A 1,153,433-nucleotide genomic window follows, 5' to 3' on the forward strand; every position below is an offset into this window, starting at 1 on the left:
AAAGACTATTTGCCCGGCACTCCCAAGGACAGGCCCTGGACAACAAACTTTTGTCTCTACGACAGGGTAACCAGGACCTTCTACCCTACATCGCGACCTTTAATAGGTTGATATTGGAAACTGGATGGCCTGAGGTAAAACGAATCACGTTATTTCATCGAAGGCTTTGAGGAGAACTCAAGGATGTCTTGGCTCAAGTCGTGAACCCACCTCAAGACTGCGCTGAATATATAGACTTAGTGGTCCAGTTAGATCACCGACTTCAGAACAGAAAGGCTGATCGAGCCAAATTTGAGAATCGGGTGTTGGTCAAAACCCACGCTAACCCAAAAGGAGCAGATGCTTCAGAACCCATGCAAATCGGAGGGGTTAAAGGACCCTTAACCCAGAAGGAAAGAGAAAGGAGACGGCAAATGCAATTGTGTCTATATTGTGAAACTTCTGGGCATTTTCTACGGGATTGCCCTGTAAAACCACCCAAGAAGGTGGTAGGAGCTGCTGATAAAAGCCATATGGAGTCAGACTCGGGAAATGACCACGCCCGACAAGCGTAGAGGTCCGCTTGCCGAGCTTGAAGAAGGATACTCAGACCTCGCATTTCATCATACCAATGGTCTTCGTAGATCCAGGGCAGCCATCGCGTATGCACGCAGTAATGGCATACATTGATAGCGGGGCCATAGGAAACTATGTGGACTATGAATTGGCTTCCAGGATGAATCTACCTCTCTGCCGAAAAACCACCTCAGATGTCATCACCACAGTCGATGGAACTGAAATTGCCTCTGGGCCTGTAACTCATTCCACCGCAGAGATGACACTATTGGGTCAGGATGGGCATCGAGAGACTATTGTGTTTGATCTAATCAAAGCCCCACAGTTCCAAATAATACTGGGGATACCTTGGTTGGAAACACATAATCCTTGTATTGATTGGCGAGAGAAGAGAATACCCTTCCCGGATTGTGCACAAACCTGTTACCCAAAGAAAAATCAGAACGCAGGCCTGGCCACAGTAACCACAGCAGTCATGCAACTACCTCCAGAATACCAAGAATTCCAGGATGTCTTCCAAAAGGAACAGGCAAACACCTTACCTCCTCACAGATCGTACGATTGTCAAATCGATCTCATACCCGGTGCACAACCCCCTTGTAGCAGGATCTATGACCTTACGGAACCTGAGAACCTTCACCTACGACAATACTTAGACCAGTATCTTGCCAATGGCTTTATTCGCCCATCCAAGTCCCCTGCATCTTCAGCTTTGTTCTTCATGCCCAAAAAGGAAGGTGGCCTCAGAACGTGCATAGACTACTGCGCATTGAACCAGATATCTGTTAAGAACCGATACCCATTGCCTCTGATCCCTGAACGGTGTCCAGTCAACTGGTCGAAAAAAAACTGGTCGACTGCAATTTGGTCGACGCAATTTGGTCGAAAACCAAATGGTTGAATTTTTTTTTATTTATATATTTATTTTTCGGGTTTTTGTTTAGTATAACAAGGGGTTTTTAGAGAAAAAAAGGGGGTTGGGGGGGGCCCCCCCCCAAAAAAAAGGGTTAAAATAAAAAAAATAAAAAAATTCGACCATTTGGTTTTCGATCAAATTGGTTCGACCATTTGTCTGGTCGACCAATTTTTTTCGGCCAAATGTCTGGCAACCCCCTGAACTACTAGACCAAGTGAAGGACGCTTGTATATACACTAAATTAGATCTCCGGGGGACATACCATCTGGTACGTGTAAAAGAGGGCGACGAATGGAAGACTGCTTTCCGCACTAAGTATGGGTTATTCGAATACCAGGTGATGCCTTTTGGGTTGTGCAATGCACCAGCAGCCTTCCAATACTTCATGAGCGATGTCCTTCGTGAACTCATTGACGTTTGTGTTGTCCTGTATATCGATGATATTCTAGTACACTCCTCTTCAGAATCTGACCATGTGAAGCACGTCCGAGCAGTCCTTGAGAAATTGCGCCAGCACAAACTATATGCAAAACTAGAAAAATGTGTTTTTCATGCCACAGAAGTTGAATTCCTTGGGTTTATCCTGACCCCAAAGGGAGTCCGAATGGACTCACGAAAGGTGGACGCAATCCTTAAGTGGCCATCACCAAGTTCAGTTAAAGGAGTACAAAGCATGCTCAGCTTTGCCAATTTCTACCGCAGATTCATCCCAGATTTTTCACATGTCGTACATCCCATCACAGCATTCTTGCGAAAAATAAACGCTTTATGTGGACTGAAGAAGCTGAAAAAGCCTTCCAAGAGCTGAAAGCGAAATTCACGTCTGTACCTGTGTTAAAGCACCCATGTCCTGAACTTCCATACATAGTGGAAACTGATGCATCCAGTCTAGCCATGGGAGCTGTCCTGTCTCAAAAGGACCCTGAAACTGGCCACCTTCACCCAGTAGCATTTTGGTCCAGAAAGTTCTCGGCACCCGAGTTAAACTATGCGGTTACCGACAAGGCGTTATAAGACATTAAATCCGCCTTCAAGGCTTGGCGGCACTATCTTCTCGGAGCCAGGCATACCATTACTGTGATCACCGATCACCGGAACTTACAGTATTTAAAAACAGCCAAGGCCCAATCGTCACGTCAACTCCGATGAGCATTGTTCTTTGCTGAGTTCGATTTCGTGATAACCTATCGACCAGGTTGTAAGAATGGTAAAGCAGACGCCTTATCCCGAATAGGGATGGGAGAGGCAGAAGTGAACCCAGAACCAGTACCTATAATTTCCGAACAAAGGATTCTTGGCATGACTACTCTACAGACACTAGAGGACATTCAGGTAAAGATCCAGCAACTCTTTGATCCTACACCCTGCAGGACTGGGTAAAGAAAGGCCCGGACTACTCTGTCACCAATGATCTGCCTTATTACCAAGGGCGGCTATTTCTGCCACACAAGGAACTACAAGAGCTAGTCATTTCCCATTATCATGATACCCTAATGGAGGGGCACCCAGGTATTGCAAAAACTGAAGCTAAAATTAAAAGACAATTCTGGTGGCCCACCTGGCGAAAGGATATTAAATCATTTGTGATGTCTTGTGGCATTTGCGCCCAAAACAAAAGTCACAAGAAAAAACCAGCTGGACTCTTACAACCTTTAGACATTCCGCCTACACCATGGCACACCTTATCGTTAGACTTTATTACCGATCTACCTCCTTGTAATGGGTTTAACACCATTCTAGTTATTGTGGATCTTTTTTCCAAGATGGCCCACTTTATTCTTATAAAAGGATTTCCTTCAGCCTCAATCCTGGCCAAAGAATTCCTCGAAAACATTGTTTGCATACATGGATTTCCGTCCTTGTTGGTCTCTGACCGGGGCAGTCAATTCATTTCACATTTTTTGAAGAAATGTTGTTAATTGGCGCAAATCGACATGAGATTATCGACCAGTCACCACCCCCAGACCGATGGTCAAACGGAGAGGACCAACCAGACTCTTGAACAATACCTGCGTTGTATGTTACATCAGACTGAGAGAAATTGGAAGGACATTCTTTGGATCGCCGAATATGCATACAATAATTCAGTACATTCTGGAACTGGACAAAGCCCCTTTTATACCCTATATGGGCACCACCCTCGAACCTCAGACCTTGACTCACCCCAACACTTAGAAATGCCCGCAGTGGACCATCTACACGCTACGATTACACAAGCCTTTAAGGAGGCAACTGCACATTTAAAACTGGCAAAGGAGAAATATAAGAAAGATGCTGATCGGCATAGAAGTGATACTCCACAGTACCAGACAGGGGACCAAGTATCGTTGGCCACAAAACACATACCTCTCAAGGGAACGCGGACCTTTAACCCTAGATATTTGGGACCTTACTCTATTAAGGCCATTATCAACTCGGTGGCCATCAAGTTAGACTTACCTGCTAATATGCGAATTCACCCCGTCTTTCATGTGTCACTTTTGAACCCAGTGCAACCAGGGACAAGACTAACCAAGCCACCAGACCCCATCCTCATAGACGGGGAACCCAAATTTGAAGTTAAGAACATCCTGGACTCCAAGATGGTGAAGACAAAACTTTTTTATTTAATCGACTGGAAAGGTTACGGACCACAGGAAAGGTCTTGGGAACCTAGTGACCACGTGCATGCACCTCGATTGGTGAAAAGATTCCACCGAAATTTCCCAGACAAACCAAAACCACTGGGAAGAATGACTTTAGGAGGGGCCTTGGGGGGGAGTGCTGTCATGATGCCTACCCCCGGGGAACCAGACCAGGTCCAGCAACCCCGGGAGCAGTTATCAAGTTATTTTGAGCAAGCCCAAAAACCGCTGCTAGGGGCTGTTTGGGTGCGGTCCTGGCGCCTATGGCGCCAGGCTCATAGAGTAGAACTTACCTGATGCAGACCATGCTGCAAGCTTACCTGATGCAGACCATGCTGCAGAGCTCCAAGCCAAATGTGGCTTGGAAGGGACTATTTTACCTAGGGACTATTTTTTACTCGGGTGTGGCTGGGGAGGAATACCTACCTGGGACTACTTTGGAGGCTATTTAACCCACGCCCGAAGAGCAGCATACGCTTTGCGTTATTCTGCATCCAGCAGCGTAACGCTCACCGTGCCTGCAAGCCTGCATCCAGTCTTCTGCCACGCCCGCCTCGAGTCTGCAGCTCCTAGAAAAAGGGAGGAACAGAAGGAGAAGAGGTTAGAATAAGAGCAAAACCTTCGATCCTTACCTGAATTCCAGATCCACCGCGCCTCTGAGCTGTAAGAAAGAAGCATTTTACACGCGCCGCCTCGCCTGCTGCTGCGCCGCGGCGAAACTCACCGGCCTTCACAGCATCATCATGATCCAACACATCCTTCTGCACGTTCCAGCCGCACTCTGGCACCTAGGGGGAACACAAGAACAGCAAAGGTGAGTCAAGGGAATAAACAGAGGCAATAGTAACTACCCCATAGACTTACCTGATTACCACCGGGGGTACTATTCCTCTTCACAGGTCGGCGCAGTCTCCATTGCATCCTCGCCGTACCCCGGCCACTAAGGGGATCAAAAGGGACAACAAGGTGAGACAAAGGGACAAACAAGAGGAACTCTTCTCACCACAATAGACTTACCTAATTTTACCGCCAGAGTCATTATTCCCCGAACTTCATATTTTCTCTCCACACCTGAATAAGGGAGCAAGCAACAGGTTACATTCTGGCCTTACTTTATTGAACTGTGTAGGATAAGCCAAATCCTTACCTGAACTTCGTCAGCTGCCACAAGGAACTCTTCGCTGGGGTCAAGCTGCAAATTGCAACGAATCGGACAAGAGTGAAAGTCAGACATACAAACTCTTACGAACTACATACTTTTCGGAGTCAATATTGTTCTGGAACTCACCAATTCCTTCGAGCCAGTGAAGCAACTGGTTATCAACGCGCCCCTGCGCTCAATGTAGGATGGAGAGCTCTTCTTTTCAAACCATCAGGTGAGACTATAAGAGGGGACATCAAAGGTGATCTGGGGGGAGAACAGCGGGGGTGGGGGGATTCACGCTCAACTCCACGGGTGGTTAATCCCCTTTCTCCATTTGCAGAAGAATATTCCTACGGGCCAAGCAAACAAAGCTAGGTGGGCCAGGCATGTCCAATCCGTCATCTCGGCCCTACGCGTCACATTGGTGGAGACCGCAGCTGTCCAGTTCAGATCGACGCCTCTGTGGGAGCCAGGTGAGCGTAACAGTATCTGGTGATGTTATTATCTCATACCTGTCCGGTATACCCTGGAAGTCTCTCAGTTTGTCATGTCGTGAAGAGCGGAATACTCCTTTCTGTGAAGGCATCATGAAGTAAGACACAGAAAATAGACTTTAAGTTCAAAATAAGATAATTGGATGGTAGAAGGCCTAACTTGCCCTATGCTAAGGTGGGATTTCCCTACCTGAACAAAACTAAGGACAGTCTTAGTCAGAGTTAAAATGAAAAACACTGTCTGTGTCCAAAATGTATCCTTTCCCTCAAAACTATAACTAAGCAATGTGTAGGGATGTCAATACTGAAAGAACTAGTGTTCTACATAAAGTTCTGAGCTTGGTCCAGCTCTTAGCTTCTTCTTCAACTTTCCTTCCCCAAGTTCAAGAATGTTCATAAAAGTCTTAACATTACCTTTTCCAAGCTCAATGTAATGCGGTCCTACACCATCCTTGGGGCTCTGTGATAAACCTCAAGGGGTCTCACCCGCTAGTCCCCGGGGATCTGTCAACCAGGTGGCCAGGACACGGCCATCACTTTTGGATCCAGTTCCTGGGGGTGGATCAGTGCGGGAGGTATCCCATTCCTTGTAACACCTTGTCCCCAGCCTACCAGGTAGGATACCTAGGAACTCAATTCTCCCCCCGCCCCATTTTCCTGACACAAACACTTTTTCACGGACAGCTCACTGTGAGAGAAAATGGACTAACACCCAAGCCATATACCTGACATGTCACAACACAAGGGTCAGGCCGAGTCAGGCAATCGCTGATAATTACGCACACCTGACTTCCATCACACTTCCCCACATGGATAAAAGGCAGAGCAGGAAAGCACACTCTGAGCAAGGTAAAACACACGAGAAAGCAGCAGTTCCGAGGTGGCAGTTTAACACGAGGAGAAATGCGGCAAGACCAGAAAGGGTTGCAAGGAGGGAATTGCCCTTGACCTTTTCAGAGGAAGAAAACCGCTACTTTCACGAGCCCTCGAGAATAAGAAACATAAGACTGGGAATTAAAGCTGACGAAAGGTGCATTGTGTGTCGAAGGTACCCGGGGCTCTCCCGCATTGATAGCCGAGGCGGGGAGGAGCGACTGCCGCTGTGGTACTGTCATTGGCTCCTACAACAAAGCCGCTCCAGTAAAGTTAGCACAGCCGATGAGTCGGGGAGACTGATAGCAGACCGGTCTGTGTTAGAACCAAGGTTGCAAGTGGCAACATTGTATGAAGAAATCTGCAAAGAACATAGTTTAAGGCATATGTGATGAGCGATGCGAATGTAATTGATTATTCAAGGAGTGACTGAACTTTTGAAACTAAAGTAGATGCCATATACAGAGTGGTCCGGCGCCACGTCGATGCTCATTTGAAGCTCTCTGTTAGGCATCCAACTGAGAGTGTAAAATTGTGAACTCTGAAATCAAAGTGGTCCTGCAACGGGTCAAGACAAACTCTGTGCACATTCAAAAGTCTTCGATAGCTAATACGAACTGTAATTGGTCCGAGCCTGGCTGAGGGAGACTCGTTGTGTAAAATGGATCTGAGCCTGGCTGAGGGGGATCCGAGGTGAACCGTGAGTCACCTAAGAAAAGATATTCTATAAGGATTGGAGAAGAGGCTCTGAGCCTGGAAAAGGGGGATCCAAACTGTGTATTGTGGTCAAAAAGGGATCTGAGCCTGGCTGAGAGGGATCCAAGGTGAAGAGTGAATCGCCTAACTTGAATATATGTAAAGGAACTTTTTGTTGTTTTGGTACATTAGGCCCTCTGAATCCAGAGACTTTGATAACTTGAGAGACCTGGGCACAGAAGGCTCTGATGTTGGTAATGGAACGTTGTCCTCATGCCGAAGAAGCCCAAGAGTGTGCCATGCTCGAGTGAAGCGCCTTGTCCTGTGCTGAAAACGTGAGGAAGGGGGAGTAAATTAGCTGTAAGGATTGGAAATAGGTTTTTTTAGTATAGGCCCTTTTATTTTGATGAGAATCCATTAGGACTGCATTATTATTATTTGATGGTCGTAGCTTGCTCCCATCTTTAGATTTAGGTTTAGATAGGCCTTCATGACACCCTTGATAAAGTTCAATAAACTCCCTCAAACTGTGGTCACTTGTGTCTGTCTTACTTTGATACCATGCCTTCCTTACAGCTCCCTTCCCAATTCTCAAGCAACACAGTTCAAACGCAAAGGGTTCTTGAGGTTCCATCCTCAAGACAGCACTTGTAGTCTATCAAGTCTCAGGGTTCCCTTACCCAATACTTCAACACAGTATCCTCTGGTTAGCCTCACCAGTCTGGTTACAGAGCTTCTCTTTGGTTTCTTTTACAATGTTTTTTAGTTTTCCTCTTTTAGGGCTTACTGGTCTAGGCGCAGTTGTCAGACCACACGGTGCACCCATCAAATGGTTGCGCAACCAGTGAATCCCAAGCTCTCCATTTCACACAATTTAATCAGCACTTGTTCCTGTGTACAGATTCACATTAATTTACCAAGCCTCAACTCGTTGACTTTAGGGGCAGCTTCACGCTTTCCTGGTTTCTCCCAGTTAGCCTCTTCACCAGGCGTGCTCGAATTGAAGGCGCTGTGCATACCTACCAGCAGCTAGCTTCTACACGCAGCGCTACTCACCCACAAAGATACCAGCAAACAAAGACAATACGGACATTTTGGACACTCAACATTCTCCGCGCAACGTTCACTTGTGGGAAGGACTTTCTAGCCAGTGAAGAAACTGGCACTTTGAACACTTGGCCTCGCTGTGAAGGCATAAAACAGCGTGTGGCATCTGAACTCAGCCCACAGACATTGGCATTAATCACATCAGTGAATCGTGCCCCTGCGAATGCAGGATGGAGTGCACACCCTACTAAAGATCAAGGTAAGCCCTTAGGGGAAATCACAGCACACAGTAAAGAGAAGGGAAGGGCCCAGGGGAATCAGGTGAATTCAGGTCTGAGTGTACACCTTGTATTTGACAGGTGTCTCTCCGGGTGAAACAGGGGAAGTGAGAACTCGGGGTCAAGGGAGGCTCATCCATCGCTCCTGCAGAGACACAGGTGAGTGTGACAATCAGTCCCCTGCTGACATCTTCCACACAGGCCTCCCTGCCTCTCCTCATGTTGTTTCACTGGCTTCTCTTTACACACCTGTAACCCTTCAACAGGTAGCAGGTGTGGGTTCACCATCAGACTTTCCTGGCTATAGTTAAAGGGACATGCCTGACCCTTACAGTTTTTTGCAGGCACCTTCCTCGTCCCAGTACCAAAGTACTGAAAAGGTGTAGTGTTCATTACTCTCAGTCTGCTCTTCTTCGTCTCAGTACTTTCAAATGTCAAATGTGTGGAAATGATGGGAGCTGTTCTACAGTAGCCTACAAAGGCTGGAGAGGGCTAGGTTTTTTCTCAACAGGGAAAGGTGGGTACCATGTCTCACCCAAGGGCACCCCACTCCCAAACCTGAAGGACCCTCCACCCAGGTCATCCTCCCTCGCTTCTCCATCCCCAGAGTCAGAATCCAAAAGTGATGGCCTTTCCTTGGTCACCTGAGAAGAGGATACAGGGGGAGTAGGAGTGAGAATTGCATTAGGTTTCTCACATACCCTTCCCCAATGTAGGTTGGCCCGGGGTGCTTCACAGGGAGACTGGGCGAGGAGGTCTACGTTATCTTGCTCTCTGCCTTTCAGGTGTTCCAATGTGAAGCAACATGGCTGAAGGTCCGGAAACCAGCACATTACATTGAGGGTTGGATTCCTTCCACTGATTGATGCAAACTAGGGGGGAGTGGTCTTTTAATAGGCGAAACCTACGACCCAGGAGATAATACTTCAGATGAATCACTGCCCATTTAATTGCCAATGTCTCAATGACTGAATTGTTTTTCTCTCTGGGAAAGAGATTTCTGCTGATGTATGGAATGGGGTGTTCAAAACCATCATAGCTTTGTGACAGAAGGGCTCCTAATCCCATTAAGGAAGCATCAGTGAGTAGAATGAACTCTTTGGAGAAATCTGCAACTCTAGAAATGGGACTTTGGCATAGAGCGTGTTTTAAGGACGTATAACAGATTTAGTCTTCCACTTCCCATCTGATCTGTTGGGGCTCAGCATTTTTCTATCTGTCTGTCAGTCTGGATGTTTTGCTAGAGTAATTTGGAATACATCTGCAGTAGTATATGATTAGTCCCAAAAGGCCATTGAATGATGGAGGGACACACGTCAGATCTGAATGACATGGTGAATATGTGTCACACTTATTGCAAGGCACTGTATGCTAGGAGCGATACAGAATTCCCTATGGAACTCAAAGCATAACTAGGCGATATTCCAACGCTCAAGCCAAATCAGAGCACCTATACTCCTAAATTCCCAAATCATGGCAAACGATATAATGAATGCCATTGCAGCGCTTCCCAACTCAAAAGCCCCGGTTTTGGATGGTCCAACGGCTGCATTTAAAGAATTTGGTCCTGAAGTGGCCCTGCAATTGTTGAAAGTGTGGCAAAAAGCTTTACAGCAAGGCTCCCTCCATACTACTATGGTGAAGCCATGATTATTCTAATCCTGAAGCCCAGGAAAGACCCCACTAAGTGTGCCTTGTATAGACCCATACCGCTATTACCTACGTGTGGTGGCACATATCTAGTTGGCCGATATTAACTCTTGTCAAGAAGTTCTGTGGATAAGGGGGGCAGAGAGAAAAAGGGGGAGGGCGGGTGAACAGGCATAGAGTGCAAGCTTTAATCGTCCACTGAGTAACTACTGTATGCTTTTTATGTTGAAGGGAAAGTGTGAAGGGGAATTGTGTTTTTGCAAGCAGTTAGTTGACAAGTTGTCCCACTGAGCTTGATCATAACCCAAGGGTCCGGCTTCCTCTGATGGTTTGACAGCAGAGACCTAGGTCTGTCTCACATCACAGTCTTCAGCTACAACCGACACAGACTCGTTTTGGGACACTGAGAATGCTAGGATCACTCGCTGATTGTTTCAATGTGTTCCTTTTTAGCACACGAGTGAAGCTGCTGCATCTTCCATGCACAGCCACCACTAGCTCACACACATAGTAGAGCAGCGTCTTTTGGAACAGGTCTCTGAAGTACAGACAAGTCCCAGCTCAGTCCAGATGCTTGCAGCAGGCCACCGCAGCAAGCTCTACCCCAGGAGGCAGATGAGCGGCTGTGCTGTAAGCCTGGTCTGCCGCAGGTTGTCCCTCTGTATCTGGTGGGTGATAGGACACTGCTGCCACGCCAGCTCAGGGAAGCCTTTCAAAGGCTACCCCTTGCTGGTGTAGCAGCAACACCAAATTTAAATTAAAATTTCCAAGTTGCTGTGTTGGAGCGTGGAGTTCATCACTTAAATAGCACACTGCTGCCACACCAGCACGGGGCAACCTTTCAAAGGCTGTCCCATTTTGGTGTAGTAGCAGCGCCCTATTTAATGAAAAATGCCCCGCTCCCATGCTGGAGCACGAGAGCTGGTGTTTTCCATTTAAATAGAGTGCCTTCACCCTGCCAGCTTGGCGGATCCCTTGAAACGCTCCCCAGAGCTGGCGTGGTAACCGTGCCCTTTAAATGTCTACTCCACCACGCTGGGAAGCAGCAGCGCCCAACTTAAGTGACAAGTCCTCCCAGGTGGGAGGACCTTTTCACTTAAGTTGGACGCTGTTGCTACCCAGCACAGCTGAGCCTTTTATTTTACATGAGGTGCATCGGCCTCTGCCACGCCAGCACAAACAAGCTTTTTAAAGGATCCTCCATGCTGGTGTTACAGAGGCTAGGGTGCCCATGTAAATTATGTTAATGTGGCACCCTGTGAAACCGCCCAGGTTGCCTATGTCTAAGGCCGGCCCTTCCGTAATAACCGGAAGGCCAGACACATACATATTATCCGATTTTTTTTACATGTTAACAGCAAAATAGGTTCATCAGAGTGCTGCTAGAAAGAACCACCTTTTTTGTTGAAACGAGCTACACGCCTTTCTAAGAAGAGACGCTTGTTTTTTATGAGGAGCAAATCGTAAACATTTTTCTGTTTTTCAGGGGTGGGCTGCAGTGGCCACAGCTCTTCCATTGTTTAAAATGGTAGGTATGCACAGTGCATTTTACAGACAAATCAGAGCAGGCATATTAACACTTTGTGCCATTTAATAGGGAATTTGAAATTCCGAACCGTCGGATACAAGTATATCCCTGCAACAGAGACATTAACACCCGTGGCTATATTACAGGGACTCAAACATACTTTTATGTCTTATTAGATTCATTTTTTATTTGACTTTTTATTTTAGTAGAATTTTGTGAATACTGATTAAATAATAACTTTTAAAGTTTTGACTCCATGAGGTGGTGGTTTAGCTCCCTTTTACGTGTGAGTCAAAATGAATGCCCTAAATGAGGGCCAGGAGATAAGGGTTGGCAGACGCAGATATAGAGTCTGGCTTTTGTTTGGCTTAACTGTCTTTTGTCTCGTTCAGCTGCAGTTAAAAGTTTTGCATTTGGTACTATTCATATTAGCAAACGTTTTTTAGGATCAGACAGCAGGCGACCATTGCCAAACACAGTCGGCCATTGCTGACTTTCGCCAACCTCCAAAACAACCACAATCCCCAAGCCAACCATTGCCAACCGTTGCCAACTATGGCCCACCATCCCCAATCATTGCCAACCATTGGCAAGCATCACCAATCATGGTCAAGTCTTGGCGATCATGGTTAGCGATTGCAGACTTTGGGCCTCATTACACGGTAGGCGGTAAGGGTTCACCGGTACCGGTATTTTACCGGTACCGGTAAACCCTTACCGCCTTACTACGAGGTCCCTTTGCGGGTTGGTACATTAACGCCTGCTTTTAGCAGGCGTTAAAAAACGAACCCGCAAAGGGACCGGGGTGCTAATTACGGTACTGCAATTTGCGGTACCGTAATTAGCGCCTTCCCCATTCCCATTATGCCCTATGGGGCCAAAATGGGAATGGGGAAGGGCAATGGAGGAAGGAGGAATTACCACCTTCCCAACCTTGGAATAGGGCGGTAATTCCGCTTTCCTCCAAGGCGGTACCGGTAAATTACCGTCATGAACCATGGCGCTAATAGCGCCATGCTTTACCACCTACCGTGTAATGAGGCTGTCAGACTATAGCCTTGCAGGCTTCCTCCTCAGTCTGCCTTGGACCTGAGAAGAGGCCTGCATGACAGAAGCAGTTCACATTAGAAAATTGTTTGGCTTTTCCAAAGCCTGTTTATAAAGTGTTCCCCCTTTTATGCCAGGTATAGTTTGTATAAATAGATAAATAATTTGACCTCAAGTATTAGGCCATTCCTATACGTGGGCCACAGCTTTTTGAAAGGTTTATTGGTTACTTGCGCTCCTTTTTCAGCCACACACCAGATACTTCTCTGGTCCTGCCCATGCACATTGTTTTGTGATTCATTAGGACCACCCCTTGCTTTCTTATTGCAATTATAGCACTAGTAGCTATTTACTAGAGACAATTTCACACCTTTAAACCAGTACTTTCCTGCATAACAAAAGCCAATGTAGAGCAGTAATGTTGCTCCCTGGGTTGAGTCCCCACCACATAAATCTGTGAATTCCCTCTAGACTGAGCCTTTTATACTTTCAGGGTCTACCTGAGACCTTGGAATTATATGAGGTTAATGGTCAAGGTGTATGATTGAAGTGGCAAGTGTAAATTTGGTTTATGGGGGGTGTTTTGACAAAACGTATGTGAGAGACAAGTAGAAAGAGATAAAGACAAACACTTACCATTCCAGCAACCAATATGGTATCTTCATCATGGAAGGGATAGCCAGATGTCAAAAGTATAATCTCCACCTCTCCTCTGGACCACCACCAATCAATGGGGCTTCCTTGCATGGCATTGATATGCATGCCAATGAATCTGTTTTTACATACTACCTGCGGCTGCTGCATGCCTCCCCTTCTCAACTCATGTATGATATACACAGCCTATTAGATAGCTAGACTGGTAATATTGCTGTGGAGAGGATTAATACGCTTGCTACAGTGATCTGAGTGTGCGCAGGAGTAGGAAACAATTTGATTTTATTTATTTCAAATATTTTCATGGTGAAACATACTCTAATGAGGCCTCACAGCGTTGGAAACATTGACAGCTTCCACGGCCATGCGGTTGATAAACTAGGAATAGTTCATTTTCTTAGAGTATCATCTGGTATGGCAGACTTTGTTACATCCGGGGATTACACCAAGTACTGCAGTAGAAGCAGCTAACATGCTTTAATGAGCTTGTGGCAGTGGGGCTTCAAAGGGGAGGCTGTATCAATCCTTCTCACTGACAAAAAACCCAGCAGGGCTTCTGTATTGAGCTGTACAGAATATGAATACATCATTACAGTACTCCAGTCATGCACATTTTCTGAATTTCGGACGTGAGACCAAAGGACATTCAGGAGAGAAGAGGGGGCACATTGCAGCAACACATCTTACTTATCTCCTGATTCAGGGTCTGTGAACCCAAGCCATTGTAAAAGCGAGGCAACATATTGCATGGCTGCTGCACCCAGGCAACAAAACAGTATCCCATTGTGTTCTGAATTAATGGCTTGTTACCTGAATATGTTGTAAGGAGCGAGAAGCACAACATGTATGCCTGCTGTGCAGGGTCGGACTAGGGCATAAAATTGTCTCGAGCTCCAATGAAAAAGTGGCCCACAGTTGCAAATGGCAATCTTTTCCTTTTGTGACAGACTGTTTGAATAGTGCCCAAGGTGGAGTTGTTTTATAAAATGTCATGCAAATTATGCATTTTAAAGATATTTATTCTGCAACACTGATCAAAACTACTAGCCGCATAGGGTAGTAACTCATGAAACTGGCCCACATTAGCCAAACAAGTGGACTAGTGTGACCCAAAAAACTGTCCCTCACCAGCATTTAGCAGGTTTTGGTTTGGGCATTGCCCTAAAGGCCAGTCCGAAACTGCTGCTGTGTCCATGTTTCTGCACAGCATACTGTATTGCGGCACTCTGTGTCGCCTGCATCGCTCCATCCCTCGCCACGAGGGCACGCCGCCCAGAGTGGGGGGAGGAGTGTGGGGATGTTACACGGTGCAACACAGAAATAGTGGAGAAGCAAGCAGAGAGGTTGTTCCCATGGGGCTCTCCTGCTTGTGGAGCGAACTACACTATGCATTCCAGCCGGGTGTCATAGCAGCATAGATACTTTATGAAGAATAATACAGTATCTTGTTAATAATACCAAGACTATGTGCTTTATTTAAGGAAGTCACCTTTATGTATACAAATTGTGAAAAACCAGAGGGTGTTTCACAACCTAGTCCCCAGGGACCCTGTACTCAGGTGGCCAGGGAAAGGCAGTCGCTTTTGGACCCCGACCCTGGGGGTGGACAAGCGAGGGAGGATCTCCTGGGTAGGGGATCCTCAGGGAGTGGGGGAGAAGCACCTGATGGTGAGACATGGTATCCACCTTTTTCCGCAACCCATCTAAACCCTATCCCTACTTATTTCATGGGAAACTACAGCTCCCATAATTCCTCCTCACTTTACATAGACAACACTACTGAGCTGAGGAAGATGAGGCACAAGGCCAGAAAGATTACCTCTACTGACTGGCAATGGCTCTTCCCCTGTAATGAGGTCAGTCAGAGTCAGGCACGTAATCCTAACTATACACACCTGCCACTTGTTAACACGCCCTGTCAGGATAAAAGGTGGTGTGCACAGACACACTCTGAACGGGATCTATATGATTTGCTCGTGGTACGAAGACAATTTTGCTGTGGCCAGATCAGGCCAAATTTAAACTGCCCCACTGCCCCAAAACACTCCCCACACACTCCCTACTTACCTTTTTCACATCTGCTTTGTTTCTGACCTTGCGGCGTTTGCGTGTGCTGATAAAATGCATAATGGAAAGGACAATTGCTGAATTGTAAAAGGAATGGATACAAAGTAACAGAGTGGTTCTGCGAGGCCAAATCGCACATTCGAAAATCTCTGTGAAATTAACTGTGTGAACAGGTACTAAAGGAGAGAAAGTAACCGCGATCCTGAAAGAAAGTTGAATGAGTGAAAAGCAAAGTTTGTGAACTCTGAATTTGCTAAGAGCACAAAGTATATGAACTTTGAAAGAAGCAAAGAGGGCAAACCAAAAAGAATAAGAAACTACAAGTACCAAGAGGCACTGGTGTTGCAAGATGAGGAAGATTGTGGATTGTAGAATTGTGTAACGAGAGGTCAAAGTGGTCATGCAGAGGTCTATGTAAAATCCTTGGAAATATGAAAGTCTTAGACAGTGAAAGGGCACCTAAGACAAAACGTGGCAAAGGGAACCCCCACAAACAGGAAGACAGGCACAAGCACGCCAGCAGGCAAGCCTGTGCAGAACTGTCTGATAAAGTGAAACAGTGAATAGACAGGCTCGAGCCCCGGCAGAGGAAAGCCTGTGCAGAAATAAGATAAATTGAAAAAGTGAATGTGAAAAGAGAGGCAGACTCGAGCCCTGACGGAGGGAAGCCTGTGTTCTATTGTGGGAAAGTAAAGGTCATAAGTGGAACTGTGTATTTGTGACAAGGGGGACTAAGCTTAAGGAACTGATTGGACTACCAGAAGCATGAAGCCTAAGCCTGAACTGTTTAATTGTACCAGTAAGCCAAAGTGTGCGAGAATGATAGAACTGTGCCATCCACCTATTTTTTTTAGGAAACTCTCTAAACCCTGTGGTGCTGAACGTGGGCAAGGGAGTTATTATTTAAGCCTTTCTGACATTTCTTTTGGGACACTATTTTCCTTTTGTATTCCCTTAACACATTTGTCATTTTAGAAGGAGGGCAAGGTTAGGTTTTCTTTACTATAGGCCTTATTATTTTGACTAGACTGACTTGGACTTGTTTGGTATTTGTTTAATGGTCGGGACTACTGCCATTCTAGAGTTAGGGCCAGTTAGAAATTCCACTAACCCAACCAAAATACCAAATAAAGGTTTTCGAAACCTGTATCCATTGTGTCTGTGTCTACTATTGGTACCATGCCTTCCTTACAAAATGCACATTTCTACCCATACCTCTCAGGCACATTACTTCCAGGTCCCTCTTCCTTGTCCCAGTACTTACTTTTAAGGTACCAGCCCCTGTAACAGGAACCCTTTAGGTGTCGGCATACGAGGAGGGACATACAGTTTATAGATGTTGTTTGGCACACAGCTTGTAGATGTTGTTTGGCTGTTTGCCCACCTATTGACTGCCCATGGCCATGCTAATCCGTATTGCCATTCTCACCCAGTTTCTACCCCTTCCCAACCAAAACTCCTCCTCATGGGAGCTCTTTGAGCTGGCTTTAACCAAGCCTTACCATTAAACTGTGTATGGCAGTGCCTGTCAGCGATATTTCAAAGCAGTTTTACGAGACTCAATGACTTAATTGATGCTGTAAACATACTTCTGGTGTAATCAAAATGCCATAGCCAGGTCTGCATTCAGCCTGTTGATTTATAAGCACTCTGTTTCTTTCACTGAAGTTCTGTTAAAAACAAGCATTGGCAAAGCCAACTGTTGTGCCTTGTGTACAATTGTAGGCTATTTCGGGGCGCTGCTTGATGCGCAGGTACTCGCAGCATTTTGCACTTGCAGCTATCAATGGCCAGTTAATACCAATACGACTGTGCCTGGCCAGTGCCTTTCTCATGCCTACACAAAAGCCCAAACTGTTGGCATTGCTAATGGTTGTTGTATCAGTGTGCTCCGTTTTGTCGATGTTCATGTTGCTGTCTGTCACAGACACACCTTGTACCCACTGATTTTCCTTATGTATTGCTCTTTGTGGTTCTTTCTATTTGTGCTTCTTTGATGGAAAATTGTATTTTAAAGGTTGCATTTCTTGATTTATGTAAGATATCTGTGGCTGTATATGATGAGGGTTTATCACTGTTGAAATTACAGAGTGTGCTCTTTCTTGACTATAACATTTTGACAAAAAAAGTGTAGAACCCAATGGTGCAAGTCTTATGTGCTGTGCTAATGCCCCTCAATCAGGAAAATGGTTGAGATGCACAAGGGTGGTACATAAACTCATAAATGCGAAAGCATGGTGTGGGGAGTAGCCTTGCGAGATCACAGCACCGCAGAGATCTCGCAAGACTGTATTTGGCATGCGCAAACCTTTGGGAAAGCACGCCATACAGAGAGTGGACCTGGAGACAAGTGGATGCTCTCCGGCGCTCCACGTGCACATAAGCATGCGGCCTGGGAGCAGACCAGACATTTAGAGTATTGAAGACAGTAATATCTTACCCACCAGCTACAGCTGTGATGTAACTGCTGTGTAGGACTGACTTTATTTACCCCTTTTAATTGCATTAACATTTTATGAACTGCTATTAAAGCCCTCAACCCCCAATATGCTGTCAATTCATCAATACACCACTACAGTGGGACTGTGACGCTTCATATCTTCACCCATAGCTCTCAACGTTTTGTCATCCCATGATGGGTGACAACAGCCGATTTTCCTTTTGGCGTGTGATACCCCATTCATTAACATGGAAGGGTAGAGAGATTGCCGGGTGCGAGAGCTGGTGTCAGGACGGGTGACACCCGCCAAAAGCGTGTGTTGAGAGGTATGCTTCACCTGCTGGCATGGCTCTCAACTCACCAGCTTTTTTTTTAACTTTTATTTTAAATTTTACAACGAAACCATAAAATCACATATAACCAAATACACTCCATAAGACATTAAACTTCCCAAAATTATTAAAACTATTGCAAAATAACTTCGTACAATGCCAAAGATAACCCCCAAATAAACTTATCAACATCACCCAGTCATCTCCTCACCTCCTATTTACACCATTATAACACCAAGTCTAGTACAGCTGAAGAATGGACCCCAGATTTTCTCAAATAAACTCAATTTCCCTTCTCTTCTATAAATTGTCCTTTGCATAGCCGCCAACTCATGCATTTCAGTCAACCACTCCTCAATATTCAGAGTTATTGCAGACTTCCAATTTCGCAAAACAATTGTCTTTCCGATCATTGCCCCTCGAAACAACCATTTCTTCTGATTCAGAGTAAGATCCTCCAGAGACCCATCATCCCCCAATATCATCAGTTTGAAGTCCAAAGCAGGTAAATCCTCAATCACTTCACCACACACCCTACCAACTTCACCCCAGAACAACCTCACCAACCTGCAGTCCCATAGCATGTGCTCCAATGAACCTGCCACATGTATACACCTCCAACAATCCAAACTCTCCAACATCCCCCTACTCACCATTCTCTCTGGAGTCCAAAAAACCCGATTAAGGATCTTTATCTGCCTTGACCTCTCCATGAGCCCCAATGAACACAACTTTACATTCTCACACATCCGGCGCCACATGTCTTCAGATATATCTGAACCAATTCTCCTACCCCACTCCATTCTCAACAAGTCATTACCCTTGCAATGCGACACAATCTCCTTATACACACGACTGGCCAGTCCACCTTCGCTCCCATTTGGCTTTCTAGTAAACAAACTCAAATCAATTCTCCAATCAAAGTCCACCACCCCAATAGCCCGTTTCAGCTTCACATAATCTGAGGTCCTAAAATTCTCTATGTCAAATTGCAATTGCATTTCCCCTGCTGTCAACCAATTCCTGTCTTCAAAAAGATCCGCCACCCACCTCACTCCACTTAAAAACCAATCTGCCCAAAAAACCACCTCACCATCAGTCACCCGCAAAAGGCATCCACACACCCGCCCACCTGCCAGCTCATCTGTTTCACCCGCCTTGGAGCCACAGACTCTGGTGCATACCTCACACAGGCTCAGTCTTACTAAATGAGCCAGCGCAGCGGGCTGTGGGCACACAAGAAAGCCAAACGGAAATGTAGAGAACAGCCACACAGACTCAAGTCTACAGAGTCAGCACTGATAATTCAAATTTCTATGTTGTGTTTATTTAGCCTCATGTGAGACTGTATGTTTTAGTTTATAAATATAATAAGAGATTCATTTGTAACAAAAACGTCACCCTCCTTACAATCAGCTGTCTCACTTGCCAAGCCCCCTATACGCTCATTCACTTCAATGGGCTCTCACCCCACCCCAAAGAAAATCGGGTGTTTTCACCCACCTTGATGTCAAAAAAGGTTGAGAGCTATACCTGCTGGACAACAGGATATTCTTCAGCACTAGGACAGAATCTATACACAGCCTTATGAAACATTTCATAAACTGTAACATATCATTAACACAACAGAGCGCAGTTCGACATTTCATAAACTGTAATGTGTCATTAATGGCTTCGTCAAACGAAGCCTCGTTTTTAAATGACGAGTTACAGTTTAGGAAATGTCAAGCTGCATTCCGTTGTGGCTATAGATAATACACTGTTTATTATTCTGGGAGAAAACTTTACATCAACGGCTTCCTTAATGGCAGCCTCGTATTTTAATACTAAGCTTTCGCTCAGAATAAATTGTGCTTGAAGCAACTCTGCAGCTCGGTACTCTGCTGCTTTTGTCTGTGACAGCTCGGCTGATTGGCCGGTTCTCAGGCTCATGGGGCGGTCCTGAGGCTTAATGCAGCCAGTGATGAAAAGGCGTGGCCCCCGAACACAGCCGAAGACCGGGGAATACCGAAAGAGATGGGGTACTAAATATTGCATAACACCGGTCCTTGTGTATGCACTGTTGGTGTGGAGATGGCAGCGCACGCAGCTCGAATCCTAGCCACGCCCCCAGCTACTGTGATTGGCTGAGGCTGAGCACCTGTACAGTGATTGGTTGTGAAGGTGATGGCTCGGTAGAGATGCTCTAGAGCCCGGAGCAGAGCAGAACGGAGCAGATGAGAACATAACAGAACATAGAAACGGGACATTACTGGCGGGACCGGGAGCACCGGCAGGACGCTCGCATCGTGACTGGACGCGCATTCTTGCGTATGCGCAATACAAAACAGGCGTGGGGACTGACATGCGTGCAGCCAGCATCATCATTCCAGCAAAACCCTGCACACCTGGTCTAAGGCTTTGCTCCCGCTGTACAAAGGCTCCGGAACCTGAAAACAGACATAAAGATCCACACACCCATTGAGGTACCCTGACTCCGCCCTTCCCAAATCCCCGTGTGAACAACCAATAGGAGCATCCGAACCCATTGTAGCCAACCCCGGAGCCTACACCAGAAACATTGCATCTCTCGTGCACCCGCTGGAGGCCCCCATTTACTCAGTACCGGCCCAAGACGTTCCATCTCATCACAACGAAAAAGCCTCAACGGAACCCCTTTTAGTGTCTTCTAAGCAACCCAACACCCCCGTTCATTTAAAAGTACAACTAGTGCCGACAACAAGGTTTCTTGCCCTCCCCTCAGACATCCCCAGTGCCCACTCAGAGGAGCCCAAACAATTGAGTCACCCACATGAACCCTAAACAATTCTACCCAGACTACCCTTATCCACAGGTGTCACCCCAGCATTTACTACCCTGAGGAGACCCTCAAATAAACCCTCATTGTTGACCTATCCTGGCTGTCAGCCGATCCCACCTCTGAATCCCTTCCAATATACTCGTGGCTTCCTTTTCTCTGCATCTTAAAGGGTCAGCTCTTGCGCTTTCTCGAGTCCTCATTGCTTAGTCCATTGGCACAGGTGTGGACATGTAGCCCTTTTCAGTAGGATACTTTCAAATGTGAGAGTACCCCTATGCTCCTTGATTTTTTTACCTTTGCCATTCTACCCCATGTCCTCTCTCTCCCTACACCGTACGCCACCACTGATTTCCCCTTCCTTCCACCTCTGTCTTTCATGTACCACTTCCTTCCTAGTAAACGCGATTGGCCGCCTGTGCCCCCGCCGCTTCTGAGATTCCCCTTTTCCCTTTCTACCACCTCTGAATGCCCCTTGTGTGGCTTGGGAATCGCTTATTTTCTGCTCTGTCCTCTATGGTGCGCCTGAGTTCCACTTTCTTTCCCCACTACCACCCTTCAGCACCTCCTTCCATCTACTCTGTGAGCCCTGCGCTCCTCTTCCCATCTCCCTTTGGAGGCAGCCTTCCAGCTTCCCTGCTACCTCTCTTCCCTCAATTCTACCTCTCTGCCGAAGCGTGGCCTTGCAGGTGATCAAAGACGCCAAAGCCTGTTTACTGCCCTGTGGAGAAACGGGTGGTGCACACCCAAGAAAAGGGGCTCTGAGATGGAAATGCAATCAGACTATGGAGACTGGGCCATGGCTCTCTGACTGAGCGGATGCTGGGTGCCTACCTCTGTTTATTGGACCAAAGTTTCCCTTTTCGCAGCAACATGGCTGAAATGTGTTGATCTTTACTCTTATTTTCTCATCACTCACCCTTTCCTGCCTCTTCTATTTTTCTCCATCTGCCCTTTTCCTGTGAACTTCAGGGTGTTCAGCTCAACCTACAATCTTTTGACCCCATTCCTGTAACCATTGGAAGTTCCCACCTACTCTGTAGGGTACCGCTCCCTGTCCAACACGAAAACTCTGCCACTCACGGCTGGCCCGTCAACTGAGCGGTTTGGTTATGGTGCCTCCAAGATGCTGTGGTTCCCGGTGAAGAAGATCCGCAAGCAGTTCCGCCTGCTGCTGCTTCTGGTGCTGCTCACGTTCGCCGTCTGGTTTACCTACCTGCACATCAGTCTGGTTCGCCAGGGCAAAGCGATACGGCTACACTTTGGCTATGGAAAAGGTAAATGCACTCCAATTGTTTCCTGTGGTATGCAAAGGCATACATGACATGGGGTGGATGTGTCAGCCGGGGGATTGGGAGAGCTCCCTGTGGGACTTTGGGATGGCCAATCACTTGTCAGGCTTGCATCTAAAAGGCCAATGGGGCTAACTGTGCCTCTACTATATTGGCCTTCCAGGTGCATTGGCATGTTGAGGAATTCTATTGAGTTGCTTAAATATTTTGTAAATGTCCAACGTGCCACCTTCTGATCACTTCTGTAGCCCACTCTGCCACTGACAGGAGGGTACATGCTATGAGTTTACTGCTGGCCAATTATTTGAATTTCTAAAAAGACTGACATTTGGAAGGGATGAGGGTGGGCAGAAATTGGGATAATCAATGGAAAGATTAACTGGGTGGCTTATGCCCAGTCCCCATAACAGTTACTTGTCTGTTTTAATATCTGGGTGTTTTCTCGAGAATTTTCTTTATTCCTTGTGTTTGTGTCGCTGAACATCCATTGGTAGGTTCTGTACACTGTGAAATACCACTCCTTGCTGGACAAGGTTTTAGGACAATGTGTCCAACAATTCCCAAAAGCTTGAAGGGGAAAGTCTCCTTTGCCTGGACCAAAGATTCCATGACGTGCACCTCCAAGGACTGTCAATAGGCTGCTGACCCCATTTTCCCTAATCTGTCTGGGGGTTTGAGCGGTCCAGGAAAGAGATGAGGCTACCTAGGCGGCATTTTTTCATACTGGATGATATTCTGGAATGTCCATAGGGACCCTGAATCTATCAATTCCGCCTCAGTGCGTGGATTAAGTGCCATGGTGCCCCAATATGAGAAGTGTTTTGTTGTTGCATGGAGAGGTTGTAGTCTTTGTCCAAACATACTGTATTAGTTTCTTGCAACACAATTGAAGGTGCATGGCTGTTTCACTGTGTTCTTTGAGTCTGGTTGAAAGATCGCGGCAGATTAAGATTCTACATAGAACTTATTGGACACCAGAGCGTTTGATGGAAAGAGGAATGAGTGATAACTCTGATTGTTGGGCGTGTGTTCAGGAGAGGGGCACCTTTGAACATATGTTGTGGGAATGTCCAAGAGTGAGGGGTATGTGGTTCGAATTTGATCAGATTTGTGAGAGAGTTCTCGAAGAGAGAATCCACTTAGATTTTAAGACCATTGTGCTGGGCAGCACTGATGTGCTGGAAGATTTGAGCACCTCCCAGAGAAAGTGGATCTTTCGGGGAGCAATGGTGGGAAAGAAATTGATATTGAGAAACTGGAAAACATCTACTCCTGTTACAATTGAAATGTGGATTGCAGAGATGCATATTTTGGCTGATATCGAAAGAGTGCTATACCTGAGGGAGAAAAAGAGTGCATTGTTCAATAAGATATGGAATAAATTTCTCTTATTGTATTAGGCCTGATTTTAGATCTGATTTGACTCTGGGGGGTTTGTATATAGTGGAATATGTAGATTAGTGAATGTAGGTTTTTGTTGTAATCATCTAATATGTTTTTGTTCATCTTATTGTAATTTTGAAAATTAAAATAAAAATTTCAAAAAAAAAAAAAAAGAAAAAAACACTCAAAAAAAAAAAAAAAAAAAGAAGGTGCATGGCTGTACACAGCACAGTATGTTGTGTGGGGGGCCGGCAGGGTCGGACTGGAGCATAACATTGCCTTGTGCACCAATGGAAAGGTGGCCCACAGTTGCAAATGTCTATTCATTCCTTTTTGTGACAGACTGTTTGCATAGTAACGAAGGGGGAGTGTTTTGATGAAATGTGATGCAAATTGTGCAATTTAAAGAATATGTATTCAGCAATAATCGAAACTAGCCACAGTGAAGTAACTCATCAAGCTGGCTCACATTGTTCAAAAAAGTGGCACAGTTTGACCCCAAAAACTGGGCCACACTAGCATTTTGCTTTTTTGGCCTGGGCATTGCCCTATAGGTCAATCCAAGTCTGGGGGTCAGCCTAAGACTAGACTACAATAACCAGGGTGTGGTGGAAACGGTATCCAGTCAAAATATCTGAAACACAACAGAGTGGTACATATCAGAGTGAAGAAAAACATAGCAACCATTAATTAAATAAAGGGAGTGGGGTAAAGGGGTTTAAATGGGTCGGGATGGTGTTTTAAGGGTTAAAAATACGGGGGCTTGGGAACCAATTTCTTTTAAAAAACTTGTTTTTCGGTATTTTTTCCACAATGAAATGTACCACTCTGTAATTGTGGTCGGTAAGATCACATATAACCGGTGGAAACATGCTACACTGGCTCCCAGTGGCTTCGAGGATTAAGTTCAAAACCCTCTGCATTGTCCACAAGGCCTTCTGGGGCCTTGGGCAAAATACCTTCAACTCTCTCTTCCTAAATATCTTCCTTCTCGAGCTCTTCGCTCATCCACCTCCAACTACCTCAGGGTCAGCCGCTTCTCCAAGCAAAGAGCTGGGGGTAGATCTCTCTCCGCAGCCTTCCTTCCTCCCTGAAACTTGAGGAGAACCATCTCGGGTTCCAGAAGCACCTCAAAACCTTCCTCTTTGCCTCCGCTTTCTCTCCCTCTCTCCCCTGCTAAAATCACTGAACCTGCACTGAATCTGCAACTGGGCCACTCGCCGATCTCGGTCCTTGGCCCAGCCACTCTTCCCTGCACTGCCTACCTGCACTACGGGACTGTCTCTGTATCCTACAGCCCCTTCTCCCGGCACTTACCTTGCACTTGCCACCAGCTGGCCCTATTATTTATCTTGTATTCTACTAACCATGTACTGCACTTTTCCCAGTCCCCCTACCCTTGCACTTGCGCGATCTGAATGACACCTGGCCTAGTAGGATCGTTATCTGTCTCCCCTTGTCCCCCCCCCCCGTGCCTCGTCGCGCCTTGCAACACTTGCGTATAGGCGCGTTACAAATGCCATATCATATCATGTACATGGGATTTATGCTGTTTTCATTACACATACTTTACAATGTGAGGTATACTGAGATAGAGGTTGGGCAGGATCACACTGTTTGTTTGGGTGGGGACTCAAGTTGTAATTAGAAGCTGGGTCTGCAGGTGCCAATGTAAGCATCTTGGCTGGACCGTACTAGGCGCTCCACGAAGCCTCACTCAAATGCCAGTGTCGCGGCCTTCTGGTTAGAAAAATACATTTATCCTGAGTTAGTAGTGTTTTACTGTGCTGAGAGGAGAGGGCGTTGGCAAGAAAGTGGTCTGCGTGGCTGTGAAATTAGCCACAGCAGCCGTGGGTCGTCTGCCAGTTTCCAGCCCTGCTCGGTGCCCCCACCTTCAGAAACGTGCTGTCATAGAGGACCTTCCAGCCAACGTAAATAAGGGCATGCGAAGCACGGCTCCTCCACCCCCACACACCATGTGTCGGGTATTGTGGCGTTATCCATGATGGTGATGGCCACGTTAACCGAAAGTTGCCGCCTCTCTCGCCTGACAACTGCAACACAGCCCAAAGCAGGGCAAAGGTCGAGGTTGGGCACTCTGCTAAATGTAAGCGGGAAGCCTCCCGCTCAGGAGGAGGATGGGGCGGCCACCCATTGAAGAATGGCGGGGTGTAGAAGGGAATCTCGAGCACAGGGTCTCATGCTGGGCATCTACCGCCCTCGCGGTTTTGGGGGTCGGTGTCTATGCTTTGCGCTCGTTTCATAATGCAAAAGTGTGACATAGCTTGTGGATCGTCGTCCTTCTCGTGTGACGCATCCTTGACTATCTCGAGGAGTGATAACGTCGGGTCGTTAGGGACGGGATAGGCCACAGGCAAAACACAATGCTACACTGTCCCCCACTTGTCTGCTCACTTTTTGCTGTATACAGCAACAATACTCAATGCAAATATTCTTTTCAAAGTTGCATTACTCCACTATGCCTGCTGGTTTGACATACCAAAAGCTTTTTTTTTTTTTTTTGGTCGAACTGCAAATTAAATGTGATCGTTTACTAATAACAGGGTTCTGGAATAGGTCCCGGGGCCTGTAGCAACAGCTCTGTTGAAGTGTGCCTTTTACATGTGAAAGTAGTCGTAGAGCGTACAGGACTCGCGTTTGGCCCCTGCAAGGTGTCCGCCGTTCGGCTGGTCCTTGTGCTTGAGGTTACACCCCATTGCATTTTGGTACCAGTACTCCTACATTATTGGCGGGAAATAACTTCACTTATCTATTAAACCAATACAAACTGTGAGAGCCAGGTCCTGCAGAACAGCATGTGCAGGCTTTGTTGCTGTACATTTCTTATTAAAAATGATGGGCTGGTAGGTTAGCTTTGGGGGACACGCAGGGGTGTTGCTCGGTCTGGAAAGATCTGGGGCTACGCTAATGTAGTGACTGTCAAGACTCGGGGATCGCTATCCCGGGCTACAAACAAAAGGCCCAGGGCTATAGCCCCCAAAGCACCCCCACCCCTATCAACGTCGACACATTTGTCTTGGAAGCAAGACAACGCAGAGCAACACAGGTTCTAATCCCGCCCCTGCTGTGAGACTGGTTTCCTGTATTAGGTGCGTAATAAAAGATTTAATTATCAGGGGGTGAGATGGGTTGGCCACAGTTTTCCAGCATTACAATGTTTCCGCATTCCCTCTCAGCATTTCCTTTCCATGTGTATTACCATTGTAGGCAGAAGAGAAAACATGTTCTACTGCCAGTGCAGGGGAATTCTCCCATCACAGGGGGTTGGGTACCAGGGGCGGAGCCAGCCTCAACATTTTGGGAGGGGGGGCAGGAGGGCAGTTTTGAAAACTGTTAGTGAGACAGGACATTAAACCAATTGCGCTACTGATCGCCACTAGCCCCCGCCTGTCCTACCACCCCCCCCCTCCCCAAGCCCAGGAGGCTGAGTAGATACTACGCTTTCCTCTGGCCCATTAGATCCATCTTTCACCCCCAACTCCCCAGATAGCCAGGATTGTGTAACACGTAGGGCCCACACTAAGAAGAGCCCGCAGAAGGAAGGGCACTTGTTCTGCCCCCAGCCAAATGCATAGGAGTGACAGAGAGTAGTGAGGGAGGGCAAACCAATCAAGGTGGGGCTTGTCCCCTTGAGAAGGGTTTTTAAATAATGGGCTACAATAGGGCACTTTACAGTACACTTTCTGTGATAAATTGGGTAAAAAGCCATCCAGTTTACAATCGGTTTTGCAGGGTAAGACATAAAAAGTACGTTTAGATGCCAAGCTACCAACAATGCACAGGATCATTTTCAAACACATTTTCATAATGCCTCTGCCCACTGTATGCCAGTACTCAAGTGTAAAAAAAAGGATTTTCATATTGATTGTGCTCACACATGTCCATTCTGGTGCACCTATACATGCCACTATTCCCACATAGGACAATACTCATGTTTGCTTTGTCCATAATGCCAGTAACAATACTATAACAAAGCATGTTTATGCTGGCTGTGCCAATTCATGCCAATATCCCCATGTAAGAACATACTCCTGTTGGCTTTGCCTTAATGCCAGTGAAAAAAAAGCATAGCCACAGTAAGAAAATAAATCCTTATGGGCTACACAAATCCCCCACTGCCCACATAAGAACTCTCATCATGTTGTATTTGCTCCCTAACCGCAGAAAAACATTTCCTTCCACAGTAAAAAAAAAAACTTGCCTTACAGGCTGCACAAATGCCCCCAGCCCAATGTAAGAATACTTTGTTTTGCCTTTGCCCTTCACACCAGTAATCCAATGCAATGCCACAATAAGAAAACCTGCTCTTACTGGCTAGCGGGCAAGATGGTTCCGTGGGCTGAGTACATGCTGTTATAATCCGAGTGTGATTTGCAGGTTCAAATCCTGACAAGGCCAACTCAGCCTTTCATACTTCAAAGTGACCTCCCTGATCTTTACCCTGCTCTACGGACCTTGTACTATTATGTTGCTTTTGCACCTTGTTTTGTTACCTCTCTCTTACTCGGTACTGTACTGTGTTTTCCCTGCTCACCAAGTTGTAACAGCGCTGTGATACTTATGGGTTTGGGCGCTGTCAATAAATGCAATAAATAAATAAAGCTCATTAAATGAGTGCAAACTTCGGCTGGGCGATACATTTTATGTAAATATGTTCTCTGTACAACGCTCTGGCGAAAGCGCTGTATAAATGGCATATCATTACACAAATCCCCCCCATATAAGAACACTTATGGTGCACGCATCATGTTATATTTCCCCCTTGTAAGAATATTGATGTTGCCTTTGATGTTAACACCAGTAAAATAAAAAGCCAAGTCAATAAGAGGAAACATGCCCTCCCCATGTAAGAACACTCATGTTGGCTTTGACCTTAATGCAAGTACAACAGTCCATGCCACAGTAAGACCCAGCCAGGCCAGCCCCGCTGTAGTATTCCTTTCACCCCCACTCCAACCCCACCATCACATACAAACACTCAAGATGGCAGTTAAACATGCCATGCTCTTGTCAACAAATGTTCATGCTCAATTGCCCCTCCCCAGGCCGCAGCTTGCATACACAGAGATGTAGACACATTAACCCACCAGTCACACAGGAGCACCCACAACATTTAGACTGTGCGCTCATTAACACGTGCAGTCACACCCATGTAAACCATTCACACTGCATTCATTCATAGGTGTGCACTTGCAGGCACCTCCTAGCATACAAACATACAACCACTTACTCCCTTGCATGCATGATGCACGCACGCATACATTCATAAATGCATTCATACATGCAATCCCTGCATGCACACAAATATACCTTTTTAGCTAATGGTAATTATTGAAAGCATGGGCCATGTAACAGCTGAGCCAGCAGTTAAGCCTTTAGCTGCAACATGGGGATGCGGGGTCCGGTCTACTGATATCCCCTGGGAATGCTTTTGACCTCTGCCTCTATGTTTACTTCAATGGCTGTTTTTGACCTCTGTCTCTATGTTCACTTCAATGGCTGTTTTCTCACCTCGGAGAGCAGTGTATTTGCTTAAGTAAATACACTGCTCTCGGAAGTGAGAAATGAGACCGGTTCTCGCTATCTGAGCGTGGGCTGAGCGTCGCAGCAGAGTGATGCCTGCTGTGTCAGGCGCCCGTGCCTGGCGTTGCCCCTGTCGGGTACACACCACTGGGATGTGGCATTGCCTTGCTGTGATTTCACATCGTCCGACCCATATTTTTGCACATTCCGTATGCAAAGTAGTCTCTCCAATCTCCCCAGTTTATCCTGGTCCATTGGGAACTTCCACATTGAATTGTTACGCGCAGCTGTAGAAATAGGTGCAGAGGAATGAACAAAGCTTTGTTACTTCAGGCCGCACTCTGAACCGGAGGCTAGGGAGAGGGCTATTTTTATCTGACTGGGGCATTGCATCACATGTTATGTTGATTAATACCGTGCACCTCTACCACCCAGGGGCAGTCTCCAGATGCTCACGTGGCTCTGCAAGAGAAGACGGTGGAATGTGTTAGGGAGGACAGGATGATAGGATAGGTTCAGAACCAGGAGGAACTGGCATCTGTGTGCCTGGTTTTGCGTGTGGGATTTGGTAGCGGCCCGGCTTGTTGTAACTGTAGGGTTAGGAATCAGTGCCTCGGATCTGTGCTAGTGTTTATGTTGGGTGTGTAGGCGTATGCGGTTGGGGGGGGTAGTACGGTCATGCGCACTGGTCAGTTGTATCCGTAAAGGGGGTGTCCAGTGTCACAGGTGTCTGTTGTGTTGGTGTGCTTTTGTTTAGTGTGGGTGCATTTGCGGATAATGTGCATTGGCATGTTCAACATGGATAGGTCCTTGTTGATGTTTGCAGCAGCCTTCAAACAGAGCTAGGGATTCCAGGATTCCAAGTGACTTTTTAATTCCAGAATACAAAAAAGTTTTATTTTCAATCCCCCTCCATCCTTATTGAATTTATGTCCCACCGCGTGGCTGCCCAGGTTGCGTGGTATACTCTTGTGTTGAAATGTGGAAACTGGGGTCTCTAAGCCCCCCTAATTACTTTTCAGACTGTGGAACCTGGTTGATACTATTTGGCTCTCTACTCTATACAGGGACATGCCTGGGATCCAGTGTCCCGTTGTAAAATGTTACCATTACTACCTGAAGCGCTAAGGGAGTATGTAGGAAATCACTGTAAACTCCACCCACTCCTGGAAAAATTGCAGCTGCATTGTGCAAAATTGATTGAAACAAATGCCACGGGTGTTATTGAATACTAGTTCAATAACAAAGTTTGCCAAGTGTTCTCACACTCAATATTGACTGTTTTACACCTGCCATTGTTACGCAAGGCATTCGACGGGGTACAAACCAGCTCTTGGTAACGACGTAATCAGAGCTGTTGTTGGACAGAGCACAAATCCCAACTTCTCCTTGGCCAGTGTCCTTAGGCAGGAATCGCCACCCACAGTGTGTCTCCAGATCCCTTATTTCTCAGCCCAAGATGGCTGCCCATCCAACCCTTTCCACCCTGTTCCTCATGCAACATTCCCAGTACTGTTGACTTGTCAGATGGACTGGGCAGGGCTCTTCCTCTCTTCCTCTCTTCCTCTCTTTCTCTTCCTCTTCCACCACCTGCCCTTTTCTGCTACAAAGCCAACTGCGGTGCCGTACATATCACAGTGGCCTCAACCTTTGGCTCTTCAGATGTTTTTGGGTGTGACGCTCATGATCCCATCGCCGGTGTCTATGCTAAAAATAGCAGTGCATTGACATTGGCAGTGATCCTGTTACCAAAAATAGTAAAGGTACTGTTAGGGAGAATTCTCATAAATGTGCTAATTCTTCTCTACCTTAGAGACCCCCAGCTCATTTGCTGAACTTTGTGACTCTGTACTTTTCATTCTGTTTGTTTTCTCTGTTTTATTTCTTTTTGATATGGAGTTTTAGACAACTCAATAGGCATCATCTTTTTCATGTGTCACACAGCACCTTCAGTTCGGTGACACAGTGATGCCTTTTGGGTGTCTCCAGGTTTAAATACCTTCTCTGGGATAAACTACTGTTTCCCAGAGAATGTAAAGTTAAATTGACTTTACTAGTCTTTTTAAATTCCTAGACCCACCACACACTATCTTACAATAGAGTGCTGGAGGGGTTACTTGGTATCCTGTATGTCTAGAAACTCATGTAGCAGTCAAATGCTACCCTTTCCTCTCGAAATGGCTGGTGGCAGTGGTTTTACAACAAACTACCATGATTTTTCCTGACCGTGAACACCAGTAGCTAAAAATCGTGGGATCCATGTTTTTCAAACAGGTCCTGGTCTTCTTTTTTCACCATTTCATTTTGGAAAGGTCCTTCTAGAGTTTGTCTCTGCACGCCAAACTAGGTTTGGTCCCTTTGTTCCTATGCCTTTGGCGGGCTTCAGGACTGAAGACCACCTCTGGTGCCCGAGTGTCTGGGGTGGACAGGAAGTGCGGGAGGTGCCCGAAACTCCCTATGCCTAGTCTCCTAGGAGACCCAAATGCACTCTAATAACTCTGACGTGATTGGCTGGCTGACTGTCCAGCAAGGACAGCCACCCTGCTGGGGGAGTGGCAGCTAGGCTGGAATGAATGGGAGAAAACTGTTTAAAAGGCAAAGGCGAGTCTCTTGGTTTGTTAGGCAGAGTCGAACCGAAGACAAGTTGCAAGAGACGGCTGCTGTAACTCCTGGACCGTTGGTTTGCTTGGTGAAGCCCTGCTGCAGGTCCGAATTGCCAAGTTCATCTTGACAGAGAAGCCCTTCAAGGACTTCTTCCTTTGAGTTGGTAGGACCAATCAACTTGTAAGCCACCTGGACACCATTCTCAGAGCTGGTTGTATTTTCCTCAGAGTGCAGCAGGAAACCGAATAGCCAGGGAGAAGGACACCAGTTTGTGCGCTAAAACAGCTACCAGAATCGAAGATTTGCCAGTTTGCCAGCTTTGTGACCAGTCCCCGTGCAGTGCAGGTGTCCCCCAACGTCCTCCTTCTTGTCCCCACGACTGAGGCTCAGGAACCGCGAGATCGGCAGGAACTGCCAGGAACAGAAGTCTTCAGCTGCATCTTTTTCTTCTATACAAGTTACTGTGAAAACCTGACCGAGAGAATTGACCTCTCACTGCGAAGTGCGTACAACTTTGGCAACTTGCAGGTCTAGCCAGTTTGTGACCCGACATATGAACTTTTCTTCGGTGAACTACTTCCGAGACCCGTGGCAAAGTCTTTTCCGTTTAAATACCAGAACCATTTTTACCTATACAAGACACTAGTCCATTGACTTTGGCCTACCTATTGCATTGAATCAACTCCTCTGGAGAACTCAAACTATTTGCACTGTTTAAGAGTAACACTATTATTCATTTTATTGACTTATGCCTTTTTGCTCCTACTTCAAATGCTCTGAGTGCCATTTTGCTCCTATTTCAAAGTAATTTAAATGTCTCAGAACCTGATAGTGTAAAGTACTGTAGTATATTTCTGTGTGATATTGATTGCCTCCTACTAGTGAATGTTTTCTAACTGACTGTGTAAGAAGTGTTTTGCCAAGAAACCTTGAGTATAAGTGTCTATCTGAATACTTGTAATTATAGACTTCTGTGTAACACCCTTACAAGCTCACATTCCCTCTTGAGATAAGCCTGGCTGCTCAGCTCGCTACCAAAAACTGTGTGGTACAGACTTATACCAAAGGTTGGTTTTGCTTACACCTGTAGTCCTAGTTGTGTGTAGTGGTCCTAGTGGGTACTGCATGCAAACATTTCCGAACAGGTACAGGACCCCTTAACCTGCCAACGCTGGGGTCTAGCATAACAGAAAACTGTAAAGAAGGTGTGTCAAGTGGTAGGAATGAACCCTATTAAGAAAGAGCAATTACCAATGACCGGGAAGATCATGTGCAACTTTTCCCAACATTGAAATAAAGACCATTGCAAAAGATGGAAAAATATCTATTTTTTATTTGATCAAGTTTTAATATTCTCATAGATGTGTGAAAAACAGTTAATATAAATATGTGAAATCATTTCATGACATTCTAAGTCACTAACTCAGAGAAAAATGTTTTTCTCACAAAACACAAACCAAAAAGCGACACCAATGAAGTCCATTAAAGATCCAATATACCAATATGCATGAAAAGAAATCTGACTTGGAAAAGAAATTTGGTAAGGTCGAATAGTAAGGATGGAAAGCTGTTTATGGGGGCTTACATTGCTATGTCTACTTCAGCGCTGTAACCTGTTTTCGACATAGCGTCCTGTGATGAAGGGACTGTCATCTTCAGGACCATCTACCACAGCTATCTTGTTCGCCATTAGCCTTCCAAAATGTCTGACTTTTCACATCACTTTTCCAAAGGAAATGTTGACATTTTTCTTCTTCAATATACATTTTAGCCTCAAAATTCACCATTGCTCTTAGGTATCGGAATTCATCTATTCATCGTAAAGCTTTTTGTTTTTGCTTTACCACCTAACTCTAAATGAGGCCATGGACTTTTTATAGGTAACTTGCTTTTAAAAAAAATATATATATATTGATTGGAGAGTCATTGCTAGTGGCCCTGTATTTATGGTTAAGATGTGCTCAACATAGGGAGGGTTTGCACTGTGCTAAGGGGTGCCTGGAGCTTTGCCAAAGGCTGTACCCCAGCAAAGTGCCCACCGGGTATGTCCTTTGTTTGATGTCAAGGCCAACACCAAAAAAAGAAATCCAAAACTTGAAGATTCGATTTCCTCGGTAACCAGCACAAAGTGAGACAGCATGAGCAGCACATGGGCGCGGTATGGTTGGTTCGGAAACCACAACTGGTGAATGTTCAGGTTTGGTTGTTTTGCTTTGCACGCATAATGCCCCTATAAAGTTTTTTTTTTTTACAGAACATCTCTATTTTTTAAAGGGACACTTACCCATAACATCCCTTCAACCCAACGTCTTTTCACTAATACATATACATGCTGACAACTCCCTACTTTTAACATGAACATTAACCAGAAAAATCAGGTCTTGGTTGGTTCCTTTTTATTTCCGAGCATAGGAGTGCCATTGATGGCTTGCAAGAATGGCAGGAATTGCTTCTGGCTTGTGAAAATGGTTGTGGAGCATTGTAACTCCTACCAATTGCAATGGCGGTTGTTGGGTTGTGGGAGCAGCAGGACTTGTCATTGGCTGGTGAGAGCGCCACTATCGTCGTCATTGTCTTGTGTAAGTGATCTGGATCCTCGCTGGCTTTTTATACTGTCAGGGACTGTCTTTCTTAACATGTTGGGAATGGCGGGAATTGACATGCTTTTCTCTTGCCAGGATATTCATTCTCTTGAGAGAGTGGCTAGAATACTAGTCTCTCCCTTTTGGAAACGACTTGGCTTGCAGACTTTCACATGGCATTGTTTCGGTTCCTTTCTGCAAGTGTGTTTTCAGCTGAGCCGTGTGTATGTTGCAAGGTGTATGCACCTTAATGTGGTGCACTTGATTTCCAGTCTGTGCTTGTGACTAAAAATAGCAGCTAGAAATGAATTCTGGTTATAAATACAATTCCACTAAATATGACCTTTGTGCTCCAACTGCATTGCATTGAAGTCATTAGAGATGTAGGATTCGTGTGTCTGTGGCCTTCTGTTTGGTGGAGTATGGGGTGGGAGTTTGGTGCTTCCCTCCCTCTGAACCCCTCCTTTCCAGAGATATGAGGTGGGTTCGAGGGGATGGATTTGGTGCTTAGAGAGTTCTTATATTTACTTGTATATGTGGTGGGTGTTAACTGGGTGATGACGTGGGTGCTTAGTGAGATCTCCTTCTCTCTGTGGCAGAATGAGGGTGATCCACGATAGCTTGGCTGCTTGGTTAGCCTTTCTGTTCTCTAGGATATGGCTGGATGTTTAGGGATGACTTGGGAGCTTTATGAACCCTTTTGCTCTGGGTTAAGGAGTATCCACTCCACCCCTGGGTTCACGTGAGTGCTTGCTGAGACTTTCTGTTCTTTACTTAAATAAGTGGAAACTTGGGGATAGCTTGGCTGCTCGGTGAGCCCTTTTGTTCTGTGATCTAATGAGCGACTGCTTGGCGGTGCCTTGAGGGCTATATGAGCCAACATGCTCTCCAGTGTAAGGCGTGGGAGCTTGGTGATGGCTTGGATGCTTGCAGAGCCCTTCTGTCATTGGGTGTAAAGGGTGGGTGCTCAGGATGACCTGATGAGACCTTTTGTTATTGGGTGTAAAATGTGGAAGCTCTAGGCTGGCTTGGGTGCTTGATGACCTTTCTCTTTTGTTCCCTGGTGTATCGAGAGGGGGGGGGGATGCTTGGGGATAGCTTGGTAACTGGTGAGCTGTCCCGTTCTATGACTTTGCAGAGGAATGCCCCCAGGCCTTGGTAATGGTAAGGCCTTCCCATCTCTTAGCTTTGGTTAGGATGAAGATATCTATGCAAGGATGACAGATGATCACAGTCATCTGTATTTTATCACTGCTTCAAGTTATAGGCCTCATTACGAGTTTGGCAGTATTCTGGCTGTAAATCTGCCTAAATTCCACCAAACTCAATTACTGTTACCGTCACTTGGTCCTGTGGATTTACTGCACAATGACAAGCAGTGGTAATTCCCAATTTTTTTGAGTCTATTGGACTCCTTGGGGATTTTTGGCTGATTTACTGCCGGTGGAATTACCGTGCGGTAAATCCACCAAGTTTGGTAAAGGTTAAGCAGAAGATTTAATACAGGAACAAGCTTGAGTTGAATCTCCCACTTTTCCTCCTAAAATCAGCAGATTTACCATGCAGTAAATCCGCCTGTGGTAACTCCACCAAAAATGATAATTTGTTGGTGCAAGAAAAGTGGCAGTAAACGGAATTACTGCCACTTTTTTCCTGCACCGCCCAAACTTGTACTGAAGCAGTTTGGGAAAAAATGTGGTTGGGAGAAAGTTGACCTGTGGAGTGATGGTGGTAAGTGGGTGCATGCAGGCCTCAATGTTTCCACTTACCAATATCCATTTACAAGTGATTGTTGGCTAGTAAGACATAGTGTACTGTATGTAAGTAGATAATCGAGGGGGTGAGTGACTTTTTATATCTGGCTAGTGGTCTGCAACTTAAACATTGTACTCCTAGTGGGTGGCACGGACGACATGAAGTGAGCTCTGTTTTAAGACAAGACAAATGAATATCACCTCTAAGACATGGGCTTGCTGCTGTCTTAAAGGATAGTTCCGGGACTTTTTTTTTATTGTCCCTACGGGTCGGCCATGTGTTTGTAAGCATAAATCGGTAGATCGTAGGAAACTTTCCTATGGACCTTACCCGACTTTTCGCCCATTATCGCACTCGAAATCAGCCTCCATTTTGTGATAATCCTATCATTCCGCCGCATCGACCTGGCTCACCTGCCTTTGCGGCACTAAATCAAATCCCCCGCCCCTGAGCCTGACATCAGCAGACGCGTACTGCCCATTTCAAGCACGTCTCGTGTCAACAATCGCTGCGCCTCAGCTATTGACGTGTTGCCATGGAAATGGCAGGACGCCTCTTTCCCCAATAAGTATAAACAGACCGTTTCACAACACACAGCAGCAGATTTTCGATTCCATTCCTCTCTCTGTGTTACTTTGAGTATTCTGTGACTCGTTTCAGTGCTCTGGTCAGCTACCTTCGCCGCTTGTAGCCCGTGTGAACACCTGTACCATCTCTGTAAATTATTTTACTATCTTTACCGCACAATGGCCACAATAATGCCGTATATGTACGAGCCCGAGTACACCGAGGAAGAACTACTGGAAAGTCAAGCACGCGAAAACGATGGGGATTCGGACGGCAGTTGGGAGGACCAGTCAACGGATGAAGAGCCTGGACCATGTCGCATGGACGGCGTCTCCACCTGGTGCACGTGCAATCGGTGCGAGCTAATGCCAACTGAGGAGGAGAACTGCTGCTGCCGTGAAAATTCCGGGTGCTTGGCCTACATTTCGGAAAGCGAGCAAAGTCTGCAGGAAGGCGAGCAAAGTCCGCAATGCATCACCGAGCTGCCAGAGTTCAGGGAAGCCTGCCTCTCACGGACCGTGTTGAGGATGATGATGGTGCTTATGCACGAACTTCGCGGCACTGTTCGTCCGCGTAATCCGAGTAACGAGTAAGTATACTCTGTTTGTGATGTCAGTGATGCCACCACTATTTCATGGTCGTCTCCCACATATAAAATTACATTTACATATCATTCGAACGCATGTAAATTTGTTCCATATAGTGCATTTTCTAGATATAATTTTTTTCTAAGAAAAATGACATGTGTTACCTGAATCGACATTGATAAGAAAGTTTGGTCAGTTTAATACAGTTTGCATCTTTTTTTTTCACAGGTGGTACAGGCTGGTGGCCTATCGTTGCTTCACTTGGTGGCTTCACGGGAGGCTCGGACACCGCGTTCGGAGAGTAATACCTGCCTGTGCGGTACTTGCCATTAGACAACATTTCCCCAGTGACAGTGGACAATACCGCGGATTTTCCCTCGATGTGCTGCAACCTCAACTTTACAATGTGTAATGTTTATTATTTATGTTTAATTAAAATCTAAAATAAAGCCCAACATATATTTTAACAATGGTTGTTTTGATTTTTTAAATGAATCTAGTGTATATTCTCCTGGGAGGGTGAGGTATTTATAAACTCACCCCCCTGCATTCCATGTAGTAGATCCTGCAGCCATCCTCTTACATTCAGTTAGATGGCCTCTCCTTGGTGAGGCCCTGCGGCAAACGGGTCTTGTCTGCACGACCACCGCCCCGATCCACCCCCCGCCCTATCAAAGGCAGTTCGCACCGGGGTACTTGTGCTGGCAAGTGGAGCTGTCAGGGAGCGATAAAGGCCAAGAGGTGCCAAAGACCATGTACACTTCAAAGTGGTCTATAGAGCATGGGTTGTTGTTCCCATGTCTACCTCCAGACCCCGTGTCTCCTGCCAAGCATCCCCGCTCACGCTGGACGGCCCCCTGCAGACCGCATAATGCCACGACATATACACGTCATTCATTCACAAACACACCCCTGTTTCGAATTCTTTATAACCCACTTCATATTTCTAATGAGAACTTCTTTGCGCTTTGCTAGTCAACCCGTGAAGGTGCTGGATATCTGCTCTTCGTCTCTGTGAACTTCCGTGACCACTTTGAGCAAACTCGTCAGTTTGCAACCTGTGAACTGCTCCCTGTTCTACGACAAGAAACTACTCTGATCCCTGCATCTAACTGTTTGTTCGTCAAGGTAAGTCCATGTACCATAATCATTTTGCGTCCAATTTTTTAATTTATATCTATTTGCTAGTAGTCATCAAATTGCATCCATGTTTTCTTTTCGTTCACGACAGTACATGCAAGGAACTAGTCACATGTTCTGAGTTTAGTCAAATTACTTTTTCTATTTTTTGAAAGTTATTGAAATACTTATCCGCATGTGAATAACGTGTATAGTTCCAAGAACCAAAACGGACCTTGCATTGAACCTTTTATGTGTCATTTAATGTTTTAACACATTGGTATTCATAGAGAATTGTTGATCTTTACTTTTCAGAACTTTCCATAATGCCTGCCTGTTCCATTGGCGGTTGCCCTTCGAAGACCCATAACAAATCTGAAGGTACTATAATGCATGTTTTCCCTAAGACAATAGATCAGATAAGAGAATGGGTCCGATATTGCGGATATCCAGCCTCTGAGATAGAAAGTAGAGTCCTAGAAGTCTTTGCGGACAAGAGGGGTGATCGATACCGCATCTGCAGCAGGCACTTTAGCCCAGACATGTACTCCACATCATTGCTAATAAGGACGAAAACACCGCGAGCGAGGCGAAAATTGCTCTCAACCGCTATTCCCACTCTATTCGTCCACATCCCTCCACTGGTGAGTCAAGTTTACGTATTTATCTCTCGGCATTGCGGTAGTGTGTAGCATTAGCTAACAATAATTTCCCCATTTATGTATCCACTCAATATGAAGGCTGAAGATTCTCCATCCGTGTCGTTATTGCAGTCATCAGCCACTTCAAGCGCCTATCGGGTAATCTTACTTAGCTATTCTGACACTGACTTGTTTTAGGCATGTAAATCAATAGTTTTAATTGATCGTGTAATTATTTTACCTAATGGTACACCACAGTACTCGTCCTCTAGTCTTTGTTTTCAGTTATAATTATTGTTATCCAAAATAATGCAAGTACTGTCTTTCAGGGAGATGCTGAGGAGTCCAACGCATTGACGACAACCGTAGATGTCACTCAGATGCTCGAGGTACGTTTCCGGACAGTTCCATCGATGGAGATCATCAGATCTTGCATTCTTGTAGCGTGATTGTTACACACAATGTTTCTTTCGTTTTTAGCCATTGGTATGTCCTTCTGTCGTCGCCCTCCTATGTGTCTTCTTTTTTCAATATTGTGTTCATTACTAATGAAAGTCCTATGTTTCAGGGAGTCGATGGAGCATTAGTCCAAGAGGAAGGGGGAGCATGCAGTTACGGGTCGGCGCAACAGCTTGCAGAAGTGTGCACCGCAGTTACAGCGTCCCTTGATGTTCTTATGCATTTCGAGGTATGGATACTGACAGATCAATCATGCGAGATCAAATGACGTGATTACATCCGCTATACTTCCTTCTTTATTAACGCAAGTACTATGTTTCAGGGAGCTGACGGAGCTTCTTCAACAAGAACATCACCCCTAGTAGTTGATGCAGATCTCTGGGTGGTGACACTTCCAACGATGGAGCAAATCGAATCATATTTAGATATCCATTATTTATTTTAGACAACTGATCATTTGTGCAGGTCTATTTAGATGAGCCGTTGACGCCTGCAGAAAGTTTATGTTCTTTTAAACAAAATAGAAAACCATACTAATGCAATTACTGTGTTTCAGGGAGTTGCTGAAGCGTCATCTTCAATAATATCATCAATGGAAGTCTATGCGGAGCCCGAGGTATGGATCTTGACAGTTCAATCTAACTAGATCAACAATGCGTGAACTATTGTCGTTTGAATGTTCTACACAATGCGTTCATTCGTGTTTTGCTATTGAGATGTACGTATGGGTATTGGTCCCCAAGTACATTTTGTGTTTTCAATATTATTATACATACTAATGAAAGTTCTATGTTTCAGCAAGTCGATGGAGCCTCAGTGAGTGATGGATGTGCTTATCATGAAAGTATAGTCGTTGCAGCGCGAGAGGAAGTGGAGACATGCACACACGAGTCGGAGCAACAGCGTCCAGATGTTGAAGTTCGAGGAAAGAAAGTTTCAAAGAAAAGAAAGCAAAAGAAGGTTAGTGTCCTGTTCACTATATTATGTTGTCTTTCACTGTCAATAGTTCAATACTGTAAGTTGTGTTTAAACTGAACATCCCTTTTCTAATCTGTCCTCTAGTTGCGAGTGGGTGTAAGAACTAGATCTACACAGACAGTGAAGCGAACGAGAGATGTTGCTTGTCAAACCTTTTGGCAGGGACTTGAGACTGGAGATGCATCGTGCCAATGGGAAGAATATGAAGTGATTGACAACGGAGCTATACCACCACCAGCCATTGATAGTGAATGTCCTCCTGGTAGTTTGGATGCAGTCGTAGATCAATTCACAGAATCCACACCCGCAAAAAATAAGAGCGCGCGAAAGTTGAAGACATTGTTTTTTTCTCCCATCTCCGGACAAGGAACAGATGTTGCAATGGAAGAGAATGAAGTGGACGACAATGAAACTCCATCAATATCACTCAGCATAGCGGAAGACGATATCAGAGATTGTACCTTTCATGCGAGTGACATGTCCTCAATGTTACAGGCCGAACCAGCTGGGATGCAGAGTGACAGTATAAGGAAAGAGGCCAAATTCATTGTATTCGATAGCTGTTTGATGGATATTATTATGATGATGAAATGTGGGCATTGGGTTGGTGGGGAAGTATGTGGGGAGCCATTGATTAATGTGACTCGTGCAATTCGAGGCACTAACCTTAAAATACATGCCACCTGTACACAATATCATCCGTTCGCATGGTCTGCACAACCCATGCTGGGGCAACTGCCAGCAGGCAATCTACTTTGTGCAGCGGCCGCACTTTTTAGTGGTTCAAGTTTTAAAAAGTTACAGTATTTCTTTCAGTTTGTGGGAATCCATTTCATTGCGAAAAGTCAGTTCTACAAATACCAAACCGATTATCTATTTCCAGCCATCAGCGAAGCTTGGAGAATGGAAAAAATGTCAATGGAAAGTACATTCGCGGGCAAACGCTTCAGGCTAGCCGGTGATGGACAGTGCGACAGTCCAGGATTTTCAGCCAAGTACTGCACCTACCACTTTCGGGACATGGAAAGTAAGAAAATTGTGAGTTCGGTGGTCGTGCAGGTGTCACAAAGTACATCCTCAGTGGCCATGGAGAAAGTTGGCTTTGTAGCATCATTGCAAGAACTACAATCGCGGGGAATGTTGATCGACCTGATAGCCACGGACAGACACGTTTCAATTGCCAAGACAATAAGAGAACAGTACAAAAATATAAATCACCAATTTGACGTTTGGCATCTTGCAAAATCAATCAATAAAAAATTGTCGGCTGCAGGAAAAAAAAAAGATATGCAAGGTATTTCACAGTGGTCCAAGTCAATCAGCAACCATCTTTGGTGGAGCTCAAAAACATGTGAAGGGTCGTTGGAAATTCTACTGGAAAAATGGCGGTCAGTAATGTTGCACTGTAGCAACGTACATCGATGGTCGACAAATGAGCATTTCCACAAATGTGAACATGGCCATTTGTCCACAGAGGAGGCACGGAAGAAGAAGTGGTTGATTCCTTCATCACCCACTCACAAGGCCATTGAAAAGATTGTATTTGATAAAACTATAACAAGAGATTTGAGGGGACTCACGGAATTCTGCCACACAGGAGATTTGGAGGTGTTCCACAATATGTGCCTAAAGTACAGGCCCAAAAGATTGCATTTTGGCATGGAAGGCATGATAAATCGGACTCTTCTAGCGGTCTTGGCACATAACCATAATGTTGGCCGTCAACAAAGTAGGACGACCGGAACTTTAGGGACGCTTCGCTACAATAAGGCCTTCACTAAAAGAAGTAAACAATGGGTGATCAAACCAGTGTTTGAGGATATGCAATATGAGTTTATTGAGAGACTTATCGTAGATGTCCTCGATAGGCACATACATGGAGTGGTGAACGAACCTATGCAGGGGACAACTGCATTGCCACCCAACATTGCCTCTGTTCCATGTCCACCTAAAGCAGAGCTCATTGAGAAATACACATCACGGTTTAAATGATTGTAATTCCATTGTCTGTTCTCTCGAGTCTCCACATGTTGCAGGCCCATTGCAATTAAACCAAACAGTAATATAAATCATTTTTACAAAAATTATAGAATGTTTCCGTATTACAAACACATGGCCGACCCATAGGGACAATAAAAAAAAAGGCACGCAGACAAGATGCCCTTACACTAACTGGAGCTAACTAGAAATGTGTGCTCGCTCAAAGTGAAGGTCAGCTGCTTTGATGTTTTGCTCGGGTGGCGGAACGGCCCACGACCCAATATAAGGTTCTATTGTGATTTGACCTTGACAGGCCGGGACCATCCTGAAAGACTAAGAAAAGATAATGAATAAAATTTCAGAAACGAAACGATGAGCCACGTTCATTAGAAGAAGTAACGTCGGCAAAGAAGGAGTGGTGTTTCGGGTCTGCCCTACACAGAGACACAATGGAAAATGCAAATATAATGTAAGTAACTTTTGATGAGTTTATACCGCAATTTCATTACTATACAGTGGCTTTAAAGACGGGTTCAGTTGTACTTGTTCGTTCTATGTGGCATAGTGTTTTCTACCGCGCACTATCTGGAGGAGAAACATCTGCTTTTACTGAAGCACCTCAAAACCTTCCTCTTTGCTTCTGCTTTCTCTCTCCCTCTCCCCTGCTACAACTGGTCCACTGTCTGCGACCTCGGTCCTGGGCCCTTCCACTCTCCACCTGCACTGCCTCCCTGTCAACCCCTGCACTGGGGGACTGTCTCAGTATCCTACAGCCCCCCCTTCCCAGCACTTGTTCTGCACTTACCTTGCACTTGCCACCAGCTGGCCCTATTTATTTATTATTTTATGCTACTTACCTTGTACTCCACTCCCCCCCCCCTCCATGCCTCGCCACGCCTTTAAACACTTGTGTACACCCAGTAGCGCTGTCCTCGCTATGAAATGAATAATTTTAATAAGGATCTGATGGTGAGACTAATTTCATTTTTTATGTTTTTAGGTACATCATTCACTACTGTCTGTGTCACGAGTACCGGACACCGGCGGACGGCTTCTACAGCCGCCAGTTGCTTCTCCGCGTGAACAACGTTACCACCCTGACCATTTTATGGGACGATCGCCAAGTACAAGTATGCCCTTATGCGGTACTAACGGTTAGATGCAACATACCTACCATTGTGGTGGCCTAGTGCCTCGTTGTTGTAACAGCCATGCGATTATCAGTGCGACAGAAGAGCTTATTTTTATCGTAAACCAACACCCTGTGTACTGCACACGAACATCGCTTCCCTCAAGACGAACTAATTTGGATCGAGAGCAAAGAAAAATGCAAATCGCTGAATATTCTCTAAACATTTGATGTCCAATAAAGGTACTTTGCCAAATGTACAATCTTGCCGTTTGCTTTTAAACCACGGTTTCACATTCCGAATTGTGGTGCTGTATTGTGAGATGCTCTAAGACCCTGTGTACAGCAAAGGACCATCGCGTTCCTCAATACGAACTTTTTGGAACATGAGCAAATAAAAATGCAAATCGCTGAATATTCTCTAAACATTTGATGTCAAATAAATGTACTTTACCACATTTACAATCTTGCGGTTTGATTTCAAAGTACAGTTTCATATTCCGAATTGTGGTGCGCTGTATTGTGAGCTGATCTGTGTTGATTTCCGGGGTCTGTGTGGAGTCGCGTAGAAGACGCCTGGGCGCGTTTGCCTACGCAGCTCAGTCACGTCACGGATAGAGGCGGGGAATATGAATGTTTTGATAAAGTCTGTTTCAGGGGCGGGGGATTTGATTTAGTGCCGCAAAGGCAGGTGAGCCAGGTCGATGCGGCGGAATGATAGGATTATCACAAAATGGAGGCTGATTTCGAGTGCGATAATGGGCGAAAAGTCGGGTAAGGTCCATAGGAAAGTTTCCTACGATCTACCGATTTATGCTTACAAACACATGGCCGACCCGTAGGGACAATAAAAAAAAAGTCCCGGAACTATCCTTTAACCAAATCCATTTCCTCGTGCTCATTGCCTCCCCTCTTTAGCATAAAAGGTTAGCCTTGTTTTATATCTACACCCATGTGTCCTGCATCACCTCTATGATTCTTCCCTAGGAGCACCTCTGGTTCATTAACTGGGTTTGTGCAAAGCCAGTTTTACACATTAAGCCTAGTACAGGTCATCCATATTGGCAAGAGTTGCTAAACCAACCCAGCTTTTAGAAAATGCAGTTTTTTTTAAATTGTGACTTTCATAAAGCAGTAGTGCTGCGCAGAGGGCCTCCGAGCACATGAACACGTTCAAGGGGTGGAAGTGAAAAAGAGGTCATACGGTTTTTGCGAACAGTATAGGAAGATTAGGAAAGAAAAGGGATATCTTGGGAGGCAGCATCGTTGAATTAGTTGTGGGGGAAAGCGGTACGTTTTGGAGCTTCTATGGAAGTTGGTGATGGAGGATGCAGTACGTATGTGGGCTGGGATGTTGTTCCAGGCTTGGGGTGCCCACTGGGTGAAGGCATGTTTTTGAGTGCAGGGTAGCTTGCAGAGTGTAACGTGCAGGGGACTTTGGTTGCCTTGTCTGCTGTTTGTGTGGATGATGGGTTTCAATATGTAGTTAAAGAAGGCTGGGGTTTTGAGGTGGATGGCCTTGTATATATGACGCAGAGTCCTTTGAAACCAAATCTCTGAGGTATGAGAAGCCAATGGAGCTCAGAGAGTGTTGGGCTGACGTGTGGGTGTTTGAGTAGGTGTGGAATGAGTCTTGCTGCTGTGCTCTGTAGGGCTTTTATGTGCACTAGGGTGTTGGTGGGAACACCAGTGAGGTTTGCGTCTCGGTTCAGCTTGGAGAGAACTAGTGCCTGGACTGCCATAAGGAAGTCGTCCAGTCGAACAAGGTGTCATATCATTTGGAAGAGATGTACCAGTAGGTTGCATGTTTCGGTGACAGCAGCTATGAGGCCCATGAAGGAAAGCTGGTAGTTGACTGATATGTGTGGGTTATCAGTGCTGATGAAAATCTGGCGCATGAGGCATCCTAAAGGGCTCTTGACCCCTGTCTCTGCATGTCTGTCTTGGAACGGGGTCATAATACTTACCCTGCCCTCTGCCGGATGCAAAAATAGGCAGGAGGCGGGATGAAGGGCATCTCCTGACCCTTGACCCTTTTCCCCAACATGATGACATCTGGACAAAGAAGGAAGCCCAAGAGAAGAACACTGCTGCGGCCCAGGTAAGCTTTTAAAGTAATGTTGTGTGCCCGTGTTTTGTGAGTGTATGTGTTTGTGTGAGAGAGTTTAGTTGTCAAAGGTGCGTGCGTATGAGTGACAGAGTGTATGTGTGCGAGTAAGTGGTCTGGTGGGTGCAGAGTGAATTTCTGAAAGATGATGTATGGGGTTGTGACTGCTTGTGTGAATGGTGTGTATGCGTACATGAGGGCCTGATTTTAAGCTACATGTCAAATAAGAAAAGTGCCATTCCATAATGGAAATACACTTTTCTTGCAATCAAGCCCTGAATGTGTGTGTCTGTGTGAGTAAGTGTTCCGATCGGTGCTGTTTGAATGACTGAAATAAGCTGTGGGAGTGAGTGAGTGAGTGTATATGAATGTGTGTGTGCATATGAATGGTATGAATGTGTGTATCTGAATGCTAATGTGTATATAAATGCATGCATCCGAATGTGTACATGAATGTGTGTATCTGGGTAAGTGCTCTGGTCGCTGCTGCGTGAATGATTGCGAGATATGTGTGTGTCTGTAAAGGCTAGCGTTTCGAGGGGGCATTGGCATAGGGCAATATCAAGGTAAGAAAACCTGTTCTTGCTGCCTGTAGGCAGCAAGAACATGTTTTCTTATTATGGCGTGATATTTCTTTCTGGATAGCTACTGTTATTACATGGCTAGACTGGCCTATGTTGCTGCAGCTAGTCTTGCTATGATTTCCTACTGTGGCATGGCCTTTTATGCTGGTCATCAATGCTAAAGCAAGCTTGGTAAGTGTTATTACGTCCCTAGACTAGCTTACTGGCGTGCAGAACTTTAGACTTTTTTTAAATTTTGACATTGCATTTTTAATGGCAAAGTCAACAGTAGTATGTTCTTCTGTGGGGATACTGGCATTATGTGCAAAGCAAACATGAACATGTTCTTATATGGGATTTCTGGCCAACATTGGTGCTCCCTACATGGAAATATATGGACACAGCCAGGGTGAAAATGTTTTTATACTGGCATATATTGTGGGGCGATATGAAAATGCATTCAGAAATGCTCCTGGGCACTGCTGGTGACTTTGATTGAAATCTGTCTGGATTTGTACTCTATTTTGCACAGAAAATGTGCTTTATAATGTACTATTTTACCTCATTATTTAAACATTTTTTGGGGGGAGGGGAGATATTCCCCCCCCACCCCCCAAAGCCCCATTGGTTGGTCCAGGCTCCCTCTCTATGTTCGTTCGCTCTTGCAGATTGGTGGGAAATAGTTACACCCCCCAATTTAAAAAAATCCACCAGTTGCCCCTGTTGTGGACGTCATCCAGGAAGTGAAGATGTCCATTGCCGGTCTGCGGTTGTGACAGGAATCTTATTGAAAGGGGTTGAAGAGGTAGTTTGTGGTGATCTGCTGTTGGAGTTGGCATTGTGTCAAGAGGTCCATGATAATGGCAGGGTATGTCAGGATTGTGATGGAACAATAGATTTCAAGGCGTGCAGGTTGAGGTATGGTTTCTGGAACAATGGTTATTTGTCCAGTTATGGAGGGGATGATGCCATGTGAGAGAAAGAAGTTGATATTAATTGAGGGAGTTTAGAGCCAAGGGGGCATGCAGTTGGTTACATCCAGCTTGAGGTGGGCATGCATCGTCCAGAAAGTGGTCTGCTTTTGTTTTGGCTATGAGGGTATCTTTGTCGATGGGGTGGAATGTCTCCCATGTGTTGGTGGTATTGGGATTTGGGGGTGGAGGAGGCACTGTGGAGGGTAGGGTTTGGCTGATGTGTATTTTGTAGTTGAAGTAGTCCACGAGAGAGTTGCATACAGAGGTGGATGGGGGTGAGGTAGTGAGCAGATTTGGCACGATGTATGGCCATCTTGTATTTGGATCTGCAAAACGTTGAGGGGTAGTACTGCTGGATGGGCATGGGTTCTTTTGCAAGGCTCTTTTTAGGCCTCAGGGCTTGTTCTTTGGTGCTATATAAGTATTAAATAATAATAATAAATATGCTTATAGATTCATGTTTATTGTTAAAGAAGTATAGCAGAATTCTTGAAATGCAAAGTGTCTCACATTGTTTGATTATTTCTGTCTAATAGGTTTCTGCTGGCATTTATTCAAGCCATGGGTGTTGAAATTGACAACCTAGGTCCCTGGTGTGCATGTGATCTAGAGCAAGTCCACAAAGGACCCCTGCAGCACTGCCTGCCTGTTAGGGATGCATCAGGGACCATAGCAATGTTGGGGTTTCAATATTTGTGGTTAGGTGTTGGCTAAACCAAATGTTCCCTGGAATTTTCGGTAAACTAGATGTCTGCCCCTGCTCTTTATACATCATATGCATTATGTGAGAATATATTAAAAACGGTGTCAAATCCACAAACTTCCAGTTGCATCCACTCGGAGAAGCTCAACAAATCCCCTTCTTCCTACTGCTGACTTTATTCTTTCCCGGTATAGATGCCCCAGCGCTGTCCTCATCCGCATTCACCAATCACTGCTAGCTGCTCTCAAGGCTGTTTACAGCTCAGCTGGAGGCCTGCCAATACCATATCATACCACCCCATTACTCCAGTGCTCAAGAGCACACTAGCTCCTATTTGGATGATAGAATAAAGCCAAAGGTTGGTGGTCTACTTTTCAAAGCTCTTCAGGTCCAGACCCATCTCATTGATTTCTGACCTTTGGACAATCTCTGGAGATATCCTACGTTTCTGAAGCCAATGGTTCGTCTGATCACACACCGAGAAAGTAAAAAAAGGATGCACCGCATTTGTTATTTCTTTTATATCTCAGCACCATCTTTTGGTATCTCCTGTAGCAATGCACAGGGAGTTGACCCACTCTTCCTGCCTTTTCATCATAGTTTTGGGCAGCCGCTTCATGTTCCTCCTTGTGGCTATTGGTCACCACAGGGCTCTTATTTCTTTATTTCTCTCTCTCCTGCCCCCATCTCCCACCTGCTGATAGTACATGCTGCCCTTCCCGCCCACCTGTTTTTTTCAGATCTTTAAAATGTTGTTTTCTGTTTTCTTGTTCCCAATTATAAGGGAATAAAGTCCATCTCGCTGTGTGCGTTGTGCACCTCCATTCGCCTTCCTCTGATGTTTGTTCTCAGCTCTGTAGGTATAGCACAGCATCAACCACAGCTTGTCAAAAATTAAATTGCTTTGCCTTTATAACAATAATACATATATCTCTGGGTCGGCACAGAGATTGCAAATAGGCTGAGTACAAATTTCAATTTACAAGTTACTGGCCCAGTTTAAAAGGTTAATCGACCCACTCAGTACTCCATGTGCACACGGACATCATTACAAGTTTGGCAGTCCGGAAATCAGGGTGCCCGTAGCAATGCAACATCCTTTCCATACCGCCAAACTGCGAGTTTGCCAGTAGGGGCGCGAAACTCCCGGCAGGCCTGACCTGCTGGGGGTCAGGCCTCCACCAGCAGTATTTTCACTGAAGTACCATTAGCAACGGTGCCTGTGCTTCAGTGACCCCATTCACGTGTATTCCTATAGGACTCCACGGGAATATGGATTTACCGTTCCGCCGCCTGCCATGATATCCCGGGATGTCAGGTGGCGGAAACAGTGTTACGGGGTTGGCGGTAGCCTGCACATATCGGCGGGTTCTACCGCCAACCACGTAATGAGGGCTATACTCACTAAGGGCCTGATTTACAAATGCGCTTTTAAATGGGGAAACCCCTACAAAAAAACTCAAATCAGCCCCCAAAAGTCCATTATCACACGATAATGGCTAGTGGTGAGCGCACATTTTGAGCCTTGTGTGGCAGTTATCTCCAAGCCAAACACATGAAACAAAGTCTTCCTCTCTGGCCAGGAGAGCTAGGCCCACTTATATCACTGTGTGCTGTTTGCCTGAATTTACTTGGTTTGCGTTGGTGTTTAATGTTGCGCCAACAAGTTTATGGTCTCTTCAATGCTCTGTGCAGCACTATAAGTGCACAAGAACTGCAAAACCCACCAGAATTCCAAAAGCGCAAACATCTACATTTAAAAGAGGTAGGCCTCTAAGGGTGTCAGCATTGCATATATACTGGTATACTGTTTGTGGTAGTGTTTCTGATTTAACCAAGAGTCGCATAAAGCAAAGTTTGGAAAAGATCATAAAAATACTTCTCCCATAACACCCTCTGTTGCAATAGCTGCAGATCCTATATCATGTCTAGCTTTGCACCCATCTGTCACTGCTCTCTCTTAGTGGGACAGTAATTGTAATTCTGTTCTTTTTTGTTCCCTTTACTCTGGTACATGCAGTCAGTCCTATTTGCGAGTAACAATCCTTAAGTAACAGTAGCCGGATCATTCTGCCCTCACTAGCTGTTTATGTTGAGTGTTTTTTTTTATAGAATACAACTTTTTCCATTATCTTGGCCCCTTGGTGCTTTTAATGGTCTCTGTGGGTGAAACATAGACCTTTCAAGGGTATCACACCCAGAGACCATTAGCAGTGCCCTAGAGCCAAGACAATGGAGAAAGTTGGACAGGGTTGAGCCATTGTGGAAGTTTTCCTTTGTGGGGGTATATTGTTTCCTGGTATGTGGCACAGTGCGGTGCAGCTTTGGGTCTTCTGTGACTTCTGTGTAAGTTAGTTGAGGTAAGGTGACCTTATGGAGGGTCATACCGAGGTGTTTATTTTATTGGGGTATATGACACAGGTGGCCTGCTTTTGATCAGTGTTGTTGTGACAATGTTCCTGTCTGCATTAGTTTGAGGTGGTATGATCTCAAAGAGGCTTCTCTCTTGAAGTGTTTATGACGTTCAGGTGTTGGCTACTGGTGGTTCAACTTTGGGCCTTTCATGACTCTCTTGCCAGTGTGTTTGTGAGCTTGTCCATTGGGTGGTTCGTCATGGGTCTTCCATTACTCTGTGGTGAAAGTGGGACTGGAGCAGAACTTGGCACTGCTAGGCAGGTCTGGCCCGAGCTTGACCCTGAGGGGGCAGAACTGGGCATTGAGGGGTAAACTGGTTGCAGGAACTGGCACATGGCGGCATGTTTGGGCAGAAGTTGGACAGGGAGAGTTACCTGGGAAGTGTGAGGGAAACGAGCAGCATTGGGCTGGGAGGATGGCTCTGGGGTAAACACGCTCTCCTTGGGAACAAAACGCCAAACTTGGGTTCAAAACACGGCCGTGCCTAGAGGCTGGAATCTGGCATGAAACATGATACAACTATACAATGGGCCTCATTACGAGGTTGGAGGTAGCAATGCCGTTTTTACCGGCATCGCTACCACTAAACTCTGTTCCGGCTCTGGGTCCCGCGAAAGGGAAATTACCTGGCCATTCCGACTTCTGCAGGCTCGGTAATTCCCCTTGCGCGGGAGCCGGAACGTCCCCATTCCCATTTTTGTGGGTGCCGCTCTGCACGCCTTGTCTGACCAGGCGTGCAGATTGGCACCCGTGAGCAAAACTCGAAACATCGTGGTATGGTAACAACGGTGCCGGTAGCACTACCGGCGCCGTTGTTGCCTTACCGTAGCAATGCTGGCAAATATGTTTTCATTTCTTTGGCTACAATCAGTGTGAAAATGTGTTTTACTCTGGCAATACAGACACATATTGTTGTCACAGGACTCCAGATTTTGATTTTCTTTGGTCACATCCAGCATGTGTTGCAAGCTACTGGGCAGGCCTAAAAATGTGCACTTGCCACTGCCTACAAACAGTTAAGTCTGGCAAGAACGTGGTGTAAATAATCAAGTACAAATTGGCGAGTGAAAATTGACTCATGGTGCGTAAGAATTGGTGTGCTCTGTGGATGTGTGGAATTGACGGGATGTTTGACTTTTTAAGCCTGGCTAGTAGCTTGTGAGTTCAATTTTACATCTAGCATCTGTTGAACAATTTCATAAGCTCCCCATGTAACTTCTATGGCTTTTAACCTAACATTTTTTAAATTTGTGTGGTAAAATGCCCCATGTTCACACATTAGTTAAAAAATTAATGGGAAAGTACCACCCTGCCCCCCCCACCCCCCCCACCCCACTTTTCCTGGCTAGCCCCCAAGCTCAGCTGAGTGGTTTTGCAGAAACTCGCTGTGCTCTCTCTCACCCCTGCCGGGAATCCATATACATTCCACGACTCTAAAACATTACTATTTGCCACTGGATCCTCATATTTGTATAACACAACAGAAAACACAGTCTAGCTCACTGATTGGACTGCCACTGTATATAAACACATTTGCTATGTGCGGTGATTATCCTCTCTACAATAACATCCCCTGTTGACAATGCTTATTTTATGACTCTCTGTGTGTCACTCTGTCTCTCTCGCTCTCTCACACACTCTCTCTCTATCCAGTGAATGCTATAAAACTAAGATAAGCATTCTGGCTGGGAATTATGTGCACATTGAAGGTACGCTTATAGCTTTCAACCTTTAAAAGCTTTGTGTTTTGCCTGATGTTAAGATTTTGGCCCAATATCAAACAAAGTGAGAAACCTTAAACTGATTGAACATTTTGGGGTCGTTGCAGAATACTGTTAATTCGATGATGAAAAAAGGTCCGATCCCCACGAATTGCGCCGAAGCAACTGCCAGGCCAGTCGGATGACGTTGACTAGAGAGGGAAGGCAATGTCCTTTTGCTTGCAGTGCACTTGCTCTTCAAATGGCTCTGTATGCTCCAGCTAAACTACCTAGCAGTCTTAGCCAATATCACGTTGCCCCAGGAGGGTGGATTCTATCGGGCACACTGGTCAGACTTCGGCGTGGAGCCTTTTCATGTTTGTTAATGGCCAAAGCCCCTTGTAGCGAGGGAGCAAGAGAGGGTGTGTGTGGGAGAGGGTGTGTGTGGGAGAGGGTGTGTGTGGGAGAGGTTGTGTGTGTGTGTGTGTGTGTGAGGGTGTGTGTGTGTGTGTGTGTGTGTGTGTGGGAGAGGGGGTGTGTGTGGGAGAGGGTGTGTGTGTGTGTGTGTGTGTGTGTGTGGGGGTGTGTGTGTGTGTGGGAGAGAGGGGGGTGTGGGAGAGGGTGTGTGTGTGTGTGCGCGCGCGCGCGAGGGGATATGTGTATGTGTGTGTGTGTGTGTGTGTGTGCGCGCAAGAGAGAGGGGGGTGTGTGTGTGTGTGTGTGTGTGTGTGTGGGTGTGTGCGTGCGAGTGTGAAACAGAGCATGAACGCAGTTATACACTCAACTTCTTCATGCAACCCTTCCACTCTGATATGAGAAGTAAGACCAGCAGTTAGATTTTGACAAGACAGCAGAAGCTGGCAAGTTTTCACAGTGCACCTCCTCTACGCAGCCCATTCTCCAGCAAATGGTAACTGGTAAGAGCTGCTGATTCGGGGAGAGGGCTATGTGAAAGCAGATCTCCTGTATGCATAGAGATGGCATGCTGCATAGAGGCAGCGCTCCTCTGGTGTCTGTTGTCTGCAAATGAAACTTACAGTGGCACTGTCCATGGTTTGCCAGCTCTGTCTCTGGGTGGAGCTTGTCCTGGCTCTGACTAGATTGTAGCTGTACCAATTCAGCAGTGTAAGGGAAGCTTTCAGGGGCCCGTTTGTGCTACACATGTATCCATTTATGAGACTCGTTTGCACATGCCCTTGCAAACAGTTACGCTGCCAATGCTGTTTTTGTGCACGCTTTTAATTGAAACTTCCATTGCTTTTTGTACAAGTACATGTTTGCATGGGACTTGCACTGGCCCGGCACATGTGGTGCCGGTTTGTGAGGGAAGCCTGACCCAGCCCTACCCTTGCTGTCCATGTACCAATTTGCTAGGGAAATATGTAATCGTTTTGGCCATGCTGTACTTGAGCCCGCTTGTGAAGAAAACATGCACTGACCCTGTCCATTCTATAGCTGTACCTGCTTGTGAGGGAAGCTTGCTTCAAAAATGTTGTGAAGAAACTTCCACTTGCCCATACTCGACTGTCTGTGAGGGAAGCTTGCTCTTGTCCTACTGATGCTATATCTGTTTGAGAGAGAATATTGCACCAGACCTATCCATGCTCTCTGTGCACTTTGTAGTTAGAGGACCTTTTGCTGACCCATGCACATACTGCATCTGTTTGTGAGGAAAGCTTCCTCTGACCCTGCCGATTCAGTACTTGATAGATATTTGAGGGAGGATTGCCCTGGCCAGTGAAGGTTTCATCTGTTTGAAGAATGCTTCCTCTGGCCCTACTTATGCATTTCCTGTACCTGCTACATTTGTGAGGGAAGCCTAGCTGGTTATGCCAATGTACTCTCTGCACATGCTGTATTTGCGAGGAAAGCTCATACATTTGGAAAATGTGCAACACTGGGGTTTACCTAGGCTATGATTGTTTTGGGTGCTGTGAGAAACCTGAGGGTACTCTCACATCTACTCCCCCGGGATCCTCTGTTGAGGTGGCCAGGTAAGGACCATCGCTTTTGGATCCCGAACCTTGGTGGTGGAGAAGTGTTGGAGGACTACCTGAGTGGAGGGTCCTTGGGAATTGGAGAGAGGTTACCTAATGGCGAGACATGCAATCCCCTTTTTCCTGACGATAGTCTACCCTCCGCCCCTTTATCCTCTATCCTCTATTGTCAGTCTTATTCACTTGACCCTTACAAAAAACACTTTAGTACTAAGAAGAGAGCGAGGAGGAAGCCATGGGAACCTGATGGAAGGTAATAGGAGTGTCGGAGAAACACTTTAAAGGTCCGGAAACCATTAACAAACTTCAGTGATTTACGAACTGTAATGCAATACTAATAAAACATGTATGAAATGCTGCTGTGAATGTAAACAATGTATTGAACGAAAGAACACTGAATGAGCATTTATTTAATATTGAACTTAACGGAAGCAGTACATTGAAAGTAACATGGCAACATTTGAATAATGAGCCACTATTTAAAAACCTGAATAATGAATAGTCTGAGGCTTTGATTTTAAGGTTAAATGTGGCAAATACATTGGCAAGAAGGAACACCTCAAGAAATATTTGAACTTGTAAACCATTGAACACCAGCTGGGGAAAACCTATGGTTGCGTAACCGGAGATGGGTGAATCTTGCGGTCCGACAACTGCACCTAGACCTTTGTGTTTTCATGTGTCAACTCTGTTAAAATCAAGCATCAAGTTACACTCAAGGCAATTGGCTTCTGGTTGCGTGACCTGTGATGGGTGGAACGTGCGGTTTGACAACTGCACCTATACGACAAAAGGATTGACAAGCAGTGAGAGGTGTGAAGTTTTGGTGATCCTATCCAAAGCAAGGGTCAAATGGACCCTATATTTTTTTCTGAGAACTTCTAGAGCAACTATTATGAGAATGGCTCTTTGGGAAGGGCACCCTGAGAGGTAATTGGTGATAGCAACCAAAGGAGGGGTCACACAGACCCTATGTTTTTACTGAGAACTTGTGAAGCAACTATTATGAGAGTGACTCTTGGGGAAAGGAACCCTGAGGTAAAGTCTGGAGAATCTGTGTCTTGGGGCAGGGAGTCCTGAGACAACATAATTGTATGAACTTTTCTATTGTATTTGAATTTGGGTAAGGGAAACCCCTTAATCTTCATTTTGAAGGGAACTGTGACATTTATGAGTCTACAAAAAGGCAGTCCTGGTTGATCAGAAGCCATATTGGAACTGTTAAACGTTAATTGGAAAACCTTTTTAAACATTTTGTTTTGGAACACTGATTTTGGTTGAGAACATTTCCCCACTAGTTTTGTTATAGTTCTGAGGACAGCATAGGGTTTTGACACAGACAGACCTATTATCGGGTTATTTTGGCATTGCACCATTCTGAATCTTAATAAAGTTGTTGAAACTACAGTTACGTTGTCTGTGTCCTCTCTTGTTTTTTTCAATTCGATCGGGTAACCCCAAACAGAGAACGGTGTGAAGACAAAGCCTACTATCAGGGTAGTTATACAATGTAAACAAAAAGGCAATAGTCATCCAAAGCCTACTCGAACATTATTGTGCACAAAACCCCCAAAATTCTTTTTCATTACCATACAAAAATATATACAGACAGGAATATCAGAATTCCATAAAACATTCTGCACGTTCACATGCATAATTACACATTTTTAGAAGTGTCCAAAATTCCAAATCACCTATGTAAAAAGAAGATCCTACAATCTCTAAAACATTGAACGTTCCACTGATGGTAAGTACAGCTGTCTAGAATAAACTCAAAATCAGGAGTACACATGAGCTATGCGTCTCGATTCCCACAAACCAGATCCTATTTCTTTTTTTTTCTTTTTCTTTTTTTATTTGTATATGGTTACCAAAAACTTTAAAAAAGAGAAAAAAAAAAGTAATTTACAAAATCAATTCAATTTTAAGCTTCACTAAACCTTACAAAAATAGATACAATCAAGATATAAAATGTCCTTGCAGTGTAAAAACATTAAGAAATATTATTAGCAGGCACACGTAGAAATGAAAAATTGAAAATAAAAATAGAAAATAAAAAAATAGCAGAGAAAACAGTAAATTCCAGTAGAACCCCTAAAAAATACATAGCGGAGGAGAATCTAGATTCAAAAAGGCAACTGTAAAAGGGTAGTGCACTCACATATTATTACTTCTTTGCAACACCTGTGTCACCTTAATTGTCAATAGTGTCTCAAACCCAGAAATCAATCCATCCCAAAACATGTCCAATAGTATTCCATCACTATTGTCCACAAATCGTTGGAACATAGCCACTCTTGTGAGCCAGGTTCCCTCACAATCCATCAGAAGATGTTTTAGAGTTTGTTTCTCCGGTGATTTGCATATCGCACATAGTTTGAGGGCGGTCTCACCCTGCCCCCATCTGACCAAGACTTCTCCAGCATGAACCAAGTTCAAACCGTTTTCTAAGGAAGTTGTTCCTAACCATCCGGTCCTAAATGTCCAGTCCGGAAATTTCATAAGATATCTTGGTAGACTTCCCAATTTCTTGTCGACCACTAAAAAGAATTTGGAGATGCTGGACTGCGCGTGTCTTTGTTTCAATCCAGTCCATCTGCAAACCAGATCCTATTTCAGTTTTAACCCAACATGTTTCCGTCTTATCCAATAAATGTCAGACATTCTTCAGGGATAAATACACATGATTTTCTCTCCTACTCGTTGGTCACGCTTCTAATGGGAAGCCAATGCTGTGAAGTATAATTCTTCGATTGTTCTTAGCCAACTCTCTGGACACATGTGGATCACAATATCTCAATCAGGACTGCATCAGCCCGGAACTTCTTAGTGTAAATCCTTCAAAACTGATGGATGGTCACAACATAATGAATATGCTGACACTCTCAATGTAGCTACTTCAAAGGCATCTGGGTTACTTCAGTGTACCTTTCTCTTACATCAAACTGCTATTTACACCCGGCTGTAGAACTCCTGTGTGTGTAAATAATAACCAACTCCACCCTGTCTGTCTCAAAGTGCCAATAAGGGAATTTCACGCTGCTGCTTCCAGCACTGTGCAGGTTTGGTGAGGAGGGATTCTATTTTGGATGGGCTGAATTTGAGGAAGTGGCTGGCCATCCAAGCGGTGATGGTGGAGGGAAAGCTATTGAGGGTCTGGAGTTGTGAGGGGGAGGAGATTTGGAAGTATATTGCGTGTCGCCATCAAATTGGTGAGAGTTGATGTTATGGTTGCTAAGAGTCTTTCTGATTTATTCAGCAAATAGGCTGAAGAGGATAGTAAATGGGGAGGTTCCTTTCAGTACCCTGTATGTCAATGTACCTATGAGGTACCTGTTCAGTGCACAAGGGAAGTTTTGAGTGCTTTTCACTGGCATATGCCCATTTTCTCTGTGGTGGCCACATGCTCTGCTGTTGCCTGTATTGCATCATTCCTGTATGCCAGGAAAATATTACTTCTGCTGCCTGCTCCTGCCAGTAACAGTGTGGCCCACATTCACTAAGCACAACTAATGACTTTACACAACAAACCGAGTAGTACCAGTGGGGGCTTTTTGGGAAGTTTGTGGGGAATGGTACATTTCAAAGAACATTAGGGCAGTAAAATTGCAGCTTGGAGTTTTAACCAAAGTGCACTAAAGCACCTGTTTAGGAAATTTGGTGGAAGCAGAGCTTCTGCCATATCTCCACTCCACCTCTCGGTGGCCAGGATGGGAAACTGAGCCACAACCCTATTTTTCTATCTGGCGCTGACAGCGGCCCATTGCAGAGGCAGTTCCACTCTATTCTCCCAGATCTATGAGAGGTCAAAGGAATTCCTTCCCCTCAGCCGTGAATGCACAGCTGAGCAAAGGGTACTTCTTTGCCATTTCTGATGCTTGGAGGGAGGATGCACACAACAGCTACCGACATCTTGAGCTAGAAGTGGCAGTAGTAAAGCCACTGGCAGCCACACACACACCATCTTACATTAATTGATTCGAGCAGCAGTTTCTGCCACTCACTTGCAGAGGTAGAGATATGGCATGCAAAGCCAACAGTAGCCCCACCTCCGATTCGGCGGTTTTATGGAGAGGCCGCAGGGATGGTGGAAGGAAGTGATAGCCTCCCTTGAACAACCTTTAAATAGATAGTTGGGAATGCAGGGACTGTGGAATCCCTCATGGTTCTTCTTTCTAATTAGACATGATATCATAGATTCTTCCTAATCTTGACTGATTTGGTCATTGTTTCTTATCCTACTTGTATGTTATATATTGTGTGGTAAAATATATTGATTTAATGTCACCTTTTATGAAATTAATTTCTAAAACATGATGGTAAAAGGGCAGCTTGTGAATGTGGTGGGCAAGACATGCATGTGAAAAAGTGAGGACACATCTGGCATAGGGATATGGTATAGTCCGGACAGACTGGGTTGTCATTGGGGGGGCGGTAAAATTAACCTTTGCCCATGGTGGTAAAAATCCTTGCACCGGCTCTGAACTCCACCTCCCACCAAACCGACACACACTTCAAAAGTAACCCATTGTAAGGGAAAGCTCCTACTCTGTTGAACTGGTTACACGTGGTTGGCTTCGCAAAGCGGATGAAAAGGGGACACCAAGGGCACATTTAAATACCGGTTTAAACCTCCCTTTTTTTTTTACTCGGGTGTGTATTATCACTAACAGGAATCCGTTGTTCGAACTTACTTTTCTACTTGATCTTAAAGCAGGCCCAAGTAATTTAATTAAGAGCTGGCAGAAGGCTGCCATGTCAGGGCACCATTTGCAGACTTTCATGTAAACATAGGCCCAGCAGATCCTAGTTTGGGCTACTGTTGCTGGGAGGCCAAGCGTTCCCGGTGCAGAGAGAGAAATTGTGTTTGTACAACATTACTAGCCCACGTTTCATAGAAAGATGGGCGGTGTAGTGTTCTATAACCCGAAGTGCAGAGAAGGCAGTTTTTTAGTGTGTGCCACATGTATTGCTCCAGGTTCCGGGGCACTTGGGTGGGGTCTTTGCAGCTTTCTTGGCTCGAGGTACAGAGACAGATTCGGAACCTGTAGAACATTGGTAGGGTCGGGTGCAGAGAGATAATGGGGTATGAAGCATTCATAGCTCCAAGTGAAGGGTGACATGGAGGGATGTTAGGAGGCATTGAGGGATGTTAGGAGGCATGGATGGATGGATGGGTGGATAGTGGAGGAGGACGGAGAGGAGAGGAGGGGCGAGGGGAGGCAGAGGAAGAGGTAAAGGGAGGGAAGGATTGTAGATCTATGGGGATGTATGGGATGTATACTGCATTGATAGCACACGATATCGTGTGAGATTGGGTACATACCCACAAGGAGGGAGAGAGAGAGAGAGAGAAACAGAGGTGAAGAGACTGGGGTTTGGGGGGAGATAAACGGGTGGGAGAGACAGGCGACTGGGAGGGAGAGGGACCAGGCGGACGAGGGAGAGGGACCAGGCGGACGAGGGTGGGAGAGAGAGGAGAGAGAGAGAGAGAGGGACTGTGGAGAGAGAGAGAGAGGGAGAGAGACAAGGGGAGAATGGGAGGAGGAGAGAAAGAGGAGAGGCTGGGTGTGTGCAGCATTCACAACGCCTGTTGTAGAGGGAAATTGAATGTTTGCAGTATTCATAGCCCCAGGTGTTGGAGATAGCTGGTTGCATGTTCAGCATTAATAGCTCAACGTATATATATAGAGAGAGAGATGATGTGTGCAGCATTCAAAGCTCCGCATGACGAGAGATGGGAAGTGTGTGTGTGTGTTTGTGTGTCAGGGAGGGCATTCTTGGCTCCATTTGCAGAGTGGTGCTGTGATTGGGAATATCTAGCACTGATAGCTCCAGAAGTAGAGAATAAAAGACTATCTGTACAACATGTATATTTCCATTTGAACGTGTGTCTTCTTACTTGAATAATGGACAAAACAAACTTTTAAATATCCTTGAATAATGGACAAAGCAAACTTTAAAACATTCTTGGGTGGGAATGCTGATATATTTTAGTATGGACATGTCTTCTTACAGTGGGGTTGTCGGCAAGGCAAACATGAGCATGTTCTTATGTGGGCACTTTGGCATATCTAGGCACAGACAGCAAGGATCGGTTTTCCTACAGTAATGTTGCTGGTATAATGGGGAAAGCCAACATGAGCGTATTTTTACATGGCAACACTGGCACATATGGCACAGCTTGACTGGATCTGTCTTCTTACGGTCTCATGCCTGGCAGTGTGGTCTGAGCCAAATGTGTTTTTTCTTCTTCTATTATGTTATGTTGATTTATACTGTGCACTGATGCCACCCATTGGCAGTCTTCAGGCGCTCTTGTGGCTGTGCAAGAAAGAGGACCGGGTTGGCTAGTGAGGGTAGAGTGATAGGATAGGTGCAGAACCAGGAGAAACTGGTGTCTGTGTGTGTTGGCTTGCGGATGGTAGGTTGCATGCACTGGCTTGTTGTATCTGTACGGGTAATGTCCAATGCCTGAGATGTTTTCTGTGTGGCTGTTTGTTGTATTGGGGTGTGTCTGCATGTTTTAAGGGTAGATTGCTGGTATTTTAGGGTTGTGCACACTGGCTTGTTGTGTCTGTACGGGTAAGGTCCAGTGCCCTGGTTTGTTTGTTGTAAGTGCGTGTTGCTTGTGTTGGGTGTAGTTTGGCTAGCCCAATGGGCGTGTATAGTGTTTGGGCGGTTTGTTTGAGGAAGTAGAAGCCGGTGGTTAGTGCTTGGGCTACTCGCTAAATTCTTCTATGTGGCTAATCTACACAGCCCTATCTGTTCTGACAAATGACTAATCTCCACAATTCTATCTAAGTGTAATGCATGGTTAACCTTCACAGCTCTATCTAGAAGTGATGCATGGTAGAACTGCATAATTATATCTGAATGGGACACGTGGCTAAACTTCACAATTCTCTTTGAGTGTGGGATTATTAGCATTATTGGCCACTATAAAAAATGTCTCGGTATACTGGAAAATATAGTGGGCAAATGGGTAATTAAATGCATTGCGAAATTCTCCTGTGTACTGTTGATAACCTGACATCTATTGGACTTTTTATGTGTTACCCTACACAACCGAGTGTACATTTTAAGGCTTTTTTGCCATTTGTTCTCAGCGTGCTGTACAACGCACTTTTCTTTTATTCATTAATGAAAAAAATTGGACAGGTGACGCTACATGGGTTAGCTCGGACTCCCATTTTATGCTGGGTCCCTCATGGACGTTTGTTTGAAATATTTATGCTTCCACCCTATAAACAAAATCGACCAGTCACCACTGCATATCTTATTTCAGCTGTTCAAAGAAATGGTACAAGAGATGCAGTGTGCTGCATTCATTGTGTAGCAAGGGGATCGTTTTTGTGCATGCTAACCAGACGGGCAAGGCGATACATTGGGCCTCATTATAAGCTTGTTGGTCCGGTAACAACGGTACTGGTAAGCTTGCCGGTACCGTTGTTACCGGACCGGCAAACTACGAGTTCTGCTCGAGGTGGCCTTACCGCCTGCCAGGTCTGACCTGGCGGGCGGACCGGCACCCGCGAGCAGACCATGTCGGATGCACCGCCACCATTCATGAAAGGAATGATGCCAGTGCATCCGGCCTCCCCATTCCCATTGAGTCCAATAGGACTCAATGGGAATGGGGAGTAATTATTACCGGAGCCCGGCAATGGGGATTTACCAGGTCCGCCGGGGCTGGCATGCCCCGGTAAGTCCCCATTGCTGGGTGCCGGTAATTTCATGACTCCGGCGGCAGCTGTGCCGGTATTTACCGGCATGGCTACCGCCGGAGTCATAATGAGGCCCATGCTGTTTTCGTCAGAGCGCTCCATGGCAGCAGAGTTCTTTGCTGGCGAGTTTTTACATTTTTGTAATAATAAACCTTGTCCTCCTTGCAAGAGGTGTGCTGGGCCTTTTTTTCCTAGTGGGTTGTATTTTGTCTGGCACGAGCGTTGAGAGGTTTCTCTACAACCACCACTGGCACTGGACTGCACCTGACATACAATGCCAAGGACAGCAAACCACCTGAGGGGTTCCCTGCTGATGCTGAGTTTTCCGGGATACCCCCCCCCCCCAAAGGGCCCAGCCACCTGATAGCCAGCACCAAGAGTCAACTCAGAAGGACAGCAACCAGGCAGCCTTGACCAGGCACCCTGCAACAAGTAAAGACAAGTTGCTTTAAACATGCCTTTGTCTATTAAAAGTGTACTTTATAGACTGTATATATATTTTTAAATGACTCTATTTGTGTTTTGTGCAACTGCTTCGTTAGTGAGGGTTTCAAGATCTTTGTGTGATGCTCACACCTTTTATTAAAAAACTCTGGAGTACTGGGACGGTTTTGCCCCCTTGCATCTATGGCATTGCCGGAGGCTGTGTGGGATTATTAAAAATACTAAAAGAAATAGTAAAGCAGTGGCGTCCTAGGGTCTTTGTGTCATCTTCCAAGTTGCATGATCATGTGTTAGTGTGTTAATATAATGTTTGTTTCGCTTTATTGAGGGCTCTGGGACCATATCCTTGCTTCTTGCTTTTCTGAAACCCTGTCTACCTGCTCCTACCTACCTTCACAACAATGCCACCCAAACGATTGGTGATCCTCAGACTGCAGGGCGATCAGGGGCGCATGAAACAGTTAAGAGTTGGGGCAAGGGTGTTGTCAAGTAGTAAATAAGTATAGTAGAAGCATCAGGTTATAAATAAGGACATACAGCATCATCAGTGATGTCATTTACATGGGTTACAAATCCAAGTAGCTGGTTGGTGAGACCTTATACATATATGACCTGCTCCATAAGGGATGCCAGGCCATTGGTCCCAGCTTCCCATGTCCATCTACTTCTACTTCCACTTGTGCTTCTTCTTCGCACGTCACGGGGCATCGATCAACGTTCATTGGCCATTATGGATACAAATAAATTGCATTCTCTAGCTGTAACCTAACGTGCACCAGGTACCACAGACATGGGCACGAAGGATACTATCGAGGTCACTATGACTTGCAAACCCAGCTTGATCCCAGATGCGTTGGTGCCCTTCCAAGTCTTCCCACGATGGTTTTAGGTTTGTTGCTTTTCCCTCCCAGGACCTTGCAGCACAAATCACATGACCCGATGATGATGATGGCGGGTCGGAGGGGGGGAGGGTGGGTAGAGCCTGACACTGTTCTCTGATCGATTGGTGATCTAACAGCTTTATGGTTGGTGGTCTAGGGCTGGATGGTACCTTGGAATGCTGGGGTCTTGGGACAGGGGCATCTACACGCTATCACTTTGAGTTAGGGCTAGGGGAGGTCAGAGGCATGTGCCCTCCTTCTCATGGGATAACTCTTTGCTGGGAGCTCTCCGCCTCCCCGTGGCCTTGCAGGGCATATTCTTTTTGGGATACAAATGTTGGCAGTATGTAACAATGAAAGGTTTATGAAACTCTGTAGCTCTGGCTATTCTCACTGCTTGCCCATGTTACAACCTATTCCCGCATGCACACACTTAATTCGATATTCATGGCCTGAGCCTAAGGCCCTGGCTGCAGCACAGCGTTATGCCTCGATTTCAACATGGCAGCTTTTTCTAAAATGGCGTTCCACTCCCAGGCAACTTATACTTACACATGCACTGACCCACCCATAATAAGGCTTCTAGCGACACCCCCTTTCCCCCTATAACTTCCCCAAGCATCTGAAACACACTTTGAGACCTCTGCTTCACCCTGAACCGCATGGGACAATGGCCCCCACTTCCCAACATGGTCCAAGCTATTCCAGCAGGCTGCGGGAGCTGGCCAATCCCTGGGCTGCATACCCCGAGCAACCTGGGGTTTGTAGATGAGCCACTTACAGGAAGAGGCGGCACAGTGAAGAATTTCCATGGCCAACAATGTGCGCCGCAGCAATGCAGAAACGCCCAAACCTGTGGCAGTGGTTGTTATTGGGGCACTCCCCAGCTAATGGAGTACTGCACAGAACATGCCACAGTGTCTGGGCTGCAGCAGTGATAGTGGTGCCCCTCCTTATTATGGGGCATCACGCTATTACAACTCGGCAGGATCAACCAGATATTTTGTTGTTGGCAGCAGTGGGCCACGTATTGGGAGGGTTGGCTCTTAACACATTTACCGGCTCTCCATTCCGGTGCCTTTTGATCACATTGGTGAACCACGGGGGAATCCTGGGCGGTACCACTATTATTTAACTCATGCCGTACAAGTGAAAATACACCTTTTAAGGATCTGAGGGGTTACAAATGCCCCAGATCTAATGAGAAGTGACACGTGCACCGTTCACAGACAATGAATTAGAGAGATATGATTTGTGCAGGGAGGTAATTATCATAGGCACCCTGTGAGGGGGCGCTGGCCAATCGGGATGCTCGGATCGCAGCCTTTATTGTATGATAGAAGCCTGCATTCTGAGCAGCCTGGGTAACCAGTGCCCCTTCCCTTACCCAGTCCCTTACCCCCTCACCTCTTTGAACTCCCGTAGTTTCCTACGTAGGTGCTAAGAGTGTGTTTTTAAAAAGAAAAAAGAAATGTACCTTTGCTGCGTGGCCCAGCACCGTGCAGTGCTGTTGTCCCCGAAGTTCTTTTTCAATGCTGTCAACATTGAAAATGTACTTCGGGGGCGACAGCACAGCGCGGCCCGACCCAAAGGAATGTATCTTTAAAAAAAAGACACCATTACCACCTGTGTAGATAACTATACGGTTGCTCAAGGCGACATTACAGTCTGACCCTGCCGGTAACGGTACTGCTGCCTGCATTAAGGGAACATTGTTTCGCTCTGGCCCTTAACTCGGGTGATGGGCAATTACCGACCGGGTCGGCCCACTGCCTTGGATAATATCGCCGCATTGGTGCAATGAATACAACTACACTGGGGTACTGCCCCAGTCACTCAGCAAATGCTCATGGCACTGCAAGGTTATTTTTATATGTACCCTCTCGGGCTCCTTCGCTTGCAGCACCATATTCAGCCCAAAGTAAACGGCAGACCTCAGCTGGCACCTCCCACATTGTAACTTTATTGTTGTTGCTGCAGTTTTTCTTCATTGAGCTTCTGAGACTGAGGGGAGCCACAACTATGTACCTAGTGAAGAAGTAATCGTGTCAGGCCTACGAAGGTATTATTTCCCTTCCAGCAGCCACACAGCTAGGGCAGCAGGTCCTGGTTGCCCAGTTGCTGTACTGAGCGCCATAAACAGGTAGACATAACTCCGAGGACCAAGTCTGTTGGCCTGACAACTTTCAAGGGGTATTACATTTTCAGTTTTAATTGACAAAACGGGCTATATTGACAATTGTTTAACTTAACTTCTGCTCTCTGCCGGTTGCCGCTCCAGCTCTGACCTGTTCCTTTTTAGCAGACATTTGTTAGAATGACTTTAAGATCCAGCGGCATCTGACACTGATTTACAGTTCTTCCAGTTATCAGATGGTACTTTTCAGCACACGTGCTCCACAATGTGTCCCTTTCTAGTTTTAAAAGGAAACTCTTTTTCTACAATAGACAAAACGTTTCAGTGACGTCTAACTTGTAGATCCCACTGAATGATGTATTGTTTTAGGACGAGTTAATTTCTTTATATTGAATTCGGACACATCTGTCTCAGAATTTCTACCCTTTGAAAAATCAAACCCTTCATCCTTCAATAGGACTTCTGGACCATAGTGCAGGCCCATGTGGTTTCACACATCGATGGGGGAAGTGCTCTCCTGACAGGGCTCCCAGCTGCTCATGTGGCTCCCCCAAAATCAGTTCACCACCACCACCACGATGCAATACGTCTTATTACAGAAGCACAGAAATTTGACCAAATTACCCCCATCCTATGTGAATTACATTGGCTTCCACTCCAAGCCAGGATACTGTTCAAGACTGCATGTATCGCCTACAGAGCAGTTACAAGTAGCACACCAACGTACCTGGCAGCTAAGCTCCACATATCTGGTGGCACAATATCCACGTGCAGGAAATCGACGAACCGGCTTGAATCTCATCTTGTCTGCAAAGAGGAACCGCAAACAATCCTTCTATTGTCATTCACCCACCCTCTGGAACTCGATTCTTGTATTGGCTCGGAATGGCCCCACAATTCTCCAAATTTGCAAATCTCTCAAAACATGGCTCTTTCAAAAACACCTGACTGAGGACTAATTGCAATGCACACACATACCGACGCACAAACCTCACAGTACTGCGCTACTGTTAAAAGATGGCAGCACACATGCCAGCTACCCACAATCTGCACAGCGCTATGCTGCTCTCGAGCTATGTCCACGCTTTAAACAATAAAAATAAATATCTGACTGCCCTACCCTTCCCTATATGATGGAGACTATAATTAAAGTAGTTTTTATGTTTACATTACCTTTAACCCTAATGCTTGGACAGGTTTTCTCATGTGTCACATGTTTTTGCTTTGCTCAACACTGGAACACTTTTTAATGTGTGCGGTTAAATGTATTTAGAATTATTGTGTTTAGCAATGTTGCCAATTTGTATATTGTATTGCTTATTATTGAAGTCTATACAGTAAAACATTTTGATGTGACCTATTATGCCCTCGAATATTCGTTCATTCATTACACGAGACTCAACATCCGGGCCGTAACAGTATTTAAATTATGTTTTTGTTCAAGCTACTGGGTCATGTTGCGCCATTGCTAACCCATGGTGGCTTCGTCAAGTACATAGCTATGCTGTTTGCTCAGATAAAGACATCACTTCGGTGCCTGAGATATTGTGGCACAGGGGTCTGCAACCCGTGGCTCACCAGATGCTCTGGACTACGACTCCCATGATTCCCCCATCCCCCCCATGATTCCTTGCCATTAGCTGGGCTGAGTGTTGCTAATGGGACCTGTATGCTAAAACATGTGGAGAGCCAAAAGTTGCAGAGCGCTGTTGTAGAGAATGAGTGCTCTGTTTTGTCAGGTGGAATCTGTATCTGAGCAATGGCCACCTTCTCAAAACCCCAGTTTCTTTCTTTCTGTCATCAATCTCAGATTTACCTTTTGTATACAGAGCATGTAATGACGGATGACGCCAGGTCACTAGGACTCTTCTCCTGCCCAGTGCTTTGATTTAACAAACCATTCCATTCTGGGAGCTGTAGTCTTGGTTTGCTTCGAATGAAGCAGTGGGACGTAACACATGTGATGACAATGATTGGTAAAAAGGAGGCCTAGGTTTGGAAAAAGTGTACCCTGGTGACATGGAGTCCTTTTGGTAAATCGGAAGTTTGAGCCAATGGAGAAAATCCCCTCCAGCCAATGAGTGCGTTATATTTCCCTGTAGAAAGTGGGTGTATGAAACCTACTGAAAATGCAACCGAATGTAGTTTTAATTCAATCGAAAATGCATCGTGTTGACCAGAATAGGCCACCAGTGCCCAGGTTGGCGTGTGCGGACACACTAAGCACTATGTATAATTTTCTTTTCTAGTGCATCACATTTTTTAGGGAAATTTGACACAAGTTGATAGCCAGGTGTCCGCTGGCTATGTTCAAGTCAACCCTCTGACTTGCAGATTAAAGAACCTCGACCTCTTGCTACGGCTATGGCTACGGTGTGCGTTAGAGATGGAGTTCACCACCTCCCTTGCCCCGGTGTCTGACACAAATTAAATAGTCCCGGGGTGTGGAGGTGGGTGATTTGGTTAGCATCTGCGGGTTCGGGGGGCATTTTCATTGCTGGTACTAAGGGGGGGAAGTGTGTGTGTGTCTGTGTCTGTGTCATTTTCAGCTGCCGCTGCATTTGTCGGTCTAGGGCGAGTTGGGAAGATGCTTTCTGTGCAGCTTTCATCGCTCAAGCTGTAGGGAGATATGCTGTGTACAGCATGTATAGCCCCAGCCGTAGGGAAATATGGTTTGCGAGGCATTGATGGCACCAGCTGTAGGGACAGTTGATGTGTGCCACATTCATAGCTCCAGGTGTGGAGAGAGAGGATATTTGCAGCATGCCTGGCTCCAGGTGCAAAGAGAGTTTGGGTATGTGCAAAGTGCATGTTACCCAGGTGCAAATAGATTTGAGGCGTGTTTGTGATGCTAGGCCGTTCTCTCCTAGCACTGAGCTCGCGCAACCCTGCGTTATCTGCACGACCCCGCGCTGAATGCCACCTCCCGCTCTTCCCTCCTGTGACAGGAAGCAGCCCTGGTGAGAGATTAATTTCTGAGCAGTAGATGAGTCTGTTTTTTGCCGGTGCCATGGTAACAGTGTTGGCTGCTGTCCTTTCCATTAGACTTTCATGTCGGGTTTAGCTTGTGTCTCGGTGATGAGTGACACGGCTGTGAGATTAGTTCTTGCTTTGTTTTCTCTCTTGGATGCACACAGCCTCCCCTTCTTTTATAGGTCCCTTTTTAAAAAAAAATCAATTTACTGTGTTATGAGTGAATTTTAGCACCTTTATGATTTTAGACTACCTATAGAATGGGAGAGTCCCTGGTCTCATATGAGGGATTTTGGGCAATGGCTGTTTGCAGGTGTGCGTGTGGGACAGCAAGCAGGCATGTGTTGGACATGGGCCTTTGAGCTGCAATAATGGATTCTTAGCTGGGCAATGGGTCGCAGATCTGATTCGAAGAGTTTAAAACACTAGAATATGCATGTCTGTATAGAGAAGTCACACCCTTGATTGTATTCAGGGGTCCTGTGATGCCGGATGGTTGCAGGCCTGTTCCGATATGTCATACAATCATTCTCACTCCCCGATCCTCTGTGCTGTCAGGTGACCTTGCGTGGCATACAGCGCTATACAGAACTCTGGCATCGCTTGCTTTATATCTAGGGCCAAAATTATGCCCATCTTGCTGCCCTGCTTATGTTGCCAACAACATTCTCCTCTCACAAGTTCCACTCTTGACTTAGGCCTCCTTTTGAGGGGGTTGTTGTTATTCAGGAGTGTAACTGTGGTACACAAAATAGACATGGCAGATATGTAAAGCCTACATATCTACCAGAATTGCCCGAGCATGCTCTCGAGCCCCTCATGCACCCAGCACTACTCTTTCTCTATCTTATCAGTATTGCCCGAGCCTCTCATCCACTGAGCCCTACTCAATCTCGATCTAAAATATTGCCTGAGCATGCGCTCGATCCCCGCATGCGGCCAGCACTATTTGATCTCCATCTCACCAGTATTGCCTGAGCATGCTGTCAAGCCCCTCATGCACTGAGCACTACTCGATCTCTATCTTACCAGTATTGCCCGAGTATACTCTCGAACCCCTCTTACGCCCAGAACTATTCGGTCTCTATTTTACCAGTATTGCACGAGCATGCTCGCGAGCCCTTCATGCACTGAGCACTACTCACTCTTACCAGTATTGCCCGAGCATGCGCTCAAGGCCCTCATATGCCCAGCACTATTCGGTCTCTATTTTACCAGTATTGCACGAGCATGCTCTTGAGCCCCTCATGCACGCAGCACTACTCACTCTTACCAGTATTGCCCGAGCATGCGCTCAAGGCCCTCATATGCCCAGCACTATTCGGTCTCTATTTTACCAGTATTGCACGAGCATGCTCTTGAGCCCCTCATGCACGCAGCACTACTCTATCTCTAACTTCTAATACTCCAAAACTGCCATTGAATCCCGGTGCGTATAATAACTCCACACAAACTTTTCTTTGTCATCGCTATATAGATGACAAACCATTTATAATGTATTAACGTGCATTCATTTCAATATAATAATAATAATTTCGCATTTACATAGCGCTACGAACCCTCAGGTATCTGAGCGCTGCTTATTATTACCCACGGTGTGTGGTGCTCATTTATCGACCTCGGAAGGATGAAAGGTTGAGTTTGGCCCTGCTGGGATTCGAACCTGCGTTAGCAGACTCTGCACGGATGTCAAAGCAAACGCTGTACTCGCTGTGCCACTTGACCGGCATTCAGCCTTGCCGAAGTTCCTCCCTGCGCTTGCAAACTCCTTTCCCTCTCTTACTCCTGCCTTCTTTATGATATCCTTCCCAGCAGGCCACGGTCTGGTTACCCTGGGCAGGGGCACAATATGTCTCGGTCAAGGACTCAGTGCTTTGAAACTACCATGGTGGTGATTCTGTACAGTGCAAAAGCAGTTACATTGATAACATAACACAAAAGGACCGGTCCCTGCAATGGGTAGACGTGCGGAACCCCATTGAGGGATTCCCGTCAGTGGAAGGATCACAAGACTATGGGATTGCACCTCTGGTGCGTACTGAGGATATCAGTCGGTCTTGGTAGGTTAGGGGTTCTGATGTGCACCGTGCAGTTCTGAGCAGTCTGATAATGGCATGTGTGTGCATTAAGGAATATTCGGGGTAATGTGGTATTGTGCATGTGTCTGTTGGATGTGGGGGGGATCTGATCTATAATGAGGGGTCCTGCATGGTGAGATCATCTCCCTTCTGCTTGTGAGGGAGGGGGGTCTCGCATTGAACAATGTTTTAGTGTGCATGGGGGGCCCGGGTTTCCCCAGCCAGACTGAGTTATGGTTCTGTTGCATTGTCCTGTTGTCGCAACCAGTAGAAGGGATGGCAGTACCCGGCAGATAGACCTTCAGAGCTGCACCGATGGATTGAAGGTACAAGTGAATATCTGCCAAATGGGCACAAAAATAAGAACACGAGCATCCGCCCGCCCCCCTCAATTTCTTTTCCATAGAGTGCAACATAATTAGTGACTGTGAACCAACAAACATTTCTATTTATGTGGGTTTTTTATGGGGGAAAGGTTGTGTGGGTTGATCGGCAGGGAGTGAGGCAATTTCTTCTGTGAGCGGCATGTTCAAGGTGCGTACACACGCATGAGGGCAGAGCGTGCCTTCACTCCCCTGAAATCTCCAGAGCAAAAGAACACTCCCAAGGACAAGTTCAAAGCCTTAATTGACAGCAGACCACTGAGGTGATGATAGATGAATATGCTAATTGGTGGTATGCTATGGTTAAGACTAGCTCACCAGCACCTGGAAGACCATCCTGCGTGCTGCTAACGTAAGTGGAAAAGTACTGACAGAGGTTAGAGTGGCAACCAATTGTAGGGGGACGCGTGATTAAGGGTCCTATAGTTTGTGTAGCCAATGGGATGTTGTGTATTTAGTGACGTTCCTAGTGACCTGTTTAAGGTGGAGGGCTTAGTTGTCCCACCTGATAAGAAACCTATCACTTTTCTTCACTCTCTTAGACGAGTATGGATCGTATGCTTAGATGTTCCTTAAGAACCTTTCACAATAGCCACTAGGTTTTTGTAGTTTGCCATGTCATCAATGACGATTTCTGCTACAAAAGAATGCTTTTTTAAAATGCATTGAGAGACCTTACGCTGAGATGTCCGTTGATGTCCGCTGTACTCCCTGTTTAAGATAATGGATATTAAAACCGCTACCTTTTTGCCAACTACTAGAGTCGTTTTGATTATTGATGTTTTAGTAACTTCTGCATCCCCATCCATCTCAAGGGTATTGCTACCTCGTCTTAAAGGGCTGGGGTCCACCAGTTCACTGCAACTGCAGAAAATGCAGAAATGTAGCAAAGACAATCCCCTACTGCAGGATTCAGTCCCACCAGGGATGATGGCATCTACACCCCTGGATATAAGGGAAAACTCATCAATTCCCTGCAGGACAAGCGATTCGCAGCAATCGGTTTTTTCGACCCATCTATATCATTCAATACTGCAGATCAAAGGACAGTGCTTCTCCCCCTCTCTACCATGAAATGGAGTGCGGAAAGGGAGAAAGGGGACCCTCAGATATAGTTCAAATCCTTCCGACAGCACAGGTCGAGGCACGGCTCTCTGCTGTTTTTCAGTGTCTGCAAACCTTTGCAGTCCGCATCCAAACCTTTCCCCCACTTTTGCACTTCTGTGGAGGCAATGTCCAGATCCCAATTTAGGAAACCAGAGTGACAAGCTCATATCACTTACTCGCTGCATTTCCAAAAATCCAAGAATGGATGGACGCTACAAGGCACTACCTGAACCACAGAAAAATCCAAAGCAGTGCACTCTAGATTATTCTACTAAATATCCCACCTTTCTTGTGGCCAGGCCCACTAGGGCACCCACCAGTTCCAGCAAACACATCTGGATTTTAAACCTTTGCTTCAGATGTTTCCTTCATCTCGCAGGCAAACCGTGATATGGCAAGTACACACTTTACAGTGCTGATGCGCGACAAGATCTGCCACAAGGTCGAGCTAGTAGGAGCCTCTGAGCTCACAGGCCTGAGCTACCGCAGTGGCCTCTTCCCAGGTTTACAGAAAAAGTGATGAAACCATTACAATTTCTACAGAGCTGCACAGCACAAATATATTTATTTATGAATTCCCAACTCGCAGGGCTGTCGCTCCAAAGTTCCTCAGAAACAAAAACGGGACATTGAGTTCAACACTAAGGTGTGACGTATATCTAAGGAATAGGAAGCGTAGGATGAGGCTACGCACCCATATAGTAAGCTTGGATACAGTCAGTATCAGAGATCTGAGGTGACAGTTGGGTTACATTGCGTAGTTGAGGCTTTTGTTAAGGCATAACTAGTTACAGAAATTCTGGTGCTTGCAGATTATTTATATTACAAAGCCTATAAAGGACATAGGAACAAGTCAGATAACCTGTCACATGACCAACGCAGGCCAGAGAATATTCGAGAATATCCGATTGTGGCTAAACGTGGCTGTGGGGGTGAAAGTGCTAGTCATAAGGTATATATGTGTTTAAGTCAAATATAATTCTTTGGGGGATGGAAGGTTTGTTGGTTAATGTATGCAGCGTATGTGACATATCACAGAGCAATGTTTTCACTTCATTTTTAACCCCCTTGAGAGTATATTTGGTTTTCAAGGTTGCTGGAAGGTTGTTCCAGAATTTCGGACCTTCTTTTATTTTGAGGGATCTCTCCGGGTGTATCGGTCTTTTCAACCTGAATGTAGTTGGGTTGTAAACCTGTTATGATCTTAACAGTCTAGGTACATATTTGTTTATGTAAGCATTCAAGTATTTCATCTCAATGTTCTAGAGTATTTGAAAAGTAATGCATTTGATTTTGCGTGTTGTCTTCTTTGCAACTGGAAGCCAGGAGAGGTTTTTCAGCCCTGGTGTTACATGTTTCCAGGACTTGAGTCCCAAAATAAGTCTAGCTGCTTTATTTTGGATAAATTGCGCTCGGTTTGGTTGGCTTTTATTTAGCCCTAGATGGAGACTATTACAATGATTTAGGTGAGCGAGGACAATGGATCTGGCCACCCAATGTTCGGTGTCATTTCCAAGTAGTGGACTATTTTCCCAAATAGCTGGGACCTCAAGTAGGTGATTTGTCGGCTAGTACATTTATTTGTGGTTGTAGTGAGAGTTGAGTTTTGCAAATGATTCCTAGAGTTTTTCTACCTGGTCCGACAGGGTGGGTGCCATGCCTATGTGGTGGGGGTGCCATACCTATGCGGAGTGGACATTTTAAAAGGTTGTGTTGCTGGGGTTGTTTTCCCGAAGATCGCCTCTGTCTCGGAGGAGTTAAAGCAGACATCAATATATATGGTCCAATGCTGGATTTTCTGGAGGAGTTCAGTTTCATCTTGATTGTTGTTATCAAGTTCAAGGTTCAATAGTGCCTGAGAATCATGCACGTAGAATTGTACATATTTCAAGAATAGTTCAACAATCTCTGCTAGGCGTTTAATGTAAACATTAAAAAGTCATGGTGATAAGATGGAACCTTCGAGGGCACCACTAAGGGGAAAATTGTTGCGTTCAAGGTAGTTGGTGATCCACTTCAAGAGAGTGAAACCACTTGATTTCCAGGCGGTGTGCACATGATCACTGCTCCTTTGGAACATCACACACGAAAGAAGATGACTCTTCCAAAATAAGCAAACGCCAAATACTAGGGAAATTGTGTTCTGGCTCTGGCTCTGGAATGTAACTATGTCTATCTAAGAGTGGTGCTTTACTTTTTGTTCCACCGTCATATTTGGTTCGGGCATTGCCCTATTGACCTATAGGCCAGTCAGAGTCTGGCGAGGAGCAATTCTTGAAGCTGCTTCGAGGACCCAGATTAGGTGAGAGAGAGCACAATGCACCACACTGGCGGCACTATGGATTAGAATACAAGATAAAATCAGCATGCAGTGCTCAGGATACGTCTTCACTTGGCATCGCTGTGGCATTGCATTTTTTTTTTAAAAAGGATGTTATGGCAAAATGAGTCTGACATAAAAATGTGGACAATTGAGCAGAAGTAGCAAATTATAGCAAGCATACAGGAAATAAAATGAACATGCCGAATTTAATACTACCACCCAGTTTTCTGGTCGCATCCGTAGAACTGCTAAATCCCTGGCAGCACTGGAAGTATATAAACAGGACAGTTTTCTGGTCACATCAGTGGAACTGACTAATCCGTGGAAGCACTGCAAGTATATCTGCCACCCAGCTTTCTGGTCACATTAGTAGAACTGCCAAATCTCTGGCAGCACTGGAAGTAGATAGACCACCTAGTTTATATCAACACCCAGTTTTCTGGTCACATCAGTAGAACTGCCAAATCCCTGACAGCACTGCAAGTATATCTGTATATACTGTGTCGCTTGTGGTGGACGGAAGCAAACTATAGTTTTACATTATTTGGGGAGGTGAGGTGTGCAGGTCTTAGATCGAGGGGGGCTCAAGAGGGGCGTGGGGAAGGGATATAGAAGTAGGCATGGGGAGGCACCGCTGAGGCAGGCCCAGACACTTAGCAGTGCAATGGGGAAGGTCATAATGTGCGAGACTCAAAGAAATACAGATTCAGTGACCGCACAGCTGCAGATGCAATCAAGGCTGGCTATGCTGTTCCCTCCCTAACTTGATCCATCACCCTGTGACCCCCTCAGTCCCCTTTCTGCATATCCGTCCAACTATACCTGTGATATTCTAGCCTTATGTGCATTATTGCACCCTAGTGCTGTGCGTCACTCCACTGATTCACAGCAATGGTTACGCTATATGCAACCCAGCGGACATGCACGCGCGCACACATGCACGCGCGCACAGGCACTCACACTGAATACAGATGAGAAACCAATGAAGACGCTTTGGAATGTAGTCCTAGAGAAAATACATTCTTTTCAAGAGCACGCGGTCAAAATGCACCTGTTGTCAATTAGATCCCAGATTGCAGGGCGTTGTTGGCACCCTGCGGTTTACTGGCGTGGACTAAGTGTATTCGGGAGAGCCATTAATGTTGAGATCTCGTCAATCAAAAATAGAGTAAAGATTGTAGCGGGTAAACATCCAATGTCACAGGAAGCCCTGAGATTAGCAGGAGGGGTAGAGTTAAAGGCCAAATGTGTTCAATTTGCACAACTGAGAAAAAAAAAATAATTGAAAGGGAAGTGAAGGGTGTGGCCAAAGAATAACAGTGCGGGTACTGGTCATGGGAGGAATGCCTGCTACAGATGTTGGCTATTAGGTCATTCAGCTGCAGCAAAAGGATGCCCGCCTGTGAGTGCTGGGTGTGGGTAGTGCAGTAGGGAGCCCATCAACACTCGAAGGCAGGCAAGGAGCCATTTTCATAGTTGAAACTCTTATTTTATCTGTTTGAATAATAGATATATAGCAGCTGCTCGCCAACTACAATTCTAACTTCCACAAACCGCCGGGCTCGGGGTGTATGTGCAGTACTATTGTGCATGTCGCTTGTGATGCTGTATACATTTAAAAGCTTGGTTTGTGAAGGCCCTTTTTTTCTTATGTGTATCTCCTCAACCCCCATCCTTATCCCCAAGCTGCAACTTCTTGAATGTCCTTATTGGTTCCTCTTCCACTCTGGCCCCGTGCTTCTTGAATGTCCTTATTGGTTCCTCTTCCACTCTGGCCCCGTGCTTCTTGAATGTCCTTATCGGCTCCTCTTCCACTCTGGCCCCGTGCTTCTTGAATGTCCTTATCGGCTCCTCTTCCACTCTGGCCCCGTGCTTCTTGAATGTCCTTATTGGCTCCTCTTCCACTCTGGCCCGTGCTTCTTGAATGTCCTTATTGGCTCCTCTTCCACTCTGGCCCCGTGCTTCTTGAATGTCCTTATTGGCTCCTCTTCCACTCTGGCCCCGTGCTTCTTGAATGTCCTTATTGGCTCCTCTTCCACTCTGGCCCCGTGCTTCTTGAATGTCCTTATTGGCTCCTCTTCCACTCTGGCCCCGTGCTTCTTGAATGTCCTTATTGGTTCCTCTTCCACTCTGGCCCCGTGCTTATGAGTCGAACATTTATTAACGGCACAATGTGCACATGACTTTGGTATTATTCCACGTTGAGGGAGCTGGTAGAAAATAGCTGCCAATCGTGCCCCAACAAATACATGTTTCTCTCCAGTATTTTTCAACCAGATGAAAGGATTAGTAGTGCCACAGCATTGGGTTCCATTTGCAATTGCATCTAGGCATTTGCTGGAGTCATGCAGCACATTTGTAGGCCTGGTTAGAGTGCACTTGCTCTCTTGCAGACCTAGTGCATAGCAATCCCACATGAACTCTCATGTCAGTCAGAGGAATGACGAAGCATAAAATCCATCTGATTGGTCCACTGCACAGAGGCGTAGCCAGGATTGTCTAACGAGTGGGGTCATGAACTAATGTAGTTGGGCACACCACAGTGCCATTAACATCTGTAAATGCCCACACAGCGCTGCTGAGTGGGCATTTACAGATTTTGGGTGGGCTTGCCCGCTCAAGCCCTACCCTTGTCTACCACTCTGACACTGCATCTCCGCATTGTGTTCCGTCTGGAGTGAGGACTTTACACAGTGTGTTCTTCGTCAAGCTCAAAGCGTACTTCCGGTGAGGCAGACCAACCAAGTGTAAGAACTTTAGCCAAGGACTGGATCAGAACCAGAGCCCTCTGATCAAAAGACTCACTGCCACCACTGCAAACCCCTTCGACTGCTACCCGCGGCCCATCACTGCGAAGATCCTGTGAATCCAGCACTACTGCGACAAGACCTCACAGACCAAGAAGAACCCTCACCCACGACTATATACTCAACCCGAGAAGATGGAGTAATGAGGCTTAAACCTCGGTATCCAAAAATCACTGCGGATGGATTAAATCTAACAGCAAGAAGAAGACAGCCAGGAGTCGGGTGGAGAGTTCCTACAGCCGCAGTGTCAGCCCTGTTAAGAGGTGCCCTTTTTACTACCAGATCTTAATAATGGAGCCAGTGTAGGACTGGATTTCCATGCAACGAGAAACCAGTGAAAATGGTCTCCCCAGATCAGTGCTTTAAGTGGGATTAGAAATCAGGGGGTGGGAGGGTGCTCTCGTTAGGGGTGGGTGGCCTAAGTACAGGTGTGCTTAAGCCACGGCCCCCCATCGAGAGCACCCCCCTCCCCTAAGGGCGTTGCTAAAAGAAGTAGAGCTGGGGCGCACTGGCATTATTACCTTTTGACTATTACCTTTTGATGCTCTCAGCCCCTCCTTTCAAACAAAAGACTGGGCTGTGCGCACCAAAGGTGTGACACCAGTGTGCCCCACACCCAGCAGGCAGCCTTTTCATTCAAGGAGCCACGTGGTGCAATGCTTTACCACAGGCTCCTTGAATGAAAGTGCTGCCTGCTGCTGATGGCTCTGTACTCTGAAACAGGAGGAGGGCTAGACTGCCCAGCTCTCCTTTTGTTTCCGAGTAAATGGCAACCAGCCAGTGCGAGGAGCCCAGGGGCTTCATGCTGTGTGATGGCTATTTACTCGGAAACAAAAGGAGGGCTGGGCTGTCCAGCTCTGCTCCTGTTTCAGAGTACAGAGACCTCGGACAGCCCGCACTGCAGGGTTACACCTGCTGATTGCAGGTGTCCGCACATGGGTTTTAAAAAAAAGTAAAGGCGATGCCTTTTCTTCTAATCTGAAGTGCTGACACCTGCAGGCTGCTTGTGTAACCGCACAGCCGCTACACGGGCTGCCTCAAGTGTCAGCATGTGCCCCGGCAGGGCCCCAGCTTGGGAGACTTTTTTGGAGACTGCTGGGGCTTGGCCCCGGCTAGCTTCGGCCCAATTAAAGCACTGCCCCTGATCCATGCCTGTGCCACCATAAAACACAGCACCTGCATTGATCAGCTGTGAGGTATGTGGGCCAACACAAGCGGATTGCCCGGGTGCAGATTTAGATGTTTCAGATTGCTCTGGCTCGTCTTTTTATTTTTTACATTTAAGCACAGAAACGAAACCGGGCGGCACAGGGGCCTTGCTAGCACTGGGTCCTCAAGTTTCATTTTTAAACTTTTCTTTGTTTCAGCAGAACTTATCTAGACACAGAGTGAATGGGTAATTGGGAGTGACCATGGTCTTTAGAGGTGCATATAGATGCCTGTTCGTTGATTAGAAGAGGGAGGGGTGCATGAAGCTTCATCCTGTGTGAATCCATGTTTACCAACAGGTGGCCGTGTCCGGCTTTTCCTTTCACTGTGTCCTTAAGTCTTCATACTATGGTTTCAAAACCAAGAGAAGGGTTTTTTCAGGTTCACATTACTTTGCGTGCTTGTGCTTGAAGGTTGAAAATAAAGCTACCATCCTACTTTTTTTAGTATGTGGCCCTCAACATGGTACTATAATTCTCCCGCTTTCCTCTTCTCTGCTGCCCTTTTCTAATTCCTTTGCAGGCCAAGGTCTGACTACTCCTGATGGGGGCACACTGTGCCCTCTCTGGACATGCCTCTGTGAGACCATTACGCTGGCAACTGCGGCAGTCCAGAAAAACTCTTAACATAACATAGTGATTTATTCATAAGGCTCCCAGTTGTACGCTATTTATTTTTGAGGACATTTCACTCCGTATCCATAATTATTTTGTGGTAATTTTATCTGTGTGTATCCACAATGATAATTTGCTCTATAAAAATATAATGTGCAACCAGTATTTTTCTGCATATATTCAATGTACACTGGTGATGGATAGTGCCATGGAGATAGTCACAGAGACTGGTCTTGGCGCATCTTAAAACATTGGCTTCTCCTGTTATTGCTTCTGCTGGCTTGAGTCACAGCGCTGAGCAAATCAAACAACTGCAAACGAAAATAAAACGCTTCCTTTATTTTTTTCACTATTTCTGTTTGTTAATTATATAATTTGTACATGTTTTAAGTCGTCTCCATAAAAGCCCTATGTTTACTAAACTTTTTACAATTGCAAGCCTGCCATGACTCCACACCACACCTAGCCTAGACTTTCAGCCACACCCCACCGCTCTGACCACTACTACCCACCCCCAGAGGAACTGGGTTTCCCCAAGTACATTTTTTGTATTTTCGCCACTGACGATGCTTACTACTTGCCGTTATCTGTGCCCTATTTCAGAAGTTATGACATCTCTTGAGACCCCACTTGACTGAAAGGGCATTCAAGGTCACCATGTTCTCCAGGCACAGCGAGGCTACTGATGCATTGTACCATTCGTGGAATCCATATAAATAGGTGTAGTTTTCCTTTGAATATATTAATAGCTCAATAAACACATCTTTGTACAATTCACAGAATGTTGCTGGATTTCTCTAATGCTGTCTCGGCCCAAATGTGAGCAACAGATGTTGGAGGAAGCTCGGCAGGTTAGCATTCACAAATGGATGAGAGGAGGGTTGTGCGTCTGTGTCCGACCCGGTTTGTGTCCCTTAGTGTCTACGTATGTTTACACACTGCATGGCACTGGAACACTGTACACAAAAGCACTGCATGGAAGTGACAAGGGGTACACATATTGCTGCGGGAAGGCGTCGAAATTATTGGGGGCTGGGATCTCTTTGGCTCCTGGTCGTAGCATAGAAGGCCCTGGTTGGCGTAGCCCAGACTATACTACCTGGAGCTACTTTTGACTCCAAGACAACTGGTGCCATAAACATCACCCCAGTGTTGGTTGGTTTGGATACCCTTAAATCTTCATCTTACGCATGTATGCTTGTAGGTTTCCTGTTAGACATAGTTCTGCCTGATTTTTTGAACTTCTAATTGTTCAAAGTCAGGTTTTGAACACAGGTGCGTTACTGAGCAGATACCGGCGTGTTCAGTGTTTTATAGCATGCATAATTTACCTGGATTAGAAAGGTTTACCTTTATTTAGCCCTTTTAGAGTGTACTCAAAACAGACTATTTAATGAACTTTGCTGTTCTACTTCATTGCTTGAATTCAATGTGGAAGTTGGATTTGCTGCACTCTTCACACCTTACTAGCTCCTTAGTCTCCTGTACACTGGATAATTCCCTGTGCCCAGGGTCTAGAATCTGCTCTTATTGATCAACACTTAATTTCATCCTGGAGCTCGCATGGGGGGGGGGGGGCACTGCTGGAGGAGGCACACATCGACACATACGGCCAGGGGTTCTCGCAGTAGCACCCTCTATTATGCTTCCAAGGAGTCCACAGAGGCAGATTTACACCGCCCAAACGCCAACCCCTCAGTGGCAAAATTGCAGCTAGAAAAGTGGTCAGCAAACTGGTGAGCGGAGGCTTGGGAATGCATGCCAGCCCCAAGGCTGTAAGGGAAATACACAGAATGTATTTAGAGGTAAACACATCTAGTTGCAATTACTAGCAAGCATAAAAAGTCCCTTGCCCCCTCAGTTATCCTAATATTAACCGCACACCATTCCGTTTTTGCCAAGGGTCAATTATCACTAGCCAATGGCTACTAGGGAGTCTGATGGTATCACAAGACGCGACGGCAACATGGTATAAAATAAAGTGGGCGTTCCCAGGCTCGGCAGTGCGCGCCGGGAGCCCAGTGAGTGAAGTCCTGAGTCCAGTGTCACATTGCAGGTACGGTGGGCTAGGCCTTGCCACAGGTGTTCTGGGGGCTATCAACATCACAGGGAGTGTAGATTTGGAGGCCTGATTTATTTATTGTGATTTGTAAATCTATGTCACACGCAAGGTTGTTTGCTAAAGAGAACTTAGTTCTATTGTTAGACAGGTGCAGACATGTGAGTCGAACATACTCCAACCCAGTTAAACATAACTGGGGGATAGAGTCCACTGGAGTGGAGAGGCCCTCTCCAGGGTGTCTAGCGTGTGATAGTGTAATCATTGCTAGTGGGATGTGCAGGGGCGAAAGAGAGGCTGGAAATCCTAAATCTGGGTATCGCTGACCACTTCTTTTTAGGACTCTTCCAGTGTTGGACACATGGTCATTCTCTTCCACACCCCATGTTTGTGGGTTACCATGGATTTACCAGGAAGTTTTTTTCAGGAAAGTGGTTTCTAGTTTCTGGGAGCTTAGGGATCTCTGGGTCTTATCTGGGATGTAATTTGTGAAATGATTCCAGAGGATTGTGGGCGCATTTCCCAGTAGCCTATGTGGGACGATGGACCGATCGATATGAGGGTAATTCTCTTCTCAACTGGGAGCTAGAAGAGAGATTTTAAGGTTGGTAAGACATGATCAAACTTGTTGAGGTCATAGATTAGTTTTGTGTCTCAGTTTTGAAATAGGAGGTTCTTTGGAAGTCACAACTAAACGACATTACAATACTCCTCATGTGCCCCTGGATAGAGATTTCACTAAACCCGCGTTATGATCTGCAGAGATGAGAGGGAGGTTTTTTGTTATTAGTGTGTAGCTGTAGAGGGTAGCTTTTAGTTAGTGTGTTAACTTGTCTATGAATCACAAAGTGTAATCAAATAATATCCCCTGATATTTAGGTGTATCCTTCAGGTACAGAAAAGGGCCCAATAAGATTCGAAATGGGGGACGGGGGGAGGGGTATGTCTTTCTGTTAGGAGCGTTTTTGTTTTCCACATTAAAACAGAGTTGTTGCCGTCCATGCTTGGATTGATGATCGGGATTTTGCGATTTCTGTCATTTCTGGCTTTGTCCGGTTCAGTTTCCTAAACTCATAGAGCTGGACATTCAAATTCTTAAAAATCTCACTAGACCTTCAGGGCAAGTTCCTTAGTTTACATACTTGACCTAAGAAATGCACTTGCGCACTGGTGACGGTGACAACATATTTACCAAAGATTTCTGTAAAATGATGAATGTCACTTTAAGCACACTTCATATTTGGTGCAATGCAGCCACCCAAAGTCCAGCAATGCACAGTGAAACTTTTGTTTTCCATTTACCACAAACAAAGCTTGTTTGCAGTAAATGTCAAATAAACGTTTCAAACACCCCCATGATCACCAGAAAGGTCGAGTACCATGCAAATGGTACTACCATTTAAAAAATCTCATGACCAATGCAAGCAGGCTAGTCGATATTGCGGGCCTGGTATTATGTCTACTACTGTATGCATGTAAGTTTGAATAGCTGGAGGAATATTGAGGAGCCTTGCAGTGCTCCACAAACTAAGGCTGAGAGGAGTGCTTTGAAGTCTTTTATTTGTATCTGTCTAGTCATGTGTCCAAGGAAATATCGGAGCCATTGTCTTACTTTGTTCATGATAGCTTGTTACTTTTAGTATTTTCTCCAAAAGTATATTGTGGTTGACTGTGCCATACACAGCCGATATGTCTAGATGGATGAGAACTGCATTCTCTTTCTTATCCAATATTTTAAGGATGGATTCTTTCTTGAATATTAGTGTGTTTCATGCACTCTGGTTAAGCCGAAAGCCTGACTGTCTGTCATGGAAGTGGATTTTTATTAAACTATGGTCTTGAAGTTAGGCCGTGGTCAGTCATTCCTAGATTTTGGCCTTAAGGATTATGTTATTGATGGATCTGTAGTTTGAGAACACCCCTGGGTCAACTATGCTCTTTTTAAAAATAGCTCTGATGGTAATAATAACAATCATGCATCATTTATTTAGTACTACTTTCACCAAAATTCTGTACATACAAAATGTTTATATAAAATTATTATTACTCAACTGTAGGCAGGGTCCTCCTTTATTGACTTCTGAGTGATAAAAGGCTAAGTTGGCCTCCTTTTGGATTTAAACCTGTGACCTGCAGACAAAACCCATATCTCGGGAGCGGTACCTATACCCACTGAGCTATCCTACCAAACTAAGTAGTTTAAAGGCATTTGGGACGATCGCTGTTTGGAGGAAAGGGTTTCATAATATGTCTAGATAGGGGACAATCATGTAGATCTGGTTGGAAATCACTGAGGAAAGGCAGGGGTCATAGTGTGGTCGGAAACCTGATTTTGCTGACCATTTGCCCCAACTTCCAGTGCTATGTGGATGACACCCAGCTCATTTTCAGGCTACCCTCGGCCATCTCTTCTCCCTCTCTCATCTCAGACTGTCTGTCCGCCATCCAGGAGTGGTGTGCCACCAATGATCTCTGCCTTGATGCCAGTAAGACCGAGATTCTCCTCATCGGCACACCCACTCCCTCCTTTCCTGTCACTCTCTGGACAGCCTCTCTTGGCCCTCTCCCTGCTCCCACCTGTGAGGCTAAAAACCTCGGGGTCATCTTCGATTCCACACTCTCCTTCTCTCCTCAAATCTCTGATGTCTCTAAGAAGTCAGACTACCAGCTGCACCTCCTCGGAGGTATTCTTCCTTTCCTCTCCTTCCCCCAGAAGCTCACTGTCTCCAGAGCTCTGGTTCGCTCTAGGCTTGACTATTGCAACAGCCTCTTTCTAAATCTGCCTGCTTCTACTCTCTGCCCTCTGCAACTCATCCAAAACATGACTGCGAGACTTGTCCTTGGCCTCAAGCCCAGGGATCGCATCTCTCCAGGACTGAAATCTCTGCACTGGCTCCCAGTGGCTGCGAGGATAAAGTTCAAAACCCCCTGCATTGCCCACAAGGACTTCTGGGGCCTGGGGCCTCAATACCTTCAACTCTCTCTTCCTAAATATCTTCCTTCTAGAGCTCTTCGCTCATCCGCCTCCAACTCCCTCAGGGTCAGTCACTTCTCCAAGCAACGTGTTGGTGGTAGAGCTCTTTCTTTCGGCTGGGGCCCTCCCTCTGGAACAGCCCCCCTTCCTCCCTGAAACTTGAGGAGAATCATCGCCGGTTCCGGAAGCACCTCAAAACATTTCTCTTTGCTTCTGCTTTTTCTCCTCCTCTTCCCATGCTGACTTCCTGGCTGAAACTGAATCTGCACTGGTTACCTGGCCACCCTCTGTTCTCGGGCCCAAGTACCCTCCCCGCCAGTTGCACGCCTGCACTGCCTTCCACTTGGGACTGTTTCTGTATCCCTACAGTCCTAATAGCAGCACTTACACCTGATGTCTGCACTTACCCTTGCACTCTCCACCAGCTGGCTGTACCTTACTTACTTATTTATTCTATTATCCTATGTACTGCACTGTCCCTTCCCCCTTCCCATGCACTTGCTCCATCTGAATGACACCTGGCCTAGTAGGATCGTTGTCTGTCTTCCCTCTGTTCCCCCTCCCTTGCCTCGTCGCACCTTGAAACACTTGTGTATAGGCGCATTATAAATGCCATATCATATGGTATATCATTTGTATTAAGATCTCTTTCCGTAATAGCCTGACATTCAATTACGATTGGTTGTGTGGTCCCTCCGTTACTGGGAGTTCTGAGAACTTCTGATTTTCACTATTTTGCCAGAAAAAAAACCTGTTGTTATTGACGAATTTTTGAGTAGGGGTCGGGGTTGGAAAGTTCTTTTTTTTTATAGCGTTCTCTCGTCTTGTGAATCCTTTAATGTCTTCTTGGCTCTTTTTGATTCTTGGTTTTTGCCCTCTGGTTAGTCTTTGGCAGGCCTTTTTGTCTTCATTCCTGTTGGAAGTTGTTCATTTTCTTTCTCATCTTGTCGCTTCTCTCTTGTGGGTGGCAAGTTTCAGGTTGTGCCACTTGTTGCTCTGTGTAGGCTTCTTCCATGATGCGCGTGCTCATAACTCCAGAGGGTCATGTAACCCTGATTCAATGGCTTGGAGATTTCTTTCTGGGCCACCGTATTCAAGAAGTGAAGGGGAGAGGGCGGCAGACCATTTGGACATTTGCTATATTAACGTGCCTCCGAGGTCTCACAATGGATCTTTTTGGCCTTACCGGCCCATTAGTAGAGGCAATGCCATCTAGGCACAGTGTATGTAGATGCTGAGTAATACTAATACTAATACCTAAAATGGGGAAGTGACACACTTTCAAAAAGAAAAGAACAATCACAGTACAGTGTGAAGGAACATGTGGATGAAAAGAGAGTAGAAGTGCAAAAGGAAAAGGCTATACACAAAAAGATTAAATAAACAACGTCCATACAAATGTTCCAGGTAGCTTCAAGAGGGAAAGAAACATTAAATAAACATAGCAATCAGAATAAACCAAAACACATGTCAGAGTAACATTCAGTGTTCATAGTTGCACAAAGCTAGACAGTGCCTGCTAGAGCAGCTAGCCTTCCCCAAAGAAGACTGGAAGGAGGCTACAGCTTGGAAGACGAGCATCTTGTGGCTCCAGCGTCTGTACCAAGCTAGACAGTGCCTACTAGAGTATCTAGCCTTCCCCACAGAAGACTGGAAGGAGGCTACAGCTTGGAAGATGAGCATCTTGTGGCTCCAGCGTCTGTACCAAGCTAGACAGTGCCTACTAGAGTATCTAGCCTTCCCCACAGAAGACTGGAAGGCGGCTACAGCTTGGAAGACGAGCATCTTGTGGCTCTAGCGTCTGTACCAAGCTAGACAGTCCCTACTAGAGTATCTAGCCTTCCCCACAGAAGACTGGAAGGCGGCTACAGCTTGGAAGACGAGCAGAAGGAGGCTGCAACTTGGAAGAAAAGCACCTTATGGCTCAAGCTTCTGCACGAAATTAGACAGTGCCTACTAGAGTAGCTAGTCTTCCCCACAGAAGACCGGAAGGAGGCTACAGCTGCAAAGAAAGCCCAGTTTCAAGCCACAGGTATGTATAAGCGCACCACTCGGGTGAACATCGCCACAGGCATGGCTCTACATCCACGCACTCTAGAATGCAGCTACAACTACGTCATTTGCAGCCTAGCTGGGCACATAATTTATGCACTGAAACATCAGACTTGCCTCAACACCCTTCCACTAGAATATAGCGACAACCTACTACAGCAAAATTCGGTCTAACTGGAACACATCGGATCTCAAACACTAGCACTCTGTCACTTCCTGCAGCACCCAAACCACATACTTGACCGCGTGGGATGCTTATCAGAGGCTAGCGAGCTCGCACAAGTCCCACTTCTTAGCAAAATGCACACAAGCATCTTAAACATCCCCTTAGAATGTTCTTACCATCTGGGTTCCGGCCTCCAAGGGCGTTCCAACCACAACACGCTTTGAGGCCATACAAATGGGGAAATGGTGCTATATAAATGACAACTACAATAGTGCAAGGAGACTCATAATGCTTACACATCAGGTGGATGAGGGAACACTTGGTTAAGGCATTTCTATTACACCAGTGGCCCATGTACAGCTTCAATTCAGCTATTAACTATCAGAAGTCTGTTTTGGTATAACGCTGGCAGGCACTTCGAGCGCAAAGTTTGATGTTGCTGCTTTAGGGAGCTAGCTCAGAGATCCCAGGAGGATGTGTTTTTGGCGGTGAGGGGGAAGGGCGTATATGGGAATGGCCGTAGGGATTAGCATGGCAATGGGCAGTGAATGTGTGGATTAGCCAAACACCCTCACGCTGTGTGCGTCCCTCTTCATATCCCATCTCCCTCCTACATGTGCTCCAATTACATAGTTTCAGCTTATAGGTGGTGCTTTAGCTTCACCTAATAGCCAAAACTAAAAAATAGAGGGAGAATCTGAAGCAACTCAAAACAGGAAAAGGGTCCGTTTTAGCAGGCAGAATCAGAAGCCAACCGATGCATACATCTAGCACTGTGATGAAAAACCACTAGTGTTTTCTGGGGTGTTCTTGATTACTTAATTTGCAGCCATGCAAACAGCGAATGGTGTTCCACAAGGCCTGAACGCCACCACAGCACTGGGGACTTGAGCTCTTTCAGGTAAAGCAGGCCAAGCCACCGGATTTCAAGGGGGCATCTGGCCACACACACTCTCCCACTTCTGGATTGACCGTGTGTTAGCTTTACGTCATGTCAACTTTGTAATAGACTGTCCTTGCCAAAGACATCTGAGAATACAAGCACACCTTAAATTTGACTTCTGTCATGCCACCTTGCTGTCCTTGGCTATTCGCATATAAAAGGTTGGACACTCAGTACCCCACCTTCCCTTCTGCTTTGAACTCCAAAATCTCAGCACCCTCTCCTTACATTTAGCAATACCTTGGGGGTGTAGGGATTCTGGTCTGTAATGAAGGGGTGTGGACACAGGGGGACATGGGTTACATGCAGCAGCTCCTGTGGGTCGTGGTCAGAGGGATATGGGCAGACCTGTCTGATATGAGGGCCTTTATCTGCATGCAGTATTCAGGGCAGTCGGGTACTAGCAGATCTGACGGAAGTGGATGGGAGTGTTGGATAGACAGATTTTTATCAGCCGGTATCTAGCTTTAGGTCTGCTGGGCAGTGCCTCACTTGAGTCCTCGTGGCCATTTGAAAGTCCAGTGAAATTCAAACAATGGAGCTCGAAAGCAAAAAGCTTTCATAGATTGCAGCGTTTAAAATAGGACTTCCAGTTGTAGAGCCTCACACGTGTTCTTAGACATATTCATGGCTTTTTTACTTCTCTTCAAAGCCCCCTCGGAGTCCCTTCCTCTATTCCCCGAGTCCAGGTTGAGACCTTTACAAAGCCATTTGTTGCATTCTGTCTCAGGAATGAACACCATAAGGCAACCTAGTTCTCCTCGACCCTTTTCTTTCTTTTTTTTACCTATCCTATGTCTATTTGAGTCCTTGGTATCACAAACACCCCGAATTGTAAGCATGGGTGTATGTTGGCTTCCCGAAAAATGCAATCACATCTTTAGGCTTGGATTCCTGGGATTTCCTCTCCCAAAAAGTAAAGTGAAGTACTGGATGGGGGCAGTATTGTGTGATGCAAGGTTCTTGTCAGTGTGATAACGTCTGGTCTGTACCATGGGGCTGTGATCTGTAAAGGGCCATTCTGGTGAGGGGGAAGCCCAATGTGGTATGATTGTAGCATGGTGCATGATGCAAGGCTCTAGTCCGTGACAAGGGATTCTAGGCCAGGGATCTGCAACTTATGGCTCTCCAGATGAACCCTGACCAGTGAGTATGCTGGCAAGTGCTTATGGGAGATGTAGTCCAAAACATCTGGAGAGTCCAAGGCCCCTGTTCTAGGCAGTTCAATAATGGCAGATCTGTGTCAGATGGTGTGACTGATCTTTCGTGGTAGGCTTTGGGCACCTAGAAAAAAAGCTGATGTTTATGGAATGGTTGCTCCACTATGAAATAAGATGTTTGGGACATGGGATAATAAACCCCAGTTCTCACAGAGCAATAGGACTGCCTTCTCAACAGCCGCCTTACCTTCCTGCCCCTGCATCTTTGCAGTTATCTTGGTAGGAGGAGCCTGTGAATTATAAGACACTTAGTCGACAGAACAAACTTCACAGGAGAAAAATCCTTATACCTTACACCGTACCGTGCACCAACCAAAGCACCTAGATACTCAAAGGACACCAACACTACTAGATGGATAAATAAAACACCAGAACACCAGAACAAGAGAAAAAAGGACCAGAGAAGAGAATGGGAGGACGCCAACCCCCTTACTCCCTACATCACATGAAAAGCTGGGCACTATCGATACCCACATCAAATGACAAGAGATGAAGAAACAATAGAAGTCAGCGACCCAATTATCAATCTCAGACTGATTCAACAACAAAGCTGCCTTCACGTTACACCCTAACGCTCAGAGGCAGCATAAATCCACCCCGACTGAACACCCACAAAACAAAACCGGGAACAAAAATATAAACCAAATGACACCAAAAAGATCCACTGCAATCCAATCAATGTCCAAACACGCCACCGAAATCTACGACCTCCTAAGTGTAACAGAAACATGGCTAGATGACAACTACAAGATCACCCTCAATAGCTGCCTGCACGATACCTTCAATTGCATCCAAGTAAACAGGAAAACCAAAAGAGGTGGTGGACTAGCAATCATCCATAAGGAACACCTGGAAATGAAAGCGGAAGACCCATTAAACATCAACAAATGTGAATCCCTAATCATAAGTCTATCAACTGATCCCAAACAAACCTAAAATTCATACTGATATACAGACCACCAACGTACGATGCAGCCTTCATATATAACTTCATAGAAGCAATCACCAACCTGGCCATCGAGCGTAACCAACTGATTATCCTCAGAGACTTCAACATCTGGTTCGATGAAGAAACCACAACCTCACCAAAATAACTTACCGGCCAACAACCAACAATGGAACTACATCAGCTGGTCAAAGGAGCAACCCACACAGCAGGACATACACTAGACGCAATCTTCGCCAACAGAAAACTAATTACCACAGCACCACCAATTCAGATCCTCTGGAGCGACCACCTCATCATCCCATTCACAATCACATTGCCCTCCCAAATTACCAAGGAACAAGAAAAACTACCAACCATCATGAAAAGATACTGGAGAACCATAAAAAACTCCAACTTAATGGAGTGATTGGAGATCACCAAACCACAAACAATGTCCATGAGCGAAGCTGACCTAGATACTAAAATAGATATACTTCATAACTGGATCATCACAACAATCGACGAGATCACAAAAGCAAAACCCTTCAATCCATTTTGCAAAAGAGCAAAAGAAAAATGGTTCACCCAACTACTAGGCGACATGAAAAGGAAAAAACGAAAACTAGAACTAGAATGGAGGATCAATAAAGACTGTGGAAAAAACTCAAACTTCTACAACACACCCGTTCATACAAAAAGGAATTACAAAAAGGAAAAAAGAAAATATTACGATAAGAGAATCCTCCAAACTCTCAAAAAGAACTGTTTAAAATCATAAACGAAATAAATGAACCACCCAGCTGCAACAACACTTCAATACCATCGAAGAAATTATGCAATGACCTTGCAGACAACTTCAAAAATAAAATCATGACCATCCAACAGACCATACAAAACAGATCATGCAACCACTACACTGAAGACACTGAACGATGCAAGGAACGCCAGAACAAACTCAGAAACTTCCCACACATCAGTGGAGACTTTCATCAAACTCGTAAACCAAAGCAACAAATCTGACTCCCCCCGCAGATCCCTGCCCCCTTGACATCTACAAATCAATCCTTGCACAAGGAACACCAATGGAATACTACAGGAACGTCCTCAACCAATCAATCTCAACAGGAAGAGTGCCTCAAGCCTTCAAATCAGCATACATCAAACCACTTCTCAAGGACACAACAGGAAACGTAGACCTCATCAACTACAGCCCCTCTCCAACATCCCCTATCCAGCTAAACTCCTGGAAACGCACATATACAGAACAACCCAAGACTTCATAGAAGAACATCACCTATTAAACCAGGCACAAGTAGGCTTCAGACCAATGAGAGGAACCGAAACTACACTTATTTCAATCTGGGATGACCTAAAGGTGAACGCAGACACAAACAGCACCGCTCCGATACTTCTAGACCTTTCTGCAGCATTTGACACAGTCAACCACAACATCCTTATCATGAGACTGGAAGAATTCGGAATCGCTGACAACGCCTTACTTTGGGTCAGATCCTTTCTAACGAATAGAACGGAAACGATATGGATGAAACCTTACAAATCAAGCCCTCGCGAATCATCATGCGGATTCCCACAAGGATCATCCTTCTCGCCACTTCTATTCAACATCTACCTGTCACAGCTAATTAACATCATCAAAAGACATGGCCTCACCTGCTACAACCACGCTGATGACACACATATAATCTACAAAATACAAGACTTACAAGAAGACAAGGCAACACTAGAGAACTGCCTTTGTGAAATATACAACTGGATGAACTTAAACTACCTCAAACTCAACCCAGGCAAAATTGAAATAATGATCATCACAACAAACGGAGAAGACAACCTCTACATCCCATGGCCAACTGAACTTGGTGTAGCCCCAACCCCATCACCAACTGTAAAAAACCTGGGAGTCCTGATGGACAACAAACTCACTCTAGAGTCACAATTAAACGCCCTAATCAAGAAATCCTTCTTTCTCCTGCGATCAGTCCATTCCTCTCGTTCACCAACAAAACAACTGCTGTCATCGCCCTCATCATGTCCAGACTAGACTACGCCAACAGCCTATGTCTAGGCCTGCTTGAACGACTCCTCAATAAACTCCAACGCATACAAAATGCGGCAGCCAGACTACTCCTTAAACTACCTCGAAGAGAATACATAACACCAGCACTGAAAACGCTACACTGGCTACCTAATGAAAAAGCAAATGAAGTTCAAATCAATGTGCATAACCCACAGAGCAATCCACAACCAAGGTGTAGAGTTCATCAAAAGAAAACTAAACATACATCACACTGCAAGGCCACTCGGGTCCAGCAACGACATACGTTTGGAACCCAAATCATACAACAAGAGAAAACTCAGAGAATCCTCCTTTTCTCACCTCGCCCCAAAAACCTGGAACGAACTACCAAAGATCATAAGGAACACGAGAGATCACCTACAATTCAGGAAACTCCTCAAATCATGGCTCTTCACCCAAACCAGAAAGATTGCCCATAAGAACATACACTGAGGAACTAGGGTGAGAGGAAAGTCTACCCTGACTTCCTAAATCTACCCTTATTAATAAGGATATATGGACATGTAACATATCTACTTATCAATTAATAACAATCCTCACCAATTATAACTGGAACACCAACCGTTCAATTGGCAGGAAGAGCAAGGTATCACCAACAATGGCACCTAGCATACTCGGGGGCACAGGCAGCAATGGAACATAGACAGCAATGCATAGGAAAGAATGGGGAGAGGTAATATAACTCCACCCACTAAGCAGGATTTATGCCCGCACCATGGGTGTACGAAGCTCAACAGTTTAGCTGGAGGCCAACCTCTTCCCCGGCCCTGAAACTACACAGTCAGGAAAGGGAAGAGAAGCTTTATACCACCCATGGACTACGGAAAGTAAATAGATAGAAGGAGGGTATGATAATAAAACCCCACTGTCGTTTTAGGGACTATGCTCACCAAACCTGGGGTACTTTGCCAATTTATCTGCTGAAATAGCCACAGTATCACCACAGAAACTAGACAATCATTATACCTAGAGAGAGAATATGCCCACCCACTTTGACTACCTGATCCACAAACTAAACTAAAAGAATTATGAGACATACAACCCACTAACCAAAACCTCTAATTTCTGCTTACTTAACACAAAACCAACACAACCATCTCTCACAGCAAATTGCATGGACTTCACCACACCGCAACAACAAAATACCAACACAGAGATCGCAACAACAGCACACGAGGTCCTGCTTCGATCCTTTTTGCACACCCAAGTGCAGCGCACGTTGAAAATCGAACTGAAGCTGCCAACAGTACACCATCTCTCACTTTCCTACGCCCTCTTCCACCACTAACCCACCCCGTCCACCTTTCTTTACCGATCCGCCCGAGCACCTGGAGACCAACTCCATTGGTGATGGTGCGCTATATAAATACCTTTAACATTAACTCATGAAATGACCGCTTCCTGTGGGCCGGAATTAACTTGGTCGCTCTTATGCGTGAATAGTAGGACTGACTATTATCCCCCCCCCCACATTATTCCCCCAAATGCAGTGACGCGGGTGCCCTTTATTCCATTGGAAAAATTTATTTTGTCCTCCAACGCCCCTCCTCCCCTAAACTGTAACCGCGGTTTATGTAAGGGTGCAGATTGCTTGGAGAGACCTATCTGGGTGAAGGCATGGACCAGCCAGGTTCCTTACAAATGAGTGTCTCCACAAAAATGTGTGCTGAATGAAAAAGGGGTAACCCGATAACCGTTTGTGAGTTCAAATCCAAATGTGCAGCGGGGACCTCTACTGTGTGAACACCTAGAGGAGAGGTAGAAGGGGTCTGGGGGCCTTGGTGCACAATCTGTGATACAATGGGCAATGAAGAACCTGTGCAAAATGAAATGTATTAAATGAAACCCATTCTCAATGAATTGAGCTAATGGAAGACTTCATGTGCAGACAAATTTTTTTAAAAAAAACTTTTTATTGAACATTTAACAAACAATACAAACCATAATTGCAGTGGATATAATAACTTTTCGCATATACATTATCCTGCCGTGTTCACTGCTGCCCTCTTCCCACTCCCCGTTCCGAGCCTACAACTTCTAGTGTTCAGTTTCTGCATCTTGTGGTGAGGTTTCCCCTTCCGTTCTATCCAAGGGGTCTGAATTGATCCAAATAGTTCTGCTATAAGCAGCCTCCAGGCCATCAGAGTCTCTGTCCCCCCCCCCCAGCGCTACTTGCTTCCTGCCATACCATGGTTTCAGCCTCCGCCCACTTCTGCAGGTCTTTCCACCACAACTCCAATCGTGGTTTGTGGCACACCTTCCAGCCCATAGCTATCCTCCACTTTGCAAGCGCATATGCCAGATCTTTCAATTTGCCTACATGCCTGAGTTTCTGTGGCCTAGGGAACCCTCCTAACAGGCAGGCCCACATGGTGTCCACCATGAGCCGATACCCCTTGCTTCCAGTTTACGTGCAACCTCTCCCCAAAAGCACTCGATAACTGGGCATGACCAGAACATATGTACCATGCCCGCATTCTCTTCATCGCACTTGGGGCATGCCTGCCGTCCCATGTTCTTAAACTTGCGAATCTTTTGGGGTGTCAAGTACGCCCTGTGCGTAATATACAATTGCATCTGTTGAAGCCTTGCGTTTCTCGACACTTTCTTGTGATACCCCTGAATCGTACCCACATCCCATCTTCCATCGGAGTACCCACTTCCTCCTCCCATTCCAGTCTCAATTGCACCAGCTCGTTTCCCACACTGGACATCATCATCATCTCATAAATCCTAGATATTTCATGTCCCCCTTCTGCTATGTCATATATTATGTCCATAGTAACATCTGGCTCTTCCTCAAGCACCATTTCAGACCACGTTCTCTTGAGCCTCCGCACCAGTCTATGATACGTGATGTACTGACCGGTGTGCAACCCAGTTTCTGCCCCCAGCACCTCAAAATCTGTTATGGCCCCTTCTTGCCAGATGTCTCCCAATGTCACTGTCCCAGCCGGCTCCCAGTGATTTCTAAGTGTCATCCTTAGTTGCTCATCCCCGCACGCCAGTGCAACCAGTGGTGCCTGAGGGGAGCACGGGCATGGGTTCCCCATCAATTGACACGCCCTACGCCACATTTTCCACCCTAGCATCAACATCTCGGGGCGCCCATCCATAGCAGCCTGGGGCAACCACATTATTTCTCTTAGGTAAAATGGGGCACAGTCCCATTGGAATAGCCTAGTTTCGGTGGTCGCATCCTCTGAGAGCCATTTAGCCACATATTGCAGCTGACTGGCAACATAGTAGATTTGATAGTTGGGCAATTTTATACCCCCTTTCTCGTAAGAATTCTGCAGCTTCCAGAGCACCACTCGGTTACGTGTACCCTGCCACAGGAAGTCTCGACACATGCTGGCCAATCTACTAAAAAACTTCTTTGGTATGAAATACGGGATGTTCCCGAAGTAGTGCAGAAGCCTAGGTAGCACCATCATCTTCAACATTGCGCTACGTCCCATCATTGCAAGGGGCAGTTTCACCCAGAACCGCATACAGTTTTCAATTTTCGTGATAGCCACTTCTGTGTTGCATTTATGTTCTTCCTCCGCCTCGTGGTAGATATCTATTCCTAGATAACGAAATGTACTGGGGGCCCACGGTACCTGTAGCACCGGTAGATGCTCTAGGGTGATTCCTTTATACCTACCCAGGGGGAATATACTGGACTTCTGGGGGTTCACCGCTATGCCAGACATTCTCGCATACCTTCCCATCACTTCCAGAACATTTTGAAGGTTCTCCTCCGGGTACCGCAGATACAGTAGTATGTCATCTGCGTACAATGATATCAGGTGGCGTTTATCGCCCAAAGGGATGCCTATCGTGTCATACTGTTGCCTTAAATAAATCACCAGGGGTTCTAGAGCCAATATGTAGAGCATAGGGGACCATGTGCAGCCCTGTCTGGTTCCTCTGCGGAGTTCCCACCTATCTGATATCACCGACCCTGTTTTATCCCCGGCCAGCGGTTCGCTATATAACATTTTGGCCCATCGTAGGTATCCCGGACCCATCCCATAGCTCGCTAGGGCCGCCATCAGCCACTGCCATTTGACCGAGTCACAGGCCTTTATTGCATCCTGCGACGCCACCGCCAGTTCCTCTTCACTCTCATTTCCATATTTCATAACTTTGTGGAGCCTTCTAAGATTATGAGATATGTTCCTATTAGGAACATAGCCCGTCTGATCCGGGTGTATCAGTTTACCTATAACTTTCCTCAATCTATTTGCCAGGATAGCAGTCAAAATTTTACTATCTTGATTCAACATCGACAGGGGTCTATAAGAACTACAACAATGCCCTGGCTTATTAGGCTTGGGGAGAGGAATTATAATCGCTTCTCTAAGTGACTCTGGCAGTCTGCCTCGCTCATGCGCCTCGTTCAGCATATCTAACAGCGGGGGAAGCACCTCATCTTTAAATGCTTTATAGAACTTGCTCGGGAGTCCATCCGCCCCCGGGGTCTTACTAGTCGGCAGCTGCCTTACCACCTCTCCCAGCTCCTCCAATGTGATCGGTGCATCCATCTCCTCCCTTTCTTCTACACTAATCTCCGGCAATCCTATATCCTCCAGTGTTTCTTCTATCATTTCGCGATCGTGCACCCCTTTGTCTCCTTACAACAGCCCATAATATTTTGCAAACTCCCGATTCACTCCCTCCTGGGTGTCCATCACCTCCCCATCTTCACTTTCTATCAATCTAATTGGGGGTCTAGGGGTTTCGCTCTTATATAGCCATGCCAGAAGCCTTCCCGGTTTATCGCCTCCCGCATGTTGCCTCTCTATATATTTCTTGTAGTTAAGGTTACACAATCTTTCCCAATGTCCTGCGCACTTTTGCTGCAGTTTCAGTATTAGATCACTATCTTGGTCGTCATTGTTCTCTCCCCTCAGTGCCTCTTCCAATTCTCCTTCAGCTTCCTGTAGGTCTGCTAGGATCCCTCCCTGCAATCCTTTAGATTTCGCTATGGCCATTCCTCTCATCACAACTTTAAAGGGCTTCCACAACGTACCCGCTGAATTTACACTGCCCGTATTAGTCTCAAAGTAACTAACTATTTCTTCCCTCATATCCTCCCTGAACAGGGGGTCTCTGAGTGCCTCTGCCCTGAGGCGCCACGTCGGAATTCTCGCCCTCGGGGGACAACATTGCCAGCGAAGGACCAGGGGCGAGTGGTCCGAGAGGACCCTTGCTTTATATTCAATTTGCGTGACTTCGGTCATTATCTCTGGAGTGGCAAAGACCTAGTCCAGCCTCGTGTGAAGTTGCCGCGGGGTAGAGTAATGCGAATACTGTCTTCCCTGTGGATGGTGCACCCTCCATACATCCACCAACCCGAAATCATTCAACAGCGTCTGTAACGTCTTAGCCGATGGGACAGGCTTATCCAACTTCCCGTCTGACCTATCCATCTTAGGGTTTAATATACAATTAAAGTCCCCTCCCCAAATCACCGCACCCCCTGCACACATGCTCAGATTACAACATAGCTTTTTAAAATATGCCGCAGTATTTTGGTTCGGGGCATAGGTATTTACCACACTTATTTCCCTGTTTTCCACCAATCCCTTCACCACAACCATCCTCCCGTCAGTCTCCACCAGCGTCTGTAGTAGCTTAAAAGGAATGTGTGGCGCTACCCAGGTGATCACGCCCCTGGCATAAGCCGAATATGGAGAACCCACCATCGTCCCCTTCCATTTATTCTTAATCATTTCCAACTTATCTCGTGTCAGGTGGGTCTCTTGCAGTAAAGCAATATCTATTTTCTGCCTTCGTAAATATAGCATCACCTTATTCCTCTTTAGATAACTGTTAAGCCCTCTAACGTTCTGAGTAATTATTCTAAGGTCCCCCATGGTTTGACAGTGTCCCTCTCCTCCCCCCACCCGTGCAGGCCAAATACAACCACTCAACTCTTCTGTGTAGGCTCGTTTCCCAACTTAAATTTCCCTTAACTAACAACACGTCAACAACCCCAACCGCTCCCCTTCCTCCCAGCGTTCCTCGCCCCAACTCACACTGAAATGCCCCCCCCCCTTCCTCCCCTCCCAACTGTTGCCCAGCTCCATCCCTGGATCTCAGGCACTCCCACATCTGGCCTTTTCTGGTACTACCCATACTTGGGACCCTGTGGGGAGATGTCTCCCTATCGGCGCACCTAATACTTCCACTAATAGGGATACAGCGCAAGTGTCCTGTGGCTCCGATATATTAATATAACACAGCGCTATGCATCACAGTCTCCAATGATCAACACTATATTCCAGTCCAGTGTCCATTGGCGAGCAAACATGACAGGGGGCTTCTGCTCTATTATTATTCAGTTTATGTTAACACTCCCGCCCCTTACCCTCATACAGTGTCGCTCCCATGTCCTCTACCCCCATGTCGCCGGCTCAATTATCCTCTCCTCTTCGGTCCTGGTCCTTCTCCGGCTCTGGACATCCATGAGCGTCCAGCCAGCACACCGCTTCTTCCGGGGTCTCAAAAAAGTGGTCTTTACCCTTGTGCAGGACTTTAAGCTTAGCTGGATAGAGTAACATGTATTTCACCAGCATTGTATAATCCGGGTAGGCTGTGATCATTGCTGCCGCTCTTGTTACAGTACTGCCTTTTCGGAAAGATTCCAAGATCTTTTCACGGTCTCTATAATTCAAGATTTTCGCGATGATAGCCCTAGGCGGCGCCCCTGGCTGTGGCCTCCTCGTCTGGGCCCGATGCGCTCGCTCTACCGCAAATCCCTGGGAAAGTTTACCAGCTCCCACCGTCTGCAGTAGCATGGTCTCGACGTAGTCCGTGAGGTCCGCTCCTTCTTCCCCTTCCGACCGCCGGCCGTCCCACCACCTGTATGTTGCCTCGCCTGGCCTGCCCTTCAGCCTCCTCCGCTCGATTCTCCAAGTTGGCCACTTCTTGCTTCAGTTCGTGGACCTCTTTTGCATTCGTGGAGCTAAGGTCTTCGTTTTTCTTTACAGCACTCTCCAGGCTACTGGTTCAGGCGGCCAGCGCTCTCACATCCTGCCGCAGCAGGTTAACATCTATTCCCACTGTGATCTCTTTTCCAGCGCTTCTCTGAGCTCAGCCATCGCCACTCTCCATGAGGATTTCAGTTCTGTAATAGCTTCCAGTATCTGTTGGCGGTCTCCCATCGCACCCTCAGTCTCTTGCGCTTTCATCCCAGACTGCGCTGGGGGAGTGGTGGGTTGCTGCGCTTTGGTAAATATATCCAGGGTCGGCTGCTTCACTTTGCTCTTGAGTCCCTTTTGCGCCATATTGCGGGCACCTACTTGTGCTCCTTCTGTGCAACTTTCCAGGACCTTGCGTACTGCCGGGGTCCGTGTGTAGGTTTTTTCCGGCCGCAGTAGTTAGTGATACTCCTAGGGGCAAGCCGCTCTTTCGTGCCTCCTAGGCCGCCCCGCGGGTGAAGTCGCTCCACCGTGATGTCTAGGCGATCTCCTGCAGGCAGGTGACGTTTCTATGTGTGCCCACAGTCTTACCCAAGTCGTGGAGAGTCCAGCTTATCCTGTCCCTGGCTCCCACTGCACTGCACCTCCCTGTCTGGCTTCAGCCCTGTGCCAAGGTGTGGATCTCTGACTACCTCTAGTGCAGCTGGTCCGCCATCTTTCTTTTGTTATGACACACCTCATATATCCAGTCCTGTATATTCATAGGCCGGTAGTACTGCTTTGTTGTGCCTGGTTGCCTCCCCCGGACCTCAGAGCTATACTAATATGAGCCGTGGCATGCCTGCAGTTTCTCTTCATGTCAGCTCATCTGCGTGCGTGTGATGGGACACTTCCCCGCATGGAGGGGGACCTATGAATCTGCTTCCTCTCGTGCAGTCTGCTCTGTGTATAGGTCCGTTTGCAGCTGGCTCATACACCTTTAAATGCCAGTGCAGCAGTCCCCAGTCACGCTCCTTCGGCTCTACGACGCTCGGAGCGGCCCGCTCCGCGTTATGCAGGCCCAGTGATCATCCACGCCGCATATGCATTTCAGACCGCAACGGGTCCCTCAAGCAACGATTCACTGTTTGTTTCTGCCACCGGCTCCCATCTCATTCTGTGGCCTCAGTAAGCACTTGCATTACCCTGCCTTCAGGCACCATTTGCCAGAGGCCTCTTCATTCGCCTTCCGCATTACATCCACCAGCCTCCGTTCACTGTGGCAACACTGTAGCGTTGTCACAGTCTTGTGAGACTGTTTCTACCAGCCCGCTGCAGCGTTTATTATCGGGCGCTCTGGCGCTGAATCCGTGTCGTCTTGCTACCTTGTATCCCGTTATCCCGGGCACACCGGTACGACGCCTGTCACGTGTTAGCTTCGCTCACTTCATTATTTCGTTCGCCAATAAGTTGGGGGAAGAGCAGCCTTTACATTGTCCGATGCCCGCTGTGGACCAGTCCCCCAGCCTCTGCGCGTGATCTCCTCCGTCCGCCTTCCGGGCACTGCAGATCCCTCGATCGTGCGGCTTCTCACCACAAAACCTTGTTATATCCGCTCTGTCCAGCCTGCCGGGGTATTACACTTCCGATCCACCACAGAGCTCTCGCATCCATGCAGGACCGCTCCAAGCGCCTTCGTGTGGATCGGTCAGTCTCATTGTCTCATCTGCGAGCTCCGGTCCTTTGTTCGCAGTAGTCCGCTATTTTGGATCTTTCGTCCACGCACAGATTCTGATTTCTTCAGGCTTAATGCTTGCAAGCCACGGTGTCCTCCGGTTCCGGAACGCCTTCCAGTCTCGCCACGCAGTTTCGGAGACATGCACCTTCAATTCCAGTTATCATAAACCTCTCTGTGTGCTGTTATTATTCGGATCATTTCAGGATCGGATGGAGCTCCTCCAGGAACACAACTGCTTACATGGCCTTGTAGCCACGCCCCCCCCTCATGTGCAGACAAGAATGACTGCAGACCCAAGGCAATGATCACCGACACCGGTATGCTGGTCAGAAGTTAGTTTTAGTAAAAAATTAATTGGAAGAATACAATGCAAGCTAAATGCAAATCTGTTCTACTGCCTGGCAGAATGAAATGCAAGGTGAACGCAGCTGATCCATAACCATGCAGAATAATGTGCAAGGCAACTGACGATCATATATAACAAGGTAGCATAATAGCAGCTTACTCTGACATGGGTGAGAGGGTGGTAAGTAGTATTTACACAGTGAAATGAGGAGAAGTTTAAATTGGTCTTAATTTTACACAAGTGGATTAAATGCAGAAAGTTCAAAAGACGCAGGGGATATTCTGGATACAAATTGTAAATTAGTATCCAGAATATATGTTAAAAAAAATGGTACGATCTATATTATGTAAAGGCAGCATTTAGAAGATGTATTGAAGTATGCATTTTTTGAATATGTATTCTGTTTTTGCCCTGTTTTATTTGTTGTCAACAGAGAAATGGTATCACCTTTCTTTGATAACTCCACACCAGATTAACTCCTTCCTCTTCCAAAAAAAAGCACAGAACTCCTAAAATTCCCCCCAACCCCTGTCACCTCAGTAGCTTCTATTATTCACTTTCAAATGGAAAATTGACACTCCCCTGCTCGGTCTTATTTGCAATAACTTCAATTATTGACAGTGTCCTTTGGGCAAGGGCTAAGGTACTCTGGGCAAGTCTGGCCAAGGGTTACCTTAGGAGGTGTACGGCAGGCGGGAGCAGAGCTCTACCACCAGTCCTTCCCACAAAGTGGGTAAGGAGCATACTGCGCCCCCATTGATCACAAGACCCTTACTTTCTCCTCTGATCTTTGGACACTGCAGCTGGCAAGGTGTGGCAACCTTGCTTCTCCTTACAGTGAAGAAGCTGTTCCGCAACACTGTGGTTGCAGCTGCCAGTCTTGTGAACCAGAGCTCTCCAGCCAAGGTAACCGAGCAGCGTCTTTCCTCCTCTATTTTCTCGGGATTTTGGACCATCATTCCGAGGTGGTCTGGGGCGCAGAAGGAAAATTAACCTAACGGGGACCCAGAATCTAAGAGCCATGCACATAGAAGAAATACAACTGATCTTCCCGGAGTTGATTCCTGCCTCTGTCATTCTTATGCAGACCTACTTCTCGTTCGAATGCCTTGTCTGCAGGCTTTCTCTCTCTTCAGGCCACTCTCTTACTGTGGCTACTATCTATCGGCCAACTGGTCAGATCACATCCTTTCTCTGAGTGGGTGGACCTCTCCTCCTCCCTCTTGGCCAAAACCACTCAACTCTTACTTCTTGGAGACCTCAATATCCATCTCGATACTCCCTGCTCCTCCTCTTGACTCTTTCATGAGCTCTGCGATTCTCTCCCTCTCTCTATTCTCCCCTCTGGCCCGACTGACTCTGCAGGACACATGCTTGATGTTTTGATCTCCTCTGACCTCCCCCTCTCGATCCCTCTGACCACTCCTCTCTCCTGGAGTGATCACTCCCTCCTTTCCTCCCATCTCTCCCTCTCTACCCCTGAGGCCAAGCCAACTTCAACACTGCCACCTACCTTCTTGGTCATCCGACCCATGAAGCGTGTGTCAGTTAAGGCTTTCGCCGCCACTTTCTCTTCCCCACCCTTCTCCTCTTGCTGACTCTCCCCCTGACACTGCTCTATCCATGCTCTATTCTTCCATCTCTGATACTCTGGATATTCTTGCCCCTGCCAGGAGTATCTGCTTAAAGGCCAAAGCCAAGTGCAACTCCTGGTACGACTCCGACCTCGCTACCCTTAAACGCAAGTGTAGGGTTGCTGAGAGGAAATGGCAGGCTTCCTGTGCATCCTCTGACAAACTGGCCTACCGGCTCCTTATCCATACTAAGACGAGAGCCCACATCCAAGCCTACGTCTCTGTGGCATCTTACAACTTGGCCAAACTTTTTAAAATCTGCAAGAAGCTGGCCAACCCTGCTGCAGTCTCTAACTCACCTGTTGCCTCTCAGGCCCTCTGCAATGCCCTTGCCTCCCACTTCATCTCTAAAACCCAGGACATCCTGTCCACAATCTCGTCCTCTCCACCTCCTCTCCCTTCTGTCTCTGCAAACTCTGACCCTACTGCAGCCACCCCCTCCCTCTTTCCCTTCCTTTCCTTAATTCTCCCCTGACGAGGTTTCTAGACAAGTCGGATCTATGAAAGTCTCGTCAAAACAGTTTCTTCCCTGTTCATCAAAAACCATCAAAGACCACATTGACACCCTTGCTCCTGCCCTGGCCGATTTTTGCAACCACTCCTTCGCCTCAGGAGCCTTCCCCTTCCCCCTGAAGCACTCCCTTGTGCACCCTCTTCTGAAGAAACCCACAGCCGACCCCTCATGCCCGGCTAATTATCGCCCGGTCTCCAACACTCCTTTCCTGGGCAAACTCCTGGATAAGCTGGCCATCTCCCAGTTTTATCTTCACACTGACTCTGTTGGTTGTCTCCATGACCATCATTCTGGCTTTAGAGCAGCTAGAAGTGCGGAAACCGCACTTCTGAACATCCGTGAAGACCTGCTCTCCAAACTTGATTCTAACATCCCGGCCAACCGTGCCATCCTGCTCAACCGTCTGTGATAACCTGGGTATCACCGGTCAGGCCCTGTCTTGGCTGACCCCTTTCCTCTCTGATCGACGCTCCCGGGTCCAACTTGGGTCCTTCCTTTTCTTTATCTCACTTTCTACCTGTGGTGTTCCTGAGGGGTCTAACCTCTCTCCCTGACTGTTCAACCAATACCTGGCACTCCTCTCTCACCGCATTGCGGCTCTCTGTTCCAACTTTCAGTGCTATGCGGATGACACCCAGCTCGTTTTCAGGCTTCCCTCTGCTACCTCTTCTCCTTCTCTCATCGCTGACTGTCTTTCTGCTATCCAGGAGTGGTGTGCCTCCAATGATCTCTGCCTTAATGCCATTAAGGCAGAGATTCTCCTCATCGGCACACCTGCTCCCTCCTTCCCTGTCACTCTGGCCAGCCTCCTTTGGCCCTCTTCCTGCGCCCACCTGTGAAGCTAAGAATCTTGGAGTCACCTTCGACTCCACACTTTCCTTTTCTCCTCACATCTCTGACGTCTCTAAGAAGTCAAACTACCAACTGCACCTCCTCAGAGGTATTCTTCCTTTCCTCTCCTTCCCCCTGAAGCTTACTGTTTCTAGAGCTATGGTTCTCTCGACTGGCCTACTGCAACAGCCTCGTTCTAAATCTGCCTGCTTCTACTCTCCACCATTTGCAACTGCGAGACTTGTCCTTGGCCTCAAGCCCTGGGATCGTATATCTCCAGCCCTAAAATGTCTTCATTGGCTCCCAGTGGCTGCAAGGATTAAATTCAAGACCCTTTGCATTATCCACAGGGCTTTCTGTGGCCTGGGTCCAATATACCTTCAACTTACCCTCTGTAAATACCTTCCTACTCGAGCTCTTCGCTCCCCCACATGCCCACCCTCAGGGTCAGTCGCTTCTCCAAGCAACGAGTTGGTGGTAGATCTCTTTCCTCGGCAGGGGCCTCCCTCTGGAAAAGCCTCCCTGTCACTCTGAAACTTGAGGCGAACCATCTCCGGTTCCAGAAGCACCTCAATACCTTCCTCTTTGCTTCTGCCTTCGCCCTCCTTCTCCCCTGCTGATCTGCTCTGCTTCGGCTGCGTGCACCTGGTTACGCTCTGATTTCTGGCCCAGGTCCATTCCCACCCAGCCACTCGCCTGCACTACCCCAGGCAACCCGTGCACTTGGGTCTGTATCTGTTAGCCTACGGTCCCCTTACCTGCACTTACCAGACACCCCTGTTTGCGCTCATAACCTGCACTTGCCACCTTGCTGGCTGCACTAACTTTTTTGTTTTATCCCGTGCTCCGCACTTTCCATTTCTCACCTCTCCTCTGCACTTGCGCGTTCTCAATGCCCCTGGGCCTAGTAAGATCATTGTTTTGTCCTCCCTTGTTCCCCTCCCTTGCCTTGTTGTGCTCTGAAACACTTGTGTATGAGTGCGATACAAATAAAATATCATATAATTTCATAGTGAACTGTTCTTCAAACTGTGAGGCAAGCCCCCCTGGTGGGCATGGCACCATGCCTTGGGGGTGCAAATCCTACAGCTTGAAAAACAACTAACTGCCAAAAAGTCTTCATCGGCTGTGTTGCAGCAAGGAATGCCTTTTGCCTTTCAGTTAGGTGCTGCTGCAAGAAATAAACACAGCATGGAAGAGTACATATGTGGTGTTTGTTTTCTTTATCTGCTGCACACTCCTGAAAGGGAGGCAGGCCACTCTCAACACTGCCCTCCCCTGCACGATGCTTAAGTAGGCCTGCTGGTTCAGAGAGGAAAAGAAACTGCAGGTTCAGGAGGAAGTCACGCTTTGAAGACAACAAGCCGGACACAGAATTGGGTAAATTGGACCAAGTCAGCAGGACAACGACAGGGGGGGCTAGGAGCAGAGGTCCATTTTTTTTTTAAGTGGGGCGGACACATTAACATACCAATTGAATGTGGCGTCACCAGAAATTAGCATATCCAGGTGCCCTCTGAAAATATGGGGGGACTCCTGAAACAAGTGGGGGGACTGTCCACCAGCATTTACCCTTGACTTGAGCCCTGGCAACGAGGTAGAGAGAAAGAGGTGCGGAATAGAGGGGATATAGAAGAAGAAATGCAAGGCAAAACAAGGATGCTTTTTTTCTTTTTTTTTTTTAATGTGTGTTTTAAGGGGTAAAAAAACGGGACCCCCATTCAATTTTTTTTAAATTTTTTTTTTTTAAATGCATTTTTTTCCGATGGTTTTGCAATCAATGTTTTTGCATTTGATACAATCCCTAGGAACCGCTGAGAAGATATAGAGCCGGAGGAAAAACCAGGGTGTTCGAGAGCAATAGAGAGACACACAGAACGTCTGGATAAGAGCGAGAAAGAGAGGAGGCGGAGAGAGAAGTGAGAAAGGAAACAAGAATGGTCCGGGGATGAGTGGGGAGCTGAAACAGTAGAGGAACAGACAATAGGAGGGACCGGATCGGTGTTAGAGACGGAATAAGATGGATAGTTAAAAGAGGAGGCAGCGAGCAAGATACACTAGGAGGGTGAGGTATAGACGGAATACTATGGAGAGAGTATAACAATTGCAAGCGAGGCAGTGAGACAGACAATAGAGGGTTGGCGTGAGAGAATCTGAGAGAAATCGACCCAATGGGAGGGGGAGAGTGAGACAAAATGGAAGGGAGCGAGCGAGCTAGTGCCAGAATGGCAAAGGAAAGGATACAGATTGAGAGGGAGAGAGTGAGGAGGACACTGAGAGAAAGAAAGATCGAGAGAATGGAAGGATAACTTAAAGGGGGCTAAAGAATAGAAGACACAAAACTGAAATAAGAGGGGCAGTATGGGAGAGAAACTTGAAGTGATGGGAAGGCAGTGAAAATGAGAACGAATTGGAGGAGAGTAGATATGGAGCAAAAAGAATGAGAGGGAGAAAGAGAAGACACAAATCATGAATGATGGAGAGCCAACAGACCAAATTGGGCAGGACAAGACCAACAAGTGGCAGAACTGGAGGATGAATGGAGAGAGGGAAGTGGGTAAAGAGGAAAGGGAAGAGACTGAATTTGAGGGGATTCGAAGGAAAAGATATGGCGAGAGGTACGTTGAGTGAACAAGAGAATGGCAGTCTTGCCCAGAGAGGAAGAAGGGAGACCGAACAAGTGCAGTAAAGAAGGAAAAGAGAGAACAGCAGAGAGTTTAAGATAGGAGAGACTGCGTGAGGAAGAAGGGTGATTAACTAGCAAGGAACTTAAAAAAGTGATAAATATGTGAGGTTGTTAATTACTGTGGATGGGATTTACATAGTACAACTCAGCAACAAACTATGCTGCCGGACGTATGTTCACCTCCTATGCGTCTCTAATGATGCTTCTGCATCACCCCTCCACGCCACATAAGCAAACTTCTGAACGTTCCCTCATTTGTGTAGTGGAACTCTTATTGAACCCCACCAACAAAACAAATGCCTGATGTTGAAATCCTAGTACCCCCCACCCCCCATTTTACTCCCGTTGGAAACTCCTGCGTTTAAGAGGTAAGTGTGAGCACGTGGTCGCTTGGTGCGTTTCCTGCTCAGAGCTACCCCCGACCATGGATACGAGGTCTCTGCAAAGCTTTGTCGACCTCCCATCTGGCGACCCCAATGACCCAGGGGGGCCGACTTCAACAATTTTGTCTTTAAAGGGGTCTTGGAATAAAAAGTTTGAAGACCATGGTCGTAGTAGAACCTGGTTTGCCTTGCACAACACAAGTGGCAGAGGCATTACTAGAGGGGCTGGAGGGCAATAGCACCATGTCTTTTAGTTGTAGTCCCGGATATTAGCTCAGGGGCTGCAACCAAATGCCTAGCTAGCATCGAGTCGCGCGCGTGCCGCATATACACCGTCGGGGTTAGAGGTGAGTGGGACACGTCAGCATAAAAGAAGGTAAATGAAGAAAGTCTTCTGGGACCTGGCACCAGGGTCGGACTGGGAAATAAAATTGTCTCGGGCACCAATGAAAAAGTGTCGCATAGTGAAGTAACTCACCAAACTGGCCCAGATTGGCCAAAAAAGTGTGCCACCCAAAAAAACTGGGCCGCACCAGCATTTTGTGTTTTGTGTATTTGATTCGGCCCTGGGCCTATTGCTCTGTAGCCCAGGCCGAGCCTGCCTGGCACATATAAACCGAGGCCTAGAATCCTCTGTGCACCACCTCGTAATGCATAGTTATTTTAAAACACATTTACTGTGGCTGTGTTAATGTAGTCCATGTTCCTCCCTGGGGTGAGAGGCCATGGACCATTCCTTCCATCTTAACCCCTCCCTAACAGCGAGCGTCGTAATGCCAATGCTGGGGCGGTCTGTTTTGTACTTGACAAGATTTCAACCTACCTACCTACCTACCTACCTCCCTCCCTCTTTAAACTATGAGTGTAAGGCAGTTGGTCGGGCAATGTAGGTCCGGTGAGGTCCGTAGTGTGATGCTAAACACTGCGTCTCACAGGTAGGCGAAGACTAGGGAAACGTCACAAGCCACAGATCGGCACGCGGGACACCTGCGCGTGCTTGTGGATGTTCCAATGTTATGTAGCGGTGAGGGGTGCGCAGAGGTTAAACGCAGCCTATCCTAGAAGGTGTTGGTATGCGCGACAGTAAGGGAACAGGCAGCTGAGAATAAGGGCTTATTAGTATTCTCCCTCTTCCCTGCAGTACCACTGCGAGATTTTGCCTGTCTCTTGGGTACAGGCTGAGTGAGGCAGGCCGTTCCTCACGAAGGTAAACACGCCAGCGTTGATAAATGGTGTTTGGAGTCACGGGATCCCGCCCCCTTTTAGAACAGCACCCGTCTTCCAGTAGTGACCAAAGGAACGGAAGTTGACTGGCTGCAGTTAATCCTCGCGAGAAGCACGCCCTGCCTCTTGGGGAGTCTGGCCGCATGGCAGAAAAATCGCCGCCAGTCTGAAGTTAGATTGCATTTTTAGGTGGCTGTCCGCACTTCCTCACGAATCGCCCCCACCCAATCCCACCCAACGATACTCCGGTGTTCTTTCCTACCAGGGCCAACTGGAAGGATTTTTGCTCCTGACGCCCATGCAAATTTGCACTCCCTCCAAGACATGAAGGGATCTAAGAATCTCTGGTCCCCCACTCCTACTGAATTGCAATCACAACACGTATCCTGACAGACGTCCTTTGCAGCATCAAAATAAGCTCCCTTTCATTCATCCTGAAATCCGAATAATAAACGAGTGGCATTTCAAGGGCAAGATTAGCATCCAGGATGAGGGTGCTTGCGTTCTAGCCTGGGTGCAAGACATAGGCCCTCATTCGGACTCCGGCATGCACCATGGTGCGATTAGCACCATGGTCCATGCCGGAGTCTGCCATGGAGAAAGGGGAAATTACCACCCCATTCCAAGGTTGGCGGGGCGGTAATTCCCCCTTTCTCCATGGCCCTTCCCCATTTTTGCCCCATAGGGCTCAATGGGGAAGGTGGCAATTACGGTACCGCAAATTGCGGTACCGTAATTGCCATCAAGGTCCCTTTGCGGGTCCATACTTTAACGGCTGGTCCAGACCAGCCGTTCAGGTCGGGACCCGCAAAGGGACCTCGTAGTAAGGCACTAAGGGGTTAACGGCGCTGCAGCCTTTTACGGCGCCGTTAACCCCTTAGCGCCAGGGTCGTAATGATCCCTATAGTTTACAATCGCAGTGTCTAGGGAGGCATGCGTGCTGTAATATAGATACAGGAACCAGGTTAGAAGCCATATGGAAAAGGTACACATACCCTCCCCCTAACATAGACGCAGAGCTCAAAGAAGAAGCCTCACAGAATGCACACGTGCTCCAGCGTGGGTACAGGAGACTCACTGGAAGCCACGCGGAATGTACACGCACCATATACCATAGCACTGCCTTGCCATGGATGGAGACCGCTGACTAGAGGCTGCCAGGAAGCTGCACAGCTCCAAACGGAGACTGATATTAGAAGCGGGACATGGTTTTTAAGCATTGTTGCATTGAGTGGACTAAGAAAGAAATGGTCACTATTACTATATGAAGCAACTCTCGCGCCTGCTAAAATACGAGTCTGGCTTTTTTTATGTAGAGCATACTAAACTAAAATCATAGGGACTGATAATGTGTATATGTTGGACACTAAGGCCCTCATTACAACCTTGGCGGAGGACCATGGTGCTATTAGCACCATGGTCCATGCCGCTAAGGATACGATTTCGCCATGGTGGATGGCAAAATTACCGCCCCATTACAAGGTGAGTGGGGCGGTAATTCCCCATTCACCAATGGCCCCTTCCCCATTCCCATTTTTGCCCCATGGGGCATAATGGGAATGGGGAAGGCGATAATTACGGCACCGTAAATTACAGTTGCCGTAATTATCGCCAAGGTCCCTTAGCAGGTTGGTTTTTAACGCCTGCAAAAAGCAGGCGTTAAAGTCACCATCCCGCTAAGGGACCTTGTAATCAGGCGGTAAGTGTTTAACGACGCCGACGCTCTTTATGGCGCCGTTAAACACTTACCGCCTGGGTTGTAATGAGGGCATAAGAGTTAAATGAGATGCACAGTATCATGGCCATTAGTAAAGTGGCACGGTGGACTTTGAGCCCAGTCTGCAATGTTGGCACTTGACCACATTTCTTTTTCGCATTTATTACCATACAGCACAGTGCAATTATTTGTCAATTCTTTACAGTCATGAACTAAACCAGAATAGTATTTGATGCGAGCCTAAATGATCGAATTTGGGTTTTTTGTGTAGTTTATCAAAGGTTCAAGTAAAACGGACACAACCAACAAAGCCATGCAGCAAGGGCACCTATGAAAGTCATCGTCTCTCTTACAGACACATGCGCGCTATTTGTTATTCATGATGTCAAGAAGAACATTTGAAATTGTAGAAAGAAGTTACCATTTTTGTGTGAAATGAGCAGACCTGAAAATAACCTCCCCATAGGTGTGACATTTGGTTGGCTCCATCAAGTCTAGGAACCGTTCGACTCAAATGGCCTACATGAATAGATCGAGCTAGCAATGGGCAAAGCAATGCCATCAGAATGTGAGCGGGCAAACCATTTAGCCTAAGAAAGCACAGTACTTTACACTGAGATAAGATTATCTAATTTGGAATGCTGTTGTGAACCAAATACCTAATTAAGGATCATTACATCTTAATAATTTATGTCTAACTAGAAGAAATGTGTTGACCATTTTTGCTGAAGTAGCGAAAGTAAAACTGATTTCATCCCGGGACATAGACCGAGTTGTGTTCTGTAATCTCTCGAGAACCAATGTATGCATTTTGCACATAGGCTCTCTTTTAATACACGATATGATGAGTTTTCTGAACTGAGGCTCTGAGTTGAAAGAGTGTATTGACAGTGGGGATTCTTCTAACAGATTGCATAACCGTTTTGAAGGTAAAGAAATCTTGGGTCTCTGTGAATAGCAATGTTGGGTCTCGCAGACGAGTTGAATTCTCACAACTCGTAAGCTCCAAGAAAAACACTGAGGAAGATTGGACATGACTGGCGCGAGCTATTCAGGGTCCAATAAATGTGCAGGGTACAACAAGGAACCTGTAGTAGCCCTTCCAGCCTCAGTGTTTCTTGGACTACAAGAGGCCATATTCATTTATTTAACAAATACTGAGGTAGTGCAATCGTTGAAATTGCATAACTGGATTTTTTTACAGGAGACCTAGCTCGTTGAATGCCCAACATTATAGATATATCTTGTATTTGTTAAATTTGCCTTCAAAGGTGTTTCTGCCCGCCGATTGAGAGGTCTTTTGGTTGGCATTAAACATTGTCAGGGATTGGCAGCTAGACACATTTTCTCCACCTTGTTGAGGGTCCTAATAGTTGAAATAGTCCTTTGTTGAAATGGTCGCCAGTTCAAGTTCTCCTGTTTAAACATCTATTGGAACAAAGGTGTTTGTGAGCTGGACATATTGCTTGTTGGCCTGGTGGAAACTGTAAATGAGAGAAAATCTGTTTACACTAAGGGATTAGTTCTCTTGGTGGGGGATCTAAACTTGTGTTGCCCTTTAATTGAGACTGATGATGAACCAAGCGCATGACCTATGTCGCAAGCACATGTTATCCTGCCCTCTGTTCCCTTCCCCCGTCTCTGGTTTTTTGTTGTCTGTCTTGTGAGTGCCCTGAGGCCTTTGGGCGAGTGGCGCGATACAAAAATTATATAGATAGAATGCTTGAAAGGGTGTGCAGTGATTATATCGAATATAAAATAATGAATGAAATTACAACGAATACAAAAACAATGTTAATGAAAATAAATTTGGGAAAAAGCTAGAAAAAGGGTTGGTAGTGGGAAAAATGGTTTTGGGAGTGGGGGAAAAGTATTAGTTTAAAAAAAAAAAAGACAACGAAAAAGAAATTTGTTATTTTGGTATTAGTTTTGTATTCGTTGACATTTCATTTGTTGTTTTGGAATTCAATGAAATCACATGTATCCATTGAAAGCCCTCGGAGGGTCCGAAGTATGGGAAAGGTTAGGTGGTACTAGTATGCATTTGTGCATAATAGCCAATTAAGGTAATGAGGACTTGGTCGAGTCCCTGCTAGCCACCCATATCTAATTGGCATGTGTATGGGATGAGAGATGTACACTAGGGAAATAAGCTGGAGGGTAAGTGTAAGAGGATAGTCAATTGTGTGTAGCTACAGTTTGAATTTTTGTCGTGAATGGTAGCTACATTCTTATGGCAGAAATATTGTGCAAAGTGTCATTCGAGTTGTATGTGAAAGCAGATGCACGCAGAAGTGTGGCAGCGCCTTTATTTCCAAAAGCATGGAGTGCGAGAGGAAAAATGCATTGGTTATAATCAAATGAAAGCCTAGAATTGGTACATTCGGCAAATTCTAATGCATCTGGATGGATTCATTATGGTGGATATACTCTGCGTGCTTCCAGCTATCCTTGAGTGAAAACATGCAAGACCCCACTTCACAGTAAAGGCAGCATTCTGCCAACACCTGGATTCCCTGAAGTGGAACACATTCTGCAAACGCCTAGAAACCATAGCATGGTCGCCCTCATGGATTCGACTAAGTGCAGCACCCTTGTCAACTGCCAAACTCATCAAAGTGCTATACAATGGCTATCACAAGAGCTCCTCTGGTGCAAGGGCTACAACATGTGCAAGTAAGAAATGGTGTGCTGTGTATGTGTAGAATTGAGGTGCAAAGTGACTTTTTATGGATGGTTAATAGTTTGCAACTTGAAATGTTTACCCCTGCGTCTGAGCATACCCTCTCTTACTTAAGGAAACCAGCTAAAACCAAAACCTACACCTACCGGATGGAAGGTTTGAATTCATAATAATTGCTGGTATTGGTTCAGGCAAACTTCCACAGTACAATTGTTTAGACTGCTATATAGCAAAAAGGTACCTGCCATATTGCCCCCCCCCCCACCAATGGTAGCAGCCCAGACAGAACTACTAGAGCACGTACCCTCTAAATAACACAAGCAACCTCAGATCTCGGCTTTGTGAGGCGCCATTATTTACTTCCAGCTTGGTTCCCTATGGTGAAGCAAGCAAGGGACACATATCAGTCCAAAACAAAAAGTGATGGACATAAGGGGGGTCATTACGACCCGGGCGCAAAGGGATACAGGGCAACGGTAATGACACCTGTGCCGGTAATCCCTTTGCGCCCTATTCCGAGGTCCCTTTGCGGGTCCTTCCTTAACGCCTGGTTTTAGCAGGCGTTAAGGACGGGACCCGCAAAGGGACTTCAGAGCTAATAACGGTACCGTAATTTACGGTACCGTTATTAGCACCCTCCCCATTCCCATTGAGCCCTATGGGGGCTCAAATGGGAATGGGGATTGACATTTTCAATGTGGAGTTACCGGTCCCGCTAAGGTCGGACTAGACCGGTAAATCCCCATTGAACTAGGGCGGACACGGTACTGGTAATGGTGCTAGTCATGGCGCTAATGGCGCTATGACTAGCACCAACGTCGGAATGAGGCCCAAGGTGTTTAAATTAAACATAACCACTGGCATTGTCGATTATAGTCTTTCATACTATCATTTGTTATCCCATGTGCCTCTGGTGTTTGTGTCATCTGATCCCGTGTGTGAAATTTGTGGATTTATGGCAATATATCACCAGCTCCAGCTTTTTTGTGCAACCGTATACAGCTCTGTGGGTCTGCAAGTTAATACGTATCCTAACCATATTAATTTCTGTGATTTTAGTTCTTTACAACCTCCTCAATACGAATAAAAAAAACACACAACAAGCAAGCTGTTTGGGTACATTGCTTTCCGGGCACATATCCTGACCACATCCTGCTGTACACTGAAAAACAGCCTCTCAACCCGGCTTAAGAAGGTGCACCGCGCAGGCTGCCAGAGATCACATAACGGTGGGATGCAGACAGGGCGTGCCTGTGAGAATAAACGCAGAACCTGAGAGCACAAAGAGGCAAGGAAAAAGATCCAGAGGAGAGCGAAAAGAGATTAAATTAGGGGGAATTGGGAATTGCATAAGAGAATACAGAAATACAGGGGACTTGAGAGAGACGGAGGGAGAGATTGTGAACGAGGGTGGATTGAGGGAGGCAGGACTGGAGTTCTGGACGCAACATGAGGAATTTTTGAGGAAGGATGAGGAGGTGGAATGAGTAGTGTGATGGGGAGGAGCACTAGTAGGAAGAGGGGGCACAGGGTATTCATTAGCTCCGTTCTGCGTAAGCATCCTGTTCCTCACAACCAACCTGCCCCATCCGAACCTCACACTCTGCCTTAAAGACATGGATGCTTATGTTTCAAAATGGACACGTACACCATGCCTTGCTTTCTAGATCCCAATATACTCCTGTTTTATCGTAGGCGTTTCATGGTTATTGAACATTTAAAAAAAAGGCTGCAGTAATCCAACCATAGTTGAAATGATTGGAAAATATTAGACTTTTTATTTAAAAAACTGCTAAGAACCTGACTGGAGAGGCCTCACCGACAAAAAAGCTGTTTCTATCTGGGTAGAAAGGAAGAATAGAAAAGCGGCTCTGGAGTGACAAAAAGCAGCGAGGTGTGATACTAGCAGAAGGTACAGCACTTTTATTGCTGCTTTAGTGTATCTCCTCTGATGAAGTAGTCTGTGTGGCCGGGTGAGATGAGGCAGCTGCAGGCAGATACATGGGACAGGCTATGGGAGCCACAGTGGAACCAGGCGTGGCCAATCGGTTTGAAGAAAAGCTAGAGGAGAGTTAGATTTACTCGGATCAGAACCCATATAAAAGGAACACCAGACCATGGACACGTTATATTGATGATAGCCTAGTAGTCTGCACAGGGGACAACAAAGCTATTTCATTTGTCGACTGGCGTAATGACCAAGACAGACATTTACAGTGAACTACAGCAATACAGAAATGGATTTCTTAGATATTAGAATAAGGCCGGATCAAGTTATCCACTCATTAGTAGTGAAACCAAGCCACAAATCTACATAGAAATTTATTACCATCGTACACCCGTTTTTACCCCGAACATGTATGTGATAACCTCCCTTTCGGAAAGTCCATTGGGCTAAAAGAGGAACAGCTCAGAGAAACAATTCTTTCTTGATGAAGCGATAAAATTGAGTACTAAACTGGAGGCAGGAGGATACCCGAGAAGCCTCCTACACATCACTTAAGAGAGCTACAAACAATAGAGCTGCTCTAGTAGAATATACAATGAGACGAAGAGTTCGGACCCAGAAAATCTAATGGTTGTGAGCACTTTTTCTGATCTGTCTAACTGGATCAAGAATCTTATAAAGAAGAATTGGTGAATATTAGAAGGGAGCAAGTACTCCCAGGAGAGGCCTTTTCTCCTACAGAAGAAGCAAGAATTTAAAAGAACAAATCACAAAGATTGACATAAGGGCAGGTGAACAACAACAATTAAGATTTACAGAAACATGGGGTCTAAACAAAGACTGACCACGCTCCATGCAGTAAATGCAAGTGCTGTAGCCAAACCTGCAGAAGCACAGAGGTGAATTTAGGGTTAGGAAATCTATGGCGCCAAACAGCCTTTTCTAATTGTAATTCATTGAGGTCCGTTTATGCCATTGATTTCCATGTATACCTGATGCATATTGGTAAAACAGAAAGGACGGTCAAAACCAGGATAATCGACCATAAAATCTGCATTTCAAACAAAATCAGAGCACCCCTGATGGAACACTATGTAAACAAACAGTGTTCCCCATCAGATATAAAATGGACAATCCTGTATTTAGTCAAAAAAGGTCAAGATGTAACAAATGATGGGAGATGCCTAGTGAAGAAGGAACAAGAACGTATCTTTATGACCCAAAGTGATGAGAGGTCTGAATGAGTGCATCGAATGGCACAAACTGTAATAATACGTGTAGAGAGACAAGTGCTTGCTAGTCAGTTCAAGTCAGCATATTTAAAACACAGTAACTAGATTATAGGACGAGAGTGAGCATACACATATGGGTATTTGGATACAATATTTTGACAAGTTAGGAGCCAAAGACGACGTGAATTACATGCTTTCCCAACATAACACTTGCAGAAAAGGACCTTAATGCATACCCCCACTTGACGTTTTCAGGTGCTTCTAAAAGCAGAGACCGAGAACCGGTCAAGGGAGCCTTTAGAGCAGTGGTGAGGACCTTACACGCCAGCAGCTTTATGATCTGCAGCACAGCTCCAATCACTAAGGTAAAGAACGAGCGTTGCAGAAGACAATTTTTTGTGAAATAGGCTAGGTAGTTGTGGCCTTTAAAGCAAGTAAACTAATTGTCAGCATTGTAGCGCTATATAAATGCCAAATTATTATTATTATTATTATTATTAATTATTATTGTATTATTGTAGAACTTGACCCAAGAGTGATTGGCACATATAAGAAAACTAGGAAACAAATTCACAACAAGGAAAAAATGTGCTGCACTCCTGATCAAAAAGATCAAATAGAACAATATTGCAAAAAGGCTAAGAAACCGCAGCCACACGTAAAGCAAGACTGTCTGATATATCATTTCAGAAAATGAAACATGAGAGTTCAGTTAATAAGAAAAATCAGTGCACCATAGGGAAGAAACAAAAGCGAGTAATAACGAGCAACATTGATGGGCTTGTTATGGTGGGAGAATACAACCGGGTGAATGTGATAAGATTACTGGACGTTTATGCCTATGTCGTTCTAGGAATGTTTCTAAATTAAATGGAACTATGAATAAAATAAAGACATACTGATCACAACCAATGTGAGTAAAGCATAAGAATGAGTATTTATAACTCACCTTTGTACATTACTAAATAGACATGGGCAGGAATTACTAATATATCTGTGACTCCAGAGGTGGCGTGTTTGAGCAATATAGGTCCTCTTTATGAAGATGTTGAAGAGAGACATCACATTAAGTCTTGGGGAGGAAGGATAGCTCAGGGGAAATGTGTTGTCTTGGAAGCAACCCAACCTGGTACAGCATGGGATGTGCAACACAGGTTCGAATCTCGATCCCGTGCTTAGAAACCACTCACTGGTATTAAGCGCTTTATAAATTAACAATACATTTTTTTTTAACTCAACAACCAGAGAATTATGCCAATAATCTGGCTGGCAGGAATGGCCAATTGAATAAACTGAGATTTGTTTAGAGATGCACTACAGAAGTATTTTAGGGCAAAGGATTAGCCATTGAGCACATTGATTGTGAAATAATGAAACCCTTTAGTCCACTTTCCCCTGATGAAGTTCCTGATAAAAATGATGCTTTAAGGAACGAAACCTGTTATGTTAAATGCGCTGATCATTGCTATTGAAAAGCAGATGACAATCTTGCAAACAATTTGAGAAACATAAATCATGATCTACTAATGTTGTATGATATTACATGCTGATGTGCAAATTAAAGCCAATTCATGTTGACACAAATAGAATGTGCTAGTTGGATGCATCGGTGAGTACATGATGTGGAAGTGAATGAAGAACAAATGAGAATTGTGTAGGTAAAAATTAGAATGCCTATATTTCTGTAGAGATGCATAGTAGGAGTACTATTCAACTATACATATATATTTGTCTATAAATGGCCTATTCTAATCTCACATTCCAGGTAGAAGGTGTGTGTCTTGTTTTTGTGAGCCCTCCATAAGATTGATAGACCTTGGGGAGCACCTGACAGACCTGGAAATGGAGTGTGAACTTTTGCTCCTTCATGAGACTGTCATGCTGAATACATTGCACCCAGAAACTGCATCTCCCAAAAAGCACAGTGCCGAGCTACTGGAAGACCGTGAAACATTATGTGCAACTTTCCTGGTGTTGTGAAGCTGGATACAATGGTACCAGGAACTACATCTTCTGAGGTGTTATGTGCTGAGCTGCTGGAAAATCAACACCTGAAATCTGTACTTTTCATCCTTGCTAAATCTGCCATATGTAATACAATGCAGCCAGAAACTACATCTCCCAAAATACATTGTGTCTCGGGCTACTGGAAGACACAGAACCAGACCGTGTACTTTAAGCCTTCCTACTGTTGTGCTGCTGGATACCATTCAGCAAGAAACTACACCTCTCCCTTTTACTGTAACCAACTACTGGAAGACATAATACTGGCATTTGCACGTTTCAGGCTTCCTGATGCTGGTAACCTGAAGCCAGAAACTACATCCAGATGTTAACAGGCATCTGTGGAGCTCAGGCTAGCCCTTCCAAGAATGTCCACAGCTAAGCTAAGGCGGGGTCCACTGAAATCGGGACTGAAGGTGGGCCTTGCAGCATCTAGGAAGTTAATGATGTTAAAAGAAACTCTCTAAAAGCTTTTCATGCTTTTTTAACTTTAATATTCTGATTGACCTGACTACAGTAAACGAGTGAATGCGCTGTGCCTGCCATCCAGCACGACTCACTTGAGGGCGAGGCCCGTCGGCAGGCCATTGCATTCAATGCACATATGTGTGTCTTGCTCTGGCGCAGAACAACATGCACCTCCAGGGCTCCGTTTCCGTTAAGCATGCTTCCTCTCTGCAGCTTGCATAGCATTGTTGAGCACATCAAACATCTCAACTCACATGCTTTTGGTGGGTATGACCCGCGGTGGAGTCGTTAACTCACATGGCAAGCCCATTTCCTGTCCATAGACTTCAATGGGATCTCGATCAACAAAAACTCTAGTTTCACTTATAATTAGCAGTCTCCCCATTCACCCACCCACCCCATTCCAATCACTCCCTGGCATGCAAGTACTAGCCCTGCATCACGATTTCAATTGCCTAAAAATGTATCCATATCAACGCAGCTGCTAACAATGAAATGCTTTAGGTTAGTAATTGCAGGGCCTTTGCTAACAGGGAAGCACAGGCACCGTTTAATGGCTGTGTCCTGTTCTGTCCGCCACGTCTTAGTAGGTCAGTTGGGTCGAGTCCACATCAGGGTCGGACTGGGGCATACAATTGTCTGGGGCACCAATGAAAAAGTGGCCCACAGATGCAAATGGCAATTCATTATTTTTGTGACAAACTGTTTGAGTAGTACCCAAGGGGGAGATTTTTAATAATTGTGCATTTTAAAGATTATTCATTTAGTAAGACTGGCCAAAATTATTAGCCGCATGGTGGAGTAACTTAACAAACTGGTTGTATACTAATTGACCTTTTCAAAATTGACCTCGGGAGAATTTACCTAATTTAGAAGGTCAATTAGGACATATATGCGGAGGGAAAGCCCCTGCAACCCCCCACCCAATCCCCTTATATTATTTATAATCCAAAACCAACCCAATACATATATAAAATAACTAAAATAATATAAAGGTCAATTAGGACCACTATAATTAGGTCAATTGTGGAAAAGGTCAATTGTAAAAGGTAAATTTGGGTAATACCAACAAATTGGCCCAAATGGGCCAAAAAAGTGTCCCATTTAAAAAAAAAAAACTTGTCTTTATTAATTTTGACATATCAACATATCAATTAAACAGTAGCAACTCCCCCCTCCCCTTGGGGGCATGTGTGTCCGTCTTTCGAGGATCTCATTATGCACTGAATATATCCGTTTAATATTTTGGGGGCACCACTTTACCATATAGTCTGTCTGGAGATACTCCAGGACCCCTGCCCATTCCTTTGTAAACATGTCCCTCGTTCCTTGGATTGTGTGGGTGACCTTCTCCATCGCCATTTGGGACCATACTTTTTGTAGCCATGTGAATGTCAGTGGGGTGTCGTTCTTTTTCCAATTCTGGGCAATTGTCGACCATGCTGCTATGAGAAGTCCCATGAAGCTTCTCCATTGTGTCTTTTTGTACTTTCTGGCTTTTTCATCTTATTCCACACAGCCATACCCCCTCTCCCATTTGTCCCACATCTGGAAACATTTTCCCCATCTCTCCCTTCACCTCTCCCCAAAAAGTTTTAATTCCTTTACAGTCCCACCAGATATGTTTCCATGTTCCCACCTCTTCACATCCTCTCCAGCATTGATTTGAAGTTTTGGGGAACATTGTATGTAGCCTTTCTGGGGTATAATGCCATTGTGTTACTATTTTGATCCACGTTTCCCTTGTCTGTGCTGATCTCGTCGTCTTGGAGATCAGTGCCCATAGGTCCACAAACTGTTTTTTTGTTGGTTCCTCCCCCAATGTCCTGCCCCACTTTATCATGTATGACCACTTGATTTCTTCCTTCTGGGAGTTTATAAAGGAGTAGAGTGTCGATACCCATTTCTTCTCCCCTGTGTTGGAAATTACATATTTCTCAAACGGTGTGAGGTTTCCCGTTGCTGCTTTGGTTATTTCCGGAGATTTTAGCCAGTGTTTGAGTTGTTCGTATCTATATTTATCACATTTGGAGAGTGATGTCCGTGAGTAGCAGGACTCGTGACCTGATTTCGTTGCCTATGAACATTTCCTCGATTTTCATAATTCCTGCCTCCTCCCATCTTTCATATGCCCCTTGCTCCATCCCTGGTGGAAATTGGGGATTCCGACATATGGGTGTGAATGGGCCAATCCTAGTGGTCATTATACCTTTCCGTGTTTGACTGTCCCACGCCTCCATTGTGCTCTTCATTATTTCACTTATCCCTATGTTGGGGTGTCTGTGGTGTCTCTGTTTCCAGAGTAGTTACACTAGAGTTCTCGCTACTGCCCTGTCTTGCTTTGCCCATATCGGCTGCGGGTTGTCCCCCATCCATTCCCGAAGGACCTTTTAGTTGCACCGCATGATAGTATTTCTGGAAATGGGGAAGCGCCAACCCCCCCTCCCTGGTTGGTGCGGTGAGGATCGCCCTGGCCATTCTCTGGGTTTTCCTTTTCCATACAAAGCATGATATAATCTTCGATAGTGTTTTAAAGAATGTGCTAGGGACCATCACCGGCAGAGCCTGGAAGTAGTATAGTAGCTTTGGGAGGATGGTCATCTTGACCGATTGTATTCTGCCCCACCAAGATATCATCAGAGGGTTCCATCTTTCCAAGTCTCTGCGTATGCTTGCTATAAGCTGCGGGTAGTTTTTCCCATATAGGTGTCCTACCTTGTGTGTTGGTGTTATTTTTATACCTTCCTCTACTATCTTAAGGTCCAGTTGTTTTCCTTCCCTTTCTATTCTTTCCCGATCTCCCGCCAGTATTAGGATTTCTGATTTATTCTTATTAATCTTTAGGCCTGAGATTGCCCTGAAGACTTCTAGCTCCCTAACCACTGCCGCTAATGATCTCCCCGGATCTTCTAAGGCTATTAGAATGTCATCTGCGTATGCTATTGCCTTGTGTTGCATTCCTGCCATTTTGATCCCTTTAATGTGAGTGGACTCCCTTATTTTTATTAGCAGGGTTTCTAAAAAAATAGCGGGGAGAGCGGGCAGCCTTGCTTTGTGTCCCGTGATATCATTACCCTTTCTGTTACCTCCCTTTTGATAGCTACTCTACTGGTCGGGGAGTTATAGTTCGCTCTAATTCTTGCAATATATTGCTCCCCGATTCCCGTGCATTTTAAGACTTTAAAGACCATTGACCATTCCACCGGGTCGAAAGCCTTCTCGGCATCTACAGAGAGTAGTATCACCGGGGTGTGTGTCATGCCTATTTTTTCCACTAGATGAATGAGCCTCCTGAGGTTGTCATGCGTTTGTCTACCCGGGATGAAGCCGATTGGTCTAGGTTGATTAGTTTTGGGAGAAGCGGGGTTAGCCTTGCTGCTAGGATCTTTGTATATATTTTTGCGTCTATGTTTATCAGGGAAACAGGTCTATATGATGCTGGGTATGTCGGATCTTTCCCTGTTTTATGAACGACTAGGACCTTTGCCTCATTCATTGTGGTGGTCACATTACCGCTATCCTTGAATGCGTTGAGAAGCCTGGTTAGGACTGGGATTAGCAAGTCCGCATACTTTTTATAGAAAGGGGCTGTGAAGCCATCTGGGCCGGGAGCCTTGTTTACTGGGAGTTCAATTATTGCTTTTTTAACTTCTTCTTCCCTTATTGGGTTCTCCAGGGCCTGTCTATCTTCTTCTGATATTTGTGGAATGGGGAGGAATTCTAGATATGTGTCTTGTGCTTCTACATCCGGGTGATCTGTGGAGTAAAGTTTTTGGTAGTATTCCCTAAATGCCTCCCCCATGTCTTGTGTGTGCGTCAGTAGTTCCCCTTTCGTGATTCTTATGCTCTTAATTGTGGTTTCTTTTTGTATTCCGTGAAGTTGTCTTGCTAGGAGCCTGTCTGCTTTGTTTGCTTTTATATAATATCTTTGATTTAGGTAGAGCAGATTCCTTTCTGCCCCTTTTGTGCACAGCATCTCTAATTGGCCCTGCGTGTGTTTCAGCGATTTCTTTAATGCCCTACTGGGGTGGTTCAAGATGTTCTCTTGTAGGTCTGCTATTGATGCTTCCAGTTCCTTTTCCCACCTATAACTCTGTTTCTCCTTTGTAATCTTCATCGCCCTCATCTTACCACGGATAACTGCTTTGAACGCCTCCCAGACTGTACCCATTGGGACTTCTCCTGTGTTGTTTTGCATGAAGTATTCTTCTATCATTCCCCTTATTGAGTCCCCTGTTATCGGGTCCTGGATTAGGTCCAAGGGTAGCCTCCACCGCCAAGGCCCATTTGTCTTCCCCGGGAGATTCATCTCCAGCCACAACGATGCAATGGCTCCCAGCTCCAGCCCTTGTATCCTACCCATGAGCCCCACTGATGCCCAGAAGTAATCTATTTTTGACATGGAATTATGAACGTGTGAGAAATAAGTATACCCCCTTTGTTCCCCCTTCAGTTCTCTCCACACATCGTTTAGGGCCATCTGGTCCATCTGTTGTTTGAGGCGTTTTGAAGGTGCCCCTTGGCCGTGCATACTCCCAGCACTTCTATCTAATTGAGGGTTTCTTGCCATATTGAGATCACCTCCCAGGATCACCTCCCCCTTGAAAATCCTTCCAATTTCCCCAGGACCTCTCTAAGAAAACCATCCTGCCCCGTATTGAGCGCATAAACTGACGCAAGGATGACTCTCTCCTCCTCCTCTCCTCTCCCCTCTTCCTCTCCTGTAGCTACTTCTCTTCTCTTGCAACCAAGAAATGATTTCAATGTATGTACAACTAGTCATCTTCATATCTTCTGTTTTCTTCTCTTGCAACTAAGTAATGACTTCAATGTATGTAAAACAAGTCATTTTCATTTCTGTAACAAGCGCCACGATGCCCATTGGGCTGCCTGTGCGCTAAACAAATGCGAATAAATAAATACTATGTCCTTCTATAACCACATTGGCAAACGCGTATCTCCCTTCTTTATCAGTGAGTATGTCCTCCAGTTTGGAATCCCTCCCTTCCCTTATCGCAATGAGCCCCCCGCTCTTTTTTCAGATAAATTTGCTTGTGTCCATATTTTATACCCCCTAATGCGGGTTTTCTGTTTGTCCCTCGTTCTGATATGTGTGTCTTGGAGCAGTAGGATATCCGCACCTTCCCTTTTGAGCTGCTTCTCCGATTTTACCTGTTTCATTGGATGGTTCTTGCCCCTGATGTTGTATGTTACAATGCGTATCTTCCCCATTTTGTAAAGTTTGTGTATCTTGTCTTTGGATCTCCTTCCTTAACGGATTCTCCTGTGTTCCTGCCCCCGCCTCCCTCTCCCCTTCCCATAAACATTCCCCCCCAACAAATAACCGTGAACCAAACAACTTGCCCCCGAGTAAGGCGAGGATTCCTATTGATGCTAGGGCGTTGCGCCCGTCGCTCCCTGCCCTCCTTGCTCTCGGAGGATATTTTTGTAGGGGTTCCTAAACCCCACATTTCTGTCTATCCTTACCGGATTCCAAGCTGGCGGGTCTTTCCCGGGCCGCCGCCTCAGTGCGTTTTGTAGCAGTTCATTCCACTCCACCCGTCTCCTGCGGGATCCTTGTTTGGTTACCGCCTCGCATTTGCCATCGTCGATCCTTATCTCTTGATCTTTTCATGGCAGCTTCTTGCAGCTCTCCCTTCATGTGTTTGTCCTCCTTTGTTTGATCATTTCCCAGCCTCTCGGTTTTCTAATTTTTCTCCCCTAGATTTCCGCTCATTTGTTTCCTCTTCATCTTCTTGGAGACCCATTATGTTTAGGCCTTCTTCCCAAGTGGTCACTCTTCTCTGCTTCCCCTCCCATGTGAACAAAGCCCAAATGGGAAGGTCCATTTGTAGCGGCTTTGTTTCGCCATCAACGCCTTGACTAGTGGGGCCATCGCTCTTCTTTTTTGCAGCTTTGCCAGAGCTAAGTCTTGATATAACTGTATTTCTTGACCGTTCATTGTGATATGTTCCATTTCTCTTGCCCTCTTCAGGATCTGCTCTTTTTGTGGGTATGAGGAGAGAGCGACTGGGACATCCCGTGGTCTTTCTCCCGGTACTCCTGATCTCTTCGGTCCAACCCTGTGGAATCTGTCCACCCCGATGGTTTCTGTCTCTTGAGCATCTAGGATATCTCTGAACACTTCCTTCACTACCATTTTCAGGTCATTGTCACGGACTGATTCCGCCATGTTTTTAATGCGAATGTTGGACCGTCTGGAGCGGTTCTCCAGATCTTCGCATTGGATTTCCCGGTTGTGGGTGAGTCTCACCAGTTGTTCTTGTGTTTCTCTAATCTGTTGCGAGTTCTCTTCGACACTCTGTATTGATCTTTCAGTTGCCTGTTCTCTCCTCCAATTTGGCTATATTGAGTTTAATGTCCTGAACTACTTGCTTCATGTCATTTTTCATAATTGTAAATTGTTCCTGTACCCTAGACATTAATTTTTCTTGTAGGTCCTGGAACCATGATTGCATGTCCTCTCTCTCTCTCGAGGGCAGTTGTTGGTGATGGGTGGGGGTGTCGCCCTCCGTTCGGGGGTCTTCCTGGTTCTTCCCTCTTGGTTGCGATACATTGTCCGTCGACCACATTTGCAGGATATTTGCATCTTGTTTTGAGGGCTGTGATGTGTTTTGGATGGCGTTTCCTTTTCCTTTGGCTCTCAACATATTCTATTGCTTCTCCTGAGGGGCCGTTGGGCTCTTTAATGCTTTCCTGAGGTCCTGGAGTTGTCTGGTTGTCTGTCCACCATTTGTTCTCTTAAGTTACATGTGGGAACGTGTCCGGGGATGGATTTGGGCTAATGTGTTTGTTACCTTGCGCACCCCTCGCCGTATCCACTGTCTTGTGAGCTATAGTATCAGGGCTGCTCCGTGTCTCCTTTTCCCGCTTTTCCTAGGCTGGGTTCCCCCTCTAAAGTGTTCCTCCCGAACTCCCTTTCCCGTGTTTCGGGAATCCTCTTTAAGTGCTTCTGCTGCGTAGAGGGGGCCCTCTTATCTTGTTGCCGCTTTTAAGTTGTCGGGTTGATAGGGTAACTGATTGCCTACTGCGGTATAGTGGCCGGGGGGGGTACCCTCTTTTTCTCCTTATCGCTTGTGTGTTGAATTTTCTTACCGTCCCTCAGTTGTGGGTCCTGATTCACAGTACCCCGCTTCTTATGGGTCCACTTGGGGTGTGTCCGGGGGGGGGGGGGAGTGGTGGTCCAGCCCCTCTTCTCCCAAAAAATGTTTGCGCGCTGTCTCTTCACCCTCCTTCTTATGGCCGCTTACCTGGGTGGGCCTCGCGCGCCGGATACATTTCCCCTGGGACGTCTCCCCACGGGGCAGTGCGGGAGCACTCCCGGGGTCCCCCTCCGTCCATGCAGGCCGCTCCTCTCCCCCGCTATCTGAGTCTCGGGGTCTTGCCTTGTGCCCTTCCCTCGGCGGGTCTCGCCTCCAATGGTGCGCCAGCTTGCGGAACCATCTGTCGGAACGGTCCGCCCGTGTCCCCGCTGTCCGCTCAGGTGTCTCTCTGTAGCCTCTCTTCCCCGCTGGGGTGCTTGTGCGTGGTGTCGGCGGGTTAGCTCCACGACGGTTCCTTGGATTACTCCCGCCGTCTGCCTTTGCCCGGGGCCGTCCCCTCACCCGGCGTGGTCTGGAGCGGCGCCGTGGGGGGGAAGGGCAGCTCCCCTCAGCCCACTCCTCCACAGCCCCGAGGATTGGGGATTTGCTGCTCCACGTTCGGTGAAGTGGGGCCACGCGCCCTCCTCGGTCTGCTGCTGGGCCCTTTCTCCTCTGGTGGCCGCTTCGCTCGGCTCAGCTCCCGGACAATTTCTCGATCCCTCACGATGGGGGAGGGGTGGTCCGTCCCTCGATCTCGTCTGGCAGCGTTCGGTAGCCCGGGGCTGTGATGATCTCGCCGGGGGGGGTTGAAGGGTGCAGGGATGGTGTTCCGACTGTTCTGCTCTCTTCTGCTGTCTACGTTGTGCTCATTTTCGGCAGCCCGGGCGGAGAGCGGCTTAGACGCGTCTCATCGCCCCGGGGGCCATCTTGGAATCCATCAAAAAGTGTCCATTTCGACCCAAAAATCCGGCTCACAGTTGGATTTTGTGTTTTTGGTTTGGGCATTGCCCTATTGTTCTATAGGCCAGTCTGAGCCAGGTCAACATAGCCCAGCATTTCGTGGGGGGGGCGCGGGGTTGCGCCACTTCCATGCAGGCCTGGCTGCTTGCTTGTCCCCTGGCTGCATCTTCCACAGCCGGGCAAAGGAACTCTGATTCTGTCTGCCTTGCACTGGCTGCGCAGCTCTTGGGCTAGATAGCCGCCTTTGCCTGCCGTCTGCTGGATTCCCGTGTTTGTTTGCGCGTGTGCCAGTGGAGGGTGTGGTGTGCGGGTGAGTGAAGAGTGGGGATTGCTCTATTTGTACACCTGTCTCTGCGCATTTTAGTCTTTCTGTCATGTCGGTCTGCAGTCTCCTGCCGTTCTCTCATCTCCATGGACACCTTAAAGGAGCAGTGTAGATTGAATGCTGTGCCTTTATTTTCGCCAGTTGTGGCTGCTGTGTACTGCAAAGTGAGCAACCCCACTGTCCAAAAGCTTCAAACTATGCCTTTCTAATGCTAGATGTATTTGGAGTTGGTCAGAAGCCAAGTGTACGTACTGTCCAGAGGCCTCGTGCTTTATGGCTGATATGTGCTGCACTTGGGTGGCTGGGCCATTCTGCCTGCAGCTCGCTGGCACCCCAGTTCTGCTCCTGGGCAGGGGAGGAATTGGGCCAGAAAAAGACAGAGCTGCGCTCTGACAACAAAGGCCCACAGAACCCCATGTGGACATAGGCGTCCCTAGAGGGGGGCATAGGGGGAAATTGCCCCCCTTATTGGCTGCTTTGCCCCACTAATTGGTGGCCTGCCTCCCCCCTCTGGCAAATAACTCTTTCCAGGAGCCTTAAATGTGCTCCTTATCTCAGCTGTAACTTGCACATTTGCATTTGCGTGCTCCTTTTTGCTTAGCCTGAGTTCTTTCTTCTGGCCTCTAAGGGACACCATGCAAATCAATGGGCCACGAATATCGCTGGGGTGGTAGCCATCGCTCTTAAAAGCAGGCTACCTACATGCTGGACACACTATTGTTTTCCAAATGTGCATCTTACACTTATCTAGAAAAAAACATAAAAGACTTATCCAAACTGAAACATGCTCTTAAACTTACATTCACTAGTTTTCTTTAAAAAAGTGTTTATATTTTTTTCGGGCTACCACACTAATACCCTGTGATTTTTGTGCCCCTTTCAATTCTACTGGGGCAAAGTGAGATTCCTGAAACCATTGCGAAAGAACCAAGGGAGCAGTTTCCTCCTTTACCACTCTACGTTGCGCCTTTGTGATATTTCATCTTTCACAACCGACTGTCCTTGACTATGATTTGAAACTGAGGTATGTGGGATATCACTTCTGTTAAACTATTTTTGACTAGCTATTACTGAAAGGTGAGCTGGAAGTGCTAAATGCCATCTTGAGCTACACATTATTTGAAGCTGTGTCTGGAGTGATGTCTGCTTGGAGTAAAAGAATGAAGTCTCTTGGGGACTGCAGGGGCATTTTTGCAACTGTTGAACAAACTTTTTAGGATGTATATGTACTTGATGCAAAACATGTATTGCATTAAACCTACTCTGAACATGCTTAATGGCACTTTTTTTTTAACCTGATTGGTAAAATATAGGTATACTTAACCAGTTTGGGCTGTTGAACCTAATTTGGTGTGCCACCACCCCACCATGTTCTATTTTTTCCCCCCGGTTTGCCCCCCTAATACTGATTTCTAGTGACGCCACTGCACGTGGATGAAGCTCTCTGCCCCTTACTGAAATTTCATCCTGTGCACTCTTTTACGTTTGGATGCACGCTGCAGCAAAGGTAACTGATTTTCACGCTGCATTGTAAATTTGTCCCTTTCTCACCAGGGCAGCACAAGCGTGCATGGCGAACTGGTCCAAAGGTTTGTGTTTCGCAGACATTTTACTATTTGGGTGAGAGGCTTGTCAAGCCAGTGGTCATTCTAGGGTTCCCAAAATGCACTTTGATTTTACGGAAAGCCGCCAGCATCTTACATTCAGAGCATCCCACATTATTTTAGACCTAGCTGGAGCAGTTCCCACAGTACATTGTGCCCATGTCCAGCACTGCTGATGAGTCGGGTGTAAGCGAAAGCCAGATGGCGGGAAAGGAGGATTGTTGCAACCGTGCATCTTTCTGTGCATGCCTGATGTTGAGTCTTTAAGCTTGTTCTGTTGCCTGTGGGAGGAAAGCTCACCGATCCTCTGGTCATGCATTGCTAATTCGCTGGCGGTGCCTGTTCCGTTTGTGTGAGGGAAGCCTGCACTGATTTCTGGCATGCCGTGCCCTTTCTCTGCATGGGAGGCTCATGTACTGTAGCTGCCCGCATTGTACCTGTTCAGTGTCTCTTGGGGGCACTTCTCCCGTTGTATGTTATCACATCTTGTGCTTCCTGGCCATGGCTCTGAAGTTGTCCCGCATTTCATGCGAGTAGTTTAATCAGCCCTGTTCTAGTTTTTTGGGTAGGTGGACTTGTCATTTTTTCCTTGCAAATGCAGGGTCTTTAATTGAATGAAGATTAAGATAACGGGAGCCCATTTTAGCAACCCTTGAGCTCTGGTGATCTTTTTTCAAGAGAGGTGCCTAAATAGTTCCGCCTAAGGAGCGCATGTGACCGGGCAAAGAGGGTTTGGAGAGGTTTTCCCCTGGATACTTTTTAAAATGAGTTGAAATGGTGTATTCCACAGCTCACTTGTTGCTAAAAAGCCATGCAATTTACAATTGTTTCTGAGGTAACACATACGAATGCAACAGTTGCCAGGTCACCAACAGTACACAGGAACATTTGCTAACATGTGCTTTTGATGCCTTTACCTGGAACCTTATTGCAAGGAAACTCTCCCTGTAGACCAAAAAGAACACGGAGACCACAAAATGACATATTGACTCGAACACATAAAATATTTGTAAATGAAATAATGAAATATGGCGCATCGGCCTTCTCGAACAATACAACAAAACTCTGGGACTCGCTTCCCAAGGAAATGGGCACAATAGAGGAACACCTGACCTGCACTAAAAACATGACTCTTAAATTTGCCGACTTAAAAAGCCTAGCCAGAGTCTGTGAGAAGCACGCAGCTTCAATACAAAGATATACACCACAACGTTCTAGGTCCTGCTTGGAACTCCAAGCTCACGTTAACTAAGCAGTTTAGCCTACAGCTCAACATTGTTTACCACCATGCAATGGATTTCAGCTTAAACATCAAACAAGCTACACAACAGTGGTACAAGGATTACCGCTTTCTTCCCACTAACCCTACTGAAACTCTCCATACTCCTGCTCACACACCACAAACCAACCAAATATGACACCCGAACACTGATCTAACTACCGCACCAACAACAAACAGCACAACTCCACATCTCCATCAAAATTCATTATAATACTCTGTCAAACACTCTATATCCATAGACACGCAAGACATCTCATATGGACTCCAGCGCTCAATACACACTGACCCATGCTACGTAGATGCAGACCCACACAAAGTGACCATTTTTTCCGAACTGAAACTACAAACAGTACAACAAAGCACTCTTGCACTCTCCCTCTCCTCCCACTTACAAACCCAACCCTCCTCCTTCCTTTCAGATCAGTCTGAGCGCCTGGAGATCATGAAAATGGCAGCGGTGCACAGTATAAATCACATTAACAGAACATAGGCTTGTCACTGTAAAACACAGTTTGTGATGTCTGTGCTAACAATATATGCCAGTGTAAGAAGACATTGTCATGCTGGCTGTGCCAATATATGTCAGCATTGCTACTGTAAGAGCAGTCATGCTTGCTGCTCCTAAAATCAGGGTATTGCCACTGTAATATCTCACCAATTGCTGATCGCTACACTCGGCCCAAATTCTACCCCTCTGAAGCCCCCCCATATACTGCTTCTCCTATCCATCACAACTCCTCTCCTTCCAGCACACCCTTGCTTGTGACTCCATTGGCACATCCCCTGTGCATAGCGTTCTGTTGCTTCTCAGCTAGATGTGTGCTTTTTAAATCCCATACAGATGTACAAACCTGTAAGCACACAGGTTTGGTTGTAGCCAATATTATCACTGTAAGCAGACATACATGCATGCTGTGCCTAATGCGTTAGCATTAGGATTTTACCACTGCACATAGGCCCCCTACACCAACATGGGACTGCAACACCTAACGCTGCATGCCCAAAGGGCCCTGCAAAGGCGGGGATGCAAAATGTCTCATGTCTTGCAACAACTATTGGGAATGCGCTGGCAGTGGCACCTGATACAAAGGGAAACTATGTTTCTCCCACACGGGCTGGCGCAGGAGTGCTTTCTCAGCTGCTTGCAGCATACAAGCACACATGTTTCACCGGGCCCGCCCTCTGGCTATTCTGTAATGGAAGTAAAGGAGCCACTCTGTCCCTCATTATGGATGAGTCGGCAATGCTCGTGTTGGAATTGGGGAATAAACGAAATCAGCTTTGGGTAGCACTTTGCTAGCAGGTTCGACAATTATCTTACTGACCTCATTAAATGGATCTGGATGTCGACATCAGTGAGGTTTCAGGTTCTCCTTCTGCTTCTTCCTGGCTCCACCCTATGACTCCCTGATCCATGCAGAAATGTCATCGGATCGCCTGGCCACTGCCTTTCCCCTCACCTCCACACTGTACCTGGGCTGAAGACCAAAACATGGAACATAAATGTGAAATGATCAGCTTTGTCAATATACATGGTTCTGATGTATTGCCATAAGGCGTGGCAGGGTCCATGGAGGTAGATTTAGATATCGTGTTAGATTTACATGGAAGCCCTGCAGAATCTCAAGTGAACCATTCCATGCCTCCTGTAGAAGCCTTTCCTGTAGCTTCTCTCCTTTGATGGCCCAATATCTGCCCAAGTCTCCCATTATAAACTGCTTTCTCTGCGTGCTGTATTTTTATGCTTCACTTCTGGTGGCCAATATAGCATATTGCATAGTACATTGATTATTCTTAAATGTGTTACTAAGCACTGCACTGCCCTGGCAACCATAAAGGCTTGCTTAAGCCGCACAGTCTTAAAGTCGGTACATCTTGATGCCCCCTCTGTGGCTTTTGTGTGTCCCGAGAACTCCTTAAAACGTGTTTGTGTTCCCCAATCTGAAAGGTATAGAGATGAATCCACCTCAAGCTGCTGTTGGGATAGGCTAGGAACACACAGGCTGCTGGGAGACAATAGAAAGAGCGAGGCAGTGGTGCACACAGGCTGCTGGGAGACAATAGAAAGAGCGAGGCAGTGGTGCACACAGGCTGCTGGGAGACAATAGAAAGAGCGAGGCAGTGGTGCACACAGGCTGCTGGGAGACAATAGAAAGAGCGAGGCAGTGATGTACACAGGTTGTTGGGAGACAATGGAAAGAGAGGCTGGAAAGGACACAGGCTGTTGGGACTCGATAGAGAAAGGTTGGGTAGGACACAGGCTGTTGGGACTCGATAGAGAAAGGTTGGGTAGGACACATGCTGTTGGGAGACCATAGAAAGAGGCTGGGTGGGACACAGGCTGTCCGGCATCAATGGAAAGAGAGGCTTGGAAGGACACAGGTTGTTCACAATCGATAGAAAGGGTGAGGTAGGGCTGGACACTGGCTGTTGGGAGTCAATAGCAAGAGCAAGGCTTCCAAGGATGCAGGCTGTTGGGAGCCAATAGAATTAGCACAACAGTAATGAATGCAGGCTGTTGGGAGTCCATAGAAAGGGAAACGCGGGGATGCTCACAGGTTGTCAATAGCAAGAGAAACGCTGGGAAGAACACACTGTTGGGATTCAATAGAAAGACAAAGGCTGGGATGGACATGGGCTGTTGGGGGTCCATTAGAAAGAGAAAGACAGGGAAGGACGCAGGCTGTTGGGCTGTGCAGAGTAAGAAATTGAGCGCTAGCAAGAGAGAGAGAGACTGTGATGGAGACAAGTCGTTTATGGTCAAAGGAGGGACAGAAACTGCGACAGGCGCAGATTGCTGGGGTTTGTAGGGTATTTGAGGGTCACAGATTGTTGAATTGTTTTGAGCGAGTGAGAGGGAGGGTGTGAGGGACAGCTATTTTTGGGGTGTGGAGAGAAAGAGGCAGAGGGGCACAAATCGCAGGTGTTTGTAGAGTGAGTGAGAGGGGGCAATCGGTGCTGTAGATAAGGTTTTGAACCAGGAGTATATTATTGCTTATTTTTAAAGTTGGGAGTTAAATAATTTTTAGGGAGTAAAAAAGGCCTATTGTCAGTGAGAGTATTTTTATAAGTGAGCAAAAATGTTTTAACTGTAAAACAGAAATGTTATCGTAATAAATGTATTTCTTCGCATGTCATTCGTCCATGTTAAAAGAGGCATGTTTACCAGTTCGTATCAGGCAGTAGTAATGGCAATGTTATCCTCCCATGACACTACCTGTACTACTGGTCCAAAGGAACCCGTGGAACTTTGTGAGTGAAAGGCGAAAGCATGTCACTTTTCGATTTTTGTTGGAAGTATTTTTACTCCCCGCTTTTCTTTTTGGGGAGTATTAGACAATTTTTTGGGAGTAAAGGTGGCAGATACACCCCTTATCTGAAGGGCCGGGGGCAATATGGACTTATTGTTGGGGTATGTAGAGCGAGAGAGCCAACTGACGCAGAGTGTGTCCTCAGTCACCCTACACACCACAGCAGAGTGTTGGGTGTGTGTGGAGCAAGGGAGAGTGGGGGACACAGGCTGTTGGGGTCTGTAGGCAGAAAATGAGACAGCCAATGGTTGGGGGCCAAAAGATGGAGAAAGGAAACCTGCTTTGGGTGGGGGTCCCTACCGAGAGAGAGGTAAGCAGACAGAACAAGCGGCCGCTAGACTGGTATTGAAGTTACGATGCGGAAAGCGTGGCTTTGCAGGCAGGGCAGGTTGGTCCATCTCTCCCATCCACATGCTGGAGGCCCCTGGATCCGCATTCACTGGCCTTTCTGTGTGCTGGTCCTTATGCTGTGTGCTTAAGCGTCCGTGGGGGTTGGACTGAGGGCCGGGAGGGTGAGAAAATAGCCGGGAAGGAAAGATACCGGTTTCTCAGCCATTCATGGAAATGCAAACAAACCAACCAGCGCAATGAATAGACCCTTTCAGAAAGCTTCGGCTCAGGCCTGGGTTGGATCCAGCTCTCGCCGTAGACTAGGCGGCGGTGCCCGTTTGCGAGTTGAGAGCGTGTCAGACCTGGCTCGGTGCAGGGTGGCCGGGCCAGCGGCGTGTGTGTGCGGTGCGCGCACAACCGTGGCGACCTTGCTCTGGTGTGCGATGCAGGAGAGAAGGTGTCAGGCCTGATGTACTGTGTGTAAGTGTGACTTTCTGCGAGGGGCAGTCTGCCCTTTTGCGTCTGTATTGGCACTGGGAGGAGGTTTGCTTGTTCCACTGTGCCTGTGTGAGGGCGGGTATGTGCACTTAAGATTAGGTGTGGCATACAGGCCTGCCTCTGTTGGTGGAGGTGGCAGGGAGAAGAAGGAAGGCAGTAGACCTGCTCATGTAGTCCCATGTACCAAGAGGCTGGCGACAGACATCTTTTGGGTGCTCGAGGGGCAGTCCACCTGCCCTAATCTACTGTTTCCACTTGTGAGCACTGCCGACCTCCTCCTAATTTCCCAGCAGTAAATAAAGTCCATGAAAAGTTGATGAGTAATAATACTGCTGTTCCCCATTAGATGTCACTATCAGCCATGTTTGGAATCACTCAGAAGTCACAGGCTTTAAAGTGTGATTATTTGCCTACTGCCACTCTGAAGGGAAACATAATATAGTAAATACATACTTGTTTCCAGCATATTGGAGTCTTGTAATTTAGAATGACCAAATACAATGAATGCATAAGTATCATGGATCGCCTTCAAAAGAGCTGACAAATTGAAATGACCTCTAGCACTTACCCCTTCCCTTGTCTCCTTGTAACAGCCCCTTTACTAAACCTACCTGTCTCTTCCCTCCGCCCACTGCAACTTATCCAGAACAGAACTGCAAGACTTGTCCTTGGCCTCAAGCCCTGGGATCGTATCTCTCCAGCTCTGAAATCTCTCCATTGGCTCCCAGTGGATGCAGGGATTAAATTCAAAACCCTCCATGATGGCACACCATTGCTTCTCACAGCAATGCCCAGTCATGATGGCACACCACCGCTTCTCGCAGCAACAGCACCACCATGGTGGCACACCCTCACAGCAACGGCCAGTCGTTATGGCACACCATTGCTACTCGCAGTGACGTCGCTCCATGATGGCACACCATTGCGTCTCACAGCAACGGCCAGTCGTGTTGGCACACCAGTTCTTCTCCCAGTGATAGGCCTACCATGATGGCACACCATTGCTTCTCACAGCAACAGCCAGTTGTGATGCCAAACCACTGCTTCTCGCAGTGACGGCCCCTGGTGATAACATAGCATTGCATCATTATTGTAGTTCAAGTGTATATTCTTGTTTAAGTACATGCCACTTAGGAAAAAAAAAAGACCTTGCACTCTTTTCTGGCAGAAAAGGGCAGAAGCAGCACCAGAATTCTCTGGGGCTTGAAAACACATCCTTACAAAGGAGGCCCCTCATCTATTTATTAGTGTAGTATTTATGTTATGTTATGGGGATTTATACCCTGCACCACTGATATATGTATCGTCTCCAAGCGCTCTGGCAGAGAGTGTGGTAGTTTTGCTTAGCGGAGGAGTGGGGGGAAATGCAAGATAGCTGTGCTGTTGTGTGGGTGCCTGCAGTAGCATGAACCCTGCATACAGCCGAGTTTCTAGATGTTCATAGTCAGGAGCATTGAGGCTTTTGCAGAAAGCAACCTGTGTGCCCACGGTGTTGTAATGCTTTGGCTGGGGTTGCGGTATGCAAGTTGGGCGTTGAGGTGTAGCATTGTGTTGTTTGAAGTCTGTTGTGAGGGGTGTTAAAAAGCTGTGTGTGAGGTCTTCACTTGGGGCGCGTCTATACTATGCAAAGAAGTTTAAATGTTAGTGGGTTAGGTAAAGTCATTTCTCTCTTTCGATCTGCCAATTGCCACTGCTTCTGTCCTACCTCTGTTTCAATGTCCCTTTCACCCCGACCCTGTCCTCGAGTGACCTCGTTGTCTTTTTCAGTAGCTCACCTCCAAATCTGGCCTCATACATCTACCTCTTTCAGGGTTTTATTGCCTCCCTTCTGTTCGCCACTCCATCATTTCGAGTTTACCTCCTGACTCTTCCTACTCAAATTCACACTCTCATCCATTGCTCATTCTCTCGCAAGTATTTCTCCCAGTCACACTGTCATTTCTGCCTCTTTTACGCTCATCTAATTCTCCACTACTCTTACCCGGTCCTCTTTCCATGTCAGTGCCCCATCACATTTTCTGCACTAATTCCATCATCTCAGTATCTACAAAATTCTCTCTGACCGGCATCTGATATTCTCTCCCCTCCATCGCTCCCAGCTTCCGTCTGACCCTCCTTACATTTCCAATGGCCACCCCAACTCCTTGTTCTATCATCCACCCTATTCCTAATCTTACTCTCCCACCGCTTCTCCTCCTCACCTCTTTCTCCCTCTGCTTCCATCTGTCCTCTGTCTTACGGTGTCAGTGTCAAATACACCTCAGCTTTCTTCCATTTCCACCATTCCTAATCTTACACTCACCCCTTCCCCTCTCTGAACTCCATCTCCCATGCTTCTTGGCTCTGGCAACTCTTGTTCTCACCCCTCCACCTCGCTCAATTCCCTGTTTCTTCCCCTCATTAAGGTACTCTGTTTTTCTATGCATTGCATTTCTCACATCCATTACCCAGTTCTCATCTTTACCCTATCTTCTGGTTTGCCACATCCCTTGCTGCCTTCTTTCACCCCATCTCTCTGCTCTTCTTATCCTGAAGTCTGCAGTATCAACTCCCTGACCGCAAATCTCCTACAACCAACCACTCCCCCTCTTTCCATGTCTAGTCTTGTACTCAATTGTCCTTTTTTCTCCAACATTTACATCTCTTTTGTTGCTCTTTTATTTAACCCTCTCTACCTTTCTTTACTTGTATTTAATTTGTCTCTTTATATTTGTTGCTTTAACATTCTCATCCATATTTTCTCATAAACTCGACTCTTCATAATATATTCAGTTCTCTCTATTTTTCACATCAGTTGTCTCTCACTCCATTTACCCTTTTCACCTTTAATTGTCTCCCATGCACTCTCCGGTTTCTATTTTATTCCTTTTCTGTTCCCAAACACATTTTTGTATTTTCTTCTCTTTTTCTTCCTTTTGTCATTATTTACCATTTGTGTTGTTCTTTCACTAGCCCCGTTTCCATTTTTCTTCTACCCTTTTATGTGCATCTTTATTTGTTGCACTTTCACTCTTGCACCCTTCTTTCCTTTCCTGTGCCTTGTCTTTCCTCATTTCTCTCCTTCCTTAGTCTTGGCCTTTTTTTCCTTTCCAGGATTTAACATATTTATCTTCTTTCACTATTTTGTTCTTTCCTCTTTTTTTTCTCTCTTCTACTATAACTCTTTTTTTTTGTTTTCATTTGCCATACATTTTTTATTACTTGTTTTTTATTATAACTTTTTTCTCTTTGCTTTCTCTGTTCTTAACCACAATCGCCAGTCCCTCTTTGAGTTTTGTTATATTCATATTGTAGGGCTATGATGCTGAGGTGCAGATCGATGGCACATGAAGAAAGTTGCTTTCCGACCAGCAGCAGGCCGGGTCTGCTGACTGTCTCCGTCTTGCTCAAGGAGATCACACAATCTTTTATATACTCGTATTGACCTGGTGTTCAACTGGGAGCAGCTATTATCCTAGTACTATGATGGGGCTGGAAAACCAGACATTAGAGACCTTCAAGCCTAATTATCCAAGCCTGATTGCCCCGTTCACATCAGCATATGCCTTCAAGGTCCATCCAAGGTTGTTGAGCCTAGTTTTTCAGAAATCTCCTACTCATTTGCCCCCCACTTCAAAAATATCCCACCTAGCTCCTATTTCTGGCAATGCCCGCTACCAAACGTTTCAAGTAAACCCATTCCGTTGACTGCAACACTGTGTTTAATGTGCATAAAACATGCGCTGTAGAGCAGAGATGTAGCTTAACGCCTGAATTGCCTACATGACTGGCTTCGTGACTGTGGTGCCCGCACCTGCAGCCCAGACCTCCTACCTTTGAATAGGAGTGGGGAGCTGGGGCTGGTTCTGAACCCTTTTTGGTTTAGAATGGAATTGAAATTTTGGTGGACTAGTGTGGGTTCTTAACCTACAGGAATCTTGTTCTGTGGCATATCTGGATCCAGCTTAAGTGGAGGATGACCATTGGAGATGTGACCTCTGTGGGAGTAGTGTTCCACCCCTATGGTTCCCATCTGTAAATTCGTGCAGATGAATAACTGGAAGATGACGTGGGACAATGGGTGAAAGATCACCATTGGTCTAACCTTCCCTTATTTATTTCTTAAACTATCATGTGACTTCGAGGCTGTGATCTCAGTGCACTGCCTCTCTATTTATGCAGGTTATGGCTGGCCATCCATTGACCTGCACATTGGTTGCTTGTCCCTCATGTTGTCCACTTCGTTTTTGACTTTACTCACTTTTTCTTCGTCTTGAACGTTGGAATGATTTATGGCTCGGTGTTTGCAGCAATCTAATATTCTGATTGTAATGGGACTAATCCTGAGTGATACCCATGCGCCGATAATAACATTGTTGTATTTCAAAAAGTACAATGTGTAAATAGTACAAAATATCATCAAACATAGTCTATGGTTTCCATATGTATGGGGTCACTAGAGATCCCAAAGCTACAAACATCCAATCTAAATATCGTTATTCAATTATATCAACAATTCATTGTGACTTAAATAATGCAGCCAAAATCCAACTTTTTATCTGGCCTTAGGCCAACACATGTTTCACATAGAAGTGTATAATGTTCCTTCACTAATCGTGCCTCTTCAGGGCCTTGGCGAATAGTGTAAGGTTGTCTTTAGTCTTATTTAAACTTAATGGGTGTATTGTAGTGTATTAAAGCTCTGAAAACGTGGCTTTTCTTGAGCTCGTGAAAGGAATTGGGGCCAAGAACCCAGCGCCGGAGGCACAGAAGTAACTATGCTTGACTGGACTCTCCAGAGAATCATGCGATAACCCAGGAACTACCAATCCTACCGCTTTAAACTACCACCAGGGACCTGGAAAATGGGCCCTCTCAGTCCTACTACAGAGCGTCTGGAAAAGGACCATCTGACCGAGCTTAAACAACATACCCTCACCGGCCAGAGTATCTCCCTCAGAAATACACTACCACGAACCGCCAGGACAGGCAGGGCTGGTGCATTGAGCTCCGAAAGCAACCGGGTACAGGGGCCTACTACCGGTAACCAGACACTCATTCATGCCAATATGCTCCCTCTCCACTTTACATCACCAAACAATAGAATGCAGTTACACCCCTCGATCAATTTGGCCTAGCTGCACACATACCTACATTGCTCCTAGAACACCTCAACAGCCTGGTCAAACGCAGTTCTACCCCATGAAACAAATCGGCCCAGCTGCACACATAATCTTTTACACAGGCCCCACGGCAGCCAGAATGCAGACTCTGAAACCACCATCCTTGCTGCACACGTTACACTGATCTCTCACATCCACTGCACCACACCTAGCATTAGAATGCAGCCAACCCCACGCAAAACACTCTGACTGCACACAGACCAAGTGCACCCAAGCACTATATGCTACACTACACTCTCCACTGACATGGACCATGATCCATAAGGGCGTTCAAAACACAGCCTTTTTAGATCATACCAATGGTACATAAGGCGCTATACAAATGCACCATACCATAAAATAACATATTGTATTTGTTATTTATGATAATGATAATGTGTTATTTTATATAGCGCCTTAATCCAAAGCGCTTTACAGAGCACATATTTACATACAATATCACCCAACCGAAATTGGTACTCCTTTATCGACCTTGGAAGGATGAAAGGCTGAATTGGCCTTGCCGAGTCCATGTGTGGGAGATTCTAAGAGTTTATTTATAAGATGTGTTTGTGCATTTTGCCAGTTTAGGACTTGTGTGGGCTGGCTAAGCTCTAGTAAGCAACCCAGAGGTCAAGCACGTGGACGGGTGCTGTTGGTGGTTTAGGAGAGAGTACTAGTGCCAGAGATTTGATGTGTGCCCACCTAGACCATCATTTCTCATAGGTTTGTCGCTGTATGCTAATAGTAGAGGTGTTGAGGTACGTCAGGGGTTTCAGTGTGGACGGCTATGCAAGCTGCTAGATGGGAATTGCACAGCCACAGCTGCATTCTAAACTGCATGGATGTGTGACCATAACTGCGGCCTGTGTCCACAGATGCGGTGCAAGGTATACATACCTTACACTTTGATGGAGTTAATCTTCTATGTCGTCTTTCTAGGTCCAACGTGATTGGCCACTCTTGCAAGTTGTGGTCACTCTAGATTGGGCCCCCCGCCCACTGCTCAGGCTGCCAAAGGGACCCGGGAGTGATGTATGATCGTCTGTGAGTGAGGCAAATGTATCACCTAGATTTGGGATACATGGATAGAGGGATAAATACCTAAAATGGGGGCACAACAGTAAATGCAGAAACACCTAGATTTGGGATACCTGGTGTGAGAAACTTGAGGGTGTTCTCACTCCTATTCCCCATGGATCCACTGCGCAGGTGGCCAGGGAAAGGCCATCACTCTTGGATCTCGACCCTGGGGGTGGACAAGTGAGGGAGGATCACCTGGGCAGAGGGTCCTGGGGGTTGGGAATGAGATGTTCTCAGGCGAGGCGCAGTATTCAACGTTTCCCTTCAAGGAAGAACCCTCTATTCCCAGGGCACTTATGGGATACTGTTATTCATATCCCCTTAACCAGGAAAAACATAGGAGATGCTCTCAATCAGAACATACCAGGAAAAAGGCAAAAAGGGGCACAATATAAAAGGGGTAGAGGATGTGTGGGGCCTGGGAGTGGGATGCCTTAGGCGAGACATGGTATCCCCGTTTCTCTTATACCGACCAAGCCAACCCATCTCCTGTTTTTCTGGGGCATTATAAAACACCTCCCATAGACTATTCATACATGACCACTAAAAGTACTGAGATGAGGAAGAACCAACTGAGACCACTGAAGACTAGTGGCTTTCCCCACTTAGGCACTGGGACGAAGAAGAGGCCTGATGAGAGTAGTAAAAGTCAGGCATGTTCGTTTAATGGTGGTCAGGCAGGGCTAATTGTGAAATCACACCTGCAACCTGTTACAGGGCTGCATGTGTATAAAAGGCCCCACCCAACTTGTATAGGAGAAGGAGAATAAATGGTGACAGAAGCAGCTGCAGGAATTTTGCAGCAGCAGAGAGGTCAAGAAGTACAGCGAGGTGCTGTTCATGTGCGATCCGCTTATGGTTCATGGAACAGTGGCCTGCAAGCAGGGGCTCTGTGGAACCAACGGAAGCATGAAAGGGGAGCGGTGCAGGAAGGCTGCATCTTTGTCGACTATTCAAGGTGCTTGTTCTCCTGGGGTCAAAAGTCGACCCACAGTGCTTGAGGCGCAGGAGGTAGAGCCCTGAAGGGAAGGCGAGAAGGCCGGAAGAACTGCGCTGCCGGCATCAAAGCAACCAGTGAGTTTCTAGATGGACAGAAACCCGTTATGCGATTGTTTGATGCTGCACGTAATGATACTTTGTTATGGAGGGGTCACATGGATTGAAAGACACGTTGCCGGATGTATCTGCATAGAATCCTTATGAACTACTGAACATTTAAACTTTTTAACTCATGAAAGCAGAATTAATACTTTGTTACGCATGTGAAAGAAAGCCTGTTATGAATGATGAGAGCAATTTAAAGGCACACAGGAGTTACAATACCTAACGAACTGTACGATAATATTAAAATCATAAAATCTATATCAATTTTTGATGCCGCATTGAAAAACAAATCGCATGAAAGTAATCGAGTTACTTTAAAATCTGTGCATACTAAGGAGATGCCGAACAGCAGAGAACCTTTAAATTATAAAACTTTACCTTTTTGAATACTGCACTAAAAGAAATCTTTTACTTAAGGAAGCTCTCTCGGGACAATTATTTATACCAGATTATAATTCCAAAAGTAAAAGAAACTCTACACTGCAAACAACTTTCAACTATGCAATTTCTATAAGTCATTTGTAAATAAATATAAAGTAAATAAATATAAAGAGGCCAAAGAATGAACTGCAAGTGAATACAAAGACCTGCAAACCCAATGGTTATTTCTTGCCAAAGTGAAAAACGTTTGGAAATTAACTTTACAGAGGTGAATTTAAATGATTTCTCAATTGCAACTAAAACCTTTTTTGTGATACAAAGACCAGCCATATACAGAGAGTTCCAGTTTGTCACGGAGCATTAAAGAAATTGGGAAACACCCCCAAGTGAATACATCACTGGAGTTGGAATTGTTTATTTGTCTTTAGGATGGAGCCTCAGGATATTTTGGGTTTTGAATTTTACTTTGGAACTTGGGGAAGGGAACCCTGAGTATTGCTCACACTTGTATTATTCTGGAACTCAAGGCAATTTTAAGACTTGTTGTAAGAACTGCTCTATAGTTGGGCAAGGGAGCTGAAATAACATTACAAGCTGAATCAAGCCTTGAACTTTATGCTGAATTCTATTCTATTGGTTGCTGACATCCTTACATGTTGTATAAGATTAGTTGTGAGGGCAAGCATAGGTTTTGGACACAGACAATTCCTAAGTTGAATTTATTGACTTTCCTTAGTTTTGGTTTGGTAGGGAAATCCCACCATAGTATAGGGAACAATATGCATTTTTCCATCCTGGCATTTCATTTAATAAAAGAGTTTGTTCTGAACTTTGAATCTGTTGTCTGTGTCTTACTCCAAGATGACCTCACACTGGACAGAGGGAGAATCGCCTAAAGTGGGGGTACAATAGTGAATGCAGAAACACCTAGATTTGCGATAGCTCGGTAGAGGGAGAAACACCTAAAATGGGGGCACAACAATAAAAGCAGAAACACCTAGATTTGTGAAGGGTAACTAAGATGGGGACCCAAGAGTTAATGAAATGGTACTTAAAGCTTGGAGTGCAGCAGTGATAGGACTATGACTTACTATCTAGCAAATCTTGTTAATATATGTTATGAAGCTGAGAGGGGCGGTAGGGCTTTCCGAAATACAGTGATTGCTGTAATCCCCACCCAGACTGCTCTTACCTTGTCAGTTGCTGCTGGTTGACGATGGCAGGCTTCACAGGTGAACACGGATTGGAGTTGCTTCTTGGGAGCTGCCCTTTGCCTTTGGGCCCTTAGCTGAGGCTGCCCAGGCAGGGCTGCCCTGATAGGTCATCTTAAATGAGATATGCAGCCCAATCAGCGGTCGGGTAGGTCCAGGGGCCAGGCAGGGAGGACCAGGTAGGGAAGGCCAGGGGAACATGCACACTAGCGCTGAGATCACTAAAATAAACTGGAAGCACTCGCCTGCTCAGGCTGTGACCTAAAGATGCTCGGCAGGCTGCGTGCTGCAAGGGCAAGGCCCTTGAGGTGTCCCATGATGGGCTCATGGCCCAATCAGAAGTTGGAGTGTGGGGACTGTGAGCAGGGGGCCAGGAAAGAGCTGGGAGCCCGACAGGGGAGGCAGGGGGAATGCACACATTAGCGCTGAGATAGAAAGTAAAAGCGCTGGAATCGCTAAAATGATTACATTAAATGGAGCTGAAGCTCCAGTGCAAACAACCGGGGCGGTAAGCACTCACCTGCTCAGGCTGTGACCTAAAGATGCCTGGCAGGCTGCGGGCAGTGATGGCAAGGCCCTCAAGGTGTTCCATGATGGGCTCAAGGGCCAATCAGCGGTTGGGGAGTTGCTTGGTAGCAGGGGTCTGGGGGCAGGGGGCCAGGAAAGAGGAGGAAGGAAGACAGGGGAAACACTCACACTAGCGCTGAGATAGAAAGTAAAAGTGCTGGAATCACAAAAATAATTGGTGAAATCCTCTCCGGCAAGCTGAAATTGTTACAGGTTATAGGTTATCTTTACCTTTTCTCGGATGGCACATACTTGTAATTGGTTTGTTCTTCTTGAAAGATAGTTACCAATTTTATTTCTTACTCTCAGCTCGTTTGTTGAAAATTTCATAATGGATTTGTTAATCTTTTTGAGACGACTTTTAGCCTAGGATGTTTGTGAGTAGCGCAGTATGGTTGCTGCGCGCCTTTGGTCCTTTGGTGTACATGTGCTCTATTTGTTTGTCCCTCATGCTTTCCACTTCATTCTAACTTGGCTCACTTACCATTACTTTTGTTGGGGACCTGGGATACTTTATGGGTTAGTGTTTAGGGTAGACTGATATTTAGGTTACTTTTTGCTAGCCAAGTTCCCCGGTCTAGGTATTATGCTGATGCTACTTTTGCGTTCCCGCCCTGCTGGACTGGTTATATGCTAAACCTTAGGCTCAGCTGGACTAATACGTAGCCTTATTTGCTGCAGGCCAGGTTGGGGTAGTGGATTTTGCCTCTGTATTACTAGGGGATTGTTTCTCAGGTAAGAATGATGTTATGATCGGCTGGACTAGTACTGTTCTGTTCTATTACAGTCCTTGATCTGTCCTGGTTTTCACACCCATATTACATGGGGTTTTGTTAGAAAAGACTGGCCTGCATGTTCAGTTCTGTTTCACTGAGGCCACCTCTGCTCCCTCCATCACCTCATTGTCACGCAACCAAATGTCCCCACTTACCTGCAGCCCCTTTGTGTGAGGGGCAATTTCCTTTATGCAAGTAGCCTGTTGATCCCTGACACTCCATATTTTTAACAGTTTCCTGTTCTCACTCTTTCCTTTACACTCTGTTTCCTTTAACCCTGATCTGCACCCTTTAGTTTTCTGTGCTCTGCAGGTCCTATTGCAGATACATCTTTTGCCCTAGATTCAATTGAGGCCTTGTTTACCCTTCAAGCACCTGCATGCTTTTGTGTATAACCTCACACTAAGAGGGTCAGACCTTTTTCCAAGGCCGGCCAGCTCTCATCTGCATCACTACCCTCTCCCATCTGGCACTATCTTCTCCGGCCCCTATCATTCAACCAACCAGTAGCCTAGCATCTTCAAGGCGCTATCTTCACTGCTCTTTCCTTTATTGTTCACTCTTTTTTCCTTGGGATGGATGAGTGGGTCACCCACAAGCCGGATTATCTATGGTCTTTCCAACACTTCCGTTTCCTGTCTTCACATGCACATTTCCACTTTCTCACATCTTTGCCGCAATGCAGCCTCAATATGCATGGGTCACCGGGATTTAACGACCCAATCCTGCCTAGTGCCTCACTTTCTCAGCCCAGTCTCTCTATCTCTGGAGCCTACATTCTCAATCCATATTCCTCATTGAGGACTCCACCAGACGAGGCAACTCTGTCTGTTTTGGGAATTAAATTAAATCCCATTAGGAATAAATAGCTAACGCTAACATTTTGACTTTTAAGACGCCAGGCATTCAACATTTGATTCAGTCAATCAGACCATGCTAATCCCCCTCCCCCTTTAACCACCAACGTTCATGTTTTGCACAATCTTTTCTTCACTAGCCCACACTCAGCCTTAGGCTTCGGAGTCCCAGAATAAATGATCCGGGGCCTGCCCTGCTTAAAATGTAAATGCATGTCCTGTTTAATAAGCCAGCAAACTTGAAGGGTTTTCCTGAGCACACCACAAGCCCCTCATGCAACCAAACATTATATGGTGTACTAACCGGTCCTCCAAATCTACCTTGAACACAGGCCAGTTGATCCCAAACACTTTAAGATACACCTGTCCTTTCTGTTTTACAGATCTGTGGTTCACCTAACAGGACTGAGATGGTCATCTTGGCCAGTTGGGCGGGCATCCCTGGAGCATAATTCTTCCATTTGTGACCCTCATAGTCTCAGAAAGATGTTTTTCTCCAATTCAGAAATGGTCAATTTCAACGGGTGCAATTCACTCCCGGCATTCACTCTAGAAGTCTGAGTTTGAGGCACTGTCGGCAAGGAGGGAGAAATGGGGCTCGGTGGATGCAATAAGAGCTTCATGCACAGCAAGAGCAATCTGATCCCTTGCTTCCCGTGGCGCATTGGCGGGTTGCCCAGCCACCAGTCCCTCAACATCGTGGTACAATGCTGGTTCTGCCTGGGCACTTTACAACCCTGGGCAGGAGCAGCAAGATTCATCTACCATATAAAAAGGTATCCACATTCATACCAGACAGGCCGATATGAAGTACAGTCCAAGTAGAAGATCAGCTTTCTAGTGTCACCCTGGAAGTTTCCCAAAGGGCTTCTAAACACTACAGTTTCTTGCATCATCTATCTACAGATCTTCCAGGAATTCCTATGCACACTTATCTCAGCTGTGCAAAACCCCAAATGCTTTCTACTGTGTGCCACTAGCCGTACGTTTACACCAGCTGTCATTTACCTCTAAGCTCTGTTAAGGGTGGGGAGCCCAGAGAGGAGAGGAGGCCCTCCAAGTACAGGCGACCCATGCATATTCAGGTTGATTTGCTGCAAGCTGGTGAGCAAGTGGAAATGTACATGTGAAGACTGGAAGTGATGGGCCCACCCAGCCATCCCTAGGAAAAGAGTGAAGAACTGGGGAATGGGAGGAGAATTGAAAGCTAACTTCACAGGGATCATGGCTCCTGACGGAGGATAAGAGAATCTGGCAAAAGGCTTTTTACCACCGTTTTGGGGGTTGGGGTGTTCTGTCGAGTGGACACGCATTCATTTGTGCGAGTGGGGCTCTGCTCTTGAGCGAAGCCAGCCAGTGGTAATAGGGCGCCTTCCTGTGCTCCATGTAGCACACATGCACAGACACACTGTACTGGCAGTGGTGTGAGGGGTGGCAAGCTATGGCATGGTGCTGTGCCCAAGCCTAAGGCCAGTCTCCTCAACCCACAGGAAGCCTTCCAACTTTCAACAGAAGCTGTCAGTGGCACCAGGGAGTGAAGCAAGAAAGGCAGATTGGTCCTCAGAGGCTGAGTCCAGACATACGAACCAGTTGGGCCGCTGAACATACATTTCCTTATACTATTTTTTTTTTTAATGTGTTTATTTTTTAACAAGGCAGGATAGTAGCAGTACAAAAATGTTAACATTTTAATGTATAGGCTTCACTTTAGTCCTGTGTGCCGTCAGCAGCAGATGGCTGATCAGCTGGTCAAGTCTTTATATAGAATCAGCCTGATTCTTGGATGATTTCTGGAGGCAACGCTTTGTTTGATGCCTTGTTGGAGGTTGTTGGAGAGCCATGCGATGTTGAATTGAGGCATGTGAAACTGTTTCTTGCATATGATGATGGTGGTGGTGGTAGGAAGGCATGTTAGATGATACCTGGGCATCTGAAGCCTTTCCTAGCCCATGGCGGTTACGTGGGCTTGAGAGGGTAAGCCTGGGCATATGAAGTTACGTGGGCTTGTGAGGGTAAGCCTAGGCATATGAAGTTACGTGGGCTTGTGAGGGTAAGCCTAGGCATATGAAGTTACGTGGGCTTGTGAGGGTAAGCCTAGGCATATGAAGTTACGTGGGCTTGTGAGGTCAAGCCTAGGCATATGAAGTTACGTGGGCTTGAGAGGGTAAGCCTAGGCATATGAAGTTACGTGGGCTTGTGTGGGTAAGCCTAGGCATATGAAGTTACGTGGGCTTGTGTGGGTAAGCCTAGGCATATGAAGTTACGTGGGCTTGTGAGGGTAAGCCTAGGCATATGAAGTTACGTGGGCTTGTGAGGGTAAGCCTAGGCATATGAAGTTACGTGGGCTTGTGAGGGTAAGCCTGGGCATATGAAGTTACGTGGGCTTGTGAGGGTAAGCCTAGGCATATGAAGTTACGTGGGCTTGTGAGGGTAATATGAAGTTACGTGGGCTTGTGAGGTCAAGCTTAGGCATATGAAGTTGTCCTGGCATTGGATTGGGGTCTGTTAGCATGCAAAGCTGAATCCTACATAGGAAACTCTCTCTGGACACATGAGGGTGGTGCTTGGGTATGAGTTTGTTAAAGAGAGTGTGAGGTCCTCTCTGATTATGAGTGACAGAAGTACCCAAGTACTAAGTGTAAATGGCAGGCTGTTCTTTGAGGATGAAGTGATTGCATTTACCAAACTAAAATGCCTGCATTTGCCTACAGAATGTTTTTCTTTACTCAAAATGACGCTGATTTTTGGGCAGCATTCACTTTGGAGGTAGAACCCAATAGACTGCCCTGAGAATGGGAAAGGCTCACACACATTGTGATATTTAATGAGGGCAATTTTAGAGTAGAGCTACCTTTTTTAAAACGTGTGCTTTTTTAGTACATTTCTTTCGTAAATTGTGCTGGAAAATACACCATCGATGTTGGCGCAGGAAATGGTGTCACTCCCTTGCTCAGTGCAAACCAGTGTTGAAAGCCTACTAGTGTTAAAGTTCACCAGCCACCACCTTAGAGGTTTACCTGCCACTGATTTGTAGTCTTGTGATAAGGTGAATGTTTGTATTGTACAGATAAATTGCGGGCCCGAGATCCAGGGTTCAATTTCTCTTTCACCCTAAGTTCATGTTTCTCTCCTTCCGTGCGAAAGTCCTCATTCAGTCCCTCCGAGTTTAGATGCCCATAGCTAAGGTTTCGTTTTCCACCTGGTCCAAAAACATTTGCTGACGTTTGGGCGTACAAAAAGCAAGTGGACGCTTTTGGGCGTATAATTAAGACACACCTCCTCACTTGGCTCTGTAAGTGGGACGGGCTGCCCTCATCTGATCTATGGGGTTACAAACGTGGCCATTCTGCACTGTACTTTGAGTCAATAGAACACACCCGCTCTATAGGGCTTGTTACATATGGCGCCTATCTCCTTGGAACGGTCCAGGGGCCAAGTGTTTAAAAAAAGTGAGGGACTCATTAACATACGCTATGTGACGTCACCAGATATTAACATTTTATTATAATTGGTTATTAATGAGGTTTCTAAGCGCGGACCGGGATTAAAATCTATATTGCTCTGTGTCATCTTGCTTCCAAGAGGAGCATGTTGCCACTGAGCTATACTACCAAAGTGACATATGCAAATAGCATTCATTTGGCTTTGCATAACCATATCAATTGCACAGGAGAAATGGGAATTTGCCTTTTATAAAAACAACGTACACAAAAAACCAAGAGAAGATATTTTCTTCTAAAAATGCGCATATTTGAAACCCCAAGAGTCCGTGCTATTTTCCCTGGAGAGTCGGTCGCGAAATGTGACATTTCACCTTTGTTTTGTTATTTTCCCTGTGTCCCTGGCGACCATGGTTCTAAACCCAAAGTAGCGTTTAAAATCGGAATTTCCAAAAAGACAGTTGAAGTGTCTTATTTTACACAAGGCCTTTAAAATACCTTGGGTGGGGGACGGCGTCCGCCCTCTGGAGAAAAAAAAAAGTGGGGGATGCTGTCCACCCGCACGTACCCTCGACTTGAGCCCAGGTCTCTACAAGGAATACTGCTGTAATGTGGGATGTATTAGTAGGGTAAACATGCTCTTTGTTAGTAAATGGGGAACCACTGCTTTCCAGAGTCAAATCTGGCACACAGCAGCTCGCTTGAGTCTCGGTAGAGTGCATTTGCTCTCTGGACTATAAGAACATGACAAAGCCTGGGTTTATGAATGATGTACTCCTACTCTCTTGCAGTCTACCCTGCCCCTGGGCCATGCTCTTCACCTCATGAAGACCTTGTACTGTGGAGTTCACAGGCACTCTCTTGCCCCTTTAGTATGAGCTAGTTACTAAGATTTAAATATGAGCATGAGCAATTCATTTCAACTTTGCAGGACTGTCCACTCTAGGCCGCGAAGGCCGGAAACATGTCAGATTTTCAGGACATGCCTCCTTAATTTTCAGGAGATAAATTGTGCCTAGATTCTGAATGTATGCAAATGTATCTCGAAATATTAATGTGGTATATACTGAAATCCTGTCAGGTTTGCGGCTTTCGAGGCCTAGAGTTTGACGCCATACATTTTGCAATCAGAATTCTGCACAGAAAGAGGAGCGAAAAAAGAAGAAAAGGTTTATTCAATGAATATTGTTCACAGATGTCTTAAAAGATTTTTTTGTAAAACAAACTAAGAGGACCTTTCATATAAAGAAATGACGCGAGGCATTCATGTATCACGCATACACGGCATTCATTCAAAAACACAAGCAAAGCATGCATGACAAACCTTGTTCAAGAGAAATGCATGTGGTTTAGCCAAAGGTTACGCTAGTGTATCCCGAAGTATGGCGGCTTCTTGAACAAATCCGCCTATCCTTTAAATCCAGCAATTTCTTAAGTCGACATTCAAAACTATCCACATGTTGCGACTCGTATGTTGCCCGGGTTATTTTCATGTAACAAAGTCGTCCCCAGGATCTGTAATATTTTCCGAGGACTAGTCAAGAAAAGAAGTGAAAGGAAACCCAAACAAGGCCTGGGATGTGGAGCATATGTGCTCTGCCAGTCTGCCAGCCTGCCTTTAAGATTTGTCCAAAGAGGCCGAGATCTTACACTATAAAACCATATGCGGTAGTCTTTGGACTAATGGTTTACTGACATGTAAATTAGTGACGCCAATGTTTCACTCTTTCTACAATGGATTAATCAAATCTTAGAATATATATATATTTTCTACTTTTGTAAACATGTTCTAGAGTTTCGTAGGCCATTGTGGACAATATGACTATAGCACATTCAATAGACCTATTGGATTATTCTATGGACTGACCCTCGAAAGTGTTAAAGGTCCCGACAGAGTATTGTAGTTTATATTCTCGTGTTAAAGAATATTTAACAAAAAGTTTGTTCCTAATGAATCTGGATGGACTCATCTCATTTTGTTGTGAAAGTGTCTTTCCTATAGGCCAAACACATAACATGAGCAGGGGTGGCAGTAGGTCCATCACCTATGGGACCAAGTATGTGCTGAGCACATGTTGAAGATAGATTTATTTGTGAGCACAAGGGAACTATCTCCACGGTAGGGGCACCCTGTCCTTTAAGCTCATAATGGGGCAGCTGAAATCCGTGGAGGGTTGGCTTTTTTCCCCCTCCATGATATGCTTGGTTGTCTTTGTGCATTCATGATGGGTTTCACAGTCTTGGGCTACGTGCTGTGATAGATTGTCTTTGGCAGTCGATCTGTGGTGGGATGCTGTCTTTGTATCCATGGATAGGCCAACTATCCTGGCTATTGAGTAATGGTGGGGCTCCCTCACAATTGTGCTCTCTGGTGGTTGGGTCAATTATCATTTTTAGGGAAAGTTGGTAGGTCGTTGCCATTTTTCTATAGTGGTTCCAGCTGTCATTGCCTCTGGATTCATGGTTATTTAAGCTGTCGCTGGCTTTGTATCCATAGGAGGTGTTTAGGTGTCTGTGGAGGTGGTTGCCTGATGTGAACATCAGTCTTTGCCTGTTGATCCTTGGTGTGGTCAGCTACCTATGAATGTGCATCTATGTTGTGGTGCGCTGTCGTTCGCTGTGTGTTCATAGTGTGGCTAGCTGTCTGTTGCAGTGATCCGTAGTGGTGTCGGCTGTCTTTAGCTGCGGATCCTTGGTGGGGTCGGATCCCTTTTGCTGTGGATGTATGAGGAACATAGCTTTTGTTCCATCTTGTTATCGTCTGGCTTTGGGTCCACGGTGAGGTAGGATATCTTTGCTTGTTAATCTACGCTATAGTCGACTGCCTTTGGATCAGTGGTGGGTTCGCTTGTGATTGGATCAAAGGTGCTGCTCCCTGTCTTATATCTTTTATGCAGTTTGGTTCTCTTTGATGGCAGATGTAGTAGACATAAGCTCTCTACGTTCTCATTGTCCTGGCCTGATGTTTATCTTTGGTCTGAGCGCTTCCTCGTTGTAGAGCAGTGCCACGTCTGTCAGTACCATTTCTTCCTGTTCTTTCATCCGGAGAATTCCCTAATTGAGCTGCGTATAGTTTACAAATTTCATTTTAATTTTACGGCTCCTTTATCGGCCTGGCTTTTCATTTTGATTGGGAAGCTTTATGCGTCTAATTATGCAATTAGAGGTGTTTATTACTCATTTTGGAAATGATAAGTCCTACTTTGACAAGTCTGCCAGATGAATAGCCCAGACCTTTCTCTGGCTCCTTCAAGCTGTCATTGCATGTGCCTCCGGGGATCTGTGGACATTCCCTGCCGGAAAGGCCTCAGCGATGATGAATCTGAGAGGACTCGACTCCCCTGTGTTTTGCCCTCCATTCTTGGTCTGCCTTTCACAGTCTGGTTTCTGAAATGGCTGCTGTTTTTGAAAAATGTAGTGCATCTCCCATCTGAGAGCCGTTTTGCCAGCTGTTTCCCCCCCTACTCTGCCAGCTGTTTCTCCCCCTCTTCTTGTTGTCTGTTGATGCCCTTGGTTCTTTTCCCATATGCTTTCCCTCTTAATGATGCCCTTGGTCCAGGTTTATAGCAAACCGTTTCTACTCCCTCTGTTTTTTTGCTCTACTCTTCTCTCTTGTGGGTTTCCTTATTGCCCCCCCCCCATCATTTCTTGCACTCTCTGCTTACATATACAGCATTCCATAGTTACATGGGGAGGGACTGGAGTGTTTTGCTAATAAATCTGGAGGTGCATGTGCAACCCTGCATGTGCATTCCTTCTTCCCACATGATCTCCATCTCAGGCAGGTCCTTCCCTCTGCTCCAAAGGGACCCAACTTGAGTTTCTGCAATACTTGTCTCTGGGCTGACATGTGCTGTCATCCTTATATGTTTGTGTTTGAATGGTTAATCTGTCTTGTGAGCAAGACACTCCTCCTTCTTGGATACTTTAACATCCACCTGGATGCTTCCTGTCCTTCCAATGGACTCTTTTGTGACCTCTGCGACTATCTCACTCTCTATTCTCCCCTCTGGCCGACTCACTCTGCAGGGCACACTCTGGATGTTCTGATTTCCTCAGATCTTCCCCTTTCGAAGGGATTGTGTCCTCCGACGTATTCCTTATCTTTGATATACGTTTCCAGCTTGCTGGCCTCGGACATTTTTTCTCTGTAGAGGGCGCTGCGTGTCGACGTCCGCCGAGTCGATGTCCCTCGACGGCCACCGTATCAGCGTCGACGTCACCATGCCCATAAATAGACACGCGCTGCGTCCATTGCTCAGTTCCGTTTTTCTGCGCTTCGTGGGGCCTTTGAACTGAGCAACGACGTTCCATCAGTTTATCTAAATCTAATTCGACGAATATTCCTTATCGTTCTCGATGGCTTCTTCATCAGAACCGACGACGCTGCAATCCGGCTTCAAGAAATGTCGAGACTGCGGTAAAAAAATGTCAATAACGGATCCACACAGGGTCTGTTTATGGTGCTTTGGGTCCGAGTACCATTGTTCGGAGTGTGAGGACTGTATGTCCATTACGGCGAAAGCCCTGAAGGAGCGAAAGGGGAACCTTGAGAGAGGTAAGTCAGCCAAAACCTCCTCGAAGGTTTCGTCGGTCGAGGCATTCGTCTCCTCGCCGTCGAAAACACTCCCATTCTAGATCTCGAAGCAGCTCCCACCATTCGTCGAGATCTAGACACTCAAAAAAGAGACGTCGAAGGTCCCATTCCTTGTCGTCTTCGGTGTCCCTAGAAAGAGTTTCCTGTCCCACCAAACGCAGTTCTCAAACCAAGTGGGAGGAATTCAGTAAGAAAATGTTAAGCGTCTTCGAGAACGTGGCCTCGACCCCCTCGAAGACAGCTGAGGGTGATACCCTGGGTGAAAAACCCAAAAAATCAAAACGCTGCGAGTCGCAGCACCCGGCGAAACATTCTACCCGAGAGCGCCATGAGCCATCGGGTAAGAAGGCACCGTCTTCGTCGTCGAGGGTTCCTTCGACGCCGTCGTCGAAGATTCCCTCGACGCACGGGTCGGCGCCATTGACGCCGTTGTCGAAGGATTCCTCGCCGCATCGGTTGATCGACTCGACGCCATCGTCGACGCTGACGTCGATGAAAGAGAGGACCAAGGCTCCACAGCCAACAGTGTTTTCAAGGGCCTCTGGCACGACGCCGAGACCGTCGTCGATGCCCTCGAGTAGGATCCGATCCTCTCGAATTCTTTGAGGCCCCTTCCAGTTTTTTCGACACCATTTTCGGCGCCTTCGAGGCCGGTTACATTGGCGTCAACATTTTCTCGTCCGATAACGACGAGTTTGGCCCCTTCAGCCCTAGAGATGGGCTTTACTCCATTTCAGAGAGAATACCCTGGTCTTTCTTCAATTTATGAAGAAAGAGAAGACTCTGACCAAGAAACTTTTGGTTTACAGAGATCCTCACTGCCTGCTGCAGAGGATTTCACCTCTGAAGAAAGGAGGCTGAAGGAACTACAGGACTCGCTTCATGAGGCCAGTGGACTTGACACTTCCCCAGAAGTGGAATTTGTAAAGCCAGACCCAGGGGAACATGCAGAAACACCATATAGAACCCTGATGGCAAGAATAATTGAGTTTATGGGTTGGTCTGCGCCTTCACCTGTTTTCCAACAGGATGATCTAACGGATATATTGGACAAAGGCCCACAGGAGGACCCGGTGGTCCCCTTCCATGCAGCCCTACAAAGAAAAATTGCTTCCAATTGGGAGACTCCCGAAGTCATCCCAGCAGTCAATAAAAGACTGTCGACAAAGTATAGGGTAGCGGCTGCTGACCCTGAATACCTGTCAAAACACCCGACCCCAGAGAGCCTGGTGGTTCAAGCGGCAACTTCATCCAGCAGTAGGACTGTTTACCCTACTGTCCCACAGGACAGGGATGACAAGAGGTACGACTCTATGGCAAAGAAAGTCTTCTCTTCCTGTAGTATGCCGTTGAAGTCCATCAACGCCACCTGTACGCTCGCCAGGTTCAGTCACACATTATGGGAGTGTGCTTCATCAGCGGCTGACTGCATACCCGATGGAGAGGAGAAGGAAGCCTTCCTTAACATCATTCAAGATGGCAAAGATGCCATGTGCGAGTCTCTTCAAACTGGCATCGATTCCGCTGACAGTATCAGCAGGGCCATGGCGGCTAGTACAACAATCCGCAGGCATGCGTGGTTGCGAAAGTCTGGCTTTGCTCCAGATGTACAGGCTAGACTTTTGAATATGCCCTTTGACGACTCTTCGTTATTCGGAAAAAAGGCTGATGACAGTCTGGAAAAGTTACAGACTTCTAAAGCAGCAGCAAAATCCTTAGGAGCTGCTATCCGCCAAACTCCTTTTCGCCCCTCAGGAACCTCTGGGAGAGGAAAGACCTTTCGCTATTATTCTGCATTCGGAAAAGGCAGAGGACAGCAGTCTCAAAGGGGCCAAAGAAGATCCACCCGAGGTGGACGGGTCAAAGGTACTAAGACCGCAGCAGCAGCAGGTGCCTCTTTACCCTCGGCATCTGCAACAACCGCCCCCAAACCACTCTGAGGCCTTTTCACACAAGAAACCTGTAGGGGGCAGGTTAACTCACCATCTGACGGAATGGCAGGCTATAACGTCAGATGCTTGGGCGTTGGAGACAGTTGCCCAAGGTTACTGCCTACCCTTTCTACACATCCCTCAGAGTAATCCACCAGGGAACAGCTCCAGAAAAGTTCCAGATCCGCTCCTCTTGCAGGAAATTATGGACCTGCTAGAGAAAGGTGCCATAGAACCGGTACCTGTAACGGACAGGAACAAGGGCTGGTACTCCCCCTACTTTCTCATACCAAAGAAGGACGGAGGACTGAGACCCATCCTGGACTTAAGAGAATTGAACAAGTTCCTCAGGAAGGACAAGTTCAAGATGGTAACTCTCTCTCAGATCCTTCAGGCCCTCCAGCTCCAGGACTGGCTGGTATCTCTGGACCTTCAGGATGCTTATTTCCATGTGCCAATCCATCTGAAGCACAGGAAATACCGGAGGTTCGCAATTGGCAACTCTCGTTATCAATTTCGAGTTCTGCCATTTGGGCTGACCTCCGCCCCGAGGGTCTTCACCAAGCTGATGTCAGTAGTGGCGGCGAGTCTAAGGAGGGAAGGGATCCACGTCTATCCCTACCTGGACGATTGGCTGATCAGGGCTGTATCTTCGGAACAGGCCCGGACCCAGCTAGATTATGTCTGCCTCTTCCTTCACAGACTGGGCTTCTCTCTCAATTTAAAGAAGTCACAGATGATACCATCTCAGAGACTCCAGTTCATTGGAGTGGTCCTGGACACTTCCCTGGGAAAATCCTCGCCACCAGAGGTGAGGGCTCAAGATATTCTACAGATGGTCACCAAGTTTCAAAATGCCCAACGTCTCCCAGCCTTCGACTTTTTGAGGTTGCTAGGCCTCATGGCATCCTGCATCTTCCTTGTGCCAGAGGCTCGCCTGAGAATGAGATCTCTTCAGTGGGCACTGAGAAGTCAGTGGTCACAATTCTCAGGGAGAATGTCAGACCACCTCCGGATTCCGGACAAGGTAGCCCACGACCTTCAGTGGTGGGCCTATTCAGAGAACATCTTGAAAGGAGAACTGTTTTGGCAACCATGGCCGGAGATAACAGTAGTCAGACGCCTCGCTCACAGGGTGGTGAGCCCATACCAACGACTTGACCATCAGCGGTCGTTGGTCTCCATCGGAGTCCAGACTACATATCAACCTATTAGAGCTGAGAGCGATCAAACTAGCGCTGAAAGCTTTCCTGCCATCAGTACAGGGGAGAAATGTCCTGATAATGATGGACAACAAGGTGGCCATGCACTACCTCAACAAAAGAGGAGGCGTAGGTTCACTACCACTGTGCAGAGAGGCAATGCAGCTCTGGTTTTGTGCAATTCGGGAAGGAATCTCTCTATCGGCAGTCCATCTAGCTGGAGAGAATAATTTGACAGCGGACGCTCTGAGCAGGCAGAGCACAGTCTCCCACGAATGGGAGTTAGCTCAGGAAGTCCTTCAAGAGATCTTCGCCCTTTGGGGAACCCCTCAGGTGGATCTGTTCGCCACAAGCACCAACAGGAAGTGCGATCTGTTCTGTTCAAGGGAATTTCCCCCGAGAGGAGCTCTGGGAGATGCGTTCGTAGTGGACTGGGAGTTTCCACTCCTCTACGCGTTTCCACCAGTCCCTGTTATTCCTCAAATGATCAGGAGGTTGAGAAGATTCCGGAAAACCATGATCCTAATTGCCCCGGACTGGGCCAGGAGAACGTGGTACCCGGACCTTCTAGATATGTCCATCTGTCCTCCAATCCGTCTTCCACTCAAAGAGAATCTTCTCTCGCAGAAGGGGGGTCAGGTTCTCCATCCAGACATCAGAACCCTCAACCTTCACGCTTGACTTCTGAAAGGTTGAGGTACAAGGATTGGGATCTCTCTGATGACGTCATGGAGGTGTTGCTTTCGGCCAGAAGACCAGCAACAAAGTATTTATACCGCTGCCGTTGGAACAAGTTTTGCAGCTGGTGTAGGGAAGAGAATATCGACCCTTTTTCATGCGGTACACCAATGGTGCTATAATTTCTACTCTACTTGGCAAACTGAGGACTTCAAGTTGGCACTGTAAAAGGCTATCTCGCAGCGCTTTCTATCTTCAAGCGCACTGCGGAGGAACCATCGTATTTCAAAATTCCTCTAGTGGTACAATTTCTCAAGGGTCTGACTAATGTTTACCCTCCAAAACCATTCCAGGTTCCATTATGGGACTTAAATTTAGTCTTAAACTCCTTAATGGGCACTCCATTCGAGCCACTTCACTCTTGCGCATTAAGATTTCTCACACTTAAAACTGTCCTACTTGTAGCACTAACATCGGCTAGAAGGGTGAGTGAGCTTCAAGCTCTCTCCTCTAAACCCCCACGTACAATCTTCCACAAGGACAAGGTTGTCCTCCAGGTGAAGCCTAATTTTCTCCCAAAGGTAGTTTCTGAATTCCATATTACTCAGAAAATTACCTTGCCTTCATTCTACCCTCCTCCCCATCCGGGGAAAGGGGAGGAAAGGCTACACAGGCTGGACCCTAGGCGAGTTCTCAGCTTTTACATCAGCAGAATGGCTAGAATCAGGCAAGCAGACCAGCTGTTTGTAGGATACTCAGGTCACAAGTTGGGACTACCCATAACAAAACAAACCATCTCCAGGTGGATTATCTTGGCAATCCTGGAATGTTATAGAGTAGCAGGGAAAGAGCCACCCCAAAACCTCAGGGCTCATTCAACCAGGGGTATCGCAGCTTTTTCGGCTCTCCAGAGAGGGGTACCGGTCCGGGACATATGTGTGGATGCCACATGGTCATCCGCACATACATTCACAAAATTTTACAACCTGGATTCCTCCACTGCTCAAGAGACCAGATTTGGCAAAGACATATTACACTCGGTGCATCCCTAAAGGGATATATAACACTATCACTCCCTCCTCCAATTACATACCACTGCTATGGGAGTCTATCAAAGATAAGGAATACGTCGGAGGACACAATCCCTTCGAAGAACAAGTTACTTTCTTACCTGGTAACGTTCTTTCGATGGGATGTTCCTCCGACGTATTCCTTATCGCCCCTCCCATCCATCCCCGGAGTGATAACTTCCCTTGTGGTTGCAGCTTTCGCTCCTTCAAGCTTACTAACCAATTCAGGCATGTCTTTCTTACACTACAAAACGGAACTGAGCAACGGACGCAGTGCGTGTCTATTTATGGGCATGGTGACGTCGGCGCCGATACAGTGGCTGTCGAGGGACATCGACTCGGCGGACGTCGATGCGCAGCGCCCTCTACAGAGAAAAAATTTCCGAGGCCAGCAAGCTGGAAACGTATATCAAAGATAAGGAATATGTCGGAGGAACATCCCGTCGAAAGAACGTTACCAGGTAAGAAAGTAACTTGGTCTTCTATCTCCCTCACCACTCCTTTCTCCTTTCCTCCCAGCTCACCCTCTCTTCCCCCAGGCTAAGCCAATTCCAGCACTGCCACCCACCTTCTCGGTTTTCCGACCCATGAAGCATGTGTCAATTGAGGCTTTCACTGCCACTTTCTCACCTCCTCCTCCCCCTCTGGCTGACTCACACTCTGACACAGCCCCTTCCATGCTCCACTCTGCTATATCTGATACTCTTGATGTTCTTGACCCTGTCATGAGGATCCCTGGTACGACTCGGACCTCGCCACCCTCAAATGCAAGTGTAGGGTGGCTGAGCGGAAATGGCGTGCTTCTGGTATATTTTCTGACAAACTGGCCTGCCACCTGCTCCAAAGGCAATACCGGCTCTCTATTTGCACTTAGAAGAGTGCTCACACCCAAGCCCGCATCTCTGCGGCATCTACCCACTCGGCCAAACTCTTTAAAATCTGCAAGGAACTGGCCAATCCTGCGGCAGTCTCTACCTCTCCTGTCCCTTCCCAGGCCCCCTGCACAGCTCTGGCTTCTCATTTCATCTCTAAAATTCAGGACATCCTGTCCTCTCGATCTTCCTCTTCCCCTACCCCCCTCTGCTCCCTGCTCTTCCTTTGGCCCTTCTTCGGCCACCTCTCCTCCCTCCTTCTCTGCCTTTACCCTGTTCTCCCCAGACAAGGTTTCTAGACAAGTCTGATCTTTGAAAGTCTCATCAAAACAGGTTCACCCCCGTTCCTCCAAATCCATCAAGGGCCACATTGACTCCACAGCTCCTGCTCTGGCTGACTTCTGCAACCACTACTCTTCCCACCTCCCCTGAAGCACTCCCATGTGCACCCTCTTCTTAGCCGACCCGTCCTGCCCGGCTATCTATCACCCAATCTCCATCACTTCCTTCCTGGGTAAACTCCTGGAAAAGCTGACCATCTCCCACCTTAATCTTCACACTGAATATGTTGATTGTTTTCATGACCATCAGTCTGGCTTCAGAGCTGCCAGAAGCATGGAAACTGCTCTCCTGAACACCTTTGAAGACCTGCTCTCAAGCCTTGATTCCAACACCCCATCTGTCCTCATCTTACGTGATCTCTCTTCTGCCTTTGACATAGTCAACCGTGCCATCCTGCACAACCGTCTCCGTGATAACCTGGGTATCACCGGTCAGGCCCTGGGGTGGCTGACTTCTTTCCACTCTGATCGACCATCCGATGTCCAACTTGTGACTTTCTTCTCCTCTATCTATATCTCTTCCTGTGGTGTCCACCAGGGGTCTAACTTCTCTCCCTGGCTGTTCAACCAATACCTGGCACTTCTTGCCACTGCATTGCCGCTCTCTGCCCAAACTTTCAGTGCTATGCGGATGACACTCAGCTAATTTTCTGTCTCTCATCTCTGACTGTGTCTGCTATTCAGGAGTGGTGTGCCACCAATAATCTCTGCCTTAATGCCAGTAAGACTAAGATTCTCCTCATCTACACACCCGCTCGCTCCATTCCTGTCACTCTGTGGCTGGCCTCTCTTGGTCCTCTTCCTGCTGCCACCTGCGAGGCTAGAAATCTCGGGGTCATCTTCGACTCCACACTCTCCTTCTCTCCTCACATCTCAGACGTCTCTAAGAAGTCACACTACCAGCTGCAGCTCCTCAGGGATATTCTTCCTTTCCTCGCCTTCCCCCAGAAACTCACTGTCTCCAGAGCCCTGGTTCTCTCTAGGCTCGAATATTGCAACAGCCTCTTTCTAAATCTGCCTGCTTCTACTCTCTGCCCTCTGCAACGCATCCAGAACAGGAATGCGAGACTTGTCCTTGGCCTCAAGCGCATGGATCGTATCTCTCCAGGACTGAAATCGCTGAACTGGCTCCCAGTGGCTGCAACTATTAAGTTCAAAACACTCTACATTGTCCACAAGGCCTTCTGGGGCCTGGGGCCTCAATACCTTCAACTCTCTTCCTAAATATTTTCCTTCTCGAAACTCTTTGCTCATCCGCCTCCAACTCCCTCAGGGTCAGTCACTTCTCCAAGCAAAGAGTTGGTGATAGATCTTTCTTCGGCTGGGGCCTCCATCTGGAACAGCCTCCCTGCCTCCCTGAAACTTGGGGGGAACCATCTCCAGTTCCGGAAGCACCTCAAAACCTTCCTCTTTGCTCCTGCTTTCTCTCGTCCTCTCCCCTGCTGAATTCCCGGCTGAAACTGGACTGGATACCAGGCTGCCCTCTGATCGCGGGCCCAGGTGCCCCCCGGCCCCACCTGCCAGTTACACACCTGCAGTGCCTCCCTGGCAACCCCCACACTTAAGGACTGTGTTCTGTATTCCTACAGTCCCCCACCAGCACTTGACACCTGATGTCTGCACTTACCCTTGCACTGGTCACCAGCTGGCCCTACTTCTCTTATTGTTTTATTTATTCTATTGCCCCATGCACTGCACTGTGAACCACCCCCCTCCCACTCTGCACTTTTCCTCTTCCCCTGCACTTGCACGATCTGAATGACACTTGGACCAGTAGGATTGCTGCCTGTCTTCCCTCTGTTCCCCACCCTTACTGCGTCGCACCTTGAAACACTTGTATATAGGCACGTTATAAATTCCATATCATATCAAATATCATATCATATAGACCTGTACATTTGTTTAGGTTAATTTCGGATCAGGGAAAGGATATTATGGATTTTTGGTTCCAGTTTCTCATGATGCTCTAATGCCTGGACTGGTAGACCATGGACGAATCCGAAGTATTAATGTTTTCCGTTGCATCCAGAATGTCTGAGCAATAACACTGGGATCTGCCCATATCCACATCTTTTGCACCTATGTAGATGGATCTCTCATAAACGTGGGGGAGACGAAGGCGAGCTTCCTTGTGCTCAAGATGTTGCTACCTTTGACCAGCAGGAAGAGAACCTTGCTAGATATTGGGTGATCAAGTAATGCGCCATCTACTCTTAACCCTTGTGCCATCTGACTAGGATATATTTGCTTTGAGAACCGACCAGGATCATGCATCTGATCACCCCACACCTTCTGTATGTTAAAGCATGCCAGTGATGCCTAGTGCACTGCTGAGGCCAGTTAGGTGTGTGGTGATCCCATCATTGAAGGGGAGTAACGCATCCACATACTTCCTGAAATGGCATGCCACAACATGGGTAGCTGTCTGCCTGAGGACTGTGTAGGTTGGACCTCTACAAGCTGCAGGAAATTCCTGGCGGCACTCTGCGGAGAACTGGGGAAAGGTTTGCAACGAGCAGCAAGCTTTGGTCCCCTCTCTTGCCTCGACCCGATGTGGGCCTCCCTGCTGTGGAAATGGGAGGTGGATCGCCTCACTCTGTAATTGCAGCAGTCTCAGTCGGCGCTGGCAAAGGAAGCTGCATTGAAGGAGTCTTATTCCCTGCGGCACCAACTGGATTTGAGAGCCGAGTAATGGTCCCGTCACCAGAGGTGACCAGGAGAGACGTCATCGCTGATTAGGCCCATGGGTGCTGGGCCTCACAAAACCTGTTACCCTCGCCAAGTCCTGGATCTAAGTGACCCAGGTGAGGAGGGGGTGACCTTAGGAAGCGTGGTTCCTGTGCACATGGTGATCTGGGTGACAACCTGAAGTGGGTGCATCGGGGAAGGTAACAAGGGTGTGTGGATAGCTTCAGGCTCCCTCGACCATACAGAAGCACCTGCCCACCCTTGCCTCCCCAAATCCTGGCCCCATAATTGCAAATAGTATTTTCAGCAGACGGCACTCCATGACAAAGTCAGCAAATGCGAAGAAGTCAGCCTTCTTTATTAGAGACTTGTTACAGCTGGTGAAATCTGCTACGTTGACAGCAGCAGTACTGAAGCAAGTACCTCGGGACGTGGATCTCCAACCAGCAACCGAGGAACATGGATCTGTAAATCTGCATATGCCCACTCACCATCTTGGCTCAGTTCCACTCATCGCAGCCCCTTGAGCTTCAAGTAATTCGCCATAATAAAGCAATCACACAAAGTGCCTTCTGGCTGGTGTTTTTAAGGCTTTCCTCGTATTCCGGAGAAGTGCTTATCCCTCCTTAGTCGCTTTCCTCCCTCCTCTGCTGCTGGAGCAGCGAAATACCCCGTTCGCTGACCTGTGTGATGTGATGCACCCGATTCGTCTCCGCCTGTCTTGCTGCTAGTCTGCATGGTGAGTTCATTGTGCATAGTGCCCCTCTCTCTGCCCTCTCTCTCCGTGGTGCTCTCCATCTCCCCTATTTACTCTAACTGCTACTGTCACCTAACTTGCCTCTCTTTCGAAGTCTAGAAGGAAACATTTCAAGAAAGATCTCCTGGTCTCCAACCCAAGCCTGCCCATCTCTGACACCTACGTCAACTCTTCTTCCAGGCAGACAGAGACTGGCATTCTCTTTGTCGCTCCTTCTCCGGACCTGTGGACTCTCCAATGGTCTCAGTCCTCTTCCCTTTCTCTTCTTTGCTAATTAATGGTGGTACCAGATGAGAAGTACTCTTAGCACAATTCCCATCCTCTAGGTGCATCATGAATATATACCAGAATGGCAATGTCATGGCACAGAGCTCTCAGCCCTACCTCCTCCTTTGTGATAGGCATCTTCCATCTTTCATCAACTTCCTCCCTTCTCCTCCTTCTGCCACCCCGCCTGGTCCCTTCACCACCAACGCCGGGTGCACCACATCCCTGTACCCCTCCCCAGAAGAACTTCAAAGGTGGCAACCAGTTTATTTGGCTACCCTCCACTCTCACTATGCCATTAAACACTCCTCTGACATCTGTCACCTCCTTGAAGACTTTGACCTTGATGTCCTCGTTCTCACTGAGACATGGTTCACTGCCAGCTCCGTCACTGTTTTTGACACACTGTTCCCTGAGGGCTACACAAACCTCTCTAAGACCAGGCCTAACCGGATTGGAGGTGTGGTGGGCCTGATCTTCCCTGAATGGGTCCCTGCTACTATCGTACCCACTCAGTCCTACTCTTCTTTTGAATACCTCCTCTGCAGTCTTGGTGTCGCTCCTATCCTCTTGCTGACTCTCGCCACCATCTACAGGACCCCTGTTCCAGTCCCCACTTAATTATGGAATGGTCTGACCTCGCCTCTCCTCGCCTCGCCCTCCAAGTTTCTCCTCCTTAGAGACTTCAATATTTAACTTGACTCTTCTGATGCTGCCACTGGACTCTTACGCAGCCTCTACGACTCTTTCCCTCACCATTCTACCCTCTGGTCCCACCCATTCAGCCAGACACACATTGGATGCTCTCATCTCAGCAGACATCCCCATGTCCAACCCTCTCATTACACCTCTCTCCTGGTCTGAACATGCTCTCCTGTCCTCTCATCTGGATCTCTTGTGCCCCTCGGCTAAGCCTCTGCCCACACTGCCAGTCTCCTTCTCCATCATTTGACCGATGAAACGAGTGTCAGTTACTGCCTTTACCACCACTTTCATTCTCCCTCCCCCTCCCACACGAGCCACTGACTCTCACACTGACACACCTTGTTAACCTTCACCTCTCCATTTCAAACACCCTGGACATCCTTCCCCTGTCATGAGGATCCACGTGAAGCCTGCCTCCAAGCTCAACTCCTGGTATGATTCCGACCTGGCCTCTCTGAAACGCAAATGCAGAGTTGCTGAATGGAAGTGGCCGGCTTTAAGCACATCCACTGACAAACTGGCCTGCTGCCTGCTCCAAAGGGAATACAGACTCTCCATCCACATAAAGAAGAGGGCCCATATCCAAGCCCGTATCTCCAGCGTCGCCAACAACACGGCTGAACTGTTCAAAATTTTCAAGAAACTCACCAAAACTACTGCTGTCTCCACTTCTCCTGTGCCATCACAGGCTCTCTGCACTGCAATGGCCTCCCTCTTCACTACCAAAACCCAGGACATCCTGTCCTCACTCTCCTCTCCTTCCTCCTCCCTCACCCACTCTCAGGCCTCACTTGGCCCCCCTCTCCCCTTCCCTCCTACTCTCCGCCTTCACTCCCATAGTACCAGATGAGGTCTCTAACCAAGTCCTCTCTATGAAAGTCTCCTCCAAACAGGTGCTCCCCTGCTCCTCCAGAACTATCAAGGACAACTTTGCCTCCCTTGCTCCAGCCTTGGCTGATTTCTGAAATCAGTGCTTTGCCACTGGCTCCTTCCCTTTACCCCTCAAGCACTCAGTGTTGCACCCTCTCCTTAAAAAGCTTTCTGCTGCCCTTCCTTCCTGCCTGACTAACTACCACCCTAAATCCATTACCCCCTTCCTGGGCAAACTCTTGGAGAAGTTGGTCATCTCCCAACTGATCCACCATACTGAATCTGTTGGTTGGCGCCACAACTACCAGTCTGGCTTCGGAGCAGCCAGAAAAAGGAAACTGCTGTCCTGAACACCCTTTAAGACTTGCTCTCAAATCTCGATTCCAACTCTTCCTCCGTTATGATCCTTCTCGATCTTTCCACTGCCTTTGACATGGTCAATCATACCACCCTTATAAATTGGCTCTGTGATACCCTTGTGAAAGGGACAGTGAGCTAAAGACTTGGTTGAGACTCTCCCGGGGGCCATCCACCTAAGAACAGGTCAATGGGGCGTGATCGTGCCAGTAGAGAGACTCCCAGAACCCTCTTTGTTATGCATATTAAGTAACTTTGGGTCTCATCCTAAGTTACCAGGGGAATACAGATGTGGACCCCTTGCTCACTGGTCTTAGAGAGGCACAGCTCCACCTCACTGATGAGGACCGTCTAGGCCGAAACAAGTGTCTGGGGTTGCTTTTGTTACTCTTGTTCAGAGGAGAATTGCCTAGCATTTCGGGGCTGGACAGCCCCTGGGCAGGACTAAGACTGATATGCAGGGATATTTCTCATGTGTGAAAGGGACAGTGAGCTAAAGACTTGGTTGAGACTCTCCCGGGGACCATCCACCCAAGAACAGGTCAATGGACTGTGTTTGTGCCGGCAGAGAGACTCCCAGAACCCTCCTTGTTATGATTTTTAAGTATCTACTTGCCCCACTTAAGCACACATAGCACCATGCCCCACAAGGGCATTTTTATTGCATTTACGTTGTTGACCTGCAACTCAATCCTGATGTATGGTAAAACACTACCTAACATTTGGCTCTTTACATTTTCTCTTCTTTACACTTTCTCCTCAGGGGGTCACCATAAAAATTCCACCCTTTTGGTCCTGAGGAAGGCGGACACATCACTTAACCGCCAAAACCTAATTACCCTTGCGTCCTGATTGGCACACGCAAGAAAAGTGCGCTACATTGGATTTGCACAAGTGTCCTACGTAGACCCCTGATTTACCTAACCAACAATAAACTTTATACACACAATTGCTTTGGTTGTCCTGTGTGTAGTACTCAAAGTATAATATGATAAAGGCCTATATTTCAAGTCTTGATGGGCAACTGATTGTGTGTACTATGCTACTGACATGATCTAATAACGTGATTCATGCTGGTCTTGCATGTGGTTATGGTTAATGCACAGCTCATAGGATGTGATGTCAAATCTTTTTTCATGTACTGTTGTTTAAATATTCAAACCTGTAAGTCAGTGTGTTTCTTTTGACACATCGGCATGCTTTTTTCCTTTTTCATTTATGGGTGCAGTAGTTCCTGATATGTTTTTTTGTCTACTTTAAATTTTACTCAATAAATGTGAAGTCTAAACACATCTTTGAGGATTTAGTGCAGTGTGTTTTTGCTCTAACCAAATAGAGAACAAATATAAGGACTTACAATATGTGCAAAATAATAAAAACATAGTACTCAGTTTTCTTTTACACACACAGAGACTTAACCCACTGTTAGCAACTTCGTGGTTTTCCTGTTGGGACTCTTTTCTGTTAAATTCCCCTTAGCACTTGCCTTTGCCCCAGGGGACCTCTTCCCCTCTTCCTCCGCTCTCCCTCCACCCTTGCACTTCTTGTTAATGCACATGCACGATCCTGATGACACAAGGCCTAGTAGGACCATTATTGTTGTTTTCTCCCCTATTACCACCCCCCTTTTTTGTCTTGTGGCGCCTTGAAACACCGTTTGATGTATAGGTGCCTTTATAAATGCCCAATAAATAAATGAATACAAATTCTTGTGAAGTGTCAAGTGGATAGCTAGGTCTTGCCCGAGAAAACATCAACAACTTTATGGTAGTCAGGAAACTATCAATTTTAACTCAGCTAGGGAGGGAAATCCATTTGGTCGAGGGCGGCCTCTGGGAGAGTGATGCAATATGTTTTCCTTATTTCCTACACCACGTGTTTACATGTGTTCCTTCTTTGTCCGTTCAGGTATTCAGGGTGATGCGTGCAGGTCCCCCTAGCACCACATTTCGAAACCGCAGCACCTCTGACACAAATAATGTTTTGTTCCAACATCTGCTTTGAAATATCCCATTTCATGGGCTCCTATGTTTACCATCTTAGATACTAAGCCACACCCACATTTAGACTCAAACGCTGTTCTTCTACTGTCTGCTCATACATCTTTTGGACAGAAGTCTTTCTCTGATGTGAAAATAGTCGCACATAAAATGGCTTTTCTTCTTCCTTCTTTTTGAACTAGTGATTTAAGTGAGCTTCCTGTGTTCTCATTTGAAGAGCATGATACATCATTTCATAGAAATGATGTGTTGAGCGTGGGCGGATGCGGGCGCACGCGGACAGACAGACACACACAGACACAGACACACACCCCTTCCGTTCAGTATTACTATTTTATTTTCATATCAATTAGAAAATGCTCCTCCCTCCCTTCACATTTTGCATGGTGCACAATAGTAACTTCACTCCTCAAATATTGACTGTTAATGACCTATAGGTGACCCAACTCGCGGAAGGAGGATCTCAAGGCCTCTCTGGGCCAGCAGGTAATGTATTGTATTTTAAAACTCTCTGCTGTGCTGAGTCACCACCTCCCACCACTGAGATGATGAATGCTCATGCTATTGGGGACGAATGTGCCGTTGGCGGACTAATGAATGTAGTCTGCATAGTAGCTACAAGGGCTGCGCACTGTAGGTGGACTCTAGCATGGATCCTCAGTTCAACTCAGATCATGTCTAGACTGGACGCTCTTTGGCTTGTTCTATGCACCAACCGAGGGTGTTGCGGCATCCCTTATCCCAAGTAATTTCTCGATCTTCTCAAATTGAATGGAGGAAGATGCTGATGTCACCGTTCGAACAAGGCAGTCACCGTAGTGCTGGACCTGGAAATGGGATCGGGCTGTGGATGGGCTCGGGCTTTCCCTTATGCGCGGACACCCATTGCCACGCCTACACGGGCAGAGCGGCGGAAAGACAAACCTTTTGTGATTTGGTTTATTCATTATTGCTCATGACCTTTTAGAGGGACTCTGTATTCTGAATGCGTGACCTCATGCCCCCGGATCATAGTGCAACGCTCGCTTAATTTGAGTTTATTTTAAACGCTGGAAAAATTGGGGTTCCAGAATTAAAATCTATAGGTTGACAAAAGATATATCCCAAAAGAATATCGAATGAGTTACTGGAAGAATTTCTGATGGACCCTTTGCAGACAGCTGCCAATGCAGGAGGGTCCTTTTCCGCTTCAGGGAGCACTGCCTTCTGCCTGTCACTCAAAGGGTCCTTCTTCAAGGATGGCCTATATCATTACATCACCCCTGAAAGCAGAGAGAGGCATAGCTTCATGTTCACTCTGGGGACATGTGCTTTGCATCATAAAAGATGGTTCTTCAGGCATTCATCTGTCAAACATCCATTCTTCAGTTTTGCAGGAGCGGGGAGGAAGATGCTTTTGTGAAGAACGAGACCAGCATGCATTTGGGTGACACACAAAAGTGTTGCATCTGCCTGTTAGCTTGCTATGTGCCCCTTGCTTAGATGACGAGCTATCATTTTTTACTGACAAAGAAATATTGAATTATTTTCGCAATGCATTTGGGATATGGGTGCAAAAAAAGTTGTGTGTGTGTGTATATATATATATATGTGTGTGTGTATATGTGTGTATATATATATATATATATATATATATATATATATATATATATCCACAGTCCTCCGCACCGTCTGCACGGTGCAGTTTTGAGCCGCACTCCCAGAGTGGTGTGCTAAAATTGGAGTCAATCCTTACGTTATCCCAGAAAACTCACTGTAGCCAAATGCAGGTTAAAATTCTTCTTTAATGATACAAAAATTAAAAATCCATGTGGAAACCTCCAGCCCTCGCCCAGTAGCACAGAGGAAAAACCTCGACGATGGTGTGTATATATATATATATATATATATATATATATATATATATATAATTTTTTTTTTTTTTTTGTGCAAACAAAAAGGGGTGAGGGGCGTATTAGGGTTCTCGGCTAATTCACCCCCCTTTGTTTGCAGAAATATTTGACAGCTCTGGACGCCTGAGGGGCAGCACCGGGGTGACTCATTCCCCACTTTGACAAGCCACACTGTTAGTTTTCCCCCCATGGCCCCCAATGTGGGATTTACATTGTTCAATGGGAGGGATAGTTGGTTCCTGGCTCACTTCATGGACTGCAGCTACCAGAATTCCCTGAAGGTACAAACTTGTACCAAACAGCAAAACCTGAACAGACTGCTCCCCTGTTGAGTGCCAGAGGCACGAAAGAGCTTGGAGGAGAACATCATCTGGACTGTGGGAGGCTGAATGAGCTAGGAACCAAAGTGCGCTCCCCACCCCCCTTTGTTTGCAAACATATATATTCATATTATATTATAGTGCAGCACTCGCTGGACTACAGTTAAACTCAGCATTGAGATACATAGATAATTTAACAAATGGACCAGGTACAAAACAACTTGACTCGATTTCCAGGGGCCCTGGGGTTATTGTGTTTAAAGTCGTTTTTTAGATATTGGATCGAGGTGCCCCCTTCTCCCAAAATTATAGGTATATCTCCCATGGTGCATTGCAGCAGAATATCTTTTCAGAAATGCAAAAACCACAATTTCTTTGGGACTGATGAGAGAGACATTTGTGAATATTCAGGGCAATATTCGAGGTTATCTAAACAAAAGTTGAAAAAATGCTATTTGGAGGAGGAAAAAGGACGAAATGGCATCAGGCTAGAGGTGGGGTGGGGAAAAGGGGACACCATGTGAAATTGGGGAGTTTGGGAGCAGCTGGGGACCGGGTTCAGAGCTCAACTGTTTTCGCGTATTCAAGGTTATTTTCCATATTCAGGGTTATTCTTTTATGAGATTAATACAAAAACATGGACTTTACAGTGAGGTGTGGGGTAACCTATTGTGTCAACATGTGAAGGGGTGCAATATGGCCCTGACCCGTGAGCATGAAGGCTGTGCTTACTGGCTAGGGCTTGAAAGACATGTACAGTTTGCGCGTGGCCACCTAGTGAGCCCAAAAGAAACATGTTGGGGGAACATGTACATGGCTAGTGGCCCGGTAGTATTTTAAAATATACAGTGGGCATGGCTGAAGGCCCTGGATGATGGGCCCGAAAGACATGTATAGTGGCCTCGGCCGAAGACGGTGTCCACCTATTTGGTCCAAAAAAAGCAGACTGGCAGAACATGTACAGTGTAAACAAACTTTGGCTATAGCCACTGGCCATGGCCGGGCGCACTGAGTTAAGCTGGTCATGACTTCCCTAATGCACTGAATTTCAGGGGATTTGTTGTGTTAAATCAGCATCTTTGGCTTTCACTAACCCCGCTTCTCAAATCTTTTTCTCCTTTCCGTCTTTTTACCGTGGCCATCTTAGAGTGCATTACCAGGTCCAATGGAATCCGTTCCACCCCTTTTTAATTTTGGCCAATAGGTGACCTCTTAAGAGCCACCGAAGAGCCAAAACTATTGTACTGGAGTACAGCAGGAAGGGGGAGATGACATGTAAAGAGGAACACACAGGTTGTGGTTGTTTGGTTATTCACTCCCCTATTGACTGTCCAGGGGCTTGCTAATCTCTTTGGCCATTCCAACCCACTACCTGTTCCTCTCTGTCCAAAGCACGTCCTTCTGGGATCTCTTGATATAGCTTGAACTAGCTGTGCGCTAAAGTCCTATCAAAAACAAGCATTGGTATGGCCAACAGCTTGGGCTTGTTTATAGGTTCAATATAGACATTTGCCAGTCACTGCTTTTTATATGGCCAGGTTTTTCCTAGACCAGCTGTTTCCATATTATGGCTACTTGGAACCATTGTGGCAGTGCCTGTTAAATGCGTACCACATACCTGGCCAAGACCCCAAACCAATGGCTTTGCCAAAGCTGGTTAAAACAATATTTAAGTTGTCATTTTATTTTTAATGAGGGTTTGGGGGCAGAGCCAGCTTTGCATTGAGGTGGAATGCTCCCCCAGGGCTCTAGGTCCAGTGCCGGAGACAGGATTCAAAACAATGAAAAAATAATTTGGCTTCTTATATCACGCTTCATGCCGGACTCCATCCTTTAAGTGCAGGTCTGAGCCTGGGTGTTAAATCCGTGCTGCTCAGTGTAGTCTTGTTTCCAAGACGAGCACATTGTCCGTGATTTATCCTCTCACCCATGATAGACCTGAGCGAGGTACATTTGTGTTTTGGACACAGGCGTCGCATGCTTTGCCTCCCTCAGCAAGTCAAGTGTGAATTAGGGCAAACGCAAAGCCCCTCCCTCCCTTTTCCAGAAAAGGACAATGTGGCAAAGATATTGCTAATGACTATTAGAGGGCCTGGCCATGAGGTCTGGTAAGCTAGCTAACACAATCACCCAAAATTACTCCAGGAGTTCACATTGTGAATTGAGTCGCACACCATGGGTCGCACGTGGTTGGGTCTGGATCCCTCCTAGGATGCCAAGTGGCGGCTCACGGGGTGAGAGGTCATTGCTCCCGATTGCTCGTGAATTATGTCAAAAGGGAAGGAGCAAAACCCACAGGGCAGTCACCAAGGGTAACATTTTATATTCACTGTGGCGTTTTTTCAAGGTTGATCTGAAGAACATCATTATAACAGGGATTGTAAGGATGCTTATGCTTGTTCTAGATTAGTTTGTTGGCTGATCTTGCCACTGCTTAGTTCACCCTGCTGCTGGCAGGGCCTATGGAGGAGTCTGTAGTTACCTTTGACTGCAATTCTGAGCTAATACCATACTGAATCCTACAACGATTGGATGCCACTCCAGCAAAAGGGAACCTGGCAACCATTATCAAAAACATCCACCACGCATGCGCCTACTACCTCAGATACTATCCCACATGTACGCTTTCCTTCCTCCATTCCCCTTACCCATATGTCTAACTCCCAACTAACCAACGATCCTCTAAAATGCACCTTTCCTCCGCTCTCAACACCGCCAGCTGACGGCGAACACAAGTCTAGTCTATATCAGAGGAAGACTACCCAGCTATAGCTTATGCTCCTCTGTTGAGCTATGTCACACTCCCCCCAAGTCAATGCCGCCTGAAGCATTGTTAACACTTTTCAGGCGCTGGGCTCCCCCTTGGGATAGCATACCCAGAAACGACCATGTTAATACCACAAATGCACACCTACATGCAGGAAGCGGACACTTCCAACCTGCATCCATCAAGACCACGGATTTCGCATCTGCCTCTTGGCTACCCCACAACCCCCTTCCCTTAAAGATCCATGCGCAGTGAGGCAAACTAAAATGGCAGTAGCACGCTATACAGGGCAATTTATTATTATTATTGTTGTACAATGTCTTACTCTGTCATTGTTCCACTGCAATTCACAGGATGCACAATGTCCTACTCGGTGCCTCCGCGGCTCTCACCACTATGTCCTCAATGCACGTTTTCTGACTTACTCTCAGCATCCCTCAAGTTGCTACTTAGCCATTTCAGTGAGTTTTTTTTTTTTGTCATGGCATTCAGAACTTTTAATAAGTTCCCCTCTAGGGTTTTTTCGGCTTTGAGCCGAAGGCGTTCAGATTTACTAGAGCATCTCTTCTTCCGAGTAGGGTCCAGCAGTGTGACGAGGCAGCATTAAAACTTGCCACCATTTCTCTTAACCTCTTTCCTACTGGTATCACAAGCTGCACTTGCCAACGCGACAGCTGAACTTATTTATTTAGTTGTATAGCGCTCCCAGCTCGTGGGCATCTGGGCGCATTTCTTTTTTTAACACTTTATTTAACAAATGGCGATCGCATACAAGGGGTACATTAGGTTTACAGTACATTCAGTGTTCTTTCCATACATGTCATTCATCTGCTTATTATACATTTACATCACAATATGGTTTTCCTAAGCAGTGGTGTTCAACAATCACACCATTCCAGCCTTGCCTCTGCGTTCCGGAGGCTTTTTCCATGTATGTTCGGTATGGGGACCATATGTCTTTAGGCCGTGTGGTGACCACCATAGTCTGCACGTAGCCCTCCTCCCTACCATTCACGCATGCCATTTCGGAAAACCATTTATTCAGTGTTGGAGCCTCTTTTGCCTTCCACTTTAATAGTATACACTTTTTTGCAACTATGCACCCCAGATTAAAGAGCCTACGGATCTTGATTTCTGCCTTGCCAATGTCTCCCAGGAGATATTTAAGTGGTAGGAGCGTAGGTGGTATACCGATCATTTCATGCAGTGTGCATGCAATATGGTGCCAGTATTCCACGATCAGGGGGCAGTACCAGAGCATGTGTATAGTATCTGCATTGTCAGAGTCACATTTTGGGCAGCACAAAGTCTCTTGAGGGTTGAATCTGTTAATGTGTTTGGGGGTGTAGTGGAGTCTATTTATCACTTTGTATTGCATCAGGCGCAATCGTGCGTTGAGCGAGACCGCCTTAGTTAGATTACAAATTTTCTGCCATTTATGTTTGCCTATAGTAGATACTGTCTCCCCCTCCCATTTCACTCTCGCTGTGGGGACAAAACCTGTTGTATCTTAGAATATAGTCTTGCCATCAGTTTCCTCTTGTTGTCGTCTGGTATTATAATTTTCATGTATTCATTGGAGTTCGGTTCCGCCGGGTAAGCCAGCCCTATTCGCTTGACTGCTGCTCGCATATGATAGTATTGTAGTATTTTCAGTGGGTTATTGCCTAATTATCTTTGAATACATCCAGCGTAACAAACCTTTCCTCTGGGAAAAGGTCCCCTAGTTTGATTGTCCTGCCTGGGTCCCAGGCCATTTGAACATCAGTGTCCATAGTGGGAGGAAGGTCTGAGGTATGCCATATTGGAATGTTTTTATTATATATCGTTCGTGATTCCCAATCTAGTCATGATTCGCTTCCAGGCGTCTAGTGTGGTGCGTAGCGGGTCGAACAAACGGGGGTCAACCTTGTAATCGCAAATCAGGGTAGTTCCTATGGCGTTTAGTGCAGCAGATTGCTTCTCTACGTCAATGTGGGAGAATTTATTGTTTGGGCTATACCATAGTCCTGCACATTGGGCTTGGGCAGTTAGATAATATAGTTCAAAGTCGGGAGCTGCTAGGCCCCCTTCTGGGCGCATTTCTTGCATAAAGGCTGCAGAAGGTACAGTGACAAATATAAAGTAACACACATTAGAGTCCATTTTACGTGAAGAAAAAGAGCAGAAATATTCAGAATTTACATAATTACAGGGGTACATTTCTTAAACATTGCAAAAAGAACATTTGACTGTGGTCAGACATTTACGGAGTTACAGGCAAATCGGAAGTCAGAAGGGTATCTAGGGTTCTTGAGCAAGGAGCCAGGTTTTGGCGCTCCCTCTGGAAGGGTGGTTGGCCTGTTCAGTAACGGTAGAGTGTTCCATAATTTGGCTGCAAGGACAGAGAAGCTACTCCCTCCTGCCTTTTTGTAGCTTGAAGCCAGGTACTTTAAGGCAATGTGCCTGCGCTGATCTCATAGGGCAGTCTGAGGTATTGCTTGTGAAGCTCTTGGTCAGATAACTAGGTGCTCTGTTAGCGAGACATTTGTGGGTAAGTGAGAGGGTTTTGAAGGCAATCCTTTGCTTAACCGAAAGCCAATTCAGGTTGCGTTTTACCTCGGAAATATGTTGAGATCTGGGAATATTCAGTGCTGCCCTGATGCCATTATTTTGCAGAACTTGCATCTTTCTTAAGTTCTGTTGACTGGTTCCAAACTTGCAACAGTTTCCCTGAAGCCACTTCTTATGAACATGCTCCAGGCTCCTACGGTATCAAAATCACATACTTAATAGCGTGACATTTGAACTTGCAAGAATTTCCTTTTTTATATGAATGTTAATTCCTTCCTCGACAGATTAACAGCACTGAGAGTTTGTTGACAGTATCACCTTGCAACAGTTTCTCCTCAATCTGATTGGAAACGTTCCTCTCTTGGCTTTGTCTCGCGGGATCTCCCCGCCTTTTCCCGTTCTCTTCCTCAGGGCTTGTTTCGACTCTGGGTCCAGGTTTTCCAGGTTTTATAGGTTTTCTGGCCTGTGGCCTCAGTGTGGATGCCAGGGATCGTGACTCCTTCTTCCTATTGTTGGACTGTCTAGTCTGTCACCTCTGCTCCAGTTCAGGTGAACTCGTTAAGGCTCTCTATGTTCTTTTGCTCCCAGTGCTTCTTTATGCATCATAATGCAGGTTGCTGTGCTTCCTCTCTTTTCAGAGCTGGACATGTAAAAATGTACTGGGGGGGAATGCTCTCATCCTTGGAGGGGTGGGGCTTTGGGGAGGAGTGGGTGGGGCCTGGGGGCTTTGTAGCAATACACTATCTCTACATAGGGCCCAGTCCTAGCGATTTGCATGCAAGCAAAGAGCATTATGGTTACACAGTGTCCACAATTTTAAATTTGAAACATGTCTAACAATGGAAGTTTGGTTCTGCAGTTATTTATTGGTCACGCCCTACGAAAAAAATGTCTGTACATTGCAGGACTTATATACTGGTTTGGACAGTGGCAACAAGTATATGAGGCTTTTGCGGTTTCCTGTGCCGAGACTACTGAAAGTGTCTGCTTGCTGAAACTTGGGTTGCTCGTGCATGTAATATATGTAATAACTCGGCTTTAGGACAGATCTCTCTGAGAGTTTCCTGTTTTTAAGCCAAGTTATCCCAACTACTTGCGCTTCAATGAGCAGGTGGCTTTCAGAAGACAAGGCAGTGCTGCCCTCTTCTGAAAGCCGCCTGCTCGTTGAAGCGCAGGGGACAGTCCAGCGCTCTGGCGAGCATTTCTTTGCTGCAGCGCCGCTCTGTCTTGTTCCGGCCCATTTTCTACACTTTTATGCTCCAAAAAATATTAGGGGGGTCATTCTGAGATTGGAGGCAGCCATGGTGGCCTCCAATACCGGGTCCGGGTCTGGTCTGGCTGAATGGGGGTTACCGGGTCATTCCGACCCTGGAGGACCCGTTAAGTCCCCATTCAACCAACCATTCCCCATTCCCATTTGAGCCCATACGGCTCAATGGGAATGGGGAAGGCGCTAATTACGGGCCTGCAAATAGCAGGCCCGTAATTGGCGCCCTGGTCCCTTAGCGGGACCCGCTAAGGACGTGTGGTTTGACCACAAGTCCTTTGCGGTTCCCGCTAAGGGACCTCGGAATTGGGCGGTAAGGGTTTACCGGCACCGGTCTCCTTACCGGTGCCCGGTAACCCTTACCGCCCAACTCGGAATGACCCCCTAGGTCTCATTAGACTTCCAGTTGGAGGCACACACAAGTGTTTGTTCATCATCGCTACTTCCCACAGGATCTCTGTCGGACATTTCCAAACCGACCCACGATCTTCGTCTGTGTGCCACCCCTCTTTCTGGTTACCAGCTATTTATGGACCCTCATAGCAACTTCTCTTTTACATTCACTTGAACATGCGTTTTCAAACGCTGTGGCCCTATGATGATATTAACGTCACCAGAACCATTAAAGACCAGTTGACTTCCGGAGTTTCCCCTATTCCCTCCTCTGCACGCCACATGCTGCTGTTAAGGTTAAGCAGCACATGAGTGTGAACCGACCACACCCAGCGTTGCCAGTACTTAATTTGATGATAAACCCATTGAAGCGGGCGGTATCTGCAGGCAACACCACGAGCGGAGCCAGGGCCCTACCAAGGGCTGTGAAATGTTACCTGCCAGTAAGCCATTCTTGTCCCTCCTTCCCTGGCACCACCGTACTAACGGTGGCTGGAAAATTCTTTTTTTTCTCAGGTGAGAATTTATTGGTGAGCAAGTCAAGAGACTTCTCAAAAATGATAAGCTAGCCCCTACACTGTTGGCCATCGTGGATAAAAAGGAAAAGGGAACTCGAGCCCCTTTTATAATTCCATGGCAGCTTAGAGAGAGGGGGAGGTGGTGCACAGGACACAGCATGGCAAGTAAGTGGATACAGGTTTTTTGTGGGTAAAAAATAAAGTGAAGTGGAGAGTGAGGGGTGGGCTGAATTAGGTTGGTTTGGGGAGGGATTGCAGAGCAAGAGAATTGCTGGTGCTGGCTAGCTTTGAGTCGGTTTGGAATGCAAGTTCTTGGATCATCGGTGGAAGACTGCGATCCAAGTGCCATCCACGTCCCAAATGGGTCCCTTCTTGGTATGGGGTTGAAGAGCGTAATAGAGCACATTTAGCTGGTGTAAGGGATAGGATAGAATATAAAACACAGACTCGGTGGAGGGTTTTAGGCAATTCTTTATTAAAGTGAATGTGTTTGATAGTATTGACTTAACTGCCTGTACTACGTTTCCCCATCATGGGGGACATATGGGACCTTTGAACTGGGGACAAAGGGCAGGACTCCTCTACCAACAGGGGTGTTGGTAGGTGTGGAAAAGATCCGGGGCTACGCTAATGTAGGGACTGTCGGGACTCTGGGCATAGCTAGCCTTTTGGTTGTAACTGCTGAACTTCTATCCAGGGCTACAACAAAAAAACCCTGGGCTATAGCCCCCTCAGCCACCTCCTAGCAACGCCTCTGCCTACCAACAAGAATGAACTTGCCTGGATGGATTCCATGGAGAGGTTGAAAAGAAAGACCAATGAAAATGGAGAGTTGGAAGACAATGCACGGTTTGTCTAGGCTCTGCCCAGGTGGGCGTGACCTGGGTGTTGCCCACACGGACTGCTCTCGCTTGGGGGGAATGCGCCACCATAGAGGAAATGTGTTTAAAGCTGCTTCCACTGAGGAAAGCTGGGTCGAATTTGCCTTCAAAGAAACCTGTCAGCAGATCACCAGTGAAGGAATTCTAGGGTGTCCAAGCCCCATCAATAATGATGCCCCCTGCACAGGCGAGGAAGAGTAGGATGCTAAGCCTGTGACTGCCACCCATGGCAGAGCCGGTGTTAAAGGTTGGACTGACAAGAGTTAACCTTAGAGTTTCAACGAAGGCAGACTGCAACTGCTCATGTTATTTGAATTAATGAAAAAGAAAGTGGGGTGGGAGAGAGGGGGTTGGGGGGAGACATGGCCATGAAATTGGGGCAGGGCATGGGGAAGAAGTGTTTAGTGAACCTGCTGAATATTTATACAGTGACGGGGTTTGTTTTAGATGGGTATCCTTTACCCTCAGTAATCAGAGAAACAGAGGGAAAGCAGAAGGAACCGACAAGTGAAATGCAGAATGCTAAAGTGTTATTTTGTGTTTTACAATATGAGTGCGCGCACGGGCTAACTCCTCCACCCCCCAGTGTACTGTGCGTTATTTACTATCTGGCCCATTTTCTGTACCCCTTAAGTTCCAGGCTATTATGCAAGTCTATGCAAAAAGGACGAGCATACTCGTCCTTGGCACTTAAGGTTAATATCGTTAATTGCAGGTTGCTCAGCACCAGGCCTCGTCAGCTGTTTGGGATGGTGGGGAGGTTCCAGTATGGGCCATTGTTGGCCTGGAGTAACTCAAATGTGTGCATTCACCCGGGCCAGAAAATCAGGGGCTACACAAGCATTTCTTTGGCCTTTGGCACATAACCGGGGTGCTTCTAAATAAACCAGCAACGTGGGAAGGATGGGATGGGAGAATATCTAAAGGTTGGAAAAGGGGTAACCAAGAGAAGAGGCTGTTGGCTTTCGCAGATCTTCATACAATGAACAGAATCCCAGTTATAAAGATAGAAAGGTTGAGTCTTATCTCCCGGGTCTAAAGAAAGGAAATCTATAATTGATGGTGACCATTGGGGTACTTCATCTAGACGCAATTGAAGGCTAGGCCATCACTCGAATATGCAACTTGGAGCCTCCAAATACCACAGTAGGTGTATTGATAGGGTTATATTCAATTGACGATGAGTGGACCTCTGAGTGAGTAATGTTTCAATTCAAAATAAGGCTATACCAAAGCTCTCCAGGTGACAGGATGATCCAGAACATGGACAACGGCCTCATTTATTGATGTGCTATTGTGCTGAATGGCCTTGAGACAGAGATACAAGCAGTCTCAAAAATCCAGTACCGCACCAACACTGTAGTGCTGTTATCGGCGATGTGAGGACTGCTCTCCCAATTCTCCCCTATTTACACCTCTGCTATTGACTGTGCGTTGTCTGACTAGGATGATACTTCGATGACCCGCTGTCTCTCGGTGATGTGTCAGGGGATGGCTCTCTGCGGCCTGATGCTGATTTGTTTAAAGATGGAAGTCTCTTTCTACTGTTGTCCAATGCCATCCCTTCCCTCCCTTCTACTTTCCACTTGACCCTCTTGTTTCATCACCAAAGGTTCGCAATCTTGGGGTCCTCCTCGACATTGACTTGCGACTGAAACACTTTATCATCAACAGCGTCCGCTGCCCATGTTAATCTACCACGCTGCAAACACTCTTATCTTCACCCTCCTATTCAGCAAACTCGTCTACTGTCGAGTCTGCTTCTTCCTCTTCACTCCTTTGCTCTTGACAAAGGTCTCAACTCTGCCACATGTGCTCTCTATGGCATACAGAGATCCTCCCTCTCTCCCATGTCCCATCACAAGGCTCGATGGCTTTCCAGGCACAACCACTCTCTCTTTAAATTCCTCCTCCTAGTTTACAAAGTATTAACAGCCAGCTCGCACTGTTCATGGCCTCCTTCCCTCTACTCCTCCTCATCACTTAACCTCGCTGTCTCTCACACTCCCCTCTTGTGGTTCCTCTCACTTATACTCCTTCTCCCTACTCGCCCTCCTCCACTGGAGCTCGCTGCCTACCCCTATTAAAGTCAGCTCATTTGTGGCACTTTTTAAAGCTTGGCTTAAGCTTCACCTATTGGTATTAAAAGGAGCTTCCCCTAACCTACTCACCTGACCGACCTTCACTTTTTCCCCTACAGCTGCGCATTAGTGTACATTTGTATCCTTGTACACGTTTCCTTGTCTGCTTTTGACACTAGGCCTCGTTATTAAAGTTATCACAGTAAGTTACCTGTTTTTTTGTCCCTGGTCTGTGCCACACTCCGCTCACACCTCCATAACCTGGCTCAACTATCTGTTATCATCGCTGTGTTAATGCACAGGCACACTTCTTGGGGCTGCCTCCCCAACTCCTTTGTGCTAACGTAAGTCAATTCTACCATAAATTGACAAACCATGGTTCTGATAATTAAGGTAAAAAAGAAACCCTTCTTATATCTGCAGCTCATCTGTCTGGAACCCCCAGCATGTCAAGCTCTCCTATCTCCATTGCTGAGCAGAATTCTTCTCTCTGTGTAGGCAGAGTCTTTGCAATGAGAGAATTTGGAGTTGTGGACCCTCTTGCAAAGTATTCAGTGTTGCGGCGGGCAAGGAAGCCCTCCAATATTAAAACGCGTACAGCTTTCTTTGCCAGATCCATATACCCTAGATTTTTGTGGGATTGCTTATTGATTATATTTTAGCACTTAGTCGGGATTTAGGGTCGCCGCTGCTCAGGGAGGGCAATGTGCAATCTTTAGGTAGAAATAAAAGGTTTTAAGGAATATGTTTCCGATAATTAAAAATGTGAGCTGCAATGAAGAGCAGTTGTGCCCTCTCAGTGGAACCTGAACCCTGTTTTGTGGGCCCTCATGGTGTGTCCCTTTTGAGCATATTGTTGTCTTTCGATAGGTTTGACTTATCATGCTGCTTTTGCTGTGGCGGCCACTTCTGTATGGAGGGCCCAGGAGAGATTCTAGCTTTCTCATCATGTGCTTGTTCGTTTTTGTGCAGCTAATCCAAGGGACAGATCTCATGTTTGCCAAAGATGGCATCCAGGAGAGTGCATATTGAATGTGGTTGTCTGTCTGCTTTTTCTCCCTTTAACTTTAAGAACATAATGTTCCTTCTAAGAATACTAACTGTAGCTTGTGTGTCTCTTTAGCTAGGACTGTTTCCGTCCACTTCTCACCTCCAAATAGTTTCTCTTCTTTCTATATTTACCCTTTCCATTCTTAGGGGCAGTGTGTATACATGGGCCGGAGTAAACGTGCCCCTTGACATCACTTCCGGGACACATGTGTTCCTAGCCCAGTCCTAGAACCCTGATTAAGCAAGCCCAGTCAGATCACTACCTGATACTGTATGAGTGGCAGCCACTTCATGCCACTGGCCGCCAGTGGCATAAAAGACCACGAGCTAGATAGAGGTTGATTAGGCCTGTTTGCATCTTCACGCAATGCACTCGGCCGCAAACCCCAAAGCCCCCTAACCGCTACAATCCCCAAGCAGGTTGCAGACCCCTGGTCTAGAGCATGTCTTATATTTTTAGATAATGTATTTGTTCGACAAAATAGTGCCTAATACGTTTCATCAATATAAAATGCCCTGTATAAACAATCCAAATTTAAGGACACAAAATGCCAATATGATATAAGCTGTTTTGATAAAAGAAAAAGCAATAAATAGGACAATATGACCTCTACAACTTGATTAGTCCCAATTCATGTGATGAAGAACATCTGCAGTAACCACTTCCAGTGATAGCAGTATATACCATTTGGAATGTGTCTCCCGTTGTTTCCACGACAGTAATTACTTCGAAAATACTTCAAGTAATACATGTAGTTGTGGGTTAAGGGGTTGGGGATGGGCACGGACGGACATGCATGGGGGATACCCAGAAATAAAATAAAAAATATAATAATAATTTGTGAAATTTCGAAGTAATTACTTCGAAGTAATGGCTGTCATGGATATAACATGGAATCTTGGAACGGAATGGCTTTTTGTTTCTTCGGTGTCATTAGAAATGTGTTTCTATGTGTGATACATGTTGACCCATTTTCTCTTCCAGTAGACTAATAATGCAATATTAAAACGCGAGCCTAATCCCTAGAGCATCTGCTGTAATGACATGTGTGTGGTTGTGTGTACAGCATGCTCTATTATTGGGCATGCTGTAGATATTTAAATCCAACACTTTAGAGTTTGCAATCCTTCTCTTAATGTACAGATTTGACAAACTAGTCCAATCTGGAATATTTCTTTCGCACTTACTTGCCTAGGACCCAAAATTCTTCTCCATTTTTTAAGTCTTCATTGTGGACACCCTACTAAGGCCCTGATTCACAGAGCCGTTTTCAATGGGGGTTTGCCATTATAAAACGCTTCTGTGAATTAGGCCCTTAGAGTTCTAGTTGTGCCATTCTGTCAGGATGTTCGGGTTATACAGCCATGTGAATATAGATGAGCATTGCCTTTTGATTAAGGGGTTATCCCCACATCTTGATGTTCGATGTACCCAAACCTCTGCTACAGGGTCTGCTACATGGTTGCTCGGCAACACCACACTCCATCCACAAGCTTCTTTCATGTTTCTTTTCATTATGTAACTTTTCCCTGCTGGGTCCTTGGACTTATCACCCTACCTGTTCTCGGCTTGTGTTGTTTTTAATGCACTTGTGTATAGGCGTGTTATAAATGTCATATCATATCATTTGCGAATCTGTATAACATTATTTTCCTCTTTTCTGTAAGCACTTGAATGTAATTTTCTTGCAATTGAGCCTGGATGACGTCACCAGTACCACAGAAGGCATTGGCTAATTCCCCATACATCATGTTAAGGACCACAAAATGTGCACTGGTTGCAACTAACCATTGGCATTCTCACTTGGCAAGTAGGCTATATCTTGCAGCGTAAATATGTTAATGTTAAAGGATATTTGTACCGTGCACTATCACCACCGGATTGGTCCCCTGTCGCTCTGGCGGCTCTGAAAAGGGAAGGGTGGGGGTTGAGTTAGTGAGAATAAGCTTGAAAAGTGCAAGAGAGCAGTAATGTGCTGTTGGCGGCCTCGGGGTGTTTTACGGTCGGTAGTCGTCGTGTGCTGTTGTGCAAGTCTGTGTGTTTTGTTGTTGCAGTGTAGTGAAGTTTGTGCGGATTGTTGTGTTGTAGGCTTGTGGTTGTGTTTGGTTAGAGTTTCAGAGGTGTATGTAGAGGGGTGAAATTGTTAGTGGATTGGTTAATTGGCATTGCTGTGTGGAAGTGAGGTGCTAAATTTCCGTATTCTCTCCAGGTGGAGTGCGGGAGCATCTATACGTCTCCGTCCTGATCTGGGGCCGTCCGATACTCCGTGCCATTCACACATGGCATCCACTCACATTCATAACCATGTCCAAGTTAGACCCGGCCACCTCCATGACACCTGTCTGTATGCGGGGCGGGCATCGTTTGTGTGTCCCTTGAAATCTGGCCCGGAGAGCATTCCCAATCCAGTCGGTGCGTGGCATCGGCTAGCCGGGGCTACTCCATCCATATGTGGCGGCTGGGTGGCATTCATTATATTATTCAGTTGCTCATGCAAGTTATTGCTCCCAGCCTTTCGAAACGTGGCGCATGCCAACGCTTGCAATTACGTCCAGGGGCGGCACCTGCCTTCATTCACAACTCCATCTGGTCAATGCTCACAACTTAGTTCAAGTGTGGCAAGTGCTAACATTCACACAACTCTATACAAGTATGATACATGGTAGCAATTATGGAGCGGGTGAGGTTGGTGGCTGGAGTTGGCTATGGATGCTGATTTCTGTCCTCATGGGTGTCGCTTGTGTCCTATTCGATTTAACATCGTCTTCTTCTTCTTAATTATCAGATGCATGGGCGGACCCACGCAGGCGCTTCCCCATCCTAAAGGATGATGTGCACCAGATTGAGATAACATCGTCTCTCTTGTTGTAGTAGGAGTTTCTCTAGTCGGTTCTGGGTGTTGTCAGTGTCATCCTAAATTTTGTCATCCTTTTCTTTGTGTTTCCCGTTCGGTTGTTTCGGTTTTTCAGTTTGAATCTGTGATGTTGAAGAGCCAAGTTTTTAGTAATTTTCTGAATTTTAGGTGGTCTTTGGTGTTTCTCATATCTTTCGGGATGATGATCCAGGTTTTTGCAGATACTAGACTTTTATGGAAAACTAGCATTCCTGCCAGGGGCTCAGCGGCTTGTGTACATGGCTAGTAGTTTGCAACTTAAAACAGTTTGCCCCTGAAAGCAATTGCTTTGGATAATATATCAACTTGAACTAATACTTACAAAAAGAATGGAGGTGATATCGGCATGGCCTGACTCCTATCAAAGCCAAGCACGACCTTCAAAATCTTTCACCCTGCTTTTAAATCACTCCCTTGAAGTTGTCTTTCTCACAGGTTGACTGGTGCAACACTCAAGGGGCTACCATGGCATTATGAGCACTGATCAATGGCTATATGATTACTCGGAAACTGTGTGGCTAAAACAGTGTGGGTCATGTCTTTGCATAGAGGTCTACACAATTGACTGTGCGGTGGTGGCACATTGAACGCTAGGGCAGAATCATTCATTAGCATGACCCATGCACCACACTCACTTCCCCAGCCATAGCTTTTAATCAAGAATGTTCAGAATCCCTGAAGAAAAGGCAGAGAGTCTGTGCTCTTCTAGAAGGTCCGCGGGGGGTTTGCGGGATCACAGGGAATTCCTTCTACTTCTCTGAACTCTAGTGACACTGGATCAGACTTTGCTGTGTTCTTCTAGATTACTTCATTTTTTCCTGTGCTTTGTGGTGCCAGTATATACTGCGCCTTTTTCAAATCCGGGCCTTTTTATGAAGTTGCGATTCCCCCGGAAACCCGACGCTTGAAGCGAGAGCAATAGAATTTGCAGGTAGGATTGAACCCAGGAATTTAAAGCTACTAGATAAGACCAGAAATATATTTACCAATGGGGGAATCGCAACTTCATAAAAAGGCCCAGATTTGAAAAAGGCGCATTATATACGCCAAAACACGTGTCATCCGAGAGGGGCTAAAAACAAATAAACCAAACAAATAACATTTCTACTTGAGATACAACGGCTGTTTCAAATTTGTTATCTACCTATTTTGGCGCAAAGGAGTGCAGGCACAGGTGTACTTTTCTCACAGTTTACAGACAGAGTAGAGAAACTCAGTGTCTCCGTTTTGGCCTTCACTCATGCGACAAACAACTGACTAATACAAAAAGAAGTATAAATACACACAGAAAGTACGGTAATCATAAGGAGCGAACAAAAAATAAGTCACGCAGGTACAAACACAGGATATCTTCAAAAAAGTTCCTCAAGGTCAGAGAATTATTCATTAGTTCTAGTCTGTTGTTGAATTGGACAGGCAGTTTTGTAAAGAATTTGCCCATTAGGATTGCCACCGGAAACACAGGTTCCATTTTATGTGAAGTGCAAGACAGTTGGATTCATTATATCTGATCTCCCACCTTCCATGATTGAGCAGTTGTGTGTGGGCGCAGTTGTGACTGGCCTGAGTGGTTGGCTGTCCTCTTCTATGATTGTTTCTGATGGACCATTAGGCTGGATCTCGGGTAGCTGTTGGTTGAGATTGGTCCTGGTGCTTAGATTTAGTGCAGTGTGAAGGTAGTTGTGCTAGTGTGGCAATTGCAGTCTTGTAAATAACCAGGATTTGAGGGTTTGTTGAAGACTAGGTGAATTGCATCAGGATTGCATGGCTGATAGCAGGGTGCACAATTTGCATCGGCCAATAGCCGTTGGTTAGTGATATTTGACTCTTGGTAACAAAGAAATGGTGTCCTGTGTGCATGTATAGAATTGACTTTTTTATGGCTGGCTAGTCGCCTGCACCTTGAATTATTGCCCCGTGCTGATAGTAATGAACGCAGCTCAGACACCGAGGAGGAAAAGTGTACTGCATGAGCATAAGCATTGGTTTTTGGCGTGTCCCATATTGAGGGGAGTAGACATTTCTTTCCCCCTCATCAGTCGGAATCCATCAAGGTGGTTGTTTTCCACATGCCTGCGTTTTGATGGTAGTGCTATTGCGATAAAGGGTGTATATGCACATCTGCCACTTTCACTAAAAGTTGACACATTCCAGAGGAGGTACATCTACTGCAGTCTGCTTGGCTAAAGGCCGGTGATGGCTCATCTTCTAGTGATGGTCTTCCACCCCATCCTGATTTTAGAGGTAGGATTGGCTTCTCTGGTCATGGACATCACAACCTGAGGAAACACATTGCCTGCCCACTTACCCTTCTAATAAGAAGAATGTATTGATCTATTTGGGGCACTTCACATTGGTGTCGGCCGTCTCGCCATTATTACCCACTCGTGGTACACAGTTTATGAACCCTGTCAGCATGTTGGTCAGAGTTGGCCTGACCGGAGTATCTAACCCATGTTGCATGGCGGCATCTCTGCATACACGCCTTGGACAAGAAGTGTTGTCTCGTGGAACTCCTTAGAAGTGGCATCCTGTGGAGCGTCCTCGGGAAGAGCGAGCCTGAAAACGTCCCCTCTGTCCAGAGGGCTATCCTGCGGTGTGATGGCACTACACCGTTGTAGGGATGCAGGGTCTCTTTGTAGCGTGTTGATGTTCTCACTCTGGGCTTTCTTTAAAGTATGGTTTTGTGGGACCCAACCACAATGGACTCTTCCCTTTTGGAGAAGAGCGCTCTATTTTCTGGAAACCATCCAGCATATGGAAATGCCATCCCAGCTCACCTAAAAGCCCTACCCATAACCATGTAGCGGCAACCCATACCGTTGTCCTTTAACTGTTAGGTTATTCAGTTGTGGAACTGTGACCTCAGAACACACTTGCATCCTTGTGCACATACCCTCATTTGGTGCAAATTGTTTTAGGTCTATTGACTAAAGTGTTGCATTACCACTGCGACGTCCCACAAAGGCTCAGAGAAGATGGCACTTCCGTTGTTTTTTTCACTGTGTAGATTTGTAGCTCCTAAACTGTCAGTGTGCTCTATCTTGGCACTATGCCATGCCCATAACTGAACCTGGGCAGCTCTGAGAGTTCCGAGTCTCCAGTTTATCTGCAGGCTTGTCCATAAGACACGTCAAGGGAAGGCTCTTGAGCAATGTTGCTTCAGCGGAACGCAGGAATGAAATGCTCCTCAGCTTGCTATTCTAAATATGTATTTACTATTGTTTTAGGACCGGAGACGGCTTCTCTGAGGCCTCTCAGCTTTGCTGAAGCATATTTGTGTGATATTTCATATACATAAAAGGTCATATTTCAAAGCGACCTTCTAAGACCCAATGGGTTTACAGATGTCACATCTGAGTGAGGTGCAGTAATCTGAGCGCGCCTATCCACCTTTCGCGGAGTGCAGCCTGACCACTCGGCCTCCCTACCAAAACATGAACTGTCTGTTCTTGCCAGTCCCGTTGTGGTCTCATAGTAACAGTGGTGTATCTACCTTTCCAGGGAGATTAAGGAAGACCACATTTGGATCTAAAAAAAACGTCAAAGAAATGGGAAATAAACCAAAATCTATGTGCTAAAGGCTAGGATTTTGTAAGTAGGGATGTCACAGAGGAGGGAAAATTAAAGACGTTTCCCTGACGTCTTTTTGGTATACTAAAAAACCCAAAACAACTCGGTTCCTGGCAGCGCGTTCTCTAAACAAATATTTTATTGTAAACTGGTTTATAATGAAATTCTAATTTGGTCTACTGAGGGATACATAGTTAAATATGACGTGTTCGCATCATTATTGTTTATTTTTGTATTGGTGAAGCCAACACGGTTTCGAGCTTTGCTCTTCTTCAGAGCGCATAAACATTTCCTCATAATTGCGTTAACAATAGTTTTCATTCAAATGACATGCAATTATGATAAGGCACCATGTGTAGTTAGTATCCGTAACGTCCAACTGTACGTTAATGCATCCATAGTTCAAATCAACAAAGTAAACAAAAATAATCGTAAATGGACTTGTTAAATAGTATAATCAAGTACAATCAAAAATAGCACAAAACAAATAATGAACAGAGAGAACCAAAAATAAGCAATCTTGCAATGATCGTTGCCTCCCCTCTTATATGAACTAAATTAATTCCAGAAGTGACATGCTTATTGAATCAAAAAGAGAAACGAACACTTCTGAACAGCATGCTCCCTCTGTTCCAGTTCCCAAGAACAGCACCTTGACGTCGGGTGGTCACAAACATCACTCTGAGTCCTTATTGGTAATTAAAATGAAAGGCATCATGTCTACTAGGTAGATGGCTTTCCTAAACAACAACAGTGACTGGCGTCAATGCGTCTGGGATGCACAGGTGCACTGAAATTAAGGTTATTCGTGCCAGACACTGTCTTATTTCTTATTCATTACTCACAGCAATGTAATTGAATATTCTCTCTTGGCATTGTCATTAGACATCCCCTCTAATATCTGATATAGCAAGGGGCCTCGGGTAAGGACCGTGACATATTAAGTAGGCGATTCTGTGTGTACTTTTGGATCTCCCCACGCACTGCAGAGGTTTACACAATAACTTGGCAAGTTATTTGAGGGTGCTCAGTGCAGTGAGACACCACTCCATTGTGAAGGGTGTTCTTGTTGTCTTCAGCTCTAGAGGAGCAGGCCAGCCAGGCTGTAAACAAAAGGATACCATTTCATTTCGCTTCACGTGGCTGTAATACACACACAATGAAACCTTTATATAACTAAAGAAATGTGAGCCCTGACCATCTAAATAAAGATCCCTTTTCGTGACCTGTTTGCGCTCCCTTTCAATATTGACGTAACTGTTGGGCGTGCAATTTAAGGATGAAAAGGCTTTTGATTGATTCTTCTTTGAATGCATATGTTTGCTCATAGGATAAGTGGGAGTCTTGTGAAATGCGTGTCCCTTTTCAATACTCTGGAGTGGTACAGGTTTAAAGGCACCCTTGCCATCCAGGTCATCTGCAGAGCGGTGCTGCTCCTATGACCCGAAGCAGGAAAGTGCACACGATCACCCAGCATCTGCAGGTGGTTTCTCACTTTACTTAAAAAATATATAATGTCGTAGCTCACCGTGAGGCTAGGGTAGATCCATGCGCAGGGCATTGATAGAGATTTGCACTTGTATCTAAAAAGGACAACGCCACTGAAGTCAACAAAGCAATTGTCTTGCGCTTTTGATGACCGGAGCCAAGGTGATAGGGCTAGGTAGATCTCCCTCTCACTTGTCTTTTTGCTAAGTGTACACAAGAGTCTACTTCCTTTATCTAGCATGGTGAAAGCTGCAGTCACTATTTGTCAGGGACCTGCGTTTTATTAAACGTGAAAGGCTGATGCATGAGTTTCTGCGCTGGCCTTTACCAACTGCTGAAGCAGGTCAAATGCAGCAGAGTGCTGTAGAATCATGCATTCCAAATCTCCTGATAGATGGAGCAAAGGATATGAAGGTTTTACACTTGAATCCCGGTGATTTAAGAGGGCAGCTGCCCTTCCCTCCATTGCAATAGCTAGAATAGCAGGCGGTCTGATTGCTGGATCCTGAACACTGGAACCATTGCAGTTGGATGATTGAGACTTTGAGCCAATGCACGAGGGCCAGAGGGCATGCCTTTCTAAATCACATTGTGGCAACCCAAGTGTCTGTTGGGCAGGCAGGGGGAAGGTGCTTCACGTTCAAAGAATCCTGGAGTGCTATGTTCCACGGTTCACCCGAAACGTGGACTGTGGAACAGCTTTTTCTAAGGAGCGTTAAGGGCACATAAAGCCCTCTCCAAACAATAACGTAACGTTTTCCAACAGCTTCCCTTGGTACCATAGTGGGTCTATATTTGTTACTTTTTAGGTGACCGCGGTGCGACCGGCCTCCAAGCCCCATAACAAGTTAACTGTCTAGGTAAGTTCCCCATCATGCTGCTCACTAAGTGGGGCTGAAGGGAGCTCTTTGAAAGGCTCTATACTGTGTACACTCTGCATTTCTACTTGGAAACCCAGTTCCTCTAACTGCCAAGTTTATAGCGTTAGATTTCACTTTGTTTTTATTGTGCCCATTTTGAGCTATTGCCAAAGCACTGAATAAAATAAGTTGGTACAAAATCATTAAGATAACAGTAATTACAGTAATCCAGAGGTCTAAGTGGGGAGACATGCTTCTTAAATCATGAGTGGAAAATAGAAAAAGAAGATTAACCAACTTTTGCTTTCTATTAAATGTTTGAGTACTTAAAAGCCAAGACCCTGAAAGAAAAGAAACACAGTGGACCCAAGAGGGCTTGGAAATGGCAAGAACGAAATGAGATTGCGTTCAAAGTGAGTAGGCTAGCCTGCATATGGAAATGAGAGTGGAAAGATATGGAGGGGCTTGAGGAAATGACCGGACCTTGATTTTAGAAGGATTCGGATGGAGTGCCTCCCTGGTCATCCAGGACTGAATGGACAAGAAACTAGCAGAAAAAGGTGGAATGAAGAGAATCAGAAAGAAAAGAAAATGAAAAGAACATTTGAAAATCAGCAGCACAAAAGTGATATAGAAGATAAAAGAAGATAAAAGAAGAAATGATGCTATCGGGTAATAAATCAGGTAATATTGTCCCCATACATAATGTCACCGGGAAAAGCCATTGGCGACATTATATATGGTGACATTATGTATGAGGACGGGTTGCTGGGATGTCCCCTGCTCCCATTAAAAAAAAAATAATAAAAAAATAAAAAACAGGGGTTGTGGGGGTGTCCCCCGCATGCTCAATGTAGTAATGTCTCTGCAAAAAAAGCGCCTTTTTGTCGGGGGACATTTTTTCAGGGACATTATTACATGGAACCGAAATGATGGCAGTGTGAGTAATGTTACAGAGGGGAAAAAGGAGCCTAAGGATGGAACCTTGAGGGGTAGCATACTAGAGAGGAAGGAAAAAAAGAAATTCGACACCACCACACAACAAAGTAGCTTCATTCAGAGACAGAAGAATGAAACAATCAAAGTACAGAACCCGAGAACCCTAGAGAAGAGTGAGTGGAAGAAAGGATAGTGTAGTCGACAGTATCAAATCCATCAAAGAGATCAAGCAAGACAAGGATCGTGGAAGACTTAGTAACGTGCAGAGAGTAGGCATGTGTGGCTTAAAGTTAATCTGTTTTAGGAGAGTGGAAATGATGGAAGCAAGATTTATGAAAAGGTAGAAGGGAATTATGATCCATTTAACTGGAACATAAACTTTGCGTTCAAGGACTTTGAAGAGGAAAGGAAGAAGAGAGACAGGACATAAATTAGAAGAAGCATAGTCCAGAAGAGGCTTCTTATGAATAAGGATCTTTGTGGAATGCTTACATTCAGAAGGAACAGTTTCCGTTTATAGAGAAATATTGCAAAGCAGAGTCAGGTATATAAGCAGCAAGGGATAGATATTGGGAATGAGGTTATGGTAAAGGGTCAGAAGAAGAGGCAGTAGGATGGGAGAAGCCAACAAGCTGGCAGTATCAGAATCAGAGAGGGGAGAAAAAGTAGATGGAGGCGCAGATACCAAAGGAAAATGGGAAAGAGAGTAAATCTTAATGAGTACCAGAAGATGAAAAGGAGGAATGAAGAAGGGAAACCTTAGTAGTGAAGCAAGTAGCGCAATCAGTAGAAGAGATGGAAGAGCAAAGGAAAGAATCGGGGGTTGGAACGAGCTTAATTTCATTAAATAACCCAAATGAACGAGTAGGATGAGGAGAAAGCGTGAGAAAGATCAGCAAAGTACGGTTTGAAGGCCAAGAATAAGGAAGTGCCATTTGGAGTAGGAAGTGAAGATAGAGTCAGGATTGTCCAGGCCTTTAGTCTTCCTCCAGCCCCACTCAGCATGGCAAAGAGAGTAGTGAAGGGAACAAAGTGGAGGAGTAAGCCAGGGCGGAGGAGTCTTCATCAAAAAAGGTCTAGCTGGGTGAGCAGAACAGAGGACAGAGGTAAGAGTAGAAGTAGCTGGGTCATCAGTGAGTATGGCAAAGACTTCGGGTGAGGGAAGAGAAAAAGTAACAAATGAGAGGAAGATGTGTCAAAGCGATATAGGTCACCACGATAGAAAGGTAGATGGGAGAACCAGAAATACTAGAAGTTGGACCTGCAGTCGAGAATGAACGAGAGCAGAAAAGGATTGGAGGAATACATGGGGTGAACAGAAACTGTAGAAACAGACTGAAGAGTAGAAAACCTGAGCACAAATGACGATTTAGAGACATGAGTTGGGTTTTGATGAAAGTAATGAGTCAAGCACCGAAACAAAAGAGAATGAAGTAAGAACCATCTGAAGATAAAGATTGAAGACCTGAAAGAAACATAGGACTGTGAAGGAATAAGAGAAGAGAATCTATGTCAATTCTATGCTAACATCAAAGATCATCATCATCATCGACTAGCCATGTGGCACCTCGCCATCCCTGTGCTTACTCTTGCTTCCGCTCTTTCTCACTTCCTCTGCTCCAACACTACTTCCATCATGGTCACATCCCTAAGATAGCTGGCGATACCGGTTACCAGCACTTAATGATGTCTAATGCTGATTGTCCTTAATCTGTGCAAGTCCACCCCTGGATTATCCCTTAAGACTGCTCCATTTATTCCTCTTCACAACCTGGTCTGAATGTCACTCAAGCTCACTGCTTCCCATCAAATCTAATATCTTATCTGTTGTATGTTCTTTTACGATCAAACGAGCATTGTTCTTCCCGGTATATAAATAAATAAATTAAAAACTAGAGGAATTAGAAATTATACATTAAAAACCAACCATGAGCTGGAACCCTATGGCAAAAATGCAACTACCTGCATGGAGTTATGTAAATCAATAGAGAGGGAAGATGGGCAGGCCAGGAAACTCATCCCTGTATTCATCAGTGTGTTATGTTTCCTAATTAGCTCACATTCTATGCGTCCAGGATGCCTGGAGCTAAATTAAATTAGAGACCAGTGGGAATAATGAGTATGCGTGTCCGCTGTGCATTCATGATATGGAATGTTTGTTGGCTTTAGTAAAGCAATGCTGAAATTATTCACTGTGGTGTAATGCACACTCTAACGAGCTGTACATTGTTGAAACTTGTGATAGCGGGCATTAGGATTTTCCAGACTCATTATAAGTCGAAGAGGGTAGCTATGTTTTGCCCACCAATCTAAGATTGCCATTTTTGTGTAATCGCCTCGTGATCTTCCCGTGAGAACTGTAAACCATGGGCATACATTGTTTTGACATGTAGTATTCCACAAAGAAGACAAGTAAATGCATAATACATGTAAGTGGCACTTAGCACATGAAAAGGTCCATAACGCACAAAGTAGGCCTGCAAATCGGCGCTGATGAGCAGAGAATACAGTACTGTCCGACCTAAGTTCACCATCCCTCTATGCCCCAATGGTCCTATTTCAACAGGTAACTGCTGCCCTGGTTAAAAAAAAAACACGTAGAGTGCTGGATTGTGCAGATGAATTTGTAGAAGAGCCCAACCTCCTCCAAGAGGAATCCATCCTCCCACACTGATCTGGTAGAAGTGCGCGTATAAATCAACATAACCTAACGTAAAATAAGCATCTCATTTAAGCCCCTAGCAGCTTTAAGAACTTTCAGGTAACCAGATGTGCTGGGGCCCCCACTTGCTTATAATGGAAAGCAGTCTGTGCCCCCCCCCCCCGTGGGGGGCATACATTTATAATGGGGATAAAGATATTTATAATGGGGATAAAGATGAGGTCAATAGGTGCCAATTATCACGAGAGTGTGAGCCAGCAGGGAGCTGAAACACGGAATGCCCACTGTATAGCAATGATTCCTTCTTTGTAAGCAAGTGGCTCAACCAGTGTTTAAAGGCAACGAGGTGCTAACACTTCTGTTTTCCCCAATGGAAGTGACGGCCGGACGGGCTCCAGTAAACGCAGCTTGTCCAGCGAGCGCTGCAAAGCACACACTGTAATCCCCAGAACAGAAGTAATATATAAAGGAATATATTGCCGTGTTATTAGACTGCTGACTGGCAAAATGTGGGCAGTTGCTGAGGGCCCTCCTGAGGCTCAGGGGCCCTTTCATTTGAAAGTGTTGAAAGACACTGATGCCGTCCCTGGGCAATACAGTCAGAGAAACAGTTCAAAGCCCGTCCTCAGTTAAGAGTTCCCCATAGTTCCTCCCCACTCTCCTAACTAGAACTTTTTACTCTCCTGTTCTCCTTTGGATTTCTTTCACATAGCCACACTAACCATGATACTTGCACTAGTCTTCACAGTACAATTGCATTTGTTCTGGGGGGGTAATTCCAAGTTCTAACAATGGAGGTGTTGTTATATATAAATATGTTCAGGGGCAAATATGTGAGGGGGGGACAATACATTTGTCTTGGAAGCAAGACGACACAGCACAACACAGGTTTGAATCCTGATCCCGCGCTTTGAAACCAATCTCTGGTATGATATGGTAAGTCTACTTATATAGCGGCTATATACAATGTGTTTCAAAGTGCTTCAAGGCAGGGAAAAAGGAAAAATACAATTACATTCTTACAGACCACGGACAGTAAGGATGTGAAATTAACCAGCGTTACTCGCCTGACAACATTTCAGATAGTGCAAGAGCTAAGACATGGATAAGGAAGGGAGGGGGAGAGTGGGATGGAAATGGAAACAGAGAGGCGACTACCATATTAGGCCTGACAACATTTCTGGTAGAGTCGGAGAAAAACAAAGGGTGAGGGAGGGGAGGAACTAAAACAAGCGACTATCGTACTAGGCCTGATGACATTTCAGATAGTGCTGGGGGGGGGAGATAAGAAAGGGGAGGTGGGAGGAGACAGACGAGGTTGCTATCATACCAGGTCCAGGGACAATTCTGATAGAGTAAGTGCATAGAAGAAAGTAAGGGGAGGAGGGGACGAGATATGAAAAAAGGAGAAAGGGAGAGGAATAGAGAACAGAGAGTAAGCAGTCAACAAGAGGGGAGAGCGAATACAATTGCAGAGGCCAGTAGTAACACATAATGTTGCACGCCAGGATACAAGATAAAGATGGGAACAGCATGATTCAGGGCCACCATGAGTACAAGATGCAAAGGAAGTCCAGCATGAGAGTTGAGAAAGGGTGACGCACTGTGAATCAATGAAGTCCATAAAAGTCAAATCCAGCATTGGCCACAAGACAGTGATGGTGAAACCAGATTGTATCGGGACAGACTCCTGCAGAAGTAGGCCGGAGACGGTATGGGGGAGAGGGAGCAGGGTAGAAGATTCAAGCAAAATAGGCACACCTGTGTGCAAGAAGGGAGGGGGCACAAGGGAACAACACAGGGGGACAAGAGGGGGTCGGGATGGCCTGTGTGTACAGAGGGAGTAAACAATGTTGGTTCATGCGTACCCTCTGTCTGAGCAGGGGGTCGGGCCCCGAGTAGTACTGGACCGAACAGGTCCAATCAGGAATTGCCCTTTTCTTCATCGGCCCTTTTGCTTCGGACGCACGGGCGAGAGACGCCCTTGATCTAAGAGTTAAGAGCAGGAAAGAAGAGGCCGGGCTAAGAAGGTGGTTGGTGCTTAGGCCAGGTGACTTAGATTCACGGGCACCTGCTCCCCATCTGCAAAGGAAAAGAGGCTGGAGGGCTCCTTAAGTAGGGTAAAAGAGAGGCAACCTGGAAGGCGCCAGGTGGGTGGGGCTTAGGCCAGGTAACCTAGATCCACTTGCACGTGCTCCCTCATCTGCGGTATTAAGCGCATTATAAAAGAACAATAAAAAACATATATATATATATATATACAGTTCAGTTTGCTTGTAGTGTGTTAGCCAAGGGTTGAAAAGAATGTTGATCCAGAAGAAAACAACACGTCGATACTTTAATTAGGCAGTCATTTATTTTGCATATTTTTTAGCTTTCTTGGAATGTCTCCACTTCCTCGGGCAGAGATGAAATGCAGCATTTGAAAAACATCACAGCATTGCAGCTTACATCCTGATACCCCGTTATCTGTGCCTGTCTGTACCTGATTTGTAGTTCTGCTCAAAAAGGCATATATATACATACATATATATATATATATCGGCCGTGTAGTTATGGTTAATTTGCTAAACTCATAGGAAGAGCACTTTTTCGGCAGCTTTTAACTTTGCTCCCCCTGGAGGAATCCTCACCAAACTTTGCAAAAGAATTATATGGCCGGCTATGATTTTTTTCGCCAAGTTGGGTGAGGTTTCGTATAGGGGGTGGGGGGATCCCAAAACATTTTCTTTTTCATAGACTGAATGGGCAAGAACTTTGCGCACGGCTACGGCCCGAACGGCTGGATGGATTTTCACCAAATTTGTGGCAGGAGCGGGGGTTTGGGTCAGAAAGCGTGCCTTTGTGTGTTTGGTTGAAATCCGACCAGTATTTTTGTTGCAAAGAACTGAAATGTACGTCCCAAAAAATTAGTGATATCTGGGTCTGCTCCGCTGACCCATTTCCCTGTCCGCTCTGCAGACCGAAGTCTCATTGGTCTGCGGTATGCTGTGCTGTCGGCGAACATTGGACACAGCTGGTGGTTGGCTGGAGGGAAGCGTGCTGTGCACCAACGTTTTTGGGAAACGCTCCCATGGTGTATCGGAGCACAGTGTTGTGGTGTGTGTGCAAAGCCCCTAATGCATTGTGTTCATGGCTGGGCCTCTTGTATGTAACTGTGTGGTCACTAAAAGTAGTCGTATCTGCCTCCGCTCTGGCGTCCCTTTTCCCTGTTCAGCACGCAGTCAAAAATGTGATTGCACTGCAGTGTACGGTGACGTGTTGTGCGTGAATAGTTTTCGATAACGCCGGCATGTTGTTTCCGAGGGCACTGGGGTGGCGAAAGGGCCTGGAAAACATGATTTACGGCATCTGGTGGTGGCAAGAAGAGATGGAAAGGGTTGGGGAGTGAGAAGTGCTGCAAGTGATCCATCTCATTAGAAGAAGACGGTGGTGTGCCTGCGGTATCCGTGCATACAACGCCAATTTGCGGTTACCTTAACAGGCAACAATCTTGTATGGTCATTGCAGGCAGCCTTCATTATGGCATGCCAGCTGCGGCAGCAATGTCTTTCTGTGATAAGCGGTGGCAAGCACATTTGCAGATGGGGAGTGCACTGCACAAGACATGCACATTTACAGATAGGGTGTACTATGGTTTGCTGTGTGTGTCAAGTCTGTAGCCCCTTTAATGCCTGGCTGCAGCCCTTGCACAGAAAGCTATGTCCACTGGTTGAAAGTCGGTGCCACATTGTCACTGTGTGTGTGGTTTGGCTGCATTGCACACATTGTTGGTTGCATGGGTGTGGTGATTGGTAGAACATTGTACAGTTGTCGGTGTATGGGTAGAGATGCTGCAGTGACCAGTCGTGGACTGTGTCCACTGGGTGCAATAGTGTAAATATGGAAGAGGTTTATGGTGCAACTGGTTCTTACATGTGCTTGTGTAGTGTGCATTGCGCAAATTAGTAAGTGTTGCAGTGCACTATGCAGTACTGCTTGTGTGCACGTAGTGCAGTGTGGAGAGCAGGACCAATGTTGTGACGATTGTGTTTGGTTGGCATTATAGTGTTTGCCGGTCAAGTGGCACAGCGAGTAGAGCGCTTGCTTTGACATCGGTGCAGAGCTTGCCAACGCAGGTTCGAATCCCGGCAGGGCCAAACTCAGCCTTTCATCCTTCCGAGGTCGATAAATGAGCACCACACACCGTGGGTAATAATAAGCAGCGCTCGGATACCTGAGGGTTTGTAGCGCTATATAAATGCCAAATTATTATTATTAAATTATTATTATTACAATGGTTTCTGAATGGAAGTGGGTAGCGGTGCCAAATCCTGTGGTATGTTTGTGCATTACGGTAAGTGGAACATCTGTGCATGCATTCTTGCTTTAGGGCGCGGAGGTTGGGTAGAAGTGCTGGTGCCTATGTTGCCTTTCTGAATAGTGGCACATGCCTACATGTTCACCTGTATGGCTTTGTTATGTTGTGGTGGGTGTGGGCAAGGCCTAGACTGTTGGGTGCATGGCCGAAGGGCGTAGGCCATGCACCCAGCAGGTTAGACCTTCATCACAGCCACCGCAATGTAATGCAGTCATGCACTTGTCAGTCTGCATCCATGTCCGGTTGGTGACTTTTACGCAATGGTTATGGAGGACATTGGAGACTTGGTAGAGAAGCAGAAGTGAGCTGCTATGGGTACATTAGGATACGGTGCACATCATTGCCCCTGTTTCACAATAGGGAGGCACATGTCACCATTTGCGTTTGCTATGGTTAGGCCCTTAAAAGACCCTTGCTTTAGGAGGTGCTGTAAAATATGGCAGCATGAAAGGACATGCTCAGCAGCACACATGTAAAACATGGCCAGTGCACATATCCTCCTACATACCGTTCACCACAGCTGCACCCAACAGCCTAGACCTTCAGAACAGCCACCACAACATATTGCAGCCATGCAGTTGTCACTCTGCATGCATTTGAAGTTGGTGACTTTTACACAATGGTTGTTCAGGACATTGTACACTTGGTAGACCAGCGGAAGAGAGCTGCGATGCCTAAATTAGCATATGGTGTACATCATTGCCCCTGTTGCACAATAGGGCGCCACATGCCACCATGTGCATTTCATATGGTTTGCACCTTATAAACCCGTAGCTTTATGGAGTGCTTTAAAATATTGCAGCATGAAAGGAAGCGTTAAGCAGCACAGATTTAACCTATGGGTAATATACATGGCCTCCTACATACCGTTCAGCACACCCAACAGACTGTTATGCAGCCATGGATGCAAATATGTGCCCTGGGTGAAAGCTGGCAGGCTCAATTGAAGATGCGGAGTGCAGTCCACATGACCTGAGCATTTAACCATAGCCTGTACTATGGTGTGTTTTCTGTGGGGAGGGCCTAGCTCCTTGCATGCATGGCTGGAGCAGAAAGGGGAAAAAGGAGGAGTCCTGCATTATTGGGTTGCGGCCCTCCCGGTACTTGGGGAAAGGCACGTGCCACATTCTGCGCTTGTCACCAGGCTGGCCAATGGAAATGGGAATATAGCCTTAGGTCAATCAGGTGTTCAGGGTGTGCGACACAGGAAAGGGCAGCAATCATTGTTTCCATTAGTTTGTGTAGTGCGGCTGGTAAACATGCCAAGACGCACAGTTTTCGTCGTGGGTGATGCCTTTGTGGAATATCTGTTTGTGTATGCCCTCCAAGAAGGCTTTTGTGGCACCTTCGGTTTGGAGGGAGTGGAGGCTTTGTGGTGCAGTGTTGAAGCGTGCTGTTTCGGCGGAGAGCTTGTAGAATGTTGACGCATGGCCACTTCAGCAACTGTACATGTTGTGGTTGTGCACTTTGGAGCCTTCTTCTTGGGTCCATGCCTTGTTCCCGTGTGTACCATCAACTGAAGATGATGAAAGCAGTGCAGCGCATTTCTCCCACTGCCAAGGTGCTTTTCTCATGTGTATCCCCGAGAATAGTGTGAACTATTGCAATGATTCCTGTCGCCAGCCAGAGGTCAGAAGGGGTCTCATCAACAGAAGCATGTGTGACTTCTTGAGTTCTGCTGGGATGTTCTCCTGTGATAATGAGAACATTGGTACTCAATATATAAACCTTTTCAAAGTAAATTGTATGCCTTTGTCGACCAGTGGCAATGACATTTTGTTTCGCAATCTACAGGCTGCACTGAAGACCCTATTGTAAAAATGTGAGCGGACGTAGAAAACACAAAAATACTTATAAAAACCACAAAAAAGAAAAAAAGGCTCTTTGAAGAGCCGCCACAACTACCAACGTCCCCTACCCTGGTTGAAAGTTATTCCCCCAGTCCCGCGCCCGCACAGCACGAAAAGTCGGCGAATATCGCGATAGTTGCAGGGTGGCACTTGTTAGATATGCCCCTTTTGCAGATGAAGGTCATAGAAATGGGCGTGTAGCGGCTACGGGATAGGTCAATAAGGTTTTTGGGTGTGGTGTGTACACACAGACTGTGGTACACAGTTTATTTGTCGACAGAAATGCAGAGGGTGCAGTTATGGTTGTGTGTTTCACAAGCCACAGCGTGCGTGTTTCAGGGGAGTTCGAAATACATTGATTGAAAGTGAATGGAAAACACTGTGCAGTGGCTGCTCATTTTGGAATCTATCATGTGGGTGTGTAGTGCTATGGAGTACCTACAATGAAGTGACTGATTTAGGTTGGTGACACACACTCATGCCGACATTATTGTTCATTGTGGAGGGAAAATTGCACAGCATGTTACACGAGTTTCAGTGCCGTTTGCAATGAAGGAGGCACTTGCCCAGGTCATGCATTTTTTTCAGATCTCTTGCATAACTTTCTATCGCATTATGCAGACACTGATGTGGTTGCTTCATTTTTTATTTGGTCTGCAAATGGAGAAAGCGCGGTACATTGCGAAGAAGTGTATTTGTGCCTTTGTACAACATGTGCAAATGGCGTACTTATCACATGGGAATATGACGTTTCACAGCACAAACAGTTTTCCCCAGCTATAACGTTCATCTTACTATGCCTGCCATCCCGATTTCTGCACACCCCATCAAAATTGCCTTGGTGCCCGTCTTGAAAGTAGTGTAAAAAATGTTGTAGTAAGTGTTGCGCACTGACACTCTTCAAAACGCTGTGCAACACGTAAAGAAACCTTTCTAAAGCGAGCCTCTTTCTAACTGATTCAACTACTGTGTTTTGCACAGTGCCACGCCTCCAGCCCTGCATCCGCTCATTGGCAATTCCATTGTTCATCTCTGAAAGGTGCTTTCTTTATTTCCCATTTTTCCTTTCCCAGTTCATTTTCATTTATTATGGTTTTCTGACACGCACCAAGGAAGGAATGGCAGGAAAAGCCTGGTAAAGAAGGGCAGCACCTGCATGGATACCATAAGGAGTGTGCCGAGAGACAGAATGATTCTGTGGCCCTTACCTACATAGGCAGCAGTCATTGTCATGCTCCCAGACGGACCCTTCCCATGCACTTCCAAGTAACTTCCCTCTGTAGAGTAGTGCATTGCAGTACATGCACAATACTCTAGCGCGGCATATGGTCTGCAAGGATGTTTTAGAGCTCCGCTGCCCTACAGGAGTGCCCCACTTGTTGCACGCAGCAGATGTGGCAAATGCTGAACATGAAATTACCCTACGTAATTGTTGGAAGGGCGTTAGACTGCCCACTGGTCTCTTGTGCTTTCATTTCAGTTTTCGTCACATGCAGTACAAACACTTCATGCTTCACAATTAGTCTAGGAGTAGCATTCACCGAGATGCATACATTCTGGAATACAAGAATGTTTAGAACAACGCGAAACACAGCTTCATTTCAGGAAGGTATTTATTCTGTGCGACCCATGAAGCTACAGTACTTTTCTAACCACCACTAACATTGTTTGCACTCTGAACTTTCTGCTGTTTACTTACTTGCCTTTACATGCACTAGTATGTGCATGACCAAGCCGCACCAGCTTTGCCATTTTGCAGACTCACTACAAACTGTCCCACCTGCAGTTACATGTTTTTTTTCAACTGTACGACACGCAGGCAACCTCTTGACACTTTCCATCACACTGCTCAGTGCAGACACAATGTGTCTGTTTCATGGGCCATGGAAAGGCAAGCAGCACATCAATCAAATTAATGCAACATTTAACACACCCATGTTGCACTGCAGGTTGCTGTTCCTTGTTTACCAGTAGACGTCATACAGCCAGGCGTGCTTCAGCCACACATTGGTAGGTTTGCAGAGCCACCCACGTAGTCGGCAGGAGTACTTGAAATGCGGTAGCCTACCGTATCAATCCGTAGGGCTGGTGACAGGGGCGGTGCTACCAGCACACAGTGGATGACCTATGCATGGGTATAGGTGTGGAACGGATACACGTGCGCTTCCACAACTATTTAATAGTGCATTCGAAGATGCGGACATGCAGCCACTAATGGAGTCCTATGGATACTTGGAGTGTAATTGCACATACGCCGGCCAGGTGCAATCTCCCTAGGAAACGTCCATATTTCTCAGCTGTAGTCATCTCGGCCAGTACTGTGCGGCACAGATTCACCATGCAATGTTAACACAAAAAGAGAAACTACTCAAACACTCACCAACATTTACCATGTACATCTGTAATTGCTACGATACAACAACACTATTCGGAAAAGGAAGGGGTAGCACAAATGGATACATACACCAGACAACACAGATAAATGTTTATCATGAGGGCAGCCAAGGAATCGGTAACAAACAGTTGTCAACGGGATGTTATGGTTCCGTTGCAGTATCAAACACTATCATCTTTACAGAAAACACTTTCCTAAAGCACCATTCTGGTTACAGTTCCCCACTAAAAACCTATGAAATTCACTAACAAAAACATTGTTAAAGGGACGTTCTGGTTAAGATGCGCCACTAAAAACCTATCACCTTTACTGAAAAAACTATGCTAAAGGAACATTCTGGTTACAGTGCCCTACTAAAAAGTTATGAAATTCACTGACAAAAACGTTGTTAACGGGACGTTATGGTTAAGTTGCACTAGTAAAAACCTATGCAATTCAATTGACAAACGTTGTTACAGGGACGTTATGGTTTCAGATAAAACTGAAAAACCCCAAAAATTCACCAGTTATGGTAAGCTAAGCAACTATAACTCACTGCACCACGGTGCACTGCAAGAACTAACACCCATGACATCACAAATGTCACTCCTTGACCATGGCTGTTTAGACACTTTGGTAATGATTTGGTACAGTATAAAAGAGTTTTTACATAATATAGGGGTTGAGTTAAAGAATCCAGCTAGTTGTACACCGTTGGGGCTTACATTTCTTTCTCCTATCTCGATTGCCTGCTCTGTTATTTCTCGAACTGATAATGGATTCTAGTTTCATCATCTAATAAACCTATAATCTGTCCATACAGAACAGTATGATTTTAGTGTTTTCTTTGTATACGTTGTATGAATGTTTCTTACAATGAGTACCCGATACCATTTGGAAAAGCTCTTGGAAACCGAGTTGGGAACCGATGCATTGCTAGATAGGTAATCCACTTTAAATTAAACCGATATCCCTTTCATCCTTTTTGTCTCGAGATGAAAATGTTGTCCGCGTCCCATATCATCTGTTGAGTTGTTGATTTGATTTGATGTGTTGTATGGTGTTGTTGTGGAAGCTTTAAAAGGTCATGAAGACTGCCAGCTTCAGCCAGTAACTATCTTTTATTAGTAGCCGGCAGAGGTGTGGCAGCCTCTCATCAAATGTGGAGGCTCGGAATGCGGGCGCTACCAGACAGTAATCCTGCCGCTCCAAGCCTCCTCACGGCTAGAGGCTGTCATCTTCCCCTTGCCAGGGAACCAGGTAAGTTGTCCTGCTCTCCTCACCCACCCACCCCTCTATCCCCAGAATTCCCTCCCCAAACCCTGCCCCACTTACCTTCTTTTCAGTCCATTTCACGAGCAGACACGCTGGGAACACTTCTGTCCACAGCGCGTCCGTTCCCGATCTGTGACCGGCCATCATGGAAAGGAAGGAAGGGATTACACGTAGTCCCTTCTCTCCTTTTCATAGCAGACATTTTTTTTGCTTTGTTTCGTTTTTGTATTGGCCACCATGGAAAGAGAGTTGGGACTAGATGTAGTTTCTGCTCCCGTTTCCATGGCAGCCATTTTTTCATTTACTTTTTTCTATTTTTTTCAATGGCCACCATGGAAAGGGAAAAGTGACTTTGTTTTCCCTTCCCCTGGCAGCCATTTAAAAAAAAAAAAAAGTTTTCTGTTCCGAAACGCCTGAGTGTTTCGGAACAGAAAAAAAAATGCTTTTAGTACCCCAGTCTTATGGGCCGGGGTACTAATAGCAATAAGTTCCTTGCAGAGGGTGCATTACCTGAAGTGCTAATGCATCCCCTGCTTGGGCTTATTGCTTTAGTAGTAGGAACCAGGAGCCAGGTTACACACAGGTCTCCCTTCTGATCCCTTAGGCCCAGGGGAAGCTGTTGGACTATTCCTTTGATGGGAGGATGCATTTATGGGCAACCAGCTGACTAAGCACAAGTAGAGAGTCCCATTAGGAAAGTCTTTCCTCGTGATCTCTACAAAGCCTTTTAGTGTATTGTCTCTGTACATCTTCCACCATAGTTTTTTTTTAAATTTCTTTATTATTTTCGTTTAACAACAACAAAACACATAACATGCAAACAACTTTAACATAAATGGCTTATTGGCACTTCGTACGGATCTTGTCCTTCCATTGTAGTTTCATAGTTTCCCCAGCGACCTTATCAGTTCAGTCTGGACCTCCCGTGGGGTCGAGCACCAGGTCTGGTACGCATAATGTTCTATTATAGGGCCTCGTGCTTGGCCTTACTATTTCAACTATGGATCCGCTATTTCCGAGGGATCTTCGGAGTTTCCTTCCCCCCGGGTGGCCAAAGAGGTCTTGTATTAGTGTGTTCCATGTAGTCAACTTGTGCGCAGTTTTGCCTTCCCCTCTTATCACTGCTCTTGTCCACACCACTGTCTCTGCCTGCGCCCACTTCTGAAGGTCTGACCACCATGCCTCCACACGCGGGCCCTCCTTTGACTTCCATGTCATTGCTATCCTTCTCTTGGCCAGTATACTTATCAAATCTTTAATCTTCGCCAGATGCGATTCATGCTTACCCCCTCTCGAGAAGAGGCCCAGTAGGTACTTTTCGGGATGTTCCGCCTGAATAGCTGATAGCTTCCCGCTATCTTGAGTATGATCCCGTTCCCAGATCTCTTGGCTCACTGGGCAGGACCAGAACATGTGTACCAGGTCCGATTCTTCCGACGAGCAGTGGGGGCACCCGCTCTGGGCCCCTGTGTGGACTTTATTCATCCTCTTGGGTGTGAGATAAGCTCTGTGCGTTACATATAGCTGCGCCTGCCTAAATCTTGCATTTCTGGATACCTTTTCTGGGTATCGTAGGGCCCTAGTCCATTCTTTTTTTTTTAATAACATATTTTATTGGTTTTAAACATACATACAATACATCTACCTTACCCCCCCCCCCTCCACCCTCCCTTCAACATTCCGGTTGGTACACCCCTTGATTCCAGTCATTGCTCTTCCGCACCATTGTTTCCGAGGCTTGTGTTTCTTTTCATGTCTCGTATGCGGAATGTGTCCATCTTCTTACCCCTCCACTTCACCGGCAATTTCTACCACACACAGTCCTCCCATTTCCCCCAGATCTTGTGCGCCTTTGCCGGGCATCCCCGTGCTGTGTATATTCTATGCTCCTGTGCTGCGCAAATGTCCATTTCATTCGACCATTGATTCACGGATGGGCTTTCCGGGGCTCCCCATTTTTGTGCTATATCCCGTTTTATTAAACCCATTGCATTGGAAAGAAAGATACCCTCCCACCTGTTCGAGATGCTCTCGTCTGGGGCCCCCAATATCATTATAGCAGGTTCTGGGGTTATCGTGCGCCCCAGGGCTTTTGTGAGTTGTTGACAGCATTGCTCCCAGAAAGTCTTAATTTCAGAGCATCCCCAGAGGAGGTGGATGAAAGTGCCCTCCTCCCTTCCACATTTCAGGCAGTTGGGGTCCTCTGCTCTTCCCCAGCTAAATAGGGCCTTTCGCGGGTAGTACACCCTATGTAGTATTTTTAGTTGTACCAGTCTGATCCTGGAATTAATTGCTATTTCGCGTGGGTGCATAAGTATTTGGATCCAGTTCTCTGGTTCAATAGGCCCCACGTCACGCTCCCATTTGTTCTTAAGGCTAGTCAGCTCCGGGGTGGCAAAGGCATTAATCGCCTTATACAGGGTAGTGGTGACTTTTGCAGGAATGTGTTGTACCAGGAGGTTACGTTCCAGGGGTGTGTAGTCTGCTAGCTCGTCAAGCTCTAGCCTATGTGCACCAATGGCGTGTGTTAATTGCAAATAGTGGTAATTTTCTGTTTCTGGCAATCCATATGTTTGCTGCAGGGTTTCGAATGGGAGGATTGAGCCATCCGTAACGATGTCTCCTATTGTGGATATCCCAGCCTCCACCCACCTGGACCATGCATTCAGCTTCCTCACCTCCTTCAACCTATGGTTGTGCCAGAGTGGTTGTGCCATGGTAACTTGTTTTCCCCAACCTATGTGGGTATGTGCCTGCCTCCATACCGTCGCGATATGGGTGGACATTGTTTGTGCGGGGGGCCTGGCTAGGGTCTGGTATAGTATTTCCAGTGGCGGGCTGCCCCGGGTAATGGGTTCCTCCGCTCTTATATGTGGTTGTCCGGGATCTCCGTGGAGGAGGTCGTTGACTACGTTTAGTTGAGAGGCCCAGTAGTAGGATCTTAGATGTGGGAGACCTATACCCCCCTCCCAGATGGATCGTTGTAGTGTGGTTAATGCAATTCGGGGCTGCCCGCCCTTCCATATCAGTTTTCCAACCAGGCGTTCTATTTGAGTGAACTCTGAGTTTGGTATGGTCAGTGGGGCGTTCTGTAGCACATAAAGAAAGCGCGGGAGCGCCATCATTTTAAAGAGGGCCGATCTGCCCATGAGCGTAAGAGGGAGGAGCATCCAATGTCTTACGTCCTCTGCGAAACGATCTACTAGTGGGTGCAGGTTGTGGGTCACATATTCCGAGAGGATCCCGGAGATCCATATGCCCAGATAACGGAAGCCCTCCCTTTCTACTCGGTATGGGATGCCTCGGGGAATTGCCATGTCCCCCCCCCTCACCGGGAACAGGACCGATTTATCCCAGTTGACCCTTAGTCCACTGAACTCCCCAAAAGTCGTCAGCATTTGGGTTATGGTTGGGCATGCGTGCTCTGGATCGCTGAGGTAAAGTAGTAGATCGTCAGCGTAAAGGGACACTTTGTCCTCTCTTCCATCCGGCCATCGGAATCCAGACCATGTGGTGACTTGTCTGAGCCATTGGGCCAGTGGTTCGATCGCCAGGGCAAATAGGAGGGGGGAAAGAGGGCATCCCTGTCGGGTGCCTCTGCCCAATGGGAAGGCTTTCGAGGTCCAGCCATTTACCCTAACCGTCGCCATTGGGGCTTCGTATAGGAGCCGTATCCAACCGAGAAAAGCCTCACCTATGTTCATGCGTCTCATCACCGCCCATAAGCTTTCCCACACTACCGAGTCGAAAGCCTTCTCAAAATCAATAGCTAGGAGAGCTAGTGGCGCTTCTATGCTCGGGGCTTTTTCCAAGAGTAAATGTAGCCTGCGTAGATTCATTCTAGTGGATCTCTGCGGCATAAAGCCGCATTGATCCGGGTGGACCAATGTGGGTATGGCCTGTTGGAGTCTATTGGCCAGCGCCTTGGCAAGGATCTTCGCCTCACTATTAATAAGCGATATGGGTCGATATGACGTGCATTGGTCAGGGGGTTTACCCTGTTTCGGAATAACCACAATATTTGCTGTTCGTAGGTCCCTCGGGAGGGTGCCCAGGTCTTTGGCTGCTAGGAATAGTTCTCGAAGGGGGGTCGCCATTTTGTTACTGCCTAGTTTTTTCCAGGTCTCGGCCGGAAAGCCGTTAGGACCTGGTGTCTTCCCAGATTGTAACTGGGACATGGCCTCTGCGATCTCTACTTCGTCCAGTTCTCTGTCTAGATGTGTTTTTTGCTGTTCCGAGAGGCGTGGGATTGCGATCTCATCCAGCAGGGACGGATCCATTGGTAATGTCGGGGCAGCGTAAAGTGTGGCATAGAAGTTGGCGAATGCCTCCGCTATTTCTGGGTCTGTTTTGGCGGGGGTGTTGGGGTTCTCCGTTATCTGTCTGACATGCCGGTGCCCTTCCTCACGGCGTTCCAGCCAGGCCAGTAGTTTGCCGGCTTTGTCACCATACTCATAAACTCTGGTCCTGGTCTCTCTGTGTGCCTGTTTTGCATTATCTAACGCTGCGTTATGAAGAGTTGCTCTGGCTTTCATAAGGGAGCGGTGGACCTCGGGGCTGGGACTGGTGACATATCTAGTTTCCCATTCCTTTGCGGCTACCTCCGCCTCCGTGATTTTTTTGTTTTGTTCTTTCCTTTTATTACACGTCCATGCCATTATTTCCCCTCTAAGTACCGCCTTATGGGATTCCCATAGCGTCACCGGGCTTTCTACAGAGCCTGTGTTTATTTCGAAGAATTCGTCGGATTTTTCCGTGATGTGTTTCACGAACTCTGGCAGACCCAGGTAATAACTATTTAACCGCCAGGTCTTGGGGGGCAGTGGTTTATCCACCTGGAGCATTAATTCCAGGGGAGAATGGTCAGAGATACCGCGGGGAAGGAGTTCCGCTGTCTTAACCCTATATGCTTCGGGGGTCGGGAGGAAGAAGTGATCCAATCTGGACAGGGATCCATGAGCCCCTGAGTGGAAGGAGAACCCCTGATCTAAGGGGTGGAGGTCTCTCCATACGTCACTCAGCCCCAGAGCTGTTGCAAAGGTCGCTAATCGGGTGGGTTTATTTGGGTCTCGATTTCGTATATGAGTTCGGTCCCGTGTATTGCACATCACATCATTGAAGTCCCCTCCCAGGATCCATAAGTCTGGCTGTTGTTGTACTATCAGTGCCGTGACATCCCCTAGGAGAGTATCCCCCAGTCCCGGCGGGGAGTATATTGCCAGGATGGCCACCTTCTCCTCCCATAGGGTGCCTTCAACCAGCACAAAACGGCCCCCGGGGTCTAGTTTCACTTCCGACAGTGTAAAGGGGAGCCTCTTATGTAAAAGAATCAGGACTCCTCGGGAACCCATCGTGTACCCTGCGTGATGCGCCTGGCGATAGTTCGTTCTGCGGAAAAATTGGCAGGTCGTGCCCGCCAGGTGCGTCTCTGTAAGGAGAGCTATGTCAGGAGAACGCCTGTTAAGGAATTGCATTATAAGTCGGCGTTTTATGCTTGAGCCCATGCCATTCACATTCCATGTGAGGAGTTTTAAGGCTCTGTGCCGAGTATTAAGTTCCCTTGGGGCATGTGTTTCTTCATCTGAGCCGCCGTTATGTTGTTGTGTGGCCATTCCTGTCTACAGGTCTAGATTGTTGTATCAGATATGTATGTGATGTATGCGGGTGTAAGGATGCGGTGGGCATGCCCTTCGGGTGCGTGGATATTGGGTGTGAGGTGCATCTTAGCTTCTCGGTGGGAATTGGTTTGGTGTCGTGTCCCGGATAAATTTTAACATATAACAACTCCCTGTCCCCCCTCCCCATACTCCTCCCCAACATGAAGTATCTGTCGCCCGAACTTTACTGGCGCTAGAGAAAACTATGCGGCCAGATTAACTTAAACTTAAACTGTTATTTCTTTCCCTCTGGCCCACTACTCCTTACTGATTCAAGTGTCCGGAGCCTTGGGTCGGGGGCGTGGTGGTCGCCGGTGGTCTGTTGTGTTGCTTCTGATTAAGTACGTTGCGTTTGATCCTTCGTGCAGCGGCGGCTATGACCTCACTCTAGTGACTGTTCAAATAAGGAGGATGTCGCCATGGCCCACCTACTGGGCCGTTGGTTGATGCGTTCTATCCCGGTTTCCATCTGTTCTTTGGTTTTGCGATTGACTCTGTTAACTTCTTTCTGGGTCAGGGATCCCCATTTGGTTCGTCGTGGTTTCCCTGCGCGGGGTATTGAGCAGGTCCATTCTCCCTTGGTCTTGGTCTCGGTCTTTCCCCCCGGTTTCTCTCAGTCCTGGTCCAGTCTCCCACGATGTGGGTTTCGGCCCATCTCCATGCCTCCTGTGGGTCAGTGAAGTGGATTGTCTTGCCTTCGTGTTGGATTTTCAACTGTGCCGGGAACAACAGTCCGTATTTCACGTTCATCGAGTGCAGCTTCCTTTTCAGATGTTCAAAGGACTGTCTGGCCCTCTGGACTTCTCGGGTGTAATCCGGAAAAAAGGCGATCCTGGAGCCATTATATGTTACTGTCCCTTGTGTCCTGGCCATCTGTAAAATGGCATCTCTATCGCGGTAATTGAGAATTTTTGCAATAACCGTTCTTGGGGGAGCTCCTGGAGTTGGTCGACCGGTGGGTACCCGGTGCGCACGTTCCACCGAGAAGAAATTCGAGAAGGTCTTTGGGGCGAACAGGTCCGCTAGCCATTGCTCCAAAAAGAGTTCCATACTGGGGCCTTCTGTGCGCTCCGGCAGGCCCAAAATGCGGATGTTATTGCGTCGTGACCTGCCCTCTCCCTCCTCCACTCGGGCTTCTAAGGTTTTCAGGCGGGTTAGTGATTGCGTGAGTTGTTGGTGCACACCCCCCATGTCGTCCTCCACATTGGATATTCGCTGCTCTGCTTCTCCTGTTCTAGAAGACAATTTTTGGAGGTCTTGGCGAAGAAATGAGACCTCGGTGGAGATAGCGTCCACTTTTTGTTCCACCGAAGAGCGTGAGTTGGCGATTGCCGCCATGACGTCTTTTAGTGAGAGGGTCTCTTCCATCGGGGGGGTGGTGTTTGTTTCAATGTTCTCCGCGGTTTGTGCCGGTTGTGAGTTTGTTGCATACTGATCCATGGTGCTCTGCGTTGCGTTCTTCTTGAATCTTTCCTTCCCCATGATGTGGGAGATCCTCAGGGTTATGGACGTGAGGGGTAAAGCGTCTTATCCTCCCACGGCGTCGTCAGGGCCTTCTCGCGTTACCCTGCCGCCCCTGCCTCACACCCGTTGTGTTGTTACTTGGTCGATTGTATCTTCGTCTTCCCCGGGGTCTCAAGAGTTTGTGGATTATGCTCGAAGCCCGACGTGTGGGGAGCGCCTACTTGCTGTGGGTCGTCCCTTTTGTTGGCTTGTTAGTAGGGCAAAGGCACCGGGAGATACCACCGGCCAGCATCGGCGTTCGATGGCACGTCCGTTTCAGCGTATCAATACGCTCCCACTAGAGTCTCTCGTTGCGGGTCTGCCTGCAGCTGTGGTCCGGTGAGGGCGTCGGCTTACCAAAGAAATACACGGTACCCTCCCGTTATTCTCTCCTTGTCCTCGAGCTTGCAATTGCACCGGACGCGCCGGACGTGGCCCAGGTTGTCCGCCCGGTTTGTTTGTGTGCGCGGTTGTGTCCGCGGTGACTCCGTTCTAGTCGGTCCGTCGCTTCTCGGGCCCTTGTCGAGGGAGTGGCGCAGGGTGGGTGGGGGTTATTCTCCCCCCCTCGGGTTCCTTCAGTGGATCGGACTCGGGGCCTTCGCTGTGTCTCTAGCCACTCTCCGACGCGGCGGCCATCTTGCTTTGCCGGCGGGGTTTCCCTTCGTTTCTTCAATGCAGATATTTCGTTCACCGCGCCTCGTTTTTGGTCTAAACCTTGGTCATTTGCTGTCGCCAGGTTCCGCTGCACAAAAATGTCTTTATTTCATCTGAACGAGTTCCTGAAGCAAAGGATTTTCCAGGATATTTCGGGCGGCCATGAGAGCGCTCTGGGATCACGTCTCCATCCCGCGCTCGCAGGCCACGCCCCCGCCCTAGTCCATTCTTGATCGGTGAGGGACCTCCCCAACTCCTCCTCCCAATGCTGCCTCGTGTGTTGTTTCTGTGGGTTTTTGGCCTTCAGTAGCTGTTCATACAACCTGGAGGTTGTGTGCGTTCCCTCTGCAATGTCATACCAATGCGTCTAATGCCGTTTCCTCATCTTGGTCTTCCCAATCTGGCCATCTTCTCGTGATGTTTCTCAGCATGCCGGTATATAGGATGAATTGACCCATATGTATTTCATATTCATCTACCATTTCGTGGAAGTCCGCCCACCTTCCCTCCCTTCTCAGGTCTCCAATTTGTGCTACCTCTTTAGCCTCCCAGTGTGCTCGATATGTTGCTAGTGTATTTGTGTTCCCTCCGAGGAGACCTGCTAGAGGGATTTGCGTTGGCTGCGGATCCTTCACCCTTTGGAGTTTCCACGCTCTTTTCCATAAGTCCACTGCAATATTAAGCATGTTCGGCAGGGTTCTGAGCCGGGGTCTGTCGAGCCATAGTATTTCCCTTAGGTAATACTGCTTCAGTGCAGGTTGGAAAATGCGATTGTCTATTGTTTCGTCTTCCCCAGCCATTTTACTGCAAATTGCAGCTGCCCCGCTAAATAGTACTTCTCGAAGTCAGGCAGTCTGATGCCCCCATCTTCGTAGTCCTTCTGCAGGGTCCTTATTGCGATCCTATTTCTCCCCCCCCCCCCATAGGAATGAACGCATTATTGTATTTAGTTTAGTGAAAAAGGCCCTGGGTATGCTGTATGGGATGTTCGTGAGGAAGTATAATAGGCGGGGCAGCACCACCATTTTCAGGAGGGCTGCTCTTCCCATCATTCCCAGTGGTAGTGTCCCCCAGAAAGTCATTGACCGCTGTGTTCTTTCTAAAGCGACGAGCGTGTTGGATGCATGGGTATGAGCGGTATCATGATGTATCCCTATACCCAAATATTTGAAGGTGTGGGGCGCCCATGTCAGACCCAGATCTGGCAGACAATGTGGGGGGACGTGTTTCAGACCTGCCAAGGGGAAGAGGAGGGACTTCTCTTTATTAATCACTATGCCCGAAAGCCTAGTGTACGCCCCGATCGCTTCTAGCAGGCAGGGTAGGTTAGTGGTTGGCTCGCTTACGAATAGGAGCATATCATCCGCGTATAGTGAGATTTGGTGGAGCACCCCATCTATGTGCAGTCCGGTGTCTCTATATTCTGCTCTAAGGAATACCGCAAATGGCTCTAGAGCCAGGATATATAACATTGGCGATAGCGGGCACCCCTGCTTGGTTCCCCTATGTATCTTCCACTCCTCAGAAATGAATCGCCCAGTTTTCACCCTTGCTCTGGGTTCCTTGTATAGTAACCTGATCCATCGGAGGTACCCCTTCCCGATACCAAAGTGGGCGAGTACACCCATCAGCCATTCCCAACGTACGAGTCGAAAGCTTTGACAGCGTCCAGAGACACTATTACGCTCTCGTCTTGCGATCGATTTGTCTCAACTATCACATGGTGAAGTCTGCGGAGGTTCCAGGATGTGTTCCTTCCCGGAACATAGCCCGTTTGGTCCGGGTGGATCAGCAAGGGTATTACCTGTTTTAAGCGGTTGGCTAGGACTTCCGTTAGTATTTTGGCGTCCTGATTAATAAGGGATATTGGCCTATAGGAGGCGCATTTCTTAGGGGGCTTCCCTGGTTTAAGAATCGGGACAATTATTGATTCCGACAGGCTTGTCGGGAGACGCATGGTCACATATGCGTCTTGGAATGTCTCAAGCAGTTTCGGGGCAATGGCGCTCTTGTACGTCTTGTAGAACTCCCCCGGAAGCCCATCCGGGCCCAGGGTTTTGCCGGTGGGAAGTTCTGAGATCACCATCTCCATTTCTTCCACCGTAAGGGGTGCGTCCAATAGCTGAGCCTGTTCTTCCTCTAGCCTCGGCAACCCTATTTCTACCAGTGCATCTGTTATGTCCTCTGGGTCTATTTCCGGATTCGGGGCGTACAGTTGCTCATAGAAACGCACAAACATTGCGTTAATGTGCCCTTGGTCCCTGATCTCTGTCCCGGTGTGATCTTCCAACACCGTTATGGGATCTTTTTTATTCTCTTGCCTGGTAAGCCAGGAGCCTGCTAGGTTTATCCCCTTCCGCCTGTAACCGCTGTAGGTACCTCCCATAGTTTAGCCTCCCTAGCTTTTCCCAGAGCAACATACATTTAGTCTGCAGCTCTATCAGCTCTCCAGGTTCCTCCTCCTCTAGTCCCGTTCGTTGTTCTTTCAATTCGATCACCCTCTCGAGTTCATTCAATTCCCTCATGGCCGCTCCCGTCAATCCTTCTGTTCTGCCTATTGCCGCTCCCCTTATTACCACCTTGAATGCGTCCCATAATACGGTGCCACTCTCAACACTGCCCTCGTTTTGCTCAAAATAATCCTCGATCACCTCCTGGAGGTGTTCCTCAAACTCACCCTCTCTCAGGGCCTCTGCTCGAAGTCACCACGTTAGGATAGGGGCTTTCCTATTGGTGTGTGCCCATGTCGCCACTACTGGGGCATGATCAGAGAGTGTGCGTGCTTTAATGGTGATTCCCGTGATATCTTGTAGTGATTCCCTGCCCGCGAATATATAGTCTATACGTGTGAATGTTCCATGTGGTGCGCTGTAGTGTGTATAACCCCTCCCCTCCCCATGTACCTGCCTCCATACATCTGCTAGCTGTAGCTGCTCCAGGATCCTATGCAGTTCTTTGGCTGGGGGCGCTGGCTTCTTGTATTTATTATCAGATCTGTCGAAGAGGCGATTCAAGGTGTAGTTGAAGTCGCCGGCCCAGATGAACATGACCTCCCTATATTGCGCTAACTTGGGCGCTAGCTTTTTGAAGAAGTCCGTTGCATCAGTATTCGGTGCGTAGGTGTTGACCAGGCATACCTCCTTGTTTTTTAGCATGCTGTGCACCAATACCAGCCGTCCCTCTGTGTCGGTCTCCTGCTTGAGTAGCTGGAAGAGGCCCCCCGGGGCAATCCATATTAGTATACCTCGTGCGTAATTTGAATATGTGGTGCTGTAAATCTGTTCTCCCCATTTCTTGTCTTCCTTGGCCTGCATGTCTCTTGTGAGGGGTGTCTCCTGTAACATCGCTATCTTGATTTTCATCCGGTTTAGCCAGGCATAGACCCTAAGTCTCTTGACATACGCATTGAGTCCTCTCACATTCCAAGTAGCTATCGTCAGTTCATCTGGTCCCATGATCTTCTTTGTTTGCTTGGCTTCATCATCCCACTGCCATGTCCTTGCACACTGCCCTTTAGTCTCCTCGTGCCCATCTCCCTCGGTGTCCTGATCCTGGATCTATGCCTCTTGATACAGCCACTGCTGCTGTCACATGGTTCCTGTCCCATGTTACTCCGGTTGCTTATTGTCTGTATTATTTCAGTGTCCTTTACAGTAGTCCTTCCGTAGTTTGTGCCTTGTACTGCCCATTCACTCCATTCAACGTCCTTAACTTCAACAAAAACTGAAAAACTAACGCCCAGCCACCCTCCTCCTGCTCGGGCTCTGCTGCTTCTCTCGTCATGCTCCTGTGAGGGGGGCAGACTCGCCACAGCGTGATGCCTTAAAACTGACATCCAAACTAGTAGTTCTTTCTTCCCGGGGGCGCCGCTTCTCTCAGCCAATACTGATCTTGGAAGAGTTCTTGATGATTCCCCCCCCCCCCTCCTTGAGAACGCTAGTATTTTCTCCCTGTCTTTGCAGTTCATGATCCTAGCAATCATCGCTCTCGGGGGGGGGGGGGAGGGGATGGGGGGGGGTTCACCCGGCTGGGGTCTTCCGGTCAGGGCTCTGTGTGCCCTCTCTACCACGAAGCCCTGGGATAGTACACCTACTCCGACCTCCTGGAGGAGCATGTTTTCGACATACTCAGTGGGGTCTTTGCCCTCCTCACCTTCCGGAATTCCAATTATGCGGATGTTGTTCCTCCGCGCTCTCCCCTCTGCGTCTTCCGCTCTCCTTTCCAGGACCTTCATTCTCTGCAGTACCTCCGACATCTGTGTCTGCGTTACCGCAACCCGCGCTGTATTTTGTTGTACCTGCTGTTCCGTCGCCGTCATTCTCTCTGTTAGGTTCCTCACGTCCTGGCGGAGAAGGCCCACATCTACCATTACTGTGTCCAGTTTATTTTCTAGAGATGCTTTCAGGGACCCAATTGCTGTGTCTTTTTTGTTTTCGAGCGATGCTTTCATGGAGGCGATTGCTTCCAGTATCGTGCCTTCGTTAGCGGCTTCCGCTGGGCGCGAGGTGTCATCCGCGGCTGCTGCCTTGTCCGCTGACGGCGACAGTTTGTGTCTGGACGCCATCGTAAAAGTCTCCATGCTTACTTGCTTGGTTTTCGCCTCTGCCTTCTTGTTCGGCATCGCGGGGGAACCGTCCTCTGCCTGCGTCGCCGGTACCAGTCTTGGCTGTGCTCTACGTGCCGTAGCCCCTGCTTCTTCCGCCACCCTGCTCCCCGGTGTTTACGGGTCTCTCCTTATATTAGGATTATTACACTCTTCCGGCGGGTATATATGTTAGGCCCTCGTTGCTCCCGGCTCTTTTTGCAGTCGGATGTCTCCTGTCGTGCGTCACTTCGGGCTCAGGCCTTTCCCGTGCCTGCTGCGTATGTCGCCTCACCATGTTAGAGGCCTTCCCGCCTCCGCATCCTACTTCCACCGGTCGCGCCGATCCCACGTCATGGGGTTGATCAGGATTGACTCAGGCTCCGGTCTGCGCGGGATGTGTCTCTCTCGCCGATCGTATAGATCGTGTAGATTCACCTGTTCATTCTGTATTACGCGGCTGGGGTCCTCCCACAGCTCGCACGTCCGCCATTTTGATTTCCCAGGACGATTCCCCTCCGGTGGTCTATCTTCTTTTCCACCGCCCGGTTTCCTCCGGGGGCGTCACCGGGTGGGCAGCAGGTGTTCCGGTCTATGTGGAGAGACTTTGGCGGTCTTCTGGAACCAATTTATGCTAGTTTTTTTCGGATTTCGTCCGGATCGCTCCGGAGCTCCTCAGCAGCACGTCTCACTACATCGGCCGCCAAGCCATGCCCCCATCTTCCACCATAGTTATTTGTTGGTGGCATCTACGAAGATACAGAAGAGTCCCATTTGTGAGACTATTTTGAAGAATATGGCAAAATAGAATTCATTGAGATCATGGCAGTGGCAAAAAAGAGGTTTTGCTTTTGCCACCTTTGATATGACTCCATAGACAAGATTGTCAGGAAGTAGTTGGATATCCCCCACCCCAAAAAAGCAGGTCGGGGTATAGTTACTACTGCTACATCTCTGTGCCCCAAATCTTTTGCCAATGCCCGGACTCTTGATTTTTTGTTATTTTCTAATTGTGTCATGAAAATGCTGGGGGTGCAAGGCCAGTGAAAATTTAGCCATGGTAGTTTGTTTCTTGTTCTTTGAGCACCTTTGGTATGAGTGAGAAATTTGCTTTGGCTGCAACTGCGACCTACATTTTTATTTAGAGAAGTAGGTTTTTAATTATTCAGCACTCTTCAGCATCCATTCCTCACCTCTGCACACCTGCCTGCCTGTTTCCTGGTCCGTGGTGATCCCTGCCTCCCATACCGCCCACCCCCCCTTGTGATTGGGACTCCTGACCCAGTGTTTGTTGACACGAAGACCTAGAGCCCTTGGTACTGCTTTTGAACCACTCGGCTGCAAAGCACCTTGGGGTGAGTGAGAAAGTGCTTTGGCTGCACGCACAACCTAAATTTGTATTTGGAAAAGTATTTTCTTTTCAATATTTAGCGCTCCATGTCGCCCATTCGTCACGCCTGCCCACTCGTTTCCTGGTCTGTGTTGGTCCCCGCCTCCCATCCCGCCCACCCTCCTCATGATTTGACCTCTGAAACCCTTTTAAGACAGTCACCAAGGATAGCCCCTGCACGGGCAACCACTGGCTAAGGGCCCAAGGCAAAGGGTAGCTCCCGAAGAAGCAGCCGTGTTTGCCTGGGAAGTCTGCTGCAGTCAACCAGCAGTTACTGATACAGTAAGTGTGGTCTGGGTGGGGGAGTACAGCAATTACTGTATTACAGTAAAGCCCTACCAATCTTATTACCTTACATAGCATAGCACACCTATGTTAGCCAGTTAGTAATTTGTTTTCATTCACGGCTGTATCTAAAATTAAGGCGTTTTCCTATGTAATGTTGAATCTCAAACATAAGCGTTCTCTCCCACTGTTCAAGTATCCCAAATTAAGACATTTCTCCATGTATTGTTAAATCTCAAATGTAGGCGTTTTGTCCCACTGCTCAAGTATCCCAAATGTAGGTGTTTGTCCATGTACTGGTGAATCTCTAATGTAGGCACTCTCTCCCACTACTAAAGTATACCAAAAGTAGGCATTTCTCCCTGCACGGTTGAGTCTGAAATTTAGGCATTTCTCCATGTACTGTTGAATCTCAAATGTAGGCGTCTTCGCCCACTGCTGAAGTATGCCAAATGTAGGTGTTTGACTCATGAGCGGGCACCCTAACGACAAAGTGCCATCAATGATGGCAAGGTACGTATAATACACCACTCCACTGGCTGCAGGCATGGCTATCCACACACATCAGTATACAGCAAGTATTACGACAAAATGTGGTTGTGCTATTCACATAACTTTCCTCATACTTACACAGGACTATGCCTCAACACCTCTGACAGCCGAATGCAGCACAGACCTATGACAAATTCAGGCATGCTGAACACATAGCGAGTCTCTAGCTCTGACGCCACCCCTACTCCTCGCAGCACTCATTTACATGCCTGACCGCATTGGTTGCTCTCTACCGGAGCCTAGCCAGCCCTGCTAAGACTTTATGGCCAAATACGCACACGCATCCTAATGGTGCTCCATGACCTCCAACACTCTGGACTTCGGTAGCCAAGGGCATTCCCACTAACAGCGCATTGAGACTATAACAATGGTAAAATTGGCGCTATGCATATGACGAGTACAATACAATAAAATACTGGCTGGTATCTCTGCCAGATTTTGATTGTTTTCCTTAACAGCTGAAATGGACAGAACAGATCTTACAGTGCCAAAGAGGAACCAGCAGAAACTCTGCTGTGTCTTCTCTGCTGCTGAGGCTTCTTCTGAGCAGATTAAGCAGAAGTGCTCTCCCCCACTGGTAATAAGGAAGCATGCAAGCTTAGTGAGGGCAGTGTTTCCATCTGTGTGCCTGGGAGCCAACACAGGGAAACCGGAGTGTTGTGACACGATTGTCTGGCTCCTTTGCCCTTACTCTTCCTCCTAATCCCACATTCCCCAACTCTCTCCCACTCATTGGAGCTTCTTATGGAGGTCCACTCGACTCAATAGAGCTAGGTCTCTCTGATACTTACAATCTGTGTTTCTATTCCATATCTCACTATTGAGAAAATAAACTAGCTCCAAGTAACATCCTGGACCTCCAACTCCTCAATATTGTTTCCCATGAATGCTTAAAGATGGTCACACTCAGGCTCAAACACTCAGGTGGCACTTGATTTCTTTGCTACATAAATATAGATTTGTATGTGCTCTGCTTCAGGGGATGCATACTTTGTTCAGTGCTTTATGGCAAATGTAGTGCAATACCAACACAGAGCACCCACTGCCCCCTCCCCATGTGGTGCGAGCTCCACACCTTGTATCTTTGGCAGCCAGTGTTATGGCCTCTGTGGCAGTCAGTGCCTCCCATCCAAATACTTTGGGATGCACCCATCTACTCTTGTTTATGAAGTTATGCTCCACCGTTTTGGCCAAGGATTCTCAACATTGTGTTGGAACTGGCCCCTTCAGTAAATATCCATAAATACTGTCTGGTCCAAAACTCTCCACACTGCCCCTCCCCCATTGGAACCATTCTGGGACTAGGATTTTCATTCTCCAGAAAGTGTTCTGTCTTTTTAACAAGTCACAGACATTTGAGTCACCACACTTCGATCAACAGGTTGTTTTCCTTAGCTTTGGTTTGGTGGTCCTATGGCATCTTCAGCAAGCCTGGGGAAATGCAAGTCACAGATACACTTCTATTCTGAATTGAAGCTAGGAAATTAGTCTGCCTAGATGGTTACAAAAGGCTCCACTCTGTACACAGAAACACTCTCAACACCTGCCATGTAGACATGTACCCACACATTCCAGGGGTACTTCCCTTCCAAACTGCACACACCAACTCAACTGCAAAGCTATTCTACGTGTTTCCTCTCTCCCATGAACGAAGCCTACCAAAGTGCCAAGACATGTAAGGAAGGCATGCTATCAACAGTAAGACAGACACAAGCGACCATAGTTCAAGGATGTTTATTGAACTTCAATTGAGTTTGCAAATCTCCTATCTAATCCTAAATCTAGAGATGGGAGCAAGCTACGACCATCAACTAATAACGCAATCCTAGTGGTGTCTTGTCAAAATATAAGGGCATATACTAATAAACCTATTGCCATTCCTTATTTCTAAATAGAAATAGTGTGGGAAACAATGTTATGCAAAAGGAATGTGTTCAAGAAATGATATGTCAGGATATTCAAGCCGTTGGCTTCTCTTCCCCACATTTTCAGCCAGGGACAAGGCGGCACACTCGAGCTTAGCACACTCTCTGGCTTCTCTAGTACGAGGGTGCAGTTGAAAGCTTCAACATCAGGGCCTTCTGTGCCACAGTCTCTTTCCCATCCAAAGTCTCTTCTTTCAGAGGGCCTGATGCAACAAAAAAACAAGTTCCTTTCCTCTTAGTGTTTCACGTACACATCATTTTCATAGGTTATTTACTATTCACCTTGGATCCCCCTTTGCTGGGCTCAGATAGACTTTAACACAATGTTCTCAGGATTTTCACATATCCAATTTCTCGGGTGATTCACTGTTCACCCCGGATCCCCCCTCTGCCGGGTTTTCACCAATTTATTTTTCTTAACACAAACTTGCTTTACCACAAAGCTTTTCATTTGATCTCCCTCTGCCGGGCTCACACCAACTCTATCTACTTTGTCATCAACTTTCTTTACTGTATCAACATCAAAGACTTTGGATTGTGCACAGGATTTAGCTTGACCCGTCGCAGGACCACTTCAATTCACAATTATTTGCCTCTCTTTCACCTTTGCCACCTCTCGGCTGGATACCTTAGAATGCGCACACATGCGGTGCCAGACCACTCTGTCAAAGATATTGTATCTTGGTTTCAAAGTTCAATCACTCATCTGCAGCTCAACTTTACTCGTGTTGGTTATCGCAGGCATTTCATAGAATATTTATCCCAGAGCTCGCCATACCATTTTGCAGATTGCAACCTTGACTTCAACAAAGACCGGTCTTGTATTGGTCTCCCCAACACACTGGCTGTGTTGATTTCACTGACTCTGCTTTGTTGTTGGAGCCAAGGACTGTACCACAGCAGATGGCAATTCTCCCTGCCTTGGTTATTGACGCGGGAGCACCCCGTGTGCTTCTGACACAATGTAGGTTTCATCAGCATGGTTTCCTGGTCTTACGCTTTCTATTCTCGAGGTTTCATGAAAGTAAAAGTTCCTTTTCCAAAAGGTCAAGGGAACTTCCTTGCTTGCGATCCCCTTCTGTTTTGCCATTTTTCTTCTCTTGTTAAACTGCCATCTTGGAGCTGCTGTTTTCATGTGCTTTGCCTCACTCAGTGTGCTCTGGTGCTCTGCCTTTTATTAGTGTGGGGAAGTATAATGGAAGTCAGGTGTATGTGATGGTCAGTAATTGCCTGACCTTGCCTGACAATTGTATTGGGACACGTCAGGTATACAGCTTGGGTGTTAGTCCATTTTCTCTCATAGCAGGCCGTCTGGGAGAAAGTGTGCTGTAAAAGGGGGAGGGTTGAGTTCCTAAATATCCTACCTGGTAGGATGGGGTAAAGGTGTTGCAGGGAAAGGAATACTGCGTCTCACCATCCAGTGTCCCACTCCCACTCCCCGAAGACTCCTCACCCAGGCGATTCTCCCACACTGGTCCACCCCCAGGAACTGGATCCAAAAGCGATGGCTGTGTCCTGGCCACCTGGATGACAGATCCTCAGGGACTAGTGGTAGAGACACTGTCTGTTTTCTTGCAGACACCATAACAAATGGCAGCTGAGCACTGTGTAAAAACCAATAACGCAGGAATACATGGCTGTCTGCAAAGTATTTTGGATTATCCTATGTCTAGTTTTCCTCATAACTAGTCTTCACTTTCTACCCTTGACGCTTGGACCACCTTAACCACTGACTATTCGCAGTATGGGAGGCGTGCCACTCTAGGCCCCATGATTTGTGGTTTGCTCAGGGCAGGCTCCTCCACTGGAGTGGAAGGCCCTTTTTCATGCAGTCCGAGTTTACCCAGAATACACTACTTCAATGTATTTTTTTAAACATGTATTTATTTATTTGTGTTTATGGTTTATATGTAAACCTTATACAATATAAAACAAACATACAGTACAATAAATCGATGTAAATGTTCATATTAAATTCATTAAAATAATACTCAACCTCATCCAGTATTCCAAAAGTGCAAATGCAGAACAATCCTTTACAAATACTTCTTTATATACATGTCGGATTTGTCCTATCCAAAAACTGTATTAATGAATTTAAAAGTGCAATTGAGTGTGCGCTGTACATTCTTTCCCAGAGGGGTAGCCAAGGAGTAAGAGTCGCATTTCTTATAATACTTATCAAAACAAAGAATTCTTAGGTTTGTAAGGGGCTCACATGCCAAGACCAGATGTTTAAGTTTTTCTATTTCTTTTGAGCAGTACCGGCACAGTGGGTTTATACTATCTGAACGTCCCCATAGGCTTTTATTCTCTCTCGTTTGCAGAAGATTCAAGCGAAACCTCATAATAGAGGATCTAAATGATGATGATAGACATTGAATTGAATATGGTGCCGTCTGCCCTAATTTCTTATGTAAGGGAGCCAGATCTGACATGCGTTTACATTTCTATGGGCCTCATTACACGGAAGGCGGTAACCATGGCGCTGTTAGCGCCATGGTTGCCGCCAGTATTTTACCGAGTCCGCCATGGTGAATGGCGGAATTACTGCCTCATTCCAAGGTGTGTGGGGGCGGTAATTCCCCATTCACCATGGCACTTCCCCATTCCCATTTTTTCCCCCATAGGGCTCAATGGGAATGGGGAAGGTGGTAATTACGGTACCGCAAATTGCGGTACCGTAATTACCTCCAAAGTCCCTTTGCGGGTCCCGTCCTTACCGGCTGGTAAAACCAGCCGTTAAGGTAGGGACCCGCGAAGGGACCTCTTAGTAAGGCGTTAAGGGATTACCGGTACCCTTACCGGTACCGGTAATCCCTTACCCCCATCCGTGTAATGAGGCCCTATATATCTTGGCACGTTGCACACCAATCCTGCAACCACAATGTTTTCTTATGTAAATCAAGATTTGCCATGACCACATTCTGATCAAATACTCTATTTGAGAGGGCATGGCTAGCTGGCATGCCGTGAGGATGCTATGGATGGAGACTCCGGATAAGATCCTATACATAGATTTAGATATGGTGTGCTATTGATGCTCTGTGCGGCAGAGACGGGGCTCTGATAAGTGATCAGCTGTATGACCCGCAGCTCTCACAGCAAAGCGGAAAGCTGCTAAATGGTGGAGATTATGGACGGTGTGCCTAAACCAAGTTGACGCCCATACCCTCAGAGTGCAACGAGATGGTGGTGGGGATGGTCATACCATAGCCTGGATGCCTATGGTAGCAGAGAGCTGCCCAGACATACAATGGAGACTGTCCCAGTGGAGCAATTGACACGGCAGACGGATCAGTACCACTGCGCATGGTGCTGCAAAGCCTTGGCCAAACCGGGACACTGGTGCTGTGGGGCGTGAGGGTGGCCTCACCTGCACGACGTAGGGGCGTACTGTGCTGTTAAGGCTGGTGGTACACTTTGGCCTGAAAGTTCGGCGGAGGGCGTGATGTATATTGTTTGATTTATGGTCGGTGTTGAGATTATACTCTGCCGCGAGGCCAAGCCCAATTCTACCTGGACTTTGGTGTATATGTAGCTGGAGCGGGTCCACCAAAGTCGAGAGCTAAGAAGTTGGCCAGCCCAGTTGGTGACCTTAACAGCCCGACTGGAGGTATCAGCATAGTGTTAGGAATCCCAACTCCCCCAGGCCTCGCAAGCCCAAGGTCCTACATAATAGCCCCGTGAAGACTTCATGTAAAGTGAAAGATTCACAATGTAAAGCCTCTCTGCTTTGTCCCTCTGTTAAATGTTTTCCTCGTACTCCTAGACCGCTCCATCTCCAGCCATGGAGGTTGCCATGGCGACGTTGGATGCCTCTGCATACACTTAGTCGTGCAGCAATGTGTATGGCACCCAATAGGAAGATCAGCCTCTGTGCTCACATGGTACGGAATGTTATGTGACTCTGGAAATAAGTAACGTCTTTGTCACCTATACGGTGCTTCTGATTAGAGTTTGTTCCGTGACTCTATGTTTGCTTGTTTTCTGCTGAACTTTTGTTACCGACCTGATTGGCTGTCTTCTGGACTTTCCTCTGCCTAACCCCTCTATCTTGCAGGCCCTGGTGTTTAACTCGACTTGGAATTGCCTTACGGACTGCCTTGGCACCCCCGCCCCCTCCTCCCAACCCCCCCGTCTCACGCCGCCAGACCAACGCTGACTTCTGCTTCATCCCTGGACTGCTTTTGCCTAATGTTTGTCCTGAACTTTAACCTGCCCGCTGCAAAACCTGTTTCTGTCTTCGGATTCCACGCCGCTACTGAACCACCACAACCTACACAAGAGATGCTTTGCTGAACCTTCCATCTCCACGGGATTGTTTTTTGCACTTACTAAGTGTTTGCGCGTGTGTTTACAGTGCATGAACTAATGATGCTTGCTGTGCCACACCAACCCGTTCGCATAGGCGTCCTCGTTCCATCGGGATAGCATCCACTTCCCATTCCCTCACCGGCATACCTTCTGACCAGGGTTGCATTACTGGAGTGACTCTGCTCTCAGTTCTTCACAGCTGCTCATACTTGGTAAGACATATTCCCTGTATGCTTATTATCTGCCTATCTTTCTTTCATCATTCGGTTTTCTTAACTGAGGTTCTGTACTTCCAAACATCCTTTGGGCGCATTGGGGAACTCCCAGAAACCTATCACCTCTTCCAACATGCATACCTGGTTCTAGTTGGCACACCAGTACCTATCACAGAGGTCAGTCCCGTTCTTCCTTTTCTGCTAACCTAGATAAAGGGCAAGAGGTGTGGGAAGGTGTTTGTTATTAACAGCGCTGTCTTTCTGTGTTTCAGCCGGTGGTGTTCGTGTGGCACTTTCCTGTATCTTCCGATTAATACGTTCCTCTGATTGTGAATTCTTAACAGTGGGACACATTGATGGGAAGAACTCATCCTCTACTTGCGAAGTACGTCCATCCGACTTCTGGCATTTGGAGGCTTATAGTGCACAGGGTACCACTAGGCGGTGAGTCACAACACATAGGTACTGGCGAGTAACGGTACCCTATATATGCTGCACCCCAAATTCAAAGGAGGGTAAAAACAGACAAAAATGGACTCCTTTGCATCCAAAGGTGCACATAAAGGGTCTCTCTTGGACCAGCCACGGCAAAAGGAAGCAGACCAAGGTCAGCAGGAACATTTTGGGGGTGGGGAGAGGCCGACAATATGGTCCTTTAAGCCCTTGCAGCACTATCAACCTTGGTTGAATCCAAGCTCGAAGAGGTGAAGATTGATGTTAAATTACTGAGGCAGGACGTTAGATCATTGACTGATGAGAGTTGCAACTACTGAAGCTATACTCTCAGAAACTGCAGAAGTCATGTAGATGCTAAAGATCACAGGGGGGGGTCCTTAAGGCGAAGAATAAGATCCTTAAATATAAAGTGAAGGATGCTGATAGGAGGTCAAGTAATATCCAAATTATGGGGCTTCCTGAAGGAGAGGAGGGACGTCACCCGACTAACCACACAGAAAACGTATTACTACAGGAAATTGCCCCGGGCAAGCTATCACAGGGGTTCACGATAGATGGGGCACACCGTTCCCTCATGAGAAGACCTCCACCAGGTGCACCTCTGAGACCTATCATAGCACGAGTCCTGAAATTAAAGGACAGGGAACAGATTCTTAAGTTTTCAAGAGATGGTGGCAGTATACGAAGAGGTTCCTCCACACTGGTGGTTTGTCTAGACTACACCTCTCGGGTACAGAAGAAACACAACATGTGTGTTCCTACTAAAGGGAGATTACACCAACTGGTACTTAAATATATGGTAAAATACCCAGAGAAGCTGAAGCTGCTTCCCAGGGGGAAGGCCGCCTTCTTTGAAACCCCGGAGGAAGCAAACAAATAGATGGACAATTCTGGGATGAAGGTGCGCATCTCACTGCCAGCGATGGGTGATGGAGGTGATGAGTAGTAGCCTGGCTTCTGAAGATACATTGGTTGAGATATACCAATGCAATTAGGAACTGTGTGTACATGGTTGCAGAAAGTTGCACACTGCATTATACTGCAAGCTCCCTCAAACTCTCTGCCAGTATTTACATGCTGAATTTGATCAGGCATAGACTTAAGGAAGAGACTGGCTGTACCCAGACATTTTTGTATTTTTGTGTGATGCCTGTTTTTTGAGTACCTTGTTGTCTGTTAGGGTTCTGTTCAGGAATGAGCAGAAATGGCAGGCTGGCTTAAATGGTGCTATACTGTTGCGCCTTTTGGTTAACTTTGAGTTATGGTTCCTTTTTGTTTGTATGGCTTGTCTAGATACACATAGATGTGTTTAATGTTAGGAGTACTAGTTCTACGTTCATTGAGATTAATGTAGGAACTTTTGAGAGTTGGGCAACACTATGGGAGGCATTTAAGGTGATGGTGATGGTGAGGGGTGAGACAGTCGCCAATCCAGGGTGTTGGGGGGGATTAGAACATCTCTGAAAAAAGAGTTGGAAGGGATGCTATTTTATTAACTCAAAAGGGCTTGACAAATGCCTCACTGTCCCTACCCTATTGAGGATTTCCCTTCCTAGCAAAATAAACGAATGGAAACACTCTAGCAAAAGGAATCTCTCCCTCATTCTTATACATACAAACTTAGCAAGGTAATATATGGCAAATTAAAGATAACCGAAATAACAGTTATGTTCAATATAACCCTGATAACGTTCTCCTTGTAACCTAGGTGAGACACCCTTCCCCAGATCCAAACAGGACTTTCAATCAACAGTTAAAAATAGGAAGGTTTTGCCAACAAAGTTCAAAAGGCAATGTTCTTCTTGCTCCAAAAAGTGTCTCCCTTGGATTTTGACCAACAGTTCAAAATATTCAAGAACTCCTTATCCCTCCACTTGTTGCAGGGAGTTCAACACAACTTCTTGTAAGAAAAACCAGAATACTTCCACAGTTCATCTGTATCAACAATAATGCTTTTGTTTAGGATGATTCCACAACAGTTCATAATATACTCTAGTGATCTTGCCACTTCTTCTTCACAGTCTTTAACCACAACACAGTACTTCAATTACTTCTTCCTGGTCCACTCACCCGCTAGGACTACTACTACTACTACAAAGTCATTTGCCCTGGTATACTGTGTCACTCCATTACTGGGACCATTTTACTGCGACCACCTAAAATATTGATTTCTTTTTTTATTTGTACCTCCTTTACAGCCCATATATGTGGGGGGTTGGCTATAGTATAAAATGGATGTAGGATGGGATTGCGGGGGCCTCCCCCTGCATATATATGGGGTGAAAAGGGGTTCAAAATAAACAGTCTGCATTTTAGGAGGCCGCAGTAATCATATCCTGGTATACTTGCCTGCCAGGACCCTAGCAGTACTACAAGTACTTCTGTGGTAAAGTTTTCTTCAAACAGCTTAGCAAAGTCTTTTGACTTTCCACAATATCAGCTTTGACTACTTCCTCGGGGAAGACAAGAAACACATTGGGGCTGTTTGTTCCACACTTGTGATTGCTATATTCAATGCAGGTTATGCTCTTCTCCTCCTGAATACTTCCTATCAGGAGGGCTGCTCTCCTGCCACTTTTGCTTCCTCACTCTTATATTAACCAAGTGTTGATAATGGCTTTTTCTCACACTTGCTCTTCTTGGGCTTGGACAATGCTTGTTCAGGTCATTTTCAACTATTGCTTCTTTCTAACTGTGGAAATAGGGTTTACAATCAACTTGCTTCTTAATTGCTCTCTTGGCTTGGGCAATGTTGGTCCTTAGTAACTTGCTTTGCTGTTGCCCTCCCTTGGCCCTGGCAATAATAGTTCTTATTAACTTCTTGTAATATTACTCCTTCTTGGCTTTGGGCATTTCTTTGACCTTCATAAGTAGAATTATACCGTTCTGGTCGGTTGCCAAAGTTCTTATTCTTCCACTTTAGCTTCTTTGTATCAGTTGATTGTTTAAAATGATTATTATTCTGCCACTTCAATTTCTTTACATCAGTTTGGTATTCAGAACAATTGGAGCTGTCCAGCGGGCCATTATGGAGCGTTCCAGGGTCACACAATGCTAGTGAACTCACTGGGTATCGCATATGCACCCGGTCGTTCTGCCGCCTCCGGGTCTTCTGCTTCCTCTGCTTTGCTCTGCCCAGCAAACTGCTTTTCTTTGTTTCCCGTGGCCCATGCCAGTCAGGAAAGGAGCACCCCTCGCTACAAGGACACTCCGGTGCTTGCCTGCCACCAGAGCCCAACTCATGATGGGGGAAACTTTTCAAATGAATGGTTCCCGCCGAGGAACCTCAGCATACACAGTCCTCAGGGGGAACGCTTTCCAAAGCCTCGCTTCCCGCTGTGCTACCTGTGTGTATAAGGTCTTTGAAGGCAGAGACCATCTCAGAGCCAGCATCCGAGCTGCAAACGGAAGTGGGCCCCACGTCTCTACTTTCCTTCAACTTCTGCTCCAACTGCAATGTGGAGTTACTGCAATCACTCCACCCCCATTACTACTCTCTATGGCCTTCACCCGAGGGGGGCTTTTATACCTCCCATTCCCACTCAGGTGTTGGTCATTTATACTACATGACTGCAACTTGCAGTCCACTGCTTCTGCATCCCTCTTTTTCCCAGTAAAAAAGTCCCCTTTTCCAGGGACTTGCAGTCCCCAATGTTCAGATTCCTTAATTGCATCTACTAGTTTTATAAGGACTTAATGAGTGGTACTGATTTACAGGGAAATCAGAGTTTTCAGAATCTAAGATGTTTGTTTTGAGATTCACATTTAACATTTCCCTGTTGAGCAAAGGCTTTCACCATCATACATTTGGATGACTTTCTGAGGGGGGTTTCACTCCCAACAAATTAATAATTATGACAGTTTTCACCATCATCAAGATCATTATCTTTGGGAAAGAAAACCTCCCTTCGACACCAAGCAATTACATATTCTGCCATTGCACATCACTACCATTGATAATCTGCACATTACTGCAATTTTGTTCCTTTGAGGAAGACAAATACTGCATCTATCCCAGTGGAGTTCTCCCGTTCCCCTGGAGTACTTCTCCCAGGTGATCCTACCGGCTAATACCACCCCCAGGGGCTGCATCAGATAGCGGCTGATTTCCCCTGGCCACCTGGGAGGAGACTTTAGGTAGGGTTCATCACACTCTGTCGTAAGGAGAATCCTGGCAATGTGATTTCTTTTTATTGAAGACAAATGTGGCAAATGCTGAAAGTCCCAGTTTGTGATGAACTAAATGTTTAGCAGATACTATTATTCACTATATGGAGACAGAGGGAGACCAGGAGCAGAGATATTGATTTTACGCTATCCCAAATTGGGCTGCCCAGGTTGTCACTGTAACCGGCAGAAGTGTTAGGTGCATCCTTGACTGAGGCGGACCTGAGAACAGTAATTACCTCTCTAAAGACTGGCAAAACACCGGAAGGGGGGATGGCGAGTTGCCGCTGAATTTCATAAGGCCTATGGTGATATGTTAGCGCAGACGCTGCTGAGAGTGTTTGAGTCACTATACAAAGAGGTGCGCCTGCCTGTCAGTATGCAGGAATCTGTGATTGTGCCAATTCTCAAGACTGGGAAATGACAGCAGTAATGTGAATCATAAAGACACTTATCAATGTTGAATCAGGATGTGAAAATTATGACGGCCCTCCTAGCTGGATGGTTGAGGCAGGTGACTGGATCCATTATCCATCGGGATTAGACCGGTTTTGTGCCTGGCAGCACTACCTCCTTGAAGTGCTCCATTGTGCCATAGATAGGACCCAATTCTATGATGTTCCTTATGCAGCAGCTTCCCTAGATACTATTAAAGCCTTTGATTCTGTGTATTTATTGGGTCTGGATGTATGCTACCTTGAGTACGTTTGGGGTTGGGGTGGGGTTAATAAGATGGATACAATTGATATACACTAAACCTATGGCAAGGGTAGAAACTGGTAGGTGCACATCGGCATCGTGGGAGTTAAGGAGAGGGATGAGTCAGGACTGTCCACTGTTGCTAATGCTGTTCATTGTGGCGTTGGAACAACTGGCGGTGTATTTGCAGAGAGAGTTTGATGAGGCCAGGATAATGGTGGAGGGAGAGAGAGACATCTTTTTTTTATATGCAGACAAATCTGCTTTTACATGGTACTGAAACAGCTTTATTGGACTTAAAGTCTAATATTACCAGTATTGTGGAGAGTGGTCATCCTGCGCTGCTGATGCTATTGGACCTCTCAGCAGCATTTGACCACGTGGACCATACACTGTTGGTGAGTAGCCAAGGAAACCACACGCTGCTCTGTGATTGCTGCCCAGTGGATTCAATCTTTCTTGGGCCCAAGATCTTCCAGAGTAGCTGTTGACAGTGCACAAAAATCTCCCATTATTACCACCTTCTGAGTCCCACAGGGCTCCTGTTTGTCGCCAACTCTATTTAATATTTACATCAGACCCTTATTCGATCTCTTTGTGGACGTACAGTACACCAACTATGCTGATGATAAAAAGATTCTTTTTCAGTTGTTGGGTAATTACATACAAGACACTGTGGCTCTGAATGGAGTTTATGTTGTGATTCGATCTTGGATGGCACTTAACTCTTTAGCCCTCAATGATGAAAAAACAAAGCTCCTTGTTATGACATCTGGTCCATGGTTGAAAAAACTAGACTCTCACTTTACAAATGTTTTTCGATCATGGACTCTCATCTTCCTTCTTCCTCTTGCTATGTTACTAAGCTTTTGCATCTAATGAGGGCTTACTTGTCCATCGAAAATAGGTCCTTTCTTGCATCGGCTCTTGTCAACACAAGATTGGATTACTGTAACCGTCTCTTGATCGGAACATCTCAAGCTAATCTACACTCTCTCCAGGTTGCTCAAAATGGAGCCGTTAGGGCCATCTATGGTTTACCTAAACGTGGCCATGTGACATTTTCGAGACGGCCCTGGTTTGGCTCCCAGTGGAGCACAGGATTACTCACAAATTGCTCTAACTGACATGGATGAAAGCGCTATATAAACTAAATAAATACGAAAACAAATGTATATGGCAGACGACTTCAGCGCCTCAATATCGAATGAACCGTCTAGCAGTTGCTCAGCCTATGCTCAGCCTGTGGTGCAGTGATGATCATAAACTGTTGCAACCACCGTTTCAAGCTGATGAGATTTGGTGCTTCGAGCTTCAGTGCACAAACACCCAAGGAATGGAACGCTCTTGCCCTCTCCCTGCGGATGTTTTCTTCCTTCCTTGCCTTAAAAATGCCCATCAAAACACGTCTATTTAACCTGAATCCTGGTTGAGTACAACTGATGGTGCCTTCTACTTTCTTTCATCTATCCTGATTGTCTGTTTTTGTCTTATGTGCGATCTGAGGCTTATGGGCACGTAGCACGGAATAAGAATTTAATAACAATATACTTGCAGGAACCGGAAGATAAATTATCACTTGTTTTGGAGGTGATAGATAACTTGGCTAAACTTTCGGCATCTCGGTATGCAGGAATAAGCCCTGCATTTTTCCACTGGCTGCACTCTCCATGAAAAGTGGAGGAATTACCCACAGTGGGAATTAGATGGGTCACAGATTCTTTTAGGTATTTGGGAATTAATGTATGTCATTGCATTGAGAATTCACATGAGCACAACATGGCTAAGGTGCTTGATGGTGTGGTAAATTATATAGGCTTCTGGAAGAAACTTCCACTGTCAGTGAGGTGTCGAGTGGCGAGGGTTAAGCTAGCTGTTTTACCTCTATTATATTTCGTAAATGTTACGGTTCATGTCCTCGAGTTCTTTTTCAAATCACTGGACTCATTGATTAGAGGATTTCTATGGAGAACTGGGAGACACAGGATTTCGTTAACTACTTTATAGTTGACCTACTGCTTGGCAGCCCAGTTACAGTACCTGGTTGGGTGGTTGTTGGATGAGGCCTCACTGGATATGGATTTGATGCAGACAGCCATTAGACTGGATATGTTGAAGGAGGCCTTCTGGATCCAAAGAAGTGTCTGCCATGTAGGCTTTCTCTTTTATTGCTTGGCAGATGGACGTGGATTGTGGACCAGAATGTTGGAGTTGCTCAAGATAGGAGACCCATATTTGCTGCATAATTCCGTTATTGTCGCTTATATGAAGGAGTAGAGGAGAGTTTAGGATTTAGGTGGTGGGAGAACTTGGTACTCCCCGCTTGGGGGGATGTCTTTAAAGCTGGGAAATTGATTGGTTTCTCCGAAGTGGAGTATGAATATGGATTGCACTCGGGACAATTTTTGATGTACGTGAGGTTGGTGGAAACCCGTAAGGGGCGGTGGCCGGAATGGTCTGCGGCACCAAAGAGCGATGACACACTTGCATTGATGTATGAGCTGGCAGATGGGTGGAGGCTAATGTCAAGACTATGTGGGAGATTTTTGTCTGGTAGGTGTGTCGAGTCGCTTCCGAATAAGCAGAAATGGGAGACAGATCTAGGTTGGAATATAGAGGATGAAGACTGGGACAGGGCCTTTATATATGTGAAACAGGTCTGTAGAAATGCCCGACATAGATTAGTGGAGCTGAATGTTCTCCATAGGACGTACATAGGACCGCACAGAGTAGTGAGATTCAATATGCAGGCATCTCCTAACTTCCCTTACTGTGGTACTGATATAGCAGACCTCATACATAGGTTGGGAAAGTGCCCGGGGATTCAAGCTGATTGGGGATTGATCAGACAGGCTTCACAGAAGCCAGGCGTGTCCAGGTTCCATTGGAGTCCTGAAGTATGCCTACTGGGTATATAGCCCCGCCTGAAAAAATACAAACATTTGGTGAAGCTAATAGACCTGGTCTTTATATTGGCAAAACAAAGAATAGCGATATCATGTAAAAAGATGGCTGGCCCGGATTTGCAGTATGGTGGGAGGATATGAAACAGTGGTCTGTGGCAGAGACTGCCGAATGATAAAGGGAATTAAGAAAGGGTTTTTTGTGAGACCACTGTTAATATGGAGTCCTGGAATTCCCTAGTACAGGCCTTGTTTTGCCCCTCGGATGATAGACATTCTTGAATGAGCAAGGATTAATGGATGGGATTGCTATAACCAATCACTGTCTTTAGTAAATGAGGGAACGGGATGGACATATTTGAATGATGTTGCAAGGATAAAAACTGGGGGATTGGCAAGATGGGAGGAAGTACTTCATCGGCGTTGGGGTTTTCATCTGCATAAGCTGGATTCAATATATGCATACCAGCAAAGAATAAGACGGGCTGCTGTTTTTGTATTCTGTCAATTGGGTTGTTGTTCGGAAATTTTGATTGTGTCGGAATGCACATCATTTCGACCAGTGAAATGGATGATGATGTTTGAAAAGCAATAAAAAGATGTTTTAAATCCTCTAGTTTGAAGTTGTTCTTGGCATTTTGTCACAGAAAACAATACCCCCAACCCCAAAGTTGCTATATTTAAAATCTTCATATAATGAATTCTATGAAGGTTTAATAAACGTTTTGCATGACAAATGGTGTTTACATAGCACTCTCATACTTAATGAGACTATGCCCAGTCCGAATCATATTAGTCATCGGAGTACTCTTTCGTAAAGATAAAATGCCTTTCCAAAGTAAGCTTTCTGAGATGGAGAGATTCAGCTCAAACAGCAAATGATAGCTTTCCAGGCCATAGATCAGGGATGGAACAACCTTCCCTTCATAACATTTGAAAACTGGCAGTATAGAAAATGTCCCATACCGGTTATTATAATGCTGCATTTGCAGAAGCAGATGTGAAGCTTTTTTCCTCACATGACTAATCAAGGCATTTTTATTATGCTGCATATACATTTTAAAATAACATATTTTGATTAATTTGCCATCTCTAGTTTCTGGACAGATAACCACCAATTGTGCTTGACCTTTTTCCTTCTATGCGTAAAATTAAGGACCTTCGTTTTTCAGATGTTAATGACAAGGCCATTCTCAGCCGTATATTTTTTTCATTGGTCAATCTGTCTTTCCCGGGTACGAATATATCGTCAATGTCAAAATTCAGAGACCATGCTTCATCCGTTTCCAGCAAGAGTGTCAAGTTTGAAGGAGCAGCATATAAATCGGTATAGTATGAGATCCAATCTAATTCCATAATTGGATTCTCTTGGCAAGATAATTGAAAGTTCCCAAGGGAATTGACCATTTTCTAATTATTGGCATCTGATTTCTTAGTAATTGAAATCAACATATGTTTCCACCTTTTACTGATACGTATTTTGGTGGAACACTTTAATCTTATTTTGGTAGTTATGTCTTTTTATCAATCCACTCAACACTGCTCTTAATAATTTCTTTAATACCCACTTTTAGATCTCTCTTGAGCATTTGAATCTCCATATTAAAGTCCCAAGGACGTTCTACTTGTTTGCTAGGGGAGATCGATTTATAAATTAGGGTATTGCAGATGAAAGTAGGGAAACTGAAAGGGGGTACAGATTTCAGATTTATCTTCTGTGGGAATTTGGTCTACCTGCAGCCTCAGCTTAATGTTGAATCGGCTTACATTAAAGGGAGACCATACAAGCCTATTGTTCCTCTTGTTGACCTAAACAGGTGGTATTCAGCCCTTTCAATGAACTGAGGCCATCCTGTAAACAAGGCACATAATATCAGATGGTCACTAGGGGCAACTTCTTTAACTAACACGTCTTAAACAAGGTTTCAGATATGAAAATAAAATCAATGCAAGACTGTTGACTACGTTGGTGCCATGTATTCGTCCCCATTTTCTCACCCTCAGCATTGCCATGCAATAGATGGAGGTTCCAATCATTAAAGAAATTAGCCCAATTTTTACACAATTACACATTTCTTGTTGCCTAAACTGATGATCCCCATAATTCTTTTTAGAAAATGATTAAGTAACTCGATTACCCAAAAAGTCTGTGTTAAAATCCCCAGCTATCGCGCACAATGAAATCATTGTGGAAAATGTAAGGCTGCATCTTTAGTTTCAGGAATGTTAACTCTTCATATAATAACCAAGTCATCCAGAATGGTAGTTTCAAAGCCCAGAAAGAGATCACGCAGCAGCTAAACCTCCCTGGGGCCTACCCTTCAAGCCACACTTTGCTAACTGTACAAATGTTTGAAATCCATCAAGTGTAGCCTCATCCTGTAGAAGGGTTCCTTTTAATAGTAAAATATCAAACTTCTGTAGTTTTAAAGTGCCAGGAAGAAATACAAAATATTGAGCCGTCGCTAAAAACCGGGTCGCTTTACCGATCCCTGTGTGTTGAGAGCCATGAGTGAGCTGGCCAACCACGTCCAATCCTCGCTTGACCAGACCTGTTGTAAAGCAGATTCAGATTTTACAACATTTCTACAAGATGCCTGCCTAAAGTACAAGAGATTGTCATATGCTGATGTACTGAATGCATTGGCTTACTTCCATTCGATTGAAAGGTTGGTGGCGTTGCTCGCCACAGGTCCAAACCTCTTTGTCTAGGTTCGTCCATCGCAGCCAAAATAAAATTCCTAACTAACTGCAACGGTACGTTTATGGCTACTATATCGGTCTTGAGGTTGTGAGCAAATTCCGCTAAGTCAATGGGGCTCATTATAACCTTGCCGGTATCCTGGCAGTAAATCTGTAAATACCCATTTCATTTTGCTGGTATTAGCAGCAAACTTGTAGTTGGCCCGTGCGGAAACATGCCAGTATACGTTAATACCGGCATAATAGCACATTCATTCTGCACCAGCCAATTCATAATGAGCCCCAATGTCCCTTTACATTATCATCTGTTGTGAGAAACCAGAAGTTGTCTCACCCACTAGTCCCAAGGGATCTGTCATCCAGGTGGCTAGGACACAGCCATCGCTTTTGGATCCAGTTCCTGGGGGTGGACCAGTCTGGGAGGATAACCTGCATGAGGGGACTGGGACACCGGATGGTGAGATGCAGTATCATCTTCCCTGTAACATCTTTAACCCATCCTACCAGGTAGGATATTTAGGAACTCTAGCCCCCCCACCCTTTGACAACATGAACACTTTCACACGGACAGCCTGCTACGAGAGAAAACAGACTAACAGAGCAGTATACCTGACGTGTCCGAATACAATCGTCAGGCAATTACTGACCATTACACACATACAGACACCTGACTTCATTAAGCTTCCCCTCACAGATAAAAGGCGAAGCAGGAGAGCACACTCTGAGCGAGGCAAAGCACACGAGGAAACAGCAGTTTCAAGACGGCAGCTGAACGAGGGAAGAATGCGGAAAAACAGAAGGGGATCGCAAGGTGGGATGTTCCCTTGACCTCTTCAACAAGGAACCGTTACTTTCCTGAAATCTCGAGAATAGAAAGCGTAAGTCCAGGAAACCAGGCTGAAGAATCCTGCATTGTGTGTCGGAGATACCTGGGGCCCTTCTGTGTCAATAATCAAGGCAGGGAGAAGCACTAGCCGCCGTGGTACCACCTTGGCTCCAAGAACAAATCAGCATCAGTGCAATCAACACAGGCATGAGTTCGGGAAAACGATACAAGACCGGTCTGTGTTCACGCCAAGATTGCAAGCAGCAACATTGTATGGCGAGCGCTTGAACAAACATTGTTGAAACGCGTGTTATAAGAGCCGCAAGTAAAGTTGAACTGCTGATGAGTGATTGAACTTTAAAAGCAAGATACAATACCTTTTGACAGAGTGATCCAGCACTGCGTGGGTGCTCAATTGAAGGTCTCTGTAAGGTATCCAGCTGATAAGTGGCAAAAGCAAAAGTGAGAAAAAGGTTATATTAAGAAGAGAATGAGTAATTGTGATTCGAAGTGGTCCTGTGACAGGTCAAGCAAAATCCTACGCGCAGTCTGAAATCGATTTTGAAGAAGTAGAGAAAGTTTGGAAAAGTAGATGAATTTGGTCCGAGCCTGGTGGAGGGAGACCAATTGAAGGTTTTGTGTTAAAGTGGGTCTGAGTGACCCATGGTGAAAAATAAATCACCTGAGAAGTTGTATATTTGAAATCCTAAGAAGAAAGGAACTTTAATGTTTGACATGTTGCATCAGGCCCTCTGGAATAAGACTTTGAATGGAAAAGAGACTTTGACACAGAAGGACCTGATGTGGAGGTTTTGAACTGCATCCTCATGCTAGAGAAGCCAGAGAGTGTGCTAAGCTCGAGTGTGCCCCCTTGTCCCATGCTGGAAACATGTGGAAGGGAATCCAACGGCTTGACTATCCTGACATATATCCTTTCTTGAACACTTTTCTTTTGCATAATATTGTTTCCCACACAATTTGTATTTAGAAGTAAGGATTGGCAATAGGTTTATTAGTATAGGCCCTTTTATTTTGACGGACTCGACTAGGTCTGCGTTATTATTATTTGATGGTCGTAGCTTGCTCCAATCTTTAGATTTAGGAATAAATAGGCATTTTCCCAACTCAATTGAAGTTCAATAAACATCCTTGAACTGTGATCACTTGTGTCTGTCTTACTGTTTGATACCATGCCTTCCTTACACCGTAAAGACGGATTGTCATGCAAGAATACCAAAATATTTTTGTGATTTAAGGTTACTGTATGGTCCCCTCGGAAAACAGATTCCATTATTAAATGGGGGCTTTGTATTTGGTTACTTTGCAGGGTCTGGACGTTCAATTAATTCCTTTTAATAGTAGGAACAACTTCCCCATTATCCGTAAAAAGGAACTTCCTTGACAAAGATCCAAGAGAGACTGTGTACACTCTCACCCGGAAGAGGTCCCCTGGACAGTTTGCATCTTGTGTGTCAAGGTTTACCTTCTGAGAGCAAGCCTCTACATAGTTTCCCACAGGGGCATCTGCATCCAAAACCAAAGTTTTGCAGGTGTTTCTTCCTACCTTTTTTTTAGATGTTTTTTTCAAAGATCATGAGGTTCTGCTGAAAACCGGTGCCAGCCTGGGGCTCGATGAAATTGTGGAACAAGTTCACCCTGAGGAACTTGGTTCTTCATTATCCTGATGGGAAGGGCCCATAGAAATTTCAATGAGGAACTTTTGTTTTTTGTTTTTTTAGATTTCGTAAGCTGAGGACCTTTGTTGTTTTATTTTTCTTGCTCACTGGACAACTGGAGTCTTGTATGTGTATACGAGATGATGAAAGGGGATATCATCCTCTTCATAAGGAAGAGGACTCGATCTCTCAGATTCTTTCAGAAGCTCATTAGAAGGAGTATCCGGGTTAATCTCCAAAAGATCCACGGATGACTGTTGCTCCGAAGTTCTATCATAGGACACGTCCTTATTAAGCGCTGTTTGCTTTTCGAAGTGGGTTACACAAACCACAGGTTTTTCCTGAATCCAGGTTAGCTGAACTGTGTTCATCTTTACTCCCTGTTTTATCAGGTCATAAACTTTGACCAATTAATTGAAGACCAAATTGAATGCAGCCAGAGACGAATCACTTAAGTCTTTGACGGGTTCTGGCTGCTTTGAGTGATCATAGGCACAAGTTGAAACTGATGATTCCATGGAAGAATCGAGAGATTCAGGAGCTTTAGTTGCAATTAGGGTAGGAGTATCGGACAAGGAAACCAGCAAACGCATAATTCTAACAAGGATACTAGCACTTTCACTTGTGGAGGAGCAATGATTCTTTGGGAATCTACCCTATGTGAGGGGTCAGAAATGTGAGGCAGACCACTTTGTGAAGGTTTTTCAAAAGATTGCATTTTATTAACTTAAGTTTGGATAAACGCCTCACCATCCCTACCCTGATGAGGATTTCCCTGCCTAAAATAAGCTAAAGGAAACACTCTAACAAAAGGTTTCTGTCCCTCACACTTATATACACAATAAAGCAATAAGGAATATATGGCAGTTTAACAACAACAGATAGAACAGAATAATTAACACCATCATAGTTGCTTCTTCTAATAACCTGGGCAAACTCCCCTTCCCCAGATTCCAGCAGGCTTTTCTTTCTTTAAATGTTCACAAAGGATAGGGAAATCCTGTCCACTTCAGTTCTCTTTCTAATTCAACTTGACAACACAAAGTTCCAATTTGGTTTTCAAAGGTAATTCACAAGTATTAACAAAGCTTTCCTCCTTCTGCTTATATTCCACGTCTTGAGACAGCTTCTTGTCATTAACAATGAAAACTTCAACAAAGATCTTGAAACGGTTTCTTGCCATTTTTATTCTACACAGAATATTTCAGAACTTCATTAGTTTCAAAACAAATGTCTTTGTCCAGATCATTTTGGTACCACTTTAGCTTCAGTACTACTTCACCAAAACACTTCAGCGATTCTCCAATTGTTTTGTCATAAGCTTTAACCCATCACAGTACCTCATGAGTTGTCACCTGTGTTACTCCCATGCCAGGTTTACTACTACTACTACTACATTCTGCTCCAGCATACTCCTGCCAGAACAAACCCAATGGTTACAAAAGCTAGGTCTGGTGTGCTCTCCTGCTAGCCAAGACAAACTACTTCAGTTCTCTGTTTGGATATACTCCCCTGCCTGATAGAACCAATTGATACAACGATCCAGGACCTGGTATACTCCCTTGCCAGGCCACTCTACCAACTCTTAATACCTCTGTGGTATGGTCAAATTCATGTCTTCTGCTTCACAACGTTGGCAATGTGGGTGAAGACATTATCTACACCTGGGCAATATTCTTCACATAGTCTGTTATACTTAGTTGTCTTAGTTAGGTTTAGGAAACCTTGGTTGTTTATCAATTGCCTTAGTGTGTCCACCTTTTGGCTTTGGCAATAGTCGTTTGGGTTCCCTTCTCGATATATTGCCCCTTCGTGTGGTTGGCTGTTATTACCCACTATATAGTAATCACCTCCTTCAAGTCAGATCTTTAAAATATCTATATGCCAACTGCTTTGGTTTATATCAGTTTGGTATTCATCACAATCATCAATTTGTTTTGCATCAGTTTGATATTCAAAAGGGAGTCTGGATTCAAGCAACGGGTATTCAGAGTGCTCCGGGTTCACAATTGAATAGTGAACTCACCGGGTTTGGCGTGCACGTCTGTATACCACACTGCTTCCAGTTTGTCTGCTTCAGTTCTCCTACACGGCCCAGAAGTCTCTCCTGCATGGCTTCCCGTGTCTTGCGTCTGCAACCTTGAGAGCCCTCGCTGCTATCCCAATGATCTGGTGCTCGCCTGACACCGCTGAATGCTCCACAATGGGGAAAGTCATAGAAAGGTGCACTTTGTGCTGCACGGCCCCTGCAGCTGAAATCTCGAGCCCACACAACCTTCTCAGGAACAGCATTAATTTCTCTCGCCTCTCTGGTCCTGGCGTCCTTGCTCTTACTCGATTTCTTCCTCTGCTGCTTTGTGGGGATTTCAAAACCTCTCTACATACTAGTACTACTGCTCTCCTGCTGCTACTGCTTCAGCTTCCTCACCTTGTTCCAGCTGGATCTCATGGCCAGAACCTGAGGAAGCCTTTTATGCCTCTCAGCCACCCTCGGGTGTGGATCATCAACCTTAATTTGCTGCACTCTGCACCCTTGTCCTTCTGCAGCCCTCTTCTTCATCCCAATACTCTGGGATTTCTGGGACTTGAAGCCCCAACACAAAAGTTTGTTTTGTCAATATTTTTCACGCCAAGTTCTTTTCTTTCCTTAAACATATTCCTTAAAGGAGCATCATAAGGATTAAAAGATAGATTTGGTTTTACAGAAGTTTGAGGTTTTTCCCAATTTTTTTATTTGTTTTTTTCTAAAGAAAACTCTGCATGCTTTTCCTGGGACTTATAGGGTTGCTTATTCTGAATACATGACCGGTTATAATTGTCTTTACTCATACTATTACAATTAACTTTAGGAAGTAACCGTTCTCTTTGACAACATGCCATTATATGGGCTGGCATAAATGATATTCCCTTTCTTGAGGTAGACAAGTACTGCGTCTCATCCCATGAAGTCCTCCTGTTTCCCGGGAGCCCTTCTCCTCCCAGGTGATCCTCCCGGCTAACACCACCCCCAGGGTCAGGATCAGGAAGCGTCTTTCCCTGGCCACGAGAGGAGAATTTAGGCAGGGCTTTCGTGAGGACTTCATAGAATTCATCGCACCTGTGATTATGCTCACTTCTACTATGCACTGGCACTTAGTTTTCTAAAGAAATCCGTACTCTTCCTTTTTAAATTGGTCGATGAAAGTATAAAATCATGGTTTCTGCAATGAGCAGCATCAGCATTGATGGGCGATGATGACTCCCTTCAAGAGATGGGGAAAGAAAAACTTAGTTCGAAGCGGGAGGGGCGAGGGCAGGGGAAGAAGACATAACTAAAGCCCCCTCGGCAGCAGCCCCATCAATAGAGGGTTTACTTCTCAAAAAATACATTATTCTGCTGCGTTCCAAATGAAGTTCAGCTGCATACCCACCACCACCAGTTCTGAGAAGACTAGGGCTTCGCAGTTGCCTCGCTCCTCCGCCTCCAACTGCCAGCAACACCGCTTATATGCGATTCGCTCACTGGATTCTCGGCTGGCGTCTTGTAGGCAACGCCCCCTTTTGCTCCGTACTCCTCGTACCAGAAGAACCCTTTCAGACAGCCAGACTAAAACGATGACGGTAGGGGCCACAGATCCCTGGCAGGCCTGACTTGCTGGGTTTTCAGGCCCCTACCGGCATGGTTGTCACGGAAGCACCGGCATTGTTAGCAAAGGTGCTTCCGTGTCCCCATTAAGTCAGGCGGTGGAAACAGTGTTACGGGGTTGCCAGTAAACTATGGGCTACTGGCAGGTTTTCCGGCAACTCTGTAATGAGGCCCTATGTCTCTATCCCAGAGCTGCTAAGAGTGCAGATCCACAGCATCTTCTGCTTTTCTGTGTAAGTACTACAGGGACTGTAAGTGCACAATCACAGTTCCTGCAGCTGTGCAATTCTCTGTGTTGCAGCAGCAGCTGCAAGTGTACATCTGCAGATCCTATAGCTGCTCAGGTCTTTTTTATAAAATGACTGCGGAAAGTATATTGCCATCTGCTCCTGCAGCTGCCCTATTCTTCAACTGCTGGAGGTGCACCTCCACCACTCCTGCGGCTGTGCATGTCTCTGTTCAGCAGCTTCTGTGAGTGCACATCTGCAGCTCCTAAAGCTGCCCATGTATTTGTTGCACAGGTGCTGCAAGTGTACATACAGTTTCTGAAACTGCCCAGGTCTATGTTCTGCAATGACTGCAAGTACCCCTTCATCGGCTGCCCCTGCAGCTGAATATTTCTCTATTCTGCAGCGACTGTGAGTGCACAGACTTAGGTGCTGCAGCTGACCATGGGCCTCATTACGACCCTGGCGCTCACGGAATGAAGGGAGCCGGTACGGGACCGTCCCCCTTCATTCCGTCAGAGCCGATTACGAGGTTCCCTTTGCGGGACCCGGAACAGACGCCTTGTAAAACCAGGAGTCCTTTCCGGGTCCCGCGAGGGGTAGAGGGAAGTAATAACGGGCCAGATGTAATCTGCCCGTTATTACCTCCCTCCCCATTCCCATCGAGCCCTATAGGGGCTTAAACGGGAATGGGGAATGGTTCCTGCAAGGAGGAATTACCGGGTCCTCCTATGTCGGAATGACCCGGTAAGTCCCCATTGCAGGAACCCGGTAATGGAGCCCAGTTTGGCTACCTCCAAACTCGTAATGAGGGCCCATGTCTTCATTCTGCAGGTGTGAGGGCTACACATCCACAGCTGTGGAGCTGCAAGGATATCCCTTTCCTGCAGCCACTGCAAATGCACATCTACAGCCTATTCAGCTGCCCATGCCTATGTTCCACAGCAGCTGCGTGTGCACGTGCACAACACCTGAAGCTGTCCATGCTTCTGCTCTGCAGCTTCTGTAAGTGCACATCCAGAGATCCTGCATCTGCCCATGTCATTGTTCTGCAATGACTGTGAGGTCTCTGCAACTGGTGTTGCAGTTACCTGTATCTCTGTTCTGCAGCTGCTGCAAATGTACCTCTACCACTCCTGCAAATGTGCATATCTCTGTTCGGCAGCTACTGAAAGATTGCATCCACTGCCTCTGCACCTGCCCACGTCTTTGTTCAATAGGTACTGCTGTGCACATCCACACCACCTGGTGCTGCATAGGTCTAGGACCCACAGCGGCTGCGAGAGCACCTCCACAGCTTCCCATTTCTATGTTCTGCACTGTCTGTGAGTGTGCATCCACAGCTCCTGCAGCTAACTAATTCTGTGTTCTGCCGTGGCTGGAAATGTCTAGTCGCAGCTCCTGCTGCTGCAAATGTCTCTGTGCTGCAGCTGCTGCGAGTGCAGATCCACAGCTCTTGCAGCTGCCTATGCCTTAGTTTCACAGGTGCTGCAAATGCACATCCACAGCTCCTGCTGCTGCTATAAGTTCGCCTCCACCAAATCTGCAGTTGTGCATATCTTTAAGTCGATTCTGCTAGTGAACACCCACCGCTCCTGCCCATGTTGTTGTTCCATTTGTGCTACGAGGCCACATCGACAGCTCCTGCAGCTGCCCAACTCCCGGGTCCGCATCTGCTGCTAGTGTACATACACAGCTTCTTCAGCTTCCTAATTCTGTGTTCTGCAGTGGCTTGAAATATCTCGTCACAGCTCCTGCTGTTGCAAATGTATGCAGCTGCTGCGTGTGCACATCCGCAGATCTTGCAGCTCCGCTGGTCTTTGTTCTGCAATGACACTGCCATAGCTCTTGCAGCTGCCCAGGTCCCTGTGCTGCAGCTGTTGTGAATGCATTTCCCCCTCTCCTGCAGCTGTGCATGTCCCTCTTTAGCAACTGCTGCGAGTGAAGATCCACAGCTCTTGCAGCTGCCCATGCTTTTGTTCCACAGGTGCTCCAAGTGCACATCCACAGCTCCTGCCACTGCCCATCTCTCTATTCTGTAGGCACATTAAAGTGCACACCCACAGCTCCTGCAGCTGCTGTGAGTTCGCCTCCACCAATCCTGCAGTTGTGCATGCCTTTCTTCAGTCACTTCTGCTAGTGAACACCCACCGCTCCTGCCCATGTTCTTGTTCCATTTGTGCTACGAGGCCACATCCGACCACAGCTCCTGCAGCTGGCCAACTCCCGGGTCCGCAGCTGCTGCTAGTGCACATGCGCAGTTTCTGCAGTTGCCCGGGCCTTTGTTGTGCAGCTGCAGTTGCCCAGGCCTCTGTTGTGCAGCTGCTGCAAATGGACACCTACAGCTCCTGCAGATGCACATGTTTGTTCTTGGGCTGCAGCTACCCTTGATATGCACTATTGCACCTCAGTACCCTGCCCTTCCATAATTCCTATAAAGGAAGCTTGTTCATTTTCTTCTAAATTCTCAGAGTTTTACCATTTTACTAGTCCTAGTCACTTGGCCTAGGACACGCTGATCTGTGTTGTTTACGCGACACTGGAGTGTCGGTAAGAGTTTTAGGATATCAAGAAGTATTTATTTTACAAGCATTCAAGTTGTAAACCTGCAATATTTAAAATGATTAGTTGATGGACTCCACGTGTTTATCTAGAAAAAGCAAAGGCACTTGGCTTCACAAAGCAATTATCAGTGGTCCTCTGGGTGAGCATTACGGTGTGTTAGAAATCTCTTAAAACGTGCCAAATAGCCACCATCAACGTCTCAAGTGCTAAGGATTGCCTGGAAGTTGGTGTATTGTGCCCCCGGCTCGGGTATCCAGACCCTGCTCTGTTGGGGTGGGGGGAAAGGGGGCGAATAGGGTACAGATACGTTCAAAAGGAAATGGGGCAAGTTAAAGGAAGAAGGATAATGCACACTATAGGTATGGCACATATTGATCCAGCCACAGTAGATCACAGATCAGGATTGCAGACATAAGGAGGGTAAATTCTCAGGTGTCTGTAAGAGGGGGAGAATATTTACGTGAGGGCAGGTTCAGAGAGAGAAATAGATATTACTTAAACTAGAGAGTCACTTTAGCCAACGCAACCTGCAGCTGGTTCGTTCAGTGTGCTTTGCGCTCTATAAATGTTTACACACACTGACTCACTAATGAAAGCATCCGGATAGATTTCCTCCTTGTTTGTTTTTTACTATGAGGCTGTAAAGGGGTCTGGCTAAATAGCTCGCCACTTGCACTGCTACGGCCTATGCAACGTCCATTGATACCACCCTGCACGTTGTTTTTGTAGATGTGGAAGATCGCTTGTGACTAATCAACTTCCGGGACACAAGTGGTCCAGGGATGAATATCGGTTTCTGAACCATCAATCGGCCCCACACATCTAGCACACCAGAAGGAATCCAAACAGATTGGAAACACAAGTCAATTTTCAAACCTCCTTGTCCAATTTTTGGTAACGTGGACAGAAGGGCAGGCTTATCTCAGAAAGGTTGTGGATCGTTGGTTAGTTGCAACACAGCGAAAATACAATTATTACCCACTGATAAAAGGGACTGCCCAGTCAAGGTTGTATAAAAAGATCTACTTTATTATTATCACAACGGACAGTTCTAGCACACTACAAAATACAACCCACCCTGTGAACTAATGCAGAGGACAGACGGTTTTAAAGAAGGAAAAGGGATGCACTCTGGATACTGACAGGAGGGTAGTGGGTATAGTAATTAACCGCAATAGTTCAAGTATGCTTGCTTCCAACACAAAGGGAGCAATGGGTCGTAAAATGACACTAGGGACCTTCAACGAACGCCCACGGGCACAGAACCACAATGTACCTTGTGCTGCAGATGTTTTTGGTGCTAGACAGTCGGTTTCATGGCACTTTGCAGCTCCTGCGACAGAGTTCATGACAGGAGACAGTTGCGGATATCAAGCAGCAGGCAGTTCAGCCAGCGAGGTTGGATGGACGGCTGCAGGCTGGCCTACACGGCAACTCAAGGTCAGGAATTTTCTCAGTGCTGGTCAGCGGTTCTGAAGCACTGGCCGAGGCGTCTCAAGACCGCATAAGCGACTGTGGCATAACAGTCGGCTGTGCAGTCGGTTAGAGCTTGAGGGGCTCGACAGGCTTGAAAAAATGTCCATTAAGGCGGATGGCTGTATATGCTTGTCGATGCGCTCCTCCTAGCTTCTTCACTGGGCTTGTGTCGTCCTTTAAGGTGGACGTCTCAAAGCTGAGGAGAGTGTAGCAGGCAGCTGCCTTGTCCTTGGTTTGGTTCAGAGACTTTCTGGCGCTTTCCACCTAGGAAGCTTGCTCCAGATCCTAGCAGGGCATGCTGTGTGCTGGCTGGGTACTGGAGCTTCTGGAGGGTTCTCTGGATTTGCCATCTCCCTCTGTTCACTGGGAGATGTTCAGAGGAGGAATATTGCTTCCCTCTTGGAGGTCCTGGCCTTCCTTAACTGGCAGAAGATGTAAGGCAGACTGTACCTTCAGCCAGGGTCAAATGCTGAGTTCTTCTTGCTCCTCCTTGCAAAGTCTTCAGATGATCTGCCCAAAAGAGGGGCTCAGACTTCTTTTAAAGCCAAATGGGCTACAGTGATTGGTGTAGGCTAAATACACCCTAGTGAAGCAATCCTGGGTCCTCGCCAACAATTTCCTGTATGCATGAGGCCATAATCAGAGTGCTTTGCAACAGAAAAGATAAAGGGGTGAAACCATGTAATACAATGTCCCACCCATCTTCCTGTCTGTTGTGGATCAAAGGGTCTCTCTAGTTAATGGAGCTCTCTGTGGTTCCTGATTAAAGTGGCGGGTCTCCCTTGAAGCTGTGGCAGGAACAGGATGTCTTTTTCTGTCAATCCACATACTTGTACCTTATGAATGGGTTACCCCTCCAGGGATGACGACTGTAAACCTGATATGATATGGCATTTATAACACACCTATACAAAAGTGTTTCAAGGTGCAACGAGGCTGTGGAGGGGGGGAAAGGGTAAGTGTGGAGGGGGAGGGGGCAGTACAATACATATGATTAACAGTAAAGAATAAATAAAATAAATAAAACGATAGGTAAATGTGGCCAGCTTGTGGCAAGTGCAGGGATAAGTGCAGACATCAAGTGTCAAGAGCTGGGGAGGCTGTAGGGATACAGAAACCGCCCCCAAGTGCAGCGTTTGCCCGGGAGGCAGTCCACTTGTGAAGCTGGTGGGGGAGGGGACCTGGGCCCGAGATCAGAGGGTAGCCAGGTGACCAGTGCAGTTTCAGTCAGGAGATTAGCATGGTAGAGGAGGAAAGAAAGCAGAAACAAAGAGGAAGGTCTTGAGGTGCTTCTGGAGCCGAAGATGGTTCACCTCAAGTTTCAGGGCGGTATGGAGGCTGTTCCAGAGGGAGGCCCCAGCTGAAGAAAGAGATCCGCCCCAACACATTGCTTGCGGAAGCGACTGACCCTGAGGGAGTTGGAGGCTGATGAGCAAAGAACTCGAGAAGGAAGATATTTAGGAAGAGAGAGTTGGAGGTATTGAGGTCCCATGCCCCCGAAGGCCTTGTGTACAATGCAGAGGGTTTTGTACTTAATCCTTGCAGCCACTGGGCATGCAGTCCCAGACATGACCTTTCACTGTACATTGATACCAAGGGCGGGAGCTGGCTTCTGGTTGACAGTGCATATCAAAGGTTGCTGGGGTTTCCTGTCTCCTTTGTTAACCTCTGCAGCCAGGCCCCATGTGGGCCTGTTTGAAGTATACTCTATTAGTATCTTAATTGCTGCCACCATCTGACAGGGGGACTGCACCTGTAGGCTGTGTCCACCCAGAGTACACAGGTCTATGTGCATGTCGAGTGGTGAGCATAGGAAAATGTGTGCGGATTAGCCCCACAATTTTCCTCATTCAATTTCTTTTAAAGTTTAAAAATAATCAGGCGAGCACACACCCACTGTGCGGATGGTCGAATTCCACACACAGCTGGCTTCAGGTCACACCTACGGTAAGCTTTCCTGTGCAGAGTCTGGGACTCATTACGAGGTTGCCTCCAAAACCTTACTGACTCCACCCTGGTGAATGGAGCTATTACCAGCCCATTCCAAGTTTGGCGGGACCGGTAATTCCCCATTCACCAGGGCCCTTCCCCATTCACATTTGAGCCCCCATAGGGCTCAATGCGAATGGGGAAGACGCTAAAAACGGTACCACAAATTGCGGTATCGTTATTAGTTCAAGAGTCCCTTTGCGGGTCCCGACCTTAACGCCTGGAAAAACCAGGCGTTCAGGGAGGACCCGCAAAGGGAACTCGTAGTAGGGCGGTAAGGGATTACCGGCACCGGTGCCCTTACCGGTGTCGGTAATCCCTTACCACCCACCTCGTAATGAGGCCCTCTGACACCATAAGGAGCAGGAGTGGAATGAAAAATATTTCCATGCGCTTTTTTTTGGTTACCAAAGTGGCCCCATATTACCAAGCCCAATCCCTTTCCTATAAGAAAATGTGGAACCAATATGGGTAACCACACAAGAGTTCCCTGTAGGCCAGTCTACCCCCGGAAAAGTGTCTTCAAATCTTGCCTTTATTCCCTGCGTCCGTGTTGGCCACTTCTTTAGTACTGATTTATGAAAGCTCGACATTAAAACGGAGTGGCACCCACCCTCCCACGCCTTGCTTGGGTAGAATAAAGCAAGTCTCTGTTGCTAGATGCTGGCTGTTTATTTGTTTTATTGTTTTCTTAGAGGGGTTTTACTCAAAGCGCTTTACAATTATTAATGAAGTGGTACAGTAGTGATAACAGAAAATCATAGAGAAACAGAACAGAAAGAGCAAGAATGATAGAAAACCAAACAGGAAGAGAAATGGCAAGATGATCCAGAAAAAACAGAATGAAGTGCAAGACCACCACAATGAAAGACACCCCACAACCTGGAAAACCAACAGAGCCTCGGGCCAAAGACTAAAAGAATAAAAAAGTGAACTGTCAAACAGAGAAGCTGGACTGCCTAGATGATTCAGGCAGGAAGGCGCCAGAACAAATCCACCATCCACCAGAGCAGCAGACACCCAGGCCACCCCAAACGCCTCATCGACACAACATTCCAGGTGAAGCCCCATCTTGTCAAATTCAGCATCCATAACACCCTGTACAATTCTCCATGCTGAACTGCAAGAGGGTGCCATTTACTGGGCCGCGACTCTGGAAATCTGCATGATCACCACCTAACCCTGCATCTTTAGGGCTTTATATGCTTGCAGGAACCTGGAGGCCCCCCTGGATGCTTTCTGAAGAGAACCAACACCTCCCTCTGGGCGTGCTCAAGGGCTCAAATAGCACACCCACCAAAAAGCACTTCAAACGCTTATCAGGTGCTCTTATCAGGTGCACTTAAACCTGGGCGTTATCTCACTGGAGGCGGAAGCTGTGGCGGGATAGTGGGGTCCTGTAACAAGTTTCCCACACGCCTAATGCTCACCCTCGACTACTAATATTGTAACACAGTGGTGGTCCTCTTGTGGTGGTTCCGAGAGGGACTGTCCCACATGGCCCACTGCTGTGTCGATGTTGACGTTTTGCCTGGAAACTCAGTTCCTCTTTCTGGTAAATTTGAATATTTCTGCAAAGTGTGGTTGATGCGCTGTCTCGTAGCAGAGTTGTGGATGCGTCATCCCATGCTTCGTGCCTAGCCCTCTGTTGTGACTGTGTCTCTGTGCTGCCGATGCTTCTGTTGCCCAGTGACTGCCAGTATGCGTGCTGCAGCTCATGCATGTCTGTTGTATGTCCGAGCTGCTGCTGCCACCGGTATCTGTTATCTAATCTTATTTCATTTATTCATTTAAAGTTGATTTATAAAGTTCCTTCTGTGAAATGCAGTCACTTCGTGGCACCAAACGTGGAAGAGGGGAGGGCGACCGCCAGATCAGATTGGTACAGGGGGTACGGTCAAGGGAAAGCGCGTTAATAGTACACGCAGGGACCCACAGTACATCAGCACGAGGAAACCAGCCTGTACATAGAGCAGGATCCCGTAGAGCAAACCTAACGGAAGGAAGGACCACAGTAAGTGCAGTGAGTGGCAGGCCAGGGCAAAAAGGGTTGAGCATAGACGTCTCTAGAAACAGATGAGGGACAAACATGATAGTACGCCTGGCAAGTAGGGCACAGTCAGAGGCTCAGCAAAAGTAAGTGTGAGCCGCACTGGGGGAACCTATCGAAAGACAAGTAAGGGGGCATGGGCTGTAGGAAAAGCCTAAGATGTCTCATGCTCCCTCCACCTCCCTTAAAATAGCCCCGAAGGACAGCCAGGGACTTGCTAATTGGGGAGGGCTTGGCAGGGTAGAAGAATCCTAAGGGTCAAACAAAACATTCCTTAAAGAGACCAGTCTTCCACTAAGGGTCCTGCCTCTGAACCTTTTCTCTTCGACCACCAGACGAGAGAGACCTGGCAGGAGCTGATCTTAAGGGCCTGGTAGGCCAGTACTTTATCACCTTAAGCTGGAGGTATCGAGGCCCAATCCCCAGTAGGGCCTGTGGATAATGCACAAAGCTTTGAAGGAGATCCTTTCCTCAACTGGGAGTTTGTGAAGGGACGGCCTGGCTGTGGTGATGCAGTCACTGGTTCGGAGACCAAGGATGAGTCTAGCTTCTTTTGTTATAGATGGCCTGTAGCCGGTGGGGTAAGGACTTGGGATGGCCATGGTAGAGGCTACTACCATAGTCCACACTGGAGAGGACCAGTGCCTGGTCACTTCCAAGATATGAGGGAGACTAAGAAAAGAAAGGTTAAGTTCAAAGTGCAGTTGGACATGAGATTGCTTAGATAGCTCAAGGATCTGCAAAGTGAAGTAGAGTGAGCAATCGAAGATTACCCTAGTTTCCTGGCAGAAGGAACCACGGTAGCTAGGTGCCCATATAAGAGGAGCAGGGAAAGCGAAAGTAGGGAGGGATGGGAGAATACAGACAGATGATTTCAGATTTAGCCACATTGAGAGACGCATTGTTTTCAAAACATTCAGGCATGAGCACGAGAGATGATGAAATTACGCTATGAGCATGCAGAGTCCCTTTCCAACTTGAAGGCAACTGCATGTCTTCATCGTAAGACTGAAATAGAAAGAGAGAGAGGATATGAGATCAACAAGAGGGTACAAGTAGGTATTAGAGAACCCAGGGAAAAGGATGGAGCCAATGGGTACCCTGCAGTGAGATAGTGGGCTGTGAGAGGAAGGGACTAAACCTGACCTCAATTACTCTGTCCAGGAGGAAGGATGAGATCCACCTCCGGGCTTTGATGGAATTTTATAGGCAGTTTGGCAGAATTTCATGGTTGGCAGTGTCAAAAGCAATGGTAAGTCAAGACGAATGAGTATGACAGGACAGTTCCTATCAAGGGACGGAAGGAGTTTGACGATCATAAAGTTGAGCACTGACTCGTTCCTCTCGCGAGCCGGACCCCTGACTGGTGGTTGTGAAGCAGGCTATTATTTTAACAGAAGGACAGAAGTAAGTTGACATCCATCTTCTCTAGGTCTTTTCCAATAAATAACCTGATGGCAATAGGGCGGTAATTAGTCAGGACTGCAGGGTCGTCGGAATGCTTTCTAAAAAGAGGATGTATGCATGTCTTATTTTAGCTCTTGGGGAGAGGCACCAGTGTAAAAAGAGCTGTTGCACAGGGCAGCCAAAGTGGGAGCTTGGGTGGCAAGATTGACTTCTATAGTTCTGGCTGGGCAAGGGAAAACATGTTCAGCTGATGTCCATCGGTGAGACCAATTGGAACAACATAATGAATGAAGTAAGGTAGCCCTATGGCACTGGAAGGGGAGGGGAAGTTGTGGCTACCACTTAGACACAATGGTTGGCTGACCTGCTTTGAGCTTATTACTGAAGGAGGACGAGCAATACGCTAGGGATTTCACTGCATTCGGAAAGGCAGGACAGACCTCAAGAGCCCTCGCTGCCCTATAGATTATGGATACTTTCGCTGATTGGTTGATAGCCAGGTAGGTGCGCCTGTCCAGGAAGGCCTTTTTCTTGTCCTGGATGGTAGCATAGTGGCCTCTCAGGTGGCATACGCGATGCAGCATATCCTTCCTCCTCTTAGATTTGCACCACTGATGCTCAAGAACTCTGTTCTTCCTTTTTATGATGACAAGGTCGGAACCAAATCAGCTGTTACATTTCGGGGTTGGAGGGCAATGGTTCTGCTTCCTGACAATTTGCAGAAGAACATAAAGTGTGTTACACAAAGAACTGTGGTTGCTGGCATGTAGGATGTCCGGGGCTGGGGCAACTGGGTCAAGGTCCAAACCAGTACACGTGAAGGTGGAAGTAAAGGCATCTGAAAGCAATTTTTTCATTAGCCCAAGTGAAAGGAACCTCAGGTTAGCAGGAGAAGCATGAAACTACATCCATGTAGATTCGACCATGGGCTTCGAGAGGAGAGAGAATTCCGACCAAGGCAAGTCGGTGGTGGAGAGGTTTGTGATCAAAAGTTTAGTAGGAATGAGGTCGTCCAAGGATGGCCCCCTACGTGCATGGGGGGGGCAGTCTCTGAACGCAAGTGTATCAATGGAGTCAGAGAAAAGTGCAGTGGGTTTGCTAGGAGTGTGACGCATGTTATTGAAGTCCCCAGAACTAGACTTTTGGGGACCGATTGGATAGTCGCAAGAAATCTGGCCATTATTTAACCAATAGGGCAAGGTCTCCTGGTGGCCTGTCAGTTGTTATGATACTGAGCAAGACGTTGGCATCCTGTAGATATTTGCATTCCAGGCTCTCAAAGCAAGGAACGTGGATGATATAATGGTGGGGATGGTGGTAGGAATGATAAGGGCAACACTCCACCGACCCCATGTATATTTTGAATGGTGATCATGCAGCCATCATGAAGGAGGATGTCCTAAATTGTGAATTGGGCCTTCTTGAGGCCAAGGAAATTAATATCATGCTCCTCGAGCAAATCATGAATGCTTGAGCCATGCGTGTTCGCAGACCGAGAGTTGAGGTTGCTGACCAAGAAATAGTTCCTGGCCTCTAGTGTTGTGTACTGGAAGGACACGGTTAATCAAGATGGTGATCCATGCTCTGCGAATGGGAAGCAATGCGCACTCTCATTCAGTTTGTACTGTGCTCGGCAGTTCGCCAGCGTAAGGGATTCAAGCAGGCAGCACCAGATACCATCTCTGTTTTCTTTTCCCGTGCCCTTTTCTCAACTGCTGAGGTGGCATGCTGTGCCATCCCTTGACCCAGAGTGAAGCCTGTGTCTTTCCGGAACACGAAAATGGCGACGAGGATGGGATTCATTGTCCCACAACACCTCTCATGAAGCTGCAGTCAGGTCAGAGTGAGAAAACACCTAGAGCGTGAAATCGCTGTATACCCCTACTGGGGCCAAACCTCCTACTGACATTCACGCTCATACACATCACCAAATAAACCAAAAAGAAAATGTCAGACACTGAACAAACGGAAGAAGATGCACCCAGTCCAGCTGCTTTCCGTAGGCCAGTACCCGTTCATATGTGAGAAACCAGAAGGTGTCTCACCCACTAGTCCCCAGAGATCTGTCATCCATGTTGTCAGGACACAGCCATCACTTTTGGATCTTGTTCCTGGGGGTGGACCAGTGCGGGAGGATCACCTGAGTGAGGGGTCTTCGGGCAGTGTGAGTGGGACACCAGATGGTGAGACGTGGTATCCCCTTCCTTCTAACACCTTTACCTCATCCTACCCAGTGGGATATTTTGGAACTACCCCCCCCCACCTCCTTCAACATGAACACATGAACACTTTCTCACTGACAGCCTGCTCGAAAGGAAAACAGACTAACATCCGAGCCATGTAACTGAAGTGTCCCAATACAATGGTCAGGAAGTTACTGATCATCACACACACACCTGAATTCCATTGCACTTCTCCACACGGATAAAAGGCGGAGCACGAGAGCACACTCTGAGCAAGGCAAAGCACATGAGGAAACGGCAGTTCCAATATGGCAGTTTAACGAGCGGAGAAAGATAGACTAGGGAGGGAGCCATGACGGACCCATTGCTACGCACGTGGCTTTGCAGCAGGGGTGCGTGGTGGCCCCCACCATGTTCAACCTCTATCTGGCTGACTTACATTGTGCCTGGGAGGGAGGTACCACTAATCCTGCCAAGCTGGGCTCTGTGTCACTGGATTGCACTGTCTTTGCAGATGATGTGGTCCTCTTTGACTTGACACCGCTGGGGCTTCAGAGGAAACTGTCTTTGTTCTTTGAATGTACAGTTGAGAACAATCTTGGAGTCAATAATCAGAAGTCGAAGGTCATCCTCTTTGCTAATAAGAGACACCTTAAAACTGGATTGTTGGAGGCAATCCTCTCGAAAGGGTGGAATCTATCGGGTACCTTGGCTGGTTGTATACTAATTGACCTTTTCACAATTGTCCTCGGGAGAATTGACCTAATTTAGAAGGTCAATTAGGACATATATGCGGGGGGAAACCCCCCACCCAATCCAAAACACCCCGCAATCCCCCACCCAATCCCCTTATATTATTTATAATCCAAAACCAACCCAATACATATATAAAAATAACTAAAATAATATAAAGGGCAATTGTGCAGAAGGTCAATTAGGACCACTACAAGTAGGTCAATTGTGCAAAAGGTCAATTGTAAAAGGTCAATTTGGGTAATACCACCTTGGCTACCATGTTAATAACACATATTCCAAGGAGAACTGGAAACTTTGCAATAGGAGGAAGTGCCTGAGTTTGTTAGCAAAAATGAAGAGGGTTTACTCGCAATTATGCCACTTATCGCTTAATCCTCTGCTCCAATATTATGTTTCTAGTGTGGTTGTGGACCTATCCCATGAAGGTCATTGAGGAATTGTAGCCACCAAGCGTCAAATCAGAGACACAATGTGGTTCCCTGGAATAGATGCAATGGTGGAAAACACGATCAAGACATGCCATCTGTGCCAGAGTACATCCAAAGGAGTTTCTGGGTTATTTGTATTTTGTAAAAAGAATACAAAATACAAATAACCCAGAACCTCTCAGATTGTCTGACATGCTGTAGTCACCCTGCACTCATTTAGCCGCCAATTTCTTCAGACTCTTTGGTGACGGCAAATACTGGATGGTTGTCATGGATGAGTACTCTCAATTACCTCTAGTACAAATGATTTCTTCCACAGCAGCCGGCACAGTGTACTGCTCTCCCCCGAAAAGTGCACAAAACAACCATAAATCATCAATGCAATAATGGAGCAAGTACTTTGAACCACAAAAACAGACAGACACAATACCTCACAACCACGCACTCTTAGAAGATAAATCAGCTCTTTACGACTATTTATTCAAAGCTTACAAGTACATAGAAATAACTCATAAAAATAACATGGACATAGTTCACAGAAGAAATAAAGAAGTCAAAAGGAAATACATCACCGTGAGCGTAATTGAAGTCCTCATCTCGTCCAGAAGCGGCTGGAAGACTCCGGGGACTGCCAGGCCGAGAGTACCACAGCTCACAGGAAGGCCAGACGGAGCGTCCTTCTCTGGCTGAAGTCTCACCTGACCCCCTCCGTGCCTTCACATATATACACACTCCACAAAGGGGAGTTAATTCCCGGACATTCTGGAAATTGCACTTGCGCAGTTGAGGAACAGCCGTCGATTGCCAGCTGGGTTATTCGAGAGCTCCCCTCAAGGAACGCAGGGCGTCCCTGCTCTAAAAACACGCTCCACGGAGAACAGTAGCAAGCCATAACAACGTTAGCTTTCCCAGCAGAAATGGCCTTGACTGCATACCAAGTTTGAAAAAGCATGTTTGTCTCAGCACTGTGAATCTAACACTTCAGCAAAATGTGTGCAGCCTTTCACTGCGAAGTGAAGTAAATATCCAACATGGCTCTGAGCGCTCCCAGAATGCATTGCGCGCCCGCGCCATTTTGAACCAAGCATAAATCAAGCATAACACACAGTCATCCCTGAATTGGACAAGATGTTTTCAACAGCCCACCATTCAGCAGTGTGGAATTCACTTCATGCAGTATATGGCAATACATCACAGAAAGATTACCCCATATGACCTCAGGCCAACGGCATGGTGGAGAAGTTCATGGGCAGCCTGAAGAACGTGCTTCAGCAAAACAAGCTGTGCCCATTGTCTTTGAATCAGGCGGTGTCTAACATACTTTGTGACTACAGAAATTCACTGCATGGAAAAACAGGGAGATGTCCCTCTGAACTGCTTTTCAGGTGAAAGGTGAAGACAAGACTTCCCCACATTTTGAGTCTTCCAGACAAGGCTGGGGTCGCCGCCAAGAAACAAAATATGAAAAGGTACACCAACACAATTACGAATGCCAAGAGCTCTATTTCAAACAGGAAACAAAGTTCTCGTGTGCAAGAGACAGGAAAGGAAGTCTGACTACAAGTTTGATCCCGATAACATGGTTGGGTCTCATGTAAAAGGTTGATGGTGACTGCCCGCTCCCCTGGATGGGTTATTAGTCTGAACATTTCTCATTTCAAATTGTATTAGGGAAGAGAAGAAAATGAAGAAACTGGTTGTGAGAGTGTTCCAAGGAGTGAAAACTCAGAAGTAGTCACTAAGCCTCTGAGACCAACATGATGCATCAGGAGATCAGTGAAGTTGACTGAGGAAATCTGAAGGAGAGAGCTGTGAGTAAAATAATCTTTTCCCAACTGGGAGATGTCCTGGAAAGGACACAGTTAATCAAGATGACGAGCCACACTCGTCATACGAACAGGCTGCCAACGGGGAGCAGCGCGTACTTGCGCATGCGCTTTCAATTTGTACAGCGCTCAGCAGTTCGCCAGTGCGAGGGATTAAAGCAGATTTCACCTGATACTGTCTCGGTTTTCTTTTCCTGCTCCCTTTTCCCAACTGCTCAGTCAGCGTGCTGTGCCTTCCCTCGACCAAGAGTCCACCCCAGTGTCTTCCTGGAACACAAAATGTAGAACTTTCCTAGGTGGTGGGCAAGCAAAAGGCAGCTGCACGACCTTTTGCACCCTGGGGCCCAGGCTAATGCCATCAGTTGGTCTCTCGTGAAGGTGGTGCAGATGGGTAGAATGGTGCACAAACCCAGAGGTGTTGCCATCAGGGATTCTACCAGTCGTGGGTATAGGGCTGTGGGACTGAAGAGGACAGGTTGTAGGTCATAAAAGGCAAGAAAGTTCATATACATACTCAAGGCCATTATAGTACCGTTCTTGTAGACATTAAGGACCACTTTGGTGCTAGGGGCAGAACCCAGCTGAATGTCCCATCTAGTGCCACCATCTATCTGAATGGACACATAGGAGGAGAGTTTGGGCAACAGGAAGGCTTGCCCGACACACGGATCATAGATGAAAATCATAATATTCACCACACGTGTCCACAATCGGAATCCCAGGGTTACCTTTGAGGGTAGCCGTTCCCTATGTTTTATGGCCAGTTTGGAAGTGAAGGCCGGAGCTAGTGGGTAGATAATGGTATAGTAGTTCATGAAAATGTGGTGAGATTGTGGTGGCCTTGGTGGACAGGCAGTGCGTGTAGAAGCCACACAAGGATATGAAGATCAAGGGTACAGTATCAGCGATTTGGTTTATGTCATACAGGAAAAGTACACCAGGCTCCTTTTTAGGGCACCAGTGGCATTGATAAGATTAGCTTTTTAGACACACAGGACCAGTAGAATCAATAGATGTTTTTAAATTGAAAGGTACACATTGGCTTGCTAGATTTTAAATCCGATTGCTCTTGAGTGCATGGGTAAAACAGACTGCACTTTAAAAGCACAAGTAAAATACGTCCAATTGCGTTTTAACACACTGGTAAAATGAACCAGACTTCTCTAAAATGCACTAGAAGAATAGGTCTGAATGGTTTTTAAACGCAGCGTTAGAACACACAGACCTGTAGGCACCTCTTTTGTGATCACCTTTGCACTTTTTCATTAAGGATTCATTTAGTTTGTTCAACAGTTTCAGGCCGCCGAGGCAAGCAAATCTCATCAATAATGAGTAGCAAGACAGGATTTTCCAATTAGTATCACCTGTCAAGTTTGTAATAAATGCAACTTGCTTACGAGCATACATTAAAGACTTTGGACGGACATTGTTGGTCACAACACAGAGCACATCTATTTGCATTTCCCCTACATAGTGCTAGGACATGGAGGAATGCTCCAAACGCTGCCCCAAATTCTTCTCCCAAGCAAGCCTGCATCTGGATTACACACCACATGCCTCACGCGTTTCAGTTTAGCCCAACTACTTTCAGACGCATTGCAAAAGAGCTCTGTTGAAACTGTGCTGGAGCACTGCAATGAATCGCAAATCCCAGCAAGATGTGCCTTTCTTATCTTGGCTTGTGTTCTGCAGAGGTATTCAACCTGCAGTTTTCCAAATGTTTTGGACTAGACCTCCAGTGAACCCTTAAATTGACCATGCTTGCCTATCTCTGATGGGAGTTGCAATCCAAAACATCTGGAGAGCCAGAGCAGACCCCTCGTGTAGGACATATCTATTAAGATGAAGAAAATGAAAATAAACATATGTCTACACATTTTGTTAGTCTTATGGCACAGGTTTTAAAGCTCAGTGGCAACTCTTGGGTCCGTGCTTAGAAACCGGTTATAAAAACAATTATAAAATGATCAATTTAAAGCAATGTTGCATCTAAGCTGTGCGCATTTGTGCTTGCCCAGCTTCTTCCTGGGTGCCGCTCAGAAGAGCTCTAGCAGCGCACACTGACAATTGCCTCCTTCTCAAGAACTGAACAGGCACACGCCATCACAGTTTTATGCTGGTTGTAGTATGAATAACGTTCATGTACCAGGGTTTCCATAGTCAATGATGCCTTAGAAAAAGGGTTACCTACACTATGTAACTCGACTCTCTGATCAAATATCGGATACTGAGTGTAATTAAGCAGGGTACTTGGTTGTGTAACAACCTATTACCATGATTCCTATTTTATGTACATATGTCACACAGGCTCTTTCAAGGGCTACCTTTTGTAATTTAATGAATGGTAAAACTGAAATATTAATTTGCCCTGTTAGGATTTTGACTAGGCAAATATCGTGGTCCGCCTCTTCTACATTAGCATAGTTAATGTTACAAGTGGAGAGCAACATTACAATATCATCTACTTGGTCTACAAGTGGTTATGGGTATGGAATATGCCTTGCACTACTCATGCATTGCATTAGGGCAATGAATATTCAAACCTCTGCATTTCTTTTCACACATCCTGTATGCTTTCCATGTTTTCTGAGTTATACTGGGCACTCAAATGCTATGGTAATTCTCTGCTATACGAAAATGATTTCACTGAGCACTTATATAATCCTAACCGACAGTATTAGGGGTGTTGCAAACAATCTGGTTTGCACTGCAAAATAATTGTGTGAATGTATGTGCAGGTCATTTTCTTAAACTGCCCATAATAGCAGGTGAGGCTTTAAATATGTTTTCTTCCATAGTCTTGTGTGTATGCAAATATCCCATAGTGTTTGTATTGCCATAGTCCCTCACTTTTTAAAGAGATCTGTCAACTAGTATTTGAGGCCAGCACATGATCTGGAGGTGAGAAGAGAGGGCTACAGGAGGACACTGCTGGGGAGGGGGCAGGCAGCAAAGAACAAATCAGCAACTTTCTAAAACTCCCAGTTCTGTTTCAGCAGTACAGTACATTGAAGGAAATGTGCTGTTTATTTTCTTAAGGATAGTAAACTCTAATAACAGTGTAGGAAACTGCACCTTCTATTTCTTTCTATGTTCGGCTGCTTAGGGCTTTTTAATATAATCATGTTTTCAGTGCCTGTAGCATCCTCATGCATCTTGTTTAACTGATGACGGTGAATTGCAGAAAAGGGGCCCCCAGTTACTAGAGAAGGCACTCCATCTGTTGTACCTTTATGTATTGCTGCTATAAAGTTAAGTCACATGTATGTGATTTTCTTCAAAAGGGCGTCTAGGCTGGGGGCTAGGAAGGGTGGGGTAAACAAGGATCAGCTGTATTATGTGCCCAGTCATTTCACCTTTTTATGCAAGGTTTACAAGCAGGAATCTGATCAGATTGTACTCTTTACTTGGAATCAAATAATATTTTAAGGAGAAAAAAAGTATTTAGCTTTGCCGTAAGGGATACTAAAAGAGTTTCTTTCCCCTTCAAATTTCTCTTAAGATGAGGCAGTAATATTATTGGAGCTCCTTTCTATGCTGGGGCCCTGCTGGCCACTGATTCAAAAATATCAGTGGAACATTGTGTGTAGAAGCAGGGGATAGGCTCTGATTTGTTCATGGTTTCCCATTTCTTTGTGGGTCTTATGTTCACTCTATATTTTTGGGGAGTACAGTTGGGTGGGTGGTATGTATGCCTCTTGTATATAGGGCTGGTTTTGAGTAAGTGTTGTCACTATTGTGTTCCCAGGACAATATAATGTTGATGGTAAGCAGAAACACAGGAATTGTGATAATTATTCTCTGTGGTGTAGTTATTCTGATGCAGTTTACCTTCCTGACACATTTTGAGAAGCGTGTTCTCCTGGCTCGTGAATTACTTAATTAAAATGGCACATTAACTCTTATTGGCCTGTTTTCAGGCACACTTCTTTCAGCTGCCATGGTTTCATCTTACAAATAATGTATCATCTCTGTCTGTTTTGACATCCACTTCAGTTGTGATAAGCAATATTTGTTTTTTTGCAATACATAAATGTTTCTTTCCCCAGTGGGTTAAAACATGTTCTGTATTGTCTTTGAGCAGTGTGTACAAATTAATAGCCACAGCTAAAAAATGAAATTGCTTATACTGAGCATACAATATCTTTTCTTTCCATGTATACACAGATTTTTCTGTGCATAAGAGTACTTAGCAGATCTTAAAGTCTTGGATTGGTTGATAAGCTCTCTTTATAATCACATATTAAAAATAAAGTAAGCCTAGATCTTTGGAAAATGTTCTGTAAGATGCACCTTTTACACTGATTTGTAAAGAATTACAGAGGTTCGGGAGGGGGAAATTCTCCTTCAAACTCTCTACAGAGATGATAACTCACTAATTACCCATACTCTCAAAATACCCTGCTTCGTTATTCAGTTGCACACATGGAAAATAATGCCAAGCAAAGCCAACCACATCTGCACTTCGAGAAAAATAATTAGAGGGAACATTGATTATGAGTCATGATTATTCGATAAATGGTGAAAAGACGATTTGATAAGAAGGGAAACAAATCTGTCAATTGATAATACATCACAATGTGCCGTATAATTGTATGACTAGGAAGCAAACAGAAGAAACATTACAGGAAAGCGTAGTGATAGGTTTTGGGAAAACCTGTAGCAAGTAAGGCTTGCGCGTCAGATGGCCACCATTGTACATTGAACAGTAAGAAAGGACTAGCATAAATAGTGCAAAAATAACAAAGAACAAAAATTGTAACATGACGCACAACGATGGGTAGTGCCAACAGGTTTGGCTTTTGTGAAGGCATGGGCTAGGCATGTGCCAGGCACTTTCTTGATTGACCTAACTGGCTATTAATGGTAGCAGCAGCGACGTTGTGGTAGTACCTGGAGTATAATAATAGTGCCTGGCAAATACCGGTCTAATACTCATTCACACGCCAACACTGTTGGCTTTGTGAATGCTTGTGTTTAAGAGGACTGCAGTGCAGGACACTCATACTGCTTATAAGGCAAGTGATATAAGGCACACATGTTTAAGACATCTCTATTACATGAGTAGCACATTCACAGCTCTAATTTAGCCATTAACTTTTAAAAGACTGCTTTCAGACACTTTGAGCACAAAGCTTTGTTAATGCTTGATAAAGCTAGCTCAATGAGATCCCAGGATGATGCGTTTTCGGCAGCGAGGGTCAGGAAGAGAGTGGGACTGGACATAGGGATTAGCATGCCCACGGGCAGTCACTAGATGGGTAAATAACCAAACACCTACAAGCTTGTATCCCTCCTCGTAATCCCATCTCCCACCTAGCTGTACTCCAATTAAATAGTTTCGGCTTAAAGGTGGCACTTTAACACCACATACTAGCAAAACCAAAAACCAGACAAAGTCAACAAAGTGAAAGGAAAAATTAAATGATCAGTCATTATTGGAAAAATAATTATTGGTCCAGTTTGCATGGCATTTACTTACACATTTGTGGGAGCATAAAGCAATTGTAGCATAGAAAATACGGCTGCTATATCTTTGCTACTCTTTTTTTGAGCTTTAATAATGCGCAAATCACCTTGGGAGAGGTCTCAAAGTGCCTATCCTGGCACAAGCTTTATGGCGTATTGTGTTGCAGCAGACCTTCGCCTGATTGAGGAAAAGGAAAGTAAGGCAAGTAAGATGGAAGAGAAAGGATAGCCACGTAAATGAGGAAACGAGACATGGAAGGAAGCTTGAAATGTGTGTACACGTGAATGGAAAGGATGTGAACAATGACATGTGGATATTTTGTATAGATAAAAGAGAGGCCTTGGAGGCGCTAAGGCTATCCTAAGCATAATGAAAGGCATGATTGCCAAGGTCACCACATGGGTAGAATGTGTCCTCTAAAGCTCTCCAGATGTTATCGCCAATGCCGAGAACAAAATAGTCACTAATGTATACAAGCTTTGGAGAAACTCTGAAAAAAGGATTTAGAGGAGGAAAACGATTTCAGGAATTAATCCCACTATGTAATGTTTAGGATTGCGAGGTATTCGGCAAACGATCAGTCATGTTTGAGCGTTAATGACAGTGACTATGATATGATGTGGCATTTATAATGTGGCTGTACACAAGTGTTTCTAGGTGTGACAAGACAAGGAGGGGGAAACAAGGGAGAACAAAATAACGATCTTTCTAGGTCTTCTATCATTCAGACTGCGCAAGTGTGGGGAAGAGGAAAGGGGAGAAGTGCTAGGGGGGAGGGGAAGGTGGAAGTGCAATTAACTCACAAGTGCAGCCATCGGGTGGCTCATAAGTGCAGAGAGAAGGGACTGTATGGTTGCAGATACAGACCCTTAAGTGCTGGCGAGCCCAGAGGCATTGCAAGGGCAACTGGACATGCAGGAACCTGGGCCCGAGTTCAGATGGTGACCAGGTGACCAGTGCACGGGTGCGTCAGCACTATGTGTTCTAGTTTGAGATTTGTGGTTAATCTGGTGCAGTTTGAGTCTGAATCTTTAATAAGCCAAAATAAAACGAATATGTCTAATGGATTTTCAGACCAAGTTCACCAAATTCTCACATTCTAATCTTCCACCATATCACAGAATGTAACATCTCAAACATCTTTTGCAATTTAGCTCCATATTAAGCAGGCCTATCCTGCCCCTGGAAGCCTGATAGATGGTCTGTTGTTCTCTTCCTCGATAGGTGGCCTACCACCAACCACCTGCTTTGCAGCCATTTCTTAAACAGCAGCCTTTATACATTAATTTTTCGAGGCAAACTTATGGAAGGCTGCTTCGGCAACTATAAAGTCCCCTGCTTTGGACCACGGTCAGTACTCTAGGAGGGCAACTGTCCATTACAAGGCCTGTATGCAAAGGCCATCTGGCATTACAAGCACAGGTTTGGAGGTTTAGAGGCATTCCTGTGCTTGCTATGTGTACTCAAGCATGCCCAATGGCTCCGAAGAGCACACATACTTCCACTCCTTCCCACATTACATTTATGTCACACATGGGTCCGCCCTGTGGGCCCAGTTCAGCTGGGCCCACATTAACCTGTTCAGGAAGCTGAACCAGTTCAGGAACCTTCTATATTGTTTTGTCAGCTGTGAAAGGGTTATGTGTATTCGTACCAGACTAGGCTCCCCCTGCCCACTGGCACGACTGTGGCCTTGGGGGATTGCCTCTCTTCGTTCCTTTGTAAGGGCAGGTAAAAGCCTTTCCCCAGGGACAGACACTCCACAGGAAGCTGGCCTGGGAACAGGAATCAAAGGGCACACCCATTCACAATGGGCTGGGGTTCACACCAGGGTGCTGCATTTCCAAAGGCCTTTGATTATATTGAGAAGGGAAAGGGCAGGGATATTGTAACCAGGGAAACATCTGTACAGTGGAGGAAGACTTCCACCATCTTGTTTCTCTCTGCCTCTCTCTCCACTTCATGTAGCACAAAGCACTTTGTGTGTGCTGTCGGAAGGCCAAAGTCCACTTATTTAAGAGCAGGGATTGGACCACTAATTCATTTTACCTTGAAAAGAAGGGTTCTCCCACCACTGCTTTGAATCAACTCTGGAATCCAACCCTGGAAGATTCAACTGGACCCTGCTGTGAGAGCAGTCCCCCAGTTGTGAGGTGAAGGCGGGTTTTCCAAGGCAGAGGCAAGCTCTGGCCCCTAATCATTCTCGGGGACCATTGGGGGTGAACTTGGCTGCTGGACCAAGGTCCACATCTTTGACAGCCACCCCGTTTCCTAGGACCTCACTGGGTTACAGGATCCCTGAAGGTGTATGCAGGCCTCCCCTGTGTTTGAGAACCCAAAAAAAGGACTAACCTTGGCCCTTGAAATCCTGGAGTGGGACTCGCAGCTCCTGAAAACCTGAACATCCAAGATCCCTGTGTTTTCGATGCTGACACGCTGCTAGCCATCATTCAAGCATGTTCGACCCCTAACGAACCTCCAGGACCCTTCCAAGATGTCTTTGGTGTTCATTGTTCTTTGAACCGCCATTTGCTGATTGGCTCTGTTCGCTGCTGCACCACGCTAGCTGAAGTACGTTGTTGCCTTGGCTCGCACCAACAAAGTACTGCTTCCCTGCATTGCCTGAGTCACAGTTCGAAGCACCGGCTTCTTCATCGGTGCTCCTGTAAGTCAATCGACTCGTCTGTGCTGTACCTCAAACAGCAACCTCCGAGCCTCTGCATCGAATTGACTTGTCTGTGCATCCAGCCAGCTCACTCCTCGTTGAACTTTAGCCGTCGAGCGAACCTGGTAAACACCTGAACTGCACATCTTGAGCAGACTTTTGAAGACTCTAGCTACCTTCCGTTTGATCCTGAGTCAGCGCCAGCTTGCCACTGAACTATTGTGACTGTGACATTTTCTCAAACTGAAAAGAACCCGTGAACAATGTTGAGAAGCCAGGTTCAAGGCCGTCAAACCGCCAAGACATTTGCAAAGATATTACTGCCCTTCTAGTCCATTTTTGGACCCCAGAGACAGGATTGATCATTTGAATCCCTTTTGCATCCTCAAGAAATATCCTTTTTGATTGTTGTGGTCTTGTAATTGCCTTTTCTCGCCCTGCCTTATTACCCAGAGTGCTGCATCTTTTCTATCTTTGGTGTTCTTTCCTTAGGGGTGTTTTTTACTGTGTTTGGGGTATTATTGTAAATGGTCTGTTTGGTTAAAATATATATTTTAATAGAACCTTGATTGGACATTCCTTTATTTTGGACAGTTATACTTCACTGTTTGGGTTGCTACTGAACCACATTCACACCACTCTCGAGAGTATAGCCTTCCATCGTCCCATGTTACCACAAAAGATGAAGGAGGTAAATCTCATAACTGTGACTGTTTTACCTTTATGATTGTGTTGGCTCTTGATTTGCAGAAGTGTGAGGGCTGAGTAGGTGTGTTAGCCTCTACTTATTCTTGCACACCTGCAGGGCAGAGGTCAATTTGTTACAACCACGCTGGTCCTTTGCACCGATTGAGTGACCATTTTGTAGACCTAAGTCCTTCTTAGAAGAATGCAACATTAGGTATTTCAACTTTCATTTCTATTCAAAGCGTGGCACCTATACATAACCACAATCCGGGGCCCACAATCCTCTCTATACTGAGGCTCCAGTGCACACAAATGTAAGAAAAGACCCGTTAAAAATATTCCATTTATACGTTTTTCCTTCAACATGGGTTCTTACCATTCTCGTTGGGGTTTGGGGGGGGATCAACCTCTGCATGACATGTCCTCTTCTGCAGAATTTCTGTTTCTAAATCACTAATCTGTCGATATTTGCTTGAGCTTGTGGGCCCCACAGAAGAGCGAGGCCCAGCTCTCCATGCCTGTGGCAGAATCCTTATGCATCTCAAACTAGACCTTTTTCATTCATTCAAGACTTTGGGACTCGTTACGAATTTGGAGGTAAATCTTCCAAATTACTACCAAACCCAATTACTGTTACCGCCACCTTGTCCCGTGGGTTTACCATGGGATTATAAGTGGTGGTAATGTTACATTTTTGGAGTCCATATGGCCCCATGAGGATATTTGGCGGATTCACCGCAGGCAGATTTACTGTGTGGTAAATCTGCCGATTTTTGGAAGTAAAGTGGCAAATTTAACGCCAGCTTGTTGTTGGAGGTGAATCCTCTACTTTACCTCCAAATGTATAGTTCAGCAGGTGCAGGAAAAACCGTTGTTATCCGCTAGCCTCCAAAACAAATGTGGGCAACTGAATTACCGCCACTTGTTTTCCTGCACTGCCAAACATATAATGAGGCCCCTCCTCTTAATAAAATCTTCATAGACTGGCAGTAGTGATTATGATAGTGTGATTAATCAGTTTAACCACACAGGAAGCGCAAACTGTTTTATATCCTGGCAGGCAATCTCCGGAAGCTACTACAGAAAGCAACAAGGCTGACAATGCTTAATTTGGAAATGTGCGACTACTGCGCCAATCCACATATTACTACATTTATCAGGTTGTACTAAACTGAAGGAATCCTGTATCTTTTATGGAGAGGTGAGAATATATGTGAAGAGGAAGCAATTTGCAGTAGACGGTAGGGGTCTCATGAGGCCTGAGGCAAAAAATATTGTAATGGAATTCTCTGAATGGGCAGATGCTAGAAGAAATACAGAAGCATGGCAGTAAATTGAGAATCATTGTAGTGGGTGATATGAACACAGAATTTGAGCCCCGCGAAGAACTATTTGAATATATGGTGGAAGAGGATATTCTCTGGGGAATACCAGAACTCACTGCCTCTACAAAGAATCCTGCATATTAATTTGCCTTACAAACAGCAGAACTATTTTTAGGGCAGCTCTGCGGGCCTGTAATGGTCGGGTTCTACCGGATGTGCTCCCCACCACCTGCAACATTTATCAGTGGTGACAAGACTAGACACATTGATTATGTTTTGGCAAACGTAGGCACATGGGACCTAGTCAAATCCTTTGCGGTGCACGAGAGAAGGGACAGCAATCATAATTTGCTAGTCCCGACCCTCTTTTTGTTCAGTCACCAGATCTGGCAGCATCCAATGTCGTCCAGGAAATTCATATATCTAATAACAGACGTAGATTGAGATGGGGTGAAGCTGTGTTTGCCAACAGCTTGAGTAAGGCACATCAACGGGCGATGCCAGAAATGGTTGGGGCTGCGGGGCCAGAGAACGATAATGTTATCTTGGAGTTGGCCAATAGAATTTTGTCAATTTTTTGTAAATGGATCACGAAACGGGTGAAGGACATCAGAGACCTCCAATTGCAAAAAGACGGGCTGTATGACCAGCAATGCAGGGCTGCTAAAAACAAGTTATTGGGGGCATTGAAAAATAGAGACCATGGGACTGGTAATGATATATATACACCCAGAAAGGTTTACAAAGGAATCTTCGCTAAGAAAAAAGGCTAAACCTTTAGCCTTTGGAGTTCGCAAAAAAACTCTCTAGCAAATAAAGATGTAAGGGAATTTTGGATAATTGTAACTATGGGTGTTGGTGTACAGCAAACCCCTGTACAAGCTGCAATATCAGAAGGGACCTGGTTTGACCACTTATCGGGACTATACCAGGCACAATGTTAGAACATCTGAAACACATGATAGTGTCAGTCTTAGATGTGTAGATATTACACTGCTTGTGAGGAGCCTTAATGAAGTGGGCCAGGCTATGGGACGCAAGGTTGCAGGGAAAGCCTCTGGCCATGTTTACGTGCCGGCAGATCTATATACAAGTGAACCGGAGGTTTGGGTGCCTTATTTCTATAAGCTGTTTTAATGCAGTTTTGTGGACTGGCCTTAAACCCGTGGTTTGGGGTCTTGCTGAAATTGTGCCCATATTTAAGAGGGTGGAGTGCTCAGACCCCAATAACTATAGGCCAATTCTTTCACTGTGTGCCAATAGTAAAATCTTTGGAAACATTTTACAAACTAAATTGGAAGACTGGGCTATGGAGCAGGGTGCAATGAACTACTTACAAGTGGGCTTTGTAAAGGGCTTGAATACGCTAGACCAAATACTAAGGTTGAGCCTAATTCATGACAAGTGTGTAAAGCTAAATAAGGGTAGCCTCCATCATTTATTTGTCGATCTCAGGGCTGCCTGTGACAACATCCTTAGGCTACCTCTGTGGGATGCCCTATGTGATGAAGTGGTCCAGCTGGGTCTTTTGAAAGCAATAATTGATCTATATGCGAACTCTTCAGCCACAGTAATATGGGTTTAGGGGTGAAACTACTAGTTCCTTTGGGGTTAAAAGGGGAGCTAGGCAAGGATGTATGGTGGACCCCCCTACTTTTTAATGTATTCTACGAGGGAGTGCCAGAGGATTTACCAGTGGGTATATCAGATGTTCCGATGGTAGCTGGTGAGAAACTTGGTATATTATTCTTTGCTGATGGTATGGTACTTCTTTCACGCACACCCATGGGACTAAAAAAACAGATTACCCACTTTGTAAAGGAGGTGAACGCCACCAAAACGAAATGCATGAAGTGTGGTAGAAATCCAGGGCGCTGGTCCAACACAATCCCCGATATTAATGGTGTGCAGAATGAAGATGTGTGCACCTTTTTGACTATTTTGGAGTTAAGATCTCTAATGATAGGAAATGGAACAACCACGTGGTGAAGGTTGACATGAATTTGGGGATAAAATGCAATGGCACCTTGGCCTTTGACGATAGACCAAAGTGCAATTCTGTGGCTCCAGCTGTGGAAAACTACAGATCTCAGGTCATGGCTGGTGCCCTTCATGGAGCAGAACTTTGGTATTCAAATAAGGCTAATGCTCTTGCCGTAACAGAAAATAACTTCTTGAAAAGGTATTGCGGCTACTCAGTAGTTACCCCAACTTACCCTTGCACATGGAACTAGGTTTTGTTTGCATTTTAGATTTGATTGCTGTTAAACCGACTCTATTGTGGGTGCGCATCTGGTCAGTTGAGAGCCTTTGGGGAATTCAACCATCTGCACGATGGGTATGCACTTGCCTGGGCTTTTTGAAAACATTTTTAATGAAATTGAATGATGGTAGATCAACCTCCGGAAATGTTTGGGGCTAACCCGCACATATTTTCCTATGCTTACCGCAGAACATGTGCTTAGAGCCGTGTACTCTGGTTGGACACAGCCTACAGGCGCAGTCCCCCTTGTCATATTAAATTGGGATCTGACAAGTGTAGTACACAATACATCTCCAGAAGGGGGAGGACCATACCTTGCCCCTGCCATGTCCAGTCTAACTATCAAATGCTTCATGGATCCACCCTGTCCTTTTCATGGGCCCTGATGCTGGTGCCAGCAATTCACATACTAATCAGAAAGTAATTCAAACAGGCCCACATGGGGCCTGGCTAGAGAGGATAACAAAGGAGACAGGAAACCACAACAATCTTGAATATGCAACTGTGTCAACCTGATGCCAGTTCCCGGCCTCATTATCGATTGATGGTGAAATGTCAATTCTTAGAATACGTGTTTACAGTAGTCATCACCGCACTGGGACCCCATTCAGAAGGTACGAGTATGTGGTTTGAATGAGCCAGAAAGTCTGGTCTCACCGCAGCTTCAAGGGAGACCTGCCGCTTTAATCAGGAATCCTAGAGAGCTCCATTAACCAGAGAGAACCTTTGATCCACAACAAACAGGAAGGTGGGTGGGACTTAGTATTGCATGTTTTCACCCCTTTACCTTTTCTGTTTCAAAGCACGCTGGTTATGACCTCACGCATACAGGAGATAGTTGGTGGGGAACCAGGATTGGTTCATTAAGGTAGGCTTAGCCTGCACCAATCCCTGTGGTCCATTTGGCTTTAATAGAGGGCAGAACCCCTATTTTGGAAGATCATTTGAAGGCTTCACCAGAAGCAGAAGGAAGAACTCATCATTGGACCTTGGCTGAAGGTACGGTCTGCCTTACATGTTCCGCAAGTGAAGGAAGGTCAGGACATCCAAAAAGGGAAGCAGGATCCCTCCCCTAAACATCACCCAGGGAACAGGGGGAGATGGCCAATCCAGGGGACCCTTCAGCAGCTCCAGAATTGGTTCCCACCAGCACACAGCAGGCCCTGCTAGGCTCTGCAGCAGGCTTCCTAGGTGGGATGTGCCAGAAGGTCTCTGAACCTGAAACCAAGGACAAAGCAGCTTTGGGTCATCCACCTTAAAGGATGATACAAGCCCAGTGAAGAAGCTAGGAGAAGTGCTTCGAAAAGCATCTACGGATGTCTGCCTTGCAGGACATTTTCGAGCCAGTTGAGTCCCTCGAGCTGCAACCGACTGCAATGCTGACCGTTGGTACGCTGCAGTCGCTTAAAGACATTTGCGACATCTCGACCAGTGCTTCAGAACCGCCAACTAGCACCGAGACGATTCCTGACCCTGAGCCGCCATGTAGGCCTGCCTGCAGTCGTCCATCTGGGCTCGCTCGCCGAACTGGTTGCCGCCTGATACCCGCAGCTATCTCCCATCTTGGACTATGTCGCAGAAGCCTGCAAAGCACACTGGAGCTGACTCGACCATGTCAAGTACCAAGAACATCTACAAGCACAAGGTACATTGTGGGTCTGTTCCCCTGGTGCTTCTCTCAAGGCCTCTAGAGACCTTTTAAGACTCATTGCTCCCTTTGTGCTGAAGCCAAGTATCCGTAAACTGTATTGGTTATTAACCATACCGACTACCCTCCAGTCAGTATCCAGAGTGCATCCCTTTTCCTTCTTTGAAATTGTCTCTCCTCTGCATTCCTTTACAGGGTGTGTTATATTTCGTAGTGTTGCTAGAACTGTCTGTTGTGATATAAATAAAGTAGATATTTTTGATACAACCTTGACTGGACAGTCGCTTTTTATCATTCAGTAATAATTAATTTTTATTTTTTATTGTGATATAAACCAAATTTGGTTTTTTCACAAGTACAAAAATAAACATTTCCATGCAATAAAATTTACAAGTTTACATTTCATCTTCAAAACAAAAATAAAAGGGAAAAGAAAAATAGCACATTTCCCAGTTTCTTGTCTCCAGCTGTCTCTATGTAGAGTAGTAATTTCACATTTACAGTTTCAAATAAAACCTGTCTGTTGTAGGACTCTAACCACATTTATCGTCGAAGCCGTTTCGTGGCCAGATGTCATTCTAACCCAAAAGTCCGCAGATGACAACCAGTCACTCGAATTAACAAAATGTCCCAAATATTTCTTCCGCACATCCCCTGTCCCTTCACAGAATCTTAATAGATGCTCCAATGACTGGTCTTTTGGGTCTTGACATTGTGGACATAAGAATCTACTCCTTTCTCCCCAACAAGCAAGGACCGATCCTGTGCGAGTTAGTCCCTAACGAACTCTGAGGAAATTTTGCCTCCCTTTTGCATCCGGGAATTTCGTCAGATAGTTTGCTAAATGACGGAGTCTCTTGTCCGTTGGAGAAAGCCAGGGTGCCATAATGGAGCATCGTAATTGTCTTTATCCAATCTGATAATAGTAGCGCCCTCTTTATCTTCATGGGGTTTGTAGTTAATGTGTCCATGTCATTGTTCCATCTAAGAAGAATTTCTTGGGCTACTTTTTTTTAAGTCATACAGTGCCCCCCCACCCCCCTGAAAGCACAACTCAGATGGACTTGTAGATCTTCATATAGAGTGTTAGGCCGTGGGTTTATTATCAAATTAAAAAGTGACAGTACTTTACAGTCCGCCTGCGACCTGAGTGATGAGAGACCCAACTCAAATCGCAGGCTGGCCATTGGCAAACTATTTGGCAGGCATAGTGCTTTTTTCTAAATCCTGCCCTCTATTATCTGCCAGTCGATATTCCAGACCAATGCCTTTGCCTCTAAGCCATATAGAAGTACTGGAATTGTCTTTGCTCAAAAGAAACGGATTGCGGGTAGGAGGGAAAACGTACAATATTGCTTAATCATTTTCTGCAGTTGTGCCGTCAATTGGGTACATTTTTGTAATATCTCTGGCCAAAAATGACAGGTTCTTGGTGTCGCGTACAAAGTATAGCCCAAATAAATGACCTCCTCAGACACTGATATGCGTTTGCCCCCCACTGTCCAACAATATCTTCCTCCACTACCACCTTTCTTTCCAAAAATCCCGGCTTTCGATTTTTCTGGGTTTACCTTCAGATCATTGTCTTTCATATATTGATCCAAAGCGTTTAACAGCCTCTGAAGGCCCACTGGAGTTTTGTCCAGGAGGACGATATCATCCGCGTACATGAGCCACTTTATTGAATTTGTGCCTATCTTGGCGCTGCCCAGTGCTGCGATCTCGACCTCCTGTCCAAAGTCCGCTAAATAAAAATTAAACAACAAGGGAGCAACCATACACCCCTGTCTCACCCCACTATTCACTGGGATGTGTGTTGATAAGAACCCATCTAAATTTAATTTCACTTGCACCGTATTACCTTCGTGCAAGGCAACTAGTATATCAATCAGTGAGGCTGGAGCGCCCCTGTGTTTTAATTTAGACCATAGTCTATCCCTATTCACCAAATCGAAGGCGCTTGATAAATCTATAAATGCGCCATATAGTCGTGAAGTTTCCCCCCCTTTCTTAATGTTGCAGAGGGTGGAAAGTACTATACCGTTGAGGGATGTGGAATGCCCCTTCCGAAAGCCTGTCTGCTGTTTCGGAAGGATGTTGTTTGACTCAGCCCAACATTCCAAGTCTCTCAACAATAGGCTAGCAAACAATTTGCTTTCCACATCGAGGAGAGTAATTGGTCTGTAGTTTAGAGGGTCCCTTTGGTTCCCCTTTTTAAATATTGGAACGATAATTCCTGATTTCCAAGATGACGGGATCTTTTTATACCTTAGTATCCCATGAAACAATGTATTCAAGAGACTGGCCCACCTTTTAGGATTTCCCTTTAGGACTTGATCGGTTAGGCCACTAGGGCCTGCAGCCCTTGAAGCCGAAGATTTCATTATTAGGGCGTAAATGTCCTCTTCCGTTATGTCCAAAGTCCACTGGACACCAATGGTGGTGAAAATTGGTTCCCCTTTCGACTTAACATATTTTTTCGATAAGAAGTTTACCCATTCCAGTTCAGTGACCATGTTTGACAAAGCACCAACTTGGTCAATAGATTGCTGATTGATCAAGGACCTGAAATTTCGTGAGTTCTTATTTAAAACCGCCTGAAGCATAGTTTCGCCATCTTCTTGGGCACGAGTCATTCATTGTTGTTTCGACCATTGTTTATATTTACTTTTAATTGCCTTTATATTTGCCTCTCCGATAGACTTAACAATTTCCTCCCTTTTGGTAGCCCTTATTAACCACTGCATCTCACGTTTCTTTTCCCAAGTGTGTTTGTCAAATATATGTTTGTGGGCTTTTCTCGTTTGTCCTGTCATCACTCGGGGTGCCTCAACTGACGACAAAAAATCATGGAAAACGTAAGGATTACAGATGTCTTCTAATTCTCTATCACTTAACTCATGGTTATGCTTATCCAGGGCTTTATTCAATTTCTCTCCTTCCCTTTTGTATTTGACTAACCGTTTTTTTTAATTATTTACAACTATACCCTCCACCTGCCTCTTTATGTTGTTTACATAGTGCCACTTAACTGACCTTTCTAGTCGTTTGTGATCGCTAGTACCTCCCTCTCTTACCCCAATGTTTTCACATTGATCAAACATACTTGGTTACATGAACATATAATCCAAAATAGATTCTGAAGGTCCACGGTACCATGTACAAGCCGGGGGGGGATGTCCCCTTCCAGGGATCCATTCCCCATTTTCAGATCCCATTCTTTGAAAAAAGATCTCCAAACATTCCCATTAGGGGAGATAACCTTATGTTTGGGTGCTCCTCTCCCTTTACCACTTTCCACACATTGTGAGTTTAAATCCCCCGCCACCAAAATATATGCATCAGGATAGCTCAGTTTTATTTGTCAGCACACGAGACAAGGCATTCAAGAAAACGGCAAGCTTTGAACTCGCGGGGTTCCAGTATAAATTTACTGCTGTTATTATCTTCATCCCTTGAGATGTTAATGCCACAGATTTTATTGCCAAGATCCCTTCTTGTTTATCTGAAATTACTGCCACCGCTTTAAAGAGTGGCATTGCAGGCAAATAATAGACCTCCATTCAGTAATAATTGTATTTTTGCTGTGTTGCAACTAACCAACGATCCACAACCTTTTGGTGATAAGCCTGTCGTTCCATCCATGTTACCAAATTTGGACAAGGAGGTTTATAATTTGCTTGTGTTTGCAATCTGTTCGAATCCCTTCTGGTGTAATAGAGGTGTGGGGCTGATTCATGGTTTAGAAACCGGTATTCACCCCTGGTGCCCCGGAAGTTGATTTGTCACAGTGCCATGCAAAGTTCATAATGCATTGAAAGATGTGCTGTCTCACATAAAGCAATTGTTATAGACACCTAATCCCAGTTTATATGGGTCGAATATGTAACAAAGTGTCTAAACCTCTCCATGGGCTACGAGTACTTGATGTGTTTGGGGTGGAGCAGTATCTACGTCTTATTGATGATCCCTTAGAATGCACCCAATTTATTATGATGCGCCTTAGAAACTTACCTCTCACTACAGTTAAAGCAAAATGAGATGGTAACCTTTCGCCTATGTGCCCCTTTTGTGAGGGAAACTGCAGCATTTTCTTTTTTACCTGCCCACACTATGTTGTCATAAAAAGAAGAAACCTAAAAACCATGTGTGTACAACAGGGATGTGACAACGTTGATTGAAGCAGAATTTGTATGTGAAAGTGCAAAATTTGTGGACGTTATCTTTGCTGTCGCTTATATATTTAAGTGCATGCAAGAAAAGAGATTTTCTGATGAGAATAGTGCATTATCAAATTGAGTTCTAAGTGTAATTCTGTATTAATTTTACTTTATGTTTTAAAAATCTTTAAATGCTTGATTTGTTATTATATTGTGTGCTATATAACGTTCATGGACATTTATTTCCGAATAATGTTGTTGTGATAATGATAATGGAATCATCTTAAAATGTCATGCATTCACTCTGTATGTCTTAAGCATGCAAATTGCATGTCAACTTAATTACACTGTTATTGCTGCCACACCACAAAACTGGTAAAGTTATATTGATTTGATTACCATATTTATAAAGCAGCAGCATCGCAAACTATTTCTTCTGGGAACTTATATGAAGACCAAGACAGCTTATCAATCGAGGGAAGCAAACTTGTAGGAAATTATAATAGTTTTAATGCTCTGGTTCTGAAGGTCTTCGGATCTGCATTGCTTTGGCTATCTAGAGATTCCCGCAAGAGGAATGGACCCTGTACTAAATACCTTCCTTCAACTCTACCCTCAGACTTGGAAAAAGATGGGGACCGTGACAGTTGGTTAGAGAAGCAAACAATTCTTGGCGGGAAGGCACTCACTCTTGTTAGATGAGGTAGGGGGAGTTCTTGTACACACATTTTAAATTACATATCTTAACGGGGATCTCGATTGGAAACAATGAAGAGAGTGACACATATTCGAGCTGATAGTGTAGTTATTCTTTTTAAACCAAAAGTAAGACATGCTGCGAAGTTAAGTGTTTTTTTAATACTGCACCAGTCACCATCACGTGGGTCTAACAGCACCAAGACTTGTCTGGAGAGTGACTTGTTGTGCTGCCGCTAAGGGCATCCCGACCTTGGTCTGCGAAAGAATACAAAAGGGCAGCTGAAGAGGGGGAGAAGGGGGGTTCAGTTGAATGCACATGAAAGATTTGTACAGGTAAGCTAGAGAATAAGGAGCAGGGATGGAGTTTGTGATGGTTTGCTTACCTGTAGAGTCAGTATGGAATGACTGGAGCATAGAAAATGCTTCATGCTCCCAGGAACAGGCGTGTACCGGAGGGGGCAGTTTCCAATACAGGGAAATTAGTGAAGCATTGAGGCTTATTGTCCATTAGGTATTACCTAGCCCGACGGTCCCCGGAGAGATACAGCCGGGCTTGCCTGACTGTCGGAGATGACAGAGCCCAGACTGTGCGCTACAAACTAAGGCTATGGCACGCGTGTTTCTTGTATATCAATTTATGCCACAGTAAAGCCACCTATAATCAAAAATAGGCGTCCCCAACACCATGAACCCAGGGGAGAACCAAAGTAAGACAGACCCACCAGAGGGGAAAAAAGGAAGTTCATGGGAATAGAACCATAGAATCAATCAATGGAATAAGCTGCCCACTGAGAGGGAGCTGAATATGGGGACAGATCAGGTCAAGGAATCATAGAGATATATTCAATCAATCTTTAATAAACACATATACAATTACCATACAATTAAAAACAGCTTAAAAACACAATTGATACTAAACATATCTAGTTAAAGTGCATATTATTTTACTAAACATCCTAGGATGTAAGCAAAAGTGCAATGTGCCTAGCTTAGTTCAAAAGTGCATAAATTCCGTAGACAGTAAAGAGCCTCAATTGAACCCCAAATTGTATTTAGCCAGGGGGATATATTATAACTAATCTCTGTATATATGTAAGAGTTAGTTAGTGAGGCTTAAAGAGTTATGTAGGACACCAAAGTCACGCAGATCAACAATAAACAATATTTTTTGCGAGATGAAAAGGGTTGTACCTTAGTCCAGCCCAACATTTCTTTATAGAGAACAAACAGCAACCTGTGCTTGTCTCCAATCTGACCAAAATAGTCACGTAGTACAGATAGTGTCTTTTGAATTTATTCCATATATCCAATCTTCTTCAGTTGGTTCTTCCTTAATGCACCCAGGTGTTCAATAAATTCCCTTTTGTTGATGTTCGGAAGTAAGGGTTGCATTGAAGATGGATATATAAAAGACCAAGGGAGAGAAAAGAAAAAGGGAAAAGCAAATGTAAGGCAACACATAAATCAAGAAGTGTGTATACAAAAATTTTATTTTGATTAATTGTATGGTAATTGTATATGTGTTTATTAAAGATTGATTGAATATATCTCTATGATTCCTTGACCTGATCTGTCCCCATATTCAGCTCCCTCTCAGTGCGCAGCTTATTCCATTGATTGATTCTATGGTTCTATTCCCATGAACTTCCTTTTTTCCCCTCTGGTGGGTCTGTCTTACAGTAAAGCCACCTTTCAGCACTGAGGGTAAGGAGCGGGGAGGGTGTCTTTGAGGCTGCAGGCCAACAATGTAAGCACCAGCGCATTCTAAGGTCTTCACTGGGGGTCCTTGGGGTCCCAGAAACAGCCATAAATGGCCAGCTTGATAGTAGGGACAAGTGAATGACCCTGAAGACACTTCCATATTAGAGTGGCATTCCCTGCTGAGGTTACAACCCTACGGCTGCTGCTCAAACAGGTAGTGCGCCCTGCCTACAAACTTCTAGGTATTTCCTGGTAGGGTGTTTTGGAGACTAGGCCCCTCTTAGCAGTTGCAGGGCTCCTATGCAAATATTCCACCCCTTACCAAACCCTTCCTTCAGCTGCACTTTCCCACGTAGGTTAACAGTTGGCATTGGGGTGAACCAAGAACTCTTGGAGGGAAAACAGCTCAGTTTATCAGTCTGCTGTTTTACATTACTGAACTGTACCAAAACAATTGTAAGAGGGTGAGAGAAGAAGATGGAAGGGAAAGTATGAGGAGATGGACTGAACCCTAAATACACATGCCAAAGTCACTTTGGTCACCATCGTAAAATAGTTAGATTCTTGGGAGTGGTTTTGATATGTTCCTCCGAACCTCTGAAAAGTGAAAAGGTTGGGATTTCGGAATGGGCAGGAAATGGGTGAGACGCTGGACAGTCATGCCGCAAGTGGAGAAAATAGGATTGAAAAGCAAATTAATTTGCTCCAAAACGTGCTCGCATGCAAGACAAATGGTGTTTGGGGAAGCTGATACTTAGAAACCCTTTAAATGCACTGGCTTGAAGAAGGCCGTGCACTCAAATGAGCAATGTAACAATTGTAAACATTTAGAACATATTTTTCTTGAGCGTTGTGAGCCATGTACGATTGAGTCAAACTGTCAGAAATAAAATGAGTACAACATTTCTACAGAGTTGAGAACTGTGCACTTGAAAACTTTTTTCTTCTACTTTTTACAGTTCTAACCTAGATTTTGAATCCGCGTCAATCTTGCTAATTACAGTGTGTGTTCCACCCTCCCTTCCCAAAACTTTAATTTACCCTCATTAGCGAAATAATTGTCTAGAGAGTTGGGTCTTCTAGACATTTTGTACCAGATTTGTGTCGGTGAAAAAAATCTCATTAATCTTGGTCCTCTTGGAGGGGGATAAGGGAGGACTGGAAGCTCGCACTGTAGGTTGCTGCGGGGACCGGTGGCAGCAGGCAGACAGCCCTGCAGATGATCAATACTCATCCATTTAGCACCGAAGCAGAGCATCCTGAAGCCCAGGCTATGATCAGAGGAAGAGATTTCAGCTCAGTCTTTCTGAATCTGGGGTTCCCTGCGTAAAATAAGGAAGGTCCTGCCTGTAGAGCAATTGGGGTACTGTGGGTGGCTCCACTAGGTTTGGGGCACAGAATACGAGACATCTGATGATGTTGCAAGAGGGGTTGTGCTTCATCAGGTGACTAGCAAAAATATCAAGCTGTTCAAAATAAGGAGGGCACAAACTATGACAATCCAGAATTTAATGAGACCGTGAGTGCTTGGCGCACGGCAGAGGGGAGATTTCCTTCGGGCGAGGAGTCTGATGGTGGAGGGTTCTCCGCATTAATGCTGCTTTTTAGTTTTATTTTAACAATTCTGTGAAACTGATATTTTGATTTGTGTGTATAGTTGACAGGAGGCTGATGTTTCTGCATTCTTTATTTGTAAGTCTATAGTTTGGTCATCTTAAAAGATGTTTTAACACACAGATCTCTTCACCCAGAGGATAAAACCATACGCACGCACACACGCGCACACACACATATACAAAAACACACACATATACAAAACATATACATATACAAAAACACACACATAAACACACCTAGGAATATAAAGTGGCATCAGATTACACCATGGGAGAAAGTTAAGCCCCTCTAAGCAGAGCTTGGGGTTCTTTGTCCAATAACGTTTTTTTTTTAAAATCACTCCAAATAGGAGTTTTAAAGAACATTTGTCCCACTATAAGCATGAAAAGGTAGTTAAACATACCAAAAAAAGATATAAAACATTTGTTAATATTGACAAAACAAAAAACCATACTGAAAGGTTTAAATCCAATTCTTTCCTTGAATGTCATGGGGGGTGAGGTGTTTGGTGAATGGGAGAGAGGTAAAGAGCAGAAAACCAGGGCACTCACAAAATAGGCCCCTGGGGTAGAGGCCCACTGGAAAATCTTTAGAACATAGGGACACACAAGCACACACCCCAATTCACCTTCTCTACCTAGGATATGAGCCTGTGGCATCTACCTTGGATCCCACTGGTTTTCCACCTCCCCGTGGGGTGCGAGCCCTCCTTGCCCACACTTCCCAGGTCTGTGCTCAGCTGCCCTGTTTCACACGCCCGGTGGTGGCACTCGCATTCATTTTAAACATCCCTTGTTCCCAAAATCAAGGATTCCATAAATCAATTACAAAACCCAGATTCTTGCAACTGTCTTACCCACAAAAGGCAACCAGACATCTGTGTATTGCGCCATGTGTCTTAACATCATAGAATTGTTCCACACAAGCATCTTGTGACTAAAATGTGCATGCATTATTACCACACTGTTTTCATGTCAACAAATTAGACACATCACAGCTCGACAATGGCCCCTTCCCACTGAGCTGTGACTTGTCAGAGAAAGGGGCCAGTAGCACTCTCCATTTCACAGCTGTGTCTGCCCCAGCCCAGTAATAAAAGATAAGGCTTTAAAGAAACGGACCTGGGGAATGTCCTGGGGCCTGTGAAGCCCTGCTATGAATTCGGCATCACAATATGTAAAAGCCCTTGATAGGTGCCAGCTTGCGTATACAAAAAAGCAGCCCTTTTCCTTGTTTTCAGGGACGAGCTTGTGTACCACACAGCAATGTAAGTGCAGCCACTGGGTTCACACGCCCAGTTCTCGGCTTGTGCCTGGGCAGGGCCGGGTGTCCCTGACAAGCGAGGACTGCTCTCCAGAATAACCATCTCCACTTAGCTGCGGGAAGAGAGCGCGCTGATTTGTGGTGCTTGCTGCACCTTTGTTTTATGTCCCCGAGCAGCCCGGGCAGCCCCGGGCAGCGTTCTTTACTGGAAGAGAAGCGATTGCAGTGGCCCCTGCTTGACCCTGTGAGTGGCGTGCTTTATTAGCTGCTCCGGCGGTGGTCCATATACAGCTTTGCTATGGCTGATGCGGATTTGCGCGGGCCGCTCCCCCCTTTCTCGGTGCGTGCAGAGCTTCTTGCAGCTCGGCGCAGGCCTCTCTGCTCTTATGCAACGGGTGCTCATGCGGGGTGATTACTGTATTTGCATAGCGCGCATTTGCCATGGGTATGGCCTCATAGCACTATTGCTTGCGCATGGGAACATTACAGGGTGGTTCTCGGGCCCTGGCCTGTGGTGTGAGTGCATGCATGGTGGAAGAGTATCACGTTTTTTATGTCATTGGAATGTGGCAGGGACGTCATTTCACCAAAATGCCAGGGGTAGCGGAAGTGACATTACATGACCCTTGACTTCTGATGACATCGTAGGAAGTGATGTCATTTGACCCCACCCTGAAGTGACCTAACAGGAAGTGATGGAACATAACCTTTCACCCCTTAACAAAACAGACATCACATAGCATTGTTCCAAAGTACACTACGATAAATATGGTTACAATATCACTGTAATGTGATCTACATTTCATACAAGCATGAATCGCCATATGTATCTTTAATATCACTGTGTACCCATGTTTACCAAACTACTGTGAATGCAAGCAGACGTCCAAGGCCAAATGATAATGATGTGCTATTGGATAGCACTTACACTTAAGTGCTTTACATAGAACAAACATACATACAATATCACGCAGCCTGTGTCGGAACTCATTTATGGACCTCCGAAGGATGAAAGGCTGAGTTGGCATTGCTGGGATTCAAAACTGCAACCTGCAGATCAGACACATTGCAGCAGCGAGCGCTCAACCCACTGAGCTATCTTACCAGCTATAGCTATCTTACCAACTATAGTAAAATGAGCAATTACATGTCTAAATGTTCTCAAAGTCAGAAAGCAAATTGCATTCTGTAGTGGATACCAATAAACTGGTATCTGAGATGCAACAGCAGGCCTGGTGCAAACTTGGCCACATGTCAAGCCTGTGTGGATCTACCTTTCAGGCTTCAGAGGTTGGCAAAATACATACCAATGGGAGGGTTCATAACTGTGAATTAAAGAATTTAAAGTAGCACAGGGAAAGCAGTGCACTCACACAGCATCCCATACTCTGGGTACGCGTTACCTCATACATGCAAACAAACATCCCGAACAGCAGGCCTGGGAGATAGGAAGGATAGACGTATTACTACAAAGCATTAATTGTGGCACAATGAAATCAAGGGCCACTGTATCTGCTATGGTCAAACATTTCTACACTGTTTCATAAGCTGTTAGGCACAAGGATTTTGTCAAGTGACTGAGGACACGGAGATGGAATGTCTTGAGATGATCATAGCAGAGACAACAGCAGAAAAAACATGCTATAACTACAACTTGCGATAAGCACAAAAAGAAACCTTTAATTTTTTTATTTCTTTATTTTGCATTTATAAAGCGTACTGGCAGCCCAGGGGCATTGAGGCGCTGTTACATGAAGGTGTCCTAGTTACAGGTACATACTTTGTTTACAGGTTACAATCAGTGTGGCACAGTTGAGATGAATGGGTACAACGTACAGTGGTTACAGGTAATTTAGTTAAAAGATACAGTTTCAGTCATGGCATTGGAGTACGGTGGATGGTGCACCGATGGGTAGGAGTGTAAGGCTTAGACGAATAGCATCGTTTTTATTGCCTTGCGGAAGGCTAGGTGGGATGCTATACCTCTGAGGTGGGGTGGCAGGGAGTTCCATTGGGTAGCAGCAATGAAGGGGAAGCTGGAGCCTCCTGCCCGTGCTCTCAGAATCTTATGCAGAGTGATTTGGTTAAGGAGTCTAGCAATTATTATATAGAATTCCAGAAAGACTATTTGTTATTCCTATTCTTTCTTATTTAGGGTCACTTCTCCAAGTGTTAGACTTGCGGAACGCAGTTGCAAACCCAAATGACGTCCCTGGAACGTGGGGTGATCTGTTTTGCGCAAGTCCCCAAGTTCTGCTTCTGATGTATAGTGCTGCTCAGTACCGGCCCCAGGCCTGCCAGCGCCTTGTACGAGATTTGTAGGTGCACCTCACCCACGCCCCTCATTCCCCAACATTCTGACAGCACCCATCGGGGCCTCACTGAACCCTGCCCGAGACTCTTCTCCGACGATAAGATGTGTTTGGTTGGCACCTAAACAAACGGGCTGGCAATTAACGTTGTTAAACCTATCTCTGTCCTCAGCAGCCAGTTTTTACAAATGTATAGTCAATTAGAACTGCGATGGGACATTTACAAATGATAGCCCCACGCAGCCCCAGTTACCTCCCAAATATGTGCCTCAAATGCCTATCGAGAACAAGTATCAGCCGAACAACTGAACTGATCCCCCTGCTGTTCTTGTAAAGAGTGGTTAAAGGTTAAAGTGGCGTGATTCTGTAATAGGCGCTGGGCCAGACCCATACTTAGGTTTACCTGACACTGGGCTGGAGGCAAGGCACCCTTTATTTGCTGCGCCGGGGGCGTGGGGGTTTGTGCTGCTGCACCCCCTGTGTGCACCTTGAGCTGGCACTGGTGCTGCTTTTTTCTGGCCGTCATTTATAAAGTGCCCATCTGCCATTGGCATGGCGTTGGCTCGTAGCACTGCAGGTGGTCTCGTGGTGCAGACTGGCACTGGTCTTGGCCTTCCAGAGTACTTAACATTGCTTCACAAATGGCTTTTCATGATGCACGCCTTAACAATGTTGCGCTTGGATTACACCGGCATCAACAAAACATTTCGTGATCATGTTCACAATACAGCAGTGGCGTGGAAGTCTTCCCTTCCTCTGTTGGCAAAGCAGTGCTGCATGGTGTGTGCTTGCAGAGTGGTGTTCTGGTCGACTGCCAATTGATAGTTCTGGATGCGTGTGCCGCTGAGCAAGGATGTGACTTGTCCATGTGTGTTGACACTGATGGTTGTCAGGCCCAGAATCAGTTCAATACAACTCTAGGGCAAACAGGCACACAGCCCGACGAATTGTATCACTTCTAGGGCCAGTTTACATAAAGCATGCACCGATGCACGTGCAAAGTTGCACGGTATTAGCACTAGGGCAAAGTTTTTCCAAGTGCCAACAGCAGTGTGGGCATAATAGAAAACCATTGCACCATGACAAGTGCAACTTTGCATGGTGTCAGCACTAGGGCAGTTTGCCCTGGGGCAAAGAAAATGGTCTTTCAATGCATTTATGCACCAGGGTAAAGTTTTGTAATCTGGCCCTTGGTGGCAATGCACAGGTGTTTTACGTGTGTGTTTGTAGCGGCAGAATGTGCCCGTCCATACAATGCAAATGGCGTTTTTTCAAAGTGCTCGGAGATTTGTAAGAACAGCAAGTCATGATGGGTGTGCAGGGATTCACCAGGACTTCTCCTCATAATCAGTATGCTGGGGCAGCTTCTATGGCAAGGCAATTCCTCGCTCTTTCCAAGGCCCCGCGCGGGAATAGCAGGGGCGGGCTTGCCTTGCAAACTACAAATGTGGCCTCGTTGAATTAGACATCAGTACTGCCCTTGCCTTTGGTGGCATGGATGAGGATTCATTGAGACTGCCGCTCGAACAGAGCCTGGGTATGGATTCATAAGGTCTGCATCTTGTGGTAGTTATGCACAGAACCAGGGATGCAGAAAAGGAATTCTAGGTGGCTCTGGAGTGAGGCACCAGCAGGGTGCATCACGTTATGCCATTTGTTCAAATTTGGCCCCATTCTTTTTTTAAATAAATAAATAATTGATTTCATTTTTACAATACAAAATCAACCAAATGCACTTCTAATAAGCAACTAACATAACAAAACTATGAATTAATCATTTACACCTTCAGTTCAGTTTACTATTAGCGACCCACTTCTATATAGTTTAGTAATTATATAATCATTGGAGGATAAGAAGAAAGGGGTGGGGGCTCTGGAGCACAAAAGCAAACTTGCAATTGTCCTCCATATAATTCATTTTTAAAAAACCTAGCTGGTCCCAGTCTAAGTGAGGAGGCAGTTATTGTAAGCCATTAACAACTGCATGCCTTATTGTTAGTGTTTGAGGTTCTCCACCAAATGTAGCTTGCGTTGGATGTACCTGTGAATTTCTCAAAACTGCAGTGCTGGCGTCAGTGCCAGAATAAACCCTATGGATGCCCTTAAGCAGTCGATTTCTCGTGCCCCCCTTGCAAATTATCTCCTAGTACGTTTTTAATTTTCTGCATGGCTTTGGTACCTCTTCTTTTCGGGCACCGACATTATGGGCCTACCAAAGAGCGACGACAAACAATATTTACGCTTTGTTCAAGAAAATAAAATAATTCTTAAATTTCCGCCAAAAATTAGCAACAGTGCCTTAACAAGATAGATTTGTTCTGTTACTGTAGAAATTAGACAGTGAAGTTAATCAAACTTCATTAGAACTCAGAAAAGCTCATTTATTAACGCAGGCGTTGGGAACCATATATTTTCTCGAAGCTTCTACTCGTGAATATTCTACTTGGGTCTGGAGTTGGCGGGAACTCACATCACATTAACTCACAGAAAGCTTTGTTTCTGGCCGTTTCTCGTGCCCGAATGCATGCCACATGCTCTAGTGGGATAACATTGAACTAAGTAGTGTGCTTATCGACCGCTAGATGGAGATGACCATCACTACTGCACACTACACATACGTAGTTTGCACCAGATTGTTTTACAAATTGACAACTGTCAGAAGATGAGCGTTTTAGAGATAAACTATTATGTGAATCTGAGGTCTCTGGTTTAAGTTGTTAATGGTTATATTACATTAATACAGTATTTTCTCTATAGATTCTAGAATGTAAAGTTCTCATTCGTTTCTTTGAGTTGATTCATAGTTTTTCTATCTTTGAAAACAATTTAAGAAAGCTTGATTGTAATTTTATTTCAAGATCATATCAATTTTATTTTGATCTGTTGTCGCATGGCCCCTAAAAGGAGTGGGGCCCATAGGCCGGTGCCTACTTTGCCTGTTTGGTAATCCGGCACTGCCTGGTATGTACACAAGCTCACAAGCAATGCTGCTCAAGCTGGACATTTTGTAATCACGAACCTCATAGGTTATCATGCCATGTTCTTTCTGGAGAGGAGCACCTGCTAACTTATTTGGAAATATTTGCCAATAACCTCATAGTCTGTGATGGACCCCGTTCCCACCCCAATGAACTGGAAAAATTGTGCTTTTTCTGGCTGGACTCTTGATGGGCCCCGCAATGGAATGCATCAGCCTAGGACGTATGCAGGAAATTGCAATGACTGTTGCTGGTGTTGGGCGTATACCGACTTTTACAAGAACTGCATCTTGATCTGGGGGTATGTGAGGATTTACAAGGATGCCTGCTCTGCCTTATGAAGGCATGAGGACCTTGAGGTGGGGGTTCTTCATAGTGGCATTGGCTGCTTTTTTGGGTAGATTCAAAGGTATCGTCGCTTGTGCAGCACTGTAGCTTGTCCTGGGCTAGAGCTTGGCAGGCCCAGCAAAACTTTGGCTAGCCAGGGCCAAACGGTGGCTGTAGCCCGACCCTCATTTTGGTGCCAGTGAAAACCAAAACCAGGGGTTATACCATGTGCTCCAGAATGCTGTCCACCAGCTTCTGTCCACAACAAGCACTTGCAGGTAAAGTTTAACAAAATAAATAAAAGGTGCTGGGACACGGCCGGATGTGGCCCTGCCCCACAGGCGGGTGCACGTGCTGTCTGACTTCCTGCCCCACCCCTCTTCCTTTCACAGAACTCATTGATTGGCTGGGGCAGGATAGGGAGTCAGAGGTGAGGTGCGGCGTGGAGCAGCGCGGATTTGCAAGCGGTCTGGTGACTTGGGAACATTTTTGTACAAGCCATCAGCCGGGTAATTGCGCTGTCCATTGAAACTCCTGTCCAAGTGCCACACCCCCACCCCTTCAGCCTACCCCGTTCTACTATTCGACCTTAGTCCCCGAGCACAATCCCTTTCCCTCATCTGCGTCCCCCGCCACTATCCTGTGCTGGTACCTTTGTAGACACACCCATGTTTCCACCTACCACCCCACACTCGGCTTCACCATTTGGTGCACCTCTCTCATTGTACCACCATGGTTTTTATCCCCACACCTCATCCACTCCTAGAGCAGTGAGCAACATCCCCACATGTTATCCCCCTTTACTTCACCTAGAAAACTTCCCCTACACTACCCTTCTCCAGACATTTACTTTTTGAGACGTTTACTTCATGCTTTTACTTCGCCTGCATCGTCAGACTGTGAAGGTGGCAGTGCATTTGGAGGTGCCCCCTGTATTAATGGAGTGAATGCTAGGGAAGTAAAGGGACAGGAGAAGTGAATGCTGGGGAAGTGAATGCTGGGGAAGTGAAGGACAGGAGGAGTAAATGCGACTAAGTGAATGCAGGGTAAGTGAATGCAGGGGATGTTAATACTAGGGAAGTGAAGGACAGGAGAAGTGAATGCAGGGGAAGTGAATGTGACTAAGTGAATGCAGGGGAAGTGAAGAGCAGGAGAAGTAAATGCGACCAAGTGAATGCAGGGGAAGTGAATGCAGGGGACGTGAATGCAGGGGATCTGAGTGCAGGGGATGTTAATACTAGGGAAGTGAAGGACAGGAGAAGTGAATGCAGGGTAAGTGAATGCAGGGTAAGTGTGTGCAGGGGATGTGAGTGCAGTGGATATGAATCAGGGGAAGTGAAGGGACAGGATATGATATGATATGATATGATATTTGTAACGCGCCTATACACAAGTGTTTCAAGGCGCGACGAGGCAGGGAGGGAGGGAAACAAGGGGAAGACAGACAAACGATCCTACTAGGCCAGGTGTCATTCAGATCGCGCAAGTGCAGAGGTAAGGGGAAAAGGAGAAAGTGCAGGGGGAGGAGGTGGGGGGGAAGTGCGGTACAAGGTAAGTAGCGTAAAAATAAATAAATAATAAATAATAAATAAAAGGGCCAGCTGGTGGCAAAGTGCGAGGTAAGTGCAGAGCAAGTGCTGGGAAGGGGGCTGTAGGGATGCAGTGACAGTCCCACAGTGCAGGGGGAGCCAGGGAGGCAGTGCAAGTGGAGAGTGGCTGGGACCTGGACCGAGGTCGCTGAGAGTGGCTCAGATGCAGGTTTAGTGCAGAATTCAGTGGGGAGTTAAGCAGGTTTAGCAGGGGAGAGGGAGAGAGAAGGCAGAAGCGAAGAGGAAGGTTTTGAGGTGCTTCCGGAACCGGAGATGGTTCTCCTCAAGTTTCAGGGAGGCAGGAAGGCTGTTCCAGAGGGAGGCCCCTGCTGCGGAGAGAGATCTACCCCCAGCTCGTTGCTTCGAGAAGCGGCTGACCATGAGGGAGTTGGAGAAGGATGAGCGAAGGGCTCGTGAAGGAAGATATTTAGGAAGAGAGAGTTGAAGGTATTTAGGCCCCAGGCCCCAGAAGGCCTTGTGGACAATGCAGAGGGTTTTGAACTTAATCCTCGCAGCCACTGGGAGCCAGTGAAGAGATTTCAGTCCTGGAGAGATACGGTCCCTGGGCTTGAGGCCAAGGACAAGTCTCGCAGTTCTGTTCTGGATAAGTTGCAGAGGGCGGAGAGTGGAGGCAGGCAGATTAAGATAGAGGCTGTTACAGTAGTCCAGCCTTGAGAGAACCAGGGCTCGGGAGACAGTGAGCTTCTGGGGGAAGGAGAGGAAGGGAAGAATACCTCTGAGGAGGTGCAGCTGGTAGTGTGACTTCTTAGAGACGTCAGATATATGAGGAGAGAAGGAGAGTGTGGAGTCGAAGATGACCCCAAGGTTTTTAGCCTTGCAGGTAGGGGCAGGAAGGGGGCCAAGGGAGGCCGGCCAGAGAGCTGCAGGGAAGGAGGGAGTGGGTGTGCCGATGAGTAGAATCTCAGTCTTACTGGCGTTAAGGCAGAGGTCATTGGCGGCACACCATTCCTGGATAGCAGACAGACAGTCGGAGATGAGGGAAGGAGAGGAGGAGGCCGAGGGTAGCCTGAAAATGAGCTGGGTATCGTCCGCATAGCACTGGAAGTAGGGGCAGAGAGCGGCGATGCGGTGGGCAAGGAGTGCCAGATACTGGTTGAAAAGCCAGGGAGAGAGGTTGGATCCCTGGGGGACACCACAGGTGGAGAAAAAGATGTCAGAGAGGAAGGAGCCCATTTGGACCTGGGAGGGTCGACCGGAAAGGAAAGAGGTCAGCCATGCCAGAGCCTGACCAGTGATACCCAGGTTATCACGGAGACGGTTGAGCAGGATGGCATGGTTGACAGTGTCAAAGGCAGAGGAGAGATCGAGCAGAATGAGAACACAGGGAGTGTTGGAATCGAGGTTCAGGAGCAGGTCCTCACGGATGTTCAGGAGAGCAGTTTCCGTGCTTCGGGCCGCTCTGAAGCCGGATTGATGGTCATGAAGATTACCAACAGATTCAGCATGGAGGTTAAGCTGGGAGATGGCCAGTTTCTCCAGGAGCTTGCCCAGGAAGGGAGTGATGGAGATTGGGCGATAGTTGGCCGGGCAGGAGGGGTCGGAGGAGGGTTTCTTGAGGAGGGGGTGCACAAGGGAGTGCTTGAGGGGGGATGGGAAGACTCCAGAGGCGAATGAGTGGTTGCAAAAGGCAGCCAAGGCAGGAGCCAGGGAGTCGATGTGGTCCTTGATGGTTTTGGAGGAACAGGGGTGAACCTGTTTAGACGAGGCTTTCATAGATCGGACTTGTCTGGAAACCTCATCAGCAGAAAAAGGTGGAAAAGCAGAGAAGGAGGGCGGAGGGGAGGAGAAGTGAATGCTGGGGAAGTGAATGCTGGGGAAGTGAAGGACAGGAGAAGTAAATGCGACTAAGTGAATGCAGGGCAAGTGAATTCAGGGGATGTTAATACTAGGGAAGTGAAGGACAGGAGAAGTGAATGCAGGGTAAATGAATGCAGGGTAAATGAATGCAGGGTAAGTGAGTGCAGGAGATGTGAGTGCAGGGGATGTGAGTGCAGGGGATGTGAGTGCAGGGGAAGCGAATGACAGGAGAAGCGAATGACAGGAGAAGCGAATGACAGGAGAAGCGAATGACAGGAGAAGCGAATGACGGGAGAAAGTGAGTGCAGGGGAAAGTGAGTGCAGGGGAAAGTGAGTGCAGGGGAAAGTGAGTGCAGGGGAAAGTGAATGCAGGGGAAAGTGAAGGACAGGAGAAGTAAAGACATACAAGCCACCTACGCTACCATTCAAAGAGGGCTTTCGCAGTCCCATCCCGGAGAGTCATCTCTGCTTCTCGCCCCACACAGATAGTGCCCCGCCCTCCCAGGTGTGTGACCTACAAGAAGTTGCCATGAGAAAGTCAAGGATCAAAGCAACTTTTTGGTGGGGAATATAAGAATGATGACTATTACATGTGGGAAGCGCAACACTACAGTCTAGTAAAACATGAGAGACTTTTCTTAAAGCTGCAAGCTAAATCGCCTCTTCATTTCAGCAGATAAGATGGTTGGTTTCAAATAATTTGACATGGATGACACACTTTGGTTAAAGTGGCCCCGGTGTGCAAGCCCATACTGCGATTCAGAAACTTTATCACATACGTTTGCAGCACGCGGTCTAGTTTGTACATGTGATGGGCAACGTATTCCATTCCATATTTTATGGCGTCCTTTTCCGGGCTCAGCTCGCTCTTCACCCTTAGAGGCAGGCCGCACCCCCATGCTCAGAGCTTCCCATGAATTTCCGGGATCCTCTAGCTCTATCCTGGACTATATTGAAGGTAATTCATTTGTACAATGGTTCTGTGCGATTCTCAGAGACTGTAGCTTTGTGGTGGGGATATATGGGAAAACATACACATTGCAGGTTGTGCTGCCGGCGGCTCCGGGGCGTTGCTAGGTCTGCAAAAGGTCCGAGGCAGCGCTAGTGCCGGGACTGTCAGGGCTCGGGGCTAGATAGCGTATTGGTTGTAGTCCCTGCGTTTTTTCCCGGGGGCTACAGCCAAAAGACCTGGGGCTACAGCCCCGTACCCCCTCTACCCCCCCCCCCCCAGTCACGCCTCTGGCTGCGGCTGTGTGGGTATTCTCATGTTAAGGAGGTTTTACTCTAGCTTAGTGGTGTTTCACAAGAACTGCCATTAGTGGAGGCATGGGCGTAATTTTAGGGGTGGGCAGGGGTGTTTGTCCCCCCCAACATTTGTGACCCATCCTTTTGTCCCACTCATTGGCAGGGCCCCCTTTCATTTAGGGGTCATGCCGTCCCCCCAACATTTTCGGCAACGTTACTTCACTGTCTGTAGGTCTGAAAGAAGGCCGTTTGGACACTGCCCCCTGCTTCAGCGCTCCTGAATCCCCCTGCATCTGCGCCACACATTCAGGCACCTCACCGCCACCCCCCCCAGGCTCCCTAGCACGCGCTCCCTCCCTACCCCTCCCCCCCCCCCACACTATCTCCCCCTCGCTCCGACCGGCTCTCATTGAAAGCGATGGCAACTTGATCTGTACGTTCACGGAATGAGAAAGCAAGCATCCAGTGTCTTTTGTCCCCAGTGTGGAATCGAACAGCACGATAAACCTCCGATGGACCATTCCCTGCCACTTCTAATTAAAGGCCATGATTTAAAGTGCCTGGGACAGACCGTGCAGATGATAAACCTACAGGCAGGCCTGCTTTCACGTCAACCCCCCGTAACCAGACCAGGGGCACTGGAACGATTCCAGCCACCGTCCAAGTCGAGGTATGCACGAGTGCATGTAAAGCTTTTAAGGGTCCTGAACAAGGAAGACCGAGGCTGAAAGTGCATTTTAAAAAACCCCACACATTTCTAGCATGAGCTGCTGTTACCTCGTGAACCCCCCACCCCACGTCCCCCACCCGCATTCCCACTACAAGCTAGCATACGTATGATTCCCCACACATCTCCAACGAAAGCTGCCATCCCTTTGAATCACTACACAGCCACACCACTGGCTGATGTCCTTGTGACCCCTGTACACTCCCACTACCAGCTGCAGTACTTGTTAACCCTCTCATAGCTCCAGCAAAAGCTGCTGTCCTTGGGAATCCCTGGCTACTGCCATTGCAAGCTGCAGTACTTTTGAATCTCCACACAGCCAGAGCCCTAGCTTCTGTCCTACAAATTATTGTCCTTGTGAATCACTACAGAGCCCCAGCACTGGCTGATGTACTTGTCAATCTCTGTACACTCCCACTATAAGGTGCAGTACTTGTGAATCTTCACACAGTTCCAGCAAATGCTTCAGTCCTTGAGAATCACTATACAGCCACAGCACTCGCTGCTGTCCTTGTGAATCCCTGTACACTCAAACAAAGCACCAAACAAGTTCCGTTGAAACCCGAAGCCCTGGACAAAGACTGGGTGCTAGCGGAAAGCGTTGGTGAAAAGCCAGGGCTTCAGGTTTCAATGGAACTTGTTTGGTGCTTTGATTTCATTATTTTTGCACCCAGCCTTGAGTGGCTTTTGGGCTTCACAGTCTGTCTTTTGCCAGGTTACCAAACCGTCACGACAGCTATTGCCGGGTGCTGCCCTTGGCAGGGACACCCACCAAGCACTGGATCCAACGAAAAGGGGGCGGTTGCTGGGGTTTGCCCCTGCCCGTAGGGAGGGGGGAGCTACGTCACAGGAGGCCGACGAACAGGCCAGCTGGGCCAAAAAGCAGCCTATATAAGCAAAGGGTGCACCCTCTTTGGTCCTGCTCCCACAGCAAGAAGACATCCACCTGCCCTTCCCCTTGTTGGTCTTGTCGGTAACATTGTAATGATCTGTTTTCTCTTCCAGACTTGCCCAGCGAATGTTACATGGTATATCCCTATAGAACGCACTGCCAGATACTACAAGGGGACTGTGCAGCCGCTAGCTTAGAAAGAACGGCACCCGAGAGTACCAGACTCGGGGGAGGCCCAGGGAAAGGGGAGGTGTAGGGGGTTTGGAAGTCCTTCCAACTCCAACAACATGGGACGTGGGTGGGAAGATCATGAGAAGGGGAATGGAAGCAAATGGGGAATTTAAAATAATTGGGAAGGGAGGGGAGGAACTGGGGAATGGGAAGAATTGGTGAACAGGATGAATTGGGGAACAGGAAGAATTGAGGAATGGAAAGTATAGGGAAAATTGAAGGTGTTGGGGAATGGATAAGAATTGGGTTATAGAAGGAATTGGGAAAGGGAAGGAACTGGGGAAATGACAGAGTAGGGGTATTGGAAGAGTAGTGGTATGGGAAGAGTAGGGGTATGGGAAGAGTAGGGGTATGGGAAGAGTAGGGGTATGGGAAGCATTGGGGAATGTGAAGCATTGGGGATTGGAATAGAAGTGGGGGGGAAGCAAGGAGTTTGGGACTGGAATGAATTGAGGGGGTCTAATAGATTTGAGGAATTGGGGCCTTGAAAGATTTGGAGAATGAAGGTTGGGGCGGGAATGAATAGTGACAGGAGTTTGGACAGGTATAGCATTGGTTAATAAAATAAGTGGTGCATGAAAAGATTTGGGGAGGGAAGGCTAGGTATTGGGGAATGAGAAGAATTTGGGAAGGGACTAGTAGGGGGAATGGACAGAATGGGGTAAGAAATCATTGGGGGATTGAGAAGACTTGGGGAAATGAAAGACTCGGGGAATGGACATAATCAGGGATTGAAAAGAAGGGGGAAGGGTCAAGAATTGGGGAATGAAAGAAATTGGGGAAAATGAAACACAAATGACAGATAAACAAAGAAAACATAAAGAAACAAAAATGGCCATGGGTAGTGGGGGAATGGCTAAGTATGGAAGGGGTCTACCCTACAGAGTTCTATTGGACGCTGATGGGGGGGGGACACCCAGCGCAGAATCCTGAGGTGTGGTGGAGAAACGGATCACCTGTCAGCTAACTCCTGGATTGATGTTCAATAAAGTTTGCTGCAGCAATGTTAACTTCCACCTTAACAACTGGTCTTGCCTCTTCATTCATGGGAACTGCAAGGGGGTCTTGGGGGGGGGGGGGGTGGGATAAAGGGAGTGTGGATACGAGCTTGGTTTGGTGTCTGGCATGACCGGTAAGGGGGGACAGAGCACGGGGGTGCAAGTGTGGGCTGTCCATGCTAAGATGTGGGAACGTACAATGTGACCCTGGCGCAGGATTTTGACAATCTCATACAACATACTTCGCTTATAGGTAAAATAAACGGACATCTAGTGGGCATTTGTGATGCTGGAAATGCATCGGAGTGACAGGGCCTCCTTATCTTTGTCCTTTACTGCTTTTTATCGTGTGTTCTGTCGTGTTTTCCACGCAGGAGTTCATGAGGGACTCCTGGCGATGCAGCTCTCTTGGTTTGGTGAATAGACCCATGGGATACCCATATGGCACCCATGGGTAGGGATACAACCCTGTGCCCCTAGTGTATGTTTTTGGGCACCTGTGTGTGACCCACAGAGCAGGGTACGGGCTGGTGGCAGCTTTGTGCCCTGAGCGTCCTCCATTTTGGGATGCCCAGGCGGTGTCATTGGAATCGGTAGATTCCTGATGGAGGCAAAATGGCCCCTGGCCTCTTGCCTTCCATCACCTGTTACCCTGATCTTCCTGAAGTCCCGGGAAGCCCTGCCTCTGTCCCTTTCCCCTGACTGGCTGTTGGGTGGAAGTTCCGTATATGGTAGTGTGGGGAAGTGCCGACCAGACTGGCTGGAGCCTTCTCAACGACTGTATGTTGTGGGTACGTCTGTGGGTGGGACCTGGGTGAATGGAGTGTGTGACGAATATACATTCTATGTTGTGACTGTCTAGCATCTGGTGTTTGACACAATGGTTCAGACAGCCCTTCCCGAAACTGGTATGAATGCAGCTTGGAGTGTTGAATGGCTCGGTACTTGTCCCAATACACATAACTTGTTGTGAGTGTCTGGTGAGGAGTGAATGGCCTGAATACCTTGTGTGCCTGATTGGCTGCCTGCCTGCATGAATGTCTGTAGTCGTGATTGGATGCTTGAGTATGACCCAGCGGAATGAATAGGAGATAAGTGTATCTGGGGACCTCTCACTGCTAGGAATCGTGTTCAGAAGCCCACTACGACGAGTAACTGGAGTGAAGCTTAACCTTGAGCCCTGCTGGACGAGGGGAATTGCTGTTGCTCTAATTTGCAATCTGAAAGCTGCGGTGCTTCAAGAACTGACCCAGGGAGGACCTGGTAAGGTGCCCTCTTCCCGAGCTACGAGGGACCATCGTGCACAACTGATCTTTGCCTAAGCTCCCTGGTAGACAGACCTTTGACAGGCTGCCGACCCGATACGGGGACTGCTGCGGAACTCCAAGGAGAAGCGCCCGGACTGTTGTCCGTCACTGTCGTCGATCGCTGTTGCCGACTGGAGCTGCCATGCTCCCGTTGCCTAAGAAACTTCATTGATCCAAGGACGTTCTCGTCTGCATTGTCGCCGCTGTATCCTGTTGGAGAAGGCCTGATCGTTGATGCGCCGAGGAGCATCCACCAGTGTGTTTCCCGCCACCCAAAGACCACAGAGATGCCGACGACTCGACGCCCTTGCTGGGCCACAGTTCTTCGACTCTTTGCAGTCCAGAACTATCGACACCGAGATGCCCCGCATGCCTCTTCCTTGCAGGACGTTTACGCTTCACCGTCAATGAGCACCGCTACAAACGACGCGGCCACTTCAACATCATAGCTCGACCTGTTCTCCGTCAGACATTCGACGACCCGTGACTCCTGCCTGAAAGGGAGGACACTCGAGAAGAGTTGGCGATTTTCCCTGACGCAGAACACTACAACACCAAGGTACTTTGGGGTTGCAGAACTATTGGGAAGTCTAAGGGTGATCAAATATATATGGACTGGGCTTGTATCTTTCTTCTACAGGTTGCCCAGGTGGGGGGGGGGAATCTCCACACAGAACTGTGTCTAGGCAACAGGACCAGTATTCTGCCTATTGATCAACCATCTTGCTTTCCTTTCTCTCTCTATTGCTGGTTTACCTCTTTATTTTGATCTGTGTGTCATTCTGACCGTATGCACTTGAATAAGATCTAATAACGTTAGTGGTACCACTTTAGAATTGAACATATTTACCATTGTTGATTTTCGGAGTAGAAAGTGAGTTATCGTGATTGTGTATATGACCTTAAATATTAATTATATAAAGACTATGTTTTAACCGATACAGTGTGTGGACATTCCTTCGTGGGTGTTCGGGGACTACACTGTACTTAAGAACCAGCTCGCATCACCTCCCGAGAAGATAGGCCTTGATTGCTCGTCCATTGCTACCGTAATAGAGAATCTTGGCTGGGGTCTCTGTTCCTCTCCTCTACCATATAGAGAGCGGAAGTGCAGACCCCCCTCCGGTTTTTACAGCTTTTCACGCAGTCGGTCCGTCCTCGAAGAGAGTAGTCTGCAATAGTGCAACAGCTCTATGTGTTATAAGCTAAACCAGTCTGCTGTTTCATGACATACAGACAGTGCTGGAAATGGAAATTATTAACTGTGGGATCCCACCAGCTGGGTTGGGGTGATAGTTAGGGGGTGGGGAACCCTGTCCACCCCCCAATAAGGAAATATTTGTATTTCAGGATATTAATTAAGAAATTATGAACAACTGAAAAATAACCCAAAAAAGGATGAGCGTTTCCAATAATGTTGCAAGCAAAGTATTAATGGTGCACATCTTTTAAATCTAAAAAGCTGTACCTAAATGTTTTATTCAGAGTACAAGCCTAACAAGCGTATTCACAAGGTCCCTCAACAAGTGTTCCAGTGGTCTAGTGGGTAAGTCTGTCGACTTTGGTTCTTACAACCTGGGTTTGAATCTCAGCCACAAAAGCAAATGGATGACCTTTAATAAACCAAATGAAAGGTGTATATGGATTTCCAGGATCTGAGATTCGTGCCAGATCCTGGAAAATCTGGCCCAATGGCCAGTGCTGCAATGACCTGATCAATGCCTGCTCCCTGTGCGCTCATGCCACCCACATTCATGACCTTATTGTTGAATACTACCTTGATCTCCTAGCAGTCATCAAACCTTGGCTCCACAGGGCAGCATTACCGGCCCTCTCATTCGCCATTCCACCAGGCTATTCCATCTTCAGAACTCGTTGATCTGGCAAACCAGGAGGTGGTGTGGCTCTGATCGCTAGAACCGCTCTTGCTGTTAGAGAGGTTCTCACCACCCACAGCCAGGTTACGAATTGCTACTTACTAAAGTACGTCTTAACCCACAAACAACCATTAATGTCCTACTCATTTACTGCCAACCCAACTATGAGAACTGCCCTGAGCTGGACATCCCCTTATTCTTCTCCCCCTTCATTAAACCGGCTACCAAGTTAATATTTTCAGGCGATTTCAACGTAGGCTTTAATGACGCCTCAGACTCTAGAACAAAGGATCTCACCAATACGCTCACTGCGATGAACTTTGGCAAACATATCTCTACGCCAACCCATTCAAAAGGACGCATACTAGACTGGCTCCTCATGCTCAACCCTACAGTCAGTCACTGCTATTGGCCCTGTCCCCTGGTCCGACCACTCTTATGGAGTTCAGATTGTCTCACTCCCAGTCTACAGCAAACCCTGTGACCCCACCATCCCCCTTCCTCTCTGGTAACACTCGCAGGTTTACTGAAAAAGTTCTCACCCTACCCTACTCAAGCTCTTCTCCCACCATATACCTACTCCGAACGACCCGCAGGCACATGCCTCACTGATTTTCTATGCCTTCACATGCACCATTGACCAACTTGGCCCTTTGAAGTCTAAAATTCCCAAACAAGGCATGCGGGCGAACACCTGAGTCACTGAAGAACTGATCTCACTCCAATGACTGGGAACACACCTGGAGAAAAGCCCCCACACCATCAAATCTAGACACCACCTGCTCTGCATCTAAAACCTTTAAAAACACATTAATAACTATCAAATTTAATTCTTTCAACACCAGGATCGCCGATGCCAGCTCTAGCGCCCTCCTCAAAGAGTTGGGGGAAAAAAAACTCCCTACCACCTCCCTGGTCCACATTGACAAATCTTGGTGTTCGACCATCCAATCAGCCCTCTCCAGCAAAATTAACATCTCAGACACAACATTTCAGTTAAAAAAAATTCAAGCTCTTGACCAAATTTACCACCTCAAGATTGCCACCCCTCATGCCCAATATCCCTCTCCTCCCCAGTTCAAATGATCCCCAGCCACTACGCAAGACATCTTCAAAACTATCCAACATCTCAAATCTTCAAACTGTAAAGGAGATGCTCGCCCAGCCCATATTGCACCTACCATAACTGACTTTGTTAAAGCCTCCTTTGCCTCCAACACTGTCCCAACCTGTCCCAAAGCAGCCTGGGTTTCACTACTCATTAAGAAACCCTCTCTGGATCCCTCGCTCCCCACCAACTACTGGCCCATTACTACATTGCCATTCCTCCTTAAAACCTTGGACCACATAACCTCCTCCCAGATCCAAACCTACCTCGAATAACACCAGTTACTCGGCTCCAGACAATCTGGTTTCTTCCCCAAGCACAACACAGAAACCGCCCTCCTTGATCTCAACATCCAAGTTGACAGCTTCTGCGATTCAGGCAACATCACCATCCTGCTCCTTCAGACCTCTCAGTAGCTTTTGACCTTGTTGATCACAATATCCTCTGCCAACACCTCGTATCAAACTTCCATTTCTTCCGGGAGGCAGCACTATGGATCAAATCCTTTTCGAACCGACGCCCCGACGCTGTTGCAGATCCTATCCCTGCCCCGTTCCGAGTCCCTCAGGGTTTATGCATCTCCACTGCCCTCTAACACCTACACCAATCCCCTTTTTGACCACCTTGATGACCTTGGCATACCTTACACCAACTTTGCCGCCGATACCCAAATCCTGCTTCCTATCACAGGGAACTACCCCCAGGATGTTGAACTATCAATCAGACCTTCAGCATTATTCAGAATTGGATGGCTGTTCACAACCTCTGCCTCAATGACCAGAAATCCAAACTGTTAATTGTGGGCTTCCCACGATGCTTGAGCTCCCGGGACTCCTCCTAATCCTATTTCCCCGTTGATGGCACCATCATCCAGGTTTCCCGGTTTGTTAAGATGCTCAGCGTCTTTATCGACTCTGAACCAGAATTGAGAGGATGCACAAGGGGAGCATGGGACAGTGAAGTTGAGTGCAGAGTAGGAGTGGAGGGGCCCAGATGCTGAATCAACAGAGATACACTCAGTCAAGTACTGAGGAGCAAGACCATTGATAGCTTTGTAGACTAGGAGAAGAAACTTGAAAATGGAGTGGTTGTGCATGGAGAGCCCGCCAGCATGGTGTCGGTAGGTAGAAGTAGGTGGTAGAGAGTGCTGGTAGTGAGGTTGAGGATTTTGTCTAGAGGGAGAAAGGGATAGAGGGGAAGGCCAAGGTGTAGGTATCAACAGTATTCCAGTTTGCTGAGCCTGGAGATTAGAGTTTTTTGAGTGGTAAGAAAGAAATTGCCACATTTTCTGATTGTTGAGAAGGTTAATCGGAGCAGCAGAGGTGGTGGTATTGATGGTTTGTTTTAGTTGGTTGTGGCTTCCTAAGGGGAACCCATGGTTGTGAGCCTTGGGCGAGGGAGCAAGGTAGTCGTTGGGAAGGAGATGGGAGAGGTGCGGGTAAAGTGTGAATTGGAAGCTGGGAGAAAGAGGACTTCCATTATTTGACGGGTTCAGTATGAGGCAGAAGAGAGCCATCCAGTGATGCATTACAGTGAGACAGTCATTAATTCTGAGATGGGTGAGGTGAAGGAGGTAAATCAAGATTGGGATGATCCTATTTCGGGGAGCACCACCTTCAGGGATCAGAGTTGGGAGAAAAAAAGACACAAGGAGGGTGGTGACCCTGTCTCTTAGTTCTGCAATCTAATGGTAGAGGTATCTATTATTGGGAGAGGTCATATACTTAGAGAACACAGATGCTAGGGGATTCAGTGTTCATCAAGCTGCAAGTTAACAAAGTACATTTCGATTAATAAACCTCATCAATGCTGAGACCAACCAAGTCTTAACCACAAAACTATAATTTGTATTATCAATAAAACATGTGTAGAAAAATAACCTAAGAGGCTTAAATGGAAATATAGCAAATAAACAGGCTGGCGATTATATACAAACATAAAAGTATGGTGGGGTTAGTATGTGCGTTTGTGTCTTGTTTATGTTACTATTTGATGCAGACACAAAGGTAGAGCACTCTTATTGAGGGAGTACAACTCTTATCATGAAAAAGAGCCTATAAGAAACCTTAGGCTTTTTGTGATGGTCGACATATGTTTCGGCTAATGGCGACAGGAAGAATCAGACAGTTACACAACGTGTCTGTTGCAGATGTAGCCGTCCTCAGGACAGAAAAAATACTTTGTTGGAAAGTCTTTTGTTGTGGTGAGTACTTCTCGTTAATCGAACTTGTTACAAATTGTGACCCACTGATGCATTTGATGTTTGCATCCACAGTCTTGATAGATTCTAGTGATGCTGGTAGTTTTCAAGAATCTGATGCATATATATTTTGCATGTGCAGTCTTTTTTTGACACTGCGGGTAAAGGTGCTGCTATCCCGAATATTGCAATGGCGTAGGATTCCAGGTATTGGGTATCTGCGGTGTCATGAAAGGAGGGGGTAGCAGACGTAGTCCGCCTCTGTTTCCTTTCTTGATTGGCAGTAGCAGGTTCAATTGCTGGGCACTTGCGTGTTGCAGGACCGGCATCACGGGAGTAGCCGCGTCTGAGTCGCTATCTTTTGCGATCTGTGTGTCCGGAAAGGTCGCAAGTTCCGGGATATCGTTGTAGTTGCGGTTGGATGGAAAGGTGAAGGAGGGCAAGGTGCTATGTCCTGCCCTTAAGCGAAACAATTGAGAAGTTAATTTGCACTGCAACGGTGAGGGTGCTGAACTGTCCAATAGCCCTGAGGCTGGCTAGTTGAGCATGCTAAGGGCAGGGGTAGGAAGGCCTCCCCTGAGGCGGGAAAAGGAAGCACATGCTCTTAGGTGTTTACTTGTATATCCAAATATGTTTCTTAGGATGTCTCACTACACTAAATGAGACTGGAGGGGAGGGTTTAGAGACTCCAGAAAAAGTGAATGCCAAAGGTGTTCTGTACATGAGTTTAGGTTAAGCAGTGTTTTATTTAAATGTATTCATTTTATACTGCGCCATTCACCACGACAGTGATCTAAGAGTGCCGCTGCTTGTCCAGAGACTGGTTACTGGTGCCTTCAGGGGTATCCAAACACTGTAATATGAGGCTGAAAAGCTGGGAGGTTAGATCGTGCCCAGTCAAGCATACACCATGAAAAGGGAGAATGTAGTTTATTTATTTGTAAAGCGCAGACTTGCACAATAAGTCATCTTGGCGCTAGGAAAACTGAAAGGACAGCAAAGCAAATAATTAACCTAAAACAAATACGTTTCAGGGAACGCCGGAAAACAGATGATTTTCCAAGGCCCGAAGTGAGCTTGTTGCATAATGTAGCTGCGGCCAGCCAGAAAGCACGACCCCCAATCTTCGATCGTTTGGAGCAGGGGACTGAACAAGCAGCGCTTCTTTAGTGCGGAGAGCGTGAGAAGCGACATACTGGCGAAATGTGGCTTCAACGTACTCTGCGCCTGTGCCATAAAACGCCCGATGAACACACACAAATTTAACATCAATGCAACTAGGTACGGGAAGCCAATGAAAACGTCAAAACTGGGGAAATATGAACCCGATACAAGGACTGCGTAACAACTCTAGCAGCAGAGTTTGGCAAAATTTGCAGGCGCAGAATCAAATACGCTGGCCGCACCAAATAGAGAGAGTTGCAATTGTCCCAAGTGCCGAAAACAGAAGATGCTACAATGGGAGCACACAACTGGGCTGGCAGAGAAGGAAAGTGAGAACTTTCTGGAGGATCTTTATGTCCTAGCGACCAGATTGGCATACAGCGGTGACTTGCAGCAGACAACAAGGCTAGGATCTAACAGCCATAGATCCTTTACCACAGGAGCAGGAATAGGAAAGGGGCTAAGAGAGCGTGGCCAAAAAGCGTTGGAAACCAAAAGGGTGGGAGCGGCTGCTATGCGTCCTTGGAAGGCATTCTAGGCTGTGCTGCAAGCCTAGCACTCAGAAAGAGGGGGGAAACGCGGTACTCTGACAATATGTCGTTGAGTATGTGGAAACCACTTTAATAACAGCAGGAAAGATTAGTGATTTTTCTCTTCTTTGACTTCCAACTCCCATGCATCCTTGTGCCCCTGTCCATTTCCTGATCCTCTCTTTGCTCCTTCCTTGTCCTTTTTATTTATTTTTTATCTTTCTTTGCTTTCCTTGATCAGCTATACAGATCTATTTTCGGTGTGGAAAGCCATCAGAGTATTTTTTGTTGTGTAGTGTAGTGTTCTTAAAGCTCCTATTCTTGCCATGTAAAGGTGTATTGTGACCACGCCCAGGGTGGCAGCCAGACTGTTGCCTGCTGGGTGAAAAAGGAAATGGGACCAACAAGAGCAGGAAAAAGGAAAAAGAAGACAGAGTCAAGGAGACAAAAACATACACACTTAACTCACGACTTGTAGGGAAATAAAAGCATAACAGTGAGTAATTTTATGTTACGTTGTATTCTGCGCTGTTGAGTGACAGGTCCTTTGGCAGAGTGCAGTCTGAACAGATCTGAAATAAAAAGAACATTACTTTGCCTGCAAATAGTATTTATTATTTCAAGCGACTGTTCATTTATTAGCAGATATGACAATAATTGCTGTGTTATGTTATGTTATGTTTAATAGCATTTGTACTGTGCCAAATCACCACTGTGGTGGTCTCCAGGTGCGTAGGCTTGTTCAAGAGTTAGTGTATTCTTTCCCCGTCAGGGTTTTCATGTTTGATCTCTGAAAAAGAGGAAATTATAATTGATTTTTTTTTTTGTATCAAGGATAAGCTTTACCAAACTATTCCCAACTAAAAATGGTGCGTTGGGTGCACGTGATGTAGGAGAGCAGAGCTAGGGCACACAGCATTCTGCTTTCCGGCTTGGAGAACAGTGCCCGCAGCACCACAGGTCTGCTCTAAACGGAGTGAGTGCAGTTCAGCAGTGCCTTTCGTTAATGAATGATTGAGTGGGGTGGAGGGGTGTTTGATTGTGTGTTTATGGGTGTCTATATGTGTCTGTGTGTTTGTGTCTCTATTGGGTACCCGAGTCCGACAACTTAATAACCCGTTCAAAAGGGTTTTATTTAAATTAAAGGAAGCCTCAAAAGGGGTGGCTCTCCTGGGGAGAAGGGACGAATTGTTCAGATTTGTACCAGTACTCATGCTTCATGTGAGGGTCAAAATATGTGTGCACAAATGCCCGTGAGCGCTAACATTGATGAGTGTGTGAGGTGCTGCAGGTCAGCATTTTGGCGTGCGTGCAGTATTGGTTTGGACCTACAGCTCATTTCCTTGCATGCTGAGAGTTAAGTCTGTGGATTATTTATTTATTTATTTTTGTCTCCTTGACTTTTCCCACTCTTCTCCTTTCCTGCTTTCCTTGATGTGGTTTTCTTTTCACCCCAAAGTCCATTTTCTGGCTGCCACCCTGGGGGAGGTCACAGGTCACCTATACTGTTTTGAACACCTGCTTATCCCCTTTATTTTCAATCTCTACATGACATAATTGATGGCATAGGTGCAGCACAGTATGGGCACCCTGTGCCTGGTCTTGCTCTGGCCCCTCAATACAAAGACTTTGGATATTTGGGTCCGTTTAGCAAGGCATAGACTCCGGCCCGTCATCCTGCAGCCTTTCCATAGAGAAGGTTGTACATATGATCTGGGCACAGCCTTAGCCCACCCCACAGCTTTATCAGTAACACACGGCCCTTCCAGATTGTTTGCGGTGTAACAAGAAACCCATTGATCTACCTCTCGCTTCTCCTTTCTGCGGGAGGATAATCGCTGCCTGTGCGTGATTGACAGGCCTTTTCGGAAATCATTAAAGAATGAGAAGCGAGCTGGGAGGGCTGCTGTTAAAGGGCGTCCAGTGCCTGCGGGAGCGGAACAGAGCTGCCGTGAAGGTCCTTCACGAGAGAGGAGAGAGAACAAGCACTTTGTCTTCTGCTGTAGGTGTACTTGGCTCTATAATGCATAGGCTTCACTTCCCCAATTGCAAGAAACCTAGCTATCTAAGAAACGCCATGTGCAGTAGTGCAGTGGTCCTGTGTGTTTACCCACACACAAAGCCTGATGGGTTTCATTTAGGGGTTCTGTGCTTAATTCCAACATACACCTGTTGGGATAGTGGAGTTTAGGTGTCCTGTACTTGTGCCCTTGGAACTATCGTGAGGTTACATGGGACCATAACGAAGTGAGTGGAGCATGCGTTCTGCCTCTGTGCCGACTGTGCTAAACAAGACTCTTTCAGGGCCCAGGTTTGGATCCTAAATTCTCGGGGATCAGTGCTAAACTTCCTACTTACAGCGTAATAGTGGTTGACAGTGTGCCCCCTGGGAGTGTTATGTTACTGGCATTTCTATTTGCATGGTCTCCAGGTGCTCTAGTGGATCTGGAACAGAGGAGGATGGGTTAGGTAAATCGGAGGCGAGGGGAAAATGCAAGATAGCTTTGCTGTTGTGTAGATGTGTGCAGACCGGGTGTACTCTGAGGTCTGCATGCAGGTCTGTTTCTAGGTGTTATTTGTCTTGAATACAGACTTGTTTTGTTTCAAGAGGCTAGCCTTGTCTGTCTGTGGTGCTATGGTGTATTGTCTGGGCATGTGTAAAAATTAAGTTGGTAGTTGAGGTGTAGTATTGTGGTGTTTGGAGTCTGATGGGAGGGATCTTTAAATTGCCATGCGCCAGTGATATATCTGGTTTGCGTTCAGTGTGTTTGAGCGGAAGCGTTGATGTTAGTGCAGGTGTTTAGTGGTAGGCCACTAGGTAGTTTAGAGCGTGGGTCTGATGGTTCCATAGCAAAGTATCTGTGGAAGTGCCCTGCTGGTGTGGAACTTGTGGGAGAAATCCTGTGCCATCCCTGAGTGGAAGCTCATTGAGCGTGTTTATATTTAAGCACCAGAGAGCATAAACATTAAATAGCACAACAGCTGTATTTGTTTATAGCGCCCAGATACCCTTTGGGGTGAACTTGCACTAGACATACAACAGATGCGTATTGCTACCCAACTCGATGGTACTCATTTTATCGACCTTGAAAGGATGAAGGATGAAGAGCTTACTGGACCTGACAGGATTTGAACCTGTGACCATGAGGTCAAACACAGATCCCTGTAGTGGATGGATTGATCAAGGAGTCACAGACCCAGCTTATGCAGCAGGCTCTGTTAGGCTGGGCCTACTATCGGCCTTTGGTGTGAAACTCAGTATGTGATTGCTGGGATGGTAACTTTGCTAATTAGATATACACACTCTTACCAACATTAATAAAAGTTAACAGTTTGTAGATAGTCAAAAAAAGTTATCTTTAATACACATTATACATTAATGGTTTTTAATGATCAGTCCTTAGTGTTTTGTCATCATATATCCAAATTCTAGTGTTATAAAATGTACTTCTGTGTCCAGGTTTGCTAAATATGGGCCAAAACGTGTTTCACTCCAATTAGGAGCTTCCTCAGGGCCTTTAAATATTTATGTTCATGTACATTAGTCATTTTAAATTGACATATGTTTCATGGAATACTCTGTAGAGAGAGGGTCTGATTTACAAAGCGTTTTTCAGTGGGACAGTGGGATTTTAGGCCCATAGTGTCTGACATTCAATACCATATTACAAATCGCAGGCGTTAAAACATAAAGGAGGAATACAGAAAAAGAGACAAAAGTAAAGGAGCAATAGAAATAAACAGTACATTGTAAGAAACTGATCTTTTCTCACCTGATTATGATAGAAAAATATACACTCCATTATCAAATGAAAAACGCTTCATGTGAGATGAGACGCTTAGAGATTTTTTTGATAACACAATCCTCCACTACCCTTGTTCTACGAAGTCCATTTTAAATGCTGTAAATAGGATTGATCATATGACACATGACAAATTCAATTATTGTCGTAAATTATGACTTTGCCAATTGGTTATGTAATGAAAAGCCAGCTCTTTAAAGTTTCCCTGAAGGTAAGGTAATCCCAGATTGTGCAAGTTTCCTTTGGCAGGGTGTTCCAGGGTTTTGCTCTGACGTGAAGCCCATCTCTGCGTCTCTTTCTTGTGCGACAGGTTGTCGCCTTAATTCTCAGTGCTAATTTGTAGGTATCCACCCCATTCACAGAAATGAACTAAATTAAAGGCACTTTGATGGGTGCACCCAAATTGGATAGGCCAAGAAAGAGACTTGCAAGTATTTTTTGTAAAATAAAGCTATTTAATTATTTTACAGAAACAAGAGTGGTGAATGAAAGTGACGAGGCCACCAGACTCTGAAGTGGTGAATTATTCCTTAGCCTGATTCCATAACAACAAGATACAAGTGTTGAAAATGCACGATGCACACGGCTGCTGAGTACTTTGTGACCGACGGAGCACAGCCGAGAGTTTGACATCTTGATCAACTCTTGCTACGGCTGTGTTCAGTAATTATTGTTATTATTATTTGGGTATTTATTGAGGGCAGGTCCTAGCTTCAGGAAGCAATGCTTTACAATCATAGGGGGGAGAACACAGTGAGGTAAACAGAGAAAAAGGGAGTGGGAGCTAACAGGGGAGGGCGGGCAATTGGCATCAGGGAATCTACAAGAAAGCAGGCGAGGACACTGTGAGGATCAGATAACCCAGTCTCAGGTAGGGCGGGGAGTGCAGGGTGTGTGGACCTAGATGTTGGGGAGGAGCCACTCCTTGAAGAGGTGGGTCTTAAGCTCCTTTCTGGACTGTAGAAGCGAGGAGGCGAGTTTATTTTAACGGGGATGAGGTTCCACAGTGTTGTGGCGTAGACAGAGAAGGCCTGTCTTCTGGTTCCTTCAACGCCCGAGTTCAAGTATGCACATGTAAGCGATGTATGGACTTGTAGCTTCCGAGTGGTTTTATACCCCAGGGTAGGCTAAAAAAATAAATAAATATCCATGCCACTAGTGCCCCAAGGGTTCGCCTCCTCTTAAGTTTGTGCTAGGGTGAAGACTGTTCCTCTGCATGTGTTGCGCTAACATTGCTTCTTATACAATACGATCACACAAAATAATGGAGACACCAAATGCATGACACTGAGACACGCCTAGTTTGGCTTTAAAAAAGGGCCACAACCTGTGCACTGCTGAAAGTTAGGTGAAAAAAAGAAAAGAATGAAGTCGTTTGGGAGACAGAACACCTTCCATTGCGCCAAACTCCGCTAGCGGTGTAGTCTGCGGTGGATCACTAGGTACTGCTATTTCTCTGAGGTAGTCGGCCATACCACCAGTCATGCACTCTGGTGGCAATGCTAGGGCCAGCCAGGGACAATCACCTCATGAACCGTGTAGGGGGGTCGGGGGGGCTTAACCTTTTGGTTTTAACCTTCTCTTGGTCATACTGGCGTAGATGCCTGTGCCCCGAGGATGCACTGCGAGTGTGGTACTCCCCCAAACCCCAAGGTGCAGATGGCCTTTCTAAAGGCCCCAGAGGCAAGATTGGGGGGGGGGGGGGCACCGTTTCCTAACATTTGGAGTCTGTATCACAGTACCCTCAGCTTTTCCGCCACAGGCCATCCCATAAAGTCTCTATAGTGACCCCTGTGCCTAGCCCAAATCTGATGCACCCTGCATCTCTCATCCAAGGCTTTAGGGCTAATGACAGAGGACGAGTGCCATCAGCCGAATCCAACCCCTCCGTGTTAACCCCTGGCAGCCCCACAAACTCCTATTGAAAGCTGACGAAGTAGGCCAGTACATGGATACCAGCCCTTCCTGACCTTTAAGATGGTAGTAAGGACTCCTTTTTCGTGAAGGCAGCATCAATTATCCGCTGAGAACATGGCCTGGCACAGCCTGCTGGGGCGTGGCCCTCCCACTGGCAGGCAGAAGCACTGGTTGCAGGCTCTTATCCACTGAGAACATGGCCTGGCACAGCCTGCCGGGGCGAGCCCGCCCACTGGCAGGCAGAAGCACTGGTTGCAGGCTCTTATCCACTGAGAACATGGCCTGGCACAGCCTGCCGGGGCGTGGCCCTCCCACTGGCAGGCAGAGGCACTGGTTCTCCAGCATGGGGTCTGGCATGGATTCACATGCTCATGAATATTACCCGTCGTCAGGCCGGGAATCCTCGGTATAAAAAAAGAAAATCAGTATCAGTTTCGTTTCTGATCTGTCTTTCTTAGTAATAACCAATCACTGGTCTCTGGGTCATACTGCCCCCAGCCAATGACTGCCCTCTCCCTAAGCCCCGCCCCTGGCAGCCATCCTCAGATTTTTACCACACGTTCAAGTGTTCTAGCTCTCAAGCTTTTGCTGCGTTTTTGTGCTTTTTCAGGAGATTTTTTTCATTTTTTGGTTAAATAGAGCCTCAAGCTCCACCGTTTCTACATCCGATCAACGGGGATCCGTTTCGGAGTTTTCTATGCCCCTCAAGGGTGAAGTTTTCGTCGAGTTACGCTTTTGGAGGATTCCAGAAGTTCCGAGGCCTACCCTGGACATGGCCCAGGAGAAAGGAACCTCGACGCCCGGGAAGCTGTTCAGGACCTGCCCTGGATGCCAGCTTCAGAATGTTTTCAAGGAGGACGAGCATTCGTTATGCCTCTACTGTCTCCATGAGGACAAGACGCACACGGAGAAGGACTGTGCGTTTTGTGGGAACATGTCGGAGCGGACCATGAAGGATCGCCACCTCCGTCTCGCCAACTGGCTGGAATAAGAAAAAGAAGTCAGAGCGGTCTTCTAAGTCCTGTGAGGGCGCCCCGGCGACGGGGGCCCAACAAAAGGCTAGGCACCGCGAGTCCGTGGGCACCGGGAGCGTCGAATGGTCGGCCTCCTTGGCTGCCAGGCAGGGCGCATCCTCCCCGGCGCCATCAACCACGAGCCAACGCTGGAGGAAGTCCGAGAACCCGGCGAAGCTTCTGGAGAGGCCCCGGTCGATCTCGAAGATTCCGGCAGAGGGGGAGCGAGGATTGGACCCTCCCCCCAAGGTGAAGGCCCCAGGCGTCCAGAAGGTGACGATGGCCTTAATTCACCCTGCTAAGACCTTGATTGAGGATGTCGCCGCGGCCCTGGCTCAGCCTGTGGAGGCTACACCAGTGGAGTCGCCCTCAGAACACAGAGTCTCCCTGCCACCACGGAGGGAGTCGTCTTTCAGGCCCATTGAGAAGATCCCCACGAAGTCCTCGTTGGAAAAGGTGGGGGAGGGGCTGGTGGCCATCGTGGATACGGACACAACCTCTGAAGAAGAGCTCATCGAAGTCGTGGAAGAGGCCCAGCCCATCGGGAGGGATCCCGACGAGGGCGACGACGAGAGCGGCGGTGTCGCCGACAAGTCTCCTCAAGAGCCCTCGCGCCCGTCGTTTCCGGCGCCACAGGACACTTCGGCGGCCATTTTGTCAGCGATTCAGTCCTTATGCTCGGAGATAAGGACAAGGTTGCCCCTTCCCCCGACGGAGGTACCTGAGCCAGACCCGTCGGGGGAACCGGAGCCAGGACCTTCGGAAAGCCCACCGCATAAGAGGAGGAGGACGCATCCTACGCCACCTCTCCCACCTCTGCGGCCTGCTCTGCCTTCCCCCCGGTCTACTACCCACGGGGATGATACAGGCACGGATACGGCTACGACAGGTACAGATGACGACGGAGGCGACGACGGGACGTGTCCCCCGTCATCCGCTGCTCGGGGCGTCACCGCCCGACGAGATTGGATCCTTTCATGCCATGATTTCCAGGGCATCCGAGCTTTTCCAGCTCTGCCCAGAAGAGAAGAAGAAAGAAGGGTTCCTTTACCAACGGCGCGAGGCTAAAAGGAAGACGGTCCTCGCCGTACCGCTTCTTGATGACATCTCCTCAAGAACCCTGCCACGGCGCCGGCAAAGAGGGACCGGTACGAGAAGAAGTACCGGGTCCCCGACGCTGCCCCCTTGTGCCTTCGGGCACAACCTACCCCGGATTCGGTCGTCTCGGCGGCGGCAAAGATGAAAGCTGGGGGGGGCATCGGCCTCTACATCAACTTCCCCGCCGGACGGCGAGGGCAGGAAGTTGGACACGATGGGACGACAGATCACCTCATCCGCAGCGACGACTATTAAGGCGGCCAACGCCCTGGCTATCGTAGCCCGCTACGACAAGGAGTTGTGGTTCAAAATCGTCCCTCTGTTAGACTTCCTTCCGGACGCCAAAAGGGCTGAGGCCCTTGAAATCCTACAGGAGGGTGAGATTGCTTCGGATCACGGTGGCAACGGACATCGCCGACACCGTTTTCCGTCAGTTGGGCAACGGCGTTTGCTTGAGACGACGAGGATGGCTCAAGGCCACGGATTTCTGCCAGGACGTACAAACCAAGGTTTTCAACATGCCCTTCGACGGGAACAACCTGTTTGGGAAGGCGGTTGATGAGTCCCTTCAGGCCATCAAGACAGACACAGAGACTGCCCGGGCACTGGGAGTGCTCCAACAACGACGGCCGTCCTTTCGGAGCTCCGGAGGCAGACAAGGTGCCTTCAAGAGATCCGGCAGTGGCTCCTCCACATACCGCCAAGCGGCAAGATCTTCGTCCCAGGAAGCCTACAGGGGACGCGGCAAGTCAGGTGGTGCCCGTCGTCGTCGGCAGGGAGGTCAAGGAAGCAAGGCGGCCTCCAAACAAGATTGAACCGACCGTGGGGTCTGGCCCCCGCCGAAGCACCCCGGTGGGAGGCCGGCTGGTGAGGTTCGTCAGCGTGTGGGAGTCCATCTCCACTGACCGTTGGGTGCTGGACGCCCTGGCCCAAGGGCACGCCCTCGAGTTTCAGAAGAAGTGCCCTTGCGTTCCACCCGTGGCCAGGAAGGAAAATCACATCCCTCAACTACTGTTGGAAGTAATGGCGATGCTCAAGAAGGGTGCCATCGAGCTCGTCCCAAAAAGGCTTCGGGGCTCCAGAGTTTACTCAAGGTACTTCCTCGTAAAAAAGAAGACAGGAGGATGGCGCCCCATCCTGGACCTACGACGACTGAACAAGTACATCAAGGCACAGAAGTTCCGTATGGTCACCCTCCAGCACGTGCTGGGACAGCTGGAGGAGGGCGATTTCCTGTCGTCGTTGGACTTGGAGGATGCATACTTCCACATCCCCATTCTAAAAAGACACCGAAAGTTCCTCAGGTTCGTGGTCCAAGGGCGGCACTACCAGTTTAAGGCCCTCCCGTTCGGATTGAAGTCGGCACCCAGGGTGTTCACCAAGTGCCTCGCACCGGTGGCGGCGCGGCTGCGCCTACAGGGATCCACATCTACCCCTACCTGGACGACTGGCTCATCCGGGCAAGGACGAGGGAGCTCGCCGCGGAGCACACTGCGAAGACCGTCCAGCTGCTCACGGACCTGGGATTCTCCATCAACTTTCCAAAACCCCACCTGGTTCTGTCGCAAGTCGCCCTGTTTCTGGGAGCCAAGCTTGACACAGTGGCGTGGCTGGCCTCGCCGTTGGAGGAAAGGACCAGGACCATTCTGGGCAAGGTGCAGCATCTGCTGGCCACGGACATGGCCAGGGTAAGATCTATCAAGTCCCTCCTCGGGATGATGTCCTCCTGCATTTATCTGGTGCGCCTTTGCAGGCTTCGGATGCGCCCCTTACAAAAGTTCCTCGACGCCCGCTGGGTCCAGTCGACGGGCAGCTTCGAGGACAGGATCCCTCTCAACGAGACGTTCCGTCAGGCGATCCGGTGGTGGGGTACCCGCTCCCATCTGTCGGCGGGCACAGACTTTCAGATCCCAGCTCACCAGGTGACAGTGACGACGGACGCCTCCCTGGAAGGTTGGGGAGCGCACTCCGGAGATCTTCACGCGAGTGGCCTTTGGCTCCCGGAGGAGAAGTCACTCCACATCAACATTTTGGAGCTCCGCGCAGTGTTCTGGGCCCTCAGGTCCTTTCTTCCGTCCCTCAAGGGCAAGGTGGTGAGGATCTTCACCGACAACACCACCACAATGTTCTACATCCGGAAGCAGGGCGGAACCAGGTACCCGGCCCTATCCAAGGAAGCCCAGGATCTGTGGCATTGGGCCGTCGCCCAACGGATGTTTCTGGTGCCTCTTCATCTGGCAGGAATAAAAAACACAATTGCCGACTCACTCAGCAGGGAGCTGCGCTCGTGCCACAAGTGGGAACTACGCCAGGATCAAGTGGATCGACTCTTCCGACGATGGGGCGAACCCCAAATTGATCTCTTCGCGACGGCGATGAATTCCAAGTGCCGGAGGTTCGCCAGCAGGTTCCCCCAGCCGAGGAGCATGGGCGATGCTTTCTCGTTCCCCTGGGACGGCCTATTTCTTTATGCATTCCCTCCGCTGCTGTTGCTGCTCCGGCTCATCAACCAGCTCAAGAGGTCCCGGTGCAGGATGATCCTCGTCGCACCGGCGTGGCCGAGACAGATCTGGTTCCCGGACCTTCTGGACTTGTCAACGTCCACACCAGTCAAGCTGCCGACGGACGCAGACCTTCTCTCCAGAGAAGGAGGCGCCATTCTTCACCACAACCCGGAGTCGCTGAACTTTCAGGCCTGGCTCCTGCAGCACTAGAGTTTGGAGGGTACGACATCCCGGCCGACTGCAGAGAGGTTCTTGCAAAGGCCAGGGCGTCCTCAACTCTCAAGTGCTACGGACATAAATGGAAGAGGTTCTCTGTCTGGTGCCGTGCACAGAAGATTAACCCTCTGCGGATTACGCCCCCTCAAGTACTGCCGTACCTACTGCAATCTCCCGATATACCAGGACTACGGGATGGGCGTCCTTCTGGTCTCATCGCCTGGTGAAAGAATTCATGAAGGGACTATTCCGATCATTCCCGCCGGTGAAGGCTCCTGCCCCGGCGTGGGAGCTTAATGTGGTGCTGACCAGGCTCATGGCGGCCCCATTCGAGCCTATGCATTCGGCGCCTCTGAAGTTTCTGTCATGGAAGACAGCTTTCCTCGTGGCCATCACCTCCGCACGACGAGTGGGAGAGATCCATGCCCTATCTTGCAAGCCTCCATACTTGACTTTTCATGACAAGAGGGTGGTGCTGAGGACGCACCCCTCCTTTATGCCCAAGGTGCCGTCGGACTTCCACCTCAACGAGCCCTTGGTGTTGCCAGTTTTCTTCCCGTCGCCTTCGTCGCCGGCCGAGAGGACTTTGCACTCGCTGGATATAGCTAGAGCGCTGAAGTTCTACGTGGACCGCACAAAGAGTTTTCGGAAGACGTCACAGCTGTTTGTGAACTTTGGGACTGTGAATCAAGGGAAGGCTCTCTCGAAGACTTCCATTTCCAGATGGCTCTCCGGCTGCATCATGCACTGTCACCGGTTGGCAAACCGACCGCTGCCCGGCCGTCCGAGAGCCCATTCGACCAGAGCGATTGCTGCTACCAAGGCGTTCCTGTCTGGTGTGCCCCTGCTAGACATCTGCAGGGCTGCGACGTGTAGGTCGACGCACACCTTCACAAGATTCTACTGCGTCGATCGGGACTCCAGGGAGGAGTCCAGGGTCGGCCAAGCAGTGCTGCGCAACCGGTTCGCCTAAGGTGAGCCTGATGAGGAGGTAAGAGATGCTTAATGTTGAGTTGTTGTATTGCTTAATGTTGAGCCTGTTGCCACCTCCCGTGGTTGTGCATGTGTGTACTGCTATGTATTCTCTTATTCATGAGCATGTGAATCCATGCCAGACCCCATGCTGGAGAAGGAACAAGTTACTTACCTGTAACTGTTGTTCTCCACATGGGTCTGGCATGGATTCACATGCGAACCCTCCCGCCTACCCCTCTGCGGCTCTTCACTTGGTCATACTGCCACTTTACGTGCTACCAAATCTGAGGATGGCTGCCAGAGGCGGGGCTTAGGGAGAGGGCAGTTATTGGCTGGGGGCAGTATGACCCAGAGACCAGTGATTGGTTACTACTAAGAAAGACAGATCAGAAACGAAACTGATACTGATTTTTCTTTTTTCTATACCGAGGATTCCCGGCCTGATGACGGGGAATATTCATGAGCATGTGAATCCATGCCAGACCCATGCTGGAGAACAACAGTTACAGGTAAGTAACTTGTTCCTTGCAGGCTCTTATCCACTGAGAACATGGCCTGGCACAGCCTGCTGGGGCGTGGCCCTTCCACTGGCAGGCAGAAGCACTGGTTGCAGGCTCTCTTCCACCAGTCAAGGGCCATATTATACAGAAATGGCCAATAAATCTATCACTCCATCGAGTGAAAGAGCTGTCTGCTTATGGAGTCCCAAGGAACCGCTTGACGCCGCTGGCAGTGGCAGGCTGGTTGTGAATTAGCCAGACCGCTGATTTGCGCCATGCCGTCGCTAGCAATCTCTCCGAGCAGCGGGTGTGGGACTCGCAGGCGCTGCTGTCGGCAGGAGGCTGATTTCCACGTCTGCGCGCACCGTTGGGCCTCATTCTGGGCTCAGCCCTCCACCCTAGGCCTGAAAGAAACGGAATCACGCAGCAAGGTGCGAGAGGGAGATGTTGGCAGACATTGGAGGCGTCGCGGGAATTCCACAGTCAGTGGATTTAAATGTCAGGCCGCCTCAATAGAAATGGTTTCTGCTTTAGCCGCTTGTGGGCCTGCTGAGTAATTAGAAGTGGCGTTCCATAGAGGCAGACGCGTACAGCACTGGCACTCTTCATTATGGATTTTCTGCTTCTCTAAAATCAAGCCATAGCTCCATTGAAGTAGTCTTCTCACCCCACAGCTCTGAATTGTGCCCTCAGCAACCGCTTACGTCTTCTGTATGTAGTTTTTGTTTTGTTAGGTGCCGCGGTTGACGCCTTTGGGAGCCTTCATAGTTATAGAATGCTAACTTTGCAAGGGTTTCATTTTTTTTGGCACCCGAAAGTCATATTTTGTTGGGATGAAAATGACAATTTCCAAGTTAAGGTGACACAGGAGTCCGGGTCATTTACAAGGAAAGTGGGCAGACTGGCTAGTGCTCTCAGTAAGTCATAATCTCTCTGGAAAAGGACTGGGGATAGGTCAATGTCAAGACTATTGTGACTTGGGGCTCCTGAGCTTTTAGCTGGGGCTACAAGCAAACGCCTCTGGCTGGAGCAGGGGCATATGAGGGCTGAGCGACATTTTTTTGTAGGTGGGCTGGACCTCTGCCAACCTAGGCTTTGTAATCTGTTGACTGACTAAAGATATCAAGGCAGCAGATAAATGGGCAGTCATATTCAAATTTAAGTCTAGTCTTAAATCTAGTTCCATTGCTTTGCATGCAGAGTTGCAGTAGTCAAGTGGTGAAAGAATTCGAGCTCTGGTGATTTCCATTCTGTGATCAGTCTGGGGTGGTTGGGGACACTTTTCTGACCAGGATCAGCTGGATATTGTTATTATTTTTTTATTAACACCTTATATCTGCTGAAAAAGCTAGAGATAGTGTCGAACCAGATTCCCAGATTGTGTACTGTCACCAAGGTGTCGGCGCTGCTCCCAAGGCTTGCTGTCAGATGAAAGGGTGTGGAGTTCAATTGTCCCACAATTCCTAGAACAAGTCAATGTAAAACGCTTGTTGGCAAAGACCGATCATGGATTATGGTTACAAGGGCTGGTTTTATGAAAATGTAACATTTACAAACAAGATAGGCAGTCCAGGACTCTTGAAAGAAACAAGAAGATTATGAGTGCCACAAAGTCGTGCAAATGGCTGAGGTGCACTTTACAAATCCCACTTAACAGAACATACGATAACAGAAAGTTAGTGTAAGTCACTTCAAAGCAAAAAATAAGGAAATGCAATAAAGGTGTAGTGTTCTGCTGGAATTCTACAGTAAATACCTCAATTAGTGCAGCAAAGGAACTGCGTTCATTTGCTGTTACTTATGTATGTCTGTAAACCATTGACCTGTACAGAATGTTCACCCTCAGGCCGTACCAGGTGTTAGATAGTCCCATAAAAGGTGTTAAATGCCCTCACTGTGCTCAAGACTTTAACCCATTCATCAGGGCCTGTGTCGCCTGGTAGGGCCCTCTGACCAGGATCAAGCACATGGATTCCATTGTAGACTTCCTCTCAGCCAATGTGAAATCCTATATTGCAGTCTATAATCGCTGGTTTAAACTTAATTCCAAACATTCTTAGTTGAACAGCAGCTCAAAATCATTCACTTTATTTATTTATTTATTTGTACTGCGCCGGAGCCCGCAGGCATCAGGGCGCACAGGTGTACATGAGGCAGGATTATGTTCTAAGCTATTATTATTTAGGAATTCTATAATAAGAATATTGGTTGAATAATTTTATTTTGTGTTGGTTTTGGCACATGGAAATTATTTATTGTAAATAAAGCGTGCCCTCCATTCACTCATTTATTCATTCATTCTAAATGTGAGTTGAACTACTTCATATGCTAATAGCCTTACAGGCCCTGAGAGTGGTCAGGCTCGCATGAGATAAGTGATTCTTAACCAACATCTAACCCAATGCTTGGCCGCGAGCAATGCCTTGGGGCATTATCCAGCGATGATGAACCCGCCCTCAGTCTATAAGGCAGAAATATGAGGCAGTGACCAGATATGTTCGAGTCAAAGACCCTCAATGCTCTACGCTCTTTATAGGATCCGCGGAACTAGGTGAGTCACCTGACTTGACCCCTCTTTCCCCAGAACTCACCGTTACAGATTTTGGGTGGGCCTTGCCCACTCATGCCCTACCCTATCTACGCTGCCCTGTCATATTTTAGACGCAGGTGGCACGTCATTTCTCATGGGGCCAGCAAGTCTCTGTCCTGCCCGTGCGGTCGGCAGGAATGCTGTACTGTGATGTCACCAGAGGTCTGCCCCATTTAATATTGGTCTACCTCTCGCGAGAGGCACGGTGTCCCGGTGCACTGGGCGCCATCTTTTGCGCCCAAATGTGGCGTGACGCGTCCGCACTCTTAGCAAATTATTCATGAACAAGCGAACGGATGGAGGAGAACTTACCACATCCTTAGAATGAGGTGCAATCGATATGTGCGCTGTGCGCTGATGCCTTGATGATACCTCGGGGCACGCACATAATTACAAAAGAGCTTCTCAAGGTAGAGGGAGCTGGCAATTACCTTAAACTGATTGTTTACGGGCCCACGTGCCGGCAGCCTGGCTCCGTGCCTCGTGCCAGGCTTCATGCAGATGCGGTGCCATGAATTATTCATGGCCGGGAGTCTAATGGGCTCGTTTATCACGGCCACGAGACGCAATGGCAGCTTGGATACAGGTGCACTCTCTCTCTCTCTGCCAGGATGTGCAGTAGCGCGTGCGGCTCCCCTTCCTCCGGCTCTCTTCCTCCAGTCCATTCATGAAGGTGGCCCGGGAGGATGTTGGCTGTTGGAAGGTGGTGCGGGCAATGATTTAAGTGGGATGAGAAATCGAGGCTCGACTTCGAGAAAATGTTAGGGGCACCTAAGGAATGTCTGGCACAGGCTAGGAAGAGCGGGGTGCGGCCTATGCCACTAAAGAAGTGGCCCAACAGACACGGTGCAGTGTTCAATCTAACACGAAATGACATGAAAGGCAGAAAAGGCTCCTTTGAAAAGCGCGTTAAATACAATATGATCAATCAATAATTAAAAGTATACTAAGATAAAAAAATATTGAAAAAAACAAAATAAATTCAAAATAGATCAATGCAGAAGTAGTTGGTGCAAAAGGCCCACAGATGTATTTTGCCTTCATTTTAGCTCACTTTATTCCGAGGCATGCTTAATCTTACATCAAAGGCATTATCTGATGCATTGCAGTCCACCCTCGTTTTGACCCGACACAATATCTGCAAGTATACCGCTCCCAATGCTGAAATGAACCAGAACATGTTTGTTGAGCTCCAGGCCCTCCCTACTGGCCATTCATTAACCATTGAACCGCCCACGTTCCCGATAGGCTACCAACCTCTTTAAAATCTCCAAGAGTATCCAATGACAAGAGACACCCAGATTCCCAGCCCATCCCTATTTAACCATCAAATCCAAGGTGTTCTTCATACCAAGAGCTCCTTACTTTGGCAATCCACTGGACTTGGAAAGACCCTAACTAGATGGTGCTTTTCTGTCATTGGTGTCTTTAAGTGCCAAGGACGAGTATACTCGTCCTTTTTACATAGACTTCAATAATAGCCTGGCACTTTACAGTTCTGCATTACCACCATCCGTGCCATCAAATAGAGCTCTCTTCTTAGAAACAAACAGATGTACCCTGTTTCGTGGAAACATGATGTTTTACCCAGCCTATTAATTCCTGCTTGCAAAACCATGTGATTTACCTGCTGGCTTACTTTCAGGACTTGTATTGCCTCTGGCTTCTTGGACGTCCTAGGGCAGCTGTCCACCCTTGCTTGCTAAGAGCTAGCTCAAGTGGACATCACAGACAAATAAGCATGAATGCCGTGTATACACATAACACACCTATGTTTTTTTCTTCTAACTATCGGTTGCCATGACTACAATTGAAAGTCCTATCTAGAGGGGACTAGTCTCTGGGTAGCTAAAGGGCCCCATAGTTGGACAATTTAGCTGTAAACATCTAGGTTCCCAGTACATGGTGCCATACAATGTATTAGCCAATGAGTGTGTGCCTGATATTAGGATGCTAACACAATGCGTATGTGTAAAATTACATTTTATACGCTCTTCTTCTGCGTCCTGATGCATGCGGGGTCTGGCGCGATATAAACGGACAAATAAATAAATAAATGAATTTACAAAATAATAGATACCATTAAAATGTGGTGCTCTCCAAGGGAATAATGTCATATGCATCTTGTATGCCTTTAAGACAGCCCTTTGATTAAATCCTATCGCCCTCGGAACATGAGCAAAGCTACTGGCTTATTGACCAAATCTTTGCTCTCTGAGGAACCTCTGACATTTACTCATTTACAGGCAAATCCAATGTGTAGCAGAAGCTAGATGCTTTTGACATGAATCCATCACGACGGTTGATATAGTCCACCATCATGACAAGAGGGATGGGTGTTCGATATGGTGAGGTCAATGTACGTGTGAATACCTAGGACATCCATAGAGTTGTTGAAGAGAGTGGTATCCTGCCTCCCAATTCTTTTTAGCTTATAGTTGGATGAGCTCTGCTTCTATTCTGGATTTCGCACATCTTCCTCAAAGGATAAGAGCAGACTAATATCCTAAAATGAGATCACTGTTATTTTGGCTCAGATCTCACTTATTCTTCAGCATTGGGTACATGTTGCACCCCAGTACACCACGTCCAACAGAATTCTGAGCAATGCCTGGGGAAAAACATTTGCTTTTGGGAGATTGAGTGTAATTGGATGGTGGACTGGGTCTGAATTTGTCCGGTTGAGCAATATAGGAACGTGAACATAACCTTCATACCCCAACAATCCAAACTATAATAACAGATATTGGAATCACTGGAAGAATCTATATATATAATAGATGTAGGTATGTTTCTGTACTCGGCTGATGCAATGTATCAGTGTTCGGTTGCCCTCTGCTGTCCAAATGGCAAAGTGCACCCACCTCAACAACAGCGATCATTTCAACATACAAATACAATTTATCAGTGTTAGGTTGCCCTCTGCTGTCCAAATGGCAAAGTGCACCCACTTCAACAACATAACCATTTCAACAAAAAGCGTGTCTTGCTGAAGGCCTCCTCACAAACTGACGAATGCCGCCACACAAACTAAAATGGAAAGTAGGCGCTGTAATTATGCTACTATGCAATTTTAGGCCATCACAGGGACTCTGCAGTGGAACAAGGTTGACAAATACACGTCTACAAAGACACATCATAGAGGTCTGTGTGATTGATGGAAGTTAGATACTGTTCTTGTACCATGCATACCTCTTATACCATCTGATATGTTTAGCCTTTTCAGTGACCATTAATAAGTCACAGGGACTTACGCCCCCTTCCTGGAAGTGATCAGTGGTAATTCTGATATTTAAGAAGGGGGACAGAAGTGACCCTATCATATTACAGACCGAAATCGATTGACCTTCAAGATATGCTAGAAGGGCGTATGTTACACTGGGAACTGCCAGTAGTGTGTGAATTCTCCCAGTACTTCTGCTAAAGTTGGTACTAGGCATGAGTGGTAAGCAAGGACGAAGTAGCAGGGTTGTGTGGTGGGCATTAGGATACTAGTGGGAATTAGTCCCTGGTTTATGCTTACTTCGTTGCACTACTTAATTTCCTACTAATAGCCACTGATAGCCTTTGATCATGAATATCTGGTTGATAATGAGATCCTGTCAGCCTAGTTCACTAATCTGGTTAATGTTCTCTGAATATGTATAATCTTTAATGACCTGTAATTGTAACAAGTATTGTTTTGAAGGGTTAGGTGGCCCCCCAAGGGTTCCAAGAAACACATACGTTTCAGGAGGACAGGCTGGCTTCTTAAGTATTGAAATTACCAGTACTTGCATCTTCCATTTACCTGGACTGGACTACGAAACAATATATGCAAGACAATACGTGTTAAAATGGAAAAGATCATGGCCTCAAATGGCAAAATAAATCTGTATGGCAGGTGTCTGCAAATTGTGGTTCTGCAGATGTTTTGAACTATGACTCACATGATTCCTCACCATTGTGCCAGCTGGGGCTGCTGGTAGTTGTAGCCCAAAACATCCGGAGAGCCGAAAACTGTATACCCCTGCTCTCTAGGCAATAGGCCTTTTGAAAATGATGTTGAGGCCATTTTTACTTATCTTCTGCAGTTGGCTATTACTGGACTACAAAACAGCACCACCGTGGCCCTTTTAAAGCAATTGATACTTCAGGTAAGTTAAGTTGTCTAATTGTTTGGAAAGAGTATAGATGAGTATGATTAATTAGCCTCAATTAACATATCCTTTTCGTTCTTGTGGCCCTAATGTTGTCTTTGCTATATAAAAAAAATATTTTTCGAAGAAATGGAGCAGGGGAAGCTATGTTCAATTCTATGTTCTCACCTGGTAATAAGCTGTTATATTGAAATGTGGTACTTGTATATGCTATGACTTATACGTGAAGGTTTACTAAACCAATAGTGCACTGTGCCTGAATTTGTTTTTAAAGAGATGGGGCACGTTTAAGTCAGATGTTGGAACAACATGGCAGTGTTGTAAACGAACAGAAGAGGGACAGAGGGGAAAACCCAAAATGATATAGCGAAAAGTAAATATGAAATCATTGAGAATGATCAAGTTTGCATTCTGAATATTGTAGTCACGAGGCAATATCACATCACTGAGAAATAAATAGAGTTGCAATTTGGATATTCTAGTGAAAACCAACTACAGAAACATTGAGAAATCTAGAGAATTGCATGTTGGAATCTGCAGTGGAAAACTACTGTACCATTGAGAAGTCTAGAGCATTGCATGCTGAACCTAGTGAAAACCAACTACAGACATATTGAGAAGTACAGAGAATTGCATGCTAGACACTGCAGTAGAAAACTGCAGTAACATTGAGATGTCTAGAGAATTGCATGCTAGACACTGCAGTAGAAAACTGCAGTAACATTGAGAGGTCTAGAGAATTGCATGCTAGATAGACACTGCAGTAGAAAACTGCAGTAACATTGAGATGTCTAGAGAATTGCATGTTGGACACTATTGGAAAAACTGCAGTAACATTGAGAAGTCTAGAGAATTACATGCTGGACCCTAGTGAAAAATGGTTGCTGATTCTTCAAAGAAGTGGGGTAACTTCACACCCTTTAGGTCCCATCAACCCCGAGCTCTGCTTGGGACAAGCAGAAACTCTTAGGGCCTGCTGTGCTGTGACTTGATTGGAATGTGTGGTATGTCCAAGTACCAGCTCCTGCAATCATTTAGTCTTCAGATCACTGGTGGCTGCCTTATTTGCATTTCTTTATGTCAAGTGCCGGTAAAACCTTTCTTATCATAAGCATGAGAAGTTGGCAGTAAATGGGGGGAGGTGTTGGTCAAAGATGACTCCCAGGTTATGGACTTTGAGTAATGGGAGGCGGGAAGGGAAAAATCTAGCGGATAATGGTCTGGAGTGTCTGGGGCTTCTATAGGGTCACACAAGAGGATTTATTTTTCACCCTAGTGTCCAGCATGCAATTCTCTATACCTCTCCGTGGTTTGGTTGTTTTTCCCTATATTATCCAGCATGTCATTCTCCATATTACGGTAGTTTTTCAATGCAGATTCCATAATGCCATTCTTTGTGCTTCTCAATATGTCCGTAGTTGTGTCCTTACCTTTTGTGGGCTGAGAAACATTTCCGGGTGGCAGGAAAAGCGCGTGTTTGTTTTTCTTGCTGCCCCCTTATTGGGGATTCGAACGTCACATCCTGTTGAGCTAGCTTACAGACGTAGGTTTGATGCTCTCCATTTCCGTAGCCTGCGTGGGACATGGAGCCCTTTCCTGACCCCTCTCTCATAACCCCTCTCTCATAACCCTCCTCCCGCAGTGATCAGCGTTTGTCTTATGCATTTTAGCAACCGATTAACGTGACATTTTTGCAGGCACAGATGTGTGTGTGTGTGTGTGTGTGTGTAGGAAATGGGTGGGTGGGGCACGTGGCATTAGTCTTTGGAATGTCCCTTAAGAAGTGTGTGTGGTGTGTGACTAAAAAGGGGATGACGTAGGAAGCTGTACTCTGTGGGGGGCAGTGTCTGAATGTAATGGTGGTCTTTCAAGAGGCATTTTCTTTCACGGTGTTTCTTTCAATCTGTGTAGCTCAGTTGCGAAACCTGGTGGTGGGGCGTGGAGTGACAGAAAGGCAAGGACCAAGTATGTGGTGTACATTGTTAGTGGCGGTGGGGAGGGGGAGGGAGCGGGAGGAAGTGGGGGCGGGCCAGCTGAGTACATCGTTCCACTACATTTTTTGTACACTTCAGCCCATGGTTCTAAGTTCATTTCGAACCTGTGCAAAATGCATTCTCCCCAGAGACATTTCCATTGAAGTTCAACTAAAGACTCATCTGTACAACTTATAGAGGGAAAAGAACCAGAATAAAAAGACTGGCAGCCGCTGCCTCTGCACTCAGGCACCGTCACTAAAATTAGAACCAAGGCACCGGACATTCAGGGGAGGCTTTAAAGCCCTAATTTTCAAGAAAGCCTACCTGCCGGCTCAGAGGACCCAAACCCTCCACTGCACTTCACTTGTAACCCCGGGACTGCTGACGCTTTACCTCAAGATGGGAATTTTACTGCCAAACGGAGCATTTCATGTTTTGTTAGTTTGGGCTTTTCAGTGGCAGTGTCACCTATGAGCCAATACTTATTGCATTGGAGTACATATAGGGAGCAATGGCATATGAGGAGGAACAAGGTGTTGCTTGGTTATTTGCCCACCCATTGATTGCCCATGGCCATGCTAATCCCTATGGCCAGTCCCTCCCAATTCCTGCACCTTCCTGACCAAAACACCTCATGGGAATTCATTGAGCTCATTGATCAAGCCTTACCATCAAACTTTGCACTCAAATTGCCTGCCAGTGGTTTCTCAAAGCAGTCTTTTGAGAGTTAATGACTTAATTGGCACTGTAAACATGATATTGGTGTAATGAAAATCTCTTAAGCAGGTCTGCCTTCAGTCACTCGATTCATAAGGACTATGTGTGTCCTTCACTGAAGTCCTGGTTCAAACAAGCATTGGCAAAGCCAACGGTTTTGGCTTTTTAAGTATTAGGCAATGTGGTGTGGGTGCGCAGTACAACCATTACTGTACTCCATTACAATCCCACCACCATTACCTATTATAAATATAGCCTATCCGTCTAAGGCATTCATATTTTGCATTTTTCCTAATTGTGTAGGGTAGCCTCACCTTGCTTACAGCCCGTCTGTGTTCGTCAGCCATATCTCACATTTACCCTATTTTGTGTAAAACCTCACCTCTTCTATTAACTAATATCATATGCCTACATGCGGTTAGTCCAACAGCGCCAGTTGGACAAATTGTGCTTTTAGTCTAATTGTGACCGGTAGCAATTCTCTGCTGTTAGCCCAGCTGTGCTATGTAGCCACACTCTGCATTTAGCAATTGCAAGTACCACTCACGTGTCTCACTTAGATAGAATTGTGAAGATTAGCCATTGGCGCGCCTTGCAACACTTGTTTGCGCCTTGAAACACTTGTGGCGACTTGAAACACTTTTTTGTGCCTTGAATCACTTGTTGCACCTTGAAACACTTGTATAGGCACGTTATAAATGCCATATCATATCATATGCAGCATTTTTTGATACATTTGTTGAAGATTAGCCATGCGTCACACTTAGACTGTGAAATTAACCATGCATATCACGATATAGATGTGTGTATATTAGCTACATAGAAGAACTTGGAGAGTAGCCAATATACTAACCACCCCACTCCTGCTTCCTCCAACACACCACCAAACACTATACGCGCCCACTGGGCTAGCCAACCTATACACTAACACACACCCATCACAAGCTCACAACCACAAACCTGGACACTGGACCTTGCCCATATGGATACAAGCCGGTGCACACAACCTGAAATGCCATCCAACCGACACATAAAACACACAGACCCACTCCTACATAACAAATGGTCACATAGAAACAACCCAGGCATTGGACATTACCCGTACGGATACAATAAGCCATTGTACGCAACCAACCATCCGCAAGCCAACACATACGCCAGTTTCTCCTGGTTCTGGACCTATCGTATCACTCTACCCTCACTAACCAACCCCGTCCTCTTTCTTGCAGAGCCATGTCAGCGCCTGGAGACTGCCCTTGGGTGGTAGCGGAGCGCGGTATAAATCAACAGAACATAACAATTGTCAAGCACTGCTATTAGATGCCCAGGTACTCGCACCATTTTGCAGCTGCTACCATCAATGGCCAGTTAATACCACTATGGCAGTGCCTGGCAAGTGCTTCTCCCATGCCTGCATAAAAGCCTAAACTGTTGGCATTACCAATGAAGGGATGCTGGGTAAGAACTCAGTCGCACTTGTATGATTACACAGAAGTTGAGCAAGTTCCTCACACGCAATTGCTATCCAGTCACCATCTATTCTCACATTTAGGAGAAGCAATGATAGGGTCTGTGAAGAGAGCACTATATAAGGAAACCGGAGGACAACACTCATGAAGGCAAGAAAGGCTGTAACAACAAACCGGGGGCAGCATAATACACAATGGCGCCCAACATGGAGGGAGTAGTGCTTACATGAGGAAAAGAGGGATGGTACAGATGCAGGAAAGCAAATGAGAGACCACACTACCCCAAATAACGAGATGAAGGGAGAAAGGCAGGAGAAAAACTGGAAAAAGCCTCAAACCTCCCAGGGAAGGAAAGGAGCTGAAACTAGAACTATAAGCAGCAAAGTGGGAAGTCTATGGGAATAGAGGTAACTGCAGAGCTAAGCAAGGTCAAAGAAGTGTAGAACAAAGTCGAAGTGTACGCTTCAAGAACAAGGAAATACTGGAAAAGTGCTGACTCCAGGACAAAAGCATTTCTAAAAAGAATAACCCAGGGAGCAGTAAAATACTGCCGAGGTTAGCACAATCGAAATTCAGGAATACAGTAACACAGGAAGATTGGAAGGCAGGAAGAAGAAACGGGAAAAGTAAGACAGCACGAACACTGCAACAATGAACAGCACTGGACTGAAGCACAACGATGCCCCTGAAGCTAATGATCACATGCCTCGGCCATGGCCACCTGCTAGCACCTGCCAGCCAAGGGTGTTCTCCATCCTCTGCCTATCTGTCTGCTGCAAGGGTGGAGCTGATGCAGGGCAAGGGGCAATGGGGTAAACATATTCTTGTGAATCAAAACGGCACATTGGCTGCATCAGTCCTGAAATGGATCTGGCGGGCAAGTGCATTCTGACATAAGATTCCAGTGCTCCCGGATCGTACCACAAGTTTTGGGATTAAAGTCCTGTACTGGATGCAGAGGCGTAGACCGGGGTAGGGCCTGAGCAGCCAAGGCCCACCCAAAATCTATAAATGCCCACTCAGCAGAGCTATGTGGGCATTTGCAGCGTTAATGTCACTGTGGTGGGCTCAACTACATTAGCTTCAGGCCGCACTTGCAAGACGATCCTGGCGTCGCCTCTGACTGGATGGGCCCCCAAAACATATCCCTCATGGATGGGGCAACAATGAAGGGTTTGTATTGTGACAATTGTGCTACTTCTATGATATTACTCCTGGAAAGAGATTGCCTGTGTTGGGTCTGGTGCTCTTTAGTGCCCGTGTGAGGTGCATAAGGCCTTTAAGAAGATGCAAGCAGTGACTTGTACCCCATGAAGCACATCTGGGGCTGGTGGGATGTTTTCCCCCGTGGGCCAGATCTAGAAGTGGTCAGGCAGCTGCATTTTTAGACACACCATATTTTGCATAGCATGTTTTAAAGGGTGTTTCAACAAAGGCTGTTGGCATAGTTAAGGTAAAAGAATGCTGTGGTGGCTTGCATTCAGTGGGGGAAGCCCAAGAAGGGGAAAGTACACTCTAGGAGCATCAGAAACTGATCACAGAATTGATGTAAGGTGCAAAGGAGAGATCAGGCAACAAGTGGAGAGTGTCCCAGTGAGGGAGGCGGCTGCAACATGTCATAGGTTCTGTCTTGCATTCATTTAGATTCAGGTGGTTGAAGGTCTCTTTACGGTTATCTTCAAGTAGACATTGGCCTGTATCGCCCTGGGTGCATCTCCTATATACAGCACTCAGCTGCTTCCCACCTAGGTTTACACTATATAAATCCCATACATCCACACAAACATACATTGGCCGAGATTGCTGGTGCTTTAGTATGGAAGGTTATGGAGTTTGATGATGCTTTTGATGTCACTGGCATAGTTGTAGCAGATGAGGCTAAATGAGTACATCAGAAGAGGACTTAGGCAAAGACTGAACAGGAGTGGAGAGAGAGAGAAGAGTACCCAGGGGTACCTCCAAGGGGGTTGTGTAAGGAGTGGCATGAACAGAAGCAAGAGATATTATCTGGAAATAGTCTGAGAGGAACAAGGAGATCCCTCTCCGTGCTTGGCCCTGGATACATCCGTACCAGGTTTTCTTCCACTCTTCTTATATTTCACCATTTCCCGCTCAATGCATCCTTAGCAGACTAAGGTCCTGCTGTAACTCGGGCAAGGTTTACACCCTTTGAGACTGGTACGGTGGTGAGGTGCAGTATAGACCAACCTAATTATTATTATTATAAATAGTAGTATTTTCTTTCTTCATGTTTGCATTTATAAATGGCACCCTTAGGCATGTAGGCGCTGGTTGCAAGGGAAAGTACCAAACAGAGAGAGTAAGATAGAGTAGGTCAGACAGGTGCATTAGGAGAAGAGCAATGTTTTAAAGTGTTTTCTGAAGGTCCAGTAGGAAGGTTCTACTGGGCGTGAAGGGGGAGGGCGTGCATGTTTGTCGGTGGTAACTGGGAAGCTTGAGCCCCCTGCTCGGGATCATTTTAATTTGGGGACTGTAAGAAGGTGAGCATTCATTGAGTTGGTAAGTTGTTGTGACACCGGTTTCTCAAGTCTTTGTGCCAGGTATGCCGGAGCTGAGTTGGTGAGGCAGCAGTGGACAATAGATAGTGTTCTGAACATGATGCGTTCTCGTATCTGAAATGTGGTCATTTTTTGAGAGGTCAATGGCAGAGCAGAGGGCGTTGTTTTGAATTGGTTGTAGTTTGCATAGGTTTGGCTATGTGGTACCTGCTAGTAAGGAGTTGCAGTAATCGAGTCTGGTCTCGATGATGGTTCTGGCGATGGTGAGGTGGTTGTCTAAGGCGAGGAAGAGTCTGCTGGCATCGGGGAGCTTCATGGTGTTGGCAGCTGAGGATGCAATGGTGTTAACCTGTCAGCTCATATCTATGGTAACGCCTAGGTAGATTCCCAGGGTTTTGACGGATGAAGAGATGAGGACCTTGTTGCCATCTATGATTAAGGCTCTGTAAGGTATGTCCATTTGTTAAGTGTGGCTGACCAGGAGGATTTCTGCCTTCTCATAATTTAAGGACAAGAGATGAGTTGCCATCCAGTCTTGAATGATCTCCTAGATGCAGTTGAGAGTTGAGATGTCCTGAGAGTGGTTGCAGGATAGGCAGAGGATTTGCGTGCCATCTGCACAATTTGTGTACGATATGCCTAGGGCTGCATGCTCACTGGCAAAGACGTAGGTGGTTTTATTGGTGAGAAAGGATGAGACCCATTTGGTGGCTGATGGCGAGATGTTTGCTGTCGCTGATAAGTGTTGGCAGAGGGTGCAGGCAGCAGAGCGGTCTAGCAGGAGGAGAAGGGCTAACTTGCCAGAGTCTCTGGTGTCATTGTGTCTAGTAGCAATGTTGAAGTACAGAAGGTGAAGTTGGCTGTTCTCTCAATGTTTGCCAGATTCTTGTATTCTTGAGGTTATGCCAAATGGAGGTGCATGTTGGTTCTGTGGATCGGTATGAGTGGGAGCATGCCTAGGCTTTAATTGTAAAGAAGGTTGTTGGATTTTGAGACTTCCACTAGCTCTGATTAAACTGCTTTGGTGGGGATGTGGTTGCCTATTCTTTTAGCAGTAAAGTGATGAAGAAGGTTTATAATTCCTCTGGAAGAGTTCCTGATTGGAATGAGGTGTTGAGTGTAAGTGACAGATTTGCTGTCAGGGTGGATTGGTGGATTTCCTTGAAAGGGGCCAAAGGGCACGACTGCCTGCTCATGGCGAGTAGGTCCTGGAAACGCATGGGAAAGTGGGGGGAGAAAGTGCTTATAACAGATGTAGGGGCGAGAGCAGCTTGGTTGCATATTGCCCATCGAGGTCTTCAAATGACTTTTTTAAAATTGATTTGCCAACGAGGCAGACAGAGAAGAAGGGAGGGGGTGTTGTCAGTGGCAAATGTTGTAGGGTTCCTGAACTCGGAGGAGAGTCCCAAAGCTAGTCAGCTGGATATTGTGCAGTGGCAAGGCAGTTGAAGTAGTGCTCTTTCTTTGCTTTCTGGATGGCTGAGCCAAAGTACCTGTGTTGGCACTGGTAAGCTAGCTCTTCAGCTGTGTCCAAGCTGATATACCATTTATATTCTAGGGCACTTTTGGAGGTTTTACAGGTATTAGTCTTTTATTTGGTCTACTTGGATAATTTCTGTTTCCAGGGTAGAGCAAGGTATTAGAGAGGCCTGGGTGTCAACGCTGTGGGTGAGACAGCGATCAAAGGGATCAATTTGGCCAGTCAAAGAGGAAACGGCAGGTGGTCTCCCAAGTAGCAGCAAGAACAGGCCCCATTTGCCTACAGGCCTGTGACTAGATAGGAGAAAGAGTACTGTTAGGCTTAATGGCCTGAAAGTTCATGGTCTTGCTGGATACCGAATGATGGACGACCACCTGGAGATGAAGGATCCACTTCATTGGGTGCCCAAATGAATGGTTGGCACCCCTGTCAATTGGTGCAGAAGAAAGTTGTCTGTGTTTGCGATGAGGCCTCTGGTGACAGGACAGTTACGTTAGTTGAACCCAACATTGAAATCTCTGAAGAGGGTCATTCTAGGATTATTGAGAATGGTTTTGGTGCTGGAGTCACAGAAGGCATCAGTAAAGGTCCGGTTGTTGAGAAGGGTGTGGGGAACCAGTAGATTGGTAGGAAAAAGTGGGTGATGTTTGGTGGGGGTTGCACCTCTGTGGAAGACCTTCACGGTGCATCGTAGTATATGTAGGGGCTTTTGAAAGATAATGGTTTACTTTCTTGTTGCAATAATCCTTATTAGATCTCTACACTCACTCTTTCAATGGGGATCTTACAGCCACATAAAATGAGATCTGGCACACCTGGAAGCCCTTGTAGTTAAATTGTCATTGCTCATCTCCACTTACACAGATCGATAACTATGTCCGAATGGTAATGTTAATGTAATTTCACAACTGTGATTGTGCTTATGAAAACGTCTCTCAATTAAAAACCAAGAAACTCATGCTTCATCAAGCTTTTTTCTCACTGAAATGAATACAGAACTGTAATTCTAATGCACAGAGTCATCAATATTCACGTTAAAATAAAAAAACTGCACATTAATTCCAATACACAAGCAGTGAATCATCAAACTCTTTTCACATTAACATGTGAGCACAATGCCGAAACTCATAGAAAATAATCGAATGCATATTTGTGTGTTTTCCAAGGCAATTTCCCCTAAGAGTTGAATTTAATCTACCACATGCGGCTTGGAGTCACTGTGTCACATGCACGTTCTTGCCTCTAGAAACGGTGTCGTATGCCTCTACAAATAATTAAACCGTGAAGAAAAAGAACTACTTGTTTTGCAGACTTCATGCAGTCTAATCTCTCTGTTGTGTTCTCTGTGATTTAAAATGTGTCCTTTCTTTTCTTAGATAGTAGTAAAACGTTTACTTAACTCGTAAGTACCGAATTAAATACTTGGATACTTTTAAGCTGCCTGCACAAGGTTGCCTGCAGATAGCCTTGGCCAGACTGCAGTCAGAAGTGTCTAAAATCTTGACTGTGCTCACTCCCGTGATCCCTCTCTCTTTTTTGGTTCGATGGAAGCCAGCATTACTCTTGAAGCTTGTCCTGGGTTGGACCCAGAATGTCCTTTTGATTTGCAAATATTCAGAAAACACAAACCAGCTTACATTTTCATGTCACACACGCGTGGGGCTCTCTGCCCAGGAAAATGTCACCCTCCCCAGCCAGCTCATGATGCAGGTAGAACATCTAAGAAAGAACCTCCTCTAATATGAAGTCAACTTTTTCTGTAGTTTCTTAATTTCCTGCATACACTTTCCATGGACATATATGAGTTCATATGATCAGAAACTCCTTTCTCCTAAAATGCTAATCCGCTTCTAATGTGACATTGCTGTCGCCCATCCCCAGGTGTCACCGTGACGTAGTGTTGCGTGATGGATGATCCATTTTTGAACACGCTAGACCTTAGCGAAACCAAGGCCAAGCACATTCATTTCCGTGCCGATCGGATAGACACTATGTTCGGTCCCTTCCTTCCTTCGCTGAACCTGTGCTGCAACCAGTGGCGGCGCCAGGAATAAAATTTAGGAGGGGCCCGAGGGGGCCAAAGACAAAAGTAGGGGGGGGGGACAGACAAGAGTAAGGTTAGAACATGATCACTGCTCGTCTTAGGTAGGGGGGCACAGGGTATCAAGCAGGGGGGGCGTCCCCCCCACCCCCTAGCATCGCCACTGGCTGTAACACATCTTGTCGTTGAATCTGTTTGACGGCTTCTCGCAGCAATGCCAGTGGCTTTGTGTACCTGCTCATGCGTTGTTGTTTTTTTCTCTTTACACAGCGATAACATAGCTTTGCTTATTCCATATTTAATTTCCCATTTCTTGTTTAATTCAAACTGAACCCTCTGTGGCTTTTTACAAGCACCGTTCTTTAGGTTCAGGATTTTAGCAAAATGAGGCACTGACTTTCACAGTAGTTAGAAAAAGGCATCTTTTGAGCAATGCAACCTTCCCAGTAGAGCGTATCAAGCGTTAATGCGTTAATAGGATGTTAATGGCACCAATGCATTTTTCATTATTTGGTTATGTTTACACATCAGAGTGTTCATACTACTAAATGCCACACATTCATGTGAATACGCACCCTTACATTTCTCACCCATGTTACAGTGGTCCTTTCATATGTTCCCTTTTGTCCTGACAGTTTGAGCTTCTGTAAAAGTGACTCACAGCACATGGCTGTGAAGGAGTGCAGGGGTGGATGTATGCTATGATTTGATTGGTTATTTATAACGCGCTTAATACCCAGAGGTTTCTAAGCGCGGACCTGGGGATCGAGTTGTGTGGCTCTGTGTCGTCTTGCTTCCAAGGCAAGCACTTTGCAGCTGAGAGAGTGAATGGAAGGAGTGGGGGGTAGGGGGGAGAGGATGCGTGGGGGACAAGGAATGTGTGGGGCAGGGAGGCAAGTGACCGTGCCCAACAGAGGGGCCCAGTGGCAGTGGGGGTGGCCTTCGGCAGGGCTTGCAGGGGCGCCCCCACATTTTGTGTTGTGCCAGTGAATGTGATGTGGATTGAATGGAGAGGGAAGTGTAGTGGGTGAGGGTCAGGAGGGCCCGGTGAGGAGTAGAATTTTGAGGAGGAGGGTGAGCGGGCAATTGGAGGATGCGGTTGATGTAGGCAGACAGAGCTGTGCGTTCCTGAAGAGCATTGTGGTCTTTGCTTCATTGATGACTGAGCGGGATTGTGAGTGCTTGGGTAACCGACACTGTGGTATGTCGTGTTGGTATAGGGGAAGACTGTGGTTTCCCAGTGTGGGCTGGTTCAGGCCTCTGTACTCTTCTGTGAGTAGTACTCTGATGCAAATGCACCAAGGCACATGATAGCATTTTGACTTTGTGTAGTGTAAAGAACACATTGAAATTGAATAGACTACACAAGATTCAACTGCAGCTAAAACCAAAACCGTGTTCATTTAATGACAATGCTTGCAGTGGAATTAGGAGAGAGCACTTACCCTTGTCTTGAGAAGGGACGTTTTAGGGATGTCTGAGGAACTAGACTGGCCTTCCCAAGACATAACCACCCAAAAAAGGTAGCACCGATTGTCAGTGTTTGGCGGGGGAAGGCTGAGCTGGACTTCAAGTAAAAGCATGAGCTGTCCGGTTACGTGACGTAAGACGGCCAATCGGAGTCCTTCAGGAGGCCAATGAAGAGATGACAGCCAACGTAAACAGCCATTTAATAACAAAACTCTCTAGAGCAGAGGGAAATTAGGCCAAAATATAACAAAGAAAGGGCTCATCCCACTAGTGAAAATCAAAGTAAGACCAAGAGGTAAATACAGGGTTACAAATCACTCTTCCTTGGGTCACCTGACCACTGCAGCCAATCACATGCTCCAAGGAGGGATAACTGCCCTCCACTAATACGTTATAGCTGCCTATGAAATACTAATTGCACTTAAATATGGCTCAATGCACAAAAACCTTTAAAGAGCATCCATTACTGACACACACCTTTCAGGGGAGAGTCCCATTTACTAAGAGACCCCAGGCCTGGAGCTGCCTCGCATGGCTCAGCTAAGGGTGCACAGGGCATGGGTTTTCAGAGAAAGGCAGTACAGTTTGGCATATGGAGAGCATATTTTCGGATGAGCATTGCTAATGCTGGGTATCATGACAGCGTTTCTGGGTGTGTCAACAAAAATGGACCAGTTACAAACTTGTTTTTTTTATAGCAAGTATGGATGTATTTATTAGTCAAATTCGATCAAACGAGCCTCCTAGAACATTGGTTTCAAAATATGATAATTATGAATTTCCCATCGATCCAAATCCCGATCGCGATTATCTTAATTGGTCCCTATAACAGCAGCCCGAAGACTAATGAGCAACCCCAGTCGATGCACTTCTTCCCATGCGTGTACATCAGCAGCACTACGTATAACAACAATCCTACCAATCGTACTGTAAATCTTATATGTCGGCAAGTGAATTAAAGTATTATACAATTAAATTCTGAAAGCCTACGATCACCTCATTCCCATACATCCTGCACACATATTAGTTGCATGCTTGGTAGAGAATAGCACGACCAATGAAACCTGCAGAAGAACGAGTTAAGTTGGAATCCCCTACTAGCCAACAGTATGTTAAAAAAGACATAAAAAGGAAGAGTACTAGTCCTGACCATTCCACATACAGCCTATTGGCTAACTACGTCGCTTCTATCATGATATCACTAGCCGCACAATATTCACGTTGTCTCAGACGACGTATGACCCCAAATGTAGGAGCGATCATGTGTCTTGGATGTTATATTTCTCGAATAAATGAAAATTAAATGTTAAACAAAACATGTGCGGACACTAATCTAACTCATAACACCTTGTCCCTCAGCAATCGCTTGCCCAATGAATCGATAATCGTTCAGGGGGACTTCCAATGATTGCTGTCATCCTGAACACCCAGTGTTAAACACATGTCCTGTGAGCTGTTGTGCCCATGCGAAAACAGACTAGCATCCATCGCGGGATTGTCACACAAACGCGACCCTATGGCATTCGATCCTTTTTGGATTCAAAACTTTAACTGGACACCGTTTCAAGCAGACCAATGGTCACCTATCAAAAAGGGATTCGGTAGTAACAATGAATGTAACTGTTAGGCAGCAACCTGTGCAGTTCCCTCTGGGACCACTGCAAAAGATTTAGGACTACAGGTGTTTGGCAGTAAACCCACTTGGTAGCAGTCTGTACCACACAGATTCACTTGGTAGCTGTGGCTGAGCAGTCAGACTTCCCTCAAGAAGAGTTAGGCAGTATACAGAGTATTCACAATAGGTCAAGAGAACACAATAGAACAAGTAAACACTGACCAGGGCTTGGTGTAAAAGAGATATAATTATTTATTTAAAACCACTCTAGAAAAACACACAGGCACTAATAGTAAGCAATTCAAAAACACGGTCACTAAAAGATATACACTCCCTTAGAAAAATATTAGACAAGTCTTAAGTAAAGCCCCACTTATTTTCAGACAGCGGTGAGGAAGGCAAAGTAAAACCGTGAAGTTAGAGTTTAATAGGCTGGATCCACTTTAAGAGGATCAAACGAAATGTGTCCAAGGTCACACGGTTGCAGTGCACAAAAGTCTTGAAAAGGGTCAAAAAGGAGTTGGACCAAAGAAAGGGACCAGTTAGAAGGTCAAGGCGGCCAGCCCAGTCCAGAAGGTTAAGGGGTTATTATTACCTTGTTGCAATCTTTAGAAAGGGAGGCCTGGCGGACACTGTACCTTAAAGTGGTGAGAATACTCCAGCAGGGGCAGTTCCTGGCAGCGGATGCAAGTTGGTGCTTCGTCCGGGGGAAGAGAAGATCTCGTCGGGGAGGAAGACAGGAGTCCGTTGCACTGCCAGGGAAGAAAGCAGCCGCAGAGTTTCTCAGGTAAAAGAAGCGGTCCGTTGATTCGCGGTCCAGTGGTAAGTGGCTATCCGGTTGCCGGGGTGCTTGGCACGGGCAATTCGACCACAAACCGGTCTGGGGTGCGAAGAAAGAAGGTAAAACTGGTTGTGCCCACCAGTCAGGGGAAGAAGCCTCTCCAGTCGGGAGATCTTCTCTGTCGTCGGGAAGTGGTGAGTCGGTTCCGCAGGGCTCCACCGGTGGTGTCGTCGTGGTAGGTCGGCTCAGCTTCTCCCTCATCGGATTCTCAGGTCCTGTGACGACTTCTGAAGTTCCAGTCCCCAAAGCCCTGCTTTTATGCAGAATTACCCCCATTCACTCAGCCTAGCTGTCAATCAAACATGCTAAGTGGTGAGCCGGCCGGCTCACCACTTGGGCCAATCACACAAGAGTGCGACTTGAGTTACCAATGTAACTCAGTCCAGGGTGCCTAAACCCCCTCCCTCACCCCCTGTGGTACCCAGCCAGAGTAGCACCACTTTTGGAGGCTTCTGTGGAGAAGCCCGCCAAAAAGTGGAACAAAGGGCTCGACTTGGGTTGGAGTCACAGAAGAGAACACAAACGCCAATTTAGAATCGAGTCCTGGCAAAAAATACCAACCGGCGAATTAATATTAATTAAATAAACCGGCGGTATGTTCGAGGCTATGAGAATTAAATAATGAAAGTTGGTAGCCTCGAACAATGGGAAAATCCCTTAGGGATACATTCGCGGTCGAATATAAAAAGTAGTATCCACTGCCATCAGCCAAAACTTGATCAGGGGGGGACAGAGACGTGCCCCCTCGACTAACAGACCCCGGGGCAATCGAATTGCCCCGACCAGTACGTCCACAATATGATGGTTTGTACTGGTTTCTGTTAATAATTTGGGACTAGTAAAGCCAATGGTGACTTTACATGCCCTGGGAGACAGTAGTCAGTCCCAGGGTATGGAGTCTACGGTGGGGTGTCACTATGACACCCCTGTGTCACTGCACGGGGGTGCTGTGTAACACACATAGTAAAAACACATGAGACCCTATGGAGTAAAGTACCCCATAGCCCATTAAACACTTTAACAGTCAAAGGAACACCATAAATCATTTCCAAGAGTGGGAGAAAGAGTCTCACTCTTGGCAGGGGAAACCAAACTCCAGAAATCCAGCAAAGCTGCTGGGGGACTCTCTAGGTTAGGAAATTCAGCCCAAAGAGAGAATTCTCCCTAACAGTAACCTCCAACAAGTTCATAACTGATGCACCCAACACATATAGGCCTTGATCATGACTTTGGCGGTAACTCTTAAAACTGGCGGTAGCGCTATTACTGCCGGATTTAAGGGTCCGCCAAATCAGGACTTCAGCGGATTTCGCCCCAGCTCTGAGCTGGGGGGAAATCTGCCGAAAAATTCACGCTATTATCGCCAGCGGGAAATCCACCGGCGGTAAGAGAGTGAATTTTCCCCATTGAGCCCAATGGGGAATGGGGCATTCCCGAATGGGCTCAATGGGGAATGGGGAATTACATAACCGCCGAACTCGTGATCCGGCGCTATTAGCGCCGGGGATTTCGGCAGTAGGGCTAATACCGTTGGCGGTATTACCACCGGCGTTACCACCAAAGTAGTGATAAGGCCCTCTAACATTTGCCAAACACATGATGGGAATAAAGTAATCTTCTCCGAGAGGAGATGGACTGTTTATCAAGTGTCGCACAGCTGAATGGAGGGCTAACTCTTCAGTAGCTCTGGTTTTGTTTGGGGTCTGAGCCACTGGCGTGGCCATTGCCACTGGGACTACTACGCTCTCCTGCCCATAGACCAGCTGCAAAAAAGGGCTGGTAGGCAACCTGCAAGCTAAAAAGATGTTCACCCCCTACTCTGCATACAGGATATGGGCTATCCCCGGAGTTCCTTACCATACTGTTTACTGACGTTACCTTTCACTAATGACATCAGGGTGGGTTGTATAGGCCCCACTGGGACCCTCTTTTTTTAATCAACATAAACAATTCTTTTACAACTTCAACATTACTAACCTATTGACACTCACTTAGTATTTCTCCTTACAAACCCCTACCCCCGCTTGGGGTTCTGCTCCATCAAACCAACCTCTATTAAGGGGTTATGGGGGCACCCCCTGGATTGAACCAGTGGGCATTCCCCCTTTTCCTGACTGATGCCACCTACCCACAGGAGGGGCCAGCGGATAGCACTGTTGGGTGGCCCCTCTCACCAGACCGGCCTCTATTGGTCTGCCATCTAACCTTACCATCCCACGCCCGGGCTGCTACCTCATAATCCTTTTATACTCACCTTTCTAATAGCTATGACTGACCCCTCTCACTCAGATACAAGCATGTATAAATACATAACAGTAATAATATACCTATATAAATAATAACAAAAATAAATATATCCATTGAATAAGGGGCGTATCTTCTTCACCTGTGCTGCCCTGAGTACACAGCTCAGCAACTCTTTCTATGCCGGCCTGATCTCGGGCGGGCCAGGAGCTCCGGTAGCACTCTTCTGGCTCCCCGGCTGCTCCTGGCATACATGGCCCAGGAGCAGGGACCTTCGAGCCCCCCCCCCCCTTACCAAGAAGCACTAATGCAGGGTGCCGGTCCCAACGCCGTGCCACCCGCTCCGGGTCACCCAGGACATGTGGCCCAGGACTTCCTGCTTCTGGTCCCTCTCAGCCTGCCCCCAGCAGGCGACACACCATCAGGCGCGTAGCCTGGGGATTACAATTCATGCCTTGCCACTCCTGGCATACGCAGCCCAGCATATAAAGACCACCTAGCCCCCTAGAGGACAGGCGCTCAAGGCAACTGCCCCCAGGGAGATCTTCACACTTTTTTAATGGTTCTTCTTTTTAAAAGTTCTCTTCCTTGCCCAGTCCATTCCTTGGACAGGGCCGTCCACGCCCTTGCTTTTCTTCCCCATGGTTGCATCCAGCACCCAGGGTGGTGCTCGATTGCCGAGTCCATGGTCCTTGGAGAAATAAGGTAAATCCTACAGTAACACATTAACACACTAAATAAAATACTTTTATTTCCTCCCCAGTGTCTGAGTCTTTATTTCCCAGGGAGTTGAGCAATATCACCCTAACTAGCCAGGCCGTAAATGCGCTACTGACTACACAGCACATAAGGAGTTAAAAAAAAAAAAAGGATGCCTGAAATCCAGGCCACAAAGTCTTTTCCCATGAAGGTGATCCCTCAGGGGAGGAAAAAGTGCACAAACGACTGTTTTTTTTACACCAATAATGCATTATGTCATAGAACAATGAAAAATGACTGATATCCCACAGGCTAAGAACCAAGAGCAACAAGGAGAATGGTCACAAAAGCTTTGCGGCAACATCACTAACGAGGGCAGTCACAAAGGCCATAGGAGCAGCATCCGCAAAGGAGAGAGGATGAACAGGGCTACAGGACAAGTCGATAACAAAAGGGGAGGGAGAGAATACCCTGCAATGATCTGATTCAGACGCTGTATTCACCAAGTACAAAGACCAAAACAAAGCCTTGCCACAGATCAGCCGAAATACTGCATGTAGGCCATCACGACAGTCGAAGATCCTATGCGGAAGTGTATTTGAGGCAAACGTTTTTTCCAATCAGTTTTGCTGGTACAGGCATCGGGTAAACCCTACGAGGGACTTAGGGGCTCATTCATTTTGGTGAATTTGCCGGTGTTAAATCCACCAAATGGAATTACCATTACCCCAGCGTTACCACCTTAGAACTGGAGGTAAATCCTCTATATTCCGAGGTGGTGTTATTCCCCATTTTGGAGTGTCATAGGACCGCTCAGGTTTGGTGGAATTTCTACCAGTGGTAAATTCTACTGACAGTAATTGTACCATTTTTGGAGGTAAACTGGAGGAAAGACCTCCAGCAGTTGGCTGGAGGTATTTCCACCAAAGTCGGAATTTGGCATTGTGTTAAAGGTGGTGATAATGCCATTACCACCACTTTTGACCACACTGCCCAACTGAGCCCCATTGTGTTTTAGGATGGTTTCTTTAAAGATAGGGGCCAATAGCATATTACAAAACTCTGGGCAGTTAAATGTAATTCAGTATGAAAATTCCAAATTATTGAGAATGACGATGGAAGGTCATGACTCATTAAAGGAGGCAGAGGGAGAATATGGGAAGAGAAGAAGAATGGAGGTTATTGTGTAGAGTAGCAACTTTACAGTGCCAGACTCTGGCAAAGTCTGTGAATACAATCCTAAGAGGCTTCTGGGGAGGAAAGCTTTGGAGACTACTTGCTGCAAGTTACCAAAAGTGGAAAGCCTATGTCAATAAAGGCCTCCTTGGCTGATACGAGGGATTGTTTATGCACCGAGGTTTTCCAGGAGGCTTAAGCTTCAACAGGCAGTTTCTTTCATGGATTTGGAGGAGATTTGGCACTTGATCCAGGGACATCCGGGTATGTAAAAGAGGGCAAGAGCTTAAAGGTGTCATATGAATAGTGTTGACTTTCTCAGAAGAGCCCAAATAATGCACGGTTCTTCTCATCGGGAGAGTGTTGCTTGTGAGTATTATAATGCGCTAACATGCAGGGGTGCTCCTTCAAAGCAGATGATGGGGATGTACCCACATGAAACTGACATTGAAGAGTAGGGGAGATCTTGTGGGGTAGCAGTGGCAAGCACAAGGGAGGAAAGACGCAATACATCATTTTTTTCTGGAAGCCAATCAGCTACATTTAATGTGATAACATGAAACATTTACAGAGAGGCATTTTAGAGAAATTGACGATAGAAAATCAAAATGTTCTCATCTAATTTGAAATTAATTTAAAAATTGTATGCACTAAAACCCTGTGGAAACATGGCATTGTATAATTGCAGTTTTGATGGATGTGGGAGGAGGGTGCATGCATGCCCGTCTCAGTCCTGAGAATTGTCGAGGGCAATTGAGATGCCCCCCCTGAACTGCCAAACCCACTCATCCATTTCCAGCGGCCCTCTGCACCCAGTGAATCAGCAGCGATTGAGGAGGGCCTCTGTGGCAACTTCACCAGCCCACACTGAACTTGGCCTCACACCAAGGAACAGAAAAATCACACTGCAAATTTCCCAAATTCTTTGTAGTCCAGCATGTAATGCTCTGAAAGTTTAATAACACTGCCATAGTGAGTTTAACTCCTTCTGGTTAGGGGCACTCCCTCAACCCCCAAGTGATCATGCCTGGCACACACCATGAAATCCTGCTCTCAAAAATGTCTGTTTCACAAATTGTGAAAATCTCATTTATAAGTATGTCTCTTTATCCATCCTAGGCAATAGTGCTCCATCCCTTGGCACACCTTGTGCCCTCTAATCAGTTCATCAGCAGCAATCCTTAAGCTCCTGTAACTCAGTGTCAACTCTGACATTTCCTTGTTGAGGTTTCATGCTGACCGGTTTAATGGGCTGACCAGTACTTCCTTCACCCAGCCTCTCTATGTGAATATGAGATCATGTCGCAATCACTTCTGGGCACACCGTGACACCCAGGCCAGTTCTATCAGGTTCCCACATTGATGCTGCCGCTCTAGCAATCTCAAACCGGTACACCCCAGATGCGCAATGACCAGATCTGGTACTGGTAGCCACCTTTCTACACAATCCTCCAATACTGCCACCAGCAGTTGGTAAGGCCACTTTCCTACACAAACCGTCCAAAAGAGGGCAATGCCTCAGACTCTCCTTTTGCATATCCCCACAGCTTTGCATATTATATTGTATGTTGCTCACTTTATGAAGGAAGACCCAATCATCCATATCACACATCAGTGTGCCCTCGTCTAAAAGCAGTAACATAAACATGTTAAAACCATCACTCAACCTGTGCACAATCTCCAAATTGTTGTCCTCACTTCATCTGCGCTACCTCAGACCTTGTGAAATTCTGATAACAGTTTGATCTCCATCAACCTATGTTCTTTGTGCTCCGTCTCTGATTCTATACTCACGGCAGATGTGGCCACCCCAACTAAAATACATGTGATCAGAAACCTCTCCATCGTAAACTAGCAGCCTTTAGCGACATAATAGGGACCCTGTTCAATTGGAAGCGCGACCGTGATTAATCATCCTGGTGTACCATCAATGGTGCCGCGATAGTTCTCAGTCTTATCGCTACACATTCTGTTACAGCCACGTATGGACAAATCAGCCAGCCGGCAGCCTGATGTAATCTAATCAATACCTTCTTTACTTACAGATACGTTCTTGATTTGCGCCATATGATCTCAAACATCCCCCATTGCGCGTGTGCATCCTGCCCTAATAGACCCTCCCTCTTATTAATCATCCTTACAACCAATTTCCCATTCCTGAATGCCCCCTACTACGCTGAAGAGAATGCTGCCCCAAACCAGAGGAACTCCAACCTATCATGAAAGATGTTGACAAGGGTGTCTGCTATTCCAGGCAATTTTTGAGCATCCAAGCATCTCTGGTTATATGGATGCACCATGCTTACGTTTCACCACACACTGGGTGCCCTCCTTACAAAGGAATGGCTATTCAATGGCGCACTCAACCTAGCAAAGAAAGATACCACAGCCAAATTGGTTGTAGCGAAGGACAGTGTCTTCCTGGTACTGTGTGAATGACCAATGTACTCCAAACTGGCCTTTAAAGGAAACTAGGGATATCCCCTCTTCATAAAAGACATCAAATGCCCTGAACGATGTCTCATAAGACAGGGGGCCTAATTCACACACAGAAGCGTTTGATAATGGCAAATCCCCATTGGAAAACGCTCTGTGAATTAGGATCCAGAATGTCTTTCAGGGAAGCAATGGCACAATTAAATGTGGGTGGGCTGGCCACTAAGCTGCCACCAAAGGCATGGAAATTACAAGAATGCCACATTCCTCCCTACGCCAATCGTGTACCATTCACCCGCCATAGCTGCATAAACCACTTGTACTCCGGTTTTGATCTAAAACTGCCACTACCTTCTGCATACGTGTACTGGCGTAACCCTCTATTGAATCTGGATGGAGCTGACCAAACCAATGTCCTATGGAAGTCTGCATGGAAATCAGGCCAAATGCGGAGATCCCTCTCTACGTCAGCTGACCAGGCACATCCTATGGTGCTTGTCTTACAACCTGTTATGGATTGTGCCTCGACCCGACTCGACCTTGAGAAGGGGCGTTCCATTGGTACATTAGCACCCTGGGTGGCGCCTGGAGGCAATGAAAATTCTCAGAGCGCGGGCTATACTCACAAAGGTAAGCCTGCGTTCTGAGCACTTTAAGGGTCGGGTGCTTCCCTTGCCTTCCCCGCTACCCCTTCCCACTCACCTTAGCACCAGTGTAGGTTCGTACACGGGTGCTAATGGTGACTTGTTTTCCCATTAAATAAAAAAAAAAACACGTAACGTACCTTTCCTGCGCAGCACTGGGCCCCGCATTGTTGTTGTTGTTCCACAGTCCGTAGTCATCAACATGAAAACGGACTGCGGCTTTCAGTAGTATTGTGCGGCCCGGTCGTGGCTACAGGAAAGGTACGTTTCTTTTTTTTAAAATGATTTGAAAAAAAAATACTTCAGCACTGGTATAGAAAGCTACATGGGTGCTAATGGCAATATGTCCCTGGCAGCGGCGGGCCGACCCTTTTGGTAATGGCACCGCTGCCCTCATTAAGGGACTCTTGCTGCACTCAGGCCCTTAACTTGGGTGGCGGCCCGTTACCTTCAGGGTCGGCCTGCTGCCTCAGGGCATATTCCCTCAATACAAACATTCCGCTGACCTCCCAACACCAGCAAGTGATGCACATGTCAGATAAGGTCCCAAATGCTTGCACTCTATCCTCCCATTAGTCTGCTAACCGCTTCCACAGAATCTAGCTCTATTCCCAGGGACGTTAGCCTCGTTTCTAGCCCTGCCTTCTTGTTGTGTGCAGGGTAACTCCTAACTCGCTTACTGATTGCACAAATTGGTGATACATTGGTTAACACTTGTCTGAATTTGGTGTTCAAGGTAATGCAATACCTGTTTTGGCTCAGATACCTTCCTTATTAACTGTGCACAATACACAGAGCAACCCATTGACACGTGTATGTCCTAATATTAATGCCCTTCCAAGTGAAAATCCAACAAACAAAACCTCGGTGAATCTTTAATAGTGTACAAGCTGCCTCTACATCTGCCATTGCCATCAGTGCCCAAAGCCCTATGGCCATAATCTTCACTATGGCATGTTCTAATGAGGCATATTTCCTGGCTGATGGCATCATTCCCCAAAGAGCCATTGTGAAGGAGGCAGTATTGCCCACACTCTTGCTTCGGCAATAAACCCAGTGGTGAGTGTGGTATCCCGATCGGATTATATACATTGCATATCCTTGTTATCATTCTAGTGCCCCATGCAGCCATTTCTCAACACGAGGAATTAGAAGTTACTTCAGCAATGGCAGCAGTTTCATACATGCAGGGGCAGAGGTTCCACCCACAGGATTCTTATCAATTGGTAATGCTGTGCTCCTGGTCCACATGGCCCCAACCCCTGCTAATGAGAAGAGGTGCCTGTGTGGGACAGGATTCAGTTGTTCAAGATTGACTGGGAGGAGGTTACTCTGGGCAAGATAATTGCATCTGGGTAATTCCTCCCATTCCTGGAATGACCATCCTTCCAGTTTTCTATTAACTTTCTCTCACCCATCCACTCAGGGGCACATTTTGTCCTAGGAGGTTGCAGAACTTCTCTGCAAAGGCCCCATTGAGTTGGTTTCAACTCCGAAGTTCGGGAAGGACTGATTTCCAAGGTACTTTCTAGACACCTAGAAGAGGAGTGGTCTGCAGCATATACTATGCCTTTGCAAGCTGAATGAATTCAAGAAAAAGGAAAAGTAAGTTCAAGTTGTTGATATTGGCTCGGATTCTTCAAGCTCTATCAGAAAGTTACTGGTTCGAGATGCTATGTATACCCGTCCATGTAAGGCACATTCACTGTGGGAGGAACATTCCGCCAGTTTACCTCGCGGTTTACCATGTGGCTTAATATCGGCTCTACAAGTCTTCACAAAGATTGCAAAAGTAGTGGCGACCTAACTGATGAAGAAAGCATGCATGTCTTTCCATAAAGTTAAATGAAGTTGTTGTTTTATAACATGCTTCATGCTGGACTCCAGCCTCTAATTGCAGGACCAGGATATCGAACCCATGCTGCTCGGTGCTTTGCATGGAACCCCAGAGCTATCCTCACGGCCCACCTTGATAACTTGATCAAAGCGATATCATCAGAGATGGTTATTTTATACCTCAGAATGACGTCTGTGTTTCACCACTGATTAAAGTTCTCTGTGATATTCAAAAAGTCAAATTTTGGTAGATGAGGCCAGTCTTGTTAATGTTCTTGCCGGGATGCACTGAGATCTATTCTAGTGTGTCTCTCAGTCCAATCTACATTGCAGGGAACCAATTTGTCAGCAATTGCATCCTCGTCGTCAGTGAAGTGGTGGGGTTCGTTACAAACGAGAATTGTTTTGAACTAAGCCCTCCAGCTCTGTATGTTCTGCACATATGCCTGACTAACTTAGCACAGATTTGTTAACTTGATTTGAGTTAGTTCAGACAGGTTAGGCTAGCCTGTTGATTTTTTTCCCTGTGTATTTCTTGTATGTTTTGCTCTCTGATGCCTGCAGGCTTTCAGCACAGTATACATATATAAATAAATAAATAAAATTGCTCAAGTGACTCTGGTGATTGATGCCTCTGCTTTCAGCATAGAAGCCCACCTGTGTGACATTTTAGTCAGTAGCCACTGAAATGATCATGAGGGAGATGTCCACATCAACTCTTTGAGCTAAGGTTTTACAAATTCACTCTTGCTACTTTTTCCATTACAATACCGCTGAGATGCATTACCTTAACTAGAGCAGCTGTGTGACCTCCCTCTTCCTGTGGAGACATGCCATGTCTATCTTGCTCTGGAGAACATCCTCACACATGCCCAGAGGGGACAGGGGTCTTCCAATCAGTTTGGGTTGCATCAGGGAGCAGCAGAGACCATAGCTGCAACATGGGGGCATCCTCTTGTCAACGTGTACATATCAAATCAGGACTAGCCGTGTCTCCTGTTCTGTACACTGAGAGGGTCTCTCAGGGATGCTCTGGTTTTAGGCGGGCACTTGGACCTTGAGTATGTAATCCTGCATGTTCCTTTAATTTCTCTTGTCCTGTGTAAGGTGCAATGGTACAGGTTGACCATGATCCTTGTAGCTTTTGACTGGGTGAAAAGGACATGTTGCGACCTATAAGGAGAGACCTGTTTCAGAAACTGGGGGCCATAGTCTTCAAGCCTGGCTGAGACTCTGAGGCAATTTATTCTTTTAGGTGGAAAAACATTTCCAGTTGGTTCTTTGCTAAGAGTCTCAAACTATCCTTGTGCCCAAAGCCATTTTTTCGGGTTCTTTGTCATCTTCTGCCATAAGTGGCACACATAAGTCCAATGCTATGTGCTATTCGTGCTACTTACCTAAAATATAACGAGGATCCTGGAACCAGGGTCTTACCCTCTGATTCGGACTGACAGGTTGTTTCTGAAAGTTATTGTATCTCCTTTGCTTTGAAGCTGTTGAGTACTCTGTGTTGATGACTACTTTTGAGCCTATGCATTGTTGGCCTGTTTGGTTCATAACAATCAAAATCATTTTACTGACAGCAATGACTTTTGCACTCTGTGCGAGTGAACTTCAGGGACTCTGCGCAGAACCTACTTTTCTGGTGCCCTCAAATGACAAGGAAACTCAGACTGACATGAGCCGGCTTTCTCCAAATGGGGGTCTCTGAGATTCAGGTCTCTCGGGATAATACTTCTTTTGAAGGCTTCCCATCCGCCACCTGCTTCAGACAGAAAACAGATAGTTCTTTACCTCTAGCCTTTACGTCCCTCAGCACAGAGAGTACCAAGTTCAGAATCAGCTGTTTGTTGAATTTGCTGGCCCTCGGTAAGGCCATTATCAAAAACATTGCCTACTGCTGCATTCTCACGTACATCAATACGTGAAATGAGCTGGCAAACAAAGAGCATCCGGAAGGCCTGGGGCCCATTCAATCAGGTTCCAGTTGGCTACTTCAGCCTTGCAGATGGATGCTACCTAGCTGGCCATCTGTCCAGCTGACGCTTGGCTGTCTCTGCATACTTTTGCCAAGTGCTACTGCTTGGCCTAGTTTGAGGCAGCATGCCTGTTTTGGACAGTCAATTTTACAGCAATGTATAATGTATGGTTTTGGTTTCCCAGTCTGTCATCCTGAATATGGTACTGCATTGTGGATGTTTCAAAAGATGATGCATCTGTGGGAGGAAGGTATCCATGATGAGAACAAATTTCTTACCTTTGGTAATAATCTTTATGTGGGATACAGGCTTATGCATGTGGATTCCTCATCACCTGCCACTTATCAACAATTTGAAATTATAGGATTTCTCTCAACCTTTGTTGTTCGCTTTCCCTCTATGTTCCCTTTAGCCTCAGTGGAGGATGGGAAATTGCATTTAATTGACGGATGTGGCACAAGCTGGTCCATACATATACCAGCTAAGTCATACCTGGAGTTATGAAGAAAAGGAACCTATAGTTGGGAGATAATGTCCAACGGAAAGGACATTAGTCAAGAAAAGTAATTTCTTCTTTCCCTCAGGGTTGGGTTGAAGCAAGTCCGTATTGGTTAAAATGGTATGAAATGACCGCTCTCTCTTAGTGTTGAAATGATAAACAGCAAAGTTCTTCCAAATCCACGCATTGAAGTACAGAGAAACTCATGCACATTCTTTTCCTCATAGGTCCGCCTATGTTTGTTTGTTTATTTATTTATATAGCGCACCGAGCCCTGGGGCATCTGGGCACATTACTTACAGGTATAGATGCTAGAAGACGCAATACTTACATATACATATGATGCATTTATTATAGTTAGATTATTGCAGCCAAACGGAGCAGAGGTAAAATTAGTGAGTATAGTCATGTGATTCTTAGGCTTCTTGCGAGAGAAGCCATGTTTTAGAGTTTTTTCTGAATAGATGGAAGGAGGGTTCAGTTCTTAAGGTATGTGGTAGGGTGTTCCACATTTTAGCGGCTAACACTGGGAAGCTACTCCCTCCAACTTTCTGGTGCTTAAACCTGGGGATCTTTAAGCAGTGAGCTTGGGTAGATCTCGTGAGACGTGCTGTAGTGTTTCAGGTGAAGTTGTCTGCCAGATAGCTAGGCGACAGGTTAGCATGGCACTTATGTGTAAGTGATAGCGTTTTGTACTCTATCCTTTGGTTGACAGAAAGCCACTGGGTGTTCCGTCTTATATCCGAAATATGTTGAGACCTTGGGAGGTTTAATGCTGATCTGAGGGCACAGTTTTGGATTACTTGCAGCTTGTTAAGGTAGAGTGCATTACAATAGTCAATTTTTCAGCGAACTAGGGCTCTGGAAGTACAGTTAGGTGTGGAGAGAACTGGTGTACATGCGTTAATTAACTTACAGGTGTAGGCAGTGGAGGAGGCTATTGCTTTGATTTGTTTGGTCATGGTAAGCAAGGAGTCTAGGTAAATACCTAGAGTTTTGACATCCTTGGATACCATTATGTTATTGCCGTCAATGTTGAAAGTCGAGTATTGTCCGTCAAGTTTGTTGAGTCTGGATTGGGAGCCTAATAAGAGTAGCTCTGTCTAGTTGTCGTTGAGGCATAGTCCATGTTTAGCCATCCAGGCTTGTATAATGAGTTAGATGTCATATAGGACTTTAGTGTCTTTGATGTAGTCACTGGTGATAGGGATGAGTATTTGGGTATCATCTGCAAAGTTAGTGTAGATGACACCCAAATGCTCAAGGTCGTCGAACAGAGGTTTTGTAAACATGTTATATAGTGTTGGTGAAACACAGGATCCCTGGGGGACTCCGCATGTGACTGGAGCTGGATCGGCTGAGGCTGATGGTGAAAAGATCCTCATGGATCTATTATTTAGAAAGGATTGAATCCAGGTGTTTGCTTTGTTGGAGAAGAGGGCTGCTGATGAGAGGTGGTTACATAAGACTTTGTGATTAACCAAGTCAAATGCAGCCGAGAGATCCAATAGTTGTAAGAGGGTGAGTTTGCCATTGTCCAATAAATTGTCCATTTGAGTCTTCAGGCCAATCAGGGCTGTTTCCGTACTGTGTTTTGGTCAGAAAACTGATTACCTGTGGCCCAGGAGTTTGTGATTTTCTAGATGGTTCTGGATCTGCAGGTGGGCTGCTCGGTCCGAGATTTTTAAAATAAATGGCACTGTTGTAATAGGCCTGTAGTTAGTAGGGATGTTTGGGTCTAACGTGATTTTTTTTAATTTTTTTTTTAGGAGGGGCAGAACCCAAGCGTCTTTTTTTTTTTTTTTTAAATGTATTTTATTTTATAACGACCACACAGTGCAACAGAACATAAATAGAACACATCAAGCCACAACAAAGGCCAAACAACAAATATGAAAAAGAAAAGAAAGAAAAAACAGAACAGAATTAACTTAACAATCCCCTTCCCTCCCCCCTATGAGCCTGTAGGGTGTCCACCATCATTGTCCGTTCCGTGTGGTGGGGTTCCGTCGCTCTCAGATCCAGCCGAGGTCGACCCCGTACTAAACAGTTCAGCCAATAGCACCTTCCATGCCGTGAGGGAGCTCACCTCTTCCTCCCCTCCCGCCCTGCTGGCCTCCCACCATGCTGTCGTCTCGGCGGCAGCCCATTTCTGGAGGTCACGCCACCATGCCTCCACCCGTGGCCTCTGACAATTCTTCCATCCCATGGCTATTCTGCGTTTGGCAAGTACATAAGCCAAATCTTTAAGCTTCTCCACGTGCCGAAGCTTGCGCGCCCTGGGGTACCCTCCAAGCAAACAGGCCCAGGCCGAATCTATCTTAAGTACAATGCCCCTCCCTGCCAGCTTCTGCGCCACTTCACTCCAGTAGGTTGCAATCACAGGGCAGGCCCAGAACATGTGAATCATATCAGCGTTCTCTGTGTTACACTTGGGACACGCCTGGCGCCCAGCGCCTCGAAATTTGGAAATTCTCAGGGGGGTCATGTATGCCCTATGCGTGATATATAGTTGTATCTGTTTAAACCTGGCATTCCTCGATACTTTTTTGTGGTACCCCAGGGCGCGCTCCCACTGCCCATCCGCCATCGGGGCCCCCATCTCTGTTTCCCATTCCAACCTCAGGTACCCCAAATCCTTCCCACCCTTTGCCATCAGCATCTCGTACAGCCTGGAGACCTCATGCCCGCCCTCGGATGCGTCGTACATAATCTCCAGCGTCGCATCCGGCTCGTCAGCCAATACGGTCTCGGGCCAAGTGCTCCGGACCTCCCTGACCACTCTGTGGAACGTCATGTATTGCCCCGCATGCAGCCCCGCCCCCGCCTCTAGATCTGCGAACTCCGCCAAGGCCCCATCCTGCCAAATGTCACCCAAAGTGACCAGCCCCACTGACTCCCAGTATGTTCGCAGGATGGCCCTAAACTGTCCGTCTTCCCTTGCCAAGGCCACCAGCGGCAGCTGCGGCATGCACGGCAGTGGATCCCCCATCATCCGGCAGGCTCTTCGCCACATGTTCCTGCCCAACGCTAGCATCTTAGGACGCCCCCTCATCCACGTGCCGGTTACCCAAATAATCTCTCGCAGGTAGAAGGGGGAGCAGTCCTTTCCCAACAGTCTATGTTCCAGGGTTTCGTCGTCCGAAAGCCACTTGGCCACGTACTGCAGCTGCGCTGCCACGTAGTAGGCCTCAAAGTTCGGCAGCCTCACGCCGCCTTTCTCATAAGCCTTCTGCAATTTCCACAATGCGACCCTGTTACGCGTGCCCTGCCACAAGAAATCTCTACATACCCTATGTAGTCTAGCAAAAAACCCCTTGGGTATCATGTATGGAATATTATTGAAATAATGCAGCAGCCTAGGTAGCACGACCATCTTAAGCATAGCACCCCGGCCCATCATCGCTAAGGGTAATTTCTCCCAAAACCTCATGCACTTCTCGATCCTCCCCACTGCCAATTCAGTATTGTGCCTGTGTTCCTCCCCGGTCGTGTGGTATACGTCTATGCCAAGGTACCGAAAGGTGCTTGTCGCCCATGGGATTCGCAATACTGGCAACCTCTCAGCCGGTATCCCCACATAGCCGCCCAGCGGGAACAGAGTGGATTTACGAGGGTTGACCGCTATGCCAGAAAGCCAAGCAAACCTCTCCATCACCTCCAAGACATATTGCAAGTTCTCTTCAGGGTATTGGAGGTACAACAGCATATCGTCGGCATACAGGGATATCAGATGGCTCTCCCCCCCCCACCCCTATGCCCACCGGGTCATACTGTTGCCGGAGGTAAATTGCCAAGGGCTCAAGGGCCAGGATGTACAACATTGGGGACCAAGGACATCCCTGCCTGGTGCCTCTACCTAACTGCCACCTATCCGACACTACTGCCCCCGTACGAACTCTGGCTAGAGGCGCGCTATATAATAATTCGGCCCACCTCCTGTACCCTGGCCCCATTCCGAAGTGATCCAGTGCCGCCAACAGCCACGGCCAATGAACAGAGTCGAACGCCTTGACCACATCCAGCGCCACTATCGCCATTTCACCGTCTTTGCTACATCCCCATTCGACCACTCTGTGTAGGCGTCTATGGTTGTGGGTAATGTTCCTGTCCGGGACATAGCCCGTCTGGTCAGGGTGAATCAGCTTGCCTATCACTCTCCTCATTCTAGCCGCCAAGACAGCTGTTAGAATCTTGCTGTCCTGGTTCAGCATCGACAAGGGTCGATAGGAGCCGCAACCGTGTCCCGGTGTATTGTGCTTGGGGAGTGGCACTATGACCGCTTCCCTGAGTGATTCTGGTAGCTGTCCCAGCTCAAACGCCTCATTAAACATGTCCAGCATGGGTGGGAGTACCTCCTCCCCATACGCCTTATAAAACTCGCTGGGGAACCCGTCCGCCCCCAGGGCCTTGCAAGTGGGCAGCTGTCGCACTATCTCTCTGAGCTCTTCCAGAGTGATCGGAGCATCCATCTCCTCTCGCTCTTCATCGCTGATTCTAGGCAGGCCTATATCCCCGAGTACTTCATCTATCTCCTCTCGGCTCCCCCCTTCTCGATCTTCATACAATGTTTGATAGTATTCTGCGAATGCCCCATTCACCCCTTCTTGCGTATCGATCTCCGCACCCCCTTCGGTGATGACCGATCGGATCGGAGCCCTAGGGGTTTCGCTCTTATATAGCCAAGCGAGGAGCCTGCCTGTCTTGTCCCCACCCGCATGCAACCTCTCAATGTACTTCGTATAATTCAGGTTACAAAGTCTGTCCCAATGCCCAGAGCACCGCTGCTGCAGCTCAGTAACTACTTCCATACCGATCCCACCCTTCTCCAATTCTTTTTCCAGCTCGATCTCGGCCTCTCGCAGGTCGGTCAGGATTCCGCCCATTAATCCCTTGGACTTCGCGATAGCAACTCCCCTCATCACCACCTTAAAAGCCTCCCACAAAGTACCAGCCGACTTGACACTCCCTGTGTTCGACTCAAAGTACGCGACTATCTCCTCCCTCATGTCCTCCTTGAATACCGGATCCCGTAGCGCTTCCGCCCGAAGGCGCCATGTTGGAATCCGTGCACGTGGGGGGCACAGCCGCCAATGCATGATTAGGGGCGAGTGGTCCGAGAGGACCCTCGCCCTGTAGTCAATCTGTTCACACTCCGTAAGAATGTCTGGAGTGGCAAAAAAGTAGTCGAGCCTCGTGTGCAGTTGGTGCGGAGCCGAATAGTGCGAATACTGCCTCCCACCCGGGTGTCTCGCTCTCCACACGTCTACCAGGCCTAGATCCGTTAGCAGCGACTGCAACACCTTGGCCGCTGGGCTGGGCCTAACCATTTTGTCATCCGACCTGTCCTCCCTGGGGTTAAGCACACAATTAAAGTCTCCACCCCAGATTACTGCGCTCCCCATCCCTTCACCGAGTCTCGCGCACAGTGTCTTAAAGTAAGTCGCTGTGTCCTGGTTGGGCGCATAAGTGTTTATGATACTGACACATCTACCTTCCACAATCCCCCGAACCATGGCCAGCCGCCCGTCCGACTCCACAACCTCCCCCAAGAGCTTGAACGGGACATGTGGTGCAACCCAAACCAGCACACCCCTGGCATACGCAGAGAATGTGGATCCAACCACTGTCCCCCTCCATTTTCTCCGCACCATTTCAAGTTTATCCCGTGTCAAATGCGTCTCCTGTAACAGGGCCACGTCTATCCTCTGCCTCTTCAAATACAACATGACCTTATTACGCTTCAGGTAGCTATTCAACCCTCTAACATTCCATGTCAATACCTTAAGGTCTCCCATGATTTATCCGTAGCTCCCGCTTCCCCCTCTGGTCTGATCGCCTCCCCCCAGTCCCGACTACATCCCTTCTCAGTTTCTTCCCCAGGCTCACATAACAACTAACACCCCCCACCCCCCTAACCCAACCAACTGCCCAGCTCCATCCCTGGATCTCAGGCATCCCCGTGTTCGGTTCTCTTCGGAAGCCCGTGTAGAGAACCCGACAGGGTGTCACACCCCACACAGTGACTAACCTAACCACACACTGGGGTACGAATAAAACGGCCCTCGGATGCCCCCTACACATTTATATCCGCGCTCGCGGACCATGTTCGAAACAGTTAAAAAGTGCATCCCCATCACAAAGTGGCAAAGACTATATTCCAGTCCAAATGTTCAAAGTCCGCCGGGCCCACTATTTCACTTAACTCTCCCTGCTCCGTCCGCCATCTGCTCGTCAGGCTCCTGAGGGCAGTTCTGCGCATCGAGCCATTCCATGGCCTCCTCAGGGGTGTCGAAAAACAGCGTCTTGGCCTTGAAGAAGACCTTAAGTTTGGCTGGGTAGAGTAACATATACTTGAAACCGGCCGTCCGCAGGTGCCTTTTGACCGCCCCAAAGTTCATCCGACTGCGCTGCACTTGTAGAGTGTAGTCGGGGTAAGCAGTGATGGTTGCCTCCCCTCGCCGTATGGTGCCCCCTTTACGAAAATGTTCCAGAATCTTCTCCCGGTCTTTGTAGTTGAGGATCTTGGCGATCACGGGCCTGGGCGGATTACCCGGCGGTGGCCTCCTGATCAGGGCCCTATGTGCCCTCTCCACTGCAAATCCCTGCGTTAGGGCACCTCCGGTGATCTCCTGCAGCAGCAAAGTCTCAATAAAATCTGTGGGATTCTGGCCCTCAGCTCCCTCCGGTAGGCCCACAATCCGGATGTTGTTTCTGCGGGCCCGACCTTCTGCCTCTTCAGCCCTGCTTTCCAGGTTGCCTACCCTCTGCACCAGGGCATGGATCTCTCGTTTGTGCGCGGTGCCTTCCGCCACAGTCGGGCCCATCTCCTTCTCCAGGGTCTCTGTGCGCTCGGCCAGGGTTCGCACATCTTGCCTCAGGAGGTTCACGTCCTCCTGTACCGCCCCGACCTGAAGTTCCATCGCAGTTTTCAGTTCGGCCACCGCAAGTTGGAGTTTGGTCTCCCATGTCGCCTTCAGATCTGCGATCGCCGCCAGGACCTCCTGGTTCGTTCCTCCTGCGGCCATCTCCTTGGGCTGGGCCTTCTCTTTGCTCCTGGTCCCCTCGGTGCCAGGCGATGTCTTGGCAAATTCGTCGAGCGTGGGCTGTTTATTCTTCGCCCTCAGGAGCTTGCTCGACATATCTTCGATCAGGAGCGTCCCTTCGATCTCGCTTAGGCCCCAGGCCTGGGGGCACTATGTCCCCCCGTCGCCACACAGTTTCGGCTACCTCCAGTCAGGCTTGCTCTCGCTGGATCGCGCTGAACGCGAACTGAGGGAATCGCCTCCAGAATCCCGGTCCCCGATCCTTTGTCCCAACATCAAGCGACGGCAGCCATTTTGTCTGTCGGCGAAGCTCCGGCCCCAAATCTTCACACGGCTCCCGAGTACACAAGCGCTGCACGATCCCGTATGAGAATGCATCCACATGTGCAGCCGAGCTTCGCATTTACAGTCATCACCGTCTATGCCACATCGTAGCGGCCGTTGCGCGGATTCGGCCGGATAATGTTCGGATCAACGGGAGCTCCCGTTCAGGCACGTCCTTTCACATGGCGTCCAAGCCACGCCCCCTAACCCAAGCGTCTTTCAAATTGATTGGAACTATACTTGATTCAAATGAGCCATTAATAAGCATTGTGATAAAGGGTGCCAGGTGCTTCGCTGCATCCTTGATGATGGGTGACGGGCAAATGTCTCCCTGGCAGCTTGACGGTTTCAGCTTTGAGATTATGCCCTCAACCTCTTTAATGGAGAGGGGTTAGAAGTTGAACATTTCATACGTGTTGGGCGTTTTACTTGGTGGTAGAGGCTGAGCTGTGTCGGGGAGGAGACTGAGTTTTTTGTCCTTTATTTTAGTTTGTAACATTGATATTTTGTGGAGTGAGGCCTGCTGAATGTTAGTACATCATGTGGTGTCTTTAATACAGGTGTCTGGTAAAGCAGAGGGGGGTTCTAGCTCTCTTAGAATATTAAAAAGCTCTTTCATACTAGATTTAGCTTTGCTGATACGTTCATTATAGGTGTTTTTTTTTTTGTCTGGACAATAGCTTCTTTATAGTTATTGGATGCTATTAAAAATGTGTTCTTGTTAGTGGCTGAAGGGGAGTTTTTCCAAGAAGATTCTGCATTTCTCTTGTTCTTGCGTAGGGTTTTTAGTTCAGGGGTAAACCATGAATTTAGATGCGCACAGGGTATGGATTTGCGCATTTTGAGTGGTGCTATGGTATTGCTAGCATTGAGCAGGGTACGGTACGGTTATATAGGTCTACTAGGCCGTGGGGTCAGAGTTGGTAGGCGTGACTTCAATGATCCGCTGTAGTAAAGGAAGTCATTTCTCCACTGTTATGTTTTGATTGTTTCTCGTGCATGTTGGTGGAGCAATGGGCATTTGCTGGTCAAGCAGGTTGTCTTTTTTGATGGTAAATGTGATAAGGTGGTGGTCCATCCATGCGCAGGGTGTGTTGGAAAGGATATACTGCCACCTTTCCCTCCTTCTCTGTCAAGTCGATTTATGGAAAATACATCTGGAATGGCATGAGCAAGGGCTGGCCTGAGGCGACATGGAGCCAGGTTTCCGTTATGGCCAGAAAGTCCAATTCGTTGGAGGTTATGGTATCCGCTATATCTAAAGCGTGGGCTGAAATGTATATAGAGTTTACGCACACCAGAAATTCATTCTACCCATCCTACAGAGGCATTTTTTTTTCAATTGGGTAATATAAGGTAAAGTCTTCTTGTATAGCGCTCTTATGCCATTTGCGTTGGCCTCGCTGTGGAAGGCTCTTAAAGAAGAGGGATGTGGGTTGTTAGTGAGATAGCAGGAGAGCCAGACGCACATCCTGTTGTGTTGATGAGTACCCAGGTCCTGTGTGGTGGTATGGGTCTATAGGTTTGGCACAGATACTTGAGAATATGTTATCTGAATGGGAGGACACAAGATCGCAGGCTAAACAGCTTTGGGTATATTTATTCCCTAATGTGGGAAAGTGCGATAAGAATGAAGAGGACAGCAGAGTCATCACTCCATTATTGTTTGAGTGGGATTGACCAGACCAGACCAGCGGCAGCTGTCTGTGGGAGATTTGTATGTGTAGTGGCCGGTGGTAGATTTTAAAGGAGAGTAGGTTTGTCTGGAGTCAAGGAGAGGGTATAATAGGGAGTAGGAGTAGTGGGGGAGAAGAGAAGATGTTGACTGCCCTCTGGGGCTAAGGCAGAAAACTCCACCTTGGACGACTTTGGTTTTGAGTCATCCTCCTCTTGAACCACTGAGGCACTTGGCAGGGAGCACGCAAGTCAAAGGGCACTGCTATTACATAGACCACATTAGCTTGTTCCAAAAAAATCCCCTCTAACGTCCAGGACATTCAGGACTTTAGTTGGAGACTTCTAGGCACTTTGAAGCAAGGGGAATCCACACAGTAGACAAGAGGTCTCACTTCATTGTCCCTAGAAATAGGAGCTTACCAGCTATGGCAGGCAGTATGTGCCTATTACATCCAGGGTAAAGCTATTTCCAGGTTGCTTTATCTTGGTGGGTGTGAGTGTGATCCTGGATAGGTAATTGAGGCCAGAGGTTTGGTTAGTTTCAAGTGCCCCTTATCTACAACCCTCACAGCTAGCGCTAGCCCTCCTTATTACTCGACAATGGAAAGTCTGAAAATGTTGGGGTTGGTTGTTTCTAGTAAGGCAATAACTTGCCACACTTCTACTGAATGCAACATAGATGAAAAGGTTGTGTATCTATGCATGGTTCTGCTCCCCTCCAATTTAAAAGGTCCTTTGTGGGCCCAGTAGGCTGGGCTCGGTCACACTGCGCTGACAGCACGGAAAGCAGGCAGGGCATCTTTACTTTAAGAACCATAGCACAGGTTGTTCAGAAGAGCTCGTTTCTTGTCAGAGTTGATGGGTGCAGCTCTGACCAGGGGAGGATCCTTGAATATCATTAGGCCAGGTACCTTGCAATAGTATGTGAGGGACGCTGGCTGATCATAGGACAGTCTTCATAGCTCCATAATTTTAAAGTGTGTATTCTAAAATTAAAAAAATTATAATTCACAGCAGCCCATGAGTTAAAAAATACATCCCATTGCATTGAATTATACTTTTAATCAGTGACGCTGCGGGGATGGAGGTTTTCAGGCCAGACCTGCAAAATAAAGGAGGGTGGTGGGGGTGAGGCCCCTTTGAATATGGCAATCTATGGATCGAGAAGCACCGGCATGCAAAACTTCTTAAGATAAAATGTTCTTTGCTTCCTCTGGCCTGTTGGCTGAGAGCAGACAAAGGCAGAGTCATCAGCTGTGTTGGTCATTGCCTTCCCACCTGCTGTCACACAGTGTTACTTCAAGTAGAACTCATATTTCTACTTCTCTAAAGAAATGGAAGCTTCTTAAGGTGGCTCGTGCTTGAATGTACTGTCCCTAAAGTTTCTTTTGTGATGGGGCAGTGGGGGTTATTGCCAGGACCAGTGTGCAAAGCCTGATGATTTAATGTGTGGCATGGAAACACACAGGGCATATTTAGTGCAACCTGCAGCATTTAGAAGCTCACAGAATAACAATTTTCTATATTTTGAAATACATCTTTGTTTACCAGTGAAACATATTTGGCAGAGCAAAGTGTGCCCTGATTTGAGGTTTTATGGATTAGCGGCATCTTTATTTGGACAAAGGTTTGTGGTGGAATTAAGTGTCCATTTTTGTGGTCAGTTGGTTGAATCTGTGCAGAACACAAATGCACACAATTGCAACTCCTGTAAAGGAATAGACTGTTAATAAGTAAAACAATATTCTCGAACTGAAAACCACCAATTGATTTCTTTTTTTTACTGTATGTCTAGCTTTTTCTGGGAAAATGTAACTTGTTTTCACATCATCCATATCAATAAGACAGTGTGACAAAACACATCTGCTGCTGCTATTTCAAAGTTTGAAATGCCACCAGCAGATGGTTTTGTCACACATACATATTAAAAACATCTAATTTTGGCCCATGTCAGGTGTTCTGTGAGTCTAGGCTTTTAGGCTCCCACCGGATTGCATTCTGGTACATGCAGGTTCTGTATTTTGTACTGGGAAAGGAAAACGATCAATGCTCCACAATACAGGATGATGTGCGCCACAAAGGCCAAAATTGCCTACCAGCCATCCGTTACCAAGGATAATTAATACTGCAACAGGAAAATGTGCAGACTGAAGCACACAGATTTGCAAACCCTGCAAACATAAAATCTGGGCTTGCAACAAGTCTTCTCTGTTCGACTGAGCCATGTGATCCTGCCAAAATTGTATTCACACAGTGATCTGCCAATTGTGAACTATGCAAAAAGCCTCACTTTACATGGGGTAATATGTTTTGTTCGAAGTATGTTGTAAGTTTATACTGCACCAATTCCGATCAATATCGTAGGGGTGTGATGTTTATTATTTGTATAAAGAGCAACTGATGGCTCGATCATTGGTCATTACACCATCACTTGTGAACTATGGTACCCTCCTAACATAACAGAAAAGTTAATGTAATACTACAATGTTTGGTTGGTGGGGTGGGGGGCATTCCTTGTCTTTCACTGTGCAAGGAGTCTGCCAGCATGGTTAATTCGTGGCACCAACCATCAGAGTAGGGCAGTGACCATGGGGTCTCCATCTGATAGTTTGTTAGTGGGGTGTTGAGGAGGAAGAAGAGAAGAAAAGAGGTTCATGCATGGGTCTGCTGAACCATCTCAGCCTTGTTACCTTCCACACATTGATTTACTGTTTCTACCAGCTGCCCACCATCCAGGACATGCAGGAGCTGCCTACTGCCTGTTGGGGGACGGGAGAAATATCCAGTTGGGCACAAGACCATAGAAGCTCCGTTTGCTGCTTGACTGTGCCTTCCCAGGCAGGAGCTCATGAGCCAACTCAATGATGCTGATTGGATCGGCCTCAGAAGGATTAGTTAGTTTGCGGCACATGCACGGTACAACGTTGTGACCCATGGGTTTCACACAGTTTTCTGTTGCAGGTGCATCAATCAACTGAGGTACCTTGCACATTATATTCAAATTATTTATTCTGTGGATTTGCCTTTTTTAGGATAGGTGTAAAAATAGGGTTGATAAGTAATTTAGGAGTGAAGAGCAGAGTTATATCAAAATGCAATATAACGGATTTGGATGGATTTATTAATGTTACAGGTTTTTTTTAATGAACAGGATCATGTAACATGTATTTGTTCTTGATTTCTATGTTCTTTTTTAAGCCAATAAAACATTTTAATAAAAAAATAAAATAACCCGGCGTTATACAGCACGCCTTCTTCCATATGGTTGACCTTTTTGCACTGTGAAAGTGATGGATGAAAAGCTTTGAATAATCCTCACCACTATATTTGCTCTTGGCAGCCTTCCATGCCATCATTTTTGTAGCTTCTGCCCCATTACAGAACGGGGCTGGCCAGTTGCAAACTAGTCTTGGTAATGCCACCAAAGAGTGGTATATAAGGTTGCCCAGAGAAATGCTAGTGATTGTGAGTCGATTAAAACCGGCAATCCATCATGTTTTTATAGGGTGACCCGATGTCCTGGTTTTGCCTGGACTGACCCAGATTTAGGGCCGCTGTCCCCCATCCCAAGAGTTAAAAAAAAAACCCTGCCCTGGATTTGGGCCAAGGGAGTGTAACAACACTTATAAACTTAATTAATATCACAACACTATCAGAATTGTGACATCCTAGAATGGGCTAATAACTCCAGCTTTTCAGGGATGAGCCACCCCACTAACGGATTTAGCCAGAGAGATTGGCTTGAGAATTATTTAACAGCAAGCCCTGTAATATCAATCAGAGAAAAAGCTTGTTTTTTTTAGTTAACATGTTAACATTCACAGCCAAAACTGTATGTAGAGGAGCAGAGCTGAAAATAGTGCTGAAGGGGCTTCTGACGGGGGTATGGCGGGGTAACGGGTGGCCCAGGTGGGGTAACGGGTGGGCCATGAGACAGCAGTCCTTATATGTTTGGATATAAGGACTGCTTCGTCCCGGTTTTTCCTCTTGGGAATCTGGTCCCCCTAGACTGCTATTTAAAAAAATAATAATCGGGGCCTAGCCAGAGCGTCACCCACAGGCATGTACGTCTCTGTGGTGCCACTTCCTGTGATGTTGTTTATCATCTCCTCACCTGTGTGCCATAAGGTTTAGTTAGTACTGGGAATGGGCCAGAACAAGACGGAGCAGCGCTCTGGCAAAAAATATCTTGCTGGAGCCCCGCTCCATCCCCCAGACCCAGCAGGTCTCTCTCCCAGATCCTGTGCCTCAACGAGCAGACCGCTTTCAGGAGACTCGGCACAGAGCGCTGTGTGCTACTCGTTCCTGCTCACATAGAAATCTACCAAGCTGATCGGAGGCTTCATTATCGCTCGCACATGTGACCAGCTCTTCAACAAGCTTTCAGAAGTCTTGGCACTAGAAACTGCCACAACCTCCCAAACCGCGCTGCAGGTATCCAAAATGATAAATATGTCCTACAATTTACAGACATCTCTTTATTACAGTGAATTTTGTGACCAATCAAAACAGAAGAGTCCATTATTCACTTAAAAGGGCTTCTTAGTCAATCAATATAAGACATATTTAACATTTAAAATTGTGATGTTCCCACAATGCTCGTTGCTTTTTGCAAATTGCTAGGTTTGGGTTTGATAAAGAGATACTGTGTTGCGCAGGGGGACATGCCGTTTGGTCCTGCCCCCACCTTCCCACAGCCCCGCCCCACCAGAGGTGACGGTTCCCCCCAAAAATTGTTTCCAATAGTACTGAGGTAAGATAGCTCAGCGGGTTGAGCGCTCGCTGCTGCGATCTGAGCGTGATCTGCAGGTCGCAGGTTCGAATCCCGGCAAGGCCAACTCAGCCTTTCATCCTTCCAAGGTTGATAAATGGGTACCAATTTCGGTTGGATGATATTGTATGTAAATATGTGCTCTGTAAAGCGATTTGGATAAAGGCGCTATATATAAATAACACATCATTATCATTAAATGTAAAACGCGGCACTGTGGTGCTGCCCCGTGAGGGGATACGCACGCGGCGGCGTGACGTTGCACGTCGCCGCGTGCGCCTTAAATAAACGGGGCGTTCCCGGCCGCGTCAGAGCGACCGGGGAGCCCGAAGCGTACAGACGTGTTGGTGTCCAGTCTGTGCGTGCATGGGCTCGCGGGCACGCAGCGGGGGCTCACGGAGACCCCCAACAGTGGCGACGAGTGTCGGATGCCCGGGCCCGGCGGTGAGCGCGATCCCGGACAGAATTTTTCATTTCAAGTGAAGCATCCGTGGATGTTTCGCACCGCGCCGAGGCCGCGGACCACACGCGGCTGGCGGCCATTTTACCCACGAGGTGGAGGATCTTCCAACAGCTCCGGTTTGGAGCAGGAAGGCCATCCAAGCCTAATTTTTGGAGTAACTGACTGCGGGCAGTACAACCCGCAGGCCCATGCCAGAATTTTGTCATTTTGGTGAATTTTCAGGCGGTGACGTCGTGTTGTAGCTGGAAGATGGACTGAGGTGGCTGGGCCTTCTCAGCCCATTCCTTTTGAAGCTCAATTTTTGGACACTCTCATCCACGGATCCTTGTCAGGAACCTCTTCAACCCCTTCATCATCATCACGTGGGGGATGACGCTCCAGCTTCTGCGGCCCACGTGGACATAAGGCGTCTTGAGGTACTCTCCGTCAACCCTTTCATCATCACGCGGGTGGTGGCAGTGTGGGGAGTGGTGCAAGTTGCGGCCCTCAGAACTGGAACAAGGGTGCCTGTGCGCTTGCGCCTATGAGTGATCCTGGTGCTCTGGAGGGTGCGACTGCCACGGCTTCGGAGGATTCGCTGGATGAAGATCTAACAGACCTGTTCCAGCAGAACCCCCCACGCCCGACGACGTCTGGACTGCCTGCACAACCGGTGGGTGCCGCCCCCCCTCCGATCCAACCACCACCCCTGGCCATGGCCCAAGCCAGAGCGCAAGCGGCCCTACAGCCAATTCCGGAGTTTGATGCTACGGGCCCCCCATCCAGCCTGGGGCCCCGATGGAGGAGATGGATTGGAAGGCTAGACATGTACTTTCGGGCCGCCCAGGTCACGGACGATGACAGCATGGTGGCCACGATGCTCTACTCCGCAGGAGTGACTGTGCAAGAGATCTTTGAATCGTTGACTCCAGCGGGTAACTCATATGATCAGGCCAAAGCAGCCCTCCTGGCACATTTCATCCCCCTCGCCAATGTCGACTTTGAAAGATTCGTCATGCTGTCGGCCAAACAGAAGGAAGAGGAGACGCTTGACACCTTCTATGGCCGCCTGCGCCGCCTGTCACAAGGGTGTGCATGGGGGGATGCGGAGGACATGATAAGGACCATGCTGATCCAGGCATGCTCGTCAGGCAAGCTGAGGCGACAAGTCCTAAGAGAGCCCGGACTCACGCTGGCCAGGATCCTGGAGCTCGGGAGGTGTCATGAGGTGGCGGAGGCTCGAGCCAACAAAATGGAGGCCGGTTCCCGCACTGTGAAACCGGAGGAGGTGTGCGCCGTCTGGCGGGGCGGCAGAGGGGTGCGAAAACCCGGTATACCTCCCAGAGACAGAGCGGGGAAGCCGGTAGAGTCGTGCCAGAAATGCGGTTATGATCTCCCCCACTCATCGGAGTGCATGGCCAAAGGAAAGGTTTGTGGACGCTGTGGGGTGCCTGATCACTTCTCGAGGGTGTGCAGGGCGACTCTGCCTGTACTTATCCCGAGAGGACAGCCCCGTCTATGGGCCCCGCGGCAGTACCGCCCGCCGAAGGTAGCTCAGGTGGAACAGGTGGAACCAGAGGAGGCCCTGGCGGAAGAAGTGGAGGAGGAGGAGGACGAGGAGAACATCTTCTTCGTCTCCAGCATGGAGGTCCTCAAGGGAAGGAGCAGAAGACAGCCGAGGTGTGTCGTGGAGGTAAACTGCTCGCCAGTCCCAGTGCTAGTCGACACGGGAGCCTCTGTCAATGTCATGGCGAGAGGACATTATGCTGCGCTCAACCCAGCCCCGAGGCTCGCGACGCCAAAGGCCCGTATCTTCGCATTTGGTGGGCGGGAGCCCTTGCCACTCGATGGGGTATTCGTTGCCAAGGTGGAACACGACGGGTCGAAAATCAGAGCCCGCTTCTATGTGACTCCAGTGAGCAGCAACACCCTGCTCAGCTGTGCGGCAGCGGAGGCCCTGGGAATAGTCAGCTTCGCCTATTCAGTATACTTGGAGGACATCAACGACCTGCTAGACAAGTATGCTGACATCTTCAAAGGGATCGGGAGGATGAACGGCGACCCCGTGAGGCTCCACATCGACGAGTCGGTACAGCCCATAGCCCTGAAGCACAGGCGAATCCCATTTCATCTAAGGGACCAGGTGGACAGGGAACTCGATAACCTGGTGAACCTGGACGTAATTGAAAAGGTGGAGGGCCCCACACCCTGGGTATCCCCCATTGTCGTGGCGAGGAAACCGAAACAACCGGACTCCGTCCGAATCTGTGTGGACATGCGGTTGCCCAACAAGGCCATCAGGAGAGAACGACACCTGACCCCGACGATTGATGACATCATTGCGGAAGTGCAAGGGGCCCGTTTCTTCTCGAAGTTGGACTTACGGGCTGGGTATCACCAAGTTGTTCTCCACCCAGAGTCCCGTTATATAACGACTTTCACCACCCACAGGGGACTCTACAGGTACAAGCGTCTGAGCTTTGGAGTGTCGTCTGCAGCTGAGGTATTTCAGAACTTGATCCGAGGCGCTCTCGCAGACCTGGAGGGCGTCCTGAACATTAGCGACGACATTCTGGTCTTTGCGAGGACTGAACCAGACCACCTGAAACGCCTAGCTAGGACTCTCGAGAGGCTACAATCGCTGGGGCTCACCCTCCACAAGGACAAGTGTGAGTTCCTCCGCCCGACCATTGAGTTTTTTGGTTTCATCTTCAAGGAGGGCGGGGTGTCTCCTGACCCCAAGAAGGTCCAAGACATCAAGGCGGCACGACCCCCGGAGTCCGCATCAGAGGTGCGGAGCTTCCTCGGAATGGTGACGTACTGCGGGCGTTTCATCAAGAATCTCGCCTCGAGGTCGGAACCTCTGAGGGCCCTGACGAAAAAGGACACCGTCTGGCAGTGGGGCCCGTTAGAACAAGCGGCATTCGAGGACATTAAAGGTACCCTAACAGCAGAGGACACCGTGGCTTTCTTTGACCCCGCCTTGGAGTCGGAGATTGTTGTGGACGCCAGCCCATTTGGCCTCGGGGCAGTCCTCACCCAGGTGAGCAGAGATGGGGGAATGAGGCCCGTGGCCTATGCGAGCAAGGCCCTCTCCGAGACCGAGCAGAGGTACTCACAGATTGAGCGAGAGGCCCTGGCGGTTCTGTGGGGGTGCCGGCATTTTCGGCTATATGTGCTGGGGAGACCCGTGACAGTGGTAACGGACCACAAACCACTGATTCCAATCATGGCTGGATCCTCCTCCAAACCACCAGCCAGGATCGAGCGATGGATGCTGGCCCTCCTGGAATATGGCGTCAACCTCATCTATAGGCCAGGGGCCAACAATGCGGCGGACTACCTGTCCAGGCATCCGGTGGGCAGGGATGGGCCCGCACAAGAGTCGTGTGCCGAGGAGGCCGATGATCACGTGAGCATGGTGGTCGAGAGTGCCACCCCCAATGCAATGCCGCTGCCCGAACTGGAGAGCGCAGCAGCCAATGACGAATGCTTCCGCATCCTGAGAAGCTCGATGCAATCGGGGTCCTGGAAGGCCGTGCTGGAGTTGGTGGCCGGGCGCACTCAAGAGGCCAAGGTGACCCTCGAGCAACTCTGGAAGGTGAGGGATGAACTGTCCTTCACGGAGTCGGGTCTGCTGCTGCGGGGTGATCGCCTGGTGGTGCCGGGCTCCAAGGTCCACGAAGTCATCAACCTGGCACACCAGGGACACCAAGGGGCCGCCAAAACGAAGGCGAGGTTGAGGCTGAAGGTGTGGTTCCCCGAGCTGGAGAGGAAGGTGGACGACTTCGTAGCGGCCTGCGTATGGTGCCAGGCGGCTTCCCCTGTACAACGGGAGCCCGAGATCGAGGTAATGCCACGGGGGACCCGCCCGTGGGAAGTCGTGCATGCGGACTTCGGATCCACAGCCGTGGGTACTCACTTCCTAGCCATCGTCGATGAGTACTCGCGATACCCGGAGGTGGAATTCGTTGAGTCGGTGGCGTTTGAGCACGTGGTGGGCGCTGTGGAGAAAATCTTTGCCACCCATGGGTTCCCCGTGACACTGTGCTCGGACAATGGATCCCCATTCCAGAGCGCGAGGTTCTCGGAATTTCTCGAAAGCTGTGGAGTGGCCCACCGAAAGGTGTCCCCATTGTGGCCCCGCGCGAACGGGGACGCAGAAAGGCTGATGAGGACATTAAACAAGACTTTCCGGATAGCTCAGGGACAAGGCCAGCCTCTCCAGCGGGCGCTATACCAGTTCCTGAGAGTATACCGCACTACCCCACATGCTTCAACTGGGGTGGCCCCGGCTGAGGCTCTATTTCGCAGGTGCCCCCGAGGTCTCCTCCCGGAGGTGCAGGAGAAGGTACCCGGTGTAATAGACGACCAAAGGGTGGAAGCGGAGCGACTGGCAAGGACCCATCAGGAAAACCTACGGAGGGGTCTTCGTCCGCAGCGGCTGGAACCGGGCGACGAAGTGTTGATTAGGAATCGGCATCCCCATGGGAAACTCTCGCCTCCATATGAACCCGAGCCGCTGGACGTAGTGGCAGTGAAGGGGTCGATGGTGACGGCATCGGATGGGAAGTCGGCCGTCACCCGAAATGTGAGTTTCTTCAAGAAACTGGGGGACTCTCGGACTGAACTCCCGCCTGACCCGGATGAGACGGTCCTCCCGGACGATGACACCCCCCGGGGGGAATGCGTGGGGTCACCAGCACGAGACACTGGAGCAGCCGGGAGTCCGGCGACGGAGGTAGGTGGGAGGTACCCCCAGAGGGCTGGGCGAGGGAGACCTGCCTACCTCGGAGACTACGTGCTGGGGCCGATTGACTGTGTTCCGGAGTGAAGGGGATCCGGGAGGCTGTTAATAAAAGGGGGCCTGGGGTTTTTGTGAGTTCACAACTGACAGTGTGTGCAGTGACATGTTTGATGTGTTTGTTGTTGTTGTTCCTCCCGGGAAAAAGGAGGAGTGTGGTGCTGCCCCGTGAGGGGATACGCACGCGGCGGCGTGACGTTGCACGTCGCCGCGTGCGCCTTAAATAAACGGGGCGTTCCCGGCCGCGTCAGAGCGACCGGGGAGCCCGAAGCGTACAGACGTGTTGGTGTCCAGTCTGTGCGTGCATGGGCTCGCGGGCACGCAGCGGGGGCTCACGGAGACCCCCAACAGGCACCCTGCTTGAAATACATCTTTTGCATTTTCCATTACAATTGTAAGAAGGCGATGCAGTAAATATGGGGACATTACATTATCACTAGTGACAACGTATGCCTCGGAAACGGAGAGCGCCTGTGCAAGGAGGCGACTCCCACTGGGCAGGTGGGAAAGAGAGCAGATATGTGTCTACATCACAGAAGAGAATAGTGGCAGGGCGCCAAAGGAAGAAGAGCGCTGTCTGGATAGTTACTGGAGCATTGAACTGGCGTCCCAGAGGTGCCGGCTTGACCATTGTAGCAGACGTTTGCAGTCCTTCACCGAACGTCTCTCCACCTGCACCTTTGCGTGGCGTCCTCGACGCTGGGAGATAGCTGCCGAGAGCCTCGCAGCGCCGCGGTCCGGGCCTTGAATGACCGGGCATTTGCATGTGCTTGGTGTAGAGCTGGGATGGACGCAGGCGTGAAATAAAGAGGCCACGGCGCTGGATGTCTAGGAGGGAAGGGGGTTCAAAGCGAGCACGCTGACCCGGCGCTGAGCGGGGGGAGGGCTGGGGATCGATTAGCATTCTGCGCGCAAGCCGGTCCTCCCATCTCCAAGGAGACGCCGAGCGAGATCTCCCCTCACCAAGGCCGGGATCCACGCAACAGGAAATTAACTTCTGAAAGTCGCTGGCTGTGCCCGTGCCTTCATTAGCGAGACTTTAACGAGACACGGGGCTGTCTGGGGTGCACCCGCCAGCCTCATTTAAACTACCTTTTATCGCATCTCTTGTCTGATCCAGATACTCGGCCTCCAGTTTAAGAGAAAAAAGGTGAATGCGTAATAGAGGCCCTTTGTTTTTGCACGGTAGTCGCACTGCTACCAACGAAGCATTCTCTTCTGCACCCTGGAATCTCGCTCAAGCATGTCTTGTATTTTTTTCAGTGTGCTTATCAGGTGGGTCAGGTTATAGAAACGTTGCACGCGTGCAAGAGCAAAATTGCACAGTATTAGCACTAGGGCATAGTAGTGTGGAAAACATTGGGCCATATTCGAAAACAAATGCCATGTCCCAAAGATGGGCCAAGGCCAACATATATGGGCATTCAATGCATTTTTGCAGCAGGGCTAGATTGCACTAGTGCTAATACAGAATGGTATTAGCTGGTGCAAATATACATTGGCAGTGCATATTTATTTCAATAGTGAGTATACCATAAACGTGGCACTTGTCACAGTCAAAATGTTTTCAAATACGGCCCCAACGTTTTTTGCACTTTTGCAAACTTTGCCCTAGTGCTAATAAGGTGCAACTTTGCTACGTGCAAAGTTTATATAATTTGGCCCCAAGCATTCAGTTATGCCGCATTTTAGCAGTACGTTTTTAGTGGCCACAGATATAAAAGTCAGGATTTGTGCCCATCCTGATTCGTTTATACTGGGGGGTATTAATGTTACTCCTGGCACAAATGGAGCCTGCCCATGTAGGGAATGCAACTGGTAGAAGAACTAATCGGCATGAATTAGGAAAAAAATATGCACACCATTGGTTCTTTAAACAAAAAAATACAGGTTACTTGTAAGAGTATGTGCATGTTCTATTGTGGTTCTGGCGTAATGCAGCAGGCTGTTTCATAAGCAGGGGAGCGTTTGGAATGCTCGGTGAGGGGACAATAGAATGGTTCACCCCCAGACTGGCCGGAATGGTGACGACCGGAAGGTGGAGAGGTAGAAAAGAAAATGGTTGACAAGAAGCCATTGCAGGGAAAAGGGACGAGCACCGAAGAAGAGTCGATTCCTGGAGAGCCACAGCCTCGAAAGCCCCAGCGCATGAAGGAGGGTTGACTCCATGAGGAGTGAGACACCCAGGAGATGTCGGGGCCTGGGATGACCTTGTGACTTAGAGGCTAGACCATATTCTACCTTCTCATGGACTGATGAGGGTCGCCGGTGTGAAATCCGTGGAGTTCACCCGGGTCAGGATGGCCGTGACGCAGCCTGGGAGGTGGCACAGCCCAAGCCTTGTGAATGGAGCAGCGAGGGGAGATCCAGAGCAGGCAGGACATCCTGTCCAAGTTCTGGGCTGCCAGAGAAGATGAGTTGGCCAAGCTGAAGGCATGATGCGAGTCACTAGAAGAAGATTGACTGCCACCATGGGAAGCAGAGCGACGAGAGGGGCAGGGCTGCTGGTGCTGACGACAGCAGGTGGGGAAGTCGGAGCTTGTCCGCGGCTGGCATGATGGGGGCGAGACACACTGCATGCTTTCCGCTATTACTTGGACTTGTGAGGGACTCGGCCACTATCTACTCATCAAACACCTGTGGTGGAGAGGAATCAATGAGGCTGGAGACCAGATGACCTGGAAGCAGTGCATTGCTTTACTTTAATGCAAATAGTTAATATACCCAAGTGCATCCTAACCTTGTGTTAAGGATACCAAGATAACTCTGATACAGACTGCAGCGGTCACAGTTTAATTATAACTTTTCGGGTATGTTGCTAATTATGTGCATGAGTGGCACCCTCGGGGTGCAAAGAATTTCCACTTGTGGGGCTTAGGAAGCCCTGGGACAGAGACGTTGGTGGGGGGGGGTGGGGGCTGAGCGGGTTATAGCCCCGGGTCTGTTGGTTGTAGTCCCGAATAGAAGCTCAGGTGCTACAACCAAAATACTAGCTAGCCGCGCGTCCCCCCAGTCCCACCATTAGCTTAGCCCCTGATCTTTTCGAGACCTATCAACACCCCTGGCTGTTGATGTAATTGATTTTGATTCAGACAGTGTCTTTCTTAGAGGGTACGCCCTGCGTATGGATTTGGATCATGGTAAACTGTGAAATGAAATGAGTAGTGAAGTTAATGTACTTACTGATTACTGTGGGGCTGTAATAAGCAGGCTACCTGTTCATCTATATGTAAAGTATTACTTAGTCAATCGGCCTGTTTGCCTCAGTGCTATGTTATGCCCACACAGCATTCTTGTAGATTCTATACCTGTTTGAGTTAAGAATAGACATCCCTTCTAGGGTGTAAAAAGAATCCACATTTGTGCTTTTTTAAATTTTATTTCCAGGCCAGAGGTATAGGCTCTGTTGCTCAGGGCCATATTGGGCCTTAGATGCACGAAATTTAGGATAATTACACTACTCCCGTTAGCACATCAGTTCAAGAGGGGTGGTATGTCGCATGTCCCCCACCTTTGGTCTGGTGGTAAGGCTACTACCCCCATCAGGCCAGAGTGAAAATACCTGGGGTACAGGAACACTTGCTGAGTAACCTCTTGAAGGTTTTGGTGAACAAATGAATGTGGCTATCAGAAATGTGTTGGGGGTGGTGCACCAGCAGCCTTGCTGCTCCCCAAGTCAATATACATGCTCTGACTGTTATGGTAAAGGGATTTATGCTGCATGCCGCTGCCATTCGCATGGTCTCTAGGCGCTCTGAGGGATCTGAAAGCGAGGGGTATCGGTTAGTTTAGTGGCGAGAGGGGGGATGCTGCACAACAGCTGTGCTGGTATTTTGATGCATGCAGACTGTAAGTACTCAGAGCTATGTGTGAGGGTATGTGTCTAGGTGTCCTGTCTCAAGCACAGAGAGGCATTTTTGTCCAGGGGGGGGATGCGTCCTCTCAGTGCTAGGATCCATTTCCTGGAGTTGTGATATGCGCGTTGACTGCACATGGGTAGCTTTCGATTGTTTGGTGTTTGTTGGGAGGTTTAAGCAGTTGTAGTGGCTTAGATGGTATGTGTCTAGTGTGTTTGAGCATAGTGGTTGAGAAGGTTTGTGCAGATAGTTTGTGGAGGTCCTGATGGACACCTTGGAGCATCCACCTGGTGCGGCCATGGCAATATCTTTTTTAGTGGGTCCCTAGTTTTGAGGAGATGTCTTGCATGCACCCTGAATTGCTTTGATGAACCCTTTTGTTTTGCCGTGCAGGTTTTGGCTGCTTTGCCAGGTTTTTACTAGTGGGTGTAAAATGCAAAGGCAGCTTCATCCTTCCTTTGTGTGCCTGATATGTTTGAACCCTCTGCCTCACTCATGTGAAACCTGCATTTCCGTTCTGTTCTACACTGAGTATTTCTTGCCCTGCTTGCCTGACTGATTCCCTCTTTACACGGCTGAGGTCTGCAAGCAGAGTAGTAAGTCCACTGCGTGCTCAGGGCCTCTTCTTAACGCCCCCTTCCCTCTATCACAATTGGCTGCAGGATGCCACACCATTTTTGATGAAAGGAACATTTCCTGAGTGGTGGTGTGCTGCCAGGTCAAGTGTGCTTCTGTCACTGTACACTTTGCCCACCTTCTCATGCGTGCTCTGTAGTGCTGGCTGCTGTTTTGATCAGTATTCCTAGGTCATGCTATGCTTCGGTAGCCTTGTCTTGCGCCACGCCAAAGAGCAGGTCTTCATACGTTGATGATACATTTGCTTGATGAGGAGTCACACTCCCACCCGCCGCGTTTGGGTGAACCAAGGCTGAGGTCTGCTCCATATACTCTTTATTGCATGAGATTCTCTCAGCACCTTCTCATTCCTCTACTTCCATGAGTTTGAAAGATATCCTACTTCATGTGCAACCATCTACATAGTTGACATTGGGATTTTAAGCTTCTTCCACCTCCTAGGACTTCTCGAATGATGTGAGTGAAGTGTACACAAAAAGGGGCTTGAATCGGCTGTGAAAACAAACCACGTGTGGGAGGTCTGTTCACTTTGTTTTGTGTATGGCCTCCTATTTACCTACTCTACAAATCTTCATGTTTATATTGGTGCATGGCAGTTATTTTCAGTGTAGAGGGTAGATGCAGCATGTTACTGCTGTGGCTCGAACTCCATGCGGGTGTGTCATACAGTGAACTGAAACAGAGGCATAGCTAGGATTATCTAACAAGTGGGGCCTGAATCCAATGTAGTTGGGCCCACCACAGTGACATTAACATCTGTAAATGCCCACACAGCAATGCTTGGTGGGCATTTACACATTTTGGATGGGCCTTGCCCACTCAGGCCCTACCCAGTCTATGCCTCTGGACTGAAGCATTCTTACAAGGCACACAATGACTTCAGGCAGTTTTCTGACTGATGCACAACTCCAGGAAGGGGTCTCATGCAGGAGCTACAGGTGTTTTTCAGGCTTGATCCCATGTTGAAAACTCTGTTCAGAGTTCCTGTGCCATGTACAGATTACTTTCCTTGTGGGACCATGTCTCAGTGAGAATGTTTCGGGGTGGAGCAATGCATTTGTTTGGGAGTGGCAGAACAGACGTTTCCTGGAAGTTTCTGATCAAGCCCATGGCCACTTTAGCATATCCTTCAACTGACCTTGTCATACCTTTATGACCAGGTGTGTTGAAAGCTGTTTTGTGGCCGGCCAATATTCTAGTTCTTTTCGATGCTCATAAAGATTTAGACAAATTATTTGGTAACCCATGTTGGTAGAGGACAATGGCTCACATCCATGCTACCTGCTGTTTTGAAGGCATGCTTGCTTTGCATAACCCCTTGCTTGATATATAATTACGCAGCCACGGTAGTGGCTGTGTAGTAATGGTTAAGTTGCTAATCCCATAGGAAGAGCACCTTTTGGGCGGTTTATAACTTCGCTCCCCCTGGATGAATCCTCACCAAACTTTGCAAAAAGAGTATATGGCCCACTCTGAATATTTTTTGCAAAGCTTGGTGAGGTTTGGTCCAGGGGGGGGGCAAAATTATAGGGAGGGTCCCAAAACTTCTGTTTTTCCCATAGGCATAATGGGGAAAAAACTTTGCTCACGCCTACAGCCCAAACCGCTGGACGGATTTTCACCAAATTTACGGCAGGAGCAGCGGCTTGGTCTGGAAAGCGTGCTTTTGTTAATTTGGTGTAAATCCGTCCAGTAGTTTTTTTTAAAATAACCAAAAGGTAAGGCAAAAAAATGAGTGATATCTATGTCCGCTCCGCGGACACACTTCTCTGTTCGCTCCGCGGACAGGACACGGATTGGCCAAGCGGCTTGCGTCATGTCCGCAGACATGTGACATGCTCTCTGATTGGCTGGGGTGAAGCGTGAAGTGCGTCAGATTTCTGGAGACGCCCGCCATCTTGGATTCGCGTCCTGTGTCCGCGGACATCGGACATTGCGGTAAAACATATAAAAAAAACACAACATTGCACTCGTCAAATTTATCAAATGATCTTTGGGGAGGTGAGGGTTGATGAGGATGGGATGGAATATGGCTGCAAGAAGTAAAAAAAAGTGTTAAGTAAAAAACATCCAAACACGAAGAAAGCACGTAGCGGTGTAGACCGCGATCACGCATAGAAGAGTTCACATGGTAAAGCGCACGCGCACAACTACTTCACCCACTCTCGACATATACTGCGCCAGTCAAAATGCGCAGACACTTTCTTTTTCAAACTCGCACGCGCGCCTCATCCGAACACGGACACACGTTGAAGAAAACACACAGAAATGACTGCGCACAGGAGTTAATGGAAAACAGGTAGCAGTGAAGACCGCACACATGCGCTGTGGAAAACATGTAGCTGCGAAGACTGCACACACACCCTGTAGATAACATGTAGCTGCAAAATCACGCACACGCGTTGTAGAAAAAACGTAGCTGCGAAGACCGCACACACGCGTTGAAGGAACCACGTAGCAGTGCACCGTTTTCAAACTTGAACGTATGCTCTTAACAGATGAATCCGAGCTCACACGCGCTTTATCAGAACACACACATGCGCTGTAGAAAAACGAGCAGAAATGAGATGAATCTGCGCTCACACGCGCCTCATCCGAACACGCACTCGCGCTATAGATAACGCGTAGTTGCGAAGAGCACGCACAGCTATTGTAGAAAACACGTAGCTGCGAAGACCACACACGCGTTGTAGAAAACACGTAGCTGCGAAGACTACACACGCGCGTTGTAGCAAACACGTTGCTGCGAAGACCACGCACACACGCTGTACATAACATGTAGCTGCGAAGACCACACACATGCGTTGTAGAAAACACGTAGCTGCGAAGACCGCGCACTCGCGTTGAATGAAGCACGTATCGGTGTATCTTTTTCAAACTCGTACGCATGCTCTTAACGGATGAATCCGAGCTCACACGCACATGCGTTGAAGAAAAACACGCAGAAATGATGACCGTGCACAGGCATTAACGGAAAACATGTAGTAGTGAAAACTGCGCACACGTGCTGTGGAAAACACGTAGCTGCAAAGACCGCGCCCATGCGCTGTAGAAAAAACGTAGCTGTGAAGACCGTGCGCATGTACTATAGAGAACACGTAGCTGCGAAGACCACGCACACGCATTGTGGAAAGCACGTAGTTGCGAACACCACGCACACGTGTTAAAGGAAGCACGTAGCGGTGTAGACCACGCTTACACGTAGAAGAGTTCACGTTGCAAAGCGCACGCGCATAGGAGATTTCACGCAGCAGAGAAGTCTGTGCACACGCGTTGGAAGAAGCACATATCAGTGAAGACCGCAGCAGAGTTAGTGACACGAGAAAACAAAAATCGCGCACGCGCGCAACTACTTCACCCGCTCTTGGGAAAGTTTGGTGGGATTCTGTCAAGAGGGGCAAAACTAGAGGGGGGGGTCCCAAAATTATGTAAAAGCTTATAAATGATGTGCCATTTGACGAATCTACACTTAATTTGGGAAACTGATAATATCTATAGATATAAATGATTTTGGAAGTTTGGTGGGATATTGTCAAGAGGGGAAAAATTAGAGGGGGATCCCAAAATATAGTAAATCCTTATTAATGTGGTGCCTTTTGACAAATCTACACAAAGGTTTGCAAAAAGATTATAGCTCTAGATATAAATGTTTTTATAAAGTCTGAATGGATTTTGTCAAGTGGGGGCTAGGTTATATGACGATTGTTTGTGCATATATTTGACACTTTTGAAAAAATAAAACATGGTTGGATTTCCAGCAAACTTGTGTAAGGAGCATTGAGAAGGACCTGAAAGCATGGTTTTGCAAATGTGCCCGTGTTTTATTTTTTGACCAGTGTCATAATGCAGGTACAAAAAATGGTGATATACCTTTGGTGACGAGGTGTAGCCTGTGGCCATGGGCAGTGGCCACATTGTCCGAGTCATATAATAAGGTAATGATCTGGACAATTTGGCTACTGGCCATGACCATGAGGGACAAAACATGGGGTTAAAGTGGCCATGTCCTCCTGGGACTGGCTTTGTGGTAAAGTTATTCGAAATTGGTATATATTTCAAAAGGAAGAAAAAGGTGCTTGAGGTAATATGGTCATAGAGTTCTCTTTTTGCCTTCTGTAGGCTGCCATGGAAAGCCAAGAGGGGCCCTGTATGGAACCCTGCCTTCCCTTTCCATGGTGGCCATCTTGGTAAAGGATTTTGGGGAGAAGAAAAATCTTTTTTTTAGCACCCCGGGTTCCCACTTTGGGAACCTAGGGTGCTAATGGCCTTCATCCATTTAAAGGGATGTTATGGTTAAGTTGCACTAATAAAAACCTATGAAATTTAGTAAAAAAACTTTGTTAAAGGGACGTTATGGTTCCAAGTAAAACCGAAAACCCCCTGAAATTCTCCAGTTATGGTAAACTAAGCAACCATAACTCGCGCCACCACTGTGCACTGCTAAGACTAACACCCAGGACATCAAAGATGACATCACAAATGTCATTGATGACATCACTGATGACATCACATGTCTGGCTCCACCTTTTTTCCTTTACTGACATATCTAGGACACATGGTTTTCTTCAGTAACAGTCAGGAACTAAAAATTGAAAATGTACTATATTTGTAGACTTATCCTTCAAGTATGTTCTGACAGTAATTCCCTTAGGGCCCAGTCACATCATATGAAACCTATACATAGGGGAAGACACAGGCTTGAAAGACAGCAATCCTTTCTGCGCATGAAGATGATCAGAAGGGTTATGAGCACTTTCTGATCTTTTTTTTTTATTACTGTACTTTCCCTGTATATGGTCATATTTGTATACATTTTACTCACACTACTTTCCTTAGGGTCCAGTCACATCAGGTGATACATAGACATAGGGTAAGTAGCAGTTTTGAAACAGAGCAATCATTTCTCTGCATAAAGATAGTCAGTTAGGTTATGAACACTTTCTGCTACTACTGCTGCTTTTTTGCTTATTTCACTTTCCCTGTATATACTCATATTTGTATGTGTTGTTTTCTCTTTGTGTTTTGTCTGTAATAATGCAATTATGTAGTAAGTGGGTTTTATTAGCTACTTATTACCTGTTTCACATTACGCAAAACTCTAATAAGAAAGCAGTTATCATTTCACTATTCAACATGGCAAGATTATGAATATTGCACCTCCATCATGTATGCTGCACACAATGCCTATGTTTCTACATGAGTAGCTTAGTATACTGGATAGAACTTCATAATAGAATGCTATGTATATCAATTCATTGCTTAATGCACTAATTAGCTCATGATATTTATTCCAATGATCCTTGACACTTTTTTGTCAACATTATAACACGAATCCCTTGTACAGACTTTTCATGAAAAGTAAATGCACATGTGATGTCATCATTGATGTCATCAATGACATTTGTGATGTCATCTTTGATGTCCTGGGTGTTAGTCTTAGCAGTGCACGGTGGTGGCGCGAGTTATGGTTGCTTAGCTTACCATAATTGGTGAATTTCAGGGGTTTTTCAGTTTTTCTTGGAACCATAACGTCCCTTTAACAAAGTTTTTTTTTTTTTTTTTGCTGAATTTCATAGGTTTTTAGTAGCCCAACTTAACCATAATGTCCCTTTATCCCTTTAACAAAGTTTCTTTGCTGAATACAAATATATTTCTGAGGCTTGTGGAATCTGCTTAGATCACATGCTGTGCATAGGCCAGCATCTAGTGGAAGCTGCAGAGTATTACAGTTTGTTTTTCGAAACTCGAAAAGGGCGTCGACACAGGGCGTGCCAGTAATACTATCCCTAGTGTGACGTCCACTGTACCCATGATCCCTCACGCGTCTAGAACCCTTAGATTGTTTTTTTCCGCCATACGGGTCGGAAGCATTTCGCGGAGTTCCCTGGCCTTAGCCATACTTTTGCTAAATATTGCTAAATTTACCCATTTCTCCACCCCAACGTCGAGTCACCGAACTTCAACACTCGACGTCGGCCCGGAGAAGAATTCGACCGTCGACAGCTGCACTACAGATTTGGGCCTCGGAAGGCCTCTGGCCTGCAAGTAGGGAGAGTGGGGGGTGGACATACTCTACACTCTTTTGGTATATAGGTAAATTCTTCTATATTCCTACACTTATAAGCCTGCTGCCACAAGGTGCGTATGGAGGGTACCCCTTTCCAATTCTGCCCCAAGTGCAACTGCACTGCCCCAAGTGCAACCGCAAGTACCCTTGGGTAGACAGGCACGCCACATACAATCTCTGCTTGCCGAGGGACCACCCCGAGGCGAAGTGCAGAGCGTGTAGTAGATTTAAACCCAAAACACTTGAGGACCGTTCGATAAAGCATTGGGCCCAAGCCAGGCGTCAAGAGGCCATGGCAGCGGAGGGCGCCTTCAGCGATGGCAGCGACGCCGTGCTTTCGGACGGCGAGGGCATTATGGTGTCGAAAGACAGCTGAGCGCAAGTCCCCGACCTTGGAAGGTCGTCCGGCAGGGCGGGTATGGGGAAGACCCCCGGCGACACAAGCGCTTCCCACAACACTTCCACAAAACACATGAAGTCCAACCGGGACTCGACGCGCACGTTGAGTTCTCGGAAAGAGGCACATAGAGAACGGTCCGAACCGGCGTCCTCCGGGCGTTCTCGATCAAGATCGCCGCATGACTCCAGGCAATCATCCACTGTTGCCAAGAGTGCCTCGCTCCCCAAGGTAACGGAAGTTCGATCGTCGGAGGACGAATCCGACTTCCATCCCCAGACCGCACTCCAGGAGTCGGCGCCTGCGGACCGCGTTACGGCGGCTCCCGAGCCCCTACCTCCACGCTCGAAGGATAGGGACACTACCCCCGAACCTCGACGCCAGGCGTTGAAAGGCTCCGAAGGGGCGAAAAAACAGGGAAAACTCTTCCACTCACGGGGAGGGGGAAAAACAACAAAGGAAGTAGCCTCTGCCTACTTCCACACCTGTAAAACACTCCACTCCTCATAAACAGACAGACAAGTCCAAGTCTTCTGCTATCACAAAGACCCCTGCTCAGACCTCCAAGTCTAGTCAGGATAAGTCAGAGAAACTTCCAGAAAGAGTCATTCCCAGTTCTAGAGAATGGTCTAGTGATGACATAGACAGGGTCATGTCAAGGATGTCATCATTGGCAGATTTTTACGCAAAAAACCCTGAACACTTTCTCTCTTATACTACCGACGGGTCTGCACCCTCAGTCTCTAAGGATCATATACCTCCAAGTAAAAAGTCCCGGTTTGAAACACCAACACGGTCTTCGGACCCTTTCTATGTACAGCCCTACTCTCAGTATCAAGGAGAGACATCCTTTTGTGAGGATCTAGATTTGGGCATGTTGGAAGAACAAACTGGTACGGGCTACTATGGGGATGATGAGGACCAAGAAGAGGATGAGGATGACCCAGAAACCTTCAGAGTAGATTCCCCGGTAGAGAAGGAACCCCCGGTTACTGACTCCCCTGTCGACAACCAACCTCTCCTGAATGAAGTTCTGTCTCGGGCAGCTGAACACTTCCACATTGACACCCAGGGTGCTCAAGAGGAGAGGGACTTCGCCGAGGAGTTAGTGGGAGAAAGGAGGCCTGTTGCTCAGGCCATCCTTATCCTGAAGTCTATTCAAAGAAGAATAGACCCTTCACTCGTAAATCCTAACCTCACCAGGGCAGTGAACCCCAGGGTTGAGAAACTTTTCAGGCAGCCCAATCAGACCCACTGTATATAAGGGGGCATCTGAAGCCGGACTCCTTGGTTGTTACAAACACCCGTAAGAGGGCTGGAACACCCTTGTAATCGTCCAAAGCTCCTCCCGACAAGGAGAGCAAGAAACTGTATGGTTTGGGCAGGAAAGTAGCCTCCACTTCCGCCTACCAGGCAAGGATTGCCAACTCCACCACCCTGTTGGCCAGCTACAACTGCCATCAGTGGGAAGAAGCCGCAGCAATCATAGACTCCGCCCCAGAACCCTTAAAGAGCCAGCTGGCACGAGTTTCGGCGGAGGGAAGAGCCATGTCCGGTTGCATTTTAAAAGCAACCTTCGATGCCGGGGATAACGCCGGCAGGTTGATAGCAGAAGGAACTGTTGTGAAGAGACACGCTTGGTTACGGCAGTCTGGATTCAAAGCTGAAACCCAAGCATCATTGTTAGATAAACCGGTGGAGCCGGATCTGTTGTTTGGTAAGGCGGTCGAGGACGCTCTGAAAAATGCCAAGGACGAGTATGAGACACTCAAATCCCTAGGCCAACTATCTAATAAACCCCCTAATCAGAGAGGGAATGGCAATTTTCGTCGCCCATGCGGCCAAAATTCCCAGAGAGGATCTAACTATTCCCAGGGGCAGGGTACACCGTGGAACAATAATAACCAACAGTCTACCCAGGGTTACGGGAGGGGTAATAAAAGAGGACGTGGTAAGGGTAGAGGCAGTCCCAGTAAAGGAGGCGGCACGCCTCCACTAAAACAGTGATGCTCCGTTCAGGGTCCCTTCTCACGCAACCCCAGTAGGGGGACGCATTTCCAACTTCACCCAAGTTTGGGAAGGGATCACATCAGACAGATGGGTGCTGTCCACAGTATCCGCAGGGTACTGCATAGAACTGTTAGAGCGTCCCCGGAACCATCCTCCACGACAAAGAATACATTCTTTGGAACTCCAGAAGATCCTTCTCGAGGAGATCGTCAATCTAGCAAAGGACGCGATAGAACTCGTCCCGGGACACCAGGTGTAAACAAGGGTATTTATTCAACTTACTTCCTTGTGCCAAAAAAAGATTTGACAATGCGCCCAATATTGGACTTACGGCCTGCAAACAAGTATGTCAAGCCCCAAAAATTTCGCATGACTACTCTCCAAGAGGTAATCCCCCTCCTAAAAAAGGGGGATTACATGGCAACATTGGACATGAAAGATGCCTATTTTCATATTTCCATGTTCCCAGCGCACAGAAAGTACTTGCGCTTCAAGGTTGACAGTCGGCACTACCAGTTCAAGGTACTGCCCTTTGGGATAGCTTCGGCTCCAAGGGTATTCACCAAGGTACTGGCGGTGGCGGCAGCACACCTACGCAGGGAGGCAATCCCGGTGTACCCTTACCTGGACGACTGGCTCATCACGGTGGAGACCCCAGTAATTTGCAGAACAAACATTCAAAGGACAATCAACCTCCTTCGAATTGGGTTTCTCAATAAACGAGAAAAAGTCAAGTCTGGTGCCAAGCACCTCCAAACAGTTCCTAGGAGCTATCCTAGACTCTCAAGCGGGGTTGACCTTTCCTTCAGAGGAAAGAATTCGGAATATACTGCTGCAAATTCCGCAATATCAGTCCGGTAGCCAGATAACGGTACGCAAAGCAATGCGGTTGCTGGGCATGATGGCATCATGTATTTACCTGGTCCCCCACGCGCGCCTGCGCATGCGTCCCATGCAGGAATGGTTGGCGAAACAGTGGTCTCAGGCAAGTAGTCAGTGGGACGATCTAGTGGTCGTTTCGCCAACACTTGTACAAAGCCTAAACTGGTGGACAAGAGAAAATCTGTCCAAGGGGAAACCCTTTTACGATCCCGAGATACAGGCGGTTGTCACAACCGATGCATGCCTGACAGGGTGGGGAGGTCACCATCTCCACCACACAGCTCAGGGTCTCTGGTCTCACTCAGTGGCCAAGAATCACATCAACCTGCTAGAGCTTCTGGCAGTGTTCAGAGCGCTTCAAGCGTTCGAGCCCTACCTGCTAAATCTGTCGGTGCAAATCCGGACAGACAGCACTACTGCCATGTTTTACCTGAACAAGCAAGGAGGGACTCGTTCGCCAAATCTGTCCAAGCTTGCCCAGAAAATTTGGAAATGGGCACTCAGACGGAACATCTTCCTGTCATCGCAACATGTTTCAGGGGATCTCAATTCTCTAGCGGATGCTCTAAGCAGAGACCCCCTCCCAGAAGAACACGAATGGTGTCTACACAGAAGTCGTAGAAGAGATCTTCTCTCAGTGGGGGTTCCCCACTGTAGACCTATTCGCCACAAGCGAAAACAGACAATGTCCAGGATTTGCATCCAGGTTCCCCCAACCAGACTCCCAGAGGAACGCCCTGTGGATGAACTGGTCAGGAATGTTTGCGTACGCTTTTCCACCAACTCCTCATCAGGAAGGTGGTCAACAAGATGAACAGAGTCGATGATGCTCGTCCTGGTTGCTCCCATGTGGGCGAGACAACCGTGGTTCCCACACTTACGCAGATTAGCCATGTGTGAACCGATCAAACTTCCGGCCTGGTACAACCTACTGTCCCAGCACCAAGGCCAAGCAGTGCATCCTCAACCCAACTCATTGAACCTGGCAGCATGGCTCCTGAGGTCATAGAGTTCGGACATCTCAATTTACCACAGAGGTGTATGGACATCCTAAAAGAATCTAGGAAGCCAAACACAAGGCACTGCTACTTTGACAAATGGAAGAGATTCGTTATCTGGTGCCAGAATAAACAAATCAACCCAGTTGATTGCACTCCTTCCACTATTGTTACATACATGCTCCACCTGCTGGATGCAGGACTGGTTTTTAACTCACTGAAGGTACACCTGGCAGCTCTGTTGGCATACACCACTTCCCATAACAAGGTGTCGTGATGGAAAGTACCAGTAGTTAAAGCCTTCATGGAAGGAGTAAAGAGACTTCACCCCCTATTTCAAACCCACCACCAGGATGGGACCTTAACGTGGTGCTATCTAAGCTCATGGGCCCCCCATTCGAGCCCATGCACAAAAGCAGTCTCAAACACCTGACTTACAAAACGGCCTTTTTAGTAGCAATAACATCTATAAGAAGAGTCAGTGAAATTCAGGCTCTGTCAGTGCAAGATCCCTTCTTTACTGTCCATAAAGATAAACTGTTTTTACGCACACACCCTAGGTTCTCACCTAAATTTATTTCAAAATTCCACGTGAACCAGTCCATCGAGCTTCAGGCTTTCTTCCAAGACCCACGAAGCTCGGCTGAGGTGAAACTACACACACTAGATGTGCGTAGGGGCGGTCCTCTACTATGTAAACAAGACCAGACCGCTAACGAAAACAGATCAGCTGTTTGTCTCCGTAGCTACAGGCAGAGAGGGGGATCGTGTCTCTAAAGGTGCCATCTCTAAGTGGATTATTAACTGTATCCAACTGTGTTACTCACTTTCTGAAAAAACTCTGCCTTTCACGCTTAGGGCCCACTCTACAAGAGGCATTGGGGCCACTCTAGCTTTCATTGCAAATGTACCCCTTGACACCATTTGCAAAGCAGCTACCTGGAGCTCTATTCACACTTTTACTCAGCACTACTGCATTGACACTCATTCCAAGACAGATACACAAGTGGGACAAGCGGTTCTAAGACATTTATTTGCTCATGACCCTTCACATCCCACCTCCGTCTTCAGGTACTGCTCGCTAATCTATGCACAGCATGTGATCTAAGCAGATTCCACAAGCCTCAGAAGGGATACATTACTCACCGTAATCGTATTTCTGATGCTTGTATCTGCTTAGATTCACATGCAACCCACCCTTCCTCCCCTCTGAGAGAAGGCGAATGGATGCTTGTAGTCTTACCTTTCTATCTATCTGCTTGGATTATCTGTACTCGCGCTACTCCTCATGCTACCTCATGTCAGAAAAAAATACAATCTGAGGGTCCTAGACGCGTGAGGGATCATGGGTACAGTGGCCGTCACACTAGGGGTAGTATTACTGGCACGCCCTGTGTCGACGCCCTTTTCGAGTTTCGAAAAACAAACTGTAATACTCCGCAGCTTCCACTATATGTCGGCCTATGCACAGCATGTGAATCTAAGCAGATACAAGCATCAGAAATACGATTACGGTGAGTAATGTATCATATATATATATATATATATATATATATATATATATATATATATATATATATATATATATATATACTCTCTCTCTCTCTCTCTCTCTCCCCCTTCCTCCTCCTCCTCCTGTGTGGGGTTACTGAATGGTTTCTTCTAGCCACCTGTGCTGATTGTGGCCCCTACTGGTATTTGGTGAGACCCGTTTTCTTAAGACAAGATTGTGTTATAGTTTTTCCTTTCACCTCCCTTTTTGACAACTGAGATGGCCCCTCTTTGGTCACAGTAGAGCATGACTGTTGATGATAAGAGGTCTCCTCGGCTTGGGAAGGACTTCATGATTATTCACTGGTGCGTAGTGCAGAACGGTGGGGGGTAGATGGACCTGGGAAATTGAGACGACGCGATCAGCCACATGCTCCCAATGTCGCAGCTCTATACGACCTATAAGAAGCACTGACACTTTTTCCCCTGCTCACAGATCCCTACTAAATTGCCTTCAATGGTGACCACCACACTTTGGCATTATCATTGCATGTATTGATGAAGCTCATTTGAGAAACGACGCAAAGGAACTCGGCCACCGTTGCCAAGCACTCAAAAGCTGTGCTAATGGTGGGCCTTACGGTTTGGAATGGCCAAATGCACTCAAGCGGTTTTCATGATACCCCAAACAGTCACCCATGGTGAGATTTACTGATATCTGTACGATCTGAATTTAAATCCATAACAAAGCATTTTATTCATTAAAAATGGTTTGGACACTTCCAGATAAGACCCCATGCTGGATTGACAAAACGACCTGTGATTTGCGATTCTAGCGAAATGACCTTGCTCAAGATAGTACATATCTAGAGCTGCCTCTTTCCGAATGTGCTAAAGAAATGCCTACCAGCTCATCTTTGTACACATTTAGACTATGAGAAGCTGGCTTTGTTCAAAGGGCTTCCAAGGTTGAATTACGCCAAATGGGTGCTATGCATAATTTAACAACAAGGCTATGTGCACAGGAAAGCTACACCATAAGCAATTCCCCAGGCATAATGGCCGCTAACGTCATTAGCAGTGCACAGTGGGCCACGAGATGTGAACGCGTTAACTAAAGCAAATTTCATTTAATTGATATTTCATTATCACCATAATACCCGTTTAACTGCATTTTTTCAGGGAATATATATGGATGTTGTGACTTACAGAGCCAGCCATAGCAACTATTTAGTAATAATTAGGTTTTTATTTTATTTTAAATATGCATTTTAAAAGGTTATAACTTTGCAAGCCTTTAACTTTGGCCCCCACAGACCAATATTCACAAAACATTCCTAAAATCAGGGATCAAGTCCTAAAAAGTGGGGGAACTCATTAACATATCATCAATTGGATGGGGTGTCAATAGAAATTAGCATATCAAGGTGCCCTCTGAAAAAAGTGGGGGAACTCCGTCCACCTGCGAGTACCCTCGACTTGAGTCCTGCCTAAAATGTTATAGCCCAATCTGATATATATATTTTTTTGGCACCATTTTGTAACGTTCCACTAAGGGAGGTGGAATTTATATGGGGGCGAGGGATGGTCTTAAAAACACCAAATCACTTTCATACTCACCACTTGGTGGATCAACATCAAACTTGGACTATCAACTGGCACGTAGTCCATCTTGACATCCTTTTCACTGTTTTAAATCAATCCAGTAGTTTTAAGAAAATACATATTTTTGCACATATTTGTTTTTTTTATGTATATTTTTTCCATTGGGTTGAGACACCGTGAAAGGTTTCTGAATCTGAGGGTACTAATGCAGGCCAAGACCAACATTCTGCACCCAGGACCCATCCTGGGTCTGCTTTCCAGTAGGGCACTTAGCAGGTTCATTTTTTAAATTAAACATTGAGAAACCTGCTTGAAACTCCAACATCACAATGATAAGATCTAATGATTTGAACCCCACTCACTGCAAGTTTGCTATTTTTGGAAGCTCCTATGATCCCTTTCAGGTCTCCTGCAGGGGCACTCCTGGCAAATTACTAGTTAGACGTATGCCACTTTCCACCATTCGCTGACCAGTTGTCTCATCGTAGGGTTGCTTCCACCAGCAGATAATGACTAGCCAGCTATTTCCTTTTTATGTAGTAACCCCAGCAAAATTAAGCAAGCAGGAACAATCCAACTCGGTTGTGCACTTTGGTCATGACTGATGTAGTGAAACTACCTGCAGTGCCCATTGGCCATGCATGACCTGGCCATATCTCAGACACTGTAATTGCAGTGGCCACTCGGCATGGCATGCTGTCATAACCCAGACCCAGATCTGACATGAAGTGCTACCTGTGTACGGTCTGTGGCCATTCACAGGGCTACTGTGCAGGCACGTTTACCCGTCTTTCACTGTCTTCTGGTCATGGACTGCGGAGATGTCTATTGGGCACTGTGCCTGGGCCAGGGATTTTAGCAATTCCCTGGGCATTTTGTCTTTTTTCTACCCTCCATGCAGGACTCTTTCTTACCAATGGGGGGCGTTGACCATGCCTCGTGTACAGCAAATACAACCCAGCGGCCACTGTGCATGGCCAGCAGCAATGCCCAGTGAACACTGTGCCCAGTATCCCCAGGCACAACGTGCACTTAGACACTTCCCACTGGACATCAACACTCCCACAGTGCCCACTTCCTGCATTGAGCTTCAGGCACAATGTCAGTGTCTGTACTGTGGATCCAGGCATTGGTCTGTTGAGCAAAGTCTGCAGATCCAGATCTGAGTTCATGCATCTCATAACGTTCATGACTTTGCCTTCCCTACCCAGGACCATATTCCTCATTTATCTGTCTTCTGTTGGATAAAACTATATCCTTCAGAGACATTTTCAGTTGGGGCTATTACTGGCGCTTTCGTCCTTTTTTATAAGCCAAAACTATTGCATTAGAGTTCAGATGGGGAGAAAAAGCATATGAGGAGGGACACAAAGCTTGTAGGCGTTTGGTTATTTGCCCCCCCATCAACTGTCCATACCCATGCTAATCCCTATGGCCTTTCCCACTCAGATCCTGCCCCTTCCAACCCTAAGTACCTGGGAACTCTTTCAGCTTGCTTTATTACAGTCTTACCATCAAACTTTACACTCAAAGTGCTGGCCAGGGTATTTTCAAAGCAGTCTTCTGAGAGTTAATGACTTAATTGGAGGTGTAAATGCGCCACTGGTATATTAGTACCCTCAGTGGGTATGTCAACCAATCGGGTTGCTCAAAGGCCAGGCTGAATCTAACAAAGACTAGGTTCTGAGAAACCCGAGCAGAGGAGGCACCCGCCATCTTCCTTCCCGCTCCTCACTCCCTGTCACCATCGCAGTCAGCCCCCATCCTGATACTGCCATCCCCCACTTACCTGTTGTGGCCCTGCCTCCACTGATGGCCCCCGTGGAAATGGAAGAGGGGCTCTGCGTGGTAGTCCCGATTTCGAGTTCCATGCCGGCTATATTAGGTGAGAAATGTGTATGAATCAAAGGGTCGTGCGCTCGCTGTGAACCATAAATTCACACAAATGTATTCCTGTTGGGTGCAATAAACACCCATTTTGGGGGCTTCACCAGGTGGTAACGATGCCGGGGGCCAGTGTTAAGTCCTTTGCTTCGCTCAGGCTTATAACTTGGAACGACAGGCCATTATCATCCAGTGAAGCTCCCAGAACAGGTGCTTATTGCTATAATAAAAATGTTTTAGCCATGTCTGCCTTCAGCCACTCAATTTAAAAGTACTATGCGTGTCCTTCACTGAGGTCCTGTTAAGAACATGCATTGGCAAACCCAACAGTTTTGGCCTGTGTATTAGTATTAGGTATTTGCTAGGCCCTGCTATTAGTTGCCCAGGTACTTGCACCATTTTTCACCTGCTTCCATTAATGACCAGTTAATACCACTACGGCAGTGCCTGGCAAGTGCCTTGCCCTTCGCTACACAAAAGCCCAAACGGTTAGCATTGCAAATGTTTGTTTCTCCCTATCACTGATTCTGTGACATTCAATGCAAAAGACAGCATTTTTGGGTTAGAAATAACCTGACTCTATCGCTCTAAAACAGATTTTAACCCTCCTAGGTTTTTTATGTATGCCCTAAAAGGTTGCTATATCACCCATTTCCGTGTTTTTCAGCATGACCACTGCATCATGGACCAAGATGGTGGTTTCCACAGGCATTTTCTGTCCAACTGTAACCAATCGAGATGCATGTCTCCTCTTAGCCAATCAAGTTCTTGTGTTATCTGACTCCGCAGGACTATTCTGTGGAACTGCAGTAACAAGTACATTCCCTCATTAGTGCCATGCGGGTCACCATATTAGTACGTTGACTCGCAATATCTTTACATCTTTTTGCCATTTTTAACCCCAATTTTTCAGTCTTTTTTAAAATGACAACTGGATGGACATTCCCCAAAACAAGTGAAGATCAAGAGTTTGTCCAGGTGCTAGTTTCTTATGCTAGATTGTTGCAAATCTCCCCAGCAGTTTTCGCTACACTGGATAATAAACATTACCTATGGGAGCTTGTACAGCAAACAAAACGAATAGGAAAACACAACTTTTACCCTCCAGGACGGAACTTCATAAAGCTTTACAAAAATAAATTCAAAGCTGGATGTATATTTGCATTGGACTGGTTAGTGAAGTTTCGTTAATTGGCTTCAAAATGATAAGCATGTGAACGTGTCTTTTTTTTCTTTCTGTGGGACCCTGCATCCTGGGCGGGACCTACTTGCTTGCCCCAGACAACAGCACCCATACTCCCTCTACCTACTAGGAATGTTACATGTGGACATGCCATATAGGGGTTGCACCCCCCAAACATAATACTTGTACCCTCTTTTCAAACAGAGCATGCACACATTGCTGATGTCATATGTAATGTCCTGTGTCATGCTAGGAGCAGTGCATTCGGGCGTGTTATGGTTTCATTGATAACCAGAACTGGAGAATTTCCCTGTTTGCTATGTTTTGCATTGTAACCATAAAGTTCCTGCAAAGGAAGTGTTTTTAATGTCTGGATATCTGTAAGGGTTTTTTTCATAGTATAATTGATCATATGGAAACCATACATTTGCTTAAAGTTTGTGTGAATTTGAATTTTCTTTTTTATGAAGGCACACTTTCTGCAGTGCTTTTAGGGCATGGTCATGCTGGGCACACTGATTCTATCTCTAGTGCCCTGAGTACATTCTTTGGGCATGCCCAGGGCACACTCTCCCTGCTTTCAGTGCCCGCCGGGTATGGTCTTGCCCGCCGGGTATGGTCTGCAGCCATGCCCTAGGAACAGGCTTGCTCTAGGAACAGTGAACTGACGTGAAGTGACCCCGTGTTTGTGGCCTTGCCCACGAACTGGAAGCCATTGAAGTTGTCTGAGATTGGATTGTGGGGAGGGAGATAGGAGGATATCTAGGGAACTAGAGGGGAGGGAGATAGGAGGATATCTAGGGAGCTAGAAAACATCTGCTGCACCCAGTTGTGAAAAAGAGTCTAGCAGGAGCCACTACCATAGCAAATTATTCTCTGAATAAAGCTTCAAGGCACTCCAGCCAGGCGCGCGCACTTTCCTGGATGCTCTGAGGAAGCAATAGCACCATTTTAGCAACAGAAAAATAGGGCGTGGTGAAGACAGCGCTGTGTCGAAATAAGTAAGCAGGCTTTTAGTGGAAGGTGACAAGTTAAAGTATTGAGGAACATGAACATGGCAGAGTCGGAGAACATGTGACAAGAAATAAGTGTCTGGCGGGGGGTAGCGAGAAAAAAATGATCTTCGTCTTGGAAAAGTTTACACATGGAGGAAGACTACACCCACCACTCCACAGTGGAAAGAAAAGAGCGCAGGCGCGTAGGAATTCCCTATCTCCCTGTACAAATGGAAATAAGACTCCAAGGAAGAAATGAGGGGCCACTAGAGGGGCCACATAAGACTTACCAAATGAGCGCTTAGGCTAGAGCTCTGAGAGACATTATCAGATATGGCCAAGGCCCAGAAGACGAGATGTGTAAGTTACTGCCACTCGCCTCTGGTTTTCCCTACATCTTGTATAGCTACTCTCATGCAACCTTTACTCCAAGGAGTTAGAAACCTTAACAGAATAACCCCAAAGGTCTGGTCATGCATCGGGGTTTCTATGCAAATATACCCTGTGCAATATATGAAAATGTAGATTAGTTACAATTAGGCTAGAAAGGGACACTGTACACATTTGCACATGAGCTTGCATATTTTCTAAAACCAAAAACACATAGTTAATACAAACACAGGATACAGAGACCCTCTTCTGATGCTGCGGGGCAGGCCTCTATCCTGGGCACACCCCTTCTCAGGAAGAAACACAGCGCTCTGTACACTCAGTGGACTATCCAATAGGGTCTATACCTGAGAGGCACCCACACGCCATACAAGCCTAGGTAAGAACAGCTACAATGTAATCTCTGACTTGCCCCTATTCTGTGCCTATCAAAGACATGAGTTCAGGTCACCTGACCTGGGGTGAGGATACTAAGCCAGAATCCATGAGGTTCTCCTCTCCCTCAGGACAATCAGCTTTCGTGTTTGGGGGCACATAGCGGAGGCACAAGGGCTCGACTGTCCTCAAAGGAGCCAGGGCCGAATCCTGCAGCAGTGCCTTGTGCAGTGATGTGCATCGCTGTCTGTATCCTGCAGCAATGCATTGTACAGTGCATAAGCCTGAGGCAGGATTTTACAGAGGTGCATTAAACAGTGATTGGTGTCACTGGCTGTATGCTTTGTACATGGACTCTGTCCTGCAGCAGCTCCTTGCACAGTGATGGGCATCACTGTCTGTATCCTGCAGCGATGCATTGCATAGGGATGCGAGCAGAGGCTGCTGCAAAGGTGGACTTGCAAAGGTGCACTAAACAGTGATCAGTGGCACATTGTGTATGCATTGTACGTTAAAGGAGCCCAGTGCTAGGCCATGCACCAGTGCATCTGGTCTGTATATTGCAGAAGCGCATTGTGCAGCGTGGGTGGCTTCATAGTGAATCCTGTTTTCTATTTTAACACTACCGGATTATGCTGTGGTATCAGATTTCTCTTTTTTAGTTTAGCCATATTTAATTAACAGGTATATGCTGTCTCTATTTGTATTAAACCCCTAACCTCATAGCGTGTTGCAGCTGTGATTGATGACTCCGTAGCCAACACAATTTTCTTCCCGGCTTTCTGTGGGATTCGGCTGCTGTTCTCATTGAACAAAAACATTTGTTGGCCATGATGCCCATCCATCTGTAGCCAATTTGCTGTTCTGATACCATCCTCCTCCGCAAGAGCGCACACAAATAAATGATAGCAGCCAATCATAGAAGATGTGTTTCAAGTGCAGGATGAAGAGAAGAACCTCACAATGCGCCTGAGACGCAACAGGCAGGGATATCCCTCGGCCCCCACCCCCTGGCTTTTTCTCTGACTATGGAGCTGGTGGTGGAGTTACTCTGAATAGATCAGACCATTTCCCCCAATTTTGGCACAAGAGCTGGCAAATCAAACTTAAATTATACACCTATGATGTAATCATACACTCAGCATCTGCATCGGGCCGTTTGACAGAAAGAAATACATATTAGCAAATTTCTCGTGCAGCTCATGAAACAGATTAAGAAGAGGAATGATGCAGTGGAACCTCAATACAAATTTCCCATTAGACAAGTATACAATCCATCATCTTTCAGTATCAATATCTAAAACTCCTGAGAACACGAAAAAGGAAAACTTGGCCGAACTAAATAAAACAACAAAGGCAGACATTAGGTATTTTAATTACCTGCCCTAACACTGATTGGTAGAATAAATGTACTTACAAATAGTCCTTTTGTCAAGATTGAGCTTTCTATATACCACCACCATTATGTGTATATACCACCGCCCTCATGCTCGAAAATTCAGGGAAACATCTTAACTTTTAAATGCTCATGCAAATAACCCCGGATAACCTGCAGGAAATGTATGATTAAATTAAAGAAGGGGGTGGGTTGGGTAGGATTATCAGTTGTATCGCTGGTCAAATAGGATAGCAGGATGAGACAGAACTATTGGAGTCGATGGTAAGTCCAAACAGGTAGATGGATAAATATAAGAATGTCATCACCCAAAATCTTTTCAGAGACATTGGACTCAAGAGACCCTAGCGACATGTGCCACATATGGTTGGACACCAGTAGAAAGATAACGTTGCCTGTCATGTCAATAAATCCTCCAATTTGTAGCTCACATGTGATAACAGATATTTGAAGACGGATTTGCATATACCCAAAAGTCGACAGTCTTCATGCCAATCCGTTGGACCACTCCCAAACCAAAAACTGCTCTCGGAATCAGAAATCTATTAAAGGTGTGTTCCTATAAAGTTAAAAATACACAGCTACAAGGCCTCGAATTAAATATTCACCATTGGTAATGGTCCGGGGTGCATACTCAATTAGAAGGCGCATATATTGCTCTTGAAATTAAAAAGAAGCATATCGGCGTACTATTTAAGCAATATGCCCTGAGCAGCGGGGGCATTATCAAGTCGGGTAATGCCCCGGGGCCCGTTGTTATAGGCCAGAGTGAAACGAGGGCCTTAACGAAGGCCCCGGGGCATTACCCGACTCGGTAATGCCCCCGCTGTGAGGGGCATATTGCTATTAGTACCCTGCCCGCAAGACCGAGGTACTAATAGAATTCTTTTCTTTTACGAAATGCTGCAGCGTTTCGGAACAGAAAAGAAAAAAGAAAAAATGTCCAAGGAAATGGCAGCCAGGAAAGGGAAAACGGAGTCCGTTTCCCCTTTCCATGGCAGCCATCGGGAGCGGACGCGCTGGGAGTAGAAGTGTTCCCAGCGCATTTGCTCCCGAAAAAGAAGAAATCCGAAGGCAAGTGGGGTTGGGAGGGTAGGGGGGAGGGACCAACCAAAAAAAGTACCAGAATCACCAGCGGGGGACGAAGGCAGCCTCCAGCCGTGTGGAGGCTCGGAGCGGGGATGGCCCGCTTCGAGCCTCCTCATAGGCTGAGGGGCTGCCACGCCCCCTGTCGGAAACAAAGGCGTGGAATCCTGGCCGAGGGATTCCCAGCCGGGTAATGCCCCGGCGAGGGCTAATCAGAATGCTTGTTACATTCTGGTTGACCCTCGCCGGGTACTAATACTGGTTAATCACTTTTAGGGGTGGACCCCCAGGCAGGTTGAGCCGTGCTAGGAGTCCGCTGGTGCAAACTCGTGGAAGGGCTAACTCCTTCCCTTGCCCAAACCAAAAATGCCAGGTATACACAAGAAGCAAGATACGACTGAGGTTTATTACAGCCAGCAAACCACAGGGATCACATGCGTGGAGGAAAGTCCATGCATCTCTTAGCAATCTCTGGCTCACAGGTCAGTTTTGATGAAATGTGACGTCACAATTGGTGTCACTCTCTAGGACTGTCTCCACTCGGGATAGGTTGCTGAGTGGTAGGTCCCATAAAGATGCCTATAGAGAAGTGGTTTTATTGGACAAGGCTGTGTCGGGTGTTATGCTTGGGCCATCCCCGAAAACTGTTACTTCGGAATTGTTACATTGAGCCAGCCCCGTGATTGGTCAGTGACCCCCACTATCCACTTTTAGGGTCCTTGCTTTTGGTTGGCTGACCCACGAGCCCCCAAGCCTGGGACAAAATCTGTTTCCAGCCAGTAGGTCACCTGTGAACGGTGCATATGCAATTATGTGTCTGCAAGGTGCAGCTAACTATGTGCTAGCATCATAATCTTGTGTAACCCATAGCTGCCATGAGATCACTCCGTTTCCCATCGCAGAACTGTAGCATGAATGTAACAACTTTGTTGCAACCATTGTCTGGATGGTGAGACAGGTTGCTCTTCTCAGCCACCAAATCTTGGCAGTTCCTCAGCTCGGACAGATCACGTGCTTGGAGACCACGTTTGGCAGCACAGGAGTTCTGAATTATTCTGTCAGCGAGTGCACCTGTCCTGCAGCCGGTGTTACTTTGGTTCAGACTGAGGAATGTAATTTGCAACATTGCCACCTTGGCAGTGGCTTCATTCCTGCCACAGTGGTTCTGCTTGCACAGCATTCTGTGAGGCTTGGGAGTCAATTGTGGCCTACTAGATTCCCTAAGCCATGGTCTGGCTTCTACTATGAGTCTTCCATTGCATCCATAGGTTAGTGCATCATGGCTGTTGGATCCCTTGAGTGCTTCTGCCACACCATGGGGTTATTTGCATGTAAGCATCTGCACATATCACTGTCCTCTAACTCATAGAGCTGTAGACCTGTGATCTTCATGTAGTTGGGTGTGTGAATGTCTCGAGTGTGCAGATAGCACGTGTGCTTCATGTCTAACGTAACTGTGTCGTCATGATGTCTTTAACTACTCGCGGCATGGCTCCTCTGTGCTTTAGTTGATTCTGTCCATGTAGCTGTCTCCAGCTCCTTCGTTTGTGTCTTCGCCCACTCTGGGTAGGGTTTGTACTGCTGCAGGGATGTAGGGCCTACTGGGAGAGTATCTTTCGTGATAGATGTCCATCGCAGTGGGAATTGACGTGAGCTCATATGAACGGTGGCCATATTGTCTTTGGTGCTTCTTGTGGTTGGAAGGTGTTTCGGGACGCAAGGGATATTCTGACCTTCCCTCTTCAACACAGTATATGAAACTAGTGTTGGTGAAATAAGGGGAAACATGTGAAAGGAACATGCAGACCGAAATCGGTCTAGATGGAAATTTAGCATCTCTACAAAAAAGCAGAAATTAGCAAACCACACAAAAATCTATATTATGTTTTGTACGGACTATGTCTGACACCAGACAGGATGTAAAAAATAAAAAACCCATGCAGATGCTGCCCAAAATGTCATCTAAAGGATATGACTCGATCACCTATGCTATGACATGTCGTGAACAGGAGAGCTTTTTAGGGAGATATCAAAAACAAAATAGTAAACTTTTCTCCCTTATTAGTCGTAACTGGGCTGGAGATGGAACACCAAACAAATTAGTAACTATTTTTGTATGTGATAATTGCAAGAATGAAGATTATCAGGCTCTGGATCAATAAAGATGCACCTGTCATGAATGGATGTCCCAGGCGAACTTATACCTTTCTCCCCATGGACCAGTCAGAGAGCCTGAACACACTCCCTAGCAGGCTAATGAGGACAAAGGTGAAACCGGAGCAGGTCCGCCAGGCCCTCGGCAGCTGTAGGGGAAATAGTGAAGCAAAGAACAATGAATACACAAGCACTGGCTTAAAACAGTAAACCCACCCTTCGTACATGTGACATACCTGATACGGGCATAGGTAAGGAGAAAAGTAGACTTTGTGGTCCGCTAGCACAAGGATGCCAAAAAAGGGATCAGAGGCATGAGGGCGCAATCTAAGATTGGTGAGATAATTTGCTGGCGGGGAAGCCATAAGAGTTACTAAAAGGTCCAATGAGAATCCAGGCATGTCAAATGCAGGCAAAGCAAAGTCCCAGAAATCCAAGTCAGCAAAAAGAGAAGTGTAATCCAAAAGAACCAAGAGCACAAAAAACAGTTCACCGAAATCCAAGGAAGAGTTCAAAACCAATCCAATAATACAGGAGCGAAGGTCTTGAGATGCAAAAACAGGAAACACATGAAACTAGTAAAGCCACACGCCACAACAGCTGAGGAGCACTGAGAACTGTAAGTAGTATGGTACTCCGACTCTGCTTCCTGGCTGCAGCATACTCTCATCACACGGGGGAGCCATAGTCATGTGACCACCCCGTCCTGTGCTACACTCAGCTTTGTGTAATATGTTTGAATTATTCAAGCTAAGCTCCACCTTCTACCTTTTCTGCTCCTTATTTCATTGTGAACAACCCCTGGCATGGTTGCAGCGTCACTCTGAAACTCCAGTTCTGGTGCGGCCTCAACATCTCGCAAGTTGTGCTCAGTGAGGCCAGGGGAATTTAGTTTTGGCCTGTGGCTGTGTGCATTGCATGAGAGTAGTTTAAGGTTTTCAGGAGACAGCAGGGCAGACCTCTCAAAGAAACAAGCAGAGATTCTAGCCTCTATCCCATCCAACGGAACACCTTTACACCTGCCTCAAAGAGTGATGCCGTGATGTACAAAAGTCTCAGTAGGACACTGTGAACAGCACTTGAGCATTTTAGAATAAGGTTTGAGGCATCTCTCAGCCTGCCAAGTAGCACACTATGGATAGTGAAATTGGCCAACTGACCTCGAATTTCAAGCAAATCCATCTCTGAAAGAAAAGTTCTTGCCTCCCATAAGCCTCAGCATGTTCCCATGGTAATGAGTGCCGTTTCCTGACTTACCCCTCTCCTTCATATACACATTTGGAGATTCATGTTTTGTTATACATGGGGTACAATGTATCTATTTGAGAGAGAGAAATAAGGAGAGAGAGGAGACTGAGGGAAAGAAAGTAGAGGGTGTGAGAGAAATTGGCAGTGTGAGATAGTACAATGGGGCCCGGCTGCAAGAGGCAAGTGGTAGAAGTGCATTGTTGCCAGTTTTGCCTTTTTGAAGCTCATTCTCCCTGTTCCCAACTAACTGTCTCCCTTTAAGATCTCATACCAACTTACACTACACACTTGCACGCATACGCATACACACACACACACACCCCTCCTCCACATAAAGCTGCTACAGACCTAGCGGTTAATATATCAACACTACTCGAGTCACGACTAAGCTCTCCTCTTTAGTCCTTTCACACGCTTCCACAACAGAGCTAACCAGACCCAAACTGCGGTAATCTATCAAATATTGGGCACATTCCCATGCATAACATACTCCCAAGTCTCTCTGCCAAACACATAGAAAGCAGATCGGCACACAGGAACTGGGGACTTCCTGCCTGCACCCGCCATCACTACAGGTTTTACAACTTCCTCTCCCACTGAAAGAGGGGTTGATGACCAAAAAGTAATCACCCCAACCCACAACAAAGGAAGGACTCTGAATTGGGTGACTACCCTGAATAGTGATACTGCAATCACCAAAATTACCCCTCAACACTAGACAGCCCACTTCCTCATCAACTTTACCTTAACTCTGACTATACAAACCAAAGAGAAAATTATGGCACCCCCTCTAGCCAGAAGAGCCAAACAAAAAACATAACTCCAGACAATCTCCTACCAATGCTACTACCCACTATCAATGCTCTACCAAACAATCAGCATCCCGAGCTCCTAGTAGAAAGCTACAATAACACTATGAAAATGGCATTAGACACCCTTGCTCCTTTAAAACTCCAAAAAAGTAAACAACAAGCCCATCTAAACGCTTGGTTCACCCCACAGCTAAAAGAATTAAGAATGCAAAAAAGGAAACTAGAATCTAAATGGCGGAACACCCCATCTGAAGAAAATAAACTACAACTCGGACTTTTCGCCAATAAATACAAAAAACAAATCCTACTCGCAAAACAAAATTGCTTTAATGAAAGAATTTGCAACGCAAGCTCCAACACCAGAGAACTATTTACCATCCATAGGGAACTGGAATCACCATTACCATCACCTGACAACATTGCCAAAGACAAAAAATGGTGCACCAGCATCCAAAATGCCCTAGAAAATAAAATGAAGACACTCCAAACTAAAATTGTCTTTAAAAAAAGGCTCCCTAACGCCCAATGAAACATCACCTATCACCATCCCCACGACTACTAACTCACCCGGCATCCACCCCTTCAAATTAAAAAAAATATCCATCCTGGAAACTGAAAAGATCATTGCCTCCCTCAAACCATCCAACTGCAAGGGAGACAGTCGCCCAGCCCAGCTAATTAAGGACGCCGCAAGAGACCTAGCCCCCTTTATAGCCAAACTGATCAATGCCTCCTTCTCCTCCAGCACCATCCCAAGTAACCTAAAAGAGTCCTGGGTCCTGCCCCTCCTCAAAAAGCAAACCCTAGACCCCGCCATTCCCACTAACTATAGACCCATCACCACAGTACCATTCCTCCTCAAGATAATAGACAGAGGAGCATACCTGCAAATCCAGCACTACCTTGAAACTAACCAACTCCTAGGCACCCGTCAATCAGGATTAAGACCGCAGAACGGCACAGAAACTGCCTTAATTGATCTTAAATTACAGATTGACAAACTCAATGACAAGGGAAACACTGCCATGCTACTCCTCCTTGATCGGACGGCGGCCTTTGACCTGGTGGATCATGCAGTGTTACGCAATCACCTTGCATCGGCAACCCACTTTTCAAATGAGGCTATAGCCTGGATCCAATCATTTTTGGACAACCGCACAATGAGTCTTCTCTAGATTGGCATCTGCAGACCCTATCATAATAACCTGTGGTGTACCCCAGGGTTCTTGCGTTTCGCCAACTCTATATAATATCTTTACCAAGCCCTTATTTGACAAATTGGACAGGCTGGGTGTCACCTACACTAATTATGCAGATTACACCCAGATCCTCATACCCCTTTTGGGCAATTTCGACATGGATACAGCCTCGGTAAACAAAATATATCTCATCATTCAGGCATGGATGGCCACACATGGACTATGCCTGAATGATGGTAAAACTGAAATCCTACTCCTCGGATCCACTGCCAACCTAAAAAAACGCAGCCCTGACTATTCAGTATTTAACATTGATGACAATATAATTACAGTCTCCAAAACAGTAAAAACACTAGGCTTTCACCTTGACTCAACCCTAGTTTACACCTGCAAGCTTATCGGGGCAAGTAGAGCCTTCCTCACCCAAGCCAGCTGCATCATCATTGCCAATGCCCTAATACTTTCCAAACTTGACTATTGTAATGCTCTGTATTTGGGAGCTAACAAATACATCATTGAGAAAATTCAAACATTACAAAATAACGCTCTTAGAACTGCCCTCAATCTACCATCTAAAGAACACATTTCTAACACTAGAAGAAAACACAAATGGCTCAAAATCTGTGACAGAATCTCACTTAAGACCGCATCACTCACCTTCAAATGTCTTAATAATGCAGCCCCCCTTGCCTAGCAGCAAGAATTGCGAGAAAAACTTCTACCCACCCCACCAGAACTGCCAACTCCTACTGCCTTCAGATACCTAAATTTAGATTAAAGAAAACACGCGGCAGTAGTTTCCCAGTTCAAGCCGCCCAATATTGGAATGCCCTCCCACTTGACATCAGAACAGACCAATCCTACTGTCGCTTTAGACGGAATATACTTGCATGGCTACATTCCAATGACCCCCCAGGCCTAACCATGGACGAATCCATACCTACCAACCTGTCTGTATATATGTTTATTCTTCAGTTGAGTTATTGTTATTGTGATGTCTAATGTATGCTTTTACTTGATGCTGGCATGTAACTGATGTAATGTATATAATGTATTTCCAATATATGACTATACTGTGCCTGCAACTAAGCTTTTAAGTAATCTTGTTTTCCTGTTCTCTGTAGTGCCCTGGTATCTTTGGGTTTGGCACGCCATATAAAATCAATAAGCAAACAAACAAACTGTCTCAATAACGATGCGTTCCCCTTTTCTTAAAGAGCCATGCACATCGAGGACACCACTAGTACCAGAAGGGGGCTTTACAAGACCTCTTACATTACATTGCGTTAGACGGCATTGCATAAAAGCCGTAGACGAGGATAAACAAGAAATGGCATCACAATTTTTGGCCAGTCTCTAACGAGCAGCATAAAGGCAAGGAAGACAGATCTCACTTTTTGTCATCGTTATTTTCTTTATTTCTTGTATTTTTATTTTGCTTTTCTATTATTTGAATATTTTGAGAGGCAGTCGGGACTGGGGGATGATAGTTCGGGCTCTCAAAAAGTTAAACAGATGCGTGCTCTGATGGGAAAAAATGAGAAAGGAAAAAGGAGAAAAAAACAGAAGATGAACGTGTCCTGTGTCCCGCACCAACATTTGGAAATGATTTGAAACGAGACAAGCGATAGTTACCATCTGCTGTCCAAGATGCTCTCGCTTGGAGACTGGAATACACTTGAATGCCCCAGATTGCTGGCGGCGCTGCCACGATGAACCCTCAATAATAGAATGAAAGTCCTAAAGGAGAACCAGTATCCCTGCAGGAGTGTTAGGCGGTCTGATGGACCCCTTCTGGTTCTGGAGGCCGGGGCAGTGGGCCATTCTAGGGCTGACTCCAACGTAAGAATGGTCTCCCTGCTCCTATTTTATTTCAGACCTGACTACTTTAAATAAAACTTGAATTGCCTCCAGGATCACAGTGTTTTTTCCTATTGGATTTCATGTCTTCCAGTTTTTCTCTGACTGTTGGCTGTTGCTTACATTAACTTTTTCTCACTGTTATGCAATGCCAGGTTTTGAACGTTCTCTCTCTATAGGTGCCGTCTTTACATATTCTGCCTGGTGTGGGCTTTCCTCTATACCAGTGGTCTTCAAACTTTTTTGGCCAGGGCCCCCCTGAGCAAAATTTGGGCAGGTCGGGACCCCCCAGAAATGCCAAATGGACAGTATATATTGCGCGCCGTCACCTGCTCCCATCAAAGTCACTGGGCTCCCTCATCCCACTCCTACCCAGTCGCTGGTCTCTCCCCACCCCATCACACACCCAGGGCTCTCCCCACTCTGCTCCCATCACTATCCCATGGTTCCCGCCCATTGTGCTCCCACCATAGTCCCTCGGTTCCCCCATCCCGTTCCCAACACAGTCTGAGGGCCAGTGGCGGCTGGTGAATCTTTTTTAAGTGGAGGGGCATTAAGGGGAGGTTCGGGGGGGGTTTCCCCCTGTGAATTTTTATTTAAATAATAGGTTAAAATGTTGCATTGTAGAGCATACTTTTAACAAAAAATGGGTAAATAGCCAAACAGTTTGCAATTGTTGCTGGGAGTCCAGGGGGCAGGCATTGATATTTTATTTCTATCGCGCTCGTACACAAGTGTTTCAGAGCGTGACAAGGCAAGGGAGGGGAGCAGAGGAGAATAAAACAGCGATCTTACTAGGCCCAGTGACATTGAGAACGCGCAAGTGTGAGGGGAAAAGTGCATGGAAGGGGGGAGAAGTGGAAAGTGCGAAGCAGAGGAGAAACAGATAAATAACAATAAATAAATAATAAAGGCAACAAACAGTGGTAGTGCAGCCAGCAATTTGCAAGTGCTACGTTTAAGACAGCAGACAGGGTAGGTCTGATAAGTGCAGGAAGAAAGATGGTTCTCCTCAAGTTTTAGAGTGGCAGGGCGCTGTTCCAGAGGGAGGCCCCAGCCGAAGACGGAGATCTACCCCCAGCTCGTTTCTTTGATAAACGACTGACCCTGAGGGAGTTGGAGGTAGAGGAGTGAAGAGCTCGAGAGGGGAGGTATTTGCGGAGGAATAGCTGAAGGTATTTTGGACCCAGGCCCCAGAAAGTTAGTGGACAAGGCAGAGGGTTTTTAATGATAGATGTCCGGTAAAAAGATACCATCCCTGTCCCCTGGGCCCCACTGGTCCTAACACAATGAACATGATTATGTGTATATGCAAGGCGCTGCACATTCATACAGCAATCACTCTATCATTCACATGAGCATCCATCACCATACACTCACTCATAACGCATCCATACACATGTTTAAATAAAAACAATGAACATAAACGTACCTTCTGCATTGGCCTGTGTGTGGGTGCTGAAACGGCCTGCTCCAGCTGCTCTGTCCGTATGTGCGAGGAGGCGCAGGAGCTCCCCCTCGGACATACAGACATGCAGTGCCCCAGCCAGCATTTCCAATGAGCTATGCAATGCTGGCGAAGCAAAACGCCCCAGCACTTGCATGGCTCAGTGAGCATGTGCGGCTGGGGAACTAAACTGAACTGTCAAAGGGAAACAGTGTTTCCCTTTGACAGTTCAGCCAGCCCAGGAGCACTCCATTAGCTGGATAAAGCAGCTGAGGGAGTGCTCACTGTTTCACTGGGCTGGCTCCTTAGCTCCTCCATAATGGGTGAGGGGCCACTGGGTGGGCGCCTCTTGCCATTATGGATGAGCCGCCAGGCTCGGACAGGCCTATAGGGCAATGCCTGTACCAAAAATGTAAAATGCTTGTTTGGGCCAATCAAAATGGGCCACCATTTTGGCCAATGTGGACCATTTTGATGAGTTACTTAACTATGCAGTTAGTAATGTTGACCATTGTTGCTGAATATATCACAATTTACTTACATTTTAACACAAAGCACCCCTTTGGGTACTATTGAAACAGTGGGCTTCATAACTACTCTGGCGGTAGCTGTGCCGGTAAAACCGGCACGGCTGCCACTGGAGTTGCATCCGGGTCTGGCACCCGCGAATGGGCAATTACTAGGTCATGCCGAGTTAGGCGGACATGATAATTGCCCTTTCGAAGGTGCCGGTAGATCCCCATTCCCATTTGAGCCCCCATATGGCTCAAATGGGAATGGGGAGCTCGGATGCACCGGCACCGTTAATAACGGTGCCGGTGCATCCGACGAGCTGAGGTCAGACCTGGCGGGGGCTGTCAAGCACCCACGAGCACAACTCTTACTATGGCGGAACGGTAGCAACGGTGCCGGTAGCTTACCAGCACCGTTGTTACTGGTCCGCCATAGTAGTAATGAGGCCCAGTCTGTGACTAAAGGAATGAATATCCATTTACAACTGTGGGCCACTTTTTCATTGTTGCCTGAGACAGTTTCATGCTTCAGCCCGCCCATGTGGGCCACCCCTGCCCATTTCTTCCAATCTAAAAAAAATAAATAAATAAATAAAAAAAAAAAAATCTTTTTTCATGCTGAGCTCTCAGGGCCCCCCTGGGATGCACCCGCGGACCCCTCGGGGGTCGCGACCCACAGTTTGAATACCACTGCTCTATACACTGAGATGCGCCTGTGAGTCTCTGAGTGAGAAGTGATGCTGTAGTTTTAGATGATTGGTTGCCTTTGAATTAAAGATTGTTTCTGCTCATTAACATGCATGCCTTGAGGGCTGTTTATTGTCGGTCTTTGAGAGTTAAGGAGTGAGGTTAGCTCACGGATGGAACTGCAGGGCTACGAAGGGTAGAGGGGACTGCACATGGAGCCACTGGCATGCCGTGAGAACTGACTTTGAGAGCTCTGTCCAATGAAATACCTGCATGCTACAGGAAGTAACTGTCTGTGAGAGTGGGGGAGGTCTGCCCATCGAGACACCGGGTAGCATCAGAAAGGAACTGACTTTGAGCAAGAGAGGTCTGCCCCTCGAGACACCTGCAGGCATCAGAAAGTAACTGAGTCTGAGAGCTTGAGAGCTCTGCCCATTGAGATACCTGAATGCATTCTGGAAGGAACTGACTGTGAGTTTGAGAGGTCGGCCCATCAAGACACCTGCTGGCTTCCGAGAGTAATTTGACTGGGAGAGCTGGAGAGGTCTGCCCCTCGAGACCCCTCCATGCCTCAGGAAGTAACGGACTGAGAGCTACAGAGGTCTGCACATAGTCACTAGCATGCCTTGTGATGTAATTGTCAGTGCGTGAGAGAGAGAGAGAGGTTGGCACATGTTGCTAAACGTGTAAAAGGTCTGCATATCGAGACATCCACATACCTCAAGAAGTGATCACCTGTGAGTGATCAAGAGGTCTGCACATGGAGATACTTGCATGCTTCAGAAAGTAACTGACTGAAAGCTCGAGAGGCCTGCCCATCGAGACACCTGCTTGCTTCAGGAAGTAACTGACTGAGAGCTCGAAAGGCCTGCCTAGTGAGAGACCTAAATGCTTCAGGAAGTACCAGAGAGCTCGAGATGCCTGCCCATCGAGACACCTGCTTGCTTCAGGAAGTAACTGACTGAGAGCTCGTAAGGCCTGCCCATCGAGACACCTAAATGCTTCAGGAAGTACCTGAGAGCTCAAAAGGCCTGCCCATCGGGACACCTAAATGCTTCAGGAAGTAACTGGCTGAGTGATCGAGAGGCCTGGCCATCGAAGGAGAACTCGAGAGACCTGCACATTGAGACACCTGAATGCTTCAGGAAGTAACTGTGAGTTTGAGAGGTCGGCCCATCGGGACACCTGAGCTTCAAAAAGTAACTGACTGAGAGCTTCAAGGCCTGCCCACCGAGCAGGGGAGTTGCTAGGTCTGGAAAAGACCCAGGGCTACGCTGATGTCGGTACTGTTGGGACTGGGGGCTAGCTAGTCTTTTGGCTGTAGCTCCTGAGATTCTATCCGGGGCTACAACCAAAAGATCAGGGGCTATAGCCCATTTAGCCCCCCCCTAGCAATGCCCCTGCCACCGAGGCACCAGATTGCTTCAGGAAGTAACGGGCAAATGAGCGAGGTCTGCCCATTGGGACACCAGCATGCCTCGAAGTGGCACATTGCTTTACACTCGGCGTGTAACTCTGGCGGTATGACTTTGATGTCTGCCTGTAAGGCGCACTCATGGGTGTAATTATAGGCGAGGACAGGCATACAAGTCCCCCCCAACTTTGGTGGCATGCCTTTTTGTCCCCCCCATCTTTTGGTGGGAGGGCTGGGGGGCTGCATTGTGGCCGCTGCATTAATTGATCATGTAATTGGACAGTGCAAGCCTGGCTGAGGTGCCCAGCCAGGCTTGCGCTGTCTCATTACATAATGCCGAACTGAGCTCAGCTGCATGTATGTTGGAAGGATGGGCTGCGGGCTGACCCTAGTGAGGGGTCACTTTTGGACAATCACATTTAGGGTCAGGGGAGTATCCAGCATTGAAAAAGTGGGGGTGGGGTGAGCCACAAAATGCAGTGCGTGTAATAGTCTCATTCACACACCCAAACTGCCCACCCCTGCCCCAATCTACTTTTTTGGTAACATTAGAAGCAGATAGCATTTTTACACATGAAAAAAACTGCAGGATCATTGCAGAAGCAGCAAACTCATCTATTAGAGCTCTGTCCAGGTGCTCTGGGGCAAAATACATGGAAACCTCCTAATTTAAACATGGATTGCACCAACAGTAGTGACTTCACAGAAAAGGACATTGCAAGGAGCATCATCAGTCTTTGATACGCAGAGGCACCATGGAAGTGCCTTTTAGAATAAGTTGCCATTAGGAAGCCAAGTGGCAAATAAGTTTGTGAGGCAAAATACCTAAAATGCACTATTGTTGTATATGGAGCAACTCTATAGTCATTAGGCTTTTTTTATTATAATAGCATGTGATATATTAACATAAGCTTTGAAGTGAATCAGAATCACGTACAGAGCATCAGATAAGACACAATGGGCCTCATTACGAGTCTGGCGGTAACTGTACCGGAAATTCCGGCAGATTACCGCCGGACTCGTATTACCATTCCGCCTCAGTGATTGCCGGAATCACCGGGGCATTACAAACCCGTTGACCCGTTAATTCCGGAGGCGGAATTCTGTAAATCCCCATTACCATGGAGTCCTAAAGGATCCCATGGGAATGGGGAAGTGGAAACACCGGAACCATGCTGTAATGGTGCCAGTGTTTCCATGTCTGCCTGCAGGCGGGTGGTGTTAAACCCGCCAGGTCAGACCTGGCGGGAGTGACACCTCCCGCCTGCAGGACTCTTAATCAGCCGGTCCGGAAAGAACGGTGGTGGCGGATTTACCACCACCGTTCATTCCGGACCGGCTGACTCGTAATGAGGCCCAGTGTGATTAAACGAATTGCTCAGGATCACACACTTTGGTTAAATGGTGAAACGGAGTTGTGGACAATTTAAGCAACTGTGCACATATTCCAGGCTTAGTTGATATAGATATGTATTACGGTTTTGCTTTACATTTCATGTGCTTAAATAATTATTTATAGCAGTGCCTTGGAAGCAAACCACACTACATAATAAGCTAGCCTTTCATAGTAAACTAATTGTACACTATATACGTTGTTATACTCTGTTGAGGTATGAGAGTATGGCTTTAGTTTTATTCTCCCCATCCTGCATGCAAAGTCACATTACTATTGTGCAGGTTAATGTGAGCCTAACAAATCCCCCTTAGGTTTTAAAGCCATATTTCATAAAGCATGTAACATCATGCATCTTCTCACTTCTGATCACTCCCTCCCATATACATTTCTAAAGGGACAAAAGTCCCTGCTAATAGTCGCCCCCTCCCTCCCATCAGTGCCTAATGGCTCACAGCGTAGTTCTCTGTTGACACAGAGAAAAGTGAGGACCCTCTGCTTCCCGGAGCTCCTTGGGACATTGTCCTGCCAGTGGGACACCTCTACCGTTCGGAAAGGGTAAGGTGTCCTGCTGCCAGGACAATGAGCGTGCTGAGCAGGAATTGCTCGGCATACATTGTCCTGCCAGTGGGACACCTTTCCCATTGGGTACCCTCCTTCGAGGTGCCTAATGTCAGTGGCGTCCCACTGAAAAATGCCCCGGTCTGGCCTCCCGATCGATACGCTAGTGCTTGGGGTCATTTGAAAACAGGAAAATATACCTTAATTTTAATGCGTCAGAATGTTGCAGGTAATTAATGAAATCACAATAATCAACCTAATCTGCTGTTTTAAAATCTTGCAGGCATCCATTTTCTATTATGTCTATATGCTTGTCTGGGTCAGTGTCTTAGTGGCAATAATCAAACACCAGCTACCTTCAGCCTGCTTGCAGGGCCTCTTTAGGTAGAGGAGGCTCAGGATTCTTTACTGTTGTCAATGCAGTGAATTCTAAAGACCATCTGCAGTGTTAAGTTTCAGAAGACTGGCGTGCCTTTAGAATTTAATTAATTATAGATACGCCACCAGCCTTATGAAAGTTATAACAGAGCGTCTGCAATGAACTCTTGTGGTGTAGTAGTTTAGTGTTATCCCCCCTCAGAGCCACCTTCTGCCATTCTACCACCCTACCCCTTTCTTTCAGTTGTCATGTCCCCCCAACATTTCCAGCAAAGATACTCCACGGGGCACACTGTGCACCTGTTTTCTGTGCGACACTATTTACATGCACATCACAGTGGCACTCTGCATTTATTGTAATGCTGCCATAGAAGTTGTCGGAGCCCAGCAGCTGATTTCTGGAGCAACAATCCACTTTGGTAAAAGTCATTATTTACCAGAAATGCTGCTTTGTTCCTCCAAATTCTGAATGTTCCCAAACATGTTTGCCTGGATGAACATCATTCCGTGTTACACCCTAACATGGGAGATAAGGGTATGAGTCTCATGTTCATTGTTGCCCCTCAAAGCTGCTGCTGCAAATGCAGATGGAAGGTCATATTGAACAGATTAGTTATTGCAACACTCCAATTTTAGCACTGCCAACAGGTTGCAAACTTAAATCCTAATCTAGAGACAATATGACGGTTACCAAGGATGCTGCAAGCTTGCATCTGCACGCGCAAGACAGGAGCAGTCCCAAATGCAACTCTGGGAGCTGAAAGGACTGCAAACTATATGCCCATTTCCAGTAAACTCCAAATGGTCCAGAAATGATGAGAGCATTGCTAAGCCACCTTACGCCACATTTGTAAAACTGCATAGCTTTTAGACTATCATGGAACCATCCCTTCTGCCTGGAAGAGAGAGGCGGGTTGTCTGCTTGTGGGCATGCTCGTCTGGAGCGGTGACGATCCTGCTGGTCGCCCGCTCAGACTTCACAAACTGGTGTGTGAGGAGAGGGTATGCATTATTCAACAAATAGGGGACAGATTATAGACACTTTGCACCAGTGCAATTACAGTATTGCAGGACATTAGCACTAAGGCAAAAAGTTTCCCCTAGTGTAAAAAACATTGGGGCCACATTAAAAAAAACCTTTGCACCATGGCAAGTAAAAGTTTGCATGGTGTTAGCACTAGGAGAAAGCTGCCATGTGCAAAAAACATATACTTTAAATGCATTGTTGTACCAGGGCAAAGTTCGCCCTTGTGCTAATACCATTTCCTATTAGCACTAGGGGCAACATTGCCCCGGTGCAAACATGCATTCAAACAAGAGTGTTATTGCCCTGGTGCAAACTTGTCCATAGTGCTCTTGCCATGCAAAATGTGTTTGCACCAGTGCAAAGGTTCTGTAATCCGGTCCCAGATTGGCAGTAGGGCAGGATGAGTTTCCTGGCAACGTTGGTGTTGCTAACAGGGGGGGCCTGAGTTCTAGTTCCACGTGTGTTCTTGTGCTCCTGTGCAATGTGCCTCGCTTACAACCTTCAGGCTGCATGTTTCGCTTTATTTTATCCCCTTCACCTTCAATTACTAGGCGGCTGATTTACAGCGCGTTTTTCAATGGGATGTTCACATTGAAAAACGATTTTTGTAAACAAGGCCCTCAGTGTTTATTTAGCACACCCTATTTTCCAGTAGCACTAATGTCATTGAAAGAATTAGCGATAATGAAAATGAGCACAGTAGATAATATTGTGAGAATTTGGTGTAGTGCTTTATATAGGATTCCTCCCACTTTTAAGCGCTGTAATAGGTTATATTAGTAAACACTGTAATAGCTCTCAATCAACACCACAAAAAAGAAGCGCTGAGTGGCACTTGCAGGGTTTGAACTTGCAAACTGCAGAGTGGAATCAGGCCTGGGGCTTAATTGGATGAGCTATCGTCCCGGCTCTGAGAGTTTGCAGTATTGCACCAGTTTAACACAGTATTCAACGATGCAAGAGTGGCCCAATGGAAGTGGATAGTAGATTGTCCTATCAGAACACCAGGTTTATTTTTGTAGTACAGTTAAGAAAGGACTGGCCATAAGGTCGCTACCAGTTAATGGCCTACTGTGATTGTAGGTAAAGTGAATGATATGGTGAGGCATAGGGGGAGAATTCCGATTGTGGTGGTACCATGGGACCTGCCTCCATTGTGCTACTCATCCGCTCACTGTCAGAAACTTCCCCCATAGTTATTTATTTGTTTTGTATGAATCCCAACGTCGTCATTCAGTCACTTCTTATCAATTTATTGCTAAAATAATTTGGTTCCTAGAAACAGGTAGGCGTGACGTGTGAAATAAGCGTGAACAAAAAAGGGTAAACTCGTGCCCAGGAGGTAGGTGGGGTCAGGCTGGGAGTGAGACCTCTGAAATGGGGCCTTTTTTGAATGGTCCTTTTGCTGTAGAAGGGGTGTCTCAAGGCAACCTTCAGCTATCCCCTTTCTTCCGTTCCAGAGCCGGGAACCCTGCTCCCAGAACGAACTGCCTCCATGCTAGTTAAGTATATTGTTGATGTGGCACTAAGTTTGCGCTAAACCAGCATTCAAAGTGTCCCATCGATGTCCAGAGATACTTACAAAAGCACAGAAAGCAAACCCTTTTCAAAGTCGGGCAGTGACTTGCCGAACTCAACCAAATGCATGAACACTGCTTAAATGCGCATACAAGAGGTGTTGACCATTTAACACACACGACTTCGCATTCTCCCTGAATTGCCATGGACAGATTGCAGGATCTGGGGTTCCCAGGGAGCATAGTGAGGAGAAGTTATGGTAGGTACCCTTGCTGATGGAGTAGGCTATCTGGGATTCTACTCTTTGCAGCTGATTAATGGGGTCCTAGAGAGACTTATGCCCATTATGCTGCAGCGGTCTGTGTGTGCCGTGCCTCAGTACAGGACTTAGATGGCGTCACCAGATAGGCAACTCTCACACAGGTCTTCCAGGTATGCAACAATAAAGAACATGTTGAGGGTGCCCTTACTACTAAGTATGATGAGGGTGTAGCAATTGGACACTTTTCTAATATGGTTCCTATTGGCAATTTGTCTGCTGACAGTCACCAGTGACCTGGGCCTCTCCGCCCCCTGCGACGGAGTACCTTTCATGCTCCATTGACGTTGCAAACTGCTTACCCATCAAGTTCGTAACTGAATGCATTTTCAGGACAAGTGGCCCCAGAGCTTCTGAGTCCCCCCCCCCTCCCTTTTGATAATGGGGTGGCCCATATCATGTCTAAGAGGGCCAATATATACAGATTGAATCCCGGTGATGCGCTTTGTGCAATGCTTTAGCGTTGCTTCTTGGACAGGCTGAGCGCTCATGTGCATTTGTGTTCCTTTGGCAGATGGTGATCGGCTTGGTGAGGGGACAGATGCGGGGCGGAGAATGGCCGGAGCCCACGCTTCATCACTCCAAAGAAAGCCTGAAGACTCCAGCGAGAGCCGCGAGGAGGAGCAGATGGTAATATGTTTTCTCTTTTTCATTTTGGAAGTAAACAAGCCGTTAGCAGCTGCTTCGGCCTTTCCTAGGACTTGGTGTGTTTGGGAGGAACTTTGTTTCCATGCCTTTGTGTGAAAACAGTGGCGCGTGCTTTGGCCGATGGCAGATAAACACCATGGAGTAGACTAGGTCTCCCTCATCTCCTGTGACATTGCTCCATCAGTAATCATATGCAATGCTCCTCCAAACACAGGGGTGTTCTCAACCTGGGCAGTTGAGCTACATTGTTCTTGGTGGCGCTTCTGGACGCCATCTTTCCGTTCATTCCTGGGTTGTTGGTCCTGCAAGAGAATGGCCATGAAACACCTGCCTGGCAGTGCAGTCTGGTGGACCAAGACCACGCATGGCGTCTCATTGCTGCCCGTGCCCTTTACGTGTGCTCAGTGTCCCTATTTCTGTTGTTCGCTTTCACTGAAAGGATTTGTTTGACGTCGCTGCTGTATTTTGAGCGTGGAGAGGTGGGTGCGTGGAAATGTTAGCATCATTTTCTATAGGGTTTTGCTGTGGTGCTCTGGTTTCTCCCCATTACATCCAGTGCTTTCTCTCTCTTTCACTTACTCTTTCTTTCTCTCGCTCACTCTCTTCATTATGTCTCAACGTAGCTTTGATCATTGTTTAAGCTAGAGATGACTGCAGGGTTCCCTTTCATAGCTGTAGCTCCACTGGCTGTATTCACAGGCCAGGCGCCTTCTTGCAGCATCAGCGTCTCTCTGATCTGAACGGTGCTCTAAGCCAACCTCTTCTCTTTTAGTTTGGGCTATTAGGTGGCAGAGCTACTATAAGCCGAAACTACGGCATTCGAGTACCGATAGTGAGACATGGCATATGAGGAGGGACACAAAGCTTGAAGTTGTGGTTTGGCTATTTGTCCACCCATTGACTGCCCAGGGCTATGGTAATCCCTATGACCATTCCCACTCAGTTCTTGCCCCAACCCACCCAGAACACATTCTCATGGAACTCTTTTAGTTGGCTTTAAATAAGCCTTGCCATCAAACTTTGCACTCAAAGTGCATGCCAGTGTTGTTTTAAAACGGTCTTTGAAGAGACTTAATTGGAGCTGTAAACACACGACTAGTGCAATTCAAATGCTTTAACCAGGTCTGTCTTCAGCCACTCATTATACAGGAACTATGCGTGTCCTCCACTGAAATCCAATTCAAAAACAGCATTGGGAAAGGCAACAGTTTCGGCTTGTGTACAAGTATTTGGTATTTGCCAGGCACTGCTATTAGATGCCCTGATTCTAGCACCATTTTGCACCTGCTACCGTCAAGGGTCAGTTAATGCCACTACGGCAGTGCCTGCCAACTGCCTTTCCCATGCCTACACAAAAGCCAAACTGTTGCTATCGCCAATGCTTGTTTTATTGTGTAAATGACTATGGTGTGATCACAATGGAATTATTTCCTTACCCCAGTAAAGACCCACATTTCAATCCTGTACTACCTTGTTTGGCACTGCTTGGAAAGAATTTCTCGTATGCTTATTGTTCATTAACCTGTTTCTCTGGGGATGCGTTTTATATCTTCATTGAGTTTGGCATGGACACCAGGATTCCGTATTTTGGTTAGTTCTGCTAGCCATAATGCATCTTTTTATGCAGAAAAGGACTATTTTCGGTGGAAATTGTTTCCATGGGTTTTTCCAAGACTCCCACCCATCCCACTTGTCACCAGCGTGTCCAAGAATCAGAATTAGAGAAGGGCTAAAGTAAAGTTAAAGAGATTAGCCTGTGTGGTGCAATTCTGCACATGTGTGTGCAAGCACATAGATCCCACCAATAGTGGTAGAAAGGCACTGTGCAAGACCACTACATTACATATGCAGCACTGTGCAAAGCAAGGGGCCCGATTGAAGATTGTGCCTGTGGTTAGGAGGTAGAGTGGGATGGGTGATTAGAGTTTGTGCACCAGTGGGAGGGAGGGCATTTTTCAGCCCTCTAGTGTCTGTGTAGTATAATGGCTGCCTGCTGGAGGTCGTGGGCTTCTTAACTGTTGGCCACAATCTCCATGATTTCATGCATCATATACTTGGAAGAGGGCATGAGCAAGAACAGGGAGTCCTGATTACGATTTTGCAAAGGAGTGCCGCAGCCCCTCTACTGAGAACAAACATGGGTCAAATACCCTGTTCTATGGAATTTCATCCACTCCGGAGGGTCTACAACGATGCGCTAGCTCACTGCACCCTTCACAGAGGAGAAATAACCATTTGCATATCAGTCTTATGTTTTCTGAGTATGCTCGTCTGCGCTCGTGTGCATGGACTTGGATAGGCTTGGACTGGACTATAGGACAAATTGCCATTTGCAACTGTGGGTTCACTTTTTCATTGGTGCCCGAGACCATTTTACGCCCCAGTCCTACCCTTGACTTGTACAACCATAATAAGGATGTCAATGCTGTGGGCACACAAACTGTCCTGTGCTTGTCCATGCGTGACCGGTACCTGGACCGCAAAAGTCTATAAAAGAAGTTAAGATACGGCAAGACGCTGCCTCCAGCTCACCCTTCACTGCGACTCCAAGATAGCGCTTCGACGCTTCTTGTGCTGTTGCTTTTCTGTTGCTCCTTGCTATTTCTTAAAAAAAATCAAAGTACTGATCAGGCAACTGTTTTATTTCTTAAATTCAGCAATCCTTTTAAAATGTACCAACCATTGCAACCAACTCACACTTGACGTCAATGCCCACCCCTCCCTGGGCTTGTACCAGTGACGGGGCTGTGGTGACCCCAGTTGCTTTCCCTTCAAAGAACAGCCGTCTCATACAGGCTCGGACTGGCCTACAGGGTAATATGGCAATGCCTGAATTACCAGCCCATTATTCTATTATGGGCCAGTATTTTTTGGCCAGAGTGGGCAAGTTTTATAAGTTACTACACTAGTTTTAACAAACGCTATTAAGCAAATATGCTTTCAAATGCATTCTTTGCAACATACTTTACCAAAAAAACACCCCCTTACATAGTACTTAATCAGTCTGCTCTGAAAAGTAACGCTGTAATGTGTAATTGTAGGCCACTTTTTCATTGGTGCATGGACCAATGTTATGTCGCAGCCCCACCCTGGTTCCATGCCCTACTGAAGCACCTTTGTGGTGTATTTTTCCTTGTGGATTCTTTTGATCTCCGGTGTGGGTTCGTTTGACCACTCCCTTTAGCTTGTAGCACTTACCGGGCTCTGCTAATTCAATGTGTTATCTCATAGAAGAGGGACAGTATTCTGATCGGCCACTGCTCCTTCTCTGCACTTGTAACTCCTTCCACTCATCAATTATGTATCCGCGCCCTGCCTGCTCTTACACTATTACCTGCAGTGTGCCGATGCAAATCTATAACCTCTTCCGCTGCTACACATGCATCATCTGACTCTTCTTCAGGAGTCCTTTAAACATAAGTAACCATTGCAATCTTGACTGCTTGACCGTCGCAATCTTCAGGAGTTTTTTTCCATTTCGCAAGGCTCTAAAAACGTACTTGTTTTAGTCTGATTTCCCATCCCTCTCACCCTTAGCGCCTTGATACCTTACTGCCTTTGTGCGCTCTGCCTTTGCACCTCCTCAGAGGTATTCTTCCCTTCCTCTCCTTCCCCCAGAAGCTCACTGTCTCCCGAGCCCTGGTTCTCTCGAAGCTGGATTACTGTAACAGCCTCTATCTTAATCTGCCTGCCTCCACTCTCCGCCCTCTGCAACTCATCCAGAACAGAACTGCGAGACTTGTCCTTGGCCTCAAGCCCAGGGACCGTATCTCTCCAGGACTGAAATCTCTACACTGGCTCCCAGTGGCTGCGAGGATAAAGTTCAAAACCCTCTGCATTGTCCACAAGGCCTTCTGGGGCCTTGGTCCTAAATACCTTCAACTCTCTCTTCCCAAATATCTTCCTACCCGAGCCCTTCGCTCATCCGCCTCCAACTCCCTCAGGGTCAGCCGCTTCTCGAAGCAACGAGCTGGGGGTAGATCTCTCTCCACGGCAGGGGCCTCCCTCTGGAACAGCCTTCCTGCCTCCCTGAAACTTGAGGAGAACCATCTCCGGTTCCGGAAGCACCTCAAAACCTTCCTCTTTGCTTCTGCTTTCTCTCTCCCTCTCCCCTGCTGAACAGCTAATATTCTACACTGAAACTGCACTGATTCTGCAACTGGACCATTCTTAACGGCCTCGGTCCTGGGCCCAGCCACTCTCCACTTGCACTGATGCCCTGGAATCCCCTCTGCACTGCGGGACTGTCTCTGTATCCCTACAGCCCCCCCCCTTTCCAGCACTTGTTCTGCACTTACCTTGCACTTGCCACCAGCTGGCCCTATTTATGTATTACTTTACGCCACTTACCTTGTACTGCACTTCCCCCCCTCCCCTTCCCCTTTTCCCCCTCCCCCTCCCCCACCCCTGCACTTGCGCGATCTGAATGACACCTGGCCTAGTAGGATCGTTGTCTGTCTCCCCTTGTTCCTCCCCTCCCTGCCTCGTCGCGCCTTGAAACACCTGTGTATAGGCGCGTTATAAATGCCATATCATATATCATATCATATAAATACCACACACAATACAAACCTCTCCCATTTGCAAGTAATTGGTGCCTCTCCCTGCTCGTTGTTCCTCTCCCTCCCTGCACCGTGTGCCTTCCTCCTCCCCACCAAAATAGACTATATATAATTCCCTTCATTAATACCTCATTTTGCATACGGTTTCTTTAAAGTCAAATTGTTTCATCATAGAATAATCTTAAAAAATCATTATGAATTCCTGTAGTGCAGTCATTCCCCCGCCCCACTTAATGTCTTGAGGCTGTGTATGTGTTTTAGGGACTACACCTTCTGACCTTTATTAATGTACAGTATTTCTGCAGATAAATCAAAGTGTACTTGCGTTTCACAATGTCATAGCCTTGTGTGCAGATAAAGATTTCTACATACGCTCTTCGCTAGTTGAAAGGTTTTGTCCTGAGACCTGCTGTTATTTTATGTTTTAAACGCACACTACATTTCGATTGTGTGAGACATCCTGATAGTTTTTTTAAAAACACACTAAAGTTGGGTGCACAGTTTTCATTCTCTATGCTGAGCCCTTTATCGACAGGATCCAGCCAATGTTCGTTTCCTAGAAGGAAATGCAGACAGATGGGCCGCCCTCAAGCCACCCTCTGGTTGTTTTTTCTATGTTGCTTTGCTTTCGGTGAGTAGTCTGAATACGCTTTACGATTCACAATAGAACACAGTTGTTGATCTAAATCCCGCTGTGCTCCATTTGTGACGGTATGGCTGGCTATGTGCTGAGTCTTTGCACGGGTGCGTGATGAAGACCCCCAAAATGTGCATAAAACTAAAAGATAGAGAAGAGCAGCAGGTTGTGCCCTGCCTTCAAGTTACTCAAGGAAAGTATGGGCAGTTGTCCCTACACGATGTATGCATGTGGCGTTTGTATGTGTGCAGAGTGTCCAATGATGGCGAAATCCTCACTTGGATATTAATGATGGACATAGTGCCTACCCAATGCTTTCATCACACTCCGAACAGTGACACACAAAGATGCCTCCGCCCCATTCAAGCCTCTGGCCGCTAGGTTACTCAAGGACGTGTCCTGCAGAGGCAATCCCTCATTGGGACACCTTACTCGGATTGAAACCCCGAGACCCGCTGGTTATATCGGCTGCTTTTTTTTTTTTATCAAGTATGGTAAACCTCCGGGCTGTCCGATCGGGATTCAATCCCAGGATCTGTTGTCTCTGGGGGATAGCTCAGGGACAACGTGCACGCCTTTGAAGCTAGACAACACGGAGCAACACAGGTTCCAAACCCCACGTCAGCACTTAGAAACCGCTGGGTATTAAGCACGTTATAAATAACCTATCATATCATATCTATCTATACATACATCTCTGCAGCAGACACATAGGAGTCTGCAACCTGTGGCTTTCCTGATGTTTTGGACTGCGACTCCCGTGATTTCTCACGATTGTCTATGCTGGTTAGGGATGATGGGAATTGTAGTCCAAGGTTGCACCCCCTGCCCTAACCCAACCCAAAGAGTTTTGCATGCACTGTAACCTGTAACCATCAGCTTCTTCTCACATACGTGCAGTGGATGCAGTAGTCCATTGAGCCATCTTAACAGTGCATGCACATGTTGTATTAGCAGTTTTTATGCATGTCCAGAAAATAGAGGTTAAACATACCTTAGCGTGAGTTCCCCTGCCATGACGAGCAACCGAGGATTAAATGCAGATGTCTTCGGGTCGCTTAGCCTTTAACCCCTTAGAGATTGACAAAATGAGCACAGCTTAGTTGGATGACAGAAACCGCTAGCAATCGCATTGGTATGATAAATATGAACTTGGTACTAACGTCCCTCCAGATCTTTATGTTCCTCTGGCACCAATTTCCCTCCAGATCTTTACGTTCCTCCCGCACCCACTCTCTGTGTGTCAAGCGCCTCGCTAAACAGCGAGCTGGTGGCCAATCTCTTTCCCCGGCAGGCTTCCTCCTATGGAACAGCCTCCCCTTTCCTCTTCATCTTGAGCCAGATCTCCTCAAATTCCAGAAGCTCCTCATGACCTTCCTTTTCACCTCCTTCTCCCCATCTTCCCTCCTATTATAAACCCACAGTTGCTGAGATTGGTGACCAGGGCAACTTGTGTCCTCCTGGGTCCTGGCCTCCCACCCCCAATCGTCTTCAGCCTCCGCCCGCTCACAGCACTTGCCTTGGCACCCACTGGCCTATGCTACCAGAGGCCTGTACTTAATTATTTATTCGCAGCTGACCACTCTTACCTAGTCACTTAACAGCTGCTCACTCCCTAGCACTTCCCTCTTGGGTACACGTAGCACTTACAACCCACTCCCGCACTCCTTCTTTCTCTCTGCACTTGCACATTCTGAATGCTCACAAGACTTAATAGTTCTGTCTCTATCTTTCATTGTTATATTTGCTTTTCATTACCATGTCCCCTCCCTGTTGCCCTGTGGGCACTTTGAAGCACAATTTACTTGATGTATATGTGCCTTACAAATGCACAATAAATAAATAAAGCATTATGTAAAAAGACTAAAAAGTTCTAGTCAAACTCTTTGTTGCCCACTCTCTCACAAAGCTTCCTACTCACCCACAGACCACCTGGATTCGACAGACATTTTGACAACAGTCTGTGCGACTCACTAGCTACCACTCTGGTTAACCACCCATCACTCACCCTACTGGGGGACTTTAAAATCTGGTTTGACATGGCCAGCAACTCCATGACCCAACCCCTGGTCGACAGTCTAGAGGCGCTCAACCTTTCCCAGCATACCACAGGTCCCACCCACATTGGAGGCCACACCCTTGATGCGATCTTCAGCTCCACCAACGTCATTTGTTTCCAACTCCAACCCCCTCATCTGGACAGACCACTCAGCCATACCTTTCTCTGACCGCACATTGCCCTCGCCTCCCAAAGCCCGCTGTGCCCCCCCACATGATCACAAATGCTGGAACAAGGTCAAGGTACTACCAGGGCTGAAGCCCTGCTAGGCACACTCCCGGCAATCCCAGCCACAGATAGACCCTTACCAGACCTTTACCTATCGAATTCTTTGACTCCTGGCTGAACTACTCACTCCTCCCTCTCACCCTCTCCCACCCGCCTTTGCCCTCAAAGGATCAACCCCCAAATGGTTCTCCCCTCCCCACCTGCAGGCTTTAAAACCCCATAATCGCTCCCTTGAGCGCCAATGGCAAGCATGCAAAACCCCTTATAGCAAGTCATTGTTCGCCCACCATCACTGTAACTACAAATTTGAGATCCGAAAGGCCAAAAAGGCCTACTACAATAAAACAATCCTGGACTGCTGCAGCAGCAGCAAAGAGCTCAGCAGGATCATCACAGAATTAATCTAGCCCTCCTGCACCACTGCCCCGACCGCATCCATGCAAATTCTCTGCAAATCCCTCTCCCAACGTTTCTACAACACAGCAGTGGACAGGACAGTCACACTTAATGCCAAACCTTCCAACCTCACCCCCTGCCCAACACCCGCTACTCGAGATTTCACCATCTCCGCCACCTTAACGCCATCCTTCAACCCTATCTCGAGTGAGAAGTTCCTCAAACTACGTTCCAGCAGCAGACCTCTGGCTACCCCCGTTACCCTTGTCCCACCTATCGCCTCAAAGATATCTTCACCTCTACCTGTGCAGAAAAAACGGACAAGGTCCATACTCAACGACTGCCTCACCTCTGACATCTTCCCAGAACGCTTCAAAGTAGCACATGTCAAAACCTTTCTAAAGAAAGCATGCCTCGACCCCCTCCAGCCAATCAATTACAGGCCCATCTCCAACATCTGATTCTTGGTGAAACTCATTGACTGTTCTGCACACTCTCAGCTCCACCTATTTCTTGACTCCAACAACCTCCTAGAGCCCCCTAAATCAGACTTCTGACTGCGCTACGGAACAGAAACCACAATGATCTCGATCTGGGATGACCTCAAGTGTCAGCAGACTCTGAAGAATGCACAGCACTAGTTCTCCTTGATCAGCTTTTGACACCAATAACCACTCAATCCTCCTTGACCTACTCCCCTCCCCAGGAATCTGAGACTTGGCACTCAACTAGTTTGCCTCTTTCCTCAACAGAAACCAAATCACTTTCCTCCTCCCTTTCCTCTCCAACGCTCGATCTGTAAACACGGGAGTACCCCAAGGCACCTGCTTCTCACGTCTCCTATTCAACCTCTACATGACCCATCTGCCAGGGATCATCCACTCATGCAATCTCACCTGCTATAACTATGCTGACAACACCCAAATTATCCTGAGAATCCCCAAAACGATCCGACCTAGACCTATGGATGACAAGTAACCACCTCCTTCTGAAACCTGGGAACACAGAGATCCTGGTGTGCAGCAACACAGCTCGAGTCCCACGATGACTCCCATGCCCCCCTCCCTCGGCATTCCCCCCCTACCTCCACCACTGTCAAAAACCTTGGCTGCAAAATGGACTCAGGCCTATCCCTGTCCCACCAGATCAATAATGTATCCGAATCCTGTCACTACCACGTTAGGCTTCTGAGTTGCATCTTCCTTTACCTCACCTATCCCAACAGACTGGCTGCAACTATGTCCATTGTCCTGTCCTGGCTGAACTGGCTCTTTCCCTAAACCTTGTAAGGCACCACTTAGGGCCGCTAAACCGTACATCAATGGCCAGAATTTGGCTTGAACAGCATTATCGCAGAAATGTAGGAACAGTCGGGGCATGGAAGCCAGCTCAAGTGATCAGTATGCTCTGGGCTAGGTAGTTGCTGGCTCGACTACAATGACCTAACAGCCCCCTTTGTGCCAACAAGATGGCCATGATTGCCCAGCGCACCAGTCTCAAATGCCAATGACTCCAAACCTGAGACTTGACAACACTATAATTGTATACTATGACCAAGAATGCTCACTCCCACCCGACCAGACGTGCACTGTGCTCTATGACCAGGAGATGTCTGTCTGTACCTATCAACCTGGAAACAAATACCCTGACTCCAAACTAGAGCCCAATAGCACCCATGTTCCCCACGATAATTGAGCTTAATCATCATCTTCCTCTAAGCAAGCACAGCACTATCACCCCAGAAGATGCCAACTGCTCTCATAGAAACCTATCCGCAAACTTCCGTGCATAACCATAATCCCTGAGCGTAATAGCTCCTCCGACAGCCAAATACGATTGGACTTGTTCTTGCTAACCTGGGTCAAACGTTACCCATCTGGGATCTAACACGCAGAGCCACTATCGCAGGCTCCCCTGTCAATCGAGTACGATTGACCCTGTTCTTGTTGACCCTGTGTCAAGCTTTACCTATCGGGCAATTAACATGCAGAGAGACTACTGCAGAGCCTTATTGCACTTATGTTTCAAACATCACGATTGGGCCAGATCATGTCACCTATTGGGTACACAAGGCGGTATATGATCAAGTCAGGCTACCCTGGCCTATCCAGGAATAGTGCCATGAACTCCCTCACCCAAGTCGCTATATCAACTATGCTTGATCAGACTTGCTCTTATGTCCTGAGAATATGCACTATGGCCTCCAGCCAATCAGCTCTCTAGCACCCCTGGTCTCGGAAGCGACAACGTTGTTGCAATATAATTCCACACCTGAGCCCATAAACGTGTCAGAAATATCCAGCCATCCACCATAAGCAATGACCAGGGACCCGAAATATGGGCCCTCTGGCACTTACAACAGAACCTCAGAAACAATGCCATATCATATATCATATCATATAAATACCACACACAATACAAACCTCTCCCATTTGCAAGTAATTGGTGCCTCTCCCTGCTCGTTGTTCCTCTCCCTCCCTGCACCGTGTGCCTTCCTCCTCCCCACCAAAATAGACTATATATAATTCCCTTCATTAATACCTCATTTTGCATACGGTTTCTTTAAAGTCAAATTGTTTCATCATAGAATAATCTTAAAAAATCATTATGAATTCCTGTAGTGCAGTCATTCCCCCGCCCCACTTAATGTCTTGAGGCTGTGTATGTGTTTTAGGGACTACACCTTCTGACCTTTATTAATGTACAGTATTTCTGCAGATAAATCAAAGTGTACTTGCGTTTCACAATGTCATAGCCTTGTGTGCAGATAAAGATTTCTACATACGCTCTTCGCTAGTTGAAAGGTTTTGTCCTGAGACCTGCTGTTATTTTATGTTTTAAACGCACACTACATTTCGATTGTGTGAGACATCCTGATAGTTTTTTTAAAAACACACTAAAGTTGGGTGCACAGTTTTCATTCTCTATGCTGAGCCCTTTATCGACAGGATCCAGCCAATGTTCGTTTCCTAGAAGGAAATGCAGACAGATGGGCCGCCCTCAAGCCACCCTCTGGTTGTTTTTTCTATGTTGCTTTGCTTTCGGTGAGTAGTCTGAATACGCTTTACGATTCACAATAGAACACAGTTGTTGATCTAAATCCCGCTGTGCTCCATTTGTGACGGTATGGCTGGCTATGTGCTGAGTCTTTGCACGGGTGCGTGATGAAGACCCCCAAAATGTGCATAAAACTAAAAGATAGAGAAGAGCAGCAGGTTGTGCCCTGCCTTCAAGTTACTCAAGGAAAGTATGGGCAGTTGTCCCTACACGATGTATGCATGTGGCGTTTGTATGTGTGCAGAGTGTCCAATGATGGCGAAATCCTCACTTGGATATTAATGATGGACATAGTGCCTACCCAATGCTTTCATCACACTCCGAACAGTGACACACAAAGATGCCTCCGCCCCATTCAAGCCTCTGGCCGCTAGGTTACTCAAGGACGTGTCCTGCAGAGGCAATCCCTCATTGGGACACCTTACTCGGATTGAAACCCCGAGACCCGCTGGTTATATCGGCTGCTTTTTTTTTTTTATCAAGTATGGTAAACCTCCGGGCTGTCCGATCGGGATTCAATCCCAGGATCTGTTGTCTCTGGGGGATAGCTCAGGGACAACGTGCACGCCTTTGAAGCTAGACAACACGGAGCAACACAGGTTCCAAACCCCACGTCAGCACTTAGAAACCGCTGGGTATTAAGCACGTTATAAATAACCTATCATATCATATCTATCTATACATACATCTCTGCAGCAGACACATAGGAGTCTGCAACCTGTGGCTTTCCTGATGTTTTGGACTGCGACTCCCGTGATTTCTCACGATTGTCTATGCTGGTTAGGGATGATGGGAATTGTAGTCCAAGGTTGCACCCCCTGCCCTAACCCAACCCAAAGAGTTTTGCATGCACTGTAACCTGTAACCATCAGCTTCTTCTCACATACGTGCAGTGGATGCAGTAGTCCATTGAGCCATCTTAACAGTGCATGCACATGTTGTATTAGCAGTTTTTATGCATGTCCAGAAAATAGAGGTTAAACATACCTTAGCGTGAGTTCCCCTGCCATGACGAGCAACCGAGGATTAAATGCAGATGTCTTCGGGTCGCTTAGCCTTTAACCCCTTAGAGATTGACAAAATGAGCACAGCTTAGTTGGATGACAGAAACCGCTAGCAATCGCATTGGTATGATAAATATGAACTTGGTACTAACGTCCCTCCAGATCTTTATGTTCCTCTGGCACCAATTTCCCTCCAGATCTTTACGTTCCTCCCGCACCCACTCTCTGTGTGTCAAGCGCCTCGCTAAACAGCGAGCTGGTGGCCAATCTCTTTCCCCGGCAGGCTTCCTCCTATGGAACAGCCTCCCCTTTCCTCTTCATCTTGAGCCAGATCTCCTCAAATTCCAGAAGCTCCTCATGACCTTCCTTTTCACCTCCTTCTCCCCATCTTCCCTCCTATTATAAACCCACAGTTGCTGAGATTGGTGACCAGGGCAACTTGTGTCCTCCTGGGTCCTGGCCTCCCACCCCCAATCGTCTTCAGCCTCCGCCCGCTCACAGCACTTGCCTTGGCACCCACTGGCCTATGCTACCAGAGGCCTGTACTTAATTATTTATTCGCAGCTGACCACTCTTACCTAGTCACTTAACAGCTGCTCACTCCCTAGCACTTCCCTCTTGGGTACACGTAGCACTTACAACCCACTCCCGCACTCCTTCTTTCTCTCTGCACTTGCACATTCTGAATGCTCACAAGACTTAATAGTTCTGTCTCTATCTTTCATTGTTATATTTGCTTTTCATTACCATGTCCCCTCCCTGTTGCCCTGTGGGCACTTTGAAGCACAATTTACTTGATGTATATGTGCCTTACAAATGCACAATAAATAAATAAAGCATTATGTAAAAAGACTAAAAAGTTCTAGTCAAACTCTTTGTTGCCCACTCTCTCACAAAGCTTCCTACTCACCCACAGACCACCTGGATTCGACAGACATTTTGACAACAGTCTGTGCGACTCACTAGCTACCACTCTGGTTAACCACCCATCACTCACCCTACTGGGGGACTTTAAAATCTGGTTTGACATGGCCAGCAACTCCATGACCCAACCCCTGGTCGACAGTCTAGAGGCGCTCAACCTTTCCCAGCATACCACAGGTCCCACCCACATTGGAGGCCACACCCTTGATGCGATCTTCAGCTCCACCAACGTCATTTGTTTCCAACTCCAACCCCCTCATCTGGACAGACCACTCAGCCATACCTTTCTCTGACCGCACATTGCCCTCGCCTCCCAAAGCCCGCTGTGCCCCCCCACATGATCACAAATGCTGGAACAAGGTCAAGGTACTACCAGGGCTGAAGCCCTGCTAGGCACACTCCCGGCAATCCCAGCCACAGATAGACCCTTACCAGACCTTTACCTATCGAATTCTTTGACTCCTGGCTGAACTACTCACTCCTCCCTCTCACCCTCTCCCACCCGCCTTTGCCCTCAAAGGATCAACCCCCAAATGGTTCTCCCCTCCCCACCTGCAGGCTTTAAAACCCCATAATCGCTCCCTTGAGCGCCAATGGCAAGCATGCAAAACCCCTTATAGCAAGTCATTGTTCGCCCACCATCACTGTAACTACAAATTTGAGATCCGAAAGGCCAAAAAGGCCTACTACAATAAAACAATCCTGGACTGCTGCAGCAGCAGCAAAGAGCTCAGCAGGATCATCACAGAATTAATCTAGCCCTCCTGCACCACTGCCCCGACCGCATCCATGCAAATTCTCTGCAAATCCCTCTCCCAACGTTTCTACAACACAGCAGTGGACAGGACAGTCACACTTAATGCCAAACCTTCCAACCTCACCCCCTGCCCAACACCCGCTACTCGAGATTTCACCATCTCCGCCACCTTAACGCCATCCTTCAACCCTATCTCGAGTGAGAAGTTCCTCAAACTACGTTCCAGCAGCAGACCTCTGGCTACCCCCGTTACCCTTGTCCCACCTATCGCCTCAAAGATATCTTCACCTCTACCTGTGCAGAAAAAACGGACAAGGTCCATACTCAACGACTGCCTCACCTCTGACATCTTCCCAGAACGCTTCAAAGTAGCACATGTCAAAACCTTTCTAAAGAAAGCATGCCTCGACCCCCTCCAGCCAATCAATTACAGGCCCATCTCCAACATCTGATTCTTGGTGAAACTCATTGACTGTTCTGCACACTCTCAGCTCCACCTATTTCTTGACTCCAACAACCTCCTAGAGCCCCCTAAATCAGACTTCTGACTGCGCTACGGAACAGAAACCACAATGATCTCGATCTGGGATGACCTCAAGTGTCAGCAGACTCTGAAGAATGCACAGCACTAGTTCTCCTTGATCAGCTTTTGACACCAATAACCACTCAATCCTCCTTGACCTACTCCCCTCCCCAGGAATCTGAGACTTGGCACTCAACTAGTTTGCCTCTTTCCTCAACAGAAACCAAATCACTTTCCTCCTCCCTTTCCTCTCCAACGCTCGATCTGTAAACACGGGAGTACCCCAAGGCACCTGCTTCTCACGTCTCCTATTCAACCTCTACATGACCCATCTGCCAGGGATCATCCACTCATGCAATCTCACCTGCTATAACTATGCTGACAACACCCAAATTATCCTGAGAATCCCCAAAACGATCCGACCTAGACCTATGGATGACAAGTAACCACCTCCTTCTGAAACCTGGGAACACAGAGATCCTGGTGTGCAGCAACACAGCTCGAGTCCCACGATGACTCCCATGCCCCCCTCCCTCGGCATTCCCCCCCTACCTCCACCACTGTCAAAAACCTTGGCTGCAAAATGGACTCAGGCCTATCCCTGTCCCACCAGATCAATAATGTATCCGAATCCTGTCACTACCACGTTAGGCTTCTGAGTTGCATCTTCCTTTACCTCACCTATCCCAACAGACTGGCTGCAACTATGTCCATTGTCCTGTCCTGGCTGAACTGGCTCTTTCCCTAAACCTTGTAAGGCACCACTTAGGGCCGCTAAACCGTACATCAATGGCCAGAATTTGGCTTGAACAGCATTATCGCAGAAATGTAGGAACAGTCGGGGCATGGAAGCCAGCTCAAGTGATCAGTATGCTCTGGGCTAGGTAGTTGCTGGCTCGACTACAATGACCTAACAGCCCCCTTTGTGCCAACAAGATGGCCATGATTGCCCAGCGCACCAGTCTCAAATGCCAATGACTCCAAACCTGAGACTTGACAACACTATAATTGTATACTATGACCAAGAATGCTCACTCCCACCCGACCAGACGTGCACTGTGCTCTATGACCAGGAGATGTCTGTCTGTACCTATCAACCTGGAAACAAATACCCTGACTCCAAACTAGAGCCCAATAGCACCCATGTTCCCCACGATAATTGAGCTTAATCATCATCTTCCTCTAAGCAAGCACAGCACTATCACCCCAGAAGATGCCAACTGCTCTCATAGAAACCTATCCGCAAACTTCCGTGCATAACCATAATCCCTGAGCGTAATAGCTCCTCCGACAGCCAAATACGATTGGACTTGTTCTTGCTAACCTGGGTCAAACGTTACCCATCTGGGATCTAACACGCAGAGCCACTATCGCAGGCTCCCCTGTCAATCGAGTACGATTGACCCTGTTCTTGTTGACCCTGTGTCAAGCTTTACCTATCGGGCAATTAACATGCAGAGAGACTACTGCAGAGCCTTATTGCACTTATGTTTCAAACATCACGATTGGGCCAGATCATGTCACCTATTGGGTACACAAGGCGGTATATGATCAAGTCAGGCTACCCTGGCCTATCCAGGAATAGTGCCATGAACTCCCTCACCCAAGTCGCTATATCAACTATGCTTGATCAGACTTGCTCTTATGTCCTGAGAATATGCACTATGGCCTCCAGCCAATCAGCTCTCTAGCACCCCTGGTCTCGGAAGCGACAACGTTGTTGCAATATAATTCCACACCTGAGCCCATAAACGTGTCAGAAATATCCAGCCATCCACCATAAGCAATGACCAGGGACCCGAAATATGGGCCCTCTGGCACTTACAACAGAACCTCAGAAACAATGGCCCTCTAACCGGGCAAACACAACGTTCTCTGCACCAGTCAGAGAATCTCTCTCAGAGATCCATTACCACAAACCTCCGGGACAGACATGGTCGGCTCATCAGGCTCTGGAAAGTAACCAGAAATAGAGGCCTCTTGCCATTAAGCTGAGACACTCACTCATACCAATATGCTCATTCTCTCCTTTACAAAAACACAATAGAACGTAGCTATACCCCTCGATCAATTCAGCATATCTGCACAGATACCTACACTACTCCATGAACACCTCAACAGTCATTTAGTACGCAGTTACACCCCATGAAAAAATTGGCTTTGTTGCATACATAATCTCATACACAGGCTCCACGGCCTCTAGAAGGCAGACTCGGAAGCTATCCACCTTGCTGCACACATTCCGCTGATCTGTCACAATCACTGCACTGTGCCTAGCCAATCACTGCACCGTGCCTAGCATTAGAATACAGCCAAGCTCTATTTTCTTCCCTGCTCTGACCTGGACTATGGTCCCCAAGGGCGTTCAACCCTCAACCCTCAGCGCTTTGAGATCATACCAATGGTAAATAAGGCGCTATTCAAATGCACAGTAACAAACCTTTTTGATTTTTTGCTCTTTTGTGTTTTCTGATACATTAATGTGCAGACATATATATATTTCTGAGGCTTGTGGAGTCTGCTTAGATAACATGCTATGCATAGGCCGACATCTAGTGGAAGCTGCAGCAGAGTATTACAGTTTGTTTTCGAAATTCACAAAGGGGACGTTGATGGGGCGTGCCAGTAATACTATCCCTAGTGTGACGTCCACTGTACCCATGGTCCTTCACGTGTCGAGGTCCCTCAGATTGTTTTTTACCGCCATCATAGAGGGACGCAAAATCGTGGAGTTCTGATTTCGGCATAACGCCATTGATTAATCAAAATAGAGTTAGTATACTCTTCCTATCCTTTCTACTTTTCTATCACCGACTATAGTTAACATCTTCGACAGCGGTGAAGAAAACGGCCGTCGAATAAGACTTCCATCAACGGATCCTTTCGGCCACGGAGAGCCGTTTCGGCCCAGACAGTAGGGACAGAGGGGGGAGGACATTTCAGAATGTATTTACCCCTTTTCATACATTATCTTCGCCTAGCTGCCATTTCGTTTAACTATGGATATAACCCTTTTCAAATTCTGCCCAAGTAGCAACAAAAAAGCCGCTGGGTCGACAAGCACCTGGTGTGCAATCTTTGCCTACCACGGGATCACATCGAGGAGAGTTATCGAGTCTGCAGGCTCTTCAAACCTAAGACGTTGAAGGACCGTAAAACGAAGCGCTGGGCCCACCACACCATGCAGGCCGAGGCCACCATCGACGTGGAGGGAACCTACGCCGTGTTTTCAGACGGTGAAGGGGACGGGAAAACGTTGGTTTCCCAAGTGCAAGCCCCCAACCCCAACAGACAGGTCGGCACCCTGTTACGGGGATGACCCCCGGCAGCGTCAGCGCTCACACTGCCCCTACCACTAAACACACAGCCAAGGGCGGTGAGCCGACTCCTAAGTCGACCAAGAGCCCACACATCGCGTCTAGGGAAAGTAGCACATCACTGTCCTCTGGGCACTCAAGAACCCGATCGCTGCACAACAGGCCCTGACTGTTGAAAGACAGCACAGGCGCCGTGCTTAGATCCATTTCCGAACGTCGCACATCGGTAGACAAGACGTTCGATCACTCTACAGCCGAAGCTCTACACTCCTTGTCGAAAACGGCAAAAAGCTCTAAACAATCGGGAATAGCCCACTTGGTTAAAAACACGTCCCAAAGAGCCCCGTTAAGGGGAAAGAGTCCAAGAAGCACTCCTCAAAAACCCCTCACCACCAGCAAGAAAGGTCCCCTACACGGCACAGGGAAAAGGATTCACATCCACAGAGGGAAAAGGATTTGCATCCTCAGGGAAGGGACTCCTTGTCAACAGCATTAAAGAACAAGAGACAGCCCTCACCTCAGGTCCCAGTCACACCTCAAGGTCCGGTACTTCCACTAGACTCAATGTCCATACCGAGCTCTGCTCAATGGACATGGGAAGACATTGATAGAGTCATGAGAAGGATGACTTTCATGGCAAACTTTTTTTAAAATAACCCAGATTCTTTCCAAAACTTTCAAACCACCCCTCCCACTGCAGCTGCCTCTACTCCTCAGCCCCCTCCTAAGGGGTCTCGTCCTGATACCCTGGTGATTCCATCCCAGCAGGACCCACCCTTCATTGATCTGTATGACCAAGATACCGGCACTGAAGACAACTACACAGCTCAGGAGGGCAGAGAACAGGACTATGGCGATGATGAGGAGGATGAAGATATGTATATCCTCTCCTGTCACCCTAGACCCCCCAGTGGCAGATTCACCAATAGCCCAACCAGCCACTACAAAATGATATGCTCATTAAAGCAGCTGAGCACTTCCAGATAAGGACACAGGAAACTGAACAAGACAAGGACTTTGTTGAGGATATTCTAGGGAATAAGAAAGCTGTCACGCAGTTCATTCCCATCCTGCAATGTATCCAGAGGAGGATCCATCCTTCTCTCGAAGCAGCTAACCAGACGCGGGCCGCTCTTCCACCCTGCCCACCCAGACATTCTCTATATGAGGGGACAGCTCAAACCAGACTCTCTTGTAGTAACAACAACAAGAAAGTGAGCAGGGACACCCTTAACCTCTTTGGAGGCTCCACCGGATAAAGAAAGGAAAGTAGCCACTTCTGCTGCCTTTCAGGCAAGTATTGCAAACAATACAACACTTCTGGTGAGTTATAGCTGCCATAAGTGGGATAACGTGTCCACATTATTGTCATTAGCTCCTGAACCCCTTAAGACACAATTGGCCCTGGTAGCTGCAGAGGGCAGAGCACTTTCTAGCTGCATTCTGAAGAATAATTTAGACGCCGCTGACGATGCATGCAGAATTATTACAGAAAGTACAATTATTGGGCGCCATGCATCTACGCCAGTCCGGCTTCAAGCAAGAGACTCAAGCTATGCTTCTTAATATGCCTATTGAGCCCAACATCCTCTTTGGAAAGGCAGTTGAAGATGCCCTAAAATCCGCTAAGGATGAATACGACACCTTAAAGTCTTTGGGCCAATTTACAAATAGACCCCCAGGCCAAAGAGGCAGTAACAATTTTCATTGCATTCGTTGACAGAAATCTGAGTGGTTCAAGCTATGGACAGTGTCAGGGGTCATCCCGGGGTAACAACCGAGGCCAGGCCTCACAAGGTTACCAAAGGGGACAGCGCTGATCTCGCAGCCGGGAGAGGTCCTCCACTTCTAGTGCTGGAGCCACACCTCCCAAACAATGACTACCCGCTTCAGGTGCCCTCCCATCCCTCTCCAGTAGGAGGGCGTATTTTGAATTTCACCCAAACATGGGAGAGACTCACCTCAGACAAATGGGTGCTATCCACCGTGGCGGGCGGTTATTGTGTGGAGCTAATCCAGCGACCCCAAAACCATCCCGCGTCAGAAGAAACACTTGAAGGAAGAACAACGCATCCTTCTCAAAGAGATGGAAACGCTGCTCCAAAGGGACACAGTAGAAGTTGTCCTAGCGAACAAGGTAAACACAGTATTTATTCAACCTACTTCTTTGTGCCAAAAAAGATCTAACTATGCGCCCAGTATTAGACCTACGCCCTGCAAACACCTATGTAAAGCCACAAAGGTTCTGCATGACTATGCTACAAGAAGTAATCCATCTGCTAGAGCGGGGGGACTACATGGCAACATTGGATATGAAAGATGCTTATTTTCATATTTCAATGTTCCCTGCGCACAGAAGATTCTTGCGGTTCAAGATGGCAAACAAGCACTACCAATTCAAGGTGCTACCCTTCGGAATATCATCCGCACCAAGGGTATTCACAAAGGTACTGGGGATGGTGGCAGCGCACCTGCGCAGGGAGAACATCCCAGTGTACCCTTACCTAGATGACTGGCTGATTACAGGGGAGATTCCCCAAATGTGCAGGCTAAACATTCAAAGAACTATCAACCTTCTCTTTCAATTGGGCTTCTCAATAAACGAGAAAGAAATCGAGCCTAGTGCCAAGCACAACCAAACAGTTCCTAGTAGCTGTAATAGACTCAAGAGAGTGGTTAGTCTTCCCGTCAGAGGAAAAAATACGTTACTGCAAATACCTCATTATAGGGCCGGCCGCCAGTTAAGCGTACGCAAAGCTATGCGTTTGCCTTGCATGATGGCATCTTGCATTTACCTGGTACCGCACACACGCCTGCGCATGAGCCCCATGCAGGAATGGTTGCCGAAACAGTGGTCTCAGGGAAGCGGTCAGTGGGACGATCTAGTGGCCATTTCGCCAACACTGGTACAAAATCTTCACTGGTGGACAAGGGAAAATCTCTTGAGGGGGAAACCCTCCCACGATCCAGCGTACAAGCGATAGTGACGACAGGCACATCACTCGCCAAGCGGGGGGCTCATCACCTTCATCACACAGCACAAAGTCTGTGGACTCATGCCATGGCGCAGAACCACATCAATCTGCTGGAACTACTGGCAGTATTCAAGGCCCTTCAGGCATTCGAAATACACCTAACAAATCAGTCGGTACAGGTCCTCACCGACAGCACTACTGCAATGTTTTACAAATTTAGAAATGGGCACTCAAACGGAAGATATTCCTATCCGCTCAACACGTTCCAGGGGAACTCAACACTCTAACCGACTCACTAAGCAGAGATCCCCTACCAGAGGAACACAAATGGCAACTAGACACAGGGGCCGTAGACCACCTCTATTCGCAGTGGGATTTCCCCACGCTAGACTTGTTTGCTACAAGCGAAAAAAAAACAATGCCCAGACTTCGCGTCCTGGTTCCCCCAACCAGGCTCCAAGGGGAACGGCCTGTGGATGAACTGGTCAGGGTGATTTGCTTATGCCTCCCCCCCACTCCTCTTATGAACAAGGTGGTGAACAAAATTCACAGTGAACGGATGATACTCATCCTAGTTGCTCCTATGTGGCAAGACAGCCATGGTACCCACATCTGCGCCAACTGTCGATGTGCGATCCCCTCAAACTCCTGTGCCAGACCAACTTACTCAGTCAACACGGGGGATTAACAGTGCACCCTCAACCTCACTCAATGAGCTTGGTAGCGTGGCTCCTGAAGTCCTAGAGTTCAGACATCTGAACCTACCAAAGAGGCGTATGGATATCCTCAAGGAGGCACGAAAACCAAACACTAGACACTGTTACTTCAACAAGTGGAGAAGATTTGTAATTTGGTGCCAGTCTAAACAGATAAACCCCTTAGAATGTACTCCATCCCACATTCTAAATTATATGCTCCACTTGCTAGACTCAGGGTTATTATTCAACTCTATAAAAGTCCACCCGTTGGCCTTATCGGCTTACACCACATCCCACAATAAAGTATTGTGGTGGAAATTGCCAGTCATCAAAGCATTCATGTAGGGAGTAAAGAGACACCACCCTCCAATTTCAAACCCACCGCCAGGATGGAATCTCAATGCAGTACTCACAAAGCTCATTGGGCCCCCATTCAAGCCTATGCACAAGTCAAGTCTTAAACACCTGACTTACAAGACTGCCTTCTTAGTGGCTATTACTTCCATAAAAAGGGTTCGTGAATTGCAAGCATTGTCAGTGCTCGATCCTTTCTGTGTCATACACAAGGACAAACTGGTTTTATGTACACATCCTAGGTTCTCTCCTAAGTTCACCTCAAAATTTCATGTGAACCAGTCCATTGAGCTACCGGCTTTCTTTCAGAACCCAAAGAGCTCAGCTGAGGTAAAACTCCACACACTAGATGTAAGGAGGGCGGTCCGTACTATGTAAACAAGACTAGACCGCTAAGAAAAGCAAAGCAGACCAACTGTTTGTCTCCGTAGCACCAGGCAGAGAAGGAGACCGCATTTCCAAGAATGCCATCTCCAGATGGGATAGTCAGATGCATACAGCTGTGCTATTCTTTATCAAACAAGGCACTGCCTTTCACACCAAGAGCTCACTCCACATGGCTCCTAGGAGCCACTTTGGCTTTTATTGCAAATATCCTCCTAGACAGCCTTTGCAAAGCAGCTGCCTGGAGCTCAATGCACACTTTCACTCGGACCTACTGTATTGACACCCATTCCAAAGCAGAGCAGTTCTAAAACATCATTTTGCTGTTGTACCTTCTCACTTTCCACCACCTTCTCCTAACACTGGTCACTAATCTATGCATAGCATGTGATCTAAGCATATTCCACAAACCTCACAAGGGATCCATTACTCACTGTAATCCTATTTCCGATGCTTGTATCTGCTTATATTCACATGCGCCCACCCTTCCTCCCCTTGGAGAGAAGGTGCATGGATGCTTTATGAGCTTGTCTGATACATATCTGCTTGGATACACCTGTACTCAGGCTGCACTTCATGCTACCTATTGTCAGAAACAAAATAATCTGTTATATTGTACTATTATATACTGACTCTGACCAAGGAAGCACTATGAGGGAGGGTAGGAAGGGGAGACAAAGAAGCAAGCAATTGGCACAGAATAATAGGATCAGAAGAGACGAAGGGGAATCTTAGTAAAGATGGGGAGAAATGCAGCAGTAGATCCTAAACATACGGTCTACCCCAATTCAAGTGTTGGGCTAGCCGTTTTGCAGTTGCTTACCCTATATATGTCTTCTTAACTACATATATTTACAAAATATTTGCTTGGAAAATATTGCAACAGCACACTTTCCTCTAAACGGGTTTCTTTCCCTTTCTCTTCCCTCCCCAAAAATGTGTTTTCCCCAGATCTTCCTGGAATGGGTAGACTTATGGATAGGAGAAATGCCTTTAATGAAGAGTATATTCTGTAAATCAAGGCAAGGCTCCTATCTACAATAGTCTTGCCCTCACAATTCACTGCTCATCCTGCATCATTTACTCCTCATCCAAGCACATCCACTGCTCATCCTCACAATTCACTGCACACCATGCATCATTTACTCTTCATCCAAACACATCCACTGCTCATCCTCACAATTCACCGCTCATCCTGCATCATTTACTCCTCATCCAGCCACATCCACTGATCATCCTCACAATTCACTGCTCACCCTGCATTATTTACTCCTCATCCAAGCACATCCACTGCTCATCCTCACAATTCACTGCACACCATGCATCATGTACTCCTCATCCAAACACATCCACTGCTCATCCTCACAATTCACTGCTCATCCTGCATCATTTACTCCTCATCCAGCCGCATCCACTGCTCATCCTCACATTTCACTGCTCTTCATGCATCATTTACTTCTCATCAAGCACATCCACTGCTCATCCTCACAATTCACTGCTCATCATGCATCATTTACTTCTCATCCAGCCACATCCACTGCTCATCCTCAAATTTCACTGCTCATCATGCATCATTTACTTCTCATCAAGCACATCCACTGCTCATCCTCCCAATTCACTGCTCAACCTGCATCATTTACTCCTCATCCAGCCACATCCACTGCTCATCCTCAAATTTCACTGCTCATCATGCATCATTTACTTCTCATCAAGCACATCCACTGCTCATCCTCACATTTCACTGCTCAACCTGCATCATTTACTGCTCATCCAGCCACATCCACTGCTCATCCTCACATTTCACTGCTCATCATGCATCATTTACTTCTCATCAAGCACATCCACTGCTCATCCTCACATTTCACTGCTCATCATGCATCATTTACTTCTCATCAAGCACATCCACTGCTCATCCTCCCAATTCACTGCTCAACCTGCATCATTTACTCCTCATCCAGCCACATCCACTGCTCATCCTCAAATTTCACTGCTCATCATGCATCATTTACTTCTCATCAAGCACATCCACTGCTCATCCTCACATTTCACTGCTCAACCTGCATCATTTACTGCTCATCCAGCCACATCCACTGCTCATCCTCACATTTCACTGCTCATCATGCATCATTTACTTCTCATCAAGCACATCCACTGCTCATCCTCACATTTCACTGCTCATCATGCATCATTTACTTCTCATCAAGCACATCCACTGCTTATCCTCACAATTCACTGCTCATCCTGCATCATTTACTCCTCATCCAAGCACAGCCACTGCTCATCCTCACAATTCACTGCACACCCTGCATCATTTATTCCTCATCCAAGCACACCCACTGCTCATCCTCACAATTCACTGCTCATCCTGCCTCACCCCCCACTCTGGGTTTCTTGTTTCGAGGTTTATTGACGCATTTCATCCTCTGGCCTTTGGTCCATTCGAATCAAACAAGACCGTAGTGGATTCGTTGACATCAAGACCAAAAAAGTGAAAATGTTAGCAGCGGGTTATGTGTGCACTTATTTAATATTCGCTGTCTGGCTGGTGCCCCTGATATCTAATGCTCGCAACGATTGTCTTGTGCTTCAGCCAACAGACAGCTGTACACGTATCTCTATTTTTATCCATTGCCCGTTTCCTGCTCGCCTTTATTTATCCTTCCTGTTACCGTGCAACGCCTCTCCTTTCATTCACCCTGTGCATGACCTAACGTTCGGCGCTTTTACAGGACTTTGGGGCTCCAGGCCGCTTCCACACCCCCTGTGAGTTTTCATATGCTCGGCACTGCTCCTTTGTGATGCAAATGTTTATCCCAGCCCTGTGTAAGTGCCATCATTATTCTCCGGGGCTGTTGCGGCGAGTCCTACTGTGTAAGGAACCATGAGCTAAGGGCACGGGCCACAATGCAATGTTCGGCGTGGCCCAGAATGTTTGCTCCAATGATTGTGGCACTGATTCTGAGCTCCATTTAAAATAGGAAAAGTGTCATTCCGATATGGAAAGACGCTTTTCGTATTTGGTCCACAGTCTGTATGTGTCATTAGACACATAATATGGAGCAAATAAGAAGAGTGACGTTCTATCACCCAAAGCTGCTTTTCTTACCTTAAGTGGAGCTCCGAATCCGGTCCTCGGTGAGGGGGCAACCAGGAAACTCATGAACAGTGCGGTAAGCAGCACAGCCCAACAGCTACCAGTGGCGTCGCTAGGGAAGGGCCTGTGGGGGCCGTGCCCCCCCCCCTCTGAAATCCTTGCCCCCCTACCTAAGGTGAGCAGTGGCCATGTTCTCTGTTCGTGGTGTTATTTGTGACACTCACTAAAGCAAATGTCTGCATGTCACACGGCGAATGCTCTCCTTGTGTCTGAAAGCTAGCAGTGACCTTGGTATGCATTCCGGCATTGGTGAGCATGAGCCACTTCTCCGGGTTCTGCACCTCGACCTCCATACTGTGCAGAGCAGCTTGCGGCCCCTCCCATTCGAATGTAGTGCATGGTAATGATGGGCCGTTTGATGGGCCATTTGTCGCTGAATGGTTTTGTGCCTGCATTCTGATAGGATGGGAGGTGCAGTTGGGTGTGGGTAGTTGGTGTGCACAAAAGCATAGGGGCCACCCCACTTTTCTCTGTGCCCCCTCTACCTTTGTCTTTGGCCCGGTCTGTGCCCTTACTAAATTTTATTCCTGGCTATGCCACTGACAGCGACCGCTTACTATTGTCACTTGTGCTGCTGTACACACCCCCCATGCTTCCTGCTCAAAAAGAAAAGGCTGCATTCGATTTCTCTCTCATTCTCGCTCATTCCCTGCGAACCTTCGCATTTACTGGCAACTGCTGACATAACTGCCTCTTTCACAATAACACAAAACCTCAAGGGAGGTCTCATCAACGCCAGATCTCTAATAGCCCACGCCTCTGAAATTGCTGACATCATTACCTGTAACCAACTTGACTTCCTAGCTGTTAACGAAACATGGCTACACAAAGCTGCTGGCCCTAGCCTTATGATAGCCATCCCCCCTAACTTTACCATCTTCAGGAAAGATAGGGAAACGTCCAAAGGTGGAGGCATAGCTCTTATCAGAGCCAACCTCACCATCAAAGAAATAGACAGTACTACTATGCCGTCAGCTGAACTACTCTCCCTAAAACTAGAAATCTCTGCCTCACGTACCATCACGGTACACCTTATCTACAGACCCCCCGGTCCATTAGGTACTTTTGGAGAAGACTTAACCACCCTCTTAAACACTAATGCCAAACCGGGAACACTAGTTATTCTACTAGGCGGCTTTAACTTGGGCTATACGGACCTAAAAGACTCTAATGCCTCCACCATAGCCAACACTATTGTGGAAGCTGGCCTCACTATACGGAATAACGGGCCCATGCACTCTAAAGGCCTCACTTTGGACTGGGTTGCAGACATCAACTGCGTTTCCCTCATAACGGCAATTGAACCCTGCATATGGACTGATCACTATCTGATCTCATTGTCCATTTTAGACCTTCCCCAACCTAAATCTACTTAACCTCATGCTCCTCCTGCCCTTATCCGCTGCAAAAAAAACATAACACTTTCGAATCTTCTCCCCTTGATCCAGCCTATCACTAATCACTCTAGCCTGATCTCTAACCCTAATGACCTAGTTGACCTGTACAATAATACCATAAACTCAGCGATTGGTGCCATTGCGCCGCTGAAACTCACCAAATCTAAACCAATTGGCCATCTTAACACCTGGTTCACTCCCACACTAAAAGCCTTACGCAAAGAGAAACGACACGCAGAAGCTTGCTGGAGAAAAAACCCTTCTCCCCACAATAAAAATCTCCTCCCTACCCTTTCTAATAGCTACAAAAACAAACCATTCAGGCAAAAAAGAGACCTTTAATGACAGAATCAAAAAAGCAAATTCGAATACCAGGGAAATCTTCTCCATCCTGAGAGAATTAGAATCCCCTATCGCACCCATAGACTGTTGTACCAAAGACAAAGCCTGGTGCACAAACATTCAAAAGGCCTACTGCAATAAAATCACTATGCTACAAGACAAAATATTAGCCAAAAAATCTGCCCTCCACAACATCTCCCTCTCCACGCAAGAGACCATCCTTCAGGAACTTGAAGGTGCCGCCAACCAAACTAAACCCCCGAACCAATTTAGTTTCAGAGCCATTTCTATTGCGGAAACCAAGAACATCATCATGTCGCTTAAACCGTCCCGATGCCTTGGTGAGACCTGCCCAGCCCCAATTATTAAAGAGGCTGCTAATGAACTAGCCCCCTTCATCACTTCATTTATCAACTCATCATTCAAAACATGCTCTGTGCCAACTAACCTTAAAGATGCCTGGATATTACCTCTCCTAAAAAAGGCAAACCTGGACCCCAATGTCCCAACAAACTATAGGCCCATAACAACTGTCCCGTTCCTCCTTAAAATCTTAGATAAGCTGCATATCTACAAATCCAATCTTATCTGGAGATCAATAATCTACTAGGGACAAGACAATCAGGATTTAGACCGAGACATGGAACGGAAACGGCCCTCCTCGATCTTAAAAACCAACTAGACGAACGCAAAGATAGAGGAAACATCTCTATTCTCCTACTCCTAGACCTATCAGCTGCCTTCGACCTGGTAAACCACAAGGTACTTTATAATCACCTCAAATCTGCGGCCAACTTCTCCACAAAAGCCACGGGGTGGATAAACTCATTCTTGGACAAGAGAACCATAAGAGTCTTCTCACCTACATCAGCAGCGGACCAAGTCCCCATCACCTGTGGAGTCCCTCAAGGTTCATGTGTTTCCCCCACCTTGTACAATATTTTCACAAAGCCTGTCTTTGACATTTTGGACAAACTAGGGGTCTCATATACCAACTATGCTGATGATACCCAGATCCTTATCCCAATCCAAGGGGACTATGATAAGGACACTAGCCTCATAAATAAAATCTACCAAATCATCCAAACCTGGATGGCCACACACGACCTATGTCTTAACGACGACAAGACCGAGCTATTAATCATCGGATCCACCAGCAAACTTAACAAATTACCCCATCTGTACAACTCCATCACGATTGATGGTATCAAAATTAAGGTAGCCAAGGAAGTTAAAACCCTAGGATTCTACCTAGACTCGGCTCTCACCCTCGACAAGCAAGTAAATGCCACAGCCTCAGCAACCAGTTACACCTGCAAACTAATTCACGCATGTAAACCTTACCTTTCCACAGACAGCTGCACCACCATAGCGCAAGCCCTCATCCTCTCCAAACTAGACTACTGTAATGCACTGTATCTAGGCACTAGTAAACATAACATTAACAAACGCCAAACCTTGCAGAACAATGCCCTTAGAACAGCCTTAGGTATTCCTAAAGGACATCACATATCTGTCCATAGAAGAACCGCCAACTGGCTGGCCATCAATGACCGTATTAAATTTAAAACTCTGAACATTACACACAATTGTCTTAACAACAAAGCACCTGCATACTTCACAGAAAAATTCACTAAGCACACGTCCAGACGACCTATCAGAAAGGCCCTCTCAAACAGCATCAAAATACCCAACTTTAAACTTAAAAGAACAGGTGGGTCCAGATTCCCAGTGCTATCAGATCAGCTCTGGATCTCCATCCCATACGCACTCAGAGCCACACCCTCATTCCATGTGTTCAAAGCTAATGTCAAACTCTGGCTTCACACTGACTGCTAAATGCCTCAACTGTACCAAATACCCTGTACACTTACTGTAAATTACTGGTAACTGCTACATATCCTACATGTAAATCGTCTGACATTGCAACATAAGAAATGCTTTATATACGATCTTGTAACATAAGAAATGTAACATTTATGTACCTGTAACCAGAGTTTTTACTTTTTGCAAGTGCCTGTAACATAATAAATGCCACATATTTATGTACCTGTAACCCAAGATGTTAACTTTGCAAGGGCCCAGTTTCTTAACGGCCAGGTTGCGCTTTATAAATAAATAAACAATACATCAATACAATACTGCTCACTGCCTCATTGACTGCTCATTTGGCTTCCTTCACTGATGAGTCAGTCTGCCTCATTCACTACTCATTCTTCCTATGTCACTGCTCCCCTTGCCTCTGCTCGTCCTGCTTCCTTCACCGAGGATAACAAAAGCCTTCAAAGTGATTCACAGTCTAAAACATACGGTTAATAAAATCAAACAGACTATCAAGTAATGAAAAAAAGCTTCGAGTGCCACACATTGTTGGTCTGTTTGATTTTATTAACCGTATGTTTTAGATTGTAAATCAATTTGGAGCCATTTCCCATTTCTCCTCCATTTGGGGATGCACTCTGCACCTTTTGCACACTGCACTTTACATATTCATCATATTCATCATGTACTCTTGAAATATGTATTATGTTTCCAACTTTCTTATCGTCTGTGCTAAAGCCAGGGGAATGCGGCTATAAAAACAAAAAATGAATTAAATACATTTGTTTGAATTTGACCTTCATTCCACTCCCATGTTGTTTTAGATTAAAATATGCACAGCCATAGTATATAGTGTGTCACATTTGCACACTAAAAATCCAGAAACCATTGCCTAGCCCGGAATTGCAAGGTGCCAGGCTCCATGGATTATTGTTGGATGATTCCATAAGAAGGCATTGATTTGTTTATCGGGGTCTGGACGCAGCTTTCACCAGCCTTAAGAATGGCATTGCCTATTGCCTGATCCTGGTTGGAAGGTGGCCAAGGGAGGCCATTTTTTTCTCAGCCCTCGATTTGCTTGAGCTCTCCGTTAGCTCTTCCCCGCAGGGTTGCTACATCACTGCACTGCCCCAGGACTGGAGCATGTTGGTGCATGGATACAATAAGTCCTCTAATGCTTAATACGTGTGTTGAGCACCTAGATCAGAGTTGTCTAACTCCAGGCCTCTATGGCCGGGATCCTGACAGGTTTTCAGGATACACCTAATGAGAGGTATCCTGAAAATCCGACATGGATCCGGTCCTCAAGGTCTGCAGTTGGACAACCCTGAACTAGATGAACAGCTGTACGGATGGGGAGCAGCTACATTTCAATACATTAGATGCTATTTTAGAAATGTGTGTTTTGACCACATCATAACACCACGTCCTAATATTCAAGGCTCCAGCTAGTATCCTTTTTGTTTCTGCTTGAGAATTCTCCTCCTCTAAATTTTATTCAGTTATATAGTGTTATGTTAATGAGCATTTGTATAGACCTTTCGCCATTTGTATGGTTTTGACACGCTATAGGTTGAATGCCCTCAGGGACCGGAGTCCAGGTCAATGGAGATAGTCAGGGCAGTAAATATTGTGTGTGTGCCCTCTGTATGCGTGCAGCTAGACCACATTTTTTGTGGTGCATAGCTGCGTTCTAATGCTGGAAGTAGTGTGCAGGGTATGTTAAACGGGTACTATGTGTGCAGGTAGGCCCAATTTACCATGGGGGATAGCTGTATTCTAAAGGTTGGTTTTGTGGTTTGCAAGGTGCTATACATGTGTGTTGTTGCTGAATCCTGAACTGCATTTAAACACGTCTATGCCAACCAATAAATTTCCGCACCTTTTCAAATTAAGTGATGGTATAGGTTTTTCAGGAAGGCAAGTGCATTCACAGGCATACCGTCAGCAAATGAAGCTGGGTCCTTGCACATGAAATCCAGCCTCGTTCTTACATTGAAATAAGTGGCTGCTGCTGTGTGGGCTGCTGAACCTTCTCAGCAGCTATTGAAACAGCTTCAAATGAGTGGTGATCTGCTTTTTTTACACACTCATGCTGCCAGTTGGCAAAGACATTGGCCTGCTTGGCATGTCTGACAGTTTGGGGAGCCAAACAATGAGGCCTGTTCTTTCATTTTTCAGGTTTTCATAAATAAATACAGATTGCAAAGAGGTTGAATTCCCATCTGCACGTATGTGTAAAAATAAGCATGAACAGAAGACAGTGGTCCTGCTTCAGTCTGGGCCTTCTCTAATGTGCAAGACCTTCACCCACTCCAATATTTCTAGCCAATAACATTTTGCATATCTGGATTTATAGCCTCACACTTATAATGCAAAATCTGAACTACAAGTTCTAGATTTCAAAGCAGTGCTGGCTTAAGGTGTCACATGGGACTTGTGGTCCCTTAGCAACATTAAGGCATTGCCAAGAGTTAAGTTGCTCTAGAGTCTAGACTGAAGCCAAAGAGTGCTCTTCGGGCGCCTAAAACCTGAAAGTAGGGTGGGAGGATGGCCAAGGGGCGGGATAGAAAAGACTGCGTGTGATTATTGTGGCGAGTTATAGGCCCGAGCAAAGCGAGAGCCTTAACGGTGCCCCGGGGGCATTACCTCGGGTCGGTATTGGCCCGCCACCGAGTGGCTTATTGCCATTAGTACCCCGGCCCGTTAGACCGGTGTGCTAATACCTTATTTTTTCTGTTCCGAAACAAGTTTCGGAACAGAAAATAAAAAAAGAAAAAAATGCCCGCCGCCATGGAAAGGGAAAACGTAGTCCGTTTTCCCTTTCCATGGCGGCCATTGGGAGCGGACGTGCTGGGAACAGAAGTGTTCCCAGCGCGTTCGCTTCCAAGACCAGAAGAAAAAAGAAGGTAAGTGGGGTCGGGAGGGCGGAAGGGAGTGAGGGGATGGGGAGGAAGAAATTTTAAAAAAGTACCGCGGTCTCCGGTGGGGGACGATGGAAGCCTCCAGCAGTGTGGAGGCTTGGAGCGGGGATGGCCCCGCTCCGAGTCGCCACACGGCTGGAGGTTTCCATCGTCCCCCGCCGGAGACTGCGGGATGGAAGGTAAGTGGGGTGGGGTGGGGAGGGAGGAGGGAGGAGGAAGGAGGAAGGAAAGGCTGGGGAAAAACAAATCTTACCTGCGTCCCCGGCGGGGGACGAAGGAAGCCTCCACCCATGGGGAGGCTCGGAGCGGGGATAGCCCCGTTTCGAGCCTCCTCATTGGCTGAGGGGCTGCGCCACGCCTCTCGCCGGAAACAGAGTAGCAGGCACGCACAGCGTGGACAGGAATACCGTGTGGTATGGCTCGCAAATGAGCCAATCACCACAAAGTATTCCTGTTCAGCCACGCGTGCCGGGTACTAATGCTGGGCTCTCCGCTACCTTCTTAATGCGTTGGATTTGCCAAACTAAATATGATATGTTGCAGATACTTTGCTGTTGTCAACATCTTTGCTTAGAGTTGCATGGAGGCCAAAGTGCTTTCCTACTTCTCTCACTGTGGGAAAGGAAACGGATGCAGGCGATAGTGGGGCTGGAAGGCGTACCAATTTCGAGCATGGGTGCTGGTGGCATTGATCAGATAGTCCACATCTGCATGACACCCAAACTAATGTGCGATGGCATGGCACCCATGCTCACTGTCGCGTGGGTTGCATGTGTAATAAATAAGCATGCCCAAGCACTTTTCCTCTGAAAAGTTACTGCTGTATAATACCTCTGCGAGCCCGGAGTATATGCATCACCATCCACGTATTTGAAGAGGCTTTCAGCAAAATACTAATACAAGGAGCACTAGAAGCACGCAGGGTGGATAGAGCAGAATGGGGTAAAAAAATATCAAGGGGTGCGTTTATCGAATGTGCTTCCTTCTGCCCTCAATTCAAATGTCGATTGAGAGACACTGACTGCCGGAAAAAGACATGGAAGCTGAGACGCTACTCACTGAATTAGAAGGTGACACCTACTAAATAGATTAAATAGATGCAGAGCTTCTCACGTGGCTGGAGTGGCCCATCAAGGCGGATATCTTGGAGCTGAAAGTGCATAAGATTTTCTCCTAAAGGGAGACTTTTTTTGCTTTGAGTGTAAACATAGAAGGGGGGGTGTAAACAGAGGGAAAGGATCCAAGGGCATGCAGAGTCACTCCTGATTTACTAAGATTTATAGAAAGTGGTGGCAGCTTTTACCACTCAACCTATCATCTCACACATACCAGTCTGTGGTAGCACCTTGAGGCCTTTCTTTGACTGCAAATTGACCGGGAAGTGTGAGCGGTAGGATTTCTACATTCTATTTGGTGTTTTCATGCTATGTGTCTGCGGATTGTCTCCAAGGGGCAAGTCCCTGTTGGCCCTGATCGGCCTGCCCTCATCTACATAATTCACCATGCTTAATGTAAATGCTATGGTGATTCATCTAGAGCTTTTACTATATTAGTGGTCAATCTGCTACGTCAATAGATTGCGTTTACGAATGAGTCTGCTAAGAACATTACTAGAGACACGTCAGTAATCTTTCGAGAAGAAAGTGACCACTTGCTGCTATGTGTGATGCTAGAGATAGCAGCTATCACACCAATCATCCTCGAGACAGGCGATGTAGTCCTCAATACCACGAGAAATAGAATTGGTTGGAACCCCACCAGCCTAGAGGCGGCAAATACTGTAAAAGCAAGGACTCAGTTTTACTCTACATTTGACATCATATGAGTTTTCACAACTAATGACTTACATTAGTGATGTAACAAAGAAAAAAACCTAAATACCAGAGTCTTATGAATGATGGACCGAACCGGCCGCAAAGTATCTCAGATATGACCAAAACATCCAACTAGCGAAAGTAGCGATAAGAAAAGACCTAGCCAAAGTCATCCATAGTATGGACATCAATGTCAGGAACATTGACGTAACAAAAAGGGTGAAAGAGATTAAAATCCATTTTCAAAGTTTCCTATGAAACTATAAGAAGAGGCAAGAACATACCGTATGGCTGACATTGGCATCTCATGCCAGAGATAACAACAACAGAGGGATGTGGAGTACTCTTAGAGGAGCAGCAAAAAGAACAATGCCAATAAATTGTGTCCCGGCAGATAGCTGGCGAGAGTACATCCAGAATACTTTCGGATCAGAATTGCCAAGTGACCATAGCCATATACAACGAGAAGCAACATGGTGCTTTAAGTTGTCAGCAGAACAGCTTTCCAGAATGGTAGCTAAACTACCGTCCTCATGTGCCATGGGCCCTGATGGGACATGCAATGCCCTACTCAAAAAGTCACCAGAAGCCTGGGCTACAGTATTCCAGCCACTGTTTAATAAAATAGGGAGTAGCGGTGTAATACCCACCACTTGGAAGGACAGCATTATCCTCCCCGTGTATAAAAAAAAGGCTTGTGGAAACTACCAACTAATGAAGAATACCAACTATGGTAGACATTCCTGCAAAAATGTTTGCACGTGTCTTACTAAAAGAACTAAATGAGTGGATTGATACTAATTCTATTCTCCATATCAACCAAACAGGCATTTGAATTAATTCTATTACAAGTCGCAATTTTATATGTCTAGTCTCCACAAAAGAATGTGTGGGAGCGCCACCAACTTCCATTGTATGCTGCCTTTATAGATTTCAATGCAGTATTCAACACCGTCATGAGGAACAAACTATGGAACAAGCTTGTTCCATGGAATGTTCCTCATGGCCTGTTAAAAATGATTCAGTTGCTGTACACTGATACCTGAGTGAGAGTGAGAACTGATAATTCTGGTCATCTCTCTGACCCTTTTGTAACCGTTCGGGGAGTGAAACAGGGCTGCTTACTGGCAGCGACACTCTTTAATTTATACCTGGCCGACCTTGTGGCAATTTTCAACTGTTCGAATGCTCACCCGATAAAGTTTGTCACCAATATAGTTGGCTAGGCTATGCAGACGATTTGCTTATAGACTATTATACACCTAAGGACCTTCAGGGCTTGTTAGACGCCTTGAGTGAGTACTCGAAGTTGAATGGGCTACGAATCAATATAGAACAAATAAAAATTGTAGCATATTTGCACAAAGGAATGCTGAGGAAATAATCAAGGGCAACACAAGTAAAACGCTACCATTACTTGGGAATTGTAATAGATGAGAAGTTACGCTGGGAGGACCAACTGCAAGCCACTGTGAACAAATGTATGACAATTGCATACACAGTGAGCAAATCTATAGGTCGTCAATGTGGAATTTCAATCAAGGCGGTACTATTGTTCTACTCCTCAAAAATTGAGGATTGGATGCTTTATGGAGCAGAAGGATGGGGCCACAAATGTACTAATGAATTAGGTAAATTAGAAGCAAAGATTATGAGATTGCTATTTCGGATGCCAGCATCTTTCCCCATTGAAATCCTCCTTCTAGAACTGTCCCTTATGAAAATCACTGGAGTTTATGAAAACAAAATGTCTGATGTATGAGAAATTACAATGTCTTAATAATAAGACCATCATGAATGTGATGATGGATAGTTTTGTGAAAATGTCCTACCCTGCTCAGATAGGGACTTTGGGTCGGCTCATTGTGAAACACAAGAAATGGGTCACGGAAAATCCAATCATAAATACTATGTCCCTAAACCAAAAAAAAAAAACATTTCTGTAAAAATACCATATAAGAACATTATCGTGAGAGAGATATAGTACACTTAGCATCACAGTCCATTAGTGTAACTTTTATGGCATATGGGTTAGTGAGACCAAATCGAGCTACTTATGTTGACGCTTACATTAATAACGAAAGCATGCGGAATTACCTGTTGTGCAGATTTAATCAGGCCGAAGTTATGGAAACCACAGGAGCACACAAAGCATTTGAAATGCAAGGAGTCTCTGTCGTTTATGCGGCAACAATGTTTTGGAAACTGTAGAACATATTTTATGTAGATGTGAGAGCTTGGAAATCTTGAGGACAAGAACAATGCGAGCATACACAAATAGGGATGACAACTTATCACCAACAGACATGTGGTTTGAGTTGATGTGTGGTGATGATGTCAACCTAATCTATCATGTCATGTGTTTTTTTAAAGAGACTATGGTAATTCCTAAAATGTTATCTGTGTGAGCTAGCTGTGTGATTTAAGGTTCTAACTATATGGCATTATGGATTTTAGCCCACTTTAGTAGATATTTTATGCCATATGCATGTACTTTTTTATCTTTTGTGTGTTTTTGTACAAAGCCCTGTGTGGCTACATGTATTAAATAAATCCAAAGTTTTTTTTTAAAATGCACTGTTCTGAGTGTCCTGGAATTTCTCCTCTTACACCTACCTCTGAGTGTGTTGGAGCCTCATGTTACACATTCCTTCTAAGTGTGGATCCTCTCTTGAGTGTCTCATGACAGACATCCCTTACAAGTCTGGAGACCTCTGGCATCACACAGATCCGCTCTTGAGTGCCCTGCACTCTCATGGTATACATCCCTGTCATGCCTGGAAACCTCTGTTGGAGAACACATGATCACTGTCCTTAAGTGTCCTGCACTCTCATGGTATACATCCATGGAAACCTCTGTTTGAAATTCCAGACACCCTCTGCAGAGTGTTCTGCACTCTTAAGTTAGAACACCCTGCCTGCCAAAGATACCTGTGTCTGAGATCACTGGTTTCCCCATTAGAGTGTCCTGCGCTTTCATACAAGACACCTCTGTGGCATATTCTGCACTCTCATAGTAGACATCCCTCCCATGCCTGCAAACCTCTCTCTGAGATCACATGATCACTGTTCTGAGTGTCATTGTAGGGATCCCTGCTGTTTGTGGAGACCTCAGTCTGAGGTCACTGAGAACCTCTATAGAGTTTCCTGCACTGTCATGATAGACATGCCTGAAATTCCTGGAGACCTGACTCGGATCATAGGAAGCCTCTCCTGACCGCCCTACACTGTCATGATAAACATCCTCATCACACATGGGGCACTCTGTTTGAGATCGCTGTAGTAGTGAGTTTCCTGCACTCTCATGATGGAATTCCCTGCCATTCCTGGAATCCTTTGCACAGTGTCCCACGCTCTCATGATGGACATCTCTCAGGAGCATCCTGCACTGTCATGTTAGACATGCTTGCCAGACACAGAGATATCTGTCTGAGATCGCATAGTATCATGTATTCTCATGTTGGGCATCATTGCCTTGTTTGGAGATCTCTCTGAGATCACAGGGACCATCTCATGAGTGTCATGCACTCCAATGCTACACATCCTTACTACGCCTGTACACATCTCTGAGATTTCAGGCATCCTCTCGGAAAGTCCTTCACTCTCATGATAAACATCACTCCACTGCCTGGAGAGATGTCTGAGTCCACATGGGATTATCGTAGTGAGTGTCCTGTGGTTTCATGGTAGACAGCCCTACAATGTCTGAAGACCTATGTGAGAGATCACATGATATTATCGTAGTGAATGTCCTGCACACTTATGATCGACATCCCTGCCATGCCTGGAGAACTCTAGTCTAAGATCACATATGATCACTGTAGTAAATGTCCGGCAGTCTCATGATAGATGGATCTAAAATGTCTGGAGAGTTCTGTCTGAGATTCCAGACGTCCTCTTTGTAGAGGCCTCCCGCTCATGAAAGACATCCCTGCCATGCCAGGAGACATTTGTCTGAGATCATATGAGATCACTATAGTGAGTGTCCTGTACTCTCATGACAGATATCCTTACCATACCCAGAGACATGTTATGCAACCAGTCACCTACTATCTACATCAAGTTCCATGCTTTGTTGGTTCTAGATGTTGCCGTCATAATAAAACTGGACTCTAAAGCAGCTGTCTTATCCCGAGACCAACATTCATTCTTACCAATAACTTATCACATTTGAGAAACAGGAATCGCTATTTTGACAACCATATCCCCTCCCACTCACCCCAATAGTTTTTCCATCCGTGTTTTTGGTTATTCTATTGTGTTGTTTCTTTTTCCTCTGTAAACCTCCCCTTCCTTTCCACAGACAAAGATCTGGCGACACCCTGGCAGGGTCATAATATGCCACCTTTTTGGACAAAGCCAGGCACCATAAGACTGCTCAAGTGGTGATGGGTGCAGTATAAATAATGGATCACATAACCTAGCATACAAGCTCAACAGGGTGAGCAAATTCCAGACATGCCCCCTGGCACAGCAAACACCACTTCTGCAGCTATCACTCCTTTCAGCACTGCACCCCATAAAATACAGTTCAGTCCCACGATATATTAGGCACAATTTTATACTTAGCTCCTCCTCCTTTTCCTTCTTGTGCTTTCCCGAGTATCTTATCTATCCTACGCCCTATAACCAACTATCTACTCTACTTTAATAATAATAATATCTATTACTTATATAGCGCTACACACCCATGGTTCTCAGGGCGCTGAAATAACAGATGCCATTGTAGGATTGTGCCTTTGATCACAGTAACCAAAAGAAGGCCCTCCCTTAAAGAGTATGTAGACACTTTGTCCGGAAAGCAAGTTTATTGTACAACCGTCCGGGAGGGGTTAGATGACATCAAAGAGTCAAACTAACCTGCCTCCCTGATCCACACAAAGAACAAACATTTTATACAATTTGCAACAGTTAAAACACTCCCAAAGATGATGTTACAGAGTCAACCCCCCACACATGATTGGTTAAACCTATACAATGTAACCATATTCCGTTTTAGTTCCCACACTTCTTATTGGATACATTCTTCTAAGCAACATCCTCTTTAACTTATAATTGCATGTTTCATATTTCCACCACGCTCCTCTCTGGGGCCTTTCCATATTTGGGCAAAGTCCCATCTCCTAGATACACAGTTTACACAACTTACAAACAATTTCAGTTATCACAGGTTTCATCTGGGTTGAAACCTGTACCTCTACTTGTGACGCACATGGGCTATTCTATGGAAATTCCATTGATGTAAAAGAAGAGGAGAGTGAACACATTTCCTTTTGATCTATTGTTGCTGGTTTTATCGCCCAAACAACTTTATTAAAAATCCATGATCTATTGGTGCTCCTTTCCCTGCAATCAGCCCGCATCAGGTTTAATTGTCCATCCCTAACAGGTGGCCAGAATATTCAATAAAAGACTCCTATATACTTACAGAGCACCTACACCATAAAAACTACATGACTGAACCTGACCATCTAATATTCATCGCAACTGCTGCTGTCTTTCCCCAATCTTGTAAAACTATTTTTTCGGTCACACAGAGTTCAATTGCCCAATGCTGGTTTTTAGCCAGCGCAATTCCTAACTTGTCCGAGAACTCTTTGGCAAAACAAATCTGTACATTCATACTGCCCAAAACCAAATTCCCTAGAGACCCCCATGCATGCGTACCTATACATGTATGTTCAGGACTATTGCATCCCCTATGAGTAATTCGAACATCCACACAGGGAGAATGCACTCATTCGGGATTTTTTGATACATGAAAATAAATGATGGGAGATCAAGATCAGAGGACTGTTTGAGGCAATTCCGCACACATTCCATCTGCTTCCCGCACAAAACACATAGTCGCATGTACTCCGGAAACACACAGCCTACAGGCGCTGTCTTCCCCGGTCATATTCAGCTGCAATGTGACAGCCCCGTGTACATCAAAGCATCCCCAGAAGGGGGAAGGCACACCTTCCTCCAGCCATGAGCAGCCTAATTTAAATATCAAAGGCTCCATGTATCTGCATTTCTTGTGTCTACTCCGGCTGGTGGGAGTGCATACCAACAGGATAATTGAAGCAAGCCTGCTGAGGGGCTTGGTCGCCAGATAGACAACAGAAAGGCAGGGTATGCAATGTGTCAACTTGAAGCTAGTTCTCACCTCTCTGTATGAAAGGCAGTGAATGGCCTGTCTGGGTCCAGCAGTTACCGCAGGTGTCCCTGCAGGGCAGACCCCTTTCAGAGGGATGAAGGATGCGATTTGGGGGTGACAGGAAGTCTGCTCCCAGCCCAAAGTTCAAGGGAACCCTGCGCTTTAATCAACAGTCACAGAGGGCTCAGTTAACCAGAGAGACACTTTTATCTACAACAGGCAAGAAGATGGGTGGGTCATGGGTATATGTTGTCACCCCTTGTCTGTCCTGTTGCAGAGCACTCTGGTCCTGACCACTTGCATAACAGAAGATTGTTGGTGGGGACCCAAGATTGGTTCCTTAAGATAGAGTTAGCCTGCAGCAATCACTGAGACCCATTTGGCTTTAAAAGAGGGCTGTACCCCTCCCTTAGCAGATCATCTGACGACTTCAAAAGGAGTAAGAAGGATTCATTTGGACCCGGGCTGAAGGTACAGTCTGCCTTACATCTTCTGCCAGTGAAGGAAGGCCAGGAGTTCCAAGAGGGAAGCAACATCCCTCCCCTAAACATCTCTCAGGGAACAGAGGGAGATACCAGACTCAGATGACCCATCCAGCAGCTCCAGAACCGGTACCCAGCCAGCACAAAGCATGCCCTGCAAGGTTCTGCCAGCAAGCTTCCTAGGTGGGAAGTGCTGGAGAGTGTCTGGACAAAGGACAAGGCCGTTGCCTGCAAACATTCTCCTGAGTTTTGGGCCGTCCGCCTTGAAAGGACGATAAGAGCCAGGCGAAGAAGCTAGGAGGAGTGCCACACGAGCATCATCCAGCGTCCATCTTTTAAGGACATTTTCAAGACAGTCGATTCCTCGAACCGCATTCGGCTGCACCGCTGACTGTTATCACACCGCAGTCACCAGAGCCGTCCGAGACGCCTCCACCAGCATTCCAGATCTGCCAACACAGAGACGATGATTCTTGGCCCCGAGCTGCCGTGCTGGACAGCCTGCAAACGTCCATCCAGCCTTGCTTGCCGAACTGCCTTCTGCCTGATACCCGCAGCTGTCGCCGCCACTAACTCTGTCTCAAGGGCTGCGAAGTGCCCGGGAACCATCTCGACATTGTAGAGCACCAAGAACTTCTTCAGAACCAGGTACATTGTGGTTCTGCCCCTCTGGTCCTTCAGCAAAGGCCCCTAGAGAGAGTTACGACCCTCTGCCCCCCTGGTGCTGAAATCAAATAACCTTGAACAGTAGGACTGATTACTTTACCAACGACCCTCCTGTCAGTATCCAGAGTGCATCCCTTTCTTTCGTGAAACTGTCTGTCCTCTGTGTTCCTTTACAGGGTGGGTTGTATTTTGTAGTGTGCTAGAACGGTCTGTAAGTAGTAGCTATTTTTATCATTGGGTATTAATTGTATTTTCGCTGTGTTGCAACTAACCAACGTTCCACGACCTTGCAGAGATAAGCCCGCCATTCCGTCCACGTTATCAAAATTGGGTAAGGAGGATTATAATCTGTTTGGATCCCTTTTGGTGTACTAGAGGTGTGGGGCTGATTGATGGTTTAAAATGGATATTCATCCCTGTGCCGCTGATGCCCTGGACGCTGATTCGTCACATCCCCTCAAACTAATTTTCCCATTTCCAATCTCTTACCTCCCATGCACGTGTAGAGCTCCCTGCTGCCTGATTGTTAAGCGCTATATGGACTAACAATAACACATCTCATTCCCATTAGCTACCCCAGATTCATACTAAATTGCCACATTATGTCAACATCGCTGTCACCCCAGCCACCAATATGGCACGCGCAATTCAAACTTCTCTTTACCCAGTGGGACCCTTATCAACCACCTAAACAACATTATCATCACACAGAGTGGTACTCAAATTATGGACTTCAGAAGGCTGAGTTGACCCTCCCACAGAACGCTTCAAACGGATATCGGGGGCGAACATTCAACTCGCTGTGCCATCTGACTGGCTGATAGGCTTTGCTCCTCCCTACCAGTACTGCATGTTCGACCCTACTCCTCCTTTGCCTTTCTGACAGGCAAAGAGCTTAGACGCCATAACCTATGGAAGGAGGTGCTATACAAATGCAAGATAACGTAAAGTATGTCTAAAATCATTGAAGTAAATGCCCTGCACACTCTTGGTAGACATCCCTGCCCTAGACTGAGACATAGTATAATATCGCATGAGGTCACTGAAGTGACTGTCCCACACTCTGGTGGTAGGCAGCCCTCCCATGTCGGAAGAGCGCTCTCTGAGATCCCAGGGATCCTGTCTGCAGTGACCCGCACTCTCATGATGGACATCCTTGCTGCACCTGGAAAACTCTTGTCTAATATCACATGAGGTCACTGTAGTGAGTGTCCTGCACTCTCGTGGTAGACACCCCTGCCCTAGACTGGGAATTCACTGCAGTGAGTGTCCTGCACTCTGGTGGTAGGCAGTCCTCCCATGTCTAAGGAGCTCTCTCCGAGATGCCAGGCCTCCCGTCTGCAGTCACCTGTGGCTTCGCTTGGCCATCGCCTTCCTCGTCTTGTGATGGATTCCTCACATCCGGTCAGAATCCCCACTTAGGTCTTTGGCGGAGCTTGCCTCCTAAAATGAAAGTGCAGCCCCCGGCCCGCTCCCGGCATGCCCTGCCAGGGCACCGGAAGTCCACCCTTTGCCAGAAGAGTACTTTGTGAATTCAGATAGTGCCATCTCAGGCCGACTTCCTCACCAGGGCTGGAGAGGTATGCCTGAGATATATGTGAGCGGGGGGTGAGGGCTGGGGAGTCGATCTTTGTTTATTTAGTGAGAGGAATAGGGGTGCAGGGAGGGCACTGACTTTGCAGCGGTCTGCTCGCGCTGTAGCGCCCCACTAAATAAAAAAATCCCACTACCACTAAACGATTCCTATAGTCAGCAGGATTTTTTGGGGGGGGTGGTCACGACAGTTCAAGGCTCATTTCGACGATGACATCAATTAAATGGTTGAGAGCATCTTGTGTTGGGGCGTGCAGAGGGCTGGCCCCTCTAAGAGCCCTCACAAGGAAGCCCCGCCCTTCATCACCAGGGCCCCAATTTCCGGTTCAAGTGGCAAAACGTACTGATCTGGACTGGTCTACAGAGAAAGCGAATCTCCCTGCAGCAGGGCAAGTCACACAAAAGACACACCGAGCCCTGCCGATTTGGAGAGGATCTGCCTGGTGGGAAGTTAGGCTATTTCTAAAATTATAACTGTACCCCTTTCTTCTATGCTGTCCTTTCTGTGCACCTGGCCTGTCTTTACTGCTCTTTAATACGGGTCGCGTCCCACCTGCAGGGGTTCTCTTCAGAGCCAGGATGCGGGTCCCAGGCGCCAGCTGGCAAGGGAGCTAATACGTCTCATTCTGACACGGAATGCTTCATTTCCTCTCCTCGAGATAAGGGCGACAGTGATAGATCACACACCTGTTTTAGAAGACGCGAGCAGTTAGACGGAATTTAGAGCAGGCAATAAAGGATGGTGCGATCCAGGCGCCCTTCCCCTCTGCCTTATGAAGTGGAGGCTTCCCTGCCACTCTATGGAATGGAGGGTGCCCTGCTCCAAGGAGATCAGTGGCTGACCAGGGGGCATTTATGTGCTGGCGCGGACTGCAGCTCTGATACAAAAATAGAAGCCCAGATAGCGACCCTGGAGCGGAAGAAGCACAGAGAGAAACATCGCCTGAGCTGCACCAAGTACTGGCCGCAAACGCTGCGATGGGGCTGCACAGGCCACGGAGGGAGGCCAGATGCTGCAGGGAGGTCAAGGACCAGGTGCACTGTTGGGGCGGAAAGGAGTACAGGGCCCAGAAGCAACCCTGCAGCTGCTGGGAACACAGAAGAAGCAACCCTGCAGCTGCTGGCAACACAGAGGAAGCAACCCTGCAGCTGATGGCAACACAGACGAAGCAACCATGCAGCTGAAGGGAACACAGAAGAAGCAACCCTGCAGCTGATGACAACACAGAGGAAGCAACCCTGCAGCTGAAGGGAACACTGAGTCTGGAAGTAGGCCAGCAGCTGGGCCGAGAGTGCAGAACCTAGACAAAGCCCTGCAACTGAGAGGAGTACAGAGCCCACAATCAGCCCTGCATCTGCAGGGAGTACAGAACCCAGAATCTGCCCTGCAGCATCACGGGGCACAGAAGAAGCAACCCTGCATCTGAAGGGAACACTGAGTCTGGAAGTAGGCCAGCAGCTGGGCCGAGAGTGCAGAACCCAGACACAGCCCTGCAACTGCAGGGAGTACAGAGCCCACAATCAGCCCTGCAGCTGCAGGGAGTACAGAACCCAGAATCTGCCCTGCAGCATCAGGGGGCACAGAAGAAGCAACCTTGCAGCTGAAGGGAACACAGTGTCTGGAAGTAGGCCAGCAGCTGGGCCGAGAGTGCAAAACCCAAACAAAGCCCTGCAACTGCAGGGAGTTCAGAACCCAGAATCCGGCCTGCATCATCAGGGGGCACAGAAGAAGCAACCCTCCAGCAGAAGGGAACATAGAGTGCAGGAGTAGCCCTGCAGGTAAGGAAAGCGCATGAACCCAGATGCGGCCATGCAGCTTCGGGGAGTACAGAGCCCAGAATCAGCCCTGCAGCGACAGGGAGCACAGAAGAAGCAACCCTGCAGCTGAAAGGAACACAGAGTCTGGAAGTAGCCCACCAGCTAGGCCCAGAGTGCAGAACCCAGGCACAGCCCTGCAACTGCGGGGAGTACAGAGCCCACAATCAGCCCTGCATCTGCAGGGAGTGCAGAACCCCGAATCTGTCCTGCTTCATCAGGGGGCACAGAAAAAGCAACCATCCAGCTGAAGGGAACACACACTGCAGGAGTAGCCCTGCAGCTAAGGGAAGTGCATGAACCCAGACGCAGCCATGCAGCTTCGGGGTGTACAGAGCCCAGAATCAGCCCTGCATTAGCACCGCAGCTGCATGGAGTACAGAACCAGAAGCAGCCCTGCAGCTGCAGGGAGTACAGACCCAGAAGCAGCCCTGCAGCTGCATTGAGCAGAGAACCCAGAATCAGCCTTGCAGCGACAGGGGGGACAGAGGAAGCAACCCTGCAGCTGAAGGGAACACACACCGAAGGAGTAGCCCTGCACTTCGGCGAGAGTGCAGAACCCAGACGCAGCCCTGCAGCTGCGGGAGCACAGGGACTAGTAGTAGCCCTGCAGGTGTGGGAGTACAGAACCCAAAATCGGTTCTGCAGCTGCATGGAGCACAGAATCAGCCCTGCAGCTGTCAGCACAGAAGCATCCCCCAGTGCAAGGGAACAGAGTCCAAAATCAGCCTTGCAGTTCCAGGGATTAAAGCCCAGAAGCAGCCCTGCAGGCGCAGGGAGTACAGAGCACAGAAGCAGCACTACAGGCGCAGGGAGTACAGAGCCCGGGGCAGTGTCAGTGCGGCATGGAGTACAAATCCAAACTATCACAAAGGTTCCCGAGGGCAACAACAAACTGATTCTATATTTTCTTTAGGTGGTCTCAAATTAAATTATAATACTTTTCGATTCAACATACATGATATCAACTGTCAAAGTTGGGTTCTTCTATTACAAAAAGTACTTCAAGAGTTATCCATCTCTCCTGCATTTCCCTAACCCCAACAATCGAATTGACATCTGCATAAATATGTTACTTGTAAATATACACTTTACAAACATAGACATAGGGCCTCATTAGATGTTTGGTGGTACCTCAACGGTAAATTCGCTGAGATACCACCAAACGGATTTACTGTGGTTGCCACTTGGTCTGGCGGAATCACTGCCAGATTGCAAGTGGTGGTATGGTGGTGTTAGTCCACATTTATGGAGTCTATAGGACTCCATGCGGATTTCAGCAGAATTACCGCAGAATTGCTGGTTGTTGGCAGTAAGGTGGCCGAATTACATCCAACATTTTGCTGGAGGTTTTTCCTCCACCTTGCCTCCAAACCCATAGTTTGGCGGTGCAGCAACGCGGTTACCACTGCATTACTACCGTTTTTGGCCACTCTGCCAAACTAATAATGAGGCCCATAATGTATAACTCTGTGCATCCATAAAAATAACACAGTATAACATAAAAACCTACCAATACATTGTCTATTAAATGTAGTACATATATATTTATGGTAAATCACACATCTATTATTTACCTGCCAACTTAGTTTCGGTACATTGGGTCATTCTTCTCATACCGCTGCCTTGTTCAGGACAGGTGTTCTTCTAGGTTTTAGAGACACCACTTGCAAGCGCGATAGCTGGCACAGACGTCAACACTAAATAAGCACTGCTTCTCAAAGTTCAACTATCAAGCAGAAGACGTTGCTTTTTATAATAACCTGAGGGGATGGGTTGTTATCGCTGGGATAATGACCCACAACCAAGTTATAACCCAACGGGAATTAAATGCGTTTTTATTTTTTAGTGTGTAAATACCATGGCTGTCTTCAAGTTAAGCATTTTAATTACAACATGGTTGAACTAGAACGGGTTCAACATGGGCATGCATGTGGTGTTACGTAAAAACAAATTGTATCTGTATAAGAAAGTGAAAGCATTTTCCAATGTTGTTAACTTTCTCTTTCGTGTGTTAATTATCATGTTGCAACCCAAAAAAGGTCCTCCCTCACAGGAAGTGTCTTGTTGAAAACAATCCTGTCTGCAAATTGCATTGCTGTTTTCCTGTCTGCTTCTGAATACAGAATGTTAAGAATGCAGTCAATAATAGTTATTGACTGCACTCTAAACAATCTGATTGGCTGAGAGGAAGTAAATGACGATCTCCGTGTGCTAATGGCTAATTTCTGCAGCCTAGCCAGCATTTGCAGGAGGGTTAGTGGCGTTCCATATCCGTGTTGTTCCTTTAGGTAGCACTGTTATGATATGATAGTTCATTTATATAGCGCCTATACACAATGTGTTTCAAAGTGCTTCAAGGCAAGGGAGGAAACGGGGGAAAATATAATGACATTCTTGCAGGCCATGAACAGTAAGGATGTCAAATTAACTATCGTACTCAGCCTGACGACATTTCAGATAGTGCAAGAGCTAAGACATAGATAAGGAACAGAGGGGAAGAGTGGGAAGGAAATGGAAACAGAGAGGTGACTACCGTACTAGGCCTGACAACATTTCTGGTAGAGCCAGAGAAAAACAAAAGGTGAGGCAGAGGGGTGCAGAAAGGGAGTGGAGGAAAACAAGCGACTGTCGTACTAGGCCTGATAACATTTCAGATAGTGCTGGAGTGGAGGGGGAGGAAGAAAACAAGTAAGGGGTGGGGGGAGGAGACAGACGAGGTTGCTATCATACTAGGTCCAGGGACAATTCTGATGGAGTAAGTGAATAGAAGAAAGAAAGGGGCTGAGAAAGGGAGAGGAGGAGAGAACGGAGAGTAAACAGTCAAAAATAGTGGAGAATCAAGTGGGGAGAGCGAATACAATTTCAGAAGTCAGTAGTAACACATAATGTTGCAAGCCAGGACACAAGATGAAGATGGAACAGCATGATTCAAGGCCACCTTGAGTACAAGATGCAAAGGAAGTCCAGCATGGGAGTTGAGAAAGGTGACACATCGTGAATCAATGAAGTCCATAAAAGTAAAATCCACATTGTCCACAAGACGGTGATGGTGAAACCAGAATGTATCAGGACAGACTCCTGCAGAAGTAGGCTGGAGGGAGTAGGGGGACTAGGGTAGAAGAATCAAGTTGATGACCTTTATTAACCTCATGTTAAATCAGAAGTTCATTCTATTTTACGGTCCACTGATGGATAATACCAGAGTCAGCCTGTGCAACAAAGTCTTTGGCCGAGCCCTAAGAGGGACCCTTGAGGATGGCAGAAGTAGTCCTGCAGCTGACGGGGCTAACAGAGCCCACACACCGCACTGAAGCTGCGGGGAGGACAGAGTCCAGGAGCAGTACGGGTGCCGCAGGGAGTAGAGTTCCCATGGCAGGTCTATATCTACACACACTACAGAGTGTAAGTAGCAGTGCCAGAGCAGCAGTGAGGACAGAGCCCAAAAGCATGGCTAAGGCTTCAGAGAGAACAACGGCCAGAAGTCATTCTTGGTCTCTATAGGTCCCAGAGGCAGTATTTTTGTTACAGGGAATATGAAGCCCAAGGGTATCACTCACGACACAAGGACTAAGGAGCTGGGCTGCAGGGTATATTAAACCCAGAGGCAGTTTCGAGGCTGCATCTTATACAGAGCCCAGATACCACTCTGGGAGCTGCTGGGAGTACAAAGTTGAGAGTATTGCAGGCGCTGCATGCAGTCCAGAGCCTGGAAGCTGTGTAGGAGCTACACAGTGTACAGAATACTTGAATAATGTTGGAGGTGCAGAGAACACAGAACCCATATGCAGCCCCGAGTATACAGAAAATGGAGAGTCTGGGAGTGTCCCTGGAGCTGGAGGGCACAGTGTGCACCACGGCCAGGAACTAAAGGCTCTTCCCCTTCTAATGTGTTGTGTAAAGCTACTGGGATTGCAATCATACACCACTGCCCCTTGCATGGCATTCTGGCAGATATGAAAGAGGGGGTGTGGCTTAGGTTGGTGGAGAGAGGGAAAATGCAAGCTGCTGCTGTTTTGATGCATGATGTTTGGAAGTACCCGGGTACTGTGTGATGTTCTTTTTCTAGGTGGTCTGTGTCGAAAGCATAGAGGAATTGCAGTCCAGATGCAAGCCTTGTGTGCCCGTCTTGCTAGGGTGCATTGCAAAGGGCGGTGGCATGCAAGCTGGCCGTAAAGGTATAAGGTTCTGTTGTTTGATGTCTGTAGGAAGGGATTTTAAATTGCTGTCTGCAGGTGGCACAGTGGGTGATGTGGGCAGAGGGATGTTCTGCAGCATTTCATCTGATCAATATGGCTCGGGGAATCCAACTCGGGCCTCAGTGAGAGCCCACGTCATGGATCATCCCGAGATGATTCATTTGCGGTCTAAGGTAAGCCTTGGTTCCTGCAAATAAGCAGGTTTTGTATTGAGGGAATCATTCCTTAAACCACGGGGAATAGAATCTCCTGGATGCTGAGGATTCTCTATTTTTTCTTCGTATCTTTGTGATTTTACTAGAGAAATGAAGTGATTTTCTGATCACATCAGGATTAAGGTTAAAGAGAAATAAGACGCAGATTGTCTTACTCTCAAGCAATTCCGAATTTGACATATAGGAGTTGACACCCGTGTGATTGCTTGGTGTTCTACGTAGCTTGACAATATACGGTGCTGTTTGCACTGAACCCTAATCAATGAGAGATTTAATTCTAAGATGTTTACCATATGGTTTGTAAAAAAAGATTATTCTATGTTGAAATAGTTTTTATGAGCATGAGAGTTCTGCCAAAGTCTTATAAAGACTAAAAAAATGCATAGTGCAGAATCCAGGTTTAAACTGATCGCCATTGCTATTTTCCTTTTTATGTGAAGGAAATTTGCTCCCACTGTCGTTGGGTAGGGTACAATTGCCTGTTGAACGATTAATACTTTTTAAAATGGCGTTTTTTTTCCATAAATCGCATACTGAATTCAATATGGTAGTTGCAGCAGTTGGTGGGAACAGTAATTTGAATTGATTATTTATAACAGGCTTAATACCCAGAGGTTTCTAAGCGCGGACCCGGGGATCGAACCTTTGTTGCACTGCGCCATCTTGCTTCCAAGGGAGCCAGTTGCCCCTGCTCTATCCTCCCGAGGGGACCGCATGGACATTAAAAGAACCCTTTGGGAGAGACAAATGGCTTTCACCTGAGTGAAGCTTTGTCGTAGGTCCGATCTCCACTCTCAACACAACCACAGAAGCAGCATATACACAACCCTCCCATCTTGGTTAGCATAAGATGCCTATTCAGGTATACAGGACACCTCGAGACAGCCAATGGGAGGAAGAGGGTTAGGAAGAGGCTGTGGATAGGCAAGGGATGGGCAGTAAACAGGAAATAGTATTAGAGAAGACACATTGGATAGTTAGAGGGAATTGAGGGAAATAGTCTCTGACACACTACAATATGCCACACACTAACAACAGGAATGTCTCTAGCTTCTCATAAAACCTGCTTAACCTTGTGTTTTAATGGGTATCATGAAACACATAATGTATACAAAAGTCTGGCATACTCCTATAAATCGACAATCCTGATACCCTGACCTAGAATCCAACTTCCTCTCTATCATAACATGAAAACACATAACATAAATAAAAGGACAAATTGATTCCTTGCACCGGATTTATACTCCCAAAAACTTGACCCCTTCCCTGTAGGATTTCTCACAGTACAGTCCCCATATCGGACTGCATGGCGTATCTGTAGGAAAATGAGAAAACAAACGAAAGTACACAGGTAAAGCACTCCACTTCATATATTTGTGCTACCTCGTGTTGCTTGTGTGCAAACATTCATCACTTATCTCTGGCTCCTGAACCCGCGTGTGAGCCCAGAGGCAGACGTAGTCATGCTGATACGATATGATAGGTTCTTTATAACGCGTGTGATACCCAGAAGTTTCTAAGCGCGGACCGGGATCGAACCTATGGTGCTCCGTGTCATTTTGCTTCCAAGGCAAGAACGTTTCCCCTGAGCTATCCTCCCAAGACTAAATATGCGGCGTGATCCTGGAGGTTAATGAACACCCAAAGGTGAGTGCCAAAATCCACTGCACCCCGGGCTGATAGGTGTTTCTTCGCACCAGTCACCGCTGCACCCATTGCACATTGGCTCAAGACCAGGTGTGAGCACCACCATGACCGAAGAACGATTGCTCCAAACTAGCACTCTCATGCTCCAAATCACCCAGCAAGCACGTGGCCGCCCACACCGATTCCTTCTTGTGAAGCTTCGGATATCAATCGCAAGCAATGGCTAAAAGGGGAACTTCCCTTTTCACTGTGTGCACACTGACGCACGCTGTCCGTGATCGCGTGCCTGGCTTGTTGGGTATGTAGTCCCCCTGAGCACTTAGCCAGGCGCACAGCCATGGCAAACCCTGACAAGGCCAGCCGTAACACAGAATAGATTTGAATCTGGTAAAGAACAGGATCTAGTGGTCTTGCTACGGACTGTTGCATCCTGCATGTTTTAAGAAGATCAGGCACTTGTAGTAATTTGAGACTTCCTCCAGGTGCATGGCTCCGCCCTGGTTGATGTCCTCACTGTTTAGCTCCACTCTTCACAGCGGGAAGTTCCAGATCATAGATGCTTCAGTTTCCACTGGGCAAGGTTGAGCTTGCATAAGTTGTATACCGCTAGGTGCAGCAAATCATCTTCTCCTTTCAGTGATGACAAAGCTACTACACTGCCACTAAAAGAAACCACCTGCAACACAAACACCCTGTGGTCATTGGGTTGAATGAGGAGTGGAGATGAGTAGATGGCATCCTTAAATTGTTTAAAGCTTCTTGCACAGTACTACTCCAATTAAAAGGGTTGCACTTCCAAGTAACTTGTTTCAAGGGTTGTGCAAGTTGAGAACAATCCTTTTTTTAGTGCTGATAGAAGTTGGGAAATCCCAGGAATTACTAATGTTCGCTGAACTTGGCAGACTTGGGTCTGTTTAACACTGGACAGACCGTGGGTTGGTCCATTCTCACCCCTATTGGAGGGTATCTCCCACATCGCATAAAGGAATTGTTCTCGTGGATGAAGAAGCACCTCCGGCCCACTCCTAAGATTTTCCTACCGACTGCAAGTGTAGATGATTATGTGGCCAAGATAAACAGCCAGGTAAACACTGCACAGATCATGAAACCCATTCATGAAGGAGTGCTGGAATGGGACAGGAACATTTCCGTGTCTGAAAGGTATGGCGTTTTTCTCAATGGTACCAAATTTCATTTGGAAAGCAGTACTCTACACGTCTTCTTTCAGGCTACTCACCGGATTGCAGGGGCCACATAGGTCAAGCGTTGTAAACCATGAGGAATCGCGTACTTAGCAATCCGGTCTGAAATGAGTGGCAGCAGATATCAATCTATGACTGTGATCTCGTTTAACCCCTGGGAGTTGATACAGAGCTGGTCTTAACGAAAAAGATTGTCGCCCGAGCAGATGAGGTGGAAGATTGAATCACCGCCTCCTGGAGTCTTTTTTTGGAATGTGCTCCTCATGCATTGGCAATGAGTAGATGCATCCATGATGGATTATCTAATTTGGTACTAAATGAATGGGGTAATCATATGTGTGATGTGGGTTATATAGCTTCCTTTGGTAAGAAAACATCCTCAAATGCACCATACTCCAGTGGCACTCCTCCCACAGACACTGCTGTGGCTGTAGGTACTGAATCCACCACAGGAGTCTCGTGGTTGAGCCTAGTGGTCTAGCAGAAAAAAAGATGACCAGCCCTAAATTGCGCTTTTACCAACAAAGTCTTAATGCAGCCAGTATGCAGTTTTGCTGTGTCTTTTATTAGTTAGGCATTATTTGTTGAAGAAAAAAATATTAATTTGTATGAGTTAGATCCTTAGGTCAGGAAAAACACACAAACATAAGTTGCAGTTGCTTCACTGTCAAACTTTGAAGATTTCAATTAGTGGAGTCACCCACACCTCACAGTTTTTGCATTGGTGAATCTTTAAAGTGTTCCAAAAGTGAGTACATATATTGCTGTTCGATAACAGTGTCTATACGTCAACACTTTCCCCGCCTTGGTTCCAGGCGGTACTTCAGGAGGTTCAATGACAGTTATAAGGATCTTTCACTTTGATACTTTCAAAAAAAGAATTGTGTCCTCATTAGGTGATTGTATTAGGGGGTAGGTTAATGCCTTATTTTTGTGTATATTTCATCCGTTCTCTTGTTTTTTCTGAGATCATTGGCAATAGCCAATATAAGTAGACACTTTAAAGGATGGCCAATGGATCCAGCCAAAAATTGCTGGTTGATGTTATAGAATCAATTTAAAGTTATGAAGGGATTCTATGGTGTAGAAATGCCGGTAGACCTGCTACCGACCATTGACAGGTCGTGCGTTAGTTGGCCAGTTACTGGTAGGATTGTGGCAAGACAACCAGACATTAAACGAAAGGGCTATTGGGATCGGGTGCTCCTTATTTTACTATTGTTGAATAGTTTCAAATTAATGCAATGGAGTATCCATATGGTTTAAGTATATTTAGCACAAACATATTTCATTGCTTATTACAATTATTGAAAAAAAATTGTCAACTCGATTATAGATACATCCTAAAATACAACACAGTCCAGAGACTATGCTCTGAACCATGCATATATTTAAAAAAGGAGCGACTTCTCTCATTACAAGCTTTATTCAACAATACCTGTTCTCATTATGGCACTGTGCTTTCATTAGCAAAGGCAAAGCATGCTGCAGAGGGATACCAGGATCCCAAACAATTGTGCAAGGGGACTCTCAGCCGTGGCACAGATTATAATTTGCAAACTCACTAATATTGAAAGGACTCCCAATTGATGACATTTCAAGGCAACAGGACCAGCCCCATCACATCTAAGGTAGTCCCTTGGGTGGGGTTAAGGTTTAGGGAGGCTTATCGGTCCTAGCATATCTGTAGCTTTTACGTTTCAGCAAGTGGGTTATCTATAATGTTTCATGGGCAAAAGCAGAGATCTGACCCTGCCTCCAATTCAGGATGCAGTCACCCGAACATTGGAAGTGTGTTCCCCAGAGCTCCTGTTTGTTTAATTCTCAGTAAGCTTCCACCAATTCCTCTAGTCGCAAGGCGAGAATCTCGCAGGCAAGATAGCCAATCGCACACTTTTCTCAACAGGAACGATTGCATCATACCAACTGATTTTCTCATGTAAGAAAATCTCCTGCAATTACAGTGTAACGTTCATTCAATTCATATTTGTTTATTTGGGATTGAAAGTCCATAACACTTCATTTCATACAATTGTAAAACAGTTACAAGAGAACACAGTTAGGTTCCATTTAACAAATAATGAGTAAGCTCTCGGCTGATAAAAATATTATTATATAATCTGTGAAAAGGAAAGAAATCGAAAATGTCATCAGTGCGTATAACAAGACATTTTAACATTGTTAGTAGATACTTTAGAACAAAGTAGAACCGTAAATCAAAACATAATAAACCGTGTACTTTATATAATAACTGTAGTAATGCGACCAAAGAGATGCAAGAAGAAAGTGGGTCAATAATGATTACTATTGATATTCTGTTCCCCCTACATAAATGCTGTGTCTTTTATTGATTCGTTCAGAAATTTCCCAAATGCCACGTGCCATCTTGGTGCCTCCTTAGCGAGATTTGCCTGAACACCAGTAACACCAACCACTGCCAGGCTCAGGCATTTAACTATGAATGGGTTTACGCTTTTATCGAAGCACCTATTGTCTTCATTCCAGGACCTGATAAAGTGTGAAAATAGTGCTCCAGAAGCATTTGTTTACACTCAGCACTGACCTACTGTGACCCGTCGTGTCACTTTGCCAGTTTGGGGAAAGTACAACCACATACATTCACACTAACCTGAAAACCATTGGTTGGAGAAAGAAGAAAACAGTTCATGTCAATGATTTGTTTATATCGGATTTCACAAATATTAAGGTCATAAAAAATTAAGAAGCCGTGTTTTCATAACTTAATATAAATATTATGATTCCGTTAACTTCGTTTTTTCCCCCCACCAACCCATTTAAACATGACAATCCATATCCCCTGGACTGCAGCTTCTATTATTAAAGCAGACATTTCTTATTCCATTAATTAATATAAATAAAGCAATCTTTGCACTATATTTAGCATTTCATCTGCAGTTACAGGAGGAAAGGTAAGATAATGGAGGGACACCCATCCAAAGCTTTAATATGTCCTCGCAAATCGTTCTGATATGTCATGGCTCTATATCAGTAGCTGCACATTGGTTTGCCTGATCAACATACCTGGTGTTGCCTTTTCATGGAGGCTGATTTTGAACTTCTGTGCATCGTATGGGATATTATGGTGCTGCCGCTTTCCAACATTCCTGCTTGGTTTCAACTGAAGGCCCCTTGCTCCAATTATTCTTTCTAGCCTTGGTTGGAATTCAATATTTTAGAAGTCGAAGTCTGCTATAGCCCTTCTTAGAACATCAGATTGCGTTGATGTTGGCAAGCTCGGGACTCTTGGGGTTGAATCCTTTGAGGCATACTATAGCCGCTTTATTTTTCTTTCAAGTTTATAAAGAATTCAAGTGTTTGACTTGGATGAATGGATGATGTGCGGGTCTGGACATTGCAAAGCTTGTTTTCAGGGCCAGACTCGCCTCGTTCATTCTTACAGCAAGGTTGCCTTCCTCCTCAGTATTGTGGAGAAACGCTCTGCAAGCCCCCGGCCCTTCCATGGCCATCAGATGATCTTTAATGTTGCCTGCAGATCACTGTACCGGTTTAGCATCTTCTCCTCTTGTGTAAGACCAAAGTCCTCATCCACAGAGTCTTCCTACCTTCCAGTGAACTGTTTCGTGGGGGATTTTTAAAACATGCCTGTCCTAGTTCAGGCACTTGGACATGCTATGAGCGGGGCAAAGGGCTGGGGAGGTATCCTTTGAGAACCCCTCCTCAAAAGCGAATATATAAGGATTATGTGGGAGCAGAGCAGCACCCAGCGGTGGAGCGGTGACCTCTCTACTCCCTTACTTCGTTCCACATTCCTATGTTTTATCACTAGACCCTTTTTCATTAGACTACCAAATATCTCAATTTAGAGTGACCTTACAACAAGTTTCTCCTGTGCCGTCTGTCCAACTGCTGTCTTGCACAACCTACCATAGCTTAGCTTTGGCGTGGGCACTCTGGCCGGGGACCGAGCTGGGCAGTCTTTGAGTTTCATGCAAACAATGGATGCCTCCAAGGTGTGCTGGGGTTCTCGGGGTCCCCTGGCTTCACCTGTGCTTCTGTAATCACATGGTCCAATGGTTGCATGTGTACTAAGGCTTCGTAAACCGCTCCTGTGGCCACATCTGTGATGTTGACCCCCAGGTGGATTCGCCCGCGCCGCGCATATTGCAGTCATTTTACTGTGGCATCCTTTTGGTGTTTTTCCTCATTGGCCGCTGTTCCCCGAGTTCTCTGACCCATTTGCTTTTGCTGCTCTGCTTTTCTCTTTTTTGGGGCTTTGACTTCCTGGGACAGGCTCCAATAAGATTTACTTTTTGTTTTCTCCTTTTAATCCTACGTTAAGGTAAACCGGGAAAAGAATGCTGTGGTTAGATGACACAGCACTGGGGCAGGCTACCTTCCTAGAACAACACTGTTAATAATGACCCGTAAATGGTAGCGGGCTGTGTCGGTTCTGCAAGTGGGTCCCCCACACTCGTCACACCTGATCTCTCTGGTTCTGTGCCTCAGACTACAGCTTGGGGGCTCACACCATGTACACCTCAGATCTCCCCAGAGCAAGGCCATGCTTGAGCTTGCCAGGATCACACTCCACACCTCTTCCCGCTCTTGTTGTCATGGATAGTATTTCACCATAGTCGTAACCAGCAGTGAGGAATGGAATTATGTAAGTGGTACATGTAGGCTTGAACACGTTTTAACGAGTTTCCCAAGCTGCACCAACACATGTACATTTTCCAGTGTCCTGTTGATACCAGTGTTCATTCCCCTCCCCAATCTGATAAGCTACCGCCTCCCCTCTCATCTGTACATTATCACTGGTTTCATTCTCAGCACTCATCCTCTAACACCAGTCCCCGCCCCCAGAATCTCTCCATCACCAATTTCCCTTTCATATCTATTTTCCTCTGGGAAGGTCGTCCACGGTTTCTTTTGTGCAGTTTACTTCCAAGTTGTTATTCCTGTGATCGCTATCCTCTAAATGTGTCCCTCCTGACCATAACCACCTGAGCTATCTTCAGGCCATCGCCCACACGGATTACTCCCAACATTCTCAAGAGATACTTTCAAGGTCGTTTCTTGTATTGCATGCACCTTATCCTGCACCCCCTTCCGGATGATCGGGCCACCCCACACAACCAGACCACTGGGTAGTAGTGGTTACCCCTTTCTTCTTTGCATTGCCAGCATGCGTCACCACCGGTTTCCCATTGTGTGCCTGCTTTGTGGGGCGAGTGTACCATACATGTCTGCCGTGTGAACGCGTACACGTCTCATACTTGAGTGTGTGTCAGCTGGCCTTGCCATTCGCCTCTTAGGTTTGGGATTTTGCCTGTATATATGTGTGTGTGTGTGTGTTTGTTCCCAAGTAGGACCGTGCCTTGGCTATGAGGCCCATTTGACCAACTCCAATCTGAGCTTCCTCCGCGGGGGCTCTCTAATAGCTCCCTTCCCTTTATCTCCACTTCTCGTTCATTTTATCTCTTAAGTGCAGCTATTTATAGGAATCACTTTTTGTGTTGAAATCTCCTCTCTGCTTTTTTCAGAGCCTTTCATTGTGGAGCCTTCAAACACTGGCACCGATTCCTCTCTCCCACTCTCCTTCCACTTCTAAAAGCCGTTCCTTTGCGATCTCCATGGCAGTTCCTATTGTACCTTAATGTGAAGTGATAATTCAAAGAGCCCTCCACCCTCGCATATTTTTTGATTGGTTTTCTCCCACATTCTTTTTTTCTGGATTTTCAGCTGGGTGCGGATGGCCCTGCTGCAAGCAGGCTGACACCCACTGATGCATGTGATTGGGTTTGCCACATGAAGTCAGTGTTGGTGCAAATATAAACTTTAAAGTATCAAGCATCTACGTGACTGCGTGTGTCTTTGCCCTGGTTCAGCTTTGTCTTTGCCACAGGGTTCCTCAACAGCTGGCTCAGCACTAACCCTGTTTAGAAATGTTTCTGTTTTTTGGGAAATCTTGGTGTGTAGTGCAGCAGGACAGGGTCAGCTCTTCGCCATTTGGGATCCCCTCCTCTGAAACCCCTGGTTCCCTTCTGGTCTCTCTATCTCCCTTGCCAAGCTGAGAACTTACCATACCTCGCAGTCAGCATCTTTCTGGCAGGCTGCGGACCCTATCACAGAAGGCCTTGCTCTCCAGGACCATGCTTGCTTGGTACTTGGCCAGGGTCTTGGGTGGGATAACCAAAGATACTGTGAGAGCCATTAAGGGGCTGTCAGGGGGCTGCACCTGGCAATTCTCCTCGGTTCAGACTTCAGTCACCTTCAATCTAAGTCCACAGGTCAGGTGACCCTAGTGACATCAGCAGATGGAGAGCCGTCAGTTCCAGCTCGTTGATGCTCTGCCGGGTTCTTTCCGGGTGGCGACTGCATGCTGTGGTGATAGGCAAAATCAGCAGCGAGATGTCCCATTCGCCTGCTACTACCTCTGACATTTACTTGGAGCAGTATCTCTAGGAGCTATGAGGCAATCGGACTGGAGAAGTCCAGGGGATCAGGGTTAACGTGTTGGGAGGCCTGGACGCGCCGCTACGTCATCAAAACAACAAGAAGATCCAAAAAGCATGGTTTCATCAGGGGCTTCTTGTCAAGATAGAAGAAAGCAGCCCCTGTTTTTCCTGCCAGAGAAATCACACAGGAACTCTCTGTAACCAATGCCGTGCAGCGACATTGAGATGCTGGTTCTAGGATTCTCTCAAACCAGCATCAGGTACTAGTAGGGCATCCTTTGCTTCCCCAGTAACCGCACCTGCCTTCAAGGTAACAATAATCCCCATCTGCACTGATTGGTGCAGGTCTTCAGCGGATGCCTGGCCACTCTGTGTGAGACTTCATTACCTTCCCAGCCAACTAGTGCTTGCAGACCAGAGAAATCACATGCCTTGATCTAGAACTAACTTTCATTTTCACCATGTTCCTTTTTCATCGATTTACTGTTTTCAACCAATTTATCTGACGGGGCACAACTACTTTGGGACATTCTTACCTGTTGTTCCCTGTAATAGCTTGACCAGAGGACTTCCTCAGCTGAAAGCGGCACAACCTTTCCCAGTGAAGAACTAGATCTGTGGGAACTGTTCCTGGTTTCCATGTTTACCTCCCTTTTTAATTCCCCAGAACAGATCTAGTATTTTTCCTGCTCTTCCAGGCGCATGCTTTATCATGACTAATTATGTTTACAGTTCAGGTAAACTGTCATTTATGTTACCAAGGTTTCATTTGACTCACTTTATAGAAAAGAGCATCCCATCCACTCTCCTTGGAGAAGCCTAATGTGGCCCTGCCCCAGAGCTCCCAGGAGATTTGAAAGCTAAAAGGAGCTTTCTGTTACCCAGCTGTAGCCGTGGCCCTTACAGGGCCTGGCTGGAAGGGGCTACATGCTTGTCACGTAAGTATAAAAAACCTAAAAATAAAGACACGGGTGTGTGTGCTTGCTTGCTTTAGTGTTGGAATAGGCATCCAGCCCACCACTGGGAAGAAAAAGAGAAACACAGGGATAGAAAATCCCATTGCCAAGAATGGACTGAACAGGGGAGACAAGAATATAAAGAAGATCTCGAAATATAGTCCGTTGAAAAGGAGAACGGGAGGAGAAAAAGACAGCGGTAGGAAAAGAAAAACAACTGTTTGGGGGGTCTGCGGCCTTGAATAATGCCCAGGGACCACAGACATTGTATTTGCCGGCCTGCTGGAGGCAACACACCTTGATAACCACAGAGCAGCCTAGGCCCCCACGGGTCTGTGGCGGGTGTCGGCCCGTCTGGGGTTCAGACTGGACATGCCCAGCAAAATCAAAGGGCCCAGGGAGCCCCGGGAGGAAGAGCTGCGGCAATCTGAGCCACATGTGGGCGGTGGCTTGAACCAGGCATCCCCCGCCTTGGCCCCTTGTCTGCTCAACTCATGGGTGAGGTAAATCCGATTGAGAAGAACTCCTGGGCCGCGTCTGCCAAGGAGCCCGGGAGGTGAAGAGGGAAGGAGGAATTTGGCCTCAACCTTGGCAGGTGGGGAAGGGAAGAAAACCCTGGGCTGCCGCAGCAGCCCAGGTTAAAAGTCTTGGGCCACTCGGTCATCGCGGACTGGTTGAAGACAAGCCCCACACACTCTCTTTGTAGCCTGGGTAAAGACTGCGCGGCATACCCCCCTGAGTCTCCTAGGTGCAGCAGCGAGAGGGGGCACACCCGCAAGTGCATGTCAGGTGAGTGGGGATGGTGGTCACCATGGCGACTGTCCCTGATCTGGGAGGGAGGAGGAAGAAGCGCTCCCTGGCCTGGGTTAGGTCCAGAAAACAGGGGCTACACAAATGAAACAAATAAGAGTAAGGTCTTGCAGCTTGATTATTTGTACTGGACTCTTAAAAGTCCTCACAGGCATAGTGTACTTTGGAGAAAACATAAATCTCATAAAAGATTCATGCCTTCTTGGTGTAGTCTTGCAGGTCATATACTCTCCCCTTCAGGCTTCCACCTGTGCCTCACCGAGGTCTTCAGATCGTATACATGGTCATATTTCCAACCTTGGGCCAGGTAGTATATCGATAAGGCTTGATCTGCAGGTCAAGCTGTTTCTTCATTTTAGGAGGCTCATTTTATTGCTTTTTTGAAACGTGTAAAACTCAGTGGTAGCTCATCTATTTGATTGTTCTGTTCATCTATGTGAGTGCTTCTCTTCCCTTTACTGCCTGCAATTAAATATTAGGACCTCCACTATGGTTTCTTCTTGCTGACAGTTTTTCAGTGTGCAAGGAAGTTCCTTTTCTATGGGTTTTATTTAAGCAATAAACCCTGATGGTTGGGAGCTTTACCAGACCAGGTAATGTTATGCCCCTGGAAAGTTGTAAGCCCGAGGGAAGTGAGGACCTTAATGTTAGCCCAGCTGCACTACCTGCCCCGGTAAAGCCTCCTACCAGCGTTTTTTTGCTAACATCCCGGCGCGTTGTAACGGGATGCTAATAGTTTGTTTTTTTCAAGTTGAGAAACGGGATGTTTGCCATTTCTCAACTTGAAAAAGACTACAAGGCAAGATGGCTGCTATGGATTGGGTAGAAGGAAACTATATGTAATCCCATCTCCCTTTCTTTGGCAGCCATTGCCACGACTGAGCTGTGCCAGAAACATCGAGTGTTCCCGGCACTGGCGAGGGACAAAGGAGTCCAACGGAAGAGGTCAGAATAGTGAGCAAGGGGTCCACGTCTGGATTCCCCTAGTAACTTAGGGTGAGACCCACAGTTACTTGAAATATGCAGATAACAAGGGGGGTCCTGGGAGTCTCCTCTACCAGACATGAATCCTGGTTACAAGAGCCTTACCCAGAGTCTTTAGCTCACTATCTTTCACAGAGAAGAAATATCCCAAACTGATCAGTCTTTGTCCTGCTCTGGGGCAGTCCAGCACGAAATGCTAGGCAATTCTCCTCTGAATAAGAGTACCAACAGAAACCCCAGACACGTGTTTCGGTCTGGTTCAACCTCATCAGTAGGATGTAGCTGTGCCTCTCTAAGAAAAGTGAGCTAAAGACTCTGGGTAAGGCTCTTGTAACCAGGACTCATGTCTGGTAGACAGTCTCCCAGGGCCCCCCTTGTTATCTGCATAGAGCAAACCAAAACCAGACAGAGGCCTGGAGCGAGCCGACGCGTGTTTCGAGAATTGATTCTCTTCTTCAGGGCTCTCCAGTTATATGATATTGCTGAATAAGCATAACATTGAACATTGTTGACTATTACTGGTAGTATTGTTAGTACTGTGCCACATTTTGCTACAAATATTGTATGGATAGTAGCTCATCTGTTCTGAAACATAAAGGATGGCCTAGGTACAGTCACATCAATTAGTAAACACTCCAAAAATAATCAAATCTATTGACATGTCCATACAGGAGGAGCTATATACATTGTGGAGAGAAGGACAAACAAACACAGGGAACAGAAATAACAAAGGTTAATAATTGCCCATTTTAAAAAGAAGCCAGTCTCCTGGCTTCTGAACAGACACAAACAAATCATATGCGCTGCGAGATTGGCCATTCCCCAGTGTTTTTTATACAATGGTTGCAGTCTGACAAAGCTATCCCTTGGCGATTCCACACTTATATTGATTAGTCTCTCTGGTTGTCTTGCAAGAGTATAACCCGCTAGTATGACTGCCACACAGCAATGAATAATAGTGAGTGAAGAGGATTATGCTCTCATGCGCCAACTAGTTTTAGAAAAATGTGATGCCATTCATGATCTTGCAATTTGTAACAATTTTTCTTTTTAATTTTGTTGTTGATGATTATTTAATCAATATTCAAACTAAAATCTAACCATGTTCAAGTTTCAAAATAGAAGTTTTTAATTTCTTCGTAATTTCATTCTCTCTCTGATTTATAGCTTGGTTCAGTTGTGTTTGATTTGTTTGTTGCTGTGTGGCAGTCATACTAGCGGGTTATACTCTGCAAGACAACCAGAGAGACTAATCAATATAAGTGTGGAATCGCCGAGGGATAGCTTTGTCAGACTGCAACCATTGTATAAAAAACCTGTTCAACAAAAGCCACCTTGGCAGAATCCACTGCATATACAAATTTAAATAATTAGAACTGAAACAAATCAAACACAATTTAGCCCCTGACCAAAGCTATAAGTCAGCGAGAGAATGAAACTGCTAGGAAATTCAAACCTTCTATTTTGAAACTTCAACATTGTTAGACTTTTATTTTAATATTGATTAAGTAATTATCAACAACAAAATTTAAAAAAATTGTTACAAATTGCAAGATCATGACTGGCATAACATTTTTCTAAAACTGGTTGGAGCATGAGAACATAATCCTCTTCACTCACCAGTTCCCAGTGTGGTCACCCAAGAAATTCTGCCAGACCGTAAGCTTTCACAAAAATCCCAAGTATATCCAATGTACAAAAGTCAAGAATGCTGGGGAGAGACTTATGCCGATGCCTAAGGAACAAAGATATGTCTGAACGCTAGAATAGTCGTAGTCGGATATAAGCCGAAGCGTTCACCTGAGACATGCATAATAACAATGTGCGACTTCCAAAATAGGAAACATCATGTGAGTGCTTTTTAGTAGCGTGGAAAGCTAAAGTTGGACATGAGCGACAGAAAGCATATCTTGTATCCAAGGATTGTGATTCAAATCATGCATACTGTTGGAATGAAATGTGTAAAATAATCATCGGTAAATGACGAGAACAAATCTTTAGAAAACATCGTAAACACAATGGCTTGTCAAGAACTAATCTGATGCTTACCAGCTGAATAGTAGTTGATAGCGCGATGTGTGCTAATAGTCGAGGCAGGTCTGGAGGTTAGTCCTACTCGAATAGAGCCCTGCGGCCGTGTAACCTCATCATAAGTTTAGATTGAAAAAATCGAAACGGTTTCTATCCATATATTATATATTATAATCCAATGAATGCGCTCAACCACCTGATAATGTGGCGCTGCTAAAAAATAAAATTAAAAAAGGGGTGTAGCGTGCTGAAACTCGCAGAGCGCCATCCTGAACAAATGATGTAATATAGTTCACTGTTCCATGCCAGGCTAGTCTGACTCTAAATTAGGGGGTGGTGGCAGGTCACATAGCCATAATCAAAAGTGATGTATAATAAAGAACATATTTTATGATGTTAGCACTTTGCTATTATTGATAAAATGTGAAATTGGCAGACTGATGTATCAAAGATGATGAACATATCTGTTATTATGAACGTTGCCCGGAGAATAGATTGTGTGATTCCACCGCAGCCATATTGATAGAATTTGCAAAATTATGACTAATATTCTACTGGACAAAATGTTTCCGCTGTTGGTAACCTCTGATCTAGGTTGCGGATTTACATGACGGCCATGGAAACGAGGGTGACCACAGAACGAACAGCTCAGTAACTCGCAGCAACAATGTATTCATGTCCTGATGAATAGTGCAGAGTAACCGCAAATTTAACGTTAATCCAAAAAAGTGCTCAGTTCAGCTTCTTTATTCAGGCCCTTTTCAATAGCTTTTAATTCATAAATTAATCGGGCCTCATTTCTTCTCATATTCAGTTCTCGCATTTCACATCTCAAATTTCTCAATTGTGTTCCAGTACTGAGCCAGAGGGTCTGTGGATTGTTCATTCTGATGGTGTATACGTTTTCCTGGATGCTCCATTGAAGTTCTTTGTTGGTGCTCCTGATATAGAACTTATTGCACATACAAAAAAATCATATAAATGACACATTTGGTTTTGCAATTTATAAAAACCCTCAATACATACTGTCTTATTGGTGTATGTTAGAATGCTAGTTTTTTTGCAAGTGCCACATTTAAAGAAACCCAGGCGTAATTTTACCCAAATGACGTCCAAGTAGAGGGATTTTTACCTCTAAGTAACTGGTACTGATTTGGTTCCCAATGGTAGGTGGTTGCATGAAGACTAAATTTGGTTTGCAGCTGATATCCTGTAAATCTAATAATAGGATGTTCCAATGTTTCAGAATTGTATTCAAATCCTGATTGTGGGCTGAGAAGGTAGTGATCATTCTCACTCTATCTTGCAGTGTTAAATATTTCTTCGCTTTAGGTATAAGTAGAATGTTTCTATCAGTGGTTCTCACCCTTGTGATCACTGTCTATATGTTGTTTATTGTAACCTCTTCATACAAATCTGACTGCAATGAGATTTATCTCTTGGTCAAGAAATATTTCGGAACTGCAGTTGCTTCTCGCTCTGAGCATTTCACCAGTGGGAATGTTCTTTATGACCTGCTGCTTATGGCCACTGGTTGCATGCAGGACCGAGTTGACTTCAGTCGGTTTCCTGAATGTTTTACTTTCAATCTTATTATCCACAATCATAATCTCTAAATCTAAAAATGTGATTTTGTTCTTGCTATAATTACATTTGAACTCAATCTGGAAAGGGTTATCATTCCTTTTTTTGGTGGGGATATCTAGTTCAGGAGGAGGGCCAAGGCAGATGACAAAAATGTCATCAATACATCTCTTCCATAGAATGATCTGATTCTCACATGGAATAGACTTCAAAGATAAAGCATAGGTGGTTTCTAATTAACCCATAAACAAGTTTCCAATGGTGGGTCGAAATGTAGCCCCCATCACAACTCTCTTGGTTTGAATATAAAATTCTCCATTAAAAAGAAAAGAGTTCTTGTTCAAGGCAAATTCCAACATTTCAATAATCATTTCACAAAATTTAGGATACAAGGCTGATTTCTGTTAGACCAAACCCCAACTGTATTCAGTGCCAAATCATGTTGTATTGATGTGTAAAGTGCCTTAACATCAAAGGTCACTAGTAGAAAGTCAGATTTCCATTCAATGGTCTTATAAACATTCAAAATGTCCATTTGAGTCTCTAGTGTAAGAGTCCAACTTGGTAACATATTCTCTCAGATGTTTGTCAATTAATTCTGACATTGGTTCTGTAGTCTATCCTATACCTGATACAATCGGCCTCATCTCAGGCAACTTAATGAAGGGTTTGTGAACTTTAGGAAGAAAGTAAATCATTGGCATTTTATTGGCAGTTCTGAATAGAAAATGTCTTTAATCATCCAACAACCCATAGTGGTACCATTTCTGTATTAGAGAATGTACATTCTCAATCACTCTGCTGGTAGGATCAATGTTCAAACGTAGGTAACAACCTGATATGAATAGTGCCTGCTTCAATGTAGTAAATACGGTTTATCACTATGATATTACCATCTTTGTCTGCTTTCTTAATGACAAGGGATTTGTTCTTGGTGATCTCAGTAAGTGCCATACTCTCTTCAATTGTTAAATTATACTTGAATCGTTTATTCTTAATCTTGGTACGTAAATGGTCAAGATCTCTGGTGACTAGGTGAAAAAAGTGTCAATCATATTATTCTTAGCAGTGGTTGGTATAAATTTGGATTTGCTTTTTAATTTGCTGGAACAGGAAAGGCCACCTTCAATATACAACTCTTTCATCAACAGGCCATGGTCGAGTGTGGTGTCTTCCGCCAGAGAAAGTGCCAGTTTAGTGGCTTCCAAATCTTGAATCGTCAACTCACTAGGAGTTCTACTGTCTGTCTCTTGAATATACAAAGGTCTTTTCTTGTGAAAACACTTTTTGAGTTTCAAGCACCCGGTGAACGTGAATAAATTAATATGAGTGTCTGAAATGTTAATACCCATAGCAGGTGAGTAATTGAGCCCCCTATTCAACAGATTTGTTTCCCATTCAGTAAGGGTGCAGTTTGATAAATTCATCACAAGGTCTGTGTTAATGATGTTGGGGTTTAACAATTGTGGTTTTTGGATCTTGTCATGAGTCCTTGTTATGTTTCTTTTCTTTCTATTCCTGGTACCACCTCTCTTGCTCCTGTGGTGTTGGTTGTGATATCTGTCCGTGGTGGGGGGAATTCATTTCTTGGGGTAATTTCTATTCTCCAATTAGCACACATGTTTTTTAACTTTGTGTTTGTATTGATTTTGAGTTCCTATGAGCAGGATAATTAAAGTAGCTTGTTCTCCTGCTAGAATGTAGCACTCTGGGCACAGCGCCAAGTGTCCCTTAATGTTTTTACATTATATTTTTGGTGAGCAATAGGGCAAGCCTCCCTCTGACCCTCACCCTAGATAGGCGGCTCATCACTAGCATCTAGGGACCCACTGCCTTGAGGGCACAGGTAGTATAGTTAGAGGGTCATTTGATATGATTACGTGATCAAGTAATAATCAATATACTCTACCTGTACTGTGTTTGTGTGAATACTTTAGGGTTTGTGTACAGCTTTCATACCCGCCCCTAGTCCTCAAGTGTGTTTATTGAACTGTGTTGCAAGCCTGGAGAAGGGAGACATTCCCCCACCATTAAAAGGAACTAATAAACCGTGAAGTGTCTTTTTGTCATGGGGAAGAGAGTCATTCCTCTGGGCCAGGAAGACCTCCATTTCATTTTAGTTTAACTTGGAGTGTTAGGGGCAGAGTTACGATTCTGACATTGGACATTGAGACTGTTTGCCTTCAAGATCTTGACAGTGACATTAGTTATGTTGGTTGAGGCAGGGAAACCCCTCTTAGAGATAGGGTATGATAGTCTTTTCTTTTCATTTTCATAATATAATAAAAGTGTATGCCAACCACTATGCCCCCTCTGTGTCAGAGTCTGACTACTGCCCCCTTACAGATGGCAATAATCTCCTTCAGCAAATCTGTAGACACTTTGTAAAATAGTATATCAATATTCAAATTACATGTGAACACGTATGCTCTGTCGCTAATCAGCTTTTCCAGCTACACATGTCACAGATAATTGTTTGAAGTCATTGTAAGTGTTGCAGAACACTGCCCCAATCGTAGCACTGCCACCCTCGCAATGAAAGTGGAAAACTCATCATGTTTATTTCAGCTGCCTAGGCAGTATAAGTAAATACTGGATTATTGGATTTTGTTTTACAGCAGTCACAATAATCAGTAGTCACGGCAATGTGCAGTCTAGACGAAGCGGAAGATCATTTTCTCTGCTCCCTCCATGCAAGGTCGCTGATACAATAGAGACTCAGTGTCACTGCTTCAGTGGTGGGACAAGGATGTGAATGGAATCAAAACCTGTATTCTCTATCCTTGGGTGAGCCCTAGATTCTCGGGTGTCAATGGATATTCTCTCTGTCATCGCGTCAGAGATATATCTTGCTGACCATCATGGGTCCTTGATATGTCCAAAGCAGTCAGAGAGGGAGGGGTTGGTCACAACCTGGAACCCTCAGTCATGGCCAGGCTTCTATGCTCAGGTGCTCTGAATGTTAAAGGCTATGTAACCCCATGAAAGAATTGGTGGGAGAATTCTGAGTGTGCTTTCAATCTATGAAAATCCTGGCAATGTCACAGCCGCCCCCTTTTTGTTTTACTTGATGTCTTTACATTCCAGTTAAACTATTGTGTTAAATGAACCCAATGTGAATATGGGAAGGTCGTTTCCAGCTGGGACATGGGAGTGTTTAGTCAAAGCTCTTAAGCTTTTCAGGAAAGCCATCAGCAGTTGGCTCTAGAGTTTCCTGATCACCTTCTGCCTGCCATCCTCGCCTCACTCCAGTCTCAGGAAACACCATATATGCATCATATCATGGATATTTGCAAAAAGGTATCTCACTCCCAGGGCCACAAATCACACATTCTTTAGGATTGGCCAGAATATCAGGACATTGCAACCACTTTGAGACTGTCGCCCCTTTTTCTTGTCATGGCCAAGCTCAGAGTTCTGCAGAGGTCTCCATTGGCTGCCAGTACAACAGCGGATAGAGTTCAAGGTCTTATGTCTTGTCTTCAAATGTATTCACAGGCTCGCTCCAACCTATTTGACATCTACGCTTGTCCCCCAATGCCCCATTCAAACCCTGGAATCCAAGGGACAAGATCTACTAGTAATTCTCCCCCCGCCCCCTCCAGAACTACTTGGGGAGGTAGATTTTCTTCTGTGGTCCCCGTGCCGTGAATTCTCTCCCGCAGCATTTGGGGCAAATTCATTCCTTATCTAGTTTCCGGACGCAATTGAAAACCTACCTGTTTAAATAGATTCTGTGGCTATCTTAAAGTGGGTATTCTATGTCTACTCAACTCTAATTATATCTGCACCCAGATGCAGTTTCTGCTAGGCTCCCTTTGGGGATATGCGCTTTAAAAATATTAAAACCAAAATCAAGCTCAATGCTCAGTTAGGTGTCTCCTCCACTGCTACCAATTGGGGCTTCCCTTAAGGGCACCAAACCGAAAATAACATACAAATAGACCTGTACAAACACTCTAGCACACAAATAAATGTACAGACAGAATAGCACACACATGCATGCAGACACACACAGAAACACAAATGCACTCACACACATGCACACACAATAGCAAAAAAAAGCCCCATGCTGAGCACTTACACAAGAACATAGAACAAACCACACAGACTGACTCGAACAACCTTCCTTCAGATCATGTCTGGCTCCACTTACCTATACAGTTCAATGAACCCCTTTTATGGTCTACACCCTGGCACACCCTTGTGAGTGTAACTCCTAACACACTTGTGCATTTCTGTTTCTTCTTAACAGGTGAACGGGCAAGGCAAGGAAGGGAGGCCACGGCATCTGAATGTGACCCGCAAGGTTCTGCCATGGAGCGAGCAGGTAAGGGTCCCTGTACTGCAGATGTGATGTGCAGAATCCCACCGGTGATTGAGAAGTTGGGTTTACAGGGCTAGAATGTGACTACTGAGGTCATTATATTTATTTTCCTCAGATTCCTCCTTTTGGGTGGGGACCTTAGTACTCCTGCACAAGAGCCTGTCCTCTCTCTCCCCTTATGCCCTAGTTCACTCAAAGTGTTCTGCCAAGCATCAGCAAGCTTCACAGAGACACCATCAACATTCTGCTTTTATTAGTTGAGAATAGAGGCTGGGCATGTACCTAGGTGGACTGTATTTAGTTGCTTTCCGATTTATTCTGCACACACAAGCAGTTGGTGTAGCCTATGTCTTCAATCACACATCAACATTCGGTCAAACGTTCACCAGTCTGGTAGATGAAGCTCTGTTGGCTGCATGCAAAGGTATAAAAAAAAGTGATGCATCCAAACTGTTTCCACTGCACAGAATGCAGAGGACTCTAGCGTCTTGACATCGTTTGGATACCTGTTTTAGCATCACGAGAGGTCATGTGACGCGTGCGTTACAGGTCTTTGGACCTAAGAACTGGAGGTAAGGCAGGCACCCTACCGACAAAATAAGCTGTCATTACTGGCACCGATATTTATGGCAAATCCCCTCATGGAGTCCTATGAGACTCCACGAATGGGGATTAACACGTCACTCTGGCACTCGTAATGCTGCCGGACCGAGTGCCGGAAACGGAACTCACATTTGCTGGTATCCTGGCGGATCTTCCTGTCAGGATACCGGCAGCCTTATAATGAGGCCCTTTGTGTGCCACATGCCTGTTCTTTATAAGTCCCCCCAACGTCTGTGAAGGTGTCTGAAGCGCTTTCCTCTCATGATGCCGTGATGATGTCCTCGGAAAAGCGAGAACTGTGTAAGCAAGTCCCTGCAATCTTTGGCTCTCCAGATGTTTTGGGCTACGTCTACCATCAACTCTAGCCATTGCTGAGGGATCATGAGAGTCCTAGTCCAAAACATCTGGACAGACTCATGTTGCAGTCCCTTGGCGTAAAGCATGCCAAAGGTTCCCCATTGCAGACAGACCAGTTCAGGTTGAGAACTCACACCCGTGGTCCAACATTAACTCCCCTTCCATGAGAGCAACAGAAAGCAATGTGCTGTACAGGCTCCTCAACCCACGCTGTCCATTGTAGTCAAGTTGTGAATGGTTAACGTAACACTAATATAAATAAATGTGATATTTGATTAAGAATCTCTTACACTGAGCCAATCACTTCCATAGTAGTCTTACTGCGCCGAGACCTTGCCCGTTAAATAGGGGTATTGTGACCCCGCCCGGACCATCGTCTAAAGTAATGGGGTTCTATTAGGATGGTGTATAAATAGCGCAGGAATCGTGAGGTGACTGGATATACTAAGACGCAAAGGGGATCGGGATGTGGGTAGTGTTGGTTTCATTATCTGTAGTGTAATGTTGGAAGAATGAACATGAAGAAAGAAGAGGGAAATATTGTTTCTCATGAAGTCTACTATCTTCCCATGTGGGCAGATTTGCCAAGACTTCAGAGAGAAGTGTTTGGGGAAGTTACTGAAGCATGGATGTGTGGTGGACCCAAGAAGTGCCCAGTCATTCCCTATTAACGAGCTGGCAGAAAAATGTGTGGTCGTGTTGATAGGCACCGCCTGCTGTCCCATACATCTAAACTGTGGTGTGACTGGCCATTGGTCAGAAGGGACAGAACCACGAATTGGCTGTGCGAAAGGTAAATGCAGGTCACACAGACAGAAAGCTGTGAGATGTGATCAAAACAGACTGGCAGGAAAGAGGTAATGTGATCTGTGATCATTAAACTCTTTCATTGTGCCAACTACATGTCTTTTAGGAATCTGTGAAGGCTCGCGTTAAGAGAAGGTCTTTTGCCATTACATTGCACATCGTGCCTTCAGAAAGATCAAGGGGGAAGGCCCCCTGCATCGTTCTCACATTCTACCTCGAGGAAGCTCTGAGAAGGGTGGAATAACTGGAGCAGGCCGATGGCTTCAGACGAGCCGAGGCGACCTATGGGTGCGTAGCTTAAAGGATGGCACTGGGTCTCCGTTGTGGCTTTACCCTGTCTGTTCAAGGATATCTTGAAAATGCTGTAGTGGAATTGGGAGTCAGGCAAAAAGAGATCAGGAGTGCCCTGATTGGTTTAGGGACGATTGGAGGCCGGAGGGCACATGATGCACTAAACGTGTAGATCCATGTCTACTGCCCACATTGTGTTTTCTGAAAGCATCAGAGCTGATGCCTGGCCTCCATCCCATGGAGGGCCGTAGGTACCTGCAGCAAAACAAGAAGTAGAAGGAGGTGGCCATGCAGCTGATATTGTGCAAAGGGAAGTGCCTGGAACGCACAGGCAAGAGGCAGTGGTGCTGGAAGGGCTGTAATACGCATGTGTAGTTGTGGAGGAGGATGGGAGTTGAGGCTATTGCACACGGCCCTTCTCTTTGGACACTGTTGTTGATCCAGAGAATGCAATCAAGACCTGCTGCTTTGCAAGGAGTGGAGTGGAGTGGAGTGGAGTGGAGTGGAGTGGAGTGGAGTGGAGTGGAGAGTGTTGTGTTCCCCTCGGACTATGGAGAAACCGGGCTCACCGAGGATCTCCCTAAGGGAAGTAAGCTAGTGTAGAGCCGGAGAGTCGCCTGCTGGGCAGTGCTGATCCAGTCATGAAGTAGGGAAGTGGAGGAGCATCAGTGCTGCTAGCCCATAGCAACACCAGAAAACGAGCACATCAGGTTATTGGCTGGCCTGCAGCAGCTCCGGGCAGGCAGAGCACTTCAGATATTGGCGCAAGCCCTCTCCAATGGCAAAAGCAGGAAAGCAAATCACAACATGGGGAAGCAGGCCAAATGAACATACAGTGGATTGCTCATCTTTCAGGTGCCCCTAACCCCTCCCCCCCCCCCCCCCCCGGGCAATCTGGAAAGCAATCTACTCTTGCTTTTCGATTCAATGATACTGCAGTTCAGAAAATCCTCTTTAACATAACCAAGACCAAGCTGAAATCAGAGGAAGAACATGCTCCATTTTCCAGATCTTGGTGCCAAACAGAGAAGAGTGTAGCCTGCGGAAGAGTCTGCCTGGCGCAAGGTCCTGGCTCATGGACTGGAGAAAAGTGCACCGCGAATGGCCAGAACATAGCCACATAGACTGAGAATAAGCAGATGCATTCAGCCAAATAAATGCTTGAAAGAATTGCTTCTATCAATTCTTCAATATTAAAAAGTGAAACAGTAGGAGAAATCCTTTTTAAATTAACTTTAGCATGTTTGTAAATGCCTCTTATGGGTTCTTTGCCCCTACATCGACATGAGTTTTTTTTTTTACATACTTTTTTCAACTACATCATTTCGAAAAAACACATCACATGTATTTTTGTTTACTTTTGGGAGGGTCCCTTCCCTATATTAGAAACCCTACCCGACCCCTCCCCCAGCCCTTGAAACCCTTTGCCCCACAACCCCATATATTCGCAGATTTTTTTCAAAATTATTTTATTGCAAAAACTTATTTTGAAAAACTCCTGGGTTTGAAACAACGCGATGCCATCACATGTTCTGTGCGGGTGGCGAAGAGTGAATCCGTGGGTGTTAACTGTGCAGGGCGGACTTCCGCTCATAGCTGCGCCACTCACACTGACGGAGGAAGAAATACATACTATGCATATTGCTGAGAAAAAGAAAGAGGGGGCACAAGTCGCAAAGAAGTGATGTCGGAGGCATGGTTTCTGGGGGTTGATGGGGATTAGACTATGAGAGGGAGGTCATTAGGGGAAACCGCTACAATATAGCCCACATTTTTCTGGGATTTGTAGTTTTATGTGATAAAATATTCGAATTCACTTTGGTGCAGGAATGTGTCCAGTGCAATGGAATAAAACACAATACTCACACCCGTGTCTTGCCATAGATTGGTCTCACATTGTGAGTTCTACCTTACTTGGCTCATACCCATCAAATAATTGTAATCATTGTAGAGGGTTGAAATTGTATAGGATTAAACTTGTCATGGGATGTTGTGTAGGGTCAAGATGCAAATTGTAGTGGGGGACAGGGTCTGGGATCTCGTGGAAGATTTTGCAGGAGCTTGCTAAAGAATTCCCTAAAAGTCATACTCTTCATCACACGGTGCCTCACTGCTGACGCATTGGGTGCTACCTGCACAGATAAATTCTGATGGGACTTACAGACATATATCTCTAAACCGCAACATAGGCCGTTTTTGTAGTTCCAGCCTCCTCTTGCTAATGGGGTCAGATGCTCCCTTTTCTGCAATTCCTTCAGTAGGTCACCCTAATTTAATTAAGAGCAGTGGTCAGTGTGGGAGGATGCGGCTGAGGTGTGGGCACGAACCGAGACCATGCATTGATACATATAGGAACATTTAAGCATAGTAAAGACATGGCATCTCTCTTCAGAACCTTAAAGATCTAGCTTAGCCAAATTCACAGGTTGCACACAAAGGTCAGCATAGGATGGTCATGCGCGCCACAAGAAATGAATTGCATAGCAGGACCTATAGCATCTATTTTGCAGTGGCGAGAAATGATATACTATGGTTGTTTGTGAGAATGTTATAGACTAGAATGCCCTTTTTGCTCATTTCCAAGCCCTTTCAGACACAGTACCCAGCAACAATCCCCCAAAGGAAGTTAGGGTTCAGGCAGCTGGTGCAGTAGAGGCGCTGTGCTGAGGGCCTATATGCCCATTTCTATAGGTGGGATATCTGGGTGACCCAGAGGACACTCAAAATGAGGCAGATCTACTGTGTGTAAGTTCCCAGCTGAGTGTGGCTTCTGGGCAGGCTTTTCTGGTAAGCCACCTTGTTGAAATGTCTACCCTTTTTTAGGTCTAGTGGCTTTCTAAAAGCCCAAGACACCTTAATGATATAACGCGCGTGAAACATCTGCATACACCTCACATTTCAAAGACCCTTGCTAAGATGCAGCGACCTCCTTTTATCAAAATGTGGCAGTAGGTTGAGCCCTGAATGTGCACAGAAGTAAACCTCGGGCAACCTGCGCATGACCCAACAGTCTAGAGCAGCGAAGAGGATTCAGGTCAGCTTGGCTAGGACACGGTAGTACTGGAAGAATTAATCAGTAGGCCAGACTAAAACTCAGTGTACCACAATGAGTGAGCGTGTGTAATGCATTTTGCTACAAGGGTGCCAATAGCAGGTGAAAGGGAGCTTGAGGGGTGAGCGGTAGAAAGGGAAGGATGGAAAGGAGAAACCAAGTAGGCAGCATTAAACCTGCTTATTGTCACTGAGGGATTTGACGCAAAATGTGGCCTCGTAGTGCGGAGTGCTGTTCAGTTGCACATTGCCGTTTGCCCCTTCAAATCCTCACTCCCATAGTGCCTAAAGGCCCCACCAGATTTGCTTATTCACTTCACCCATGGTGCTAGGATACTTTTGCTTTTGTTCTTTGCAGAAGGATCGCCGTTGACATGTGCCCACTGCCTTTCCCCTTTATCCAATGTAATCTTTAAGTAGGCAAATCTACCATAGAAGGCAATACTGCCCGTCCAGGATCCTGTCTGCCTGGAGGGGGCACATGGCAAGCAACAGTCGGAAAATCCTCTGCCCCCTCTTGTGGGTCACACAATAATTGGCATCTGTCTGCGCAGCGGCTATGCAAGTAGGGGGAAAGTTAGTAATTAAATGATATGGGCGCAGGCACAGCCCATGGTTTCGCTCTTCTCTCTTTCCCAGCGAATGCAGGGTATCTCAATGTATGAGTGTGGTTTGTCACATTCTATTGTACTTAAAACCACTTAAGTGCAGGAGTTGGCAGAGCCTACAATGATGTCTTATGGGAATTCATGCCGGGCATAATTGCCTTTAGCACTTAAGGGAGTTCAAATGAGGTAAGGAGAATTGGCTCAGTGTTGCAAGACGGAATGAAGCCTCGTTCACATCCATGTGGAATCTTTGGGAGTGGCCTGGCAGCCAAGCAGGGAGCTGGTCATGTTGGAAAATGTCGAGCAATTCTATGGACAAGAACAATGTCCGACGGCCCCAAGCACACAGACCTGTTTGCCATGTCCCCGAAATGGAACTCGTGTTTAAAACTAAGAGGACGCACATCGAGGTATACATCAGGATCTCTGGGCCTCATTCAGGGGTGCCAGGGAAGATTAGTTGACCCTTTTGCTCAAATGTGGTCTCAATGTGCATTATAATAGAAGCCAATGAAGAACACATTGCATAAGCCAAAGCAACCAGTGCAACCAATTAAGTCAAACAAAGCACCCGAGAGAAGCAACAGTCGGCATTGAAACCAGGAGTATGAGCCAATGTAAGGAATGGATGCAGCCATGGATTTGAGAATAGGAGTTAAGATGAACTCAAAGACAGAAAACAACAAATTCAATTGTAAACATATTAAAGACGCGGGAGGTGAAAGGCAAGAACCCTGTGTGCTATCTTAGATTTTCATGGCATGTCTGCTCCACCTTTGTCTAAAATGGTTGGCACTTGGAGGGCTGGCAATTGCAGTGAGAGCTAATAGTATGGGGAAGGCAGACCTGACTGGGTGAGAGGGAGGGACTGTCTCAATAAATGGTCTACATGCAAGCTGAATCTGGAGAGGTGGGGGCTGCATTGACTATGGTGGCTAGATACACGGTTACACACCAGTGATAAAGGGGTGATTGTTGTCACCCTTTGTGCATACCTGCTCTCCTTTTTCTGTTCTCTCGTTTGACTGCTTGTCCCTAATGGTCTCTGGGCATTTATTAATCATGTTAAAGTTCATTGTGGGATGCAAATGCCTGGTTGTGCTACTCGGAAGAGTGAAGGCTTGATCATTATTGAGCATCATTGCACTGCTCCTAGAGCATTATAAGAAGAAAGATCCCCCTTGTATTCATCCTCCTGGAATGTGAATGGTCTGACCCACCCAATAACAAGAAGGAACGTGAAGTCCTTCCCGTGAAAAAATAAATCTGATTTGGCATTTCTGTGAGAGACCCACCTGACTCCCGAGAAGAACAAAAGGCTGGTGATGGGATAGGTTGGGACCAACACATCGTGCTTGTACACATTAAGCTCGTGTGGAGTAAGCATATTGTTCTCCAAACACTTACAATATATTGTAAAGGAATATAAATATGAAGATGCTCAAATAGTGGGTGTAAAAGTACAAATTGAAGGGCTGGACTTTGTGCTGGCTAACATGTGCACCCTTCTTTGCCAGCTTGTCTCAAACTATCTGTAAGGTGGGAGTTGACAATGCCACAACAGCTGGAGGTTTAAACATGCCCCTAGATGCAGTACTGGAGAGGGCAAATGCGGGTAGGTCACAACGATCAGATCGCAGAACATCGGTCTCCTAAACGATGTCGGACTTGGATCTCTGTGACACATGGCGCCTTATGCACCCCACAGAGAGGATCTACTTCTTTTACTCAGCCACCAAAGGAGGCTTTTCATGGGTTGTCTTTTTCTTGGTAGCAAAATGTCTCATACTCTGAATACATAGAAGTGACCAGGAAAACATTGTAATCGCTCATCGTGCTCCGCTGGGGCTAGCACTCTGGCCAATTAGCGGATTCAATGGGAGCATGAAGTGGTGATTTAACATCTTTTGACCGATTCCATATAAATGGACATTGAAGAATACAATGATATCAAAGGATACGTGGATAGGTCATAAGTCATGTGGGACTTCCTGAAGGCTTTTATGAGGGGGAGAACCATTGTCTGCACATCCTAGGAAACAAACATAAAGACAAGAACTAGAACATGGAGTAAAAATGGAAAGCAACCAGTTGTATATTAACATGAGCTGGCTGAGACAAACCTGAAGTAGCTACTAAGAATAAAATACATAGTCAGTAAGGAGTATACCAGAAGAGTGATGTGTACTGGAGCAATAGGACCCTTAACTACCGGAAGAGTTCAGAGAAAGCCTTTAATCTACTACGGTATCCACTTCACCAGTCATGGATGAGAAACCTGATAGCTGGAATTGAGAGGGTGGATCGGACAATAGCCGAGAACGCAAGTCATATCAGTGATGCATTTGGAGCATATTGTCATGCCCATCTATACAGAAGACTTTGAAGCATCGGAAAAAACATGCAAGACTTCCTAGACAAGATGCTCATTGCAAGGTTGCGAGAGGCACACTCTCAGGAGCTTCAAGCACCAACTAGCTTAGAGGAGCTGTAGACCGCACTGTAAAGTATGTCTCAATGAGAAACCCCCAAACCTCAATTGCTTCACTGCAGTTTTTTTTAAACCTAAATCCTAGGACCTTTACCAGCGCCTGCCTCTGGATGGGGGTCAGCTCACCCTTTTCAATGTTCTCATTGAAAGCATCTAGTCTGAGCTTTAGGATGTCATGGGACCAGAAAACGTGGTTTAGAGATCTGGTGCAATTGATGTGCATAAATGCTCCCAGAGAAACGGGCAAGACGGTTTCAGAAAATCTGAGGCTGTCATGTGTATGGAGGACTGGCCAGGCAAACGGAAGAGGATCTCTTCCTCTGTGGAGTAAACTGGGTAATGACCTGAGTAGAGAACTACTGGACGAGGAACGGCTCAGTGCATTGTGCAACCTTGCACTGCTCAAGGGATCCAGAGGTATGCCGGATGTAATCAAAAGCCAATCCTTAGGGTATACTGGGCTTCAACAATGTTTACTGTTGACCCTAAAGAAAATGTCCAGTGCTGGCACTGCGGGACTTGACATGTGGTTCTGTTGCACATGTCCTGGTCCTGTGAAAAGGTGCTGGATTTTTGGTCTAAAGCTGGAGCGAGGACTGAACTTGTAATTAGGTGGCGCATGCAGTTAGACCCACCACTGGTGCTCCTGGGATCAACGGAAATGCTCCTAGGGCTGCTGAATGCAAATACGTGTGCAAGAACAGTGATTGTAAGGGTCTGGAAGGAAAGGGACTGGCAAGATGTGGCATCATGGTTATAAATGCCGTATCATAACATGGTTGGCAGTCCCTGACATTGTAGAAATCCTGGAGGGGAGAAAGTTAATTCAAGCGGAGACCGGGACAGGCACAATCAGCGCTGGAAATGGGTAATATTTACTGGGGGAGCTCCATCTTCGTTCGTGCTGGGGGAGATGGTTGCAGGTGGTGGGAGGTGGATTATTAGTGTTGTGGGTGGGGTGAAGGGGCAGAACTAGGTGTTTAATAATGTGTGTGCACTGAATATCAAATGCTACCTGCTTTGCATACAATCTAAGTGCGTTTTGGGAACATAAGAATGACTACCTATTTATCATACATGTCTGTGATAGTCATTCCAATGTGCATTCTTTTAAAGTATGCAATGCCCACTGGGTATGGTGCTAATTTCATCTGGCAGAATACCCACCATAACTGTAAAATGTGTGCAAAGAACGAGACATACTTCCTACTAAAAATCCTCGACAGAGCTGCCTATCTCCAGATACAGAACCACCTCGAGAAAAATAACTTACTAGGACTCAGACAATCAGGATTCCGCCCCAAACATGGCACTGAGACCGCCCTGATTGACCTTAAGACACAGATGGACAACATTAAAGACAATGGTAAACTAGCCCTCCTTCTCCTCCTTGACTTATCGGCCGCCTTCGACCTGGTCAACCACGACATCCTCTGCAAACATCTATCCTCAGCAGCCAAATTCTCAGATAACGCCAACGCATGGATCCATTCCTTCCTTAACAACAGATCCATGAGAGTCTTCGCACCCACAGCCTCTGCCATCCCAGCCCCAGTCACTTGCGGTGTCCCCCAGGGCTCCTGCGTCTCCCCCACTCTATACAATGTATTCACGAAACCCCTCTTTGACATACTGGACCGCTTGGGTGTCATCTACACCAACTACGCAGATGACACCCAAATACTGATCCCTTTAACAGGCGACTACTCCACCGACCTCACTGCTCTCAACAACATTTATTCCATTATACAAGAATGGATGGCCAAGCATGGCCTATGCCTTAATGACGACAAGACCGAGCTTCTCCTCCTAGGTTCCCAACCCAGACTTAATAAACTCGACAAACTCTATCAAGCATTCACCATAGACGGCAATAACATCACCGTCTCTAACAGCGTCAAAACCCTAGGAATCTACCTCGACTCCTCCCTCACACTGACAAGACAGATCAACTCCATCTCTTCAGCCACTGCTTACACTTGTAAACTTATCAATGCCAGCAGACCTTACCTCTCACCATCCAACTGCATCACCTTAGCCAGAGCGCTAGTCCTTTCCAAAGTTGACTACTGCAATGCGCTATACTTGGGAACCAGTCAGAAAAACATCAACAAACTACAAGTCATACAAAACAACGCCTTGCGAGCAGCCCTGAACATACCCAAACAAGAACACATCTCGGACGCCAGACGCACCTGCCATTGGTTATCCATACCACAAAGAATTGAATATAAAACCATCTCACTCACACACAAATGCCTAGCTAACCAAGCACCCAGATACCTATCCGACAACCTCAAGCACCACACCCCAGCGCGCCCTACCAGATCAGCTCAAACACACTGCTTAAATATCCCAAGATTTAAGCTCCAAAAAGCAGGTGGCTCCAGCTTCCCCGTGCTTGCCTCCAAACTTTGGAATTCACTTCCACTCGAGCTGAGATCAGAACCGTCCTTTCACAGATTTAGACACAACACCAAAACTTGGCTTCTATCCAAAGAAACTGCCTAGCCCTACCGCACTAACATGCACCAAGACTGTAAATTTGTAAATATGTAATCGATTTGTACATCTCTGCTGCATTATTCTTGTTGTATTCATTATTCTTGTTGTATTCATCGCAAGCGCCTGGATGCCCTAGGGCCAGGCGGCGCTATACAAATAATAAACTAAACTAAACTAGACCATTTCATTGTTTGGGTAGACCCAGTGGGCAAAGAGCGACTTTCAGATGCTGCCTATAAAAGGCTTGCATATCGCCTCTCGCAAAAGCACAGCATCTAGGAGGCTAGCGGCTAGCAGGTGCAGAGAGCTTCCTCAACTTTAGTTGGGGTTTCGGGCCTCACTGAGCGCAGCTCCTTCTTATTCAGGCGCAATTCCTTCTCTTGGCACAATCTCACTTGGTCAAGCTTTATGGAACTGTGTGCTAACTGAACTGTAGATATATGAATTAGCATAGCATTGTGTGTTCATACCAGCGACTTCCCCTTTTTCCCCCACTATACCCTTCCTGCATCCTAGCCCTTCCCTGAGTGCATTAGTCACCTTCTGGATTCTCCTATACACTGTGGTCAAAGTGTGTGAAAAGAAAAAGAGGAACTATGTTCCATGCAGGCCAGCCCCCGCTCTCCACAAGGCCCATCGCCACACCCCCTCCCACGTGCAATACAAACCCCCAAACAAACACACCTGCTGTTTGGCGGGAATGTTCAGTGCAGTGCACTGAAGTGCAAGTTTCAAAGTCTTCCTACACTTTTATTTTAAAAGTAAACCATTCTGGAATGTTTTCTTTTTAAAATAAAAGTATAGGAAACGTAAATCTTTTTTTAATTTATTTTAAAGTAGAGCAGCACCGCTCCGGCCCACTTCGACCACTGTCCATACACCTTACAGCTCTCTTTGTCCCACATACAACTGATGAAGTCCACAAACAGATCTGCACTTGTATTAGCCTTTGATTCAAACTGTTACAAATGGGACTGGGCAAAATTCCGTTCCGCCCATCGCTGAAGCTAAATCTGATCGATTTTGAACCATTTTGTCGAAATCCCCCGTTTCGCTACCCATGCAAATCGTAAAGAGTGGCGCATAGTTTCTAGTGCCATCTCACGACCGATAATGAACCATGCAAAGTTCCTCGTGCCGCTGTGCGAACCTAGCACGAATCCAAAAGAGCCCATTAGCTTTTTGCGTGCCACTGCGCCAAACCTGTATGAATCAAACAAAAAGCTGTGCAAAGTTCCTCATACCGCTGCATCAACATAGCGTAAATCAAAAACGGTGGCACAAAGTTTCGTGATCCACTCTGCTAACCTACCATGAATCCTACCATGAATCGAACCAAAAACATGCAGTTTCTCGTGCAGCCTCGCCAACGTAGCACGGTTTCAAAAACATGTTCGAAGTTTCTCGTGCTGCTGTGCGAACCTACCACAAATCAAACAAAAAAGCTGCACAAAGTTTCTCATGCTGCTGCACGAAACCAGCACAGATCGTGGAAAACCATGCAAAGTTTTTTGATATCTTGTGCCACTGTACGAAACTACCACAGATTGAAAAATAAAGTTTCTCGTGCTGCTGCCGAAACTAGCACAGATCGAAAAAAAAGACCTGTGCAACGTTTTTCGTCGTTCGACATAGAACTAACATGGGAACGAAACACCACACACCGCATGAAAGCTAGCAAAACGTCAGTGTCTGCGGAAAAGTAATGCTGATTTAGTGGATCGGACAACTTCGTTTTACAGGCGAATATTTCGCTCATATCTAGTTACAAATTATATTGAAACAACGTAGATTTTTACCAATACTCGGAAATGAATTGAGCAATGTAAAAATAAAAATGAAGGTGAGCGGGGGGAATAAGATCTAGAGCTGGTGAAAAGATCTGAAGTGGGCAAGAGATCCCCAAATATGGGCCATAGAAGGACGATTGGAGTCAGAAAGCGAATGGTGGAACCAAGAATAGCGAATGGTGGAACCAAGAATAGGAAATCCAGAGAGGAATGGAGCCAAGCAACAGCAAGATGATCTACACCGCAAGCTGCAGTGATCGATTGCATCAAGACATCTGAAGGAGACGATTGCTCGCTCTCTAGCTTTGGTGTCCGTTCTTTCATCCGCATCATGCACTCTGCCTCATCCCATACATGCGTGGTAATGCCTGCAGGAAGGGGGCAAGGACACTGCATGGGGGGTGCGTGGGTGGAGGAAGCATACTACACACTTCTACATTCTACATTGTCTTTGAAGGAGTACGGATAAGAGGGTGCTGCATTACTATGTCAGATGTCATTGATGGCTGAAGATGTGTTGGGGCTCATAGGGGCCCTTTTCAAAATGAAGTTGGGGTGCCACCTTGCTTACACCTGGGAAAACCAGTCTGAAGCACCTGTGGATTGCATAGATTATAATGTTTGAAGAAAAACGGGAAAAGGGAGGGGATTAATACCACAGAGTTCCATATGAAAGGCAGCCAGCGGCGAGCTGAAACACTAAATGTCCACCAAAAAGCTAGTACGCTCTCTTTGTCAGCAAGGTGATAATGTAGTCAAAACCGGAATAAAAAGGCAGTGAGGCGATAAGAACTGATGGATATTGCAAGAAACTTAAGGTATGCGACAGCCTGGGGGTTCCAGTAAGCGCATCCTGTGATGTGCTCGCTGCAAAGAGCACATTTTGTGTCCTGAATTAAAGAAGTATTTTGCTTTGTGGTAAGACTGACAACATGAGGGCAGTTGCTTGGGACACGCCCTGAGGCTGGAGGGTTTTAAATCGATCAAGACTTGCCGGGCGGAGCCTTGATCTGGGGCGGTTTCCAATGCAGTGTCCTGTGGGTGCCATATATCATATATTATATCCTATATCATCTGGCACGATTCCGGGGACTTGGGCTAGGAGTAGAGAAATGAACATGCAGTGAAAACAACATGTGCAGGGTATCGGTTTTCCTACTTAACCAGGACAGCTAGCACTTGACTCCTTGGGCTAGGACTCTCCGATGGTGTGTCATAATTTGCCATCACATTCCCGGTAGGATCTTAGCATAAATTAAATATGTTGAAAGGCCAGTGTGCATTATGTGCTCAGAAGGGTTGCAGGCTTGAATCACTGTCACAGAAATGTCATACATATGTTCTTATGTTCCCAAAATGCTCTTAGGTATTATCAAAGCACTAAATAGTTTACATGGGTGCTACTTGCCCTCCTCCACTTTTTCACGAGACCTCTCCTGTGTGATTTCAGGGACAAAGAGTGCATGGATAATTTAACACCGTGAGGTCTGTCTTTGGCCAGCAAAAGCAAATGTAAAGTGTCATGACCTTTAATTTGACAAGACGGGTGCCTTCCTACGTAATATGTGCATACTATTAGTCGTTCCTTGAAGGGGATTAATCGCTATAGATTATCACAGGACAGTCAGCCAGCAGGGGATCTGAAACCCCAAATGATCACTTAAGATCTATTAAGCTCACTGGGCCTGGCCATTTGTGTGCAGAATGAAGGTGATTTACTCTGAGCTGGTTGTTCTCTCAGACAGCCCTTTAAGATGAGTAGCAATACCCTGTAGATGAATGCAGATTTTATTCATACATCAATAATCAAGATGACACAAATAGCTTGGAAAGGTTCGTCTGTTTTAATATCAAGTATCTAAAACAGGGAGTACAACAAACATCAACAGTCGCTCGATACTCTGACTCTACTTACTTCATAAAGTAACTGGGTTTTTATACACATAATTGGTCATCATTGATGTTTGAACTGCGTCACTACCAACGTCATCCTACGTGGCAAACTACACAAACCTAACAGAGGGTGTGATTGGGTCTAAGTGAAGTTCTAAGTATAAGCTCTATATCTGTATGGAGTAACGAAAGAAGGTGGTAGGATAATTAACATCAAATGGGGCAACTATGCCCTCCTCTTAAAACGGCCACTATGAATGTCACTAAATGTACAATGTTCCATTGGCTAAACAAGCTATAGGACCCCCAACTATGTGGTCCCCTGCAATTGGTTCGCTTCTAACCCCGTCGGAACTTTTCCACCTATGTCTAGCAGCACGCAGACTGAACAACCAGGTGCGGATGAGCTCGCCTTAGCACCAGCTTCCCACCAATTAGCATATCATCCATCATCACCTCAATGGTCCAGTGTCAATTAGTGTTTGAAGTTTGGCCTTGAGATTGTACTGTGTTCTGAGAATTTTTAGGGAGTGTGGGCACCAGCCTGCCTTCGTGCGTAGGTGTGACCATCTTGCCTGTCCAACTTCCCTTTACCACATGACTGGACACCATGAAATTGAGCTTTTCGTGTATTTGATTTATTCTCCAGTAGTCCTCTGGCGTCTTTTGTTTTTGCTCGACCTCTATGAACAGGAGCCTCAGTTCTTTCACTTTAATTGTATCCAATGTCAGGCAATTCCAGTTTGATAAGACCTTGGCTTTCTTGGATCAGTCAACTCCTTAGCTGAACTTTTATTCTGTTTAATTCAATTGCTTTTCTTAACTGCGACACTGAAATGAGGCCTTCTTGCTTTGTTCAGTACTGCTTATATTTGTAGTTGAAACATTCATCTTTTACTTGTCCAGATGTATCTATATACATGTATATGTTGGCGCTTGCCACGGTCTAACTATTCAAAAGCATGTGGCTAGCTTCGTGATTGCTTGGCTGCTTGCATTTCATTGCATCTGTACACGTTTAAACTAAGTATCTTCATCAGGTCGGTGGCATACGTTTCTTCACCTTGTTCCCAAGATGTCACTTATCCTTGGTACTTCTTGTTGGTTTATAAATCGTCTGCTTCCTCTGGTCTGTTTATTTCCTTTATGGGTGTCAATTCATTTTTGTATGATGTCACCATTCATCTTTGCCTTTTAGTTTATCTGCTTCTTCAGGAATCTCGTTCAAATGGCAACCATATTGTCTTGTATGCAGGTATGGTTTCCTCAATGGGTACTTTACCTCCCATATTCTCTTAGGTATAGGTACTCTTATGGGTACTGCACAGAGTCCACGCTCTTCTCTTTGTTGGTTCAACTGTTCAGTATTTGTCACATACTTTGGTTCAAACTTTTCAGGTAATGTAGGCAGGGCAGTTGGAGTGGGGGTACTTGGCTCCTCCTCAACAACTCTGATTAATTTACTTTAATCTCCAGTCAGAAAATGTTATTTTTTTTGTGTCTCCAGGCAGCATTTTATTTAGAAACTGAGCCAAAGGGAGTTTTATTTACAGTTTACAGACTGGATGCAAACAAGAACAAAATGACTTGAGACCTTGCAGGGTGGCCCAAACTGCATATGTCCTGTGCCTCGTGATGTATTCTTTGTGGATTGCTTAAACCACCTGCCTCTACTTTAGGCCAAGCCCAGCCCAATTTGGCCACATCCGTTTCCTGAGCCCCACTCGATTTCGTGTCCCCCTTAACGCACCATTCAAGGTTCATTTCAACTGAAAGAGTTGAAAGGCCCTGGCATTGTACCCATGTGTATCACTAATCCATGGCCACCCTGAGGAGTGAGGGGGTTCTCGTGCAATTCTGCTGTGTTGTTCTTGTGTTACTGATGCTCCCCAGTGTTCAGAGACACCGGATTAGGACTCTGACTCACTGGAAGGAAATCCTGTGGATAAGCACAAACTGCGTGCTGTGGAGCGAGCAACTCCTGAGCAGTTCATTGTAAAACTCACCTAAACAGAGGAGCCCATCTAGCCCCTGTCTTGAGGACATGAGGTCACACTTCCCAGGCCCCGAAGGCTTTACATTTTCTCCCCGAGATGCAACGTGTGTATTGACTCTTTGCATCGTACTTAGAGCCTACTGGGTCGTTGGCCCTAAATACATCTGCAGCAGGATGGGATGTCACGGGAGGCACGCCAACACGCATAGGCTGTGCCCGATGGCACCCTCCTCTGCTGCACCCCACGGGTGTGGTGGCCTGGATGTTTGAGCCACGTGGCCGAGTTGCGCGCGGCTTTACCAGTGTCTTCTGGGCGAGTCCTCACTATGATCACCTTCGTCGCTAGTGTTGGATCTGACCTTGCCCGACCCGTAGGACCACTCTGGGGTGGGAGGCCTATCTTCAATAACAACACGTACAAGGGCCGGTGCAAACGAAACACATCTTTATTGCATACCTGTATACATAGTAACTTACTTCCCTCTCTTACCGTCGCCCCCCTCCCTAGCCCAACATCACTTCCCCCTGTCCTGACCCAAACGTGGGCCTTCCCCTCATAACGATGAGAGGGCTATGCGCCCTAGTCACAACATGACAGAGCCCACATGCCAATATGAAAAGCGTGCAGGCAAACTTGTCGGCTGCCAGGGTCTGCAACTGTTAAATCAGGAAATACATTGAAGCAAAGCCATTCGTGTCTCCTTTGAAAGCTTCACCTATGTTCGTTTTGAATTGATTTCCCATTCCCCCCACCTCTTCTTGCTGGCATCCCGTCTAGTCTCCCCCTTTCCCCTAGCCTCCCTCTCTCCCCCCACTATCTAGAGTGCTGAAGGGACTATGATTGCACGCGCAACGTTCAAAAGCTTTGAAGTAAAATGGGTCAACAAAGTCAAAGGCTGTTATGATCCAAAGGTCCTGACACATGTAGGTAAGCGCGTGATGGGGTTCTCGTGTGATGATGGCGGAAGTGTTTGAAACCTGACATCTCATTTATATACACCCTTCCCTATCCACTGCAAGATCTAGCTACATGTGGGAGGGCGGTCTTGTGTGCTGTTGCCAGCAGTCTTTGGAACCTGCCTATCATAGATTCAAAGGCAGTTTTAGTATAATCCCCCCCCACACATTAGCCCTGGCAACGCCCGGGATCAAACTAAATGTGCTGCCCCCCCCTGGGGGGAGAGCCAATTTGGGGATTACACTGGCGCCGCTGCAACACCAGTAGGAGCAGGGCAATTATCACTTAGAGCACCGCTACTAAACCATGGGGCTGCCCCCGGCAGGTGTAGCAACAATGCTCTATTGAAATGGAAAGTGCCCTGCTCTCGTGCTGGAGCGCCCGGCGCCAGCACGAGAACGAGGCGCTTTTCATTTTAAAAGGCTGCCTTCATCATGCTAGCTCAGGGGAGCCCTTGAAAGACTCCCCCAGGCTGGCATGACAACGGGCGAATGCGGTGCCCCAGGCGAAAACCCAGGACACCCGTGCCTAAAGCTGGCTCATTCCCCCGTCTCACGCCCCTTACCCCCAAGTGAAAGTAGAAGACATCTCGATAGGCTGGCTCAACCAAGCATTCGTCACCATCTGGCAGGCTCCCTTCCTCATATATGAAACAGTGATTGTGCCAGATGGAACTAGGGAAAAAAAACGGGACGGTTGAGACTAGAGCTGCAACTCGATAAACATTATTTTATTTTCATTTTTAAAAACAAGTTTTTTTGGGATATGAAAATACAAATCTAATTTTCTAATTTGATAAAACATAATTTCTAATACATTCATAATTCGTAATCCATACATACCATTCAATTTCAATATTCTAAAAGAATTCATTTATCTGAAAATTAGAATTTTGCATATGAACTTTCTGTTGCAAATTCAATTAACTAATAATTGTCCACATGTTAAACATTATCGACTATAAGCGTCCCAAAATGTAGTTCTTCCATTTATAAAGGACTTCCAGTATATCAATAGTTTCGACTCAACAATATCTGCCAGATTCCTTCCAGACCATTGTGTATGTCTTCTTCAGGATATGTGAACATTTACTGTTTCTGAAAACAAACAAGTAGCATACTGTTAAACCTTTGTTGACAGATCATGTCTCTTCATTCCATATTTTTCCCTATGTAAACATTAGAATCGGGGAGTGAGTTTCATTATCATGCTCATACCTGGTTTTCTTATTTCTTAAAGGTAGAGGAGTCTAACCCAATGTATATATAGTGCCAGTATAGGAGTGAATCTCTATCTGTCTGTTCTTGATTTGAAGACTGTGTCCAATCGTCCTTATCTAATTTCAAAATGGGCAAAACGCAAAAGCAGTGCCTATTTGGTCTCTCCAGTAGGCTCTGCGGAACCTCTATGAAAATCTTTGAACAAGAGGGCAATTAAAAACACACCAGTGCACCCCAAGTAATGGTTCCCACTGACTGGCAGCATCGCCATTCAAGACTCAGAAAGTTACAACGGTAGCAACCTAGCACCTTACTTTAGAGCGCATGTGGATAGGGCTCAAAGTATTTCTAGAGATGCCCTAGATAAAGGAATTGTCAACCAAAAGGAATTCAATTCTCTGACTCCCTCAAAAACCAGTACTCCATTAATTTACATATTACCTAAAATAAACAAAAACATGACTGAACCCCCGGGACTACCTACTGTATCCCTCAGTGGATCCATCTTACAACCAATTGGCCAATACCTCGATTTTTTTTCTTCAAACCCCTAGCCAAAAGTACACATACCTATTTGGTTGACACCTCAGATGTCATCAGAGTAGTAGAGTCTCTACCTCTTGACACAGACAGTGCCCTTCTCATTACACTAGATGTAGAGTCTTTATATTCCAACATACCTCAGGCAGACTCCCTTGGGATAGTGAAAAAATGTTTGGAAACAAGAACGGACAAAGATTTAGTACCAAGTGAGTTCCTGATAGAACTTTTAGAAATTGCCTTGACGAAAAGCTTTTTCATTTTCAAAAACACATACTTTTTGCAAATTAAAGGTACGGCTATGGGCGCTGTGTTTGCGCCAAATTATGCCACCCTATATATGTGGGACTTTGAAGAATGTAACATACTGGCCGACGCCAATCCATTTAAACCAGCCCTCAAACTTTACAAAAGATACATTGACGACATACTAATCATCTGGGATAGCACTAAAGGGGATCACAATGATTTTTTTTCAGTGGATAAACAATCTTAATCCCAGCTTAAAATTCACCATACAAACAAGCAAAAAAGAGATCCCTTTCCTAGATGTATTAATCAAAGTAGAAAAAGATGTCCTTCTGGTTGATCTCTTTAGAAAAGAATCAGACAGGAACACTATATTACATCACCAAAGTTTCCATGCGCAGTCCCTGAGGTCCAACATTCCGTATGGACAATTTTTAAGGGCGTGCAGAAATTGTTCCAAGTTGGAAGATTTTGTAAAACAAGCTGCAATCATTGAAAAAAGGTTGAAAAACAGCGGATACCCTAGCAAACTGCTAAAAAAAATCAAAGAAACGAGCAAGACACCAACATAGAGAGGATCTACTTAACGAAGATGGTAAAAATAATAAAAAATTGACAGATGACCAACTGATCTGTGTGTTAACGTATAACACACAGCACAATAAAATCAAGAAAATCATAGCCCACCATTGGCATCTGCTTCAATTGAATATTCCGGCTCTGCCGAAACCCATCTACACTTTAAAAAAAGGAAGGAATATAAAAGATTGGGTCTCAAAAGTGGACAGAAATATAGCACAAGAAAAACATATCAAGATAACATCCAGTTGGGGTATGTTACCAGTGTTGGGTCATTACCCATGCTGCAGTTGTTGTAATTGTGCTTCGACCACAGTAGTTACCAGTATCAATATACATGAGAGAAACTGGACACTTGGGAATCATACCACATGCCTCAGCGTCAATGTTATATACGTGATAATATGTCCTTGCAGAAAAGCGTACATTGGTAAGACTTCTCGAGCAGTCAAGTTACGAATAAGTGAACATAAATCTAAAATTAGGACTAAACAATTGAATGCACCCTTGGTCACCCATTTTCTAGAATGCAACCACAGCCATGAAGATGTAAAATGGTGGGTCTTGGAAAAAGTAACCGGAACAGATGCGGCCAATACAGCTAGCCGAATGTCCCAAAAAGAGTAATGGTGGTTTTAGCATAACCAGAGTTTTCTGAAAGGTCTCAACCAACAAGAGGAGTGGAATCAGTACACTAGATAAAGATATGCACCACACATCGGATGGTCTCTCCAACAATGTCTTAGGCAACAACTTACCCTAAACACTTGGGGTTTTGTCACCTGTAGCGCCGGAACTTTAGAATGCAATGGGCCAAGGACTGCCCTTTACTTTTATCAACATATGGATGAAATATACAGTTCGGCCCATTACAGTTGTATATATGTAATCTTTTATTAATACAACTTTGGGAACTGATGTTGTCTTCTCGGTATGAATCTAAGCCCCACGGTACACAGAATTCAGACTGTGCGTTTAGCCATCTTCGCACAGGTTTTGTCGTGATCATTTTTCTACTATCTGGTTCACCATTTATTGGTCAATATGGGATTAGTTCCCAAATGACCTCACAGTATATTAACATTAAAATAAGAACGCAATCGCAGCCTTCTTTCGTCTTTTTCAGCGCCATTGAAATTAGTCAACACGATCACGAGACCGAAGTACTCTTTTAGTTTCTAGGTTTCACCGTTTGGATTCAGGTGACACGGAAACAAAAGACGAACATCTTTCACTTCCGTATAAACTCACACATGCGAGTTCCAGAGCTGCAGTCGGATGTCGTAAAGACGATCAACAAGTATTTCAGGGAAGAGCTCATATTCAAAAAATGCTCTCAGTTCAGACTCCATGGAATAGCCAGATTATCAGACCTTTGTGGTCTCATTCTCAGATAAACGGAGAAATGCCCGGACTGACCGCGATATAAAAGAAATAAGAAAAATAGACGTAACCTCCCACCCCAACCTGTATGTAGCAACCTACAGGTCGGATTGAGACGCCGTAAAAACAAAGAACAAGCCTTTTAGGTAAGAGCTTGTTTGAAAATGTTTTTGGGAATTTCCTCGAATAGGTTAACCATTACAGACCCTGATGAAATTAACGTCTTGTTACAGATTTACACAGAGAGGCTTGGATCGAATTTGAAACTTGCAGAATCTCTTTTAGATATAAGTAAAAGATAACGGAGACAGCGGCCACTTAAGGAAAAGGTTCAAGGTACACTTATAATATAATGTGACACCTCTTGATATTTTTAAAGACAAGACCATGAGTTTTCATACAGTTTTCTCCTTTTCTGTTAGCTCTGCGGTAGATCAAAACTACTTCGCTAGACAGTACTCAAAAGAAAGCAAGACGCCCAAAAGACAGCCTCGAAAGATCAATCGTGCTCTGCAAGGTGATCAATAGACCTCAGTTTCATACAAGAAACAGTCATGTTCAATAAAAGGACAGGTTAGCTGACACCTTCTTTCTCTTTGTGTGTCTTGTTAGATAGAACAACGCAATTAGTGTTTGAACAACTTAAAAAGAAATACTTTGAGCCCTCTCCACATGCGCTCTAAGCTAATGTGCTAGGTTGCTACCGTTGTAACTTTCTGAGTCTTGAATGGCAATGCTGCAAGTCAGTGGTAACCATTACCTGGGGTGCACTGGTGTGTTTTTAATTGCCCTCTTGTTCATAGTGGTTCGCAGAACCTACTGGAGAGACCATATGGGCACTGCTTTTGCATTTTGCATATTTTGAAATTAGATAAGGACGATTGGACACAGTCTTCAAATCAAGGTCGGACAGATAGAGATTCACTCCTATACTGGCAATATATATATATATATATATATATATATATATATATATATATATATATATATATATATATATATATATACACACACATTGGGTTAGACTCCCCTACCTTTGAGAAATAAAAAAACCAGGGTATGAGCATGATAATGAAACTCGCTCCCCGATTCTAATGTTTACATAGGGAAAAATATGGAATGAAGAGACATGAGATGTCAACAAAAGTTTTTAACAGTATGCTACTTGTTTGTTTTTGGAAACAGTAAATGTTCACATATCCTAAAGAAGACATACACAATGGTCTGGAAGGAATCCGCCAGATATTGTTGAGTCAAAACTATTGATACATTGGAAATCCTTTATAAATGGAAGAACTACAATTTGGGACGCTTATAGTCGATAATGTTTACAATGTGGACAATTTTAATTGAATTTGCAACAAAATGTTCATATGCAAAATTCTAGTTTTCAGATAAATGAATTGTTTTAGAATATTGAAATTGAATGGTATGTATGGATTCTGAATTATGAATGAATGTATTAGAAATTATGTTTCATCAAATTAGATTTGTATTTTCATATCGCAAAAAAACATGTTCTTAAAAATGAAAATAAAATAAAATAATGTTTATCGAGTTGCAGCTTTAGTCTCGACCTTTGCGTTTTGTCCCCTAGTTCCATCTGGCACAATCACTGTTTCATATACAATTGTTCTACCCCAGAGTGCCAGTGTAGTAGGGGAACACACCCACAGGTTTTTTAGGCTCCTTTCCTTGCCTACCAGGGCACCCACCCCACCTATTAAGTGCCTGTGCCCACCTGAAGGATACCCATCGCCATCTGTCAGCCACCCATCCCCACCCGCCATGTCCCCACCTGCCAGGCACCCAGCTCCACCTACCAGTCCCCCTCTCACCTACAAAGCACTGGTCCCCATGTGGCAGGTGCTGTTCTCCACCTGACAGGCACGACCCCACCCATTAAGTGCCTTTCGCCGCATGCTGGACTTTTTCTGCCACATGCCAGGCACCCATCTGCATCCCTCCAGGTGGACGTCCCCACCTCCAATGCACCCAGCTCCACTTGCCAGGGGCCATTCCACCTACCAAGCATTTGTCCCCATCTGGAAGGTGCCCTTCCTCACCTGTCGGGGCCCCAACAGCCTACCTAGCACTAGTCTGCATTTGGCAGGTGCCCTTTCCCACAAGATAGGCACCCATACTCACCTATTAAGTACCTCTCCCCAACTGCTGGACATCTGTCCCCACCTTTCATCACCTATCTGCATGCCGTCAGGCGCCGGGCCCCACATGCAGTGGCGGTTCGCCCATTATGGGCGAGGTGTCGACCCACCTGCCCCCTCGCCCATTATGGAGGCGCCAGCCCAGTGATATGCACTCTCTCAGCTGCTTTTTCCAGCTGAGGGAGCACTCCTGGGCTGGCTGAACTGTCAAAGGGAAGCAAGGTTTCCCTTTGACAGTTCAGCTCCCCAGCTGTGCTTGCTCAATGAGCCATGCAAGGCTGGGGCCATTTTGCTTCCCCAGCCTTGCATAGCTCATTGAAAATGCTGGCTGGGGAACTGCATGTCTGTATCTGCGAGGTGGCGCTCCTGCGCCTCCTCACATAAAGACCGAGAAGGCTGGAGTGGGGTGTTTAATCACCCATGCTCAGGGCCTTGCACACATGTACAGGAACCAGGAAGCTCTTGCTTCCAGATTCCTGTTCATGCTATGCAGGAGCTGGAGCGATGGCTAGGAAACTTCAGGACCAGGCCAGGAGACACGTTTATGTTCATTTATGTGTTATTTAATATGTGTTTGTATGCATGTTTGCTTGTGTTATGATTGAGTCTATGATGGGTGCTCGTGTGAATGATTGAGTGCTTGCTGTGTGAATATGTGTGCATTTGTGCTGGTCCGTGGAGCTGATTTTGGCGAGTGGGGGAGGAGTGTTGTACAACAAAGGCATTTTAAAAAGTCCTTTGTTGCACAATCCCCCTCCCCACTGGCCAAAACCAGCTCCCCTTCTGGGGCACTATGGGACCAGGGGACAGAGATGGTATTTTATTGACTGGACATCTTCCATAGATGACTAGTAAACAATACCATGCTTTTCCCCTGAGCCACCCAGCAACCCACATACACACATAATCCTGTTCATTGTGTGTGTCTGTGAGGCACTGTGGGGCCAAGGGAACAGGGATGGTATTTTGTACCTGACATCTATGATAGAAGTCCAGTAAGAACATACCATGTCTGACCCCTGTGCCCCCCAGCGCCTCGCATATACACAATCAAATGCATTGTGTATGTGTGGGGCTCAGGGGGCAGGTATGGCATTTTTCACTGGGTATGCCCAATAAAGAATGCCAGCCCAGTCCGCTGTTATTCCTAGCGCCTCACATGCAATGTTATGCCTGCCCCCTAAGCCCTACAGTGCCTCACAGCACACACATTTGATTATATGTGCATGTGAGGTGCTGGAGGGCCCAGGGGGAAGGCATGCCATTTATTAATGGCCATCTGGGTATAAAACCTGCCTCCAAGCAAAACACCTGTTTTGACTCCGACCTGGCCTCTCTGAAATGGAAGTGCAGAGTTGCTGAGCGGAAGTGCGGGCTTCAGGCACATCCTCTGACAGACTGGCCCGCTGCCTGCTCAAAAGGCAATACAGACTCTCCATCTGCTCGAAGGAGACGGCACATATCCAAGCCAGCATCTCTGGGGCCACTAACAACACAGGTGAACCGTTTAAAATCTGCAAGGAACTTGCCAATCCTACTGCAGTCTCCACTTCTCCCCTGCCATCCCTGACCCTTTGTACTTCACTGGCCTCCCACTTCTTAACCAAAATGCAGGACATCCTGACCGCACTCTCCTCTACACCTCTACCACCTCCCTCCCCATCACTCAGGCCTCAATTTTCTCCCCAATCCGCTTCCCTCTTACTCTTATTTCTCGCCCATAGCACCAGATGAGGTCCCTAGACAAGTCCTCTTGATGAAAGTCTCCTCCAAACAGTTGCTCCCCTGCTCCTCCAGAACTATCCAGGACAACATTGCCTCCCTTGTGCCAGCCTTGGCAGATTCCAGTAATAACTCCTTTGCCACTGGCTCCTTCCTGCTACCTCTCAAGCACACCTCTGTGCATCTTCTCCTTTAAAAGCCCTCTGCCGACCCCTCCTTGCTGGATAACTACCGCACTATCTCCATTGCACCCATCCTGGGAAAACTCCTAGAGAAGCTAGTCATCGCCCAGGTGACCCAACACATTGAATCTGTTGGCTATCTCCACAACCAGCAGTCTGGCTCCAGAGCAGGCAGAAGCATGGGAACTGCCCTCCTGAACACCTGTGATGACTTGCTCTCAAATCTCGATTCCAACTCTCCATCTGTTCGTATCCTTCTGGATCTTTCCTCTGCCTTCGACACGGTCAATCATGCCACCCTGAAAAACCGTCTCTGCGACACCCTTGGTATCACGGGCCTGGCACTGGACTGGTTGACTTCATTCCTCTCCGACCAACCTTCCCAGGTTCAATTGGGCCCTTTTCTCTTCCCTATCACACTCTCCACCTGCAGCATCCCTCAAGGCTCTAGCCTCTCGCTGTGGCTCTTCAACATCTACCTTGCCCCGCTGGCTCACCTGATTTCCTCCTTCTCTCCTCACTTCCAGTGTTATGCAGACAACCTGCAGCTCTCCTTCAAGCCTCCTTCCACTGCATCCTCTTCCTCCTGTCTTACCCCTAACTGCTATTCAGGCATGGTGCACTGCCAGTGATCTCTGCCCTAATGCTAGTAAGACTGCAATCCTCCTCATTGGGACCCCAGCACCCTCCTTCCCTCTTACCCTTTGGTCGCCTTCTATGGGTCCCCTCCCCTGACCCTCTTATGAGGCAAAACATATTGGTGTCATCTTTGACTCCCCTCTCTCCTCACATCGTGGACCTTGCCAAGAAGTTCCACTAGCCGCTGCACCTCCTCATAGGGATGTTCCCTTTCCTCACCTTCCCCAGAAATTCAATGTCTTTGGAGCTCTGGTCCTCTCTAGGCTGAACTACTGTAACAGCCTCTTCCTCAATCTTCCTTTATCCTCCCTTCACCTCCTTCAACCAATCCAGAAAAGGACTGCAAGATTTATCCTTGGCCTCAAGCCCAGGGACTTGATCTCTCCAGCCATAAAATTTCTCCACTGGCTCCCTGTGGTTGCTAGGAACATGAGCCTCTGCATCATCCACAAGGCTTTCTGGGGTCTGGGACCCTGCTACATCCAACTCTTTCTCCCTAAATACCTCCCTGTTAGAGCCCTTTGGTCTTCTAGCTTCAACTCTCTGCAGATCAGATGCTTCTATAAGCAGGGAGCGGAGGGTAAATCTCCTCCGCAAGACCCTCCCTCTCAAATGGTCTCCAGATCTCCTTACGTTTGGGAAGCTCCTCAAGACCCTCCTTTTCTCTTCTTCCATCCCTCTCCCCTGCTAACGTCCCCGTCTGCCACAGTGACTGGCTGCCTGGTTTCCCTCTGAGTTCTACACGGCACCAGTAACCCCCCCACCCTGTCCATCCCCTTTCTTGCGCTTAGCATGTGGACCCTCACACCCTGCACCCCATGCAATCCCTGCACTTGCCCACATGGCCTCCCCTTAGCACTTGCCTAGCCCTGCGACCCTCTTCCCCCACCTCCACCACCCTTTCACTTGCACTCTCTCCTCTTGCCCTGCACTCTCCTTCCCACCTGAGCACTCCACATTTCCCGCAAAACAGCACTTACCCTCCTCCACCCCACTTCTTTTTACTGCACTTGCACGATCCGAATGCCAAAAGTTCTAGTAGGACCGTTACTGTTGTCTCCTCCCTTATCCCCTCTCCCCTTTTGTCTTATTGGGCCTTGAAACACCATTTGTTGTATAAGCGCCTTACAAATATTCAATAAATAAAATAAATTCATGGGCGCCCCAGCAATTCACACGCACACAACTGATTGTATGCCTGTGAGGCGCTTGGGGCCCAGGGGGGCGGGCATGGCAGTTTTTACTGGCCATTTATGGCCAGTAAAAAATGCCATGGCTGTACCTGGGACCCCAGTGCTTGACGCATATCTACTCCCTGGATCCCTAGCGCTTCACACTGACACATAATCACATTCATGATTAATGGTATTATGTTTGAGTGCGAGGCGCTGGCACACCAGGGGGTAGGCATGGCATTTATTACTGGGCATGGATGATAAAGCAAGTATAAGTGTTATTATGTAGCTAGACTGGCATTTTTATGCAACCAGTCTAGCCATTTCTTACTGTGATATGACATAGTGTATTGGGCATCTTTGGTAAAGCAATCCTGCCACCCTCTTGAATCGACTCTGACACTCTGGGCATCACGGACCGTGCACTGGCTTGACTGACATCTTTCCTTTCGAATCGACCTTCCCAAGGTCAAATGAGCCCTTTTCTCTCCTTTAACTCAATCTCTACTTGTGGCGTCCCTCGGGGATCTATCCTCTTGCCATGGCTTTTTAACATTTACCTTGCCCCTCTTGCCCACTTGATCTCCACCCTCTCTTCGCATTTCCAGTGTTATGCGGATGACACTCCGCTCTCCTTTAAGCTTTCTGCCTCTGCTTCCTCTCATTCCTGATCGTCTGACTGCTCTTCAGGCATGGTTCGCTGCTAACAATCTGTCTTAATGCCAGTAAGACTGAGATCCTTCTCATTAGACCACTCTCCCTCTTCCTTCAGCCCCTACCCTCTGGCCACCCTCCTTGGGCCCCCTCCCCTCACCCTCTTGTGAGGGCAGAAACCTGGGTGTCCTCTTCAACTCCTCCCTCTCCTTCTCTCCTCATATCGCTGACCTTGCCAAGCCACTTTCAGCTTCACCTCCACAGAGGCATCCTCCATTTCCTCACCTTCCCTCAGAAACTCAATGTCTCTATAGCTCTGGTTCTCTGCAGGCTGGACTACAGCAACATCCTCTTCTTAAATCTGCCTCTCTCCTCCCTTCCGCCCCTTCAACTATTCCAGAACAGGACTGCAAGACTTATCCTTTGCCTTAAGCTCAGGGACCACATCTCTCCATCCCTAAAATCTCTCCACTGGCTCCCGGTGACTGCAAGGATCAAATTCAAGACCCTCTGCATCATCTACAAGGCTTTCTGGAGCCTGGGACCATGCCTCACCCAACCTTCTCTCCCTAAATACTTATCTGCTAGAGTCCTTCGGTCCTCTAGCTCTAACTCTCTGCAGGCCAGACGTTTCTCCAAGCAGAAAGTGGGGGGTAGATCTTTCTTCAGCTGGAGCCTCCCTCTGGAATGGCCTCCCCTTCTTTCTCAGTCTTGAGCCGTATCTCCTCAAGTTCTGTAAGTTCCTACTCCTTTCCTTGTTTCCTCCTCCTTTCCTCTCCCCCTTCCTTGCTAACTTCCCCCTGCTGCTGCGTCTGGCTGCCTGGTCCCTTCTGAGTCATACAGGGCCAGACCCTCCCCGACCACTCTGCCCCAGCACCCCTTACCAGCATTTGCTTTCAGGCACCTCCCTTGGCTAGACTATTGCGCCTGGTCCACCACTCCTCGCACTTGTAGACCCTATCCTTCCCCCTGTGCACTTGGACTACAGGCTTCCCTTAGCAATTACCCATTCCCTAGGGCCCCCCCTCCCTGCGACATCCTCCCTCCCCCTCCCCTGACCTTCCCTCTCGCCCTGACTTGCCCCTTGCACTTACTTTGCTGCACTTGCAAGATCCGAATTTCACAAGGCCTAATAGGACAGTTTATTGTTTATCCTCCTCTGTTCCCCCTCCCCCTTAGTCTTGTGGTGCCTGGAAACACTTTCCACTGTATAGGCACCATATAAATGCTCCATAAATAAATAAGCATGATAAGTGTTATCATAAAGCACGACTGGCATTTTTATGCAACCAGTCTAGCCATTTCTTTCTGTGGCATGACATTTTGTATTAGGCATCTTTGGTAGAGCAAACATGATAAATGTTATTAGGTAGCTAGGTAACTAGACAGTTTGGACATGTTTTCATACTATGGGATACATGTTCAATGGTAAATCTAACTGCAGTATGTTCTTATGTGGGGATACTGCCATATATGTTTTCTTACAGTATCTTACTGGCATTATGTGCAAAGCTCACATGAGTATGTTCTTATATGGGAATACTAGGGTATGATGGTGCAGAATGCATGCAAATGTATGGGCACAGCCAGTCTGAAAATGTTTTATACTGGCACATATTTTGGGAAAAGGCATCATGAAAATTTGTTGGAGAAATGCTCCTGTGGACTGTTGGTGACCTGCATCTATTGGATTCTTTTCATGTGTTTCCCTACAAAACCAATTGCAAACTGTTTACCTTTTTACCCATTTTAAAAAAAAAAAATGTGTGATCTAAAATGCACACTTTAACCCATTATTTCAAAATAAATCTCGGGGTGGAGAACATTCCCAAACCTCTGTGGATTGGTTTGGGCTCCTTCGCTATGCTCGGTGGCAATGGCATATCTGGGAGAAATATTTACACCCCTCCACTTAAAAAATTCCCCAGTCGCCACTGCGCACCTGCTAGGCGCATGTCCTCACTTGCATGGCGCCATCTCCACCTGCCAAGCACCAGTCGCCTCCTGCCAGGCACCTGTCCGTACATTCTAGGAACCATTCACCTCCCAGGATGGGTGCCTGCCCAGCTGGGAATATGCAATTTGGGAATGTTATTTGTCTCTACGTTAAAGAAGCGATTTTCCATTCTGCGTGTCCGCTATTGAACGTATGAAGGGGGCAACACGCTCTGAAACACTTGTGTACGAGCGTGATACAAATAAAATATATCATATACCCATTAACAAGCACTATTTGGTTTTTTAGAAGGATAAGTGTTTAGGTGATTTTTAGACTTTTTCTTCGGTAATATTTTTGTCTCTTAGAGAATTGGCTTTGTCAGCTTCAAGCCTTGGCAAGAATAATGACAAAGTGCTGGCACTCTAGAGACTGTGATTTGCAAGTAATATCATCCACGAAAACAAAGCCGAATTTTGGGATTTTGTATGCCAGTATAAAAGGTTGCTTCCGACCAGGAAGAGTTAACGCCTCAGCCTGTGACCAACTTCTCAGTTATGCTATTTTACTGGGTCTTGCTATGGAGCAGGTTTTTCCAATTTGCATGGCTATGTGGTGCCTCAGGTTTTGCATATAAAACAATGAGGCTATGGTTGGGCTAATGGTAGCAGGGTCAGTGGACGTTATGCAAACAAGTCATGCAACGAAAGGCTGCGCTGCCACAGGGGATTGCTGGGTAACATCTCATGTGCCGCGAACTGTAGACCACTATTTATTTATTATTGGTTATATATAACACACTTAATACCAAAGAGGTTTCTAAGCACGGACTGAGATTCAAGCCTGTGTTGCTCTGCCTCGTCTTGCCACTGAGCTGTACTACCCGTGCCATCACTATCTAGAGAAGTGTTCCTTTGATGACAAACACTACCATTTTAACACACATTCCACACTAGCTAATGAGCCGGCTCACGCCGGATCCGAGATCCCTTATCAGATCTCTAGGTGGATCTCGGGATCCGGCTTGCCTCTGCCCCAGCCCTTCCAAACAACCGTGCACAGTGCGCTTGCACGTGATCTTATCTGCTCTATGCTAAAGCACTGTGCACACATCGTCTTGTGCTCACTGTGCTCAGAGAGGCACAACTCCACCTCGCTGATGAGGCCCAACAAGGCTGAAACACGTGTATGGGGTTGCTGTTGGTACTCTAGTTCAGAGAAGAATTGCCATAGCATTTCGGTGCTGGACTGCCCATGTGGGCGGGACAAAGACTGATATGCAAATGGTTATTTCCCATCTGTGAAATGTACAGTGAGCAAAATGCGATGGCTGCTAACTCTCAGAGTGGGAAAAAACCACAGAACAGGTTATCATGCCATGTTTTTTCCGGAGACGAGCGCCTGCTACTTTTTTGAACTAGTATTAAAAAAAAAAGCCTAATGACTATAAAGTTGCTGCATATGTAACAAAAGTGCAATTTAGATATTTTGAGCCACAAAGTTGTTTGCCACTTGGCTTACTTATGGCAACTTATTCTAAAGTAATTTCCATGGTGCCTCCAAGTATCAAAGACTGGTGATGCTCCTTGCAATCAAGTTCTTTTCTGTGTAGTAACTTCTGTTGGACAAAAAGAGAATGTTTTCCTAATAGGAAAGCTTTGTCCCCTGCACACTATCTAGAAGGCCAGAGCCTAATGGTATTTAGAGAGTTAGGTGGCATATAAGACAGGTTACCACCCTTAATTAACAAAGATGTAAAAACTTTTTAGGTATCTTAAATATATTTGGAATCTCACCAAAGAATTCAATTTGACAATTTCAAAGATATATTCAAAAACAATACAACTTATTATTCATACAAAAATAGTTGGCCCAACGCGTTTCGAGTTGCAAAGACTCTTCATCAGTAACTTCTGTTGGTGCAGTCCATATGCAAATTATGAGGTTTGCATTTATTTTGCCCCACAGCGCCTGGACAGAGCTCCAGACGAGTTCCCTGCATCTGTAATGATTCTGCAGTTTTAATTTTTTGTTATTTGTTAAAATGCCATCTGCCACTAATATTATCAAAAAAGTGGATTGGGGCGGGTGTGGCCGGTTTGGGGACACGAATGAGACCGTATGGAATTGCGAGCACTGCATCTAGGGGAAAAGTAGCAGAGCTTTTTTCTTAGCTACCCCCTCACCGAGCCCCCAGATTCGCGGCTCGGTAATTTAATCTGTTCTGTGAGAGCACACTGTGGACACCAAGCAGATTACATTATCGAGCCCGCAGTGATCACTGCCTTTCCCAAATGGATTCTGGTATTTGTAGTCTTGAGAAGATGGCTTGATAGTACACAAACCATAGTAATGTACGCACATGCATATCTTACTATGGTGTGTGTACTTTTCAAGCCATGAAAGAAATGATGCCATTTGAAAAATTATTTCGAGCATCCTTTGATCAGAGTTCAACTGCCAGCTCCACCCCCTCTGAACTCACCTCCTCGGCACTCCGCCCTCTTCCAAACCCCCCCCCCCCCATCCAGGCCCTTGTGGGATCCCCCTTCACATTTTTTTCCATTTCCACCACTGCTGTTTTTAATGGGATGCAAAGCATGGTCACTTAGTACTGAAATGCATGTGTAACACGACCCTTTTCTCTGCATTTCTGCGGTTTTAGCAATAGTGCTGCTTTGTACTTCATTGGCAGGCAGCAACTCCACTGGGAATCCCATACTGCAAGGAACCGAAGGGGATATTGGGGTTAATTGGGACATGCAATCCGCTCATTTACCCTGGAAAGCCCTTGCCTCTAGATGAGGAGGCTAGATGAGGAGGCCTTCCTTTTGGCTAGATTTAAAAAAAAAACAATCTCTGCTCTCAACTGGGATAATGATGTCAAAATATTTCCTCAATGAAACCTATGCCATAGCTTACGTTTACTGCAAATTGATGTAATGTAATTCAAAGTGGTCTTGTATGCATATACTATGAATTATATACTATATAAAGTGCTGGCTGCACAATTATTACTATGTGCAAAGCACAGGAAAACGCGTGCAAGTGAATACACAAAGTTTGCAGTGCTCTTTGGATATCTACCTTCCCACTGCTTGCCATTGAGCATGTCATTGTTATTTGCATTGCCACCCACTACCCTTCCATCCCTACTCAATAAGCACCTATTACGGATTCCTTTACCCTGGTGTCGATCAGCTGCACCTTGCACAGGCTCGTGCTAATTAGGGAACACGTGCAGGGTGCAGCTGATTAAAGGAGCAGATAAGAACTCCCACTGATATCATGTCTCCTCAGCATTGGCCAGTGCTTGGGGTGCTTGGCAGTACTTGAGCTGACCCTAATTGAGGGCTAAACATATTCTGGGCAGTGAATGCTACTCGCGCCTGCCTAGCTCCTCTGCTACCTTAGGTGGCAGTTGCATGCATGGCATGAGCAATGCTGCACATGACAGCCCAGAGCCTTTGTGCACTAGTATGCGGCTGTAGGGGTGCGCACGCATTCATGACATGTGGGCATCTCGAAAGACGACGTAAGGAAGGTATGTGAAATAGGCACCCTCCACAGCCCACAACAATACATTCTTTTTCTCCTGTGAAATGCACATTAAAATCTATCTTCATTTATTTCACAGTCAGAACTGGGGAGAGCTGGGGAGGGGGGTGGTGTATCACAATACAGAGGTTGGTCCTATCCTCATGGGATTCATAGGAAAGACACTTGTGTGATGGGGGATCTTCACATCACATGAGAGGACCTTTCCTCGAACAATGTCATGTGTGACGAATCGTGGGATTCAGTCACTTCTCCCCAGAGGGGAGCCTTTCCTTGTGAGGCTAGGGAGATGATCCCGCTGCGCAATAATCTCCTTAGGGGTGGCGGCATGCGGGATCTGATAGGGAGAGACCCCTCTCGAGGGACAAGGACTCCTGTCCTGCAGAGGAACTCCCTAGAGCACTCTCTTCTAGAACAACAGTAACATCAGAATTCCAGAGACATGCATCAAATCAAGTCACTGTTTGTTATTGTGATATAAAACCCAAGATCCAAACTTAGGAACAATGTAGTAAAACTATTGTGAAGAAAAAGAATGCTGCGCGAGTAATATCGATTAGTCAACGGTTGGAAATCAACACTACTGTGACAAAGAAGAATGAATAAACAATGAAGATTAATCAACTGAAAGAGAGAATGACTATAATCCTCCTTTGGGGCTGACCCAGCAGCCGATAATAAAAAGAGAAGATGGAATACTAACGCTGAGTAGTGAAACCCGGGAGTTTCAAATCAGCTCAGTCGGGAGTGCTGAGAAATACTAGATCATCTTCCGTCGGGAGGAAACCACAGTGTGCTGTGGGTTAGAAAGCAGGCAGGAAACTGAAAGCCAGAGAGAGAGGGGAAGAAAACCCCAGAAGAAAGAGCAAGTTGAGAGAGGTGGCGTGACCCAGGAGAGGTGGACTGTTCAGTCTGGCAACAATGCCGAGACTGTCGCAGCACTGGTACTACGGATCCCGTGGGAAGAAACAGAAGGAGTCTAAACAAGAACCGAAGCTGTCCTGACTACGAAGGAAGTCCCTATGCTGCGAACAGGCCCGGTGATGCCAACACGTAGAAAGCAAAATAACGGGCATGGTCAGAGACACGGGAGGGAAGATGGGGATCAAGAGTACCCACAGCCTTCTCATCGCAGTGAGTGGGTCGAAACTAAGAAGAGTGAGAAACACTCTGGGACTCAACCTATTGTCCCAGTGAGTGGAATGAAACTAAGAAAAGTGAGAAATAGTATGAAACTTCTTCTACTCGTCTCATTAATATTAGAACTGGACAAGAGATTAAGAATAATGGTATTCAACGAAAATACGGTATTTAAAATCCTGCATCACCCAAAGTCACACATTTTGGGACTACAAAAATGTTGTATTCCATAATACTAAATTAGGGGAGCAGGGGTTGCGGGGGTGTCCCCTGCTTCCCTAATTGGGTATTTTGGTCTGCGGGGGTGTCCCCCACATACACATGTGTTGCAGGGCACAAAAAAACCCCCAAAATCTCGAATTACAAAATTCAAACCTATTTTGTTCGTGATTTTGTAGTTCGAGGTTTTGGTTTTCGTGATATTAACGTACATCCAAGAATAACTACTACATCTCCAGTAAATATTTCCAGGAGAAAGACATAGAAACAGAGGGGGAGGAACAAGATGATGTAAACTAATCCAAGAGAAAGCTAAAACGTATCATCTCAAAATTGTCTACTAAGGCTGAGAAAGGAGTCATTCTCATGGTCTTTTATTTTTGTCTAAGTGGTAGGGACATAGCAGCTTAGCTCTGGATGGAGCACAGACTGTTTAATTTGGACTTCACAACAGACGACGCGCACCCTAGTTAGTTTGGTTAGGCAGGGAAATCCATAGAGTAGGGATAGTGAGGCCTTTTCTACTTATTATTTTAATAAAAGAAAGTCAAGAATTCCAAAAACTGGTCTGTCTCCTTCTTCTGACCTATCACATATGGTGTCAGAGTGGGATCTGGTCCAGCTGACAAAAGCTGGAGAACCCTTTTAAAGTGGAGAAGAAAGTTCCCCTCTGTTCCTCTTTCTTTGTTTCCTTCTTTGTTTCTTTCTTTCTTTTAGACTTCTTCCTAACGTAGTGCTCAAGCCTATTAGCGGGTGCTCTCAATTGGCTGCAAGATTAGCCAAACTTAATATCGACAAGCATGTTCACCTACGGATCCTGTTGATGAATAGTAAACAGAAGCGAAACAAGTGAACACAAAATTATGAGAGCACTCGGTCTATATAAGGTGTACAAAAACTTTGTTACTTTATCATTAAAACTGCATATAAAATACATGATTTAAAAAGAACCAACATGGTTTTACTGAACAACTTGTCTAGGGTTTTGCCGTGTTAAGTTTACCTCAGACGAAATTACAATTCTGTGTGACGGGCTGTTTTTTATTTCTACATTCTGTCAACTCACCTGATATCAACAGTCACACAACTTTGAATAGACTGGCTCTTAGGGTTATGTAAACCTGTCAGCCATTTTGTAATATAATGCTAGATAGCTAAAATCACTTTGTGCTGTGCTTAGCTTACCATAAGCAAGCACCAATTAGTATTATTCTGTGTCTTGGCAGAATGTTTCACCAAAAATTCAAAATCATTATTTCAACCCTTGAGCCTTTTTACTTTAAGTTTTAACTTTAATTTATTTGTAACGTGCATCCATAAACCCATGGGTGTGAGGGCGCAGACAAGGACAAACAAAAAAGCAACATGTAGAGTCCAGGAAGTGATGGTATATTCCTGCCGCCTAGAAAAGACGAAAAAGTAAGGCTACTTATCGGAAGAACCAGGTGTTGAGCTCAGAGGCACAGGCATAGAGACAACAAACCTCTCAACTATGCCGGTAAGGAGTTCCATAATATGGGAGGACACTGCGCTACAAGTGCAGTGTGGAAATTTGGTGAAATAACGAAGTGACTGGGTTGGTCCCCACCGAACAGACTGCTCCTGTACTTCCCATATCCCGTAGACGGCAGTAAATTGGTGTGGAGCTCCCAGCTGGACGGGGCGCTGCGGGTGCCCGAGAAGTTGTTCCTCAATCGTTGCATTGCAAACACCCATAAACAGATGATATCATTAATATGAGATGACGGAAGGCAGGAATGGACACACATATGAGACACTGCCTCCCTGCTGAAGGCCAGAACCTGGAAAATGCAGGAAATCCGAAACTGAGGTGCAGACCCCTGAGTTGCACTGGTCATTACAGAGGACCACAGCCCAAACGTAAAAGAACTGCATAATGATACAACACTATTAACCAAGCAGCATCGGAGGCAGCAACTGCACGGAGGGGTCCTGACGCAAACGTGTCGTACAACCATCCTGAATTCAGAGAAGGGAGATAATAACACCTCAGGTACCTGCAGAAACACACTCCTTTAAAAGCAGCAGTACACCATGAGGAAAGGAGGTGGAAAGAAAAAAGACCCAAAGAACACCTTTACTAGCTCTCAGGTCCCTGCCCCGGAGGCATCGGGTCAAACCCAAGGTGGCGGACTGCAAGCGACAACCGAAAATGCTCCTGAGGACCATCTGTTAACGGCCATGCAAAGTGGCTTCATGTCAGTGAATGTAAAACTGGATGACATCAAGCTATCTGAGTTGTATCTTGTCACAAATCAAATGGTTTTCTTATCATGTAGTGTTTTGGCTTTGGGTTTCAATAAGGTTTGTCTTACCAAGTTTAGTGTCGAGTCCTTGATTTTTCCACATTTGTTGACGTATATCCTCTGAACTGAAATCTGTGTTTGAGTAACTGGAATTCTTTACTGAAGGCTTAATTGTTGCTGCAGTTACGTCTTGCTTTGATGAATTCCCCTGTGGGGATGTTCCTAATTTACAGAGTAACACTATAGAATATGAACTGATGAGTGAGGCTTTCTCTGCAGATAGTTAAGGAAAACAAGGCACAGTTATGAAACTGATTTGCTCACGATCACATAATGTATGGAGTGTGGAAGGTGGGGATTTGAGCCCTGTCTTCCTGGTTCCACAGTTTTCAATTTAGAAAGCGGGGGAGAATTCATCTTCTCCTATTCCACCTTCAATATTAGAAACAAAAAAAATGATTTCTGCAAAGTTGTTATTCAAGAGCTAAACTAGCACACTGTTTAATGCATCTGGTTTTCAAAGCACCAATGTATCTACAAGGGGAAGCCTATTAATTGTCTGTATACTGAGGCAAATACATCTAAAAACAGACTAAGATTATAATTAATATGAAAACATACTATAAATATAATCTTAGTCTGTCCAATTGTGTGTACTTTCCAAGTCACATGGTAAAGCAACCTGAAAAAATATAAGAGAATTAATTGAAATATTTGTTCATACAGCAAGTATGCATCACTTAGATAAAAAAGGGTGCCAAGCCAGTCCCACAATCGGGTGCTGTAGCATGCTCGTCAGACATAGGTCTGGGCAACAGTCAACTTGCTAACCTACTGGTCCAGATGTTTACCACCATCTAATTTACCCTATTTTCCTTACCTGTCATACTCCGTTGTCCTTCCCTTGAACCACATTCTCAAAGTCTCCCTGTTTCTTAAAATTAACTTGCAGACCTCTGTTCCCTTTAGTTCGGTCCTTTCACTATTTATTCAATCCCCTACCATGACCTTGCACGCACCTCCTCCTCTTGCCCACATTGCTCAGTCACTAATTCCTTGGCACTCATGCCCTTTAATTGCCCATCACGCCAAGCCCATCCCTTGCCCCTCACTGCCTTCTGTTGCCCTGGCTTACAATTGGACATTAGACCACCTTAATTTGCCATTTGGCCTCTGTCAGATATGACAAAAAGCTATGGGCGTGATCTTGCTCGTAATTGTGGCTACATAGTTTGCACTTGGATATTGCACATTGAAAAACAGCAGAAGGACGTGGCTTTTTTGTGCTCTTAAGTTACAATTTCTTGGAAAGTTGGCTGCATAATTCAAGTCACGGAAGCATAGAGAACTGCAAGGGGAAAACGTCTTGGATCTGGTGATGGAGAGGGAGCAAGAGCTGTGTGTTTTTAAATAAGGAGGAGTGTGTGTGTGTGTATATGTGTTTCAATTTCTGTGACTGGTATGATGTATTTGAGTGTATTTGTGACAGTGTAAAGTGTAGGTGGAAGTATGTATCTGTGTTCATGTGGCTTTGCGTCTGTAGATCTGAGTCTAGTGTAGATTTTCATGTGTGTCTTTTGTATTTGTATTTTTTTGTTGGTCACATAAGAGAAGAGTGCTTTAGACAAGACAATGAAAAAGGATCACAGACTCAGGGTCATTCAGAGTTGGGTGGTAACAGTAAAAGTCAGTATTTGGCAAATATCATTGACTTTGCCCAATTGAGGGTTTGATCAAATACCATTGGTGGTCCATAGGAATACCAGCGGTGGTATTTTAGGCGAACCCTTTGCAGAAAAGCAACATATTATTTATTACCTCTGCCTTCAAGTTGGAGGTAACAATTCCAAACTGGCCCCAATTGTTTAAAATCTTTCTGTTTACTGTATAGAACGGAAGCACAGGTGCTTCCCTTGAATAGAGTGAAACACGTTTTTACAAATGTCCATGTTGGTGGGATAAAAAGGTGAGCATCTCTGATTGCCTCCTCTCACCACAATATCCATATAATGCACAAAAGGGCCAGAATTGGCCCTTTGTGCATAAAGCAAACCAACAGTAGTGATATGAGTCACTAATGTACATAATCCATTTCTCACTTCACATTGATGCTGAAAATGGTTGAAAAGAAATGTTAAAAAACCCTTTTTATTTTAACCCTATTGGAGGTGGTATTTCTTAAATAACACTGGAGGTATTCCAGAAATACCACCTCTGCTGGTGGTAAACATTGAGTAGGCCAGATTTCCAGAAATACTACAGCTGGAGCTTATAACTTTCTTCAGCGGTATCCAAAAATTAACCCAACTCCGAATGACCCGCTTAGTTTGTAGTCCTCTAATAACGAATACCTGAATATTATATCTATGTGCGTTTTTCAACTGTGTCCAAAAGTAAGTACTAAAAACAGTCCAACAGCCATTTCTATAATGACTATATAAGTAGCATCAATAGTTGCTATTCAGGGTGCTATTAAACTCTTTTGTATGAACGCACTGGTGATCAAGAAATTCACCAGAACATAGGGGAAGCATTCATACAGAATCAAATTGAGGACAAACACTAATAAGATATGGGCCCTCATTACGTGTTTGCCAGTCTGGAATAAATGGCATTAGTACCCGGCGAGGGTCAACCAGAATGCAACATGCATTCCGATTGGCCCTCGCTAGGGCATTAAACGGCCGGGAATCCCTTGCACGCTGTACGTGCCTTTGGTTCCCAGCGGGGGGCGTGGCGGCCCCTTAGCCAATGAGGAGGCTGGAATCTGGGCAATCCCTGCTCCGAGCCTCCCCATGGCTGGAGGCTGCCTTCGTCCCACGCCGTGGACTCGGGTACATTTTTTTTTTCCTCCAGCCCCCCTCCCCTGCAAACTATCCCCTACCCTCCCCCCCAACCCCACTTATCTTCTTTTTTCTTCTTTTCTCGGGAGCGGACGCGCTGGGAACAGTGTTCCCAGCGTGCCCGCTCCCGATGGCCACCATGGAAAGGGAAAAGGGACTACATTTTCCCTTTCCCGGCGGCCATTTTTGTTTTTCTTTTTTTATGTTCCGAAAACGTGTTTCGGATTAGTAAAAAAAGCAATTAGTACCCTGGTCTAATGGGATGGGGTACTAATGGCAATAAGCCCCTCAACGGCGGGCCAATACAGCCCGCGGTAATGACCCCGGGGCTTCGTTAAGGCCCTCACTGCGCTCGGGCCTGTAACTACGCCTCCAGAGGCATTACCTGGGGCAGTATTGGCCCGCCGTCTTGTGGCTTATTGCCACAGTAATTCCGGCATTTATTCTGGACCAGCAACACACAAGTATGCTTGTGGGGGCCACACGGCAGACCTGCCGGTAGATCAGGCCCCTACTGACATCCCATGGAGTCCCATTGGACTCGGAACTTAACATAATGCCGCAGCCTGTAATATCTTGTTAATACCGGGATATCGGGCGGTCTAGAGTAAGCCAGAGTTGCCGTTATACAGCATGATTTACCGGCAGGATAACGTCAACCATGTAATGAGCCCCATGGACCCTAACGTCTTGGCTAGTAGACTTGTCCTAAACTGCTGTCGATTGCAACAGACCAATGATGTATGGGGAGCAGTGGTGGCCCCATTCCCACCCACAGTCACTGGGTCTGCTATTTAGATGCATACATTGCTATTGGGTGGTATGAGCATGCCTGTGCAGCCTAGACTCCTCTCACACACTGTGGAGGCTGATGTGTGGGTGCCACCAATGCACATCTATACCATCAAGACGAATGCCTCGCCCCCATTTACACAGAAGCTGAGCAGGCTTTGCAGCACAGGATTTTGTCTTTTTCGATTGTTTTTTTACATTTTGGAGCTCTGGCCCATGGGGCCGCAGTCCAGCCAGACTGGGGAGCAATTTCCCCTTTGCCCCCCTTACCAGTCCACACCTGAGCACCACCATGTAAAACACCACGGGCCACATTACAGAAACTTTAGACCGGTGCAAGTGAAAAATTACATGGTATTAGCACCTGGGCACAGTTTGTCCTGGTGAAAAATGCATCTTTTTTGCACAACAGCAATTTTTGCCCTGGTGCTAATACCATGTCAAACTACACTTGTCATGGTGCAATGGATTCTAATATGTCCAAGTGTTTTTTGTAAATAGGGTAAACTTTGCCCTAGTGCTAATACCATGCAAGTTTGCCCCTGCACTGGTGCTAAATTTCTGTAATATGGCCCCAGAAAGTACCCAGGTCGTCTGCAGATTCGCGGGGCCTCCCTGCTGCCATTTTCTGGGAGAGGCCTGCACAGCCAAAGGGGTTGACTTTAGCCAAATCTGTTGCCAACGCTGCTTATCAGTTGCACTGACTTTATCTTCAGTAGCCTATTCAGACTGAGCTGCTCAAGGCGCTTGCCCTGGGGAGAGGGCCATTCCCATGTGTTTGATGAATTATTGAAGGTTCCAGATGCACGCCCACCCAAGACATCCTTTGTCTGGAATGGTGTTCCATGAAAGTTGGGGGGGGGGACAAACACCCTTGCCCCCCCCTGCCTAAAATTACCCACTTGAAGTCACAACATTTAATTGCGCGAAATGATCCAAGCAGGCGTTATCAGTGGCTGCCACCCTATTGGGGTACTCCATTTTGGTTTATATCCGGCCATTTCCTGACCTCCTACGTCTTTGAAAAGCCTAAATGCAGGTGTGCATCCCTTCCGTGACTTGCTCCAGCTGAGTTTATCCCAATCGTCTTCTCTTCCCTTTTTCCGGCCTTTGTTTTCTTTAATTTGATCCCTGCCAGTGTTTTGATTATTGTTTTTTGAGTTGATGTATACTCTTTCAGCTTTCTACAGTGCCTTTCTCCTCATCCGAAGATAAAGAGCGCTATATTACATTTTTCAATCGACCTTAATCTTGAACATTTCACAGCGCTCTGCAGCTGGCTGGTGCAGCATAGGCGCCCTGATAGAGGGGGCGACGAAAATAGCCCCTGCGGCCCCTCGAGCTGAGGGAAGCGGTAAGGAGCATCGCATCCATCAGGGCGTCCAGACGTCCTGATTAGACACCCGGGTGTTTTGCTTGTGACTCGGTGTCGCACGTTAATTTATCTGCGCCGCTCCCAGTGCAGCGGTTTATCTCCGTGATGCCCCCTGCGGGCTGGCCGGAGGTGATTCAGTGCGCTGGGTGAATTATGGCGGCGGCTGCTGCTGTGGTGATGGATGCCTCGTGGGCGTGGCCTGGCGGGTCCATGTGCCACGTGTTCTCCCTCCACGCTGTCTGATGTGTGCGCGCCTATCCCCGGGACGAGTCCAGGGGCGCATCTGTCAGTAGTTCATACCCTTTCGGAAATAGTGTTGCATTAAGAGTGTTGTTCCCAACAGGGCCAGGCCTAGTCTAAAATATCACCCGGGACACAGGAGGGTCAACGATTCCTTCCTCCAAACGTTGAAGCTCATTCCCAGGCCTAAAAACGCTTCCCACACATGAGCTGTTTGTTTGCTGGCTGTTGGCATGGGTTCTGTCCCATCGCATTCATTCAACGATTTCATTTTATGCATTGCAACCCTTGAATGCTAGACATATTAGGCAAACCTGTAAATTCTGAAAAACTCCTATTATGTATGCAAGCCAGCATATCTTGCCCCGTGCTGCTGGGTCGCACTGCTTTAGTGCAGTGATATCGAACCTTTTTAGGCTGCGCCCCGCCCCTTAAATAAGACCTATTATTGGCAGGCCGCCCAAATGCCAGACCTGGCATTTCAAGAATGCACTCCTTTGCATAGAAACTGAATTTGCTTTTGCAGATGACAATCCCCCACCCGGCCCCCTCAAGGCACACATGTTCAGTTCAGAGAGTGTCTCAGTGGGCACGACGGATTGCGGAGGAATTACATGACACGGCAGCCCACAGATCTGATCTGCAAGGGGGACCATTTTTTCAGCTGTTTGTATGTTGCATCAGGCTCCTCCCTGTTGAATAGTACTGGTCGTGGATGCCAACCTGATGGGACTGGGGGCGGTCGGTACTTCTTCAGCCGGACCCTCAATGGCAGATGCGACCCATAGCCTATGCCAGCAAAGCTCTAACAGATACCGAGCAACAGTATTCGCAGATAGAGAGGGAAGCACTGGCCATTGTGTGGGGCTGCAAACACTTTAGGCTATACATACTGGGGAAGCACGCAGTCTGAGCCCAGAGGAACAGCAGGAAGACGGCAACAACAGAATGTCCTTGAAAAATGGCTGCCCCCCCCTGGCCCAGCGTTCCAAAATCGACCAAAATGGAGTAAATGTCCATAAAACACAGCCAGTAGCAGAACACAGCTGTGTGTGTGTCCCAAAAATTCACAAACATCCAAAACATCCACCCCACAGCAGGATGTTCCTGAAGATAGCTGCACAAGTAGACCAAATCTTCACAATTGTTCATCGATGTCCATAATTATGACTATAGACACAGCCATTAGTAGAAAATAGCTGTGAGAGTTCCAATATTTGCCATTACGGCCCACAAGCACCCCGTGAGGGGCCGCAACCATAGTAGTCCACAAAATGGCGGCACACGTCACCGTGCGGATGACACGACTAGTGAGCGTTGAGAATCGGGTTCCGGGATCGATTGCTCGATCCCGAAATTCCCTCCCCACTCAGGCGTGTCCTCGTCACCAGTGTTGAATAGTATGATTAGGCATGGTACCCTCTGTAGCTATGGCACCCGCCCCCTGTACCTTGTAAGAACAAACAGCGACAGGTCTTCATGCTACGGAGTTCTGGCCACAACCGATGGCACAGGCGCCCTTTATTACTACAGCGCATGCGCGGCCTCGTTCCGGCCCGCGCATGCACGCTTCACTTCGTAACACTCCTGCCATTAAAAATTCTATATGGGTAAAGGGCAAAGCACGGCATGCCTCCCGACCTTTACTTTGGAGGTTCAGAAGAGAGCGTTTATCACAGAACTCCGAGATGGTGTTTGAATGACTTCCTCCATTTGATGTTTATAAGGTCCAGCTTATCCACGCTCAAAGTATTCTCCTAAGTTATGTTATTGGCAGTGCTTTAAGTGGGGTAAGAAATTGAGGGGGGGTTCATTTGGGTGCGTAGCTTCCATGGTGGGAGTGACCTAAAAGTGCACAAACCATAGTAACGTGCGCAAACAAATATATAAATGTATGTAAGCATTTATATATTTGTATGCGTACCTTACTATGGTTTGCGTACTTTTCAAGCCATCTTTTATAAACATAGAAATGTTACATATTTCTAGGTTTATAAAAGGTGGCTTGAAAGTGCACAAACCATAGTAAGGTACACACACTTGTGTGCTTGCCTTACTATGGGTGGTGTACTTTTTTCAAGCCACCTTTTATAAACAGAAATTTGTAACAGAATTCTGTTTATAAAAGATGGCTTGAGACATACACAATTCAAGCTATCTTTTATAAAGCGTTCAGGATGGGCAAAACCCGAGGTGTGTCCGTCGACAAAGCTTTATAAAAGATGGCTTGAATTGTGTACTTTTCAAGCCATTTTTTTTACAAACGTAGAAATATGTTGCATATTTCTATGTTTATAAAAGATGGATTCAAAAGTACACAATTCAAGCCATCTTTTATAAAGCTTTGCCAACGGACAAAGATGCCTCTGGTCCAGTGATCTGTCTGAGATCACAGAGCCGGAGTCATTTTTGACTCTCAGCGAACCCGCGGGCTCCGTGATCTAATCTGCAGATTAGATCACGGAGCCCGCGGGTTCGCTGGGGGTCAGTGACCTGGGATGGACAAACAAAGGCACTATAACTTCCTCTTGTGACCCCTCATGCGATGAGTCACAAGAGGAAGTTAGTGACTGACAGAAGTGCCAGCCAGCTGCAGTAAAGCTATGGCTGGATGGCACTTCTGTCAGCTGCCTGACATTAAAATGGCGGGCGCATCTTCCGTCATGGCTATGGCCGTGACGGGATAATGTGTCCTGCCATGGTGCGGTGGGACTGGGGGGCCCTGGCAGGCCCCCAGTTCAGCACTACTTTTTGGAGACTGCCGGGGACTGGCCTCGGCAGGCCCCGGCCCACTTTAAGCACTGGTTATTGAGATTTATACCACTGCCATTTTTATGGTCTCCCGTCGCTCAGGTGGATCTGAAAAGGAACGAGGGCTGGGCATGTTTAGTTAGTGTTATGGCATGGGAGAACACAAGATAGCTTTTACTGTGCTGTTGGTAGCTTCAGTTTGATAGAACTGGTCAATGTGTGTTAGGTTTGCTTCTAGGTGGTATGAGTTTTGTGTTGTTCTGGTTTGCAAGTCTGTATGGGACTGTTTTGTGAATCTGGTCGAGTCGGGTGTTGGAGGGGTGTGCTGTGTGATTTCAAGATTGTTCTCTGATAGTGGTATGTGTGTGATTTAATTGGTGGTAGGGGCAGTGCAAAAAATGGTCCGGAACAAGACAAAGTGGGACTCCGGCAAAAAATGTATTGCCGGAGCTCAGCTCTGTCCTCCAGACCCAGCGGGCCCCAGACACGACTCTCGCAGATCCTGTGCCTCATCGAGCAGACCACTTTCAGAAGACTAAGTGTTTGTGCCGAGTCTTCTGAAAGCAATCTGCTCGTTGTAGCGCAGGCTGCTTCCGCTTCACAACCCATTCTTCAATGAGCGTTCAGAACACGCAGTACTGCATACAGAAACTGTAGAAGCCTTACATACAATTTTGTAGCTGTTCAAACTGATAAATATGTCCTGCATTTAGGATGAATATTGTGACCAATCAAAACAGAAGAGTCCAATATTTTCTCAAAAGGTTTCCACTATAAGACATGTTTAACATTTAAAATTGTGGCCATTATGTTGTTCCTATAATGCTCTTTGCTTTTATGCAAATCACCAGGATTGGGTTCTATATAGAGATACTGGGCCTCATTCCGAGTACGGCGCTAACCAATGGCGCTATTAACGCCTTGGTTGACGCCGTACCCGGACCGGCAGCGCCTTGGTGGATGGCGGAATTACAGCCCCATTCCAAGGTTGGCGGGCGGTAATTCCCCATTCACCAAGGCTCTTCCCCATTCCCAAATGAGCCCCCATAGGGCTCAATGGGGAAGATGCAAATAACGGTGACCGTTCATTACGGTCACCGTTATTGGCTTGGAGGCCCCTTTGCGCCCTCGACTTTAACACCTGCTCAAAGCAGGCGTTAAGGGCGAGGGTGCAAAGGGAACTCGGAGTATGGCGGTAAGGGATCACCGCCACCGGTCTCGTTACCGGTGGCCGCTATCCCTTACCGCCATACTCGGAATGAGGCCCACTGTGTTGCGCATCCTGGCCGGGGGCACGCCCCTCGGCCCTGCCCTCTCCTTCCCAAAGCCCTGTCCCTCCTAAGAAGCGATGGTTCCCCTAATAAATGTTTTCCATTTCCAGCACTGTTTGGGGGTCAGTTTGTAGGAAAATTGAACGTTTTAGTAGAGCTGTCAGCGATACGTCTGTGGTTCGTTGCTATTAATATGTTTTCCCTTCGTTGTGCCATCCCAGATGTGGTTGGTTCGTTTTTGGTTGTTTTGGTTTGTGTTGTCTCTCGGATGTACGTGATTATAACGCAGCGTGAAAATGTTAAATTTGAAATGCGCACCGCAGTAGAATCACGCATTAGTTTCCCCATATGTTTTATTTTCCTAATTGCTAATATGAGTTGTTATGCAGGCCTTCATGATTGATTCCCCGCTTCTATGCATTATAATAACAAGTGTTTTATATTTACAACTTTAAACGGCATGCATTCGTTTTATTACTTCGTAAGAATAAAAGGCAGAGGGACTTTGCCACACTATTCAAACTTATCGTAAAGATTTTCTTCTGATCCAGCAAATACAGTAGCAGAGCTCCCCCTTCTGGCAAACTGCTGCAGATGCCTCTGATCAAAATAAGGACGAGCCCTTTTCATTATTTCACCTTGTCATAGAACATGCAGTGGCCGATTTAAGATAAAGGTCGCCATATGCAAGAATTACACCTCTGATCCCATTATAGCGAACAAGGGTGCGGGGGACATCACTGCAACCCCTGATCCCCTGTTCTGTAATTTGTTATTGTAATGGGTTATTTATAACGCGCTTAATACCCAGATGTTTCTAAGAGCGGACCTGGGGAATAGAACCTGTGTTGCTCCGCGGCATCTTGCTTCCAAGACGCTCATTGCATCTGAGCTATCCTCCCGAGGTTAATGACATAATATGGTATAATTGTTCGCCATTTTAAGCTGTACGAAATTTTAGTACAGCCAAAATTCAAACATTGATACCATACGTTCATTTTTTTCAAAAATGTTCTACTGCTACCCTTGGCAACTTGTTCGATATTCAAAAATTCACATTTGGTCTCCTGACCTCTTTTCATATATTCTTGCTTAACCGGCATCCGCTGTTGCATACTATGCCCCTGGAGTGCCCCAGACTGAGTGATTCTTCCTCTTCACTCACCGGTGTGCGGCCGCTCCTCCAGGTGCTCTGGGTTCTCGCTGGCTCTTCTCTCACTGTCGGGGAGCTCTGGTGAACAGCGTTTACTTCCTGCCTACCTTCCTGCAGAGGTCGGCGGCGTCGGGAAGTCTGTGTTTCCCCACTCCCAATGGGGAACACAAAACATTGGGCTCTGCACAGCTTCAGACCCTCTCGAGGCCCGCTCTTGCCTTGGCGTATTCCTGGCTTCTCTGCAGTCGGTCTCCTTTTCACCAGCCCATATTCTGCCTCCCCAGCTGCTTTTCTCCTCTCTCCTTTTATGCACCTGTAACCATTAAACAGGTTGCAGGTGTGAGTTCTTAGTTCTACTTGTCTGACCATAGTTATTGGGACATGCCTGACCCTCACATCAGTCCTCAAGCCTCTTCTTCGTGTCAGTACCAGAGTGGTGAAATGACAAGTTAGTGTGTACTACTACTAATCGCCTCTTCCTCGTCCCAGTGCTTTGATGAGATGAATGAGAGGCAACCAGGGGAGATGGCTTGCATCAGTCTATAAAGGCAGGGGGAGGGTGAAGTTGGTTCTCATCAGAAAAGGGGGGATACCATGACTCACCTGCAGATATCCTCTTTCCATTCTCCAAGGACCCTCCACCCAGGTGATCCTCCCTCGTATCTCCACCCCCAGGCTCATGACCTAAAAGCGATGGCCTTTCCATGGCCACCAGAGAAGAGGATCCAAGGGGAGTAGGTGTGAGGATACCCTCAGGTTTCTCACATACCTCTCCCCTCTGCAGGTTGGGCCTGGGTGCTTCACATGGAAACCGAGAGAGGAAAGGCCATGCTACCTTGATCTCCCCCTTCCGGTGTTCCACTGTGAAGCAGCAGGGTTGGAGGTCCAAGAACCTCTGCATAACCTTAGGTTGTATTCTTTCCTCAGACTAATCCACACCAAAGGGCAGTGGTACGTTATCAGTCGAAGCCTACGCGCCAAGACAGAGTATTTAGGATGTATCACCGCCCATTTGATTGCCATTGTCTCTAAATCGATGACCAAGTCGTTTTTCTCCCTAGGAAACAACTTCCGACTGATGTATAACTTCGGGTGTTCCAATCCGTCGTGATTTTGGAACAAGACAGCTCCCAGTCCCATTAAGGAAGCATCAGTCTGGGGGATTAACTCCTTACTAAAGTTTCCTACTTTGAAAATGGGGCTCTGGCAAAGGGTTTGTTTTAAGGTCATTTATCATATCTCCTCTTCCTCCTCCCATTTGATCTTTTGGGGCTCTGCATTTTTCATTTTGTCAGTTAATCAGGAGGGTTTACTGGAGAAATTTGAAATGAACCGGCGGTAGTAACTGATTAGCCCCAAAAAGGTCTGAGGTCTGCCTTAGTTTTTGGTGCGAGGTTATTGAGAACAGCTCTAACTTTTTCCTGCTGTGGTTGGACAGACATTACCCACATTAAAGCCTGAATACTTTACAGCAAATCTGCTTAGTTTGCATTTTCTGGGGTTAGCGGTCAGCCCAGCTTTTCTTAAAACTCTCTTGATGGTGTAAAAGTGGTACAAAGGATCTTCCCATATCTGGCTATGTATCACAATGCAGTCTATATAGGCTCTGCAAAAATCTGAGTCTGGATGTAAGCTTCTTTCCATCAACCCCTGAAATGTTGCGGGAGTACCATGTAGACTAAACTGCAGAACCTTAAACTGAAACAGTCCTATGTGAGTAGCAAAGGCAGTTTTCTCTTTGTCAGATCCATGCAGCGGAACCTGCCAAACCCTTTTGCAAGATCTATTGTTGAAAGGTAGACGGCATTACCCAGCCGGTCAATAAGATCGTCAATATGTGGCATTTGGTAAGCGTCAAAGGCAGAGATGGCATTCACCTTTCTAAAGACTATTCAGAACCTCCAACCTCCTTCAGGTTTTGCAACCAACACAATAGGGGAGGCCTCAAGTATTTGCTTAACTTCCAGGATGTTGGTCTCTTTCCGGGACCTAGGCAATCGATAACATTTTAAATATACCACTTTGCTTTCTAGAGTGCGGATATGTTGTTAAATACCCTTTCACTCTTCTGGGCTCCTCTCTGAATACATCTGTAAACTGTCTTTTAAGGTCATATAATTCTTGTTTTTGGTTATTAGTAAGATCAGGGGAAATCAAGGCACTATTATCCATATCTTCTGGTAACAGACAGGATAATATGATGGTATGGGACTGCAAAGGATTTTCTTTCCATTCCTTTAACAAATTGACATAGACATGGGTTTTAAGACAACGGTCCGGCTATGAGATTTTCGAATTACACAGACCCATTTGTTCCAGTACCACATATGGTTCATGCCACTTGGATATGCATTTCTTTTCAGAAGTGGGCAATAAGGGAGGTCTTCTGTTGTTCCTGTGTTTTAACCATGTGAGTCTGTAGCAAAGATCTGACAGCTGTTGTATGTTCTTTAAGCCAAGTTGCAGTTTGGGAGAGTGGAATTGCGGCTTTTTCTCTCTCCTCCCAAGCTTCCTGCAAAATATCCAGGACATCCCGGGAGTTCCCGTTCATAAAGTAGTAAACATGGGGAAAATCCTGTGGAAGCTCGAGGGGTTTTTCGAACTGCAAATAAAGCCCATGGAATCATCTGATCCCAGTTCCTACCATCCTGTTCCACTAACTTCCGTTGTATGGCCTTTAGGGTTTTATTAAATCTTTCCAAAAGGCCACCTGTCTGGGGATGATACACTGATGTTCATAGTGTGGCAATATGTAATAGTTAACTTTCCCCGTAAGTTTGCTCATAAAAGTAGATCCCTGCTCAGTTAATAATTCCTTTAGAAACCCTACTTGGGAAAAGAAAGGGAGCAGGTGTTTCATAATTTGTTGGGTGGTGTTGGCTGTTGGGGGGGAAAGGACTCTGGGTATTGTGTTGCATAGTCCTCAATGACCAAAATGTATTTATTTCCCAGTTTGGAAGTTTCTAGTACTCCCACAATGTCCATACCAATCTGTGAGAATGGAATCTCAATTAATGGTGATGGATTTAAGGGAACAGGTGGTGGTATAGGAGTGTTAGTCATTTGAAGATTTGACTAGTCTGAATAAAACTTTTAATGGCAGCATGGATTCAGGGCCAGTAAAATGTATTCTCTGTTTGGGCCTGAGTCTTGTACTGTCCCAGATTGCCTCCCTCCCAATGTAAATAGGCTATCTCTAGGACCACCTGCTTGTGACTTTTAGGGACAACCAACTATGTTTTTACCAAGCCCCCTGAAATGGTGTCCCCTCTATATAGAAGTCCATGTTTCTAAAAGAAAAATGGTCCCCCTTTCTCACGACCCTCTGGCTCAGATAGGATTTGTAAACATAATTTCTCCAGCATGGGGTCTGGCATGGATTCACATGCTCATGAATATTCCCCGTCGTCAGGCTGGGAATCCTCGGTAAAGAAAAATCAGTATCAGTATCAGTTTCGTTTCTGATCTGTCTTTCGTAGTAGTAACCAATCACTGACCTCTGCGTCATACTGACCACAGCCAATGACTGCCATCTCCCTAAGCCCCGCCTCTGGCAGCCATCTTCAGATTTTTACCGCACGTTCATGTGTTGGGGTCCTCGTGCTATTGCTCTCGAGCTGTAGTGCGTTTTTGCACTTTTTCATAGGAAAATTCTCTCTTTTTTCGGTCAAAAGAGCCTCAAGCTCCACCGTTTCTTTATCCGATCAATGGGGACTCGTGTCGGATTCCTCTACGCCCCTCAAGGGTGAAGATTTCGTCGAGCCACGCTTTTGGAGGACTCCAGAAGTTTCTCGGGCCCATCTCGGACATGGCCCAGGAGAAGGGAAGCTCGACGCCCGGAAAGCTGTTCAGGGTCTGCCCTGGATGACAGCTTCAGAATGTCTTTAAGGAGGACAAACACTCCCTTTGCCTCTACTGCCTGCATGAGGACAAGACGCACGTGGAGAAGGACTGTGCGTTTTGCGGCAATATGTCGGAGCGAACCATGAAGGACCGCCATCTGCGTCTCGCCAACTGGCTGGAAGGGAGGAGCCCGTCGGGTGAGAAAAAGAAGAAGTCCGAGCGGTCTTCTAAGACCTTTGAGGTCGCCCCGGCGACGGGGGCCCAACAGAAGGCCAAGCACCGCAAGTCCGCTGACACCGGGAGCGCTGAACGGTTGGGCTCTACGGTTACCAGGCACGGCGCATCCTCCCCGGCGCCATCAACCACGAGCCAACGCTCTGGCTCGTGTAAGAGGAAGGCCGAGCACCCGGCGAAGCTCCTGGAGAGACCCCGGTCGAGCACGAAGGCCCCATCGGAGGGGGAGCGAGGCAGTGACCCTCCCCCCAAGGAGAAGGCGGTGAGCGCACCTAAGGTGGTGAAAGCCTTGATCCACCCTGCCAAGGCCTCTATCGAGACAGTCGCAGCGGCCCTGGCTCAGCCTGTGGAGGCTACACCAGTGGAGGCGACTTCGGGGCCCAGAGTCTCCCTGCCACCGCAGAGGGAATCCTCTTTCAAGCCCATCGACAGGACCTCCATGAAACCTCAGACGGAGAAGAAAAAGGAGGGGCAGGAGGTCGTCGTGGATTCGGCCTCAACCTCTGAAGAGGAGGTGATCGAAGTCTTAAGCCACGGCATTGGCGTGGAAGAAGACCAGCCCGTCGGGAGGGACCCTGACATAGGAGAGGACGAGAACGTCGAGGGTGCCGACGAAGCTCCTGACCGCCCGTCTGAATCCCCTCAACCAGTGCCGCAAGACAACTCGGTGGCCATTTTGTTGGCTATACAGTCCTTATGCTCTGAGAGAAGAACGAGATTGCCGTTACCACCAACGGAGGAACCGCTCCCGACGGGGGACCCGGAAGTACCAGGCCCTTCTGGGAGCCCTCCTCCTAAGAGAAGGATTCATCCTCCACCTCCTTTTCAACCATCGCGCCCTGCTCAGGCTTCCTCCCCGTCCACGACCGGTGGGGATGATACGGGGACGGACACAGCTGCGACGGGTACAGATGACGAGGTTTACGACGAGGATCTTCCGTCATCACCTCCTCCCCGGGCTTCCCCGCCCGACGAGATTGGATCGTTTCATGCCATGATCGCCAGGGCATCCGAGCTTTTCCAGCTCTGCCCGGAAGAGAAGAAGAAGGAAGGTTTCCTTTATCAACGGCGCGAGACCAAGAGGAAGACGGTCCTTGTTGTACCTCTACTAGACGATATCTGGGATGAGGGTCTCGCCCTCCTCAAGAACCCATCCACAACGCCTGCGAGAAGGGATCGGTACGAGAAGAAGTACCGGGTTCCGGACGCGGCCCCCTTGTGCCTTCGGGCACAGCCGACCCCGGACTCAGTCGTCTCAGCGGCGGCCAGGAAGAAAGCGGGGGGGCTTCGGCCTCTACGTCAACACCTCCCCCCCGGACGGCGAGGGAAAGAAATTGGACACGATGGGACGCAGAGTCATCTCATCGGCAGTGACGACGATTAAGGCTGCCAACACCTTGGCTATCGTAGCCCGCTACAAGATCGCCCCCCTGCTGGACTTCCTACCGGACGACAAGAGGGCGGAGGCCCTAGAGATCTTGCAGGAAGGAGAAGTGGCGTCGGACCACGCCATTACGATAGCGACGGACATCGCTGACACTGGATTTCGCCAGTTGGGCAACGGCGTGTGCCTTAGACGGCGTGGATGGCTCAAGGCAACAGACTTCCGGCAGGACGTGCAGATCAGAGTTTTGGACATGCCGTTCGACGGGAGCAACCTGTTTGGGAAAACAGTGGACGATTCCCTACAAGCCATCAAGACGGACACAGAGACGGCCCGGGCTCTTGGTGTTCTCCAGCAACGACGGCCGCCCTTTCGGAGCACTGGAGGCAAGCAGGGTGCCTCCAAAGGTTCCAGCGGCGGATATTCCACCTACCGTCAAGCGGCCCGTTCGTCGTCACAGGAAGCCTACAGGGGACGAGGCAAGTCGGGCGGACCCCGCCGTCGTCGCCAGGGAGGACAAGGCAGCAAAGCCTCGTCGAAGCGGGACTGAACCGGCCGTGGGGTCGGGCCCCCACCGAAGCATCCCCGTGGGAGGCCGGCTGACGAACTTCGTCAGCGTGTGGGATTCCATCTCTACCGACCGTTGGGTGCTGGACTCCCTGGCCCAGGGTCACGCGCTCGAGTTTCTAAAGAAGTGCCAGCGCGTCCCCCCTGTGGCCAGGAAGGAACATCACATTCCTCAACTTCTCTTGGAGGTAAAGGCGATGCTCAAGAAAGGCGCCATCGAGCTCGTCCCAAAGAGGCTTCGGGGCTCCGGAGTTTACTCAAGATACTTCCTCGTGAAGAAGAAGACAGGAGGATGGCGTCCCATCCTGGACCTACGACGAATGAACAAATTCATCAAGGCACAGAAGTTCCGGATGGTCACCCTCCAGCACGTCCTGGGTCAGCTGGAGGAGGGCGATTTCCTGTCGTCGTTGGATTTGGAGGATGCTTACTTCCATATCCCCATCCTAAAGGGACACCGAATGTTTCTCAGATTCGTGGTCCAAGGGCGTCACTACCAGTTCAGAGCCCTTCCCTTCGGATTGAGGTCGGCACCCAGGGTGTTCACCAAGTGCCTCGCACCGGTGGCGGCGCGGCTGCGCTTGGAGGGGATCCACGTCTACCGCTACCTGGACGACTGGCTCATCTGAGCAAAGACAAGGGAGCTCGCCGCGGAGCACACAGCGAGGACCGTCCAACTACTCACGGACCTGGGATTCTCCATAAACTACGCCAAGTCCCACCTGGTGCCCGCGCAAGACGCACTGTTTCTGGGAGCGAAACTCAACACAGTGGCGCTTCTGGCCTCTCCGTCGGAGGAAAGGACGAGGGCCATCTTGGGCAAGGTGCAGCGGATGCTGGTTGCGGACGCAGCCAGGGTGAGGTCCATCAAATCCCTCCTCGGAATGATGTCTTCTTGCATTTATCTCATCCGCCTGTGCAGGCTTCGGATGCGCCCATTACAGGAGTTCCTGGACGCTCGCTGGATCCAGACGACGGGCAGCTTCGAGGACAGGATCACACTCGACGAGAGCTTCCGACGAGCGATCCGGTGGTGGGGCACCCGCGCACATCTGATGGCGGGCATGGACTTCCAGACCCCGGGCCACCAGAAGACAGTGACCACGGATGCCTCCCTGGAAGGGTGGGGAGCGCACACCGAAAATCTGCAGGCGAGAGGCCTTTGGCTGCCGACGGAGAAGTCCCTCCATATCAACGTCCTGGAGCTCTGTGCAGTGTTTTGGGCCCTCAGGTCCTTTCTTCCGTCCCTCAAGGGCAAGGTGGTGAGGATCTTCACCGACAACACCACCACCATGTTCTACATCAGGAAGCAGGGCGGTACCAGATCCCCAGCCCTGTCCACGGAGGCGCAAGATCTGTGGCATTGGGCCGTCGCCCAAGGGATGTTTCTGGTGCCGTTTCATCTGGCAGGAATAAAAAACACCATCGCCGACTCGCTCAGCAGAGAGCTGCGCTCGTGCCACGAGTGGGAACTACGACAGGATCTAGTGGACTGCCTCTTCCGACGGTGGGACACCCCCCAGATCGATCTGTTCGTGACGGCGATGAACTCCAAGTGCCGGAGGTTCGCCAGCAGGTTTCCCCAGCCGAGGAGCATGGGCGATGCTTTCTCGTTCCCCTGGGAGGGTCTGTTCCTATACGCGTTCCCTCCATTGCCGTTGCTGATCCGGCTCATCAACCAGCTCAAGAGGTCACGGTGCAGGATGATCCTCGTCGCACCTGCGTGGCCCAGGCAGATATGGTTCCCGGACCTTCTGGACTTGTCAGTGTCCCCGTCAATCAAGCTGCCAGTGGACGCGGATCTTCTCTCCAGGGAAGGAGGCGCCATCCTCCATCACGACCCACCACGTCGCTGAACTTGCAGGCCTGGCTCCTGCGGCTTTAGAGTTTGGAGGTTACGACATACCGGCCGACTTCAGAGAGGTTCTAGCAAAGGCCAGGGCGTCCTCAACTCTTAAATGCTACGGACACAAATGGAAGAGGTTCTCTGTCTGGTGCCACGCACAGAAGATTAACCCTCTACGGATTACGGCTCCTCAAGTACTGCCGTACCTACTGACGCTGGCCAAGGCTGGACTGGCGCACGCTTCCATCAAGAGTCATCTTGCTGTGATCTCCCGATACACCAGAACCACGGGACGGACGTCTTTGTGGTCTCATCGTCTGGTGAAAGAATTCATGAAGGGACTGTTCAGATCGTTCCCGCCGGTGAAGGCTCCGGCCCTGGCGTGGGAGCTCAACGTGGTGCTGACCAAGCTCATGGGACCTCTGTTCGAGCCTCGGCACTCAGCTCCGTTGAAGTTCTTGTCGTGGAAAACAGCGTTTCTTGTGGCCATCGCCTCCGCATGACGGGTGGGAGAGATCCAGGCCCTTTCCTGCAAGCCCCTGTACTTGACTTTTCACGACACGAGGGTAGTGCTCAGGACGCACCTCTCCTTCATGCCCAAGGTTCTGTCGGACTTCCACCTCAATGAACCCTTGGTGTTGCCTGTTTTCTTCCCGTCGCCTTCGTTGCCGGCTGAAAGGACTTTGCACTCGCTGGATGTGGCTAGAGCGCTGAAGTTCTACGTGGACCGCACAAAGAGTTTTCGGAAGACGTCACAACTTTTTGTGAACTTTGGACCTGTCAATCAGGGGAAGGCTCTCTCAAAGGCTTCCATTTCCAGATGGCTCTCCGGCTGTATCATGTACTGTCATCGGTTGGTAAACCGACCGCTGCCTGGCCGTCCGAGAGCCCATTCCACCAGAGCGATCGCAGCTACCATGGCGTTCCTATCTGGTGTGCCCCTGCTGGACATCTGCAGGGCTGCTACGTGGAGGTTGACGCACACCTTCACGAAATTCTACTGCGTCGACCGGGATTCCAGGGAGGAGTCCAGGGTCGGCCAAGCAGTGCTGCGCAACCTGTTCGCCTAAGGTGAGTGAGCCTGGTGAGAAGGTAAGAGATGCTTAATGTTGAGTTGTTGTATTGCTTAATGTTGAGCCGGTTGCCACCTCCCGTGGTTGTGCATGTGTGTACTGCTAGGTATTCTTTTATTCATGAGCATGTGAATCCATGCCAGACCCCATGCTGGAGAAGGAACAAGTTACTTACCTGTAACTGTTGTTCTCCAGCATGGTCTGGCATGGATTCACATGCAAACCCTCCTGCCTACCCCTCTGCGGCTCTTCACTTGGTCATACTGCCACTTCGCGTGCTACCAAATCTGAAGATGGCTGCCAGAGGCGGGGCTTAGGGAGATGGCAGTCATTGGCTGTGGTCAGTATGACGCAGAGGTCAGTGATTGGTTACCACTACGAAAGACAGATCTGAAACGAAACTGATACTGATTTTTCTTTACCGAGGATTCCCAGCCTGACGACGGGGAATATTCATGAGCATGTGAATCCATGCCAGACCCATGCTGGAGAACAACAGTTACAGGTAAGTAACTTGTTCCTCATCCAATAAGGGGTCATTCCTTTGGGCAAAGGCTAGGTCTGGAAGTGTCTCGGGTTCTTCCTCTTTAGCTTTGCTGGGTCCAGTGTTGGAAGGGCTATCGGGCATTTCATCTGCCTCTCCAAAACCTTGAGTACTCCTATCTGTTCCCTTTTCCCAGATTCCTCCTTAACCCTAGGGAACATAGCTTTCTAAAGCACCCCATGAGCAGCTTTCCCCCTTGATGGATTTGGAAGGGATCCTTCCCGTGATTTTGCAACAAAACCTTAACGTCACCGCTAAAGTCTGGGTCTATAACTCCGGCTAATACATCAATTCCAAACCTCCATGCCAGCCCAGATTTGGGTGCGAGTGTAATATATGTATCAGAGGATGGAATCAGTATGAGATCAGCGGGTATCCGTCGCCTTTCACCTGGGGAAATTAACTTGCCCCTACTGCTACAAATATCAAACCCAATATAGCCCTTTGTGGCTACTGATGGGTCTGATGCCCTGGTAATTACCTTCTCAAAATCTAGGATCCTCGATTTTGTATCGGTTGAGCCGCATCCCACTCTGACACCATTTGTGAAGGCATCTTGAAGTAAGACAGACAACGGATTCAAAAGTCCAATAAAAGATCTTTATTAACTCAAATGTCTGAATGGTAGAAGTCCTAACTTGCCCTATGCTAAGGTGCAATTTCACTACCTAAATAAACTAAGGATAGTCTGAGTCAGTTAGTTCAATTAGTTCAATTTAAGTCTGTCTGTGTCCAAAACCTGTACTTGCCCTCGCAACTAAAGCTAAACAATGTGTAGGGATGTCAGCAACCACAGAAACAGTGTTCAAACGAAGGTTCTGAGCTGCTTCCGGCTCCTAAAAGGCTCTTCGCTCCATTCCCCAAGGTCAAGACATTTCCAACAAAATGGCCTTCCCCAAGGTCAACACAGTTCCACACAAAAGGTCTTGTGGTACCTTGCCTCAAGTAGGCAACTCTTCTGGCTTCAAATTCACTGTCAAATCAACTTGCGTAGTTTGCCTTTTCTTTATATCACTTGAACAATCTTAGGCTGATCAACCTCAGCCTCTTGTCTTCCCTTTTTTTTAATTCAAGAAAGGGTTCCTCAGTCTAGGTGTATTTGTTGGACCACACAGTCTACCGATTGCAGGTCCCACAACCGATAACCCATCGTGCTTTACAACACTTCCATGACAACACAGGTTTCCTTTTTGCATCTATGTCATAAATCCAAATATGCTTCTGGCTCACCGTTATTGGCTTCTTGCTTTTACCAATATATGATTCTCACACACTGTCCTATGTGGTATTTTCCTCTGGTTAACCCCTTTTTTTCACACTAGCCAATAGTGTTTTGCTTTTCACTCATTTAACTTTGTTTGCAAATGCTGTCTCTTTAAATTAATTTAGTTCACAAATGCACATCACTTTCTGCTTCATTCGTGCGATATTCTGTTTTCCTCAGTTCGGCATTCAAAACTCATTACATGTTTAGCAACCTGTTTGGTAATCAATAGTTAATATTTGGTCTCCAGACCCATTGGTCAGCATTCAAAACTTAGTATGTGCTTGGCAACTTGTTCCGTATTCAATGATTCACGTTTGGTCTCCCAACCTCTTTTCATATATTCTTGCTTAACTAGCATCCGCCGTTACATACCATGCCCCTGGAGCACCTGAGTCTGAGTGATTCTTCCCCTTCACTCACCAGTTTGCGGCCTCTCCTCTGGGTGCTCTGGTTTCGCTCTCGGTTCTCGATGGCTCCTGTCTCACTCATGGGAAGCTCCTGCGAACAGTGTTTGCTTACTCCCGACCTTCCAGCAGTGGTCAGCGGCATCAGGGAAGCGTCTGTATTACCCCACTCCCAACGGGGAACACAGCGCATTGGGCTCTGCACAGCTTTAGACCCTCTTGGGTCATGCTCTGGCGTCTTTGCAGTCTGTGTCCTTTTCACCAGCCCATATTCTACTGTTTCCACCCCGGATTGCCACGCTCTCCTGCCCAGCTGCTTCTCTCCTCTGCTGCTCCTTTCTCTTATTATACACCTGCAACCATTTAACAGGTTCCACGTGTAAGTACTTAGTTCCACTTGCATGACGATAGTTATTGGGACATGCCTGACCTTCACAACAGTCCTCAGGCCTCTTCTTCGTCTCAGTACCAGAGTTGTGAAATGACAAGTTAGTGTGTACTACTCCTAGTCAGCTCTTCCTCTCCCCAGTACTATGATATGAATGAGGGGAAACGAGGGGATATGGTTTGCAACAGCCTATAAAGGCAGGGGGAGGGTGAAGTTGGTTATCATCAGAAAAGGTCAATTTTCAGATTCAGCATGGAAGCCCCAGTGCCACCAACCAAGCTTTGGCTAGATTAGGGTACTTGCGATCCGGTGTTAGACAGAGAGGATGAGGGATTAGAATGTTTGAGATCACTGCCTGGTGCCACCTGGTATTACTCCGAAATGCAGTTATGCACTCAGATCTTGCACATGAGGACAAATAGCATAAAATGTAGAGTTTTGGGCCAGTGGGTTTGACTGTACAGGTAGTGAATTCTTTTTTTTTTTTTTTTATTCGTAGTTGTTTTGGTCTTCATCGCAATCTAGACCTTTCAACTTTTAAGAGAATTAAAAACCTTGTATACAAATTTAGAACAATTTACATACTTAGCAAGTATACTAAGAAAAATAAATAGCAAAAAAATAATTAAATCTTTTGCAGATAAGACAGATTAATACAATACTCTTCATAGAGTTTCATTAGTAAATTTTACACAAACTTACTCGTAATTCAATTTCTTAACAGTGCATACATCGGAATTTTGAGCTGCTGTAAATAGTTGGCTACGGCATATCTCACTGCTTTTCTATTAGTATGAAATAATGCGACCCATAGCTTTTCTGAGGTCAAGATCTCTTGGGCCACAAACAAAGGTTCAAAATGGGTGCAGCGGAATGGTAGTAGGCTAGAACATTCTGTACATAAATGCCGAAGAGTTTCTGGTTGTTGACTGCAGAATCGGCAGGGTAATTGGCTATCACCATTGCCCCGCTGATTCGCCACCTCGTTGGTCAGCCACAGATTTAATCTGAACCTCATGAATCCATTCCGGTGGTTTGGGTTAGGAGATCTCACCATATAGTCGGCCACCTTATTATAGGATTTGAGTTCAAATGGACAAGCTTCAAAATGTTTGTAGTTTGTACATGGCAAGCGTGTTCGAATCCAGTCATCTTCCCAGATTTTTGATCTTGCTTTGCCTGGGTTTTCTAACAGTAAGGTTGGATGTATCAGGGCTTTCTTTATAATTGACTGGATTTTTTGTCGCCATGCTTTCGGGAAGGTATCCATAGAGTTCAATAGATACTTGGATATAGTATTGGTGATCCCTGTTGTTGTTTGATTTAGAAGGCATTCTGCACCATACAGAATAACAGGTACGAGTTTCTGTTTATAGTATGTAACAATGGGTAAAAGAGAAAATTTACAATATCTCGCCTTGATGATCTTAGCTTGTGAGATACACATTTGGAGTTTGTGAAGCCCTCGTTTATTGTACTGGTCATGGGCACACAAATTAGAGATGAGGAGGCCTAAATATACATAGGTATTGGTGATGGTAATTCTGCTTGCCTGGAGAGGCCACTGATGTTGAGCTAGACTTTGTTTCTTAGTGCCAAATTGAACGACATTTGTCTTGGTAATGTTAATTGTTATGCCGTTTGTTCTTACATATATATCAAGGGCACCGAGTAACAAGCGTAGACCTTTAGGAGTGTGTGACATCAAAACCATATCGTCCGCATACAATAGGCATTGAATCTGACTTCCCATCAGTCTTGGGGAGTCAGATATTAATTTACTAAAGCTATGCTGGATGTCTGAAATAAAGAAATTAAATAAGGCTGAAGCTAGTAAACAGCCTTGCTTCAGACCTCTGGCTGTTGGAATAGGTGAATTCAGAACACTACTAGCAATCTGAGTGCATCACCTTGGGCCCTACAGTCAGATACAGTGGTAAATAGCAGCTAGCAGCTAGCAATGTCCACTCTTCCCCACATGTATTCTCCCCACCCCTATTCTACATCGATACTTCATCCCCATGGCCTCCTAATTGACATCAAGAATTTACATTGAAAGGGTCTGATCCACTAGTGCTGGGCAGGATTAAACAGTCGACTACTCTGCGCTGACAAAAGCCCCTTTTCATTTTCTTAATCAGGGGTCTTCCCCTCACAGCCCCTCTACTACTTCGCTAGCACCCATAGCCCCACCCACCCACTTTCCTTTCCCCAGAGCGATGCTTAAATTCTGGGTTTGTTGATCTGGCCTACCCTGCAGACTCCTTTACAGATATCTTTCTATTCTCCCCTCTGGCCAGACTCACTCTGCAGGGCACACTCTGGATGTTCTGATCTCCTCAGACCTCCCCCTCTCTATCCCCCTCATCACTCCTCTCTCTTGGAGTGATCACTTTCTCCTTTGCTCCCATCTCTCCCTCTCTACTCCTCAGGCCAAGCTCACTCCAGCACTGTCACCTACCTTCTCGGTCATCCGACCCATGAAGGCTGAGTCAGTTGAGGCTTTCCCTGGCACTTTCTCTCCCCTCCGACCCCTCTGGCTGACTCACATCCTGACACAGCCCTTTCCATGCTCCACTCTTCTATCTCTGATACTCTTGATGTTCTTGCTCCTGTCATGAGGATCTGCTTGAAGCTCAAAGCCAAGTGCAACTCCTTGTATGACTCTGACCTCCTTACACTTAAACGCAATTGCAGGGTGGCTGAGAGGAAATGGCTAGCTTCTTGCGCATCCTCTGACAAACTGGCCTACTCTCTTGTCCGCACTAAGAAGAGAGCCCACATCCAAGCCCTTGTCTCTGCGGCATCTAACAGCCGAACTCTTTAATATCTGCAAGGAGCTTGCCAATCCTGCTGCAGTTTCTACCTCTCCTGTCCCCATCATTCCTTTCCTAGGCAAACTCATGGAAAAGCTGGCCATCTCCCATCTTAATCTTCACGCTGAATCTGTTGGTTGTCTCCATGACCATCACTCTGGCTTCAGAGCAGCCCAAGCACAGAAACTGCTCTCCTGAACATCCGTGAAGAACTGCTCTCTAACCTTGATTCTAATCTCCCCTCTGTCCTCACCTTACTCAATCTCTCTTATGCCTTTGACACAGTCATCCATGCCATCCTGCTCAATAACCTCCGTGATAACCTCGGTTTCACCGATCAGGCCCTGGCCTGGCTGACCTCGTTCCTCACTGAGCGATCCTCCCAGGTCCAAATTGGGTCATTTCTTTCCTCTATCTCACTCTCTACCTGTGGTGTTCCCCAGGGGTCTAACCTCTCTCCCTGGCTGTTCAACCAATACCTGGCACTTCTCAGCCACCGCATTGCCACTCTATGCTCCAACTTTCAGTGCTATGCCGATGACGCTCAGCTCATTTTCAGGCCCCCCTCTGCCACCTCTTCTCCTTCTCTCATCTCTGACTGTTTGTGGGCTAAACATGAGTGGTGTGACGCCGGCGATCTCTGCCTTAATGCCAGTAAAACGGAGATTCTCCTCATCGGCACACCTGCACCTTCCTTTGCTGTCACTCTTTGGCCGGCCTCCCTTGGCCCTCCTCCTGCTCCCACCTGTGAGGCTTAGAACCTCGGGGTCATCTTCGACTCCACACTCTCCTTTTCTCCTCACATCTCTGACATCTCTAAGTCAAACTACCAAGTGCACCTCCTCAGAGGTGTTCTTCCTTTCCTCCCCTTCCCCCAGAAGCTCACTGTCTCTAGAGCTCTGGTTCTCTATAGGCTGGACTACTGCAACAGCCTCTTTCTAAATCTGCTTCTACTCTCCACCCTCTGCAACTCATCCATAACAGGACTGCAAGACTTGTCCTTGGCCTCAAGCCCAGGCATCGTATCTCTGCAGCACTGAAATCTCTGCATTGGCTCCAAGTTGATGCAAGGATTAAGTTCAAGACCCTCTGCATTGTCCACTAGGCCTTCTGGTGCCTGGGTCCTCAATACCTCCAAATCTCTCTTCGTAAATACCTTCTTACTCGAGCTCTTCGCTCATCCACCTCCAACTCCCTCATGATCAGTCGCTTCTCCAAGCAGCACATTGGTGGTAGATCTCTTTCTTCGGCTGGGGCCTCCATCTGGAACAGCCTCCCTGCCTTTCTGAAACTTGTGTAGAACCATCTCAAGACCTTCTTCTTTGCTTCTGCCTTCTCTCTTCCTCTCCCCTGCTGATCGATCTCTTGTCTGATACTGCACTGGTCACCTGGCTACCCTCTGATTTCGGGCCCAGGTCCCTGCCCACCCAGTTGCACACCCGCACTACCTCCCGGCAATCCTTGCACTTGTGTCTGTATCCTTAACCCTACAGTCCCACTACCTGCGCTTTTGGGCACCTGCTGTCTGTACTTACCCTTCCACCTGCCACCTGCTGGCCGCACTTCTTATTATTTTGATCACATGTACAGTACTGCCCCCTCCCCTTTCCTCTGGCACTTTTCACCTCCCCTCGCGCCTCCCCTGCACTTGCCCGATGTCAATGTCACTTGGCCTAGTAAGATTGTTGTCTCTGTCCTCTCTCTGTTCCCCTTTCCTTGCCTCGTCACGCCTTGAAACACTTGTGTATAGGCGTGTTTCAATGCCATATCATATCATCATCGCCTTACACTGTTGTCTGCAGCCCCCTTCCCACATATTCCCCTTACCTGCATGCGCGAACTGACGAGGGCCTGATTTCCTGTGCACACTCATGTGCACTGACTGGAAATGTTGTATGCAATAGCTGTTTCCCATTAGGATGGCTCTGGGGATGAAAGGACCCATCAAGGAGTGTAACAGGGCAAGGGGAGTCACGTGCCAATGATTTGATGTCAATGACATTGTGTGGACGATGAGGGGGCCTAATGCTGCATCTAGCCTATCACATCACCCTCTTAAGGAGATTCGTGCCCGACAAAGCATTTAAAAAGTCCACTTCATGCAATATGGCAGCAGAACTCAGACCCTGTTCTGTTCCTAAATGAAGTGACAAAACTGGCTTCATTGTATCACCCCCCCCCCCCCACCACCATTTGGAAACCCATTCTCCTAAAGGTAGGCAGGCCGGACGGTGCAGGAACAATTGCTGCCATAAGGAAATGTACCTTTTGCCACCCGCTGCCCACCAGTACCATCAGTACTGTGGATTCGTTTTCCGTTACATTTGCTGCTCGGATTAGCCATGTCGTGTCTCGGAGCGATTTGCCATCGGCCCCACTGCTAGTGGTGTCCCTTGGATGGTGATTAGTATTGCCCTGCCACCGCACCGGGCGTAAGGGAAGGAAGGACTTTCTCACGGGCAACTCTCTGCCCATATAAGGACCCACCAAAATAAGCTGGCCTTGAATCCTTAGGCACGATGGACTGGGCATATTAAGAGCCTCTCATCGGAGGCCACTCTGCCCTTGCTGTAGAGTGTTCTGGGAGGGTGATGGATCACTTCAGACTTTATCAGCTCCTTGCCAGGCGGCTGGGTGGGCCTCCCACTGCGCCAGGCCCGCGCGCCCTGCCTATTGCCTTCATATGGATGTATTTATCTATGTGTACAGTGCTACCTTGAAAGGTTTGGGGCCCGGCCTCCGAGCATGTTCACAGCCAATGCCTAGTCAAGGTGTACCTGACAAACTGGTGTGATTTGGGAGCTTGAGCAGACTTGCGATCTGTGGCAAAAGACTTTGGAAATGCATAGCATCACTGCCCCCTCTGAAATGGGCAAACACAAGGCTCATTTTTCAAAGTGACTTCAATCCCTGTTAACCTAAGCCAGCAGCTTCTGCTGAGGAGTCCATAAAGCACCTGTTTGGCTTCTTGGGTTAATGTGGTACATTTAATTAAACCTCCTTTAGGGGTACATGTCATGATGCAGTGGCTAAATGGGGAGTCAATGATGTGCGGTTGCTTTGCTCCGGTCTATGTACGGCAGGAAGCTGTGCAGAATTACGAGTGAGCGAGTAAGGCCATTCGGCACAGCTATGGGACAAGCCATCTCCAGGCGTGAGGCATCAGGACTGAGAACAAAACAGAGCTGGGCGGATCAGGGGACCATTACGCGAAGAGGTAGGCATTGATTAAATGGCATTTGGTTTTCGGGGGAGCGGGTCCTAATCACTGGAGCTCATCCCAAATAGGTACATGGACTCTGAAAGCACTAACACCTAATGTCACCATCGTTAACAACAGCACTTCAAAGAGAGTCAGAGTGCTCCAACATAGATGATGGCTTGGCTTGTACGTTTGACCTTGGTTACAAGGCAATCCAGTCCAGGGCCAAGGTTGAGTTTGTGGGTAAATAATCCAACTTTGTGTGGTATTATGGCTGCCATAAGTAGCCTGTGAAATAACCAGAATTCATCTAAAACAGTCTTCTGTAGGCCTGAGGTACATTTAATTTCTGGATTTAGAACCCTTGGCTGTCAACCAATAGGGGCGTTTGTCATTAGCAAGTTTTCCTGGAATGGTATTGTGAAATTGAAAGACCAATCATGCTTCTCTGGCGAAAGCTGTATATTTTTGATATTAACACCTGACTTTTTTTTCCTGATAGGATCTCGTCTGATGCTATCTAATCTAATGCTAACTACGTCCTTGAGAGACCCTAAATATGCACGAAGTACTGACATTTCCTGTGCAAATGTACTAGCACAGCTGCCTGTGTGGGGCCCACTGATTGGTGGCAGCATTTGTTACTAGTGGGGTACCACCTGCTGTATCCCGAGGTGTGTCTATCAAGTGGCCCTTGCATGACTCTTGAACCGAGCCCCACAGCCAGACATTGTTCCTGCGAGTGGATGATCTGGGGTTCAAGCAAGATTCCACACCTAGAGAAAGAGAAACATGATGCATGCAAAAGCTTACTGTGGTGCCCTCCATACCCCCACTGATTGGGCCGCCACCAGAATATTGGAAATGATCCAAGGAAGTAAATGAAGTTTGGGTTTTCTTAGCAACATATTGGGAGGAATTCTGAAGCATCGGTGGAGGCACCAACCTGAAGTAGGATTGTGAAGTGGCCATGGGTGAACCTGCAACCTGCCAATGCCATACCCGACAGGGAATCTCTGTCAATTGCCCAAGGGAGACCAAGGTGCTCCCCTGCCGTGATCCAGCGGGACCACCTCATATGCAAGCCCCCTATGAATACTTATCAACCCGTCCCTGCATGGATCCAACAAAAGGATGTGGAAGAGCTTAACTCCAAGGGCACTGGTAACTAGCACAGATTGAAGCCTGCAGCAACTACAAAGGAATACTGTAGCTACAACCTGGATGAAACCCACAAGGGACATCAGTACTTCAAAGAGTACATCTTCTACATGAGCTGCCTCTGTAGACACAGTCTGCTCCTTCCAATGGCAGTGTTGCATTTCCAGTGAAACAATTTGCTGCACCGCACCTCAGACCCAGCAGTTCCCAGAACCACCACTGTTGATCTCAGTCTATGATAAATAAGTGTTAGCTTGATTGCCATTAGTCAAAGATTTCGGAAGACACGCGGACGCAAGGTTCCCACTCAATGAGTGATCCCAAGGCAAGGGCCGATCTGTTACATTGGCACATCTCTAACATTCGGACCTGCACTTACTATCGGGGATCATGCAGCCAAAGAACCTTTATGCTTCTCAGTCAATGGGGACCATGCAACATTATAACATGTATGCCGCCCAGCCATTCAGGAGCAGGCCTGTCTCTTCCATTGTTGCCCATAAGAGAGTGTATCATGACTGGGTGCCTAAAGGTTCTAATGGCCCCTCGTGGCACCATATGACAAATCTGGTAACCTACGGCCATGATTGAGCTTGGACACTCGGTTGATGTGTGAAAGAGCTTAAAACGCTCCTTCATTTAGGCACTTTCAAAACCTAAATTACTAACCTGCATCAAAACTTGACTTGCCTTTAACAAGATCTAATATATGTTTTCATATATCGCTCGATGGAAGTTCCTTTATTCACTGTCACACTTGACCCTGCTCCCCTCCTCAAAGTTGGCCTAGATCTCTTAACCATTGCTTTGGGAAGGAAAGTCCGGAAAGGCTTAACGAGTTCCTGCTTGCCTTGGTTTAGCCTTACCTTCACTCTCTAGACATAGGGCTAGGAGATATTTCCTAAAAGGTGGGGTGCAGCGCCATCTGGCCTTCCCCACTGCACACTTTGCATATCTCACATCCTAGACTAGTGAAGCAATGGCCCTTTGCGGCCTACTGTATTACTGTTCCCCGTGTATGTTTTACTGTGATCCCGCACGCTCACCATGCTACAATAAACGGGGTATGTCTTCAAAGAATATTCTGCAGATTTAAGTCTCAATGGGCCTCATTACCAGTCAGTCGGTCCGGAAAGAACGGTGGTGGTAAATCCGCCACCACCGTTCTTTCTGGACCGGCTGATCTCGAGCCCTACAGGCGGGAGGTGTCACTCCCGCCAGGTCTGACCTGGCGGATTTAACACCACCCGCCTGCAGGTGGACATGGAAACACCGGCCCCATCAAGAGATGGTGCCAGTGTTTCCACTTCCCCATTCCCATTGAGTCCTATGGGACTTCCTGGGAATGAGGATTTACCGAATTCCGCCTCTGGAAGTCCCGGGTCACCGGGGTTGTAATGCCCCGTTGATTCCGGGAATCACGGAGGCGGAATGGTAATATGAGTCCAGCGGTAACCTTCTGGTTTTTCCAGCTCGGTTATTGCCGGACTCGTAATGAGGCCCAATGTCTTGTACCTCTCTGTAACCTTCTTGTAACTGTAACTAGCGCCTCTGGGCTAGGTGCGCTGCTATAAACGTGCAAAATAAGTAGTGTATCCTGACAATATCACAAAAACTCACTTTTGTTGCAGAGTCACCGTGAGCGTTCAGGGGCAGTTCTGTTGCTTCAGAATCCCAAATTCTTTTCCTTGATTTTCAAAATAATCTCTTTCACAAGCAAATGTAGACGAAATGAGTCCAGTGCGTTGGTCAAGGTTTCAGACTCGAACAGCATGGCACTGGTTTTATTTGCATTTAATTGAGGCCAATTTGCTTTCTTCGACTGGTTGCTGGTACCTACAATGCCATTCCCTCCATCAGCCGTGACACAGATCTGTTTGCCATCAGCATTTTTGTAGTGAGTTGGATCATTTCTAAAGCATTGAGCCCGTTGGTACTGGTATTCTACTCACAAAAGGTGGGATTAGGGATGTATCCAAAATGTGATCTTTAAGAACTTTATTAAATGAAATGTGAAAGGTTTTCTTCTTCCGGTCGCCACAAGGGCATTCCACAGCTGAGCGCCTCAGATGCTGAAAAGACAACCACCAGGGACTTAGCATTTAAAAGATTGAATTGTAACGAGATTTCCTGAACACAGTCCAAGGACCCTACTAAGGCAGTAGGATTTTGAGCCACTGATACGAAAGGCGGGAAAGCCTACGGGCCAAAATAATGTTTCTTTGGTTTGCTGCTCTTTTAACGAAGTAAATTACTTTGAGGTACTTTACTTGGTTGTAATTACATAGAATTACTTTGTGGCGAAGTAATTCTGTACATGCATTTAAGGGTTAGGGAGTATAAGGTGCGTGGATAGGGTTTGCGGTAGGGGCGGTAGTGAAGGGGGAAGGTGGGAACCCTGCATAACAAAGAATTCAATTTTTTTCTTTTTTTTATAATTACAACGAATTAATTACCACAAAGAATTTGAATTCATGGTAATTGTGACGAATCAACTTCTTGGGCACCAGTAGACCAAGGATGAATATCGGTTTCTAAACCATCAATGAACCCCACACCTCTAGTGCACCAGAAGGGGTCCAAACAGATTGGAATACAAGTAAATTATAAGACCTCCTAGTCCAATTTTGGTAACGTGGACAGAACGGCAGGCTTATCTCTGCACGGTCGTGGATCGTTAGTTAGTTGCAACACAGCAAAAATACATTTATTACCCAATTTATAAAAAGGACTGTCCAATCAAGGTTGTATAAAAAGATCTACTTTATTATTACTACAACAGACAGTTCTAGCACACTACAATTACAACCCACACTGTAAAGTAACACAGAGGACAGATGGTTTCACAAAGGAAAGGGATGCACTGTGGATACTGACAGGAGGGTAGTTGGTAAAGCAATCAGTCTTACTGTTCAAGGTTGTTTGGTTTCAACACCAGAGGGGCAAAGGGTTGTAACTGTCTCTAGGGGGCTTCAGAGAAAGACCATGGTGGCAGAACCATAATGTACCTGGTTCTGAAGAAGTTCTCGGTGCTCGACAGTGTTGAGGCAGTTCCAGGGTGCTTTACAGCCCTCGAGACAGAGTTAGTGGCGGGAGACAGCTGCGGGTACCAGCCGGTAGGCAGTTCGGCAAGCAAGGATGGACGGACGACTGCAAGCTGTCTGGCGCAGCGGCTCAGGGACAAGAATCATTGTCTCTGTGTTGGTTGGCGGATCTGGAATGCTGGTTGAGGCGTCTCGGACGGCTCTGGTGACTGGGGCGTGACAACAGTCAGCGGTGCAGCCAGATGCGGTTCGAGGACTCGACTGTCTCGAAACTGTCCTTGAAAAGATGGATGCTGGATGATGCTTGTGTGGCACTCCTCTTAGCTTCTTCACAGGGCTCGTATCGTTTCAAGGCGGACGGCCCAAAGCTCAAGAGGGTGTTAGCAGGCAACAGCCTTGTCCTTTGTCCAGCAACTCTCCGGCACTTACAACCTGGGAAGTTTGCTGTCAGAACCTAGCAGGTCACGCTGTGTGTTGGCTGGGTAACGGTTCTGGAGCTGCTGGATGGGTTCTCTGGGTTAGGTATCTCCCTCTGTTCCCTGGGAGATTTTTAGGGGAGGGATCCTGCTTCCCTCATGGAACTCCTGGCCTTCCTTCACTGGCAGAAGATGTAAGGTAGACTGTACCTTCAGCTCAGGTCCAAATTAGTCCTTACTCCTTGCAAAGTCTTCAGTTGATCTGATCAGTGAGGGTCTCAGCCCTCTTTTAAAGTCAAACGGGGCCCAGGGATTGGTGTAGGCCAAGCCTAACTTAAGTGAGCTAATCCTGGGTCTCTACCAACAATCTTCAGTGATGCCTCGGGTGAGAACCAGGGTGCTGGGCAACAGACAGGGGAAAGATGACAACATATACTTCCTAGTCCCACCCATCTTGCTGTCTGCTGTACATCAAAGTGTCTCCCTAATTAACTGAGCCCTATGCAGTGCTTGATCACAACATGGACCTCCTTTGAAGTAGGGGGGTTGCATGCAGACTTGCGTCTCCTACAATTCACATACTTCTCTGCTCTGAAAGGAGTGGTTACAGACAGGACATTCACTGCCCTTTCACCAAGGAGGGGTGTTAGCACCAAGTTGACACATTGCATTACAAAGGGGTGTTGCCATCTGGTCTCCATTATCACTTCCTGCACCCAGGCCTTCCCTGCTAATTAACATTCTTCAGTAATCGCTGCCACAAGCAAGGTTTGACAATGGAGCTGCAAAGTCATGGGGCCTTGAAATTCTAATCAGGCTACCCATGGCCAAAGGCTTTTTGATGTGCCCACAGCTGTCAGGTGTCAGTTTCACATGGCAGGGGAGGGCAGTGCTGGTAAACTGTGTCCTCCCAGAGTACATGACTATTTTTCTGCTCTGCGTTGAGTGTGGAAATGTGCACGGGAATGGCCCCATCATTCATTCTTTTAAACAAAAAAAAGCCCAGACAAGCACTCTCTTCCCGTGTGGATGGTCGAGTACCTCACGATAATAATCTTGAACCATTTCTTTTGAACCCACACACACGTTTTAGAACATTGTTTTGGATCTTTTGCAAGTCAGTGATATATTTTGGAAGGAGGCCTGTGTACAAAGCATTTGCATAATCAACACACAAGTTGTGCTCCCTCCACAATAGGGCATCGAAAGTGCAACAGCAAAATGTGGCTTTAGTATCCAACCTATTCTATGGGGTCATGCTTAGGCCGGTGCAACTGGGACTCCTATTCCTCACCGCAGAACAGCAGAAAGAGGGGTAATAAGGGATGACCTGTAAAGGAGAGAGAACCTTCCAGCATCTGGTACTCTGACCAAGACCTGATGACTTGTAGCGAACTGAGTACCATCGGTAGTTTATTAAACTCATAGTAACAGCCAAGATTCTCAGGGTGTTTGGGGCACTCAGAAAGAAATTGCATCTATTGGTATCATCAGCATAGGCATGGCAATGTAGCTTATATATTGTATGCAATTAATAGAAAACAGGTCGCAGATAGATGCTGGAAGGAGGTGGGTGAGCTGTCGTGAGTACAGAATAAGACTGGTGACTGCCCAGCTGAATATGAGGCTACCGTCACCCAGAAAATGTTCAAGTGACCTCAGCTCCTCTTTGCGTACTCCAGATGCTGTGACCAGATGTGGAAGCAGACGGTTGTGATTCACTGCATCAAAACAGCTGAGCGCTGATGAAGACGTAGGAGGAAGGAAGCCCTTTTTTCCCCCGTCCGCTGCCTGTGGCATTATCGACCAAACTGCCAGTCAAGTTTGTCTCATGAATGGGTTGAACATTGTTGGCAAAAGCCTCTGGCACATTCTTGCCGGTATAAAAACACAAAGCAGTATTTAACACAGGGGCGTTGCTAGGGGGGGCTAAGGGGGCTATAGCCCCTGATCTTTTGGTTGTAGCCCCGGATAGAATCTCAGGAGCTACAGCCAAAAGACGAGCTAGCCCCCAGTCCCAACAGATCCGACAACAGCATAGCCCCTGGTCTTTTCCAGACCTAGCAACTCCCCTGATTTAACATAACCTAGAAGTGGAGTTCCTTCCAGCTTTAAGACATGCTTGCATCTGGCCACCATTGAAAGTCTACTGTGAAATGCAAGATGATTGGTACAAAATGTTGTGGCAGAGTATATGACAGTAAATAGGGATATTATGAGAAAAAAAGCATTTTAGGCTCAGCTCGACTTTCCGTGCTTCAGGCACCTAGTGGCGCTGAATCCCGCCTCCCAACCCAAGGGTGCTCAGGGGTTTAGCACTCAACAGTGGAAGATCTGAGAATGGCTTCCAAAAGCTGCATGAGAAGAACAGAGGTGCTGTGCTGCGTTTCATTGGTGACGCAGCACAGCATATAGAGCCAATAAATAAGATGGCACAGGCGACAGTTATGAGATGAGAGCACCGGAAGGGCCAGGAGAGGCAACGCGGTTATCTCGACCTCGTAAGTGGAGAAGACAATAGCAAGCAAGATGGAGGCAGGAGCAAAGAGAGCTTGGTGCTGGAATGCGGTGCAGAGAACGAGTGGTAGGTCCAGCCAGAAGACAGCCAAAATTCCATGCACCTACCAGTTAACATGTCTGGAATTCCTGCATCCTGGTTGGCTAGGATACACTGTGCAATTTAAAAGGGGCGCTAAATGTAGGTACGATCTATTCTGGATACACATTTACAAATGCGTACAAAGGTCCCGGCCACTATTGATGATGACGACGGTTTGGAGGGGTCGGACGTGTGGTCATAGGATGCCAGCAGGTGGTCAAATAAGAGAAGGTGTGCCTTGAGGCTGATCTTGAAGCTAGAAAACGACGGACTGTCTTTGTAGTTCATAAAAGCAAGGACAACAGAATGTCCTGGTCCATGGTATGAAAAGGCCACAAAAAGGTCTAGCGATGTCTCCGGTCAAAATGTTGTCGCAAGCCCAGACCAATTATGTTTGTTTTCTGTGGATGGTTGTATTTCTGCTTCAATGTTGTGCAGTATGTGATCCCCCCCTTTTGAGCTACTTCATCTCTATTTTTCAAGCACCTTGTATAATGTTGGCAAGATGGTAAAAGGGCTAAAATTAGATTTCTTTTGTCATGCGTCCAGTTATTGCAAAGTATTCAGGGAATGTTAATAATGTCCACCAGAATGGTGTTGGGAAGTGTGGCAGGGGTTTTTACGGCATAGTTCTGAATTGTCTGCGGATGAGTACGTGAATTTCTTTAGAGTTGTGCAGTAGCGTTAAAGGATACTAAACACACAGGCTGCAGGCTACCCCTGCCTCCCAGTTAATTATTTCGCAACCTGAGGACAAAGTGCAGGTGGACTGAGTCGCTGCGAAAGATCTTCACCTACTCAGCTAGGTTAAAAACACAATTTACTCATATGACACATTTATTAAAAAAACTATTCGAGGGGATTGGGTCCTCCGACGTATTCCATATCTATGACATGTAATCACCACAGCTGTGCTGCTTCGGAAACTTTTCTGCGTCCTGCGTCGATGACGTCGATGCGCCGTCGTCGAGGACCTCCTCCGATGTCCGACGTCATCCGATGTGATAAGTAGGACGCACGACGCCCATAGCCTCAGTTCCGTTTTTTCCGCGAACGTGTTGCTTCGTGTTTCTCGGTTTCAACGCCTCGACTCTTTGGAGTTCTGTTCTTCTTTCGGTTCTTCGAAACCTGTTCGTTTGTGAAAATCCTTCTTAAGATGTCTACTTCGTCTTCGACCCCGCGTCCGGGTTTCAAGAAGTGCGGGGAGTGTGGGTCCAAGATGTCGGTGACGGATTCGCACGACGCCTGCCTCTGGTGCCTCGGGGAGGCCCACGACACGGATGACTGTATCGACTGCCAGTCGCTCACGTCCAAAGCCTTACGCCAACGTAAGAAGAAGTTGTCGGTAGGTCGGGTGTCCGGAAGTCGAAGTCTGCGGGGCTCTCGACGGATGATTCGAGGGGTGACTCTCCGTGTCATCGTCGGAAGTCTCGTGGGTCTCCTTCTAGGAGTCGGTCTCGCCACTCCTCAGCCTCTTCGAGGCATTCTCGGAAGCGCCGACACCGGTCGTCTTCCAGGTCCTCTTCGGAGGGCTCTGCCCGGCACGTCGCTTACCCCTCCAGCCGTGCGACGCCGGAGGAATGGGCTTCCTTCGGGAAGAAGATGCTGGCGATTCTTGAGTCGCAGGGTACTCAGCCGTCCGCGCCCCCGAGTGGGGTCGGTCGTGTGAGGTCGAGAGACACCGCTCGCAAGAGTGGTCGGCACGAGTCACAGGAGAGGTCCCGTTCGGACAAGGGGACTCGTTCTCGACGTACCGGTTCCAGGTCCCGGTCCTCGACGCGTTCGAGACCGGGTGCACCTGTGAGGTCTTCGAAGAAGGCATCGACGTCTGTGGCGTCGAGGGCGTCGACAGGCTTTCTCGAGGCTCTGGCTCGGAGGAAGTCATCGGTGCCGTCGACGCTCAGGTCGTCGAGGGACACGCTCAGGGCTCCGGCCTCGAGGGCTGTGTCGACGCCGCCGATTCTGGAGGCGCTGCATCTGACGTCGACGCCGATTTCCTCGACGCCGATCCTCTCGGCGCCGATGCCAGTTCTCTCGACGCTGGCGCCGATTCGCTCGACGCCATCGACGCCTTTCGTGTCGGAGGTACCCCAGGGCACGGGTGGACCCCCTAGGAAGGCTCTGGTTAAGAGCAAGCACTCTCGAGTGCCTTCTTTTCGCCACCTGGACTATATTTCAGAGGCGGATGAGGATTCTGATGGCCTGGTTCCTAGTCAGGTTCCGGATGAAATTGTCTCGGGCCATAGTCAGTTTGACGAGTTGAGACAGTCACTGCATGATGCCAGTGGACTGGACACCTCTCCGGAGGTGGAGTTTTGTAGGCCTGAGCCTGGCTCTCATGCTGATTCCTCGTACCGGCGCCTTATGGCTAGGGTTTCTGAGTACTTGGGATGGTCTGCTCCCCCAGGGGAATTTGTGCAGGATGATCTGACAGACATCCTTGATGTTGGTCCCCCAACTGACCCGGTTCTGCCTTTCCATATGGCTTTACAGAGAAGGGTGGCGGCGGCTTGGACTGCTCCGGAGAGTCTCCCGGCGGTGGGCAGATCCTTGTCGCGAAAATACCGTCCAGCCAGTGGCGACCCCTGCTACTTGACCAGGCACCCCACTCCGGAGAGTTTGGTGGTGCAGGCGGCCACGGCCCCGGCGAAGCAGGCGTCGTACCCTACCATCCCTCCTGATAGGGACGACAAACGTTTTGATGGCTGGGCGAAGAAAGTGTTTTCTTCTGGTGGTATGGCGCTTCAGGCGGCCAACTCCATTTGTGCCTTGTCGCGTTTCACGCACACTCTGTGGAACTGTGTTGCGTTAGCGGCTGAACATATTCCCGAAGGGGACGAACGGGATGGTTTCCTTGCTATGGTCCAGGATGGTAAGGATGCCATGTGTGAGTCCGTTCAGTCGGGTTTGGACTTAGCTGAATGCGTCAGTAGGTCCATGGCGGCGAGCACCGTGATACGCAGGTTTGCGTGGTTGCGGAAGTCGGGGTTTGCTCCTGATGTGCAGTCCCGGCTCTTCAACATGCCCTTTGACGGTGAACACCTTTTTGGCAGCAAGGCTGACGAGAGCCTTGAGAGGTTGCAGACCTCAAAAGCTGCAGCAAAGTCGTTGGGCACTGCAGTTCGCCAACCTCCGCCTTTTCGTCCTAGGGGACAGCAGTGGAGGGGTGGTTCCTTTCGCTATTATTCATCCTTCAGTAAAGCGAGAGGAGCTGGCAGTCAAAGAGGCCAACGCAGGGGTACCAGAGGTGGACGACAGGGTACCCGTGGTGCCAAGGCCGCTCGGGCAGTTGCCTCTTTGCCCTCAGGTAACGCCGCAGCCGCTCCCACTCAGTCGTGAGGCCATGTCCCATGGTTCGCCGGTTGGGGGAAGGCTGGCGCAGCATCTTGTAGAGTGGCAAGCCATTACTTCAGATGTGTGGGTTCTGGAGATCATAACCCACGGCTACTGTCTTCCCTTTCGGCACAGGCCTCGCGACAATCCACCGGGGAACCTCTCTTTGCAGAGTCCGGATCCGCTCCTTGCGCAGGAAATTCAAGCCCTGCTGGAGAAAGGCGCCATAGAACTGGTGCCTGTAGCGGAGAGGAACAAGGGATGGTATTCCCCTTATTTTTTGGTTTCGAAGAAAGACGGGGGATTGAGACCCATCATGGACTTGCGCGGTTTGAACAAACTCCTCAGGAAGGACAAGTTCAAGATGGTTACTCTCTCTCAATTCCTCCAGGCCCTTCAGCGTCAGGACTGGTTGGTGTCACTCGACCTCAAGGATGCTTACTTCCATGTGCCGATCCATCCCAAGCACAAGAAGTACCTGAGGTTCGCGGTTGGCGACTCGCACTTTCAGTTTCGGGTCCTGCCGTTCGGATTGACCTCCGCCCCGAGGGTTTTCACCAAGCTCATGGTGGTGGTGGCAGCGCATCTCAGGCAAGGGGGGATTCACGTCTACCCCTACCTGGACGATTGGTTGATCAGGGGGAGCTCTCCCGAGCAAGTCCTGGATCATCTATCGGTCACCTGTCGCTCCCTTCACAGGCTGGGCTTCTCCCTCAATTTAAAGAAGTCCCATTTGACGCCAACACAGCGGCTCCAGTACATCGGAGCAGTGCTCGACACTTCCCTGGGGCTGTGTTTTCCTCCCCAGGTGAGGGCTCTTCACATTCAGCAGATGGTGCACAAGTTTCAGCATGCCCAGACGCTCCCAGCGTTCGAGTTCTTGAGGTTGCTCGGCCTCATGGCATCCTGCATTCTTCTGGTGCCAGAGGCTCGCCTGCGGATGAGATCTTTGCAGTGGGCACTCAAGACGCAATGGTCGCAGTCCTCCGGCAGGTTGTCGGACTCGATTCAGGTGCCGTCCTCGGTCGCCCGGGACCTTCTGTGGTGGGCCGTCGAAGGCAACTTGATGAGGGGGGCTCCATTTTGGCTTCCCTGGCCGGAGGTGACGATCGTGACGGATGCATCCCTCACGGGATGGGGAGCTCATGCCAACGGGCTGACAGTCAGTCGTCGTTGGTCTCCGTCGGAGTCCAGACTCCATATCAATCTGTTGGAGCTGAGGGCCGTCAGGCTAGCCCTGAAGGCTTTTCTGCCGTCTGTGCGAGGGAAGAATGTCCTGATCCTGACGGACAACACAGTGGCCATGCACTACCTCAACAAAAAGGGGGGGGCAGGGTCACTTCCTCTGTGCAGGGAGGCGATGCAGCTCGAGTTCTGGGCCATCCAGCAGGAAGTTTCGATCTCGGCAGTTCATCTGGCCGGAGCCGAAAACGTGACGGCGGACGCTCTGAGCAGGCAGAGCGCGATCTCTCACGAGTGGGAGTTGGCTCAGGAGATGCTCCTGGAGATCTTCGCCCTTTGGGGGACCCCTCAAGTGGATCTCTTCGCCTCCAGTGTCAACCGGAAGTGCGAAAGGTTTTGCTCGCGGGAATTTCCTCCAAAAGGAGCCTTAGGAGACGCGTTTGTGGTGGAGTGGTCCTTCCCGCTGCTGTACGCGTTTCCTCCAGTCCCCGTCATCCCGCAAGTGCTGCGGAGGTTACGGAAGTTCGGTTCCCGGATGATCCTCATTGCCCCGGCGTGGGCTCGGAGTACATGGTACCCGGACCTTCTCGACTTATCCATCTGCCCTCCACGTCGTCTTCCCTACCGAGACGATCTGCTCTCACGGGAGGGGGGTCAGGTTCTCCATCCAGAGGTCAGATCCCTCAACCTTCACGCTTGGCTTCTGAAAGGTTGAGGTATAAGGATTGGGACCTCCCTGAGGACGTGATGGAGGTGTTGCTTTCGGCCCGAAGGCCAGCAACAAAGTCTCTGTACCGTTGCCGTAAGTTCTGCGACTGGTGCAGAGTTCGGAATGTGGATCCTTTTGCATGTGACATCCCCATGGTTCTGTCCTTTTTACTTTCTTTGGCGCACAGGGGCTTGCAAGTGGGTACCGTTAAGGGTTACCTGGCGGCGCTGTCCATCTTTAAGCGTTCGTCTGAAGAGTGTTCTTACTTTAAAATCCCTTTGATTTCCCAGTTCCTGAAAGGGCTCATTAATGTGTTCCCTCCGTCACCTTTTCTGGTGCCCGGTTGGGATTTAAACCTTGTTCTTAAGTTTCTTATGGGTGCTCCGTTTGAGCCTTTACATTCTTGCCCTTTGAGGCTGTTAACTCTGAAAACTGTGTTTTTAGTTGCGGTTACTTCCGCTCGCAGAGTGAGTGAGTTACAGGCACTTTCAGTTAAGCCTCCCTTCACTGTATTTCACAAGGACAGGGTTGTCCTTAGAGTTCGTCCTTCTTTTCTTCCGAAGGTAGTGACGGAATTTCATTTGGCCCAGAAGGTTGTTCTTCCGGCATTCTATCCTCCTCCGCATCCTGGTAAGGAAGAGGAGAGGCTCCATAGGCTTAATCCTAGGAGAGCTTTAAGCTTTTATGTTTCACGCATGTCCCGGGTCAGAGTGGATGATCAACTCTTTATTGGTTACGCTGGAAAGCGTTTGGGGCAAGCTGTGACGAAACAGACTTTGTCTCGCTGGATTATTTTGGCCATCTCGGAGTGCTACCGCTTGGCGGGTAAGGACCCACCGGCTGGCTTGCGGGCCCATTCTACCAGGGGTATGGCTGCGTCTACTGCCCTGCAGAGGGGTGTTCCTATTCGCAACATCTGTGATGCAGCCACCTGGGCTTCAGTACATACATTTGTACGTCACTATTCCCTCGATTCCATCCGAGCACAGGATCTGGCCTTTGGCAAGGCGGTCCTTTGCTCTGCTATTTGATTGGCTATTCTAAATTTTGATTCTAAATTCTTTCCCTCCTCCTTGCTTTGGTACTGCTTTGGGAGTCTGTCATAGATATGGAATACGTCGGAGGACCCAATCCCCTCGAAGAACAAGTTACTTTCTTACCTGGTAACGTTCTTTCGATGGGATGGTCCGACGACGTATTCCATATATCTCCCGCCCTGCCTTCCCCGCTGCAGAATTTCTTTTGCGATTGCAGCTTACGTTCCGCAAGGCTTTGTGTCTGACTGGCAGTTGACTTATGTCACACGTTCTGGGGGAAAAAACTACAACTGAGGCTATGGGCGTCGTGCGTCCTACTTATCACATCGGATGACGTCGGACGTCGGAGGAGGTCCTCGACGACGGCGCATCGACGTCATCGACGCAGGACGCAGACGCCGAAAAGTTTCCGAAGCAGCACAGCTGTGGTGATTACATGTCATAGATATGGAATACGTCGTCGGACCATCCCATCGAAAGAACGTTACCAGGTAAGAAAGTAACTTGTTCTTTTGGAACATAATTAGGACATAGAACAATCAACCATGATATTGTGTAAAAAAGTGCTATTTGGGGGTTAGTATTTTAGTTCCAGTACTTTTCTGAGAAATTATTTTTCTTCTCTTTTCTATTGTACTTAATTGGGGGAGGGTTACACGTATGTTACTATCTAAAATACATAAGATTTGCTCTTTTGACTACCCATTGAAAGTCATTTCCATTCCTACCCCAGCCCAGGTATCCCTGCCTACCCAGGTAGTCACTAGAGATTGATACTCCCCGCTATCTACCGCTGACGAGCTAATGGCACTGGCCTAAAGGCACATGCCTTAATCTGATGTCTCCCAATGAGAATTCCTAGCCGGACCTATCCAATGTTCCTCTGGATCAACAATAGTCTTTACATTTGGGGCCTTTCAATTCACAGGCTCTACTTGGCCTTCCCTCTCACACCCTCGCATTCCTCGCGCTCATGTTTCTCCTTTATTTCCCTTACTTCTCTCCTCCCTTCTGCTCCTCCCACTGCCCTTCTTCTGCCCCTCTCTACCTCTCTCGTGCTGATGTTCCTTCGTCTGCTACTACTCTCAGCTCTACTACTTTCCCCTCTCCACTCCTCTCACCTCACCAGTCTACACTCTTCCCCCACCTTCTTCCCCATTCACACTTCTTTCATTCCCTTTCACCTGATCCACACACCCTTGCATACACCCACTACTCTTGCCTTAATTTCAGTCACTCTCTTCACTCATCAGACACACCCACTCTCACCAACCAATATCTCACCTTGCATACACTCTTTTTAAGTCTCTTGCACGCTCTGTTGTACCACCCTTCCTCTGCCTGTTCTCTTTGTACTCCTTCTCCTCGCTTGACCTCACCAAGACAACCCACACTGTCCTGGCCCCTTTGTGCTATTTTATCCTCCCTCTTCCCTCCTGATTTCTGTTCTATGTCAGCTGGTTCGCTGGTCCATTCGCTGCCTTCTTTCTCCACTTGGGGTGGGTTTCAATGGTCAGAAATGATCAAACTGAGTAAAGTCACAGTTAGAATTCGCATCTGATGGAGTCTCCAAAGTGCCGGTTTGACTGGCACAGGCTTCCTGTTGCTTCTTCGCACTCCACCCCCTCTTTCTGGTGAGTGCTGAAGCTGGGTATTCACTGCCAAAACTCCTGGTAGCCGTAGTCCTACTTGGGGGGCAGGGGGGAAGAGACTGGACAGCCTGGTGTAATAACAGATATGGGGTGTGCTTGACAGTGGTAATTGACATTTTCATACAGGCATATGTAAATGAACAGGGACTGGGTCTCTCAACTCCCACACACCGCCTTTGGGCAGGGCTGGCTCTAGTAAACACCCTCTTAGGGCGCCTTCCCTAGGTTGGGTGGGATCCTCATCCCCGTTTCACAGGGTCTGATCCCCAACACTGTCCCAGTATTAGGAGTTCAAGATGGGCAAGAAAAGGCAACTTACTTGGGTGTGAATGCTGCTGGCCAGTAGAAGATTCCACCCCTGATTTGAATTATTTATTTTATTGAAGTTCCCCTGTTTTGGACATAGGTGTTCTGATAGTGTGAGTTCCATTTTGCACATCGATGGGATAAACAGGTTGTTAAATAATCTGCTGGTATAGTTACTTGAGCTGGTCTCATGCCAATAATTGTGTTGTATCTCTCTTCTGTTCCTCCTCCATGGCATGATTGCACAGCACAAGGGATTGGTGAATCTCCATGTCTTCGAGGACTGGTGTGGTGGGGCCGTTCGGCAACTCAGGAAAAACCTCCACTTTCCACTTTACCCCCATGTAAGTATGCACATTCCAACTGCTGCGAGTCATTACTACATTTGATCCTGGTTGGAAACAGGGCCTTTAGTTATTTGATGCTGCACTAGGTATGATATATGAATGGAAAGCTAGCTTAAAAATTTCTTTAGGCACTGAACACGTGCTCTGTGCTCCCCTAATACAATAAGGGCACAGCCAGCATTAACTCTGAGGACATTAAGGGCATTATGCAAACTTGATGTATTGCTTGATCCTCCCCTCCTTTGAACTCAAGAACTCTTCCATTAAACGTTAAACACCATCATCGATTCTTATATTGCATGGAATTCCTTCTCCTCAAAATGCACTCTCGAAAATCAATTGTCCTATTTGTAACAGCAGTGGTACAAATATCGCCGCCATCCTCTCAACTTCGACGTCTGTTCCAGGTCACCAGCAACCACTCTGTAATCCTCTCTGGAGAATTCCTAAATGGAAGGCATGGGCCAGTAGTAATTACCTCGCTTCAACTTGTTTTGGTTTTACCGTTTTTTTGCTCCTCTTACCAACAAGTGTCCTTCAAAGCCCAGTGCATCCTTGACTTTGCGAGGTGTCTGTCCTGCGGCCCCATCATCCACATCGCTCCATATGTTTGCACATTCCTTAACATTAAGGAAGAACCTAACCTGTCCACTCAGTATTTTCCATTCCTCTTGACTGACAACACCCATAGTGTTTTGAAAACCTGTGAATCATGCTTGTACTTTCAAAACGGTTCCTTAAGTGCATATCCTTTTCCAGATGTACGGCTCACCAGGAAAGGCCATCTGCCACCCTGTTCTCCTTGCTGGGCATGTTCAATGGTAAAGTCTAATCCTTGCAAACCAGTTAATCAAGGACCAATTCCATTTGGAATCCCATTGCTGCTCTTCTCCTGGAAGAGTGCTTCCTCAATTTGACTGATCTTCCCTCCACATACATTTCCTTCCCCGTGAAAATCATGAATGTATTCTATCAGGTGAGTGCCTCTTTTGCATTAAAAGAATAACAAAACTCGGCTCTGACCGAGTCCTGGAGATAAAGGCTATGGCCCTTCCACTTCCAGCTTTTGACTGGGATGAAATTGCAAGAAGGATTTGATCAATGGCATCAGTAGTGATGATACTCTCTCACACATCACATCCAGCACTGACTGCACCGGGGCAGACAACATCTCTTCTTTGATCCCAGTAAACAGAGTCTCACAATTGTCAGACTACACAAACTCCTAATGTGTCTTCCCTAGTCCTCTGCCATTTCCTTCCTTGTCTGAAAACTTATTGAACATTTTAGAATATTTCTCTCTTGTATCAAGAGTAAGACAGCTCCTGTTTATTTCCTGGTCTGTTCCCATAACAGACTTGCTAAACTTCAACTTGGGATGGACACTTTCCTCAGAAAGTTACTATCGGTTGAGGTTACATCTGGGAATTGGAGAGGTTCCCGTTATCCAACACCTGATCCTTTTAAGATTCACAAGCTGATAGTATTCCCTACAGCCGGGGTAATCTAATTCTTGTGAATATGAGAAGATTCTGTCTGAAAATAAGAGCCCTTGTTGTCTTGGTAAATGTTTCTCTTCAACTCATTTTCCTGAAATTGTCATCGCTCTTGAAATGTACTTGTTTATCCTTTGATCAAATACTTGTAAATTGCTTCTGCGCTTTCTTGGGCCTGTTTCATGCTAAAGAAAATGAAAAAATACAATCAAACAAAAGAACTCTGCAGATTGTAATGCCCAAATAAAACAACCCAAGAGATTGGCATGTTTAAACAGCTTCTTATTTTGATGTTAAAATTTCTTGAGTTTTAAAATGAACCTTTACCTTCGATTTCTAGTCCCGTACCACAGTAAAGAAGCTTGCTGTGTCTCCAAAGTGGAAGAATTACGGACTGCGTCTCTTTGGCTACATCCACCCTTTTAAAGATGGTGAGTGTATGGACATGCATGAGAGGATGGCTAAAATGTGCCCACCACCACCCAAAGGGTGTTTCACAGGGCTGCTGGAGATAAAGTAAAGGGGGCGTGGGAAAAAGAGGAGGAGGAGATTGGTGGAGAGCAACAGAAGGAAGCACCAGGCTGTACTGAGTTGGTATGATTACTGACATAGTGCATGAAAGAAGGGTGAGGTTGGAGTGAGGTCAGAAGATGATTCCGGAAGAAAACTGGCCAAATGATTACCCTCACCATGACCATCATGCCAGGTCCGGCGACCAGAAAAAAGCTGCCTTTTCCAGGTCTATGGTAAAATCACTGATCTAACTGGCCTCCAGCTTTCATTAGCATCCTAATTTATTTTATTGTTTACATTTATATAGTGCACATGCATGCAGCCCAAAGGCATCGCAGCACTGTTACTTGTGGCAGACTTAGTTACGAAAAAGTTACATACATGTGATGGAAAACATATCAGGAGTACAGTTACTTTCTGAGTTTGTCGTACATTCTCTTTGCATTCTATACGCATTCAGATACAGATATTAGCTACAACATGAGAATGAGTAGTCTCTGTCTTGGATGAGTTTGGGCTCAGCCTAATAGGCTCAGGGCAAAGTGATATGGTCTCAGTGCATCTGACCCATCACTTACGAAAACACACACACGTTTTCTTATGTAGGGCCGACTAAAGTGTTAGTGATGTACAGGTGGCTACATCTCCCTCCACTGAACATCAATTGCACTAACCAAAAGACTGTCTACTTTGATCGAATGTTATACCTGATTTTCTCTCCTTGGAGAGCTAATCTGATTCTTTGCATAGCTCCAATAGTTTGGACCTCCCTCCAGGTAAAGCTTTGCTCTCCAATGCCCAAACCTCAGATAGTGGGCAGCGAATTCCGACCTCCCCTGTGACCTATTGCGCCAGATTCCTCAGATGAACTTCCTTGAGATGGCAGGGCGGCCTTCAATCAAAGCTGCCCTTATTGCCAGCGATTTCACTCTTGATGTGAAGTTTAGAGTCCTGTGGAGAGCAGGGCCTGAACTAGCAGAAAAGCTGGACAGTGGTAATATTAAACTGCACATTACTCTTTTACAGAAAGGTAGATGCATAGGATGTTCTGTCCATAGCCAGGAAGTCCAGGGAAGGCATACAGCTGCAGAGGAATTTTACAGAGGGTTTATGAGATGGCTGCCAGAAGCTCTGCAAAAGGCTAGATCAGCTGGAGCATGTGATGCTCTCTGCAATCATTGATTATTTATTTTTACATTTTTAAGGCGCTCACACAGCCTGCGGACATCGAGGCGCTGTTACAGGAATTGTTTGTTTGTTTTTTAGTTGCATAATTGTTTTTGTCTTAGTTGCGCATTTATAACACACTTAAACACCTAGAGGTTTCTAAGCGCAGACCCGGGGATCGAACCTGTGTTGCTTTGTGTCGTCTTGCTTCCAAGGCGGACACTTTGCCGCTGAGCTATCCTCCGGGGAAATGTCGCCAGGCCTATGTGTCGCCTTATACCCCTGAGCAACTCGAAGATGGTGAAATGTGCAGACCGAGATGAAGGGCATATGCTGCATCCGCGAGTTGCTTCAATTAGGAGCATACTGAGACCGGCGAGGGACATTGCTCCTAAAACAGATGCTGCAGAGAAAAACAATAGTTAGTGCCTTATTAAATAGCCGCTACACCTTGGACGCAGGGAGCTGAAAATGCTGGTCCATGCTTGGTTTGGTGTTCCCTTTTGGTTTACACTGTAGTGGCTGGAGCCATGGAGTGAGGGTCTCTTTGGGGTGCCATTTCCAACCCGCTATCCCTTTGCTGCCCCTTTGCTGCATTAGAGCTTGGGAACTGTTGTTTTGGTGTGCACTCCTAGCTCACACTGCTTTGCATTCCAGGCCGGGAGTGTAGCTGCCATTTGCATATTCTTGGAAGGGTCTTCTGCCCTCATCCATCGCTGCTGGAATTCTGCTACCACCCTCCGATGCCTAGTACTATTGCTACAGCCTCCTTTCAGAGTCATTTATTTATGGTGTGGTTCCACCACTTGTGGTAGTTTTGATCTTTTGCCAAAAGATCATGGCTTCTCTTTAAGAAATCCTTCCAGGTTCCTTTTTTAGGCGTGACGTTGGTCGGGGCTGAGCAAAAGAGGGATTGTGTCTCGGCTCTCAAGCTGAAGAACCCCCACCTGCTGTGCATATTACCAACATTTCTTGCCCCTTCCTTCAATTACAAAGATCTGATTAATTCTTAAGGTGAAAAAACATCCCTAGCCATTTTGATGAAGGTGACGGGAATAATATTGCTTTATTGTAATCTCGTTTGCAAGGAAGTTATGACCGAGCGACCAGCGATGTAGTCTGTGATAATGTAGAGCTGTATGTGAAATTAAGGTGTTTGTATTTGGGTTGTATTAAGTACATTGGGTGGTGATACAGACGGCAGGCGGGGCACGTTTTTAAGCACGTGTTTTAGTATGAAATACTGATGATCCTTTGACAATACATTTTGTATACTTTATTCTTTGTCAAATGACACTAAAATTGATTGATTCTTTTCATATAAAGAAAGAAAGATATCTGTAAAAGATCAAGTCAATCTATCAAGGAGAGGCCAGGGCGCCCCTCTGCAAGAATGAACACGGCATGGTAACCTGTTCTGTGGGAATGTACCCACTCAGACTCCGCAGCCACATGTTTTAGCTCACTGTAGCTTTCACAAAGGAGGAATGGCCATTTGCATGTCAGTCTTTGTCTCATCCGCAAGGGCAGTTCAGTACCGAAATGCTATGCAATCCTCATTTGAACAAGAGTAATAACAGCAAGCCCAGACACGTGTGTTTCGGCCTAGTCGTACCTCATCAGTGCGATGGAGCAGTGAGCAAGGGGTCCACGTCTGGATTACTCTAGGTAACTTAGGGTGCCAACCCCAAGTTCCTTTTACATTCAACAAGAGGTCAAGGTTTATACAGAACTCGGGAGAGATTTCCTAGGAGTGACATACATAAGGTCAATGTGTTAGGCGGATGCCAAGGCCAATAATAGTTCAACTTGAAAATTGAGCTGTGACGAATAAGATATTTAGAAAAGCTACACTTAAAGGCACTCTGGGAAAAGAACAATGTGCAATGATCAAAATGCAGACTACAGAGAGATGATGACAACTAAGGAAGTTGATTTATCCTTTTAGGATTTGGGGTCTTGCATATATATTTTAAAAGCCGGACGGCTTGTGGTAACCTGTGATGAGTGCACTCATATTTTTCACAAATCTGGTGAACTAGAATTATTCCTGCTGCCTAGTAAACATAATATTTAGAATGTGCATAGACTGAATCATCAAGGTGTTTGTAAGCAGGTTTGGTTGAGCCCCATAGAAGGGGCGTAGGTAGGGGAAAAGGGAAGCCAAAATGACCAATTGGAAGCCCGCTGTGTCGAGTCAAGTGTGACTGTACAGTCAGGCATGCTGCATAAGTCAAATGGGTTGCGCCCCAGCCAGAGGAGAATGGGTGAGAAAAGTGTGAGCAATTTTGTGGAGAATGGTAGGACTTTCACAGATTGGGTGGTGGCAGCAGAGTAATGTGGAATAAAGATGCTAATTGTGTCTTGTAGCAATACAGCCGGGCAAACCTATCTATTTGGAAGTGCCAAATATTTACGGACAATTATTCTCATAAGCACTGTGGATGTTCATCACCTATTAGCACCTGGGATGAGGAGCCAACAAATCAGGTTGCTCAGATCGTGAATGCCACAATCTCATCCTGCGTTCCAACCAACCTGATGGCTGCTTCCTCACCACGCCATCTTCCCCGTCACCATACCGTCTGGTGACTGTTGCCTTGCCTCCCTACTCACCTTATTCCTTTGGCAGTGGCATAACCGCCGCTCCACTATGGAAATGGAAGATCACTGTCTTCCAGCTACACAGCGGCCATCTTAGATACGTTTTTATATGAATCGAGCGTGTCCTATTAATTCATACAAAATGCATTGCTGTCAGCACCCCAGGTTTCCGGATTGGAAACCCGGGGTACTAATAGCAATAACACACGATCAAGGGGAACATATTGGGTGGTAACGGCACTGGGGCCCATCAGGCCCCATACTGTTACCACCCGATCCAGCCCTCTGGATCCGGTGTTTTTGCTTAATTGTAGATGTGTACTTGCGAGTGATTTAATAGGGTGCACCCAGATTGACGCATCTTCAGCTTAGCTGGAGGGCAAGGGGTTGTTTATTGTTGAAATGTGAACATCCTTCAAAACCAAAGTAAATGTAATAAATTCCTGTCCAGTTTGATACGTTTTGTGTTTGTTCTGTAATTCTGCCAAATGATTGTTCGTATAAACATTTAAAATGTACAGTGTGCTTGTTCTGAATCACAATGCAGTATTTTTCTGGTCTCAAAGACACTAGGGGCAGAGTTATATGCAACACCCTGAATAGAAGGATCAGGTGGGTCCAAGTTGAAAGGACTGTCCTGACCATTGATTTTAGTAACCTACCGACAGTGTTTTGCTGGCCATCTTTAAGCGCTCGATACCTGGTCCTGCCTAATGCAGGGAGGTTGGCGGAAGAGAAGGGTGAGCCTATGCTTTGGTGGGGACCAGTGAGAGATATGAAGAATAGGTTTCTACGTTATACCTAAACTGCTCTACCCAAACTGGCTATTCATCGGTGCCCACAGGCAATGTTTTAAGGGAAGCCAAGAAAAAAACAGCTGATTGGCCATGAATGGGAGCCGAGAGGCCAGAGAATGGGCATAATGGGGGGCCTAAAAGCACGAAATAATGTAATGCAATGGTTATTACATAATATAGCTACATTGTTGGGCCTCATTACGAGTTTGGCGGTAGGAGTGCCGGTAAAACCGGCATGGCTGCTGCCAAACCCCTGAAAATACCGGCACCCGGCAATGGGGTCGAACAGGGGCATTCCGACCCCGGCAGACCTGGCCTGTCCACATTTCCGGGTGCCGGTATTCATTACTCCCCTTTCCCATTGAGCCGCATAGGGCTCAATGAGAATGGGGAGGTCGGATGCACCGGCACCAATCATGAATGGTGCCGGTGCATCCTACGAGTTGTGCTTGTGGGTGCCACTGTGCCCACCAGGTTAGACCTGGTGGGCAGAAAGGCAGCCACAAGCACAACTTGTAGTTTGCCGGTCCTGTATCAACGGCACCGATAGCTTACCAGCGCCGTTACTACCGGACCGGCAAAATTATTATGAGGCTCATTGTCTCTGGGCACAAGGCAGCAAGCACCTCAGCAACCAAAAAGCACACCAAGGGGAATACAATAAAAGGGATATGTATTTTGCAATTGAGGATGACTCCATGAATCAGACCACAGGCATCAAGGTAAGACTCAAGTCATGTCTCTGATATAGTGGACTAGGCAACAAGTAGGTAGTCCTCTATTTGAGATAAGTACATAGTAAAGACTCGCCAACACATCCATACTCTTGCAGCCCATCTCTCAACAGTCTCTCCTAGACCCTTCACCCAGCCATGCATGCACCACGCTCTCTACATTCTACAAGCATGCATGGCATTACCGGCTCCAGTCACACAGTTCCATAAAACATGCAAGGCACAATTCTGCCAGGCACACTGGTCACAGTCGCCCACACTATGCTCATTTGGTGATAAACACCTCACTGGCAGGCCTTAACAGTCAGTAATGGCCCAAGCACATGCCATCTACCCTCATGCAATTGACCAGTGAAGGGTAAAATTGGCCAGCATCAGGCCACCAGCCTGAGGAAACGGCCTAATCAAAACACGGACTATTAACAAGGGCAGAGGCCTATTCCTGTCTATTACAGCCTTACCTGGCTCATTTAACGGCATATCTATTCCAGCAAAACAAAATGTGTAAAAAAAGAAAACGTGTTTCTAGGATAAAAAATACACTTTCTGGGTAGGGGCTGGGTTGTTGAGTCATTTCAAAAAAACAAGCCCAATTCTGGATTGTCAATGAAGAGAATGTAAAAGGGCTCCAAAGAGAGGTGGCCCTTTTCTATGTCTATGGCAGATGTGAGGCAGGCTGAAAAATTAGTTAGCTGCGTGGCCCTCGGTAAGGACCAGCATGAGCCAGACTACAATTATATTTTGGGGATTTGAGGGGAACGCAATACACTTGGATACTCTTGAAAGTCGTTAACGGGTTACTCAGAACACTGGCTTATATCAGTTGAGTTAGCCGGTATTTCAAGAAACCGGATTGGTTGCCACAAAATAGAACACGGTTGGGTACCACAAAATAGAACAGGGTGTTAATGCTCAATAACAGTCGATATTGGGTTATTCGGTGAATGGATAAAACAAGCCAGTCCAATCTGCCTCTTCTGGTGTTGTCTGAGCTTTCACTACTGGTCCCATGGGAGTTGCGTATTTGTCACTTCTGGTGCAGAGAACACACGGGGTCAGTCTTGGTCGGACAAGGGTGTATAGTCATTTGAGTACTATTTAACACCCTTAATACACTGTCCCTACACAGAAAAGATAAGCAATGGGATGCTGATTTGACCTCGGCACATTCCTCACTCTCAGCACGGGGGACCCTCGTAAGGTATATGAGAGATATCAAAGGTATTGAATCCAAACTCTGGCAATAATCGCCTCCATGTGGACAAGGCGTTGTGGGGCCTCATGCTTTCTTCGTGTTGCAGAGGTTTCCCAGAGCACCCATTTCAATCTTTCTTGGGCGTGTTCATGTCCGTGATGTCATTATCAAGCGTAAGAACCTGAAGGGGCAGGGCAGGACGAGTAGGGCCGGGCATCAGTAACCGGGAAACCGTGTTTAGTGAAGCACACTTCCAAGATGGCACCATGTCGAAAAGACAACTGTGTGAGCAACGAAGGGCATTACAAACGCCCAGTGGCGAGTGCATTCGCTGTGAGCGACCATGCCACTGCAAGAATTGGCTAAACATGCGTGCACAAGCCCACCGCACTCTTTCTCCGTTTCATGGCAGGTGGACTCATTTTCGGGAGAAATGCTACCTTGGATTTAGTGTGAGGCACGGGTGACTGCAAGATGCAGAATCTCCATGGTATCGGTGCTATTGCACTCTTGCTAAGCTAGCTATTTCTATCCTCCGGCATTCTATCGCAGCATTCGCATATGCTCGGGCCCCTTAAGAAGAGGAACAGCAGAACTGGACTGCATGCATCTGAGAATAGACTTTTACTTAAGCGTCTGAAGTGCACCCATGTCACAGTGGTCCTCATGGCTTTCTTTCCTGGGTACTGAATGCGACCTACTTCATGAAGCAGCTGTCTGCCAGAGCCCTTGTTTCTTTAGCAGCAGTCACCTCTGCTGGAAAGCTGACGCGGCAGGTACTCCTAGACAAGCACATATGTCCCAAGGTCCAGCTTCTGAAGAGCAGGAACCCTGTTCAGAGAGTAAACGGGACTACATTTAACAGCACCTGAAGATACTATCGTCCTCATTACAGTTTTGCCGGTATTCCGCAGGTAATTCCGATGGGAAACCGCAAAACTGCATTACCTTTTTCGCCACCCGATATCCTGTTATTACCGGGATATTATGGGCAGTGGAGACGCCAGTAAGTTCCCATTCCATGGAGTCCCAGACGACTCCATGGTTGTGATTTCTGGAATTCCCGGCACCGGAAGTGCCGGTGCCTGTGATTCTGGCATTTCTTTGGTGGTAGCAGCCTGAACTACCGGCAGATCAGTCCTGCGGGTAGATCACTGGCCTCACCAGCAGACTTTTTCCCCATTCCAGAAAAAATGCCGGTGTCAGAATTCCTGGCTTTTTCCGGCATTTTTTCAGACCAGGGAACTCATAATGAGCCCCATAGTTGTCTTATCGAATCATGATGGTAATTAAGAAGCCCTCGTCCTATTTTGTGGTAAGGCAGTTTGGTTCATCCCAGTGAACATTCAAAGAGATATGTGGTGGAGAAGAGAAGAACGGAACTGGTTTATTTTGTGGGGAATTCCATAATCAAGAGATTTGTTCAATTTGTTTAATTGAGTATTCGAACAGTGCTAAACTGTCATGGGCATGTCCTTCTAGCAGTGTGAGCCGTCCGGCCTATTAGTAGCACAATGGCAGCATGCGAGTGGCAGATGCTTTAGGTTCTGTCGTGCTTTGCTGTTTGTGGCTAGACCAGTGGCTATTCCTGGCAGTGTGGGGGATTTGAAATGGTTTGTAAAGCCCAGTGAGAGGGTAAGTGACTTTCTGAAAAGGAGCAATTGCAAGGTTAGTGTTAGTGTGCTAGGCACCCAGAAAATTGGTTGCGAGTTCGAAGCTCTGCATATCTTTGCCTACAATTGCTTATATCAGTACATTAGTATAGAAGGCGACAGGAAAAACTGAATATGGCCTATCTTATCCAGGTTCGTCATGCAGCATCCAATTAAGTGAAACTTAAATACCAGAAATGCTCAACTACACCGAAAGCCAGAATTTCAGTTTGCCTCAACAAGATGGGGAACTGGGTTTATAAAACCAATCCTACTCTGTGGGAAAATTACCTGGTCATTCGTGGGATGCACTAGAGTACCCACCAATCCTGGAAACTGCCTATAAAGATATTCCTAGTTTGTCTGTAATTCGGCTAAATTCCTGCCAAAATCGGTTACGGCCACTTGGTCCCTTGGATTTACAACAGAATTACAAATGGTGGCAGGATGGTGGTAGTCCTGATTTTTTGAGTCCATAATGACTTAATAAGGTTTTTGGGGGAATTATAGCCAGTGGTAATTCTGCTGCAGTAATTCCGATGATTTTTGGATTTAAAGTTCAATTCCAAACTTGGTATTTGGCAGAGTGGTAAAAACAGCAGTAATTGTCTTACTGCTAAAAAAGTGTTGGTAATTCTGTTACCACCACTTTTTTACTGCTCAGCCAAGCTTCAAATGAGGCGGTAGGGCTAAAAATATGTTTGCTTCTTTAGGACTCATATCCATTTTGTACAAAACGTTTATTGGACAAAATTGAGGCTTGCAGAGGAGAAAGTGAAATCCAACCAATAACTCAGTTATGACTTGAAGCTGAAGCAAGATATTTGATCACTGTTGTTTTGCACTGAACATACATGTAATAAAAGGAACACCAAGGTCGGGAAATCAAATCGTCAATTTATGGAGCTTTTTTAGAGCTAGCCAAACATTTTGGTTTGGTTGACTGTGCAACACTATAACTTTGTATTTGGCGCATTTTCTGAGTTACTGTTTCAAATTCCAGTCATTCGTGATTATCTGGATGTCCTAAAATGACTCTGCATCAGTTCGCAGACTGACCTTGATAGCGATCGATTGGGCTACTGCCCATGTTCATGAGAAGTAGTGACAGGTGTGATCTGAGGTTGCTCTAATTTATTAGTTTCATCTAGTTCTGCATGGGTCAACTTGTGGTCCTTTCACAGTGCTCCTTTATACAGGAAAGTAAATGGAACGGGAGGGCATGTAATGGTATATTGAGACCGGTGGCTATAGATGGCTATGGTTTCCCGACTAGAAGTCTCTTACCGCATGAGCACAGGTGTGAATGTTTGGGGGTAAGCAGGAGGATTAAAGGGGGAAGAACCTTTGGATGCTATGGGGATAGAACAGACGCATTGTCAAGGGGCAGTTATAAACCTGTTGGACGCGAGGCGGGTTCCCCTATCCTGTGCACCTCAGTCGCTGCAGTTCAAGTATTCCGCTCTCATTTGAAGGACTGTTCAAACAATTTTAATGTCAGGTCTTTTCAGAGCTCCTGGAACTTTGGCTCTGCTCTAAGGCATTCCAAAGTGTATTGACCCTGGTCTTCAAAGGTCTTTTCTTCTGGATGGGTCGCTTGAAACCTGCTTGGAGGAGGATCTGTGCACTAACCGCCTGGAGGTTTTTGGACGGGTGGGGGAAGGGGTTGCTGATGCTTTGGCTTTTGCTCCAGTAAGCATTGTGCAAATTTGATCCTTGATTCCACCTCGTGCCAAGGGCTGTTTTGGTGTGCTCATAATTGGTTATTCATAATTACAATTGGTTATTTATAACATGCTTAATATCAAAGAGGTTACTAAGCGTGGACCCGGGATTCAGAACCAAACCTGTGTTGCTCTGAGTCGTCTTGCTTCCAAGACGAGCGCGTTGCTACTTAGCTTACGTTTTCAAAGACAATAGCGATGAATCTACAATGCACCAGGGAATACTGTTCTTTACGCTGGGAATGGTCTTCTGGAAACAACATCTCCCCCTTAATTTGAGTGCTATTTCATTCGGGCACTGTGAAAGGAAGCTTGGGTTTTACTTAATGGACTGGCTCACAACAAATCGCTGGTGCAGGAAGATCTGCATTGAATTTCTTTTTTAATAAAAATGCGAATGTATCTTCATTTGTAGCCCCTTCTTTCTTGACTTTTTGAAGAGGACCTCTCTTGGGAAGGCAGTTATGGGTACATCAGTCCCAATTAGTTTCCAAAGATGAGGGAAAGAGTGAGGTGATTGTGGGTCTTGGGTTGGAGGTGACATTAATTCTAGACACTATCGGGTGTAGTCAAGGGACGAGATCCACCATACTGGAACTGAGCCAGTCTGTGAACAGTGACGTAAGTTAGACACTTACTTTCATAAATTGGCAGCACAATGAGTGATCCCTGACACTGGCTAGTATAATGATGGGTTAATAACAATCTTACCAATAGAATATACACCAATAATGAAATGCTCCTCCGTAACACCTAGTCCCACAGCTCCTCCACTCCCCACCTAACCTGAGACTGAGCAATCTGCTTCCCCCCCCACCCCCGTTTCTTTCCCTGGTTGCTTGTGGATCCCTTCCTTATAAATTCCCTGCACTCCCAATTGTTAGATGCCGTCCCTTGCATGAATCACCTGCAACCCTGCAGTCTGCTTCCTTTGTGGGGTGCTTCGCCCTATGACCTGCAAAGTGCTCTGTTGCATCCCGAAGGTAGAGCTGTGCCCACGAAATACCCTAATAATATTTATAATAAACAGTGGCCATCTTTAAATAAGGTCATTTACATTTATGCCATTGCTCTGGCTTTGGCACACCAGATTGCAGACTTTCCACTGCAGTATAATCCTGCTCTTATTCAAAGCCGCCCTTTGTGCCTGGCTTTAGACAGGCTGGCATAGATTGTAATTTCCCACTTACTCCGAATGAATGTGTACAGTGTGATATATTTTGAGTCATTTTCCTGACAAAGGGCCTGCTGGTTAATCGTAGCAGAGTAGAAACAGCACTTGAAACGTGGATAAGTCAGCCACTGCCACAGTCACTATTTCTGAGGATTTGTACAACAGGCCAGACTATAATGATTGCGCTTGAGACCCCCATGCATGTGCTTTGCCCTTATTGGTCTGTTTTCGTACTTTTATCAATCATTCAGCCCCGAATAATATCAACTCTTTGCCTTCTCTCAAATCCTTTTTCCTTTCTTGGGCTAACTAATGAGGACTAATGTACCATTGTCCTAGTGGTGCTCTTTCTTAGAAAAACACTTAATTTGAGGCATTTGTATGCATGATGTTTAGTTCACAATTTTCTCTTTCAAAATCATGTCCAGTGAATCTTCATTCCAGCTCTGACCAAGGCAGCGCACATCCCCAGCTGTGGAGGAGCACCATTCAAGTAAAGAGTAGCATATATGGAATTGGCAATATTCCATTGCTTTCCTACTGTTGTGATAGTGTCACACATAGGAAGGCTCAGATTTCCCAGCCGGGCATTCGGCCCTAAGCCGAACGGTCTCTCCACACAGATGGGGCGGTTTTGTAGTCAACACGTGGGCCATTCTTTGTCTTCAACTGTGTACATTCGGCATACTGCACGCACAAAACATTTGAGCAACTTGTCTAGTATGCAAATAATAACGCTCATTGATAAGCATGGAACACACGTGCCAAAACCTCAAAGCATATTGGATGCTTACTGTTCATCTTCAGGTGCTGAGGCTGGGCGTACCCGCGCGAACAAGTAGAAGAATTGCGACGAGGAACAAGAAGGTAAAATGTCTATCTTCTAACAGCTAGGATTGAGCAGATTTGGCCCATTAAGAGGCCATTCTGGAGGAGCAGCAGGTTGGTGCCCGTGATGGTTGCCCGTGGTCTGTAAGGAGTGGGGAAGAGGCATAGATTTTTGTTAATTACCCCCCTTCAGGGCACAACTGGGTGGACATTGTCTGTTTTCGTTGCCAGTACTGCAAGTTGGTGATTTGATTCCTTCACTTAATGATCTTATGCATGTTCCAAAGCCGGGATTTTAACCAAAGTTGTCCAATCCATAGGTCAGGAACTTTCCCCACAAGACCACTTGAAAGTGCAATCTAATCGTCTAGAGTGTCTCATATTAGGATTTTGCGTTAAAGGGACTGTCAGTACAGAGTCTTAGTCTTATAAAGTGGGAACCTTTTATGCTTTGTCACCTACACTATAAGAAAACCACCTCTCTGGTGTTATTTTTCATAAGTTATGATGTTTGATATTTGTATAGCGCCTACTACCATTGTTAAAGCTTAGAAGCACTGCGGGGTGGAAGGCCCTTCGGAAGATCATAGTCTGTGCAAACATCAAAATTTAAGAGCATTGTATTGCATGCAAATAGTAATGTGAATTGGGTGTCTATTCAGTTATTAGCAGAGATGACTAGTTTAAAACATTATAAAATTCAGGCCGAGCATTGTGTTCAGGCACAGAGAAGACAGCTATGTCAGTGACTATGTGACAGCTGGACCAGATTTTTCATGGGACTCGGCTGTATTCTATGGGTTTCAGTGCAAGAGGGTGAATGGGTATTATAAATAGTCTATCAACCCACTAGGAAACTGTCTACAGTTGAGGGTTCTGCTATACTCTACATGCAGAACACACATACACTAAATAACATGTAATCAAGGTGAAACAACCCGCATCCCTTAAATCCCACCACTGGCTTCTTGCGTACAGGTCCCATTTCACAAGCTCACACTGCCCCTGCTCTCTCTCATTGATACATTGTATCCCATGTGCAGCACAACAAGCATCTGTGAGTTGGCAGATGAGGGGAAGGGCTAGGCAGTCTGTAAACTCAAGTCAATTACCATAAGCAGCCTTCAAGGGTTATGGGGGGCAAGAACCTTTGGTTCAGAGAAAGAGCTGCTTGAAATTCGGGATCGCAGTCACCCATTTTGCCTTGCTTAACATGCTGATTGGCAGGCTGAGAGATGCCTCAAAGCTCACTCTACAATGCTCGGGTGCTGTGCTCAGTGGCCTGCACTAAATTCTGCCCGTCGGGGCAGGGTCCGTCTTGGGCTTGGCAATAAAAGCTTTTGTCAGGCGTTAATAAGGCATTGGTTGGGGGAGAGACTAGAATCCCTGGTCATATCGCCCAGAGGTCTACCTTGCTGTCTCCCTCAAGCCCCAACTCTTCTCACATAGTCTGCAGTAAAAAATAACCCTTCCACAACCACCAACAGACACAAGCTCACCAGATTTTGATGTGGTAGAAGGTCTTCGTATCAATGATTCTGCAACGCTGCAGGGCATTCTTCATGATGAAACGCGGAGCAGAAAGGATAAGTGAGGGATTCCTCAACAATGTGCTGCACCTTGATGTAAAAAAGGGGACAGGGGAGCGCGACTGCCTCAGGATGCTGAAGTTGGCAGTGACAGACAGGGGTTATGGGGCTGGGGCATGTGATGCCATTTTCAATAAGTCTGCCATCTCGAGTTGGCAGTCTTTCTGGCCCCATTCTAGCTAACTGTCTCGGGATTTTCCTTACTTTGCCACAGCTAAAATGATGGGATATGTTGATAGTTCATTTTCTGAAAGGCAAACGATCATTTGACCTGTACATTTTCTTCAATTAGCGACGGGCAGCTGGACTGAATTTGCATATTTCGCTTTAAATATGTTAAATTCCTTTGAGTCACTTCCCATTGGGCATGTTAATGAGACCCCTCCCCACGTTTCTTTCCTGGACTTGTGTCCTGATATCATTAAAAAAGAATTGTGTGAATTCCTAGCATTGGTCCTGTTTTCAGGGTTAGACAGTGTGGAATTATAATGGTATGGTGTTATTTACTAATAAAATAAGTTGTTGCTCTGCTGCTTTCCTATCATTCACAGTGCACTACTCAGCCACTGCGCTCCTCTACAAATATACATCTTCTATGCCATGGTATTGCTTGACTCCTGCACTTGTCCCAATGTTGTTTGGCTCCTGCTTCTCTCTTTATAGATGTTGTTGATCATTGGCTCCTCTCAGTAGTTAAGCTGTTCCACCTGTGCTGAACATCCCTGCATCAGGGCTTGGAATAGCGGTATGTGCCAGCCCTCTTGGGTATTTTTGAGGCCAGGAGTAATAAAGAGACAGTCCTGTTAAATGGAACAGTTTAATGCTAGGTTAGCTGTGAAGCCATGACTGAACCCCAGGTTCTAGTGTCCCAGGTGTGACGAATCGAGGGGTTCAGTCACTTTTACCCAGGGGGGAACCTTTCCTGGTAAGGCTAGGGAGGTGAGCCTACTATGCAATATTCCCCAGAGGGGTGGCGGAAAGAGGGACTTCACAGGGAGAGACTCCCCCCTTGCAGTCAAGGACTCCCATTCCGCAGAGGAACTCCCTTATTACCTCACCAATAAATCTCCTAAAAGCATACCACCTGCCTGACAACCAAACTCCTATTGTGATGTTCCTTCTGAAAATAAACATCCATCTGGTACTGAGAGGAGGAAAATCCCAAGAAAAAAAGGACAACTTAGTACCAAATACTGGGAAGAAGAGTGAATAATGCATATCGATTACTCCACCATCAAGGACTGTGAAGAAGAGGAACAATGGAGTACTAGAGAGTGCTCATGAAAAAGAGAAAAGAGACTTCCAAATGATGCTGAAAAACCACAGAGCAACATTATAAAAAGGGGAGGAAACAAAGAGGTGATTAAAGAGGAAACCCAGGCGTTTCAAACCAGTTGTAGAGAAGACTCTGGTAACCACGGGAAGGGTTGTTGCCAAACCCTGAAAGAAGCTGTGCACAATAAGGCCAGACTCCCCAGCTGGAAGGGCAGTGGATTGATGAGCTACCTAAAAGAAGGTTGTCTAGGGGGGGTTGCACCAGAAGGGAACCGTCGTAAGCAGAGAGTGGAGCCTCAGCTTTACCGACACCTTTAAAGAGTCGGCAGGATGGAGCTGCCAAGAAGAAAGTCACCCTGCGAGGATCCTGATACCATTACACCAGCACTATTATGGAGAACCGCTAACCGCGAGATAGAGCCCTGCGCGGTCTTGACAGACCTCGACTTGACGAGAAGGTGGAATGCTAACCCAGTAACACTACCCCGTTAAGGAACAAGTGAGGGGGGAGCAGGAGAACTGGGAATAGGAAAGCCCATCAAGATAAGAATTGGGCATCTACCGAGAACTAATATAACGATCGGTCTGCTCTTCTTCATTTTGGTGATCAAAATAAGACATGGAATCCTAAAATTCTTCTAAGATGTGGGAACATGAATAAAGATTCGACTGAATAGCCTACTCGTCACAGAGAGAGGATCCATGGGTTATATAAAGAATATAGTGAAGACGGTACTCCTCCCAGTGATTGACAAAAACATAAGAGTGAAGATCATTCAGGCACTCTGCATTCTCGTCCCAGCGAATGGCAAAGTCAGAAGAAGAGTGAGAATCATACAGCGACTAATCATACTCTTCCCAGTAAATGGCAAAGTCATAAGAAGAGTTAGACCTACACAGTGTCTAATCATATTAGCTCCAGTGAATGGCAAGATCATAAGAATAGTAAGAGTCCAACAAGGGCTCTAACTGCCTTGTTCAGTGAAAAGACTAATAAAGAAAAGAGAGTTCTTACCAGAGTACGCGTCTTTATCCTAAAGAAGAGAGAAGTATTGTACATTTAAGAATTAGAGAAAGTCCACAGAGGACCTGGAAGACTCAATCCAATTAGAAAGGGCCTGGAAAAGCCCCTTGAAAGAACTACAGGACTTGTTACAAAAGATAGTGAAGGACTATCTGAAGATCCTGTATTGAGGAGAACGTTTAGTAATAGTGGTAGGATCAGCCTAGGTTTGTTTTGGGACAGAGGACAGACGTTTTGATTAAAGACTTCACTATTGACGACAAGCACCCTAGTTTAGTTCTATTAGGTAGGGAAACCCTTAGGATAGGGTTTGTTGAATATTGCACCCATTGGTCTGTCTCCTCCTTCTGACCTACCACACAAGACAGAAGCTTCCACATGAACTGTCGATTGAAACTCTGAAGTGTTTCATATTGGGATCTTGCTCTGCAGAGAATATTTCAATATGGAGTTGCAGGTTTAAAAGGAATTTTGCAGCAACGCTCTAAGAAAATACCTCTCACAGTATTATAACAGCCTTCAAACATTTTCTGAAAGCCAAATGCTCATTTGTTTTCTACACTTTTTGATAGAGAATACCTTTGCTCATTTACAGTGATGTCACTTCCAAATGCACAGTTAATGAGGCCCCCACTTTACTTGTTCCCTGTTCCCTTGTAAACTAGGCTACTACCATGCCATAAAAGCATTATGGGTGCTTCACAGAATTGGTAATGGCCCCACCCCCGCCCACCAATAGATGTTTCCTTGGGATAGGGCCCCAAAGCTTAGAATTCCAGACCTCACTTGCCCCATTGATCCTGGGCCTATTCACTGCAACTACTAGAAATAGAGTGGCAGAGGCACACACCGGCGTCCTCCAACGCACAGGCCGTGCTCTTGAGAGGTGCCTAGCAACCTGCTCTAACCAACTCGATTCCAAGGTGGTCCTTGTTGAACACGATGTCCCCCATACCTGTACAAATGGGACACAAATGAGGCTTTCCTCTGAGCTGGATTCAAGTCCCACGAAGTCCCGACCTACCCTCCTGACATAGCCTGGGTGCAAGTAAAACAGGGCATTAACATGATACTCCACCCGGAGTGGCACGTGTTGAGGTTTCATAGAAGAGGGGCATTTAATACAGCTTTTTTTGAGGAGACAATGGGCCTCATTACGAGGTTGGCAGTAACCCGCCCGTGCCACCGCCGGGTTGCCGCCAACCCCTTGACACAGAATCCGGTGCCTGAATTCCCAGTGCCCCCGGGAGATTACTAGTCCTGGTGGCGCGGGAAGTCAGGCACCGGATTATGTAAGAGGAGTCCATCAGGACTTCGTGGGAGTGGTGAGACGGAAACACTGGCACTGTTGCTACTGGGGCCGGTGCTTCTTTGATGACATGGTCAGACGTGTTGGGCGCAGCAGCTCCGGCAGGCAGACTCGTAGTATGGCGGTCCGGAGCCACACTTGTAATGAGGCCCAATGGTTCAAGTGACAGAAACAGGATATAGGATTTGCAGGGCATTGGTCCCATGTGGCTCAGGTCCAAACCTCACAAGTATCAATTACAAAAGTATAAAATTAAAACAGCACTGGAGGGGCTGCATATATTTATAATATATACGCCTCTGACAGGCAAATGCGCTTCAACACCATAAACTATGACCGGAAGCTCTAGGAAAACGCAAGTTAACCTAGCATATATGTTTACAGAGAGAAACGGTGTTTTACATTGCAAGCTGTAAGGTTTGCATGCATTCTCGGTGCAAGGCGACTGGCCAGGTGGGAAATAAAGACGATGAGGTGTAATGTTAAAGTAATTCCTAGTACTCTGTGACGTAGGGCAGGACACGGTGCGTGTGCTTTGAATTGGTCAGAATGTCATGAGCTCTGTTCAGCCACAGCCCTGTGGGACTTGTGCGTGAATGGCAGGAGCAACGTTATGGGTTGGAATGAGGGCTCCTTGTATTTGACACCTGGTAGCCAATGTGAGCAACACGGCTGGGTTATAGGACGGCTCCATTCATGAGCCGAGATTGACATACACCCGCCTCACAAGGAACAGTGTGCTTGTGTAGTGCTCGGGCAGTGCATTCAGCTCCCTCTACAGTATGACTTCCGTTAGTTGTGAAGATGTTGTTGATCTATTGGGTTGTGTTATGCAGCAACCGCAAATGTGTGTGTAGCGCTGTCCTTACACCATCCTCTCAAACACCGCGCTAGAACACGTTGCGAATCTCTGGTATTTGCAGAAGTGGGATTTTTGTTGTGGGTCACTTTTATTTTGCTGCCCTGCCTTATTTTTTGTCCAAGTGCGACCCTCCACATAAGCAAACTAGAAAACCTAGCAGTTCTGTGTACCCGCTGGGAAAGCAGAGTTCAGAGCATAGCTGGGGAACTTGAATACATCCATCCCTAAGGCAGCCAGCTGCTTTGAATAGTCTGAATACTAGTAGTTTCTGCTTCTAATCTACTGGGATGTTTGATGTGTTTCTCAACATATGCCCTCCTCTGCCACCTAGCAGTGGCACACTTGGGAGAACTGGGGACGAGAGGGCAGTGATGGCACTAGAATAAGGGCAAGGCTTAGAACTGTTGCTATTTTGTTGTTGTTCTGTGGTATTCTGGAGATTAAATTCTTGGAATAAATGATCTGTAATTAATATTTGTTTAAATTCTGATTGCAGTCTTTTTCAACCCAATGAATGAACCCTAAGCAATGTGCTGCCACTCCCTGTGCTGCCATCTTTCTATATCCCGCTCGGCTGGGCGCCATTATCTCTCATCCGGATGTTCCAGGATCATAGCTTCTTTCTCTTCCTCACAGATGTCTTTTGCTTTTCCAGGAGACTTCCAGTTTGCTGTGGCCTCCGACGACAACTCAGAGTTCTGGCTCAGCAGAGATGAAAGCCCGGCCAACATCCGGCTCCTGGCCTATGTGGGCAAGGTACGGCACACCCACACCCTTACACACAAACCCTAGCCACCTCTCCCCATGAAATCATGTCATATTGACATTGTTGAGCACACCACAAATCTACTGCAAAGCTCAAGGCCACGAAGGGATGGATCCTGATTGGTTAAAACACCATTTGCCTTGTGCATTTGCTATGCTAGGGTGTGCTGTCTGCTCTTTTGCAATGGAGTCCAGGGTGCTACATCAATCGCTTGGCCATAGAAGATGATCACCCAGCGGCAACACAGCCCCTTCCTGGTGACCTTAACCTTATGTATGGGGAGGGAAAGGTGGGATTCTCCAATTGCTCATCTTAACTCCTGTGCCCTGAAGATCTGAATGTGCCTCCGCTATGCCATGGCCTCCTTAGATGGTGGACACACGCTAACCTCCGCCCCTTGGCATCTTTATGGACTCTCCTGCAAGTATCTCACCTTCAATTAATTGTGACTGTGTTGAGACAATCCAGGGTGTTTTGGGGGTAAGACCACTTTGTTTTCACTTGGGCATTTGTTGAGTGAAAGCAGCCTTTATGCATCCAGCAGTTTTGCTTGTCCTGTGCACAGTAATTGCGTCAATAACCCCTTCCTGCCAAGCAGCATTTATCGTTGTTGACAACAACACTGTCTTACAAATACACCTAAAAAATAATAACTTAAATATACAAGACAATAATAACATGAAGTCATAGTTTCCTGTGAATGCTGCATCTTTGTTTCTGGGTTAGAAGTTATTCTCGTGCCTGATTTTGCACTAGATGCAACACTGTCTTCTAGGTGGGTGTTGGTTTTCATACTGTTACCTTGGCGCTTATTGGTGAATTTTATGTGACTCCGTTCTTATGAATGTCGATGGATTGGGCCCTGTTTTCTCTTTGCCTGGTGGTGGTTGTTGGATTGAATGCAACCCTTGTTGTTCAATTGATTTTCCAGGCTGTCTCACAGTTTCAGTGCAGTTGTTGGATTGTCTCGGACACTACAGAGTATGTGTTGTTGGATTGGATGTCGAATTGCATTTGTTTGGCAGACACTCGAATGGATGTAACACTAACGGCGATGTGGGTTTTATTTAATTGCATGTCACCGGTGGGCATTGAAGAATTCGATTGACGGTATGACACAATCCCTCCAACACAGGTATGTGTATTTAAGAATATTTATTACGAGACCCCGCAGCCTGCTGCTACGGCTCCCTCAACTCAACGGCCACTGTGGAATGTTGACTGTTGAACATGCATCAACATTCCACCAGTGTGCCAATGCACGAGCCCGTGCATATTACAACATATCCTCTTCCCTTGGATAAAAAAAATTAACACCAAATTGAACAATAGAAAATGAACAAAAATATTATGACATGTCATAAATGCAACTTTGACAGCTAGATAAATTCAAATAACATGGGTGCAATTAAATGTACTTTCACCCTTAACAAATGTAATCTCTAAATCTTATGGGAGGACCACAGCTCCTACCCGCACGACCCCTTTGTTGTCCTGCATCAGGTTGCCGATCCATAGCATTCTGACATTCCACATTCACCACTGGACCAACAGGACCTGGAATTGGGACAACCTCTTCCCGTTCAAACCTGGTGGCTTGTGAAGCCACAGGATCATAATCCAGCACTGTTTCCTGTGATTCCAAATCCGATTCCACACCTGCCCTGTCCACTCGTTTGCAGCCATCAACCACTACCCGTCTCTTACTCCAGACAGAGCCATCCTCCAAGTGCACATGCCCTTTCCCGACTTTAACAACTCTCCTTGAGGGCATAAAAGTTCTGTATCCTTTATGAACTACCCTAGGATTCTTTATGTGCACTTCATCCCCAGGCTTCACATTCAACTCCTTCCTAGACTTTTGTGAGGACACCGTGGTCTGCTGGCGCTCCAAAATGGTGCGATGAATAGCTCGCAAATCCATATCACATGGTCCACCACCACCCATAGCCAGAGTTCTCAACATTGTACCTTCCTTCCTGCCCCTCATTAGTTCAAATGGAGATCTTCCCGTAAGCATGGCAGGTGTTCTCCGATATGCAGCCAGGTATTGTGTCACGACTTCCTGCCAATCTAAACCATTGGCCAAAGCCAATTGTATGGCTGACTTAATCGTACCATTGGCCCTCTCAACTAATCCATTCGCAGAAGGATTATACAGAGCTGTCCTATAATGAGAAATAGCATGCTGTTACAAAAATTCTCTCATGGCTCTAGAAGTGAACTGCACCCCATTATCAGTAACTAAACTTGCAGGTAATCCCTCAAGATCAAATACTTTTCTCAAAAAGTCAATGACGGAATTTGTTGTAACACAGGCACACGCCACCACCTCAATCCACCTGGACGTATAGTCCACCAATACCAACATATATCTGGACTCAGGCTCTAAACAGTCAAACGGACCCATGATGTCCAAAGCCAATTTTGACCATACCTGCTCTGGAACCTCTACAGGATACACAGGTTGTGGATGCAATACCTTGCAATACCTTGCTCTTATCACTGACAGAACATTCCTGACAATCTTTCACCACTTGCTCCACATCCTTGTCCATTGACGGCCACCAGTACTCCTCTCTCAGTCTCCTTTTGGTCAAATATCGGCCCAAATGACCAACATGTGCCAATTCCACCATTCTTCCCCTCACTTACATGAGGTATCAACCTACTACCCCTAGACACACCCCAGGGACCCTAGGCTAATTCATGAAGAACCTGAACATACGCTTTCCCTTCCGGCCTGTCCTTAACAGTGTGCCACCCCTTCACCAGACCTTCCCTAATCCATTTTAACTCAAGATTAGCCTCACACTCCCGATCCCACAACGACTTCTCCACAGCAGAAGTCACCAAAGCAACCTGACACTCCTGCAAATCATCCTCTTTTACTACTCCTTCCTCACTGTCCTCCTCTACAACTGGCAAACGGGACAAACAGTCCGCAACAACATTAAACTTCCCCGGAAAATACTGCAAGGATAAATTGTAATCCTGTAACTGTACTGACCACCTTGCAATCCTTGGGGCTACTGCCATGACTCCCTTGGTAGAAAATACCTGCACCAACGGTTTATGGTCCGTTCTGACAACATAGGGTATGCCCCACAAAAATGTCCTGAAGTCTTTTGAAGTCCACAGGATGCTGGTCCACCAATACCGACACCCAAGGACCCTTCCGCCCACAACCCTCAACATGTAATATGACACTCTTATTAGAACCACCACTTGATGCCCCTTCTAGCCCCATGGTAGAGTCCTTTGTAGCTATATTTGCGACCACCTGCCCCTTACACATGCGTGCAAAATGGCCCATACGTTTACATTTCCTGCATTCAACATTGCTAGCAGGACAGGATTTCGAATCCGCAGTGTGACTCGACCAACCACAATTTTTGCACACCTCCTTGCCCTTAGATGCTCTGTTCCCTTGTACCACCACTTTATCCAAACCTTTCTTGCTCCTTGACACCACAGCATGCACCATCTCCCTATTCCCATCCCTTTCAGTAACAATTTGTACACTCGCCTTCGAGACTTCAATTGCTCTGGCAATCTCCAAAACCTTATCAAGTAAAGGATCGCTCTCAATCCACAATCTCTCTTATTTTTTGATTTGACGTCTTCATCATAATCTGATCCCTAATATGTTCCTCTCCATTACCGGGGAACCCGCATGTAGCCATGAGTGCACGTAGGGCTGTAACATATGAATCTATGCTTTCCATGGAACCTTGTGCCCTAGAGAAAAACTTATACCGCTCTAAAACCACATTAACTCTTTTACCAAAACGTACTTGCAATTTTTCAAAGCTGTCTCATAGGCACTTACAACCATTTCCCCCTCACCTCTCCCTTGAACCATTACATTCTCTCCAGGCAGGTGACGAAAAACTCTCAACCCCTCAGTACCAATACAATTCAGTAATGCAGCCTCCTTTTCATCATCATTGAACTTTGCCCCGCCTGCAGCCCTCAAATATACTTTAAAGGCATCTACCCACTGCTCCCAAGGAGCAACAGGCTCTCCAGGGTTAGGCAGAAAAGCAGGTGGAGGCCTAGCAGCTGTATGCAACATGGCTGAATGTGCTGCCTTGTTCCTTATGCCCCCAAGAATAACTTGCCCCAACACTGTGCAAGACTAATGCTCTTTGCTCCCTTGAGGCAGAGTATGTCCTCACTGTCACCTTGTGCACGTGCACCCACACGTATCTGCAGTACCGCCAAAAAAATTGGCACTGGGTCACAACACCAACCGATGTAACAGCAGACAGATGTCTCCCCCTGTTGCCTTGTGCACGTGCACCCACACGTATATGCAATACAGCCAGGTCCTGGCACTGGGTGAGTCACAACCACTGATGTAACAACCGACTTGCAATGATCCCAGCCCAGCCCAGCAGAAATGCCAACCTTCACTTGTCATGGCTTCCAACCTTCACTTGTCAAGGCTCCACAGGGTTTGTGTGCCCCAACCTTACCACCAACACCCCTTCGGATTCAGCTCCAGTATAAACTGCGGCCCCTCAAACTTGCAGGCGTCGCTGAAAAATATTACACTCCTGCCCTCTCCCATTCGCCAGTTAGCAGCAGTCAGCTGATTGCAGAGCACGCCGCGCAGCGCCACCGCAGCCCCTCCTCATTCCCTGAGGAGACCGCAGTCCGCAGTGAGCAACGTAGTGTAGAGACGCTGCCGGGGGCGGGGGCGGTGCTCTGCTCATGCAAGCGCGTACCGTGTGCAGGCCTCCGTATAAGCCAACGGCTGCTCTCCCTCCGAGGCCCCGACTGGACCCGAGCAACCAAAGACTCCCCGCAAGACGTGGAGCCCACCTGCCACCTTCGCTGCCTCCGATGGAAACACGGATGCACGGCAGCCGGCAACGCGAACTCCCAGGCGCTTCCGGCAACTCGCGGCGAGCCAACAGCGAACTGGCCCGCTGAAGTACCCCGACTGGGCACCCGGACAGTTCCTTTCCTTCCCCACTTTCGCAGGGCAACCGCCCTCCTGTGGCCAGCGTTGTCCTCAATGTTGGACAAACAGCTCCGACAGATCCACCAGTGGTCGACTCACGTCCTTGCCAACAACACTGGGGATGAGCAAGGAGCCCGAACAACTGGTCCGCGCACACGTGGGCAGGGTCTCGCCGAAATCCTCATCGCCAATGACACAATCCCTCCAACACAGGTATGTGTATTTAAGAATCTTTATTACGAGACCCCGCAGCCTGCTGCTACGGCTCCCTCAACTCAACGGCCACTGTGGAATGTTGACTGTTGAACATGCATCAACATTCCACCAGTGTGCCAATGCATGAGCCCGTGCATATTACAACACGGTACCAGTGGGCATCGAAGAATTGGATGAGACACTGAAACAGAGGTGTTGTTGGAGGTGACATTGTGTTTGCATCGTTGATTGGGTGTGCGACTGTTTACTAGGATGTGAGCCTCTGTGTGCGACTGGTGGTGTTGGATTGGATGCCTTCCCTGGTTGTGATCCAGGTGTCGCACCTAAGAATCCAAGGGCAATGGCCGAATTGCCTTCACTTGAGGTGTTCTTCCTACAGAATCTAGTGCAATAGCAGCCAGTTCGGAGTAGATTTCCTAAATCGCAACAGAATTTCCAGCTAACGAATTCCCAAAGGGAGGCTATTCCAACAGAAAACCTAAGGCAAGTCACAGGGTCTCCTTTGAACTTCCAGTTTGTGAATAAGTGGAGTAAAAAGCAGTGTCAGAAGAAGACAGTGGGTGTTTTCAATGTCACTCTTTCTGCCCACAGTCAGACCTTAAAAACCCTTCAAATGAGTGATGGTGGACAGGTAACATGGGAAATGTGGTCTTATCATGCTGTTTCTTGGTAGTTTTTCAGCAGCTACAACAGGTTCTTCCAAGGACCCTAGCCTTGGCTGTACAAATTAGTCTGGCATGAAAGCGATGTTAGAATGTATTGATGGTACCTCATGCAGTCAAGGAATACATGAAATTATTATGTGCAGAGGTTGGCCACCACAAAGCTTATTTGCCTATGTAAGGACCCTCATAATGTCCTCCACAGGGGGGGCCGTGTAACCCATACTGATTTGTGGGGATCAGAGGCTGTCAGCTCACAGAAACACCACCATTTCACTTTTTGATTGCTCCGCTCGAGGTGGGTGGTGTTCCTCTGTAAATCAAGTGCCAGAAGCTGAGAGTCGGCAGCAGTCGTACCCACCCGTCAAGAGTAAAATCTATGTGCCATTAGCGTGCACGTGAACTGAAAATCCATGTATACAGAAGAGATGTCAAATGGACTGAGACAGAAGTTAAACAGTGGTTGACATTTGAAATCCGGTGGAAATCAGCAAGACAGTTTAGCTTAGAATAGAGGGGGATGCCTACTGGGTTTGTCAAGTATTATGAAAGCCATTAGAGGCCAGTTTGGGCTATTCTGAATGGGAAAAGTTAATAAGGCTGAATTGGCAGATGTTCAATGATGTTGATTGGAGCTTATGAATTAAATTTTAGAGTGGCCACTTTGCCACCCCTAGTCGGTCTGAGGCAATGCAATAATGATGCCCGGCTAGATCATGTGACGCTGGTATTGGTATGGTAGGTCTCTGACTGAAAGATCTAGTTATAATGCCAAGCTGTTTTTCCAGCACCACCTAAGAGCGTGACCTAATTAAGTGCCCAATGGGCATACATCTACATTTCACAACATTTCCCCTCGTTTGTCCTTATGATGCAAGTGTAAGTTGTCGGATAGGAGGAGGTGGTTGGCAGCAAGCTGTGTACCCACCCTTAAATTCCTGGCCATTCTAGGAAAGCAATTTGTTTTATTTTAGCCTTGCACCCGTGGCTCAAGCCGCTGAAAATTTAAGAAGCAAATGTGATTGGCTTAGGTCCAGACGAAATATCGGAGGTGCCTTTTTTAAATCCTTTAAAACATGCTTGGAGACCCTACAGCTAGTGGGTGATAGATAAACAAAGTTGAGCGCATGATTGGGTTGCGAGTAGGATGTAATAGCAGCATTGACACACATGTTTTGGTAATTTTCTCAGAAGTTCTAGAGGGCTTGCATGACTCGAGATGTTTTTAGCTCATATATACATGCAGATGCGTTGCTAGGGAGTGTCTAGGAGGGCTATAGCCCCTGATCTTTTGGTTGTAGCCCTGGATAGAAGCTCAGGGGTTGTACCAAAATGCTAGCTAGACCCGAGTCCCGACAGTCCCGACATTAGCGTAGCCCCGGATCATTTCCAGACCTAGCAACACCCCTGCATTTCAGCAGCTCCCTCTGGGAGCTTGGGCTGCCAAAATGTTTGGTGTGAAGTGATGTCTCATAGCTGCTTGAATAGCTCTGGTAAGCTTCTAGTTGAATGTAATAATGAGGTGATAGGCCACGACGCAGTGGCTCGACCTTGTCGGTAATGATCCGCCACCCAATTTAAGGGCCAGAGCGCAGCGAGAGTCCCTTACGAGGGCGGCAGTGCCATTACCGAAAGGGTCTGCCCCCTGCTGAGGGTATATCGTCATTAGTGCCTGTGTAGTTATCTACACGGGTGCTAATGATGTTAATTTAAAAAAAAGTACCTTTGAAGAGCGGCCGACACTGCCCAGTGCTAATGGACAGGAAGTCAATTTTCAATGTTGAAGACGTTGGACGTCATCAACATTGATAACAGGCTACCTGGATGACCGCACGGCGGGCCATGCTTCAAAAATAAGTTTCTTCATTTTTTTATTTGAAAAACACACACTCTTGGCACCCGCGGAGTAAGCTATGCAGCTGCTAAGAGATGGGGTGGGATGGGGAGCAGAGAAGGGGCGCTCGCTGCCCAGGCAGCTCGGAACGTGGGCTTTTACCATACTAAACAGCTCCACTTTCTGAGCCTGCTGATTGGCTGGCGCCACCCTGCAGGGTTCTAATGGTTATTGAGATTGTATGCGACAGGCCTTACTCTGCGGCAGTCCTTGTCTGTGCGGGATTTATGATTTGTGTGCAACGCTCTTTCAGTGTGATATGGTTTCATTGGGCTTACACATTTATCTCGATCTTTGTTTATGAATTGGAACTAACGCTGGATTGAAAGTGGATCTGCTTATATGTTGGTGTTTGATGGATTGGAATGGCTATTGTGTCTGGCTGGTGGGTATCACTGCATTGGAATAGCACTGCTTGCAATGCGAATGTTGCTTGACTGTGCGTAATGGTTTGCGAATCAGTGCATTGAGTCAGTTCTAAGGCACTGCGTTACTTCTCTTTCAGATGGGCTCAGAATGGACAGCACCGGGAGAGTTTACCAAGTTCAGCTCACAAACTTCAAGACCTATCCGGTAAGGGATGCTCCAAATGTACTCATGCACCCATCCGGTAAGGGCTGATCTAGTCCATCACATTGAGCCATTTCTGGGGCTGGATTTAGACCGTTCAGCATGTGAAGGTATGGCGATACCAGAGGTCTTACACATGAGCAGTATATTGGGATCATCCTAGCTTCTCTACTGCTGCCTCATTACACTAGGTGAAGGTGAAGGGGTGAGACTATATACACTAAGAACTAATGTTAACACTATATGAATCATCGGTATGGACTTCCTTATAGTGTATTAGTATCCGGGAATGAGAGTGTGACAGCCTCCCAGCCAATGAGGAGGCTCAGAACGGGGTCCTTACCGCAAAGGGAAGACCCCGCTCTTAGCCTCCTCAGAGCAAGAGGATGCCATCTTCCCTCACCGGGAACGAAGGTAAGGGACTCCACGCATCCCCAGCCCCTCTCCCACCCCTTTTTTCACATATTCGCTCCCTTCCCTAACCCAACCCTACTTACCTGCGCTGCTCTATCCCTCAATGGTGCTGTGACCAGTACTGTTCCCTACGCATGTCTGCCGCGTGATTAGTCACCATGGAAAGGAAGAAGTGACTACGTGTAGTCCCTTATCCCTGATCCATGGCGGCCAGTTTGTTCGTTATTTTCTCGAGTGGAGAAACAGTTTACACACCGTTTCTCAACTCGAGAAAAGATATTAGTACCCCAGTACAACGTACCGGGGTACTAATAGCAATAGAATCCTCAGAGGGGGAAATAGCGGGTGGGTAATGCCCCCGGTGCTATGTTAAAGCCCTTGCTGGTAATGCCTCCCTGCAAGGGTTCTGTTGCTTTAGTCTAGACCTGTAGGCCATATACTTAAAAAGGATGGATCTTTGGAAAATACAGAATAGAGCTACAAATGGTTCTTCACCAGAACTCTTATGCTAAGACATTTGGGCGGGAACAAAGAACAGAATGTTGCCAATATTTTTAAAGAAATGTTATACTCACCAAGAAAGGAGCACAGCCCATTTCGAGAGAAATGGACTTGAACTTTGGTTTTTAGTGCAATGGAAGACAATGTTTACACATTGGCTTGCCGCCAACAAATGGGCGCAGATTGACGAGGAGTGACAGGGAGTGAATGAAATGTTAAAGCAGGGTGGGTAGCAGAAGAGGTTTCATTGCCATCGAGTCCTCAGAGCGCAGAAGTATTCTTCACATTAGTGCGCCTTATCGTCTTGCTATTGGGTGCTCGTAATGATGGCTTAAACCACGATTGATGTATATAACCCTGCGTGAAGCGTGCTGATTCAATGATCTTCTTTTCATTGGACTAGGACAATTACATGATCTCTAATGTTTAAAAGGTTATGCAAGCTGTGCTATTGCGATGCAAAATGGTGTATCTTAAGTAAACTAATTGGTAGTATGGTCGATGTAATGATGATTGAAGTTAACAATGACAATATGCTGATTTTTGTATTATAATGGAAAACTCAGAATAAACTATTTTACTACTACTAAAGGAAAAATGTATAAATATGCTGTCTGGGGAGGAAGGTGGAAAGAGGAAGTCCCTTAGGGACATTTAAGCACCTCTGGAAGACGCTGCAGTGGAAGGGATGAGTTTTCTGTTGAGGGTTGACTGATACAAAACATTTGCTAAGCTCAAATGAGAGGAGCGGTAAATGCATGGAGTTGTCTTCTAGCAGGAGTGGTGGGACAAGCAAGTCATTAACCAATTTCATATCGACAAGCAAAATACAGAGAGGAACTATCAAATGTATTGGGGTAAACAATTAGAGAGAAACTAAACAAAGCCGACACTGTTATAGTCAGCAAGGGAATGGAAGACATGATTTACTGGCCAGTGGTTATCTCCGATCATTTTCACTTCCTGCCCAAAGAGACACAGATGCATACAACATTCAGTAGAGGACCCACCCTTCCCCCACGCACTCTTGCACCTAGAGACTCACCCACATACACCCCGACCTGCACACGCAAGCTTTCAGACACACACATACACACACACCTACAGATTTACACATACAGTGCCTACACTAAAGTTCAAATTCACACACACCCACACGCGCACCCCAAAGACAAAGGGGCTCATTATGAGTTTGGTGGTCTTGAAATAAGGTGCCGGTAACAACGTGTACCGCAATCTTTCCGGACCGGCAAAATCCATGTCTACCTGTAGGGTCTGTGATCTACTGGCAGGCCGGACCTGTCAGTAGATCAGGCCCCTCACCGGTATTACCAGTGCCTGTGATTGCTGCATCCCCATCCCATGGAGTCTATGGGACTACCTGGAAATGGGGAATTACTGGCGTCTCTGCCACACGTAATATCCTGGTAATAACGGGATATGGGGCAGCAGACCGGTATAGTAGTCCCCCGGTATCCCACCGGAAATTACCAGCGGTCAGCCCTACAGATAAAAATAATGCCCCCCCACAAAAAGATATGTAGAATCTTGAGCCCCTGCTTCCACCCACACAGCTCCATGGACATGTTTGGACCAGTAGTGCATGTAGTACCACAGGAGGAAACTACAATTTTAACTGCCTGATTGGAAGAAGTAAACCTGTATCTTTTAATGTGCATGAATAACTAGGTGCAAACAAACAAATATTACAAAAACATTTCAGTTTTTCAGTTAAAACATATTTTTACTCGCTTATCAAATACTCTCATTGGAAATTAGACTTACATTTTTACTCCCTAAAAAATAATTTTACCCCCAACTTTGTAAAATAGGGAGTAAAAGACTCCCACTTCAAAATCTTTTCTGGTGCACTGCCGGCAGTATACCGTGGGATTTGCAATAAGCCCAAAAATCTCAGTCTTCAGCAGCAGGACTTGTAGGCACAACTAGACGTGCAAAGTAACACCATATGACTTTCTGAAAGATGTTAGCATTGGCATAATGCAGGTACTAACCGCATTTGCCATTCATTTGAGGACGTGGTTATGGAGTGTATCGTACTACTGTGAAGAATGAGGTTCCTAACTTTCATGTATGCGTGCAAAGAAACTTTGTAGAACTAACTCTGTGAAACACACAGCCTTACACACATGTAGGTGGGTGCAGGTGAGGGGGTATCTCCCAGGTCCTGAAGCTAGGGGAATAGAACTCAGCCCAAGTTAGGAAACCGGGTTACTTGGTTCTAGAACTACTCAGCCACCAATATGTCTCCTTCACACAGGAAGGCACATGCCTTAGGCACCCCAGTGCATTTGCACTGGGTTTCTGGGATTTTTTTCAGTCGCAAGTGCAACCGCGGATGGTACAGATTCAGGTTGATCTTGTAGGATCACCTCTGCCAGGGGCTACATTCGTACTAGCAACAACATTGATGTTTAAATGATGATGTGCTGAGACTTATTCACATCTGCTCTGATAAAGGCGGCCAAAACGAATGCATTGGTGATTAGGACAACCAGCAACGCATGCATCGCCAAGTCCAAGGCTCCAGCTACCCTCTCTAGCCGCTCCATGTTCATTAACAAGTGTGGCATATGTTGCTGACCAGAGTAACAAGTCAAGAACTCCTGGCTGTCCTGTGTTGAAGGAGGTAAAATGTAATCCTTTGAAAAACTGACTGCGAGTTGTGGAGGAGGTTGTTTTTATACCTATTTAGAAAGTGTCAAGTGACCTTTCTTTCCAAGGTCTTATTTGGGAAAAGGAGATTGTAAATGAGACAATAGGCAAGCTCTTTGTGGTCTGCTGTTGGTTTCTTCAGCAATGGAATTATTGTAAAATTTTTGAGTTCCTTGGGAACTATGTCTTTCTGGAGGAAATAAGTCATTATCTCCATATTATCAGGTGCTAGCTGAGAATGGTTCAACCAGGAGGTTGGGTAGTTTCATTGTTCTTCTCTCTGGTTTACTAGGCGGAAGTGCCACATTTGAGATGCAAGTCAAGGCTGCCTTTGTCTTTGGCAGACTTTCAGGTGGTTTGGAATGATGATGCGAAGCTCTTCTATTTTAGACTCAAGGAATGGTAACATTTCGCTTATGGCCTGAATGGTGGCATGATGTTGGTTCTCGGTTGCTTTTGGATCTGTTGCCTCAATGGAAGATTTCGCAAGGTTGGCTAGTTTGGTATGCCCCCCAGCCAGTCCCAACAGCAGAGTGGCCTTTTTCCACCCAGAGCTACCGTATACCATCTCTGCTGATGGGATTGGAACAAAGGTTTGTGAGGTTTCTCCAAAGTTTTCTACCAACAGCATTCCAGGTTAAAACTGTGTCGTTTCATATTCACGAGGCCCATCCAGGTTGTAAAATGCACAATGACTTTTGCCGTAAAATTTGGTTTTGTTAGGTGGATCCGGTTATCCCATTGTGTGTTCTTGTAAAGTGCCCATTTGTAGTCTTTGGCCTGGAGCTTCCTTTGCCAGGAATGGTCAGAGGAGCACTGGGAAGGATTCACTTAAAATGAACTGGTAGCTTTCTTCAGATCTCTGTGCCACGTTTAGTCCACATGGCCTGGTTCTTTGGTACATGGATGGGTGGTGCCATCGCTAATGCTCAGTTTTAATCAGTGGATTGTGTGACCAAGACTGGGGTTGGATTGCACCATTGGTGGCGCACCCATAATGGGCGATGAGGAGTCAAGAAAAGCAAGCCAGTACAGTGAAAACATTGAGCGTTCCCTCAGCGGCAGCAAGCAGCAGAGGAGGAACTCTTGGGGTGGCTTTCTACTGTCGGAAAAAGTGGTGTCCCTTTTTCAGCATCCCAGTCATGCATGCCCAGTGGGCATTGCAAGGCCAGGGGTTATTGTAAGGCTGGGGGTTTTGCTTCCTAAAGCTGCAGTACTGCTGAGCCAAATGTGTTTGAGGGGTACTCCTGCGCCTCACCATGATTTAACTTGCCCTAGAGAGGTGAGATGATAGTGCTCCAGCTCCACTGCATATGTAAGTAACCAGGAAGGGAGAGGTGTTCGATTGCCTCCTCTCCCTGCATCCTGTCTGTTGGGTGCTTGGAAGTTGGAGGGCTATCTTGGTAGAATTTGTGGCAGTGTCTGTAGTACAGAGCTGGGACAGGTAAGACAGCTACACTTATCTATGTAGGGAGAAGAGATTGACCACTATGACATCCTACCAATCGGATTGTAGTATTTGAAATCCACAATACATGTTACTAACCCTCACCTACCAAACTGTGATGTGACAACAGTTTTGTACTCATTTTCATTTTTTGTATTCTTTTGTTACAAGCCAAACGAGGCTTGCATGTGATCATTCGTTTCAAACCATGCATTCTTTACTATGAATTCTATATTCTATATGTATGTCTTAATAAACAAAAATGTCTATCCTCTCCCATTTTTTGTGACTTTTGATAGCTAGCATTTACAAACTAGCTTCCTGCCTTGAAAACCTACCGCAGCCTAAACGGTGTAATAGGGGTAGTTTATGACTTTCTCTTCTCCCTGTAATTGACGCCTTTTTGAGTCAAGCCCCTCTTCAACAAAAAAGAAGGCAACTAGCCCCCTTTTTTCCTATTGTGTATCTATGTATGCAGCAATGCAAAGATTTGTGTCTGTGTAAGTGTGTGTGTGAATGAGAGTGCATGTAGTATGTAAGAGTGCCCATGTGAATGAGATAGCAGTTTGTATGTTGTTTGGGTGGGCTTACAAATTATTAGAAAGCAGCGTGTATTTGTGCATGAGATCTCAGTCTGTATGTTTGTATGGGTGCACTTGTGAATGTGTAAAAATGGGTGTGCATGTGGGATGGGGAGCAATTATCATGTTTTCTTACAGTGACCTATCTTTTTTACTGGCAGCATGGGCAAATCCAACATGAGCATTCTTACTTGGGAGGTTGGGGGGCTACATTGCGGCAGGCAGCACGAACATGTTTTCTGACAGCGTGGCCCTATCATCTCTACTGTCATTATGGGCAAACCCAACATGAGTATTCTTATTTGGGGTGAGGGAGGCTACATTGGTGCAGGAAGCATGGACCTGTTTTCTTACTATGTGGTCCTATCATTTATACTGTCATTATGGACAAAACCAACATGATGAGTGTTCTTATGCTTGGCAGGAGAGGCTACGTTGGTGCAGGCAGCATGTACATTCTATAGGCACAACATTTTTACTGGAATTATGGGAAAGCTATGGGGGGCTACACTGGTGCATTCCAGTATGGACATGTCTTCTTATAGTGGCACAGCGTTGTTATTGGAATTATGGGCAAAGACAACATGATTAGGCTAACTTGGCCTATATTGGTGAAGCCATTATGCACATGTTCTTTCCAGTGGCATGCAATTTTTTATTGGCATTGTGTACAAAGAAAATATCAGTATGTTCTTATGTAGGGATACTGAAAAATGTTTGTATGCTGGCAGAATACTGGCATATATTGTGGGCAGTGATCCTGACAATGTGTTGGAAAATGCTCCTGCGTACTGTTGGTGATTGGACATCTCTTCGATTTTTTTCATGTGTTACCCCAACAAAAGATTGTCAACTATATGTGGCCTTTTACCCAATTATGGACAGAAAGTGTGCTGTCAAATGCACCAATTTTAAACCCATTTAAAAAAAAAGGTTCACAGAGAAGGGGGAACCCTCCCCCGGATTCATACTTGATTGCTTGGTGCTCATGCGCATTCATAGGAAATATTCATGACCCTCTTATTAATAAATTCACTAGCCACTACTTGGTATATGTCCATATCTGTGTGTCTGATTGTTCCCTACTACGGCGGCTTACCTGTTATGTGGTATGTCAACACAGACATTAATGATTCTCAATCGGCATTGGGTAAATATGACGAGATTGGCTAGGCATTTTCGCTAATGTACCATTGTATCATGTTGCATTTGTGTTTATATGGCAGAAACCTTAGTACGGCGGCGGCACACACTCCTCCTCCTGCTGCTTCCTCCTGGTGTCCTACCTAGTGTCCTTGCTACGCTTGGGCCTTTAACTCGGGATCAGGGCCAATACCACCTGATCGATCGGGTAGTAACACTTGAATATTTCAACACATCTCCATATAATCAGTACGAAAAAAAATCCCCCAGCATAGAGAATTAAAAACAAACACAATTTACTGCACCTGGATACAATTCTACAAAGATCTTTTATATCTTTTAAAAGCAACTTTTAGAAATGTGCATACATCGGATACAAAATCAATATTGTTAAGGTTCATTAATAAACTCATTGCTCCCCTAAAATGCCTCTTAAGTCATTGCCTAAGATGGCGCAAGATTGTAGAAAACAACAAAAAATGGAGTAAGTCTTGATCAAGACCGAGTCCCCACGCGCCATATCATTCTTGCCAATCGGTAACACGTACACGTGAATCATAAGAAATATCCTTCTGTGCTAAGATCTGAAAGTGCCTGTAAGATTTTTGACAGGTAAACTCTGATGTGATGTTGCAAAAAATGTAACTGAAGGTAAACTGCAGATTCGCTTCAACATGGCGACGTGTTATAACAGCGCCACCCTATCTTTTAGAGCACGCTTGAGTGGCGCAATATTATAAACCCCGGGCAGAGTCAATGCCCCATTTCTTTGCCAGGGCTGCACCACATTTAGATCAGGAATACTTGTTCTGCACTGACGAGGGGACTATATTTTTTTTTTAACACATGCATGTATTTGCTTTACAGTGTACAGTCGCAGATACCTAGCATTGCAACATTAGTATACCGTATACGTGACAATGGTAATAGACCGGAGTGGTGCAATATTGGTAACATTAGACGACATTCAGTAAAGTACGAAAAACCAGGGCCTGAAAATAAGCTTCGATGTGATAAGCAAGCAATGGCAGTACAAAGGGCAATGATCCACGATCATGGGTGTCAGTTAAGGCTGAGAGGGGGCAATACCACTAGGTTTGTTCAACAATTAGATTTTTAAAAAGCCCAAATGTCCTTGGTTTTAGAAGTACCAGGTATTGTGGATATATGCACCGCCTCAGAATAGTTGGCCCACGTGTTATCAGAGTGCCATCTGTCAGTCGATGGTGGTGTTCTGCGGGTCCAGTTTGGAGTATACAGTGCTTTGCCAATAGGCAACACAGGTTAACGAATCTACGCCGAAGGAGTTTCCGATCAAGGAGCAAGCCAAACAGACACAGCTAAGAAGTAGGCTTGAGTGCGCTCCATACCATTGCTGAGAGCGTGTCACATACTCCCTCCAGAAGGAGTGCAAGGCAGGGCAAGACCAGAGCATGCGTGTGTAGCCGGCCGCCTCTGCGTCGCTCCTCGGGCAATGACCACTTGTACTTGCATCTATGCGTTTCATTCTCGCAGGTGTGTAGCGTAGCCTTTGTAGCACTTTGAGTTGTGAAATCTGAAATCGGGGAATTGAGGGAGACCGTGCCTGTCAATGCACATATAACGTGCCAGCTATCGTCTTTATTGCTGACAGCCAAATCAACTTCTCGCGAAGAGAACTCCTGGTTGTTGGTGTGGTTTCCTGGAGTAAAGTGTAATAATGTGATACTATGTGACTGCATCCCTGTGAGTGGATAATACAGCTGGGTATAGGGTCCTCCGCCGGCTCATTGAGTAAATTGGGCCATTTTGCCCAGAATGCTGCTTGCATTCTGTAATAGTGCAATCTAAATATTGGTGTTAGAGTGCGAGCTGAGGCTAACGCCTGTAGTGTTATAAATGCCCCATCGGCCGGCGTACAAGTCGCCTAGTACATCACCTTGCCAACTAACCTGTGTAGCCCTGTCCATGGTGCGAGGGATGCCGGGGCGAGTGCCACAGCGGTAGATGCTTGCCATATGGCGCTGCAGAGCCAGTCAGCCCGTGTATTTTCCGGCAGGCTAACAATGTGTACTGGAGTGGGTCGAATTTACAGGAGTCCTGGTACGTGTGTGAGAGGAGATGTTGCATGTGGCCGCCGTCACACGCTCATTTTTTGTGTGTGAAGTGGTGGTTAAGTGGGCTTGAACCAGTATGATGAATAGTGTCCCTGAGTCGCAATCCAATACATATCAAAAGTCTGGCGTCTTGAACCACCCATCTGCGTCCAGCTTGGTGAAATAGCTCAATTTCTTCCTCACAGTGCTGGAGTACCAGAGGAACGGAGATGGAGTATTATATAGGGAGCAAAAGTACCATTTACTAGGTCACATAGGGATTTTTGAAATGAGTAGAGCATCTTGGGTACTATGACCACCTTTATTAAAGCTATTCTCCTTGAGGACGGATAGAGGCATAAGCTTCCACTTTTTCACTCTGTTGGTTAACCATTTACTGTTTGAGTTGTAGTTATCCTGGAACAGCGTACGGTGGCTTCTGCTCACCCAGAGACCCGGATATTTAATACGGGACATGGACCACTGTAAAACATTCATCTTGGGCTCGGAGGTCGTAACATCTGTGAGTGGGGATACTTCAGATTTGGATTGATTGATCAGGAGTCCTGAGTAGGAGCCGTACCGAACAATCTCGTCAAGCACAGGGTTTAAATTGGCCCATGGATCCCTAATGTACATTGTCAGCATACAAAGATATGATCTCTTCTGCCCCCCAATACGCACCCCTCTGTGAGTGTTTCGTCCTGATCAAGTCCACCAAACGCTATACGACCATAGCGAAAAGCAACTGAGACAAGGAGCAGCCTTACCTTGTGCCTCTTGCAGGGTGTATGGGCTTGGACAGTTGCCTGTTAGTGCACACCCTAGCACTAGGGAGAGTGTACATCAGTTGGACACCCTGGACAAAATAGGGCTCAAAGACGCATTTCCGAAGAATAGTAAAAAGAAAGCGCCAGGACACCATGTCAAAGGCTTTTTGCGCATCTAGAGACACTGCAACAGCCTGAGTGGAGGCGTTCATTTGTGCCATAGCATTGAACAGGTGGCGGGCATTCAAAGTTTTGGGGTGGCTGGGGATAAAGCCTGCCTGGCCCTGCTGTTTCATGTGCCTCATAGAGGGTAAAAGATGGTTGAGGAGCACTTTTGCATAGATTTTAATGTCTGTATTGATGAGCGAGAGGGCACTGGAAAGCCCCAGTGCTAGCGGAACAGGCAGGCCCGGAAACCCCTCACCCAATGACAGAAATAGTCAAAGTAAATAGCAAAGGCCTGTTATTAACAATCCATATAAAACAGTAACAGCAATAAGCACACAAGTCTCCAAAGCACTCCATCCTTGCAATTCAAAACATCAGGTTTGAACTACAAAACACGTCATAATAGAGATTACATCACACCCTTGGTTACAGCCCTGGTTACAAAAACCTACTGGATTGAGGGATTGGTTAGGGGAGTTGTCTAAATATAGTTTGTATATGGGTTAGTCTTTTCATTGGACATAACGATCTGATGACCAAACCTTGGACCACCCCTAAATTGATAAAAGTAAAAAAGACATCATTTTAGCTACAGGTAATTGGCTAATGCAACATTTACAAGGCAGCATCATTTGAGAGCTTGGATTGGTTGGCATCTATCTTACCAACCTTGAACACTTGGCTGGCCATCAGCACATGAGCAAAAATAGAGGTAGGGGGAGTAATATCAAGGAAGTGAATCTTCCAATTAAATAAGAAATCATGCCGATTTCCTAAGCTACAGGCCAGGGCCTTTAGCTTTGAACTTTGCCTTGTTTGTCACTCTTATTCTGAGAATCATTAGGGAGTCGAGAAGGTGCCTGGATGTGTCTGGAGTTAATGAATGGACACTCTCCCAATTATAGGTCACGTGGGAGGAGACCACATTTTGACTTATTTTGTCCCGCTATTACCATGAATTTAACTCATACTAATATGGGTGTTGTTACCCTCTTCGGCCATTGGAGACTTGGTAGAGCTATTCTTCATGCAGTATTATGCTTTTGATTAGCTGGCACCTGGCATTCAAAGGCTGCCTGTTCTTTACTTAATCTAAGAGAAATATTTCTTACTCTTGGGAATTATTGTCTTCTGTTCTTCTTTGGAGCTTTCCAAACCTCCTTTGTCGTCAGTAACCTTGAAGTGGGCCGCATAGGCATTGTCTGGCCTGAAAATATCTTTATTTTAGCTAATTCAGCATGTTGAATCTCTCTGCAGCGTCGAGGCTTCTCATTTACTCTAACGCGAACGCCGCTCCGCCATCCATTTTATTCAAGATGGCCACTCGCTACTGTTGCCTTTCTATGTTTAGCAAGCTATATGTGCATATCATTTGCATTGCATTTCAGCATTTACATTATGTTCCTCATGTCTATATGGTGCAGGTAATATTCTTCATGTCTAAATGCACATTTGACCTAATGTCCATGTTTCTTCATGGTGCGTGCCGATTTACTTCATGTCTATTGTTTCTTCGTGTGTCAGTTTGTCATTGATGTCACTTGCCCTCACCATCCTCAGTTACAGCATGTTCTTGAGTTTGCAGATTTATCGCTTCTTCTGTTGTTCCAAGGATAAGGTCAGTAGGGTTGTCTTGGTGAATAGCATTTCTCATACTTGCAGTGTAGAGGAGGGGAGGGGCCGACACCCTGATTGATGCATTCATCTGCCTCTCGACAGTATGAGCCACTCTCCTCTGGAGACTTGTCAGGTTTAAGCATTAATGTGATGGTAGCTTCCCATACAGTAGGGGGAAGTTCCGAAGCTAACATGGCCTCTGCCCACACTGATTGCAGGTGTGGTACCTACAGATCATTGTAGAACTTGTACAATTCCACGCGAGACTGTCCGTCCCAGGCGCCTTGCCAGAGGGTAGCTCACTGATGAGGATATCGTCAGTGGTGAATGGTAGTTCCAAAAGATCTCTCATGGCATCTGATATCTCTGTGATCGGCAAACTATCCTTAAGCGCCTCCATCTCAGGCACAGTTTTGCAGTCTTGCGCCTGATATGACAGAGTAGAAATCATGGAACACCTCATTGATGCCCACCTGCCAGATCAATTCCCCTTTAAGATTATGTATGAGTGGTATAGACGAGCCACACGACTCGGTTCTCAGAATCCAAACCAGATGCTTACCGGGAGCGGTTACCCTCTCATAGCGATGGGCTGCTGCAGGTCTGGCAAAGTACTTGATTTTTTTGTCTGCATGTTCATGGAAGCGATCCAGTAGCAGCTTGATATCGCCCAGTGTGGTACTGGACGGGCTGCTTGAATAAAGCGTTTGTAATGTATGGAGCTCGGTTTCAGCGGCCCTAATATCTTTCCGGATGGTCTTCATTATCCCCAGTTCAGTGGATATAGCAATGCCTCTGATATAGGCTTTAAATGCTTTCCAGAGAGTGCTCATGGAAGCAACCTTCCCCTGATTTTGTCTGAAATATAGTTGTATATTATATTGTCACATACAATAGCACGGAAAAGGAAGTCCTCAAGTGTCTGGGGTTTAAATTTCCAGTGGCTGAGAGGCTGCATCATTTGCGCAATGGACATTGTGAGGACCAATGACGAGTGACCTGAGTATGTGCGGGAAGGATCACTATTGTCTTAACCTTGCATAAAATCGAAGAGGAGAGCAGACATAAGTCGATTCTGGATTACATATTGTGTACAGATGAACAGTACGAGTATGCGCAAGATGCAGGGTTCTCCACCCATCAAACTGCCCCAGTGTGCGTCAAGGATGGATTGTGCAGCCTTTGTCATGGTCCTAGTGGAGGTACCAGTATGATCACATGTGAGATTGAGAATGGTGTTCATGTCCCCACCCCATGTAATCGGGATCTCAGGGTATGAATGGCATAGTGCTGTCAAGTTGTCAAAGAACACTTGATCGTCAATGTTAGGACCATCAGAGTTTACGAGCAACAACTTTCTGTGCAGGAGTACACTCCTCGCACCACCTGACTCGCTAGATGGCCTCTGCCCCTCTCATCCTCACCACCCAGTACAGCAATACCACTCCTCTGTGCCCCTCTGTCCTACCCCCGCTGTACATCTGTTCTGCTACCTTTGAAAAGCGCTCTGTTATGCATCTGTGCTGGTGTCCACCTCTGTAAAGTGCTCCATTATGTATCGGTATTGGTGTATACCTCTGTAAAGTGCCCGATTGCTTCTCAAAGCTAGGCCTGTGCTCAATAAATACCATACTAATAATAATAATAATACATGTACAATCACGTAGCAGCCCTGAGAGTCCACCTGTGTGCTGATGTGTGTGAACTGTAAAGGCTTGTGGATAATGGTCATGACCTCACTGGCTTGCGTCGAGTAAGATGTGTAACATCCATGGTTTCCCCAGGACCAAGCAAATGTAGCATTAAACAACGACATGCGTTTCTTGCAGAAACATAAAATTGGCCTTGTGCCTGTCTACGTAAGCAAAGAGTTTCCTAGCCTTCATCGGGTTGCCCAGGCACCTCACATTGAAACTCAGTAGTGTGACCTCAGGGTGCATCGTTGCTTATCATTACAGTACATTGTGAAAATCGAGATGTGTGTGGTCTTCGGACCAGAATCAAGGAAACTACCCTGGGGAAAAACTAGCTAAGCAGTTTGAACATTCCCTCCCTTTACCCCATCCACTGTCTCTCCCTCACCGCCAACTCAAACTCAGCACATTCCACCCATAAGACCTCAAACAGAACTACAAAACAATTAACAAACCAGCAGTCATGCATTGGGATAGCTTGTGGTGCTCCAGCCGAACGTCCACGCCTGTTGCACATAGAGGATCGGACAAATATAGGAGACCAAGATGGTGCCCGGCAGGGGTGAATTGTAGAGAGATGGTAGAGAAGCCAAAACCAGATGTCTGACACTTAAGGTAGAATTTAAGCTTCACTTCAGCTTACTTAATGGCATCCATGACCATGCAGACGCAGCCATAATCCATAGCGTTGAGAGAGAGGATATTAGCCTCAATAAAATTGATGGCTTCCGGTAGAGTAAAGAAAAATGTTTTACCCTTATGTTGGAACCGTAGCTTAGGTGGAAAGACACCAGTAAACGTTTTCTGCACAGCTGTCGAGAAGTCTGGGTACATGTAGATCCTATTTGCTTCACATCTCATCTCGCCATTCTCATGGGCTTGATGCAGAATCCTGTCGGTGATTTTTTCTGCTTCTTTATCCAGTTTGTAATAATACTAGCAGTGATATTGTCCAATTTAGTATTGAATGAGGCAAAGCCAGTTTTCATGCTATCAAGGAGAAGCTACACTGTAGGTGTCTCGGGTTCTCTCTATTGAGAGCCTTTGGTGCTTGTTTTGTGTATGCATCAATTTTCCCCTGTTTCTTGCCGCCGCTACTCCCTTTAGTAATGCCGTTGCCTTAGCAGTTTAGGAGAGACAGGTAATGCTAATTGACCAGGAGTGACTCTAAGGTCTCACCGCTGCAGAGGTGTGGGGAAGTGGGATTTGCACTGTATCGCAGGCACAGGGTGATATTCAGCCACCGTTCCTCTAAAGGATATTTGCAGGGGAACTCGCCAATGGCGTTCATCCACAATCCCCACACTGCTGATGGCCAGGCCACCGCAGAGGCACCGGAGGAAGAGAGCCGGACAGCAGCAACGTGGTTTCCCCAAATGTAGAGGCCCAGGAACGTAGGCCTTGCCTCAGTGCCCCAGGCCCAGGATGATGAAGGCCTTGCGGGTCTAGTTTAACCCACCCAGAGGCCACAAGGGGCTGCCAATATGCTCAACTCCAGTTGCCACTCCTAAATCGGATATCCTTGAGAAATTCACTGCCACGACCCGCCCAACGGCCATGCACCATCAAGAGGCAGGCCACCGCTGGGGCGTGAGCGGGCGACAACAATGCAGTGCCAGGTGCCAAGTATAGAGAACAAGGACGAGGGAACCGAGCCGTCAGTCTGACGAGAGGAAGAGTGGGCATGGACACCTGGGTCTTAGGCAAATGGGAGTCCTCAGGGCAGCAACGCCAGCAGAGACCAGACGACACAACGACCTGCTCTGTTTGCTGCGTCCTGGTGATGAAGCTTGCCGCAGACGGGGATCTGGAGCACTGCAGGCGTCTGAGAGCCAAAGAAGTGCAGCAGGAGAGGACACAATGGTGCAGCCAGAACGAGGGGGGCAGAGCTTAGTTGGAACACAGCCATCCTGAAGGCTGCTGCGCATTGCCCCCCTCAACCCCGACTAGGAGACTATTTATGCTACTGCATTGATCATGTTTGGGTTGTTCTAATTGTCTGATATTTGCTTTTACAAATGGCTCCAGAAACTTGCGTTCGGCTATAATTGCAATGCTGTGCACCCACAATTCCAGCCTTAAGGAGTCTCCCAGGGTGCTAGGAGAAAGGCCAGTTACCTTCCTTGAAAACTGGTTTTGGGTGGACTCCAGACTCAAACAATTGGCGCAGCCTCAGATTGTGCTGCCATGTAGTACAAACAAATGTACTTTTGATTCCATCACCTTTTAGACATTTATCCAGACTTTTGCAACCAAATCTGTGATTACATTTTAGTAATCCCCTAACCCTTGCTTGGGCCCTCTTTACCATTCTAATATGGGGGGGGGGGCGTCGGCCTTTCCTGAAGGACAGAAGACCTATGTAGTTGTACGAATCTTGGTTGACAATTTTAACATTATTAACCCTCCAAACATAATCTGATTTATCCTTTCCAAAGGCCACGTTCTTAGTCTGTGTTTGGGACGGGCGTATTTCACTCTTGTGAATGTGGACACCAATATAAAACCGCTCTACCCCTCCCAGTAAGGCGCGCATACACCCTAATAACACAAAATGGCAACAGGGTCTCGCGCCGCAAGCGCATACAATACCAATCTACAAGACGCCCCCTAGATACCCACTCACGGACAACTGTAGACTGGCACGCTTTTACATTCACAGATACAGTGGCACACAGATAGGACACACACACCACTCCCTCCCCCTCCGCTTGGGTAGACCCGACACACACATACAGCGCTGCATCCTCCTCTTTTCCAGCATTAGTCACACAACTGCCCCGAAACATTCACTCATGCACGCATTGATGTAGTTCTCTTAATCCCGCATTGTATGGATCACTTCAGACACACATGCACTAGAATAGGATGAGATCGCTTCTCTGCTCCACATGAATGGACCATATTCCGCTCCTCGTGCTCTGTGCTACTCCCAGATAGAGGAGCCCAGTAACAGAATAATTGTCCTCCATTTGGAATCCTTGCTGGTTGATCGGCCTCCAGCCCTGGCCTCTCCAGGTGTCCTTGATGTGGCCGGCTTTTGGGATAATAAGCAGCAGGTGCCGTATTGGCTCTAAGCCCTTAAAGCCCCTCCCTGTTCTTTTCCTTTACGTATGGTTAGTACTGCTCACACAGCTAGGGTTTCATTTCAACGGTTACCTGTAAAAACATGACCCAGATAGCATCAGCTGCCATGTTCTCACGCCGACCCCATGGAAGGTCACCTCAAACGTGTGCACGTGTTTCCTCTTCACGTAGAGGTTGGAAAAAACACGTCCACGTCCGTAAACAGACCTTGTACTTTTGGCAAAGCAGCCAGTCGCTTCGCCTGTCTTTGAATTGATTGTAATACAAGAAGTAATGCTAGGGGAGAAAATATTCCTTATAATTGTTCTTTTATAACGCGCCTAATACTAACGAGTGGTTTCTAAGCACGGGATTGGGATTTGAACCTGTTGCGCTGCGTTGTGTTGCTTCCAAGACAAGTTTGCTCCTGAGCTATTCTTCTTCCCCTTAGGACATTGGGGGTGGGGGGGGGGGGCGGTTCCCTCTACCACTGTGGCTGCTGGGCTCTCAGGCAAGCGTAAAGCACCTTCACAGATGTCGCCAGCCAGTGATTATCCTCTGGGGAAAGGGGTTGCATGTACGGATCATGTGGAGAAGCATGAGAGTAGCATTTAATACCAGGTGGGGGGCGAACAGATGTTTCTGCCCCCCCCCACCCAATAGCTGGGTAACAACTTTTGTTTGCTCTAACCCAGGGGTCTGCTACCGTTGGCTCTCCAGATGTTTTGGACTACAACTCCCATCAGTCCTAACCAGCATTATCAATGGTGAGGGAACATAGGATTTGTAGTCCAAAAATCTGGGGAGCTGCAGTTTTCAAACCCCTACTCTAGCCAGTGGTTCATTTCAGCCAGCAGCAGACAAAACTCTAGCTGTTATCAGTGGGATATGAGGGAGGCCTTTTTATGCCTCCAATTCCCACTTGTAGAGGAATGTGGTTTGCTTAAGTGAGCCTTACAGTTGTATAAATAGAAGACATATTCTCTGCAGAATCATGTAGCGTTTTTTGATAAACATTATTCCAAACTCACTTACAAACCGCAGTTGAAATAAACATTGTTTTTCAAAATGGAAACCAGCATCAGTTAATTTACCCAACTTATTTTTTTTAATTATGTATTTGGTTTATTATAAACCTTAGTACATGATATGGCATTTATAACTCACCTACACACAAGTGTTTCAAGGCGCCACGAGGCAAGGGGTGGGGAACGGAGGGAAGACAGACAACAAAGGGAAAGGGGAAAAGTGCAGGGTGGAAGGGGGAAGAGAAAGTGCAGTACATGGGATAAATAGAATAAATAAAACAATACGTAAAAAGCACGGCCAGCTGGTGGCAAGTGCAAGGGTAAGTGCAGACCTCAGGTGTCAAGTGCTAGTAGGGGCACTGTAGGGATAAAGAAAAGTCCCCAAGTGCGGGGGTTGCCAGGGAGGTAGTGCAGATGTGCAACTGGCGTGGGAGGGGACCTGGGCCTGAGATCAGAGGATAGCCAGGTGGCCAGTGCAGTTTCAGTTTCAGCCAGGAATTCAAAAGGGGAGAGGAGGAGAGAAAGCAGAAGCAAAGAGGAAGGTTTTGAGATGCTTCCAGAACCAGAGATGGTTCTCTTCAAGTTTCAGGGAGGCTGTTCCAGAGGGAGGCCCCAGCCGAAGAGAGAGATTTACCACCAACTTGTTGCTTGGAGAAGCGACTGACGGTGAGGGAATTGGAGGCGGATGAGCGAAGAGCTCAAGAAGGAAGATATTTAGGAAGAGAGAGTTGAAGGTATTGAGGCCACAGGCCTCAGAAGGCCTTGTGGTCAATGCAGGGGGTTTTGAACTTAATCCAGTGTTGAGATTTCACTCCTGGAGAGATACAATCCCTAGGTTTGAGGCCAAGGACAAGTCTTGCAGTCCTGTTCTTACCTTAAAAGAAGCATAACACACACATTAATACATAAATTCAGTAGTAACAAACACAAATATATATTTAAAAAACTGTTACATCACACCTCAAATATAACATTTCATATAGTTACAATCGCAATTTCACTAATTCTTTCCAAATAAAATAAGCTGCCGCGGTTACCATAAGAGATTCCCCAGAATATATCTGGCTCCAAAATTGATTGAACTTTACAAGTTCAAGGTCTATGTCAAAATCTGTCTCTCAAGCCATAACAACACTTGGAGTCTACCTGGACTCCAATTTATCCATGTCAAGACAGGTGAACACTATAGCATCCGTAGCGGCCTACCACTTTAAACTGCTACCCGCTGCCAGACCCTTCCTCCCTGAGCATAACTGCCTAGCCAGAGCCATAATTGGATCCTGCCTTGATTATTGCAACGCCCTCCTTGCCGGCACTTCTGCCAAAAACATTGAAACACTCCAGGTTGTCCAAAACAATGCGCTCAGGGCAGCCATTGGCATTCCCAATAGAGACCACATAACAGCTGCTTGGAAACAAGCCCACTGGCTCCCTATCAAAGACAGGGTCATCTTCAGAATCTTGGCCCATAAACACAAATGACTACACAATACAGCCTCCCCTGTATCTTTCTCGAAGAATCGCAAGACCACACACTGCTAAACCCACTAGGACCATGTACACTAACCGAATCGCGGTACCCAAGGTCCTGAGAACACGTGCCGGAGGCTCCAGCTTCCCCTTCATTGCCGCCTCCCACTGGGACTCTCTACCACCTCAGAGCAATAACTTCGCACCTACCCTTCCACAATGAGATCAAGACCCTGCTTTCCGTATGACCCTGCCATTCACCCCACATGATAGAACTCTCATTGTCCCTCTACTGTATCCACATTCAACTATTGTAACTAAGAAAGTATGTGACCGTCTGTCCTTAACTGCTACGCCTGTTGTAACCAGTAGCAATCCTGTACCATGCAACTAACACATTTCCTTTGACCAGCGCCTCGATGCCCCCGGGCTGCTAGTGCACTTTATAAATGTAATAAAGAAAGAAGGTCACTGACAAACGTTGAATAACTCCTTGCATAAAAATCGCAGACATAGGGCCTCATTACGAGTCCGGCGGTGACCGAGGCGGTAAAACCACCTGGTTACCGCCGGACTCGTATTACCATTCCGCCTCCATGATTCCCGGAATTACTGGGGCATTACAACCCCGGTTTCCCGGGAATCAGGAGGCGGAAAGGTGTTAATCCCCATCTCGTGATGCTGTCAGACCTGGCGGGAACATCACCTCCCGCCTGCAGGAGTCGGGATCAGGCGGTCGGGAAACAACGGTGGCGGCGGGTTTACCGCCACCGTATTTCCGGACCACCTGATTTGTAATGAGGCCCATAGACAATTAACTTGTATCTGGAGGTCTCAATCCCCTTATCACACAATCTGCATTTCCTTAGTTCATACGGGATGTTAGATTAGGCTCCCGTTGTAAACCTCATTCCATTATAAAGTTCCTTAAAGAACTATTATAAGCTTTTATAATATAACTAAATGGATTCGGGAAAGGGAAACTTTGCCTCGAGCACTGAGAAAATTTGATTTTTTGCATACGTTTGCTTACCAAGTAACCTCTGTCCCAAAGCAAGGCCTTTTTTTCTCATTAATACGAGGGATATACCCACGTCAAAAGGAAGTTCAATTTTAAAATCAACCATAGCAGGAAAACGTTCAACCTAATTCTGAAACTTCTTAAGTGGCAGTAAAATCCACCAACCATTTAGGCATTTGAGCAAATGGACTAAACAATACCATTGCCATCGTCTGCCATGATTTTTAAATATAAAGTGCTACGTAGAATGTTCCAGTGGGTCAATAAGGAGGTAAGACCTAATTCGCAACAAATAGCTTTGATAGGCACACTCCTAAGAAGACTCAGGTTGCACATCCACATTTATTCAGCCCAGGGTAGTGAACGGAAGATAGCACAGGGGTAACATGCTGGTCTTGGAAGCAAGACCATGCAGAGCAACAGAGGTTTGAATCCTGGATCCGCACTTAGAAACGAAACTCGGGTATGGTGTTACAAAAAACGATTAAATAATCAATCCACCCCTTTTTCTTCCAATGCCCCCAGGCCGTATATAATACCAAGAATAACACTGACTTTAAATATTTGTGTAAACCCTTCCACCGAATAACCACCAGGTGAGGTAATAAATGATTTCATTAGACGTATTTTCTTCAAGATTTTAGGTTCAATGTTGACTTTCAACATATTGCCATTCAATCAGGAGCCAGTCAACACACCTAAATAAGTATGTTCATCCACCACTTCTATAGGAGTGCCATTAATTTTCCATACCAATATACAAGATCTTTTTGGGCCTTGGTTTAGTGTTTTTGTTGGAATACAACTTGTGGTTACATCAACAAACAATGACCAAGAGCAGGTGATATTATCACAGGTGTATATAACTCGGGGGCGTCATTCAAGACATCTTGAGTTGGCCAATTTCAAGTGTGATATGATCAGGTAGTCCTGCTTTTAGCCACCCATCACTTTGCATCATTGTACTTATAAACCTGAGTTTATAGTTGGACAGTAAAACTACAAGAACCGAACAAGGCTACAGGATGTGAGCCAAATACCCAGAACTTGCCAAATATCCCAGTGCTCGGAAGGATAGCTCAGGGGCAACTTGTTTGTCTTGCAAAGTAGACAATGCAGAGTGCCGCATGTTCGAATACAGGTCACATGTTTACAGGCTGGTCTCTGTCACGAAGCACAATATAAAAACATAATTTTAATTTTACTGGAGAGTTTTTCGTGCGTATGTTTGATGAGATTACTGTGGGTTAGTCCTTATTTTACCTTCCTTTAGACTATTGGGATATTTATAAAACGAGGGGACACATTCTCCCCCCCGCCCCTTTACCTGTGTCATTAATTGTTTGGAGCAGATCTCCCTTTCCTGTGATGCTGCTTCTGGGTGCACATTTGGGATTGAGCTTCAACCCCCAACATGGAAATCTAGAAGTTGCCATGCATGAACAGAGAACTACTTTAACTCTTGCCAGCCTACGATGCAGACAACATCGCATGTTGGTGCAGAATTAAAGATGCAACGTGGATTGTTTTTAGTTTTGCACCAACGGTGCTATTTGTCCCCCTTCCTTTCTCTTAGGGGATTCATTTATAGAATAGGTCAAATGTACTCGCTGATTGAATTGTTTACATACTGAAAGAGAGAGTGAATTATTTACGTACACAGTGACCCAGAGAGATGTATTGCTGGTATGCGGACTGAATACAAATAACCACACAAAACCATGCTAAGAGACCTAACATACACTTTTGCACAGTCTCGTGATGCATTGTTTGGGGCAGGCAGTCTTTGCCTCTGTCCCCTCTAAGCCATGCTCACCCCTCTTTAGTCCACTTTGTTAGAGCCCCCCTTTATTTCTTTCCCGCTTAAAGCACTGCTCACACCTACATGTTTTTGTATCATATAATATATATATATATATCATATATATATCATGTATGCAGAGCACACCAAAGGAGCAAGGTGGAATACATGATATACTACAAAGTTTGGTGGGCAATGCAGTTTACCTGGTGGAGAGTCCTTGACTGTGCAACTAGCCCGACAGCACAATGTTTTTACGCTTTCCCCTCACTTTGACCAGTGGCCGTGGCCACTGGGTCTCTCCCTGCTATATAGTTTGTGAGTGGGGCGGTGGGGAAGCACGAGGATATAAGGCATGGCTGATGCTTGCCTAGACCGGAGTCTTCCAACCTGCCACGATGCTTTAGCTTTTCTCCTTTCTATCACGCCATCCAGGACATGCGGGGGTCAGCTGCTGCTACCACCTGTGCCTGCATGGTTACTCGGGAACCCCCCCCCCCTATTGCTTAAATCTCCTATCAGGTCTGCTTGCCACTGCCCATCCCCAGAAAGGAGAGCATGAGCCAAAGCAATGTTACTCATTTTTTCAGTCCCCAGAGGATGAATTGCTTTGCCAGATCATCCAGGATGCAAGCTTGTGACCTGCAGCCTGGACATACACTTCTGCAGCAGATGCATCAACCAACTGAGGTGCCTTAGAAATGATATTCCAATGATCAATTCTGTGGGTTTATCTACAGCAGGATATGTGCATGTGCGATGTAATTCTGAGGTGAAAGTAGCGTAAAATCAAAAAGTTATGGATGCAAGTCTTAAATTAATCATAAACTATTCACTTATTTTGGACAGCCTTAGCATTGTTTAGCCCTCCTGTGACATTATAGAGGAGGACCTGCTATATGCAAATCAGTCCTGATTCTGCATCTGCAAGGGGCAGCCCAGTCTGAGCTGTTAGGGCATGTGTCCTTTGCTCAGGAGCAAAAGCACCACACTCATGCCTTGCGGTCTAGCAGTTTAGGACATACTGCCTATGCTGGTGGCAAGACCACAACTGATTTCCATGTGATGGTATTTCAGGCTTCCGGAAAAATGGCATCCCCTCACTTTTTGATTTTAGTTGGTCTCCTTAAGTGAATGGGGTGTCATAATTTCCACGGAAGTGGAGTCAAGTAGCTCCCAGAACCCCCCCTTGTTTTGCATGTCACTGATTAGGTCTGTAAGGTTGATGGCATGTCCGAGGTTGCTTTTATCACCATGAAGAGGTCCAATTGAATAGCAGTTCTGACCGGACTGTTCCCATTTTTGCAGGCAAGACTAGTTTGCAAATACTTGTTTGAAAATCGTCACCATTTCTCTAATGGCGGGTAAAAACACTTATGGTATGGAATATTGCTTAGAGCAATGCTAGTGGTTATGATTAAACTAGAACTGTCCATCCATCACTTGTTGGAAAGTGCATACAAATAAGGCTTACCCTGTCACATGTACTTGCTTGATGTCGCTTATCATGTTGTCACTTACCATGACTTTACCTGGGTCAAAGGTTGCACCAAAAGGTTGCCCACTGGGTAAATGAAAATGGGATTTATAATAAATAAATAAATATCGTCTGAATTTAGTAGCTAGCAAGCAACAGAGTGTTATGATATGATAGGTTATTAAAACGCTTAATACCCAGAGGTTTCTAAGCACGGACCCGGAGATTCGAACCTGTGTTGCTCCATGTTGTCTTGCTTCCAGATTCAAACCTGTGTTGCTCCATGTTATCTTGTTTCCAAGGCGAGTACGTTGCCCCTGGGCTATCCTCCCGACAATACAGGAGCAATGGACGACTCATTTGGAGCATCCATGAAAGCATGAAGTGAACCGCCAATGGCAGTGATGAAGGAGGCTCTGAGGGTGGCGCTGGGTCTGATTACAGCTGACTAACTGCAGAGTACACCCGGGTGGCCATGATCGAACAGCTCCATAGCGGTGAGAAGTGGGTCTTCAGAAGTAGTGGCCTTCTTAGCCTCACCCAGAAAAGAAAGAGGTGGCTAAAAAGGAAAAAAGAACGGTAAGATTCGGGGAATTGTGGTGCAACAAGAAAGAGTAGCGTGTCCAAGCAATAGAGGAAGTTGGCTGTAGGCCACGTGAAGCCAGTGTTGATGCAGCCTAAGTGGCAGAGGCATGGCACGTGGCAGCCTGCCCCTCAATGCTGTAGGAAAATACGGAGAGACAGTGCCAGATTATCCATTGGGCCAAGTAGGCACCGGCCTATGGGCCCGCTACTTGTAGGGGCTGCGCGACAACATATCTGAATAAAGCGCTGTAGAAAATTTAAAACGCATTAGGGAATAATTTTGCGAGGAGGGGCCCGGCATTTTGAATGCATAGGGACCTCCAAAGGTCCACAGGGTTTAATCCGGCACTGCTGAGAGGGCCAGGGCACCTGTCGCTAAGAGGAACCTGCCGGGGTGCAGGCCAAAACTGACGCCCGTGGATTCAGAGGAGGGATTGTACAGGAAGCGATGCTGATGACCCGCGACAAACTAACAGGAGAGTGATGGCTGCAGTGGGGATTTTGGGATGGGACAGTCCTGAATCTGATGAAGAAAATATGATGGAGGGTGAAGTTGATGGTGAAGGAGGTTTGAAATTAAGGAGTCGGAGATTGGATCCTTGATCCACCCCCTCTCCCCCCAAGACTGGGGCAGGCTAGGATCAGTATCACAGTGGTCACCGCAAGAAGGGGAAGTGGGGGACCAGACCCTGCGCAAGTTGTGGGAAGTGCCAGCGGAAGGATGCCCACTTGGCTCAAGAGAAGGTAGAACAAGTACAGTGAAGGGAGGGAGGAAGGCATAGAGAAAGGAGTAGGAAGCTGCTAAGCAAGCACAAGGCGCAGTGTAGTGGACGGAGCTGCCAGACCATCCCGCGTGGTACGGGATGGACTTGCAGGGTTGGGCCGATAGTGTCATTGGGTACCGACAGGGGCATGGGACAAGTACATGCCCTTGAAAAGCATGTTATCGCTGGAGAGATGAGCGAATAGGATACATGTGCAGGGGAAGGCGGCAGCTTGGGGACCACTGGAAGGGGGCGAGTAGAGAGTGGCAAGTGGCTTGTGGAGGAGAGCGCGGGGATGACTAGGGCATATGGAAGCGCAAACTATCAGTGCCGTGAGCAGCAAGTGACAGGGCTCTGTGCTTATGAAACCTCACAATGGTAAGGGTACAGATGGACAGGACCACCCCCCTACACTGAAGACGTCACCTTGCAAGCTCTAGGATCCCACCTGATTGCCTTCCGCACGGATAAGATTTGGAATGGGAACATATTAGCATATTTGTACATTGCGTAGAGCGGTCTAAGGATGCGGAGTGTGAGCTAACATGTCGACACACACGGATAATCAGACGTCCATCTTCTTCATACAGAAAGGCGTCTTCTGAGAAAAGGTTCCCACCAAGGCCTGGCTTAAAATGGCAGAGGATGATCCTGCCTGGCTTCGTGATGCGGGGAAGACGCTGTTGCAGGTACTTATGCCGTCATTCATGAAGTTATTTGCGTGTAAAACGGGGATTTGCGTGACATTCTGCCCGCAAATCCCTGTTTGACGAATGGGGAATGGCGGGCAGAATGGCACGCAGATCCCCGTTTTACACGGACATAATTCCACGAATCAGGGCCTGTATCCGTCTCTGATTGGACCTCCCCTCCCCGACCCGTGATAAACATCCAATCCCGTTTCTGTTTGCGTCAGGTTTTCCGGTCCCTTTCCTCTGGCGTGTTGCCTTCTCAGTGGATGCTTTCATGGTGTATGCAGACTGAGAGTTCAGACTGTAGTCATCATTCCGGTGACGCGGTCTTCCCAATTCCCCACAATCCTAATCCTACAAAGATGGGAATTACAACAAGCGAGAGGGAATGGAATAGTATGAGGTGTCCTGCTCCTCGCGCACGCAGCACGGATGCCTGGAGGTTGGACACTGGTCATCTTGACCTTGCAATCACACCATCCTAATAGATTGCCGTCTATTTCAGTCTATGGCTGTCATGTTTGCAAGACATAGATGGAGACATGAGTAGCTTTATTCAAAAATATTTCCAACAATTTACTTAAAACGGGGACACAGGCAACCGGAAGCACCACTTTCGTCCGTACATCCGTTTTTCTTAATTAAATACGAGTTAGTCGGATTTTTTTTCTTTAATTGAATTTGGCCACACATTTATGAGGGGGGAGACCCCGCATTGGCCCCCATTATAACTCCCCCCTATATTCATTATAACAATTACCCACCTCCCCACACATATTTTTGGCCAAATTCGATTAAAAGGTTTCATAGAATTCAGATTCGATGAACTCTACCGCAATGTAACCTCCCATTGCCCTCTACCCCACACATTGATCTAACATGCCACAGAGGGCCGCTTCTCCTGCCCCCGCCAATAAAAGAGCCCCGTCCCCCGTTCATGTGGGCCCTGTATCTTATCAGCAGCACATTCATTAGCAAATGCTTAAGACATCTTGGGCACACAATGGTGTATTCCGGGACCTAAACCGTGAAATGACCACTGATAAAACCCTTGCCTCACGGAGAACCAACTACACTTGGGAAAGGCCCCAAAACTCGCCCGCTCCTCTGGGCCTTTCCATGCGGACTGCTGGAGTTTCGACTCCCCTCCAACTTACCTGATGCCTTAGCCAAGACTACTCGGCATGCAGGCCCAGCCTTGGGGGTTTGGGGGGGAGAAGCAGGGAGACCGCCCGGGGCGCCGCGCCCCCCAGGGCCCCATTAGCCCCACCACACCAGCTCGGGGGAGTCTTTCAAGGGAGAAGGCGCAGCAGGCAGGAGCTTTCAATGTCAATCAGGGGTGCTCAGCACCCCTGAGTCACCAAATGTGCCCCTCCGCTGCGGGCGCCTTCATCAACAAAAGGCACTTTTAGCCCCCCCACCATGCCAGCTCGGGGGAGTCTTTCAAGGACTCCCCCGAGCTGGCATACTGACAGAAGGCGTGGCAGGTGCCTCATTGTTAGTCAATGCGCCCGCGGCAGCGGAGTGCATTTAGGAAAGCACTAGTTCCCAAAGAACATGGGCCGTGCCCATGAAGGCAATAGTTTCCCCTACCATCGTGATCTACCCATCCCTAAGTTTGCACTGAAGTCCTCCAGCAAATCGGTCTGCTGGCATACTGTGAATGCTGTGTAACTACACATTTATCTAATTTCCACAATCTCCTCCCCAGTCCTCCTTTCCTTTCCCTGTTGCCCTGTTAGCGCCCTGAAGTGGCTTCTGACTCCAAGCGGCACTATGCCAAACTCCCAAAATAAATGAATAAAATAAACCTTATATACACCTAACCTGCTAGCTGTCGTAAATCTCACCCAGTCTCACCTGGGATCGCTTCTTGTTCTGTTCCGCGGGAGAATTCCTCTTGTGGACGGATCGGGTCTTGTATAGACTCGCTCGAGTCTCGTCCGTCTCCAGCACGCGTTCAGAATTCCAGGAAGGTCGCAGTTCCAGGATTTCAAGGAAGAAAGTAGTGGTCGCTAGGGTTGAGGATTCCGGGAGCAGATTTAGAGGGGGAAGGTGGAAGGAAGGAAGAAGGGACCAGGAAACTATAAATAGTGGATTCGCCAAACAGCACACACACGTCTAGTCACTACCTAATGATTGCATTGAGACGCGCGGGGGCGTGGCCAATTTATAGAACGTGCCGTGTCCGACGTAAATGCTGGTGCGAGGCGAGTCACTTGGCACGGCCATGTTGGGAGTAACAAGGAATACAAGCCCCGTCGCGATAAGGACCAGGAAGTCCAAAAAGGGCAAGTTCTATGGGTCATGACACCAGCCTAGATCCTACACACTTGCCTAAGGAACTAGAGGTCATGATCCTAATGGCCATTCAGAAATGCATAACCATCACCTTGGCTATAGATCTGGTCCGCTGGAGAAATTAGGATGCTACAAAAGGGTCACTGTGACAAATCGCCTCCGGGGGAACCAGTGGTCCAGAGATGATTATCGGTTTCGAAACCATCAATCGGTCCCACACCGCTAGTACACCAGAAAGGATCCGAACAGATTAGAAACACAAGCAAATTATAAACCTCCTTCTCCAATTTTGGTAATGTCGATGGTACGGCAGGCTTATCTTTGCAAGGTCGTGGATTGTCGGTTAGTTGCAACACGGTGAAAATACAATTATTACCCAATGATAAAATGGACTGTCCAGTCAAGGTTGTATAAACATATTGGGCCTCATTCCGAGTAGGGCGGTAAGGGATGCCGGGCACCGGTAAGGAGACCGGTGCCGGTAATCCCTTACCGCCCTACTACGAGTTCCCTTAGCGGGTCCCTCCTTTAACGCCTGGTCGGACCAGGCGTTATGGACGGGACCCGTTAAGGTACTTCAGAGCTAATAATGGTACCGCAATTTGCGGTACCGTTATTCTCGCCTTCCCCATTCCCATTGATCCCTATGGGGGCTCAAATGGGAATGGTGAATGGCTTTTTCAATGGGGACTTACCGGTCCCGCAAAGGTCGGACTATACCGGTAAGTCCCCATTGAACGAGACCGGTGCTGGACACATTATTGGAGGCAGTCATGGCGCAAATAGCGCCATGACTACCTCCAATCTCGGAATGAGGCCCATTGACTTTATTATCACAAAAGACAGCTCTAGCACACTACAAAATACAACCCACCCTTTAAAGGAGTGCAGAGGACAGACAGTTTCAAGAAGGAAAAGGGGTGCACTCTGGATACTGACATGAGGGTAATCAGTAAAGTAATTAATCACAATAGTTCAAGGATACTTGGTTTCAGCACAAAGGGAGCAATGGGTCATAAAATGTAGCTAGGGGCCTTCGGAGAAGGACCAGGGGGACAGAACCACAATGTACCTTGTGCTTGTAGATGTTCTTGGTGCTCGACAGGGTCAGTCGGTTTCAGGGCTATTTGCGACTCCGACGACAGAGTTCTAGATGGGAGACAGCTGCGCGTATCAGGCGGCAGGCAGCTCGGTGAGCGAGGCTGGACGGACAGCTGCAGGGTGGCCTAAACGGTGGCTCTGGGTCAGGAATTGTCTCAGTGCTGCTTGGCAGGTCTGAAGCACTGGTCGAGGCATCTCGAATGATGTGAGCGACTGCGGCATCAGTGTTGCAGTCGGTTGCAGCTCGAGAGGCTCAACTAGCTTGAAAATGTCCTTTAAGGCGGACGCCGGTTGATGCTTGTTGATGCTCTCCTCCCCGCTGGGCTTGTCTTCCTTTAAGGCAGATCGCCCAAAGCTCAGGAGAGTGTTGCAGGCACTGCCTTGCCCTTGGTTTGGTTCAGAGACTCTCTGGCACTTCCCACCTAGTCATCTTGCTGCAGAGTCTAGCAGGGCACGCGGTGTGCTGGCTGGTTACCGTTTCTGGAGAGGCTGGAGGGTCCTCTGGATTCAGTATCTCCCTTTGATCCCTGGGAGATGTTTAGGGGAGGGAATTTGGTTCCCTCTCTGGAAATCCTGGCCTTCCTTCACTGGCGGAAGCTGTAAGGCAGACTGTACCTTCAGCCAGGGTCCAATGCTGAGTTATTCTTGTTACTCCTTGCAAACTCTTCAGATGGTCTGCCCAAAAGAGGAGCTCAGCCCTCTTAAAGTCAAATGGGCCACACTGATTGGTGTAACCTAAGCATACCTAAATGAACCAATCCTGGGTCCCCACCAACAATCTCCTGTATGCATGATGTCATAACCAGAGTGCTTTGCAACAGGAACGGTAAAGGGGTGAAAACATGTAATACTAAGTCCCACCCATCTTCCTGTCTGTTGTGGATCAAAGGGTCTCTCTCATTAATGGAGCTCCCTGTGGTTCCTGATTAAAGTGGCAGGGCTCCCTTGAAGCTGCAGTGAGAACAGACTTTTGTCTCCATCAATTCAAATACTCGTACCTTCTGAATGGGGTGCTCCTCCGGGGATGACAACTGTAAACATGCAGTCCCAGACATGACACTTAACTGCCCTTTATACTGAGGGGTGGGAGCCGGCTTCAGGTTGACACAGTACATATCAAAGGTTGTTGAATTTGTTAGTCCTGCGACCAGGCCCCCCTGTGGGCTGGTTTGAATTAACTCCAATTAGTATGCAAAGCTGGCACCAGAAGCTAACAAAGGAAAGGGCAAATCCATGGAGCCTTTTTTAGTTCATTTGGCTGGCCATGGCAGGCGGAAGGTTTTTCCTTCCCCTTCTGACAGGCCTTGATGTACTCTTGGTTGTCATATTCCAACTAAATATGTCGGGGGGCAGGGAGGGGCGGCCCTATAGGCTGTGTCCACATACAATACACAGGTCTATGTATATGTGGTGCAGGAGCATAGGAAAATGTGTGCGGATTAGCCCCACACTTTTTCCAGAGGTTGATCTACCGTCAATCAATTTGATTTAAAATTTCAAACAAGCCCAGGTGCGCGCACCCCCACCGTGTGTATGGTAGAATTCCTCACAGTCACACTCCAGACTTGAACGCATTCTGTGTGGTTTTCCTCAACATCAGATGCAAGTATTTATGCCAGCGACAGCCATGATCTTATCATAAACAAATCTCTTAATCTCCTTGGCTCTTACTGTGGCTCAAAGACATCGTAGACCCCATTATCTTCAAACAGTAAAAGTGTGTGAAAACTGTAAAACTCAGGCAGAGGTGGCCCTGCCTCCTCTGACCACATCAAGTGTAAATACCTGCCCGACAGACTCCCAGTCCATCACATTTTAGCTTCTAAAGTGTATTGCCCACTCAAGTCTTTCCTTGGTATGTGTATTTAGAAGTCACTCTTCCTTGAGCTGGCACAGCACATGCTCTCTATTTCCTGTCGTCCCTCCTGTGAAAACCTCAGCAATGGGGCCGATATCCCCCAAATACAAGGGCCGATTCAAGACATAGATTCTGTTGTGTGTGCGCTGATGTGTGCGCACACGGCGCGGCCTGCTGGCAGGCGCTGGTGAAACTATGCACGCAGCAGCAAAGAAACACACGGACACAGTATTGCTGTTACAGGTCCACGCTCCAGACTGCCAATGGTGGCGGACGGGGCCGTATTTATTTTGTACACTGTGACATGCTACGTCACAGCGTAATGTCACCTGACATAACACTCCTCCCTTTTTCCACAGAATAGCAAAACCACTTTCCAAAACCCAACCGTTTGAACATAGGTTATAACAAACAACGAGTCCCTTACAGGACTTCACGTGTGTATTCTTTTGTCCCTTCCAACCTGCTCACTCAGGTTGGGCAACCACGTACAGTTTACGTGCTTACATCGTAGTCTGGTAGGTATGCCGGTTGGCGTCTGTATTCCTTGGTGGGGTATTGACGTTCCCGTTGGCACATCTCCTACCTGATCTGCAGGCCCCTTGGACACAAGGCTGTCTGCTCTCGCTTGCGGCGTCCATTCATGGTAGTCGTCACCCTCCTCAGTGGTCATCTCTAGTTGAGCTGGACTAGTCACCTTACTCCCTTGCCGGGTTGTGATTCTGACTGTTCGCAAAAAATGTTTTGTGTCACTTGGCCCTGGCTGTCTGCAGCAGTCACTTGGGATCTGTGCACTCTAACCACTTTCAGAGGTGTAGGGTCATGGATGAGCGACAACTTCCCTGTCGGGTACAAATAGTCTATTCCAAAATGTCTCCAAGGTTCCTGAAGAAAATTAAAAGGAGGCTTATGGCCCTTCAAACACATGATGTTCATTGGTTGACAAAAAGTTCAGACCACTCCCAAGGCAAAGCAAGGGATAACCATAGTGCTGGCCCACCAGTTAGATGTCCTTGCCTACTTTTGTTAGCCAATTTCTCGAAGAGAACAACATCCTCAATAGCCAATGAAATGAACTGCCGAGTCTCCTGGCAACAGTAACCCTTAGAAACCAGTGCTCATTGTCAATCTTAGTGTTTAGTTCTGCTCACTGGTTGCCTGGTTTGCCCAAATATCTCCTTCCAAGAACCAACACTGGGTCTCAGCAGACCTCTGTAAAGAATAACTTGTGTGGGTTTGCTTCTTGGGATAGGAAATGTCTCGCTCTCCTCCCCAATCTTTCAAAGGGGGGCGCAGAGCAGCAGACCACTTTCAAATATGAATAACCTGTTGAGGAAACCAATGCGGAATCCAGAGCTTAGCATTCTCTGGGGCTAATTTGATCTGCAGGAGGTAAGACTGATCTATTAATCCAATCATTGTTTTCAAGGGAGGTAAACAAAACTTGATAACTATTTGACCATCTGACTCAAAATAGGCCATTTGTCACTTCTGTATCCCAACAACCGTAAGCATTAGTTTAGAGAAGTTTGCAGTCCTCTCATCAAGGAAAACCTAGGTCCTTATGAGTCCAGCGTGGGACATCGGATGGCTTACTAGACAAGTGTTGTTGTTGTGCAAGTTGTGCATATCTGCCTTGTGGATAATATGTCAAGGAGAGTGTGTAAGGACAGGTTTGAAGACCTCAGGCTTCCCCGGGTGGAAGTATCTATCACAGTATTAGGCACTTGAGAACCTGAGAAAGTCAAGCCTGTACATTCAGCTATTATCTGTTTTTCATAGGGCCCCACCTACCATACACACCTGATCATGAGCAAATCCCTAGATGATAAAAATAGGCAAAAAAAAGTTGGCTTTCAGCCAGTGTGACAACTTCAATAACGTACAAGTATCCTCCTTCTGCTATACATGGGGAACTGAGACGCCTGTGATCACCAATACAAATGTGCTTGCGGAAGTAGGCCAAGAACTGTCATACTTGGGATATAATTGCCAGAGAGATTTTGCGACGTTGTCCATTGGTCAGTGGTGTATATCAGGACAGTTGACTTGATTGTGGCAGTAGAAGCAGGTTGTGCCCCCAGTCCGACTAGCAGACAACTAGTTGACACCTGACCTACAGACTTGGTTTTAGCATTAACAAAGCTTGCATCCTTTTATCTTCTGGCAATGAGAGGATGGAAGCCTGGACCACTACAGAATTCTGAGTAGATGTCAAAGTAGACGTTTGGGTGCTAATGTTAATACATTTCTGTGATTCAATGTGCCTGTTATGGATTCCTCAGCAGATTTCTGTAAGGGAAGATTTGGTATTGAAAGTAATTCTACCTCCAATACTCATTGTGCTACGTACCAATGGTTGTTAGAACCTTAACGATTTAAACATTGTCCAACACAAGACCATCAAAGTCTGGCCACTGTAAAAGAGGTTGACACTGAGAAGTAGCTTTGACTTGGCAACCATCTCTTGTCTTTACAGCACTTTGTACTATTGTATTTTGTGTTTAAGACATAATTTAATAATTGTGTCTTTAATTCCCTCAGAGTTAAGTCCTTAAACTGTGCAGAGTCTCTCTTAGACTCTGAGTAGACCACTTCCTGGTTAAGTCTCCTTCCATAGTGATCGCATACGTTTTCTGGGGAGGGATAATAGTTTCTTCACTTTCTGAGAAGAAGTTAAATTATGGGGTAATTAATCTGATTTTTAGGTGGTGTTTAAAATACTGCCTGTTTTAGGCATGCTAGAATATGCATAATGATCTCCCTAGTATCCGAGATTGCACACTGTGGCATTAGGAGTGTGATGAGGATAACTTCATAGCGGTCAACTCTCACACGTTTATCGTGTGTCACCCACCTTGCAATCTCTCCCTCCCTAGCCCTGTGGATTTTCCTTATAGGTTTCTTGCAGGTATCATAGTACCAGTTGAGAACTGCTTCTCCCAATGAGGAGTCTTCCCCTCTATTCACTCTCGTTGCCAAGAGACATATTTACAGACTCCTCCTAACTCCATTCCCCTGCCCAGGTGCAGAAATAACATCCTCTCTGGGGTATGACCAGTGCTCCCGCCATCGCATTTAAGCCTGTGTTTGACCCTTTCTATAGATGACTTAAACCTGAAGTTTCTGGCTTCAAAGACAGGCACTCCAGTGGCATTGTGCCCAGTCCATCGAGGGGCAGGTATACATCGCACCGGCTGGATGTGAGCCAGTCTTTCAGGTTGAAGATTTAGTGCCCAAGGGCCTAGGATTTCTGTGACCATTGGCAGCAAAGCATCCGAGTCCGCTAGGTCTCCTGTCTGCTTGCATAGAGGACGGTCATTACTACACTTTGCGCCCTACTTGCTGGAGAGGTTTGGGCCTCACCTGTGACTCACTTCCTGATTTTTTGTCTGTGGACGGTGCTGATGCGCCCATGGATTGTGCTGATTTTTAGGTGCCTTGTCTGCCGTAATTCCCCCTGTGCTCTCAGCTGTATTTGATTTAGACAAGGGCAACTGTGAGGCTTGTGTCGGGCCTGCCTTGTGATGCGCGGGCTGGTCCCTTTCCTGCCCCAGTGGTAGGGTGACCAGACGTCCGGGTTTTGCCGGGAGAGTCCGGGGAAATCACCAGATGTCTCGGGGTCCCAGGAGTTTTTTTTTTTTATAAACCCCGTCTGGGATTTCGCCTACAGTGCTTTTTTGTTTTGTTTCTGGGACACGATTTCGAAATCCCGAAATCGGGTCCCAGCGCAACTTTTTCTGTGCGAATGGGGGCCTGAAATGCTTTTCACGCCCCCATTTCCTCCCCTTCCCCTCCCTGTCACTCTCCTCCAATGAGATGAGTGTGCCTGTTAGCACACCCCCTAGCCCTGCAACAGGCCAGCGACATAGAAGTAGGACTACAGTTGTATGTGTATTTACTTTAGTCCCATTTCTATTTCCATGGCCTGTCCCGCGTTTTTTTTAATTTTTTTTTATTTTTTAAATCTGGTCTCCCTACCCAGTGGCCAACTCCCAACAGTCCTTCACCCAGCTCCCTCAGAAATCTGCAAACTGGCAACTCTCTCCCTTTTCACACCTGTGATTGCCTCTTTATTTCAGCTTTGGGCCCTCCCACATGGCCGTGTCAGGCTGCTATTTACGATTTTGGCATAACAATTGTGCACCCTTTATTTATTAATATTTATAGAACGCACAACAGCCCAGAGGCATCGTGGCGCTGTTAGATTGAGGCTTGCTGGTTACATAGGGATGCAAACTTGGTTACAGAGGCAAACATACTTGGTTACAGGATGTTACAAGGCATACATATTTGATTACAGGACGTTACAAGGCATAAATACTTGGTTACGTGGGAGACAACAGTGTAGAAGGACCTGAGGAGGTTGGAATTTGCAAGATACGACAGAGAGAGGGAGACATAGCAAGCCCAGGGTTACTTGAAGAGTGTGGTTTTCAAGGTTTTGCGGAAGGTTGAGAGGGACGTTTCAGCTCTTAGAGAGTATGGTAGTGCTTTCCAGAGTCTAGGAGCTATGTAGGGGAACCTGATGCCTCCAGCGTTAGACCTTTTGATGGGAGGGATGCAGAGTTGGTTGGCGCGATGGGTTCTTATTGGGCGTGTGGAGGTGACTCTGGTGATGGTTTCTAATAGGTAGGGTGGAGCGGAGCGACTGAGGCATTTGTGTGTGAGGGTAAGGATCTTGAAGTCGACTTTTTCTTTGACGGGGAGCCAGTGGTCGGCTCGTCTTGCCTGCGTGACATGGTCTCTTTTAAGGATGCTAAGGGCTGCTCGAAGTGCATTGTTTTGTACTTTTTGTATCCTGTTGATGGTTTTTGCTGAGGTGCCTGCAAGGAGAGCGTTACAGTAATCCAGTTTTGCTCCGATCATGGCTCAAGTAATGGAGAGACAGTTTTGGCTGGTTAGGGTTTTATGGCATTAATGAATTTGGTGGTGTGGACAGCAGCGGAGGAGATGGCGCTGACCTGGCGAGTCATCGAGTGAGTGGAGTCTATGTATACTCCTAAGGTTTTTACAGAGGATGAGACGGTTATGATGGTGTTGTCTATGTTAAAGTTTTCGTATTTTTTGTTGAGTTTGGTCAGAATATCCTTGGAGCCTATGAGGATTAACTCAGTTTTGCCCTCATCAAGGCATAGACCATTAGTTGCCATCCAGGTTTGAAGCCCAGTTGGATCAATGGTGTTGCGCCACTGCTTGCGTTTAATGCCATGATTACTTATTGGTAATCTTCATTACTCCTAGCCCTATTCTTCCTCATCCCAGTACTTGTGTATGAGGCACTTTGCCTCATACACAAGTACTGGGATGAGGTACCTGACTTAGTTACCTGTAATCTTCATTACTCCTAGTCCCACTCTTCCTCATCCCAATACTTACCTATGAGGCAAGGTGTCTCATACGTAATCACTAGGACAAGGAAGAGGGACGTGGATATAATTCTTGGCCGAGGAGCTGATTTTGGGGGGGTGGGGCAGGTGGTGGGAGGGAGAAGGGATGAGTAGGTGGGTGGGGTGGGGCAGGGATTGTGTGATAAATCGTAATGGTCATGCATGTTCAGGCTAAGCAGGCATGATATGTGATATTAGTGGCTAGAGAAGCATAAATGCAGCCAGTCTAGTTATTTTTTAGTTAGGCTTGACTTTTTTTTTAACTGGGCCTCTCTGATAAAGCAGTCTTAATTACTAGATTGGCATTTGGGTGCTGCCAGTCTAGCCATGTATTACTCTGGCATTGTATATTTTTCTGGGCATCTGTGATAAAAGAACCGTGATAAGTGTTATTGCCTCGACTGTTTGGTGGAACCAGTCTAGGTATGTCTAAATGTGGCCTGGCATGCTTTACTATAATATGTTATTAAGTGTGTAGACTGGTCTATATTGGGCAGGCAGTTGGACATATTTTCATTTTGGCATGGCATTTTTAACAGCAAAGCATTACATTCATTAAAGCATTACTGTTCCTGCGCACTGTTGGTGACTTGCATGTATTGGATTTTTGGATTGGTGTCGCCCTACAAAACAATTGCAAACGCTCTGATATTTTAGCCAATATTTCTCACAAAGTGTTCTGTATAATGCATTAAAACACATATATATATTTCTCCTAGTGCAGTGTGCGGCGTACCCCTGCAGCAGCATGTTCATACGTGTTGCACAAGCGTGGTAATCGAGGCCGGCTCAGAGTGTGCTGCAGCCCGTGATTTGTTGCCAAGCTGGGGGGCAGAGGGGCACATTTTGTGCTATGCCACTGGTCTCTGGTGCTTCTAAGATTGCTTTGCACTCTATAAAACTCAGTACATACAAAGCAGGGCAAGGTGTACGCTGACGTGGTAATACCCAAGTAGAGTTGCTCAGGACAGACCAAAGACATGTTCGAGCAGGAAGCGCTGGGATCGCATCTACTTGAAAGCGGGTGTTCTTCAGAAGTTGAGCATTTTACAGAATCGCAATTTCTAAATGTCATGGGGCGCAACAGGGTATGTTTTAGAGGCAATTTTCTATAAACAAAAATAAAAAAAGGGGCCTTCAGCGGTCCTCCCTCCATATATTGATCAACCGGCGGCAAAATGGTGGATTGTAAAAAATACATTTGTCCAAGATGATTTCTTAACGCAACGGGGATTTAATGGTTAATTACAAAGAGGGGTGTAGTTGTGGGCTTTTCAAAATACTCCTCCCAAGTAGTGCCCTCTAAAGGGCCCACTCCGTCATCATTTTCTTCTATGGACTGGTAAGCTCATAGCTAAGGGGGCAGCGTGAGAGCCCACGCTATGCTAATGAGCGACGGTGACAGCGTAAAACCCGCAACAAGATTAGCATAAGTTATCACAGGAGGAAAGCTACAGCAGCAATTAATCCTTCTCGCAGCGAGAAAGCAGGTGAGGTAGCGGGCACGAGAGATGGATCTAATGAAATTAAAATCATCCGTCCATGATGGCTGACAGGTCCCAAGAGGCCGCGTGCAGAAACAATTAACAAAGAAGCACACACAATGGACACCCATTCAAAAAACAGGTCATCTGCCATGGCACAGCTGGCAAAGGAACACGCAATGACAAAACCAGTAGGTCTGGCAATGTAAAGGGAAACTTTTGTGTGGCTCTTGAATGCTTTGTGTGTGTGTAGTTTTCTAAATGAGTGTAGTGCGATTTCTATGCTTGTAATGTAGAATTTTGCAAAGGGGTTGCACTCTTTATATGGATCAAAATGTTCTGTTATGTGGTAGAGTTGATAACTACCAGTACTGGTAATGGAACAAAATGACTGGGATTTCACAGGGGTGAGGGTCAGCGATGTGAGTGGGCTCGGAGTACAGTCATGGCAGGCAACTGTCAGGTTAGTAAAAATTGTAAAAAGACATGGCTAAAACTAAGTAATACTCTGTTTTATAGCAATGTCTTGGAACGTGCACATATTGCATAAACCAACCTGCCAATATATAAATTATCCTAATAAGATGTTGAGAAAAAAAAGAGTAAGGTTGTAGCTTTATTTTCCCCATCTTGAATGGAAGATTACAATCTCAGGCACGCACAGTAATATGAACCTAAATATATAACCTGGGTTTTATACTCTGCTATCAAGATTGGCAGAAACAAATTAAAGCAAAATGCGTGATTAGATCTACACCATTAGTAATTAGTTCACACTGCATGCAGCTTGATGCGCATCTCCCTATTTTAATTCCTAAGAGTCGCACCTCCTAAGGGACAATAGCTGCTCCCAGTCACCCATTCACTGCTGCATCATGTTAATCGCACTTTAGGTCGCTTACTTGCAAAAACAAAGACCAACCATGGAAGAGCTCTTCTGACCTCTGCAGTTCATCTCTGATTGCTAGGAACAGCTGATCATTGCAGGCGCAGTGTATGGCAGGCATGGGCGTTTTGGTTTCTCATGATTCAGGATCCGGGGAGACATTGTTTGCATGTGTCCAAATTCCATGAAATCCTACCCACTTCCAGCACTGGCGACTATCAGAATACATGTTTTGGGGCAGGAACTGTGATCATCGCACATGCAGTGCCATTCTGAATGTATGCATTTTCAAACACGTTGCCAAGAGAGATGTATAGCCAGAGTGACATGACAAGAGAATAATGCTCCAAGTAAAGTCTTCAAGGGGAATACTATAAGAGAAGTGTCGAAGAGATCAATGCCAATAGAAGCCTATAATGGTGAATAATGCCCTACACAAGGGGTCTCCAAACGTTGGCCCTAAAGAGTCAAAGCCGCTCTGTTTCCAAGAGAGCCATAAATACGGTTTCATTACATAGTGATTATCCTGAAATCCCGGTGTGATTGGGGCTTGTGTGGATCAACCTTGAAGAACCCTGTCCTATGAAATAATGTGCTGTTGTGAAATAATGCAAAAGAGCAGTGTGCGTACTAATAAAATAGCGAGAAGCTAGTTCGAGCCATTGTTTTACCCAGACTTGATTATTGCAACTCCTTGCTAGGGGGGACAAGTAAGGATGGCCTGGGTAAGTTACAAAATATCTAAAATGACGCGGTGCGAGCAGTCTGTAACATTACTCGGAGAGTACCGGTATCCGGGGACGCAAAGAGCTCCACTGGCTTCCTGTTGCTGCTAGGGTTCAGTTTAAGATACTCACGTTGGGTCACAAATGCTTGTTCGGAAATGCGCCGTCCTACTTAAAAGAGAAATTGGAAGTCCACAAACCTGTCTTTAACCGCTGGTCTTCTGATGCACATGGCCCTATCACCCCTCGCTTCAAGAGAATCAGGGGAAACAGTGACTCCTTTCCATTTCTGATTGCTCAAGCATGGAATGAGCTGCCTGAAAATGTGTGTGAAGAAAATCATTATCTGGCTTTTAGGAAAAGTTTCTTTCTGTCTCCTGGTTTCATGTAGTCCCTGTCCTGTGTAGTGCCCGGATGCCCAAGGGCTTTGGCGCTTAACAAACAAATAGACATTGAATGTGGTATTCCACTTTGTGGTCCTCGCCTACTAAAGAGAGCCAGCCTGGGAAAAGAGGTTGCTTCCCTGATGAAAGCACGGTTTGGAGGAGTGGTCTTTTCCTAAGCAAAGCTCGAGCTAAAAGACTGGGCGAGCAAAGTTGAATTGCATTTCATGTCCACCATATCGCCGAGATCTTATCAAATTAACAATCCTTTTTAGAATCATTGTTTATCTTTTTGAATATTTTAAAAGCAGAATCAATTAATTTAAAAGGAACAATGATACTGTATGCAGATACAAAAAAATTAGTAAACGAGGCCATTATTTCTAAAGAAAGAATACTTTAAAAATACACTACAAAACAAAATACTCCAATCTTTTTTGTTAAAAGATATTGATTAAGAGACATACCTAGATAACAAGACAAAATCTAATCACGATCACGTGTATATTTTAAATAATAATTGATCTAAAGACACAATTAATTAGCAAAAAACACATATAAACCAACAACAGAAAACCTCAACTATTGTTTGGTTATGACAGGGTACTCATTTTTGTAGGTGCATGATTTCTTCAGGGCAAGAAATGTAGCAGTGCTGTGTCATCAAACCTAGGAGGAAACTAGACACCTGTTCCTGCAGATATTTAATTGATGATAGAAAACTCAAAAGAGAAATGGTTATAAACTCTTCAGTTTGAATGGCTCCTATCGGAGGGATGTGGTTATCATGTCTGTCACTTTTAGGCTTACAGAACTACGATCATGCAGTGGTGTTAGGAGTTATCAGCCCTAGGAGGAATCGTGCATTTCTAATGTACAACTCCATGTCCATTAACATGTCATTGGCCTACTTGATTGCCAAAACCAAAAGTTCAGGAATGCTTAAGCACTAGGTTATCACAGTGTGTTAATGTAAATTCCACTGTGAAAATTGAAAAGGTCAACAGTCTTCAATCGGCAGTCAGCAGACATTGAAGTCTATCTTGGTTCAAAATGCAAGTACGGGTTATAAGGTCCTAAATGAATCATTTCAGGCCTCTTAATTACGAATTGGTTTGTCCCAATTCAAAAAGTATTCAAAATGCTATCAGCCCACCCATTGGTGTAGCAATAAACCATCTAATCCATCTGTGGACAAGCAGGACATTACAGCTACATGGATGTATTGTAGTGAGTAAGCCAATCTGCAGTATTTGATATACTCACTACAATACATCCATATAGCTGTAATGTCCTCCTTGTCCACATATGGATGAAGACTTTCATAGGAGGAGTTAGATGTTAAGCATAATATTGCAAACTTGCACCAGTAATCATTACATAATCTGTAATTGAAATCATATTGTGGGTATTTTTCAAATCAACATTTCCCCAAAAGGGGCGTGGCTTGATGGCTACGTGAGGGGACGTTCCTTGGAGGAGCTCCCGACGATCCGATTTTGATCCTGGGAAGAAGTGATGGTTTTCGGCGGACTTTCGAGTCCACGGTGCATCCACATGGTGAGTGCCCTCCCCACCAGCGAGATTGCATATCCTCAGAATTGGACTTCGAAGAAGGTGGCGGTCGTGCAGTGAAAGGGCAGCACCCAAGATGGCCGCTCGTGGACAAAGGTCCATAAATGGTCCGTGGAGCTGAGGAGGACAGAGCCGGCCGGAGCGGGGCGAGTACAACTAGAGGGACGCATTGCATGCATTTCTGGCTGGTGGCAAGAACTTAAGTGCGGGCCCCCACTGAGGAGGCCCTGGATTGTGGCGTGCCAGCAGAGCGAACCCGAGTTCAGCGGAGCCTTGCTGAGGAGGGGCCGGCGAGCGGACCCCGCAAGGCGCTCCACAGCGCCTGAGACACAGACAGAAGGGCCGCTTCATTTCAGCCCTGAGAGTGCACGGGCTGCAGCAAGGACGCAGCCGAAGTGGGTTCGCCTTGAGGCGGAGGCAGAGACACATAGACAGGAGGCCCACGGCACGATACAGGTACCCACTGCTCCTGCGCCCGAACAGAGGGAGGGCAGGCACAGTGCGTGTGTCGGCGCGGGTGTAAGCGCGTTGCTGTGGCTGGGAAGCCAACGGTGCGCACCGGCGACACGGCCGGGTACACTGTACCTCCCGTTGGAGACACATTGTGGCAAGCACCTGAAGTGTGCATAGGAGTGCCGGAATGGCCAAGAGGGAGCCCCGGAGGCACATGGAGACACTGCGGACAAGCCCTGCCCGCATAGTGCGGATGCGTTAGCCACCCACATGGGCTAACACGAACTCTGGATTGCGAGTGAACACAAAGCATGAAAGCGCTGGGATAAATTGCAGCCCCGTTCCACCGCTGAGGCAGCAGTCGAACTGAGCTGTGCAAACAACCACGGGGCATGACATATTATGTCAGCGGAGTAGCGGCCTTGGAAGTAGGGCCTAGGAACAACCCCCCTTGGAGACACGTAGTGGAGCGGATGCTGGGACACCATAGGGTCCAACACGGACACGGCACACCGTGTGAGTGCGCATCGGCCTGATTACGCTGAGCATGCACCTTGGAACGTCGGCACGAATCAGCTGAACAGGCTGATTTCAGACTTTCTGTTGAGCCCTTGATGCCTGCCAGGGCCCCTGCTGTTGCACACAGGGGCCCCTGAATGAGGGTGCGAGAGTGCCACATCGGTGACCGCCCCACACACCGGATGGCCTTGTGCCAGCGAAGTGAAAACATAAAGGGGATGGGAGAGCGCTCTTGAGCGCGGGCTACGGACAATGCACGGCAGAGCCCGGTAACACAACACAGAGAGTGCGAGAGTACGTGGGAGGACACAGCCCACTCTGGGCGCGTGTGGCAGACGGGTGCAGGTTGGGGTGGCAGTGGGTGGTCTGTGACCACGTGGACAGTGCTGTGCAGAGGAGCATGGCGGGATCTTGCCCAACTGACGCAGCAGGATGTCTTCCAAGGTGGTGCGACCCCCGAATCAAGCAGCCCACGATGGAGGCCTATGCCAAGTCGCCCCCAGGCGCGGAAGGGGGCAAGAGCAAAGAGACCCCTGCGGCGGCGACGGACCCACCAGGTACTATCCAGGAGGTGCTGGCAGCAATTGCAGACTTGAAAATGGCCTGGGAAACGAAGTTGGGCCTGGCCATGAAAGAGCTGCAGGAGGGCCTGGACCTCAAGATCGGAGCGGTCCAAGAAGAGGTGAACCTGTTGCGACAGGACGTGCGAACGATCGCGGAGCGCACTGGGGAACTGGAGAAAGAGTTGGCCCCGACCACGGAGGCGTGCAATGCACATGCTAAGGAGCTTCATGCCCTCGTGCAACGAGTGGGCAATCTGGAGGACAGAGCAGAGCAGGCAGAGGGGCGCGCCAGACGCAACAACCTTTGCATAGTGGGTGTTCCGGAAGGAATAGAAGGACCGAACCCCACGGAATACGTTGAAACCATGCTCTTGCAGGAAATTACAGGCGGGGAGCTGACCCAGGGGTTCGCGGTTGAAAAGGCACATAGGACCCTGACCAGGAGACGGGCCCCAGGAGCCCCCCCACCCCCCGCGGCCGTTGATCGCGAAGATCTTGAACTATCGTGAACGCGAAAAGATTCTCACATTTTTCCGAAAAGGAGGTACGATAGAAAGGGGGTCAGCGAAAATAATGGCGTAACCGGACTATACGCTGCTTGTACAGCGTAATCGAATGAACTTTGGATCGGTGAAAAGGAGGCTTAGAGAAGCAGGCCATTGCTACATGTTGCTCTACCCCGCCAGGTTAAAGGTGTTTTATAAGAACAGATCCCTCTTCTTTGAGACGCCGACTGAAGCGATGGAGTGGCTGGATATGCAGGGTCGACCTCAGGAACCGGATGTCCAGACAGAAGCGGTTGGAGATAAGTAGCACGTTGCTGAGGCACCTGTGGGGCCATAGTTATGACAGTGGGACTGGAATATAGAACGATATTGTGCTTGTGGGGAGGAAGTCATGGTATCCGCCGGCGGGTCCCGTTGAATGCACTTCTCCTAAATAGATGACTGGGAGCTCCTAGGAGGCACCCTCTGAACCCAATAGTAGTACACTTAGTTAGGTCACTGTTAGATAGGTGACGCCCTGCAGGGTCCTTCTCCTCGGATACGAGACGGGTCCAGACGTGGGTAGGCCTGAGATCCAGGGATGGAGCTGGGCTATTGTTGGGGGTCGGTAGGGAGGGGGGCGGGGAGGGAGTTGTGTGCAGTGGTGTGAAGTTGGGAGGTGGGTGAGGGGGGTATTGTCTGTGAATAGAAGGGAGAGAGCCAGAAAACAAACTAGCACGGGGAGCATTATGGGAAAGAATGGGATGGGGATAGTCCGAACAGATGGCATCGGGTAATCTCAGAATTGTGACCTGGAATGTACGGAGCCTTAACAGCTACCTGAAACGTAATAAAGTGATGCTGTACTTAAAGAGGATGCGTGTAGACATAGCCCTGCTGCAGGAGACTCGCCTCACTAGGGAAAGGCTGGAGGTGTTCAGGAGAAAATGGAAGGGCAATGTTCTGGGTGCGGCGTACGCTAGAGGGGTTATTACTTGGGTGGCGCCGCATGTGCCATTTCGGGTGCTTGACTCTACGGTGGACCCGGAGGGTAGAATGGTGGTGGTAACGGGTTACCTGGAAAACAGGGAAGTGCATATCATAAATTTGTACGCCCCCAATAACGACACAGCGGCTTACTTTAGGACCCTCTACAGTAAACTTGGCCCCCTGGCAGAGGGTACGGTAGTGTGGGGGGGGGGGGAATTGTACCGTGAATCCCAGAATGGATAGGTCCAAGGACAGGGCAGGGAAAACGGCACCGGCGGCCAAAGCGCTGGGTACTTTACTGAAAGGCCTAAGCCTAGAGGATGTGTGGAGAAGGCTGCATCCTACGGATATGCAGTATTCACACTACGCAGCGCCACATGATTTGCACACAAGGCTAGATTACATGTTTGTAACTGCCGAGATAGTAAGAGACATAGTGGGAGCGGAATACAAGGCCCGAGTACTATCTGACCACTCGCCCTTGGTGGTAGACTGGAGACACCATCCCACAAGACCGCGGATCCCTACATGGAGACTCAGGACCGAGGCTCTGCAAGGCGAGGGGTTCCGGCAGGGTCTGAGGGATGCCATCGAAGAATAATTCGATATAAATACGGGAAGCGTACGCTCTGTGGGCACACTGTGGGAAGCGTTTAAGGTGGTGGTGCGTGGGGTAGCCATTTCCAAAGCTAAGGGGCTCCAGGGGGGTATCGAAAGGGAACTCCAAGAAGCGGAAAGGGAGCTAGAGGATCTCACACGTTGTGAGAACACCGCTCATGATAACAGAACCAAAGTAAAGGAGCTACAGTTGTCCTGCAGTGCACTCTGGGATAGGCTGTGCAGACTCAATTACAGGAAATACACTGAGAGGATACACGCAGGGGGCGACAAGCCGGGCAGACTGCTGGCCTGGCTGTATAAGAGTGAGACCCCCCGCTCGGTGATCAGTGAGATTAAGGATGAGAGAGGTTGCATCTGCAACACCCAAGAAGGGGTAAATGAGGAGTTCCTTAAGTTTTACAGACACTTGTATGAGGGCACGGGGGAGGATTGTGTCAAGACATACTGGACACATTGGAGGACATAGAGCTGCCCACCCTGGATGACCTAGAACGCGCAGAGTTTAGACGCACCTGTCACCTCGGATGAGCTGGAGGTGGTGATCCAGAATCTGCCCACTTGCAAGGCGCCTGGTTCGGATGGGCTGCCTAGTGAGTTCTACAAAACATACAAGCAAGAGCTGCTTCAGCCACTGCTTGCCACTTTCAATGAGGCCTATGAGCAGGAGGAACTCCCATTATCCCTCCGAGAGGCTGTGATTATCCCACTTTTGAAACCAGGCAAGCTGGCCGTGGAGTGTGGGTCTTACAGACAGTTGTCCATGCTTAACCAGGACAGCAAAATACTTACGGCAGTGCTGGCTAATAGACTGAAGAAGGTGATTGGGAAACTGATACACCCAGATCAGACGGGATATGTTCCAGGCAGGAACATCACCGATAACCACAGGAGGCTACACCATATCATTGACCAAACCAAGGAGGACACGGGCGAGTTGGCCATAGTGTCGTTAGACGCGGTCAAGGCCTTCGACTCGGTACGATGGCCCTGGCTGAAAGCGGTCCTGAAGGGGTACGGAATGGGACCTGGATACCTCAGATGGGTCCAGTTGTTTTACAGCACCCCGATGGCGAGAGTTAAAACGGGGTCCACAGTCTCCGATACCTGGCAATTTAGCAGGGGGACCAGACAGGGATGCCCCTGGTCACCCATGCTATATATACTGGCATTAGAGCCGCTGGCAATATGCCTGCGACAACAATATGGGGAGGTGGGCATAAGCACTGTCAGTGGAGGGCACCTGATATCACCATATGCGGATGACATGCTCCTTTATTTGCGTTATCCAGAAGAAAATCTGCAGTATGTGCTGGAGGTAATGGAACGGTACGCCACCCTTTCGGGCATATCGGTGAACCCTAGAAAGTCTAGTCTGTTTCCTTTGGGCAGATATAGGAAGGTCCCGGTACAGAGGCTGCCTGTCCTGCCAATACCATGGCAGCCTGTGACATTTAGGTATTTGGGAATAAATATTTACCATAGGGTCGAGGCAGAACACAAGCATAACACGGAAGAAGCGATAGAGGGGATCAAGAACAGCATGGTATTTTGGTCTAGATTGCCCCTGACCATGATGGGGAGAGCGGCCTTGCTCAAGATGGTGGTCCTGCCTAGACTCTTGCACTTTTTCGTGAATGTCCTGTTTTTGATACCTAGGAGCCTATTCGTGAAACTTCACAGCGTGTGTAGGGGTTTCGTGTGGGGTAACTCTAGGAATAGGGTTGCTCTGTGGAAGCTACAGAACCCATGTGACAAGGGGGGGATAGGCCTGCCTAGTTTTGAACTCTATTACCTGGCAGGGCAGCTGCTGTATGTGGCCAGGTGGCTTTCGACTGAAGACTCGGCGGAAGCTAGGCTTCTGCGTGGAGACTCAGCCCCATACTTTCTGAAGGAAGTGGTGTGGTTGCGCAGAGACAAACTGGTGGGCAGGGGGCGGCTGCTGGGGCTGGGCTGGGAGATCTGGCACAGGACATGGAGGATTGGGGGGGATTCAGAGCCATACTCCCAGCAGGCCCCTTTGGCGGCGCTGTGCGGGAGCGACTCAACTACTTGAATCGGTCTGTAGATACTGGGAACAGGTAGGCCTGGCCACCCTCGGGGACATATGGCAGGAAGGGGAGGCAGTGGACTTTCAGAGGTTGCAGGGAGAGACAGGGGTGCATGGTGGCCAATATATAACCTACGATAGGCTTGTGAAAAAGACTAGAGAAAGATGGCCCGAGACAGTGCTAGCGGAAGACCCTGATGCCTCCCTGGAAACTATGTATGATGTATCGGAGGGCGGGCACGAAATATCGAGGATATACGAGCTCCTGCGAGTAAGGGCAGGGGAGGAGTTGCTCCAATTGAGACAAGATTGGGAAGAGGAGGTGGGAGGACCCATGACAGACGGGCAATGGGAGTGGGCCAGAGATACCATAAAAAGGTGTCCCGGAACGCGAGATTCCAACAACCTCAATTGTACGTTACCCACAGGGCTTATCTGACTCCCGGGAAAATTGCAAAGTTTGGGGGACTAGCTACGCAGCAGTGCCCCAGGTGTGGGGAGGTGGATGCTGGGCTGCTACACATGTTTTGGGCTTGCCCGGTAGTGCACAGATTTTGGGATGAGGCTAAGACGAAACTGGCTGGTGGGGGAGTGGTGCTGGATGTGGAATCGGCCTGGTCATGCATGCTGGGGATTTTTCCTAGACCCCGACATTCAAAACACATAAGCAAGATGAAGAACTTGGCTTGTGTTTTGGCCAAGCGCAGGATTGCCATGGGCTGGAAGGCGGCCCACAGACCTAGGGTGGAGCTATGGTGGGCGGACCTCTTGAGGTGGGCGGAAGCTGAATCTGTAGTCTGGTTTGAAGCGGTCACTAGGGGGGGCGAGGAGGAAGTAGGGTGGCCTCTATGGCAAACCCTCACCAGGGTAACAACGGAACAGAGGACTTGGATGATGACTGCTTAAGTATTGTGCTACCCGATGATGCTCCTGTAAATGACATGTGAGAACCGGCTCTAGTTCAAGGGGTGGGGGGAAGTTGGGGAGTTCTACTGAAAATGTGTTGGTCTAATGATGCTTTTTTATGTATTGAAACAGTTGTAGTGTGTTTGTTTGGCTTCAAAATAAAATAAAAATATTTAAAAAAAAAAAAAAAACATTTCCCCAAATATAACTATTATTAGAGGACAAGGAAAAAACGTTTTGTTTGCTCCCAAGAGAGAGATATAAGGGGACCGGGAGGCTAACATCTTTGCTTCTGCCCTAGAATGTGAAACCCCTGTCTCCCACTGGCCAGGGGAAGACAGAAATAAAATCGAGGTGTGTTTTTAGGAATGATATCTTCACATGATTCCCAACTGAGAATAAACAGAAACATTCATTAATATTGTTGGCCTCCCCAACCTTGTTCCCCTGGAATGTTTGCACTTCGCTCACCCAGTAGAGGGCTTACAGCCACTTTACCCCAACAGTAACCCCTAGTGCCCACTAACCCTTGCACAGGATGGAACTTCAGGGGTTGGCATTAAACCCCTGGGATGACATAGAGCCCGACTAGGTTGTATGCAGAAAAAGCAGGGGCTGATGTGACATAAAAATCCACTCAGCTTTCAGGGGACCACCGTTGCCAATATTCTGGAGTGTCAAGGATAGGGCCACAGATCCTAGGGAAACGAGGGTTGTGAGAGGCCTCATGACACAGGAAGGTGCTCCGACTGAGGGCAGAGGGAGGAGATCTGTGCCACTAGGAGCGGGAAGCAGAGCAATGATGCGCCGGATATGGCTGAGGCCGGAAATGGGTGGACAGGGAAGGAATACACACTGAGCATGGGGTCTAAGGGGAATAGTAGCGGAAGCATGAGAGAATGAGATTGCAGGATTTGTGGCAAATGGGGAACCCCTGCAGAACTGGAATTCCTAGCACAAAAATACAAAGGTAGCACCGGAACAAAGTTGATGCCCACGGGCCTGGAATGCTGCAGGAGAAGTTGAGCTACCCTAACAAGTTGCCAAACATCCTTATTTTCCCTGTGTTGACTATTTAAAGGCAGTTCAACCGAGAATTGCTAGTAGTCCTACTTCTACCGTGTTAATGCTAGTCATCTCTAGGGGCCATCTTGTACTTGCAATGAGCTCAATCAAAGCCATAATTAAGTGATGATGATCCTAGCTACCCAAGTCCTTCCCCAGTTCCATCTTGGCCACACTTGTCAGTGTTCCTGTGTCCTCCTTGTGAATTGCATTTCTCCCTTCCATATAAACTCACGAGGCATAGAACTCCTGATTGGTAGCCTAGAGACACACAGTGATGAAGATTCCTGCGCAATTCAATCATTGTGAAGGTATGGTATGCAGTGGCGGAACCATCTCGAAAAAGCAAGGTGTGTCTGACCTATTGCACTACTTTTAATTGTATTGCATGATTTAAAGGACAGCAGAAACTATACATACAAATATGAAAGAAAACAGAACTCCACGATCCAAATCATGAAAGGATGTTCATATGAGACTGCCTCACATGGGTAGCTCCCTTGTTTCTAAAAATAGGGAGCAGACATCACGTCACATCTATGGGGGATGGGTAGAGGGTCAAGCTCTCATTGTTCTATTTGTTTCAAAAAATAGCGCCGCCAGAATTATTTGGTCCCAATTCTGGCCAAAGTGGGGTGAAGCTTGCATGAGTAATATTTCCCAGCTTACCTCTAAACGCGATCTTGTTGAATTCCATTTTGCGCCATGTGCCACCTTCTTCCTGTGTTCTGAAGGAACTGGAAGTGAAAAGATGTATCTGCACATCATCATTACAAGGTTTCTGTGGCATCCCAGGGTTCAGCAGGCATCTGCTCTCCCTGAAGGGCGCCACCATCTTGGCACAGCAGGGATCAGCAGGAGCCTGCTCACCCTGAAGGGCGCCACCATCTTGGAACAGCAGGGATCCGCAGGAGCCTGCTCACCCTGAAGGGCGCCACCATCTTGGAACAGCAGGGACCAGCAGGAGCCTGCTCTCCCTGAAGGGTGCCACCATCTTGGAACAGCAGGGATCAGCAGGAGACTGCTCTCCCTGAAGGGCGCCACCATCCTGGAACAGCAGGGATCAGCAGGAGCCTGCTCTCCCTGAAGGGCGCCACCATCTTGGAACAGAGTATGTTCCATATTATTGAAATACTATTGTAACGTTATACATTGAACGCGATGTGAAGGAAATGTTGAATTTTGGTCAGCACTTGCTATAGGCTTTTCAAGCTGGACTGTAACAGGGCTCTCCCAAGTTGGTGACGCGGCTGAGGGCCATATCCCTTTTTTAAGGATGACAAGAAAGTAGAGATCTCTTGGCTAACAAAATTGTCCAAAAAGCAACACCTATCCAGGTGACGCACTTCCTTCTGGCATCCTGGCAAGCCGGCCTTCGACAGAGGAGAGGCTCTGAAACAGCCCCAGTGCCGGAAGAGCTGCTGCCTGCTGGTGCTAGGAGGAACGCAACATCACTAATGGTGGTGGGTCTTTCAGCTGAGCTTGATACATTCGATCACACAGCCTTACTAAGCATGTTCTCATAAGCGCCAGGTGTCCCCCTCCTACAATTACGGGGTGTATGTTTTTTCTAGCGCAGCAATATTTGGGGCAAAACCCTTGCCGCCTGCAGGAATTCTCCAATGTCTGCTCTCTTTACTTGTTTTCCTATTTTTTTTAAGAACCCGTTCATGCCCTGCTGCGTAGGGGTCATTGTTTCTATGGTGTACCTTCATCAGGGTGCACCGCCACCTCACCCTTTGCTGGTCATATGAGTTTGGATGGGCCATAATGGGTAGAGCCTAAATGGAAAGGTGGTGGGCGTTGATCAGTTGGCACAAATACAACACAAATGGAGAGCAACCTTCACAGACCATCTTTTCTTCCGTTGAAAATTAAGCAGATATTTGGGGGCTTCCAGGGGATGCACGTATTAATACGGAGCCTCACATTAGATGGGTTGGGAGAAGATGCCCCTATCAAGAGCTTGGCTTTCACAGCACTAGCCTTCCAGGGAGGATGAGGAAAGGGGCATCATTGCAAGAGTCGCCACTACATCTGAACTGAGGATGAGGAAAGGGGCATCATTGCAAGAGTCGCCACTACATCTGAACTGGACTATCGCAGCCTCCCGCATCATGGAGGTGCAAAGGAAACGATACATGGACTCCCTAAGCTACTCGAGGCAGCCACCAGATCAGCAATGAGTTCACAAATTCACGCTCCGCCCCAATCTCGTGTAAACTCATTCAGAGGGCACACCTGAAAAGGCCACTGAACTGACCCTCACGGTATTGGAGCGAAAGGCCGCAGGTGGACCTATTGTGAAATGATATTTCTTCATTAAATCTTCAATGCTCCTGAAACCATCTTTAAAAAAAAATACTACAATAAAAGGCAGATGATGTGCTGGAGAAGTGATAACACACGTGGACTGCATTGCCTTGCTTCCAATAAGCAATCACACCTACTCTTCTTCATTCATGCAGAGTGCTTAAACCTACCTCATCTAACACAGGCAGCGCCTAGACCTGTGGAGCACCTCTCCTCCCATCCGCGTTCTCATTATTCAATTCCCTTTTTTTCCTCCACCCACTTCGGATGCTGAAAAAGAGCTGTTTAAAGCCATTCCCCTTAAGTAACCAGCGCATAGAAGCCTGCGGGTTCAGCACGCTTTACAAATGTAAAATAAATGAATACATTAAGCAGTTGCGCAAAAGGTCCCTGAGAGGAGGCACAGCCATTCAGTTGAAGGCTATTTTTCTTCTTTCCAATGTCTACCTGCGTAGCTTACTCTGGGGAAAAAGAGACCCCTGGCTCAACCTCTTCCACAGCTTGGATCTAAAGACCATTGACGCCCACCAGAAAATCCACGCTGATGCATTTCTATAGCAGCTCCCAGCGCCCATTATGAGGCTAGAGAGAGTCTAGATGTGCAGCTTCCCCTGGAGGCTGGAACTCTAGCGAACATGTCTGCCAGTGCCACCGCGCCCACCAGGAGGCATGGCAATCAGGTGCAGGGTCCTCTCGCGCTTCCAGCCGCCCATCCCAGATCCCAGTTCCAAAGTCCAGTCCTTGACCTTTTCCAGCCAACGGACGCCCATGTAGCTAGGGCGGGAGAAAGAGGTTTTTACTGACAGATATGTTTACAGCGTTGAGCTCATGATGCATAACTGCTGGACACGAACATTATCCCCAGCACAAGTTTATAATTCTACTCAAAATACCAGTGCTCTGCTATGTATTAAGTAAAATATCAGCACTCCTCTTAAGTCAATGGCTTAAAGTACTGCAAGTGAGACAATCGGGTCTGTCCTGCGATTTAGGGCAGGACTAAAATGCTGCATACTTCGCTAGGGTAACCAGATTAAAAAAGTAAAAAACCGTGACAGGGCAACTAACATAAAAGTAGGACTAACTCTTGAAAGTGGCTGTTAAGGCACTACACTTCAGTAGCATTTGGAGGAGAAGTGTTACTGCTCACAGAAAAACATATTATACATAATTTTACACAAACTAACACGATCTCAAATTGTACAATGCAGCATTTCTTCTGTGCGAGATTGTGCATTCCTGCCTGCCAGCTATGAAACTTATTATGAAAAACGACACCACTGCAGTTTCCAAAGGCAACATAATCTTGAGAAAGGGGGACAGGGTACCAAATACCGGGACAGTCCCAGCAAAACCGGGACGTCTGGCCACCCTATACTTTGCAGAACACCCACCTAATGTTGAGAGGGGCTGACCTTGGCTTGCACTAGTGCTAAGAGTTTATAGTTCAAACCATACCCTGGGTCTTCACGTCTGAACTACCCCAGGCTTTGAAGGTGACGACGGAAAAGAGCCGCCAAAATGGAGAAGGCACCCTGATAACCGGGGCAGAGTCCTCACTCCTCTCACCCCCTGCACCCCCTGGGTAGGGGGGAGGGATTAACCCAAAGAGCACAAATGCGCTGGAAAGCACGCAAAGGGCAACAAAAGAAAGGGTCGGGGCAAGTCCCATATAAGCGGCGGGTGTCCTGCTGGAAAGAACTTGCAGTTTTCAGCAGCAGGACGCTCCCCCCCAACAAATGACGCTCTCTCAGCCCAGGAGCACCTGCAGGGGCAGGCGGGTCTCAGACAGGAAGGGTTTGGGGGAGTTGTGCCTATTATGGACTTATGGGAAAAGGAGGAAGCAGGTTATTGATACGGAGCAGTCGCTGCACCTTTCACTATTTTTTGCTGTGTTTATTATGTGTGAAAATAAATCTGCGGCCTTTTTATGCCAAAAAGAAAACCTGTCTCATTCTGCACCTTTACTGAAGGGAAAAGGAAGGGGCAAAATGAATGAGCAAGGGTGATGTAAATTGGCGTAACAAATGGACAAATTCCCAGGTTATCAGCATAGCCACTATGTAACTAAGGCCCATTTAAATGTACTGTATTTGAATATATTTTGTGTAAATATTCTGAAAACATGAAGTGGATTAATCTCTTGAGGGTTGGACTTTGAGACCCCTGCACTATACAATGTGAACAGCAAAATGGGTGCTTGATACAGCGCCGCCAGGTCTGTCTGTGTGTGTGCTGTGTGGAGATGTGTGTCCTTGCATGCCTGATCCCAGCAGCCCCCTCCTTCCTCTGCGCATTAGCTGCCACTCTTATAGATAAGCGAATCCTTTAATTCCTAAGTCCTCCTTCAAGGACATATGCATTAATGGCGGCTCGCCGTGTCCCTCGGAGCGGACGGATTGAGAGAGACTGCTGCAACCAACAAGCCGCTCATTGATTTGGAGAAGACTGACCCTGTGATTCCAGCTTCGCTGCCCCGTAAGCAAAGGGCGCGCAAAACACCACAACCAGCCTCTGGCGTAGCTACACTCACAATAGAAGGGCTGACAACTAAGGATCCATTCCCCTTCACACATCATGGAAATGAGTTTAAGGAGAAGATTCCTCTTGCTGGGCTGGTGACCCTGGGTGCATGAGTGGCGTCACCCGTCAGCCTGACTCTCTGCATCATGGGCTCCGCTTCGCATCATGGCTCTCCCCTTTGATTTGTGGGTTCTACTTTCCAGATTGATGATGGCATCCATGACAGACCCACCTTTCAAGCCATGGTCTCTGGCCATCATGGACTGCGCTGCCTAACCTGGCTCTCCTTGCATTGAGGACTTCACCTCTCCCCCTGACTCTATGCAGTTCACTGACTTCAATCCCCATCGTGCTCTCTGTGAATTACGGGCTTCGCCTCTACACCCTGGGCTCCTTGCACAAGCCTGCCTCTTTCCTGTGTATCACCGATTCCACTACCCATCCTAGCTTCCTCTGACAAGCACTTAATCCACTTTACAAGCTGGCTTTCTTCTGGCCACTAAAGAACCCACTTCTTGCAAGGACATCCCAGCAAGACTATCCTCTGGGGACTATGAACACCACATGCCAGCCTTGCTCATCTCCAGGCATCCTGGATCAATCCTCCTAGCATCATGGACCTGCATTCCACGCCTGGCTCTCCTCTGTGCATCATCGCCTCAACCTGACAGCCTGGGCATCCTCTCTGCATCATGGACACATCTTCCAAGTCTGGCTCTCCGCAGTGCATCAGGGACTCCAGTCCCCCCAGGCTCTCCTGTAGGCATCATGGACTCCATGTTGCAGACTGACTCTACGGTGAGCATCGTGGAAGCCGCAACACAGGCTGACTCTCTACTTTCAAAGTACATACAGCTTACTGCGGAGCCCAGGGAGGAGAGTCCTTCTATGCCTGGCTCTCTGGTTATCCACCAGTTTTCAAGCTCTGGTTCTGCGCTGAGCAGCCATTCTTTTTCTATGGACGACTCTCCACCCCTGGACAGCAACCCTCTTTCCCGACCTAGCGCTCCTCCGATAAAGCCTGAGGAACTGCATGACCAATTTGAAGAGCGGGTCTACTTGTCCCAGATTGTCTCGCCGCCCGACATCGGCTTCTCTTCACAGTCGGGAAGCCCCCATGGAACACAAAGCCACTTTTCTCAGTCTTTCTCTGTGTTGGAAACTTCTGACTTCTCCTCCCAGTCCATTACTTCTTTGGGAGTCTGTGACCTTACTTCCCAATCTTTCACCCCTGTGCGAACCTGTGACCTCGCATCCCAATCCGTTACCACTTTGGGGACATGGGACCTCAGTTCCCAACCTGTCACTCCTCTGGGAACATGTGACCTTTCTTTTCAATCTGTCACTCCTCTGGGATCCTGCAATCACTTCTCTCAGTCTGTCGATTCTGTGGGAGCCTCTGACCTCTCTTCCCAGTCTGCGTCTCCTCCGGGAGCAAGCGACCTATCTTCGGAAACGGACACTCTCCGGGGAACCTGTGATGCCTCTTTCCAGTCTGTCACTTCTTTGAGTACCTGCAATAGCTCTGCCCAGTGCGACGATTCCCTGAGGGGGTCCTGGGACCTCTCTTCCCAATCTGTCACCACTCTGGGAGCCTGGGAACTCTCCTGCCAGTCTGGACCCTCAGGCATCAGGGATTCCCCCTCTTCTCGGGTACCTACTCCTGTGGCCATTGGGGGCCTCGACTCTGAGTGGGAAGACCATCTGGCCTTTGATGACCACTCTTTCCTGCCTGACTCTCTTCTTGGCATGGGTGGCTCCACTTCCCAGACTGGCTTCCCTCTCGACGGCGGGTTGGAAATGCATTTGAGAGTAGACTCTTTGGAGTATGGCTTTGTACGAAAGAAATGGGTCCCCATTGATGAACGAGTGGATGCCATTCAAGATTCCATCGATGCTCTAGATTCAAAGTTGAATGGATTTTCTTCCAGGCTTCATGAGGTGGAATCGCTCTTATCCCACCTGGATGCATCGCTGGCTAAGCACGCAGAGCGCATCAACACCATCGTAAAAGAGAGTGGCAAGCTGGCTGACAAAATCACAGAGTTGGAGAGTAAAGGGACTGGAAAACAGACACATGCATTGCACTTACTGTAGAAAGAGTAGGGCAAAGTGTGCATAAACCATCCTTAACAAGTGGCCAGGAAAACATCTGCATTCTTCTCCGCATTAGGGTGGTACCTCTGAGGCTTTGCTCCAAACCCCGACAATGCTTCAGGTGGAATATGGATGTGTCTTCCATGCACCAGTGCCAACCCTTTGCAGGTAGAATCGCTAATAGGGCACAAGCTCTGCAGACTACTTCCAGGCATGCCTCCATTATGTCTGCTTTTGGACATCCCAGACATCGGGCCCCCTTGGTCGCATGGTGTGGTCTGCTCTGCCTCTGTATACTATTGGAACGACCAGGCCTATGTATTATTGGGGCTGTCCAAGTATGATATCGTCCCCTCTTCCATTGGAGAGACCTTGTCCGCACAGTGAACCCTGAATTCTGCAATCGGCGTGGCACCACCACCCCTTTTGTAAGACCAGCTCCTTGGTTCTCAGAATTTCCTAGGCCACAGGCCAAACCAATGAATGTAGAGATCCGATTTGACGTAAGGCACCACGTCTGCAGCCCAGAGCCCCAGCATTCCGGAGACTTCTGTGCATCAGTAGCTAATGTCTGTAGACTGAGCTGTGCATTTCCAGGCTGCTCTTCCTCAGGACCCCACTCTATGGTCTTAGTCCTGTTATCCTGGGGCAGGGTCTGACTCTTCAGGGGCCGCCCATGCATTCTGTGGAGTCATTCCCATCTGCAGAGCCTCTCTAGCGGTTAAGCTCAGGGATTCTGGTTTCCTGTCTCCTTTGAGTCAAACTGTCTGGGATCTGGGCTCTTACCACCACCAGACTATCTTTACAGATGTGGGGGTGCAGTCTGCCCCAGGACCCATTATCTTATGGTTCAGTACATGCGTTACAGTGGTTCTATGGTTTTATATCGGCCGTTTTTTACTTTGAGTTTTTTTCAGACAGTATTTTGCAGAAAAAAACTCATTTTTATTTTTGGGGGAGGAGGTTCCACCCAACCGCCCTCCCCTATTATTAATGACCTATTCTCCCTCCTACCCCTTATATCCCCTTAACCCCCCTCAATATTTTTCAATATGGCAAAAAACTGTTGGGGGGGGGGGGGGGAGGCATTGAAAAACACGGGCTATGCAACAACGTCGTACCGTGTTCCAGCAGCGGCCCTTCTCATTAGACAATCTTGAAAGAGGGAAAATGAATGTGGGGCATGTGGTCTTCGTGCAACATGTGCAGGCCTAGTCCTCGGGAACTGGAACCTTCTGTGCTTCAGTACATCTCACCCATCGCGCCCATGGGCGTCGGCTCTCGGTTGCGCCACCTGAAGCGATAGGACGACTGATCTGTTTAAGGGAAGTTTGGCTTTCTGACGCACATGCAGGTCCCCTCCCCCAAAGAGCAAACAATTCTGTTATCATCTACAGAGATGTTTGAAAGCTTACAGCGAGTCTGTACTTTAACTTCTCCCTGATCCCCTCCATTCCTCCCCCTTGGTCACCTGCCCCTGGTCCTCCAGCCCCTACGCGTGGCCCTTTGGGCAGCAATGGGTAAATGTGGCACTGGCGTGATCGCTGTGTGGCATCATTCTATGTTATAGCCTGCTATTGTGGGTCAGAATTAAGAAGCACTTCCCCAGGGCTAGGCCAGCAGGGTCTGGCATTGCTGACTCACTTGGTTGCCTGGCAACTGGACACGAAATGGAAGGGCAGCTTTATCTACCGCTTTCAAATGCAGAAGAGTTGCAGGTCCGTGGCCGCCTCCTGATTGCGTTTGCTGTTCCGATCCTGGTTCACCCAAGGTCCCGTCACATGACTTATCAGTCCTGATCATTTGTACGGGCCCATAGAATCAAAAGCACCGGGGGCTGAAGATGTTGAGAGTGTGGGGCTTTGAAGAACCCTAAAGAGGAGTAGTACTGCAGCTGAAAAGTACAGTAAGCAACGGTTCTAAGATATTACCATTTTTTTCGATGGGTTTTTACCTAAAGTTTTTTATAATCGAACATGTATTGGGGTCCCTCCTACCCCACTCCTCTATTAATTTAACATTATTCCCTACCCCCAATTTAACATTATTGTCTCCCCTGCCCAGCTTGATATACTCTTGCATCGGATCATTGGATGACCAACTACCAAGCAACCTGAATTGTCGCCAAGCCAGTACTGTTAGTTTATTGATCTGAATGCTACTCTCCCTCCACCCTTCTCCCGCTCGCCACTCCCCCACCCCCTTCTCCCCTCACTCTTTGTCAAGCACTTACTAGTAGATATGCCTCTGGCCTAACATGCTGGCTGTTATTGTTAGATAATTCGGAATCTTCAAAGCCTAAGAATGAAGACTGTATCCCCTTGTTCCCTTCCCGCCTTGAAGCGCTTTGAAGCACACTACAAATAAACAACCCTTAGATACCCTTTCCCACAACCCCATATATTTTCCAATGAGTGTTTTAACAAAATCCAAATTGCAAAAAAATAAATATTTAAAAAAAAGACTGTCGATGTAACAAATTTGTACCCAGGCAACATTCCTTCCTCGTAGATCATGCTCTTTCACATATCAAATATTTGGGGAAATCACCCTTAGCGGAGCAGATCTTAACCTTGGATACTGCATAGGTGGAAGTCAGCCCTCAAGTGAAAAAAAGTAGGTAAGAGTGTCACCAACCTCAGCACCATCCCCGGAAGACTTTCAGCAGTGGTGTTTCCGGAAAGCATGGCCAGTAGCCCATGTGGCTGTCTGAGCTTTTTTTCCTAATGACACCCGTTTTTCTAAAAAACATTTTTAAAGGGTGATGCCACCATTGTGTTATCAGTCCCGGCGCGAGGCATGAGCTGCCTGCGCAGCGGCCGCACATCCCTCACGCTCCTCATCAGCAGATCCATCATGAAGAAGATCCGTCTATTAGCTGCTTAGCAAGACTTTTTGTTGTTAGCAGTGTGCTTAGCATGAGACGCTATTTAGGAGTGATGAATCGCAGCAGACAAGAGTGAGTGAGGAATGGCCCATTGGTGTGAACATAATCACTGACGAGTTCCCTAATAACGGGAAACGTTTGGTTTAAGCAATGCAATTGGTGCATTTGAAACTGTAAACCCCAACACAGCTTCAGTCAGATGCCAAATATGTATTTTCTTCCAGAACCATTAATTTGAGTCACAACATCAATCACCATTTTAATCGTTGTCGTTTATTTCCACGATGTCTGTTTGTTGTAATTGCACACAAATGTAAAACAATTACTAGAAGCAGGCAACCCTATAGCACCATTTAGGATGCTGTGTGTCTTTAAGTCTTGAAATTATGTTTCCAAAACCAAGAGGACATTTTTAGGCCCCCATTATTGTGCATTCTGGTGATTGCAGACTTCTGCTCAAGAGGAGGGAAAGTATAGCTAGAAACATACCCTTTTTTGCTTAACTTATTAATGAAGTATAGATACGTTTGTTCATTGGGCAATGTTTACACTCTTCAAGTAATCTGAATAAAACATAGTATTTGCTTAGCTATTGAAAGTCAAAAGTTAAGACATATTTGCACCAACTAAAGCTAGGATGATATGAGGACAAATGCCTTAATGCAGATTATCTTGAGTCCTGGCTTTGTCCCTTAAACAAAATGTGTGATCCCGGGCGAATCATTTTATCTCGCTTTGCATGCTCTGAAATTGGGAGGCCATTAGAGTGATTTAGTTCACAGCATATGTGATTTACAAAAAATCCTCACCTGTGCTTTAGTCTTGCTTACCCTTACATACTCCCCTCCCCGTCTAGTATAAATGGTATTTTATGCACTGTGGCTATTGTGAACATGGACACTTCAGTTCTGGTGTATGCAGACTCTCTTTTGAAGACCTTGTTTCTGCAATGAACATATGTATGAGTCAACTGAATGTTGTTCCAGGCCTATTGCCCTTACCCTATAAGCTGAGGAGTAGCGATGGCACCCTGGCCCGTTTGTGGTGTTACCCCCTACTCCCAAGCTTGTTGGGCTGTTTGTCCGATGACTACTGACACATTGTAGGTAGTATTGGCAATAAAAGGCAGATAATTTTACTACACAATTACATATATGATAATAACATTTAATTGATACACATTTTGCATTAAAAACATGAAAAAGTCCTTTTTGAGCATGAGGGCAGTGGGTGTAACGCTTGGCCTGTGCCGGTTTGTTTTCCCACGACTCTGTGACAATGTTTGTTGTACTGTTATTGTTTTTGTGTCTGTGTTTCATTTTTTTTAATTCTTATTTTTGTGGTTGGGTTGAAAAAGTATAAATGTTCTGCGGTCGCAGAACGGCTCCTTTGCGCTCCGTTCGGAGTGATGTGCAAATTGGAGTGCGTTGCTGGCAGGGCTCCTTTTATTTGCTTTTTGTGGCCTTAGGCCATTGTTTTGGTGGTGGTGTTGAAGCCTTTGCCGTCTGGCTGGTGCTGAAAACTTTGCATATGCGTGTGTTACCCCCCCCCCCCATCGTCCTATGCCGCACTTGCTTCCCTTCCTTTGTTGTTCTGCAGTGTTACTCCTGGGCTCTTTTGGCACCATGGTGTGAGATCCTAACTTGCCTTTTGCTTCCCCCGGTGGTCCTCTTTTTGTATTGTGGCTAAAGGAAAGGGGAGGGAAAGAGAAGAAAACTGAACCTTTGGCAGGAAAAGGGGGGCTAACAAGCACTGTTGGTGTTGTGTACATATTGTGCTGTACTAATGTACATTTTCAGCATTGCTGTGCTCACCCTACGGGTGCACGCAGCCCCCGCTTATGTTAATGTGTCTTCCAGCTACATATGGTGGCCTTATTTCACGGAGTTGGTACTTGTTATAGTTTTCCCTAACTTATCTCGAAGCTGAACGTGTGCAGAGCATGGTACTGGGGAGGCGGCCTTGGTGGTTGAGTTAAGTACATGAAGGTGGAATTGTTATGTGGCCTTCGAAACAGTGCACTGAGAATTTGTGGGAGTAAATGTGTCGACAGTCTGCAAAGAAATTAGATTCACTGTATTAAAAGCAGACATTGGAAAGTAAAGTTTGTATTTTAGAAAACTGCGCTGTGTTGTGTACAACATTGGAAAAATGGATTCGCAAAACGCAATGTAAGCAACATTTTACATTGTAAGAGGATTCAATTCAACACTACAGCTAAGTCAATGCCTAGTCTGGGATACTGAATGGAAACCTTTATTGATATATCTTTATGTCCAGTTCATGCGTTCTGGATGACTACCCCTATATAACACCCCTCTCTTGGAATCCCCCTGACCCCACTGAGCCAAGAAGTAGTTCTGTTTTGCAAGTTAAAAGGTTTATTTGAGAATTTAAACAATATATATATATATCACACTTTATAATAAATTAATAATTGAATATCACACTTAATCTGATATGATAAAGATTAACAACGGAGAATGTGGCACTAGCCCACTTCTTTATAATCACTAAGGAGTTGACATGAAATGGATAAGGTAGCACACTGGTAAATAGGGACAGAAGAATAATGTGGTAGAGAATGCTTAATAGGGTTCAAGGAAATGCAAGGTTGAATGAATGAAATGCAGTATAGAAGATAAACTGATATGGTTTCACAAAAGACAAGGTAATCACTTTCCCTTTGTGGCAATTCACCCCCCCTATACAATGTAAGGAGATGGAAGGAAGAGCACACGGTTCAGGTATACAATCACAATGTAATACAGAGTTCCAGTTTCCCAGCAAGCTTAGAGGAGAATAGATATGAGTTTTACACAGGCTCAAAATGCTTTAAAATGTGATAGCAATATATTGGAAAATGTGCTAAAATGATTTTAATTCCCTCTGGAGGTTCAGGTTGAGGATTAGTTGGTTTAAATAAGTTCAGGCTTACTTTAGCAATGTTCTAGGAATGATTGGCAGGTTAAACGAATTTTTGGCAAATGAAAGCAAGGAAGCTGCTGTTTTCACACGTGGAGAAATTTGCAAATCGCGGTAAAATTCGCGAGTGCGTTCTTCGCGATTGCGGCAAAAGTATAGGGAATAGGAATGCGGTTCTAGGTTCGTTGAAAAGCCAAGATTCCCAGTTTTCAGAGGAAAGTTACTGCAAGTCTCTAAGACAAACGGTCACGGAGATATGAGCGATATGGTAAAGGTCGTTTTTCAGATTTGAAATTTTAAAAGTTCAAAGTGACAAGTTACAGCTAGCAACTAGAAATGACAGGTGACAGCTTTGCAAATGACAGGTGACAGGAGACAGTTCTGGTTAGATTAAAATAGATTGAATTATATTATTTTAACTAAGAGATTGGTTCTGCACAGTTCTGCTAGGTACTCACAATATATTTAGAAATAGAATGGGCCTCGCCACGGATCTGGTCAGGTTTTCTTCACTCGCCACGGACGGTTTCTGCGCACAGCGTCGGGGTCAGCTCTACTCTGCTGGTCTGGTCTGGGTCTCTGGTTCTGATCAGGTCTGTGGGTCCGGATACAGCGGTCTCCGGTTCAGCTGGTCTCTCTCTGGATACAACACTGCTCTCTGGCAAATGGCAAGAGTTCTTGCAAAGAATTCAAACAGCTCGCCTGGCTGTGATAATGGCAATGATTTGAGGCCTGCTAAAGAGGGATTTAGCTTGTAGTTGACCTCTCTGCTACAAATTCTGAAGTAAAGTCTTGGTCTCTGAAGGTGGATAGATTGAAGTCTCTATGTTGGCTCTCTGGAGGTTGATGGAGGTAAAGTATGGATTTTCCCGGCAGAGCGTCCCGCAGCAGATGGAATAGAATGTCCCTATCTGTCCTGACTGTCTGCTTTTATGTGTTTTGAAAGTGGGTGGAGAGGCTAGCTTTCTAGGCCCAACCCCTTCAGAGTTCGGATAGGTTGGAGAATTCTTTGCGTTCTCACTGGAGAGCAGGATTGTGTGTCAGAATGATGTCATTTAATGGCTTTCAGAAAGGACACTCCCCTGTCAAATTGCACACAATCTATATTTGATCAAAAAGACATATTTGCACAGGTACACATTTGTTTAAAATTACATGCACCCATCACATATCACAGGAGGTATACCCTGTCCAGATCTGCTCTTCCTGGGGGCTTGCATTCAGAAATGGCAACATTTGCACTTTTTAACTGGTTTTGCAATATCGGACATTAACCCAAATTTACACACATGTGCGCAAGGAGTATGGACATTAATTGATGAAGTGTCAGATGTTTAACATGCATACATTTTAAGTAATACCCTCTTAACTGCTAGCTTGCCCCCAGATCATACCACCGGTTCTAAAAACCTCTTAAAATGTGGGCAGAAAAATCACAAGAATTATGGTATCATTTATAAAATTTTCACAAGTCTGCTCTATGAATGATCCATCTTTTTAGAGTTATGTTCTGGCCCCAAAGGGGTGTGGTTTCCCCCCAGCACAAGGTTGAATTTCTGGTTTTTCCAGTTCTGCCAAGCTCAGAGACCCTGCCCCTCCCAGCTTCTGCCAAGAGGAAGCTGTTTTACGGTCCCCCCCAATAAACCCTCTGCCTGGGTCCTATGTTTAGTCTCTAGCAGTCCCTTGGTAATTCAATCAGAGAAGTGTCATATCCCTTTTGGTGGGAACAGCAAAAGGCAGCTAGGCCTGGGAACACAGCTGTTGTGCAAGTCTCAACTCCTGTCGGGGGTAGCTGGTGGGCAGAATTCAGTTCCTTAAGCCAGGCCCCAGCTAATGTCACTTTTAGTTACCTAGTTTTCTGCATTCAAATAAAACTAACAATTTTTACATATACAGCTAGAATGCTGATTCTAAGTTTAAAACTATGACATTTAAACAATTGCAACCTATGTGACACTCAAAGTAGGTCACTCATTTCCTTTAAACATTTAGATTTTTAGTGTCTTTCAGTCCAAATGTACTTAAACTGCTGAAATCCACAGCTCAGCCAGTCTTGTTATAAACCTTCAAGTCACTTCAGAATATAACTTTACATTGTATCCACCTCTCAGTAAGTCTTTCTTTGGCCTGCTTTGGGTTCATTTATTCAGTTTTACACAAAAAAAAAAGTCTGGTGTTGTTTTAAAACGCCGGCTTTCTGATAGTGGTGAGTACTGGTAATGCACCCATTTTTGGGATTTAAGAAAATGAATTCCCCACAATTCTAGGTTGCTTTTGGCAATCAGCATTGCCATTCCCAATGGTTTCAGGCTACTGTGTGGGTAGTCCAATGGTGGTTTTAGGCAGTGCCCTTCTGTGCCCATAACATCGGCAAAAATGGGTGGCAGCCTATTCTTCATGCCTTTCCCTGGGCATTTTCTGGGAAGCTCTGGCCATCATGATGTTTTCAATGCCAGTACTGCACAGTTTTTGAGGTAGGGCTCGGATGCATGGGTAAAAACATCCCACAACATTAAAGCTATTGAAGTGTGGAAAGTAACTGTCTGCCATATGATTAACGCTGTGATGCATGAATGTTGAATTTGCCGTAAAGAGTACATCTAGTACGTTACAAGAAACGTGTGTATTGAATTGTAAAGTTTTTTCTGAAATATATTTTTGTCCTCTATTTCATAGTTATATACTGCCGCTGTGTGCGTGTCAGGGTCAATGTTTTTTTTTCACAGTGTTTGGACAATTATTATCAACAACGAATGTGTTGTCAACATTGTGTGGGATGATCGCCAGACAACAATTTGTCCTTTTGGCGTTGCAGTCACATGGTCACATATAGGTTCTAGAAAAGTGCAGATGTGAAAGTATTGCAGTTATTTCATTTGGAAAGCAGTACTTTGTCCTGCGTAATGGAGTGGCATGTGCACAGATTATTTGTTGCTTATGGACATTTGTGATGTCATCTTTGATGTCCTGGGTGTTAGTCTTAGTAGTGCACGGTGGTGGCGCGAGTTGTGGTTGCTTAGTTTGCCATAACTGGCCAATTTCTGAGGTTTTTCGGATTTACTTGTAACCATGACATCCCTTTAACTAAGTTTTTTCATTGAATTTCATAGGCTTTTGTTAGTGCAACTTAACCATATTGTCCCTTTTTAACAAAGTTTTTTCAGTGAATTGTATAGGTTTTTATTGGTGTGACTTAACCATAACATCTCTTTACAAAGTTTTTTTGGAGAATTCAATGAGTTTTTACCAGTGCATGCTAACTTCCTACAACTTACTAATATCATACTTACCCCAACATAGCAGCATTTTTGTCCAATTTACATTTCACCTGAAAACTCTGCCATTTCCCACCTTCTATCATCATTTTTAGCACTTCTATACTTTCTCCACTGTTTTTGCTTCCGTTGACGTCCGCGAACATCTGACACCATTGTGGACAGTGCCACGTGACCTTGCGCTTCTGTGCGGCATGGCAACGTGTCCAAGAACGTGTATGCACTTTGCGTTCGGGTCCTTGCTTCAAGGACAGTTCAGAACTGCATTTTCTACTGATCTAGGAACTTCCAAGTTCAAAATGTATCGTTGCACAGCTCCTACACCTATTCTTACTCATTATCCATTAGCAATCTTGTACAAAGCACATACTTGGAAGAATGGTAGCAAAACTGTTATTTATCTTACAAATGGCATCAGCTATTGCCATACCTCCTCCACAAGAGCCACCAACACCACCAGCTGGAGAACCCACACAACAAAATAAGCGTAGTACTTTCAAAGACAATGAAGAGGACCAAGAAGATGAGGTAGAGGAAGTGCCTACCTCTAGCACCCAGAGAGAATCAAGGGTGTGGCAGTTCTTTACCACTGTTGGGAATGCACCAAAGGCTAAAGCTACAAAAGTGAAATGCACCGAGTGCAACTTTGCACTCAGTCGCGGGCTACATGGAAATTAGTCCGACGGGACCACCTCCATGTGCCGCCACACCAAATCCAACCACCGCAATGCTCTCAGAAAGGTTTTTCCTTTCCCAGCATTTTGTAGGATATCTTCCTCCACATCATCTTCCACAACCAATACTGTAACCACAAATCCCACCAGAGGCCTTGCAAGCAAAAAAAGAGGCTGTTGATCCATATCTTTGGATGACAAAAGTCCTCTGTATATACTTCAACACACCACTCTGCAGGGGAAAGTCATTTCTACATGCATTTGAAGCTGTAATCAAGGAGCATGAGAAACACTGCCCACTACCTTAGAAGTAACACACGTACAACATCTTCCCCTGTCCACCTGCCCCTCCATATTAGTGCTTGGTGCCTCTTCCCTCATTTCCCTCCTCAGCTTACGTTCTAACCTCTACTGCAAACATTTCTTTTTTTTTAAACAACAAAGAAAAGGTTCCTTTAGGAACTACCTTTCACAGTTAACAAATAGAACAAAAAAAATCTTATAGACTCCATCTACTTTACATTTCTCAGTAAAGTACATAGACTCAATACGTTTTTCCAACATTTCCATTAGCATTTTGTATTGTGCTAATGGGGAATAATGTGACGTTTATCCCCCGTTACAGGGATCGAAACGGGGGATAACGGCGCAGCAGCCCAAGTGATCGGCCCAAGCGAAGTGTCTGTGTGTGCCCTGATGCCTGCGGACTTCCGGCATGTTATAAATAAATAAATAACGAGGGCACCAGACCATTATCCTCCGTTGCAGCCCTTGCAATGGAGGATGAAGGCCATTAGGACCCTTGGTTCCCAAAGCGGGAACCCGGGGTGCTAAAACAATGATTTTTCTTCCTAAAGCGGGACACCTGCGCTTCCCGCTGTAGGAAAAAAGATTATATTCAAAGATGGCCACCATAGCATGGGAAGGTGGGGCTCCGTACAGAGCCCCTCTTCCCTTTCCATGGCAGCCTGCGGAAGGCGAAGACAGAACCCTATTACCATATTACCACAAGCACGTTTTTCCCTTTCAAACCTATCCTACTTTTGAATAACTTTACCACATAGCTGGTCCAAGGTGGACATGGCCACTTTAACCCCATTTTTCATCCCTCGCAGTCATGGCCAGTAGCTAGATTGTCCGAGTCATGACCTTATACCATGACCCCGATAATCTGGCCACTGCCCATGGCCACAGGAAATACCTCAGTCACCAAAGGTATATCACTATTTTTTGTACCTACATTATGACACTTGTCAAAAAATAAAACACAGGCACATTTGCAAAACCATTCATTAAGGTCCTTGCCAATGCTCCTTACACGAGTTTCCTTGAAATCAGCCCATGTTTTATTTGTTCAATAGTGTCAAAATGCATGTACGTACAATAGTCATATAACTTAGCCCCCACTTGACAAAATCCATTCAGACTTTACACAAACATTGAAGGTTAGGTCTATATTCTTTCTGAAATCTTTTGTCCACATTCTTCAAATGGCAACAAAGTTATAGGCCATCTAAAAATGTTGAGACCCTCCTCTAATTTAGCCCCCTCCTGACAAAATCCCACCAAACTTTTAAAAAACAGTTATATCTAGATCTAAAAATGTTTTGCAAACTTTTGTATAGATTCGTCAAATGATAACACATTTAGATGCTTTTACAATATTTTGGTACCCCTCCTCTAAATGTGTTCCCTCTTGACAAAACATCTCCACACTTTCCAGAACCATTCCGACTCTAGTCTAGAATAAAATTCCAAAACTTGGTGCAGTTTCATTGAGTGGCGCCAAAGTTATAAGCCATCCAAGAACTGCTTTTCACCAACCCTGTAATGCAGAAATAGGCACAGATATCCCCGACCATCTATAGTGCCTGCGAACTTCCGGGCTGTTCGCTGACTTTTGGGGTGAAAAACACCCTTTTTTTGGCTTAATGCAATTTACTATCCCATCCTCATCACCCTTAACCTCCCCAGAGATTGTTTGATAAGTTTGACAAGTGGAATGTTATTACCGCAAAGTCCGCGGACACCAGCAGATGTCTGCGAATCCAACATGGAGGGCGTTTCCAAAAATCTGACACACTTCACGCTTTTCACCATCCAATCAGGGGGTGCGTCCGATTGTCTGCGGACATCACGCCGCCCTCTAGGCCAATCGAATGCCCGTCCGCTGACCAAACAGGGAAGTGGGTCTACGGAGTGTAGCCAGATATCACTAATTTGTTTTACCTACATTTTCCTGTTTAAAAAAAAAACTACTGGATGGATTTTCACCAAATTTACAAAAGCACGCTTTCGGGACCAAGCAGCCGTTCCTGCCGCAAATTTGGTGAGAATCCGTCTAGCGGTTTGGGCTGTAGGCATGAGCAAAGTTTTTTTCCATTCATTCTATGGAGAAAAAAAAAAGTTGGGACCCCTTATGACTTTGCCTCCCCCTTGACGAAACCTCACCAAACTTGCCATAAAATTCAGAGCGGCCCATATACTTTTTTTTGCAAAGTTTGGTGAGGATTCGTCCCAAAAAGTGCTCTTCTATGGGTTTAGCAACTTAACCATAACTACATGGCCGCTACCGCAGGCCGTGTATTATTTAGTCACAGGAACACAGATGCATTCTTCCAAATATAGTTTAACCAATTGCAAAAACACTCAACCACAGTAACACAAACCATATTTATATGACTCCTTCTCCGTCACCTGATCCCAGATGGACTCTCCTCATAATTCCATTTGGTTCATTAAAGTATGCAGACTACTTCAAGGAAGTGCATCTTGGGAGCACAATTAAAGCAAAACCATCTCTGCGTCTTTTGCTCTGCATTGTTAAAGAGCAGATGCCATAGCCAGATTTACCTGCAAGATCTCCACCACAGATTCTCGTCATGTGTGGAAGAGGCTGATAAACAAATCAAGGTGGTCCATTGACTACATGTGAGCCAGAGCAATGAAAAGGGGTTTGTAACAAGGAACTGGTGAACTGGTGACTCGGCACTGAGGGCAAGTAAAGGGGGTGCAAGGGAAGGGGATTGAGTTAAGGGTTAAGGGATAGTGCAAATGGGTAAGGGACGTCTGAAAGTTAATTGTATGGAAGATGCTGAAGGGGCATCAAGGATGTGGTCCAAAGGAAGAACATGTGAAAGTGGTAGGCAAGGAAAATAGTCTAAATGAGACAAAGGTACAAATGTGGCAAGGTAGGTCAGCAGATTGAATTATTGTTCCTGAGCTCTGTGCCTAGCCACCATGTCACTTTAGTAATTGTGGGCAGGCCCAACCCCTATCTTTTTCTGACAAAGTGATGCATAATTGATTTATGAACATACATTTCCATTAAGACAGCTCTTATATTTTTTCAGGTTGCTTTGTCATGTGTCTTGGGGATATGAAAATCAGATTTATTGAACAGTTTAGTCCTTGAAAAACAACTTTGCAGAAAGCATTTTGTTGGTTATGTTATTAAAGATGGAACCAAAGAAGAAGTATCCTCTTCTAAGTTTAAAATTGTGGCACCAGGAAGCTAGTACTTACCTCTCTGCTTACCACAATTGACACATTGTTACCCTGAGCAAATCACTTTTTATCCCTGTATCTTGTTTTCATTAACAGTATTTAGGGAAAGTATCACTCATATCTATAGTGTTATTCCATATGTAAATATTAACGATTTATATAATGCGTTATGGAGGGGAGGCCTTATGCAAAGTGAGGTTCTTGTGTTGTAGGAGGCTGTTAAACAGGGTACCAGGTATAGCTTTGGTGTTATGCTCTTGTGAGGCAAAAATGCCATGTATGGATCTTCTGCTGTGCCAGCGCTTGTTTGGCACTCAGATTGAAAGAAGACTCTCTGACTCAGCTCTACCAATGGAGACGTAGCCTGTTTTCCTATTTGTAAACTGGGACCAAATTATAATATGATACAATAGGTTATTTATAACGCACTTAATCCCCAGAGGTTTCTAAGCACGGACCCGGGGATTGAACCTGTGCTGCTCTGTGTCATCTTGCTTCCAAGGCAAACATGTTGCCCCTGAGCTATCCTCCCGAGAATAGTATCCTGATCAATCATTTTTGCTAGGTTTGGTATGAGGGGCCAGCTCCCTGGTGTCCGGGTCTCGAAGAAAACACAGACATAACTGAAAGATATGTTGTGGAAAAGGAAAGCCAGGTCAATGAGTGTGTGTGAGGAGAGGTCGGTATTAAGTTTAGTTGTTCGGGAAGTTGGGGATGCTGCTTGCTTTGTGGTCTTGGGCCACTGCACCATGGGCCATAAAATTGTACTTGTCCCAAGGCCAAAGTTGCCAGTCCTCCCCTGGCTGGAGGCCCTTTTTTGTGCATCCACTTTCTTGATAAAGCAATAGGAGTCTCATGTGCTTAGACCTAGGATTCTATGCAGACTCCATCAGGGGCAGATATTTTTATCTCATGCTTCTGGGGCTGGGGAGCGTTTGCACTTTATAGATGCCAGAAGAGCTATTTTTGAGGAAGAGGTCCTCCCCCTTCCCGTGCTCGTCTGCTGCACCTAGTTCCTTTAACACCAAACATCAGAGCACCAGCGCCCTCATGTGGTTGAATACTAACTGCAGGAAATATGTTCGACGTGCATTTTGTGTGTAATTAAACAGTCGTTATTTTTTTTTAAACTCATAACTGTAAACCCGTTAACAAGTGCTTCGGGAAATTGTTAAGCAGGAGATACCGTAATAATGAACGTATACTGTCTGGACACTGTTATTTTGCTGTAGAGCAGACGGACCTCGTCAAGCTTCTGAGAGTAATTCACCATCACCCTTGTGAATTCTACAAGAATCCACTGTTTCTTTTCACAATTTCCACGTGTTCCTGGTCTATAAATACACCCTGAAGTTGCTATTCCATATCCTCCTCTGTAACGCGGCCATAGGTTTGCAGAAAGTCAGCGCAGGGACGTTTTTATGGGAGGGCAAAAGGGGCACTTGCCTCGGGCCCCTAACTTAGAGGGGGCCCCACAAGGCTGCGTGGTCTAAATAAGTAAGATTCCATTTGTCACCAGACTTAAACAGCACATGTCAGGACATTTGATGGCGTGGTGCTGAGGCTCTAAACCTATTGCCTGTCGGTTGTTCTGCCTTGATCAATTCCACATTGAATGTGTTCACTGCGGTATACCTAGTCAGTGTGCTCACTACTGCACAACTCTTGTAGCATTCCTTCCTTCCTCTGCGAATTATGTTGATCATGTGCAATAATCAAAAGTCTAATGCATATTGATAGTTCAGAACTTAGCTCAGTGTGTTAAGCACTCATTGCGGAGGCATGTGTTTACATGCAAGATTAGAATAGCACATTCCAGCAGGACTGGCTGAGCCTTTCCTATGTCTGAAGTTTATAAACGTGTCTGCATATGTATTTGGTTTTGCAGCACAAAGGGTGCTATTATCAGCAATGTACCTGCACCAGATAGGGGTTGCTATACAAACTAACATGTCATCGTTTGATGAAGGTCTAGAAATTGGCTTGTTCAGATGGGGTGTTGTACAACATAGGCAATCCCCTCCAATTATGAGCATAAACTGTTAGTCCAAGAGGTGAATAAGTATCCAAATTCAAGACTGTGGAACCAAAGAGTTTATGCTTATATCCTGGATTTGCCAGCAGACGGTACAGTGATCCTGGTCAAATCATCTAATATGTGTTACTACACTATGCTGTCTTCTGTGAGGTTTACCTTCTCGCATGCTGCTAGCATCGTTGAGTCCATTACTTGATCTTTTTTCTTATGGAGGCCATTTGAGTGGAAGGTGTGGTAGACAGAACAGAGCGGACCAGACGATGTAGGCCTTGGGCAAGCATATTTTAAGGTCTGCTCATTTGACACAAAAAAACAGTTTGCTTTTTTGTAAAAGTCAAAGGTTTTTCTGCACGTTAATAAATGACAAATTCACAAGCCAGTGTTTTGGAAGTATATAAAGCTTTAACATACAAAAGACAAACCTAGATTAAATCTGTTAAATCACATCGAATGGTATGCTGGTACTTACTTCCCTTGATGATGGAGAGAAGGAAACTAGAATCATTCCCATTTTGCATAACACCCTTCTATAACATTTTGTTTTAAAACAGTATCATGTTTCATAATGTGATGTGTGTACTTTCCAAGCCAGTTTTTTATAAAATTAGATTATTTTAGCTCATGGTAAGAACTGGAAAAGAAAGTTCCTAAATGCAGAAATTGCAGAGTTGGAACAAATCCCAGCTTCACCTCTTAACCAATGTGTGATCCTGGGCATCTCATTAAATCTTGTATTGCCTAACCTCTGAAAATGCCAGTTCCTAAACCTTTCAAAATTCTCAGCCCTTATGAGTGATTTCCTTCTCAGGGTATGGTCTTCAAAAAAGCCTCACTCATGGTTTCACTGGCTTTAGTGTTGCTTCCACTAAAATAGTGAGCATTGAAATATTGCACACCACAGGCATTTGTTCGTTTGATCTCTCATGGCAGCATTATTTGTAAACCATGTCACACTTCTAATATCAGTCTGCCTGAATACAGACACCTTCCTGGTAGCTTCTAATCTGCATCCACTGTCCATGCTATGTTAAGTGTAGCTTTCTCCTTCCTTTTAATTTGTTTCCTGTATCCTTGCTTGAGCACTTTTGCATTCTGTGAGGCAGCTAATGTGAGTCTCTATTCTGGGTTACATGTACCTTTTACATACGGTCCTGCATTAATACTACAGGCTGTATTACGTCCTGGATGCTATTGATAAAATGTCTCTAGTATCTATACTAGAACAGAAGTAACCTTTTTGTAGACTGCTAATGTTGGCCTTCAAATGCTACTTGTTTATCATTCTGATTAGAGCAAGAATGAAGTGGGTAAGGCGACCTTAAGGGAGTAAACCTGCTTCCTTTTGCATGTTGCGAGGCAGCATATCAACTTATAGGTCGTGATCACGCGAGGGCGGTGGGGGGGGGGGGCGGCCAGATATTCTTGATCACTTAATTCCTTTGGTTTGGTGGAGGGCGGCCACAAAGATATCCGTGCCCAGGGCCCCAAAAGTGCTTAAATGGCCCTGAGTCAGCGCATTAGGAATACATCACAGCGTTCTTGCATTGTTTTTACAGCTGAGCGTTAAGTTTGTGACCCCAACATGCAATGGCAATTGCAAGGCTCCTGGGGCGGATTGTAGTACAAGCTGCAAAAGCAATCACTGTGTTATGCGAGTTGCACGTGCAGTTCGGCGACAGGAAGTGCTGTTTATCCGTCTCTGCTTCACGATCACTACCAAACGCCTGACCAGATTCAGGAGACGGCCTCCATATTGTGCAGATCGATGCACAAACTTTCTCTCACTTGTGCAATATGATTAAAGGGATTCTGGAAGTTGAAGTCAAATTTGTATATGCCAATTTATCGATCTCTTCAAGAAACAGGTTACGTTAATTTCCTAAAGACTGGGTGTATAATGGCCAAACTGGCGATTGCAGAAAAGTGGATGAGCTCCGACACCCCAACAATTGGAGCGTGGAGAACGGGGATGGACATCATTAAACCGTGGGACCTAGTGGTATACTAACGTAGGGGATGTCCACAAAAGCATGGGGACATCTGGGGGAAATGGGGGTGGGTGAGGATGTAGGAGATCGATTTTGGTGTGGGTTGGAACTGGGAGGGGGAAGAGGGAGGAGGCGAGGAGGCAAGGAAGGCTTTGGGCCAGGTATACCAGTGCATTAAGCGTTCATGTGCGACTTTGTTGTGACCTCTGATATATTACTTGTTGTACAACACGAAATAAAAATGTGTTAAAGAAAAAGAAACATGTTATGGTTGTCGGCACTTCCTGCGATGGATCATTCAAACACGGTTAAACTGCAACTTCTGCAATTGTTGGTGGCCTGCAAGGATGTGGCAGGAAAAGGGGTAGAGGATGGAGTGCGATTTGAACATGCAGTGCTTTAAGTGGGAGCATAGCCTAAATGGTGGGCGTGGCCTAAGTAGTGGTGAGGTGCATTCCCACAAAATGCCATATATTCAATAACTTACAAAAATCAACTGCTGGTGGCCAGTTTCAGAGAATAAATGGTTTTACTTTATGACCGTCCACTTTAGCATAGACTATTTTTTTTAATTTTTTTTTAGAAAAGTTGGAATCCTGTTACCAAGATGAACAGTGCAGATTTTTTTGAAAGCAAAAACAAGATTGTTTTTAGCTTTAAAAAAAAACAGGAAGTTCAGCGTTAATTTCTTTCATATAGTTCTAAATAAAATGTATTAACTCTGAAAATCCTGTTAGATTTTGTATAGCTAAAAACAGTTATGCCGTGCTCATCATGACAACCACGTATTGCAGCCCCTTTAAGTAGATGCAACTGAGCGACCAAGTAAAGCAATGTTCCTGAACTGAAAATCAGATTATTGGCAGCCAGTGGTACCCAAAGCAGGGTCCTCAGCTGTGTTTATCGGGCCTAACAGTGTGAACGCAGGCGGGGATTCCCCATTAGTGTATTTATACCACACCCCCGACCCCCCACCCATCATGGCGATGAGGACTGTGCTTTGTTTGCTGTTGGCTTCAATTAATCACTGTGGTCTTGGGCCAGAGAAAAACGAAGACGCAGCCCCTCCCATGTAATCCAAGGCTGCATGTTGCAGTAGTTGGAGTTAAGGGGTCAAAAACTACACCACCATCTCCAAGATGCGTGAAATGAGATTACACACCTAAGCACACTTCATGTTTTAGCCACAGGATGGCTAGTGAAAAATGTGCATGGCACTATTTGTTGTCGAAATGTACAGAGGAATACGAGGGGAGACCGTCCAGAGTCCCCCGCTCAAAGGTCATTTTATGAGACTGCCAGGGCTCCACCTCTCCCACCCTGGCCCACTTAAAGCCATGTATGTATGTATGACATTTCTAAAGTGCCTTCCACAACTCGTGTCGAGGGCTCAGGCGTCAATTTTAGGACGCCATAGGTATCACTGGCTATCCCTGGCAATCTCCTTTTCACCCTTAGCAGTGCCTCTTCTTCCTCTGATCAGAGAGGCCCGGTCAGTACAAGAAAGCAAATGGGACCCCGATACGTGACCATTTTCTTCTGGGACGTAAGCATGTCTTTGCACTCATGGCACCTGAAACAAAGCTACACTTCTATAACCAGAAATTGAGGATCTGCATAATTGGTGGCATGGATGTCCAAGGCCACACAAATTAGATACTTTATTCTTTGCATTCTTGCACTTTTATATTTACAATTAAAATAGAGAAAATAAAATATGCAACAGAATGCAAAGAAAAAAATATGAAATGGACAAACTATTCATCTCTGATCGGGGACAATTTGAGAACTCTGGCCTTTTCTGCTCTTGGGCCTGCATTTAGTATCTGTGTATTTTCTAGAAGATCTATTTGTTAGAGGGTACAGCAACAGTCAATATACATTTGTAAACTTCGTAAAAGAAATAGGTTACATGTAGAGCAGTTCCCTCACCAGCTGGTGTGATGGCTCTGTGAGTTCATTGCTTGCATCATAGAATATGTGCATGACATGGAGTCAGAGGTTTTAATCTCAGCCTTTCATCATGTCTCGATTGAGAAGTTGGGAATCATGAAATTGGGCAATAACATCTATTAGCAGCCTAGGTAGAGGCGCTAGGCAACCAGGATGCTTGTAACGCATGATGTATTCATTAATCTAGGCTAACGTTCCAGGCAGCCTGTCCGCTGCGTTTCTCTCACCCCTCTCCGCCATTATCCTGCTTCACCCCTCCACAGCCGCCCACACACTCTTCAGCACCCACGATGCCCACATGTGGGCGCTAAAGGCCTTTTCTTATTTTACCTGAAGTCGTACTACATTAAGTCCTTAATGTGCTTAAACCGTATGAAATGGCTTAATAGAGGTCGCTGCTAACTTTTCTCTTCTTTTAAATTCCGAAAGAGTCTTTGCCACCAGTGTATGGGGTTTACAGGTTCTAATGGGAATATTACCTGTCCGGGCCGTCTGGCAGGTGCGACGTTACTGGCGAGGACAATCCACCGGGGCAGGTGATTTTGCCTATTTATCCTGCCGCTTGGAGGCGGTAAGTCTCCATTATGAAGGGCTATAGAAAAAAGTATTATGATCTTCACTAAGTTAGAAGGCCTGCGAGATAAGTTAACTTTGTTAGAGCAGGTACCCAATGAGACCCCATAGCCCGGTGGTGGCACTCTGCCTAAAGTTGTACCCATGCTCGTCTCCATTTATTTTTAAAACACCCCCTTTCCTTGTTTTCAACATTAATTTTAACCACCCCTTATTCCCGAAATCAAGGAGTCCATAAAACGATTACAAAACCCTGATTCTTGTAAATTTCTTACCCGCAAAAGGCAACCAGACATCTGTGTATTGCCCTATTTGTCTTAACGTCACAGAATTGTTCACACACGCATCTTGTGACTAAAATGTGCATGCATTATTACCACACTGTTTTCATGTCAACAAATTAGACACTTCACAGAATAGCTAGAAAAGGCAGGTTTATGTGGTGCAGACATTTGCTGTCTAGTATACAGAGAACCAGGGGCTTTGGAATGCTAATGGCGCCTTCCCACTGAGCTGTGACTTAAGGGGCCAGTAGCATTCTCCATTTCACGCGCGTATCTGCCCCAACACAGTAATAAACGACAAGGCTTTAAAGAAACAGACCTGGGGAATGTCCTGGGGCCTGTGAAGCCCGCTAATGAATTAAGCATCATGACATGTAAGCATCCTTGATAGGTGCCAGCTTGCGTATACAAAAAAGCAACCCTTTTGTTTGTATTTCACGGAGGCAAATATATGTGTTTTTCATTTGAAAAAAGCACCCTGTTCCTTGCTTTCAGGGACGAGCATGCGTACCACAAAGCAATGTAAGTCCCACCACCGGGCGCCATAGCCTCCTTTCATTGAGGTACAAAGTGCTCTTTGGTAAGAGGGAATGGGAGAGTGGAGACTGTCTGGGTAGAAATAGCTGTACTTTGGAATACAAGTCTGCACTTGCATCTTATGGCAGTAACTGGGCCCGCGACGAAGCATGGGCGTAATTTTAGGGCGGTATGGGGGTGTTTGCCCCCCCCCAACTTTCATGGCACAACATTTTGTCCCCATTCATTTGGCTGGGGCACCTTTTTTCAGGTGTCATGTCCCCCCCCCAACATTTTCATCAAAGTTACTCCACTGCGACGAAGTACCTTGCATATGATACCTGTACCTTGCATATGAGGCTATAACTGGCATAAGATGGATCTGGTGGGTGTGCGCCTGGCATGTCCTGACTGTGCCCATCACAGATCAAAGCAGCACTCTAGCTCATATGAAGGGTAGTACATTGCCATCTTTCTGCTTCAGTAACTGGTATTTATTGATTTCCTCACCTCTGCCAAGTTTCCCAGTTCCATGCATGACACCTCGAGTCAGCGCTGATGTTTGTTTCCAATTGCATGCTGGAACTTGTAGTTTCTTTTTCCCATGGTAAAGGATGGGCCTAGAAGTCCCAGCATGCAGTGGGTGGAAAAACAGAACTGTCACGAAGAGTCACCGATGGAAGTGGGCAACTTGGCAGCTATGTTTCCTTTTATTGTAGGTTAACATCGCCTCAAACCTCCTTTTAGCATCACTTCCTGTGCCAACACTGAGAGCACATGTCATGTGATGGCACGCGCTGTGATACAGTTGGGCAACGCAATGTCACTTCCGCTACTCTATGCCCTGTGTTGAAATTGACGTCCTTGCTCCCAGGATCGGAGTTGGGAAGGAATGTTCTCGTTTGTTAAAGAACTGACTTCTCAAACCTCCCTGGCTTTTTTTTTTTTATTGTTGTTGTTGCATATTTGTCCTCCTCTAATAGATATTGTTTATATGGCAGATACAATTGTAATGTTCAAAAGCAGCAGATCCATTAGAAATAGGATATTATTTATATTATAGAACACCACTTATTTCAACAAAAAACGAGGATCTATAGCCATTAACTATTATTTGACTTGTAAACGTACATTTATAATAGAGAAACTAAAAAATGTATCAGAAGGTATAGAAAAAAGGCTGGTATTATAATAGGAAAGGACATCTTTGCATTAACCTGGTATGCAAATGTATCAAGCAATTTTAGGACGTTTTGTTTGATAACAAAATATGTACACGAAAAATGAAATGACGTTTTGCAAAAGCCCCCAGCAAGAAGGTGCTATCTTTTAGGGGCGAGGGGTATGTTGTCAGTGGAGAAAAAATGTATGTTATGGGGGGAGTTCCTATAAAAAAAGAGGAGCAAGGATGCACAACTCTGAAATGGCACGTGTGTTATAATATTATGTGGTAAAAAGGTAACTTGACCTACCATTGACCTTTCAAAAGTATGTTCTGTTGCTGGTTAGTGCACTGCTCTGTGTAGGCACGAGCTGTTGCATATGATGTGCTGCGCCTGGAGTGAAGAGAACTGTAGCTTAGACGCCCCCTTTGGATTTCTTGGTAGAGATCGTCAATCTTGATGATTTCAGACCTTAAACCAAGCAGACAATGTTAGATGAAAGGTTTTTGGGGTGCAGAGAAGATCAGACTGTCCAATGTCTCGGCTATTTTGCGACCACAATCTTCAAGTCCATGCTCCTACATCCCCAGTCGGTGCAAGACCACCTGCCTCTTTTCAAAAACGAGGGGAGGATAGCTGTGCCTGGGAGGATAGCTCAGGGGGCATAGTGCTCGCCTTGGAAACAAAACGACACGGAGCACCGCAGGTTCGGTCCCCGGGTGCGCGCTTAGAAACCTTTGGGTATTAAGCTGTTATAAATAAACCATCATATCAAGAATGATCAGTGGCAGCTGGGAATTGGAGGTTTCCGAGAAAGGTAACTCTTTGGGATCTGCCTGTGCATTCCCTTTGTCCATCGGCGCCTGCTTGCGTGGGTAAGATCAACAGGAGAAACTGGCTGCGAGTTCTAGTCCCGAAAAGGGAGAGCAAACACTGAAACCAGTTTCATAACAGGAAGAGTCTAAATTCAGATTCTATTTAACATTACACAATCCTATGATTCAGGAAGTACTTGAACACCCTGCTCTTCAAAGAACCTCTCACTCATGGCTGGTTGCTCCACTGAACCGTAATTCTCCCTCTTTGGAGCTCCCCCCTACCCTGCGCACCCTATTTCTCCCAGCACCTGTCCTTTTGCCGAACCCCTAATTGTAACCTGCTGGGAGTGTCGCCCTCTCTACAGTGCTCTGTTGCTTCCCATCTAGGTTCACGCTTTAAAAATCCCATACTTTCTCCGTCCTTTATGAAAGGAAAGTCCAATTCAAGATAGGCTTTTTGTGCAAAGCCTGAAATATGCATAATGTCACTCATAAAATCGAAAATCTGTGTGCAATTCCTGAGATTGCCCTCATCGTTCCCATTGCCATTCTGAAGGTTAGCCATGTGCTAGCCGCCCTGTTGCAAGGAGGTCACCAAGGGTTCTGCAGTGGCACATGCCCAACTCAACATCATGCACGTACAGCGCGTCTGCTGCAAGGAAAGCTTGGCCGAGTGTATAGCAGTGGTGCATGCCCACCTCAGCAGCCTGCAGCTACAGAGCGTTTGCTGCAAGGGGTTACCAAATGTATAGCAGTGGTGCATGTCCATCTCAGCAGCCTGTAGCTAGAGAGTACCCGCTGCAAGGGGGTCATCTAAGGTATCGCAGTGATGCATGCCTACCTCGGCAGCATTGAGCTATAGGGTTTCGGCTGCAAGAATCGCCAAGTGTATAGCAGTGGTGCATGCCCACCTCAGCAGCCTGCAGCTACATGCCACCCGCTGCAAGGGGTCACTAAATGTATAACAGTGGTGCATGCCCGCCTCTGTAGTCTGCAACTAGAGGGCATCTGTTGCCAGAGGTTCACCAACTATACACCATTGGTGCATGCCGACTGCAAGTATCACCAAGTGTACAGCAGTGGGGAATGCCCATTTCGGCAGCCTGCACCTACAGGCCATCTGCTGCAAGGGGTCCCCAAGAGTATAACAGTGGGGTATGCCCACATTAGCAGTCTCCAAGTGTGCAGCATGCCTATCTCAGCAGCCTGTGGTTCTGGTGCTTCTGCTGCAAGGGCTTGTCGCATGTATAACAGTGAGGCATCCCCTTCTCAGCAGCCTTCAGCTACAGGGCATCTGCTGCAAGGGGTCACCAAGTCTTCAGAAGTAGGGCATGCGATTCTCAGCGGCCTGCAGCTCCAGGGCGTCTGCTGCAATGGGGTCACTAAGTCTTCAGAAGTGGGGCATGCGATTCTCAGCGGCCTGCAGCTCCAGGGCGTCTGCTGCAATGGGGTCACCAAGTCTTCAGAAGTAGGGCATGCGCTTCTCAGCAGCCTGCAGCTCCAGGGCGTCTGCTGCAATGGGGTCACCAAGTCTTCAGAAGTAGGGCATGCGCTTCTCAGCAGCCTGCAGCTCCAGGGCGTCTGCTGCAATGGGGTCACCAAGTCTTCAGAAGTAGGGCATGCGCTTCTCAGCGGCTTGCAGCTACAGGGCGTCTGCTGCAAGGGGGTCACCAAGTCTTCAGAAGTGGGGCATGCGCTTCTCAGCAGCCTGCAGCTACAGGGCATCTGCTGCAATGGGGTCACCAAGTCTTCAGAAGTAGGGCATGCGCTTCTCAGCAGCCTGCAGCTCCAGGGCGTCTGCTGCAATGGGGTCACCAAGTCTTCAGAAGTGGGGCCTGCAGCTACAGATCGTCTGCTGCAAGGGGTCACCAGGTCTTCAGAAGTGGGGCATGCGCTTCTCAGCGGCTTGCAGCTACAGGGCGTCTGCTGCAAGGGGGTCACCAAGTCTTCAGAAGTGGGGCATGCGCTTCTCAGCGGCTTGCAGCTACAGGGCGTCTGCTGCAAGGGGGTCACCAAGTCTTCAGAAGTGGGGCATGCGCTTCTTAGCAGCCTTCAGCTCCAGGGCGTCTGCTGCAATGGGGTCACCAAGTCTTCAGAAGTGGGGCCTGCAGCTACAGATCGTCTGCTGCAAGGGGGTCACCAAGTCTTCAGATGTGGGGCATGCGCTTCTCAGTTGCTTGCAGCTACAGCGCTTCTGTATTTGAATGGCAGTCTGGTAAACGCTGCATCATCATAGACTGTAGTTCCAGACATGCACACCATCTACAAGTCACTCACACTTGAGTGACGCTATTTAGAGCTTTGCTGGGCGCTTCTAAAGAGATCCTTCGCCGCCGCGATGACGTGGCATGCACTCCAGGCAACTTTACAAATGTTACTTGCAGGTCAGTGCGCATGTGCATGGACTCTCCCTCGTCCGGGTCCTCTAATAAGACTCCTGGGAGTGAGACAGCCCCAGTCCGGAAGTCACTTGTACACAATGATCATTGTATCTCCTACAAAAGTGAATTCCTTTCATGAAGACAGTGCCTTTTCCCCAGACCTCGGCCATAACATCACATTTGAGCAGATTCTTTGGTGGCTGTTGGTTCGGGGCTTAGCCACCCACTACACAAAAACATTGGGGAAAGTGTGCTTATTCCTTGCAGCTCAGGCCTCTGCAACCTGCAGTTCTCCAGATGTTTTCCACTCTAACTCCCATGATCCCTCACCTTTGACTGCACTGCCTATGTGCTCATGGGAGTTGCAATCTGAAACATCTGGGGAGCAAAATATTGCAGACCCCTGTTCTAGCTCAACAGGGCCTCGTAATGTATGTAGAGGCAGCAGTGTCCTACCACTGACTGCCACATTATTATTATTAATATTGTATTAATGAGTGCAGGTCTATCTTCCAGAAGCAATGGAATGCTTTACAGAGGTGCACACTAATGCAGATACATAACGGAGCACTTTACAGTGGTAACAACAGAACAGATATACAGTGGGAGGTAGGATACAGAGGGGGACAGAGGAGGGGTACAGCTTTACCTGGTGGCGGGGAGGCAAGCAGCATCTAGTGAGTCAGGTGGAGCGAGAGGCGAGGTGATGGCCTAGGTGTGGAGAAGGAGAGACAACTTGAAGAGGAGAGTTCTTTTCTGAATTGTAGGTGTGTGGGTGTGGGGGGCAGGGGGCGGTCTGATGCTGGCACATTGTGCAGACACAGTGAGGAACAGTCTCAAAAAGTAGCGCAAATGAAAGGAGAGTAGAGAATGCACCCATTTCATTTGCACGAGTTTTATAAATGCGCAGGTGACCTTATTCTCAAAGGTGACCTGCACATTTCAGGATGGGCTGGACAACAGCGCAAAGATGCGCTGTCCAGCCCCCTTGCATGCATTGTTGTCTGGGGGACTCTGCGGACACTCATTTATGACTGGCTATCAGCAGCCACATGGTTGCTGGCAGTGCGTTTCCCAGAGTCGGGCCACTGAAGGGCCTGTCTCTGTGAAAAGCTTAGGGAAAAAAGCATGTTCACCCCCAAGCATGACAGCTGCCGTTTTCGCAGCCGTCACGCTTAAAGAAAAAATCATGAAAGGGTCACAAATTACCCGATTGTGGTTTTATGCCCCTTAGTTCCACGCATTTAAAAGCGCATCCCTTTTGTGAATTAGGGATGTGCTTTCAAATGCGCCGAAATGGCCCTGAATTGCACACATGTGCAAAAGGGCCTCTGAATGAGCGCATCAGAGACGTGCTCATTCAGGTGTCTTTTGTGGTTTGGGCTGCTACTTTTTTGGCACAAGTGATTAGATGCGTTTAATTTAACAGCAAGTCACTGCGACACCATACTCTGTTCAATCCAATTTGAGGCTGTGATCTCCCACTTCCCATATCTTGTCCTCTAAACTATCCCCTCTGACGTAAACACCTGTGACATATCCTTTATTCCAGAAAAATCCATGAGATTCTGTGGTTCGGCGTGATGATGCTTTCTCATTGCAGAAGGTCAACATCTATCGCCCATCTCGCAGCAGAGACTGGTAGCAACTTTGTGTCTTGTCAGTCTTTGTTTTATTAACTGAATAGGGCTGTCGCTTGAGAGCAAAGGGTTAATTTCTTTCCCTTCTGGTTGATGAGTGGCAGCATGGAATTCCTGGTGGTCAGCTGTTGGCACCTGCTGTGATGCATGTCTCTCTGCAGGGGGAGTGCTGCTATATTAAGGCTGTGTATTGATATGCGAGGAATCCTGTCATAGATGAGCATTTTTGACAGTGGAGCATGGCATGATATTCTCTTGGGGAGTAAGGGTGTTGGTGACTGGGGTCTGGTGGAGTTACAGGCCCTGCTAAGTGAATCACAAATGATGGCCCAAGAGTAAGAGTTGTTCCTCCTCACAAACCCCACACAGCACCCCTCCTGTTGCCAAACGAAGAAAGCCCCTCAGCATGCAGCTACAGCTTGCCTTACCCTCTGTTTGTATGGCGAGCTGAGAATGCAGAATCCCTTCCAGAGGGAGGATTCCGTAGCACTAGCCTGGGAATAGCCTCTGGCGAAAGAAGACATTTGTTATTCTGGATATACCCTCGGGTGAACTGAGGCACCTGCTAGTCTCGGTATAGTCTGTGGGGAACTAAGGAATTTGTTCATCTGGCTATAGCCTCTGGTGAACTAGGGCATGTATTAGTTTGGTTTGGGTGCTTTTGGCCGTCTAAGAACTGATCGCGGCAAACTGACTGAAAAACAAACAGCCCGCACGCGATCAGTTCTCAGAGGCTGAAATGCCCTCAAACCAACCCCACTTACCTGATTCCCGTGTCCACTTCAGCCCTGCGTCTTCGGATCCTTCCCTCTAACGTGGGTCGGCTCCAGCGCCGCAGGGTCCCATTTAAAAAAAAAAAATGGTATTTCTTTTTTTCCCCCAATCCCCCGCCTCCAATATCGACTCGACGAAGCGGGGGACACCCCCCCCCCCGCAACCCCCAATGCCAATACACACCGATCATGGGGAGCGGGGGCAAACCCCCCCCTCCCCATGATCAGTGTGTGTTATCCAATTTGTTCGAATATATTCGGTTGAATGGTACAGGCCAAATTCGGTCAAATGTACCATTGGGCCAAATATATTCGAACACATGTACTAAAACCGTTAGTCTGGGTATAGTCCCTGGTGAACTAAGGCATCTATTAGTCCGGATATAGTCTCTGGTGAACTAAGGCATGTTAGTCCGGATATAGTCTCTGGTGAACTAAGGCATCTGTTAGTCTGGGTATAGTCTCTGGTGAACTAAGGCATCTGTTAGTCTGGGTATAGTCTCTGGTGAACTAAGGCATCTGTTAGTCTGGGTATAGTCTCTGGTGAACTAAGGCATCGGTTAGTCTAGGTATAGCCTCTGGTGAAATAAGGCTTCTGCTAGTCTGGGTATAGCCTCCCGTGAACTAAGGCATCTGTTAACCTGGGCACAGACTCTGTTGAACTAAGGCATCTGTAAGCCTGGGTATAGCCTCTGGTGAACTAAGGCATCTGTTGCCAGTAGGAGAACCGAAAGGCTGTATAGATAGATGACTGTTAGGTACGACATTCATCCATCGCCCGTATTTTGTTTCATGGAGATGTTGCTCCTAGAAGCCCCTTTACTGTAATTTTAGTGAGGTTAAGCGTGTGCTGTTGCTGGCTGTGGGATTTCACAAGCCCCCTGTATATGATTTACTGTGCACCTTTGTGAGATTGCTTCGGAGAATGCTGTTTGCATTAAAAATGTAGTTTGTGTGTGCGTACACTCCAGGGAAAATTATAAATATTATATCTAGTAAGCTAGTAAGGCAGGTAGAGACAAACGTTATATATATATAAGTGCCTGGAGACAATGAAAATGGCAGTTTTTACGGTGTCAATTCCACTAATATAACAGGAAAATAATATGTATGTACACGCGCACACCCACACACAGTGGGGAAACAGCTATAACAAGTTAGAGTCCAACATTAACATTTAACCTATTCTCAAGCATGGTTCTGACATGGACTCACATGCTCATGAATATTCCCCGTCGTTAGGCTGGGAATCCTTGGTAAAAGAAAAACAGTTTCACTTTCTCTTTAAAACTGTATTCCTCCTCTAAACCAATCGCTGTCCTCTGGGTCATACTGCCCCCAAACAATGACAGTCCTCTCCCCAATCTCCACCTCTGGTGGCCATCTTCAGATTGTACCACACGCTTCAGTGTTCGGAGTCCTCTTGGTGCTCTCCTAGCTTTTTTCCTAATGTTTAGATTCTTTTCGGTAAAATGTGAACATTTTGACCGATTTATGGGATTTATTGTTCGACTGGAAGTTGACTACTGGCAGCCGGGATCTGCTACATCGAGGATCTTTGGTTGGAAGGCCCAGGTTTGGGGCCTACTTTGCACTTTTTTCACCATGACCGAGGAGAAGAGATGCCTCTTAAAACTCTGCGCAGAATGTGGATAAAGAGACGTTTTCTTTGTGGATCGACACCACATTTGTCTTTACTACCTGCCTCTGGACCATGATGAGGAGGGATGCGAAGTCTTCCATGGTTTAAAAAAAAAAAGACCAAGAACGACTGCTACAGCAGACTGGCGACGTGGTTAAAATCAGGTAAGGCCTCTGAATCGGCCTATGGGCATGGTCATTCTTCCCCAGGACTGGCCGGTCCCACTATCCAACTCCCTCAGGTAAGAGGTCGAGGTCCTTTGAGGACGCCCCACCCGCAGGGGTCCAAAAGAAGGAAAGGCTACACGCCACAGATCCCACTCGGTTCGTTGCTGCTGCAGGTCCCGGCTCAGGAAAGACAAGGTCACCGACCACATCCACGATGAGCCTGCCGGCGAGGGTCGCACACTCTAATAGAAAGTCCTCCACCCCTTTGAAACTGTGCTTGCCATCGGCAGACAAGGCGACAAAGTAGAAATCCGACATGGCCTCTTCTCTACCTCAATCTACGTCTCAACCAGCCAAGACAACACCATCATCAACGGCCACATTGACGACGGGGGCTGTTTCCACCCCGTCGACCCCATCGACAGCCTCGTTGACGACCGCTGCTTCTTCAAAAGGAGGGCAGACCATGAAGATGGTGCCCAGTCACAGCTACGGCTACTGCGTGGGTGTCCTTACCGGCACAGCGTGAGGTAACTGCCACAGCTTCGGCAAGACGCCGGAAAGGGGACATCAACCTCCTCCCCCCAGAAATCTCAGTAGAAAGGAGGAGTAGTACTCCAACGACCCCTAGGAAGGGTGCAATACAAGGAGCTGAAACAAGTGTGCCGGGGCACGTTTATACGAGCTCTGAGTGCTACTATTCCGACCACAAAGGGAGCCAGGTACCCTTGTTAGAAGATGGGACACCACAAGGTGAAACCTATTGCCTACCTCTCCAGAAGAGGTGTGCCAGCCTGGAGCCTCCCCCTCTCACTCCTTCTATACCTCATTCCAGGGATGTTTTGTTGGACATTCTGACCACGGTGCACACGCTGGTATCAGAGATTCAGCAAAGACCACCGCCTACACCCGGCCCTTCTCCACCTGGAAGTCCTCCTAGTACGCTTTCTGGAAGTCCTAGGCTCAAACACAAGTCAAAGGGCCCTGCTGGGCCAAGGCGCCAACCGTCACCCCTGCCTCCTTCATCTCGGGATTTGACCCCAACAGGGGATCCTGCCACGGGCACGGATACGGCGGCTACGGCGACGGACACCGACGAGCGCAATTACTTTGTGCTAGCGGACGGAGAGTCAGCAGGCACGGATGATCCGCACAGGGCTTCTCCAACAGATGAGGTGGGCTCCTTCCATTCAATGATGTCCAGAGCCTCTGAACTTTTCCAATTGGTGCCTGAGGAGATGAAAAAGGATGGGTTCCTTTATCAGCGTTGAGTCCAGACGGAGGATCATCATGTCCATTCCTTTATTGGACAATATTTGGGATGAAGGCCTAGCACTGTTGAAGAATCCGAGCATCGCCCCACCCATGCTGGACAGGCTGGAGATAAAATACAGAGTCCCAGACTTGGCCCCCAGGTGCCTGATGTCCCAGCCCTCACCTGACTCTGTAATCTCAGCCGCGGCCAGGAAACACTCTGCAAAACCTTCGTCCTTGTCCATGGTACCCCCGACCAGGAGGGGAAGAAGCTGGACGCGATGGGGAAAAGGATTATCTATACAGCTGCCAGCACCATTAAGGCTGCTAATGCACTGGCCATTTTCTCATGCTACGACCAGGAGCTCTGGTATAAACTGGGCCCTAGTCTTGCGTTCCTACCTGATGACAATAAGGCAGAAGCTCTTGAGCTTCTTGAGCTATTCCAGGAGGGGGAAATGGCCTTGGACCATGCCATCACAGTGGTGGTGGACATCCAGACACCGGATTCCGTCAGATGGGAAACAGTGTGTCTCTTCGTCGGCATGGATGGCTGAAAGCCACCAACATCAGGCCGTACGTTCAGTCTAAGGTATTGGACATGCCGTTCGATGGAGAAAATCTGTTTGGCAAGGCGGTTGAGAAGTCTCTTCAAATCATCAAGACTGACACGGAGACAGCACGTTGGCTGTGCACCCTGCAGCAACGTTGGTCGTCGTCCTTTCGTCCTTGGAGGTCCTGGTAGGTCCTCCAAGGGCTACACCACCCCTTATCGGCAGCCTACCCGCTCCACGACTCGGGTGGCATACAGAGGCCACTCGTAGGCATATGCCAGCGGAGGACAGCTTGTTGACACCCGCAGGGCAGGGCCTGGCACCTAAACTGGCCTGAACCGGCAGAGGACTCGGGCCCCCATTTGTGCACACCGTTGGGAGGCCAGCTGGCAAGGTTAGTCAGCACGTGAAGACCATCACCACTGACAGAAGGGTGCTGGACGCTCTTGGACAGGGGCACACCTTGGAGTTCCAATGCAGGTGTCCTCGTATTCCCCGTCGCTGGACAAGAACAGCACATGGCGCAGCTGTTGTAGTAGGTCCAAGCCATGTTATAAAAAGGGGGCAATAGAGCCTGTTCCCCAGCCCCTCCAGGGTGTACTCAAGATGCTTTTTTGTCCGAAAGAAGACAGGAAGGTGGAGGCCGATCCTGGACCTGCGACATCTCAACAAGTACCTGAAGTCCCAGAAGTTCAGGACGGTCATGTTGCAGCCTTTGCTCGGCCAATTGGAGGAAGGCGGCTTCCTGACGTCTCTGGACTTGAAGGACGCATACTTCCACATCCCCATCCATTGGAAGCACTGCAAGTTCCTGCGGTTCATGGTCCAGGGACCGCACTATCAGTTCAAGGCACTTCCCTTTGGCCTGAAATCGGCCCGAGGGTCTTGACAAAGTGCTTAGCTCCGGTGGTGGCGCATCTGCAGCTTGAGGGCATCAATGTCTATCCTTACCTGGACGATTGGCTAGTTTGATCCTGCTTCCATTCACTGACAAGCCAGCACACAGCAAGGGAAGTGCGTTTGCTGATGGATCTGTTATTCTCCATAAATTATCCAAAGTCCTGCTTGGAGCCATCACACAATGCTCTGTTTATAGGGGCGTGACTCAACACAGTGGCTTGTCTGGCGGCTCCCTTGGACGAGAGAGTGGTAGCCATCCTAGGGAAGGTGCAAGGCCTGCGCGGTCATCTACTGTGCGAGCCATCATGTTGTTGGGCATGATATACTCCTGCATCAACCTCGTCCTCCTTTGCAGACTACAGATGAGGCCTTTCCGGGAGTTTCTGGATGCGAGATGGCTGCAAATTTTGGGATCCTGGATGGACAAAATCCCCCTCAACGAGGAGTTCCAACGAGCAATACAGTAATGGAGCATGCGCTCTCATCTGACACAAGGGGCTCCTTTCCAAGTCCCTCCTTACCAGGAGACCGTCAACACGGATGCTTCTCTGGAAGGCTGGGGCGCTCATACCGGACAGTTGCACGCCGGAGGAATCTGGCTGTCTGGAGAAAAGACCCTTCACATCAATGTCCTGGAGCTTTAGGCCATCTTCTGGGCCCTCAAGTCTTTCCTGACGTCGGTGAGGGGCAAGGTGGTGAGGATCTACACAGACAACACCACCACAATGTTCTACAACCCGAAGCAAGGCGGGACACGCTCTCTGGCTCTCTCTAGGGAGGGCTAGGACCTGTGGCACTGGACCATTCGGCAGGACATGTTTCTCATCCCCTTTCACCTGGCGGGCACCAAGAACACCATTGCAGACTCGCTCAGCAGGGAGCTACGTTCTTGCCACGAGTGGGAGCTTTGCCATCTTCTATTCCGCAAATGGGTTCAACCCCAGATCAACCAAATTCCAAGTGTCAGAAGTTCGCCAGCAGGTTCCTACAGCCGATGAGCATGGGGGATGCATTCTCGTTCCTGTGGGAGAGACTCCTCAAGTCCCACTCCTGCTACGAGTGATGAACACAATCAGAAAGTGTCACAGCAGGATGATGCTCGTCGCTCCGGCGTGGCCGCGACAAATCTGGTATCCAGACCTGCTACGTCTGTCGCGGTCCCGTCCATCAAGCTGCCACTACTTCTGGACTTTCTGTCCAGAGAGAGAGAAGCAATTGTGCACCACGAGCTAGCGTCGCAGAACCTCCAGGCCTGGTTCATGCAGCCCTATAGTTTGGACATTATGCTTTACCTACGGAGTGTAAGGACATCCTGGCCATGGCCAGGGCCTCTTAAACGTTGACGTGCTACGGCCATAAGTGGAAGCGTTTTGCCATGTGGTTCTGGGCTCAGAAGATTACCCCTATGCGGGTCACGGCCCTGCAGCTCTCGCCATAGCTGCTTTCCTTGGGCAAGGCTGGACTGGCTCATGCCTCGATCAAGGCATGCGGCACCGGGTGGGCCTTCTCTGTGGCCGCACAGGCTCGTCACGGAGTTCATGAAAGAACGCTTCAGGAGTTTTCCGCCGATGAAGGCTCCTGCCCTACGGCTTTCCTCGTGGCGATCACCTCGGCCAGTCTGGTCAGGGAGATCTAGGCCGTGTTGTGTAAGCAACCATACTTATCCTTACAGGCTTCAAAGGTGGCACTGTGTACACGCCACACCTTTATGCTTAAGGTGCCGTCGTAATTCCACCTCAACGAGCCTTTGGTTTTGGCCGTCTTCTTCCCAAAACCATCATCACCAGCGGAGAGGGCCTTGCATTCGCTGGATGTTGTTCGTGCCTTTAGGTTTTACGTGGCACGTGCAAATAGCTTTCGGAAGACTTCTCAGCTGTTCGTCAATTTTGGACCTGTGAATCAAGGAAATGCCTTGTCGAAGGCTTCCATCTCCTAGTGGCATTCTCGCTGCATCATGCACTGTCATCGACTGGCTAGCAGCCCACTGCTGGGCCTACCGAGAGTCCACTCCACCAGAGCCATTGCAGAAACAATGACATTTCTCTCTGGTGTGCCCCGGTTTGACATCTGAAAGGCTGCAACATGGAGGTCTATACACACCTTCACAAGGTTCTACTGGGTTAACAGGAATTCCAGATAGTATTCCCGAGTCAGCCAAGCAGTGCTACGCAACCTGTTCCCTTGAGGTGAGTCTGTTCCACGGGTAAGTGTTTATTGCTTCTGTTGAGCCTTGCCACCTCCCGTGGTTGTGTATATGTACTGTTATGTAATCGTTGGTCATGAGCATGTGAATCCATGCCAGATACCATGCTGGAGAAGGAACAAGTTACTTACCTGTAACTATTGTTCTCCAGCATGGGTCTGGCATGGATTCACATGCAAACCCTCCCTCCTTCCCCTCTGTGGCTCTTCTTGGTTCATACTGCCACTGTAAGTGCTTACCAAATCGGAAGATGGCCAGAGGAGTGGAGTTTAGGGAGAGGACTGTCATTGATTGGGGGTATTATGACCCAGAGGACAGTGATTGGTTTAGAGGATAAATACAGTTTTAAAGTGAAAGTTAAACTGTTTTTTCTTTTAATGAGGATTCCCAACCTGATGACGGGAAATATTCATGGCAGACCCATGCTGAAGAACAATAGTTATAGCTAAGTAACTTAAACCTTTTAAAACTCTTAAGTCAGCTTTGCTGAAAGCTTAACTCACCCATTGGTTTGTATTATTGTCAATATGTTGATGTAAAAAGTGTTTTATGGTTTGTTTTGTATATTGCTGTTGTATGTGTGCTTGTTTGTACTTGGCATGTGAATGTTCGTTGTTCGGCGTGAAATATTATGAAAAAGGCAGCAAGAGTATACCTTTTTTGTGAGAGAGTTATCTGTGTAAGCATGGGTGTATGTTGTTGTGCTAGTAATTAAATACGTGCATGAGGACTAATGTTTAAAGTGCTATTGTTATATGTATTTTCAAGAATGCATTGTTTGATTGGCATCTTGGAATGTTGTTGGTCTGTGATGCAAAGAAATGCACATGTGCTGATGTTTCATTTTTGCTTGTTGTTTGTGAGGTGGGAGTTAAGTTAAATCTTCCCAAGGGCATTGCCAATGTTTGTAGAATGAAACTCTTAGTAGGTAGCAACTTTAACTTTGAAAAAAGAAAAATCCCACTGATTGCATCTTCTTTATGTGCTAGACTTTTATGCATAAGTGTATTGGGTCCATGTTATTTTAGTGTGTTACTTCAAGTGTATTGTTGTTGGCCACGGTGCAGAGGTGTATGCAGTACCTGATCTGTACGGCCATTGTGCTAAATTGTTTTCCATGTGTGTTATTCCGATAGTATTGTTCAGAGTGTATTATGAAGTGTTTATATTTTTGATCATATTGGGCCTCATTATAAGGTTGCCGGTCCGGAAACAACAGTACCGGTAAGCTTGCCGGTACCTTTGTGTCCGGACCGGCAAACTAGGAGTTCTGCGAGCGGGTGCCTTTTCGCCCACCAGGTCTGACCTGGCGAGCAGAACGGCACACGCTTGCAGATCCCCGGCACCATTCATGAACGGTATCCACCAGCACGACTACCGCCGGTCTCATAATGAGGCCCATAGTTTTGAGTGCAATATTGTTGTTCGGGATGTGCCCATGGTGTGGGTTTGTGTGTAGTGCCTGTTGTGTGTGCCTATTGTGCTAGATTGCATTCTGCTCATGTTATAGTGAGTGTATTACTCCAAGTCTAATGTTTTGAGCATACATTTGTTGGTTGTGGCATGCTCATGGTGTGGGCTGTAAGCAGGGATTGTCGTATATGAATTGTGCATAATTGCATTCTGTGCATGTTATTCCTATTGCATTACTCTGAGTGCATTGTTTTGAGCGTATTGTTTTGAACATGTTGCATATATATATATATATATATAATAGTGCAGTGATCTCCGCACTATAGTTGTGTTCCATGTTGAGTTCCATAGAAAATCAGAGAAATTATTTGCTAATAACCTTTGACTCATACGACGGTTTTGGCTCTGAAATTTTGCAGACAAAATTGCACGCCCAACCCGATCCCCAGACTGGACATTTCGGGACAGATCAATTATAAAATAAAAAGGTTATTTAGAAAACAAAAAAAAAAACACTTTCGGCCTAGTCCCCATTAATTTTCCCATAGAAAAAAGGCCAGTTTTTATCCAGTGTACAGCGAAAACCACTGGACAGAATTGGACCAGGTACGAAACAACTTGGGCACGAAGCATTGACTCGAGATCCGGGGGGAGAAATGGGATTTTGGGTTATGGCATCCAGTACTTTTTTAAATATTTGATGGAGAAGGGGGGGCATACTTCTCCCAAAATTATAGGCATAGCTCCCGTGTTGCTTTGCAGCAGAGAGGCTTTTCAGAAATGAAGAAGCTACCATCTTCTTTTTTACCCCAATGCGAGAGATATTTGCGAATATTAAGGGTAATATCCGAGGTTATCTGAAAACGAAAGGTTGTAAAAATACCAATTGGAGGAGGAAAAAGTATGAAATGGCATCCGGCTAGAGGAGGGGAGGGGGGAAGATGACACCATGTGAAGTTGGGGAGTTGGAGGAGTGGGGCCAAGTTCAGAGCTTGAAAGTTTTTGCATATTCAAGGATTTTTTCCATATCCAGGGATAATTTTTACATATTGAAGGTTATTTTTGAAAGTGTGTCACATGCAAAATAACAGTGAATATTTTCGAAATATTCTTGGTTATTTGTAGTTTACTGCTGAAATAACCAGTCATGGGGGAAAAACCTTTTTTTTAAAAGATATAGTAATAAAATGAGATTAATACCAAAGATGGTGGAATTTTACAGTGAGGTGTGGGGCAACCTATTGGGGCAACACATCAAGGGTTGCAATATGGCACTGGCCAGTGAGGATGAAGGCTGTGCACACTGGCCAGGGATGAGAGCCCTGGCTAGTGGGCCCAGCCGTGGCCGCCTAGTGGGCCCAAAAGAAACATATATGAGGAATATGTATAGTGGACATGGACAAAGGCCAGGACTAGTGGCTTAGTAGTGTTTTAAAATATACAGTGGGCACGGCTGAAGGCCATGCTCACTGGCCCGTACCGAAGGGCCTGGCTAGTGGGCCCCAAAGACATGCATAGTGGTCACGGCCAAAGGCTGTGGCTAGCTAGTGGGTCCAAAAGAAACATATTGGGGGAACATGTACAGTGGCCATGGCTGAAGGCCATGGCAACTGGCCCGATAGTGTTTTAAAATATACAGTGGGCACAGGCGAAGGCCGTGTGGCCCAAAAAACATGTACAGTGGAAACAGCCTTCGGCCATGGCCAAAGGCCATGGCTAGTGGCCCAGTAGTGTTTTAAAATATACAGTAGAGACGGCTGTGGCCTCTGGCAATGGCCGAAGCCCATGACTAGATGCCTGTAAAAAACGATGGCATAACAAAACCCTTTAAATTCACTGAAAAAACCTTAGTTAAGGTGCAGTTCAGTTGCGCAGATTTAATGCAACAAAAACCTTGAAATTCTGCATATGTGGGAAGCCATGACCAGCTTAACTCAGCGCGTTCCCGTTGCAAAGCCCATGAACACATACATATTATAAGAGAAGGGATTCACAATGGCATACAAAGTGGCATTATGGGGGACATGGCATTACGGGGGACATCAACGGGAGCGCGCCGAGTTAAGCTGGTCATGACTTCCCACATCCGCTGAATTTCAAGGGTTTTGTGGCATTAACTCTGTGCAACTTCTCTGCACCTTAACTAAGGTTTTTTCAGTGAATATATATTTGGCTTTGTCCATCTGGCCCTACTCCACAACTAAGGATATATGAGGTTTTTTTAAATGGTCATAGTGCATAGCTTCAGGATAAGGGCTCAGTGTGCCAAAAATCTCAAAAAATTGACGCTGACAATTTCAAGGTATGCAGCCCAAAAACTTGATTTTTCTATATGGAAATCATAATGCAAAAAAACCTGTGTTTTCATCAATCTTTTTAGGGATGAAGGCATTGATGAAACTTTGCTAATTTTGGCATAAACGTTCAGATAGGACAGATCCATTTTTTTGCCAAATTTGGGTACATTTTATGGCTGAGGACAAATGTTACAAAGGAAAATGTTTTCCCTTTCCCTGTGTAAAGCATCATGTAGCCAATAGATTGGTGACTGTAACATACTCACCCCTATCTTTACCTTAGCGTACCGTTCTAGTTTCATTCATTCCCAATTTGATTTCAGGTGATTTGGGGAGTCCCTCTCCTGTCAACCTGCAAGTCGTCGCCATTAAGCCCTTAGTGTTAGAGGATACTAATGTAACCCTTGTGCACAAGCAACTGATCAAATATTAAGTATAAGGAGTTTTGGCTTCCTCAGGAATGAAGAGATATTATTCACCACTTATTCACATGTGAGTCAACAATCTAGTTGTTCCAACACCCCACTCCTTTCGCGTGACCAACGACTGGCTAGTTGTCATGAGGCCGCCACTCTAGCGCAGCATCCTCTTGAGCACCTGAACAGGACCAGTCCCCTTAAGTGAGGGCTACAGAATGAGTTCTACAAACGGAATTCATGTTGGTGTCAAATTCTCTCCTCCTTGACCCATCATTAATACTAGATGTTACAATCTTCTCTCTACAGGCTGATGACTTCTCGCAGATACTACTTTGAGCTTCTTCACAAGCAAGATGACAAGGGGTCAGACCATGTGGAAGTCGGGGTGAGTAATTATATTGTACCTTCTCCTGTGTAGGAAGCAGGGAGCTGCTTAATGTGTTGTCTGTGGACGGCTAAGAGTGTCCACGAACTGTCCTCAGTTATCCACCAGCAACACTTGTGCAAGGATCAGGTCTCAGTTGATGTCACCAGCCCTTCATGGGGGGAGCCTTGCCGTCTACCCAAAATACTGAGGCACTTACTGAGAGCTGTGTATTAAAATGAAATCGAATCCTCCATTTTATCTCAAAGTCTTTAGATTTGTTTTCTTCTCTGTTTTATTTTCCCCAAGGTTTTATGGAGGATGTACAGCCATTGGAGCATTCTCTTTTCCTCATGCTCTGACACACAGGCACTCATACCCATCATAATCACCTCTCTCAATGCTCAGATGCCTCGACATGCTGAGCTATCAGAATGTCCTCTCCCTCAGACACCAGAGGCTTGACCAGACTCTCCTCTGGCCTCCCACTGCCCTGGCAAATTTACAATTTCCTCTCACTCTGTTTTCGAAATACAGGCCTTTAGGCCTTCCTATGTAAGATGCTGTGTCCTCTTATATGGCTCTCCTTTCTCAGCTCTGTCACAGCCGAGTGCCATCTATGTTGTACAAAGGCATTGCTTGTCTCACTTACTTATTGTTTCTTTTCTTTCAGTGGCGAATCTTCCTTCCAAGCTTGAAGTTTGAGGTGGTTGACACTCCTCATATCTCACTTTACACAGGTACACACACCCCTATATCAACTTGAGAACCCCCACACCCTGTCGATGGGTGCCATGGGCCCACTATCATGTCTGGCATGTCCCCTTGTGTATGTGTGGGTGCGTGTGTGTGCATGTATACACAATGTCTCTTCGCTCTCTCCCGGCCAGTTAACATTATGCACCATGGCTTTTATTAACGGGAAAGGATGACACAATCTTGGCTGCAAGGACCATTTATGGACAACTACACTTATGACCTTTTGATTATTAATATGTTATCTTGGTACTCACATATGTATGTGTGTGATTTATAAAGCAGGAACCCAGCTGGGATGCAACCTGGTGCTCTACATAGGGGGCACACATAGAGGAGGGGAGCAAGAGGTCCAAGGGTGGAGAGTTGGGGTTGAGTGGAGCGATGAGCGATTGGTGCGACCTATATTTATATAGTGCAGACCTGGCCCGCGGTGGAGCAATTTGCATGCCACAGTGGAGGTGGCTTCCACAACGAGCTCACCAGGTTACACATGGGTGCTTGGATGTTTCCAGAGAACAAGGCGTTGCAGCTGATGGGGATGCCCACATTGCACAGGGCGATAGAAGCTTAGGGGAAATTGAAGCAGTAGTTTAGGGTGAACTACACACATTTGTGACACTAACCCACCTAAAACACCTTTGTTATGGGCCGGGTTTCACTTTAAAGGACGAGTAATGTTAGCTGTCACCTTTAAATGGCAGGCGGACCTGAATAGTCTATGGCGCCATCTTTGTGACTGTGCTGTGTGCATGCACTAAGCATCATCCATGTCCAACATGCAGACAGATTCTACAGAAAAACATGAAAAGGCATGTGCAAGGTGAGTACAGCCACAGCGGGAGGGCAAGCAGAGGAATCGGAGTAGTGTAAGTGTTTTATATATCATCAGGATACGGGAAAGGACGCAGGAGAGGCGCCTGTGAGCAGTCACCACAAAGCGGCCAATGAAGAGCAAATGTTTCCATGCTGCCTTCACAAACCCTAGCTCCCGTGGTAGGGTGTTGCCAGTCTGATCCAAAGTTGAAAACAACTATATTACGCGGTGTGTAGCCACTGCTCCACAAAACACACACATTCCTAATATAGGTCTATAAGGGAGGCATAGTGACCACACTAGCACGATTACCAACAGTACTGTTGATTTGCTTGTAAACAATTGACACAAGTGCACTGGCAAAAATACCTAATGAAGAGCTTTGAAGGCACAAAGGAATTGTGGTTACTTTGTGATGGATTGTTAGGTGATATAGGATGTTTATGGTGTGTAGCAGTCACTTATTTTACTCTTAACAGCTCTGAAAAGATAGATGCATGTTGGCAATGTCAGAGAGGGCATCCGTCCTCCAAGTTGATTAGGCAAGGTGCAATTAATGAAGAGTGAGCATGGCACCTCTGCTTCACAACTGTCTACTGCTGCATTGCCATGTGTGTTTGGCAGGTAAAGGCTGAAGCCTTTCCCTGTCTTGGCCCCAGCAGAAAGTTAACCAGGTGCCTGAAGACCACAGGAGGAGTGTGTCCGTCTTTCCCAAGCCACCGCCCATAGGGGGTAGTATGATTATTCACTAGGTATCGTCACTTCTCCGCAATGTGGGAGCCCTTGTCCATGAGGCTAGTGTGGTGCAGCAGCTACGCAATAGTTCCCCTCGGGGTGGTTCAACGCGAGAGGACCTCATGGGGAGGGACTCCCCGTTTGGGGATATGGATGACCACCTTGGGTACAACCCGTTGTACACACCCCCACATTTCTTAGCCCCCAATGTATTTCTGTAGTACCCGGGGTACAGCTAAGACAGAAACACTGGGATGAAGAAGAGGGAATCCGTATAATTGTTTCACATTTATTAAACCAAATGGGAGATTTGATCGAATTTTGACTATACGGAAATATCTTATAGCCAAACATTTCTATCAAGTCTCCAATTCAGAGCCATTGCAGTGAAGAAGGGGATTGGGGGTTGCACGGTTGTCACTGTAATGGCTTCGATGGTTGCTCGTGTCCCCCACTTTCTGAAAAATAAAGATGTTACAAAAGTGAAGGGAACAGGCATCGGAGGGACACTGGGAGTCGGCAGCACACGCTGAAGGGTAAGTAAGGGGGTGGGTGAGAGTGGGTTGTCAGAAATGTCCGGGGTAATTTTTAAGCTAAAATAACTTTCGTTTTTTCTCCTTCTGACATTTCTGATTAATTTAATTCATGGCAATCCGACGAAGAACACAGAAAACGTGAGGAATACTGACTCTGCTAGTACTGAGACGAGGTGGCTCACAGGAGGCATGAGGAATACCAAGAAGCCATTGACAGCATGTGTTGATGTTACGCTGGTGCAGAGTAAGCCCTGGAAAGAGAGGAAGGACTCAGTCTTCCCTCCTCGTCTGAGAACCCGGGTGTTTCGAAGTCCGGACTCGACCGGAAGAGAGGGCTGTGCAGAGGATGCTGGCAAGTGGTTGAGGGAGTCCATGACAAGTCCAGGACCATGCCCAGTGGGAAGCAGGGAGGCAGTGGCATGACCTCCAGGAGGAGGTGGACAGTGCAGTCACCTAACGGTGCTGAGACTGCAAGGAGCCACGACACGCAGAGCCTCTGCAGAAGCAGTAACAAAGAAGACAGCTGCAGGGAGCTGGAAGGAGACCGACCACAGTTCCTGGAGAGACCGGCGCTGTGCAAGCAAGTCCCAGAAGGTAACCGGAGGCACAGGCAAACTGGTAGGAACATGGGGGGGGGGGTAGAGAGGTCTTTGCTTTATGCCGGGGCAATCATGAGGCCTATCACAGGGCAATCAAGGGTCGGGGACCCTAAATACAGGGAAGAGTGCATCCAAGGAAATCTTCCTCGTACCAGCGGCAGGGATAAGTCCACTGACCACCAGAGAAGGGTCTGGGACCCCAACAGAAGAGCGCCAAGAATCTGACGAAATCTTCCTTGTACCAGTGGCAGAGATAAGCCCACTGACCACCATAGAAGTGGTCAAGACCCAAGATAGTGAAAGAGTGTCAAGGTAAAACCCAAGTTGAAAAAGAACTCTCAAACACCAGGTAAAGGGAGCCATTCTCCCAGTGAGGAAACAAAATATTTCAAGTACACTGAAGACACGCCAGGGGAAGGGAGTCATTCCCCATGGCCATTTTTGTCAACTATATTGGAGAAGTGCAGACCAGTACCAGGAGAAGGGAGACATTCTCCTGGTCCAGAAAGTTGACTGTACAAAGTGCTGAAACTACAAGCCAGGGGAAGGGAGTATTTCCCCCTGTCATCCGTTTACAAGAGGACATTTTGGAAACACCACCCATATACCAGAAGAAGGGAGTCATTCTCCTGGAAAAGGAACTTTCTATTGAATTATATTCTTCTTTAGTTGTAGTGTAAGGAATAGAAGTAGATTGTCACACAGGTTGGTGGACTTCTTTATTTTTCGACTGACATTCTGACATATTCTTTAGTATTTGTTTGAGGCAGGGAAACCCCCTGTAGAGATAGGGATAGTGAGGTTATTTTCACTACTATAAATGTCTAGAGCAACAAATATACCACTTTTGTGTCAGCTTCCTTCTTCGACACCCTTACTTTAGGCAGAGCAATATTGATGAACTGATAATGTGTTCAAGTGTAAATGCTATTGTAATTGTGGCACTGCACAGTTCCCATCAGCCGCAATGTCCGTACTGAGAACACAGCTTCATTCACTGTGGAGAGCCCGCTGTTGAAAGGTCCGTCTGTCTTTTCATCAAGCAGATAGTCTGTCGCAAACAAGACAACCTTATTTTCCCATAATTTCAAGTTAACTGCATCTGCTTTCCATATCAGCAGACTTACTTCAGTGGACTGGTTTGATTAAGCATTGATTCCATAAGATCAGTGATGAAGGGGAGGTGACTAACAAGTGGAAACAGCGTACGCGGCGCTGTTTGCATCTAATGCAATGCCTTCATCTGCAGTATTATCATCGGAGTCAGAAGGGAAGTTTAAACATTGGCTTTAACAAATGACCCTGAATCTGTAATGGGGTTGGCACTCTTCCATGCTCATAGGGGCACGGTGTTCTATGAGGATTCATCAACAAGATGCACTGTTTGATTGTTACATATATTATAGTGGATATTATATCATCCTCCCCTTTCGTATAAATAGGGGCACCCCACCATTACCCACTTCTCCCACCCTATCGTCTCATTCTCTTACCCCTCCTTTCTTCCTATCCCTTTTATAATAGATGCATATTTATATTTGTTTGGTCATGACGATTAAATTGCCATGATCAAACCGTTTACTTAGACAATGTTGTATGTCAAATAACTACAGACAGGGTATAGGCATATGCATAGGTGAATACAGAACAGAACTCAGAACTAAATAGGACAAGCAGTACTATCTTCCATGTGGAATTAATTATATCCGATGACCGCAGTATGACCAATCAGTGTTCGGTGACCAGCAAGAAGTCGTCAGACAAAGGAAGCGATCTTGGTGATTTCATTGCAGGACTTTGCTTGAAACCCATTTGCTTGAGTTTCTTTTACCACATTTTACCACATAAAATGCGTGAGAGACCCATCAGCCACCACCCTCCACATCCCCCATCTTTCTAAATACCTAAACCCAACTCCCATCTACGTTTTGCAGTGAAATATGGTAAAATACTTGGAAGTAAATGGGCATCAAGCAAACTGTCCTGCGAGTAACTGGGGTAGTTCTCAAAGGAAGAGGTAGCACTGCTGCAGAATGAAGGTTGTGATTCCCATTGCTGAAATCTCTGATGGATCTGGACAATTTGTCTCTTCTTCCCAGTGGGTAGCCACCCCCTTTGAGGCTTGGGAGGTAAGCCTGCTAAACAAGACCCTCCCTAGGTGTCAGGGAAAGTAGGACCTCAATGAGAGTGACTCCCCTCTAGGGAACAAGGACTCCTATTCCTGCAAGGAACTCCCCATGAAGAATACTCTATCCACATATATGGGAATAGAAGAGATTATTACTTCTACTGACATTGCTTTTAGATCATTGGTTCAAGGTAACGCTGGAATCCCCTTCAATTCAGCAGGTGACGAAAAGCAACACGCCCCTTTGAAGTACGGTGGCGAGAATGAAGGGGCAATGAACCTGTAATGAGGGGAGGAAGAATCCTATTCCGGGGCAAACCTCACATGCAGACATCCTGGAGGGCTGGGGTCACGCTACACCGCGGAGCCAGTGGTAGCATGGAGGGTATTACCCAAATTGTTTGTTTACAATTGTTCGAATGAACAATTGACCGAATTTAAAGGGTCACAATTGACCTTTTCACAATTGACCGAATATATATATGAACAAAAAAGAAAATGAAAGCGGAATACCACTTCCTGGACGGCACTCTTCCTCAATCATAATAATCACCCAGATACGTCAAAAAAGGATCTCCATCAAAAGTCCTTTATTTGTTAAGTACAGTGGACAAGTTGCTCAGGAGAGAACTAAAAAAACTACGTGTTTCACCCTAACGGGCTTCGTCTGGTTGTAAACATAAATGACAGGCTTCTCATTTAAACACTTGTGCATACGAGGAGAGTCCTTCTTTGCTTTTCCTTGAGTTTCCCTCTCAGACCTAATGCGTGTTTCTCTGAGTGACATCTTGGAATGGTAAAAGGTATATACATATATATTTTGCATCCAATGTGTTGCTTTTAAAGATGTTACAAAATACCAACCAAGATACTCATAGGCTAATATATTATCCCCATATCAATCGTATTTTTAATTATACATTATTTTGCAATATTTAGTGTTTTCTTGTGTTTTTTTATGTGTTTTTTTTGTTTTGACAACAAACATTGCAATCCCCAAATTGCCCATAATGACTCATTTTTTAGAGAGATACTTTCTTATCTTCTTCCCTTATTGCAATTTCCATATATCTAAAGTCCCTTTCGCTTTCAATAAAGTGCATTGTGCAATATGACAATATGTGTTTCCACAGCTTCTTAAACAATTCGTGCTGTTATAGGTCATTTGTTAACAAGATATCAAAAATATGACCAACATTCCTTTGAGAGAAGGTCACTTCCATTTAAGTTACCACATCGTAAAGTCTCAAATGCCATTACCAAAGTGCAGTGTGCATTATAGCTGCCGATGTTTCCAATTTTTCCAGGTTTCTATTACCTTGAATAAAGTGCTTAGTGCATGAAAGCATTAATTAAAATACTTTTGGCAAAAAAATGTTTCTCAATATTACAAGGGGTAAAAACAATCATTTCTCATCCTTAAAAATAGAATGCAGTGTGCATCATAGTAGTCAATATTTCACCGCCTCCATTGTTGCTTAAATGCTGGGTAAAGTGCATTATGCGTAATAGCAACAGATATTCTGTGTCATATATATATATATATATTGGTTTGGTGTTGGGTGGGGGGTTGTGGGGGATTTCCCCCCACATATATGGTACAATTGACCTTCACAATTCGGTCAATTGTGAAAAGGTCAATTGTCATTCGAAAAGTTGTAAAACGAACAATTTGAATACAACCAGCATGGAGAGATGCAGGAAGAAGGCAGAGGTGCTGAAAGGACAGCATCAAGAAAGGCGATACAACCAAGAAAGAGACTGGGACAGAAGTAGCGTCTTACCTGGTGGCGTGAACACACTGAAGCCATGGTGAGTCTGGGACCCACAAAACTACGCAGAGGCCAGCTTAGAAAAGAGGTACAAATCCTCCATTTGGATCTCAAGGACCACAGAGACTGTCGGGTCAGGTACAAGCAGAGAAGCAGACGCTTATGTGCTGATGATGCCATGGAGAGTGGCGAAGTGCAGCATCCCCACTGGGACGTCACCCCCTGGAGCACACCCGAAGGCGAAGAAGGTACCAGGGTTGCCCAGGGTGGAGGGAGGTGAGCAGAATCCCACAAAGAGAAAGAAACTGACATGGTGGGTTACGGAAGCCCTAGAAACCCAATGATTGAATTTTGGCAAGAAGCACGGATTCAACCATAGTGGTTAAAGAAGTTTGAAAGCCAGAGGGTCCTGGAGTACCCTCGAGGAACAAGTGACATTGGTACAATTGTGAGGAGAAGGGAACCTGGACGGTTCATTCAACCTTTTTAAGATATAGAACCAATAGAGAGAAAGTGGTGAAGGTGGTGGAAAACAAATAAGGGAAACATTCCTCATGTAACAAACTTGAGACATTTGATGTATATAGTATGATTCTTCGCTAGGTATCGTTACTTCTCCCCAAGGCTGAGCCCTTTCCCATGAGGCTAGTCAGCTGTGGGCGCTACCCAATAGTCTAAATGCTAGGACGAAGAAGGGCACAGAAAACATGAGGAGTACTGACTGTGCTAGTACTGAGACGAGGTGGCTCACAGGAGGCATGAGGAATACCAAGAAGCTATTGACAACAGGTGTAGACTTTATGCTGGGGCAGAGTAAGGAATACCAAGAAGCCATTGACAACAGGTGTAGAAATTATGCTGGGGCAGAGTAAGCCCTATAAAGTGCAAAAAGAAGAATTATTCTGCATCTTCCCTCCTTGTCGGAGAACCCAGGAGTTTCAAAGTCTGCACTCTACCCAAAGAGAGGGCTCTGCAGAGGACGCTGGCAAGTGGCTGAGGGATTCCTTCACGGGTACTGCATCAATAAGACTGAGCCCAGTGGAAATCAGGCGACTCAGTGGCATGACCTCCAGGAGGAGGCGGGACGCCCAGTCCCTGAACAGTGCTATTAGCAGTAGGGATAGATATGCATATATCTTTTTGGTTTTAATAAACAGCCTTGAAATGTTATCCTTGAGTCTGACACCTTCTTCTGATTTGCCACAAATCCCATTGGGTGCTCTATGCAGCTTTAAACGCCTCATCTTAGATTACGAATCAGGAAAAAAGAAAGCTGCAGACACCTAAGGTGTCTATTTGCATAGGTCGGAGTGCAATGTCATTGTTACATGATAAATCTAAACTTTACTTCAAACTTGCTGACGACTTCATCGTGCATAACTCTAATCTGCCCACTGCCCCCCTGCACCTCAAGCTGTGGATGGATGACAGCTGCCTCAGCCTTAATGGTACTAAGACCGGATTTGTGATTATTAGCAGTAAGAGCTCAAACCAACCCTTGAAAAATCCTTCTTCAGCCCCGAATCTTTCAACTACAGGAGCAGAACATTACCATTTAAGTGAAAGCTAAATTTGTTGGTGTTTTTTATGAGCCACATCTAAATATGGTTCCCAATAATATCTACACAATGAGCCCCTCTGGCAACTACATTCGGCTCTTCAAGCAGTTTTGGTCAATTCTCCAACAGAATCATTGTAATTGTAATGCAGTCAACGTGGGCGCCCCAAAAACTATTACTGGAAGGGTACTAGTGCTCCAAAAGAATTCAGCCCACATCTTTGCTAATGCCCCGAGCCACCCTCATTTTAGCGAAATGTGCTCCCAGTATCTGCAAGACTTGTTTTTATGTTGGTTACCCTGATGCATATAAGCCTCTATGGAAAGCACCTGTGTAAAATCTCAAAGTAATATCTCACATTCCCTAAGTACAAATTCAAATCTGAAGAAGACAATTATTTTGGTTTTTCAGGGCTCAAACCTGGATTGCCCCATCCCACTTGAAATGACGAATGGCTTTACCACAACACAGTTTAGGAAAAAACGAAAGACCTGCCCCTTTCATCAATATCTTAGGATTTGTAGACCATGGTCTACCATATGATTTAATTACTTGACTTTATTTGGCTAGCTCCTAATTCTCTCACTGCACTTCAATAATCTCGAGACCTTAGCAACATTAAAAAAAAGAATTCAAGTAACAAAGCGTAAGAGGAGCTGAATGATGAGGATCACCCAGCACAAACTCTTTCAGGGCAGCCAATCCTGCTTTTTTTTTTACATTTTTTTATTTGATATGGATAATAAAATCATCCTTTCAAATATACAGATGAAAAATACAAAACATTTAACAATTTTTCAATACAATTTAGCGACATTACATTTAAAAGCAAAGCAATACAAAGGTTAAATACAGAAATCAGAAATAAAAGACTAACCTACATATTCTCCCAAATGGGAATGATTCGATCTCGGAAAAAATCGAATCGAGAAAACGAATGATTGCCACACGCATGTCCAGGTTCGGGAAATTGTTTATATTTGACCAAATGTCGCTTGTAGACATAAACATAAACTTGGTCAAGTTGCATTTTTTAAAATATTTCGATCTTTGGGATACCAGCATTGGACAGAATAGAATACCATGTTCCAAGGATTCGATTTGAGATTTGTCTAAACAAAAACGACAGAAATCTGCACATTTTGGAATAAGCTTACGTCTGGCTAGAATCTGTGTTGTGGGCCAGAGGTTAAAACGAAACCTTAGGAATTGTTGGCGTATGTATGGACTCGGGCACTTTAATAAATAGGGTTCTGTTATGTTTAAGGCTTTTATGCCAAAGACGCGTGTATCAAAATCTTTATACTGGAGGCACAAGTTGCGATTCTGAATCCATTCATATTCAAACAGCTTTTGTTTCGCTCGAACTGGATTTGTTAACAATAGATCAAGTGTGATGCTTGCGTCTGCAAGTGCGTTGAAAACAATATTGCACCACGTTTTAGAAAAGACATGATCTTGTGGTAACAGATGTTGAGCTAAAATGGATAGCAGGCCGCCAGAGGTCAGGCCCAAGGTAGCTTTCCTTAATAAAGTTCACATCTTCCATTTAATTTGAGATTCTAGCGATGTAATACCTAGTTCATGTCTAATTAATGGAAGTGGAGTGCTTTTGGGCAATTGTAATAATTGTTTCCAAAAGGTCGCTTCTATAGTTCGCCACCATTGGGATTTTCTTGGGAGCATCGTATAGAGTTCATAAGAAAGGGATGGAATGACTTTCTGTTGATAGAAAAGCAAAATATGTTTTAACGTAAATTTGCCGAATTTACTTTTCAAGATCTTGGCCTGAGCAATGAGCACTCGAAGTTTCGAAAAAATCTCTGTTTGTTGATCGAGGGCCGAGAAAGAATCCTGTATATGAACACCCAAGTATTTGTACAGACTTACTTGGGTTAATAGGTCCTTATGAAAGTACCAGGTGAATTGTTTAATTTTATTTTTTTTGTGCTGTGGTTTGCAGATCATAACTTGCGTTTTTTGAGTATTGATTGTGAGATTATTTATCTTTACGTAAGTGGCTAGAGTGTTCAGAAGTTTTTGCAGCCCAGAGGGGGTTTGAGAAATAAAAATTAAGTCATCAGCATATGCTAAATAACATATGGTGTGGGTCCCAAGCTTCGGAGAGTCGCTCAGTGTTCTGAAGACAGATACCAAGATCGAAAATAAAAAAGTTGAAAATCGCGGACGCTAAAATACAGCCTTGTTTAAGACCTCGAGCTGTTTTGATGAAAGATGAAAGTACATCAGCCATAGACGTACCTGTATAGTAGTATCAGTGTGAAGAAGTGTAATTAAGTAGAGAAGAGAGGCAGGGCATTTATGTAACCTCAATTTATGAAAGAGGATGGCTCGATCAATGGAGTCAAAAGCTGCTTTGAAGTCGATGTAAGCTAAATATAAAACTTGATTTTTGTCAGCATACTTAGACCTCAACATGTTTAAGAGCATAAGATTTGGGGATGTGCCCAAGCCCGCGACAAATCCCGTCTGAAAGGGATCTCTCAGGTTGTTTTGCTTGGTCCAGAAATTAAAGTCCCGTAGGATGATCCTCGTAAATATTTTGGCTGGAGCGTCTAAGAGCGCTATGGGTCTATAGCTAGATGGTAAGGATCGATCACCCTTTTTGTAGATAGGGACTATTATTGAATGGGTCCAACTAGAGCGTAAGCACTGGGCCTCATTAATGCTGGTGAAGATCTTATTTAGAATTTCGGCCCAAAAGTGTAGGTGTTGTTTAAACATTCGATTGGATAGACCATCTGGACCACACGCACCAGAGTTGCTGACTTTGGTGATGTAAAATTTGATATCATCTAAGTCAAAAGATAGGTGAAAAGGCTGTGAATCAAGATCTGTTAAGGATTGTTTTAGAGGGGGACTGGCATATAGAGACGTGAAGTGGGCTGCCCACGATTGTTCAGATACGCAATTTGCTTGTGATACCAGATGGAGGCTGTTGGTGTTTTTGTTTATGAGAGACCATAACCCAGCTGCATTTTTAGCACAGGCAGACTGGAGTAGCAGTTCACCATCCACTTGATACATTTGGGCTTTAAGAGATTTTAGTGCATTTTTATGCCTGGTTTTAATGTTTAACAGATCAGCTCTCAAAACTCTCGGCCCGAGCATGGCCTGACGTTTTAGGGCCAGAGTATGGATTTTGAGCTGATGAACATTTGGGTTAAAAGCATGGAGCTTAGGACCAATCACTCTATTTTTTTTGGATGGATGGCAAGGTTGAAAATGTTGCATTAGCGCAGAATACTGCCTAATTTGTTTGTTAGAGAGATGGTCCAAAGCACCATTCAAGTCACTTAAGGATTGAGCTGACCATCATAGTCGGTTTCCCCCATTGTTCAAAGTTAAGTTTCGATGAAAACAAGACCTAGGAATTTGTGTACATGGCCCAGGATTCATCCATTCAGCAACAAGTTGATTATGATTACTGTTAGCATTAACGATTACCTTGAAATTATCAATACTTCGCAAGAAATCAGCATTTACAAAAATGTAATCAATTATGGAAGCACTGTTTCCTCTAGACCACGTGGAATTTGGAGGCGAATCTGATGAAAAAGCTCCATTGGGCATTACAAAGTTATAATTTGATATTAGTGACAGCCACTTGAATATTCTGTGCCGATTAGTGGAGTGTGGTTGAAAACAATTTAAATTTAAATCGCCCGCCAAGATAATGTTTGCAACTGATGAATCAAGAGCAACCAAATTCAACAAATTCGTTAGGGCCTTAAGGAAACAGTCATCAGAAATGCCAACCGCGTTCCAGTATACATTAATCAAGGCATAATTAATGTTGTGAATGGATAACCTGATCATTTGAAGAAACTGGTTGGGAGTGTGCCAGAGCCGAGCAGAAATGCCGGAGCCCATTTTTATGGCAGTCAGTAGACCAGAGGTAGGACGACCTGAAGTGCCACGCTGAGCAGGATTAAGAAATAAGATATGATTGTCCCACAATGGGGTAGTCATCATCCAAGTTTCTTGAAGCAATAAGATGTCGTGACATGCAAGGATATTATTATCGTTATTAATCAAATGGGAGAACCCTCTGGTGTTCCAGCTGATGAGAGAGATGGGTTGTGTCACGGGTGCAGAGACTAGTTAATGCGATTGTGAAGTTGATTGTGGGTGTAAGCCAAGTGCTGAAGTGACTTGAGGGGCGCATTGCTTGTTGTGCGCACTATCCCTTTTGTGAGTAGATAAGGCATTTTGCTGAAGAGCAAGGGCATTGAGTGAGTCAATTGATAGTATAAAGCCGAGGGATTGGAGCTCAGATCTAGCTTGCCATATAAGATTTTGTATGACTCTAGATTGGAGCCAAATTCTGATGGACGTTGTTCGTGTGGAACCAGAAATTCAATCAGAGTTATATCCTCTAAGCTAATATCTTCCAAGGATCGAATATCTGAGAAGATGGTTAGAAGAGAACTTCTATTAAGGCTGTATTGTAAGGCCGGCAAAGGTTTACAGGCCAAGAGCAATGAAAAACTTGCAGGTGGTTTGCCCATCAATTTCGATGATTTATAATTTACTTTAGTGATAGGGGCAGTAAATGATTTAGGAGCAGCATTCGGTAGCAGAGTCCTGGAATTTGCAGCATTCTGCAGCAGTTCGATCATCTCAGGAGTAATATGTGCTAGAATTTCATAAGGATCAGACACAGGAGCCGCTTTGGGATGTGTTGGAACAAACACAGGTGTATTCGCTACAAAAGGAGATTGATTAATAGAGGGCTTTAGGGAAGGCAAGTCACATGTTGGAGCAACAACTGTTGTAGTGGATATCGGCAGATCACAAGAAAGCTTGGACATATACGCTTCAACGGCCAGTCTGATTTCCCGCCGATGAGATGCATCGGCTGTGGATTCTAGTGAAGAAGATGCTGCGGCATGTGCGAGCTTCGTTGGAGGGGCATTTGAATCAGGAGCTACCTTAGCACCAATTTGAGGAGGGGGGAGTTTGGATTGCACTTGTGACATCATGGTTTCTACTAATTGATTTAAAGGTGCATACTCTTGTACAACAGGGCGGCAGGGCACGTCAAACTTGACATTGTTAGTTTTAGACTGTTTCTGTGAAAGGTACTTTTTTGCAATCGATCGAGCTGCTGCAAGTGAGTTCTTTTTCGCTAAATGTAAGTTTTTGATGAACAATTTCGTTTTAGCAGTAGTACTCTTGGTGTTCTGAGGCAAATTTTTAGGTAATTTGGTTACAAGAGAAAAGATCCGTTTTCTGATGGTTTTTCGCAAAAATGGAAAATGTCTGCACATTGGGGGACACCTGCAGAGTTTGACGGAGTTGCAAGGTACAAGGTTTAATAGTGCCCTTTGTTTCTGTATTAGTGGAGGCGGGAGCGACCGAGCGAGTTTGAGCAGACTTTTTGGCCTTTTTCCGCTTTGTAGGGCGCTGATTAGGGCACTTATCGGTAAGAGGTTGTGAGGTGTCAACAATCGATGTTATTGTGGCTTCATTTTGGTCACTATTCAAGCCTGTATCAGGACACACAAATTCTACATTATCACCAATTGGGTGAATGATGTGATCAAATTGAGGCAGACAATGTGTGTCAATATTTGACGTTTGCGTAGCCACCTCAATGGCAGTCGGCAAAGACTCAATAGCCGAATGCTTGGCAGCAGAATTAAGTTGATTAGCGGATATTTTTTCTAGCAGCGACATTTGACATTGTAATTTTGCATCAAGGGAGTCATATAGTTTTGTTATTGCAGTTAGAGAAACATGGAGAGCATCAAAAGCAAATTGGGTAATTGCCTGGTTGTTTTGTGCAGACCATGCCAGATTGCTAATAGGAGAACATTGTTGGTCTTTACCAGCAAAATTAAATTGCTGTTTTTTACACATGCATTCTCTGGACGGATCTGGTTCCTGGCTAGTAACCGTTGACGTGATTACGATGGGACCTACATTGTCATGTGGGGGAATAGGTCTACGAGGCGTTGGGGCACAGAAAGAGATGTTAGAAATAGAGGAACAACAACTTGAGAACATGATAGGGGATTTTGACAGATTGTCAGATTTCAACTGCAGAGAAAAAGAGGAGTTAGACATGTTAAGATCAATGACGGCAACATGAGTAATGTGCGCAGACAAAGAGACAAGTTTACACTCAAGTTCTGCAGTTGGAGGTACATTTGCAAGAATGCTGTTATCCGTGATTGCATTAAGTCCATTTAAGTCTGTGTTAGTCAAACCATATGGTACAGCTGAGATACTTTTTGAGCTTATGGCCGGTTGGTGATCGACCGTTGTTATTGGTGCCTCCCTAGCATTGGAGGTAGCTTGTTGAGGTTGAATTCTCATTTCTTGCATTAGTCGCGCATGTTGAACGGGGCAGTGATGTTCCAGATGGTCATGTGCTATGGGAGGCACAAAGGGCTGAGCAGTGCTCTCCTTGCAAAATTTGCGGACTTCCGAGGAATTTGCTTTCCCAAGCGTTAAATTTACTCCCCTTTTGCCGCGGAGGGACTTCGGGGTGGAGGCAGATACGGTGGACTTCACTTTTATAGTCTTAGGCGTGTGCGCCTCTAGGCCAATTTGTAAAGTTTTTGGCATGCCAGTTTTTAAGGTATTCATCATAGATCGTGGAAAAGTAAAAAGGTGACACAAAGGCTAAATAAAAAAATAATTTCTTGAAAGGTTATCAGAGATTGGCGTGCTCTAATGGCAGAAGCAAGGGCAAAAATTCAGGCCTGCGGCGAAGCGGCAAAGCGGGACTTCAGGGGACTTGCTGGGTGCACGCGCGCAGGTGCGTGCGCAGTCTCCCTTAAGTAGGTCCGCCTCTGGAAAAATAGAGCAAAGCCTATACCAATAGAAACAAAGCTGATTTAGAAAGTTTAAAGCTTAAAAGCTTAAAGTGGCGTTGTTCGTGAATTATATTCACCTTCTGGAGGATGTAGTGACAGAATCCCTTGAGAAGACAATACGAAGAACAGCAGCAGCAGAGTCTCCCGCGGCAAAGCGGGACTTCAGGGGACTTGCTGGGTGCGCAATCCTGCTTTTAACCATGTTTCAGCAACAGGACCACCACCATCATTGACAATGCCCTTCACCCCATGTACAAAGGGCACACCCGTCAGCCAGATTTGCTTAAAGTAACTGCCAAAAGATCACAACTCCTGCGTAGTCCCATAAGGAACTATCATCCCCACCATTATCTACAACCCTAGCAGGGCTGATTGGGTTAACTCGCAGCACATCTTAACACCCACCAATGTGCCACTGACACACACCGCTATATCAAGATCATGCAGGAAAGGACATCAATAGCTTACTTGAAGGTGAACACCCCAAAGATGGGATTCATCTTCATAGGGAATGCCTCCTAGAAAGCACAAGTCCTTTCTTTGCTTACAGAAATGAATCCAAGCAGATTCCCACAACTGCTTATTTCCCCTGGGAAAGCCTTCAGATTTATATCTACAGCTACCTTCAATTCATATAACACAGAAAATCCAGTTCCTGCTGCTCTCCAAATCAAAATGTTGATCTCCACAACACAAACATTTTCCAAGCCTTATTTTGCCGTCCTTGCCTATTTCCCTGCCATCACTATGTTCCCTCTGAACGCAGTCCAACACGCTGCAGCCACCACATAACAGGCCTGAAAGAATTCAACCACGTTGCACCTTGCCTTTCTTTAAGGAGTTTCACTAGCTATGCAATCAAGGCTGCATTATCTGTAAAACAGCCTGCATCACTCACAATCCCATGACAACCACCACTACCCTGTCTTATGTGAGAGGCAACATCAGCATCTCTGGATGTTAGGCAAAGTTTCAATGCAGTACCATCTGGGAACACTACGAACAACTATGACTACAGGTAGAGGCAACCTAACCTTTGGTATAAGCTTGTACTACACAGTTTTGGTAGCGTGTTGAGCAGCCAAGCTCATCTCAAGAGGGGAAATGTGAGCTTTAGTAGAGTTACACAAAGTTTCACAATTACGGGTATTCAAATAAACTCTTGCACTGAAGGTTTCTTGCATAAACAATTAATAATGCATTTATCAGTCAGTTATAAAGCCTTCTTCAGAAGGTAGCAATAGAATAGTAACACACAAATATACTTCAATACTGTACACTCTGAGTTTCTGAATCAGACAAGACCCTTTTGGGATGGCCCACAGACACAACCTACAGCCACAGGCGACTTCAGTAACAAGGGTGCTGGGGACATTAATATCTTACTGTGGGCATTCAGAACACACTTAAACAGTTGGTAAAAGGCAAAGGTTATTAGAACACAAGAAATTACAAATATTCATAAGCAGGGCAAATACTTTCAGATAGCAATTAGAAGATTCATTCAATTCAATAGGCTAAGCCAAAGTCAATATGCAAAAGTCTTTGTATAGGATGCAGCACTTCAGGTAAGTAAATGGGCAAGTCTTTGCACACGTTCTTAGGAGTCTTTGATAAAAAGAAGAATCAAATGTAGGGCCACAAGCTGATAAGACTTGTGAGTTGCAGAAGTTACAAGCACTTCCACAGTACGAGTTGTTTTACAGTACCTTGGTAAAGAAGAAAAGGTGCAGCTGATGACTTCTGTTCCCGAGCAGCTCTGCAGATCTCACTGTTTCTGGGCCTCAGTGGTGTGGACAAGAGAGAGGACGCCGGGGGCACTCCTAGACTGCAGTGGCACTGTCAAAACTGGCAACTGGCAAACTTTACTTTCAGTGGCTGTTTTGCATTTCAGCTCCTTGCAGTACAGCAAATAGCAATAAGCGAAGTTCCTGGCTATCAAGGTGGACTTTCCTCACATCTGAGGCCCCACACTCGACTGAGGAGGGTCAGGCTTGGTCAGTCCTGCTTCGTGGGAGTCCGGAGGATCTTCCAAAAGCTTTACGCCAGCTTACAAGCAACGCTACGGTTTCCTGCAGCAACTCTGAGGAAATTCAACCAGTTCCGAGATGGGTGTCCAGGTGGCTTACTTGGGAGTTGATTGGTCCCACCAACTCAAAGGGAGAAGTCGTCCTTGCAGGGCTTCTCTGTCGATGCGAACTTGGCAAGTAGTCACTGCAGCAGGGCTTCACCGGGCAAACCAACGGTCCAGGAGTTGCAGCAGGCGTCCTCTTCAAGCTCTTCTTCGGTTCCTTCGTCCAGTGGTCGACTCTGCCTTCCAAGCCAAAAGACTTGCCTTTTATTCAGTTATCTCCCATTAATTCCAGCCTAGCTGTCACTCACCCAGTCGGGTGGCTGTCCTTGCCCGACAGTCAGCCAGCCAATCACCACAGAGTGCATTTGGGTCTCCTAGGAGACTAAGCACAGGGAGTTTCAGGCACCTCCCTCACTTCCTGCCTACCCCAGACACTCTGGAGCCAAAGGCGGGTTTCTCTGAGAAACCCTGCCAAAGAGAAAATGAACAAAGAGACCAAACCTGGTTTGGCGTGCAGAGAAACTCTCTAGAAGGACCTTCCTATAAAGACCTGGCAAAAAAAGAAGACCGGGCACCATTTTAGCAAAGATGGCTGGACGCCATTTTGAAAAAGATGGCTCCCGTGGTTAACGTTATCGGGTCCGCAAACGGTCACGCTAAATGCAAACCTAGGTAGTTCAAAATGAAGCCACTGCCACCAGCCAGTCAATTGAGGAAAGGGTAACATAAAACATGTTACATGAGCATTAATGGAAATATTCAAATCCGTTTGCGACAGAAAGAATATCCAAGACACAAGTACCACACACACACACACACCAGTTTTACCTGGGATTTCTTTTACAGCTGTTACTGAACTTACAATTTAGACGATGGGGGATGCCCATGTAGTTGAAAGGGACCTATGGACCAAGAGTAGAAGAGTCTCTACGGTGATTAACTTTTACCTATTCATGTGTTCCATACTCTTTTTTTTTCATTTTCTGGGAGATTACAAAGCAATCTACACCAACAAAAAAGGGTGGTGTTGCAGCAACCTTGAAGACTAGTTCAGTCAAAGAAATTCCAAACTGAGCATCAGCCCTGGAGCTTGTTGAGGTAATGTTTGCCTAAGACATGGGGATTTGATCAGGTACCCTTTTTGCAAATGGCTTCTATAGGAACATGCCTCTGGAAAAGCAATTGAAGCTGCTTTTCGTCTGACTGAAAAAGTTGGAATACTGTCCCGAAGTCAGGGCTCCTATTCAGTCCAAAGGTCAGGATGGGCTTTGCAGTCCAAGAAATCAAGCTGATTGGGGCATTTATTTATTTATTTTACTGTTCATGTATAACGCGCATAATACCACCAAGTGGTTTCTAAGCACAGGATCGGGATTCAAACCTGTGTTGTGCTACGTTGTCTTGCTTCCAAGACAAACGCGTTGCCCCCGAGCTATCCTTCCTCCCATGAGCTACCCGATGGTGATACAATGTGGGACCTCCAGAGCCTATTCATCCCTATGGCCATACCCTGACCTGAGTGATGTGACATCTAAGCTCATAGACCTACAGAGCCAAACTAAACGTATGCTTCATGCCAGCCACCTAGCCCCTACTGTTCATATAAAGGTACAAGAAAAGCCAGTTAGCCGTGGTTTGGCAATGCTTGTTAAGGTTGTCCCTTTGAAACCTTATGAGCAGGGGCGTAGCCAGAATTGTCTAACATGTGGGGCCTGAAGCTAATGAAGATGGGCCCACTGAACTGACATTAACATCTGTAAATGGCCACACAGCCCTGCTGTGTGGCCATTTACAGATTTTGCGTGGGCCTTGCCTTCTCCCTACCGTGTCTACGCCTCTGCTTATGTGGCAGATTGAGCAATGGCCACTTGGACCTGCGCTGGCTCATGGTAACAGTCCTGGTAGAGATGGTGTTCTGCGGGATTCCATTTGACAGCCAGAGATCCTGCGGCATGTGCAGAGGGTAGCCCCAGATATGAGAAAGACAGAAGAAAGGAAACCCTGTGCTTGCAGGTATCTATGAATCAGGTGGATTCCCAGCAACCTGCCAACCTGCCAATGTGACTGTACCAGAAAGGAGAAGCATATTAGATGGAACGTGTAGAGTGCTGCCATGTCACCATATCCTTTAATAGAGAAAGGGAGAAGGAGGGAAAGAAAGGGAAGGGGAGAGGCAAGGAGGAAGAGAAGAGACTGACCCCTATATCCCTTATCAGTTCCACACACCCTTAGACATCATTCCTCCATCACGACCTTCAAGAAGGCCCTTAAGACCTGCCTCTTTTATTAACCTCTGACCTTTATACCTACCACTTATCTGCCCTTTCTCTTCACTTGCTGATTACCCTGACCATTTCTTGTTTATTGTGCTTGTTCATCTTGTATGCGCCTTCACCCCTCCGGGCTCATGGCAGCGTGATATAAATTGATTAAAGTTAAAACAGGGGCAGTATAACCCCAGAACTGGAAGAAGTGGGACAGGCACTATCTTCCTCGCTGGATTACAAATAGCACGTTGTCGCTATATCCCTGTGAATATGGGAACAGAGGCAAAGAGGTGGTTGCATGCATTATCTCATTGACTGTAACCAGATCAAAGATCTAGCTGCATGCCATATCTCTGAGCCTGTGATATTGAGTCCGGGGACATCTTGATACTTAATTTAGAGAACCTGGGTGAAACCACTATCCCCACTGGCAGTGTTCTATTTAACCCATTCGAATACTGTGAGTTTAGATCCATTTAAGGGAGTAATTCCAAGTTATGTTTCAGATACACCCCTAGTCCCTGTAGGCATTTATTGCAACCTACCCTGGTGTGAACATGAAATGTTTTTGAGCCGTCCCTGTGCATGCAAAGTAGTCTGTTGGTCCGCCACAGCTCCCTTAGAACCAGGAAGTCGAGGGGAAGGCAGGAAACTATCCAGAAATTAATGTGATCTTTAAGTTCAGCTTGCCGGGATTTGAGACACTGTAGTTAAGACAGAGCATGTTCGAAGATCTGGTAAACCATGGTCACAGTAGAACTATAGGAGATTGTGCAGGATCACCTCATCTGCAGAGAACTGGGTTTGGGAGGAAGGTTGCAAGAACAAGATTACCCTCTGACAATCAGGCAAGAACTTAGGGAGGATTTGTGTGACAAACCATCCTTGTCCACGCTATGAAAAGGTTCCTCCAAACATAACACCTGCAGGTCCACTAACCCAGCAATTGAAAGTGACTGCCCCAAGAAGGCTGTGTTCCTGTGCTCCATGAAACCAGGTTTAATTCAACTGAAGCCACAGGCTCAAGGGCCCTGGGAACCAACAGAACTAGCACAATGTTGAGATCAAGGCATGAGGTACTTGAACAGAAAAAGATGGGGAGGTGCCATCTAAATGTGGCTTCACCGCATCTTTCAAGGGTGAAAACATGTCGGCTTAATTTGATCTAAGCTTTAGCAATAACCCCAATGGTACCCTTTCATACTTGTTTTCGCCAGCTCTGAGACAAATGACTACAAGTGATTTAGGATATTGCATTACATTTTCCAAAGACCAATAAGCTAAAATCTTCCATCTGTTTTTTTTTGGTAGCTGATAGTCATTCCTTGCCACCTACAAAACTAGAACGTTCCCCCTAAAAAGACCTAGGATGCCATAGTTCATTTTTCAGAAACCATGCAGTTAGAGCTGAAGAACTAAGCCCTTTGCTGGGTGAGGAGGTTGTTCCAGATCAGGAAACACAACTCTGGAGTCTGAGCAGGAGCTTTGAGAAGCAATAATGGTTCGGTCAATAAGAAGCCACTAGAACCAGACATAGTTTTGACTGCACCTGAATGTCTGCAATATCTCTGATATAGAAATAAGGGGAGGATCCAGGGTGGATCTGGCAGCCAGAACGATTGGCTGCACTGCATCCAACTTAAGCGCCCTTTGTTGCAGAGGATGTGCGAGCATGACAACATTTTCTAATAGTGGCATTGAGAGAATAGGTTAGTTTGGACAGTGGACTGAACTTGGTTTGGACTCTTACCGACAAATTCCTTGCTGCACTGCATCCAACTGAAGGGCCCTTTCTTGCAGGGAATGTGCGAGTGTTACGGAATGTTCAAGACTCCCACTGCGTGTGAAGCAACCAGGCAGAGGTTGCGGGAGGTAGCCTAATGTCAGAATGCAAGGCCAAACTGCAAAGATGAAACTTGATCCCTCCCTGTTTAACTATGTAAACCATTGCTCCAGCGTTTTTCATATGATGTTACCGTGTAGCACATGACAGAAGGCACAAAGGCCGGAAGGCTAGAAGATGACCTTCTGGTCCAGCACTCCGCCATCTGAAGAGGCGTGCAATATTTGGACCTGATCATAAAGGTGGTCTAAGACCTGCTTCTGGAAGCAGACCAGTGGATTTGAGTCAAGACATTCTTCTGGTGTTGACAGCAATAATAATTTCCATAGCTACAGACAGCGGTAGACTGGCCTATATGGAACTCTGGAGATTTTCCTTTAGTCCTCCTTGGCCGCTTTTGTATGGTAATCTCTTTTATTTCCAAATGCGTGATATGAAAAGACTTGGGCTTGCTGAAAACGTGTAATATGGGGCCACTTTGAAAATGATTTCCAGGGCCTCTTTTGGTTCCCAGTCCAACCCTGGCTGCAGATTCCGCTTGTGGTTCAGTGGCCCTCTGTATATCGAAGGCTACCTGTTTGGTTTCTTCTAAAATAGACTGGAAATGTTGCTTTCCGCCATGAAGCATGTTGTTAGCAGTATCTCCGCCTTGTCAAAGATTCAAGTTGTGTGAAGTCAGAATATTGGCATTAGTTCCCTGAGCTTTCAAAAATAGTGCATCACTAAACACACAGAGCAAACTAAGTTGGTCAGGCCTCAAACATTCCATACATTGTGTGTGCATGGCAGAGGTTGATTAGGAGGGAACACATGCAAGTGCAGTGTTACCAGAAATAAAACTTATATGGCATGTAGGAGTGAAGATCACAAAACACCAGGAGGAGGAAAAAAAAAACTACCAGCAATAAAGGATGTAGGCGCACAAGGTATGTGGCTGGCAAAGTGCGTCCAGTCCCACTGAATCAGAGAAATGGGCTGGTGGAATTAAGCCTGAGGTTGCAGTTGGGGGAGGTGTCTTGTATGGATGTTGCTGCCCATGAATACTGGCTTCCAATTTCAGTCATTCTTGTACGAACACACTATTCTCATGCCCTTTCGAAGACTGCATGCCATAATTACTAGGAAAAGAAGTGCACAGTAGGCATCTAAAAAGGCCTGGGCTAATCTCTGGGACTCTGTAGGTGGGAGAGGACATGCCTCAAAAAGTGGAATGCCTAAGGGTAACAAACAGTAAGACCTATACTATAATAACGCCTATTGGACAGAAATATTGTCAGAATCTCTTGGGCTCTAGGTTCGAAACAACACCAGTGATTGGTCCTGGGTGTTGCTAGCTGCCTTAAATAGGTGTGTCTATGTTTTGTTTCATTATGCTTTTTATAAAAGCTGGATCGAATTGTTCTCTGGGACACTGCTGAGCATTGAATGGAGATGGATGCAAGTCTGTAGTCTGGTTTATTCACATGGAGAGCATCGGGGGTTACCCCACTTGGGTTTCATTTCTAGCCCTTCAATACATGGTAATAAACTCTTTTTTCTTTTCTGTCCTGCAGATGAGTCTGAGCTGAGAATGGATCAGGTTGAACACATTCCACAGTCCATAGCGAGCCACGCTGGCAGCTACCGGTGGGAGGCGCAACAAGAGGAGCACGGCATAGACATGCTGAAGCCAGACCACCGGGACACCTTCTTCCTCAGTAAGTATGCACAAGACATCAAACACACTCCAAATATGACTGGTCTTGTAAAAGAGGGACTGCTGTGTACTCTAATAACATGTGAAATGATAGTTTGCAACCTAAACGCAATCTTTACAGGAAGCTCATAAATATTGGCTATAGGTCTTATAAGCTAGGGTGTCGGTGGCTGCAAGTTAATAATACCATTGAGGTTGCCCAATGGGTGCAAAAGACTGAAAGTGAGAAAAATATATTACCTGAATTGCGCCAACAGACTGGGATTGATCAAAAAAGTATGAATGACAAACAAGAGCATGCAGGTTTGTCAATTGTTATATTTATTGGTGATCCAATCAAAAGAGAACTTAAATCATATTGCAAAATAAGGCTTAATCCTAGACCCTAATGTTGAATTCACAGAAGGGAGGGATGGAGTAAGGCTCAAGGCAAAGTTTGAAGGTTTGGTTTCCCTTAGTAGTATTTGCACAGTAGGGGCATTATTTGGATCCTTGAGGTCCTTGTTGTTGGCTTTTGGCAGGTTTTTGCCTCTTAATTAGTAGTATTTTCCTTTGTATTGACTTCCTTTAGTGTTGTTTGCACCATGGGGGCTTTTTCTTTCTTTTAGATCCTTGAGGTCCTGGAAACACGTGTTTCTCCAATACTGTAGTATTGGTTCCTCAGGAGGGTTGTTCGTTTGGTAGAACTGTATGGATTGGGGAGAGAGAGGTCGGATAAAACGGAGTAAGATAGTGAGTAAGATAGTGAGTATTATTTAAGTTAATACTTTCTTAATAGACAAATCTTAACATGCTTTTGTTTGGAAAGTCAGGAGAAAAATAGAAGTGCTTAATTTGTTTGAAAAAAGGGGGGGCTGGATAGAGGCTGATCCATTATTAAGAGGAATGCTTGTGCGTTAGAAAGATGCTTAGTATTCATTAATAAAGATATTGTAGAGCAAATGTTGCCAGGTGGCAGTAACAATTCGGTACCAGTGAGTTAAGCAGATATTGCGGTGAAATGCTTTATCTAAAAGTTGGAGTATCAATGTGAATTTAATAGTGAGTGGAGTAAACATTTGGTGCCATGTGTACGTGCACCCATTGAGTCAGTGGCCCAAGCGTGGGTCACTCTTACCTATCCCGTAACGTCAAGATTTGTGTTACTTAGGGCACGGGTTGCTCTTTAGTCCTAGTCTCTTACGTATTGATTTAGGATGCAGGTATTGGCTCCTAGTAGTGAAAATAGAGCGTACGACAAGATTATATTGGAAAAGGGGTCAGGAAGATCAGAGGAGAGCAGCTTATTTCAACTCAAGAAGAGGATTGAGTGGTGGGTCAATGCCCTATCTGAGGGAGATGAGTAAGACATACAGAGAGTCTGCATTCTCCGAGTTGGAAGGCTGATGCCGAGAGCAGCATACTAGCGGTCAAAGAAGGAGAAATCCAGAGGAAAGCACTGTCCTCTGAGAAGGCAGGTCAAGCTCTAACTGCATTAGGTGCTGAGAAGCCAAGGAGAGTACTTGCCCCATGAGGTGCTGAATAGGTCAGGCAAAAACCTACCATCTGAGGTCCTTAGAAGTTGGATAGTGTTACTTCTATGGAAGAAACTAAGAAGGCAATAACCCCAGAATCATTCTTCGGCAACCATGAGGCAAAGATAAAGTGAATCCTATCATTACATAGTGAAGCCAGGAGACCAGCCAAAAAACACACACACATTTTTCAAACATAGCTCACTTAGAAACAGAGTGTGAATCCGGGAGGACAGCCACGATTCCACAAGACGTTCAAAACATAGTTCATGTAGACCCCAAGTGTGAAGACAGGAGGGCAGCCACAAATCCACAAGACAAGCAAAGCATAGCTCAGGTAGACAAGGAGTGTGAAACCAATCAGGAGAGCAACCCCATAGCTATCAGAAGCTCAAACAAAGGACTGGAAGACATCTAACATAGAACTGAGGGGAGAAGAGGAATAGTAGTATTAGAAAAGAAAAATACTGAAGAGCTGCCACAGATACTAAATGTAGAAAAGATGAGGTCAGTTACCACAAAGAAATACTTGATATTGACCTGTAAACTGATTAATAAAAGCACTACTACCTAGAAGATGAATGCATGCAATATACGTATGAAAATATACGGCACCATAGGCATCAAAGACCAACCTCGGGTACGGCCAAAATAGTCCTATACGAAAAAATGTCACACCCTTTTGTATCCTGATTAGAAACCAGACATGCGTTGAGAGAATGTTCAAGTAGGAGACTGAGCAGGAATTGAAAACATATCTGACAGTTTATCCATCCAGGAGACGGGCATATCAAGAGCTAAGAGAACATCTAGCCAGAAAACTTGTCTTTATTCAAACTCACAACTGAGAAGAACGTACACAAAGGATTCTGAGTTGAAAGTCCGGGCAGACTTGAATGGTATATTATAGGGTGGGGCCTCAGATTCCTGAGCAGGAAATAGAAATAGCTGATAGAATATGTATTAAAGTGACTGGCTGGGCATGACATAGAATCATGAAAGACAATCTACAATGAGTACAGTAGCTAATCATGAACTAAGGATGAAAAGAGGATGATTCCGGATGGCAGCAGCCATATAACCCATGCCACTGGAAGGAAGCCACCTGTCCTGTGATTCTGTGCTGTCAGAAGTCTAACATGCATCATGCTCCTCTGAAAGCAGCCATTTTGCCTGGGCATTTACATTTGCAGTTAGTTCTATTGTACCTCCACGATGTCCTCTTATGTCTTCCACCACCTCCTACAGCTTTCCTGTGTGTTGTGCATGACTGGGCGCCTCTCAGCACACCGAGTCCTGCCTTGGAAAACCTGTGCATGTTAGTATTTATGCAGGCATGCATGTATGTAACAATGCATGTATGTATACATGATAGGTTACTAATACAGTATTTAACATCACACACACCACTCATAGGCCTTTTCAAACCGGCATTGGAGAGCAAGAATGAGGGAGAAGGACAGTGTAAGGTTGTAGGGGAAGTCAGAAAGAAGACAATCCACACTATAAACCGTGTTGCCTCATAGCACCTTGGCCTTTAAATCAGATGTTACGTCTATGTGCTGTCTGGTTCTCAGGCCTGGGACATAATGTTGAATTTCTTTTGGAATATGGACCTAGCACCACCTGTCTGAATACATCCACTGGCTCCATGCCTGCCTGTTTTGCTCTCCCAAATATCGGTGCATGGATGTCAATATATCTTATTATTGTTTCCCCAACACAATGAATAGGAAGGCATTGTATTCTTGTAACGCAAGAACACATTAACTCGCAGTAATTATAAAACTGTCAGTTATATGGCCGTTTATTAGCTCAAATATTATAAAATAAAATGTAGAATTAGAAAAAAGTTACAACACCATTGGCATAGGTTTGCACCACTTCATCCCTGCCAAGAACTTCACTGGACAGCTTCTCAAACCAGGCTTGGCACAGAGAGACACCACAACAGGACTGGAACCGGATTCAATATGTCTACCGTCTCTCAGTTCAGCTGAAGCTGTGTGTCTCAATTTGCCTGCCTCGTCTGATGCCCCCCAATTTAACTTACACAACTACAGACTAGTACTTTTCCAGAAAGGTCACCTGCTGATAGCACTCCACAGAGACCCGGACAATGTACTCTGTGGAATACTGTGGTAAGTAAACACTCTCTGTTTCTCATGGGAGCCGTAAGAACTGCTTTCGGCTCCTTCGTAATTCACAACAAACCTTGACTGGCCTGGGCAACAACAAGACGTTTTTCCAGTGTTTCAGAAAATGCAGACGATCTTCAGAAATTAAGCTTTCACTGAGAATTGGAAGCAAACGTCCACTGCTGCAATCAGAACGCCAGTGCTCGAAGTGTACGAAAAGAAGTAGTGGAACTATGTTCCCTGCTGGCTTGCACCCACTTCCCACAAACCCCATTGCCATGACCCCTCCCACACACAATAAACCCCCCCAAACACGTACACCTGCTGTTTAAGGGAACGGTCAGTGCACTGCACTGAAAGTGAAGGTTTCAACTTCTTCCTACACTTTTATTTTAAAACGAAACCATTCCGGAACGGTTTCTTTTTAAAGTAAATGTATAGGAGCTGTAAAATGTAATTTAAAAAAGTAGAGGAGCACCGTTCCCGACCGCTCCCGCTCACTTCGACCACTGCAGAATGCATTTCACATAGACTCCATATTTGAGTCAAAGATATTACATTTTTTAAATGCATTACACTGCTGCATTTTGGGTCCATGTGTTAAAAACCCACAAAAATATTGCGATACAAAAATAATCACCATATTTTTGTGGCAATATTGAGGCATTGACCCTCCGAGGGGGACCCCCGCAACCCCTGCATTATTTTTAAATGTGCGGGGGAAACCCCCACAACCCCCACTCCCACAAATTATTATGGTGTTCCAGGCGACCATATATACTGCAATACTTTTGGTGGGGATAATATTACCTGATACCCGCACATTGATCCAGTTGTGGATGTTCAGTGCTTACCTGAAACTCGACCCCTCCAAGACTAAATTCCTACTGCTGACCAACACCACTGAACTCCCTGAAATCCAGACCTTGCTTCCTGCTATGAATGTTGAGGGCTTCACACCCCAGCTGGCCCTTTGCGCAAAGTCAGTTGGGTTGAACATCGACAGATACTGCTCCTTCAAGAATCACATAGCAAAACAGCTTGGTTGCAACTTTCTCTTGTGGAAAATCATTCCATAAAACAACTTCAGATCTGTCCAACAGTTGGTCCTCTCCCTCTTGGATGGTGGCAATGCCCTTTTGGAAGGCCTTCCGGCAACTACCCTGGCTCCTCTAAAATGTGTCCTGCATGCTGCAGCATGATTCATCAAAGGACTCTGCAAATTCAAATAGAGCACCCAACCCTCATCAAACCAGTGTCTCTTGCTGCAAGCCTGTATCATCTTCAAATTCTGCTGCATCATCTACAAGGTCGTAGAGCCCCCAAGCCACTTCACTGAGAAACTCGGCCTCTCTGGGGGCCATTGATCCACATGAAGTAAGTATTCCACAGAGTACTCCTCCAGTGCAGAAAGGAAAGAAGAAGCCAGGCTTCTTCTGTCTATGCCCCAAGGCTCTGGAACCTCCTTCCCGCCCTCTCCCTTTTACAATTCAGGAAGGAACTTAAGACCCTCCTCTTGAAGGAACGGCTCTTACCTGACACCAAAGTCCCCACACCCTCAGATCCCTACCCTATGTGAGTCGGAGTGATCAGCTTGCCGTGGTCTCTTCAGCTGGTTGGTTGTAGATCCCATTGCCCGACCTCCCCTTCCTCTGTTGCTAGCTCCCTTTTTCACTGCTTCCTTCAATGTGTTCTTTCCCTTATGATTGTAAAGCACACTGTTGCGCCAAAGCTAGGTTTGCGCTCAATAAATACCCCAATAATAATAAAAGTGTGTTTGCCAGGCTTGTTCTGCTGCTGGCAGTGTCATGCCCATTGTGTCCTGCCCATTGTAAAGCAGAATGATTCTCATAGGTATGTAAGTATATGGATTACATTTCTTCTTGCCGTGGAATAATACTGTTTATGGCTACAGTGCCACACTATAAACTTCCTTAAGTGTCTCAATTGTATAGCACCATCAGTATTATGGTGGGTTTAAACATTGCAAGGAAAGAAAACTACAAACCGTAATGTGAGAGTAGAATATGTCATTCCAGTGAAAAAGCCATACATTCCACAGTGCCTCCTAGCAGTCGTCCCTGGAAGTTCACCCCTTCTTTAGCACCACTCAGCAAAGCACTAACCGTATGCACATTAGGACAAAAGCTTGTATTTTTGCTCCATTTGGGATCATCGCCAGTGCCTTAGATAGCAGCGCTATTTTATACATAGCTTTATAAGCCCAATAGCTACAGCTCTTAAGGATGCAAACACCATGCAGACAAAAATGATTTAAAAGTCTTTAAAATGCAGCATTTGGGCCAATTATCCTGCGTTTCGTGGAGATTGCTTGCTATGCTCACTGACATAGTGCCTCTCTAAAATAATTGGCAAACAAACATTACATATCTGCACAATGGGGAAAAAAAAGAATTGACAAAGCCAATAGTGTTGGCTTTTGTGTACCACTGGGTAGGTATTTTCCATAATGGTATTACCTGGCTAGACAATGGTAACAGATGGAAAAGAGTGTGACAACCTGGGCATATAATAGCAATGCCTGGTCCTCAACATGCCCTCTTACGTCCAAAGCATCCCGCATGCATGAGTGTAACCATTTTTGAGTCAAGATTCCAGGCCTTGTAATGTGCGTCCACGTTGTCCTATTTTCAACTGCCGCGACGTGCGCAGTCGCCAGTCTGATGGTGCCACGTGCGGTGTCGCCAGTCTGATGGTGTGACGTGCGGTGTCGCCAGTCTGAGGGTGCGTTGCACACCGGCTTGCGCAGCGTACGTGATTGCATTTCTGCTGCAGTGAGCCCTGCATACTGACCTGTCCTCTGCTCTTCTTCTGTTTGCAGCTCCTCTGATTGACAAGTCGCGTGTTGACAATGTGTTGGTTCCCTGTGCATACACCCCCACCTACGTGGTCAAGGACTTCCCCATCGCTCGCTACCAAGGACTGCAGTTCGTAAGTCTTGCTTTGTGAGGGATTTTCATTCCCCCCTACCCCCAACCTCCAGCTCACTTGAGAGGGCGCCTGTCTAGGGGAAGTCCCCTCAAGATGGAATGGCTTAATCACAGGCAAGAAGCACTAGTGTCCAGGAGCAGGGCAAGCAATAAAAAGAGGCCAGTGACACCGTTTGTGTCTAGAATTCCAGGGAATGGAAACGATTCTATAATAAGGAAAATGAAGCATTGATGTTTACTGTCATTAACGTATGAATCATAGCTCGGAGACCAGCAGCAGGTGAGGCCATCTTGCCCCCCAGTCCGGCACCTTCCAAAAAACCCCAAAAAAAAAAACACTTAGGCCAAAAGAAAGCGAACGCGCTCCGAGCGCACCGCTTGCTTCTTCCTTGTTCCCCCGCTCCCTCCTTCCCGCCCACCAGGTCTGTGATTGGCCTCCAAGGCCACCGGCAACAGAAGGGAACTAGTCCCCCTGTACCCCAGCAACAGACGCACGGAGACCAGCAGCAGGTGAGGCCATCTTGCCCCTCAGCCCGGCACCTTCCAAAAAAATCAGATCTGCTTCTCTGTTTGGGGTCGAGCGACCCGTGCTGCAGGCGCTCACTGCCTTTGAACAACCCAGGGTCTCCCGCCTCCTGACCCGCCCAGCACAGCTCTCATTGGTCCTCCCAGCCTTATCACTGGTCCCCCCAAGGCAGCCCTTCTGCCCGTGCAGCCCTGCGGTTAAGGGCCCTAAGGCCAAGGGCGGCTCCGACAGAGGCGGATCCAAGAAGTGTCAGCCGATGTCTGCAGGGGAAGCAGTGGCCAGCCGTCAACCATCATCCACAAGGTCCAGTAAGGTAGGAGTGGCCTGGGTCAGGAGTAGAGCAACTACTCTGCCCCAGACTCCGAGCCACTTACCAAACCCAAAGTAAATAAATGATTGCATTTCATGATGTCTAGGTTGCACTGATAGGCCTCTCTCCCACTATACAGGTCTCTCAAATTTAGCAGGGGTTCTGTCTCCTAATTGCATTGTATGATGTTTAGGTTGCACTGATAGGCCTGTCCCCTACTATACACGTCTCTCAAATCTAGCAGGGGCTCCGTCCCCAAACTGCATTGTAGGATGTTTGGGTTGCACTGATAGGCCTCTCTCCCACTATGCAGGTCTTTCAGGTGTAGCAGGGGTTCTGTCTCCCAATTGCATTGTATGATGTCTAGGTTGCAATGATAGGCCTCTCTCCCACTATATAGGTCTCTCAAATCTAGCAGGGGTTCCTTCCCCAAACTGCATTGTATGATGTTTAGGTTTCATTGATGGGCCTCTCTCCCACTATACAGGTCTCAGCTGTAGCAGGGGTTCTATCTCCTAATTGCATTATATGATGGCCAGGTTGCACTGATAGGCCTCTCTCCCACTGCGCGGGTCTCAAGTCCACCAGGGGCTCCATCTCCAAACTGCACTGTGTGGTGCTTAGATTGCGCTGGTGGACGTCTCTCCCACTGTGCAGGTCTCTCAGACTTAGCAGGGGCCTTGTCCCCGAACGGCACTGTTTTATGCTTAGATTGCACTGATAGGACTCTCACCCAATATACAGATCTCTCAAATAATCTAACTGCGCTTAGTTCGGTACTCTACCAATCTCGGAAACCCACCACTACCTAACCCAACTAAATCCCATATCAGCAGACCGTTACCACCCTACCCCCCGCCCCCAACAGTGCACCCTTAGGAAACATACCCCACCCACCGACAGAAAACAACACTGAGCCAGAGAACACCCCAGCGTATCCAGGGAAGGAAAACCGAGCTCACTGCGACCGCACAACACAGCATAGAGGACCAACTACCATACCACGCCTGCACCTAGACTGGAAAATGACCCATACCGGAAAAGGACGCCGAGAAAGAGAACATGATCGTGGAACAAGAGACGCGAACACACAACACCGACAGAACCCACAAGAAACAACCCCATTGGAAGAAAACACGCCTAAAACAGCCACAACCGGAACAAAACCCACAAGAGAAAAATCCTTATACCTCACACCTTACCTCACAACAACCACGGTACACCGACACCTCAACACGGAAACCTTGAAACATGCAAAGAATTTCCTGATATACGTGGAAAAAAGACGGGGGCACTCAACAAGAGAGTGGGAGGGCTCCGACCCCATCACCCCTTACATTACAAGAACAGAGGGGCAACATCGATCTCCACTACATCCCGCACAATATGGCGAAGTACCAACAGCCAGCAACGCCACCTCCCACCCAACAATCGGACCCAATGAAGAAACCACCGCTGATCTTCATCCAAGTAGCATCACAGCAGAAACACCAAGACTAATCAGCCCCGTTATCAACTTACTAGACCGCTTCAATGAAGAAGCAGCTGTCGCCGTTCTTCATCCTAACAACATCAATGCGGAAACTCCACGAACAGACAATTACAAACTCGAACAACAGATAACCTCAAAACAAAATCTCACCCAGAGAATCCACTGTAATCTAATAAACGCAAGGTCAATGTCCAAACACTCAACGGAAATATACGACCTCCTGTCAGAAGGAGGCATAGACATCCTATTTGTAACCGAAACATGGCTAGACGACAACTACAAGATCACCATCAACAACTGCCTGCCTGAAGACTTCAAATGCATCCAAACAAACAGAAAATCTAAAAGAGGGGGGTGGGGGGACTAGCGATCATCCACAAGGAACAACTGGCCATCAAAATGGAAGATCCACAAAAAATCGATAAATGCGAATCCTTAATACTATGACTTTCAGTAAACCCCAAAACCAACCTGAAATTCATACTGATATACAGACCACCAACCTACGATGCGACTTTCGTAGACGCTTTCACAGAAGCAATCACTACCCTAGCCATCAAGTATAATCATCTGATCATCCTCTGAGATTTCAAAATCTGGTTCGACGAAGAAACCACAACTACACAAAAATCCTTAACTGCCCAACTAGCAGCCATGAACCTACAACTAGTCAAAGGAGCAACCCACTCAGCAGGGCACACACTTGACGCAATCTTCGCCAACAAGGATCTCATCACCACGACACCCCCAATTCAAATACTTTGGAGCGACCACCTCATTATTCCGTTCATAATCACAACGGCCACTCTGACAAAAAAGCAACAAGAAAAGCAACCCATCATGATGAAAAGAAATTGGAGAACCATAAAAAACTCCAACCTAACTGAGCTCCTAGAACTCATCAAACCAGAAGCATCAACCATGGAAGAAGCAGACATAGACAAAAAAGTTGCCCTACTTCATAACTGGATCGCAACAACCCTCGACGGCATCGCCAAAGAAAAGTCCTTCACCCCATCTCGCAAGAAAACTACAGCAAAATGGTTCACCCCACTACTCAACGCCATGAAAAGAAAAAACCAAAAACTAGAATCTGAATAGAGGAACAACAGCACCACTGCAAACAAATTGAAATTCCTACAACAGATCCGCGCATATAAAAAGGAAATACAAAAAGCGAAGCGGAAACATTACGACAACTGAATCTTCAGAGCACCAAACGCTCAAAAAGAACTATTCAAAATCATAAACGAAATAAAAAACCCACCGGCCTGCAACAACACACCAATCCCATCGACAAAACTTTGCGAGGACTACGGAGACCACTTCAAAAACATAATAACCTCCATCCAACACACCATACAAAACAGACCAAGCGTTCACAGCTCAAACCCCACCGACACAGACAAGGAACACGCAAACAAGCTACGAAACTTCCCAGAAATATCAGTTGAGGCTTTCGTCAAACTGATAAACCAAAGCAACAAATCGAGCTCTCCTGAAGACCCTTGCCCCCCGGACATATACAAAACAATTCTCAAACAAGGAACCCCCATGGAATACCACAGGAACCTCCTCAACCTCTCAATCTCAACAGGTAAAGTACCGCAGGCCTTCAAATCGGCTTACATCAAGCCGCTACTCAAAGACACAACAGGAAACGTAGAGGACATATCTAACTACAGACCCATCTCCAACATACCCTACATAGCCAAACTGCTAGAAACGTACCTCTACCAAATAACCCAAGAATTCATAGAAGAGCATTGCCTACTAGACCAGGCACAAGTTGGCTTCAGACCTATGAGAGGAACAGAATCGGCTCTCCTCTCAATATGGGACGACCTAAAAACAAACGCAGACTCAGACAACAGCACCGCCCTGATTCTCCTTGATCTGTCTGCAGCCTTCGACACTGTCAACCACGCCATCCTCATAAAGAGATTAGAAGGACTAGGGATAACAGACACTGCCCTACGATGGATCAAATCCTTCCTAACAAACAGAACAGAAACAATATGGATGAAACCTTGTAAATCCAAACCCAGAGTCTCCACGTGCGGAGTACCACAAGGATCATCCTTCTCCACGCTTCTATTCAACATCTACATGTACCTATTAATCAAACTCATCAAAAAACTCGGCCTCACATGCTACAACTATGCCGACGATACTCAAATAATCTTCAACATACAAGGCACCTGAGAAGAAAACACCACACTAGAGAATTGCCTTTGTGACATATTCAACTGGATGAACCTCAACCATCTCAAAATCAACCCAGGTAAAACAGAGATAATGATTGTTTCAAAAAAGGGAGGAGACACCAACTACATCCCCTGGCCAAGAGAGCTCGGCACAACACCGGAACCATCATCAACTGTAAAAAACCTAGGGGTCCTGATGGATAACCTCACTCTGGAGTCACAAGTTAACTCTGTAATCAAGAAATGTGTCTTCCTCCTGCGAGCAGAAAAAAGGATCCTACCGTTCCTGTCGTTCGCCAACAAAACACCATCGCTCTGATCATGTCCAGAGTAGACTATGCCAATAGTCTATACCTGGGCATGCCCGAACGACTTTTAAAAAAACTGCAACGCATACAAAATGCAGGAGCCAGACTCCTCCTCAAGCTACCCAGAAGAGAACACATCACACCAGCGCTAAAAAACTACACTGGCTACCACTGAAACAACAAATAAAGTTCAAGGCCATGTGCATCACGCACAGAGCAATACACAAACAAGGCGCAGAATTCCTAAGCGACAAACTACGCCTACACCAACTGACAAGAACACTAAGATCAAGCACCGACATACGCCTGGAACCAAAACCCTACAACAGAAAAAAACTTGGAGGATAGTCTTTCTCTCACCAGGCACCCAAAACCTGGAATGACCTGCCTAAGAATATACGGAATACAACAAACCACCTAGCATTCAGGAAACTCCTCAAATCATGGCTCTTCAAAGCGTAACTACAACAAAGACGCACTAGAATGCCCAGACATTAAAACAATGACGAAAATAACTCCAACCTCGACCACTCTCAAATTGGACAAACACTCAAACCAAAGAACCAACCACTCGACAGAGCATAAGACGACATGGAAAATAGCCACAAAGGAAGGCTGCAGAGACTGACCACATACCTAGACCCAGACGAAAGCCTCAAGTGACTCTGTACGTACCGGACGAACATATCCAGACCGGCAGACGCATCTAGGGAGACCCCGCGTCGCATCTGGATAGGATCGATTGAAGGATAACATGCCCGCGCCTAGAAAAACATGAATGCTAACATGTGCCACACCTACAGTTGTGAACACCAGCCTGCGTGGCGCTCAGATGGAGTTGTGAATGTTGGCATGCCCACACCTGGACGAGTCTCTAAACACTAGCCTGCGCCACATCTAGATAATAGTGTGAATGTTGGCATGACCACACCTGGATGGGGTCCTGGACATTGGCCTGCGCCGTGTCTAGATGGGAGTTTGGGGGCCTGCGGGTGCCGCACTCGGACGAAACTGTGAATGTTGGCATGGTAAAGGTCAGGTAACCCACTAACCAATATAAGCTCAAACTCTGCATACTTATCTCACTCAAAAAGCTCACACAACCATCTCTCGCACAACAAGCTGCACGCACTTCACAACACTGCAACACCACATAAGCCGGAACAGCAGCACACTCGGACTGACTCCGATCCGATACCCGCACCAAAGCTCAGCACCCGGTGTATACTGAGTTGAAGCTGCCAACAGAACACCACTCCACTATCCTACACCTTACTAACCCATCCCACCTTTATCGTTTACAGATCCGCCTGAGCGCCTGGGGACCAATTCCGTTGGTGACGGTGCGCGGTACAAATACCTTTAACATTTAGTTTCCCAGGTGCATGCAGGACTCTTCAAACCAGACCTGTTTTTTCCGCACTGCATGCTAGGAATTGTGGGCCCATCCTTGTAATGGGAAAAGATAAAACTACAAGTTCCAGCATGCAATTCGAAGCAAAAAACAGGACTGGCTCGAAGTGTCAATCATGGAACTGGGAAACTTGGCAGGTAGGATGAAAGGAGAGAAAGCTGACTCATAATCACACAGGTGGCTGACAGTGCCAGGAGGACAAATGGAAACAAAATAACAAAGCCCGGAGCACAGTTAAGTAACGTAACAGCCCACCATGCAAACTTCAAACAGAGGATAGCTTACTAGTGTGACGTCTGATGATCACTGTGGTAAGAGATCAGGCGTTTGTTATTAACAAAGTAATAATAAAATGAAGCCAATTGACATAGTACTTGCAGGGTATAAGGACAGGAGCACGGACCTGCTCTGCTACCTTAATGGGAGGGTTTGACAAGTAATCCCAGGCATGCAGCCAATTAATGGCACTTGCTGTAGGCAGTGGCCTCCTGCTAAAGAACACCAATGCACCGAAAAGCCCAATCAGAGAAGATAACCTAGCAAGTAAAGGATCTTTAAACCATCCCTGTAATTCAAGGTATAAACGAAACTTTAAACGATCAGGAATGGGGCATAGCCAGCAGGGCAGCAAGGGCAGCAATGTAGCAACTATGCCACAAAATGGGTTGGCATGATGCACACCAAGAGAGTGCACACACACAGCTGCTGTTTTTAATTGGCGGGGCACCATGGTGCTGCTGTATTTTGATTTATCCGCCTTTACAGGGTACTGTTAAAGAGTAGCTAATCATTTTATTTGTATTTCGTCGTAAATCATGAGTAGACCTATAAAACGAATCGCCACCAATGCACGTGTTACAAACCTGTTGTTTTCTGAATGCCCTCCAGCAGTGCCGCCGCTGGGCGTGTGCAGCTGCACTTGGCCCCGCGCTCCTGGGGCCCCGCGCTAAGGGTGCTTTCAGGCCTGCAGGCTGCCGCATAGGCCTTGCTCATGGACTCAGAGTAGCTAACCTTGCTGCAGTACACTCTGAGCAAACGCAAGGACGGCCCATGCTGCTTACCTGGGTCTAAAAAGTTATGTGCAATCATGGGGGAGGGGGGGAGCATGCGGGAGCACTGTAGCAATGCTTGCGCTGCCGCCTGATTTGCTGCTGGTCTGCGTCTGCGACACCCAGTTTAAGAGCAGCAGGTAAGGTACCCTACCCCTAACCCACCAGAACAGCCATCCCACCTGTTTTAACAGTATCTTTTTTCTGTTTTATGTATGTTTGTATTGTTTAGCGCCCCCATGCCCATGGGCTCTCGTCTTTTGCACATTATAAATAAATAAAATAAATAAATCTGTTGCGGGGTCTGTCTGAGAACTCCTGACTAACCTGCTCCAGCTTCCCCACGCCCCCGGCAATGTTACCTCAAGAAGTAAAATTACTAGGCATTATTGCGCTCTAGAGCAGCCTCATCTGAGAGGCAAGGCCAGGGCTGGTCGGGGCGGGGGCGGGGGCAGGGACAGGGACAGGACTATCAACACATTCTGGGATGAGGGAGGCAACAGGAAGTAAATCAACTGGAGTCGGGAATCAGAGGTGAAAGCACGGAGACAGGAGGGCAGAGGATCGGCCAAATAATATAGTACGACTCAGAAGTATACCTCTAAGCTGTAAAAAAGCAAATGTTATTATTTTGTTTTCCTTCTAAAGCGCCCCGCCCTTCCTCTTTAATGCCATTGCAGTACTGTGATACAGCCTTAGCATGGGCATCCCAGTGCCGCCTCTCTCCCCCTCCTTCATGTCTTATCCCCTTGGGCCTACCCCTCCCCCTCCCCCTCCCTTGTGCCGTCCCGAACATGTAATGTTTGGTCAATCAGAAATAACACGCAGACTCTTTGTAAAGTTGGAAGAGTTAATGCCACAGCAGCTTTATTTGCATAAAGTCTTGGAGTTATCTTACAGGCGATCCGTAATTCACCACACCGCACCACAGGTTCTTCTACGCTGTGTGCGGCTACCTAGGTATGCCCCGGCCCACCCCCCGCCTCCCCCCATACCGTCCTCGTCCGGTGGACGCCTCAGGTTGAGCCCGGCCCTTGCTAGCAACCTCTTGCTACCCCTGGCCATTTCAATGTTCCCCTTGCATCATTGATTGTTAGTTTTCATACTCCCCCCCCCCCCTTTTTTCTCTAAGGTACCCGTTGGGTAGTCCCCCCCCCCCCGCCCCGACACTCGTCACCGTGTCCTGTGTCGGGTTCTAGGTAAACAGGCAGCCACCCGGTGCCCAGCTATTATTCAGGTTCCTTTACAGACACCATCACCGGTGTCCCAACACAGCACATACCTCACATACTTATACATTCTGGCCGTCACTGTCTTCCAGTGCGGCCTAACACGTGTCTGCCTGCCTATACATTCATCGCTTTGCAATGTCCAGTTGTCCTAGAGCCCTACTACTCTGATCCGTCCCCCCATCCCCAACTGTGCCACTCCTACTGTAACCCCCAAGTGATCATGGACCCCCCCCCCCGCCCCCGAGTTCCGCCTTCCGCCTTGGTGTCCCCTGGGCAGGGCTTCGCCGAGCCCCCCAACACATGCAAAGCCCTCTCCTCCAGGCCTCCCTACGAAGTCGAGCCCAGTGCTCCCCCACCCCTCATCCTCCATGGACCCTAGGCCTCCCCATTCCTATCCCTAACTTGCTCCTCCCCGTCTCCAGGTCCCTGGTTTCTTAGTGTCAGGCCAAACCCCCCCCTGACCTTTCTGCCCCCCCCCTGCTCCCTCTGCTCGCCTTCCATCCCTGTCTTGGTCCCCCCATCCCCCCTCGTGTCACCCTCCTTCTGTGAAGACTTCCCCCTACTGTTCCCTCTTGTCACCCCTCGAGCCCAATTTGTTGACCCCCCACATCCCTCTTTGTATCCTTCCTTCCGTTGTCCCTACCCCCACCTGTTTCTTTGGCAACCCTACTTGTACCACCATACCTTCATCTCGGTCCCCCCCCAACTTCACTTGTAGACCTTTTGGTTTTCACCTTGTTTTCCAATTTTCTTTCCACCCTCCTCCCCCCGCAATCTTGGGTTGGAAATGGCTTCCAAGTCCCCTAAATCCCTCCCCTTTTTCCCCAGGGCCTCCCCCGAGTCTAGAACTCCTGGGGCGCCGTAATATCTAATCTGTTGGCTGAGCATTCCCCTATGGGTTTGCCAGTGTTTTTCTAAAGGGATCGACCTGTGACTCCTCCAAGACTCTCTGCTTGCAGCCGGCGGCAGAGTTCCCCCCAGCATGCACAGGACGCTCCCCTTCCCAGGCGCTTTTATGCTGCGCGCCCCTTGGTCCACCCTCCCTGGTGTGAGGAGGGGGGGTCCCGTCCCCTCCACGGGGCCTACCGCTACGTGCGCGTGCGCACTGTTATGTGCAACCTGCGTTCTTTAGGGCCTCTCTCCATTCCAAGGACATCAGTGCGGTGCCTACCTCGGATAAGTGCGTTTTGTCCCCCCCGAAATAACCGGGAACCTTTTAGAGTAATTAGGGGGTGGCGAACCCAAACCATGCCTCTGCCTCTCAGGAAACCCCCCATCCGGCAGTTGGTCTTTTTCCTTGCCTCCTCTATCGCCCCGTGGCGTAACGCCCCCTCCACACATGCCTTGGTATTATCTCCGACCACATCACTTCGCAATCCTGGAACACCCACCCCCAATCCTGGTCAAAAGTGACCGCAAGAGCTCCGTCAAACCCCTTCTACTTTTGTCCACCAGGTCATTGCCCCCAATATGTAGCAACAAAATGTCGGGTAAAGGGTGTTGCTGTGCCGCCTGTTCCAATATAGCCCACAGTTGTGTGCACTGGAGGCCGGCCCTGGCGATCCACCTGATCTGAGTATTTCGGAGGCTCAAGTTGCTGTCCCTAAGAGCCGTCCGTGCCCTGGCCGCCGCCCTACTCACGAAGGAGTGTCCCACGACCCATACCCTGGTGGCTTCTGTGGAGACATGAGAAGTCATATTTGATTAGGTAGGGTCTAACTCGTGGCACCGCAGAATCGACCACCCCCCCCCCCCCGAGGAGTTTATATTTGTCAGAATCCCACCTCCCAATCTTTTTGATCATGTCCTCGCCCAACCCCTCCCTGCTCGCTGTAGCAGCGCCTATGTGGAATGAGTGGGTCGAATAGTGTGCCGGGTCCTTGCCGGAACTTGCCAAGGATGCCTCCAGCACTCGTCTAAATTGGAACTTGGTGAGTGGGACTCCATCCTCACGCGGGAACAGATATCCCGCCCCCCCCCCCTGTTCACTATATATGCTGCCATGTTTGCGACCAGGCAAAAAGCTTCGTGGCCCAGTTTTGCTAAAACCAATTCGCAGCCCTTGGCCCTTTGGTCTGTTTTGGATAGCCTTATCATGACAAATAGCTTCTCGTTAAATAACTGCACGTCCCCAATTAACGGGGCCCTGTGGTCGTGGTCAATCTTTGCTTTTGCCACCAACTCGCTGACGCTTAGTGCCCCGAAAAAAGCCAAGGAAAAACATGCTTTGAACATAGTGCTCTCGTTTGCTGTTGCGGTCATGACCTTCTGTAGTAATTCGAAATCGATGGGTTTCCTCACTGTAGATGGTTGCGGGGACCCCCTGTCCCTGTCCCAACCTTTCAATGCAGCCCTCACCAGGAAGCCTTTTGTTGGATCACGGCCACCTGCTAGTTGGCTGTGTAATGCCACGCGCTGAGGTGGGCCGCCAGCCATGACCTTGTTTTACCCGCCCCTTTGGCCCATAGCGCAAAACTGTCCACCCGCTCCCCCTCGCTGGCTCCCGCCAAGTGCTTTGAGATCTCAAGGAAAGTGCTAAAGTTGGCCCTGTAACGGGCTCTTGTGCTTCCGGCCAGCGCTCTTGGCGCTAGCTGTCGCATTCCTTGTCTCAACTCACTAGCTGCCACAGCTGGTTGTTGAACGGAGTCATGTTGGGCTGTGCTTGCGGATGCGCTTTCCTGAATCGTGTCATCTGCGAACGAGAAAGAGAATCAGCCGCTGTGTTAGCTACCCCAGTACGTGGCGCGCTTTCACCGCTGCGTTTATGTTTAGGCATATGCGGACCAGGTGGCGCAGCAAGCACAGGGTGGCAGGGTATCGTGCTGAATAAGTGTTTACTGCCTGTACTACTGCCATATTATCGGACCATACCACCAGTCGTTTATTCGTTAATTCGCGCGTCCAAATGTGCAGTGCTGCGACCACCGGGAATAATTCCAGCACAGTGATATTATTACATAGGCCCTTCCTTCTCCAACTTGTTGGCCAGTCACCCCTGCACCCTTCCCTCCCCAAGATGGCCCCAAAGCCTACCCGGCCTGCCGCGTCAGTGAACAGCTGTAGCTGTGTACAGGCCGTCCATGGTGCCTGCCATAAGCATACCCCATTGAACCCTCTCAGAAACGTGTGCCATACCTTGGGGTCCTCTTTCAAGCCTGACCCCATGCGTATCTTGTGCCAACCCTTGGCCTTGCCCCCCGTTGCTGCCGCCAGTCTCCTTGCAAATACCCTTCCCGCCGGTATGACACTGGCGGCAAAGTTGAATTTGCCTACCAGGGATTGAATGGCCTTGACTGTGGCTCTGTCGCTGGATAAGGCTGCGTTGATGTCCCCAATGAACTCCTCAATCTTATCCCCAGGTAAGCGGCACGCCCCTTCCTCAGTGTCTATCTCGATCCCCAGGTAGGTTAGCTTTGTGCATGGCCCTTGCGTTTTGTCGCCTGCTAGCGGTACCCCCAGTTCCGTTGCCAATGACATGAACTTCGTTAATAGTGCAGTGCAGACGTCTGAATCCCTCCTACCCACAAACAAAAAGTCATCCAGATAGTGCATTTTGCCCCCCCTGCTCTCTAGTTTGTTCAGTGCCCATTCAAGGAAAGAGCTGACCCCATTGGCATGCATTTGTCGACATACACCTGTCCCTGCAATTGAAAACCCAATAGGAAAAAACTATCCGGGTGCACCGGGAGCAATCTGAAAGTTGCCTCTATGTCCACCTTTGCCAGCAGAGCCCCTCTTCCCGCTATTCGTGCCAGGCTCACGGCTTAATCAAAAGAGGTGTATGACACAGAACAATCTGCCTCGTCCAACCAGTCGTTGACCGACCCCCCTCCCCCCCGCCTTTTGGGTGCGAAAGGTTGTGGATGAGGAGGAATTTCCCACTTTCCTTTTTAGGTACAATCCCCAATGGCGAGATGATGAGGTTGCTCAATGGGGCAACTCGGTATGGACCTGCTATCCTGCCCAATGCGATTTCCTTGCTGATCTTATCCCTGGCCACGTCGGGCCACTCGCTGATAGATTTGGAGTTCTCCAGCATGGGGTCTGGCATGGATTCAGATGCTCATGAATATTCCCCGTCGTCAGGCTGGGAATCCTCGGTAAAGAAAAAACCAGTATCAGTTTCGTTTCTGATCTGTCTTTCGTAGTAATAACCAATCACTGGTCTCTGCGTCATACTGACCACAGCCAATGACTGCCCTCTACCTAAGCACCGCCTCTGGCAGCCATCTTCAGATTTTTACCGCACGTTCATGTGTTGGGATCCTCGTGCTATTGCTCTCGAGCGTTAGTGCTATTTTTTCACGTTTTTTCTCAAAAACTTCGTTTTTTCGGTCAAAAGAGCCTCAAGCTCCACCGACTCTCCATCCGATCAACGGGGACCCATGTCGGATTCGTCTGCGCCCCTCAAGGGTGAAGATTTCGTCGAGCTACGCTTTTGGAGGACTCCAGAAGTTTCTCAGGCCCGGACATGGCCCAGGAGAAGGGAAGCTCGACGCCCGGAAAGCTGTTCAGGATCTGCCCTGGATGCCAGCTCCAGAACGTCTTTAAGGAGGACGAACACTCCTTTTGTCTCTACTGCTTACATGAGGACAAGACGCACGTGGAGAAGGACTGTGCGTTTTGCGGCAACATGTCGGAGAGGACCATGAAGGACCGCCATCAACGTCTTGCCAACTGGCTGGAAGGGAAGAGCCCGTCCGGCGAGAAGAAGAGGAAGAAATCCGAGCGGTCTTCTAAGACCTTTGAGGACGCCCCGGCGACGGGGGTCCAACATAAGGCCAAGCACCGCGAGTCCGCTGGCACCGGGAGCGCCGAACGGTCGGGCTCTACGGGCGCCAGGCTGGGCGCACCCTCCCCGGCACCATCAACCACGAGCCAACGCTCTGGGTCGGGTAAGAGGAAGGCCGAGCACCCGGCGAGGCTGCTGGAGAGGCCCCGGTCGAGCTCGAAGGCGGAGGGGGAGCGAGGCAGTGTCCCCCCCCCTCAAGGATAAGGCGGTGAGCGCACCTAAGGTGGTGAAGGCCTTAATCCATCCGACCAAGCCCTCTATCGAAGCTGTCGCGGCGGCCCTGGCTCAGCCTGTGGAGGCTACACCAGTGGTGGCGACCTCGGGGCTCAGAGTCTCCCTGCCACCTCGGAGGGAGTCCTCTTTTGTGCCCATCGATGGGACCCCCGTGAAATCCCCCGTGGGGAAGAAAAAGGGGGGGCAGGGCATCGTCATAGATTCGGCCTCAACCTCGGAGGAGGAGCTGGTCGAGGTCTTAAGCCACGGCCTCGGCGTGGAAGAAGACCGGCCCGTCGGGATGGATCCCGACGCAGGTGACGACGACATCGTCGAGGGTACCGACGGGGCCCCTGATCGCCCGCCGGATTCCCCTCTGCCAGCGCCGCGAGACAGCTCGGCGGCCATTTTGTTGGCTATACAGTCCTTATGCTCAGAGATAAGGACGAGACTACCGTTGCCGACGGAACCTCTCCCGTCGGGGGACCCAGAACCGGGACCTTCTGGGGTTCCCCCTACCAAGAAAAGAAGGATCCACCCTCCTCCTCCTTTTCAGCTGTCGCGCCCCTTCCAGCCCTCCTCCCCGTCCACCCGAGGGGATGATACGGGGACTGACACAGCAGCGACGAGTACGGACGACGAGGTATACGACGAGGATGTACCGTCGTCGCCTCCCACCAGGGCTTCTCCGCCCGACGAGATTGGATCGTTCCACTCCATGATCGCAAGGGCATCCGAGCTTTTCCAACTCTGCCCTGAGGAGAAGAAGGAAGGTTTCCTTTATCAGCGGCGCGAGGCCAAGAGGAAGACTGTCCTCGCAGTGCCTCTATTGGACGACATTTGGGATGAGGGCCTCACCCTCCTCAAGAACCCTTCCACGACGCCAGCTAGAAGAGACCGGTACGAGAAAAAGTACCGGGTCCCGGACACGGCCCCCCTGTGCCTCCGGGCGCAGCCTACCCCGGACTCCGTCGTCTCCGCGGCGGCCAGGCAGAAAGCGGGGGGGGGGGGGCGGCCTCCACATCGACTTCCCCACCGGACGGCGAAGGAAAGAAATTGGACGCTATGGGACGCAGGGTCATCTCGTCTGCAGCGACGACGATTAAAGCTGCCAACGCCTTGGCTATCGTGGCCCGATACGACAGGGAGCTCTGGTACAAACTGGCTCCCCTGCTGGACTTCTTGCCGGACGACAAGAGGGCAGAGGCCCTGGAGATCCTGCAGGAAGGTGAGGTGGCTTCGGACCACGCCATTACCGTTGCGACGGACATCGCCGACACTGGGTTCCGCCAGTTGGGCAACGGCGTTTGCCTTAGGCGGCGTGGATGGCTCAAGGCTACGGACTTCCGTCAAGACGTTCAGACCAGAGTCCTGGACATGCCCTTCGATGGGAACAACCTGTTTGGGAAAACAGTGGACGATTCCCTTCAGGCCATTAAAGCGGACACCGAGACGGCCCGGGCCCTTGGAGTTCTGCAACAACGACGGACGCCCTTTCGGAGCAGCGGAGGCAAGGGCGCCTCCAAAGGTTCCGGCGGCGGTTTCTCCTCCTACCGTCAAGCGGCCCGCTCGTCGTCTCAGGAGGCCTACAGAGGACGAGGCAAGTCTGGCGGACCCCGCCGTCGTCGCCAAGGACAAGGCGGCAAAGCCTCGTCGAAGCAGGATTGAACCGGCCGTGGGGTCGGGCCCCCACCGAAGCACCCCGGTGGGAGGCCGGCTGGCGAGCTTCGTCAGCGTGTGGGAGTCCATCTCCACCGACCGTTGGGTGCTGGACGCCTTGGCCCGGGGCCACGCGCTCGAGTTTCAAAGAAAGTGTCCGCGCGTCCCCCCCGTGGCCAGGAAAGAACTTCACGTCCCTCAACTTCTCCTGGAGGTAAAGGCGATGCTCAGGAAGGGCGCCATCGAACTCGTCCCAAAGAGGCTTCGGGGCTCCGGAGTTTACTCGAGATACTTCCTCGTGAAGAAGAAGACGGGGGGATGGGGCCCCATCCTGGACCTGCGACGTCTGAACAAGTTCATCAAGGCGCAAAAGTTCCGGATGGTCACCCTCCAGCACGTCCTGGGTCAGCTGGAGGAAGGAGACTTCCTGTCGTCGTTGGATTTGGAGGATGCCTACTTCCATCTTCCCATCCTGAAGGGGCACCGAAAATTCCTCAGGTTTGTGGTCCAAGGGCGTCATTACCAGTTCAAAGCCCTCCCCTTCGGACTACGGTCGGCACCCAGGGTGTTCACCAAGTGCCTCGCACCGGTGGCGGCGCAGCTGCGCCGCGAAGGGATCCACGTCTACCCCTACCTGGACGACTGGCTCATCCGAGCCAAGACAAGGGAGCTCGCCGTGGTTCACACGGCAAGGACCGTCCAACTTCTCACGGACCTGGGATTCTCCGTGAACTACGCCAAATCCCACCTGGTACCCGCGCAGGACGCTCTGTTTCTGGGAGCGAGGCTCAACACAGTGTCCCTTCTGGCCGCCCCGTCGGAGGAGAGGACCAGGACCATCCTGGGCAAGGTGCAGCGGATGTTGGTGGCCGACGCGGCCAAGGTGAGGTCCATCAAGTCCCTTCTCGGAATGATGTCTTCCTGCATCTACCTCATTCCCATGTGCAGGCTCCGGATGCGCCCGTTGCAGGAGTTCCTGGACGCGCGCTGGATCCAAACGACGGGCAGCTTCGAGGAAAGAATCACACTCGACGAGAGTTTCCGACGAGCGATCCGGTGGTGGGGCACCCGCGCGCATCTGACGGCGGGCATGGACTTCCAGACCCCAGCCCACCAGGAGACAGTGACCACGGATGCCTCCCTGGAAGGGTGGGGAGCGCACACCGAAAATCTGCACGCAAGAGGCTTTTGGCTCCCGACGGAGAAATCCTTACATATCAACGTCCTGGAGCTCCGTGCAGTGTTTTGGGCCCTCAGGTCCTTCCTTCCGTCCCTCAAGGGCAAGGTGGTGAGGATCTTCACCGACAACACCACCACCATGTTTTACATCAGGAAACAGGGCGGAACCAGGTCCCCAGCACTGTCCAAGGAGGCGCAGGACCTGTGGCATTGGGCCGTCGCCCAAAGGATGTTTCTGGTGCCGTTTCATCTGGCAGGGATAAAAAACACCATCGCCGACTCACTCAGCAGGGAGCTGCGCTCGTGCCACGAGTGGGAACTACGGCAGGATCTAGTGGATCGCCTCTTCCGACGGTGGGGCACACCCCAGATCGACCTGTTCGCGACGGCGACGAACTCCAAGTGCCGGAGGTTCGCCAGCAGGTTTCCCCAGGCGAGGAGCATGGGCGATGCTTTCTCGTTCCCCTGGGAGGGCCTGTTCCTCTACGCGTTCCCTCCTTTGCCACTGCTAATCCGGCTCGTCAACCAGCTCAAGAGGTCACGGTGCAGGATGATCCTCGTCGCACCTGCGTGGCCGAGGCAGATATGGTTCCCGGACCTTCTGGACTTGTCAGCGTCCCCGCCAATCAAGCTGCCGGTGGACGCGGATCTGCTCTCCAGGGAAAGAGGCGCCACCCTCCACCACGACCCGAAATCGCTGAACTTGCAGGCCTGGCTCCTGCAGCGCTAGAGTTTGGAGGATACGACATACCGGCCGACTGCAGAGAGGTTCTTGCAAAGGCCAGGGCGTCCTCGACTCTTAAATGCTACGGACACAAATGGAAGAGGTTCTCTGTCTGGTGCCACGCACAGAAGATTAACCCTCTACGGATTACGGCTCCCCAAGTACTGCCGTACCTGCTGACGCTGCCCAAAGCTGGACTGGCACACGCGTCCATCAAGATTCATCTTGCTGCGATCTCCCGATACACCAGAACCACGGGGCGGACGTCCTTGTGGTCTCATCGTCTGGTGAAAGAGTTCATGAAGGGACTGTTCAGATCGTTCCCGCCGGTGAAGGCTCCGGCCCCGGCGTGGGAGCTCAACGTGGTGCTGACCAAGCTCATGGGACCTCCGTTCGAGCCTCTGCACTCGGCCCCGTTGAAGTTTCTGTCGTGGAAAACAGCGTTTCTTGTGGCCATCACCTCCGCATGACGGGTGGGAGAGATCCAGGCCCTTTCCTGCAAGGCCCCGTACTTGACTTTTCACGACACGAGGGTAGTGCTCAGGACGCACCCCTCCTTCATGCCCAAGGTACCGTCGGACTTCACCTCAACGAACCCTTGGTGTTGCCTGTATTCTTCCCGTCGCCTTCGTCGCCGGCTGAGAGAACTTTGCACTCGCTGGATGTGGCTAGAGCGCTGAAGTTCTACGTGGACCGCACAAAGTGTTTTCGGAAGACGTCACAACTCTTTGTGAACTTTGGACCTGTCAATCAGGGGAAGGCTCTCTCGAAGGCTTCCATTTCCAGATGGCTCTCCGGCTGTATCATGTACTGTCATCGGTTGGCAAACCGACCGCTGCCTGGCCGTCCGAGAGCCCATTCCACCAGAGCGATCGCAGCTACCACGGCGTTCCTTTCTGGTGTGCCCCTGCTGGACATTTGCAGGGCTGCTACGTGGAGGTCGACGCACACCTTCACGAAGTTCTACTGCGTCGATCGGGATTCCAGGGAGGAGTCCAGGGTCGGCCAAGCAGTGCTGCGCAACCTGTTCGCCTGAGGTGAGCCTGGTGGGGAGGTAAGATGCTTAATGTTGAGTTTGATGCAATGCTTAATGTTGAGCCTTTGCCACCTCCCGTGGTTGTGCATGTGTGTACTGCTATGTATTCTTTATTCATGAGCATGTGAATCCATGCCAGACCCCAAGCTGGAGAAGGAACAAGTTACTTACCTGTAACTGTTGTTCTCCAGCATGGGTCTGGCATGGATTCACATGCGAACCCTCCCGCCTACCCCTCTGCGGCTCTTCACTTGGTCATACTGCCACTTCACGTGCTTCCAAATCTGAAGATGGCTGCCAGAGGCGGTGCTTAGGTAGAGGGCAGTCATTGGCTGTGGTCAGTATGACGCAGAGACCAGTGATTGGTTATTACTACGAAAGACAGATCAGAAACGAAACTGATACTGGTTTTTTCTTTACCGAGGATTCCCAGCCTGACGACGGGGAATATTCATGAGCATGTGAATCCATGCCAGACCCATGCTGGAGAACAACAGATACAGGTAAGTTACTTGTTCCTTGTTCGCTGTTCGGGCTCCTATGGGCCCTTTGTAAGGGATGCGTAACCCATGTAGGAAACCCTCAGCCAGTAGGTCCCTTTCCTGAGACAGAGGGTACCTTGATAACCAAGTGAGCAGACTGTCGACCTTGATGGGGGAGGACCCTTTGCTGTCCAGACCATTGCCGGGTCCCCCTCCCCCGCCCCACCCTTGGCCCCTTGACCCCCATCATTACCCTTGCGGCTGTGCTTGCCTGCTCCGGCATGTGTGACTGTCCTTGCCCATTGGCTCCTTGATGTACCAGAATCAAAGTCACCTTAAGGAAAAATTGTTTATTTTAATGTACAGCATTACTAGGACATTGTAAATGACAGCAATAACAGGAATATGTAGCCTGAGGCCTGATGCCCCCTTCTGGGGCAGCCCTAATGCGCCTGCTTTGATTGTTCGTTCGCCGCCGGCCGGGCCCTGCAGCCTCGTGCTGAGTGCCCTTGTGCCCCACACAGGGAGCATGCATGTCTGAATTTCCAGTTAGTGCCCCAATTGCAAAACCCCTCATTATAAAATCTGCAGTAGAGCGGGGCCTCCCGTTGGGATGATTCGGGGGCACTCCACCTCCCGGCCTTGCTGTCCCTTGTGTGGATGCCGTATGTGTTGGTCCCGTGATTGACCGGCCGGGTTGAGGCAACATGTTATTTCCCCATGCGGGTGGGCCGGCTTTGCCCTCCCTTGCCGCCCCTGGTTTGGGGGTTATAGGTGCCATAGTAAATCTCGTCCCAGCTAGGGAGAGACCTTCACTTAAGTCTGTCTGGAAATTGTTGCGAACTCCTGCCAGGACTATTGTACAGTCTGCCTGTTCAATAGTGCCCCTGGATGACCCCAGCCAGTCTTCCCCCAACTTGTGGTACCATTTAAGGCCAGGGTCATGCTCCATTCTGGGGCGGAAACGCTGGTCCCTCAAGAACCACTTGTTGCCGCCTAGTTGATTTTGCTTGTGTATGACACGCGCCCTGTAACTCATCAGAGCTGGAACCGCAGTTGGGTCTTTATGATAAATTGTTTGGGCCAGTATTTTGAAGGCTGCCAGCCAGTTTGCCAGGGTTTCTGCAGGTCTTACTCTTTTTCTGGCTTTGACCGTCTCTCTCCCAGCCATACTTGCAATGTATCCTGACCTTTCATTTCGTGTTCGAGGATGGAGAGTATGGCTATGAATTTCCCCGCCCATATCTGATTTCTCACCCATTCTGGGAGGAGCCAAGAAGAATAGTCTCCCTCCGTCACCGCTGGCAATTTGGTGTGGTTCCTTGTGCCTGACCCCCCCAGTTCTTGATTAGCCAGCGTGCCCACCCTGGTACCAGCTGCTGCGCTGGCGGACGGCCTGCCGTTTATTGCCCCTTGCCCCGTCCCCCGCCACACATTGCTTGCGCCCGAGGTGACTGGCCCTGTATTGTTGATTACTTTGGGAGCCGGTGAGGTCTTTGTCCCCTGTGCTGCTATCACCGCATCAACAATCTTGTGTATTCAGACTCACCATCACTGATCAAGGGCACGTTGTTCGCGACCGGCCTGACCTCCCTATCCAGGGGGGTCACAGGTTTGGGCGGAGCCTTGGACACGGCATTGGGCGGTTGCGGCGTGTGCGGTGGTACCATTGGGGTGCCGGTGGGGCCTGCGGGTGTCGCTCCCAATAAAACCTTTAATGCCGCTAATTCCTCCTCCAAGTCCCTTTTAGTTTTCTTCTGGTGTGGGCCCGCGCTTGTTTTAGCCGTTCTCTTACATGGAGGGCACACTTCCTGACCGCCACTTGGTGGCAGAAGGTCTGGTCCGTTGGTGCCCTCGTTGCTTGTCAGTTCCTTCGCCTCAAGGGCAGTTCTTCCAGGCTCGGGGTTGTGCCCAGGGGTTGTGTTTTTGTTGGCCAAAGTTGGCCCCCCCATCCTTGCTATGGCTGCCTGCCACCATAATACTTCCACTCGGGCAGAGTATTCCGCCCAAGATTGCATATCCATTCCACGCCCCGTAGATGATGATCCCGCTACCACCTCCTCCGTATGCCCGTCCTCCACTAGCACAACCTCTATGACGTCGAGCCCCGGGTTGACTGCGTTCGCTTGAACCGACATGGTGACCTGGTTGGAGACAAATTGTACGTGTCACATAAGACATTTGTAACAAACAGGCGGAACATAGACACGTGGCGCGGCGGCCCTTGACTGGAAAATCATGTAGCGTATACGGTAACTGCAACAAAAGTGGCGCGGCGGCCAACATAGCCAACAGTGAAACCAAACAAGCGAAATATTTGAACGTGTTGCACAGACTCTGCACTTTGTGCCTCGCACCGTATCAGTCCTTGTGACACGACAGACCCCTTTGCAGGCACCGGAACAAACAAAGGCTTATAATGTGTTGCCGTCTCATTGGCTTGCTTTGACAAGACACGCAATAACAGGTCATCGCCTCGAATTCCGGCACCTCTTGGTAAATGTATGGGTACCAGCCATCTACTTCCCCGATAGGGCCTTCCTAAAACCCCTTTAGTAAATGCAGAGGCCCACCCAGCAGCCCTGTACTATGCATCCTGGGGCCTATTCAACCTCACAAACCCCAAACCCTCAGCAAACCCCCGGCAGGAACTTCCAGCGGAGGCATAGGTAAATACCCTAGACATTGCCCCTTAGTACCTGCCCCTTCCCCTCTGCACACCCCCCCTAAGGCACCAGGGCCAGCCATGAGCACTTGCTACCCACCTGATCTTGCGTGAACGCCTAAAACAGCAAGTGCAATATCGATAATACAATTCGGGCGTGCCTGTACGCATGGCAATCGGCAGACAAAAAGGCCCTAACCCTGTCTGGACATCAACGTGTGCCGGCATATAATACACCAGGGGATGCCAATATTAATGTAATTCTCCTCCCGCTCGTTTAGCGTGCCCGCATGCCCTAACTGCTGGCTTCCCACCTATATGTACCCGTACAGCACAACGCCCCCCTCTGCCCCTGCGCACATTTCATTTAATTCTAGTCTACTCCTTGAAGGTGTCCGTAGATCATAATAATCGGCTTCACATCCCAACTGGGACCGCCTCGTTCTTTCCCACGGTTTTGTTGCTAACATGAAGCGTTCCTGACCACGAAACACTGAATCAACGGCTTCCACCATGAACATACTGCCGCTTGTTTATACGTGTGTTATAGATTCACTATTGCATAAGACGCATGTGGCGTTACTAGCAAACATTGCCTCACAAACTGAATGCATGGTCGATGCCCATCAACACCACGCTGCACATTCCTGTAGTGCGTAGTTGGCAAGGCCCACCCTACCCCTAACAAGAACTGCCCTCGGATTCCCATACAAGCGATAAACAATGCATCCCTATACGCACCGCGCGACATGTATCATGCATCAAAATCTACTCGTGCATCAACGCAACCGACAAACAATCTACGAACCGCACCACGGCTTCCCGCCCTACCGCCAAACATAATGTTTCCCGGTGCCATACAAACCAAGCATCCTATCACGAATCATTTCAAGCTGCATTACATTCTCTCCAAATTGCAAACCTCTACCCGGCCCCGTGGGGCATGCCTGCAGCAGCATGAACTTCTTCCCATCCGTCCGTGCCCAAGGCCACCCCCCCGGCAGCTTCCCCCCGCCTGGCGGCGCAACTTATCCCCTTGCCCCAAAGCTGCGCCACCATCCCTCCCAACTACACCACTCGCACCCACTCCCACAGCCGCAAACTCGCGACCCACAACAGTAGCGTGCATTACCACAAAGCCGCCACCAACCCATGCGGCTGCCGCTGCCCCCCCCCAAACCCCTTCCTGGTCGCACAGGCCAACAAACGATGCAATGCATGCTGCGCACCCAACACTGCAGAACGGTGGCGCGGCGGCCATCACAGAAAACAGCAAACGATGCAGGGCATGCTGCGCGCACGACACTGCAAAACAGTGGCGCGGCGGCCATCACAGAAAACAGCAATACTGAACGAGCCAAAGTTGACCACGTGGCGTGCGGCCATCAAACCTGACTTGTGTCACGCACGCTGCCAAAAGCGGACATCGCACCAATCCCCCAGCTTCGCCCCGACCATATACCAAAGAACCCACCCCATGGCTGCGGCCGCCCCCCTCTGCCCCAACCCACCCCCTTGACCACACAGCCCTCCAAACGCGCACACTCCACAGCAAAACTGTGCTGCGGGCCACCATGGAAAACAGTAGTGGCGGTGAAGCCAGAGTTGAACACGTGGCGCGGCGGCCGTCAAACGCTGACCTGCGTCGCACGCGTTACCACAATGGACCCTGCCCCAATCCCCCAGCCTCACCTCGACACAGATGAACAGAAACAAAACCCCACAGCCGCGGCTGCCCTCCTCCCCCCCACCCCAAGCCCCATCATGGTCACATAGCCCACCAAACGAAGCCACGCATGCAGCGTATATACCACCTTAAAACGGTGGCGCGGCGGCCATCGTGGAAAACAGCAATGGTGAACAAGCAAAATTGAACACGTGGCGCGGCGGCCATAAACACTGACTCGTGTCACGCACATTGTAATAATAGGTATTCGCTGGTCCCCCATCTTCCTTATGACCATAAAACAAAACAGAAAAACCCAGAGCCGAAAGTTGAATCAAAGACGCGGCAGCCCTAAATACACCTCCCGTTGCGCACCTTGTAGCATCGACATTGCCTGGTCCCCCGGTTCTAGTATGACAAAATTAGAAAATGGCACGTGGCGCGGAGGCCGTTAAATGTACCCTCCCGTCGCGCCTTGCGCTAGTCTCCTCCCAGCTTCGTTTAGACCATCCATGAAATGCTAACGTGACTGCGCCCTCCACCCGTGTCGCAGCAAGGCCACCAACCCCCCCGCCCACCCCGAGAAGAAAAACTCCTCAGTGCCTGACTAAACAGCGGCACAGGCGACGCAACACCCCAGCTCCAATTTGGGCATCGTTGAATGCTAAATTATACGAGCCGATAACAGCCAGCTTGACCCTGTGAACGGGGAGCGACCGCCCTGAACAGAGAGCATATTGCCCTATCCTAGCTTGGACCCCGCCTGGCGTGTATTCCCTCTTTTCCCGGAAAGGCGCACTCTCCCGGGCCCCTTACAACCACGCACCCAACCCTACCTCTACACGTTAACGCCGCGTCCTACAAGCTCTCATTTACCTCCTTTCTCCGGCAGGAACCGAAATCTGCTTCGCTCGAACGCCCTTCTTCCTGGTCAAAACGACTTCTCGTGGCACGCCTGCGACGCCGCCCGACCTCCCACTTCCACTCCGACCGCGGCCCGAAATCCAACGTCCCTTCCTTCAAAACGAAATGTGTGCTATGGCGGGAGCAGGTACCGAGGGAAAGTGAAAGGGGCCTCCTCTCCCTCGGTTGCCTGCCCTGCCTTTCTATCCCCCCCCCGCTGTTCTCTTCTGGGGCGGGCCTACCCAAGTGCGCCCCCCGCTCCCTCCTGACATATCCGAGGAGAGGGAAGGAGCTGGGCTGGGCAACCCCCACTAAGGGGCGGCGCCTGCCATAGTTTAAAGGTAAAGGGCAGATGGAATCGGATTGCTTAAAGGGGATAACAACACGCATTTTCCGCATAGAAGTGTTGATAATCTCGGTAGAGGATCTAACCTAGTTGCGTGTGTGTGGGTGAGAGAAAACCTTTGCCACACACACCCTCTCCTCACAGACACCATCATGCGTTGAATATCTTCAGAAGTTCTTCAGCTTATCATTTTGCATGACATAAGTTATGTAATTTTTAAACTTCAACTATTACACCCCAAACTGCACATTTACATATTTCCTTGTTGCCAATAAATTGCTTTCTGATAGCAGAGCACTTAACCTGATTTTGCTTTAGGTGTACCTTACACTTGATCAGTGAAATATGTTGTCGTTAAGAACGTGATCTTTTATATTATACAAGTGCATACATCCACAACTGCAATTTGGGATTGTTTTTGTTTTCCAAATTAGCCCTCGTTGCGTGAAACGATTTGCACAGCCTCCGTCAGCAAGCATTGGTAATGCCAACAGTTTGGCCTTTTGACTGCCCATGGCCATGCTAATCCCTATGGCCATTCACACCCACTTCTTTCCCCTCCTGACCCAAAACACCACCTTAGATGGGTTTATAAAGCCGTACCATCAACCGGCATGCTCAAAGTGCCTGACAGGGTTTTTTTCACCGTAGTCTTCTCATAGTTGACTTAATTTGTGCTGTAAACATGCTTCTGGTGTAATAAAAATGTATTATACAGGTCTTCCTTCGACCATTATTTCTAACCACTCTGTGTCCTTTCAAAACAGTTTTGTGTTGTGTATATACATTAGGCCTTTGCCAGGCACTGCTGTTATATGCCAGGTACTCGCACCATTTTGCATCTGCTACAATCAATGGCCAGTTAATACCACTGGACAGTGCATGGCAAATGCCTTTTCCATGCCTGCACAAAAGCCAAATTCTTGCATTGCCAATGCTTGTTTTTATACTGACATGTTTGATGCAGAATGAGATTGGAATGGCAGTGAGAGGATAGCGCTTTCACACAACATGCTGGCAGAGCCGGCCTTAGGTGGGGCGAGACGGGTGACCGCCCAGGGCGCCACACCCCCCCAGGGCGCCATTAGCCCCCGCCACGTCAGCTCGGGGGAGTCTTTCAAGGGCTCCCCTGAGCTGGCGTTGTGGGAGAAGGCGCAGCAGGCGGCCTTTTACTGTAAAATGTGCCCACGGCGGCGGGTGCATTTAAATGCGCCCCTCCGCCGTGGGCACTTTTCATAAGAAAAGGCGCCATTGGCCCCACACCACGCCTACTTGGGGAAGTCTTTCAAGGGCTCCCCCGAGCTGGCGTAGTGGCAGGCGCCTCATTGTCATTGAATGAACCCGCGGCGGCAGGCTCATTCAATGACAATGGGGTGCTAACGCGCCCTATTTATCCTCCTCGCCAACACAAAAAGTAAAAAAATAAAAAAGTGGCCCATCCTGGCCCCGCCCCCTTCCGCCCCGCCCCCTGTTAACCAGGGGCGAGGGGGGCACCAATTCGCCCAGGGCGCTGCTGCCCTTGAGGCCGGCCCTGCTTGCTGGGAAACAAATCAAGTTATTGCGCACACAAACGACACAGGTGTGCATTTCCTATTTTAGACTTGCAACTGATGAATCTGAAGAAAAGTCTCTGGGATGGAACTTGCATGTCCAAGACTGATCGGTTAGTGGCAGGCTTCCATGGCAGTGCATGTGCTGTAGGAAAGTGCTCTCAATTTATAGGCAAAACCTATTTTAAGTAAGTGTTTTATGTACCTTTTATTTTCATTTTCTGCAATGTCACATTCTGAGGCAACCTTCAAATTATGAAGAACTATGTTTACAGGCAAGTAACTCTTTCCCCTTGTGATGTTGCTTCCTGTGATGTCACTTCCTGTGCTGGCATAAAATTCTAATTAAGGGGCCCTGCATTTAATGTGCCGCACTTGGCTCCCCAAAATCCTTGCACCGGCCATGGCCCCCACTGCTCCCGCGCTGAGCCATGACCGTACTCTCATGCTGTTGTTTCTTTGGAAGACTGCAAAATCATTTAAGACCGGGATCTCCAATCTTTGACTCTCTATCTGCATTAGCCAATGCATTCAATGGTCATGCATCATGGGAGTCGTACTCCAAAACCACTTTTATGCCACAGGTTGCAGAGCTCTTATTTAAGGCTACATCATAAGAAATCGTCATTCCAGTACAAACATCACCTTTAAAGTACTCCTTTACACTTCTCCTGGCTCTCAAAATAATACTAGACGCATGGGGTCACATGGGGGCGAGGAGCAGGCCATGCACTCTTGTCATTGGGTTTCCACTTGAGTAATAAGGGACTTCTTTGTGACAGATTTCTCTTTGGCCTCTCCGAAGGCGGAAGGAGATGTCAAGTTTCCTGATCTTTCCACTCACCACTACACCACTGGAATCCAGAGGTGCAAAGTTTGCTCGTCTGTACAGCACCTTGGCTTTAGAGCAAGCATGATTTAATCCCCTCATCAGAACAGCACCATACGTTATGTTGGCGAAGGAAGAATTGCCTCGGTCGTGGCCCTATTCTTATAATAATAATGTATTTGTATATCGCTTGTATCCAAAGAGCTTTACATAGCACATATTTACATACACTATTACTTAGTATTATTGCCCAATCAAAATTGGTGCTCTTCGGCTTGCTTTGCTCAAGTATCCCAACTGAGCATCGTTTGGCTGATGGGGAAGAGTCAAATCTCCTGGAGCAATCAACCTGAACTTAGAGGAATTCTTATGGGAGAAGCATGCAACCTGAACATGCACAAACGTTGATCCGAAGCTTTCTGTGCATAGACCCTCGCTTCTCCTCTCCGATGATGATCAACACGGCCAAAACTTGCTTAAACATGGGTCCTCAGATCCCTGTACCTACAGGCGACCCTAGCTACTCCTTACGGATGATGCCAAATGAGACCAGAACATGCCTAGACACTGACCCAGTTCCTGCTCTGCCTGTAGACCCAAACATACACCTCACTGATAATGTTCAATTAAGCCAAAACATGTCCAGAGATAGGTCCTGGGTTTGCTGTGCTAAGAGACGCAAGATACCTCACTGATGATGCCCATTGAGGCGAAACATGTCTGGGGTTGCTTCTGGTCTAATGCAAAAGGGATGTGACGTAGCAGTTTGGGCTGCGCTGTCCCCTTTTAGAGCAGGGCCAAGCCTGATTTGCATAGGATCTTTCTGCTTCTCTAATGGCATGGCTGGCTGGAACATAGCGGTCTGGATGTTTTCCCAGGGTAATGCCAGAGCTTATGATTCATTCAAAATGTTCCAGCCATCACTCTTTCAGGTTGCCAATAGTTATTGCGAGGTGGATGGGTATACCCAGATGTTGGTCCTGAGCTTGCTGTGCATTGGGACCCAAGTTGTTTACATGAATACTGGAGACAATCCTTGATGTCCAGGAAAATGATCTTGGCTATCACCAAGTCTGTCTTTTCCGGATCCATGCTCAAATTCCGAACTGGACGAATCCCTACTTTGCTCTTTAAAAAAAAAAGAAATGGAAAATGCGTAGCTCGGTCCCCCGATTTACCGGACACTCCCTCTCCCTAAACACTTAATGCCCACATCTTCCCCACTCACGCCCTGTAGTTTGGGGTCGGTGTTGGTGTTTTGCAAGATTCAGGCTACTATATATCAGAGAACCTGCAGGATCCTGTCACCCCAGCTATCGGCTAAAGCCTGATTTTGGTTTTGGGAGGTCAGAAAGGAGGAAGCCCAGGGGATGAATTAGGGAGACTTCCTTCCATGAACTCCAGAGTGAGAGATCCGTGGAAAAACAGCATTGGTAGACCATACAGTGCCAAGAAGAGCTTCTTTAGGTAATTGACAGTGGAGTTAAGCAAGACAGAGGCCCTCATTACGAGTTTGCCGGGACCCTGCTGGTAATTCTGGCTGGATAACTGGCAAATTGGCCCTACGGTCTCCACCGCCCAATGTCCCGGCATTACCAGGATATTACGGTCAGTGAAGACAGCAGTAAGTTCCCATTCAATGGAGTCCCATTGGATTGGATTGCTTGAATCACCGGCACCTGATTCAGGCATTTCTTTGCCGGTAGGGGCCTGATCTACCGGCAGGTGAGGCCTCCCGGAAGATCTGTGGCCCCCACCAGCAAACTGGTGTTTCACTGGTCCAGAAAAAATGCCATTGCCGGAATTACAGGCATTTATTCTGGATCAGCAAAGTTATAATGAGGGCCAGAGACTGCACCGTAGAACAACTTGGAGCCGAGCAATAAGAAGGCATGAGGACTCTGACAAATGAGGTTTACTATCTTACACTGAAAAACATGGACGACGTCCAGAAGAAGTGCCCAAGGCACTTCTTCTGTGGCCAAGCAGGGGAACTGCTCATCTCCACAGCAGGCATCAGGAGTGAAGGAACTAATTACTGAGCAGTATTCCTCTTAGCAGGTGGTATAGCCCTCCAAGCTCCTCTCCCATTAGACAAACCAGGACCTAGGCACGGTTCTACACATTTCCAGATTCTTGTGGAAGATTCTGCATCAAAACTGAATATTGGATCAACACCACAGGGATGAAGAAAGCAGTACTACATGAAACATGGGCTAGCAGAGCCCCAGGTAGTGTTAGTGTGGTTGGGTGAGAACATTGTGGCCAAAGAGCAGAAGCTGCATTCTTGACTTCGAACTGGTAACCTTGCAAGCAAAACATCTCCAGCAGAAGCCATACGTCGCCAGATCTATGTTGTAGGACCAGTTGTTCCAAAAAGCTACAAGCAATGAAAGCCTCCAGTGTCAGTCAACTTTTATTTTTGGTTGCAGGGCGTGCCCCTGGACCATCCTTAACAATGCCTCCTCCACCCTCTTTATCCCTACACCATACCCTGTGTATAAAGGGGGAGGGGCAGGGGAATACCAACAGCATCTAAAACACAGTCTGTACCGGTAACATAGTGCCTGCTACTTCTGAAGTAGTCCAGTGCTTAGGGCTTTACAAAGAGCTGGCAGAGTCTGTCATAAAATAGTCTGTGGTACAAACAGATTGAATAATGTAGGATTTATTGTTTAAAAACAAATGCTTTCGTAATGACTTTTTAAATACATTGTTACAATAAAAAAATAATTCTATACAAAAAAGCCATATAAAAAATGAAAAATATGCAAAAATGTGCTCCCCATACATATCTCCCGGATACATTCTAATACAGAAACATTCCTACAAGTGAATGAACACGTAATTCGATGGATTCAGGTTAACAAATGAAACAAAATGAATGATTTCTTGCACGCTTTCTTGCACGATTCCTGCGGTGGACAGACATAAAATAGATATTTTAATGACTCTCCATTCTTCACAGCATATTTACAGTATTGGTGAGACTTTTTGCATTTCCTTTTAGGGTACCTGTTGGGTAGGTAGGTACTCTACTTCTCCATCATGGGGTTTTGCATGAATTCACATGCTCATGAATATTCCCCATCGTCTGGCTGAGAATCTTCGGTACAGTTAAAGCAGTTTAGCTTTTGCTAAAAACTGCTAGTCTTCTCTGTATCCTATCAGCGTCACTTTGTGTCATAATGACCCAGCCAATGATACCCGTCCTACTAAGCTCCACCACTGGTGGCCAGCTTCAGATTTTTACGGCACGTTGTTTGTGTTGGGAGTCCTTGTGTTTCTCTTCTCGAAATCCAATCGTTTTCCTCTCTTTTTTGTCTATTATTGTGAAAATTCTTCATGGTATACTGCCACTTTATGCCTACCAGTGGCAGGGACAGAAAACAGGGGGATGCGCTCCCCCGCGCTTTCCCTGAAGGCACAGAAACTGTGGCGCTGGGCCATTGCTCAACGCTTGTTGCTCATCCCATTTCACCTGGCAGGCGTCCAAAACGGTCTTGCCACAAATGGGAGTTTCAGCAAGCGCAAGTGGATCGTCTCTTCTACGAGTGGGGTCACCCTCAAATCAACCTTTTTGCTGCAGCTACCAGCGCCAAGTGTCAGAGGTTTGCCAGCAGATATCCCAAACCAAGGAGTCTGGGGACACCTTTCTCGTTCCCTTGGGAGGGCCTCTTCCTGTACACTTTCCCACGCTGTTGCTATGAGGGATCAACACACTCAGACGTTGCCACTTCAAGAGGATCTTCATTGCACCAGTGTGGCGCAGGCAGATCTGGTACTTGTACCTTCTCCATCTGTCGGTGGCTCCAGCTATCAAACTGCCTCCACTTCCTGACCTCGTCACCAGAGAAGGAGGGTCAATCCTGCACCATGACAAGCGGCTCTGAACGTCACAGCCAGACTCCTGCAGCCCTAGAATTTGGACACGTCTTACTGTCTTTGGAATGCAAGAAGATTCTGGCCAAGGCCAGGGCTCCCTCTACGCTTGCTTGCTACAAACACTAGTGGAAGCGCTTTACAGTGTGGTGCCGACCACAGAGGATTTCTCTGCTGCGCGTAACAGTGCAGCATCTTCTCCCATACCTGCTATCGCTGGCTAAGGCCTGAATTGTCCATTCATCTATCAAAGTACACCTAGCCACCCTATCCAGGTACACCCGGACTCCAGGGAGGCTCTCCCTGTCGTAGCACAGGCTCATTAAGTAGATCCTTAAAGGCCTTTTCAGAACATTCGCTCTGGTTTAGGTGCCTGCCCCGGTGTGGAAGCTGGACGTAATACTGTCCAAACTAATGGGGGCCCCATTTGAACCAATGCATCAAGCTACTTTGAAGTTTCTATCCTAGAAGACCGCCTTCCTGGTGGTATTCACCTCAGCCAGGCGGGTCTGGGAAATGCAGGCTCTCTCCTGTAAACCTCCATATTTGTCATTCCACTCAGCCAAGGTGGTTCTGTGAACTCATCCCTCCTTCATGCCAAAGGTACCATCAGACTCATCTTAACGATCCTTTGGTTCTACCGGTTTTTTTCATAAATCCTTCTTCATCTGCTGAAGGGGCGTTTTATTCGCTGGACGTTGTGCGTGCTCTGAAGTTTAACATTGCACGCACAAAGTACTTTTGAAAGACGTCTCAACTGTCTCTCCGGCTGTATCATGCATTGCCATCATCTGGCCAAGAGACCGCTTCCAGGCCTATTCCACTAGAGCCATCGCAGCAACGACAGCGTTTCTCTCTGCTGTTCCACTGCTCGACATCTGCATGGATGCTACATGGAGGTCTGCCCACACCTTCACAAGATTGTACTGTGTTCACAGGGATTCCACAGAGGAGTCCAGAGTCGGGCAAGCAGTTCTGCGCAACCTGTTTGTTTGAGGTGAGTCTGTTCCAGGGGTACGTGTATTGCTTCTGTTAGCCTTGACTCCTCCAGTTGCGAATCCATGCAAGACCCCATGCAGGAGAAAAAAACAAGTTATTTACCTGTAGCTTTTGTTCTCCAGCATGGGTCTTGAAGCGATTCACGTGGGAACCCTCCCCCCTTCCCCGCTTTGGCTCTTCTTGGATCATACTGCCACTTCACGTGCACTACCAAATCTGAAGATGGCCACCAGGGGCCGAGCTTAGGAGGATGGATGTCATTGGCTGGGGCAGTATGACCTAAAGTGACACTGATAGGCTATACAGCAAACAAGCAGTTTTTATCTTACATCTAAACTGCTTTAAATGTATTGAGGATTCCCAGTCTGACAATGGGGAACGGTCATGAGCATGTGAATCCATGCAAGACCCATGCTGAAGAACAAGAGTTACAGGTAAGTACCTTGTTCCTTCTTGAGGTTGAAGGAGGTCCACAGCTTGCACTTTGTTTTACACAGCTGTAATCTTCTATTGAGTGGGTCTGTTACTTATTTGGAGCAGGAAACTGCACAAGACTCTTGGGAGTCATCTGGCAGATCACTGGTGCAGACACCCTGGGTTGTTTTACATGCAATTTGCACTAGTACAAGTACAATTACCATTAGTACAAACATTGTCCTAGTTCATAATACATATTCCTTTAATACATTTTATACATCAGGGCAATGTTTGTCCTAATCCTGCTAGTGTCCTGTTGCAAAAATGTTGCAAAAATGCATTAAACGAATAGCTTTTCTTTTTTGCACTAGGGTAATTTTTGCTCTAGAGGAATAGCACTTGCACCTGTGTACAGGTTCTCTAATAACGCTCTGCTTTGTTTGCCCTTTCCCTTATTTTGGGACTTACCCAACTCCAACACAAGGCACGCAGCTGTCAAATCATTTGTGTTTCTATGGAGCGAAAACTCTCAGCTTTGATAAAATGAATAGTTTAGCCTGGTTGTGTCGCCAGGTGTTGTCACAGTGGCAGCCCCTAAAACCAATTGGCTGCTGAACTGTATGGCAGAGGCTCACGTGGTGTGGAGGAGTCTAAGTGCCACAAGGTTAATGGCAGCCAATGAAAGGGGTGCAGCTACTACCAAATTCACATAATCCGTGAAAAGGTTGCATTCTCCTTACTGGCTGGCTCACAGTTATAATAAGACATCATATAAAGCCTTCACCTTTTCAAAGAGTGAAACTTTTTGTTATTCTTAATGATTTTCTGTGTATTTGCCAACAAGCATTTAACTCCAGCTACTGCTTCACCATAGCAAACAAGCTTATCTCTCACTATTAAAAAATGCGCACATTCATTATTGGTGATAATATGAGGGACAATTGCTTTATGTGACGCTAAGATATGTAAGGTTAACATTAACAAGAAATGCTGTTGGGAAGGGGAGACGACCATCCCACACCCTGAAGCGGTTCAGAAGAAGGCAAAGGCTGTGATATGTAATATAAGAGACTATGTGGGAGGAGTGTGCTCTTAGAGGCCTTTGCACGATCACATTATTGCATGCTTCATAGATGTGGTGCACATGCGGGAACAAATGCCATCTTAGATATTAGCAGCCATAGTGAAACACAAGGCTTAAATGCAGCGCGGCAGCCAGAATTCCAGGGCTAGGCCGTAGACTTCAGGAAAAGAATAGGTTGTATACTGGGCACTAAAGAGAAAAGTCCGAGCAGCAGAGATCCAAAAACCCTTAATTGTCCTAAAGGTTGCCAGTATTCGTGCTCTGGGAAGAATGTGCCCTGCAAGGCCAAGGGAGGAAGGCTGAGTGTCTGTGTATGATACAATCCCACAAGAAAGAGGGCACATGCCTCTGACCCCCACCTGTCCCAATTCTAGGTTATTGCACACAAATACCCTAGCCTTAGGACCCCTGAATTCCAAGATACCCGCCAGTCCCAGACCACTGATCATGAACCTGTTAGACCCCCGATCGTTCAAGAAAGATCAAAAAGCAGGGCTTTCTCGCCTTAACTTCTGGGTCAAGTGATTTGTGCTGTGAGGTGCATGGAGGGAGCAAGGGTGAAAGACCTTGGGGAGGTGCCGGCCTGTCTGGTTTGAATGAAGTTTGTGAGTTGGTATGATCTCGGCTCCCCCACCGCCCCCCGGGCCCCTGTCTGCTTGTACCATGTGCACTGCTACATAGAGATGTATTGTTTACTTTGCACTCAAATTGCCAATTAGCCACCATCCCATGACCGATGACAACTGCAGCATCACCCACGTGGAAGATGATGGACAGAAGGGGCTGGGACCAATGACCTGGCATCCCCTATGGAGCAGACAGCCTATTTATGGGTCTCACCAACCAGCCTTGCGTGTTCCTACTCTATTTGAGGATGTCACTGATGACTTGATGTACCTTCTTAATGTCCTGCTCATGCAGATTTTGGCAGAACGTTCGGCAGCCGCAGAGCTCTTAGTTGGCACATTTAGGAATAAAATACTTGTTATCCCTGCATGAGGTGTCTTGGGCCTTTTTCCCTAGCGGTTGTATTTTTTCTGGTGTGAGCTTTCAGGGGCTTTCCCTACAATGCCTTGCAAGATCGGTGATCAAGTCTGGGTCAACAGTACATCAAATATTTCTCTGTAATAGACATGTTTGAAGAAAGGTTACAGTTACTAACTATAAAAAACAAAGTATAAAAACATTGAGAATGCTAGCAGTAACTGTTTAGACTATTATTAATCACTAAACATAAAATATAACCAATATTTATGAGGAAGGAGATAGGCTTTCCCGGATGCTGGCCTTGCAGGATCAAGGATACAGAGGATTGAAAATGCCAGCTGATAAGAAGATTTAACTCTTAAGCATAAACCCAATTAGAATATAGTAGCTGATAATGTTTCACTATCTTCCATTCCACACCTGTACCAGTTTTGGCCTGCCCTAGTCCACCACTTGGATGTCAGTGTGTCTATACATTCTGCCCACTGGTTAATTTTCCCAGTACCCTACACTTTATCCTGCATTTTACCCAGTACCCAGGAAAGTAATTGTTGCTGTGATGCTTTGTTATTTTTAAACAAAAACAAAAAATAAAACTGCAGAGGTCTTAATTACGGGTCTGCTTATTGGCTTTGCTAATACGACCCAAATCAATTACAGTGATGATAATTGATCACAGAATTCACGATATTCCTGGTTTTGGAGTCTCATTGGACACCGTTGTGGACAGTAATTCCTCCTAGGTGAATACCGCTATTTTAAATGGGGGGAGGACCTCCACTTACAACCTGATGTGTTTTTAACATATGGATCTCAAGGCCTACACTGGACTTGTGTGGTGAAACAGGTGATATTTCAAAATTCCCCAACTTGTAATGAGTCGCAATCTCCATGTTGTGGGGAGGCCCGAATCACAAGTACAGAAAGGAAAAGGTCTGAAGTATACTGGGATTAACCAGGCTCCACCCAGATCCTTTCAGTAAGGGAATACGCCAATGGTGATCAAAAGCCTTAGAACTAGTGTCTGCACCTTGGACTAGGCTGCTTCCCTTGGACTACCCCTCTCCAGCCACTTCTGCACAGAATGTGGAAACCTCCTTTACAATAAGTGAACTATTTCCCTAACCACTTACACTGAAAACATGGGTTTTTCTAAGGACCTAATGAAAACCTGATTAAGACCACCCAAACTCATTCAGTATAAAAGGAAAACACATAACCTTCAAGTAAATTGTGTTTATGAAAGGGTTGCTATCAACTCTGAAACTGGTTGTTAAAAGATGTACACAACTATAACATCCTAGGAATAGCAATCTAGTTCACAGCAACAAAACATGAACCATCTACTTTGCCCACATGAAGGCAAAGGTATTTTACAAACGGGTAACGATGCCAATTGCAATGAGTCTGCCGTTACAGCTCTTATATTTATGAAGGTGTGACTTGCAGAGATTGAATGACAGGGAACGTTCTTCACAACCATGGTTTCTTTTGCACTCAGAATGAAACTCAAGAGCACATGGGCATGATATAAGCAGGGGTACACACATAGAAGAGCTCGAGGCTTGTGTTGGGAAATCTCAAGAGAATGTTTCTCACCAGCCGATGCCTTCTCCTTGCCGGTGACCCCAGACACACCTTCATCTCCTGCTGTGACCCTTCCTATTGCTGCTGCTCCTACGAATTCTGGTGCTTTCCTCTTCAAGTGACCTAGTGATCACACTTCTGTTGGCACGCAATCCCCTTCAGGTGGGGTAGAGGACTCCATCAATTCCTGCAAGTGTTATGATTTAGTTGTAGCTAAACCCACAAAGGATCATGATAGAAAATGTTGTACAATCCAGCAAGTCCAGGTTTGTTCTCTTAGATACTGTAACGCGATCCATCTTCCTCTTTACCTGGGACCACATTTTTACTTTTCTAGCCTGCCACAGAAGTCTGAAAAATGCCAACGATTCCCAGAGTCCTTGATTCTTAAGTATAAATCCAATAGGTTTATCATATCTAATCATCGTTTCTGCTCAACCCGCAGTTTTTCTGCTGCCACAGGAAAGGGGAAAGCCCCTGATCTTCCAGCTTCTGTAGTTACTGATGAATAATGTAAATCCTGGGAGACCAGGAACAAGAAGTTCTAAGTGCTGGTCTGGCTTTTAAACAGGTGAATGCGTTGGCTGCTATGATTAGCAATATGTATGCCCGAGAAGGTATAGCTTGGAATACAGAACATCTTGTAAGATTTGTCTAGGCTTGATGCTCGCAAAGAGGCAGCGAGACAGCTTCATATAAACCAATCTGTGATCGAGACCCCTGCTAGATCCAAGGCCGAAGGAGTGTCTATGGGTTTACACTCTGTTTACACATCAAAGAACTTGAAAGAACTTCCATATTTACCTTTGTTTCGATATTTTGGCAACAATAGAAACTTGAAAGAACAGATTTACCCTTCTTGGGCTAAAGGGTGTGCGGTCCAGACCAATAGCTCATAAGCCTTGGTCTCTTCTTCGCAACTTTAAGTACCCAGCACAGTGGTACTGAACAGTAGGCTTCACCCCATAGAAATAATTTAAAACACTAAATATTCTATCTGAACATCATAATTCAGTCAGCAGTGCCTACACACCACCATAGACAATATTTACACTGCGGGATGTCATGGTCCTTCCATGAGGATGTCTTCAACATCACCCTTCACGAGTTACATCAGAGCTTCAGAAATAGGTGCATTTGGAGGCTCCAGTAAAGGGCTCATCTTAGATCACCGGAAGGGGCAAGAGCCCCTGCCCAAAGTGTTCATTGGGCTAAAGAACTCAATGTCTCAGACCCGTTTTACGACTTTCTGATTTGAACTGGTTCCTTATTCTATAACATTTTCATATGGCCACACTGATCAGTGTCCAGTAGGTCAATAGGATGCATAGTTGTCCACACCTATTGAGGAAGAATTTCGTGTTTGCAATCCTTGGCATTCACAACCAATACCAAGAACTATGTTACTGTCTGGACTTTTAAGAAGACATTGGGCCTCATTACGATTCTGGCGGTAACCGTGCCTGAAATTCCAGCAGGTTACCGCCGGACTCGTATTACCATTCTGCCTCTGTGATTCCCTGAATTACCGGGGCATTACGACCCCAGTGACCCGGGAATTCCGGAGGCGGAATTCGGTAAATCCCCATTCCCATGGAGACCTATAGGACTCCATGGGGAAGCGGAAACACCAGCACCATCTCAAGATAGTGCCGGTGTTTCCACGTCCGCCTGCAGGCGGGTGGTGTTAAACCCACCAGGTCAGACCTGGCGGGAATGACACCTCCCACCTGCAGAACTTAAGATCACCCGGTCTGGAAACAACGGTGGCGGCGGGTTTACCACAACCGGTATTTCCAGACCGGGTGACTCGTAATGAGGCCCATTGTTTTTGCAGCCATAACAGCTGCAGGAATAATCGGTGAACTTCAGGCCATGCCCTGTAAAGAGTTTGTTGCTGCTTTTTACAGAGACTAAGTTGTACTCTTTATGGTTCATTTTTAAGTCGCAAATCATTTTTAGTTTGGGCTATTGGGTGGTGCTTGCCACCTACAAGCTGAAACTATTGCATTAGAGTACAGATGGGGAGGAATGGCATGTGAGGAGGGACACATAGCATGTAGGTGCTGTCTGGTTATTTGCCAACCCGTTGAATGCCTATGGCCATGCTAGTCCTTATGGCCATTCTCACCCAGTTCCTGCCCCTCCCCACCCAAAACACTTCCTCATGAAACACGTGTATAGGCGTGTTAAAAATGCCACATCATATCATAACTCTTTGCGCTCCCTTTCATCACGCTTTACCATCAAACTTTGCACTCAAAGTCCCTGCCAGTGTTTTCTCAAAGCACTCTTCCAAGAGTTAATAACTTACCTCTCCTGATACAATAATAGTTTCCTAAGCAGGTCTGCTTTCAGCCACTTGATTTATATTTATAAGCACTATGCGTGCCCGACACTGAAGTCCTGTTAAAACACGCATTGACAAAGCCAACAGTTTTGCCTTGTGTACAAGTATTAGGCATTTGCCAGGCATTAGATGCCCAGGTACTTGCAACATTTTGCCCTTGCTACCATCAATTCGTGTTAATACCACTACGGCAGAAACACGCACCTAGAAACACTTGTGTACAGGCGCGTTGTAAATACATATGGCAGCGCCTGACAAGCGCCTTTCCAATGCCTACACAAAAGCCCAAGCTGCTTCTTTTTGCTGATAGAAGCCCATTTATGCTCCCATGTTTCGACCCAGGCCTCGCAGTGATTGATTTGTGATGTTTTAGGCATTACTTTGAAAGTACCAAGATTTTGTTGAGCTCTGGTCATCTTTGTTGTTTTCGGGATCTTACCTGTAGCAGCAATGCATTCCAGCCAACCACTGACAGACTGTTCCTTGTGTTTCTTGTTGTTGCATAAATATGTGAAGATCGTGTCAGTGCAAGCATTTTCCAATAAATGCAGCAACTTTGACTGTCCAGGCGCATTAACATATTTTGAAAATATGTTCCACCGCGCTTTCTGCTGACATTGTGGTCTGGACACCTCACTCAGCTGTGAAGTTTATTTTTGGTCAGCCGATGCTTTTCCCTTTGCCTGCTTGATAGTTGGTTCTGAGCATGCAGTTTCCCTCTCAGGTTGTCTGTCTCAGCCATGTTGGCAAGGAGGGATACAAGAAGACACATAACAATTGCAGTCATGATAATTCAGGTATTCTTAACCCTTGCTTCATATCCTCACAACACCACCGACCCATTCCCACACAGCGTTACTAGGGGGGGGGCTGAGGGGGCTATAGCCCCGGGTCTTTTGGTTGTAGCCCCGGATAGAAGCTCAGGGGCTACAATCAAAAGGCAATAGCTAGCCCCGAGTCCTGCCAGTCCCAACATTAGCTTAGCCCCTGATCTTTTCCAGACCTAACACCCCCACCAAGGCATGAAAAACACCTGCTGCAACTGTGGTGTGATGGTTGGGGGCCATCACTAGGGTAGGAATGTGATGGTATGGTGCACAGGGCGAGATATGTAATTAGGAGGCCTCAAAAGCATTTGAAAGGAAAAGTACTATTTTAGTGCAATTTCGGTCCCTGAGCAGACGGTGACGGAGTTTCCAACTAGATTGTGCAGGAAAGCGAGGAAGGACAAGAGGTACTGGAATTACAAAGATGGTAAACTTTCATTTTCTATGTATTAGGAGTCATGTGGTCTGACTCTCACAGTGGCTTTTCTCTCCTTTCATTCTCAGGTGTACCTCTCCTTCGTGTACCCCAACGATTTTACCCGGCTCACCCACATGGAAACTGAAAACAAATGCTTCTACCGAGAGTCCCCGCTGTACCTGGAAAAGTAAGACTCTCTTCTTTATTGCCTTCGTTTATGGAGTAGCGTCTCCGGGATACGAGGATCCTACAGGGAATGTGAACCTCTATGAAAAACGAGTTGCCTTCGAGGAACTGGCCTCATTAAGTAGTGTTTTGGTAACCTGTACAATGAGGACAGGTACAGAGGTATGTGTGATTGTGATTTGATCAGGGGGTGGGAATCCTAAGTGTGAGGTGGTCTCTTAACGAAAGCGTGGGCTTCCGCTTTTCTTTGATTGTATATTATTTAAACTTTTAGACAGTGCTTGCCCTCTCCAGATGGCCCTTACACACTTTACAAAGTTCAAAAGGCAGGAGGTTAAAAAGAAGTTTCAATGTTTTCAGAGCAGGATTGGAAGATTTGATGGGAAAAGGATAGGGAGGTGGGCAGGCAGGTCGGGTGCCGGGAAAGAGGTACGTTGAGGGGCTTTTGCGGAAGGAGATGATGGAAGGTGTGGCACTGATGTAAGGTGGGGGAGGCAGCCCAGGCTCTGGGAGCCCATTTAGTGAAGCCTTTGTTTGTGTGCAGGTTAGCTTTCTGAGTGGAATGCTTTATCCCATACCAGGACATTTGCCTGCGGTCATCTGCACCCGCGGGTGCCCCTGCGCTGTGTGTGCCAGGCCTCTGCCACTGATATGAACCAGTAGAGTGCTCTGGGATCCACCAGGATCACTTCAGAGGCAATCTGTGCCATCACCATTCTCTGTACTATGTTAGAACAGAATCATGATGTGAACCAAGCAAAGATTCTGGGGCCGTCTGAAGGGCCTCCAATTGTTATCTGCAAGTGCATGTTTATTTATGTATGTTTGGTTGCCTATATAGCGATTTACATCACCAACAGTCTGTTTGAAAGTGCTTTTGGAGAGAAGGGACTGGGGGGGGGGGTAGGGGGGCGACGATGAAGAGACATGAGTTGGCAGGAGAGGACAAGGAGGCTGCCAGTGTGGTAGGTTGCATGGTGTGTGCCTCCTAGTGCCCATAGGCTACTTCAAAGGAATAGAGGGAAGAGATGTGGCGGTCAGAGGGTGCGAAGAAGGGAGGAGGAGAAATTAAGGTTGTAGGTGACATGAGAAATCTTACCAAATGATTAAACTCACTAAGAGGAGAGATGGCACTGCGGACATAATCTTCTTTTGCTCAAGCATGCAGTGACAGCATGGCGCAAAATTCCCAGAGGGAAGCTTGTTTCTCAGTTCACGCAATCTTTGCCTGTTAGTTGTACACGCTATAGGAGTGGGACCTTCCCAGAATGCAGCCTGTTTCCCAGTTTATAAAATATCTTTCTCTAGATGACAAATGCTCTGAATTGCTACTCCAGCCCCAGAATGTTGGCTTGAATAAAGCAGTGCAATCAGCAGAGGTTTCAACTATGTCATGGCACTAGTGTTCTAATGCAATGGCAAAGAGTAAAAGGGAAGGTGCTCACCACTCTGGACCCTTCTCAGGGGAATGTTCATGAAAGGTGCCCATGTGCCTCTACCAGGGTTGATGGGTCATTGCAGAGAAGCCCAATCCTGCTTAAGATCTCTAAGCTCACATTCATTTTTTTCAAGAACCCTGAACATAAAGGTCAATTGCTGAGTAGAGCACCTCCTCAACATCTAATGATAGAACTGCCTTTTATTTGGCCTGCTGTGCCAAGGTATTGCTGCCATCGTTTGCCGCCCCTTTTGTTTAACACTCATATCCAATCTTTATTGTCCATTTTTTACAAATAGGTACTTAAATACCACTCATTTGCTGTCGATAACCAGATCTTCTCTAGTGTTTCTAGCCCTGTCAGCATTGCATGGTATCGGGGAATAAAATTGCGTTGTATTGGTTCTTCCTCGTGTCTAAGTGAAGTAAGGGATTGGATGCTCACTAATGGGCTTTAGCTGAGCCTTTCTAAAACAGATGTTGCCCTCAAAATGTGGACTAGTCAATTCATGCCATGTAGCGCAATAAAAATAATTGAATCGACATACTATACACATTAATACATAATTCAGCAAACATTAACGTTATAACAGGCACATTTAGTAGAAAGCACCGATAACTAATTCACAGAGAATTGTCAAGTCAGAAACAATATGGCAATTCAAAAGATGTAGATGTGATCCAAGGGAGCCTGATGATATATAGCTTCTTTATGTTGCTTTACACAATGATGTGAATAACATCATTCAAAGTCCAGCAGTCAACCTAATGGCCCCTTATATGAGACTGTATTTGTTGCGGGCAGATTCCCTTCTAGAATCAAAAAAGGAAATGATAAATATCAAAATATTTTTACTCGAAGGAACTGATATGTTATGTTATCTTGCATTTGTAAAGCTCCTCATGTCATAGTTTATGGCGTCAAAAAGATGTTCCTGTTAGAAAGGCAAATTAGGAGTATGATAGAACATTCATTAGTGGTAGGGAGTAGCAATGTCGGGTGATAGTTGAGATGAGGGATAGGTAAGATGCACAGGAATTCATGAGCAGGATAAGGTAGATGAGCTATGTGTACAATTGGTCCAAATTTGTAGTGGGGCTCAACTGTATTGTATAGGGCTCAGCGACCAAGAGGAGAGAGAGCTGGAGAGGAGGTGTTCCCTGTGCAAGCAGGGTATGTCTGGGTATTCCTCACTGCATCGCAAACCTGGGCATGTTGAAGCCATGCCCAAGAAAACACATGCATCAAAGCCCATATACGTCCTTCCCTAGGCTCCCAACAACATTTGGGATGGGGTTATGTCAGAAATCCGAATTTTCCAAGTTTCCAAAAGCTCCCTGAAAAGCAAGGAAAACATCTCACATGTTTTGGTTTTGTCTTTTGCCCTAGTTGTCAAAACCCTAGACTTGTGCGCAAAGTGATTATGGACAGACTTTGAGCCGTCCACAGTGTCTTGGCGAGCCAAGGCGTGTAGAAAACCATGCCCAAGAAAACACAGCATGTAAATCCCGCCTACTTACTGCCCTTGGCCCCGAAAGGCTACAAACTGACAGATTCTATATATGGGAAAGCTGGAACTAAATATGGGCCTATTTAACTGATGGTGGGATGTGGAAGACATTTATAGATCATAGCCAAGGAAAGACAGCTAGAAACAATATCTTATAGTGTACATATTATTAAACATGAACCTGGAAGTATAGACAAAACGGTCTTTAATTTTCATGAAACATAAGAAAACTTCATTTAAGTAGACCTACTAATAGAGAAACTATAGCTTACTGGCTTATTTCACTAGAAATGTAAACAACCAAGTAAAAAGCCACAACATAGTCTTTCATGATTTCATAAAGCTGCAACTCTTACTAGAAAGGAATCAAAGAACAATTGAAACTAGCAACATCTGCAATAACACAAGTTGCCAGATCACTAAGTGTTAACTCATGAGCCAAGGCTGAGGCAAAAGCCATGGACTCCCCACGGAAAAACAATCATCCTCACGTTTGGTGTGCACTCACCTGGGCTTTTTTGAAATGTTATATGAAATGGAATGATGGTAGATCAGCCTCCGAAACATGTATGGGGCTAATCCACACACATGTTCCTATGTTCGCCACATGACATACACATAAACCTGTCTACTCTGGGTGGACACATCCTACAGGCGCTGACCCCCTGTCATATTTAGTTGGTATATGACTGCCAAGAGTACACCTTGTCCTCTCAGAAGCAGGAGGGCAAAAGCTTCCTCCTGCCATGGCCAGCCTAATTAACTATCAAAGGCTGCATGGATGTGCCCTGTCCTTTTGTTGAGACCTGCAAAATGGTGACAGCAATTAACATAGTTATCACGCTAATAGAGTATACTTCAAACGGGCTCACTTAGGGCCTGGTTCATAGGTAAACAAAGGAGACCGGAAACCCCAACAACCTTTGATATGCACTGTGTCAATGAACTTGATGCTCTCAGTATCAAGGGCAGTGTACTGTCATGTCTGGGACAACTGTTTACAGTAGTCATCCCCACATGGGGACCCCGTTCATTAGGTACAAGAATGTGGTTTGCAGAAGCCAGAAAGTCTGGTCACGCCGCAACTTCAAGGGAGACCTGCCGCTTTAATCAGGATCCACAGAGAGCTCAATTAACCAGAGAGACCCTTTGAACCACAATAGACAGGAAGATGGGTGGGACTTAGCATTACATGCTTTCACCTCTTTACCTTTTTTGTTGCCAAGCACTATGGTTATGACCTCATGCAAACAGGAGATTGTTGGTGGGGACCCTGGATTGGTTTGTTAAGGTAGGCTTAGCCTACTGAATCCCTGTTGCCCATTTGGCTTTAAAAGAGGACTGAGCCCCTCTTTTGGGCAGATCATCTGAAGACTTTGCAAGGCATAGCAAGAAGAATTCAGCATTAGACCCTGGCTGAAGGTACAGTCTGCCTTACATCTTCCACCACTGAAGGAAGGCCAGGACCTCCAAGAGGGAAGCAAGATCCCTCCCTAAACATCTCCCAGGGAACAGAGGGAGATACTGAATCCAGAGGACCCTCCAGCAGCTCCAGAACCGGTGTTCAGCCAGAACACAGCGTGCCCTGCTAGGCTGTGCAAGCAAGCTTCCTAGGTGGGAAGTGCCAGAGAGTCTCTGAACCGAAAGAAGAATTAGGCCGTTGCCTGCAACACTCTTCTCAGCTCTGGGCCGTCCATCATAAAGGATAACACAAGCCCAGTGAAGAAACTAGGAGGATTCCACTGATGAGCATCTACCGATGTTGGCCCTAAAGGACATTTTCGAGCCAGTCGAGCCCCTCGAGCTGCAACTGACTGCACCGCTGGCTGTTACGCTGCAGTCGCTAAAGTCATCTGATATGCCTTGACCAGTGCTTCAGAACCTTCGACCAGCACTGAGACAATGATTCCTGACCAAGAGCCACCGTGTAGGCCAGCCTGCAGCTGTCCATCCAGCCTTACTCGCCGAACTGCCTATTCTCTAGTACCTGCAGCTATCTCCCATCTTCAACTCTGTCGCAGAAGCTTTAAAGTGCCCTGACACCGACTCTACGCTGTCGAGCACCACGAACTTCTACAAGCACAAGGTACATTGTGGTTCTGTCCCTCTGATCCTTCTCCAAAGGCCCCTGGTGATATTTTACGACCCATTGCTCCCTTTATGTTGAAACCAAGTATCCTTGAACCATTACAATTAATACCTTCCTGTCAGTATCTAGAGTGCATCCCTTTTCCTTCTTTGAAACCGTCTGTCCTCTGCATTCCTTTACAGGGTGGGTTGCATTTTTTAGTGTGCTGGAACTGTCTGTCGTGATAATAATAAAGTAGATATTTGTATACAACCTTGATTGGACAGTCCCTTTTCTCATTGGGTAATGATCCACGTGACCTTGCAGAGCTAAGCCTGCCGTTCTGTCCACGTTACCAAAATTGGACAATGAGGTTTATAATTGACTTGTGTTTCCAATCTGTTTGGATCCCTTTTGGCATACTAGAGGTGTGGGGCTGATTGATGGTTTAGAAACCGATATTCATCCCTAGACCACTGGTGTTCCGGAAGTTGATTTGTCACAACCAGGCACTGTATAGCTTGTCAATATGCCTGGAGATTAAAGCCCACAAAATGTACATGTTTAAAAGATGTAAATAAGTCTCCCCCCCTGACAGAATATTTGAGCTTGTACCACACCAATAAAGGCAGAAATTCACCAAGACAAGTAGATTGTAAACAAACAGATTGATCTAGGACTCAACTGAAGCCAAAATAAAAAAAAAAAGAAAGCTGGCCACAACGGACTCAGTGGCCCAAAACGTCAATGGAGAAACTATAGCCAATGCAAAGTTAACCAAATAAAGCTGAGAAGCAGATGTGTGGCTGGGGGAGATCAGGGGGGGTTATAGCCCCGGATCTTTTGCTTGTAGCCCCTGATAGAAGCTCAGGGGCTACAACCAAAAGGATAGCTAGCCCCGAGTCCCGACAGTCCCAACATTAGTGTAGCCCCGGATCTTTTCCAGACCTGGCAACACCCCTTCCGAGTAGTAAATGTAATCTTAGGCAGAAGCAATGCCGGAACTACTGCAGCAGAATTTCTCAAGGCAAACTTGAAAGTATGTTTATGCTTATGCATTTGCTCCAGTACCCCTATAATGGCAACATGATTTGAGCTCTATATGTACTAAGCAACATATTCCTATATGAGGGCCAGGTAAACCTTGCCTGAAGCCAGTGCCGCCCCATAGGTCAGGATCTTGTTCTGGATCCCTTGTGGATATGCTTCTCTAATCCATGGTTTAGAGCTGTTGTTAACACTTGAGGGATTTTCACCACACATCCTTGAAATCCAGGATTGTGTTTAAATCTGTATATCTGACCCATGGTAGTTATGCCCGCCTTTGGAGTTCAGAACCTCCTGCAAAGCATCCTGATAATTTGCTATGTAATTCCAATTGCTTGTGAACCAGTACACTGGTGGCGCTCTCTCCCATATATAATAAATGTGTCTGTTCATATGATAATTGTATTGTGAAGGCTTCCCAAGTCTGTTTAGGTATTCTGGACACATTTCTCTGTAGGAGTTAGCATTGCACGTGGTAGTAGAAGGCCCTTTTAGAAAGTCTCTTCTCTTCTGTGCACTCCTTACGACAGCAACGCATTGCAAGCTGGTGACACTGGTGCCAGTCGTATTGTTTTTGACAGGTCTTTTATGCATTCCATTAGACAGAGCCACCTTTAGACATGGGCGAACTGGGCAGTCGCCCGGGGCACCACATTAGCCCCCTGTCACGCCAGCTCATTGGAGTCTTTCAAGGGCTTTAACGTGCTGGCGTAGTGAAGGTGTCCTATTAAAATGAAACACTCTTTCCATTTTAATAGAGTGCCACTGCTACACCAGCAGGGGGCCGTTCTTGAAATGCTGCCCCCTGCTGGTGTAGCAGCAGCTCTCAAATTAAGTGATTAGTGTCCCACTCCAGCACAGGAGCGGGGCACTTTCCATTTCATTTGGTGTGGCAGCAGCGCCACCGCAACCCCAAATTTGCTGCCTTGATGAGGCGGGGAGCACACATTTAGTTTTCCCCCCTGGGCGCTTGCAGGGCTAAGGCCGGCCCTTCCACCAGAGGAAAGGAGAGGATGTGATGGCAGTTGTCTTTGGCATCACCTACCTTGTTTACATTTGCATCGTATTTATTTGGAAGTTGGTAAACGCTTGATGCAAAACGAACTTACTGGTATCACTGTGAAGTGCAGCAATATTAAAGGAAAGGCCTGTTTGGCCCTCTTCACCCATAATTCTTACTCACTTGCAACCTCACCACTGCATGTAGGGGACATATTTGGTGGGGCGTTTTATGGGCTGGTGAGGCATCGAAATAGGCTCCACCAAATCTTTCTCCTAGAGTGCACCTCCTTCAACCACCACAGCACATCCAGATTGTGCGGTATTGTCCATCTCAAACTATGTGAGGAATAATGGTCTGTGGGTACAATGTTTTGCCTTGGATTTCTTGAATGTCCACACAGACATGTTAAATGTTAAAGGTATTTGTACCGCGCACCGTCACCAACGGAATTGGTCCCCAGGCGCTCTGGCGGATCTGTAAATGATAAGGTGGGATAGGTTAGTAAGGTGAAGAGGGAGTAGGATAGTGAGTGGAGTGGTGTTCTGTTGGCAGCTTCAGCTCGGTATACACCAGATACTGAGCTTTGGTGCAGGTATTGGATCGGTGTCAGTCCGCGTGTGCTGTTGCTCCAGTTTATGTGTTGTTGCAGTGTTGTGAAGTGCGTGCGGCTTGTGGTGCGAGAGATGGTTGTGTGAGTTTTGAGTGAGATAAGTATGCAAAGTTTGAGGTTATATTGGTTAGTGGGTTACCTGACCTTTAGCATGCTAATATTCAGTTTTCTCTAAGTGATCACAGTCCTATCTAGAAGCGGCGCAGGCCAATGTTCACAGTTCTATCTAGGTGTGGGCATGCTAACATTCATAATGTTATCTAGGAGTGGCGCAGGCTGGTGTTCACAGTTCCAAGTGTGGCACATGCTAACATTCGAGTTTCATCTAGGCGCGGGCATGCTATCCTTCAATCAAAACCTATTTAGATGCGACGCAGGCTAATGTTCCCATTCTATCCAAGCGTGGACATGCCGACATTCTCAATTCTATCCAAGTGTGGACATGCTAGCATTCACAACTCTATCCAGACGCAACGCAGTTCAATGTTCACAACTCCAGTCAAGTGTGGACATGCTAATATTCACATGTACTATCCAGAACGTTTGCCTTCACTACTAACCTCACCACTGCCTAATTGTATCTAGTGGCCATGCACTTTGTCTAGTGTGGCATCTTGGTCACAATTGCCACTGCACTGTATCTAATACTGCATTGGGGTCACTAGTAGCCCAGTACTCTCTTAACTACTGCCCTTCCTCACACTCTTAGTGCATCTCTCACTCTTACTCCTCCTTCCACTCAATGTCATTACATTTCCTCCCATATTGCATCTAGTACTTATACTCACTCTTTGCCTATCCCTCTCTCACTTCCACTGTACCCTCTTCCCCCAAACATCCTCCTCATCTCTTCCACCCGGCTCTCTTTTCCCATCTTGCTCTTGCCTTTTGCTCCCCTGCGACCTCCAAGAAAATGTCACCTGGCCGACGACCACCGTCAACCCTCATCTATCTTCCATCTTCCTAGTATTGCTCTTTCTTCCCCAAACCTCTCCCACTACTCTTACATTCTGGCTCTGGAATGGCCAATCTATTTGTAAAAGTATCTAATTTCTCATTGATCACTTTCAAAGTCTCTACTCCCTACATGCCCTCTACACTGACTCTGCCTTGTTTCTGCAATCCACTGCTCATCGAAAAGAGCTGGAGTGGTTGGCCCTGTGATATCTAGAGCAAATCCCTCTGCCCTTCATCCTATTTCTGACTTTGTACCTCCCTCCTCCAGGATAATGGCTACCCAACTCCTCCCAGTCACCCCCTCACTATCCTCCTGATATGCAGACAACCAGACCCACTCCTCTCCTTCACTGATCATAACTTCATTTGTGACTTGATTCCCACAGAAGCCCCTGTTGTGCTTCTTCGTGATTTAAATTCTGCCAAAATATCCCCAGCCATCAACTCGAAATGGACTCCCTCCTCTCCAACCACTCTCTAAGCTCCATTCACCCCTCAACCACTGTCTCACCAAGGGAACTCCTGATGTCTTACTCTCCTTCTCTCTTTCCACATCCACTCTAACTATCGATCTCTTCACATCTGACCACTCTATCCTCCACTTCATTATCGGTGTGCCCCTGCTTTCCCTCCTCTGTCTCACATCTCAAAACGTTTATTCAAACTTGACTCCAATGCTGCTTCCTTGCTGAAGTCAGGTCCTTCTTTCTCTTGTTCATGCCTTGACCAACTCCATCAAATAGGCAGTCTCTCACTTCTGTCTTACTCTCTGCTCCCTGACCCCGTTCAATCACCGCTGTCCCTCTTGAACCTTCAACACCTGTGCCCCTCTCCATCAATCCTAGATGCCCCTCCCCAAATCTGCTTCCTCAAGACAAGCATGCAGCGCTAGTTGCACATACTGCATAAGGACCATACCCCCCTTCTCCTCACATATAAAGATGCCCTTTTTTCCTTCACTAGGGCCTTTGACATGGCCAAATCTTCCTACGTGGTGTCTAGTCAAAGGATCGAATCAAAAGGGTCCACAGGACAAAGGATCGAATTTTCTTTTAAAATTATATATATTTTTTTTAGGTTTTCGTTTTGGAAAAAAAGTGTTTTTTAGCAAAAAAAAGGGGATTGGGGGAGACCACCCCAAAAAAAAAATGTTAAAAAAAAATGATTCCATCCTTTGTCCTGTCGACCCTTTCGTGTCGATCCTTTGACTGGCAACCTTCCTACGTCACTAATCTCATAATGACTTCTTTCTTACATATGGAATTTCTTCTAAACATGCTATGCTATGCCATCCACCCCCTATGCGTTCTCTACCAAAGACCTTGGCTTGTATTTCTCGTCCAAGATCTGTAAAATCTGGGAAACTGTCACCACTTTCCTTTCCTTACACTAGCTTCATCCTTCCCCTTCCTATCCCTACCACTTTCTACCTATTCTTCCCTCATCCCCAATGGCTCTTAGCAAACTGGGACAGCTTACCCTGCTTCCACACATGTTGATCTGTTTGCTTCACCGACCATCAAGGAAGTTGTACTTTTCACCTGCTCCTACCTCTCCTCCTTCTGTAACATCTCCTTTTTTCTGTAGGTCGTTCCTTCCTGCTTTGAAGTATCTACTGTCCTATTGATCTGAAATAGCCTTCGGCTAGTCCCTACAATCCTGATAGCTGTCAGCCTGTAACTATCCTCCCTCACTATTAAATCTTGGGAAAACTCATCTTTAATAGATGTTCCATCAACCTGGACACCAGTAGTCTCCATGACCTACTCCAATTCGGCTTTCAGAACAGTCACTCGACTGAAGCAGGCCTTGGTCATGTATCCAACTTTCAGACATGTGCTCACTACAGTAAACTCTCCTCTATCCCAAGCCTTCTCTACCTTTCTGCAAACTTTGCTATGGTGGACCAGCCCTCTCTGCTTTATATGCTTGTTACCCATGAATCCAGGATACCGCTCTCAAATGGGTTGCCTTTCCCTTTCTCTTCACACTTTCTCTATCTTGTGGGACGCACCCACCTCTAACCCGTCCTCCCATCCTGTCAATGTCATCCAAGGCTCCATTCTGCTCTTCACCCTCTATAATTTATCCCCTGGTCACCTAATCTCTTGTTTGGTTCTCCTATCAACTCTTTATGGATGACACCCAAATGATCTTCTCTTTCCCTACTCACCCCTGATGTATCCACTCAGATCTGTGATGGCCTTGTAGCAGTTTGCCATGGGAAGGCACTTCGATGATTCATGCTGGACTCCTGAAAGGCTTAAGTTATCTACCTTCCGGACTTTATTGCCTTCCGTATCCTTCTTGGATCTATCTTTTTTCCCCTTAAGGAACTTAACCTCAGGGTCCTTTTTGACAGTGGCCATATCTCCACCACACTATAACTGCTACCTCCACTGTTGCTAGGATTAGCCTGCTTAACCTCAGGGAAATCTGCCATCTCCCCTCATACTAACACTGGTACTCTTATTTTGCCTCCCCTTTACTCCTCCCTGCTTGATATAATATAATATTCACATTAGCTGCATTAACCTTGTACATTCTCCTCTGCATCCCTGCCACTGCCCATCACTGCGTCCAAGCACACTGGCTCTTATGAGAAATCAAACCTTTTCAAATTCAAATGACTTTTTTTCGGGTCCGTGAATGGACTCGTCCCTCCTCGCCGGGCTGTTAGTCTCTACTCTACCCCATGCACCACCCACCCTAAAATATCTGCCCCTCACCCACACTGTTCTTCCTCCCACTTTTGCTTCTTCTTGCCGCCCTCCAATGAAATGTACCACTCATCCACGCCATTAACATCACCACCGGCCATTCCATTAAATCTGCACTGACATTGTCTCTCCAGATTCCTGATAGATCACGCTTAACTTTCTGCCTCATCACTCCCGCAACCCCGTCCTTGACACCTACTACTTTAAATCCTGGTGCATACATCCAGCCCCATCAGACTGCTATCTTTCGTATGTCATGTCCTGTCCCTGGTTTGTGTATCTGCTATTCCCTAGCATCACTTGGTCAATCACCCATTATCATTCCCTCCTATGTAAAGCACCTCCTTCAGGATTTATACCTGAGTTTGTTTGAATTAAACTCCAGCCTGCCATTTCCTCTGCTCACGTCTGCTCATGCTAGATACTGTCCCACTGGCTGGCTGGGGGCGTGCACGGAGTGGAGCATTGATTAAGCAGTTGGTGTACTGCATGGTGTGGTGAATCTGCAGACCATGTCATCAAAATCACCCCCCCGCCCTTATTAACAGTTTTTTTTATTTTTGTTTTATTTTTTATTAAAGTGTTTGGTTACAATCAAACCTTAAACACTATTAAATTACAAACTTTCATATACATGCAGAAATAGAGTAAACATTCCTTCTAAAGATCTTATCCATATTACTGACATTCATTCTTAAAATGTCCCTGTATAGTCCTTGTAACCTTCAATTGATAATTCACGTATATGATATAAAACTATTACATCTCATCAATTTTCTTAATCAAAATTTGCCAGATATAATATACATTAAAACTCAATAACACGTTTTCTCCTGAATAAATATATGCCCCAGTTTGTTCTTCTTGTATATTATCTACACCCTTTAATCCACTGTGTCCTTTCCTATAAAGTGCTATCATCCTAGAACATCCAGTTAATAGATCTCTAGAGGTTTATATCTCTTTTTTGCAAATCCTACATACTCGTTCTTGTCTTGGGATATGTGTCCAGTCACCTACACTTAATAATGTAGGAATCCGTTCCAAGTGAAGTTGCAGGATACATCTTCGAAATAACTTACAAATAACTGGAATAAATGCCTAAACGTCTTTAGTGTTCACTTAATTGCTTTTTCCAAGGATTGAACATAAAGCTTTTTTAAATAAAAGTAATGTATTATTTCACGGTCATAAGCAAATTACCAGCAACATAACATGTGCAATTGGTCCGGTCTGAACAGGCCTCTTGATTCATGTTAAAATATTTGCTCCTCATCTTTCCACCATGCCATGACATCTTTCCACCTTGCCATCATAAAATCTGGGACTATGGGCATCTTCACTTACATTGTAACTTCTAGTTTTTCCTACATCCTTAGTACCACCCACTTTATTGTCCAGGCTAGCCTCCTGCTAAGAACCCCAGAACCACCTCTCCCCAGAATAATTAAACATAAAGGCACCCAGGGGCCTGCAACTTTTGGCCCTCCAGATGTTTTGGACTTTGAATTCCATGACCCTGAACCGTTGACTTTGCTTGCTGAGGCTGATGGGAATTGTAGCGCAAAACATCTGGAGAGCCAAAGGTTTCAGACCCCTGCTCTAGTGACATGCAGGAATTGTCTTTTTTTCCATCAACTGTGGGCAAATAGGTGTCTCTGGCCAGTCCATTTTAAATAATGTCTCTCCTCTGTAATGGATCATGTGTAATAAAATATAACAGTACCAGATGTTTATAGTGTTTCGTGCCAAATTTCCCCGGTTTATAAGTGCTCTCATTATTACCCCGTTCAATGGTACTCAATGTATCGATCTGGGAAGGGTGAGAAGGGCTGAGTCTGCTCTGCTGACATTCGAATGTGCACAGTGTAAGCTTTCATCATTTTCGATCCAAATCACTATCTTTTTGATGTGTCCCCCCATTTTTCAATTGATCTTCTTGCATTCTAGTGTTTATGGCTGGCTCTCAATATCCCCGAGGTTCTTCCTCCCCTCCTTCTTCCTCTTCTACCTTACCCATACCCAAGCATAATATATAGTGTATATACGGATAGAAAATGAAATACGGCCCAGGGCATGCCAAAATTACAGAATTTTGTAAAACTCCTGGTTGTGGAGTCTACTCGGTTTTAAGGTCCCCTAATTCTTTCAGACCACTTGGGTTCCTACCTTCATTACTCTACCCACATATAAACGGTCCTTGGGTCCTTCTTTGTTATTCTTTTTTCCCAGCCAAGTTCCCTAAAGATTTCCCTCTAACCGTGGATCACGCCAGCCGTGGTCATTGACCGCGCATTCCATGTACTTTAGGTAAATGGTTGAGCTTCTAGAGCTACCTTGTTGTTATGCGTACGCTATGCCAATCTCTGAAACGTCACTAATCTTTGGGTCTTATGTTGCCAGGTTTGGATTTTACAAGTATATGAAGATGGATGAAGAAGACGACCCACACCAGAGTGTCTTCCCCTTCCTGGACACGGACAGTGAGTACTAGTGCATTATAGGTTTAATTTCTGAGGCCCAAGTAGTGTGTCTGACTAATGCGCTGCCCCCTTTTACTGCTCTACTTCTGAGCCCGGATCGCATCAGGGCCCAGGTGTCACAGGTAGGAAATGGGTACCAACAGCAGTGGTCACATACGTTCCTTTCAGGACAACAGTGTCCTGTTATTTGTAATTTCTCAGCTGTAGCAGCTGCCTATTGTCTTATCAGTAATATTTTCTCTATCGTAAAGGCTAAGTGGTCTTTGATCACCTATGCGTTAAGTGGCTGTTTGTCTCATAGTGTAGAGACATGCAGTAAGGCTTCTGCCACCCATTCATGCCTATGAACATTTCTATGGCATCAGCACATAAGACTGCGTTAGAAGATTACGACGAGGTTTGTAGCATTACAACTTGTCTATGATCCAACATTGGGCCGGTGACATGACAGGCTCATGATACACAGTGCAGGGATTTAAAGAAATTGCTGCATCAGTAGCCCATGTAATGATGCTAGGGGCCAGGGTCGCAGAGTTCCCTTGCGGTCTGTGTGCATTGACCCACTAGTGTTGGACCAATGTCGACCACCCAAAGTTGGTTTTCACACTGCCAGCATTTATAAGCAACGTTCCCACCCCTATCTTCAAAGACATTTGTCAAATGCAGTCTTTGGTGTTGGCTTCCAAAAACAATACCCGGATCCCTCCTCGCCCCAATGGGTCATTGGGCCGGAGTTCACATGTTAACGGAATCCTTTAACTAGAGTAGGTTACCATGCCCAAGATACACACTTTCACAGACACACACACACACACCACCCCTCTCCCTTCACATCATGGGACTAGTGTCGGCCTTGATAAATGCAGTGTCAGGATTCCCCTAACCCCAGTAGGCCACATCAAGATTTCAGAAGCTGCATCAACACAGACAACACACAAATATAAGATTTGTTTTGATATCCTTTCAATTTTGATAACATTTAACATGGATAGGATCTGTGACACTCCCAGAGGTTTCAGGCAATCGCTTTTTCATGTTTCCCCCCTTTTTCGTAGTTGTTTTATGTTTCCTTAAAACACTGTTTAATCAAACTGCTCACTTGGAATAAGATCGAAACCGTTCTGACTGTGTCATCTGTGAATTCTTTCAGCTCTCTTAGGGGAAGATGAAGAGGACGAGGAGGAGGAGGAGGTGGAAGGAGGACATGAGAGCCGTGAGCCCACGGTGGCTCCACCACAGGAGGAGAAGCAGGAAAAGAGTAAAGAGCCACCAATAAAGATGAAAGACTATGGAGATGATGAGGACGATTATGTTTTCCGTCAGAAGGAAAGGAAGTTTGCTGATGGGGTGACCATGGATGAGTGGCAACAAATAGTGACCAAAGGTTCTCCCGGCCTTGTGGAGTCAGCCAAAGCCACAGAAGATGGCTTTCTGGATGACCAAATAGGCACAACGTCCCACAAACGAGCCATGGTTGGACGGGCCTTGTCTTGGGTGCCAAGTGAAGATGAGAATCGGGCCACAAAAGATCATGACAGATTGCCCTTGGTATCCAAGCATGGCAGAAGCCGGCCATTGGGCCCTCAGCCACACATTTCCATTCCCATTGTCATCACCCTGGCGAGGCAGGCCTCAAACAAATCAGCCACAGAGATCAGTGAGGCGAAGCAGTCTAAGAACACTCCTAGCAAGGTATATGTCACGCGGCTGCGCCCGGACAGGAGAAAGACACAGAAGCAAGAGTCAGCTGGCTTCCCTGGCATGCTGCTTTATCCACGGACCATGAGGCGAAGCCGCCAGAGCTCAAGAACGTCAGAGCGTCAGGCTGCCAACACATATGGAACTGGAAATCGAGCACGCTGGTTGACCAGTGCAGCGTTGGCCAGGTCCTCCATGGGACGGAGTTCGGTGTTAGAGAAGAAGACCAGCAGACGATGGAACCAGCCTTATATCCCACTAGATCCACGCAAGAGGATGAAGGAGATCATCCCAACCCCAGAGATGGAACTGTTCAGCAAGGAGCAGCCGGTGCTGGCCACCACTCTGCTGGCAGGGGCAGAGCTGCCAGAGTATAATTCCTCTGAGCTCGGCCTATCCGAAGGGGCACAGGTGACCTCCTTCATGAGAATGTCTGAGATAACAGAGTCGCAGCAGGATGAGGAGGGGGAGGGCCAGGCCACCAAAGAAGCGAAGGGGGAGCTGGCAGATTACAGCTATGAAGACACAGATTTGCAGCAGAACTGGCTTGAGGACTCCATCAACTGGCAGCGCACCTTCAGCGTGACTGCTGTGGACTTTGAGATGCTGCGCTCGGACTGGAACGACCTGCGCTGCAACGTTTCTGGAAATCTGCAACTGGGAGAGGGCGAGGTTGTTGATGTAGTTGCCCAATACATGGAGAAGCTCAACACAAAGAACGGGGGGTATGTTGAACTCTTGGCATGAAGAGGAATGAGTGAGACCATAGTTGAAGGCTGTATGAGGCCAGAGGCAAGGACTGGGGGGGACTGACAACAAGGGATGAGGGAAACCAGAGATGAAGGCTGTAGGCTGTATGAGGCCAGAGCCTGGGACTGGGGGGGGGGGGCTGACAACAAGGGATGAGGGAAACCAGAGATGAAGGATGTATGAGGCCAGAGCCTGGCACTGGGGGGTGGGGGGGAAACTGACAACAAGGGATGAGGGAAACCAGAGATGAAGACTGTATGAGGCTAGAGCCTGGGACTGGGGGGGGGGGACTGACAACAAGGGATGAGGGAAACCAGAGATGAAAGCTGTATGAGGCCAGAGCCTGGCACTGGGGGGGACTGACACCAAGGGATGAGGGAAACCAGAGATGAAGGCTGTATGAGGCCAGAGGCAAGGACCGGGGGGGGGGGAGGGCACTGACAACAAGCAATGAGGGAAACCAGTGATGAAAGCTGTATGGTTGTGAGGCCTCAAACAAAGGCAAGCAGAGGCAAGGACTGGGCGGGGGGACTGACAACAAGGGTTGAGGGAGACCAGAGATAGTGGCTGATTAAGACTGGAGACAATGGTTGGGGAAATTAAAGAGAAGCTTTGTGTCTCAATACAAGTCTGGCGATGACTGAAAAAACATGGGGTAACGGTATTACCACCTGTTTTTTTGTTTTTGTTTTGGTCTGCCTGATTTTGGGTTTGTAAACACATAAGTGGGCAATGCCCTTTATTGTCCATGGTAGTATTACCCCTAAAACGGCAGTAATCAGTCTTGTGGTGTTGACATAGGCGGTAACACCTCCATTCCCCAATGAAGTCCAATGGGGCTTCGGAATGGTAAATAACAATCATATTCTAATTAGGCGGAAGTGCCACTGTTACCACCAGTGGTAATTCAGTTTAACTGCATTAGCACTGCACTGCCAAACTGGTAATGAAGTCCAAGGGGCTGAGTTAGATTGGAGACCCTGGCAGAGTGAGGCTGGAGACAGGGACTGACAGAGACCTGGGACGGGGGTGAGTGAGAACAGAGTTTAGGTTGTGTGAGAGTGGAGATGAACATTCAGAGAGACAAGAAACAAGGTTTGAGGATGTCCACCCAGCAACCTTTCCTTGAGAACTGGCTTTGATGTGCCAAAAGTCTGTCCGGTGTGCAGAGAGATTTTATTATGTCACCAAGCAACTTACCCCCATCAATGGTGTGTAATTATAATGATAATTGTTCTTTTATAGTGCGCGATTTTAACCGTTGCTGCGTTGTCTTGTTTCCAAGACAAACGCGTTGCCCCTGAGCTATCCCCCTTGAAACCAAGTTCAATACTTTTCTTTAGAAGTACACATACTCGATGATAAAATGAGTACAATTAAAGCATAACGAAAAACCGATGATTTATTTTTATATAGAAAAGAAACATGTATTTAGATGAATGAGGTGCATGGAAACAAAGAAATTCCTAGAGAAAATGAGCCAGCTGCATGGCAATCAAAATAGGCAAATAGGTAGAAGTGGAAGTGGAACGCGTGTTATTTAAAGGAAGACTCACACTAAACCCCCTATGGCACCCAAGACGTTAAGTGCTTTTACTCGAGAGTAAATATTTGACTTCAAAGGGATTAGAAGTTCATTGGTGTTTTTAGCTGTTTGTAAGTTGGTGGATTTCCTACCAATGGCAAATATGTATGATCGGGTCCTTGTCTGAAACGACCAACAAAAAAGGAACACACAATGAGATTTTGGACGTGGCCTGCTTTTCAAGATGGTGATTAGCATTCTGGAGCCAACCTTGTAGTAGGGGTTGCACACCCCCCCCCCCCCCCCCCCCGAGTACGTCTTCCTCTGGGCATGTATGTGGGCATGTTGCTGGCAGAGTTGCACTCACAGAAGCAGTAATTACCCACAGCTTCTTGTCTTCAGGGTGATCTCTGCCGTCCTCTGGCTTCTTGCCCCCTTGGGTATAGGTCTAGTTACGCCTCAGCCTTCATCACTGTAAGCCCTCTATCTCTGCCAGAGACACTCCATCTCTTTAGAAAGTCTCTAAAATGACTGCACCAATCAACTTGTGGTAAGCTCCTCATACAGTTCCAGACTTGCACAGAGATTGGGGGCACCACCCAATACCCACTCTGCATTTTCATTTGCAGGAAATGGCACGCTCAGGGCTAGTTCTCATCTATTGTGTGGCACATCTGTGAATGGGCACTGCCTCTAGCAATGCATGTCAAACAGGCTTAATCTACCCAGCTATCTGCTAAGGATCAAATGAGAGCGAAAAGGGACTGCAAAGAATTGTGCGCAGAAAGAAGTAGGACATGTTCTACAAGCCAAAGGCTCACATGCACAGAGAAATGTAAATTATGCAACATAGAGACTATGTGGGGGAGGGGCTATTTCGCTTGCTGTTGGGACACCTCTGCAGCTGCCAAAGTTTTTAGGCGATGCACTCCCCGTCAAGACGGAAATATGCAACCCTACATGGAGGGCTAGAAACCTCAGCAGGATAAAGGTGACTTTCAATACAGAACTCTGGTTGTTGTCACTGCAGAGTCTAAGGGTTTCTTGAAATCTGGGGCATCCTAACCAACCTCAAAAACAGCCTCATTATGTTTCGGTCTATGAAACCCAAAGGCTGTATGCCATAAGCATCGGCCTAGAGGATGTGCAGAGGAAGCACGCGTTGGCATCTATGGGCCTTTTCCAAAGGGTCAGCCAGCACCCAGGCACCCATCAGTGTTGAAGCATGCCCTTCCTCTTTTGCCAATCAAGAGTGACCTATCCGGTCACATAGAGATTACATGTTCACAGGAAGTCCCAGTATTACAGATCATGACCCTCTAGCGCCAGGTTGCTCAACGCTGGTGCCAGCAGCATAATCAAGCAGAGATTTACTGGATCTTGGCACCTCCTAGTCCTAACTGTCCTCTTGGCGGTATCTGGCATGTCCCTTTTTGGGATTGCTGGGACAATCCAAGCTCTATTTGCTTAACTCGCCATTCTTCCCCATTTACAGTATATGTCTCTAAAACAACATGAGTAACACCACGTTGGGGTTCAGCATGCAGTCCATGCAAGCACCCTAGTTTGTCCGCCACTGTTGAGGGAATTCTCTTTGTTGCTCCATGGTTTAGGTGGCACTGCTTTTTTGTCTGATGTCAAATATCCCACTGCGTGCTCTCACCTTCTACACCGTGCATGCTGCGGAGGAGGGCTTTCCATTGGAACTGCGCCCTGGAGTCGAAAACACTTCATCCAGCAAGGACTAGTGGGAAACAGTGAAGGCTGTGTCCTGGAGTCTGGGAAAGGAGCAGCATGGGCAGGGTCACTGAGGACATGTGTTCCCTTGAGCTGTGGTTGTATTGCACCCTCCTCTTGGAGTATTTATCCAGAGAACATCTGCCACGGAAAGTGGGAGTTTTAGTTAGTCACCATTGCCGTCTCTCTTACCAGGTTAATCAGTGCCTTGCTGTCCCTTTCAGGGAAACAGTCCCTGAGATTAATGGCTTCACATAGATAACTGTACATGCACTGTGCCGCAGATTGGAAAAGAAAGGTAGAACATCTCACACTGCATGCTCCATATCCAAGCTAGTGCCGCATCTTAAGCAATCTACCCATGCGAGGCTTCTCCCCATGATCCACGGTTGGGCTTCAGCCTTGGCTCCCCAGGCTTGGTTCTGGCTCTGCCTGCTGTTCCAGATCTGACTGCCCTGATTCCACACTATCTCCTAGGAGTTGCATATTCAGGCCCTGCTGTTTCCTCTGAACTTAAACATTTATCCATTCCTATGTGTCTTCTGGGTATCCTTTCCTATCTTCCATTCCAGAAACTATCCAGTTGCCGCATTTGGGACTGGAGTCGTTTAAGTGTTGACCCTCCACTTTCAAGCTCTAGGGTTGTTTTTGTGTGCTTCCCCTCTGAGGTGACTTTGCTACTTTGTCAGTATATCTGCAAGCTTCATTCTCCTGAGCAAGCTCCACAGTATGTCTCTGGGAGCAACAATATAGGACCTCATTGAATAACTTTACTGTGGGTGTCCATTTTCGTATCTGCAGGCACCACACTGCCTGCACAGTCCTCCCCTCTTACTGGAAGTGTAAAGCAGAATTCCTATAACCATCTCACTTCTCTCTGGGCAACAGGCTACTTGGGGTGGTAGCGCCTGCCCTATTCTCATCTCACCACTGAACATAAAACCTTCATGGCCACCTACTTTGTCAAGGGAAGCATGGTGTCCTCACCTATGATGCAGTCTCTTCCTCAACTTGGTGCACAAAGCAGGAACCACACAAATACCTGCCTTGAGCAAACTGACACGGTTGACCTTAACACTTACCTCTCTGCGGGCCCTTTGTTTCATGGGGCTGCAAATGAACTCATATAGACCACCATTCAGAGTGCAAGATTATCTACCATTCCTTCTCTGGTGGGCAGATTGTCGGCTGCAGATACATTTCTTCTCAGTCTCACTGATTTCGCACCAACCTTTGAAGTCCATTTTCCATCAGATGGTGTGCTGGTTATTGCCCAAAAGTGTCATGTTGAGAGATGGAACCCCATGTGTAAATATGTCTGGTCATGCCTCCTTAGGGCATGGGTTAGAGCAGTCGTGTCCATCTCCATGCCTCGAGGACTGGAATCCTGACAGGTTTTCAGGATTTCCCTCATTACTATTCATGAGATAAAATGTGCATACATTTAGAATCATTGTATGTAAATTTATCTCATGAATATTAATGAGGGATATCCTGAAAACCCGTCAGGATTCCAGCCCTAGAGGCCTGGCGTTGGACAACCGTGGCTTAGAATTTCATTGAAGGTTTCCTTATTGAGGGAGGTCAGACTGATTTGCATGTGGCTGGTTAAGTGCTACTCCGAGGTGGATGGTTTAAAGAAGTAAATCAATCCATACCCTTAAAGGGAATGTCAATTTGTAATGTACGTTTGTCAACCATTCAGCTTTCTGTGCAATAGTGCCTGGTAATCTTGGTAGAAGAATTGGTTCCTTGAGTATAGGATGGAGGCCCCTTGGCTGGCATGCGTTAATACAGCATTACATTTAAGTTTGGCCCCTGGAGCAAAAGCAACTTTTGCTCTGGGCAAAATCAGCCTTTTCTCTACTGTCGGGCTCCTTGTATTAATCTCTGGAATGAAGTTGGCTTCCTGTGATCTGGTTCCCTGCCAATCAAGTCTCTGTAAATAAAGATTTGGGACATAATGGAGATCCCAAGTACTTTTGAACAGAAGATCCAACTTTTGGATTTCCTGGGTGGTGCAGGTGGCCAGATTTTTGGAACATTCCATTGAAAGTATGGGATATAGTAACATTTAGTGCAGATCCCTTTTCTCCAGGGGGTGGGGAGGCCGGCCCAGAGCACCCGCTTACTTGACCTAACTTTTGAGTGACCCCAGTGTCCATGAAAAGTCCCTGGATCGACCTCTCCATAGAAAGGGAGGCTGTTCTCACAAACTATTGCCTAATCTCTGGTCTTGTTCTGTTGAGGAAGACTTTGGGGTAGGCACCCAACTGAACCAGTTTGGTAGAAGTTTGGAAGGGGATGGCTTCTTCAGTGTCTCACAATCAAGACTTTGTGCTGGTCATGCAACTGAGTCCTCCTTGGTCTGTGTGGTGGATGACTTCTGGAATGCCATAGACGGAGATGCATTTCTGGACCTGTCAGTGGCCTTTGACACCATTGCTGGCCCATCTCTTGGAATTTCCTGGGATTCACTGAACCATTTGTGTATGGATCTCTTTTTCAAAAGGTGAACATTGCACCCTTTGCCTCACAGGTGGGTTTTGTTCCAGAGGGTTTGGTCCTCTTCTATTGGTATGTATATGGCAGGCCGCTGGGCAATGTCCACCAGCTGGAACTGGTTTTCGTGTCCTAAACAGTGCACCTGGCTGAAGTCGCAATTTGGATGGTGGCAAATTGGCTAAAGTTGAATCCTGAAAAATGTAGATAATGCATGTTACTGTTCTGACTTGAGTGTCGTGTAGACCGTTGAAACCTCCGTCCTCAAGTGACGCACAGGGGAACTAAAAGAAACCCGCTGTGCGACCTTTGGGGCCACAGGTGGGAGATGTTACTTCCCAGATCCACGGAACCTCTGGAACACCGATGCTGCTGTCAAAAAGAACGAGATTAAGTACCAGGCAATTACAATATATCACGTTAACCAAAGGATCTGAATAGTCTTACCTATCTGGTGTTTGGAAAACCCAGGAAACCTAGGAGGGAGGTTCGAGACTCAGATGAGGCGGTCCCTAGAACAATAGGACCGCAGAAAAGCGTGGATGCAGGATAAGCCACCTGTAGGACTGAAGGCGTGACTTGAATCCCAAAAGGGAAATTGCGTAGGAGTTCAGCAAGGTACCAAGGGATGATCCAAAGGCAAGTCAGGGTCGTGTCCAAAATCCAGCAACAGGTAAACAGTTCCAAGCAAAGGTACAAAGGGGTAATCCGAAGGAGTCCAAGATAAAGTTCCGAGATCAAGGTAAACAGTAAAGCAAAACGTAACGCCAAACAGGGTCTGAAGACAGCTGAGAAGCAATGAGTGTTCCGTGTCTCAAGCCTTATATACTGAGCATTTCGGGGTCATGTGACGTCCACCAAGGTCACGTGAGGAACGCCACTCTGGATCACGTGAGCAAGTGAACGATCGGTGTGGAGATGTAACGCCGCCTCTTCTGCTGTAAGTTCTCCATGGCAACTGCCAGTGCAGGAAGGGTTGCAATCGGGCCCGTAAATCATACCTGGTACGGAGCTTTCGGTCCTTTGGGAAAACCGAATCACATGAGCCTCGAACCCTGGAGGGAGGTGTTGGGGAAATGTGAGCAGTGTTCTGGTGTGCAGTGGATCGGTGTGCAGAGGATCGCCTAACAGTTACTTCTGGAAGCAACAGGTAGTTAAAAAATAATATTTAAATTGGTCTTTTATATTGCACTTCCTGCCAGAGTCCGGCCTCTAAACGTGGGCCGGGGTTTCAAACCCATGTTGCTCGGCGATGTCCTGTTCCCAAGACAATTGTGTTGCCCCTAAGCTTCGCCTCTGGTTTGCCCAGGGGCATCATAAGCTACCATTGATCAATGGCATGCAGTTCCACCCTCTTACTCAGGTGCACATCTGGGCATCCTGTTAGACCGCAGCTTTAACATGCACGCATAGGATGCTGCAGAGGTTAGGGCTTGGAGCTTCTGTCTGCGCTGAATTATTTTGCCTCCTCACCTTACATCATTGGTCCATGCTTTTGTGTCAAGGTGTTTACACTATAGAGATTCACTTTAAACCAGCTGCACGTGTGCTTAATACACAACTACATCTGCTTCCGATCAACGCCCTGTGAATACTCTGACTACACATCTTCAGGCATCTCAACCACATCCTGTGCAATCTTCTCTGACTACCAGAAGTGTATTCCAATTACAGGTTGGCCTTCATGGCCTTTACATCTCTGCATGGACCAACAACATTTGACTTGCAGTCCTCCTTGTGTGGTGTGCCACTTGGGCACTTCACACAGCCAAAGCTCCTCGGAGGGGGATGTGCCTCTCAGTGATAGGGTTTTGTGACTTCTCAAGTGTGGCTCCAGAGGTTTCAAATGGTCTGCCATTCCTTTAAGATTCACATTGTCTTCGCCGCTGCATGGATTTCTCTCCACACCTAGGTCCTCCATTTCCCTTCATTTCTTTGTTTGAATCGTATGTGTCTGTTTTGGCAGCTTTTATTTTGTGTACAGCAGTTAGATTAACCTTTTAAAATGAATTAATCGAGTGATTGACTTACTATAAAAGGTCACCCCTTTCCCAACTTTGACAATGGAAATGTTAGTTGCTGTTTCTGCTTCAGTAAAGCTGATCATTTTGGTAGTTGTAATTGCTGTTTACATGTGTGTTGAGGAGAGGGTGGGTGGAGATTCCTGAGGCCACTTGGAACAGGCCTCACCGGGATATGCAAGTATCGCTTAATTTGTGGGGGTGTTTGCCAGGGCTCGGCCCTGGCACTTATTTCTGAGCCCCGACACTTATTGTCTCAGACTCAGTTTTTATGAAGTAATGATAGCCAGAGCATACATCCACCCCAATGAGCAGGTGGAAGCTGTAGTTTAACCCCAAATGTGTTGACACTGTGGGGAGCAGTGTGGGTGGTGGTTACAATGGTTGGGAAAAGCCAGCCTGCAGTGTCACAAGCATGCTAGAACATATTTGGTGCCTGGGACTTATTTTCTTACAAACTAAGCACTGTATGCAAGCTCTACCACAATACTTTGTCCTTTCTGGTAGGATCTACACCTTACAGAACATTGTGAATGTTGAGAAACGCCGGGACTCTGCTCGGGGGAACCGCTACCTGATAGAGCTGGAACTACTGGAGCGGGGCCGCAAGACAGTCCGCCTCTCTGAGTATGTCTACGTTCTGCTTCACCACGGAAAGCATGCAGACAGTGCTGATGCCACCCAGGAAGAGGAAGATGTGGCAGCAGGAGCAACGGGCATGGCAACGACTACCGAGTCCCAGCCGCAGGAAGCCAGCCCCTGGAGCGTAGCCTATGGGAAGCCCATCCTGTGCCGGCCCATCAAGCTGAGCTGGAGACATGATGTCATGGTGCACTTCGTGATCCCAGGTGAGGAGGTTGAAGGTTACTTGGTTGGGGACAATTGGTGGTGCACTTGGTTGTTTCCTAGAGAAAATTAGGGTCCCTGGAATCGTCAAAGGAAGCCTTACTGTTCCAGATGTGATTGCTCAGGAATAACTCGCTCTTTACTGAAGCTGTGGCTGGCTACACGTTGCCTGCTATCTTGTTGCCTTTTGCCAATGTATGTATTGGGTGTTTGGTTGGAGCCAGGTGCTTCCACACTGTGATTAATGCATTCTAGGCTAGAGACAGGAGTGGGCACACTGTATTCAGTTCCTGACTTAGTGCCATTAAGAAACATCTTGCATTCAGTGTGCATTTGTTCAGTGCCAAGTGTGGGCACAGCTTATTCATATACTAATGTGGTGAGCATCTGAAGCCCTCCTTTGGCCTACAATTCCCACGATCCCTTACTATGCTGGCTGGGGCTAATTTGAATAGATTGTTTAAAGCACACTAACACCCAAGGGCTTCTTAGCACTGATGGAAGTGGTAGGCTTCAAGATCTGGGGGGCACAGTTGCCCACCACAGAGGCACTTCTTAGTCAGGGCCTTGAATGGGCCCAGTGTACCCCCCACCCCTGGCTATTTAATTATTGACGGGTAGACGTCATCCCCTCTAACAGTCTTTTCGCTACTCTCTAGTGAAGAACCAGGCCCGCTGGGTGCAGCAGTTCATCACCGACATGGAAGCCCTGTACCGCGACACCGGGGATGTCAACTTCAACGTCATCCTGGTGGATTTTGAAAGCGAGGACATAGATGTGGAGAGTGCGCTGAAGAAGTCCCGCCTGCCAGGGTGAGCTTTCAAGCGTTGCATCAGGCTCTGCGGCCATTTGTATTTGTATTAGTATTTATTGATTTATAAAGCGCCTTACATTTCTTTTGAATTTCCGAAATACTGATCTTTTTCAGCTCCATTTGTTCACCTCTTGAGTACTTTCTACCGGGGTAGGCCACAATAAAAAACTAAAAAAAACTGCAGTTTCCTCACTCATTCCATTCCACGCTTGCCAAATGCAGAGACATAGCTGCCACCAACTCACCCTCATGCCTCCTAATGAGTCTTATTCTTCTTTTTTGACAATCATAGTGAGGCTTGACGGCATCTTGGGGTTTGTACCTCTTTTGCCTTGTATTTTCCAAGCGTTTTTGCCACTCATATTTTTCAGCACTGCAGAATGTTTCATTTTTAGTTTGGGCTATTAGGTGCCGCTTGCGCCACCTATAAGCCAAAATGATTGCATTTAAGTACAGCTAGGTAGAAATGGAATTTGAGGAGGCATACAGAGCTTTTAGGTGTTGTTTGATTATTTGCGTACCCATCGATTGCCCATGACCTTGCTAATTTCTATGGCCATTCCCACCCAGTTTCTGCACCTCTTGGCCTAAAACACCTCCTCATGAGAACACACTGAGCTCGCTTTAACCAAGCCTTACCATCAACTTTGTACTCGAAGTGCCTACCACTGTTTTTTTAAAGCAGTCTTCTGAGAGTTAATGGCTTTATTCAACTGTAAATGCAATGCTAGTGTAATAAAAATGTCTTCGCCGGGTCTGTTTTTAGCCACTCGAATTGTAAGATTGATAAGTGTACTTTTTGAAGTCCTGTTAAAACCAAGCACTGGCAAAGCCAACAGTTTTGGCTTGTGTATAAGCATTATGCATTTACCAGCCACTGCTATTAGATGCTCAGGTATTCACATCATTTTGCACCTGCTACCATCAATGGCAAGGTAATACCACTATGACATTGCCTTTCCCATGCCTACACAAAATTTCAAACTGTTGGCATTGCCAATGCTTGTTAAATTTGAATCATTTTCAAAATCAGTGCAGCAAAATAATGCGGACTGGTTGGGGTGTGGGGGGATAATCCCCCCCCACCACCGTAACCATCAATGAACCTCAAACACCATTCCTTCATCCTAAATAACCCATTCTCCTCTTTTCCAAACATACGATCTGTACATATTTAAAAATATTTATTGTAAGCTAAATTCTTTACAATGCTTTGTCTGCACTGAAAATGTAACTGGGTACCTTACATACGTGTGAGACTGTTCTCACAGAGAGTTCACAGTTTTCTGTGAAGGTCACACAGTATTGAATTGTGCCTTTATCTTCTGCATGCATGCAATCTCTAAGATTTAATCATCCCACTACCCCTCGTCTCTTTCTCGTCACATTCATTTCTTATTGGAGAATGTCAACCCTTTCAACAGGCATCTTTCCTATATCCCTGGGATTTATTTCCTCTAACCCCCAGGACCTCAACTGCGGCGTAGACAGGCAAGGCCCACCCAAAATCTGTAAAGGCGCACTTAGCAGCGCTGCGTGGGCATTTATAGATGTTAATGTCATTGCAGTGGGCCCAACTACATTTACTTCTGTCCCCACTTGTCTGACAATCCTGGCTACGCCTCTTGACCTTAAGAGGCCGTTCCACTCTGCACACTTCCTGTACGTAACCAAGCTACATTCTAGAGGCGGCTTGATGGCTATACCACAGGCAAAGGGTGGATGGGGTGTCATATGACGAGATAAGGTAGGACTCTGTGTAATGTAGATTACCATACACAATCAGGCATTACTCCCTCGCCTCTCTTACTCATCACATTAATTCCTTATTGAAGGAATATCAATGCCCAGTGACATCGAGCCACAATCTGATGCACTGGACAACAAAGTGCTGACAACATCGTTGAATCATATTCTAGTGAAAGTTATCTGGACCATGAACATGCAAGCCGTGGCTGCAGATAAAACATCTCCCCCCCCTCCCCCAAGGGTGGACCACACCCTGATCATGAAACAGAAATGAAAGCCAAAGGGAGCAGGCCATAATTTGGGAGCAGGTCATTATCCCACAATAATGACCCCTCCCCCTGTCTACAAGGCTTAAATATATCTTTAGAAAGGTGCTGAACTCTCCTGCAATGGCAATCCCTAATTATGTGTACATCACTATAGTGGTGCATACCCTACAAAATCTTTATCTGAATGTTATTACATGTGTTTTTTGAGAATAAGGATGACTTATTCTCCTGGTGGTATGACACTTGTGCTGGCCTCACACACCTGACAACAAAAGACACACTCCTTTGCTTCAGATGAGTGAGAGGGACATATTTGTGTCGCCTACAGTCTTGTCTGCAGTCTATTATCGTAACAGAAAATCACTCACTACCAACCCAACAGAAACCTGCGCTCAGGCACTGCATTCCTCCTAGTGATCCTCACCCTCAAATCAACCAGCCTAGGAGGCTCCGCCTTCTCCATCCAAGCCCCCACTATCTGGGACTCAATGCTGCCTAACATCTGTTGCATAGAGGGCCATTTGGTATTGTGGTTGGCCCTCAAGACAAGGCTATTCCCCCCTGCACTCTCACAAACTCTGCCCTCATGATCTATTCAATCACTCCAGGCAGGCTGGGGCAGCAACGACCTTCCATGCCGTCACCGAATGACAGTAAGAATAATCTAATAATCTCCACCAGAAGACAGGAGGGAGTCCTTGCGGGATCTACAGAACCAAGAAGCCAGCATCAGCAGATGGGGGCGTATCACACCCCGTGCTTCTGGAAGATACCAGAAGGCAAGGCCACTTACCAGCCCACCTCTGCAACCATACTCCAATCCCAACGACATATTGCACAACACCTCTGCCATTAGAATGCAGCTATCCCCCACAACAAAAACTGGGTCCAGCTGGACAAATAGTGAAACTTCTACTGTCACACTCTCTCTTGCCAACTACAAAGCACCCACCCACTTGCTAGCTGGATATGGGTAGATAGTAGGGACCTACCCAAATTCACTTTGGCTAAAGTCAGACCCTCCAGCTTATATCGATTTTGCGATCCCGCTAAATGCGGCGAAAACTGCTGTTTAAAAAAAAACACAAAAACTTCCGTTTTTGCAAAAACACCAGTGAAAATGAGTTTTAGCAAAAAACGAAATTTTAAAAGAAAAAAAGACAGATGAGTCAACGTTCTGAAAACCTTCTTTACGCAAGAAATGAAATGTGCAAGCACATCTCATCACTTGCGCCAAAAAAGAGCAGCCCAATCCATTATGGCATCTGAATGGGCGCTTCTTATATGCGCCTGTTCAGGTGGACTTATTCACCCCTTTGCACAAAGAAGGGGGTAATACTGCACATTTAAAAGCGCATTAAAAAAATGTACAAACAAGATGCGCTTTTAAATGTGCAGAAATTGTAGGCAACACTATGCGCCTGCTCCATATAGGCACCCAGTGGGTGATACTGCATGATGGGGTCTTGCCTGACCCGGTCATGCAATTCTTTAAATTTTATTTTGTTTAAGTGTGTTAGCAGAGCTATGAACCACTGTTGTCTCACTTGCATTTCCTTACCTCAAATGGGAAAGAAATGCATTTTGGGGTCACATTTTAGTGACAGGCCCCTTAAAGGCTGCTCATGGAGAAATGCGTTCAGAGCCTTTAGACCCTTGTCAGGAGAGCGCTTCCAACACTAATGTTTTCAAGGCAGCTTCCCAGCACATCATTTGCATTTCAGCTCAGCCCAGTGGAAACGCGCAGGTCACCTTTGAGAAGAAGGTGACCCGCTCATTTCCAAAAATGGGTTATCTAAAAATAGCATATCCTCTGCTCTATTTTTAGATGCCCCATTTTTTGAGGATCAGTGCCAAAATCAACTTTTAATTGTTTTTAAAAAAAATGACCACAGTATGAGAGGGAAAGGAGAGAGCGAGAGAGGGAGTGATGGGTGTGATGTGGTAGGCAAGAAAGCAGAGGGGAAGCAGTGGGTCAGAGGGGGACGCCGTGGGCAAGAGAGCAGAGAGGAAGCAGTGAGGCAGTGGCACAGACATCAGAGAGGGACCGAAGGCCCAGAAATCAGAGCGGGAGCAGAGGTACAGAACATGGAGGGATTGTGGGGTCAGGGAAGCAGTGGGCCAAAAAGGCAGCGAGGGAGCAGTTGGACAGAAAGAGGCAGTGAGCTGCAGATTGGGGGAAAGGATGAGGGAAGAGTGTGATTGAATTGGAGAAAGGATACAAAATGCAGAAGTAGCACGAAAGACTGAAGGAATGTATGCTGCAGGATGAATTGGGGAGCGTAAGGTATGAGTTGGGAGTATGATTTGGAGTGCGGCAGGGACTGGGGAGTGCAGATTGTTACTTAGCAGTGTCACAGAGCATGTGAGAATGTTTATGACAGAGTGAGAGGTTCTGGAACACAAGTTGTGATGGGGAATTGGTGAGACGTGTGTGTTTGGGGATTGGAGAACATAGAAGTGGAATATTTTCAGCAATTCAAGTGATAATGATCAGTACTGTCAATACTATTAAATAAGCATGCACATCAAACCAAAAACACAGCCAAAACAGACACTGTTCTGCCAAGCCAGAGGTGTCGGGTATTCTTCCTATTAAATTGATACAAACGGTCCAAATAATGACACCCTGGCTCTCTTGTAGGCTTACACACTGCCTCTTTCCTGCTTTGTGCCAATCTTACACCCATCAGTCAATAAAAAAAACGTGCTGCAAAAATGTCACAATAAATAAAGGGTTGTGCAGAAAAACTTGCCATTTCATGCCGCAGAATTTGCCATTCCATGCCGCAATATCCTGGAGGGGTCTGTAAAGTGCACACGCGTACTCTTAAAAACCTATGACGAATTTCCCATACCTGTACTTCGGTCCCCTGAGGGCATTCAACCTACAGCGTGCTGGGGCCATAGCAATGGTGAAAGCAGCTATATCAATGGCAACTACTAGTACGACCCCACGTGGTTGTCCAGCAGAACATTCTGCGCAGTAATTTACTGTGGACAACCCTTGATAATTCACTATGTGGTTGGTGCTCACATTTCATTGATTTGCCCAAGATTTCTAAATAACGTAAGCGCTTTCCCATGCTTTAGAGATGGTGCTGGAAGATAACTATCAATGTGTTTGGGCAAATAGTAAAATCATTCAAATATTGGTGTATCTTTTAAGGCCGCTGGGGTAGGGAGGATTATTTCAGTTCCAGTGCAACTTAAATTGCTCTCATGTTTTACCCAAAATGCAGAATGTGCATTCTTCCACTAGCCAAAGAAGAGGGTGACTAGCCAGGCCCAGGAAATCCCCCCAAAACGTTCCCATGTGATAGTACCTCAGGGCAAAATCCTCCCGCTTGTATGTCTGATACGTGATGCACATGGACCTACTTAGCTGCACCAGGACTCCTCCATTTATAAAGGGGTGACACAAGCTCCGCTCTAGACCCTTGCTGGTTGACCAAGAATATTAGATTTCAGTCGTTTTATAACTTTTTAACCGAGATCTCAATGGGAGCGGGTCATCTTTCTGTGGACAAGATACCGTAGCCATTCTTTGTGCTTATGCAATAGTTTTTGTCGCAGTGCGGTATGCTGATTTGGTGGATGTGGGTGGTGGTGAAAGAAATCATTGAGAGAAAGGGCACCCCCAAGTAACACAAGAACAAGGCTTTCAGCAATGTCCCCGCTGCACAAACAAAAACCAACTTGGGTGGCCCTATGAAAGAGAAGGCCCACTCAGGTTTGCAGAAAAGGAGACACCCCGTAGCACAGAGAGACTGGTGAAGCTCGGGAGCGGGGAACACGGATGGGGCAGGAACAGCGCTGAAAAAAAAAAACTATTTGGCAGGCTTTGGGATGGGAGGCTAATAAGCAGGAGATGGTCACAGAGCAGCTCAGGGAGGGAGCAGGTATGGAATGCAGTCACAGAGTCATGTTCTGTGGTTAAAGGGATGGTCTAGTAAAAATTTTTATTTAAAAAATAGATAGGCCACATAAAAAAAAAACTAGCATCCTCCGTTTTAAAACTTCCTATGTAAAATTTTGAGCTATTCAAGCTCAAAATTCGAAAAAGCAAGCACAGGGGCGCCGCCATTTTGTGAAATGGAGGCCGCCTGTGCTGGCTTTTGCTTTTGCGGCACTAATGAAGGAAAAGCCAGCCAGCTGTAGTAAACAGTCTACCGCTGGGTGGCTTTCCCTTCATTAGTGCAGGGACTCGGAGGACGCGGACCGGAGACCAGAGCAGGAAAGCTGCAGCTGAATCTCGGTAAGTGCTATTTATTTTTTTTACAAAAAATAAGCACTAGCTGCTTAAAACCGCAGCGTTTTCCAACACAACCGCGTTGTCTGCCTGAATCTGCTTTACCATTGGGGCTCTCGGGCTGAGAGCCCCAAATGGAAAAGCAGATTCAGGCAGACACAACGCGGCATTGCGGAAAACAACCGCGTTGTGTCTGCCTGAATCTGCTTTCCCATTTGGGGCTCTCGCGCTCCCCACGGGGAGCCCGAGAGCCCCAAATGGGAAATCACCTGCAGGTAGAAACACTACGCGGCATGTAAACATAACCGCGTGTGTTTCTGCCTGCTGTGTCTTTCCCTTTGATAGCAACACAATAACGTTGTATTTATGTTTGCGGTCGCTTCAAAAGCGACCGCAAACATAAATACAACGTTTTTAAAGCTGCGGTTTTATTTCTAAGTTTTCCGGGCTCCTCCAGCCCGGAAAACTTAGAAAAAAAAACGCAGCTAGTGCTTATTTTTTTGTAAAAAAAATAAATAGCACTTACCGAGATTCAGCTGCAGCTTTCCTGCTCTGGTCTCCGGTCCGCGTTCTCCGAGTCCCGGCACTAATGAAGGGAAAGCCACCCAGTGGTAGACTTTGTTTACTACAGCTGGCTGGCTTTTCCTTCATTAGTGCCGCAAAAGCCAGCACAGGAGGGCCTCCATTTCACAAAATGGCGGCGCCCCTGTGCTTGCTTTTTCGAATTTTGAGCTTGAATAGCTCAAAATTTTACATAGGAAGTTTTAAATCGGAGGATGCTAGTATTTTTTTTTTTATGTGGCCTATCTATTTTTTAAATAAAAATTTTTACTAGACCATCCCTTTAAGTCAACTGCCATAACATGACCTCAATCCAAGACAACTATGACATTTCAAACACTACAGTCAATCACTGAAGAATTGATTATTGAAATAACTCATCCTGGATAGTTTTACAGCCATTGCCCTGTAACCATTGCCTGTTTTTATGTTATAGCCTGTGTTGGGCATTAACAAACCTATATTATTACTCATCCATTTAATAACATACACAAACACTAGTAGGCAGGGTTGTTCCAACGAGTGGGGGAGCGATGGAGAGTCATGAACATGAATAATGGGGGTCGCTGGACTTTTCCTAATCATGATGTGGGATGTAGCTGTCCTTAAGGAGCAGCTTTGAATGGTAGTAGGGAATGTAATTGGTCTACACTTATAGACTAGAGCAGCCTGCCACGGAGGCGAGGATGCGAGAGGGCTCCACGACTGAGAGTCAGCTGGTTCTTTTTGCCGCTTTACCAGATTGTTCTTTACAGAGAGGTTTATGGGAAGAGTAAATGCACATAAGACTAAAGTCTATGAACAGTCTGGTGCTCATTTTCGAAGTCCCCAGAGTGTTAAAGTGTGTGTAAAAACCATGATTAAACGCTCAGGGGGATTTTCTATTTTTTGGAAGGCGGAAGGTGGGCATGGAATTAAATCGACCCCTTTCACCCCTGCATCCCCTTGAATGATGACAAAATGCATTTCTAGCAGGATCTGGTTTTGATGCAGGCTTTCATGCTTAGGATGCCTATGGGATCCGTGTTAAGTGAAGTGTCCTGGGTCGTAAGGGAAGTCATAGATGAATCGGGAACCGCTCCAGACCCGTTGCTTGTTTATCATCTCTTGGTTACAGGTATAGTACACCACGTTCCACATGCCTCATATAATGCCATACAGCCTCTCAGCTCACAGTACATAACACACTTATACAGATCACTACATTAAGGGCCTCCCGCCATGACTACAATATGGTGGTAGGCACTTTCTTTTGCTTGGACTACGAAGGAAGTTTTAAGTGCTAAGGAGAGGCGACAGGGCAAGTGCGAGGGAATTCAAGAAGTGCAGGCAAGGGGGGTGGACTGGGAGTGGGGCCCGGAACCCTGTAGTACTCAGAGGGAACCAGGCAGCCAGTCAATGAAGCAGAAGAAGGTGTTAGGGCAGGGTGGAGAAAAGGTGGGTCTTGAGGAGCTTACGGAACTTGAGGAGAACCGTCTCAAGCCGGAGAGGGGTAGGGAAACCATTCCAGAGGGAGGCCCCTGCAGAGGAGAGACATCTACCCCCACTCTTTGCATAGAGAAGCATCTAATTAACAGAGTTGGAGCAAGCAGACCGAAGGGCTTTAGCAGGGAGGGATTTAGGGAGAGAAAGTTGAATGTAGCGGGGCCCAGGCCCCAGAAAGCCTTGTGGATGATGCAGGGGATCTTGAATTTTATCCTAGCAGCAACTGGGAGCCAGTGCAGAGAAATTGGGGATGAAGAGATGCGGTCCATGAGGCCCTGAGGTCCCTTGAGCCAAGAATAAGTCTTGCAGTCCTTTTCTAGATTATTTGAAGGGGCGGAAGGGATGAAGAAGGGAGATTGAGGATGAGGCTGTTACAGTAGTCAAACTAGAAATAACCAGAGCTCTGGAGACATTAAGTTTCTGGGGGAAGGTGAGGAAGGGGAGAATACCTCTGAGGAGGTGCAGCTGATAGTGGGCCTTCTTGGCAAGGTCTGAGATGTGAGGAGAAGAGAGCGAGCAATCAAAGATGACACCAACTTTTCTTGACTCACAAGAGTGTGAGGAGAGAGGACCCATAGAGGGTGGCCAGTGTGCAGGAGGCAAGGTGGGAGCTGGGGTCCCAATGAAAAGGATCTCAGTCTTACTGGCATTAAGGCAGAGATCATTGGCAGGACACCATGACTCAATAGCAGACAGACAGGGATGAGAGAGGAGGAAGAAGAGGGAAGCTTGAAGGAGAGCTGCATGTCGTCTGCATAACACTGGAAGTGAGAAGAGAAGGAAGAGATCAAGTGGGCCAAATGGGCAAGGTAGATGTTGAAAAGCCATGGCGAGAGGATAGAGCCGTGTGGGATACCACAGGTGGAGAGTGTGATAGGGGAGAGAAAAGGGCCAAGTTGAACCTGGCAAGGTCGGTTGGAGAGGAAGGAGGTCAATCAGTCCAGTGCCAAGCTCCAGGAGGATAAGAACGGCTGGGGAGTTAGCAATAAGATTAGAGAGCGAGTGATCACGGGTGTTCAGTAGAGCAGTTTCCATGCCTCTGGCTCTGGTCTGAAGCCAGACTGGTGGACTTGGAGACAGCCGACAGATTTGATGTGTTGTGTCAGTTGGGAGATGGCCAGCTTCTCCAGGCCAGTTTCTCCCGGAGTTTGCCCAGGAAGGGGGTGATGTAGATAGGGCAATAGTTAGCAGGGCAGGTGGGGTCAGAAGAGAGCTTTTTAAGGAGGGGATACAAAAGGGAGTGCTTGAGGGGAAGCGAGAAGGAGTGGTTACAAAAATCAGCCAGGGAAGGTGCATGGGAGCCAATGTTGTCCTTGATAGTTCTGGAGGAGCAGGTGAGCACCTGTTTGGGGGAGACTTTCATAGAGAGGTCTTGTCTTGAGACTTCATCCAGTGCTATGGGAGAAAAGGAGGAGAGAAGTAGGGATGGGGAGAGGGGAGTCAAGGGAGGAATTACATCGGGAGGGAGGAGGAAAGGGGGAAAGGGAGAGTGAGGACAGAATGTCCTGAGTTTTTAAAAGGAAGTGGGATGCCAGGGAAATACAGAGGGTCAGGGATGGCAGGGGGATGTGGAGACGGCAGAAGTATTGCTGAGTTCCTTGCAGATTTTAAACAGTTTGCCTGAGATGTTAGTGGCCCCAGAGATGCAGGCTTAGATGTGAGCCCTCCTCTTCAATTGGAGAGTCTATATTGCCTTTGGAGCAGGTGACAGGCCAGTTTGTAAGAGGATGTGTCTGATGCCCTCCATTAACTCTCAGATGATCTGCACTTGAATTTTAGAGAGGCTAGGTCAGAGTCATACCAGGTGTTGCGCTTGGAAGCAGGCTTCATTGGGATCCTCATGACAGGGGCAAGGATATCCAGGGTACTGGTGATAGAAAGGTGTAGATTAGGAAGGAAAGAGTCAGTGTGGGAGTCTGTGGCAAGAATGAGAGGGGAATGAAAGTGGCAGCAACTGGCACTCGCTTCATCAGTTGAATGACGGAGAAGGAGACCGGCAATGGCTCAGCAGGGGGATCAAAGAGATCCAGATGAGAAGATAGGAGGGAATGGTCAGACCAGGAGAGAGGTATAGTGAGTGGGTTGGAGATGGGAATATCTGAGAAGATGAGAGCATCCAAGGTGTGTCCGGCAGAGTGCATCAGACCAGAGGGATGAATGGTGAGGGAGAGAATGTTGCAGAGGCTACAGAAGAGTCCAGTGGCCGCATTGGAAGAGTCCAGGTGAATGCTGAAGTCAATGAGGAGGAGAAGTTTGGAGGTAGATGCAAGAAGGGAAGAGGTGAGGTTTGACCACTCCGAGAGGAAGAGGGAGGCCAAACCAGGGGTCATGTAGATGGTGGCAAGAGTAAGCAATAGGGTTGCAGAGATGCCAAGCCTGTGGACAAAGCATTTCAGAGGAGGAGTATGATTGATTCGGAATGATAGTAGCAAGGATCCAGGCAGGGAAAATCAAGGCCATTCCGCCTCCAGACCGGTTAGGCCTGGGCTTGGAGAGGGTCTTGTAACCCTCATGCAGGAGCGTGTCAAAGGCAGTGAAAGAGCTGGCAGTGAACCATGTCCCATTGAGGGCGAGAACGTCAAGGTCAAAGTCTTCGAGAAGAGACAGATATTGGAAGCATGTTTGATGGCAGAGCGAGAGTTGAGGGTATCTAGGTGGACCAGGTCACCACCTTTGAAGGTATTCCAAGGAGGGTACACGGATGTGGTATGCCCATCCGAGGTGGAGAAGAGGCAAGGGGGTGGCTCCCAGGAGTAGGGAGGAAGTTGATGAGAGACAGAAGAAGCCTATCAAAAAGGAGGTTTGGCTGAGAGCCCTGGGCTATGACAGTGCCTTTGTGATAAACATGAATGATGCACCTAGAGGATGAAAAGCCTGCCAAGAGTACTTCCCATCTGGTGCCTCCATTAATGGGAGACGGAGAGAAAGGAGGGAGGACATAGCCTGTATTTGGAGTCCATAGGTACGAGAAGGGAGCTACAAAGAGGATGTCGGTCAGTCTGACTGGAAGAAGCGTTGACATAGGTGTAGGCGATGGGCAGGCCTGGATTGGAGACCTCCCTTCGAGGGGGGGAGGAGAGGATAGGTGATAGAGTAGCAGTTGGAGTAAATAGGTGAGATGGAGAGCACCATGGATGGAGGGAGAGCAAAGAGATGGGAAAAAAAGGTGAAAGAGATGGAGAACTGCACAAAGCACGATGAACTCACTAGGCAGCCTAGCAGCAGACAGATGCCGATCGACAGGAGCAGACAGTGTCCTTTGCGGACTCTTTAGTGCTGCATCTGTCCAGTCAGGCCCTCCTTCCAACGTGACAGATGCACTGGGCGAAAGCCTTCGGTTTTTAAGTCAATGATGCTCGATAAGGTGCTTTGGGTCATAGTCAGAGGCTGGGAGGAGGAAAAGTTGCTGCTTCCTAGAGTCCAGACACATCCAGCATGGAAGAGGGAGGAGTGAAAGCAGAGGTGGCAAGACAGGCTATCCTTTCCTGGTTTCCACAGGGTCAAGTTGGGGGTTGAGAAAGGTCTGTGCTGCACAGGAGCTGATTTGTGTAAGCACCGATCCTGACACCTTCCAAACCCCTACCAGGAGATAATGTAGTGTGTTCAAAAGATATGCCAGGACTCTGTCAGCAGGATAGGAGTGAGAATCTTCCCTTGAACATGAGCTGTACAGACACGAAGGGCTGAGACAATTTAACAATGGAACACCTGTAGGTATTTATCTCATCAAGTGGCACTGGTGCAAAGTTTGTATTTGATTTGTTTTACCGTAATGGAACAAACCACGGCTGAAAACACCATATCGGTTTTGGCCAAAAATACGGTTTGGTCATTACAGTAAAACAACCCAAATCGAATACAGTACTCCCATTCGGTAATTTTAATTCAGTCATTTTTGGTGAACCGCAAAGTTTTGTAATCTGGCCCCAGGTCCGCCCTCCACAGTCTGTCAGATGGGAATAGGTGAGGTTGGAGAGGGCAATGATGAGAAGCAAGGATAGGGAAGCTTAAAAGTCATTTTGAAGAAGAGATGTGTTGTCTGGCTTGGTGAGCCAGTAGACAGGTGAGGTGATACCAACCCACATGGAGAGCAGAAAGGCTGAAACTGGTAAACATCGGGGAAGTTATATGGAGACCATCAGATTTGTCTTCTTCCGGAGTTCAAGCACCTCACAGCATTCGTGACCTAGAAGGCACTTTGCAATATATGTGGATGCCATTTGCTCTCTCCGTGGCAGCAGCAGTCCTCCTAAGACTATAGTCACCAACTTTCTTAGACATTACTCATGCCGCATTCTCCCAGGATGACATCCTGGCGTACAGGCGTGGCGAAGAATCTCACAATGCCACCCATGCCCTGGTTTTATGAACACACAAACACCATGGACTCGCCCTCAAAGCATGAAACGCAGATCCACCGTGCTCCCTCCGAGCGGTTGTGATCCAAGAGCCATGCACCACGGTGGACAAAGAAGCAAGATGGCGGGCGCTAGCTCGCCTTGGGGATGGCAGTGGAAAAAAACAGAGCCCTCATAACAGCCTCGGGGCACTCCACGCTTGAAAATAATGCCTAGGAGCAGGCTTCCGGCCGACGTTCCACCCGGCCCCGTTTAGCGAACCCCTGGCTGCCTCACATCAGTAGTGTGGGTCTGCCCGGATTTACGTGCTTGGTTTGCACTTCATAGTGCAAATAGTTCCACGCTGGAGAATGCCCCCTCCTTGCAATTTGCCCATTTAGGAATGTGTGCCACTCTGCGTTAACTAAGTGCTTTCAAGATATTTATATTTTTTTGTCATGTTGGCAGTGGAAAAAACACGGAGCCCTCACAACAGCATCAGCGTGTCCCTTCACTTGTTGCCCACCCTTGAGCACCACAACACCTATCCCATTCCACCTCCCTTCTGCACTTACACGTCCTGAACACTCACAAGGCATAGTAGGGTTGTATCCACCCCCGCCGCCCCCCCAACTGTATTTAATATTTGTATGTATTTCAATCGTTTTCACATCCCCTTCTCCCCTCCCTGTAGCCCTGTGGGCGCTTTGAAACAGTATTTACTTCCTGTATAAGCGCCTAACAAGCAAACAATAAATAGATTGTTGTTTTATATGTATGTAGGAATAGGTGCATGTTTTGCTTTCTCCAGATGAATGGAATATTTGCTAGTAAATCTGAATCTGTTTTCCTCTAGTGCTGGTTCTCCAGCCTGGGTATCTTGCATAACTTACCATTCACACAACCATGCCTCGGTGAGGCTAACAGGGTGATATTGTTACTTAATACCACTTGGGTTTGCATGTTTACCTTACTTGAATTTGCATCATGGAATGTAAATGGGCTGCCCAGCTAGTCCCATTTGTGGTCTTAGTAACATCACTGAATTCTCGAAAACATGGGGCTCCTTACGAGGTTGCCGGTACTGGCTCGGGCATTTTTACCAGACTGGCACACTCCATGTTTTCCGGTAGGTGCACTGATCTACTGGCTTAAACCAAAAAAGTGATGGGTGGAAGGTTTTGAATTAATCTGAACCACTGGCGCTGCTCTGGGCAACCTTCCACACCACCGTTTTTTAGCCCGTCTGCGCCATTGCAAAAGGGGTCCAGCCATATGCAAATCAGTCAGGTACTGCCACCAATGGGAGCAGCCCTGCCCGAACTGCTAGGCCAGGTCCCCTCTGCACGGAAACACAACCAACCCCAGACATGTTTCAGCCTTGTTGGGCCTCTTCAGTGAGGTGCAGCTTGGTTCCCTATGGCGCAGCGAGCAAGGGACCCACGTCTGGGCATACCCTCTCTCACATAGGGAGACCAACTGAAACCAAAAAAGTGATGGGTGGAAGGTTTTGAATTAATCTGAACCACTGGCGTTGCTCTGGGCAACCTTTCACCCATCATGATCTACTGGCTTGCCTGACCTTCCGGTAATTTAGGACCCTACCAGCAAATAATTGCCTCAATCAACAGCACAAGTGATTGCGGGAAACCCATTCCATGATAGGACTCCATGGAATGGGAACTTATCGCTGTTGCCAGCACCCATATTATTCCGGTAATACCAGGATATCGGGCATCAGTAACGGCAAGATGGGTTTGCCATTACGCAGACAGAATATAAGCGTGTTACCGGCTAACCCGTAATGAGCCAATAAATCTGCTGTCTCCAGAAGTGTGTACAATTATATCACTGTAGGGCCTGCATCTGAAGCCAGAAGATAGTAGCTGTACATGACTCTACTACATGTACTAGTGCTCAAGTGCTAGCACTTCACAATAGCAATGTGTTCTTACTCTCAATCATCATCTTCTCTTAAGGGGTAGTAGATGTGGAATTCCATTGGTGGGCATCATCACTCCAGCCATGGAGCCCACTCCAGCATGGATGGTAGGGACAGGTTCCCCAGCGTAATTTAAAAGGGCCTCGGACAGACACCAAGAAATATTTGTGTGAGGAAAAAAAGATTTGGCTGGACACTATTCTATGAGTTAGGTGGTATTTCAAATCCATCGGTTTGTATCTCCCAATGTGGTTATAATGTAACTTTCAAAGTATTCCGGAAATACCACATTTTATTATTATTATGATTATTATAAATACTGCATGATTAGGGGGTAAAAATTGACCCCCAAATTCTGAACATTTTTGCATCCAGCCAAAAGATGGAGTTGAAAGTGGTTTTGTCTCCACCAGAAAAGGTACTTGTTTGTCCTTTAAATTAAAGGGCCGTGTTGGCGCATGCCTCCAACTTAAGGAACAAAACTCTACAGGGGACTCGGAGCCCCACATTTTTACCCGCTTTATACATGATACACAGACAGGTTGGAAATGCGCTCTGGAAACATGACAGGCAGTGTGCATATGTCCCAATGGTGCATGTTCCCCATGAGCTTAGTGCCGTAGCGGTGGATACCTCGTGGGCCTGTGGAGACTCTCAGATTTCCATGTACGGTATTGATAGTTACCGCATGTGGAAGTCACTGCCAGACTACCACCAAACTTCTAATGAGCCCATAAGCAGGGTGTCTGTTGTTAGAATGGAAGGGTGTTATGACGGACGAGATCTGCAACTGTCTGTGTATCTCTGAAGTTAGGTTTCTGCCGCCCATGGTAATGTCTGGCCTTTATGACCGTCCCTCATAATCAATCCGTTTCCTTATAGATACCATTACTTAAAGAAAAGTGGCAACTTTGAACGATCGGCTGGACTACAGGCAGGAGTGGACTCCATACGGGTGAGTGGAAATGGCTTCTTGGAAGGGTATGGGTGAGGTTGACTCCATGAAGAGCAGGGATGCTGAATGTCTGACTGGGATGAAGATGACTCTTTTGTCCAGTGGTGGAAGTGTACCAAAAATGGTAGTGAACTGTGATCCCGGTCGGGGACAGGATAGGCAGGAGGAGGGGCGGGGGGATGGTTAACATGCAACACATTTTTTTTAAGGGTTGCAGGCAAGCTGGTTGACAGCCAATTGAGTTGAAACAGATTTTAGTTTAGCTGGAACTGGCAAAGGGGAAAAGTTTGCTTTTACGTCACAAAGAACAGTTCCAGAATGGTGAAAATGGTTAAAAAAAAAAAAGTAGTGGAACTCCGCTCCCGACAGTTCCCGCTCACTTGCACCACTGCTTTTGTCCTGCTTTCCATCGCTCTGCTGATCAGGAAATGCAGGCACCAAGCTTCTTCTTTTACAGATGGTTTAATGTTAATATTTTTAGGGGGTTCACAGAGTTTGATCCTGCGTGTGCTTGCCCCCTCAACCCCACCAGAGCTTGTGTTGCTGGCGTTCCCACCTAGTTCCTTTTTTCTGCTCCTGTCAGCATGGTGCAGTTTTTTGCTTCTTCTCTGCTCCTCTTAGGGCTGAGCAGTTTGCTGATCACTCCCTCCTCTCAAGCAAAGGTTTTTACTCGTGTTCTTAGTGACCACCACCATATTTCATCAATATGTGGCAGGCAGTTCTGAGCAGCCAGCCCATTTTTAGGCATGTGCCTTGTATCCGTGAACTTTATCCGGGTGGGGGATGGGTATCTGTCTATACTGTGCAAAAATATGTCTGACATCCCAGAGGGGAACTACCAATGCCCCCACTAGCACTAATAAGCACAAACTGTCGGGCAAATGGAGGCTGCCTCGTTTCTCTAAACGGACCATGGTATTAGGCACAGTATAGCATGCCACAACAACAGACTTGAACTCAGGAACCAGAAAACAGGCCTTCTCGGTCTAGGCTTCCTGTCTCTAGAACTTCATCCCCATCAACACCAAACTCGTCCCCTCACTTGCACATTTCGGGAAGGAGCTTAAGACCCTCCTGTTCAAGAAATGGTTCATTCCTATCATCTAGATCGTCACACCCTCCCCTTAACATGAGATTGGATGATCTGCTATGCCCTGTTTCCTCTCCTGGTTGCTTGCAGATACCTTGCTGCCAAAATGGCCGCCCTCCTCCGCCTGTGTTGTTAGTGCCCCACTGCCTTGTATTGATGCCTTACGATGTGCTTCCCCTTCCATGTACTTCTCCCATGACTCGTAAGCGATCTGTTGCTTCCTGAAGCTAGGTCCCTGCACAATAAATGACCTAATAATAATCGTGATAATTATAATAACCTTTTGCGCCAGTTTGAGGTTTGCACCATGTAGCAATCTGTATATAAAAGGGAAATTGTGTGGGTTTGTGGCAAAGCTCATGTTCCCTATTCAATTCAATACTGTTTCACTAATCTGTGCCACATTTTGCACAGTCACCTGTTAGGACCCTCCAGACATTACTGTCTACATGACACCTGGACACCCCACCCCTTTCCCCGAATTTCAGCAAAAGTGAAAATGTGGGTGTGGGTTTGTAGGTTTGTGGCTTTGCGTATGTTCCCTATTCAATTCCACACCGTTTCACCAATCTCCACCAAATTTTGCGCAGTCACATGTTAGGGCTGTCCAAACATTACTGGCTACATGACATTTGGACACCCCACCCCTTTCCATGGATTTCAGCAAAATTCAACATTTGTTTGTGGGTTTGTGGTTTGGCTAAGCTTTGTTCCTTCTACAATTCCACACTGTTTCACCAAACTGCACCACTTTTTGCAGAATTACCTGTACCCATGAAGGAATGAAAGCCCAGGCAGCACCTTGTATATCAGCTAGTGTGACAGAGAAAAAAGCAAGGACTCAGATTTTAGCTCCTCACCTGTATTTATCAAAAGCATTGATGGATTAATGCATACATGGTGGGGACATATTTCGAAACACAAAACAGGATGGCCTATCTAGCTTGGCTATTTCAAACAGTGGATGATTTGCGTTTACGGAAATAAGGTAAAACGTTTTTTGTTTTTTGGAGCCCTCTCTGGTGACTTGAATATTATAGTTCTCATCTCGGTCAAGACGCAGTGTCTCTATTCTTGGGGTCTAAAACTCTCACAAGGCATGGGAGGAGATGAACACCTGCAGGGGGCAGGGTTTATAACTAGGTGCAAGGTGTCGGGAGGGAGAACTGATTCACTGAAATATGTCTATACAAATGGCCTCCTTTCTGAGTTTGCTTTTCCCGAATCTAAGTCAGAGGGCCTCATTGAGTGCCCCAAACGTTGTGAAGAAGGATTGGCGGGAGGAAAATGTAGTTATTGCCCCACTCCTTCACCACACCTATCCTACAATCCTTTCAAGAATAGACTGTGCTACAGAAGTAAATGCCTAAAGAAAACATTTTGGAACTGGGTAGTAGTGATGGCTAGATCGAGTGCTAAGAAGGCTTCATGTACCTGAGGTTACCCTAAATGTCTTACAATTACCTTTTGCTTTTTGGAGAAGATTTTTCAAGATTTTTTGCAGTGTAGGCAATTTCTAATCCGCGGTGAAGGGGGTGAGAGAAATACCAAGAGCCCTATCATGCTAATTCTTCCTATATGATCTGATATGGCATTTATAATGCGCCTACACACAAGTGTTTCAAGGTGCGACGAGGCAAGGGAAGGGGGAACAGAGGGGAGACAGACAACGATCCTACTAGGCCAGGTGTCACTCAGATCGTGCAAGTACATTGGAAGGAGGAAGGGGGAAGTGCGGGGGCCGGGGGGAGGGGACAGTGCAGTACATGGGATAACAGAATAGATAACAAGTAAAAGTGCGACCAGCAGGTGGCAAGTGCAAGGGTAAGTGCAGACATCAGGTGTCAAGTGCTGGTATGTTATGACCTCCAGGGATTGGTTAGTTAGACACTATGTACGTGACATTGCTTTTATGATTTTGGCGAGACAGTCCATATGCTTGTCAGGTATGTTGTGACGTTCAGGTAGGGGCAAGGGAGATTCCATATAAGTGAAATATCCCAAGGTCCTGAAGGTGAGGCAAGTCCCATGCGATACAGCATGATACATGTCTGGTGCTCACAGGTTGAGGATGTGTGGCATACGTCGATAGAGCTGGTCAGATATATTGAGGGACTGATGGGTGAAGTGGATTTCATGGAGCTGAACGGCGATCTGGTGTCAGTGTGGTGGTGTAAGGTGCACACAAATGAGAAAGTCTGGCAATGTCATGGACTGCGAGAGGCTAGTTTAGTTGCTGAGGAAAGGTACAGGAGTGAGACTGTGACCTATGCACTCTGAGCCTTCCAGGGTTGTCACACTATCGGAGCCTAATAGGAGGCAGATGTCACGTGGGGCGTGTTAAGTAGATGACATATGTTGCATGTTGGTGCTTAGATTCTAGAAGGGGGTTTGTGTCCTAGAGCGGCAATGCATGTAGTTTAGTTCTGGAAAGGTGTAGGAGTTCAGCAGTTTCTGGTTGTGAAAGTGGCTCTGGAGAAGCACAAGCGATGAACAAGCACAAGTGGTTGATTGTTCTGGAGTTTAGCTAAAGTGTTGCTCCTTCATAGGGGCGAGTGGGTTGAAAATAATCCCTGATTGATGGAATATTCTGGGTGCTTCAGGTATCAGACGAGTTCCATGATGATCTGGAGATGAAATGTGTTTTTCACAGAATCATGTTTCTTTTACCTCCCCACAGGATAATCATAGCATTATTTTTCTCTGCGACCTCCACATCCACTTCCCCGCAAGCCTCCTGGATGGGATCCGGAAGCACTGTGTGGAAGGAAAGTTGGCCTACGCACCCATTGTGATGAGACTGAACTGTGGGAGCTCTCCGCGAGAACCTCGAGGTAACCAATGCTGCTTTCAGCCATTACTCAATAGAGGTGATGGGGTGGATCTGAAGCCACAAAGCCTCTCTTAGAGCAGGTCAGTTGCACTCAATTTAATAGTTGGGGCTTTCACATTGCTCATTTTCTTGCCAAGGTGATCAAAGAGAGGAGTCCACATTATGTGAAAGGATAAGGTATGCTGTGCATAGCTCTTTCCTCCGGTTCAGTTTTGGCTTGGATGGGTTTTTCTCCATTGGGTGTCGAGGAGAAAATCAAGTTAAGAGCTCAACAGACAACTCAAAGCCAGGAATTATAATTCAGGGGTGTTTATTGCAACCAACAAAAAAAGGAACTGGGTTCATCTGATGCTTCAACAAAATATAAATAAGTCTGGCTCCTATAGGAGCCTGGTCCTCAACCCGTCTCTGCACTAGACTCTGCTTTCCTAGTCACTCAGTCATTCTGTGCCCCACACTTCATTCTTGGCTAGATGTCTATGCCTGCTTGATTTGACGTTCGTATATCTTGTTAGAATGTCGCAGTCCTTCCCATTGGCTCTGGAAAAACTCGGCACAAGCGCCCCTCGTCTGAACGTAACGTCTGTTACCCTAGGGTATGTTTGCGCATTATAAATAATAAACAAACAACGTGAGCCAGGCATCAGATTCTTCAAGATCTTTTTAAGATCTAGTTGGGCCCGGGGATTGTCGGGCGTATGGCCCTTCTTAGTTTTACCCCTCTTTTCTGGACCCTCCTTCACCTCACCTCCTCTCTGATTCTCACAAACCTCTTTTTCCCCTCCTCGAGTCTCTGCCACACTCTAAACTATTCCTCCTTCATGCCTGGCTTTGTCACTCTTGGGTCCTGGTCACGTGTTTGGCAGAATTTTCTCCAGCTACCACCAAACGGAAGTAATGTTACTGCTGGTGGTAAGCATGCAGTCATATGCAGGGACTGCATGATTATGTGAGCCTTCCGTTATTCCCCATTTTGGAGGCTCGTAGGACTCTATGGGCAGTGCCATGTTACCGCATGCAGTAATAACGCACCCTAATGATTTTGAATGGAGGTAATCGCTGCCACACAAAAACAGGCAGAATAGAAAAGTTTCAGGTTTAAAACATTCTTGAAATGTGGCAGAGTGGTAAAATCATGCTTTGTTTCCAAATAGCACATGATTAAGGTTACCACCAAACTGGTAATCAGGACCCTAGTCTTCGTTTAGCTTCCTCCCCTCTGGTGTTAACTTTGTCTCCTTCTCCCTCTTAGTATTCTTAGTATCCATTTGGTCTTCTAAGTGCCCTGCCTCCTCAATATGTCTCACCATCACCTACTGTAACCTTTCCCTCTCCCTCCACCTCCTCAATGCTCCTCTCCACCTTTTCTTTCCTTGGTCTTCTACCCTCCAATTCAGTGCTCCTCACAACCTCTTTAAAGCTCCACCTCACGTGCTACACCTCTGTTCCTCTCACTCAGTATTTGTCCAACGCGCTGCTCTGCAGTGCATTGTCCTTCACCTTATCTTATGCTCCCAAATCCTGGCTCCCATACAAAACTGTCTCCCCTGCAAACCTATGTGGGACTTCCCTCGTAACGCCTATCGCTTGTGGTTTGTCATGAGGGCAAACATTGCATGCATGCTTGGTGTCTGGCTTGCATGTGGTGACACTACAGAGCTGCCAGCTGTTTCCAATTCAGTGATGGGTTTGAGTGTGGCTTCACTAGCAATGGTTATTTTAATGAGGTCCGTATCTAGGAACAGCATAGTGTACTGACGGGTTCGCTGCCTTCTGGCCGCCTGCTGGCCATGTCAAGGCCTCCTTAAGTCTGCAGTTTGTGCAGGGCTCTGCAGATGCTGGCAAAGCCAGTCCACAAAGAGATCCTATTGAAGCAGAATGCAGTGTCCACAGTAGTGTTTATACTAGGGGGCCATATCTGCTGTGCAGAATAAAAAGTCTGTTTATTATTGTGACGCATTGCCTTGCTTGGATCTTGTCTGGAGACCACGAGCTGTGCGACTAAGGGAGCTGGGATACGTTTCACACAATTCCCCTCAGGTGCAGATCTCAGAACGGATTCAGGAAGAAGAATTAAGAACCGGGAAGAAGGTAAACTTCCCGCCAGGTCTCTGAAGCCAGTGCACACATCAAAGAACCTGTCTCAGGATCCAACCACCAAATGTATATAGACACGCCCTGTCAGATGGACTACATCTTCCAAAATTCCCTTCTCTCCCAACCAGAAAACCCGTAATGGATTAAGGAAATTAAATTATTCCTTTAAGGTCAAGGAGGGCATAGGAATATCCTTCAAGGACTGGAAGACCGTGGGGTAAACCTAAACAACCGTAGAGCCCTGCCATACACATTTTTTTTCCCAACATCAGAGCAGCAGGATATCCTCAATAGAGGAAGCAAGTCCAACATCTTCATTCACAGTTTCAAAATGGCCACCAAGGCTCTTATTGATTTAGTGCAGACCATCAGCCCTAGTTCCACTCAAGGGGAAGGGCCAGGCCAAATAACCCAGGCAGCTCAGTACAGTGTGATGGCTCACAGGAACAGGTGGTTCTTGTTTATAAAAGTCTGGCGAGGGAAGACTGCTGGAGAGATGTGCTGCAAGACTTTGGAGAAGACTGGAGATGTGGCAGCGGGTGAGGAAGGGGGAAATGAATTCTAGAGGGGAAAAAAAGCTGTGAGAGTTAAGGGGGAAAGAGAGGAGGGAGGAAAATCACATCAAAAGATGGAGGAAGTAAAGCCAGGACTTGAGTGGCAGGAGGAGGCAAGAAGAAAGTGAAGAAGGGAGTAAATAATTCCTTGAGTGGAGTTGATGGAAAGAGTAACATTTGAAGCCTGGAGGGAGGAAATAAGAAGTGGAGTGGAGTTAGAAGTTGCGATAATAACTAGGGAAGTGGGGGTAATGGGTGACACGGCAAAGGTCGTCCAGTATAGGATTCCACTAGAGGGTAACAAGGCTGTGAAATCAAGAGAAACCATATTGACGGTGGGAACAGGCCAAGGTGGCAGTAAAGAGACCGTGAAGGATCAGCAGGAGGAAGAGATAGGTGAGCAAGGAGAGACTGTGGACCAAACTTCTTCAGATGAGCAGAGTGAAGAGTATGGGCCAGGGGTTGACAAGTATTGGAAGAAAAAAGAAAGCACTTGAGAAAAGAGATCAGTACTATGAAGGTATTTAAAAGAGAGAGCTGGAGGGCCGGAAGCACGTTAAGCAGCTAGAGGTAGGAGGTACTAGATGGTCAGATCAGGCCCCAGGCAGGTCTTACTGATAGGAGTACGCTCCAGTTGGGGATCACAGAGTCTAGGGATAGTTTAGAGAGGAGGTTGGGAAAGCAGTCAGAAAGGAAGGCTAGTAGGGATAGGTCCTTCTGCCTCATTTCTGTCTAACCCAAAAACATTTCTGAGAACCCTGAGGGTCTTCACAGAACATCAAGGACTGGTTTAGTCTTGGGGTACGAGACCCAGGAAAGCCTGCACCTACTCTCAATAGAGGTAACGCCTCTGGATCTTTGGAACAGTGGCGGCTGATACTTAAAAGCCTGAACACTCACCCTGAGAATAGAAAAGACGGTGTAAGAGACGTTTGTGGAAGAAGGCTATCTTATGTTTTATTTATTCGGGAAAGATACTCTTTATATGTAAGTGGCCTTCTTTCTTCCAGCTTGTATACAGTCCCTAATAAAAATCTTGAACTTTAACCACCTGGTCTTGGCATACTTCTTGCTCCCAAATGTCCTATTTGGGACATTAAGCAACATTCCGATGCAGTAGTATCTTACCAGTTAAGACACACTCGACCCTAATGTTTCATATAGCAATATCACTGATAGTCTAGTACCTGCATTAGTAGATTCTTATGCTCCTGAATAGTATTAAATCATGCTTTATTAGCATTAAATATACCGTTCCGATAGGAATACTATACCTCCTTCATTTCATTGAACATAAGGAAAGCCATCATGGGTATACATAGATAGTCAAAGTTTTTATTTATGGTCTTTCAAAATTAGCATCTCCTACATTTGTTTTGAGTATTTGCCTTACAGTTACCATAAATGTAAATATGCTTCTCCAACATGGGGTCTGGCATGGATTCACATGCTCATGATTATTCCCCGCCGTCAGGCTGGGAATCTTCGGTAAAGAAAAAATCAGTTTGTTTCTTTTCTGAACTGTCTTTCTCCTAACAACCAATCACTGCGCTCTGGGTCATACTCCCCCAGCCAATTACTGCCCTCTCCCTAAGCCCCTCCTCTGGCAGCCATCTTCAGATTTGCTAGCACGTAAAGTGGCAGTAGGACCAAGAGAAGAGCAGCAGAGGGGCAGGCGGGAGGGTTCACATGTGAATCCATGCCAGAACCCCCATGCTGGAGAACAACAGTTAGAGGTAAGTAACTTGCTCCTTCTCCAGCATGCGGTCTGGCATGGATTCACATGCGCATGAATAAAGAATACATAGCAGTACACACATGCACAACCACGGGAGGTGGCAAGGCTCAACATAAGCATATTTTACCACCTCACCAGGCTCACCTTCAAGCAAACAGGTTGCGCAGCACTGCCTGGCTGACTCTGGACTCCTCCCTGGAATCCCTGTCGAAGCAGTAGAATCTCATGAAGGTGTGCGTCGACCTCCACATAGCCTTGCAGATGACTAGCAGGGGCCCACCAGACAGGAACGCAGTAGTTGCAGCGATCGCTGTGGTTGAAAGGGCTCTCGGACGGCCAGGCAACGGTCGGTTTGCCAACCGGTGACAATGGGTGATGCAGCCGGAGAGCCACCTGGAAATGGAAGCCTTGGAGACGGCCTTCCCATGGTTCACAGGGCCAAAGTTCACTAAAAGTTGCAACATCTTCTGGAAACTCTTTGTGCGTTCCACGTAGAAATTCAGTTCTCTATCCACATCCAGCGAGTGAAAAGTCCTTTCAACCGGCGACGAAGGCGTCGGAAAAAACACAGGCAACACCAAGGGCTTGTTTAGATGAAAGTACGACGACACCTTGGACATGAAGGAGGGATGCGTCGGCAGCACCACCTTAGTGTCATGAAAAGTCAAATAAGGTAGCTTACAGGACAGGGCCTGAATCTCACCCACTCATCGTGCAGAGGTGATGGCCACAAGGAACGCTGTCTTCCACGACAAGAGCTTCAGTGGAACTGTCTGCATAGGTTCGAATGGAGGGCACATGAGCCTAGTCAGCACCACATTGAGTTCCCACGCCGGGTCTAGAGCCTTCACCAGCGGGAGCGAACGGAACAGTCCTTTAACAAACTCCTTAACCAGACGGTGTGACCAGAACGACGACTGTCCCAGAGATCTGGTGTAGCAGGAGATAGCCGCCAGATGAACTTTGATACAGGTATGAGCCAGTCCTGCTTTGGCCAACGGCAGCAAATATGGTAGTACCTGCGGAGCCATGACTCGTAGAGGATCGATCTTCTGTGCACGGCACCAAACAGCGAACCTCTTCCATTTATGTCTGTAGCATTTCAGAGTAGATGATGCTTTTGCCTTGGCAAGCACCTCCTTGCAGTCCGCTGGGAGATCGTAGCCCCCGGACTCTAACACTGCCGGAGCCAGGCCTTCAGGTTCAGCGATCCTGGGTCATGGTGCAGAATTGTGCTTCCTTCCCCGGCGAGATCTGCGACCACCGGAAGCTTGACTCGAGGGGACGCTGACATGCTGAAAAAGTCTGGGTACCAGATCTGCCTCAGCCACGCTGGTGCGACGAGGATCATCCTGCACCGTGACCATCTGAGTTGATTGTTGAGTCGAAGAAGCAATGGCAACGGAAAGAACACATACAGAAACAGGCCATCCCAGGGGAATGAGAATGCGTCCTCCATGCTCCCCGGCTGGGGAAACCTGCTGGCCGAACCTCCGGCACTTGGTGTTCGTCGATGTCGCAAACAGATCGATCTCAGGATTGCCCCATCTGGGAACAGGTGATCCACTTGGTCCTGCCGAATTTCCCACTCGTGGCAAGAGCGTAACTCCCTGCTGAGAGAGTCGGTGACAGTGTTCTTTACTCCTGCCAGATGAAAAGGAATGAGGAACATCCTCTGGGTGATGGCCCAGTGCCATAGGTCCTGCGCTTTTTTGGAGAACGCCAGGGATCTGGTGCCCCCCTGCTTCCTCATGTAAAACATTGTGGTGGTATTGTCCTTGAAGACCCGCACCACCTTGCCCTTTAGGGACGGGAGGAAGGACTTGAGGGCCCAAAACACTGCGTGAAGTTCCAGCACGTTGATGTGCAATGTTTTCTCCTCCGGCAGCCACAGGCTTCTTGCGTGAAGGCTTCAGGTGTGAGCTCCCCATCCTTCCAGGGAGGCCTCCGTCGTGACCGTCTCCTGGTGCGGTGGGGTCTGGAAATCGCGCCTCCTGACTTATGAGCGCGAACTCCCCACCACCCTATAGCTCGACAGAAGCTTTCGTTGAGCGTGATCTTGCCCTGGAAGCTTTCCGACACTTGTAGCCAACAGTCGTCGAGGAACTTCTGTAGTGGGCTCATTCATAGACTGCATAGTCGGATGAGTTAGATGCATGACGCCATCATGCCGAGCAGAGACTTGATGGTCCTCACCGTGGCGACCTTCAGTGCCAACAGCCGTTGCACCTTGCCCAAGATGGCCGCTATCCTTTCCTCTGACGGAGACGCCAAGCACGACACTGTGTTAGAGTTGGGATCCCAGAAACAGCACGTCCTGCGATGGAGTCAATCAGGACTTTGCATAGTTCAGGCCTGAGGGCCAAAGGATGTCCTCCATTGTTGAAGAGTGCCCAAGGCATGCGCCGATTCCGTTGTTAGGGCTTGTAGAGACTCAACCACAGCCTTGCCGAAAATGTTTTCCCTGTCGAAGGGCATGTCCAACACCTGTTAGTATTAGTATTCAAGTTTATTGTCTGGTATTAGGTTAGCAGGTGCAGCCAACGCGTGTGTCAACTGTGTTACCCGGATGGGTTTCTAGCTATAGATTATCAAATAAGTAGATTGGAGCATCCTTTTGAGATAAAGTTAGATATTGTAGATAATACTAAAGCAAGCCGTGCCCCTCGTTGGAGTCAAAGATTTAGGGTGAGAGTTTTCTATCAGTGGGTTTACAGGGGCTGCAGGTTGGTCAAAGCTGAGAATGATAGGAATGGCCTGGGGGGCCTGTGCATCTGTTCGGTCCTACTTTAAGTGGGTGGTGGTCCATGGCCCCCATTGTCTCCCCAGTCCCGTTCTCTCGCATTAGACATATGACTTTATCACAGAGGACACATTGGGGCTTAAAGAACCTCTGCACTTATGATGCTTTTTCTGATTAACTTTTTGAGAGGAATGTTAGTCCTTTCCTGAGGTGTACAAACCCTACAGGCTTCCTCTGGCCCTGACCTCTTTGAAAGTGCAAGCAGATGATATCTAAAATAGATAACATGATTTCTGATGTTTGTTAATCTGCTTAGAATCACATGCTGTGCATAGGTCCGACATCCAGTGGTCACTGCGGAGTATTGCATTTTGTTTTTCGTAGTCGAAAAGGGGACGTCTACAAGGCGTGTCTGAAACACTATCCCTATAGTGAAGTGCGTTGTACCCACAATCCCTCACGCGTCGAGGTCCCTCAGATTGTTTTTTTCCACCCAGCTACTGGTCGCCTTTACGCGGAGCTCCTCGAGAGACATTGCAGATTTCATCTCCTCGACCTTTGGTCGTTTTCTTATTAATATATAACACATAGATCCCTCCCTCGACGCAGTTGTGAAGCTGTTTCTCCGCCGAGCAAGATCTTCGACGGAGGGGACGAGCGGAGGAGATCCTTCGGCGTTGCCGAACACGTAGCCTGGCCTCGCAGGCCAAATACAGTAGGGAGAGTGGGGTCGTGGGACATCTCTGTTTCCTTTCTGAGAATGCCTTTCCCTTTCCCCTTCCTTTCCCTTGGGGTCGTTATCACGATTTAACCGCTGCTTGCCCCTCGATCACAAGGATCTAAAAGACCGTAGGGTCAAGAGGTGGGCGGCCTACGCTATGTCGAAGGCCGATTCCTCACCCGCCGCTGCTACCACCGACAGTGACGAGGAACGTGATAACACGACCTCCGCTACGGAAGTCGTAGACCCCTCTAAAGAGCGCTCACGCTCTTCGTCGTCTGTCCCCAGCCCTGACGGGCTCGGCTCACGCCCTGCTTATGGGGATGAACACCCCGGCGACACTGACGCACACGATACCACCCATAAGCACACAACCCACGGCTCTTCTTCGTCGAAGACGAAGAAAGCATCAGCGCCCAAGGAGACGCAGGTTCCACTGGCGGCCTCCTCGGACCGTTCAGGTTCGAAGCCCCTCTCGCAACCGCAGCCGCGACCAGCGACTGGGCTTTCGGCAAATAAGGGCGCCACCCCCAAACCATTGGCCGGCGCGCACCAGCAGAGAGTGCACGCCGCCGTAGAACAATCGACACCCGTAACGTCGAAACCACAGCCCTCCTCTGACAAACTAGTCGCAGAGAGCTTGGCGAGGATCGTTGTAGCCGACGCCCAGAAGCGTACGCCCAAGGACACGTCGAGCGCTACGCAAAGGTCGAAAGACACGCCGAAAAGGCCCGAAGAAAGACAGGGACTACCCCCTTCAGTCGGGGGGACCCCCAGCACACCGGAAGGCTTTTCTGAAGGCGATGGGACACTTTCCTCGACGTTATGGGAGAGGTCAAGCCATTTTCAGGCGGAAGACACTAATTTTCCCTCGCTAGACCGCTCAGGGGTACCCCATGAGACCATGGAAAGGCTCCATCTCTGCATGGAGAGAATGGAGAGGTGTATGAAGACCCAGAACCCTCCCACTCCCAAGAGAACAAGAGAAGGGCCTCAGGAGGACCCCAGGGCTAAATATCCGAGACTACTCAACCCCTCCCAGCAGGACACAGCCTCAGATTTCCATAATGTGTATGACCTCACTGGTGAGGAACAATACTTGGAGGAGGAGGATGAATTTGTGGACGATGAAGAGGGACAGAACCAGGAGGAAGGTCTGGAAGACAGCCCAGACATGGTAGGAGAAGGCTTTGGAGAAAATCCAGAAGAAGGGCCTTCACATCCCTGGCAATCCCCATCAGTATATTCGGACACTGATGTCCTGAACCTAAATCCTCCTTACAATTCACCTGGTAGGAACACGTCTCCCATAGACGATCAGCCCACATTCAATGCCCTGTTGCGCAGAGCAGCAGCACATTTCGAACTGGACACTGGGGAGATCTCTCCTGAAATAGACTTTGTGGAAAGAGTAATTAAGGAGAAACCCCCGGTCAGCCAGGCCATTCCCCTCCTCGCTTCAGTGAAGAGAAGAATCATCCCTTCACTATCCACGCCCGCACTAATCAGAGGAGTTAATCCAAGAATTGAAAAACTTTTCACTCCTTCACCCTCAGACCTGCTGTACATCAGGGGACATTCTATTCCTGACTCCCTTGTAGTAACTAATACAAGGAAGAGGGCAGGGGTGCCGCTGTCCACCAGCGAGGCACCACCTGACAAGTAGGGCAAGAGATTATATGCCCTTGGAAAGAGAGTCACATCCTCGGCTGCCTTTTCTGCAAGAATTGCGAACAACAATTCCTTGCTAGCTAGATACGCGGACGCGCAGTGGGCCAAACTGCGCAAAGACGCCGAAGAAGCGCCGGAACCACTACGGACACGCCTGCTATCAACTATTGGCGAAGGAACCCAGGTCAACCAGAGCATTGTGAAGAACTCTCTGGATGCTGCAGAGACAGCGGGACGTTCCCTGGTTCAGGGAATACTCCTAAAACGCCATGTATGGCTGCGTAACTCAGGGTTCAAACCGGAGACACAGGCGTCTTTAATAAATAAACCTATTGAAGACTCAAACCTCTTCGGGAAAGCGGTGGATGAGGCTCTGGAGATGGCTAAAAAAGAGTTCGATACTATCAAAACTCTCGACCAGATCTCTAAGCCCACTACCAGACGCGGCTATGGCAACAAACGCTTTTTTCGTGGCCAACGCCAACAACAGAATCAGCAGCAACAGTACCCTGCCACCAATTACCAGACCAATAGTGGGCAGTACAGCCAAAGAGGCCAGCGCCGTGGCAAAGGGAGAGGTCGGGGGTCCACCCCCAGAGGCTCCCAAGCCCCCAACAACATCAAGTGACGCGAAGATTCGCGTCCCCTCCCATGCAACACCGGTCGGGGGCCGGCTAACATCCTTTCTTCCAGCATGGGAGGGAATAACGTCAGACCGCTGGGTACTTTCCACCGTAGCCCACGGATACTGCATCGAATTCAACGGTTCCCCAACATACAGCCCCCCGAGGGGACGACGCATGACACCAGAACACCTTGCCATCCTTCTCCAAGAAGTAGAACAACTGCTGGAAAAAGGAGCCATAGAGGTCGTGCCTCTATCTCAGGTAACGGAAGGTATTTATTCAGTGTACTTCCTTGTACCCAAAAAGGATCTAACCATGCGCCCTGTATTAGATCTGCGCCCAGCGAACAAGTTTGTCAAACCCCAGAAGTTTCGTATGGTGACCTTACAGGAAGTGATCAACCTGCTATCACAAGGAGATTACATGACAACACTAGACATGAAAGATGCATACTTTCATATTTTAATGTTGCCAGCACACAGAAAATACCTCAGGTTCATGATATAGGGCAAACACTACCAGTTCAGAGTGCTACCCTTAGGCATAGCATCTGCACCAAGGGTATTCACGAAGGTACTGGCAGTGGCAGCGGCCCACCTGCGCAGGTTGTCCATCCCAGTTTACCCTTACCTCGACGACTGGCTCATAACAGGGGATTCTTACGAAACATGCTTCTCCAATACCCAAAAGACTGTAGACCTTTTGTTCCAGCTGGGCTTCTCCATCAACGAAAAGAAGTCCAGCCTAGACCCCAGCCAGATCAAACAATTCCTAGGGGCTCTAATTCAAACAAAGGACGGCCTCGTCTTCCCCTCCAACGAGAGGGTCCAAAACATGCTGTTTCAGATCCCTCAATATGTGGCCGGTCGAGAGGTGACGGTACGCAAAGCAATGCGCTTGCTAGGAATGATGGCGTTGTGTATTTATTTGGTACCTCACGCGCGCCTGCGCATGCGCCCAATGCAAGAGTGGCTCAACAGCCAGTGGTGTCAGGCCAGCGGACTATGGGATGATCTAGTGGTGGTCTCGCAGGCCTTGGTTCTCTCGCTACGGTGGTGGACAAAGGAAAACCTGGTAAGAGGGAAACCCTTTGCCACACGCGCGGCGGAAGCCACTCTAACCACAGACGCATCCCTCACAGGATGGGGGGCTCACCTATCACCATCAGACTGCTCACAGAGTGTGGACTCCGAACGTAGCATCCAAACACACAAATCTACTGGAGCTACTAGCTGTGTTCAAGGCGCTAAAAGCCTTCCAGGAACACCTACAAGGCAAAACAGTGATGGTCCTTACAGACAGCACCACAGCCATGTATTACATCAACAAGCAGGGGGGCACCCACTCTCCAGGACTGTCCAAACTGGCCCAAAATATATGGAAGTGGGCTCTCAGACAAAACATGTTCCTACTGTCACAACATGTACCAGTGGAACTCAATCTGCTGGCAGACAAACTCAGCAGAGATTTCCCCCTGCCCGAAGAGTACGAATGGCGACTGCACGAAGACATCGTCTTCGACGTCTTCACGCAATGGGGATTCCCAGAAATAGACCTGTTTGCAACCCTGGAGAACTCACAATGCCAAAGTTACGCCTCCAGGTACCCCCAGAACCAATCCAAGGGGAACGGTCTGTCGATTCAATGGTCAGGGAAATTTGTTTACGCTTTTCCCCCGACTCCCCTTCTCAACAAGGTGGTGCACAAGATGCACCAGGAACAAGTGACCATGATACTGGTGGCCCCAATGTGGGCCCGACAGCCATGGTTCGCTCACTTGATGGAGATGTCTCTATCTCCCCCAGTGAAACTCCCCTGCCCGTACAACATGCTGTCACAAGACAAGGGCAGGACTCTGCATCCATGCCCCCAGAACATGAACTTAGCAGCCTGGCTCCTGAGATCATAGAATTTGGACATCTACAGCTCCCGCAGAGATGCATGGACATCCTCAGGGAAGCCAGAAAACCTAACACTCGCCACTGCAATTCTAGCAAGTGGAAGAGATTTGTCATCTGGTGCAGAGGAAAGAGCATCAACCCGATTGACTGCTCTCCCACACATATTGTTCTATACCTGACCCATTTATTGGATTCAGGTCTAGTGTTCAATTCCATTAAAGTCCACCTAGCGGCACTTTCTGCATACACCACTTCCCAACTCAAAGTGTCGTGGTGGAAGATCCCTGTTATAAAGGCCTTCATGGAGGGAGTAAAGAGAATACACCCCCCGATAGCTGACCCAGCTTCCGGATGGGACCTTAACGTGGTACTTACCAGACTCATGGGCTCACCATTTGAACCCATGCACAAAGCATCTCTTAAAGACCTCACTCTTAAGACTGCTTTTCTAATAGCTATCACCTCCATCAGGATAGTAAGTGAACTACAGGCTCTTTCTGTTCTAGACCCCTTCGTTACAGTTCACAGAGATAAGGTGGTTCTACGCACGCACCCAAGGTTTGCACCGAAATTCATCTCGAAATTCCACGTAAACCAGTCTATAGAACTACCAACGTTCTTTCAAAATCCTTCCAACTTGGGAGAAAAAAGTCTGCACACACTAGATGTGCGCAGAGCGGTCATGTTCTACATGGAAAGAACCAGACCACTGAGGAAGACTAATCAGTTCTTCGTCTCGGTGGCAGCAGGAAGAGAAGGGGATGCAGTTTCAAAGTCCACTATTTCTAGATGGATTGTTCAATGCATCACTCTCTGCTATACTCTTGCTAGGAGAGAACTGCCCTTTAAGCCAAGAGCACACTCTACTGGAGGCACGGGGGCATCCATAGCATTCATTGCAAATGTTCCCCTTGAGTCCATCTGCAAAGCGGCTACCTGGAGTTCTGTGCACACCTTTACAAAACACTACTGTCTAGATGCACACTCGAGATCTGACTCCCAGGTGGGACAGGCAGTATTAAGACATCTTTTCTCTACTGTTCCTTCTCATAACCCACCGCCAACTCCGGGTACTGCTCGCTAGTCTATGCACAGCATGTGATCCTAAGCAGATTAACAAACATCAGAAGACAATGCATTACTTACCGTAAAAGCATTTCTGATGGTTGTATCTGCTTAGATTCACATGCGCCCACCGTTCCTCTCCGCTCGGATGGAAGGAACATAGACTTCCTTTTATATCTCTCTTTTCTGTACTCACTCACGTCTAGAAGGCTCCCTCAGGGCAGAAAAATACAAACAGAGGGACCTCGACGCGTGAGGGATTGTGGGTACAACGCACGTCACTATCACTATAGGGATAGTGTTTCAGACACGCCTTGTCGACGTCCCCTTTTCGACTACGAAAAACAAAATGCAATACTCCGTAGTGACCACTGGATGTCGGACCTATGCACAGCATGTGAATCTAAGCAGATACAACCATCAGAAATGCTTTTACGGTAAGTAATGCATTGTCATATGAATGACATTCAAGCAAGGACTATTGGAGCCCTGAAGCGGGTTCTCAATACTATGGTGGTGAGTTATAAATACAAAATGAAACCCTGTAACCAAATAACACAAGCATGGAACTAAGGAACGTCTGTGGTTTGGACAGATGAAAAGCAGCAGGGCACAAAAGAAAGTACTCGACTACAGCAAAAAGAATACATATATGGCCTTGAGAAATGCCTATGAGATTAAAGAGTTGAACAAACCAAAGCGTGTTCCCATTGAAAAATACTTAAATTTGACTCGTAACTCATTCAGCATCGGAACTTGCATAGGACTTAATCATATTATTCATGGTGTACATGATGTGTTTAACAGTTATGATGTAAAAAATGGACCACAGATTACGTGGCAACTTTCTTTTGTTGAAAAAGATATACTGAATCAAAGCTAAAGAGTGTCCAGAACATAAAATCACACGTATATGACAATATCAAACTAAATTGGTACAAAAAGGTGTGTATATATAATGACAAAGGAGCAAATACAAACGTATTAATACAAAGACCAAAAGACACAAAAGCAACCAGGCAGTGATAAAGTGTCAGTAAACAATTGCAAGTAGTTGTGTTTAATCGCACACAAAATCTGACTGGCCCTAACTGAAAGAGGTACAGTTCACCATATTTGGACTGTAACATAAATTTGTGAACTCTTGATTTTTCAGTGGACAAGCGAGGAACCAATGTTATAGTGATTGGAAATGAGGTTGAAAAATAATCAAAATTGGGTCGACGCCATCCGCCATTGCAGTAACCTGGATTGACAAGTGGTTCAAGCTAGGCAAAAAGAGCAGAAATGGCGTTTCAGCAGAATATTCAGTTGATAACTGCCTTCTTCAGGGCCGAATGTCGCTTATCAGCCCCTAAAGAAATGAACAAAATACTTGCTAGTTGTCATGGAGACAGAATCAACCTCCATCGGACAGGGAGAGTTCCGAATTGGAATATCATGCACAGTGCTAAGAAAGGGTTGCATAATTCACCTTGTGGCGGGGAGCATATCAAAAGTGTGAAGGCACCCTCATCTGGCACCAACCATACTACTGGGAATCAGCCAGTGTACCAAAACCAGAGAGCAGTGAGAACAAATGCATGTGTATAGGCATCAAGATCCGAGAAAGTGCCTCCAGGAGAAAAAGCAGGGGCCCCACGCAGTGAGGCTAATGTGCTAGGATCCATGTGTGTGAGTGAAACAGGCAGAGTGGGGGGCGGGGGGGGGTCTTACCTATGCTGTTACTTGTGGTAATCACTTGGTGGCATGAACTGCCGTCCCAGATGCAGAGATGTGAGGAAATTGCCCTCACAGAGAGCTCCCCCGTGGGGTAGAAAGGTGCAGCAACGTGATGAATGATGGGCTGCTAAAAAGATGAAAGCGGAACAATAAATGCCCGGATGAAACGTGCCGGATACTATCAGTAGTAGTAAGAGTAACAGACTTCACTGCTAATGTTACCTCAGACTGCACGAGGCAAAGCGAAATTGAAGTTCATCAATGAAGAGAAACCGGTATGGAGTCCCGACAAGCTATAGGCTGCAGGGGCCGAGTACACGCAAAATGTGCATGTGATACCGTGCAGCTGATGCTAGAAACCCTGTAACCAAATAACACAAGCATGGAACGAAGGAACGTCTGTGGGTTGGGCAGATGAAATGCAGCAGGGCACAACAGAAGGTATGTGACCACAGCAAAAAGAATACATATATAGCCTTGAGAAATGCCCATGAGATTAAAGAGATACTTGAAGCTGGAGTAGGTGAAAAACTACAAATGAAGGTAACTATGGAACATCTGTGGTCTAAGACAAACAATATAAGCAGAGGCTGAGAAATCTCTAGGAGTAGGACGTGGAAAGTAAAAGCAGGGACTTGAGAAACCTTTCTGAGTATGTAAAACATTATCCCAGCAGGGCCCGAAAAAATGATGGACAGGATGCGTGTATTATAAGAAGGGCTTTGAGAGCCATCAGGAGCTAAAACAAAGTTGATATATTGTTTGCTGGAACCTTACCGACTCAGTGAGAGGTAAACTATCTACAAGACATAGTTTGAGCAAGGTTTTCTCAGATGTAAAATGCACTCATGATATAGAGAGTACACAGTCAGTGTGCATGCACAGTGGATGCACGTTTATATGCACAGATTGCTTAGATGTCACACATTTACTAGAACACAAGACAAGCACTGCTACTGCATAAGCCGGACTATTTAAGTGATTGTAATTCCCTGCTTTCAGTTTACATTGTTTGTGTAGAAGTCGGACCCCTCATTGTTTAATTGTGCTTTTCTGCATTTAATTTAGGCATTTAACATCAGAATTTGACATTGTGCAGGCAGATAGAATTGGGCTGATTTTGTGTTCTAAAATATCTGTCTCCTTGTAAAATTGCTTTTGGAAACAGAACTGAACTCCAGAGTCTGATTTTCGCTTTTGTGTCGTTCCCTGTTGTCGTTGCGCTCTGAATGTGCTGTCCGGACTGAAAAACCACATTACCTAGCTGCCCAAGTGTTTTTCAGAGTATTTAAGTGGCTACTAAGTGCACCACTGCAGGCGCACCTGCAACTAGCCGGTCTTCGCCAGTCATTGTGTGTTGGTAAGTGGTAAGCTCCCCCTTACCCATATGTTAGAGCTATTGGCTTGGTGTACAAAACCTACATTGAATACGTATGGGTGCTGGTTACCCCGCTGCACTTCTCACGTTATGGTCCCATAACGAGCTGTAGTGTGTAACGATAAACCAGGTTACTGTACACTTGTACACAAGCCTCTATTTGATTACAAACTGGGCACACCATGGGTCACCCAATTGAACTCAATTTGCTTTTAAGTGCCCAAAAAGCTGTTCGTTTGGCAATTGTCAACACATACTTGCTCCTGAAAGCAGACAACAACTTACCTAAGACCCTAGCTAACGTGAACACTCTGAGATTAAGGAATCCTTTAATTAAGACATTGTACGACGACCCAACAAATTCCTTAGAGGCTGTCGATAATGCTTCCCTAGCATCTGAGGTAAATAGCAGTTTTGCTTCCCCAGGAGCCACTCACAGGAGACAATCACCCTTGGCAGACTTGAACCACTTCCTCTCCGATCCCATTGATATGGCTCACACATTCCAAGAAAATACCAGCAGTCGGGCAGACTAGGAATAACTCCCCTTGTACAACCACCACCCTTAGGCTCAAAAGCTCTAAATAAAAGTAACGTGACCTTGCAGATCGCCTCACCTGACAGTTGGGTTTACCAATGTCCCTATTAAGCCAGCAACAAACCAGATCGATGGTTGCGATATAAAAATGGCCCTTCTTAATACTAGGTCACTCTGCAAACACAACTTCAATATCCATGATCACATCCTACAACATGACCTAGATATTCTATGCTTGATGCAAACCTGGGTAACAGACATACGTGGCTCCATGATTGAATTAGCAGTCCCAAAAGGATATTATATTATTTGCAAAACTAAGGAGCAAGATCTTGGGGGTGGAGTTGCAGATATTGCTAAGGACAGATATCAATTTTTTGAATGCCCTAGCAATTATGACAACTGGAGGGTTCTTCACCTGAAACTCACTTCCACTCCCTGCAGCTGCCTTAACCTAATCTTCATATATAGACCCCCACATGAGATGGATTACTTCAATGAAGACATAACTCAGATCTTGAAAACATCTAGAGGCCCCAATAGATCGACACTATTAGTGGGCAACCTGAACAGATGGTACAACCACCCTAAAGAGAAGGAAGCAGTGGTATTGGAAAGGACACTTGAAGAGCTGGACTTTCACGTCCAGAATCGCGAAACAACATCCACTTACGGAAACATCTTGGATTGGTTTGTATCTAAAAACCTACATCTTGAGATAAAGAATACATCCCATGTATATGGTCAGACCATAGCTTAATTAATTTGTCCATACTCCTACGTAATATCCCCAAACTCATGCCAAATCCTATTAAAGAGGTACAGAGCTGTAATTGTAATAAAGTTGCAATCTCCCACCTTCAGGCCTGCCTCCACAACATAATGACTAATACCTCTAATACAGACACTCCAGAATTTCTCATGGTGAATTACAACAAAGTCTTGACTGATATGCTAAATAAAGTAGCACCCCTCAAGAAAAAACTAGTGAGGGAAATCTCCAACCTCAAAAAATGCTACACTACATATTTTTCCATACTTAGGAAACAGAAAAGACGAGCTGGGCAACGATGATTCAAACAACCAACTGCAGTTAACAAGACAGAGTGGAAGACCCTCAAACAATCATAGACGCATGAGATTGTCACAGCAAAGAAGCATTTATTCAATGAAGAGATTTATGGAGCCAACAATAATTTTTTAAAAAAATAAGATTTTGAAATTGCTTGAAAAACCTGAAGCTCTCTCCCTACCCATACATCCCAATGAGCAAGACTGTGAGGATGTCTAACAGGCCTTCTGTAATAAACTAGCTATAGCACATGATAAGATCAAGAACGACCTTCAGAAGGTCTCCTGAGCCCTTCTGAAGGCCGTTCTTGATCTTATCAACTCCGTTTTCTTTTTAAATCAATCTCAAGTTTGGAAATGGACAAGATCTTATCCTCTATGCATCCAACTTCCTGCCGAGAAACTATCCTTCCGGCCAAAATTGTTCTTGACAATAAAAACATCTGTATCTCCTTCCTTACTATGTTTGTAAATTCCTCCTTCAGCAATGACTCTGTCCCAGAATCCATCAAGACTGTCACCAAAACTCCTTTAGTGAAGAAAGTAGGACTAGATCCCAAAGATGCCAAAAACCTAAGGCCAATTACAAACTAATGTTTTGCTGAAAATATCGGACAAGGTGGCTACTCTTCAACTGTAATCCTTTCTTGAAAACACTTCCAGATTCCACATTAAACAATCAGGTTTCAGAGTGAATCACAGCCCTGAGACAGCCTTGCTTGATCTCCAAATCAATATGCTGAAATCCCTGGATCAGGGGAAAATAGAGGTACTTGTCCTACTAGATCTGTCTGTGGCATTCGACCTCTTGGACCACACCGCCTACTCCAAACCCTGACTAGCTTTGGGAACTGTGCCCCCGAAGCTACAAACTGGATTCATTCCTTCTTGTCGCATAGACTATCTTCTGTGTGTTTGGGTAATGCCTCTTCCAAGCCAGCTCCAATCCACTGCGGAGTACCACAGGGTGCTTGTATATCATCCACGCTGTTTAGCTTGTACATTAGACCTCTCTGTGGTCTCTTAGAGAAACAGGGTGTCTTTTTTTACGACTTACTCTTATGACAAGCAGTTAATCATGGAAATCAATGGAGATTACAATTCTGACACCATTAAGCTCAACTCCATTTTTGGCATGATTGATCAATGGATGACGGAAAATTGGCTCTGCCTAACTGAGGGTAAACCCGAGCTACTGATGTTTGGAACACCAGCAGCTAGAGCTAAACTGGGTAAGGACTACTCAAGCTCTTGCATCAAGGACTGTATCATGCCGGTCTCGGACAAAGTCAGGACCTTGGGTGTCTTTCTTGACACCTCACTTAGTGCCAAAACCCAGGTTAACTACATTTCCAACAACTGCCACTATTATCTTAGACTCTTGAAAAACATTAAACCATTAATTTCTGAGGGAAACTGCTCATCAATTGCCTGTGCAATTATTCTCTCCCGCCTTGACTATTGCAATGCACTACTGATAGGGGCCAACAAAAAATGCATACAAAAAGTTCAGATCCTTCAAAATCATGCTGTCCGCACTTGCAAATGAATCTCTCGACGAGAGCATACATCCTCTCATAGACAAATATTACATTTGCTTCCGATGCAGTCTAGAATTCTCTTCAAGACAGCTACCATTGTGTACAAATGTCTTTACAGGAAGGCCTTTACCTACCGGAAGGCCCTTGTAATGCCATACGAGCCTAAACAGAATTTATGCTTGACTGACATGGCGTCTGTCAATAGACTTAAGGTGAGACGGGTAAATGGACTAGGAAAGGCCTTCCCTACCCTATCTGCCCAGCAGTGGAATTCATTACCTCTCACCTTATGACTGAGTAAGAACCTAGATTATTTCTTGTCGTCACAGAAAACCTTACTATTCAAATAAAACCTCAATCCAGTATGACTTTGAATTATGTACTGTGAGCTACACTATCTCGTCCAATTATATATATGTTCTGTGTGTCTGTGCTGCCTGATGCCTATGGGTTCCCGGTGTGTTACAAATAAACAAATAAAATAAAATACAAATTCGGGAAGTGTGAGGGGCTGGGTGCAGACACAATTCCTTGTTTCAAGACTTTTAAAACCCAGCAAGCAAGAAGTTAGCAAGATGAGCATTTCCCTTTTTCAAGCGAATTTGCAGTAGGCAAACGCTCCAGACCTAGACGTTCTCCTCAGATTCAAGAAGCGGAAGCCCTCTCCATCTAGAAGGCCCGATGTTATTCCACTCTGTCTTGTTCTCTAGTGTTCTAGTCTGTACCAAGAAGCTGCACAGAGCTCACAACAGGTGCTCTAACAAACAAGAATGGATGGGTGTAGAAAATACGAGTGAACCCTGAGAATCCTTGCCCCCAAGAGAGAGCCCCCCAGGGGCCTTTATATTGAAAGGCTGAGCATGATTAGGGACAGTTGGTTGGTTGGTAAGAAGCCATGTGGAGAAAGAGAGGGTGTTCAGTCCTGCTTCACTATGAAATGATTAACATTCTACAGACTGGGTTTTTATCAAAGAGACTTTGGCATCTACCACAGAAAGCAGGCGTGCCCTCCTCTACCAGGAGGGCACTGGCACCAAAAAGAAGATCTAAGGTATCCTTGCAGAGATGGGATAATTGTGGAATTGAATTCCCTTATGGAAGACAAGGTGACATTGTTGGAGGAGAAAATACTATAAGTAGAAATCACACAAGCTAAAGATTGCTTCCAGGCTAGGATGAGTCTACATTAACAGGACTAAAAAGAGGACAGTAAATATTGCCCTAAAGCCAGATGATATGAAAAGCATGGAGGAATGTTTTCATGCAAGATGAGCTTTTGGTGTTCCAAAGAAGTGAGCAGAGTATTGGAGAGACTTTGAAAAGGTGATTAAGGACATTGGCATCATGCTATGTAATGAAGTGGGGTTTGAGGTCGGCACACATTGAAAGATTGTATACAGCCATTGTGATGTGACTGCATTACCAAATCCCCAAACAAAAATTCCTAAGCAAGTCAAGGTGAGAGGCAATAGGCAAGAGTGGACCGATTACCAAAGGCTGAAGATGAAGAAGTTCCAAAACATTTCACATTGTCTATGGACTTAGAACACGCAGCAGATCGTACCAGTGGCTGCTAGACAAGGATGCAAGTTGCATGTGCAGTACGTATACACACTTGGGATTGGATGTGAGGAGGGTCAGTTTACACTTTTCCCTTCTGATTAGTTGAAAAGCAATTAGGAAACTGGGGGTGGGGCGGAGTGTTAGGAGGACAAGGTCTATCAACTTCAAACAGAACAGGAGCCTGAGGGCCCTGCAACCAACCAAGAGAACCGTCTCCACAGATACCAGATGAAAGGTCAATTAAGCAGTTGAACATTCAAGGGGCTATTCTTTTGTATTAAGAGGAAGCTTACTTCAATGATCAAGGCACAGAAGAGTGTCCACGGGAATTGTGCAAACGCGTTGGGGTTATAGAGAAACTCTTGAATTTTAAAGCTTAAATGGGTTGATGTGAGCTTTGTGGGAAAGAAACATAGGTTGACCTGGTCATAAGGCTTTCCTAAAGGCACAGAGTTTGACAAGCGTATGGATACAAATTGCAAAGAGAGAAAAAGATGATGGAAGGATTTGCATTGAAAGTGGTTGGATCAGTGGGTAGGTCACACTCACTATATCGGTCTGTGTATCTTTGCGTGCTGGACACTGTCAACATGCTCTTTTGCAAAGGGTGCTTACATCACATTGTTAAAACAGACTAGAAAGTTCCAGGGAATTCTCATTGGCAGGGGGAAGCGTGAGGGGGGCAAAGCTGAGCAAGTATTTATGGAACAGGGAGAGGCAGCCATGGGAGCTACTGATTAGCCGTTTTCCTTTGTAGTGATGCCAGCTTCAAAGTCAGAGTGGTGACAAGTGACTGAATGGGCGGGTTCTTATTCTTTAAATGAAGGATGGATGATACACTGGTAATGACAGGGATATATAGCCCGGTTAAAGGCTCTGCATTTACCCTGCATTAGCCAGGATGTCTTGTTCTTTATGGTGCATCAAGTAACACAGGGATCATTGTATACAGTAATAGACCCCACACTACGAGCCTGTCAATATTAGTTGCACTTTGCAATGTGCATATAAAGGGAGGACCCACCAACAATCCTCCTATTGCCAGGCACCTACACTTTGGACTACTCGATCCCTGTATAAATTTGGAATGCCCCCACAATTCGGTTCCATGTCATTTCATCGCAGGATGTTTTTTCGCAGGTTTTTTACCGCAGATTTATTTTTCGAAAAAACGAATCGAATTTGTTTTAATTTTTTTATTTTTGGGGGGGTTACCTCCCCAAGCCCCCATCCCCTTTAATTTTTTTTATATCCCCGTACACCCACACCCAATTTATCGAATTTTTTTTTAACCCCCCCCCCCAAAAATTAGATGATTTAAAAAAAAAAAAAAGAATCTGCAGTAAAACACACCGCGAAAAAACACCCGGTTATGAAATGTCATACCCACAATTATTGGTCTCAAGCTAGGTCCGCGCTTTAAACAATAAAGTAAAATAACAAATATAAAAAGAATGTTTACCTTCTATGGCAATGAGTGATCAGTCTGTTATCACTGAAGTCCATGCCTGCTGCACGTCCTCTGGGAATTGTGGATTCCTGGTGAAATGGTAAAAAGAACGCTTCGGTGACATCTAGTAGAGCGCAGCGGTGACTCTTGGATCTGGTTCTAAAGATGCTGAACACAATCTGCTAAGTAGTTGGAAGACTCCACATCTTGTACAGCGAGCCGTCCCATATCTCTGCTGAACATAGTAATGAAGATTATAGCAATTGGTATGGAGAGGGCCTAAAGCACTGTACCGAGAACTGTACTTCAGTTGAACCATAAGGTTGAGGCAGAATTAATTCTGCCTGAGGCAAAGGGAAACCAGCATCAGGAAGAGCTTAGACTTTCTGTACCTGCCAAAGAGAGATGAAGAAAAGGAGGAGGAGGATGAGGAGGAGAAGAAGAAGGCATTCCACTGCTCTCTGCTTGATTGATATTGTGGAATATGAGAGAATAGAAAAGTATTGATAGCGGTTGCGCTGGTAGGGGGTCCATGGCCCAAGCACAGACTTAAAGGTTTCAGGCCGAGTAGGGGCATACAGCTGTCATGCCTGCCATTGCTGTTGCTTGGTATGGATCCCTGGCATATTTAAAAACATGTGGGCAAAATAATCTCTTTGCCTTTATTAATACGGGGGGGGGACTGGTTGACTTCTATAAATAAAGGCATTACCTAGGCTGCTCCTTCGGTTTAGAATGTTGCCAGGGGCAACAACCGCATGGTTTTTAAACAAATCAATCTAATTTCTTAGAGATTTATTTGGATGGGGAATTCCTGGCTAGTTGCTAAAAAGACACTTTAGCGCATTACAAGTTTGGTGGTATCTCGGCGGTAAATCTGCCATGTTACCACCAAACTATATTACCGTTACCATCTCTTGGTCCAGCGGTATTATCGCCGGATTGCAAGTGGCAGTAGGTGGTGTTAGTCCCCATTAATTGGAGTCCATGGCTGGTTTTTGGTGGAATCTCTTTGGCATTAATTCCGCTGCAGTAATTCCGCCGAAATTTGGTGGAAAGCTGGTGGATTTACCTCCAGCTCAGGGCCGGCCTTAAGGGCAGCAACGCCCTGGGCGAATTGGCGCCCCCCCTGGTTAACGGGGCGGAGCCAGGAGGGGCCAATTTTTTTTTTTCGGCGAGGAGGTTAAATAGGGCACGTTAGCACCCCATTGCCATTGAATGAGCCCGCCGCCGTGGGTTCATTCAATGGCAATGAGGCGCCTGCCACGCCTTCTGCCACCACACCAGCTCGGGGGAGCCCTTGAAAGACTCCCCGGAGCTGGCGTGGTGTGGGGCTAATGGTGCCTTTTCTTGTGAAAGGTGCCCGCGGCAGAGGGGCGCATTTAAATGCACCCCCCTGCCGCGGGCACATTTTACAGTAAAAGGCCACCTGCTGCACCTTCTCCCACAACGCCAGCTCGGGGGAGCCCTTGAAGACTCCTCTGAGCTGGCGTGGCGGGGGCAAAAGGCGCCCTGGGGGCGTGGCGCCCCGGTAGGTCGCCCGGCTTCCCCCCCCTAAGGCCGGCTCTGCTCCAGCTCATTGCTGGAGGTGAATCCTCCTACTTTCCACCAAAGTTATAGTTGGGCAGTGCAGCAATGCGGAAGTATATGGTAATACCGCTACATTTTAACCCCGCTGCCCAACTTATAATGAGCCTGAGTAGTGTACAAGGAGTGATCATGTTTGCATGACTCACCAAACAGCTGATGTAATCATTCTTGCTACTAAATACTATTAGCAGCATGTGTTGACATAGACCATTGTACACGTAAGGGAACCAACTTCAGAAGCGCTGAGTTACTAGCAAGGTTTGAGGGAACAGGGTGGGCGTGAAGCACTCGGAACTGAGAAACCTTCGTCATCTCTACTCAAGTGCCAAGGCTTGGACACAAAAAAAAAACCATTCATAAAATCATTTACATTGAAGGACATGCAGCTAAAGGGTTTGCTTCAGCGTGGAGGCGAGTGGAAGCTGTAAGCAGCATTCAGAACCTGCTTGAACAGCACGAAGAGGTGTGACTGAGGCACGCTTCGGGGGCATTAGCACAATCATGGGGGGGCATTCACCGGTCACTCAACGCCACATAAGCGTTCGTTTCAGGGGAATAACAAGGAATGTACAGCTCAGCTGTCTTAGCCAATGAGAAGCCATCTAAACTGCTGGCCAAGCTACTGCTACTTTGTGTTGAAGAACGATGTGATAGGGGTCACTGCCTCTACCAAAATAAAGCTGGAAGAACCAAGGCAGGCACTGTTCCCACCTGCTCTTACGACAAAGAACACACATCTGGTTCTGGGGCATATTGCGCTTCAGACTGATGCTAACGGTCATTGCTTTTGCTATAGCCAAACCCACCTTTCAACAGGTGGTACGCTGATCCAAATGGCCTGAACCATGGTTGCAGGCCATCGGTGTAGCGGTGAACATGGATGGTGTGTCTTTGGTGCATGCCTCTAAGGGCTGCAGATTGGCATTGCTGTTATCTTTCATCTGTTTGATTGCCATTGAATGCATGAGTGTTCACTAAAAACCCTATATGATTTTATTCTATTTTTACATTGTATTGCTACTAGTTCGCATAGGCACGGATTTTAAAATTATACTTTGATTTTAAGATTACTTCCTTGATTATCTTTGTTTCGTGCGTGGCTATTTTACTAGGTGGCTAACGTGCTTCCTTGCACTTTTTGTGGGAAACGAGGGAGAAAGAACGTTCATGTTTAGCTGCCTATTGAACTACAATCCCCAGTAGCATTGTAGTTCTCTGGGCTTACTTCTTTGCATTTTAGGCGCGAGAGCGCCAACGCGGGAGACACCAGCCACTTAGTGCCTGTTTGTGTCTTTGATGTCAACAAATCACCTCTCATATCCAGCTATTAAGCCCTTCTTGTTCGACCATGTCTGCTATATGTGAAATACTGACAGCACTGTGTAATGGCACACAACCTACTTACGTCCATAACGGAAACGTTTTTCGAGGAAAATGCAATGATATTTTAAACTCCCTTATGCCCACTGTTTCCAGTGCACAGTCTTCTTCTACCAGAGCCTCTTCAGTACTCTCACCAGTTGTCTTGCCCAGTTTGCAATCAAATATCAAGTCTTGCTGTGCTCCATTGACGCACATTATACCTAACGATGATGGAGCCTTAACTCCTTCTACTCAAGTCAGCATTGTCAGGCTTAATGACTTACCAGATAACACCCCGTCTTCCTGGGCAGCTTATGCGGCTGATCCAAACTCAAAATTGCTTTCACCAATTAGCACTCAAGGTGAGGCAGACCCCTCAATTACCAACATCCGCTTTGCACTTTTAAGCACTCGCTCCTTGCTAAAGCATGATGTCGAGGTGTGAGATGCTTTTGGTGACACGGGATTTGATTTAATGGCCATACCACAGATACCCCTAGTTCTTCTATGCTCGCCATACCCCCTGGCTGCTCGTTGTGTAGAGTGGATCGTATTATGCGTAGAGGTGGAGGAGTTGCCATTCTCACCTCTAATTACTTAAACATACATTTTAACACTCACCATACTTTAGATGTCTGTGAAAGCTTAGTGGCCAAGATTAAGTTAAAGGAGTACTAGTCCTTTATCTAACTAACTAAATACATTTTTGTATAGTGCAACACTCGCACAAAAGGTCTCCGGGCACTCACAGAAACAAGACCAACAAAAAACATATAATCTCAGAAGTGGGAAAAGAAGAAGTCACTTAACACAGCGACTAACGGAGTCCTATAGCCAGGTTAGCCTATACTAATGAGTATGTTTTGGCTTCAAAGAGAAACGTCTTGAGACGTTTTCTAAACTGCTGTAATGTGGTACATTGTTTAAGGTAGAGTGGAATCATATTCCAACTTTTCGGAGCCCAGGCAGTTTATGGTAATATTGATTTATCATCCCCCCCCCCCTGATCCACCGCTCTTCGAAGAACAATTTATTAATCTACTGAACAAGACAACCAAGGCTAATACTCCAGTAATTGTTCTCAGAGATTATAACTTATGGGCTAATAATTTGCCACTTCTTGACTTACACTTAAATCCATCGGCTTTAGCCAGCAAGTCCTGGTTCCCACTCATAAAGCTGGTCACACCCTTGATTGGGTTTTGACCCATCCGGGTACCATTTCTGATATGGACATTGTCCAGTGCCCCATGTCAGATCACTACCAAGTGATTTTGAAGTTTGCTCCCCCGACCTGCTTAACCTCCCAGAAAGGGACTCCACGACAATACGTCACTGCTAGAAATGTCAAGAAACGTACTCCCCAATTGCTCTCCTTTCATCTACTAAGTGAATTGAGACCTGTGTACTCATTCACAAATTCCGATGACCTGGCTAGTCCTCTTACTGATACACTCAAGCATGTCATTGACAAAATTGCACCCCCGAAAAAAACCTGACTAGTTAAAATCACAAAAGCAAAACAAATTCTTGGTTTGATGATTACCGTTCTATGATGTGATAAACGCAAGGCAGAGAGAGAATGGAGGAAAAGTCCTACTCCCCGGCAACCACTCTGCATATAAATGTTTAGCGGCCAGCCTTAAAGAAGCTATTATTACTGCAAAATCTGATAACTACAATACCAGGATCGCCTCTGCAAAATGTAACTTGCGCAAATTATTGACAATTCTAAAGGAATTTGAAGGCAAATCTCAATCAGGCATCATTATACAAAAGGATGCCGATTGGTGTCAACTGATACATAATGAACTCAATTTAAAAACCTTGGGGCATAAAAAAATGATTGATTCCCTGGTAGATCAATTTTTGCACATTATATCAGGTCAGTAAAATGCCCAAAATATACCTACACAGCCTGTTAATAAGGGCCCATTACAGACGCCTTTTTATTTCATGCCCCCTTCCGAGGACCAAATATGCAAGATTGTAGCCAACTTAAAACCAATTTCTTGTTTGGGTGACTGCTGTCCATCTAGCCTTCTTGAGGACTGCATTGAAACATTGGCTCCATGGGTTACTCGTCTCGTTAATATGTCATTTGAGGAAGCCAAAGTGCCCATGGCCCTTAAGGAGTCCTGGGTAACTGTTACTGAAAAACAGTTTTTTGGACCCACATAACCCCAAAAACTATTGACCAATTACAAATGTGCCTTTCATGTCAAAAATGTTGTCCGGGAGCCTATTTACAACTGCAAGATCACTTGGAAAGTTATCACCTTCTTAATGCCAAGCAGTCTCTTAGGGGCCAAATATGGCACCGAGACGGCACTATAAGATCTCAAGTCAAACGTTGCAGCCATTGTGGACAGGTGTAAACCAGCACTCCATATGCTCCTCGACCTATCGGCAGCGTTTGACTTGATTGATCATTCTCGATTGGTTGCTAGACTGGCTAATCAGGCACGCTGTTCCCAGTTAGCCTCGCAGTGGATTGCATCCTTTCTTGGTCCTAGATATGCACGAGTGGCAGTGGATAATGCTAGTTCCACCGCTGCACTTGTCACCTGCGGGGTGCAGCAGGGTTCTTGTATCTCGCCCACTTTATTCAACGTGCATACCATGCCCCTACTTACACTTCTTGAAGACATGGGCGTCCAGTTTACTAACTATGCTATTGACAACCAGGCCATAATTGAACTATCAGGAAATCATTTCAGGGACACTAAAGCCATCAATACCATCTATCAAACTATTCAGGCTTGGATGGCAACTAACTCACTCGCCCTGAATAGTGAAAAAAATGAACTTCTCATCATTCCTTCCGGTAATAAAATAAAAAACCTGGGCCGGACTATGATAGTTTAATCATAGCTGACAATAAAATCAAAGTTGCTAGATCAGTTAAGACACTAGGCACCACATTGAATGCCAAACTTACCATGAAGCCACAGGTCGCCCAGGTTAAAGCCACATGTAGTTACATGATCAAACTTCTTAACCACATTTGACCGTACATTTCTATGCAAAAGAGGTCTTTGCTTGCTACGGTACTGGTAAACTCACGTCTTGACTACGGTAACCGCCTGTTAGCAGGTACTACAAAAGCACATTTTCACAGGTTGCAAACTACACAGAACAACGCTGTTAGAGCTGTGTTTGGCCTTTCCTGTAGATGTCATGTTTCAGTGGCCAGAGAGAAACTTCATTGGCTACCTGTGAAACAGCGTATTACGCACAAGATTCTCTCACTGATCTGCAAGTGTCGCAATACTGATGCACCCCAGTATCTGTCCGATCAGTTATCCTCCTGCAGAGTCGGTCGTTCATTGTGTTTTTAAGACCCCGTTAAACTTGCACATCCCAGATTTAAACTTTGTGGCTTCAACGGCACTATGTTTGATGTAGGCCCCCCTCGCCTGGAATGGGCTTCCTACCCACTTAAGGCAGGCTAATTGCATTGCTAATTTCAAGGACGAAGTCAAACCCACTTGTTTAAGCTTGGCCCTGATTAATTCTATAATTTTCCTCCCTCCTTCACTCTAGGGTTTTTGTCTGTCTGTTATGTCTCGTTTTCTGTGCGCTCAGAGGTCCTTGGGCGATTTTGAGTGCTATACAAATTAAATCAAATTAAATAGCACGCCATGGCACGACAGGGGGTGAACAGCTCCGCGGCCACCACATGGGACCAATGGGAACATTAAAATGGAGTCGGCCCCCCTCTGCTTCCAGCAAGAAAAGACTGAAACTACTTAAGTGCCTATCAAGTCGCCAATGCCTTTGACTCCTATCACTGAATCAGGGCAACTTGATGCAATATATCAAAGGAGGCACTGGCATCTGAAAGAACAAGCACAGCCGGCCCTCCAAATCGAACCAGCCGCAAAAGAGCTTCCACGCCTGAGAGCAACCAGTGGGTAGTGTATCCAGCAGCAAGGCTTGGAAAGAAGAAGGGTGTAGACATTCAAGCTGGACGAATCGTTCAGTGTGCTGGTAACTGGGAAGTACCCATCGGGCTCAGTGGAGACCATGGATCCTCAGGCGACCGGCCCATTAGATTGGATCTGTTAGGAATCATACTTGCTCTAGAGGAGTTGTGGGGATTTAGAGGAACAATGTGGAGGAGGTGGGGTCCAGTCCTGTCCTTTAAGCTTTCCTTACATCAGTAGCAATGCTAGTCCTGCTTGTAGTAGAGAACCCATAAAAAAAACCATGTGGCATGAAGTACAGTGCAGTTCAGTATTCCATGTCCATTTATCTAGATCTTAATAAAAAAAAGTCACTGGATACATTTCCAGTTTCTAAAATATGGTTGTTCATATCATTTTTCAGTTGAAACACGCAAGCCTCTGACTCAGGCTCATCTTTCTTGGGTTGGCTTCGAGGTAGGTTACTAAATCCAAGCACGGGCTATCTTTCTAATTTGGAAAATCCTGAACGACTTTTCCCCTGAATATTTAGAGGACGTAGCCGTGCACCAGTCGCGGTGCGGGTGCATCGCTCCAGTGCTCTGAACCTTGTTGAAAGGCAGCAATGTTCCAGAATGCCCTGTTTGGTGGCAAATCATTCAAGGTGCTAGGAGGCACTGGCTGAATGAACGGTTCTTCACTGCAGGCGTCTGCTACGTAAACGTTATCACGTTCCATTTTCCCTCAGCCTAGTTTGCACAAATTAGCAGTTTACTTCATGAAGTATTAGTATCCTTTCACAGGTGTCCATAACTCTTCAGAACGTGTATATTACTTGTTTTTCTAAAACCTTTCTGTACACATATTACTAGTTTGCTCCGGTCTCTTGTGGTGTGCCTCAAGGGTCCTGTGTCTCGCCCACGTTATATAACGTGTTTACCAAACCCCTTTTTGATATTTTGGACCATTTGGGCGTCACGTATACCAATTACGCTGACGACACACAGATACTAATCCCCATCACAGGAGACTACACAACTGACTCCCTTGCCATCAACGCCATCTACCAGGTCATCCAAGCATGGATGGCCCAGCACGGCCTCTGCCTAAATGATGAAAAGACAGAGCTCCTCATTCTTGGTTCACCACAAAAACTCACTAAACTTGACCCTGCCTTCAAGTCTTTCACCATTGATGGGAACACCATCCCGATTGCTAAGGACACGAAAACCCTAGGGATTTACATCGACTCAACCCTATCCTTGACTAGACAATCCAACGCAGTCTCATCTGCAGCAGCGCATACTTGCAAGCTCATCACCGCCTGTCGCCCGTTCCTAACCACTGCCAACTGCGTAACCTTGGCCAGGACCCTTGTACTATCCAAGGTCGACTACTGTAATGCCCTCTATCTAGGTACTAATCTCCGCAACTTAAACAAGCTACAAATTGTCCAAAACAATGCGATCAGAGCGGCCCTTAACATTCCTAGGCGCCAGCATATATCTGACACCAGGCGCAACCTGCACTGGCTCTCTATCCCACAGCGCATCTCCTTGAAGTCCTTGGCTCTCACACACAAATGCCTCCACAACCAAGCCCCTCGCTACCTGGCAAACAGATTCTCTCTCCACAATTCCACCAGACCTCGCAGAGCGGCCCAAGCCAACTGCCTTGACATCCCGCGTTTTAATCTCCAAAGATCTGGTGGAACCAGCTTCCCCATCCTGGCAGCCAAACTTTGGAACTCACTCCCCAATGACCTTAGAGCAGAACCTTCCTTCCTGAAATTCAAATACCTTACCAAAGCTTGGCTATCCGCCCAAGACTGCTAACACCAGCTTACTGCCCTACTCGCACTTTGACCTACTCTGCATCCCTTATTAACTATCCTGTAAATCACTGCCTTATCGATATTCATTTGAATGTATATTTTGTAAATTTTGTAAATCTTCCTGTATCGATATTCATTTGAATGTATATTTTGTAAATTTTGTAAATCTTCCTGTAATAATTCTGTAATACTCTGTCACATTGCCTTGTCATGCTTTCATCTTGTTGTAACTAAGTTAAGCGCCCGGTTGCCCCTGGGCCTGGTGCGCTATAGAAATAAATAAAATACTAAAATACTAAATACTAATGACAGACCTTGCTAATTTCAGTTCGCATCATATCCCAAAATGTGCACATTTTCCGTTTTCATTATGCCCCATGGGGCACCTCAAAATCACAGTGCACTCCAAAAATACAGAGAACCTGAAGACTATATGAGCCCTAAAAGTGACCCGATACCATGTTACGAAGGAAATCAATAGATTGCGAGCGTATCTGTGCAAGGGAAATCAGGGTGCGCGAATGGAGAACCCTCTTCTGATTTTCGGCGTATGTCAAGAGAGTGACGTTTTGCGAGCCCTGATGTGCTCTGTAAGAGGGTAGGGCTGCGGTCACCACAACCCTGTGAGCCTTTGAGAAGTTTGGAATCCTGACAATGGTATATTGTGAATCTGAGTAACCCTGCAAGAGCCTGAGGACTGGCTATGAGGTTTTGAACCCTGTCAATATTGAAAAGCTTTGGCTCAGTCAAAAATATTTGAGCGGGGTGCTATCATTAGGCAAGGTTAGGCGTTTGCCTATATTTGCAAATGTTAGAGCGGCAAACCGCTACTCTGCCTGTCATAGCACCGGCCCTGGTCACATGGTCTGAAGGCTGAGGCTGGCTGTAGCAGTAGCAGGCCCGGCAGCGCGGCCCCAGCACCCGGCACGTGAAATGACTAGGGTCAGGTCGGCTAAGGTCACTCATGGGCGTGGGCATGGGCGTGGCAGCGCTGGCTCGGGCGCTGGCACCTGCGCATTAGGCGTAACACGAACATAGCGCGCAAGTGCCATTGCCCGCCGTAGACTGTCATGAATGCTGCAGTCTGCTGCTGCTGCAGAGTTAACTTCTTCTTTGGAACTAAAATACCCCAGCGGCCCACCCAGGCCCGATCGTCAGTCCGATGCAGCCTGCCTCTGAGCTGCCGCCTGGCTGAGCCTGTGACCTGACCTGACAACACCTGTCCTGGGCCGACCCTGCACTAGCTGCAGCCTGCAACAGCCTTCTGCTGTGGTGTGCTGCCAGCCGAGCAGGCCACACACCCTGGCGGCGGAGGTAAGGTACCCCCAAGACTCAAGGTACTTTTCTTTGCTGTTGCCTGCTGTGGGGAAATAGAAATAAATATGCTGGGAATTAATGGATAACATAGCGGAGCCGGAGGTCCCTGTCCCCCTGCTGCCGGGAGAGGCCTCGAAGCCTGCCCGGCTGGCCCACACCCACCCGAAGGGAAGATGTCCAGCTGAGCAGCGCCGTCGTAAATCAAGACCCGCAGAGTGCTCGCGTTTAAAGGCAAACTAATTGCGCGCAGTGCCCTGGGCATCCAGCGCTGCACTCCGATCAATTAATCATTAGGCACTGTATGATGCAGAATGTATAATGTACGTTTTCGTGCAGCTCATTCACATAATAAGCATGAACATACTTCACTGGGGAATGTCGCCTGTATTTATTCTTTAATCAAGCTGCAGGAAACTTAGTACAACTGCATTGTATGCATTTCCTTCACAGCAAATGGCCTCGCCAACACAGCCCAGGGAAAGTGGGCCTAATCGTGGTAGTGGCACACCTCCTTCTGGTTAATTCCTGTATCTGCCCGTTGTTCCTGCCTCACAAATGCAGTGAGGGTGCTTGATAATTTCGTTTCAATGGGAAATAGTATAGGCCTTAATATCTTCCAGACGCAAGCAGTGTCCTATGTTTGATTTCAGCCTGCTAGCCCCGAAACGCTCCTGTCTGATTAACAAAGATGTGCGCAGAGCTCGTTTGTTAAAGCTCCTTGTTTGAGGGCAGAGGAGCTGCACTCACGCTAGCCATGACCGCCACCAGTGGTGAAACACCATTGAGCTCCCCCACCCTCCTCCTAACATTTTGGGCTACGTTGACTCGACCTGGCAGCCATGGCCGGACAGAACAGGGCACCGATGTTAAACGGCGCCCATTAACAAATGTGCTGCAATTACTAATGTAAAGTGTTTCCCTGTTCACACCTGCATTCATATGCATATGTTTTTAGCCAATTGAAATCATGGTATGGGGTTAGTACTTTTATGCCAGAGGAGTGATTGGAAGGATAGAGAGGGGACAGAAGACTGCTCATTCTCACAGCAGTCCTTAAGTGGGTGCTTGCAGACTTAAAGGAGAGAGTTAACTGCTTGTAACATTGAAGCTGCGCTAGAATAGTCTCATTAGAATGCGTAAAGAAGTTAGATGCCCGTTAGCCGGCTCGCGGCCTGCTGCTATCTGCACGTTACATCAGCTAATTGAATGGACGACCAGTACAATACTGTTAGTGTTTATTAGCCGACTCTGGGCACAGGCAACTTTACTGTACAGTGTCAGGCAGTGTAGTGAATACATTAATGCCTTTCGACTCGAAAGGGTTACCCATTTGTGTGTCGAGTGTTTTTTTGTTGTTGTTAGTCGACACTACAGAGTCCCCCACTCTGAGCAGCCGTGAGCCTCTTTGTAGGAAAGTGCAGCCTGACACCCTTTCAAGCTCCCTGCGGTGTCCTTTCCTGTGTTTCTGCTGAATTGCACATTCAGGGAGATGAGGGCAACAACGTCACCTTTGCGTGTCTGCCCCTCTGATTCTTCCTGATTCATTTCCCCCATGCACTCTGGTTTGGTGTTTGACCTTCCCCACACTTCCTATACAGCCCTCTGCACCTTTCTCGACCCCTTTCGTTTCCTTTTTTGTTAATGTTAAATTAATTTTTCGGGAATGTGTTCTGAAATTACAAATCGTTATGAAGTCAGCAAAGCCATAATGCCCTGCCACACACAGGCCAACAGCAGCCCCCCTTTATTACATGCAAAGTGCATTGTGTCCTTTCGCTGCCTCTCAAGCTGCCCATGCATGTTACCTCTGTTTTGAACTAGCCTGTGCCACCCCGTCTCCCGTCACTTTCAATTGCAGCAGAAGCCATGAACGTTGAACAGCTTGCTTCTGCCCCTCCATTTGTCTCTCCTGGGGAGCCACGCGATGTCCAACACTTCTTCTGTGCCAGCCCACGTGGCTTTTTGCACAAGTAGTCGATCAGTGTGCGGCGACACCCTGCCTTGCCTCCTCACTGTCTCTTGCGCCTCTTCGTTTGGTATCCATCGCTGTGTCTTGTTAGTGCCATGTCAGGCGTTTTCTGCACCCCAGCCCAAAACTTATTTTTCAGTTGCCTTTTCCATCACTCACTGCTGTGTCCGTCCAGGCAGCTTTACTTACGTTACGTACAGTCCTTCAGAGATTTATAAATCTTTATAAATGCACAATCATGATATCTGAGGCAGAAATAATACTTCTTCACCCCCTCAACATTCACACGACCCACTGAGGTTCTTTAGAAAAAGCAAGCTCCCAAAATATCCCTATTTAAAATGGCAACAAATATACAATAATGGGGTCAGTAATGCTATTCACAATCACACTACAGTTCTACCAAATAAAGATTGAGTTAAATGGGATAACGTACAAGACTATCAACTGAGCTCCCCAGGTGCTGCTCTAAGGGAGAGCGGATCACGCAGTGAAAATCTAACCAAGGGGTTAATCAAAAGGTGGGCCTGTGGTATTGTGAGTGAAGTATCGGTGTGGGAATTCCTTCCCCCAAATCGTGATGATGACCATTAACCCTTGCATTGCAACTCATACACCTCACCTTCAGCTGCATGTCCTGCTGCTTCATCTCTTCATCCTCATTCTGATCTCTTCGTCAGATTCTGGGAACTGGTAGATGTTGATCCTAAACGCCTCAATCTCATCTCTGAATCCTAACACTGTGAGTGGACGTGAGGGTGAGGAAAGTGCAATGGAATCGATCCACGGCAGAAGACGTGAGCAATGTGTTAGGTGGAGGTAATGGGTTTGCGGCAATCAGTAACACAATGAGGATGGTTGGTCGAGATCGGTTAGGATCTGGAGAGGGGGGGCCCCGAACTGACAGCTTGCCTAGGGTGGCAAAATTCCTTGCACATGCTCTGACTGTGAGATGCTGTGAGCTGCAGAAGAGACTTCTATCATCCTGGAGACAAAAGGTGCAGCCAAACTCCAGAGGGACTGCGAATTCTAAGCAATGACAAATGCTATGAATTAAATCATTCAGACCCTTTGAATAATCAGACCAGAAATGAAAGAGAGCCTAACGAGAAGTTACATCATGGCCGCTGTGACTAACTGAGCTGAACTTTGTGTTCAGGTTTAACACAGTGGTGTGAAAAAGTCACATTTTAGGGCCTACCTTTAGCACTTAGAGGGGCATTGAGGATTAGGTATGCCCACCCGCCAAGTGAAGAGCTTTCTGGGAGGGGCACCGACCATAACCACTCCATGTGTCCTAGGTCATTGTGTCTCTTACAATCGGGGGTAGACGAGGCACAGTCTCTACACTATAAGCATGGGTGACTAAGAGTAGCAAGTCTTCCCCTCTAACTGGTGCACTTGCTTGCCCCACTGATACGGCAGCATTCATCCCACCCACCACCCAGACCCTCTCATGATTTAGCCACAAAAATACCTATAAAGGTGCAAAGTTCCAGCAGGTTTTATTTCGATGCGTGGAGTTCTATTATGCTGTGCACAGAATTCAGCGAGTGCACTTAGAAGTCAGATCATAGTGTATTTGCCCTTGCTAACTCACGAAGGCGAGAGTGACAGGCTTACGGTATGCGCCAACATTTTTCATCATTCCCGCAGAACCGGAGATACTCTGGCTCGTGACCCTGAGCCAAGTGGCCGAAAAGGTACTACTGCTTGACTTCAAAAGTGGCAAAACTACCTTTTAAGCCTTTGGCCACTAATGTTCAAGTCCTCATTAACAGTAATGACGAACAGGGGCATAGTAAGCAACCACAACTGGGAACCCTCGTTAGAATAGAGAAAACACCAGTCAGCAAATGATTGGAAAGGGGGGATAAGCAATCATAGAGAGACAAGGGTGAACAGGGAACAACCTATCAGAAATGAGTTTGGGCAATCGGTGTATTCAGTAACCCTATAAAAGAGCACAGGATCATGCAGAGAGGGTTGCTGAATGGGCTACTGGCCAGATCACTGAGCATAGAGGAATGGAACCAAAGAGGGAAAGCCAGACCCTAGAAAATGCATGTTTGCCAAACTAGGCGACTGCAGAGAGCTATATCTCAAACTCTGGAAGAGACCAGCTTGAGAGAGAAGTAGTCTAGGAGCCTTGTAGGGACTATATCTCAGACACAGAGAGACCAGCTTAGAGGGGAGATCTAACATCCAGCTGCGGGTTGCATCACAGACACAGGGAGAGACCAGCTGAGATACAGCCCTCAGCAGTCTTTTAGAACTCATCAAGTTCTAAAAGACTGCCGAGGGCTGTATCTCACACATAGCAAGACCAGCATAGGGTAGACATTTAGGAGATTGCTTAGGGCTGTGTCACAGACACTGGGAGAGATCAGCTTAGATGAGAGATTGAAGAGCCTGCTGAGGGCAGTATCTCAGACACTGGGTGAGAGCAGCCTATGGTAGAATTTAAGATCCTGCTGACGGGAGCATCTCAGACACTGAGGGAGACCATATTAGAGGAGAGAATGAAGAGCTTGCTGAGGGCAGTATCTCGGACAATGGGTGAGACCACCTTAGAAGAGAGATCTAAGAGGCTGCTGAGGTCAGTATGTCAGACATTGGGTGAGACCAGCTTTGGGGAGAGATCGAAAAGCCTACTGAGGGCCGTATCTCAGATACTGGGTGAGATCAGCTTAGATGAGAGAACGAAGACCCTGCTGAGGGCCGTATCTCAGATACTGGGTGAGATCAGCTTAGATGAGAGAACTAAGATCCTGCTGAGGGCCATATATCAGATACTGGGTGAGACCAGCTTAGAGGAGAGGTGTAAGAGCCGGCTGAGGGCGTATCTGAGACGCTGGATGAGACCACCTTAAAAGAGAGATCTAAGAGCCTGCTTTGGGCAATATCTCAGACACAGGCCGTGACCAGCTTAGAGGATCAAGATACCACCAAGATAACTACAAAGTCAAATTCAAAGTCCTGCTTTCCCTAAGCAAAGTTTTTTTGGTAGCTTGAGACTGCATCATGCTATCAAATGCACCAATGAGAAGAGGATAGAACTCTCTTTAACATCCCTACTTTGGTGGGGCAATACAGTCTGTTGTCCAATAAGATGTAGGGAAACTGTTTAATGGATCTCCTGTCTGACGTTCCATAAATGCCGTCGTCATAGAGATGTCAGTAAAGGAGTAGGGAGGTAACGAATTCTGGAATAAAACAAGCTTCTGTTGAAAGCTTCCTAATGAGCATTGGGACATGGAAGGTTATTATAGGGGAACAGTACAGGCGCTTTTTCTAAACAAGACAGACCTTGCAGAATTGATTGGCAAAAAACAATTTTGTTCTGTTCAGGTTTATAATAATTTCATCCTATAGGCCTCCATAATTATGTGAATAAGATAATTAGGCAGATCCCAGGGCACCCCTTTCTGTGTCACAGAGGGAAAACAGGAAGATCCTGGGGAATTTTGTTGGGTTAGGAAAGGAATTATATAAGTGTTGTGTTCAAAATCGTTGGTGCGCACTTCTCTCAACACCCTGCTCTCCGTCTCTTTATCCTTAGGTTATTGGGAGGTCAATGGCTTTGGTCTGTTTGGAATTTACAAGTCTGACTTCGACCGCATTGGGGGGATGAATACCGAAGAGTTCAAAGACCACTGGGGTGGAGAAGACTGGGAATTGCTGGACAGGTAATGTGGAAGTCTAACTGAATGAGCAAATTCCCTGTGAATTGTTGCAGGAGTTATCACAATATTGTATCCTCACAATTTTATACATAGTCGCCATGACCATTTAACATTCACATTTTTATCATTGGCAAACTGCTACAATCTATATAAAACGTTTTTGTGCATGGATGCTAAGACTACCATTGCTTCTATATGTAGTTTGTGAGGATCTTTGAGCACTAACTCCTTATCCTTTGAATATCATTAAGTAATTTTGATTCAGGGTTTTGATGTTGAAGTTGTTAATGAAAGACTCCCACTATTCACCTTTTTCAACCATCTTCAGTTTTTCTTTGTCACTTTAAGTCTTTTGACCACGAAAGATTTAATCCCCATCGTCTATTGTTTTTCACAAATGTAACTTTGTTTTTCAATTTCTCTAATGATGGCTTCACTGGTACGTTCAGTGTTTTTTTGGTCCATGTTTTATATTTGATCGATAATTACATTGGTTTGTGAAAATTGTTGGTGTGGTAGTTATAGGGACTGTTAGCAGTATGCATGCTATATCTTCTGTCCTCTCTATGGCCACGAAACTCTGAAGGTCGATCTTACAAGATGATGAAACTTGGAACACTCAAGAGTAGGAGAATATCATTTTTGGAGGGACGGTGAAGAAAACATGTGGTAGTTGCAAAACTACTTCTTCAGAGAAGTTTGGAGAGGTGGGGGCTGTGATGGGAAGCCTAATCATTCCAGATGTATGTTCTCCCTCTTGGAATCAGTTCACACCACCTACCCACTAGAAGCAAACACCTCACATTTTTCAAACCTCAGTGGCAGTAATGTTGACTACTGTGTGTTTTCCTTCTACAGCGAGAGAGTTGTGATGGGTGCATTCTGTACCTGAGGCTTCACACCATTGGGGATCTAGCCCAAACCTTCCTGTCGTGTTTGGAATTTATGAACTTTTGAACTCTGCATCTCAGATGCGTGTCTTGGCCTCACAGTTTTGGGCAATGTCTTAGTACAAACTCTCAATCAATTAACTTCGGCACTGATAAATGCAGTCAATGCCCACAATATTCGATGCCAATCTATTTGACATCCATGATTTACAAAGGAAAGCACTGGCCCCCCTTTGAAGAACCGCAAACAAATAATGTACACAAACAATTGATATTTTGTCTAATTTCCTGAATCATTCTTCACTTACTCTTAAAACTGTCTCCTCTTTCTGTGACTTGGCACAAACCAAACATAGGGCCTCATTACGAGTCGGCTGGTCCGGAAGCAAGGGTGCCGATAGCAACGTAGCAGCACACTTTCCGGACCGGCAGAATACAACTCTGTGCTTTCATGGGTCTGTGCGCCCAGCAGGTCTGACCTGCCAGGTGCAATGGCCCCTGAAAGCAAGAGTTGTCACTGAAGCAACGGCACCGTTAGTAACGGTGCTGGTGCTTCCGAGTCCCCATTAGTATGGAGTCATATTAGACTCCACGGAAATGGGGACTAACATTTTCCACCGCCTGAGTTGTAATGTTCCGGTGGCACCTGGATATCAGGCAATGGAAACAGTGTTTCAATCCGGCAGCAACCCGCCGGTACCGCCGGTCCTGGAATAAGGCCCCTACAGTATTGTAGAGCACATTTGGAAACCACCTGCTGCGACAGACTCAAGTTAATATTGACTGTACTTTTGAGATAAAGATGACAAAGTACTTTATTTTGAATCTTTTTATATAGTTGCCAGGGCTATCCCTTGTTTTCGGGTTTGAGTCATCGCTGGGCTCTGCTTGGTACCCTAGTGTCCGGTTTTGATTCTTTAACGAGTTCAAACTCCAGTAACCAGCATTCAGTGAATCTGTAAAATGTCTTAATTCTCAAATTCTTAATGAGATGGGACTGCCAGACTTGTGTCGGGCAAAGGTTTGCAAGCTCTCGGTGTGTAGGTAGCCTGTTCAATATCTCTCGTACTGCACTCCTTACTAGCCCCCTAATGTCGGAATTCCCACTGTCAGCATTGGTAGGGTCTTGTTGGTCTTGCCCTTCTGTTGGCTTCCACTAGCTTTCTGCAAGGATTTTATGGTTTCTGTTCCATGCAGTCTTTCCACGTCCTCACAGCTATTCAGCTGACTCGCCCTCTGCTCGCCTGCAGCATACTCTGTGCAGGCGCAGCTTCTCTGCTACACCGAGAGACTTCCTTTTTTACTCCCAGGACCCGATTAGCCAGAAACGGGACCACACGCCAGCTCACTTGACCGCTGTCTGGTATAACAGATCCCCATCACATTTATTCTCTGCCACTTTATTGTGGCACTTTATCACACTCCACAGGGAAACGTCAGCAGGCTGCGTCAGATTGGTCGTACACACAAAAATAAAGAAATAATTGTGGACTTCTGACAAGGTTCACTCGCCTTCAGGCACACCCAATGATACGCGGGACACCAGCGTAGTAGCATACGTCTTTCTTTAAGCTGTAGCGGCCGCTCAACGCTTCTTTACTGCTCCCCATGTAGAGCTTGCAGGTGGCCCTCATGCACCACTGTGTTCCTCAAAGCCTTCCGGCCGTACAGTCACTGCAAGCCCTTCACTCGCTCGGTGGTTCGGAGGCCAATCACCTGAGGCGTGCCGACACGCTGTTACTGCCTGACGGCAGACCTCACTACAGCACGGTCGGGTTCGGAAAACCACTCGTCGGCATTGTGGACTTCTGACAAGGCTCACTCGCCTTCCGGCACACCCAATGATACGCGGGACAAAGGTGTAATAACATACGTCTTTCTTTATTAACGCCAGAACAGGAACTGTCCGTCTCCCCAAACGCCCCCTCCCTAACCCCAACATCACTTCCTGGGGGCTGGATCACAAGAGCGGCCCTCCCCACATTATGATGTAGAGAGCCTGCTTGGAATGTTTAAGGCACACCCTAACAATAATCTTCTTGCAACAAGACCTGAGTCTTGAATCGCGATATTCAAAAATATTGCTAGGTGTGTGTCTACAGCTGTATTCCTTATGCCCATAAGCAGCTGTCAACAAGAATAACACAATTCCTGGCATTAATCTTTCAAAGACTTATTATGAAGGATTCATTTTCTAATTTACCAACACTGAACACCAACCCCCAAAAAATTGAAATACTCCTGGAGGAAGATGTGCTGGTTCTTTGGCTTTAAGAATGCACCTCTGTGGAAACATTGATTTCAGCTCTTCTAAACATCCTTGCAATGGACATCAAGGAAGTAGATTACACCTTTCTTGGGAAATGGACGATAGTACCATAGCCACTATGAGAGAATCAAGGAAATGACAGATGTTGCTGCTAGTAGTTCAGCCTCCTCCTTCCTATGGCTTGTTCAGAGATTTCTTTACACATCTGCTCTTTTTCTAAGAATTCCAAAAATGATTTACAAGTTTAGGAGAGGACAATCTCCTCTGAGATTTGAAATGGATCACGGCGATCAGCTATTCAGGGGTGCTACAGCTCCCTCAGATTGCTCAGCTCAATATTCTTCATAGAGCAGATCTGCGATTCCTGGATTGAAAGGGACTACCGGTATTAAAACCCAGCATCAATTAATGTAGTAATCTGGCCGGGCAGGGTTAGTAACCTGACACCATAGACTTCTTCTGTATGAAAGTTCTAAAGAGGGGCACACCAATTTCTGCCAAGACATGTTTTTAAAAATGCAAAAAGTTCACAATGTTCTGGGCATTTTTACTGAGGTCATTTAACCCTGTAAACTCTCCAATAATCTCCCCTTTTCTGTGCATGTGACACCCACAGGGTATAGCGAGGAACCAGATTGCTTCATCAACGGATAACCCCTACAGTATGTGTGGCCCCACCTTAGGCAAGAACAACACCCCGTTCAGCCCCCTTTCTAGGCTCAGATGGAAGGGCATGTACCAAGGACGTCATTTAGGGTTCGCCAGAGGTCACACTTGCGACCCCCGAGATCTCCCTTGCTACTCCTGTGGTCTCCCTTGCTACCCCTAAAAAGATATATATATATAATATTTATTTTCTTCTTTTTTTTTAATCTTTTTTTTTTTGGAGCTCTGGGCTGTGGCCAATGCCATGTGCCTCTTTGTTTCTAGAGTGGCTGTCTTTCTTGTTCTGGCACACTTCAGGGGGTGAGTCACTGATTTAATTTGTTCTTAAATACCTCACATTCACAATGCAGGCAAAATCCTCCAAAAAGCATTTAGTGTAGAATAAGCATCCATTTCGGACTATGTATTTTTCTTTTCGCAAGTTGCAGTTATAGCATGTTTTTTCTGCCGATACATAGGGTGATCCATTCTTGTATGAAATGTATATCATGTTACAGTGATATTGTAACCATATTGTTCATAGGATACTTAGAAACAATGCTATGTGATTCCACTTCATGTTTTGTCAAGAAATAGTCATGCTCCATCGCTTCCCGTGATGTCATCAGTGGTCAAGGGTCATGTGATGTCAGTTCCGCTACGCTTGGCATTTTGGTGAAATGACGTCCCTGGCTTGTACCACACTACTACTAGACTCCGAGGGTGGATGCTGTATTTCTATCTGCTCTTAGTGATTCTGGTGTAGTCTCATATACATTCCGGTACAGCCTCTGGCTCTTTGTTCCTTTCTCCTTGGCCATCACTGGGTTCAACGTATGTAGTTCTTGCGCTGCACAAATACCGCTAGGTGATCCTTACAGACACTGGTATCTGGGTCCTAGCCAGACATCGCTGCTGGTTGGATCCTCTTGGGATCAGTTCTGACTTACAATTTCAAGGACTTTCTCACTATCTCCTACTCCTGGGGGACTTCTCCATTCAATACTGTTAAATGTATTTTAATTGTTTTTTTTATTACGTGCCTAATACCATACCGGAGTTCGGTTTCTAAGCATGGATCCGGGATTCAAACTTCTGCTGCTCTGCGTGCTCTTGTTTCTACGACCAGCGCTCTGCCCCTCCGCTATCCTCCGTTCATGCCTTCATCTGTGTAAGGACTTTCCGAACCAGTGAGCTATCCACTCGTGGAGGTGCTCTGTCTAGAACCCCCAAAGGGTGTCATCATGGCTAACACCAGGCTTGTGCCAGAGGTGCCCATGTAGCCCAGAAACTCTGTAATATTTGGGTGCCTCCTCGTGCTAATGCAGAGTTTGGACCGTGAGGTCCATGCCTGACCTAATGCTGTGCATGGTCTAAGGCGCATGTAAGGCCCGACTCCAAGCTTCATCTCCATGTTCCACTTCACGCACCATCTCTGTTAGGCATTGATCCTACTCATGCTTACGAGCGCCCCACATAAACTGCAGAGGCAGGGGAGCCTCTGGCCCTTGTGATCTTGGGCTTACCCAGATGCCTCTTGACCTGCTGTACTCAATGGTGCTGAAATGCAGAAGTCTAAAAATGTCAACACACCTGCGGCGTTGTGCTCGTTTTTCTGAATTTGACAAATTGTTTAGCCTTGCAGCACCTTTCTGCTCTTGGAACATACCCCTTTCGAAATGCTCTATTCTGCCCCTGCACCCCTGGCTGATTCGCAGAGACTTTGTCACATCGTTATTTCTTGCAATCTCTTGCTGCACTTGAACCTTTATCTCAGCTAATGGCTTCAGCTATGAAAATCCTCTCTGTAACTGCGCCATGCCGCACTGCTCCCTACCTGACACGATATTACAGCTTCACATTGCTCATTTTGCCCAATGCAACGTTTGATACAGTAACCGTCAGCAATGTAAGCAACTGTGACAGCAACCATCCCCTTGAGCAATGTCTGTAACTGTAAGCATCCGCAAGCATTGTAATCAACAGCCAATGTAACCTTTAAGCAATGTAAGTAATCTGTAAGCAACAGCAAATGTAACCTGTATGCAATGCAAGTCATCTGTAAGCAACAGCAAATGTAACCTGTATGCAATGCAAGTAATATGTAAGCAACAGCAAATGTAACCTGTATGCAATGCAAGTAATCTGTAAGCAACAACAAATGTAACCTGTATGCAATTGCAAGTAATATGTAAGCAACAGCAAATGTAACCGCTAAGCAATGTAAGTAATCTGTAACCGCATCCTTAAGCAATAAATGTAACTGTAAGTAACTTTAAACAAAACCCTAAGCAATGTAAGAAACAACAACCATAACCTTTAAGCAATGCAAGAATCTAGTAACCATAACTGTTTCCTTAAGCAATATTTGTAAATGCAACATAAGCAACAGCAACCGTAACATTTCAGCAAATGTAAGCAACTTGCTACCCTAACCTTAAGAATTGTATGTAACTGGAATCGTAACCTTAAGCGTATGAATGCAGCAGCGCCTTGATGCCTAAGGGCTTAGTGAGACAAATGCAAAAATAAATGAAAGGGCAATGCCGTGGACAAGCACTAAGTGCACATAAAGGGAACCCCAACCCCCACAGACGCCCCCAAATGTGAGTACAGGTCTGCAGTGCACCTACATGACATTGCAGCGAAACTGAGATGGAGACGTTAACAATCCTTTTATCACTCTCTCAGGGTACATTTAATGAGCAATTCTGTTAGATATCCTGGGGAGGAGGGACGCCAGTCTGGAGAGATTCTGTTCAAAGTAGAACCCCACATATTCATACAGGGTCAGCTGTCTGATTTATGGCACAGTTGAAAATAATGACAGTGCACATGTGTAAGACTGCCCTGCCTGGGTCCAGGTCACTAGCTTGTGCACTGGACCCAGGCAGGACAGTCTGCTAAGTGGCCAGGTCCACTGGGGTCCATATCCTCTAAGAACGCGTGTCCTATGGCCGGGTTATCAAGGAAAATCAATGGTATTTAATAGTTTGTGAAAGGTTGCGGAATGCAGGGGTCGAAGTGTACAAAAAGAAGTAGTAGAACTATGTTGCCTACTGGCCTGCACCGCTCCCCACAAACCCCATCGCCGGGCCTTCTCCTGCACACATTCCCAACCCCCAAACAAACACACCTCCTGGTTAAGGGAATCTTCAGGGCAGTGCAACTTCTTCTTCAACTTTTAATTGAATTAAAACGGAACCATTCCAAAACAGTGTCTTTTTAAAATAGAAGTATAGGAAGAGTAAAACTTTAAGACTGCTCCGACCGTTCCCGCCAGTTAGACCACTGGCAGAATGTTTTTTTTCTGGCTGCGTACTGCAGCTGTGAAGCTCTGCTTTGACCAAGATTTGAGGAACAGTCGTTTTGAACTGTCTAGTCGTGGTGCCTTGTATTTGAGGCCCGTTTGTGCATGTTCACTCTGGGGAGTCTCCCTGCATACTTCACAAACCAGGGTGGTGCTCTGTGGTGTGCCTGGCTAGGGCTACCTCATGTGGACTCTGTGGTCTCAGTCAATACTGATTGTACTTCACTTACGTGTTTCAGCGTGAATTCAGTTGTTTCACCCATCTCTATGTTCTTGGAGAGTCCACTGATCTAAGCATCGTGACACCACGTGCTGTCTTCAAGGCCATCTTGCTTTAAGTGTTGTAATTTGAAGGCTTTAGGGAGAGCTCGTAGATTGCGGGATGGGTGTTAGAGAGGAATAAATGGCAGTCCCCTGTGCCCTCCCGCTCCCCATCGTTTGTTTGGTTTGTTTGTTTGTTTTATTTTATTTGCTTATATAGCGCACCGAGCCCAAGCGTATCTGGGCGCTTTTCTTAGAGTACATGTTACAGAATTATATACAACTTAATGCAAGATACATTAAGTTATACATTGGAAGATAACAACATAGTTAGCAATTTGCAGATATATACAGGTATTTGAATTTACATAATGTACTGAGGAGACATGTTCATAATTAGAGCTTACCTAGGAATACAACTGGCCATGGATGGCTTAGGCGTGAGACCTAACACGGCTCTGGGCATAGTCGAGAGGGTAGCTGGGGTCTAGTAGTCACGATAGAGCAGAATGGATATTTAGTTAGATTGCGAGAATAACCAGCATTTTGTTTGTCCTTCCCAGCAAAACGTAGCCAGCAACTGCACCTGATCGGCTGCAGGGGGAATCACTGACCGACCCTGGGAGGGAGGGGGGAGCGGTTTGGAAATTGGTACTGCAGCTGAGGGCCTAAGGTTCATCATCATACCTAAGGTGGTGCAGCCATCCGTTTTTGTCCGGGAACCCAAGGGCACCATTTTCTGATGGTCTACTCTGCTCCCCCACTTCCCCATTGTTCCCTCACACTAAGAAGACAGCTGCAGCGGCCTAAAAGGCTGCTCGTGGACTCATGTGTCCGGACTGCACTTCTGTTCTAAGCAGAACACCTAATCAGCCCTTACCACGCATACAGGAGCCTAAGGTTAGCATGAGCGAACCTCTCGAAACATTCAAGAGACAATTCCATAGAAGCAGTACCTTTACCGTAATCGCTTCTGTGTCATTCCATCGCCAGGGTTTATTTGCAGAGCTTTTGCTGCTGATTTTTGGATGAAAAAATGAATCGACATTTTTAATTTCTTTTATTTGGTGGTGTTCCCCCACCAAACCCTCCTTCCCAGTTTTTTACTGCCTATTCCCCACACCCCTTACCCTTTATATCCTTTTGCATATTTTTGTATGAGTGTTTTTTACCAAACATTGGCAACAAAAACACTGAGTGAAAATACCCCTGGCCATTAATAACATCGTATCCTGGTAAATTGCTAAAATCAAAATCTAAGGGCCTCATTACAAGTATGGCGGAGCGGAAAAAGAATTGCTGGTAACGGAATTACCGCCATTATTCCCGCTCTGCCATACTACAAGTATGGCCATGGAGTGGAGGATTTACCTTCAGCATCATTCTGGAGGTAAATCCTCAAACTATCTGCCTAAAAATTGGCTAAATCAGCGGAATTACCACAGCAGAGTTACTGCTACAATAATTCTGCCAAAAAAGCCCCATTGAGTCCTATGGACTCAAACTAATGGGGACTTACACCGCCACTTGTAATCTAGCAGTAATACCGCCGGACCAAGTGGCAGTGGACCAAACTCGTAATGAGGCCCTATGATTGATTCAAACATTCACTGAAGGACTTTGGGGCTCATTCCAACTTTACCGGTTCGGTAATAACGTGCCAGTAAATAGTACCAGAATGATCACCAGCTAAAAGCTGGAAGACATTCCTCTACCTTACCGGCAAAATATAGCCATTATTACCGGGCTTAGTAATACCGGTGCCGGTAATACCAGCAATCCCCCCATGGAGTCCTATATGGAATGGAGATTTACAGCTATTACCGTCACTCAGAATACGGTGGACATTCCACCGGACGGAGTGCTGCTAACAGTTAATTAGATCATATGTACATCCTATCCGCTGCAATGCTAAGTCTTCGCAATTAAACCATATCAAAGAGCGCAGCCCATAGGAAAGTGCCAGCATGTGCCTGGAGTTTACCAGATCCAATGGCCAGCCCAAGTAGAATGCTGAAATCCAATGAGAACCACAGGAGTGGAATGCTGTTATCAAGGACAATGTTGGGAAGCAAAGAACCTCTCATTGTTAATGCTAAGGATGAGTTGAGTGTCCAGGAGCGAAGGCCACAACAATCTCCAAGTGCTCCCCCTAGTTGCTGCTGAGACCTTGCACATTCAGGCTGTTTACTTCACCCAGGACAAGTGCCCCAAAGCATGCTCAGATCCCTGGAGATGATTGCCAAGATCACGGGTGGGAGGTGCTGTTGCACCGCGAGAGAATATCAAGGCCAGGGTAAGGTCCAGATTGTTTATTGTATACTATGGCCCTTGAGTTAGTAAACCTGCAAAGTGCTTCCCCGACAGCCTTTGCTTAGAGTATGATGCACCACTTTCCATACTGCAGCGCAGCTGCACAAGATTGTACAATGCATTGGAGAAGGCCTTTGGTAGACTGTGGACTCGGATACAAATTCCAGCCATTCCTGCATCCAAACAGACCATGAAGCCCACACTCGGATCTACTACATCCCTATGCTTTTAGCTGGTTATCGGTGGCATCGTGGTTTTAGCCAAGTGTCACAGGACTGTCTCGTCCCAGCAGCTGCCCCCTCCCAGCAGCTGCCCCCTTGCTTACCCCTCCAGATTGACAACAGTAACACAATGGGCCTCATTACAATTGTGGTCAGGAAACAACGGTGCCGGTAAGCGTACCGGCACCGTTGTTTCCAGACCAGCACACTACAACTCTGCGGGTGGGTGCCATCCCGCCCGCTAGGGTCCAACCTGCCGGGTGGAACGGCACCCGTTTGCAGAGTTATCATGGCAGCACTGGACACGTAATGAGGCCCAATACGTTAGAGAAAATTCAGGATAGCTGCTGGGTTCTCCCCTTTGCTGTTTTGAAGTAGGGCAAACTTCATCAGAGCTGTCAGCACTTTGGATCGCCCAAGATCCCACAGTTAGCCAGTAGTGCCTTGGAGTGTCTGGTAACAGGGAAATATAGTCACTGTATTTGGGGTGCAGCACAGCCACATTACTGACTGGTTGAACACACATTCAGAGGCCATCAATCTGCTGGACTGGGGTCCGCCAGTGTCAGACTCACTGTTCTAGTCTGTGATGCAGTGCACCTCTATACCTTCTCCCTGGATTGAGGTTCAGGAGGAGGGTGGAGGAAGTGGGGAAAATCCCTAGAAAGAGACGTGTGCTGCCAATTCTTCGTCCGTCAGACCGGCATGGTCTCCTACACCTCCCATGCTGCTGCTCCTCACTCCCACTGTGACCTACCCGCGAGGTACCCAGCTCAATCTCTCTCACTCAGTGCACTGGACCTCACTGTTGCTCTGGTGGCGGAGTGAGATCCGACCCACATTCCTCCACTGCTGCATGGCTCTGCAGGTAAAGTCCCTCTCAATTTTCTGTGGCAGAGTCACAGTCTCCGCCTATCAGGTGTGAGCTCACCGGCCATGCCAAATGAAGACGAATTTCTTCAGTGACACCCTCCGCACTGATACGTTTCCCTGCTGAGTGACCATTTAGATTATGGAAAATTGATAGTATTGGGGGCTTAGAGGGATGGCTTTGAAAGCCTTAAGAAACTACTGCCTCGTCTGTTGCTTCGATCCACAGCACCCCGCAGAGGACACCTCACTTTAGGTGCTCCTTATGTAGTAGTCCAGTCGAAACCTGTGCATCTATGCAAGTTCTTATTAGACAAAGACAAAAAAGAACCCTATTAGGGAACTCCCGTCCCCTGCACTCTATTAATCGCTTAAACAAGCTGAATAAAGGTTTATTCCCAAGAGGGGAATCAGAGTAAATGGAGTAAATCAATTTAAAGTGCAATGAAACAACATAGTAATACAAGATATATGTTTAGTATCGAAACATATTCATCAATTCAACGAAGAGTTGGTTATCCAATCTGGATTTATTTTTCAAAGAGCAAATGCCCAACGCGTTTCGAGATAATGTTCTCTTCATCAGGGGCTGTAGTTATTCGTTGTGTCAATCACAGTAACTCTAGAGAAGTATATACAAAATAATAATAATGTCAATTTACATAATAATGATATCAACTTAATGTTTTAGAGACAGTGATTTATCCAATAAATCATATAAGTTCTTAAAGCAAAAGGTAGTACACTAATTAGAGGAGTCTGCAATCATGTTATAAAGTAACAAGGAACAAGAGTTAATATCGCTATAGCAGAGTCTTCATCCTAAACAATTATAAATCAAATGTAAGAAAAAATAGACTATTGCAAGAACTACTAGGTGTATAAAGAGTAATAAACATACCGTATGTTACATTAAAGGATAGACTGGGTCATGTCGTTACACAAGTGTGTCATCCCAACAAGTTGTAGCTGTCTGGGTCCCCTATAGTATAACCAAAGAGGCAGAAGATACTAAATGAGCACTGTGCTTTGGAATCAAGTATAAATTGATAGATGACGAAGAAAGTCTGTTAACTTACTAGCCAAACAAGAATTGCTTGTATCTGAATCCCTCAGAGGCTGAGGGGACGTGTTGGTGTCAAAGGAGAACAGTATTTTCAGTCTGTGCGCGGTACCTAAAAGATGGAGGCGCCACTCGTTACAAATAGAACAACCAAACAGGTCTACAGTGTCAAGAGTATCCAACTAGCGTCAAAATTGAAAAATAGGGTTAAAGTAGTCTGTGCGTTACAGCGTGATGACGTCACAATAATGACGTATATATTAACCGCCATGTTTTTTGGAGGCCTATAGCGACTGCGGAATCTCCCCGCTCCTACCTGTCTTTCCTGCCTTACAAAGACTACAGTAAGTTACTTATTCTAGGACAGGGCCAGACTACTTTAACCCTATTTTTCAATTTTGACGCTAGTTGGATACTCTTGACACTGTAGACCTGTTTGGTCGTTCTATTTGTAACGAGTGGCGCCTCCATCTTTTAGGTACCGCGCACAGACTGAAAATACTGTTCTCCTTTGACACCAACACGTCCCCTCAGCCTCTGAGGGATTCAGATACAAGCAATTCTTGTTTGGCTAGTAAGTTAACAGACTTTCTTCTTCATCTATCAATTTATACTTGATTCCAAAGCACAGTGCTCATTTAGTATCTTCTGCCTCTTTGGTTATACTATAGGGGACCCAGACAGCTACAACTTGTTGGGATGACACACTTGTGTAACGACATGACCCAGTCTATCCTTTAATGTAACATACGGTATGTTTATTACTCTTTATACACCTAGTAGTTCTTGCAATAGTCTATTTTTTCTTACATTTGATTTATAATTGTTTAGGATGAAGACTCTGCTATAGCGATATTAACTCTTGTTCCTTGTTACTTTATAACATGATTGCAGACTCCTCTAATTAGTGTACTACCTTTTGCTTTAAGAACTTATATGATTTATTGGATAAATCACTGTCTCTAAAACATTAAGTTGATATCATTATTATGTAAATTGACATTATTATTATTTTGTATATACTTCTCTAGAGTTACTGTGATTGACACAACGAATAACTACAGCCCCTGATGAAGAGAACATTATCTCGAAACGCGTTGGGCATTTGCTCTTTGAAAAATAAATCCAGATTGGATAACCAACTCTTCGTTGAATTGATGAATATGTTTCGATACTAAACAGATATCTTGTATTACTATGTTGTTTCATTGCACTTTAAATTGATTTACTCCATTTACTCTGATTCCCCTCTTGGGAATAAACCTTTATTCAGCTTGTTTAAGCGATTAATAGAGTGCAGGGGACGGGAGTTCCCTAATAGGGTTCTTTTTTGTCTTTGTGTAATTGTACAACCCATATGCCAGGGTTGATTTCTTTTCTCCCCTGCACCTTGAATTACTCTTAAATAGATCGCTCTATTTCATAATAGAGTACCATATACACATTGAAGTCAGTTTTACATTCTGAGTGTCAGGTGTGTTCTTTCCAGTTAGCAAGTTCTTATTAGACACAGTCTCTAGCATGGGTACCTTTTGCAGACTCGCAGGCAACGTTTTATTTGACTGTAAAGTACTTGGGGGGGGGGGGGGGGTCCATACGGGTACATATAGATTAAAGCATAATGGTCTCTCTTACTCCTGTCCAAAGCTAGAAAAAACAAGTATAATTTCAGAATTCCTCCTGCTTTTATGGGGATATTCTGAGCATGGCAAAACAAAAGAGAGAGGTGATAGCTGGAAGGTTTCGAATTAATCTTAACCTCTGGCATCGCTCTGAGCTACCCAAGAGACCATCGTTCTTCGACTGCCAGGCCATTACAAAAGGTACAGGCTGAGAAACGATAGTCTGGAGATTTGCCCAGAGTTGTGCCCGTGGTTGATTTATTCAGAACCTTCCAGCCATCAACTTTTGGTTTTGCTTTAGTCAACCCGATTGGGACGGGTATACCCAGACGTGGGTCCTGAGCTTGCTGGGCGTAGAGATCCAAGCTGCTCCTCAATGATTGCCCGATTTGCATATAGTCGTTCGCCGCCTGTAGTGGCTTGGTAGGCCAAAAAACGATGTTCTGGAGGTTTGCCCAGAGCTGTGCCCGTGGTTATGATTTATTCAAAACCTTCCAGCCATCAACTTTCAATTTTGGAGATATTCAGAGAGCATGGTCACATAATTAAAATTCTCTAGGAAACTACCATTGGAGGTAAGTAAATGATATTTCAGCTCATATATTTAACTCACAAAGTGATGTCAATGCACATGGGATCTGTGCTGCATTAATGAGATGTGCAAAAGTGTTAACTAGAAAACTTTGGCTATTAACACTGTTGAGTCCATGATTCTAAACTGCCAATTGTAAAATAAAGAGGGGGCGCAGGGAGTGTAGCCACACCTGTTCACATTTTCAGTTGTGATATTGCCTAGGCCAGGGTAGGCAGCCCACTGCTGTAGACCAAACCGATGAAGCAGACTTTGTTCCTAAATGTCTTCAGAGTATCTTTCAATGCTGCAGATCCAGTCTGCCAAGTCGTAGTTTGATCTATTACTTTGTACTTCTAACTTATTAAAGGTACCCGTCTGTTGCATCCAGCCAAGTCCTCCACCATTACAAATGTTCCACTAACCTATTTTGAGTCTCTTGAATCTCTCTAAGGTGTGGGCCAGAGGATCCTTCTTTCCATTAGTCCCAACCTGATTGCCCTGTGTAGATACCAATTGGAGCATTCTGCTCCTGTCACAGCTGCTGGAAAGGTTCCATCTGAAGCTGATGCTTCCAGAGTACCATCTGTTTCCAGATCACACTCTCCCAGTTCGGACTAACCAGTATCGCAGCGGTCAGGAAGACGTACCCACAAAAGCAAAAGAAGCATGGGTCTGGCACTGTCTAATGGATGCTACCCTTTCACCATGATGGTGGTTTACCATTGGGAACGAGGTGGGACCTTCTGTGAGATGGGAGGATAGCTCAGGGGCAACATGCGCTCGCCTTGGAAACGAGACGACATGGAGCACCACAGGTTCGATCCCCGTGTCCGCACTTAGAAACCTCTGGGTATTACGCGCGTTATAAATAACCTATCATATCATATGGCTGCCCAACACTCGCACTGCACTTTGTAAGTATAGTGCATGATTGAAAGACCACTAAAGAGTGCCAGCTGCTCATCACTCGCACTGCACTTTGTAAGGATAGTGCATGATTGAAAGTCCACTAAAGAGTGCCGGTTTGGCTGATCGGGGCCAAGCTTGTGATCGGTGTCACTAATTGAGGAGTGCCTTGGCTGATGGGAGTGGCATTACCCGGCAGCATTAGTGTGCACTCCAAACCCTCACTTGCTAGCATCCAGGCTGCCCAGCCCAATTGGAAGCAAGCAGCACTGAATCAGTTGGAGGTTAAGCCGTGCCTCCCTTTTCATTTACCATTGGACTGAGGTCCAAGCTAAGTAGTGTGCTAGCCTGAGACATTGTCATGTTCTAAAACAAATTCGTGTTTAGCACTGCCTAGTTGTAATATGTGTATTATTTTCTTATTGTGGCATGAAGTGATAAACGTTGGAACTGGGAAAACTGACAACGCTATGACAATCGGCCTTTGTGGTCTGCATGCATGAAACTCTTTTTAGATCTTACCAGTGCATGTTAGACACGCATCAGTGTTTACATTGACTTTGCGAACTTGATGGAATCTTGACAACATGTTGCTGTCTTGAATTTAAAAGGATTTAACAAGCCATAATTAAATTAAATAAATTAATAAATGTGACAACCCAGTTGAATCAATATTCCTCTCTTTTTGTCTTGTCTTCCAGGGTCCTCCAGAGTGGTCTAGAGGTGGAACGCCTTCGGCTCAGGAACTTTTACCATTACTATCACTCCAAACGAGGCATGTGGAACACTAGGAACAAGAAAGCTACACCTAAAGCATGACGAGCACAGGCCTCTGGGACCCTGATTTCTTAGTGCACCATATCTCCCCTTGACCTGTTCAGGACCACAGCTGTCTGATCTGCTGTGTGCCCAGGACCATTTAAAGAACTGTATCTGTCTGAGCTGGCCACATATACCCAGGATTACTTCAGGGACTGAAGCTTTCTCTACCTGTGTTCACCCAAGACCAATCCAGGGATGACAGCCTTCTGAGCTGGCAATGTGCATCCACACCAGATCAGTGTCCACAGCAATCCAAGATGGTCGTGCGTACTTGGAAATGGTTGAGGATTGAACATTCCCTGAACTAGTTCAATGACCGCAGACTACAACTGCCCATCTGTTCGCCTTTTCTGCCTGATGGACCGCAGCGATCTGCGCTGGTCAGGTGTGCCATGGACCAGTATGATGACTGCGGCTGCGCAGGTGCTCGTCGGACATTCCCAGGGCAGTTTAGTGGCAACGTTTGGATGATGTTCCTAAGTGTGTATCACTGAAGGGCTACGCACAGGACAGAAGGATTTTCTGTGAACTTCAGGAACTACCCTGACCACCAGTAATCTGGGAAGAAATGTCTGAACTGCTGTGGTGACTTCATAGAGATGGCTGTGTGGGAACCAACACGCAGCGATGGAGATGCCGTTGGGATGGACATGTTTCTAATGACTAGTCTTATTTTGTGATTTTCTTATAGATTCTGTTAGCTAACCTAAGGGACTTGCAAACACCACCGTCTCTTCTGATTTAGAGGCAGCCTCTCTATGTATGTCACTCGTTGAGTTGGGATTACAGCTGATGCTCTTCTGAGATTCATAGCATCAGCCGCCACATCGGGGAAGGGGACAAGGAAAAGAAAGGGGGCTGTCCCTTAGCCCTAGTTTCAAGAGGAAGGGTCTAAAATATGGGACTATGGCAGAGGACATATCCTCTGTTGCTTCTATGGTGACCTTTGATCCCCATGCCAGCTGCAAAATACCTTCCTCTCATGGTGCTTCTAAATCCACGTACGGTGACATCCCCTGCCAGAGGAACACCCATCCATGGACTCAAGTTTCTCCTTCATTAGAAATCAGTTAATCCAATCGCTCAGTGATGGTGGCGTGGAAAGTAGAAGAACAAGACCTTACCATTTGCAACTGAGAGCATCCACAAATATATTGTTTGGGTACCAATAAACAAGAGGGAGAGTCGGGGGGCCAGGGGATTGTAGTGGCCTTCCAAAGTCACCAAGCGACTGATACTTAAAACACGGGGTGTCGTGCTGCTTGTACTCTTCGTGGTCAAAAGTGTATTTATTGTCTACAGCTTACATTAACACCATTGCAGTTCTTCACATCATTTATTATTTCAGCATTCCCAGTTTCTGTCCAAACTTAGTCTCACGACTCACTCTTCACAGGTTACATATTTGTAACCAAATGCTCCCGTTAACATTAATACCCCTATATCTTCTCAGTTAAGCTTCACCATCCCCCAAAGAACCCTCACTGGGACATATATCACCATTTTTGATTCCCCTCAAAGAAGGCAATGAACACTTTCATTCATATTCCTTGATGTTTTTGGATAAAAACAGTTTACAGTTGTATGAATTCAAAGGACTGACACGTATTATATGCCTTAGTGTCTCCTCTCCTTGTCACAGGTGTTAGCTTTCAGGATTTCTTCTGCAGACCTGACCTGAGGTTATAGGTGTTTTTAAAAAAAATATTTCCTTTTGCCCAGTTTAAAGAACACTCATTTAATTGCTAGGCACGCTTTTACATTTAAATACCTCTCCGTTCCCGGCAGAGAATGGCTAGTTGGATGTAGAATTGTACTCACTTGAGCAATTAGAGTTCAGCTATGTTTACGTATCCGTGATAAAAAGTACTGTAAAGCAGTTTTTAGTACATGGTTGCTCAGGTTTTCTGTGCTTCCCATGCTTTAGATTTAGTCTAGAGTGGTAATCTACCAGATAATGGGGTTTAATTTGTTGCATAGCGTGATTTCATCTGTTAGACAACGGCACTCTGCTCGGACATTTTGCCGCAGGTTGGGTGTATTCTCACAGATGGTAATCTCCACTAGAACAATTCTCTACTGCGTTAGGAATGTGTGTCTCAGGTTGGCTGATGATCACATTGCCACAAGGTATGGGATCTCAAATTAATTGTTTGTTCTAGGGTGGAGATTATCTCCAGAGTGCTGCCCTGACAGGACCCCGTCTCTCTGGTTGATTGCAATGTTCGTCTTAGAGAAATTCTCTAGAGTGCTTCTCTGCTATGGCAAGAGAGCTCCGCTTGGTTGCACTGCCCAGGAGAGAGACATTTTCTGGAGTGTTGCTCTGCTCGGATGCTGGATCTGGGCTGGGTTGCATTCTAGTGCTATGATCACAGGACATATATTCTCTGGTTGTTTGTATTGTGCATTGTGTAGATGTTTTCCAGAATAATCCTCTGGTATTTCTTGGGATCTCAGGCCATTGCCTTGTGCTTAGACACGACCTAGGCCCAAAGCCATAAGTGAGGATTGCACACCCTTTCTGAACCTGTTGAAATTATTAAAATATCATTTTCAAAATCCATCATTAATGTCGTACTAATAAGACTCAATAGTCTATTTCAGTTGGCGTAAAGAATGTCCAGGTGAATGAACACTGGTAGCATATGCCTGTGGCCAATGCATTTCGGACCAAAAGGGTCCTTCATCAGGGAAATATCTGCTCCAACCAAAGAGTGAACTCATCACCACACTGTTGGAGGTTTTCCTCACAAATGTGGATTGTGACACATTTCTAGAGCCGGATTGAGACTTGCCAGTCAACATTTGCCTTTGCGTAGAAGGTCTTGGATTGATCTTTGTGGATTGATCTTTGAGGGTGTGGTGATGATTGCACTCTTTGGTTGGATGCATTGACATCTGCTTCCAGTGTTCATTAAATTGGGCATTTGTTACACCAACTGAAACAGACTATTGAGTGTTATTAGTACGAAATTAACAATGGATTTTGAAAATGAATTATATATACATCATGTTCAATCCTCACTGACGGCTTTGGGCCTAAATCTTGTCTTTAATTGCTAATTGTGTGTCAGTTGCTGGGCATGCTTTGAGGATACGCACCCAATTGAATAAGAGTATTATCCTTTTACTGTTTTCATGATAATTGTGTGCACAAGCCGTGCCCACTCAGACTCCATGTTCTGAGTACATTGTCTCGTGCTTGCCATGAGATCACCTAGGTCTCTTCACAGCAAGACGTTCCATTAGTGCTCCAGTTAAGACCATGTCCTCAAGTTTTCCCCATATCCATGTTCGTCATGCTAAAAACCTCCAACTACATAGTTGCTTTTATTTTGCAGAATGCAATCCTAATTCCAATTCAGGGGTATGCAACCTGTGTGCTATCCAGAGGTTTTGGAGTACAACCCTTATGATCTCTCAAGCATTGACTAGGCTGGCTCGGGCTGAAGGGAGTTGTAGTGCAAAATAGCTGGGTAGGAAAAAGTTGCAGACCCCTGAAATAGAAAAAGCAAAATGATGTCCCATATCAGGCCATCTGTTTTGCTCTTCAAACCTATGTGAGATGGCATAGGAGGAAATGGATCACAGTGGTCATGATATAGTGACCCCAGTGCCCCCTATCTGAGATCACTAGCACTCCCAAGATGCCAATGTAACATTATTTTCACCAGGGAGGATTGGTGTGTAAATAATTTAGATCCTGCTGGATGATACCTTCTAGATCCAGTTTTTAGTGCAGTGTATGTTTGGGTACCTGACCTTCTGCTGCGAAAAGGTGGGGCCGCGAGATGGCTGATTTATTCACCCCCATTTCCCACTGCCATATTATTCTAGAGGGAAACAAAAACATTTTGTTACCCAAAAGATGCCGTTATCTGTCCTTCTGGGGGTAGGTAGCTAAGGGGAAAGAACACGGATCAGCATATTGGGAGCCTGGTGATGCCCTTGCATAGCAGCTACCCCCGCTGGGGTGATTGAATTCCTAGTACTTGTAGGAGCTGGGCTGTTCCCTCTTCTGAAATGACCTTGTGGTAACGTATTTACTGCATACCCCCACATTCTTGTTGTTTGGATCAATGGCCCAGGCTCAGTTTCCTGGTTTTGCCACTAGGAGCTTTAGGTGCTGCCTCAGAGGCTCTTGGTTTGATTCCTGTGACATATATGATCCTCCCAAAGTAATCGGCTAGATGAGGGACACACAAGGATACAATGCAGGCATCTGCAAAGAGGACCATTCAGCATTTTGTGCCCATATTACAGCATAACACACACCTCACCTGGGACATTTACATCATTAATTTCTGTGATGCAAGGTCTGTTATATAGAGTGGGCCAGACTGTTACATACAAAGCAGTCAAAGCACACAGGAGACCTGCCCACCATTTCTTTTTAATACAAGAAATGTCAGAGAAATATTCCAGGGATGGGTCGTGAAAGGTCAATCCTTAAACGTAATCCCCACTTCAGGGTATGGCTAAACTTCAATAACATGCATCAATAGGGTCATTGTGCCAAAATAACTCTTGTCACTGCAACAAAATAAATGTTATTTGCTCCTTAAAGAGAGAATAGAGACACAACTATGCTGGGGACCGATAACCTAATTTTACAAAATATATTACTGCATTAATTATACTTTAAGGAAATAGGACCTCATCACCATCAAATATTGGTCAGAAATGGAAGACGCCCCTAAAAGCTGTTAAATCTGAACAGACTTCAGTCCCTTTAGTCAATCATTTGACTGTTAATTACAAAGCCTGATTGTCAAGTCAATCAATGCATACCCTTAACAGTGGTCCAATGGTAATGTAGAGATGTAGAATACCAAAGGCTTGAGTATCCATCGCCCACTTCATGCCACCAGACACGTACTGCCTGTGCCTCGATTTCTTAGGCGCAGCTTTTGACTAGCAATACCTCACCTTTTACAATGAAACTCTCATTACCAGATAAGATATATAGCATGATCTGATGTGACATGTAAATCAGCCTGAGGATCCCTCTCTTATCTGCCACACACACTCCTGAAATTCACCCAGCTCGAATAGCACAAGGACCATCTTCTGCACCTTGAAGCAACATGGGAAAGAACATTCATCTTTTTTCAACTGAAGATATGCGTATTTGTAGATTTATATTCATCCAAAACCTTACATAATCCCCCTTTCAGCTCTTTGCCTTGCCCCTCCACATTTGCTTTGCTAACCACATGCAACACCTTGGTGTGACCATAGGCTTCCTGTACCTAAAAGCGCTCTCAGGTTTCCTTGGGTGACCTGTAAAGAGCTGTACAGAATCCCCAAGTAAATACTGTATAACTAGCCAGATGTTTTTAGGTTCAGAGCCAACTATAACTAGTTCTCTATGGCTCCAACTGTGGTTTAGAGGACATTACAACTACGAGTTTAGAGCATATTATACCTTGACATATGTACTAGAACCCTGGTGGACTGCAATCCATGTTGGTGCTTGAAGCTGGGATGATTATACCTCATGTTTAAGGACACTGCTACTATCCCTCTGTAGTGGGAGGAAACGGGCAAACGCGCGTTAGGGCACACTGTAAGCAGTTGTTTCTTTCTGCAGAGCAAGGTGTCTCGTCGGCTTGAGATTGTGTTTATAAGGAACTGGAGCTGACGGTGATACATGCTAATGTCAGGCCTTTGGACATTGGGGGCCCCTCTCATTTGCAGAGCAGAGCGCAACAAGCTTGGAACCCTTTTCTACACAAAAACATTTTCCCAGATGCCCCACTCCTTTCTTGTGGTGGACAATGCAACACATTCCTCTCTTAGCATCAGAGGTTTTGTTTTCATAGGTGGATTTCCATTTGTGGAGCATGGTCACTCCTCTGTATATAGTGATGCTCCATTAACAACGTCTCAGTGAGGTAGAAGATCCTTGAGTGTGGCCACCTGTTTTCGTCTGCAGAAAAGTTTCTCCTGTACCATTCTTTTTTTTTGTTTAACCTGAGCTGTCGGATCACCTTCCTCAATTTTGACAAGGTCTATAAATATTTTGAAGATGTCACTTCCCATGAGCCTAGCCTACAATTCACGGGGATCCCAGATATCGACCCGCACATAGCTTGACCATCCCTGTGAAAACGGATTATCTCATTCAGGTGGATCTTCTAAAATCCATCATTTTGCCCGACCAATCCGATACTTTCTTTGGTGATCCAACAACCAAGAGACTATTCTGTTCTGTATCGAAACTTACCAAGAGTGTTATCCACCCACCAAAGGACAGTGCTCCCAGTGGCCCATATTTTATAAAGATTCAACTGCTTCGAAAGGTTCCCTTAGGTTCTGCTTTACCAACAGGTAATACCTCTCACTTGTATTTATTTTTATTGTGTTTTATTGAGTGTGGACATAACTTTGAGAAGCATCAGTGCGTATATAACAATAGGTTCATAAAAATACAGGTAAGGGGGCACAAGTTACAGGAACAGTAATTAGGGGTGGGGTCAGTTGGCAGGTGGGATTGGGGTGTCTACAGTGCATGAAGAATGTGCTCCTTGAAGAGGAGGGTAATGAGTTACTTTTGAATTGCAGGTTGGTGGGTCTGAGGTTCCACTGTGTGGGGGCATACATCAAGAATACCTGTATTTTTCTTTTTGGAACTTTTGCAGCTTTCATCTGGCCACTTCTTGGCTTCATGTGGAGCATTTACAACACCAGCCGCTGACCTTGTCGGCTAGGTAGAAAGGATCATACAAAATAGCAGCTTTCTAAACGATATAGCTGGTCTTGAAGGTGATGTGTACTTGTAGGGGCAAGCAACATAATTAAATGCGTGTGGGTATAATGTAGACCCCCTTGATGAGTCAGGCTTCGAGCAGAGTCAGCTTCTCATTGGTTCCTGGGCAGCATTAGATAGGCCAGTGAGTAAGGCATTTCCACAGTCTGGGGCTTGTACTGTTAAAAGGAGCTCATGATCTGCAAGGAAGGGCTTGATTTTTTGCAAAAGAGAGTGTTGGTACCAAGTTGTGCCAATGGTGCAACCACTAAATGCTCAACCCAGAGTCTCGAGCATTAAGAGGTTGTGTTTCCGTGGACTCAGACTTGCATGTGATTCATCAGCCAAGAAATGATTCCTCTTAGGATGCAGTTTTACAAAGACCATTATTCCAAGAGTTCTGTTGGCCTTGAAACCCAACAACTCAGAGTACAATACTGTAGGTCAAATCATCTTGATCAAACTAATACATCCAGAAACCTAACATTTGTATGGAAGAGTACTCAAATTAGATTCAGTTTGATATATTATTTACTGTCCATATCCTCAGAAGGTTAAAGGCAAGACCTGCTGTATGAGAGTAAGTCTCAAACATTTAAATGTTTACACACTGGAGAATTGGAGGGATGGGGCATTTAATATCAACATTTCAATTACTAGCGGGAATAGGTACATTACAGGAAGTAAGTATTTTTTCAGCACATTAGTCCTGCTTAAAGTGTAGTGAACACAGGGAAGAGCCTTGGCCTAGGAATGTAGAAGAAAGACTAAATAAATAAGAATGAAGAGCAGTGAAACACAGTCGTTCCAACAAATCAAGAGTAAATCTGGAGACTGTGTAGCCACTTTGGGCACGTGTTGATGGGAAATGTTCAGACTGGATGAGCCTGATGGTATTTACCTTTTGTGTCTCAAACTCTGTTGGAACTGGTGTTACCAGTGCCAACCATCTCAATGATCTAACAATGTAGCTTGTCTAATAACGTCAGAGACAGGTGCTTGAAAAAACCCTAAGCCCTATACAGAGAGCACTGATTAAACCAATATGTTCAGTAATCTATCCATCCTGAGGCATGCCTCCAATGCCACCCATCCTTCCAAGAGATTCATGAAAACCGAACCATTCTACCATTCACACAGTCTCCCTGAAAGGTTTCTCCTCCTATAATGGCTCCAGCCAAGCAGAAGCAATGCTTCTGTAGAACCCACCTCACCAGGAGCTTCCTTCTTCTCCCTGGCACACAACCACCTGCAGACAAATCTGCTATATACCTATTCTTACCAGGAGGTCCTGCCTCCTGGGAGCCCAACCACATGGCTCCTATAAACTCAGCCTTACCAGAAGGTGCATTCCTTCCAAGGCCCAATCACACAAACAGTGCTCCCTGATACTCATGCTTACTAGGTGGTGTCCCCTTTTAGGGGGCCCAACCACAAAGAGATGGTTACTGGTAGATTACCCCTGCAGGGGTCAGCCAATCAGATTGTCCTCCCATGCGCTCACCTTCTGAGGAGATTGCAAGTCCTAGAAGCCGAACTTCCAGTAACTATTTCCTCATTAACCTATCCTTACCAGCCAGTCCCTCTCATCGGTCATGTAAACACCAAGAGACAAAGCTTACATGGATGCTATCGCACACAGGCGAAAATCACCAGAGAAGAATCGCTTTGGTGAATAAACCATTTAAAAAGACCCCACTCGTTGGGCCCAACCTTCCCCAAACCAATGATCCCAGATGCCAATCCTGCAAGAACATCTTCGGCTTTATCATCCTGTCATGTCAAGTGACCTTCTATGCCACCAAGAAAAAGCTTTTATTGGGATGTGACGCTAGTGCAAAGATGAGACTTGATGAGTGTATTGGATGAGGACTGTGTCCTTTGGTTTATTGTAAGGGTCAGATACCAGCTGGCTGGGTAATATTTTTGAATGTGGGTGTAGCAAGGATGGCTTCAGAAACAAACATATAGGAGGATGTTTGGCCCTTTCTTCTTGTCGTTCTGCCCCAGCTACGGAGAAGGGCCAATATTCATCATCTCAACAAATTCTGTCTAGGTTGACAATATGCCTCTAAATAATTTCTGTGAAATTATCATGTAGAAAGATGTTTTCAGAAAGTTTCTGTATGTATTTCTTTTTTAATTAAAAACAAGTACAAACGTGTGTTTGGGTTTGATTTTGATCACACAACCACTAGGGTTATCCATGATAAGTCTTGTTCTTGCAAGCCAATGTGTCTGGTTGAAAGAGTCCGCCATTTTCCCAGCTCTCCCCATCATCCAGGTTTCTCTTCGATGACTCAAAGGAACAGAGTTGAAAAAGGGGAAGGGAAGATTTCTCTGTAATCTCTGAAGTGGTCGTAGGAGTGGCCCCCAACCAGTGTTTTCATCACAGGTCATCATCTTGGATCAGCACTGTGACCTCAACCGGCTTATTTATGGGGCATTGTTGATGCTCGTCCTACAGCCCTGTTGCTCTGAGCAATGTGGGGCTTCCCGGTTCCCCTAATTACAGATAGTTGACACCAAATCTTTGCATTGATTTCCCATTACAAATGTAAGAAGCTGTCTTTCCTTTCCTTGGCATACACAGTCGCACAGAAAATAAGATGGGGTAATTGTCTGTGGGAAGATTGATGCCCAGAGCTCGGAGCAAAGCACTGGGCACATTGATTTCAAGCAGAATTAAGTGGGGGAAATCTTACAAGATTAAAGGTGCCATTTATAAATATGTATTGCATTATAATCTGAAAACGCTCATTTTGATGAACTTTTATAAATAAAATTCTCACTATGACAAATTTGGTTCACAAATTACCAGCATTAAGACTACAGAAAGCAGAAAGACAAGGGTATGGTAAGTAATTGAAATGGAAGGATTAGTGTAAGGGTTAGGCTTATGAGTAGGGTAAAGGCAGTGGTGAAATGAGATGGAGGACAATTTTTTTTAAATGTCTAGTTCTTTCAGTCAGGTATGTAGTTGCAGTGTCTTCATTCATGGACATGAGTGCATTATGCTCCCCCTTTTTGAGACTTTTACTTCCATGTCTTCTTGGAGTAACACGGTTCAAAGCGCTGACTTAAATGGATGGGTAATGGCTTCTGTGAAACATCATGTTTCCTTCTTATGTTACAAGACTGGAACAGTGGAGCTTGGGGGGAAATCTCTCCCACCTTGTCTGGAGAATTGATCCTCAAGGGAGGAATCTTCACAGGATGCTTTGTCTCCCTCTGGCATTGTAATATTGTGTTAAACGGGGTAAGGGGGTAGTGGTGTGTGTGTCTGTCTGTCTGTCTTCAGGCACTGCACCAAATGCAGGCTACAGAACATGTTTGTGGAGGACAAGCACCTGCAATCCCTCTACTGCTTGCACCCGGATCACAAGGAAGTGGAGTGCAAGATACGCCTCGAAAACAACGAGGGACAGGCGTAGTAGGCTGGGGGCATGGCTTAACGCCAAGGCCTCTGACCCGTGCCCGGAGCAGGGTCATACCTCCCCATAACTGGGCAGTCCGAGAAGCGGTCTTTTAAGTCCTTTGAGGTCGCCTCATCAGTGGGGGCCCAGGATAAGGCCAAGAGCCACAAGTCTGAGTCTGCCGGGTTCTCAGCGGAAGCGAGTCCCAAAGTGGATGGGGCACGATCAGCATCACTTTCCGCCTCAATTGCCAGCCGTCAATTAAGCTCCTCTTCGAAAAGAAAGTCATCTACCCCGGCTAAACTACATGAGACATCCAAGAAGCCACAGACTAAAGAGAAGAAGGCCGAACAGCCCAAGCAGCTCAACCGGTACAGGCTTAGTCCTCTTCGGCAACTCTATCAACAACTGCTACTGCCACGGCAGCTAAGGGCGCTGACCCTGCGAGGGTAGCTCCCACGGATCAGAAGGTGTCCCTCTCGATCCCCATCGCTCTCCGAGGATGTGCAGGATTTGTGGCACTAGTTTGTCAGACAGGGAATGTTCCTCACCCCTCTCCACCTGGCTGGAGTCAAGAACACCATTGCAGAATCCCTCAACAGGGACTGTGCCCCATGCCACGAGTGGGAGCTCCGTCAGGATCATGTGGACCGCCTATTTGTCAAATGGGGCAGGCCCCAGATCAATCTATTTGTGACGGCAGTGAACTCCAAGTGCCAGCAGATTCCAACAGCTGAGGAGCCTGGGGGATGTGTTCTCCTTCCCGTGGGAAGGGCTCTTCCTGTACGCATTCCCACTCCTGCTACGAGTCATCAACACACAGTGTCCATGCAAAATGATAATCATTCCCCCGGTGTTGCCAAGGCAGATTTGGTATCCGGTCAAGCTGCCAGTGGTTCCGGATCTTCTCACCAGAGAAGGAGGCACAATCCTTCATCACAACCCAGAATCGCAGAACCTGAGGACTTGGAGGATATGATTTGCTTGTGGACTGCTGGGAGGTCCTCGCCAAGGCCAGGGCATCGTTGACTTTGAAGTTCTATGGTCTCAAGTGTAAGCATTGCGCTACGTGCATATCCTTCCATACTTGCTATCCTTCACCAAGGCCGGACTGGCACACACTTCTATCAAGCTACATCTGGCAGGGATATCCCGCTACACCAGGTCTCCGGGAAAATCTTCACTTTGGTCCCACCATTTCATCAAATTATTTCTCAAGGGACTTTTTCGATCTTTCCTGCCGGTGAAGACTCCTGCCCCGGCGTGACCCCCTTCGAGCTTATGCATCAGGCCCCTCTCGTAGTTCCTCTCATGGAAAATGGCTTTCCTTGTGGCCATCACCTCTGCCAGAAGGGAAGGTGAGATCCAGGCCCTATCCTGCAAGCAACCATACCTGACTTTCCACAAATCAAGGGTGGTGCTGCGTACGCACCCCTCTTTCATGCCAAAGGTTCCGTCGGAATTCCACCTCAATGAGCCTTTGGTGTTACCTGTTTTTTTCCCAAAACCTTTGTCACCGGCGGTAAGGGTCTTACATTCGCTGGACTTGCTCATGCCCTGAAGTTCTAAGTGACATACCCAAAGAGTTTTCGGAAGACCTCACAACTGTTAGTGAACTTTGGTCCTGTGAACCATGGCAGGGCCTTGTCCAAGGCTTCTATTTCAAGATGGCTCTCCGGCTGCATCACGCACTGTCATCGGTTGGCGAATCAACTGCTGCCCGGCCGTCCGAGAGCCCACTCCACCAGAGCGATCGCTGCGATGATGGCTTTCCTGTCTGGTGTGCCCCTGCTGGACATCTGCAGGGCTGCGATATGGAGGTTCACGCACACCTTCACAAAGTTCTTATGCGTCGACAGGGAGTCCAGAGTCGGCCAAGCAGTGCTACACAACCTGTTCGCTTTAGGTGAGTCTGTTCCAAAGTAAAAGTTCATTGCGTCTATTGAGCCTTGCCACCTCCCGTGGTTGTGTAATGTTGTACTGCTATGTATTCGTTATTCATGAGCATGTGAATCCATGCCAGACCACATGCTGGAGAAGGTTTAAGTTACTTCGCTGTAACTATTGTTCTCCTGCATGGGTCTGGCATAGATTTGCATGCAAACCCTCCCTCCGTCCCCTCTGCAGCTCTTCTTGGTCATACTGCCACTTACGTGGTTACCAAATCTGAAGATAGCTGCCAGAGGAGGGGCTTAGGGAGAGGACCGTCATTGGATGGGGCAGTATGACCCATAGGACAGTGATTGGTGTAGAGGAGAAATGCAGGTTTAAGTGAAAGTGAAACTGTTTTTCTTTTATAGAGGATTCCCAGCCTGTCTACTGGGAATATTCATGAGCATGTGAATCCGTGCCAGACCAATGCTGGAGAACAATAGTTACAGGTAAGTAACTTAAACCAGAAAGCATTGATCCGAAGAAGAAAACAGGTTCATAGCTTAGTTAGGCCATCAAAGCCATTTATTTGCGAGCTTTCGTAATCTTCAGATCACTTTATCAGCTACCGGAAGAATAAACACAAAGATAGATGCACTTTAGAAATGTCCCCTTTTCCCCGCTGTCTGAATGTTTTAACTTGAGCAATGCAAAATCTAGGCAAGCAGGGAAGAGAAAGAGACAACGCTTGGCTGCTCTCGGAAAGTCAAGAAGCGGTGGGGTAGTATCAGACATAACATGTGTAAACCTATTAAAGGCTGGTAGGTTTTAGGCATAGCCATTTGTGTGACCATTTCAACCGAGCCCGTTGCCCACAATGGCCTTCTATATTTAAGATGGGGGCAGGAAACCGTCACAAGGTGGTGAACAGTATTTCGAAAATTAATCAGGCTGTGGGTCACATTTCCAGCATTGCATCTGAAAGGCTGATCAGACTGAAATAGAGCCAGCCATTTATCAGACTGATCCCTGACCAAGACCTGTGGTGACAGTCATCCATGTGTCGGGCCTGTGTCCCCAGAAGGCCTGTAGGAAAAGGATGGGATCAAATGCCATATTGACAGTGTGTTTCTCTACTTCTGATAAAGAAAATTGCAGTCTGATATGGAACAGGAACACTCACAGACCTCTAGGAAGTTTGTGAGGCAGGGCTTTTAAAGCACCAGAAGGACTTGAATTGGAGGGAGTCTTGCAACAAACAATTGCCTCAGAGATGCTCGTGGGGCTGGGGATGTCAGTCAGGGTAGCGAAGAGCCATAGAAAACGTTATAGGAGACATTGGGTCTATCGTTTGTGACTACTGATTCTCTATTGGTAAAACGACTGGAAATGTGTTTATTGGAATAGTGACTCAGGATGCCAGCATGCTTCTTCAAATTATCTTGCAGTGTTTTAAACATCTACATGCATTTGCAGTGATATGCTGTTCTTCCTTTTTCTGTTCTACAGTTCTTTTCCAGCAATGTGAATTTTAAAGTCATCAGCAGTGTGATTTCGTTCCACAATGTGTTCATTAATGTCACTGTGAAGTACTCATACGTCCCGTCCCCTTTCCTCCATCCTTGTTGGTGTCCCCCAACATGGGAATGGTACCGGAACCTTTGGCAGCAAAGAATTGAGCTTCCCCTTTAAATTACGACAGCGCGCAGGAATGTGGCCATGGGAATGCCCCTAAAACGGCACCCTGCAGCACCTCATCTCAGTCCCTTTTTCAGCACGGACGGTGTCGGACCTGGCAGCTAGGTGCAGGAATTGTGTCAGCTTTTCGTGTGCTCCCTGTTCTTGTTTTTTGATCTTCTTTACCCCCCTTCCTTCCCTTGCCTCCGCCAGTAAATGTTGGCTGCAGGAGGCTTGCTTCACGAGTGATGGCATCCTGCGATCACTCGTTTTGGGCCTCGGACCCCCATGTGCTCTGTCTTGCGTGCCTGTGGCCTGACCACAGCTGGCACGCGTGCGATGCTTGCATCGCTTTCGGTCACCGGCCCTTGAAGAGTCGTCTTTCCTGCTGGAGGGAGATCTTCCATTCTTCTCCACTCGGTCATCTTAAAGAGTTTGTCGCCAGGCCCCCACGTCAAGACAAGGTAGGAGCTTTGTTTAGCAAGGCCCCTCAGCAAGGCGACTCCTTCCTGGGAGTTTTCACCAGGAAGGGGACACTGGATTCTGGTTCTGGCAGACCCAAGGCCGTTATGGCTACCGGATCCCAAGCCGAGGGGCACAGGGGCTCTTCCAGGCAGTCCACGGAGGAACAATCCAGTTCATCATCCTCTTCTGCATGAGCGTGCAAAGGATCATCATGTTCTACCTCCAGGAGTCAGTTCGAAGCACAATCCAAAATGACTACCAGATCCATAGATCAGGGGGCCCAGCCTACCGGAGCCACCTCTGAGGTCGTTGTGCAGGGTGATTCGACTACCATCCAGCGGGCTGAGTGTTCACAGCCTACCAGAGCTATCTTTGAGGTTGACACTTCTGCTTCAGGTTCTAGGGCCAAGGAGTTCCCTTCCATGTCTGAACCAGCACATGTCGTGGGGCTTGCCTGCCCTCCCTACGAGGGCATGGCACAAGGCCCAAAGATGGCAGACAAGCACGCGGCAGAGCCTGCGAGGCATGTGGCCATCTTGGATTTGGACTTGTGGCCTCTCCTGGGCCCTCCGCCCGATGAGTGGGGCCTGCAAAAAGTTTCCAGTCCCTTTTTCCTCAGAAAGTAGCACCGGACCCTATGGTACAGCCGGATGGTCTCCGCAGGGCTACATTTACCACTCTCAGCCTGATGGCTACACACCCCAGGCACCTAGATGCTCCGATCAGGAAAGGAAGCCCAGCACCGCCCAGGATGAAGATCCTTCGGCTTCATTGAAAGCGGTTTATGACTGTTTTCATGGCCTTGCAGAGATCTTGCGGGGGTCCATCAGACAGAGCAGGACCCCCTAGAGTCAGGGGTATTGGCAGAGGTGCTGGCCCTGCGTCACAAGCCGTTCGGGCATTCCCCTCCAGAAAGATGTCCTGCAGGTGGCGAGAAAGGTCTAGGAGAAGCCCAGGGCCAACGCCCAAATGAACAAAAAATTGAACAGCTGGTTCATTCTTTTGGATGGGGAGCCAGTCCTCCTGGCCTCCCACCCTCAGCCGCACTCTTCACTGGTGGCGTCGGCTTCCTTATATTCCAAGCCATCGTCTTCACCTTTCTCAGTGGGGGCCGCCTCCAGTTGCGATTCCAAAGAGGACAAAGCCCTTGAGTCTTTTGTCAAGTGTTGCTACCTTATCTCAGGGCTGCATTTGCGGCAGGCCAATGCTGACGCCCTCCTAGCCATAGCGAACTAGAAGCTGTGGCGAGAGATCAGGGAGTTCCTACCTGACTCCCCTGGAGAGACAGGCCTCCTTCAAGGCGGACCTGGCAGAGGTCCATAAACTTGCTCAGGACCTCGTGGAGTCTTTGGCCTCCCACTTTGACGCAGCTGGAAGAGGGCTGTGCCTGGGGGTCGAGATGAGGTGGACGGTGTGGAAGCATGCCACCAAATTATCCTCCGATGTGCAGGAGAGGAGCCTGGATCCTCCTTTTGAGGGGTCAGATCTTTTTCATTTGTTCACTGATGCCGAGCTGACAAAAAAGAAGACCTCTATGCAGACTTCTAAGTCCTTGGCCATCCTGACTAGAGCAAAGCTGAAGGACCAACTTCAAACCATGCGCTTTCAGTGGCTTCAAGGGGTTTCGGGACTGCACTGCACAGAGGCCATAGAGGTCCCCCAGCGACCACAGGAGTAAACAGCAGACGACATTGCATGTTATTTTCAGATCCGCCCCACCCTTCTGCTACCGCCTCAAACACCATGAAGCGATGACGTAATGGTCAAGGAACACAGCTCGCCTGTAGGGAACTGGCTGGCTCTCTTCAAGGAGAGCTTGGAGCGTTGTTTCAAGAGTCCTTGGATCCTTTCTATAGTCTCCACGGGCTTCAGTCTTCCTCTTCCTTCCTCTCCTCCTCTGCTTCAGGTAGGGTCCCCAGGCCTTTTACTGGAGATACTCTCTCTTTTGTAGATGCAGGTGGGAGAGCCGGTTCCTCAGTTAGACGGGGGCTCTGGCTTCTACGCCAGGATTTTTGCGGTACCCAAGAACAACCAGGCTGGCCTGAGGGGGGTCTTGGACCTTTCATTCCTCAACCTATCTTTACCGCTCAAACGCTTCAAGATGATTTCCCCAGCGCACACAGCCAAGTCTCTATGCGTGGGGGACTGGATATGGACCCTAGACCTCAAGGATGCATACCATCATGTCCCGATCTACCAGCCGCATCGGAAACTTCTGTGGTTCATGCTTCTGTTCTACCACTTCGGCCCCCTCGTGTACTCACGAAGCTGATGAATGCGGTGGCTGGTCTCCTCTGCCTGCAGGCCCATCACTTATACCTTCATTTGGATGACTGGCTGGTGAGGGCCAGCTCGCCCAAGTGGGTGATGCACACTTGGCAGACATTATTTACCAGCTGGGGTTCTCCTTCAACTGGCGGAAGTCGCAGCTGACTCCCACCCAGGACCTTTTGTTCTTTGGAGTGCGCTGAGAGACGGCCGTGCAGCGGGTTTTCCCGACACTCGAGAGGCTCCTCTCCCTCTGCAAGGCAATAGGACACTTTCTGGCCAATTCGTCCACCTCAGCATGGTGGGTCCAGCACCTTCTGGGACCTATGGCTTCTTGCGTGCTCACAGTTTAGCACGCCCGTCTCAAGATTAGGTGCCTCCAGCTCCACCTGGCAGCCAATTGGGGCCAGGAAACGGGGTCGTAGTCAGACCAAGTTCCAATTTCCCTGCCCCCCGTCCCGGATCTAAACTGATGGCTGATGGATTGCAATGTGGCCGTTGGAGCCCCCTTTACCCTGCCGGTGATGACAACGAATTGGTCACTTTTGGGCTGGGTGGATACTCTGGAGGGCTACTCGATTCATGGCGCATGGTCCAGGACGGAAAAACCCTCCTGCATATCAATCTGCTTGAGCTCAGGGTGGTGGACCTTTTCTGCCGCTCATCAGTGACAAGGTGGTTCTGGTCATGAACGACAATTCCACAATGTTTTACTTGAACAAGCAGGGTGGCACCCAGTCTCCCCTCCTGTTCGTGGAGGCGGTGTCAATCTGGAAATGGTCACTGCCAGAGGGGATATGGATTTCCTTGGTCCATCTCCCGGGGGACAGCAATGCGGAAGCGGACTAGCTCAGCCGCTTGGTGTTCAACACCTACGAATAGGAGTTACACATCAACTGTTTGTTGCCTCTGTTCCAAAGATGGGAGTTTCTGGATCTGGATTTATTCACACCTCATCTGAATACCAAGTGCCTCCGGTTTTCTTCATGGGAAGGATGGGGTCAGGGGTCTTTCGGACACCGGTTTCAGCTCTGCTGACACGGCCACAGGTGCTATGCGTTTCCTCCTCCTCCATTGCTCCAGTGGACCCTCCGCAAGTTGCGGGCGTTGGTGTGCTGCAGCCTCATCCTGATTGCCCCTCACTGGACCTCGAGGGCTTGGTTCTCAAATCTGCTGCTCCCAGGGGCCTGTCCTTCTTCTGATACGCAGCAGGGGCTTCCTGGCGCAGCATGGCGGGCAGTGGAGCACACAAACCCAGCCAGGTTGGCCCTAGTGGCCAGGTTCCTGACCAGCTGAGACTGAACCACGTTCAGCTCTCGGAAGACAACTGGGACATCATACAGGAGGCCAGAAGGCCATCTACGTGATCTAAGTACAATAGTAAGTGGACTAGATTTTGCCACTGGGCTCGCAACAAGGGGCTGGACCCCCCTCACCTGCTCCCTGGATGACGTGCAGACCTTTTCGGCACATATGGCTCATTTTGGCATTCAATTCGATATCTGGCGCACCTATCTGGCAGCCATTGGGGCCTACAAGAATTCCCCAGAGCATTTTCTTTCTGCAGCCAACCTGGTGGTTAAGGCCCACCTCAAGGGGTTGTCCAGGCTCTATCCTCCAGTACATAGGCCGCATTCGGTCTGGGAACTTAATGTAGTTCTTGCAGCCTTACAGCGCAGGCCCTTCGAGTCGATGGCTGCAGTCAACATCGGGCTGGTCACGATGAAGACAGTGTTATTGGTGGCGCTCACTTGGGTGCACAGGGTCAGCGAGCTGCATGCTTTGTCATCATGCGAGCCCTTGCCCACGTTTCATAATGACATGGTCATCTTGTGCACTCATCCAAACTTCGTGCCCAAGGTGGTCTTTCCATTCCATTTGAATCAGAAAGTCTGCCTGCTGGTGTTCTTTCATGGAGGCCAAAAGGGCTTTGCATTATTTGGACCTCAAGAGAGTCCTAAAGTTCTATCTCTCTCTGACAAAACCCTTCCAGAAGTCTGAGGAGTTGTTCATCAACTTTGGGGACTGTTGGATGGTCCATGCCATCTCTGAGGCATATACGGCCATGGGCAGCTAGTTCCTGCATGGATTCATGCCCATGCGGTCAGCCACGGCCGTTGCATTTCAGAGACATACTTCTTGGGATGTCGTCAGGGGGGCGGCTACTAGGCCCACTAAGTCTGCATTCTGTAAGCATTATTCCCTGGATACCAGCTATAGGCAGGATGCAGAGTTCGGTCAGGGGGTTCTGAAGAACCTTTTTGCTTTGTCTTAAATATGAGGCAGGTTGTCACAGCTCCACCCTATGGTTTTGTTCAGTGGTATCACCCACAAAGATGGAGAAAAGGGGGCGGGACGCATGAGTAATTAGACTTACTCACTGTAGTGACTAGAGTACTCATAGTCGTTAGTTTCCTTTCCACCCGCCTGCCCCTGCTTGTATTCCAGGGGCTAAAATATTCATCATAGACAGATATTCAAGTGTCTGGTGTGTCAAAAGGAGGCTGAGGTGAGGTGCCGGAGGGCAGGGTCTCGGGAGTGTTCCCACGCCCGGCACGCTCCCTGTGTGCTGTACTAACTTTAAAGGGGAAGCTCAATTTTTAGCTGCCAAAGGTTTCGGTACTGTCCCCATGTTGGAGGACACCCACAAGAATGGAGTAAAGCGGACTAAGGACTATGAGTACTCTAGTTACTACACAGAGTAACTCTAATTTCCTTTAAAATCTTGCTGCATTCTCCTTTAGATCGTTTAGTTGGATCGTCCTGCAGCTTTGTAGACCATTGTGTGTAAAAAGAACTGTGTGTGCGCTTCTTGCGCATAGTGACTGGTGTTCATTATGACAACAGCTCCACCTTTGTCTGCTGTTGTGATTGTAATACTCTGGTTGTTGTGAGGGTTGCCCCTCAACTCCATCATACAAATGAATCAAAATGGGGAGTAATGTAGACAGCATGCATTAAAGCTTTTACGCAAGGCCTTTATGCATTTTCCTTACGTTACACCCCCACGAACATGAGCCCCTCTGTCTCTTAGACAAGATTTTGAGAGCAACGGAGCAGAAGGGCGACCCAGGTTCAGTGCATTGCAGTTAATCCCGCAGTGGTTGGAAGAGTCACTAGTCTGTTATTGGCTGCTACCATGCTTGTTTATATTCAAGTTAATTAAAAAAAACAAGCTTTAGATGAAACAATAGGCCCAGTCAGCAAAAAAAAAAAAACCTTAGTTAAGCGATAGCTATTTAAGGGTAGAATCCCTGGCAATGGAATCCCAAATGAAAGCACTTTCTAAGTAAATTCCAAGAAATCTAGCAATTTGGGTTTAAGAGTAGCACTTAAAAATAAGCTACACAGTACAGAATAGACTGGGACCTTTTCGCCTTAAAATATATATGGTGCTTTACAAAGAACAAGACGCCATGGCCATGGTATGGAGCCTAGGAGGGTCTCCCTCAAATAGGTGGCCTCCGTCCTAAAGGTTGGTTGGACAGTTTCTATCTGACGAATACACCTTCTTAAATGCTGTCACTCAGTTTTACCCCTGGCCCCTTGGTTGTTTAATGTATGAGGTGCTTAGAGTCCACTATTGAAAAGTACACAATGTCATTCCAAGTATATTCAGATGACACTCGACTTGAATTCAGATACGCAGTGACAGTGGGACAAACACAAATAGTTCAGACTGCTTATTCAGTGTTCATGACTAGATGGTAATCATACTAATCTTTTAAATGACAGATTCTACCCACTTCTTAGTGCTGTAATTACTGCTGTCATTATTATCAATTTATGTGGTCCACACTTTATTATCCTTGGAAATATGAAGGGCTCCCTTAGCATTGCTCTGAACTGTGACTGGAGTTCATTCAGATATCCAAGGGGAGCGCTTAACTCACTGAGTTAACTTGCCTGATATCCTGGCATCCCCTGGCCAAACGTTGGCAACACTGATACACACACCTGCAGAGAAGTCCTTCAAATTTCATGAATCACTGGGCAGTACACAATCACCAGTTGCCAGAGCTAAAAATGTAAGGATCACTTTTGATGTTAGCTAATCTTTGTACCCAAGGTGAATGCGGGCACATGTTGTATCCATTTCCAACTACACCTTAAAACCAATCCTACCTTGATCTTTCTCTTCCGAGTAGCAACTCGGTGTCCGTCCTCAGCTCTGTCCATCAGGATATTCAGATTTGGAATGCAATTGCCTTTCTTCTCCATCTACAAACCTTAAATAATATTTCAAATATTATCATCTCAGCCAATGACTGCCATGATAATATTATCATCTCAGCCAATGACTGCCATGATAATCTATCTCCTTGTGTGATCTTTGAGCACTTGGGCTGACTCAGGGCTACGGGTTAGATATTCACAACAGCCCACTCAGGACACCAAGTCAAAAGCCATCAAGCAGGTAGCGGTGCATGGTATAAATCAGCATAACATAACAGACTTTTGCTGTCCGCATTGGCTTGCTCTCCCACCCGGGTCTCGCATCCTTCTGAAACTATCGCAACTTTAGGGGAAGACCTGTGTGAACTCCAAGCTGAGCACTCCTTATGACCTCCGCTAACCATATGGCTGGATAAGCTGGGGAGTTCAATGGGGGTCTGTGGAAGAGCTGCCCTGCAAACACTTTTTCCCTTGCAGGGCGAGGAGTTATGGGCTCCCTGTATTAGTGGAGACCCTATCCTCCCTTTTGTGACTAGAACACAGGGCAAAGGAATGCCACATAGGACATGGAAAATGTTCTGCAGCTTTTTCCCTTGTTCCTGGACACCATCCCGCTTTGGCGGACCATCAGTACAGGAAGGCCTGGCTGAAGGATAGACCAAACTAAAAGGAAACAGGTCAGATAATTTGCATATATCACAGCAGGCATAGGCAAGACAATGGAGTTCCTGTGATAGACCCAAGGAAGATGACATTCAGTTCTGGACATGTTTTGTCTGGCCGGAATGAGTCTCCCTTGGAGCTTGATCTATAGTTCTGTGAGAACCCCTTCTCTGCACAGTCCTCCAAAAGAAGGGCTGAAAGGTGGGCTGGTGGGACACTTTCCTAAGGGAGGCTTCGGGCGGCCTGAGCTCACATACAAGCAACCCTGATATCTTGTCCAAAAGTAGACTCATTGACATGCAGAAGAATTTGCCACAGTCAATGAATACAAGGATAGAAATTACAGAAAATATAATCCCAACATCCTAAATAAACCCAAAGCAAGTAAAAAAACATTGCAATGATAACATTGAGATAGTGCTGAAAATTAAGCACTAACAATTCCTCTGTGAGAAGGCAATCCATGTGAGGAAGTTTATTTTCTGTATCTCTCTGGTGGGGGGGTGAAGAGACCTATCCTGAGTTAAAGAACAGGATGTCAATCAAGTTAGACTAAATCACTCTCAGTGGGAAAATTAGCAGAGCAGTCCGGCTTTACTGTAAGGAGGGAATGGGCTGGTGCTGTAGTAAGAAATAACTATCCCTTCCGTTTTGCTAATTTTGTTGTTTCAATTTGGACCTTCAGCTATGCACCATCAGACTTAGGACAGCAACATTTTGTTAATTAGACTCATTGATTTATATGCGCAAAGAAAGACTGCGGCACCCATTCACAATTATGCACTTTAAATGAACAATCTCATCAGCTACAATCAAACACTTTGGTTACATAAATTTGTTGCGCACAAACACCAACACATGAAAATAGGTTCTTTTACGCACATGTGCAAATCCACATTTACTTTGTCATGGCATTCAAAGCATATATGATTTGTTAGACATCTGCGTTCATTGTTATTACATTGATATAAAAACATTTGTTTTTCAGTTTTCTGTGTTCTTCCTTTTATCATGTATCATTGAATGGCGTGTTATACTATAACCCTCTGCACTGAAGGGACACAATCCCAATCGAAATTTTGAATTTAGCTTACTTCATTAACCTTTTGGTCCTGTAAAGTTTAAGGACGTGTTGCTTGAGTCTAATCTGACACCTTGCCAATTATTCTGCAGGCAGGATTTTATTTATGTATCTTTCATACTCACCATCCACATGATGTCTGGGTCGTCTAGCCCTGGGACCTTTTCTGCACCCATGCCCCTCACCCGCAGTCCCCTTTCCTGAGCCAGGTATGCCACAGCCTATCCTTGTCAGACCAATGCCCCTGATCCGGACCTCAAACTCTCCCCAGCCACAGCCTTCAAAGAACTCCAACTCCCTGCGCAGCCGCCAACCAGCTCTGACTCCAACCACCCTGTCCAGTTAAGTCCAAGTACTCCTAAGCCCCCCTTCTCCTCCCCTATTTCAGCCCCTTCATTCATCCATGCCCCTCTGTACATTTTCTGTACATTTCTCCACCTTTTCCTGATGTCACCTCTCACCACATCACGTGCCAGCTTGTGTAATTTTGCAGCTCCTAGCTCTGGCGACCTTTGAACAGTATTTAATTTGGCACTATCTCATTCTGCCTGCATGATACTTTTACTTTCATATCTTTCCCTTCCCTCTTGTTCCATGCACAAGTTCCTTGCACGACAATGAGTGGTTTCTTTCAAGGCCCATCTCGCTTCTGTTACATGCACTGCTATGAATTTTTTCCTTCACGAAGCACTCCTATCTTCATTTAATTTTACTTGAATTTTAGAAACCCAGATATATTCCTTAATTCATACATTCTCTAACTGTACCAAGCAACTATTAGTCCCATGCACAATAAAATACACCACACATAATATACTAATTATTTAGTATTGTATTAGGGTAAAAGACAATGGGCCTCATTACGAGTCCAGCGGTAAAACCGCCTGGTTACCGCCGTACTCGTATTACCATTCTGCCTCTGTGACTCCCGGAAATACCAGGGCATTACGACCCTGGTGTCCTGGTAATCCCGGATGTGGAATGGTGTAAATAGGACTCAATGGGAATGGGGAAGTGGAAACACTGGCACCATCTCGAGATGGTGCCAGTGTTTCCACGTCCGCCTGCAGGCGGGAGGTGTTCAACCAACCAGGTCAGACCTGGCGGGAAGATCACCTCCCGCCTGCAGGACTCGGGATCGGGCGGTCCGGAATTAACAGTGGCAGCGGGTTTACCGCCACTGTTAATTCCAGACCGCCCGACCTGTAATGAGGCCCAATAAGTACTATAAAACATGCCATCTAAGCATGTCTATAGCAGAAACACACTAAAGGGTTAGGCCATGTATTTCACTTCACTCCTTAAAACAAAATGTAACTGTTGAACCTAACAGATCGGTAAGAGCAATATAGAAAAAAACAGATAGGATGCCTCACGGAACCACTATTAAGTCTGAATTATTCTGGGAAGAAGGACCGTGGGCCACATAGGGGGCTGAAAGCGAAGGCTCAGTGTCGGCTATTCATATATCAACATTGTTTGTTAGCAAATTCTTTATTTAGTCGATGCTTATTTTCTTTAAAATCAGACATATCACAAATATAAATGTAATACTACAAAATTAAACATCACTTTCTATTTCAATTTCCATTAAAAAATGCTAAATATAATAAGACCATCAAATGATTTAATGTACATGGGGTAAACCCTTATTCAGTGCAAAAATTGCATGTTCAAAAATGCAACTGGTGAAAACGACACCATAAGTCTATTAGCCTATTAGTTGTATTACTAGACCAAGCATATTTTCACTAACATTAAATTGTTCCATTAGAAGAAACACCATACAAGTAATAGCCAACTATAGGTGTTTGTGGAGAGCTCTACCAACTAGCACATTCTTCCTTATTTCATTAACCAACATTCCTCACCTATAGTTTCGACTGTGTGCTATCTAGATGCCCATTGATGGGTATTGATGCCTGTCTTCTTCAGGACTTGTACAGAGGTAGAAAATGTTTTTCCCATGAAGTAGATTGAAACAATGTACTGATTTATGTTCAACTCAGCATCTGGATGGATCCATATTTCTTTAGTCTGATGGCCTCAATGACAGTGTAGCCACTCTCTCTTTTTGTAATTGCGGTTTTGGACTAACCTTCCCCGACCGTCCTCATCTGTGTTTATTGAAACCCTGTTTGAGTCGTACGGTACCTTGCAGTTCTCGCAGGGGAATTTCTTCAGCGGCTTCAAAGGCATAGTACAGCCGCCACCAAAACCGCAACTACAAAAAGAGTGACACTGTCATTGAGGGATATTGACTTCATCAAAACTAATTCAGAACAGCATATGAATAACGCACTAAGTGTGAAGAAGTGTTTACTTGAATTGCTTCTGATATATGGGCATCGGACTAAAGAAATATGGATCCGTCCCGATGCTGAGTTGAACATAATTAGTCAAATGTTTCAAGCTACTTCATGGGAAGAACATTTTCTACCTCTGTACAAGTCCTGAAGAAGACGGGCATCAGTACCCATCAATGGGCATCTTGAAAGCACACAGTCGAAACTATAGGTGAGGGATGTTTGTTAATGATATAAGGAGGAATATGCTAGTTGGTAGAGCCCTCCACAAACACCTATAGTTTGCTATTACTTGTATGGTGCTTCTTCTAGTGGAACGATTTAATGTTAGTGAAAATATGCTCAGTCTAGTAATACAACTAATAGGCTAATAGACTTATGGGGCCTCATTACGACCCCGGCGCTAAACCATGGTGCTATTAGCACCATGGTCCATGCCGGGGTCCGCCATGGTGAATGGTGGAATTACCGCCCCATTCCCAGGTTGGCGGGGCGGTAAATACCCATTCACCATGGGCCCTTCCCCATTCCCATTTTTGCCCCATAGGGCTCAATGGGAATGGGGAAGGCGCTAACTACGGTGCCGCAAATTGCGGCACCGTACTTAGCACCAAGGTCCCTTTGCGGCACCCTACTTTAACGGCTGGTTTACCAGCCATTAAGGTCGGGTCCCGCAAAGGGACTTCGTAATTAGGCGCTAATAGGTTAACGGCGCCGCAGCCTTTTACGGCGCCGTTAACCCATTAGCGCCTGGGTCGTAATGAGGCCCATGGTGTCGTTTTCACCAGTTCCATTTTTGCAGATGCAATTTTTGCACTGAATAAGGATTTACCCCATGTACATTAAATCATTTGATGGTCTTTTGATATATGTACAATTTTTTATGGAAAATTAGAAAGTGATTTTCAATTTTGTAGTATTAAATATATATTTGTGATATGTCTGTCTGATTTTAAAGAAAATAAGCATCGACTAAATAAAGAATTTGCTAACAAACAATGTTGACATGTGAATAGCCTACATTGAACCTTCGCTTTCAGCCCCCTATGTGGCCCATGGTCCTTCTTCCCAGAATAATTTAGACTTAATAGTGGTTCCGTGAGGTATCCTATCTGGTTTTTGCTAATAGGTCCATCCCCAGATGCCCACGAAGAAAGGGATTCCCACTTTTTGGTTTTCATGTAGAGCAATATAGAAAACAGACCCAAAAGGGCCCACAGACCATAAGTAAAATTTTAACTATAGTACTGGGCCTGAAAAGGTCCTGATTCATCCCAAGAAAATAGACCGGAACAATACAACCACAAGTGATTACTGTAACACCATTCCTTCATATTGCATGCACAGAGTTTACTACAGTGATTATGCTAAAATAAATCAATGGTGTATTCTAAAAGACTCCAGGGCCATATAGGGGCGGGGGGAACACATCGAGGTTCTGGTAAGTACCTTTGTTAGTCACTTTGAAGGAGTTTAAGACCATTCCAAAAATTCCCCCATAGGAAACAATGGGGCCAAATCCCATAGGTCTGCTGTGGTTATAAAAATAAACAAAGGGGAGTTATTCTTTTACCCCAAAGGCGCAGTAGAAGAGCGAATAAGTCAAAGGGTTACCCCAAAAAGAATTCCAGCCCAGGGTTCGACAACCAGAAGACCAGGAAGGGCTGTTAACAGCACAAGTTGCAGAGATTTCTCCCCAGGAATGATGGGGACAAAAGTGAGTTTAGATGCACGTTTTTGGTTTAGATGGCAGTGGTTGGGGACTCTGAGAAGAACTCAAGCCCATGACCCAGCAAATATCAAAATGAAGAAGGTGCAACAAAGGAGACACTTGGAAAGATGTCTCAAGAGACAGATCACCCAGCAGCCATTAAGACTTTGAAGGAGCATGGAATAACAAGTTCCAGGTCAGTTCAGGGGAACAGAAGAGTAAATCCCGCTAACGAGGAAAGGGTTTCATGAAGGAAGCAATAGCTGGAGGTGACCAAAGATGTCCCATGACAGAGTAGAGGTCAGCAGCAGCAAGCCTTACTCACGTTTCCACACCAGAAAGACCAGGATGGATCATCTACCATTCTTTTTACAAAGGGTCTAGCACTGCAAGCGAGGAGAAGTCCAGCAAGGACAGCCTGTCATGGAACTGGATGCAAGCCCAAAGATGCCAGGATGCAGTCAATATGGCTAAATTAGGGTTCTCGGAAGCAGTTCATCTCTAAAGAAGTGTTCAGGTTTAAGTCAGGAACATATCTCAGAAATGCACTTGGTCTCCTACTGATATTACATTCACCCAGGGGCTTCTCTAAGCCAGATCACCAATCACACTCAAGGAAGGCAGGTGCACAAAGATTTTGGCAACCAGCCCATCAGGCTTGCCCTAAAATGCTCCAAGCACAGAGGAACTCCCACACTGGATGCAAATTGGGAAGTCTGGAGGACCTTAAATGGCCTACACCTGTTTAGACCACAACTGAGCGTGACATGCGAACCTTGGAGGCTCCAATGGCAGCAAAACAGCCATTTCTGCCATGCTTTATGGTCCACACAAGCAAGGGGATGACCCACAACAAAATGGCCACGAGCATGGCGTAATAGAACGGACTAGTATTCCAATGGCTAGCATACTGATGCATTGGGTACTAATGCAGTAAAAGTGGCTACAACCCTGGTGTAACCAAGGCTTAAGCACAGCTGCCACTAGCCTACTCCACCTCACACTTCTGGGGTGATAGAAACACCCTCACACCAAAATTGGGTGCTTAAAAAACCACTGATGCCTTGATAGCCATACAGGCAACTAAAGGGTAGCATACAAGATAAGCATTGCATTGGCAGGAGACAAGTATAGGTCTGCCTGGTCAAAAAAGGAAAGTAAAAAATCAAGGAAGCCAGCAAAAAGATTAGGGGGCCTGAGATGTTAGGGTACTGCAAAAAAAACATGGAGCCCAGCAAAATGTTTAGGGGGACACAAACCGTTAGGGAGCCAAAACCCCCAAAACAAATTCTGCCCAAATAATCTTCACCTAGAAGAACAGCTAGGTGACTGTAATCAAGTGGGAAAGTGAGCGCTGCTGTGTGAAAGGTTTGTGGTGATGTTACCTCTATCAGAACATTGAACCAAGGAAGTAGTGTGGAGTAGAGACCCACCAGAGTAGGATCAAGCAAGTGGGGAGAAAATGAGAGAAGTCATGATAGGCGGTGAAGCAACAGGAATCCTATTTGGTGTGGTGGAGGAAATGAAGGGGGGACATGCTGGAGCAGCAGGTCCTCCCTGGCAATGCTGCTATCAGTGGTGCAGGGTCTACTGACAAACCTGACCGGTAGCCTGAGAATGGGCATGTGGCTTGGGCCAGATGCAGCATAAATCAAAGAGGACACTGCAGTGTGGCAATGCATATCCAATAGCAGTGCACATATATAACACTTTCCAATATAACATGTACATGTATTAGACTTAAATTGTATTGAGATAACACAGTAGAAGTCTTTAAATGCCATCTTTGTGTATGTTTGGTTAAGCTGACATGACATAAAAAGAGTGTATATTGTTGCATCAAGTCTTTCCCTTACCATTACCTGACATCAAATGAATGCCATGTCATATGCTAGAGCTGAGGTGGGAAACTGTGTGGCTGGTTTCAGTTGACAATTGGCAAAAGGCCCCTTGCAACGGTCTTTAGTTGTGGACTTTGCAATTGCAAACATTGTACCAATTGCATCTTTAAATGAGGCAGCAGATTGTCATAGAGTGAGAGTACACCAATCTTAAATCAATTAAGTTAAATATCTATATATAATATAGCATACATGATGGATACTATTCATCGAAGGTGATAACAGATAAAATACAGTGTGAAAATAACTCCACTGCATGAGTTCTCAACATAGAAGACAGCCTGAAATGAAACATGCTACGCTAGTTATGCCACAATATTTGCTCTGTGGGTGTCTCGTTTGCAGGCCATTGTGGATGGAGGTTTGAGGGAGAACGGATGAGGGTTTTGTATGTTAGAAAGGTTTAGGAGGGATAAGGGGTCCGATAATGGTTGGTTGTGGAGAGAGGGGATGGTGGTCAAGTGGGACTGGAAGTGGGCGTGGAAGTGGGGTGGATTTGGAGGAGAGCTGGGATAATACAAAGGGGATAGAAGGTGGTGCAGTGGGTTTGTGGTGCTGGGACAGAGTATGAGGCGGTTGAATGTGCTGGAAATGGGTAGAATAGGGGTTGGGTGGAGGGAAGGTGGTCTGTGGGTGTTGGGGAGAGTTTGAGTTTGGTGGAAGGGTTTGGGTGGTGACATGGGTCAGAAGATGGGATAAAGATTAGCAAGGATTTATGGGACAGGTGAGAGAGGTGAGGGGATTTTGGGAAGGAATCCGGGAAGGAGGGAAGGAGAGCAGAACTGTTGGGTTGGTGAGAAGAAGGAGGAGGGGGGGAGTGCAGGATTGAGTGGAGGGTGGAAGGATTTGGGTGCCGTAGGAAGAGTAAGCAAACAGTGGACTAGTGCAGAGGATGTTGAGTGCAGCCTGTGTTTGAATAAAGAGGTGAGGAGAAGGGTAGGAGGAGGGAGTGGAGGGTCAGTTTGAGGTTTGTGGGCAAGAGGAAAGAATTGGCGTCAGAGGGAATGGAGGGTGAAGGCATATCCTTGGGATTGAGGAGGGTTGGGGTGGAGGGGAGGGATACGGATGAGAAAAGATGTGGGAGGCAGGTTTAGGTGGGAGGTGCCAGAGGGAAGAAGGACTGAATTGGGCAGAAAGAAGCAGAGAGTTAAGGGTGAAAAAGGAGGACGGTGGGCCAGGGATGGCAGGGTGATAATGAGAGTGAGTACAGCACAGAATGAGGGAAAGCATCACAGCACAAGATGCATGGTGTAGGAAGGAATGTGGCAGGGGTTATGATGGTGGAAATGCTCGTATGGTAAGCAACACATAGTTATGGATGGAAAGCTTTGAATCAATCCAAGTCCCACTGAGAATTTGTCAGGATAGCTTCCTGTTTTATCCCACTGTTTTATCCCACCTATGCCATTAGGAAGATGACCAACCATATTCAAATCAGCCTCTGCCTTTCTACTGATGTGTCAATCCCTCTTTGACTGCTAGGCCTCAGAAAGAGAGAGAGAGTCGCAGAGGTCGCGAAAGAGTCCGTAGGAGGGACAGGAAGCATCCAGATGGATGTTGTTAGTCTTCAAGAAGGAGGAGTTGAGTGGTCGAGGCCAGGAGGGAGGGGGAAGGTCAGCACACTCGGAGATTAAGGAGGTGATCTGACCAGGTGGCCGATAGATAGTAGCCATGGTAAGAGAGTGGCCAGGAGAGGGAGAGCCTGCAGACGAGGCATTCCAAAGAGGAGCAGGTCTGTGTAGGAATGACAGAGGCAGGAATCCACTGTGGGAAGATCAAGGCTACACCTCCTCAGAACAGTTGCATCTGGGCGCGGAGAGGATCTTGTAGCCATCAGGGAGGAGAATGTCAAAGCTTGTGACAGAGCTGGCCATGAACCAGGTCTCTTTGAGACTGAGGACATCAAGGTCGAGTTCTTCCAGGAGGCGGCAGATGTCAGAGGAGTGTTTGACTGCTGAGCGAGAGTTGAGAGTGGCAATATGGAGAAGGTTGCCATCATTGAAGGACTTCCAGGGAGGGGTACAAATCAGAGGTATGCCCTGTGGAGGTGTAGAAGGAGTCCTATGGGGGTAGAAAAGGAAGCAGTAGAGGGTATGGTAGCCAAAGAGGAGGCAGAGGGAGGAGGGAAGGTAGCCGAGGATGGAGAAAGTTTCCATCCTTGAAGGACTTCCGGGGAGGGGTTCAAATCAGAGGTATTCCCTGTGGAGTTGTAGAAGGAACCCCATGGGGGTAGAAGAGGATGCAGGAGAGGGCATGGTAGCCAAGGAGGAGGCAGAGGGGGGGGGACAAGGAAGCCGAGGAAGGGAGAGCAGGAGAAGAAAGCAAATTGATGAGGCACAGGAAGCATGTATCAAAGAGGAGAATGTTGGCCTAAGGACCTTGGACCAAGACGGTGCCATTCAAGTAAACATTAATGATGACCTTAGAGGAATGGAAGGGGGCCAGGAGGGCCTCCCACCGGGTGCCACCTTTAATGGGAGAAGAGGCGAAAGGAGCGAGCACAGAGACCACGTGAAGAGTCCATAGGTCTGACAAGGCAACGACAAAGAGGATGTCAGTAAGGGTCTGTCTGGAGGAAGCGATGGTGTAGGTGGCAGCAATAGGGAGACCAGGGTTAGAGACAAAGATGTCCTTTTTAAACTTCTTCCTGCCAGACTTAGTGAGGAGGGAAGGATAGTTAATGGAGAAACAGTTAGAAAAGATAGGAGAAACAGAGAGCACCATGGGTGAAGTGGAGGAGGGTGATGTGCAGAGAGAGGGGGCGGCAGGTGGAGGTCGATCATGATAGGAACAACCGGAAAGAGTAGCCCAGTGCAGTCACTGGGCACAGCCAAATTCAAGAGAAAAGCAAACAGTACAACCACTCTTTTCCCTACTTAAGGAGTCCTCCAACCTCTTTTCCTTTGCAGCTGGGGAGCAGGTGCAAGTAGAGCTAGGTCAACTGGCCTAAACCCTGCCCACCTGGTGCCCTCCTGGATGCCGCTCTTTTTCACCGCTTAGCAAGCCCCGCTCACCTTGTGCCTTCCTGGTTGCCGCTCTTTTCCCTACTTAAGGAGCCCTCCAACCTCTTTTCCTTTGCAGCTGGGGAGCAGGTGCAAGTAGATCTAGGTCACCTGGCCTAAGCCCCGCCCACCATCTTAGCCCTGCCTCTTCCTTCCTGCTCCTAACTCTTAGATCAAGGGTGTCTCTCGCCCGGGCGTCTGAAGCGAAGGGCAGACGAAGAAAAGGGCAATTCCTGTTTGGGCCTGTTCGGACCAGGAGGACCCAGGACCCGAACTCCTGCCCAGACAGCAGTTAAGCATTCACCAACATGTGTTTACTCCCTCTGTGCCCACAGGCCATACCCACCCCTCTGTTCCCACTGTGATGTTCCCTTGTGCCCCCCACCCTTCACGCACACAGGCGTTGCCTGTTTTGCTTGATTCTTCTACCCTGCTCTCCCCCACAGCCTACTTCTGTGGGACCCTGTCCTGATACATTCTAGTTTCACCTTCACCGTCACCGTCTTGTGCCCAATGCTGGATTTGACTTTTATCGACTGCATCGATTCACAGTGCGTCACACTTTCTCAACTCTCATGCTGGACTTCCTTTGCATCTTGTACTCATGGTGGGCGTGAATTATGCTGTTCCCATCTTCGTGTATCCTGGCTTGTAACATAATGTGTTACTACTGACTTCTGCAATTGTATTCGCTCTCCACTCTTGCTTCTCCACTCTCGTTGACTGCTTACCCTCTGTTTTCTCCTCCTCTCCCTTTCCCTATCTCCTCCCCTCCTCCCCTTACTTTCTTCTATGCACTTACTCTATCATAATTGTCCTTGGACCTAGTATGGTAGCAACCTCTTTGTCTCCTTCCACATTCCCTTGCTTGTCCCCCCACCCCCAACACTATCTGAAATGTTGTCAGGCCTAGTACGATATTCGCATGTTTTGTTCCTACCCTCCTTTCCTGCATCCCTCTCCCTCACCTTTTGTTTTTCTCCGGCTCTACCAGAAATGTCGTCAGGCCTAGTATGATAGTCGCTTGTCTGTTTCTATTTCCTTCCACTCTCCCCCTCCATTCCTTATCTATGTCTTAGCTCTTGCACTATCTGAAATGTCGTCAGGCCGAGTACGATAGTTAATTTCACATCCTTACTGTTCATGGCCTGTAAGAATATCATTGTATTTTCCCTTGTTCCTTCCCTTGCCTTGAAGCACTTTGAAACACATTGTGCACAGGTGCAATATAAATAAACTATCAAATCTAATCAAATCACAAGGGCACAGCAAAGCTCAAATTGGTGGTGGGTAGAGTAAAGTACAGCCACAGGTGCAAACAAAATTCGAATTGGCAGCAGGTGAAATCAGCCACAAGGGCACAGCAAAGTTCAAATTGGTGGCAGGTAGAATAAAGTACAGCAACTGGCAGAAAGACTAAGATCCAATGGGCGGGGGAGTGAAGATAGGAAACTCAGGGGGAAAGTAGGTAGAGGCAGCTAACCCATGGTTATTGCAGTGTAGGCGTACCATAGTTTCAGCTCCACAAGGGGAGAGCAGGAACACCAGTCCCGGTGAGCTGGTGAGTGGTGTGGGAGGGTCTGCCGGGACGTCCAGGCAGCAGACAGGAGACTTAGGAGTGGGCCTTGAGAGGAGAGCCAGCCAAGCCTGAAGGCTTTCCAATAGGCTGAGATAGTGAAGGCCTCACCCAATCAGAGGCTGCAGCTTCAGACACAAGGCACTCCGCTGCTCAAGGTGCAGGCCGCCATCTTGGAATGGCCGGCTCGCACTAAGAAAGAGAGAAGTAAAGTCCTGCTTCCAAAAATAATAGGTGCTCACCCCAATGATTCCTTTTTTCTTTTTTCTGCAAATGCAGAAAATGCTGAGTGCGGCAAACAGAAGAAATGTCTTGCAAAAAATAGCTCAAACGTGCACACTGCTGTAAAAGCTCGGGGGGGCTTACCTTAATTCCGTGGATGTTTGCGGAGAGGGCTGGAAGACTCCCGGTGTGGAGGGAGAGGCACTACGGCAGGCCAGCACGCTGCAGCCTTACTGTGGAAGTGGGGATGGTATGAAGTGAAGAGAGAGGCAGGGGCCAGGAGTGGGCCTTGAGAGGAGGGCCGGCCAAGCCTGCCGGCTTTCCAATAGGCTGAGATAGTGAAGGCCTCACCCAATCAGAGGCCGCAGCTTCAGGCACAAGGCATTCCGGTTCTCGATGTGCGGGCCGCCATCTTGGATTGGCCGGCTCGCACTAAGAAAGAGAGAAGTAAAGTCCTGCTTCCAACAAAAACAGGTGCTCGCTCCAATGATTCCTTTTTTCTTTTTTCTGCAAATGTAGAAAACGCTGAGTGCGGCAAACAGAAGAAATGTCTTGCAAAAAATAGCTCAAACGTGCACACTGCTGTAAAAGCCCAGGGAGGCTTACCTTAATTCTGTTGCTGTAGAGGAGGAGCCAAGTGCCTCTACCAGAAGCACCACCCCTATTTTGCCTATTTGTTGTAATCCAGAAATTGCGACATGCACAACGCCAATAACGGTCCCTATACCGCAAAGAATCTTCGAAACAAGGTATCCATTGAGAAAGCCCTATATGATGTACCCGCAGAGAAATGACAGTCTCTTAAAGGAGGTTCCATAAGAAGTGTGAAGGTGAATGAAAGAGAAGACTGGTGGCGTCACATACATCAGAAATTACGGAGAGCACTGAAGAAAATGCAAGCCATTTTATAATCGTACAGATGCTGAAACGCAAGTAGACCAGTGGGCAAAATGAATCCGACTTGGCGTAAACTATTGAATCTGAGCTTGCTGATCACCAAAAGAGCAATATAAATGAAGTGGAAAAGTGCGACACCCCCAAACAAGGCGGATTGGGACAAAGACATGTTTGGACAAACAACACGGAAGAGCTTTATATAGACTCAGTGCTGCCCACCTCCAGACCCAGAAATGTAGGTACAAACAGTGTCAATTAGATAAAGCCGAAACGGAAGGTCCAGACTCGGACCGTGAATAACTGTGTACAATATTCCGTGTGTAACGTCTGAACATGTAGAAGTATGTGCTTTGCCTGTGTGTGCTAATAAAAGTTTTTTTTAAAAATTCAAAAATGAAAAAAAAGTAATCATGAAGGCTGGCTATACATAGTAAATAGACTGCAGGCGGTGCTGCCAATATATATATATATAAAAATCTGGATGTGCCACGTTGTGTTTTAAGCAAACTAGGACCCCACGAACAGAAGGGTTGAAAGTGTGGCGCAGTAGAAGAAAACAGCTGATGATGAGGGAAGATTCGAGAAAGCTTGTCTGGCCCGGTGTCAAGGGTTGGGGCAGCCAAGAAACTGGTTATCTATACGAGAAGATATAATGATCGTGAGAAGCGAGGTGAGCTCCTGTTGAGGTGTAATGGAAATACACTAGAAGCGCCAGGTTTTATTCATTTAACTGTGTTCAATACAAACGAAAAGCTCAAACACCATCTCCTGTCACATGGTCGAGATGACAATAGACTTTGGGCAAGCTAGCCCGAGACTTGAAGATAAGACCATGCTCACACTCCCTTCTATTTTCAGGCGCAGTGATACTTTGCAAGGCCGACTTCAAAGACAATTCAAATGGCAGACAGCAGGAGTGATGATGTATGTTGGGCTAATTGGGTGGGGAGGTGTGACCAAGCCAAAACCTCCATCACCTGCGGTACCAGCATGCGTGCTGCTAGCGAGTGGAATATTCCAGAAGGGTACAAGCATGCCAACCAATCATAGAGGGCTACATAGCAAAGGGCCCTATAGTTTGAGACCCAATGAAACATTTTGTATTTCATGACACTGAAGATGACTTGCGCTAGGGGTGGGTTTAGCTGTCCACCTGACCATAGAGACCCAATCGCAATCCTATCCCCCATAGAAAGTATGCCTAGATGTTCCACGTATACCAACCACATTCTAACTTAGGTTTTCTTATTTTGCCACATAGCATGACATCAATGATGATGAGATTTTACTATGTAAATGTGCTTTTCCATGTAAATTGTTGAGAGAATTGAGCGAACATCCGTTGATGTCTGTTGTACTCCCTGTTTTAGACAATTGTTAATAAAACAGCTACAGATTTGCCAACTTCCTGAGTCAGTGTTATTATTGGTGTAAGAGTAAAATCTGCATCCCTATCCATCCCATATAGCGCTACCTCGCTTAAAGGGCCTACGGGTTCATTGCGGAGAGCGCTGGAAGACGCCCAGTGTGGAGGGAGAGGCGCTACTGCAGGCCAGCATGCTGCAGCCTTACTGTGGAAGTGGGGATTTCTATAAAGAAAGCCACGCACATCTAAAGTCTTCGACATCCTGAAAGAGGTCTGAGCCCGGCTGAGAGAGGCCCCAAGTATAATAAGCTTGTGGAAAGGAGCCCCGTGCAAGTTTTGTTGAACTTTGTGTTTGAAGAGGTCTGAGCCCGACATAGGGGAACCCACGTGAACTGTATTTGAAGAGGTCTGAACCCAGCAGAGGGGGACATGTGTGAACCTTGTGTTGAAACATTAATTGGAGGTCTGAAAGAGAGACTGTAATATGGAAGGCCAGGCGAGTCTGGATGCACGTTTTTGAAACTGTTTGTAGTACTGAAAAACAGACCCAGAGTGTTTCTTCCTGTCTACAAGTACCGCCTTACGCTGTGTGGTCTTACGTTTGGAGGAGAGCTGATTCAGCTACATTTATTCTGATTTTTTCTTTACATACATTTCTCGTTTATACACTGTTTGTACAAGAGATAGTGCAGGCATTAGGTATTGTTAGCAATACCATTTTGATTTGACAGACTCTACAAGGACTTTTTTGTTTATTGTTTGATGGTCGAGACTACTCCCATCCTAGTTATAGGGTAAAGTAGGAGTTTTTCTGACCCCAGAAACTTCAATAAAGGTTTTTCAAATAGTATCCATTGTGCCAGTATGATATGATGATATGATAATGATATGGCATTTATAACGCGCCTATACACAAGTGTTTCAAGGCGCGACAAGGCAAGGGAAGGGAACAAAGGGAGGACGGACACCGATCCTACTAGGCCAGGTGTCATTCAGTTCGCGCAAGTGCGTGGGAAGGGGGCAGGGAAAGTGCAGTACATGGCAAGATGATAACAATAAGTAAGTAGCGGCCAGCATGTGGCAAGTGCATGGTTAAGTGCAGACATCAGGTGTCAAGAGCTGGGAGGGGGACTGTAGGGATACAGAGACAGTCCCCAAGTGCGGGGGTTGCCAGGTGGGCAGCGCAGGTGTGGAACGCTGGCAGGGGAGGACCTGGTCCCGAGATCAGAGGGTGTCCAGGTAGCCAGTGCAGTTTGCAGTTACACTGGGAGGTCAGCAGAGGAGGGGAGGACAAAAAGCAGAAGCAAAGAGAAAGGATGTGAGGAGCTTCCGGTACCCAAGATGGTTCTCCTCAAGTTTAAGGGAGGCAGGAGGCTGTTCCAGAGGGAGGCACCAGCTGAGGAAAGAGCTCTACCACCAACTCGTTGCTTGGAGAAGCGACTGACCCTGAGGGAGTTGGAGGCAGATGAGCGAAGAGCTTGAGAAGGGAGATATTTCGGAAGAGAGAGTTTAAGGTGGTATTGAGGCCCCAGAAGGCCTAGTGTCATACTTGTGATACCATGCCTCCCCTACAAAGCGTAGTGCATAATTGCATGGCATTGATCAAGCTCATAAGTGCTATTAGTGCTTGGGTTACGAGTCTAGCTCAATCGGTCCAGATTATTGGAAATAGATATCTGTAGGCCTCAGAGCGTACAGTAGAAGGCAATGATTCAATTTTGCTATGTTCATGGGTGCTACTAAGATTCGGGTTTCAAGTCTGGGACAAAGGTTACAGATAATGGAGATAGATATCGTCTGGCCTGAAAGTTTATAAAAGGGCCCATATTGAGTGGGTTACCATGCCCTTTCTTGGCCGTGGTGGTAAGTCGAGTGGCCAGGGCATTCCCTTATGTGTTTTTAGGCAAAGAGTGAGGTTTTGAGTGCCTTTTCGAAAAGCCATGTTGTCTTTGCTGTGTCTAATGTGGGGAGGCAGTGAGTTCAACAAAGGTGGCGGCAGAGTTGAGTAGCTGGACCCTTCAACCCTGGCTGATTTGGAAGTGGGGACCACTAGGAGGAGGGCAATGCTTGACCTTAGGGTGTGAGATGGGTGGTAAGGCGCAATCTTTTCTTGTAGGAATTTGGGGCATGCTTTGTGCACCGCTCGGTGGCTAATTCATGTGAATTTGAAGAGTGTAAGGTGCAGAGAGCAGGTGAGATGTGGGCCTTCATCCCAAAGTGAGAAGCAATCTGGCAGCCAAGCTGTGTACTCTTTGGAGTTTGTTTAGCTAGTTGGCTGGTGCACCCAGGTAGAGGGAGTTTGCATAATCCATTCTTGTGAAGGCATCATGAAGCAAGACGCAGACAACAGATTCACTTTTCTTAACTAAAGTATTTTATTTTAAAGGTCAGAATGTAGTAAGGCCTAACTTGCCCTATGCTAAGGTGTGATTTCCCTACCTAAAGAAACTAAGGACAGTTTGTGTCAGTAAGTGCAACTTAAAAGTCTGTCTGTGTCCAAAACCTATACATGCCCTCACAACTAAAGATATACAATGTGTAGGGATGTCAGCACCAAAAGAAACAAAACAGAGTTCCGAGCTTCTTCCAGCTCTGGCATGTTTTCAACTTCCCCTTTCCCAAGTTCAAAATAGTTTCACAAAAAGGCTTAGGGTTCCCTTCCCCAAGTGCAACACAATTCTAGGATATCCCGGGGTTCCCTTCCCCAGGTCCAACACAGTTCCAGTCCATTGACTTTAAATGATACTTCCAGTTTCATTTTATAATCCTTGTAACGGTTCAAACCGATGCTTTCTTTTTACTTCAACACTTATACCACACATCCTTTGTCTCTAGGCTTCTCTTGGTTCTTTCCCAGGTTGGGCTTCTCGGTCCACTCATTACAGGTCACGCAACTGATAACCCTTGGCACTATGGAATGCACTCGGTTTTCATTGATCAACACAGAGCTTTGCACCTTGTCCCTGTGTCAGTAACAAACGTAGACTGTGGTTTCTCCTTGGCAGCATTTTGGCTTTGCCACAACTTGTATTCACTTTATTCTGTGGTGTGTATCCTCTTCCAGCACCTTGCTTTCGCACTGTCCATTCAAGTGTAACAACTTGTTTTTCACAATTGCTTTGCACTTAATTCATAAATGTTCAGCTTGTCTTTCACACTTGCTTTTCACTTACTTCATGAGCATTTGTTGCAGGCTTTTGATTTGTTCATCAATGCTTCTTAGCAGTTTTCAATACTTTCACAATAACACATCACTTGCTTTCCACTCGTGCTGTAATATCACATAATTTCCATATTTTCTCCTGAGTTCGGTATTCAATATATGTTGTTGTATTTCACAAAATACTTGGCAACTTGTTTGTGATTCAATGTTCTTTCTTTCGGGTTCCCACCCTCGTTCTTCTAAGTTTCAGTTTGCTCGCTCTTAGCAAATGTCCAATCCCCACCCCTGGAGCGCAGCGGTAGGAGTATTCCCTGTCTTGCACTCACCGGGGCTTGTCTGCTCTTCTGGGCATCTTCCTTCTGTTCTCTGGCTTCCACTTCACTCCCCGGTACGCGCTGGGAGCTTCAGTGAGCAGCGCTCGCCACCTGTGAACCTTGTGGAACCGGCTCACGGCTCTGCAGTCTTCTGCGTTCCCCAGCTCCAGCTGGGAACACGCAGCATAGAGGACTGCAGTGGCTCCGACTTCCTCATGACCCGTCTGGGTTGAAATGCCTGTCTTGCCCCTCTGCAATGCATGGCGTCCTATCCACCAGCCCCTCTCCACCCTGCTCCTGGCCTCACGGCTGCGGCCTTCTCACCAGGCAGGTTCTCCTTTCCATGCTGCTGGCCCTCCTTTTAAGCACCTGTGGCCTTTCAATGGGTTGCAGGTGCGAGTCCATATGTGTACCAATTAACTGGACATGCCTGACCCTTCAACGTCATCTTCCTCATCTCAGTACCACAGTGGTGAAATTCACTAGAAGTGTGAATCACTCCTAGTTGCCTCTTCCTCGTCCCAGTCTTAAAGGCATACGATTGTGGGACATTGTGTGTATATGTGAAAGGGATAAAGACTGACAATACCCTACAAAGTCAGGAGTAGGGCAGGACTCATTCTCATATGGGAAAGCAGGATACCATGTCCCACCTGAATACATCATCTCCCCACTCCCAGAGGTCCCTCCATCCAGGTGATTCTCCCTGGCATATCCACCCCCAGGGCCAGGATCCTAAAGTGATGGCCTTTCCCTGGCCACCAGAGAGGAAGATCCAAGGGGTGTAGATGGGCAGATGCCCTCTGGTTTCTCACAGTCTGGACATGACAATGGACATAATTGCAACCAGTCTGTTGGGGCAGGTGAGGTGAGGTAAGGGAAGATGCGCTTCAGGAGCCTGAGGTGGAAATGATAGGATTTGGATGCATGGCTGATGTAGTGAGACAGAGTTAGGTTTGAGTCCATTGTGCAGTTGAGCATTTTGACAGTGGTGGTGGTTGGGGGCGAGTGAGGGTGGCCAGGGAGTCTGTTGGGGAAATAGAGCACTTTTCCCACATACCATGATCTCCTTTTTACCTGGGTTCAGAAGGAGATGGTTAGTCGTCATCAAGCGGTCAGCATCAGTGAGACATGCTGCTAGGTCAGGGCATGGGTATGTGGTCAATTTAGGAATTCTCAAGATGATTTGTGTGTCATCGGCATAGTTATAGCAGGTGAGGTTGCGCGAGTGGATGATCCTGGGCAGGGGGGTCATATGAAAGTTGAAGAGAAGGGGAGAGAGGCAGGTGCCTTGGGATACTCCAGTGTTTTAGAGGAGAGAAAAGGGAGGGATGGGTGATTTGTTGTCTTTTAGTGTGGAATGAGGCGATCCACATGAGTGCTGAATATTGCATTCCTATGGAGGGCAGTCTGTCAAGGAGGATCATGTGCTTAATGGTGTCAACCGCTGTGGAGAGGTCAAGAAGACCAAGTGCTGCGCACCATTCTGAGTCTGCTGTGACTTTGTGGTCATCCCAGATGGAGATCAGCATGGTTTCTGTTGTGTGGTGTGGACGGAAACCTGATTACGCGGGGTCTAGGAGATTGTTAGATTCTGCAAAACCATTGAGCTGTTAGTATGCAGTGCGGTAAATGAGTTTTGCCAAGAATCGAGTGTTGGGGATGGGCCTGTAGATGATTGGTAGGAGAGGATCGAGGGATACTTTTTAAGCAGAGGTTTGACATGCGCAGTTTTGAAGGATTTTGGAAAGTTGCCAGAGGTGAGGGCGTCATTACGGAGGGAGCTTGCCAATTCTCCTGCACATGTGGAGGTGAAGATTTCTTTGAGGAGAGAGGTGGGACAAGGGTTGAGGGGTGAGGTGTAGAGTCGACTGATGGATAGTAGTTTCACAATCTCCTCACTCGAGATAGGGTTCAAAGAGCAGAAGGAAGGAAGATTAGATGCGTATGCATGTTATTTTACCTGATCCAACTTCCCTGCCTTGCAGTTATTGGTCAGAGGCTCGGCCTTCCTCCAGATAAGAGGAGTGGCATGTTGTGCAAGGATAAGGAGTGTCAGGAGGCACTTACTGATGGAGTGTAGTAGTCTTATTACATTTGACATTGTATTTTTGGGAAAGTTCGTGCATTGTCCTTCCTTCGTTAATGCACAGGGCTTCTGGATTGGCTGTTTAAAAGGTAGCCAAGTATCATTGATTATAGCCATGATTATGTTTTGGGCAACTATCGAGGCCGCTTTGAGCAACCTTGCTTCTGCCGGATCTTAAATCTTATTCTGGTTAATTCTGGCAAATGTTATGATATGATAGGTTATTTATAACATGCTTAATACCCAGAGGTTTCTAAGCACGGGCCCGAAGATCAAACTTGTGGTGCTCCGTGTCGTTTTGCTTCCAAGGCGAGCACGTTGTGCCTGAGCTATCCTCCCGAGAGAAAATGATATTTGGGTTGTATTGTTTTATTCCCCGAGATTAACACAGCATTGTTTTAAGATTGTATGAATTTATAGTAAGAAATTATAGTATGATTTATTAATTATGTAATTGATGATTATTAAACGTTATTTTTAACTGTTAACACACTTTAATAAAAAAAAAAAGAATAACAATATGGACGTGTTCCACTACAAACAGTGGACAATATCGATGATCATGAGGTTCAAAGGACTTTCAATACAATCAACATTTTTTGTGTTACTTGATCTAATGGCAATGGTTTGGGGTTGATGATGATAAAATATAGGAACCCAACATCTAACGTATCAGGCTCTTGAATGTCCCTCAATTATCTTCGCGTGCATCTGTCAAACCTCAACCAGGGCCTCAGCAGGGGATCTAAACATGGGTCGTGTCATGTTGTGGCCATCTTGCTCCCAGCTTCCTGCGTGGCAAAGGGGGCTGGACCAGTTCACTGACATGGCTAACGGACACATACAACCACCACAGTGTCTCTGCCATGCGTCAGCTCATCAGCCTGGCCTTCACAACTAGCCCATTACCTACGCTCACTCAGACCCATCCCCACTCGCACTAGTACAGGTTGCAAGGAGTGCGGACAAAGAGTAGGGGCAGCAGCTCTCTGGCCTCCACATTCACTGCAGTTCAGCTCTTAAACTGAGCAGCATTCTGCCTGGCCTGCTGCTTTCCCGGCACAGTGCCTGCACAACCTGCTGTTCCTGTTCTCTCTGTGCCATGCATACAAATCCAGGGGCTGCTAGAAAGGACTTGTGAAGAGGGTGCAATGCTTGTTGGCATGCAAAACGTAAGCATGGCGTCCTACTGTTCTTTTGAACATATGCAATTCCCTCAACACTATCCTTTTGTTCACATTATGCACTGACTTGTTTGTGGAGGGAATGTGAGGGGTTTTTAAACTGCATTTAAGAGTTCTCCAAGTCTGACTGCTTTGCTCTGCAGCTGTTGTGATTTGCTGCTGCTTGAGCTGCTCACCTCTTAGGCCTCTGCTCCTGGTTCCTGGACTCCTGTGTGATTGCTTCGTGTTCCTCACCTGCCCACGCATCCAGTCCTGGTTCATTCATTCCTGAGCCCTCTCCCTCCTGGTTCTTGACCGCTGCGCTTCCTTGTGATGCCACCATTGTAATGATCTCCTCCTCTTGAGTTGTGATGGCCACTCCTATTCTGGGTACATCCTGTGCAGGGGCTCTTAATGCCCAGTGTCCACTCAACCTGTGCTTAGGATGGGTCGTTCCAGGATCTGTGTTCAAGGACATCTGGTATATGGTTCTCGTGTGAGCCCGTCATCAGCAATCTGAATATACAGGCACCCAGGGCGGTTCATGCACGGATACACTATAATGGTTTCTGTAACTCGAATAGCTCCCCAGCTTATAGCCAGAACTGGAAAAGCAAATCCGGAAAAGTAGGGCAATGAGGAGTTAATGAGTCAAGGAAATGGGGCGTGAGGGGGGGATCAGAACTAACAGGAGGGGTTATCTTCAGTCATAGCTTCACGCATGTGCAGTCATGAAGAATTGGCTGTTGTGTCCCTGGCTCCATTTATTGGGATGGCTCCAGATGTGACTGTCTCTCATGGTGTGTCTCGTCAATTGCACAGCTATAGAAAATTGGGACTGTGTGCCTCGAACAATAGGGATTGTTGTCTGTGAATGTGCACAGGGCACTTCCTGACGCTATCTTCATCACTGTGGCCATTGGTCATAAGGCCTGTTTTTGTTCCTGTCTCTTCAGTCTCTGCCAGGCGTGGGCACCCATCAGAAGAGCGGATACAAGGGGATCCGGCGGGAGTCATCTGGATGCCATGGGGTATTGGGCCCCTCTTGGTGATCTCAGTGGATACGTCATGAGCTGGAATCCTGACATGATCTGCCCTCCGAGGATGCAGGGAGGCAGCTGCCCCAGGTTTAATGCGACGGGGTAGATGGAAAGAATGGGTATGATCGTATGATTGGATATCAGTTGCACGTAACGGTTCCTGCGGTCTGTAGCTTTTCCAGTCAGTGAGATATTGCAGGACATGTTTCTGTAGGCACGAGGCTCAGATCTTGGCTCCAGGAGAAAGATATAAAGAGATGAGATATGATATTATTGCCTTCCACAGTGAGACGAGGAAAGCGAGATGAATGAATTCTCCAAGTCCTTGCTAGCCTTATCTATGCTGCCACCTCATTAGTCATCCTCAGACTGTAAGAGGGCCTCCAGAAACTTGGCGTTTTTTTTTTGTTTTACTGTAAAAGGTTTTTGTGGAACGTCAAACACAATTCCTGCCACATTGCCTTCTTGTTTACTTAGGTGAAGGTTCTCTTATCTGGCTTTATGTTTGCTAGTGTTAAGTATTTCGAAGCTCGGTTTTGTATGGTATGTATCCTGTGCATCACGCGCTCAAGACCCATGTACAGTGGAATCTAGATGCTGCATGGGAGGAAAACAGGCTTTCTATACATGCATAACATTAAAAAGCATTGTATCCTAGTGATGGGACTATTTTAGAGAGTAGGCGTTTCCATTTGTCGCCTGCCTTTCTGTGTGTTTGCTCAAATACAATCGTAAATACTGCTGCGGCATCCTGTTGAGCTTTTCGGTTTTCCTTCTGTTTGCAAGGTGTAGGCTGACTAAGAGGTGTTTTTGCCAAAGTCTTCAGAACATAGTTCTTTTCAAAACCTGCTGGTGAATTCTGGGCCTTGGTCTTTTATCTTATCGGGTCTTTTGTTATCTTATCGGGAAACCCAAAGAGGTGATATATGACCTTGAACACATGGCTGACAAGGAGTTGCCTGTACCTGAGAACCTTCATCCTTGCGAGGCTGGCTCTATGACGGCATCCACTGAGAGGCAGGACATGCGTCTTCTGGTTGCTTCTGTGGACATGGGATGACCAGTGGGCATAGGATGACCAGCAGGGATCACTGAACCTGCTTTAGTCATTGCCTTTAAGGGGTAACACATGACAAACTCCTATATATCCTTTTGGGTCCTGGGGCAGCACAAATGCTGCGGAAAAGGATAAAGGTGTTCTGAAGACGCAAGTGCCGTCACTGTGGGAATCATGACCACTGCATGACGTTTCTTCTAAGACCACCTTTAAGAGAAGGCATTTAAAAAATAAATAAGACCATTCCTTTCCATTGTGATGTTGATCTTTTTCCATATGACATTTCTTCTCAGCCATGCTTCCATTCCCTCTTTACCATCTCAAGGGAACCAAAAGTATTCACTAGTATGGGAAGTGGGAGAAAATAGCATTGGAGGCTTGTGTTTTTTCTAAACAAACTGATGCACAACAGAGTTTGAACGTTGTGTACTTCTGTATTTTTAGTTTCATTTTGAATCGACAGAGTTGTCCTCTAGGAAATCTCTGAGAACCCTGTAGAAATAAACATGCTCTCCCTTTTCATCTTGCTGGCAGTGAGTCCTCCATTGGTTAGATCTAGGACGCCGGGATGATTCTTGACAAGCTGCAGCAGGATGCATATGATCACGCAGTAGCGGCCATCTTGCAGCAGTGAAATGAATCACAAGAGACACGTTTTAAGGCACATCTGTCACAAAGAATGACCGGAGCAGAGCTGAAGGACGCCATTTTAAATGAGACTTGTTGGTGATGCGTGTAGCCTTCCTGTGGTGGCATTATTTTCTGGGATGCTTAATGCACATCATCTCTGTGATCAGGGGGCACTGGATTACGCCACCTTTACGCCATACACTGCATCGACCAATGCCTGGCCAGGTGGCTCCCATTCTTCTCTCAGCATCACTTTCAGATCACTGACATCATGATTTAGAAAACTTCGTGGACAATAATATTCCATTTGAACTGCACAGGGTTCAAGACCTTGGCCTTTTCCCGACCCAACTGATGCACATGTCGAAGAAAATCTCTTTCGTGTTTGATTTTGACTCATCAAATAGTTATACTTTGTACATTTTTCTGAACAACTTTGGTTGGAATACATCTACTCTCCCATTTTTTATCTTGATGATAGAAATTATACAGGCGCTTGCTTTGTGTATGCACTTTCTTAATGACCATATGAATGAAGCGCATCTCTTTCTGGCGTGCCCTTGCTTTTGATTTAACTTACACCCAGACAGGTGAGTGCACAGGGAATTGAGGTAACATTCGCCTCCCTTTCCAGAGCCCATATGACTCAGTTGCTGAGGCAACTGCATTGGCTCCCCGTCGTTCACCGTATTATGTTCACGTCCATGTGCATAGTGCACCAAGCCTTCTATGGCGTAGGAGCAGAATTTCTGCAAGCCAAGTTCATCCGCTACACGCCCACCCGCTCTCTTCGATCACAAGCCGCTCTTTGTTTGGCAGTGCCCCATTTTAGGTTAGCTCCTAAAGGAGGACGTGCTTGCTCTGTTGCAGCCGCCAAAGCGTGGAATGACCTGCCCCTATCCCTGCCGGAGACTATTGACCATCTTGCCTTCCGTCGGAAATAGAAGACCTTGCTTTCCTAGTAACTATAACTCGGAAATACTCCTTATTTCTCTAGTGCCATGATGCCTTCAGGGCGAACGTGCGCTCAATAACTACAGCTAAAATAACATAACATAACATCCTATCTGATACACATTTACCGTAGCGCTGGATCTTGAAACATCTGCCCCTTACAGAATACATCCAGCCAAAACCAGATCATTCTGAAAAATAAGGTTCATAACACATGTAAAAATTGAGGCAACAAAGAAAGTATTGCACCAATTTTAAATTGTTTGGTCCAAACCATTGTACTATACCGCGACATTGGTTGGGGTGCATGGCTATCGCAGAGGCTGGGATGTGTTAACCTAAATATTGATTATAACTAATCAATGGGGCAAATTCTACAAATTGACAGGGTATTGCCCTTAGATAATGTTCACAAAAAAGGATTAGACAACACACAACTGTGTTAAGGCTACTAGCAGCTAACAGAGAACCGAAAACAGGGTCCAGTTAATAAGACCAAACCCAAAGAGTTTTTACTGTGGGGTGGACTCAAGTCTATTCATAAAAAATAAGGAATAGAACAAGGCTGTGGCTGAAGACAGAAGGATAGAGCGAAACAAAGGTACTATCCCTGCCTACTGTGCACTCTCAACTAGGTTGCGGTGTTACAACGCCTGTCTAATAGTGACAGAATAAGAATGAAATTACCAACTTCTATGGTGTGTAATACATTCAACCTTGTGAGTCCCAACCCACTCTCCTCCATGTTGATTTGGATCGGAGGAGACTACCAGTAAAAAAGGGGAAGGAAAAAGAGAAAACACACCCAGGAAAATAAAGAGGATCGATTTTTCCTCTTTAGGAGCTCATGTGGCATCTAATGGGATAGACAATTCTTTAATAACCCGTTGATTGTCACACTGACCCTAGGTTGCTCAGGTTAAAATGACACAGACAAAGGGAATAGGATGAATTCCCATTCCAAAAAAACAGACAAAGGCAATACAATCACCACTTCCCATGTGGGATTGATTTTATGCTCATGGAAGGTGGGACAATGTAAAATGGTTTGCTCAAACTAAAATATAGGCAAATTGGTGCCTTTTTAGATGTAACTAACACCGTCGACCGGTTTCAGTGGCCTAACTTTAATAAAGCCACATTCATCAGGACAGTCTAAGCTTCCTCACAAGCTGGTATATTTCATAACTCAAAAACCAGTCTATGAGAAAAAGGTAAAAAACGGTAGATGGCATAGTACATTACCACCTTGGCGTAGGTGTCTGGGAAAGAACCTGTAGGATCAAATCAAATGAACCACAGTTACTAAGCAGCTGCTAAATTCCATATATTGGATTTTGGACGGCACAACACTGGTGTGCCGTCCAAGCAAAAACAGCCCATGGCTATCCCAAAACACTTCATCTTTCAATCTTAATATCTAAATCTCATCTCCTTGTTGTGTAGCATACCACCCATGTTGATTAACCACAGTGCTATTTGTTAGAAATCAAAGACTAGTTATGGTTATTCTAACATCGGCATAGAATACTCTTAAATAATGTTGAAGTCAGAGAAACCGCACACTCACCCTTGGTTTTCTTTCCCTCCTGATCTAGAATATGATATGCCTCAAATCAAGGCACAACTTGACTGTCCAGTCCACGTGGTATGCATCTGTGAATGAAAACAGGGTTGTAGGATAATTGAAGGTACTGAGCATCCCAAGATGTCAATTAAAAAAACACGGTATAAGTAATATAAACATTTATCACTGGGCAGCGTGTTTGAAGCCAAACGATAGCAAGGTCCTAACAGGGGTCAGACATGCATTGTTATGGGCAAAAGGAAACAATGAAGGGGAGAGAACGGAAGCGAGAAAACTTGCCCGTGCAAACTACGGGTCAGGAGATCTAAATTGCATTCTACCGCCATTCTTCCCATGTACTCACTTGCAATTCACGTTCAGTTGGCACCTTCTAGGTTAAACCGAAACGCTCGGCGTGAGCGCGTATGTCGCCTTACTGAACTCTTCATGTTTTTAAATGGAGAGAAAGGCGGAGTCAACTGCATTGTCGTGTCACGTGACAAGCGTAAGCGTCTCATGTGAGCGCATACAAGCTTCAGCATGAGGCCGACTCCAGCGCTTCACGCCGTTAAGGGCCAAATCGCCCCCCTTCCGTGTGACATGTTGCCCGCGCATCTCCACGCACGCAGGGGTCAGGCGGAAGTGCCCGAGCTCCGTCACCTCTCCATTTACCCAACACATATACCCAACACATAGGCTATATTTGCCGCACCTGAAGGAAAGGCACAAACATTATCCGTATTTGGCACTGGTTGACAATTACCCGTATAGCCTTGTTGCATTTTGCTTGTGATGGACGGAGTAAGACTGAAACCATAGGCTCTCTTCCCGCAGCTTCTTTCATCTGAAAATCCTTCCCCTTTCTTTGAAGCCATTTGTTACTAATTTATCATGACTTTATCTGGCCGCGCAGCTCCCACATGGCGGCAGCAATCTCGGATGTATCCATATCCATAGCTGCTAGTGCACTATTTTCTTTTTGGCTTGACAATATGCCTGATTACTCTTGTACAGAGGCAGCTCACCCAGGGCACTAGTGTGGTCCATGGCTCTGTATAAGATTAACCATGAACAGCCCCTGTTTCACCATCCATGTATCTCGATATACAGCCACTGGCGAAATTGAGGCATAGAGCTACATTGATAGTCTCTGGATCTCTAGTTCACCGTACTAATTAGTTAGCAATAGAAAGAGAAAACAAAAAGAGTAAGGAACTAAGGAGCTAAGAGAAGGAGTCAAGGAACAGTGGTCAATGTGGGCGGGTGTGGTGCTCATCACTTTTTTCAAATTAAGTTTTATTGTTCCTATACTTTTATTTTGGAAACAAACCGTTCCGGAATGGCTTCCTTTTAAAGTAAGAGCAGGGAGAAGTTGAAACTTGCATTCCAGTGCACTGCACTGAATGTTCCCTTAAACAGCAGGCGCGTTTGTTTGGGGGTTTGGATTGCATGTAGGAGAGGTGCAGAGATGGGGTTTGTGTGGAACTGGGGCAGGCCAGCAAGGAACATAGTTCCACTACTTATTTTCATACACTTCAAAAAAGAGTTGCCCAGAAAAGGGAGAGGATGAAGCAGGGATTGGCTTCAGTCTTAATTGCATGCAGTACATCCATGCAGCATAGGCTCCTGGATTTCTAACATGCTTTATTGGAATTTGTCCCGTATTCCACTCTTACGGTAGCGTCTGAGGTCTTTTCGCCGTCCCAGATCGGAAAGGCATGATCCAAAGGTAGGGTGACCAGATAAAAAAAAAAAAAGAAACCTGGAACACGCGATGGATATAGAAGCAGAACTACAGTTTTAGCAGAAATAAACACAAAAGAGGGACTAAACCGCAAACAAGACTAATAAAATGGTAGCCCTACTTCTATGTCAGTGGCGTGTTACGGGGTGTGTTCACAGGCACACAAATCTCATTGGAGGAGAAAGGCCAGGTAGGAAAAGGGGGAGGAAACTGGGGCATGAAAAGCCTTCACACGAGCAGGGAAAGCGGCACCTGGCCCGATTTCAGGATTTCTCAATCAGTTCTTGGCAAAAAACAGGACGGTAGCTACCCATTCCTGGATGGGGTTTTAAAACTCCAAAAACTCGCAGGACGACGGGGCCAAGGGGCAACTACCGGGACAGTCCCGGCAAAACTGGGACGTCAGTTACCTTATCCAAAGGACACTGATTGTGGTCTACCCTTTCATATGGGACTCTTCCATCCTGGCTTAGATCACTGCCTCCATTTCCAGAGGGGCCAGTTTCTTCCTTACTCTCCAGTCGCTGCCATCACGCATTGGTGAGTGCAGGCGCCAGGTGAATTGAAGGAGTTCTGTTATGGTGGCAGTGGGTATTAGAACGCTTATGTGTGTTTAAGACAGGGGTCTGCAAAATCTGGCTGTCCAGGTGTTTTAGACTATAACTTTGATTGGCCCAACGAGCCTAAGGTTTGGGCGGTAGCTGGATTCCTGACATCAGGGAGTCAAAATTGTTCCACATCTGTCCAGCTCTGCCATGGTGCATTCCAGGACACAGTGAGGCGCCAATGCACAACCCCCCCCCCCACCAAAGCCATGTTAACAAATTGGTGAGTGCCATTGGTGAGTGCCAGTTCTGACAGTGGATACGGACGATATCGTTTTCTAGAAATAGAGAAACTATTCACTCATACAGTGATCTTAAAATAACAAGAAAGAAGGAAACAAGAAAAAGAAATTAATCTTCAAACATTCAATAAAGAAATAAAGAAACACACTCGGAATATAAAATGTACATACAAAATGATAGGACCTGTTAAACAACTTCACACTGCATAAACGTTGATCAATATATCTAGTAGCAGGAATCATCAATGAGATTTGAGGACCACCTACAATTCTATTCCAGAAATCTGTCCAGTTTAAAAAGATTATAGCATGAACGAGGTGCAGAAAGCAGTGCAGTTCCTTTACATTCTGTAAAGCACTGCAACTTATAAATAGATGGTCCAAAGTTTAATTGTTTTTCATCTTTACAGAACCGACTAATTCTACGGCTACCCGAACGCGACACGAGGTTGAGAGGATATGGAAATGTCCAGTGGAAACTAAGAGGTGGCACTCAAATGTCCTAGTATAAAACAGCATGCTATCTGGGGTTGTGTTGACGACAGCTTATCGGACACCTTACAAATGCCAAATAAATAAATAAATGTCTAGCTCTGAACCTTCCCTGAAGCTAGCCCAAAGCACCAGTGCAGGTCCAGGTCAAAGTGCAGCTGCGATGGAGTCGCAGGGAAAGCCAGAGGTTCACCCACACACTGGTGCCATTCACATGCCAGTCTTGTGCAACTCAAAAAAGCCGGCAGGACCAGGCCAAATCAATAATCCGCCGATCGGACCCCTTACAGGCTGATAGAACTGGAAACTACACATGCCCCTGTCGGGAGCCTGCCCTGCATTGATCGTATTTCCCCTGGAGGAGCAGGAGCCCTCCCACACTGCCGGAGCTGTGCCCGCCACCCTGGAGGAAACCCAGGGCAACAGCCAGCCTAAGGTAGGCCTTGGGGCTTATTGTGCTGCTCTTCAGCAATTGCTGTCCCACCCTACAGACCTTCGAAAAAATCGCCATATCCACGGCACAATTTAAATAGAAATAAGGAATTTGTCCTTATCAGCCATTTATTTACACGAGGCTCAGGCACTCAAAAATGGCCGCTTCCGAACAACGTTCAAGCAATCTTTGCCTAACTTCCTTTTCTTCACCACAACATGACGTGATTGGCTAAGCAGCTGTATTACTGGACCTATCCCTCACCGGCAAGCGAATGCCGGCCCACCCACGAAGGTACACCTTCAAAGGCACTCACTCTGTTGTGAGTCTGTCTGGCGCTTTCAGAGCCCAGAGCCAGGAACTCTTCCTCGTCGCCTCCACTCATATTTCAGGACTTCATATCACCACCATCTGGTAAGCCCTGCTCTCCATTGCCCATGACCTGGCTCATGCTCCACTACTTCAACCCTTAGCCAGAACTACCACAATCAGTGTCCTCCTGCATTCTAACATTCATATTTGAGCTCCGTCCTGTTAACGTTTTCTACCTACCCCACCCTGACTTTGGATCCTCATGCTGCATCCTGATCTGCAAACCCCTTATGCACACATAACGGGATCCTCTTGCGTGCATTGCCTTGACCGACCACTCCACCACCAGCCGATCGTCTAATTACCCTCGCCCTAAGCTTCGTATGGTCTCTCGCCCCGTAATTCAACCAGCGTGCTGGATTGCATCATTTTAATACCCCTTCCACTCCACGAGGACCATGATTCGCCCTTGTTACTGGTACGCCGCCTAATATTGCAACTGTACTATTTAAAACTGTTTACAATGTATAACCCTGCAAATCGCATTGTTGATATATTATTCTTATGACTGCATGCACAACTGCTGCAACTGTATACGTATTGCCATCACTGCTTGACACGCTCCTACATTTACCATTCATAGGGAGTAACTGCCTCCTACAAATGACCACTTGGTTAGCATATCTTCACTCTGCCACAACCCACATCAGTGCGTTCTAATTCTCACCCTGCGTATTAAGCTAATTATCTCATACTACCAACCAGCCTATCTAACCTTCTAGCAGACCGCATATGCACTCCCTGACCTTAAGGTACACTTGCTCCTATAATGTGCCCAAAAACAGACCCTTACTACATTAACTGTGGTTATCACACGAACATTTGGTAAACACATTAATGTTGGTCTACTAATTAATGTTGGACTAGCCTATTTTTGTGAACATTTCTATGCTGAACTGCTAATTAACGTTGGACTTGCCAATTTTTGTGAACATTTTTATGCTAAACTGCTAATTAATGTTGGACTCTTGCAACCTTGAACTCTAACCTCCTGCAATTTACTCCAACTTTACCTCTTAACTATGTATGGGCTACATCACATTAACTGTGTACTCCTCCTAACCACATCCTCAATCCCTAAACTCACCATAAACACTAGCACGCACCTCGCATCTCTACAACCTGCATGCACACAACACCTCATCCCAAACTGGCATACTAACTCCAGTTGCGCACAGCCTTTCTCACTAAATTGCATTCCTATGTTCACAACACCGCACACTCCCACCCTGCATAGCCTCCAGCCAAAGCACATCATGCCTTGCATCAATCCATATCTGAACTCACCAGCCCTGTGGCTCGAAAACTTTGCGCGCAAACCTACGCCCAACCAACCATGCGCACTCAACCTCAGGAACCTGAGACTAGGCTCCAGATTTAGCAAAAAAAGCCAACCCTCTCCTCTACCTGAAAGCAAAAACCCCTCGATTACAACCCTACCTAACGGAACAGGTACCTCCACCTCCACTCTAAAAAACACACCAACTATCCACTCTACCAGCTCATCCATGGTAACAGATACCACGATTAAAGGGGCCCTTATCAACGCCAGATTGCTCCCGGCGCACGCGCTCAACATTGCCGACTTTATTGTAACAGAGTATCTCGACTTCCTAGCCGTCACCGAGACATGGCTACATGCAGCATCTGGACCATCACTGGCTTTAGCAATACCTGGGAACTATGCTATCATTAGATGCGACAGGGACACTAACCAGTCAAAAGGCGGAGGAGTTGCCTTCATCTTTAAAAAATCCTTAGAACTTAGACACATCCCCAATGACCAGATTCCCTCTGCTGAATTAGTATCAGTTAAATTACCTCTATCTCCTAATCAAACTGCCACAGTGCATCTCATTTATCGCCCAATAGGACCCATCTCATCCTTTGCCGAAGATTTATCTACCCTACTCTCAGTTAACACCAAACCTAATTCTAAAATCATACTGCCTGGGGACCTCAACCTTGGTTTCCAAGACCCGAATGACCTTAAAGCCCTAGACCTCACCAGCTCTCTGAGTGATTTAGGATTTAATCACCACATCCAGGAGCCTACACACATCAAAGGGAGAACCCGTGATTGGCTTATCGATCTCAACTGCAGCATCAACCTGATGTCTGTCACACCCTGCATATGGTCTGATCACCATAAAATAACCTTCACAGTCAAAGCATCACCTCCTAATCTTAAACCCAGTATTGCACCCTCCATCCAAACCCATAATAAGAAGGATATTACGAATGAGAAACTACTATTGCTAATTCTTCCCCTTCTCAACAATCCCGCCGTATCCTGCTCTGATCCGACAGCATTAATTGATATCTACAACCAAACGATTCAAAAAGCATTAAATTCTATGTCCCCTCTAAAACTGCAGAAACCGAAACCACGTGCCCATCTTAACTCGTGGTTCACACCACAGCTGAGAGACTTACGTAAAGCAAAAAGAAATGCAGAATCTCACTGAAAAAGTCATCAAACAGACGCCAACAAAAGTATACTAATCACTGCCTCTACCAACTACAAGGAAGCGATACTCACAGCAAAACAGGACGACTACAATAAACGCATCCTGCAGGCACAATCTAATACTAAAGAGCTCTTCAAGATTCTCAAAGAACTTGAATCTCCCATAACCCCCATTGACAAGTGCACTGCAGACACTCTATGGTGCACTAATATCCAAAAGGCACTTCTCGACAAAATAACCACACTGAAGACAAAAATCAATAACAAAAAATGTAGTCTGCTTACAGACCCACCCTCCACCACACCCAACCTCAACCACCCCGCTCCCATCCATCCTGGCCAACCATTCAGCTTCTTCCCTTTGTCTATTTGGGAAGTGGAAAACATCATTAAAAAACTCAAACCCACCAACTGTCAGGGCGACTCCTGTCCTGCGACGGTCATCAAGGAAGCTGCTCATGATCTAGCCCCATTCATCACCACCGTCATCAACGCCTCATTCAAATCAGGTACTGTCCCAGATAATCTCAAAGATGCCTGGGTCATCCCTCTCATCAAAAAACCTACTCTTGACCCAAGCAACCCCTCAAATTACAGGCCCATTACCACGGTGCTATTTTTCCTAAACATTTTAGACCGAGCACCTTACTTACAAATCGAGGACTAACTCGAATCTAACAAACTCCTCGGCCTCCGACAATCAGGCTTCCACCCCAGACACGGAACCAAGACTGCCCTCATCGACCTCAAAACACAAATTGAGGACTTAAAAGACAAGGGTAAGCTAGCCTTACTACTCTTACTGGACCTGTCTGCAGCATTCGACCTGGTTAACCATCGAATTCTCTGCCATCATCTAAAAACTGCTGCCCACTTCTCAGGCGAAGTCACCTCATGGATCAGTTCCTTCTTGGCAAACAGAACCATGCGGGTATTCTCCCCGTCTGCATCCGCCGATCCGTCACCAGTCACATGTGGTGTCTCGCAAGGATCTTGCGTTTCACCCACATTGTATAATGTATTCACAAAACCACTATTCGATATTCTTGACTATCTGGGTGTCACCTACACTAACTACGCGGATGACACCCAGATACTCATCCCCATCACTGGAGACCATGAAACTGATTCTAAAGCTCTTAACAACGTCTACTCAGTCATTCAGGCCTGGATGGCACATCACGGACTATGCTTAAACGATGATAAGACTGAGCTACTTATCCTAGGCTCCCACCTTAAACTCAACAAACTGGACCCCGTCTTTAAAGCTTTTAGCATTGACGGGAATATCATTAAGTCTCTAATGATACCAAAACCCTTGGCTTCTGTCTGGACTCGACCCTCTCTCTGGCGAGACAAGTAAATGCGGTGGTCTCAGCATCTGCATACACATGCAAACTTCTAACAGCCTGCCGACCGTTCCTCACCGCATCGAACTGCATCATCCTTGCAAGTAGACTCATCATGGCTAAAGTTGACTACTGCAATACCCTTTACATGGGGACCAGTCTTAAAAACATCAACAAGCTACAAGTAACTCCGAATAACGCCATCAGAGCAGCCCTTAATATTCCCAGAAAATCCCACATCTCCGATACAAGACGGAGTCTTCACTGGCTCCCAGTTGCATCCAGAATCTCACTCAAAACTCTCACACTTACTCATAAGTGCTTAGCCAACCAAGCACCTGATTACCTGGCCAACCGCCTTAAAGCACACACTGCCACTCGACCACCCAGATCTGCACAACCCCATTCACTCGCCATTCCTCAATTTAAACTACAGAAAGCTGGGGCGTCCTGCTTCCCAGCCCTCGCTTCCAAACTATGGAACACACTCCCTAACACACTCAGAACTGAACTCCCTTACCTTGTCTTTAAGAACAAAGCCAAACTATGGCTCACTAAGCAGGATTTAGCTTCCTCCACTGCCTAATGTAAAGTTACCTTAAGTCCCTGTAAATACTAGTAAATACTTCTGCAAATGGGGACCCGATGTTATAATCTCTTCTCTACGTTGGCAAGTTATTTTTTTGTAAATACCGTACTTTCTCATTTTTTCTCTGTAAACATTGCAGACAAATTGTTTGCATAATATATGTATGTAATCTATGTACCACTATGCACTCCAATTCCATATTATGTGCCCAGATGTCTCCGGGTCTGGCGCGCAATATAAATAAAATAAATACAAATACAAATATGGCCGCTTAAAGGACAGGATGGTTAGGGAAGCGTCAGTCACGTGCCAGGCAGCCCCGACACCCCGCACTACACCAGTTCCGCCGGCATTCCAGGCCCCTCCTGTCATGTGAATCTCTCGATTTCCCAGCACAACCAGAGGTCTGATGTTATTTATGTGTTACTTGTACATCATTATTTATGAGGCCTACACTTTTTCTCACCATTTGCTTTCTGTTACAAAAGTAAAACTACACGTGCCAGAACGCCAAAATAGGAATGCGTGAGTTAGTATCACCTAACGTGGCAGGTGAGGAGGCTGTCTCTGATAGATAACAAGCTACAACGCGCCATTACTCTTCTTTTGATCTAGAATACAATGTCTAGCTGCAGTTCAACGTGTTGACACTAGAGAGCAGCACATCATTGGGTAAAGAAAGAAGCAGGCACAATCATCCTCCAAAGGCCATGTGGCTGGGCAGCTGAAGCTTAAGGCCTTGTTAAATAGACAGTACGACAAGGGAACACTTAATTGGCTTCCTAAGTTAGACAAATTAAATTCAGTTCAGTGCAATATACCATTATACATTACATTTGATATGAAATATAAATGACACACTAAATCCATCAGTCACAGTTAATGATAAAAACGGCACGATTAAAGTCAACAAGTTATATATAACATAACAATCAATTCCTTCATATGGCTGGCTAAATATTATAGCTCACATAATTTATACAAAATACACCAAGAATTGGCTGGGACCAATATACCGATATTCACTTGGAAGTTTTGATCACCAAGTTCCTTTGAGCCCAGGCACGATGAATATATTTCGCCACAAAGTGGACAACATTCCATCGCTTAGCTGATTTACCCAAGAACATCGCATGGTCAATTCTACGAATCTGAAAAGCATTAAGTAATGGGCTTCGAAATCTGGCCCTCACGATTCTTAAACCATCACATAAGAGCAAAAAATGCATTACAGCCTCATCTCCAGACCCACAAATGGGACAACAACTGGTGTTAGAATCACACCATGTGCTTGTGAACTTGGTCACTCTGAAAGCGTTCATCCTGAATTCCAGGTCGAGTGCAGGTGCGTACGAAGGTGCAATTATATCTTGATATTCTTCAAAACCAAAGTCTTGCTTATTCTGCAGATACATGGATCCCATACCTAACCTAAGACAAGAATCCTCCATTATTGTTTATTTCGGAGGTACAAGGTTCCCATCCCCAACCTAAGACAAGAATCCTCCAGTATTGCTTATTCTGCAGGTACAAGGGACCCATACCCAACCTAAGACAAGAATCCTCCATTATTGCTTATTCTGCAGGTCCAAGGATCCCATACCCAGCCTAAGACAAGCATCCTCCAGTATTGCTTATTCTGCAGGTGCAAATATCCCATACCCAGCCTAAGACAAGAATCCTCCATTATTGCTTATTCTGCAGGTCCAAGGATCCCATACCCAGCCTAAGACAAGCATCCTCCAGTATTGCTTATTCTGCAGGTACAGGGACCCCATATCCAACCCGAGACAAGACTCCTCCATTATTGCTTGTTCTGCAGGTACAAGGATCCCATACCCAACCCAAGACAAGAATCCTCCATTATTGCTTATTCTGCAGGTACAAGGATCCCATACCCAAACCAAGATCAGAATCCTCCATTATTGCTTATTTCACAGGTACACGGATCCCATACCCAGCCTAAGACAAGAATCCTCCATTATTGCTTATTCTGCAGGTCCAAGGATCCCATACCCAGCCTAAGACGAGCATCCTCCAGTATTGCTTATTCTGCAGGTACAGGGACCCCATATCCAACCCAAGACAAGGCTCCTCCATTATTGCTTGTTCTGCAGGTACAAGGATCCCATACCCAACCCAAGACAAGAATCCTCCATTATTGCTTATTCTGCAGGTACAAGGATCCCATACCCAAACCAAGATCAGAATCCTCCATTATTGCTTATTTCACAGGTACAAGGATCCCATACCCAACCTAAGACAAGAATCCTCCATTATTGCTTATTTCACAGGTACAGGGACCCCATACCCAGGACAAGAATCCTCCATTATTGCTTATTCTGCAAGTACAAGGATCCCATACCCAACCCAAGACAAGAATCCTCCATTATTGCTTATTCTGCAGGTACAAGGATCCCATACCCAACCCAAGATCAGAATCCTCCATTATTGCTTATTTCATAGGTACAAGGATCCCATACCCAACCTAACACCAGCATCCTCCATTATTGCTTATTTTGCAGGTACAGGGATCCCATACCCAACCCAAGAAAAGAATCCCCCAGTATTGCTTATTCTGCAGGTACAAGGATCCCATACCCAGCCTAAGACCAGAATCCTCCATTATTGCTTATTTCATAGGTACAAGGATCCCATACCCAGCCTAAAACCAGAATCCTCCATGATTGCTTATTTTGCAGATACAGGGATCCCATACCCAACCTAAGACAATAATCCTCCATTATTGCTTATTTTGCAGGTACAAGGATCCCATACCCAGCCTAAGACCAGAATCCTACATTATTGCCTATTTTGCAGGTACAGGGATCCCATACCCAACCCAACCCAAGAATCCTCCATTATTGCTTATTCTGCAGGTACAAGGATCCCATACCCAACCCAAGATCAGAATCCTCCATTATTGCTTATTTCACAGGTACAAGGATCCCATACCCAGCCTAAGACACAAATCCTCCATTATTACTTATTTCATAGGTACAGGGATCCCATACCCAGGACAAGAATCCTCCATTATTGCTTATTCTGCCGGTACAAGGATCCCATACCCAGCCTAAGACCAGAATCCTACATTATTGCTTATTTTGCAGGTACAAGAATCCCATACCCAGCCCAAGACCAGAATCCTTCATTATTGTTTATTTTTCAGGTACAGGGATCCCATACTCAACCCAAGACAAGAATCCTCCATGATTGCTTATTGCACAGGTACAAGGATCCCATACCCAGCGTAAGACCAGAATCCTCCATACTCTTATGTGATAAAAGGATAGCTGCGTGTTTCACTCTGGTTTTGTATTCATTGTCGATGGAAGCCGGATTGTACCAAAAGCTACCAAGGTCCAGGGCCAATAACATACTCTTGACATGCACAAACCAGGGGTGCGCACCCCCCTGCCCCAGCCCTCTCCTATGACATGACGTGTACTAACGATCCTCTATACTTAGACCTGCTGAGCCCCATGACCTAATCCAGTACATTATGGCCTTAAGCCCACCTCATACACAATTGGTTGAATATCATTTTCTATGTTGATTAGGGTTGATTAGGGTGTTCGGAGAGTTCAGAGGGAGAAAGTCTTTTTAGAAATTTAGTTTTGGTGTTTGCTAAAACCTGGGTATTGCCATAACCCCAAATGTCAGCTCCATAGAGAACAGATGATTTTGCTTGCAATTTACATATCTCAATAGCCGGAGTAACAGCCCCACCTCCATACCAGAGTGGATATTTCCTTACTGCCCCATTTCTTCCAGAGTGGATATTTCCTTACTGCCCCATTTCTTCCAGAGTGGATATTTCCTTACTGCCCCATTTCTTCCAGAGTGGATATTTCCTTACTGCCCCACAATTTCTTCCAGAGTGGTCCATGCTTTACCAAGTTGTCCATAGTTCATTTTCGGCAAACCGTGTAACCAAATAGTCATGAAATTGCACTTGCCTTCAGCCATCCAAACTTATCATTAATGTGCAACTTTTGGAACATGTAAATATGTAGGATATATACAACATGAAATGCTCACCAGTAGTGGCGATTTCATGTTTCAGCTTCATGCATGGTCGTCTTTGCTAACAGGCATAGGATGCACATGTCACTCTCTCTCCGCAAATTCTGACAGTTCTCCGGGCATGAGAATGCACAGGGCTTCTTCTATTTGACTTGCAATCACTTCTTTATTCTCAGAATGTAAAGAGAAGTGTACCCCGAATAGCACTGGATGCAGGAGAGTGAGTGCAGAAGAAGGATCTTTCCGGAGTCACACATTTGTCAGATCCATTCCTCTCTGTTTCTGATTTAATCTGTCTCGGCCAGTCTCAGCTTCCAGTCTATGATGGCTCAGTCTGTACTTGTTGAGAATGTTCCCAGTGCTTGTAAAAGTAAACACAGTTGGGTATTCTGCAGGTTTAAATACTTGTCCAGTTGTTCAGCAACGTTGTTGTGTTGCCCCCGTTCTACCTCACTGTACATTGTGCAACGCCCCTTTAAGGACCTCTCCACGGTCCCTGGCTAATCTCTCTTCTTGTTTGTGGTTTCCTGTGCTTGCATTCTGTGGGCGCTGCTGCTGTAAGACAGCGGCGCTGGTCTTTCTGCTCCTGGTAGTGGAGGGGATGCGTGTAGTGCTTGAACTAGGGGCATACCTCCTTTCAACCAATGCACTCACCAGGGACATCATTTCACCAAAATGCCAGGGGTAGCAGGAGTGATATCACAGAACCCTTGACCTCTGATGACATCGCAGGAAATGATGTCATTTGACCACTCCCCCATGTGCAATCACAGAAAATGATGGCACACAACCTTTCCCCTGTGACAAAACAGGAAGTGGCATCACGTAGCATTGTTTCTCAGTGCACTAATAAAATATGGTTACAATATCACTGTAATATGATTTGCATGTTATACAAGAATGGATCACCACATGTATCATTAATATCAGTGTGTATAGGCCTATATTACCAAATCACTGTGAATGTAAGTAGACGCCCAACACAGCAACCTGGATTATTGTACATCACTCAACCTAAACTGTAAACAGGCATAGATTTTCGAAGAAGTCGAAACCCCAAAGCGCAGACATCCAGTGCCTGCCAAGTGTCTGGCTACAGACTGGAACCAGCAACTGTCCAAAACAAGTCCAACTAGAAAAACAGTGCTCTAAAGGATTGCCCGAGCTGTGCCAGTGGTTATGAATGATTTGAAACCTTCCAGCTATCACCTTTCTGTTTTGCTTATTTGGAAAGTAACCCACATTTCTTCTTGTTAGATGGGAGACTGAGGCCACTTGGATGTGTTGCAGGTCACAGTAATTGCAGGTTTTTAATTTTAAAATGTAAGCAGAAGCTCCATGACATCACCTCCAGAAAAGCCTGCTGGGCCTAGATATCTAGGCTACGCCTCACTCATGACGCCCAATGAGGCTGCACCATGTCTGGGGATGCTTGTGGTCTTGTGCAGAAGGGATGTGACCTAGCAGTTTGGGCTGGACTGCTCCTTTTGGGGAAGGACCAAGCATGAGTTGGATTTGGTCTGTCTCCTTCTGTAGTGGCTTGGTAGGCTAAAAAACAATGGTCTGAACGGTTGTCCAGAGCTGTGCCAGTGGTTATGAATGATTAGAAACCTCCCATCCACCACCTTTCTATTTTGCTTATTTGGTAAGTTTTTTTCAATTTTAAAATGTAAACAGTAGCAGCAGCTCCATGACATCACACATAGAAAAGGCACATTTTATAATTTTCTTTGGTCCCCCCGTGATGTATCCTTGTCCCCCCACACCTCCTCTGGTCCCCCGCGATGTCTCTTTGTGCCCCCCAGCTCTAGCCCCTCTGATGTCCTTCCTGCCCCCCCCTGCTTTCCCTGATCCATTATCCCACCTTCCCCCTCCCCTTATCCCCTCTTCCAAATCCCTCCCACTCCCATTTATTGCGGGAGTTCTTGATTAACTAAGGGTTACCATCAACAACCAGTTGCCAATGCTTGGATTTGACTTTTGGACAAATTGACCCTTCAACTCTCATGCTGGACCTCCCTTGGATCTCTTACTCAGGGTGGCTCTGAATCATGCTGTGCCTATCGTCACCGTGACTCCTTGCCTTTATTTTCGGCTCCTGTGAAACATTATGTGTTTACTGACCTCTGCAATTGTACCCGCTCTCCCCCTGCTTCTCTGCTCTTTTTCACTGTTTTTATTCTCGTTCTCTTCTCCTCTTCCTTCTCCCTCTCTCCTCCCCCACCGTTACTTTTCTATGCACTTACTCTATCAGAACTGTCCCTCAACCAAGTATGATAGTAACAAATGTTTGTCTTCTCCTCCCTCCCTCACTTGTTTTTCCTCGCCTCCCCTTACAGCACTATTTGAAATGTTGTCAGGCCCAGTACGATAGTCACTTGATCTGTTCCTCTCCCTCGTTTCTCGTCCCCTCTCCCTTACCTCTTGTAATTTTCCGGCTCTACCAGAAATGTTGTCAGGCCTAGTACGGTAGTCGACTGTCTGTTCCCATTTCCTTCCTATCACTTGCACTATCTGAAATGTCGCCTGGCCGAGTACGATAGTTAATTTTTCATTCTTGTTGTTCATGGCCTGTAAGAACGTTTTTGTATTTTCCCTTGTTCCCTCCCTTGCTGTGGAGCGCTTTGAAACACATATCTATAGGCGCTATATAAATAAACTCTCATATCATATATTTCATATCATATATCTTGCTTAATGCCAGCCTCCTCCAGCTTTTCAGCACTGGAACAGGCACTGAACCCATGTTGCACTTCATCCTCTTGTTCCCAAAGCAAGTATGTTGCCCGTGAGCAGCTATCCTTCCAAATATATATTATTTTGCTTAGGAAGCAACACATGGTTTACATCAAAGGCAGAGGGCAACTTCATTTAAATTAATTATCTCACCTTGCGTTTATCTACAGTGTGCCTGTGATGTAGGTCTGGCAGATCTGGGTTAGGCTCCACTTTGCCCAGGCAGGATTGGTGGCAGTGGTCATTGGGGTACAGCCCTCTTATCACAGGCCCAGTGACTGACTGGATGTGCAAAGCAGACAACGAGAAACACTGATGAGATTTGCGTGCATGCTGTACTGCAGGCTGCTCTTACCCATTCCCAGCTAGCTAAACCTAGCCCCATACCCTTCCTGTTGTTACACTACTGCGTCTGAGCTGCACAAACAGCCATCCCTCTGAACCCAACCATTCAGGCATTGTTCACTAATAGACTGCCAACCTGTTAGTGATGGTGGCTTCATGGGTTTTCCTGCATCCCTGTTATTTCTCCAGCTAACAAGATATAGATTCCAGGTTAAGAAATCTGTGGCACATTTAGCTGCATTTACAACTGCCTTTTTCAGGTGCAACACAGATATATACTCTTGGCACTGGCTCTTTGTTCAGTGTTCCAGGAGTCGCAAGGAGAGGTCTAGGGGCAGCAGAGGGGGTAACAGGGGTGGCAGCTGCTACCACTGGCAACCCCCAAATGATGTACCTGTGAGAAAGGGGTGAGGGAGAAACAGAACTAATGTAGGTTGCTGACTGCTTTGCCTAAAATTAAAGTGCATTTTGTGACCATATGACCACATGTTTGTATATTTGACAAATATGTTTACAAAAGTGATTAGAACATGAAGCCCTTCTGAAGACATAATGGTTGCTGGGCCTCATGCTTATTTAATTTGTCATAACACTTACTGTAACTTTAAAATGTCTCCAAATCTTGAACCATATATACTCAGTAAATCAGACAACCAAGTTTTTTTTTCCAGATACAAAAGATCCATAAACTGTACAGACAATATATACTTAATTGCGGCTTCAGATTTTGTCAGGCTTGGGTTTTCCTGCCTGGGCAGAAAATTACTTCTCATTTCTCTGAATGATTTACTCTCACAGCTTGTAAAACACTAGGGGCCTCATCACAAGTTGGGCGGTAGACCTTAAATGTGTCGCTAATGGTAATACTGCTGCATTTAAGGGCTGGCCTGATCACGAGTTGGGCGCTAAATGGGCTGTGTCACCTCCAGCTTTTTTCTGGAGGTAAAAATCCCATGTAGCACCCTGTCTTTGGTGCAATTACCGTCGGCTGCATTAGCGTGCAGTATTTGTGCAGAAACAAATAGCTACCATGAACGTGAGTCAGACACATTACAGACCCAGTGGCACCGCCGTCCACAGCCCTGGCAGTCAGCCATGGAGCTTTTGTTTCTTTTTTTTCTTTTCCTTTTTTCTCTCATTTTTTAAAGTTCCGTTTTGTTTTAAAACTTGTTTGGGGTCGCTGACTCTATGCCAGGGGTCACCAGGGAGTCATCAAGGGTCGCTCCAGCGACCCCTTGTGACCTCCAAATAACATACCTGGCACTAGCTTCAGAGATCACTATGTAAGCTGAGGTTTATAGGTTGGATTCCTAGCTGCGCCAGGCTCTGCCTTTCACCCTTTCAAGATCGAAAAAACTGAACTGGCCTATGGCAACCCTTTCTTATTTTAGTGCTTGATTTTCAGAGAGTGGTGCATATGAAAACACATGAATTATTATGAAACCTCGACTATGTTGCAAGCTTGTAACATTCAGGTATATGTGAGGGACCTCATTACTAGGTCATTCTTAGTGGCAACCCTAGTGGATGACTTCCTTTTTTTGCTTTGTTAGGGGTAGACCCTTTGCTAGACAAAGGGTGTATGGCCCTGTATGGCCCTGTGCTGTTCTACAGAGAATCAAAGCCTCAGAAAAGAATGATCCCCTGCGGTGAACCCTTATTGCCCTGCCAAGACCAAGAGCCACATCCCCAGCTCCTTGCCACTCTGCTCCTAATACCCTAAGGCCCACCCTTCTGTACCTGCCTGTGCACCTATCAGGTGCATTCCCTGTGCTCTGCTCCTGCATATCCCAAACTTCCTCCTACCCGCTCTCCCTGCCCTTTAGCTGGGGAGTGCATGGATGGTTCCCCTACTGCTCTGCTCCTTTTCCTCAACCCCTTTGTCCGATCTTCACCCCCCCCTCGGCAAGGACCATCTGGTTGCTTTATCTACACCTACTCCAAACTTATCTACCACTCTCTTTTCCTCAATGGACACCCCTCTTCCCTGCACCACCTCCTGCTTCTCCGCTCAACTCATTCTGGGACTCTGGAACGCCCAATATCTCAGTGACAACACCTTTCTTAGTTACTTCTTTGACTCCCAAAGCCCGCCTCCTCACCTCAGTACCATGGATCCCCTGCAAGACACTGACACCCTTGCAGCATTTCACATGACCTCTGCCTCAGCTACCTTCTCTCGCTCCTTTTGCCTGTTTAAGGAAGACAGTGGTGCTGACTTTCTCCCCTCTTGTTTAGAGCACATTGTGGTTCAAATTCTCGTACCAACCCCTCTATTTCCCGCAATCCTTTTTTATTGGTGTCCCAGCCAGCACCCTCAACCTCTTACTGCATGATCTTAACCCCCACCTTGAATCTGTTCCCATTGAAGTCACGGTCACATACATGGACAACTAAGACCTTACCAACATATCCAAAGCCCAAAAACCCCACATGGATGCTACTTTCCTTTCCCAACTTCCACTCATCACTCAATTGCCCTGACCCATCACCCCCAGTCTTCTGCTTTCACCTTTCTCTATCTCTGCCCCTTTGCCACCCACCTATTTCTTAAATCATAAAATCAAATTCAAACCTGACTCTATTACAGGCATCATTCTAGGTCTGATGGTCCGGAAATAAGGGTGCCCGTAGCAATGTACCGGCGCCCTTTCTGGATGGTCAGACCACGAGAATGCCTGCAGGGGCCGCATCTCCCGGCAAGTCTGACCTGCCGGGAGTACCGACCCCTGCTGGCATGTTTCTCACTGAAACACTGGCACCATTAGTAATGGTGCTGGTGCTTCTGTGTCCCCATTCCCGCCGCCTGACATCCTAAGCCACAGTGACTTGTAATGTCCAGGTGGCACCGGGATTTCAGGCGTTGGGAACAGTGTTACAATGTCCACCGCATTCCGCCAGTAGCACCAGCGGGTTACCGCCAACCTCGTAATGAGGCCCTATGTCTCCCTACCGAGAATATCAAATCCGGTCCTCCCTTTAAAGCTTCTTCGCCATTGAATTGAAGTCAGCAAGAGGCTGGCTATTCAGCACTGTCATCCCATTTTTAGTGTCTTCACAATGCTTGCACTTTTAAAGCCTTTTCCTCGGGCCCTCACCCAAGGGTATCCACAGCCACCCAACAGCTGAAAACAACCGTGCACCTCACCCTGCACTGGTGCACAACAACCACTCTCCTTGCTTCCAAGAAGAAATCTTTCCATGCTTGCACCGCTGCTCTGGACCAAGGACTCTCCTCCTGCCCCCCCGCCCGACAAAGCAGTGTGACTCTTGCAACATTGTACGCCCACACTGCTACCTTTTCTCACCCCCTTGCTGAGGTGGAGGAAGTACAGTATTGTGCAGTCTCTACAGAACCACAATATTTCAAAATGGGTGTTCCAGTGAGAGGCCAGGCCGGGCAGGTACCGCAAGTTCACCTAGGAGAGATGGAAGTGGTCAGAAGGAAGCTGCGAAGCCGCAAGAGCAGGAGAGACACTGCAACCTAGAGGCTGCAGAATGCAGGATGGAGCCTGCGGGCGATGTTGGAATTGAAACCTCTGGGAACCAGTGAGGTGCTGCCCCCAGCCCGGTGTGAGCTTGCAAGGAGAGCTAGCCTGCTAGAGAGCCGAGTCACAGAGCAGAAGAAGAGGAGCAGCGCTAACTGCAGAGCGAGACACCCTCTGCATGCTAACCCACCACAAACCTCTGTATTGAACAACAGATGCCATGCTGAGAGCAGTGAGTGCGGGCACTTGCAGGAGATGCTCACCAGCAGCGCCGGCCTTAGCACTGCCAGCTCCCATGCGAGTAAACAAAATTTGGTGCCCCCAATCCCCTCCCCCGCACCCCTTCAGGGAGATCTCCAAATTAAATAGAGCGTCGTAGCTAAACTAGCAGCGGCGCTCTATTTAATTAAGTGATTAACTCCCGGCTCCGTGCTGGAGCAGGGAGTTATTCGCTTCATAGAGCTGCGGCGGTCAAACCAGCATGTGGCTGCCCCATGCTAGTTTGACAGCCGCCCCCTATTGTGATAAAATTCACCCGCATTTTGGTTCAATAGGGTGCCTGTCACGACTTCACCTACCATGCTAGCTTGGGGGAGCCCTTGAAAGACTTCCCCAAGCTGGTGTGGGGCTAATAGCAGGGTACCCCGGGCAGTCGCCGGGGCGGCCCTGCCCTAAGGCCGGCCCTGCTCACCCGTATCAGAGAACAGCAAGAGAGGGCCCTTGCATAAAATGCGAACCAGTTTGAGAGAGCAGCGAGCGAGCGCACTCGCAGAAGATGCTTAGCACTTTGAGAAAGCAGTGAGCGAGGATAATTGCAGGAGATGCTCACAAATGTGAGAGAGCAGCGAGTGAGGGCGCTCGCAGGAGCTGCTTAGCACTTTGAGAAAGCAGTGAGCGAGGACAATTGCAGGAGATGCTCACCAGTGCGAGAGAGTAGCAAGCAAAGACGCTTGCGGGAGATGCTCAGCAGTGTGAGAGAGCAGCGAGTGAGGGCGCTCGCAGGGGATACCCACCAGTGTGAGAGAGCAGCGAACTATACACAGCCACATAGAGCATAGCATTTAGAAGATGGAAACTATCAAATATCGCACTCCAAATGCATCTCTGTTCATATTTGTTTTATTATTGCAGCAATGTTTACTCTTTCCAAGTAACTTGTTAATTCGTGGAAATGCAATTAAGGTTGCTGTTAGGAAAGATTTCCATTTCATGTGTAATTTTCCCTCCAGTTGTGTACCCCCCAACTTTTTGCTGATGTTTAACACCATAGTCGGATTTTACCAGAGGAGCCCAGCCTTCTGCTGCACTCCTCTGGGCCTTTCGCTCACTTTTTATGTGGAAACTGACATGCCCTTAAGACAGTCAGTATTGGGAGACTTTGTTTCCCTTAGTCCTTTCCAATATTGCAACTTTTCTGCAACATGTAACAAGTGTACAAAGTACCTTTCAGTACAGTGCACTTGGGTCTATTAGTCATTTCCAAAGATACTCTCGAAGGATTTCTTAGGAGCGTGCAGATGTGCCTTGGACTGGGCTGGTGGCAGCTTATAATTTCTTATATTTTTAACCCCTTCCTGCCAGGTAAACTGTGATTACCGCGTTTGGCATGAATAGGTGGCCTGGCTCCAAAATGGCCATGCCACGAGGTTCTTTGTCTTGTCCTTTGGCCATCTTGCCCGTTCACCTTCCGCAGGTCGAGCCGGCACGGGTCAGTCCTTATTTGGGCATGCATTTTCCCCACAAAGGGCCACGCTTTCACAGGCTTCTGCATGCCTTGTGTGTGTGTCTCCATGATGTGGACTGGGGTGTCTGTTCCCAACACACATCCTGGGTGCCAGAGAGTCTGGAGTGCTGTGAATGCCTGGGACCACCGTGGTCCGTGATTGGTCCACGTATGGTATCCTGTCATGTATGTGAGCAGATCTCCTATTGGGTCCTCTTCGTTTTGGCGCGAAGGAGATTCTGGAAAAGAAAGGGCCCCACACACCCATACCAATTCGATCTCTGGAGTTCTCACTGAACGAAGGATAGGATCCAAGTGTCCTGAAACTAAGAAGCCGAGTCGAGGAACTGCTGGTGACCCGCTGGAAGGTTTGGCACCATAAGCCCACTGTCGTCCCATGGGACCCCTCTGCATTTGGTCATCCTAGAAGGCCTGCGAAGACGCTTCGACCCATTGGAATCGTGGGACCAACTATTCTTGGCACCTTCATCAAACCCTGCAAGTAAGCCTTCTCAGAAGTGTCCCTGGGCCAACCAGTGGGCTGACCAGCTTACGCAGACTCTTGGACCGTATACCGCCGCTGTTTTGAGGAGGCCCTCCAAACTTGGTACACTGCTAGCTCTGTGTTCATGGCACTCTCACACTGAATTTCGTACACTTGGCATTCCCAAATCTGGAGTAAAGTGAGTGCGCCCGAACCGGAGTATACGCGGTTACCGTGTCGCCCAGCCGTGGTGACAAACTATGCAGGTGCACTGTATTTGCGCCCCTCTTGCCCCTGAAGCCTGCTGCAGTGAAACTGGCCTGATTCATTCACCAGGAGTGGAGAAATCACCACTGTCTCATTTGGGAATCCTCGCTGTATCCTCGTCGCTGCCCATTTGAACTACCGCGTGCGCAAGAATTGCATGTACATTTGATCAATAGGCTCCACTCTCCTTAGGGATTGGACTGCCTCTTAGTTAGGAGTGTGTTGGATGCAGAAGGGACTAAAGACTATTTGCACTGCCTGTTTCCTTCCCCTTTTAGGTTGTGGACCCATTTTGTGCATTAACCCTTTAGACCCCATTGGTCTTGTATATATGTATTTAGATAGGATTGTGTTGGCTTAATAGTATTACTGTGATTTGATTTGTGTGTTGAAACTCAAAGGCCTTGAAATAAATGTTTTGTATTTTTAATATATCTACACCTGACTGGGAGTGATTTGTAAGTGTCCTTTACTCTGTGTGCTCATTGAGGTCTTTGAGTCACCCTCACCCCTCCTGAGACGTAGTCTTGACCGCCGCCAAGCTACCTTGATTGGTCTGGCTTGTCCAGAAGAATACCCTGTTCCAAGAAACTAGTCTGGCCTCCTGAACCTCTGCCCACCAGGTCAGAGTTCAGAAATCCATCTTAACAGTTGCTACTCAAAAACACCTCAAAAGCACCACTGTCCAAAACCCAAACCCTGGCAAACAAATACAAGGGGGCAAAACACACCATACGGTAACTACCGCAATCAACCAAAGAAGGAACGGAAGCACTCTAAAACATACCCAATGTAACCATAATAACACAGACTGTCAATGGCCTAAACAGTTAACTCAAAAGGAAAACAATTCTATAGTACATGAAGGCCAAGTTAGCTGACATCGCCCTAATACAAGAAATGCACGTAAACCCAGCTGAGGCCAAAATACTCACTAGAGAATGGTTCGGTAAGGTACGGCATAGCTGCTCGACAAGCAGGAAAAAATAGGGAGTAGCCGTACTGATAAACAAGAACCTCCATTACAGAGTAACCAAAACCTGGACGGATGGGGAGAGACAAATATGCCTCATAAACTCAAAATCCAAGCCTACGCTCTAATATTAGGACCTATTTATGCCCCCACAGGAGACAAAAGTGGATTCCTTACATACCTCAACAGAATTCTAGCAGAAGTTTTGAACCTACCCATTATACTAGGAAGTGATGACAAAACAGGACTGTGAGACATCTTGAAAGACATGATGTCAAACCATGGGCTATTAGAGCCATGGAGAATAATCCACCAAAAAGTAAGGGACTACACCCACATGTCATGTGCTCATGGTACTTGGGCAAGGTTAGGCTACTGCCTCATAACGGAAATACTGAACTTTATAAGGGACAATGGCATAGGGTCTCGTTATGAGTGTGGCGGTCCGGATATAAGGGTGCTGATAGCAACGTAACAACACCCTTTCCAGACCGCCACACTCCGACTCTGCAGGCGGGGGCCATTACACCTGGCAGGTCTCACCTGCCGGGCACAACGGCACCCACCTGCAGAGTTGTCACGGAAGCACCAGCACCGTTAACAACGGTGCCAGTGCTTTTGTGAACCCATTCCCATGGAGTCATATGGGACTCCACAGGAATGGGGATTTACCAAATCTGCCGCCTGACTTCCCGCTCTGTCCGGACTTGTAATGTCCTTGTGACACTGGGATTCGGTGCTACGAGGACGGCAGCAGACCGCCGGTAGCACCAGCGGGTTACCGCCATCCTCGCAATCAGGCCCACACTGCCACTAAGCCTCTCAGACCACGCTGAAGTAAGGATACAGGTAGCCCTTGACATTATGGACCCACACATGACAAGAAGGCATATGAAGGACAGTCTGCAGATCAAAACAACGCAATAGCTACAAATCAATGAACACTCAGTCACTAGTAAAGTGACCCTCTGGGGCTCAGTTAAGCATACATGAGAGTCTATATGATCAGGGAGACAGCATATCATAAAAAGAAGTTCCTAGAATCGCAAAAAAGAAGGTAGAGAGAAAAATAAAGACCTAATACAGAAATACTACGCTACATATCCTACAAACTCTTATTGAATCAAAATTTCAGTTAAACAAAATGTTTTCCAAAAAGCCAGAATTTGCAATCTTCAGACTCTCGCAGTCGTACTATGAACAGGGGGAGAAGGCAGGGAGACTACTGGCCAACCGCCTGAAGAAAAAAAGAGCAACTCTAAATATTCCCTTCCTAAGAACTATATAGAATAATAGTATAACAAACCCAAATTAAATAACAAAAACATTTGCTAAATTCTACACATCCCTGTATGAGTCCACAGACAAAAGGGACCAGAAAACAAGAGTATATTTCTGGAAGTCCCTCCGGATACTGACACTAGACCCCTTGAGCAGACACTCCCTACGAACCTGTGCAGTAGGACCTGGAGCGTTCCAACTGCCACATGGAATTACCAATAAACAATCTCAGACCAAAATAACCAGACAGACTCAAAGAATATGGCAAAATGCTACTTTATTATCAGCTCAAATAAAGGCGGGAAACCTGGTGAATGAACAGATTGCAGCTCACTCACTATCAACTACATTTCAATTACACACAAAGGCTTTATACCTCCATGTACGTCAGCTATGACGTCATCCTACGTGGCAAACAGTAAAAACCTATCGAAAGGAGGGATTGGTTAAGGGAGCATATATACCTATACTTCATTTGGGTGTTAGTAACATAATTGGTTGCCCCTTATCCGGTAGGCACGGCTTGAACTACCTCTAACTGCATATAATACAGATTAATAGCAGAATAACAGTAGTGGATTTGCCCCTGCAACAATGTATAGTACACTGCTAAAAAGGCCCTCATGAGTTGTTGGCATTCTCTCCCATCCTTGACCTTTGGGCTTGTTAGTACCACGTAAGCAAATCAAAACCCAGGTGTGGGGAATAACGACAGACCACTGCCCACTTGGCCAATTAGCCTACCATCTCTCCTCGGTTAGGCCCTACGCCAAGGCTGCTTCTTTGTAGTTGACCTTGCTGACTGTTCTCTTCCTTGGCACATTTAAGGGAGTGTAGGTACATTGCTATCTTCATCTGGAGCTTAATGAATAGGCCTTGTTTTCTGGCCTTGCAACATGTGTGAGGAGACCATGATTTTGTCCATGTTGACCTTTTATTTAGTTCTATTTAATTCAATTATACTGGGTGCTATTACTCCTCTTGGCCCCCGGAGACTTGATTGCTCCATCTTGCATATGCTTTCTGCATCTTTCATTGTTCAATACTTAGCACTTGCAAATGTTCACCCCCTTTACTTAATCTAAGAGAAATATGCTGTGTGTATGTAGCTTATCCTCTTAGACTGCCCTTGTGCCTTATAGTTACCTCTTGATGTAGCATCCTTGATCCTAAGCCAAAAAGATATTCTTTGTTCCTCGCAAAGCTATTTTCCAGCACCTGTCAGCTCTGCAGCCATGGTCTCTCTCTTCAAGGTTTCTTGCTTATTATTTGTACAGAGACGACGTCCATCTTTTCCTCATGGCCGCTTTACACATGTTATTTTTTCTACTGCAGCAAGCTTCTATATATATATCTCATCTACCTTGCATTTCTGCAGAGATACATTTACCAATTCTCTTCTCACTTACATACTTCTTAGTGTATATGATTTCTTTATATTGCATAAATGTTTACTTTGTTACTTGAGTTGCATTTTCATTCTTTAAGTACTCACATATTGTTTCAGTGCATCCTCAAGTCTTCTCTTTATGATGTCACTTTACTCTAGTCGGATTTCACTTATAGCTCTTCTATATCCAATGGTGTATGCAGCAGACATCCTTCCACCATGTCAGTTTGAGGTGTCAGTTTGAGGGTACAATCGATACAGTTGTCTGAGTGCATAACATCTCTCGTATCTTCGATGCAGTATTGGGATTATACCTGGTGTCATGCACAGTGTCTTCCTGTTATTCTTCCAGTATGACGCAGGTGAGGGGGTGGGCACTAGAGATGACGTATAAATCTGCCTCTCTACAAACCCCCACAACAGAAATGGAAATCAGGAAAGCAGTACACAAAAGGCCCAAGGAGAAATCGCCGGAAGAGGACGGGTTCCCATAAGAATTTAATAAGGTAGGCATAAACCACATTGACCCATTACTACTGAAGGTTTTTGAAGAATCAGACGATTGAGGCTCATTCCCAGAGGGATATAATAAGGCATTAATCACAGTACTACCCAAACCAGGAAGAGACCACACCTCATTTGCAAACCTTTGCCCGATATGTCCAATCTGCACGTCAAAATAAAGCACCCATGCTCACTCATCCAATCACAAGTGCCACCTACAAAAGCTGGGAAGCGATACCCAAACTGGTGCAAGTACACACTGACCTCCACCTAGAAGAGCCCATCTGGAGTAACTGGGAGTTAATAATAGCTGGCCACGTGATTAGATGGGGTAGCTGAGCAGAGGCAGGCATTAACATCATAAGCAACGTATTGGGCAGAGACGGCAGAGACATTCGACTCCCTGAAACGAAAATACACCCTTCCCAACAACCAAAGATGGAAATACATCCAATTAAAGATATAAATGGAAAGAGCCACAAGCTCCAAAAAACATACAGGCATCACTTCCCTGAAGCCAAAATGTCTGCAGTTATGGAGAGGCAACAGCCTCATAGTATACAATAGTTACAGCACACTCCTGGCGACCAACCTTCACGTCAAGAGCATAACAGATATTAAATCTAAGTGGGAGTCTCCACTGAGAGAAAAAATAGAGGACACACAATGAACTAGTATACTGAACCACAACTCACTAGGTCTCAGGGAAGAGAGAACCACATTCTTGCGAGTTAAGATTCTCTATGCGTGGCACTGATCGCCGAGCAAGCTATCGCGGGTGGCAGAATTAGACTATACCACACCTACTGGGATGGGGATGCAAGTGTATGCACCCTTCAGCAATTGAAGGTAGACGATCGGTGGGATGTGAAAAGAAAAGATATGAAATTATATGACGCGAAATACGATGTGATTGTAAACAAATAAAGAATGAATTAAGAAAAATAAATACTACAAAAAAATGTGTGCTGTGTGTCAAGAGTCTGATTCGAGGATACAGAGGACTCGAGAAGGTATTCCAGGAACTGGCAAATTATAAGAATCCTGACAGTGGGTCAGGTATTGCACTCATATGGCCTGGAGGGTTGGCAATTCATTGCACTTAAATAGCATCTTCGGGAAACCCTCAGATCTTCCAGGAAGAGGACAATCGGGCACATCGTATCCCTCTTCTTAGTAGGCACTGCATGTTATTCTGAAGCACATGAGGGTGGGCCATCCAACCGTAAGACAAAATGAAAGGGGGGACTTGTTTGCACTAGAAGGAATTAGGGATGGCATGTTATCACTCCAAGATCCACTCAGACAGTGAGTATTATGTTGTCATTTAGCACTTATTTAGTCTGTGATACATAACACTGCTCATGCATAGACGGAACCCAGGATGTAAACATTGTTGTTTGTACAGCTAACCCATATTCTCCCCTCGGACACCGCACCTTCATAACTTAGCGGAAGGCAAGGCTCATTCCACACACCCTGCAATCACATACAATGCAAACACTATTGCACAACCCCTCTGCCATAAGAATGAAGATACCGTTAACGACCAAAATTCAAACTGTAGCTTTCCACAAATTCTCCTTACACACAACCCACCGCTGCTTAGTTCATAGTTTACCTCTGCTGCACCCACCCACAAGCCATTCAGACATGTGTGACTAGCAGCGTCTTGGCCACCCTCACATAACTTTAATGTCTGAAATACACACACGCATAAAAGCTCCTCCTGTTCCGCTCAAATTTGCACTGCGCTCCATCCGAGGGCGTTCAACCAACAGCGCGTTGGGACCATAATTATGGTGAAAGGTGCTATACAAATAACAAAATGAATGAATGAATGAAGAAATGATTGCGATAACAGCTCACTAGGTGTGTACGTATTTATGGAGTCCATTTGTAAAGTGATGCATACGCCTGGAAAGGACTTCTTGGAGTTCGAGCAGATGAGAAGAAGTTGCAGGAAAAAATAGATTGGAAAACAGATGGGAACAGTCAGGTTTCTGAGGGATATAGCGTGGCCAACTCTACAAAATCGTTCTGCAGGACACTTTGGATGTGGTAGGGCCTCAGACAGAAGTGGCCTGCTGTGTGTGTAACACCATGTGCTGTCATTTGCATCCAACAGCCCCATCAACATTTTTTGGTGAACATTAGTGGCAGATGGCATTTTAACACATACACAGCACACAAAAAATAAATAACTAAATAGTAGGATCATTTTGCATGCAGGACACTCACCTGTTAGATATCTGTCCAAGCCCTGTGGGGTAAAAGACATGCTAACCTTCTAATTTGCATATGTATTTACACCAACTGAAGTGACATCACAGAAAAGGGCATTGCAAGTAGCAGAACAATCTTTGAAACTTCGTTGCACCATGGGAAGTGATATTACAAGACGTTTCCTTGAGTAAAAGGAGTGAGAAATAACTTTGAGGTATAAAATACACGAGGGCCACACTTTATTATATATAGATCAACGCTATAGTTAATTTAACCATGAATTAGTATTTTTTATAATATCATATAATGACATAAAAATATAATAACCGATACTGTTAACTGAATCACTTACAGGGACTCCATATAAGACATAAATCATTTGCCCAGGATCACACACTTTGGTTCAGTGATGAAGCCAGGATGTGTTCTCAATTTAAGCACATGACCATCTATCTTCCCATGTTCAGTTCATATAAATATTTCTTAATGTTTTGGGTTGTGTTTAATGTGCTTAAACAATACTTCATCGAAGACTGATTCCATCCTCGACCGATGTATTCGCGCCGCCGACTTCCATCTCGGCAGGTAAGATTGCTTGCTGCTGACGGAATCCTCTCACCAGCCGCTCGAGCCTCTGTACCTGCCCCTCCACCCTTCCTGCTCTGCCCTCCTCCTGCCTGTGGTAGCTATAATACTCCCTGTGGTGCTATGACTGAGGCGGTCGCAGAGTTGACTTTGCAGCCGTTTAACGTATCCATGACTATTCTTTGCAGCTAAGTATACGCACAGCTGCTGCATAGTCCCCAGTCACTCTGAATGAAGCTTTCTCAGCAGGCCCCATCTTGTCCCTCTTCAGCGCATACCTCAATTTCGCACCTTATCAGCGGAGCATCCACCAGCTCCCACCTGTTCCATGTATGCCTGTTGCACCATGCACTCTGACTGTGCCTAAATATGGTTCCAGTAAGGGGGTCTGTCCGACTGCACAAGAATTGCGTGCTTTGCTCAGTGGAGTAACTTTGCGGAAAATGTTTGGGGGCTGGGGCGGACATGACATCTAAATGAAAGGGGCCCCTGCCAAATAAGTGGGACAAAATGGTGTGCCCTAAAAGTTGGGGGGGGGCAAACACCCCTGCCCCCCCTTAAATTACACCCATAGCTTTGCTGATCTTTATTGGTTCATAGCCGGTTTTTTCCAACTTGTGGCCATCATCACTTCGCTAAAGGCCCCCGCAGCCTGTCCCCGTGGCCTACCCCTCCCCACACCTATCCATGCTATGTTCCTGCACTCCTGACACCATTACATATGACGTCTCCTACATACAATGCCTTACTGTATATTCTACCTCTGACTGCATTTACATTTAAGTCTTACGAAGCCATATTGTGCCCTTGATGTGGCCCCCCCGCACCATGAGGTGAAGTCTTTGTGGTAGGTGCTGTCTCACGTATGCTCCTCACTATGTTTGCCTGTACCCCGATGTGGCCCCCCGCACCATTAGGTGAAGTCTTTGTGGTAGGTGCTGTGTCATGTATGCTCCTCACTATGTCTGCCTGTACCCCAATGTGGCCCCCCGCACCATGAGGTGAAGTCTTTGTGGTACGAGCTGTATTATTTATTTTATTTATTTATTTATTCGTATTTTTAAAGCGCCCAACAGCCCGTGGGCATCGTGGCGCTGTTACATATGTGACATAAGGCTGGTTACAAAGGAAGGCTGATAATGATTACAAGGCAGTTTGCTTTACCGGCGCATATTTGGCTTCATATGCTGGCAGTACAGTTATAAAAACGTTAAGGTACAGTTAATGTCAGTGGAGGGGAAGGCAAGGATAGAGGTTATGTGAAAAGTGTGGTTTTGAGGGATTTACGAAAGGAGTACAGAGAGGGTTCGGCTCTGAGAGAGTTGGGGACATCGTTCCAGAGCTTGGGTGCTATGTGTGGGAAGCCAATGCCGCCAGATTTGGCTCTTCTTATGGTGGGAACTTGGAATTGGTTGGCATGGTGTCTTCTTTTAGGACGGAGGGAAGATTTCCTGGTTATGGTTTCTGATAAGTAGGAAGGTGCAGTGTGATTAATGCATTTGTGTGTGAGGGTGAGTATTTTAAAATGTATTCTTTCCTTGACTGGGAGCCAGTGTGCATTTCTTTGGGCCTGTGATACATGGTCAAATTTGGGGATGTGCAGTGCAGCGCGGAGCGCATTGTTTTGCACTATTTGGAGCTTGTTTAGGTTTTTTGGTTGATGTGCCGGGTAAAAGGGTGTTGCAATAGTCTAGTCTGGCTCCTATGGTGGCTCTAGCGATGGAGAGGCAGTTAGGTGTGGTAAGGTAGGGTTTTATGGCATAGATGAATTTGGTGGTCAGTGCGGATGCAGAGGAAATGGCGCTGACTTGTCTTGTCGTGAAGAGTGTGGCGTCTAGGTAGACTCCAAGGGTCTTCACGGCAGTGGAGACAGGTATGTTAATGGTCATGTGTGAGCAATCTTGGCTGAGCTTGGTTAGAGTTTCGCTAGGGGCCATGATGATGATCTCGCTTTTGTCGCCGTTAAGGCAAAGACCATTAGTAGCCATCCAGGTTTGGATCGTGATGTAGATGTTAAGGAGAGCTTCTGTGTCTTGGATATAGTCTCCAGTGAGGGGGAGGAGAACGTGTGTGTCGTCGGCATAGTTTGTGTAAGCTATGCCGAGGGAGTCTAGTAAGTCAAAGAGGGGTTTAGTAGAAAGGTTGTAGAGGGTCGGTGCAGTGCATGACCCTTGTGGGACTCCACAGCTTATGGTGGTGGGGGGAGCGTTGGCCTGGTCAGAGTGCACTTTCATGGCTCTACCTTCTGAAAATGAACTGATCCAAGTGGTTGCTTTGTGAGAGAAGTGAGTTGCATTGAAAGGGTGAGAGGTGAGGATGCCATGGTCTACTAGATCAAATGCTGCAGAGAGATCGAGCAGTAGAAGGAGAGCAGGTTTGCCTGTGTCCATTATTTTGGTGATTTGATTCTTTAAATCTAGGAGGGCAGTACCGGTCCCATGGCCTTTGCGGAATCCCGATTGTCTTCTGCCTAGAATGGCATAGGTTTCCAAGTAGTGTTGGATTTGGTTATGGGCGGCTTTATCTAGAATTTTGAGGAGGAAGGGTACGGTGGTGATGGGGCGATAGTTATTGGGGGAGATGGGATCTAGAGAGGGTTTTTTTTAGAAGCGGGCGAACCCAGGTTTCTTTTGGGCATTGTGGTACGTTTCCCATGGATAAAGAGGCATTGATGAATGCTGTGGTGATAGGGGTGAGTGCTTCTGTGCACTCTTTGATGATGGTGGTTGGGCCTATATCCCCTTTGCATGTGGATGGTTTGATATTTTTGAGTAGGTCGAAGACATCTAGCTCTGTGACTTCTCTGAAAGCAAAGAGGGGTATTTGCGGGAGAGGGTTATGAGGGGGGAGTGTGGGAGGAATGGGGAGGGTGTTGAGGGCTTTACGTTGGGATGCTATTTTATCTTGGAGCCTTTTAACTTTGTTAAGGAGGGCAGTCTGGATGCCTGTTCACCATGCTTCATCCTTGATGATTTCATCAGGACTGGACGCGGGAGTGGTGAGTTCTTTGAATACAGAGAATATTTCTCTTGATTTGGAGCTGGCTTTGGTAATTCTCTGATTAAAGGATTTGGATTTGACTTGGAATATGGCATTTTTGTAGATCCGTGAGATTTCTTTGAACTCGTTGAGAGAAGATTGTTTGGGTGTTAACTGCCAAGCTGGATAGGGCTTTTCGTTTCTTGGTGCGCAAGGCAGATAGTTCTTCTGTGAACCAGGAGTTGGAGTGCATGGATTATTTTTCTTTTTTATCTTCCAAAGGGGCAATTGACTCAATGGCTTCGATGAGAGCATTGGTATAAATGTTGGCGAGAGAGGTGGGGTCTTGGTTAAAAGGATGTTTGAATTCAGGGATATCAAGAAGAGGAGCGAGGTTGGTAGCAGTGAGTTTTTTGGAGCTTCTCACTTTAGCAGGGGGGCATGAGTAAGGGTTTTGCGGGTGGGAGTGGTTGGAATGGAGAATTGGATGAAATAGTGATCCGTCCATGTAAGGGCTGAGATGGAAGTGATGGCCGATGAGCAGTTATGATCAGAAATCCAATCAATGGTCCGACCTTTGCAGTGAGTTGGTGTGGTGACTTTATGTTTGAACCCCGTGTGAGAGAGATCCTTGGCTAGGTGTGTGGCAGCCTTACCCTTAGGGGCATATAAGCCAAGGTTAAGGTCACTGAGTAGAATGGTTTTAGTAGAGCTTTTGAGTTTGCTACGTATGATTTGGAGGAGTTGCTTTTGGTAGTCTGGGGGAGAGCCTGGTGGTCTATGTGTGATTATGAAGTTAATGGTGCAGTTAGGGGAGAGTGCTAGTTTAGCAGTGAGAAGGTCAGCGTTGTTGTCCCAATGTTGTTTACACAACCTAAAGGCGAGGGAATTTTTAAAAATGAGGGCGCGACGCCACCACCTTTAGAGGTTTCGCGGTCCTGTCTGAGGATGGTGCAATCCTGAGGGAGGGCAAGGTGTATGGATGGGTTGGATGCTTCATGGAGCCAAGTTTCGGATATGGCTAGTATGTCTAATTTGTGGGTGATGATGGGGTCATTAATCTCAATAGCATGGGCATGGATGGAGCTAGCATTAATAAATGCGCATTTTAAGTCCAGATTGGCTGGTGATGGAGCATGAGTGCTGGTGTTCAGGGTCAGCGAGGTGGTGGGTGCGCATATGAGTGGGGGAGGTTGAGGTGTAATGGGAGCAGAGTGATGGGGTATGTGTGCATGGACAGGTAGGTGTGTGTGTGAGAATGTTGTGTGGGTGCGAGAGCTAAGCCTGTGGTTCCTACTGTGACTGGATGGTGGCGAGCTGCGGTGAGAGGAGGATGGTTTAGTGCGTGTTCTAAGTCTCACGTATGCTCCTTACTATATCTGCCTGTACCCCTGATGTGGCCACCGCACCATGAGGGGAGGCCTTTCTATTAGGTGCACTTTCATGTATGTTCCTCACTATGTTTGTGCGGGGGCCACTTCGGGTGTACAGGCAATCAGGTGTGGCCTTTCCGGTAGGTGTTTTCTCACGTATGCTCCTTACTATGTCTGCCTGTACCCCGATGTGGCCCCCCCGCACAATGAGGTGAAGTCTTTCCAGTAGCTGCTGTCTCACGTATGTACCTTACTATGTCTGCCTGTACCCCAGAAGTGGAACCCCGCAACCTGAAGCAAGGCCTTTCCAGTAGGTGCACTTTTGCGTATGTTCTTACTTTGCAACTTTTTGCTTTGTCCCCATTTCTGTGGACTTTGCTACCGCAATTGTATTTGAACTAGCGCCTAGATGCCTCAGGGTTGTGACTTTTGCCTGTCTGCATGTATGAAGCACCCCCCCCCCCGTACCATGAGGTGAGGCTGCACCAGTATGTGTAATGACATGCTGTAACCATATGTGTTTTCTTGCACTTTTTAACTGTTCCCGTGCCATGCACTTTCTGTAACTAGCTCCTAGATGCCTCTGAGCCTTGTGTGCTGAAATAAATGCAAATAAATATATAAAATAACTAAATAAATCATAGCCGGGCTGTGAAATGAACACACATTACATAATAAACTAGCATTTCATAATAAACTAACCGCACACTATATAAATCATCATAGAAACATGCTGAGCAAAAAGAGAATTTTTCTTTTTCTTGCCACCCCACCCCCACATCCTGCATGGAAGGCTACAATAGCGCTATGCAAAGTAATGTGAGCCTAAACAAATCTCCCTGCGGGTCTAAGTAGCCATTATTTCACCCAGTATGCAGCATTATGCAACATTCCCGTTTCTCATCACCCCCATTCTCTTTTCATAAGGGACAAACGTTCCTGCTAATAGTCTCCCTCCTTCCCATTCCTCCGGTTATAACACAGAGCAACCTGTTAGAATGATTCACAGACCCCTGGGAGAGTGCCCCTGAGGCCCTGGGGTCCAACCTTCACGCAAAAGTATAAGCATGAGCTGGAAAGGCTTAAATCAGGCCAGAAGCAGGGTCAGGACTTTCCCCCTTCCCAGACAGGGGGTGCGTGCAGGAAGGGGACGCTACCTATCAACTTGGGACTGTCCCGCAATGTACAGGACGGAGAGAGATGGCACCTCCAGGGGAGGCACCAGAGAAGAGACAGATCGGATGGAAGAGGAACCAAGGATCTGCAGCTTTTGAGAGCAGTTACGAGTTCCAGAGTTTTGGGGGGTGATAGCGGAGAGCCTGGAAGAACGTAAACACGTCCCTTCCTCATCACGGGCCCAATGCAATGGGTGAGAAACAGAATGTTTCATCACTACACACAGTCCACCAATACAAAGCAGGAAGCACAACGCCCCACCACACAAAACTACAACTAAACAACAGTCCCAAGGATTTTCACCCCACGGAAATCAAAGAAACAGTCAGGAAAGAAGGATACGAACGTCTGAATACACACGCTCACCAAGAAGTATCCACTAGGACAACACTTCAACACGACCCCGACCCTGAACCACTCAAAGCCTTAGCCGACCAAGGTCACACTAGATCACCTGAGAATAGATATCACCCACCCAGTCCCACACCTGAAGATTAGGTTGAGACGCACCCACCAATCCAAACTATACTCAATAGGATACAGCTGGATCAGCGCAACACCACCTAATCGAGTCGGCCCACGAGGAACCAGCGACATCCGAACCCACAGGTATACAACTCTAACGGAATCATAAGTACCTGAACCAGGATACAGACCCCACTAACCAAACCCTCAATCTTCTGCATACTTAAACCCACACAAACCACACAACCATCTCTCTCCCAGCAATCCGCACGCACTTTACAACACTGCAGCAACAGCACATAAACTTCACCCACAGCACTCGAGGCCTTCATCCGATCCAATACTAGCACAAAAGCCCAGCACTCAGTGTATACCGAGCTGAAGCTGCCAACAGCACACCACTTCTACCACTCTCCTCCCCTCCTCCCGACTAATCCTAACCCCACCCTTCTTGTTTACAGATCCGCCAGAGTGTCTGGGGACCAATTCCGTTGGTGACGGTGCGCTATACAAGTACCGCTAACATAACATAACATAAAATAGTGATGGAGCTGACAAAGAACAAGCCCGTTTCTAGAGCGGGCAAACTGGGCAATGGCCGGGGGCACAGTTAGGGGCAAGGCACAGCAGCGGGCAGCCTGTTAATTCCCCCATTTGGGAGAGCAGGGAGCCTGTACATTTAACATTGTTGAGAAATACACAGGCAGAAAAGCACGCCCTGCCCATATCATCTACCTTCCTTGATGCGGCCAACGGCTTAATATTCTGCTCGGGCTTTTTAAGGAGGCTCCCACCGCCTAATGAACACTGTGCAGCTAATCATGCTTAAACCGTGTGATCATTTCTGCATAGTAATGAGGTGCCAGAATGGAGGGGCGGGATTTCATGGTGGAGTACTGAAAAGGCCCTTCTTGGTATCCCTGTCTATACCTGGCTTCATCAGGAGGGCCAGCTATAGCCTGCAGGAGCAGGCGGTTGGGGGCAGGAATGGGAGAGCAAAATAAATGGCCAAAGGAAGGTGTAAGGGGAGGAGGTGAGCAATTCGCATTCATTCATGGCCTTGTAGCAGGTATATTGTTACATGAAAGCACAGGACAGGGAATATGTGCGTGGGTGACATGGAGTCGCAGTGCTAAACGTTGATCCTTAATGGGAGGCAAAACAAGATTAAGTAGGGAAAAGCTAAATTGGTCTCTGGGTGCTGTGTTCACCCACTGGGGAGCACTGTTGGCTCTTGCTACGCTTTCCATTGAGAGCAACATTGTTGGCAAAATAGACCATGCAGTCGCAATAGACGCTCTTGCTGCAGCATCATCTAGGAGCAATAGACGCTCTTGCTAGAGCATCATCTAGGAGCAATAGACGCTCTTGCTGGAGCATCATCTAGGAGCAATAGACGCTCTTGCTGGAGCATCGTATAGGAGCAATAGACGCTCTTGCTGGAGCATCATCTGGGAGGAATAGACACTCATGCTGGAGCATAATCTAGGAGCAATAGACGCTCTTGCTGGTGCCTCATCTGGGAGCAATAGACATCTTGCTGGAGCATCATCTAGGAGCAATAGACGCTCTTGCTGGAGCATCATCTAGGAGCAATAGACGCTCTTGCTGGAGCATCTTCTGGGAGCAATAGACGCTCTTGCTGGTGCCTCATCTGGGAGCAATAGATGCTTTTGCTGGAGCATCTTCTAGGAGCAATAGACGCTCTTGCTGGAGCATCATCTAGGAGCAATATACGCTCTTGCTGGAGCATCATCTGGCAGTAATAGACGCTCTTGCTGGAGCATCATCTAGGAGCAATAGACGCTCTTGCTGACGCATCATATAAGAGCAATAGACTCTTTTGCTGCAGCATCATCTGGGAGGAATAGACGCCCTTGCTGGTACCTCATCTGGGAGCAATAGACGCTCTTGCTGGAGCATCTTCTGGGAGCAATAGACTCTCTTGCTGGTGCCTCATCTAGGAGCAATAGACGCTCTTGCTGGAGCTTCATCTGGGAGGAATAGATGCTCTTGATGGAGCATCATCTAGGAGCAATAGACAATCTTGCTGGTGCCTCATCTGGGAGCAATAGACACTCTGGCTGGAGCATCTTCTGGGAGCAATGGATGCTCTTACTGGTGCCTCATCTGGGAGCAATAGATGCTATTGCTGGAGCATCTTCTAGGAGCAATAGACGCTCTTGCTGGAGCATCATCTAGGAGCAATATACGCTCTTGCTGGAGCATCATCTTGCAGCAATAGACGCTCTTGCTGGAGCATCATCTAGGAGCAATAGACGCTCTTGCTGGCACATCATATAAGAGCAATAGCCTCTTTTGCTGCAGCATCATCTGGGAGGAATAGATGCTCTTGCTGGTGCCTCATCTGGGAGCAATAGACGCTCTTGCTGGAGCATCTTCTGGGAGCAATAGACGCTCTTGCTGGAGCACATCTGGGAGGAATAGACATCTTGCTGGAGCATCATCTAGGAGCAATAGACGCTCTTGCTGGAGCATCATCTAGGAGCAATAGACTCTCTTGCTGGAGCATCTTCTGGGAGCAATAGACGCTCTTGCTGGTGCCTCATCTGGGAGCAATAGATGCTTTTGCTGGACCATCTTCTAGGAGCAATAGACGCTCTTGCTGGAGCATCATCTAGGAGCAATATACGCTCTTGCTGGAGCATCATCTGGCAGCAATAGACGCTCTTGCTGGAGCATCATCTAGGAGCAATAGACGCTCTTGCTGGCGCATCATATAAGAGTAATAGACTCTTTTGCTGCAGCATTATCTGGGAGGAATAGACTCTCTTGCTGGTACCTCATCTGGGAGCAATAGACGCTCTTGCTGGAGCATATTCTGGGAGCAATAGAAGCTCTTGCTGGTGCCTCATCTAGGAGCAATAGACGCTCTTGCTGGAGCTTCATCTGGGGGGAATAGATGCTCTTGATGGAGCATCATCTAGGAGCAATAGACAATCTTGCTGGTGCCTCATCTGGGAGCAATAGACACTCTTGCTGGAGCATCTTCTGGGAGCAATGGATGCTCTTGCTGGTGCCTCATCTGGGAGCAATAGATGCTCTTGCTGGAGCATCTTCTAGGAGCAATAGACGCTCTTGCTGGAGCATCATCTAGGAGCAATATACGCTCTTGCTGGAGCATCATCTTGCAGCAATAGACACTCTTGCTGGAGTATCATCTAGGAGCAATAGACGCTCTTGCTGGCGCATCATATAAGAGCAATAGCCTCTTTTGCTGCAGCATCATCTGGGAGGAATAGACGCTCTTGCTGGTGCCTCATCTGGGAGCAATAGACGCTCTTGCTGGAGCACCTTCTTGGAGCAATAGACGCTCTTGCTGGAGCACATCTGGGAGGAATAGATGCTCTTGATGGAGCATCATCTAGGAGCAATAGATAATCTTGCTGTTGCCTCATCTGGGAGCAATAGACACTCTTGCTGGAGCATCATCTAGGAGCAATAGCCGCTCTTGCTGGTGCCTCATCTGACAGCAATAGACGCTCTTGCAGGAGCATCATCTGGGAGCAATATACGCTCTTGCTGGAGCATCATCTAGGAGCAATAGACGCTCTTGCTGGAGCATCATCTAGGAGCAATAGACGCTCTTGCTGGAGCATCTTCTGGGAGCAATAGACGCTCTTGCTGGTGCCTCATCTGGGAGCAATAGATGCTTTTGCTGGAGCATCTTCTAGGAGCAATAGACGCTCTTGCTGGAGCATCATCTAGGAGCAATATACGCTCTTGCTGGAGCATCATCTGGCAGCAATAGACGCTCTTGCTGGAGCATCATCTAGGAGCAATAGACGCTCTTGCTGGCGCATCATATAAGAACAATAGACTCTTTTGCTGCAGCATCATCTGGGAGGAATAGACGTTCTTGCTGGTACCTCATCTGGGAGCAATAGACGCTCTTGCTGGAGCATCTTCTGGGAGCAATAGACGCTCTTGCTGGTGCCTCATCTAGGAGCAATAGACGCTCTTGCTGGAGCTTCATCTGGGAGGAATAGATGCTCTTGATGGAGCATCATCTAGGAGCAATAGACAATCTTGCTGGTGCCTCATCTGGGAGCAATAGACACTCTTGCTGGAGCATCTTCTGGGAGCAATAGACGCTCTTGCTGGTGCCTCATCTGGGAGCAATAGACGCTATTGCTGGAGCATCAACTAGGAGCAATAGATGCTCTTGCTGGTGCCTCATCTGGGAGTAATAGACACTCTTGCTGGAGCATCATCTGTGAGCAATAGAAGCTCTTGCTGGAGCGTCATCTAGGAGCAATAGACGCTCTTGCTGGAGCATCGTATAAGAGCAATAGGCGCTCTTGCTGCAGCATCATCGTGGAGGAATAGACGCTCTTGTGGGAGCATCATCTAGGAGCAATCGACGCTCTTGCTGGTGCCTCATCTGGGCGTAATAGACACTCTTGCTGGAGCATCATCTGGGAGGAATAGATGCTCTTGCTGGAGCATCATCTAGAAGCAATAGACGCTCTTGCTGGAGCATTATATAGGAGCAATAGATGCTCTTGCTGGATCATCGTAAAGGAGCTATAGACGCTCTTGCTGGAGCATCATCTGGGAGTAATAGACGGTCTTGCAGGTGCATCATCTGGGGGTAATAGATGCTCTTGCTGGAGCATCATGTAGGAGCAATAGATGCTCTTGTTGGAGCATCATCTAGGAGCAATAGGCGCTCTTGCTGGTGCCTCATCTGGGAGCAATAGACACTCTTGCTGAAGCATCATCTGTGAGGAATAGACGCTCTTTCTGGAGCATCATCTGTGAGGAATAGACACTCTTGCTGCAGCATCATTTGGGGGCAATAGACACTCTTGCTGGTGCATAATCTAGGAGCAATACACACTCTTGCTGGAGCATCATCTAGGAGCAATAGACGCTCGTGCTGGTGCCTCATCTGGGAGCAATACACTCTTTCTGCAGCATCATCTAGGAGCAATAGACGCTCTTGCTGGTGTATCATCTAGGAGCAATAGACACTATTGCTGGAACATCATCTAGGAGCAATACACGCTCTTGCTGGAGCATCATCTAGGAGCAATACACGCTCTTGCTGGTGCATCATCTAGCAGCAATAGACGCTCTTGCTGGTGCCTCATCTGGGAGCAATAAAAACTCTTGCTGGAGCATCATCTAGGAGCAATAGATGCTCTTGCTGGTGCCTCATCTGGGAGCAATAAACACTCTTGCTGGAGCATCATCTAGGAGCAATAGATGCTCTTGCTGGTGCCTCATCTGGGAGCAATAGACATCCTTGCTGGAGCATCATCTAGGAGCAATAGCCGGACTTGCTGGAGCATCATCTGGAAGCAATAGACGCTCTTGCTGGAGCATCATCTAGGAGCATTAGACGCTCTTGCTGGAGCATTGTATAAGAGCAATAGATGCTCTTTCTGCAGCATCATCTGGGAGGAATAGACGCTCTTGCTGGAGCATCACCTAGGAGCAATAGACACTCTTGCTGGTTCCTCATCTGGGAGCAATAGATGCTCTTGCTGGAGCATCATCTGGGAGGAATAGACTCTCTTGCTGGAGAATCATCTAGGAGCAATAGATGCTCTTGCTGGATCATCGTACAGGAGCTAAAGACGCTCTTGCTGGAGCATCATCTGGGAGTAATAGACACTCTTGCTGGAGCATCTTCTGGGAGCAATAGACGCTCTTGCTGGTGCCGCATCTGGGAGCAATAGATGCTCTTGCTGGAGCATCTTCTAGGAGCAATAGACGCTCTTGCTGGAGCATCATCTAGGAGCAGTAGACAATCTTGCTGGTGCCTCATCTGGAAGCAATAGACACTCTTGCTGGAGCATCTTCTGGGAGCAATAGACGCTCTTGCTGGTGCCGCATCTGGGAGCAATAGATGCTCTTGCTGGAGCATCTTCTAGGAGCAATAGACGCTCTTGCTGGAGCATCATCTAGGAGCAATATACGCTCTTGATGGAGCATCATCTGGCAGCAATAGATGCTCTTGCTGGAGCATCATCTAGGAGCAGTAGACGCTCTTGCTGGTGCATCATATAAGAGCAATAGACTCTTATGCTGCAGCATCATCTGGGAGGAATAGACGCTCTTGCTGGTGCCTCATCTGGGAGCAATAGACGCTCTTGCTGGAGCATCTTCTGGGAACAATGGACGCTCTTGTTGGTGCCTCATCTGGGAGCAATAGACGCTCTTGCTGGACCATCATCTGGGAGGAATAGACGATCTTGCTGGAGCATCACTTAGGAGCAATAGACACTCTTGCTGGTTCCTCATCTGGGAGCAATAGATGCTCTTGCTGGAGCATCATCTGGGAGGAATAGACTCTCTTACTGGAGCATCATCTAGGAGCAATAGATGCTCTGGCTGGAGCATCATCTAGGAGCAATAGACGCTCTTGCTGCAGCATCATCTGTGAGGAAAAGACGCTCTTGCTGGAGCATCATCTGTGAGGAATAGACACTCTGGCTCCAGCAACATCTGGGGGCAATAGACACTCTTGCTGGTGCATCATCTAGGAGCAATACACGCTCTTGCTGGAGCCTTATCTGGGAGCAATAGACACTCTTTCTGCAGCATCATCTGGGAGGAATAGATGCTCTTGCTGGAACATCATCTAGGAGCAATACACGCTCTTGCTGGTGCATCATCTAGGAGCAATAGACGCTCTTGCTGGTGCCTCATCTGGGAGCAATAGACGCTCTTGCTGGAGCATCATCTGGGAGGAATAGATGCTCTTGATGGAGCATCATCTAGGAGCAATAGACAATCTTGCTGGTGCCTCATCTGGAAGCAATAGACACTCTTGCTGGAGCATCTTCTGGGAGCAATAGACGCTCTTGCTGGTGCCGCATCTGGGAGCAATAGATGCTCTTGCTGGAGCATCTTCTAGGAGCAATAGACGCTCTTGCTGGAGCATCATCTAGGAGCAATATACGCTCTTGATGGAGCATCATCTGGCAGCAATAGATGCTCTTGCTGGAGCATCATCTAGGAGCAATAGACGCTCTTGCTGGTGCATCATATAAGAGCAATAGACTCTTATGCTGCAGCATCATCTGGGAGGAATAGACGCTCTTGCTGGTGCCTCATCTGGGAGCAATAGACGCTCTTGCTGGAGCATCTTCTGGGAACAATGGACGCTCTTGTTGGTGCCTCATCTGGGAGCAAAAGACGCTCTTGCTGGACCATCATCTGGGAGGAATAGACGCTCTTGCTGGAGCATCACTTAGGAGCAATAGACACTCTTGCTGGTTCCTCATCTGGGAGCAATAGATGCTCTTGCTGGAGCATCATCTGGGAGGAATAGACTCTCTTGCTGGAGCATCATCTAGGAGCAATAGATGCTCTGGCTGGAGCATCATCTAGGAGCAATAGACGCTCTTGCTGCAGCATCATCTGTGAGGAAAAGACGCTCTTGCTGGAGCATCATCTGTGAGGAATAGACACTCTGGCTCCAGCAACATCTGGGGGCAATAGACACTCTTGCTGGTGCATCATCTAGGAGCAATACACGCTCTTGCTGGAGCCTCATCTGGGAGCAATAGACACTCTTTCTGCAGCATCATCTGGGAGGAATAGATGCTCTTGCTGGAACATCATCTAGGAGCAATACACGCTCTTGCTGGTGCATCATCTAGGAGCAATAGACGCTCTTGCTGGTGCCTCATCTGGGAGCAATAGACACTCTTTCTGCAGCTTCATCTGGGAGGAATAGATGCTCTTGCTGGAACATCATCTAGGAGCAATACACGCTCTTGCTGGTGCATCATCTAGGAGCAATAGACGCTCTTGCTGGTGCCTCATCTGGGAGCAGTAGACACTCTTTCTGCAGCTTCATCTGGGAGGAATAGACGCTCTTGCTGGAGCTTCATCTGGGAGGAATAGATGCTCTTGATGGAGCATCATCTAGGAGCAATAGACAATCTTGCTGGTGCCTCATCTGGGAGCAATAGACACTCTTGCTGGAGCATCTTCTGGGAGCAATGGATGCTCTTGCTGGTGCCTCATCTGGGAGCAATAGATGCTCTTGCTGGAGCATCTTCTAGGAGCAATAGACGCTCTTGCTGGAGCATCATCTAGGAGCAATATACGCTCTTGCTGGAGCATCATCTTGCAGCAATAAACACTCTTGCTGGAGTATCATCTAGGAGCAATAGACGCTCTTGCTGGCGCATCATATAAAAGCAATAGCCTCTTTTGCTGCAGCATCATCTGGGAGGAATAGACGCTCTTGCTGGTGCCTCATCTGGGAGCAATAGACGCTCTTGCTGGAGCACCTTCTGGGAGCAATAGACGCTCTTGCTGGAGCACATCTGGGAGGAATAGATGCTCTTGATGGAGCATCATCTAGGAGCAATAGATAATCTTGCTGTTGCCTCATCTGGGAGCAATAGACACTCTTGCTGGAGCATCATCTAGGAGCAATAGCCGCTCTTGCTGGTGCCTCATCTGGCAGCAATAGACGCTCTTGCAGGAGCATCATCTGGGAGCAATAGACGCTCTTGCTGGAGCATCATCTAGGAGCAATAGACGCTCTTGCTGGAGCATCTTCTGGGAGCAATAGACGCTCTTGCTGGTGCCTCATCTGGGAGCAATAGATGCTTTTGCTGGAGCATCTTCTAGGACCAATAGACGCTCTTGCTGGAGCATCATCTAGGAGCAATATACGCTCTTGCTGGAGCATCATCTGGCAGCAATAGACGCTCTTGCTGGAGCATCATCTAGGAGCAATAGACGCTCTTGCTGGCGCATCATATAAGAACAATAGACTCTTTTGCTGCAGCATCATCTGGGAGGAATAGACGCTCTTGCTGGTACCTCATCTGGGAGCAATAGACGCTCTTGCTGGAGCATCTTCTGGGAGCAATAGACGCTCTTGCTGGTGCCTCATCTAGGAGCAATAGACGCTCTTGCTGGAGCTTCATCTGGGAGGAATAGATGCTCTTGATGGAGCATCATCTAGGAGCAATAGACAATCTTGCTGGTGCCTCATCTGGGAGCAATAGACACTCTTGCTGGAGCATCTTCTGGGAGCAATAGACGCTCTTGCTGGTGCCTCATCTGGGAGCAATAGACGCTATTGCTGGAGCATCAACTAGGAGCAATACACGCTCTTGCTGGTGCATCATCTAGCAGCAATAGACGCTCTTGCTGGTGCCTCATCTGGGAGCAATAAAAACTCTTGCTGGAGCATCATCTAGGAGCAATAGATGCTCTTGCTGGTGCCTCATCTGGGAGCAATAAACACTCTTGCTGGAGCATCATCTAGGAGCAATAGATGCTCTTGCTGGTGCCTCATCTGGGAGCAATAGACATCCTTGCTGGAGCATCATCTAGGAGCAATAGCCGCACTTGCTGGAGCATCATCTGGGAGCAATAGACGCTCTTGCTGGAGCATCATCTAGGAGCATTAGACGCTCTTGCTGGAGCATTGTATAAGAGCAATAGATGCTCTTTCTGCAGCATCATCTGGGAGGAATAGACGCTCTTGCTGGAGCATCACCCAGGAGCAATAGACACTCTTGCTGGTTCCTCATCTGGGAGCAATAGATGCTCTTGCTGGAGCATCATCTGGGAGGAATAGACTCTCTTGCTGGAGCATCATCTAGGAGCAATAGATGCTCTGGCTGGAGCATCATCTAGGAGCAATAGACGCTCTTGCTGCAGCATCATCTGTGAGGAAAAGACGCTCTTGCTGGAGCATCATCTGTGAGGAATAGACACTCTTTCTCCAGCAACATCTGGGGGCAATAGACACTCATGCTGGTGCATCATCTAGGAGCAATACACGCTCTTGCTGGAGCCTCATCTGGGAGCAATAGACACTCTTTCTGCAGCATCATCTGGGAGGAATAGATGCTCTTGCTGGAACATCATCTAGGAGCAATACACGCTCTTGCTGGTGCATCATCTAGGAGCAATAGACGCTCTTGCTGGTGCCTCATCTGGGAGCAATAGACACTCTTTCTGCAGCTTCATCTGGGAGGAATAGATGCTCTTGCTGGAACATCATCTAGGAGCAATACACGCTCTTGCTGGTGCATCATCTAGGAACAATAGACGCTCTTGCTGGTGCCTCGTCTGGGAGCAATAGACACTCTTTCTGCAGCTTCATCTGGGAGGAATAGACGCTCTTGCTGGTGCCTCATCTGGGAGCAATAAACACTCTTGCTGGAGCATCATCTAGGAGCAATAGATGCTCTTGCCGGTACATCATCTAGGAGCAATAGACGCTCTTGCTGGTGCCTCATCTGGGAGCAATAGACACTCTTGCTGGAGCATCATCTAGGAGCAATAGACGCTCTTGCTGGAGCATCATCTGGGAGTAATAGACGCTCTTGCTGGAGCATCATCTAGGAGTAATAGATGCTCTTGCTGGAGCATCGTATAAGAGCAATCGATGCTCTTTCTGCAGCATCATCTGGGAGGAATAGACGCTCTTGCTGGAGCATCACCTAGGAGAAATAGACACTCTTGCTGGTTCCTCATTTGGGAAAAATAGATGCTCTTGCTGGAGCATCATCTGGGAGGAATAGACGCTCTTGCTGGAGCATCATCTAGGAGCAATAGACGCTCTTGCTGCAGCATCATCTGTGAGGAATAGACACTCTTGCTGCAGCATCATCTGGGGGCAATAGACGCTCTTGCTGGTGCATCATCTAGGAGCAATACACGCTCTTCCTGGAGCATCATCTGGGAGCAATAGCGACTCTTTCTACAGCATCATCTGGGAGGAATAGATGCTCTTGCTGGAACATCATCTAGGAGCAATACACGCTCTTGCTGGTGCATCATCTGGGAGGAATAGACGCTCTTGCTGGTGCCTCATCTGGGAGCAATAGACGCTCTTGCTGGAGCATCTTCTGGGAACAATGGACGCTCTTGTTGGTGCCTCATCTGGGAGCAAAAGACGCTCTTGCTGGACCATCATCTGGGAGGAATAGACGCTCTTGCTGGAGCATCACTTAGGAGCAATAGACACTCTTGCTGGTTCCTCATCTGGGAGCAATAGATGCTCTTGCTGGAGCATCATCTGGGAGGAATAGACTCTCTTGCTGGAGCATCATCTAGGAGCAATAGATGCTCTGGCTGGAGCATCATCTAGGAGCAATAGACGCTCTTGCTGCAGCATCATCTGTGAGGAAAAGACGCTCTTGCTGGAGCATCATCTGTGAGGAATAGACACTCTGGCTCCAGCAACATCTGGGGGCAATAGACACTCTTGCTGGTGCATCATCTAGGAGCAATACACGCTCTTGCTGGAGCCTCATCTGGGAGCAATAGACACTCTTTCTGCAGCATCATCTGGGAGGAATAGATGCTCTTGCTGGAACATCATCTAGGAGCAATACACGCTCTTGCTGGTGCATCATCTAGGAGCAATAGACGCTCTTGCTGGTGCCTCATCTGGGAGCAATAGACACTCTTTCTGCAGCTTCATCTGGGAGGAATAGATGCTCTTGCTGGAACATCATCTAGGAGCAATACACGCTCTTGCTGGTGCATCATCTAGGAGCAATAGACGCTCTTGCTGGTGCCTCATCTGGGAGCAGTAGACACTCTTTCTGCAGCTTCATCTGGGAGGAATAGACGCTCTTGCTGGAGCTTCATCTGGGAGGAATAGATGCTCTTGATGGAGCATCATCTAGGAGCAATAGACAATCTTGCTGGTGCCTCATCTGGGAGCAATAGACACTCTTGCTGGAGCATCTTCTGGGAGCAATGGATGCTCTTGCTGGTGCCTCATCTGGGAGCAATAGATGCTCTTGCTGGAGCATCTTCTAGGAGCAATAGACGCTCTTGCTGGAGCATCATCTAGGAGCAATATACGCTCTTGCTGGAGCATCATCTTGCAGCAATAAACACTCTTGCTGGAGTATCATCTAGGAGCAATAGACGCTCTTGCTGGCGCATCATATAAAAGCAATAGCCTCTTTTGCTGCAGCATCATCTGGGAGGAATAGACGCTCTTGCTGGTGCCTCATCTGGGAGCAATAGACGCTCTTGCTGGAGCACCTTCTGGGAGCAATAGACGCTCTTGCTGGAGCACATCTGGGAGGAATAGATGCTCTTGATGGAGCATCATCTAGGAGCAATAGATAATCTTGCTGTTGCCTCATCTGGGAGCAATAGACACTCTTGCTGGAGCATCATCTAGGAGCAATAGCCGCTCTTGCTGGTGCCTCATCTGGCAGCAATAGACGCTCTTGCAGGAGCATCATCTGGGAGCAATAGACGCTCTTGCTGGAGCATCATCTAGGAGCAATAGACGCTCTTGCTGGAGCATCTTCTGGGAGCAATAGACGCTCTTGCTGGTGCCTCATCTGGGAGCAATAGATGCTTTTGCTGGAGCATCTTCTAGGAGCAATAGACGCTCTTGCTGGAGCATCATCTAGGAGCAATATACGCTCTTGCTGGAGCATCATCTGGCAGCAATAGACGCTCTTGCTGGAGCATCATCTAGGAGCAATAGACGCTCTTGCTGGCGCATCATATAAGAACAATAGACTCTTTTGCTGCAGCATCATCTGGGAGGAATAGACGCTCTTGCTGGTACCTCATCTGGGAGCAATAGACGCTCTTGCTGGAGCATCTTCTGGGAGCAATAGACGCTCTTGCTGGTGCCTCATCTAGGAGCAATAGACGCTCTTGCTGGAGCTTCATCTGGGAGGAATAGATGCTCTTGATGGAGCATCATCTAGGAGCAATAGACAATCTTGCTGGTGCCTCATCTGGGAGCAATAGACACTCTTGCTGGAGCATCTTCTGGGAGCAATAGACGCTCTTGCTGGTGCCTCATCTGGGAGCAATAGACGCTATTGCTGGAGCATCAACTAGGAGCAATACACGCTCTTGCTGGTGCATCATCTAGCAGCAATAGACGCTCTTGCTGGTGCCTCATCTGGGAGCAATAAAAACTCTTGCTGGAGCATCATCTAGGAGCAATAGATGCTCTTGCTGGTGCCTCATCTGGGAGCAATAAACACTCTTGCTGGAGCATCATCTAGGAGCAATAGATGCTCTTGCTGGTGCCTCATCTGGGAGCAATAGACATCCTTGCTGGAGCATCATCTAGGAGCAATAGCCGCACTTGCTGGAGCATCATCTGGGAGCAATAGACGCTCTTGCTGGAGCATCATCTAGGAGCATTAGACGCTCTTGCTGGAGCATTGTATAAGAGCAATAGATGCTCTTTCTGCAGCATCATCTGGGAGGAATAGACGCTCTTGCTGGAGCATCACCCAGGAGCAATAGACACTCTTGCTGGTTCCTCATCTGGGAGCAATAGATGCTCTTGCTGGAGCATCATCTGGGAGGAATAGACTCTCTTGCTGGAGCATCATCTAGGAGCAATAGATGCTCTGGCTGGAGCATCATCTAGGAGCAATAGACGCTCTTGCTGCAGCATCATCTGTGAGGAAAAGACGCTCTTGCTGGAGCATCATCTGTGAGGAATAGACACTCTTTCTCCAGCAACATCTGGGGGCAATAGACACTCATGCTGGTGCATCATCTAGGAGCAATACACGCTCTTGCTGGAGCCTCATCTGGGAGCAATAGACACTCTTTCTGCAGCATCATCTGGGAGGAATAGATGCTCTTGCTGGAACATCATCTAGGAGCAATACACGCTCTTGCTGGTGCATCATCTAGGAGCAATAGACGCTCTTGCTGGTGCCTCATCTGGGAGCAATAGACACTCTTTCTGCAGCTTCATCTGGGAGGAATAGATGCTCTTGCTGGAACATCATCTAGGAGCAATACACGCTCTTGCTGGTGCATCATCTAGGAACAATAGACGCTCTTGCTGGTGCCTCGTCTGGGAGCAATAGACACTCTTTCTGCAGCTTCATCTGGGAGGAATAGACGCTCTTGCTGGTGCCTCATCTGGGAGCAATAAACACTCTTGCTGGAGCATCATCTAGGAGCAATAGATGCTCTTGCCGGTACATCATCTAGGAGCAATAGACGCTCTTGCTGGTGCCTCATCTGGGAGCAATAGACACTCTTGCTGGAGCATCATCTAGGAGCAATAGACGCTCTTGCTGGAGCATCATCTGGGAGTAATAGACGCTCTTGCTGGAGCATCATCTAGGAGTAATAGATGCTCTTGCTGGAGCATCGTATAGGAGCAATCGATGCTCTTTCTGCAGCATCATCTGGGAGGAATAGACGCTCTTGCTGGAGCATCACCTAGGAGAAATAGACACTCTTGCTGGTTCCTCATTTGGGAAAAATAGATGCTCTTGCTGGAGCATCATCTGGGAGGAATAGACGCTCTTGCTGGAGCATCATCTAGGAGCAATAGACGCTCTTGCTGCAGCATCATCTGTGAGAAATAGACACTCTTGCTGCAGCATCATCTGGGGGCAATAGACGCTCTTGCTGGTGCATCATCTAGGAGCAATACACGCTCTTCCTGGAGCATCATCTGGGAGCAATAGCGACTCTTTCTACAGCATCATCTGGGAGGAATAGATGCTCTTGCTGGAACATCATCTAGGAGCAATACACGCTCTTGCTGGTGCATCATCTAGGAGCAATAGACGCTCTTGCTGGTGCCTCATCTGGGAGCAATAGACACTCTTTCTGCAGCTTCATCTGGGAGGAATAGATGCTCTTGCTGGAGCATCATCTAGGAACAATACACGCTCTTGCTGGAGCATCATCTGGGAGCAATAGACGCTCTTGCTGGAGCATCTTCTTGGAGCAATAGACGCTCTTGCTGGTGCCTCATCTGGGAGCAATAGATGCTCTTGCTGGAGAATCTTCTAGGAGCAATAGACTCTCTTGCTGGAGCATCATCTAGGAGCAATATACGCTCTTGCTGGAGCATCATCTGGCAGCAATAGACGCTCTTGTTGGAGCATCATCTAGGAGCAATAGACGCTCTTGCTGGCGCATCATATAAGAGCAATACACTCTTTTGCTGCAGCATCATCTGGGAGGAATAGACGCTCTTGCTGGTGCCTCAACTGGGAGCAATAGACGCTCTTGCTGGAGCATCTTCTGGGAGCAATAGACGCTCTTGCTGGTGCCTCATCTGGGAGCAATAGACACTCTTGCTGGAGCATCATCTGGGAGGAATAGATGCTCTTGATGGAGCATCATCTAGGAGCAATAGACAATCTTGCTGGTGCCTCATCTGGAAGCAATAGACACTCTTGCTGGAGCATCTTCTGGGAGCAATAGACGCTCTTGCTGGTGCCGCATCTGGGAGCAATAGATGCTCTTGCTGGAGCATCTTCTAGGAGCAATAGACGCTCTTGCTGGAGCATCATCTAGGAGCAAAATACGCTCTTGATGGAGCATCATCTGGCAGCAATAGATGCTCTTGCTGGAGCATCATCTAGGAGCAATAGACGCTCTTGCTGGTGCATCATATAAGAGCAATAGACTCTTATGCTGCAGCATCATCTGGGAGGAATAGACACTCTTGCTGGTGCCTCATCTGGGAGCAATAGACGCTCTTGCTGGAGCATCTTCTGGGAATAATGGACGCTCTTGTTGGTGCCTCATCTGGGAGCAATAGACGCTCTTGCTGGACCATCATCTGGGAGGAATAGACGATCTTGCTGGAGCATCACTTAGGAGCAATAGACACTCTTGCTGGTTCCTCATCTGGGAGCAATAGATGCTCTTGCTGGAGCATCATCTGGGAGGAATAGACTCTCTTGCTGGAGCATCATCTAGGAGCAATAGATGCTCTGGCTGGAGCATCATCTAGGAGCAATAGACGCTCTTGCTGCAGCATCATCTGTGAGGAAAAGACGCTCTTGCTGGAGCATCATCTGTGAGGAATAGACACTCTGGCTCCAGCAACATCTGGGGGCAATAGACACTCTTGCTGGTGCATCATCTAGGAGCAATACACGCTCTTGCTGGAGCCTTATCTGGGAGCAATAGACACTCTTTCTGCAGCATCATCTGGGAGGAATAGATGCTCTTGCTGGAACATCATCTAGGAGCAATACACGCTCTTGCTGGTGCATCATCTAGGAGCAATAGACGCTCTTGCTGTTGCCTCATCTGGGAGCAATAGACGCTCTTGCTGGTGCCTCATCTGGGAGCAATAGACGCTCTTGCTGGAGCATCATCTGGGAGGAATAGATGCTCTTGATGGAGCATCATCTAGGAGCAATAGACAATCTTGCTTGTGCCTCATCTGGAAGCAATAGACACTCTTGCTGGAGCATCTTCTGGGAGCAATAGACGCTCTTGCTGGTGCCGCATCTGGGAGCAATAGATGCTCTTGCTGGAGCATCTTCTAGGAGCAATAGACGCTCTTGCTGGAGCATCATCTAGGAGCAATATACGCTCTTGATGGAGCATCATCTGGCAGCAATAGATGCTCTTGCTGGAGCATCATCTAGGAGCAATAGACGCTCTTGCTGGTGCATCATATAAGAGCAATAGACTCTTATGCTGCAGCATCATCTGGGAGGAATAGACGCTCTTGCTGGTGCCTCATCTGGGAGCAATAGACGCTCTTGCTGGAGCATCTTCTGGGAACAATGGACGCTCTTGTTGGTGCCTCATCTGGGAGCAATAGACGCTCTTGCTGGACCATCATCTGGGAGGAATAGACGCTCTTGCTGGAGCATCACTTAGGAGCTATAGACACTCTTGCTGGTTCCTCATCTGGGAGCAATAGATGCTCTTGCTGGAGCATCATCTGGGAGGAATAGACTCTCTTGCTGGAGCATCATCTAGGAGCAATAGATGCTCTGGCTGGAGCATCATCTAGGAGCAATAGACGCTCTTGCTGCAGCATCATCTGTGAGGAAAAGACGCTCTTGCTGGAGCATCATCTGTGAGGAATAGACACTCTGGCTCCAGCAACATCTGGGGGCAATAGACACTCTTGCTGGTGCATCATCTAGGAGCAATACACGCTCTTGCTGGAGCCTCATCTGGGAGCAATAGACACTCTTTCTGCAGCATCATCTGGGAGGAATAGATGCTCTTGCTGGAACATCATCTAGGAGCAATACACACTCTTGCTGGTGAATCATCTAGGAGCAATAGACGCTCTTGCTGGTGCCTCATCTGGGAGCAATAGACACTCTTTCTGCAGCTTCATCTGGGAGGAATAGATGCTCTTGCTGGAACATCATCTAGGAGCAATACACGCTCTTGCTGGTGCATCATCTAGGAACAATAGACGCTCTTGCTGGTGCCTCATCTGGGAGCAGTAGACACTCTTTCTGCAGCTTCATCTGGGAGGAATAGACGCTCTTGCTGGAGCATCATCTAGGAACAATACATGCTCTTCCTGGAGCATCATCTGGGAGGAATAGACGCTCTTGCTGGTGCCTCATCTGGGAGCAATAAACACTCTTGCTGGAGCATCATCTAGGAGCAATAGATGCTCTTGCTGGTGCATCATCTAGGAGCAATAGACGCTCTTGCTGGTGCCTCATCTGGGAGCAATAGACACTCTTGCTGGAGCATCATCTAGGAGCAATAGACGCTCTTGCTGGAGCATCATCTGGGAGTAATAGACGCTCTTGCTGGAGCATCATCTAGGAGTAATAGATGCTCTTGCTGGAGCATCGTATAAGAGCAATCGATGCTCTTTCTGCAGCATCATCTGGGAGGAATAGACGCTCTTGCTGGAGCATCACCTAGGAGAAATAGACACTCTTGCTGGTTCCTCATTTGGGAGCAATAGATGCTCTTGCTGGAGCATCATCTGGGAGGAATAGACGCTCTTGCTGGAGCATCATCTAGGAGCAATAGACGCTCTTGCTGCAGTATCATCTGTGAGGAATAGACACTCTTGCTGCAGCATCATCTGGGGGCAATAGACGCTCTTGCTGGTGCATCATCTAGGAGCAATACACGCTCTTCCTGGAGCATCATCTGGGAGCAATAGCGACTCTTTCTACAGCATCATCTGGGAGGAATAGATGCTCTTGCTGGAACATCATCTAGGAGCAATACACGCTCTTGCTGGTGCATCATCTAGGAGCAATAGACGCTCTTGCTGGTGCCTCATCTGGGAGCAATAGACTCTCTTGCTGGAGCATCTTCTGGGAGCAATAGACGCTCTTGCTGGTGCCTCATCTGGGAGCAATAGATGCTCTTGTTGGAGCATCTTCTAGGAGCAATAGACTCTCTTGCTGGAGCATCATCTAGGAGCAATATACGCTCTTGCTGGAGCATCATCTGGCAGCAATAGACGCTCTTGTTGGAGCATCATCTAGGAGCAATAGACGCTCTTGCTGGCGCATCATATAAGAGCAATACACTCTTTTGCTGCAGCATCATCTGGGAGGAATAGACGCTCTTGCTGGTGCCTCATCTGGGAGCAATAGACGCTCTTGCTGGAGCATCTTCTGGTAGCAATAGACGCTCTTGCTGGTGCCTCATCTGGGAGCAATAGACGCTCTTGCTGGAGCATCATCTGGGAGGAATAGATGCTCTTGATGGAGCATCATCTAGGAGCAATAGACAATCTTGCTGGTGCCTCATCTGGAAGCAATAGACACTCTTGCTGGAGCATCTTCTGGGAGCAATAGACGCTCTTGCTGGTGCCGCATCTGGGAGCAATAGATGCTCTTGCTGGAGCATCTTCTAGGAGCAATAGACGCTCTTGCTGGAGCATCATCTAGGAGCAATATACGCTCTTGATGGAGCATCATCTGGCAGCAATAGATGCTCTTGCTGGAGCATCATCTAGGAGCAATAGACGCTCTTGCTGGTGCATCATATAAGAGCAATAGACTCTTATGCTGCAGCATCATCTGGGAGGAATAGACGCTCTTGCTGGTGCCTCATCTGGGAGCAATAGACGCTCTTGCTGGAGCATCTTCTGGGAACAATGGACGCTCTTGTTGGTGCCTCATCTGGGAGCAATAGACGCTCTTGCTGGACCATCATCTGGGCGGAATAGATGCTCTTGATGGAGCATCATCTAGGAGCAATAGACAATCTTGCTGGTGCCTCATCTGGGAGCAATAGACACTCTTGCTGGAGCATCATCTAGGAGCAATAGCCGCTCTTGCTGGTGCCTCATCTGGGAGCAATAGACGCTCTTGTAGGAGCATCATCTGGGACCAATAGACGCTCTTGCTGGAGCATCATCTAGGAGCAATAGACGCTCTTGCTGGTGCCTCATCTGGGAGCAATAGACGCTATTGCTGGAGCATCAACTGGGAGGAATAGACGCTCTTGCTGGTGCCTCATCTGGGAGCAATAGACACTCTTGCTGGAGCATCATCTGGGAGCAATAGAAGCTCTTGCTGGAGCATCATCTAGGAGCAATAGACGCTCTTGCTGGAGCATCGTATAAGAGCAATAGGCACTCTTGCTGCAGCATCATCGGGGAGGAATAGACGCTCTTGTGGGAGCATCATCTAGGAGCAATAGACGCTCTTGCTGGTGCCTCATCTGGGCATAATAGACGCTCTTGCTGGAGAATCATCTGGGAGGAATAGACGCTCTTGCTGGAGCATCTTCTAGGAGCAATAGACGCTCTTGCTGGAGCATCATCTAGGAGCAATTTACGCTCTTGATGGAGCATCATCTGGCAGCAATAGATGCTCTTGCTGGAGCATCATCTAGGAGCAATAGACGCTCTTGCTGGTGCATCATATAAGAGCAATAGACTCTTATCTGCAGCATCATCTGGGAGGAATAGACGCTCTTGCTGGTGCCTCATCTGGGAGCAATAGACGCTCTTGCTGGAGCATCTTCTGGGAACAATGGACGCTCTTGTTGGTGCCTCATCTGGGAGCAATAGACGCTCTTGCTGGACCATCATCTGGGAGGAATAGACGCTCTTGCTGGAGCATCATCTAGAAGCAATAGACGCTCTTGCTGGAGCATTATATAGGAGCAATAGATGCTCTTGATGGATCATCGTACAGGAGCTATAGACGCTCTTGCTGGAGCATCATCTGGGAGCAATAGACGGTCTTGCAGGTGCATCATCTGGGGGTAATAGATGCTCTTTCTGGAGCATCATCTAGGAGCAATAGATGCTCTTGTTGGAGCATCATCTAGGAGCAATAGACACTCTTGCTCAAGCATCATCTGTGAGGAATAGACGTTCTTGCTGGAGCATCATCTGTGAGGAATAGACGCTCTTGCTGCAGCATCATCTAGGGGAAATAGACACTCTTGCTGGTGCATCATCTAGGAGCAATACACACTCTTGCTGGAGCATCATCTAGGAGCAATAGACTCTCTTGCTGCTGCCTCATCTGGGAGCAATGCATTCTTTCTGCAGCATCATCTAGGAGCAATAGACGCTCTTGCTGGTGTATCATCTAGGAGCAATAGACACTATTGCTCTAACATCATCTAGGAGCAATACACGCTCTTGCTGGTGCATCATCTAGCAGCAATAGACGCTCTTGCTGGTGCCTCATCTAGGAACAATACACGCTATTGCTGGAGCATCATCTAGGAGCAATAGACGCTCTTGCTGGTGCATCATCTAGGAGCAATAGACGCTCTTGCTGGTGCCTCACCTGGGAGCAATAAACACTCTTGCTGGAGCATCATCTAGGAGCAATAGAAGCTCTTGCTGGTGCCTCATCGGGGAGCAATAGACACTCTTGCTGGAGCATCATCTAGGAGCAATAGATGCTTTTGCTGGTGCATCATCTAGGAACAATAGACGCTCTTGCTGGTGCCTCATCTGGGAGCAATAGACACTCTTGCTGGAGCCTCATCTAGGAGCAATAGACGCTCTTGCTGGAGCATCATCTGGGAGCAATAGACGCTCTTGCTGGATCATCATCTAGGTGCAATAGACGCTCTTGCTGGAGCATCGTATAAGAGCAATAGACACTCTTTCTGCATTATCATCTGGGAGGAATAGACAATCTTGCTGGAGCATCACCTAGGAGCAATAGACGCTCTTGCTGGTGCCTCATCTGGGAGCAATAGATGCTCTTGCTGGAGCATCATCTGGGAGGAATAGACCCTCTTGCTGGAGCATCATCTAGGATCAATAGACGCCCTTGCTGGAGCATCGTATAGGAGCGATAGATGCTCTTGCTGGAGCATCGTATAGGAGCAATAGACGGTCTTGCTGGAGCACCATCTGGGAGGAATAGACACTCTTGCTGGAGCATAATCTAGGAGCAATAGACGCTCTTGCTGGTGCCTCATCTGGGAGCAATAGACCTCTTGCTGGAGAATCATCTAGGTGCAATAGACGCTCTTGCTGGAGCATCATCTAGGAGCAATAGACGCTCTTGCTGGTGCCTCATCTGGGAGCAATAGATGCTCTTTCTGGAGCATCTTCTAGGAGCAATAGACGCTCTTGCTGGAGCATCATCTAGGAGCAATAGACGCTCTTGCTGGCGCATCATATAAGAGCAATAGACTCTTTTGCTGCAGCATCATCTGGGAACAATAGACGCTCTTGCTGGTGCCTCATCTGGAAGCAATAGACGCTCTTGCTGGAGCATCATCTGGGAGGAATAGACGCTCTTGATGGAGCATCATCTAGGAGCAATAGACAATCTTGCTGGTGCCTCATCTGGGAGCAATAGACACTCTTGCTGGAGCATCATCTAGGATCAATAGCCGCTCTTGCTGGTGCCTCATCTGGGAGATATAGACGCTCTTGCAGGAGCATCATCTCGGAGCAATAGACGCTCTTGCTGGAGCATCATCTAGGAGCAATAGATGCTCTTGCTGGTGCCTCATCTGGGAGCAATAGACGCTTTTGCTGGAGCATCAACTAGGAGCAATAGACGCTCTTGCTGGTGCCTCATCTGGGAGCAATAGACACTCTTGCTGGAGCATCATCTAGGAGCAATAGACGCTCTTGCTGGTGCCTCATCTGTGAGCAATAGACGCTCTTGCTGGAGCATCATCTGGGAGCAATAAAAGCTCTTGCTGGAGCATCATCTAGGAGCAATAGACGCTCTTGCTGGAGCATCATATAAGAGCAATAGGCGCTCTTGCTGCAGCATCATCGGGGAGGAATAGACGCTCTTGTGGGAGCATCATCTAGGAGCAATAGACGCTCTTACTGAAGTATCATCTAGGAGCAATATACGCTCTTGCTGGAGCATCGTATAAGAGCAATAGACACTCTTGCTGCAGCATCATCTGGGAGAAATAGACGCTCATGCTGGAGCATCATCTAGGAGCAATAGATGGTCTTGCTGGTGCCTCATCTGGGAGCAATAGACACTCTTGCTGGAGCATCATCTAGGAGCAATAGCCGCTCTTGCTGGTGCCTCATCTGGGAGCAATAGACGCTCTTGCAGGAGCATCATCTGGGAGCAATAGACGCTCTTGCTGGAGCATCTTCTGGGAGCAATAGACGCTCTTGCTGGTGCCTCATCTGGGAGCAATAGATGCTCTTGCTGGAGCATCTTCTAGGAGCAATAGACTCTCTTGCTGGAGCATCATCTAGGAGAAATATACACTCTTGCTGGAGCATCATCTGGCAGCAATAGACGCTCTTGCTGGAGCATCATCTAGGAGCAATAGACGCTCTTGCTGGCACATCATATAAGAGCAATACACTCTTTTGCTGCAGCATCATCTGGGAGGAATAGACGCTCTTGCTGGTGCCTCATCTGGGAGCAATAGACGCTCTTGCTGGAGCATCTTCTGGGAGCAATAGACGCTCTTGCTGGTGCCTCATCTGGGAGCAATAGACGCTCTTGCTTGAGCATCATCTGGGAGGAATAAATGCTCTTGCTGGAGCATCATCTAGGAGCAATAGACAATCTTGCTGGTGCCTCATCTGGAAGCAATAGACACTCTTGCTGGAGCATCTTCTGGGAGCAATAGACGCTCTTGCTGGTGCCGCATCTGGGAGCAATAGATGCTCTTGCTGGAGCATCTTCTAGGAGCAATAGACGCTCTTGCTGGAGCATCAACTAGGATCAATATACGCTCTTGATGGAGCATCCTCTGGCAGCAATAGATGCTCTTGCTGGAGCATCATCTAGTAGCAATAGACGCTCTTGCTGGTGCATCATATAAGAGCAATAGACTCTTATGCTGCAGCATCATCTGGGAGGAATAGACGCTCTTGCTGGTGCCTCATCTGGGAGCAATAGACGCTCTTGCTGGAGCATCTTCTGGGAACAATGGACGCTCTTGTTGGTGCCTCATCTGGGAGCAATAGCCGCTCTTGCTGGTGCCTCATCTGGGAGCAATAGACGCTCTTGTAGGAGCATCATCTGGGACCAATAGACGCTCTTGCTGGAGCATCATCTAGGAGCAATAGACGCTCTTGCTGGTGCCTCATCTGGGAGCAATAGACGCTATTGCTGGAGCATCAACTGGGAGGAATAGACGCTCTTGCTGGTGCCTCATCTGGAAGCAATAGACACTCTTGCTGGAGCATCATCTGGGAGCAATAGAAGCTCTTGCTGGAGCATCATCTAGGAGCAATAGACGCTCTTGCTGGAGCATCGTATAAGAGCAATAGGCGCTCTTGCTGCAGCATCATCGGGGAGGAATAGACGCTCTTGTGGGAGCATCATCTAGGAGCAATAGACGCTCTTGCTGGTGCCTCATCTGGGCATAATAGACGCTCTTGCTGGAGCATCATCTGGGAGGAATAGACGCTCTTGCTGGAGCATCATCTAGAAGCAATAGACGCTCTTGCTGGAGCATTATATAGGAGCAATAGATGCTCTTGATGGATCATCGTACAGGAGCTATAGACGCTCTTGCTGGAGCATCATCTGGGAGCAATAGACGGTCTTGCAGGTGCATCATCTGGGGGTAATAGATGCTCTTTCTGGAGCATCATCTAGGAGCAATAGATGCTCTTGTTGGAGCATCATCTAGGAGCAATAGACACTCTTGCTCAAGCATCATCTGTGAGGAATAGACGCTCTTGCTGGAGCATCATCTGTGAGGAATAGACGCTCTTGCTGCAGCATCATCTAGGGGAAATAGACACTCTTGCTGGTGCATCATCTAGGAGCAATACACACTCTTCCTGGAGCATCATCTAGGAGCAATAGACGCTCTTGCTGGTGCCTCATCTGGGAGCAATACATTCTTTCTGCAGCATCATCTAGGAGCAATAGACGCTCTTGCTGGTGTATCATCTAGGAGCAATAGACACTATTGCTCTAACATCATCTAGGAGCAATACACGCTCTTGCTGGTGCATCATCTAGCAGCAATAGACGCTCTTGCTGGTGCCTCATCTAGGAACAATACACGCTATTGCTGGAGCATCATCTAGGAGCAATAGACGCTCTTGCTGGTGCATCATCTAGGAGCAATAGACGCTCTTGCTGGTGCCTCACCTGGGAGCAATAAACACTCTTGCTGGAGCATCATCTAGGAGCAATAGAAGCTCTTGCTGGTGCCTCATCTGGGAGCAATAAACACTCTTGCTGGAGCATCATCTAGGAGCAATAGATGCTTTTGCTGGTGCATCATCTAGGAACAATAGACGCTCTTGCTGGTGCCTCATCTGGGAGCAATAGACACTCTTGCTGGAGCCTCATCTAGGAGCAATAGACGCTCTTGCTGGAGCATCATCTGGGAGCAATAGACGCTCTTGCTGGAGCATCATCTGGGAGCAATAGACGCTCTTGCTGGAGCATCATCTAGGTGCAATAGACGCTCTTGCTGGAGCATCGTATAAGAGCAATATACACTCTTTCTGCATTATCATCTGGGAGGAATAGACAATCTTGCTGGAGCATCATCTAGGAGCAATAGATGCTTTTGCTGGTGCATCATCTAGGAACAATAGACGCTCTTGCTGGTGCCTCATCTGGGAGCAATAGACGCTCTTGCTGGTGCCTCATCTGGGAGCAATAGATGCTCTTGCTGGAGCATCATCTGGGAGGAATAGACCCTCTTGCTGGAGCATCATCTAGGAGCAATAGACGCCCTTGCTGGAGCATCGTATAGGAGCGATAGATGCTCTTGCTGGAGCATCGTATAGGAGCAATAGACGGTCTTGCTGGAGCGTTATCTGGGAGGAATAGACACTCTTGCTGGAGCATAATCTAGGAGCAATAGACGCTCTTGCTGGTGCCTCATCTGGGAGCAATAGACCTCTTGCTGGAGAATCATCTAGGTGCAATAGACGCTCTTGCTGGAGCATCATCTAGGAGCAATAGACGCTCTTGCTGGTGCCTCATCTGGGAGCAATAGATGCTCTTTCTGGAGCATCTTCTAGGATCAATAGACGCTCTTGCTGGAGCATCATCTAGGAGCAATAGACGCTCTTGCTGGCGCATCATATAAGAGCAATAGACTCTTTTGCTGCAGCATCATCTGGGAGGAATAGACGCTCTTGCTGGTGCCTCATCTGGGAGCAATAGACGCTCTTGCTAGAGCATCTTTTGGGAGCAATAGACGCTCTTGCTGGTGCCTCATCTGGAAGCAATAGACGCTCTTGCTGGAGCATCATCTGGGAGGAATAGACGCTCTTGATGGAGCATCATCTAGGAGCAATAGACAATCTTGCTGGTGCCTCATCTGGGAGCAATAGACACTCTTGCTGGAGCATCATCTAGGAGCAATAGCCGCTCTTGCTGGTGCCTCATCTGGGAGATATAGACGCTCTTGCAGGAGCATCATCTGGGAGCAATAGACGCTCTTGCTGGAGCATCATCTAGGAGCAATAGATGCTCTTGCTGGTGCCTCATCTGGGAGCAATAGACGCTTTTGCTGGAGCATCAACTAGGAGCAATAGACGCTCTTGCTGGTGCCTCATCTGGGAGCAATAGACACTCTTGCTGGAGCATCATCTAGGAGCAATAGACGCTCTTGCTGGTGCCTCATCTGTGAGCAATAGACGCTCTTGCTGGAGCATCATCTGGGAGCAATAGAAGCTCTTGCTGGAGCATCATCTAGGAGCAATAGACGCTCTTGCTGGAGCATCATATAAAATAAATAGGCGCTCTTGCTGCAGCATCATCGGGGAGGAATAGACGCTCTTGTGGGAGCATCATCTAGGAGCAATAGACGCTCTTGCTGAAGCATCATCTAGGAGCAATATACGCTCTTGCTGGAGCATCGTATACAAGCAATAGACACTCTTGCTGCAGCATCATCTGGGAGAAATAGACGCTCATGCTGGAGCATCATCTAGGAGCAATAGATGGTCTTGCTGGTGCCTCATCTGGGAGCAATAGACACTCTTGCTGGAGCATCATCTAGGAGCAATAGCCGCTCTTGCTGGTGCCTCATCTGGGAGCAATAGACGCTCTTGCAGGAGCATCATCTGGGAGCAATAGATGCTCTTGCTGGAGCATCATCTAGGAGCAATAGATGCTCTTGCTGGTGCCTCATCTGGGAGAAATAGACGCTTTTGATGGAGCATCATCTAGGAGCAATATACGCTCTTGCTGGTGCCTCATCTGGGAGCAATAGACGCTCTTGCAGGAGCATCATCTGGGAGCAATAGACGCTCTTGCTGGAGCATCATCTAGGAGCAATAGATGCTCTTGCTGGTGCCTCATCTGGGAGCAATAGACGCTTTTGCTGGAGCATCAACTAGGAGCAATAGACGCTCTTGCTGGTGCCTCATCTGGGAGCAATAGACACTCTTGCTGGAGCATCATCTAGGAGCAATAGACGCTCTTGCTGGTGCCTCATCTGGGAGCAATAGACGCTCTTGCTGGAGCATCATCTGGGAGCAATTGAAGCTCTTGCTGGAGCATCATCTAGGAGCAATAGACGCTCTTGCTGGAGCATCATATAAGAGCAATAGGCGCTCTTGCTGCAGCATCATCGGGGAGGAATAGACGCTCTTGTGGGAACATCATCTAGGAGCAATAGACGCTCTTGCTGAAGCATCATCTAGGAGCAATATACGCTCTTGCTGGAGCATCGTATAAGAGCAATAGACACTCTTGCTGCAGCATCATCTGGGAGAAATAGACGCTCATGCTGGAGCATCATCTAGGAGCAATAGATGGTCTTGCTGGTGCCTCATCTGGAAGCAATAGACGCTCTTGCTGGAGCATCATCTGGGAGGAATAGACGCTCTTGCTGGAGCATCACCTAGGAGCAATAGACACTCTTGCTGGTGCCTCATTTGTGAGCAATAGATGCTCCTGCTGGAGCATCATCTAGGAGCAATAGACGCTCTTGCTGGAGCATCATCTAGGAGCAATAGAAGCTCTTGCTGGAGCATCATCTAGGAGCAATAGACGCTCTTGCTGGAGCATCGTATAAGAGCAATAGATGCTCTTGCTGCAGCATCATCTGGGAGCAATAGACGCTCTTGCTGCAGCATCATCTAGGAGCAATGGACACTTTTGCTGCAGCATCGTATAGGAGCAATAGACTCTCTTGCTGGAGCATCATGTTTTTCACCACACTTGTGGGTATGGTTGTGACATGGGCTTTTAGAATTTTAGCTGAAGGGCAATGGTTTTTCTGAATATTGTACACTTTAATATCAAAGAAGGTAGTGAGGGGTGGCTGCCGAATTTTGTTAATGGAGGCGTGTACATTTTTTTCAAAAATTGGCTTGATGGAGCATATTGAGTGAGCCCAAACCAACCAATGATAGTTTAGGGGAATTGTATCGCTGGGGAAATGTTTTTTAAAATGAGTTGAAATGGTAAACACATAGATTAGGTAAAAAGCCATATAATATATGCCAGAATTAGTACTCCAAAGCATTTTCATGGTTCCTCTGTGCACAAGGTATGCCAACATTTCCACTGTAAAACTAAGTTCAGGATGGTTTTGTACACAGTATAAGCCAGTATTGCAAGAGTAGCACAAATATTCCCAGATGCCTGTGCCTAAAGTGTGCTCCACATATCCTTGCAAAGCACATTTCTATGATGCTTGTACCGATATTCCAGAATTGCCCCATAAAAAACATTTCTGTGATGCACGTGCTCACAATATACACCTTCATTGGCAGTGCAACATGCGTTTGTGATGCCTGTGCTCATAATATATGCCAGCGTTTTTCAGTCAAATACATGTTCATGATGCCTCTATCCAGACAATATGCAAGCATTGACACTGTAACATGTTTTCTTGATGCCTATGCTCACATTATATGTATGTGTTGTCACAGAAAAACACTTTCATGCTGATAGAGCCACAACAATAATTTGTCCTTTCCTGAGGCACAAGCATGTATGTACAAACTTTCACATTCATATTCAAACAAGCACACCAACTTGTATGCATGCATACACACAAACACGCACATGCAAACACTCACAGGCACTCACTTACATGCACAACTTTCTCACACTCATACACTGTGTTCTTGTTACTTATCTGCCTGCTATCCAGTGATTAATTTGGGGGGTGTTTGCCAGGACTCAGCGCAAGCACTTAGTTCTGAGCCCCAGCACTTATTTTCTCAGACTCATTCTGATTATGATGTGCTGTTTTGGCCACTTTATTATTTTATCTCTCATTCAGTTGTCACACAACAAGCAACAACACGGTGCACTGTGCACAGTATCTCCGTCCTGAGCCAGCTCGTTGTTATTCATGAACCAAATGACCCAAGCGGGAAGTGCAGTGCTAATTATCCATTTTCATGGATAACAATCAGTTGGAACGTGACAATGCAGTGTGCTTGTGGTGGTCATGCTCACGCAATGCTCCAGTCATCCAAAATAACATTTGTGCAGCCCCACAGCGGTAGTAGCCAGCAACACTACCAGAACACTGTAGGTTGACAGCAAGAGGACAGTCAACAGCCAGCAGCACCGACACAGGTGTAAGCCAGGAAAAGGCCACTGCCTAAGAGGAGTGCCTATCACATGTGTCAACCTAAACATCAATATTTTGCTGCAGTGTTTGACAGGCAAGTTCATCAGTTCAGGAAGGATTTTTCCTACCTTTGTCAATCAGTTTACCAATGGAGGAAAGCATGCATGTTTGCTCTATTTTTCTGCGGATAGATGGTCAACATGTTCCACTTGCCGCCTACAGAATCCGAGCAAAATGTTAACAATGATGATGTGTTTAAAGAAGCACTCAAACATTTGTTTTCAATTAGTATGTTACGTTATTTTATGTTGAGTAGTATGTGTAAAATGCACATCTCCCATGGGTAGTGTATCCATCACCCACAATAGCTGATGAAAGTTGCAGCTTTTATCCTAAATATGCTGGCACTGTGGCGAGCAGCAGTGGGCGATGGCAACATCTGGCCAAGAGTGTCCCACCACAGTGCTTCCCAGGTGTGCTATAAAATATTTGGGCCCTGGTGCTTATTTTATTTTACAAATTAAGCACTGCTGCTATCTGCCTGCCTTACTCCTCCTGTTTCTTATGCTCTGCATTCAGCTAAATCTGTGCATGCTGCCAGAAAACAGGAAGTGTTGGGAGCCTAACTATTTATATCCCCAGGCATGCAGACACTGTGCATGTCCGGGGCATTGAAAATGTAATGTCCCAACACTTCTGTCAGACATGCTCCGAAGAGGTGGCAAAGGAGCACATATTCTTCCTGCAGAAAGCCAGTTAGCATTCCCTATTGGCCATGCCTGGTGGGGGTGGAGTGGGGGCAGAGGGGCTGCACTGCTGTGGGCTCAGCTAAGCCCAACTATTACCCTAACCTCATCTCTTCTCTTCGCTCTAACTTTTGCAAGCTGGCCGTGGCCAATGTATGGCAGGATAGGTCCAGGAGACCCCCCTCCCCTGCATGCCCCACCTTGTGAGGTTCGTGGCTCGTCAGGGGCCCCCCTGTCACCAGGGCCCAGGTGACGGGGTGACTACTGATCGACACACAGGACTGATCATGCGGTACCTTGGACACCATTTTGGAAAGCATCAGGACTCCATTTTAGATACTGACAACCTGAAACCCAATGAGACAGCCTGCCTGCGAATGCTGCAGCTTGGCCCCCACTCACAGAGAGCCATGCTCTTCCCCTGGCACCTCCGCTCCATGGCAGATCCGCTGAAGGCCCGTTCTCACGAGCAACCAGACACAAACAAGTATCAGAACAAACACTGTATCATTTACCTTCCGCAGTACATCACTGTCCCCGAAGTGACCTGACTCGCGGTTCAAGTCTGGAAAATAACAGAAAATCATCCTAACAGAACAGTCCTCGACCCTGCACCTAACCCGTAACATGTAAAATATATGATGTCAGTACCCTCTTTTTATGAACCCTTGTCGATGTCCAACCACACTCCAATGCCTGATGGTTTACAAAGGTTTCTATATCAAATATGAACACCCATGTTTAAGAAAGAAATAATTCATATGTTTTGGTAAAACAAGCATGGTCTCAGCTCATATACGGTACCATGTGTAATGAAAAGAAATTGATACTGACCGCCTAGGGCTAACTAACGTATGCTGTTAAGTACAAAGGAAGGCAAACGGAGCATTACTGCAAGCATGTGTGTATGTGTGTATGTGCATCGAGGGACACGTTTAAATGTACAAGCCAGAATGAACATGTATTATCGTCTCTGAATGTATTGCTTCCATGCTCTGAGTACACCATTAAACACAATGCTACCTCATGTGTTATTCAGTTATACTGTGTGACATTGCTAAAATATAGTCGTCCAATGTTTAATGTTGTATGTAACACTGCCAAATTATTGTAGACAAATATAAAATAATATACGAATGTATAGACGGTAGAAATGGGTGATCATTTTAATATTGCCAACTTTATTAATCATCTCCTTGTTTTACATAGTGTGCAGTCTAAGCACAGAGAATTGCCCACACACACACACCCAAGGCCATCTCCCCTCCCCTCCCACCAAGCCACGCCAGGACAAGCTGGTGTGCGAGCAGCACAGCCTCACCTCCCTCCATTCTGCTGGACCTGCTTCAAGTATTCGCGTCCCCCCATGTCCCAGACAGCCATGGTCGGCGAAATGAATTATTTACAACCCGGTCATAAAACCCCAGCGCCCCAAGGGCCTAAGTTAATGAGCCTTGGGAAACAGATATTCAACCCTGTACTAACACATCATAAAGTAATTCTTTACTACATCTAACGAGACCAGAATGACAGTGCAGCTCACCCCATGCCTTCAGACCAGACCCCCAGGTTTATGACACCCGGTCAACAGGTCAGAAGTAACAGTGTCTTGATGTATTGGTAAAGCCTCACATTATATGTATTCCTCCTGTGTCTTATTAACCTTTAGAGTAACCTAGTGCAGGATTTACAGGACAACCGGAATTATCTAAATGAATGAATGTTGTATGTGTGGCCACAAGGGCAGAAAGTCAGGGCACCCGTCCATCAACGACAGTGACCGCGCCTGGCCTGGCAGCCCCACCCCGTTGAGCGCAGCTGACCTATCCCCCCAACATTGGCACCACGCTGATGTCCACCAACCACGGAGCGGTTTGTCACAACTGCACCTATAGTTAGTCGACGCCACCCAATCCCTAAAATATGTGCCCCCTATAGTGTGTAAGTTTCTATGACGAAATTTTGTAATAAATGAGACTGTCTTTGCTATTGTCAGACAGAGCGCTCTCGGAGTTTGAAGAGTCCTTTGCATGCCCTATTTGATTAGATAAAGAACCTTTTACTTTTACCCGCACTTGGTCCTAGCCTCATTCCCTTTTGGGTGTGTCTTTTATTGCCTCTCATTGTGGGGAGGGCAATGCCTTTTGGGGACGCTTGCCTTCACCAACTAGTCTATGCATATCCTCCTCAACCCAGCTCATTCTCCTCTCGCTCTCAGCTATCCACATTGCCAGCTAATTCTCCTCCAAAATGTCTAAGATATGGGGCGTCATGCTTGCCTTCCACTTTCTCCCTCATCCTCCTTCCTTCTCTTCGCTGCACCCTACTCTCCACTCACTATGAGGCTTTGTACCGAGCACCATGATGGAGCTTTCACCAATCCTCCATTCTTCAAACCCTGCTTTTGCTAATGTTAACCACTTTGCACCTCAAAGAGTGAAGGAGCTCCCCCCCCGACCTGCTCTTTTCTCAACCTTTCATTTTCCTCTAATATCCTTGCAATCTGTTTCAAGCTGGCCACCGTCATACTCGTATTTATAAAAAATAAGTGACTGCTGACCTCAACATCGTAGCCATCTTTTGTCCCATTACTCCTTCCTTACTATTCTAAAGTTCTCAATTGCGTAGTCTTCAAATATACCATAACCACACCATGGAGCCAGCACACTCAAGACCACCAACTTCCTCCTTGCTGCCCACCAATGCCATCTGACCTCTATCCTCATTTTCACTGATCTCTGCCACCTTTGACACAGAGGATCATCCCTGCATCCTTTAGATTCTCTCATGTCTTGGCATTCACGTCACCATCTATCTTCTCATGGGAGGCCTCCCAATTTGCTGATTCTTCCATCCCAATTTCCTGGAACACTTGTTTAGCCTTCACCATGCACTCCCAGCAGAGGACCGGCAAGGGTCACTCCCTGGTTCCTGCTAATTCACACTCGACTCCTCTCTCAGCAAACTCATCTCCTCTTTTGACTCATTCACCTGGGAGCTGCCCTCTTGAATAACTAACCAACAATCTACTTTCATAGTTGCCAACATGATCATTTACAATCTGTAGGTGCTTATCCATTCCTGTTTTATACACTTTGCATTCTGACATTTGTAGTTCTGCTTTTCCCATTATAAAACTCAAACTGCAGGTCCCAGAATGCAAAGGAAAAACCAGGACAGGATAAGCACCTACAGATTGGAATGGGTCATGTTGGAAACCATGTCTATGCATCACTCTTGAAGAACATTATCAGGTGATCATCTTCTCTAAACCTGAAGTGATTTTCTCGTCCTTCAGTGCCACACGTCTTGCTCCCTCTCCTGTATCCTTGCCCTCTGACCTCCTTACCCCGTCTTCTGTGCGTTTTTGTTGAAATGACTGCTGCTCTGCAGGAGTACTGGGATGAGCAGTGGCTAAACACATATTCAGCCCAACACTATTACTAAACCAACACCGATCCCAGTCAAAAAGTTCCAGCAGTTATTGTTCTTTGAATTGAACACATTAAAGTGCTGTGTTCCTGCAGTTATTGTTCCATGGATTGAACACATTACAGTGCCATATTCCTGCATTTATTGTTCTTCGAATTGAACACATTAAAGTGCCATGTTTCTGCATGTAATCCTCTCTGCATGTAACCCATTAAAGTGCTGTGTTCCTTGGATTGTTGTTCTCTTGATTGAACACGTCACAGTGTTGTCTTCCTGCAGTTATTGTTCTTTGGATTGAACGTGCTGCAGTGCTGTTTTCCTTTAATTATTATTCTCTGGATTGATTATGTCTGAGTACTGTATTACTGTAGTTATTGTTCCGTGGGTAGAATCCCTTACAGTGCTGTGTTTCTTTGATTATTGTTCTCTGGTTTTAACATGTTATGGTGCTGTGGTTTTGGGGTTATTGTTCTGTGGATTGAATCAATTACAGTGCTGCATTGCTTTGATGATTGTTCTCTGGTTTTAACATGTTATAGTGCTGTGTTTCTGTGGTTATTTTACCATGGGCTGGACCTCTTACTGTGCTGTGTTCCTTTGGTTATTGTTGTCTGGTTTGAACAAGTTATAGTGCCGTGTTTCTGTGACCATTGTTCCGAGAATTGAATCCATTACAGTGCTGCCTTCCTTTGATTATTGTTCTCCGGTTTGAACAAGTTATAGTGCTTTGGTTTTGAGGTTATTTTTCCATGGATTGAACCCATTACATGGATGCGTTCCTTTCATTAGTGTTCTACGGATTGCACATGTAATGGTGCTGTGTTTCTGTGGTCATTGTTCCGTGAATTGAACCCATTGCTGTGCTGTGTTCCTTTGATTAGTGGTGTATTGACAGAGCATGCTATAGTGCGTGCAATGTTATTATGGTTATTGTTCTATGGATTTAGCCTATCATAGTGCTGTATTACTTTGATTCTTGTGGTCTGGACTGACCATGTTATAGTGCTGTAGTTTTGTGATTATTGTTCTCTGGATTTAACCTTTTAAAGTTCTGTGTTCCTCTGTGAATATTGTTGTGTAGATTGAACATATTATAGTGCTGTGTTCCTGTGGCTATTGTTTTCTGGGTTGAACATGTGTATAGTGCTGTGTTTCTGAGGTTTTTATTCCGTGGATTGAACCCATTACAGTGCTGCATTCCTTTGATTATTGTTATCTGGTTTGAACATGTTATAGTTCTGTGTTTCTGTGGTCATTTTTCCATGGATTGAACCCATTACATGGCTGCATTCCTTTCATTAGTGTTCTACGGATTGCACATGTCATGGTGCTGTGTTTCTGTGGTCATTGTTCCGTGAATTGAACCCATTGATGTGCTGCGTTCCTTTGATTATTGTTGCCTGGTTTGAACAAGTTATAGTGCTGTGCTTCTGAGGTTTTTATTCCGTGGATCTAACCCATTACAGGGCTGCATAACTTTTATTGTTGTTCTCTGGTTTGAGCACGGTATAGTGCTGTGGTTTTGTGATGATTGTTCCAAGGATTGGATATATTACAGTGCTGTGTTCCTTTGATTAGTGGTGTGTTGACAGAACATGCTATAGTGCGTGAAATGTTTCTATGGTTAGTGTCCTATGGATTTAGCCTATTACAGTGCTGTATGACTTTGATTCTCGTGGTCTGGACTGACCATGTTATGGTGCTGTGGTTTTGTGCTTATTGTTCTCTGGATTTAACCTATTAAAGTTCTGCATTCCTCTGTGAATATTGTTGTGTAGATTGAACATGTTATAGTGCTGTGTTCCTGTGGCTATTGTCTGGTTTGAACATATGTATAGTGCTGTGCTCCTGAGGTGTTTATTCATCCCATGGATTGGACCCATTACAGTGCTGCATTCCTTTGATTATTGTTCTTTGGTTTGACCATATTATAGTGCTGTGTTTCTGAGGTTTCTATTCCGTGGATTGAACCTATTACAGTGCTGCATTCCTTTGATTATTGTTCTCTGGTTTGAACATGTCATGGCGCCGTATTTCTGTGGTCATTGTTCCGTGGATTGAATCCATTACCGTAGTGCACTCCTTTTGAATATTGTTCTCTGGGTTGAACATGCTATAGTGCTGTGGTTTTGTGGTAATTGTTCCGTGGATTGAATCCATTACAGTGGTGCATTGCTTTGAATATTGTTCTCTGATTTGAACATGTTATAGTGCTGTGTTTCTGTGGTCATTGTTCCGTGGATCTAATCCATTGCAGTGCTGCATTCCTTTGATTATTGTTGTCAGTTTTGAACATTTTATAGTGCTGTGTTTCTGTGGCCATTGTTCGGTGGATTTAATCCATTACAGTGCTCGTCCCTTTGATTATTGTTCTCCGGTTTGAACAAGTTATAGTGCTGTGGTTTTGAGGTTATTTTTCCATGGATTGAACCCATTAAATGGCTGCGTTCCTTTCTTTAGTGTTCTATGTATTGCACATGTCATGGTGCTGTGTTTCTGTGGTCATTGTTCCGTGAATTGAACCCATTGCTGTGCTGCGTTCCTTTGATTATTGTTGCCTGGTTTGAACATGTAATAGTACTGTGTTTTTGAGGTTTTTATTCTGTGGATCTAACCCCTTACAGTGCTGCTTTCCTTTTATTGTTGTTTTCTGGTTTGAGCATGGTATAGTGCTGTGGTTTTGTGCTTATTGGTCCATGGATTCGATATATTACAGTGCAGTGTTTCTTTGATTACTGGTGTATTGTCAGAACATGCTATAGTGCAATGTTTCTGTGGTTATTGTTCTATGGATTTAGCCTATTACAGTGCTGTATTACTTTGATTCGTAGGTCTGGATTGACCATGCTATAGTGCTATGGCTTTGTGCTTATTGTTCTCTGGATTAAATCTGTTAACGTTCTGTGTTCCTCTGTGAATATTGCTGTGTAGATTGAACATGTTATAGTGCTGTGTTCCCGTGGCTATTGTTGTCTAGTTTGGACATGTTATAGTGCTGTGTTTCTGAGGTTTTTATTCCATGGATTGAACCCATTACAGTCCTGCATTCCTTTAATTATTGTTCTCTGGTTTGAACATGTTATAGTGCTGTGTTTCTGTGGTCATTGTTCTGTGGATTGAATCCATTACAGTGCTGTATTCCTTTGATTATTGTTCTCGGGTTTGAACATGTCATGGGGCTGTGTTTCTGTGGTCATTGTTGCGTGGATTGAATCCATTACAGTGCTGCATTCCTTTGATTATTGTTCTCTGGGTTGAACATGCTATAGTGCTGTGGTTTTGTGGTAATTGTTCCGTGGATTGAATCAATTACAGTGGTGCATTGCTTTGAATATTGTTCTCTGATTTGAACATGTTATAGTGCTGTGTTTCTGTGGTTATTGTTCCGTGGATTGAACTCATTACATGGTTGCGTTCCTTTGACTAGAGTTCTTTGGACTGAACATGTTATAGTGCTGTGCTTCTGTGGTTATTTTACCATGGATTGGACCCTTTACTGTGCTGTGTTCCTTTGAATATTGTTGTCTGGTTTAAACATGTTATAGTGCTGTGTTTCTGAAGTTTTTATTCCATGGATTGAACCCATTACAGTACTGCATTCCTTTTATTGTTGTTCTCCGGTTTGAACATGGTATAGTGCTGTGTTTCTGTGGTCATTGTTCCGTGGATCTAATCCATTGCAGTGCTGCATACCTGTGATTATTGTTGTCAGTTTTGAACATTTTATAGTGCTGTGTTTCTGTGGCCATTGTTCCGTGGATTTAATCCATTACAGTGCTGCGCCCCTTTGATTATTGTTCTCCGGTTTGAACAAGTTATAGTGCTGTGCTTTTGAGGTTATTTTTCCATGGATTTAACCCATTAAATGGCTGCGTTCCTTTCATTAGTGTTCTATGTATTGCACATGTCATGGTGCTGTGTTTCTGTGGTCATTGTTCCGTGAATTGAACCCATTGCTGTGCTGCGTTCCTTTGATTATTGTTGCCTGGTTTGAACATGTTATAGTACTGTGTTTTTGAGGTTTTTATTCTGTGGATCTAACCCATTACAGTGCTGCTTCCCTTTTATTGTTGTTTTCTGGTTTGAGCATGGTATAGTGCTGTGGTTTTGTGCTTATTTTTCCATGGATTGGATATATTACAGTGCAGTGTTCCTTTGATTACTGGTGTATTGTCAGAACATGCTATAGTGCAAATTTTCTGTGGTTATTGTTCTATGGATTTAGCCTATTACAGTGCTGTATTACTTTGATTCTTAGGTCTGGATTGACCATGCTATAGTGCTATGGCTTTGTGCTTATTGTTCTCTGGATTAAATCTGTTAACGTTCTGTGTTCCTCTGTGAATATTGCTGTGTAGATTGAACATGTTATAGTGCTGTGTTCCCGTGGCTATTGTTGTCTAGTTTGGACATGTTATAGTGCTGTGTTTCTGAGGTTTTTATTCCATGGATTGAACCCATTACAGTGCTGCATTCCTTTAATTATTGTTCTCTGGTTTGAACATGTTATAGTGCTGTGTTTCTGTGGTCATTGTTCTGTGGATTGAATCCATTACAGTGCTGTATTCCTTTGATTATTGTTCTCGGGTTTGAACATGTCATGGGGCTGTGTTTCTGTGGTCATTGTTGCGTGGATTGAATCCATTACAGTGCTGCATTCCTTTGATTATTGTTCTCTGGGTTGAACATGCTATAGTGCTGTGGTTTTGTGGTAATTGTTCCGTGGATTGAATCAATTACAGTGGTGCATTGCTTTGAATATTGTTCTCTGATTTGAACATGTTATAGTGCTGTGTTTCTGTGGTTATTGTTCCGTGGATTGAACTCATTACATGGTTGCGTTCCTTTGACTAGAGTTCTTTGGACTGAACATGTTATAGTTCTGTGCTTCTGTGGTTATTTGGATTGGACCCTTTACTGTGCTGTGTTCCTTTGATTATTGTTTTCTGGTTTGAACATGTTATAGTGCTGTGTTTCTGAAGTTTTTATTCCATGGATTGAACCCATTACAGTGCTGCATTCCTTTTATTGTTGTTCTCCGGTTTGAACATGGTATAGTGCTGTGTTTCTGTAGTCATTGTTCCGTGGATCTAATCCATTGCCGTGCTGCATTCCTTTGATTATTGTTGTCAGTTTTGAACATTTTATAGTGCTGTGTTTCTGTGGCCATTGTTCCGTGGATTGAATCCATTACAGTGCTGTGTACCTTTGATTATTGTTCTCTGGTTTGAACAAGTTATAGTGCTGTGGTTTTGAGGTTATTTTTCCATGGATTGAACCCATTAAATGGCTACGTTCCTTTCATTAGTGTTCTATGTATTGCACATGTCATGGTGCTGTGTTTCTGTGGTCATTGTTCCGTGAATTGAACCCATTGCTGTGCTGCGTTCCTTTGATTATTGTTGCCTGGTTTGAACATGTTATAGTACTGTGTTTCTGAGGTTTTTATTCTGTGGATCTAACCCATTACAGTGCTGCTTTCCTTTTATTGTTGTTTTGTGGTTTGAGCATGGTATAGTGCTGTGGTTTTGTGCTTATTGTTCCATGGATTGGATATATTACAGTGCTGTGTTCCTTTGATTACTGGTGTATTGACAGAACATGCTATAGTGCAATGTTTCCGTGGTTATTGTTCTATGGATTTAACCTATTACAGTGCTGTATTACTTTGATTCTTAGGTCTGGATTGACCATGCTATAGTGCTATGGCTTTGTGCTTATTGTTCTCTGGATTAAATCTGTTAACGTTCTGTGTTTCTCTGTGAATATTGCTGTGTAGATTGAACATGTTATAGTGCTGTGTTCCCGTGGCTATTGTTGTCTAGTTTGGACATGTTATAGTGCTGTGTTTCTGATGTTTTTATTCCGTGGATTGAACCCATTACAGTGCTGTATTCCTTTGATTATTGTTCTCGGGTTTGAACATGTCATGGTGTTGTGTTTCTGTGGTCATTGTTCCGTGGATTGAATCCATTACAGTGCTGCATTCCTTTGATTATTGTTCTCTGATTTGAACATGTTATAGTGCTGTGGGTTTGTGGTTATTGTTCCGTGGATTGAATCCATTAACGTTCTGCATTCCTTTGAATATTGTCCTCTGAGTTGAACACGTTATAGTGCTGTGGTTTTGTGGTAATTGTTCTGTGGATTGAATCCATAATAGTGCTGCATTGCTTTGATGATTGTTCTCTGGTTTTACCATGTCACAGTGCTGTGTTTCTGTGGTTATTGTTCCGTGGATTTAACTCATTACATGGCTGCATTCCTTTGATTAGAGTTATTTTGACTGAACATGTCATAGTGCTGTGCTTCTGTGGTTATTTTACCATGGATTGTACCGGTTACTGTGCTGTGTTCCTTTGATTATTGTTGTCTGGTTTGAACATGTTATAGTGCTGTGTTTCTGAGGTTTTTATTCCGTGGATTGAACCCATTACAGTGCTGCATTCCTTTTATTGTTGTTCTCCGGTTTGAACATGGTATAGTGCTGTGGTTATTGTTCCGTTGATCTAATCCATTGCAGTGCTGTATTTCTTTGATTATTGTTGCCTGTTTTGAATATGTTATAGTGCTGTCTTTCTGTGGCCATTGGCCATGGATTGAATCCATTACAGTGCTGCATTCCTTTATTGTTCTATGGTTTGAAAATGTTATAGTGCTGTGGTTTTGAGGTTATTTTTCCATGGATTGAACCCATCACAATGGTGTTCCTTTCATTAGTGTTCTATGGATTGAACATGGCATGGTGCTGTGTTTCTGTGGTAATTGTTCCATGAGTTGAACCCATTGCTGTGCTGCGTTCCTTTGGTTATTGTTGCCTGGTTTGAACATGTTATAGTGCTGTGATTCTGAGGTTTTTGTTCCGTGGATCTAACCCATTACACTGCTGTATTACTTTGATTCTTGTGGTCTGGATTGACCATGTTATAGTGCTGTGGTTTTGTGCTTATTGTTCTCTGGATTTAACGTATTAAATTTCTGTGTTCCTCTGTGAATATTGTTGTGTAGATTGAACATTTTATAGTGCTGTGTTCCTGTGGCTATTGTTGTCTGGTTTGAACATGTTATAGTGCTATGTTTCTAAGGTTTCTATTCCGTGGATTGAACCTATTACATTGCTGCATTCCTTTGGTTATTGTTCTCTGGTTTGAACATGTCATGGTGTGGTGTTTTTCTGTGCTCATTGTTCCGTGGATTGAATCCATTACAGTGCTGCATTCCTTCGATTATTGTTCTCTGGTTTGAACATGTTATAGTGCTGTGGTACTGTGGTTATTGTTCCGTGGATCTAACCCATTACAGTGCTGCGTTCCTTTTATTGTTGTTCTCTGGTTTGAACATGTTATAGTGTTGTGGTGCTGTGGTTATTGTTCCGTGGATTGGATATATTACAGTTCTGTGTTCCTCTGATTAGTGGCTTCCAGCAGCCTCACATTTTCTCCATAATGGTGGCGCTGGCCCACGTGCATCACTTGATTAAAGGGATGCCTCGCAGGTGCGACGCCACCATTATGGCTGAAAGGCATTTTATGGCTGAAAGGCATTTTTTTCTGGAGCCTGAAGCTTTCGCACACGAGGGAGAGCTTCAGGCTTCAGAAAAAAATCCTTTTCGTGTAGTGGCCGGGGCTGGCAGGGGAGATTAGTGGGCCCCACAGGGCCCCGCCTCAATTCGAAATTTCGGAGCCTGCTGGGGCTGAGCCCCGGCAGGCCCTGTCCCACTTAAAGTCCTGGCCGGCGGTAAAAGGTAATGTTGCCTTTGTGGGCGCTTTTTTCTCTTTCTTTTTTGAAGTATTTATCTGACCGGATGGCCACTACCAACCCTGCCCCCTCTAGACCACGCCCCCTTTGCCCCGCCCAACTCTTCCCCCACCCCGGCACTTGTGGGATCCCCCACCACATTTTTTCCATTTCTACCACTGATTAAATTGCTGTGTTCCTCTGTGAATATTGTTGTGTAGATTGAACATGTTATAGTGCTGTGTTCCTGTGGCTATTGATTCGCGGATTGAACTCATTACAGTGCTGTGTTGCTTTGATTCATGACGTGTGGACTGAACATATGTAGTGCAGCTGTTATTTCCTGGACTTTGTACATGACAGCAAGGTGTTCCTCCGCCGGATCTGCTTCGCCCCATCATGCTGTTTATCGGGTAATGCTTTGGCTTTCAGTAATTGAATCTCACTAATCTTTGGATAATGAAGTGCTTTTGACTCGGTGTGTTTCTCGTTGTGTTAATGCCCTGGATTTGGCGCACGTGCGCGTTGGGCGCATGGCAGCTGGCGCCGAACAGTGCGTCTTTGATGTTGGTGCTGGTAGTCTCCCCCTGAGCGCCGCCCTTCTTCGATGACGCTCTGCCTCTGATTGGCTGCTCCTGGTATGTCCTCATTGGCAAGCTAGGGCCTGCCTGGAATCTTGCATTGTCCTGTTACATTCATCCTGGGCAGCGTGCACTGTTCCCATTGGCTAAACGGTGGGAGGGAGGAATCTGGCCTGCTCGTGTTATCTTCAAGGCTGGGCTGGTTTCCCCCTGGAAGCAGTATCTTCTCAGGACCTAATGTGGTCGTGTGTAGTAGTTTGGGCACATATAAGTATTTCCCGCACAGACGTAACCTGGCTGGACAAAGGTGATTGTCTTCTGGGTCCTTGTGTCTTTACGATGTACACTTGTAACAGATGTGAATGATAGGATTGTGTCGGGTTGTCATGTGGGCATCCATAGCCGGCACTTAACAGCCACATTGTGCAGGTTTGTGAGAGGCTGTAGCCGAGGTGATGCATCCGTGTTTCACATGTTTCTGTGGGTCTGGTACAGAAGGAACACAGCCATGTTATCTGGGCGGATCGGCCATTTAAGAGAGGGGCCTCACGTGGCTTATCTGAAGCATAAGCCCCCAGGGTGGCTTCATTAGTGCTTTAGGGCCGCCTTATTGCAAGGGATCCCTCAGCAGAGACAACACAATGAAGTTATGTGTTATTACCATAAGCAAAGTGCCTGCAATATCCCCTTCTACAGCCATCATTGCGAACATGGCATTCATTATAAGTTGGCTGGTGCCGTACTTATGTATACTGTCACATTACCGCACCGGCCAACTAAGAGTTTGCCGGTGAGGTGGCGGAATGACCTCCAGCTAAGAGTTGGAGATCATTCCGCCACCTTACCGGCAAGAATTGCCGGTATTGCAAATCCCCCGGCATTACTGGCAAACTCCCCCATGGAGTCCAATCAGACTCCATAAAGTGGGTACATACACTGGATACCACCACTCATAATCAGCGGAAATACCACCGGACCGAGTGGCGGCCGGTATTCTTGCAGATTATCCACCAGAATACGGGCAAACTCGTAATGACCCTCACTGGTGTCCAGTCCTAGTAATCCACAGTCAAGGTTCACTTGCAGGATAGGTAGCTCATTAAGTTAAGTGCTTGCTGCTGAGATCTGTTTTAACACTGCAGTTTGCATGTTCACCCAGCAGGGGCAAGTCGGTTTTTCATACTTCTGGCATTGATGCATTATATGCCTTTACAATGTCTGATGCGACCACAGCAGGGTAGCAAACACCGTGTAAATACTTTTACCATGGGCTTTGCACAGCGCCTTTGTACATTATTTGATTAGAGCCAGGGAGAAAATCTTAATGCATTACCATCTGACAAAGCCATTTTAGGAATGGATGCACACTTCTTTTTTTGTGGCAGTCCTTTTGAGCAGAGAGGCTTTCACAGGTGTGTGTGTGTGTTGTCACAGATCGCACCAACTCCTGCAGACAGTACTAAGGTTTTTATAGAAATACACAAGAATCTCTCTTTCTCGCTCTTGTCTTCCCTGGTCAGTTCCCTAAACCCAGGGATTGTCACAGGCGGTCAGTAACCCCTACTGTCTAATAACTGACTGGCTGGTTGAGAAAGCCTGAGGGCAAACACCCTTTCTCTCTCTCTCTCTCTCCGTGGGAAAAATATGAATACATTACCACTGATAAAGCCATTTTAGGAAAGGATGTACACATCTTTTGTTGTGGCAGTCCTTTTGAGCAGAGAGGCTTTGAGAGGCACGTGTGTTGTCACAGGTGGCATTTGTGATGGCTAAGGGCAAACACCCTTCCTTTCTCTCTCTCCCCGTCTGGGAAGAATCAAGGTGAGTCCTAACCTAGCTCCTACAATAAGAATATTATAATGGAAAGATGCATTTCACTCATCCAGGTCTGACTGTCCCTTCATGGCACGCTCTTACGCTGCTCGCCTAGTTGTTCTATCCTTCCTTTCCCTGTCTCCTGCTCTCCTCTTCCGATATCCCTATCTCCTTCTCTCTTCCCAGGCTCTTCCCTTTCACTGTCCATTCAAAGTTCTCCTTTCTACTCTCCTTCATTCTCTGCCACTACTCTGCCCACTCCAAATAACTACTCTCCCCTCTTCACACTACTACTCTCCCCTCTCCTCACTACTACTCTGCCCACTCCAAATAACTACTCTCCCCACTCCAAATAACTACTCTCCCCTCTCCACACTACTACTCTCCCCTATCCTCACTACTACTCTCCCCACTCCAAATAACTACTCTCCCCACTCCAAATAACTACTCTCCCCTCTCCACACTACTACTCTCCCCTCTCCTCACTACTACTCTCCCCACTCCAAATAACTACTCTCCCCTCTCCACACTACTACTCTCCCCTCTCCTCACTACTACTCTCCCACTCCAAATAACTACTCTCCCCACTCCAAATAACTACTCTCCCCTCTCCACACTGCTACTCTCCCCTTTCCTCACTACTACTCTCGCATCCCCTCACTTCTCATCTAGACTCCATCCACAGCTTCTCCCAAAATCACCATCCTTTCACTTTACCAGTCACCTCCCCATTCACTCTCATTCACCTCTTACTCTCTGTCTGATAGCCTCACTCACTCACCTTGCACGCGCTCTCAGATCCAAGTACCACTTTCTCTCACCAATCAATACCTCACCTTGCACACACTTTCAGTAATCCTGCTCGAGTGAGCTTTGTGGCATCTCTCAGCCTGCCAGCCAGCATGCTAAGCAAAACAAAATGGGTGATTCCAGCCCCAAATTTGAAGTAGCCCCTTCTCTGAACCAAGGTTTCTTGCCTTCCATAACCCTTAGCGGTATCTTATAGTAGTTGAGTGATTTCCCATTCCCCCTCATTTGCCAACTCGCAGATGCTTGTTTTGTGGCACATGGGATGCAAGGAGAGAGAGAGAGAGAGAGAGAGAGAGGTGTGCAGGATTGCAGGTTGTTTTGCCTTGTATGGCTTACTCCCCCATTCCCCTGACTAAATGACTCCCCGTTAAGATCTCTTACCACCTTAAACAAACACAAACCCCACACAGACAGCCACCACAGGCCTAAAAACGACTAAGCTGTCTTCTATAGCCCCACTCCCCAAAATAGTCGACTAACCAAACTCAAAGCACTGTAGTCTATCAGATCTTCCCTATGGATAACACACTCCCCACGTTTCTCTGGCAAAACCTTAGAAATCAGATTTGCTCCACAGGAACGGAGTACTTCCGACCTGCACCCATCAACACCACAAGTTTCGCATCTGCCTCTCCCCCAGTCCCACTAAGGAACCCCTACCGTCTTTTTCTTACAAAGCGAAGCACAGCCATGCCACCAATAGTGTCAGAAGGGTGCTATACAAGACCACTCACATTAAATTACATTAAAATCCTCCTCCAAGCTCCTCTGCACCGTCCTTTCTCCACTTGGTCTTTTTATCCTCATTCTCCACCCTTGACCTCACTCGAACAACGCATGCTGCTTTAACTCCCCAGGTCTCCTTTTATCCTCCCACTTCCCTTTGCATTGGTTCTTTCCCTCAACTGGTTCCCAAGGCCAACCACTGCCTCCCCCTTACTCAGAGCTTGGGATACAGATTCCGGTTCCGGAAGCACCTCAAAACCTTTCTCTTTGCTTCTGCTTCCTCTCCTCCTCACCTCTACTGACCTCCTGGCTGCAACCTGAACAACACAGGCTACCTGGACACCCTCTGATCTCGGGCCCATGTCCCTCCCGTGCCAGCGTCTCACACCTGCACTGCCCACTGGCAAACCCTGCACTCGGGCACTGTTTCTGTATCCCTACAGTCCCCCTACCAGCCCCTGCCACCTGTTGTCCGCACTTACCCATGCACTTGCCACATGCTGGCCGTTACTTATTGTTATCATCTTGTACTGCACTTGCCACATGCTGGCTGTTACTTACTTATTGTTATCATCTTGTACTGTACTGTCCCTGCCCCCTTCCCAGGCACTTGCGCGTTCTGAATGACACCTGGCCTAGTAGGATCGTTGTCTGTCCTCCCTCTGTTCCCCTCCCTTGCCTCGTCACGCCTTGAAGCACTTGTGCATAGGTGCGTTATAAATGCCATATCATATCATACAATATCATATCAGATAAGCAAACACATATAACAGCCCCATATTTAAGCCCCACTCCCTTTTCGTAAGCAGGTCTGTCAGCATTTAGCAATGGAAGCCGCTTGAAATTACAGTCAATGTCACAGTTTGTGTCAGGACCAAATAGAGCGTCTGAAGTGCTGGTTTGATGTGGAGACTGCTCCGTGGCCCTGCTGAAGGTAGGAACAAAGTCACAGTTCAAGTTGTGCAGAGTCTCTGGAGTGCCTCCTTGATATGCTGACTGCTCTGTGGCCCGGCTAAACGTAGAATCAATGCCATAGTCTGTTATGCATAGAGCATGGGAATTGCTGGGTTGATGGGAAGATTAATCCATAGACCTGCAGTTCCTTGTAGCCTCACTTCTGGTTGGGTTACTTGCTCTCTCCTCCACTCCATGGCCTTCTGGGCGATGCAGTCCTACAGGACAAATAGAAAGAAACTGGCCAGCATTGTTCAGAACAGGTATTGGACAAGAAAAGGTGGTACACAGTTGGCTCATCCAGGTACATGTGAAAGGGACACATACTGTGGACCTCCCAACTCTACATCCTACCTCTGGGGCATGACTGGTTCTGGTAAAAACCCTGGTAGGCCTCATACTTAACCCTGGGAGGTCTCATGCTGCTGGAGCTGCTAATGACATCCCAGATCACTTCACATGTTGTGCATGTGTATGTCTACAATAGGCAAGACAGTATGACATTGTGCACAGTGAATTCACAAGTCCACACAATACAAGATACATCCTGCTTGGGCAGTGTTTTGGACGAGCCAATATGTGATGGTTGAATCGACCGAAAGTGGCAGCACGGTTAAGGTTGTTTATTGGCTGCGAACCAGAATCTCCACTAAATGTGGGCCTCGATAATCACACAGAGAACAATGGCTTAGCCAAGTCACCAATGTCAACGCAAAGAAAAACAAAGAGAACTCAGGAGTCATATTGGAAATGGACAATGCAAGACAGCATTTGTTAATGGTTTGCCAGCCACATAAACAGACAGCACCCCATTGGCCCATCAGCCAAACTAACCCAACCCGGCTCCAATTTGCCTTTCCCATAGATCTCCCCATTGTCTGGCCCCTCACAATAAACATCACTTCTGTTTGACCTCTCTCGCCCCCAAAACATAACACTAGCTCTGTTTGTGTTTATCCCCATAGACTGTCTTCTATTTTCATCTCCTTATCACGTGATCCTCTGCTTTTGGGTCAGTCTCTCTGGTCGGACTATATCCAGCGTTGGCCTTTCAGCTGAGGGATGTGGGGCCACTGCCGCCTGATGTACCTCTGGCCAAGAAGAAGATTCTATTGTCCAAACCGGTCTGAGCCAGCAGAGTCAGGAAATGGCAACTGAGGGCTCCTGAAAGCTCTGTTTTAGCGGTCCTACATCGTATGTCCCTCTACAGCACCCTCAGGGCAAGACTTAGCTTAAGCCAACAAATGGGTATTTCCCTATCCATTAGCCCTCATTATGAGCTCGCCGTTATCCTAGTGGTAAATCTGCCAGGATACAGGCAAATGGAAATACTGTTACTACCCCTCCGTCTGGCAGCATTACCGCCAGATAATGAGTCCCAGTGATGGTGGTAAACCCTCCTTCCATGGAGTCCCATTGGACTCCATGGGGGGATTTGCCAGTGTTACCAGCACCGGTAATAACGGTCTTGGTAATACAGGTGATTTTTGCCTGTAAGTTGCCCATTCTGCTGCCATTTTCTGGGAGGTAACCATGCCTGCTAAGTCACAGAAATCATTTTGCCCTTATTCTGGGCTTAATTTAAAAGGGCCAATCTGTGCCCGTTGAAACCCTGCGCCTGCGCCTGCTCCCGCTTCCGCACCCGGTCCTGTCCCCTCCTGCCTCCAAACCCCCACCTCTGATTGGATAACCAGTAGCCGTGTGTGTGAGGCTGTAGGCCCAGCACTCCGGAGATCTTCCATTCTGCTGGCATTTTCTGCGAGATAAGACATGCCTGCTAAGGCACAGAAATCATTTTGTCGTATTCTGGGTTTAATTTAAAACGGGGCGCTCTGTGCGCGTTGAAACCCTGCTCCCTCTCCCGCTTCCGCACTCGGTCCTGTTAACTCCTCCCTCCCACCCCGACTTCTGATTGGCTACCAGTAGCCATGGGTGCAAGACTGTAGGCCCTGCATGCCGCAGATCACCATTCTGCTGGCCTTTTCTGCCAGGTAAGCCATGCCTGCTATGGCACAGAAACCATTTTGCCCGTATTGTGGGCTTAATTTAAAAAGGAGTGCTCTGTGCCCGTTGAAACCCTCCTCCCTCTTGCGCTTCGGCACCCGGCTCTGTTCCCTGCTCCCTCCCGCCCCCTTCTTCTGATTGGCTAATCTCCACTCTTAACACACCCTCTCAGGGCAGCCCTCTGCCTGTGCAGCCCCAGCGGCTAAGAGCCCCAAGGCAAAGGGTGGCTCTTACAGCAGCAGCTCCAGACAGTATCTGCAGGTGTCAGCAGGGGAACAGGGAACCCACAGTCCACTATCCACAACCAACATTCTCTAGTAAAACCCTAAGCAGACAACTCTACCCCACCCAACGTTTGGCTCAAAGAAAAGGAAACCTGTGACAGGACACCCAGTACCCTAGTTAGCAATAAACGACCCAGAAACTCCCATCCCTCTCCCCAACCCCCATTCCTCCCCCGCTAATACCTACCTGCGATCACCACGAGCAGCCCAACAGTATCCACAAGAGCTGGACGAGGACCACACTGCCATCAACTAGCATCAGCGGACAAGGTAGGCACCATTTCTGTTACAATAGGCACGCTACTACTGAGAAAAATACATTTAGGAATATCTATATCAAACATTTGCGACTCCTTGGCCTCTCCCACTATCTAGGATTGTCAAATCTAGGTGTTTTGAATCTACCATTCAGTGAAACATAGGCCTCTCTCCCACTATCCAGGAGCCTCAAATGCGAATGTGTTTAGATCTGCCATTTTGTGAAACATATGCCTCTCTCTCACTATCTAGGAGTCTCACATATAGGGGTTTTGAATCTGCCATTCTGTGAAACAAAGGCCTCTCTCCCCTCATCCAGGAGTCTCAAATGCGAATGTGTTTTGACCTGCCATACTGAGACATAGGCCTCTGGCCCACTGTCTAGGAGTTTCAAACCTAGGTGTTTTGAATTTGCCGTTTGTGAAACATAGGTCCCTCTCTCCCACTATCCAGGAGTTTCTAATGCAAATGTGTTTATATCTGCCACTTTGTGAAACAAAGGCCTCTCTCCCACTATCTAGGAGTCTCAAATCTAGGTGTTTTGAAACTGCCATTCGGTGAAACATAGGCCTCTCTCCCACTATCCAGGAGCCCCAACTGCAAATGTGTTTAGATCTGCCCTTTGTGAAACATAGGCCTCTCTCCCACTATCCAGGAGTCTGAAATGAGAATGTGTTTAGATCTGCCATCTTGTGAGACATAGGCCTCTCACCTACTGTCTAGGAGTTTCAAATCTAGGTGGTATGAATTTCCTATTTGTGAAACATAGGCCTCTCTCCCACTATCCAGGAGTCTCCAATGAGAATGTGTCTATAACTACCATCCCTTGAAACATAGGTCTCTCCCGCTCTTTAGGAATCTCTAGTTTAATTGCATTATTCCCACGTCGGCCATGCTGTGAAGCCTAGGCCTTCTCAGAGTGCCTAGAAATCACAAATCTATTTGCTCCATCCGCTGTGGCGCACCACAATAAACCTCACTGCTACACCAGGGAAGCTAGCAGCCTTCGCTGTGGCATACCGCAATAAACTCACTCGCCCTCACAGCTCAGACTCTCGCACCAGAGAGACCACAAATAATGAGAGCATGCCGTCCACACCGGACAAAGTTCGATGCAGCCGAACAACATCGAAGCCTACGGTACGTATACCTTACACCACACCTGTGGACACAGGCCGAAGTCATGGCCAAACATCCATGCACAGTAGAATGCAGCTATGCTCATCCGGTCTAGCAGCGCACATAGCCGTCCACACTGTAACACCTGACGTACCTCAACACCTCTGCCACTAACATACAGCGACTACCAGCGAAACGAAATTCGGTATAGATGGCCACACATCGACTTTCCCAACAATAGCACTTTATCGCAAACCACCAACACCGCTCACCCATGTGCCTGACCTTTCTGGGCTGCTTAGTCGAGCCTAGCCAGCCATCTAAGTGTTAGACTGACGAAAATGCACACATGCATCTCTGAATCTAAAACTGTTAGAACCTCCAGCACATTGACTGCGGTCACCAGGGGCGTTCCAACCACAAAGTGCATTAAGGCCATACAAATGGGGAAAGAGTGCTATATAAATAACCAAATACAATACAATACCTTACCTCCCGCTTATCTGGAGGTAAGTCAGGCACTTCACTGCCACACTTGTAGTTTGCTGATGCGGAAACGTGCTGGTACACGCTAATACAGGCATATTAATTCCGCACCGGCCAACTTGTAATGAGGCCCAATTGTCCTCTAGGATTTAAAGAAAAATCATAAACACTTGGGCATTATATGTAAACGAGTGACACTTCCGGTATTCAAATATATTCCCAGGCTCCTCACATATCATTGTTTACCCTCATGTGTGTTCACTGTTATCTCATGCCTACATGGTGGCATCACAGCATAAATCATTGATTTCTCTCCTCCCCCGTGGTCATCAACGTTCACACCAAGGATCAACATTTTGGTAACTGATTAAGCAGAAGGCTACACCTCATAACGGATGGGGGTAGTTAAATTAAGCAATACAATTAAAGGAGTTAAGAAATCAAGTTTCTTACGTGAGAGGAATACGTTTAACTATAAGAAGTCCCCTAGCACCTATTCCCTGTCCATTACCCATTCATCATCAGGTGTAACCCATCCATTCTACCAATGAATCTTTCAAAGGCACCGGCCTCATGCTGGGAATGCCTCTGCTTCAGATAGCACAGCGAGTAGAGCACTTGCTTTGACAACAGTGCAGAGCCTGCTGACGCAGGTTCGAATCCCGGCAGGGCCAAACTCAGCCTTTCATCCTTCTGAGGTCAATAAATGAGCACCACACACTGTGGGTAATAATAAGCAGTGCTCAGATACCTGAGGGTTCATAGCGCTATGTAAATGCTAAGTTATTATTATTATTATTATTAACTGTGTACTCTGTATGTCATTTCTGTATGAAATGACATCCTGCCATTTCGATAAATACAAAATCCAGTGAAAATAGTGCCTTAGCTGGAGGACCATGCTTTGTGGAAGCCTCTCAAGCAGGATTTGTCTATTCTATGGGTGATGAATCATATGGGAACGGTTAAGGGTGAAGCAGGTAGGGGTGGTGGGAGGGTGCTTGTCAGAAGACTGTTACATGGCCATCAGATATGGCCAAACAAGGAAAAGTCATAACCAATTTGGTGAAGTTAGATTTGGAGGTAGCTGGCCAAAATCACTGCCAACCTTGGCTTAATAAAAGTAAAGTGGAACATGTTAGGTAAGAATTGGTGCAGTCACACAATGGGAGACTACACAAGACTTATCCGCTTGGTATTATGTAACAAACTTTTTGGTATAGGTCTCTACTACACAAATTGGTAGTGTGACTGAGCAGCCAGGCCTATCTCAAGAGAAGTACATGTGAACTGTGGAGCTGTAAAGATGTAATCAGTCAATACAAGTAACCAAGTAACACTTAACACTCTCAAGGTTTCAGTTATAAATTTATATTTATTTATTTACACATCAAGTTTTAGCTAAGCATTCTTTAAGAAGGCAATTGTTTGCAACAGTCAAGCAAACTTTGGAATAGCTTTTCAACAGTCAATCAAGTTGGTGAATACTCTTTGGATATGGTAATACCTTTCTCCTACACCTTGAAGTGACTTCAATAACAAGGATATTATTACATTTACATATAACACCAAAATACTCTTTAGACTCTGAGTTTCAGAAAGGAAGGGTTAAGGAAAAATAGAAAGGTTAGAACATACTTTCTAATAAGAGTAAGACAATTGGAATCCTCCAATGAAATCTAGATAAGGCTTTCCCAGCACTAAAAGTGTTCAACAAATTACAACCTATGAGGGACAAGCAGTGCCAAAGTCACTGGATTCAGAAAGGTGCCTTTTGGGAGCCAGAAAAGCCAAAGTCAATCGGACAAGGTCTATAGTTCTAATGCACTTCTTGGATAGAGTTTTTCACAAAGTCAGATAGTTCAAAGAAAATCGCTGAAGGCACAGAAGCTGTTAAGCCTGTGCAAAGGGGAGTTGAAATCAACTCAGAAAGTTAAGCAAGTGCAATTCTCAAGAAGTTAAGTACCCGACGCCCGAAAAGTTCCTCTGGTTTGAGGAAAGTGGGCCAGCTGGATTCCGTCTTGCTACAGCCAAGCAGACGCTAGTTCCTGAGCCTCAGATGTGGGGACAAGAGGGACGACGTCTGGAGGGCTCCTGCGGCAGTACTCGCCAAAGGACTTTGTTGCTCCCGGTTTCCTTTGATTCAGCAGTTCCTCAGTGTTTCAGCACCTCGCAAACAGCACTTATGCAAAACGAATATCTCGGGTTGAACTTTCCTTGCTTCCTCGCTCCTGGGATCTGGGGAGGGGACTCTGGATTGGGATTTCCTGCTTCTGGAGTGTCCTTAGGACATTTATGGAGCTTTTGGCTGGATTCATTCAACGGAATTGCACTCGGTTATGAACTCTCGACCCCTGGTATTGGGATTATGCAAGACTGGAGAGGCTCAGCAAGTCAGGTATCGCACAGAAGTGGAGTTCGTCATGGCGAGTTGGTCCCACCAGCCCAAGGGGAGAAGTCATTCCATCCGGAGCTTCTCTGTCGAGTTGAAAAAGGAGTTCAGCACACCAGCAGGGCTTCCCCGCGCAATTCAAGGTCCAGGAGGTTGCAGCAGGCTTCTCTTCATGATTTGTTCTTCGGATGTTTCTTCCAGTGGGCGACTCTGCTTCTAGTCCCAGAACCCTCACCTTTTAAGCAAGTATTCCATTCATTCACAGCCTAGGCTGTCAATCACACAGCAGGGTGACTGTCCTTTCAGGGCAGCCAGCTGAATCAGTACTGGTTTTGTTCAGGCACTCCTAGAGACGTGGGACAGGGGAGTTTCTGGAATCTCTCTCACTTCCTGCCCTTCTAGACACACTGGAGGCAGGGTCAAGCTTCAGGGCTGAAGCCCGCCAAAGGCAAAACACACAAAGGGCTGAAATCTGTTCCAACACACAGAGTAAAAGCCACAAAAGACCTCACAAACAGAAAATGAAGAGTGAAGAGAGGGGCCATTTTGACAATATGGACACCCATGGGTGCTGTACTGCAGCTGAGGGTAAAAAAAGCACACTGTAAATTAAACCAATGCCACCAGCCAAGTAGTGAGGGTAACAGAAAAATGTTACATGAGAAAGTAGGATAAGGGGCTACTAGGTGTAAGATCAATTTCACCTTACTATTCTTGGGAACAGTCGTTCACCCAAGAAAAGATATTTAAACCTTAAGAGAAATCCAAGGGACTTCTCAGTGACACTGTACTGAAGGTGCTGTGTGTCACTATACAAAAATCATATACCTATGGAGTGTGTCAGACTCTAAAAACTGTGAAAACATAAAATCCTGGTCAGGAAGAAACACAAGAGGGAGTGAGAAAAAGGTCCCACTCACTCTGGAGTTAAAATTAAAACGTCCTCAGTCCAGCAAACAAGCTGGGGGTCTCTAAGGTGGGAGGAAATTAGCACAGCAATGAAAATTCGCCATAACAAAACACACCAAGGAGAAGTGACTTCTAAGGGGTCCCTTGGCTTCTCCCAACTTGAACTTTTCTCCTGGAAAAAAGGACCAGGAAACGAGAAGGGTGATCTGACTTCAGAGCCTCAGTGGGGACACAGTGAAACTCTGTTTCTTCCAAAAGAGAAGAGAGGGCAACAAGGAAGGGGTGGACATGTTTGTACACACACACACACACACACGCACACGCACACGCGCACACACACACACACACACACACACACACACACACACGTAAACACAGATACACACAAAAACACAATATCTCGCTCACACATCCTTAAGCACCAAAACTAAAACTTGATAATAGCACAATGCCTCCATGGAAAATACATTATAAATCCCATACCTTACTGTACATTAAAAAGCAGAGATGTCACCACCTCAGCTAGATAGTTTTTATACAGGGGGAACCCCCACGCTCTGGTGATATTCCCTCCTACTAAGTGAGGATAAATAATATGTATTTAAACAAAAGGAAGGAACATATAACAAACTACATCAAACAGTATATACCCTCAGACAGCAATTTCTTGTAGCAACCACTAAACAAATATGGGCTGCATTCTGTGTTCTCAATAATCATCAAAGGCAGTATTACCAAAGAAATATCATTTTTAATATATTAATCTCTCTTCAGCACAAGTAATACACTCATTTGTTTAAAAAACATATACACATAACATAGTTATATACATCTTAAAACTCAATTTTTCTCATTTCCCATTGTGTGAACCAGCCCCACACAATGGGAAATGAGAAAAATTGAGTTGCCGTTGTTGTGTTGTGCTAATGAAATTTTTGGCATATCATTCTTTACACTGTGAGGTGGCATGATTTTAAGATGTATATGACTATGTTATGTGTATATGTTTTTTAAACAAATGAGTGTATTACTTGTGCTGAAGATAGATTAATATATTAAAAATGATATTATTTTGGTAATACTGCCTTTGATGATTATTGAGAACACAGAATGCAGCCCATATTTGTTTAGTGGTTGCTACAAGAAATTGCTGTCTGAGGGTATATACTGTTTGATGTAGTTTGTTATATGTTCCTTCCTTTTGTTTAAATACCACCTCAGCTAGCCCATCAGTGCCCCCTGGCAACGGAGTGTATAAATGTAGGGTAATTTGTCTGGGGTGATAGACTTCTATAGAAAACATAATACAGTTGTTTAGAGGAGCAGGTCTGTTGGCTCTATGACAAATTTACTCAACAGCTGTGCTGGAGAAGTGCGTCTGTGGGAATCTAAAACTGGCATGAACCAGTCACCTTTGGCAGGGAATATTTATAGGGGTGCATATTAGACATGCACCTGTTGGGCAAAATGTTTATGATGTTTGTCACAGCATGTTACAGCCATGTTCGACTAGGTGTGTTTGTGGGAATCTGAAAAAAACATGGTACAGTAGTTTTGAGCAGGTTGTGATTGTGGAAGTCTGTTCTATGCATTGTACCACCATGTTGGCCACAGTGTACTCGTGGCAGTCTTTCAAAGATGACAGATACACCCTGTGCTTATAGCAGTCTATAACTGGCATGAAACAGTGATGGCTGACGGGATGTTTTTCAATAACACAAGACAACTCATGGTGGTATGGTGTGTTTCTGGCAGCCTATGTCCATCGTAATACCGAAAAAACAGCTGCATTTGGCAGAGGTATTTGGAGTATCCTCTGAACGCATGAAATGCTTGAAGGATATCTGATGGGGGACAATATGACAGACGTAATAGTCATCTTGAACAGGATGTCTATGGCGATGTATAACAGATATGAGAACGTGGTATTTAGAATTAGTATTATTGTCATTATATATTTTTATAGTGTGAGCCTAGCTTGTAAGCATCTGAACACTGTAGAGGTCATAGAACAAACCATTCTCAGCGAGAGAGAATTTAACAAGTCATCAAGTAAGTATTTGTAACAATTATCACACTACAATGTAAAGACCGGGTGTGAACGAGACAGCCATAATTTGCAAAGATTGCACTAAAGTGAGTTGGAAGAGCCAGGTCTTCAGTTCTTTCCTAAACTAATGGAGACTTGGAGCACGGAGCAGTTCGATGGAGAGTTGGAGCACGGAGCGGTTCGATGGCCAGTGGGATGGAGTTCCAGAGGACCGTAGCATAGCATGAGAACGCCGATGCCCTAGTTTTCTCCTTACAAGCTTGTCTAGTTTCCAGTCTGGTGATGGCCTTACTGCGAGATGACTGTGTGTCACCCCAACGTTTTTAGTTTGGCCCTCAAGTAGGAAAGTCATTTGTTCAAGTCTAGACCAAGCTCTGAGCAGCTTATCCAGCCAGGTAGATGGGTAGGGCATGATCTTGCCATGAGGCTGTGTTTTTGTGCTCATGAGGGCATGCGTCTGTGACTCTGTATTGGGTATTATACAGTCATCATTTGTGCAATGTGCTTCTGTAGTCTTGATCAGACCTGTTACATTCATTTTGGGCAATGGGTCCAGTTTGCTTGCGCGACATGCTACGGTCAGGTTGGCAATGGGCAGGGTATGCCTTTTGTGAGATGATTGTCGTCTTGGGCAGGGTATGCTTGTGAGACATGACACAGTGTTGTTGTGCAATAGGCAGTCAATTTCATTTGTTTATTTATCTATGTGTTTGCTAAACCACTGCACATAAGCTAAATAAACAGTTACAATAACTAAAATGATATATACACATTATTCAGACATGAAGAACGATTTCATTCAAAAAGAAGCAAGAACAATACTGTAACGCGAAGAACCGAACATAGCCATGGGAAAGAGGGAAAAACAGAGAGAGGAAGACCCTATTCCAAAGTTTAGGAGCCAAGAAGGAAAATGATCAGAAGTGAGATTGAGCACAAGGAGGACAAAGGCCTGTCAGTAGAGGATGAAAGTGCTTCAGATCATGGGCGTTATTTGGGGGGAGGGCAAGGGATCAGAAGTGAGATTGAGCACAAGGAAGACGAAGGCCTGTCAGTAGAGGATGAAAGCGCTTGAGATCATGGGCGTTATTTTGGGGTGGGGGGGCAAGGGATCAGAAGTGAGAATGAGCACAAGGAGGACGAAGGCCTGTCAGTAGAGGATGAAAGTGCTTGAGATCATGGGCGTTATTTTGGGGGGGGGGCAAGGGTTCAGAAGTGAGATTGAGCACAAGGAGGACGAAGGCCTGTCAGTAGAGGATGAAAGCGTTTGAGATCATAGGTGTTATTTTAGGGGGGGGCAAGGGTGTTTGTCCCCTACAATTTTTGCGGCACACCATTTTGTCCCACTCATTTGGCAAAGGCCCCTTTCGTTTAGATGTCAAGCCCCCCCACCCCTCCACATTTCCAGCAAATGTACTCCACTGTTTGAGATAGAACATAAACTGGCACCACAGAAGGGAGATGAGGGGGAGCAAGTCCATGGACAGGCAGACCCCCAAGCAGAGAAGAGCAATATTCAGCAGGAGAAAGAACATAGTAAGAACAAGGACATGCTTGTGTGACATGAGTCATGTTGGGCATGCTTGCCGGAGATGTACAGTGGTGTTGGGCGAGTGCCCTTGTTTGATCCGTGTTTGGGTGTTGATTGCTGAAGTGTGTAATAGACATAATTCAGGGTGTTAGTGGGCGATGGCAGTCCACACAGATAAATGGTCACCCAGTGTTTCAAAATGCAAAATCTATTGGCATAATAACTTGCTATGGACTAGGTAGTCACCTTGGGCACCGTGTGACTGTGGGAAAATATTACAGGGTGGACTTGGATGTGCTATGCCGATTGTGCGAGAGGCATTGTAGATATAGCAGTGGAGGTCAATGCCACGCCGTCTGGTGGGCAGGTGTGGCAGAGGGAGTCTACGACTGGCATGGTGTTGTTTTGTTTTGCAAGTTTGATTTTGAGAGGTGGGAATCTCCATCTTTCGGTGAGAGTCAGTTTTGCCGGCCTGGAGGTATTCAGGATGAAAGCCCTTGGCACCTAGGATTATGTTTTCGTCTGTATGTGTGGTTTATTGTTACTCCTCAGCCCGAAAGCGAGGGAGGTTTGTGTACTCGTGTCTGAGTACTTGTGTACTCAGTTTATTTATTTGCTCTGAAGCCATCCTCTGTTTATTCGTACATAGTGCTGCCCACGTCGAAAGCTGCTTTAAACACTGCACAGTAACATGAACACACACACTGCAGCCAGTAACTCCCAGAGGCGTTGCGATAGTCGTGGGAGATGCCATTTCCGGGTTAGCTGCGGCCTGTCGATGCCTGGTCTTCGGTGTGGACGTCTCTTACACAGCAGCCATGCGGTGTTCCGACGGGCAGGGGTTGTGCTGCTTCTCGCTCTGAAGGCGTGGAAGCTGCACGCGGTGAACTTGTTGGGCAATGGGCAGGGATTGTTTTTCTCTCGCTCTGAAGGCGTTGAGGATGGGCCCACACACAGTTCTGCCATATTCCTGTTTGGCAGGTGCTGGTGATCTGCACTAGGCAGGAGTTGTGGTAGATGCAGTTCTTGTAATCTTTTCAGGCTGGATGTTTTCTTTGTCAGCTGCTCTGAGGGTGTGGAGCAGGTGATTGATGTTGTTTTTCTGTGCCGGGCGTGTGGTTTTTCCCAGTCTGCAGGAGTGAAAACGAAAGTTTAAAATGTGTGCGGGTGTGTCTATGAGGTGTGCAGGCACTGGGTGCTCGTCTATAACGTCTGAATATTACCAGGTAATAACACATGACAACTCATGGTGATATGGTGTGTTTCTGGCAGCCTATGTCCAACGTAATACCGAAAAAAATCTGCATTTGCCACAGGTATTTGGGCTACCTGTGGCATTTGCAGGTCTTGATAAATCGGACTCGTTTTGCTTGAGTGCATGTCTTCTCGTTAACATGCGCAGAGCAAGTATTGCCAAACCCCCTTCGGCCGCCTCTCTTTGGACTCCGTCCTTTTGCCCCCCTCACTTGGACCATTCCCATTGCCAGTCTCCATGGTTAAGGATCTGGGCTTCAAGATTTCAGCCTCTTGATCAGTGGAAGCCCAGGTGAGTGCTGGGTGCCAAGCCGGCCACTATCAACTTAAGGTGATGCGTAAAGTTCTTCTTTACCTCTCATCTACGAGCCCAGATTGTGGCTTCGCTGGTCTTCAGCTCCTTGGGGTACAGTAATTCACTTCTTTTGGAACGGCCTGCATATCTCATCAAGCGCCTTAAAGTCTTGCAGAATTTGGCTGCGAGAGTAGCAACACAATCTCCATACGGAGGCCATGTTCCCTCTATTCTCCGTTCACTCACCGGCTCCCAGTATCTAAGCGGATCCATTTAAAATCCCTTTTATAGTTCATCAAGCTTTTTATGGGGTGGGTGCGCAATATATTCAGTCAAAGTTCCGCCTCAGAAAACATCTCTTTTTTTAGGAGTTAGGATCTCTTTTTATCCCTTAGCGGTTCTGTTTGGGTGCCTTTTGGTGCATCTTGCACTTTAGAAATAAATGTAACATAACATACCCGCCTAATAGATGTGCAGGACTTTTTGGTCCGGGCAGTCTGTTAACATGTGCAGGTTTTGTTTGGTCACCCTGTCTATTGGGAGAGCATGTGCTGGTCTTTTCCGCTCGCTCTCCCGATGCTCTATGCAGGTTTTGTTTGATCTTCCTGTCTCTTGACATGTGCATGTTTTGTTTGCTCGCCCTGTCTATTGGCACAACATGTGCTGGTCTTTTCTGGTTGCTCTGCTGATGCTCTATGCAGCTTTTGTTTGCTCGCCCTGTCTAGTGGCAGAGCATGTGCTGGTCTTGTCTGCTCGCTCTGCCGATGCTCTATGCAAGTTTTGTTTGATCCTCTTGTCTATTGATATGTGCAGCTTTTGTTTGCTCGCCCTGTCTAGTGGCACAGCATGTGCTGGTCTTTTCTGATTGCTCTATGCAGGTTTCGTTTCATCCTCCCCTCTACTGACATGTGCATGTTTTGTTTGCTCGCCCTGTCTAGTGGCAGAGCGTGTGCTGGTATTTTCTGGTCGCTCTGCCGATGCTCTATGTAGGTTTTGTTTGATCCTCTTGTCTAGTGATATGTGATGGTTTTGTTTGCTCGCCCTGTCTAGTGGCACAGCATGTGCTGGTATTTTCTGGTCGCTCTGCCGATGCTCTATGTAGGTTTTGTTTGATCCTCTTGTGTAGTGATATGTGCATGTTTTGTTTGCTCGCCCTGTCTATTGGCACAACATGTGCTGGTCTTTTCTGGTTGCTCTGCTGATGCTCTATGCAGGTTGTTTTTGTATGTATGTATGTATGTATGTATTTTATATAGCGCCGGTAGCCCGTGGGCATCAGGGCGCTTACACTTACAAAACAGCAACAACAAAACAGACATAAAGTGACAAACACTACGGTCTATTAAGGACCCCGAAACATTGCTAACCCCAGGCTCTTCATCTGAAGAGATATGTCTTCAGGTGCTTCCTGAAGGTAAGATGGTTTACCTCTGACCTCAGCACTTCGGGCAGGCTGTTCCATAATTTGGGGGCCATTACCACGAAAGATCTGCCCAAGCCAGATTTCAGCTTGAAGTTAGGGACTGACAGCAGACATTTACCCTCCGAGCGTAGACTTCTCCTCGGTATGTAGGGCACTAGGCTCTTTTTCAAATATACCGGCGCTGAGCCGTAGATGCACTTGTGCACCAAGCAGAGGGCCTTGAACTTGATACGCTCTTCTACCCTGAGCCAGTGTAATGATAGTCTATCTGCTGTGGTGTGATCTTTCTTCTTTAAGTTCTTGACAAGCCTGATCGCATTATTCTGGATAACTTGGCAGCTAGATAAGTCCTTAGAAGAGGCCCCCAACAACAGAGCGTTACCATAATCAAGCCGTGATAGAATAATGGCTCTCGCTATCGTGGCCATATTACCTTCATTAAGAAACGGCTTGATAGCTTTCATTAATCTCAGGTAATACGCTGTGTTCTTTTGCAGGTAACTGGTCTGGGCATGGGAGTCGACCGCAGAGTTGACCATCATACCCAGTGTTTTCACTGTAGTAGCCACCTGAATGGTGGAATTTTTGATTAGAAAAGAATTGTACTCAGGCCTCAAATTTGCCAGCTGGCGGCTGGAACCGAACATCATCAATTCGGTTTTTGAGTCGTTAAGGCACATCCAGTTTGCCTGCATCCAGTCGTCTATTGTCATATAAATCCTGGCGATCAGTTCACTGTCCATAGCGTGGTGCCTGCCCCCCAATTCCAATAAGAGTTGGGTATCGTCCGCGTAATTCGTGAACGACACACCTGCTTCCCCCAATAAGCTACACAAAGTGAGCATATATATATTAAATAGCATGGGAGATAAACTAGCACCTTGGGGAACTCCAAAAAGGATGTCACAGGGATCAGAAAAACTGTTGCCCCAGTGGACTCTAGCTTGGCGGTTAGATAGAAATGACAAAAGCCAGTCCAGGGCTCCTTCAGAGCACCCCACGTTTTCTCTGAGTGCCTTGATGAGTAGATTATGGTCCACTAGATCGAAAGCGGCACTTAGATCAAGGAGCATTAACAACCCTAACTTGTTCTTATCGAGCAGACTCAGCATCCGAGTCTGCAGGTCCAGCATGGCAGTCTCAGTACTGTGAGACGCCCTGAAGCCTGACTGTTGCTGGTGCAGGACTTCCTGGATTTCTACAAAATGTTGGAGTTGCTGTGTTGCAACCTTGTCTAGGAGTTTAAGTATGAGGTTCGAGTTGGTTATTGGACGAAGGTTAGCTGGGTCCTTGGGATCCAAGCCAGCTTTCTTTACAAGCGGTGTGATAGTGACTTTCTTCAGATCTCTGGGGACTGTGCCCTCTTGGAAAGATGCATTTACTATTCTCCGAAGGACCGGGGCAAAAATGTCTTTGTGTTGGAGGATGATACTAGGAGGTAGGATGTTTTCTGCACAAGTAGTAGGATTTGCTCACCCTGTCTAGTGGCAGAGCATGTGCTGGTCTTTTCTGGTTGCTCTGCCGATGCTCTATGCAGGTTTTGTTTGATCCTCTTGTCTATTGATATGTGCAGCTTTTGTTTGCTCGCCCTGTCTAGTGGCACAGCATGTGCTGGTCTTTTCTGCTTGATCTGCCGATGCTCTATGCAGGTTTCGTTTCATCCTCCTGTCTATTGACATGTGCATGTTTTGTTTGCCCACCCTGTCTAGTGGCAGAGCGTGTGCTGATCTTTTCTGGTCGCTCTGCTGATGCTCTATGCAGGTTTCGTTTCATCCTCCTGTCTATTGACATGTGCATGTTTTGTTTGCTCGTCCTGTCTAGTGGCACAACATGTGCTGGTCTTTTCTGGTTGCTCTGCTGATGCTCTATGCAGGTTGTGTTTGCTCACCCTGTCTAGTGGCAGAGCATGTGCTGGTCTTTTCTGGTTGCTCTGCCGATGCTCTATGCAGGTTTTGTTTGATCCTCTTGTCTATTGATATGTGCAGCTTTTGTTTGCTCGCCCTGTCTAGTGGCACAGCATGTGCTGGTCTTTTCTGCTTGATCTGCTGATGCTCTATGCAGGTTTCGTTTCATCCTCCTGTCTATTGACATGTGCATGTTTTGTTTGCTCACCCTGTCTAGTGGCAGAGCGTGTGCTGATCTTTTCTGGTCGCTCTGCTGATGCTCTATGCAGGTTTCGTTTCATCCTCCTGTCTATTGACATGTGCATGTTTTGTTTGCTCGTCCTGTCTAGTGGCACAACATGTGCTGGTCTTTTTGGGTTGCTCTGCTGATGCTCTATGCAGGTTGTGTTTGCTCGTCCTGTCTAGTTTCACAGCATGTGCTGGTCTTTTCTGGTCACTCTGCCGATGCTCTATGCAGGTTTTGTTTCATCCTCCTGTCTATTGACATGTGCATGTTTTGTTTGCTCGCCCTGTCTTGTGGCACAACATGTGCTGGTCTTTTCGGGTTGCTCTGCTGATGCTCTATGCAGGTTGTGTTTGCTCCTCCTGTCTAGTGGCACAGCGTGTGCTGGTCTTTTCTGCCCGCTCTGCCGATGCTCTATGCAGGTTTCGTTTCATCCTCCCATCTATTGACATGTGCATGTTTTGTTTGCTCGCCCTGTCTAGTGGCAGAGCGTGTGCTGGTCTTTTCTGGTCGCTCTGCAGATGCTCTATGCAAGTTTCGTTTCATCCTCCTGTCTATTGACATGTGATTGTTTTGTTTGCTCGCCCTGTCTAGTGGCAGAGCGTGTGCTGGTCTTTTCTGGTTGCTCTGCCAATGCTCTATGCAGGTTTCGTTTCATCCTCCTGTCTATTGACATGTGCATGTTTTGTTTGCTCACCCTGTCTAGTGGCAGAGCGTGTGCTGATCTTTTCTGGTCGCTCTGCTGATGCTCTATGCAGGTTTCGTTTCATCCTCCTGTCTATTGACATGTGCATGTTTTGTTTGCTCTATGCAGGTTGTGTTTGCTCGTCCTGTCTAGTTTCACAGCATGTGCTGGTCTTTTCTGGTCACTCTGCCGATGCTCTATGCAGGTTTCGTTTCATCCTCCTGTCTATTGACATGTGCATGTTTTGTTTGCTCGCCCTGTCTTGTGGCACAACATGTGCTGGTCTTTTCGGGTTGCTCTGCTGATGCTCTATGCAGGTTGTGTTTGCTCCTCCTGTCTAGTGGCACAGCGTGTGCTGGTCTTTTCTGCCCGCTCTGCCGATGCTCTATGCAGGTTTCGTTTCATCCTCCCGTCTATTGACATGTGCATGTTTTGTTTGCTCACCCTGTCTTGTGGCAGAGCGTGTGCTGGTCTTTTCTGGTCGCTCTGCAGATGCTCTATGCAAGTTTCGTTTCATCCTCCTGTCAATTGACATGTGATTGTTTTGTTTGCTCGCCCTGTCTAGTGGCAGAGCGTGTGCTGGTCTTTTCTGGTTGCTCTGCCGATGCTCTATGCAGGTTTCGTTTCATCCTCCTGTCTATTGACATGTGCATGTTTTGTTTGCTCGCCCTGTCTAGTGGCACAGCATGTGCTGGTATTTTCTGGTCGCTCTGCCGATGCTCTATGCAGGTTTTGTTTGATCCTCTTCTCTAGTGATATGTGATTGTTTTGTTTGCTCGCACTGTTTAGCGGCACAGCATGTGCTGGTCTTTTCTGGTCACTCTGCCGATGCTCTATGCAGGTTTTGTTTGATCCTCCTGTTTATTGACATGTGCATGTTTTGTTCTACTGCTCTGTTTTTAAAAATGTGAAGGTTTTGTTTGTTGCTCTGCCTAAAACATGAGCTGGCCTTGCCTGTCCATGCTCTATAGAAAATTATCTTTGTCTGCCCCGTGCACACCATGTGCATGTCTTGTTTATTTGGATAGTCTGTAGTTTGACTGTCTGTAGGTCTTGTTGGCGAGGCTGTCTATAACATGCCATTTACTTTCCTTGTCTGATGCCATATTTAGGTCTTGTTCTGTTGGCCGGTCTATAACGTGTGCAGGTCTTTGTTAGTCGGGCGATGCATATAATGAACAGGGGCTTGTTTAAAAGTTGTAGCTCATTACAAGCGATGGTGTTTCCCTTTTTAGATTGGGCTATTAGGTGTTGCGTGCCGACACTATTGAATTACTGTCAAGATAGGGAGGAATGGCCTATAAGGAAGGACACAAAGCTTGTAGGTGTTGTGTTGTTTGATTATTTGTCCACCCATTCACTGCCCACGGCCATGCTAATCTCTATGGCTATTCCCACCCACTTCCTGCCCAAAACACCTCCTCTTGGGAACTCGTTGAGCTCACTTTAATCAAGCCTTACCATCAAACTTTTAACTCAAAGGGCCTGCCAAAGTTTTTGCAAAGCAGCCTTTGGAGAGTTAATGACTTCATGTGAGTTGTAAACCCAATACTGCTGTAAATAAAATGTCTTAAACAAGTCTTCAGCCACTCGATTTATAAGCACTCAACATGTCCTTATCTGAAGTCCTGTTAAAGACAAGCATTGGCAAAGCCAACAGTTTTGGCCTGTGTACAAGTATTCAACATTTGCGATGCACAGCTATTAGATGTCGAGGTACTCGTACAATTTTCCGCCTGCTGCATCAATGGGCAGTTAATACTATTACGGCTGTGCCTCGCAAGTGTATTTGCCATGCCTACTCAAAAACCCAAAATTTGTTGCCATTGCCAGTGCTTGTTATAACATGTTATTTGTACACACGCTGTATAACTAATACAAGTGGTTTGTCCAACCTTCCTACATCACGTTGGCTATCTATGCAAACCTCACTGCTTCTAATATGCAAATGTTCTTTGTTCATGCTTGTCCACTCTTATTACCTATTAGAATATAGCCCATTTGTTTAAGGTAGCCATATCCTGCATATAGCCTAATTGTGTTAGGCAGACTTACCTTGCTTTAGCCCATTTGTGTTAGTCAGCCATGTCCCACATTTAGCCTAATTGCGTAAGGTGGACTTCCATGCTTTAGACCATTTGTGGTAGTCAGCCATATCCTGCGTTTAGCCGAATTGTGTATGGTAGCCGTAGCTTGCTTTTAGCCCTATTGTTTAGGATCAGTATTTGTGGCTTTTAGCCTAATTGTGTAAGGTAGGCTTACCTTGCTTTTAGCCTGTTTGTTTAAGGTCGCCATATCTCACATTTAGCCAAATTGTGTATGGTAGCCTTACCTTGCTTTCAGCCCATTTGTGTTAGTCAGTCATATCCCACATTTAGCCTAATTGTGTAAGGTAGCCTTACCTTGGTCCTTTCATTTAAGGTTGCCATATCTTGCTTTTAGCCCATTTGTGTTAGTCAGTCATTGTGACGAATCAGCTGCTGGGGCACCAGTTGTCCATGGACGAATATCGGTTTTCTAGACCATCAATCTGCCCAACACCTCTAGTACACCAGAAGGGATCCGAACAGATTGGAAACACAAGCAAATGATAAACCTCCTTGTCCAATTTTGGTAACGTGGACAGATCGGCAGGCTTATCTCTGCCTGGTCGTGGATTGTTGGTTCGTTACAACACAGCAAAAATACAATTATTACCCAATGATAAAAGGGACTGTCTAGTCAAGATAGTATACAAATACCTACCTTATTATTATACAAAAGACAGTTATGGACACACTAAAAAATACAACCCACCCTGTAAAGGAATGCAGAGGACAGACAGTTTCAAGAAGGAAAAGGGATGCACTCTGGATACTGACAGGAAGGTGTTAATCACAATCGTTTAAGGATACTTGGTTTCAACACAAAGCGAGCAATGGGTTGTAAAATGTCACTAGGGGCCTTTGGAAAAGTACCAGTGGGAAAGAACCACACTGTACCTCGTGCTTGTAGAAGCTCTTGGTTCTCGACAGGGTCGTTATCAAAGTGCTGGTTGGTGGGGTTTGAAGCACTGGTCGAGGCATCTCGGATGACGTGAGTGGCTGCGGCGTGACAACAGTCAGGTGTGCAGTCGTTTGCAGCTGGAGGGACTTGACTGGCTCGAAAATGTCCTTTAATGCGGACGCTGGTTGATGCTTGTCGATGCATTCCTCCTAGCTTCATCACTGAGTTTGTGTCATCCTTTTGGGCGGTCACCCCCAAAGCTGAGGAAAGTGTTTCATGCACTGGCCTTGTCCTGGGTTTTGTTCAGAGACTCTCGTGCGCTTCACACCTAGGAAGCTTGCATGCAGAGCCTAGCAGGGCATGCTGTGTGCTGGCTGGGTACCGGTTCTGGAGCTGCTGGAGGGTCCTCTGGATTCAGTATCTCCCTCTGATCCCTGGGAGAAGTTTAGGAGAGGGATCTTCCTTCCCTCTTTGGAAATCCTAGCCTCCCTTCACTGTCGGAAGCTGTAAGGCAGACTATACCTTCAGCCAGGGTCCAAATTAGTTCTTCTTGTTACTCCTTGCTAAGTCTTCAGATGATCTGCCCAAAAGAGAGGCTCAGCCCTCTTTTAAAGCTAAATGGGCCACTGTGATTGGTGTAGGCTAAGCCTACCTTAATGTACCAATGCTGGGTCCCCACCAGCAATCTCCTGTATGCATGAGGTTATAACCAGAGTGCTTTCCAACAGAAAAGGTAAAGGGGTGAAAACATGTAATACTAAGTCCCACCCATCTTCCTGTCTGTTGTGGATCAAATTATCTCTGGTAAATTGAGCTCTCTGTGGTTCCTGATTAAAAGTGTCATGTTTCCCTTGAAGCTGTGGCGAGATCAGACTTTACTTGTACCTTCTCAATGGGGTCCCCTTGTGGGGATGACTACTGTAAATACATAGTCCCAGACATTACAGGTCACTGCCCTTGATACTGAAAGGTGGGAGCTGGTTTCCGGTTGACACTGCATATCAAAGGGTTGGGGGTTTTTCCTGTCTTTTGATAACCTCTGCAGCCAGGCCCCATGTGGACCTGTTTGAAGTATACTCTATTAGTAGGTTCATTATTGTAATTGATACCATCATCCGCAGAGGGTAAACAAACAGACAGGGCGGATCCATGGAGCCTTTGGTAGTTAATTAGGCTGGCCATGCCAGGAGGAAGGTTTTGGCCGTCCCCCTTCTGAGATGCATCATGTACTCCACCTGTCAGATCCCAAGTAAATCTGACAGGGAGGACTGCGCCTGTAAGCTGTTTCCACCCAGAGTACACAGGTCTATATGTATGTCATGCAACGAGCATAGGAAAATGTATGCAGATTAGCCCCACACATTTTTCAGAGGTTGATCTACCATCATTCAATTTCATATACAATTTTTTTTAAAAGCCCAGGTGAGTGCACACCCACCATGTGAATGGTCGAATTCCTCACAGTCATATCCCACATTTAGCCTAATTGTGTAATGATAGCCTTAACTTGCTTTTAGCCCATTTGTGTCAGTCAGCCATACCCCACATTAAGCTGAATTGTGTATTTCTTATCTTATCTTAATCACATTTGTAAAGCGCAACGTAGGGCCGAAGGCATCTTGGCACTAAATATAAGATAGTCTTACCTTGCTTTTAGCTCTTTCGCTTAGGGTAGTAACTTCTCGCATTTAGGCTAATTTTGCATGGTAGCCTTACCTTGCTTTTAGACCATTTGTTTTAGCCTGCCATTTCCCACATTCAGCTAAATTGTGTAAGGTAGCCTTGCTTTTAACCCATTTGTGTTAGTCAGCCATATCTAGCATTTAGCCTAATTGTGTAAGGTAGCCTTGCCTTGCTTTTAGCCCATTTGTGTTAGTCAGTGATATCCCACATTCAGCCTAATTGTGAAAGGTAGCCTTGCCTTGCTTTTATCCCATTTGTGTTAGTCAGCCATATTCCACCTTCAGTCCAATTGTGTAAGATAACCTTACTTTTCTTTTAGCCCTTTTGTTTAAGGTCACCATATCTCACAATCACCCTAATTGTATGAGACAGTCTTCCCTTGCTTTTAGCCCTTTTGCTTAATGTAGCCATTTCTCGCATTTAGCCTAATTGTCTAAGATAGCCTTATCTTGATTTTAGCCTATTTGCGTTAGTCAGCCACATCCCGCATTTAACCTAATTGTGTAAGGTAGCCTTGCCTTGTTTTTAATCCATTTGTGCTAGTCAGCCAGATCCTGGACTTAGTCTAATTGTGTAAAATAGCTGTACCTCGCTTAAGGTAGCCATTTCTCGCATTTAGCCTAATTGTAAGAGAGCCTTACCTTGCTTTTAGCCCATTTGTGTTAGTCAGCTATATCCCGCATTTAGCCTAATTGTGTCATAGTAGCCTTACCTTGATTTTATCCCTTTTGCTGAAGGTCACCATTTCTCACATTTAGCCTAAATGTGTAAGGGAGCCTTACCTTGCTTTTAGCCCATTTGTGTTAGTCCGCCATATCTCGCATTTACCCTAATTGTGTACAGTAGTCTTACCTTGCTTTTAGCCCATTTGTTAGTCAGCCGTATACCGCATTTTGCCTAATTGTGAAAGGTAGCCTTACCTTGCTTTTAACCCATTTGTGTTAGTCAGCCATATGCTGCATTTACCCTAATTGCGTAAGATAGCCTTACCTTGCTATTAGCCCTTTTGTTTAAGGTTGCATATCTAGCATTTAGTCTAACTGTGTAAGGTAGCCTCGCCTTGCTTTTGACCATTTGTGTAAGTCAGCCATATCTCTAATTTAGCCTAATTGTGTAATTTAGCTTTACGTTACTTTTAGCTCTTTTGTTTTAAGGTAGAGATATTTTACATTTAGTCTAATTGTGTAAGGTAGCCTTGTCTTGGTTTTAGCCCATTTGTGTTAGTCAGCGATATCCCACCTTTAGCCTTGTGTAAGATAACCTTACCTTGCTTTTAGCCCTTTTGCTTAAGGTCACCATATCTTGGAAATTACCCTAATTGCATGAAATAGCCTTCCCTTGCTTTTAGCCCTTTTGCTTAAGATCACCATGTCTCACATTTTGCCTAATTGTGTAAGGTAGCCCCACCTTGCTTTGTACAGTGTAAGGAACTCATGGTGGCAAAAGTAAAGACAGATACAAGTGGTCACAGTTCAAGGGCGTTCATTAAACTGTAAATGCAGGGTGGGAAAATGCGTAACCTAAACCTAAATCTAAGATGGGAGCAAGCTTCGACCATCAAATGAAAAATAAGGCCGTCCTTGTGGCGTCTGGTCAAAGTAAAAAACCTATACTAAAAAAAAAAACTATTGCAAAATCCTTACAACTAATTACAGAAAGAGTGTGGGATAGGATTTCAATAATGAAAGAAGTATTCACAAATAATAAGTCAGGATGTGATATCAGGTTCTTCGATGGTTAAGTCTCTTTTTACTAAAACGTTTCTTGCCTTTGAGAGCCTGATATTTTCAACAAACAAACACAAATTTCAGTTTTACGTATGGCTCTGGATGACAGCTTCAACACTAGGTCCCCTCTTATGGGCACAGACCCTCTCAAAGGACTATGGGTGATGACTTTCCACCGATGGATCTCCCTCCTTTGTGCTCAGAGCCCTTTTCTATCGTCAGCCTCCCTACTTCGGGTTCACAACAGCTTTCCCACAAAGTTCTGTTTTCACTCGTCAGCCTCCCTCCTTAGGGTTCACAATAGCTTTTCTTGCACTAATCACAATGTCCTTTCAAATATTTCACTGTGGACATCCCTCCGCCGGGTTCACTCCTGTCAACACAATGTTCATGGGACTTCAGATTTCGTCCCTTCTTGTTAGCATCCCCCCGCCGGGTTCATTCTTGCCAGTCTTTACAATACAGTGTTTGTGTAAAACTTTTACCATGCAGGATTCGTTCCCCTTCACTTCACAATCATCTGTTGTTCAATGACTATCGATTGTACGGAGGTTTTGACAAGACCCCTGTATGACCACTTTGACCCTTTGTTGCCTTTTCCTAATGCCTTCTGGTTACAGAAGTTTCTATCGTCGGGTAATCGGCCAGAGTTCCCTACTTGAGCCCCCACATGGTGCCATACTTCTCTGTTGCTGGTATTCCCCTTGTTCAACAATAGTTCTTTTACAGTTCAAATCAGCCGTTTGCTACTTTTCGTTCAACACAGTTCGGTTTCCTATCGACTCTCCCCTCGACTCATCGGCTGTGATGAACCGCTTCTCTTCCTTTTGGAGTCAAGGTTGGTACCACAGAGACAAGCATCTCTCCCCCGCTTGATAATCAGTGGAGGAGGGTTCCATGTACCGCTGACTCCTGCTGCAACACACGCTGGCTATTGTCTGCGGTCTTATGCTTCCGTCTGCTGAGGTTTTTCACAGGCCTTAATCAGGAAGGGCAAGGTCGCTTCTCTCCTTTTCACCCTCTCAGTATGCGCCATCTTTCGCCTCTGTGCTGAGTTAGCTCTCACATCGTGCGGACTGCCTTGCTTGTCCTGTGCTCTCGTGCTCCACCTTTTATCCCTGTGGGGAAGGGAAAGGGCCGCCAGGTGTGTGTGATTGTGGTGAATTGCCAGACTTTGCCTGACCTTTGTATTGGGACATGTCAGGTAAACGGCTCAGGTATTAGTCTGTTGTCTTTCGTGTTTTGCGAAAGTGTTTGTGCCCAAAGGGCTTTTTTTTGTCATGAGAAACTATATTCTTTGTCCTAGGGGAGTTGGTAAATTCAGAAGGGGGAGATTGATAGGGTTTGTGAAGCAAGCAGGAATGACCAGGATTATTATCATGAAATAAACAAGGGGAATTGTGAGGACAGTAGTGTTTTATCTGAGCAGGTTGGGAGAGCAGTAAATAATAAGGGACGGGAAAAGGAATGACCGGGAGCATTCGGGCAGGCAACAGAAAACCAAGGATTCTGGGAATTGTGGTTTTTGAGGGTAACAGGGTTTGGGCTCCTTGTTGGTTTACCAGAGGTGTATGCGTGGTTGGATTTTATTAAGGGAGCTTCTTTAGCTGGAAGGGAGGTAGATGTGGAATAGCTGAGGAAAATCTCAGGGACTATGTTCGCCTCTCCTTCTGCAGTGTAATACCACGTCCAACCTGGGGCATTCCCCCAAACATAACCCCCGGACTCCCCTACCCAGGTGATCCTCCCTCACTTGTCCACCACCAGGGTTGGGATCTGAGAGCGCCAGCCCTTCCCTGGCCACCTGAATAAGGGACTCCCAAGGTCTGCTTGGGAGAATACCCTCAGGTTTCTCACAACTGCTAACCCTTTTCTCTTCTCACACATTGCACCTTCGCAACTTAGCGGAAGGCACAGGCTCACTTCCACATACCCTGCACCCATACATAACACCAACACCATTGCACATCACCTGTGCCATAAGAATGAAGCTACTTTTAACAACAAATATTCTAACTGTAGCTTCCCACATAACTCTCCTTAACACAATCCCCCCTTTAATCCATAATATACCACCGCTGCGCCCATACAAACTCCATTTAGACATGGCTGAATAGCAGGGTCTAGGCCACCCTTGCATAACTTTAATGGGTGTAATGCACACACGCACAATAGCACCTCCCAAATTCTCCCAATTTTTTTGACTACGGCCCCTCCAAGGGCATTGAACAAAAAGCCCGTTGGGGCCATAATTATGATGTAAGGCGCTATAAGAAATGGCCAAGCGAATTAATGAATGAATATGTGTGATTTAGTAAATTCACCTTACACAGCTTTTCTGGTGCATTTATCATGTGTGCCCTGAAAACCCTGGAGAGACCCAATGTAGAATTGAGCTTATCACACCTGTTCACAGGGATTGGGTTAGAGCAAGGTGCACAACATAAGGCCTTTGGGCCAGATTCTGCCCTTCACTTAATGGTGTATGGCCCTCCAGGGCAGTGGAGTTCAAGAACAAGGCCTTTCTGGTCCTTTCCTCTCTAAATGTTAGAGAGAAAATGAAACAACACAGAAAAAACAGAGGCTGACTTCTTAATTCTTGTTTATTTTTGTACATTTAAGAGAAGAAATTCACCAAATCAAGTGTTTCATCAGTGTAGATATTTTGGAACAAACAGTGAATGCTAAGTGTTTGCCAAATGGATTCTCAACATCTTTAAAATCTCCTCTAGCATAGAATACTTGCATTTTAAAGAGACAGCATCTCAAACTCTACTGATTCATGGATTATTTGCGCCGAAAAAAACGGGATTTGTGTGCCATTTTGCCCGCAAATTCCTGTTTAACAAATGGGGATTTGCAGGTAGAATGGCGCACAAATCCCATTTTTTTCGGCGCAAATAATCCATGAATCAGGGCCAAAATGTTTTGTCTTCAGATGCTTGTTTTTCGTTTTTCGTAGTGTCGTTATGATAAACATTATAGTTGACATTAAACATGGCATTGGATTAGTGAAACTATGCAATTTTTTTCTAAAAAGCCACCCAAAATAAAACACAATCATAGTTAGGAGAACAGTCCACCTTATGAGGTTATTTTTTCAGCATCCTTGTTTTGTTAACCACGGGCCTGAAGTACATTCCTCTAACAAACACAAATGTTTTCATTATGTTCCTATGAAATATGACAGGATTTCCTCTGAAAATTAAGAACTGGAACAATAAAGTAAAGAAATACATTTCAGAATGTGCCTTTTCTCTCGCTTCGTTTGGACATGTTTCTGGCATAGAAAGCCTGCACGACCCCCTTCGGCAGTACAGCCCACCAGAGAAGGCTTGAAATTATATCCGCCCTCCAGCAAAGACAGTTGTGCACCCCTGATTTAGAGGCTAATACATGCTACGGTGACTGCTGTACACAATAACACAAAATAGGCCCGTACAACAGCGTGCTGTGCAGGTGGAGAAAACAAAGCAGGGCATTTGTTCTTGATTGAGGGAGTCGCGAGCCAAGACCTGTGAATCTATGCATACCCTGTAGATATTGGGTACTTCCGATACCATAGACAGAGCGCAATGAACCAGAAGCCCTGACTATAGGTGTGTTTTTTTAGTCGCCTGTTAATGTCATTTATGTTCTTTTCTGAGCTCATTATAAGAATACTAGGACATTCTTTATATAGTGCTTCATGCCAGATTCCTCCGGCTTTTAGGCACTGTAATAAAAAGTGCCATTATAACATAATTGAATGGTGGGGAATGTAGCGGCATCAGGCAGTTGAAGGGGTCATAACCCCTGCAACCGTCCATTTGCCTTTTCTGCCAATTATTCTTTGCGCATGCACCCCGCTGCATTTCTCCTTATCACACAATGAATTGGCATGACACAGTATTTCAAATGGCAAACTTGGCCGCAGTTTTATTTCCATGACAACAGAAATATTTGTACACATTTGTGAACTTCAGTCTGTACGTGTGGCGCTTGCTTGCCGGATTTCCTTTGCTTCCCCCTATACTTGGTATAGTAGGCCCCCAACTCCCTCGGCCCATTGTACCTGTTCCTATCCTGCCCATGCAGGTGTCCGTGGGTGGGGAGAGCGCTGTTTGTTTTGGGCGAAGCTGAGCCTTATTTGTCACCACCAGGCGCCCCCGCCGTTTAGGCCCCCAAGAGGCGCTGGTCCGGAAGAGTGAAGACCCATTCCGTTTCCTTCTGGCTCGTCCGGAGTCTATCATTTGTGCTTGGTTGCCCAAACACCGCCACGCCAACTGGTGGGTTCCCGCCCACCGTGGCTCCCCCCTTCCTCACTCCTTCTCACAACTCCAGCAATTTGGTACAAATGTTCCAGAAAAAGAGCTCCATTCCTTTTGCGGACAGGTGCACCCCATCCGTTAAGAAGTACTCGGGTGTCTTCCCGTCAATCAGGCCATGTCAGACCTGATGGAAACCTCTGCCCCTGCAGAACTTGGCAACGGCCCCATTCAGCTTCCTCCTTGATTTCTCTATTGCTGAATGGCTCTCTGCCCCTCTCCATTGCGCCCGGGGAATCACCTCAGACCATATAATCTCTGTTTCACCCAACTGTGCCGATATTTCCTGCAGTGAGCTTGTAATGTCTTTCAGCAGGACACCCCTCCCCAGGCTGGTCAGGTCGTTCTCTCCCAAGTGTACCACCAACACCTCCGGCTTCTGCCGTCTACTCAGCAGCTTTTGCAATTGCCCCTTTAGCTGAGCCCATTTCATCCCTGGCACCCCGTGCCACTCAATCCTGAACTCTCCAGCCGTCAAAGTATCTTGCTGTTGAGTCCAGCTCGTCCTGGCCCTTGAGATGAATGAGTGCCCCACTACCCACACCGTGCGTAGCCTCTTTCGGTGCGTCGCTGGGAATTAAAAATGGGGGGAACGGAATGGTTAGCTTACATTTTATCTGGTCTGACATAACGTTTGTAACATCCCAACGACCATCTCCCCAGTCTTTTGATGTCCTCTGCCCCTAACCCCCCGACCGCCGCAGAGGTGGCGGGCCCCTATCTGGAATGAATGAGTCCCAAACCGGCCCCCTGTCAGCCCCATCTTTTCCAAACCTTGTGCCATCACTTTCCTGAACTGAAAACGGCTTAATGCGGACCCGTCCCTGTGCATGAGCCACGGCGCCTCTGCCCCCGATGGCCGCCGTTGCCGTATAAAGTTGGCCGCTGCCGCCACTGGACACACCCTGCTTGTCTGCATGGCCTGCAGAGTCAATGCCGCCCCCTTTCCCTTTTGATCCGTTTTTGATCTCCTTACATAAATGACGACTTGGGTGCTTCCTACCTGGACGTCCCTGATGCGCAAAAACCCCTTCCCCTTGCCGTCCTTGTTCTCCGGGACCAGCTCGCTGACTCTGAGAGCCCCAAAAAATGCCACTGTGAAGGTGGTCGTGAACAGCACCCTTTCGGCCTCTTCGCTACATACTGAACTTAGACATTTAATTAACCCATGCAATTTCACGATATCAATTGGCCGCCTCTCATCTGGTTTTGCTATGGATTGTCTAGCCCAGCCTCTCATGGCTAGCATGACGTAGTGCTCCTTGGTGGGGTCTTTCTCCCCCCTCACTTTAGTGTAATGTGCTATGGCCGCCAAGTGGTAGCCTACCCACCCTCGAGTCTTCCCCATCTTCCAGCACCAGCCTATGAATGCCCGTACCGGGTTCTCCCCCCGGACGCCCGCTAGCACCTCTTCCTGGAAATGCGTGAAACGATCCCATCACGCCCTGTACCTTTTGGCTGTACCTGGTGCCAGGGCTGTCTCTACCAATGAGGTCAGATCACCCCAATCATCCTCCACCATTGTTCCTTGAATGGGGTCATCTCTTTCCTTGCTTCGGGGCAGCTTTCTCGGAACAGGTCCCACTGTAAACGAGACAGAGAATCAGCGGCCGTGTTTTTTACCCCTGGAATGTGCCGTGCCCTGACCTCGATGTTCAGCTTTAGCAGGCGTTTGGTGAGCTCCCTGAGGAGCCTTAGAACCCTCAGATTGCTGGATGACCCTGTGTTAATAATCTGCACCACTGCCAAATTATCTGACCATAGTGCGACTTTCGTATTCTGAAGCTGCCCCCCCACAATTTAAATGCCACCACTATGGGGAATAGCTCCAGAAGAGTAATGTCTTTAGTGGCCATGCCATGCCACACCACCTGTCCCCCAGGATCGCACCAAAACCCAGGGACCCCGATGAATTGGTAAACAGTTTGAGCCTCTGGCTGCTGGCCCAGTCTGCCCTCCAGATCGCCACCCCGTTGGATTCTGTTGGGAAGCTCTCCCACATCCTGAGGTCCTCCTTCACCTCTGAACCCAACCGGACATGCTGAGAGGCGTGTTGCAACCCTACTGTTTTTAGTTCCACACTTCTGGCAAACGCCCTACCTGCCGGTATCACTCTACCTGTGAAATTGAGGTTCCCAGCCAATGACTGTAACTCCCGCACGGTTGCCTTGTTTTTCCCCAAAAGCTCCTGAATCAAGCCCCGCAATTTTTGTACCTTGTCCTGCGGGAGCCTACATTCCCTTTTCACTGAGTCAATCTCGATCCCCAGAAAAGTCAATGTTGTTGCCGGACCCATGGTCTTCCCTGCTGCCAAAGGCACCCCTAAATGCTCAATCCGCCCTTGAAATTCCTCCATCAGGGCCCTGCACTCTTCCGTCCCCTTTCTCCCAATGAAGACAAAATCATCTAGGTAGTGCAATATTCCCCCTCCCTTTTTCCCCAGCCTCACTGTAAATTCCAAGAAGGAGCTGAATGCCTCAAAATATGAGCACGAAATGGTGCAACCCATGGGTAGGCACCTGTCATAGTAGTACTTGTCCCCCACCTTAAAACCCAGCAAGTGGTAACTGTCCCTGTGGATTGGTAGTAGTCGGAAGGCTGACTCCACGTCTGCCTTCCCTAACATTGCCCCTTCCCCTGCTGCTTTCACCATTTGTATCGCATCCTCCAGGGAGGCGTACTGCACCCTGCACTGCTCCTCAGGGATGCCATCATTCACCTACTGTCCCTCGGGGAAGGATAGGTGGTGGATCAGGCGGAATTGGCCCTCTTCCTTCTTTGGTACCAACCCCAGTGGGGATACCACCAGATTGCTTATGGGTGGTGCCGAGAATGGGCCGGCCACTCTCCCCAGCCCCACCTCTTTCCCCACCTTCCTTTCCACCACCTCGGGTTTCTCCAGTGCTGACCGAAAATTGGCTGCCTCCTTCCCCCCTTGGGTACCTGCCACCCGGGATCCGAAAGCCCCACCTGAACCCTTGCCATAACAACTTTGCATCGGCTTTGTTGTGATACATATTCAAAAAAGGAGTCATGGCAAGGAGGCAAACTGGTGTGGGCATTGTCCCTTTAATCACACGCTTGACATTCACAAATTCCCCCACATTGCCTTGTTTTGCCGGCATATCAATCAACATTTGCTTTTTCTTTTGGTTTGCTACTTTCCCTGGGCTTATTCTCCCCTGGGGCGGCTCTGCGAGGACCCGTGCCGCCACCCCTTTGGTGCTTGTATCTGCATGTCTTCCCGTATGAACAGTAGCCCTCTGCAAACCTCCAGCAGATCTCTTGCTCCCCCTGGTGGGCTGCTGCCCTGTACACCCAGCAGGAGGGCCCGCGAAAGGACCCTCTCCCACGCTGTGAGTACCCGCCTCTGCCTCTCCCCCCTCCCGGGACCTCTCCCCTTGCGGCTTGTCCTCGGGTTCCCTGCAGGGGACCACCTTGTCCATATACCCCCCGACATCCATTTCGTCCCATGACATTGCTGGCCATATTTGCATCTTTAGTCTAAAGCCCTGGTCGTACTCCAACCATCCCTCGCCGCCATATTTCTGGTACAAGTGATGCACATATTGCTCATACGCTATCATTGCCAGTGCATCCTGCGGGTACCTCTCCAACATCACCGACATGTACATCCTATAAGCCTTTAGCAATTGTTAATGGAGTGCTCTACCTTGGTGCATTCTCTGTCCCTCTTTTCCTTCTCTTTCTCGGACACCTCTTTCAGCCCTCCCTCCATGGGCACAATCCCTAACAAGTCAAAGATGTCAATAAATTCTTTCCTCCACAGCCTCTCCTTGACTGCCCATGGAATATGCCACACCAAGGAATTTACTGTAGCCCATATCGGTGCGAACCCTGGCATAGGTGTCCCATACTGGGTTGCCTGGCCCCACACACCCCCTGTCTCGCTGCTGCTCGAGCCTATTGCCGGCAGCGGAGCTGCGCTCTACCCCCCTGGTAAAACCGCCCCTGGCTCCGGCCCCCATTCCTTCTGGGCCGCCTGCGCCGCCATCGGTACCCCCGTAACGGGTTGCTGGGCCGTCCCAGTGGTAACCGGAGCCCTCAGCCCTTGACTCCACCATTCCTGTCCCCCGGTACCCCTGCTATCTGTGCCTGCTGACTGCCCCCGGTAGGTGGACCCACACTAGGAAGCCCGACAAATAGGATAGCCCCGGGTGGGATCCCGCTCCTCTGTGGCAGCTGACTCACTCCCCCTGTCTGAGACCAGCCCTGACTCCTACCTCCGCACCACGGCCCCCCTAAACCCTGAGTTGCCCCTGGTTGCGTGGCTGCTCCCCCATTAATCATCATCCCCTCCAACATACTAGCATTGGCAACAACATTTGGCATTTGCCCATTTTCCCCCATGCTTGCATGCATTCCATCACCATACCTTTTACCATCTCCAGGGATGTGGTTCCTCCACCAGCGACTTCCACCGTTCTGGTCACAGGAGTGCTGGGTGGGCTCACTCTGTTCCCTGGAGCCTCCACAGGTGTAGGAGCCGTTAAGGCCACATCCTCCTGCGCCCTCCCCTTTTGTCGCGGTCTCTTGTTGCTGTTGGCCTGTTCCTTGCTCGCCTTAGCTGTCATTGTCCTTTTCCTCTTTTTCACTTGGACCTTTTCCTCTTCCTCCTCCTCCAAGCTGTGAATCTCCGCCTCGACCACCGTGGCCTCACTGCCGCTGTCCTGAAACATCAGAGGGGAGCTCTCCACCCTCTGGCTGTGCCCGGGCCTTTCCTGGCTTGGCTGGCCCACCATCTTTGTCATCCAGTCCGGGCCATGGGTTTCAGCTGCCACCCTGGCCATCTCCATAAAAGCCGCCAGATCCATTGCTTGTGGCTCTCCTGCTGTGTCAGCCACCTGCTTCCTGTCTGTCCCTCCCAGGAAGCCTGTTGCTGTTGCCTGTGGTTTCCTTGCTCCTCCCACTGCCCTGGTGCTTTTCTCTCTGCACCCTTTCCTGGCGTGTGTCCACACGGCCCCCTCCTCCTGCCCGCCGCCGCTCAGAAGGAGGCTGCTGCCTCACGGCTTGCCGAGCAGTGTGTTCCTGTGAGAGTGGGGCCTGTGCGATGCCGTGGCCACTGCCACGTGCGCCGGCACCCGGTTCGTGGGCCCTGCCCGTAGGGGAGGGTCATTTGGGTCGGCCGGGGCCTTAATGCTGGGTCGCTGCCCCGGATGCACCCGCTGTACCTTCTTGCTGACTGGGCCCCTGCCCTGCCTTGGTGCCTGGTCGCGCCGGAGTTGCTCGACCCGTCCTCCTCTCCGCTGGCTCCTGCGCCGAGCGGGTTCTTTTCCTGCTTGGCCTCCGCCACTCACTAGGCTCCCGCCCTTCCTTCCCAGTTGTGCCGAGCCGGTCTGCCTGTGCCGCTCTGCTCGGTCCCGGCACTCCGCTCAGCTGGGCGATCATTGGTCCCGGGCTCCAGCCCCTCCTTTTCGCTGTGCCTTGCCCGCTCTGCGCTCTCCTCCGCGGTCCTGGGCGCCTTCCTCCTTCTTCTGCTGCCGCGACTCGGCTCCCAGCACACCGATCAGCTGTGTGATCCACCGGCTGCTGGGCAGTCCTCCGGATTCAAAGAACTCCTTCCTGCACAAAACGAAATGAAAACGAAATCCTTCCTACTGGTGCGGCGGCGGCCGGGTCCCAGTGCAGGGGCGAGATGCCTTGCACCCCGGCCCTGCCGGCTTATAGCGTGCTGGCCCCGCCCCTTTTCTTTTGTTTAGCCCTTCGCGGGCTTTTGGGCTATTTGGCCTTTTGGCGCCGTTCCGCCCCTTGACCTCCTATCCCCAGGGGGAGGGTCCCAGGTTGCCGGCGGCATCAGCCCGCAGGGGTTAACCTGCTGCCTCCTCCATTTTGTGTTGGGTTTTCCGTCGTCAGCGACAGTCGGTGCGGCCATGATGACAATGAGTGACTACAGATAGCGCACAGATCTTTCAGGCGGCACTACACTTGGTGAACTATCTCACCACTGTCAATAAAGAGAGGCACCCAAAAACACAGGGGCACAAGCTTTCATCCGTGATGCAGGCGTGAGTGCCACATGCGGAAGCCAGCCCTCCAGATGGCGAGACTGCTGTGCTGCTGCACGAGGAGGGAAGAATGTTCTGCGTTAACAGGGCCAGCAGTGAGCTGAAGAGTTTTCTGGAAAGAACTGGCATAGACCGCAAACATTTTGGGGACACACTTTTAGCACTAGTGCAGCATCCGAAACTGTAGGGATCAGGCCTGCTTGGAATTTCAATAAAGAATGCATACTTTGTCCCGGGAGGATAGCTCAGCGGCAATGTGCTCGCCTTGGAAACAAGACTACAGGATGCAACACAGGTTCGGTCCGCGCTTAGGAACCTCTGGGCTAAGCGCGTTATAAATACGTAAATAAGACATATTCTTGTAACAGTGCCTCGATGCCCAAGGGCTGAGTGAGCTATTTAAAAATGCAAATAAATACTGGAATCCCTTCACTCGCTCCTCTCTGGAACCCCCTTGCACCATCTATCCAAGATGAGCCCTCCTGCAAAATCTTCAGAAGGAGACGGAAAACAACACTATTAACAAATATGGATAAGCCTTGGCCTACCTTCTCATGGCTGTTTTTCGTTTTTTCCCTATTGTAACAGGTACTAGCGCCGTGATACTTCTGGGTCTGTGTACTATCAACAAACGTAATAAATAAATAAAACATTACATTACATGTGCATTGGGACAGTCTATTGCCAGAAGGGACCCCGCACAGGACACTGATACGAATGAGAAATCAGTAAAGCATTGCACTCTGGGGCTTAAATGACCCAGGCCCCGGGCCGCATGAAATGCGGGACGATAGAGGGTCTGGGAGTTTAGGCGCGGGGTGGGGGGAAAACGGCGCGAAAGCGTAGGGGGGGGCGAACGGCGCCACAAGAAACAAAAGCCCAGGAAGGGCAGGAAACAGCACCTGGGAAGGTGCGAAATGTAACAGCAGGGGGTCAGGGGGGTAACCCGGCCGCCCCCAAGGAGGAACAAAAGGCCGGGGGTGTATAAGTAAGCCAGGAAAAAGAGAGGCGGCACAAACCAGGTAAGAGCCACCTCTCTCGGGTAGGCTCTTAGTGCCTGGATAAGGGGAAGGAAAAACGTTTGCTCTTGCGGGCTCACGCATTTTTCTACCTCTATGATTTCGTTCTAAACGCAGTGGGTACGAGTCGCCCAACGGTGCCGGAGCAGGAGCGACCCAGAAGTACCAACTGCGAACGAACAAAGGACTTTCGCCGTGGTCAAACGAGAAGCGTGGCTGACAGAATTCAGACGAGAAGGATGGCGGAAGGAAGAGCAAAAAGGGCCCAAGAATTCTCAGAATGGGCGAGAAAGGCAGAGAAGGAATATGGGGCACAATGGGTGCTGGAGATAATGCAGAAAGAAGAAAGGGCAAAGGCAACGTCACCTCTGCTGTTCATAGAGCCCAGCAGCAGCGAAGGAGAAGACGAGGTACCGCAAGGACAGAAAAGGGGAAGAGCAGAGTCGAAGAGATCAGAGGAATAGACAGACACACCGACCAAGAGAAAAGATAAAAAGAAAGGTACTGTGAATAATAATGTGGGGAATAAAAATCGTAAAAATGTTTAAAAATTGCGTCACGGTTTCGGGTAAGTCGCCCAGACCCAATGGCAAGAAGGGCAGATGGGGGAAGGGATCCAGGGAGGAGCAGCAGGGGAGTTCCTCAACTGAAGCAAGCAGTGATGACGAAGAAAGGGATCATCTAAGGGCTTGGGTAAAATGGAGAGGAGTGGTGAGCAGGGAAAAACAGAGAGGGGCAGGGGGGCATGGGCAGAACCACAAGGGGCACCATTAGAACCCAGGGAAACCCCGGTCCCGGCACCACAAGGGGCACCAATAATCCCGGCACCACAAGGCGCATCGGAAGGGCCAAACGTAGTGGCAGGGGACACACCACCGGGGGCAGCACCGACGGTGCCAGCGACAGAATTAGGGGGGCTACTCATGACGAAATATGGCAGGCCAACCATGGGTAAAGATGTGCAGGGCAGGTCAATGAGGGCAATTGCTTGGTTATAAATAACAAGGTAAAGGAGAAAATATGGAGGAAGGAATTGATCAAGATTTTCACATTATTAGATTGTCAAAAGAGGGGGATGAATGTGGCTCTAGAGGACATTAAGGAGGATGAGAATGAATGGGTGAAGAAAATTTTAATCTCTACATATTTAATGTGCTGAAGGAGAAATGGGATTCCAAGGAGCGAAGCGCAGGAGGGCAGCAGAGAAGGCCATATGGGCAGAATGAGTACAAAGCGGTTTACAGTTACAATAGCAGAAGGTACGAATCCAGCTATGACAGAAATAGAGACCAGATTTTTCAGAGATTATGGGTCACAGAGAGGGTGGCAGAGCAACCTGCCCTCAACAACGCAGGGGGGGGGGGCAGCGGGAGCACAGGAACAGCACAAGCAGAACCAGGACAATGTCGAAAGTTTGAGAAGGGGGCACCCTGTAGCTGGGGATGGAAGTGCAAGTTCAGCCACAAGTGCGGGAGATGTAAGGGTGACCACAGCAGCTCACACAAGGGCTGCAGCCCCAAACGGCAGAAGCGATGAGACGCGGAAATAAGAACTGGGGCGGGAAGGGGGCCACGCCAGTAAAAATTGAGAGGATGGAAGGGTAGTTCCAGAAATACCCAGACCAAGAAATGGCAGATCAGATCAGACAAGGCTTTAGAGAAGGTTTTAACATCCCGTTTACCGAGCAGGGAGCGTAAGACATTCCTAGAAACCTGAAGTCGGCAACCGAGAACAGAGATATAGTGACCAGTAAGATCCGGAAAGAGGTAGAACTGGAGAGGGTGGAGGCCCGAAGGGGAATACAAGCTGATACACCACCTATCCTACCCCCCGGGGGGCCTCGGGGAACGATGGCATTGCCCGAGCGAGGCAACGGGATCATATGCAGACTTCGAGGAGGCAGTAGAACTGGTCAGGAAACCAGGAAAAGGGGCATGGATGGCGAAAGCAGACATTAAATCGGAATTCCGCCTGTTGCCATTCAACAGCAGAGCTCAAAGATGGTTATGCATGCATTGGGAGGGGGAATGATTCATTGACAAATGTCTCCCGATGGGGTGCGCCATCTCAGGTGCATATTTTGAGAGGGTAAGTCCATTTTCACAGTGGGCAGTCACAGAAGAAATGAGGGAGGCCATGATGGTACATTACCTGGATGACATTTTATTCGTAGGGCCCAAAGGGTCAAAGCTATGCAAGGCAACCTTGGATAAATGTGTGGAAATAACAAGCGAGTGGGGTTTTCCACTGGCAGGGGAGAAAACAATGGGCCAAACGCAAGTTACCGAATTCCTAGGAATAGAAATTGACTCAAGCAGGGGAGTGTGCCGGATTCCGGATGGCAAAGTGACAGATCTGCTGAAAGACAATAAAGGAACTAAAGGGAAGAAACAAAGTGACAGTGAGAGAATTGCAAGTGCTGGTATGAAAGCTGAACTTCGCAGGAAGAGTCATAACACAGGGTAAGGTGTTCCAGAGAAGCATTGAGCTGAAAACAAGAAGGGCTACAATGGGGCACCACAGAGTCAGGCGAGGGGGAGGAAGCAAGAGAGATCTGGAAGCGTGGGCAGAATTTCTGAAGTATTTCAAAGGGTCAGTGATATGGCGCTCACCGAGAAATGAGTAAGGGAAAAGGGCGTTGTTGACCGATGCAGCAGGTGGCCTTGGTTTTGGAGCAATACTGAGGGAGCAGTGGGGTGCAGGCAGCTGGCCAAAAACGTGGCAGGTGGCGGTATGGACAAAAAACATAACGCTGCTGGAGCTCTTTCCAATATGGGTCGCGTTATGCGCAGGGGGCGAAGAGCTAGGTAACAAGGAGTTGGTAGTACGGTTGGATAACATGGCGGTGGTGCACATGTTAAATAAAGGAAGTGCGTCACGCATAATAGTGTTGGAAGGAATGCGGGCAATCACCCTGGAAAGCCTAAAAATGAATACATGCATAAGGGCGAGGCACATCGCTGGGGAAGCAAACGTGTTGGATGAGGCAATCTCTCGCTTTCAGTGGGGAAAATTTAGGGAACTGAGGCCGGATGCCGACAAGGAAAGAACGCCCACGCCGCGGAAGGCAGGGGTCTCGTTGGAGGCACTGGAAGGAAAAGCAGGGTTGGCCACAAAGGTCGACTCAAAAGAAGTGGGAGAAGAACGGAGAATGGAACAGATCATTGAAAACGGACCAGGAACACCCTAACGTACAGGACGGGTGAGCAGTGCAAAAAGCAGGTAAAAGATGTGTTGGTGGAAACAGGTGGAAAAGAGGTGGAAAAAATTGCAATTGGAAAAAATTTGTGAATTTCTCAAAGGGGCATTTGCCAAAGGAAAAAAGAAAAGTGATAAAAGACATGTTGGTGGAAACAGGTGTAAAAGAGGTGGGAAAAAAATTGCAATTGAAAACAATGTGTGAATTTCTCAAGGGGCATTTGCCAAAGGGAAAAAAAGAAAAGTGGTAAAAGATGTGTTGGTGGAAACAGGTGTAAAAGAGGGGGAAAAAATTTCAATTGAAAAAGGTGTGAATTTCTCAAAGGGGCACTTCCCAAAGGAAAAAAGAAAAAGCTGGTAAAAGACGTGTTGGTGGAAACAGGTGTAAAAGAGGTGGTAAAAATTTCAAGTGAAGTAATGTGGGTATTTCTCGAAGGGGAATTTGCCAAAGGGAAAAAGAAAAACTGGGCGGCGGCGCACCTAGCGGCGGTGGCAGATACCACAAAAGTGTCGGGCATACGGAACCCAACCGACAGCACTAGAATAAAATATGCTATGAGAGGATGGGCTAAATTAGAAGGGAAGAAAAAAATAAAAAAATAAAAAAAATAAACAGGTAACAGAAGGTCGGTGAGCTTTGGGAAATTGATAATTCTGTTAAAAGTATTACGAGATACATGTAGAAGCACGGGCGAAACCGTGCGGTTCAGGGCAGCACTTTGCGCTGGCATATTACTGGACTTGCAGGGTAGGGGAGCCGGTGGCCAGTAATACGGTGGCAAGAGACGGCCTGGCAAGGTGGGATGTTAGTATTGTTAGTATGGGAAACAAGGGGATGTCTATAATGCTAAAGAAAGCTAAAACAGACCAAAAGGGGGAGAGCAATAGACCTAAATTGCATGAGAGAGAAGGACCACTGTCCCAGATGCATCACACAAGAATTCCTAGACCCCCGACCAGAGGTCGACGAGCAGCTATTAATACATAGGGACGGCAGCGATTATGGGGAGGACTGGGAGGACATTCACGACAGGCTGTCGGACCTGATAGGTTTCAGGGACTCCCCCACCACCGAGTACCTAGTTATACATCTCGGAAGGAATGACCTGGTGAGCACAAATAGGGGTAAATTACAAAGGAACATTTGCGAGTCGCTGCATAGCATAGCCCGCAGCTGGTGGAAAACCGAGATTTTTATGCCAGAAATAATACCAAGAAGGGTCTGGTATGGGACACAGAAGAGGCACACAATCGAAATAGCCAGGAAGAAACTAAATAAATCAGTAGAAAAGTACTGCAGGTGCACAGGGCTGCACTTCATAAGACATGGCTTACACCGGCGCAATCCGGACATGTTTCACCAGGACGGGGTACACCTATCAAGGAAAGGGATGGGGTTTTTTTCCGACAACATTTTTAGGGCACTCCAAGAACTAGGTTGTAGGTAAGGTGCTTTTGGGGGGGACCTGAGCGGGCGTAATGAACACCCGCTCAGGTGTGGCAGCATGTGCCCAGGAACAAAGGCCCAGGGATAACAAGGACTCAGGAGGAGCCTTGGGCAACTTCGGGACTGGACACAAGGTGCCCAAAAGCATATGGCAGTGTATTTATTTTGTTGTGTTGTATTTTCTGTAAGAAAATAAAATGCCTACGGCCTACAACTTTTCCATATACATAAGTTGTCTGTGATTTATTACCTAGGTAGGGATCTGGTAAGAGAAGCAAAGTGAACCCACACTACTCATCCTAATACAATAGCAGTGAACATGCTTCCTCCTCATTGGCTGAATATACTTGGAAGGAGATCGTGCCCCACTTTTTCCAGCACCATGGGAATGTTGTGTGGGTAATGTTCATTAGAAGACACTAAGAAAGCAAGCTAGTTTGGTAAAGCGATGCCCTATTTAGACGGGTCTGTGGCTCAGTGGACCTGTGCTTGACCTCATGGTCACAGGTTTTAATCCCGGCAGGTCCACTCACCCCTTCATCCTTCTGAAGTCGATAAAATGAGTACCATTAAGTTGGGTGACAATACACATTTGTTATCTGTCAATAGCGCCAAGATGCCCCTCTGGGGGTGAACATGGCTCTATAAATACACCTGTTGTGTTAGCATGAGATGTGTTTCTTTGCACAAAGGCGAACTCTGTGGTGGGGGGGGATTACCCCACAGATATGGGAGTGGTGGCAAAGAGCAGGCCGTTTCAGAGGAGCCAGTTTACTAGCCTGGCTGAACCAACATGACCAGACCTCGCATGTGGTTAAGAGGTAGCACTGAAGGCCAGGGGCTCAGGGTAGCTGGGAAGGTCATGCCAGCCAGTACCAGTAGGTAACCCTGGTGTAGGGTCATTGATGAGTGTAATTATTTACCTCCCAGTTCCTGCAGGCAAAAGGACTCAAAGAGCAGCTTTCACCCTTATAGCAAACTGGACAGAGAACCCATACCCACCACACAATCAACTGCATGACCAGGCCCTACCAATCTGAAAACACTATGCCAGGTGTCCCCCTTGTATGCCAGATACATTAACACCCTGGCAGATCAAACAATCAGGGCAACTTGTCAATGAGACCCAAACTTCCGCCTTGACATCATCCACAAGATGGATAAGTGCTTTGGCGAAGCCAAGCGGCAATGTGATACACGCCACAAAACATCCACATAAATCAATAATAGCCTGCAAGTAGGCCTCAGGCCATCAAAAAACATTGATATAAATAAATAATAGCCTGCAAGCAGCCCTCGGCCATCAAAAAGACCTTAATGCCCAAAGGTTGACCTGCGCCCAACGACTTAACATGTCTGCCTTCTTCCCAGCAGGTTTGTGCCAGAGGCAGCAAGTTGCACACACATTTTATTTATTTATTTATTTATTTATTTATTTATTTATGTATGTATTTGTAATGCGCCGGCAGCCCACAGGCATCAGGGTGCAAACATAGACACGATTAGTACAGAACAATAAAACGCGACAAGGGAGCCTGAGATATTAATCAGACTGAGTTAGTCAGTTGAAAAGAAGGGTTTTTAAGGCCCTCCTAAAAGATAGCAAGTCAGGGTTAAGTCCGAAGGTGTATTTTGTGTTCCAGTCCGGTGGAGGATAACACTTCTCTAATTCTTCCTGCGTCTTCCCCCAGTAGACTTGGAACTACCTCAACTGCACAGCTTTTTTGCGTTAATAGCAGGGTCTTTCCACAACGCTTTGTACCTTTGGGACACACTGCGGTGGAAGGAGGTATGTTGCCCGGGAGGTCAGTCTTCAGTGGCTGGAGGTGCCTTCGGAGTTCAGACACAGACTGCCATCATGCCACATTCTCCGGATATTTTTCCATTCGATGTGTGGAAGTTCAGACCCCCAGTTTTAGCATGCACTATGTCCCTTCAAGGCCACTTTTTGAAAGATGCTTCTTCCCTATGCGGCCTTCCTTATTAATGTGCCCTGTAAACTAACACTCCCATATAGGCTGTGGCTTTTCCAGTGTTCTCAGGGAGCTCACCCTCACGGTACCAGTACACAGTATTTCTGTCAAATTGGGGCTGATCAAACAGCTCTGGCGACTCATAATCCGGGTCCAGCATGCAATATTTCATGTTCAGTACGGTTTTCTCAATGTTCTCATTGAGCTCACACTCCCAGAATGCAGCAGCCCTCATTACAAGTTTGGCGTTAAGTGTGGCGGTAAAGCCACCAGACAAAATGACTGTTACTGCTGTGGTGTCTGGAGGAATTACCGCCACATTACAAGTGCATGGGTGCATGCAAAAAGCCCCCAAATGACTGCCAAAAAGCAACTCCAGGTGGTAATTCTGCCCAGTCTACCTCATGACAACAAGGACTGTCAGAAGAGGTGGAAGAACTCAAGGCCTGGGTCCGAAGCCTGCTGTTCATCCACTGACAGGAGACATATGTCACAGGAGGAGCCACTCACCGTCATGCTATGCGAGGAAAAGGCAAGCCACATCCTCCACATGGAAGGCATCGAAGGCCTAGGAGGAGCTGAACTGGGAGCAACAAGTCAACCTCAGGCTGGTGAATGTGAATTTGACCAGTGGATGCTGGTGTTTGGAGACAGGTCCCCTAGCGATAGCCCCAGCTCTGCACACACCACAGAATCACAAGGGCCATGGACCGGTAGTGCCACCACCTCTCTGTGGCAACTGCAGCTAATACTGTAGTGGGCCAGAGGGTCAGGAAGCTGACTGGGAAATCTCTGCAGGCTAAGAAACTATGAAGAGTACCCTGCTCCTCATTCTACAGCACATCCCAGGCCAAGAGTCTGAGGCATCCACCTCCATCACCTTTGATGAAACTGATGATGTCATTACTCTTTTCCTGGAAGTAGCCTCTTCTCATGTGGCAAGGGGACAGCAGCCTCTACCTGATCCCGAGCCTGGGGGCGGCAATAGGAGGGAGGACCATATGGGGGAGGCGTCCTTCAGGGAGATGACCCAGCATCATCAGAAGAAAACACATATCCCTGTTTCCCTTTCAGGGATATCCCCTCACTTGCTCATGCCTTTAGGGCATACTGTGACAGTTCCCTTCAACCACCCATAAAACCTACTGATGACATCTTCAATATTCTGTGAATAGAATGACAAGGACTGCCTATAATTCCCATGTATATATAAGCACTTGGAGGAGGAGGCTGAACAGAACAATGAAGATCAGTGAAGATGAAAAGCCCAAGACGCACTCTATTGGTTGTAAGCGTATGATAGGTGCCTGGACATTTAAAGGCCCTGACCAGCATGTAGGAAGGAGAAGCTGTCTGGGGAAGCTTGGTCCTCTCAGTTCTGACCAAGGGACTTCCGAGCCACAGAGAAGACCGTGGAGCTTGAAGGCTCGAGGAGACGCCAGAAGGAAAAGGACTGCTGGAGTACGTTTGCCAAACTGGGACCATAACAGGAAGAGAAGGCCACGGGAACTGCCACTGAACACGGAGAAGGGCTCAGCAGCAGAGCGGGAGTGGCTAAGGACGTGAACGCCACTGTGCGAAACCAGTGAGCCCATGAAGCAGAGATGGGATGTCTGAGCATTGCATTACATTACTGTGAGAGGAACAGAGAACGCCATAAAGGATGAGGGTGTCCGGTGAAGGGACACTGGGGCACTTCAGTAATGCATCAAGGTCAAATAAGCCAGTAAAGTGAATGAAAAGGGATTTGAAACCTGATATGTCAAAAGGAATAATAACAGAAGTCAAGTTTGCAAATGTATAAAGTGAACTGTATGAGAAAGTCGTGGCAGTAGAGTATACCAAGCACAGCCAAGTTTGTAAATGTATTAAGTGAACTGTATGAGAAAGTCCTGGCAGGAGAGTATAACATGCAAAGTCAAGTTTGCAAGTTTATAAATTGAACTGTAAAAGAAAGTCCTGGCAGGAGAGTATAGTAGGACAATTCAAGTTTGCAGGTGTATAAAGTGAACTATAGCAGGAAGTCCTGGCAGGAGAGTACACCAGGCGAATAAAAGATTGTGAACCAAATTGCATTGCCTGTGGAAAATTACCTGGCAAGGGAGTATAGTAGGTGTCCTGCAAGGCTGGAACCCACATGCAAGTTGTTTTTGCATCCAAGTAATTTCATTGAACAAAGAATCCCAAGGAAGACTCATGCCCTTAGGATGTTGAATGGTTTGAACAGACATGGGGAAGGGAGACACTTTGTTAGGAGTGGAGTACAATGCAAAGAGGAGGGAGTTATCCACTTGGGCTAAACAAAAATGTAGCTAAGTTGTTTTATTGAACAAAGAATCCCAAGGAAGACACATGCCCTTAGGATTTTGAATTGTGTGAACAGACCTGGGGAAGGGAGGCATTTCCCTAGGAGTGATGTGCAACGCCAAGAGGAAGGAGTTATTCTCTTGAGCTTTAGAGAACGTTGATTGTCTTGTTGATCTGTCATATTGGTGAAGAGAAACCAGGGCAAGGGAGCCATTTCCTGGAACTGTTAACACTATCCATTGTGAACTTTTGTGTTAATGTTCCACCTTTCCTTTGAACTTGAACATTTGTGCACTGTCAAGGCCAACAACATTACCCTCAGCACCTTAGAGTTACTTTTAGAATGTGAGGGCTAGGATAGGATTTCTGACACGGGACATTTTGCTTTGGACATCTTGACACATCACTTAATTTTTGGTTGATGTAGGGAAATACCTCCTAGAGTAGGGACAGTGGGGCATTTTCCAACCCCTTTATTATTTTGTTTAAAGGTTTGTAGTCACAATCATAAGTTCTCTGTGTCTGATTTCTGGCTCCTCACACACCCCTTCAGAGGGCTCACTGGCTGGCAGTCCCAGTCAGCAGATGTGGCTCGCAGACAGGCATGGCAAGCTGCCATGCCCTAATAAGACTGTAATAGACTTGGCAGTCATACCGGGCACAAGATAGGTGGGAGGGCATGGGTGTTGAGGATTGAGGGAGATGGGAGGTCATGGTTGTTTCTTTCTATACAAATGAAATCTCATTTACACTTGAACAGATGCGAGGACAGTGATTTTTGAGTTGGTCTGACAAATGTAATTTGTGACTATATACAATTATGTGAGGTATGTGTAATCAAATATGCTAACAAGAAATTGGTAATCAGTGATTGGCACACAAGACATCTTTCCTTGAATTCACAGTCACTGTGTGGCAGCAAGTGGTCCCCAGGATGTGTGTCATCATCCTCTGGGGGCCATGTCAACATTCTGGGGCAGGGGGACATGCCACAAAATGCATATGTTGTGCAGCATGGCACACACCACAACAATTCTGTCCACCTTGTCTTTCTCACACATCGGTGTGCCTCCTATCAGATGAGACACTGGAAGCATCCCTTCAATAGGCCAAACGGTTTGGTCTATGCAGAGCCTTCGTCCTTATGGGTGCCTCATTGTAGGCCTCCTCCTGTGTTGCACGTGGATTCGAGCATGTGTTACCAGTCAAAGAAGCTCTGGATATCCAGAGTCCCATGCAAAAGCAATGGGCATAGCTGTTGGTTGCAGAAATATGAGCTAATGTGGCATTTTGTCATGACATATTGATGAACAGTCGCTTACTATATTTAAGGCATATTTGCAATCACTAGGGTTGTCTATCCCTACATTATTTGATGTTGCATGTACTGTGGGGCGACATTGACAATGTCACTTGGGGAATCACCCTTTCACACATCACTGAATCATCAGGCATAACTATCAGACACTGTAACTGAATTTGCAATGTACCTGTTCTCTGTGTTAGTTGTTTGCTGGGCCCTCATGCATGTGCTCTGAGGAGCGCACTGGTTAAATTGTGCACTTGTGTTAGTGTTACTGCTTTTGGGAAATTAGATTCATGGATTGCAGTGTACATGCCATTATTGCCTGTCAGTGTTGTGCTGTCATCGTGCACTGGAAAACTGTTCTGTTGCCTGTGTAGGTATGGTTTCCCTATGCATCATGGTACCTGTAGTTCACTCTTAGGGGATATCTTAGTACATATTGGATTATGCATTTCTGTCATTCTGCAACATTCTCCTGCCAAGGTATTGTTCTGTGGGTTGGTGCTTCTTATGCGTTGTGTCAGAGGGCATGCCCTTCGTGCAGTGGGCTGTTACAGGGCATGCATTGGCTTGCCAATGGAATAGGTGTCTCACCCCCCTCCATACCTTCCTCACCTCCTAGCTGGAGGACCATTTTCACTTGTGAAGCATGTATGTTATTTGTGATGGTGCTTGTACTTACCCAGTATTGCGGTCCATTGCCCTTTCTGGGTTTCCACAAAGTCAGCCAGTGTACTGTTCAGCAATATCATGGTATCATGGATGCAACCTGGGAAATGGTTACAGCAGTGTGTCACAGTGAGATCTGCATCACCGGTCGCCTGTACATTCACGGAATTCTGTTGTTTCCTGTTATTGTAAACCTCTTTTGATGCCTGGGGGGACACCATTGTCACATGCAGTGCAGAGCTGCAATGACATTGGGGAAGTGGGAAGCTGCATAGAAGCTTGCCTTTGTGGCATTAACCTGTGCTGGGTGGGTATGGAGATGTGCTAGGCTGCATGGTGTATGGGTGCATCCAGCACCTGGCCAGCACAAGGGAAAACATGGGCTCTAACATGCCATGCAGCATGCCCCCAGGGTGGTGACAAGTGCCTGTGGGGAGAAAGGGCAGCACTGACACGAGCTACAGAAGTGGTGGTATAGCAGTGCTGATGATTATCCTGCTTTGCATGTCATCCTGTCTCAGGGTGATTAAGGCGTGGTCTAGTAAAAATTTTTATTGTCCCTACGGGTCGGCCATGTTTTTTTAAGCCTAAGTGGCTCGATTTTAGAAAACTTTCCTATGGACCCTACCCGAGTTTTCGTCCATTGAACGCACGCGAAAACAAGCACCAGGGAGCCGCCATTTTCTGATAATCCTATCTTTTCCCCGATCGCCCTGGCTGACCTGCTTTTGCGGCACTAAATCAATTCCCCCGCCCATGAGCCTGTCATCAGCAGACTCGTACCGCCCATTTCCCAACGCCAAAGCACGTCTCGTGTCAACATTCGCTGCGCTTCAGCTAATGACGTGTCACCATGGAAATGGCAGGACGCCTCTCTCCTCAATAAGTATAAACAGACCGTTTCACAACACACAGCAGCCGATTTTCGATTCCATTTCTCTCTCTGTGTTACTTTGAGTATTCTGTGACTCATTTCAGTGCTCTGGTCAGCTACCTTCGCCGCTTGTAGCCCGTGTGAACAGATACCAGTACCACCGCTATAAATTATTTTAGTTTGTTTAACACACAATGGCTACAATAATGCCCTACATGTACGAGCCCGAGTATACCGAGGAGGAACTACTGGAAAGGGAAGCACACGAAAACGATGGGGATTCGGATGGCAGTTGGCAGGACGAATCAACAGATGAAGAGCCTGGGCCTAGTCGAATGGACGGCATCTCCACCTGGTGCACATGCAATCGGTGCGAGCTAATGCCAACCGAGGACGAGAACTGCTGCTGTCGAGAAAACTCGGGATGCCTGGCCTACATTTCGGAAGTCGAGCCACGACCGCAATGCATCACCGAGCTGCCAGACTTCAGGGCAGCCTGCCTCACACGGGCCGTGTTGAGAATAATGATGGTGCTTATGCACGAACTTCGAGCAACTGTTCGTCCTCGTAATCCGAGTAACGAGTAATTATACTCTGCTTGTCATGCCACTCCTATTTCATGGTCTTCTACTATATCCAAAATTACATCTACATATCATTGTAACGCAAGTAAGTCGTTGAATAGTGTGCATTGTCTAGATAGCATTTATCCATGTAAAATGCCATTAGTTACAAGAATTGTCATTGACAACAAACGTTTATTAAACTTATCTTGGTAATTTAAAAACAGTTTGTTTCATTCCTTTTCACAGGTGGTACAGGCTGGTGGCCTATCGTTCCTTTACATGGTGGCTTCACGGGAGGCTTGGATACCGCGTTCGAAGAGTGATACCCGCCTGTGCCGTTCGTGCCATTAGAGAAACGTTCCCGAGTGACAGCGGTCAGTACAGGGGATTTTCTCTCGCTGTGCTGCAACCTGACCTGTATAATCTTTAAAGTCTTGTATTTTTGTGTCATGAAAAAAGGATACAAAATAAAACACCACATATATTTTAACAACGGTTGTCTTGATTTTTTAAATGAATCAAGTGTGTCTCCATTCAAGGATGGACGTCAGACATCTGTGCTCCGAATGGGTGAAGGTCTGGTTGCTGTGAAGCAGGGTGGTCACTATCTATCTAAGCTAACATAACATATTCTCGATAATGCATGCACTAAAACACACTTGTTCAAAGTCTTTCAGTAGGTTATGTCTCTATAAAAGTCACACATATATCTATACTAACATTTACCATTGGATTATACAGTCTTGACCACTATAATACACCGGTTGAAGTGTGGGTCTGTGCTCACAAGAATCTCCGGTATGTGGCATTTGTTAATGATAAGCAACGATATACTGATGCGCGCTGGCATGGGGGGTTGTGATGGGCGCGAACGGCCAAGGTGCCAAACTACATGTACACTTCAAAAGGTGTCCCATGCCAAGGGGCCATTGTTCACATGGTCTCCTCAGACCCCATGTCTCCAGGCAGGCCTCCCCTGAGGCAGGCCGCCCCCCTGCAATCCACATAAGTGTGCCTTCATTCAGCAGTCTTCCTGTGCCTTATCTGCACGCCCCAGGCCCATCCATCCCACCCCCCTCTATCAAAGGCGGTTCACACCCGGGGATGAGCGCTGGCATGGGGGGCTGTCAGGGGCGCGAAAGGCCAAGGTGCCAAACTGCATGTATACTTCAAAAGGTGTCCCACGCCAAGGGGCCATCGGTCACATGGCCTCCTCAGACCCCGTGTCTCCAGGCAGGCCTCCCCTTCAAGCAGGCCGCCCCCCTGCAATCCACATAAGTGTGTCTCCATTCAGCAGTCTTCCTGTGCCTTATCTGCACGCCCCAGGCCCATCCATCCCACCCCCCTCTATCAAAGGACACCCGGGGATGAGCGCTGGCATGGGGGCTGTCAGGGGCGCGAAAGGCCAAGGTGCCAAACTGCATGTACACTTCAAAAGGTGTCCCACGCCAAGGGGCCATCGGTCACATGGCCTCCTCAGACCCCGTGTCTCCAGGCAGGCCTCCCCTTCAAGCAGGCTGCCCCCCTGCAATCCACATAAGTGTGTCTCCATTCAGCAGTCTTCCTGTGCCTTATCTGCACGCCCCAGGCCCATCCATCCCACCCTCCTCTATCAAAGGCGGTTCACACCCGGGGATGAGCGCTGGCATGGAGGGCTGTCAGGGGTGCGAAAGGCCAAGGTGCCAAACTGCATGTACACTTCAAAAGGTGTCCCACGCCAAGGGGCCATCGGTCACATGGCCTCCTCAGACCCCGTGTCTCCAGGCAGGCCTCCCCTTCAAGCAGGCCGCCCCCCTGCAATCCACATAAGTGTGTCTCCATTCAGCAGTCTTCCTGTACCTTATCTGCACGCCCCAGGCCAATCCATCCCACCCCCCTCTATCAAAGGCGGTTCACACCCGGGGATGAGCGCTGGCATGGGGTGCTGTCAGGGGCGCGAAAAGCCAAGGTGCCAAACTGCATGTACACTTCAAAAGGTGTCCCACGCCAAGGGGCCATCGGTCATATGGCCTCCTCAGACCCCGTGTCTCCAGGCAGGCCTCCCCTTCAAGCAGGCCGCCCTCCTGCAATCCACATAAGTGTGTCTCCATTCAGCAGTCTTCCTGTGCCTTATCTGCATGCCCCAGGCCCATCCATCCCACCCCCCTCTATCAAAGGCGGTTCACACCCGGGGATGAGCGCTGGCATGGGGGGCTGTCAGGGGCGCGAAAGGCCAAGGTGCCAAATTGCATGTACACTTCAAAAGGTGTCCCACGCCAAGGGGCCATCGGTCACATGGCCTCCTCCGACCCCGTGTCTCCAGGCAGGCCTCCCCTTCAAGCAGGCCGCCCCCCTGCAATCCACATAAGTGTGTCTCCATTCAGCTGTCTTTCTGTGCCTTATCTGCATGCCCCAGGCCCATCCATCCCACCCCCCTCTATCAAAGGCGGTTCACACCCGGGGATGAGCGCTGGCATGGGGGGCTGTCAGGGGCGCGAAAGGCCAAGGTACCAAACTGCATGTACACTTCAAAAGGTGTCCCACGCCAAGGGACCATCGGTCACATGGCCTCCTCAGACCCCGTGTCTCCAGGCAGGCCTCCCCTTCAAGCAGGCCGCCCCCCTGCAATCCACATAAGTGTGTCTCCATTCAGAAGTCTTCCTGTGCCTTATCTGCACGACCCAGGCCCATCCATCCCACCCCCCGCTATCAAAGGGGGTTCACACCCGGGGATGAGCGCTGGCATGGGGGGCTGTCAGAGGCGCGAAAGGCCAAGGTGCCAAACTGCATGTACACTTCAAAAGGTGTCCCACGCCAAGGGGCCATCGGTCACATGGCCTCCTCAGACCCCGTGTCTCCAGGCAGGCCTCCCCTTCAAGCAGGCTGCCCCCCTGCAATCCACATAAGTGTGTCTCCATTCAGCAGTCTTCCTGTGCCTTATCTGCACGCCCCAGGCCCATCCATCCCACCCCCCTCTATCAAAGGCGGTTCACACCCGGGGATGAGCGCTGGCATGGAGGGCTGTCAGGGGCGCAAAAGGCCAAGGTGCCAAACTGCATGTACACTTCAAAAGGTGTCCCACGCCAAGGGGCCATCGGTCACATGGCCTCCTCAGACCCCGTGTCTCCAGGCAGGCCTCCCCTTCAAGCAGGCCGCCCCCCTAATACCACGACATACATACGTCATTCATTCACAAACACAACCCAGTTTCTAATACTTTAAAAACCACTCAATATGTCTCATGAGAACATCTTTGTGCTTTGCAAGTCAACTCTTGAACGTGCTACCTGGGAACCACTGAGATCTATGCTAATCTGCTCATCGTCGTGCTATCCGTGAACTTCTGTGACCGCTTCGAGCATACCCATCAGTGCGCTACCTGTGGCCATCCACCTATTCTCCCGCAACATACTGCTCTGCTTGCTGAATCCAACTGTTTGTTGGTCAAGGTAAGGCCATGTTTCCTGGTCATATTTCGCAGATTTTTAAATTTCTATCTATTTTCGAGTAGAGTACACAATAGTGCTATGTTCATTGGTCTCATTGGTATTGACTTGAGTTTCCATTGCTATTCTATCAATAGATCTATTTATTTTCATCTGTGACTATTGTGATTGAATTGCATCCTTCGGGGGTCCAGTCAATAATGTTAGCATGTTTCCTTCTCGTGCAAGACAGAACATCCAAGGGACGAGTCACATGTTCAGATTTCAGTCACATCAATTATACATTTCTGCAATTTATGCAAATACTAAGCAGCACATAATGAACTGGTATAGTTCCTGCGACCAAAACAAACCTTGCATTGATCATTGTATGATTCATTTACGTTTGTATCAAATCTTTACTCTTGAAGATTGTATAATAATGTCGATATTTACTTTTCAGATTTATCAACAATGCCTGCCTGTTTGATTAGCGGTTGCCCTTCGAAGACCCATTGGAAATCTGAAGGAACTGCAATGCATGTATTCCCGAAAACTGTTGATCGAATAAGAGAATGGGTCAGACATTGCGGATATCCACTGGATGAGCTGGAAAGTAGAGTCCAACAAGTCTTAGAGGACAAGAGGGGTGATCGATACCGCATCTGCAGCCGGCACCTTTCCTTGAACATGTACACAACTTCTTGGGTAACAAAGAAGAATAAACGGCGAACGACACGGAAATTGCGTGAAAACGCTATTCCCACTCTATTCGTCCACATTCCGCCACTGGTGAGTCAAGTGTCCGGATTTAGCTTTCGGCCTTGCGGTAGTGTGTAGCCGAATGGATTAATAGATATTGTAGGTGTTCTATCCCTTGTAATAATTTCGATATTGATATGAGTGTATAGTTTTTTGAATATTGACATTTATCAATATATTCTTTTTCGATTTCATAACCCACAAACGCAATGTATATATATATGGGGACAGGGAACTGTGCTGTATTGAGCATTTTTCAAGTATTCTGTCGGCTTACATGGCTATTTTTAATATTGGCATTTCATTATCAATCATTAATTGACCTTTACAACTTCTTGACTATCCCTTGAATCTGAAGCAAGAACATTCTACATCCTTGACGTGGTCGCAGTTATCAACCACTTCTAGCGCGTATCAGGTAATCTTACTAGGCTAATCCGCTACATACTTGTTTTATGCATGTCAAGTAATAGTTTTATTCTATTGTGTAATTATTTTACCGAATGTTTGGTTACTGCTTTCCAATTGATATACACCTTAGTTATCGTCCACCGGTGTTTGTTTTCAGTTATAATTAGTGTTATCCATACTAATGCAAGTACTGTCTTTCAGGGAGATGCTGAAGCATCCGCCACATCTACAACATTTCTAGATGTTTTTCAACATCAGGAGGTATGGATACTGACAGCTCCATCCAGCGTCATCATCAGAGCTGGAATTCTTGTCGTTTGATTGTTCTACACAATGTTTCATTCGTGGTTAGCCGTTGATATGTACCTGTGCTGTCGACCCCAGGTGTGTGTTATGTTTTCACAATTGTAATCCTCACTAATGCAAGTACTATGTTTCAGGCAGTTGATGGAGCGTCAACCCCTGCACTTGATGCAGAGCCTGACATTCAAGTATAAGAATCGGCTTTCGGAAGTGCGCACTACATTTGCAACATCCATAGCTATTCTTCAGCAGCACGAGGTATGGATAATGACAGCTCCATCATGCGTGATCATATAACGTGATTCCATTTGCTATACTTTCTTCCCTATTAATGCAAGTGCTGTGTTTCAGGGAGACGACGGAGCTTCCACCACAATCAGAACATCTCATTTAGATGATGCAGATGTAAAGGAATCGTTGAAATAAGTCGATGAAATGTGATCATATTTGGATTTTCCTTGATTCTTTTGGACAATGCATCATTTGCGGTTATCTGTTTATATGTACCTGTGCCATCGACCCCAAGTGTGTGTTGTGTTTCCAATATTGAAAAGCATACTAATGCAAGTACTGTGTTTCAGGGAGATGCGGATGCCTCCTCTCCAATACAACCATTCATGGCAGTCCATGCAGAGCCAGAGGTATGGATACTGACAGTTCCATCGAAATAGATCATCACTGGTTGAATACTTGTCGTTTGATTGTTGCACACAATGTTTAAATCGTATTTGGCTATTGAGATGTACCTGTGTGTTCGTCCTCACGTGTGTTTTATGCTAACAATATTTTAATACATAGTAATGAAAGTACTATGTTTCAGGGAGACGATGGAGCCTCAATCCGTGCTGTCTATGCAGATACAGAAAATATAGTCGTTGCAGCGCAAGAGGAAGGGAGGACATGCGGAAACGAATCGGAGCTACAGCGTGCAGATGTTGAAGGTCCAGTCAAAAAAGTTGCAAAGAAAAAAAAACAAAAAAAGGTTAGTTACAAACAGTTCATAACTTTAAAAAAATGTTTGTGCTGGGGACTATTTTATGTTTTTTTCCAGTCAATTCTACTACCCTCCATCTTGTGTTTAAACTGAACATCCCTTTTCGAATCTCTCCTCCAGTTACCCGTGGGTGTCAGAACTATACACACACAGACAGTGAAGCGAATGAGAGATGTGGCTTGCCAGACCGTGTACACTATGGAGGAACTATTAATTGAGGCGAGGCGTGTTCAGGCTCGAGATGCTCATGTCCAATGGCCAGAACATGAATTAATTGTGTTTGGAGACTACAGCAAAGTTGCATTGGACCATAGCTACAGTGCGACCGCACCACCACAAGAAGATGTTATTGAATGTATTGAAGATAGCTCTGAAGTAGTTGCAGATCAATTTACACAATCTACACCCGCCAAAAATTTGCCACCAAAAAACCTGTCGACATTGTTGTGTTCTCCCATCAATGTCGAAGTAATAGATGTTGAAATGACAGAGAATGAACCAGCCGCAGCATCCATAGACGCATCAGAACTTGATATCAGCGATATTACTTACCAATGTGTTGAAATCTCCACAACGTCAAAGGCCGAAACAACGTTGACGCAGGATGACAGTCTAATGAAAGAGAGCAAATACATTGTATTCGACAGTTGTTTGATGGAAATTATAAGTATGCTGAAATGTGTGCATTCCATTAGAGGGAAAGTATGTGGGAAGCCATTGATTAACGTGACTCGTCAAATAAAAGGCAGTAACGTCAAAATAAATGCCACCTGTAGATTAAATCATAGGTTCTCATGGTCTGCACAACCGATGCTGGGGAAACTGCCAGCAGGCAATCTACTGTGTGCAGCTGCATCACTTTTTAGTGGCTCCAGTTTTAGAAAGTTAGAGGCTTTCTTTCAGTTTGTGGGACTCCATTTCATTTCTAAAGCGCTGTACTACACATACCAACGTGATTGTCTGTTTCCGGCCATTAGTGATGCTTGGAAAATTGAACAATTGTCTCTAGCAAGTACATCCGAAGGCAAACGATTCAGGCTAGCCGGCGACGGACAGTGCGACAGCCCTGGATTTTCTGCCAAGTACTGCACCTACCACTTTCAGGACATGGATAGTACGAAAATTGTGAGTTCGGTGGTCGTGCAGGTAACACAATGTACATCCTCAGTGGCCATGGAGAAACTAGGTTTTATAAAATCAGTGGAATATCTACAATCGAGGGGAATGCACATCGACCTCATAGCCACGGATAGACACGTTTCAATTGCCAAGACAATGAGAGAGCAGTTCCCACATATTAAACATCAATTTGAACTATGGCATCTTGCTAAATCAATCAATAAGAAAATCTCGGCTGCAGGGAAAAAAAAGGTTTTGAAAATATTTTGCAGTGGTCACATTCTATCACCAACCATCTTTGGTGGAGCTCAAAAACTTGTGAGGGGTCAGTGGAAATACTACTTGAAAAATGGCGGTCACTGATGCACCACTGTACCAACGTTCACCGCTGGACAGCAAATGAACATTTCCACCAATGTGAACATGGCCCTTTGTCCCCAGAGGAGGCACGGAAGAAGAAGTGGTTGATTCCATCTTCACCGACACACAAAGCCATTGAGAAGATTGTTTTCGACAAAACTCTATCAAGAGATTTGAGAGGACTGACAGAATTCTGTCACACAGGAGATTTGGAGGTGTTCCACAATATGTGCCTAAAGTACAGGCCAAAGCGCTTGCATTTTAGCTTTCGGGGCATGAAACATCGCACTCTACTAGCGGTCTTGGCCCATAACAGCAATGTCGGACGTGAACAATCTAGGACCAGGGGTAAAGTAAGGATGCCTCGCTACACTAAAGTGTTTTCAAAACGAAGTAAGCAATGGGTGATCAAACCAGTCTATGATGAAATGCAGTTCGACTTTGTGAAAGGCCTTATTGTTGCTGTGTTAGAAAAGCACAGATATGGAATTTTGGACGTTTCTGTGCAGAGCAGTGATCCATTGCCACCGAACATTGCGACTGTGCCATGCCCACCCGAAGCACAGCTGATTGTGAAGTACAAATCCCGGTTTAAATAATTGCAATACGATTGTCTTTTTGTAAATAAATGTTATTGTACAGTGTACCTGTAACCCTAACCCCTACCTTCACCATCATGGGTGGCGAACAAGCTGGGTGTCATCTTTGAATTCTCTCTATTCACCTCATATATGTGTATGTATATATTTTTCTCATGTCTCATCTCATGTAAATGTAAATGCTGCGCACTGTTAACGGAGTGGAGGCTTGCGTATTGCAAATAATAAAACAAACAAACAATAAATCTCACTTTTAACTCAACTCCTGTGGTACTTTATACTTTCCCTGACCTTCCGCCAAAAATTAAATATCTCAATTTGGGCTGCAAAGCTCGCAGACTACGGGGACAAAATTGGGGCACTTAGAACGCGCCAGCCAAGCGGCCCGTGGCATTTGGGAGAGAAGCCAGTTCGCATTTGCACATTGAGGCGCACTACATAGATGGATTCTAAACTTCAAGTTCTCACAGATGCCTATACTACGTGATGTTGCAAATAAAGAATGCGAAGGACAGCGCCCAGATGAGGCCCACAAGTTGCACTGGAAGTATAAGGGTCTATTGTTTTTTGACCTTGAGACAGGGACCATGCCGAAAGAACTACATTTGAAGGGAGTGCGCAATAACGTAAGAGACGATAAGGCAGAAAATTCAGAAACTAGACCGAGTTTCAGTTTTAGGTCAGTATACGAAAAATCATTGTCAAGAGCACGGTCCGTTTTACAGACTGCATTACGAAGAGACACAATGGAAATTTCAAATATAATGTAAGTAAATCTTTACACGCTTTTATACCGGAATGAAGATTTAATGAATGGATGCATGAATAAATGAATGAATGAAGAGCTAGGAAAAGCAAGTAAAACTGTTCGTAGTGTGCACATGGGCATGCAGGTCCACTGGTCTCACCGATCTCGGTCCTTGGCCCAGCCACTTTTCCCTGCACTACGGGACTGTCTCTGTATCCTTCAGCTACTTCTCCCGGCATTTACCTTGCACTTGCCACCAGCTGGCCCTATTATTTAATTTGTATTCAACTAACCATGTACAGCCCTTCCCCATGCGCAATCAGAAAGACACCTGGCCTAGTAGGATCGTTGTCTGTCTACCCTTGTTCCCCACCTGCCTCGTCACGCCTAGAAACACTTGAGTATAGGCGCGTTACAAATGCCATATCATATATCATATCATTCCTCACGCATGTAGACTGTCGTTTATCATTGTGTGTTGGCCTCGATTTATCTCGTTACTTTTCGCATTGATTTTAGAGACGAACATACTCCATTGAACTATCCTTGCAAGCAAATAGTTTCTGATCGGCCGTAATAAATAAAATGATTAATATTAATGAAGTTCGGCTAGCGAGACTAATTATCATTTTTTTGTTTTCATAACAGGTATTTGATCCCTTTCTGCCACTGCCACCTGTTTGAGACACCGGCGGATGGATTCTTCAGCAGACACCTGCAGCTTCGTGTCAACAACTGGAGCACGATCACCATATTATGGGACGATCGCCAAGGGCCCACATGCCCTTATGCTGTACTAGTGGCTAGAAGCAACATATCAACCTTTAGGCTGGACTAGTGCCTAGTTGATGGAACAGCCTTGCGGTTCACTGTGCTTCCAAAGTGATTCTTTTTACGAAAATGAACACCCTGTGTACCATAAAGGAACAGCGCGTGACTCAAGATGAAACGGAACAGTTATTGCGGATACAGATAAAAGAAAATAAATGGCTTCCGGAGTTCATATGTCAATTGCTGAATATTCTGTAAACATTTAATGTCAAATAAATGTACTTTACCAAAAGTACCGCGTTGCTGTTTCATTTTAAAGTACAGTTTCATATTCCGAATTATGGCGCGCTGTGTTGTGAGTTGATCTGTGTTGGTTTCCGGGTTCTGTGTGGAGTCGCGCAGAAGACGACTGGGCGCGTTTTCCTACGCAGCACAGTAACGTCACGGGGAGAGGCGGGGAATATGAATGTTTTGATAATGTCAGGCTCAGGGGTGGGGGAATTGATTTAGTGCCGCAAAAGCAGGTCAGCCAGGGCGATCGGGGAAAAGATAGGATTATCAGAAAATGGCGGCTCCCTGGTGCTTGTTTTCGCGTGCGTTCGTTCAATGGACGAAAACTCGGGTAAGGTCCATAGGAAAGTTTTCTAAAATCGAGCCACTTAGGCTTAAAAAAACATGGCCGACCCATAGGGACAATAAAAATTTTTACTAGACCATGCCTTTAGCTCAGCTTTGGTCTCCCTGTTGAGGCGGTATGGTGTAATGAGCTGCCCATCAGTCAGTGTCCACGGTGATAGCCTGACCCGGGGGAATGAGCGCGCTTCTTGCGTGGTGTCTCCTCCGCCTTTCTGCTGCATGTGCTCTCGGGTGCTGCTGTTTATGCCTCGGCAGCTCAGCAGGGGGCACTGGATCTCCACGTTTGCAACTGGTAGTGGCAGCATGATGTTGGGACGTGTGTTTGGGGAAGGTGTGGCCGTTATATACCCTTTCAGAGCACATTGGGTGCACCTGTGGCTTCATTTCACACACCTGTATGCAGGTAACTGCACTGTGTTTTGAGTGGAATTATCACCATTTTGGTGGTATTTCGGGGCTACTTATACTGTAATACTGTAGGATTACCATTATTGATGCTGGCACAAATTCCGACGTAGAAATTACTGTCAGGCTAATTCTGCTGGTTTTCGGCACTAATTCTGCCTGTGGCAATTCCGACAGTGATGATTCCACTAGCGGAATTAGTGCCCATTTTCTGGAACTCCCTTATTTCGGCAGAGTTGTAAAAGTGGTGGGAATTCCATTACGTTTCTTTTTAATAAAGGGATGGTCTAGTAAAAATTTTTATTTAAAAAATAGATAGGCAACATAAAAAAAAAATACTAGCATTCTCTGTTTTAAAACTTCCTATGTAAAATTTTGAGCTATTCAAGCTCAAAATTCGCAAAAGCAAGCACATGGGCGCATCCATTTTGTGAAATGGAGGCCCTCCTGTGCTGGCTTTTGCTTTTGCGGCACTAATGAAGGAAAAGCCAGCCAGCTGTAGTAAACAAAAGCTACCGCTGGGTGGCTTTCCCTTCATTAGTGCTGTAGGCGGAGGACGGGGACCGGAGACCAGAGCAGGAAAGCTGCAGCTGAATCTCGTTAAGTGCTATTTATTTTTTTTTTAAAAATAAGCACTAGTTGCGGTTTTTTTTCTAAGTTTTCCGGGCTGGAGGAGCCCGGAAAACTTAGAAATAAAACCGCAGCTTTAAAAACGTATTTATGTTTGCGGTCGCTTTTGAAGCGACCGCAAACATAAATACAACGTTATTGTGTTGGGAAACGCTGCGGTTTTTCTTTCCAAGTTTCTCAGGCTCCTCCAGCTCGGAGGAGCCTGAGAAACCTGGAAAGAAAAACCGCAGCGTTTTCCAACACAACCGCGTGTGTTTCTGCCTGCTGTGGCTATCACTTTGGGTCTCCGGTGCTCCCATGGGAGCACCGGAGATCCAAAGTGAAAGCCACAGCAGGCAAAAACACAACGCGGTTATGTTTACATGCCGCGTAGTGTTTCTACCTCCAGCTGATTTCCCATTTGGGGCTCTCGGGCTCCCCGTGGGCCCAAGAGAGACCCAAATGGGAAATGCTAAATGCTGCGTTGTGTCTGCCTAAATCTGCTTTCCCATTTGGGGCTCTCGGGCTCCCCACGGGGAGCCCGAGAGCCCCAAATGGGAAAGCAGATTCAGGCAGAAACAACGCGGTTGTTTTCCGCAATGCCACGTTGTTTCTGCCTGAATCTGCTTTCCCATTTGGGGCTCTCGGGCTCCCCGGGAGCCCGAGAACCCCAAATGGGAAAGCAGATTCAGGCAGAAACACACGCGGTTGTGTTGGAAAACGCTGCGGTTTTTCTTTCCAAGTTTCTCAGGCTCCTCCGAGCTTGTCTTGGATCTCGCACCTGCTGTCGCAGCATGCAGTGTTTCCTCTCCACTCTAGGCTGTGGAACTTTCTCAATGCTGTCTTGGATCTCGCACCCGCTGTCGCAGCATGCAGTGTTTCCTCTCCACTCTAGGCTGTGGAACTTTCTCATTGTTGCCTTGGATCTCGCAGCCGCTGTCACAGCATGCAGTGTTTCCTCTCCACTCTAGGCTGTGGAACTTTCTCAATGCTGTCTTGGATCTCGCACCTGCTGTCGCAGCATGCAGTGTTTCCTCTCCACTCTAGGCTGTGGAACTTTCTCATTATTGCCTTGGATCTCGCACCCGCTGTCGCAGCATGCAGTGTTTCTTCTCCACTCTAGGCTGTAGAACTTTCTCAATGCTGTCTTGGATCTCGCACCCACTGTCCCAGCTTTCAGAGTTTCTTTCCATTTAAGCTTTCTCAGTACACTCTTGTTCAATACGGCTTTCTCAATGTTGTCTGGGCACTCACACTCCCTGCGTGATTCCGTTCCTTCTGGTAAGGCAGCCTCCATATGCTCTGGCAACGCCTGTAGCGTGTCTTTATCCTCATGTACCTAATCACTTATCTGATTTCTGGCTTGCGTTTCTCCTTGGAATTCCACCTTGGTCCTCTTTCTGTGTTGATCCATTCTCCCCTGCTCTCCTAGTGGTTCTGGCCTCCCCCAGGCTTTTTCCGCATGGCTCTGTGCTGGATGTTGGATCTCTACTGATTTGCTTCCCTCGGCTTCTACAGCTTTATTCCTCTCTGGCCTGCTGTTCAAATCTACAGGTTAGCGTCTCTTGGCATTCCTCACCCAATGCCAACATTACGCCCGTGAAAACTTCTCCTTCCTGGCTCCAATGGCTATTCTTCCAGACACAATACCTCTTGCCATTTGACCAGACCATAGTCAGGAAATATACACTCCTGACATGATCTTTAGAAAGGAAACTTCATCACAAACGAGAAGACAACTCACAGGGAAGAGGACTTGCTGTGCATAGAGCATAGAGCATAGTGCTGCTGGTCTTCCAGTCATAGCCGGTTCTTTCTTCGATCTGACAAGCTCTGGTGTGGCCCAGTTTGCAAGTCTTGCTCTATTGGAACAGCCCAACCCAGGTTCCTCGTGACACGAGGGGGTGCTAGCACCAGGGGTGACTGAAATGAAAAAAGCATTGCAGATACTAACCAAACAAGGCTGGCACTGCAGACAATATGGTGCTCTGAACTTGCTTTTTATAGGCCAGATTTCTGCTCTGGCAGTGCAAATCTTCCATAATACCATTCATGGTAACCAAAAAAAATCATGTGCTGAACATTTTCATGTTCACTGTCTTTTTGCTTTCTCTCGGTTTCCGGGTCTCTCATTTATCATTGCCCCTTTTAGGAGTATTTAATCACTCCTCTTTGCCAAGTCTTTCATACTCTCAATATCTTTTACTCTCTGTCTCCCTAACTCTCCTTTTCATGTTTTCTCTCTTAACGTACCTTTCACACATTCTCATAGGATTCTCCTCCTGTCTCTATCTTCCTTGATTACTTTTCTCTTATTGGTGGAATTACATGGCAGACCAACCTCACTATTTATAGAGCGAAGAATCCGGCCTTGTATGTTATGTGGGGATGACATTTGGGCATGGAAGTATAAGATGGCCTTGAATAAGCTAGAAGGGAAAACACTGAAAACGTTATTTAGGCTCCCCAGGTCATTGCCCACTGACTTTGTATGACTGTAATGTAATTTGCCAAGTATCGATGTTATGTTAACGCAAACAAGGCTGTTGCTATATTGTTTGCCTAACAACAGAGCAATGGGTCCCTATTTTGGGGCCTGAAATCATGGAATTGCCCGTTTCCGCCTACAAATGTGTAGCAAAGAAGGTATCAACAGTATTTGATAGGGAATGGGGGATTTTTGACTTAGCGACAGAAGTCAAATGTGGTGTGTTTCTAGTATATAGGCAGCAGCGGAGGCGGACCCCGGGTTATATTTGTGCCCATCCGAATACCCAAGGAAGGTATTTGCAAATTAAATGTTATGTTGTAAAGACACTACAGTGCTCGAAGGGGGATACTCCGTAGTGAGTAGTAGTTGGAAGCTTTATTCACATATATTGTAGGCTAACCAGGGCCGGGAAGCAGACTGGCCCCTGCTACAAGAGACAGCCCACACGTAGGATACATTGTAGCCTGACCAGGGCTGGGAAGCAGACTGGCCCCTGCTACATTACTCAGGATGCATTTTATGAAGACCTGTTATGCATTGAAAACACCAGAGGGTGGGAATAGCATATTGCAGGAGCTCAGTTCCAAAGAGTGCAGCCAGGTGCCTTTTGGTGATTCGGTGGATCTTGAAGGTGATACGAGTGCCTCTTGATTTGTGAGTGGTGGAAAATAAATAGTAAGGAGCATTGGGTAAGTCCCAACAGGAGTGTCTGATGTGTACCGCCTATATTAGTATGTTGTGACCTGGTAGCACGCAGTTGTGGAAGCTGTTCAAGTGTTTGCCAGCAGTAAACCTGTTCTAGGTGTTGTGGGCATTATGTTTTGGCTATGCAAGGATGTAGGTTTCAATTGAATTTTGTGAGGTATCTAGACTGGAGAGGGCGTAGCGATAAGCTTTTAGGATGACTGGTATCCAGCTTGTAGCTTGTGTCCATCCTCAATGGTGAAGATTCTCAAATCGCCTGCATCCTGCTCTTCGGACCACTGGTGCTGAAACAGTCAGCCATTTTGTCCTTTCCAAGCCTATCTGCCCATCCATGCCTGCTGATGAGGATCTATCATTTCTCCCTTCCTAGTATTTGGCCCACTCAGACTCCAGGGCCCAACCCACACAGCAAAGTAGCCCTAAATTCCATTGCTATGTATTCGGGCATGTCCATGTCCCCTCCAAACTGTTTCTGCGTTGCATGTTTCAATCAGATGTATGTGAAAATGTCCTGTCAGCCCATTCTGCTCCATTAGTATTTGAAACGGTACACATTTGTTTTGGTGTATTATGTCTGCGACTCTTCTAATCCCTTTGTTGTACCATGTGGGTTGGACTCCCATCTTTGAATATTTCAGTAATGCTTGGATTCCCCCATAGGGTTGACCATATAATGGTGTTCCCTTTCCATTCCATGGCTTTAGTGACCTCCTTCCATGCTTCTATGACTCTCCGTCCTGCTGCCGGTAGGTTTCCCCCCTGGGCTTCCATATAGTATTTTTATTGGGGAATTTCCCTTCATTATCATTACCTCCAATCTTGTGTGGAGCACAACCGTCCCTCCAAGTACCCATTCATTTGCCACTACAAGCTGTGATGTCCAATAGTATTTTTGTATGTCCGGTACGCCCAATACCTCTTCCCATACCAACTCCATCAGGGTCTTTAAAGCTATGCTGAAAGAACTAGAACATCTGTCTCAAAATGCAGGGGAAAGTATCACTAGAGACACTGAATGGTGCTCCTCCATTCAGGATGCTATGGTAGGTAAATTAAATATGATTAAAGTTAACACTGATCAGGCAAAAGAATCTACAACACTCTATGACAAAGCAACTTCTAGTTTGACACAGAAAGTATGGGGCCAGAATGAACAATGTAATTTTAAACCTATATCTGCGGAGGAACTGCCCCTATTAATTAAAAATGTAAAACCAACCTTCTGCACTGGGGATGTATGTCCTGCACTGGTTATAAAAACCTGGTCCCCTCTCCTCATTGGCACACTATGTAGATTTGTGAATACCTCCTTCAGTGAATGTCATGTTCCTGTGTCTATTAAGAACACATGGATTTCGCCCTTATTGAAAAAACCAGGTCTCTTGTCCGTCTAATCCCTTGAATTACAGGCCTATTTCAAACTCTCCTACACGCACGTCTTGACACATCTAAGTCAAAACAACATTCTTAACAAGTGGCAATGAGGAGTCAGGGAGAACGTTGGTACGGAGAATCCCCTTCTGGACCCTAAATCCAGACTTCTTCATATTATGGATAATGGACAAAAAGTCCTCATGTTGCTGCTTGATCTCTCCGCCGCCTTCGACCTGGTAGATCATACTTTATTGCTTGATCGGCTAGGAAAGGTGGCAGGGTTTTCCGACCCAGCGACACGTTGGATCCAATCATTCTTGTCCAATCGTTGGTGTAGAGTCAGCGGTACCTCGGCGGAGGCAACTCCAACCCTTCTTTCACATAGGGTACCAGAAGGGGTGTGTTTGTCCTCCACTTTTTCTATTTGTATTGTTCCATTTCTTAACCTTATTGAAGAAAATAAAATCAACTTCACTAACTACGCTGATGACATGCAATGTGTCAACACTCTTTCAGGTAATCATGTAGAGGATCAAAAAGCCATCAACCAGATTTATGGAGTGATTCAACGTTGGATGTGTGACAATGGCATTGAATAGCAGTAAAACTGAAGTTATGGTGGTAGGCACTCTGGCCAAAACTTGGAAAATTAGCTTAGAATATGCTCAGTTCCTCATTGATGGTTGTGTCATAGACACCAAAAATAAAGTGAAAACATAAGGTGTCTATTTTGTCTGCAATCTTAATATGAAGGCTCAGGTCGGGAGTATGGTATCATCAGCTTCATATTACATTAAACTCCTGATGCAGTCCCACCCGTTCATATCTGGAAAAAACGGAGAGACACTTGCCAGAGCCTTAATTGGCTCAAGGAGGGATTACTGTGGCAGCCTGCTTATTGGTTTGGCTAAAACCGAGATAGGTCGCCTTCGGGTAATTCAAAATAATGCAGTCAGGATTGTCCTGGGCATTAGAAAAAGGGAACATGTGTTGAATGCCAGAAGGAGCCTGCATTGGCTTCCAAAAGAGGCCAGAATTGTTTTTCACCTTTTAGTGATACCTCAGAAATGTCTGATAGGTCCCTCACCTCTGTATTTAAGTGAAGTGTTGGAGATGAAATCAAATGCATGCAATCTCAGATCTAACAACACCAACCAACTGAGAATTCCAGTGCACAGATTATCTCAGGTAAAGAAAGGAGCCTTTTTGCAGCAGCCCCCGGGTATGGAATACTATTCCACCAGACAGGAGGGAGGACAAATTCACAGCTGTGTTTAGAAAGAGACTCAAGACTTTCCTGTTTAGATAAGGAGGATGGAATTACCCTCCTCAGTTTCTGATCCTCGGCATATGCACTCTCTTTTTAATAATTCTGTGCTGTCTATGTACTGCGCCCTTAAGCCTCCGGGTCACTGGTGCGCAATATAAATGATATAACATAACATATGCATGGGGTAACATGTTCCCAGATGATAGTTTGTATCACTGCTTCAATTATTTTTACAGTGTTTTGGGGGATTACCTATGGGGTGTTCTGTAGCATATACAATAGCCTGGATAAAGCTATCATTTTAAATAGATGGAATCGTACAAAAATGTCGATGTGGGAACTGTGACGGCCGAAAATGCAGACTTTTTTTTCTTCTTTTTAATCCCTCCTTTACACCATATATATATGTGGGGGGGGGTTAGGGTATAATATTAATATGGGGGCTGCGGGGGTCTCCCCCCTGCATATATATGTGGTGTAAAGGGTTAAAAAAAAAGTCAGCATTTTCAGCCGTCGCAGTGATCACATAGATCCAAAATAGATTAGCTCTCCCCATTATCGATAAAGGTATTCCAATCCAGTGTTTGCCAGCTTCTTTTAGTTTGGTTTTTAGTGGGTGTAGGTGATTTGTAAGGAACTCTGACAAGACCATGTGCACGTAGTCGACCAGGTACTTAAAAGGAACCATGAAGACCTGTTTTGGGCAGTCATCTGGTATTATCTCCAGCCTTTGCTTAATTGGTACTATGACTGATTTACTCTAGTTAATTCTAAACCCACTAAACCCACCGAATTCAGTGATCAAGTCTATCACTCTCGGACTTGACATTCCAGGATTCCCCAAATAGACTAGTAGGTTGTTTGCATACAGCGATATTTGATCGTCCCATCCAACGGGCTACCTGAATCCCTCGAGTATTGGATCAGACCTGATTATTTTGGCCAAGTGCTCAATGTTGTGAAGGAACAGTAGGCCTAGTGCCTCTGGAGCAGAAACTGGCGAAGGTGAAACCATTCACCCTCACTTTGACCATGGGGCCAGTGTACAATAACCACACCCAGGACATATAGTTTTTTCGTATCCCCGCTTTCTTCATCACAACTCAAAGAAAGTCCTACCGTACCAATCAAAGGCTTTCTTCGAGTCGAATGCCATTATTGCGTGCAGACCCTGTAGTATATGGGCCTTTGCCAGGGCGTAATATACCCTTCTCAGTTCATCCTTGTGTCTCAGCTAGAGACAAAACCACAATTCTCTAGGTTTATTAGGTGAGGTCTTTTCTTAAGCCTATTTGTCAGAGTTTTGTGAGGATGTTCGTTTCACAGTTCAGGAGCATGATGGAACAGTATGAGGTGCACCGTTCAGGTGATTTCCCTTTCTTATGTATGGCCACTATTGTTGCCAATCTGAGATCTCCCAGTAGTTCCCTTTATCTCTGCTTTCCTGATACATTTTTAGCATTGGCTGTACACATTCTCTTCCATCCCTTTCCAGAACTCAACAGGGAATCCATTAGGGCATGGAGTTTTGCCAGAACGCAGTTGCCCCCTCGCTTCTTGTAATTCTTGCAATTTCTTTATCTAGGTCCTCTCTGGCTTGCTACCCAACTTTAGGGATGTTTATTCTGCCAAAGTAATCCATACTTCACTCTTCATTCTCAATATAATTCTTGTTAATATCACCTGAATGCTTTGGCTATTTGATTGCCCTGTATAAAATATTTGTCATTACCAGCTTTGATGCCCTTGACCCACCTAGATTCCTAATCTCTCTTTTCCAACCACACCAACATTTGCCCTGCCTTATCTTCTGACTCATATACTCGTATACTGTGCCTTTCAGGCTTTTGTGTCCCAGTATGCCTGTTTGGCTTCGCCTTTGACCACTGAGTTGTAATTGGCAACCACCATCTTGAGTTCCCTCTTTGTCATCATTGAGTTGTGTATGACGTGCTCCCTCTCTTTTTGGGCCATTTCTCTCTACATATTTCTCCCCCCTGTGCTTGCCTGTTACTGACATTGCATTCCCCTTAATTAGCGTTTTGTATGCTTCCCAGATGGTACTGTCACTTCCTACGGAGCCCTTGTTAACCCTAAAGTGCTCTGTCATTTGTTCCTCTAAAGTTTCCCATATTTCTGAGTTGTTTAAATAGTAGGCATTTGGTCTCCATTCCCTGTTCCCCTTTCTTTCAGTACCTAGGACCTAGATGCTCAGAGAGGCATGATCAGAGATTCTGCTCTGCAGGTATTCTGCTTTGCTCATCCTCCCCACCATCGTGCATGGTAAGAACATTTAGTTAAGACGGGAGAGTGACACCAGTGCCTCAGCGTAAAATGAGAATTTCTTGTCATTGGGATGCAAGTCCTTCCACACATCCCTCAAGCCCATTGCCTCTAGGAAGGCTGCTAATTGTGTGTGCATGCCAGTAGGTATGGTGTAGCCCCTTTGGGTCGACCTATCCTTTACCGTATGCATGCTGTCTTCTAAATCGCTGCCCACCACTGTCAGTTCCGCTGCATGTGTTCTCAAAAGAGTTTGGACGGTACTCAACATCTCTGCCTGCAGGTGTGGTGATGCATATATGTTGAGCAAAGTTATTGATTACCCCCATATCTCCCCCTTCACCAGGATGTATCTTCCCTCTGTGTCCCTTATAACTGTGTCAATACGGAATCGGACCAATTTCCTGACTAGGATAGACACCCCCGTCGCACCTCTATAATATCCTGCATGTTCCACTATTTTGTACTGGCTCCTGCCCAGGAACGCGCATGACGTCCCCTTCAGATATGTTTCTTGCAACATCACTATGTCAGCTGTTATGCCTGGCAAGGTATGAGGAGACTGTCCCCTTTTTTTATCTTGTCTAGTAACACTGTCCATGTTCCAGGTTCAACATTCAAATCCCTCAATCGCCTTTGTGTCAGTTGAATAACCTGTCCCCTGTGACTCAATAGGATCCTGCTTTATTGCCATCCCCTGTGCACTTTTACCTTCCTTTGGGGTTGCACCTGATTTGGATCTAGGACCTGCTTTATAAACCAAACTAACAAAACCCACAGAACTCCCCCTCCTCTTACTCCCCTCCAACTTGAAGCATCTGTCGCCCTTTTCAACCCATACAAACGTACTCTCTTACCCACTGGTGAGATTCAATGAGGGGGGTCTGAGTACATCTGCTCTGCTCCGACATACTACCATTTGCACCCAATTCCCTTCATAGGGTGTCCAATGTTCTTTTCTTGCCTTATTGCTACTGTCAGTGTTGTGGCATTCATGCTTGTGTCAAATGGTTTGTCCTTCTCGATGCGGTATGGCCGCCACGTTCTCACTCGCATAGTCGTTTCCCGTTCTTGTAAGGTCTTTTGGTGCCCCAGGATTCCTTCTTGCTTTTCCATCCTTTGCAGTGTGTATTTGCTCTGTCCAATCCCATGCTTCGGCTGGGTCTGTGAAGAATCGAACTCCCGGTGGCCTGACCACCCTCAGCGTAGCCGGGACCAATGTGGCATATTTCACGTCCAGTGCCCACTTTCTGTCTGATCATCTCAAATGATTACCAGGCTTTTTGTACTGCCTTAGTGTAGTCCAGGTACACTGCAACACTCGCTCTGCTCAACTATACCAGTTATCTCTTTCTTGCGATCTGCATGATCAAATCTCGAAAATGTCTGGTCTTGGTGCGCTTCATGGCAGGTTTCTTTGCTTGGAACCCAAAGCGTCCACTCCACAGAGAAGAAATTGGACGGCCCCACTGTGCTCACCCATTCTTTGAGCCACTGTTACAAGTATATTTCCATCGACAGACCCTCTGTTCATTCCGGGAGCCCAGTTATCCTTATGTTGCTCCGTCTGGCCCTCCCTTCAGCATCTTCAACTCTGCCCACTAGTTGGTGTGTTCTTGCGAGCAGCATCTGGACGTTCTTTTTCAGTGGGGTCAATGTATCTTCCATGCCTGAGATTCTGGTTTCCACCTCCCCAACTCTGACCGATACCTTGTGTAAGTCATGTCTGAGCAATCCCACATTTGCTCCTATGGCATCTATTTTTGTTCAAGTGTTGTCTTGGCCTCATGTATTGCCTTCAGTATATCTCATGTCAGCAGGGTCTGGAGCACTGTGTATGGTGTATTGTTTGTCCTCCGGTTGTGTAGGCATCCATATTTCACTGGCCTCCCACTCTCTTGCCTCTCTCTTTGTCCTTAGACATGGCCTGGTTTTGAGCAGACTGTTGAATTTGTCTTCTGGGGTGTGGGAGGTGGGGTAATCCGGGTGGGGTGCTTGCACCCAGGCGGTTTACTATTTCTTTTGCCTTCCCTTCTGTAGTACAGCTCCCTCGCCACTGGCTATTATTTCACAAGTATCCTGCCCCCCAAAGTGCTCTCACAGCCAGCTCATTTCTCCATCTCTCACTCAAGCCTTCTGTTCATGTCGTTTGTAGGTCTGTATCCCTGGTCATGGCTTCAAAACCCCTCTGTCCATTTTGACTGTTGCTGTGGCTGTGGATTGCAAGCCACGCGCTTCTCTAGGCGGGAAGTGTTCATACTGGGGGGGCTTTCATCTTTAACTCTAAGGTTGTTTCATGTGCTCATTTGTCCCTCAGCCCTGCGGTGTGCTTCTTCAACCATCTTACCAGCTCCCCACTGCTGACCTCACCTCCTCCTCCTGATCTGGAATGCCTTCTAATCAAGGGCCTATGGGCCTGCTCTTTGTAGAACCTTCTACTCTACAGGCTTCACCACAATGTTCGTAGTGGGTTCTGTTCCCCAGGATCGTAGCCCATCATTTGCTGTGATCTCCCAATGCCCTCCTGGGCCTGTCAACTGAACATGCAGTTGCGGTCATAGAACCGCGCCGCACCCCTTCTTCCCTCGCATATGTGCGCTGCGTACGTGTTAAGAGACACTGCGACCACCGGCAACAGGGGGAAAGGGACCGCTGTCCCAGTTTCCCCAACCAGTTGCTTCACTCCCCACTGACCATCACCTCACCCTCTCACCTTCGCTCGGTCCGTCCTTTAGGCGCCATCTTGTTTCTCCTGTCTCGGACCCAGTGTCTTTTTATTTCACTGCGCTCACTTTCTTTTGGTCAGTCTAGTGTGCTGACTACCAGTCCACCGCACTCCACTGGTGTTCCTCTCATTGGATCAGTTTTTTGGGGAGCACGCCAACCACTACTACAGGCTGTAATCTGCTCATGCAACACCATCGCAGAGGAGCAGACGGTGTACGGCTCTATTCCATTGTGCTGCGCAACAGCACCCACCCCACTGTACAAGCACTTTCAGACGTCAAATATTTTATCATTTTTCAAATTATATGGTTTACGGATGCTAATTACCTACCAACATTTGTTTTAAAATTCTAACGACATCTTTTTGTTGACGTACTTTGAAGATCCCTCACCGCTGGCTGAAAGTGGATCGGATACTTAAGACGCTACGAGGTGTTGCTACTGTGCAGACAGAACAGCCCCCTTTATGTGATAAGATCAATGCTTTGTGACCTTTTCTATCTCTAATCGGGGACAAGCCCTTTCCTAGTAAACCTTGGCAGATGGATTGTGTTCGGCATCAACTTCTATCATGAAGTGGCAAATAGTATGATCCAAGGCTGCCTTGATAAACATTCGACCAGAGGCAGAGCAGCCATAGCTGTGTTCTATGCCAGCATCCTGATCCTGGCCATCTGTCAAAAGATGCAGATTACATTAACAGGAAAGTACTGCCTGGAGGCAGCTTTAAGGGCACACAGCAGTGGGCTAAGAAAAGTTGCAGCATATATCCTGCTCGAAATGTTGCTACTGTGAGGTTTTCCATTATACTACGTTTTCACTCCAGTATCGAAATGGTACAGACAAGGGGAACTGCGCTGGTGGTATCTTTGTCTTAGATGACAATTGTGCATGTAATTTGCTTGTTGACTGCATGTTAGCCATTGATGCATGTGTCCTGAATGTATAGTGTAGCACAGCACTCAACTGGAGGCAGCACCCTTGCCCCCTCTCACGCTGCAACCCAAAGAATACAGCTGAGTCCCGTGAGAAATTCGGTCCAGCTGTCACATAGCCACTGGCATAGCAGGCAGATTTGCAATACAGGGCCGGCCTTAGGGCAGGGCTGCCCAGGAGACCGTAAGGGGCTCTATTAGCCCCCCACCAAGCTAGCTCAGGGGAGCCTTTCAAGGGCTCCCCCCAGCTAGCGTGGTGGGAGAAGGCGCTGCAGGTGCCCTGCTCTTGTGCTGGCGCTGGGCTTTCCAGTGCGGAAGCGGGGCGCATTTAATAACAATAAAGCATCAGCACCATATTTCAGTGAATAACTCCCTGCTCTGGTGCGCGAGCAGGGAGTTACAAAAAAATGTGCCCGTCTCCATTGTCCATGTGCACGTGGGGAGGGCGCCACATTTTTATTTCACTGCCCAGGGTACTGCCGTAGATAAGGCTGGCAGTGTTGCAATTGGTGCTGCATGAAACATGCGCTGGATGATTTAAAATGCTTTAACCTAGTCGCCTTGCTTATCACAGAATGACCATCACTGTTCACTCACATTGTATTCCTCCTTTAATTTGCTTGTTTGCACAGACTACAGCCTTCTGTAGGGCGTACCTTCACTGCGGCGCTTCGAGGCCCTACCAATCCCAGAAGGCGCTATGCAAATATCAAATAACACAATATACCCTTGCAAATCTTAGAATTGCCCCTGCCTGGTGACGGCCCATTTAAAGCATTAGGTGACTTGCGCTCCCGCTTACCACCTCGTGCGTTTCCTGTGCTTGCACTAAGCCTGTATATATGGAGGGCGCTAGCCTAAGCCTGCTTCCAGAGCCGCATTCCTTCCCTGTGCCGCCCGTCCACCCTCCTTGGCCTGCCTTCTCTTCCCCACAAGTCCCAAGACCCTGCCCAGCTGCGTGAATACTTTCTCCTCGCGAGGGCCCCGCCCTGCTCTGAGTGATGGGTCCTGAGCGGGAAAGTGTCACTGTGGTATGCTGCTGATGAGAAGGCAGACACCGCTGCCCGAAGGGGAGGGTTGGAGCAAGGCTAGCACAACAAACTAACTGCGCCCCGGCGCTCCCTCCCCCGCTGAGGGGAGAGGGGGGCAGGACAACTCTCACTTTTCCTCTCCATTGCTGTCGCTCCACTCTCTCAGGCAGGGAAGCACCGCACGTCACATGTTATTAGGGTGGAAGAGATGTACTTGAACTTTGAAAAAAGCACAATTTTTTCATATTACATTTTTAAAAGATGCAAATATACCAAATGCAATAATGAACAACATTTAATGAAAAATAAATGACCGAGCAGGAAAAGACTGTTGTAAGAGAAAAAGGACAGAGCCCCTTTAAGAGGGGAGCTTGAGACTATGGGAGGGGAGCGGGAAGCGGGAGGAAAGGGAGGGGCAAGGGAAGAGGGAGGCAGTCATGTTACGGAGGAATAAAGAGAAGGTTGGAGGGCAGAATGGCTCCCGTGTTTTCTGTATGCAGCGTATGTGTAAAGCCATCTGAGCAGTATAACAACTGGCGACGAGACAGATGCGACCCCACGCTCTGCAGCAGTAATGGAGGGCCTGAGAGCCTGCAGTGAAGAAGGGCCTGTGAGCCCAGAGGAAGGGCCCGTGTGCCCTGCTGTAGCAGTGGGCCCGTGCGCCCTGAAGAGGGCCCGTGTGCCCAGTAGCGGTGGGCCCGTGTGCCCTGCAGTGGGCCTGTGAGCCCAATACCAGCGGTGGCCCGGAGCACCAACATAGCGGGCCTGCGAGCCCAGCATCAACGGGCCCGTGCGCCCTGCGACTGCGGTGGGCCTCTGTGCCCTGTTGGCGGGCCCGTGTGCCCGGCAGTTCGTGTGGGCCTGTGTGCCCTGTCGGCGGGCCCGTGCGCCCAGCAGTTTAAGTGGGCCTCCGTGCCCGTGTTAAAGCAGAGGCCCGTATGCCCTGCTGAAGGGCCCGTGCGCCCAGCAGTTCGAGAGGGCCGTGCGCTCTGCAACCAAGCAGAGGCCCGTGTGCCCTACTGGAGGGCTACGCGCCCAGTATTTCAGAAGGGCCCGTGTGCCCTACACAGGAGCCGAGGGAGCCGGAGTGGAGCCGTGCGGGAGGAGACCCAGCAATTGCGAAGCCGCCAGAGAGGGAGAGGAAAAGACACCGTCTGCGACGCCCACGCTGCAGACCTGGCTGCCCAGCGGATCCATCCCGCCCACCCACAGAGGAGAAAAGAATCACCCGACCGCCGCGGTCGCAACACCAAGTATGGAGCTAGGACGGGCTGGGAGTGAAAAGAACCCCGTGTCTCCCCAACGTGGCAATACAAAGTAAATATATAAAACTGAATGAGGTTAACCCCGCGTCTCCCACCCAGTGACACCCACAATAAAAGGAGGGAAACCCCGTGTCTCCCACAACGTGACATTGGAGAAAACAAAATAATAAACCCAAGCAGTGGGAAAAAAGGCCAAAAGTCAGGGCCCAGCAGCATTAACCCCGTGTCTCCCTGCGAAGTGACATTTCATCTGGGCACCCCTACGAATAAAGAAAGGGAAACCCTGTGTCTCCCAACGAAGTGACAACATACCACAAAAAACAAAATACATATATATAGGAGAACAATAGCCGGATAAAGCTGCACCAACAACCAAGCAGTATTAACCCCGCGCCTCCCACGAGGAGCCACTGCACCCAAGAGGGGTCGAGACCAACGGCTGCCAGCACAGGCGTGACAATCACTACACGAACCAAACACCAAGGGACAGGACACGCACAGCCCCCACGACACAGGTCGACCCAAGAAGAAAGCCCAACACAGCAGTAGTACAAGGAGCAGCCAAGGCTCACGGCTGCAACACCACCCAGCAGCTGAGTAAAACACCCACGGGAAAGGGCTAAAAGCCGTCTGAACAGGCACAGGGAGCCGCCGAAATGCAACACGAAGGTTAGAAAACCGAAGCCCACACAGGCCAAACACCACCTCACAGACCCGCACAGGAAATAGAAAGAAGACTGCCCTAGAATGCTGCACAGACATATGCGCACCAGCAGCAGAGAAGACCTGTACCAGACAGAACCGGCAACAGCGAAAGTAAACGCAGCACCACCCATACAACCCAAAGGACCATACAAAAGTGCATAGCGGCTCCATAACCAAACCAAACACCGACCACCATGGCGGACCAAGAGCAAGCAGATGCCGACGCAAGCGCGCAAGCCCTAGCAGACTTGTGCCCCACATCACATGCCGCCGTCATGAGAAGACCCAACCCATTTGCCTTGATCCCACACCACGACCAAGGAACAAGATGGGAGGAATGGGTCGATGAATTCGAAGACTTTCTAGGTGCAATAGGGAACCAGAACCCGCCAAACAAACTCAGCATATTCAAGAACTTGGTAGGAAAAGAGGTAAAGGACATCATCAAGACAATCCCAGCCACAGACAAAACCACGTACCAACGTCTCCTCGATGCAGTAAACGACAGACTCATAGTAGGATCCAACAAAGACTACGAACGCCTTGCATTCAACCAACACAGGCAGCGTGCACACGAATTGATTGGAGAGTTCGTCATACGTCTCAAGCAGAAGATAGGAGACTGCGACTTCGCCAACTTCAACGATGAAGAAGCCATAAGACTAAGGATCATAGAAGGGTGCCCCTCGTCAACGTTTAGGAAACACCTTCTCATAAAGCCCCTACCCCTAGCGAAAATACTCAAGATGGCAAAAACACACGAGAGAGTTGACGCACAGGCAGCCGCCATTGAAAGGAAAGGTAAACGCGATGCCACCGCGACCCTCACGGAAGAGCAACCGCAATACTCTGAGCCCATTCGACCCTGGAGAAGGAGGAAACTGAGTAGACACTGGCAAGAAAGCCTGAGCAAAGAGCAAGTCCACGGGCGAGGGTGGAAACACACCCACAGACAACCATACCCAGCCCTTAGACGAACATGCTGGCGCTGTGGCCAGGAAGGTCACCTTCGGAGAATGTGCAGAACAGGACCACCCACAAGCTCGGCATGCCAACCCACACCCCAGGAAAGACACCCGAGTACACTGAGAACACGGCTAGACATCAGGAAAGACATCAAGGACATGAACATCAGCTCACCCAGAGGTCTCAGGCAGGCACACCCCCTCTACCCTGAGCTTGCCCACCACAAAGGGGACAGACCGACGCTTGGCACACGGACAACACACGTCCTGCGAGAGGACTACGAGCTTCGCAACCGCCCAGTACCCTTTGAAATATTGTACGGAGGGGGGGAAATTGAAGTCACAGAAAACGTCAGTACAAGGCAACAATACCAGACAAGGACGGAAGAATACACCCTAGACAAACCCCAAGACCATGCCGTCCAATGGAGGACGGCACAGACAGAGCAGCCGAAAGGATGGCCACAACGTGACCCAACCCAAAGAGAACGCAGAATACCGAACACCATCCGCATGATACCGAGTCCTGCCAGAGGAGACAGCCGCCTCAGTAACCGGACAGCACTACAGCACACACTCATCAGCGTCTACTATAGGCCACTCAAAGTAACACACAAGAAGGACCAGGTGCCCGAGCAAGATGCTGGAGAGACAAACAAAGCCAAAGGGCAGACGAACAGCGCAGATCCCACCCTAGCGACAGAGAACAAAGAACAAGTGACAAGTACGACAAGGAACTACGGCAAAAGGATGCCAAATGACTCCCTCCTCCACGAGTTATACTTTGAAGAACATGAACCAACGGAAAGGAAGGTGATCGAGATGGAGGAAAAAGAGAGAGAGGAGAATCATGAAACGCCACAACGAGAGAGTGCAGAGGAGTCCCACGAGCAACCAAGCAGGCCCCATCGAACCACAAAGAGACCCCAACGGCTCATTGAGCAAATGTAACCTGGGAAGTCTAATGTTAAGCAAGGGGGAGGTGTTGTAAGAGAAAAAGGACAGAGCCCCTTTAAGAGGGGAGCTTGAGACTATGGGAGGGGAGCGGGAAGCGGGAGGAAACGGAGGGGCAAGGGAAGAGGGAGGCAGTCATGTTACGGAGGAATAAAGAGAAGGTTGGAGGGCAAAATGGCTCCCGTGTTTTCTGTATGCAGCGTATGTGTAAAGCCATCTGAGCAGTATAACAAAGACACAGATATAATAAAAACGAACACTAAAAACAGGAACTCTCTGCCCCACAGCACAATACTTTAGCTGTAGAAAAAAATGCACTGTTCAAATTCTCCTTCACTGCCCCTCAATATAAAGGAAACTCGTCCTAATTTAGCCAACTTTAAAACATCAGCAAATCAGGCCTCAAACTTCATTTTCCAGCACAATTTCTAAACATTGTTTTCTGGCCTGCAGCTGCTTTTTTTGTTCATAGAATTTAATTTATATTACCTCCTCGTCCCTCTTCCTCGTCCAAGTACTCACTTGTGGGGCTTTATACTTCCCTGCTGAACCCTTCTTTTATTTATATTCAACTTTGACCCACTTTGTCCCACCCCTCCCTGAGGCTATAACTTCCATCTTCAGTTAAAAAGTGTTCCTCCCTCTGGCAGGTATTTAACTTTCTTAGGTCCTATTCTTCCTCTCCTTAGAATGGCAACAAAAGGATACCTGGCTGCAGTCCTCTAGCGCTGGCCTCCTGAGTTCTTTGCCAGGTCAAACTGCGAGGACCCTTTTGGTGGGAGGGGATCCCAGCTGAGGAGGATTTCCATAGGTCACTCTGCTGCTTAGCCATAGCTCTCAACTCGCACGCTTTTGGCGGGTGTCACCCGCCTTATAAACAGCTGACTCAACCGCCAAGCCTCCTGCACGCCCATTCATTTCAATGGGCCTCTCACCCGCCAAAAATAAAATTGGGTGTTTTCACCCACCTTTGCGACACAAATGGTTGAGAGCTATGGCTTAGCTCGTGTCATTGCACACGTTGCATGGAACTACGTCACAACAAAGCTTGATGATGTAGTTCCTGGGACGGTGTGCACACTGTCTGGCACCCCGCTGATGTAGCAGTCCCAGTCAGGTGGAAGTGACCCCCGGACGTGGTGGTCCGGGACACAGATAAGGGATTGGAGAAGGGCCTTTCCCAAGGAGAGAAGGTGGGATTTTGTGCAACAATGGTTACCCTGGTAATGGTCACACTACGACCAAGCCGGGGTGACCGTTTCGATGAAAACCAGGTCGATTTCAGCCGGAATGAAGGCCTGCTTTGGGGGATATTTAAATGTTTTCCCATGTGGAGTTTTTAGCTTATCCTCGGAGTCCACGGTGCGCACCCTGATTGGTAACTATGGGGAAACACATGGAAAAGAGGCATCACATTGACACCGCCTCCTTCAGCTCCATTTCGCCAGAAAGGTCCAGGAAAAGAAAGAGGCCTGGCTTTTCTGAGAAGATGTTTCTAGAGATATTAAAAAAGCCATAAGCAGGAATGTTGCAAAGTAAAACAGAGGCACATAGACTCTCCTTTCTCTTCAGATACCGCAGATTCCTGTAGGTCTAGTGCCTCATCCTATGAGTCCCGTGGCTTTAGGGACGATGAATGGAGGGAGAAATACCTGCAAAAGGAGGCAGTAGTGTCTGTATTATTCGGGGTGGTGAGTTATATGAGCTTTTAAACTCTGGATCCTTCTCCTATAGAGAAGAACACGAGGATCCCCCTTCATCAGTTTAAATGGGCTCTGAAGATTGGTCTCCCACTCCTGACAGAGGTTGAAGAAAATATATTGTATGAATGGAAGGAGCCATCAAGGGTCGCAGTGCATAGATTCTTGGCTAAACTGTATCCTCTCCAGAGAAGAAAAACACATGCCGGAGGGGGTAGAAGAAAACCACATGCCATAGGGGGTCCACATAGATATCATCCTTCCAAGGCTGGTGGGTCAATTCTCCATGACCGTAGAGGAGACCATTAGTGATGCCATGGATAAGAAGGTGGACAGTGCATCAAGAAACGTTTATGGTAAGACTCATCTCACCTTGCAAGTGGCTGTGTACTCGTCCTATACAACAGAGACAGCCTTAAGGGGGGCTTTGTTTTGTCTCCAAAGCATTACAGCAGGGATCCGACCTGGCACCACTACTCCAGTCTTTCAGTACGCAGGCAGAATTTCTATTGGACCTGGCTTATGATAGAATGAAAGCCTCTGCTATGACTACGGGGTCCACTATTGCCGGCCAGGGTCATCTACATATTAAGGATTGGCACAATCACTTCCATCAGAAAAAGGTTGCCATGAAGATTCCTTTTGAAGGACAGACATTGTTTGGAGACTCACTAGAGGAGAAGGGCCACACAGTCTTTCAAGCAGACAAGGATGTGGACAAGCTTAGGAGGAAGACGGACCCCAACCTGAAGCCTCATAATTCAGGAGAAAAACTGAGCTGTCACGGTATTACACCCTCAGACCTGGGGGAGATAGAGCTTGATGGAGCCCAAGGAATAGGCACCAACCTCCCATGCAAAAGGTGCAGAATTCCTGTGGGCAGGCCAGTTGACGACTGCCTGAGATGATTTTTGCAGGATTGGAGCTGGTAGTCTGAAGATGTCTGGGCTAATCTAACTGTTAGATTGGGTTATCAAATGCAGTTCACTGTGACAAAGGGTCGTTCAGGAGTCGTCTGGACCCCATTGGCCAGGAACAAGATCAAAAGGTAGGCAAGGCAACAGGAATCCAAGACCTGATCCGGAAAAGAGCATTCCAATGGGTACCCTGGAGGGAGACGGATCAGGGAATATACTCAATACTGTTCCTGATTTCCAAACAGTCAGGGAAGATGATTGATGATAGATCAGATCTGAATGCTCAGAACCTCTGGATTGTGAATCAATGCTTCAAAATGGAGTGTCTTCAGAGGGTGATCTCCTTTATATAGGAAGGAGTGTACAGCGAGGCGGAGTGACCTCTGACCGGCCCATCGAATCAGAGCTCGCCCTCGAGTACTTTAAGACAAGATAGCTGCACCTTGAGGTGGGTGGGGTGCGGGCTTCTCTTACTCCAACACCAATCAATAAGGACAACTCTAATGGTATGGCAAAGGGGAGTCCGTTTAATGACGAGTACAAAAAACGGGGAAACATGGAGATCACAATGATGCGATGGCCCGTTTTGCTTCAACTCCCACAATCTTCATTCAAACAGCAATAGTTATAGTCCAAATGTGTCATCATTGACGTGTAACACACAAAAGTTTGTCATGCAATTCTGTTGGTTGGAAAAGGTAACTTAAGTATAGGTGCTATATCTGTATATGGTAACGGAGTGTGAGGATTGGATAACTCTTATCAGGTGGGCGTCTACACCCTTCCCTCTACATTACTCATGCAAACGTCACTAAAAGTATGACGTCTCATTGGTTCTACTATCTATAGGACCTTAAATTATTTGGTCCACTGTGATTGGGCCGGCTACAACCCTAAGCATAAATCTCCACTTTAATTAGCAGCATGCAGAATGGTCACCCAGATGCTGTATGCCCCAAGATTCACCCTGCCTCCCTTCCATCAATCAGTACTTTAGGGCTATGTGTCAGTTAGTTGGCTGAGGTTGGCCTCTAAACTGTAGCTTCTTGTCAGGAAAAGTTATGGTATCTCCTGCTTTGGGTGACATCAGACGTTGGTACCTATTCGCGCTTGGCTGGTCACGTGTTAGCACATCGTGAATCGGCTTCGTTTTCCTTCTATTTGTGCATTTAATTCTCTTCTTCGGCCGCCAACTGCCTGGGCCGCCTTATCTCGACCTTCACGGGGCAGGCTGCTCTGCTCTAAGTTTCGATTCTCCGAAGTTACTGTCCGCCTCCCTCTCTTGGTTTGACCTCGATTTCCCAGGCACGGCCTGCTCCTTGCTGAGTTTCGATTGCACCGTCTCCCTTCTTGTTTTGGCTGGAATAAGAATCCTGGTCCGTTTGACCCTTAGTAACCTGAGTTAATTCTGCTTTTGTATAAAGTGGACTCGCACTTACATAATGTGCTTCGTTGAGGTAGATATATAGTTGGCGCTTGCCTCTCTATTCTTCTACTAAGCATAGCAAGCCGCACTGTTTTCTTAGCTTCTTGCGTTACAAGCCTATGTACAGGCGTTAGCTGGTTGAATATTTTCATCCTGCTTTACAGTTACGTTTCTTTAAATTTCAACATCGTCTCTTCTTCTATGTCTGTGATATCCTTATCCATGGTGTTTCGTCTTTGTGTGTCATCTTTTGGTTGTTGTTCTTCATCTGTACGTCTCTCCGTCACCATTCGTCTTCCATTAAGGCCTTTTGAGTTTCTTCTGGGACAGTGTTTAAACAATCTTCTTTTCTTGTCTTTTGCTGGTACAGTTGTCTCAATGGATACCTTACTGTCCACGGTTGTCTGGTATTGGTGCTTCAATAGGTATTGCTCTTATGATTGGCACTGGACAGAGCCCTAGTGTGGCTCTCTGCTGGTTTATGTGCTCATTGTATGTCACATATCTCGGTGTGAATGTTCCTGGTACTTCAAAATGGGCGACTCGAGTGCAGGCCATATTTGGGACCTCCTCTACACTCCCCCCTCTGGTCGGTTCATCGACCACTTCCGCTTCCTCCTTGGGATTCGTCTTACTTGGTTGTTCTGTATCCATTTCTTCCTCGTCTTCTGGGTTTGTACATGATGGTTTGAAGGAATGTCTCTTTGGCGTCCATATTTTTATCACTCCTTTCAGGTTTCCTGCTGCTTTCACATGTTCATTTTTATGCCATGTCATTAGCTGACATTGTCCATTTGGGCTGCAATAGATCAATTTTCCTTCATCATGTTTGCATTTCCTGGGATACAGAAACTTTGTTCCTTCTAGTGCCTACTTGCTGGCCTTCACAAAGTCTTTTATTTCTTCGTCAGTTAGGTCTCTGGGCTTCCATTCTGGCTCGACATCAATCATGATCTTCATCCCTATGGCTTTCTTCGCAGTTTTCTGGCATTGCGAGATTATTATCTTGATAACACAAAATCCTAATAGTATGATCAATAGCAGGGCTCCCAGAAACTTGAATATGTCTGCCATCCATTTTGGGACCCACGAGAATAGTGATCCAAACCAGCTGTCAACATCAACTTTGTCAGTGTCATCGATCATCTGGTTCTGTAGGTTTGTCAGCTTACTTATGGCTTCTGTTAAAGTTCCTTTTTCCTCATCGTGAGAAGGTATAAATGTGTAACATGATTCTCTGATTTTTGCACAAACATCTCCCTCCATCGCTGTGATCATGTCAAGTACATATCTGTTCTGGAGAGTCATCAGTCGGATTGCTCTTAACTCTTCCTTGATTGCATTGAATCCTTTTATTGTTGAGTTGATGGTTTGCAGCAGCCCCCATCTGGTTATTTGTAACCATTTAGTATTTGCTCCAACTTGGAATCTTGGCATGAGGATTGTCGCGAACACTGATGAGGTGAGGCTGAACAGCCTGTGTTCATATGGGATTGCATGAATTGCTTCTTCTGATTTGGCAGAGAAGTAATTCTCTCTCTTCATTCGGGATACCAGCTCCACAGATCTCCTTTTCCTCAGGTGAGCATCTGCCTTCGGGAAACTGTCAATATTCAGGTCACCTTTCGGGATCACTAATGCTGGAATGTGGACATTCACTATTGTGCATATGCCTCCCCACTTCTTTGGTAGTCTGATGTATGCTTTGGATCCACACGCCCAATAATGATCCATAATTACTGCAGTTCTGTGAGTCATTCCTGGAGCTTCAAAAATGTGTCCGCAGTTCTGATTCTCTCCCATCTTCCTTGTGCCATTGATCCTGAAGCACAATTTCAGGCTTTCCAGTGGCACTATCTGCAGGGGTCCTCCTCTGTCTTTGACCCATGTCAGTAATCTTGTGAGTCTTGGCCAAAGAGGTTTGCACAACCTCTGTGAGTTTTCTATTGCTTCCTTGCAGGCTCCAAGGACCATCCATGCTCGGCAGATCACGACTCCTTCTTCCCATCCTTTGGGGGAAAGCACTGTTCCCCAAATCTGCATTTGGCCTCTGTTCTTCCAAATTTGAGCCTCTTCCGGGGTTTTCCCTTGGATGTTCAGTCTCGGGTTTATTTCCCATCTTATTCCTGCTCCTTTAACTTCAGGCTTTTCGTACCTGATCACGTGATTCCTAGTATGAGCTCTATTTCTCGTCTTAATGTCCTGAACATAATCATCTTCATCGGGGTAATCTGTTTAAGTTGCCCATATCAATGAGGCATCCTCTCCATGAACTGGCCTCTGGTGTTGCACATTGCTATATGTGACAGACAACGTGCTGTCGGGACATCAATTTCTACAGCCACGAAGATCTTGGATTTCCCCATGCTGTACGGTAGAAGTGCGCAAACGAAGCATTCTCCTTCTGAAGTTCACCTTCCAACTTCTTTCATGTGCTGGTACCAAATGTTGTTCCCTAGATGTGCTGTGCTGTCCAGGTAGTCGTTCAGTTCATTGTTATGTTCATGTAGGCTTCTCTTGATTCTTAGTGTCTTCCTGTAGTTTGCTATAACTACATCCCTAAATGCATCTGTATGGCTTTTTCTTGCTGGAGGACTCTCAGGTATTCTGGTCCACGGTGCAGGTCTCTTTATTTGCATCGATGGGGTAGATGGAGGTTTTGCAGTTGGTGGTCAGTGATAATGTCGAATGCAATAATGTCCACAGTCAAAATGTCGAAAAAAAATGTCGAAAAAAAGAATGTAGAAAAGCAATAATGTCGAATTCTTTTGTACATTTTTTTCGAATTTTTAGAAATAAAAAAATAAATATGTATAATTAAAATGTGTTGAATATGAGGGGGGAGAGGGTGGTGGTGGGGTGGCAGGGGGTTGTTTGGTGAGGGGGTTGGGGGGAACCCCCCCTAGGAAATTATATTTTCCTTGTTTATATATAATTAAAATGTGTTGAGTATGAGGGGTGAGAGGGTGGTGGGGGGGTAGAGGGGGTGGCAGGGGGATGTTGGGTGAGGGGGGTTGGGGGGAACCCCCCCTAGTAAATGATATTGTCCTTGTTTATTTATTTATTGATAAATCTCTCCTTCTCTTCTTGCATCCTTTTCCTGCCATCTATAAGTGCCTTTATCAACCACCAGCCTGTTGCTGGCCCAGTGTATGGCTGTATCGGGGGCCTGGTACTTGTCCCTCATGTTGGACTATGCGTGCTGGATAGTACAGCCTCTGTTGTTCTGTTCTTCAGTTCCTCTTGTAGTTTTCTTACTCTGGCTATGTATGGTAGTAGAAGATCTACTAACATTTGTGTCCTTGCGGAGAGTCCTTCTGCATCCGCTTCTGTTTTCCACAGGGCTTCTGACACCACTGCTTCTGTTGACTCTCCTCTTACTTCGTCTCGTTTATTCTCACTATCTCCTGTAAAAGCTTTTTCGGTAGGCAGTCTTGTCTTCTCTGTTGCTTTCGTTTGAGGTTCTGTGGTCATTGACACTAGGCCTGATTCGGGTGCATTCAGTGTGTGTGTGCGTGTGGGTGTCAGTGCTTTGTCTTCATGCCTTTCGTGTCGACCCTGTCTCCGGCTTTCCTGCTCATTCCGTACCTCAAGTGTGTATGTATCACTGCTAATTACATTGATTTTCAGTTCATTTACTTTACCATTAGATTTTCTCAGGACTGGAATGACTATATAAGGTCTGGATGCTTTTGTGGGTTTCATGCGTACATCATCAGGTGGGTGCACTGAAATTGGAACGCTTAGTGCACCAATAAAAAATGCAGTTCTGATCGTCAATGACAGCAAAATAATGATAAACACAATGCATAGGCACATTATAGTTTGATAAGTAAGGCGACAGCATTTTCTTCCAGAGAAGCGAGGGTGCCCCTCTGCTTGTGGGAGGACCAGGTTACTGTTCTGGGCCCCCATCTCGAACATTCGCCAAATTTCAATGTTATTGTTTTCCCCCACTCAATATCGTTCTTTGAACAGTTTGTGTCATAAAGTGTCAAGTGCTTCACAAGTGCCCCCCCCCCTCTTGCGGAAGGTCATTGTCTCTTGATGCGGGATGCAGTTCCCTTGCTAGTCTATGGAAAAATAGATCAGACTAACACTTCGGTCAGTCACTTTTATTGTGCATGTTCAAAGTGTGTGAGCTCTCAGTTACTCCTTTAATCTGGTTCAATCCTTTGGCTGTGTTGGACACAAGTCAGTATGAAGAAATAGAGAAAAATGACAACAAATATAACAATTAGGGCTTTTGACTCTGCTCCCTCGATCTGTCCCTCGCAGAAAGTTACTTCAGAATCTCCCCAGATAGTCTCTTTGATGATTGGAAAGTTCCACTTGGAGGATTATTCCATGCAGGAGCATTCCCAATTGTGCGATATTTGCTGGATCCCGGATGAATGTGGGGGCGTCAATTTCGATAGGCCTCCCCACTAATTCAGGAAAGTCAGCCACTATGCGGAAAAAGACACTGTGCACCAATCTGCGGTCTTCTAGTGAAAGGGACATTTCTCCTGTCTTGCTGGGTTCAGGATTATAAGTTCTTTCCTTGATGTGAACAATGTTTGCACTGTCCGGTCGCGTGGAGTGCGACCAATATGCTAATTATTTCAACAGATTGCTCAAATGTTCAGTGTTTGATGGATCTCGAAGAAAGGTCAGCTTGTCTGTGGTTCTTCCGACAATAGATGGGCACTCTTCGATTATGCAAAAGAAAAGTGTATTGATGAGTTCATCTAGTATCGCCTGTGGTGGAAGCATTTATGTCCTTATCACTGTACTCTGGGAGTATGGTGAAGGCTTCCGAAATGACAGTAAGCAGGTGTCTGATTACCTTTTCGTTCTCAGGATCTTGTAGAAAGTCTGTGACACTGGTGACCCTCCCTACCAGTGACAGATATGATACTAATACTAAGTGGAAGTATGTAACCACATCCTTTGTGATGTCTCTACTGGGGGACACCATAGGTGCTGCCAAACAAAGTCTTGGTACTGGATGAATCAGGATACTGTATCTGCTTTCAATGTAAAAGTCCTTGATCATAGTTTGTTATAGTCTTTTCCTCAACAAGGCTTAAGTGTGACTTGGTTCAAAAGTTAGTGTCACCAAAACGTGCTGTGGCTTATATGCACAACTATCTTCTTCACCCTGCAACTAGGATGCACAGAGTGTCCGTTTTTTATGTCCTTATCCCCTTTTAGTTGCTTAGGGGTATGTCCAGGTTAAGCCACAATTTGCAAAAGGGTTCTTTGTCTTGCTTTACTGCTCATGCATCCTTCTTCCTCGTCATGGATCTCGTCTGCACGTGCTGTGATTCTTCCCCGTTGTCTGTAGTTTCTTCGTGGTGGGGTGCAGGCAGGGGATTTTCTCTCGATATAGGGCTTAATATCATTTAGAAAAATCCATGCTCTCCTGCCCTTTAACTTCACAACTGACGGAGTGCAGTCCTCCACGATGAAAGGACCATTGAATCTTTGCTCGTCCCACCTTTTCCTCGTGTGATTCCTCACCAGCACACTATCTCCAGGGAAGACGAGTGGAACACGTAGACCTTGAACTGAGTCTGTTGCAGTGTTCCCTTCAATGTTCTGTGCTGCGCTGCACCCTTTTCGTCGTCGTTGCAGCTGGTCTGAAATTACAGTAAGGCTGGATGTCATGCCGTTCAAGTACTTTTGCATTTCGGACCCTAGGACCTCTCGGGTTGACTGGGCATCACATCTTGCTCTGTCTCAAGTGGCTAGGGCGGTCCTCATTCTCCTTCCTGTTGCTATCTCGTGTGGCGTAAGGTGATGGTCGGAGCCTGGTTAGTTCTGAAGAGCATACAATTCCAATGGAAGGCAGTGCAACCACCCCCTCTTTAGAGTAAGCTTCAACTTGGCTATTCTTTCCTTTAACAAGCCGTTGAGCCTCTCACGAATCCCATTACCTTCTGGATGATACGCCGACGAGAACTTGTGCTTTATACCAAGCAACAAGCTAACCTGCTCAAAGACTGCATTTACAAAAAGAGCCTCATTATCTGATCTCATTACTTCACACACCCCCCACCTAAGGAACACTTCCCTTACTAGGAATTTGGCCGCACAGGTAGAGTTTGAGTGTGTACATGGACCTGTTTCTATCCATCTAGATAATGGACACACCACGACAATTAAGTATCTGTACCCGTTGCATACTTGAATCATGTCGACGTAATCGACATGCAGATGCTGAAAAGGCCCATTTGGCCGGGGGATGGCTCCTCTCATTACTTTTAATATGTGCCCAGCGGTGAATTGCTGGCAGATTATGCAGTTCACCATAAAGAATGCAACATGCTCAGCTAAATTCGGTATAAATCAGTGATCCGCGAGCGTTGTTCCTAGATTCTCTTTTGTCAGGTGCATCGGGTAATGCAATTGCTCCAATGCTATTTTTAGTAGGGCTACAGGCATCACTGGTTTACCAGTGCTGTCTTGCCGCCACAAGCCATCAGAGGGGTTCAAAGAACACCTTCGACGTTTCCACAGGTTTTTCTCCTCCTGCAGTGCCTCCCCTTGGAGTTCCATCAGTTGTGTTTGCCCAAGATCGCTATAGGCTTCAGGGGTGGTTCGTGCTACCATCATCCTTTCATGGTGCATGCCACTTCCACTTCCATAACCGTCTCATTTTTGGATGCCATACACTTGGCTTCCATGTCTGCTGTGTGATTTCCGCGTGACACAAAATCTGTCCTTTTTGTGTGGGCGGTGCATTTCACGACCGCTATGCCCACTGGGAGCTGTAGTGCCTTAATCAGCCTGTCCAATAAGGCTGCGTGCTGTCCACTCGGAGGTAGCCCCTCCTTTTCCAGCGCGCTAGGCCTGCGTGCACTGTGAACGTCACATAGGTGGAGTCACTGTACACCGTTACTTCCTGGTCTGGGTGATTCTCAATGGCGAGTATCAGCACCAATAATTCTGCAGCTTGTGCTAAATAATGAGATGGTATTCGTGCTCGAAAATTCTCAATTTGCTGTGTGTTTCATCACAGCAACGCCTGTATATCTTTGTCAGTCAACTTGATAGATTCTTGAAGACCCGTCAATAAAGACGATTTCTCCTCCTGCCAAGGCATTTTCTTTTACCCTGGGGATTTCATCATAGAATTCTTCATAATTCGCACAGTCATGTACCGGCTCTCCTTCAGTGACTGGCTCTGCTATGAACGTAGCTGGGTTCACTATTTTACATCGGATTATTTTGATCAATGGATTTGATATGATCACTTCATAAGCAGAAGCTCTCTGAGATGTCAATGTGCCCTTTGGTTTCTCTAAAATGGCAAATAATGAGTGCTCAACGTATAACGTCATGGAACATCCCATTACAATGGTTCTCGCCTTCTCTATGGCGAACGCTGTGGAAGCTAAACTTTGTTCGCATGGGAATAGACCTTTCATTACTGGGTCCAGGTTCCCACCGTAATATCCCAGGGGCTTGTACCCCAACAAGGTTCTTTGAGCGAGCACTGCCATCATGAGGCTGCCATCTGTGTGCGAAAAAAGGTAGAGTTCCTCTGCATAATTAGGAATTCTGAGAACTGGAGCCGTACAAATCGCTCTCTTGAGTTCAGCAAACCCTTTTTCCATCGCCTCAGACCATTCAATCTTTTCCTTTGTCACCTGGGCCTTCTTTAGGGCCTGAAGTAAAGGCTTGGTATAAGAGCTGTAATCGAAAACCCATGCCCTAACATAGTTGTACAGGCCTAGAAAGCTCTGCATTTGCTTTATCGTGTGAGGCTTAGCTGTGTTCAATATTGCTTCAGCCCTTTCTGGGGTCAACTTCTTCCCTTCATGAGAGATCAGTTGGCCTATGTACAGCACTTCCTGTTGACAGTATTGTAGCTTTTCCTTGTCAACCTTATATCCTTTCTCAGCCAGTATAGTCAGTAGCTGAACAGAATCGTGCCTGCATTGCTCTTCTGTGGTACTGCAGATTAGAATGTCATCCACATACTGCAAGACGACACTTTCTAATGCAATATTGCTTAGGTCCATCTGTAGGACTCTATTGAAAATGGACGGGGACTCACAGTACCCCTGTGGCAGCCTCGTGCTTTTCAGACGCATTTGTCTGAACGTGAATGACATCAGATCTTGTGAGTCACGGTGCAGCAGGATTGAGAAAAAAGCATTTTTCAAGTCAATCCCTGTGAAATATTTTGCCTCGACGGGTATATTTTACATAGGATTGTAGATGGATTAGGGACTAAAGGGAACTCAGTATTCAACAATAACGTTTAATGCTCGTAAATCCTGGATTAAATGCCAAGACCCTCCCTTTGATTTTTTGACAGGATAAACTGCTGTATTACATGGTGACTCTGACGTCACTAAGATGCCCTGGTCCATCATGGCAGAGATTGCCTTAAAAATCCCTTCATCTGCCTCTCTGGACATGGGATATTGTCAGACTCTCAGCAAAATTGCTCCTGGCTTTAGTTTAATTTTCACTTCTCCCACCACCTTCAAGAGGCCTACGTCATAGGGTCCTGTAGTCCATACTGAGACAGGTACTTTAGCTATATCCTCATCAAAATATTCCGGACGCTTCAGCGCCAACATCATTCTCTGAGGCACTTCTCTTCTGATAATTTTTACCCAAAAGATGAGACTCACTTCCACTCTTGTCTCTTTGGTGTCTGGTTGTTCTTCAAACAGATTGTCATCAGTGACATCAGTCACTCGATACCCTTCTTCAATGGCGATAATCGCACACCATTGTCTGCCTTCATCATCGTATCCATCGACCAATGCTACTTTCCCTCGCAATGCTGCAGCATGTATAATCAAGGGAAATACTTGTCCCTCCTCTTCATGCATAGGTATTCTTGGTCTGAATAAAAACTCATCAGGGGTTCTCATAGTTCTATCTGCGAGGCCTGGCAATCATGCCATAAGCACACGCATGCCATATGGGAAAACGTCTGGTTTCAGTGGTATAGCTCTCATGGCTATGTGTCCTGAGTATGCTCTAATTATTTCGAATACATTTGAATAATGCATTCCTGGAGTAGAGCATACTATGCCCTCCTCTGTGAACAAAATCGTCATGTTCAATTTGTCATTAAGTCTCGACCCAAAATGTTTACTGGGGTCTGACGTGAATATAATAAAGGTACATTCATTTCACACTCTCCTATGGAGACTGGGAGGGCGTCTGTAAAGGGAACTCGACTGTGAGCTCCTATGAAACTCTGAGTATCTATGGCCTCGCCGGACAAGGAAAATTTGCCTTCACGCATGCACAAGCGTGTTGCACCCGTGTCCACTAGGAAGGAATATTCTTTACCCCCTATAACGACATTCACCCTAGGTTCCCTATGAGGGTCTGGTGTCACTGATAGGATAGAGCACGCCAGGGTTCCCAGTTAGCTGTCCTAGTTTATATATAAGTTTGGCCCACTGTGCACTTGCGGTTTTTCCCTATTCCCAGTGTTGCTTCCCCTTCCAGGGTTCTGGGTCTGTGGCAGTTGTGGTGGTGCCTGTTGGGTTTGTCCTTGTGGAAAATTCCCTATATTCTGTGGTTGCAACCCTTGCTGCACTCCTTGCGCTTGCTGCTCCACCGTATGATTCTGTGCAATGCCCTGTTGTGGGAATGCAGGTGGATTTGCCGTGCCTGCTCCCATTCCTTGGCTATTCTGCCACGTGCCTTGACTTCTGCACATGTGAACCAAGTTGCCTGTCATTCCACACAGCCAACATACAGGCGGTGGTCGGATTATTTGTCCATTTGACATATCCGAATTAGCATTTAGCATGGTTTGAAAGCCTCCTTGATTACTTTGGAAACCTCCCTGATTGCTCTGCCACCCTCTTCCTCTAAAACCTCTTCCCCTCGGGTAAAATCCTATGTTACCCTGGTTGTTCTGTTGTGGGTTAGCCACCTGTTGCATGTTTTGTTCAGCTGTGTTAGTTAGCATGGCTCCTTCAAGAGCATACTTCGATAATTTCTTTTGCACCAGCTTCGCTTCCTCACCCTTTCGAGTCACCTCCTTTTTTCAATTCTTTTCTTGTAACAATTTACAGTAATGTGCGATAGTTAACTGTATTTCAGCCCAAGGTTTAGCCTCAACTCCTACCAATTTCTTGAGCTGTTTCTGTACTGGTTCTGGCAACCCTTGGCACAATATGTGGTAAAACACAGGTATTGATTTCGTCCAAGATTCATGCGTTCTGGATATAAATTAACGGATCTTTCGACTCCTTCATTTTTCGAGTCATTATAGCTCCCATATCAGAAGTGTCTGAGTAAAGCGCTTGTAGCGCTTTCCATAATGCTGCTCTACAATTGTGAAATGGCGCTCCGTCGTGCACAGTGTTACCTGGGGTTACACCAGGGTAGCCTGCCCGTGTCCACACATCGTCTGCTCTCTCACCAAGTATGGCGATCAGGAGACCTTTAATGTCCCCTATAGCCAGTGTGTTTCCTCCTGTCATTTTTTCGAACTCATGTATCCATTTTCCCACTCCCGATGTCAGCATTGGAAGCTTGTTCTTCAGGTTTTCTCGATCCATGTGTGGCCATGGAATATATTGTGGTCTTGCTCCCCCCTTTTCTAGTAGCGGAAATTGGAATGCGCAGCCTTCTTTCTCTTCTCTCATAGCTCTCCTGTCTATCGCAGGGGTAGTATTCCTGCATCTCTGTCTACCTGGCAATGTCATCAATCTGTCTACATAGGGCGGTGACAACACCCCCCTCTGACCATCGGGTGTTCCTTCATGCCGGTCAGAGTGTGCGGCTGACTCTGATGCCCTTGGTGCGGGCTCACTAGCATCTGACCATCGTACCCCATTGTCCCTTGGGAGTCGTCCTTCGTGATGTCTCCCTTCTTCATTTGACTCTTCGGAGTCGGACATTGGTTGTTCCCAATTCACGCAACTCCTTGTGTCATCATCGTTTCTACTGATTTCTAATCTATCCAGGGACAGTTTCCTACTCCCACTACTTCGGGTTACATCCTCTGAGTGCTCTCCAGGCGCTCGTCCCCCCGCCCCCTCTTGGTGTAATTGTTCTAGCCCCATTTCATCATATATTTTATCGATCGTTTCCCCAATGCTTCTGGTGTCGAAGTCATCTTCAATATTTGCCCTAGACGTGCCTTGTACTGAGTCGTACGCAGGAAATATTTCTTCAATGTCTTCCCAGTCTACCACTGGATAGGGTTTTTTAACATCCAGGAAAAGGGGCCCCAAGGGCAAGTGCTGGCCAAGGATGCTTGGAGGGACTGGTAGGTGGGGGTGGACTGGTCCCTGTATGACTCAGAACGGACCAGGCCCCAGTCGCAACGGCAGATGGCGAGCTTAGCAAGGATGCTGGGGGGACATTTGGTGGGGGGTGGTCAGGTTCCTGTGTGACTCAGAAGGGACCAGGCCCCAGGCTCAGTGGCAGGTTGCGAGCTTTGCAAGCGAGGGGGAGATGGAAAGAAGAGGAAAAGAGCAAGGTGTTGAAAAGTCTCCAGAACTTAAGGCTCAAGTCTGATGGGGAGAAGGAGGTTGTTCCAAAGGGAGGAGCCAGCCAAGGAGAGGGATCTACCTCCCACTCTCTGCTTGGAGAAACGTTTGACCTGCATAGAGGACTGAAGCATTCTGGCTGGACGTATTTAGGGATGAAGAGCTAGACGTAGAGAGGTCCCAGGGCCCAGACATCCTTGTGGATGATGCAGAGGGGTTTGAATTGATCCTGGCAGTCAACGTGAGCCAGTGTAGTGCCTTTATGGATGGAGATATGCGATCCCTGGGATTGAGGCCAAGGATACGTCTTGCAATCCTATTCTGGATTAGTTGGAGGGGGCAAAGGGAGGAAAGTAACAGGTTGAGGAAGAGGCTGTTGCAATAGTCAAGCTTAGGGAGAACCAGGGCTCTGGATACATTGAGCTTCTGGGGGAAGGTGAGGAAATGTAGAATGCCCCTGAGGAAATAGTGCTGAAAATTGGACTTCTTGGCAAGGTCTGTGATGTGTGGAGAGAAGGAGAGAGAGGAGTCAAAGTTGATCCCAAGGTTTTTTGCCTCACAAGTAGGTGAGGGGAGGGGACCCAAGGAGTCTGGTCAGAGAGTGAGGGGGTAGCTCGGAGCAGGCGTCCCAATTAGAAGGATCTCAGTCTTGCTGGCATTGAGGCAGAGATCATTGGCAGACCGCCATGCCTGAATAGCAGTCAGGTATAAGTCAGGAAGAGGTAGGGGAAGGCAGCCGTGTGTCGTCTGCGTAACACTGGAAGTGAGGGGTGTAGGTGGGGATCAGGTGGGCCAAAGGGGCCAGGTAGATGTTGAAGAGCCATGGTGATAGGATAAAGCCCTGAGGGATTCTACAGGTAGAGAGTGAGGTGGAGGACAGAAAAGGAACCATTTGAACTTAGGAGGGTCTGTTAGAGAGGAAAGAGGTAAGCCCCACCAGTGCAGTGTCTGTGATACCTAGGGTATCACAGAGATGGTTTATGAGGATGGAGTGCTTGACCGTGTCAAAGGCAGAGGAAAGATTGAGGAGGATCAGAACAGAAGGAGTGTTAGAGTCCAGATTTGAGAGTAGGTCTTCTCGGGTATTCAGGAGATCAGTTTGAGTGCCTTTGGGTGCCCTGAAACCGGACTGGTCATCATGGAGGCAGCCTGCCAATTCGGCATTAAGGGTCAGTTGGGGGATGAACAGCTTCTCCATAAGTGTGCCCAAGAAAGGGGTGATAGAGATAGGTTGATAGTTAGCCGGGCAAGTGGGGTCAGCAGACAGATTTTTTAGGAGAGGGTTCACAAGGGAGTGCTTGAGGGGTTAAGGGAAAGAGCCTGTGTCAAAAGAGTGGTTGCACAGGTCAGCCAAGGCGCGGCCGAGAGTTGATGTTGTCCTTGATGTTTCTGGAAGAGCAGGGTAGCACCTGTTTAGAGGAGACTTTCATAGAGTGGACAACTATAGAGCTCTCATCTGGTGCAATGGGGGAGAGGGAGGAGAGTATGGGAAGGAGAGGGGGGTCAGAGGATGTTGAAGACAGAGTGGGGAGGAGGAAGCAGATGACAGAGAAGACAGGATTTCAAGAGTTTTGGAGGAAAAGTGGGAGGCCAATGCGGAGCATAAGGCTTGGGAGGGGGGAGGAGAAGAGGAGACTGCTATAGGATTGGCAAGTTCCTTGCACATTTTAAAGAGTTCAACCGTGTTGTTTGTGGCTCCATTTCTGCAAGCTTGGACATGAGCTCTTTTTTTGGAGCAGATGGAGAGACAGTATTGCCTTTGGAGAAGGCGGCAGGCCTGTTTGTTAGGGGATGAGCTTGATGTCTGCCACTTCTGGTCTGCCGCTTTGCACTTTTGTTTCAAATCGGCTAAGTCAGAGACATACCATGAGTTGCATTTGGAAGCAGGCTTCATGCTAATCCTCATGTCAGGGGCAAGGATGCCCAGGGTGTTAGTGATAGAGAGATGGAGGTTAGAGTCAGGGCGAGAGTACAAGGAAGGGGAAAGGGGAGGGATGAAGGAGGAAGCAAAGGCGCAGACATACACATGCTTCATCGGTCGCATGACGGGGAAGGAGACTGGCAGTGCGGGGGAAGGAGACTGAGGGCAGGGGAGGCCAAGGAAAGAAGAGAGGAGAGAGGGGTCAGACCAGGATATAGGGGTATTGAGGAGGTTGGAAAGAGGGATGCCAGTTGAGATGAGGGCCTCCAGGGTGTTCCCAGCAGAGTGGGTTGGGCCAGAGGGGAGGATAGAGAGGCAGAGTGAGTTGCAGAGGTCATGGAAGAGAGAGGTGGCTGCATCAGGGGAGTCTAGATGGATATTAAAAACCTTGCGGAAGTTAAGTTTGGGAGAGGAGGCAAGAAGAGAAGAGGTGAGATTGGACCATTCAGAGAGGAAAAGGGATGAAGGACCAGGTGGTCTGTAGATGGTAGTAATAGTAATATAGAAAGAAGGGGTGACAGACAGCCTGCAGACTAGGGTTTCAAAGGATGAGTAGGTTTGAGTGGGGATGATGGAAGCAGGAACACAATCAGGGTAGATCAGAGCCACTCCACCACCAGATCGAGAGGGTCTGGGATTGGATATGATCTTATTTATTTATTTCATTTGTAAAGCGCACATACAACCCTTAGGCATTGAGGCGCTGTTGCAGGTACAAAGTACTAGTCAAGCTAATGAAATACAGGTATAATTGAATACAGGTACAAGGTGACAAATGGTGAGCATTCATTTGGTGGTCTTCGAGGAGAGAATACAGAATCATACATAGTCTGAGACCAGGTGGCAATTATCCTACAGAAGGCAGTTGGACGGTGGGACAGAAAAGTGCCTTGTCAGTTTAGGTAAAAAGCAGAGTTTTTAAAGCTTTACGTAAAATCCAATAGGATTTCTCTGCCCTCAGGGAGGGTGGGAGGTTGTTCCATAGCTTGGCGGCAATGTATGGGAAGTTGGAGCCTCTGGCTTTGGATCTTTTCACTTTGGGCACAATTACTCTATCTGAGTAAGGGGTCCTAGTGGGCCTGGAAGAGTGAGCTTTGGCAATTCTTTTGGAGAGATAAGGTGGTGCTGTATTGGATAGGCACTTATGGGTGATGGACAGTGTTTTGAAAATGATCTGCTCCTTGATGGGGAGCCAGTGTGCCTCTCTTCTAGCTCTTGAGATGTGCTCTCTTTTGGGGATGTTCAGGGCTGTTCTAAGGGCATTATTGAAGATTACGTGAAGTTTGAATATGTTTCTGGAAGAGGTGCCACTGAATAGGACATTGCAATGATCGATCTTTGAGCCGATGATTGCAAGTGCAATGGTTTGGCAGTTGTTTTTAGATAGAAATGGTCTGGCCGCATTAAGGACCTTAGTAGCATAGGCTGCTGAGGAGGCAATGGCACTAACTTATCTAGTCATGGTGAGTGATGAGTCTAAGTATACCGCTAGGGTCTTTACAGTGTTGGAGACAGGAATTGAGCAGTTCTCAATTGTGAAGGCAGAATATTGTTTGTTGAGGGACTTTAGGGCACTTGGCAGGCCAACAATCAGGATTTCTGTCTTGTTGCTGTTGAGACAGAACCATACCAGGTCTGAATTGTGGTATAGATTGTATTCAGGGTGTTTGAATCTTCTATGTAGTTGCCTGAGAGGGGGATCAAGATTTGTGTGTCTTCAGCATAATTAGTGTACGCTAGGCCGAGTGAATCTAGAATGTGGAAAAGAGACCTGGTAAAAATATTGCACAGCATAGGGGCGTTGGATGATCCTTGTGGAATGCCACAAGTGATAGGAGAGGGAGAGGTATTGGCAATCTCTGAGAATACTCTTATCATTCTTCTTTTGAGGAAAGATGCTATCAAGGCAGTGGCTGATGGTGAGAAATGAGCATGAGTGGTGAGGTGATGGCAGAGGATCTGGTGATTGACCAGGTCGAAAGCCGCAGATAAGTCTAAGATAAGGAATAGTGCCGACTTGCCTTTGTCCCTGATCTCATCCAGTTGATTTTTTAGATCAAGGGGGGCGGATTCTATGCCGTGCCTAGGGGGGAATCTGGATTGACGCATCCCTAGGATGTGATTTTCCTCCAAGAACCGATAACTTGCATGTAAGCAGCTCGGTCCTGGATTTTTAGGAGGAAGGGGACGGTGGTGATTGGCCTGTAGTTTGTAGGGGTGGCAGGGTCAAGGGATGTTTTTTCAGGCAACAGAGAACCCAGGGTTCTTTGAGGTTGACTGTAACCATGCTTTGAGTGAAGGAGGTATTTATGATAGCTGTGATGATTAGAATTAGCATGTCAGCATATGTCACCTTTGCATTTTGAGGGTTCAAGGCTATGAATCAGTTTAGCGACCTTGGTTTCATAGAGGTCTCTGAAGAAGAACTGAGTGGTGGAGGGACATGGGGACGGGGGTGAGCAGTTGTTACTAGAGGTCATGGGTAGTATGTTGAAGGTCTTTTGTTGAGCTGAGTTCTTCATATTCAGAGTGTCAATTTTGCCTAGCAGTGCCTCTTGGATTCTCGAGCACCAAGTCTTGTCTTTGATGATGACTTTGGGGAGAGCAGCAGGGGATTCAAGTTCTCTGTAGATGGTGAATTGTTCTTTGATGTCTGACCTAGCGTTGCTGATTCTATTGTTGAAGGAGTTGGTCTTAGCTGTGATTATGCTAGATTTATATTTTTTGGAGGCTTTGTTGAAGTCCTCTTTAGCAGTGGTGGTGGGATCTTTTAGCCAGGTTAATTGGGCTTGTCGTTTCAGGGTGCGTAGATCTAGAAGGTCAGTGGTAAACCATGAGTTGGAGTGTCTGACCATCTTTGCTTTGTGCGGTATTAGGGGGGCTAGGGTGTTCACTGCCTTAGAGAGGATTGAGGTGTGTTGTATTCTAGTAAATGTATGGTTTATATCTGGTATGAGAGCTGTGGGTCTGTGAGTGGAGCTTGGAATGTTGGTGTGGGGCATGGAAGGTGGTGAGTGAGAGGGTTCCAGGTTTGACGGTTAAGGATTAGCTGGAGGGAGCCTACTGTAGAAGGAGCAGGCTACTGATCTCCTTATTCTCACCTTCCTTCTGAAGCTGTAACTAATAAAGAAGCATTTACCTTTTATAACCCTGCCTTCCTGGTGGTTCCTGTGTGTCCTGCTTGAAGTTGATACCACCAGTAGATACATCAAGGTGTATCTGTCCACTAGTGAGGTGGGGTTCAAGGCAAAGGGAGCCCGAATGCAAGGAATGTTGATCAGAGGTAGGATGTTATGTCTGGTGATCTTCCGAGAGCTCCTTGTGACCGCAGGAGGGAGTGGGTTGGATGGAGCAATAGGCTTGTTTGGCTGAGTGATAGAGAAATGGATAATATGCTGGTCTGACCAGGGACAGGGTGTGTTGGCGCTAGTGGTGATTTGGCAGTTGTGGTCTGCGATCCAGTCCAGTGTACTGCCTTTGTTGTGTGTGGGATTGGTGACTCGTTGAGTGCAGCCAAGTGTGTTGAGTTCATCAGACAGTGATTTGGAGGGTAGGTCATTAGGGTCCTGGAGGCCCAGGTTGAGGTGACCTAATAAGATTATTTTTGAGGATGCTTTGAGGTTATCCTGGAGGATATGGAGTACATTTTGCTCAAAGTTTAGAGATGGGCCAGGAGGGCGGTAGATAAGGCGAATGGTGATAGTGCAGGTCGGGATGGTGAGAATTTGAGTGAGAGAAGGTCTGAATTCCCCTCAATGGAAGTGTGAACTTGTCTAAGAGGGATGGAATCTCTCACAATCATAGCGACTCCGCCTCCTCTAGAGGTTGGTCTGTCATTCCGTAGGATAGTATATCCTGGGGGTAAGGCTAGGGCTAGGGCAGGTCTAGAGGCTTCATGAAGCCAGCTTTCAGTGATGGCTAGTGTGTCGCGATTGAAATTCAAGATGAGGTCATGAATATCGAGTGCGTGTGTGGGAAGGGATCGGGCATTGATCATGGCGCATGTTAAGAAGGGCTGTGAATCAGTGGGCGGGGCGATGGGGCCTTGATCCAGGGCAGAAGCTTGAATCTGAGAGGATAAATGTTGAGGCAGGGGATATGTCTGTTGTGAGTGAATTGTTTAAATGAGTTGATGACTAGGGGTATTGGTGACATTCTTACCAATGGTAGGTGGAGATGTTGGGTGTCTGATGTTGAGGAGGGAAGTGGTTTAGTGTTTGATCTGTGTCTATGAGTAAGATATTTGGGCTGGGCTTCTCTTTGCCACGAGTTGTGTGGGGGTGCGTGGTTGAAAGTGGTGCATGAGGTGAGGTCCTGCTGGCTGTGGGTTTGGGAGCGGCGTCTGGGTACTGAATGTTGGCCTAACCATTGCATTTGTGTGCGAGATTGGCTGGGTTGTGTTTGGCTAAAATAGTAGGCGTGTGGCTTTTCAAAGGGGTTGTTGTTGAAGGAGAGGGGTATTAGTAGGCCTATCAGAGAAGAGGCTGGTGCGTGACCTAATGCGTGAATTCCTTGTGGATGTTTCTTGGGCTATGGTTAGGGCTGAATTGTTGCAATGAGGCAAAGTGATTTTAGAGTCTTTGTGGGGGATGCATGAGGGCACTGAGGATGGGTGCTTCATAGAGTCTCTTATAGCCCTCAGGAAGAAGAGTGTCAAAGGCATTGGCAGAGCTGGCCTTGAACCATGTCTCAGTGAGGGTGAGGACTTCAAGGTCAAGGTTTTCATGGAGGCGACAGATTTCAGAGGAGTGTTTAATGGCAGAGCGAGAGATAAGGGTAGCTAAGTGTAGCTGGTGAGCCCCTTTGGAAGATTTACGAGGGGGGAACAGGGGTGCGCTGCAACCTCTGGGGAGGAGTGAACGGGGGCATGAGGGAAAGAGGGCTAGAAGGCGAGAGAAGGAAGTTAAAGAGGGAAGGAAGGCGCCTGTCCAGAAGGTGAAGGGTGGGCTCAGAGCCCTGGGCCACGATAGTGCCATTGTGATAGACATTAATGGTGCATTTGGAAGATGCAAAGTGAGCCAAAAGCACTTCCCATCTAGCTAATGGGTGGGGAGGAGAAACAGGAGAGGACAGAAACCACATGGGGGGGTGGGAGGGTCCATAGGATGGTTGAAGGAAAAGCAAAGAGAATGTCAGTGATAGTTTGTGTGGAGGAAGCATTGATGTAGGTGCCAGCGATGGGTAGACCAGTGTTGGATCTAAGGAGTGCCTTTTTTAGTTTCTTCTTTCCAGACTGTGTGAGAGAAAGAGGTGCAAGATTGAGAGATAGTTTGAGAAAATAGGGGAGACAGAGAGCCCCATGGGGTAGGGAGCAGGAGGGGAGGGGGGAGTCAGAGGAAGCAGAGAGAGGGACAGAGTTGCTACTCAGTGATAGAATCACACCAGGGGGCCAAACAGACAGAGTACAATAGGAATGATGCTGGTGCTAAGGTGAATAGAATCTTAGACAGGTTTGTAAATGTACCAAATGTAAATGTTAGGGCACCTCACAAGTAAGTACTATGATGAACAAGAGTTGTACTATGAGTAATGAAGATTAGCAGTAAGTAATTACCCATTCATCTGCAGACAGAAAGGAAGGGCATTACAATGGAAAAGGGAACACTACATTTCAGATTTCATTCAACTGTTAAACTTAATTCTATCTACAATCTCAACTCGAAAACCTTTTACTATTTTCACAATCCAATTTCTTGTGACTTTATGACCCTTTTGTAACTTTTCAATCCCAATACCTAGGTGCTTCTATCAGTCCCAATGTGTATACCTTCATAGATGACCAGTGCATCCATTGACAGAACCTTTTGTTTAATTTCTTTATTTTAGTATTCAACAGCCCACAAGGCTTTTGACACTGATTTATACGATGATAACACAAACCAATCAATAACATAAACGTATGAAAGACATGAGAACATAAACCAATCTAACACATAAGTAATTTTTAAATCTCCACGACAATGAGCCACAACTTAATCAAATGATAAATAATCGATAACTCATTTCCTGCATAAAATCGCTCCCATATGTATTCTGCATCTTGAGCATGTGAGATGGAAAAACCTAACCGTTCATGTGCCCCAATGCCTGACCGTTTCCAGTGAACTAGTGCACAGATTCTACACTGTCTATAGTCCCAATGGGTGTCCGGTCAATGGGTCGAGGTAATAGGACAGAAAACCAAAGGGTCCATTTTTTTTTTAATCTATATTTTGGTTTTTGTATAGTAAAAAAAAGTGTTTTTTGCACCAAAAACAGGGGTTCTGGGGGACACCCCCCCCCCCAAAATTAAAAAAATAAAAATAAAAATTTGACCCTTTAGTTTTCGGTCCTTTTGATTCGACCCTTTGGTCATTCGATCCTTTTCATTCGAACCTTTGACCTAGAATCGTCCCAATGTACTTCATTTAGCCTCAAGTGTTCTTGTCAGATTACATTTTAGCCGCATGCAGGAAGTGAGAATCCTATTATGTGGGTAATCTCTTAGATTTCTAGGTATGATCATTTGTTTGGTGATTTGCAGAAGAAACTCACCACTAAGAGATTTAGTAGCAAGATGAACCCTAGTCTGTTAAAAATCCAAGGTATAAAGACAGTTTTAATGCTTCACTTGAATTTTGGATATGGACATGCATGGTAATCTTGAGCAAAGTAGGTGCACCATTTCAAATCTTCAGCCATTAATGTCTTGAGACGTGATTTTCCAAAGACGATTACTGGCAGGGAAGCAGCTGTTAACAGTTTTCGCAGTAGGGATAATTTAGGATTATTGACTAATTTCCAATACAACTGGCATGTCTTAGTGGAAAGCACACCACATGCACTTGGCATATCACACTCAGCATAGATGTACTGAATTGGGGTAGTATATGGGCAGTTCACGAGAGCCTTTAAGCACAGCCCCTCAATCATCACAATGATGGGCAGATGGTTCCTGACCATATTTCTGTTCTGCTCAGTAAAGGAGAGTGGATCTGATTTTGGTGTTGTATACCTGTAACCTGCCATTGATGGTATAACCACCGCGGTTGCGAGCAAAGTGAAGTACTCCACTCAGCAATTGCAGCACCCTGATCTCAATATGCTCCATCTGGGCTAGCCATGGCAGTTTATTATCAGTGGTGACCCCAAGATATGCATAAGTACCAACAGTGGCCAAGGGTTAAGACTCCAAGACCCATTGGTGGCAAAAACAAATCCCATCATGGGAAAGGTTAAAAGTCATGACTTTGGTTTTGTTGGTATTGATCATCAAGCCATTGTTGTTGGCATAATTAACTAAACAGTCAAGCTGTATTTGCAGCCCCATCAGTGTGCAATCAAACAGAAACACATCATCGGCATAACCGAGCCATTCGATTTTATGCCTACCTCGGTTTGGCAGGAATATTTCCTTACAGCGGAACATTGACAGAAAATCAGACAGATAAAGACTGAATAGAGTAGGTGCAAGACTGTACCCCTGTTTGAGGCCAACAAACATAGGTAGTGAATCAGTGACGGTGCCTGAGGAAGATATTTGCACTTTAACACTGGTGCCAGTTTGTAGCAGGATAATCAAACAGAGAAGACCCAGCAGTATCCCCCAAATACGAAGTTCAGTCCACAATAACACATGTTGGATAGTGTTAAAGGCAGCACTGAAGTCTATCTATGAACCAAAAACCATGTACCTGCGTACCAGCCAAGAATACTCTACCATGGAAACGAGTGCCAATAAGTTCCTAGTAGCACCAAAGCCTATGTGGAACCCTGCCTAGTTCAATGGTATTATATTCGGACTGTTAGCCCAGTTGTTAAGTTCAGCCGACAGGACACAGTGAATATTTGCGATGACGGGTCAAGCATCGTCAAGATCAGATCGTTTTTAGGATCGGAACATGTGCCCTTCTTATATACAGGTACAATGATACTACTCGCCCAGGAACCAGGGACGGCCCCACTTAGGCTGATGGTCATGAAAAGAATATGCAACAGGCTACACCAATGTAGTGGGTCCATTTTGATGACGGCATTACACAACCCTCCCGGACCCGGTGTCCTGGACTTTTTAAGTGATCTAATGATATTGCAAATTTGATCAGGACCTCCTGTTGGTATACATCTGACTATGGCATCAAGATCAGGAAAGATGGCAATGCTCTGCCTACCAGTTGTAGATCTAATAATCTAATATGCGTCTCCAAGCCTTCTTTCGAAGGACCACCAATAAGGATGTTCTCTAAAGTTTTGGTATTTACAATTCTCCAGAACCCATGACTATCCTTCTGTGCAGCTGTCAGTATAAGTGGGTTGCATTGCTGTGGTATGTTGGTTCTGCAATACTCTCTACGCCAAGATCTGTAGGCGGCCTTTGAGAGTTTTCTGGTCTTAAGGCAGTCAGAATGGTTGTGGACTTTTACTATTTTCACAATCCAAGTGCTTGCGACAATATGGCCCTTTTGTAATATTTCAATCCCAACACCTATGTGCCTCTAGCAGTCCCAATGTGTGTACTTTCATAGGTGACCAGTGCATCAATTGACATAACTTTTGAAAATAAATTCACCCTGTCATATCAAGAGCATGAGCAGGTGGCATTGGGTTGGAGATATGCACTGTGGAGGGGTGGGGGGAGAGAGGTGGGGTTTGACAGGAGCATTGGCGGCTAGCGAGGAGTAGTGGGAGTTATCAGAGGTGGACGATAAGTTTGTCCAGAAGGCAGGTCTTTACCAGGGGATTCAGAGTGTGTTCTGAGCAACCCCATTGGCCTCTCTACTGCTCCTGTGTGCTAATTATATTTATCTAATGATCCCAACAGTTGTAAATGGGCATCACATGCTTTGAATTGACCAGTTAGTATGTATTGGCCAGGAGGATCACAGCAAGCAGGCTAGCTGCACGGGGGAAACACCTAACTCTGGGACTGGAGCATTTTTCATAACAGCCCTGCAAGTTGGAAATATCTCAAACTTTCAAAGGCTAGACCATATTTAACGCAGGCTCCCATCTGTATAAAAACACCACTGTACCCTCAACATTGAAGACCTATACACAGACCTGCACGTAGTACCTAGCTACTTCCGAACAGCACACATCAACACAGCAGCAAAGCTATCTTGCTTTTTCTCTCTCACTAGCCTAACCCACCCCCTCTCTCTTTCAGATCATCCAGAACGCCCTGGGGACCATTCAAATGGCAGCAGTGCACGGTAGAAATCCCAGTAACATAGCATACCATCCTAAATTATCTTTTGCCCTACTGTGCTAATTGATTGCCCTATGTTAACTGTTGCCCCACTGTATTTTGCTCGTTGGCACTGTAGGAATTGCTTGCTCTATTGGAATGGTTCGACCTAGTTTAATTGCTGGCCCAATTTATTTTGCTACTTGGCACGCTAGATTGTTTGCCCAAGATATTAATTGTTTGCCCCAACACTAACACACTGCATGCCGCCCAAACACAATATGCACAGATTAGCTATGCCACTTGCACACAGCAATTGAAAATCCCTCCCTACAGACATCAAACAACACAACTCCACACCTCTCCCGCTCACGTACATACCACCACTGTGGCCAATACATCCAGGCTCAATGGGCACACCAGGCTCCCACCAGGACACAAAAGTGCCTTTTCTCTCAACACACACAGTGTAGAAACAGATCCGCCCACAGAACCCTGGTACTTACAAACTGCACACATCGACAAAACAACAAGGCTAGCTTGCTGTTCTCCTCTCTTCTCACTAACATTTCTCACCTCCTTCATTCAGATCCACCAGAGCACATGGAGGCCATGCAACCGGCAGCGGTGTGTGGTGTGAATCCTGCTACCATAACATGACATAAAAGGGAACCTTTCTGACAGTAGTTCTGGAGATGCATTGGTTTGCAATCTTCTCCAGCATGGAATGGTGGTATCTACAGTTAGTTAAGTGGAAAATACATCAATGGCCATTTACAGCACAAATGACATTGTATGGTACATCTGGGCAGTAACGTTTTACAATCTGTGTACATTAAACATGCGAAAAGAAACTGCAAGTTGTTCCATGTCATGTATGACATATTTATAATATTATGCTTTTTCCTGCAGTTAGAAGTCTCATAGTCACCCCCAATCATGACCTGAACCACCCATTGCAGACCCACTAAGACACCCACAAGCTCTCCGGTTCAGTGCATTAGGATTAGGTATAAAGACACACGTGACGCTGCACTGAGTAATTTGATCTTTTACTTTCAAATAGTCCAGGGGACTGCTGCGTGGGCACAGGTATTTGGTCATGCCCTATACCACAGCAATATAGTAGAGACTTTTATATTGTGTATTCGTGTTTGCAATGCGCAAAACCCCTTCTTGCCCCATAGCGGAACATCCCATATAGCTACTCTAAGACACTGATTCTATTTCTGTAAAATAGGTCTCATAATGTATTATCCACTTTGCTGTTATATTTATTGTATTTTAATGATTGGGTATTTGTAATGCGGCAATACAGCAAAATGTGTTTCGACTCGTGTTTCGCCCCGAATGCAGTCTTTTTCAAGGATCTAATAAGTCTGCTGCATCTATGAAGATAGTATATATGATAATACTGATTAAGAGAATGTAGATTTGTTGTCTCTCACTGTTTGAAATCTAAAGCTATGGTGTTTGTATGCATAAATTGCTGAGTGTGGCAGATGTAATATGGATGACCAATGAGTCAATGCGAAAACTAGAGAACCCAGGTTGATAAAAAGAGCACCAATAAGTTGGGTAACTGTTATATCTGCTTTTAGCTCATTTAAGGTACTTTGGTGGTTTAAATGTGCTATATAGGTTCTGCTTTCTTCTAGTAGTTATATGAAGCACTGTGTAGACTGATGCAAAAAGGAGGTCTGATCCCTTGCAAACTATAGAGCGATCGTTTAGGGCTGTATGAAAAGAGCTTTAGATAAGCTAGTAAAATAGCTCATTGCAAAAGGCGCATGCTGCAGCGATGAGCATAGTTTGCAGGTCAAAGGTACTAATCCTAATAAGATATCTTGTGGGATAATGTTCTTTTGCAAGAGTATTGTGTGTCACCTGAGGCTACAGGTGTGCATGTTGGTAAGAGAACAGCGGAGGTATACGGCACACTGCAGATGTGTGTGTGTGTGTGTATAACCTACAGGTTCCACTGTCAGTACAACAGTTCACCGTTTAAAATCCCAGAAAGATAACTGTTGGGGTTAATGAGCCTACAGCAGAGGTATGTGTGCAGGCTGCAGATGACTGGTTCCAATCCTAGTAAAGCAGCTCAGCATGTTGTGTATGTAACCTGCAGGGTCAACTCAAATTTACATCTTTGCAAAGTTCGCGAACTGAGTGCCTTTTAGAGGTGATAATAACACCTGTTGCCACAGGAGTTGGACACCCCATGTATGGGCACCGTAAGGGTGCAGAAGGGAGAGACTGACACACATGTGGCATGCTTGTTGGCATAAACTTGCATTTAGTAAAAAATAAAGAGGAAACCTATCTCCCTAACTTTAAGAGGGGTTTCCCTGCCTCAAATAAGGAACTAAGGATGCTGTCAGAATGTACAAGTAAATGAAGAGTCCAGCGTTGGGTGTCAAAATGCCTACATCTGTCACTAACACTTGCAACTAATACTGAAGAGGTAAAGGGTCTTCTTGGTCCAGAGGAACGACTCCATTCCTCTGGACAATGTTCTATAGTTCCAATTGCAGGCGGGAACTTCACCTGCGGGAATGACTCCCTTCTCCAAGTCTCAGTTTCTTTCCAGGTTGCAAAACAATGTTCCAGCTTGTGGTGATGTAAAGTTCTTAGTTTAAATCAAAAGGGTAAAAGTTCCAACTCAAACATCATTCCTTATTGCACATAGTTAACTCCACTATTGGGTCCCTGGAAAATGCCTCCCTTCTCCAGGTATCTTGGCCTCGTTTGCTTTCACAGTGCCCAGGGAATGACTCCCTTCCCGATACCTTCCTTGGCTTTACTACATGGTACACATGGTCAAGGGTTATGGCTTCCTTCCCCTGACCTCTCTGGGCTTCGCAGTACACAACACCAGGGGGTATGGCATCCTTCCACTGGTCTCTTTTAGGCTCTTTGCGACAGTTCATGAAGGCCGGGGGACTGGCTTACTTTCTCAGGCCCTCCTCATGTTTTCTGAGGCAATACACAACGCCAGGGAGGATTCCCTTCCCCTGGATTTTCTCAGGGTTTACAATGCAGCTCAAAATGCCAGAGGGAATAACTCCCTTCCTATGGCCTTTCTCAAACACTCTACTTGCTGTGAGCCTCTCAGGGGCTCACGTAGGCAGACCTGGTACACTTCCCTGCCAGGTACTGCCCTTAGGTTTCTCAGGTCAGTTTAACACACCAGGGCAAATGCCTCCCTTGCCCTAGATTCTCTCTATTGCTTACACAGCTTACCAACACCAGGGGGAATGCCTCTCTTTCCTTGGCTTCTCTCTATGATTCGCACAGCTCTGTGTGTGAGGGTCCCATATTTCTCTTCTTCTGCTCTGGCAGACCTGTTTCACTCACCTGCGATGAAGAAGATGGCTTAATGTTTTTCTTCTCCAGTGGGTGTGAGTCCCAAACCCGAGCTTCAATACTTCTACTTGTATTATGTTCAGTGGTGTCCTCTTTACCCCTGTTGCATGGGTCAAATGTTCTTGTTGCCCCTCCTACGGCCTGACCAGCCGTCTTGGTAACCCAGGTACGTGTAAGGGTTGAACTGGTGTCTAGTGGTTCTTCTCGGGCTCTCCAAACCCTCTTCCGGATTTCCTTCGGTCCCCTGTGGCTCTGCGGGTACTGTGGCAGCTTCACAGCGTTCCTGCCTGTTCAGGGAACCATCTTCTGGTCTTCTCTCGCTCTCCCGAGCCTCTATGGGTTCTGCAGCAGCTCCACAGAGTGTCCTGCTGTGTAGGCTGCACGTCCTCTCCAAGCCTGCTTCTTCTGCTGGTTCGCGTGCTTCTCGTGCGCTCCACACGGTCCTTACCCCATGGACCGTCTGAGGACACTTCTGACTCACGGCAGTGACCTGTAATGATTCTGATCTACACAAAAGGGCTCCTGGTTGTGACCCTATTCTGCCCAGGAGGCCTAAATTGTCATCAGATACAATTGAACGAGTCAGTGGAACATGAAGAACCGACCCCTTTGGCACGTGAGAAAACAAACTATACAGATCAATAATGATCACACACCTCAATTGTTTCAAAATTTTCATTATAGTTCAAAACAATCACATATGAATGTCTACTGGGAGACACAACACAGAGCACCATTTTTGTATTTCAACGGTAATGATAATTACAAGAGGTTATTTTCCAAGATGCATTACTTGGAATCAGGTACACATACTGGACACACTACGTATCCTATGGTCAAGGTATAGCAAGACAGCGGTCAAAACTTTAGAACAAATACAACGGATAGTACATATGTGATTGTTTTGAACTCTGTATAATTAGTTTTATCACGTGCCGAAGGGGTCGGTTCTTTGTGTTCCACTGACCCGAAAAGATTATTTTTTTCCTTCTTGCTGCCCTTCAATGTCGCTGTTCTTCCAGGGAGGGCTCAGCTCCTTTTTCCGGAGTCCTCCTTCTATTTCTACTATCATTTCTCCAATGAGAATTCTCGAACCACTAGAAGGCTCATTGCTCTTGTCAGAAGTGCTCCACAACTCCTCCACGTCCCAGTACCAGTAATCTCCCTGAGATCTATTAGGTTCTTCTTCGTCCCAGCGCTTTGGCCCTTCTGAATTTGACGGAGATACATGGGATTGTACTTATTTATTTATTGTGTATTTGTAAGGCGCCTATCCAACAAATGGTGGTTCAAGGTGCCAAAAGGCACAAAAAGGGTGGGGGAACAACGGAGAAAGAGAACAACAAAAATGGTCTACTAGGCCTTGTGACATTGGGATCATGCAAGCTTAGAACAGAAGTGCGAGGGAGAGGTCCGGGGGGATGTTGGTCAGCTCGAAGTGAAGTGATGGAGAGGATGAGACAGTACAGGGTAAAAAGTGCAAAAGAAAAAGAAAGGGGGTTGGTAGACGAGGGGTGGGGGAGAAGCCACAAGGGCTAGGCACAAGCTGAGGGGTGTAGGGGGAGTGGATTGGGTGGGGGGCCTGGAATCCCGTAGAACTCAGAGGGAACCAGGCAGCCAGTCACTAAGGCAGGGGTGTGTTAACAGCAGAGGGGGAGAGGGAAGGAAGAAGAGAAAAGGAGAGTCTTGAGGAGCTTCCAGAATTTAAGGAGATCTGGCTCAAGCCTGAGAGGGGCAGGGATAGCATTCTATAGGAAGGCTTCTGTGGAGGACAACGATCTACCCCCCCACTCTCTGCTTAGCAAAGTGTTTGATCTGTAGACACTGGGAGCTAGAAGACCAAAGAGCTCTAGCCAAGAGGTATTTAGGAAGAGCGTGATGGATGTAGTGGAGTCCCAGGCCCCAGAAAACCGTGTGGATGATGCAGAGGGTCTTGAACTTCATCCTAGCAGCAACCAGGAGCTAATGGAGAGATGTTAGGGCTGGAGAGATGACCGCATGGGCTTGAGGCCAAGGATAAGTCGCACAGTCCTATTCTGGATTAGTTGAAGGCGCGAAGGGAGGATATAGGCAGATTAAGGAAGAGGCTGTTACAGTAGTCCAGCCTAGAGAGGACCAACTCTTTGGAGACAATGGGCCTCATTACACGGAAGGCGGTGAGCCATGGCGCTACTAGCGCCATGGCTCATGCCGGTAAAATACCGGCACCGCCTTGGCGGAAAGGGGATTTACCGCCCCATTCCATGGTTGGTGGGGCGGTAAATCCCCCTTCCGCCATTGCCCTTCCCCATTCCCATTTCTGCCCCATAGGGCTCTATGGGAATGGGGAAGGCGCTAATTACGGCACCGCAATTTTGCGGTGCCGTAATTAGCTCCGAGGTCCCTTAGCGGGTTGGTTTGTAACGCCTGCAAAAAGCAGGCGTTAAATCACCAACCCGCTAAGGGACCTCGTAGTAAGGCGGTACTGGTTAACGGTCACCGTTACCATTAACGGTGGCCGTTAACCATTACCGCCTTCCGTGTAATGAGGCCCAATGAGTTTCTGGAGAGGATGAGGAAAGGAAGAGTGCCTCTCTGGGGGAGCAGCTGAAAGTGGGCCTTCTTTGCAAGGTACACAATGTGAGGAGAGAAGGAGAGAGAGGAGTCAAAGAAGGTTTTTTGCCTCTCAAGAGGATGAGGGGAGGGGGCCCATGAAGGGCGGCCAGAGAGTAGGACGGAAGGAGGGAGCAGGGCTGCCAGTCAGAAGGATCTCGTTCTTACTGGTATTAATGCAGAGATCTTTGGCAGCACACCATGTCTGAATGGCAGTCAGACAGTCAGGAATGAGAGGGGAAGAAGAGGAGGAAGTGGAGGAAAGCTTGAAGGATAGCTGCATGCCATCTGCATAAGACTGGAAGTGAGGCGGAAGGTGGAGATCAAAAGGGCTAGAGGGGAAAGGTAGATGTTCAAGAGCCACAGCAAGAGGATAGAGCCCTGAGGGACACCACAGGTGGAGAGTGTGATGGGGTGAGAAAAGTGCCCAGTTGAACCTGGGAAGGTTGGTCAGAGAGGAAGGAGGTCAGCTAGTCCAGTGCCAGGTATGTGATACCAAGGGTATCACAGAGCCGATTTATAAGGATGGCTTGATTGACCATATCAAAGGCAGAGGGAAGGTTGAGGTGGATGAGAACAGAAGGAGAGTTGGAATCGAGATTTGAGAGCAAGTCTTCACGGGTGCTCAGGAGAGCAGTTTCCATGCCTCTGGCTGCTTTGAAGCCAGACTGGTGGTCACAGAGACAACCAACAGATTCAGTGTGGTGGATCAACTGGTGGATGACCAGATTCTCCAAGAGTTTTCCCAGGAAGGGGGTAATGGAGATAGTACAGTAGTTAACCAGGCAGGAGGGGTTGGCAGAAGGCTTTTTGAGGAGAGGGTGCACAAGGGAGTGCTTGAGGGGTAGCGGGAAGAAGTGAGTGGTAAAGGAGTGATTGCAGAAATCAGCCAAGACTGGATCAAGGGATGCAATGTTGTCCTTGATAGTTTTGGAGCAGGGGGCACCTGATTGGAGGAGACTTTCATAGAGAGAACTTATCTAGAGATCTCATTTGGTGGTATGGGTGAGAAAGAGGAGAGTAGGGGGGACGGGCAGTGGGGGCCAAGGGAAGCCTGAGAGCAGGTGACAGAGATGGGAGGTGGAAGAAGAGAGTGAGGACACAGTGTCCTTGGTTTTGGTTATGAAGTGGGAGGCAAGGCCAGTGCAGTATAGAGGGTCAGGGATGGAAGAGTAGAGGAGGAGACTGCAGTAGGATTGGCGAATTCCTTGCAGATTTAGAACAGTTCAGCTGTGTTGTTAGTGGCCCCAGAGATGCAGGCATGGAAATAGGCCTTCTTCTTCGAGCGGAAGGAGAGTCTGTATTGCCTTTGGAGCAGGCAGAAGGCCAGTCTGTCAGAGGATGTGCTCGAGGCCTGCCACTTCTGCTCAGCAACTCTGCACTTATGTTTCAGAGATGCTAGGTCAGAATCATACCAGGTGCTGCACTTGGAGGCAAGCTTCATGCGGATCCTCATGACAGGGGCAAGGATGTCCAGAGTGTTGGAGATGGAGAGGTGAAGGTTGGCAAGGGCTGCGCCAGTGTGAGAGTGAGTGGCTGGAGTGGGAAGGGGAATGAACGTGGCAGCAAAAGCAGCAACTGACACTCGCTTCATCAGTCGAATGACGTAGAAGGAGACTGGCTGTGCAGGCGAAGCTTAGCCGCTTGACCCAAGAGATCCAGGTGAGAGGACAGGAGGACATGGTCAGACCAGGAGTAGGGTATAGTGAGATGATTGGAGATGGGAATGTCTGCTGAGATGAGAGCATCCAAGGTGTGTCCTGCTGAGTGCGTTGGGCCAAAAGGACGAATGGTGAGGGAAAGAGAGTCACAGAGGCTGCGCAAGAGTCCAGAGTCTGCACCAGGAGAATCAAGGTGAATATTGACCTCTCTGAGGAAATGAAGTTTGGAGGTGGAGGCCAGGAGAGAAGAGGTGAGGTCAGACCACTCCAGAAGGAAGAGGGAGACTGGTCATGGGGTCATGTAGATGGTGGCACGAGTCAGCGAGAGGATTGGAGAGCTACCAAGCCTGCAGACAAGGGAACTCAAAGGAAGAGTAGGTCTGAGTGGGTATGATAATAGCAGGGACCCATTCAGGGAAGATCAGGGCCACTCTGCCCGAAAGCCGGTTGGGCCTGGGCTTAGCGAGGATCTTGTACCCTTCTGGGAGGAGTGTGTCAAACATAGTGACAGAGCTGGCAGTGAACCATGTCTCTGTGAGAGCGAGGACATCAAGGTCGAAGTCCTCAAGGAGGTGACAGATGTCAGAGGAGTGTTTAACGACAGAGGAAGAGTTGAGGGTAGCTATGTGGAGCTGGTTGCCACCTTTGAAGGTCTTCCAAGGGTACAGGGATCTGGTATGCCCGTTGGGGTGGCAGAAGGAGGAGTGGCAGGAGAAGGCGGGGAGTTGATGGATGACAGACTGAAGATGTCGATCAATAAGGAGGAGGTTGGGCTGAGAGCCCTGGACTATCACTGTGCCATTATGGTAGACATTAATGATGCTCCTAGAGGATGGGAAGTGTGCCAAGAGTACTTCCCAATGGGTTCCACCATTAATGGATGAAGAAACGAAAGGGGTGAGGACTGAGACCATATGGAGAATCCAAAGGTCCCGGGACGGTACGACAAAGAGAATGTCAGTGACAGTCTGCCTGTAAGAAGCGTTGATGTAGGTGTCAGCGATGGGCAGGCCTGGATTGGAGACCAGGAGACCTTTCCTGAACTTTTTCATTCCAGACTTCGAAAGAAAGATAGGGTAGGTGATAGAGTAGCAGTTAGAGTAGACAAATCAGGTGCATGAGAAAGGAAGTGCTGGCCCGGTTACACACATTGTAATCATACATTTTCAAACTAACTTCCTCACTCATTGTTTCACACTTCCACTGATGCCTCTGCTTTACTCTCATTCTCATTGCTCCCACCTCCTTTGGTCATCTTCTTTACTCCCATTTCACTCTACTTTCTCTTTTTGGCACTGCCATCCCAGATCATGCCCTGCTATCAGTGTTTCCTGTCCAGGTCCCTGCCTTCCCCTGTACCCATCTCTCTGCCATACACTTCCCTATTCTTTACACCGGATTCATACCTCACTAACTCATTGGCTGCCTTCTCTCCTCACTTCCCTCCACTCTAACCCATGTCCCTCTCTAACTCATATCCTGTAGACTCACCTCATTCCTCACCCTTTTACGCGATACCCTCTCTCCTACTTTCCTACCCTGCTACCGCACTGCCCGCCTTCTCTCCTCACTTCTCACCTCTCTATCCCATGCCCTGTAGTCTCACCTCATTCCTCACCCTTTTAAGGGATACCCTCTCCCCTCCTTTCCTACCCCGCTAGCGCATTGCCTGCCTTCTCAACTCACTGCTCACCTCTCTGACTCATGACCTGTAGTCTCACCTCATTCCTCACCCTTTTAAGGGATACCCTCTCCCCTCCTTTCCTACCCCGCTAGCGCATTGCCTCTCTGACTCATGACCTGTAGTCTCACCTCATTCCTCACCCTTTTAAGGGATACCCTCTCCCCTCTTTTCCTACCCCGCTAGCGTGTTGCCTGCCTTCTCTCCTCACTTCTTACCTCTCTATCCCATGCTCTATAGTCTCACCTCATTCCTCACCCTTTTAAGGGATACCCTCTCCCCTCCTTTCCTACTCCGCTAGCGCATTGCCTGCCTTCTCTCCTCACTGCTCACCTCACTAACTCATGACCTGTAGTCTCACGTCATTCCTCACCCTTTTAAGTGATACCCTCTTTCCTCCTTTGCTACCTCGCTAGTGCACTGCCTGCCTTCTCTGTGCACTGCCTGCCTTCTATCCTCACTGCTCACCTCTCTGACTTATGACCTGTAGTCTCACCTCATTCCTCACCCTTTTAAGTGATACCCTCTCCCCTCCTTTCCTACCCCGCTAGCGCATTGCCTGCCTTCTCTCCTTACTGCTCACCTCTCTGACTCATGTCCTGTAGTCTCACCTCATTCCTCACCCTTTTAAGAGATACCCTCTCCCCTCCTTTCCTACCCCGCTAGCGTGTTGCCTGCCTTTTCTCCTCACTTCTCACCTCTCTATCCCATGCCCTATAGTCTCACCTCATTCCTCACCCTTTTAAGGGATACCCTCTCCCCTCCTTTCCTACCCCGCTAGCGCATTGCCTGCCTTCTCTCCTCACTGCTCACCTCACTAACTCATGATCTGTAGTCTCACGTCATTCCTCACCCTTTTAAGTGATACCCTCTTTCCTCCTTTGCTACCTCGCTAGTGCACTGCCTGCCTTCTCTCCTCACTGCTCACCTCTCTGACTTCTGACCTGTAGTCTCACCTCATTTCTCACCCTTTTAAGTGATACCCTCTCCCCTCCTTTCCTACCCCGCTAGCGCATTGCCTGCCTTCTCTCCTTACTGCTCACCTCTCTGACTCATGTCCTGTAGTCTCACCTCATTCCTCACCCTTTTAAGAGATACCCTCTCCCCTCCTTTCCTACCCCGCCAGCGTGCTGCCTGCCTTCTCTCCTCATTTGCCACTCTATAACTCATAGCCTTCCTGCGCTCATCAATTCCCACATCTCTAATCTCCATCTACTTATCTACTCCCTCCTCACACCTCATTGCGCTTCCCTTTGAAGCGATGGGCCTGGGCGAGACGGGCTGTCCTACCTCCCACTACGGGAGGAGCGTGGGTTGGTAGGGGTGTGGGGCTGGGGGTGTACGCAGTAGTATCTATCAATCCCCTGTGCTGCCTGGAATGGTACCGTCTCCATTCATTGAATTATCCTTACATAGTTTTTCATTCACAGTTGATACTGAAACATAGCAGTACATTCTGCATGGTGCTGCGCCAGTCCCATGCAAGAGCACCATCGACGGGGCTGCCTTTAATAAAGCAAGAGCGAAATGGGCCTGGCCTTGCCCTCACAATATGGGGGAGCAGAGAAGCATTTCTAACCTCAGGCAGGTAGTAGCCCCCTCTTTCCACGAGGATAGTGCACTCTCAAGTGCTACTCCAGGCGCCGAGAGGCCTAATACTGTCCTTTTTCAGGTTTTGGTTTTGTACAGCAAGTTTGTTTTGTCCATGTTTTGAATAATTTTAACAAGTAGAACTACAGCTTGAACACGCATCATAAATCACACAATCGTACAGGTTGGGGAAATGCTGTCAAAGTAGGGGTTCAATTTATTTCCCACATGGCCTTTTGGACTGAGCACTGTCTTTCTGTCAGGCCTTTGTATACAATGCGCCCTGCGTGCTATGTCGTATTGGAAATAAATAGATAATAAATACATTGGGCCTCATTAGGACCCTGGCGGAGAGGGTGTTACGCCAGCGTAGTGCATGGCGTACCTCTCCGCCATACTACGAGTTCCCGTAGCGCCATGGCGGCCTTTTCCGCCTGGTTTTACCAGGCGGAGAAAACCATGGCGCTACGGGACCTCGTTGTTAATTACGCCACCGTATTTTACGGTGGCGTAATTAACTCCTTCCCCACTCCCATTATACCCTATGGGGCAAAAATGGGAATGGGGAAGGGCAGAATGGGGATTGGGGATTTACCGCTCCGCCGAGGTCGGAATGGGGCGGTAAATCCGCCAACCCCCATGGCGCTATCGGCGGCTTTCCGCCATGCTTCGCGGTGCATTTAGCACCGCGAAGTCCGCCTGGGTCGTAATGAGGCCCATTGACACCAATTGGATCAAACACCAAGGGATGTACACACACACAGCACAAGACACACTGAGGGAGAAGGGAGCGAAAATGCGAAAGTACATGTGACCAAAGCAAGTAAGAGCGATTGGTGTGGTGAGTGGGGAACAATGCTACACCCAACAAATCAATCCAAGTTCCTAAATCTATGCCACAATGAAGGTGGCCCAGATCTCGGTATATCTGTTTCACATTCAGGGGTGGACTGGGAACCCAAAGGGGCCCTGGAAATAATGTTCAAAGTGGCCCCATATTACACATTTTCGGCAAGCCCAGCCCTTTTGCTCTGGGAACATTTGGAAATGCCACACAGAAGATGCCAAGGGTGCCGAGGCCTACCGGGGCATCTCGAGAGTTCCCTATAGGGCAGCCCACCCCTGCAATCACATTCCAATCGTGCCTACATTCTCTTTTCATATCTTCCAAGGCTTTCCACCTCCTCTACCCATGCCTCCCAACAGGGCTTTTTAGGTGCTTTCCAGACCTTTAGGATTTGTTTTGTAGTCACTGTAAGGGCCCTCGAAAGCTAATAATGTATTCCACAGTCCCACCAAGTCCACCCTGCCCTGACTCGTAAAATCACACACTCAGATGCAGACATCTGAGGGTGTGAAATGGTGTCCCTAGTACCAGACACCCCCCACCCCACCATGTCCGAAACATCTTGCCGGAACCCACTTGCTCTTGGGCAGTTCCAGAGCAGTGATTCTAGAATGGGCTGCAAGGCCTCGCCCATCTACCTGGCCTCGGTATATAGGTTAGGCTAGGGCATCACCAATGCATGTTCCTTTAGGTGTTGCAGGTGCGCAGCGGGAAAGACAGTAGGGGGGCTTATGGGTAAGACAGTAGGGGGACTTATGGGTTGACTCCAAGTGAAAGGTCCAGGTAGTGGTGATGGGGAAATATCCATTTATATATCAGTCTTTGCCCCGCCCACATGGGCAGTCCAGCACCGAAATGCTATGGCAATTCCCTTCTGAACAAGAATACCAACAGCAACAGCATACACATGTTTCAGCCTTGTTTGGCCTCATCAGTGAGGTGGAGCTGTGCCTCTCTAAGCACAGTGAGCAGGGAGTCCACAGTCCACGTCTGGTTGCCCTCAGGTAACTTAGGGTGACCAACCCCAAGTTCCTTCCAAAAATACAAAAAAAGGTAGCAGGCGCCCCTCTCTCCAAAGAACATGGCATGGTAACCTGTTCAGTGGTTTGTAACTAGTTTGAGAGTTGCAACCATCTGCTTTTTGCTCATTGTATCTTTCACAGATGGGAAATATCAATTTGCATATCAGTCTTTGCCCCGCCCACATGGGCAGTCCAGCACCGAAATGCTATGGCAATTCCCTTCTGAACAAGAATACCAACAGCAACAGCATACACATGTTTCAGCCTTGTTTGGCCTCATCAGTGAGGTGGAGCTGTGCCTCTCTAAGCACAGTGAGCAGGGAGTCCACAGTCCACGTCTGGTTGCCCTCAGGTAAGTTAGGGTGACCAACCCCAAGTTCCTTCCAAAAATACAAAAAAGGTAGCAGGCGCCCCTCTCTCCAAAAAACATGGCATGGTAACCTGTTCAGTGGTTTGTAACTAGTTTGAGAGTTGCAACCATCTGCTTTTTGCTCATTGTATCTTTCACAGATGGGAAATATCAATTTGCATATCAGCCTTTGTCCCGCCCACATGGGCAGTCCAGCACCGAAATGCTATGGCAATTCCCTTCTGAACAAGAATACCAACAGCAACAGCATACACATGTTTCAGCCTTGTTTGGCCTCATCAGTGAGGTGGAGCTGTGCCTCTCTAAGCACAGTGAGCAGGGAGTCCACAGTCCACGTCTGGTTGCCCTCAGGTAAGTTAGGGTGACCAACCCCAAGTTCCTTCCAAAAATACAAAAAAGGTAGCAGGCGCCCCTCTCTCCAAAAAACATGGCATGGTAACCTGTTCAGTGGTTTGTAACTAGTTTGAGAGTTGCAACCATCTGCTTTTTGCTCATTGTATCTTTCACAGATGGGAAATATCAATTTGCATATCAGCCTTTGTCCCGCCCACATGGGCAGTCCAGCACGGAAATGCTATGGCAATTCCCTTCTGAACAAGAATACCAACAGCAACAGCATACACATGTTTGAGCCTTGTTGGGCCTCATCAGTGAGGTGGAGCTGTGTCTCTCTAAGCACAGTGAGCAGGGAGTCCACAGTCCACGTCTGGTTGCCCTCAGGTAACTTAGGGTGACCAACCCCAAGTTCCTTCCAAAAATACAAAAAAAGGTAGCAGGCGCCCCTCTCTCCAAAGAACATGGCATAATAACCTGTTCAGTGGTTTGTAACCACTTTGAGAGTTTGCAGCCATCTGCTTTTGCTCACTGTACCTTTCACAGATGGGAAATATCCATTTGCATACCCCTCTTTTCATACTGCTTAAACACTTAATCATCTTACCAGGCACTTCAACATTGTTAATGATTCCGTTCCCTGGCTTGTTCTTGTGCTTTCGAGATGATCCCAAGATCACTTTCAAGTTGGGGGTGTGTATGGGGGGGGGCCTCCTGTACCATATTGCATTGGATTCTCTGCTGAAGCGCATGCCTTTACATCAGGCTCTACTGAATCATTTTGATCAGACTGTGTTTTCTGAAATCCCTTCTTGCTTTGTCTAATCCCTCAGGGTTTCCCATGTCAGTGAGACCTGTAAACAGCCATGCACTCACGGTCATTCTGGAGATAACGACATTAATAAAGTCGGGCCCTAGTTCTGCTCCTTGGGCGCCATGCCTTTGCGCCCTTTGCCTACCATCATTTGACATGTTCCTAGCCACTATCAAACAACCTATATGTACATGGTGTTCTTTGTGGAGCAGCTTCGTTATTTGACCCTTGTTTGCTCTGCAAACAATGTGGGACCAAACATTACTGGCCTGATGTTAGAAGCACATGTCCTCTGCAGGGATCCATAAGCCGTGAGATGGTCCTGATGCTTATATTCCCTGCAGAGCGTGGTGGCCTCTGCAAGTAGATGTTGCCTTCAGGTACCTCCTCCGTTTCATTGTGTAGCATGGAGCCTTGACTAGGTGTATCGCAAACAGGAGAGTCCTCCTAAACCAGTTCTGTAAGTAGATGTGGTTCCCAATCACATAGGTGACCTGAGTTCCCAGTAGCAGATCGAAAGATGACCAGTGCTCCCGAGATAGCTATTAAACAGGGAATCTCTGTTCTGTGAATAAGGATAGGAATGTGCGAGAGGGTGCCCCTCCCAGAATTATTATGGTCAAGGCTAGATGGCTTTGTGTCAACCTAGAAGAAGAACAAGGGATCGCAGAGATGACTTGACTGTACATTGTAACCCAAACATTGGGATATGTGTACAGAGTAAAAGCGCATATAGTACCCCACCCCTCTCTCTCTCTTATAAAACTTTATTATTGTAGCAACATATACAGCTCAGTATATTCTCACCAGAAAAAGAAACATTAGGGCATGCCAAACACACCCACTAGATTAATGAAGCAGACCGACATATATGACGCACATCATTTTCAGGATGTACATGGATATGACTAATGCCCGGTTTAGCATCATTATCCCGAGAAATGCTCGCTTCTCCAGTGTTTGAGTTCTCAACCATAGCCATGGATGATGTTGGTGTCTGTGGGTGATAAAGTGGGGATTTCCCAAAGGTGCGGCACTTGAACCCTCCTCTAGCCTCTTCCAGGTCTTCCTCCTCAAGCTTTTACCCCTTCACCAGAATACAACACTTTGCCAACTGCTCCTTCTGCATCCTCTCATGCTCATCGTCCACCTCTGCTCACCATCTTCATGTGGAATGATTCTCTGTGCATCACTGGGCCCTCTTTAACCGCTCTACTTGCCCACCACAAAGCGGTCAGTGACCTGGGATATTGCTGCCTGTTGACCGGGTTATGGATGTGGCACCCACTTTAAATGTAAGCTAATTAAGCAGTTGCAGTCCTCCTCGTTGTATTCAAAGCTATTCATGGGCTGGTCTCCTACCCCAACTCTCCTCTTCTTATTAACCGCCTCATACCCTGCAATCCCAAACCCTGATCAGTCAATCAGTTTCTTGCCCCACTGCCTGCCTTCTCCATTTCCCCTTTCCATTTCCCCTTTCCACTTGCTCGTCTCTGCCATTAAGCCTATTGACACAGCCCAGACCTTCAAACCAGCTCGTATACATCACCTCGTAATGAGGGAGGGGGCGCCTGAGACCTGTCATGGCATCATCACTCCCTGCAGTCGCCAACCACACCCTCCACGGCATAGACGCATGCATAGTTGTAAACTAAGTTGTATGATCTATTGACAGTCTTTGATATCCCAGTAAATGTCCTCACTTGCATCTTCTTCACTGTTTGGACTATATTTGGCTAACCAATGACCATTCACTACTGTAAAGCTCCCTGAAAGTGCATTGCTCCGACTGTGGCTGTTCCTTGTTTATCCACAATGGGTCTGATGTGCTAGCCATTCACCAGCGTACATACAAACACACATAAAGGATACAAATACTTTCAGTGTCCAGGTAATGTTTAAGTAGTGGTCTCATCAGAGCAGAGAGTGGATTATGTTATGTTATTTGGTATTTGTAAAGCACTAAACTGCCACAAGTGTAGCCTCCCAACACTAAGTGGTTATTTGGTGGTGCTTAGCTGTAGGGCAACTACCCAGCAATCAGACCAAGGACATTTTATTTTTTAAATTTTGTAAGGTGCTTATACAGCAAGTAAAGTGTATTTCAAAGCGCCCATAGGGCAACAGGGAGGGAGCATGGGATTCAAAAACAATTAAAACACTGAAGGATAAAGACAGACCTACTAGGCCTTGTGAGTATTCAGAACGTGCAAGTGCAGAGAGGGAAGAGGGAGAGGGAGTAAGTGCTAGGAGAGCCCATGCTCGTGCGTGAGCAGCAGATGTAAGTGCCCAGTGGTGGAAGTGCTGGGGAAAACCAACTAGGGAAAAGGCTAGGGAAAAAGGCTAGATGCATCCTTTTTTGAGAAAGACAAGAGCTTTTATTTTGTTTACAAAAGGGAAAAGTTATAGGGTATTATGAATCCACTGCCATGGAGCTCTCTCTCGTCCTTTGTACAAGATTCAGGTTATAAACACAGAAATCGGCACTCATGATGCACTCAATAAACAGGGTTATCCTCCACCCTCATAGGCTACCACCTATGTACATGCTAATGATTACACATAGCCTATTTTTCAATTGGTTACACTGTATTCTCTTCCATCTTCACTGCATGTGGGTAATGTCCTTGTTTATCTTGGAATGCTGCAAACCAATTAGTTAAATTCAACGGCACCACCCTACCTTCGATCCTAACCACGTGATATGCACCTGGTTATCCACGTGAACTCAGCAGCAAACTTTGGCGTCAGCCTGGTCCTTGCGAACTAAGCAGCCCTTTTCTCATCCCAGACACGTCGGCGCTCCCATCATTCCCTCCTCACTGTATGGGCATCACTCTTAGCTCTTGCTTGCACAAATCATCTAACATGTTGTTCTCTGCTTTTCCAGCTGTCAGTTCTCCTCACCACGAGTAAACCTAGTATCCTACTAATCCATCCAGGTTGCAAAGGATTTAGGACTCATTTCCCTGCACATCTGGTAGTTGAAATAGAATGACCGTCATTCTTGGCGGAGCTGGTGCCTTAAATCTTGGCTTATGTTTTGGCAACCCAAAACCTCTGCCTCAACTTCCAGGAGTATGACCTTGGTACTGGGCCACAGCACTTCGCCTATTCAGCTACACACATTCCTTCCTAATTTGCTCAAAGGCCTAACTGATGTGGGTGTATGTGCGTGTTCCTTGTCGTGCCTGGGAATCAGAATGTGATGGTCAAGTGAAGGATGAGACCTCGTTGTTCTGTGTCTCCAAACACGGCCTCTGAGGATTCATGCGACACTGCTTCATGTCATAACTATTATTTATATAAAATGTATCCTATGTACATATATTGTAAAGCTACTAATTAGATTCCCCCATGTGATTTCTCACTCCTGCCAATTATTCCCATCCATGAAGTACCCCCCTTCACCCCTACACTGTCTTGTACTTATTCTCCACATTTCTGTATATTTTCCGCAATCTAAATCATCTAAGAGGGACTGCGATCTGGACAAACATCCCAACATTCCCCCCTTTAGTTAGCCCTTTATTAACTTACTTCTCCCTTTCTGTCTGTCTATCCGCTTCATCATTAGGAACCCATGCCCTGCATATGTGAAACAAACAACCCCCATCCCGTGCATATTTCTCTGGGGGTAGACGTAAGATATATACAGTCCCCGTCACCCGCTAAATCTATCCAGTGCTCAGTGTAGTTTTCAGGATCTGGTGGGGGCAATGTTAATGTCCCTGAGGATTACATAGGTTGTTCAGTGGCGTAACACAAAATGTGGGGGCCCCCCTGTGAGCCATGCTGAGGGGCCCCCTAACTCGGCAACAAATCTCTGGTTGCGCCAAACTCTGGTCCGGCATAGATTATCACTCTTGCGAAATACGCACGGACGTGCTGCTGAAGGGATATGTCGCACACTGCACTAGGAGAAAGGTATAAATATGTGTTTTATTGAAATATACAGCATACTTTCTGAGAAAAATTGCCTAAAAAGCCAGAGTGTTTGCAATTGTTTTGTAGGGTAACACCAATCCAGTAGATGCAAGTCACCAACATTGCACAGGCACATTAATACTTTGCTATTAAAAATGCCATGCCACAATGAAAACATGTCTAACTGGCTACCCAATTTAGACCAGTGTAGACACGTAATATTCTTACAGCAAAGCATGCCAGGCCACATTTAGACATACTTAGACTAGTTGCGCCAAAATGCCAGTCGAAGCAATAACACTCATCAAGAAGAGAACGCACATTCAAGCCTGTGGCCTCTAACAACACGGCCAAACTCTTGAAAATCTGCAAGGAACTGGTCAATCCTGTTGCGGTCTTTACCTCTCCTGTTCCCTCCTAGGCCCTCTGTATGGCTCTGTTATCTCACTTCTCTGCTAAATCTCAGGATATCCTGTCCTTCATCTGCTGTTCCTCTCCCTCTCTCGGCCCCCCTTTGGCCATCTTTACCTCTCTTCCTCCTTTCTCCTCTTTCTCTCTGACAACACCTGACGAGGTTTAAAGACAAGTCCGATCTATGAAAGTGTCATCCAAACATGTGCTCCCCTGCTCCTCCAAAACCATCAAGGACCACATTGACACCCTCGCTCCAGCCTCGGCCGATATCTGTAATCACTCTTTTGTCACTGGAACGTTCCCCTCTCCCCTTAACCACTCCCTTATGCACCCACTCCTCAAGAAGCCATCTGCCGATCCTGCCTGCCCGGCAAACTATCACCCAATCTCCATCACCCCTTTCCTAGGCAAACTGTTGGAAAAGCTGTCCATCTCCCAGCTTACTCTCCACACGGAATCTGTTGGTTGTCTCCTTGACCTTCAGTCTGGCTTCAGAGCTGCCAGAGGCACGGAAACTGCTCTCCTGAACACCTGTAAAGATCTGCTCTCTAACCTTGATTCCAGCATTCCTTCTGTACTCATCCTCCTTGATCTTTCCTCTGCTTGCGACACCGTCAACCACGCCATCCTGATCAATCCTGATCAATCGCCTCCATGAGAACCTGGGCATCACGGATCAGGCCCTTGAGTGGCTGACCTCCTTCCTCTTGGACAGCCCCTCCTAGGACCAACTTGGTCCCTTTCTCTCTGCTCCATCCTCTCACCATGGTTTTTCAACCTCTACTTGGCCCCTTTGGCCCACCTGAACTCTACCTTCTCCTCTAACTTTCAGTGTTATGCAGCTGACACTCCGCTTTCCTTCAGGCTCCCCTCAGACTCCTCTACTCTCTCGCTCATTCCTGACTGTCTCTCCACGATTCAGTATTGGTGTGCCTCCAACGATCTCTGTCTTAATGTCAGTAAGATGGTGATCCTTCTCATTTGGACTCCTGCCCCTGCTTTCCCTCTCTCACTCTGGCTGCCCGCCTTGGGCCCTTTCTGTGAGGCAAACAACCTTGGTGTCATCTTTGAATCCACTCATTCTTTCTCTTTCTCTCTTCACATCTCGGACGTCGCCAAGAAGTCCCACTACCAGCTGCTCCTCCAAAGGAACTCTTCCCGTTCTCACTTTCCCCCGGAAGCTCACTGTCTCCAGAGCCCTGGTTCTCTCTAGGCTGGACTACTGCAACAGCCTCTTTCTCAATCTGCCTTCCTCTACTCTCCACCCTCTGCAACTAATCCAGAAGAGGACTGCAAGACTTATCCTTGGCCTCAAGCCCAGGGATCTTATCTCTCCAGCCCTGAAATCTCTCCACTGGCTCCCAGTTGCTGCAAGGATCAAGTTCAACACCCTTTGCATTGTCCACAAGGCTTTCAGGGCCTGGGGCCCGCACTATATCCAACGCTCCCTTCCAAAATATCTTCCTTCTCAAGCCCTTCGCTCCGCTACCTACAACTCTCTAAGGGTTAGACACTTCGCCAGGCAGAGAGTGGGGGTAGATCTCTCTCCTCTGCAGCTGCCTCCCTCTGGAATAGCCTCCCCGCCCCTCTCAAACTTGAGCTGGACCACTTGAAGTTCTGGAAGCAGCTCAAAACCTTCCTCTTCTCCTCTGCTTTCTCTCTCTCCCTCCCCTGCTGGCCTACCTGACCTACCTGTCTGCTGTACCGACTGGTTGCTTGGCTACCCTCAAAGTCTCACTGAGTCCAGACTCTTTCTTGATCAGTCACCCTTGCACTGCCTCTGGGCCTACCAAGCACTTAGGGGCTGTAACTGTAACCCTACAGTCCCTTGTTCGCCTTGCAATACCCAGAGCCACGCTGCCCTGGCTGCACTTACTCAGAGCATTGCTGCCCTGTTTTTCCCTCCCCTTTCCCTTGGACTTCCCCCCTCCCTTTCCCCTTGCACTTCTCGTTCTCGCACTTGCACGATCTGAATGACACAAGGCTTAGTAAGATCGTTTGTCTTGTCCTCCCTCTATCTTCCCTCCCTTGTCTTGTTGCGACTAGAAACACTCGTGTACCGGCGCGTTATAAATGACTTATATCATATCATTTGATCACAGATGCCCAGAAAAATATACAATGCTGCAGTAAAAAACGGATAGACTGGCAGCACCCAAATGGCAGTCTAGCCAGGTAATTCACTTAGCAGGACTGCTTTATCAGAAATGCCCAGTTAAAAAAAAGTCATACCAAACTGAGCAAATGACTAGACTGGCTGCACCAAAATGCCTCTCTAGCCACTAATACCACATATCATGCCTGCTTAACTTGGACATGGACAGCATTACGATTTGTTGCACAATCCTACCCCCTCCACACATCCACTCTCCCTACCACCCCTACCCCAACCTCCAAAATCAGCTCCTTGGCCCAGAATTACCTCCATGTCACTCTTCCTTGTCCCAGAGCTTACGTATGAGGCTCTTTGCCGCATAGGTAAGTACTGGGATGAGGAAGAGTGGTACTAGGAGTAATGAAGAGTACAGGTAGCTAAGTCAGGCATTACCTCAGTGTGCCTCTACCTCATCCTAGTACTTGTGTATGAGGCAGAGTGTCTTATACACAAGTACTTTCCCATACACACTGGGACGAGGAAGAATAGGGCTAGGAGTAAGGAGTAATCAAGACATTAAACACAAGTATTGGTGCAACACCATTGAGTTGACTGGGATTCAGCACTCCCCCTCCCCCTGAAACTTTGGGCTATGTTTGTTGACTCGACCTGGCTGACCTTTAGAGCAGTTGCCAGACACAGATGTTAAATGGCACCTGGGTTTCACTGTTAATAAGAGCCCAGCAAATACTGACATATAGCATTTCACTGTTAGTACCTGCTTTCAAATGCCAAATGTTTTATGCAATTGAAATCGTGATGTGGGTTTAATACTTGCATGCCAGGGGAGTGATTGCAAGAGTAGAGAGGGAACAGGAGATCACTCATTCTCACATCAGTCCATAAGTGGGTCCTTTCAACCTTAAAGGAGAGAGTTAACTGCTTGTAACATTGAAGCTGCACTAGAATAGTCTCATTAAAATGAGTAAAGAAATTAGATGCCCCCAAAGAAATAAGCTTGGCCCTCCCCCACCGCCCATGAAGTTAGCGCCTCTCCCAACATTTGAAGGGTTAGCCCCCCAAAATGTAGGTTTTGTTACGCCCCTGAACGCAAGCACACACACCAATCACCATATACACACACGCACACCCAGCCATCCATACATTTAAGTGCATTATTTCACAATATAGGCACACCCAGGCAGCCATCCATACATTTAAGTGTGCACCCTTTCACCATACATTCACACCCAGGCAGCCACCCATACATTTAGGTGTTTACCCTTTCACCATACAGGCACACACACCCAGGCACCCACCCATACATTTAAGTGTGCACCCTTTCACCATAAACTCACACAGGCAGCCACCTTTACTTTTAAGTGTGCACCCTTTCACCATACAGGCACACACACACCCAGGCACCCACCCATACATTTAAGTGTGCACCCTTTCACCATACAGGCACACACACCCAGGCACCCACCCATACATTTAAGTGTGCACCCTTTCACCATACACTCACACAGGCAGCCATCTATACTTTTAAGTGTGCACCCTTTCACCATACAGGCACACACGCACCCAGGCACCCACCCATACATTTAAGTGTGCACCCTTTCACCATACAGGCACACACACCCAGGCACCCACCCATACATTTAAGTGTGCACCCTTTCACCATACAGGCACACACACCCAGGCACCCACCCATACATTTAAGTGTGCACCCTTTCACCATACACTCACACAGGCAGCCACCTATACATTTAAGTGTGCACCTGTTCACCATACACTCACACACGCACACATCATGGGGTTAAGGAGAGCCCTAATACTTCAAAATGAAATTGGGCCTCATTACAAATATGCTGGTCCGGAAACAACAGCGCTGGTAAGCTTACCGGCATTGTTATTTCTGGACTGGCATATTACAGCTCTGCGGGCGGTTGCCGTCCCACCCGGCAGGTCAGACCTGCCGGGCAGAATGGCACCCACCCGCAGAGTTTTCATGGAAGCACCAGCAACGTTATTAACGGTGCCGGTGCTTCCGTGGTCCCCATTCCCATAGAGTTCAATAGGACTCTATGGAAATTGGGACCATTTGCCGGCGCTTGACTTCCCGGACCGCTGGGGTTGTAAACCCCTGGTGTTACCGGGAAATTGGGCACTAGTAAATCATTACGGGTCAGGCAGCAACCTGCCGGAAGCACCGGCACGGTTACCGCCAAACCTGTAATGAGGCCCATTGTTTGTTCTTGAAGTCACTCTGACTTCATGAAGAAATTATTTCCGTTAAGGACCAAACCATAATGAAAATAATTTATTTGTGAAGGCAGAGTGACTACAAAAATAAACTATTTCTTTTTGAAGTCATAGGGCTCTCCCCACCCCCATGACATGGAGGCCTCAAGCCTAGCGTCTTCCATGCCAGGGGGAGGGCGGAGCCCTTGGACTTCAAAAAGAAATGTTCTTTTTGTAGTCACTCTGGTTTCATAAAGAAATTATTTCTGTCACAGAGATAATTTCTTTATGAATCAAGACTGAATTAAAAAATTAAAAAATGAATAAATAAAAAATAATAATGTTTTTCTCCAGTGGGGCCCCCTCCCAGGACATGTGCTGGCGGGGCCCCCCGCACTGCGGGGATCCGGGGGCCCCTGTTACGCCAGTGAGGTTGTTCAATTCTGACCATTTGTAGCTTATTTAGACAATCAGTTTGAGCCTGCCCATCTTTCTGTGCCCGGGAGAGCCATCCCTGTCCCAATACTAACCATCATTCTTGTGCTGCTCGGAATGGTCTTGACACATTATTGAAGCATCATCTGGCACGTATAAAACAAAGCCAACAGAAGCACCACGATTGGGACCAATATCTTCCCCAGTGCCCAAAGCCAGGACGGCGCCCATGAGGACAACGTGTTGAACCAATCCTTGACCTGCACACCTGCTTCATTATCCATGGCAGTCTTCAGCTTATGCAAGGCCCCTATAACATGTGTCAGCAATCCATTCCCATCATCATTTAAGGGTATCTACATACAGCATGACAAGCTGATCTTTTTGCACAGGCCCACTTCCATCGCTGTCAGGAGATCCAGGACATACGGGTTTTGAAGCGTCATCAACCAAATCACCCTCAGTTCACTTTTAATAGCATTGAGACCTTGTTCAGTGTTGTTCGCCAACTGGATCACCTCCCTTTTAACAATCGGTAACCATTTGGCATTTGCAGCACCCTGGATTCCTGTGGTTAAAAGGGATGCAAAGAATGCTTCTGTTCTAGTGTGTAGTCTGTATTTATCTGGAATTGCTTTGAGCAACTTGGACAATTCTTCTGACAGATAATTCAATCTCCACCATCTCAACTTCACCGACCACTTTTTCTACTTCATTTGGGGGGTTAGATAGAAGGTGAAATGGATTGCCACATCTAGTGCTTAGATGCTATTGTCAAATGTACTTCAGGCACCACCAGGATAGCTGAGTGCAAGGTTGTTAGTGTGCATGTGCCTCGACAAGAAGGTGGAAGATGCTGCTGTTTTTTTTGCCAGATCTGGAATTAACATTGCCTTGTTACACGGGGGGGGCGTGGCTAACCGCCATGTAGTGCGGACGTGTCCCGTGTGAGCTCTTAGCTGATGTGCCAAAATAAGCTGTTTCGACATAATCCTAACTAACTTTGGACCCCGACAAGCGGCACCGCCTGTACCGGAACCCTATCCACACACACCCGAGCCGTCCGCCAGCTGACGGAAGACCGCGAACGCCGTTGTTCGGCGGGCGAGTTGGGCCGAGTGAAGTGAGTCAAGATGGCGGCGCCCGCGTCCTGAAGTCTGGAGGACCGGAGCTCGCCCGCACCGCAGAGGTCGCAGCCCGAGACAAGCGGCGGACCCGGAGCGGACAATCCACGCTAGGATCGAGGGAGGAGAGCAGCGCGAGGAAGCGATCGGGCCCACCGTGGAGCCGTGACCAGCCCGGTGGGAGCAGTGGAGCCCAGCTGAGCCGAGAGCAACGCCGGCGGACCCGGGGCCGGCCGGCGCGGCGGAGGTAGGCGGAGGGGGACCGACTCAGCCCGAACGCGGACACCGGGAGTGGTGGGAGAGCGGGAGCCACTGGAGCCTTGGATCCCGACCCTGCGCCCTGGATTTAATACCCGCCCGCTCCCCGCTGCGCCTCCAATAAGAGGCCCTGACACTCCGGGGGCCTTGGAGCTCCCCCGATGCCCGGCCTTGCCTGCGCCCGCCGGCGGAAGGAGACCATTCGATGCGCTCGCTGCGCTCGCATGGGGCTGGCCTGCCTCGAAGCATAGGAGCTCCCCATCCTACGCAACCGCACGATCTAGCAGTCTGGACTGCCCAACCCGCTCCCTACGACCCCCCAACAAGGGGCACCGGCGCTCCTTCGCTACCCGGATTCGCCTGGCGCCCGGCGCCCGACGGCTGGTGGGATCCAGCCCAGCAGCACCCACGAGGAATCGGCCAACCTTCCTCACCATACCACGGGCCTGCATCCACTAATCGGGGGGCTCGAGTTGCGCGCCTCCCCGACCCCCGCCACAGAAGTCCCATCCGTGGTCCAGTGACTCCGCTGAGAGGCCCCCTCGGACCGCCTACCACTGGTGAGAGGGCCCTACCACCACACCGCAGCGGAGCTTCGGAGCTCCACCATCTCTGAGCAACCCATAGCAGTGGGTGAGCTGCCTCTTGAACGGACATTGCCTTCCCTCCCATACCGCGGGGCCCCCGGGCGCGGTGACGCCTACGGATCTTCGCCTCGATCCCAGGTGGCACCGCCGGGTGGACCTCGCGGTGTCAGTGAGAGACTCCCCTCCGCGGCGGAATCTGCGGACTGCCGCCGGTGCCCTGGGCGCCTCCGGAGCCGGGCCTCTGAGCATCCCCGAGATGGCTGGCAGGAACAGCAAGCCCCGACAGCGGCAGACAACCATGGACACTTATGCAGCCAGCGAGCCAACGGGCCTCGCGGACCTGAGGGGGGGGACCACAGACCCTCATTCGGACCCCACAACTACAACGCCTGCCGAGCCCAGCAACACCCAGATCCTGGAGGCCTTTAGGCAGCTCCAGGCGACAATGGAGCATAAGATAGATGCAGTTGCCACAGACCTGGGCCTCCTGAGACAAGACGTCCGAACCCTAGCTGGCAGGACGGAGGTGCTCGAGACACAGGTTAGGGAGAATACCGCATCCAAAACACACCTCCTCCGGGACGTGGATGAACTCCAACAACGGGTCAAAAACTTAGAAAACAGAGCAGAGGAAGCAGAGGGGAGAGCCCGACGTAATAACATTCGCCTCCTTGGGCTGCCTGAGGGCTCCGAAGGCGCAGACCCCACAACCTATATAGAAAACCTCCTCCTGCAGGAGGTGGGCGCTGGGAAACTCTCCCAAGGATTCACGATTGAACGGGCCCATCGCTCCCTCGCCAGGAAACCACCACCGGGGGCCCCACCAAGACCTGTGATAGCTAAAGTTCTCAACTACAGGGACCGTGAAACAATCCTAGCTTTCTCCCGAACAGGCGGTCAGATAATACGCGACTCTGCCAAAATCGCTATTTACCCCGATTATACCTTCCAGGTTCAAATGGACAGAGCCCAGTTCATACACACGAAGGCCAGATTGAAAGCCGCTGGGCTGCGCTACATGCTCCTGTACCCGGCAAAACTTAAAATACTGCACGAAAATAAAGCACATTTGTTTGATACTCCCGCACAGGCCAGAGACTGGATGGACGGTCTACAAATACCGGATATTGAAGAAAGGAAACGGAAGCCTAGATGAGGGCTCCCCTGTCACTTGCCGGGAACTGCGCGTTCGTCACCCACCACTGATGGACGCACCGAAATTCCATACAGCTGGAAAGATCCTTCGCTAGGAGACGCACGAGTCAAGGTTCACCCCAACCCCTTGAAAGTTCTTTCTTCCTTTCTTTGGGTACATATACCCTCCCGTAGGGCACCTGGAGCCAATGTTCGGCCCCGAGGAGCAGAAACGGGTTTGTCATAACGAGGGAGACCTCGCTGGGCTGGTTCTATGTTTGACTTGTTCGCAGTTAGGGGGGTGGGTTGGGACACAGGGAATGAAGAGGAGGGAGCAACGGGGGGTTTACACCCAGGTTGGGACTTTTGTTCAACAAACACCGAGATCACCGAATAACCTCACAACAAATCCACCATCAATTGGACCTTGCTCAAGGCCGGAGAGAAGTAATAAACAACATGCCAACTATGGCTGACGGAATCAGAGTTATGACATGGAATGTCAGAGGCATGAATAACTTCGTGAAGCAACGCCGGATCCACACATACTTGTGACGCCAGAAGGTCGGAATCGCCATGCTGCAGGAAACACACCTCTCGGAGGCAAAACTCAAGACGCTAGCCAAAAGGTGGCAAGGAACCCTCATCGGCTCCTCCTATTCCTCATTCGCAAGAGGGGTTCTGATATGGATCGACCCGTCCGTCCCCTTCAGAGTAACGGGTACCAAGACGGACGATGAGGGCAGGATGGCCCTCGTTCAGGGCACCGTGGAGGGTAGAGACCTGTGCCTGGTTAGCACTTATGCACCCAATCACGACGCCACGGCTTTCTTCAACTCCCTATACGCCAGACTGGGCCCTCACGCAAACAGCATCATGATATGGGGAGGGGACCACAATTGTACCCTAGACCCCCTCTTAGATAGGTCAGACGCTAAACATTCACACCCATCCCCCCCAGCTAAAATATTAGCTAAATTGATAAGCCACTTTTCACTCTGCGACCTGTGGAGGGTATCGGGCCCAGAACGGCGAGAATATTCCTTCTTCTCCCCTCCGCACAATGTTTACACGAGACTAGACTACATTCTAATCAGTCATGGGCAGCAGGCCATGTTCCATGACGCACAATATTTACCTAGGGTATTGTCTGACCACTCCCCCATGTTGACCACCTGGGAGGTGTTTCCACCCAGACCCCCGGTTCCCACGTGGAGACTTAGAGCCGAGGCCCTACTTGATGCGGCCTTCCGCAACCACATACAAGACAGTACGGAGGAATTCTGGCAAAATAATCTAGATAGTGTAGAACATATTGGCACCGCATGGGAGGCATATAAGGTGGTTATGAGGGGGGAAATAATAGCCACGGTAGGGGGTGCCCAGAGATCTATTGTAAATTCCCTGGCAGGGGTGGAAAAGAAGCTGGGAGAACTGGAGAGCGAGGCAGACTCGACTCCCGAACGCTTGCAGGAAATAACTAAATTGCGACAAGCCTGTTTGTCGCACTGGGAGACCCTTGGGAAATTAAGTTACGCTAAGCACACGGAAAGAACTCACGCCCTGGGAGATAAACCTGGGAAACTCTTAGCATGGTTATACAGGCGAGAAACTCCCAGGACCCCCATCTGCCACATACGCAGACCAGATGGCACGACTGTGCACACCCAGGCAGAGATTAACTCTGTCTTTTCCGAGTTCTATCGAGACCTTTACTCCCCGACCCCGCCTCCACCCGAATCCGGGATCGAGGATGCCCTGGACTGCATAAGGCTACCCAAACTAGATACACAGATGGCCGAAGCCCTAGATGATCCGATCACCCCTGAAGAAGTGGCGGCAATAATTAGAACAATACCCTCTGGAAAGACGCCGGGCACGGACGGCCTACCCGGGGAATTTTATAAGACGCACGAGGAGACCCTTGCTCCACTGCTAGCGCAGGTATATAACGAAGCCTTTGAACAGGGCATGCTCCCCGACTCCATGAGAGAGGCAGTTATTATCCCCTTGCTGAAACCCGGGAGGGATGGGGCGGACTGTGGGTCATACAGGCCACTCTCCATGTTAAATGTAGATAATAAAATTCTGACGGCACTCCTCGCTAACAGACTACGCAGAGCGATACCTGTGTTGATTCACCAGGACCAGACTGGGTACGTGCCAGGGCGCTCCATCACCGAAAACCTGCGTAGATTACACCATATTATATATAGCACCGAGCGAGGGCCCCAGAAATACGCCGTAGCGTCACTGGACGCCACCAAGGCCTTCGACTCGGTGAGATGGGAATGGCTATACGCCACTATGGCTAAGATGGGGATCGGACCTGCCTTCCTTAGATGGACCCAATTGATCTACACTAACCCTACAGCCAGGGTGCGTACTAACAAGACTTACTCAGACAAATGGCCCCTCTACAGAGGCACACGGCAGGGATGCCCTCTCTCCCCCATGCTATATATTATCGCTGCTGAACCGATTGCTGCATATCTCCGCCAGGAATACGGAGACGGAGGCATCGTGTTGGACGGAGTGACACATCTTATCTCCATGTACGCAGACGATATGCTGCTGTACCTACACGACCCTGAGCACCTACTGCCCCACATACTAGAGACATTAGATTGTTTTCACAAACTCACGGGCATTCAGATTAATAAAGATAAGTCTTGCCTCTATCCCCTCGCTGCGCTATTTAGCGAGGAGCATAGATCCCTGCCCCCCCTGGATCTCCAGTGGCAGGTGACATCCTTTAGATACCTGGGTGTTACCATCCACCGTAACCCGAGTACTGAACACATTCTCAACACAGTCAGGGCAAAAGATGCACTCGCTAAGTCTATGGCCTTTTGGGGTAAGCTCCCTCTCTCTGTTGCTGGGAGGGCTGGTCTCCTTAAAATGGTAGCACTCCCCCGCCTACTACATTGCTTCATCAACATTCCTTTTTGCATCCCCCCCGCCTTTTTCAGGGAGCTGAACAAACTCTGTAGAGGGTTCCTGTGGCAGGGTGGCAGGCACAGGGTGGCGCTCGATACTCTCCAAAGGCCCTACGAAAAAGGGGGATTGAAAATCCCCAATTTCGAACTGTACTACCTAGCCAGCCAACTAAGACATGTAACGCATTGGATGGCTGACGAAGTCACCACAGACACCCGACTTCTACAACCTGCCCTACCTCGACTGCTTCTCCGAGACCTGCTGTGGGTGGAGCAGGGGGCGTTAAGACAGTGTCCCTACCTGATCAAGCTTGGAACCCAGCTCTGGAAGAGAGCCTGCAGAATAGTGGGGCCGCCAGACCCGTACTCCCCGCAGATCCCCATCGCGGCAATCATGGCCAAATCCTCATGGGGACACATAGAAACACGCACCCAGTGGGAACCCTACGGAGTGGCGGTACTTGGGGACCTTGTTCACGACCAGAAACTCACGACATTCACGGACCTTAGTGAATCTACAGGCCTGCCCACAGGCCAGTTCTTGCTCCACGGAGCCGTGACACAGGCCCTGAAGATTAAGTGGCCAGAGACTATCGTCCAAATCACAGAAAATGAAACCGTCGAGTCAATGCTGAACACTGCTGAAGGCGGCCACGAAGTCTCCAGGATATATGAGGCCCTCCTGCAGGGCTCAACCAACAATGAACTAAAGTGCAAAGGGAAGTGGGAAAGAGAAATGGGCCTGGAATTTGAAGACAGAGCATGGGAGAAAATAACCCATTACCATAGAAAGATCTCCAGGAATGCCCGTCTCCAACTCATCCAGCTGTACATCACCAACAGAGCCTACCTCACGCCCGAAGCTATATCTAAGTTCAAAGGCGCCACAACCCAGACATGCCCAAAATGCCACGAGCCAAGGACAGGAATGACCCACATGTTCTGGGGCTGCCCGACGATCCAGAGGTTCTGGGCCCGAGTAAAAGAGAGGGTGGCGACTGCGGGGATCGAGGTAGAAATACGCGAGCCGGCAGCCTGCATACTGGGGCAATACAAGCGAAGTAGCAAGAATAGGCCCCTGAATAGACTCACTGATTTGATCTACATCACCGCGAAGAGGCGTATAGCTATGAAATGGAAGAGCGCTAGAGGTCCAACCGAGGCCCTTTGGTGGAGCGACCTCAGGAGATGGATAGCGGCGGAGACAGCAGCGTGGGAAACGGCGATACACGTGCAGCGCCTTGACTCCAGCGCAGATTTGCTCAGTTGGGTGGCGCTTACGGTGCCACTACTCCACCCGGAGGCGCAGGATGGTGCCTCGGACAAAACGGACAGTCCCGGCCCGGCACGAGATCCTAAAGAAGATTGAGAACGTATCGGTGGTCTCGGTTGAAAAGGGGGAGGGGGGAGGGAAGGGAGGTTTGGGGAAGTTATACTATGTTGTTCTTGAGTTATGCATATCAAATTGTCTATCAATGAGTCAATCGTGTTAAAACCAATAAACATAAATTAAAAAAAAAAAAAAAACATTGCCTTGTTACACTTGGTGTTAGTGCCTACTGGAACAGTTCCGTGCCCTCGGAAACAAAATATTCATCCCCTGGTTGCACTTTTACTGGAGTCTCACATGCTTCAATCCATGTTAGTTTAGGTATACATGCAGTCCATTTTGTAAAACAGTTCGTATTAATGTTCCCTATAACTTCTTCTCCAAGCCCTGCCAATCCCCCTGTCGCACAGCTCACCACCACCTTCTCCCATCGGTTTGATACGAACAACATACGTTCAATTTTAACATGGGCCGTGGCTTGCATCGGGGGGCACTGTCGTCCTTTGCACACTTCTCTATGTCTCTGTCCATTAGTAAAACTTGTACTTTGTGCCCCTGGAATAGACTATGAACCCAAGCACTAAGTGTACCAAACACAGGGCCTCCAAGGGCAACATTTTTCTGAGGTACTCACATTTTGGATGCTCCCGGCGCATCAGCGATGAAGGAGCACACAACAACTCCTGTTATCCCCCTGTTTCCCCACTGAGTTCATGTAACTATTCCACATGTTATTACATTCTGGGTGATGCACATTAGTCATTGTATCAAACACTACACCTTTATATTGATCATATACCTTTTCTTCCTCCAAACCCCTTCTCACTCGCATTTTTAAATTCCATGTTAAAGTATCCTGTATTTTCATGTTCTTAAAATTAACCACTGTGGTTAGGTATTCCTCAATTGTTGTTGAGGCTTCAAAAAATGTGTCAAAAAGTTGAACATATGTACACTCCTTTGAGGTACTACATTCCCACCCCCTTTATGTTACCTACCCATATAATCTCACTAACATATATAAAAACAAACCAAAAGCAAGCTCACACATGGGCCAAACAAAATTGTACTGCAACTACACGTAGAGCACATATATTTAATTAAAGTTGTTGATTAATATGTTTTTTTGTAAATACATAGCAAAATGTTTCCAAATAATAAATCATACAATTCAAATATAAACCTCTAAAAAGATGTAAAAATAAAAAATAAATAAAGCACTACCAGAACAATAAAAAATATAATACTTGCTGTGAACACTAAAAACAAAATCACTAGACAATAACATCAATTAGAAACACTCTGCCAAAATACTTAAAGGTGGAGGCAGTTTGTGGTGCTTTTGTAACATCAGACAAATGCACCCACTATTGCAGTTCTTTCACTTTAACAGCAAGGGGAGTAGCATACACCAACGTGTATAGACCATTGTTTCGAGGTTCACTCCGCCTACGAACAAAGTTTTTCACATATACTCTATCATTTGGGAACAATTGCAATGGTGGTGTGCTCACAGATTCCAGTGAGCACTATTGTCAACTTCTGCTCACGCCGTGGAGCAATCTGTTGAGAAAGGTATTTAATACACTTAGTTAACTGAGTTCAGTTTGAATGTAATTCATTCCCCAGGATTGATGCAGCCCTGTGAGCATCTGGAGCACTACGCACAGGAGTTAGTGGCATGTGCTTATGTCTCCTCATCACAATCTCATGAGGGGAGAAGTGCTGGTTCTTACAAAGCTGTGTCCTCAAACTGAACAAGGCCAAGGGGAGGCAATGCACCCAGTTGCTTTTCAGTGTAGCACACAGTTTGGACAACTTAGTTTTGAGCAAACCATTCATCCTCTATAGAACCTGGTTGTCCTGAGGGTGATAAATGCAACACATCTTGTGCTTTATTCCCAAAAGAGCTGCAATCTGCTTGAACAACTCATTAAAGAAGTGGGTGCTGTTGTCACTCTTAAGAGTATTGCACACTCCCCACCAGGGAAACACTTCTCTCACCAAGAACTTGGCAGCCGATTTGGCATCAGGACGTGCACATGGACCAGCCTCAATCCAACAGGAAAAAGGACAAACTACCACAATTAAATAACGGAAAGAATTACACCTCTCGCCCATGTCTGTAAAATCCATGTGTAAATCACAGAATGGGCCAAGTGGACGTGGCAGAGTGCCTCTCAATGTTTTTAATTTTTGTCCAGTACTATATGTCTGGCACACTACACAGATGGACATATACATGGATAGCAATTCCTGAATGTTAGGCACATACCAATCCTCTTGAATGTCTGCAGCAATTGGTGAATTATCATAATAAGCCTGTGGGCTTTTCCCCTCTTGTCTGGGAAAGTTGAGTCTGTGTGCTTTCGCAATTGCTGCTGTGTTTAAATTTAGGCCTTTTCCCTCTTTTCTAGGAAAACCGAATGTATGTGCTTTTGCATTTGCTGATGTGTTTAAATTTAGGCTTGTTCCCTCTTTGCCTCTATCCAGTGTTTTCCCCCTTTTCTTATAATTCGCTTCTATGTGTCATGCTTTGGCAAGTTGATGTTACCTAACCTAGGTTTTTTTGCTCCATTGACCCTTAAGTCTAGCTGTGTCATTGCTGTGATTGTAGTTGGTATTGTCCTCTGCAGTTATTCCCTCTCTCCCCCTTTCCTCCTCTCTGAAGTCTCCCTCAATGATGCTCTCTATCTCCCCTATCTTCTCTAATCGCTATTCTATCACCTACCCTAACCCTCTGACAAAGTCTGGAAGGAAAAAGTTCAAGAAGGATCTCTGGGTCTCAAATATAGGCCTACCCATTGCTGACACCTATGTCAACGCTTCTTCCAGGCAGACTTTCACCAACATCTTCTTTGTCATTCCTTCCCAGACCTATGGATTCCCCTTATGGTCTCTGTGCTCTCCCTTTTTCCTTTTGCTCCCCTTAATGGTGACACTCTCTGGGAGGTTCTCTTGGCATCCTTCCTGTCCTCTAGGGCCATCATTAATGTCTGCCTAAATGGCACTTTCATGGTCCAGGGCTCTCAGCCCACCTCCTCCTTCTTGATAGGCGTCTTCAGTCTTTCATCAACTTTCTCCCCTCTACTGCCTCTCCTCCTTCTGTCAACCCTCTGGCCCCTCTACCACCTCCAACGGGTGTACCACACTCCTGTACCCCTCCTCAGAAAACCTTCAAAACTGGCAACCTACTCCACTTAGCTACCCTCAACTTTCGCTCTGCCGTCAAATGCTCCTCTAACATCTGCCACCTCCTTGGTTCTATGCCAGCTCTGTCACAGGTTTTGACACTCTCTTCTCAGAGGGCCACAAGATCCTCTCTAAACCCAGATCTAACCAGCCCAGGGGTAGAGTTGCTCTGATCTTCCCTGAGTGGGTCCCTGCTACCATTATACCCACTCAGGCCTACTCCTTTTTCGAATGCCTTGTCTGCAGACTTGGTGTCTCGCGTGGCCTCTCTCTGACGCTGGACAGCATTTACAGGCCCCCTGGCCAGGTCTCCCACTTCCTCTCTGAATGGGTTGACCTTACCTCTTCTCTCCTTGCCTCTCCCTCCAAGTTTCTCCTCCTCGGAGACGTCAATATCCACATCGACTCCCCTGATCTAGCCTCTGGACTCTCCTGCAACCTCTGTGACTCTCTTTCCCTCCATTCTTCCCTCCGGTCGGACGCACTCAGCCGGACACATGTTTGGATTCTCTAATTTCTTCAGATATCCCCATCTTCAACACTCTCATTACTCCTCTCCTTTCTGAACATGCTCTCCTTTCCTCTCACCGATACCTCCTTGGTCCCCCTGCTAAGTTCAAGACTGCACTGCCAGCCTCCTTCTCCATCACTTGACCTTTGAAGCGAGTGTCAGTTGCTGCTTGTCGTGCCACCTTCATTCCCCCTTTGACTCCTGCCCCTGACTCTGGCACAGCCCATACTAACATTCAACTCTCCATCTCCAACACTCTGGACAGCCTTGCCCCTGTCTTGAGGATCTGCATGAAACCTGCCTCCAAGTGCAATTCCTGGTATGACTATGATTTGATCGTTCTGAAACACAAGTGCAGAGTGGCTGAGCAGAAGTGGCAGGCCTCAAGCTCATCCTCTGACAAACTGGCCTGCTGCCTGCTCCAAAGGCAATACAGACTCTCCATCTGCTTGAAGAAGAGGGCCTTTATCCAAGCCCGCATCTCTGCGGCAACTGGCAAACTGGCTAAACTTTTCAAAATCTGCAAGGTATTTGCCCACCCTACTGCAGTCTCCACTTCTCCTCTGCCTTCTCTGGCACTCTGCACTTCTCTGGCCTCTCGCTTCATTTGAAAAACTCAAGACATTTTATTCTCACTGTGCCCTACTCTTCACCCTTCTCCCCCACCCGCTCTCAGGCCTCCCTTGGCCCACACTCTTCTCTCCCCTCCTACTCTCTTCTTTTTCTCCCATAACACCTGATGAGGTTTCAAGCCAAGTCCGCTCTATGAAGGTCTCATCCATTCGAGTGCTCTCCTACTTCTTCAGGACTATCAAGGACAACATTGTCTCCCTGCTCCAGCCTTGGCCGATTTTTACAATCACTCCTTTGCCACTGGATCCTTCCCCGCACTCCTCAAGCACTTGCTTCCTGCAAACCTCCGCCCTATCTCCATTACCCCCATTCCTGGGCAAGAAGCTGGCCATCTCCTAGTTTATCCACCACACTGAATTTGTTGGTTGTCTCCACGACTACCAGTCTGGCTTCAGAGCTACCAGAGGGATGGAAACTGCTCTCTAATTTCGATTCCAGCTCTCCTTCCTTTCTTATCCTTCTTGACCTTTCCCCTGCCTTTGATACGGTTAATCATGTAACCCTGATAAATCGTCTCCATGATACCCTTGGCATCACATACCTGGTTCTGGACTGGTTGACCTCCTTCCTCTTGGAATGACCTTCGTACATTCAACTAGGCCCTTTTCTCTCCACCATCTCACTCTTCACCTGCGGAGTCCCTCAGGGCTCTATCCTCTTGCCTTGGCTGTTCAACAGCTACCTGGCTCATCTAGCCCATTTGATCTCCACCGTCTCTCCTAACTTTTAGTGCTATACGGATGCCATGCAGATCTCCTTAAAGCTTCCCTCCTCTGCCTTCTCCTCTTCCTCTCTCAATCCTGACTGCCTGGCTGCTATTCAGGCATGGTGCTCTGCTAACAACCTATGCCTTAATGCCAGTAAGATAGAGATCCTTCTCGTTGGGACCCCTGATCCCACTTTCCCTCCCAACTCTGGCCACCCTCCTTGGGCCCCCTCCCCTCACCCTCCTGTGAGGCAAAAAACCTTGGTGTCATCTTCAACTCCTCTCTTTTCTTCTCTCCTCACATCACGGACCTTGCCATGAAGGCCCATTTTCAGCTTCTGGACAAAAATAGATCCCTGTATCTAAAGGTTTTATGGTATCAGTCTCTAGGTTATATGAGATTTACCACTGAACAATATTCGATTCAAACAATTTTTAGGGGACAACAATGTTTATGGAGTATTCAACCAAACAATGTTAGCCCCAAACGCTATATTGAAAAAACATTATACCTTTATTTCATAAAAAGACAAGTTAAAAAGACTTTCTATTAAAACCATCAAAAAGTGGCTAGTGCTGAAAAAAGTTTTCCGTGCCTAACACCTCTCAGGTAATTATAAAGAGCATGTTCAATAAAATACAATTTTACAACAAATCACAAATTTACATTACTACCATCAAATTTTTAGAGAGCACACGTTTTTAGAATAAAAAGACTCCAGTTGTTATCCACAGCCAAAGGTAAATAATTTTTTTAAAACTCTGATGCATATGTAAAGGCACAAATCCCTTTGTTACATATGATGTAATCTTGGTGTGTCATCTCACAGCACTTATTCTGGTGCTGCTGTGTTACCCAACATGTTTCTTTCCTCTGGGTTGAAAAATCAAATCTGTGAGGGAACTTCTTCAGGAGTAGAAAATAGATGGTGTTGACCAAGCAGGTCTAACATGTGGTATCTAGGAACAATACTTGTAAAAATCTCTAACAGGGAATCTCATATGGTAGTGCTCCGAGGTGATAGTAGTTTACAGCCTCCAATTACCATAGACATTAAGAGGAACCTTTACCCTTCCATGCTGTGTCACCAGCCAGTGCACTCCCCCACTAAGCCCACCCTGAATCTACCCTGTTCCACCACCCTCAGGAATGAGAGACTTGGCTCCCGTATAATTACAAAAAGCCCCACACACTACAAGATACCCCAGCCCAACTCCACAGCCATCAATACCGACTGTTCTTACACACACACTCCTAAATTACCACAAACATCTATGCCTAGCCCCCCTTTACCACAGTCACTGACAGTCGTCCTGCATGTCAAAGGGGCCCTTATCAACACCAGATATTTAATTGCACATTCCTTAGATATAGCAGACCTCATCACTTCCAACAAATTAGTCTTAGCGGTCACAGAAACTTGGCTACATCCAGCAGCAGGGCCTCCCCAATGATACCATCCAGAACACTTCTCCATCATCGGAGCTGACAGAACCACTAGCATAGTGGGTGGAGTTGCTATCATTGCCAAAAACACTCTGGGCATCAGAGAATTTGATAGTTTCTCTGGAGAACTCCTCTACGTTAAACTCTCTCATCTGCACGTACATTTCCTATCCACATTCTATACAGACCACTTGGCCTGATTTCCTCCTTTGAGGAAGACATCACCCGCCTTCTCTCCCAGAACACCAAATCGTGCTCCCAAATTATGCTTCTGGGCGACATGAATTTACGCCTGCATGATAATCTAGACACCAATGCATTAGGAAATTCTATCACAGAATTAGGCTTCTCACTGCATATCTCAACACATATCAAAGGCAGAACCTTAGACTGGGTAGCAGATTTAAACTGCAATATAAAAATTCTCTCAAACTCTCTGTGTGCTTGGTCAGACCATAATGTCATCTCCTTCGAGATCCATGACTTTAGACAACCTATCCCCAAGGGTCATCAAGCCCCCCCAGCCTTAACCAGAAATAATCACCTAATCACGCTAGAGAGCATACTCCCCTCTAATTCAACCCATCACTAATCAATGGATGGTCACCGACTTAGATCCTTCCAAACTGGTGGTCACATACAATCAGAATTTACTCAATGTCCTTGACCAACTAGCCCCACTTAAACTTAGGAAAGCCAAACCACTTGCACATCTTAACAAATGGTTCACGTCCGAGTTGAAGGCTTCACATAAAACCAAAAGAGGTGCAGAAGCGACCTAGAAAAAAAAATGTCAACCCAGAACAGGGAACATTTCAAGACTGCCTCCATTGCCTATACAACTGCCATACTGGAAACAAAAGGTGAGACCTTCAACAATAGAATCCACAATGCCAAATCCAGTACCAAGGAGCTCTTCACTATCCTTAAAGAGCTGGAGTCACCCAAATACCCCCCTTCCAGACTCGTGCAATAATAAAGACGCCCTCTGGTGCGCCAACAACCAGAAGGCCCTATTGAACAAAATTGCATTAGTTCAAGCAAGAATTGAAGCAATAAATATCTTGCATGGCTGCCATGGCCCAACCCAGCGACCTATATGCAACACCGCCCAAACACAGCACCCATAACCACATGATTCCCAATCAAGACAATCTCTGTGAATTTACAACAGTCACACCGAGGAGGTAGAATCCATCATTGCGAGCCTTAAGTCGTCCAGGTGCCAAGGAGACATCTGCCCAGCCTCAATTATAAAAGAGGGAGCCAAAGAATGTGCCTCTTTCATCATGTCCTTCATCAACTCCTCATTTGCCTCCTGCACCGTCCCCAAAAATCTCAAAGACCCCTGGGTCATGCCCCTCATCAAAAGCCTAACCTCGACCTTAATATTCCCACCAATTTCGGACCGATTACTACAGTGCCTTTTCTTCTGAAAATACTAGATAAAGCAGCCTTCATTCAGATACAAAACCATCTCGAGGCTAATAACCTTCTAGGCCTCCGGCAATCTGGGTTCAGACCCAGACACGGGACCGAGACAGCCCTCCTGGATTTAAAAATCCAAATGGATGAGGTGAGAGACAATGGAAAGCCAGCCCTACTTCTCCTACTTGACCTGTCCGTAGCATTCGACTTAGTCGACAACAATATGTTAACCAATCATCTCGCCACAGCTGCCTCATTCTCCACCAAACCCGCAGTCTGGGTCAATTCATTCCTCTCTGTTAGATCTCTGGGGGTATTTTCCCCAACCGCATCTGAAGAACCTTCTCCAATCACCTGCGTGGACCCGCAAGGTTCATGTGTCTCCCCCACCCTCTATAACATTTTCACAAAGCTCCTGTTTGACCATCTAGATGACCTTGGCGTATCCTACATGAATTACGCAGACGATAGGCAAATTCTCATCACACTCTCAGGTTCCCACCACTCTGACTCAATATTCTTAAATGAAATCTACAGTAAAATTCAAGCATGTATGGCTAAGCATGGGTTATGTCTGAACGACGACAAGATTGAGCTTCTGCTCATTGGCTCTAAGCTAAGACTCAATAAGTTAGGTCCGCAATACTCCTCCTTCAATATCGATGGGAACAACATCAAAGTTAACAAGGAAGCCAAAACTCTAGGTTTGTACTTGGACTCCTCCCTAACTCTCCACAGACAAGTTAATGCCACATCGTCATAAACGGCCTATACGTCCAAATTAATAAATGCATGTAGACCATTCCTGTCCACTAGCAGCTGCATCACCTTGGCAAGAGCTCTTATACTCTTGAAACTGGACTATGCTAGGCACTAGCTGGCTCCCGATTCAAGACAGGATCACTTTCAGAACCTTAATGATCACTCACAAGTGTCTAGACAATTCAGCCCCTAAGTACCTGATTGAAGAATTCTCTAGAAAGGAATCCACCAGAGCTAACTACGCCCACTGCCTCAACATCCCTAAATTCAAACTGACTAAAGCTGGAGGAGCTAGCTTCCCAGTGCTAGCAGCCAAGACCTGGAATACTTTACATGCTGCCCTAAGGACAGAACCAGTGTTCCTACCCTTACGGAATAAGGTTAAATCCTGGCTTTTTTCCCAGTTTAATTAAACGCCACAACCTGCTATCTTGATTACTGACCAAACTGTGAGACCAGAATTTGCCCATAGCCTAGACATGTATCAACAGGCTACCACCTGAGGGTCCCACCTCAATACTGTTTCAGCTATGATATGAACCCTATATGTCTACCATGAACTTGCAACTTGACTTGTTTTACAAATCAAGGACCTGCACTTTTTTTGCTTCCTTTTTCTATATTTATCTTGGTATCTGCATCCTAGCTAGAACACTACCTGCACTGGATAGGAATACTACCTATGTTTGGACATTTAACTCTCTCTCTGTAATATTATGACTTGATCTGTTACACAAGTCCAACACCTGGTTTCTGCAACGCACCTTGTCTGACACTTATTGTCGCCACCTTTCCTGTAACTTTATTTCATTGTTCTTTTCTTGTAACCATTGTTGTGTACAATACAAAGGCACCCAGATACCTCTGGATTCGGTGCGCTATATAAGCAAATAAACTAAACTAAACTTCCTCAGTCCATTCTCTCGTAAAGAAAAATAACACCCATAATTAAATTTCAGTAATGCATCCGTATCTAATGCAAAAACTGTCATTGTAGCAATCGTAAAGCCCTTAGAATGCATTGTAGTCAATCATGTACTTAAGGTTATCCAGTCATAGGCCTTCCTGGTAATGAGACATGTGTATAAGCATTATGGAAGCCAAGGTAGGTCTGTGGCATAGTACTGCACATCGACGGTCATTTCCATGGCATGTTAGTACATCTTCTGGGGCATTCTCCCTTTCCTCACCTTCCTCCGGAAACTCAATGGGCCACATTACGAGGTTGCCGATGACCTCATTACACCGTTACACCATATGATATCCCAGTGCCACCAGGATATTCCAGGTGGCATCGGGCCGGGATGTCAGGAGGTGGAAAGTGTAAGTCCCCATTCCTGTGGAGTCCCATAGGATTCCACGGGATTGCGGACACTGAAGAGCCAGCATTGTTGCTAACGGTTCTGGTGCTTCCATGAAAGCCAGGCCTACAGGGGCCGGTTCTCCTGGCAGGTCAGACCTGCCAGTAGCACTGGCCCCTGCAGGCATTCTCGTAGTCTGGTGGTCCAGAAAGGGTGCTGGTACGTTGCTACCCGCATCCTTATTTCCGGACCACCAGGCTTATAATGTGGCCCAATGTCGTCAGAGCTCTGGTCCTCTCCAGGCTGGACTACTGCAATAGCCTCTTCCTTAATCTGCCTAACTTCTCCCATCGCCCCTTTCAACTAATACAGAATAGGACTGAGAGAGTTATCCTTGGCCTCAAGCCCATGTACCACATCCCTGCAGCCCTAGAATCACTCAACTAGCTCCCGTTGGCTGCGAGGATCAAGTTCAAGACCCTCTGCATCATCCATAAGGCTTCCTGGGACCTGGGACCCCTCTACACCCAACTCTCTCTCCCTAAATATCCCCCTTCTAGAGTCCTTCCATCATCTAACTCTAACCCTCTGCAGATCAGATGCTTTTCTAAGCAGAGAGCAGGGGGGTAGATCTCTGTCATTCGCAGGTGCCACACTCTGGAATGGCCTCTCTGCCCCTCTCAGACTTGAGCTGGATCTCCTTAAGTTCCAGAAGCTTCTCAAGAACTTCCTTTTCTCTTCGACCCTGATCGGCACTCCCCCCAACCCCCTGCACTTCTCTTACTGCACTTGCATGGTCTGAATGTCACAAGGCCTAGTAGGATCATTTTCTTTTGTCCTCCCTGTTCCTCCACCCACCCTCTTGTCTTGTTGAGCCTTGAAACACTTGTGTATAGGTGCATTATAAATAATCAATCAGCCAATCAATCAATCAATATGCTGTTTGGATACGTGGGTGGGGTAATGAAGTTGGGTGAACACCACTTAAGCTAAAGCTTGGGGCATTACATCCTTCCCTGTTCTTGTCTGTCTCCACACCAGATCAGTTGAAGATTGTGCACACCCTCTTTTCTGCCACACCAACTTCTCACTTTGTGGCATGTGTCCTTGTATTTTTATAATTTCTCTAACGGGAAATGCTGTATATGGACTCTGCAACTGTAACTACATGTGTACATGCTCTGGATGCTCAGGAATATCTGGTACTGGCAGAAAAGTGATTTGTTTCACTGTGATGTATGCTGCTTCATTTCCAAGGGAGACGAAGTCCACACCACTCGTGTGGGCGGCACACGTCACTGCTACAATAAGCGTGGGCTATGAAAGAGAATGAATCAGTCGATCCAACAAAGAAGCATGCTGCATTGGAGACCCATCTGCTCTACAAAATCATCCATCTCTACAACCCTGAATGGACAGTTGTCGTAACATATATTGTTACTCGGCACCCCTGTGCTGTCTCAAGCATTTCGATAAGAGCAATCAATTCTGCAGCCTGTGCTGAATAATGTAATGGTAATCTCAGATGTAGAACAACTTTGTATTCCCCATCAACTAGACGTACCACTGCTGCACCAGTATGTCGCTGGCCTGTCACCTGATCAATAATTGAGGAACCATCAACAAAATATACCACTCCATCACCTAAAGCATAGTCAAGTGCCTTAGCAATGTCATCCTCAGGACCTTCATATGTGACACAATCATGCACCTAATCATCGTCAGTAATGGGTTCAGTCAAGAAGGTGGCTGGATTCACTGTTTTACAATGAACAATGTGAATAGATGGGCTAGAGAGGATCGCTTCATATGCAGAAGTCCTTTGCGTGTTCAAGGTATATTTGGACCTCTCTAATATGGAAAAAAACAGAATGCTCCACATACAATGTCAATGAGCACCCCATGATAATAGTCGCAGATTTCTCAATGGTGAAGGCAGCAGCAGCCAATGCTTGTTTGCATGGTAACTGTCCTCGCATGACAGATTCTTACATGCCACTGTAATAGGCCAAATGCTCATGACCCATTGTGATATGCAGTTTCAACACAGCAGTCATCATCTGACCATCACAATGTGAGGAATGGTAAAACTCTTTTGTGTAATCAGGAGTAGCCGATACAGGAGCAGTAGAAATCACATCTTTAAGCTCCTGAAATTTAGTAACCATTTCATCAGTCCAAAAAATACTCAATTGGAGATTCCGCCTAGGCGAATCGCAGGTCTGGAGGAGGGCTGATGGGAGGGCCCTTGTGATATCCAGGACCCTGGGGGGAGTTCAGGTGACCCTGGCCACAGTATATTGCCTGAACGCGGGACAGTCCCAGTTCCTACACGACATCATGAGGGAAATACCCAAATGGTGGGATTACTTTTGCTGGGGGGGATTTTAATATGTGGGCAGACTGGCCCATGGACCACAGTGGTTGTCACAGTCAACTGGGAGGTGGGGAAACACAAGCAGAAGGGGGCCTCCTTGGTTACATGACCCATCAGGGTCTGTCTGACATGTGGAGAGATTGCCACCTGGCTGATCGGGGCTTTACTTTCTTCTCCCCAGTCCATGGGTCCAGAACAAGGACTGATTACTGGTTTGTGCATCAGCAGCATGTTCAAAAGGTTTCCACCAGTGATGTTATCCCTATTAGTTAGTCAGACCATGACATGGTTGACATGCGCATATTACAGATAGGCCTTAGAACTAGGGAATCCTTATGGAGCTGTAATGGACAATATGAGGAAAACACTCTCTAATATAAATTGTACATCTTACATAGAAAACATAATACCACCAAAATTGATACTAGACAACCCAGAAACATTTACTACATTCCTTAGAAGAATGGCAACTGCTTCCTTTAAAGATCATATTGTACCTACAGCTATACAAACAGTCATGGTTACACCCCTGCCCAAAAAGCCAGAATTAAGTCAACAAGACCCTTCAAATCTCAGACCTATTACCAACTGTAATATTCTATTTAAAATACTACATAAGATCGCTACAGAACAGCTCCAAGATTCCGTGGATAACAACAACCTTCTCCACCTACAACAGTCAGGATTTAGAAAAGCCCATAGCACAGAGTCCGCATTGCTCGACCTGCAGACAGGGATGCTGGGCATCCTTGACAAGGGTAAAACAGGTTTACTGATCCTCTTGGACCTCTCGGCAGCTTTCAATTTGCTAGATCACCGGAAGCTCCGATAGGCTGTAGATGTAGCGGGAAACTGCTCCCAAGGAGCCATTTATTGGGTGTCCTCCTTCCTTCAAGATAGACAATCCAAAATAATCTGGGGGCTGGGGGAATCATGCCTCATTATCTAAACCAGTAGACTGTGGCGTCGCACAGTCTCCCTGTTGTTATTTAATTTATACTTGCGCTGCTTATGCACCTGATACCCAACTGGTATTCGAACTCAGCGAAGACTATAATCAAGATAGTGACACATTAACATCTATGTACAATACCATTGAATCCTGGATGAAAGCTAACTGGATGTGCCTCAATGGAACTAAAACAGAGCTAATGATTTTTGGCTCATCCTGCCCCAGGAAAAAACTTAGCCCAGCCTACTCCACATTTGACATCAAAGAGACACAGATCACTGTATCAGAAAAAGTCAAGACGCTAGGCATCTACTTGCAGGCATCACTAGGAGCTGAAGCCCTAGTAGCTTATATCAAAAGGAATTGCCAGTACCATCAGAAACTCCTGAGGAAAATGAGACCCCTGATAAATTAACAGAACAGCACAACAATTGCTAGGGCCACTATCCTCTCACGGCTGGATTACAGAAACACCCTGCTATTGGGTGCTAGTAATAAATGCCTAAAACAGTGCCAGGTGATTCAGAACAACGGCATAAGAACTATAACTGACAAAACAAAGAGAGAACATATCACAGGAGAAAGGAGAGATCTACATTGGTTAGCCATAGATGAACGCATCACATTCGTTTTTTTTATTTGTATGTTTTTTTGGGGTCTAGCTAGTAAAAATAAACAGGGGGATGGGGGGAACCCCCCATTAAAAAATAAAAGAAAAAAAACATTCCCAAAAACGACATTTTTGCAGTCGACATTTTCACATTCAAATCCTTGACATTGGTTCATCGCTGTCTATATGGAAATGCCCCGACATACCTAAAGAAACAATTCAAGTGGTATGAACTAAGCTGTAATCTCAGATCAACAAAGGCCTACTTCACACCGTGCCAACTAAAAGGGTAAAGGGTCTAGGTAGGGCCTTTTCAGCAAAGCAATAGCCAAATGGAACAAACTACCAGTGACCTTAAGATCAGAAACAAAACTCCCATGTTTTTTTTTTAAAACTGAAGACCCTGCTCTTCAAATAAATCACCTTTGAAACCCACCCTTGACCTACTCACACCACACCTATATGTTGTCCCGTCACTACGTCTCTGTCTATATGGAATGCGCTCTGATGCCTGCGGGCTGCAGCGCTATACAAACACAAATAAATGATATTTTATTAAAGGATGTTGCTTTCGCTAAGGAAATGAGGGAGATGATAGATGACTACATTAGCTTCAACGACACTGGGGAGGTGGAACTGGGAATGGTTTGTTAAGCAGCCAAGGCCACCTGGAGAGACCTCCTGATAAGAGAGGGCACAGCTAAGAAGAAGGTTAGGACCGACCAGATAGAGAAGCTGAGGAGCGAGATCCGTGGGTTGGAAGCTGTAGAATTGGACGGGGGAAGGAAGGATGAGGATAAACTACAAGTGGCAAGGGAAAGACGGCGGGAGTTGAAGGAATTGGAGGTGGGGAAGGTCATCTCTGGCATCCAGTTTCTCAAACAGCGATATTACGAGAAGGCAGACAAGGATGGAAGCTTTGTTGGCATTGAGGCTCCAGCGGCAGAGGGCTGTTATGTGGGTGTCTGAAGTCAAGGACTCTGGGGGGCGACTACACTCCATGACAGGGGAAGTTGTGCAGCAATTTGCCACATTCTATGAACAATTGTATGTAGAAGAAATGGTGGTTGAGGAGGGGGAGCTTGATAGATATCTGAGAGGTGTGCCCCTGCTAACTCTCCACAAGAGTGTGTAAGTGGCGTAACACAAAATGTGGACCCCCCCTGCGAGCCATGCTGAGGGGTCCCCCAAACTTGGCAACAAATCACGGTTCGTGCTACACTCTGGGCCATCTTAGATTATCACCCTTGCACAATATGCATGAACGTGCTGCTGAAGGGTTATGTCGCACACTGTACTAGGAGGAAGATATAAATATGTGTTTTAATGTAATATACAGCACACTTTCTGAGAAATATTGGCTAAAAAGCCAGAGTGTTTGTTATTGTTTTGTAGGGTAACACCAATCCAATACATGCAAGTCGCCAACAGTGCACAGGATCATGAATGCTTTGCTATTAAAAATCCCATGCCACATTGAAAACATGTCCCACTAACTGCACAATGTAGACCAGTGTAGACACATAATAACATTACAATAAAGCATGCCAGGACACATTTAGCTGTACCTGAACTGGTTGCACAAAAATGACAGTCGAAGCAATAACACTCATCAAGATGAAGACCGGGTCTCTGCGGCCTCAACAACACGGCCAAACTCTTTAAAATCTGCACGGAACTGATCAATCCTGTTGCGGTCTCCACCTCTCCTGTTCCCTTCCAGGCCCTCTGTATGGCTCTGGCTTCTCACTTCTCTGCTAAAACCAGGACATCCTGTCCACTATCTCCTCTTCCTCTACCTCTTCCTATGTCGGCCCCCCTTTGGCCATTTCTACCTCCCCTCCTCCTTTCTTGTCTTTCTCTCTGGCAACACCTGACAAGGTTTCTAGACAAGTCCAATCCATGAAAGTGTCGTCCAAACAGGTTCTTCCCTTCTCCTCTAGAACCATCAAGGACCATATTGACAGCCTTGCTGCAGACCTGGCCGATTTCTGTAATCACTCTTTCACCACTGGAACGTTCCCCTCTCCCCTTAAGCACTTCCTTATGCACCCACTCCTCAAGAAGCCGTCTGCCGATCCTACCTGTCCGGCAAACTATCGCCCAATCTCCATTACCCCTTTCCTGGGCAAACTCTTGGAAAAAAGCTGGCCATCTCCCAGCTTACTCTCCACACTGAATTTGTTGGTTGTCTCCATGACCATCAGTCTGGCTTCAGAGCTGTCAGAGGCACGGAAACTGCACTCCTGATCACCTGTGAATATCTGTTCTCTAACCTTGATTCCAGCATTCCTTCATCCTCATCCTCCTTGATATTTCCTCTGCCTTCAACACGGTCAACCACGCCATCCTGATCAATCGACTACATGAGAACCTGGGCATCATGGATCAGGGCCTGTAGTGGCTGACCTCCTTCCTCTTGGACTGCCCCTCCCAGGTCCAACTTGGTCCCTTTCTCTCTGCCACCTCTCTCTCTACCTGTGACATTCCCCAGGGCTCTATCCTCTCACCCTGGTTTTTCAACCTTTACTTGGCCCCTTTGGCCCACCTGATATCTACCATCTCCTCTAACTTTGACTGTTATGCGGATGGCACTGAGCTTTCCTTCAGGCTCCTCTCATCTCTCACTCATTCCTGACTGTCTATCCATGATTAAGGATTGCTGTGCCTCCAATGATCTCTGCCTAATGCCATTAAGATGGAGATCCTTCTCATTGGGACCCCTGCCCCTGCTTTCCCTCTCTCACCCTGGCCGCCCACCTTGGGCCCTCGTCCTTCGCCTTCCTGCCAGGCAAAAAACCTTTTGTGTCATCGTTGACTCCACTCTCTCTTTCTCTCCTTGCATCTCAGACGTCACCAAGAAGTCCCACTACCTACCAGCTGATCCTCCTCAAAGGGACTCTTCCCTTTCTCACTTTCCCTCAGAAACTCACTGTATCAGAGTCCTGTTTCTCTCTAGGCTGTACTACTGCTACAGCCTCTTTCTGAAGCTGCCTTCCTCTACTCTCTGCCCTCTGCAACCAATCCAGAACAGGACTGTGAGTCATATCCTTGGCCACGAGTCCATGGATCATATCTCTCCAGCCCTGAAATCTCTCCACTGGCTCCTGATGGTTGCAAGAATCAAGTTCAAGACACTTTGCATTGTCCACAAGGCTTTCTTGGGTCGGGCCCACACTACAACCAACACTCTCTTCCAAAATACCATCTTTCTCAAGCCCTTCCCCCAGTTACCTCCAACTCTCTAAGGGCTTGAGAGTGGGGGGTAGATCTCTCTTCTCTGCAGATGCCTCCCTCTGGAATTGCCTTCCTGCCCTTCTCAAACTTTAGTGGACCACCTGATGTTCCAGAAGCAGCTCAAAACTTTCCTCTTCTCCTCTGCTTTTGCTCTCTCCCTTCCCTGCGGACCTACCTGACCTACTGTCTACTGTACCGACTGGTTGTTTGGCTACCATCAGAGTCTCACTGAGTCCAGGCTCTTTCCTGATCAGTCCCCCTTGCAATGTCTCCGGCCTACCATGCCCTTAGGGGCTGTAACTGTAACCCTACAGTCCCTTGTTCTCCTTGCACTACCCAGAGCTGCACTGCCCTGGCTGCACTTACTCGGAGCATTGCTTCCCTGTTTTCCCCTCCCTTCTTCCTTGCACTTCCCCCCTCCCTTTCCCCTTGCTTTTCTCGTTCTCGCACTTGCACGATCTGAATGACACAAGGCCTAGTAAGATCATTTGTCTTGTCCTCCCTCTATCTTCTCTCCCTTGCTTGTCGCGCCTAGAAACACATGTGTACAGGCGTGTTATAATAGACCTATATCATATTTGATCACAGATGCCCAAAGAAATATACAATACTGCAGTAAGAAACGGCTAGACTGGCAGCACCCAACTGCCAGTCTAGCCAGGTAATTACACTTAGCAGGACTGCTTTATCAGAAATACGCAGTTAAGAAAAAGTCATACCAAACTGAGGAATAACTAGACTGGCTGCACCAAAATGCCTCTCTAGCCACTAATAATAATACCACATATCATGCCTGTTTAGCCTGGACATGGACAACCATTATGATTTATCACACAATCCCGCCCCCCACTTTAAATCGTGATGTGGGTTTAGTACTTTCATGCAAGGGAAGTGCCTGGAAGGGTAGAAAGGGAACAGGAGACCATTAATTCTCACAGCAGTTCATAAGTGGGTGCTTTCACATTTAAAGGAGAGAGTTAAGTGCTTGTAACATTGAAGCTGCACTAGAATAGTGTCATTAAAAAGCGTAAAGAAGTTAGATGTCCCCACACAAATAAGTGGGCCCCTCCCCCACGGCCCATGAAGTTTGCACCTCTCCCAACATTTGAAGGATCAGTCTCCCGAAATGTAGGTTTTGTTGCACCCTTGAACACAAGCACACACATCATTCACCATATACATGCACGCACACCCAGCCATCCATATATTTATGTGTGCACTCTTTCACCATACAGGCACACCCAGTCACGCCTTGAAACACTTGTGTATAGGCACGTTATAAATGCCATATCATATCATATCCATACATTTAAGTGTGCACCCTTTCACCATATAGGCACACAACCCAGGCACCCATCCACACATTTAAGTGTACACCCTTCCAACATACACTCACACAGGCAGCCACCTATACATTTAAGTGTGAACCCTTTGACCATGCAGGCACACCCAGGCAGCCACCCATACATGTAAGTGTGTCCCCTGTCACCATACATGCACACATACCCACCCAGTCACCCATACATTTATGTGCACCCCTTCACCATACACTCACACAGGCAGCCACCTATACATTAAAGTGTACACCCTTTCACAATAGACTCACACACGCACACGTCATGGGGTTAGGGGAGCCCTATTACTTCAAAAGGAAATTGTTTCTTTTTGAAATCACTCCGACTTCATAAAGAAATTATTTCAGTTAAGGACCGAACCATAACGGAAATCATTTCTTTATGATGGCAAAGTGACTTCAAAAATAAACTATTTCATTTTGAAGTCATGGGGCTCCACCACCCCATGACATGGAGGCCTCCAGCCTGGGGTCTTCCATGTCATGGGGTGGTGGAAGCCCTCGAACTTCAAAAAGAAACTTTCTTTCTGTAGTCACTCTGCCTTCATAAAGACATTATTTATGTTACAGGAATAATGTTTTTATGAAGGCAGAGTGATTTCAAAAAGAAATTTAAAATAAAATTGAAAAGATATTTTTTTTCATTTTCTTTTCTCTAAGTGGAGCCTCCTCCCAGGATATGTGCTAGCGGGGCCCCCTTAAGTGCGGTGCGGGGACTGCAGGGGCCCCTTTTACGGCAGTGGAGTGAGGTTAAATATTTAGAAAGACTGATCACCCAGGAGAAGGTATTGGAGGCGATTAGTGGATTGAAGCTGGGGAAGGCCCCTAGGGACGACGGGTACACAGCGTGGTTTTATAAGGCATTCTCAGGCTGCCTGGCTCAGCACATGGCTAACCTGTTCAATAACATCTTGGCCTTAATGAATGCACACCCCTCAACTGGTAGGGTGCTAATAAATGTGATACCCAAGGCAAGGAGGCACCCCAAGAGTTGGAAGTCATATCACCCCATTTCCCTTTTAAATGTTGATGCCAAGATCTTTACCAGGGTTCTGGCCACGATATTTGAGGGGTTCATGCCAAAATGTATTCATTCTGACCAGATGGGGTTTATTCAGAGAAGACAGTAGGCGGATACACTGCGCAAAACGCTGCATTTGATGGAGGCTGCAGTGATGAGGGAGGGCAACCCATTGCTGGTTGCCCTGAATGCTGAAAAAACATTAGATCGGGTGGACTCGTGCTTCCTCTATGGGGTCCCGCGCAAATATGGGTTTGGGGATTGGATCCTGAATGGAATACGGTTATTGTATGCATCCATGGTATCTCGAGTGACAGTCATTGGGAGATTGCCAATTCCCTTCAACCTGATGAGGGGCATGAGGCAGGGCTGCCCACGTTCGCCACTCCTGTTTGCGGTCACGATGGAGGTGCTTGCAGAGCGGCTCTTGAGGGCTCCCCAGGTGGAAAGGATTAGAGTTGGGGAGAGGGAATTCAAAGTTGTGTTGTACGCAGACAACGTCTTGCTGCCCTTGGTGAATCCAATGAGTTCAACCCCTTCAACCCGTAGTAATTATTGGGGAATACAGGCTCTTTTCAGGCTTCAAGGAGAACAGGTAAAAGTCAGTCATCTTTCCCTTCACAGGAGACGACCAGAAGGACGTTGAGGCACTCCGGCCCCTGGGGTTGGAAATCCAACTGGAAAGTATATAATACTTGGGAGTCACCATTGTTAGACCAGGGGGGGGGACCTGGGTGAGGCCAAATACCCTCCTCTCTTCAATATATTATTCAGTGAAATGACGAGCTGGGGTAAAGTCCAAATCTCATGGATGGGAGGCTCAACACCCAAAAAATGAACCTTCTCCTGAGGGTGCTGTACCTGTTTCAGATGATAACCATCAGAGCCCCAGAGGCACTACTGAGGGAGGCCAAGACCCAGATGATGCGGTTCTTGTGGCAGAACCAGAAACCCAGGGTGGGGTATGATACATTGATATTCTTGAAAGACCTCCGCGACCTGATGCTATATTACACAGCTGCACAGCTCAGAGCAATAGTACCACATCTGTAGGAGGAACCCGAGAGACAGTGGGTTTACTTGGAAAATTGGCATATGCTCCCGGCAACGGTGGGGCAATGGTTCTGGGTCCCAAGGGGGCGGCTCCCGTGGAGAATTAGGGAACACCCATTTCTGGGGGTCTATTGGGATGTGTTGAGTAAGGGAGCGAAGGGGGCGAGGAGTCACCACTTGGCCCTCTCCGATGAGTCATATCTGAGTCCCCCTGTGCGGGACGAGGTACCCGAACCAGAGAGGTATCACAAATGGTTTGAGGCAGGATTATCTAGTGTCGGTCAACTGTGGGAGCAAGGGAGGTTCATAGGGATGCAGGAACTGGATGCCATTTTGGACATTGGAATGTTATCTGTGCTTCTCTACTTTCGGTTAAAAGGGATTTTCAAAGCAGAGAATTGGAGGGAATGGATTCAAAGAGACCGTACCCCTGTAGAGAAGGTTCTCAATGGACACACAGAGATGAAGTGCCTCATCTCACTATTCTGTAGGGCCTTGCTGGAAACATCAGGCAGCACAGTGGAGGGACTCTGGCAGAGGTGGGAAAGGGATCTGGGTTTGGACCTGAATGACCACTTTTGGCAGCTTATTTGTAGGATGGCTTTTAAAACATCAGTATCCTGTCAATACAAACTCCATGGCTTGAAATTAAAGCACCAGTGGCAATATGACCCGGTGCAACTGCCTAGGATGTTCCCCACAGCAAATCCTCTGTGCCTGCATGGCGGTGGGGACAGAGCCCATTACTGGCACATGTGGTGGTGATGCCTGAAGGTCCAGGTGTATTGGGCTGAGGTCTTGGCGTGGATCAAAGATGTGGGAGGGAGGGAATGGGTGATGGAACCTATGTTAGTACTTTTTGGTTTGGATAAGCAAGAGGGACAATGGAACACCCTGCCTTCCATGGTTCATTTTCTGCTATTGATGGCAAGGGCGTGCCCTGCAAGACATTGGAAGAGAAGGGTACTCCCAAGTTTAAAGTGATGGTCCGATACAGCAAGGGACATCTACCTTATGGAAAAAATCATGGCAGCAATCCATGGAGGCACCGCAGATGTTGAGGTGGAATGGCTGAAATTCTGCAATAGTTTTGGGTAGAGATAAGGGGTTATGAGCGTAACCAGGACGGTCCTGCTCAGCCCCGGCAGAGGCGGGAGCAGTCACAGTACATACTTTGAGTTCTAGTGGAGTTCACTTGACCAATCTATGTTTGAGTTGTTTATTTTAGGCTGGAAACTTAATGTACAGGGGAGGTGTTTGAAGGACGATTGGTGGGAGGGCATGAGAGGCGGGGTGTGGGGGAACAAATGAAAGATCCAGTGTTATAAGCATTTGCAGAGGGTAAGCACCCTATGGTTGTTTTGTACCTTTCTATCTTACCTTGAAATCAATAAAAATTAATTTACAAAAAAGAAAACAAAAAATAACCCAAGAAATGTCTGCATGTCCTTGACCGCCACTGGCTGGGGGTAGCGCACACTGCCACTGAGCGCTCTGGAGTCACTCTTTTACCGTTCACTGAAATCATCTGTCCTAAATACAACACCTCCAGCTGACAGTATTGAAATTTTGTTCTGTCCACCTTATACCCTTTGTCAGCCATCAATCGCAGCAACACTATGGAGTTCTCCCTACACTGGTGTTCGGTAATGCTGCATACTAGAAGATCATCCACATATTGAATTATAGTACTAGGAACAACTATGTTACCCAGATCCTGATGTGGCACTCTATTAAAGATGCTTGGGGACTCACAGTACCCTTGAGGAAGCTTAGTGTGTCGAAATCAAGCACCCGGTAAACGTAAGCGCTGTCAGATACTGTGAATCAGGATGCAAGGGTACTGAGCAAAAGGCATTCTTCAAATCCACCACAGTAAAATGGGTGGCATCAACGGGTATATTGCACAATAGAGTAGTGGGATTCAGAACTACTGGAAATTCTTTTTTTTTTATTTTAATGATTTTTATTGTTAAAATATTGATTTTGATACAGATATCAACAGGTTACAGACTTTGAATAAAACAAGAACCACAAAGAAATGACATAGTAAATGATTTTGATCCTTTGTAATAGTATTTCTATAAGGCTAAGTCATTTGTTAAATTCACAGTGACTGTAATATGAACTATAATAGATATAAACCGTGTTAATATAACATGTAGTTTAGAATTAATTATATCACAGGTCTGCAACAAGTGACTTATATGTAGTGAAAATAGAGATTTGGGGGAAGACGTACAGGGAGACAGACTTGAAACATATAAGGATAAGTAGGGAAGAGGGTAGGGGGGGAATGGGTATATTGGATTATGTCATCAAAATAATCTAATCATTTCAAACATTTTCAAGTTCTAGCTCTAGCATTTCTAAATAAGTATGGAAATATGAATAATGATGCTTATATAAGGGTGTAAATTTATGTACCATGAGCCGTTGCATTAAAACAGTTAAGATACCTGGTGAAATAATACCATTTAGCATTATATTTAGGAATTGTGTTGTGATTATTGGCCATGCACATCTCTAGTTTATGAGTGTTACAAATGGTGTTCCACCAGATTTTGGTGGAAAGTAAACTAGAGTCTTTCCAGTTAGCCGTAATACATTTTAAAGCTATACAGATGAATAAGTCATAAAGTCTTGCAGAGTCAGATGGGAGATACGTTGTAATGGCTATACTTCCTAAAAATATGTTAACAAAGGAAAAGGGCACATCAACACAGAAGATACATTTAAGAAGCTTCCAGATTTCCTGCCAAAATTTAACAGTAAATGAACATTCAAAAAACATGTGCATATACGTGGCGGGAGATATGCCACATGACCAACATTTAGCATTATAATTCGGATTAGACTTAGCCAATTTGGCCGGAGTAATAAATGCTCTGTGCATGAAGAAATAGTAGTGTTGTGATATATTTGCTGATACCGATATTTGTTTGATTTTAGCAAACAGACGATGCCATATTTCATCTTCAAACATGAAGCCCAAATCGTGTTCCCATTTCAGACGTATAGGGCAAATCTTAAAATTTGATGTGAGCATATTGTAAATTTTAGAGGCTCGAACTTCACCACCTATGGTAAGGTGCATTAGTCTAAGGACATCTGGAGTAAGAATTTCATTGGAAAATTGGGCAAGTGCATCAAGGCAGGAATTAATTAAGTTGTTATAAAATTGAAAGTCTTTTTTAGGAATGTTAAAAGTGGTGGAGAATTGCTGAAAGGAAAGGACATACGGGTCATCTATAATCTGTTGGATGAATCTGATACCCTTTTGAATCCATGTTTTTCGGTTAAGGATCTTGTTATTAATTACTATGTTCTTATTATGCCATAATAGTGGGGAAAGATGCTTATTAGGAGTTATAGTGTGAGGAAAAAGAAAGGTTTGCAGAGCAGATATTGAGGCTTTGATAGGGTCTGAGATCTTTTTAGTTGAATGTTTGAAAATGTGTATGTAGTCCGTAATTTCGTGTGGTAAAACTACTTGTTTTTCTAATGTACACCAGGTTGGGATATCAGCGGATGTAGGATCCATGAACCATTGACGAGATTGTTTTATAAGAAATGCATGATGATATGATTTAAAGTCAGGGAATCTAACTCCCCCCATATCATAGGGGGCTTTCAGTTTCGTCAGGGCAATTCTCTTACTTTTTCCTTTTCCCCATAGAAAATTAAGTAGTATAGAGTAAATGGATTTGAAAAAGGAAAGGGATAATGGGACGGAGAGAAGTTGCAAATAGTATAGTATTATGGGAGTGAGCATCATCTTGATAGTATCTAAGCGCCCCCACCAGGAGAGGTATAGTGGAGACCATTTGGATGTTAGATCCTTGAGGGTGCCCAGTAGTGTTTCAGTGTTGAGTTTGATCGTATTTGGGATAGTTGGGGCAAAACGAAGACCTAAGTATTTGACTGAGCTATTGCACCATTTGAGGCCAAAAGTGACGATATCATGTTTAAGGCAGTATGGATTTAAGGGCATAATTTCTGATTTCTGTGTGTTTAATTTATATCCTGATACTTGACCGAATTGTGATAAAATACTCAAGAGGTTGGGAATGTGAAGTTTGGGGTTTTTAATTAATATAAGAATATCATCCGCATATGCAGCTATTTTATTTATTGAAGCACCGACTTGAATTCCCGGGATGTTTTTTGTAGATCTTATTAATTCTAGAAGTGGTTCAAGAGAGAGGATATATAGTAATGGTGAAAAGGGGCAACACTACTGGAAATTCTACCTGTACAATATCATTGAGGGGGTTTAAATACCGGATAATCCTCCAGCTAGCACCTTTCAATTTCTTCACTGGATAAATAGCGGTGGTACAGGGTGATTTGATGGTACTATGATGCTCTAATGCAGAAAGGTCATTATAGTGTCATAAATCCCCTCCTCTGCTGCTTTTGATAAGGGATATTCCTTCACTTGAGGCCACACAGCACCAGGTTTCAAGGTAATACCTATCAGTGCAACACTGCGTAAAAAAGTCCCACCCCATGCAGATTGCTCACGAAGAACTTGTCAGGTACCTGAGCCAAATCTGCAGAAGCGAAAGAGGGAAAAGCCCCTACCAGTAACATAGGACAAGCTACATGTCTGTACTGTATCATAATCTCACAAGGGACACAGCTTCCAATATTATTTCTCCTTCATTTTCACTGTTTTCAAACAAGTCCTCATCCGAGACATTTTTCATTGGTTTTGTGGCATGGGATCAATACACAAAACCTTGCACGATTCCCCTTTGATTGACTCAAATGCCGTCAACACAATCCTGTCTTCTGCCACTAAAATTCCTTCTATATCAAGTTCAATGATGGTACCTGCAACTTCCTCCTGAGGCTGGACAGGCCTGAACAACAACTCAGAGGGTTCTCGCCAATATTTGTTTGCCACCTGTGGTACTACTGTATGTATGTATTGTAATGCCATATAAGGACAAATCAGGTGCCACTGGTATTCCTCTTGCTACAGATTGAATGATTAATGCATGTAAAGCCAACATTACCCTCATGGTACGCATTCCATGTGCTGAATAAACCACATCTCTTTCTGTGAACAAGATAGTCATGTTGAGCTTACTCAAGACATCCCTTCCCAGCAGATTTATTGGAGTCGCGGTTAAATACCCACACCTCTCTGCTCCCTATCTTAATAGGTAATTTCTTCATAAAAGGAGCCGATTGAACTGCCCCAGAGAAGTCCTGCATTTCCATAACCTGGCCTGATAACGTATCCTCCCTCACTAATACATGATTTAGTCGCACCTGCATCTACCATGAAAATTAATGGTTTATTTCCTACCTCTATGTCCACCAAGGGTTCTACTTCTGGGTCGGTGGTGACCGATAGGACTGGGCATGCTAAGGCTCTCTGTGGGCTGCCCTAGTCTGGATATGTGTTTGTAAAGACTGGAGGGGGGTGTCTCTACTCCTGCTCTCTATATGGCAGAGGAGAGGCACAGAGGACCCCAGCCAAGATTCTCTATAATTGGTATTGTGGAGAGCAATCAAGGCTTAGCTCTCAGGAGGTGATGCGAGCTGGTTCTTAAGTACAGTGTAGTCCCCAAGCACACACAAAGGAATGTCCACGCACTGTATTAGTGAAAACACAGTCTTTATATAATTAAGTTTCAAGGTTATATACACAATCACAATAACTCACTTTGTGCTCAGTTAATCTACAATGGCAAATATATACACAGTTCTACGTGGTACCACAATTACTATCAGATTTCATTAAAGGGCATCAACTGGACTTAGTTTAAATGTCACACAAATCAAGTAGTAAAGAGAACTAACAATAGGCCTAGGAGGAAAAGCAGTTGGTTAGAACAATAGGCAGAATACTGGCCCCTACCACTAGACACAGCTCTGTGCGGAGATCCCCCCACCTGGGCAACCTTTAAATAAAGATATATCGTACAAACCCAGTCCATATATTGTTCATAAGAGTCTTATTTCTTTCTAAATAGTTCTACAACCCCAATGTACCTGGAATAGCAGAGTTCGATGTCGGGTCGTCGATGGATCCTTCTTGAGGAGCTCCCTTTAAGACAGGAGCTACAGGTCGTTCAGATTCTACGAGGAAAAAGATGAACACTGTTGCGGCAGCAGCTTCGGTTCTTGCGGTGCTCGTTGATGATCGGTCGAAAATTTCCTGCAAGCTGAGGCGTGCGGTGCACCTCGATGACGAGTGTTCGTTGCCGCAAAGAGTCAATGAAGAACTTTGCCCCAGCAAGGGCGTCGGGTCGGCGGCATCTGGCGTCGGCGAACGGGACGTGACCGCGGCTGGCTTCAGTAGCTTCGTCGATGTCTCTGAGGTCTTCGGGTGGTGGGAAACTCACCGGCGGATTCCCCTCGGTCATCGGCAGCCTTGACTTTCTCTGGCAGGACGAAATCGGCAACGGGGATCAGCGAGGGAGTCCTCGGATCAAATGTCTTAGCCAAGGGAGCACTGCAGCTCCGGTCGGCGACGGAGGTCGTCGACGGTGGACGGCTGTCCGGTGCCTCTCTTCGTCCTCCTCGGCGGTCCCCTTCGCCGGTCAATAGCCTTTCATAGGTCTGTCTACCAGGGAGCTTTGGCAAAGATCAGCTGCTGCATGATGGTCCCTCATAGTTCAGGAAGAGGTCTCCTAGCCAGATCCTCTCTTGGATCAGTTCCTTGAAGGTACAGCAGCTTTCAGATTAGCAAAGGACAGCAGCGGCAATTCTTCTTCTTCCAGTGGGCTTCAAAGTTAAGCATCAGTTTCAACTTCAGCTTCTGATTGATTTCTAGCAGTGAGAGGCCCCCAGATATACTGTTGATCTCCCATTTACTCTGCTGGGTCACACTCAGGCAACCAATCACTCAGAAGGGCATTCAGGCAGTCGGGCAGCCAATCAGGTGCACAGTGCATTCAGGCCATTCTTCTCCATCCAGACACTCACAACACAGAATGTGGATTCGGACAAGCACTCTGCCATTCAGCACTACACACTGCATTCATACCAGTTTCGGGCAGGGCTGTCTCAGTCATTTTGTCAAACACCAGATACTAGACATCCATAACACAGAATGTGTATTCCAAAAGAAAGACCTTGGCTGTGAAGCCAGTGGTGTGGGCTGCACTCCTGTGTACCACTTGAGTGTGGTTTCATGCGGTAATTTAAAGTTCAACAAAAGTATACTGTGAAAACAAATATAGGTTTATTGAATCTTAGTTTGCATATTGTTTTCATAAGCTGTAATTCCTCTGGGGGAATTAGAATTATGAGGCTGAAATGTCACATTAAGGCCTATGCATTTCGGGTGTAAAACCCTTCTTCAGGGCCTGTGAACATATATATATTTTAATATCTGCCTTCTGGTTAAATCTCTTAGGTGATTATAACAATAAACAAGTCAACCACAATATCCAAAATTGGAGTATCGAGAAATCATACATCAATTGACAGCATAATCATTATCAGAATGAGCAAAAGCATGATTGGAGATTCAGGTTACAATAGTGAGATTCACATACATTACCCATGTTGTGTTAAAAAATGAGTAATTAGTTGTCATCATCCAAAGTGTCCATCATTAGTGAAGGGTTATAACGTTGCCAGAAAGTTTTCGGAAAGATAAATAATAATAAAGGAAAAAATGAAGGAAAAAATAAGCATATTGCCACAATTGATACTCGTTATATATGTAACTGTGCTTGGAAAACCGGCCAAGGGACTGACCTGCTACTCTCATGCACGAAAATCCATGAAGCAATGTCACGGAGAGAAAGTAATCCAAAATGGTGCTTGATTGTAGATCTGAAACTATAAAACTAAATTGTATGTAGCTCTAAATGTACGTGTTTAAATATTCTGTGAGACACGGTTTGCATTGTCACCTGAAATAGAAGGAGCGTTGCAGCGTGAAGTCTCTGTCAGGACTGCCAAATCGAACGCTGTGATGGCGCGCGTGTGAAATCCATGAGGTGGAGAAGTCTAAAGGGCGATGCCGCCTTCGTACGATTGTTATGCTGAATGGGAAATATAGTTGCATTAGGGTTAAACTCTTGTGTCCGTGAGTGGAAAGTATAAGAGTTGCATCTCGCTACGATTACCTGTGAAGTCAAATCTCAGTGCACTATGGAAATGTGCGAGCGGTGCGTGACTCGCGTCTGAACTCGGGTCGGCTCTGGTGTTAGCAGGTTGCCATGGAGACATAAATATCAATGTGAGGCAGCATACGTATGTGTTGAATAGGGCGGACATCTTGGAAAGATGTAACCAGCCCGTTTCAAGGTAAGGAACAGTGAAATGTTATGGATTAACATGGTAATCCCAATACGTATTGCGTTATCATAGAGAAGGAATGGTGAATAATGAAAAATAAAATGCGGGAGGAAGTTGATAAAAGCAATGAAAGATGTATGGAATAAAAAGAAAAGTAATAACAAAAATCGAAAGAGAGAAAGGTATGAAACGGACTCAGATGTGGTTCGAAATAATAAACCATGATTGTTAGTGTAATGTAAGACTTGTGATGTTGTACATATTTACAACAAGATGAATTGTTCATACAAAAAACAATGGGCCTCATTCCGAGTACGGCGCTAACCAATGGCGCTATTAACGCCTTGGTTGACGCCGTACCCGGACCGGCAGCGCCTTGGTGGATGGCGGAATTACCGCCCCATTCCAAGGTTGGTGGGGCGGTAATTCCCCATTCACCAAGGCTCTTCCCCATTCCCAAATGAGCCCCCATAGGGCTCAATGGGAATGGGGAAGATGCAAATAACGGTGACCGTACATTACGGTCACCGTTATTGGCTTGGAGGCCCCTTTGCGCCCTCGACTTTAACACCTGCTCAAAGCAGGCGTTAAGGGCGAGGGCTCAAAGGGAAGTCGGAGTATGGCGGTAAGGGATCACCGCCACCGGTCTCGTTACCGGTGGCCGCTATCCCTTACCGCCATACTCGGAATGCAGCCCAATATCAAGCAAAGAACACAAAATATAAAAGAAAGAGCATCATTCATAAAAAACAACTCAAATCTAGTTATTCATTCATCCCTTCGGGAACCAATCCTCTCAATCCATGATGCTTCTCTTTGGGCTCTCAACTTCTTCATGTTTACATTTTGTCCTTTAGTAGTTATCACTTCAAGTACTGTGAACCGAAGTTGTGCCACTGTATGACCATTCTGATGGAAATGCCTCGCTACTGCTGACGTCTGATTGTTTGTTCTGATGCAAGATTTGTGTTTGTTAATGCGTTCGCGTATTTTGCGCGCAGTCTCCCCCACGTAATACTTGGCACATGGGCATTTGATTGCGTAGATAACATTCTCTGATAAACACGTCGCATGTTGTTTGAGTTGTATTTTTTCTCCTGTTCTTGGGTATGATATACAAGGTCCCTTCATGATGTTGTTACAATTGCCACAACTCATACATGGATGTGTACCAGGGAATTTGTCAGCTGTTTTTTGTTTCGATTTTCTGTTCTGTGTGTCAACCAATAAATTGCGTAAATTGTTGCTTTTCTGATACGCGAAGACCAGTGGTTGTGCAAAGAGCTCTTTAGTTCTTTGATCGTTCTGTAGGATGGTCCATCTTTTAAGAACAATGTCCCTAATTTGTCGACTCTGGATCGAATATTTAGTGACAAAGACCAGTTCTGGCTTTGGTCGTTCTTGTTTTTTTGTCAACAATTGGGTGCGATCTTGTGCATCTGTTTTAATCCTGGATTCTGTAAGATCTTCATCTGGATATCCTCTTTCTTTTGATTTCATGTGCAATTTGGTGAGATCCAGGTCACATTCTGCTTGTTCACTTACGATTCTTTTGATTCTTAGCATATGCCCGAAAGGTAAATTGCGTAAAATGTTGGGTGGATGAAAACTCATTCTATGAAGGAGGTTGTTTCTATCAGTAGGCTTCGAAAAATGTTTTGTCAAGATTCTTGTACCCTCAATAGACGTTTGTACGTCTAGATAGTGAATGTTTGGATTGCCAATTTCCATTGTGAATTGTTGCCTGTTATCGATGTTATTCAAATATAGAAGAAAGTTGTTCAAGTCTTCTCGATTCCCTGACCATATTCCAAATATGTCGTCAATATATCTGTTCCATTTTTTCAGATGTGTGCTCCAATCGGGTTTATTGATGATGTATCTGGTTTCGAAGTCAAACATGAATGTGTTAGCGTAGGAGGGTGCTATAGTGGCTCCCATGGCTGTTCCAGTTAGTTGTTTATAATAGGTCTCCTTATATTTGAAACATGAGTTTTCCGAAATGAATTTCAGAAGAATCATCAAAAATTCTTTGTTGGCTCCTATTGGTCCTGTGTCTAGTAATAGTTTCTCGACTGCTCTCTGTCCCCAGAATGTGTATTCGTCACACACTCCATTCACCCAGGTCCCATCCCACGGGCGTACCCAAAACATACAGTCATTGGGAAATCTCCAGCCAGTCTGGCCGGGACTTCCCCATAAGACCATATATGCAACTTCCTCCCAACAGTCAGTCAGGGGGAAGGGACAGAGTCAGGGCTACCTGGGAATTCGAGAAAAGTAAGGTAACACGTGATAGAAAGCAAGAGGCCACAGGGGCAATCTTGTTTCCTATCGGGACTCCACTGATTCCAATGACAGGGCCTGGGCGTCCTAAAATGGAGGACGCTCAGGGCACCTGCCAATTCAGCACGGAGCTACCACCAGCCCGTTCCCTGCTCTGTGGGCCACACGAATGTGCCCAAAAAAATACACTAGGAGTATGGGGTCGTACTCCCACCCATGGGAGCCATAAGGGTATCCCGAGGGTCTGTTCACCTAACCAAATACAGGAAGAGCCGCACAGCCATGAGTCCCAGATTAACACCTGCGTGGAAAACAAGACAGAAGACATGATAAAAAGCAATAAAGGACAAGGATGTGGAGGCCCTGTCCCTCTGATGCATTTCCAGCATCACAATGTTCTGCCAAGGAATAATTAATGGATTCCCTCTGACCACATTGGCCCCCTGATACTGTGTCACTTTACCACCCGGAACAGTATTATTGTCTGGAATGTGGGTACCCTGTTGTTGTCATTGGTGTACAGCATATGGTGACACATTACTGGAACCAGGGGCTGGTAACTGTGGAAATTCTTGTGGGGAGCAGGCGGCGGCCGCTGACATTGGCACAACATAAGGAGCTACTGGGGGGTAACTGTCCATATGGCTGAGGGTATGAGACTGGGCCTCCCTGAGGGTAGTGATACATCTGTTGTTGGGGATAAGCATACGTTTGTCTACTCCTACATTCTCTTGAAAAATGGTCCATTCGCCCACATGAGCAACACTGACCTGCTCCTAATCTCTGTGGTCCCATCCCTCCGAAACCTCCTCGCCCTCCCCGGACACCAGAAAATCCCCCTCTTCCCTGCTGAAACCCCCCATGGAAACCCTCCTTGATATTGAGGCTGATAGCCACCCACCCAAGGGTTTTCTCCTCGCCATGCAGGTGCTGCACGCACAACAGCCTAAATCGCCCTAAAGTCAGCCGACCCTTCTCTTTCACCATCGCTACAGCCCCTTCCAATGCAACCTTTGCTGATTTACCCAATCCTTCTGCAGTCTCCACATCTCCCCTGCCTTCTCTGACCCTCTGTACCTCTCTGGCCTCCCACTTCCTTTCCAAAACTCAGGACATTCTGCCCTCACTCGCCTCTACCCCCCGACCTGCTCCTCCCAGCTCTCATACCTCCCCTGACTCCTCTATCACCTTCCCTACTTCTCTCCTCCTTCTCGCCCATAGCACCCAAAGAGGTCTCTAGATTAGGCCTCTCTATGAAAGTCTCCTCCAAACAGGTGCTCCCCGCTCCTCCAGAACTATCAAGGACACCATTGACTCCTGTACAGGAGGGCGGAGCATCCTCTGATGGGCCCATAGGTCAGAATTCACCCTCTAGTATCTGTAAGACGAGATAGCTGCAACTTGAGGAGGTTAGGGTGCAGGATTCACTTACTCCGACACAATACAATAAGGACAACTCAATAGTTTGCCAAAGGGAAGTCCGTTTAATGACAAGTACAAAAAATGGGGAAACAAATGGTAATCAACAGAGTCGTGATCGCCTGTCTCGCTTCAACTTCCACATTCTTCAATCAGACAGCAACTTTTATGGGCAAATCTCATCATCATTTGGCCTGCAAAACACATATGTTTGTCATGCAATTTCATGCAATTCTGTTGGTCGGAAAGGTAACTTAAGTATAGGTGCTATATCTGTATTTGGTAACAGAGCATGCGGATTGGATAACTCTTATTGGGTTGGCGTCTACGCCCATCCCACTACATCACTCGTGAAATACGTCACTACAACTATGACATCTTATTGGTTCTACAAGCTATAGGACCCTAGATTATTTGGTCCATTGTGATTGGGTGGGTTACACCCCTAGGCATAAATCTCCACTTTAATTAGCAGCATGCAGAATGGACACCCAGATGCAGAGTGCCCCAAGATTCACCCTGCCTCTCTTCCATCAATCAGTACCTCTCGGGCTATGTGTCAATAGGTTGGCTGAGGACGGCCTCGAAACTGTAGTTCTTATCAGGAAAAGTTATGGCATCCTGGGTTCTGGGTGACTTCAGACGTTGGTACCTCTTGCCCTGGGCTTGTCACGTGTCTGTTCACCGTGAATCTACTTTATTTTCCCTCTTTTCGTGTATTTAATTCTTCCATAGCCTCGCCACCTGCCTGGGGCCTCCTTATCTTGACCTTGACTGGTTGGCTGGTATGCTCTGAAGTTTCGATTCTCCGAGGTTGCTGCTCTCCTCCCTTCCTTAGGTTGACCTTGAATTCCCAGGCATGAGCTACTTCTTACTGAGTTTCGATTCCGCGCTTTCCTTTGGCTTTGGCTGGAATATGAATAAATATGGGCTTAATTCTGCTTTACAAAATGGAGTCGCACTTGTATAGCGTGCTTCATTGAGGTAGATATATACTCTATTCTTCTACTAAGCATTGCAAGCAGTACCGTTTACTTGGCTTCTTGCGTTCCAAGCCTATTTACATGCATTCAGTCAGTTGCACACTTTGATCCTGGTTACTTTTTTTTTGTGCTGCAACGTTGTATCTTCTTATACATCTATCACATCATTATTCTTTACATTTTTGTCCTTGTGTATCATCTTTTGCTCGTTGTTTTATATACGTCACGTCCGTTTGGGCTCTTATGTCGTCACCATTTGCCTTCCATTAAGGCTCTATGTGCCTCTTCGGGGACCGTTTGTAAGTATTCTTCGTTTTGTATCAGCTGCTGATATGGCTGTCTCAATGGGTACCTTGCAGCCCACGGTTGTCTGGTGATAAGTGCTTCAATAGGTATGCATGTCCTTCTGATGAGTATTGGACAGAGCCCCACCGTGGCTCCCTGTTGGTTCATTTGCTCCTTATACGTCACATATCTTAGCGAGCATGCTTCTGGCATCTCAACATGGGTGGCTGGAGTGCAGGCCATATTTGGGACCTCCTCTACACCCCCCCCTCTGGTCGGTTTATCGACCACCTTTTCTTCTTCCTTTAGGTTATCCTTGCTTGGTGCTTCCATATCCAATTCTTCGTCCTCTAGGTTTGTACATGATGGTGTGAACGTGTGCATCTTTGGAATCCATATTTTTATCACTCCTTTCAGACTTCCTGTTGTTTTTACATGTTCATCTTTGTTCCAGGTCATTAGCTGGCATTGCCCATTTGGGCTGCAGTAAATCCATTTCCCTTCATACCTTCTTCGTTTTCTGGGGTATGCAAACTTTGTTCCTTCTGGCACAAATTCGCTCGCCTTCACAAAGTTTCTTATTTCTTCGTCAGTTAGGTCTCTTGACTTCCATCCAGGTTCGACATCAACCATGATTTTCATCCCAATGGCTTCCTTTGCAGTTTTCTGGCACTGTGCGATGATTATCTTGATAACACAGAATCCTAGCAGTATCATCACCAGCAGGGCTCCCAGAAATTTGAATATGGCTGCCATCCAGAAATTTGAATATGGCTGCCATCCATTGTGGGACCCGTGAGAATATTGTTCCAAACCAGCTGTCATCATCCACTTCATCGGTTTCGTCAATCAGCTGGTTCTTCAGGTTTGTCAACATACTTATGGCTTCTTTAAGGTTCCATTTTCTTCATCATGTGAAGATATAAATGTGCAACATGATTCTACAATTTATGTGCAAACACCTCCATCCATCGCTGTGATCATGTCAAGTACATATCTGTTCTGGAGGGTCATTAATCGGATTGCTCTTAGTTCCTCTTTAATCGTGCTAAATCCTTTTATGGTGGTGTTGGTGGTCTGCAATAACTCCCATCTGTTTATCTGCAAACATTTAGCATTCACTCCAACTTGGATATGTGGCAAGAGTAGTGTTGTGAATACTGTTCAGGTGAGGCTAAACAGCCTGTGTTCGTATGGGTTTGCATAGAATGCTTCTTCTGATTTGTCAGAAATGTAATTTTCTCTCTCCATCTGGGATACCGATTCCACAGATCTCCTCTTCCTTAGATGAGCATCTGCTTTCGCGAAACTGTCAATACTCAGGTCATTTTTTGGGATCACTAGTGCAGGAACGTGGACGTTCACTAGTGTGCATATGCCTCCCCAATTTTTCAGTAGTCTTATATATGCCTTGGATCCACACACCCAGTAATGGTCCATGATTACTGCGGTCCCTTGCGTCATTCCCGGAGCTTCAAAGATTTGTCCGCAGTTTTGATTCTCTTCCATCTTCCTTGTGCCATTGTTTCTGAAGCACAGTTTCGGGTATTCCAGCGGTACTATCTGCAAGGGTCCTCCTCTGTCTTCGACCCATGTCAGCAGCTTTACCAACTTCGGCCATAGGGGTTTGCATAAACTCTGAGAGTTCTCTATTGCTTCCTTGCAGGCTCCAAGGACCATCCACGCTTGGCAGATTACAACTCCTTCTTCCCATCCGTTTGGAGAAAGCACTGTTCCCCAAATCTGCATCTGGCCTCTATTCTTCCAATTTTGGGCTTCTTCTGGAGTTTTTCCTTGGACGTTCAGTCTCAGGTCTATCTCCTACCTTGTATCTGCTACTGGTGCTTCTGGCTTTGAATACCTAATCACGTGATTCCTGGTGTGAGCTCTGTTTCTTGTCTTGATGTCTTGGATATAGTCATCTTCATCAGGGTATGCTGTTTCTGTTGCCCATATCAGTGAGGCATCTCTCCCCATGAATTGTCCTCTGGTGTTGCACATTGCTATGTGTGACAGACAGTGTGCTGTCGGGACATCAATTTCTACAGCCACGAAGATCTTCGATTTTCCTATGCTGTACGGTAGGAGTGCGCAGACGTAGCATTCTCCTTCAGCTTTCTTCTTCTGACTTCCTTCATGTGTTGGTACCAAATGTTGTTTCCCAGATGTGCTGTGCTATCCAGGTAGTCGTTCAGTTCATTGTTATATTCGTGTGGGCTTCTCTTGATTCTTAATGTCTTTTTGTAGTTAGCTATAGATACATCTCTATATGCGTCTGTGTGACTTTCTCTTGCTGAAGGATTCTCGGGCATGCTTGTTGGCGGAGCAGGCTTCATTACCTGTATCGCTGTGGGAGGAGAAGGTTTTGTTTGTCTCTTCTTCTCCTCTTGCATTCTCTCGTAGGGCTCCTTTAACCACCACCTGTGTATCGTCTGTCCAACATGTGGCCGCATCGTGGGCCTGGTGCTTGTAGGAACTGATGTGCTTGCTGCGATAGTCACTGTGGTTCTATTTTTCAGTTCCTCATGCAGTTTCTTCGCTCTAGCTATAAACGGGAACAAATGGTCTATCAGCATTTGTGTCTTTGCAGTGAATTCTTGTGCAGCTGTCTCTGTCTTCTTGAGTGCTTTGGTTATATCTTCTTTAGTTGGCCTTTCGCTTGCTTCCTCTTGGTTACTTCCACTATTTTCTGGAACTGGTTGTTCAGTAGGAAGTCTCTTACGTTCTGTTGCCATCGTTCGAGGTTCTGTAGCCATTGACACTTGCCCTTGTTCGTGTGACCAGAGTGTGTGTGTGCGTGTAGTGGTCAGTGCTACGTTTTCATTCATTCCGCGCTGACCCTGTCTCCAGCTTTTCTCTTCATTCGTTACCTCAAATGTGTATGGATTACTGCTAATTACATTCGATTTTAGTTTGTTTACTTTACCACCAGGTTTTCTTGGAACCGGAATGACTATATAGGGTATGGGGGCTTTCGTGGGATTCGTACATACATTGTCTGGTGGGTGCACTGAAATCGGAATGTTTCGTGCACCAATGAAAAAGGCAGTTCTGATTGTTAGTGACAAAAAAACAATAATAATCATTATACATATGCACATTATTGTTCGGTAGGACAATTTGCAGCATTTTCTTCCAGGACAGTGGGGGCGCCCTTCTGATTGCGGGAGGACCAAGCTACTATTTTGGGCCCCCATTTCGATCATGAGTCAAATGTCAGAGTTTTAATTCTTTTCGTGTACTCCATGATTATTTCTCAGAAGGTTTGTAACATGAAGTGTCTTGTGCTTCGTAAGTGTCCCCCCTCTTGTGGGCGACGATTGTCTCTGGTTGCAAGATACAGTTCGCTTGCGAGGCTATGGAAAAAGGTTAGACTAGCCTCTTTGGTGAGTCACATTCATTGAGCATATTCAAAATAGGTAAATTCCCAGTCCACCCCCCGAATTTGCTTTAGTTCGGAAGACATGCTGGAACCTGTTTAAATGTGAAAAAATTAAAAAATGGGAAAAATGGGAAAAATGGTAACATTCAAAGTCAAATCAAAAATGGGAATCAAATAACCATAAAACAATAAAAAAATAAAACAAAAGAGTGAAGTTCGCTTGCCTGCTGTTCTCGATCTGTCCCACAGCGGTAAGTTTCACCGGAATCTCCTCAGGTACTCTCACTGAACGTTGGACAGCTTCACCTGGAGCATGATACCATGGAGAAGTGTTCCCATGTGTGCAGTGTTAGCTGGGTCTCTGAGGAAGGTGATGACATCAACCTCTGCAGGCCCTCCCACCATTTCTGGATAGTCAGTGACTAGACGAAACAGGACATTATGTGCCAGCCTGCTTTCCTGCTTGGCTGGTTTCTGGATTACAGGCCTTTCCTTTGACGTGAATACTCTCTGCACTTTCCTGCTGCATGGATTGCGACCACGTAGTTTAGCTTGATCCACAGTTGGTTCAGATATTCATTGTTTCTTGGATCTCTGATGTACGTCAGTGTATCTGTGGTTCTCCCGATGAGTCCTGGGCACTCCTCTATGATGCGAAAGAAAGCGTGTATGTCAGCTCATCAATGATCACTTGTAGTGGAAGCATCTGTGTCCTTATCACCGTACTCGGGCAGTACAATGAATGCTTCAGCAATGACAGTCAGTAGTTGCCAGATTATTTTCTTGTTGGCAGGATTTTGGACAAAGTCTGTGATATGGGTAACTCTCCCTACAAGCGATGGATATGTCTCTAGTACTAACTGAAAACAGGACAGCACATCTCTTGTAATATTCCTGTTGGGGGATGTCATAAGTGCTGCAAAACAAAGTCTGGGTGTTGGTTGATTCATGTGACTGTGTGATGTTCTTAACTTTTGCTTAGTCTGCAAAAGTCTCATTTACCAAAAATGCTTGGATATGGCCTGATTCAAAAGATTGTATTATCAGTGTTTTGTGGCTTAGATGCGCGATTCTCTTCTTCACCCTGCAACTAGAGTGCACAGAGTGTTCGTTCTGTCCTTTATCCCCCTTTGCTTGGAGGAACTGTTCAGTTTAAAGACACAATTTGCATCTGGGTTATTTGTCTTGGTTCTCCTGCTCATGCGTCCTTCTTCCTCGTCATAGCTCTCGTCTGAATGTGCTATGGTTCTTCCCCATTGTCTGTAGGTTCTTAGCGGTGGGGTGTAGCTAAAGGGATCTCACCGATATAAGGTTTAATGTCATTTATGAAGATCCAAGCTCTCCTGCCTTGCAGTTTCACGGCTAAGGGAGTGCAGTCCTCTACGATGAAAGGGCCGTTGAATCTTGGCTCGTCCCACCTTTTCTTTGTGTGATTTCTCACCAGTAATGTGTCACCAGGGAAGATGAGTGGCACACGGAGACCTTGAGCTGTGTCTGTTTCAGCACCTCCCTCTGGGTCTGGTGTTGTACTGCACCCTGTTCGGCGTTGCTGTATTTGGTCTGAAATGACAGCGAGGCTTGATGGCATGCAGTTCAGATATTCCGACAACTCGGTTCCCAGGACCTCTCGGGTGGACATCTAGCTCTATCTCGAGGGGTAAGGGGGCTCCTCATTCTCCTTCCTTTAACAAGCCGTTGAGCCTCTCACATACACCATTTTCCTCTGGATGATATGCCGATGAGAACTTGTGCTTTATACCAAGCAACAAGCTAATCTGTTCAAATACTTCATTAACAAAGTGAGCCCCGTTATCTGACCTCATTACCTAGCACACCCCCCATCTAGGGAACATTTCCCTCACCAGGAGTTTGGCAGCACAGGTTGAGTCTGGGTGTGTACAGGGACCTGCTTCTATCCATCTGGAGAATGGACACACCACTACAATTAAGTACCTGTACCCGTTACATACTTGAACCATGTCGACATAATCGACATGCAAGTGCTAAAATGGCACATTTGGCCAGGGGATGACTCCTCTTACTACTTTGAATGTGTGCCCAGTTGTGAACTGCTGGTAGATTATGCAGTTCCTTATAAAGAATGCAACTTGCTCTGCTATATTCGCTATTAACCAGTCTTCTGCGAGCGTTGCAGCTAGATTTTCTTTTGTCATATGGAACGGGTAATGTAATTGCTCCAATTCTATCTTTAGTAGGGCTACAGGCATTACTGGTTTAGCGGTGCTGTCTTGCCTCCACAATCCATCTGAGGGGTTTAAAGAACACCATCTACGCTTCCACAGGTTCTTTTCGTCCTGTGGTGACTCCCCTTGTAGCTCCATCAATTGGGTTTGCCCCATATTACTATAGGCCTCTGGTGTGGCCCGAGCTATCATCATACGTTCATGGGAGCGTGCCACTTCTACTTCCATGATTGTCTCATTTTTGGATGCCGTACGCTTGGCTTCCGTGTCTGCTGCGTGATTTCCACGTGACACGAAATCTGTCCCGTGAGTATGGGCGGGGAATTTCCTGACCGCTATGCCCACTGGGAGCTGTAGTGCCTTGATCAGTCTGTCCAATAAGGCTGCGTGCTGCACTGGCGTGCAATCTGCTCGGAGGTAGCCCCTCCTCTTCCAGCGCGCCTGTCCAGCGTGCACTGTGGACGTCACATAGACGGAGTCACTGTACACTGTTACTTCCTGGTCTGCATGATTCTCAATGGTGAGTATCAACGCCAATAACTCTGCAGCCTGTGCTGAATAATGAGATGGTATTTGTGCACTAACGAGTACTTGGAATTCTCCATTTGCTATGTGTTTTATTACGGCAATGCCCATATATCTTTGTCCGTCTTCTTGGTCGATTCTTGAAGAACTGTTGATGAAAACAATTTCACCACCTGCCAGGGCATTTTCCTTCACCCCGGGGATTTTATCATAGAATTCTTCATAATTTGCGCAGTCATGTATCGGCTCTCCTTCAGTGACTGGCTCTGCTATGAACGTGGCTGGGTTTACTGTTTTACATCAAACTATTTTGATCGATGGATTTGATATAATCACCTCTCAGGCAGAGGCCCTTGAGATGTCAGTGTACCTTTCGGTTTCTCTAGTATGGCAAATAATGAGTGCTCGACGTATAATGTCATGGAGCATCCCATCACAATAGTTGTTGCCTTTTTTATGGTGAACGCTGCAGCAGCTCTGCTTTGTTCGCATGGGAACTGGCCTCTCATTACTTGGTCCAGATTCCCACTGTAATATGCCAGCGGCTTGTATCCCAACCAGGTTTTTTGAGCGAGCACTGCCGTCATAACGCTGCCATTCGTGTGCGAGAACAGGTAGAATTCCTCTGCATAATTGGGAATTCCGAGAACTGGAGCAGCGCAAATTGCTCTCTTGAGTTCTGTGAACCCCTCTTCTATCGCTTCAGTCCACTCCATTTTTTCTTTTATCGCTCGGGCCTTCTTCAGGGCCTGGAGCAAGGGCTTTGTATATGAGCTATAATCGAAGACCCATGCTCTCACTTAATTGCACAGGCCTAGGAAGCTCTGCATTTGTTTTATCGTGAGCGGCTTAGCTGTGTTCATGATAGCTTCAGCCCTTTCTGGGGTGACCTTTTTTCCTTCATGCGAGATTAGCTGGCCTATGTACAGCACCTATTGTTGACAATATTGTAACTTTTCTTTGTCAACCTTATATCCTTTCTCAGCCAATATAGTCAGTAGCTTGATAGAATCGCGTCTGCATTGTTCTTCAGTGGTGCTGCAGATCAGAATGTCATCCACGTACTGCAAAACAACACTGTCTACTGTAATATTGACTAGGACCATTTGCAAGACTCTGTTGAAAATGGATGGGGACTCAAAGTAGCAATGCGGCAACCTCGTACTTTTTAGGCGCATTTGTCTTAACGTGAAGGACGTCAGATCTTGTGAATCACGGTGCACGGGATTGAGAAAAAAGCATTTTTCAAATCAATCACTGTGAAATATTTTGCCTCAGTGGGTATGTTGCATAGGATTGTAGATGGATTAGGGACTAGAGGGAACTCAGCTTCAACAATATCGTTTAATGCTCTTAAATCTTGGATTAAACACCAAGACCCTCCCTTTGATTGCTTGACAGGATAAATCACCGTATTACAGGGTGATTCTGACATCACTAGGATGCCCTGTTCCATCATAGCGGAAATTGTCTTTGCGATCCCTTCATCCGCTTCTCTGGACATAGGATATTGTCGCACTCTTGGTAAAATTGCTCCTGGTTTCAGTTTAATTTTCACTTCTCCTGTCCCTTTCAGGAGGTCTACATCATAGGGTCCTGTAGTCCATACTGAACCAGGCACCTGGGCCATATCGTCGTCAAAGTATGCGGGCGGATCAGTGCCAACATCATTCTCTGAGGTACTTCTCGTTTGATCATTTTGACCCAGAATATGAGACTTACTTCCACCCTCGTCTCTTCTAAGTCAGGGTGTTCTTCGAACAGATCATCATCGGTGACGTCAGTCACTCGGTACCCTTCTTCAATGGCGATAATTGCACACCATTGTCTGCCTTTGTCGTCAAACCCTTCGACCATTAGTACCTTCCATCGTACTGCTGCAATATGTATCGATAAGGGAAATACTTGTCCCTCTTCTTCATGCATAGGTATTCTTGGTCTGAATAGAAACTCATCAGGGGTTCTCATAGTTCTATCTGCGAGGCCAGGCAATCCCGCCATAAGCACACGCACGCCATATGCGAAGACTTCCGGTTCTGATGGTATAGCTCTCATGGCTATGTGTCGTGAGTATGCTCTGATCATGTCGCACACGTTAGAATAATGCATTCCTGGAGTGGAGCATACTATGCCCTCCTCTGTGAATGATATAGTCATATTCAACTTTGTCATTAAATCTGGACGCAAAATGTTTACTGGGGTCTGGCGTGAATATACCAAGGGTACATTCATTTCACAATCCCCCACAGAGACTGGGAGATTGTCCGTAAAGGGAACTCTGCTGTGAGCTCCTGTAAAACTCTGAGTATCTATGGCCTGGCCGGAGAAGGAAAACTTGCCTTCTCGTATGCACATGCGTGTAGCACCCATGTCAACTAAGAAGGAATATTCTTTCCCCCCTATGCCGACATTTACCCTAGGTTCCCTGTTAGGGTCTGGTGTCACTGATAGGATAGAACACATCAGGGTTCCCAGCGAACTGTCCTATTTCATGTATACGTTCGGTCCACTGTATACTTGTGGATTTCCTCCATTTCCAGGGTTGACGCCCCCTTTGGGGTTTGTTCCCTGTGATATTTGCAGCGGTGCCTGATGGGATTGCCCTTGTGGCAAGTTCCCCATGTTCGTGGGTTGAACACCTTGCTGCTCGCCCGGTGCTTGCTGCTGCGCTGTGTGATTCTGTTCGCCGCCCTGTTGCGGGAAGGCAGGCTGGTTCACCATGCCTGTTCCTATTCCTTGTCCATTTGGCCATGCGCCTTGGCTTCTGCACGCGCATGCCAAATGTCCTGTTATTCCACACAGCCAACACACTGGAGGTGGTCGGGCCATCTGTCCATTTGGTATATCTGGACTGCCCGTCTCTATGTTTTGAAGCCCCCCTTGATTATTCTGGAAACCTCCCGGATTACCTTGAAACCCTCCCTGATTATTCTGCCATCCTCTCCCTCTGAATCCCCTTCCCCTTGGGTAAAATCCTTTGTTACCCTGGTTGTTCTGCAGCAGGTTAGTCCCCTGTTGTACGCTTGATTCAGCTGGGCTGGTCAGCATAGCTCCTTGAAGAGCATACTTTGAGAGTTTCCTTTGCACCAGCTTCGCTTCCTCACCCTTACGAGTTGCCTCCTTTTTTCGATTCTTTTCTTGCAACAATCTACAGTAGTGTGCAATCGTCAACTGTATTTCGGCCTATGGTTTAGCTTCTAGTCCTACCAATTCTTAAGCTGTTTCTGCACTAGTTCAGGCAACCCTTGGCAAAATATATGGTAGAATACAGGGATGGATTTCGACCAAGATTCATGTGTTTCGAGCACCCATGTGTCTTGAAATTCTGGATATAAATCAACGGATCCTCTGACTCCTTCATTTTTCGAGTCATTATAGCTCCCATATCGGAAGTGTCTGGGTCCAGACTGCTGCCCTACAATTATTGAATGGTGCTCCATCATGGGTATTGTTAATTATGGTTACCCCAGGGTCCCCAGCCCGCTTCCACACATCGTCTGCTCTCTCACCAAGTATGGCGATCAGGAGACCCTTAATGTCCCCTATAGCTAACGTGACACCCCCTGTCATTTTTTCTAGCTTGTGTATCGACTTCCTGGATCCCGGTGTCAGCATTGGAAGCTTGTTTTTCAGGTTCTCTCGATCCATGTGTGGCCATGGAATATATTGTGGTCTTGCGCCCCTCTTTTCTAGCAGCGGGAATAGAAATGCGCAGTATTCCTTCTCTTTCCCCATAGCTCTCCTGCCTATCGCTGGAGTAGCACTCCCGCATCACCGTCTACTTGGCAATGTCCTCAATCTGTCTGCATAGGCAGGTGTTGGCACACCTCTCTGACCGCGGGGTGTTCCCTCATGTTGGCCAGGCTGCGCGGCAGACTCTGATGCCCTAGGTTCGGACTCGCTGGCATCTGACCACTGTACCCCTTGGTCCCTTGGGAGCCGCTTCTCGCGTTGTCTCCCTTTTTCGTGTGTCTCGTCCTCCGTCTCCTCACCAGAGTCGGACGCTGATTGTTCCCAGTTCACGCAACTCCTTGCATCTTCTTAATTCTTACTAATTTCTAACCTGTCCAAGGACAGTCCCCTGCTCCCACAACTTCGAGTGACATCCTTGGTGTCATATAGTTGAGTGCTTTCCAAGCGCTCGTCTTCCCTTCCCCCTTGAGATATACGTTCTAACCCCATCTCATCATATATCTTATCGATCGTTTCTCTGATGCTTCTGGTGTCGAAGTCATCTTCGATATGAACCCCATCCGTGCCTGACACTGACTCGTTGGCAGGGAAGAATTGTTCAGTGTCTTCCCATTCTACAACAGGACCGGGTTTCTTAACTTCCCGCTCCAGATATTCGAGATTGCATGCTCTCTGTCTACATTTGCGTTCAATATCATCATCGACTTCCTTGTGCTTCCTCGCTTCTTCTCTAGTCTTATCTTCTTCCCTTCTTCTTTCATTTCTCTGCTCCTTTGCCCTTCTAACTTCCTCATCTTCCCGTCTCTTTACTCTCTTTTCACGTACTCTTTGCTCTTCTTCCAACCTTTGCTGATTTGTCTGTACTGGTCATAGGCTGCCTTCTGTTTGCGATCGAGCTGTTTTTCTTGCTCCTCGCGATAAAGCTGTTCTCACCTCAGCCTATCTCTCTTTCTTATTCTCTCGTCCCTTACTTCCTTTTCCTTCTCTTTTTCCCTTCTCTGTGCCTCATCAGACTTCTCTCTCGGCCTCATATCATCACTTCCTTTAAAATCAGGTTTCAACAATATCTGTCCTCTTATCCATTCATCTTTTGCAAATGCTATCTCATCAGCTTTATCTTCATTTCCTTTCCATCCCGTTCCCTCTCTCTCTTTATTAAGGGGTGCACTTGTCTGTGCTTGATCCCTCTTTTTATCATCGCGTCTCTCCTGGTCCCTCGGGAATGCGAAGGTAAGATGAATTTTCTGCTCCTTCTCCTTGATTTCGTCACTACTGTACGTAGGTGACTCATACGCGGGGTTACTGTACCCCGTAGATGCCTTAAGCTCCTCTAAAGGGTAGAGTCCCTCCGACTTACTCCCCTCAATCTCTGACTCAGGCAGGGCTGGTGGCGCGGTAGGCATCTCACCCCCCTCCGTGCATACATTTAGTATCCAGTCTGCAGGAGGCTCTTCCTCCTTTGGCTGTTCGAACATTTTCCACAGTTCTAGAACAGCAAGACATTTCTCTAGTTTCTTGCCTGTGTATGTGGCATGTAGATAAATAGTCATATGCTGTAAAATGGCTTTAGTTAACGACCCGTTCTGTGGCCATGGCATAAACATTTTGTGGGTGGTACCCTTAACCCACTCCGTACTATACACCTTAAGCTTGGGTGCGTGTTTGGGCAATTTCTTGCACAAATGGGCAAGTGGGGTAACCTCCTCCATTCTCAAATTTCGTTACAAATAATATGTTATACAATCTTCACACGTCCAACAGCATGAGCGAGCACCAAATACGCAAGCTCCAATCCAATCTTTCCCGCCAAAATTCTATATCATCAATTTACTCAAGAATATCAATCCATGGGCAATTCCCTCTTAGTTACAGAATCGCGTAAAGCCCAACCTTCATTTCAACCAATCAATGATACAGTTCTTTACATTTGACATATAACAGGACACGCATGACAGACATTTGACAGACTAGACGGAGACAAGCTGGACACACATATACCTGCCTTCTAATCAATACCCCGACATGGGGTTTAAACAAACCCCTTTATTGCCGTCTTTAATCGTCACCGTAGTCTAATTGTCCCCCATTATGTGGGCTCTCAGTTCACGTTTCTTCTGACCGCTGTATTAAAACGCAGAAACAAGGCGAATCCTCTTTACTTTTTCTTCTCCGGTGCCTTCCCGGTATCCTCTACTTTTTCCTCTCAGGTGTCCTCCCGGTATCCTCTACTTTTTCCTCTCGGGTGTCCTCCCAGTAACCTCTACTTTTTATCAATTTATACTCGACTCATTAACCCCTTATATATATACAGTCTTCTCTACTTCTGACTATTTTTATTTTTCTCCGCCACCCTCCGTTGCCTTTCCCTTACTTGTTCTAATGCCTATAAGAAATTTGCCAAAGTAATGAGTTTATTGTTTCACTCACCGCTCGCATCTTTTCCTCTCTGGAACTTCGGGATCACCACCCCTCCTTTTTTCCCGCCTCTTGCGGTCTTTTCGTCCGGTCCGCTGCCCGTGGGAATGAGAAGGGTTATGCTTGGAAAGGCAGATTCCTTCAGAGCTACTGCAGATTTGATGGACTTCTATCACTGTCCACAGGAAGCTTCTCAGTCTACTCAGCCGAATGGCGAAGGACTTGTGATATTGCTGAAGGCCTAGAGTTACTTTGTGCGGACGGTCTATGGGTGCCTTAGTATTAATTAATCAATAGTTGATGGTCGAACCATCCTCTGCTACCAAGTGTACAGGAGGGCGGAGCGTCCTCTGACGGGCCCATAGGTCAGAGCTCACCCTCTAGTACCTGTAAGACAAGATAGCTGCACCTTGAGGAGGTTAGGGTGCAGGATTAACTTACTCCGACACAATTCAATAAGGACAACTCAATAGTTTGGCAAAGGGAAGTCCGTTTAATGACAAGTACAAAAAACGGGGAAACAAATGGTAATCAACAGAGTCGCGATCGCCTGTCTCGCTTCAACTTCCACATTCTTCAATCAGACAGCAACTTTTATGGGCAAACCTCGTCATCAATTGACGTGCAAAACTCATATGTTTGTCATGCAATTCTATTGGTCGGAAAGGTAATTTAAGTATAGGTGCTATATCTGTATATGGTAACAGAGCATGCGGATTGGATAACTCTAATCTGGTGGGCATCTACGCCATCCCACTACATCATTCACGTTAGACGTCACTACAACTACGACGTCTTATTGGTTCTACAAGCTATAGGACCCTAGATTATTTGGTCCATTGTGATTGGGTGGGTTACACCCCTAGGCATAAATCTCCACTTTAATTAGCATCATGCAAAATGGACACCCAGATGCGGAGTGCCCCAAGATTCACCCTGCCTCCCTTCCATCAATCAGTACCTCTCGGGCTATGTGTCAATTAGTTGGCTGAGGACGGCTTTGAAACTGTAGTTTTTATCAGGAAAAGTTATGGCATCCTGGGTTCTGGGTGACATCAGACGTTGGTACCTCTTGCCCTGGGCTGGTCATGTGTCTGTTCACCGTGAATCTTCTTCATTTTCCCTCTTTTCATGTATTTAATTCTTCCATAGCCTCGCCACCTACCTGGGGCCTCCTTATCTCGACCTTCACTGGCTGGCTGGTATGCTCTGAAGTTTTGATTCTCTGAGGTTTCTGCTCTCCACCCTTCCTTAGGTTGACCTCGAATTCCCAGGCATGAGCTACTTCTTACGGAGTTTTGATTCCACGCTCTCCTTTGGCTTTAGCTGGAATATGAATCTTGGTCTTGTTAGTCCTTTGCAATATGGGTTTAATTCTGCTTCACAAAATGGAGTCGCACTTGTATAGCGTGCTTCATTGAGGTAGATATATACCTGGCGCATGCTGCTCTTTTCCTCTACTAAGCATTGCAAGCAGTACCGTTTACTTGGCTTCTTGCATTCCGAGCCTATTTACATGCATTCAGTCAGTTGCACACTTCGATCCTGGTTACGTTTTTTTGTACTGCAACGTTGCATCTTCTTATATGTCTATCACATCAATATTCTTTACATTTTCGTCCTTGTGTATCATCTTTTGCTCGTTGTTTTATATACGTCACATCCGTTTGGGCTCTTATGTCGTCACCATTTGCCTTCCATTAAGGCTCTATGTACCTCTTTGGGGACCGTTTGTAAGTAATCTTAGTTTCGTATCAGCTGCTGGTATGACTGTCTCAATGGGTACCTTGCAGCCCACGGTTGTCTGGTGATAAGTGCTTCAATAGGTATGCATGTCCTTCTGATGGGTATTGGACAGAGCC

The 1,153,433-nt window shown here is 46.8% G+C and overlaps 1 protein-coding gene across 2 annotated transcripts; it reads left to right on the forward strand.

The window, feature by feature from the left end:
- The first annotated feature begins 20,510 nt into the window (after nucleotides 1–20,510).
- B4GALNT4 (beta-1,4-N-acetyl-galactosaminyltransferase 4) lies at nucleotides 20,511–855,244 on the forward strand. 2 transcript variants are annotated; one of them, XM_069623923.1, is made up of 20 exons: nucleotides 20,511–22,419; nucleotides 405,546–405,661; nucleotides 474,028–474,102; nucleotides 554,758–554,853; nucleotides 556,693–556,783; nucleotides 575,455–575,555; nucleotides 583,815–583,882; nucleotides 677,705–677,783; nucleotides 678,436–678,502; nucleotides 701,250–701,393; nucleotides 707,887–707,996; nucleotides 747,215–747,315; nucleotides 761,072–761,151; nucleotides 762,302–763,574; nucleotides 771,892–772,232; nucleotides 772,890–773,043; nucleotides 788,523–788,595; nucleotides 792,366–792,519; nucleotides 830,440–830,566; nucleotides 846,209–855,244. In XM_069623923.1, exons 1-20 carry the CDS (start codon nucleotides 22,269–22,271, stop codon nucleotides 846,324–846,326), a joined length of 3,519 nt encoding a protein of 1,172 aa, XP_069480024.1. In that variant the 5' UTR covers nucleotides 20,511–22,268; the 3' UTR covers nucleotides 846,327–855,244. The 2 variants fall into 2 exon arrangements, with proteins under 2 accessions (XP_069480024.1, XP_069480025.1); XM_069623924.1 differs by lacking the exons at nucleotides 20,511–22,419; nucleotides 405,546–405,661; nucleotides 474,028–474,102; ... (2 more) ...; nucleotides 575,455–575,555; nucleotides 583,815–583,882 and adding an exon at nucleotides 640,930–641,060.
- The last annotated feature ends 298,189 nt before the right edge of the window (nucleotides 855,245–1,153,433 follow it).

Source organism: Ambystoma mexicanum, chromosome 11 (genome assembly GCF_040938575.1).
Source record: "Ambystoma mexicanum isolate Mex_15411 chromosome 11, UKY_AmexF1_1, whole genome shotgun sequence".
Lineage (NCBI taxonomy): Eukaryota > Metazoa > Chordata > Amphibia > Caudata > Ambystomatidae > Ambystoma > Ambystoma mexicanum.

What these genes read in the sequence shown, in the direction of transcription:
- B4GALNT4 (XM_069623923.1), top strand. Translation starts at nt 22,269, where the DNA reads ATGCTGTGGTTCCCGGTGAAGAAGATCCGCAAGCAGTTCCGCCTGCTG. An exon ending in ACTTTCCACTTTACCCCCAT is followed by an intron (nt 554,854 to 556,692) that starts GTAAGTATGCAC and finishes TTCGATTTCTAG; the next exon opens with TCCCGTACCACAGTAAAGAA. An exon ending in CCGGGACACCTTCTTCCTCA is followed by an intron (nt 701,394 to 707,886) that starts GTAAGTATGCAC and finishes TTCTGTTTGCAG; the next exon opens with CTCCTCTGATTGACAAGTCG.